At 37.8% G+C, this 1,153,433-nt stretch overlaps 5 protein-coding genes, 2 non-coding genes and 4 pseudogenes across 18 annotated transcripts; 5 read left to right on the forward strand and 6 right to left on the reverse strand.

Annotated features, from left to right (window-relative positions):
* Positions 1-3,623: 3,623 nt before the first annotated feature.
* On the reverse strand, positions 3,624-4,360 carry LOC104655490 (annotated as a pseudogene). Its single transcript, XR_746981.2, has one exon. The product of XR_746981.2 is annotated as a peptidyl-prolyl cis-trans isomerase A pseudogene (transcript).
* A 119,173-nt stretch (positions 4,361-123,533) lies between these two features.
* ACVR2A (activin A receptor type 2A) lies at positions 123,534-211,559 on the forward strand. 2 transcript variants are annotated; one of them, XM_010354915.2, is made up of 12 exons: positions 123,534-123,596; positions 124,495-124,628; positions 176,914-177,121; positions 180,077-180,186; positions 180,376-180,530; positions 195,851-195,994; positions 197,916-198,059; positions 199,079-199,224; positions 200,888-201,002; positions 203,672-203,810; positions 206,746-206,876; positions 207,815-211,559. In XM_010354915.2, exons 2-12 carry the CDS (start codon positions 124,574-124,576, stop codon positions 208,007-208,009), a joined length of 1,542 nt encoding a protein of 513 aa, XP_010353217.1. In that variant the 5' UTR covers positions 123,534-123,596; positions 124,495-124,573; the 3' UTR covers positions 208,010-211,559. The 2 variants fall into 2 exon arrangements, with proteins under 2 accessions (XP_010353217.1, XP_030772870.1); XM_030917010.1 differs by lacking the exons at positions 123,534-123,596; positions 124,495-124,628; positions 176,914-177,121 and adding an exon at positions 178,923-178,962 and having other exon boundaries at positions 207,815-208,300.
* On the forward strand, positions 157,548-157,653 carry LOC115893329. The gene has a single exon (XR_004053346.1). It is a non-coding gene; the product is annotated as a U6 spliceosomal RNA (small nuclear RNA).
* ORC4 (origin recognition complex subunit 4) lies at positions 211,131-301,174 on the reverse strand. Of its 6 annotated transcripts, XR_004053285.1 has the most exons (15): positions 300,022-300,174; positions 254,444-254,517; positions 251,670-251,746; positions 250,969-251,059; positions 239,337-239,412; positions 238,846-238,931; positions 235,260-235,308; positions 232,272-232,423; positions 227,459-227,632; positions 222,448-222,534; positions 218,176-218,284; positions 217,957-218,050; positions 217,278-217,373; positions 217,130-217,197; positions 211,131-214,727 (listed from the first exon to the last, which is right to left on the reverse strand). XR_004053285.1 is itself a non-coding variant. In XM_010354911.2 (14 exons), exons 2-14 carry the CDS (start codon positions 254,498-254,500, stop codon positions 214,539-214,541), a joined length of 1,311 nt encoding a protein of 436 aa, XP_010353213.1. In that variant the 5' UTR covers positions 254,501-254,517; positions 300,047-300,210; the 3' UTR covers positions 211,131-214,538. The 6 variants fall into 6 exon arrangements, 4 of the variants coding, with proteins under 4 accessions (XP_010353213.1, XP_030772871.1, XP_010353214.1 ...); XM_010354911.2 differs by lacking the exon at positions 217,957-218,050 and having other exon boundaries at positions 300,047-300,210; XM_030917011.1 differs by lacking the exons at positions 217,957-218,050; positions 300,022-300,174 and adding an exon at positions 301,050-301,174 and having other exon boundaries at positions 214,290-214,727.
* MBD5 (methyl-CpG binding domain protein 5) lies at positions 300,337-849,186 on the forward strand. Of its 3 annotated transcripts, XM_030917008.1 has the most exons (15): positions 300,337-300,460; positions 301,071-301,107; positions 510,895-510,988; positions 563,858-564,008; positions 673,284-673,406; positions 793,646-794,313; positions 798,033-798,135; positions 799,196-799,376; positions 803,831-805,966; positions 818,712-819,038; positions 821,372-821,580; positions 825,351-826,559; positions 838,418-838,491; positions 845,766-845,841; positions 848,579-849,186. In XM_030917008.1, exons 6-15 carry the CDS (start codon positions 794,201-794,203, stop codon positions 848,648-848,650), a joined length of 4,500 nt encoding a protein of 1,499 aa, XP_030772868.1. In that variant the 5' UTR covers positions 300,337-300,460; positions 301,071-301,107; positions 510,895-510,988; positions 563,858-564,008; positions 673,284-673,406; positions 793,646-794,200; the 3' UTR covers positions 848,651-849,186. The 3 variants fall into 3 exon arrangements, with proteins under 3 accessions (XP_030772868.1, XP_030772869.1, XP_010356354.1); XM_030917009.1 differs by lacking the exon at positions 301,071-301,107 and having other exon boundaries at positions 300,365-300,460; XM_010358052.2 differs by lacking the exons at positions 300,337-300,460; positions 301,071-301,107; positions 510,895-510,988; positions 563,858-564,008 and adding an exon at positions 658,238-658,281 and having other exon boundaries at positions 818,712-819,737.
* LOC104655487 lies at positions 375,069-376,326 on the reverse strand (annotated as a pseudogene). Its single transcript, XR_004053287.1, has one exon. The product of XR_004053287.1 is annotated as a eukaryotic initiation factor 4A-I-like (transcript).
* LOC115893375 lies at positions 591,518-591,649 on the reverse strand. The gene has a single exon (XR_004053387.1). It is a non-coding gene; the product is annotated as a small nucleolar RNA SNORA48 (small nucleolar RNA).
* Positions 628,744-712,262, reverse strand: LOC104658121 (annotated as a pseudogene).
* A 135,023-nt stretch (positions 849,187-984,209) lies between the features above and the next one.
* EPC2 (enhancer of polycomb homolog 2) lies at positions 984,210-1,138,165 on the forward strand. Of its 2 annotated transcripts, none has more exons than XM_010358051.2 (14): positions 984,210-984,625; positions 1,028,312-1,028,471; positions 1,092,296-1,092,441; positions 1,103,086-1,103,292; positions 1,110,588-1,110,736; positions 1,111,478-1,111,610; positions 1,114,087-1,114,278; positions 1,118,607-1,118,696; positions 1,120,241-1,120,386; positions 1,120,502-1,120,845; positions 1,130,717-1,130,853; positions 1,133,284-1,133,443; positions 1,134,357-1,134,690; positions 1,135,981-1,138,165. In XM_010358051.2, the coding sequence occupies exons 1-14, from the start codon at positions 984,473-984,475 to the stop codon at positions 1,136,051-1,136,053; spliced, it is 2,424 nt and encodes an 807-aa protein (XP_010356353.1). In that variant the 5' UTR covers positions 984,210-984,472; the 3' UTR covers positions 1,136,054-1,138,165. The 2 variants fall into 2 exon arrangements, with proteins under 2 accessions (XP_010356353.1, XP_030772445.1); XM_030916585.1 differs by having other exon boundaries at positions 984,226-984,625; positions 1,130,723-1,130,853.
* Positions 1,012,166-1,013,095, forward strand: LOC115893227 (40S ribosomal protein S26-like). Its single transcript, XM_030916586.1, has 2 exons — positions 1,012,166-1,012,522; positions 1,012,840-1,013,095. The coding sequence occupies exons 1-2, from the start codon at positions 1,012,383-1,012,385 to the stop codon at positions 1,013,051-1,013,053; spliced, it is 354 nt and encodes a 117-aa protein (XP_030772446.1). The 5' UTR covers positions 1,012,166-1,012,382; the 3' UTR covers positions 1,013,054-1,013,095.
* Positions 1,057,282-1,057,800, reverse strand: LOC115893249 (annotated as a pseudogene).
* Positions 1,138,166-1,153,433: the final 15,268 nt, after the last annotated feature.

Consider the following 1,153,433-nt stretch of genomic DNA (forward strand, 5'->3'; position numbering starts at 1 on the left):
TTGTTTTCAGATGGCTGCCTGGCAAAGTTTGTCAGATCTGGAGCACCCCCATCACCCTCTTGGCATGAGGCACACATTGATCAAAAGTCCTGGATTATTTGAAGCAGATCCAATATCAAATTGTCTACTATGAGAAAGCATATTAAGTTAATTGTACTAATTTTTGCTTCCAGGTATGTATCTTCTCCCTTCCCTATTTACAGTTCTTATTTAGGAAATTTAAGATATCATTCTATTTCCCAAAGCATTTTCCCTAAAACCTAGTCCTCAGAAATGTCCTGTGAAGAAAATTTTGTGGAAAATCATTTGGGGAGGATATCGGATACATAATGAATATTACCATGTTAAAGGTTTTTATAAGTCCTGTACAGAAGAAATCAACTTGTTTTTCTAGTGGTTCCCCAATGTTTTCACCGAGAAATATTTTTCTTTTCCAGAAACACTTACAAACACCCATGGAATGAAAGGAACAAGTTTTGAGAAATGCTCATAAGTCGATTTTAATCGGGGGCAACGAAGAAAATACAACACAATTTATGAAAAAGAGACAATCTTAAAATTCATACTGATAAAGACATTTTAAACTTCATAGTGAGGAGGCAGCTCTGTCTTTGATAAATGCTAGCATTAAACTATTGAAAGCCTGGGCCCCACTGAGGTATGCTTTCTTTAGAAAGGAACAGTCTGTAATCTCAGCTATTACAGCCAAATTTGAGGGTGTGAAGGGAGATGCATTTGATAGATTAAAACAGTAAACTGCAACAGAGAAAAGGGCTTCTGACCAATGAGGGGAAATCTTCCGGGAGACATGCAGACAGACCATCTTCTTATTGCCCACATAACTCCCTACAGATTCACTTTAGATATGATCGAAAATTTTATTTTGTTTTGTTTTAAGGTTAGTTTAGAGCATGTATCCACATTGGAGGAAAACAAACATCCCAAATTTGTCCCATTTGCTCCATTTGCACAAGAGCAACAGAAAAAGTTTGAGTTAAAGATGAATGCAAATTGACAGAGGTCACATGTGAAGTCAGAAACTATTTGTACTAGAGAATAATGTCCAAACAGGACTGATAACTTTATGGGCACACTGCCCCTGAGAGGTAGACATGAAGCCTGATACCTATGGAAGGATGTTCACAGGTCTCTTGACTGCTTAATACAATCATAAGTGGCTCTTGCCTTCTTCTGATTTGACCAAGGGGTACTCTATGGAGAATTAGGTAAACCGATTAGGTTAGGTGCCCTATGTGGGTTGGGCATCAGGTACCCAGCCACCTACACTTTATTAACAGGTCTACAACTGATCCTGAGGCAGCCAGAATTGAGTACCACTGCTCAGTTCTCACCCAGAAGATGCTTAATCTCTCTGGCAATGCAGAAAAAGAAAGCAGGAAAAGATAAGAGGCCAAAAATAGCCAAAGCCAGAGTCACAAGATTCTTGCTTCTGTGGCAGACATTTCCTCCACCTGTCAGGTAGGAACTCCCTGTGTAACTTGGTAATTGGTCGCAGGGGAGAAGAGTTCAGAGCTAGAGAGCTAGAGACTGAAACTGACTTTAAGTGAGACCACTTTACAGAATAGGGCTGACCATGGTGACAGTGAGCAGAGGGAAAACAAGAAGGCTTTTACAAGCTCCAAGAAGGTTTTTGTATAATAGTATAATACTGTTCCTCGTAGCAAATACATGTAACCAAATACCCAGAGACCAGTTTCTTAATGCCATGACATTTTAAGAAAAATCTTTGTTTTGCAGAGTCCTTTGTTGCAATGTCTACCCGAAAGTTCCAACTGCATCTTCCCATCAGATAGCCACTAATAATACTAACATCCATTGAGCCTTCATCACATGCCAGGCAACATGCTAAAATCACTGTAAGTACAGTAGCTCGTTTACTCTTCACCACAACCCAATGCAGTGAGTAAAGTTATTCTTCTCATACACAGAGAAAAGTGAAGGTTGGAGAAGTGAAGTAACTTACTCAAAGGTATACTGCTAGCAAGCAAGCAATGGAGGCAGCATCAAGTTAGACTCTGTCTGGCCAAAGTTCCTGCTCTTAACCACTGTGTCTGACTGCCAGGACAGATGAAGTTTGATTATCTGCTACACCATCTCCGGAGTATGCATCTGTGTTCTGAGCAGAGACCAGGCCGACTTCTCCATCTTTCCTGCTGTGAAAGGATGCTAGAACTAGGTACTCTCCTCCCACTGCTTCCTAAGGCAGAATAGTGTTTCCCTAAGGGTCAAATATCTTCAGAACTTACTCATTCTCAGATGACCCAGCTTTCATGTTTTCTTGGATTTGTAAGCAGGACCTTTACCCAGCATCACATGAAGGATATGTCTGAGAAACACCATTTCATCCGTGGTGGATCCAGGTGTCATCTGCCAGGTGTCATCTGTCCTAGCTTTGTATCTGGTAGTGTTCATAGCTACATTGGTGATCAGCCTTGCTGCTCCCTCTAACAGGTTTCACTCTTTTCTGAATGGTGTGCTCTTTAACCTTCATATGTGCCATGTATCCGACTGATGAGGGAGCCTATTGTCTGTAGACACTGAACACAAATATGTTTTATAATATAAGGAATAATATATTCCTCTCTTCAATTGCCTTTGGCCAAATAATTGCAACAATTTCTAGAACAGATTGTGAGTTTCATTCCAAACAGGTAAATTATTATTTAATCAGTTCTGCTTAGTATAGCAATTTCCAGGTCTCCACAGTAGGCCATAGTTACAGTGCTTTGCTGATCTGGTTTCCAAACAAAAAAAAAATCTATTAAAAGAAAATTCTTTAGAACAGATGTGTTGACAAATCCCTGTCCACAAAGCAGTCAAGCTATTTAACAAAAATGTTAGTTCAGTATTTGTTCTATTTGTTGTAACTGTATGAGTTGCTGAGTCTCAGCGGGGGTGGATGGAGGAAGTAGACTGGGGGAGAACAGAGAAAGAAGCCTTAGCAGAGCCAGGTGAGGATGAAAGAAAGCAGCAATGGGGTGCCATAAGAAGGAGTCAAAGAGGGAGAGAAAGAGAAGACAGGGTGGTACAGTTGAAACCAAAGTTTCAGAGACAGTGCCAGAAAGCAGGAAAAAATATTCCATGACTTTTACCATTCTAGGCAATGCTAATCCCAACAGTCTTTCCTCTGATGCAACAATCTTAAATCATCTTCCACTTCATATCTTCTCCTCCTCCTCTCTTAAGAAGAGAAAGCACTGGATGTTCAAGCCTGATATCTCTGAGTTTTCTTTGACTCCTCTCTCTTTGTCATACCAGCGTTGAGTCAACCACCAAGTTCCAACAACTCTTCCAATTTATTGTTGCTCAAATCTGTCCCTTTCTCCCCGTTACTGTCATTAGCTCTCCAGCAGGCTTTTTCAGTCACCCCCTACTGCCCTCAGGCATACCCTCCTTCAATCCATTCTTCACTCAGCAGCCCAGAGAGTATTACCTAAAACCCAAAACATCACCTAATTGCATCTACACACAGTCTTTCTACTCCCACTCTCAATTCTTTCCTTCTGCACTCAACACCAACATGATGCTTAAACGCTCCCCCATGGCATTCCAAATAAAATTCAAATGTTTTAAATGGCAGACAAAACTGTTCTATATATATATTTTTTTTTGTTATTTAGTTTTTATTTCATAATCATAAACTTAACTCTGCAATCCAGCTAGGCATGGGAGAGAACAAGGAAAACATGGAACCCAAAGGGAACTGCAGCGAGAGCACAAAGATTCTAGGATACTGCGAGCAAATGGGGTGGAGGGGTGCTCTCCTGAGCTACAGAAGGAATGGTCTGGTGGTTAAGATAAAACACAAGTCAAACTTATTCGAGTTGTCCACAGTCAGCAATGGTGATCTTCTTGCTGGTCTTGCCATTCCTGGACCCAAAGCGCTCCATGGCCTCCACAATATTCATGCCTTCTTTCACTTTGCCAAAGACCACATGCTTGCCATCCAACCACTCAGTCTTGGCAGTGCAGATGAAAAACTGGGAACCATTTGTGTTGGGTCCAGCATTTGCCATGGACAAGAGCCAGGACCTGTATGCTTTAGGATGAAGTTCTCATCTTCAAATTTCTCCCCATAGATGGACTTGCCACCAGTGCCATTATGGCGTGTGAAGTCACCACCCTGACACATAAACCCTGGAATAATTCTGTGAAAGCAGGAACCCTTATAACCAAATCCTTTCTCTCCAGTGCTCACAGCACGAAAATTTTCTGCTGTCTTTGGAACTTTGTCTGCAAACACCTCGAAGGAGACGCGGCCCAAGGGCTCACCGTCTATGGCAATGTCGAAGAACATGGTAGGGTTGACCATGGCTAGTACTACAAGAATTTCCTCAGCGGCAGCGTCTGCAAAGCCAAAACTGTTTTATATTAGACTGTGTCTACACTTCCAGTTTCATCTTTTCTCCCATCACTCTTACCAGTCTCAATGTGTATTCCAGCCAGCATCCTTAGCCCCAGAGTATTTTCTATCCTTATAGCTTTGTACATGCAGAGCCCTCTACATAGATTGGACCAGCACCCTCACCAGCTCCTCCTCTTGTCCATTCGTCAATTCTTTTGTTCTAGTAGTAAAATTGGAAGCAAGGCAATTTTAGATGATTTTAATGCAGTTATTCCAGCTGAATAATTCCTCAGATATAAAAAAAAATTTGTAGATAGATGATAGATAGATAGATAGATAGATAGATAGATAGATAGATAGATACCATGTACAGAGATATGGCACAGATTGAGCAGACTCTCCCACCTGCCCCATCCCTGAGCTGCCACAATCCTTTGGACGTGCCTCTCTTAGAGCCCTTGTAATTGTCTTTTGTCTTTGACAAACCACAGTCTTTTAATCACCAGAAGGTTTTAACCTCTTCAGGATCAATAACTCTGTCAAGATATTCTCAACATCAGCTGAATGCTCCCCCACACAATAGCTATTGCTTCTTAAATGGAAAAAATTCTTACCCACACCAAAACTTTCAATGTTAAGAAATTATTATTTGCAAAGAGTGCATACCAAAGCAAAGAGCGTAGAAAGTAAACTTTCCGTACCCTTCAGTAATCAATTTTTACTTAAACACAATTTGAATTTAACAAAATCATCTAATCCCAAGCAAGCAAAAGCTGAATGAACTCATCCCTACTAGACCAGCCTTACAAGAACTGCTCAAGGGATTTCTGCATCTGAAAGCAAAAAAAAAAAAAAATGATAGTCATCATAAAAACAGGTAAAATGATAAAACTCACCTGTAAAACAGAAATATAAAGGAGAAAGTAAAGAATCAAACCTTATCACTACAAAAAATTCACCAAACTACAATGATTAATAATGACAGAGGAAGAAAGGAACAAAGGATATAGAAAACAACCAAAACACAATTAACAAAAGGACAGGAGTAAGTCCTCACCTGTCAATAAACTTGAATGTAAACATTTTAAATTTTCCACTTAAAAGATAGCTTTTAAGATAAATTCCCCACCAGCTGAATGAAAGATAACATGATACAACTATACGCTGCCTACAAGGAACTCACTTTACCTGTAAAGACACATATACAATTGACCCTTGAACAACACAAAGGTTAGAGGCACCAACCCCCATGCCGTCAAAAATTCCCATATAATTTTTTGACTCTAAAAAACTTAACTACCAATAGACTATTGTTGAGTGGAAGCCTTACTGATAACATAAACAGTCTGTTAAAACATATTTTATATGTTATATGTATTATATACTTATAGTAAAGTAAGCTAGAGAACAGAAAATTTTATTAAGGAAATAATGAAAGAAGAGAAGATATATTTACTATCAATTAAGTGGAAGTGAATCATCATAAACATCTTTATCCTTGTCTTCACATTAAGTAGTCTTAACAGGAGGAGGAAGAGGAGAGATTGGTTTTGTTGTCTCAGAGGTGGCAGAGCCAGAAGTGGTAGAGAAGGTGGAAGAGGAGACAGGAGGGTTATACTCAGCGTAACTTCTATTGAAAAAAATATTGCATGTAAGTGAACCCATGCAGGTTCAAACCTGTTATTCAAGGGTCAACTGTAGACTGAAAGTGGAGGGATGGAAAAAGACATTCCATGTGAACAGAAACCAAAAGCAAGCAAGAGTAGCTGTACTTAAATCAGCTAAAACAAACTTTAAGTCAAAAAGTATAAAAAGAGATAAAGAATGTTATTATATAATGATGAAGGGGTCCATTTGGCAAGAGGATATAACAATTATAAACATATATGTACCCAACACCAGAGCACTCAGATATATAAAGCAAATATTATTACATCTAAAGGGAGAGATAGACTGAAAAACAATAATAGTTGGGTACCCCACTCTCAGCATTAGACAGATCATCTAGACAGAAAATCAACAAGGAAACATTAGATTTAAACTTCTTTAGACCAAATGGTCCTAACAGACATTTACAGAACATTTTATCTAACAGCTGCAGAATACACTTTTTTTTTCATCAGTACATGGAATATTCTCCAGGATAGAACACATGTTAGGCCACAAGCCAAGTCTCAACTAATTTAAATAAATTGAAATTATCTTTTTGATGTTATCAAATATCTTTTCTGACCACAATGGAATAAAACTAAAAACCAATAATAAGAGGAGTTTTTGAAAGTGTACAAATACATGAAATTAAACAACATGTTCCTGAATGACCAATAAGTCAATAAGAAATTAGGAAGAAAATTTAAAAATGTCTCAGAACAAATCAAAATAGAAACACAACATACCAAAACCTAGGGGATACAGCAAAAACAATAGTAAGAGAGAAGTTCACAGCAACCGACACCTACTTCAAAAATGTAGAAAGATTTCAAATAAGCAACCTAATGATGTAACAGAATAAACCAGCAAAACAGGAACAAACCAAACTCAAAATTAGTGGAATGAAAGAAATAATAAAGATGAGAACAGAAGTAGATAAAACTAGGACTAAAAAATACATATAAAACAAGAAAGTGAAAAGTTTGTCTTTTGGAAAGATAAACAAAATCAACAAACCATTAGCTAGACAAACCAAGAAAAAGAGAGAAAAGACACAAATAAATAAAATAATAAATAAAGAAGGAGACATTACTACTGATACCACAGAAATACAAAGTCTCATTAGAGACTATTATGAACAGCTGTATGCCAAAAATTTAGGTACCTAATGAAAATGGTTAAATGCCCAGGCACATGTACCCTACCAATATTGAACCAAGAAGAAATAGAAAACTTGAATAGACCCTTTGTGAGTAATGAGATTGAATTAGTAGTAAAAAGTCTTCCCTCAAAGAAAAGTCCAGGACTTGATGGCTTCACTGCTAAATTCTACCAAACATTTACATAATTATGACCTATTCTCAAACTCTTCCAGAAAATTGAAGAGAATGGAATTCTTTGAAACTCATTCTATGATGCCACCATAACCCTGATACCAAAACCAGACAGCAGCAAAACAAAATAAAAAAAAAACTGTAAGCCAATATCCCTGATTAACACAGACATAAAAATCCTCACCAAAATACTAGGAAATTTAACCAAACAGCACATTAAAAAGATTATTCATCATGATCAAATGGGATTTAACAGACATTTACAGCACATTTGATGCAAGAATGGTTCAACATATGCAAATCAATAAACATGATACATTACATCAACAGAATGAAGGACAAAAATCATATGATCATCTCAATAGACATAGAAAAAGCTTTTTATAAAATACAAAATCCCTTCATGATAAAAATTCTCAATAAACTAGGTATAGAAGAGCCATACCTCAACACAATTAAGGTCATATATGACAATCCCACAGATACTATTATACTGAAAATTATATTGAACTAACATTATACTGAAAAACTTTCACCTTTTCCCCTAATAACTGGAAGAAGACAAAGATATTTACTCTCACCACCGTTATTCAGTGTAGTTCTGCAATTCCTAGACAAAGCAATTAGGCAAGAGAAAGAAATAAAGGGCATTCAAATTGGAAAAGGGGAAGTCAGTTGTCCCTGTTTACAGAGGACATGATCTTATGTATAAAAAACCCTAAAAAGTTCACCAAAAAACTCTGAACTAATAAGCAGATTCAGTAAACTTGCAGAATATGAAATCAACATACAAAAATCATATTTTTATGTACCAACAGTGAACTAACAGAAAAAGAAATCCAGAAAGCAATCCCATTTCTAATAGTTACAAAAAATAATAACCTACCTAGGAATAAAGTTAACCAAGAAGATGAATGATTTCTACAAAGGAAACTATAAAATACTGATAACAGAAATTAGAGAGGTCACCAAAAAATGGAAAAATATCCATATTCATAAATTGGAAGAATTAATATGGAGAAAATGATCATACTACGAAAAGCAATCAACAGAGTTAACGCAATGCATATCAAAATACCAATGACATCCTTGAAGAAAGAGAAAAAACAATGTTAAAATTCACAGGGAGCCACAGATGACCCCAAATAGTAATACAGAGCAAAAGTAACAAAACTAGAGGCATCACATTACTGAACATTCTAATATACTACGAAGCTATAGTAACCAAAGCAGCAAGGTGCTGGCATAAAAACAAACACATAGACCAATGAAACAGAATAGAGAACCCAGAGATAAATCCATGTATTTAAGACCAACTGATTTTCGACTGGGCACAGTGGCTCACACCTGTAATCTCAGCACTTTGGAAGGCCTAGGCAGACAGATCACTTGAGGTCAGGAGTTCAAGACCAGCCTGGCTAACATGGCAAAATCCTGTCTCTACTAAAAATACAAAAATTAGCCAAACATGGTGGTGCACACCTGTAGTCCCAGCTAATCAGGAGGCTGAGGCAGGAGAATCACTTGAATTCAGGAGGCAGAGGTTACAGTGAGCCGAGATCACAGCACTGCACTCCAGCCTGGGTGACAAAGTGAGACTCCATCTCAAAACAAGAAAAAATAAATAAATAAATAAATAAATAAATAAAACCAACTGATTTTAAACAAAGGTGTCAAGAACATTCAGTGGGGAAAGGACAGTCTCTTCAACAAATGGTGCTGAGAAAACTGTATATCCATTGGCAGAAAAATGAAAATAGATTCCTATCTCTCACCATATACAAAAATTAAATCAAAATGGAGTAAAGACTTAAATGCAAGACCTGAAACTATAAAACTGCTGGAAGAAAATGTTGGGGAAACACTTCAGGACATTGGTCTGGGCAACATTTGTTGGATAAGACCTCAAAAGCACAAGCAACAAAAGTAAAAATAGACAAATGGGTATTGGCTGGGTGCAGTGGCTTAGGCCTGTAATCCCAGCACTTTGGGAAGCTGAGACAGGCAGATCACTTGAGGTCAGGAGTATGAGACCATCCTGGTCAGCACGGTGAAACTTCATCTCTACTAAATATCAAAACAATTAATGGTGCATAGTGGCGCACGCCTGTAATCCCAGACACTTGGAAGGCTGAGGCAGGAGAATGACTTGAACCCAGGAGGCGGAGGTTGCAGTGAGCCGAGATCATGCCATTGCACTCCAGCCTGGGCAATGGTATGAGACTCTGTCTCAAAAAAAAAAAAAAAAAGAAAAAAAGAAAAAAAAAAAAGAAATAGACAAATGGGATCACTCAAACTAAAATGTTTAGTTTAGTTTAGTTTAGCAAGGGAAACAATCTACAGAGTGAGAATAGGAGAAAATAATTGCAAACTATCCATCCAACACGGGATAAACAACCACAAAATATAAGAAACTCAAACAACTAAAAAGTGGGCAAATTATCTGAATAGACATTTCTCAAAGAAGACATATACATGGTCAACAGGCATGTGAAAAAAGTGCTCAACATCACTCATCATCAGCGAAATGCAAAAAAACGCACAACGGGGTATCATCATCTCACCCCAGTTAAAATAGCTATTATCAAAACGATTTTTAAAAAATAACAGATGCTAACAAGGATGCAGAGAAAGAGGAATGCTAGTATACTACTGGTAGGAATGTAAATTAGTTAGAACACTATAGAAAATAGTATGGAGATTCCTCAAAAAACTAAAATAATAAATGTACCACAAGCTTCAGCTATCCCACTGTTGGATATATACCCAAAAGAAAAGAAATCAAAACATTGAGGAGGTATCGTTAGGCTTATGTTTATTGTAGCACTATTCACAATAGCCAAGATATGGAATCAACCTATGTGTCCATCAACAGATAAATGGATAAAGAAAATGTGGTACATATAATGGAATACTATTCAGCCATAAAAAAGAATGAAATTGTGTCATTAGCAGCAACATGAAAGGAACTGGAAATCATATGTTAAGGGAGATTAGCCAGACACAAGAAGACAAATCTCATATATTCTCACTCATATGTGGGAGCTAAAAACATTGATATGATGAAAGTAAAAAGTAAAATAATGGGTCCCAGAGACTGGGAAGGGTAAAGAGGCAATGAGGAGAGTACAAAATAGTCAATGGGTACAAAAATAGTGTTAGGTGGAGTAAGTCCTACTTTTCAATAGCTCAGTAGGGTGACGGTAGTTAATGATAAATGATTATGTATTTCAAAATAGCAGAAGAGAAGATTTAAACTGTTACCAACACAAAGAAATGATAAATGTTTGACATGATGGATATCCTAATTACCCTGATTTGATTATTACACATTGTGTGTGTACCAAAATATCACATGTGCCCCATAAAAATATGCAAGTTATTATGTATCAGTAAAAAAGCTAAGTAGCCCATCTGATCGAATAAAATGGAATTTTTACCTGCAAATATGAAGAAGGATATTTTAAAACATTGTATAGTATCTGAATAGTTCTCTTTGATGGTACCTTACCTGGAATTTAATCACAGTGTTTATTGATGTTTCCATAAATACATCTGTATTGAAGCACAGTTTATTTTCTGGACCACAGAGCTCTGATTTCACCCACCCCAGAGAATACTCATCATTTTCATCCAATTCCTTGACTTCATAGGAGGTCTTCTTTCCTCTTCAATGTGACAAATGAACCATTTTCCATCACTTAAGCTCACAGTAGCTGCTACAGTAGAAGTCCTTTGCACAAGAGAAAACGATTCATTAGGCACTCAGCAATACTACACTAAGTACCATGAGGAGAAATTAAGGACCTAGATAAAGACCCTGCCATTGAGAAACATCCATTTTTAGATGCGAATAGTCAGCAACTTTGAAGAAGCTGCTGTTAGTGCTCCCTAACCTTCCTAGTCTATAAACTTCTTTTCTCTGCTTGCTTTTTCTTTCCCTTTTCTGCTTTACTGGCCTTAGGCCTGACATCAACACACCCAGGTACTCAAATTCCCAGAGTGATACCAAATTTTTCTCTTGCTTCTTCCTTCAACTTCTATGGCTCCCAGCTCCAAGGTCAGATTCCCAGCACCCCCACCCTACTAGTGAGGAATTCTTCTGTAAAGTATTTAACCTCTCTGCACTACAACTTCTATTAATGGAAGTCACATCTGCCTGTTACAGAAAATCAGATCTGGAAAATTCTGGAACAATCTTACAAAAGTTCACTATATCAGATGAGATAATGAATATAAAAACATGCTACCACCATGAAGTGCTACACAAATCTTATCATGATGACATTTACAATTTTTTCAGTGAAAAGGTAAGAAGTAAGCCTGTGAGCCACCTGGACCAAAATAACTCATTTGATCTTCATTTATAACTCTGCCCAAATTTTAAGACTATATATGATGAATAGGTGAGAGTGGATAAGGTGGGTGGGTGGGACTGGTGCAGAGGGGATTAAAGATGGGGGAAGGGTAAATTAAGTGATGAAAGACAGGAATTTCCACATAATCTCTTTGAGAAGCACACTCGCATTAGCTAGAACGACTATAGTAATAACAGAGTTGATACTATATAGGTAGTATTTATTAAGCGATTTTCTATGCACCAGGCACTCTTTTAAGAGTTTTACATGTATTCACTTTCTATCTTCCCGACAGAACTATGAGAAAGGAACTGTTATTACTCTCATTTTACAGAGAGAGAAACTGAGGCACATGAGGTTACATAACTCAGCATCTGAGTCTGAAGCCCACAATTTTGACCAGCGTGCTCTATTGCCTTTCAGTACAGCACCGTGCACTTAAGCACATGGATTTATAGTCCCAAACTGCTAGGGTTGAAGTCTGTGCACCACTTACAATCACCCTCAGATTAATGAGAGAGTAAGTATCAGGTGCGTAGTAAGTACACAGTAGATGTTAGCTAGCAACACATTGGCTCAATTTGCTTTTGTTTGCTCCTCAAACAATGAACTGGCTCTTTTGATTGTCCTAAAGCAAAGCCATTTTTGAAGGCAACATATTTAAAATAAAATGCCAAGTGGAAACTTACACAGATGCATAGTGAACCAGCTGAACTGGGATCATTAAATGTGTTAGACTCAGACCCTCCCAGGCTTTACAGTGGAATGGGGCAGCATTCACTTGCCATTTGTGCAATGCTAAGAGGGTCTGCTGTGAATAGAATTAATTGAATTTTTTGTCCCCAAATCAACCCATACAGGATAAAGCAGACACAGCCTAAGGTCTGTCTCTCTAAACAGATAAGGTGAACGAGGGAGCAAGGCAATTTGAGATAATTTTAATGTAACTAGTCCAGTTGAATAATTTAAGCTAAAGCTCCCTGTTTAGCCTTAATGAAAGTTTTTAAAAATGAAATAATTTGGATAATTGTCCCAGATTTCCATTTCACTTTGTGTCTATCGACAAAGCTTAAACTTGCAATTGAGAAACTTGTTTTTAAAAAGGACTGGGACTTAGCTATATGTTTAGATAGAAGGGAGAATCTTCTGCAGCTTATACTTAACCGGATCAGGACCATCCTTAGGTAGTCTTCTTTCACAAGTCCTCTGTCAGTACTTCCCCTCTAGTCTCTCTTCTGATAGAAAAGATATGATCAATTATTTCATAATACGGTGTGAGTTACACGGTATGTTATACCTCCCTGGAGTATTTGCAATTCAGAAAAGAGCAACTATATGAGGAAAAAGCTCAACAGAAAGCAATGAATCATTATCAGTGGCATTTCAACTATCCACAGTAGGCCTATATCTTTGAGCAGGGAAACTTCCCAGCTTCCTGTCAAATCCACAGGCATCTATTTACACTCTATCCATCGAAAACACCTCAAAATTGTTGGCATTTTAAGAGTCAGAAATAGTCCATCGTGATATTATAAAAACCAAAGCAATACAAACCTGCATTAATGGAAAATAACAGACAATATAATTATCTATTCAATACACCAAAAAGCTATGAAATAACAAAAAGCATTTTCCCACTCCAAATGTAGATGTTTCCTTTGCTTTAATACAGTATGGAAGCTAGAGGAGATATTATTATCAAACATAATGACACATGCATTTTAAAAGCCCTGCAGGTAAGTCTGACCGTGATATTTGGCACCAGACACGTAACTTTTTTAGATATGAGAGAGGGAAGTGGAGACAAGCACATTTGTCACACAGCAGAGGCACTGACTCATTAAATAATACATTTTCAGAGGAAGTTAAACAGTCAGAGTATGTGTGAGGTAGCTGTGTCTCCACATGAACATAACATGTATGCATTTTCACACACAAAAAAGAAAAGCAATTCCAACTAAGCTGTAGAGACATGATGTAGTGTTTTACATTTTTACCAGTTTTCTTAATCACTGTTCAACACCATGATGATCTTTGCAAAAACTGTGTTTTTTTTCTTTTTTTTTTTTTTTCATTTTTTTATTATACTTTAAGTTCTAGGGTACATGTGCATAACGTGCAGGTTTGTTACATATGTATATTTGTGCCATGTTGGTGTGCTGCACCCATCAACTCGTCAGCACCCATCAATTCATCATTTATATCATGTATAACTCCCCAATGCAATCCCTCCCCCCTTCCCCCTCCCCATGATAGGCCCCAGTGTGTGATGTTCCCCTTCCCGAGTCCAAGTGATCTCATTGTTCAGTTCCCACCTATGAGTGAGAACATGCGGTGTTTGGTTTTCTCTTCTTGTGATAGTTTGCTAAGAATGATGGTTTCCAGCTGCATCCATGTCCCTACAAAGGACGCAAACTCATCCTTTTTTATGGCTGCATAGTACTCCATGGTGTATATGTACCACATTTTCATAATCCAGTCTGTCCCAGATGGACATTTGGGTTGATTCCAAGTCTTTGCTATTGTGAATAGTGCTGCAATAAACATACGTGTGCATGTGTCTTTGTAGTAGAATAATTTCTAATCCTTTGGGTATATACCCAGTAGTGGGATGGCTGGGTCATATGGCACATCTAGTTCTAGATCCTTGAGGAATTGCCATACTGTTTCCCATAATGGTTGAACTAGTTTACACTCCCACCAACAGTGTAAAAGTGTTCCTATTTCTCCACATCCTCTCCAACAACTGTTGTTTCCTGATTTTTTAATGATTGCCATTCTAACTGGTGTGAGATGGTATCTCATTGTGGTTTTGATTTGCATTTCTCTGATGGCCAGTGATGATGAGCATTTTTTCATGTGTCTGTTGGCTGTATGAATGTCTTCTTTTGAGAAATGTCTGTTCACATCCTTTGCCCACTTTTTGATGGGGTTGGTTGTTTTTTTCTTGTATATTTGTTTGAGTTCTTTGTAGATTCTGGATATTAGCCGTTTGTCAGATGAGTAGATTGCAAAAATTTTCTCCCATTCTGTAGGTTGCCTGTTCACTTTGATGGTAGTTTCTTTTGCTGTGCAGAAGCTCTTTAGTTTAATGAGATCCCATTTGTCAATTTTGGCTTTTGCTGCTGTTGCTTTTGGTGTTTTAGACATGAAGTTCTTGCCCATGCCTATGTCCTGAATGGTACTACCTAGGTTTTCTTCTAGGGTTTTTATGGTATTAGGTCTAACATTTAAGTCTCTAATCCATCTTGAATTAATCTTCGTATAAGGAGTAAGGAAAGGATCCAGTTTCAGCTTTCTACTTATGGCTAGCCAATTTTCCCAGCACCATTTATTAAATAGGGAATCCTTTCCCCATTTCTTGTTTCTCTCAGGTTTGTCAAAGATCAGATGGCTGTAGATGCGTGGTATTATTTCTGAGGACTCTGTTCTGTTCCATTGGTCTATATCTCTGTTTTGGTACCAGTACCATGCTGTTTTGGTTACTGTAGCCTTGTAGTATAGTTTGAAGTCAGGTAGCGTGACGCCTCCAGCTTTGTCCTTTTGACTTAGGATTGTCTTGGCAATGCGGGCTCTTTTTTGGTTCCATATGAACTTTAAAGCCGTTTTTTCCAATTCTGTGAAGAAACTCATTGGTAGCTTGATGGGGATGGCATTGAATCTATAAATAACCTTAGGCAGTATGGCCATTTTCACGATATTGATTCTTCCTATCCATGAGCATGGTATGTTCTTCCATTTGTTTGTGTCCTCTTTGATTTCACTGAGCAGTGGTTTGTAGTTCTCCTTGAAGAGGTCCTTTACATCCCTTGTAAGTTGGATTCCTAGGTATTTTATTCTCTTTGAAGCAATTGTGAATGGAAGTTCATTCCTGATTTGGCTCTCTGCTTGTCTGTTACTGGTGTATAAGAATGCTTGTGATTTTTGCACATTAATTTTGTATCCTGAGACTTTGCTGAAGTTGCTTATCAGCTTAAGGAGATTTTGGGCTGAGACGATGGGGTTTTCTAAATATACAATCATGTCATCTGCAAACAGGGACAATTTGACTTCTTCTTTTCCTAACTGAATACCCTTGATTTCTTTCTCTTGCCTGATTGCCCTAGCCAGAACTTCCAACACTATGTTGAATAGGAGTGGGTAGAGAGGGCATCCCTGTCTTGTGCCAGTTTTCAAAGGGAATTTTTCCAGTTTTTGCCCATTCAGTATGATATTGGCTGTGGGTTTGTCATAAATAGCTCTTATTATTTTGAGGTACGTTCCATCAGTACCGAATTTATTGAGCGTTTTTAGCATGAAGGGCTGTCAAATTTGGTCAAAAGCCTTTTCTGCATCTATTGAGATAATCATGTGGTTCTTGACTTTGGTTCTGTTTATATGCTGGATTATGTTTATTGATTTGCGAATGTTGAACCAGCCTTGCATCCCAGGGATGAAGCCCACTTGATCATGGTGGATAAGCTTTTGGATGTGCTGCTGAATCCGGTTTGCCAGTATTTTATTGAGGATTTTTGCATCGATGTTCATCAGGGATATCGGTCTAAAATTCTCTTTTTTTGTTGTGTCTCTGCCAGGCTTTGGTATCAGGATGATGTTGGCCTCATAAAATGAGTTAGGGAGGATTCCCTCTTTTTCTATTGATTGGAATAGTTTCAGAAGGAATGGTACCAGCTCCTCCTTGTACCTCTGGTAGAATTCAGCTGTGAATCCATCTGGTCCTGGACTCTTTTTGGTGGGTAGGCTATTAATTGTTGCCTCAATTTCAGAGCCTGCTATTGGTCTATTCAGGGATTCAACTTCTTCCTGGTTTAGTCTTGAGAGAGTGTAAGTGTCCAGGAAATTATCCATTTCTTCTAGATTTTCTAGTTGATTTGCGTAGAGGTCTTTATAGTATTCTCTGATGGTAGTTTGTATTTCTGTGGGGTCGGTGGTGATATCCCCTTTATCATTTTTTATTGCATCTATTTGATTCCTCTCTCTTTTGTTCTTTATTAGTCTTGCTAGCGGTCTGTCAATTTTGTTGATCTTTTCAAAAAACCAACTCCTGGATTCATTGATTTTTTGGAGGGTTTTTTGTGTCTCTATCTCCTTCAGTTCTGCTCTGATCTTAGTTCTTTCTTGCCTTCTGCTAGCTTTTGAATGTGTTTGCTCTTGCCTCTCTAGTTCTTTTAATTGTGATGTTAGAGTGTCCATTTTAGATCTTTCCTGCTTTCTCTTGTGGGCATTTAGTGCTATAAATTTCCCTCTACACACTGCTTTAAATGTGTCCCAGAGATTCTGGTATGTTGTATCTTTGTTCTCATTGGTTTCAAAGAACATCTTTATTTCTGCCTTCATTTCTTGATGTACCCAGTAGTCATTCAGGAGCAGGTTGTTCAGTTTCCATGTAGTTGAGTGGTTTTGAGTGAGTTTCTTAGTCCTGAGTTCTAGTTTGATTGCACTGTGGTCTGAGAGACAGTTTGTTATAATTTCTGTTCTTTTACATTTGCTGAGGAGTGCTTTACTTCCAACTATGTGGTCAATTTTGGAATAAGTGCGATGTGGTGCTGAGAAGAAGGTATATTCTGTTGAGTTGCGGTGGAGAGTTCTGTAGATGTCTATTAGGTCCACTTGGTGCAGAGTTTAGTTCAATTCCCGGATATCTTTGTTAACTTTCTGTCTCATTGATCTGTCTAATGTTGACAGTGGGGTGTTGAAGTCTCCCATTATTATTGTATGGGAGTCTAAGTCTCTTTGTAAGTCTCTAAGGACTTGCTTTATGAATCTGGGTGCTCCTGTATTGGATGCATATATATTTAGGATAGTTAGCTCTTCCTGTTGAATTGATCCCGTTACCATTATGTAATGGCCTTCTTTGTCTCTTTTGATCTTTGATGGTTTAAAGTCTGTTTTATCAGAGACTAGGATAGCAACCCCTGCTTTTATTTGTTTTCCATTTGCTTGGTAGATCTTCCTCCATCCCTTTATTTTGAGCCTATGTATGTCTCTGCATGTGAGATGGGTCTCCTGAATATAGCAGACTGATGGGTCTTGACTCTTTATCCAGTTTGCCAGCCTGTGTCTTTTAATTGGAGCATTTAGTCCATTTACATTTAAGGTTAATATTGTTATGTGTGAACTTGATCCTGCCATTATGATATTAACTGGTTATTTTGCTCGTTAGTTGATGCAGTTTCTTCCTAGCCTCGATGGTCTTTACATTTTGGCATGTTTTTGCAATGGCTGGTACCGGTTGTTCCTTTCCATGTTTAGGGCTTCCTTCAGGGTCTCTTGTAAGGCAGGCCTGGTGGTGACAAAATCTCTAAGCATTTGCTTATCTGTAAAGGATTTTATTTCTCCCTCACTTATGAAACTTAGTTTGGCTGGATATGAAATTATGGGTTGAAAATTCTTTTCTTTAAGAACGTTGAATATTGGCCCCCACTCTCTTCTGACTTGTAGAGTTTCTGCCGAGAGATCTGCTGTTAGTCTGATGGGCTTCCCTTTGTGGGTAACCTGACCTTTCTCTCTGGCTGTCCTTAAGATTTTTTCCTTCATTTCAACTTTGGTGAATCTGGCAATTATGTGTCTTGGAGTTGCTCTTCTCGAGGAGTATCTTTGTGGTGTTCTCTGTATTTCCTGAATTTGAATGTTGGCCTGCCCTACTAGGTTGGGGAAGTTCTCCTGGATGATATCCTGAAGAGTGTTTTCCAACTTGGTTCCATTTTCCCCCTCACTTTCAGGCACCCCAATCAGACGTAGATTTGGTCTTTTTACATAATCCCATACTTCTTGCAGACTTTGCTCATTTCTTTTTCTTCTTTTTTCTTTTGGTTTCTCTTCTTGCTTCATTTCATTCATTTGATCCTCAATCGCTGATACTCTTTCTTCCAGTTGATCGAGTCGGTTACTGAAGCTTGTGCATTTGTCACGTATTTCTCGTGTCATGGTTTTCATCTCTGTCATTTCGTTTATGACCTTCTCTGCATTAATTAGTCTAGCTGTCAATTCTTCCACTCTTTTTTCAAGATTTTTAGTTTCTTTGCGCTGGGTACATAATTCCTCCTTTAGCTCTGAGAAGTTTGATGGACTGAAGCCTTCTTCTCTCATCTCGTCAAAGTCATTCTCTGACCAGCTTCGATCCATTGCTGGTGATGGGCTGCGCTCCTTTGCAGGGGGAGATGCACTCTTATTTTTTGAATTTCCAGCTTTTCTGCCCTGCTTTTTCCCCATCTTTGAGGTTTTATCTGTCTCTGGTCTTTGATGATGGTGACGTACTGATGGGGATTTGGTATAGGTGTCCTTCCTGTTTGATAGTTTTCCTTCTCACAGTCAGGACCCTCAGCTATAGGTCTGTTGGAGATTGCTTGAGGTCCACTCCAGACCCTGTTTGCCTGGGTATCAGCAGCAGAGGTTGCAGAAGATAGAATATTGCTGAACAGCGAGTGTACCTGTCTGATTCTTACTTTGGAAGCTTCCTCTCAGGGGTGTACTCCACCCTGTGAGGTGCGGGGTGTCAGACTGCCCCTAGTGCGGGATGTCTCCCAGTTAGGCTACTCAGTGGTCAGGGACCCACTTGAGCAGGCAGTCTGTCCGTTCTCAGATCTCAACCTCCGTGTTGGGAGATCCACTGCTCTCTTCAAAGCTGTCAGACAGAGTCGTTCGCATCTGCTCAGGCCTCTGCTGTTTCCCCTGTTGTTTTTTAGCTGAGCCCTGCCCCCAGAGGTGGAGTCTATAGAGACAGGCAGGTTTCCCTGAGCTGCTGTGAGCTCCACCCAGTTCGAGCTTCCCAGCGGCTTTGTTTACCTACTTAAGCCTCAGCAATGGCGGGCGCCCCTCCCCCAGCCTCACTGCTGCCTCCCGGTTAGATCGCGGCAGACTGCTGTGTTAACAAGGAGGGAGGTTCCGTGGGCGTGGGACCCTCCCGGCCAGGTGAGGGATATATTCTTCTGGTGTGCCGTTGCTTAAAGCATGGTATTGGGGTGGGAGTTACCCGATTTTCCAGGTGTTGTGTGTCTCAGTTCCCCTGGCTAGGAAAACGGATTCCCTTCCCCCTTGCACTTCCCAGGTGAGGCGATGCCTCGCCCTGCTTCAGCTCTCGCTGGTCAGGCTGCAGCAGCTGACCAGCACCGATTGTCTGGCACTCCCTAGTGAGATGTCCCCAGTACCTCAGTTGAAAATGCAGAAATCACCGGTCTTCTGTGTCGCTCGCGCTGGGAGTTGGAGACTGGAGCTGTTCCTGTTCGGCCATCTTGCTCCGCCCCCGGAGATCGCAAAAACTGTTTTAATGTGCCCAGACATGCCTTCATATAGTCATATCTTAAATCCATAATTCAGAACAATTGCATTATGTAAGGATTTCACCACTTTCATCATTAGAACTACTGCCTTCAGTAGCAAAATTACATTGTGTATGTATTATTGGACATAGCACAATATTATATAGTATTGCAGTTCACCCTCTATGTGTAAGAATATTATTTTAATTGTGAAAAAATACACATAATGTAAAATTTGCCATCTTAGCCCTTTTAAGTGTACTGGTCAGTATTAAGTCTATTCACATTGTTGTGCAATCAATCTTCAGAACTTTCATCTTGCAAAACTGAAACTCTATAGCCATTAAACAACAACCCCTCATTTTTCCCTCCCCACAATGCCTGAAAACAACCACTCTATTTTCTGTTTCCACTAATTTGATTACTCTAGATACTTCATACAAGTGGAATTATACAGTATTTTTCTGTTTGTGACAGGTTTATGTCGCTTAGCCTAATGTCCTCAAGGTTCATCTATGTTATAGTATGTGTCATAATTCCTTCCATTTTGAGGCTGAATAATAGTCCATTGTATGCATATGCCACATTTTGTTTATCCTTTCATCTGTCAATGAATACTTGAATTGCTTTCACTTTTTGGCTACTGTGAATAATGCTGCTATGAACACGGGTGTACAGATATCTCTGCGAGACACTGCTCTTAATTCTTTTGGATATACAATCAGAGGTGAAATTGCTGGAATCCCTATGTTGATTCTATTTTTAGTATTTTGAGGAACTGCCATACTTTTTTTCATAGCAGCTGCATCATTTTACATTCCCACCAACAGTTCACCAGGCTTCCAATTTGTCCACATCCTCACCAATACTTGTAATTTTCTATTAACAAGTGTTGATAGTAGCCATCTTGATGGGTATGAGGAAGAATAATTTTTAAAATACTTTTTTCTAAAGTCAAAGTCAAGAATTATTCTCTGATTGAACTCAGTGCTGTGTTTTGTTGTTTAAGAAAGTATTTGGGCCGGGTGCAATGGCTTACGCCTGTAATCCCAGCACTTTGGGAGGCCGAGGCAGGTGGACCACCTGAGGTCAGGAGTTCGAGACTAGCCTGGCCAACATGGTGAAACCCTGTCTCTATTAAAAATAAAAAAAATTAGATGGATGTGGTGGCATACACCTGTAATCCCAGCTACTCAGGAGGCTGAGGCAGGAGAATCACTTTAACCAGGGAGGCAGAGGTTGCAGTGAGCTGAGATTGTGCCATTGCACTCCAGCCTGGGCAACAAGAGCGAAACTCCATCTCAAAAAAAAAAAGTATTTGGAAGCAGACATACATGGATTTAAATTGTAACTCCACTATGTTCTAGTTTCTTCTCCAGTGGTATAGGAATATTTATACCTTCCTTTAAAAATTATTTTAAATACTAACTAAATGTAAATAAAACACCTGGCACAGCAGCTAGCATGTTGTAAGTGCTCAAAAATGGTAGCTGCACTGATACTGAAATAAGACTTATGATACCTACTCATAAGAAACTTATCATCTTGTTGAGAAGAGACCACTAACTTACATGGAACATCTAAATAATGAAAGTGAACTCTGGGGCATTCAGAATGTGTTGGCGACATTCCATAAAGACAGAAATCAACCTGCAGAGTTCAAAGCACTTAACGTTCATTAAACTCTTGGATGGGATGAGAGAAAAAGAGCTTCTTCCATCTCCTCTCTTTCATGTCCATGATTTTTTACCTCTAGGTTCACTCCCCCATCCAAAAGAGATCCAAGTTGACTTTGTCATTCACTCATTGTACCTCCATATAAAGAGTCAAACAGGGAGTGAGTGGGTGGCAACTCCAGTTGGCAGGACCTGGAGACACAGATATGGCATTAAGGAAGGAAACCTGAGATGATGGAGCAGTTTTAAGGAGTTAGGGAGAAGGCAATAAGTAAAGGTCTAGGAGAAGAGGTGCTTAGGTCTGCTATCAAGTATCAAGTCTTCAGCCACAGGAGTTAGAAGACAAGGGATAAGACTCTAGGAATTACATATATTCTACAGCAACTGCTATATCAGGCAAATTATCAAGGTAGGCCCAGAGCTATGTTTTGAATACCTTCTCCAAAACTCATATTGACATTTAATTGCCATTGTAACAGTATTAAAAAGTGAGATATTTAAGTAGGTCATGAGGGTTCTGCCTTCATGAATAGACCAATGCCATTATCTCTGGAGTAGTTATTGAGATCATGCATTTTTGGTCAAAAGAATGAGTTGAGTCCTATTTTTTTCTGTCTGTCCTTCATGATCACTTGCCTTTCCACCACGTTATGGTACAATACAGAATCCCTCATGAGATGCGAGCATCATGCTCTTAAGCTTCCCAGCCTCCAGAACTGTGAGCCAAATAAATTTCTATTCATTATAAAACCACCCAGTCTGGAATTCTGTTATAGAAGCAGAAAACAGACTATCACAGAAAATTGGTACCAGAGAGGGGTTGTTGCTGTAACCAATATCTAAAATTGTAGAAGAGGCTTTGGAACTGGTAGATGGCTGGAGACTGGAAGAATTTGGAGGAGCAGGCTATAAAAAGCCTTGACTGCTATGAGTGGAGCATTAAGGGCCATTCTGGTTAAGGGCTCAGAAGAAGAAAAGCACTGTAGGGAAAATCCAAAACTTCTTAGAGATTACTTAAGTGGTCATAATCAGAATGTTGATAGAAATATAGAAGGCAAAGCTCATTGGATCAGGTCTAAGATGGAAATAAGGAACAAGGTACTGGAGTAAGGGCCATCCTTGTTATATAGTTGCAAAGAACTTGACAGACCTGTATCTGTGTCCTAGAGCTTTATGGATTGCAGAATTTATGAGTGATAAACTAGGATATCTGGTGGAAGAAATATCTAAGAAACAAAGCATTTAATCTGCAGTATAGTTACTTTTAACTCATACAATGAGATGCGAGACCAAAGAGAGGCCCTAAAGACAGAATTTATTATTAAAAGAGAAGAAGAAGTGAAAGGTTTGGAAAATTTCATCCTGGTCATGTAAAGAATGAAAGAGTATGTTCAGGAGAGAATACCAAGGACTCAGCCAAGTGACAGTTTGCTAAAGGGATTAACATGAATAGAAGGAATTCAGGTGCTGTTCATTAATACAATGGGAGAGAGACTCTGAAAGCATTTTAGAGATCTTCAAGGCTGCCCAGGGCTGCCTCAGGTCTCTGCTCCCTGTATTCTGGTGTAGTGCCCCTCAGCTACTCCAGCCATGGCTTAAACAGACTCAGGTGAAGCTCAGCCCACTGCTCCAGAAGGTGCAAGCGGCAAGCCTTGGTAGCATCCGCATGGTATTAAGTCTGTAGGCTCACAGAATGTGAGAGCTGTCGGGGCATACCCACCTTTACCTAGATTTCAAAGGATACCACGTACCATCAGGGAACCCAGGCAGAGGCTTGTCACAGGAGCGGAGCCACCTCAGAGAGTCCCCACTAGGGCAATGATTAATGGAGCTGTGGGAGAAAGGTCACCTCAGAGACCCCAGAACTCTAGGGTCAGCAGCAGCATGCAACGCTAGCCTAGCAAAGCTACAGGCACAAGATTCCAACCCATCACAGCTACTGGGGTGGACTAAGCCCAGCAAGGCATAAGGAGCAGGGCTGTCTGAGGCCTTGGTAGCCTGACCCCCACACTAGTGTGTCCAAGATTTGAAACAGTCAACCGAGAATATCATCCAGCTTTAAGAGTTAATGTTGTTCATGCTGTTGGGTTTTGGACTTACCTGCAACCAGTTATCCCCTTTTTGCTTCCTTATTTCTCCCTTTTGGCATGGGAATGTCTATCCCATTCCTGTCCCATCGTTGTCTTTTAGAAGTAGATAATTTTATTGATTTCACAGGCTTACAGCTGGATATATTTGCTTCAGGATAAATCATGCCTTCATTCTCACTCATATCTGATCTAGATGACTCTGGAATTTGGACTTTTGAGTTGATGCTGGAACAAATTAAGACTTTGGGAGCTACTAGGATGAAATGAATGTACTTTGTATGTGAGGAGGACATGAATAGTGGGAGGACTAGGGATGGAATACTATGGTTTGAATGTCCCTCTCCAAAACTGATGTTGAATCTTAATTGCCATTGTAATAGTATTAAGAGATGAGACCTTTAAGAGGTGATTATGTCATGATTGCCCTGCCCTCATGAGTGGATAAAGCTGTTATCATGTCAGTGGTTAGTTACTGTGGGAGCAGGATCCTGATGTAAAGGTTGAGCTTGGCCTGATTTCCTCTCCCTGTCTTATATGTTCACTTGCCCTTCCACCATGTTATGATGCAGCACAAATGCTCACAAAGATGCCAGGGCCATGCCTTTGGACTTCCTAGGCTTCAGAATCATAAGTCAAACTATTTCTGTTCATTATAAATTACCTAGTCTGTGATATTCTGTTATAGCAGCAGAAAATGAACTAAGACATCCAGAAAAACAATGATATCATTACTGGGATTGAGTACTGAAGCAAAAAAATAGCCTATTAGTCCTCCACAGAATATAAGAGGTGAACCAGCAAGCAGAGCCTTTGGCTCTCTGGATTATTCCTCTAAAAAACAAAAATAACCCTAACAAAAAGCAGGCTCAAAACAGCAGACAATGCAGTGGCTCCATCCAAAAGAACCAAAGGTGCTATGGAGTCAAGGAATCAGAGTGTCTCAAGAACCCTGCCCTCTGCTAAAATTGGAAATGACCTGGAACATAGACTATAGGGTGAGCTTACATTCTAAACAATAAATACTTGTTGAATCAATAATTTGTGGCTATGAAGCCTCTCCAGCATGATGCCTATCACCTTCCACCACAATCAGATTATTCATTCATTTCTCCTACCAACATTCATTGAACACCTTCTACATACTAGTCCCTGTTGTAAGTGCTATGAGTACAGAAATGAATAAGCCACAGTCCTGAATGGCTCTCAAAATGTTCCTGATCTAATGGGCAGTGAAAATCTCTTGACAACCAAGATTCTTTGTATCAGACACTGTTCTCCATGGATTATTTCAGCTTTCTACCAATGTTATACCATGAAACTAGAAAACGAGGGGAACATAATTCATATCCATATGATCTCATATCTGTGATTTCACATCCATATGAATTCATACATTGTACCTCCACACAGGGTAGAAAGGAAAAATGAGAATTGCTTCATTAGTTTTCAGAACATTCTCCAACCACTTAGGTTTTGGTCAAATAGATGGACTGGCTCCTTTACTTACTAGCCATGAAACAATGGACAAGAATTGTAAATCTCTGCGCTTCACTTTTCTCATCTTTAAAACAGGAATGATAATGGTGTCTACCTCAAAGGTAATATTATACATGGAACAAAATAATCACTTCATAAAAGTTGATATTTTATAAACTTATATTGCTTTTAGCTTCATACTACAGTTATTAAAATTCTGAGCAGTGAGATTAACTTGGCCACAGTGGTTACTTTAACCAGTGGTAAAGATGAAAATAATACTCAAACTTTATCTCTCCAAAATTCCTTCTAACGTATGTTCCTGGTTCTCCTCACCACAAATCTGAAATATCAGAAATCTTTCTTCAGTATTACAAAGAAAAAAAAAAAACTTTATATCTCAGTAATACGCCACAGCTTAAAAATACATATCTCAATAATATACCATAACATTAAATAAAATAATTATGCAGTATATTTTTAAATAAAAGATAAAGGAAGGGAGAAAGGGAGGGAAACAAGAGATTGCAGTTATATCTGAGGTTAAAATACATTGTGTTTGGTACTTGGAAACTGGTCTGAGATCTTTGAAATGTGTAATTATCTATTATTCATTCAATAAATATTTATTGAGTACCTACTATGTCCCAAGCACTATTCTAAGTGCTGAAGATTCTACCATGAGCAAAGATAAAATCCTGACCTCATGCAACGTATAATAAATTGAGAGAAATGGGCAATAATCATATGATCGTGTAATATAATTTAGTAAATGACAGGTAAAAGGAAAATAAAACAAGTTAAAGTGGCATATGAGGGGGATACTTTAGAGAGGGTGACCCCCTCTAAGTAGGTAGTGTTTGAGACCAAAATGGAAGAGGAAGCAAGGTATGCAATTATCTGGGGAAATCCAACCAAAGAAACAGAGAATGTAGAGGTTCTAAGGGAAGAATGAGCTTAGTGTATTCAAAGAATAACAAGAACACCAGTTTGGAAACTACAGAAATAAATGACAAGAGATAAATATCACAAAGGTAGGTAGAGGCTAGATCACCTGGACCATAAAAGGGGGCTGGAATTTGTTATAAGTATGATAGAAAGTCACTGGCTACTTCTTAGCAGACATGTGGCATGATCTGACTTGTTAAAAGCTCATTTTGAATGCTGTGTGGAAAATAAACTAGACAGAGACAAGATTGGGAACTGAAGGTTATCGAATTCATCTAGGTAAGTAATGATGTTAGGAGGACTAGGTTGGCATAGTGGAAGCAGCAGTAGCAAGAGAAAGGATAGTAGCAGAGGTAGTAATTAGAATTGGTAGGTTTCAGGATATATTCTAAAGGTGGAGCTGGTAGGCTTACTGATGAATTGGCTATTGAGAGTGAGAAAAAGAGAAATCAAGGATGACTTCTATGATTTATCTTGATCAGCTGCTGGAATGGCAGATCTCTTTAGTGAAATGGAAAGTACTTGAAGTGGAAGGGGGTTAATCAAGAGTTATACTTGAGACATATTAAATTTGAGATGCCTGTTAGAAATCTAGGCGATGTTGAGCAGGCAGTTGACAAAAGTCTGGGCAAGAGGCCAGAGTTGGAGTTGTAAGTTTGGAAAGCATCACCTCTTATACAGAAGAGGAGAAACTTATATAGAATAGGAGAAACTCATTTGATAATTAGTAGAAAAATAAAGAAAAAAAGCTGGAGACAGAGCACTGGGACATTCCAGCATTTAGAGATCTACAGAAGAGGAAGACCCAGCCAAGAGACTGACATCAACCAGCATGGTAACAACATCCAGAAAAAAACAAATGAGTAAAGGATATGAGAATATCGTTCATAAGAAATGAAATACAAATTGGCTCTTGGAAACAAAAAGATAGTCAACCTCCCTCATAATAAGAGAAAACAAAATTTAAACTTCACTGAGTTAATATTGTTCACCCATCAGATTAACAAAAATCACAAGTTTAATAACGCACTTTATTGGTGAGGCTATAGGGAAACAGTCTCAGATATTGTGGTGGGAGGTGGTGGATAAATTGGCACATTCTCTTTCAAGAACAACTTGGCAATATCAAAATTTCTGGTGTAAATATACTCTTTGACTAGGCAATTCTATTTCTCAAAATTCATCCTATAGTATATTTAGACATATGCAAAATGACAAACAAACTAGGACATAGATCCCAAAATTAAATCCAATAGCAAAAGATTAAAAACAATTTGAATATACGTCATCATAGAACTATTTAAATAAATTACACTTCATCTTAAAAATGAAATACTATTCAGTTATTGAAAAGAATGAGGTGGTTCTTTAGGTACAATATGGAAGGCTCTGAAGATATATGACTGAATTAAACAAGTCAAAGCTTTTATTTTTAGTATGTTAATATCTTTAGCATGTTACCTATCTCTTATCTAAGAAAACAAAGGAATAAAGAAACATGTCATTGTATATGCCTAGAATATCTCAAAGGATACACAATAACCTAGTTACAAGGTTACCTCTGGGCATGAGAACTGTGTGGAATAGAAGAGAAACTTATTCGCAGTTCATATCCTTTTGTATCTTTTGAATGTTATAGCATATACATGGATTACCTACTCAAAAAGTATTTTTGAAAATTTAAAGAAGGAGAGCTCCAAGAAGTCAAGTAAAATAAGGACTGAAAATCGACCATTGTTAAGGCAAGATGGAGGTTCTTGATGGCCTTGATAAGAGTGAGTTCACTGGAGTGATAGGCGTGAAAACATGATTGGATTTTCAGGAGAGAATGGGAGGTAAGTGGCGATAGTGAATGTAGAGTTCTATATGGGAAAAAATACTGGACTTTATTTTAACTTCTGATTCAATCATTTCTTATCCTTTCAACCTGGACAATTCGCTTAATTTCTGTGAGCCCAGTTACATCACAAGTAAGATGAAGAAAGCCATGTTTGCCCTCCCTACTGTAGAGCATCCTTGTTGAGCTCAAATGAGAGAGTGTCTTTTAATTGGTAAGCTGCAAAACTCTGATAGGATATGCCATTATTGGTATTAATATACAAGCACCCTTGCATTACAGGAAAAAAAATCTCAAAATAAGTATTTGGGAGAGTTTGAGATTTTGTTTTTGCTGTATTGGTCCATTTTTATAATGTAACCTGTATTATATTATAGGTGTCTCTATAGTGTTGCTCTCTTAAATGCCTCTTTATTCCCGAAGGGAAATATATTTTATTTCTGATTTAAAACTCAATGGTTTTAAAGCCATAGCCCTAGCAAAAATCTTTAAAACAAAACAAACAAACAAACAAACAAACCTATTGGTTATCTTTTCCTTAACAATATTACGATAATAAAGAAATACACAAAGTTAAAAAACTGCAGTATCACAACAGTCTCATTACTCAGAGATAACCACTATTAACCAGTACACTTTAAAAATCTTTCCAGACATTTCTCTCTTAGACACAATGCAATCAATGTCCTTATATGCATTTACTTTGGATTTAAACAAAAACAAGTTGATCTCTCCTGATAGTTCTTAATCCAAAACTGAAACTTAGTCACAATGTCCCACCTCAAACATACATTACCCATTCAGATTTGACTTATAATAGGAAAAATCAAGAGCTTTTTTTTTTTTTCTTTTGGTGTGAAAAGAGTCCATGTAAAAGTGTGAATAGAAACAACCACTTTCAATATTAGTTCCTTCCTAAATGTTAAGTTTCTGGTTTGAGCAGAAGTTGTGACTAATTTTACCCTGCCAAATAATTCTTATCTTATTGGAAGCTGTGGTAATAATGTGGATGAATGCCTTGCAGAATAAAGAATGCAAAACTCCCTCTGCTACTAACTTCTTTGACCAAGATAATTAGGAATCACCTAATTTAGCCCTGAACATTCAATAGTGAGTAGCATACTCTCATTTGAAAGAAAGATTTTAAGACGTAATAAATATTCTTTTTAATCAAATTAATCTTTGTTGGCATAAGCAGAGCCATCTCAAGGGCAGGCCCAAGAACAGAATTTGCTCATACATTATACAATACACCTCTGTCTCCAACTGTGAATTCGCAAGTTGCAGAAACTTAGCATGCACTGCAGGGATGAGTATCCTTTTACTTTCTAACTGTAATGTCAATACTTGCAACATCACCAAATCAATGGGAAAACAGCCGAATTTGGCCATGTGAAAAAAGTATTTTTTAATTAGTTGTTGGCTGCTCATCTCTCATAACAAAATGCCACCTACTATGTGACTTTAACAACAGAAACATATTGTCTCACAGCTATGGAGGCTAGAAGTCCAAGATCAGGGTGCCAGCATGGTCAGTTTTTGGCAAGGGGTCTCTTCCCAGCTTACAGATCGGTGCCTTCTTGCTGTGTTCTCACGTAATGGAGAGAGGGCCAGCAAGCCCCTTTCTTATAAGGGGCTGTAGTCCTATCATGAGGGCCCTATCCTCATGACCTCATATAACCCTAATTACTTTTGTAGGAGTCCTATATGCAAATACCATCACACTGAGAATTTGGGGCTTTGACATCTGAGTGTGGGGGAAACACAAACATTCAGTCCATACCATTCGTCCTTTCTATGGTGATTTTATAATTAAAAGAACGATAAAAAAAAAAAAAAGAAAAAAGAAAAGTAGTGAAAAATGTCCTGGATTAGAAGTCAAGAGATTTGAGTTGTATTTACAACCCATTGTGTCCTTGAGCTAGACATTAAATATCTCTCAGTTTCTTTCATGTGTTAAAAAGAAACAGGTACACAAAAGACTCACCACCAAAGCTAATATTGTATTTATTCAAAGCAAAAGAAATGTTATAGAACTTAATTTTTCTAACAATGGCTAAAATTAATTTCTCTCCAGCTGTGAAAAGGCAATTGAATTATAACCTCCTTTTTCCTTTCAGCAATTATCTTTTCCAAACAAAAATCTAGTTTTGTGGCTAGAAATAAATCCCAATATCTATAGGAAAGACAGTTTAACACGGCAAAACCATGTATAATGTATATCACATGACTGATGAAGAATTAACAAAGAGACATTGGGAACAATCTACTGGAGAAAAAATTTAAATTATTTCAAATTTCTTATTAATTTTCTTTCATCATCTCACCTTCATCTCTGAATTCATTCCTTCATACTATAATATTATCAGGACCAGATTTAATAAAATTAGTTAATAATCTTTCCACTTTCATAGTGATACATAATTGCCTAAGCTTCATTTTATGAAGGTGATATGTAGGTTACATGATTGTCACAAGATGCTTTTAGATACCATGAAATTTACATAGTAAGTATTTGGAGATTTTGTTATTCACAGGATTCAGACACCTCACAAACTCTAAGAATAAAAACAAAAACTCAAAAGTTACTCAATAACTATTTATTGAGAATTTAATAGTGGCATGTAACTCAATCAATGCTTAAATTTTTTAAATTAGAAGTAGGCATAGAAAATATTCCACAGTGACACTAGGAAGCCATAAAAATGATTTCTACACAACATTGAATCATTTTCTAGGTGAAATCCAACCAGTGGCTGTTTCCTCATATCAAAAAGCCACAGAAATACTTCTAATGACTTTCAACTCCTCAATATAGAACAGCTCAAAACCTCTCAGAGATTCTAAGCTGCCGCAATGCTTGCAAAGTACAATCCCACTCCAGGAACCAAAATGAGGATAAGGATTTTGCAGAGTATCGGGGAACCACAAGAATCCTTATATTTCATGCAATTATAGAGTTGAAACAAATTACGTTTGATACAATTAGCTAAAAAAAATGGTTTATTAAAGTGCTACTTAGAGATTGTCCTGTGTGATTGTAAATGTAGCAACCAAATATCCTCTTCTAGTCATAACCTAGACTCTGAGGCAATGCATGTTCATTCTGAGACAGGTAGATGTAGGACATGTAGACTGTAGGAACCGGAAAAGGAGCCATGCAAAGGGGCCAACACTATGTTGGAGGCATTTCTCTGATTCACATTCACCTAAGGTTTTATCACGTGAAGGGAATGAATGTTGCTGTCAGAATAATGTTCAATATCCATTGTAGTTTGCTGGATATATGTTCATGTTTAACTTAATTAGAATTATAATAGTACTAATTTTATAGCATGGGTTCAGTTGTTAATTGTACACATTTCCTTCATACCTTCTTAAAGAATGTTAACTGGGCTGAGCAGTTCCCAAGGCCCCAGCTAACTGCAGTCAAGATTCAGTTGCCCAAAGTGAATGAGCTAAGTGAGCATTACTCCTAGCAGAGGGTGTCTGAACAAGTCTTATTTCTACCTGGGTGTATATAGAGTACACCAGCCTTTAACTAGGTAATAAATGGATGACTACTCTAGAAACTTGTTACAAAGTTGAGAAGGCAAAAACTAATATACATACACTCACAAATGTAGCAAACGAGGGTCTATGTGTAAGACACTATGCTACGCATAATATAAAGATGAATAAGATATGCATGGTCTTGAATTCAAAGTGATCATAGTCTTGTAAGTAGTGGAGGACACAATAATAACAATGAAATAATAATTTAAAATATATGGGGCTCACATAATGTGGCAAGGATTACACCAAGAGACCCGTAGCACATTCTGTTTAATTCTCTTATTAATACTTATGGGGTAGGTATAATTACTCTCAATTTACAGGAGAACAAACTAAGTTCGCAGAGTTTAAGTAAGGAGTTCAAGTTTATAAAGCTACTTAGTAGGACTTGTCTGTCTGACTCCGAAGAGCATTAGCTCCTTTCTGTGACATATTTCCACATACAGACAGATCACTGTGATATGGCAAACACCACAAAAACAGATCAAAAAACTGAAGGACTTTTACAGTACTCATTTCCAGCCAGAGGAAACTGGAAACATTTGGTGGAAGAGGTGTCCTTTGAGCTGGCCCTTGAGGACTCTAATAAAGGATGAATAACTATAGAAAGCTGGATTATTCCAGGAGGCAGAAGGCCTGGAGGCAAAAACATAGAGGTAGGGGAGCCTACATTTTGCAAAGGAAGAATGATCAATAATCTATTTTGGTGACAACCTAGAAAAAATATGGTGGAGTGGTAGGAAAAGTGGATTGGAATTAGGTTGGAATCAAATGGTAACACACAGTTCTGGAATGTGACTTTAAGAAGTTTAGAATGTTTGATAGGTACCACTGACCTACTAAAAAGCATTTGAGGAAGAAGGACTTAATCAAAACCATGCTGTAGTGTGAACAAGCAAACGATAATCAGGGGATATGTGACAACTTAATAAATATTTGATAAAATCTAAAGTCAGGAAATATTCTTGTTGTAACATAAGGAGAAAACTAGTAGGCCGTTTCCAGAGTAGTTAAATGACACATCACATCCTCATCAGAATCATAACAGTTTAGACTAGGCCAAGAAGGTTTACAAACTCAGTTTCATCAGTGTCACTCCCAGAAGTTTGATCCCCCTGGAAGAAATAACCAGAAAAATAAAATAATAAACTACAATAATAGCTAACCTTTGTTAAACTCACATTATGCACCAGGCTCTGTCTCCAAATTCCTATAACAATCAGGTATTCACTCTGTGAGCCCAGGTTTGCTGCAAAGGAGGTAGTAAGTCAGCAGTACCCAACCTTTTTGGCACCAGGGACTGGTTTCATGAAAGACAGGTTTTCCACGGACCAAGGGGTGAGAGAATGGTTTTGGGATGATTCAAAGTGCATTACATTAATCGTGAGTTTTATTTCTATTATTATTACATTGTAATGTATAATGAAATAATTATATGACTCACCATAATGTAGAATCAGTGGGAGCCCCAAGCTTGTTTTCCTGCAACTAAACAGTCCCATCTGGGGGTGACAGGAGACAGTGACAGATCATCAGACATGAGACTCTCATGAGGAGCGCACAACCTAGATCCCTCAGATGCTCAGTTCATAATAGGGTTCACGCTTCTAAGAGAATCTAATGCCGCTACTGCTGATCTGACAGGAGGTGGAGCTCAGGTGGTAATGCATGTGATGGGAAGCAGCTGTAAATACAGATGAAGCTTTGTTTGCTCACCCACCACTCACCTCCTGCTGTGCGGCCCAGTTAGTTCCTAACTGTCCATGGCCCAGGGACTGGGGACCCCTGCTATAAACTATTTAAATCAAGCTGTGAGAGATCAGAGAATTCATCTCTTTTCAAGTGATCAGGTCACTAGTGACATCAAATATAGTCTCTTCCTCCTGTTGAGTGGGCATGAATAAACACTGAAAAATACTCTCACCAACTTTTTCTTTCCTAAACTCCATAAGGACCATTTGTCACTAACATGCCTCCATTTCCAAGATTACAGTTTCTTTTACATTAGTTATATTTTGTGGTGCTTGTTTCCCAGCACTTCTGTCCCTTCAGTAAACTCTCTTCTCCAAATCAGACTGTAGGATGGGTTATTTCTAGGAAAAGCTCCTCCAAATAAACTGATTCCACCCACTATGTATTCATTCTGATGTCTTGTTCCTGCAACTTGAAGCACTTTTGGAACCTGAAGCTCACAATTTATAATTGCTTCAACTTTCTCAATGTAAGGAGGGGCAGGGATTGCAAAACAAAAAGCAAGAGAAAGATTTTGTGACCATTATCATTCTTAACTGGCAAAGGAGAATTAGTCACCCATGTTCTCATTCACAAAACATTATCTGTAAGTAAGCTACGTGCTTACAAGCTCCATGGGTACAGAGTATGGGGGAATAAGCACAAGTTTGGACCAAATTATTACATATCAGTTCTTTAATGATAGAAATTACTTCTTAATTATTTTTATATCTCTGAATTGCCTAACACAGTGAACTGCACACTCTAGACACTGAATAAATATCTGGTGAATAAATGAAAAAATAAATGCTTTGTTAGCAAACTATAGACTGGTAAAAGGGAGAGAACGTAAAATTCAAATGTGAATAATTCACATATTTTAACAGTTTGGATTAAAGTATCTCATGAAGAACGCAGATAATGGCTAAATTTAAGTAGAATGTTGGATTTTTGTGGAGATTTCATTATCTATTATTTCACATGACCAATGCAATAAATGCCTTTAATAATAATATTAGATTATTTAATCTGACAACTCAGACTGTTATCAGGTGTAGCCTCCAAAAAGATATGTCCAAGCCCAAATCCCTGAGACCTGTGAATATTGCCTTATTTGGAAAAGGGGACTTTGCAAATGAAATTAAGTGGAAGTTCTTAACTAAAGATTATCCTAGATTGGCTGGGTGTACCCTGAATTCAATGACAAGTATCCTAAGAGACAGAAGAGCAGGATGCAACATAACAAAGGGAGGCAGAGATTGGAGAGATGCCACCAAGAAATGCCAATGAATGCTAATAGCCACCAGATGCTGAGACACAACATGGATTCTCCCCTAGAACCTCCAGAGGATGTAGAGCCTTGCCGACATGTTGACTTTGGACTTCTGCCATGCAGAACTGTGAGAGAATACATTTTTGTCATTTTAAGCCACCCAGTTTGTGGAAATTTGTTACAACATGCCTAAAAATCTAAGATAAATAATGACCCCTTTTTTCCCCTAAAATCAACCTTGACTTGCATCTTTTGTTCATCAACAATCCATCCAACAGCACTGCTTTTAAAATATACCCAGCATCCAACCACTTCTCAACACTTCCGCTGCTCCCACTGATCCTAGCCACCATTCTGCATTAGCCTCTTAAAGAGTCTCCTCGATCCCACCCATCCCCACTACAATCTATTCTTAGCACTTAAGCTGTAACATTTAAACCTAAGTCATAGCATGTGAAAACACTGCAAGCCCCCACCCCCTCCATTACCTCCAGAGTAAAAGCAAAATCCCCATATTGGCCTACACAGCCCCCAGTAACCTACTGACCTCATTTCCTAGTACTCTCCCCAGGCATCGCTCTGCCCCAGCCTTGGCCCCTAGCCCTCTTTGCTCCCCTCCTGCACCCCAGGCATGGTCCCACCTCAAGGCCTTTGCACTGGCTGTTTCTTCTGTTCTGTAAGTCGTTTCCTCACGTAGGTGTCTTCTTGTTCTAATGTCACCTTCTAAGTGATGTATAAAAATTTATTGAATATGTAATGAAGAAAATCAATATTGTTGTACTATCTTTATAATTTTGTTTACTTTATTATGTTTTCTCTATTATTGTTCTTTTTTTATCATATGACCTGGTTTCGTGTCCCATGCGTATTTTCTCAGCTCGTACGGAACTAGATTCCTCTATAATGTCCCATGTGTTAAATCTACAATTTGTTAATGACTTTAGATATTTGGGAAACATACAGTAATGTCCAACATTTTCTGAAGTAGTACATCATGCCTTGCCCAAGTAATTAATTATTTTTAATTTGTGACTTAAGTAAAATAGTCTTTGCTTTATGATCAGGGAGACAGTTGTGTATCTCCTCTTTATTTCCAAAATTATAAACTACTCTCAGAAGCACAAATAGTGATTAATGAATAATGTAAGAGAGTAGTGAGAATAACATAGAAATTTAGCTTCAAAATGAGCAAATCTATCAAAGTAAAAGCTATTTCTCCAATATGGTCAGGATGGTAGCAGGTATATTATCACTACAGGAAGCAAATTTGACTGTCAAGTTGATGAGGAATAATTACGATTGTCAGGCAGAGAAATGATGAGATTGTGGGAAATTGAGCATTCCAAAATTCTCATAAAAGTGTTGACTTCATGTCATAGTCCCCAAACTCATTTTAATGCTATAAGATCCAACTCACTTTTCCAGAAGTTATTGTTGCCAGTTTTTATCCTGCCAATTGTGAGATGTTCCAATGTGATTTTTGTGTTTGTTTGTTTTATTTGTTTGAGAATTCATTATCACATTGTCAGATTTCTAGGTCATTGCTTGGAGAGGCAATTCTAGTAGTGTTTTAAATCACCCATGTGATAAACCTTTCCTTTGGAAAGACCTCTCCCCCAATCATCCAAAATAAGTTCATAATCTCTCTTGGTTTGAAAGTTTATAGATTTGAGGCCCACATAATTCTTTCCTTGGCTAAGATAATGTACTAAAAAGAACTTTCCCAAACTGTATTGAAAACAAAATTGTGAGCATCAGTTTCAACAAATACTTCTTTAAAAATGTCAAGCAGATCAAATACTTCTACAAGTTAGGCATTGTGGGTCCCCTTCTGTTTTGTTAGGTGCATGGCTTGTGGAACTCCTAAGACCACAGCGCTTCCTTTGAAGTCAGTATTCTTGATGGCTCTAGACACTGTGGGCTCAGAAAAGCGCCTCAGTTCTCTATACAGGAGACAGACCTGGTATAATTTGTACAACAGCCCACGGCATTACCAGTTCACCCTTTAATTTTGCCAGATCTTATAAACTAAGCAGGCTTGGCCCTAGTCATTACAGAGACGGGAAGCCTCCAGGGTAAACCCAATTGCTGCAGAAACTATCATTAAAACTATTATTGAACATCTATCTGGTGCCAAAAATACATCCAACTCATCGTAGTCATTTGGATCTGCAGCAAGACGATGCTTCTGCACTTCACAAGAAACACATGAATGCCTTGGCAATTTTAACCTAGGGAAATGCTGAAATGGAAAAGCACTTGTCCCAAAAGGCACTTAGGCAACATCATGCTGCCCCCACAACCCCAAACTGGATCACTGCCAGTTCCAGCATCCTTTATCATTCCCTCATGTAGCCAAGACTGTGAAGGGAGGCCCAGATACAATTTGATCATATTTGGACAATTTTGTAACTAAAATACTTCTCAGTCTATCTCCTCTTTCTTCATGCCAAATACCATTGCCTTAGTTCAGTCCTTCACATCTTTGACCTGGACTAACACAAAAGCTTCCCAATTGATCCTTTTAACTCCTATCTACCTTCCTCCCACACCCCAGATCTATCCCCTTACATACATCCCCCACACTGCAGACAGAATGATCTGCCTGAAACACACGTCCGATCATTTCACTCCCGAGTTTTGAACGGCTGTGAATTCACTCATTGATACACTCATTTAATTCATTCAATAAATACCCAGTGCTTGACACTAGGAATGCAACAGTAAACAAAACAGACACATCTCTACCTTATTGAAGTTTACATTCCTGTGGACAAGATAAGATGGGAAATAAGCAAACAGATATAAAAATATATATACATATGGAGAGAGAGAGAGTAAGTAATGGGGTGGGGGATTTTTAGAAAGAGTAGTCAGGACAGTCCTTTATCAACACACAGGGATGAGGGGAATGAGTCAGCCATGAGGCAGGGAGCAGGGGTGTTGGACCAGCTCAAATGAGGCCTTGCCTTTCAGGCCTTGGTAAGAATGTGGATTTTATTCTAGATGGGGAAGAAGCCACTGGGGGTTTGAGTACTGGGGAATGACATTATCTACTTGTGTTTTAGAGGAAACACTCTCACTCTGTGCATGGGGTAAACCATAGAGGGGCAGGAGTGGGAGCAAGGAGACCTGATTACCATACTAATTGTGGAGCCATTGATGTGATCCTGGTGGAGGTAGAAGTAGCTTGGATTAGCTTGGTGATGATGATCAGATTTGGGATATCCGGCCAAAAGGATTTGCTGAAGGATTGAATGTGGGTATGCAAGAAAGCAAGGAATAAAGGACTCAGCACTGCCTACAGAAAAAAACAACCCACATGTGGCATCCAAGTCCTTCCCGATCTGACTCCTCCTTCTCTCTTCAGCCTCATCTCACATCACTCCACACCTGAAACATTTTCTTTCAGTAATTCTGAATTCTGGGAGTTTCTTCACTCAGGCTTGCAAACAGCAAAGGCTCAATGAATGTTGATCTGAACTAAACTCCTAAGAACTCTCCATACCATCGGGTCAGTCAGATCACAGACCAGAGGAATGGTATCATCAAAGAAAAATGGAAAGCAATGCTTTCCTGGATAAATCCCCTTGCACGAGAGGGTGTGCTAACCACATGAATCAGGCACTCTTCCTATGGAGTCAAGTCCTGTGGTCAAAGTTAGCCATCCCCAAAACATCTCTGGATGTGACAAAGATAGGCATCAAAGATAACTGGCTTGGGAAAAAAGAGAAAAAGAACACACTTGCCCGTTCTATTTTACAATGAGGGTAACAGGCACCTAGAACAATGAAAAAAAACAAAAAACAAAAACAAAAAAAAAAAACAGGCACTAGCTGCCTGTTACCTCCACGTGCAACCTCAACAACAGCCCATGCTGCTTTTCACAGTCATGCCCAGTAGACAACGTTGAGAGAATCAGTCTGCAAGCTGCAGGTACAAAGCAGTGTTCAGGGGATCTATGATCATGTTACATAAAGTGGGGTTTATATAAAGTTGACAGAATGTGCTGATGTGAGCCATTTACAGTTCAATTGTAACAGAGCAGTCTGGCAAGCAGCTAGCTTTATCTGGGATATGATGTACTCTGGATTCTGCTATCAAGTCAGATTTAGAATAACAATCTGAAGGGAATGCATCCCCCTTTTTAAAATCCTGCATTTTCTTTCTTGGATCTAGGAAATAAAAAGAAACTAGATGAGTCTACATAATCCTAGCAAACTTTTCATTACTTTATAAAGAAATAAAAATCATCTAAAAATTTTGTTCAAGAAAAACATATTCAGTACACAAAACTTGATTTAATACAGTGGAGAGAAATCTTTAAAAATATGTATATGTTTTCTTGAACTTAAGATATTTGCCAGATGAATTAATCAAGTATTTTAATGTATTTCAGCATAGCTTTACTATGTACCATAAAACACAAAGCCAGTGAAAATTCTACAAAGGGATTAAATTATAGAAGAGACACAGACTATGTCTATACGTGTTTTGTGTGTGAAAAGATTGAGAATTGTTCTCCTTAAAAACCCAGAACTATATTGTTGCTTGATTTTACTGTCAGATACATTTTCAAATATTTGTTTAAAATGTTTTCCCAATTTGTTTTAGATTCTTCTGGGTTTTTAAACTTTTTTACTCTGCTGAAATTTTTTATTTTTATAGATAAATTCAATATATTCGTGTGTGTGTATGCATGCGCGAGCATCCGTGTGTGTGTGCGCGTGTGTGTGTATGTTGGGAAAAGGCTTTCCCCACCACAAGAGTGTATAATACTAGCCACCCTTGTTTGTTTGTTTATACTTCTATTATTTCAGTTTTTCACTAAATATTTAATCCATTTAGGATTATACATTAAATACATTAAAGTCAGTATTCGTCTCTTTTTTTTCCTGAATGACTAAACAGTTTTCTTCACTATTCATTAAATAATTCACATTTTTTACACTGCCACCTTTATCATAGATTTTGTTCCTTTATTTACATTAGTCTCTTTCTGAACTCATTGTTATATTTCATCCTTCTGTCTATTCCTATGCTAGGAGAATCACATACCTTTACTTATCCCTCATCACTTTTCTTTTTCAGAATTGTATTAGCTATGATATCCATTGACTATTATTATTTTTTCAATATTGCTGGCTATATTTATGTATTATTTATTATTTATTTTTATTTGTTGAGGGGGATTAAGTCTCCCTCTGTCACCCAGGCTGGAGTGCAGTGGCATAATCTCATCTCACTGCAACCTCCACCTTCCGGGTTCAAGCGATTCTCCTGCCTCAGTCTCCTGAGCAGCTGGGATTACAGGCTCATGCCACCACGCCCAGCAAAATTTTGTATTTTTAGTAGGGATGGGGTTTTGCCATGTTGGCCAGGCTGGTCTCGAACTCCTGACCTCAAGTCATCCACCCACCCAGGCCTTCCAAAGTGCTGGGATTATAGGCATGAGCCACTCCACCTGGCCCGTTGGCTATATTTGTGATCCAAAATTATCTTTAGAATTATTTTGTCAAATTCTCTCCAAAAAACCCACTTGTGGTTTTGATGAGGATTACCATTCACATATAGATTTTGAGACCACTGTCATCTTTACATATAGTGTGCTTTTCTAGCCAAGAAAAGATGTCTTTACATTATTCTTATCTTCTTTTATGCCTCTTTATTAGTCCATTTTCACACTGCTATGAAGAAATACCAGAGACTGGGTAATTTATAAAGAAAAAGATGTTTAATGGACTCATAGTTCCACATTGCAGGAGAGGCCTCACAAACATGGCGGAAGGCAAAAGAAGAGAAAAGGTGTATGTTATGGCGGCAGGCAAGAGAGCAAGTGCAGGGGAACTGCCCTCTATAAAACCATTAGATCTCGTGAGATTCATTCACTATCATGATAACAGCACAGGAAAAAACCTGCCTCTGTGATCAGTTACCTCCCACTGGGTCCTTCTAGGAATTATGGGGGCTCCAATTCAAGGTGAGATTTGGGTGGGGACACAGCAAGACCATATCAGCCCCTCAGTACATTTTATCCCTTTCTTCATAGGTTATACACATTTCATGTTGCATTTATACCTCAGTATTTTGGGTGTTTGCAATTTAGAAATTATAATTTTGTCATGTCCTATACATCAAGATTCATAAAAAGATCTTAGCCCCTTTCAGTCACACCCTGTTAATGAATCACTAATTTTAATTGCTATCTCATCCCAAGACAAATATGTCTTTACTGAGTTTCTTCAGTCATAGCCTTTGGAATTTTATCATTTATAGCTACTTGGTATCTTTTAAACACTCTCAATATTTTGATAGATTCTCACATTGTGAATCCATCCTTGCCAAAGTAGAATTAAACAAAACAAAAGAAAAACAAAAAACACTACTCCTTCCAGACTCACTTGCAGCTACAGTACAAGCATCAGACCTAGACTGTACCAAGGAAATATGATAGAAGACTAAACTTGTGGAAGGTAGCAACATAACCAGTGACCACATGGGGGAAACTGATCTGGAAAATGTGGTAGTGAAGGCATCTGATTCTTCGGGAGATGTCCGACTGCTGGTATGTGGCACCACACACTATCAGTGAAGGGTGGCAGCTGGTTTATTGGAGATAGCAACCCTGCAGCATGGTGAGGCAGAGCTTCAGCCTGTATTGATGGAGAATGTGTTGCATTCAAAAGGGGTTGACGGCCCTTGCAGAGATTCTGTGAGCTACCTGAGATACTGTAAGAAGCCTCTGTCTTCAAACTATCCAGAGTGGATTCTGGGATTTGCGACTAAAAACCATGACCAATTCATAAATGGAAGATGGAAATTCATGCAATAGGCACTGAGAAGAAAGAACTAGAAGCAAAAGTGGATGGATTTTGTCTATGCTTATCTTTCTAGTCCTCTGGCATTTATTAAATTATGGCCTTTACCATGCATGCCTCTAATTAGTAAACAAGGCTTCTGTTTGAATTCAAGTGCTGGTAAACTTGGCTCCCTGATGTGAAGAGCAAACATAGTTTCATAGCACAGGACTTCGATCCCTCAGTTGTTAAATTAACAATGCCTTATGGAGAAAATGTGTGAATTTGCTCACTTTTTTAATCCTTATTAATATTGGCCACCAGTATGTCTAGAGAAGATTTAAATATAGGTATGCTTAAACACACAAATTATGCACTCATATATAACTATTAATCCACAAATAAGATATAAACATATATATATTGCTAAACTACATACTAGTCTCAGCTACACCATTTACCACCAATAATTCTACATATTTTTACAGGATTTCCAAGCCACATTAATAAGTTAGAAGAGACCAAGCTTTTAGAATCAAATGGGGACTTATTGCTTTGGTTAGTGGTTTCCCATTCCTGAACACCAGCTGAAGATTAAAACAAAAAAAAGCTCTCTTTAAGATTGCTAGGTATAACATATGGAAAAGGGAATCCCAATATATATTCCATTTTTTCTTTGTCTAATTCCATTTTTCTTTCCCATCTCATACACATAGTTGACCTCTTTCAACTATTTTGTCTCCTTTCCATTTCCTCAACTATATAGTGAAATCTCTGCTCTGTTCTTCCTTAAAATTCAAAGACACCTAGGACTTCTATTTGCCTTAACCAAGACTAAGATCACCCCTACTGATTTCCATAAATACACCTCTTCTCTGTTTAAGTTATCTGCTAGTCTTTAGAAGAATAACGATCAACAGAGGATTAATTCCCAGAATGCTCACACCACCTTGAGTGCCATTTTATTTCTCAAGCTCCAGAATCTGTAACCTCCATTAAAAACAAACAAACAAAAAAATTATGTCTTCTCCAGAGCTTAACACAGTCCCTGATACATATGTGGTGGACAAGCAATATTTATGAAATGATACTTTGATATTGATCAGTTTCTTGAATATATGTGAAAATGCATTATAACTACATTTTAAATTTCCAATGCATTTGAGGTGGTCCATGGTTCAAATAGCAAAAATTTTTCCTTCTGAAATTTCTTTTTATAATTTACTTTAGAACAGAGAGGATGAAAGTAAATTCATATTCATCCCAAAATTGCCTTAAATGAATACATTTTTTGAAAAGTTCATGGTTCTGCCCATATTAGCAACTACATGCACCAGACACAGCTTATTCAAATGAAGTAATCAACAGAGACCATCTCACAGAGTTGAACTGAAACATTTAGCCAGTGAGAGTCAGTGGGATTATCTTTACTATTTTAATAATACATATTATTAATATATATTGGAATGAGTATTTCTAGACTCTGTATTATATAATTATGTGGAAAAATTTGTATCAAATTGAAAAGTCTTTTCTTTTTTCTGATCTAATAGGCCATCCTATCTAAAGACTCTTCCTGTGAGGACATGGCTAAAATGAGTTTTTAGATACTGGTTTCTTTGGCTCTAAGGTTATCCAATTGTCCCTCTAAAAGGTAAGCCACAACTCAGGTACCTGCTATAAATTTTATTTTTTGTGCAGTTATTCACTTTTCTCCAACTGACCTTCCTTTTTCAATAATAATTGCAACAAAAATTAATAGCAATTGGGACATTGAGAAGGATTTTACCCAAGAAACTTGACAATGTAAGAAAAACTGAGCACTTCAAAGGTAGTGGCCTTTATAAATACTTTCTTGAAATCTTGTATTTATTGCTTCAGACTAATCATGTTGCTTGTAATTATTGGCTTGCATATAAATACAATTAAGAAACATTTTCTTTTCATATAAAAAAGATGGATACTTGTTCTCTAATAAAGCAAAAATGACGACAGAATGAAAAAGAAAAAGAAGATAAGCTCTCCCAAACTTACAACATTGTGATTCATTCTTACTTTTAAAGAATACAAGGCCGGGCGCGGTAGCTCATGCCTGTCATCCCAGCACTTTGGGAGGCCAAGGCAGGTGGATCACGAGGTCAAGAGATCGAGACTATCCTAGCTAATACGGTGAAATCCTGTGTCTACTAAAAATACAAAAAAGTAGTCGGGCGAGGTGGCGGGTGCCTGTAGTCCCAGTTACTTGGGAGGCTGAGGCAGGAGAACGGCGTGAATCTGGGAGGCGGAGCTTGCAGTGAGCCGAGATTGCGCCTCTGCACTCCAGCCTGGGAGACAGAACGAGATTCTGCCTCAAAAAAAAAAAAAAAAAAAAAAAAAAAAAAAAAAAGGATACAAAAGGGTCCTTTCTTGGCCCTTTATACAGTAGGAATTTATCTCCTCAGCTTCAATCATATTTAACAGGAATCTCATGGTTTAATGCCTATATATCACATTGAAAAGAGAGGACAAAACTAAATAAGCATTGTAAAGTGATGAGTTTGCTGTTAGAGCTCTTTCAAAGCCATGCTGAAGAAAATCAAGTCCCTAATCGTTGGAAACAAACAAAAAAAGTGACAGTTACTAATAGTAAGTGGTCACCTACAAAGCAGAGGATTCTTTTACTCCCAAAGTCTCCACATTGTTGACTTCAGTCTGGGTGACCCATTTCTTTGCTATTTCAAATTTGTGTCAACCCCAGTGATCTCTTTTCCTTATATGCCACACTGCAGATTAAGGTCACTGATTTCGCACAGAGCAATATGAAAGGGAAGAAAAGAAAAACAAAAACAAAACAGAACAAGAACCAATTTCAGTCAGTAACTAGGAGGAAAAAGGTCAGTCTGTTAACAATTATCTATTAAACAGCCACTATGTGTGGAGGCCTGAAATAAATTCTGTATGGGGAAACAAGAAACAGAAGATAGTAACCATACCTCTTGAAGAACTCAAAATCTAACAGCAATAGAACAAATCTAACAGAGACAGAACAATCATAAAAATCATGACATACAAAAATCTAAGAAAATACATATGAACAGCCTGAGTTTTCCATGCAGGAACAAAATCGAAGATCTTCACTGCTTTGTTGAATTTAAGGGGTAGACTGTAGGACAAGAAAGCTGGGTCAAACAAACGCCACCCACATGTATCAACCTTTCATCATGCAGTTGTCTGAACATTTCAAAGTTTATTCCTTATGTGTGAATTCAAAGGTTTAAAGAAACCTTTTAATACCAAAACTATATTCTAGAGAACCATTAACTGAAATCTTCATTGGAAAGTGAATGTTTCCCATACCCCTCTGGTTTAATGAAAACAATTCAATTTTATTACTATTTTTCACTGGATTTCTTGAGAAAAAACATTTGGAAAAAAACAAAAATTTCTCCATTTGTGAATCCAGGCCAAGCAAGCAGAAGACTATGTGGAAAATGAAAGATGGCTCTGGCTACCCCGTGGAGCATCAGGGCTGTGTGACTGCTGTTTCTCCTCACAGGGAACTGTCCAAACAGAGGGAATTTTTGAAAAATGGTAGAAGATGAAGACAGAACAGCAACCTGGGAAAACTCACCAAGCATGCTAAGCTTGCCAAGGAAGCTTTTCCTTCCTTCTTTTGTGTTGGCAGTAAGCACCACCAAGACACAAGGTCGCATGCATTAAAATTTTTCAAGACAAGTTCCTATCTCAAAAATAGCAAGTTCCTAGTGGGAGCAGAATAAAAGGTATGTTGATTCTTTTGCAGATAGATGGTTACTGCTGTGAATGCCAGTGTTTTTGTTGGGTTGGGTTTTGTTTTTTTTTTTTAAGTACTCAAAAAAAAAAATGCCATCCATCTGTCTTTAATCTGGAAATGACTCAATGGTTTAAAAGCTTTTGTTTAAAGCTCACAGGATTGCTATACATTGACTTGACTGCCTAACTATGAAACTCGGGCCTTCAATTAAACACCCAAGTGAGAAAATTATGAGGAACAGAATTGTGTTTTTTAATAACCATTTATTGTCATCAGTATATTTAACTTAATATCTTATGTCTTCCCTGACATCTAGTTAAAATGTTAGTCTCATTTCACTGAAATTGATGAAATCTAAAATGTATAATTAATGACCTCCTTTGCAGAAGAGTAGAAAATTAACTTTATTTCTTTTAGAAAAAGGTGTTATTCTCATGAATAACCAAATTTATCTAAGTTGTTGGAAGTAGTTTAGCTTAATAGTCTTATAAAAAAGATCACAGAATTTTTATTCTTCCTTTTGCAAAAGAAATAAAAGCTGCATGTTCTGTAACACTAATGCTCAAAAACAGAAATTTTGTACTAACTACTTTCATTCTTAGCCCCTCACCTCGTTGCTTGCTATAACCCCCCTTTTCTACTCTTTTGTATTATTTCTGCATTTCTCTGTCCCCTACCCCACTCCCACCCTCACAAGACAGTAAGCTCTTTGGAAAGCAAGAGAGGGGTCTTATTCATTGTAAGTTTCAGAGCTTCCATCTCCTAGTCCAACAATGAGTATCTAGCAAGTGCTCATTAAATATTGGCTCATAAATATTTTAAAATCTAATAAACAGGCAAAAGACTTTTATTTTGTTTCTATATACAAAAATGGAAAATTGTTGACATCACAGCCCCGATGACGGCAAGACTTCCAGGTATGCAGATGATATGTGAGCAGTCCCTTGCCCAGCTCCACCTTCCCCATCTGGCCTGGAGCTGCCGTTAGAGTGAATCACGTAACATTCCTTCCTATCCTTAAGGCTGTTCTTGATACCAGAATAAGTCATGTGTTCCAAGATTGAGAACCCATGTCAGGAGAGCTTAGCTATGATAGTGTCTTATTCCAAATACATATATGGCCCTGGCCTGGAGAAACCCCACTAAACTTCCCCCGGTCCCTAATCAGTAGGAGGAGTCCATTGCTTGCCTGAGCAGGAAAATGCAAAGTTCCTTAGAGAATGTGCATATGCTTTGGGAGGATGCTCCAATAGCCTAGGTCTGTTTGGAGAAGGAAAGATTTCAAACTGCTGGAAGTTGGTGATCTAGAACACTGCAAGCATGGAGGGGGTGAGTATCAAGACTCTGAAGAGTGTTTGTCTAAATGTCCTTGGAGTCAACTGTGTTTCTGCAATCAGCAGATCCAGTGCTCCATCACACATGGGTTAGAGTGTTCGGCTCTTCGCTGTCCATTCACACTCCACCCTGGTTAATATCAGGGATCCTCAGTAGGGAATGAAAAGGCTGGAACAGAAACCCTTTGGCTTCAACCTCCCCAGCTCCAAGAGTAACAGCATCTAGGAGAAGAATGATCAGGGTTAGCTTGAGGCTGTGGCCAAATGGGGCTCAAAGTCCCACTCCTGCACTAGATAGCTCAAAGCGTCAAGCCCAAGCATCAAGCATAGAACAGAAATAGTAGTTCTAAGCACAAGGTTTGCGGTGAGAGGCAGAGGTCCAAAGGGTTCAGAGACAGAGCTGCAATGACATGGCAAGAGTGGAAGCCTTTGATGGAGTTCCATATACAAATCCGCCAACAAGCAGGGAACTGTTAGTGGCCATGCTGGTTTGTACTTATTGTTTTCTCATACCCAAGAATATCAGAATAGGAAGAGAATCTTATAGGATCCCAGACCATGCCCTTCCAAGAGGTTTTTAATTTTTGAGTTGTTTCCCAAAATCAGAATCAGAGAAGCACCGATTTGGCTCTGGGAGGAAAAGAGCATTGATGTGGAAGATGACAAAAATGATATGAAGGCAACATTGGTGATGGCACCAGAAAAAGCCCCAGGGAAGTCAGCAAAAACGGAGACCCATCTATGATTCCAGGAGTGGCATCCCCAACTGAGACCAATCAAGGTGAAGCCAGAATAACTCAAATACTCGTACTAATGTGTTGCCTTCACCAAGTAACGTAAGTATTTGAGTTACACGAGGCAGACATAAGGCACAGTTTTCTAAAGGAAACAATCAGCTACACTCTCCTGTATTATGCAAATTCTGTGCCTGTGAAGAAACTGCCACAGTTAGATTGGATGGCTACAACTTTCCCTTAAGAAGGAGCATTCAGGTGAGAATGGGATTCACCTGGACGCTTCATGAATAGGCAGAGGGGAAGAGGGGCCTTCATTTGTCATCTGCATAAACATTCTTCAGCTATTCATTGAATGACCAGTAGGCACAAGATTTTGTTGTAGCACTGGTGATAGATAGTAGTGAGCAAAAAAGGTAAAATCTGTATCCACATGGAATTTTCTTTCCACTTGGAGAAAGAGATCAATAAGCAAAACATATTTTTGAGATGGTACAAAACACTGTATAGAAAATATGTCAAGGAAGTTGGATAAGGAATATTGGTTGGGGAGAGTTTACAATTGCAAATAAGGTATCCAGACAAGGTCTCACTGAGAAGCTGATATTTGACAGGTGACATCCTCAAGCATTTTTTTTTTACCATGAAAATGCATACTATCTTTAAATAAATATGGAGGGCTGTGTAGAAAGATCAAAGAAGAGGAAAGGATATCACATAGGGGTAAGGTGTCTGCTGAGAATTATATGTGGCAATGAGGGAGGACCTGCAGCAGATCCAGCACTGAAGCATTTATAAGGAACTCGGGAGATCACTGGGGTCCCCACCTCCTCCTTCAGGAAAAGGGTGCTTTCTGTCCTCTGGGTGCAATCAGAGCCTGTTCTTACTGCTGTTCCTCTCCAGAAGTGGCTCCCTTCCTCCTGGCTTCTTTGTGGGTTGCCCTTCAGGACCAGACCTCTGGTGTGGAGCTCCGAGTGTCACTGGAACCCAGGAGAGGATGGAATGGAGTGGGCATCCTTTCCTTTTGCCGCATAAACCTTTTAGCTTCCATACAAATAACTCACTAGATTGCACAAAGGCAAATTTCTTTTCTAAAGGATTAGTGGAATTTTAGAAGGGAATAAAACAGGCAGAACAAATATTACAATTTCATCAATCCCAGCACTTTGGGAGGCTGAGGTGGGATCACAAGGTCAGGAGTTCAAGACCAGCCTGGCCAACATAGTGAAACCCTGTCTCTACTAAAAATACAAAAAAATTTAGCTGGGCATGGTGGCAGATGCCTGTAATCCCAGTTACTTGGGAGGCTGAGGCAGGAGAATCTCTTGAACCTGGGAGGCAGAGATTGCAGTGAGCTGAGATCACGCCACTGCACTTCAGGTTGGGTGACAGTGAAAGACTCTGTCTAAAAAAAAAAAACAATAAAAATTAAAATATCAACTTGAACTTCTTCCTTGAGTGTCAAATGCACCTCACAGACACACGTCAAGACTTAAACCTTCACAAAGGATGGTCCTGACTTTCCCTTGCTCCAAGTATGTTTCTCTTACTCTCACTTTCTCTCTCTCTTTCACACGCACACACACACACACACACACACACACACTCATACAACCAACCTTCCCTGCACTACCACCTCCTCACAGATGGCTATTGATGCTAAGGAAAAACAAAAAAACAATGTAAAACAATTCTCTCTGGTTTTTACAGGGTTCTAAATGTCACTTGGCTGGTACATACATAAATCCTTCAGTAGTGAGTCTCCAGGATACTTTCTTACTTTTTAATATTTTTTAGTACTCTCTGATAGAAGTATCTCTGTATTTACCCTGTTTCCAACCTATAACCAGCCATTTAGTTCCAAAGTCCTAGGGGTTCATCCTCCCATCCTTTCCTAAATTGACTCTATTTGAGAAATAGCTCCAAGCACAAAAGCAGCATAGAAATTCAATCACATGGAAAAAAAATGATTTGAAATAGGAAAATTAACCCAAATTTTCCCCCGTACTAGAAAATATAGTTTGAGATTCATCTCTGAAAGTTCTTCTTTGAATGGACATCCAATTGAATAAAGAAAATAAAGTCACCAGTATATCATTTGTTGAACAGCTGTGAATACTCAGAAGAGTGAAGGTTGAATGATTTGCTATTAAATATTTTTGACCTAACAAACTATTATAGAGAAAAAAGGGCCAGTTTAAACATAACCCACACTGGACCATGCCTCAGCATGGGAAACACATCAGTGTGGCCACTCAGATTTGTCAAGGGTCATTTTAATATTTAGTAGAGGAAAATGTGACTATTCTTCTAACATTTAATTGGAGGAATGTCATCTTGGAGAGTTCAGGGCACTCGTGTTTTCACCTCCATCTGATTTAATGAGCACTGTCCCTTTTTCTCCCTACAGATTCTTTTCCTATAAATTTTTCTGGATAAGATTGCATTTTCATCGAACTAATATTCTCTTTATGCAAATAGATGTTATTTACATACATAAAACTGGTTAAGAAATCAAAATGACATTCAATTGATATTTACAGGCAATTTCATGTGCTTATTTTTCAGTTTCATAGAATTTAAATTTAGCATTTTCTGACTTGGAATCCATTAGGTTGGTATACTTAAGAGTTAAGCTGATTTTCTTTCATTAAAGTTTCGTTTCTGTGGTTTAATCAGTGAACATATAATTGCTTAAAGTATCCACTTTATAAGATTTTTCAATAAATTATCAAGGATGTTTAAATCTAAAAACTGATGCTATTTCTGTGCTTGTGGTCATAGATACACAGCACAATTTTTGCAGCTAGTCAGCTTGCTGTACTTTAATCTAATAAGCCAGCTGGAAAAATGGTTCTGTTTTCTCCCTGCGGATTCTTTTTCCTATATGAATATGACCATTTCATACTCTATCATTCTGTTTCAAAGGCCATCAAGCTTTACTTTGAATCATTTCTTTATTCATCAGGTATACTTAACATTGATTGAAAGCTTACTACATGCTAAGCACATAGTAATAGATTAACTCATTTGCTCCTCCTAACAACCCTAGGAGATATCTAGAAATAATGCTCACCTTCCATGTCTGCCATGTCTTCAACAAGTGTAAGAATATATATGTAAAGCATGTAGCTTTGTGAGATCTGCCATGTTCTTATTCCATGCGGTGGTATATGTGGTGTGCAGCATAATACCCAGCATCTTCTTTGCACTGTAAGCATTCAACTAGAGTTATCTCCTGTTGTACTTTCTGTTTACATTCCCCTATTATAGCAAGTGGCTCACCATGTTCCAATTATGTATTTAGCTAAATGAACTTGAAGTGCTTAACAGCTAGTAAGTAGCATGGCAGGATTCTTACCCAGGCAGTTCTTGCATTGAGTCCTAGCTCTTAATCAGTACAATATAGTGCTAGATAAACAATGAAATATTAGTAATTCCATCAAATCAACATGTGTTCCCCCTTACTACACTATTATGAAACACAAGGGATAACCCTATTACCACAGTTACTGAGAATATCATCCATAGTCATATCTAGATGACAATACCATGGGGTAAATACTGAGGGAAAATATAAATATGAAATAAATGCACACAGTAAGAGGTGTAGTCTGTAGTGAGCACTCAATAAAAACCTAGTTAAGATTGGGTAGGACAAGAGCATGAGTCACCTAACTCTGAAGAAAAGGGAAAATGCAGAAACCCTGTCCCAAAATAAGAAAGGGATAATGAAGCGTTTCATTCATGGCCTTTGTCCTGATAAGGCTTTTAAGTCAATAAAGAAAGTAGTGAAGTAATTGTAATATGTAAAACTTTTAAAGATAGAATCATTCTTAACTGCGACCAGATTGCTCTCTCTAAAACACAAATCCAATATTCCTTTGCCGAAACCTTGTGGAGGCTGCTCACCACCCACGAGGTTTCCCGTGATCTGGTCCTTTCTCTTGCAGCTGTCTCTCCTTTCCTCACCTTGCATTAACCACTTAATGTGGTGGAGAGAACTTGGGTTTTGAAGCTAGAAAGACACATTGAAATTCCTTACTCCAAGACTGCAAACTGAGTAATCTAGAGGAGTTTACTTAACCTGTCTAACCCTACCGACCCTTAACCTCTTTGATTCCTTCTCTGTAAACTGCAGATAATTATACATACCTTTAGGGTAATATTATTAGGATTAAATGCAAAACATACATATATATGTGTATATATGTGTGTGTATATATGTATATATGGCATGTAACATAATGCTCAACATACCATAAGTATTGTAAGCATTCAATTAGCTTTAATCCCATTATATTTCATTTGCATATTTTTCTATTATAGCAAGGCTCACATGATATTCCAATGCTTCCAAGGTCCTTCATTTATTTAGGCCCCATTTTCCTCATCTTCAAAATGGTCATAGGAATACGCATTTACCTAGAAGAATTTTATGGGAATTAAGGAAAATAAGGAAAGTGAGTTGTGTTGTAATCACTCCATAAATGGTAGCTGTGTTTTATCACTGCTGCTGCTGTCAGCCCATGAGCTTCTCCGGGGCAGAACTCTGTGTTCTTTTTATCCTGGTGTCTTATGTAGACAGCATCAAACAGATGCTATGCAGTAGGTGTTCAACAAAATCTCAAAGTGTGAACAAAGGACTTTTATTCACTCCGCCCTGGAGGCAGGATTCCTTGGGATCCTCCAACAACACTGGAATTTACAGCAGTTTCAAATCTCATATTATTAGTCCTATTGGAAATTTCAGAATCCAACTTTATTAGTGAAGGTAAATATCTACAATTGCTATAGCAGACAACCCCCAAACCTCAATAGTTCAACCCAAAGGGTTTATTTCTTACTCATAGTACAATCTATAGCATGTTGGATTCTCAATGGTTTGTGATGGGGATAAAATTACCAAAAGCTTCTAAGTTCCTGTGGAGTAGGATCAGTGTTGTATAGAATATTATTTATATATGTGACTTTCTCAATCACCACTACCCCCTTTGTCTATAGATGTTAGCACAGTCTCTTGTCCTCTGGAAGAATATTTATTATTTACAAATCAAACTACACAATAAAGTCAGGTTATTGTCCAAATATTTAGAAAAATATTATCTTATTAAAGAGAAAAGAACTGGAATATAACTTTAGGCAGCTGAGCTCAGAGCCTGTACTTTTAACCACCTCCTCTACTGTAACTGTAATAAAGCATGGATTGAAGAAAAAGAATGTATTTTGGTTTTCAACTACTGTCTTGGTCTTTGCAAAAAACTGTGTAGAAAACCACCTGGGCAAATTGTCATTAGAAACAATATAAGCACAATTGTCTTTTATTATTTTAGCTTTAAAAAAGCTAAAGCTTTAGAATCACCTAAATTGACAGCACTTGAGTTAGGAATTAGCTTGGGAGCTGCTTTCTTTGATGCCAAAAAGGCACTTGATTTGATGTGGCAAAATAATACAATCCAGTTTTAAGGGTAACATTTGAGCAGAACTCAAGATTTGCTTTTTAAAAAACAATCTGCAATCTTCAGTTACCAATGGCTGATTTCCAGGTTCTATTTTGAAAGTGATAATTAGGCCTGAAATTTTTTTTGCTAACTTTGTTATGTAAATCACACCTTTAGGGGGAAAATTGGACAAAATAACACAATAGCAATAAAAACCATTTTACCCTGAATCATTTTTTAAAATCTATTTAATCAGATGAGATATATGCCAGGCTTTTTGTTACACTCCATGATTTCTAGAGCATTTAAAATTTCAGTCCTCAGTTTAAAAAAGAATGGTCCCTATTTTTGTTTAATCCAACCTCAGATATAATCTGGAGTTCCTTAGGTCTTGAGTCTCCATCCCTTGACTAGTTAGAGGCTCATTATAGAATCTCAAATGTTAAACATTTTTCGCTTTTATATCACATTCCCTTCCCCATCCCTCCAACCCCATGTGTAACAACTCTACTCTGGAAAGACTATAAATAAATCTCCTGTTCATAATTTTTCATTTCTATTTCTACACTTTTTTAAAAACTTTGAGACTAAATTACACAACTCCTGAAGACTTTTCTTATTCAAGGCAATGGCCAAGTAAAAACCCTATAGCCTGCACTGCACAACCAATGGGAGGTGGCTTGTTGGGGACAGACAAGAGAAAGAGAATAACTGTATCAGTTCTTTTGCTGCAGTGCTGCATCACAGTGGGAGACAAAATAAAAATGGTCCTACTGAATAGCACTGAACATCCAATTCTGACTCCTCAAGAAGCAGTGTCTGGTTTTGATGGGAAAGTCCAATTCCAATGACAGACTCAAGACATCTGCAGAACTAAATATATCTCTAAATACAGCACAGCTTGAAAAACAGACCAGATCTGGTTTCAAAACACTATGTTGTTAACCCTTTTCAAGATGTGGAATTCCTTGAAATGATTATCCTCATAGTTATAGAGAAAAAAAAAGTCATAGAAAATCATTTGGATCCAAATATGTGCTTATATCTTAAGATACGACATTCACATAGTGGCTGCATCCTACCTCAAATTACTTACTGTATGATATCCAGTGACTTACCAATTGCTAAAGCCAAGAACAAAAGCAAATGGATATAATTCTCCCATTCATATGTCGAGGTCAGAACAGAGAGGCTGACTCATCATAGAGTCGTTAGCAAGTCATAGTCCTTGCTACTATCAGTTTGTTCATTTGTTATTATGAGCTATTCAGTTGCTGTTTTGCTTTATTCATTCAGGGCAGAAACATAAGGTCTAGGCCAGAGAGAGTGGAATCCTTAATGGCTCTTTTCTCTCTCATTTCCCCACTTGACAGAATGGCCAGTTGGCTTACGAAGCCAGTTGGATACAAATGCCTTTGTCATTTCACATCCTCATGTCTTCCTGCATTAATCACTTGCCAGTGTGCTTTTGTCTCTTGTCTGTTGAGAGGGTAGTTTTTCTGAGCACATATGCTCTCTTTGTTGCTAGATATGACATTTATCACAGCACAGTTTAAATTTAATGTGTATTTTAACAACGCACCTACTTTAAGGATGTCACTTTCCCTTAATTGACATTCTTCCCATTGATGAAGATCCTACGTGAATAAGGGGACCTTGCTTTTTCTAACTCCAGATCCTAGCGTATCTAGGTTTCAATAAACATGCTGACTCGAAGAAATTTTCTCTAATATCATAATAATATTTCCCTTTTCTTTCCCTTGGCAGTATTATTTGGAGTACATATTTAGTATCTTATTCTATTCTTTTAGTCTTGGCTTGCCTGTCAGTGGTTCCCAAACCTGTTGTGTATTGGAAATGCTACTCCTGTGCATTCTGACCCACTAGTCCCCGAGAAACCCAGGAATTTGTATTATTTTTAAAGCTCCTACAATTTTTTCTTATTCTTATTCCCACCCACAAAAAGAGATTATTTGCATTGCACAATGTGAAATAGATTAAGAGAAGCCAATGTCAAAATCTCTAAGCATTTGCTTATCTGTAAAGGATTTTATTTCTCCTTCACTGATGAAACTTAGTTTGGCTGGATATGAAATTCTGGGTTGAAAATTCTTTTCTTTAAGAACATTGAATATTGGCCCCCACTCTCTTCTGGCTTGTAGAGTTTCTGCCGAGAGATCTGCTGTTAGTCTGATGGGCTTCCCTTTGTGGGTAACCCGATCTTTCTCTCTGGCTGCCCTTAAGATTTTTTCCTTCATTTCAACTTTGGTGAATCTGGCAATTATGTGTCTTGGAGTTGCTCTTCTCGAGGAGTATCTTTGTGGCGTTCTCTGTATTTCCTGAATTTGAATGTTGGTCTGCCCTACTAGGTTGGGGAAGTTCTCCTGGATGATATCCTGAAGAGTGTTTTCCAACTTGGTTCCATTTTCCCCCTCACTTTCAGGCACCCCAATCAGACGTAGATTTGGTCTTTTTACGTAATCCCATACTTCTTACAGGCTTTGTTCATTTCTTTTTCTTCTTTTTTCTTTTGGTTTCTCTTCTCACTTCATTTCATTCATTTGATCTTCAATCGCTGATACTCTTTCTTCCAGTTGATCGAGTCGGTTACTGAAGCTTGTGGATTTCTCACATATTTCTCGTGTCATGGTTTTCATCTCTGTCATTTCGTTTATGATCTTCTCTGCATTAATTAGTCTAGCTGTCAATTCTTCCACTCTTTTTTCAAGATTTTTAGTTTCTTTGCGCTGGGTACGTAATTCCTCCTTTAGCTCTGAGAAGTTTGATGGACTGAAGCCTTCTTCTCTCATCTCGTCAAAGTCATTCTCTGACCAGCTTTGATCCGTTGCTGGCGATGGGCTGCGCTCCTTTGCAGGGGGAGATGCGCTCTTATTTTTTGAATTTCCAGCTTTTCTGCCCTGCTTCTTCCCCATCTTTGTGGTTTTATCTGTCTCTGGTCTTTGATGGTCACGTACTGATGGGGATTTGGTATAGGTGTCCTTCCTGTTTGATAGTTTTCCTTCTGACAGTCAGGAGGACTGTCTGTTGGTTTGTTGGAGATTGCTTGAGGTCCACTCCAGACCCTGTTTGCCTGGGTATCAGCAGCAGAGGTTGCAGAAGATAGAATATTGCTGAACAGCGAGTGTACCTGTCTGATTCTTCCTTTGGAAGTTTCCTCTCAGGGGTGTACTCCACCCTGTGAGGTGTGGGGTGTCAGACTGCCCCTAGTGGGGGATGTCTCCCAGCTAGGCTACTCAGGGGTCAGGGACCCACCTGAGCAGGCAGTCTGTCCGTTCTCAGATCTCAACCTCCGCGTTGGGAGATCCACGGCTCTCCCCAAAGCTGTCAGACAGAGTCGTTCGCGTCTGCACCGGCCCCCGCTGCTTCCCCTGTTGGTCTTCAGCTGTGCGCTGTCCCCAGAGGTGGAGACTACAGAGACAGGCCGGCTTCCTTGAGCTGCTGTGAGCTCCACCCAGTTCGAGCTTCCCAACGGCTTTGTTTACCTACTTAAGCCTCAGCAATGGCGGGCGCCCCTCCCCCAGCCTCACTGCTGCCTTGCGGATAGATCCCCGCAGACTGCTGTGTTAGCAGTGAGGGAGGCTCCGTGGGCGTGGGACCCTCCCGGCCAGGTGTGGGATATATTCTCCTGGTGTGCCTGCTTGCTTAAAGTGCAGTATTGGGGTGGGAGTTACCCGATTTTCCAGGTGTTGTGTGTCTCAGTTCCCCTGGCTAGGAAAACGGATTCCCTTCCCCCTTGCGCTTCCAGATGAGGCGATGCCTCGCCCTGCTTCAGCTCTCGCTGGTCAGGCTGCAGCAGCTGACCAGCACCGATTGTCCGGCACTCCCTAGTGAGATGACCCCAGTACCTCAGTTGAAAATTCAGAAATCACCGGTCTTCTGTGTCGCTCGCGCTGGGAGTTGGAGACTGGAGCTGTTCCTATTCGGCCATCTTGCTCCGCCCCCAAGAGAAGCCAATGTCTACGAGGAGGTGACCTGGGAATATACTTTTTAAGTTCCATTAATGATTCTCAGGTAGTCCCTGGGCCAGTAATTGAGAATCTTTGTCAGCAACTTATAGTAGAAATAGGGGATGCTAAAGTGGAGATAGGAATGCAGAGAAGACTAGCGTGGCTAGAGGATACAAGTAGGGACTAAAATGATAGGTTGGACTGAATGAATAAGAACCTCAAAATGCTGAGTTAAGGAATGTGGGTATATTTTGTAGATAGCGAAATGCTATCAAAGCTTCTTAGAAAATAGGTGTCAGCCAGGTGTGGTGGCTCACACCTATAATCTCAGTACTTTGGGAGGCCGAGGCAGGCTGATCACCTGAAGTCAGGAGTTCAAGACCAACCTGGCCAGCATGGCAAAACCCCATCTCTACTAAAAACAAAAAAAATTAGCCAGGCGTGGTGGCTGGCACCTGTAATCCCAGCTACTCAGGAGGCTGAGGCAGGAGATTTGCTTGAATTCCAGAGGTGGAGGTAGCAGTGAGTCAAGATCATGCCATTGCACTTCAGCCTGGGCAACAAGAGCGAAACTGCGTCTGAAAAAAAAAGAAAAAAGAAAAGAAAAAGAAAATGAGTGTCATGATCCAGCCATAATTTTAAAAATACAATTTTGAAAAGATTAGAAGGATGGAGTTGATGAGGGAAGAGACTAGAGTCAGGTGAAACCATTAATGGACTAGAGATGAGGAGGGTCTAATTAATGAAGTGGGGGAAAGAAGAAGTAAATGTGAGATGGCAAAGGAAAACTGTCAGGTGTTAACTTTGGAGCGAAGATGGAGAGTCAGGTGGTAGGAGGGATTGAAAATGACTCTCAAACCTCAGACTGGATCACAAGAAAGTTTGTAATTCCATCACTTTAAAAAGGAGGCACAGGTTTTGAGGGAACGATGATGACGATGATGACTACAGCAATGTATTTCTTACTTATAAATCAGATTCAACTTAATTTTGGAAAGATTCTCGGTAGCCAGTTGAAAGTTTAGGTTCAGAATTCAGGAGAGAGTTGGAAACTGGAAAGCTATGTTTAGAGTCATCTACATAGAGGTTCTAATTAAAATAACACATATGACCACTTCTCAGGGCACTAGAATATTGAGAGCGTAAGGAGATTGGGATCAATGGGGGCCTTAACTTTGAGTGTAGGCTAGCTGCATCTTCTTTCCTGAATCTATCGGCTCTGTGAAGAGACCACTGTGGGGAATGTGAGAAGGAATAAATCAAGGAGGAGTAAAAGATCATCTAGCAGCATCAATGGCCGTATCAGGCTTTACCAACTGTTATCTCAAACAGCCTCCAAAACTCAGTGGCTTAACACAATAATGGTGTATTTCTTATTTATGTCACAGTTCAACGAAGGTTGGTGGTGGCATGGGAGGAGTAAAGGATTAGAGTCAGTGATGTGCTTGACTCTGCTCTGTGCACTCATTCTGGGACCCCAGTTTCTTCACTCTTCAACAGTAGTGTTAAGGCCAACCTTGCATCATCTAACCAGAGGATGGGGAAAAGGCATATTGTGGCAGATTTACAAGACATTTTAGAAGTCTGGCCCAGAAGAGATTTATACTGCCTCCATCCACATTCCACTGGTCAGAGTTCAGTTAGATGGTTTCATTGAACTGCAAGAGATGCTGGGAAATATAATTTTGCTGCATGAGCAGTGGAAAAGAAGACAGACTTGATGAGCACACGGAATTGTCTCTGCCCTTCTGGTCTCCACATATCTCTTTCAGCCCCTCCTCCTATACACAGAACAAAATCACACCCTCCCCATGAGAAATAATCCCAGTCCCCATTTAATCACCACATCCAGCCCAAAGACCAGGATCTCTGAGTCGTGATCAGATGCTCCATCAAGTCCAGCTAAGGTTCCTCAAGTTCTTACAAACTATGAACTAAAAGAGACAAATTGTCTGCCCCTCAACACACGCACACTCTCAAAATCCAGTGGTAGAGTGATCACAGAATGACCATGAAAAAACACATCCCATTTGGGAAGAGAAAGCAGACATGAGTTAAAGCAGTTCTAAAATTGTACTGGGCAGGCACTGTGAGGGGCTCCTATCCTGGAATGAGGAAGGGGTGGGGCTAGGAGAAGATTTTATTGTGCAGACTCTGATTCCATTCTTTGGGAGTTGACCATTTTATCCACAGCCACTATCCCTTATCCAACAGCTTCTCTAGCCATGTCTGAAATGGGCACTAGGGAGTATTTCCTTCTTACAGAATGCATAGCTTTTATAGGCTGCTTCCTGTTAGAGCAACTTGAAAGTCTAAAAATTGTCTTATTGCTTAAACAGTCAAGTTTTTTGTTTTTTGTTTTTTTTTTTTAATCCAAGTTTGCAGTGTTTATGGTTCCCGCAAAAGCATAGAATGTTTCTGGTCTACTTTACTCATGTAACCATCTCAAAGTTATTTCTTACACGAAATTCTCAAATGTGCTTTATTTCCTTTTCTTTCTCACCCTGAGCCTTGCTGTCTCAATTTAATGACCGTTACCTCAAAAAGCCATCAAGCTTCATTGTGAAGCCACATCCTTAATCTGATCTTTGCCAAATGGTTGGATCTTAATTGGTTTTGGGATTTTTTTCAATCTTACTTCCTACTGATAGGAGCTGAGAAATGGTCATCTTTGCCAGCCCATCAAAGCCCCAAATTTCTAGACTCTTACTTTCATTTCTGCTTGCTAAGTGGCCAATTCTTTCCTGATCTGATCTTTTAAAAATATTTTTCAGAATGCAGCCAATAGGAGTCAATACACATGGATACTTTCTTTCCATCCACTTCCTCTAGAGTTATTCGCTCAACAGGGATGTCATCTGCCTCCCAAAATATAAGAGGTGATACTTTTACCAAACCATTTATTACAGTGTAATATGGAGTGCTATCTTTTAGCTTCTAATATCAGTTTACTGTCTGCTCCTTCCCCTGAAAACTGCTAAGCCAATGCCATATATTTTCCCACAAAACATGCCATGAAAAACCCATTTTCTTGTCTTTGCTCATGCTTTTCTTGCCTTTTGGAATATCAACCCCATCCTTCTCTGCTTATCAAGCTAAGTCCTACGAATTCCTCAAGTCTCTTCCATGTCCTCGTCTGTGGAGTTTTCTAGGTATTGCAGCCCACCTCAATTCTCAATTACTAGAACTCACTATTTTATAATATTATTTTAGCATACTATCCTTAGACACCTTTTATGTAGCTTTTTTCAGTCCCCAATAGACTTAGAATAAAATGTATTTTAAAATATTTTAAAATAAATTTTATTCTAAGTATTTCTAAACTTCTTGGGCTTTCAAAATTCATTTGGTGGCTAGAATATGTTTGCATGAATTACCTGTTTATTTACTTCTTTCAAAGCCATAAATTGGCAAATATTTTTTCAGTGTGGTGTCTAGATATGGCCTTCCCTGGTCAAAAGTGTGAAATAGATAATGTTGTGTAGTCTTTCAAAGCTTTTTCTTGCATATTTTTCCTTTTTTAAAAAAAAATGTAGTCTTTGCCAGCTTCCTACCACTGCCGTGGTATCAAGGGCTGCCTTAACTGCTGAATTGTGTAGTTCTATCTGGGATAGCTCCTATGACCATAGATATTCTTCATTTTTCTCATCTCTTTCCCCTAAAAAATATACTCGTCCTCTCTCCCACCTCCAGGTGTCCAAACCGAATCTGATAAACAATTTTAAAGTAAGGTATAGATGCTCAAGATGGCAGCAGTTTCATGGTTGCAGTTTCATGACATTCAGGATTGTTTGTGTACATTGTAGGCAGTAAGGTATCACTGGAAGTGGGAGGGCAACGTGTGAAGAACTTTGCGTGTCCCTCAAATAACAAAACCACATGGGCTAAACTCAGTGGTCCAAGGGTATCCAGTAAAGTGTCATCAATGTAAGGGGAAGAAAATTCCCCTTAAAATCGATTTGAGTAGTAAAACATCATAAAATGAGTACTCTGTAGAAATAATTTTAGTATTGAGGATTTGTATTCCTATTGTAGCTACTGTGGCTGTATATATATTAGTCTACAGTTGTAAAACAATTGCATAGAAGCTGAGCAGCTACTTAATATAAAAGTTTATTTTAAAAAATAATCATTTTCTGACTTATAAACATCTAGTAAGAGAGATGTAATAACAAGCAGTGCTTTAGAGAACACCTTTCTGTTTAACAGTAAATTCATCTAATAGAAAAATAATGACTAGATTTAAGCATGAAAATATCTACCTTCTCTGTAAGTCAGCTGGATGGCAGGGCCACAAATATAATGACCCAAGCCCTCCAGACATAGTCCAGCCAGGCACTGACCGCTTCTGAGAGCGAGCTGGAGATGGGCAGGCTCTACTTTTAGATTATGAGCCTCATGTACCTGGAGACGACCATGTCTCATTGATTTTCCTAGAATACTTTTGCATAGTACCATGTGCATTTTTAACACTCAAATTTCCTTCAATGCTGATATCAAAAAGCTTTTCATCTTTGCACAGCAGAGAAACCTTCACCTACACTCAAATGTTCCCATATCATTTAAGGCCCAGCAGCTGAGACGTCTTCCCCCACTCCATCATAAAATATTTTATTATGTCAATTATGGGAAACCCAATCACTCAAATAATTCACAGTGAGCTGGAGCAAAGTACCTGGAGAACCATGGGGAATAGTCATAAAACTGGCGATGGATGTGAGTACCATGGTATAAACGTCTTTCTAATTTCAATGATTCCTGATTCCTAAAAATAAAGGAAATTAATCATTCATTCCTCCCTTTTAAATGTAAACCTAGATATAAATGGATTTAAATAGAGGAGTTAGGTTGAGCATCATAATCACCAATTTTCATTATAGATGAGGTCAATTCAAAGAAAGAAGAAAAAGACAAAAGCTAGCAGCATTCTCCTTCTGTTTCTCTCTTTCTCTCTGTATATATATAGTTCTCTATATACCTCTAGTGAGAGAGAAATATAAACATACACATACACAGTTATCCCCGGTATCCCCGGGGGATTGGTTTCAAGACCCACAAAGATATCTAAACCCTCTGATGCTTAAATTCTTTACATAAAATGATATAGTGTTTGCATATAACCTACGTATATCCTCCCATATACTTTAAATCATCTCTAGATTACCTACAATGCATAACACAATGTAAACACTACATAAGTATTATAATAGTTGTTATGCTGTATTTTTATTTGTGTTATTTTTTATCGTCTTATTATTTTTATTGTTTTTCAAAAATATTTTAATCCTCAGTTAATTGCAGAAACTGCTGATACTGAGGGCCAATTCTGTGTATGTGTGTGTGTCCATTAGCAAATCAAGCTTCACATATTTTTATTTGATTTTTGAATAAAAGTAATTTAAGGATCTTCGTTATATAACATCAAAATGGAAGACAGAGTTAATCTCTTCTTTCTTTCTTTCTTCTTTCCTTTCTTTCTTTCTAGAACAGTCCTACCCATTTATAGGTATTTTAAAGCACATCGAAGGATAAATTGCTAATGATAAAACTAAGGCATACTGATTACCTGTATGTTTCTTAGCTATATTTTTCTTTACCACACAAAACTACTATTTTGGTTTTATTATTCTTTTTGTTTTCCATTTCAACAATTTTGCCACCAACTGAATTAATATTAACATGTTTGTGAATTTTACAGACAAACCAACCCCTGTAGAATTAAAAGTCTGCCTAATAGCCTTTTTGTTGTCAGAAATTCTTCTTTTCCACTTCTTTGCTGTTACCAAAAAAAACAAAGCCAATCCCAAATTTTATTATAAATGACAAACATTTTTAAAAGAAAAATTAGTTTCAATGATCCTTTCTTAATTCATGGTAAAATAATTTCTCTGATACACCAGTGACAATGTCTTGGCACCATTCTTCATGAACACTTTTCTCTGTCCTATAATATCTAACCTCTCTGGCTTCAAATAGCTAAAGGCAGATGCAAAGTTGAAAAGAAGCACACCTTTATGCCTTTCTGGAGAGAAAGGATGAAGTTCTGTGGCCACATGGCTTCACCTCTGAATGGGTGATTAGTCAGCTTTCCCTTCCTTGTGTTCTCTCCTCTGCCCTGGAATGTGCACTCACAAATGTAGGTGGTGGAAACAGGTAGGGTGACTGTCACAGGTTCAAACTCCCCTACCCGTGGCTGAGTCAATGGGATCTGTTTATGGCCTCAAACATGTTTGTGATGACAAAGGAAAGGAGAAAATACAAAGAAGGGACCTCTCTACCGTTGGCTATTTGAACACTTAAAGATATCCTGCACCCACCTCCAACAAGTTACTGTTCCTGCAGAGCCCTGTTCAAATTAGAGCTTTCATCTCCAAAGAGTGGCTTTTCTAATGGTCCCAGTAGATAACCTACATTCTCACAAGAAAAACACATTCTCATTTATTTAAAAAATGTCTTATGTGCTTGGAACCAAAACACTCTTCTAAACAATATCATGTGGTGAAAAGTGAAAGGAATAAAAGATGTTTTAGTAACTGGGTTTTGTTGTGTTAAATAAATGCAGCATGAAGTTTACATATTTATGTGGGCGTAATGATGTAATCCAATCTCAGAAAACTCATACATTAACAAATCGATGTTGGATTATATGCATTCCTGAACAATGACATTAACAATGCATTTATATAAAACTATAAAAACTGTTGACAAAAAAAAAAATTGCCACTGTTAACAGAAGAAAAATAAAGACAAAAGCCAGCCATTCATATAAAGTATCTTGATCAATTCTCTGTTAGCTTAAAATTGAATTAGCTCAATTTTCTCCTTCCAGTTTAACAGGGTCCAGCAAATTCTCCTTAAGTACTCCTAAACCATCCTGAATCTTCTTGTCCAATTCTTATTTCTTTAATTGTACCCTAAAATTTCCTCTTTTTTAAATCATGTTCTATCATATATAGCTATCATACATTTTTTTTTGAACAATGTGAAAAATACACCCATTCATGTATCCTTTCCCCAGTCCCAAGAACAAGATGGCACCTACTCTGCCTTCTTCAGAGGGTCTGTGTCCAAAGCTCACCTCAGAGCTGCCTTGGGAGAATTACTCAGCCCTCACAGCAGCTCCACTCTTAGCTTCGTGTGGTAGACAAGTTTTGCAGGGATGTGTGTGTGAACATTAAAAATCATCATGTAGAAAGCCTGGCTTGAAGAACATACAGGATCAGATACTGTGTGTTAGAGCAGCTATGGTTAGACCTAGCTCAATTCTACCCCTTCTTCCAGGGGACTTCAACAAATTGATCCCTCCTTCATGCCCTTTCCCCAATAACGCTAAACTCCTAAGTGGGAGGATTATGGCCCCAACGCCCCAACACTCTTTGCATTCCTCTTGCATTTCTTATGACCTCATCCAATCCTGTATACACAATGCAAATATTTGTTGAGCATTTACCATATGCCCAGAACTGTTCTACTACCCACTTAACATATATGAGTATTATTGCATTTAGTTACATCAACAACACTATGAAGTAGGGATTAATTTTATCAACGTTTTTTGAATGATAGAACCAAGGTACAAAGATGTTCAGTAACTTGCCAAAGTACAAATCCACTTTATAAGTAGAAAAGTCAGAGTTCGAAGCCAGAGTCTGCCCTTTTTTTTTTTTTTTTTTTTTAAATAGAGTCTTGCTCTACCACCCAGGCTGGAGTGCAATGGCTCGATCTTGGCTCACTGAAACCTCCACCTCTCAGGTTCAAGCAATTCTCTTGCCTCAGCCTCCCAAGTAGTTGGGATTACAGGCACATGCCACCACACCCAGCCAATTTTTGTATTTTTTGTAGAAGCAGGGTTTCACCATGTTGGCCAGGCTGGCCTCGAACTCCTGACCTCAGGTGATCAACCTGCCTCAGCCTTCCAAAGTGCTGGGATTATAGGCATGAGCCACCATGCCCTGCCAAGTCTGCACTCTTGACCGGTAAGCAACCTTCTTTCTACTAAGCACACTAAGGATGCTTAATTTTTGTTTGTTTGCTTGCTTAATCAATTTTTGACCTGAAAATGGGTGATTTCAGCAAGCAAGATCATGAAAATGGGAGAAAGCAGTTGAAAGGACAATTGTTCAAATAAAAAGGTGCCGTGGTTTGGCTCCACGTCCCAACCCAAATCTCATCTTGAACTGTAATCCTCACATGTCAAAGGAGGGATCTGGTAGAAGGTGATTGGATCATGGGGATGGTTTCCCCATGCTGTTCTCATGGCAGTGAGTTCTCACAAGAACTGATGGTTTAAAAGTGTTTGGCAGTTCTGCCCTCCCACTTCGTACTGCGTTGAGAAAAGGGTGCCTGCTTCCCCTGTGCCTGCTGCCATGATTGCAAGTTTCCTGAGGCCTCACCAGCCAGGCAGAACTGTGAGTCAATTAAACCTCTTTTGATTATAAATTACCCAGTCTCAGGTAGTATCTTATAGCAGTGTGAACATGGACAAATACAAAAGGAGAGTATCCTTGATAACTCAGAAGTTCTACCTTATATCATGTGTTCAGCCACCGTGCGATGGCACCTCTTGAGCCGGACTATGTTGTGGACATGCCATCGCCTAAATAACAACAGAAACTTCCTACCTGGCCTCCTTGTCTCCAGTCTCTCCCACTTTCAAACCATGTTCTGTGTTTTTCAGATTGATGATATTAAGGGTTCTAATGTAGATTGGATCAAAATAATTTAGTAAAATTATTTGTATCTCTTATTTGTCTCAAAATTAAAGCTCACTGAGATAGAGACTATATCTTATGATTTTTATGTTTGCTATATTGTCTTTCAAGTAGTAGACCCTCAATAAATGTTGAAATTAGTTTAATGAGAACCTTGTCAAGTTTGGCTACTTTTCAAGGGGCTGAGTAGGGTGATCTTGATTGACAGAATATTCTGGAAAGAGGACACGTGTAGATATATATAAAATTATGCCTATCTACAGTTTCTTCCTCCAATTCTGTACTGTTAGGAATGTGTTCAGCTTCAAGAAATAGAAAGACTAGCTACATGTTTCAAATGAATAGAGTTTCTTCTTCTTACATAGCAAGATTAAGGGTAGCAGTTGCCAGGATTAGCTCAGCTGCTCAAGTATACCTGGAGACCCAGGCGCTTTCTATTCTGTCCTTTCACCATACTCAATGTATTGGCTTTTCCTCTGCATAATTTTTATCCTATGTTTGAATGGTGGCTCTGGATATCACATCCATAGTCAGGGCAGAAAGAAAGTAAAGGGACAACACTAGCCATTCCTTTTATCAGGAAAGCAGTGCTTTACCAGAAACCTCTATTTCCACCCCAAGCAGGCTATTACTCATGTATCATTGGTCAGCATTCTGTTGCATGGCCACCCATCTAAAAAGAAAGCTGAGGCAGTACATTGTCTTTTCCAGTCTTCCTAGTGAAAGGAGACAAGAGAGAAGGGGGATTGGAAATTGCTATGGTTTGGCCAACCAGCAGTGCCTGCCACAGATTCTTCCCTTCCCATCTTCTTTGACCCCAAAAGAACGTCGTCTCCGGGAAATTCAGATATATGTGCTCTTTTCACCACCTCTTACCAGTCTATATATCAAAACTAGTTGTAAGGAAAGAATCTGCAACTTAGGGTAAATTCTGAGTGACAATGACAACTCTGGTATTTACACGTTAAAATAAACCAAAGCCTTAAGCTAGACTCTATCAGTACCTCTCACCACATGCAACATTGACGCACATTGACGCTCGGGATGGGATGAGTCGTTCTGTGTAACTGACTGCTCATGCGTAACTGACTGCTCCTGCAAGATATTCTTCATTGTCCCTGTCCCCCACCCCAACTGACTGTAGTAATCCAAAATGTTTCCTTTTATTTCCAAATGTCTCGTAAATGGTTCTCCAGGTTGAGAACCATTGAGCTAAAGGAGTGGACCTCCAGGGTGTGATGTCAGAAACCAACAGCTGGAGACTGGGTAAGAAATTGGGTTGGGAAAAAGTGTGAAGATGACAGTCTAATGAGTCAATAAGACCTCCTCAAAATCCCTGAAAAGCTAATGCCAGCTGGAAAAAAAAAAAAAAAAAACTAAATAACTTTTCATTATTGTTTGCCATTAGCTCTTCAGAAAGAAGAGATCATTTGGGATTCTTATCTGACCAACATCACTGCATTCCACAATCCATCAAAGACCACAAATGGAATGAGAACAGGGTTGGTAAAGTAGGTCTGCCACCCAGTTAAGAGAATGGCCAAGGCAGCAGGCATTTACACACACACACACACACACACGCACACACACACACACACACACACGCACACACACACACACACACACACACACACACACGCACACACACACACACACACACGCACACACACACACACACACACACGCACACACACGCGCACACACACACACACACACACGCACACACACACACACACACACACACACACACACACAGGCTATGCAGAATTTTTTTTAAAGTTATACTGCAATGTCATCTGCATACCTTACAGTTCACTCACTTAAAGCATACAATTACAGTTTTCTTTCCAAAGTGGATTTTACTCATGTCTGAGGACTGAAAGGTTGGGCTCAATGGTCTCTAAGGGATTCTCCAGCTTGCTGTGCTCTTCTACTTTTCTTATTTCTGGGAGAATAAAGGATGATGGCAAGAGGATTGCCTAGCCCTGCAATCAGTGTGTGGGCAGAGACTTTCTCTGCTTCACCACCCTGCACCCAGTACACTGGGAATGTCGTGCCACTGAGCAATAATCATAACAGTTATAAATATGTATTTAATAGTACCATCCTGCAAAGAGCTCAAAGATACCATTACGTAAATACAGGAGTATTTATTTTCATGTCTGCATTAAGTAGGTTGGGGTTAAGTATGAATATCTTTACTTCACTGATAATGAAAATGAAGGCATTTGTTTTAGGTGGCTTAATCAAAGTTCCATCATTTTTCACTGGGGTAACTGCACTGATATTTCCAGTGAGAGTAATCTGCTTTTGGCCAAGAGTGGTGGCTCATGCTTGTAATCCCAGCACTTTTGGGAGACCGAGGCGGGAGAATCACCTGAGGTCAAGAGTTCTAGACCATCCTGGCCAATATGGTGAAACCCTGTCTCTACTAAAAGTACAAAAATTAGCTGGGCATGGTGGCAGGCTTCTGTAATCCCAGTTACTGGGGTGGCTGAGGCAGGAGAATTGCTTGGACCCAGGAGGCGGAGGTTGCAGGGAGTGGAGATCGCACCACTGCACTCCAGCCTGGACAACAGAGAGAGACTCTGTCTCAAAACAAACAACAAAAAAAAGTGCTCTGCTTTTATCTCTTCGGAGAATAAACTTTAATGGCAGTTCAACAAAGTTGAAGAGAAAAATTACAATAAAATACAATTTTTGTACAATACGCTTCATGTGCTCTTTCAAACTTGATCTTTTGTTACTAACAATGAAGATTTATCACTTACATAGCACTTTTAATCCACAAAGCACTTTTCAAATGTTAACTAATTAAACATCATAAGCACCCTAGGAATGAGAAAGTTATTATGTTAGAATTATATGCTTTCTGTAACATGTATATTAATTACTTTATTTTGAGTTCATCAGAATATTAGTAACATCGATGAAAGAAATTTCATCTTAACTAATTAACTGTCTTCTTTACATAAGGCAATAGAAAATGTTATTGAAAGTATTGATTAGATATTCTGAAATTTTCATTTAAATGGAATATATATGGCTTGAGACTCTTAATGTCTATTTGGTATGACATATTGTGAATTGAAAACACAACAAAGTAGCATCATTAACTAGGATTATTTTAAATCAACCATTGAGAGGGTAAAAAAAAATCATCAACAATAATAAAAATTGCTAACATTTATCAAGCCTCCTCTATGCCAGATACATTTCTAAGTGGTTTGCATTTATCAGTTTAATCCTGGGAACAACCTTGTAATCAAGTATACAATTATTCCCATTGTACCAATGAGGAAACTAAGGAAGAGTGGTTAAATATCCTAAACAAAGTTATGGTTAGGGTCCCAGAATCCATGTTCTATAATTATATAATATACTATTAAATTGTACAATAATATACTATCAGTGTCAGGACTCTGAGAGGCTGAGGTGGGAGGATCGCTTGAGATCAGGAGTTCAAGACCAGCCTGGGCAATACAGTAAGGTTCCACCTCTAAAACATTTCTTTGTTTAATTAGCTGGACATGGTTGTGTACGCCTGCAGTCCCAGCTACTCAGGAGGCTGAGGCAGGTGGATTTCTTGAGCCCAAGAGTTGAAGGCTGCAAATGAGCTATGATCACAGCACTGTACTCCAGCCTTGGCAAAAAAAAAAAGAGAGAGAGAGAGATCCCCATCTCTTCAAAATAAAAAAAGAAAAAGGTTTTGCAATCTTAAAGGCCCATGAAAAGTTACTAGTATAAAATCTGTCCAGGCACCTTAGAAGTCTTAAACGTATTTAATTGTGAATATAGAAAATGAGCTAAAGTTCTGGCAATGTTTCAAATTTGTGGAAAATAATGATAGATTTCATATTTTTCAAGATGATTTTAATGCTTAATATTTACTTTAAATGTACATATATTAAAAGTATTCTCCAACACCAACCACAGTTAAATTTTTGAATTTTTAATTTGTCTGTTAACATCTAAAAACAACTGTTAAACCTAACATTGAGTGCGGAAAAAAAGCCATATGTAAAATGTTTCCTGTAGATATATAAAGTACCTAAAGATGTGTGTGGTTGTGTGTGTGTGTGTTTTACATAATATAAGCTCAGAACAAGTGGAATAAAATACTTATATCAGGAAAGAACCAAATCTAACCTTGGTAAGCATATACTGTTTCAAATACCATAGTAAATTCAGTGGGTATTCAATAAGCATTCTTCATGCACACAGCATCTATTGAGCTTCTGCTATGAATCTTTGGCAAGGAAGAAGAAATTTTTTTTTAAAATTGTCTAGCATCTTATCTATAATTGAGTATATTACTACAAATATCTTCATAGAAAAAGAAATGCTCATTTGTAGGATTCAATGTGACAAGATACATGACTTAACATCCAGGTTGAATCAAAATAATGTGTCATCCTGCAGTTAATTGTTTCATTTTACTATGGATTAGATGTATACTTCAATTCAAATAGTGACCTTGAGTTTATCTCACTAAAATGCAAGAAAAACTTTAAGTTATGAATGTAAATTTCATGTCTGATACCCATGTTATAACAGTGGCTTCATTGTATCATCAATGTTTTAAAAGTCATCTTTGAGAAAGCTACAGAATCCTCACCTCCTAGTTGAACCAACCCAGAGCAAATTCCCCACTCTTTACCACTCCTCTTGCCATCCTTCTCCTACCACAACGCCCTCCCCACCCCTACCCACAGAGTAAGAGGCATACCCCTAAAAAGCCATATATGGTCAAAGACAAAAAAATAGGTCAAATTTTAAAAACCACTCTAGCTATTATGTCACTTATTGGGCAGATACATGCGTTATACTACTTTGTTACTTTTTCTCCCCTGTAACAATTCCATCACTTCCATATTCCTGGAGGTATAAACATACGCTCAAAACAGTTAAAAACAACAAAATTAGTCATGGAGTTTACAAACCAAACATGTCAATGATATTTTGAAATGCTTGTTAATGTCAGCCTTATTAACCCTCCACTTGGAACAACTCATTTCTTTTGATTTGTCAGAAAGACAATTAACTATTTTAAAGGTATATATCGTGATAGCAGCAATAAAACTTGTAATGCTTAGATAGTGCACAGAAAATCAATAAGACATTTCACATTTACCTTCAAGACTGGAAAGTTTTTCTTTCACTTTCCCTTTGTTTTTTAACTACAGCTTCAGGAATAAGAAACAGTTTACCTAATATGTGTGTTATGTAAGGCCAGTGGAGAAAATGCCACTCACAGGCACTTGTAAATCTTAAGCAAAGCTTTCTGATTGAAGATATGGAGCCTAACCATCAAACAAATCTTCCACTTAAGAAGTCAATCATTTTGATAAAAAGCACCAAATTTGGTGATGTTAAAAGAAAGTTACAATAAAAAGAAGGAAATGTGACAAAACAGCAGGGCACACTATATTCTAACTTGTCTCACTAGGGAATTAATGTGCTGTGATGTTTGATCACAATCTAGTTGTTAAGCGAAATGATTGCGTAACAAATGAGTGCAACATAAGTGTCACAAGGACTATCTAGATAGGAAGTGTTTCATGCCTAAGAAGGACAGCATCCTATTTTAATAACTCTATGGTAGGAAGGCATTTGTTTAATAAATATTTAGTATTTTTTAACACAAAGGTAACGTTTTCCTTTGTGTGTTCACATAGTTGACATTGTATTCTGTATAGAACTATATTTGTATTATATTTGTGAGTATGTATGTAGATTTTTTGTCCTGTTTTTTTCATCTTGCATCTAACACCACATTTTCTTAAGAAAAAGTTTTGAAAATATAATTAAGGGATTCCTATTCTACTACACAGCCTAAGTCAAAAGGGAGGAAAAGAAAGAGTGAAAAATGGACAGCTAGAAGTAGGACTTTCATTTACCATCCCCTCAAAAAGATTCTTATCACCATTATTGATCATCTCAGGTTTAGGCATATAAATAAGGGTGTGGCATGTCAGTACATCACTCTTTATGTTGCAGATGACAGAAAACCCAACTCAAACTGCCTTAAATAATAAAAGAAATGTGTAAGGCTTAAGGAGTTGGTTTTCTTTGGGAAGGCTGGATTTAACAGCTTCATTGATTTTACCAATGAACCAGTTTATCTGTATTTTCTACGTTTTACCTTCCTTGGTGTTGATTGTATCCTTCAACACCATATATCTGCCCCTAGTGGCTGCATCTGCAGCAGCTGCAAGCCTGACATCTTCATAACCTACCAGCCAAGAAAAGAAAGACTTCAAAAGTCAAAGACAAATCTTTGGTTCAGGATCTCCTTGGTCCAGGTTGGGTCACATGCCTGACTCTGAACTAATCATGAGGGCCACAAGGATGAGATATCAATAATGCAATAAAGGCCCAGTCCATGACTGAGAATAGTGTCAAGCTCATCAACCAAACCATTGGCATGGTTTAGAATGGAGGAAGATAGAATGGGAAATGACAAGGGTTGTGAGACAGAATAAAACCCAATAATAAAATAGTAAAATATGTACTCTATGCCACACCAGTATTGTTCCACTGTGGTTGCTTCAGATTAGACCTTCTTGGATCTATTGTCTTCACAAAATAAAATGGGAAATGTTAAAAATGTGCAGATGATTCATAGATGAACAACAAAAATAACAAAGTATTTGGCCTTCTTAGTTTAAGGAAGGAAAATCTGAACTCTGATCCAACAGATTCCACAAGAATTGTTGTTTTAAAAAAGCTACAATCTACTTTATTCTCCCTTTTGGAAGGACAAAGTTGTTGATCGCTTAGATTTTTCCCCGTGACTGAATTTTTCTTGCTGTTAGACTGCCTATTCTACCACAGAGCCAGGCTAGAATGCTCTATCGCTGTATTATGGCTTAGAGTGGCAGAATTAGCCAGGCCTCTTAGCTAAGCATATTGTCACTCACAAGTGTAACAACCACAGCAAGGGCTAACTTCTATTGACTGCTTACTATGAGCTAGACAGTGTGCTAAGAGCTTTACATGCATGCTTTTTAAGGTTCACAACTCCGTTGGGTGGTAACTGTTACTATCCTCATCCTATAGATGAGGAAACAAAGTTGAGTTTCTTCTTTGAGGTCACATCCTCTAAGTATTACAGAATTCCTTCTCCATGTCCAAATGGAAAGCAACATAATGAACCTATTTATAATAAGCCTATTGTAAGACTGTTGGATAAGGTACTACTTTTTTAAAAGAAGAGACTCACTTTTCTTGAGGATATATTCATGTACTCTTTGAGGATAGCTACCAAGTTTTGTGCTCTTTGAATGACTATTACAGCTATCCTAGGACAATGACCATAATTGGCCCACATAGACTATATTAGTGGAGGATTAATCTGGTCAAAGATAGCCTTAAACTATTGTTCAAATATATCTCTCTATTTTGCAAAGACACGTAGACTCAGTTGAGTTTCAAGATTTCTTTTCATGCTAAGTCTATAGGTATGGATTTTCTCTTTATAATTAAACCCTTTTGTAACAGATGGCTGTTTCTCCTTAACAAACTTCTCCAACACTCAAATCAAAAAAATATAAGCATTGATTCTTTGTCATGTGTCTATAGGTTAGCTGAAGTGTCTTTGCTTCAGACTGGACCAGGACTACTCTGTTTCACTGCTGAAGGGGTATGACTACCTGGGGTGTATATTTATCTTGGTGGAGCCAGAAGAGAAAGAAAAATTAATCCTAGTATGGAAGCATATGCCAAAACTTTGCTCACATCATATTCTCTAACATCCCATTGGCCAGGGCAAGGTACATGGTCAAGATCCACATCAATGGGATAGGGAAATGTACCTCTTTTATGGAGGCATTTGAGGGAAAAGAGACTAAATGTTGTCTGAACAATAATTTGCCACAACTCCTTAAATAAATGAGAAGAAAAGATTAATATGTATTAAGCACATACTCATTTATTTATCAATTTAGAAAATATTAAAGAGTATGTACAATGTAGCAATTTTGTGCTAGATACTGAGGCTGCAGTAATGAACAATAACCTAGTGACAAAACAAATGTTTATTTCCCTGTGAGCCATAACAGCAATCCTGCTGCTAGACACACAGTCTTCCTTATTTTGCAGCTGAAGAAACTAAAGGCATCAAGTGATTAAATAATTTGGCCAAAGCCACACAGATAGGTAGCAAAGGTGGAATATAAAGACTAATCAGCCTGAGTATAAAGCCTTAATTATTTTAACCTCATCAATTTTGTTTTCCAGTAATAGGTAAAATCTCTTACATGGCTTCAGAAATAAATAATGAAAAATACACCACCATGGGTATGAGTTAGGGTTCAATCAGGTAAGCAGGCCTAATATGAGTGATAGAGAGTAAGGAATTCATTTATTAGAGTAATTGGCCCTTACACAGTTGAGGATGTCTGTTGCCTCTAGGTCTGGTGCTGAGCCCAAGGGCCAGCAGTCAGGAGGAGAAGATGGGTATGAAGTAGGAGAGATCAAGGACAAATGGGAACCTTTTAGGAGAAACTAAACATTCACCAAATCACTCATTAACTCAAGTTCCAGTGACTGGGTGACATGTGGGATCGGCCAGCATCCTTTAGCATAAAGCTGTATGTGCCCAGGACTCTCAGAATCTGAAGGAGTCTAAGGGAGTTGTAGCAGCTGTGGGCCCAGCAGCTGCCCCTTGCCAGCAGCAAATCTGTGACACTGCACACAAATTGCAACTGCACCTGCCTGACAGCAATCTTCAAAACCTAAAAATGGTTCCCCTCCACTTCCAAACCCTGCCCAAATAATTATCATGGCCAACCCTAACCTGAAACCACATAGGAAGGGAATCTGAGGAAATTGACATGGTCCAAAGCCAGCATACTCTGTTAGAGCTCTTACTGTGAATCAGTTAAAAGTAGTATTTGAAATAGGAAGATATAAAGTAAAATGATTCACTAGAACTTTCAAGTGCTGTAGTGTGGGAAACACTGAGAGTGATTGGAGAGTTTGTGTCCAGAAGCTTTTCCCCCTGCTTCTCTTTATTGTCACATTTGGGAGTTATTCCTTTTAGGGGGTGGTGACAGATTATGAGTACTTTTCATGTTTTTTTTTTTTTTTTTGAGACGGAGTCTTGTTCTGTAGCCCAGGCTGGAGTACAGTGGTGTGATCTCAGCTCACTGTAACCTCCGCCTCCTGGGTCCCCGGTTCAAGCAATTCTCCTGCCTCAGTCTCCCAAATAGCTGGGATTACAGGCATGCACCGCCATGCCCAGCTAATTTTTGTATTTTTAGTAGAGACGGGGTTTTACCATGTTGGCCAGGATGGTCTTGAACTCCTGACCTCATGATCCGCCGGCCTCGGCCTCCCAAAGTGCTGGGATTACAGGTGTAAGCCACCATGCCCGGCCGCTTAAGGACTCTTAACACTTGTTTTTTGTCAGCATAATTCCTCTCTGATGTATACTATTTTGGCTACAAGTGATAGAACTCCAACTCAAACTTACTTAAGCAAAAAGGGGAAAATTTATTGGCTCAAATGCCTGGAAATTCAAGGATGACTCTTGCTTCAGGCATAGCCTCAGTTCAGGAGTACAAATTGTATCATTAAGGTTAGGCAGTATCCCAACTATGCTAGCCTCTGCTTATCAGTGTGTGTAAGGTTCACATTTTCCTATGCCAAATGGACTCTCTTTGCATGGAAGAAAACCTAAGTGCCCGTATTCCCAAGTGTGCATCTTTATAGCTTGAAATGCAAAAAATAAATAAGCCATTTCTCTTCCAACAGATACACATACTGACATTCCTGACAAAAGGACTCTAAGTTGTCCTGTCTGGGTAATACACCCACCACTTGCATCAAACACTGTAGGCAGAAGGAAGAGATACCATAATCAGACAGGCTTGGGTCTTCTGCCCATTGCTACAGCCACAACTGGCCCTTTACTGAGACTGACATTTCCATCAAAACCCCCGGCATGAGGGAAGAGCAACTCCTTAAAGAACATGAGGGTTCTGGTGAAATTAAAATGACTGGTATCTGATTCAAATGTACTTTAAGGGAAATAATTGTAAGGCCTCCTTTAATTGAGAGAGGGAGGAAGTTGACACTTACGTTGTTATTTTCTCTTTTCTAGAAAGCATGGCAGTGGCATAAAGAAGCACCTTTATTAGTTTTCTGATAACAGATGGAATATAAGGAGACAAACACACACTGGCAATAGAACCAAATGCAATTTTCTATAGATAGCACTGGTCTACTAGCATCCCAATTTAAAATACTTTCAAAAAATTGCCGCCAGATGAACTCTTTATAGCCAGCTTTAGCTTTGAGGGAAATAAAAGAAATCTAATGGCCAACTGATATCCTGTAATGGTTTGCTTTTGTTTGGGATTTTTTTATTAACAAATAATCATGCATGCAGCTGTTACACATTGGTCATTCACAACTCACCTTTTTATATGAATTTTCTCATATTCTTGTATGTGTGTGTGTGTGTCTATGTGAATGGAGAAGCTTCTAACAGTGAAGAATGGCCTCTAATTGTAATGGATTTTACTTTTAGGTAAATTGGTAAAAACTAATTTTTATAGCATGACTTTAAATAATTATTTTTCTTAATGATTTTTTTTCCAGACAGAATGTGAATCCAGAAGTAACATAGTACTGAAGCCATTTCACAACTAAAAGTACTAAAGGATTTTATCATTCACTCCTTCCTTCACACTGTATTGCGGGGCTACCTTATGTCTTGGCACTGAGCCAAGAACTAGGGATACTAAAAAGAGTAAGACAGGTCCTTGCCCTGGATAAGCTCACAGAGTGATGGAGGAAAATTCAAGAAACACAGAAAGTGCTGTAAGCCACTTACGTTCAAACAACTATTACAGCACAGAAGAGCAAACATCTACCTTTCCTGAGGGTGTCAGAGAAGTCTTTTTAGATGAGATATTTATGGAAAAATAGTAATTTTCTAATCAGAAGCCTAGAAAAGGGTATTCCAGGAAGAAAAAGCAGTATCCACTACTACAGAGCTCTTTGGACTAACTGGGTTACTGGCAGGACAGGGGACAGTAGGTAGGAGTGCCCAGGAAGCTGATGGGGGTGAGATCAGACAGAATGGGATGAGAACAGTATGTCATGTGAAGGAGTTTGGAAAGATAACTCTGGAAGCAGGGAAAAGGGTTTGTGACAGATAAGAGAGACTGGTCACACTGAGACCGTATAGAGGTTGTAGAGAAGGTTTATAGAAGGTTGTAGACAAGGGGCCTACAGGAAGACAATGGAAGCCTACAGAGACTTCTCCGATTAGAACGGAAATTAAGTAATTGATTGAATGAAAGAGCTTAGGAAGAAGAAGGAATGAAAATATTTCTCATGTGTCTAGTTTAGGAGAAACTAGTTGTATGCAGTTACCGTTAAATATATTAGGGAAAATGAGAAGAAACAGATATAGGGGTAGAGACTGGGGCAGCAATGAACTAGAAGAGAGAACAGAGCTATGATTGCCTGTGCTACTAGGCATTAATTTTGTGTTCAGTGCAAAAGCTCATAAAATAATGTGTTTTAATCATAACATATTACTCTTTGATATATTTTGATTAATGTCACTTATGAAAGTATTCATTATGTCAATACACGTGTTATTAAATAATAGTATGGATCAAGTCATCTATTTCCATATTCCTAATACTTTATGAGAAGTAGAATATTTTGAGTAGCAGTACTCTCATAATATATTTAATATTGTCTTCATAATTAGTATATTTATTATAGATGCTTTGGGGGAGGGAGATACTGTCTGTAAGGTATATGACTGCACAATATTTTGAGACAAAAAATTTTTGCTGACCTCAACTGGTGATCTCTTTATTAAAGCTGAGAGCTAATACAGTTCATATTTCCTAAGCTCTATTTTTCATGTACAGATGTTTTCATCTATGGGGGTATAACAAACATTAAACCTTTTCAAATGGTATCTTTTGGTTTAATTTGTGAAACTGGAGGACTACGGATTCTGTTGGACTGGGATTAAACTGTGTGCACCAGAAACAATAATAGCTAATAGTTGTTGAATATACACAGCATTTTCAATGATGCTCTGAGAAATATGCTTACCATTATAGTTTAACTTTCACAGTGATCTTAGATAAGGCAATAAAATGTACTGCAAAAGAGGTAACTAAGATTTTTTTTCTTATCAAATGTCGGGTCGCAGGGGGTGGTTTGGGTGTCTAGTCCTTATTTCACAGTGAGTCTTTTTCATTTACTTTTCTTAATGCATTCAAAAGTTGTTAAAGTTTCTTATATAAAAATATGATTGATTGTTACAGTGACAGTAATTGCATTTTAGCAAAAGTAACCATTATAGTAATTTTCTTCAGGGAAGAGAAATCTAACTAACTAAAGTAGCTAGTTACTTCCTCACACATTAACTTTGAAAATTTTTAACATAAAAATACTTTATAAGGGAAGTACAGAGTGAAGAACATAAAATGGCATGCAATATTTATAAAACTACTTCCATTAGGTGGCTCACAATTTTATGTAGCTGTTAATCACAAATTAAATGAAACAAAATGGAGAGAAAAACTAAAATTTCTTTGCTATTGGGTCAATTAAACTAAGTCCTCAATTGAAGACTTTTAAAAATGACTCTCAGATTTTTTTTTTTCATTTGTAAGCTACAGAAGGTAATGATCTTTTAAACCAAAAAGATTTATTCATATCATGGCCTTAGGAGGCTGAATAAAATAACTACATGAAGATACTATGATTGCAAAGAAAAAAACAACAATTATACATGTGCATACACAGGGTAATGTAGCATACAGTAACTTGTACATGTTAAATCACAAATGAAGCAGCATTAACATTTAATTTTATGTATTCCACTGCACACCTGAATACTAATTAGCAACTAAAATAAGAAATGTGTGGTACTAAAAAAAAAAAAAAAAAAAAAGAAATGTGTGGTACTGCATGTATTGATAAAATCTCAGTTTGGTAGTCTTCAGACACCAATTTAATATGAATTGGGCACTAGGAAAAGATAGTTTATCACTTTACAGTTTTGTTTCTAAAATCATTTTTCCTTATTATTGAAAGCAGTATACTAATTTCAAAATCAGTTGGAAGTAACTGAAATGCTGGCTAAATCTGGAATTGCATTTTTAAATATTTATTGTTAACAATGTATAGACAGCAGCTGCCATTAGGAGTACAAAGCAGAAGCTGCAAATTCAGTATGCAAATGCGTGAACAGTAATTCAAGATAACTTAAATCAATTGAGTCAACTCAAATTTTTCTTTTTTAGTGAGGCACAGAGAACACTGGTACTTTGTCTCTGCCCTTCCTTAACCCTGTTTTTGAAATGGCCCCCAGAACTGCAAAAGAAAGATTTATTTTGAAGACTGAGATTCAGAAAAAAAGAGTTTAAACTTCATGATTTTCCCCTGGCCGCCTCTATTCATCTCTCTCCATCTCCATTCCTTTGCTAGCCTCTGTATTTAAATTGACCTTTGCACTATCATTTGATTTATTTTTGAAGTTATCGTTATAGAAGAAAATTTCATTCACAAAACCACATTTCTTTAAATTAATACCTTCCTTTATTTTTCTATTATCGCCATAGATTACAGATCCCCTTCCATTCATTTGCACCATTCTGCCCATCTATTGCATCTATAATGCAAACTAGCTCTTATTATATATGTCAGGGAGTTCAGTGGGGGAAATTGCAGGGGTGTGTGTGTGTGTGTGTGTGTGTGTGTGTGTGTGTGTTTGCTTTTGAGTTGCAGTCCAAGGATTTAGTACACAGTTGGCTTATTGTAGTCTTTCAGCAAAGTCCTATTTGCTTAATGTATGACTGGTATCTCATGTATTTATTAGCAGAACAAAAAGGTAAAAGGTAATTTTAAAATAATCACAGTAGCAGACATCAAAATAAAATGTTTCAAAGAGAAGGATGCAATACATATCTACCAAGAAAATCACAAGGACTATATCAGTTAGGATTCTTCTAGTTGTAAACAACAGGAAATCCAACTCAAATTTGCATGAATAATAAAGGGAATTTATGGGCTCATACAAGTAATAGTCCAGAAGATGGGAGACTTAGGTGCAAATGATGAGCTCCAGTTCCATTGGGCTGCCATTCTCTCGGTTCTTTCTTTCTTGATTTTTAGGTCTGCCCTTAGGCTACTTTCTTTCCAGGTTGCAAAGCTTTAGCTAGCAGCGACGGGGATCATGTTATTTCTCATTTACATCTCCCAGGAGAAGGCATGCTCTCCTTCGGCCAAAAAAACATCAAAGTCTGAACTTCATTCTGACTGGTCCAATTTGGGTAATTCTTGAGTCATCTGTAGTGGCAAGAAGGAAAGATATATTGGTAGGGACCAACTTCAGCATGTACCTGGCACACGCTGATATAACCCCATAGGTATATAACATATTGAAATGCTTCTGTACCAGAGGATAAGTAGCCAGTATTCTAAGTTCCCCTCTCTCCCGGCTAAAGTGTTCCCTGTACCAGCATCCCAGCCTGGAATGCCCCTGACTTCTCTACTACCCAGCAGTTAAAAAGTTAATACCTGCAAAACAAGCATTCATTTGGACCCTGTTACAGCAATGTAGCAGACTCCTCTTCTGTTTGGGTGGATCACGTACTGGTTGTTAGACATCTTGACAGTCATACAAGCCTTCAGCTGAGGGCAGGATCAATCACACTATACTGGTTCCATAGGGCTGCCATAACAAAGTACCACACATTGAGTAGCTCAAAACAATAGTTTACTCTCATTATTCTATAGCCCTAGAAGTCCGAAATCTAGGTGTTGGCTGGGCCATGCTCCCCATGAAGGCTCAGGGAAGAATCCCTCCTCATCTCTTCTAGCTTCCAGTTGTTGACAGCAATCCTTGGTGTTCCTTGGCTTGATGCATAACAATTCCCATCTCTGCCTCTGTCTTTACATGGTGCCTTTCTTCTGTGTCTCTGTCTAAATTTCCCTCTTCTTGTGATTCAGTTAGGGCCCACTGTAATTCAGCATGACTTCCTCTTGACTTGATCACATCTTCAAAGACCCTATTTCCAAACAAGGTCACATTCACAGGTTCTGAGTGAATATGAATTTGAGGGGAGGAACTATCCAACCCAGTACACTCACCCAAGTGGAATGGCTGTTATGCAGCAGAAAAGTAGCAAAGTGATGTTGGGGAAATTACCACAATGTCCACTACAGATACTGGACTCTCTGGGCCTTTGCTCTCCTCACTTACCTAGTTAAAGTCAACAGCTTCATGGTTGAACTGGCATGTCAAGTTTTATTTGCATAAGACTTTCAGAGCTGGCTCCCATACTGCTTAATCTCATTTTTAACTCTAAGGCCTGAATCCATGGACTTCAAAAAGTAGATTAGAGAAGGAGGTTGGCAAAGAGTTCTTAAATCCACATGCTAGTTCACACAACATCAGTAGAGTGAACAAGCAATACATCTCATCTGTGTAAGTACTATTATTTTTCAAGTGTATGTAGCTGTGATTAATTAAATAAAAATTTACTTAAAACCTTCTTACATTTATAATATCTCATTGTCATTATGTATTTTCTCTATCAACAGATAATAGAGAACAACTGCTACTGTACTTTGGCACTCTGGCCTCTTTTAGAAAGGCCATGGAATTCAAGTCTAGCCTCTGTAGTGAAGGTGAAAACAACAATGGCTCAAATAAATAGTCATTGATTTCTTTCTTATATAAGAGCTGGAGGGCCGGACACGGTAGCTCAAGCCTGTAATCCTAGCACTTCAGGAGGCCAAGGTGGGCAGATCGCTTAAGGTCAGGAGCTTGAGACCAGCCTGGCCAATGTAAGCCATTTCTAAATGACTTATGTGGCTCTGCTCACTGAAAACACTGGCCATCACCTCTCAATGTTGTTCATTACCCCACTTTTCTGCTTTAGATGTATTTGTAAGCCATTTCTAAATTTACTAATCATTGTTCAAGGCTTGGGTTTTTTTTTTTTTTAAGAGACTTTAGTCTCTCTGATATGGAGATAATTTTTTGGTCTACTTTCCATAGAAATTTCCTGAAGTTTTCTGACATTTTCTGGAGTTCTAAGCTTCTTAACCAATAGATATGCAATATTTGTTATTTCAATGAAGCAAACGTCTCACTCTCTGAAAGTTTGAATTGCTAAGTGAGGTGAATATAGATAGATTTCCTCAAAATACATTCCCCAAATTACGTTTCATTATGAGTAATACATTTGCAAGTCAGGTAGTTCCTCCTCATCTCCAGCTTTTCTTCATCCTAATCCTTGTGCTAGTGGGTCTCTTGGCCATGTATACCCATCTTCTGGTATCCACAGTCTACTTACGTGGCTTAAAACCCTAATGAACATTTTCTCTTCTTAGTCTAATAAGCATTTTAATCTCAAACTTAACATATCTAAATCCACACTTCTGATCTGTCCCTCATTCTCATTTCCAAACATGTTAATGTCCCAGTCTTAATCTTTCATTTACCAATGACTCCAGTCTCTTAAGCTAAAATCTTTAGAGTCATCCAGAATTTTATTTGTCTCTTTTTTCTCACACCCTACAAAAATCCTTCAGCCCCTATATGCAAAATATATCCAGATTACAACCCCTTCTGGCTGCTTCCTTTGCTACCCACAATTCTGATTCAAGCCACCACAACCACTTGTATGGATCACTACAGTAACCTCCTCATTGATCTTCCCTGCCTCTCTTCTGGTCCTTCTAGCAGTATCTTCTCAACAGAGCAGTCAGACTGCTTTCTGGTTAAACCATAGTCTAGCAGTATCTTCTCAACAGAGCAGTCAGACTGCTTTCTGGTTAAACCATAGTCAGATATTATCATTTCTCTGCTCAATCCCCTCCATTCAGAGTAACACCCAAAGTCCTTACACCGCCTCCAAGGTGCCACATAATGTGGCCTCTTCTATCTTTCTGGTTGCATCTCCTACTCTACCCCAGACACACCTGCCTCTTTGCTTCAGGATAAAGTACTTGCCATTGTCTCTTCCACCAAGTATTCAAATGGTTCACTCCCTCCTCTCCTTCAAGTCTCTGCTCAAATGTTACCTGCTCCTGGCACAACTTGTTCTCCTACAATGGTGATCATCATTTGATATATTATATATTTCACGTTTATATTGTTTACTCTTTGTCTTCCCCAGAAGAACATAAATTCTTGTATAAAAGTAATATTTATTAAATAGTATCAGTTTTTACATTTTGTTTTCTGGGTTTGTTTGTTTGTTTGTTTCGAGACCGGGTCTCCCTCTTTCACCCAGGCTGGAGTGCAGTGGCTTGACCATGGCTCACTGCACCTTAACCTCCCTGGGCTCAAGTGATTCTCCTGCCTCAGTCTCCTGAGTAGCTGGGACCACAGACATGAGTCACCACACCTGGCTAATTTTTAAATAATTTTTTTGTGTGTGCGGATGGGGTCTTACTGTACTCCCCAGCCTAGTCTTGAACTCCTGGATTCAAGTCATTCTCCTGCCTCCACCTTCCAAAGTGCTGGGATTACAGGCATAAGCCACTGTACCTGGCCTATTCTAAATTTTATTTACTACATATTTTCAGCTCTTAAACCTGTACCTGGCATAAAGAAGAGCACAACAATATTTGATGTATGAATGAAAGTATATTTTTTAAATTTTTTAAACATAAACCTTTTCACACAAATAAATAGGCATGCAAATATCCCAAATAAATTTAAAAGAAACTCATACATATAGAGTGCCAACCATGTGTCAGGCTCTGGGTAGCACTTTACAAGAATGGAATTTTCATAGCAGGTCCTGTGTGATTGGTCTTATTATAAACAACTTACCGACGAGATGTTACATAACTAATTTTAGAAGCGGAAAAAGTCAGCAATGCGTAATATGCTCAAGGTCTGACTTATCTGACTCCAGAGTCCATTCTTTTAACACGCCTCTTTGAAAACAAACAAACAAACAAAAAAATGCAGTAACAACAGCAATAAAAAAAGATGGTGTGGGGCTGAGTGCGGTGACTCATGCCTGTAATCCCAGCACTTCAGGAGGCTGAGGCGGTGGATCACTTGAGGTCAGGAGTTCGAGACCAGTCTGGCCAACATGGTGAAACCCCGTCTCACTAAAAATACAAAAATTAGCCTCACGTGGTTGTGCATGCCTGTAATCCCAGCTATTCAAGAGACTGAGGCAGGAGAATCATTTGAACCTAGGAGGCAGAGGTTGCAGTGAGCTGAGATCGTGCCACTGCACTCCAGCCTGGGTGACAGAGCGAGACTCAGTCTCAAAAAACAAAACAAAACAAAAAACAAACAAACAAAACAGATGTCATCAAATCTGTGTGTAAAAGAGTACAGCTAAATGCCTAACTGGGATTCCAAGTGTGTGAAAATTAGAAACACAAATTTTCAAAAGAAAAAAAAACTCAGTAGGCTGGGCAAGAGACTGAGTGCAGATTGGAATGGAACACCTGTACAGTCAAGCAGATCAAGAGATTCTGGCTAGAGAAAATACTCTGAAAACCCTATCTTCTCTTCTCTTGTGTAGCCATCACAGAAGCAGTAGCAGCCAAAACAAAAGCCAGTCCCTTTGTGACATATGACCAGAGCAAGAACTGGAAAAGTCATTTCAATGCACCTTCCCACATTCACAAGAAGATTGTATCTTCCCCACTTTCCAAAAGAGCTAAGACAGAAACGGAACGTTCAATCCATGTTCATGCAAAACGATGGTAATGTACAGGTTGTCCAAGGACATTACAAAGGCCAGGAAATTGGCAAATAGTCCAGGTTTAGAGGAAGAAATATATGATCTACATTGAACAGATGCAGCGGGAGAAGGCTAATGGCACAACTGTTCCTGTGGGAATTCGCCCCACCAGGATGGTTACCACTAAGCTAAAACTGGACAAAGAGTGCAAAAATATCCTTGAACCAAAAGGCAAATCTCACTAAGTACAAAAGGGAAAGGATAACTTCGAGGAAGAAACAATTCAGAAGATGCAAGAGGCCGGGTGCAGTGGCTCACGCTTGTAATTACAGCACTTTGGGAGCCCAAGGCAAGCGTTGCTTGAGCCCAGGAGTTTCACGTCACAGTGAGCCATGATCACGTCACTGCAATCTAGCCTGAGCAACAAAATGAACCCTGTTAAGAAAGAAAGAAAAGAAAGAAAGAAAGGAAGGAAGGAAGGAAGGAAGGAAGGAAGGAAGGAAGGAAGGAAGGAAGGAAGGAAGGAAGGGAGGAAGGGCCGGGCGCGGTGGCTCAAGCCTGTAATCCCAGCACTTTGGGAGGCCGAGATGGGCGAATCACGAGGTCAGGAGTTCGAGACCATCCTGCCTAACACGGTGAAACCCCGTCTCTACTAAAAAATACAAAAAGCTAGCCGGGTGAGGTGGCTGGCGCCTGTAGTCCCAGCTACTTGGGAGGCTGAGGCAGGAGAATGGCGTAAACCCGGGAGGCGGAGCTTGCAGTGAGCTGAGATCCGGCCACTGCACTCCAGGCCGGGCGACAGAGTGAGACTCCGTCTCAAAAAAAAAAAAAAAAAAAAAAAAGAAGAAAGAGAGAGAGAGAGAGAGAGAGAGAGAGAGAGAAGAGAGAGAGAGAGAAAGAAAGAAAGAAAGAAAGAAAGAAAGAAAGAAAGAAAGAAAGAAAGAAAGAAAGAAAGAAAGAAAGAAAGAAAGAAAGAAGGGAGGGAGGCAGGAAGGAAGGAAAGACAGAAAGGAGAGAGGGAAGGAAGGAAGGAAGGAAGGAAGGAAGGAAGGAAGGAAGGAAGGAAGGAAGGAAGGAAGGAAGGAAGGAGGAAATAATCTTATATACAATTTTTATTAAAAACTGCTAAAATATACTTTTAAAAATCTTAGCCCTATTCCTGTGGTACACCTGCTACCCCACATTCCCACTACTCAAAAGGTACAGGATGGTTTTAAGTTCTTACTTAGTGATTTGATATCAGTTTGCACCAGAAGAAAGACATAATCAAAGACTTCCAGGAATACAAGTAGGGCCCTCTTTATGGAAGAGTTCTCCTCTCTTTGTCAATTATAAAACAGTAGAAAGGGCACTCCTTTGCCCTGCTGCTGACCGTGTGAAGAAACCTGAGCCTGGCTCTACCTCTGTTCTTCTGGAAGTCTTCTTTACTTTGAAAGATGCATCACCTTTGAAAACAACTATGTTTTAAAAATAATCCAAAAAAGGAAAAAGAAAGAGGGCAAATGTAATGGCACACCCTAGATATAAGGAAATGTTCTTGGGAAACATTCGCAAGTAGGTACCTGAAATTTTTTTAAACCACATCAATAAAAGAAGAGATTATATGAATGACTTTTGAATATTGAAACTTCAAGTATGTTGGCAAACAAGAAGGCCCATAAAATAAGACAACACCCTTTCTAACTTCCCCTAAGGTCTCTAGCCCATAAACAGACATTCTACAGGAACATTTATAGAAGTAATTTCTATTTGGAGCCAACAGAAGCCTCACAATTGCCAGTATCGCTCAGACAATAAAGACAATAATAAGTGCCTTAAGATTTCAATTCTTTATGTAATCTGATCTGAAGTTTCACTGGTTTTATTTCAGAAGTAGTGTCTAGGAGAAAACTAAAATTTATATAAAAATCTGGGATTTTAAAAGCATTTTATACCTTGGCTTTCTTTAGAGAATTTTGTAGAAGACAGATAAAATATTAAAACCATAGCTGAAACAAGGCAATAAATTTGAATTTACTAGAGCAAAGTCAGAATTTTAGTACCAATAGTATAAATCTACATATTCACACATTCATTTCTCTATTGTACATATTTTATATTAACTGACACAACTGTCCAATATCCATGCTTATGTTTTCTCTAACAATTAGAAACATGGCTTGAGATGTACTGCAAATGAAAATATTCTTCAACATACTAAATTTCACATTACAATGTCTAGCTCAGTACTAAGACTTGGGTGACAGCTGCAGCTTTTCAGAAGCTAGCATTTAAAGGTAGTAATATTCTAGGAAGCACTTAAAGAAGACATATTGTCCCCATCTAATTTAAGGTAGAGAACTGTATATATAGAAAAAAAAAACTGGCAGAAATTCAGCAAACAGAAGCCTGTGTCTCATAGCAAAAGACAGTTGGACAACTTCTTCAAAAGATAGTAAGATATTATTTAAGTCAAACATTTATTTCTCTATTTACTAGGAAAAATTAGATTATCTCATCAAATCCAATATGTGCCATTTTTAAAAATTACATGCCCATAATTAAGTGGTTGAGTTCACCTACATATTTGAGCTAACATATCAAACAAAGAAAACAGGCTTGGCCACAAAGTCAATGAAAGTCAAATAAAAGGCCAAACTAAACAGATGAGACACCATGCCCTGAAGATCAACAAAGGAGATCACTGTTAGGTGAGGCAGGTTTAGAAACTTTCGGCAAGGAGGATTTGCTGTGCCCATCACAAGCACAAAGCAACTCATTCAAGCTAGTTAAACAAAATTGTACTGCAAGATTGATGGATAGTTGATTGCCTACAATTGAATTTCTTTTTTTTTTTTTTTTTTGAGACGGAGTCTCGCTCTGTCACACAGACTAGAGTGCAGTGATGCTATCCTGGCTCACTGCAAGCTCCACCTCCCGGGTTCACGCCATTCTCCTGCCTCAGCCTCCCGAATAGCTGGGACTACAGGTGCCCACCACCACGCCTGGCTAATTTTCTTTTTCTTTTTTTTTTTTTTTGTATTTTTTTAGTAGAGACGGGGTTTCACCGTGTTAGCCAGGATAGTCTCGATCTCCTGACCTCGTGATCCGCCTGCCTCAGCCTCCCAAAGTGCAGGGATTACAGGTGTGAGCCACTGCTCCCAGCCGCTAATTTTTCATATTTTTTAGTAGCAACGAGGTTTTGCCATGTTGGCCAGGCTGGTCTGGAACTCCTGACCTCAGGTGATCTACCCACCTCAGCCTCCCAAAGTGCTGGGATTGCAGGCATGTGCCACTGTGCCTGGCTGAATTTCTTTTACCATACTGTACCAAAGTTAAACTCCAATAAACCTTACATAGACAGCCCAGAGATTTTTTTAAACTTTTGGTAATAACAGAGTAGTAACAAATAGGTAGTTTTGTATTTGTTAATTTTTTTAAATAAAGAGAGGGAGCTATATACATACATATATATACATGAGATGTGATGGCAAGAATGACGGCTGATGTTAAGATAATAATGCAGTATTCCTGTTTTAATACAATCCTTATTCAGGTGTATCCCTCCTAAAATAACTCTATACCTTTTGAACACCTGTCATCACGTGGTCTCGTCTAGGTTACCAAAGAGTCCATAATATAACCATATTTGCCATTTCTGGGATTTGTCAGAAGAAACCTCCATTCATTAAACTTTGCAAAGCACAATTTCTTCTCCCTCATTGGCATTCATCAGGATTCTTCCTGCAGGTATTACAATCATACACCTAGAAAGCTCAATAGACTTGACTAAAAAACCATTTAGCAAAGTATTAACGCACAAAAGTAATATACAGAAGTCAAACAATAAACAGTACGAATATGTAATGGAAGAAAGGACCCACTTACATAGAAAAACAAAATAAAATACACAAAAGTGTAAGGGACTTTTGAGAGAAATACAAGAAATTTTGAACAAAGGGAAGATGTACCTTTTCAGTGGAGTTAACATCCAAAAAATATCAATTCTTTATCAACTAATTTATCATTTCAACATGAGCCCCATAAGAAAAATATTGACGGTGGGTTTTTGTGAAACTAGGTAAACATCATAGAGTTTATAAAGAAAAATAATTTACCAAAATAAATCAGGAAAACTCTGAGAAAAAGGAGCAGAGAAGGAATTAGCACTATCTGATATTAAAACATATTATAAAAACCTAAATACTTAAAACAGTGTGGTGTTGATTCATCAGTACACAAATTGACCAACAGAATGTTATAGAAAGTCCAGAAATAATTCCAAAAGCATACTTCAATTCAATATATGATAGACAGCATTTCAGATCAGTAAGGAAAAGATGAACATTTTAAAAAATGATAATATACTATCTGAGGGAAGAGATGTCTTTTTTCCTATTTAGATGGGTACTTTCTTCCATTGTATATTCATACTATTTGTTGTTTGATTTCTGCATATTAATTTTGTGCCCCAGTACTTTGCTAAAGAGTTTTTCTGTCAAGTCTCTTGAATTTTCTAGATATACAATTATAATATCTGGCAGGAAGGATTTTAATGGATGCTGAGAGAAGGCATACTCCAGTTAAACCAGTATAAATTTCAAATGAATCAAAGATCTATACATAAAATACAGAAAGCATATAAATATTAGAAGAAAGCATAGAATTTCTTTTTAACATTGCAGTGGAGAAGGGAGTTATATTTGTGACTTAAAATTCAGAATTCATAAAATACAATAGTAAACAAAGTCAAAAGATATATGATAAATTGAGAAACTCAAGTCATAGACAAATACTAATCTCTCTAACTCATAAAGAGCTACTAGAAACTAATAAGAGCCCAACCACATAATAAGAAAATCAGCAAAAATATGTATATTCAAGTCATAGAAGAGAATGCAAATGACTTGTAAACATAAATAGATGTAAACATACATAGATGATCAAGTTCACTTAAGATAAATACATGCTGGGAGGCTGAGGCAGGAGAATGGCTTGAACCTGGGAGGCTGAGCTTGCAGTCAGTGGAGATCGCAGCACTGCACTCCAGCCTGGGCGACAGAGCAAGACTCCGCCTGAAAAAAAAAAAAAAAAAAAAAACATGCTGAAACTACACTGGAATACCATTTTTTTCAGATTGGTAATGGTGTAAGAGCTTGATCGTAGGAAAACAGACCCTCTTATACATTAGGGACAGCTGAAATTAGACAACTCTGATGGAAGGAAATTTTGCAATATTTATTAAAACCAAAATTGCATATACCAATTGATGCTGGATTGTACTTCTAAGGAATTTATACTTACAGATATACTTGCCCACACATGAAATGACTAATGTGTGACTGTATCCATGCCAATACTGTTTGAAATTTAACACGTGTTTTAAATGTTTGAAACAATTTGAAGTAATTCAAGTGCCCATCAGTAGGAGAATGGTTAAAAAGTCATTGTACATTTACAGAGTGGAGTACTACACAGTGGTATTTTTAAAAAAAAAAGAATGAGGAAGCTCCCTAGTATTGAGCATCAAGATGTATTGTTAAAAGTAAAATTAAAAGCGGTGTATAAAATAGTGTATATTTTATGCTGCTTTTTGTACGAAGTGAAGGAATAAGACTGTATATTCATATTTTCTGGTGTATGCATAAAGAAACTCTGCAAGAACATTTAAGAAAATAATAACAGTGATCATGGTTGTGTGTGTGTAAGAGAGTTGTGCAAATAGTATACAGAGTGAGAGCAACACTTTTCACGGTGCCTTTTCCCTTTTTTTTTAAGTTTGAACTATGTGAATATATGACATTTTAAAGAAGGGGTTTGAGTAGACTGTTTTTGCCAAGAGAAGCTGTTCCATCACAGACTTAGTCACAAGCCAAACCATTTGCTGTTAGGGAGTGTGGGAAGTCAATTAAAACTACCTTCTTCATTGACAGAGGACTCCTTCTAAAAAGTACACCACTAATGCCACACTTTGGAAAGAGAAGTAACATACATTTTTATTTATTTTTGTGGCTTTACCTAAAAGAAAGGGAATTATGACCAAATACAAGGTCTTCTCCTTTAAGTTTCTCTTTTTCTTTAACTATTCTTTTTTAGGGCGGGGAGGGGGTGGTGGGACAGAGTCTCTCTCTGTCCCGAGACTGCAGTGCAGTGGTGCGATCTCGGCTCACTGCAACCTCTGCCTCCCGGGTTCCTCGATCTCTTGACCTCGAGATCCACCCGCCTCGGCCTCCCAAAGTGCTGGGATTACAGGCTTGAGCCACTGCGCCCAGCCTCTTCAACTTTTATTTATTTATTTATTTATTTATTTATTTATTTATTTATTTATTTATTGTGACGGAATCTCGCTCTGTCGCCCAGGTTGGAGTGCAGTGGCGCGATCTCGACTCACTGCATGCTCCGCCTCCCGAGTTCACGCCATTCTCCTGCCTCAGCCTCCCGAGTAGCTGGGACTACGGGCGCCCGCCACCTCGCCTGGCTATTTTTTTTTTTTTTTTTTTTTTTTGTATTTTCAGTAGAGACGGGGGTTTCACCGTGTTAGCCCGGATGGTCTCGATCTCCTGACCTTGTGATCCGCCTGCCTCGGCCTCCCAAAGTGCCGGGATTACAGGCCTGAGCCATCGCACCCTGCCCTCTTCAACTATTCTTAAACGTTTTTTTAAAAACCCATTCCTCCCCTTCCTGGTAACGTTGGTGGTGGTGTTTTGTTTGAAAAGGAGTCTTGCTCTGTTACCCAGTCTGGAGTGCAGTGGCGCCATTTCAGCTCACTGCAGCCGCCGCCTCCCAGGTTCAAGTGATTCTCCTGCCTCAGCCTCCCAAGTAGCTGACATTACAGGCAGCCACAACCACACCTGGCTAATTTTTGCATTTTTAGTATAGATGAGGTTTCGCCATGTTGGCCAGGCTGGTCTCGAACTCCTAACCTCAGGTGATCCACCTGCCTCAGCCTCTCAAAGTACTGGAATTACAGGCGTGAGCCACCGCGCCCGGCCGTAATCTTTTTAATGTTATTTTGAAAGCTGAATTTTCGTCTATCTTTGTTGATTTTGCCATTGACGTGGGAAATGATTTCAGTTTGTCTAAAGAACTTCAAAGTTTTCTCATCAAGGTGGAAACATTGTTTTAGTACAAGCTTGTCAAATGAAAAGTGTAGTGGAAAGGATTGTTTCTCAAACTGAATTTATGAGTTTCTTTGTGCTTAGGCTCACCTTGTATGTGTCGCCTCTGATTTCACACTCTGGTTTCAGACTAACATTTTACCAACTTAATCAAGGTCACTTTTCTCTCCTCTAAGGTATTAATTAACAAACCACCCAGTTCAGCTGCCTATAACAATATGTTTTGAATTATTTCATCAGGAAATCAATGAAATATGAAAACAACTACACTCATCACAGCCTTGCACTATCATTTGATTCATTTCCTCTAGAAGCATGGCTGTAACTGACTACTGTTCAGCTGCAAATTTGCTAAATTGTTCAACTACCTAGAAGTGAGGCAAACCAGACTGTACTGTTTTAGTTCTTTGAAAACTTCTTCCCTCTTCTCACAGCTGCTGCAGCTGCTAATACTTCACCATAAGTAGAAATCCTTAGACCTCAACCTGCCTAGATTGAAACTGATCCAATCTTCTGTCCACAGGTTTCACAGAAGAATGCAGCATAGGGTAACTATGACAACACTAGTTTGATTAAAGAAAAGTAAACTCCAATAATCTAGAATTCCCTTTAGCCATTATTTCAAAGGGGAATTTATCACACTTTGCATTGCAACTTGGCATATGTGGTAACAATAATATGGAATTAAAAGACTTATATTCAGTCCATTTTTCTTTATCTCCCCTCTGCCTCACCACTGTTTTTTCCCCTTGTGTTTCAGTTTGGTTTCAGGATTGTATATAGAATAAAGGGCAGATTGATCTTGGGGGAAAACCATTTTAATACAATATAGTGACCAAAAATGTTTATTTAAAAAAAAAACGTAAGCAGGCCAGGCTTGGAGGCTCACGCCTGTAATCCCAGCAATTTGGGAGGCCAAGATGGGTCAGGAGTTCAAGACCAGCCTGGCCAACATGGTGAAACCCCATCTCTGCAAAAAATACAAAAATTAGCTGGGCATGGTGGCACGCACCTGTAATCCCAGCTGCTTGGGAGGCTGAAGCAGGAGAATCACTTGAACCTGGAAGACAGAGGTTGCAGTGAGCCGAAATGGTGCCACTGCCCTCCAGCCTGGGCAACAGAATGAGACCCTATCTTGAAAACAAAAATAAAAATAAAAACATAGCATACTATAATAATTGTAGTAGCTAGGTGATAAATCCCTGAAGGTTTAATATACTCTCCCTCAACTTTTGTGTATGTTTAAAAATTCATAACAAAATATTAAAATCGGTAAGCATTAAAGTACATTCTCATTCTCTTTTGCTGTGGTGCATCTTATCAGATATCCTCTGAATTACCCTTTGCCTCATCCCCCCAAATTGGATTTAAATCCAGAGACGGGGATTAAAATATAACTGAGGTAAAATGTGCTGTCATTTTATTGTATTTGAGAATATAATGGGGAAAGTACAGAGATAATAGCAAAGTGATAGTGATCCCTGAATGCTAGAAAATGGGGGCCACTCAGGCAAGTTGTTGATGTTGGTTGTGTATGTTTAGAGACAGGGAGGAGAGAACATGGTGAGGAGTTACACAGGGTTTCTGTGAGGAAATAAGGGTTTAAAGAAACTCTGAATTCAGACAGTCAAGAACACGAGGAAAGAAAAAAAAAAGAAGAACATCTCAGATGGGGCTGGTAACTAAAGGTGGAGCTCAGGAGATCTCTGGATATTTTTACATTTCCAAAATAAAGGAAAGAAGGCTGATCATGAGATATCTGTGGTTTCAATCCCAATGGCTCTGGATAGGCTGGACACTCAAATGGCTACAAGGATTGCTGTTTTAATCTGAAGCTCATCCAGGCAGAAAAGGACCCTGCATCTATAAGATACAGTTTTTTGAGGAAAGGTTTATTTGCCCTTGGCTTGAGAATGGAAGTAGAGTGAACTAGAAAGGAAAGTGATGTCACGGGTTAGGATTCAAGGGGAGAATTGAGATTGCTTAAGAGAGGTGGTTTATGGCTTTCAGACTGTACTGAGCTAATGATGAAGCAACATACAGCAGTAACTTACCTCATCTAGCTATAGTTTGTCCCTGAGATTGCCCAAGAGGATAGTAATATAGTTGTGGAATTGTTCAGATTGTGCGTACTATATTTTGGTGAATATAATGGAAAAGGCACGCTCTGGAGAGGAAAAGGACTATTAGTCTGTAGAGAGGTATTTGGAAAAGAGATCCCTCCCGGCTTGAATCTTTAAATGGTTGAAAGGTAAGCTTTTGCTTAAGATGAAGGTCAGATAAAACCTAGGTGAAGCTGCTTTCTGTTTGGGATTTGAGAGTGGTGTTTCATCAAGTATTTAGAACCTACTTGCAAAAGTATAAATAAATTTCCCAATTCCCTTATTCTCTTTATAAATAGCACTTTCTCACTTATGTGCTATTCTTCATTTGCCTGAAAAACAAAATAAGGCTTTCTAGTATCTATCCACAAATACTCAGTAGCTTTGTGGGTCCTGCTTTGTTATTCCCATTTGTGATTTCAGAATTTATCTTGAGAACATCTCTTTGAAACTAGCCAAAGATGCAAAGTTAGTTGGAATGCCCATTACTTAAGAAAACATGATTAAATTCTAAGTCATCTTCACAAATCTGATTACCTTTAATAGGGGCAAAAACAGATTAAATCACTTAAAAGAAATAGATGTTATAAATTTATGTAAGAAGGCAGAATATTATCTAGTGTCATGATGTATCAGAAATAAACAAACAGAAACCTCTACCTTGACCACTGACCAGGTCTTAATCAGGGTACTGTTTTTCAGGAGAAATCCTTGTAATGCAGATGAAATGACAAGGCAAAGATCTCTTCTGAAAAGGAGAAACTCAGCCAATGTGTCAAGGTTTACTAAATGACAGGAGGAAAGCTTAAATGAAGTAGAGAAAAGATCACTAAGTTAAGAATAGAATCCAATAATCTTCAAATATCTAGAAAGGAATCATAGAATTGTGATCAATCATTCTACATTTGAATAGAAGGCAGGGAAAGAGCAGGTTGCAAAAATACTTATTATTATCATGGAATGACTTCCTTATCATAAAAAGTATGTAAGATTGTAGTGAATAAGCATTAAGAAATCTCATCAAAAGACATGTTTAAGTTGGGATTAGGCACGGTGGCTCACACCTGTAATCATAACACTTGAGGAGGCTGAGGTGGGAGCACTGCTTGAGGCCAGAGGTTTGAGACCAGCCTGGGAAACATAGCAAGACTCCATTTCTACCAAAAAAAAAAAAAAAAAAAACTGGGCAGTGGCACACACCTGTAGTCCTAGCATCTCAAAAGGTGGAGGCAGGAGGATTGCTTGAGCCCAGGAATTTGAGGCTGCAGTAAGTTATGATCACACTGCTTGCACTCCAGCCTGGTAACAGAGTATAACGCTGTCTCACAAGGAAAAAAAAAAAAGATATGTTTAATTTGGATGACAAATACCCTTCTGTCTCACAGAAAGCATTAAAAGATGAAGTTCAAAATTCTTTCTATCCCTAAAATCCTAAGATTATCTGTAGAATCAAGAATTAATATTGTTCTTTATGAATGACCTAACAGAGATTCTGAAACCTTGGATACTTATTTAATTTTGATAAGTTGGTGACTAATAATATTCTAAAGAAACTGACATGGCAGTAAGTGTGGTAGAAAAGCATAATAATCCTAGAGTAAGACAATCCTGACTCTTTCCTCACAAATCTATGACTGTCTACATCTGAATCTCCACATTTGGAAATTATTACATTTGAAATCCAACTTCAAGAGTTGTACAAATGATAAGATAATATATGTGAAAAGTTTAAAAACTATAAAGCATTGTAGGCATGTAAGTTTTTGTTAGTAGTAGTAATACTGTTAGAAACAAATCAGTCCTATTTCTCAGTGACACATGTATGAATCTCTGTATTATGACTATAAAGCCTTTCTCTCGTTGCACAAAACTATGCAAGGGAATTTATCCAAGAATTAAAGAAGGGCCCCAAGGTTAATCATTTACTTTTATTTGTTTTTAAAGTTGTTTTTACAAGAATATACATTCATATAACAAAGTACACAAAGTGTATTCTCAAATAATTTTAATAAATGAATATACCTGTGCATCCACCATTCAGGTCAAAACATAGAACATCACCAACATCCTAGAATGCTAACTTATGTTAATACCTCCTCCTCAAAGATAACTACTGTTCTGATTTTCATTTTAACTATCTTAGAAGTTCACATAAATAAAATCACACAATGTGCACTTTTTTGTGCCTGGCTTCCTTGGCTCAACATGTTTCTATGAGATTCATCTATGCTATTGCACGAAGCAGTTGTTCATTCTTTTATTACTGTAGGCTATTTCAATTTAAGAAAATACCAAAATAGAAGCACTTGTGGAATGACAGAATAAGGACCTCTGAAAATGTCTACCTCTATAAAAGCAAAAAGAACACTAGTAAAAATGGTCAAAATTAACTTTTTCAAAAGTCTGGAAAGAAACAATCTGAGTTGCATTAATTAAAAACACAACTGGATTTTGGTAAAAACAGTGAGTTTTGTGGCATTTTAACTTGATATTTTACCATAGTCCTCTTCCCACCCAAATCCAGGGTAGCTTTGAAAATCAGCAGACTTGCATCATGTTTTGTAAAAACCACCCTAGCAGTCACTGAAGTGGGAAGAAGGGTTTGGAGTTCTCAAATACTCCTCAGAGAATTGTCAGTATTCGATCTGTCTGGCAGCTCCCTGGAAAAACTCTTTTCACAAAACTTGTCATTTTTACCTGACTCAAGAGTTCATTCAGCGAGGAGAGCTCTATCCAGAAGACAATTTTCAGAAGCATTCAGTGACAATTGTTTGACATTATAGCTGCCTCGACATTTTAGCCAAATAAGAGGTGTGCCAAAAAACTTTCAATGGAAAATCTGGTAAAGGAGATATGCATAGTGGATTTTAAAAAACTCCAACACATTCCTTGAAATGTAGAAGGCCACATGCATGCCTCAGAAAGTCCTGGCAAAGCTCTATTCTTTTATCTCTTGCACAATTTGAGGCTCTGTGCAAGTAGGAAGTGAAGGTTAAGGGAGGCTTATAAGATACCTGAACACTGAAGGCATGTTCCAACACAAACACACATAGAGCCTCTGGGCAAAATCTGGGAGATTTATTATTTCAAGGCACTTAAGAAAATCTTCCTCCAATCATTAGCTGACCACTAAGCTAACCAAGCAGAGACTTCAGTGGCTACATGCAACAGAAAATACAAATTTTACAGAATTAGTCCAGGAAAGTCGCCAAAAAAAAAGAACAACAACAAACAGTAACAACATTAAATGCTGGAGGGAGAAATTCTGATTTCTGAAGTTACCACATTATATAAATAGTCAGTTTTCAAAAATAAAAACATATAAGACATGCAAAGACACAGGAAAGTAGGTCCCATACATAGCGAGGAAAAAAGTAATTAATAGAAACTGCCCCTGAAGTATCCCAGATATTGAGCTTTCTAGGCAAAGCATTTAAATCGGCCACTAGAAATATTTTCAAAAAATCAAAGGAAATATGGTTAATGAACTAAGGGAAGCATAAGAAAGGTGTCTTATCAAATAGAGAATATGAAAGATACATGGCAGTTGCTTTTTTTAAAAAAAGAACCAAAGAGAAAATTTGTAATAACTAAACTGAAAAATTTATAATAACTAAATGAAATAACTAAAATGAAAAATTTACCAGAGGAATTCAAGACCAGATTTGAGCTGGCAGAGGAAGAATCAGCAAAATTAAAGAAAGGACAATTAAAGTTGTCAGTTCTGAGAAATAGAATTTTTTATGAAGAAAAATGAACAGAGCCTGTGGAACACACTCAAGAGTACCAAAATTCACCTAATGGAAACTGCAGAAGGAAGAGAGAGAGAGAGAGAAAGAAACAAAACTTATTTGAAGAAACAATGGCCAAATACTTCCCACATTTGAAGAAAAACTTTAATCTATAGATCTAGGAAGTTCAACAAACCCAGATGTAATAAACATGAAGAGATGTATCTCTAGTTAAATCATAGCCAAACTGTCAAAAAGCAAAGAATAGAAATGTAATTTTGTTTATAACACTTTTCTTCTCCTGAATGATTTAAAAGATATCTGTATAAAATAATCATAGAACTCTTTTGATGGGTTTTGATGTATAAAAGTATAATTGGTATGATAAATACAAATAGCGCAAAAGAATGGGGAGGGAAGGAGCTACAGTGGAGCAAAGTTTTGGTACATTCTTTTTTTTTTTTTTTTTTCTTTTTCGTTTTTTTTTTTTTTTTTTTTTTTTTTTATTATACTTTAAGTTCTAGGGTACATGTGCATAACGTGCAGGTTTGTTACATATGTATACTTATGCCATGTTGGTGTGCTGCACCCATCAACTCGTCAGCACCCATCAATTCATCATTTATATCATGTATAACTCCCCAATGCAATCCCTCCCTCCTCCCCCCTCCCCCCTCCCCATGATAGACCCCAGTGTGTGATGTTCCCCTTCCCGAGTCCAAGTGATCTCATTGTTCAGTTCCCACCTATGAGTGAGAACATGCGGTGTTTGGTTTTCTCTTCTTGTGATAGTTTGCTAAGAATGATGGTTTCCAGCTGCATCCATGTCCCTACAAAGGACGCAAACTCATCCTTTTTTATGGCTGCATAGTATTCCATGGTGTATATGTGCCACATTTTCTTAATCCAGTCTGTCACAGATGGACATTTGGGTTGATTCCAAGTCTTTGCTATTGTGAATAGTGCCGCAATAAACATACGTGTGCATGTGTCTTTGTAGTAGACTAATTTATAATCCTTTGGGTATATACCCAGTAGTGGGATGGCTGGGTCATATGGTACATCTAGTTCTAGATCCTTGAGGAATTGCCATACTGGTTTCCATAATGGTTGAACTAGTTTACAATCCCACCAACAGTGTAAAAGTGTTCCTATTTCTCCACATCCTCTCCAACACCTGTTGTTTCCTGACTTCTTAATGATTGCCATTCTAACTGGTGTGAGATGGTATCTCATTGTGGTTTTGATTTGCATTTCTCTGATGGCCAGTGATGATGAGCATTTTTTCATGTGTCTGTTGGCTGTATGAATATCTTCTTTTGAGAAATGTCTGTTCATATCCTTTCCCCACTTTTTGATGGGGTTGTTTGTTTTTTTCTCGTATATTTGTTTGAGTTCTTTGTAGATTCTGGATATTAGCCCTTTGTCAGATGAGTAGGTTGCAAAAATTTTCTCCCATTCTGTAGGTTGCCTGTTCACTCTGATGGTAGTTTCTTTTGCTGTGCAGAAGCTCTTTAGTTTAATTAGATCCCATTTGTCAATTTTGGCTTTTGCTGCCGTTGCTTTTGGTGTTTTAGACATGAAGTCCTTGCCCATGCCTATGTCCTGAATGGTACTACCTAGATTTTCTTCTAGGGTTTTTATGGTATTAGGTCTAACATTTAAGTCTCTAATCCATCTTGAATTAATCTTCGTATAAGGGGTAAGGAAAGGATCCAGTTTCAGCTTTCTACTTATGGCTAGCCAATTTTCCCAGCACCATTTATTAAATAGGGAATCCTTTCCCCATTTCTTGTTTCTCTCAGGTTTGTCAAAGATCAGATGGCTGTAGATGTGCGGTATTATTTCTGAGGACTCTGTTCTGTTCCATTGGTCTATATCTCTGTTTTGGTACCAGTACCATGCTGTTTTGGTTACTGTAGCCTTGTAGTATAGTTTGAAGTCAGGTAGCGTGACGCCTCCAGCTTTGTCCTTTTGACTTAGGATTGTCTTGGCAATGCGGGCTCTTTTTTGGTTCCATATGAACTTTAAAGCAGTTTTTTCCAATTCTGTGAAGAAACTCATTGGTAGCTTGATGGGGATGGCATTGAATCTATAAATAACCTTGGGGAGTATGGACATTTTCACGATATTGATTCTTCCTATCCATGAGCATGGTATGTTCTTCCATTTGTTTGTGTCCTCTTTGATTTCACTGAGCAGTGGTTTGTAGTTCTCCTTGAAGAGGTCCTTTACATCCCTTGTAAGCTGGATTCCTAGGTATTTTATTCTCTTTGAAGCAATTGTGAATGGAAGTTCATTCCTGATTTGGCTCTCTGCTTGTCTGTTACTGGTGTATAAGAATGCTTGTGATTTTTGCACATTAATTTTGTATCCTGAGACTTTGCTGAAGTTGCTTATCAGCTTAAGGAGATTTTGGGCTGAGACGATGGGGTTTTCTAAATATACAATCATGTCATCTGCAAACAGGGACAATTTGACTTCTTCTTTTCCTAACTGGATACCCTTGATTTCTTTCTCTTGCCTGATTGCCCTAGCCAGAACTTCCAACACTATGTTGAATAGGAGTGGTGAGAGAGGGCATCCCTGTCTTGTGCCAGTTTTCAAAGGGAATTTTTCCAGTTTTTGCCCATTCAGTATGATATTAGCTGTGGGTTTGTCATAAATAGCTCTTATTATTTTGAGGTACGTTCCATCAATACCGAATTTATTGAGCGTTTTTAGCATGAAGGGCTGTTGAATTTTGTCAAAAGCCTTTTCTGCATCTATTGAGATGATCATGTGGTTCTTGTCTTTGGTTCTGTTTATATGCTGGATTACGTTTATTGATTTGCGAATGTTGAACCAGCCTTGCATCCCAGGGATGAAGCCCACTTGATCATGGTGGATAAGCTTTTGGATGTGCTGCTGAATCCGGTTTGCCAGTATTTTATTGAGGATTTTTGCATCAATGTTCATCAGGGATATTGGTCTAAAATTCTCTTTTTTTGTTGTGTCTCTGCCAGGCTTTGGTATCAGGATGATGTTGGCCTCATAAAATGAGTTAGGGAGGATTCCCTCTTTTTCTATTGATTGGAATAGTTTCAGAAGGAATGGTACCAGCTCCTCCTTGTACCTCTGGTAGAATTCAGCTGTGAATCCATCTGGTCCTGGACTTTTTTTGGTGGGTAGGCTATTAATTGTTGCCTCAATTTCAGAGCCTGCTATTGGTCTATTCAGGGATTCAACTTCTTCCTGGTTTAGCCTTGGGAGAGTGTAAGTGTCCAGGAAATTATCCATTTCTTCTAGATTTTCTAGTTGATTTGCGTAGAGGCGTTTATAGTATTCTCTGATGGTAGTTTGTATTTCTGTGGGGTCGGTGGTGATATCCCCTTTATCATTTTTTATTGCATCGATTTGATTCCTCTCTCTTTTTTTCTTTATTAGCCTTGCTAGCGGTCTGTCAATTTTGTTGATCTTTTCAAAAAACCAACTCCTGGATTCATTGATTTTTTGGAGGGTTTTTTGTGTCTCTATCTCCTTCAGTTCTGCTCTGATCTTAGTTATTTCTTGCCTTCTGCTAGCTTTTGAATGTGATTGCTCTTGCCTCTCTAGTTCTTTTAATTGTGATGTTAGAGTGTCAATTTTAGATCTTTCCTGTTTTCTCTTGTGGGCATTTAGTGCTATAAATTTCCCTCTACACACTGCTTTAAATGTGTCCCAGAGATTCTGGTATGTTGTATCTTTGTTCTCATTGGTTTCAAAGAACATCTTTATTTCCGCTTTCATTTCGTTATGTACCCAGTAGTCATTCAGGAGCAGGTTGTTCAGTTTCCATGTAGTTGAGCGGTTTTGATTGAGTTTCTTAGTCCTGAGTTCTAGTTTGATTGCACTGTGGTCTGAGAGACAGTTTGTTATAATTTCTGTTCTTTTACATTTGCTGAGGAGTACTTTACTTCCAATTATGTGGTCAATTTTGGAATAAGTGCGATGTGGTGCTGAGAAGAATGTATATTCTGTTGATTTGGGGTGGAGAGTTCTATAGATGTCTATTAGGTCCGCTTGGTGCAGAGATGAGTTCAATTCCTGGATATCCTTGTTAACTTTCTGTCTCGTTGATCTGTCTAATGTTGACAGCGGAGTGTTGAAGTCTCCCATTATTATTGTATGGGAGTCTAAGTCTCTTTGTAAGTCTCTAAGGACTTGCTTTATGAATCTGGGTGCTCCTTTATTGGGTGCATATATATTTAGGAGAGTTAGCTCTTCCTGTTGAATTGATCCCTTTACCATTATGTAATGGCCTTCTTTGTCTCTTTTGATCTTTGATGGTTTAAAGTCTGTTTTATCAGAGACTAGGATTGCAACCCCTGCTTTTTTTTGTTCTCCATTTGCTTGGTAGATCTTCCTCCATCCCTTTATTTTGAGCCTATGTATGTCTCTGCATGTGAGATGGGTCTCCTGAATACAGCAGACTGATGGGTCTTGACTCTTTATCCAGTTTGCCAGTCTGTGTCTTTTAATTGGAGCATTTAGTTCATTAACATTTAAGGTTAATATTGTTATGTGTGAACTTGATCCTGCCATTATGATATTAACTGGTTATTTTGCTCGTTAGTTGATGCAGTTTCTTCCTAGCCTCGATGGTCTTTACATTTTGCCATGTTTTTGCGATGGCTGGTACCGGTTGTTCCTTTCCATGTTTAGGGCTTCCTTCAGGGTCTCTTGTAAGGCAGGCCTGGTGGTGACAAAATCTCTAAGCATTTGCTTATCTGTAAAGGATTTTATTTCTCCTTCACTTATGAAACTTAGTTTGGCTGGATATGAAATTCTGGGTTTAAAATTCTTTTCTTTAAGAATGTTGAATATTGGCCCCCACTCTCTTCTGGCTTGTAGAGTTTCTGCCGAGAGATCTGCTGTTAGTCTGATGGGCTTCCCTTTGTGGGTAACCCGACCTTTCTCTCTGGCTGCACTTAAGATTTTTTCCTTCATTTCAACTTTGGTGAATCTGGCAATTATGTGTCTTGGAGTTGCTCTTCTGGAGGAGTATCTTTGTGGCGTTCTCTGTATTTCCTGAATTTGAATGTTGGCCTGCCCTACTAGGTTGGGGAAGTTCTCCTGGATGATATCCTGAAGAGTGTTTTCCAACTTGGTTCCATTTTCCCCCTCACTTTCAGGCACCCCAATCAGACGTAGATTTGGTCTTTTTACGTAATCCCATACTTCTTGCAGGCTTTGCTCATTTCTTTTTCTTCTTTTTTCTTTTGGTTTCTCTTCTCGCTTCATTTCATTCATTTGATCTTCAATCGCTGATACTCTTTCTTCCAGTTGATCGAGTCGGTTACTGAAGCTTGTGCATTTGTCACGTATTTCTCGTGTCATGGTTTTCATCTCTGTCATTTCGTTTATGATCTTCTCTGCATTAATGAGTCTAGCTGTCAATTCTTCCACTCTTTTTTCAAGATTTTTAGTTTCTTTGCGCTGGGTACGTAATTCCTCCTTTAGCTCTGATAAGTTTGATGGACTGAAGCCTTCTTCTCTCCTCTCGTCCAAGTCATTCTCTGACCAGCTTTGATCCGTTGCTGGTGATGGGCTGCGCTCCTTTGCAGGGGGAGATGCGCTCTTATTTTTTGAATTTCCAGCTTTTCTGCCCTGCTTCTTCCCCATCTTTGTGGTTTTATCTGTCTCTGGTCTTTGATGGTGGTGACGAACTGATGGGGTTTTGGTATAGGTGTCCTTCCTGTTTGATAGTTTTCCTTCTGACAGTCAGAAGGACTCTCTGTTGGTCTGTTGGAGATTGCTTGAGGTCCACTCCAGACCCTGTTTGCCTGGGTATCAGCAGCAGAGGTTGCCGAAGATAGAATATTGCTGAACAGCGAGTGTACCTGTCTGATTCTTCCTTTGGAAGTGTCCTCTCAGGGGTGTACTCCACCCTGTGAGGTGTGGGGTGTCAGACTGCCCCTAGTGGGGGATTTCTCCCAGCTAGGCTACTCAGGGGTCAGGGACACACCTGAGCAGGCAGTCTGTCCGTTCTCAGATCTCAACCTCCGCGTTGGGAGATCCGCGGCTCTCCCCAAAGCTGTCAGACAGAGTCGTTCGCGTCTGCATCGGCTCCCGCTACTTCCCCTGTTGGTCTTCAGCTGTGCGCTGTCCCCAGAGGTGGAGACTACAGAGACAGGCAGGCTTCCTTGAGCTGCTGTGAGCTCCACCCAGTTCGAGCTTCCCAGCGGCTTTGTTTACCTACTTAAGCCTCAGCAATGGCGGGCGCCCCTCCCCCAGCCTCGCTGCTGCCTTGCCGATAGATCGCGGCAGACTGCTGTGTTAGCAGTGAGGGAGGCTTCGTGGGCGTGGGACCCTCCCGGCCAGGTGTGGGATATATTCTCCTGGAATGCCTGTATGCTTACAGCGCAGTATTGGGGTGGGAGTTACCCGATTTTCCAGGTGTTGTGTGTCTCAGTTCCCCTGGCTAGGAAAACGGATCCCCTTCCCCCTTGCGCTTCCAGGTGAGGCGATGCCTCGCCCTGCTTCAGCTCTCGCTGGTCAGGCTGCAGCAGCTGACCAGCACCAGTTTTGGTACATTCTTAAAATTAACTTAGTATTAATCTAACGCAGATCATTTTAACACATCAATTGCAATCTCCATGGCAACCACTACGAAATTAACTCAAAATAATAGAAGAAACAATAAAGGAATTAAAATGTTACATTAGAAAGTAATACAAAAGCAGGCAGTGACTGAGAAACAAAACACAAAGACATATAGAACACAAATAGCAAAACGGCAGGTGTAAATTCTACCTTATCAGTAACTACATTAAATGTGGATGGATTAAGCACTTGAATCAAAATACAAAGACTGGCAAAATAGATTTTTTAAAATATAACCTCACTATTGAATCTAAAGTCTTTAAAAGATATACTTTAGATTCAAAGAACAAAGAGATTGAAATTAAAATAACAGTAAAAATCTCTGAGGTTGAAACCAAAGACACTCAGTACTCAAAAGAGACTTTGGCTATATTAATATCAGAAAAATAGAAGAAAAGATTTTAAAAAATGGCTATTAGAGACAAAAAGAGCATTTTATAACAATAATTGGGCCAATTCATCAAGATGGTTAAACAATTATAAACATATATGCACCTACCAGCGTAGCTCCAAAGGCATGAAGTAAAAGGTTATAGAATTGAATAAAGAAATAGGCACTTCAAAAATAATAGTTGGAAAGTCAATATTTCACTTTAAATAATGGATAGAACAAAACAAGAGAAGACTAACAAGAAAATAGAAGACTAGAACAATGTAAGCCAACCAGACCTAACAGACTTCTGTAGAACACTCTCTGATAATAGCAAAATTCACATTTTTTTCAACGGAACATGGAATAATTTTCCAAGACAGACTGTGTGTTAGGCCATAAAACAAGCCTCAATACATTTTAAAAGACTGAAATCATACAAATTATGTTCTCCAACCATAATACAATGAAATTTAAAATTAATAGAAACAATTGAAGAAATATACCAAAAATGTAAGTCAGGAAGTAAAAACAGTACTCAGAGAGAATTGTATAATTATCTATATTTAAAAAGAAGAAAGACCTCAAATTAGTAATCTAAACTTCCATGTTAAGAAACTAGAAAAAGAACAGCAAGTTAAATCTGAAACAAGCAGAAAGAAATTAAGAAATATTACCCGAGGGGACAAATAAAATAGATAACAGAAAAATCGAGAAAAAACAAAACCAAAAGTTGGTTCTTCGAAAATATCAACACAATTGGTAATCCTTTAGCTATACTGACCCTCTCTGCCCCGTGCCAAAAAACACTGGAAATAGAAGGTTCAAATTACAAAAATCATAAAGGAAAAATGGACCATTACTACAATCTTATAGAAATATAAAAGATTATAAAAATACATTATAAACACTGTATGGCAACAAATTAAATAAACAAGATGAAATGGACAAATTGCTAGAAAGACAAACTATTAAAGCTAACTTAAAGAGAAATAGAAAATCTGAATTGACCTATAAAAAGTAAAGAGCTTTAATTAATCATTTGCAAAAAGAAAAGTTCAGGCCCATGTGACTTCACTGGTGAAAATTACCAAATGTTTAGGAAAAAAAAATACCAATCTCTACAAGCTCTTAAAAAGTTAGAAAAAAGAAAAAAGGAAATCTTCTCAAGTCGTTCTGTGAGGCCAGTATTAACCTGATACCAAACCAGTCATCGCAAGAAAAGAAAACCACAGGCCAATATTCCTTAAAAATATAGATGTAAAATGTTCTCAACAAAATACTAGGAAAGCAAGTCTAGTTACATATAAAAATGATTATACACCATGACAAAATAAGATTTAACTCAGGAATGCAAGGTTTGCTTAACATTCAAAAATCAATCAATGTGTTACATCCTATTAATAGAATAAAGAATAAAAATCACATTATCATCTTAATAGATACAAAAAAAATAGCATTTGATAAGATACAACACTCCTCTGTTTAAAAACACTCAAATGGGTAGGCATAGATTTTCTAAACCTGATTTAGAGTATCTACAAAATGTACAGTTACCACAATTCATAAAGGTGAAAGACTAAATGCTTCCCCACTAAGGTCAGGAATGAGACAAAGATACCCTCTCTTGCCACTTCTGTTCAACATTGTATTGAAAGTTCTAGCCACAGCAATTAGAGAAGAAAAGAATAAAAGACATTCACTTTGCTAAGGAAGAAGTAAAACTATTCATAGTTGCCAAGGGCATGATCTTATTATTTATATAGAATATCCTAAGGCATGTGAATGTGCACTAATACATACATTTAGAAAGATTACATGATACAAGATTAATAAATAAAGTCAATTGTATCTTTACACACTAGCAATGAAATTTCTAAAAATGAATTCAAAAAGACAATTCTATTTACAGTAGCATAAAAAGAATAAATACTTAGAAATAAATTTAACAAAAGAAGTGCAGTGCTAAAAACTACAAAACATTGTTTAAAGAAATGAAAGCAGTTGGACACGGTGGCTCATGCCTGTAATCCCAGCACTTTGGGAGGCCAAGGCAGGTAGATCACCTGAAGTCAGGGGTTCAAGACCAGCATGACCAACATGGTGAAACCCCATCTCTACTAAAAACACAAAAATTAGCCGGGCATGGTGGCACGCATCTGTAATCCCAGCTACTCGGGAGGCTGAGGCAGGAGAATTGCTTGAACCTGGGAGGCGGAGGTTGCAGTGAGCTGAGATTGCGCCACTGCATTCCAGCCTGGGTGACAAAGTGAGACTCTGTCTCAAAAAAAAAAAAAAAAGAAAGAAAGAAAGAAAAGAAAAGGAAAGAAAACCTAAGTAAATGGAAAGACATGTCATGCTCATTGATTGGAAGACTTAATATTGTTAAAATGCCAGGCACAGTGGCTCATGCCTGTAATCCCAGCACTTTGAGAGGCCGAGGCGGGCAGATCACCTGAGGTTGGGAGTTCGAGAACAGCCTGAACAACATGGAAACCCCGTCTCTACTAGAAATACAAAAATTAGCCAGGTATGGTGGCACACCCCTGTAATCCCAGCTACTAGGGAGACTGAGGCACAAGAATCACTTGAACCCAGGAGGCGGAGGTTGCAGCGAGCTGAGATGGTGCCACTGCACTCTAGCCTGGGCGACAGAGTGGGACTGTGTCTCAAAAAACAAATTGTTAAAATGGCAATATTACCAAATTGATTCACAGATTGAATATAGTTTTTATCCAAACCCCAGCTAGCTTTTCTGCAGAAATTAATAACTTTATCTTAAAACTCACAAGGAGACCGGGTGTGATGGCTCATGTCTGTAACAGCACTTTAGGAGGCCAAAGCAGGTGGATCACCTGAGGTCAGGAGTTCAAGACCAGCCTGGCCAATTTGGTGAAATCCTGCCTCTACTAAAAACACAAAAATTAGCCAGGTGTGGTGGTGCACACCTCTAATTCCAGCTACTCGGGAGGCTGAGGCAGGAGAATAGCTTGAACCCAGGAGGCAGAGGCTGCAGTTAGCCAAGATCATGCCACTGCACTCCAGCCTGGAGGAGAGAGCAAGACTCTGTCTCAAAAACAATAACAACAACAACAAAACTCACAAGAAAATGCAAAGGACTCCAAACTGCCAAAATGATCTTAAAAAACAGGAACCTACTTGGAGGCTAACACTTCCTGATTTGAAAACTTATTACAAAGCTACAATGACAAAAAAGGTTTGGTATAGGCATTGAGTTATTGGGAATCTAGAAATAAACCGTTACACCATCTTCAAATGATTTTAACAAGGTTGCCAAGACAACTCAATAAGGAAAGCTCAGTCTTTTCAGCAGCTTTGAGACCACTAGATACCCACATGCAAAAGTATGAAGTTGGGCCCCCACCTCATACCATACAGAACAATTAATTCAAAATGCAGCAGAGACCTAAATGTAAATGTAAAATTATAAAATTCTTAGTAGAAAACACTGAGTTAGAAAAAAATTGATGAAATGAATTTTATCAAAATTAAAACCCTAGCTGTGCACAGTGGCTCATGCCTGTATTCCCAGCACTTTGGGAGGCCGAGGCAGGCAGATCACTTGAGGTCAGGAGTTTAAGACCAGCCTGGCCAACATGGTGAACGCCGTCTCTATTAAAAATGCAAAAATTAGCTGGGAATGGTGGCACACACCTGTGATCCCAGATACCTGAGGTCCTGAGGCAGGAGAATCACTGGAACTCGGCAGGCAGGATCATTTGAACAGCGAGCCAAGATTGTGCCAATGCACTCCAGCCTCAGTGACAGAGCAAGACTCTGTCTCAAAAAAAAAAAAAAAAAAAAAAATTTAAAACCCTAAGTACTTCAAAGGAACTCCACGAAGAAACTGAAAGTGACAGCCTACAGAATGTGAGAAAATATTTTTAAACCATATATATAGGATTACAACTCTTTTTTTTTTTTTTTTTTTTTGAGACGGAGTCTGGCTGTGTCGCCCAGGCTGGAGTGCAGTGGCGTGATCTCGGTTCACTACAAGCTCTGACTCCTGGGTTCAGGTTATTCTCCTGCCTCAGCCTCCCAAGTAGCTGGGATTACAGGTGCCCACCACCACGCCCGGCTAATTTTTTGTATTTTTACTAGAGATGGGGTTTCACCATGTTAGCCAGGATGGTCTCTCTCCTGACCTCATGATCTGCCCACCTCAGCCTCCCAAAGTGCTGGGATTACAGGCATGAGCCACCGTGCCTGGCTTATTACAACACTTATAACTCAATAATAGAAGGACAAATAACCCGATTTAAAAATAGGGAAATTATTTGAAAAGCCATTTTCCAAAGAAGATATTCAAATGGCCAATAAGTTCAAGAAAAGATGCTCTACATCATTAAACATTAGGGAAATGCAAATCAAAGCCACAATGAACTGTCACTCCACACCAACTAGGATGGCAAAAAAAAAAAAAGATAAAAAATAGCAAATGTTGTTAAGGAGGTGGATAAATTGGAACCCTCATATGCTGCTGATAGGATTGTAAAATGGTGCAGCCCCTTTGGAAAATAGCTTGGCAGTTCCTCAAAATGTTAACTATAGTTATCAAATAGTTACCAAATGACTCAGCAATTCTACTCTTAGGTTCATACCCAAGAGAAATGAAAATAAATACTCACACAAAAACTTGAACATATATGTTCATATAGCATTATTCCTAGTAGCCAAAAGGTGGAAACAACCCAAATATCCATCATCTGATGAATAAACAAATAATATTTATACTACACATACAGTGGAATATTCTTCAGCATTAAAAACATTAATTACTGATATATGTTAATTACTGATATATGCATTATGGTACATAAAAGTAGCCAGTCAAAAAATACTACATATTATATGATTCTTTGTATATGAAATGTCTAGAATAGACAAATCCACAGAGACAGAACATAAATTAATGGTTGCTAAGGGATGTAGGGGAAGTTAGGAGTGACTGCTAATGAGCATAGTGCTTCTTTTTGTGGTAATGAAAATGTTATAAAATTAGATAATAAGGATAACTCCACAACTCTGAACAAACTAAAAACCACTGAACTGAACACTACAAAAGTGAATTTTATGAGTTGTAAATTATATCTAAATAAAGTTGTTTTATAATCACATATAGAAAACTGTTATATATGTATCATTGTATTTATTCATCCTACTGTTTATGGTTGTTTTTAGAATTTGGCTATTATAGATAAACCTTTATGGACACTTTTGTACTTGTCATGCACATATGTACCCACTTATCTTGGACATAGAACTAAAATTGCATTTGCTGGGTCATAAGTTAAACAACTATAGTAGACATGTTAGTAGAAAGTGAAGCAGCTTTCAAAAATGCATGTATCAATTTATGTTTTTGCGAGCAACATATGAGAATTTCAATTGATCTACCTTCTTGCCAACAATTGAATGGTCATTAAAATAAAATTTTCAGCTATTCTGGTGGATATGCATTAATATCTCATTGTGGTTTCAGCAAGCATTTTCACTCCTTACTAATGATATTACTTTTTCATATGTTTATGAGATATTTGCCTATCTTCTTTTGTGAATTGCTGGTTCAAGAATTTTGCCTGTTTTAAAAAATTAGTCTGAGGAATTCTTTATGTACTCTCTTTAAACAGTGTCTTTGATCACAGAAGTTTTTCATTTTATTAAAATTCAAGCTTTCATCGTTTTTTATGCTTAGGTGGTCTTGTGTTTTGTTTTGGTTATCTTTAAGAAATCTTCACCAACCCTAGGCTCATGAATATATATCAGAAATAGAATATGATTTTTATGTATGATGTGAGGTAGGGGACAAGTCTCTTTTTTATCTATAAGAATGTCCGGTTTATTCAACTATTTATAGAACATACCAACATTTCTTCACTACATTGCAATGGCACTTTTGTTGTAAAACAGGTGACTGTACACATGTGGATATGTTTCTGGACTGTCTGATTTGTTCCTTCAGTTTTTTTTTTTTTTTATTCTTGAGCCATTACCACACTGTTTTAATTACTGCAGCTTTACAATAAGTCTTGCCGGGCGCGGTGGCTCAAGCCTGTAATCCCAGCACTTTGGGAGGCCGAGACGGGTGGATCACGAGGTCAGGAGATCAAGACCATCCTGGCTAACATGGTGAAACCCCGTCTCTACTAAAAATACAAAAAACTAGCCGGGCGACCTGGCGGGCACCTGTAGTCCCAGCTACTCGGGAGGCTGAGGCAGGAGAATGGCGTGAACCCGGGAGGCGGAGCTTGCAGTGAGCTGAGATCCGGCCACTGCACTCCAGCCTGGGCGACAGAGCAAGACTCCGTCTCAAAAAAAAAAAAAAAAAAAAAAAAAAAAAAAAATAAGTCTTAACATCTGGATGTGAGCCCTCTTTGCTCTTCAAGATTTTTTTGAGCATTTCAGACTCTAATTTGTGATTTCATATTTTAAAATTAGCTTGCCTATTTGTATCAATTTTTCTAAATTCTAGCATCACTTTATCCAATTGCCACCAAACTAAAAACAAAAGCACAACCTGTTGTGCTTTTGATTAGCAATGCATTGAATCTAGAGATCAATGAAAGGGAATTGAAATCTTTATAACATTATCTATTTCATGAACATGGTATGCCTTTATTTATTTAGATCCTCTCTCATTTCATTCAGTGATATTTTGTAGCTTTCTGTGTAGAGGTATTTTATATCTTGCATTAGTTTTAGTCCTAGGTAACGTATTTTTAGATGCTTCTGAAATTGGTGTTCTTTAAACTTTCATTTTCTAATTGTTGCTAGTATGTTGATAAACAATTGCAAATTGACTTTTTATCAAGAGACTGCTACATTCACTTTGTAATTCTAGCGGTTTATTTGTAATTCTTTTGGATTTCCTACTTTACAATTACGGCATTTGTAAATAGTGAGAACAGTCTTATTTCTTCCTTTCTAATCCTTATTTATTATAATACTAACACATCCAGCATAGTGTTGAATAAAAGCAATGATAGCAGGCATAAGCTTTCCTTCCCAATTTAAGAGTGAAAACTCTCAATATATCATCATTAAGTCTGATGTTAGCTACAGTTTTATTTTGTTTTTGTTTGTTTTGCAGATAGTGTTTGTCAGATGAAGAAAGTTCCCTTCTAGTCCTAGTTTAATAATTATATTTTTAAGTTACAATCAGGTGTTGAATTGCATTTAATAATTTTGCTGGATCTATTGAAACATATCTATTGAAATAAAGGGGCTTTTCTTGTTCATTATGTTAATACTGTTAATTACATTTTTTGATGTGAAATTAGCCATTTATTTTTAGAATAAACACAATTTGATTCTGACACATTGCTTCATTAATGTATCACTGGATTTTATTTACAAATTTTTCTATAGGATTTTTCTGTCTCTCCACAAAAGTTATTTTCCTGTGATTTTTCTTTCTTGTAATGTCTTTGTTAGATTTTGGTATCAAGGTTAAATTCTCTGGAAGAGTTTATGTAATAATAGTGTTATTTTTTCCTGTACTATTTGGAAGAATTCACAGGTGAAATCACGTACACTTGGAGTGTGTGCGTGTGTGTATGTGTGTGTGTGAGAGAGAAACGGACTGTGAAAAGTTTCTTATTAAATGTTTTATTTATTTAATAGATATAGGATGATTTAGATTGTCTAGTCATCCTGTGTCCATTTTTCTAAGTTTTCTTTTTTAAGGAATTTTGCAATTTCATCAAAATATTCAAGTTTATTAGCAGTTCATGTGATAATATTCTCTAGCCTTTAAAATATCTATAGGGTGATGTCACCTTTTAATTTATAATACTGCTAATATTAATTTTTTCTTGATTAGACTTGCTAGGAGATTGCCAATTTTATTAATCATTTCAAACAAACAAGCTTTAAATATTTTCTCTATTTTATATTTTATTGATTCCTGTTTTTAACTTTATCATTTACTTCCTTTTGTTTTCTTGCATTTACTTTGCTGTTCTTTTTTTAGAATCTCGAAATGGAATCTGAGCATGATTTTCAGCATTTATTCTTTACTAAATGCACTTATGACTATACATTTCCTGCTATGCATTTTAGCTGTAAGCACTAGTTTTGGGATGTCACATTTTTGCTAGCAGAATTCAAATGTTTTCTAATTTCCATTGCAATCTTCACTTTGGTCCATAAGTAATTAAAAAATGTATTGAAAATTTCCTAACATTGGGGATATTTGCTTACTCTTCTGTTAATAGTTTAATAGTTTTTAGCTTAAATCTATTGAGGTCAGAGAATATACTCTGTGTAATTTAAGTGATTTGAAATCTACTGTTACTTGCTCCAAGTATATATAGTTGATTTTTAACAATGTTCCATGAGAATTAGCAATATGCTTACATTCTGCAGTTGTTAGGTATAGTGTTCTTCACCATAACTACTAAAATAGTTATTAAAAAGATCTTCAACTATGGTTCTCTAATTTGTCTATTCAATATTTTATTTCTGTAATGTCTTTCTTCCTGTATTTTAAGGCTATATTATTATCTTTAAATTTAAGTTTAAAATTCTATCAATCCGTTTATCATTATGAAACTATTATTTTCTCTACTAATACCTTTTGCTTTAGAATCTGCTTTGCCTGATATGAGTACAGCTGTACCATTTTCTTTGGTTATATTTTTATGTTATGTCTTTCATACTATTACTTTCAACCTTCAAGAGTCCTTATATTTAAAATGTATATCTTATAAGCAGCATATTGTTGGGTATTATTTTTCTTATTTACTCTGACCATCTTTGTCATTTAATTGGAGTATTAATACCACTAGTTTAATGCAATTATTTACATATTGGGATTTATATTACCATCTTACTATTTTCTCTATTTTGCTGTTTTCTGTTTTTCTTTCTATTAGGTTAATCAAAGGTTTATTTATTATTCCATTTACTCTACTAGAGTGTTAGTTATATATTTATTATTTTATTGGTTACCCTAAAATAATAGATTCCAATATTAATCCTCACTTGTTACAGACTACCTTAAGTTAGTACATTTATTACTCCTTGAATAACGCAAGGACCTTACAAATGCTCTTGTTATGAGTGGAATGTCCGTAATGAAATTTGTGTATTGAATCCCTAATCCCTAGCATAATAGTATTTGGAGGTGGGTGCTTCGGGATGAGCCCTGTGATAGAATTAGTGCCCTAATAAGAAGATAAAGAGATCAGAGTCCTTGCTCACTTGTGCACTCATGCATTCTCTCTCTCTCTCTTCCCATGCAAAGACAGAGCCAGAAGGCGGCTGGCTGGCTGCAAGCCAGGAAGAGGGCCCTCACCAGGAACTGAATCTTTTGGCACCTTGATCTTGGACTTCCCAGCCTCCAGAACTTCGAGAAATAAATGCTTGTTGTTTAAACCACACAATCTATGATATTTTGTAATAGCAGCCTAGACTAAAACACTCTCTTTTTACTTTTTGTGCAATTGCTGTCATGTATTTTAATCTTACATCTATTTTTAAAACCTATAATATATTACTGCTATTGTTTATATTCAGATTTACTCATATATTTACCCTTCCCTGTGTTATTAATTTTTTCTGCAGTTCCATGTTTAAATATGAAAAATTAAGCTTAGGTCTAGAAACTAGAAAAAAAAAAGGAAACGAAAATAAAAATGAAAAAAATCCTTACATTCTCTTTTAGTGTGAGTCTACTAGCAACAGACTTGCTCCAATTTTGTTTGTCTGAAAATATACTTATTTAACATTCCTTTTTGATGGATATTTTTATGATTATAGAATTCTTGCTTGGCAATTGTATTCTTTCAGAACTTTGAAGATGTCATTCCATTGTTTCCATAGTTTCCATTGGAAAGTCAGCACTAAGTCTTATTTTTACTCCTTTGAAAGTAATGTGTATTTATTCTCTATTGTCAGTATTTCATTTTTATCATTGCTTTTCAGATGTTTGAATACAATGTTCTAGGTATATTTATAAACAAATTTTCCCAAATGCAGATTGTGGAGCTTCTCAAATTCATGACTAGATTTCTTTATTAGTTTTGTAAAATTAGTTGCCAACAGCTTTTCAAATGTTGCTTTTGTTCAATTAATGTTCTGTCCTTCTGGGATTCCAATTACAGATATATCAGAACTTAAATTCTCCTATATATCTCTTATGATCTCTTCTGTATTTTCCATCCTTTTTACTCTCTATCCTTAAATCTGAATATTTACTACATCCTTCCTCTCAATTCACTATTGTTTTTTCTGCTGTGCTTAATATACTATATACCCATATTTTAATTTATTATAATTCTTCTAATTTTGGTTACAACATTTCCATTTGGCCCTATGTTTTACGTGGTTGGTAAGTTTTTAATGAATGCTGGGCATTGTGAAAAATTGCAAAAACTCTCCATTAAGTTATCTTTTTCCAGAAAGAATTTGACTTGCTCCATCAGTCATATAATGCATGGACTTTCATATCAATTTAGATTTGGATTTCAGATTTTAGAGGACTCATCAACTTCCAGTTTGTCCTAAATCTTAAAGCTTAGCCTTTACTTTGCAAAGAATCATCTTCTTGAGTTCTCATCTGACATCCTGAGGTATTTCACTTGGGCTCTCCCTCCTTGGTGGTCCCCAAATTCCCATCTCTGGTTCCTAAGGTCTCCAAAATTGCCAAAATCTTGGCTAAACTCTCTAACCTCCAGCTTGCTTCTTTATCCTTAATTTTTCTACATTTCACCCTTCATAGTTGAGGAGTCAGCACCTGCCTTGAAGGGATATTGCACAGAATTTTGGACTCCCTCCCTTTTGGTTTTCTCAACTCCTGGACCTTAATTCTTCAAGTCCTAATCACTTTGGCACCTCAAACTCCAACATCTTTCTCCCCAACCCAGTGAAACTACATAAGCCCAGACTGCTACTTTCTTCTTAGCGTCTCTTACTTATGCTGTGAATCTGCAAGTACCAAAGTGAAAAGCTTAGGTGAATGTGGGGCTCAATTCAACTCCTCTCTGGGTTCTTTGTCCCCCGAGTACTGTCTTCATTACTTCCTCTCTAGTGGCTTCAAATAGTTGTTGAATAAATTATTTTAAAATAGTTGTTCATAATAGAGAGTTAATGTAATATAAAGTATTCTATCATAGCCAGAAGCGGAAATAGAATTATTTACTTTTAATTTGCAATTTAAAAAGAATCTACTTTCAATAATCTTCTCATTTGTGGTTTTAAAATTACAGAGTCAAAATTGACTGAAAAACAATTATGTACCTGGGTGGACTTGAAATAAGAAAAATGAGTCAGGAAGATATTTATTCAAATATTAAATAAAATTTGTACAATTGCTCTTTTTCTATGATTAGCCTAAATAACAAAGGGTAAATTGGATGCCTGAATTATCTTGGTGTTTATCTGATACAGCAAATTCACCATTCTGTGTAACCCAGGTCTAATGACAGCACTGAAAAACAGTATCAGAAATTCTTTTGGTTTTATAACTATAAAATTTAGTGCTTTTTTGTAATGGTTATTTTGTATAATTTTTCGAATTGATACCAATTATTTCCTCTTTAACAAAAAGGCATGTTTAACAGTTCTGTGGCCGGGGGGGTGGTTTTGTTTGTTTTTTTTGTTGTTGTTGTTGTTGTTTGTTTGTTTTAACTAAGTAAAAGAAGTAGGTCTTTTTACTGTGTTGCATAGGCCTTCTGGATGGGACATGCTCCATTTAGAGCTCTGTTTCCTGCTTGAAGGAACAATTAATATGCTTACTACTTGAGAAACAGCATGGCTCATTGGACTAAGCTTTGAGTTAGTGGTTTGGAGTTATAATCCCATTTCTACTACTGATTCAATTTGTGCCCCTGGGCAAGCCATTTAACCTTTGTATTTGTTCATTGGAAAATAGGATAAAATTACTACTTAATTTCAGGAGTAGCTAATAATAACTGCTTTTGAATATAAAGAAATGCACACGATGTATTTTGACCAGTTAAAATCACTGCAAACATTCCTACAATTTAGTCTCTCCTAAAGCTTCAGTATGGCTTTGATTAAAATTATTCTGATTTAAGTTAAAATGAAGCACAATAAAGTGCAGTTAAGTGTTTTGTTTAATTTGCATTCTTAAACAGGTGGGAGAATCCAGTGTAGTTAAGCCTAAGAAAACAAAAATTTAAAAAATAAAAAGAAAAACAATCATTCTTTTCTTTACAGGCTTTAAAAAAAAAAACTGTAAAAAGTACTCTATATTATTCTCTGTCACCAAAGTGCAAAAATTTACATTCACACCAAATAATATTAAACTTACACCTATTATTTTTCTTTTCTTATTTATAATTCTTTAGAAATAGAGAATTAAATAATAATTATTCCTAAAATGTTATGATAATTTTCTCTCAGCACAGATTGACTCATCCAACACCCTGGATGCTTTGACATCCCAATTCTTGGACCACCTCATCACCAATGACCATTTTTTCTATCACTGCTGTGGTAACTCCCTGGCCATTATCATTACCAGACACAATTCCTCTCCAAAACCTTGCTAATTTCTAGTCTCTGGCCATAGCTCCTATCCTTCTAGCTCACTTGCTTAAATATCTGCCAAGAAGCAATGGATCCTCCTAATGGTATAAGTCCTCTAATCCAGCGGTCCCCAACCTTTTTGACATCAGGGACCGGTTTTGTGGAAAACAATTTTTCCATAGCAGGATTGGATAATTTCAGGATGAAACTGTTCCACTCAGGTTATCAGGCATTAGAGTCTCATTAGGAGTGCACAATTTAGATTCCTCGCATATGTAGTTCACAATAGGGCTCGCGAGAATCTAATGCTGCTGCTGATGTCTGGAGGTGAAGTGCAGGTGATAATGCTTGCTGGACTGCTGCTCACCTCCTGCTGTGTGGCATGGTTCCTAACAGGCCACAGACCAGTACAGATCTGTGATCTGGGAGTTGGGGACCCCGATCTAATTCATTCTCCTATCAATTCTTTCTATTCATGTAGCCTCTTCTAGACTGTCCTTTTTGTCCAACTCATATTCTGTGAGTCGTTGTTCCAACGGCTCCCATATAATTCCCATAATTTCATTACTCCTCACTTTCTCAAAATCACTTACTTAATAAATCCAGCCATGTAAGAACTCAATCATCTGCCTTCTCCATGCCTGCCAACACCTCTACGTTGCAGAAAATAATCACACAGCTGGGTAGACTGGAGTCACCAATCTCAAATGAGCACTCAACCCTGGCAACTCCACTATACACCCTCTCTCTCTAGTCTCACTTAGGACTCTTTTGTACCTTTTCATCATGCCCCTTTTACTTTAAGCTTGCTTTATATTTCAGAGAAAAGAAGAGCCCTCAGCTGGGATTGCCATCATTCTCCGGTGTTCAGTTCTGTAAACTCATCTGCTTCCTGCCTCAAAAGGAAGAGGAGGAAGAGGAGGAGGAGGAGGAGGAAGAAGAGAAAGAGGAAGAGAACAGCCACTCTCTTCTCAAAGGCCAGCCTAACTCTCATGTTCTGAAGCTTGTCCTTTCTTGCCTTCACGAGCATTTTGCCCATTCAGTTTTCCTTTCTTCAGCATTTTCAATCTTTCCTCATATGGCACCATACCTATGAGTTTACATATGTAATTTATGATGTCTCCTCTAAAAAGAGAAACAAAATAAAATCCTCTCTTGATTGTGCATTTCCCTTTAGCCACCACCCCATGTATTTGATTTTTAAAAAATAGCCAAACGTCTTTAAGGCTTTGTTCTTTTTGTATTTTGTTTTTATTTATGTATGCATTTATTTATTTATTTTTGAGACTGAGTCTTACACTATCCCCCGGGTGGGAGTGCAGTGGTACAATCTCAGGTCTCTGCAGCCTCCACCTCCCAGGTTCAAGCAATTCTTGTGTCTCAGCCTCCTGAGTAGCTGGGACTACAGGCACGCACTGCCACACCTGGCTAATTTTTGTATTTTTAGTAGAGACGGGGTTTCGCCGTGTTGGTCAGGCTGGGCTTGAACTCCCAACTTCAGGTGATCTGTCCATCTTGGGCTACTGAAGTGCTGGGATTACAGGCGTGAGCCACTGTGCCCACCAAGGCTTTGTTATTTTTGATGTTTCTCAATTTTCATTTACCATTAACTGCAAATATTTCCATCTAGCTTTTGCTGACACTACCGTCAAGGACATTAATTCCTTCCATGATGCCACATCCAATGGCTTACATTTTTGTTTTTTCATTTTGCTGTATGACTCCATTGGATTCAACACTGTCCCTATCTTCCTTTTGTAAAAGACTCCCACATGTGACATCCATCGCCCCTGGTTTTTGTTTCATCTCTGCCCACCACTTCTTTATTCCCTTTCCTGGCTTTTAATCCTCCACTTGATTGCTACATTTCTTCTTCTCTCTCTCTACTCCCTATTTAGATACTCGTATTCATTTCTATGGCCTTAAATACCATTTGTATGGTGACAACTCCCAGATTTATATCTGTAGCATTGCATGTTGCTCCCAACTTCAGTCACGTAGATCCACTTGCTTATGTTACATCTATCTCCATTTGAGTGTCTCACAGGCATCTTAAATATAATATTTTAAAAACTGAGTATTTTCACTATTCATCTTTCCAGTTTCTGCCCTATAATATCTCTTCCTTTTAAATCTTCCCCATCTCAATAAATGACATGACCTCTACTCATCTGCTCAAGAAAAAAAGCAGGAGTCATCCAATCCATCAGCATATCTTCCAGAACATATCTTAAATCTGCCTACTTCTTTCTGTATTAGTTTACAATATTATCGTTTCATGTGTGACTTACTGTAATACCCTTCTAACTAATTTCTCTGCTTGCTTTGGTAATCTCTTGCAACTCATTCTCCATGTAACAGCCAGAGTGATCTGTTAAACATAAGCCAGACCGCACAACTCCCTGACTTAAAACCGTCCAATGAATTGCTACTTCACTTTGACTAAAATCCAAGGACCTTACTTTCGTCCATAGGCTGTTGCATAGACTGGATCCTATTTTCCTCTCTCTCCTTATTCATACTACTCTCCTCATTGCCATGAGAGCCTTCTTTCAATTTCTTAAATATATCATACATACTGTTTCTTCTTCACTAGCTTCTTTCATGGTTATCTTCTTTTCATCTTCCAGGTTCCAGTTGAAATGTCACATCCTTTGTAAGTCCTTCCTGAATCATTTTCTCTAAATAGATTCCCTCTTCCTATACTATCCCATTGCTGTTTATCTCAGCATTCTGGTTGCTTTTATAAATAATCCTTTCCATCTGGGAATTACTTGTTTACTGGCTGTTTTCCTGTCTTCTTCATGATACTGTCAGCTCAGTGATGGTGGAAACTATATTCATTTCATTTGACACTTGTACAACCAAAACCTAGCACAAATTCTGTACCTAATAGTTACTTGTTGAATAAATGAATGCCACAGAGAGTGTAATGAAAATGACTGACCCTTATGCAGACTTGTATTATAGAAAATTTCAGGACTATAACATCAAAGCTTTATTCAAGATTTTAAGCACTTGTCAAAATGGATGAAGGACTTTTTTTTTTTGAGAAAGAATTGTGTATGTAGTCTGCTTTCTACTCCAGCAGGAAATCCACTCTTAGATTCTCTATGATGAATTTCCAATCTATGAGACCTTCGTGAAGTCAATGTACAATAAAATTGAATCACTAAGAACTTGAGGCCAGGTACAGTGGCTCACACCTGTAATCTGAGCAGTTTGGGAGGCTGAGGTAGGCAGATCACTTGAGCTCAGGAGTTCAAGACCAGCCTGGGCAATATGGCAAAATGCTGTCTCTACAAAAAAGTTGAAAAAAAAAAATTAGCTGGGTATGTTTGGCACATGTCTGTAGTCCCAGTTACTCAGGAAGCTAAAGTGGGAGGCTCACCAGAGCCTGGGAAGTCAAGACTGCAGTGAGTGGTAATTGCACCACTGCACACCAGCCTAGGTGACAGAGTGAGACCTATCTCAAAAATAAAAACAGAAAGCAAAACCCTTGAAATTAAAACAATAACAAAATAGAAGCTCAATTATTTTATAGTTTCAACAGACATAAATTAGTATCAAGTTGCTACAAAATTTCTAAAAAATTGTTGTCTATGTCCATGCGTATCTCATTAAATATTAGTAAATCGTTTGAGACCAGCACTGGTTTAAGACATACACTTTGAGTAATGCAGGTTTACTCCATCATCCTTCCATTTGATATTGGTTTAAGGTAATAGATCTCAAATCCTGAACTATTCTTTGTTGGGTATGCTAAATGCCCAACCTCCTGCGGAGTATTTAGCATCCTAGTCCCAGGACACTAAAATCCAGTGCCACCACCCTTACCAGTTATTGTCCAAACCAACACCTTTCCCACCTGCTACCCGCCAATGGGGGAGCATCAGTAATGCCATAATTCAGAACCACTTGGGGGTGTGGGTTCTGACAGTTGCTCAGTGGCGTTAGAGTAGGCACTGTGGTTATCAGCATGGGGAGGAATTGAGTCCTAGTACCTGTTCAAGAAAATTAAGCAACTGTGGTCATGAATTTAAAGTGGAGGGTAGGAAAGAATCGTTGCCAAATTAAGCCTGTTAGTTTTGTTTCCTACACATTTCTTGAATTTTGAAGGGAGTGATAGTGGGGAGAAAAAGTCAAATATTACCTCTGGGACGTTAGAGAGAAATCAATTGGTCTTTGAGATTTATATTACATCACAGTTTCTCTTAACTCTTCTAACTCACTTTCTTCACCTAAAATCTTTTGTCTTAACACTTTTCCCCTTATCCATTCCCACATTCTTATCCTTCTCGATATGTCTTTTTGACCCCCTTGGCACAGTGCAGTACTATATAGATGGACATAAGTAGAAGGTGAGGAATAAATAGCAGCAAAAGCTAGGATGTAGACAATTTTCTTCCCACCTTGGGCACTTAAGGAGAGGGGGTTATTTATAAAAGAGACATCGATCATTTCTCCCTTCCTTGGACTCACCAAGTTACCAAATTTATTCTCCATGCATTATGCCTTACAGCATTGGCATATAAGAAATTCGTTACTTGTGCCACTTCAAGAATGCCCATGTTATCTGAACACATGAGATTTTTATAGTAGCTAGAAAGCAGCCGAAATGCTTCTAAATCCTTCATTTAAGGGGAACTTAACATCCTTCATACTCCAAAGGTTTTCAGTCATCTTCCTGAACATGAAGAGATTAGACATGTCTTGCTAAAGTGTCTGTTGGTGGGTCCAAAGGCAAGTTCAATTATAATCCAGTTCATTTCCAGCTCTACTTCAGAACTGAAGATTTAAACTTCTTCACATCTTTTTGAGACATGAGTTTATAACACAAAATCTTTTACTCTGGAAGCAGTCTGTGTCACTTATTTACCTCTATCTCCTCATCCAGCCAACACTCTAGACTGAACTGGCTTCTCAAGATTGTTCCACCTGGGAATAATTTTCAGTTCAATTGAACTTGGCAGGACTCTGAACTTCAAATTCTAGCATTGGAGTGGCCACAAGGCTAGGTCTTGGGGTTGGGAAGTGAATGAAGTTAGCTAAAGATGTTTATCTCATAATGTCCGATGCTCTGATCGATTAGAATTCATGTTTCCTTTTCCTTTCCTCTCCTTTCTCATTTTCCTTCCCAAACCAGGTTTTACACCTTGCAGTGTGTTAGGAAGTGGTTGTTGGATTTGTGGATTTTAAAGAGTGATTCTAGAAAACAGGGAGGAAAGAAGGGCAATGGGGTTAGCTGTGGCTACCTCCTTTTAAGCTTTGAAGCTCCAGTGGGAATCAGTCACAATTCCTTGTCATTTTAGGTTACATTATTTTTGAATTAAAAACAAAACAAAACAAGGGGGTAAACGAACACATTTAGGAACAGAATAGCTACTGTTACTGGTTAAGACTTTTCCCATGGGGTTATTTTTTGTCTTTGTTAGAAAGGAATGTCCTAGTGAAGCCTGGCTGCTTCTCTTTAATACTACAGAAAAATATTTTTCATGCTTATTCTTATACTGGCAAATTTAGTTGGTAAGATAAAGAATATATTTTCAAGTTTCAGTTGTATTACTCGCTATTCCAGTTATTCCACTTGCTCTGGTTTCACAATTAAAGAAATATTGAAATGATGCACAGATAAGACAAGAGTGCGGCCTGACCCTGACATCAAATTCTGTAATGAACTTCAAATGTTTCTAGAGTAAAATATACTCTTCCATTCCAGAACCGTTAGTGCAACTCTTAATTCCACCAGAGAACGGACGGTTTATACATATTTCTTTGACCAACTCATAAAGATGGGAGTACATGAGATCATTCAGATACCTTTAACACCAACTTGGGAATTTGTAACTGTTGCAAGTATCAGTCAAATTCTGAGCACCACGATTTGAGAACTGAAAATCTTGGAGAGAGTTTAAAGAGCCAAAGTGATTATTAATAACCCTGACAAGTTGTAGAAATGGGCAGATAATTACAGGATGAACTTAATAGACAGATATACAGAGTAATTTAGAGGAAGTAAACTGCTATAAATATAAGTGAGAAGACTTGGCTTTGTGGGAAAAGGTGGGAATCAGTAAATCACAAGTGAAACATGAATTAGCCATATAGTACAGTTGCTTTATTATTTAAAAACCAAAACTTCGTAGAGCACATTAAGGGAGACTGTATTCAAGAGAAAGGCAGTCATCCCTTCGTCATTTATACAATTATTTATTAAGCACTTTTGTGTTAGTTGATACTTCTGGGTGCTGGAATAAAATAAGGAAAAAAATCAAGATCTGTACCTTCACGAAGCTCACTGAAGTGTGGTAAATGATACAGCAACTACCTTCAATAGTCTTTAGTTTGTATTCTGCAGCCAACTACATACAGCAAATACTAAAAGCTACTTGAGGTAGGGAATCCATCCTATTTTTACCTGTTGGATCCATTCCGTGCCTAGCACACCAGCTTGTAAGCAATCAACATGGATTAAGGGGTAAAAACAGGCCCTTATAAAGAGCTAAAATTTAAACAAGTAATCACTTGTCTGATCATCAAATATGTCGTTCGAAATTCTCAGTTTTTTCTTCAAAGCGCAGTAAACAAATATTTGCGCACCTATTACTTGCAAAACAGTTCTCAACACAATGCTTTGTGTGTAAAAGGAACGGCGGGAATGGATTCAAGTTGCGCATCGTGATAAATGGCGTGAATATCCTGAGCGGGTGGACAGCCCTTCTCCTTGAGTTTTTTCTTTTTTTTCTTTTCTTTTCCAGTCACCAAGACAGCACGCGTGTGCAGAAGCTGCAGCGGTGGGACGCAGTGCTAAGTCTGGGGGCGCCGACACCAGCTCGCGCGTCGCGAGCTCGCCTGGGCAGTTCGGCGGGCGCGGCCAAACAGCTCCCACGTCCGCCTTCCACCGACTCCTCGGTCTTAGAGCGGACGAGGCGTCCCCCCAGAGGAAAGACTGGGCGCCGCAGACGCCCCTTGGAGAAGTCCCCGGCCACTCGCCCCACCTCGGGGTCCTGTTCCTCTTGGGCTTCCCCTAAACCCTCGGGCGGGCGCTCCAGAGAGGCCCGTGGGACGCGATTTGAAACGGGTCGTGCCCAGCCCAGCCCGCATCTACTCGGCGGCCACAGCCCAGCCACAGCTTAGGTACTTTGAGGCGCCCGCGCCCCTTTGTCGCGGTATCTCTCGCCCAAGCAGGCCGGACGCCGAGGCCTCGCGGTATCGAGCCTCCGTCCGCCCCGCCTCCTCGCCCTCCACTCGGCCCCGCCCTCGCTCTCACCCCTCCCCCTCTCCCGCCTCGCTTCCCCGACAATCTCCTCGCGCTCCCGGCCCGGCACGCGCGCTGCGCCCGGCCGCCGCCGCCGCCGCTGCCGCCGCCGCCGCCGCCGCCGCCGCCGCTGCCGCCGAGCGTTCCTCCGCTGCGCCTGGCTTCCAGCTTCGGGCCGGAACCGGAAGTTTGGGGGGCGGAGCCCGGCGGAGGCCAGGAGACCGAAAACGCGGCCGAGCCCGAAGCCCGGAGCCGGAGCCAGAGCCTGGACCAGAACTTGGCCGCCGCCTGCACCGCCGCCGCTGCCGCCAGCCGCTCCTTCCCCGCGCCGCAGCCGCCTCGCCGCCACCGTCGCGAGCTCGGCCGCCAGTGGTCCTCGGACTTTAGGTGTCCGGGTTGAAGGTCGGTCCGGACGTCGGACCCAGTCGGTTCCCAGACTGTCCGGGCGGCTGCGGACGCCGCCGCCGCCGCCTCCTCGTCGCCTCAGTCTGGCGTTTTGTTCCCAGAGACGGGAGAGGCGAGCGGAGCTGACAGTGATTTTGACAGTGATTTAAACCCGCTTTTGTTGTTGTTGGCTTTTCGTTGTTTGGTTTTGTGTGTTGTGCGTGTGTGTGGCGGTTTTTCCCCCGTGGTGCATTTTATTTTTTATCGTTGTGCTCTTTTTTCTTTTTTTTTTTTTTAAACCCAGTGAACGTTTTTTTTTTTTTTAGTTTTTAAATTTTTTTATTTTTGGTCTGGGCTTCCGAATATGTTTTATGACGGTTGATTTTACACCAGGAGGTTTGTCTCCGAGGAAGACCCAGGGAACTGGATATCTAGCGAGAACTTCCTCCGGATTCCCCGGCGCCTCGGGAAAATGGGAGCTGCTGCAAAGTTGGCGTTTGCCGTCTTTCTTATCTCCTGTTCTTCAGGTAGGTGCAGGGAGCGCGGCGCGGCGGGGCTGCTCCTGCGGCCGCGGCGGCCGCTGCTGGGGGCCGCGGCTGGTGTCGGGTCGGAGAGTCCAGTGAAGCCTGAGGAGGTTGCCCACTCCCTGCGCCCCTCGACTGCCACCCCCCTCCCAGGTCTGATTGTGATCTGCAAACCTCCATGCATTTTTCTCCTTTTGAGTTGGGTCGGCGAGCTGATAAGAGTGAGTGCTGTGTTGTTGTGGAAGTGAGAAAGTCATGTTTTGTGGCCATAACACTGGATGACAGCGCTGGTTGGGTTGCAATTAAGCCGCAAATACCACAAGTGACAATTTATGCAAAGGTTGAGATCTGAAAGGAGTGTTTAGTGTGGGCTTCTCCAAAACAAGGGTTGCTTTTTGTCGTCGTTTAATTAGTGCTTCACCGGTAAATATCACGACATAGATCAGGCCAGTTGCTGCTTAATTTTGGCTGTGAGAAACAATACATCCTATCAGCAATTTAATCTGGGTCTCCCCTCACGTTTTCTTCAACTTCAGTGTCCAGCAGCGTTAAAAATAGTTGTAGTGGTTGTTGGAGTGTTAACTATAACCCAGTGCAGAAGAGGTATGCCTCTTGGTGTTGGTAATGTGCTGGCGTTCAACCACCATTTGTATGCTCTTTTGGGGCATAGATTTTGCTTACCTACGGAATACTTACTTTAAACGCTTTGTATTGAAGCATTGTGTTCGGTTTAGAACAACCCATATGAAATTGATTTTGTTAAATATAGTGGACTCATAAAATAGGTTTTAGCTCAAGGTTGGGGGAATAAACTGGCCATTTTATATTGGAAATTTTGATTTTGTGAGGACGTTCTATGGTTGCAACCAGTGGTTGGAAAAACTAGTCTTTTGTATTTGAAATTCTATAAATGAATACGGCATCTAGCTCAAAGGTGTGCAGATGTACATAACAGGAGAGTTAGTTCAATAGATGAAACATTTTAAAGAAGTCTCATTGGATTTATTTATCGTAAAATTTAATATTCAGTTACGAGCTTGTGGCATAGAATTACAGGGGACTCTTGGTGGGGGGGGGGTGAGCGAATTGACAGGTTTCATGGCCATGTCTTTATCTCGTTTGCCACAGGAAAATTAAAGGGTGGTAGTCTTCTTTGTGTACCTCTGTGGGGTGTGTGTGTGTGTGTTTGTGTGTGTGTGTGTGTGTGTGTGTGTTTGTGTCCGTCTTCCCCACCCCCCTTTAAATAGAATCTTTTGTAATGTATAGAATTTTGCTGAATGGTACATTTCCTTGTGGTTAATAAATGGATAAAGTCTAGTCTTATGTCTGTAGTGGTATTGATCAGTTCCGGGTGGGCTGAATGTGTTGTGAAATGGCGATCATTGCCAGAGATTAACCAAAAGAATCATGTCTGTTTAAATGGAAGAAGGAACATGCTTAAGGCAGGCTGACAGTTCTTTTTGTGCACGGTTTGGGAAGGAAGCTAAACAATGGTGTGTCTGAAATGAATGAAGGCCTTGATTAACACTGAACCTCTTGCTTTTGTGACATGACTTAACCATGTAGTTTTTATCTTTCCAGTAGTACTCTTTTTTCTCTGCTTCTATATGTTGTGGCTGGTGAACTCCTCTTGTTCAAATCCCTTGTTCTGATCTCTTGCCCTTGAGGAGGGGCATCATGGCCACTGACCAAGGAATTGTGGACATTATTCCCTCCCAAACCCACCTGAGTCACACTAATTGATGAAGGAGGTTATTCTTGAGCAGTCTCAAGGTATTACTTCTTGAAAAGCAGGCTGTCGCTACAGATCTTACAGCTTCCTCTGCTTGGTTTGGTAGTGGAAATAATTGAGCATTAGTTTCTTGTGGGATTATTTTCATTGGGCCAGGATTATTTTCAGTGGGCCAGGAGGTTAATAGCTATAATTTTGAAATAAAGTGATTTTGTTGCTATAGGGCATATAGATATTCCACTTACATTAAACTAATATTATATTGTTGCATAGGCTTTTTAAGATGAACATTCCCAGTTGAACTAAAATATGTGATTCTGTTGAAGATAATTGAAATAATCATAAAGACCTTAATCCGTATTTATACATGAAGATTTTGAGTACTTAAAATGTCTGATTTTTAAAAGGCTTTTGTTATGGATCAGATGCACTCTAAAAAAGGGTTATTGTGTTTCTCCAACTAATTGATTTTTCTACAAAATGTGTAATCTGACATGTTGGAAACATGAGGTGACTGTTTTTATAATTTTAAAAATTCTCAGGTTGTCAGTTTTTCATTTCTAGATACTTGATTTTTTTTTTTTTTTAATCAAAATGGGAAACAATAGTAAGGAACAGTTTTGTTCCAGGTATTTAGAAGGGATGTTTACTATGTCGTGGACTCTGATTTTTCAGTTTCCATCCCATGGTATGTATTGTGGAGACTGATTATGCAGACTATTCCTGTTGGGTATGGCCAAGTGTATAATTTGCTCCTCTCTCTCATTCCAGGGGAAACGTTTCAAATTTTGCCCCTGTCCTGGAGTGCCTTCAGATTATCTTTGATTTTGAATTTTTTCATTCCTCTCATACTTCCTCAGATTCTGTTTCAAAACATAAATCTTAGTTTTCTTTTTATAGCCGCTGTGGTTTATTTGTATCTTTCCCCACAGTTTGTTAAAGTATGAGAATGACTTTAATACTTGTCTTAGTATTTAGATTTATCCTATCTACAGTTATGCAGCTATTGTGGTATTTGAGTTGCGTTGAAGTAAGTTGAGAATTCCTTTGGATTTTGTGGGAGCTGGAGAAGTATGGTCAGTGTATTTGATGAAATAGGAAATGGAAATATGGTAATTATGTTTTCTTCAGTTCAGCTAGGCAGTACTGTGTATGTGTGAATGTATGTGTGGTTGGGGGGGAGTTGACAGTACAGAGAATCTTTTGGGATTCTCTTGAACTTTGACTAACAAGTGATGGATGTTAAATATTTTGTTTTCTAAAAGGCAGAATCTCTTATAAATGCTGTCTGTGGTCTAATTCAAATATAATATATTGAAGCATGGAGACCAGAAACAAAATGAAACAAAATTCTCCCTCCATTCATTTTGTATATTTTTTTTTCCTATTTATGATCTAAGCCAATAGTTCTCAAGCTGGGGTGATTCTCCCTCCCTACTTCCCCAAATCCCCATCCATGGGACATTTGGAAACGTTTTTGGTTGTCACAACAGGGGGCGGGGTGTGCTACTGGCATCTAGTTGGGTAGAGGGCAGGGATGCTTCTAATTGTCCTACAATGCACGGTACAGCCTTCCACAACAAAGAGTTACCTGGCTCAGTATGTCACTAGTGTAGAGGTCAAAAAACTCTGTTCTAAGAAAGCCAAATATTACATGTTCTCACTTATAAGTAGGAGCAAAATAACGAGAAAACATGAAAACAAAGAACAGAACAGCAGACACTGGAGTCTACTCAAGGATGGAGGGTAGGAGGAGGGAGATGAGCAGAAAAGATAACTATTGGGCACTGATCTTAATACCTGGGTGGTGAAGTAATCTGCACAGCAAACCCCCATGATACGAGTTTACCTATGTAATAGACCTTCACATGTACCCCCGAACCTAAAATACAAATTTTTAAAAAAGGAAAAACTCAGTTCTAAACTCTTAAATTTTGAAAGCATTAGTTTATTAGTAAAAGGACTCTGCTGTCTTCCCCCTAAAGTTAGTAATCTAAATTTTACAAGTACATGGTATTGATGTTCTCCAGGGGACCTTGTATTGAAAGTTTTTAATCTTTTCATTATCTTTTAAATTAGAATATGATTAAATTAGAGAAACAGACTATAGATATGCACATTCTTTCATCCTATTTTACTATAATAAAAATATTCTGATGACTTATGGATAAACTCTCCTATCACCGATTTTGATAGAGTGCTCATGAAGACTGCATGTTTCTGGACCTGATGAATGATTGCTTAAGGTGTCAAGTTTAGTATATTTGCTTTAGATCCAGGATTTTCCTTGCCGTGATATGATCTTTAAGGATATTTGCCTTTACTTTATTCTTACTGACATCACTGGTTGCCTTATGGTGATATTCGTGTGTGTTTAACATGTTGCCTGAAATATGTTCACTGTTACATGTTCCCTGAATAGTTTCAAGGTAGAAATTCTGTTTTTTTAAAAAAGATATTTCGTTTGTCTAGCTAACTTTAATTTCAAGAAACTTTTAACCTAATCTCTTAATTACATAATTACCTTGAGAATCATTAGCTGGGTTTTGGTTACCGTTAGACTAATTTACGATACAGTAAGTAATATTTTATGATCTATTGCAGATCCTTTCCCTTTTTAAGGTTAAATCTTGACCATAATTAATAAAATGCTTACCTTGTTTTGAATTCTGGTTTTAAGGAAGTTAACCCAGCCAACCAAGATAAGAATTACAGTGAAACTCTTAGCAAATTAAGTAGCATTATGCCATAGAGAGGAAAATTCTAAAGTAATTCCCGCAAATGGTGTCCAGATGAGCCTCACAGTGTCTCTGTAACACACCTCTCCATACCCTTCACTGATACTGACATTTTCACCTTTTGGGTCCACCAGACTCACTGTTCTTAAGAAGTGAAGCACAACTAAACCGAATGAGATTTTAGTAATCTCTAAATTGTTTATTTAGATTCTAAGACTTTATTTTGTTGCATTTTGACTTTTTAAAGTGTTATTCTGATTTTCTCATCTTTGATATCTCATAAGTCCGTGATTACGATTTGTCTTTTCATGGTCTGTTATGTTGCCAGTTGCCATATTGTCTCAGATTATAGGTAAGCTTGGCAACATTTGATACTAGGGTCACTGGTATGCCTTAACTTTTTTGCTCACTGCTGTGTAACTCATTGTTTTTTCCATTCTCTTTCATCATTGTTCTCTTTCCACTTTCCTCCCTTCTTTGTCTACTTCCTTTTCTTCCCCTGACCCTTCTGTACTTCCCTATACTGCTTGCTTGTGGAACCCACTTGTTGCTTAGCATCATGGGTGACTCAAGGGGGCTTACCCATGGTTTTAATGAAAACGAATTGAATTTAGAATGCTTGAGAATTGACCAGATAGTCTTTTCCACTGTTCTTTCATTTGCTGGTTTCTGGACTACCTCACACACCGCCTTGGGAGTAGTGTTACTCTCTTGGAATCAAATGGCTTGAACTTTAGATTGCTCTTATTCTCTTTTTTAATATTCAGGTTTTCCTTAACTCTTTGCTGCTTAAGAAAAAGTTTCACTCATATTATTATTCATTCATCATTTCTGTTTAAGCCAACATTTGACTGGACCCAAGAGTATATTTATTGCCACTGATAGGACCACATTAGACTTCCTCTGTGGTAGATTTAATGCTGTTAGATTGTAAAATAGTCACGTCTAGACAGAACATTGATTTCAGATTGACTATTGAACATGAAAATTCCAGGAATAGTGTATAGAGGAAGGAGGAGGAGGAGGAGAAATCAAGAAGGTAAGAAAACTACTGTAGATAGCAGTTGACTTTCTGTCATTCTCCACCTAGATTTCTTTTTAGTCACTTTTGTATACCCAGTGCATCTAGAGGTCAGGCTTTGTTTTAATAAAGAGACTTAAGGGAAATATGTTTTTGTCTCTGAGGTTGGATTTTTTTGAACTGTTAGAGTGGTGAGCCTGAGGAAAAAATTGGAAAGTTCATATGGATAGTGATCAAGAATGTGGTCATAGAGGTTGGTAGACTTGAGCTCTGGTGTCAGCACTGCCGGTACCTAGCTTATCTATCATTTTCTCTTACTTGATTATTGTAGCACTTTTCTAGCTAAGATTCACCAGTTCCCTATCACTACTTCCTTTTCTTTATAGTCCATCTGCATAGCTGCTGGAGTGATCTTATTAAAAAATAAATCTGAATATGTCACCTTTGCTTAAAACCTTTCACTGACTGTGGGTCACCTTTATCATAGAATTTAAAGTCTTAGAATGTCATAAAAAATCCTTCTTCATTTGGTTCTTGCCTATTTTTTTTAACCTCTTGGTGTTGGTTAACAGTATAGACTCTGGATGTAGACTTAATTGGTTTAAATCTTGGTTTCATAACCTAGCCTTGGTCAAGTTACTTCACCTTTGTGTGTCTCAGTTTTCTCATCTACACAATGGGGGGATGTTAATAGTGCCTACCTCAGAGAGTGGTTTGAATATTAAATGCTAGGTATTCTGCTGCAGCTTCTCCTCAGGATGAGTACTATATTCCATCCATACAGACTTGACTTGCAGTTTCTTAAATGTGTCATCCTTTGTTATATGTCAGTATGGTGCCTTCCTATATGTTAGTCTTCCTCTTCCCTTTTTGGTTTTAAGACTGAGAAGTATCACCTCCTTAGAAACATTTTCTGTCACCCAACCCAGATTGAGTTAGTTGCTTTCTGTTCATCTAACACCTTGTAAATGACCTTGATTTCAGTAATTATTGCAAATGTTTACTTGCCTATTTCCACTTTAGACTGTACAAGTGTTTACTTTCCTGTTTCTACTCTTTGAAGACATCTTTCCTTTATCCACACACCCATTTCTAGAACCTGGTACACAATAGATGCTCAGCAAATGTTTATTAAATGAATGAGATGAAATTATTTCACTTCTCTGAGCCACAGTTGCCTTCTTAATGTATTGAAGTGGTGAACTTGGATTAGATGACCCCTGATTTTTTTTCCTACTCTAAAAACTTTATGATTCTGTAATTTTAAGGTTAGAGTTCAGTGGTGACGTTTTATTAAGAAAAGATTTTGCTGATTGTTTTGATATCTTTTAAGTTGTGTTCAAATTTAAATTTTTAAAAATAATTAAAATTATAATTTGAATTATATAGATTTAGAGGGGATCTTAGGTATCTTTGTGTTCCATGGCTTTCATACTTTTTTGATTATAATTCACAATAAGAATTACACATTGCATTATGACTTAGTTCCCATGTAGTAGTAGGGGTGTGTGTATGTGTGTGTGTGTGCATCGGAAATGAAAGTTTCATGAACTGTGTACTCTTAACTATGTGCAGGACACTTACGTATTTTTATATTATATTTCATTTAAAAATCATTGATCGTGACCCATTAATTGATTCATTGACCCACTAATGTGATTGTAAATCCCTAAAACCAGTGACCTGGTTCAACAATCCTTATTTTCTATATCCAATACTCTTTTAGTGGATAAGGAAGCTACCTACATAAATGTGTGCAGTGAAAAATATATGCACTGAAAAATATGGTCATTAATTAATCTGCAATAGAGAATGTATGCCTATTTATAGAATATAGGGAAAACTGGTCTCAAGGGACAGCGTGGCTCTTCCCCGACTAAGCTCTTCTCTCTTTTGGACTAGTCGAATAAACACGAAGGTGCTGAAACAAAATTAGATTGTAATTTGGGGGAGTTGGTATTTTTTAATTTAGGAAAGACTTGCTGGACTTAATACTGGAAAAAATGTCTTAGCAGAAGATTAGGAAGGATATTAATCTTAATATGAAGGAAAAGACATAAAATAGCATCAGGAACACAACAGGCATTTGAGAGTAAACTTGACCATGGATGAAGGCAAGGTGGGATGGAGAAATTTTGACTAAATCTGAGGAAGAGATTTGTGTGATGAAGAGAGTTCATAATTGCTTGATGAAGTAGGACAATCTCAGGATATTAACTCTTAAATTCAGATGAAAACTAATTAAAACTGAGGAGGTAAGAGTGAATGATACATATCCTGATGTATGTCCCAAATACCCCATATGTGGATATAGGACTGAAAAGCAACTCGAAGACTAAGGTAGGATGGTAGCACTACTAAATGAAATTGGTAAAGAAGTAATGAGCCAGAGGAAAATTGAAAGTGCCTTCGTAACCAAAAAAGTTTACAGGCAGATATAGTTTTAGATGTTAAGCATGAATAAAAATAAAGACATATATTTGGAAAAACAGGAGTGCATAATAAAACATGATAGCATGTAATATTCTCTTAAAAGGGCGGGCTGTATGATGGATATGTCTTCATTGTGATGTCTAGTTAAAGAATTCTAAGCATTAGTGGCTCAGTATGTTGTTTATGTTTATATGATGGTCAGATTTCAGTAACTACTCATACTGGTCTTCCAGATTATATTCTTTGAAATCTGTATGAGACCCTACAGTAAAATATACTGTTCTAAAGAAGTAGATTTAGATACTTTTCTGAACTTGGTATACGGTATTCACGCTTGAAACCTAAACTTTTCAGTGACCATTCTTTTGGACTAGTTTTTTTCTTTGGTTGGCTGTAGTCACACTGGGAATCACTTTATTCCCTAATATTGCTAAAGAAAATAAATGTAAAGCAAGAAGGTAGTTACTACATTAGAAGCACTGGCTACACATGTGGGGAGGGGTTGCCTTTCAAAAGGTTTAAAAATTGAATCAAGTCTTTACATATTGTAATAAAAGTAAGCCTATTTATAAAGCTTAGAGGGAGTAGTTTTCCTAGTTATGATTATTAACTTTAAAATTTTTATTTTAAAGGAAAAGTCTACTGTTCTTCACATCTTCATAACTATATGTGATATATCAAGCTTGCTCCAAGGCATTATTTCAAGAGGAAGGGGTATGGACAAGTTATGAGATCTTGGCACATTTCTAAAAATCTGAGATTAACTTTTAAAATTTGTAAACCAAGATGTATTAAATGAATTGATACGCCACATAACACAATAGCTGGTCCAGAGTAGATCTTACATGTTAGTTTTTAATCTATCTTTAAGTCCCATATAAAAGGATATGGTATGTAAAACATTAAAAAGATAGATTTGATTCTTGGGGGTATTTACATTTGCAGGTTACTTATCAGTTAATATGCAATAATACTCTGACTAAAGGATACAGCCAAAGAACATATCATTATAGAGAGCCAGATAACTGCCAATAAATATCTAGAATATTCAAATATCATGGTTCCTTACAAAGAGTTCTTTAAGGTCTCATTGTTCAGCATGCATTAAAAAGAAACAATGGAGTAAATCGTCTCTATTTATTAGTGGGAATTTAAAACATCTTTTTTTCTTGGGCAACTTCTCTTATACTTTTTAAGTGTTTTAGAACTTTTCAGTAGAAGTAAAGTTTTGAAAGATTCTCAAGTCTGTTTTTAGGTACCAGCTAATTTAAGCTTTGAAAACACAAAGCTTTTCAATGACTATTCTTTGAGATCAATATTTTGAATGTGGTATATTTTGGACTAAAACTTCAAAGTCTGTCATTCAAATTCCTACTTTCCTACTGACTCTTCTTTGACCTTTGACAGCCATTAAGATTTCACTTTACTCATCCTTAAATTAAAGAGGGTGAAATAGGTATTCATTCACTTAACAAATCAATATTGAACTACACGCTAGACACTATGGTAAGTGCTTGGGATACAGCATTAAATATGAAGACAGATATGATTATGCCTTTCTGGAGCTTATAGTCATAAAGTAAGTAGTCAAATGAATAACATAATTACAAATTGTTGTATGTGCTCTGACAGAAACTAACAGGGTGCTGAGAGGATTACTCTTTATTTGCCTTATCACATATCACATCTGTTTACTTTATCTACCTATTTCTCTTTTTTTTTTTTTTTTTTTTTGAGACGGAGTCTCGCTCTGTCGGCCAGGCTGGAGTGCAGTAGTGCAATCTCCGCTTACTGCAACCCCAGCCTTTCAGTTCAAGTGATTCTCCTGCCTCAGCCTCCCGAGTAACTGGGACTACAGGCATGTGCCACCATGCCTGGCTAATTTTTGTATTTTTGGTAGAGAGGGGGTTTAACCATGTTGGCCAGGCTGGTCTCGAACTCCTGTCTCAAGTGATCTGCCCTCCTTGGCCTCCCAAAGTGCTGGGATTACAGGTGTGAGCCACCGCGCCTGGCCTATTATTTGTCCTTTCCAATATTAGAGTGTAAGCTCTACTAGGGGTGGGGGAGGGTGTGACTTTTTCTTAATACTTCCAGTGCATGGCACAGTTTCTGGCACAGAGGTGAAGCTCTGTAAATATTTAACTAGCTGCCTGAAGCAGTGAATGCAGGGATGGGACTGGAGAGATAGGGACAGGATCATGCAAGTCTTTGATCTAACAGGGGAAGGAATTAGAATAAAATGCAAAGGGCAGTGTGAAGCAAAGAGTTTTAAGGAAGAGCAGATCTGGGTTATGTGTTAAGATCACTTTGGCAGCTATCTGAAAAACATTGGAAGAGGATAGGAGTGAAGAGGTGAGACCGGTTAGGAACCTATTGCATCAGTGTAAGCTAGAGAGACTCTGCAAGATCCCTTCCAGCTTTGAACATTCTCTGATTGTATTGTAAAGCTTACCTACACTTATCAGTCTTCCTTTTGTATCTTATTTTAGTCATCTTATTTTTTTTCCTCCTTGTCATTGCTTAAAAAAAACCATGAATGGATAGGCTTCTTGTGAACTTCAAATACAAATTCTCAGAAAAAGAAATAATGAAACACAGACTAGAGGTTATTGAATTTTTGTAACAAATTTCTATCTTTAGAGTTTGTGCATTTGCTAATTTATATTCTTATTTACTTAAACATTCCTATTTCTCTCTGAAACTGACTTTACTCCTTTTCATGTCCCTATTTTTTTCATAAGCTTACCACCTCTTTATTGTTTCGAATGTCATATAGTATATTGTTGGTATGGTTGAAGATTCAGAAGTAGAAACTCTTGTGTGTTTTATATCTTAATTCTTAGAAATTTGATATCTTTTCAGGTTATCAAGGTCTTACAATAAAGGCTGAAAGGATAAATACTTAATACTTTAGGCTATTTGTTTTATTCAGGGCTACAGCGTCTAACTCTAGGTATTCAGCTTGAATGTTTTTATCTGGAAAGATTTCAAGCCTCTCCTGTTGTTGGTAGAGACGTGGTGCTTGGCACAGGGAAATAAGCTCTTTATTATGGCATAAGTTCAGCTGCAGCATCTTTGCCTAGGAAAAACTGCATTATTACACACAGGTAAAACCAGAAGAGATGTTAAACTTTACTGAATTTAAAAAATATAGTGGGGCCTGCCTCTTTCCTTCTGGTTTCACTTGGATTTTTTCATTTTGGAAGCAGGTAAAGCTAACCATCTTTGATAAGCCACCTTCTATAAAGTTCCGTTTCACCCTGTGAATACTATAGTTCATTTTATTTATTATTACCTTAAATAAAATAGTTCTAGAAAAAGAACTGGATGCTAGGCCTTTCTTTTACCTGGTAGTGGAGTTTCATACTTTAGGATTAGTAAATACAATTTGCTAATTAATTTTATATAATCTAAGACTTGGAATGAACTTGTAATAATCACTAAAATTGTATGAGGAGAAACAAAAAGTCAATGAGTAAATGAGGATGATGATAAATAATGAATAATTGCAAGATAACATATACAAGATGGATATGGTAATAGTAAAGTAATTTGATTAGCAGGCATTCAAAGTAGAATAAAACACCTTTCTGAATGGCCAGAAAAATGGTTGAATAGCTGCTGACCACAAGCTTTTACTGCTGGGAGGGCCTAACAAACTGTCAGGTACTATTTTCTCCAGTAACTACCTTCATCAGAATGATTCTTCGGAAGAATAAACTTCTCAAGCTGATCCTCACTTCTGAAGGATGGAGTAAAAGTAAAAGTTTAGGGCCAGAGAAGAAGAGTGGTTATGCTTCATTTTCCTTTTGAATCATTGAAGAGTAGTTTTGACTTTTTACCACCGATCTTATTTTTCACTACTGTAGCCCTAGAACATCCCCACATCAAGAACTGTAGTTTCTAGTTAGTCTAGCAACATATATTTAGCAGTCCTCAATTAGACAGTATTTTTGTAATTAATATCTAGCCTTGCATCTATGATGGAAGGAAATCAGCTCACTAAGCCAGAGGACAGAGGAGTAGAGGAGCCTACTCTGTTATAGATAATAGAACCATTGAAACGTTATATTTGTCAGTTAGGGCTGGTTAATAGAAATAAAAGCTCATATTGTTGGTACATATGTAGCTGTTTGTTGGCAAGAATGGTTTTCTTTAAAAAAAAACAAAAACCGAAAACCAACCCCTAACACTTGCTTTATCTTCAAATTCAATGCAAGTAGTTAATTATGCAAATTCTTGGGTTGATATAGTAGAAAGAGCAAACATTCTGCCTGGAGAAAACCTGGGTGTTGTGCCTGTCTACCACAGTGTGGGATATCATGTGGACTTGGGAAAATTCCATAAGCTTAGTTTCTGTTTTATAGTACCTACCTCAAAGGTTTGAGTAAGGATCAAAGGCTACACACACAAGCCCAAGTGTACTCACATAAAAATATATACATACGACTTAAAAAAAAATTAAGTTCAGGAGTGCATGTGCAGGTTTGTTACATAGGTAAACTTGTGTCATGGGGGTTTGTTTTATGGATTATTTTATCACCCAGGTATTAAGCCTAGTAACCATTAGTTATTTTTCCTGATCCTCTCCCTCCTCCCTCCCATAGGCCCCAGTGTTCCCTTCTACTTGTCCATGTGTTCCCATCATTTAGCTTTCACTTGTAAGTGAGAACATGTGGTATTTGGTTTTCTGTTCTGTGTTAGTTTGCTAAGCATAATGGCCTCCAGCTCTACCCATGTCCCTGCGAAGGACATGCTCTAGTTTGCTTTTGTGGCCATACATGCAACTTAAAATTTTCTTCTTCTCTCTGGCTTTCTGCAGAACATGCAGCCTTTAAAACTTTGAAATGCTATGTCAAATATTTGTAATTAAAACAGTGATGTTTTTCAAGGAGTAGAGAGTAATAGGAAGAATTGAAGGGAATTACCAGCACTTCGAATTCAGAATTTGTGATGCCTGATGGGTCGACATTTATCTTAGGCTGTCTGCAAATAAAGGGGTTAATTCCATAAATAACTGAATAATAGATATTAGAGGGTTTATTCCTCACAGTGACCTTAAAGGTTCTGTATGATATAGACCCTTTCCATCCTTATCTTTTGCCATATTGGCTCTCTGGTAGTTCCTACAACACACCAACTGCTTTTTATTCCTCTGAGCTTTTTTTTTACTTGTCTTCCGTTAATATTTATGAGAAGGGCCATATCAGACTTAAAATGTAGTTTCCTCCATGCCTGGCACATAATAGATGCTTAACAAATATTTATCAATGAACGTTGAATGCTTTTGAGCACTTAGAATGGGGGTCCACAGACTTTTTTGTAAAGGGCCAGTTAGTAAGTATTTTAGGCAGTCCCTTTTGCAGTTTCTCAGCTCTGCCAGCTGTAACACAAAAGCAGTCAGACAATATGTAAATAAACCAGTGTCACTGTGTTCCAGTAAAACTTTATTTGTGGGCACTGAAATTTGAATTTCATATAATTTTCATATGTCACAGAGTATTATTCTTTTGATTTTTTTTTCAGCCATTTAAAAATGTAAAAACCATCGTCAGGGGCTGTATACAGACTGGATTTTGACCTGTGGGCTGTAGTTTGCCAATCTCTTGGACATTATATAGGTGGCACCCCTCCCCCAACTTAGAAATATGTTTAAAAAACTTTGTGCGGGAGCATTTTCTTACAGAATTATTGTTACATATGTGGATTAAGTTCCTAGGAAGACTAATCCACAAGCCTGTTTTACATCCAGTGTTTTAATGTAGCAACACAACTTTATTTTACCCCCAAGAATAACTCTGTCTCACTGGGCGCGGTGGCTCACGCCTGTAATCCTAGCACTTTGGGAGGCCGAGGTGGGCGGATCACGAGGTCAGGAGATTGAGACCATCCTGGCTAACACAGTGAAACCCCGTCTCTCCTAAAAATACAAAAACATTAGCTGTGCGTGGTGGTGGGCGCCTGTAATCCAGCTACTCGGGAGACTGAGGCAGGAGAATGGCATGAACCCGGGAGGCAGAGCTTGAAGTGAGCGGAGATGGCGCCCCTGCACTCTAGCCTGGGTGAAAGTGCGAGACTCCGTCTCAAAAAAAAAAAGAATAACTGTCTCTGAGGGAAAACAGATTTAGTATTCCTTCTTGGACCAGTGACAGCACGTATTCTCCCGAGCACTCTCACAATTTGCTTCTTCCCTGATCTCTCTTCTACCTACTGGGGTTTGCATCCTAGGAAATCCTCTTCTAGGGGCTCCTGTAGGGTGGAATGGTAACAAAACTAACAAGAGCTTTCTGTGTGTGATTAGGGAGGAGGGCATGGGAGGAGAAAGGTGGAGAGAGACAAGAGTGCAAAGTAATTTCTTTTCGAACTGCAGGTTACAACCCATTGGAAGGTTATAAAATCAGTGTAGAAGGTTGCCACAGACCAAAAAAGAAAGAAAAAAAATAGAAAATGTTAGAATGTATCACACATAGCATAGTATTGTTTTGTGAAACTTCAGTTGTGTGTGTGATTGTGTGTGTGTATGTACCGGGTCACAATGAAAAATGTATTTCTTACGGCGCTGTGTGGTCAGAAAACTTTGAGAGCCTGTGTTCCAAGGGTTTGGGGTACTGATCCTGAGTTTGTTTGTTTTTTTCCCTTACTGTATATGAGAGGCACGTGAAAAATGTAAAGGCAGCCTCTTGATTTCTTGCTACAGTACGTTTTTGGTACTCAGCTACCTTATGAGGTGGTTAACTGTTTTACAGATGAGAAAACAGGGTCATACAGATAAAAAGCTTCACAACTGAGATAGAAACAGAAGCTCACCAGAAGCTCACCTTATTTTAGAATATGTTCTTCTTCCATTATACCATGTTGTTTTCCCTATAGGGAAAGGAGTTATGTATGACTTCCTTTGTGTTTCAGAGGACAAAAATCATTCCAGTTGGCCACAGCTCACTGATTTCTTGAGACAAGGCACTGGCTTTAGTGATAGGACAGGGCCACTGAAAGGTGTGAAGAGAGTGGTTAGGAACTCAGTAGAAAGGTTGATGTAGTATCTAAGAAAGGAGGGATTTCACCTTTATTTTCTTCTTTGCCCTCTGTACTACTGTCCCTGCTCCTTCATTCCTCACCACCAGTTGGGCTCGTAACTCATGCTAGAAATAGCATGGAATTGAGGATGAGGTTTAGTGAGGAAGGGTAATATAATCATGTCTTTAGCTGAAAGGGGAATGAGGAGGGAAACCTAAGTAGCAGGGCCACCTGGCCACCCAGATGGGTTGGCTGTTCCCAGGTGGCAATTTACAAGTGGGTGTAGGTAAAACGGGGCCTGCTATTAATTGTGTTACAAGCAGAAGTCTTGGCTGTGGAAACTGGTAGCTTTGATATGCTAATTGAAAGTAGTTCTTTTTAAAGTTATGTTAAGAGAAAGCCTGTCTTAAGCAACACTTGGTTAGTCCAGAGTCAGTTGCCCGTTTTAAGAACTTAAAAATCATAATACATATCTTTTTTTTTTTTTTTTTTTTTTTTTTTTTGAGACGGAGTCTCGCTCTGTCGCCCAGGCTGGAGTCTGGAGTGCAGTGGCAGGATCTCAGCTCACTGCAAGCTCCGCCTCCCGGGTTCCCATCATTCTCCTGCCTCAGCCTCCCGAGTAGCTGGGATCATAATACATATCTTTTAAGAAATCTCTTTCTTAGTTTCTGGTAAAAACTAATTTATGCTGATTTTGATCTCTACCTTGATTTGGGATTGTTTTGGGAAGAAAAAGGTTGTGGGAAGGCTGTTCTTCACTAGGAAAGTAACAGAACCATAGCAGACTGGTAGGTTAATTGAACGGAAAGATGAGAGACCCTTACAGAATGTGTTCATCTTCCCCAGGCCGAGTTGGGATTCTTGCTTTTACAATGGGAATTAGTGTTTCATGGGGAATTTTAACTATGTAGTAGTATCTGAAGACTTAGTATTTTTCAGCCCATCACTTGCCCCTACAGTATTGCTTACCATTCTGTATTATAATATCTTGTTAATGTGTCAGACGCCCAGGTGACCTTAAGTTGTTACAGATTTTTCAGTGTAAAGTTAGTGTTCAGCTTAGGTTAAGAGTATTGAAGCCAGATGCCTGGTCCTCATCTGGAAAATGGAGATAATAAGGGTAACCTACTTTGTACAGTTGTTATGAAGTATAAATGAGTTGATATATGCGAAGTGCTTTGAATGATTTCTCACATGTAGCATTCTAAATAACTCAATAAATATTAGTTGCTGATGCTGGTTGGTATTACCCACCAGTGTCTAGTCTGAACTATTTATTGAATATGAAAAAGTTATAATGTAGTGAATGTATTAATAATATTGAGGACATTCCAGTATATTTAGTGAGAAACTGTACCTTTGTAGATGGCCATACTGTTTTGTTTAGGGTGCAAGTAGTGTTTGTTTTACTTATAATATTTATATTTATTTGACTGTGATTTAATTCTAGAACATCATCTGGTATTCAGGGAAGAATACTAATATTTTCAGTTATGTAATTTATTGTTACTGTTTTATGTAAAGATTTTGGGGAGAAACTTCAGAAAAGTGTAAAGTAGCATGTCATTCAGTAGTATACAGATTGAGCATGCCAGATCTGAACGTCCAAAATTTGATATTCTTCAAAATTCAGAATGTTTTGTGTGACAGCATGATGCTCAAAGGAAATGCTCATTGGAGCATTTCAGATTTCAGATTTTCAGATTTGGGATGCTCAACTGGTATACCACCAATATTTTGAAATCCGAAAAAAAAAAATCTGAAATCCAAAACACTTCTGATCCCAAACATTTTGGATAAGGGATATTCAGCCTGTATTCCCAAATGAGAACATCTGAAAACCTTCTTTCCAAAGTGAGAGAGCAAGATAAAGCAGTGTGATTGTGTGAGGGGGATAACTGAAATTTCTAAAAGTGTATCTTGTTTTATTTTCTCAGCATCTGAATATTAACATTTGTGGGTAAATAGTTTCTGTGTTTTATAGTTTTTTAAGTGATTTCCTGTCTGTTTCTGTTGATCCTATTTGAGCCTGTTTGAACTAGGTTCTATGTTTTGTTTTAACTCAAACCCTGAGATAATATAATTTGCCTGAAGTCACTAATCAGCGGAGCTAGAACTAAAACCCTGATTTTCAAGTTCAGTGTTCTTTCGTAGTAGCAAAAAATGCTTTCTGGCTTTTAGAGAGTCCTCTTCCACTGTCTCCCACCCTTGGTGTTTGCAGTGATTTATAGAGTTGGTTGCTTTGCAGATAATCTTTGTACCACACTTTCAGAAACCCATGTTTAGAGTCTGTGGAGCCAGAAGTAGCAATATAGCAATAGTAAGAGCACCAAAGCGAAGTCTTAATTCTAGGGCAGATTTTTTTTTTTTTTTTTTTTTTGGAGTGGGATCTTGCTTGGTTAGCTTGATGTTGTAACTGTAAACCCACATATGTTAATTGTTGCCTGAAGTAAATTTGTAGGTAAATCCTGCCATTGATTGCTGCAGATGTGCTTTCCTCAATCACTTTTGTTTTTGATTAAGAACATTTAAAATTGTTTTCCTGGGCAGGGCGCCGTGACTCATGCCTGTAATCCCAGCACTTTGGGAGGCTGAGGCGGGCAGATCACTCCTGAGTTCAGGAGTTTGAGACCAGCCTGGCCAACAGGGCGAAACCCCGTCTTTACTAAAAATACGAAAATTAGCCAGGTGTGGTGGCGCATGCCTGTAATCCCAGCTACTGGGGAGGCTGAGGCAGGACAATTGCTTGAACCCAGGAGACAGAGGTTGCAGTGAGCTGAGATGGCGCCGCTGCACTCCAGCCTGGGTGACAGAGAGAGACTCTGTCTCCAAAAAAAAAAAAAAAAAAAAAAATTGTTTTTCTAGTGGTCCATGCTAGATCAGTCTCATTACACATGTGCCAGAATGTTACATTGTTTTCACATTGCTCCATTTCTTGGGACAAAATTGGAACTGGCGAGTTATGTCACAGCACAACCGTTATGTATAACAATAGTATTGCTAATGATTACCATTTGTTAAAACTGTTGTTATTAACCACCACTTATAGCATGTTCCATGCTAAGTGCTATTAAGTTTTCATGATAATGTGCCTGACTAGCCCTCCAAGATAATTGTTATCCCCATTTTATAGATAAGGAAACTGAGACTCAGTGACTTGCCTAAGGCTATGTAACTAAGTAAGTAGCAGAATTTAGGTCTGTAAGGCTTAAATCTATTCTTTGGAATCTACTATGCTAAAATAATGAGTTACCAATTCCAGGACTGTGTGATGTTTTTTGAACCTGTTCTGCCGAGGTTCTCTATCCTGCTCATGCTAACAGCAGCTACTGTTGTTGCCAGCACCCCTTGAAACCTATGATGTAAAAACTGCTGACTTATCAAATTTAGGGTGAATGATGGTCTACTATGTTTCCTGTGGCTGATATAGCAGAGCTTTCTCCACCTCTGAAATGAAAGTACACTTGACCCTAGAACAACGTGGGGATTGGGGGTGTTGACTCCTGTGAGGTTGAAAATCCAGGTATAACTTTTGACTCCACCAGAATTTACCTAATAATACCCTGTTATTGACTGGAAGCCCTACTGATAACATAAACAGTTGATTAACACGTTTTGTATGTTATATTATGTTCTTACAATCAGGAAGCTAAAGGAAAGAAAATGCTATTAAGAAAAATCATAAGGGAGAGAAAATATTTTTACTCTTCATTAAATGGAAGTAGATTAGTCTTGCTATCTCAGGGATGGCAGAGGTAGAAGAAAGTCCGCATACAGGTGGATTCACACAGTTCAAACCCATGTTTGAGGGTTGTTTGAGGGTCAACTGTAATTGTCCACAGCTGCTTAAAAACTGAATAACAGAAGTTGTTCCTTTTGGTTATATAGTGAGCCAGAATCAGAACTAGGTCAGAAATCATTTGCTCTGATCACCACTTGAGTAATTAGAGAATCAGATGTTCAAAGTAAATGCATCTTCTTAAAATGATTATACCTTGACTCAGAGAAGTTGAATTAATTGAAATTTGCTCAATGTAGAAGAAAACAAATCCATGTTGCTTTTGACTCATATTTAGAACATAAGTTAATGTTAGTGGTCATTAATTGCTCATTAGTGCCTGTTTCCTATGTAGGGTGAGTGAAGAAGAACATGCTAGATAAGTATGAATGGTTCTGGCATTAGGATTTGTGGTTCCCCTCTTCACTTTATTTTATAGACAAATTGATTAAATGATGAGCATACTTTGTTTTTCTGAATTGAAGGACCTCAACTTTCTGCTACTGTAACTTATTTTTATTTTATTTTATTTTTATTTTTTTTTGAGATGGAGTCTTACTCTGTTGCCCAGGCTGGAGTGCAGTGGCGTGATCTTGGCTCACTGCAGCCTCCGCCTCCCAGGTTCAAGCGATTCTCCTGCGTCAGCCTCCTAAGTAGCTGGGATTACACGCGTGTTTTACAACGCCCGGCTAATTTTTTTTGTATTTTTTTAGAGATGAGGTTTCACCGTGTTGGCCAAGCTGATCTGGAACTCCTGACTTGGTGATCCACCTGCCTTGGCCTTCCAAAGTGCTGGGATTACAGGTGTGAGCCACTGTGCGCGGCCTGTTACTGTAACTTTTAAAGTATTGATTAGCTTGCAGAAACTGAGATATGAAGAGAATAGGAAGAAAGGGGAATTTCTTATCTGTGTTTTTTAGGCTAGGGAATATGAATAAAAGGTGGCAAAGGAGTGATGAAGACAAGTAACAAATTCCTAGGGACTTGATTTGAATTTAAGGGATTGAATTTATAGAAAACCACATATAGCCATAATCCATTTAGTTATAATTTCCATTATAATTAAACAATAATCCATTTAGTTGTTGAAATCAACCAACAATTAAGGGGACCCTAGTATGTTCTTCTCATTGTGCCAGGTACTATGGAGCTTACAAAGAGAGTGTAAAGTGTTTAATTGTCTAAGAAAACAGTCACTTTGGAGTGATAAACCATATGCTGTAAAAATACACATTCTGAAACTAAAAATGCAATATAAAAACATGAGACACATTGATTACTAAAATTAATGATATCTGACATCAAGTGACTTTTTTTTTCTTTTTTGGGAGGCGTGGCTTATCTTTTAGGATTTCACTAGGTGAGGGATGCATTTCAGATTCTACTCCCCCTAGTCTGAGTTCTTGCCCTTGTTTCTTTTTGAATTTATTGCTGCTGAAATAAAAGCACCATGAGGATAGGGATTATGGCCCTCATGTTTTTTACCACAGTCCTGGTGTCCAGTGCTCAATAAATACTATTGAATAAATTAATATGAAAGTCTTCCTTGTTCCTCTCACCGTCCAGTTTCTTCAAATGGTTCCTCTGTATGTGGCTCCACATCTGTATCTTTGTTCCCTCTTTAACCAACTATTAATCTAAAGTAAGTGACATAAGTCTCTCAAAGATTAAGGATTTTTTAGTAGCATAATCTAAAGCATTCTTATTATATTTGATTATGAATTGACTTTTCTGTAAGTTTGACGCTATTGTGTGCCTGTTCTTTCTCAAAGTTCTCTTGTTCTATTATACTCCCAATTCTGTAGCCCTTTGCCACCTCAGTATTCATTCTGCCTATCCTTTTTGTGTTGCTGTTTCTCAGAGTCTAATCCTTAATGGAATTTTGCTCTAAATACCCTTCCTGTTGAAGTAATCCCATCTCATCTTCACTTTTTATCTAAGTGTAGGAGATATCCAGAGTTACCTTGCTGATTCCGATCCCCCTCCTGAGCTCCAAACTTATTTATTAGTCATCTAGTAAACGTTAAGTATATGTCAGAACTGGGAGAAGAGATGCATAAGACACAGTCTTTGCCCTAGAGGATTCATAGCCTACTGGGAGGAGAATTATTAGTAAACTAGCGTTTATGCAGCACTTGGTATCTATGTTACAGTCCCTTGGGATAGCAGAAGAAGCTTTTGGAGTGGGGTCAGGTAATTTTTCCTACAAGGACACTTGAGGTGATCTTGAAGGATGGATGATTAGGAGTTCACCAGGTAAATAGAGAGGGAGGAATGTTTTATGTTTTCACTGTCAGGCCTGGTGAGTTTGCTCCCTGGTGGTGAGGCAGCTCAGTATGGACAAGTTTTCCAAGGCCTGAGGACGCTTAGACAGGAGGCCCAGGGGAGCCAATGTCATGGCCAGCAAAATGGTATCAAGCATTAAAGCCAGAGGGTTAGAAGTGACTGAGAAAACAGGGGAGTTAATAACAAACGAAATACATGACTACTCATTCAAAGCAGTGTATGTAAGGGAATGATTTAGACTAAGACTCTGAAAGTGGCATGTGCAGGGTTTGTCCTTTTCAGTGATACCTGTTGTATATTGCCGTAGTCATCATGATAGATTACAGCAGTGCTTCTCCAGCTTTAATATGTGTAGGAACCACATGGAGATATTGTTAAAATGTAGATTTTGATTTGTTAAGTCTGGACTGGGGCCTGAGGTTCCACATTTCCAAGAGGCTCCCAGGGGTTCAGGGACTCTACTTTCAGAAGAAAGAGATTAAAGGAGCCAAGAATGGCTGAATGCAGAGGAAACAATTTATACAGACACCTGAATAATTGTTATGTGTTCGAGGAACTGAGATTAGTTCAGGACACTGAGATCTTAAGGCATATATGGGGGATGGAGCAGTGATGGGGGATGAGTTTGCAGAGGTGAGGTAGGGGTCAGGTCATGAGGGGCTGCATTTGCTAGGGAGTGTTAACTTCATACCAAAGACTGTGGAAGGGCCATTTTGAGCAGAAGAGTTCTATTATCATTAATGCTTTAGAATGAAGAGATTAATTAGGTTTTTATCAAGTTGAGTTCAAAGTACTTGTGGTCCATTCTGATAGGGATATCAAATAAGTAGTAGAGGTAGATCTAAGCTGGACAGAGAGATTTGAGTATTCAGCCAATAGATGTACAGCATAAAATCAACTAGGCAGAATGGGGAATGAAAAGAGACCAAAGATCTAACTCTGGGGAATACTGTCATTTTCAGAGCAGGGAGAGAAGTTAAGGAAGAGCTTGTAGAGAAGACCAAGGTGCGTCCGGAAAGGTAGAAGGAAAACAAGTATCGTTTCATTGTAAGAAATCTAGATGGAGAAAGTATTAAAAAAAGTGTCAGATCTAATAAGGTAGAGCCTGAAAAGTCACCACTAGATTTGTCAATTAGGAGATTATTTGTAACTTTACCAAGAGACATTTCGGTAAAGTGGTGGAGACAAAAACCATGTTGTAGGAGATGGGTAGTGAAATGTAGATGAGGAAGTTGTTTCAGCTGTGTTCTATTACCTTTCAAGAAATGTTGGTTAAGAAGGGATATAAAGAGGTGGGGAAGAAAGCCAGAGTCGAGGTGTTTCTGTGCTTGAGAGTTGGGTTCAGGAGAGAGCTTACAGAAAGGGGAAAATTAAAATTGAAACCATTTGGAGCCAGAAACTTGGCTGCCATCTTCAACGTGTTTTTCATACTGTTCTTCAAAATCCAAGCAATTACTAAGTTCTGTCAATTTGACTCTCCGTGTGTTTCTTGAGTCTATACCTGCTTCCTTCCCATTACCAACGTGTTAGTTCCATCCTTACCAACTTGTGTCTGGACTCTTAAGTGGACCTGTTCCTCCCTTACTCCAGAAACAAAACAAAGCAAACAAAAATGCACCAAAGAAACAGAAAACTTCCCTTCCACACTCTTTGCTAGAAACCGTGGAGACTACAGAAACTAAGGGATCTATGAAAATGTACAGATCTGCCCCTGACAGTTAACTTCTTAAAACCCCTCACTCACTTCTTGTCACTTACAAATGATGAAGGTCAAGTTTTTTAACATGACACGCAGTGCCCCCAGGATTATTGTTTTCCAGCTTCATTTCCTGCCACTCACTGCCTCCCACTTTGATCTTACACCGCTAGAAAACTTCTGATCTTTACTACCCTTGTGCCTTGTGCCTCTACACTCCACTGATTTTGTACTTCCTGCAATTCCTGTGGGACACCTCTATCTCACCTCTTCCCTAGCAGGTTGTTAGGTGCTTCTTTCTGTGTTCCCATAGCACCTTACTTATTTACTGATTGTTATACTTTCTACATTATTGATATTTTCTCTACTTCTCTCTCTCTCCACGTTAAGAACTTAAGTTTTTCTCATTCATCTCTGTATCCTCCATCAGTGGCTCAATGCTGTTGGAATTGGCGCTCAGTTCATGTTCACTGAAATGTGAAAAGAGTTGTACAAGGAGGTAGTGGCATTTGACTCGACCTTGGAAGAATGATAGGATGTCACCAAGTTCCCTTTGATGGGGAAGAGGATTCTATACAGAGTGGCTAGCATATGCAAGAGCTTTGAGGCAGTCAAGATGATAATATTTATAGATAATGCTGAATACTCCTTTTGGACAGGAGAGAAGAGGTAGAAAATGTAATGGCACATAACGTTAGAAAAATAAGTTGGGCACAGATGAAATGGAGCCTGGGATGCCATGTTTTAAGATTTTTCTTTCCTTTTCTCCACTGTAGCAATGGGCAACCTTTGTGTATTGTTAAAAAGTGGAAAGTAACACCAACTCTTGAATTTTGAGGAAAGGTTCTGTATTTTCTGTAAGTATCTGATGTGGATAATCTTTTTTTTTTCAAGGTTTTAGTCATTTCAGTTTCTGTTATATTTAATTTCATTTATTTATTTTGAGACAGGGTCTCCTCCTGTAGCCCAGGCTGGAGTGCAGTGATGGGAACATGACTTACTACAGCCTCCACCTCCCAGGCCCAAGCGATCCTCTCACCTCAGCCTCCTGAGAGGCTGGGACCACAGGCATGCCACCACACCTGGCTAATTTTTAAATTTTTTTTGTAGAAATAGGGGTCTTGCCATGTTGCCCAGGCTGGTCTCCACCTCCTGGGCTCAAGCAGTCCTCCTGTCTTGGTCCCTCAAAGTGCTGGGATTACAGATGTGAGCCACCATGCCCAGCCTTTATTTTTTTTCAGTTTCCTTCCTAAAGATAAGATGTTTTGTGTTTGTTTTTTCAGCTCTCTTCCTAAAGATTATAGCATGTTGCCCATTTTGGGTATAAGTACTTTCTGACATTGTTCTTTCATATCTTTAAAAGCAGTCCTTGACAACTTCTAGATTTCTCTCAGAGATAATTGTTTAATAATGTACCTTGCATTATTTTTTTCTTTAATATTAGAAAATATTCTAATACTCTACTTTCATATTCCTTAGAGAACTTTCTACATTTGTTTCCTTTCTACATTTGTTTCCTTTTGGCTGGTAACTTGGTGTTCAGAATTGCTTGTTGAAATTGGTAAACCTGGAGGTGTTGCTATACATATGCTTTTCTAGATTATTTGTAAAAGTGTTGAAATTGATTTTGCATCATTCACAAGGGAGACTATTCTTCCTTGATGTTTACTTATTTCCTTAAGCCAGTATCTAGTTTATGATTGCAAGACCCTCGAAGTTGTGTTTGGGTGTGTTTAAATGTGGTGTCGTGAAGTTGTGGAAGGAAATCCAGGAATTGAATGTGTTTGGGGATCTGTTAGACAAGAATAGGTTAAATAGGGGAATAACATATAGGGTAACAGCCATTGAAAAGCAGTGTGCCTTTTATTTTGTCACTGTGTAGAAAACAGAAAGCTGTGGCCTATGCTTATGCTCTAGTTGAAGGGAGAATTCTATATATAAATCAACAGTAAATGTTACAATATAGTTTATATTTAAATGCAAAATTGCATGAGAAACCAGATGAATACCAGCTGAGTAACTAAGAAATCCAGGACAAAGAAAAATCAAGAGGCAAAGTAGGCTGGAAAGCTTCATGAAGGAAATGGGACTTCAGTGATCCTTGAAAGATGAGTTAAAATCTATATAGCTGGAAAAGTGGTTGTGGTGGGGGATAAGCAGTTGCAGGGAAGGCAAGGGAAAGGGCATGGACTAAGATAGGGTGGGACAGTGAGAACAGTATGTTTGCAGTGTAGGGTTTAGAACTGGGTTGGGAGGGTAAATTATTGTTAGGTTATTTATGTAGGTCCTTGAATGTCACAGTAAAAGAGTTGGAAAGGTGTTTGGGGCTGTATGAAGGAGTATAGGCAGGTGTAGGGGGTATATGGGAGGATGTATGAGGAGGGGGGATATGAGGTATGTGGGGCATGTGAAGGTGTTGTCAGGTGTGTGAGAGGGTCTTAATGTGGTATATTCTCTAAAGCAAAAGAAAAAAATTAGTAGAGTGAAAAATGTCTGACCTGTAAGAAAACCTTCTATACCATAAATGCCTATTAGTCATTGTGATTAGCATAACATTACATTAAGTATTGGCCTAGTTTTTCCTCTCTTTAATATTCTACTTGGTCATCTTTACTTGTTATTAATTTAATAAAAAATGCTACTTTCAATCTGGAATAACTCTGTGTATCTGCCCTTTTTTGATTTAGTCTTTGGGTGAAGTATACCTTGCCAGAATGCTGAATTTAACATGCCTCTTCTGGTTTTTCTTGTTAGAGTGTTTGAGTCTTGAGAGCAGATGTCACATTTCGTACAATTCTTTGGCCTGTCTAGTACCCCGTGGGCTGCCCAGTATGGAGTTGGCACTAAATATTGGAGATCTATGCGTTAACCCTTACGACTTCAGGCTTGGTAACCTATAAAGTCAGTATGCAGTAACTCTGAATATCATAGATAATTGTCGCGAGTCTTTTAGTTGCCAGAACTGTTTACCCTGATTTATCTCATTTCATTCTCCTGTTTAATCCACTGACTATATCGTGAAGACGACCCCATTTTTCCTTCTTCCCTTTTAATGAGTTTCCTTTTTCATTACTTCTCAGTACAGACTGCTTTCTGCATATGTGCCATTCTTTTCCCTGAGTACCCTCTTCCTTCTTTATATACTTCTTTTTATACTTTCCAAATATAGCTAGAATCTTTTTCATATACTGCTTCTATGAAGCCTTTTTTAATTAATCTTTTTTATCCCTTTTAGTCTTTCTTCACATTCCTCATGTATTTTGTTTGCCAATAAGCTATAAATTATTTTCAATAAATTTCTAAATTCTTGATATGTTTGATATTCAGAATGAATTGCAGATTCCCCAAGGGCAGAAAAAGACTCTTCTATTTCTTTTGGTGTGTTTCCATAATGTTTTGCATATTCTGAGCATTTAGATATGGTTATTGTTACAAGCTCAGTCTCCTCTCCTGTGCCCAGAGCTCATGTGCGGAAAGGTGCCTCCCCTGCTATATTAAAAGTCCTCTGGTTCTCAGACTTGATTTTTTTTTTTTAAATAATATACGTTTGCTAGGAAGAAATTGTTTTTCCTTTCTCTTTGTCAATGTTGAGTAAATGCCAATGAGTTAATATATTAATACTACTTAAATTAGTAGTTGAATACGCTTTATTCTGCACTTAGCTCCTGCTAATAATTTTCTTTGCATTTTAATACCTAAATTCTAAGAACCTGAAGGGACATCAAGAAATAATTGAATTTGATCTGCTTTTGGGTCGTGATTTTATTCAAATAAGAAAATTTGCAGAATATCTAGCCTAGATGCCTCTGCATTTATGTAGATGTGATGTGTAAAACTGTAAGTACCTTTTTATTATCAGATATATCAATATTTTGTGAAGCAAAAATAAAAAGAAAGAACATACTATTTTCTGTATGTTCTAGCAAGCAAGAGTGTAGACTAGCTGCTCTTATGCCTTGCACTGCCTTTTCAGTTTCAATGGAATTGAGCAGATATATATTGAAAAACTCATTGTATGATATTCTGAGGACTAAGTCCCCTTGTTAGCCATCTGTTAAGATTTCGTTTTAAAGACAAACTTGCCTTCTAGTCTTTGGGGTCACCTAGAGAGCTGCTTAAATTTCCATCTTCTTACTCTTCTTTTAATTTACATCTTGTTAATTTTTCTGCTCATTCTCTTCTCTTGTTTCTTTCTCCCCTTTGCATTCCTTATGACTTGATTTCATTTATTTGTTGGTCTTTGGCATGAGTAGAAGAAAAATAATTTGTTGAATGCCTACTGTATTAGAGATTTTTATTTATGAAAATTGCTTGTTCTCTGATGCAAGTTATTTTACCCAACATAGTGACAGACCTGATCACGTATTTTCATTTTCTCCTTTCAGTTAGCATTGAAAATATGGAGCCCGTGGTTTGATACGTATTTATTCTACCACAGGAAAATTTTAATGATTGATAGCTGACTTCTTAAGTGTGTTCCACCTGCCACTTTTGCATCTACCAAAAAAAGTCATACATTATTTTTTCCACATTAGCCATAGTATGTAAAGCCCAATTAAGAGTAAGCCATGCCTTGATGCAAAAAGCTTATTATGTCTTAATGGAAAGTTAATATCATGGATATTCAATGTGTTGTGTAATTGATTTAAAGCATTGATAGCTTACCTTATGTTGTGCTTCGTATTTTCAGAATACTTTTCAACAGAAATTTCTCTCTCTTGCCCGTTTTTCAGTCTGGCAGCAACAGACTGCAGTGGTTTTTTTATGTGATGTTTTGGTTTATCACTGCCACTTGTGAAAATTCAAGAAAGTTGTCATTGATGTATTTCTTAGCCCATACAATTAAAGAAGTATTGGCTTGATCTCTTCCTTTGACATACATGTTACTAGATGACCATGGTAGAAGTCTGTGGTCCCTGAGTCATTTTTGTTGAGCAGATTTGTGGTAGATGTTTAAATGCATCCTTTCTGAAAATTATGATGATTTTTTTTTCTTAATAACACATCTTTTAACTCCCAGCATTTTATATGCATTTAGTTTTATATACAGATATTTTATGAGTAGAAGTTATACTTGCCTTTCTGTAGTTTCCAGGATTTTCTTTTTCCTTTGTTAGAAGTAGCCATTACTTTACCTTCTTGGAGGCACATTTTAAGTACACAGGAGAGAAAGCAATAAGAAAAATTCCAGAAATTACTCCAGAGAGTAATTTCCAAGTACAGAATAAGACTATTTCTAGGGTAGGCAAGGTGGTTTATGTGTTCATTTGTTTGACACTTGCATTGGAGACATTCATGGTAGCTTATAGTTTTCCTTGAAATGTCCACGTATATTATTTGTGACGAGACATCTTTTTAGATTTTTTAATTGGATGAATTAGTTGGTACAGCATTGAGGAAATGATTGAACAGATAGAGTGGCTGTGTTCTAAGAATACCTCATATGGCATGGGTTATAATGAGGTCATTGGGACAATCAGTGGAGTGTCTAGAGTGGTGCTACAAAAGAAATGCAATGCAAGCAGCAAATACGAGCCAAAAAATGAAATTTCAGATTTTCTAGGAGCCACATTAAATGTTTTTAAAATAAAATTAATTTTAGTAATGTATTTTTTTAACACAGTGTATTCAGAATATCATTTCAACGTATAATCAGTATGAACATGATTAATGTGTTTTTTTGTACTAATTTTTTGAAATCCAGTGTGTATCTTGTACTTATGGCACATCTCAATTCAGATTAGCCACTTTTCTAGGACTCTGTAACTCTACATGGCTAGTGACTACTGTATTGGACAGCTAAAGTCTAGAGCATTTAGTGAAATTGTGATGATGCCAGGAAATTGGGGAAAGCATAAGAGGAGCAAATATGAATCTCTAAGGTAGACTTTGTGCAGGGAATTCTATATGAAATGATATCTATATACTTTTGGGAGAGAGTCAGAAACTGATGTGAAATGAAACTTTGATGATGATGATGGTGAAACCATTTGGAAGATGAGAATGGCAGAGATTCAAAAGAAAATGAAAATAGGAAATGGCAGAACTTGACAATGGTTAATATTCTGTAACAAGGCCAAAATATAATAGTTGGTTATCTTTTTAAGAAAAACATCTTTTTCATCCAAGGGCTTTTTAGCTTAGGTTGTGTCTACATAGCATGGAGGAGAGAGGTAGTTATTCATGAAACACAAGAGAAACCGTTGAGATCAGCAGATAAAATTGATTGCAGAGAAATAATGTGGCTAGCAGGGTGGCATGGAGGATGATTTATGCTAATATAGTAGGGAGGAAGAGTCTGAGGTAAATGATTGATTTTTATAAACTAAGAACTGGACAAAGTTCTTGGTGACTTAAGAGCAAATGAAAGATTAGGCAGAATACTGTATCAGAATTTATTGCTTTGACAGTGAAATAAGAGGACCTAGTGATAGGGACTTTGGTCACAGTATATAAGTGGTTAAGAGCTCATGCACTTAACTTTAATCCAATCTTGACCACCTAACTATATTTCTTTGCAAGTTACAATTATCCAAGTCTCAGTTTTTTCATCCATAAAATGGGCAGAAACATCTGCTTCATAGAATTACGTGGATTAAATGAGATGATATATGTAGCGACTTTGACTAGTATGACACATCTTCCTGTTATTTCTCTTAGTTTAGGATATCCAGAGGGGAAAAAAAGAGTTACCATCGTGTTTTCTTGGAATACATGTTTATACCACGTCTTCTAAGCTGTTACCCATTAAAGCAGTTTTCAGAGTTCAGCTTGGTGAAATCTCTTGATTAGTAGTTGATGAAATTTCCTTATACATAATTCCTATTAGGTGAAGAAAGAAGTTTCTAAGTCTCATTTTGTGATTGGTGTTGATAACAAAAATGAGGACAGACGTCTGGGATTGAATCTCAGCTCCACCATATAATGACCTAGTCACTTCATCTGTCTGGGTCTTAGTAGGACTTGAATTGAATATTTCTCCAACTGTGGCGTGAGGACCTCTGGCATTAGAATCGTTTTGGTTGTTAGATAAAAACACAGATTCTTGAGCTGCACCTTAGGGCTGCTGAATCAATCTCTGAGAGTGGAGCCAAGGAAGTTTTATTTAACACTGAAATATAGCTGTTGCATATCACATCCAACTGGAGAACCACTAGAATGGATGATTCTAAGATCTGATTTGGTTCAAGATGAATCTACTACTCACTGTATTAATCTAGAGTAGGAGTTGGGTAGGAATAATAATACGTATTCCTGTTTACAATGTAGGATTGTTGTGGGGATCAAATAAAGTATTTTTAAGTTTGTAAAAGTAGGATTAAGTTAAAAGATATTTGAAGTTTAGACTCCTGTAGATTGTAACATCTAAAGGGCAGTGACTTTTCTGTACTAGGTGAATCTAGGTGGATCATAGTTCCATTAAGTAATTTTTAATGACAAATTTCCTGTCTACCAAATTATGAGCTTATTTTTATCCCTTTCATCCACATTTAATTTTTTGCTTCTTTTAGTTGTGTAGAGGTGAAGCTGGATTATAGACGTTGAAACCAGATGGATATATAATTTGAAATATTAATATCTGTTCTAATTTTTTAAATTTAGAGGTTTAGAGTGTGTCAGTATTATAAATTTTTTCTCACAATCTCTGTAACTCATTAATCATTCAAGGTAGATTGTTCTGTTTAAGGATTACCTGTAATCTACCCATAACACTCTTTTTCCGTCAGTTAACCCCTTCTGCTCTCAATTAACGATAAAACCAACCCAGCACAAAAAGCCACCCTACCATGGGTGTACTTTATGGGGATAAAATACAATCTCCCATTTTCTCCATTTCCAGAGAGATATATATGCTCTCTTATTGAGCAGTGTAACTACTTTGTGTTCATTACAGTGTTTCATACTTTAAATATTTTTGTTTAATCCTGCACATAGCTAATAGAATCTCTTTTCTCCCCCCATGGAAATAAAAAAGCTGCTTATTAAAAATGCAGAGCCCGGCCGGGCGCGGTGGCTCAAGCCTGTAATCCCAACACTTTGGGAGGCCGAGACGGGCGGATCACGAGGTCAGGAGATCGAGACCATCCTGGCTAACACGGTGAAACCCCATCTCTACTGAAAAAAAAAATACAAAAAACTAGCCGGGCGAGGTGGCGGGCACCTGTAGTCCCAGCTACTCAGGAGGCTGAGGCAGGAGAATGGCGTAAACCCGGGAGGCGGAGCTTGCAGTGAGCTGAGATCCGGCCACTGCACTCCAGCCTGGGCGACAGAGCTAGACTCCGTCTCAAAAACAAAACAAAACAAAACAAAACAAAACAAAAATGCAGAGCCCCAGATGAACAATACACTTAGAGATAATTTCAGTGGGTCTGGAGTAGGCCTGGAAATCAGCATTTTGATGATTTTGTTGGAGGTTGTAAACTGTGAGAAGCATTGCTCTGTTTCTTATTACCTCCAGAGGCATAAATATGTGGATACTGGCTACATAAAATAAATTAGGAATGGTATGCTTCCAGATTGAAATGAACAAATAAATTGTACCTCAGAACTCCATGTATGTTGGTATATGTTTTCCATAGGAACTGAAGATGATATTAGCATAGATGTCAAATGAAGGGACAAAACTACCATCCACAGGTTACAAATGTTTAGTATTACAGAAAACATTTTTATAAAAAGGAAGATCATAGGACACGTAACCTCTCAAAGTTTATACTTCTCAGCCTTCCCTTTTAGGTCAGCTTCTGGGATCTAGAAACATTACCAGCCATTACAGAAAACTGTTAAAGATTATGTGGCACAATAAAGGGGGAAGTAGAAGTAGAATAGACAGTGTATTTCTGTTAAGAAAAGTACTTATATTAAGAAAAACTGTTGAGCTTTATTGTATACGGAGTACTGTGCTGTTGCAAGCATCTTCTACAGCACTAGTGTTCACCTCTTAAAAGCATTAAATGATACTGGCATTATCTTCATTCCCTTCAATCCTCAGTTTTTGGTCCTCTTTTCTTCATTTAAACAGTCTACTCACTGTGATTCTGTTTTTGTAATTTGTCGTGTGTTTTCGGCTTCCCTGACTTCCTGCTTTTCTTTTTTATTGTATAGTATAATTACAAAATGAATAAAATAACTTCTAAATGAAAATTTAAAATATATATCAAAAGTGAACAAAAAATTTAAATTTGGTTTAATAAAACTCATTTTCTTTATGCCAGTGTTGCTGTTTTTTCTGTTTGGTATTTACCCCAAAATTTTGCCTTGAGGCATAGCCATAAATTGCTTATTTATATTTTAAGAATGCTAATATTAAAGGCTGAGATCTTGGACTGTGTGGCACCTAGGGACATAATTCTCATCAGCCTACCACTGTCATTCACTTCATCAGACTTAAACAAGGGCTTTTAACACCTGTAGATATGTAAGTTCCTCTTGGGCTTTTTCATTGCAGTTGTTTCCTCTTCTTAATTTGTTTTAAAAAGCAGAAATGTTCTTCATTAGAAATTGGGGCAGGTGGATGAAAGTGATAAACAAGAAGAGGATATGTGAGTTCCACTAGAAATTGGTCTTCAAATTTAGTGGAAGGCCAGGGATTAGAATTGGTGACCCCTGACTCATATACCAGCCAGATGCTTAAATTGAGAGCAGTTCTGATAGATACAGTTGTTCCTTCTGTCCTTTCAACTGCATTTTGTCTCCTTTTCTTCTGTATGTTGCTCCTGTCCCTTCCCCGTGTCCTCAATGCACAGATATGCCACTGAGTTTGAAAAGGGGTAACTGGTAGCCTTATTAGTAAAGATGCTGGTGTCTCTCTATTCTTTTACTTTCTTCTACACATGTCTTGATAACAGGATTTTATGCTCTGGGTAGACCTGAACCTAAAAGTTGGACAGCTGTGGCCTTATTTAGTTTTTGGCATTCCAAAAGTAACTTTTAACGTGGAGAAAAGTGCCCTATTATTTCAACTTTTTTGAATCCTCTTTTGGTATATTTCAGTGGCCCACTAGTAAGAATTTTTTTGTCTTATGTTTAAATGTTTCACTAATAGAAGACTGGGAACAGTTCCTAATAATTATTATGATTCTGTGGATCTCTGTTTTTTAAGAAAATGATGGATGTAAACATTTCTCTGTGGAAAGAAACAGGGGAATGACATTCAGGATAGGCTAACAAAAGTCACAACGTTTTTTTCAAGACATTTGTTTTCTTAAAACATAAGCAAGGTGCATGCTTTGGCAGCACATATACTAATATTGGAATGACAGAGAAAACATTAGCATGGCCCCTGGTCAAGGATGCCATACAAATTCATGAAGAACATAAGCAAAGATATATCACCTTCTTAATTTAACTCTTCCACTATTGAATTTAAAGTAAGGAGTTTAACTGTATTCTTTAGTTCTACTTTTCCTGAACAAAAAATTACTTTGACTCTTTGCTTAGTAAACAGTTTTTCTTATTTTATTAGTTCACATAGATAGTAAAACTTATCAGTCATTGATTATTGTTGAAGTAAACATGACTTTTCAAATGAAAGTTGTATTAGTGAAGTTGATAAAATTTGTAAACTAAATGTGAGTTTATATGCAGATGTTTATATGAAAGCTTTCTGTTTCCGTAGGGGGCTAGTCTAGACTATGTTGTCCGTGTTCTGTGGCTGTGTCTTATCTATATTCTGCTGTAACTTTGATCCTTTCTTTAAACTTTACATTTATCACGCTGCTTTTTTTACTCTTTTAAGACTATATTTCTCAGTTACCGACTATACAGAGAAATATGAATGCTTATAATAAAAGCTGTTGTCTGTTGTGTGTGATTTTTTTTTCCGTTAAATTATGAGGGCAAAATCTATAGAGCTACTAATAAAATAATTCTTTGTGATAATTAACATAGGACAGAACTGTCTTTTTGTTAGATTTTAGGCAGTGTTAATATAGCAAGACTATAAAAGTGTCAGAGAACAATTTTTTATTTTGGTTTACAAGACAGAATTAAGCCGGATTTGGAGGAAATGTTTTAAATTGTAAACATGAAAGATTCAGATTAAATATACTTTGGAATATTAAACAAAAACATGTGTGTGAATCTGATTTTATTATTCCTGCTACTCCTCTTTTATAGTACTTATGTAAGCCAGTATCAAAAACAATTTTAGTGATTGTTGAAAGGAGTTGGGTTGAGGTATTTACCTTTAAAGTGGACAGACGTGACTTTTACAAATAAGACTTTTTTTTTTTTTTATTAAGAGGCCAGAAACTATGAACTAGATTTAGATATTTATCTGATTTAGAATGTTTATCTGAAATTTTTGGTTGCCTTTTCTCTGAGTTTGAGGGGAAGACTGCCCTTGTTTTGTGTTACAGTGACTTAGGGATTTTTAGAGAAAGGTTATTAAAGTCTTTCCTAGGCTGGGCATGGCGGCTCATACCTGTAATTCCAGCACTTCAGGAGGCTGAGGTTGGTGGATTGCTGGAGCCAGAAGTTTGAGACTAGCCTGGGCAACATGGCAAAACCCTGTCTCTACAAAAAAATTAGCTGGTGTGGTGGCAGCCACCTGTAGTCCCAGCTATTTGGGAGGCTGAGGTGGGAAGATCAGTTGAGCCCAGCAGGTTAAGGCTGCAGTGAACTGTTACCATGCCACTGCACTCTAGCCTGTGTGACAGAAAGAGACCTGTCAAAAAAAAAAAAAAAAGTCTTGTCTCCTTTTGGAGGAAAAGGTAATAGTTATAGAAAAATCATATAAGCTTAACTGATTAATTTTTTATGAGTTTAGAGATTAGTATAATAGTCTTTTGGGAGTGGACCATATGGTAAATGTATGTTTTTCAAACTTACTAAATGCAATCAAACTGTTTTCAGTTAAGAAGTATTTGCAGATTAGAGATGATATTTTGCTTTTTTTCATTTGATTTCATGAACTGATAACTGTTTTTCAACTTTGCCTTACTCTGTTTTGTGTGGCTATTACAGAATACCTGAGAGGAGGTAATTTATAAAGAACAGAAATTTCTTTTCTTATATTTCTGGAGACTGGGAAGTCCAAGATCAAGGCAAAGGCATCTCATGTGGGTCTTTTTACTGTGTCCTCACAGGGCAGAGGGCAGAAGGACAAGAGACAGCCCACTCCTTAAAAGCCCTTTTTATAATGGCATTAATCTCTGACCTAAACACCACCCATTAGGCCCCACCTCTCAATACCAGTACTTTAGCAATTAAATTTTGGAAGGAATAAACATTTAAAAACATAGCAAACTTTTTCACGCATTTTCTCAATGTTTTACTCCACTCCATTATCTCACCTATTAAAAGGAAGTTAGGGATGGGGAGAAACTGGTAGAAAGAATGTATCAATGCCTGAGATAGTTTGATGTTCAAAGAGTGTCCACTTGTCTGATGTGAGTTGAGGCTAAAGAAGAGCAAAACTGTGGAAAGCCCTGTAGGATTTGTTAAAGATTTTGAGTTTAAGGCCAAGGATAGTGGGAAGCTGTTGATTGGCTTTAAGTTGGGATAGTGATTTGATTTTGTTTGCTTTAGTAAATTGACTTCTGGATGAAGAACTGATTGGATGGGATAAAATGGAAGCTGGGAGACCAGTTAAAGAGGCTGTTGCTATAGTCCAGGGAGAGATGTTGGTGACTTGCAGTAATAACCTTCCAGTGATACTCACACTCTTTACAAAACTAACTTAGATTTTCCAATTCTGGTGCTTATGCCTTAAACCTCTTCCCTGATGTTCTTTTTTTGTTGTTGTTTCAATTATCTATAAATTCTCATTTGACAAGCTAGATAACATGGTTTTATTGTTGTACTGATTAAGAGAGCTAGTGTGAATGGGTGATTTCTTTATGAGCAGTATGAATTCCTTTATACAGGGTTTATTTACTTTCTAAGGTATCATTACTACCTACCAACAAGAAGCTGTTATGGCTGCTGCTCTGTATTATCAATCAGTGATGACTAAGTAAGCATTTTTTAATTTAAAAAAAATTTATAAAGCAGATTCTTGCTATGTTGCTTAGGGTGATGTTGAACTCCTGGGCATAATTCTCACACCTCTGCCTTCCAAAGTATTGGGATTACAGGCGTGAGCCCCTGTGCCTGGCCCCAGTAAACATTTTTTAATGTCAACTCAGGATACTTCACTCATTTTTAAAATATTTCTTTATTAATCTTTTTATTTTCTAAAGTCAGTTTTAAGACAAAAATCTACTCTTTGCAGAGGTATTAACATTATTTTAAAAATAATAACATTTATAAAGATGTATACTTGAAATTCTCTGCCTTTATGATATTCTGGTTACTTACCTATCATTCCTTCCTCCTTCTCTCTTACCTTGCAGGATAAATTAAAATAGGCCTTAGTTGAGTTTTAGAAGTATTGAAAGATTTGTGAATTCTTTTACTTTCTACTTTTAGTGACTTTTGAAAATTGAGCTCATTTTTCTCTTCCTTTCAAGAAGTTAACGATTTCCTAAACTTTGGAATTACTTTTTTACTATTTCTGCTTAATACCTAGGTGTCAAAGTGCCTGCAACTAGTATGCCAGCATTAGATATTTGTTGAATGCATAAGATGCTGTACCTGTGTGAAAGACATAGTGTCCTCTAAGATTTCTTGTAGCATGTCACCAGAATAGATTTCAAAGTGTCCTGCCCAGGGGTGGAAGGGCTGGAAAGGGTAAAAGTTTCTCATCCTGAAAGGAAATCATTGAGCTCCTATTTTTCCCTTTTTGTTTGATGAAACTCTATTCCTTTTATAATGTTATAAGAAGCTTACTTATATTGATTAAAATGAGAAGAAAGCAGGTCTTTTCTTAAAACCGTTTCCCCTACCCCCTTTTTAATTATTAAAAAGACACAGGGAAGTTGAGGTCTGAAACATTTTCAGGCTTTCTTGGCCTATCCTAGCAAAGTGGTCTTAAATGTGGTCCCAGGTGCTATTTAGTTGAATGATAAATCCAAAGGTTTGTGATTTGCTCTTTTCCTGGTTCCTGTTATTCTACATATGCTTTTTGTATTTAGGAAAATGAAGTTTTTTGTTAGTTGATTTTAAAATCAGTGTCTTTTTTCTGGGCTACCAACCAAATAATAACAATTTGAAGTATATTTCTTCCCAACAAGATGTCATTTCTTAAGAGTGTTAGAACAGTTACCTTTAAAGATGAAATGCTTCTTGGTTCTGATGCCTTCATATTGTACTTTTTCTGCCTGTATATCAGTGTGTCTGTATCTGTGACTTGAATTTTTTTTTCTTTCCTTTAGGTCTTTTTGGAGAAAACATTATAATGGATGTCTAGTTATTTAGTAATTGAGTGCAGGTTAGTTAGCATTTTTTTTTCTCCTCCTCTCTAGAAGAAGGTGTGTAGTTGTTTGTGTGTGTGTGTGTGTGTGTGTTTCAGATTGACAGGGCCTAAAATGTTGCATTGCCAATACATAAATTTTATTTGAAAATTTATTCTTTTTTCATGTATCTAACTTGCCTATCAAAAGTTTTAAGTTTGTGAGAGAATAGGAAAAAAAGATGCTAACTAACATGCATTCAATTACTAAACTAAATAACAACAAGCCCTGTGTAGAGTATCTTCTGTATTTAGAGAAAGGTTTAAGAAATGAAGTCCTCTAAAAATTTTGTTAATACAAAAATGTACCGTTTGTATTGAACTGGATCTACAATTTAAGTGAATTAGGAAATAAACTATAAAGAATTGTTTTAAAAGGGCAGCTGCTTGTCTCTTTTATGAAAGGAAATTCTGCCATTAGAAATTTGCCACTCTCTTTGGGACTCTCAAACTTTTATGTTGAGGCATTTTAAGACAGAGATTTGAGAAACTGATGGAATTACTCAAATTTTGGTCTGTATCCAGGTAGATGTATATTTATTTGGAGCCATCTATGTGGGGATAATTAGTCATTTAAGTGTTAACAATATCGAAATACGTTTTAGGTGCTTGCCTTTGTAATTTGTCAGGAATTAATATTAGAAATCCTTAAATAAGGCTGGATGCAGTTGCTCATGACTATAATCCCAGCACTTTGGGAGGCCCAGTGGGACGGATTGCTTGAGGTCAGGAGTTCGAGACCAGCCTGGCCAACATGGCGAAACCCTGTCTCCACCAAAAATACAAAAATTAGCTGGGTGTGGTAGCAGGCGCCTGTAATCCCAGCCATTTGGGAGTTAGAGGCAGGAGAATCGCTTGAACCTGGGAGGCGGAGGTTGCAGTGAGCTGCTAAGATTGGGCCACTGCATTCCAGCCTGAAACAGCAGAGTGAGACTCTGTCTCAAAGGAAAACAACAACAACAGAAAGAAGTCCCTAAGTAACTAGTGGTTAAATGTTGACTTCCAAGTATTTTTACTCTCCTTCTTACACATGCCACATGCACATTGTCTAATGCCACAACATACAATGTTTATGTTTTTAGTTTATTCTGTGCTAGTTGTGCTTTTAGTTTAGTAATAGAAATACATTACCTTAGTTAGATGGATGGAATCTTGTAATGTTTTGTCAGACTGATAGTAAGTACTAAGTATGGGATATTACAGGGAAGAGGAAAAAAATTTCTGGGAAGAATGCCGGACAATGTTTGTGTTTTCCTTTAGAAGTGATTGTTTGGTAGTGGGAAGGGGCTTAGTTTAAAAAAAAAAAAAATTAAATTGACAGGGCCTAAAATGTTGTATGGCCAATGCAGAAATTTTATTTGAAAATTTATTCTCTTTCTTCATATATCTAACTTGTCTATCAAAAGTCTTTTGGGACATTTTGGACTTTCTGCTAACTTTTGAACAGTGTTACTTTTCATAATGCTTAAAAGCAACCCAGGGCAGCCAAATAGGAAAGGACTGCCTCTAGGATGTGTATCAATACAGAAGAGAAAGCCTGTCAAAAGACTCAATGTGTTTATAATTGTATGGAAACAAATTAGTAAAATGAGTTGGTTTTTTTTTTTTTTTTTTTTTTTGAGACAGACTTTTGCTCTTGTTGCTCAGGCTGGAGTGCAATGGCACGATCTCGGCTCACCGCAACCTCTGCCTCTCGGGTTCAAGCAATTCTCCTACCTCAGCCTCCTGAGTAGCTGGGATTACAGACATCTGCAACCACGCCCACCTAATTTTTGTATTTTTGGTAGAAACAGGGTTTCACCATGTTGGCCAAGCTGGACCTCAGGTTATCTGCCTGCCTTGGCCTCCCAAAGTGCTGGGATTACAGGCATGAGCCACTGTGCCTGGCAAAATGAGTTTTCAAGTAGGAAAGAAACTACGTAATACACAAAAGTAATAAACAAGAATTTTAGATTTTTTTTTTAATACTCATAATCTTGCTTCTTAAAAGTTGAAGCAACATAGTTATGAAAAAAACTGTTGGTGATTATGGCCTGTTAAATGATTCTATATCCATTGTTATTTAAGGTCATTATGAATTATCAGATTACCATCTTTTACTGTATTTAAAGCTACTCTTAATACGTATTGTTAATACGTATTGTTAATTTTCTTCATTAGCTGATTTTAAATGACCAAATATTGCTTTGATGGAAATGTTTGTGATGAGGTTTTTGTGCTTTGTTTTATTTTTGTTCAGATTTCTCACTCTTAACATTGCTGGTTCCTCAAAGGTGATTTCACATTAACTTCATAGCAAGCAGAAGTGATCCATTTTTACTCTTTCTGTGACAGATTTATGTTTTATTAAAAAGAGGGCCTGCATCTTCCCAAGTAAGATAAAGCACTAAAAAAACCTTAATGTAGGTAGTGTCTTTTCAGTGTAATTGACACTTTTAGGTTGGATTTAGTGGGAACTAGTAGGAACTACTGTGTGCATGTTTGTTTCCTTAATCTGTCTTTTTTAGGAGCTCTGTTCTGACTTTGAGAATTTACCTTTTACCTCTTATTCTTCTAAATTTCTGCCTAATTTTGGTTTTTGTGCATTCAAAAAAATAGCCTATAAATTCTGATTCAAGTATTGGCCTCTAGCTGCAGTCAACATTATCCCTTCTCCCCGCAAAGAAGAACATCTAATATTAGAAATCTGTTTTGCACAGTCTAGGTAAAACTTGTATTTACTTGTACCTGTTTTCATGTAATTCATCTTATGTGTTAGGGCCAGAGAACTGTGTAGAACTATTTTAATCTGATTTTAATCTGAAAACCTGGGCATTTGTAGATACTCTACACATTTTGTGGCTGTAGGCAAAAATAATTTTCTGTTGTATGTTAGGTATCTTTGAAGATGTCTAACTTATTCTGGGCAATATATAGTATATGTTTCATGACAGTAAGACTAAAATATTGCAAGAGAATTACCAATGAAGTGAAACATGGGATAAATATGTATAGAAGCAACTTTTGTTTTCTCAGAAGTTTGTAAGATAAAACATTTAGAAACAGCTAACTACCCAACCCAATAAACCAAATCATTTTTATCTTTTGCTTTCTTATGCTTAGGGAAAACAAATAAGGGACTGTGAAAAGCAAAAGCTTCATCTCTGTATTCTAATTTGACAATCCTTTTAATACCTGTGGCCGTTTAATCAGCATAGATATTGTATACCTCTTGTTTTTATTGGGTAGTTAGTATAGTGTCCTGAGTTTTGTTCTGTTCCAACACAGTTTACTCATTATTTTCTGATTAATCTTTAAAATGCTACCTCTATTCTTTTGATGACTTCGAAGCCTCTCCTGGCTATACCCAATACTACAGAATATAGAATGCTCTAGTCCAGTGAGGGCAGTCTTGTCAAACACTCTGGTTATTCACAACCTTGTTTATTTGGTCTTCATCTTCCCTGCCTCTGTTCAACTTATAGTTCTGTGTCTCCTTAGTAGCCCTGCTTTAGTTTCATTTTCTCTGTAAAGCCCTCTTTTTTCTTACTATTCTAGGCCTTGTGAATTGTTGATTTAGTGCAAATTTAACTGAATTCCTGTACTGTGCTAGGCACTGATGATACTTCATCTGTATATGTCCAGTATTAAGGAAAGTTTTCTCTAAAAAAAAATTTCTAAAAAAAAAAAGTCATCTTATATTTGAATCCTTACAAAGTTTTTCATATTTTGAGCTTTCTCTCAATTAATTTGAATAGAAGTATAGTATTTGGAGAAGATAGATGAGCTTGAAATGATGTCAGTCAGTACTAGTTTTAAAAGTCTGTAGAGGTTTCCTGAGGGAATAGATACAAGGGTGTAGTAAAAAGTTTAAACAAATTAGAAATTGTTTGTGGGCAGGGAGTTAACACTCTTATAATTTGTTGTGAAAAAAGCCTTTAAAATCACTTTTAAAAGAGATATCTATGAAGTTACTTTGTGAAGATCATAGTATGTACCTGTAGAACTATTAAAAAACCAACCATCTTAAAATCATGTGAATGGATATTTTTGGCTTGGAAAAACATTTTCAATGATGGTATTATGACTTCCAAAAGTATTGTTTCTCAGAACAACTTCAATGGAAGTAAAGATTATTCACTTCATGATACTTACAGATTTCTCAGAAAGTAATGAGATGATGATACTTGTGGAAGATGTAGGTAAAGTTCGAATGAAGTTATTTTGTAAAATTTATGTGCTGTGTGATTTTAAAACATTCATAAGACTAATAAAATTATATATTGGACTGTATGATATACATGGAAAGATTTGTATGTTTCAAATTGGTAAAAATTTTAAAAAGAACTTGTTATTGGGGAAAATTGGGAAATCGATTTCTTTGTGTTGAGGTTTGCCTGATATTTATTTATGGTAGCTTGCAAGTTTCTGAGCAGTAGGATGATTATTAAGCATAGTGAGAGAGTGTTAAATAATACTTACTGAACTAATAAAATTCTGTATACATTTACTTATTGATGCCATGAAAGATTATACTATACCAGAATTTTCCAGTTACCTGAAATCATTCTTTTGTATAATATTTTTAATACTTTAAAAAATTTATACTGTAAGATGTTTTGGATTAAAACCATCATTCAATTTAATCCACCTTCTGCAGCTGATACCTTGGACTTGTGGTTTGTCCCCAGAGTGGCAGGAGCAATGACATGTGAAAGGGAAACAAGAATTGCTTTGTAAGTTGGATTTATTACATTTGAAACTTCATTAACTCTTCCCAGAGGACTAAGTTGCCTGTGGTAGGCACAAGTGTTGGAAAGAGATTGTTTCATACGTCTTTATACTATATTTCAATGACTTTTTGATGGTTTCAGACAGCATTAGAATATTTTTCCAGAAATTCCTCAAATTTGTAAGTTCCCAGAAAAATTCTTATTTTTCTGCTTAACGTTTTTTGCATACATAGGAGAATTGTGATAGGTGAGCTAGTCACAGGGCTGTGAAAGACATTGTCATCTTAATCAGAAAAAAGTGTAGTGAAATTGATAATTGTAAAAGATTTGAATTTCATCCACCTGTTTCAAAGAGTAGAGGGAAAACAGTAGTAGTTGGTTGGTTTTTATTCAGTTGTTGTAATGTGTTTTTGCATTTTATCATTCGTTAAGTACTGTTTGTGTTTAGAACTCAAGTAAGATGGATAGTCTTAGACCCTAGTGGCATTCTTTTTTTTTTTTTTTTTTCTTTTTGGAACATTTGTTTTACATTTATTTAATTCAGAGCTGCAGACCACAAAGACTCCTTAATGCCAATGATAAAATTATTAGGTATTTCATCATACTGAGAATGACACATTCTGAGCAACTATAACTGTACTCTACAAGAAGACAAGTCTGAGTGCTTGGCTCACACCTGTAATCCCAGCACTTTGGGAGTCAGAGGCAGGAAGATCTTTTGAGGCCAGGAGTTGAAGACCAGTCTGGGCAAAATAGCAAGACCTTATCTATACAAAAAATAAAAATAATTAGCAATGTGTGGTGGCACATACCTGTTGTCCTAGTTACTTAGGAGCCTGAGGCAGGAGGATCACTTGAGTCCAGGAGCTCAAGGCTATAGTAGGCTATGATTGCACCACTGCATTCCAGCCTGGGCTATAGAGTGAGATCTTGTCTCAAAAAAAAAAAAAAAGAAAAAGAAAAAGTTTCTTTAGAAGGGAAACTAGTGAAAATGTGATTAAAGAATGTAATAGGTGGAAGAGTTTAGAAAAAAAAAATTTTAATTTTATGTTAAGCTACATCCAGATATTTTTTGATTGACTACATCTGTTTGACAATTTACCAAATATTAATTGAATGCCTTCTGAGTTTCAAGAATGGTGCTAGATATTAGGGATTCAGTCATGAAAATATTACACCATTTGCTTGCAAGAAACTGACAGTCTGGTGAAGGACATGCCATTCTATCACCACCTTCTATCTTCTGTCTAAATAAAGACATGTCAGTTTAGGCCATTCTAACTCATATATCTTCTCTGGTCCTTAAATCAGGTGTCCATCATTATTTTTATAAAAAATTAATTTTTAATTGACAAATAAGAATTGTGTATATTATCAACATGGTTTGAAATATGTATATGTTGTGGGATGGCTAAATCAAACAAATTAACATATCTATTACATCATATGTGCAGTACTTATTTTTTATGGTGAGAACACTTAAAATCTAACGCCAGTGGAATTCTCACATGTAGAAGAACGTATATAGATAACTTATTTAAAAATCAGTGAGTAAATATAAAACAGTTACATTGGATTACAAGAAGTGTGCACTTTGGGAGAAGGAGGAGTCCTGATTATAAGATTTTTAGGATTTTATTATGCATACCTTGAGAAAACTTGGAAATTGTCACCATATGAGAGGTTTTCCTGGGAGGCTTTCTACAAGAGCTGGGCTGTCCAGAACTACTGGAATAATAGAGTGAGGATATTCAAAATGTATTTGCCTGAACCATGTCTGACTGCTCCAGCTCCATTTATTGGAAAAGCTATCCCTTTTCCATTGAATTGCCTTTGCTTATTTGTCAAAAACGAATTAGACATATTTGTGTGTGGTTCTCTTTCTGGGTCCTGTATCTTTTTCACTGATCTATGTTTCTGTCCCTTTGTCAGTACCTTTCTGTCTTTATTATTGCAGCTACACTGTAAGCCTTAACGTCGGGAAAGTGGGGAGTGATTTCTCCCACTTTATTATTATTTTTCAAAAAAGTTTAGAATATACTTGTTTATATCTACAGTGAAACTTGCTGAGATTTTGATATGAATCGCATTACACCTATATATCAATTTAGGGAGAATTGACATCTTTACGTTCAGTCTTCCAATCCATGAACAGTTTGTCTTTCCAAATGTTTAGGTTTTATTTGACTTCTTTCATCAGCATTTTAAAATTTTAATCATAGGGATCCTATACATGTTTTGTTAAATTATACCTCAGGATTTTATTTTTCTTCGGAGCAACCGTAACTGGTGTTGCATTTTTAATTTTAGTTTCACTTGTTCATTGTCACCAAATAGAAATGCAATTGATTTTTGTGTCTTGTTCATCTATCCCGTGACCTTACTTAATTCACTTATTAGTTCGGGGCTGCTGCTGCTGCTTTTTTTTTTTTTTTTTTTTTTTAAAGATTCCTTCGGAATTCCTCCATATACCAGCATGTCATCTGCAAATAGAGACAGTTTTATTTTTTATTTTCTAGACAGTAAGCCTTTAAGTTCTTTTCCTTGCCTTATTGCAGTAGTTACAAATTGCAGTACTGTGTTTCAGTTCTATGTTAGAGTGGTGAGAGTGAAATTGTTGACTTGTTTCTGAGCTCACTGAAAACATTTGTTGTTTCACCATTACATATGACGTCATCAACTGTAGGTTTTTTGGTAGGTGCTTTTTATGACATTAAGTTCCATTCTATTCCTAGTGTACTGATAGTTTTTTTTTTAATTATTATGAATGGTATTCAATTTTATCTAATGTTTTTTCTGCAACCACTGATATGACCATATGATTTTTTACTTTCAGTCTGTTGATTTGTTAGATTGTGTGGTTGATTTTTGAATCTTGAGACAGCCATGTATGTCTGGAGCAGATCCCACTTTGCTGTGATATAATACTTTTTCTTTTAAAAAATATATTGTTGGGTTCTCTTTGCTAAAATTTTGTCTAGGACTTTTGCACCTAGGTTAATGAGAGATACTGGTCTGTGTTTTTCTTTTTGTACTTTGTTTTTGATACCGAGATAATACTGGTCTCATAAAATGAGTTGGGAAGTCTCTTTTGTTTCTAGAAGAGGTAGTATAAAATTAGTGTTGATATGTTAATCATGTTTTTAAAAAACAAAACTTGAATTGTCCTCAGATACAGTTGCTTGAGGTGGAAAGTTTCTCATAGACTTCTGGCCAGGCGCGGTGGTGGCTCACACCTGTAATCCCAGCACGTTGGGAGGCCGAGACAGGCGGATCATGAGGTCAGGAGATTGAGACCATCCTGTCTACAGTGAAACTACATCTCTACTAAAAATACAAAAAAATATTAGCCAGACTTGGTGGCGGGCGCCTGTAGTCCCAGCTACTTGGGAGGCTGAGGCAGGAGAATGGTGTGAACCCGGGAGGTGGAGGTTGCAGTGAGCCGAGATGGCGCCACTGCACTCCAGCCTGGGTGACAGAGCGAGAGTCTGTCTCAAAAAAAAAAAAAAAAAAAAAAAAAAAAAAAGAGACTTTTGCAGAGTTATGGAAAACATTCTACCAAATTTCAGATTCTGTGTATTGCTATTTTTTTTGATGGTAGGAAGAATGAAGCAGTCAGTACTAGTCATTAAATCATAAGCAGTATGGCGAATATAGAACTATTATATAAATTAACTCATACTAGATTATGTGATTAGACTTACTGATTTACTGTAACTAAACAGTGTGAATTACGGTTCTGGAAAAGAATTTGGAAATTGAATCAATCTGCTTCATTTTACAGATGTGGAAACAAGGTAGTGAGGGATTTGGTACCTTGGTACCTGGAATCTATTTGTGAAATAGATTCCAGATTCAGGCCACAGTCTATTAAGCCAGTGGGTTTTACCTAGGGAGGAACATTAGATTACCAGCAGGTCCTTCCAGAAAAACAAAAACAACAAAAAACCCCACACATGGGCACATACTATATTCTGTATACACAGAAGTAGCAGCCCTTCTTTTATAGAATATAGTTGAGACAGATTACCTGAGGAGTTTGCAGTATGTCAGTTCATGCTATTTTTTCTTCCATAGTTGAGAGCAAGTCCATAGCACCATTAGTATTGTGCGTGTGTGTGTGTGTGTGTGTGTGTGTGTGTGTGTGTATACACATACGTGTACTCTCTCTATATAGTAGCGTGTATATATATAGTGTATGTATGTGTATATTTATATATATACTCAAAATAAACTTTTCACCTGCCCATTCCCAGGACCTACATAATGGCACTCAGATATGTGAATGTGAGAAAATATAGAGGGGATTCTGATGCACATCATTGATTAAGAACTGCTGTACGAAACCCTGCCTGCAAACCTTTTATGCTTATTTATTTCTTTTGAAAATGTCAATAGTAACTACTTAGAGTTACTTTGATAGAATAAACCTATGGGTAGAGATTTGAAGTTTCAGAAAGTTTTAAATTGGGAGATGTTGTTAAAATTTAATATACGTAAATAACCGTGCCATCCTTTTTAGAACTATACCTTTAAAGTTGTAATGTAAGCTTAAGAATATAAAAATACATATAATTTACGTATTTTTATAATCATTATGTTACTATATTGAGTTCTTTAAGAGACTTGGTGGGATAGAGACTGATTGCAGGATCAGCTTGAGGAAGGGTGGGGAAATTGTCACAGCATTCCCCATAAGCCATTTTCTTTCTACTTATGAAAAATATCACTCTAGTTTAGATGTAGAAAACCATCCTGAATCCTATTTACCTTTAAAAAATGGTGGAAATGTCTTTTTAATAAGTAAAATGGCCCTTTGCTTATTTTCTATGTAGACTAGGATGGCAAATACAAGACACTAATGCTGCTCCCCTTCTCTTCCAATACTGTAAAATCCTCTCTAAAAATATTCTCACAATCTTCCGTGGTGTAGTGCCCCAGGCAGCCATTATTAATGCTGATTGCAATTGACACTGAAGGTAAAACCTATTTGGCATTTTTGCTCTGGGCAGTGTTCAATTTTTTTGTCAGTTTTGTTTAGTTTTAGGGGTGTTCCTATGCCTGAGTGGGATTCTTCTTTTGGAAACTGGAAATAGTTGCATAGTGGTTTTTAACATGAATGAAATAGGTGATAATTCACAGAGACGCCTTTCCCAACAAAATAAACAAAAGTTAGGTTAGACAGACTATTGGGATTAGGACGTTGTTTTAAGCCAAGAGATAGCAGACCGCACAACCTATGGGCCAAATCCATCTTGGAGCTAAGAATGATTTTTATATTTTTAGATGGTAGCAAAAAAAGAAGTCCAAAAAAAAGAATAATATTTTGTGAGTTGTAAAAACTACATGAAATCCAATTTTCAGTGTCCATAAATAAAGTTTTAATGCAACATAATCATGTTCATTCACGTATTGTCCATGGATGCTTTTGTGCTACAAGGGCAGAGTTAAGTAGTTGTGGCAGACCACGTGGCCTGTAAAGCCTGAAATATTTACTGTCTGGATCTTTACATAAAAAAAAATTGCCATCCGTGTTTTAAGACAACAATGGGGGCATTGAATATTGCTTTTGTATTATTTGGTAAAGGAGGAAACTTACATTGCTCATATTTTCAACACATTTCTGAAAATAATTTAGAAAGTGCCTGTTGTTGGCATACAAATAAGTGGTGGTAGCAGCCTTTTTTCTTTCTTTTCTCTTCTCTCTTCTCCTCCCCTCCCCTCCCCTCCCCTCCCCTCCCCTCCCCTCTCCTCCCCTCCCCTCCCCTCCGCTCTCCTCGACAGTCTCTTTCTGTTGCCCAGGCTGACGTGCAGTGGCACGATCTCCGCTCACTGCAGCCTCCACCTCCTGGGTTCAAGGGGTTCTTCTGCCTCAGCCTCCTGATAGCTGGGATTACGGGTGTGCACCACCATGCCCAGCTAATTTTTGTATTTTAACAGAGAAGGGGTTTCACCACGTTGGCCAGGCTGGTTTTGAACTCCTGACCTCATTATCCACCTGCCTCGGCCTCCCAAAGTTCCAGGATTACAGGCGTGAGCCACCATGCTGGGCCTATTCTTTTATACACAGTTGAGGTGGAGTGCCCAGAACATAGTTTGCACTGTCAGTTCATGCTATAATTTGTTCCACAGTTGAGAGGAAGTCCATGGCACCATTACTGCCCACAAATACTGGCAACTTACAACTACATCTCTGTGCTAGTATATTGTAGAACTACTGTTCTCAAAGTTTTTAGTCTCAGGACTTCTTTAGAGCTCTTAAAAATTAAAGACCCCAAAACTTTAAAAAAATATGAGTGATATATATCAATATTTACCATATCAGAAATTAAAGAAAATGTTTAACTTATTTAAAATAGCAGTAATCCATTATGTTAGTAAAGAACAAGTTTTTATGAAAAATATTTTCCAAAACAAAATAATTAGTAAAATTTTTACAATCTCTTAATGATTGTCATAGTAGAAGAAAACTGGATTATTGTATCTGTTTCTCCATTCAGTTTGTTGTGATATGTTATTTTGATTAGAAGCATATGAAGGAAATCTGGTTGTACACAGATACATAGTTAGTTAAAGATATGGGTGTTTTTCTTTGATATCATACCATAACTCAAGATATGGCAGTTTCTTTTCTATTGTTTTTTTTTGAAGTCAATTTTATTTACATAGAATAAAATGTACTTTTTTAGATATACAATTCCATAAGTTTTGATGAGAATATATGAACCATACATGTTATACAATCATAATACACCCCAGTCAAGGCGTGGTGTTCCCATTTCCTTCATCCCACAAAGTTTCCTCATGCCCTTTTGTAATCACCTCCCTTTCCCTCACTCCCAGCTTCTGGCAATCTCTGAGCTGATTTCTGTCCCTGTATTTGTGCCTTTTCCAGAGTATCGTATAAATGGAATCCTACAGGGCAGCCTTTTGAGTGTGTCTGCTTTCACTTAGCATAATGTTTGAGATTCATCCATTTTGTTGTAGGTGTCACTAGTTCATTCCTTTTTTATTGTATGGATGTTTGCTTATCCATTCCTCATTGATGGACGTCGGAATGTTTTTAGTTTTTGGAGATTATCAGTAAAGCCACTGTGAACAGTCATGTACAGATTTTTACATGGACTTATGTTTTTATCTCTTACGTGGATATCTACACGTGTGATTGCTGGGTAGTAGGGCAGGTGTGTGTTTTAACTTTAAGAAACTGTAAAGCTGTTTTCCAAAACACAGTGCTAGTGTCTTTCCAAACACAGGCATTAGTGTCTTGTATTTGCCATCCTAGTCTACATAGAAAATAAGCAAAGGGCCATTTTACTTATTAAAAAGACATTTCCACCATTTTTTAAAGGTAAATAGGATTCAGGATGGTTTTCTACATCTAAACTAGAGTGATATTTTTCATAAGTAGAAAGAAAATGGCTTATGGGGAATGCTGTGACAATTTCCCCACCCTTCCTCAAGCTGATCCTGCAATCAGTCTCTATCCCACCAAGTCTCTTAAAGAACTCAATATAGTAACATAATGATTATATAAATTATTATAAAAATACGTAAATTATATGTATTTTTATATTCTTAAGCTTACATTACAACTTTAAAGGTATAGTTCTAAAAAGGATGGCACGGTTATTTACGTATATTAAATTTGCTCTACCACCACTAATATGTGAAAGTTCTAGTTGCTCACATGTTCAGCAATACTTGATATTGTCCGTTTGTGTTTTTGTTTTATTTTAGTCATTCTAATTAGTGTTAGTATTTCATTGTAGTTTTAGTTTGCTTTTCCCTGATGATTCATAATATTGAGTAGCTTTTTTCAAAAAAAAATTTTTATTCTTTGCTCTTTGGCAAAGGACCTGTTTGAATCTTTTGCCCATTTAAATAATTGGACAGTGTTTTTTCCTATGATTGACTTGTAAGAGGCTTTATATTTTCTGAGTATCAGTCCTTTTTTAGAAATGTGTTTTGCAAGTATTTTCTTCCAGTCTGTGACTTTTTTCGTCCCCTTAGCCTTCAAAGAGTAGAAGTTTTCATTTTAGTGAGATTCAGTTTATCAGTTCTTTCTTTTGTAGGTCATATGTGTTGTTCTAAGAAATCTTTGATAATTCAAGGTCACAAAGATTTTTCATTTTTTCTTTTGGAAGTTTAATAGTTTTAGATATTATTTTAGGTCTATGATATCTTTAGAATTAATTTTTGTATATGGCGTGATACATGGGTTGAAGCTTTTTGTTTTTTCTTTCTGCATATGGATATTCAATTGCTCCAGCATCTGTGGTTGCCATGACTATCGTTTTTCTATTGAATTACCTTGACATCTTTTCTCTACATCACCTGACCATTTATATGTGGGACTATTTCTGGATTATCTGTTCTGTCCCATTGATACATGTATCTGTCTTTTCACTATAACCATACTGTTTTTATTGCTGAAGTTTTATAGTAAGTCTTAAAATCAATAAGTATGAATTCTCCTTTGTACTTTTTCAGAATTATTTTGGGTATTCCAGTTTTCTTGTTTTTCAGATAAGACGACATAATTTTGTAAATACTAGTTGCAGTGGGGAAGCTGAAACCATTGATGAACTTTTCATCTTTTGTAACATTAAAATCTGTTTTGTCATGCACATTGAGTGGATTTCTTTTTTTAACCCATGAATACTTTTGTAATATCACAATTTATTTGGAAAATATTGTTTCTCTGAATTATGTAGACTTTCTGAATACTGTCACATTTCATTATTCAATATTTAAAAGTCACATTTATTAATATCACCACTGATCTCATCAGAAAATTCTTTGACTATTGGAAAGGTTGGCACCATCGCCTACTGCTGATGGTAGTAGATAAAAATTTTCAAAAGTTTTATTTTTGCTTGAAAACTTAAATTTTATCATTGGAAATGCATACTTGTTAGTTGCTTTTCTTGGAGTCACAGGTTCACTTGGTTTACTTTTGAAAACATGCCTGTCAGATACCCAAGTGTCAACAGCCATAGTTTGTTAGTTTGCAATTCAGTCATACGTGGGCTTTTTCTTGAGGCAACCATTGTATAGTTGATCCTTGAATAACAAGGGTCTTAATTGTGTCAGTCTACACGTATGTGGATTTTTTTCAATAAATATGTTGGAAAAGGCTTTGGAGATTTGGGACAATTTGAAAAAACTCACAAATGAACTTTGTAGCCTAGAAGTATTGCAAAAATTAAGAAAAAAGTTAGATATATGTCATGAATGCGTAAAATATATGTAGAAACCAGTCTTTTATCATTTACTACCATAAAATATATACAAATCTATTATAAAAAGTTAAAATGTATCAAAACTTACACATACACTTACAGACCATACATGACACAGTTTGCAGTTGAGAGAATTGTAAACAAATATAAAGATACAATATTAAATTATAATTGCATAAAATTAACTATAGTACACACTGTATTACTGTAATAATTTCATAGCCACCTCCTGTTGCTGTTGCGGTGAGCTCAAGTGTTGCGAATATCTACTTAAAACACCATATGATGCTAATCATCTCAGCTTGAGCAGTTTGTCTCTCCAGTAAATTGTATATGGCAGTCAAAAGTGATCTCTTGCGGTTCTAGCATATTTTTCATTGTGTTTAGCGCAGTACTGTGAACCTTGAGTAACACCATGGGACCCATACAGAGTGCCACTGGTGATATTGGAATTGATCCTAAGAAGAGAAAAGTCTTGACGTTACAAGAAAAAGTGGAATTGTTTGATACATACCATAGATTGAGGTCTGCAGCTGTGGTTGCCATTTATGATTTATTTTGTGAACAGAAGACATAAACTTATGGTATTGATGAATATAGTTCAGTACTGTAAATGTATTTTCTCTTCCTTATGATTTATTTTGTGAACAGAAGATGTAAACTTATGGTATCGATAAGCACAGTTCAGTACTGTAAATGTATATTCTCTTCCTTATTTTTAAAATAACATTGTCTTTTCTGTAGCTTACTTTAGTGTCAGAATATAGTGTATAATATTATAACATAGATAATATGTGTTAATTGACTGTTGTTGCTATTGGTAAAGCTCCTGGTTAACGGTAGTCTATTGGGAAAGTTTTTGGGGAGTCAAAAGTTACACACTGATTTTTGTTTGTGTGCAGAGTATTACTCCTGAGTTGTTGGGGGTCAGCTGTATTCACTATGCAGTAGAGTTATGTTTGCTTGGTTTTTGTCCCACACAATATTAAAATGTAGTCTGCTCAAGGGCCAAGGTTTAATAAAATTAATAATTTCTGTGGCTTTTCATCAAGGACATTCTCAAGTGAAGTGAGACTGGTGTTCAGAGAAATATTGTGATACGTATGGTTATTTCCTATTATAATGGCTATTTTTATATTTAAAGTACAGGGATTAACCTGGAAACCTAAACCCAAAGTTGTAAGTGGGAAGACAGTAAATTATTGACATTTTAGGAATACCTAAAGTTGCCATCTTGGAAAACAGTCTTTTATTTTAAGAGCTAATGTGGTTATATTGTTGTTTTTATTATCTTATAGGTGCTATACTTGGTAGATCAGAAACTCAGGAGTGTCTCTTCTTTAATGCTAATTGGGAAAAAGACAGAACCAATCAAACTGGTGTTGAACCGTGTTATGGTGACAAAGATAAACGGCGGCATTGTTTTGCTACCTGGAAGAATATTTCTGGTTCCATTGAAATAGTGAAACAAGGTTGTTGGCTGGATGATATCAACTGCTATGACAGGTAAGAACGCATTTAAGATTTTATGGTAGTACTGAGTACTTTTCATCCTTCCCCCCTTTTTGAAAGGGGAAAAATCAGTGCATGAATTTTCACTTAAATGTTTCTTGCTTTTTTAAAAATGGGAGTATAAAGAATATTATAACATGCTCTAATGACAGTATATTTTAAAGTAATAAAATAAACATGGCAGTATTTATGTTTTATCTTTGATATATTTTGAATAATCTACCAGGTAGTGAGAACTCTGAAATAAAAACCATTTTCCCCAATGTTGTTAGGATTATAAACTTTTAAAATGCTAGATTTTTAAGGAAAACATTTAAAAAATTACTTTAAAAGAGTTTATCTGTTGAAAATCTATCCTCAAGAAGAATAAAACTTAATCATGTGTTTAATTTTCTTTCAGTTTCCTTCTTTATGTATCTGGAAGAAATTTATCTTTCTACATTTTTTTTCCTTTTTTTTTTTTTTTTTTTCTTGCAAAGTAGGCCCTTCGCTCTTTACCCTAAGAGACTTTTTTTTTTTTTTTTTTTCCTGGAGACGGAGTTTTGCTCTTGTTGCCCAGGCTGGAGTGCAATTGGCGCAATCTTGGCTCACCGCAACCTTCGCCTCCCGGATTCAAGTGATTCTCCTGCCTCAGACTCCCAAGTAGCTGGTATTACAGGCATCCGCCACCATGCCCGGCTAGTTGTGTATTTTTAATAGAGACAGGGTTTCTCCATGTTGGTCAGGCAGGTCTCGCACTCCCGATCTCAGGTTATTCACCTGCCTCGGCCTCCCAAAGTGCTGGGATTACAGATGTGAGCCACCATGTGTGGTCTACCCGAGAGACTTTTTAACTTGACGTTCAAAATTTCATCAGAACTAACACAGTCCTCAAACTACATACTTGTTTAAATTGCTTTACTCTGTACTGGAAGTAAAATACAGTGGTCGTGTTATTGACTGCCTGTGATCTTTCTGTATGGCGTCCCATAGCAGTTAGAGTGATCTGTTCACTGCCTGGGCCACAGGATTTCTGCTGTGGGTAGGTGCTGAAGACAGGCAGAAGCTGTAAAGTCCTAGATAAACAGACGTTTTGAAGCCAAAGAGTACTGCTGTATAGAGTGAACACTAGATACTTCTGGATCACTTTTGGGAGCCTCAGTTGATTACCTGGAATCTGTGTTTGATTAGCTATATGTGACTAAGAGCTAAATGCATTGAATAAGCCCTTGAAAATTGGATTAATTACACTTTTCATGAGAAATTACAACACAGTCATTTAGATTTAGATATATATTTCATATTTAGGATGTCCTTCTAAGTATGTGAATTTTCCAGGGGTTATTTCTATGTACTTATATAATTTAGCTGCATTTCTGATTATCAACCTCTACTAACAGAAGTGGTTAAGTGATATGTGCTGTTATGAAAGGTAAACAGGAAGAAATTGGGGAAAAAAGTTTGGGAATCATCTTTATCCCAAACTATTTTTTATCATTTAGTTGGAATCAGGGATTCCTATTCTTTTTTGTAGTAGAAAACTACTTTGCTCTTTACCTAAAGACAGTACTCCAGCTACGTGAGACTCGATAGTGCCGAAAAGAGTAGTGAGCCATTTTCACTGGAGTCTGCAAGTGTGTTATTCATTGCAAATACTTGCTCTTGGAATGGTAATTAGTATACTACCTTTGTGTCTGGAGGTTAAATGCTAATTTTAAACTATAAAATTTTTGTTTTTATACCTAAATTTGATTGAAAACAAATAGGATAGTAAGAGAAGTAAGAGGAAAAGAAGATTGAAGAATTGGCAAAGTGTGGAAGAAAAGAAAATGATAAAAGAAGAATGAAATTGAATGGTGAAAAGTAACTTTATTGAATTAATTAGGCTAAGTAATCATGTTAATCTGTTGTAATTTGAGACATAATTTTAAATATCAGTTTTTAAATTTATTTATTTCTCTTTATAAATTGTTAACATTTAGCTTTCATTTGTCTTTAAAAAACCTCCTGCCAAATAGATGTTGATGTTGAGTATATTTTAGTTTGATTTTGTTAAAACTCCTATCTCCCTGAAATTTCTTCAGCTTTTCACTTAAGAATTAAATTCTACCTTATTATTCTGACAGCTATCAGAAAAGTTCAGTTTGCTATTAAGATACACTATAAGTTCATCTGATGTTGATTTTTTAAAAATAGGTTTAGCTGTTTATTAGTGGGTGATTAGGATTTGTTCTAAAGGCTAAATCCAGGTCTTTTCATGACTTAAGCTCCTATGTAGAAGGCTACTTTATTTTTATTTTTTTGGTGTAATTCTAATCAGTTTGAGTTAGTAGTTATTGTTACATGTTTGTTTTCTGCTTACTGCTCATCTCAACCCTGTTCATTGCATTCAGGGAATTTAAATCTACACTCTAAAAAACAATGACAGTATTAATTTCTCAGCCTAGTTGGGGTTTCTGATGTTGAAATGTTTTGCCCATGAGATATGAGCTTTTATCATTTAGCATGTGTGTATGTATTTATATGTATACATACACACACACAGTTTTGTATATATTTTCCAGTTTTTGTATTCTAGGAATACAAATGGGAACGCTATATTTCCTGTGAGCAAAAGTGCTCTTAGACCAAATTGCCTCATTGACTTTATGTCCTCTTCAAGCTTTTCTAATAATTAAAAAAATAAAAAAAGATGCTTGCCTTAGGTTGCTCATTAAAAACCAAATTACAGCGATAGTCTCTAGTAGTCAATGTGATTGTTATAAAATCAGTCGTTGATTTTTTTTTTCTAAAGAGATTTAGTAACAGGAATCCAGGAATATTTTTGTTTTTTAAGAATTATTAAATATTAATATGAATCTTGAAGTTGAATATAAATGACTAATTTATTTTATTGCAGAATAAAAGCACCTGTTGTAGGGTCAGTATAATAATATTGATTTTAATTATTTTTTCTCTGCTTATTTACAGGACTGATTGTGTAGAAAAAAAAGACAGCCCTGAAGTATATTTTTGTTGCTGTGAGGGCAACATGTGTAATGAAAAGTTTTCTTATTTTCCGGAGATGGAAGTCACACAGCGTAAGTTCACAGGGAAAATACATAGGTTTGCTCAACTGTGATTGGAAACAAAATATATTTGTGTTGATGGAATAATTTACACCCACCTCTTCATATTCTTTTTTCCCCCAAAATTTGAGACTATGACAAATATTTATTATAGAATTTTGTAGACCAAATCTGAGTTATTTTTCCCCCCCTTTTCCACAGCCACTTCAAATCCAGTTACACCTAAGCCACCCTATTACAACATCCTGCTCTATTCCTTGGTGCCACTTATGTTAATTGCGGGGATTGTCATTTGTGCATTTTGGGTGTACAGGCATCACAAGATGGCCTACCCTCCCGTACTTGTTCCAACTCAAGTAAGTTATTGTCCTGTACTTTGTAATGTTTTAAATTTTGTATTTTTGAGAAATATTACTGTGGTGAAACCCACTAACTTATTACAAATTATTTTCCTTTGGAGTTAATTTTTTAATGTTTATTGTCATGAGAAGTCTAGCTAACTTTGCAAGCTTATTAATGTACCATGTCCTAAACTTTTCTCACTTTAGGGTTAAGGTCGAGTAGAATGAAGGGGTGTTTGCGTTTCTATTCCTCTTTGGAGAGTTTTACTTTCATGCTAATACTTTTAGGTATTAACCTGCTTTGCTTCTTGAGAAGTCGTTTATGATGGAGAAGTTAAATCATAACCCTGTCTTTGCCCTCTGTCCCCTCCCCCATTTCTAAATTTCTGTGTCTTTTTCAAGACCACTGGCAAAACATTTTATCCATGGGGATAGACCCAGGAAGGTAACCAAAAAAGTATAGAAAAGAGAGGTTTCATAAAGGCTTCAGGAAGATACATCCATAAAGATGTTTTTTTAGGGAAGGGGAGCAGCAAAGTAACCTTTCTTACCATATGTTGTTGGTAGATCAAGTATTTTTGTAGATCAAGTATTTTTTTTTGGTTGCCTCATATCAAGTGTGTACTGAAGACTAAAAACTTTTTTAAGGCTCTTGATTGTCACACACCACACCCCAAATATTTCTGGAAATATAGGTGTGGAGGGTAATCGGATTAAATTCATTAAATTTTCTACATTCTCTTATCATGTAGACACTTTGTGCAGGTCTGGTATTTATAAGGACTTTTCATGGAAGTAGTTAGTATTCTACAGGCCTATGAAAGCTGATAATTTTCGGTTTTACTTGCTTGAGACATCTCTGAATTCTAGTAGTTTCTGTGTTTCTTTCAACTCAAGATCACATTACCTCAGCCTTCTGGATCTCTTGGTGTAACTTTGCTTCTTTAATACCAGAAGGATTAATGGTTAAAACTTGATAGAAGAAAATGGCAAAGTACTATAATTTAATGACCAAAACAACTCCTTCCCTCTAAGCTTTATTTATATAACACTTATTTCTCAGTGCTTGCAGCAATCTGTTAGCATTAGATCATGGATTCCCATAATCTTTGTAAGATGTGTATACAGAGAAATAAACCCAAAGGTAAAATACTGTGTTCGGTAATTAGGTAAACATTATTTTGTACATCTTGAGTATTTTAACTTTTAAACATAGTAATTAAGTTTGTGTTCATTAAGAATCATTTCCTAAAAGTGCTTTAAAATAAAAAGTTTTAGTACATAGTCTATGTAGTTTACTCCAAATGACCATAGGATACACTCTTACCTTCTGTCAGTGATAACTTCTAAAAAAATTTGTTTTAGTATCAAAATTTAGAAGAGAGATTATTCATTATTATAATAGTTTCCTGAATTTACCAGATCTGTGATATGATAGAAACAAGCTGGAAACCACGTTTATAAATAAATTTGTTATGGTTTTTATAGAAGGAGTTTTAAAATGTAATCTTATAGATAACACTGATCTGTATACAGTATTGTTGCAAAAATGTGCTTAAGGCTTTTCTTAAAGGGCTTTATATCCTATGTATGTGGTCAGTTTTTAAGAAATACTAAATAATTTAAGGGTTTGTACTTTTAAAAAGGATTGATGTTATTCATAAATAAGAACCAGGGATTTCCTGTAAGTATTCGTACATCTCTGTGGGTTTTAGCTGTTTGTTATGGTTAAAGTTACTGTACACATTTATTTAGTACTTACATGCTCTGTCATGAGTTTATATGAATTTGTATGAATTTCTGAAAAATAAGGAAGAAATGTAAAGATTTTGTGATAGAGTGACCTGGTGTGATCAAGCTTTGGTATGAAAAATACAAGACAGGCCTGACTTTATGCTTTCCTTCTGTCATAAACTATGTTGTGAAAAAGGGGCATTGTCATCAGTGTGAAACTTCACTTTTGTCGTCTCTTGCGGTCTCTGAAGCAGTATGGTTTCGTGCTTCAAGTCTTGTTTTTGCTGAGAGGTTTACGCAAACTGTTCTGCAAGACCACTTCGTGGCCATGATGTTACAAAAGGCTTAGTTTTATCTCCTATTTCAAAATAATAATTACATAAAGCATTTATTGAACATTTTACAGTGTACTAGGGTGCTGTTAAGTTACATTATACATAAATATGTAAATTATATAGGAGCATATAAAAAGCGTAAAATATTTTTTTTCAATGATTTCCAAGTTGTAAGACTGATACCATCTTTGGAGTTTGTTAAAAAATACAAATTTTGGGACCACACTCCTGAAAGTATGGAATGGGGCATGGGATGGTATGTTTTTAAAAGCTTCCCAGGTGATTCTAGTGACCAGCCAGGTATGGAAAACAATAATTTACTTTTATCTCACAGAGTTGTTTATGTAGTAAAATCTCCATTTTATAGATAGAAAAATCTGACCCAAGGACTCTTTGACACCAAAGCTTTGTTCTTATTACTTATGCTGTTCTGTCTCTTTTTTCAGAAAGCAAATGCCTTTTGTTTCATATAATTCAGTCAACTTTTCTGCTATCTCAAAATCATCCTGTAGGCTAATTTATTTTCCTACTTTTGGATATTGAATCGTTTGTATGACTACTAAAATGAGGAATAACATCATCCTACATTAACATTGTCTCACATAGGACAAAAAGAGAAGTAAAGAAGTCATAGATATATAGAAGAGCGTATTCATGTGTTTTCCATTAAAAATTTCCAAAAATTCTAAAGTACATTTTGGAATAGGGTTGATGACCCTTTTTAGAATAGAGTTTATGAACATGTGATTGGATTGTAGATAAAAATTTCTGTGCTCGAGTTGATACTGCCAATTCCTATTAAGACTTTTTCGAAGGGTAGGAGAAGTAGGAGAGAGAGATTCGAAGTCTTGAGGTGACTTCTGTACTTCACCCCATATTCATGTCCCCATATTTCAACTTTAATTCCATACCAGTTAGGAAAAGATCTTACAGTCTTGCCATGGAGTTTTGGAACATTCTTCCTCTGGATTCTTTAAGTGCTTTTAGACAGTGCCATAACGTTTGTCATTCTTTTTCTTAGGGAGACTTTTCCTCAAAGCGTTGGCTAAAGGATGGTTTGTAAATGAACTGGTCTGTTGTAAGACATTGTTCTCATTACTAGTAAGCTGGTTCTGGCAGTTAGATGAGGGATTCTTTATCTCTATGACATTAAATTGTTTAGATTTTTTCCTGGTTGTGTTAGTATTTTATCCTGAAGAAGTGGTGTAGGGGTTTAAGTACTTTCAAATCTGGTCTTTCATTATGGTTCCTAATAACCAATAAAAATACAAATTCTGGAATAAATTTAGCACAGTTGAAGGCATAGAGAAAAGCAGTTTGCTGGTTGTTGTTTTTTTTTTTTTTTTTTCTAAGTCCTATATTTCTATCATAGTTGCATGGTATCACTTTGTTCTTATTCATCCTGGATGAAAGTCTTGGAGACAACTATTCTTGCCTCTGTCATTTACCAAATCCTGTTCATTTGCCTTTTCATCCTGATTGATCCTATTGTAATTCAGGACATATTACTCCTAAGGCTAAGATTATTTCTATAATCTCATAGTTGGGCTTCTTGCTTCCATTTCTCTCCCTTCATCTGTACTATTGCCAAAATAGCATTTTACATGTTTGATTATGTTACTTATGTGCTTAAAATATGTGTGGACTCTCAGTGAGCCACAGCAAAGAATACCAAGTTTGGAGCATGACATGTGGTCTGCCATACTCTCTTTGTCTTTTGGTACTTTCTTCCCATTACACCCCAGGACATCTGTCATATGCATCTAGCATTGTATTAGTTGTAATCCATCCTTGAAAGATTTGAGAAAATAGTGCTTGGGTCCTTCTTTCACTTGTCATTCAGATAAATAACCCCAGTTGAGAAGGGCTCATAATGTGTTTTGTTCTCCCACTAGATTGTAAGACTCTTGAAGATGAGTTATATATTGTAATTACTGCTGTTTGTTACACAGTATTTGTATGTAATGATCTTTCAATAAGTGCTGAATTGCTGAATTGAGTTTGTTGCATTTGGAATTATACTGAGATGATAATGTAGTATGTCCAGGGATTCTTTTAATAAACATTCAGGTGCTTTAGGGCTTTGCCTTGAGAGAAATCCTGAGGCCATGATTTTGCCGGGGGCTGTAAAATAAGTTGAAGTATTTCAGGCATTTATAAGAGAATGACATTATTTAGTTCTTTCTGTAATCACAGACAAAGCATCCTATCTGTTTTCATTACCCAGGTCACTTTTCTTTTGCCTGTGCTGAAACTATCTTCCCACTTATAGGAAGATGCTTTTATAATATGCATTGAGTAAACTGAATGCAAACTGGTTTTTCTAGTGACAGTGAGTCATGAATATGAGGGAATTGATACACTCTATTATTAAGAAGTCTTGTGGTGGTTAGAGCTAATGCAGTTTCAGTAAAATGGCGCCGCTTTCATAACCGTGTGTGAGCTTGTTTCCTGCTTATAAGATCTATATTTGTGCTGATAAAATACCACTTGATAAGAAAAAGAATTTTAAGGGTTAGAAATGACCTGCCTTTAACAAGGCACGAAGTTAGCTTCTTGTTTACTTTTAAAGGCTATATAAGTAGTGCTTCAGTATTGAAAATTAATTCTTTCTTAAATAACATCAGCCTGTTCAATCCTTACTTTATGATAGTTTGTCTAGGTGTGGGTCTGATAAAGACTAAAGCTTTGGGATACCTAATTTAGGCATACAAAATAATCCTTTTGACCTTAACATTAAGGTAATAATAGGTTGTCATTTCATGCTATGTCAGATTACTATCCACTGAGAAACCAAGCCATCTGTGAAAATGCTTTGTAGGATTTTCTTCTTGAACATGAGTTTATGTATTTAAAATTAATAAGAATCTGAACGGGTAGGAAAACATTTTTCTGCCAAGTTAATTTAGGAGAGTATGCTGCTTCCTTATTGGGGGAGGGTACAGGAGAAATTTACTAAATTTATTTAGTATTTAATATGCTAATAACAAGTTATACTTACAAAATAAATATTACATTCATAGAAACACGTCTTGAAATAGGTTGACTACTGATTGGAGTTTATGAACACATCTCTCTTCTGCTTTTTCTCTCATTTAAAATTCTCTTCTAATTAAAAAATTAGTTATAAATACATGTTTGTGGTATCAAGACAAACTGTACAGAAAGAAGTATGAAAAAATAGAATCATTTTCTCCTCTTCCCTTTCTCTGTCACTTTTCTGAAATAATCATTTTTAACAGATTGGTGTGTATACCTTGGTACCTTTCTCTAACCTTATTTTTTTGAGTATATATGTTTTCTTTTTTATAAACTATAAACTATTCCACAACTGGCTTATTTTAATTTAACAGTATATGGAGGACAGCTTTTCAGATTGATATTATTAATCTTTTATTAAATTTTGTGTTTTTAAGTGAAATGTAGTGGAGTTTTATTATACGCTTATGAAATACCAAAATTTGATTTTTTGGTAAAAATTGTATATATTTAAGGTGTACAGTGTGTTTTTTTAAGCTTAAAGTTTGTATTAGTTTTCTAAGGGAACTCACATCTCACAAATATTTGCAACTTTTTTTTTTTTAGTATGTTTAAAATATGACATAATGCTATTGTCTTATGCATGAGCATTCTTTCGTGTGTGTTTGGGTGTGTGTATGTATATGTCTGAGAAATAGTGTAGGGCTACTATAAATGTTGTTCTGTGTCCTACCTTGGTGTGTGATTATTTTTGTATTGGTAACCTAAATTACAACTTACTTTAATATGTACTTTTAATTGTGGGGAGAAGTGTCGTAAGTTATCTTGACAATGCAGCTTGACAAAATAAATTACTCTCATCAGGCATATATAATTTATTCCACTTACAAATGCTCAGACAAGGCCAGTTGGAGATTGTCTAAAATTCTATGTCCAAAAGCAAAAAGGGAGGAAGGGGAGAAGGTAAAAAATTTTAACCTTTATCAATAACTTAAAATAAGGTAAAGTTGCACATTAAAATTAATTAATGCACCTTATTTCTAAAAGTGACTTCTGTTTACATTTTGAAATCTTGAATTCAGGTTTTCTTTGGCTTGTACAGGGTCTCGTCTGTCAATTTACAAATGGGATTGGTGCATATGGACCAGAGTATGTAATTTATCCTCCTTCTCTGGCAAGGAGATGTGTATTTAAGAGGAAGTGTGTTTGTTTTTTTCCTGTGTTCTTCATTTCCTGGACCTCATCCTAGACCTTGTTCTTTCATTCCTAGTTACTTCATTGCTGTCAAATATATATATATTTAATTAAGATAATAGACGTGAAAAACGTCCCATTGTTAGCCAAAGCTGCTTGTAGCAGATGAACTGGAAATTGTTCAGGGTTTTCATTTTTGCTTAACTGCTCACCCAATGTTTGATTGCCTGTGGTGTGCCAGGCACCATGCTGTGTATATGGTAAAAGTGACACGAGGACAGTACTTGTTTCCCCTTCTGGGGCCTACAGTTACTGTGTAGGTGAAGTAACAGGATGATTGTTTGATTGTAGCCTGGAAATGAAGGGTAAATAGTATAAGAAGTGAGTTGCTTCAACAATTTTAGGCAAAGACTGGAGGAAGGGAGGAAAAATGTCTGATTCCAGATCTGTACTGATTGGGAGAGGAGCCACATGTGGGTGCCTAGCTAACGCTAAGTGCTCAGTAAGTATTCACTGTTATTGGTATTAGAGTAACGACTTCAAAATTGAACTCAAACAGAATCGTTTTTACTGAAATTATTGTTGATGTATGTTAATACTTTGAAATTAACTTAGTGCAATAAAAGATTCATTTTGAGTATTATATCAGACACTATACAGATCACATGACACTTATTAACTCATTTAATTTGTTAGTACCATGGGGTTCTGTCCTATTTATCAAGTCCATTTTATTTTATTTTATTTATTTATTTTTTTTACTTTAAATTCTGGGATACATGTACAGAACATGCAGGTTTGTTACGTAGGTTATATGCATGCCATGGTGGTATGCTGCACCTATCAACCTGTCAACTAGGTTTTAAGCCCCACATGGATTAGTTATTTGTCCTGATGTTCCCCTTCCCTTGTTCCGCAGCCCCTTGACAGGCCCCAGTGTATGTTGTTCCCCTCCCTGTGTCCATGTGTTCTCATTGTTCTACTCCCACTTATGAGTGAGAACATGTGGTGTTTGGGTTTCTGTTCCTGGATTAGCTTGCTGAGGATTATGGCTTCCAGCTTTATCCATGTCCCTGCAAAAGACATGATCTCATTCCTTTTTATGGCTGCATAGTATTCCATGTGTATATATGTACCACATTTTCTTTATCTGGTCTGTCATTGATGGGCATTTGGGTTGGTTCCATGTCTTTGCTGTTGTGAATAGTGCTGCAGTAAACATACGTGTGCACGTGTCTTTATAATAGAATGATATATATTCCTTTGGGTATATACCCAGTAATGGGATTGCTGGGTCAAATGGTATTTCTGGTTCTAGATCTTGAGGAATCACCACACTGTCTTCCACTATGGTTGAACTAATTTACATTCCCACCAACAGTGTAAAAGCGCTCCTGTTTCTCCACAGCCTTGCCAGCACCTGTTGTTTCTTGACTTTTTAATAATCTGCCATTCTGACTGGTGTGAGATGGTATCTCATTGTAGTTTTGAAGTCCGTTTTATAGATAAGAAAATTGAGGCACTCGTAGATGAAGTGACTTGGCTTAGAGTCACCCTAGTGGGTGGCAAAGCCTGGGCATTTATATCCAAGGATTATTGCCCATTGATTGAATGGCTTATGTAAATAAATAATTAAGTGGAGTCCATTAAAAAATCCAAAGCAGGGGCTGGGTGTGGGGGCTCACACCTGTAATCCCAGCACTTTAGCAGGCCGAGGTGGGCGGAACACCTGAGGTCAGGAGTTTGAGACCAGCCTTGCCAACATGGGAAATCAACATGGGGAAACCCCATCTCTACTAAAAATACAAAAATTAGCCAGGCATGGTGGTGCACACCTGTAATCCCAGCTACTTGGGAGGCTGAGGCGGGAAATCACTTGAACCTGGGAGGCGGAGCTTGCAGTGAGCCGAGACCGTGCCACTGCATTCCAGCCTGGGTGACAGAGTGAGACTCAGTTTCAAAAAGAAAAAAAAAAAACCAACAAAGTAGGATAAAGAGATCAGAATATATAAACTACATTTAAAATAGTTTTCATAGTGACTATATGTGGCCTTATAGGTAAATGACCATTTTACCATCTCACAATTTATTCATGTGTAACATGGTCTCCTTTCTGTTTTTTTCAGCTACACTTGCAGAATACGGATATGAAAATAAATCAAAATAAACTTCTGTAGCCAGTCATAAACCTGATTCTTTTAAGCAGCAACCCCAAAAGGAAAATCGGCATGCCTACATTTCTTCCAGACTTTTAACTCCAGTGCTGGCTACCTTGGGGTGCTCTACTTCTTAGGGAACATATCCAGAATCTTCATTTCACCTGCCTTGGCCTTTCTTTGCTTTCCTTTCAAGAGGAGTAGGATGAGAGAAACTGTAGGAAGTAGGAGTTAATCACAGAGAAATTTTGATGACCTAATGGGATGGAATCATTGCTGTGCAATTGATATGTCAATATTGTTGAATCTCTTAATGTATGTCTTGCTTTCCTTAGTTCAGAAACATCGTCCTCGCATATACTGTATTATTTATAAATTCTGTTTCTATTCTGCTTGGCAGGATAGTCTTTTTAAAATTTAAAATGGTAAAATTTCTTAGAATGTAAAATAATTAGTTGATATTAAGAGGAAACAAATTCAGAATTTGTCAGTTTTCACATAGTTGGGTAGGAGGACCTTCATTCGTCTTGGTAGTCCTGAAAAGTTGTTGAGTGAGGTATCTCCACCCCCAGAAAAAAATCAGTCTCTCTCTCTCTAGATACAGAGATACAGGTATTTCTTGGAATGGTTTGAATAGTAAATAAAACTTACAGTACATATATATACATGTTTAAAAAATCTCTATTTTCTAGGAAGATTTTTTTTTTTTATATTCCAGATCTGTGTATCTGTTTGCTAAATATCTCCATTTATATGTCTCCAGGCACTTACCATTCACAGGTAATGATTGTCTCTCACAAACCTGGTTCTCGGTAAATGGAACCACTGTCCATTTGGTTGCATAAGCCAGGAAACTAGGATGTCTCAACTCTGTTTTTCACCTTAGCTGCTTCCCCCTAGTACTTACTCCATTTCTCAAGGGTCTTCTTCACAGGGAAATCTTCTCACACTTTACCTGTCATTATAAGTCAGGTTTCTCTTCACAGATGTTGAAGGTACTGAATTCCTTTTTATTAGTGCGAATTGTTGGTTAGTCCTGCGCTGCACTACTGCAAGCTTCATGAGAGCCTGGCTAGTCAGTGCCTGGCACAGACTAGTTACTCAGTAAAATTTGTGGATGAATGAATGAATGAATGAATAAACTATTCTTCATTCTTTTCTGATATTTGGCAGTTTTTTTTTTTTTTTTTTTTTTTTTTTTTTGCCCACCTCAGGGGTAAGCAACAAGTCTTTCTTCATCTACAAACCTAATAGCTTGATATTAACATGCAGATTCGATTTTCACCGTTACCTACAGTGGTAGTATGTAATATCAAGCTACATTTTCTATGTTGTGAATCCAAAGAGTTTGTTTGCTTTTTGCTTAGTTGTATATTTCAGTGCATTTTATTTTATTTTACTTTATTTTTATTTTTGGAGAGGAGGTATCGCTCTGTCACCCAGGCTGGAATGCTGTGGCATGATTTCAGCCCTCAGCCTCCCAGGCTCAAGATGTCTTCCCTCCTCAGACATCCGAGGAGCTGGGACCACAGGAATGTGCAACCATGTCCAGCTCATTTTAAAAAAAGTTTTTGTAGAGAAGGGATCTGCCTATGTTGTTGCCTAGACTGGTGTCGAACTCCTGAGTTCAGAGAGCCTCCTGCCTTGGCCTCCCAAAATGCTGAGATTATAGGTATGAGCTATCACGCCTGGCCATTTAAAAAAATTTTGCGTTACCCCTCTTATTTTGTCATGTAGTTTATACATTCAGGACTGTCGCTGGTGTCTTTGTTTATTCTAATCCTCATTTATTGAGAAGTTTATTAAGTAAACATATATGTGGTTACTTTGTATTTATTCGTGTACTTCAGTGAATTTTTTTTAAATTCTGTTTTTACCCTTCATATTTTGTTGCATAGTTGATATTTTGAGGCTTGTTCTTGGTGTCAGTTGGGGTTATTTTATAGCTTACCCTAATGTTCATTTCTTGGGAAATGTATTGAGCAGAGACATACTTTTTGGTAAGATGTATGGATAGCACCTACTTGCACAATGCTAGTATGGTGGCATCTTTATCTCTGAAAACACCTGTATTTAAACAAGATCTGAGAGATCCTTGAGCCTTTGGAAACCATATTCTAGTTACTCAGTTGGCATGTATTTCTTTCAAGGGATTAATTTTACTCTGGAATACTGGTAAGATGTTTTGATAGTAGGATTATCTCAACCTTTTGGATGAATTATAAATACTCTTGAATCATTATCACAGGAATGAAATCTAGAAGGAAGAAAACTAGTTAAGCAACTGGTACAGATAATTGAGTTGTCAGTTCTGTTTTGTCAGTGCTATTGTTCTCTGTAGAACTGTTGGAAACTGGGGAACATAACCATCATCCATTGGAGGAATTCTCAGCTTCCCTAGCACTGGTGATGATATTTCTTTTAATTTTAAATTTAGACCTTTACCTATTTTGGGATGACTGGAAAAATGAAAATCATGTTCTCTGTCAGTGTCTAAGTGTTTTTAGAATGTGAGATGTGTGATTACTTGTTCCCAGGGCTACCACTGCTTAAGTGCTTCACCTTGATGTGCTGGGCAATTTGGTTTGATAATATTCTGTCACTATGTTTTACTTAATTCTGATGATCTTGTTTTCCTGTCTTAGTTTCTTGCCACGGTGTATTATGGTGCACGCACATAGCCACCAAAAACATTTTTCTGTCTCACCATTATGATTCTGTCTTCCGTGAAAGGGAAGTGAGGCAGTTCAGGAAATTCTAGAGGTTCCTAAGACAACTATCAGAAAGTCTGAGAAACTGATTCTAGCTATATATAAATTTTTAGGGCTGCTAACTCGTTTTTGCTAAAGGCAATACTGCCCTCTAGTGTCCAGAAGGCAATTCCAATTTGTAAATTCCTTGTTGTATGGTTTAGACTCTAGCGGGTCTTAGAAAAATAAATAATCATTATTTAAGACTTGGTTTAGTTTGTTTGCAGGCATGAAGTCATTGGATCAGTTAACTTGGGATTATACTGGAGTCAAGAATTTGTTTACTACCTATCTCTCATATCTAAGGGGTTCTTTTTGATATTACTTTCCTCTGTTTATAAGGAAAGTGTTCCCTATCTTTAAACAATGTAAAATATTGGATCATTGCCAACTTTTAAAATACTAAACCATTATTCTCTTTCCTTCACTTTTGTAACTGATGTGTCATTTTTCATTTCATTCTGGATATGAATCGTAATTTCTTTTGCCTGTGTTTTTTCTTCACAAGCACGCCTTTCATATAATGATAGAGGTAAGATGCATTGATGTTTGTTTTATGGTTGTGGAACTTTCTGTGGATGCATACTAAACATTTTGTTCTTAGATTTTTGTTGTTGTTACTGCTTTACTGTGCATCCTCTATAACTTATACATTTATGTCATAAAGAATTCTCCCCCACCCAGCTTTTATTATTAAAACATGATTGATTTGACTTAGGAATGGCTTTTAGTTTTAAGGGACTGACAGTATTTATATTTATTTAAGGTAGGATGTAGAAAAAACTATTTTACTTGATTAGAAGTTAACACTAATGGCTCCATTAGTCTCAAAAACCTTGTATTGGTTAATTTTTATAGTATGTCATTAGCTTAAATGTCAGCATGTGTTCATTTTTAACAGGGGTCGATTTTCTAATCCAGCCCATTGTATTTAAATGTGAAATAGATATTTTTAGATAGCTTCATCTTTGGCATCTTTAGTAAATGAACTAGCTACAGGAGTATAACTTTTGATGATATATTGCTATCTGAGGTTTGAGCGTTTAATTAGATTAAAATTCATCCTTCAAATGGAGAACTCAGAATAAGTAAAATGATCAGAGATGACTTTGTAGCTTCTCACCTCTAATAATTTATTCCACTGTTGGTTAGTAATGATATTGGGTAGAGGTTTGGGGGCAGGGGATTACTTTTTACAGGTTGTCATTTCAGTATGTCTTCTCAACCTGATGTCTTCTGATACCATAATTTTCACATACAAATGAGTAAAGACGGAATGTAATCAGAACCATGTTGTAATGTATATCTTTTTAGTTTTGCAAAATAGCATGGATGTAAGAGAAATAGCATGTTGTAAGAGAACTGGACATTTAGGGAAGGTTTTAGGAATTCTGAAATCCTTATAGCTGCCTCTCTGCTCCCCATTGGTTTCTCTGTGTAGCCAGGTAAAGCCATATTTTGTGGATGACATCAGAAATTGCTTGTCATTTATGAAATTGATGTCTACATTTGTCTTCCCAGGGGCTTATATATTTTAAAGGTATACATTTTCATTTTTAGAATCAAGTATTGATTTTTTTGTGAGTAAATTACTATAATGATGTCAATTAATTAAAAATCATTTCTAATATTCTTAGATTATAGGATGAGTAAAACTTAGAGATGAATTTAAAGTTTCATTCTAGTAATTTTTTGTTTAAAAAGGCTTAGAGATTTTATAATTTGTGCTACAGTTACTCATTTTTGAAGCCAGTCCTTTGAGTATTAAAGAATATTATTTAAAATTCCATTGAAAAGCTCATGCCATTACTAAAGGTTTTGAGGTTCTACCCCATGAAGACCTTGTAGACCTTTTTCTCACCCTTTCAAAATTGACCAGTATTCTTTTTAATTGAAGCTTTTACCTTTTAAGTCATTTTGACAACAATATTTTTTCTGGCTGTTACTATACAATATTGAATAAATTATGGTAAGAGGGTGATCTAAGATTATTTCTTTCTGAAATGATGGTAGCTTAGAAACTTGTTAAACAGAGCCTTGGGAATATATGGGAACTTGAAGTATATACATTTGGAAAATGTATAATGAACTTTTTTTTCTAAATTTAGATATTGAAAATTATTATGTTTTCTAAAATGTTATCCTAAAATCGTAGTTTGAATTGCTGACATATTAATTGTGGATTAAAAAATCTATATCTTAGTTTATGGATTGAATCATATTCTTGTTGTTGGTATCCTTTAGAACAAAGAGTGGGTAATGTGTAGATTAACTATGGAGACCTTACTAGTCAATGTACATAAAAGCTATTCAAAATCTTAATATTGAATTTAGCGCGGTATTCCCTCTACCTAGTTATTTTTCCTCTTCAGCTTTCAGCCATTTTCTGCATACTTTAGTTTTTAGTTTTTGGCATCCCCTCTGGTTTGAAACCTATCTCTCTACCTTACAAACATATTTCTATTTAGTTTAAATATGTCTTTATGCAGTAATACAATAACTCTTTGCCCTTGAGGACTGAATGGTTTCCTTTCCTCTAGAAGAGCAGTTTTCAAGCTTTTTTTTCTCCTTTCTCCACATTCATATAAGCAGTCTGCTCCAATCAGTAGAATCTCTCAGACAGAGATGATCGCTTGAAGAATGAGGGAGGGAGGGTGTAGTTTTTAATAAAAATTCTCTAGAGGTTCTTGTGTCCCCTCCACTGAGAATCACATTTGAGAGCCTATCCTTCCTATAAGATTTATATCTGACTTCCTTGACCCGTCACTCTACTAAACAGAAACGTTCTTTCATGTTTTGAATGTGGGAAGGACAAGCAACTTTGTAAACCAAAAAAAAAAAAGTCTGAGTTTGAAATGAGTCACAAGAAGCCTTCTGTTTTATCTTACTGTTTAAATAAGAATTGTAAAGCCATTTTATAAAGATGGTCTCATTTAGAAGAAGAAATTGCATGTTTTTCCTGTGTAACACCTTGCAATGTTTCTGTTGCTGAGGTTCTTTCTAGTACACAGTAAACTTCTAAAACTCTTGAGTGGCACCAGTGAGTGGAGGAGTGATGCCTAAAGAAAGCACTAACTGTCTTTGAGGCATTAGAAGAAGAGATAAAAAGAAAGGCAGAGAGAGATGCATTGATCTGGGATCATATAACATTTCCAAGTGTCTGAGGTGCCACCCAGTGTCATCATATCAGTTGCTTTTGCCACAGAAATTTTAGTTCCTCTTCAAAATACTCATTATGCAGCCTTCCAAACCCTTCTGTTACTTTTCTCTGGAAGCTTTCCAAAAGGCTTCCTGCGTCTTGCTTTAGTTGCAGATAGGGAACTGAGAGAATGCTTTCAATGAAGGGTTGCATTCTGCTTAGATAGGATTCCCTTGTGATTTGTAGATGCTATATTCCTATTTATATATTATGTTTGCTCTATTTTTAAAAAACTATAGCAGTGCACGTTTCTTTCATATACCATATCCTGTTATCTACTGTGATGACCACTTCTTTTCTGGATTTTTATTTGTACTTCTTTGCCAGTCAGTTCCAGAACACAGATAATTTTTTTATCTCAGATCAAAGGGATGAATTGTTAATATGTTTAAAATTAGAATGAACCAAACAGTTTGGTTAACGAAATATTTACTTACATATTTCCTGTATGTACTTTGTATTTGATATACCTATCTGCAATGTGTTTAAGAATGACTGTGGGTATCTCTGATATTAATGAAGAAAAAATTTAAACAGTCACTGGAGAAAGTAATAGATCTTAAGGAGAGGTTTTTGCTGATACATAGTCATAATTTGCTGTTTCTGGCACTTTTCAAGTCATCCTCCTCGAAGTACACACTGGATGAAACAAATGAAATATTGTTAGGAGTATTCATAGTTAACAGAAAATCTTAGTGGGGAAAATTAGTGAGACTGGATCAGAAAGATTTTAGATCTTTTCTCCTGTGGTACATATAAAGCAATAATGCTGAACGTTATTATGAAAGCTCTTAATTCAGGTTGCCTGCCTTGTTATCACTGTAGATAATTAGTAATCTAATTATGGCAAAATTGAAGTTAATGTCATCCATATGTGTTTACTGTTTCTGTCAGTTGACTTTTCAGTATACTCACTTTTTTTCTCATTTCCAGAGTTGATATGTATCATATTCTGCTTATTTATATTATTATTATTATTTATCTGTAGGACCCAGGACCACCCCCACCTTCTCCATTACTAGGTTTGAAACCACTGCAGTTATTAGAAGTGAAAGCAAGGGGAAGATTTGGTTGTGTCTGGAAAGCCCAGTTGCTTAATGAATATGTGGCTGTCAAAATATTTCCAATACAGGTATGTTTATTGCAGTTTTGTCATCTTACATATATGTTTTATGGCTAGGTCATCATAACTCAGAAATAGTCTTAAAAGAGAAGCCATACGTTCCAAGGTGGTTCTTTGTGATACTGGGGAAAGCAGTTAGCTCTTTTAATGCCTGCCTTTGCATATGAGAGATTGAATTGTTAGTATAACAATCATTATGTTTGTCTGGAGTGGTGGAATTAAATGAATGCATAGGAGATCTTTTGCCAATGAAAATTCTATAGAAATGTTAAATAATGATAAAGATTCCAATAAACAAGTCTAATTGAGTGGTTAAATTTTAATATCCCCCTACATTGTCAGAAAAAGCAAACAAAAACAAAAGAGTAGTATATTTTGTGTTGGAATTGGTATTTGGAGGTATATTACCAGACTTGACTTACTTTCATTCTACTTTGAGTGTTTAATTATTTCAGTTTTTGTTTGATGCATTTTCAGAGGCAATCAAGACTTCAAATTGGTTTATTGTTGAATTGTTTTTATTTTAAAGGTTGGCTGGACTTCTCATAAAACTCTGATCTAAATGTACCTCTGAGCTATTCTTGTGTTTTGTTTTGTTCTGTTGGTGGTATAGATTTATGATGATTCTGTCTTCCCCGTCTCTTATATACCCTGGCGTCTCATGATATCCTTGGTACTGATGTCTTGGTTGGATTTGGTGTTACAGGCTCTACCACTACACTTAGTGGATCTTTCTTTTTCCAAAGTTGTCATATAAGCAATTTCTTTGTCTTAATATACCTAGATTTTAAGCTTTTTACCTCCTCTGTTCAGTCTATGAACTGTATTATGTAGAGTTTATGAACTGTATTACATTTTTTTTGGTAGCTATAAACCACAGTTTAGTTTTCAGAGAGAAAGTGTATTCTATTGTGCCAATATTCATAAGTGAGATAAAGGAAGAAATTATTTCCATGTGTAAGGAAGCATAAGGATCAGAGAAAGGCATTTGGATGATATTAACTTAAGCCCAACAACAGCAACAACAGTAGCTAACATTTGATTGTATGTTTTTATTGGGTCAGGTAGGGGTGTTTTACATATATGAGTGCTCACTAATATGTGTACATATATTGCCCACGTGTACGTAAAATGCAACATATAATACAACAATTCTATAAGACAGACACTACAATACCTGTTCTACTTAATGAGGACACTGAAGGATTATGTAACTTGCTAGAGGTTAGTGGGAGAGCCAGGATTTAAGTTTGAACAGTTTGGATGCAGAGGATTTCTAAGGGTTTGTAACCATTATGCTGTGGTACCTCTCACTATTACTATCTTTTAGTAGTGAAAAGAAACTAATCTTTTATAAGAAGATACTTAGTAGACATGGATCACTTGCAGGCACAAATGAATATATGGTGTCTTAAATTATTGCATTGCATATCTATGCCCCTTGCTTTCTCATTGACTTTGCAGGGTATGCTAAACATTTTGTAAAGGATGTTTGATATTATGTTAGTTTTTGAAAAGAAGAAGTTTTCTGTTTAGAGGAAGTCATTCTGCCTGAATTTCATCTTTCAAGGAGATTATTCTGAATAGTACCACAAGTAGCTTCACACCATGATGAAATTACAATGTAATTAATACTTGCAGTAACTTATGTGTTGCCGTTGTAAGATTAATGCAGCATTTCAGATCAACTTCTGCGTGTGTAAACTAGAAACACAGAAAAGTACGTTTTGAGGGAATGGACAGGGCAGGCATTTAGTATAAATTTGTTAACCTATTGTCAGAGCTTTTTTCTTATTACAAAACAGAAGAAAAGTTTTTTAAAATACTTTTTTGTTTTGTTTTACTTTGGAACTTATTTGAGTAATCTCTTAGACATGGTTTATTTACCCGTATTCCTTGTGTTCTTACTGTTCTTTCTTTTTGACTCTAGGACAAACAGTCATGGCAAAATGAATATGAAGTCTACAGTTTGCCTGGAATGAAGCATGAGAACATATTACAGTTCATTGGTGCAGAAAAACGAGGCACCAGTGTTGATGTGGATCTTTGGCTAATCACAGCATTTCATGAAAAGGTAAAACTATTTAACGTTTTACTTTAGTAAAGTCTGAATTGGCCTGCGTACCTAATGTTGGCTATAAATCCCTCAGAGTTATTTTTCATGACATGTTATAGTTGATTAATATTTAACCTGAAAATAAAAATCATTCTTGAATAAAAATGTTTTAAAAGGTAGTTTAGTTTAATAAAAGAGCAAAGATGGCAAAATTTTAACCTAAAACCCTACTCATATAAACCACCCTTTTGTTCCTTACTTCTTGTGCTGTAATTACTCTTACAAACATTTATTTTAGTATAGGTAGTGCTTAGTAATTTTCACTTACCATTTACAATTCATTTTGATTACGTGAACCATTTTTTTCAGTTTTAATCAGTCTTGCTTAGTGACAAAACCAGAGTCAGGAAATTTATCTCATCTTTGATCTGTCACTAACTTGTAGGGTAATTATCACCAACACGTAATTGCTAGTTTTCCTCAATTTTTCTACTTTTAGAGTCAGTGTGAAAGTACCATTAATGAAGTAGGAAATTTTGTTTTTGGTAATTGGTTTCATCATTGTGAAATGTAAGTGGTTCTTTTGCTTCTGTTAATTCTTGACCTAAAGGACAACAATAATCTCTAGAAGAATATTCTATATAGTAGTTGTTGTTTCATGTTGTTATTTTGGGTTCTGCTAGTCCCATGATGTAAGAACTCTATAGTCAGGATATTTTAACTTTTAAAATATTTTCTAGAACCTTAGATATTCAACTGGTGTTTAAAACAAAAAGCTTGTCTTATGGATTGGTGGAAATGGACTATTCTTGTAACAAAAGTTTAAAGCTCTGGTATTTCTTTCTGGTCAAATGTTTATTAATGTGAAATGGAAGGAAATTTTAACCATTCCAGAAAGATTGTTTCTTGGATATTATTTTTCCCTGAAAGGAAAGATATGCTGCCTTCCACAACCTCTTATAGGTAAAAAGAAAAGTCTCCTTATACATATGGCCTTTGTCAAGAACGTAAGTTTCTATTTTTCCGTCTTTTTTTAGGGTTCACTCTCAGACTTTCTTAAGGCTAATGTGGTCTCTTGGAATGAACTATGTCATATTGCAGAAACCATGGCTAGAGGATTGGCATATTTACATGAGGATATACCTGGCCTAAAAGATGGCCACAAACCTGCCATATCTCACAGGTAGACTATATTTGTATTGTTTTCCCAGATAATTGAGTGTACATTTACTAAACTTTTAAGCCCGTGGGTAAATTTTTATTTTTCCTTTGTTATTCAGTCATGCTTTACAAGACAGTTGGTTTTCATTTATTTTTTAAAATTAGCTTTGAGATTGGCCAGGAAGTATTTTGGATAATGTATATGTTAACATTATTGGTAAAGTTTCATGATCTACTTCATCTCATTTCTGAAAGCATGATTGAAAATAAACTATATTTTCTCAATCTCAAAGGAAAAAGACATTTGTTTTACCTCAAAACATGATATACTTTAAAGATGATTATAGATAGGGATTATTATCCAAGGGCATGTAATGAAGGAGAGACTTTGAATGTCTCCCTTGCTTGTTTTTTGAATGACCTTATTATCTTTACCCTGAGCCAAGGTAGAGGGAGGCATCACTTAAACAGTTGTCCGGTGAAGAAATAGTTCTTAGACCCAACACTTGTCATGCCCGCAAAAGGAAAAATGATTGTGTCTTAAACATGGAGTTCAGTTTGCCATGTATTTAATTTTCTTGAACGTGGGATTCAATTTGTCGTCTCATGTTCAATTTAAAGATGGTTGTTTGAAAAGTAGGCATTAACTGATTCATGGAACAAATACTTAGCTCAGTGTCACCAGGTGATGTTTTAGGTTGCTTGGAGCCATTATTGTAAGTCAGCCTCTAATTTAGGTTCTGATTTTGCAAACTTTAAATGACGTCTACCTCAGAAATAACTCTTTCTTCTCACTTTCTTACGTGCAGTCTATTGGCCTCTTCTTGGATTTTCCCTTGCCCTACCTGGCCACATAGGGAATTAATCCTTAAGAATCCCCAAAGTTATTAAGAAAAGGTCCTGAAAGTCTTTTGAAACTAAGATTGATTGGCTTTTATAGCATTTGGGAGTGTCTACTCGTGCTTTCAATATCCCATTCTTGGTCTGTGTATCTGTACATAAATTTAACCACTAGTCATGGCATAGATGTATTTAATTAGGGTATAGTAATCTCTAGGATGAGCCAGTTGAGACAGGTGTGTAGAAGAGGATATCTTATTGCCTTGAAACTGTTACCCTTTTCAGAACACCAGGATCTAGCTAGAGCAGTGTATGTTTATGGTAAAAAGTTTCTGTTATCCATGCCGTAAGATGCTTTTCTACAACCAGGTGGAAGAATATAAGAACCTCTATAATAAGGGATTATTCTAAAATGTAGGTCTGTACCAATAACCAGAAGGCCCCAATTCAGCTATATTTAAAAAATTTCTTCATTTTGGTTTAAATTTCAGTTTCTATGGGAGTTTGCAAGTAAGAAGTATTATCTTAAAAAACAGTAGTTTTATGATTGGTAGGTGGATGACATAGGTAACATATCTTTTTGACATGGCAAATGTTTATATAACTGCATTATAGATAGGATTCCTTCTTATTGTCCATGTTATGAATAGGGGTTTGTCACTGTGCTCTTGTGTTAAAGGCTACATGGGGGCTCTGAGCTTTTTCTTTCTCCCTTTCTCTGCATTTCATAATTTTGAGTAACTATTTTTTCATAGTGTACATATTCCCCCTCTTTTCTGCTTTCAATAAAAAATTTAAAAGATAACTTGTTTAAACTTAATTTGAATACTCTTTTTATTTGCAAGGGACATCAAAAGTAAAAATGTGCTGTTGAAAAACAACCTGACAGCTTGCATTGCTGACTTTGGGTTGGCCTTAAAATTTGAGGCTGGCAAGTCTGCAGGCGATACCCATGGACAGGTAAGGATGATGCTTATGAAATATAAGAAAAAACAAACTTGTCCCATATTTTCTTAGAATGGCATGTCAGGACTGAATTAGTCTAACATTGTTGTGGTGTTTAAATCAGCATCTAATAGTGTTACGTGTTAAAGTTTCTGAGGAAGACATTTTCATATGATGGTAGAGGACTCAGGTGGTTTAGATTAAGCACTTCATAAAACAATAACTTAGACACATGTCATAGGATTCTTTTTGAAAAATTGATCAAAGAATAATCCACCACCTTTTAATAGACCTCATTCTTAGGGAATTCTTCTTATGAACTCAGTAGTTTTAGTCTGTTAGTTCTTTCACCATCGTAAGAAGAGTGGAAGAATAATTAGTCACTATCCTTACTACAGTGTATTAAGATTCCCTGTCCCTTTTCCCATGCAATAATAGTTTATTGCTTCTTGTTGTTTATCGCTTCATTCGTTTCTTCAATCAACTTGATGGCCTTTCTCCAAATTCTCTCCAGAGTTCAGAGCACTTGTAAACCCCTGAGTTAAGTAACTCTGACACCTCTCTATACCTCTATGTGCACAGAGATCTTAGTAATAGGAACCTCTAGGAAGTCCAGAAGGGAAAATAACATTATCCATACATTTTATTCTCAGAAACTTTGAGGCTGGAAAAGATGTTTTCATTCCTACAAGGTCACCTTTTTATTTATTTATTTATTTATTTATTTATTTATTTATTATTTATTTATTTATTTATTTATTTATTTTTGAGACAGAGTCTCACTCTGTCACCCAGGCTGGAGTGCAGTGGCATGATCTTGGCTCACTGCAGCCTCTGCCTCCCGAGTTCAAGTGATTCTCCTGGCTCAGCTTCCCGAGTAGCTGGGATTACACACATGCGCCACCATGCCCAGCTAATGTTTGTATTTTTACTGGAGACGGGGTTTCATCAAGTTGGCCAGACTTGTATTGAGCTCCTGACCTCAAGTGATCATCCCACCTTGGCCTCCCAAAGTGCTGGGATTATTGGCGTGAGCCACCATGCCCAGCCAAGATCACCTTTTAAATCGGGGAAACCAGTTCAACCTAAAAGGTGACATTTTCTACAAAGCTAAATGATTCAGGCCTTTGACATGATCATTTCTTCACCTTTCATATCATGTAAATTATTTGACCAACTAATTCTTAGCTTTCTTTTCCCCAGCATATCCTGTTGGTTCCTGAGGACACGTTTTTTAAGCAGTCATGGCACCACAATTTTTGGCAATATTGACTCACGGTTTAAGAATGTAGTTTGGGGTAATGGTCAGTAGCCATATAGCTCTAGAAAAGTTGACTGCAAATGTATATGGGAATGGAGGCAATTTTGTGGAGACTACTACCAAGGTTGTGTAGGAAGCCTGAGGACAAACTTCTAAGCTAATTGAATGACTATCATAAGCATAAGACTAAATTCTGGGAACGTATTCTTAATTTGGTACCTCATAAGCCCTCCCTCCCCTATTTTTTGAGAAAAAAGTTTGTGACTCATTCATGTCATATTTTAACTCCTTCACAATTGGGTTCTATGATTAGTTAAAAATTAATTGCTTACAGTAATGACTCCTCGACTTTAGATTTCATGGACCAGAAAATTTCAAAAATATCTGGAAGGACTTGCATGTTATTGCACATTTTATATAGTACAAAGAACACATATAAAAGGGGACATTTTATGTCCACATGGTAAATAAACCATAATCTTGTAATAAAAGAGGTAGGTACTTTGGATGGCATACATTTACCTTTAAGAGAAAAGTAGGTTTTGGGGAAACAGTCACTGATAGCACAATTAAAATAATTATTCAGAGTAGTAAATTTTTTAAAAGTAGAGCCACTTTTCCCTTTAATGTGTTCTCCTTGAACTTTAGTGATCTGTCTTTATTCTTAAAACAATCTCTGTTACATGTACATTTGCATAAATTGCCCAACTTTTAGTCTAGAGTAGAGATTATAGCCACCTAAGGATGGAGCTTTATGGACGTACCAATATCTAGACTGTTCTCTAGTTCTGATATATCACAAGTATGTTGTGATGTACCCAGCTATCTCACAAATATTTTTAAGCATTCATATATGAATGTTGTCAAGCACCAACCAAAGCTAGCTGTACTAGCTTAGTAACCATAGTTACAGTACTAAGAAATACCAAATTGTTGGGGACAGATATAAATAAAGGACTCCAAGACAGAAGAATTTATGAATAAACAAATACATAGATTTTGTACAGATAGAACTTTTTAATGTCAGTGTGTCCTTTACTTAGCTAATTCTTTTTGCAACATTAGTTTTTTTTAATACAGAGAAAAGGCCTCAAAAAAGTTTTTTAAGCTACATTTCAAACAGTTTGCAAAGGTAAAATTGAGACGTATGCAGCATCCTTCTCCCAGCTGACCATCGGTTCAGTTTCTTGTGATTACATCCAGAAAGGGGAACATAAAAACGTCTAAGTCTGTACCAGCATAATGTCTGTTTGATGCATTTTTTAAGTATACACAGAAGGATCTTACTATTTATATGCTATAGTCTGGTATACCTTACCCTGGTAATAGACCACATTTGGTTTTGATTCATCTTACAAAATCATACAGTGTTAGTTCAGAAAGTTAATGAATGAGTACTCTTTGCTTTTAACATCTTTTTCAGGTTGGTACCCGGAGGTATATGGCTCCAGAGGTATTAGAGGGTGCTATAAACTTCCAAAGGGATGCATTTTTGAGGATAGATATGTACGCCATGGGATTAGTCCTATGGGAACTGGCTTCTCGCTGTACTGCTGCAGATGGTAAGGGAAAAAATATTTTTAAAAAAGATATATATGCCTACCACACATGTATGAAAAGGGATGATACACTCCAAGGTAATATTTTAAAGTATAGTTTTTTTTTTTTTTTTAATTGACTCCAAGAGGTGGTAGAGAATTCAGGAGGCAGAGGAGCAGAGTGTGGGGTAGGACAGGAAAGGAATTGCTATGTATTGATCCTTTACTAGCTATGTTACTGGACACTTCACATACCTTAAGGTTATTTCCTAAAAGAGCTTCAGAGGTAGTTATTATGCTTTACATATGAGGAAATTGAGATGCAGAGAAATTAAGTAGTTTGCCTACTTTAGCCTCAAACTGGTAAATGATGAAACCTAGATTTGAAACTCTGATCCCGACATAGGGAGAGGTCTGCTTTAAGGTCGTATGGGTCCTGCCTCCCAGGTTAAAGGGTTTCTATTACTTGTTCTTGTTATTGAAGTCCATGTTAAGTCTTATAGATATTTGCTTTTATTTATTTATTTTTCTGGGTACACTTTCAGACGATATTCTTAGTGTGACAGAACTATAGCGTTTCAAGCACTCTCTCTTTAGTATTCCTTCATAAGGTCTTTACTCTGTCTTCAAGTATGTTGCGGCGTTTTTTGTTTTGAATAATATAAGACAAACTTGCCGACTGCTAAACTCCTAAACAGATGTAAATGAGCTTGATCTGTTTATTAAGTTTTAATTTATAATTGTCTAAAACCTTCCTGTGATTGTCAAAGACCATAGGAGAAATTGTGAATATTTTAAGTTATAACCAACGTAACCTATGTTACTAACAATATTTTATTTTCTGAGTACTGTAATAGGCTCTCATTGTACGACAGATTGCCAGTGGAATATGAAATTCAATATGGGGTACTATTAAAGGGAATTTAATAGAGTGCTCAGAAATGGGCACATAGTCTATAGGCATTCTTCTGGGATTGAGGGATTGGCTTGGGAGTCAGTGCTAAACCTATGAAAAGTTGAAGCAATTTGGGAATAATTTTAGAAGTCTTTAGGAAGAAGAGTAAGAACTCAGACTATTTTGACTCAAAGTGGAAGAGGAATTACATTTATGATGTGCATTTATGGAAGCAGAAGTAGGTTAGATGGCAGATGTTATAGGAAAATATATTTTATAAGAACTTGATTAATATGAACTCTCCATAGCAAATCATTGGATTAAGTAATTTAGGAGACACAAGACCCTGTTCTCAAGTAATATACAGTTTAGTTAGGGCAATAAAATATATCCTGGACAATTAAATCTAGAGTAAGCTAAGTGTGAGTTGTCTAGCCCATTCCCCAGTACTGCATAGGTATTCAGTAAATGTTTCTGGATGAGCACAATACTTAAGAAATACAAGCATGTGTTTTAGGAGTTTAGGGGAGAAATTGCTTTGTTTATGGAGAAGAGGAGTTATCCGAGAAGTTCTTTTGGAAAAAGAAAAGGCTAGATACTGATTTTTCTTAAATACCATGAAATAATTTCAGAGTCAGGCATTTCTGACTCTTATGTCAGAACCCAACTCTTTAGTCAGAAATTGGGGTAGAGAGGATAGTGTGAGCATTAATTGCTAAAGTAGGTGCTTTCACATTTGTTGATGGTTACTTGTTTGTTAAATGAAGTAGTTCTCAAACTTTAATGTGGCATACCAGATTCTTAGGAATCTTGTTAAAATTTAGATTCTGACTCAGTAGGTCTGGGTTGAAGCCTGAGAGTCTACATTTCTTAAAAACTAAGCTACCAGTTGACGGCAGTGTTGCTGGCCTGTAGACCACATAAGTGTTGGTTGAATAGACACCTTAGAATGTCAGTACTCTGTCACTGGAAGTGCTCAAGCAGAGACCAACTGTCCGGCCATAAAGATTTCTTATATTTGAAGAGGAGTGAGTTAGATGATCCCTTTATGATTCATTGTATTCTATCCAGGAGTATTTACTGCATTTCAAGAGCTTCACAAAATTGGTGTTTATGCACACATACAGCTGGTCACTGATACTGCTCAGTGGTGACCTGTGTCTGTCAAAGGAAGGCAATCTAGCAATTAAAACCACAGACTTCAGAGTTATTCAGAGAGTTGGGTTCAATTCCAGCTCTACCGTTTAACAGCTGTATGTCTTTGTGCAAATAATGGAACTTTTTTGAGCTGCTTATAAGGTAAATAGAGGTAGTGCCATCTTAACCCTGTGAAGTAAGTAATATATGTAAAGTTCCTGAGCAGGATAGGTGCTCACTGGATATTAGTTATTATTAACTCCTAAATATAATTTTCTATTTATCTGAGTAGGCCTAAGAAAAAAGGAATTATTTATATTGTTTAATCTTGTCTATGAAGGCATATCCTGACTTGTTGGAACCCCTAGTTGGAGAGCCTGTTTGTGATTTTCTAAAAAATAAACGTACTTTTTGGCAGCTGTTGTGAGGGAGTATAGAGAAGAGGTATGACTCTGAGGTGCATAATTCCTCATGTGGGGCATGCAGGGGGGTTGGATATGCCATAGAATAAGCATGGTTATAATACATTGAACCTAGAGCCTCCAGAGATGGAAGCACCACTGTTAACATTCTGATCTGAACTGTAAGGATTGAGTACCCTAAAGGGATATTATATAACCTTAATTTACAAATACTGATTGTTCCTTATGTCCTCTATGCAGATGGAAATAGGCATCCTTTATACCTAGATAAGAAAGCTCCTTATACAATCTTTAAGGGAATTACATGCCAAATTATAGACCTTTTCATTTCTCATATGTTAGTTTGGTCACACTATGGTATAAGTACAGTTGAGAATCTGTTTCTCTTCTGTCCTCATAGCATGTAAACAGTTGGGAAAAGGTGACAGTATATTTTAGAAAGTTTGTACCAGTTTGAAAGTCAGGAGGATTTTAATGAAAATGATTTATTTTTCTTCCTTTTCAGGACCTGTAGATGAATACATGTTGCCATTTGAGGAGGAAATTGGCCAGCATCCATCTCTTGAAGACATGCAGGAAGTTGTTGTGCATAAAAAAAAGAGGCCTGTTTTAAGAGATTATTGGCAGAAACATGCTGTAAGTTATCCAGTTAGCTTTTCATTTGAAATTCCAATAAAACACTTTTCAGAGGAATTATTTATCTCTGCACATTTCTCTTTCTTCAAGTATTTTCTGGGAGGTGATCTTCACACAGGATATTCTAGAGCTCTGGATGCAGAATTAGGGCTATGTCTGTATACCCCTGAAGGTGATTGTAAACTTATAGAGCTTTAGAGGGCTTTTGTCTCAATGGTCCTGCACAGAAGAGTGTGTCATCTAGTTTCCCAGGGAAAAGGCATACCAGACTCGGAACCTGTGGATAGTTGGGTAACTTTGCTGATGACCACTTCCAATATGATAACATTTTAGAAAGTTTATGAAGCACCAGGTTTTCTCCTCTCTATGGGAGTTTGTTGTAGCCTTTTGATTTCACCTTAGAGAAGACTTTCAAGTCTTAAGTAGTGCTTTAAAACTAGAGACCAGGCACACAACAGTATTGCCTGGTTATTTTGGTCTAAATATAGCTAGAAACATGGCTAAAACCAGGTAGATAAATCTCAAAAGGGGCTTTCTGCTCTTCTGTTTAATTGTAAGATAGAAATGCTGATATTAACTAAGAAAATAATAAAAATGGTTAGGTCCCCCTTTATCCTTGATTTTTGAGTCCATTTGAAGGGTTAGCATTGAAATGACCTGGTTTGTGAACAAGGGATAGAGTTTTTTTTGTTTGTTTGTTTGGTTTTTTTTGGCGTTAAAAAATTCCTGTTGTGATAATCTCATGCTTAAAAAGAAAAAAAAAAAAGCTCTCTTTATGCTTTTCTTCATGATTCTGCACATGGTATTCAATAAAAGTGACTGTTGACAGAAACTTCTTTGACCCAGAAAACTAGCCATTTCTTCATGAAAATTTTATTCTATTTCCTAATAGAAAACAAAAATTGCTGTGGCGTTTGAGTATGTTTTTCTCCTTTTAGGGAATGGCAATGCTCTGTGAAACCATTGAAGAATGTTGGGATCACGACGCAGAAGCCAGGTTATCAGCTGGATGTGTAGGTGAAAGAATTACCCAGATGCAGAGACTAACAAATATTATTACCACAGAGGACATTGTAACAGTGGTCACAATGGTGACAAATGTTGACTTTCCTCCCAAAGAATCTAGTCTATGATGGTTGCGCCATCTGTGCACACTAAGAAATGGGACTCTGAACTGGAGCTGCTAAGCTAACGAAACTGCTTACAGTTTATTCTGTGTAAAATGAGTAGGATGTCTCTTGGAAATGTTAAGAAAGAAGACCCTTTGTTGAAAAACGTTGCTCTGGGAGACTTACTGCATTGCCGACAGCACAGATGTGAAGGACATGAGACTAAGAGAAACCTTGCAAACTCTATAAAGAAACTTTTGAAAAAGTGTACATGAAGAATGTAGCCCTCTCCAAATCAAGGATCTTTTGGACCTGGCTAATGGAGTGTTTGAAAACTGACATCAGATTTCTTAATGTCTGTCAGAAGACACTAATTCCTTAAATGAACTACTGCTATTTTTTTTAAATCAAAAACTTCATTTCAGATTTTAAAAAGGGTAACTTGTTTTTATTGCATTTGCTGTTGTTGTTTCTATAAATGACTATTGTAATGCCAATATGACACAGCTTGTGAATGTTTAGTGTGCTGCTGTTCTGTGTACATAATGTCATCAAAGTGGGGTACAGTAAAGAGGCTTCCAAGCATTACTTTAACCTCCCTCAACAAGGTATACCTCAGTTCCACGGTTGCTAAATTATAAAATTGAAAACACTAACAAAATTTGAATAATAAATCAATCCATGTTTTGTAACAAATTCACTGTGTTATTTAAGGGAAAAAAGGTAAGCTATGCTTAGTGCCAACAGTTAAGTGGCCATTCGTAAAGCAGTGTTTTAGCATTTCTTGTGCTGGCTTGTAATGTAGGGAAAAAAAGTGCTGTTTTTTGAAAAGATGGTGTCATTTCCCCCTTCTTCCCATGTTTTAAAGCCCCATCTTATATCCAGTTCCCAAAATTTGCATACTTACCTAAGTATTTTTTTTTAGGTGTGCTGTGTTTGGGGAATATTTGAAAATTTAAAGCATGATATAAAATTTTTTTAAGTGAGCTGTGACACTGGAAAGCTCTTCATTTTGTTTAAAATAGAGTTTTTTCTATTTATATATGTAAAATTGTAGTGTATTTCTTTTCACCAAACAGTGTGTGGGACATTCTTTATCACTGTTTAGGATCACCTCAGGAAGTGTCGTTACCCAGAATTCCTCACTGTCTGCTTTGAGACTTGTAACTTTATCACTATACTTCTGCTTGGTGCCATCTTGTCAGAGTAATATTTGATGTCTGTGATATGTAAAGAATTATCCTAGGATAGAGATATTAAACTTTAAGCAGATTTCAGATGTTACTGCTTTAAAACAAATCAGGGATAACAAATTAAACATATAACTTAAAATATGCAATGACATTTAGAGGTAACCAATGTTGATATAGGTAACATAGCCTAGCCACCTCCCCAAAATTGCTTTTACAACTAACACTGATATTAATTTAGGATAGTTCATGCCTTATCCTTGCTAAGAAAATGGAATTGATGGTAGGCAGGTGCCAAAGTGCTTTTCAATACCATATTACGTTAGAATACAATTGGATTCTTCCTCAGATTTATACAGGCCAAAGTAAAACATTAATTTCCTGAATTTCCAGATTACCAATCAACAAATAGCCAGTATTATGCCATGTTATTTCTGTCAGGTCATTTTAAAATCCATACGTTAATTTTATAAAAGAATTTTTTACATGTCACTGTCAGGAGCTCACTGTGAATGTGTTGTCTTCAAATCGTTATTTAACCACACAGTACACTACATTTTACATATATGTACGTAATCTCTGGGAATAGTAAATTATGTTATTTATAAAAAATACATAGGTCAACAGACTTTAAGCAGGGAGGAAAAGAAGAGTAATAGCGTCTGTGTGCCGCAGACCATTCAGAACTGTCACGCGTGTCCCCATGGTTTCATTGTATTCCTAGCAATTCCCTTTTGAATGTTGAGTTCACCTCTATTTCATAGAGTACTTGGTCTCTCCATTTCTTGATCTGGCTTTGCTTCCATTTAAAAACTAATCAAGAAGGGAAAATACTGAGAATGTGCATACAAGAAAATCATTAATTTTCTGAAGATGAATTTCTACCTGTTGTGAACATTCAACTTTCTTTTTAAAAGTTAAAAAAAATCAAAACAAAAATAAACAAGGGATATTATGATGAATGTTTGGCTTATGTGAGTACTAGAGATAAATTTTTTTTAAACCAGTTATTCACAATATAAAATGTTTTCAAGTTAGAAAAAATTTTTAGAAATCCTGGGTATTGTATTTAACTGTAGCTAACCAATTTTAAAACTTGTATTCTTTTGAGAACTATGATTAATAGAAAAACTTTTTTATAAGCAGTAAAATAAGACTGTTTCAGTGACTACCTGTCCTTATACCTAGTCTTGTTAAAACTTTCTTTTGCAGGGTATTCAGTGTTTGGTTTACAGTCAGTGCAGAGTGGGCAAGTTAACAGAAAGTTTGAGCTAGAGATACTGGAAAAAAAGATCAAAGAATGAGAAAAATGGTGATCCATTTTGGGGCAAACTGAAACCCCCCAAATAACTCTTTCCTCATGTGTATGGTGCTCCTCATGACTCGTCTTGTATTTTGCCTTTCTGATACCCATCAGAACTGCTGCTGCTCTAACTTATACTCTTTACCTTGCCCAGATCTCCGCGTAAGGAATGCTTTATGATCAACTTGCCATAGGACTGATGGATTAACCAGTGTTCAGCTTTATTTGAAGTCTATGCCCTGCACAGCTCTTGTATGTATTTTAGATGCTAGAAGTTTTTTTTAGCATGTGATGTGTGATTCTTGTTTGAATTCTAGGTACCTTGTGAATTCCAGAAAAAGAGACTGTGCCTCACGATTGTTAGTCCCATGAACTTGCACTATCTTTCATGGTGATGTTTTGAAAATACAATCAGGAGAAAAACCCAGCTTCTTCCAATTCTTTGGAATTTAAAATAGAATCATATCATGAAATTTAAAAAGAATCTCTTTGGTCGCGTTTCCTCACCTCTAAGTAACAGCTACATTTAAGTAAAATGCAGGTGGTAGGGAAAAAAACCATGGCCAGATAGTTGTTTAGTGGAATAAACTGATTACTGGTTTTTTTTTTTTTTTTTTTTTTTTTTTAAAGAAAGAAGCTTCATCACAGACACTTTCCAGTTTATCTTTTTTACTTTTTTGAAAGATTACTTTTTAGGAACATTTGGTATGATAATGCATAAAATTATCAATTTGTGGGCAAAATGATACAAGTAGCATCTTGATTGAACATCATTTACCTCAGATACTCAACCAGCAGTACGTTTTTTATGCAGTCTCAACCCATATCCCATTTGTTACCTCTCAGAATATTGGTAAGCAGTTATTTTCGCTTTACTCTGTATCTCTTGTGTTTTGGGCACAGGTTATTGTACTACTGTCAAATCGTACTTGCTATTTTTTCTGCAAGTATTTAACAGAAAGCTTAAAATCCCCGTAAAACCCCACCTTGGATAAGTGATTGTTAAATATTGTACAAATAAAATGTATGCTATGCCCATTCCATCCCCAAGTTAAATAAAAAAAAAATGAATATGGTATGATTTGCATATGCAGTTTTTCTTTAGCTATGTGTTCTTAAAGAGGGGAGTGGTAGTTTTGTAACTTATAGTGAGGCTTACACCTTGACAACTGCAAGAATGAGGATAGTGGTAAGTGAAGGGAGATTTGTTAATTATGGTATTTCCCTGTCTAAACAGATTATATTCCCACTCAAGTATGTGTGTTGGTCCTGCCAGTATTAGGAAGCAGAGGCTTGTTGGCATTGTGTCACACAGTACACACGAATGGATTCTCAGATTTTCTAGGGTAAAGGTGAAGGACGGGGCAGCACTTAGATTATGGTGGTTTGAAAGAAACTGAATTGCTTTCTAAACCAAATGAGGCTGAGAATGCGAACCGTGGTGAAATATGCATGGAAACTCTACAGAAAATACTGAAGTGTTTCTTACAGTGTTTTCTGCAAAACAGTGATTCGTTAGGACATGAATAGGTATTCCGTTTTCAACATATACAGCGTTATGATACAGTAAGTTTGGACCAAACAGGTATTCATTCCCCAGAGCCTTTCACGTGCATGAGAATCAGTCATTTTAACAAGAATTCTGTTTCTGGTGGGCCACTTGGAGGGAACACAGATGTAAAAAACACACTGAAATATTCCTCCTTCACCTGCTTTTCAGGTTCTATTTTTCCTTCTCTAGTAAATGAAAATATCTTGAAGCTATATGTATAAGTTTACATTATTCTTGAACCGCTTTTTAAACTAGGGTTTTTCAGACTTGTTTTTATTGATGACAATTGAAGCAATTTAAGAGATGAAGTTAGCTCAAAACTCTGGCAAATAGACTAGCTTTTTTGTATGAAGGAATATGGAAAGGCCAACAATCAACACTGCTCCTCCCTACAAAAATGCTTTGGGAATATAATAGGCATATACTTCATTGGTGTAACTTTTCCTAATGTATTTTTTGAATTTGCTTTTAACTGTTTCATGTTTACCTCAATTGGTACTTAGTCTTAAAATCTGTGTACTTGGTTATTGATGGATCTTCTGTAGCTCTTACGTAGCCAGTGAGACAGATGAGGGCTGTCAGCTTTTAAGTAACATCTTAAGCTAATAAGAAATTGCAATCCTCAAGTCATTTCATGAGGCTGTTACCCTTTAAGACAAATAATACTTTCCTCAAATAGTTTAGAAAATTTTTAAAAGGGTCAGTTAGAGCCTAAGTGTAAAATTCTTCCTTCTAGTATATAATAGTGATGTTACCAGGTTAAGTATTTTGGTGAAATATCCCCTAAAAATGTGTAGACTATGGCATAGAATCAGTATGCAAGCATTAGCCTGAATGAGACTGCTGAAAAGTAAATGACAGGGATCTGAATACTTACAAGGTTTAACTTTTTACAGGGAAGGAAAGGCTGTGTATGCAAAAGAATACGTAGTAACTACTGAAGAGCTACTTTTATGCACAGAAATTTTTTATTCCACTTTGTATCCAAGATTTCATTAAAACATTGTGCCTTAGAGCATACTTTAAAAACTATTTGGTAAGGAATCCACTGTTGAAATTCAGGTTTTAATAGCACTGGCTTTGGTGTTCAACTGAGTTGAATTCCAAGACTGCTGGCTATTCCCAGCATTGCTACTGCTGTGTTAGTTTTCTAATCTATAAATAACAGTACCTACATCTCACAGGGCCTCTAACAGTTAAATGGATTGTAAGCTGCACAAGCATAGAGACAGTCTGTCTTTTGTAAACCTCCCATGCACACAGTAGGCAGGCAATCAAATATTCTTGAACAAATGAAGTCACTTAAGTGCTTATTAAATTTCATTTTAAATATATGTCTCTGTTAATTCATGGATCTTGGAACTTACTTAAAAGACAATGCTTTGATTGACATGTCCACATTCCTCGGGGATTTACTTTTTGATATAGGTTCGGTTAACATTGTCATACATGTCTCATTACTTTTGGGAGTGCTTTTCCAGAAATCTCTGGTACAGTCACGTCACTTCATGATGGGGCTATGTTCTGAGAAATGTGTCTCTGGGTGATTTCATCATTGGATGAACATCACAGAGTGTACTTACACAAACCCTGATGGTATATAGCCTGTTACACACCTAGGCTATACATACGGCCTAGCCTATTATTCTTAGGCTACAACGCTGTACAGAATGTTACTGTAATCATACTGTAGGCAACTGTAACACACTGGTAAACATTTGTATATTCAAACATAGAAAAGGTACAGTAAAAATATGGTATAATCTTATGAGACCACCCTCATATATACAATGTCACGGACCAAAATGTTATGTGGTGCCATGACTATACTTGTTAAGAAGGCAAATTCCAATCCTTTTGACCTATGGTAAGCTCAACAATCTGTAATTTTAGAAAATCCTACAAGGGATTCTGATGTGGATGGTATGAGTACCACATTTTGAGGTATCTAGAAGAAAAATCTTCAAACTCCTTGACCTTTTCCTTCCATGTGAACCATCATCTGACTAAGCTGGTTAGTCTCCTGCACTAGAAAACCTGAGTCTGGGATAGAATCCAAAATTTGCATGTGGACAGGAAAAAACCCTGCAGCAAACCTACTGTACCAAAGGTTACTTATACTTCAGTTGTTACCATTGTTTTTTCACTCCTTTGGTTTAAGGTTTGTAAAGACATCTAGCTGTTAGGTTGAAGTGAGCTCTTCAAATAGACCATTATATATATAAGTGTTATATAAGTGTTAAAAAAGCACATGGTCTAGTCCCTAAAACAGTCATATTTTATTCTTCTGAACTGCTACTTACAAAGTAATCTCAATTACTGAAATTATAAATCATGTAACCGTTCATGATTAAAAGGCAAGACACAGCCAAGACAGTAGACATGCAAGTCTCACATAAATACAAAAATATTTATAGAATGTTTAGTATTATCATGTTAAAGGACAATAGTTTTTCGTTCTCTACAGAAGTATGAATGAAATGCCAAAGTTGAAGTCACTGGTTATATTCATAACCAGCTCAGTGAGGATGTTGCCCACTGCCTCACATCTGTAGGACAGTTGGGATATTTCTGCAGAGCATTCATAATTTGAGTATTATCCAAAAGCAGTTTCATCAGCTGGTACTCTCTCTGTGAATTTCCTGAAGTTCTTTCCATGGGCTTTATTAATTCTAATTGTTGCAAGTGTTCAAAAGCCTAAAAGATGAAAGAAATAGTTTAGGTTGAATAGGAGAGGAAAATAACAACTCTCCTGTTCTCTCCCAGAGAACAGTTAGTGTTTTGGTCAGCTGCAGAACAGAGTACTGGGAAACAAACTAACAACTATCAATAGGACTAAAAAAACTCTCACAACCCCATAAAAACTCATATTATCAGGTAAAACAGTGTCAATGCACACTTGTCCATATATTGTTGAATGTAAACATGGCAAACTTTAATTCAATATATACAATAACGGTTTTCTTCCTGGCCTCATTCTCTATCATAGTTCCTCCTAGTACTTTAATTAATAAAGTGTTTCCAGTTCTCTGTAAAAACCCAAGAATCAGATAAGACTTTTGATCGATTACCTAAGCTACTCAGATTTGCATTTATATTTTGTCTGTCTCACCTTTGCTTTGCTATGTAAAAAGTTAACAACTGTAACAAAGAGGGAGGCAGAAAAAGACCCTGGAGTCAACTAGGCATATTCAGCTGATCCTGTAAGTAAAGGATTCAACAGGGTGGTATGGACATGGAGAGGGGACAGGCTCCTGTTTCCTCTAAGAAGTCAGACTGAGACTGTCAAAACATTCTTCCATTTTTCCCATCTTAATAGGGCTCTTTCCTGTCTGCTTCCTCTTATCCTTAATATTCACGTATTATATCTTTTCTAACCTTCAGTGTTGTGTTAGGTACGTTATTAGGGTATGAAAAAACTGAAACCATTAAATCATGATATACTAACCATTAAATAACGATACACTGAAATAGATTCCTGAGGATTCTATTATGTTCTTACAACTCACTGTAAAAAACAGCACTGGAGCATATTCTCTATCACATAAATTCTTCTGATAGAGAAACAGCTCAGATACCTTCATATCTGCAAATGAGAAAATACTGGAGCCGAATAGAACTGTGCAGATTTAAAACATTCCTAAATAGCAAAATACTTCATTATTGAAAATTCAGAAATGAGCAGCTACAAATTATTGAGAATTTAAATGCAGGCCGGACGCGGTGGCTCAAGGCTGTAATCCCAGCACTTTGGGAGGCCAAGGTGGGCAGATCACAAGGTCAGGAGTTCGAGACCAGCCTGACCAACATGGTGAAACCCGGTCTCTACTAAGAATACAAAAACTAGCTGGGTATGGTGGTGCACGCCTGTAATTCCAGCTATTCAGGAAGCCGAGGCAGGAGAATCACTTAACTCGGGAGGCAGAGGTTGCAGTGAGCCAAGATTGCACCCACCACTGTACTCCAGCCTGGGTAACAGAAGGAGACTCCATCTCAAAAAACAAACAAAGAAACAAAAAACCCCCAAAATTTAAATACTTGGGTAACCTTTCCATTTTCACAACTCTCACAAAATCAAACTATTAGGGGAAAAAACCCTCCAGTATTGTAAAATACTTTTCCTGTTTCTTTGAAGAAATGGCAGTGCTCTGTACTCATTTTGTTGCTACAGGAAATGAAATTCTGATTACTAGGGCCTACAAGGGATGCCAATGGACTTGGGGATCCACTGTTTTAAAAAAGTTTCTTTCCTTAAAATCCTCAAGAGCTGCACTGTCCACACGAGGCTACTCAGCACTTCAATGGTGACTCAATTTTTATTTAAACTTAAAAATGGATACTTAATTCTATTAAAAAATTCTGAGCATGTTTAGAACAATTTCAAAATGTAAATTTACTTTCTCAGCTACAAATTTTATGGAATCTAAACAGCAAGAATTTCCAGTGAATATTTAGGCCACTGAGATGTGCTTTGTAAGTATAAATGTACACCAAATGTTAAAGACTTAATTCAAAAGAATGTAAAATACTTTGTTTTTCTATGATTATAGAATGACACATTTTTGATATGTTGAATTAAATATATATAATTAAAATTACACCTTTTTCTTACAGGTACTAGAAAATCTAAAACTACATTACATGGCTCACATTATCTTTGTAGTGGACAATGGTAATCTACATGAAGTCCTGAAGTTGTAAAACTCATGACTCAGCCCCTAAATAACTTTGTCTGTATCCCCTCACTGGCCAGTGAGATTTTGTCTTTTAAGTTTCTTAATGGCCCTTGTTTTCATTTTTTTTCTCCTTTTACTGCTGAGATTATAAAAGCCAATCCTTGGGTTGGAAAGGCTGTATCACACACTATATTGTATCACACACTATACTGAATAGTTGTTTTCAGAATGCAAGTGCTATGAAGAGACAGCAGAGGGCAGTATACCTCCACAAACGAAAACAACTGGTCACTTCCTCAGATTTTTTCAAAATATTTCATTTTTAGATAATTGTTTTAAAAAAATATAATAATATTTAAAAATGAAAGTGCAATGTTAATACATAATCAAGTTGGATGTAAAAAACAGCGAACTAAATCTTACCTTCATGACAACAGGTTTTTCAAAATTATAAACAGAATGTGCTTTCCTTTGAACAAACTTCTGAAACTCTGAGTAGAAAGCAATGACAACATTATACCTTCAAATAAGCAGTGGGGAAGAGTCAGAAAAAAGCTAAGTCTCATCTCACCATTATAGACCATTTGAAAATTAAATGGCTCTTCCTCATAGATGTCATTTAAATGTTTCATTGCTATTATAAGACAGATTTCCAAGACTGATAGACCTATAGTAAAAGGGAAAAAAAACTATCAGTTTAATGACACGTAAGACTGAAATAACTGTTCTCCAAATAGCAAAATACTTCATTATTGAAAATTCAGAAATGAGCAGCTACAAATTATTGAGAATTTAAATATAGTGAAAGATCTATGGTTTTGAGGGGTGAAGAAGGTCAAGATTCTAGATTTCAAATGTGTTCCAATCACTATTATCTATCTAAATTTAAGTTACTTAACCTCCCTGAGCTTAGTTTTCCATATCTGCAAAATAAGGATATTTTTAAACTTTTAGAAATGTCACAAAGATTAGCGACTATCATCAAGCACTCACCATATGGCCCATGTAAACAAAATAAACTTCAATTTTTATGTGACTTTAAATCACACAGGGCCTTTGGATAGGATTTATCCAGAGACGTCCTAAACTCCTGGAAATTATATCCAAATATGTGTATTCCTTTTTTCCCCTGGAGAGGAAAAGGTTCATTACGTTTGCAAAAGGAAATAACGAAACCCAAATGGCTGAAACTCAGCGAATGCTCTTCAGTAGCTCTTGATACAATGATAACATCAGCAACATAGTCTTACCTGGATTTCCAATGTGGCAAAAGAGGCAGAGCGTCAATTTTTTTTTTCACTTTAAATGGGAGTGATAGTACCTTCAAAAGGATTAAGTTAAAGGCTATATGGATAGAAAAGTATTTTATAAAGTATTATGCCCATGTTTATTGTAATTTTAAAAACATTCCATTATCTAAATTCAAAGTTTTAAAAACCACAATTTAAAAAATAAGGCTGGGCTCTTACCATGTACAATATTTGCTTTTGAGTCCATGCTACACAGTTGACTTGCTTCCATTAGATCTATGGCAGTCATAAATGGGTGTGATGCTGTTACTCGATTTAAAGTAAGCATCTAGGGAAATGTGGACCAGAAAAACAATTATGTATTTACATGGGCATTTTGGAGATACAACTGTGCAAAACTTCTGAATTTGTATAGTCAATTCTAAGGGAGAGTAAATATTAATGCTGAGGAAGGTATTCTCAAATTCAGTTCTATTAAAATACAGTATTTCAATTTGTGTGTCACATAACTGCAGATGTAAAGCATAAAAAAAGTTTTTGCTGCTCTCTCTAGCCCATCCCACTTGCATAACTTGTTTACTTAATGCTCGGAAGAACAATATTTAAAGAGGAGTAGGTCAAGGAGAAGAAACTGAAAATAATTAAGAATACTTACTAATAAAAGCCCCAAACACAAGTCCAAAAGGCAGATCTATGCCTTACTTGTTAACTTTTTCACCACCCAATCATCCAGCCAGGTTAGTGTTAATTTAGATAGAAGTTAGCTGTTTTATGTTCAATTATACAAAAGAGAAAAAAAATAGCACATTTATACTCAGGAATAACTCCCCTTGAAAGCAGAGTCTACATCTCTTGTGCTGCTTCTTTAGTTTCCAAAAATGAACAGAGGTCCTGGAGCAGAGCTGCTACTCAAGTATTTGAAGATTTCCTTTCTTCTTTATTTGTATTTTTCATAAAAGTTAAATTTGGTCATTTAGGATTAGAAGATTTACCAGATAAAAATGCATGACCTCTCGTTAAATTTCAATTTCAAATAAACAATAGTTTCTTAGTATAAGTATGTGCCATGCAATATTTGGGATATAATTATCCAAGAAACTCTCTCCTTCACCTTAACCAGGGCGCAAGGCACCAACTGATTAGCTGGGCAAAGAGTCTGGCAATCCTTGTCCTTCATTCTCCTGCTGGTTGGGATCTAGATTGCCAGTGCTCCCTCCCTCTCCTTTTTCCTTTAATTATAAATTTTGTTTAATTTTTATTTTTAATTTCATTTTTCCATAAGTTATTGTCATACGGGTGGTATGGTATTTGGTTACATGAGTAAGTTGTTTAGTGGTGATTTGTGAGACTTTGGTGCACGCATCACTCGAGCAGTATACACTGCATCATATTTGTAGTCTTTTATCCCTCGCCCCACTGGAAAACAATGTGGAGATTCCTTGAAGAACTAAAAGTAGAAATACCATTTGATACAGCAATCACACTAAGGGCATCTACTCAGAAGAAAAGAGGACATTATGTGAAAAAGATACTTGCACACGCATGTTTATAGCAGCACAAGTCACAACTGCAAAATCGTAGAACCAACCCAAATGCCCATCAATCAACGAGTGGATAAAGAAACTGTGGTATATATATACTGCGGAATACTACACAGTCATAAAAAGGAATGAACTAACAGCATTTGCAATGACCTGGATGAAACTGGAGACTATTATTCTAAGTGAAGTAACTCAGGAATGGAAAACCAAACATCATATGTTTTCACTGATATGTGGGAGCTAAGCTATGAGGACAAAGGCATACGAAATTTTTTTTTAACATATACAAAGGCAACAGAGAATAATAAACTAAATATCCATGACTACTTTCCCTGCTTAAGAAAATGATCTTAGAGTCCATCTCCTCTGGATTGGACTCTACTCTTCCCCACATAAAACAACCAAGTATGTCTATATTATTAGGTTGGTGCAAAAGTAACTGCCATTTTTGGCACGGAAAGTAATGGTAACTTTTCACCAACCTAATACTGTATACTTCTACTACATATACATGTATTATACAACAGAGTAATTTTCAACTTTTATATAAATATACCTTCACAACTCTCTTCACTGTGAGGTTTTATCCATGTTGAGGCAGTATCAATTCTGGTTTATTCTTTTTTTGTTATATTTCTTTGTATATATCCACAATTATTCATTTTCTAATTTCCTATTGACAGACATCTGTCATTTCTTTTTTTTCCCCAATTATAAACAAGACTGCAATAAACAACCTTGGACACGTCTTCCTGTGCATTAGGTAACTAGAGTTTCTCTAGTATAAGTATGTTTCTCTAGTTACCTAATTTGCTAAATTGCTCTGCAAAGCACTTACACATATTTACGTTGGCAGCAGTGATAAATATTAAGTCACAGTCACGATACCATCAAGCATAACCTTTAACCCTGCCACTAGATTGGCAAGAAAAAAAGTTTAATTGTAGTATTTCTCTGGTTACTGGTGAGGCCGAAAATCTGTAATCTATAATGAGCTTCCACAGTAAGACAATGACAACCAATAATGGGATGAGCTAAGAATATGAGTAAGCAGCCCTCAAAGTAGAATCCCATATGACAAAAAACAAGTCATTATTTAATTAATTACCAGGAATTAAAAATTAATAGAAAAATGGCAGAACAATGGTCATTAATATTGACAGTATTGAGGCAGAGATATTTTCCTGGATGGAAATATATATATACACACACATACCTCCTCTAAAAATTACTAGTCCCCAAATTCCTTCATGATAAAGACAGTTGTTGCTGAAAATGGCAGTATGCTTTTGACAATAGAGGGAAAGTAAATAGGGATAAAAAGACTTAACTTTCCTCAGCAAAAACAACAATGAGGAAAGAAAACTTGTATGTAAACATGGGTGAACCATACAGCCAAGTAGGACACAAACTTGAAGCCAGAGAGCTTTGGATTAAGTCCTGGCTTTGTTATCTACTAGCAATGTGACCTTGGGCAAGTTATTAAGCTTTAAAGAGCCTCAATTTCTTTAGGGGTAAGAATAAAAAATAAGATTATTCCAATGGTCAGACATAATATAGGTACTACTAGTATCTACAGTACTTGGCTCATATGCTGGTCAATAAATGGTAGCTACTATCATTATTATTCTATTATTATTATTAAAAATGACCTTTCTGTAAAACCAAAACTATCTTTTCTTTCAAAGGTATCTGCCATAATTTTCTAGAAATATTAGACTAAAACCAAATTACTCTTAGTGAAGAAAGTTAATTTTCAGAACAATTAAGTACTTCTTGTTTGATACTGGTATTATGTAAGCTTAAGACATAATTACTTGGCAAAACATCATAACCAAGTAGGATTTATTCCAGGTATATAAGGCTGGTTCAACACTCAAAAATAATGTAATCAAATATATCAACAGGTTAAAGAGAAATATGATCATGTGAAACAATTAAGAACAAGCACTTGACAAAATCCAACACACATTTATAATAAACTCTCAGCAAGTTACAAACAGATGAGGATTACCTCAACCTGATAATGAACATGTATTAAAAACCTATAGCTAACATCATACTTAATGGTAAAAGTTTCTTCCTAAGACTGGGAACAAGAAAAGATGTCCACTCTCACTGTTCTAATTCAACATAACACTGGAAATTCTAGTCATTGCAAAAAAGCAAGGAAAGCAATAAAAGGCATACAGATTGGAAAGAAAAAAAAAGTCACTATTTGTGAAAAATGTAATGGTCTACATCAAAAGTCCCAAGGGATCTATTAAAAAACCTCCTAGAGGCGGAGCTTGCAGTGAGCTGAGATCCGGCCACTGCACTCCAGCCTGGGCAAGAGAGCGAGACTCCATCTCAAAAAAAAAAAAAAAAAAAACAAACCTCCTAGAATAAGTGAGTTCAGCATAGACTATAAGATCAACACACAAAAGTCAATCACATTTCTATATATTAAAGTGTATATATGTAATCAATCACATATTCTATATGTAATGAATATGTGGGAAACCAAAACTTCAAAACACCATTTACAATTGTTCTAACAGATTAAATACTGGTATACACATTAAATAAGTACATCATCTGTGTAGTAAGAACTATAAAATGCTGATGAAAGTAATCAAACAAGAAATCAAATAAAAGGAGATATGAACCCTATTCAGAGATTGAAACACTCAATGTAGTGTTCCAATGCATGTCGATTCTCCCAAAATTTACCTACAGGTTTAATCAATTCCCATAAAAACTTAATTATCTAGTGAAAGACAGAAAATGATACAAGCAGGCTGGGCACAGTGGCTGATGCCTGTAATGTCAGCACTTAGGGAGGCAGAGGTGGGAGGATGGCTTAAGGCCAGGAGTTCGTAACCAGTCTGGGCAACAAAGTGAGACCCATCACTATCAAAAACAAAAACAAAAACAAAGCAACAAGCAATAAAACAAAACTAATACAAACCAATAGCATGTGTAATGACCGCAGGTTTTTGCTGATATTGAAATGCCTCTGTAGTACTTCTTGCACACTTCTATCTTCTGAGAGATACTAAGGGGCGAGGAGGGGGGAAAAAGCCAAAATTGAGGAACGATGTAGTTTAAAACCCAAATATAATCCTGTGCCTTACTGGTTGGTGTACCTTATTAACGCTATCTAATATTAATTCATTATTAAATAGATGTTGGTCTTATTTGTAGAACACTAAAAGCAAAATAAAGTTTCCAGTCTACTGATTTTCTTATCCTGTTCTTTACATTAATTCAATAAACACAATGATAAAACAATCCTTGCTAACCCCAAATTCCTACTTGAATAAAGGAAACTACAGTAATACTAGTGAAATGAACAAAATGCAGCACAAAAACACAAGCGCATGAGTTACTGTACCTAGGGAAACAAGGTAAAGCACTACAAATAATGCTTAAACTGGATGAGACAAGAGATTTAAAAAAGAAGGAAGAGCATTCCAGTTACAGGGAACAGCATGAGTAGTAGGAAAATCACATATTGGCAGAAAATGAGTAGTCACGTACTGGAGTTTGTTACTGGCAAAGTGAATGTACAAAAAGACAAAGGCAGAAAAACATAATTGGAGGTAGCTGTCCAGACAAGAGGTAAGGAGGGTCTGAATTATCTGAGTGGTAATAAAGACAAAAGAGAATTAAGACACTTATAGGAGATATATCTGGTAGAGAATTAACTGGTAGCAGAAGAGAAGGAAGGGTTTGAAAGGCAGAAGATAAAAATCAAAGATAATCTATGGGAAACAAAATGGCCTGTGAAAAGTGAAATGTGGTCAAGAAATGAATCTTGGATTATCAATATTTAAGTAGTAGGTGGGAAAAGAGAAAAACTAAGAAAGTAAGAAAAATACCAAAGACTGGAAGAGAATCTAAGACACAGCAGAGATCTAGAAAACAAGGGAAGAAAGTTTTAAGAGAGAAGTGGGGTTCAACAATATAAACTACTTTGCAAAATTAAGATATATTTGAGAAGAGGCTAATGGCTTTAGAAATTCAAAGGTCACCAGGGCCTTTTGAGAAAGCAGCATCTAAAGAGGCAAGTGACTGCAGTATATTAGGGTTGAATGGAAGGTGAGGAACATTGGCATTGAAGAAAGGATTAGATGAAAAGAGAGTAAATTCAGAGGTAGCAGAGCCAAGAAAGGCCTGGAAAAGATCAACATAATTTTTCAAAAATTATCTGCATGGAATAAGAATTCTTTTTCCTTAAAAAAACAAACAAACAACAACAACAAAAAACACAGAAAACTAAGCATTTCTGTATTTTCTAGAGCTGTAATTACATGTCTTTACTTTGTCCACTTTAGGAAGACCAGATTCAGAAGTAAGTTCTAGTCTACTGGAATGAAATTTTGTACTCTCAGGAAATATATTATTAATTATAGTTCCCACTCCCTTGCTATTGTTTCTAGTGTTCTCTTTGTATTTTAAAGGACTTCTGGTTACTATATATATCTTTTTCTATCACAAACAGGGTAGAATTTCCTTGGAAGTACACAGGGTGAACATAAAAAAAAGTAACTTTTGGAAATTAAAAAAAAATTTTGTTTAGCTTTTCCACAGTTTTAAAATTGAAATATGGAAGATATGTGGCTAAATATCACAGGCAAACTATAGTCTTTGCTTCTGTAATCTGTAACTTGTAAGAGTTGATGTGGTAAAATCGGAGCACTTAGGAAAACTAAAGAAAATCCACCTGGGACAAAACTGATTTAAGAAATTATCTCTGCAAGAATCAATTATTTTTAAAAGCTGTATTTGCCTCTCTTTGACATGATGCTTCAAAGGTTAATCTTCTATACTCCGTCTTCCTACTCTATCGCTTTATTATTAGTTGTTTGACTCCAGTCCCCTCTTTCTAAAAGCTATCACCTTCTTGCTTCTATAATTACTTAGTCTGCTTTTTAAAATGCCTACCTTATCTACATGAGCCATTTAAACAAAAAAAAAAATTATCTAACGTCATTTATTATATTTTTAAATCCATCTTGATTCAAACACTATATCCTATTTGAGGATAAGGCTATTATCAACAACCACATGAGCTACAGTACTTGGGTAGATTTCATTTGAGGAGAATAAGGTATGATTCTTTTAAATGTTCTTTTTAAAGGATCCCTCTTATACTGCCATGCTAAGATAGAGTCTACTCTGCTTACTTATTTGACTCATTTGAAGTAGGGTTAAAACAAACCTTCAAATTAGGCAGGATATCAAGGTTCCATCTTATTCTGAAGATATTTCGTGGATGAGATTCCATGTGTGACCTGTTATCTGTATCACTGCTATTGGCTTAATCTTGCCATTAAAAATAACTTCCTGGATAATCAGCACTAAGAGAAAGAATAGCTCCCTTAATGCAGCTACCACCCTACTCCACAAGGCAGGGACTCTGACCATGGTGCTGACAGATTTTTCAAGTGAAGCTCATTTTATTCACATACCAAAGAGAGGCATAAGATAATTAAGATAGGGGAAGAAAATATCAGAACTCAGAGACACAAACACCAGTGATGCTGGTTCTACTTAATGAAATGGACTATTAAGACTGTCAAAAAGATGACAGGATAGTGCTCACATTCAGGGGATTTAAGGTCTGCAACAAAAGTCCAGAAAGTAGAGTAGTTACACTACTAACATATAGTTACCATTTCCTAAGTCATGCAGAGTTATACTTCCTCACCAGTAACTCCCAGCATTCTCTTTATTTATAGACCCACTTTGAGATGCTCGGAATGCAACACAGTCGGGAAGGACAGTGGATGGAAAATGGCACAATGCAACCTGGACCATGTAGTTACCTTAGGAAGATTAAGTGTGTGCAGGTATGGAAAAAATAAGAGCCCATGTAAAGTACAGAAATTTAAATACTATGAAAGACTACATTTGAATCTCTAAAACAGCCACAAAAATATACTGGTGGAATAAGACAATCAGTTCAGGAGTTGTAGAAGATGAAAGTCTGTGAAGCACTAAAAAGTAGATCTAAAAGCTGAAGATCCAGAGGTCTGGTCCACACCAGACCCTGGTAAGAGGGGACAATGTGGGAGTACCAACTACAAAGAAAGTGCTCCTAGAGATGGAATCCTATAATTAGAAATAGTATCAAAGACACTTGGCTCAGGTAATTGAACTATCCAAGTCTCAGGAATGATTAATTTGAGTGGAAGGGAGGATCCATACCTAATTATATCAAGGCATAGTATCTGAATTTTAAAGATAATGTCAGCTATTTTTACATACAATTATGTACAGTTGTATTAAGAAAAAGAACAAGGAATTATCAATCATAACAATGGGAAAAAGTAATATAAACATATGTAGGCTTTGAGTCCTTTATGTAAAAACAATATATTTAGCATGTATGTAAACTCTGCAATGTTATAGACCAAATAATTACTCCATAGTAGAAGGAAGGAGAATTGATATAGTCTTATGGGAAACTTCCACTGTTTATCATGTATTTTTTTTGCACTGATTACATTTTGTTCAATAAACTTTTATGACTTTTTTAAAAAATGAAATGTGTCAAAATTAATAGTGCTTACATGAGCAGACTATATTTTATAATCAAAACAATAATCATTTAAAGAACAAACTAAATGCAAAATGCTTCCAATTTAGTATTAGTATGTAAGAATTCATGGTAAAAATACAATCTACTTGAGGTCGGGCGTGGTGGCTCACGCCTGTAATCCCAGCACTTTGGGAGGCTGAGGCAGGCGAATGACGAGGTCAGGAGATTGAGACCATTCTGGCTAACGCGGTGAAACCCCCTCTCTACTAAAAATACAAAAAATTAGCTGGGCATGGTGGCGGGCGCCTGTAGTCCCAGCTACTCAGGAGTCTGAGGCAGGAGAATGGCGTGAACCTGGGAGGCAGAGCTTGCAGTGAGCCAAGACTGCGCCACTGCACCCCAGCCTGGGCAACAGAGTTAGACTCCGTCTCAAAAAAAAAAAAAAAAAAAAAAAAAAAAAAAAAAAAAAAAAATACAATCTACCACTACTGCTTTAAAATAAAACAATCTTTTTTTATAGAGTCACTGAATATAGACTGTGTAATTCTATTCAAAGATCTAATTATCCTTACCAGTATTTTAATATTATCAATCAATTTTTCCCAATTCCTTCAGAGCCAGGGACTCTATATTATTTTCCACTCTCACGAGGCCAATATCTTTTGAGATTCTACCATAAGGGATTTATTCATTAACAATGTTTTTCAATTATGTTATTAAATACACATACACAGGCATACTTCCTCCTTTCCCTTTGCCAACTGAAACTTCTTGACAGCATAAGATGAAAATGCTAGTGTGTTGAGAATATTTTAAGCACAGGTAAATTTACAGTCTCAAAGGTGTGGCAAATTTTTAAAACAACGTATGAACCTGCCTTTGTATCTAAGATTCTCAGGTCTCCAGGGACTGTGAGATGTGATCACCTAACAGATAATATAACCGGAGGTGCCACAGTCTGTACTGCCTCTTAAGGCCCAACAAAATAAAAGCTGAAGTTGCTAATGAAAACTGGAAGAAAAAAAATCCACACAGAATAGGTATGAATCACTAACATTTATTTATCATTATTTACTATTTATTATTATTGCTAAATAAGTAAAATATATAAAGTAAATTATGCAAATTCATTAAATTATCTGAAATATAAACCACATATAGATAAAACTAAAGCCTCATTAAAGTTTACTTCAAACTAATAACATAAATCCTAAAGCTTAACTGTGATGTTCTTTTGAGATAGAATTTAGCAGATATGACATTTCAACTGTTACAAGAAAATTTTAAAAAAGCATATAATTTGTATTCCTGTAGCTTTATCCCTCAGCAATATTAGAAACTTTGTGTTAATTTACTAATTTCTAAAATTTGTGTTTTAAATGTTTTAAATCATATAGCAAGGAACATTTAGCTTTACTGCCTTTTAAGTTACCTGAACATTTTCATTCCACTTCTCAGCAAAAAGCTTGTCTGGAAATTCTGCAGGTAGAGATAATTGTTCTTTAAATATTTTAACATACTGTGGAAAACCAAATGAATTCATTAAGTGTATCTGCCGGTGAGAAAATCTTGACTTCACTCTTTTTTCTAAGAGTTCCAGAATATCCTTAAAAACAAACAGAAATCTCTATAAGGAATATGAATGTTAAAAAAAAAAAAAACTGTACCAATATTAGAGGTATAAATAAACTATCACCTATAATTAGTAATGTTTAGTCTATAATACATAATTAAACATTTAAAACATTTTATGCAAACTAAATAATCCCCCTCCAGGCATCTGCTGGCCTGGTGATGTCATGCCTTTTCCCTACTATGTTACTCTCAGCTAATCTGTAACATTCCAAGACCCAATATGATTGTTTAAAAAAACTGACTATATTGAATAGTTATATGTCACAGTAACAACAAGAGTGTCAGTAAGGAATTCTGTACATTCTATGAAGAACTGAGATTAAAAAATTAACAGCATGATAGGTAGCAGAAACCAACATTAGGAGAGGAAAGTGCCAGAAATGCAACATGCCATTTGTAAGTTATCTTCCGGCTTTTTATTTTTATTTTTTATAGTAATGCTTTTAGACTTTATTTGTATTTGTACTATTTTTCCTTAGGAAGAAATCAGGAATCAAATTTACCGTCAAAGAACACTAAAAACCAAAGGGTAACTAATATGTACTGCTTGTAAGGACATACGAAGTGTTCTTAAATGAAGAAAATACTTCCACAAAACTGATAGGCATTCAAACTATCCAAGACATCAAAAGCACAATAGGTATGTTGTCTTCCTAAGTCACATAAATTGCAGGAACTGTCATTCCTAAATCTCTTTTTAATATTGAACTTGAGCATTTTTCAAAATATATTATAGTACACAGTATAATGTATATAATATATATAATTTATATATGTATAGATATCTACACACATAGTATAGTATAATATATATTACTTAAGTTACACTTCAAGGTATATACAACCAAGACAAATGAAACCAGGTAACCACAAAAAAAGTGTATGTGAATGTTTGCAGCAGTACTATTTTTAATAGCTTCAGAAATGTGAACCACCCAAATGTCCATCAACTGATGAATGGATCAACAAAGTGTGGTATATCTATACAACAGAATATTATTTGGCAATAAAAAGGAATAAAGGGCTGATATATGCTGTGACACAGATCAACCCTGAAAACATGTTAAAAGAAGCCAGTCACACAAAACTATACGTTGTATGATTCAAAAATTACTATACAGTCAGAAAGTGGATTAGTAGATTAGTGGTTGCATAGGGCTGTGGAGGGAACAGGGGATTTGGGGTGATTGCTAAAAGGTATGTGGCTCTTAAATTGTGGTGATAAATGCACAACTCTATAAATAAAAACCCTGTTAACTGTATAATTTAAATGAGTGAACTGTATGGTATAAATTACATCTCAATAAAGCTGTTTTAAAAAGCCCCCACCCCCAAATATGAACATGATGTCACTGTTGTTTACTTTTCTTAAGCTATTAAAAATAATACCACTGGCCGGGCACGGTGGCTCAAGCCTGTAATCCCAGCACTTTGGGAGGCCGAGACGGGCAGATCACGAGGTCAGGAGATCGAGTCCATCCTAGCTAACATGGTGAAACCCTGTCTCTACTAAAAAAATACAAAAAAACTAGCTGGGCGAGGTGGTGGGCGCCTGTAGTCCCAGCTACTCGGGAGGCTGAGGCAGGAGAATGGCGTGAACCCGGGAGGCGGAGCTTGCAGTGAGCTGAGATGCGGCCACTGCACTCCAGCCAAGGGCGACAGAGTGAGACTCCGTCTCAAAAACAAACAAACAAACAAACAAACAAAAAAAACAACAAAAAAAACCGCTGCAAACATTCACATACACTTTTTTTTGTAGTTACCTGGTTTCATTTGTCTTGGTTGTATACCTTGGAGTGTAACTTAGGTAATATATATTATTTAAGGAATTACAGCTAATGTAACAATTATATTAGGGAAATATATTTTTAGAGAGCTCTTATTTCCTAAAAATACATTCTAAAACACTTACTGATAAAATGATATAATGCCTAGTTTTTGCCTCAGAATAACAGAGGAATTAAGGGAGATGCTGAGGATAAATAAAACTAGTCTGTAGTAATTGAATCTTGGCAAGGAGTGGAGAAGGGAATTCAGGGCTCATTATTTATTCTTTCCTATGTATACTGTTAAAATGTTATAGAATAAAGTTTTTTAAAAGGGGAGTAGTTTAAGCCCAGAACTATACATTTCCACATCTGGCCAGATGACTTTCATAATACCTAGGTCAATAAATCATGATATAGAGGAAAGAATTCAAGTGATCAAAATGGGATCATGGTTAGTTTGGGAAGGAGGACAGGAAAGACTAATAGCCTGAGGTAGGAGGCGCGAGGGTGAATAAAAAATTTTGAATGTTTTTATGAGGTCAAAGAATAGTGCCAGCATGAGAATTAAAAAAGAAAGGTTATATTCAGAGATTCAGATATTGCACATTTATTTTCTATTAAGAAAGAGTTCTAGGTCACCCATATAGGTAGACAGTAGTAGTAATAATCAATACAAGCAACAATTAAGACCCTAAATTTGGGAATGAAAAGAGATGGAAGTAAATAATGTCTTTGTTGTAGGTAGTAATGACAGAAGTTGGCAATGTGGGCATAAAGGAACTAGTAAAAACAAAACAAAACCAAAAAACAAAAATGGAATTACTCCCAATGGGGAAGAAGATGCTTGCTGGCAAAGTCACTACTCCCTCTATCCTTCTGCTCTCTCCCTATAAACATGGATACACAGATAAAATTATACTTGAGGCCAGGCGCAGTGGCTCACACCTGTAATCCCAGCACTTTGGGAGGCCGAGGGGGGCGGATCACAAGGTCAGGAGTTTTGAGAGCAGCCTGGACAACATGGTGAAACCCCGTCCCTACCAGAAATACAAAAATTAGCCAGGCATAGTGGCGTGTGGCTGTAGTCCCAGCTAGTTGGGAGGCTAAGGCAGGAGAATTGCTTGAACCTGGAAGGTGGAGGTTGCAGTGAGCCGAGATCATGCCATTGCACTCCAGCCTGGGCGACAGAGCAAGACTCCATCTCAAAAAAAAAAAAAAAAGAAAAAGAAAGAAAGAAAAAAGATTACACTTGAAAGAACTACACAGTTGGAGAATTATATGTACACACAATAAAAAAAGAACATCTGATAACACTGCTAAGAAGTTACTGGCATTTTATTTGGTTCTTCATTGGGTCAACAACACTTGCCACAGCCACTTCCACCTAAAGGAAGAATTTTTTTTTTTTTTTTGGCAAGAAGGCGGGTGCTTCTTTGATCCTTGTCATAGACTGCTGCTTTTGGCAAGGAGGAATAAAGATATGTGGAACACCAGCCAGTGATGTATGAGGGGAGTTTATACTAAAGCCATACATCATAAGCTCTAGAGCACAGGGAAGGAGGGGCAAATGACAGTGATTCTATAGAGAAACAGCACTGGAAGGAGGACTGTTGAAATATGAATTAGTAAAAAGTTTCACTTTTCTGAAAAAGAAAAAGGGCTGTAGGAAAGGAGATGTGAATATTTATAAATGTGCCTGAATATGTCTGTTGAGAATGGAGGGGGAAGAGGATGGCAAGCAAGCTACGGAGGCATGGCAGTTATAGCATGAGAAAAGAGATAACCGTGCTATGGTATGGACGTGGTTTGTCCCCACCAAATCTCATGTTGAAATTTAATTGGCAGTGCAACAGTGAGAGCTCACTGGAGCGGACCCTCATGAATAGATTTAATGCCCTCTTACTGGACTGAGTTCTTGTTCTCATGGGGATAGATTAGTTCTTGAGACAGCGAGTTGTTATAAATTGAGGTTCCAACTCTATCTGGTTCGTTTTTGCACATATCTGCTCCCCATTTGACCTTCCACCATGTCATGCAGCATGAAAGCCCTTGCAACAAATCCAGTGCCATGCCCTTGAACTTCTCAGCCTGCACAGCTGTGAGATAAATAAACCTCTTTTCTTTAAAAATTACCTGTCTCAGGTATTATGTTATAGCAACACAAAATGGGCCACGGCACTCTTCAATGCCAGTTTATCTGAATTCAGCAAGGAAGTTCATGCCACAAGTGTGTAAGAAGGTAAACACAAAAAGGCCTGTATAGCTGTCCAAAGGTACACATGGTTCAATATGTACAGAGCCTTCACAAAGTGATAGTGATATTGAGACTATAGTTAATATCATTCTAAAATATCCCATGGAATGAAAAAGCCACTATCTACTGTCAGTGCTTGGTAGAATCTTTTCCATTTCTGGAGACGTGTTCTTTGAAAGTTGGAATAGTATTATTTAGAGTTGATTTCAATCCTTTTCAAAATATGGAAAAAAATCTTACAACAAAAACTATTACCAAGTTTTCTCAAATACTGGTGGGATTACTTAACTGCCTCATTACTTGATAATGTAGAAATTATATTTATTAGTATAATCTGATTTCATACTTTTTTCTTCGGTGATTTCATTGGGGGGAGGGAGGTATTCATTAATGGGCTAAGGTAACCATTAACCTGTTTTCCTCAATTTGAGTTGAAAAGCAGGATAAATACACCAGGCATTGCTGAAACAAAATTTTTAAAATGCCTAATATAATGACCTAAATAAGTGAAAAAAGACTAGTAGTGTCAGCAATTAAGCTTGAATTTTAAATTATAATCAACTTTTTTAATGAAGAAAAAGACTTACCAATCTACATGTAAGGCCAATAACTGCTATTGGGGTCTGTGCAGACTGAGAAATGTCAAAAAGATTATAGAGAAGTGTTTGGTTTTTATGATGAGCAAAAAGATCAAATTCATCTAATATGAAGATCACTGGGCAACTGTTGGTTCGGTCACCTAAGATAAAATAAGAGCATTACATTATCAAGAAATTATATCCACCTTTCCTAAATTTCCAAACTATTTACTGTATTTCAGTTTTTAAAACTCAATTCTACAAACATACTGATAGCCTACTTTGGGTAGGGGATTTACTGATGCATATACATTCATTCAACAGAAAAAAAATTATTCAAAGGACAAAGACAGCCCCGACTGCTCTCAAGAAGTTCAGTCTAGGCTGGGCGTGGTGGCTCACGCCTATAATCCTAGCACTTTGGGAGGCCGAGGTGGGTGGATCACCTGAGGTCGGGAGTTCGAGACCAGCCTGACCAACATGGAGAACTCCCATCTCTACTAAAAACACAAAATTAGCTGGATGTGGTGGTGCATGCCTGTAATCCCAGCTACTTGGGAGGCTGAGGTAGGAGAATTGCTTGAATCCAGGAGACAGAGGCTGTGGTGAGCCAAGATCGTGCCACTGCACTCCAGCCTGGGCAACGAGAGTGAAACTCCATCTCAAAAAAAATGGTTCAGTCTAGGCCGGGCATGGTGGCTCACGCCTGTAATCCCAGCACTTTGGGAGGCTGAGGTGGGTGGATCACCTAAGGTCATGGGTTTGAGACCAGCCTGGCCAACATGGTAAAACCCCATTTCTGCTAAAAAAAAAAAAAAAAAAAAAAAAAAAATTAATAATAATAATAATAATAATTTGCTACTTGGGAGGCTGAGGTAGGAGAATCTCTTGAACTGGGGAGGCAGAGGTTGCAATGAGTTAAGATCACACCATTGCATTCTAGCCTGGGCAACAAGAGTGAAACTCCATCTCCAAAAAATAAAAAGTTCAGTCTAGTTCCTAGACTCTAGTAGAGTTTGTTGTTGAAAAATGTCAAAAATCATTTAAATTACTAAAGACTATTATTTTTATAATTATGTGAATATAATTCTTATTTAATGATTATAAAATTGAGAAAGAGTTTTCTATATCTGCACAGAACGAAAACACTTTAGGATTAAAATATGAGGAGTCATTAATTAATGAACAAAACTAATGCTTTAAAAGAGAGTTGTTTAGTAGAAATACAAGGTACATTTCTTGTAGAAATACTTGTTATAAACAAACTTTTAGATTATAAAATTCAACTAAAGCCACTTAAACTCCCTTTATGCACAACTTTTAGCATTTCAACTACAATGCTTTTCATTGGGAAAGTTCCACATCACCCTCTGGTTACATTTTTCTCACTTCAATGATGGAAACAACTTTAGTAAAAGAATCCCTTTTACCTTAGGCTTAATGCCTTTACATTTGTGTTAAAAGGTAAAACAAGTATCTGATAAAAGAAAGACTTATTTCACACAAATAAATACAGTAGTCTAAATGATTTAATACTGGTATAAAACCAAAGGGATTACTCAAAAGTCTAGAAAGAGACCTATGTACTAATACAGAATTTTAGTATTTGATAAAATATTGCATTATAAATCAGTGGGGAAAATTAGTCTATTCAAAGTTAGATCCCTACTTCACAGGTAAAATCAGAATAAATTCCAAACAAATTATAAATTACAAATATATATATTAAATAAAAAGATGGATCAATGTTTTTATAATCTGAAGGAGAGAAAAAACTTTCTAGATAAACTTAACTACGTGGAAAACGTAAAACTTTAGATCATCAGAAAAGTCCAAACCAAACTTAAGGGAAGAGAAAAATAAAACACAAAAATTCCAATAAATAAGTATAAGATAAACATTACCACAATAGGTCAAAGACCCAACAGGAAATACAGTCGTGTGTCCCTTAACGACAGATACGTTCTGAGAAATGTATTGTCAGGTGATTGCATCATTGTACAAGAATCCTAAGAGTGTACTTACATAAGCCTAACTGGTGTAGCCTACTAGACACCTAGGCTATATGGCATAGCCTATTACTCCAAGGTTATGAACCTATGAGCATGTGATAGTGTAGGCAACTGTAACACAATGGAAAGTATTTGTGTATCTAAACATATCTAAACACAGGAAATGTACAGTAAAAATATGGTTTTATAATCTAATAGGACCACTGTCACATATGTGGTCTATCATTGAATTAAAGGTTGTTATGTGGCACATGACTGTACATAAACCAGGAAATTTCAAAGGTCAATAAAAATATGAAATGACAAGCACTACCACTAACAGAATTATGCAAATTAAACAAAGAACAAAATTATTCAAATTAAACTAAGAGATGAAAGTTCTTCTATTATATGGGGAAACATAAAAATAATAATAGTTTCTGAGGTTGCGAAGAAAAAGGTATTATCAAATATTTTTACAAAGTAAACCTTTAGAGTAGTTTTTAGATGTCTTTTAAAGATGGTGCCTTTCAACCCAGAATTCTACCCATAGAAATTTATTCCAGGAAATATCTGGATGATCATCTAAGTATCTCTTCTTAATTATAAAAAATTAGAAACAAAAGTCCATAATTGGTGATTAATAAATAGCACCTTATAAAACAAGATGAGAACCATAAAAATGATGCAGATCAAAATTTGCTGATTACAAAATGATAGGTAAAATAATTTTATTGTAAAAAGTTACATTTATCTCCATCAATAATATACTGATATAAACATCAGTATATACAGTATATTATACTGTATATATTATTGAATAAAGAAACCAAATGCTAATTGAGATAATCATTGTTATAGTGGTGGGAATACAGTGATCATTCTTTTTAATGTTTCTGTATTTTGAGAGTTTTTCTTTTGGCAAAAGCTTGTATTACCTTTATAATCAAGGAAAAAATAAAGTTAAAACATATCTTCTGAAATGGCTGAATATGTTAATATTTACCTTTTTTTAAAGCTTCCAGAAGAAATGAAAGGTTTTCAGCAAAGCTTCCCTGAACAACAAAATGAGATAAAATGATTAAAAATTTAGTGAAATAAAGAATAAAAGAGGGCTGATTCTCAGATTTTATATAAACACTGTATATCTTCTAGTTATTAGAGTCACTGCCTAGACTTTGCTGAGTGTCTCTATACTTCCTATCTAAAACTTAAATACTTAAGCAAAGATGGCACAACACTGAAAATGGCAATTACAATGTCATGCTTGAAATTTTATATTTTACAACTTGAGGATGTAACGATCAAAGAAGAAAAAGAAAAGTAAGGAATTTTATATTTTCCGGACAAAATCTGTAAGAAATTTGAAGGTAGTTTTGTAGAGGTGCCATATTCTAAATATTGTTTGAGACTTAGAAATGGATTCTACTCTGTGTCTTCAAACACAGTGGGGTCTTGCAACTCTCAAATTAATTTGTACTGGTAAAGAAATAACCATGAATTTAAATGAGATACAAAAACAGAAAGCTCTTTTGAAGCATTAGATACTATAATAGTGTTTGTCTATTCAAGAGTATACTGAAGAATTTTTTTATTTTTATTTATTTTTTGAGACAGTCTCGCTCTGTCGCCCAGGCTGGAGTGCAGTGGTGCGATCTCGGCTCGCTGCAAGCTCCGCCTCCCGGGTTCACGCCATTCTCCTGTCTCAGCCTCCCAAGTAGCTGGGACTACAGGCGCCTGCCACCACGCCTGGCTAATTTTTTGTATTTTTTAGTAGAGACGGGATTTCACCGTGTTAGCCAGGAGATGGCCTCGATATCCCGACCTCGTGATCCACCTGCCTCGGCATCCCAAAGTGCTGGGATTACAGGTGTGAGCCACTGCGCCCCCAGCCAAGAGTATATTGACGAGTTTATGTATATCATATCATGTTTGGCTATGTTTACTTGTAATACAGCCAAAACGTTTTTGGATACAATTAAATATTCTTGATGAAACTTAACGTAGTAGATGCATTATCTAGGTGCTTCAGATTGTGGGTAGAAGGCCCATTAAAATATTTTTTTCATTAAAGTTATTAATTTTTATTTCATTCAGAGTTCATAATTAAAAGAAACAGCCAACTTTAAATTTGAGGAGATATAAAGGAGAAAAGAAACGCACTTATTCATTCTCTAGTTGAGAGATCTAACATAAAAATAGCATAAAGTTTTTTAAACTTTCACATATTGTGATGTTGTTATGCTATTTCCAAGGTAGGCAGACCAAGAGGTGTTATCCATAATTTATCATAATGTAACAAATCCTCAAAGAGACAATCTGTTGGGAAATCAGTGGTCAGTTACTCAAAGGTAGCTTGTCTTTCAGGCTTTTTGTTTAAAAGATTATCATATCTGATACTAAGTACATACTTCTTTTTTGTTTTTTGTTTTTTTTTTTTTTTGAGACGAAGTCTCGCTCTGCAAGCTCCGCCGCCTCCCAGGTTCACGCCATTCTCCTGCCTCAGCCTCCCTAGAAGCTGGGACTACAGGCGCCCGCCACCACGCCTGGCTAATTTTTTTGTATTTTTAGGAGAGACGAGGTTTTACCGGGTTCGCCAGGATGGTCTCGATCTCCTGACCTCGTGATCTGTCCGCCTCAGCCTCCCAAAGTACTGGGATTACAGGCGTGAGCCACCGTGCCCGGCCCTAAGTATATACTTCTATAAATACGTATTTGTTCATGTATAATACACATATATATGTCTGCTTATATCAAACCAGAAAAGCTGTGGGTTGAATTAAGTGACTTAGGTTCTTATAATGTCTAGCCTCTGCCATTTTATGACCTTTGGCAACCTAATTATGCTCTCTGAGAAGAAACCAAATGTATATAATGAAAGAATTAAACTAATAATTTCTGTACCAGTATTTCTCTATTCAAGAGTATATTGAAGAATTTATGTATATCATATCACGCATGGCTATGCTTACTTGGAACACAGCCAAAACATTTTTTGGATACAACTTAAACTAATAATCTCTATATGTGATAATAATAGCGAAGATTAGAACAGAATGATAAAAAATTGTGTTTATTATTTCACATAAAACCAATATGAATATGTAACATTTAAAAATGTCAGAAATACCTATCCAGATCAACTGGGAACCAAAAGCCAAACTGAGCATACTTAATAGGAACTATCTTCGGCTCAGTATATGCCACTAGCTTCAACATCACATTCTAAACAAGAGGTAGAATATTAGATTTACAGAAGGGGCATTTTGAAATTACACTTCAAAGACCTACAGACTATGGAAGGGACAAATTTACTCAACCTTTTAGATTATTAGATTAGTATTTTTATTATGTTAATATTTTCATAGATTAATATATTATAATTTATAGATTATATAATCTATAATCATATATAATCTATAATTATATAATCTATAATTATATATAATCTATTACATAATTATATAGATATAACCTATTATAGATTTATATAGATTATATAATTATATAGATTTATAGATTAATTTTCTAGATTACTGTTAATAGTAACCTATATTTTATAGATTAATTTTATAGATTATTTTATAATTAATAATTTTATAGATTAATTATTAAAGAAAACTCATAAATGCTAGGAGTGTTACACAACTATGGCGGTGTCATTGCAGCACAAAGCACACAGTTCAGATATTAGAGTGGTGCCACTGCATGGTCACCAGTAACCAGAAAATGAAGTTGGAATGTATATAATCCACTCCAACTGCATAAGCAGTATGAGGCTAGGTAATTTCATCATGAAAATTCAGGTAGCTGCAAAATTAAATTATCATGTTTTCCTTAGGCCCTATATATTAAGTGAAAGGTAAAAGTTTAAAACATTTCAAGTCAGTTTCTTTTACTGATGTTCACTGTCCTGAGACTATAAGATATGACAATGACGTATGAATAAATTTCTGAAAACAGAATAACTGACATTTGTACAGCACATTACCATCCAGCAAATTATTTTTTAAGTTAAATGATGTGTAATGTTTTCTTTCTTCTTCAAAATAATCCTGTGAAGTATGGATAATAAAATAATGCCCAATTCACATGTAAAGAATCTGAATTCAGAGATACTTGCTAGCTCTGGATTATCAGGTAGTCAAAGGGTTGTAAGGCATGACTGAAACCCACCTATTGCAGCTTCAAATTTAGCACATTTTCTACTATAGGCAGACTACTCAAGTCTCAAAAAAGTAGAAATAGGCTGCTGGAGCTTGGTATTTTAAAAAATGTGTTAATCTATCTCCAGAGATAGAGAACCAAAGTATTCACCCTACAGAAAAAGAAATAAACTCAGAATATCTACATAAACTTGGGTTTCTTAGCTAGTTTACAGCTAGTATAACCTACTATGAAAAAATCCAAATATTGTAGAGACTTAATGACTAAATGTATTCTATACATTACACATTTTAATGAAAGAATCTTATATATTTCTATTTAGAATTTCTGAACCTCTCCCTACCATTCCAGAAATATAAAAATATATATGGTATAAAGACATTACCTTAAAGCCTATTTAATAAAATAACTGAAATTATACTTACAAAAACTTTATCTCCAACTACATTTTCCAGATTTAACTGCCTCGTGATTTCCTTTAGGGCGATTTTGTCATTGATCTGCAGCAGTCCTAAAATAAAGTCCATTTAAAAGTATTTAATTAAAACGAAACATGTATTTGATATAGCAGGTTGTTTTCCAGTTAAGTAAATCTTCCCAGTCAAAGCCTGTTAGCTCACATCACTTTCTTTTTAAAACTTAGCAATAAAGACATTCTGTAGAATCAAAAAACAATCCTCCTTGGGATTAGAATGATTTAAAAAAAAAGAAAAAAACCAGAGTCCTTCTGAGACTCCTTCATTATTATTATTTTAATTTCTAAAAATACTGCATATGGTGTACTAAGTAAAACATGGATCTAGTTTTCAAAATCTATTAAAATGAATTTGAAATATACAAGTGAATTTAGTTTCATCATATTAAAAACCCCACAAAGTTTATGTAATCGCCAATGGCAAAATAATGGCATACTTACCATTTAAGTGAACTTGTAATACGTTTTCACTCACTTCTTCTATTTCCATGAGTTCTTTCAAAGCATGATTTATTAACTAAATATGAAAAGTTTATGAGATAATAATAGGTAAAATATTTAAAAAGTCCATATTCTTTTTTAAACTACAAGCGGTAAGAACAGAATATAAATAAATTGACCTCTTTAACAAATAAGTTTTCAAATTCTTTACAGATAAAAGGTTTAACTAGAACATCTCATATCTGACTCTTTTCAAGAAACAAGAGCCAGGACTGATATAATATTCTCTCAATCACCTACCCAAACTTTTAATACAAATTTAGAAACAACCAAGTTTTAAAACAAATATTTCTCTATATGTCACATTAAACATGTGACATGGCCCTTATAAACTTCATGTCTCAGTTAGTACATTACACATCTCTCTGACAACTACTAAATACCACTGTAATCAGTTAAAAGCCTATTGAATTAGAGGTTTCTATGCAGCATACTTTTTTTATAACACTGTACTGCTCTCGTACTGTGATATCATATATATCTCTTCATATTACCAATGCATTCACTTGTTTAAAGAATTTGAAAGTGAACAGAATTAAGAAAAGCCAAAAATCTTTTTAAACAGTAAATATGGACTGTTCCTTCCAATATTAAAATGTAGGTACTATCATAAAATAAGTGAACTGGGAAAAGCAGTTGTATATACAAAATATTAGTAGAGATGGCATCAAAACTTAGGACAAAAAGGATTACTCAACAAAGGCACTGAGACAACTGGTAAACTATTTTCCAAAACAAAATACTATTTGTATTTGCAATATGCTACTTATTTGTCATTGCAACACCTTATCCAAAAAGAAAAAAGCAAATATGATCCTCATTTTAAATTATATATCTTCCACAACAAGATACCAAAAATAAAAAAAATTTCCTGGTTGCATGGTTTTTAAAGCATAGGGAATTCTAGGTCCTCTGAAAAGGAGACAATCTCAAGATATCACCTGTCATACTACAAGTAATAGCCCAACTGAGAAGTGACATTTAATGAGAAGTAACATTAAAGGACTGCATACAGGTACTTCTTCACCTCTGGATCAGGTCAGACACTATAATAAGAGTACATCCCTAGATGATATACTGTTGGTCTCTCAAAACAGTGCTTTCAGTAACTTTTTTTTTTTTTTTTAGCAATCCATGGTATTTTCTTTCCTCCATCTCTTGATATTTTGCTTAATACATTTTTTCCTAGGTAATGTTTTGTTTTAATTCATAAAATGTTTTATGTTTTGATGAATTATTCAAAACAATTTCAAATCCATTGCTAAAAGGAATAGGGATTTTAATAATACCTTCCATTTTACATATGCATAAGGAGAGTTGTAACAGGTTTACAACTTTCTTTCCACTCAACTTACTTTAAACACCAACTTATGCTTTGCTTGGATCAGCCCACTAATATTTTATGGGTTGTGTGTATGGTTTGAAATGATAAATATATTAACAAGTGATCTTCAAACAATGTTACTTCTAATCTGGGTATTGCTAAAATTTACTGTGTAGTTTAGGCAATCAACCATTTAAGTTACCTTTTTTCTTGAATATGTTGTCATCATTTCAAATATTTAAACTACATTATACACTAAAAATATTTAGTTGGTTATTAATGTCACACTGACCAACATAACCAAATTTGGTAATCTCCTTTCCACATTCTTTGTGCCTAAAATTTAATATTACAAACATACCAGGATAATTTTCTTAGATCTCCCCACATCCAGTAATTTTTATGCTCACCAACGATTATACTATTTCCAAATATTATAATAAAAACAGGTTTCACCAATATGCAACTAGGAGAAATATCCTATTTAACCATCTAGCAAATCTGTCCACAGTAAATTCCATGTGTAAGAGCATTTTCTAAGGGTCGGTACAGTGGCTCACACCTGTAATCTGAGTGCTTTGGGAGGCAGAGGCAGGAGGACTGCCTGAGCCCAGGAGGTTGAGGCTTCAGTGAGCTATGATTGAGCCACTGGGCTCCAGCATGGGTGACAGAGTGAGAGCCTGTCTCTTAAAATCAAAAGGTATTTTCTAGGGCTCAATCTGTCACTTGAAGCTATATCAATTTTTTAAAAAGAAAATGCTTGTAATATTATAAGCCACACTATTATTGCCTTTTTCAATTAACTGTAGAGTTAGAATTTTTGTATTTCAGACAGTTTGGCCAAGTATAGTGTTTTAAATATACTATAATCTCGGGGTTAGGATTAGGGTTTAATACAAACATAAGACTACAGGTCTTATGTTTTAAAATTTGAATTTGTATAATTATACTAATGAGGTTAGGCACAGTGGCTCATGCCTGTAATCTCGGCATTTTGGGAGGCCAAGGTGGGTGGATCACTTGAGCCCAGCAGTTCCAGACCAACCTGGAAAACATGGTGAAACCCTGTCTCTACTAAACATAAAAAACTTATTAGCTGGGTGTGGTGGCACATGCCTGTCCCAGCTACTCAGAAGGCAGAGGTGGGAGGATCGCTTGAGCCTGGGAAGAGGAGGCTGCAGTGAGCCTAGGTCGTGCCACTGCACTCCAGCCTGGGCAACAGAGTGAGACCCTGTCAAAAAAAAAAAAAAAAAAAAAAAGAAAGAAAAGAAAAAATAAAAGAAAAAGAAAAAAATTATACCATTGAGAGTTCTTGTATAAAAACAAATTGTATCTGACAATTTTTTCAATCCATATTTTCTCTCAGGATACTCCCACACATACAACAAATTACAAAAGTAGCAGAAGTCAAACAATGCTCATCTCTTCAACCTGCCAACATCAGAGTACATCAGGAATACATGAAACTATATCAAAATGGAATGCCAGACAAGGGACTCTTCCAGATTCCACTGTAGTGAAACCCAGTAAATGACTGCAAAACACCACAATAGGGCTCTGGTTTAAGAAGCTGAAAGTAGGTAAACCGTCAGCGTGGCCAAGAATAACCAATCCATTTTGTTAACTGATAAATACTATGACTTAATGCTTTCGCCTTTAAATTTCAGTACCTTGATTAAACCTATAGGGGTTTATGAAAAGGTGCTATAACATGGAAGGAAGGGAACAACAAGCAGATTAAAAAGCTTAAGTGCAGATTTAAAATATTAAGCAAGATGGCTGATTAGAGACTCCTGGTGCTCGTACCCCGCACAAGAAAGGACCACAGCAATGAATGAACAGCTAAGATTTGACTGGCGTGTTGAAGGGAGAGTGCTGGGAAGGGGAAACACATGTGTAGTGACTGAAAATCCAGGAGGGTAGTGTGTAGGCACCTGGCCTCTGCAGCTACATCTCCTGCACCCGGATCAAATCTTCCCGTAGTCAGGAGGGACTTTCCATTTTGGGGAAAAGGTAAGCAGAAGATCCCCCACCAGTCCTCACTAGCACCATAAATACCTACAGTCCTTACCACAGGAGAATCCCATAGTCCTAGCAAGCCCTAAGTCAAGGTGGAGAGCTGCTGGGAATTCAAGCAGTTGCATTGCTCCAGATCATGAGAATAAAGTGTGCACTCTCCATCCCCCCCCCCACCTGTAGGCCAACCTGCTGCAGCATGGCACCGTTGAGGCCAAAGCCACTTCTGTTGTGCGCCCTGCTCCGCGGGCCAGTAGCCACTGCACCTTTTCAGTACTAGGGGTCCATCTTCATTCCACCAAGCCCACATAGGTGGTGAACGCCACAACTCTAGCTGCATGGAGACTGAGCCTATAATTGGTTATGACTCTGGTCCTACACAGCAGGGAAACCAACCTCTTGCTGCCACACTTCCGGCCAGAGGACCAATCTGGCAGTCCCACCCAGGGCAAACTCTTGCTTGAGCTGACCAAACCAGTGTGGGGCTCTCTCTCAAGAAGGACAGGCCCCCGAGCATCCAAGCAGCTGATACACCCCTTGTGCTGGTAGAGTGGCTATGCACCCATACTCAGAACCTCAGAAACAGCCCCACAATACCCTGCGCCCCTCCCTCCTGCAGACATACCTCTGGCTAGCCCAGTGGTCCTGTGCCCACAATCAGGGCCTGAAAAATAGACCAGAAGGTTACCCCTGGCAGGCATGCCTCCAGCCCAGCCGAGCAGCCATGAGCCATGACCTGTACCTGAGAGACAGCCCCATGGGCCACCCATGGTGAATACAGCTCCCAAAGGGTGGCCAAGCATCCTTGTGAACACACACTAGGCCTGAAAAGTAGCTCTTCAGGCCATTCTTGAGCCTGCCAAGCAGTCTTGTACTCACCTCCCAAACCTGACAAACAGCGCAGCCTACCTATAACCCATCAGACATGCCCCAGGACCAGCCAACCAATCGTGTGCTCACGTCCCCAACCTGAGAAGTACACTAGTCAACTGCCCCTAACAGACACATTACCCTCGCTGGCTGAGCAGCATTACACCCTAGGTCTACAAATCAGCCCTGAGGGTTGCCTCTGGCAGACACTCTTTCGGGCCAGTCAAGCAGCCCTGCTCCTACTTCCCAGGTCTACGAAATGATCCAGTGGGCTATCGCTGCTGAAAAGTTCCCAGGCCAGCCAAGCAGCAGTGTCACAGGCCTGAGAAACAGCCTCACGGGATGCTCCTAGTGGGCATGCCCATAAGCCAGCTGAATAGCCTTGTGACTGCATCCTGAACCTGAGAAACAATCCTGTGGAACCCCTCAGCAGATATGGCCCCAAGCCATTCGAGGAACTGTATCCCTACACCTCTGTTGGGATTAAGCAGCCTTGCACCTGGATCCCAGGCATCTCCTGGGCCTGAGAAACAAACCAGTGAGTTGCTCCTGGCAAACATTCACCAAGGCCGGCTGAGCAACTGCATGACTATGCTCCTGGCCACGTTAATAGCCCCATCTGCCAGTGTGTCAGATCCCAAGGTGGTTGACCCACCATATGCATGCATATGCCCCTAAACTGAGAATCAGCCCAGCAAACCCACCCCTTGCAAAGCTGTACAGCTACCACCAGAAACTCTCAGCCTAGGCCACTGAGACACTTGTAAATGACACTAGTGTGGATTACAGCTAAAAAAAACTATACAAAGACCACACGACTGTATACAACTAGAACCAAGGGCAATGAATCACACCAAACTGACACCTCAAGACACATTCACGCAAGTAAGTACTTCCCTATGACATCAATTCTGTCAGATTGAAAAAGGCAATTTTACTTTTCTACCTGAGGCATATCAATCAACATAGGGACACATTAAACATAAAAAAGCAAGAAAACATGACACTTCCAAAGAAAAACAATAACCCCTCTAGTAACAGACAAGAATCATACGGAAATACAGAAAATGCCAGAAGAATTTAAAATAATAATCTTGACAACACTCGGTGAAATTAAAGAGAATACAGACAGAAAATTAAAATCAGAAAAACAATTTGTGATTGAATAAGAAATTATCAGAGATACCATAAAAAACAAACAGAAATCCTACAGCTGAAGAAGTTAATTAATGAAACAGAAAATACAATTGAGACTTTCAACAACAAACTACACCATGCATAAGGATTTCTTAAATTGAAGACAAATTGTTTGAAATAACACAGGCAGACAAGAAAAAAAAAGAAAGAATGAATGAATAAAGTCTACAGGATTTATAAGACTTCAGTAAGTGAACAAATATTTGTATTACTGTCCTTTCAGGAGGAGAAAAGAAGGAAAAGGTGAGAAAAACATATTTAATAAAACAGTAGTTGAAAACTTCCCAGTTCTTGAGAGAGGAATGGACATCCAAAGGAAGCTCAAAACTCCAAAGAGACTCAACACAAACAGAAGGTCTTCTCTGAGGCATATTATAGTCAAATTGTCAAAAGTCACAGACAATTAATTAAAGCAGCAAGAGTAAAGTGTCAAGTCACTATAAGGGAATCCCTATTATACTAACAGTAGGTATCTTCTTCTTTATAGTAGATTTTTTTAATTAAAAATTTTAAACTCTTTATCATTTCTAAAAATGATATTTTAAAACATCTTTCATACTTCTTCTTTACATTTTAGCTGATTGTCAGAATATACAACAACAGATTTCTTAAGAGAAACTTGACAGACCAGAGGGGAATGGGATGATACACTCAAAGCTCAGACTGAAAGAACGGTCAGCTAAGAATATAATACCCAGCAGCTTCAGAAATAAAGGAGAAATAAAATGTTTCACAGACATGCAAAAACTAAAGCAATCCGTCATCACTAGACCAGACTTATACGAAATGTTCATGGGAGCCTTACATCCATAAATGAAAAGATGATAACCACCATTATGAAAACAGGGGAAACTATAAAACTCACTGGTAGTGCAGATACATAAAGGAGAAAGAGAATCACCCAACTGGAAAAATAAATGAGAGGAAGTAAGAAACAAAGGATATACGAAACAACCAGAAAACAATCACTAAAATGACAGGGTAAGTCCTCACTTATCAATAATAATCTTGAATATAAACCAATTAAGTTTCTCATTTAAAAAATATAGAACAGATGAAAAAACAAAACTCAATTATATGCTGCTACAAGAAACTCACCTCACCTGTACAGACACACAGACTTTTTAAAGGTATGAAAAACTATCCTAGGAAAATGGAAAATAAAAGTGATACGAAAGTTGTAAAAACAAAGAACATTATATAATAATGAAAGGATCAATTCAACAACAGAATATAACAGTTGTACATGTAAATGTATCCAACACTGAAACACTCAGATGTATAAAGCAAGTATTATTAGACCTAAAGAGAGAGAGACTGCAATAAAATAATAGGAACTTCAATACCCTATTCTCAGCACTGGACAGACAATTTAGACAGAAAATCAATAAAGAGAGACTGAATTTGAACTTCACCATAGACCAAATGGACCTAAAAGACATTTATAGAACATTTCACCTAACAACTGCAGAATGTATATTCTTCTCATTAGCACATAGAAGATTCTTCAGGATTGACCTTATGTTAGGACACAACATAAGTCTTAAACATTTTTTTAAAAAAAGCAAAATCATATCAAGTATCTGATCTGGCCACAGTGGAATAAAACTAGGTATCAATAATAAAAAGAATTGGCTAGGTGTGGTGGCTCACACTTGTAATCCCAACACTTTGGGAGGCCAAGGTGGGAGGATCCCTTGAGCCCAGGAGTTTGAGACCAGCCTGGGCAACATAGGCAGACCTTGCCTATATATTTTTTTAAAGTAATAAGAGGAACATTAGAAACTATACAAAAATACAGAAATTAGACAACATGCCCCTGAACAATGGGCAACAGAAATTAAGAATATTACAGATTCCTAGAAACAAATGAAAATAGAAACACAACATACTAAAACTTAAGGAACACAGCAAAAGCAGTGTTAAGAGGCAAGTTTATACCAATATATACCTACACCAAAAAACTAGAAAAATTTCAAATACAGAATCTAACAATGCAATCCAAAAAATTAGAAAAATTTTAAATAAAAAATCTAACAGTGCATTCCAAAGAGCTAGAAAAGAACAAACCAAACCCCAAATTGGTCAAAGGAAATAATAAATATCAGAGAAAGAATAAACAAAATTGAAACAAAAATTGCTTAGATAGACTAAGAAAGACCAAACTAAATAAATGAGAAAAGAAAAAAGAGACATCACACTGAATATCACAGAAATAAAAAGGATCATTACAGACTACTATGAAGAACTATACATCAATTAATTACAAAACCTAAAGGAAATGGTTAAGTTCCTGGACACATAAAACCTCTCAATATTGAAGCAAGAAGAAACAGAAAACCTGGAGAGACCAATAACAAATAATGAGGTAGAATCAGGAATAAAAAGTCTTCCAACAAAGGAAAATCCAGTACTGGATGGCTTCACTACTGAATTCTACTAAACCCTTAAGGAATTAATACCAATTCTTCTAAAACTACTCCAAAAAATTCAAGCACAGGAAATCCTTCCTAATTCATTCTATGAGGCCATCATAACCCTGACAGCAAAACTAGACAAGGACAAAACAGCAACGAAAACTATAGGTCAATATCTCTGATGAATATAGATGCAAAAGTCTTCAACAATGTATTAGTAAGCTGAATGCAAAAAGATAATTCACCATGATCAAGTGGGATTTATCCCAGGGATGCAAGGATGGTTTAACATATGCAAATCAATGAACATCATATAGCACATCAATAGAATGGAGGCCAAAAACTGTAACATCTCAATGGATGCAGGAAAAAATGTGATAAAATCCAACATCCCTTCATGATAGAAACTGTCAATAAATAGGTACAGAAAAAAATCACAACATAGTAAAAGCCATATATGACAAACCCAAAACCGACATCATACTGAATGGGGAAAAACTAAAAGTTTCTCCTGTAAAACTGGAACAATACAAGGATGTTCACTCTCCCCATTCTTACTCAACATAGTACTAGACGTTCAAGCTAAAGCAATTGGAAAGGAGGAAGTCAATTCGTTCCTTTTTGCAGATGACATAATCTTATATATAGAAAAACCTAGAGACTCTACCAAAAAACTCTTAGAATTTCAGTAAAGTTGAAGGCTACAAAATCAATATACAATAACCAGTAATGTTTGTATATACTAACAACAAAGTAGCTGAAAAAAAAAAAATCAAGAAGGCAATCCCATTTATAAGAGCTACCAAAAAATTTGAAGTACTGAGGAATAAATTCAGTCAAGGAGGTGAAAGGTATAGTTTTGTACAAGGAAAACTACAAAGCACTAAAGAAAGAAATTGAGGAGGATGCAAACAAATGAAAAGACACCCATACTCACAGACAGAAAGAATGAATATTGTTAAAATTACTATATTACCAGAAGCAATCTACAGTTTCAATGATATTCCTATCAAAACACCAATGATATTCTTCACAGAGACAGAAAAAAAAAATCCTAAAATTCATATGAAACAACAAAAAATGCCAAATCGCTAAAGCAATCCTGAGCACAAGGAATAAGGCTGGAGTCAAAGTATTACCTAACTTCAAATATACTACAAAGCTGTAGTAACCAAAACAGCATGGTACTGGCATAAGAACAGACATGTAGATCAACAGAGCAGAATAGAGAACCCAGAAATTAATCTGCTTATCAATAGCAAACTGATTTTTACAAAGGCCAAGAACACTCATTAGGGAAATGGCAATTTCTTCAATAAATGGTGCTGAGAAAACTGGATATGCAGAAGAATTAAACTAGATTCCCATCTCTAATCCTACACAAAAATCAATTCATAAAGGATCCAAGACCTCAATGTTATAAAACTACTAGAAGAAAATATAGGGGTAATACTTCAGGACACTAGTCTAGGAAAATATCCTGAGTAAGAACTCCAAATCACAGACAACATAAAAAATAGACAAATCCGATGACATCAAACTCAAAAGCTTCTGCATAGCAAGGGAAACAATCAACAGCGTGAAAAGACAACCTACAGAATACATGAAAACATCTGCAAACTGTTCATCTGATAGGGATTCATATCCAGATTACACAAGGAACTCCAGTATCTCAAGAGCAAAAAAGTGATTTGCTTAAAAAACAGGCAAATTATCTGAACAGACATTTCTGAAAAGACATATATATAGCCAACAAATGCATGAAGAAATGCTTAACATTATTAATCATCAGGGAAATACAAATAGAAACCACAGTGAGGTAACATCTCACCCCAGTTAGGGTGCCTATTTTCAGAAAAACAAAAAATAATAAATGCTGGTGAGGATGCAAAAAAAAGGGAACTTTTATACACCACCGGTGGGAATGTAAACTAGTATAGCCAATATTGAAAACAGTACAAAGGCTCCCCCAAAAACACTACAATTAGAACTACCATATGGTCCAGCAATCACACTACTGAGAATTTATATAAAGGAAAGGAAATCATTAGATCAGAGAGACATCTGCACCCTGTATTTATTGTTGTACTATTCACAATAGCCATGATATGGATCAACCTAGTTGTCCAACAACAGATGAATGGATAAAGAATATGTGTATACACACACAATGGAATACTGTTCAGCCATTAAAAAAAGAAATGAAATCCTGTCATTCACAGCAACATGGATGGAACTGGAAGAAGTTATATTAAATGAAATAAGACAGGAAAAGAAAGTTAAACACTATGCGTTTTTATTCATCTATGGAAGCCAGGGAAAGTAAATACTACAGAAGTCAAAAGTAGAAGAGAGGATAGGGCAGGAAGGGTAGGAGGAAAGGAGGGATAGGGGAGAGATTCAATAACGAATACAAAATTACAGCAAGATAGGAGGAGTAAGTTACAGTGTCGTACTATCATTGTTCTGTAACTATAGGATGACTATAATTAATAATATTTTCCAATAGCTAGAAGGATACTGGATGTTCCCCACACAAATAAATGATAAATGTTTGAGATGACTGATATGCTAATTACTCTGATTTGATCACTATACATTCTATGTACCAAAACATCACTATATATCCCATCAAAGTATATAATTATTATGAGTCAACTTAAAAATAAAGTATAAAAAGGTTAATTACTATTTAAAATGACTATTTTATGAAATAAATGTTTTGAGCTATTTAAGCCAGACTTAGACAACAAGGAAAGATTCTTAGAAAACTGAAATGCAATATCAGATTAGAAGAAGCAAAAGACAGCACTGGCAGTAAAGAAAATCACATTGGCCATATGATAGAATGCTGAGAGGGGGGGAAAAACATGAAAAAGATGGTAGACACAGAAAAATGAAAACAAAGATTTAAGAAATGAATGTTCTAATATTGGATATTCATTTTTTTCTAATCCTAAGAAAACATGAAACAGAATATTCAAAAATAAAAGAATACTATTCTTTAGTGAACAATACCCTCTAAATTTATACTAAAACATATGCAGAATATTAGTGAATTTTATGATCAACTGTTAGACATAGTCAATGAATAATGCAATAAGAGAAGAAAAGGAATAAAAGGTATGGAGATAGGGAAGGAATAATTGAAACTGTCTTTGCTGACAGATAACATAACTGAGTAAAAAATCTCAAAGAAGTGACAAAAAAACTAATGGAACTGAGAAGCGATTATAGCAAGGTTGCAGAAAACAAGGTAATATACAAAAGCCAACTGTTTAGCTATCTACCAGCAATGAAGACTTAGAAAAGGAAATTAGAAACACAGCACTCTTCAAAATAGCACCAAAAAATAATTGAAAAATTAGGTATAAATCTAACAAAACATGTATAATATCTTTATTAAGAAAACTACAAAAAATGACAAAATTCCTAAATACATAGATACTCCATGAACGGGAAGACTTTCCTAATGTGATGTATAAATTCAACACAAAATCCCAGCAATTCAATACAAAGATTCCCAGAATTTTTTGGGTATGTACAAAGTGATTCTAAATAAGGGGAAAAAAGGTCTGCTACACTCAAATATACCACCCTAACTTTATAAGTTTTACATGTCTTCTATGATTTAAAAAAAAAAAAAAAAGTAAAATGTTACAAAATAATGAAATGAAAAGTATTTTCAGTATTATATAAAATAAGAATCATCATATGCCAACAAACACCAGAAATGAACAGCTTTTACCATAGTTTTTCCTGATCCTCGGGGTCCGATAATGAGGACAGAGTTACTCTCTCCATGGAGAGCGGTCCTTTTTAGCAGCTCACTTAAGTGTCTAAAATGATATAAATAGGACAAAATTTTAAAAATGAAGCTGGAATACTTTGTTAGGTTGTAGTTTTTTAAAAGGCATATTTGAATATGCATAGAAATTTCCTCTCTTCTCTCCCTCTGGGCACTTGGCCTAGCTTCTGAATGGTCCTAAATAGAAAAATACAAAAGAAATAGGAGGGTAGTATAGACTCTCTGAAATCTTCAGGTGAAAATGTATCAGATTGAAATATATTGATTTGTATGATCGTGGAGACAATAGTGGCAACACTCAGGACTCTTGGATTCAAATCTCTTTTCCTACTAATATTCTGAACTTTCACTCCATAGTTGGCTGCTAGCTATTAAGGGCAAGATGGTTAGAATTCTCTCCATAGTATTAGATAACAGAAACAAAATAAGATTGAACGTTAAAGTGCTATCGCATTATGGAAATATGTGTATCTGCTCCTGCTTCATGCTATGTGGTGTTTCTATTCACAAAGCAAAATTTTTTACTTCTATAAAAGTGTTTGTTAGGTTTATTTAATATCAAACTTGTTATATAATTTTTGCAAAACCTGGAAGGCATCTGTAAGTTGGTCCATAACAGTCAAAAGGACAGCTAGACTTACTTGTATTGTACTTGCACTCCAAATAGGTTACTATGTGGACTCTGATGACAAAATCTTTCACGTAAAATTCTTTGTACCTGATGAAAATAAAGTGAATAAATATAAAAATATTACACATGCAATAAAAAATGAATACGAAAGCACATTTACAATAGTCAGAATTAGTTATCAATGAATCAATTCAACCATCCCTAAATTCTTATCCTCTAGAGTTATGGCACCATAAGTTAAAAAATTAATGGTGTTCTTATTTATCTCAAGTCCCACAGGAAGAATGAGAATTTAGTTGTGAAGGTTTCAAAAAAGGGAGAATCACTGACTTTAGTTATGTTAGCAACTCAAGGGCTGTTTCAATGCATGTGAACGAGTTCAGAAAAAAATTCTTACAAGGAGCTGTATTTTGAGTTCACCTTAGAACAAGGGCCTTAGACTTAGTCATGAAAAATTATGTCAGATAATCTACCATACTCTTTAAAAAGATGGACCATTAAAGTCATTCCTTTTTAGATCTGCAGCTAATACAAAGGTCTTTCAAGGACAACCGTAGGGTGCTATCTCAGATTTGGCCCCATGAACTGGAATAAAAAGCCTCCAAAAATATTTGCTTCTCCTAGACTGATGGCATGGAACTAATCCTTCATGTACCAAAGAAATAAATCTGAGTTCTTGTTCCATGTACAGAGGCTAAGCAAAGAAAATGATTCACTAGGGACAAAATGATACATACTTGTTCATTATAGAGGAAGTTAAAGAGTAAGGACATTGGCACCAGAAGAGGCTATTATATGAATTTCAAAAGGTTAAGTCTGTTCTAAATTTTAATTTCTTTATCTATAAAATAGGGACAATAACACCTTGTTGCAGGCCTGTTTTAAAGATTAAAAAAGGGGGGCGGCCGCAGTGGCTCACATCTGTAATCCCAACACTTTGGGAGGTCGAGATGGGCGGATCGTTTGAGGGTAGGATTCCAAGACCAGCCTGGCCAACATGGTTGAAATCGCTTCTCTACTAAAAATTCAAAAATTAGCCAGACGTGGCGGATGCCTGTAATACCAGCTACTTGGGAGGCTGAGGCAGGAGAATTGCTTGAACTCAGGAGGCGGAGGTTGCAGTAAGCTGAGATTGCACCACTGCACTCCAGCTGGGGCAACAGAGCAAGACTTGGTCTCAAAAAAAAAAAAAAAAAAAAAAAAAAAAAAAAAAGATTTACAAAGGCAAAAGGCAATTATCTGTAACACAAATAGGCTTTGTACAGGTAATAGCTAATATCTATAAAAATACATAAAAGAACATATATATGTACTCAACTAGTCATAATGTGTATTCCTCTACCTAGATGAGATCAAAAGAAAAAACTCAATCCCTTCCTTAAAAAAACAAAACAAAACAAAACAAAAAACCAAAACTTCATTAAAATCTCTTAGAGGCAGTAATGGGGTGTAAAACATAAGCTAGATAAAGCTGCAGTGACTAGTTAGAAGGTTCACAAATTCCAAAGTGATCTGGCATGGAAGTTAAACAGGTATATACATGTATTGAAATTAATTCAGCTGTACATGGAGGATTCGTGCACTTTACATACAAAGGTACGTAAAGCATATTTCAGTTAAAAATTTTTTTTTTTTAGAAATAGAGTTAAACAACTTCCTTCAAAAAGAAAGCCAAGTCTTATGAAGGAATACCAGTAACATTTAATTTTTATTTAAAAACTACATGTAGTTCAGGTCAAGCTAGATACATACAAACATAAAAATACCATGCTCAAGGACCGGGCACGGTGGCTCAAGCTTGTAGTCCCAGCACTTTGGGAGGCCCGTCTTGGGCGGATCACGAGGTCAGGAGATCGAGGCCATCCTGGCTAATACGGTGAAACCCCGTCTCTACTAAAAAATACAAAAAACTAGCCAGGTGAGGTGGCGGGCGCCTGTAGTCCCAGCTACTCGGGAGGCTGAGGCAGGAGAATGGCGTAAACCCAGGAGGCGGAGCTTGCAGTGAGCTGAGATCCGGCCACTGCACTCTAGCCTGGGCGACAGAGCGAGACTCCGTCTCAAAAAAAAAAAAAAAAAAAAAGAAATACCATGCTCATTTCCCTACTAGAGTATAAGCTTCTTAAGGAAGAGACATACAGACAGATGTTCAGCACTTGGGATACAGTATGCACTTCTGATAATGTTCATTATAAAAACACTCGACAGACGAGGAAAGTTAACGGAACTTCCTCAACTTAATAAAGGGCATCTAAAAAAAATCCTACAGCTAACATCATATATAATAGTGAAAGACTGAATGCTGTCTCTCTAAGATGAAAACAAAGACAAGAATGTCCATTCTTCCCATTCCTATTCAACAATTGTTCAAGCCAGGGCAATTAAGCAAGAAAAGGGGGGAAAAAAAGGCATCTAGATTAGAAAGAAAAAAGTAAAAGCTAGAATTCTGACTACCCAGACTTAATAAGGATAAAATTAAATTATAGTATAAAACACTAATATTAAAAAAAATATGAACTGACAAAAAGGATAGAGAACAATCATAACAACAAGAAAATCTGTTGGTCCACATTTAATTTTTACAGAGTCTGGAAAATTTTGCTTCCAGATGATTGTTCTTACGACCTTGTACTGGTATCTCAAGGTCTTGTACTGACATCTCCTTAAGGTTAGAAAGAGTGATTCTTCCTATACGCTAAGGGGAAAATTCAAGTTAAGAAGATAACTATTTCTCTCAACACTTTTATAGGGTAAAAGGTCTTGAGGTTAATGAAAATACATACTAACCTGTGAAAGGCACTCTGCGTGAATTAAGCTGTTACTCTTTGATTTACGACTGCTCATTTCAACAAATTCAAATCCTTAAAAAAATTGGCATAAATATTATAAACGTAGTGAGTTGAAGAGATAATACCTAAGAATTTACTGTTCTAGAATTAAATACAAGTTTTTAAAAGTAAAAAATGCTCAAACCCTAAGACCCTCAAAATCTTCGATGGCTTCATTTTGCCCAAGTACAGGCTTATTCAACACTCTCATACCATACTTTAGGTACACTTGGTTTTATTGTGTTTTGCAGACAGTGCATTTTTTTTAAGTAAAATGAAGGTTTATAGCAACTCTGTGTCCAACAAGTCGATAGGTACCATTTTTCAAACACCATGTCCCTATTTTGTGTCTGTCAGCATTTTTCAGCAATAAGGTATTTTAAAATTAAGGTATGTACATTTTGTAGACATAATACTACTGCACACTTAATGGACTAGTATACTGTAAATATACATTTTATATGTACTGAGAAAAGTTTTGGGTGATTTCCTTTATTGTGATATTTGCTTCACCACAATGGTCTGGAACTGAACCTGTAATAATACCTCCAGGCCTGTATGTGGTTCTTAACAGCTACTCCTCCCTTTCCATTAAATCTTCTATTCACCTTCCCTTTCTTCCTTTTTCTTTAACTTATATGATTCCTTTATGATTCTCCCACCCATCCATCCCACAGGATCATCCCCTCATAGAAAACCTTCCCTTTCTTGCTCCACTCACCAACCATACACAAATAATCATTACAGACTAGGTGAAATGCCTCTTCTTTAAATACTTATAAGTGCCTGTATTTCTCTTTATTATTTAATTATTTTAAACAAAATTATCTGTTTATTTGCTAGTGTTTCCAAATTGAGATTTTTTATATTCCAAGCATTGTAGCATAATGCCCAAAACAAAGTTGGCAATGAATAAATGGAATGAAAAAAAATTAATGAAAAATGTAAAATTCTTGTAAAATTCTCCTCAAGTTACATACTCATAGACAAATACCTATGACTAAAAGACCTAATTTTCTTAGCACTGATTTCCTATAGGACTACTTTAACAGTTAGACAGTAACAGCTTAAGTAGTGTTTACTTAGGTATCAGGAAATGTTACAAATCATTTGCATTTATCAACTCATTTAATCCTCAAAACTACCCTATGGGATAACTACTATTATAATCCTCTTTCAAGGTTAGAAGACACGGATAGGCTAAGTATGTTGACCAAAATCAAACAGTACGTAAATGGAAGAGCCAGGATTTGGATCCAACCAAGTTAACCACTTTTTTAAAAAAGTGTATTCTGGTCTCATCTAGTCTCCAGAAGGAACACAGCTTTGCTGACACCCTGAATTTTGCCCAGTGAAAGACATTTTGGAACTTTTTTACTGCCAGAACTCATAAAACTCAAGAAAAGCTGACCTATCATCAAATCACCAATGATTAACATTATAATAATGTGAGAATGATGGCAGCAAGATGAAATAGGAGGCCCTTCAGCTTGTATTCCCAAATAGCAACAATAATTTCACAGCCACCCACGGACAAAAGTGTCTTTGTGTTAGCCCTGAGATGCAGGCAGGCATCTGTGAAACCCCAGTGGGGCCCAAGACCTGGGAAAGTCAATTTGAGGGCAGATCTTCATTCACGTGACAGATTCCCCAACTGTGGTCCAGGCTTCAGACTTGGAAAGGGCCCTGCCCTCCTGAGGGCTTAGCTAAAGCCTGGTAGGACCTTGTTACCAGGGGCTGCAGCAGGATATGAACCCTATCTGATGGTGGACTGGACTTTTTCTAGGACATTGGTCTGTACGGGGGATGAAGATATGCAGAGAAAAGACCTGTTACCAGGTGTGTGGATGGTGTGACTTTCTCCGGGAACCTGGGAGGGCTCCTACTGGATCACTGAGTAGATAACCTGAGCAGGCAGTACTGTCATAGTCCACAGCTGAGTGAGGCTGGAACTAAGTCACAGGATTGCTTCAGGGCCTACAGTCAAGACTTAAGTCTTCAGGCCTGTCTAAGGTGTCATGAACCTGCATGCCTCCCTTCAGGTCCTTAGGTTGGCGGGCCTGCTCTCAAGCTGTACTGAGAGGGGCTGGAGCCACTTTTAAGGGGTGTTTCAGGGACTGATGAGGGACCTGGGTCAGGTGGCCTGTTTGCAGGGCTATGGACAGCCCCATCTCCCTCTAGTATGCTGGGTAGGCAGAACTGCTCTCTGACCATAGCTGAGCGGGGCTTATGCCAAGATTCAGGGTTGTTTCAGGACCTGCTGTGGGACTGAAATCTGCCTTCCTGTCCTGAGGACACGGAAGGATGTATCTTCTGACTACATGAGGATTTCTGTGCAGGATTTCTGTAAGACTATGGCTAAGATGTGCTGGATTCCCAATTCAGAGCTTTTTCAGCATATGCTATGGGACAGAGACTGGCAAGTCTGTACTGATGGCACAGACAGGTGAGTCTCCTAGCAGTTCCATGTGCAGGCAGGGTTGCTCTTAGGCTGCAACCAAGAGTGGAAGGAGCTGAGCTTCAGGGCTGTTTCAGGACATAATGTAGGACCAAGTTCAGAAAGCTTGACCCAGGGATTCAGACCGTTTTGTCTTCTTGTGGGTCCTTGAACTGATCTCAGACCACAGCCAAGTTAAAGTGTCTTATCAGGGTCCACAGTTGAGACTGAGGACAGTGGACTTATTTTCTGAGGTACCAGTGTGCATGACCTTTCCTGTGCCTCTTGGTGAATAGTTTCGGTAGCAGGCTAATATCCTTGATGAATATAGGTACAAAAATCCTCAACAAATACTGGCAAATCTAATTCAACAGCACATTAGATCAATTACCATGATCAAGTGGTATTTATCTTTGGGATGCAAAGATGGTTCAACATATGTAAATCTATAAAGTGTGATATAACGCACTAACAGAATGAAGGACAAAAATCATACGACTGACTCAACAGATAAATAAAAAGCTTCTAACAGAATTCAATATTCCTTCAGGAAGAAAACTCTCAATACATTAGGTATAAAAGGAATATACTTCAACACAATAAAGGCCATATATAACAAACTCACAGCTAACATTGCACCCAAAGGTAAAAAGTTGGAAGCTTTCCCTCTAAGATCAAGAACAGGACAAGAATGCCCACCTTGGCGATTTATATTCAATATAGTTCTGCAAATCCTAGCCAAAGGAATTAGATAAGAAAATTAAATAAAAGGCATCCAAGTCAAAAAAGAGAAAGTTAAATGATCTGTTTGTAGATGACATGATTTTATATAGAGAAAATCCTTAAGACTCTACCAAAAAACTGTTAGTACTAATACATACAGTAAAGTGGCAGGATACAAAATCAACATACAAAAATCAGTAAGATTTCTCCACACTAATAACTATTTGAAAAAATTAAAAACCAGTCCTAATTACAATAGCATCAAAAACAAATTAGAAAGAAATGTAACAAAAGAGGTGAAAGGTCTGTCACTGAAAACTATACAATATTGATGAAAGAAAGTGAAGACACAAATAAATGGAAAGATACTCCATGCTCATGGATTGAAAGAATCAATGTTATTAAAATGTCCCTACTACTGGAAGTGAAGGTTCAAAGTAATCTACATCAAAATTCTAATGACATTTTTCATAGAAATAGAAAAAACCCTAAAATTCATATGGACCCACAAAGATATTTAATAGCTAAGACAATCATGAGCAAAAGAACAATGCTGGAGGTATCAGACTACCTGATTTCAATACCTAGTGCAAAATAAAGATAATTCAAAACAACATGGTTCTGGCATAAAAACAAACATATACACCACCAGAATAGAGAGTCGAGAAATAAATCCACACTTTTATGGTCAACTTATGTTCAACAAAAGTGCCAAGAACACACCATGGAGAAAGGACAGTCTCTTCAAGAAATGGTGTTAGGAAAACTGGATATCCACAGGCAGAAGAATGAAATTGGACCCTTATCTCACATCACATACAAAAATCAACTAAAAACGGATTAAAGACAAATGTAAGACCTGAAACACAGGGAAATAAAACACAGGGGAAAAGCTTTTTGACACTGGACTTGGCAAAGATTTTTCTGGATATGACTCCAAAAGCACAAGCAAGAATAATGAAAACGAGACATAAAACTAAAAAGCTTCTACAAAGCAATCAATCAACAGAATGAAGAGATAACCTACAGAATAGGTGAAAATATTCACAAATCTTACATCTGATAACAGGTTAAAATCCAAAATATGTAGTCGGTCCTCATCAGCAGATTCAACCAACTTAAGAGAGAGAAAATTTAGAGGGGGAAAAAATGCAACAATAAAAATTAATACAAATTTAAAAAACAATATATTATAATGGCTATTTACAAAGCACTTACATTGTATTAGAAGTAATCTAGAGATAATTTAAAGAATATGGGATGGTATGTGTAGGTTATATGCAAATACCATGTCAATTTATAGAAGAAACTTGAGCATCTACAGATTTTGGTATCTGAGGGGGGTCCTGGAACCAGTTTCCTGTGGATACAGAGGGATGACTGTATAAGGAACTAAGAAAAAATAGCAAGGAAACAACCCAATTTAAAAAATAGTCAAAAAGATTTCTCACAGGACATAAAAATGTCAAACAGGTATTTGAGAAAATTCTCAGTGTTACTAATTTGCAGGGAAGTACAAACAAAACCACAATGAAATAACATTTCACACCTGCTAGGAAGGCTATTTGTTAAAAAAACACAAAAGATGATGAGTGTTGTTGAGGATTATGAAAAAAAAGGAAACCCTGAAACACGGTTGATAAAAATGTAAACTATTATAATCATTATGGAAAACAGTATGGAGGTTCTTGAAAAAATTAAAAGTCAATCCAGTAATCCCACTCCTGAATATCCATCCATATATACAAAGGAAATGAAATCAATATGTCAAAGATATATCTTCACTCCCATATATACTGCAGCATTATTCACAGCCAAAATACCGAATCAACCTAAGTGTCCATCAATGGATGAAAAGATAAAGAAGACGTGGAATATATACACAATGGAACACTAACTCAGCCTTAAACAAAAAAGAAATCCTGTCATTTGCAACAACATACATGCATCTGGAAGATATTATGTTAGCTGAAATAAGCCAGGCACAGAAAGACAAACACCACAGAATCTAATTTATACAGTAGTCTCTCCTTATCCATGGGAGACGAATTCCAAGGCACCCCTCAGATGCCTGAAATCATGGGATAGTACAAAACTCTCTCTATACTATGTTCTTTTAATCTGATAACCTAGATGGCTACTGAGTGATTAAAGGACACATATTATCAGGGGAACCCGCCCCCAATATTTCAACGTCGGTTCTATTTTCCGTAAATGTTGGCTGGCTGAGAAAGAGTACAAAGAGAGGAATTTTACAGCTGGGCCGCCAGGGGTGACATCACATATTGGTAGGACTATGATGCCCAACTAAGCCTCAAATCAGTAAGCTTTTTATTAAGGGTTTTAAAAGGGGAGGGGGTGTAAGAACAGGCACTAGATCACATGCTTCAAAGGGCAAAAAGGAGAACTACTGACAAGGGTCTATGTTCAGCAGTGCACGTACTGTCTTGATAAACATCTTAAACAACAGAAAACAGGGTTCAAGGGCAGAGAACTGGTCTGACCACAAATTTACCAGGGCGGAGTTTTTCCCCACCCTAACAAGCCTGAGGGTACTACAGGAGACCAGGACGTATTTCAGTCTTAATCTCAACCGCATAAGACAGACACTCCCAGAGCAGCCGTTTATGGACCTCCCCCCAGGAATGCATTCCTTTCCCAGGGTATTAATATTAATATTCCTTGCTAGGAAAATAATTTAGCGATATCTTCCCTACTTGCACATCCATTTATAGGTTCTCTGCAAGAAGGAAAATATGGCTCTTTTTGCCCGACCCCACAGGCAGTCAGACCTTATGGTTGTCTTCCCTAGTTCCCTAAAAATCGCTGTTATTCTATTCTTTTTCAAGGTGCACTGATTTCATATTATTCAAACACACATGTTTTACAATCAATTGGTACAGTTAACACAATTATCACAGTGATCCTGAGGTGATGTACATTGTCAGCTTAAAAAGATAACAGGATTAAGAGATTAAAGTAAAGACAGGCATAAGAAAATATAAAAGTATTATCTGGGAACTGATAAAAGTCCATGAAATTTTCACAATTCATGTTCCTCTGCCACGGCTTCAGTCAGGCCCTTGGTTCAGGGTCCCTGACTTCCTGCAACAACGTAGCATATACAGCATGGATATGCTGGACAAAGAAATTATGTATGTCCCAGGCAAGACGGAGCAGGACACTGCAAGATTTCATCACACTACTCAGAGTGGCATGCAATTTAAAGCTAATAAGTTGTTTACTTCTGAAATTTTCCATTTAATATTTTGGAACCTCAGCTGACCAAAGGTAACTGAAACAATGGAAAGTGAAACTGAGGATAAGAGGGGGACTACAATAGGTGGAACCTCTAACAGGGGAACTCACAGAATGAAAGCAGATTTTAAATTTTCTTGTTACAAAAAAATGGTATGTGAGGTAACAGGTTAATAGGCTTATTTTTGTCATTCTACAATGTATACATATATTAAAACATCATGCTATATACCATAAATGGATAACAATTTTATTCATTAATTAGAAAAAAAATACATACAAAACACATATCAAAAAGCGACTAAGTGGCAGAGCCAGGATTTGAACCCAAATAAGTTATACGCTTATTCAATTGTTACTTATTTAGCCAACTTTTTAAAAAAAGAAGTACAAACACATTTCAATAACCTGAAGGAAGATCAGCCAATATATTTTACATTCACATTTATTAATTTCATATAGTGGCAATTAGAAAGCAAACCATGGTAATGCTGTTTTCTTCTCTAGAAATGTTAACAGGCCCTTAGCTGAGCCAGGCCTTGACAGACAGACCAGCAAGCAAATCTGTGTCCTCCTTAATGTGTAAGCCAGGTAGCTAAGGCCTCAGCCACCAAAGTCCTCTGGCTCCAGGCTTCCTAACTGAAAATTAAATAACAGAGTACTCAATTATTGTCTTGACCCTTAAGCATCTTCTTTCTTAGAAGAAAAGTGGTCTTCTCAGCTGTCTTAGGATACCTTCTAGCAGTCTTTTATGTCTAAAGTTTTATCTTATTCTATTTAAGTTTTTATTTTCCTTAATAACTGTTATGAGAGGGAAAAACCTTTTTAGCTACATTTTATAGTCACAACTCTGGTTTATGATGCTCTTGATTACCTCTCAGCCAAAATCTAAAATCACAAGGAACTATGTGATAATTGTCTCCTAGATTATAAGGCTAATTAAAATGTAAAAAGGAGAAAGGGTTTTGCAGTATGTTTTATTCTGTAGAACTACATTAGCTATCTTATAGTATTGTTAGAATTAAAAGTTTTTTTTACCCACTTCATGAATTAAGAACGAATTACTCAGAAAAATGAAATAAATGTCCACAGTTCCAAGGTAGGTATCTAATCTGCCTCTTTGCATCATATATAAATCAGGTATGCTATTAAGATCATTTTTTCTTCATTTGGGGCCAGCATTCAGAAAAGAAACAACAAACACACCACTATGGTATCTACCTTATAACCTACATAAATTTTGACTGTAAATAAAGTTTTAGTCCAAAGGTTATTTTGACATCTTGCCCCTTCATGTAATGGTCAAATATCTACTACATAATAAAGAATATTTCAAAGACAATTCTAATAGTACAGATGAGACAAGCTTCAGATGGAAGAAAATACTTGCAAACCGCATATCTGACAAAATATCTGTATCTAAAGAACCCTCAAAACTCAGTAATAAAAAAAGAAGCAATCCAATTAGAAAATAGGCAAAACACATACGTAGACATTTCACCAAAGACATACAGGTGGCAAATAAGCATATGCAAAGATGTTTAATATCATTATCCACTAGGAAAATGCAAATTAAAACCATAGTAAGATATCACCACACACCAATTAGGAGGGCTAAAATACCTCAAAGATGGTGAGAATGTAGAGAAAATGAATCCTTCATTTAACCACTGGTGGGAATGTTTCTTGACATGGCTACTCTGAAAAGTTTCTTGTCAGCAGTTTCTTAGAAAACTATAAATACACTTACCAAGCCACATAGCAATTGCACTCTTGGGTACTTACCTGACAGAAAAACTTATGTTCACACAAAAACCTGTAAAATGTATGTTCATAATAAATTTATTTGTAATAGCCAAAACACTGGAACTAATTCACTGAATGAGCCAATGGGGTTAATGAATTAGTTCCACTGATGCTTTGTCACTGAAGTCAGGAAGTACCCAGACAGTAAGGGACTGCCTTTTAAAGTTCTTCTGATATTGGACAATGCCCCTGGCTACCCAGAATCCCATGAGTTCAACACCGAAGGTTTTTGTCCAAGTAGTCCACTGGTCCCCAAACACAAAGTCTCTAATTCAACCTGTAGATCAGGAGATCATAAGGACCTTTAAGGTTCATTACACACAGAACTCTATGGAAAGGAATGTCAACACTATGGAAAAACCTCCACAGAGGGAACATGATGAAAGTCGGGGGGGATTATCCCACTGAAGATGCCCTGTTGTCACAGAAAAGGCCGTGAAAGCCAACAAGCCTGAAACAAATTCCTGCTGGAGAAATCTATGTCCAGATGTTGTGCATGACTTCACAGGATTTACTACAAAGCCAATCAAGAAAATCATGAAAGAGATTGTAGATATGGCAAAAAGGGTGGGGAGTGATGGGTTTCAAGATACAGGTCTTAGAGAAATTCAAGAGCTAACAGATACCACACCAGAGGAATTAACAGAAAACAAGTGGAGACAGATGCTTCTGAACCACTGCCAGACAGTGAGAAAGATGTATAAGTTAACAGTGCCAGAAAACAAATTGACATTAGACAATCTGGCAGAACAGTTCTGAATATACAAGACTGCTCTTGATTTCTTTACAACATGGACCCTTCTATGATACAGGTACTGGAATCAAAGCAAATGGTTGAGGAAAGGTTGATACTGTATTGAAACATTTTATAAGAAATTAGAAACCAAAAGAGATAGACAGAAATTACAATGTGTTTCTGTAGTTACACCCAGTGTGCCTACCTGTCTTGTCTCCCCTTCTACTTCCTCCACCTCTTCTACCCCTAGGCAACAAGATTAACCCCTCCTCTTCCTCCTCAGCCTACTCAACATGAAGATGAGTAGGATGCAGACCTTTAAGATGAGCCACTTCAATTTAATGAATAGTAAACATATTTTCTTTATATAGTAGATATATTTTCTTTCTAAATATCTTTTCTTTAGCTTACTTTATTATAATACAATATGTAATACATATATAAAATATATATTAATTGACTATGTTACCAGCAAGACTTCTAGTCAAGCAGACTATTGGCAGTTAAGTTTTTGGGGAGGCAAAAGTTATATGCAGATTTTCAACTGCTTTGGGTAGGGAGGGGGGTGTTTCGGCCCCTAACCCTTACATTGTTCAAGAGTCAATTGCATATGGAGGAAATTCTCATTACTGCAATTCCAGAGCACTACTATATTATATATCAGAGACCTGCTGACCATTTTAAATTTACTTCTGTATTGACAAAGGACAAAAATTATAGGAATTGTAAAAATGCGTCATCTAAAGCTGTCTGCTCTCTGAATGGCCTATGCGCATTTCCCCATGACAGTAAGTCCCCTACAATCTATACCTTTACAAAGGAAGAGATGAATTCTGAAATATCTTCACTGACCACTACTTACTGTATCTGTATTTGAAATTTTATAGTTACATGCTAACCAAAGCAGGATGACTAAATAAGCTCGACTCAATCACGTGTATATTCATACTTCCCATTTTTCAACTGAGGTGGCTTATTTGTCATAATTCTCCATTCCTATGCTTTCCAAGGGTTGCTTGTTGATAAATTCTAAAAATTATGAAGTACATCCTTTACTGCTCTTGAGATTTCATGAGTACTTATAACTCTTCTTTCTCATTATGCCTTCCTCAGATCCAAACCCTCACTCAGTGCCTCTATGTCTACCTCACCAATTCTGCATAATGTATTTTAGACTAACTGTTTGGCCAACAACAATAACTGTTTAGTAAACTCTCTTCACATCTAAAGACAGAATTAGAAAATAGCTGACACTAATAACTTATTCCTACATATAGCTCAATAGCCATTCAGATGTCAAATGTTTTCCTACCTTAGAAATAGAATACAAAAGTCCTCCACTTAGTTTGCACAACTAACTTAAGCTCCTCATCTTAGGTTAGTTCTAATCACTGTTTTTTAGACTAACATAATCCTAAACTTTGTGGGAGAAGCAACGTGGATGAACTCCTAGTGACAGTCCTTCATGTCAAATTTGAAGTTTGTTCAATTTACCAAATACTTCTCTGCTTGCTGACTAGCAATGGTATACAACTTCTATCTATATTATGAGCAGATTACAACTAACTTAGAATAGCTTCTTAAAAGAATTCAGAATTATCAAATCTTACAAGGGCACACACATGAGACTTGCTTTGGAATACCCCACCAACTCCATTTGAAAATAAGTTGCTCAATAAATTACTGTTGAATGAATACATTGCAAATATAAGTTTCAAAGTATATTAATATAAGTTGACTATGTTAATTAACTGATTAATACAAAATGTTTTCAACAGATTATCGCTTCACCTAAATAATACTGTTGTCATAAGTCAATCACGAGTCCTTTCATGCAACAGACTGTATGCACTCAACTTGCTACTGTCAGCAATGTAAACAGGATATAAATTTTCTGATGATGCTAAGTTAAGCTAACAATTCATAATTAATGAAATATGACCAAGCACCACAGATTGGCATATCTGCTCAATTTCCATATGTGTGTTTCAGTATGGGTAATAGATATTCATATATAAATGAGTTCATGGTTTTAGTTTCCAGCACTGCTTAAAGATGTATTTTCACTAAACTGAAAGACAAATTTTTACTGGAATGACATTACAAATGATCTAGAAAATGAGCACATTTTGAAAAACGATTACATAAAATGTTTAATCTACATAAACTGAAGTTAATAAGACAACCAAGTAGCTACAAGTCAAAGCCAGACCTTCTCAATCAATTTAACCTAACTTTTTAGTGTTTACTTATTACAAGGCTCTATGACAAGCATTATGAGAAAGACGAGAAATGTAAAATTTGGTCTCTAAACAAAACTTACAATCTTGTTGGAATAATATATATATGTATATGTATGTGCACATATGTATCTCCCACTGATAAGGCAGTATCCGCATAAAACGAGGGATACACTCATAGGGTTAGTAAAGAAAGGGACCTCAAACACATAGTACTACCTACAGAAGTGAAAACAAACACAGATTTTAAATGACCTGCCCAAGATGACATAGCTTACTTAACAGCAGCAGTAGCTGTTAGGTCTATTGACTCCCAGAGGTTGGTTAGTCTCAACTGGCATGAAAAAAACCCTGCAAACGTCAGAAAAGTCATCAAAATCATCATTGGGCTTTTCTTTAGGAGACAAAACATAGCACAATAATATATTGTGAAAGAACACGGTCAGTATAACGGATGTTCAATACCAACAATTCACTTCTCTTTGAATGTCTATGTGTACAATTTGTATTTCTTCTGTAGACATCTTTATTTATAGATCATAAACTTTCTTCCCGTCACTAAAAAGGAATACATGTTTCATATAGAAACTTTGGAATTTTAATAAGGAATTGTGCAGATAAAATGGTAAAAAATGGAATCAGAGAATCTTTCTCCTCTATCTAATAAAGCAAAACAAAAAGTTGTTAAACAGAAATACCTTAGCAGTAACTAAAGAGACAAGTTAAAAATAAACAAGCCTAGAAAATTCTACAGGAGTTCTCCATAGCTCCTAACTTTAACCTCACTCTTAAAAGCTATACTGGCATCAATAAAATCTCCTAAATTCTCATCAATGTGTCAAATATGAAAAGAAGAAAATTGATGAAAATTGTAATTCAATTATTAAATTTCAAGCCAAAAAAAAAGAATTCACTGGGACTCCAGGATGAAAAACACCTACAAGGGAGGAAAAAATGCTAAAATATGGTGTCATACTATTTACAAAGTTCTGAGAGAGAAACCAAGACTCATACCTAGCAAAGATGTCACTCACATATAAAGGTAACAGGTATAGCCTTATCAAATAAGAATGAACTTATTTAGTACACAGAGCCAATAAAGCCTTGTGTTGTGGCGGGATATGGGGAACTCAACAACAAAATCCAGCCAACTAAAGCACAATTAAAAACACAATTTTACACACACACACACACACACACACAATAGTGACGTGAGTCCACTAAAATAAAAAACTAAAATCAAAAAAAGGTAAATAAATAGTAGCAGGTGGAAACATAAGCTTTCACAGAGTGAAAATAATCATTCAACGAAAAAAAAAAAGAAAAAAGCGGCATGAATGCATAAGTTTGCTAATTTCATTTTTCAGAGTAGAAAAATAATAATGTCTAAACTTAAAACATGAAGTGCAAAAAAGGAACTAAAAACAATGTTTTTTTAAGACCCAGGGTCTCACTATATTGCACAAGCTTGATTTGAATTCCTGGGCTCAAGAGAGCCTTCTGCCTCAGTCTCCCAAGTACCTGGGTCTACACCTTAACCAGCTTGAAAATTTTTTCAACCTAAGATTGAGATCTTTTAAGAAAGGAATCTCTCGGGTTTAATAAATATCTGAAGTCCAGCAATTCCTATAATTTTTATTAGGTTAAAAATGTGGCATGTCTACACACACACATACATTTTTAACCAAAATGGACGCTATTTCATATTTGTCACTTAAAAGAACACTAACTTTCCATAATTTATATATGTGTGTGCGTATATGTGTAATACATATACGTATATGTAATATATGTATATATCACATATATTAATATATGTATATATGTACGTATCACATATATGTATATGTATATATGTACATATGTAACATACGCAATATATGCATACACGTATATTTGTGTATGTATGTGTATATATACATATATACATATCTTGATATAAGTATATATTACATATATTAGTACATGCATATATGTATATGTACATATATAATGTTATATATGCGTGTATGTGTATTATATATGCATGTATGTACATATGTAATATATATGCATATATGTATGTTATATATGCATATATGTATGTTATATATGTATATGTGTAATATATATGTATATATGTATATATACGTATATATATTACACATACACGCACCAAGTAACATATTTTAAATTATTTTTTCTACAGCTGCCTTAAGGTAAAACACCAAAAATAAGAATTGTTTAAGAAAAAGAACCATGTACCTCAGCTGGATAATCAAAAGTACTCAAGTATTACAAGCATCTTACTAGTAAGATGAGCAGGAGCTGTAATGCTGTGTACCAAGAAAAGCATTTACAAGAGATAACAGGTGTGAACATGTCCTATTTATTTAGTTGCAAAGTTGTCCAAGTGCAGGTCAAAGAGGCAACAGATAAACAATTTTTCCTATATTTCATATCAATGGTCAGTAAGGTGGCTGGCACAAAATAACCCTCTGGAATAAGAAAGTACTGTAGGTTGGGCATGATGGCTCACACCTCTAATCTCAGCACTTTGGGAGGCCAAGGCAGGTGGATCACCTGAGGTCAGGAGTTCGAAGCCATCCTGGCTAACACGGTGAAACCCCGTCACTACTAAAAATACAAAAAATTAGCCGAGTGTGTTGGCGGGCGCCTGTAATCCCAACTACTTGGGAGGCTAAAGCTGAAGCAGGAGAATGGTGTGAACCTGGGAGGCGGAGCTTGCAGTGAGCCGAGATAGCGCCACTGTACTTAGCCTGGGTGACAGAGAGAGACTCCGTCTCAAAAAAAAAAAAGAAAGAAAATATTGTAATATGTTTACCTATAAATATTTATCTAAACACTAATAACTAAATTAAGCTTAACTAGTATTTAATATATAAATTGATATATTTTTACTTGGTCTTGTATCAGCAGATCAAGTCATGTTACTAAGAGCAACCCAGAAGCCGTAAGGAAAGAGTTCAAGATCAATAACAAGAAGGGGTTCTGAGTGGCACCATCACATACTCATTTACTTTCAGCTCATTAATACACAATGTAGGTATATGAATCCAGTTTGGAGACATTACTGAATCCAGCTGACTTGCTGAATTTTTTTTTGAGACAGAATCTCACTCTGTTGCCCCGGTGGGAGTGCAGTGTTGCAATCTTGGGTCACTGCAACCTCTGCCTTCTGGGTTCAAGCAATTCTCCTGCCTCAGAAGACAGTAGCTGGGATTACAGGCATGTGCCACCACACCTGGCTAATTTTTGTATTTTTAGTAGAGATGGCCAACTTCACCATGTTGGCCAGGGTGGTCTCGAACTCCTGACCTCAGGTGATCCACTTGCCTTGGCCTCACTTAGGATTACAGGCCTGAATCACCACACCCAGCCTCACTTGTTGAATTTAAAGATGTTATTATTTTTAAAATGTAAGTGAAATAATCTCAGCTGTTCTAACCGCAGCTTTTTCCTGGAATGAAAAATGACTGCCTGTCAACAGCATTCTGCTTAGTAAATAAAAAACAAAAAGCAAAAAGATTTACTTCATGTGGAATTTTAAAATAAAAGTAGGAAAGAAACTGCTTTTTATTTTTATTTTTATTTTATTTATTTATTTATTTATTTTTTTGAGACGGAGTCTCGCTCTGTCACCCAGGCTGGAGTGCTGTGGCCGGATCTCAGCTCACTGCAAGCTCCGCCTCCCGGGTTCAGGCCATTCTCCTGTCTCAGCCTCCCCAGTAGCTGGGACTACAGGCGCCGCCACGTCGCCCGGCTAGTTTTTTGTAGTTTTTAGTAGAGACGGGGTTTCACCGTGTTAGCCAGGATGGTCTCGATCTCCTGACCTCGTGATCCGCCCGTCTCGGCCTCCCAAAGTGCTGGGATTACAGGCTTGAGCCACCGCGCCCGGCCAGAAACTGCTTTTTAAAAGCAATTTGTGTTATAGGACATTTTGAAAATATTTCCAACACTGATTTTATCGCCAAAAAATTAGGTATTACCTATAAAAATTCTCACATCTATACACTTAAAATAGTTATAAACAGAACTTTTTATTCTATTCACAAATATTTCTGTAAATAATATAAGTAAGTTTTATATGTGTTGACCTAAAAGGAAGTTGAGGCAAAATTAATAACATACACAGAGACTGCATTTGGACCAAGATTGAGGGTTGCAACCAAGGAGCATAGATTCAAGTTGCCCTGAATATATGCTCATTAGCAGCAGTTACAAGTAGATTTTTAAAGAGAAAAAGAAAAATAAAAAGGCAGGTTCGGAGTTGTTCACCAAGAATCTACATTAATATAACATTAACTATCCATTGGCTACAGAGCGGCAGAGGGTAGGGAGTTGGGGGTGGAGTATGGGGGCATAACTGAAGTCCCATACTACTCACATCTCTCTGGGCCAGCATACCTCAGAGCTCAGACTGCTCTGAGCATTTTTTGTTTTCTCATACCCATTTGTTAAAAATATAAAAACATACCACTTTTTGGCTGGATGCAGTGGCTCATGCCTGTAATCCCAGCACTTTGGGAGACTGAGTTGGGCAGATCGCTTGAGGTCAGGAGTTTGGGACCAGTCTGGCCAACATGGTGAAACCCCATCTCTACTAAAAATACAAAAACTAGCCAGGTGTGGTGGTGCGTGCCTGTAATCCCAGCTACTCGGGAGACTTGAAGCAGGAGAACTGCTTGAACCCAGAAGGCGGAGGTTGCAGTAAGCCAAGATCGCAACACTGCACTCCCGCTGGGGCAAAACAGCGAGACTCCCATCTCAAAAACAACAACAGCAGCAATAGCAACAACAACAAACAAAAACTATGCACCACTTTCCAAGAACAACTAATATATATCAAGTTTTTCTTAGTTTGGAAGAAGAACTAACACATCAAGAGCAGATGAAATTGGCTAACAATTCCTACAAAAACCTTGGTAAAATTAGTGGATGAGACTGGAAAATATAATTCAAAAATACACAAATGATCATGTATTATTTTCTTTAACAGCCTTATTTTGAGGTAAAACCTTACAGCTCCAGCAGATGGGGGCATTACTTTGTGAAGAGAACTCTTAGTAAACTAAAAAGATGTTTAATACTACTCTGTTTCCAGATGGTGGCAGAAGAAAACATTGAAAACAATACCACTACTCCCCTCCCTTTATCAGAAAAAAGTTAAAATACAAATTCTATTACTGTTTACCTAGGACCTAACTTCATATGGCTGACATTTTTCAAAGACAGGTAAGTATGGACAAAAGGTCAGAACTTTGCCTCTTTTCAGTTAGATACAATGTTCTTGATTTGCTCACTAAACAGTCAAATAATGTGAAATGAAAGGTATTTTAGGAGAAATTTGTAGGTGGTTTCCATGTTTTGTTACTGTCCTTTGAGATGAAACTGAGGCAAGAAAAATACATTTAAGTTGTTTTTCAGCCCATGAGAATTAGTTTTCATTCTTCTTCTTTTCCCAGTTGGATTGTTTGTACACAGGTAAAGATTAAAATAGAGTTAAAAGAATGGTTGAGGGTGGGGAGAAATAAGGGCCAATACTGATATAAATTCCAAGTTAGAAAGTAAGTAAACTCTGTTAGCTCTTCCTAAAGAGATCAGCTCAAAAATGTTATCTATATCAAGTTGGGGCACAGCCTCTGGTGAGAAGTTTCCTTGAGTTCTCCAGAGGTGAAGAATCATTCCACACAAATCAACTTTTGGACCACGGGTGAATAAACCATGGTAATTACTGACAGTTTTGTAAAATCGTCTTTTTCTCCTCATTTGTTGCCAGTGAATATAAAAGGACATAATTTACTTAAGGACACATTCAGATCAAATGATTCCAAGGTTTGATAATCTTCAGTCAAGTAATATGATGCCATGATATTTTCTCATTGATATTAAAATGAAGAAAAATATTTTATAATGTCTCGGTACTTAAACTGATTAAATAATTGAAAAGACTTGCAATTCTCCAGAAAAGCCATGTTCTCTCTAACCTCTGAATTTCAGTAGTCTTCACAAGTACATGGCAGTATGTCTGGAATCATATATACACAGACAAAACCACACATATGCAATATATACACACATGAATATAAACATATATACATATATACATATATATATATATATATATATATTTTTTTTTTTTTTTTTTTTTTTTTTTGAGCTGGAGTTTTGCTCTGTTGCCCAGCTGGAATGCAGTGGCACCATCTCGGCTCACTGCAACCTCTGCCTCCCGGGTTCAAGTGATTCTCCTGCCTCAGCGTCCTGAGTAGCTGGAATTACAGGCATGCAATACCACGCTCGGCTAATTTTTGTATTTTTAGTAGAGACGGGGTTTCACCATGTTGGCCAGGCTAGTCTCGAACTCCTGCCTTGTGATCCACCCACCTCAGCCTCCCAAAGTGCTGAGATTACAGGCGTGAGCCACCGCGCCCGGTACATATATATCTTTTAATAAGTGTACTTACTTTATAAAGTACCTATTACAGCCTTGGTATTCATGTATGAGACAATAAAGTTGTTTTCAAGAACATGGAAGGTCAATAGTTACAAAATAAACAACTCCCAGAATGATAATCAGAGTTAATACTATGATATCTTCAGTAAAGAAAGACATTTCAAAATCACTACAGTTAGCTGGGCATGGTGGCTCACGCCTGTAATCCCAGCACTTTGGGAGGCTGAGGCGGGTGAATCACCTGAGTTCAGGAGTTTGAGACCAGCCTAGACAACATGGTGAAACTCCATCTCTACTAAAAATACAAAATTAGTCAGGTGTTGTGGTGCGCACCTATAATGCCAGCTACTCGGGAAGCTGAGACAGGAGAATTGCTTGAACCTGGGAGGCGGAGGCTGCAGTGAGCAGAGAACACACCACTGCACTCCAGCCTGGGCAAGATAGAGCGAGACTCGGTCTCAAAAAAAGAAAAAAAGACATTACTACAGTTGTTTTGATTATTAACCATGGAATACACCTTGTAAATGATACAAAGTATCAATTCTGCAGTAGTGTTGATGAAGGAAGGAACAAAAAAGAAATACTAGTTGGAGGACTTCTTTAAAGTATATGTCTTAAAATAAAATACATTTACTTCTGAATTATATAGGCTAACAAAAGAACTAACACAAATTTGCAACCTATCTAGAAATCCTTTAGAAGCTTTGGAAATGCATTATATGATTTTACTGGCAGTGACATAACTACCATGCATCTTAAATATTATAATGATCAACAGTAGTCTATGTTCTCTGAGTACATGGAAGTAGGCTACCTTCTCTGACTAAAAACATGCTGAAGAGGAGGAGGATTTAAGCTTGTGAATCCAAGCTAATGTGTTTACTTGGATGGATAAATAGTATAAGGGCAACAGACACTTGAATCAACAAAAACTTTTTTTTTTTCGTTTGTTTTAAGAGATGGAGCCTCCCTCTGTCAACTAGTGCTGTGGCATGATAATGGCTCACTGAAGTCTCCAACTCCTGGCCTCAAGCAATCCTCCTGACTCAGCCTCCCAAATAGCTGGGATTACAGGTGTAAGGTACTACACCTGACAAAAATATCATTTTTGTGAAGGATGGTTGCATTATATGGGACACAAGATTTAAGACTAGGGCACTAAAATTGGTGGGTGAGAAGGCACATGTAGACAAATTTTCCTTAAGCCCCAAACTACCCATAAATTACAGAACTGTACTTTCTTGCAATACCAATTACTTCAGAGTATATGTTCATTTGAGAATAATAATAAATACAGTACTATCCACTATTCAAATAAGTTTTTCCTTTGCCATGTTTACAGACATGAATTTACTTAAATGTAAGTATGATATTGCTAGGGCTCAGGAAATGATACTCCAAAATAAAGTCCTCTGAAGCAGCTCTCTCTGACCATCTCCTAACTTCCTGTCTCTGGCCTCTCATTCTCCTGAGACTAGCCACTGTAACCACAATCCCTCTTCCCCAAGGTAGTTCACAGAAACCAGAATCCCCTTTCCCCAAAGCCAGCCACAGAACCTAAATACATTACTCTAATGTTCCCTGCCCTCATCTTTCTGTGTAAAAACTAACCATAAAAAAAAAATCTGACCTATCCTGTTTGATTGTAGGTCATACGACCCCCATTCCAGAAATGGTGCTGTACCATACCCAGAAGGAAAGAATGCTGCACAGAGAGGCCAAGAAGAATCTATACAGGCAGGCCTTGCTGGGTTTCCCCACTCAGTACATGGCTGTCCAGACTTTGCTGAACCTAAGCATACCAATGGACAGTTTTTGCCTTGATCTTTAGGTCTTTACTCTGAAGGCTCCCATGTCACATAAAACCATGATCAAATGAAATTATATGCCCTTTCTCCTATTAATCTGTCTTTTTTCAGCTGATTTTCAAAGAACCTTCAGAGGGTGAAGAGAAGTTTGTTCTTGGCCCCTACAATATGCTACGACTCCAATAAATTACTTAGTAAATATTAAACTATTTTTGGAAGGAAAAAAATAATATAACATTGCTTTAAATTATTTAAGAATTGCTAAAAATTACCCTAAAAATTATCCTAGAAAAATCTTAAAATTTTCCCTAAAAACTTTTAGGAATAATACATCGTTTCTAATGAGACCCTTCAGCTTATGCAGAAAGCATAGCAGACCAAATTCTAGAGTCAATGAAATGATATTCTCCAATTCTGTTTTACTAATAAATATGTTGTCCACCCCCCCGCATTAGCATACTTAGGTAATTTTGCAAGAATAAATGGAAATGTCAGTTGACATTTACAATGAAATAGGATTTTTAGACAGTTGTGTTTTTTGGGTCGGAAAAGGACAGCTAAAAGTTTGGGGGGGGGGTGCTTAAAAAAGACAGTATTATATGGCTTAGAACTTTGGTACCCTACCTTCATCCTTTTCTGCAATCCCTTTTACTCCCCAAAGTTAAAAGGCTATCAATGGGACAAAACTGATGATCAACTATGAACAGGCTCAAATACACTGCTTTATTATATTTTTATCATTCTTTATACATCTTTTCTCATCATTCTTTGTCCCAATAATATGCTATGATTATGCATGTAGAAAATCCCAAAATAACAACAACAAAATCACTGGAACTAATAAACTACTATAGTAAGGTTGCAGGATACAAGGTTAATATACAAATTGTCAACTTCTTTCCTATGTATCAGTAATGAACAATTGAAATTAGAAATTAATATAATACCATATATATTAGGAACAACAACAAAAAACACTCACCAAAAATGTAGATATAAATCTAACAAAATATGTACAAGATCTCTATGAGGATAACTATAAAACTCTGATTCAAGAAATCAAAGAAAGTCTATATAAATGAGATCATTCAAGAGCAGAAAAAATTCATATTGTTAAATGTCACTTCTTCCAATCTTGATCTATAGTTTCAATGCAATCCCAATCAAAATCACAGATAGTTATTTTGTGGATATGACAAACTGATTTTAAAGTATACACAAAAAGAAAGACCCAGAAGAGCCAACACGATACTGAAGGAGAACAAAGTTGGAGGACAAAACCTACCCAACTTCAAGATATTACAAAACTATACTAATCAATACAGTGTGGTAATGGTGAAAGAACAGACAAATCAAGGGAACAAAACAGAGTCCAGAAATAGGCCCACATAAACATAGTCAGTTATGCTTTTAGAAATAAGAAAAGGCAATTCAATGGAGAAAAGAACAATCTTTGCAACAAATGGTAATGGAAAAACTAGACATACATGTGCCAAAACATGAATTGACACAGACCTTACAACTTTCACACAAAGAAAACTCAAAATGGATCACAGACCTAACATAAAATGCAAAACTATAAAACTCCAAAAATGGCTGGGTACAGTGGCTCACGCCTGTAATCCCAGCACTGTGGGACACCAAGACGACTGGATCACCTGAGGTCAGGAGTTCGAAACCAGCCTGACCAACATGGTGAAACCCCGTCTCTACTAAAAATACAAAAATTAGCTGGGCGTGGTGGCGGGCGCCTGTAATCCCAGCTATTTGCTGAGAGGTGAAGCCAGCTGGACTTCCTGGGTTGAGTGGGGACTTGGAGAACTTTTCTGTCTAGCTACAGGATTGTAAATGTACCAATCAGCACTCTATAAAAACGCACCAATCAGCTCTCTGTGTCTAGCTAAAGGATTGTAAAAGCACCAATCAGCACTCTGTAAAAATACACCAATCAGTGCTCTGTGTCTAGCTAAGAGATTGTAAATGCACCAATCAGCACTCTGTAAAATGGATCAATCAGCGCTCTGTAAAATGAATCAATCGGCAGGATGTGGGTGGGGACAAATAAGGGAATAAAAGCTGGCCACCCAAGACAGCAGCGGCAATCCACTCGAGTCCCCTTCTATGCTGTGGAAGCTTTACTCCTTCGCTCTTCACAATAAATCTTGCTGCTGCTCACTCTTTGGGTCCGCACTACCTTTATGAGCTGTAACACTCACCGTGAGGGTCTGCGGCTTCATTCCTGAAGTTAGCGAGACATAAACCCACTGGGAGGAACAAACAACTCCAGACGTGCCACCTTTAAGAGCTGTAACATTCACTGCGAAGGTCTGCAGCTTCACTCCTGAAGTCAGCGAGACCACGAACCCACCAGAAGGAAGAAACTCCGGACACATCTGAACATCAGAAGGAAGAAACTCCAGACACGCCATCTTTAAGAGCTGTAACACTCACCCCGAGGGTTCACAGCTTCATTCTTAAAGTCAGCAAGACCAAGAACCCACTGGAAGAAATAAATTCTGAACACATCGCAAGGCTGAGGCAGGAGAATCGCTTGAACCCAGGAGGCGGAGGTTACAGTGAGCTGAGATCCCACCACTGCACTCCAGCCTGGGAGACACAGCAAGACCCCATCTCCAAAAAAACAGGCCAGGCACGGTGGCTCCTGTCTGTAATCCCAGTGCTTTGGGAGGCAGAGGCTGGTGGACCACAAGGTCAAGAGATCCGAGACCATCCTGGCCAACATGGTGAAATCCCGGCTCTACTAAAAATTCAAAAATTAGCTGGGCATGGTGGTGTGTACCTGTAGTCCCAGCTATCTCAGAGGCTGAGGCAGGAGAATCACTTGAACCCGGGAGGCGGAGGTTGCAGTGAGCCAAGATCGTGCCACTGCACTCAAGTCTGGTGACAGAGTGAGACTCCATCTCAAAAAACAAACAAACACAACTCCAAAAATGTAACACAAAAGAAAATCTAGGGTACCTTGGTGATGGCCATGTGTTTTTAGATACAACACCAAAAGTACAATCCATGAAAGAAAATAAAAAATTGATTTAGACTTCATTAAAATTAAAAACTTCTGCTCTACAAATGGCACTATTAAGAAAATTAAAACACAAAATACACATGGGGATAAAATATGTGAAAAACACTTACTTTGTTATAATATACAAATAACTCAACAAGAAAATAAACAACCCAGTTTAAAATTGGCATCCAAATAAACATCTCACCAAATAAGATACGCAGGTGGAAATAAGCATATGAAAAGATGCTCAACATCGTATGTCAACAGGGAATTACATAATCAAACAATGAGATACTATTGCACACTTATTACAATGGCTAAATCCAAAAACAATGACAATACCAAGTACTAGTGAGAAGGTAGAGCAATGGAAACTCTCATTCATGGCTGACGGGAAAGCAAAATGGTACAGTGACTTTGGAAAACAGTCTGGCAGTTTATCATGAAACTTAACATATTCGTTTTACACACTCTAGAAATCATGTACTCTGGTTACCCAAATGAGTTGAAGACAGGTCCACACAAAGACCTATATCTTCCTGGTTATAGCAGCTTTACTTATAATTGCCAAAACTTGGAAGTAAGCAAGAGTGTTCTTCAATATGTGAATGGATAAACAAACTGTGGTACATCCATAAAATGGAATCTTACTCAGCATATAAAAGAGACAAAGCCATGAAAAGACATGAAGGAAATTTAGATGTATATTGCTAAGTGAAAGAAGCCAATCTGAAGAGACTACCTACTGTATGTTTCCAACTGTATGATATTCTGGAATAGGCACAACTACAGAAATAGATCTTTTAGTGAAAAGATCACTAAAAGATCAGTGGTTGTCAAGGAAAGAGAAGAAGTACGGAACATGAGATTTTTAGGGCAATGAAACTATTCTGTATGATACTGTAATGATGGATCATTATATATTCATCACAATCCACAGAATGTACAAAACAAAGAATGAATTCATTCATATGTTTGTTTTTAAAGAAATAAGACATTTCAATAACATTTATATACCAAAGTAAGCAAATTTTTTATATCTTATTTTTCTTTGTCAACACCAATCATCACACCATTCAAGAGCATAATTCCTAATGGTTGGGAAGAGACTCTTGTAATATAAAGGAAACAAACATATTGTTATTTTATAAGTATTTAATATAATAAAAACATGTTATCTATGATTATTTCTTCTCAAAGTACCTGACAAAGCTCTGTGATCTCATGCTGCTATTAAATGTATAAAAACATAGTTTAAAAAGACTAATATTATACATATCAGCATCTTGGAATTATTTCTGGGTGCAAAGGTTATAGGTAATTTTCATTTTTTAATCACTTTCATACTGAATGTATATTACTTATTTTTGTAACTTTAAAAATTTTCTTGCACATTTAAATCAAATCCTGTACTTTACAATTTGAACATATAAATTTCTAAGTGTAAATTATGATGCTAAAATTCTCTTTTAACTTTTAAACATATGTTACAAACATAAAATGAGTTTTACCATAAATTTTTAAAAACATGATGCTCACCAGATATTGCAGCAGTGTTGGTATAACATGTTGGACATAATAAAAAAAACCACCAAAGTCCAATGGGTATTAGCTGAAACCCAGCTTCTCAGGGAAAATAGTTTTGGTATTTACTTATTATAAAGTAAGTTGACTGAGACACATACAAACCATACAAGTGGTCATATTAAGAGTGCATTTAAGACCGACATTTCTGGGTTATCTATATTAGAAAATGTATATTTTTTGTAAACAATACAAAAAAGAAACAAAGGAGAAAGTGAAACTGTGCAAGTGAAAAGCCAACAGATCGGAACTTAATTCTTGAAAAGTCTGACCTCAACTCTTTGGTCATGCTATAATTTGGATATGGTTTCTTTATCACCACCAAAGCTAATGTGGAAATGTGAACCCCACTGTGGCAATATTGAAAGGTGAGGCCTAGAGGGAGGTATCTGGGTTTTAGGGGTAGATGCCTCATAAATGGCTTAGTGCTATTCTGGAGTTAGTGTGTTCTGGCTCTCATGAGACTGGATTAGTTCTCTGGCGAATGGCTTAGTTCCTTCCCACAAGAGTGGGTTGTAATAAGGCCATTATGCACTCCTCAGATTTTCCTCTTTGAATGTTTCTTTTTCTCCTTTGACTTTGTCCATCATGTTGTGAAGTATGAAGTATGAAAGCCCTTCCAGAAGCCAGGTCTATGTTCTTGAACTTCTCAGTCTGCAGAACTGTGAGCTATAAGACCTCACATCTTTATAAATTACCCAGTCTTAGGTATTCTTTTATAGCAATACAAAACAGACTAAGGCAGGTCAAAATTTTACACTATTCTCAATTCCCCTATTAATCAAGAAAGTAGTATAGGACTAAGAATTTGCTATGTTTTATTGGAGGTGAGGAGAGACATGGGAGAAAATAAGATAAAAGGTAAAAAGAGATTAGGAAAAGGTAGCAACCCCAAAATATGTTTAAGATCAGCGCTTTGGGCAAGATCTGGAATGAAAAAAGAGAATAAAACAGAAATGAAAGGATGGGAACAGCTGTCAATTCCAGGTTTCATCTGCCTTTTGGTTTATAATCTTCAACTCATATCTTATTTTTCTACTTATGCATTTAGTAAAATATATAAAGCCATCCAGTCTCATCAGCTAATACTCTAAATAATAAACATACAACAAGTTCACTTAATAATCGGTCTTTTAATTTGGGCTAGAATTCAATGAGAAAACCATTCCTAAAAGACTTGCAGTGCTAATATGGTTTAAATTAAACAGAAGCCTCTAACCCACTTCATCAGAGGCCATGAGGCTTATTTTCTATAGAGGGTAAGACAGAAATCTACCCTAGGGACACAAGACACAGCAGAAGATGAGGGTATCAGACAAAAAAGTTTTGAGGGGGAGGAGAGGATTAAGATAGTGTTTATATATTGAATATTGAGGCTCTCCAGCTACCTTCTTTCACATAGTTCTCATAGCACTGGCAATCAGACTTATACCTTAAAGCAGGGTTTCTCTGGATAACATTTTAAACTTGATTGTTCTTTGTTGTTGGAGCTGTCCTATGCACTGTAGGATGTAACAAGACCCCCAGATTCTATGTATCAATTTTCAGTAGCAACCTATCTGTGGCAATCAAATAAGTCTCTAGATACTGCTGAATTTCTTTTAGGAGGCCAAATTGTCCCACTTGAGAATCACTGACCGAGAGGTAGAAGATTGGAGAACTCTTCTTACTAGACTCTTATTAGGCTTCCAAACCTAAAGATAATGACACCAGGGATTTCCATCCCGAAAATGCCCAACCATATTCACAGAACTCTGAAATAGCTTTCTAATGCCCTTAAGATAAATTTGAACATACAATCAAAGATTGCTACATAGCTGATGAAAGCTTCAAGATTAAAAAGACCAAAACATATTAACAGAAAGAATAATTTGGAAAAAACAGAGAAAGCAGGAAGCAATAAATTTCAAAACAAAGCAATAATAATTTTAATTAAATTCATAGAAAGAGAAAATAACAGGATATAATAAGAAAATTATACAGAGATCAAAAAAGGTCTTTTGGAAATTAAAAGTATGATAGCAGAAATGAAAGTCTCAAAAGTTTGAAAAAGGTAAATTTTCCAGAAAGTATGAAGAAGAAAAAAAAAAATGACAGAAAAAAAAATAGTCCCAAGAGGTAGAATGTCTAATTAGAGTTCCAGAACCAAAAACAAAGGCAAGAAAATTAAAGAAAAAATATGAGGAACTTTCCCAGAGTTGATGGACACAAAATGTCAGACTGAAAGGACCCATAAAATGCATGGCAAAATGAATGACTATAGACTCATAATAAGTCACATCGCTGTGACATTTCAGAACTCTAGATACAACAAAGAGAAACATTTGATAAGCTTGAAAATTAGATTATACAATCTTCCAGAGAGAAGACAAAAGTGATCAGAAGAGCTATGGAAGTAAGAAGGGCTTCTAATTTTACAATAGATGCTATGAATACCTTCAGAGCTCTTAAGAAGAACAATTTCACCTTTATAATTTGAAAGCCAGCTAAACTAATAGTTGGAGTAAAATAAAGACACTTACATAAATATAATACCACAGAACATTTGCCTTTCAGAAAGCTACTAGAAAATGGAATAAAACAAGAGAATACACAAGCCAAAGTATTACATAGGATATAGGAAACAGAGGAACCAGCATAGGATAGAGCCTGCACCAGCAGCAACTCTATAAAGCAATGGGCCAAAACTGCAGTACATCAGAATGGTCTGGAAGAAATTTCTTGATAATGGATAAACTGATAAAAATACTTGATACCTCTGAATACACGGAGAGGCTAGTTTGACAAGCAGCAGATAGTTTGGGTCTAAATGAATAGTAAATATTTAGAACTATACAAATGCTAAATGGTTGTATATGGAAAATTAAGCTATCAATGGGAAGAGCGGGGGCACTGGATGGGATGTTTGTGGAAAATGGCTAATCTACATCACCTACAGTAAGTCAAGAGATAATGCCTGAAACGGAAAAGACAGGAGATAGCAAATATTTAGAGATACAGAGGTATATACCAGAAGAACAAGCCAAAAAAAGTTTCAAAAGTATTTCCCTCTAGATGGGAAAACGGGTAGTGACAGCCACCTCATCCAACATCATAGCCTTCCTGGGATTGAGCAAATAAGGCAATAAAGGCCCAAACATTTTGTTGCACCATGGTATCAATCTGAAGGAAAATATTCTGGAGAATCTAACCTATGACAAAGAAGTGAGAACTATTTTTAATAATAAGCCATGGACAAGTAGTTAAAAATTTAAGCATGTGTTCTCTTACCTTTGCAAGAGTTAAAAGAAAAAGAGAAAGAGAAGAAACATGCTGCTTAAAAATATTTTCTAATTTCATTAACTTGGCTTCTTATACCGCAGAGCCAAATGTTATTTTAGAAATTTGAAACCCATCAGAATAACAACGGATCTCTCTGCAGGAACCCTAAAAGCCGGAAGACAGTGGGGGTCAGTATTCAACATTCTTAAAGAAAAGAATTTTCAACCCAGAATTTCATATCCAGCCAAACTAAGCTTCATAAGTGAAGGATAAAGTCCTTTACAGACAAGTAAATGCTGAGAGATTTTGACACCACCAGGCCTGCCTTACAGGAGCTCCTGAAGGAAGCACTAAAAATGGAAAGGAAAAACTGGTAACAGCCACTGCAAAAACATACCAAATCGTAAAGACCATTGACACTATGAAGAAACTACATCAAATAACGGGCAAAATAACCATCTAGCATCAAAGTGATAGAATCAAATTCACACAAAACAATATTAACCTTCAATGTAAATGAGCTAACTGGCAAGACACAGACTTGCAAATTGGATAAAGAGTCATGACCCACTGGTGTGCTATATTCAGGAGACCCCCTCACTTGCAAAGATACACACAGGCTCAAAATAAAGGGATGGAGGAATATTTACCAAGCAAATGGAAAGCGAAAAAAAGCAGGATTGCAGTCCTAGTCTCTGATAAAACAGACTTTAAACCATCAAAGATCAAAAAAGACAAAGAAGGGCATTACATAATGGTAAAGGGATCAATGCAAAAAGAAGAGCTAACTATCCTAAATATATATGCACCCAATACAGGAGCACCCAGATTTATAAGGCAAGTTCTTAGAGACCTACAAAGAGACTTAGACCACACAACAATAGTAGTGGGAGACTTTAACACCCCACTGTCAATATTAGATCAACAAGACAGAAAATTAACAAGGACACTCAACGACTTGAACTCAGCTATGGACCGAGTGGACCTAAAAGACACCTACAGAACTCTCCACCCCAAATCAACAGAATATATATTTTTCTCAGCACAACATCGCACTTATTCTGAAACTGACCACATAATTGGAAGTAAAACACTCCACGACAGATGCAAAAGAATGGAAATCATAACAAACAGTCTCTCAGATCATAGTGCAATCAAATTAGAACTCAGGATTAAGAAACTCGCTCAAAACTGCACAACTACATGGAAACTGAACAACCTGCTCCTGAATGACTACTGGGTAAATAACAAAATTAAGGCAGAAATAAATAAGTTCTTTGAAACCAATGAGAACAAGACACAATGTACCAAAATATCTGGGACACAGCTAAAGCAGTGTGTAGAGGGAAATTTATAGCCCACAGGAGAAAGCAGGAAAGATGGGAAACCAACATCCTGACATCACAATTTAAAAAACTAGAGAAGCAAGAGCAAACAAATTCAAAAGCCAGCAGAAGACAAGAAATAACTAAGACCAGAGCAGAAATAAAGGAGATAGAGACACAAAAACACCTTCCAAAAAAAAAAAAAAAAAAAGAATCCAGGAGCTGCTTTTCCAAAAATATTAACAAAATAGATACACCACTAGCCAGACTAATAAAGAAGAAAAGAGAGAGGAATCAAATAGACACAATAAAAAATGATAAAGGGGATATCACCACTGATTCCACAGAAATACAAACTACCATCAGAGAATACTATAAACACCTCTACACAAATAAACTAGAAAAATCTAGAAGAAATGGATGAATTCCTGGAAACACACACCCTCCCAAGACTAAATCAGAAAGTAGTCAAATCCCTGAACAGACCAATAACAAGTTCGGAAATTAAGGCAGTAATTAATAGCCTACCAACCAAGAAAAGCCCAGGACCAGATGGATTCTCAGACGAATTCTACCAGACGTACAAACAGGAGCTGGTACCATTCCTTCTGAAACTATTCCAAATAAGAGAAAAAGAGGGACTCCTCCCTAAATCATTTTATGGGCCCAGCATTATCCTGATACCAAAAATCTGGCAGAGACACAACAAAAAAAGGAAATTTCAGGCCAATATCCCTGATGAACATCCATGCAAAAATCCTCAATAAAATGCTGGCAAACCGAATAGCAGCACATCAAAAAGCTTATCCACCACGATCAAGGCGGCTTCATCCCTGTGATGCAAGGCTGGTTCAACATACACAAATCAATAAATATAATCCATCACATAAACAGAACTGATGACAAAAACCACATGATTATCCCAACAGATGTAGAAAAGACCTTCGACAAAATTCAACACACCTTCATGCTAAAAACTCTCAATAAACTAAGTATTGATGGAACGTATCTCAAAATAATTAGAGCTATTTATGACAAACCCACAGCCAATATCACACTGAATGGGCAAAAATGGGAAGCATTACCTTTGAAAACTGGAACAAGAAAAGGATGCCCTCTCTCACCACTCCTCTTCAACATGATATTGGAAATTCTGGCCAGGGCAATCAGGCAAGAGAAAGAAATAAAAGGTATTCAAATAGGAAGAGAGGAAGTCAAATTGTCTCTGTTTGCAGATGACATGATTGTATATTTAGAAAACCCTATTGTCTCAGCCCAAAATCTCCTTAAGCTGATAAACTATTTCAGCAAAGTCTCAGGATACAAAATCTACGTGCAAAAATAACAAGCATTCCTATACACCAATAATAGACAAACAGAGAGCCAAGTCGTGAGTGAACTCCCATTCACACAACTGCTACAAAGAGAACAAAATACATAGGAATACAACTTACAAGGGATGTGAAGGACCGCTTCAATGAGAACTACAAACCAATGCTCAACAAAATAAGAGAGGACACAAACAAGGAAAAACATTCCATGTGATGGATAGGAAGAATCAATATCATGAAAATGGTCATACTGCCCAAAGTCATTTATAGATTCAATGCTATCCCATTCAAGTTACCATTGACTTTCTTCACAGAATTAGAAAAAACTACTTTAAATTTCATATGGAACCAAAAAAAAAAAGCCCGCATAAACCAAGATAATCCTAAGCAAAAAGGTCAAAGCTGGAGGCATCACGCTACCTGACTTCAAACTATACTACAAGGCTACAGTAACCAAAGCAGCACGGTACTGGTACCAAAACAGATATATAGACCAATGGAACAGAACAGAGTCCTCAGGAATAACAACATACATCAACAACAACATCTGATCTTTGAAAAACCCAATGAAAACAAGCAATGGGGAAAGGATTCACTATTTAATAAATGGTGTTGGGACAACTGGCTAGCCATATGGAGAAAACTGAAACTGGGCCCCTTCCTTACACTGTATACAAAAATTAACTCAAGATAGATTAAAGACTTAAACATAAGACCTAAAACCATAAAAATCCTAGAAGAAAACCTAGGCAATATCATTTAGGACATAGGCATGGGCAAAAATTTCATGACTAAAAAACACCAAAAGCAATGGCAACAAAAGGATATGAACAGACACTTCCCAAAAGAAGACATTTATGCAGCCAACGAACATGTGGAAAAAAGCTCATCATTACTGGTCATGAGAGAAATGCAAATCAAAACCATAATGAGATACCATCTCACACCAGTTGGAATGGCGATCATTAAAAAGTCAAAAACAACAGATGCTGGAGAGGATGTGGAAAAATAGGAACACTTTTACACTGTTGGTGGGAGCATAAATTAGTTCAACTATTGTGGAAGACAGTGTGGCAATTCCTCAAGGATCTAGAACCAGAACTACTATTTTACCCAGCAATCCCATTACTGGGTATATACCCAAAGGTTTATAAATCATTCTACTATAAAGACACATGCATATGTATGTTTACTGCAGCACTGTTCACAGTAGTAAAGACTTGGAACCAACCCAAATGCCCTCCAATGATAGACTGGATAAAGAAAATGTGGCACATATACGTCACAGAATACTATGCAGCCATAAAAAAGGATGAGTTCATGTCCTCTGTAGGGACATGGATGAAGCTGGAAACCATCATTCTCAGCAAACTAACACAGGAACAGAAAACCAAACACCGCATGTTCTCATAAGCGGGAGCTGAACAATGAGGACACATGGTCACAGGGAGGGGAACATCACACACGGGGGCCTACTGGCAGGTAGGGGGATAGGGGAGGGATAGCATTAGAAAAAATACCTAATGTAGATGACAGGTTAATGGCACGTGTATACCTATGTAACAAACCTACATGTTCTGCACATGTATTCCAGAACTTAAATTATAATAAAAAAGAAAAATTTTAAATAGATGTCTTTTTCCTTGCAGAAGAGGCAGAACAAGATTGCCGAAGAGAATCCCCCAGGAATCATCCCCCAGCAGGAACACCAAACTGAACAATTATCCATGCAAAAAAAAATTAAAAAAAAAAAAACAAAAAACACCTTCATAAGAATCAGCTGGGCACAGTGTTACATGCCTGTAATCCCAGCACTTTGGAAGGCAAAGGCGAGTGGATCATTTGATCTCAGTTCAAGACCAGCCTGGGCAACCAGATGAAACCCTGTCTTTACAAAACGTGAAAAAATTAGCCGGGCATGGTGGCATGTGCCTGCAGTGCCAACTACTCGGGAGGCTGAGGTGGGAGCCCAGGAGGTCACCTCCTTTGAGCCCAGGAGGTCGGTCGAGGTTGCAATGAGTTGAGATCACACCACTGCACTCCAGCCTGGGTGACAGTGAGAGTGCCCTGCCTCAAAACAAACAAACAAACACACAAAGAAACAAATAAACAAAAAATCCAAAATCAGGTGAGCAATCATGACACCTGGTTTTAACATAATATCAAGGAAAGAGGCACTGAAGAGGGCAGGAAAGACAGTCTTGCACTGACTACACCACCCCTCCGCCAACCCCAGGCAGCACAACACTGAGATAGAATCTGTGTGCTTGGGAGAGAGAGTGAAAATAAGTGTGGGACTTTGCACTGGAACTCAGTGCTGCTCTGTAACAGCAGAACATAACACAGGGCATTGTGCTGGTGCCCACAGAAGGAGCATTTAGCTCAGTCCTGGGCCAAAGAGAAATCCTCCACCCCAGAGGAAGTAATTGGCCTTCACCACATTCTGACTCAAGTGGTCTAGGGCCCAGAATAAATTGGAGTGACAGGCCACAAGGACTGCATCCCTTGGCAAGCCTTGGTACTGCACTGGCCTTGGAGGTAATGGACTTGAGATAAAACACAGTGCAACACCACCCGTGGCAGCTAAGGGAATCCCTGAGGCACCCCTCCCCAACCCCTTCAGCTCGGGTAAGGAGAAGGAAGAGTACAGAGAACTTCGCTTTGCAACCAGAATATTGGTTCAGTCACAGTAAAATAAAGCAAAAAGACAGATTTCTGAAGCTTTTGATAGCAAGCTTTTGCTCTGGGATGGCGTTTACAGATTCACCATAGGCAGGAAGGGAATGGCTGCCCTGATGGGATGGACTCAGTCTTGGAAGAATTCACCACCTGCTGACTAAAGCAGCCTTTGGCCTTGAATAACCAGTGGCAGTCATGCAGGACTGGCTGTGGCCCTTGCGTGAGCCCCAATACTGCGCTGGTCTGCGAGGCTTCAGAGGCAACTCAGCACAGTTCCAACTGTGGTGGCTACAGGAGTGCCTGTATCATCCCCCACCAACATTGGGCAGGCCAGTACAGAGAAAGACTCCTGACTGAAGGAAAGGGAAGGTAGAGAGCAAGAGGCTCTGCCTGGTAACCCTGGGAATTCTCCCAATTATCTTCCCAAGTCCATCAGGACTGTGTATGTAGGAGTCTGCAAGAGTCACAGCGTTCCTGTGCTTTGGATGCTCTTTAATGCCAAAATGGCTGCAGTGACTACAGGCTTCGGTCACAACACTCAATCTGCTTTGATTTCTTGGAAAGCCCCCTGGAGAGCGACAGGAACAAACAAACCCAAACTGTGAAGACTAGCTCTTCCATGCCTAGATATCAATGAATGTCCACAATTACCAAGAACATCTAGGAAAACAGGACCTCACCAAACAGACTAATCCTGGAGCAGTAAAGATATGTGACCTTTTAGATGGGAAATTCAAAATCGTGGTCTTAAAAAAACTCAATTTAATTCAAGATAAAAGAGATAAAAAAATTCAGAATTATGTAAGAGAAACTTAAAGAGACTGAAATGATAAAAAAAACAAGCAGAAATTCTGAAGCTGGAAAATTCAACGGCTGAAAATGCATCAGTCTCTCAATAGCAGAAGAATGAATTAGTGAGCTTGAAGACAGGTTATATGAAAATACAGTCATAAGAGAAAAAAATAATAAAAAAAAATGAAGTATGCCTACAAGATCAGGAAAATAGCTCCCAAAAGTCATAATCAAAAAGTTACTGGCCTTAAAGAGGGCGTAGAGAAAGAGACTGAGGTAGAAAGTTTTTTCAAAGAAAGAATAGCAGAGTACTTTTCAAACTTAGAGAAGCCAGAAGAGAGTAGGATGACAAACTTTAGTAGAAACCCTGCAAGCCAGAAGAGAGTAGAATAGTATTAGGTTGGTGCAAAAGTAACCACTGTTTTTGCAATTACTTTTCATGGCAATTAATATTGTGGCAAAAACCATAACTTTTGCACCAAACTAATACATCTACCGAAATTATCCTTGAAACATGAGGGAGACATGAAGATTTTCCTAGACTAACAAAAGCTGAGGGATTTCATCAACACCAGACTCATCTTTCAAAAAATGCCAAAGGGAAATTCTCCAATCTGAAAGAAAAGGACATTAACAAGCAACAAGAAATCATCTGAAGGTATAAAACTCACTGGTAAAAGTAAGTGTACAGATAAATACAGAATACTCTAACCGCTCATATCTTTAGTAGGAAGATTAAAGACAATCCTATTGTTAGATATGTGTTCTAACCTCCACCTTATCTGGAGAAGCTTCTTCTTTTAGAAAATCCAGCAAAATAACTAAGCCAAGACACGTTAAAAAAAAAAAAAGTTTGAGGCCAGGCACGGTGGCTCACGCCTGTAATCCCAACACTTGACCATCCTGGCCAACACGGTGAAACCCCTTCTCTACTAAAAATACAAAAAAAATTAGCTGGGCGTAGTGGTGGGCGCCTGTAGTCCCAGCTACTCGGGAGGCTGAGGCAGGAGAATGGCGTGAACCCGGAAGGCGGAGCTTGCAGTGAGCCAAGATGGTGCCACTGCACTCCAGCCTGGGGGACAGAGTGAGACTTCATCTCAAAAAAAAAAAAAAAAAAGTTTGAAAAGAAAGTTGTAAGGAAATACAAGGGGAGGGATTGTTAGATATGAGTTCTAAATTTCTTTTCAAAGAATATGTCAGTATGTTCAATTCTTTTCCTTCTACTTTTAAACTTCCTCGTAAAGCAACCTTTTTCGATTACTTACTCCACCCTGATTCATTCTGATCACCTGCTCCACCCTACATTCCAATCACCTGCTCCACCCTAAATCATTCCAATTATCTGCTACCTGCTCTGCCCTGACTCCCACCAAAGCACTCACCCCGTAATTCTCTTTAAATTAGCCAATCAGAATTAGTTTAGCTTGTGAGGTCTAACTAAAGTCAACAGGGGAACGACAAAGCAGCAGGGGCTACATGCATCAGGGATAAGAACCCCTTCCCTCCCTTGTCCAAATGTGCGCTCACCATTGTTCCATCTGTAAGGGGGCACCCTTCTATATAGAAGTAACTTGCCTTGCTGAGAATTAAAAAGAAAATTTTATATTCGAGTGTTATTTCTTTTGTGGCACTGAAACTTTATATATAACATTATCAAAAACAAAAACAAAAAAACACAAAACTACTCCAGAACTTAAAAGATAATATAAAAATATATAGAGACAAAATGTCAAAAAGTGAAGGGATGGAGTAAAAGTGTACAGATTTTAAAGCTTTTTCTGTGCATGTATTTTTTCTCTTCTTTGCAATCAGAGTTGTCCTCAGTTGCAAATAATTGGCTATAAGTTGTTATTTGCTAACCTCATAGTAACCACAAAACAAAAACCTCTAATAGGTACACAAAAAATAAAAAGCAAGAAATTAAAACATACTACCAAAAAATAACTTTAGCACAAAGGAAGACAAGGAAAAAAGAAAGGGGGAAAAGCCCAAGAAAAGAACCAGAACAACAATAAAAAGGCAGCAGGAAGTCCTTACCTATCAATAATAATACTGAATGTAAATGGACTAAATTCTTCACTATAAAAACATAGACTAACAACAAAAAGATGGAAAAAGATACTGCATGTGAAGAGCCCAAGTAGCTTTGTATCTATTTTTAGATAAAATAGATTTCAATACAAAAACTGTGAAAAGAGAGAAAAAAGGTTATCATACAATACAAAAGGTTTTAATTCAGCAAGAGGATATAAAAATGATAAATACATATCTATACAAAACAGAAGCACTTAGATATATAAAGTCAAGTGTATTAGAGTTAAGGAGACAGAACCCAACACAGTAATGACTTGGGACTTCAACAGCCCACTTTCACCATTGGACAAATCATCTAGACAGAAAAAAAGTAATGAATGTAATCTGCACTATAGATTAAATGAACCTAATCGACATTTACAGAAGCCGTCATACAACAGCTGCAAAATACACATTCTTCTCCTCAGCACATGGAGCATTTCTCAAGGATGGATCCTAAATTCTCCAATCAAAAGAGAGGAGCTGAAGGACTAAACAAAACAAGGCCCTAGTACCTGCTACATATAAGAAACTCACTTCATTTATAAAAACATAGATAGACCAAAAGATGGAAAGAGATATTGCATGCAAATAGAAACCCAAAAAGAGCACCATCATGTTAGGCCGCAAAACAAGTCTGATAAAAATTATAAAGTATCTTTTCTAACCACAATGGAATAAAAGTAGAAATAAATACCAAGTGGAACTTTGGAAACTATACAAACACGTAAGAATTAAACAATACATGCCTGAACAACCAATGAAGTAATTAAGAAGGAAATTTAAAAAATTTATTGAAACAAATGAAAATGGAAACAACCTACTAAAACTATGAGATACAGTTAAAGCTAACACTAAAGAGAACGTTTATAGCGATAAATGTGCAAATCAAAGAGTAGAAAACCAAGAAATAAACAACTTAGTAATGCATCTTAAAGAACTAGAAAAGCAAGAGCATACCAAGCCCCAAATTAAGAAAAGAAATAATAAAACAAGAAAATTAATTTAAAACAGAAATAAAATTAAGACAAAAAAACAGAAAAGATCAATGAAATGAAAAGGGTTGTTTGGAAAGATAGACAAAATCAATGAACCTTTACCCAGACTAAGAAAAAGAAAAAGAAGATCCAAATAAAATCAGAGACAAAAAAGGTGACATTACAACTGATATCACAAAAATTCAAAGGATCATTGGAGACCATCATGAACAACCGCATGCCAATAAATTGGAAAACCTAAAGAAATGAATAAATTCCTAGGCACATACAGCCTAATAAGAGTGAAACATGAAGAAAACCAAAATCTAAATAGACCAATAAGTTTCAAGATACAAACAATAATAAAAAGTCCCCCATCACAGAAAAGGCCAGGACTTCATGGCTTCACTGAATTCCACCAAACATTTAAAGAAGAGCTAACATCAGTCCTACTCAAATCATTCTCCAAAATCACAGAGGATCTCCAATTTCATTTTATGAGCCCAGATTTATTTATTTATTTATTTATTTATTTATTTATTTATTTTGAGACAGAGTCTCACTTTCTTCCCCAGGCGATCTGCAACCTCTGCCTCCTGCGTTAAGCAATTCTCCTGCCTCAGCCTCCCGAGTAGCTGGGATTACAGGCATGAGCCACCACACCCACCTAATCTTTGTATTTTTTGTAGAGATGGGGTTTCACCATGTCAGCCAGGCTGGTCTCAAAATATCTGCCTGCCTCAGCCTTCCAAAGTGCTAGGATTACAGGAGTGAGCTACCACGCCCAGCCCCAGATTTATTCTGATACCAAAACCAAACAAAGATACAACAACAACAAAAAAGAAACTACAGGCCAGTATCTCTGATGAAAACAGATATAAAAATCCTCAACAAAACAGAGCAAACCAAATTCAACAGCGCATTAAAAAGATCATCATAATCAACCGGGATTCATCCCAGGGATGCAAGGATGGTTCAACATATGTAAATCAATCAGTGTGATACATCATATCAACAGAATGAAGGACACGAAATGTATTGTCATTTCAATAGATGCCAACAAAATCCTTTTTGATAAAATTCAATAACCCTTCATAAAAACTCTCAGCAAACTGGGGATAGAAGGATCATACCTTAACATGATTAAGCCATATACAACAAACCCACAGTTAGTATCAGACTGAATGGGGGAAAAACTGAAAGCCTTTCTTCCAGGATCTAGAAGAAGGATGGGCATTTTCACCACTATTACTCAAGTTAGTAATAGAAGTCCTAGCCAGAGTAAACAGACAAGAGAATGAAATAAAGGACATTTAAACTGGAAAGGAGAAAGTAAAATTATCATTGTTTGCAGCTGATGTGATCTTATATTTAAAAAACCTAAAGACTCCAACAAACAACTATTAGAACTAATAAATTCAGTAACATTGCAGGATACAAAATCAACATACAAAAATCCATAGAATTTCTCTGTGACAACCTATCTGAAAAAGAAATCAAGAAGGTGATCCCATTTACAATAGCTACAAATAACATTAACTATCTAGGAATAAACTTAACCAACTACAATGCAAACTACAAAACATTGATGAAATTAATTGAAGAGGATACAAACAAATGAAAAGACATCCCATGCTCATGGGTTGAAAAAAATAGTATGTTAAAATAACAATACTCCCCACAGCAATCTACAGATTCAAAGCCATCCCTATCAAGAGCAATGACATTCTTCACAGAAATAGAAAAAAAAAAATCCTAAAATTGTATGGAATTACAAAAGATCCCAAATAGCCAAAACAATCCTGACTAAAAAGAACAAAGCTGGTAACTGGTAGAGTTATCACACTACCAGACCTCAAAATATACTACAACACTGTAGTAACCAAAATAGCATGGTACCGGCATAAAAACAGACACGTAGAACAACAGAACAGAACAGAGAGTCCAGAAATGAATCCATATATTTAAAGCCAATTAGTTTTTTACTAAGGTGCCAAAAACACTCATTGGGGAAAGGACAGTCTCTTCAATAAATGGTGTTGGGAAAACTGGATGCTCACATTCAGAAGAACAAAAGTAGACCCCTAACTCTTGCCATATACAAAAATCAAAGAAAAATGCATTAAAGACTTAAATCTATGAAACTACTAAAGGAAATCATCGGACAAAAACTCCAGGATATTGGTCTAGGCAAAGACTTCTTAAGATCTCAAAAACACAAGAAACTAAAGCAATAAGATAAAATAAAATATCAACAAATGGGATCTCTCCAAGCCAAAAAGCTTCTGCACAGCAATGAAAACAATAAAATGAAGATATAACAGGTAGAACGGGAGAAAATATTTCAAACTAATATCTGACAAAGGATGAATAAACAGAATACATAAGAATCTTGAATGAATGACTCAACAGGAAAAAAAATTCTGATTTTAATATGGGCAAAAGATCTGAGGAGACATTTCTCAAGAAGGCATACAAATGGCCAACAGGTATATGAAAAAATGCTCCACATTATTAATAATCAGAGAAATACAAATCAAAACTATAATGAGGTATCATCTCACCCCAGTTAAAACAGCTTTTATCAAAAAGACAGTCAATATCAGATGCTGGTGAGAATGTGGAGAAAGGGGAACCCTTGCACACTGTTGGTGGAAATGTAAACTGGCACAGTCACAACAGAGAACAGTATGGAGCTCCGAAAAACACAACAAATAGAACTATAATCCAGCAATCCCACTACTGGGTATATACCCAAAAGAAAGGAAATGGCAAAGGATGGATAAAGAAATGTGGTACATATACACAATGGAATGTTATTCAGCCATTAAAAAAAGAATGAAATTCTGTCATTTTCAACAACATGGATGCGACTGGCAGACATTATAAGGGAAAGAAGCCAGATATAGAAAGGCAAGTATCACATGTTCTTACCCATATGCGGAAGCTTCAAAAAAATTGAAGTCATAGAGACAGTGAGTAAAAAGATGTTACCAGAGACTGGGAAGGGTAGTGTTGAGAGGAGAATCAAGAGGAGATGGTTGATGGGTAGAAAAATATAGTTAGATAGAAGGAATAAAATATAGTGTTCAGTAGCACAATATAGTAATTACAGCTAACAATAATTTAGTGTATGTTTTAGAACAATTAAAGGAGTGGAAATGAAGTGTCTCTAACACAAAGAAATGATAAATGCTTGAGGTAATGGATATCTCAATTACTTGATTTGATCATTACACACTGTATTTTTGTATCAAATATCACATACTCCCCATATTATGTATCCATAATAATTAAAAATTTAAAAAAAATTTAAACATATATGAGTTAAAAAATTTTTGGCTCAAAGCATAAATATCTTAAAATCAAATCTCAGAAGTAAAAAAGAAAGATAATTAGGTTTTATTTATGGTAGTGGCAGACAGGACCAAACTTTCTGCTGAGGCCAACAAAAAACTAAATAATAATGAATGAAATAAGGTAATGTGAAATTTCATACCAAATTCCATGTGAAGGCAAGCCAGAAACAAACCATACACCAAGTAACTTTTGTTCTGAGGATATTTTCCTATCTAGAAGAAAAGGCTGAGAAAAAAGGCTGAACTAATGGAAGATGTGCAGGTCTGTGGTAAAAAAAAAAATCAAAGCACAAGGCCAGGTGTGGTGGCTCATGCCTGTAATCCTACCCTTTGACAGGCCAAGGCAGGAGGATTGCTTGAGCCCAGGAATTCAGGATCATTGTGAGCAATATAGCGAGACCTCATTTAAAATAAAATAAATAAATACAAAAAATAAAAATCAAAAATAAAAATAAAAATACATGGCCTGCCAAAGCTGGGGACTCAGATAAGCTACCTAATTTACATTCAGAGTTTAAGGACAACATCATTAGGGTAAGAGGAAACTGAAAGAAAGTAGAATTCATGATCTTAAAGTATTGCTTAACAACTGTAGAATGGTCGACGTTGAGTTCTTATGTTGAGTTCTTCAGCAACTTCTCCTGTAATTGTAAGAGGATCAATCTGCTTCAATGATTGCTCTCAGTTGGTTGTTGTCAACTTCCAGTGGCCTACCACTACACTCCTCATCCTCAAGGCTCTGGTATCCTTTGCAAAACTTCTTGAACCACCACTGCACTGTACGTTCACTAGCATTCATTAAGGAATTCCAACTATCGAACATGAATAAAGCGACTTAGGACTGATAGCACTCCTAGAGATCTTTCCTAGAAAAATATACCTTCTTAAGAAAGAGACTATTATTCTAGGACTCATATTCCTGTAATTTTTAAAATACAACTGGTATCAAGGCACACAAGAAAAAAATATCATGAGCTAGCAGACACAGACTTAGAAAATTTAGAAACTGGAATTATCTCCAACAAATAACAAATGAACTACGAATATAGGCGGCCCTTCATAGCCACAGATTCACTCAACCAAGGATTAAAAATATATGTATATTTTTAAAAATACGACTATAAAAAATAATAGAAATTTTTAAAAAGTCATGACAGTATAACAATATTTACATAGCATCATTCATCTTGATGAATACAGGGCAAGATAAAGAATTCCACATGATGATTTAACATTTCCTCTACCCCCACAACCACACTTGACTAGGAGAAAAAAGAAAAAAAGAATTCCACACAAAAACATCAGAGTGAAACAGCAGAAAAATTATGACCAAAAAAAAAAAAAAAAAAATTCTAAAAGATTTCCTTCAAAGCAGCACGAATTATTAAGTTGGTACAAAATTCATTGTGGATTTTGCATTGTTGGAATTTGCCATTTGATACGGGAATACATTCCTAAATGTGGTTATGTTATACACCATTTTAATGGGCATTTCTCACTTTATTTTTTTTTGCTAATGACTTATTACTTGCTGTTTATATTTATTTTGGACTATGGAAATGATGCTAGACAAAAAGCAAAGTCGAGTGATTTTCTTATTCAAGTTCAAAATGTGTCGTAAAACAGCAGAGACGACTCGCAACATCAACAATGCATTTGGCCCAGGAATTGCTCATGAACGTACAGTGTAGTGGTGGTTCAAGAAGTTTTGCAAAGGATACCAGAGCCTTGAGGATGAAGAGTGTAGTGGTAGGCCACTGGAAGTTGACAACAACCGAGAGCAATCATTGAAGCAGATTGATCCTCTTACAATTACAGGAGAAGTTGCTGAAGAACTCAACATAAGAACTCAACGTTGACCATTCTACAGTTGTTCAGCATTTGAAGCAAATAGGAAAGGTGAAAAAGCTTGACAAGTGGGTGCCTCATGAGCTGAGCAAAAATTTAAGAAAACACCATTTTTAAGTGTTGTCTTCTCTTATTCTCCACAACAATGAACCATTTCTCAATGAGACTGCGAGGTGCAACAAAAAGTAGATTTTATATGACAACCAGCAATGACCAGCTCAGTGGCTGGACCGAGAAGAAGCTCCAAAGCACTTCCCAAAGCCAAACTTGCACCAAAAAAAGGCCATGGTAACTGGTGGTCTGCTGCGGGTCTGATCCACTACAGCTTTCTGAATCCTGGAGACACCATTACATCTGAGAAGTATGCTCAGTAAATCAATGAGATGCACTTAAAACTGTGATGCCTGCAGCCAGGATGGATCAACAGAAAGGGCCCAATTTTCCACAATAACACCCAACAGCACATTGCACAACCAACACTTCAAAAGTTGAACGAACAGGGCCACAAAGTTTTGCCTCAACTGCCATATTCACCTGACCTCTCATCAACTGACTACCACTTCTTCAAGCATCTCTACAACTTTTTTCAGGGAAAATGATTCCACAACCAGCAGGATGCAGGAAAAAGCTTTCCAAGTTTGTGGAATCCTGAAGCACGGGTGGATCACTTGAGGTCAGGAGCTTGAGACCAGCCTAGCCAAAATGGTAAAACTTCACCTCTACAAAAAATAAAAATATTAGCCAGGCATGGTGGCACATGCTTGTAATCCCAGCTACTCGGGAGGCTGAGGCAGGAGAATCACTTGAATTTGGGAGGCAGAGGTTGCAGTGAGCCAAGACCATGCCACTGGATTCCAGCCTGGGCAAAAGAGTGAGACTCCATCTCGCCGGGGGGAGCAGGGGGAAGCGGAATCTCCAAAAATCAATAATAATAATTTAATAATTTGAAGTTAAGAAAGGTTTATGTATCTGAGTTGTTCCAAACATAAAGGTTTCACAGTAACTGTATCAAGTGTCAGTTTTTAAACTTAATTGAACACTAAACAAAACCAAAAATTCAGTTCCTCAGTCACACTAGCCACATTTCAAGTGCTCAAAAGCCACACGCAGCTTGTAGCTACTATAATGAACAGCACAAACATAGAACTTGTTACCAGGCGTTTAAACTACATATAAAATTCAAAGAACAATGACAGCATATAAGACCTACACGAAGATAATGTTGCCATCCCAGAAGAGAGTAATGCTCCAAGCACAGAGAAGATACTGGCCATACTGCTAGAAATCCCTGAGTAAAACAGACAACCCAATTAAAACACCAAACAAACAAACAAACAAAAAAAACAAAAAAACAAACCTCCACAAAAGATTTAAGAATTAAAAAGACAATTCTAGAAAGAGGAAATCCAAATAGCCGGTAAGTTTTTGAAAAAGTGTTCAAACTCTTTAGTATCCTGGGCAGAGTAAATTAAAACAACAATAAGATAAAGCCACATTCCTCAATTTGGGAAAAAGGAAAAATAACTCTTCGTGAGACAGTAAAAGTAAAGGGATCTACCATATACTGCTGTCAGGGTATACATTGGTGTATCTACTTTGAAAAAGGCATAACTAGTGAATTTGAAGATAAACATACGTACTCTACAAAAACCCATGGTAATGTACATAAGAATACATGTACAAGAACATTCATAATAGCATTGATCATAACTGCTAAAAACGAAACACAATCCAAATGTTTATTAATATTAGACTAAACTGTGGCTCATTTCCATTAAGACTTTTTATACTATACTTTTTATACTATAGATTATTATAATCCAATATAAGAACTAGAGCTAAATGTACTAATAGAGTTAAATCTTAGCTGCATGAGAGAAAAAGATACATAATGATATGTAATATATAATTCACTTACAATTAAGAAACAGGCAAAACGAATCTAAATTGCTTAGGAATGCTGACACAGGTGGTTAAGAAATCCTAAGAAAGAAAGCAGTAAATAATTGCCATAAAAATCAGGATAGTGTTAACCTCAAAGAACTGAGGAAGGGGATGATCAGGAATAGAATGTAGAGGGGAGCTTCTCAGGGGCCACAGACATTTTAATTCTTGACTGTGGTAGTGGTTACATAGAGTTCACACTTTATAGCTCTTCATTATACTATGTATCGATGTTTGCATGCTTAAATACTAAATGTATGGAAAAAGACACAAAAAATTTAAAATTGTATCTAAGGCACATTAATTGCCTTGCTGTTTTTTTTTTTTTTTTCATTACAAAGTGGCAGACAATTGGTTACACTATAAAGAAAATTTTAAAACACAGGAGTCTACTTTTGATTCCATCGGACATGATTACCGTACACAATACAAAAGATAGTAAGGGCTAAGCAATGGTGCACAAATGGGGTCCACTGCCCAAACTTACAGAAAGTAAGACGTGGAAAAATTAGTAACTTTAACTGATAGTGTACCCCTAAAGAAACTACACCGGCCGGGCGCGGTGGCTCACGCCTGTAATCTCAGCACTTTGGGAGACCGAGGTGGGTAGATCACTTGAGGTCAGGAGTTCGAGACCAGCCTGACCAATATGGCGAACCCCCCCCCCCCCACCGTCTCTACTAAAAACACAAAAAAATTAGCCGGGTGTGGTGGCCCATGCCTGTAGTCTCAGCTACTCGGGAGGCTGAGGCAGGAGAATTGCTTGAATCCAGGAGACAGAAGTTGCAGTGAGCCCAGATCGCGCCACTGCACTCCAGCCTGGGAGACAGCAAGACTCTGTCTCCAAAAAAAAAAAAAAAAAAAAAAAAAGGAAAGAAAAAAAGAAAAAAGAAAAAAAGAAAAAGAACCTACCCAACAGAATTAAATACCAACATAATAAATATGAAGGATTTTAGATTCTCGGTTTTTGAAAAACGTACAAAGATGATATTCCTTCAAAATACTTTTACAAAACAACTGAGACTGTAATGGTTTATACTGATTGTATGAAAACAATGTGAAAAAGAACCAGTACTATTTCACTATAAAAGCTTTACTAATGTAAATTTATAAATCCTTTCTTAAATATTTTAATTCTAATTTTATGATATAAATTCATTATTTTCATCAAAAACAGCTGGCATTTGGGAAACCAAAGGCTCAAAAACTAAGAATAGTAACCACAGAAGACGAAACAGTCGTTTTAAAACTCATCATCTACACTACAAGGGGAAACTTTGATCACGTCCTTTCTCTTCATCAATCGTAAAACTCAACATTAAGGACTACACAATTCCACATCCCTCTCCGAGAAAAAGCAAAGGCTTTGTGTTGTAGCAACAATGCAAGACACGGAGGGAAGCTCCACTCAAGACCTCCCTGCCTGCTCCTTCCCCAAAGCCACTCCAGAATACCAGGGAGGGTTAAGAGGTAAGGCATGAAGAGCGCAATATCCAATATAAGCAATGCGTCTGATGCATCTGTTCAAAATGCATACAGAGGACTTGTTTCTGTCCCTAGATAGAGGTCTCCGGTTCTGCAGTCATGAGAGTCAGCTGCTGAGACTTCACAGTTCCCTTCTCGGACCGTCACGCTCCTCACTTACCACCCCGATGCAGAGCTAGTCTCAGGACTCCCTGCACGTGTCAAGGATTCGTCGGCAGGCTCACGGAGGTGCCAAATGACAGAGCTCGCCTGGTCCTGGCCTTCCTGGCCTACACAAGCCTGCCCCCTTCCCAATTCCCAGTCTCCACAGCCTTCCATCCTCCCCCTTTCGATTCACCTTTCGCCACCGACGCCCCTGGCCTTCGTTTGCATCAAGTTTACCCCACCATTACCTCTCGCATAAAAGCCTGCCTTTACCAGGGCAAAGGGGGGAACCAACGCCTGCAGGAATTGCTTCACCAGATCGGCTGGACGCGTCCTCTGCTAGGCTTCACCTGCTGTTGGCGACGGTACACAACCACTCCCAGCATGCCCCGCGCACGCACCACCTCTCCCACCCCGCCCCGCTCCCGCCCAAACACGTGACCCCCTTTCGTCTCCGTCCACGCCCACTTCCGTTCCTCCACTTTCCCTTAGGAAGGAGGAGGGAGCTGGGGGTGTTAAAAGCGTAGCAACTTCCTCCTCTTCCCCGCCCCCGCCCCTGTACCCCCTGCTACAATGTCTTCCGGGTCGCGAGCGCCTCTGCGCCTTCTGGGAAAATAGCTCATTTCCTCCCCTCCCCCTCCTCCTGCCTTCAACCAACCAGCCACCCGTCAGAGAGGGACATGCGCAGTGAGTGCCTCCCGTCTCTTCTACCCGAACCCCCCTCCCCCCCAAGCAGAGAGACCCCAGCAGCAGCAGCAGCTGATGATGAAGAGAGAGGCAGTGGCAGAGGGGGGGCACCTTTTATTTCTATTTTTAAAGGGACAGGACACTAATTCTATCCCACTTCAACCTTGAATTGAGGGGGGTGGGGGGAAGGCGGCTGAGTTCCTTCCCCCACCCTCCAGCCCTGAGCCCTGAGAGGGAGATTGAGCCTGAGAGAGAGGAGGAGAAGGAGTTTCTTCTTCTTCGAAAACCCCCATCCACGACTCCTACCCCCTCACCCCTCCAACTCGCCTCCCTCCCGAGCCCCCTCCACCCTCCTCCTCTTTGGCCGTGAGAGGAGGAGAGAAAGAAACCAAAAGCCTCTTAGCAACACAGACCCTTTGCTGCTGCTGCTGCTGCTGTTGCTGCTGCTGCTGCTGCTGCTACTGCTGCTGCTGCTACTGCTGCTGCTTGGCCCTGGCTGGAGACATCTCACTACACCCAGGAGCAGCCACTTCCCCAGCTCTCCTCCTCCTCCTTCGCCTCCTCCTCCTCCACTCCCCCCCTTTATTACCCTTTGTGTCATCCTCCACAGCTCCAGGGAAGGCACTCAAAAGTGGGGGGCAGGAAAGGTAAGTGTGTCTGTGGGGGCTTCATTGCCTTCCTCTGGCTCTGACTTTCACTCCGGGGCAACAGTAACACCAAACCACATACGCAGTGGAGCTCCGGGGTGAGGAGGGGGTGGTGCTGGGGGGGGGGGTGAAGGAGGGGTTGGAGTAGGGAGGGGTGTGTGAGGTGGGGTGCCCATCCTGTCAGGGGAGGAAGGGCACTTTTATTTTTATTTGCTGTTGTCAAAAGTGGTTTCTCTCCTCCAGCTAACATCTGATTGTGTCTTGCTCCAGTGGGGGAGAATACAAAAACAACCCCCTCCTTCCTCCAATGAGGCGCCAGGGAAAGAGACAGAAAGAGGCACACTTTCTAGATGTCACTTAAAAAAAAATTCATTGGAGAGCTCTTTTTCCCCAGGAAAAGCTCCACTGCATTTGTTTCTGAGTGGGAAAATGTCGGGATCTGGATTGTATTGGAACTGCTTATCCATTTGTAGACTTGAGTGTTTTCCCCTTTTTGGTCCTGTATGAGATTTGGATATTGACTTTAGTGTTGGAAGACTTGATTGGTTTTTGCTTTAGGGGTTTCATTTTCCATTTTTTCGTTTTGTCTGACTTCCATGGAAAATTTCAAATTTTTAGTTGGTAGAGGCCTTTGGTTAGGTTTTGACTTGCATTTTTTTTTTTTTTTTTTGTTAAATGTCTGTTTCATATATCAGTATGTAAAGTCCAAAGCTCTAAAACGCTTAAAGTTTAAATGCCACTAGTATTGTCTGTTCCCACATGTGTTCCTGATACTTATTTTCCATATGATGAGAATATTAGCTATTTTATAATTAATCTGGGTATTTTTGTAATCTTTGTAACTTGTCTGACCAAGTAATCCCCATTGAAAACTTTATGTTGTTCTGGCTGCATGGAAGGCCAAACCTCTCCATCAATAGTTTGCTGGATTGGTACCACTTTCAGTTTTAGCTGAATTATTTATTTACTGTTGAAAATTGAGATGAGCTTTTCATCTCAATTTCTCTTGGGGTTCTGAACCAAATTGCTCACTATATGTAAAAGGACACAAATTTCTAAAATATGTTTTGATGAGTCAAAGCAATCATGAACTTATAGTTAGTATATTAATTTCAGTTAGCTATAAATTGAAAGGTAAATCCAGATTTAAGTTTATGGAATAACAGTATTGATAAAAATCACTATTCATTTTTCTATAATATGTTCTTAGTGCATAGCTTTAAAATCCAGTGCTGTATTTTATTTCACAAATGCTAGAAGGTATGTTTCTGATGTAGGCCTTTTACTAGGGCTTATGCTGGAAATTGTTATTTTGTTTCATATGTACATTTCTTTATTCTTTCCTTGAAGATGGATGCACACATGCATATACACACACTCTGTCGCTCTCGCTCTCTCTCCCTCACACCCTTTTTTTTTTTTTTTTGTAACTGCATTGGTATCTCTGATCCCATAATTTATGTCAGCAAAAAATATTCTTCTGTAAAGCATCAATTTTGTGATCAGACTGGCAATATGAAAACAGCAATTTGATCAACTAGAAAGGATTGAAGAAATACAAATCTAGAAGTATATTTGGCATAAATATTATAAAGACACGATAATACTTCTAATTTTTTATTTGCTTGATGGTTAAAGCTAAAACATAATATACTCATATTTTAGTGACAGTAAAGCATTGCATATTTAGAAACTTGTTCTGTAAAATTTTAATTATCAACTGTGTGCAAAAGTAGACATTTACATACCGAAATAAAAAAGCTTTATAGCAGTAAACAATATGATCTTATTTCCCTTATGTTATAAATTTGAACAATTTTTTACCTTTCTCTGAGATGTAATTAGTGTGCTTAAGCAGAAATCTGTGTCAAGTTCAAGTTTTTCTCCCAACATCAATACTGCCATTCCAAGTCCTTGTAAGGTTTCTTGTTCTCACCTTAAAACCTCAGCAACCTTAAAGGTAAGAGAGAGACAGTAGAACTTACTGAAGAAATTAATTTTAAGTAAGCGAATTATGTAGGTAATTGGGGTGGTAGTTGCCCAGTAGGCAACTGAGTGAAAATTTAGTCTTGAGTTTAATGTCTTTCCTTATTTTGTTTCTTTTTTTTTAAAAAAACATTTTTTATCACATCCCTCACCCTCACCCCCATGATCCTTTTGGTTAGAAGATTCCAGACTTTATCTAAGTTGGATAATGATTTATGTTTAGAAAACCTTGTTAAGTATTAAAAACTGTTGATTCTTCAGGATTGTAATTGTTCAACTGGGTGATATCTTGGAGGTCACTATATCCAACTCTATATATTGCTGAAGTTCTGAGAACTCGAACTTGCCTGAGGTTCCAAGGCCTGTAAGTGGCAGAGCAGGGAGCAGAGAACTCAGGTCTCCTGATGCTCACTATGCTGCACTACCTCATTTCCTTTGTCAGAAATGAAACTATTATGTACAGTTCTGGGTATACCACTTGAGGGTTTCATATGGGGGCATATTATTGTACGAATATTAAGGTGAATAGCTTTAAAGCTATTATTTTGTCTACTTAAATTCAGTAATTTGTTAATTTTTTAAAGAAGTACTAATTGTACTTATTGTAGGTTATTACTATTTTGAAGATAATTTCAGCTTTCTCTAATACTTATTTTCCTCCTGCACTTACAATTAATCAGTAAATATACTTACTGTTGTATTAAGGACCCATACTTACAAGAATAAATGGAATGCATATTCTATTATAAATGCTTACTTGTGAGTCTTGCCCTATGTACTGCCTAAAAACAAACATTTTTATTTTGTTAACACATCCTTCTACTCTCAGCACAATATCTGGTACACAGTAGGTCCTATTGGTAGCTTGTCATAATCCGTGTTAGTTTTAGAGTTAGGCATATTTGAATTTCTTTACTTCCATATGTGGAATTCGTTTCCTCTCCTTTTCTTGTCCTCCCTTGCCACAATTTTCACTACCATGAACATTTTTTCTTTATCTCTACTGTGGCTCTCATTTTATCTAATTAACAGCCAAAGTAAATACTGTTAACTATATGGTACTCATAGTAACAAGACATATTCCCTTCTTATACAGGAAAAAATTTGGCAAAAGTGATTTATTATGAATAAGCAACAATGATCCAACACATTCCAGTTAAAAATATACTTGTAAAAATTGTTCAGGATGCACTTAAATTTTGTTTCATTGACCGGCACAATAGGTTGTTGGAATGATTAGGCCGCTTTTACCAGCTCTATAAAACAAGTGCTACTTAGGTGACATGTTTCCCTGACTTTGTTTTTTTGGTCCTTACCCAGACAATTACCAACTTTCCAGTTTTCTATGGATATGAAGATATACTCCTAGTCATCAGTGGGACCCCCATGAAGTCAGCCAGAAAGCCTATATCCAACTTATGTACCTTTGCAAACTTGTCTGGATTTTGACTGTATGTGCAAAACAGATTGTATTTAGCGATTCATTAAACATCTTTTGATCATCTGCTGTCTGCCAGGCACTGTGCTAGGCATCTGAAAAACAAAGATGGTCCCTGCAGTTTAATGTGAAGAGCTATCTTAATTGTATTCCACAAGTGTATTGGTCATATCTTTGTTTTGGTGTTTCTACCTAAATAAATTTTATATTAACTAAACGGATACTGTTAGGTGGAAAAATGCATGTCTAAGAAGAATATTGCTGTTATTTTATTAAAATACAAATATATAAAGAAAAATTTTCCACTTAATACTGTATTCTAGGGATTTATATTCTGTAAATAGTTAACACATTTTAGACAATGAAAATAGTCTTATGTGGGTGCCTTTGCTGGATTTTTATTGCTAACCATAATTCTTTTAAGATGACCAACAATGTTCATTAAATTATCTCATTAAATTTTTCCAGAAAAAACACCCCAAACTCTCTAAACTTAAATCTTTTTTTCAAAAGTAACTTTTTTCTTTTTTACCTCATGTAACAGATTATCATTCATGATTCATTGGAAGACATTGTACATTTTCATTTTGAGTTTTCAGATATTTTCGACCATATTTTAGCAAATCTAGCAGCATGATTTAATTATTCTGCAGTAATTAGTGTGCACTATTTAGGAGTTTTGGAACTTTTAGTATGTAGTAGAAATATCATTGCAAAATCCTCATAAGGAACTTCCCAATTTTAGTTCTAAGTCAGTTGTAATTTTTACTCTTTATTATAAGTGGTATAGTTTCTATAGCTTTAGTAAAATGGATTAGAATTTTCTTTGTAGATGGTTGTTAAAGTATACCTTTTACAAAAGTATACCTTTTACAAAAGTATTGATTAGCAGTTAAAAAGAAGGTGGGGGTGCCTCTGCTGGTGCAGTATCTTGTGAAGATAAATAGACTCCTGAGTGGTGAATTCTGATCTCTTTCACATTCATTCTTAAATTTCTGTTTTAGTAATAATCATAGTTACCATTTATTATAAGTACCCAGCACTGTGATAAATTCAATTCACATTACATTTATTACACTTTCTAATTCAAAACACAGTCACAGTAGAGTTTTTATCAATCTGTACACTGGTAAGTGATGGTAAATTATGGCCCTGATAGCTTGACAGACTAATGGAAAATTTCTGAAAGTTTACAAGGATAGAAAAACAAAGAAAAAAAACCCAGTCTTTTATAAGGAATGTAAATATAGACTATTGTACAATTTAAAATATACATAATGTCAGTCTTTTCTTTGTATGGCAAAAATGACATTTGGGAGCTGCTCATGGTGGCTCAACACTTGTAATGTAATCCCAGCTACTCGGAGGCTGAGGCGGGAGGATTATTTGAGCCCCGGATTTTGAGGCTGCAGTGAACTATGTTCACACCACTGCAATCCAACCTAGGCCACAGAGTGGGACCTTGTCTCTAAAAATAAAAAATAAGGTCAGGTGGAATAGCTCAAGCCTATAATTCCAACAATTGGGAGGTGAGGTAGGAGGATTTATCACTTGAGGCTAGTAGTTCAGGATAAGCCTGTGCAATATAGTGAGACCTGATCTCTACAAAATCAAAATAGTAGCTGAGCTTGGTGTGGTGCAGACTGTTGTCCCAGCTACTCAGGAGGCTGAGGTGAGAGGATCTATTGAACTCAGGTTGAGGCCGCAGTGAGCCATGATCATGCCACTGGACTCTATGCTGAGCAACAGAGTGAGACCCTGTCTTTAAATAAATAAACAAACATAAAAATAAACAGTAAAACAAAGTTCAGTTCAATCCTTCTCTCTATTAAACTTCCTATAACTTGCATGGAGTTACATTTAATATTTTCTTATATTAAGTTAAAGGGTTGTAACAATTTCTGATCCAATGAATATTTACTATAAAATTTTTAATATAAATGTGTTGGTGGTGTAAAAGCCCGTAAAAAAATGGGAAGTTTGTATTGTCGTGTGCTTTGGTGTATGTATACACATTATCTTCTGGACTCTTATCATACATTTTCATAATTACTACATTACATATATAGGATTAAGTTTAATGTACTCTTTTTAGTACTAAAGTCAGAAATAGTATAAGAATGATCAACTTGTTGGGTTCTCTAGGTGCCTAAATTATTTCATATTTGTACTTAAAAAAACTACTGAATTAAAATACTTTATGATACAGCTCTCTTTGGACAGTTGAGTTTTACGTCCTTTACTTTTAAGAGAAAAAAACAATTAAATTTTTTTTCCTGCTTTTATTACTTAAGTAACTTTTGTGTCTCTAAGTAAATACATGTTCATATTATAAATTTATACAGTTTGAATATCCCTAATCCAGAATTCCAAAAGCCAAAATGCTTCAAAATCTGAAACTTTTTCAGCACTGACATGATGCTCAAAGAAAATGCTCAGTGAAGCATTTTGGATTTTGGATTTTGAGGTTAGGGATGTTCAACAGATATATAATGCAAATATTCCCAAATCTGTAAAAATCCAAAATTCTGAATACTTCTGGTCCACAAAACCTTTTGAATAAGGGATATCAGCTTGTATTGACTCTATCATCCTACAAATATTATGCCAGTACATAATGACCTGCAGAGTTTGGAAACATTTTTAAATGCTAAAGAAATATTCTTTATCGTCTGTTACACATTAGAAAGAAACATTTATTGCAAATTTTTTTTGCTTATAAGAATAATCTGAATAATCAGTAGTATGATCTTAAATAATTTCTTTAAACAACCCAAAGATAATTCAGTTAAAAGTAAATATTCTAACTCTTACACACTTAGAGTATTTCTGTTTGAAGTATTTCTATGTCATGTAAGATGTCAGAAGCTGGAATGACTCACTATAACTCACAGTAACTCTTCAAAGAGACAAAGTGAGATCCAGGCTTAACTTACATTAAGATATAACTTATTCAAAGTTGGATATGACAGATTTTGATTTGTGTCCTTACTTCAGTTGACCTATATAACCTTTTATTAGAGAATTTGTAGTTAAATTCAGTGTCATTGAGTAGATTATTAGAACACATTGTTTTAAAGGACTAATATGAGTTATGTAAATCAGTCACCAACCTTGAAATGTTGAAAAGTTTGTGTACACACATGCTTCACTGAATTCTTTTGCTAACCAATCAAGATTCTAGCAATGGGAGGAAAATTTTCTGTGTGGTGCTAATGTTAAAACTTTAAAATGTTAAAGTTCATGTGTAGCTTTTTTTAAAAAAAATGTAATGTCTGTATCTCAGAAGTTAGAAGTAATCCCAAAGTGTTTTTTAAGATTGACTGTGTGCTAAATTATATTTAGGGTTATCCTTGTATTCACAACTACTGTTTTTTATATGCCATGAGTCCAGAAGTATCTACTAATCTATTGGCCATCAACTAACTTAATACATACATTCTTAATATTATTAGGATCTAAAAATAATAATTTAGACTGTTATAAGTACATTTACTGATGTTGGGGGAGGGAAATATTCCACATTCAATAAAAGCAAATATTGATTTTTAAATAGCTTTGTTACTTGGGATATACTGACCTAAAAAGAATTCGCTGTGTAAGATATAAAGGTTTCTTATTTGAAAAGTTATAAAGTATCATTAATGAGTATTAAATAACATAAAAATATTTAGGAAATCAAATGCGTGCTCCTCTAATATTCAGAGGCTTTTTTTTAGTGTTATTCCAAAATCATTTTCCTTCTATATTTGTCACACTGGGGTTTGTGCTGAAGGATTTCTTGGCCATTTTAGACAATGTAATCTAGTTAAAAGATTTGTTTATGCTTCCCATCTCTGTTCTGCTGATGGTATTAGAATGCAGGCCAGAGCCAGACATCTAACTGTTTATAACATTCAAACTTCAATTAAAGCTACAGTGTTCAGTTTACTATGTATCAGAAAGCTCTTACTAGCTACAAATATCACTAATAATGATGACAGTGATGTTGACTAGCCATAAACTTTCCTAAATCATACCACTCCTTAAAAATACTTTTTTAAAAGTTTAGGTGTTAACCTTTAATTCTTTCATAGAAGTCTAAAATTAAGCTATTTTTTTTTTACTAGAAGTAATATAGTCTTTTCCTTTAACACTTTTTATAATAAAACCTAACAGCATATATTACTGCATGTATTATTTAAATGGTCCACCTTAGTTGTTTTGAAATTAATAAATTTTATAGAAGGTGTTACTTTGCTATTCAGTTTATTCAAATTTTCTTCCCAGCTTGAAAAATATAGCAATATGTTGCCCACTAGAAAATAAACCTAACAGTCACAGTCAGGTGTTCTTATATGTATGAAAGGAGTCTAGTCCCACATAACACAGATTTTAATTTAACATTATATAGCTTTTCTGGGTTGCTGTTGTTACTGTTTTAAGTATTTTGGTAAATTGTTTTAGAAGGGTTTTTTGTTTTTAAAAATTATTAGGAATTATTTAAAACCATTTCTTCAACAGGTTCTGTTTTTGTGCAGTTTACCTGGGCCAGTCAGAAAAGGACTTGAATTTTATGTGTGTTTAATTTTTCTAATTAGTAGGCAAATTTGCTATATTACATTGGTTTATTTTTTTACAAAACCAAATTTTAGTTTTTATTAATTTTAGACCTTGAATGACTAAATCTATACATTCTTTATGTATGTACATGTATTTTTTGTTGACATCCAAGTTTATAAGAGGTATAAGCAACAGATCATTTAGGAAAGATGAAAAATCTTATTAAATCGAATGAATTGCTGGTAAAATGCTTTTAATTAAGAAATACTACGATGGAGATATTAAAAGAAACTTTTAAGTGATATAAAAAGTTAGGGGTTGGGTATTGTGGCTCACGCCTGTAACCCCAGCATTTTGGGAGGCCGAGGTGGGTGGATTGCTTGAGGTCAGGAGTTCGCGATCAGCCTGACCAACATGGTAAAACCCCATCTCTATTAAAAATAAAAAAGTTAGCCAGGCGTCATGTCACATGCCTGTAATCCCAGCTACTCGGGAGGCTGAGGCAGAGGTTGCCTCCTGAGTGCAGAGATCATGCCACTGCACTTCAGCCTGGGTAACAGAGTAAGACTCTGTCTCAAAAGAAAAAAAAAAAGTTGGGAAATACTATCAAGTGTATCTGAAGATAAGAACGAAAAACAACCATGCAAAATTTAGATTTATAGTTTAAATCCATGGAAAGATCTCTAAGATAAGCTAGGTTGAAAAGCACATCACAAAATAATATACACACTATGATTTCATTTATGTAAAAAATGTACAGAATAAGTATGTAATGTTTATGAATGTATACATTTACATCCATATAATATGTATTTTATATTATCTATACCATAAAGACATACAGTATATGCCATATAAAAATACTTCAATACATTAAGAAAAGATCTGGAAGATAGGTATCAAATTACATGCTTTGTATATAGAAAGTATATATGTGGGATGTGGGAAGGTTGAAGAATTCTTCTTTTTATGTAATCTTTAGCATTACTTGGATTTATTTGTAGCAATAAGCTTATATTCATGTAATTATTTTGTGATGAGAAAATATACTTATGTATTAAATAAAAAATGACCCAGGAAAATTGCAGTTCTAGTCTAAATAGTCACATGAATATATCCCTAGAATATCTTGAAGAGAATGTAGTATTGGCTAACAGTCATCATTGCTTGATAGAGAATAAAGTCTGTCAGACTTATCTAATCTTATCTAACAGGGTGAAAAGCCTAGTCAGTTGAGGAAGGAACAATGGATATAATGTAGTTTTTAAATATTTTGCTTCTTACCGAAAAATGTACTTCTCACTGTCCTGGAAAAAATATAGACTGGGCTGCTGGTGATAAAGGATGTCAGTTATAAAGTGGTAGACAATTTCAATCTGAGATAAGATACAATATATGGGAATAAAATGAAGTTTATTATTTTAATCAGTAATCCAAATTATTATATGTTCACTCAAAATACAGATAGTATAATCATGTACTATTTTTGTAATGTTTTCTATAATCAGGTACTGGTTTGAATAGAGGACAAAAATAAAACAAAGTTTGAAGACTAAGTACTTTTTTTTAAGTGACTGAAACATGTACTTGAAAAACACTTTAAGAACCTTTGCAAAATAACATTAAACTGAGTGTGTAAATATGCCTTGTAAAAAAAAGCAATTAGAATTCTGTAGAGTTAATCACAGTGTGCTTTTGGGGAGGACCTGAGTTAATGAGGGTTTAGGTGGAGTTTAGATACTAGTTTGTCACAGAAGAGGGTAATTCAGGTAAAGACAAAGCTTCCAATGGGATGAGAGGATTAGGAAGCTTATTTTTACTAGTTTGAAAGCTGGGATTAAAATTCAGAGTAGCCTGGTAAATTAGGGAAATGCTTAGAAATAATATACAGTACCTTAACTTTTATGGTTCTAAAATTTTATTTCCCTGAATGTAGTTTTGAAAAGAAAGAAGCAGAGAAAGAAGGGGGAAAATCATTTGCACAAAAAATAAGGAAATGAATAGGTCTTCGCAGTTATGACTGGAAAGTCCATTTGAGTCTGAAGTAAGTGTTTTCTGAATATGAGTTGGAAATGAAAACACTGTAGTTAAGGCAGCAAACATGGAAGAATACTAACTGTGGTTCTTTTTTCTTTCATAAATAAAATTTTTACCCAGGTTGATCCCTAGGATCAATAGTAAATAGTACACAGTTACAACTATAAATCATATATAAAGGCTAAAAGTAACAAAGGATACAGCTTATGTTTTCTCCATTTTCTTTATAAGTTTTATTTGCATCTACTTTATTTCCAGGTACCCCTATGATGTAAATTACCATCTAGTCTTCACCTACACCCAGAAATTGAACTTTTTTATTTCTTCCGAAAGTTTAAAGAGCTCTTTCTAATATGGCTCTGTATTTTTTTTAGCTGAAAAGTCATAGTGAATTTCTTTAAACGGTAGTTATTGTTGACTCAGTGTTTATCTCTTTTTCACAAAGGGTTTGCCAGAGTCTTTCTTTGACAAACATATGTTGTTACTATTATGTGCTCAGTGGGATAGTGAGCGAAAATAGACATAGGTCTTGATCTCCCGGAACTTATATCTAAAGATAGAAAAGGATATTAGTGAAATAATCATATGAATAAATGCAAAGTTGGAACTGTTTCAATTGCTGTAAAGAGGTACATAATATTTATTTATTTATTTATTTATTTATTTATTTATTTATTTATTTATTATTATTTTTTTTTTTTTGAGGCAGAGTCTCACTCTGTCACCGGGGCTGGAGTGCAGTGGCCAGATCTCAGCTCACTGCAAGCTCCGCCTCCCGGGTTTACGCCATTCTCCTGCCTCAGCCTCCCGAGTAGCTGGGACTACAGGCGCCCGCCACTTCGCCCGACTAGTTTTTTTGTATTTTTAGTAGAGACGGGGTCTCACCGTGTTAGCCAGGATGGTCTCGATCTCCTGACCTCGTGATCCGCCCGTCTCGGCCTCCCAAAGTGCTGGGATTACAGGCTTGAGCCACCGCGCCCGGCCTACATAATATTTAATATGAGGGCTTTTAGAAGGAGAATTTACTCAGTGGGATCAAGAGGAATTTTTTTTTTTTTGGAGGAAGTGTTTATTTAGCTGAGATCTCAAGTAAGTTAATTTGATCAAGATGAAGAAAAGAGTTTTCTGGGAAGAAGGAATAGCATATACAGGGGTTCTAAGGTGGGAGGGAGCATAGTAACAAATATTAAACAAAGGTCAGTGTGGCAGAATTCTAGAGCAAGAGGTTGCATGGTAAGTGATGATGCTAGGGAGTTAGATAGGAGCCAAACCGCAGAACTTTGTGTAGGCCAAGCTTTTCTTTATCCTTAGGGTTAATATTTAAACTTAGGCTAATGTTCCTTAGGTTTAACAAGAAAAACCTACTATTAGTTATAAAAGGTTTGTATTATAGAAGTTCATTTTTATTTCAGTTTAAAACCAATAATGGTTTTTCCCATAGAATCATGGTTACAGTGACAGATCTCATAAGAAGCCCTTTTAACAGAAATGACATTGGAAACCAGTCAACGTAGTGTCATAAATATAACCAGGTAGAAGTCAGAAAAGAAAAGGAAGGAGATTAAAAATTATGTCTATATGTATTCAAAAGAGAATGTCCTAGGTATGATTGACTAAGCTGTGAATAATGAAGAAAAAAGCCTTACTTCAAGTGCATTAGACTGATGCAAGAGATCCTAACAAATGATGGTGAGGGACACATTCAGCTGGACAGCTTAGAGGATCGTCAGCTGGCACTTCCATATAGAACAGTGTGATAATGTTGAGCAAACCAAGGTAGAAGTAGAGTAGAAGTATCACATTCATAATTTGTTCTGAATCTAGCACATATTTGTGTCAGTTGTTAGAATATAAACATTTAAAAAATTATATACTGGTAAGAAATGCAGAGCTACCAAATGTCAGCAATACAGATGCCAACTTTATTTTGATTATGTTTAGAGCGATTTCATACTGTTAGAAGTGATTATAAATTGCTCAGTTGTACTAAGTATTTTAGGCCATAATGTTAGCTTTGAATATCTTAGTGTGTATCACTTGGAGTGACACTTTAAAGAGGAAGTTGAAGAAATTTAATTTTTTAATTCTTATTTTTCTTTTAACTTATAACATTGTCAATAAATTATCTTCATTTCATGTTGATCTTAAGTTTTAAGCCTCTTTGGACACCAGTTTCTGTCTGTGTTAAGTAATTAACAATCTATGTAATAACTGAAGATTCAAGAAATGTCCAAAATATTAAGAGCATTATAAAAAAATAATTGGTTAAGCCACTTGTATTAAGAAAATGTCACAAAGATGTAATAAATTGTAAGAGAAAAGGAAGATATGTACAAGTCTTCTTGAAATAAACAGCGTATCACGTAACAGTTGGTTGATGAATTCTGCCAATGCATGAAGTTGAAAATTGATGAATGTACTTCATCAGGTGATCCTGAACTTAATTTTCTCGCATTCTCAGGTACAGCAGACCATACTTTTGTAGCAGATTGGCATCTAAAAATAAGAACTATAGAATTTGCAGCTTGTTTATTTGTTTACTTATTTTTAAAACATTCTAATTGAGACAATACCAGCATTGATTCATTTTCCGTGCAATAGCTAGCAGACTAATTTTAATTAATAGACCAACAATGTTTGGAAAGCTTATTAGAATGTTTGACAGCCTGGGCACCATGGTAAACCCTCATCTCTGCAAAAAATGCAAAAAATTAGCCAGGCATGGGGCAAGCGCCTGTAGTCCCAGGTCCTTAGGAGGCCGAGGTAGGAGGATCACTTAAGCCTGCGAGGTCAAGGCTGCAGGGAGCCGTGATCATGCCACTGCACTCCAGCCTGGGTGACACAGTAAGACCCTGTCTCAAAACAAAAGAATGCTTGAAAAGACAGTTTACTAAATTTAGCTAATAATTCTAAGAGGTCAGTGTACCTCTTAAATAGAAATGAAGTTTCACTTGTGCCTTTTTTAGGGATTGATATGTTTCTTCTCTTTTACAGCTTTCTACTGTCATTTAGCAAAGTATATTCCAAGGTCCTCTAGTTCTGTGATAACTTAGTAGGTATGATTATCTTTGCACCTGAAAAAACCCAAAAGGCTGCTTTATCAAATAAGGTTTAAAAACCATGATTATGATTAGTGAATGTTGGATAAAGATTTTTACCACAGTATTTTTTCGAGGGGTCTTAATATGTAATTCTTCTGAACTTCTAATAATGGTCACTAACATTTGTTGAGTACTTAACTTTGCACCACTCATTGCACTAAACATTTTATAGACATTATCTTAATTCATCATTGTAACAAACAAACATTCTGAGGAACATACTTAAGGAAGTGTTTCTTCATATTTCACTGCTTATAAACACTTATCCAAAAACTTACATGTAGAATACAAAAGTGAGACGAACATCATTTTCTTTGGTTGCATCCTTAACGGCTTTGAGAAAGAAAGGTCATGAAAATTATTTTTAAAGTTAAGTGCTGAGCTTATCAATATGTTTTTACACTCTTCTAATTACCATTAGTCACAGATGACCAATGATAAACATTATACCCTTTTTATTAATAGGCGACAACCTGTAGAGCTTTCAGAGAACTTCCTGGGTTTGAACACTGGCTGCATAGACTGAATACTACAATATAGAACCTTTAATGAACTGTTAAGGTTCTGAACTTGAGTTTCTTCATCAGTAAAGTAAGAATGCATATCTCAGAGTTGTCATGACTCTGAATGATAGAGTATGAAGTCCTAGCATGTTGTGGACATTTACTAAATTTTTTCATTTTCCTTCTCTCCTATTACTAATAGCATCTACTACCATAGTAGATGAAAAAAATGAAAAAAAAAAAAAGATTAAGTTACCTTTATAAAGAACAAAATATCACAAAATGTAATAAATTGTAAGAGAGAAGATATGTACAAGTCTTCATTGAATAAACAGGGTGCACTATTAGTAGAAGGCAAAAATGAAAATAAAATATTACTATTAATAACTTTTAGAATCTTTATATTATGCATTAAGAATTTTTTCTTTTTTTCTTCTTAGAAATAAAATTATCTGTTAATCTTAAAGCTATTTTAAAGCTTTCTTGAACGCCTGCGTTTTTCTGAGGACCTGATATACTTCACTGTGGGTCTGTTCTGCACTTTGCCAACGAAGTGGACATCTGTAAATGTGAAAGCAGATGGTAGAGAAATTTGAATAAATGCTCCCCAACTTGGTTAATGTAAATATTCTACTCATAACTTATAGCATTGGTTTTCGTGATTGTTGCTAAGTGAACAAATATGTAAATATATTTTCTTTTCTTGTCTTTGTTTCCTCACATTAGGTAGGCAATATTGCAAAAACGTTAAGAACATGGAACCTAGAGCCAGACTCTGGATTCAAATCCCTGCTCCACCACTTAACTAGCTATGGGATATTCTGTGCCTCAGTCTGTTCATTAGTAAAATGGGCCTAGTCAGTTGTGTCCACCTCAGGGTTATTTAGTGATTTTAGATATAAACAATGCTTTAGATGTATACAGTGTTTTAAAAATGCCTGGTACATGCTAAGTGACACAAAAGTGTTAACTGTTATAGTGATTATCTGTGTTGTCTTTATATTAGTTGTACTACAGAAAATAGTGACTATTATGGTAAAGCTTTAACTTGGTAATATTTCATTTGGTACAATAAAACAAATTCTATTTATAGTTCTTTGAAAAGTATACCAGACTTTTATGTGTCTTTTTACATTTCCCAGATTCTTTACATTATTTTTTAACTTCTTCTTGAGGGAGATAGTGGGAAAAATATCTTTGTTGTTTCTCATAAAGAAACAGACATACAGAATGTTTAGGACCTTTTAAAGTACAGCAATAAGAAAGTCAGTGGAAAGACTAAAATTAGAACCCAACATATTCCATGTGCCAATGTGTTGAGCCAAGCTATCTGTTCTCCTTATTGAGAATTCAAACAACAAAACTATTAGCTGGCATTCTCCTTATTGAGAATTCAAACAGTAAAACCATTAGTTGGCAAAGTAAATGTAAAGATAGGTTATTCTGTTCTTTAAAAATTGTATTAACTTGTGTCTGCTTTAGATATATCCTCTTACCTAAGGTTGGTTCACTCAAAGATTACTTGAAAAGTTTGATTTAAATGGGTATAGACAATTAAAGTATTGGGCTAGTTATCCCTTAGGACTTTTAAGGGCTAAATATCTTTTATAGCCATCAACTGGCTTTTTCTCCATCTTTGATGAACTAGGTCAAAAACTGCTATTTCTCAAAGTCAGTACTCTAGTACTATATATGGGCTCAGTGTGCTCTTGTGAGCCATCCTAGAAACTTAACTGTCATTCTTAATGTTTCATTTCTATTATGTGATTCCAAGTTTCAGGAAATAAATTAGTGAGCAGTAAGGTTTTGAACAGCACTAGATTTATAAGGTGAACAGTATCTATATTTTAATTTACATATTAAAGAACATTTTAAATAGGTTTTTATTTTTTCTTATTTAAAATATTACAGTGTCTGTAATTCATAAGTTTAAGAAAGTGATGAACAGTTTGGTTGGGGGACCCAGAAATAATAAATACTGGCAATCAAAACATTCAGAAGCATTTTTTAAAGATAATTATGAATGGTGGCATAGATAACAAAAAGTGTCTAATTTCAAATTTATCATTTATGCTCATAATTGCTTAAGACGTAGGGTTTTTATGTAAAGGCAGAATGAATTTTTTCTTCCAAAATAACCACACTTAACATTTAGTGTACTACTCTAAAAATTGCAAATACTTAATGGAGATTTTCACATAAAGGCCACTTTTATTCTAGAAAACTAAACAAAGATAATTTGTTTGTTTCAAATAACCAAGTATAGACTGGATTCTGGTACACAATATCCCTGGTATTTTTCATATGAAATAATGCTTAAATGTTATAAACAAGTTCTACAAAATGTTCTAAAATCTTTTTTGGTATTTTCATATATTCATTCTGCATAGAATCAGGAAACTAATCATCACCCGGTAACCCAGTTTGAAAACTCATATTATTTTGTAAATCCTGATGTAATTAAACCACTTTAAATTTCTGCTAAAAAAAATCAAGTTATATTTAAATATGCTTTTTTAAAGTTATGCCTTGTGAAAAATATTATTATCTTTAAATGAGACAGTTATAGACATCTTAGACAATTAAGGTTAACATCAACTGCTAAGAGACATCAAATCCTGATTCAAGAGAATAGTAATACTTTCATAAGCAGAAATTTTTCTCAAAGAGAAAACACATAGAATGTGCAATGTATTCACATTATAAATGCAGTTAGGAAAAATGTATTTACAGAAAGTCCTAGGACTTGAGAAGCAAGCTCAGGTTTTTCATAGTGATGTAGAGAGGCATAAACGTTCATTAATTCAGTTACTCATTCTAAAAATATTAAGTACTTGCTGTATGCCAGGTATTCACCTATGAATAAGACAGGCAAGGACTATGGATCTTATAGGCTTTCCATTGAAGACCAATACTAAGGAAATATTTATGAGTGATATACATTACAAAAGAACAAACAGTTCTTTCAGCTATTTAGAGAATGCAGATACAAGTTGAGTTGTAGGGCAAACATTTCTAGGTGATAATAACAGAAGCATGTAATTTTTCATTCTCTCAATGTTTTGGATAAGGAAAAAGAGACCCAGAAAAGGTCTTTTATCCAAGGTTATAGAACAACTGGTATATCTGGTACCTCGGTCCCCTGCCTCCTATTGTGTTAATATCTGCCATAAGAAATGAAGCAGGAATGTGAAAGAGAAGAAAGTCAGGCAGGATGCCTAGAAAGTTAAACCAGACACTGGATTTCAGTGTAGTCTGTATAACAGGAGGAATCACATTTCTAAAACTTTTTTTATGCTTATTTTAATTTTAGTGGAATTTCATTAAATTTCTTTTCAGTTTCTTTTAGCATTTATTAAATCTTTCAGGACTTTGCTAAGTTCCATACATCTACAAAATTTCTAAACAGGAGTCTTATGTCCCTGGAAGCTAACTGTGTTGGTACTATGGTTCCCAAGTCTCGTCTCTACAAAAACTTTTCAGGGTTATATCTTTTTTTTTTTTTTTCTTGGTAAAGAAAGTTGTTTTCTTTAATTACCTTGAATTTAATAAGCTACAGTCTCATCATTGCTGACAAAAAAAAAAAACAGAAAAAACTTGAGGATTTGGGGAAATTAAGGACACTTTTTTTTTCCTGGGGTGGTTTTGAGGTAACACCAGTTTGAAATGCTGTTACTGTGAATTAATCATCACTGTATCTGATAATAAAAGAGTTTATAATAAGTCAGAAAGCGTATCCCATCAATCACATTTAAGGTTTTGACTAAACTAATGGATAAAGATTTGTAAGAAAGTTAGGTGATTTTATCTTACTGTCCATTGTATTTTTTTTTAATTTGGTTTTTGATGTTACTGTTTAAATTATCCCAGGTTAACAAAGGGTTTGATTTTTGTTTCAAAAAAATATTAAATAGAAAAACTGAATCCTAATTCTTACTTTGACTTGGGCACAGCAAAACACAATTATAGGATCACACTTTGAGAAGTAAATAAACTGTTTGAAAATTGAGTCTGCAAAGCTAGACATAGTAACAACAGGAAACATCCCACCTACAATGCATATGGCAAAGGAGAAAGATACTGCAGCAGACTACAGACAAAAATAATAGCTGAGAGCTGAAAACAAGTATTTTGCTTTACAACCTTAGATCTGTCATCTCAAAAATAGAGATAATCTTTCTTCAAAATATAATATGGTGATGTGAGCATATTTTAATTTATAAGAAAAATCTTTTTCTTTAGGTATCCCATTTCATGTTTTTGCATTCTTTATAGTTGAGGGTACAATGTCTCCTGTATGTTTTAAACCTTATTATTTTTCTGGTGTATATTTGTGGTTTTGTCTCCTAGGGACACATACTGTTTTTACTTCATTGTTGTGCCAAATTTTAAGAAATTTAATATATAAAAAACTGAATATGCAAAGTTTGTAAAGTAAATAGTGAAAAGATTTCACTGAAGAATTGCTTTAAATAGAAAGCTCTTCTGATGTACTTAAGTGTTTGTAAAGTCACTTCCTACCCTCGACTAAAAGAGACACAAGAAAACTCGAGGCTTAAAATGTTGGAAATCACTGTTGCTTGAATAGTAAGCGGAAATGAGGGTAAATCATTTCTGAAATTTTAAGTATAAACTAATGAAAAAATGCTCTGCTATAGAAATTGCATTTTCATCTAATTGTCTGAATATATTCATTTTATTAAGTGGGTTACTACTGTTTGTTCTTTAATTTCATTATCTTCAACATTAATTTATAGAGTCTATATGAAAACACCATGTGGAATAGGAGTTATATTTTATAAGGAGTTACTATGTTTTAAGGAGTTATATGTAAAAAAGACATTATCTGGCGAGTATCAGTTAACCACAAGGGTACTGGCCAGTCAGTTATGTTTCAAAATACCCGTTACTTAGTCTGAGAAAAAGTGTCTTTGGGCACCTATTCCTGCTTCTTATTTTGTAAAAGGGAATCCAGTGGTTTACAAAACTATGCTTTTGTGTAGTTTGACTCAAAGCACCCTACTCCATTCAGCCTGGGCAACATAGTGAGACCCCATGTCTACAAAAAAATTAAAAATTAAGGGTGGGAGGAGAGAGAGGATAAAAAAACTATGTATTGGGTACTATGCTTATTTCTTGGGTGACAAAATAATCTGTGTACCAAACTCCCGTGACATGCAGTTTACCTGACAAACCTGCACATGTACTCCTGAACCTAAAATAAAAGTTAAAAAGTAGTAACTAAATAAATAACAACTAAGCTGGACATGGTGGCACGAGCCTGTAGTCCCAGCAGGAAGAGGTGGAAAGACCCCTTGGGCCGAGAGGTCAAGACTGCAGTGAGCCCCGATGGTGCGACTGCACTCCAGCCTTTCACAAAAAAAACCCTGCAAACACACCCTACTGGTAGATAATATCTTCTTTAAAGTTATAAATAATGTCATGTTCATTAAATCTGAGTGTGTATACTATATGGACAGAATAGATTATCCAGCCTTTTGATTATTTAATTCCATGTTTCTGTGATCTAATTAAATAAAACTAAGTTACTTTGATGTATATATGGGTATTTATATCATTATTAATTCATAATAATTAGGCAAAATAAATAATTGCTATAAGTGACAATGATAGCTTTTTAAAAAATACGGCCAACATTATTTCTGTTATATTTATTCAAACTCCCAATTTTGATAATAAACACAATTTAATCTTTATCATATATATGTATACATTAATTTATATTTGGCCCCATCCTTAACAGTTAAACATATTATAGCAGTAGTTTTGGTTTTTGCATGCATTTTTCTCCTGGGTCTGGAATAATGATTCTTGACCCTGTGGGTACACATTAAAATCATGTAGGACCAGGCCCTAAATTTTAAATCAAAATCTTTGAGGGTGGAGGTCCTGGTATTTTTTAAAGCCCCTCAAGTGATGGCTTTACAAAATAAGCCACAAAAGCATCTTATTGTTAGATAACATCTACCAGTGCTTTTGTGGGGTTTTGTTTGTTTGTTTATTTTTGAGGCAGGATCTCCCTCTGTCACCCAGGCTGGAGTGCAGCTGTGTGCGATCATGGGTCACTATAGCCTTGACCTCCAGGCTTAAGGGATCCTCTTACTGCAGCCTCCTTGGACTACAGGCTCATGCCACCATGCCCAGCTTATTTATTGAAGTCCAGCCAGTATTGAGAATTACTGTGCTAGGGCTATGATCCCCTGTGTTAACATTTTCTTACATTGCTCTTGAAGGATCATTAAACACCAGTTCACAGGGTGTTGGAAGACTGACGACACTACAGAATCTGGACTCTATGACTTGTTTTGGGAGTAACAGGAGGGTGTGATGAGAAATTTCTGTGACGGTGACTTCTGGATCCTCAGCTTCAATTACTGAAACTATGGAGAGACAGATGAAAGCACCCCACCCTGGTTCAGGCCAGGAAAGAATTAGGAGAGGGGACTTCTGACTGGTTAGGTGAAATTGAGGAAGGGTTAGAAGTTCAGGAAAGTAATACTTAAAAGTAGCAGATTGTGTAGACTTTCATGTTGTGAAGTACGTTGAACTGGATTTGGAGAAGAACCACCACGAGGCCATCATGGATGATCTTTCTCAGGAGAAAGATGAGAACCAGTTTACAACAGGCCATCTAGTTTAACAGCATTTACTCTTGTACCTGTGCACATGATACACACTTATGCATATTCATGTACATCATACACACAAACACTCGTTATTCTAAAGCAAGTAAGATGACATGTTTTGATGCAGAGATTGATTACTGAGGAAAAAGAAGTTTCTGCTTTGGTCTTCACTGCCTTTCTTCTACTTTCCACCCACCTTTCCTCTCTCCAAAAACGTAAAAATCCTTTAATACCTATTTGCTTGTACTTGAAATTTTTTAAGGGGAACAAACTTTCTTCTTAAACAGATAAGAAAGGCTTAACATGGAAATATACACAGAAATCTTCTCAGAGCATTGTATAGTCTTTTAACAAGTTAAAGCCATCTTTATCCTTTCCTTTATTTTAATCTGAGAGAGAGCGATAAGGAGAGAAAAGCTCTGGCCACCTAAAGGGGACTGTCTTCCACTTCGTTGTTTACTATTTACTTTTAATTGTGAAAAAAACATCAAAAGATATGTGCAAAAGTACTTGTAGCCTACCAAACCTCTGCTTAGCACTTTAGTTGCAGATACATCATTAGCATATAATACTCTTGCTTTCAAAAGATGTGGAATTTCTCTTTTATAAGAATCTATGTGGATATAAATAGTAAACACTTCAATAATGAGAAGTGTTAGATGGATATTACTATGATTCAGAAAAGACATGGATTTTCTTCCTCTCTTTTCTACATGATAACCATTAAAAAAAAACTAAACATACTGGTGATCAAGGCACTCTTACATTAAGAGTTCAGTGATGATACATCTCTGTCCTTTCTTGGCAATTTTTCCTACCATTTATTTTTAGTGCCTATATAACATTTTAAAGTTGCATCCTCCTTTTTATGACTGATGAGAAGCATATGCCTCCATGAGGAAGAAAAGGTATTTATGACTTACAGAAAAAACATTTCTCACAGCTATGAGTAAGCTCCAGGGAACTGAAAAGAAGAGGCCAAAGAGCCTTTTTTTTTTTTTTTAATGGCCTTGGATACATAAAGATATTTAGACCAGCTTTCAAAAATAAGAACGGTTTTTAAAATGTTCCATATCAAGTCTCAGCACATTATTCTAAAAAACAGCTTTATAGTTCCTCTGTAATCTACATTAAATGAAGAGTAAAATAAAACTACAAATTTAGGAAGATGAAGGAGGACAAAAAAAGGTGCAAATAAAGTAAATAATAAAAATTACCTCAAATCTCTTATAAAGAAAATTATGATATTAATAGTTTCCTTATTCACATTTGGTAATTGTGTAAAGACTGCGGAGTGACTGCCTGTACATCTGAAAAAGGGGAAAAGGGAACTAACTAGTGTTGCTGAAGGAAATTTACAAATAAAGGGATCAATCTGGTAGCTGGTCAGGTTTATTTTCACCTGGGATTTAGGGCCTTCTGAGGCAATGTAGCCTTTACCGTTTTTTAGGTCTTAGCTCCCTTTGAAAATCTGATGAAATCATTAGATTTGGGGGGTAGGATGTCTTGTATGAACAATTTTTTATGGACTTGTTTATGTATTTCTGGGAGTTTGTGAGTGCTCTGAAAACGAATGAGCCCCTAGACCACCTGTATCAGAATTCCCTGAGTTGCATATTAAAATGCAGACTATTGGACTCCACCCTAATCTTCTTGTATTAAAATTTCTAGGCCTGGTGCCGTGGCTCACACTTGTAATCCCAGCACTTTGGGAGGCCAAGGCGGGTGGTTACTGAGGTCAGGAGATCGAGACCATCCTGGCTAATACAGTGAAACCCTGTCTGTACTAAAAATACAGAAAAAAAAAAAAAAAAAATTAGCCAGGCATGGTAAGGGGCACCTGTAATCCCAGCTACTCCTGAGGCTGAGGCAGGAGAATCACTTGAACCCAGGAGGTGGAGGTTGCAGTGAGCCAAGGTCGCACCACTGCACTCCAGTATGGGCAACAGAGCGAGACCCCGTCTCAAATAAATAAATAAATAAATAAATAAATAAAATAATAGACTTTCTAGTTACTTGGGCTCAGGAATCTAGATTTTAACAGGCGTTCCCTGATGGTTCCCTGCTCATCACTTAAGTTTGAGAATCGCTGCTCTAGAGCTTTATGGATTATACCAGTTCTGCCTTTGGCCTAGAAGCAGGTTTTCTTATTCCCTGCTCAGTGATAGTTCACTCACCATATGTTGCCTACCAATTTCTTACCTGTCTACAAAATCAGGATTGTAAAGAAAGATATTTGTGCTGGGTTGATCATTTTAATTGAAGGAAATAAGTCATTAGAAATACATATTTTAAATCCTGGGTCTGTCAGTACATATGATATGCAAAATAAATAAATTTAACTTATTTAACTTATTTCCAGTCTTTTGTAAGACATTTATTTGCTCTAAAAATGTATCTGCAGTTATTTAAGTGTTTAATACGTCAGACTGTGATTTTCAATTATAGCTACTTGAAAATACTGCTAACTCAGAATAATTGAGGTCGGATCCAGTGTAAATTTTGGGGAAGCATGACTTACAGAATTAAAATATATGCAGTTTAACTTCAGATGTACATAGTGATATGAACTGTCTCCAAGAAGAGTAATCTGTATATCTGAATAAAGCTTATTTGTAATGCACATATTAAGTAGTGTTATGTAAATTAATGCTTTTAAGATAATTTAAAAACTGCTTGAAAATAATATGCAAAATTTGACCAAACATTTCCTTGCAAATCTTGTTATGGTCTTAATTTATTTTTGCTGGTTTACTTCACAGATAAATTTAGAATTGAACTTTAGACTAGTAGGGACATGCCATTATTTCATTTCCAATTATTGGATCTGGATTAATGAGTGAGTATGCCCATGGGGCTGAACTATTTAGTATTAAGCAGCAACATTTTTATACCATGACACTGAGAACCAGGTTATAAGTCTAGTATTCCTGTGACTTCATTAAACACAGAAGAAAAAAATTCCTAGACAAGGATTATGCCATATATTTTAGTCAACTTTCTCATCAGATGTGTTGTTGGCAGTCATGGGAGACCAGGTAAAATAATGTAGATGACTCAGTGAAGGATACTTGTTGCTAAGAGGAAATAAATCAATATAAGATGATTAGTAGGTAGGTCAGAAATACCTTTCCTGTGTGGGAAAAATATATGCTATTGTTATTATTATTCATTTGTATAATAAAAGTACCTATTAATGTTTATCTGTGTCTTTCTTTCTTAAAAGCACATTAAAATTAGTTCAGTAAATATTATGTAAAATCTGTTATTCCTAAAGTCCTTATTTTGGGAAACTACATGAAAACACCTTATAAAAATTTTTCATGTCTCCTGTGGTCATCCAAATTTATGTAAAAATAGTTTCAGTAGTTACTCTACAAAGATTAAAATTTAGTTGGTGATTTTCCTGCTGCCTCTTATTCCTCAGTAAAAAATCATTTATGTTTTACTATAAGATGATACTGCTATTTATGGTATATTATTCGGTGACTGTTGAATTCAATTTCTTGGTTCCCTTTGACTTTGTCCTCATGTATTCCTCAGTGGCACACACATGCACACATGCACACAAATACATCATTATGTCTCTGTAATAAGAGGTGTATTATATTTTCCTGTTTGACAAAATGGAGTATAATGGTTATAATAGCAGCTTACTTTTGATAAGCATACTAACTGGTACATAGTAAATACGTACTGTGCATGCATTATGTCATTTATATCCATACAGTCACCTTCAAATTCAGTACAGTTTTTATTCCCATTTTACAGATGAGAAAGCATATTTTGGTGAACTCAACCAAGGTTACACAACTAGTAAATTTTAAATGACTTTTAATTTTGGTACTTATTAACCACTATGCTTTACTAAATTTGAACATTACTTTAAAATGTAACTTCTAAAGTGTTCATATTAGAAACTTGTGAATATACATAGATTGTCTCCTCTCTTATGAAGAACACATGAAGGAAAGAAAGATACTAATTTGGTTGCTTATCATATGCCAGACATAGGTATAGATGCTTGTGTGTATGCCATTTAATCCTTATCTGTGAGGTAGGTCTTTTTATGCTTTTCTATGGATTTAAATTAAAGGTTCAGTTTAGTAACTTGCTCGAGGTTATACAGAATGTGGCAGAACTAATATCTGACCCTGTAGTGCTTATGACTGGTAAAAAACAACTTGGATTAGGTCACTTTCTCAAGTGTACTGGAGACTAACTGCTCCAAGATAAAAGGCAAGTAGACTGTTACCTACTAGTAAATGTGAAGAGGAAATGTCTTTTCTCTTTTTTCTTCATTGTCTTTATGCTATTAAGTATATTAGAATTTGTTGTATATACCAATCTAGAAATTTTGAAAACTTCCCCTCTTAATCCTAGAATGGATAATAAAATTGTTTCCTAATTTATGTATACAATCATGGTTCACACAAGTCAAACAGTTTACCAAGGGTTTGTTGTTAGTATTGTCTTAATGAAGGGCCTTTTTTTTTTTTTTGAGACAGAGTCTCGCTGTGTCACCAGGCTGAAGTGCAGTGGTACAATCGTGGCTCACTGCAACCTCTGCCTCTCAGGTTCAAGCATTTCTCCTGCCTCAGCCTCTCGAATAGCTGGGACTACAGGCGTGTGCCACCACACTCAGCTAATTTTTGTATTTTTAGTAGAGTCGGGGTTTCACCATGTTGGCTGGGATGGTCTCGATCTCTTGACCTTGTGATCCGCCCACCTCAGCCTCCCAAAGTGCTGGGATTACAGCCGTGAGCCATTGCATCCAACTTTAATGAAGGCTTTTTATATACTAGTGATGTTATGAAAGAAATAAAATACAAGATTTTCAAAGATTTTGTGATTGGTTGAGAAATCTACTTAAACACGTTAAAATAATTAAACATATGATTAAGTTGTAGACTGAGTGGTTAGCAGTCCTGAGGTCCTTCAAACTCAGTGTTTATATAATTACTCGTTAACATCTCCCACAAACCTCTTTTGCCTATATTTACTTTCTTGGATAGTGCCGTCCCTGTCTACCCCAATTCCCCAAGTTAGAAATATCATAGTCCTCTTCCACCCCTTCTTTACCTCCATAGTCAGCCTATCACCAAATCATATAGAATTGTTTTCCTTCCTAATTCCTAAGTCCACTCAGTTCTATCTTTGTGTTATGCATATTGCTGCTACTTTAGTTCATTCCTTGACTAGAGAATGGCAATAAGTAGTCTCCTTAGCTAATTAATCTGCCTCTGACTTTTCTATACTCTGGGCCATATTCTTTCTTTTGCTGAGTTGTTACCAAACATAAACCTGGTTATGTCACTATGCTGATTAAAAACCCTGTGGGTCGTTCCTTTTTCTTGGTTTACATAAAATCCTATTTTCAGTCTGATGTATAAGCCCTTCATCTTTATATCTTATGTCAACTTAGACCTCCAGCCTCATCTCCCATTACTTTTCCCCTTATGATGTCTTTCATTGCAGCTAACCAGTCCACTTCCTCTTCAAGATTATGTTGTGCTCCTTCAGATCTCCCTGGCTTTGTTCACATGCTGTCTTTTGTACAGTGCCTCTTGCCTTATCCACCCTCTCCCCCAACATAGTTTTACTGCAAATTCCAAATCAGATGTCACTTCTTATCAAATCATCCTGGCCATCCTCAGACAATTTTCCCCTTCTTAGTTAATGATGCACTTATTTAACTTTTATGATCATATAACATGGTTGTCTTTTTACTTTTAGTGTTAATCACCAAGATTATCAAGTTCTTGCTTTGTTTTCTTTTGCACCTTCAAATCTAGCTCAAGCCGTAACTAAGACCATGACCTTTACTAAGGGTCATACAAACGTGAATTGAAGTAAGGGCTCTGCAACAAAAAGAAATGGAGTACATTTTGTGTGGAGACAGAAGAAGTTTTAAAAAGGATCATGGGCAATGGCAATTCTAGATGCTTTTTACATCCTGCTTGGCCAGAATTAAGCAGATAAAACCTGAATTTACCAGAAGGCCAAATTGGGAGATGTAGAAATTGTTAACTAATATTTTTACCAAGTGCCTTGATAAATGTTTGTGTTTGTACAACACAGGCACTAGGGGTACAGAGATGAATAAGAAAGGAACTCTGCCTTTGAAGAAATTTAGAGTGCCTAGGGGAGACAGACATGTAAATAAATGTATAAGGTCATCTAGAGTGTGCATTTAATGAAGTAATTGTAATGAACAGCAAGCAGCTACTTAGAATGAGAATACCTCCTTTGGCAGAATGGCCCTAAGTTCAAAGTGATACTTTAGCTAAATTTTAAGTTATGAGTTAGAATTCTACAATTGCATAAGATGGTAAGGGCTTCCTAGACTAAGGGAACAGCATGTACAAAGACACGAGTTACAAAAGCAGCAAAACTAGAGAAACCATTGTTTGTGAGATCTCATACATAGGGTTGTTTATTTTAGAAAGCCTCACAAAGAAGCCTCTAGTAAGACACTAGAGATAATTCCCAACTCAAATATGCTGTCTTGAAACAATCCTCTTATATCAATTTATTCATTGTTCTTTGAAGTCTAATGTGGATAGGTGCATAAACTTTGGTGATGATTAATTTAAGTTCAGATCCTGAAATATTCAGTCTCTAAAGCATCATTTTACCTGTTCAAAAAAAGGTTATTAACTACTTCCTCATGGTTTTTTGGAAGATTCAGAGGGATAATGCATACAAAGTTGTTGACACAATGCCTGGTCCGTCTCAGTAGGACTCGAGAAATGTTAACATATATTAAGCCTCCTGATAGGCCTTTTTTGGTTTCCCACTCATTTATTTAAGAAATGATTTTTAAAATGCTTACTACTTATTAGGTGCTGGAATTACAAAGATGAGTAAAACACAACATCTGCCCTCGAAGAATTTATAGTTTAGTGAGGATATGCACATACCTATGTTGAAAATCCAGAAGAATAATACAGCCTGGCAAATGCTTTAGTGGAGAGTTTTGTGAGAAAATAAGAACTGAGAAAAGAAGCTACCAAATCTATTTTGGTACATTAGGAAAGTCTTCTTCAGGGAGGACTGACATGAATAATGAAGAGCAGTTTCTGGTTTGGAGTTGGAGAGTAGAGAAGAGTAAGGCTTTCCAGGAATCAGGAAGAACATATTCAAAAGGAGGGTCAAGGTAACATGACTTGTTCAGTAAAAGACAAATGATAAAAAAAAAACCACTAAAAGAGAAAAGAGACTGAAACTGAATGTACTCAGGGGGAACTCTGTGATTGAAAAGTCCCCCAGATGGCCTGAAGTTACTACTATGCTCCCTTGAGAAAAGAGAAGTGAATAAATTTCCTAGGGTGGATATGAGATAGGCCTCTCTGTGAAAAATTGCCCTGTCTCATCCTGGGATGTTGGAATAGTCTAGTCCACTCTTCTGACATGAATTCTTGTGTAGTCCCAGAAAGCATTGCCGTGCTCAAAGGGTGAGGCAGGAAGAGCAAAGAAATAGGATTTCATTAGTGATGTTGGTGTCTGAGAAGTAGTGCCAGCAAGAGTAGTATTGACCACATCGTGGGAAATGGTAAAAAAAAGAAGCATTTTCCTGTGGTTGCTGGGAGTTTCTGGTAACATATGTGATGGATTGACTGGACTGTGGCCTGACTAGACAGTGGCATCAACCTGTGTATTCACTGGTTCTCAGCTGCCCAGTGGTTATACCCAGAAATTGGACAGCACCTTAGCTCTTTAAAAGCTAGAAATCTTGTGGCAAGTGGATTTCGTGTATCGTCCGTCCCTCACTTTGCTTTGAACCAAGGGAGGAATTTGGATAGCACTAGAAATTTATGGAAATCTGTGAGTGGGAGCTAGCCATAGAATAATTGTTATGTTGTGGTTTTGCGCTCTAGCTGTAGTTCCAGCTAGTTAGGACTATGGCAATATCTTTTGAATAAGAAAGCAAAGAGGAAAAATAACTGAAATTTGTTGAGTAATTACTGTATACCTAGTACTGTAGTACTTGCTTTCTGTGGGGGAGAGGGGTGAATTTCATTGTTTGTTGAGGTAAAATCCACATAGCATGAAATTCACAATTTAAATCATTTCAGAGCATACAATTCCTTAGTTTTCAGCATATTCACATTTTTGTGGAGCCATCACCAAATCTAATTCCAGAATATTTCTGTCTCCCTGAAAAGAAACCCTATACCTGTTAGCAGTAACTTCCAAGTACCTCCCTCCTTCCCATATCATCTGGCAACTCTTAATCTACTTTCTAACTATATAGATTTACTTATTCTGGACATTTAATATAAATGGAGTTATATAATATGTGGTATTTTGTGTCTGGCTTCTTTCACTTAGAATAAGGTTTCATTCATATGCTAGTGTGCATCAGTACTTCAGTCTCCTTTATGGCTAAGTAATTTTTCATATGAGGATGTACCACATTTTGTTTATCCATTCATCAGTATTTGATGATGGACATCTGGGTTGCTTTCACTTTTTGGTTATGCATAATGCTGCTGTAAACATTTGTATATAAGTTTTTGTGTTAACATATATTTTAACACATTCCTAGGAATGCAATTGCTGGGTCTCATGGTGACTCTATGTTTAAAATCCAAGGAACTACCAAACTGTTTTCTAAAGTAGCTGCACCGTTTTCATTAGCATACGAGGGTTCCAGTTTCTCAACATCCTTACCAACACTTGTGTCTTTTTTGTTACAGTCATCAAGTGAGGTTGAAATTTTATCTCATTTGGTTTTGATTTGCTTTTACTGATGGCTAATGATGTTCCAAATATTTTCATATGCTTATTAGCCATTTGCATACCATCTTTAGAGAAATGTTTGTTCAAATCCTTTTTCATTTTAGAGAAATGTTTATTCAAATCCTTTTCCACTTTTTGGTGTTTGCCTTTCATTATCTTTTTATTATTGAATTGTAAGAGTTCTTTATATATTTTGGATACTAGACCCTTATCATATATGATTGCAATATTTTCTCCCATTCTGTGTGCTGTCTTTTCACTCTGTTTATAATGTCATTTGATCCACAAAAATTTTGTCTCATTTTTTTTTTGTTACTTTAACTTTTGGTGTTAATTTAATAAATTATTGCTTAATCCAAGGTTATGAAAATTTACATTATATCTTGAAGAGACTGTTTCCCCCATTGAATTGCCTTAGCGCTCCTGTTAAAAATCTATTAATCAAAGACATATGGGTGTATTTCAGGCTTTCAGTAATATCCTGTTGGTCTGTATGTCTCTTCTTATATCAATACTACACTGTTTTGATTACTGTAGCTTTGTGTAGTAAGTTTTGAAATCAAGGGGTGTGTTTCCTAACTATAGTTTTTTTTTTTGTTTCTTGCTTTTTCTAAGGTTGTTTTTAGCTATTCGGGGTTCCTTATATTTTCATATGAATTTTAAGATCAGCTTGTCCTTTTCTGAAAATGAAAAATAGACTGTTGAAATTTTAATAAGAGGTTGTATTGAGTCTGTGGATCAGTTTGGGAATTATTGCCATCTTAACAGTAGTAACTCTTCCAATCCATGAACACAGTATGTCTTTTCATTTCTGTACATTTCCTTTAATTTTTTAAACAGGGTTTTGTAGTTTTCATTGGACAGGTCTCACACTTCTTGACTAAATTTATTAAGTATTTTATCCCATTTAATGCTATTGTAAACAAAATTGTTTTCTTAATTTTATTTTTGGTTTCTTCATTGCTAGTTTTTAGAAGTACAACTGCTCTTTTTGCATGTTAATTTTGTATTCTGTACCTTTGCAGAACTTATTAGCTGTACAATATTTTAGTGGATTCTTCTGGGTTTTTTTATGCATAAGATTATGTCATCTGCAAATAGAAATAGTTTTACTTCTAATCTGGATGCCTTTTCATTTCTGTTTTTCTTTTTTTTTCACCCAGTTTTCCTGGCTGGAATGCTTAGTACCACATTGAATAGAAGAGGTGTGAACAGACATCCTTTTTTTGTTCCTGATTACTTAGGGGAAAGCTTTTACTGTCTTACCATTATGTTAGTTTTGAGATTTTCACAGATGTTCTGTCAGGCTGAGGAAATTTCCTTCTGTTTGTTGAGTGTGCGAGAGTGTGTGTGTGTGTGTGTTATGAAAGGATGTTATATTTTGTCATAGGCTTTTTCTGCATTTGTTGAGATGATCATATGGTTTAATATGATCATTTAATTATGATATAATAATTCTAGATTAAATTTTATAGTGTTTTGTTGAGTATTCTTGAATTTATATTTATAAGAGCTATTGATCTATATAGTTTTCTTGGGATTTCTTTGGCTTTTGTGTCAAGATATGCTGATCTTATAGTATGAGTTAAGGAGTATTCTTTCCTCTTCTGTTTTTTTAAAGAGCTTGATAAGGATTGACATTAATTTTCCTTGGATGGTAGAATTCGCCAGTGAAGCCATCTAGTCCTGAGTTTTTTATTTCTGTAAGGTCAGTAGTGACATTCTTGTTATCATTCCTAATTTTAGCCTTCTCTCTTTTTTTTCTTGGGTAGTCTAGCTAAAGGTTTGTAAATTTTGTTGATTATTTTAATGAACAAACCTTTGCTTTTGTGGGTTTATTTTTCTCTTTTGTTCTAGCCTCAGTTTTGTTATCTCTGTTGTAATCTTTATTTTCTTCCTTCTTTGGGTTTAGTTTGCACCTTCTTTTTCTTATGGTATAAGACTGTTATTGAGATTTTTTTTTTTTTTTGAGACGGAATCTCACTCTTGTTGCCCAGGCTGGAGTGCAATGGCACAATCTTGGCTCACCGCAACCTCTGCCTCCCAGATTCAAGTGATTACCCTGCCTCAGCCCTCCGAGTAGCTGGGATTACAGGCATGTGCCACCATACCTGGCTAATTTTGTATTTTCAGTAGAGACAAGGTTTCTCCATGTTGGTCAGGCTGGTCTCGAACTCTCGACCTCAGGTGATCCATCTGCCTTGGCCTCCCAAAGGGCTTGTGTTACAGGCTTGAGCCACCATGCCCAGCCCAGATCTTTTTTATTGTAGGCATTTACAGCTATAAATTTCCCTCTTAGCACTGCTTTTTCTGCATACTATAAGTTTTCATGTTATATTTTCATCTTAATTTATCTCAAAGTATATCTAACTTTCCTTCTGATTTGTTCTTTGACCTATTGATTATTTAGGAGTATGTTGTTGAATTTCCACATATTCATGAATTTTCCAAGTTTTCTTCTATTAAATTCTCATTTCATTCCATGGAGTCTGATAAACCCACTTTGTTTGGTTTCAAACTTTAAAAGAATATATTGGTGTTTGTTTTCTATACCATAAACATGTGACTTATCCTGGAAAATGCTGTGTATTTACTTTAGAATAATGTGTATTCTGTCACAAGTCCAGGAGGCAGAGGTTGCAGTGAGCCAGTATCGCACTACTGCACTCCAACTTGGGTGACAGATCAAGAGTTCATCTCAAAAAAAAAAAAAAAAAAAAGTATATTCTGCTATTTGGGGTGGGGTCTCCTATTAGTTTATAGGGTTGTTCAAGCCTTCTATTTCCTTGCTCATCTTCTATTAGATTTGTATGTTCATTATCGAAAGTGGAGTGTTGAAGATGCCAGCTGTTATTGTTGAACTCCTGCAATTCTGTGAGTTTTTCCTTTATGTATTTTGGGTCTCTATTGTTAGGTGCACATATGTTGGTAACTGTTATATCTTCTTATTGAATTGACCCATTTTTCATTATATGATGCACTTTTCTTTCATAACAATTGTGTCTCAGTACCACTGTTTTTATAAAATACTTGAGCATTACATTAAAAAATTTTATTGCCTAATCTTTAATACAAAATAAAATACACAACATGGTAAATTTTGAAGTTTAATAATAAAATAAATATCTATGAACCTGTAATACCGTAATAGTGAGAATATAAACATTTTATTATCCTGTGTTGCTCTCTTATCCTATCTGCTTGACTCCTCCCAGAGGTAACTACTAATGTGAATTTTGTGTTTAATCATCTCTTGCTTTTTAAAGAAATAGTTATATTGTCTATTTATCTTTAACAGTATATTTAGTTTGGCCTGGTTATAAAATTTATATAAAGGGACTTACACTGTATGCCTTCTCTGGCTTATTTCACCCAGTATTATTATTTGAGATTCATACATATGTTGGTGTGTGTAGCTATAGTTTGCTCATGTTCAATGATTTGAAGCATTTTATTTAAATGTGTTATAATTTATTTATCCATCCTACTAGTGATGGGCATTTGAGTTATTTCAAATTTATTTATTTATTTGCTGTTAGGCATACTGATCCAATGAAGTGTTTTTCTTTTCGCTTTCTTTTTTTTTTTTTTTTTTGTATCTTTTTATCTTTCTTTTCTTTTCTTTCTTTCTTTTTTTTTTTTTTTTCTATGACCAGGTTTTGCTTTGTCATCCCAGCCAGAATGCGGTGGCACAATCACAGCTCACTGTAGCCTCGACCTCCTGGGCTCAAGTGATTTTCCCACCCCAGCCTGCTGAGTAGCTGGGACTACAGGTGGGCGCCACTACAGCCTGGCCTATTTTTAGTTTTTGTAGAGACAAGGCCTCCCTGTGTTGCCCAGGCTGGTCTCAAACTCCTAAGCTCAAGGTGATCCTCCTGCCTTGGCCTCCCAAAGTGCTGGGATTATAGACATGAGCCACTGTGCCCAGCGTAATCCAATGAACTTCTTTGATTATGTATAAATTCTCTTGGTGCATATGTTCAAGAGTTACTCTGAGGCTGCACTATCTACAACAGTAGCCACTAGCCATACATCACTACTTATATTTAAATTTTATTTGATTTAAATGAAATTTTAAAAGTTAGTTATTCATCTATTTTATTTGTGCTTAATAGCCCACATATGACAGTGGACATAGAGGACAATGTAGATACAGAACATTTCTTTTATCACAGTAAGCTCTTGGGATAACACTGCTCTAGCAAAATACTTTCTAAAATGTGTCCCGTGGATCATAGTGGTGATCTGTAAGCTGTCACTGGTCTGCAACAAAATAAGTACAAATATTGAGACTTTTTAGAAAATTTTATGGCAACTTCATGTTGCTGCAACATGCAAGCACATGATCACTTTTGCAGTCATTTTAGAAATTTAGTATTCTAGAATTTAGTAATTCATTTTCATTATATTTTTACATAAGTATTAATTAGCAAAAGATTAGAAAGAAAGAAAAACAAGAGTTTGCTCACAATGGATACTCTGAGAAATACTACCCTTGGGTATGTTTAGGTGGAATTGCAAGATCACAGTGTATGCTTATGTAAAACTTTATAGGATAAATTCACTATGTTTTCCAAAATTATTGGGTCAATATTATTATTCCCACCATTATAATATGAGAGTTTCCATTGTTTTGCTGTTTCTCTGTCCCTGGCTTTTATGTCCCTCATTTTAGATTTAAATGTTGCCATGTGATGGATGTGAAATGGCATCTTATAATTTTAGTTTACATTTCCCCAATTGCTAGTGAGATAAATATATTTTTATATGTATATGATGCATTCATGATTCTACTTTAGATGATTAGGGATTCTTTTTATGTTCTGATACGGATCTACTTCTTAAGTGTGTTGCAAATGTCTTCTCAAAATTTGTGATTTGTGTCTTTGATAAATAGAAATAGTTAATTTTAACTTAGTAGAAATTATCTTATTTTTGTGTGTGTGTGTGTGTGTGTGTGTGTGTGTTGTGTTTAAGAACATCTCCTAGAATTCTTGTTTGTCTAAGTTTTAAAGCTTTATCTTTCACATTTAGGTCTTTATACCCATCTGCACCTTGATTAAATTTCCCTCCCGTGTTTGGGATAAGGATCTAATTATTTTTGCCTTCTTTGATTGACGATCCCTTCATTGCTTATTGAATAGGTTTTTCTTTTTCTTTTTCTTTTTCTTTTCTTTTTTTTTTTTGAGACAGAGTCTCTCTCTGTCGCCCAGGCTGGAGTGCAGGAGTGCAGTGGTGCGATCTCGGCTTCCTGCAACCTCCGCCTCCCGGGTTCAGGCGATTCTCCTGCCTCAGCCTCCGGAGTAGCTGGGACTAAAGGCGCCCGCCACCACACCCCGCTAACTTTTTGTATTTTTAGTAGAGATGGGGTTTCACCGTGTTATTCAGGATGGTCCTGATCTCCTGACCTCGTGATCCGCCTGCCTTGGCCTCCCAAAGTGCTGGCATTACAGTCGTGAGCCACTGCGCCTGGCCATTTATTGAATAGGTTTTTCTTTACCATTGATTTTCAGTGTCTCCTTGGTCGTATAGTTGATTTCCACATGTGTGTGGGTCAGCTTCTGAACTGACTATTGTGTTGCATTGGTGAGGTAGTTCTAAAACTTTACTTAATCGCTGTAAGTTTAGGTAAGTCTTGGTAGTTGATAATGTAAGACATATCACATACTTCTCTGTTAGAAATTTGATAATCAGTTTGGCATGTTCTATAAGAAATCTTGTGGGGATTTGGATTGGAATTGATCTAATTATTATAATTTAATTTTATGTCCAAGACCATGGAATACCTCTCCTTATATTTTACTCTACTCTAATGTCTCTTGAAGTTTTGAAATCTTCCTTGTAACTTTCTTATGTGTAGTCTTGGTACTTTAAAATTCATTTTCTACCTCTTGCTTATATAAAGAAACGCAGTTGTCTTTTGTATATTTGTCTTTTATGTATTTGTTTAGAAAGCTTACTAAACATTCTTTTTAAATCTGATAACTTATTTGTGGATTCTTGAGTATTTTTAAAAGAGATGATCATTCTCAGCAAATAATAATGCTTTTGTTTGTTCTTTTCCAAACCTTATGCCTTTTATTTCTTCTTTTGGCTTTTTGTGAGCTAGAATCTACAGTGCTGATAATGAGCGTTTTCTTATAATGTTGCCAATCATAAAAAGAATACATTCCAAGTGTTGCCTTTAATTATTACTCTTTTTTTCTTGTGGATGCATTTTATTATATTTGGAAAGTTCTAATTTTTGTATAAAAGTTTATATCATGCACAAATATTGAGTTATATTAAATGTGTTTATTGAGATGATGACTGTATAGTTTTTTCTCTTTTAATTTGTTAATGTAGTGAATTATATTTATATGATTTCCTAAATTTAACCAAAACAGACTTTGTCATGTTATCTTTTTTAGACTTTCTGGATTACTTTAAAAATGTTTAGTTTTGGCATTTTGCATTTCTGTTCAGGAAGTGAGATTGGCCTGTAATTGCCCTTTTTAAGAGTTGAGTTTATACCTTTTTTCTGTTCTCTGGAAGTTTTGTATAAGATTAGAATTGTGTTTCTTGAATGCACAGTGAAATTCATCTATAACCTATCAAGGTTGCTTTTTGTGTGTGTGAGAGCATTTTTAACTTTTGATGTAATTTTTTTTTTTTTTTAGTTGTCAAAGGATTATTTAGAGTCTCAGTTTATTCTTTAGATAATACATTGTATTTTTCTGTGAATTCATCTAAGTCATCTGTGTTTTCACATTCATTGGTATAAAGTTCTTAATATACTCTTATCTGTTTAATGTATGCATTATTTGTTGTTTCATTTTAAATGTTTAATATTTTTTATTAATGTTTCTCTTGTTCTTGAATAACCCTGTAATAAGATTAGCAATTTTATTAATCTTTTTGAAAAGGAACCAGTTTTTTTATTACTGACATTTTCTATTGTATGCTATTTACTATTTCATTTATTTTTGTAACTGTCTTTTCTACCTTCCACATTTTAATTTTGCTTTATTCATTATGTATTCTGCTGACTTTTAACTTTTAAATTTATATACTTTCTCATTAATTTTCAGCCTTTTGTCTTTTTAAACTTTAAGTACTTATGGCCATTAATTATCCTTTTAGTACTGCTTTAGCTATATTTCACAGGCTTTGTTATATAAAGTTTTTACTTTTTTTATAAGTGTCTTCTAATTTCTATTGTGATTTTTTTTCAGTGACTCCTGAGTTCTTTAGACGTGTTTTTGCCCCAAGCCTGTGAGGATATCTTTTTTTGTTACTGATTTCTATGTACATTTAATGGCATTGTAGTCATGGAATGTGGACTGTATGAAGACCTTGTTACTTAATTAGTAGAACGATTATAATTCTTAGAAACCCATACTGCAATACTAGGATTTTTTCCAATTTTAAATTCAGTGTGCTAGAAAACCCCACAACAATATGCTTTAGGGTTTGTAATTTAACCAAATGAATGTGCAGTACTCTCATTACTTGGATTTCTTCCCTTGAACCTGAGATCTTAAAGTTTAGCAGCTGCATGCAGAGAATGGCCACAAAATTCTTTTCTTAGTTAAAAACAATAAAGTTAGATTCTAAAAACTTACCGAGTTGTTGCTGTTTTATTGCTGCTTTGTAATTTGTTTGCTTTTGTTTTCTGGGACATGCAATAAGCACTAGTGTAAATCTGGTTCAAGTTTATTGATTTTTAAAGAACAGATATTAAAATCTTCAATGTGATTCATAATTTATTCCAGAAGACATTATATCAAGAATGATGTGTTTTTACCCTGTACATTTGAATACTTTAAACTTCACAATGAATACTGTTTTTATAGTGTGTTTTTCAAAATTTCTCACCTCCCTACCCTTTACCTCATTTTGGGTCTGCATTGTTTTCTTTGTATTTCCTCTTGCCCTTGCTTTCTTCTTATAATACGTATTACATTTATGTAGCATTTAAACTTTCGATGAATACTTTCCCTTGGCACTATTTCTTGGAGACTCACAGAAACCCTACAAATTAGGTAATGTCCATCTTTTCCAGATAATAAATCCAGTACTGAAATGTTAAATTGAATTGTTCAATATTCCTTAGCTAGTAAATGGGAAGAGCCAGAATTCAAATCTATCTCATCGCTTTATACTTAAATTTTTCTTCTGTCGGTCTTTTTTCAGTATTTGCGATCTTATTAAGAAGGAAGTTTAGACCATGGGTTGCTTAACATGCCCTAATAGGTGAATTTTTTTTTTTTTTTTGACTTTCCAGATTGCTTTTATTTATTTGCATTGCAAATGCTTTTTTAAAAAAAGAGGTTTTCTGAGGCTCTTAGTTGTTTGCTACTTAATATTCTCCAGTGTCATTTCTCTTTAATGACTTCATTAAAAATAATTGAGCAAAGTGTTATAAAGTTTGATTCTATCTCCTAACATATTTTTCCATTATTGCTAACTACTATGTAGGACAGAAAAAGTGCTTGAAGTTTCCTCAAATAGATTTTATTATTTAATTCTGTCGGACTTTATAAGATTTGCTTTAAAAATGTCTGTTAAGCAAAAAGTATGCTTGAATTACTAATTTATACACTTCCTGCCAGAATGCATTTTTTTGTGTGTATTAAACATGGCATTTCAGAAGAACATAGTGGCCTTATATGAGCTTGATCAGAACTTCTTTTGGACATCTGAGTTTGGAAATTGTCATTGGAACACAATGAAAGTGTTTTATGAAGTGTATTTGATGGATAAGTGAGTAAATCAATGAAAAGCTTGCATATAGTTTTTTTACAATATCTACTTACTTGCACGTGTACCTTTGTGATGTTGCTGATATTTTAGAGGCAATAACAGAACAAAGACTTCTAGATGAAGAACCCTGACAAGTACTTTGTGTAAATTATTTATTGTGATATTATTTGCTTTTATAAAAGTCACGTATCTATTTCTGTAGTTTGCATATAGTCTAACATCATTTATAAATACATATTCAACTGAAGAGTTGGCAATGGCTTTTTTAAAATGAAAATATTTTCAAAAGTGTGAAAGCTGGTTCTGCCAATTAAAAAAATAATTTTCTACTTAGTTTCTACATATACAAGAAATATACACACTTAGTAATTTAGTACTGGTACCCGGTAAAGAACTTTCCTGTCTTACTGCTATTACCTTTACTGTTAAGTTTATATACAGTGAAACAATTTTACCTCAATGCATTAGTTTACTGGAAATTTACTGTTAAGTTAGCTATGTAAATACAGTAGCATAATTAAAATGTTATTTAATAATCTGAATGTAAATACATTTAAAAATTATTTTTCAATTAAGAAATGTCAAAGGAGGTGGGGCACAGTGGCTCACCCCTGTAATCCCAGCACTTTGGGAGGCCGAGGCAGGCGGATCACGAGGTCAGGAGATCGAGACCATCCTGGCTAACACTGTGAAACCCCATCTCTAATAAAAATACAAAAAAAAAAAAAAAAATTAGCCGGGCGCGGTGGCGGGCGCCTGTAGTCCCAGCTACTCCGGAGGCTGAGGCAGGAGAATGGTGTGAACCCGAGAGGCGGAGCTTGCAGGGAGCCGAGATCGCACCACACTGCACTCCAGCCTGAGCGACAGAGCGAGACTCCGTCTAAACAAAAGAAAGAAAGAAAAAAGAAATGTCAAAGGAAATTCTTCTAGTTCCTTTAAGGATTTCTCTAGCACAGGATCAGGGAGGATCTTGGTTATTGGTGACTTGTGAGATTCTTTTGGGTGTTTGGAAGCTTCAAATGCATGGAGTCATGCCTTAAAAATGTCTCACTGGAGGCAAGCATAGTGGCTTACGCCTGTAATCCCAGCATTTTAGGAGGCCGAAGCAGGTGGATAGCTTGAGTGTACTTTGTGAGCACCGTGGGCAACATGGTGAAACCCTGTTTCTACAAAAAGTGCAAAAAAAAAAAAAAAAAAAAAAAAAAAAAAAAAGCCAGGCATGGTGGTGCAGGCCTATAGTCCCAGATATTTGGGAGGCCTGTGAGGTCAAGGCTGCAATGAGCTTTAAACACCCCCCTTGCACTCCAGCCTGGGTGACAGAGTGAGACCCTGTCTCAAAGAAAAAAAAAAAGAAAAGTAAAGTCTCACTGGAGAGGGATACTTTATGAATCTTTTAATTATATATTTTGTAAGAAAAACCAGATTTTATCATTCATTCTTGTGACACTTGATATTTTTTCACCATATGTTCCCTTACCACAGTAGTGAAGGTTAATTGTATCTGTCTGCTTTCATGTTGTATACATTGTAAACTGATTATTTCAGGACCTAACTGAGACATGGACCGCTCTCACATATTCCAAAATATAGTGACATATTTAAACTTAAAAGATATTTACTTTTTTAAGTATTCTTAAGAATACCCAAAATTTTGTTATAGAATTAGACAGGACTTCACAGACGAAATGGAAAAAATAATTACTTTCAAGTTTCCTTTTTTTTTATAGTGACTGATAGGGTATGATTTTTTTGTTCTGTAAATATATTTTTGCCATTTCTCCCTAAATGCCTTACTTTAGTCAAATCATATGTACGATTTTTACCACTCTTCACAGAGATATTTCTGCTGTTTATCACAACAGAATTAGAGATAATGCTGCTGTTTGTCTCATCGCTTGACCATTTCACTGTCTGTTCTTTAGCTTACCAAAGAGCCTTTATAAGTTTCCAGTAAGATTGTTAAAAAGTTAGATAGGACTAATTCTGGTGCTGATGCTATTTATCCCTTATTTTATTCTTCATATTCTTTCTGATACATTTTCTTCTCCATTGTAAAAAGTTTTCCCAATCCCAGAGTGAGTCATTTTTTGAAATAGATTTTGCAGTTTGATTCTGTCAAAGTATTTAAAAATCAAATACAAATAATTATTACTGACTTTTTATTTTTCTGAGTTTATAATCAAAGAGGATTTTATTTTGATCATTACTCCTTTACAAAATGTTCTTCCCCTTTATCATAACCCTGCTTTCCTGTTCATGATGTTAAGTCTCAATGATAGATAAGATTATTGTAATTATAAGTAATTGGTAATAGCATTCAAATGATCAGTCACTCAGTGGCCATTTCTTTTTTTCTTTAAGTGTTTCTCTTTTTAAGTCCACTTCATGCTCACTTTAGCAAATCTAGGAAATATTTAAAATTAGAAGAGTTTGGCATGTTTCTTTGTCTTTTCTCTACGCTTCTCCCAACTGTTCCCCCCTACGTAATTGACATATTGTGCATCTAGTTTTTCTTACTCATTTAAAAGGGGAAATCTACCATATCATAAATATATTTTCATGTTATTAAAAGTTGTCAAATGTAATATTCCTTTATATGTATACATCATAATTTACTTAGCCATTCCCTTAATGTTGAGCCTTATATTGTTTACAGTATTTCATTATTATACTACAGCAGTGAGTGTGTGTGTGTGTCTGTGTGTGTAATACTTTGTCAACATCTCTATTTCCAAAGACTTGAAAATGAAATTCTTGCATCAGCCTGTGAAAACTTTTAAAGCTATCGATTCATATCATAAACATAATTTTTAAGAAAAGTGAAGTTGGTTTATCTATCCCAGCTGGCAGTATATCAGAAAGTCTAGACTGTATCATTGAACGCTTTAGATTTTCTCCTCTTTAAAATCTTTAATTTTCATTTTTTCAGGTCCTCAGGATTTTAAATATTTCCCATGGGATTTTTTTTGCATTTTTATTTCCTTTTGTTTGAGTAAAATATATATTCGTGTACTATGTTTTTTTTTACATCTATAGAGGGCTTAATTTTTTTTCCTAATTTTTATTCATAAATATGTAAGGATGTATTATATAGTATGCATAGAGAACATTGCATTGTCATGATGTCTGAAAATGTTTTCCCATTTTGTTTCCATATTAGATTGAAAGCAGAATTATTATAGAATTGTTCAACTAATTCTCTTTCTGTTGCCATCTTAACCTTAAGATGAATAGATGTAACAATATGTATATACATACATGTATGTATATACATGTATCATTTTAGCTTTTTTTTTTTTTCTGTCAGAGGAAAGCTGCAAGATACTAAAGTTTGACAGTAATCCCTAGAATCTTAATTTGTAAAAAGTAAAAACTACCAGGTTTCTACTTTGAAAACAGTTATAGTCTTTATTCAAAATCTAAATTAATAATTGTAAAAAGTTTGTAATATTGTCATAATGTATGATAACATAATAGTATAAATGAAGTTGCTTAACATGCTTTTAAAATGTATGTAATTATATGTATTATATTTGATAACTTAGGCATGATAAGCTCTTAAGTTTATATTCTACAAGCTCAGTGTAATGTAAAAAATTTGCTAAAGTCATTTTGTTTTAACTTCAAGTAAACAATGTTTTCTGAATTTTTTTTGGCATATGTGTGATTACTGTTACAGGTGATTAAATATCTTGTTTGAACTTTGATTTAGGAAGTTTTAATAATTGATAGTATTTGAATCATAAAATCACTCCTGAGTTTCATTAACCATGGTGGTGTGATTCTTTGGATGTTATTTCTCTTTTCTTTGCCAACATACTCTTATATGGATTTCTCAGATTTTACTGCTGTATTTACAACTCTAAAAGAAAGAAAAATCACACTCTTTTTCTAGAAAGTTTCTTAAAAATGTATATAGTGGTATTAACCAAATATAAATACAGTTTCTTATATTTCTTACACAGCTATAACCACCATCCTCATTAACACAATAAAGTACAACCAAGATGAAAAATAATTACAAATTATCTTGGAGAATGCCCAAATTTCTCAGTACATATTTGCAGATTCCTTGAGATCTATGACCCAGTTTGTGAAACAGTTCACTTAACCTCTTTATGTTTTAGTATTCAAATAAAAACGTTGTTAATAATGATATCTCCTCTTGAGTATATTTAATTAATAAAGGAAAACTACAAATGTTTTTCAGTAAAGTTGAGGTGCATGTTCCTTTTATAATTTCCTTTAGGAATTGTGGATGGGTTGAGTACCAATGTAACTTCATCACAATTTAGGTTATTAGTTTTGAATTTGTGTCTTTCCTGAGATTTCAGTATCTTTACTTGTTTATTTTCTTCATTTTAGTATAAATTTTGCTTGTGAAAAAATCCAATTTTTAATTGATCTGAGAAATAGAAATAAAATAAATGACAGAGATGGAAGTTGGGGATCCTTAGGATTCTTTCCAGATTATATTACTCTAATGCAGGGGTCAGCACACTTTTTCTGTAAAGGGCCAGATAGTAAACATTTAGACCTTAGGAACCTGGCTCAACTCTGCTTTTTTAGTGCAAAAGCAGCTATTGACAATACATAAATGAATGGGCATTGCTATTTTCCAAGAAAACTTTTTTTTTTTAAATACAAAAACAGGCAGCAGGGCTTAGTTTGCTGACTCCTGTGCTAAGCATATTTTGGATGACACTGCCTATGTGAATAAGGGCTCACTTATTTATTTTTTTAAGTGGAGATCTTAGTGGCCTTCATATTGGTGGCCTTTCCCACCACTGTACAATTTACACATCCTGAAAAGCCTGTTGATATACCAGTTATAATATTACTGCTTTCTTATTTTCCAATATCTAAGCTCTTTGATATTGAAAACCAACAGGTTGGACTCTACCCAACCTGTACCTGAGTCAAGGTATTTAATAATCCTTTTCTTGGATGGGGATTAATGTGTCTGTTTTTAGTCCAGTAATAAGGTGCCTATGTTGAGTCCATAAGTGCCAACAAGTTGTAGTTTTCTCCTACCATTGCCATCCTGTTTGCTCAGATTGAAGATTGATAATATAATACTAGCAAACTTATTTTTCCTGAGTTCTGGTGGGACTATAGCTTCTTACACCCAAGCAGGGAGTCTTTATGCTCTTACTCTTTCATATACAGGGTGAATCTCAAGGAAACATACTATTCCCACCACCTGTCTTTTTTTTTTTTTTTTTTTTGAGATGGAGTCTCGCTCTTTCACTAGGCTGGAGTGCAGTGGCACAATTTCAGCTCACTTCCAGCTCTGCCTCCTGGGTTCATGCCATTCTCCTGCCTCAGCCTCCCAAGTAACTGGGGCCACAGGTACCTGCCACCACGCTCGGCTAATTTTTTTGTTATTTTAGTAGAGACAGGGTTTCACCGTGTTAGCCAGGATGGTCTCGATCTCCTGACCTCGTGATCTGCCCGCCTCAGTCTCCCAAAGTGCTGGGACCACAGGCATGAGCCACCACACCTGGCCCCCACCAGCTGTCTTTAAGTACCGCCACTACACAAAAATTCTTTCCATAGTGTGCCTTCTACCAGATTAGATTATCTAGAAACTGGTAGTAGCCTGGATCAGAGCTATATTCTTCATAACCCCTTGGATACTCTAATTTGGCTGCTAGATACCTTTCTGTGAGGCAAACCAATTCTACCAGGCCCAACCCTGCCCATTCCCAGCTATTAATTATTTTGCCTAGGGCCCATCAATCCTTACACCTGAAATCAATCTTCTCTTACTCAAGTGACAAATGAATTAAAGGAGCAATAACTTTAAGATAGATTCCCGAAAAATAATTGGAGGCTTTATATTGGCTCATTTTCTTCCCCTTCATTATTTCTTAACTTTCTTTCTTCTTCCTTACCTTTCTTCTTTCCTTCTTCTAATTCTTTAGTAATTGCTGTATGAAAAACAGAATACTTACAATCTTGACAGTTCTTTCTTGTATATAGCCCACTACTTTTATATTAATGTATTTCTGATAACATACCTGAGAGCTGAAATTCTGTATTACACTCACTTCCTAAAATTATGGTTCCTGCTTGTATCCTACTTCTTTCAGGCCCCATACACGAGTAGGTAGAGGAGATTCTTCCCTGCTTTGGAGTCTGATAGAGATGGAGTTGCACAGCCAGCATCCAGAGATAATAAATTTATAATTATCACTTTCTAAAAGGAAGATTAGGGGTTTGGTAGCTGCTGACTTTATCCACAGTCTTAAATATGTAAGCCCAACCTTCTTGGGTAGTACTCAGGGAAAGGCAAACCATTTCTGCTTTCCTCTGGGCCATGCATCAAGAGGGGCCTAGCAGATCTTTTTTCAGTCTTTGTGATGAGCCTCTCCTGTCTTCAAATAGCCTGGTATTTCCCAGCGTTGTTAAGGTAGGAGGGGGAGGAACATTTTGTGAGAACAGCTTTGATATTGGAGGAGGCTGGACCAGTAGACCTGTGTGAACCATAGGTTCAGTTAGGAGAGCAAACCCATGAGTTTGTGAGATGCTTCTGTGTTCTCCTAGCTTTTGAGCATGCTCTGTCGTGTGGTGGAAACCAGACTATTTCCTTTAACAGTAACAGCTCAGAGGCAGTATTATGAGCATTTGAAATCATCATTCAGCAAAATATGTCAGAAAAATCAAACTCAGAAAAGGAAATTAATATAGGATATCATAGTTTAATGAAAGATCATATGAGTTGCTTCAAAGTTGAATGTGTTGAAGTTAATGACTGCCTATCATGTAAACCATAGAAGGCATGGAAAGTAGGGAATAGGAACATCACAAAATAAAATGCTGAAGTTTGATATTCTGTGAATTATAGACTTTTCAGTAGAAAACACTAAACTCTGAGCCTTACGTGAACTTTCTTAAAAGTAGGAAGATTATTTATGTTCATTGCCTGGAATATATACAAAACAAAGCTAAAAAGATGAACTCTACATTTAATTGATGTGTAGTTAATAAGACATATCTGTAATTTGTATGTTCCAAAATTAAGCTTATGATATTGTTAAAGTCTCAGGTTGAGGAGGAGACAAGGACATTTCTAGCATTATTTTCACTGAGTAGGTTTATAAGCACTAATTTTAAATGCCATTGTTGGGCCAGGTGCAGTGACTTCCACCTGTAATCCCAGCACTTAAGGAGGCAGATGCAGGGGGATCAAGACAAGCCTGGACAATATTATAGTGAGACTTCATGTCTCCAAATTTTTTTTTTTTTTTTTAAATGAGCCAAGCATGGTGGTGTGTGCCTGTCATTGCAGCTACTTGGGAGGCTGAGCCCAGGAGGAGGAGGTAGCAGTGAGCTGAGATCACACCATTGCACTCTAAATCCAGCCTGGATGACAGAGCAAGACCCTATCTCAGTCAGTCAATCAATCAATCAATAATAAATATATACCATTGATTTACTAGGTAAATATTTTATATTTATCTCCTGATGAAGCCTCATCTTTTCTTACTTCCTCACTATAGTATTTAGTGTTTTCTTCAGCAATACTAAACTGTTTTTATATCTACCACATATACCATTTTTTTTTCTTTTCTTTTCTTTCTTTCTTTTTTTTTTTTTTTTTTTTTTGAGACAGTGACTTGCTCTGTCACCCAGGCTGGAGTGCAATGGCATGATCTCAGCTCATTGCAACCTGTGTCTCCCAGTTCTCCTCTCTCAGCCTCCTGAGTATCTGGGATTATAGGCGCATGCCACCATGCCTGGCTAATTTTTTGTATTTTAATAGAGACGGGTTTTCACTGTGTTGCCTAGCCTGGTCTTGAACCCCTGAGCTCAGGCAATCCACCTGCCTCAGCATCACAAAGTGCTGGGATTACAGGCAAGAGCCTCTGCGCCCAGCCACCATGTTTTTTTTTCACCTCAACACCTTTGCTTAAGCTCTTTCTTCAATGCAGAATGTACTTCACTTACCCGCGCTTGTCTCATTTTACGTTAAGATTTGGCCTAGACATCCTGTCAGAAAGACTTATTTTCTCATTCTTCAATGCACCCATCCAATTTTATACTCTCTGTCATTGTATTAGAATTTTGGGAGAACACCTGGAAAACAAAAGTGATGTTCCCAGTACCTACAACAGAACATGGCGTATAGAGGTGTTCAGTAAGTATTTGTTGAACTGAGTGTAGATTTAAGGTTAGCCATGTCCATTCTGGTTAATTCTAAGAAACACTAATTGATATTGATAAAAGTTTTGATTATATATGTAATGGCTGTGCAAAATAGAATGCAAAAGTACAGTCTCTGAATGTTCATCAATTCAGCACTTCTGTTGAGCACCCACTCTGAACCACACACTGTATTAGACATTAAAATATCTATGACCTTTAAATGTATCTACATCAAAGAACCATTTTGAACTCTAATTTAGAGCCACTCAGCAATTGTTAGTGACAATAATAACTAAGGTATTTTTGTCATAATTGATTTTCTTTACAAATTATCATTAGACAGAACAAGCTAAAAAACTTTAAGATTTTAATAAACATTTTATTTGCCAAGACATAAAATTTTCTTAAGTTCTGATACCTCTAAGGCTCAAGAGGTAAATCTGTATTTTATAGATTCATTCTAGATGAATTACTTAAATAAAATATTCTAGGACCTCACTCTAACTACTTGCTACAAAATAAAAACAATACATTTAGATCTATTTTTATTAAACTGCTACCTAGAATTAAAACAAGTAGAAATAAGATGTTGTTCAGAGTTACAAGAAAATTTTCTTCAATTCATTTCCCTTGCCTTACATTATCCCCAGCCTCCTATTCTCTCCCTACCCATAGCCCCATCCCCTAAGCTGGCTTCTAACATCTCATAGTAACTGAATGGTCATTCTTATCTTAGCTCTTACCAGTACTATAAAAAGGCATATTGCCCTGTGTGGGCAAAAGTTTTAACAAAATCTTTTCCTTCAGCATGAGAAGTTGAACTTCTTTTAACTCTAGCTGTGTTTCCTTGGTAATCTGATAAGGGTAGTATGTCAACTATGTTACTAGACAGCATTGCTCATGGTAGAAATGACCCCTAATTGGTAAACTTCATCTGAACTGGTAGCATTACAAACACCTGGCTGGAAGCCATATCTTTGGGCCTCTGTATGTGGTGACTTAAAAGTGGACATGTCCCTTGATTCTGGCAGTTGTGGCCATTGAGTTGTTACAAGAGATATTGGCTCTGGTGGGCCATGAAGCGTCTAGGTCAGTGCAGCTCCCTCACCTGCTTGATGTAAATCTCAAGTTGTACCTAAGCTGTGATCTAAGAGGCCAGAAAAAAAAGCTCCCAGATAGCTGTGTGAACCACTACTTGGATTTTTGCAGAGACTCCTGCAGAAGAGGAATACCTGATACTGCCCTGTTCCACATGCATTGGTTCTTGTTCTGTAACATTCTGGGTGGACAGGTGCTCAGGATGGCCTATGGTTGTCTCGTGAATTTGCACATTCAGTTGAACCTAAGGAGCCCACCTAGTGGGCACTGAAGATCGGATTACCTTTTGTTTCTTGGATCTTACTGAGAGAGAGAGAATGTAATGAAAGAATGAAAACAAATATTTTTGATTGATTATTTCACAGTGATGCTGTCTCTGTGATCATAGTACCCATATCTTTTGAATCTGAGAGCTCTTGTCACACTAGATTGTTGAAGGAATGCTTCCAGTAGGTAACTTCATGGCAGAAAGTCTGGTGTGGCTGTACACTACAGTATTTGTGTATTCATCAAATATTCTCCTCATCATGTATTGATAGGTTCCTTTTTTTCTGTTTTTATGTTTTAGAGACTATCTTAAGTCAGGAGGTGACTGGTGATAATTGTAGCTGATTAGCACTTAGTGGATACCTTATTTCACTCTTCACTATATTATTGTTCTCTGTATCATGTTGATATATTCTTCTTCTAATTTTACTAATAAATTGATTCTTTTGTTTAAGATTTGACCTTTAAGATCATTTATAAGAAAGCTATTCAGTCCTTGATTATAATTTTAAGTAATACATTATAACCAATAGGTGAGAGAAAATATCACAGTTTTTTAATAATTGAAAAACACTTAGGCTAAAGCCAGTTTTTCTAGTAGTACAGGATTTACTCATTTAAATTTTTGTCTGTGTTACAGAAACAATGTGTCTTCTCTTTTGGAAAATTAAAATGTATGGATACATGAGAAAAAAATTCAGAATATCTAATTCCCTTAGTCAGAGCTACTCAGTGTTAGCAAGCATGTTTTCATTCCAAACCTTTTGTTACTCTGTATAAATGGAGAGAAAGGTGAAGGGGAGCAAGTAAGACAGAGGAGAGATGTGTTTATTTCTATTATTTTTGTAATGGAATACAAATGTGCATAATGTTATGAATCTTTTTTTCACTTGATCCATCTTGAATTTGTTTTTATGTTAATACATACTCATTAACATTGTTTAAAAATACAGAATAGAAACTAAATGGAAGTACCATAATTTATTTGATCAATCCACTATTGTTGGCATTCATAGTTTTTTTTTAATGATTGGAATCTCTCTTTAACAGCTTACAATAAATGATCATCCAGCTAGTGCTTTTTTCTAGATTTAACATTTATATTAAATATCGTTTTATAGTATGTTACTGTGTTAGAACTATGTCACAATGCTGGGTAATAAGGAGCTTGTGGGGAACTAGAGCAGGCAGTTTTTGTCTATGCAAACTGCTGCTAAACGAGTTTTCCTTGACCTTTTTAATATCTTAATTAATTAATTAAAATGCTGAGTAAAAGCAAAGGACAAAGGCAGACGACTCTCTCTGAAGACCTCTCTTTACATTGGCATAGCACTCTACTTTGAGAAGCAAGATTGTTAAGCCATTGGTGATTCTTTTTTAATTTTTTAAAGTGATACATAGTATTTGTACCTTTTTATGGGTTACAGGTGGTATTTTTTTTTACATACATTGACAGTGTAATGATTAAGTCAGGGTATTCAGTTTAGCCATCATCTTGAGTAGTTATAATGTCAATGTGTTGGGAACATTTCAAGTCCTCTCTTCAAGCTATTTTGAAATATGCAATAATTGTTGTTAGCTGTAGTCACTCTGGTCTGCTATGGAACATTGGAATGTATTCCTTCTATCCAGCTGTATGTTAAGGCCCATTTACCAACCTCTCTTCATCCTCTCCATTCCCCCACCACAAACAGCCTATTTAGCCTCTGGTTACTATCATTCTACTCTCTACCTCCATGAAGTCAACTTTTTTAGCTTCCACATATGACTGAGAGCATGTCATGTTTCTCTTTCTGTTCCTGGCTTACTTCACTTAACATAATAACCTCCAATTCTATCCATGTTGCAGCAAATAACAGGATTTCATTCTTTTTTAATGCCAAGTAGTATTTTATCATTGGCGCTATGTGATAGTAGACATTTAGTGATTTGATATTGGTAGAATGTTTGCTACTAGTAGGGCAGAGAGCTAATCCCTACTATTTTTTCCAAAAATATTACAACAATTGTTGAAACATAAATCATTAAGAGAGCCACTATAAAAATAAGTTTTAAAAATTCGTAGGCAAAATGACCATTTTGTTTTTATCATGGTGGTACCAAGATTACTTAATAGAGAAATTGGTCAGATAAAGGGTATGAAAGTGTGAGGGCCTTATCTCCAGTATATATTTCACTGTTTTGTCCAAAAGTTTATGTTGGAAATCCTTGGTTCATTGCTTTGTTAAACTTCATGCCATTCTGATACTACCTGGCACATTTTAGGTTTTTGGAATTATAGAAAAGCCTGGCAACTTCTCTAGTGTGAAAGTTGGAAATGCAGAAATAACATTAAACAGGATCTTAATACTATTTTGTTTACACAACAGTCTATTTAAAATGGAAGTGTAAAAATTAACTATAATAATACCATAAATTAAGAATTATACCAAGTTTTTTTTTTTGTTTTTTTTTGTTTTTTGTTTTTTGTTTTGACGGAGTCTCGCTCTTGTGGCTCAGGCTAGAGTGCAGTGGCATGATCTCAGCTCACTGCAGCCTCTGCCTCCTGGATTCAAGCATTTCTCCTGCCTCAGCCTCCCGAGTAGCTGGGATTACAGGCATCCACCACCATACCCAGCTAATTTTTGTATTTTTAGTAGAGACAGGGTTTCACCATGTTGGCCAGGCTGGTCTCAAACTCTTGGCCTCAGGTGATCCACCTGCCTTGGCCTCCCAAAGTGCTGAGATTACAGATGTGAGCCACCACACCTGACCAAATTTTACCAAGATTTAACAAAATAACAGACATATATTAAAATATTGAGAACCGTTTTGTTCAAAGTCAAAAATCACTAATACTGGCCTTTTTCTTTCTCTCTCTGTGTTTAGATATCTCTCTCTGTGTGTGTGTGTGTGTGTGTGTGTGTGTGTGTGTGTGTGTGTAGGTATGGATTTATGCATATGTAAATGTGTGAATAGTTAGCAGGAAGCCACAGTTATTGAGGCAGGTATTATGCTAAATCATTTTATATTCTGATTTAATCCTTCTAATAATCTAGTGAGATAACGACTATTTTTATCCTCATTTTTGAGATGAGAAAAGTGACTTCTAGAGAGAGGAAGTAACTTGTGCAGGATTACACGGTCATTAAATTATAGACTTTGGAACTTAGATAAGATCTCTCAGTGCTTTTTGATATTGTAGCTAAGAGATTGCTCAATATGTTTTTACCTGTTGGAGAATCCGGATCATTAAAAGAAGAGATATTTGCTCTCTGATAATTCAGCATTACATTTATCTTAAGTTTTCTCAGGCTTCCCTCTGTCTTTAGAATGCATTCTATGTCTAAACTTTTGAAGAACAAAGCCTATTGCTTTTGTCTTACAAATGTTTCATAGAGGATGCTACATTGGCTATCTCTCTTTTTAAGTTGAAAATAGAATAAGAATTTAACTTCACATAAGAACATAAGAATAAGAATGCTCTAGGTTTTGTAATCATTAAGTTTAGTTTTTAAAAAATGTTCATTGTGAATTATATTTGTAAATTTGAAAGATCATGTGAAGAAAGTGTTAAAAGCTTATTGGACAGTACATTTTAAAAAGTCCTGCATGATCAGACATTTTCATTCTGTAGAGAAAATCATAGCTAAATATACATATCTGTACTTCTTGTTTTAGCCTTTATATACCAGTGTTTATTCATCTAGAGAATTCAGTATTCTAAATTGAAGATAGGTTCTACCCTGTTCATGCTATTCAATATAATAATAGCACTTATCGTCATAGATATACTGGCTTGAGACTTGAAATTCAAGTGAAAAATAACTTTGGGTAATTAAACTACACAAACATATGTGATTACCTGAAATCTACATAGTAAAAATGAATCATCATTTGGTTTAAAATAAATATACTAAATTATAACATCTGACACAATGCCATCCAGTAGGATAACATATTTAAAATGTATGGGCCACAATGTAGACTTTAGTGTTTACAGGTAGGACTTCTATTACAGAAATCATCATCATGGTTTGCTTTGTGTCTAAAAACAAATTCTCTATGTATGTAAGTTATATAGTGTAAATAATAGTAGTAGATCCTTTTGGGAATTACTTAGGCCTAGAATTTTTTTTTTTTCTGGGAATAGAACATATATACCAACCAAAGGTTTGATTCAGCAGTAGGTTGAATGATTTTAGATTTAATATAACATGCCTCTTCAGTTTTTTGGGCACATGTGAATTGTTACATGAAAGCTGAATAAAGTGACACTTGATTGCCCCTGATAATGAGATCCTTAGTTTCTGTAAGAGGTAGCTGTGTTGTGAATGCATCAGATTTAGTTATTAACTAAAAAGTTTTATTCCAAATTTTCATGTCCTATGAAGGCTAGATCAATTGGATCTGACTGGGGGTAATATTTCTTTTCAACAGTGGTAAATGTTTATGAATCTTTCCAATAAGCTGTCTAAACCACAGTGATTTGATTGAGAAATACAAATTTCTGGTTGTATTTTGTTAATGTTCTGGAGTACCTATATCCAGCTCTATAGTTTAGCTTTATAACAAAAAAATGATATAGGAGATGAAGTGATAGACAACTGGAGTGGATATTCCACCTAGGCTTCCTTGAAAACCCAAGGCCTTAGGCACCCTCCGCCCCCACATCACCACCACAGAACTGGCTGAGAATCCTTAGATAGAAATATTTCAGTTTTTTTGTACTGATTTAATATGAATAACTTGCACTTCTTAGAAGTGTGAGTTTCTCGCTATCATAGTTTTCTATTACTGTATGCCAAGAAGATAGATCAGCTTAAGACCCCTACTGTGGTGATGAAGTCAGTGTGGAAGAGAAAATTCTCACCATTGCCTTAATTCTACATTTATCATTTGGGGTGGGGGGTAGTAGGTATAGGCAATCACATAGCCCAATAAACATTTTCTCCTGATGTACAAATTAAACTCTTGGAGTTAAGCAGTGGGAATATTAATATAAGGGGTGGTTTTGAAGTTGAAGTTTAAAGTCAGTGTCATAGTTTTTCATGAATCAAAACTGTATAAATGATTTTATCACTCTTCCTTCTTTGCTCTTACATTTAAAAGCATTGCCTCAGTGGAAACAACTTAAATGTCTATCAGTAGGGGATTATTTAAATATATATGGTACATTCTTATAATGGCATACTGCATAACCATTAGAAATGACTTCTACATACATACAAGTAAAAGTTATTAATATTTGTCAAGCACATACACTTAATGTGCTAGACACTGTTCTAAGGAATGACCATGGAATGTCTCATTGTATCTACACAACAACCCCATGAGAGAGATACTATTCTCATCCCTATTTTAAAGATGATTTACTTGAGAGTGAGAAAAATAATTCATCCAAGGTCACACAGCTATCAAGAAATGCTAAGTTATGGACCTAGGCAGTCTGATTCTATAGCAAGTGTTACTAGCTACTATGCCATATGCTATAACTACTATGTGGCTAGTATGAAAATGTGCATTTTTAATAAATCAACAGATAAAACAGCATATCATGTATAGCTTGATACTGTTTACGTGAAATTGTTGCCACTGGTTATTTTGGGCTTATAGGATACCAGATAATCTTTATTTCCTTTTAAGATTTTTTTAATCAGTGAATATTTAGGGTTTTTTCTAATATAAAGATATCAATAAAACTTTTGTATTTTGTAAACAATAAGTAAATCACTGCTCCAACTAATTTCTCCTCCACTTCTCTCAGCTAAGTGTTTCTTCCTTTCACTATCAATTTTGGTGCTTTGACTTCTGCAAAGCAGCAATAATACTGCTTAGTCTGCTTACCTTCAGCAACACTCTAAGTGTTAAAAGGACCTTCTACATTTGTAATTTGTTTGTGTCTTATTTTTAATTCCTTTGGATTCTTTCTCTTTCCTTTGTAAAACTCTATCATATTTAGCTTGGTGTTCATTGGACTTCCAATAAATATTGATGAGGTAAAAACAAACTAATGTGAGCATTCTGGTTTAACAGTTTTATAGATTATACTGTTTCCTTTTAGAAAGAGTTTTGGATATAACTGGAAACTAGTAACCTCAAAGGAATAGAATTTTTTTATTTTTTATTATTTTATTTTATTTTTTTTTGAGATGGAGTCTTGATCTGTCGCCCAGGCTGGAGTGCTCTGGCACCATCTCGGCTCACTGCAACCTCTGCCCTCCCTAGGTTCAAGCAATTCTCCTGCCTCAGCCTCCCTAGTAGCTGGAATTACAGGAGCCTGCCACCACGCCCAGCTAATTTTTGTATTTTTAGTAGAGACGGTTTCACCATCTTGGCCAGGCTGGTCTTGAACTCCTGACCTTGGGATCCACCCACCTCGGCCTCCCAAAGTGCTGGGATTACAGGCATGAGCCACCACACCCAGCCAGGAATAGAATTTTACATGAGAATATGGCAGTAATGATTTGGAAATGATCGTATGTGGCTAGAGGAATGCTGTTCTTCTCTTTCCTCCAAACTCTGTTATAATATTATTCAAGGGTCTTGGAGAATAAAGACCTCTTCTAGCAAGGACCACCAGAGAAAAGCATCCTCTGGGTTTCTGTTAAGACAGAGCTGTCAAAAAGCATTTTTGAAGACATGAGGCATACAGGATTGTCGATTGTTAATTACGAAATATAGCAGCAGTAATAGAGATGCAGTAGAAAAGCTTTGTGGGAAGAGATTATTGGAAAGATGGCTCAGGGAAGAAGCAGCCCAGAGTAGAATACTGCAACTAAGCAAGACTATACACTGTGGAATAGGGGTTTACGTGTCAGTGTGTGGCCAAAGATGACAGGGCTATCAGGGAGAAACGGAGACTTAAATATTCAGTCAGGTTTATTTCTTCATGTTTTGATTATCAGAGGCAAAGGTAAAAACGTCTTTACTGTTTGAAACCAGAATGAGGGTCTAGAACCCTGCCCACCATATCTCTTTTCCTTGCCTCTTTTCCATCCGGTGGCCCATCTTACATCAGGTATTAGCCTGAGCTAAGAGAAATGACAATAGTTTTCCTAAAGAAGTTACAGCATCAAGTTATTAAAACTTTTTTCATCCATAAATATTTCTTTATGTATATCTAAAAGATAAGGACTCAATTTTAAAATTACTACATTATCACACTTTAAAAAAATTAGAAATACTCCTTAGTTATGAGCATTGCATCAGTTTCAGATTTTTCTGATTGTATTATAAGTGACTTTTTGTGGGTTTTTTTTTTTTACAGTTGTTTGTTTGAATCAGTATCTAAATAAGATCCATATGTTGCAGTTGGTTAATGTATTCTTAAGTGTTTCTGAATCTATAGGCTTCTCACTCAGGATTAATAATTGATTAGACTTTTATAAGTGCAGTTCCTCTAACTGTAGTGATTTTAAAAAGTAATCATCTATATTGCAAGAGTTAAATATATCAGAAAGGTCTATTCTCAGTATGGGCTTAAATATATTTAAAATTCCACAGCTTGAAATCTTATCCAGTTTTTTATTCAGTGCCCACATAAATGTATTAATGATTAAAATAATTAGTTTGTAAGAAATCAGGGGCCATTAGTAATTGGCCAACTTATTCTATTGTAAATAACATCTATATAGTAATTTTCTTAATTTGTCCTACAATCATGGCCTTAGAAAGTAATATTATCCTGATTATCCAATGCTAGTTAAAGAAAACATACCACAAAAATTAAATGTTTAGAGATTTTTCCTACTTTACCAATAGAAACTAATTTGAAAACTCAATCTTTTTTTTTATTTTTCGGAGTGATAAAGATGTTTCTGTCTTTCTGCTTTGTACTATAGCCCAATATGGGTTTTAAAATAGGCTGCATGTAGCCTGAAGAAGCAGTAATGATTGGTAGTATATCAGTCAAGATGGGCTATATTATGAAGTCGTGAGAAATAACCACAAAACCTCAGTGATTTAAAAACAACAAAGGTTTATTTCTTGCTCTCCTTGCATGTCCATCATGGTCAGCAGTATCTCTGCTTATAATAGTCACTTAGGGACTTTATGTAGAAGCCACCGTTTCAATCATTGCTTTCATTGTGCTGGAAAGAAAGACAAAAAAAAAGAGGCCTCAAAGGGCTGACATCTGCAATTAAATGTTCCGGCTTAGAAGTCACACGTTCAATCACAAGGAAGCTGTGAAGTTGGTCTTCTAGATGCCAGTGAGAGAAAGACCAGCTATTGGTGAGCAGTACAGATAACTAAAAGAAGTTATCATTGTAATAATAGGTTAAGTGATAATTCTAATTACTAGCTTCTGATGAATATGTTCACTCATTTATTCATTTACTCAGTTATTCATCAAATATTTATTAACTGCTATGTACAAGTCACTGTACTGGACAGTGGGAACATTAAAGTAAATAAAACACATCCATCCCTCCTCTCTATGTTCTCATACTCTAGTAGAGGCAAACGGCAAGTAATTTTATATTGGAGACTGGCAAACTGTTGCCTACAGGCCACATCTGGCCTGCAGCATGTTTTTGTGTGGCCCATAAGCTAAGAATGTCTTTCACATTTTTAAAGGGTCAGGAAAAGAAATGAATGAAGGGGAATATGCAACAGAGACTGTTATGTGGCCTGCACAGCCTGAAGTATTTACTGTCTAATCCTGCACAGAAAAAAGTTTGCACATCTGTACTATAATAACTGTACTTAAATTTGAAGCTCTTCAGACTAATTGCTGTCTAGCCCATTGTCAAATAAAAGTCACACAATTGTCTTGTAAGCTCCACATATCTCTTAATAGTGTGCCTTTTGTTTAATCTGATACTTTATTTCATGGAAATACAAATCTTTTCCTGTGTTTTTGGAACGACAATTTTATTGGTTGTCTTGTTACTGGGCATTGTAGACATAGGTGACTATTTGATTTGTTACATAGTTAGGTAGCTGTGAGATGGCCAGACTCTTAAATGTCTTTATGCAGATATTAAGTAATGACTTGTTTTGGAACAGGAATTATAGCAACCAAGAGGATATCTGCTTCCTTAGTTTTAGAAATCAAAGTCAGAGAATGGAAGTACATAAAAGTAGATTTTTATTTTCTCTACTATGAACTGGGTAAGTCTATTGAGGATGATTTTAAATGCAGTAAGAGACTGTGGTTCAAAGTGTATAGAATGTAAAAACAATGTATTTACAACAAGTGCTTCTGTGTGAAGCACTTGGTGGTAATACCTAAGGATGTGTAAGAATCACTCATGGAACTCAAATTCATAATAGAGGAGGAGGGTATTCTAATTCAGACTAAGAGGAGTGGGATTGTATAAAACAAGTCTGGATTGTTTTAAAGCAGTTTTTGAGGAAAAGTCTGCAAAAGATGTGACTTTTATAGCATGAGGGTAGGGTGAGCAACAGGAAAGAAAAGATGCCTTGAACTTATGCTTAATATATGCTCATATTGACCATCAGACCTCAGTTTATGATAGAGTTGGGAGACTTGGTAGATTAAAGAAGTCTGCTAAATTCCACACCAGCTTTAGGATCTACTTAAGGTGTAAGGTGTTCTGTCATGTGGAATGTAGAATGTCAATGCCAAAAACACCTGTTTAGCAACAGTTTGTAGAATTCTAGATGGCCTTGGTAAAGGACATTTCCTGTGCCGTTGAGTTGCTTATAGGAACTAGATTTTTATAGATTTGGGAAAAATCCTCCTTCAGGTCTATTGCTTCAGAGCTTGTATCCTTAACCATCATTCTGAACTCTTGTAAGGATTAGAATCAATTACCCTAAGAGTGAACAAGTGTATTTTTCCAAGTGATTCCTAAGGTTCTTTCTAGTTTTTTGGCTGCTTATGACAGTCAAAAATGACAGCCCTGGCTCAGATCTGTGACTCCAGTAACTCTAACCAGATTCTGAGCTTATATACTAGATGTACTGTGTATCCAGTGGGTGCTCATTTACTTGTGTGTCAGATTGACATAGTATTTTACCAGCCTTCTATTTGTTGGAGACTACCAGATATACACAAAATACGCCAGTGCTTACTATGGATTATATACAGTCCACTTCTCCTGGCTATTGACTCTTGCTATATGTAATTCTGAGATTATCATTTAAAATCTCCTTTCCCTTGTGTAGTCATTTTATTGTTAATTTCCATAAAGCGAACTGCTTGACCACATAGTCCCTGCAAATGTACCATTATATAACAAGGTCATATGACTGCTCTTTCTACAGTAGCTAAAATTGTGTAGGTATATGTTATCCATTGGAACATCTAACACACATTCAGAGCTGATATCTACATTACAAATATAGTATTTTTGTTGGTAATTGTGGGCTTCTTTTGGTTAATGATAATTGCAAATGTAACGTCATGTAACTGGATATCATAGCCATAAAGTAATTTGGATTAGCCAATAATCCTGTCTTTATGTTGGAAAATTTAATATTGTAAAAGAACAAGTGTGTTAATTATTTTATTAACTGCCCCATTGTTCATGGAGATGAGTGCTACAGCCTGGAACAAATGACTCCATACCCAACTTTTAAGACATGCTTATAGGAAAATGTTTAATATTGTTCACTCATTTCCCTTATGGTAGTGATCTTCTTGATGCATAGCTTTATAGCTTCCCTGTCTTCATTTTGACTGTCCACTGAAATGTATTTCCAAGTCAAAAACATTACAGTTTTAAAACAAAATTTAAGTGGTCAAGTGTCTAAAGTTATTCATTGCCACCTAAGCCAGTGCTAATTCATAAAATGCTGACCTGGGATCTCAGCAAAATTGCGAATAGTTTGCTTCTATCTTTCAGTTTCAAAACGACTGCCTTTGTGTTGGCAATATCCTAAGTACTGGGTTTGGTCTAGCCTCAACCAGCCTGATATCAATGATTTTCAAATGTTTTAGAGGGTGATAGTAGTGTTGGCAGCAATCTCAATGGATGAGGATATTGTTATAGTTACAGAATCATAGTCAGTTTTGATAATATAAACTGGAGAAAGTGAAGCTTCATAGAATCTTCTTGGCTAGTGAGCATTCTACTTGTGTCTACTCTCCTCTCTTAAAACTTACTTTTGGCCTGGCACGGTGGCTCACGCCTGTAATCCCAGGATTTTGGGAGGCCAAGGCAGGCAGATCATGAGGTCAGGAGTTTGAGACCAGCCTGACCAACATGGTGAAACCCCATCTCTACTAAAAATACCAAAATTAGCCAAGCATGGGGGTGCACACCTGTTAACCCAGCTACTCGAAAGGCTGAGGTAGTAGAATCGCTTGAACCTGGGAGGCAGAGGTTGTAGTGAGCTGAGATCGCACCATTGCACTCCAGCCTAGGCGACAGGTGGAGATTCTGTCTCAAAAACAAACAAACAAACAAACAAAAAAACTTGCTTTTACCCGTTTTCTATAAAGTCCAGAACCCCATGGCTAGTTTAATAAAGAGTGTTGTCATGATGTTAATAGGTTCTAATTTATCTCTATTAGTTAAAGACGTTGAATAAAATAGTGACTCTTCTAGAATTATTAAAACAAAATAAAATCAAAACAAATAAACAACAAGAACAATAAAAAACCCTTGGTCTTATTGTGCAAAGGAAGTTTAGGATCAAGGTGAAGGTGATGTCAGAAGGCATGGAAATAGGGGCAGCAGGTTAATCTTTCCCTCAATTATAGCAGGCAGGCATTCGTATACTAAATGTTTGAGTAAGTTGTGGTACAACAGAAGCATTTCTGTCTCATAATACAAGAGGTGTATTAAAATCATAATCCTTCAATAAAATTAGTGTGTATGGAAATTCATTATATTTCGTATTTAGTTTCAGACACATCTCCTATAGATAGCTAGTTTCCAACTAACTTCAAAAAATGATCCAGGAATATTGAATTGTAAGAAAAACAGAGTTTAGTTTGGATAAATATTCTTTTCTTTTAAAAGTATTTTTCTTTAACTTTTGATTTATATGTTTGGAACCTGATATTTTACTAGTTGCTAGTGAAATATGTTTTAAAAAGTGATCTCATTAATTTTGTTTGTCCTAGAAACTCTTCTGAATGCTAAGGATACAACAACTATTCTTAGCAGACAAGAACCCCACACTATTTTTTTAAGTGATCTTGTTAATTTTATTCAGCAGCACATTTGAAGTACATATTCGTGATAATGTGAAAACAACATTTTGCTCTATATATAATAATGCTTTTTAAAAAAAAATCTGGCATTCACTTTTGAAACTAGCATTGTTTAGGCTTAAATCTTTTAGTACTGAACCCTAATTTAAAGACTAGTTAGGTTTAAATAGACATTTTATTTCCATTCTTAAAGTTTTTAGATGGCCTAGGGGAAAGATAATACACATTTTGCTGTTTTGCTAATTTGTTAATCTACTAAATTGAAAAGGAAATAAAATTATGAAGTAGTGAAAAATACATAATACACAACCTAGGTCAAAGTTATTTGAAATTATTATATATTATGGTAGCAACTATGTAAATATGCAATGATTTAAACATTTAAAAAGTATTAGAAGCAAATGTATGGAAATTCTGAGTGATTGTATTAAGGTGCTAAGAGCCTTTTTTCTTCTAGATTCTGATTTTTCTGTAATACAGTTGTACTTTTATGATGAGAAGAATAAATATGTTTTAACAAAATGCAATATAGAAGCTAAGATTAAATATAGAAAAGCATTTGCTGCTTCTAATTATGGAAAATGTTTCAACGGCACTTATATTAAATATAAGAATATTTCATGTACCCAAAAGACCATATTTTCTATAGAGTATATTTCAGCATAAGAAGCAGCTCAGAGCTCAGAGTGTCAGGGTGCTAGGCAATCTTCAAAATTAATGTCCAGTAAATTTTAATGGAAAAGGGTCTAAATAAATGTTAACTTGTTTATTGTCTCCTCCAAACTTCCTCATTCCCTCCAACAATTTGAATAAAAGCTGTACAAAGGTAGGGTTCTTGGCTGTCTTTTAAAATTGTTGTATCTTTAGCATTTATAACAGTTTCTGGAAGAAAGTAGGAGCTTAGTGGTATTCGTTGAATGAATGAATAAATAACAGATGAGGGAGATAATGCAATTAACTCCTAATTATATATGCACAGATATTTCCAGTATAAATTAATTATGTTCTCTCACCATCTCTCCTGGTTTCGACTACAAAACTAGAGAAATATTAAACTTTTTACAAGGATTAAAGATACCTTGAACTAGCTGAGAAAGAAGATAGCAACTTGGAGCCAAGCAATACCAGCCATGGTAAGGAGTTACATCCCATCACTCTTATCACCCTGACTGTAATAAGGAATGAGAGTACAGTAGATAGGAAAGAGAGGTAAGAGGAGCATATCGTAAGTCCTGGTCTGCTTTTTTTCAAATGGACCCTGTGTTGTTGCAGAACCCATGGTGCCACCCACTCAGACGACTTCCTGGATGGCTCTGTGCGTGCTTAAGAACTGGTCTACATTTTTTTGGTCCTTCCCCATTCTTATTCCACATAGTAGGTACTGCACTGTAACTTGTGCTTTTGTGGGAGAAATTCCAGGTATCTTAGAACACAGAACCATATAAAAGAGCAGTAACTGCTCATTTTGAGAGTGATTGCATTTATTTCATAGGTAAGTAATTTGATCTTGCCCATAGCTAATATACTTATTATTTCCTTTTATTCACTTCAGCATGATTCTATATAACTCATTTTTAGGCTCTTCTGAATCATTCTGCTTCCATTCTGTAGCATCACTTTTTTTGGTTGCTGTTTTCTTCCATACTTTATTCCTCTTTGAGGAAGTACTTCACTCTTCATATGCAAAACCAGAGGCATTTCTCATGAATCCTTTAGATTATGAGAAAGCAAAATTTTTTCTGGTCATATTTTCTATTATTCACCTTTTTGTACTTCATTTCTTCTCTGATTGGCATTAGCATATTCATTCACTTACTTGTCAGATATTTACTGAGTCACTACCATGTACCAGAGCTCTGCTAAATGTTGGAATAAGTGGTAAAAGAAACAGACATGGTCCTCGCCCTTACAGAGTTTGCTATCCACTTGAAAAATAAAACAGTAGGCTTACACATCTACAACTCAGTTATACCTCCATGACTTAATCTGCATATGATTTCAGAGGAAGGAGTTTTTTTATTATGGAACTCTCTTGATTATTTGCAACCCAAAAAGTAGTAAAATAATCTTACCTTTTTGCTGGTGGCCTTGGAACAAATTCAGGATCATCTGGTTTCTTTCCAACAAAATACATAGGTTATCCTCTATAAAAGTATTATTAATAATTATAAACAACATTTATTAGGTATCATCTCATCGTCTTTCTTGCCCTTTGTAAAAAGCACGATCTCCTATAATCCTTCAATAAACTTGTGACAAAACTGGGACCCAAAGTTGTTGGCACTTGCCCAAAGTCATTCAGATACTAAGTGAGAGAGGGGATTTAAATCCAAGTCTGTTTGGTCCCAGAATCTGAGCTCTCTTGTCATGTTTGCTGGTTTTCATCACTAGTAAAAGGATTCAAAAGCTGAATGTCTAAAATCTGTGTTCTTCCTTTGTGCTTAGTAACCATCCAATATTTCTGCTATATAAAATGTTAAAGAATCTTCATTGCAAAAATCAGGATATCAATAAAATCCATTCACAAAGCAACTTTATAGATGGTTAGTTTGGCTTATTAATGAGATTATGACTTTTGAAATACTAGGAAATATTTACTATCAAGTGGAAAATATTTTTGTGAAAGGATTGATTTCACTTTAGTGTTATTTATTATTTTAAATCATAGCCTCTGGTTAACTGAAATCAGGGAACATATTTTCTTTGTTAAAAATGAAATTGTTGCCGGGCGCGGTGGCTCAAGCCTGTAATCCCAGCACTTTGGGAGGCCGAGACGGGCGGATCACGAGGTCAGGAGATCGAGACCATCCTGGCTAATACGCTGAAACCCCGTCTCTACTAAAAAATACAAAAAAACTAGCCGGGCGACGAGGCGGGCGCCTGTAGTCCCAGCTACTCGGGAGGCTGAGACAGGAGAATGGCGTGAACCCGGGAGGCGGAGCTTGCAGTGAGCTGAGAGCCGGCCACAGCACTCCAGCCTGGGCGGCAGAGCAAGACTCCGTCTCAAAAAAAAAAAAAAAAAAAAAAAATGAAATTGTTATTTTATTTATTTATTTATTTATTTCACAAATAGGACTTTTTATTTGCCATTTTAAATGTCTGAGCATTAAACAGATTCTTGGACTGGTGGTTCATATCCATCAGCTCATTCAACTTTAGCACCTGTCTCTTCTCCAGTAGCTTTTCCAGAACTGCTACCTTTGCCATGAAGCTTCATGAGATTTCCCAATTCAAACTTGGTCTTTAGCATTTTTACTTTTCTGATGAAGACATCATTGAGAGAATAAATAGATTGTTAAGCCTTATCTATGTCTTTTTCAGTGCTGTCTGGAATCAGTTTATTGACCACTTCTTTCAAATCATTTGTCTGTACCTCTCAGATCATGATGTCCATCATCTTCTTCCAGATTTGGCAAACCTGTTGGTGCTGAATGTAAGAGGTCTTCCAGATCTGATTGTTACGTTTTTTAGTAAAAGCAACACAGAATAGACAAAGTAAGTAACCATCAGTAGTCTTGACATCAACATGAGCTTCAATCATGTCTGCCATTTTTTGACTGTGGAAAAAAGTGAAATTTTTAAAAATTGAGAAGATAAAAAGACATATACATGGTCTGTCCAAAATATATTATTTTAACTTTATACTATTAACATATTTTATTCAATAATAGGAAATAGAGGATTACAATCAAGGTCCTATAATACACCCTGTCCTTATGCAAATAGTTTCATTTTTTATTTATTTTTATATTATTTTATTTTATTTTTGAGACAGAGTCTTGCTCTGTCACCCAGGCTGGAGTGCAGTTGCGCGATCTTGGCTCACTGCAACCTCTGCCTCCTGGGTTCAAATGATTCTCCTGCCTCAGCCTCCTGAGTAGCTGGGATTACAGGCACATGCCACCACACCCAGCTACTCTTTGTATTTTTAGTAGAGACGGGGTTTCATTATGTTGCTCAGAATAGTCTCCATCTTCTGACCTCGTGATCCACCCGCCTTGGCCTTCCAAAGTGCTGGGATTACAGGCATGAGCCACCGCGCCCGGGCGAATAGTTTTATTTTTATTCTTTGTTTACATAGTTTATTTTAAAAGTATTTTTGTACCCTTCACATTTTCAATACCAGAAGACTTTTGTCCATCAAGATGTAATTTACACAAAAAGATTGAAAACTTGATGTAGAAAGTCTCTCTGGTTTTGGTGTTTGCAATTCAAGATGAAGTTTCACGTGGTAGAATACAGATCTGTGTAGTACTTATTGCATTTAAAGTCAAATACTAAGATCTTATGTCACCATTAATATTGGGTACACCACTTAGCCTTTTCCATGCTTCTCTGTGGGGATGCCACCAACTCCTTGTGACATGTCTAGCTAGAAGATTTAATCTTTACATTAGGATTATATTATGTAATTCTGCCCAACTAGAATTAAAAATATTCTAACATGAAGGACATATAAAAGGTATTGTATTATGATTGACGAAATAAAACAATTTTGACAGATCTCAGGTAATATCTATTCTAATTATCTGCCTTTTAAAATATACTTTAAAAAATACTTCAGTACAATGTTTATTGATTTCCAAGTCATTATTTCAATATAGATTTTTCAGCATTGTTACATTAATCTTTTCATGGAACTTAGGCCAATTAAGACCTTTGCCTCAGAAACAACACAATATCTTTAATAGGTTCTGTTCTTTTTTTAGGGCTCAATAATTAATCTGCAGCATGTGAATATCATATACTTTTGGTTATTTACATTTAGTTGATTCATTTTTTTAAAACTTTTCTGAACATTAAAAAGTACATTACCATGAAGTTTTTGGGAATCAGCCATTATGTAAATACAGGGTATCATGTAAAATATTTTTGTCATTTTTGTTTAGTGATGGCTGTTTTTTTTTTTTTTTTTTTTATCCTGAGGCATTTGCCCACATTCTTAAGAAATCCACTCCCCAACTCTGTACCTCTGGCTAGTAATATTTCCTTGTTGCCATCATTTTTTCTTAATTCATAAACAGTAGAAGGTAGAGTCCAATTTGAAGTCAAATAATTCCATCAAGGCACAAATGAGTTGACTCCAACTACTGACATAGAAACTGTCACCAAAGGGGTTAGTAGGAAGAAGAGAGAAGGAAACATCCATGCAGATTGACCCAGAAATAGCATCCCCTGTGTCACATGTATGTGTTGGTCTGTGTAAACAACACAGCAGGTTATGACCACTGAAACAAGAGCAAAGGTGAATAACATTGCCCAGGTCCAGGTAGTTTTGCTTGAGTGGGAGGAAACAAGGAATGGTGGGTTTTGTTGGCAGTCCGGGTAAGGCAAGGTTCCCCACATCACTATTATTGTAGTTACTGGTAATTGTGGTTAATTGTTGCTAATTTAAGATTAGAAACTAATTTAAACCTCCTATTTTGAACGATGTCATTTTCTAACATCCAAAACAAGATAAATTTTGTTCTTTTCCGATTACTGAGACTCGAAACTTTTACAGGAATCCTTGGGCACCAGAGCAATTACTTCCAGTGCTTTTAAAAGCTTTGGAGCTGGTTACAAAGCCCAAATTTCTCTTTTAATGGTAATCATGAATCATCCATATAGAGACTTTGAGAGAATAGAAGTACTGATATAAATGTTCATAGTCCTTTATCTATAATTCTGAATTTTCAAAAAGATCTGGAGGGAAAATCTACTCTTTTATATATAAGAAAATTTATGTTAATGTATACATAGTTCACACAGCAAAACCTGACTTGAACTAAACTCTTGGTGGAAGTACAGAGCTCAACTTCCATGAGACGGTTTATGGGCTTTATATTTCCCATATGTAACTATTCTTGTATTTCACTACAGACATACTGATGCGTGTGATTCTCAAGTGCTGCCTAAGTCACTTCTGAGCTATTGCATCATATATATAGTATATGTACTATATAGCCTTTCTAAATTAAATATATATGGTATATATTTTATATGTTTATATATTTTATATGTTTAAAATGTGTTTGTGTGTGTGGGTTTCTGTGTGTGTGTGTGTGTGGTTTGTAAAACTTTACTGGCCCGAGGATTTCTAGAGAGGGATATTTGTATATCATTAGTAGTACAGTCATGTGACTGTGGAGTCACATATTTTGTAACTGTTAAACATAACAACGAGTTATACAATACTGAAGAGACAATACAGTTGGTCTCCAATTTGCATATCAGTTTTGTCATTCAGAATCGATTTTCTCATAGAATTTTTTTTACATGGTGGTTATGCATGGTGATACTATGTTTGTTTAATGTACATAAGACATGATATTAGCAGATCTATGGAACTTATGACAGTGTTTATTTATTTATTTTTACCTTGGGATAGCAGATATTTCTCTTTTTTTTTGGTTTATTATTATTATTATTATTATACTTTAAGTTCTAGGGTACATGTGCATAATGTACAAGTTTGTTACATATGTATACTTGTGCCATGTTGGTGTGCTGCACCCATCAACTCATCAGCACCCATCAACTCGTCATTTACAACAGGTATAACTCCCAATGCAATCCCGCCCCCCTCACCCTTCCCCATAATAGGCCCCGGTGTGTCATGTTCCCCTTCCCGAGTCGACACAATCTCATTATTCAGTTCCCACATATGAGTGAGAACATGCGGTGTTTGGTTTTCTGTTCTTGCGATAGTTTGCTGAGACTGATGGTTTCCAGCTGCATCCATGTCGCTACAAAGGACACAAACGCATCCTTTTTTATGGCTGCATAGTATTCCATGGTGTATATGTGCCATTTTCTTAATCCAGTCTGTCACTGATAGACATTTGGGTTGATTCCAAGTCTTTCCTATTGTGAATGGTGCCGCAATAAACATACGTGTGCATGTGTCTTTATAGCAGCATGATTTATATTTATAATCCTTTGGGTATATCCCCAGTAATGGGATGGCTGGGTCATATGGTACTTCTAGTTCTAGATCCTTGAGGAATCACCATAATGTTTTCCATAATGGTAAAACTAGTTTACAATCCCAACAACAGTGTAAAAGTGTTCCTATTTCTCCACATCCTCTCCAACACCTGTTGTTTCCTGACTTTTTAATGATTGCCATTCTAACTGGTGTGAGATGGTATCTCATTGTGGTTTTGATTTCCATTTCTTTGATGGTCAGTGATGACGAGCATTTTTTCATGTGTCTGTTGGCTGTATGAATGTCTTCTTTTGAGAAGTGTCTGTTCATATCCTTTGCCCCCTTTTTGATGGGGTTGTTTGTTTTTTTCTTGTAAATTTGTTTGAGTTCTTTGTAGGTTCTGGATATTAGCCCTTTGTCAGATGAGTAGATTGCAAAACTTTTCTCCCATTCTGTAGGTTGCCTGTTCACTCTGATGGTAGTTTCTTTTGCTGTGCAGAAGCTCTTCAGTTTAATTAGATCCCATTTGTCAATTTTCGCTTTTGTTGCCGTTGCTTTTGGTGTTTTAGACATGAAGTCCTTGCCCATGCCTATGTCCTGAATGGTATTACCTAGGTTTTCTTGTAGGGTTTTTATGGTATTAGGTCTAACGTTTAAGTCTCTAATCCATCTTGAATTAATTTTCGTATAAGGAGTAAGGAAAGGATCCAGTTTCAGCTTTCTAATTATGGCGAACCACTTTTCCCAGCACCATTTATTGAATAGGGAATCCTTTCCCCATTTCTTGTTTTTGTCAGGTTTGTCGAAGATCAGATGGCTGTAGATGTGTTGTATTATTTCTGAGGACTCTGTTCTGTTCCATTGGTCTATATCTGTTGTGGTACCAGTAGCATGCTGTTTTTGTTATTGTAGCCTTGTAGTATAGTTTGAAGTCAGGTAGCGTGATGCCTCCAGCTTCGTTCTTTTGACTTGCACACTTTGCTGAAGTTGCTTATCAGCTTAAGGAGATTTTGGGCTGAGATGATGGGGTTTTCTAAATATACAATCATGTCATCTGCAAACAGGGACAATTTGACTTCTTCTTTTCCTAACTGAATACCCTTGATTTCTTTCTCTTGCCTGATTGCCCTAGCCAGAACTTGCAAGACTATGTTGAATAGGAGTGGTGAGAGAGGGCATCCCTGTCTTGTGCCAGTTTTCAAAGGGAATTTTTCTAGTTTTTGCCCATTCAGTATGATATTGGCTGTGGGTTTGTCATAAATAGCTCTTATTATTTTGAGATACGTTCAATCAATACTGAATTTATTAAGCATTTTTAGCATGAAGGGCTGTTGAATTTTGTCAAAGGCCTTTTCTGCATCTATTGCGATACTCATGTGATTTTTGTCTTTTGTTCTGTTTATATGCTGGATTACGTTTATTGATTTGTGTATGTTGAACCAGCCTTGCATCCCAGGGATGAAGCCCACTTGATCATGGTGGATAAGCTTTTTGATGTGCTGCTGGATCCGGTTTGTCAGTATTTCATTGAGGATTTTTGCATCGATGTTCTTCAGGGATATTGGTCTAAAATTCTCTTTTTTTGTTGTGTCTCTGCCAGGCTTTGGTATCAGGATGATGTTGGCCTCATAAAATGAGTTAGGGAGGATTCCCTCTTTTTTTAATGATTGGAATAGTTTCAGCAGGAATGGTACTAGCTCCTCCTTGTACCTCTGGTAGAATTCAGCTGTGAATCCATCTGGTCCTGGACTGTTTTTGGTTGGTAAGCTATTAATTATTGCCTCAATATCAGAGCCTACTATTGGTCTATTCAGGGATTCAGCTTCTTCCTCGTTTAGTCTTGGGAGAGTATAAGTGTCCAGGAAATTATCCATTTCTTGTAAATTTTCTAGTTTATTTGCATAGAGGTGTTTATAGTATTCTCTGATGGTAGTTTGTATTTCTGTGGGGTCGGTGGTGATATCCCCTTTATCGTTTTTTATTGCGTCTATTTGATTCCTCTCTCTTTTCTTCTTTATTAGTCTTGCTAGCGGTCTATCAATTTTGTTGATCTTTTCAAAAAACCAACTCCTGGATTCATTGATTTTTTGTAGGGTTTTTTGTGTCTCTATCTCCTTCAGTTCTGCTCTGATCTTAGTTCTTTCTTGCCTTCTGCTAGCTTTTGAATGTGTTTGCTCTTGCTTCTCTAGTTCTTTTAATTGTGATGTTAGAGTGTCCATTTTAGATCTTTCCTTCTTTCTCTTGTGGGCATTTAGTGCTATAAATTTCCCTCTACACACTGCTTTAAATGTGTCCCAGAGATTCTGGTATGTTGTATCTTTGTTCTCATTGGTTTCAAAGGACATCTTTATTTCTGCCTTCATTTTGTTATGTACCCAGTAGTCATTCAGGAGCAGGTTATTCAGTTTCCATGTAGTTGAGCGGTTTTGATTGAGTTTCTTAGTGCTGAGTTCTAATTTGATTGCACTGTGGTCTGAGAGACAGTTTGTTATAATTTCTGTTTTTGTACATTTCCTGAGGAGTGCTTTACTTCCAATTATGTGGTGAATTTTGGATTAAGTGTGATGTGGTGCTGAGAAGAATGTATATTCTGTTGATTTGGGGTGGAGAGTTCTGTAGATATCTATTAGGTCTGCTTGCTGCAGAGATGAGTTCAATTCCTGGATATCCCTATTAAGTTTCTGTCTCGTTGATCTGTCTAATGTTGACAGTGGGATGTTGAAGTCTCCCATTATTATTGTATGGGAGTCTAAGTCTCTTTGTAAGTCTCTAAGGACTTGCTTTATAAATCTGGGTGCTCCTGTATTGGGTGCATATATATTTAGGAGAGTTAGCTCTTCCTGTTGAATTGATCCCTTTAACATTATGTAATGCTGTTTTTTGTCTCTTTTGATCTTTGATGGTTTAAAATCTATTTTATCAGAGACTAGAATTGCAACCCCTGCTTTTTTTTTTCTCCATTTGCTTCGTGGATCTTCCTCCATCCCTTTATTTTGAGGCTATGTATGTCTCTGCATGTGAGATGGGTCTCCTGAATACAGCAAACTGATAGGTCTTGATTCTTTATCCAGTTTGCCAGTCTGTGTCTTTTAATTGGACCATTTAGTCCATTTACATTTAAGGTTAATATTGTTATGTGTGAACTTGATCCTGCCATTATGATATTAACTGGTTATTTTGCTCATTAGTTTATGCAGTTTCTTCCTAGCCTCGATGGTCTTTACATTTTGTCATGTTTTTGCAATGGCTGGTGCCGGTTGTTCCTTTCCATGTTTAGGGCTTCCTTCAGGGTCTCTTGTAAGGCAGGCCTGGTGGTGACAAAATCTCTAAGCATTTGCTTATCTGTAAAGGATTTTATTTCTCCTTCACTTATGAAACTTAGTTTGGCTGGATATGAAATTCTGGGTTGAAAATTCTTTTCTTGAAGAACGTTGACTATTGGCCCCCACTCTCTTCTGGCTTGTAGAGTTTCTGCCGAGAGATCTGCTGTTAGTCTGATGGGCTTCCCTTTGTGGGTTACCCGACCTTTCTCTCTGGCTGCCCTTAAGATTTTTTCCTTCATTTCAACTTTGGTGAATCTGGCAATTATGTGTCTTGGAGTTGCTCTTCTGGAGGAGTATCTTTGTGGCGTTCTCTGTATTTCCTGAATTTGAATGTTGGCCTGCCCTACTAGGTTGGGGAAGTTCTCCTGGATGATATCCTGAAAAGTGTTTTCCAACTTGGTTCCATTTTCCCCCTCACTTTCAGGCACCCCAATCAGACGTAGATTTGGTCTTTTTACATAATCCCATACTTCTTGCAGGCTTTGTTCATTTCTTTCTCTTCTTTTTTCTTTTGGTTTCTCTTCTTGCTTCATTTCATTCATTTGATCCTCAATTGCTGATACTCTTTCTTCCAGTTGATCGAGTCGGTTACTGAAGCTTGTGGATTTGTCACGTATTTCTCGTGTCATGGTTTTCATCTCTGTCATGTCATTTATGACCTTCTCTGCGTTAATTATGCTAGCTATCAATTCTTCCACTCTTTTTTCAAGATTTTTCGTTTCTTTGCGCTGGGTACGTAATTCCTCCTTTAGCTCTGAGAAGTTTGATGGACTGAAGCCTTCTTCTCTCATTTCGTCAAAGTCATTCTCTGACCAGCTTTGATCCATTGCTGGTGATGAGCTGCGCTCTTTTGCAGGGGGAGATGCGCTCTTATTCCTTGAATTTCCAGCTTTTCTGCCCTGCTTCTTCCCCATCTTCGTGGTTTTATCTGCCTCTGGTCTTTGATGATGGTGACGTACTGATGGGGTTTTGGTATAGGTGTTCTTCCTATTTGATAGTTTTCCTTCTAATAGTCAGGACCCTCAGCTGTAGGTCTGTTGGAGATTGCTTGAGGTCCACTCCAGACCCTGTTTGCCTGGGTATCAGCAGCAGAGGTTGCAGAAGATAGAATATTGCTGAACAGCGAGTGTACCTGTCTGATTCTTACTTTGGAAGCTTCCTCTCAGGGGTGTACTCCACCCTGTGAGGTGTGGGGTGTCAGACTGCCCCTAGTGGGGGATGTCTCCCAGTTAGGCTACTCAGGGGTCAGCGACCCACTTGAGCAGGCAGTCTGTCCGTTCTCAGATCTCAACCTTCGTGTTGGGAGATCCACTGCTCTCTTCAAAGCTGTCAGACAGAGTCGTTTGTGTCTGCAGAGGTTTCTGCTGCTTTTGTTGTTGTTGTTGTTGTTGTTTAGCTGTGCCCTGTCCCCAGAGGTGGAGTGTACAGAGACAGGCAGGCCTCCTTGAGCTGCTGTGATCTCCACCCAGTTCGAGCTTCCCAGTGGCTTTGTTTACCTACTGAAGCCTCAGCAATGGCGGCGCCCCTCCCCTAACCTCGCTGCTGCCTTGCTCTTAGATTGCAGACTACTGTGCTAGCAATGAGGGAGGCTCCGTGGCCGTTGGACCCTCCCAGCCAGGTGTGGTATATAATCTCCTAGTGTGCCCGTTTGCTAAGACCTTTGGTAAAGTGCAGTATTGGGGTGGGAGTTACCCAATTTTCCAGGTGTTGTGTGTCTCAGTTCCCCTGGCTAGGAAAAAGGATTCCCTTCCCCCTTGTGCTTCCCAGGTGAGGCAATGCGTCGCCCTGCTTCAGCTCTCGCTTGTCGGGCTGCAACAGCTGACCAGCACCGATTGTCCGGCACTCCCTAGTGAGATAAACCCAGTACCTCAGTTGAAAATGCAGAAATCACCTGTCTTCTGTGTTGCTCACGCTGGGAGCTGGAGACTGTAGCTGTTCCTATTCGGCCATCTTGCTCCACCAGCCTATGACAGTGTTTTAATGCAAAATATTTTGAAATATACCTGTCTCCTTAACTGACCTTGGCTCATCCCCAAACATAAACAAACCCCTACCACAGCCTTCACATAATTTCTGAGACTCACTTATCCCACTCATGCAATTAGAGTAGGAATTGGATCAGGCTCAGACCACTGGTAGAGTTTCATTTACCCAACAGGATACAAAGTAGGGGTGGGAATCCTTTTGTCTTTCCTATCTTCACTGTTCCCTTCATTCTTTTCTTCTTTAGATCTTAGGAAGTGCCCTGCCTAAATCCTTTCCCCTCTATGCTACCTGTAGTTCTGGTATTTATTTGGAAGTAAATGGGACTAGACTTCCATCTCTTTACTACCTCACCTTTATCTTTAAGTTTGAATTACCCATTTAACCCTTCTCTATCTCTCAATCTTCCTTTCATAAGGAAGGCTAATGGTTTTTACCACAATAATGATGTAAAAGAGGAGGCAAAAATACATGATAGGTGATTGCAGTTATTTAAAAAAACTAAGGTCAGAGGTAGAGGGAAGATGACAGACAGGAGACAGGACTGACCTGCACCTCCCACTTGGATGAACAGAATAGCATGTGGAGACTCACACCATGGACTTTTGCTCCAGGAACCGCCACAGAGTATACCAGAAAAAGTGAAAGAAATCACCAATCCTTTGAAAGCCCCAGCAGGCTGCTACAAATTCCTGGAGACTGGCAAAAACCTCTGGTGCTCTCTCCAAACTGCCACCTTCTGGTTGGAGGCCAACCAACTCAGGACATTATAGCAACTCATGATCCAACACCCCTGCTCCAAGGAAGGAGAAAACAACAGTGAATTCCACTGCCTGCAATATCCTCGCTAACCAGTGATCCTGAGTTTGTCTATGTGACTGTCACTGCTACTATAACCAGCATTCGAGAATGCCAGCACACTAAACACATCTACAACCAAGGACTCTTACAGAGTCTACTTCACTCCCTGCCACCTCCACCAGAGAAGGTTCTGGTATCCATGGCTGGGAGACCTGAGTATGTATTACATCACAGGATTGTTTGCAGACATTCCCTAGTACCAGCCCAGAGTCTGGTAACCCCACTTGGTAGCTAGACCCAGAAGAACAATAACAATCACTGCAGTCTGGCTCTCAGGAAGCCCTATTCCTAGGACAAAGGGGAGTGCACCATATCAAGGGATTGCCCCATGGTACAAAACACTCTCAACAGCAGCACTCTAGTTCCACATTTTTCCACTAAAATAGTCTACCCAAATGGGAAGGAATCAGAAAATTAGTTCTGGTAATATGGCAAAACTAGGCTCTATAACAATGCCAAAGACCACATTAGTTCACTAGCAATGGATCCAAACCAAGAAAAATCTCTGAATTGCCAGATGAAGAATTCAGAAGGTTGACTATTAACCTACTCAAAGAAATATCAGAGAAAGGTGAAAAGCATTTTAAATAAATATTTAAAAAATACAGGATATGGATGAAAAATGCTCCAGAGAAATAGATATCATAATGAAAAAAACAATACGACTTCTGGAAATGAAAGACAGACTTAGAGAAATATAAAATGCACTGGAAATTTCAACAATAGAATCAAACAAATAGAAAGGAGAACTTCACACCTTGAAGATAAGGCTTTTGAATTAACCCAATCAGACAAAGACAGAGAAAAAAGAATTTAAAGAAATAAAGCCTCCAAGAAATTTGGAATTATGTTAAATGGTCAAACTTAAGAATAATTGTCATTCCTGAGGAAGAACATAAATTTAAAAGTTTAGAAAATATATTTGAGGGATTAATTGAGGAAAACTTCCCTGGCCTCACTAGAGATCTAGACATCCAAATATAAGAAGTTAAAAGAACATCTGGGAAATTCATCTCAAAAAGATCATCACCCAGGCACATGGTCATCAGGTTATCCAAAGTCAAGACAAAGGAAAGAATCTTAAGAACTGTGAGGCTGAAGCATCAGGTAACCTATAAATAAAAACCTATGGATTATTAGCAGATTTCTCAGCAGAAACACTACAAGCCAAAAAGGATTGGGGCCCTATTTTTAGCCTCCTCAAACAAAATAATTGGCATCCAATAATTTCATATCCAGCAAAACTAAACTTCATAAGTGAGAAAGAAATAAAGTTTTTCAGACAAACAAATACTGAGAGAATTTGCCACTACCAAATGAACACTACAAGAAATGCTAAAAGTAGTTCTGAATCTTGAAACAGAATATTGAAATGCACCAAAATAGTACCTTCTTTTTTTTTTTTTCTTTTTGGCCTCAAAAAGTGACATTTATTCAAAGAAAAAAAATGACAAGATGTCCATCCCTTGGCTCCCTTCCCTCCCTCCTCCTGCTTCTCCTCAGCCCCCTGAGATTGAGCCCTGGCTGGGGCTGGGTGGCAGGACAGCCCCTCAGATGAGGTCAGCAACATTGAGGGGCATTTCCTCAATGGAGGTGTTATAGAAGGTCTCGATGTCTTGAAGAGTCCTCTTGTCTTCTTCTGTCACCATGTTAACAGCCACACCTTTACGGCCAAACCGTCCACCTCGACCGATTCTGTGGATATAGTTTTCCCTGTTGGTGGGAAAATCATAGTTGATGACTAAAGAAACCTGCTGCACATCAGTGCCTCTGGCCAGCAGGTCAGTGGTAATCAAAATTCTGCTAGAGCCAGAACGAAACTCCCTCATGATCATGTCTCGTTCCTTTTGGTCCATATCTCCATGCATGGCAGACACAGTGAAATCTCAAGCATGCATCTTCTCGGTGAGCCAGTCCACCTTCCTCCGGGTGTTGATGAAGATGACTGGCTGGGTGATGGTCAGGGTTTCATACAAGTCACATAGTGTGTCCAGCTTCCACTCCTCTCGTTCCACGTTGATGTAGAATTGGCAGATACCCTCCAGGGTCAACTCTTCCTTCTTGACAAGAATCCGAATAGGGTCCCTCATGAACTTCTTAGTCACCTCAAGCACATCAGAAGGCATTGTAGCTGACAGCAAAACTACCTGGGTGTTGCTGTTGAGCTTTTGGAATATGTCATAGATCTGGTCCTTGAATCCACGGCTTAACATTTCGTCAGCTTCGTCCAGTACAAGCATCTTGATGTATTTGGGAGACAGGTATCTCCGGTTAAGCATATCAAACACTCGGCCAGGGGTCCCCACGATTATGTGGGGGCTTCCATCTGCAGTTTCTGCACCTCAGCACGTACGTTGGTGCCCCCAATACAGGCATGACAGGAGGCGCCCATGTAGTCTCCTAGTGCCATGACCACCTTCTGTATCTGCTGAGCCAATTCTCGAGTGGGTGCCAGGACCAAGGCCTGGGTGGCTTTTAGATCTAATTTGATCTGCTGCAGAATCGATATGGCAAATGTGGCCGTTTTCCCAGTCCCAGATTGGGCTTGAGCGATCACATCATAACCCTTGATACAAGGTAGAATGGCTCGCTGCTGGATGGCAGATGGCTTCTCAAAACCATAGGCGTAGATGCCACGGAGAAGGGACTCTGAGAAGTTCATGTCATCAAAACTGTCAACAATCTCATTCCAGTTACTCTCGATGACGCCTTCAGGCTCCATCCCATCGGGGCCATTGTCTCTGGATCGGGAATCCTGGCTCGTAGACATGATCCTTAGAAACTGAAAATAGAACCTTCTTAAAGCATAAATCTCACAGGACCTATACAAAATACCACAATGAAAAAAATCTAAGGTATTCAGGTGACAACTAGTATGATGAAGTACCTCAAATCTTCATACTAACATTGAATGCAAATAGCCTGAATGCTCCACTTCAAAGGTACAGAATGGCAGAATGGATAAAAATCCACCAACTAAGTATCTGTTGTCTTCAAGAGACTCACCTAATGCATAAGGACTCACATAAACGTGAAGTAAAAGGTGGAAAAAGATATTCCATGCAAATGGAAACAAAAAGCAAGCAGGAATATCTGTTCTTATATTTGACAAAACAGACTTTAAAGTAACAACAGTTTAAAAGACAAAGACGGACGTTATATAATCATAAAAGGATCAGACCAACAGGAAAATAGTGTAATTGTAAAGATATGTACACCTAACATGGGAGCTCCCAAATTTATAAAATAATTATTACTAGACCTAAGAAATAAGATAAATGGCAACACAATTAATAGTGGGGGAGTTCAATACTCCACTGACAGCACTAGACAGGTCATCAAGATGGAACATCAACAAAGAAACAATGAACTTAAATTACACCCTAGGACAAATGGACTTAACAGATATTTACAGAACATTATACCTAACAACTGCAAAATAGACAGACATTCTTTTCATTGATGACCACATGAAACATTCTCCATGATAGACCATATGATAGGCTGCAAAATAAGTATCAATAAATTTAAGAGAATAGATTATAACAAGTACCCTCTTAGACCACAGTGAAATAAAATTGGAAATTAACTCCAAAAGGAACCCCCAAAACTATACACATACCTGGAAATTAAAGAATCTGCTCCTGAATGATCTTTGGGTCAACAATGAAATCAGGATGGAAATAAAAAATTGTTTGAACTGAATGATAATAGTGACACAACTTATCTAAACCTCTGGGACACAGGAAAAGTGGTGCTAAGAGAAAAGTTCATAGCATTAAATGCCTACATCAAAAACTCTGAAAGAGCACAAATAGACAATCTAAGGTCAGACCTCAAGGAAATAGAGAAACAAGAACAAGCCAAACCCAAACCCAACTGAAGAAAATAAATAACAAAGATCATAGCAGAACTAAATGAAATTGAAACACAAAACAATACAAAAGAAAATGAAGTAAAAAGCTGGTTCTTTGAAAAGATAAACAAAATTAGTGAGATTCATGAAGAAAAGAGATGATTCAAATAAGCTCAATTAGAAACAAAATGAGAGATATTACAAACAATATCACAGATATGCAAAGATCATCCAAGGCTACTATGAACACATTTACACGCACAAAATAGAAAATCTGAAGGAGATGGATAAATTCCTGGCAATATATAGGCCTCCTAGTTTAAATGAGGAAGAAGTAGAAACTCTGAACCGAACAATAACAAGTAGCGAGATTGAAACAGTAATTTAAAAATTGGCAGCAACAAAAAAGTCCAGAACCAGATGGATTCACAGCTGAATTCTATCAAGCATTCAAAGAAGAATTAGTACCAATTTTACGGAACCCATTCCAAAAGATAGAATCTTCCCTAAATCATTCTATGAAGCCAATATCATCCAAATACCAAAACTAGGAAAGGACATAAAAAAAGAAAACCATAGACCGATATCTCTAATGAACATAGATGCAAAAATCCTCAGCAGAATACTAGCAAACTGAATCCAACAGCATATCAAAATGGTAATACACCATGATTAAGTGGGGTTTCATACCAGGGATTCAGGGATGGTTTAACATAATGCAAGTAAATAAATGTGATACATCGCTAAGCCAAATTAAAAACAAAAATTGTATGATTATTTCAATAGAGGTAGAAAAAATATTTGACAAAGTACAGCATTTTTTTAATGATTAAAATCCTCACCAAAATCAGCATAGAAGGGATATACCTCAAGGTAATAAAATCCATCTGTGACAAACCCACAGCCAACATCATACAGAATGGGGAAAAGTTGAAAGCATTCCCCCTGAGAAATGGAACAAGACAAGGATGTCCACTTTCACCACTTCTATTCAACATAGTACTGGAAGTCCTACCCATAACAATCAGGCAAGAGAAAGAAGTAAAGGGCATCCAAATTGGTAAAGAGGAAGTCAGACTATCACTATTCACTGATGATATGATTTTATACCTAGGAAACCCTAAAGATTCTTCCAAAAAGATCTGATAAATGAATTCAGTAATGTCTCAGGATCCAAAATCGATGTACACACGTCAGTAGCACTGCTGTATGCCAACAGCGAACAAGCTGAGAACTCAACTTCTTTTACATCTGCAAAGAAAACAGAATGCTTAGGAATCTATCTAACCAAGGTGTTGAAAGGCCTCTACAAGGAAACAAAGCACTGCTGAAAGAAATCGTCAACAATACAAACAAATGGAAACACATCCCATGCTCACAGATGGGTAGAATCAATGTTCTGAAAATGACCTTACTGCCAAAATTAAGCTACAAATTCAGTGCAGTTCCCATCAAAATACCGTCATCATTCTTCACAGAATTAGAAAAAAACAACCCTCAAATTCATATAGAACCAAAAAAGAACCGGCATAGCCAAAGCAAGACTAAGCAAAAAGAACAAATCTGGAGGCGTCACGTTACCCAACTTCAAACTATACTACAAGGCTATAGTTACCAAAACAACATGGTACTGATATCCAAATAGGCATGTAGACCAATGGAATAGAATAGAGCACCCAGAAATAAAGCCAAATACTGACAACCAACTGATCTTCAACAAAGTAAACAGAAACATAAAGTGGAGAAAGGACACCCTATTCAAAGTATCATGCTAGGATAATTGGCAAGCCACATTTAGAAGAATGAAGCTGGATTCTTATCTCTCACCTTATACAAAAATCCATTCAAGACAGATCAAAGACTTAAATATAAGACCTGAAACCATAAAAATTCTGGAAGATGACATTGGAGAAACTCTACTAGAGATTGGCTTAGGCAAAGAGTTGATGGCCAAGAACCCAAAAACAAATGCAACAAAAATAAAGATAAACAGATGGTACCTAATTAAACTAAAAAGTTTCTGCACAGTAAAAGAAATAATTAGCAGACAACCCAAGAGTATGAGAAAATATTCTGAAACTATGCATCTGACAAAGAACTAATATCCAGAATCTACATGGAACTCAAACAAATCATCAAGAAAGAAACAGTCCCATCAAAAAGTCGGCAAAGGACATAAATAGACATTTCCCAAAGGAAGACATATAAATGGCCAATAAACATGAAAAAATGCTCAGCATCACTTATTATCAGGGAAGTGCAAATCAAAACCATGGTGATATACCACCTTATTCCTGCAAAAGTGGCCATAATTAAAAAATCAAAAAATAACAAACATTGGCATGGATGTGGTGAAAAGGAAACACTTTTACAATGCTGGTGAGAACGTAAACTAGTACAACCACTGTGGAAAACAGTGCAGAGATTCCTTAAAGAACTAAAAGTAGAACTACCATTTGACCCGGCAATTCCAGTACTGGGTATCTACATAGAGGAAAAAGAAGTCATTATATGAAAAAGACATCTGCACATTCATGTTTATCACAGCACAATTTGCAATTGCAAAAATACAGAACCAGCCTAAATATCCATCAGCCAACAAGTGGATAAACAAAATGTAGTATATATGTATATTCCATGGAATACTACTCAGCCATAAAAAGGAATGAAATTATGGTATCCACAGCAACCTGGATGGAGTGGGGACCATTATTCTAAGTGAAGTAACCATTATTCTAAGTGAGTAACATTGTGTGTTCTCACTTACAAGTGGGACATAAGCTATTCGACTGCAAGTGCATTAGAATAATATAATGGACTTTGGGTACTCAGGAGTAAGGGTTGCAGGGTGAGGGATAAAGAGTACACATTGGGTACAGTATATACTGTTCAGGTGATAGGTACACCAAAAGCTCAGAAATCTCCGCTAAAGAACTTTTCTATGTAACCAAACACCACCTGTTCTGCCAAAACTTTTGCAGTTAAAAAAATATTAAAACAAAACAAAAACTGAGGCTAGGAAGAAAGAATATTGAAGTACTGTTGCCAAGAAGTTAGAAAAGCTAGCTTCATATCTATCGTGACCTTTTTTTTTTTTTTTTTTTTTTTTTTTTTGATGGAGTCTTGCTCTGTCACTCAGGCTGGAATGCAGTGGCACGATCTTGGCACACTGCAACTTCTGCCTCGCGGGTTCAAGTGATTCTCCTGTCTCAGCCTCTCGAGTAGCTGGGATTACGGGCACGTGCCACCACACCTAGCTGATTTTTGTATTTTTAGTAGAGACAGCGTTTCACCATGTTGGTCAGGCTGGTCTTCAACTCCTGACCTCAAGTGATTCACCCACCTTGGCCTCCCAAAGTATTAGGATTACAGGAGTGAGCGACTGCGCCTGGCTGGTAGACTGCTTTCAAACTAATGTCCTAGAAACGATCCATGCAAACAGGCAACATATAAAGTAATCTCATAGGAGGCTATGCGCTTATGTCATTAATGCTGCTTTGCTTAAGCACTGGAAATTCTTAAGGTTGTCTTCAGAGACTTTGCTGTGATTTTGAATGTTATTTGTATTATCAGTCATTTTTTTTGAGGATTGTGTTTCATTTTTACAGACAGCTGTCTTTGGGAGTAATGTCTGATGAGGCAGGTTTTTGATTTTGTGTTTTGTTTGTTAGATTTTTGATCAAAAGCAAGTAAAAATTAAAAATAGATTTTTGTGGAGCTTTAAAATTCATTATTATACTGGGTCGAGAAGAGAGTTCAAAGTTATTTTGAATAATTGTAGCCCTGTGATCTTATACTTTAAATGGAGCAACATCTATTTAGTGTATAGGTTTTTTTTTTTTTTTTTTTTTTTTTTTGAGACGGAGTCTGGCTCTGTCGCCCAGGCTGGAGAGCGGTGGCCGGATCTCAGCTCACTGCAAAGCTCCGCCTCCCGGGTTTACGCCATTCTCCTGCCTCCGCCTCCCGAGTAGCTGGGACTACAGGCGCCCGCCTCGTCGCCCAGCTAGTTTTTTGTATTCTTTAGTAGAGACGGGGTTTCACGGTGTTAGCCAGGATGGTCTCGATCTCCTGACCTTGTGATCCGCCCGTCTCGGCCTCCCAAAGTGCTGGGATTACAGGCTTGAGCCACCGCGCCCGGCCTAGTGTATAGGTTTTAATATATTGATTTAAAATACATTCTCGCTGGGCGCGGTGGCTCAAGCCTGTAATCCCAGCACTTTGGGAGGCCGAGACGGGCGGATCAGGAGGTCAGGAGATCAAGACCATCCTGGCTAATACGGTGAAACCCCGTCTCTACTAAAAAATATAAAAAACTAGCCGGGCGAGTTGGTGGGCGCCTGTAGTCCCAGCTACTCGGGAGGCTGAGCCAGGAGAATGGCGTAAACCCGGGAGGCGGAGCTTGCAGTGAGCTGAGATCCGGCCACTGCACTCCAGCCTGGGCGACAGAGCGAGACTCCATCTCAAAAAAAAATAAAATAAAATACATTCTCATTATTATTCTTAACTATGTTAGTGTCCAAGTGTATTTAAATATTCACATATTGACACACATATAATATGTTTTCATTGAGATGTTCAAGCTATGGAAATTTAAGTGTAAAAGAAAGAATTTTCTTAAAAACCTAGCATGTATCAATCTATCTTTGGTTGTTTTGAGATGATGAATCTGTCTGGAAGAGCAGAAGAAACTGAATTGGAATAACATAATTATTATAAGAACTATTTATTAAGTACCCACAAAATAACAGGTAATTTCTGAATATTGTGTATTTGTTATCATATTTCATTTTCATAACAATTCTTGGAGAAACTTGTGTTCTCTTTTATAGATAAAGAAACTAAGGTACAGAGAGCTGAAGAGACATGCCCATGATCACATGATTATAAGTAGCAGAGCCTTCCAAGCCTCTGACTTTTTTTAACTGCCCTAAATTTCTTAGACCATGCTTAATGCTACTGGCACTACACTTCAACTAACTGAATGTATATTGTTATTTGTATGATGATACCTTGTTTTTGTAAATACAGTTCCAACAGATTAATTGTAGTGCTCATTGTTTGTACTCTGCTGGCAGCATTTTAAAGTGTGGTATATTGGAGCGCTTTCCTTGCATAAGACTACAAATTATTTACTCTGACCCAAGACATGATTGATTTGGCCACCCTCATTTATAATCCAAATTGACCTGCCAATTTTGGACACACCAAGCTTGTTTCCACTTCAGATCATTTACACAAATTGTTCCCTCTGCATGTTCTTACTTTCAGTCATTCAGTGGCTGGTTCCTGTTAGATCTCAGCTTGAATGTCAGTTCCTAAGAGAAGTTATCATAGAAGACTTGAGAGAAATCATTTTCATAGGTACCCTTTAAGTAGTATTTTACTGTACTTAGTGGTATGACTATATAAAGCAGTTCCAAAAAATGAATGAAGCCAGGGTGGTATCTGTATTGTTATTTTGAAATATTGATGTTTTTCCTACCAGGCACAGTACTAAAATCCTTATTTCTTAAAATCTGGATGAGAATGTTATTAAAAACATATCACAGTTATTTTTCTAAAAGGCTAATTAAATACTTAAGAAAAAGAAAAATGACTCATGGAATGCCAGCTACAAGCCAGGTACATACAGCTATACATAGAGATAATAGGTATAGAATGTGCTGCTCAGAGAGTAAGGTAAGTGACTTGGCTAAGATTCTGTAGGTACTTTGCTGCACAGACAGGATTTAAACCTAGGTGAATCTGATTTCAAAGCTAGTGTTTTTCCTATAGTCAGTGCTGCCTTGTAACTCCAGGTGAATCATCCTGAATTATTGGAAGCTAGCAAGGATAAATAATAAATGAATAAATAAAACTGTGGCAAGTGATTTTACTTTGTTCACTAAATATAGTTAAAAGATTGACATTCCCAGCATATGCCTAATCACTTGGAAATGTTGGATCACTTTTAGTAAATCTAGATTCAGCAGCCCTGTTTAACAGGTGGAAAAATGTTACTTGTTGTAAAAATGCTCATTTTCAAATTTCTAAAAGAATGCAGTGAATATTCAGATAACATTTTTAAAAGTGCTTGAAAGTGAGCAATTTTCCCTTATTCTGTTGCTTAATAATTAAACTACTTCTTTGTGATATTTCTTTTTTTTTTACATTTATTGTGCACTTTATTTCTCTTATTATTACATTGTAATATATAATTACATAATTATACAACTCCTCATAACATAGAATCAGTGGGAGCTCTGAGCTTGTTTTCTTTTTTTTTATTATTATTATACTTTAAGTTCTAGGGTACATCTGCATAACATGCAGGTTTGTTACATATGTATACTTGTGCCATGTTGGTGTGCTGCACCCATCAACTCGTCAGCACCCATCAATTCGTCATTTATATCAGGTATAACTCCCAATGCAATCCCTCCCCCCTCCCCCCTCCCCATGATAGGCCCCGGTGTGTGATGTTCCCCTTCCCGAGTCCAAGTGATCTCATTGTTCAGTTCCCACCTATGAGTGAGAACATGCGGTGTTTGGTTTTCTGTTCTTGTGATAGTTTGCTAAGAATGATGGTTTCCACCTGCATCCATGTCCCTACAAAGTACGCAAACTCATCCTTTTTTATGGCTGCATAATATTCCATGGTGTATGTGTGCCGCATTTTCTTAATCCAGTCTGTCCCAGATGGACATTTGGGTTGATTCCAAGTCTTTGCTATTGTGAATAGTGCCTCAATAAACATGCGTGTGCATGTGTCTTTATAGCAGCATGATTTATGATTCTTTGGGTATATACCCAGTAATGGGATGGCTGGGTCATATGGTACATCTAGTTCTAGATCCTTGAGGAATCGCCATACTGTTTTCCATAATGGTAAAACTAGTGTACAATCCCACCAACAGTGTAAAAGTGTTCCTATTTCTCCACATCCTCTCCAGCACCTGCTGTTTCCTCACTTTTTAATGATTGCCATTCTAACTGGTGTGAGATGGTATCTCATTGTGGTTTTGATTGGCATCTCTCTGATGGCGAGTGATGATGAGCATTTTTTCATGTGTCTGTTGGCTGTATGAATGTCTTCTTTTGAGAAATGTCTGTTCATATCCTTTGACCAATGTTGATGGGTTTGTTTTTTTCTTGTAAATTTGTTTGAGTTCTTTGTAGATTCTGGATATTAGCCCTTTGTCAGATGAGTAGGTTGCAAAAATTTTCTCCCATTCTGTAGGTTGCCTGTTCACTCTGATGGTAGTTTCTTTTGCTGTGCAGAAGCTCTTTAGTTTAATTAGATCCCATTTGTCAATTTTGGCTTTTGCTACCATTGCTTTTGGTGTTTTAGACATGAAGTCCTTGCCCATGCCTATATCCTGAATGGTACTACCTAGGTTTCCTTGTAGGGTTTTTATGGTATTAGGTCTAACATTTAAGTCTCTAATCCATCTTGAATTAATTTTCGTATAAGGAGTAAGGAAAGGATCCAGTTTCAGCTTTCTACTTATGGCTAGCCAATTTTCCCAGCACCATTTATTAAATAGGGAATCCTTTCCCCATTTCTTGTTTCTCTCAGGTTTGTCAAAGATCAGATGGCTGTAGATGTGTGGTATTATTTGTGAGGACTCTGTTCTGTTCCACTGGTCTATATCTCTGTTTTGGTACCAGTACCATGCTGTTTTGGTTACTGTAGCCTTGTAGTATAGTTTGAAGTCAGGTAGCGTGATGCCTCCAGCTTTGTTCTTTTGACTTAGGATTGTCTTGGCAATGCGGGCTCTTTTTTGGTTCCATATGAACTTTAAAGCCGTTTTTTTCCAATTCTGTGAAGAAACTCATTGGTAGCTTGATGGGGATGGCATTGAATCTATAAATAATCTTGGACAGTATGGCCATATTCACGATATTGATTCTTCCTATCCATGAGCATGGTATGTTCTTCCATTTGTTTGTATCCTCTTTTATTTCACTGAGCAGTGGTTTGTAGTTGTCCTTGAAGAGGTCCTTTACATCCCTTGTAAGTTGGATTCCTAGGTATTTTATTCTCTTTGAAGCAATTGTGAATGGAAGTTCATTCATGATTTGGCTCTCTGTCTCTTACTGGTGTATAAGAATGCTTGTGATTTTTGAACATTAATTTTGTATCCTGAGACTTTGCTGAAGTTGCTTATCAGCTTAAGGAGATTTTGGGCTGAGACAATGGGGTTTTCTAAATATACAATCATGTCATCTGCAAAAAGGGACAATTTGACTTCTTCTTTTCCTAACTGGATACCCTTGATTTCTTTCTCTTGCCTGATTGCCCTAGCCAGAACTTCTAAGACTATGTTGAATAGGAGTGGTGAGAGAGGGCATCCCTGTCTTGTGCCAGTTTTCAAAGGGAATTTTTCTAGTTTTTGCCCATTCAGTATGATATTGGCTGTGGGTTTGTCATAAATAGCTCTTATTATTTTGAGGTACGTTCCATCAATACCGAATTGATTGATCATTTTTAGCATGAAGGGCTGTTGAATTTTGTCAAAAACCTTTTCTGCATCTATTGAGATAATCATGCGGTTCTTGTCTTTGGTTCTGTTTATATGCTGGATTACGTTTATTGATTTGTAAATGTTGAACCAGCCTTGCATCCCAGGGATGAAGCCCACTTGATCATGGTGGATAAGCGTTTTGATGTGCTGCTGAATCCGGTTTGCCAGTATTTTACTGAGGATTTTTGCATCGATGTTCATCAGGGATATTGGTCTAAAATTCTCTTTTTTTGTTGTGTCTCTGCCAGGCTTTGGTATCAGGATGATGTTGGCCTCATAAAATGAGTTAGGGAGGATTCCCTCTTTTTCTATTGATTGGAATAGTTTCAGAAGGAATGGTACCAGCTCCTCCTTGTACCTCTGGTAGAATTCAGCTGTGAATCCATCTGGTCCTGGACTCTTTTTGGTGGGTAGGCTATTAATTGTTGCCTCAATTTCAGAGCCTGCTATTGGTCTATTCAGGGATTCAACTTCTTCCTGGTTTAGTCTTGAGAGAGTGTAAGTGTCCAGGAAATTATCCATTTCTTCTAGATTTTCTAGTTGATTTGCGTAGAGGTCTTTATAGTATTCTCTGATGGTAGTTTGTATTTCTGTGGGGTCGGTGGTGATATCCCCTTTATCATTTTTTATTGCATCTATTTGATTCCTCTCTCTTTTGTTCTTTATTAGTCTTGCTAGCGGTCTGTCAATTTTGTTGATCTTTTCAAAAAACCAACTCCTGGATTCATTGATTTTTTGGAGGGTTTTTTGTGTCTCTATCTCCTTCAGTTCTGCTCTGATCTTAGTTCTTTCTTGCCTTCTGCTAGCTTTTGAATGTGTTTGCTCTTGCCTCTCTAGTTCTTTTAATTGTGATGTTAGAGTGTCCATTTTAGATCTTTCCTGCTTTCTCTTGTGGGCATTTAGTGCTATAAATTTCCCTCTACACACTGCTTTAAATGTGTCCCAGAGATTCTGGTATGTTGTATCTTTGTTCTCATTGGTTTCAAAGGACATCTTTATTTCTGCCTTCATTTCGTTATGTACCCAGTAGACATTCAGGAGCAGGTTGTTCAGTTTCCATGTAGTTGAGCGGTTTTGATTGAGTTTCTTAGTCCTGAGTTCTAGTTTGATTGCACTGTGGTCTGAGAGACAGTTTGTTATAATTTCTGTTCTTTTACATTTGCTGAGGAGTGCTTTACTTCCAATTATGTGGTCAATTTTAGAATGAGTGTGATGTGGTGCTGGGAAGAATGTATATTCTGATGATTTGGGGTGGAGAGTTCTATAGATGTCTATTAGGTCCGCTTGGTGCAGAGATGAGTTCAATTCCTGGATATCCTTGTTAACTTTCTGTCTCGTTGATCTGTCTAATGTTGACAGTGGAGTGTTGAAGTCTCCAGTATTATTGTATGGGAGTCTAAGTCTCTTTGTAAGTCTCTAAGAACTTGCTTTATGAATTTGGGTGCTCCTGTATTGGGTGCATATATATTTAGGAGAGTTAGCTCTTCCTGTTGAATTGATCCCTTTACCATTATGTAATGGCCTTCTTTGTTTCTTTTGATCTTTGATGGTTTAAAGTCTATTTTATCAGAGACTAGGATTGCAAACCCTGCTTTTTTTTGTTCTCCATTTGCTTGGTAGATCTTCCTCCATCCCTTTATTTTGAGCCTATATGTGACTCTGTATGTGAGATGGGTCTCCTGAATACAACAGACTGATGGGTCTTGACTCTTTATCCAGTTTGCCAATCTGTGTCTTTTAATTGGAGCATTTAGTCCATTAACATTTAAGGTTAATATTCTTATGTGTGAACTTGATGCTGCCATTATGATATTAACTGGTTATTTTGCTCATTAGTTTATGCAGTTTCTTCCAAGCCTCGATGGTCTTTACATTTTGGCATGTTTTTGCAATGGCTGGTGCCGGTTGTTCCTTTCTATGTTTAGGGCTTCCTTCAGAGTCTCTTGTAAGGTAAGCCTGGTGGTGACAAAATCTCTCAGCATTTGCTTATCTGTAAAGGATTTTATTTCTCCTTCTCTTATGAATCTTAGTTTGGCTGGATGTGAAATTCTGGGTTGAAAATTCTTTTCTTTAAGAACGTTGAATATTGGCCCCCACTCTCTTCTGGCTTGTAGAGTTTCTGCCGAGAGGTCTGCTGTTAGTCTGATGGGCTTCCCTTTGTGGGTAACCCGACCTTTCTCTCTGGCTGCCCTTAAGATTTTTTCCTTCATTTCAACTTTGGTGAATCTGTCAATTATGTGTCTTGGAGTTGCTCTTCTGGAGGAGTATCTTTGTGGCGTTCTCTGTATTTCCTGAATTTGAATGTTGGCCTGCCCTACTAGGTTGGGGAAGTTCTCCTGGATGATATCCTGAAGAGTGTTTTCCAACTTGGTTCCATTTTCCCCCTCACTTTCAGGCACCCCAATCAGACGTAGATTTGGTCTTTTTACATAATCCCATACTTCTTGCAGGCTTTGTTCATTTCTTTCTCTTCTTTTTTCTTTTGGTTTCTCTTCTCGCTTCATTTCATTCATTTGATCCTCAATTGCTGATACTCTTTCTTCCAGTTGATCGAGTCGGTTACTGAAGCTTGTGGATTTGTCACGTATTTCTCGTGTCATGGTTTTCATCTCTGTCATGTCATTTATGACCTTCTCTGCGTTAATTATGCTAGCTATCAATTCTTCCACTCTTTTTTCAAGATTTTTCGTTTCTTTGCCCTGGGTACGTAATTCCTCCTTTAGCTCTGAGAAGTTTGATGGACTGAAGCCTTCTTCTCTCATTTCGTCAAAGTCATTCTCTGACCAGCTTCGATCCATTGCTGGTGATGGGCTGCGCTCCTTTGCAGGGGGAGATGCACTCTTACTTTTTGAATTTCCAGCTTTTCTGCCCTGCTTCTTCCCCATCTTCGTGGTTTTATCTGCCTCTGGTCTTTGATGATGATGACGTACTGATGGGGTTTTGGTATAGGTGTTCTTCCTGTTTGATAGTTTTCCTTCTAATAGTCAGGACCCTCAACTGTAGGTCTGTTGGAGATTGCTTGAGGTCCACTCCAGACCCTGTTTGCCTGGGTATCAGCAGCAGAGGTTGCAGAAGATAGAATATTGCTGAACAGCGAGTGTACCTGTCTGATTCTTACTTTGGAAGCTTCCTCTCAGGGGTGTACTCCACCCTGTGAGGTGTGGGGTGTCAGACTGCCCCTAGTGGGGGATGTCTCCCAGTTAGGCGACTCAGGGGTCAGGGACCCTCTTGAGCAGGCAGTCTGTCCATTCTCAGATCTCAACCTCCGTGTTGGGAGATCCACTGCTGTCTTCAAAGCTGTCAGACAGAGTGGTTCACGTCTGCACAGGCCTCTGCTGCTTCCCCTTTTGTTGTTTAGCTGTGCCCTGTCCCCAGAGGTGGAGTCTACAGAGACAGGCAGGCCTCCTTGAGCTGCTGTGATCTCCACCCAGTTCGAGCTTCCCAGTGGCTTTGTTTACCTACTGAAGCCTCAGCAATGGCGGCGCCCCTCCCCTAACCTCGCTGCTGCCTTGCTCTTAGATTGCAGACTACTGTGCTAGCAATGAGGGAGGCTCCGTGGCCGTTGGACCCTCCCAGCCAGGTGTGGTATATAATCTCCTAGTGTGCCCGTTTGCTAAGACCTTTGGTAAAGTGCAGTATTGGGGTGGGAGTTACCCGATTTTCCAGGTGTTGTGTGTCTCAGTTCCCCTGGCTAGGAAAAGGGATTCCCTTCCCCCTTGCGCTTCCCAGGTGAGGCAATGCGTCGCCCTGCTTCAGCTCTCGCTGGTCGGGCTGCAGCAGCTGACCAGCACCAATTTTCCGGCACTCCCCAGTGAGATGACCCCAGTACCTCAGTTGAAAATGCAGAAATCACCGGTCTTCTGTGTCCCTCGCGCTGGGAGTTGGAGACTGGAGCTGTTCCTATTCGGCCATCTTGCTCCGCCCCCCTTTGTGATATTTCTGCACTAGATCTTATAGGAAATACGAAATATAAATCTGATCAAGAAATGATTTATAGCTGACTACCTCATATTTTGTTTTATTGGCTTTCATTATTTAATCCTTGTAATACACATGCAATCTGTATGTAAGTAAAAAGTGTGTATGATTTACTTAGTATTAAAGTGCTGTAGTAATATAGGGTGTATTTTGAATACTATTTTTAGGTGCATAAAACTAATTCCTCTCTTATAAAAGGTGGAAACAGTTAACAATTAGATTTAACATTATATTGTGGGGTGTGCTAAATAATGCAGATGTGTATTTACATAAATTACTTATGAGCAATACATATCTTTATGTATAATATCTATTTTAAAATTAATTCAGTTACTCTGAGGTAGATTTTTTTTTTTTTTTTTACTTTTCTGGCTACCTTCATCAGACTTGAGAAAAATGCTCTGAGTGAGGAGCATTTGGAGATGTTCTGTGTTTGGAATATTAAATGTTAATTGGGATCTCTGAGCTATGAAGCCACCTTAAACCATCATAAGTGGGGAGAAGGAAGGGAAATTGAGGTACCCTTTTCTCTTAAAAGAGAATATAGGAAAAGTAATTGAAATACTATTGAAAGTTAAAAGAGTGATATTATGCCGGGCGCCGTGGCTCAAGCCTGTAATCCCAGCACTTTGGGAGGCCGAGATGGGTGGATCACGAGGTCAGGAGATCGAGACCATCCTGGCCTACACGGTGAAACCCCGTCTCTACTAAAAAATACAAATAACTAGCCGGGCGAGGTGACGAGCACCTGTAGTCCCAGCTACTCGGGAGGCTGAGGCAGGAGAATGGCGTAAACCTGGGAGGCAGAGCTTGCAGGGAGCTGAGATCCAGTCACTGCACTACAGCCTGGGTGACAGAACGAGACTCCGTCTCAAAAAAAAAAAAAAAAAAGTGATATTGTTAATTTTTAATTTTCTAAGGACAAATCAAATCAGTTGCCCTTGTATAATCAATTTAACATTTACATTTTTCCACTTTATTTTTCTGGTATGCTTTTGACCATTTCAAAGCAAATTATAAGAAAGCATGGAAAAAAAGGAATGACAGACTGTAAACATTTAACTGGAAATTTATTAAGCATTCTGGAAAAAAGCTAGCAGGTAAGTTGCTAAAATGACAAAGCTGTAGAATCATACAATATACTTATTCCTTACTGCAAAGCAGCAGTCCGCAACTGGGAGTGATTTTGCACCTCCAGGCACATTTGGCAATGTTTGGAAATAATTTTGACTGTTCAGACCTGAGTGCTTGGGGTATTGCTACTGGCATCTATTGAATACACGTCATGGATGCTGCTAAACATCCTACAGTGCACAGGACAGCTCTCAATAACAAAACAATTTTCCAGTCCAAAATGTCAACAATGTAAGATTAAAAAAACCCTGCCATAGATAGTGATGTACATCTCTCATTTAAAAAATAACAGAAATACAGAGATATGCTTGAGGCCATACAACTAGTGAGTGAAGTGGCCAACACTTGAACCTGGATCTTCTGACACCAAGCCATTGTGCTTTCCTTGGCTCTCATTGTTCTGAGAATCAAAACCTCAGTTGTCTTTGAAATACTATGGGGAAAAAAATAAGAGAGAGAAAGAATCATTAAAGTCAGTGCTATGTCCCCATTTTTGTTATGTTTCTTTTAATTGTACTGTCATTGGATTTATATTTTGTTCAACGATGTCTTCTTCTTTTTTTTTTTTTTTTTTGAGACGGTGTCTCGCTCTGCTGAGTCTCGCTCAGTCGCACAGGCTGGAGTGCAGTGGCTGGATCTCAGCTCACTGCAAGCTCCGCCTCCCGGGTTTACGCCATTCTCCTGCCTCAGCCGCCGGAGTAGCTGGGACTACAGGCGCCCGCCACCTCGCCCGGCTAGTTTTTTGTATTTTTTTTTTTTTTTAGTAGAGACGGGGTTTCACAGTGTTAGCCAGGATGGTCTCGATCTCCTGACCTCGTGATCCGCCCATCTCGGCCTCCCAAAGTGCTGGGATTACAGGCTTGAGCCACCAGAAGTACCCTTTGTTTTGAAATTGATAGCTTCATTAAAAATGTAATACATATTATCAATGTTTATTCAATTCAAGACACCTAGTGAGGCATATTATAGAGGTATAATAATATTAAGCCAAAATTCAAACTTTCAAGGAAACTGCAGTGTAAAAAAAATGAAATCTTTGAAATATGGGGGTATTAAAAATGTAAGTTGGACCAGGGATAGATACAACCTTGCATTTGAAATTGATTGCAGGAAACTACCTAAATGTCCAAGAATAGGGAATATTTGGGTACGTGACAGTATTTCTATAAAAAAGAATATTATATATTTATTATAAATGATATGACAAATTTGTAATAGCAAAGGTATATGTTTATGTTAAGTGAAAAACATAAGATACAAAGTTTACACAGCTACTTTTAGCTAAGATGAAAAGTTATAGAAAAATACTAGAAGATAAAGTATTTGGTGAACAGTATTACTTATAAATTCAAAGTGGTGGCACTACTGCATTGTACTAAAAAAGGCAAGTTATGTTGATCCATTCATTCATATAGTGAATAGTTTCTCCGTGCCTTCTATGTTTCTAGCACTTGCTAGATCTTTGTAGTCTTATTAGGGAAGACAGGTGAGCAACACAGGTGTGTTAAGTAATAAAGAAGTCCTGTGGGAGTGGAAAGCTGAAGCTGTGTATTGTTATTAGTAAAGGTAGGCTAAGCTAAGCTGTAGTAACCAATTAACCCAGAAACCTTCTTAATTTATCACACAAGGTATTTGTTTTTCATTCAAATAATGTCCAATTTGCATTAGGTGGCCCTTATCCATCTTGCAGAAGCATATGGTTTCTTAGGTCGCCAAGAAAGAGGAAGGGAGAGTTTGAGAATGCCGCAGGATGTTTTGAAGGACCAGTCTTGTAAGTGGTTTGTAAATCAGCTTTATTTCCTCAACCAAACTGGAAGCCAGCCTGGGCAATGTAGAGGAGGTACATTTGACTATTTGGTAAATACCAACTCTGCCTCTAGTCTTTACCGCAGATTGAACAATTCAGGAAAGGTTTCCCCAGAAGCCATAGCATTTAAATTGAGACCTGAAAAATAAAAAAGTAGTTAGCTGGAGCAGGAAGGAGGTAAAAAGATTCTTTCAGGTAAAAATTTTATGCCAGTGCCTAGAGTAAGAGAAGAATAGTCCCTTCTAGGAACTTCATGAAAGTTTAAAACTTGAACATTGAATGTAGGGGCAAAGCAGGCAGGGGCACAGTCCTGAATGTCTTTATAAACTGTGTTAGGGTGTTTAGAAATTATTCTGATGGCAGTGGGAAGTCACTTGCACGTTTCATGTGTGATAAAGTTTGAGTAATGTGAGGAGAGTAATGTGATAAAGTTTGCATTTTAGAATGATCACTCCAGTTGCAGTGAAGAATTTGGATTGGAGGAGAGCAAGATAGCAGGTAGGAGACCAGTTCAGAAGTTCTAGCATCAGTTCAGTTAAGCAATGGTGGTGACCTGTACAAGGAATGGGAATAGAAAGAAATAGATCAATTGGAGAGATATTTAAGAGGTATAGTTGTTGGAATTTAGTATTCTTTTGGATTGGGTGTATAGGAAAGGGTTACAATGAGAGAAAGGGAGTGATTGGTTCAGTTTTGGACACGTTTGAGTTGGAAACATACAAGATATCAAAGTGTTTATATCCAAATGAGACAAGAGATCTTAGCTAAATATATAGATTTTTCAGCATATAAATCCATGCTATATGCTGAAAGCCATGAGAGTACGTGAGTTTGCACAGGGGGAATGCATACTGAGAGAAGAGAAGAGGGTGTATGATGGAGCTCTGTGGACACTATTTAAGGAAGAGGTTATTAACTTTCACATTGCATCTGAGTCACCTGGTAAGCTTTTCAAAAATATCATGCCTAGGTTTCTCACTCCAGGAATTGCAAATCAGGTGGTCTCCGGTGTGTGCTAAGGTAATCTACTGTTTCAAAAGTCCCGTGGTGATTCTAGTGTATAGCCAAGAATTCTAGGCCAGATCTCCCTAATTCCAAATACTGTGTTCTTTCAGTGGTATCAGTATTGGTTGCTTTTCTGTAATATTTCTCAGTTATTTTGATTTTGAGTTGACATTTATATGAGTCAGAATTAAATTGCTTATTTTACACACACACACACACACACACAGAGAGAGAGAGAGATAGAGAGAGAGAGAGAGAGATCCAAATCATTTGTATAGGGCATTGGTAGGAGCAGTAGAAGACTTAGGAAAGCAGAACATTGGCACTGCCAGGAGCTCACAGTCTGTTCACTGGCAGATCAAATGTTTTGTGGGGAATTTTTTTTTAGCTCTTTGTTATGACCAAAAAAAGTATACAAAAGAAACTATGAAAAGCATAATTTATTATATGTTGTACAAAACCAGAACATTCTAACTCACCAAGAAAAGATAGATGAAAAAATTTAATCAGAACATATTGAATTATCTGTAAAAAATATATATATAACTAATTCTGTAAGAAATCAGACTTTTGTCTTAGAATAAATTTCTCAGATATCCCTGTAAGCTACATGAGGAAAATTAAATGTGCTTTATCCGCTTGTATTGTGTTTTTCTTTATTGTTCCCAAGCCAAACCTGGCTCCAACTGTGTTGCTACTTACTGATTGATCCTTCTTTTATTTTGCTTTCCATCAATGGCTTTTTTTTCTCTTCAAGGTAGCATATACTCTAATGCTGGGGTTGCATTTCTAGCAGATCAAAGTTAATCGGATTGAAAACATTGCAGCTTTAAAAATATTTTAATATTTACTGTAGTCTCTCCTGGGTAAATATTTCTGGGACCATAGAAAAGTTAAGATAAAAGTAGTGATGTGAGATACTCTCTCCGAAACTCATCACTGATAGAGGGAGAGCCAGGACTGTGGCCTTAGTTTAGGGAACCTTTCCAGGAAGCAACCCAACCTGTTGATGTTGCGATACATGCTACATGCTAAGTAGGCAAATTAGTGCATATAGTTTTGAAACAGCCTCATAAATCAGTGAAGTGCCCTTTCTTTGCTCTAGACCAGAGATATACCTACCTTTTCCATCCCATCATAGATCCCCTGGATTTTTTCATGCAGTTTCTAGCCATACAGTGCATAGAAAACTCAAATAAGATGGATGTGATTTTCTTAAAAAATTTCATTATATTTTAGTCAAACATGAATCTCTGAAGTTTTATTTCAAATTAAATAAAGGTATCTGTGGCAGAGCTAGGAGAATAATTTTAAAGTATTGTTTAATTCATATTATTAAAACTTGTTTTGGGCAGTATTCAGTAGTAAATTTAAATTCCTACTCGTTATGAAATAATTTTTATAGCAAGTACCATGCTTGACCAAGGCAGTATGGCATATGTTTGCATGATGAGGCTGTGAGAATATGAGATTTTGCATCATTAATCTGAATACTCCTCCCTTTCCCCTAACTCTGATTTCTTCTTTAATAAACAGCTTAGAAGTCATCCTTTCAGGAGATTATCTTTGATCTCTTCATTTTTGATTAGGTATATCTCCCCTGTGAACATCTGTAGTGCCCTGTGCTTGCTTCTGTCATGGTACATCTGTTTATTCTGTCTCCCTCACTGGACAGTAAGACCGTTTGTTGCAAGCTGACTGTTTTTCATCTTGTATCCTTAGCAGCTAATCTTGTACTTGATACTTGGTAGGTACTAATATCTTTGTTCATTAAATGCATACATGAAAAAAATGAATATGAATAGATTTACAGGTATTTTATGAAGCACAAATTCATAGAAGATTGTGTTTCCAGAGGAAAAGGCCTGAATTCATTACCCATGAAACACTTAACCAGTGTCTTTGTTATGCTTCTTTGTCCCAACCTGCAATATTATTTTTGTTCCTTTGGATCTTTAACCTATTGCATTAAACAAAAAATGATTGTTATTTAAGCTAAATTTAAATTTTAAAACTTTGTCCATAATGTTTTAACACTCAATCTTAACAGTTTGAAAAATGAGTGTTTAAAATTTTTCAGCATTCTCGATTTGCAGTTGTATTGTTAATTTTCTTCCCAAAGAATGTGGCCTTAGTTAGTGCATGCCAGTAGCAAATTATATTTGCCTTATCATGAAAACTTGACTTTTTGGTGGACTCTTTGGAATGTGTCTATGTTTAGAGTTATGGCCTTTCTGATTTAAACCTAAAATTCGGTGAATAATATTTTCAATTTTTATGACACTTTCATGTTTACAGATTGCCTTCATGTACTTTTTAATATAATTCTCAAATAACAAGCTCATGAGATATTTAATGCTTGTGAGTTAATATAATGGGACATGATAATATCCAATTTTTTGAATAAATAAGCTAAGAATTATAGAGGTTAAATAGCATCCTAAATTGTATAGCTACTCTTGGAATTTTATTTGTGGGTAGATTTTTACTGTTGAGCCCATTTATTTTATAGTATTATTCAGATTTTTCTATTTCTTCTTGAGTCAGTTTCAGTAAGCTGTATTTTTCTGGGAATTGGTCCATTTCATCTATGTTTTCAAATATATTGGCATGAATTTCTTTTAATATTTTCTTATTATCTGTTTAATGTCTGCAACATCTATAGTTATTTTTCTTTTCCTTTTTCTTTTTTTTTTTTTTTTGAGACGGAATCTCCCTGTGCTGCATAGGCTAGAGTTGAGAGGCGCAGTCTTGGCTCACTGCAATCTCCGCCTCCCAGGTTCAAGTGATCCTCCAGCCTTAGCTTCTCAAGTAGCTGGGACTACAGGCATGTGCCATCACACTGGTCTAATTTTTGTATTTTTAGTAGAGATGGTGTTTCACCATATTGGCCAGGTTGGTCTTAAACTCCTGACCTCAAGTAATCCACCCGGATCGGCCTCACAGAGTGCTGGGATTGCAGGAATGAGCCGCCACGCCCAGCCAGTTACATAGTTTTTCATGTTAGCAATTTCTATGCGCCTGCCTCTTCCTTCTTCTTATTACTTTTTTGTAAATCTCTCCAAAAGTTTGTCAGTTTTTTAAGACTTTTATCAGGGCCCACTTTTAGCTTTGTTGTCAGTTTCATTTTATTTTTATTTTCTATATCATTAATTTATCTTATTTTGATTATGCCTTTTCCTTTGTTTCATTTTGTTTTTCTTATTAATCCTATTCAATTCTCAGGTCAGTAACTTTCATCCTTTTCTATATTAGGCATTTAGGGCTATAAAATTAAAATTCTTATCAAATATTGCTTTTGTTATATACCACAAAATTATATTTAGATTTTTGTTTTCATTTTGAGATTTTTAGAAGTGTGCTGCTTATTTTGAAAACAATTGGATTATTTCTAGTTGTGTTTTTGTTAATAAATTCTAACTTAATCTCATCGTTATTAGAAAATATGGTTTATATGTCAATTATTTGAAAATTGTTCAGTTTTACTTTTTATCCTAGTACACGATCAAGTTCTGCATATGTTTCATTTTGGAAATATACTTGAAAACAATGTGTATTCTACAACTGTTTATGCAATTGTATATATATATGTCCTTTATATAAAGATCATTGTTGTTCAGATCTTCTGTATTATGGAATTGTCTTCTTTACCTTTCATTTACTGACCGTCATTAAATATCTTCCATTTTGGGGTGTTCGTGTAGTTCTTGTTAAATTTTGACTTAGGTATTTTGAGGTGATGTTATTATTTACGTACAAGTAAATAAATTAAATCTTTTATCATTTTTAATGATATTCTTATATCTAGGAATGCCTTTTTCCTTAGAGTATATTTACCTTAGACTAATAATAATATAATTTTTGCTAATAGTTTGCATGAAAATCTTTTTCTACCTTATACTTTATGTTATGTAATTGTCTCTTTAAAAGAAAAACATATAAATAATTTTAAAAATCCAACCTGACAACTTTTATTTTTTGCTGTATCATATGATACATTTATATTTATTGTATTTGCTGTTATATTTGAATTTATTTCCACCACTTTATTTTGTGTTTTTATTTTCCTATTACTTTTTACTTTTTTCTCCTTTATTGCCTTCTTTTTGTATTACTTAGTATTCTTCTTATTATTTGTTTTACCTTCTACTAGTTTGGAATTCCTGCACTCTATATGTAGGTGGTTACTCTAGAAATGTTGTCATGTGTACTTTTCAATTTATCTGCATACTTTTACTATCTAACCAAACAAAACAAAGGCCTTAATAGAGAACATTTTGATTACTTTTTTCCAATTTATATATTTCTGTTTTATTCATTTAATTCTGTCACTTTAACAATGTAATAAATAATTATTGTTTTATAACATTTATATTCCTTATGTTTACCAACATATTTATCATGTTTTTCTTACCATTCCTTTGGCATTACAGATCTTCTATCTGTTATTATTGTCCTTTTACCTGGAAGGATAAGATATCAACTTATCCTACTTACTCTATCTGGTATTTTAGTTGTTTTAAGTGGTATTCATCAAATAATATCCTGTGAGGATATTAGAGTAGTAAAACCTCTCAATCCTTATTTATCTCCAAATGACCTTATTTCACTGTGATTCCTAGAAGTTATTTTTGGGGGGTATAGAATTTTGGGCTGTGAATGAGCTTCTTTTAGTGTATTGAAGATACTATTTTAGTGTCTTCTAGCTTCTACTATTTCTTTTTTTCTTTCTTTTTTTATTATACTTTAAATTCTAGGGTACATGCGCACAACGTGCAGGTTTGTTACATATGTATGCATGTGCCATGTTGCTGTGCTGCACCCATTAACTCATCATTTACATTAGGTATATCTTCTAATACTATCCCTACCCACTTCCCCATCCCCACAATAGGCCCTGATACGTGATGTTCCCCTTCCTGTGTCCAAGTGATCTCATTGTTCAATTCCCACCTATGAGTGAGAACATGCGGTGTTTGGTTTTCTGTTCTTCCGATAGTTTGCTGAGAATGATGGTTTCCAACTTCATCCATGTCCCTACAAACGACATGACCTCATCCTTTTTTATGACTGCACAGTATTCCATGGTGTATATGTGCCATATTTTCTTAATCCAGTCTGTCACTGATGGACATTTGGGTTGATTCCAAGTCTTTGCTATTGTGAATAGTGCCACAATAAACATACATGTGCATGTGTCTTTATAGCAGCATGATTTATAATCCTTTGGGTATATCCCCAGTAATGGGATGGCTGGGTCATATGGTATTTCTAATTCTAGATCCTCGAGGAATCGCCACACTGTCTTCCACAATGGTTGAACTAGTTAGTTTACAGTCCCACCAACAGTGTAAAAGTGTTCCTATTTCTCCATATCCTCTCCAGCACCTGTTGTTTCCTGACTTTTTAATGATTGCCATTCTAACTGGTGTGAGATGGTATCTCATTGTGGTTTTGATTTGCGTTTCTCTGATGGTCAGTGATGATGAGCATTTTTTCATGTGTCTGTTGGCTGTGTAAATGATTTCTTTTGAGAAGTGTCTGTTCATATCCTTTGCCCACTTTTTGATGGGGTTGTTTTTTTTTCTTGTAAATTTGTTTGAGTTCTTTGTAGGTTCTGGATATTAGCCCTTTGTCAGATGAGTAGATTGCAAAGATTTTCTCCCATTCTGTAGGTTGCCTGTTCACTCTGATGGTAGTTTCTTTTGCTGTGCAGCAGCTCTTTAGTTTAATTAGATCCCATTTGTCAATTTTGGCTTTTGTTGCCATTGCTTTTGGTGTTTTAGACATGAAGTCCTTGCCCATGCCTATGTCCTGAAAGGTATTACCTGGGTTTTCTTCTAGGGTTTTTATGGTTTTAGGTCTAACATTTAAGTCTCTAATTCATCTTGAAGTAATTTTCGTATAAGGAGTAAGGACAGGATTCAGTTTCAGCTATCTACTTATGGTTAGCCAATTTTCCCAGCACCATTTATTGAATAGGGAATCTTTTCCCCATTTCTTGTTTTTGTCAGGTTTGCCAAAGATCAGATGGCTGTAGATGTGTGGTATTATTTCTGAGAGCTCTGTTCTATTCCATTGGTCAATATGTCTGTTTTGGTACCAGTACCATGCTATTTTGGTTACTGTAGCCTTGTAGTGTGGTTTGAAGTCAGGTAGCATGATGCCCCCAGCTTCTTTTGGCTTAGGATTGTCTTGGCAATGGGAGTTCTTTTTTGGTTCCATATGAAATTTAAAATAGTTTTTTTGATGTGCTGCTGGATTTGGTTTGTCAGTGTTTTATTGAGAATTTTTGCATCAATGTTCATCAGGGATATTAGTCTAAAATTCTCTTTTTTTGTTGTATCTCTGTCAGGCTTTGGTATCAGGGTGATGTTGGCCTTGTAAAATGAATTAGGGAGGATTCCCTCTTTTTCTATTGATTGGAATAATTTCAGAAGGAATGGTACCAACTCCTCCTTGTACCTCTGGTAGAATTTAACTGTGAATCCGTCTGGTTCTGGACTTTTTTTGGTTGGTAGGCTATTAATTTTTGCCTCAATTTCAGAGCCTGCTATTGGTCTATTCAGGGATTCAACTTCTTCCTGGTTTAGTCTTGGGAGAGTGTAAGTGTCCAGGAAATTATCCATTTCTTCTAGATTTTCTAGTTGATTTGCGTAGAGGTGTTTGTAGTATTCTCTGATGGTAGTTTGTATTTCTGTGGGGTCGGTGGTGATATCCCCTTTATCATTTTTTATTGCGTGTATTTGATTCCTCTCTCTTTTCTTCTTTATTAGTCTTCCTAGCGGTCTATCAATTTTGTTGATCTTTTCAAAAACCCAGCTCCTGAATTCATTGATTTTTTGGAGGGTTTTTTGTGTCTCTATCTCCTTCAGTTCTGCTCTGATCTTAGTTATTTCTTGCCTTCTGCTAGTTTTTGAATGTATTTGCTCTTGCCTTCTCTAGTTCTTTTAATTGTGATGTTAGAGTGTCCATTTTAGATCTTTCCTTCTTTCTCTTGTGGGCATTTAGTGCTATAAATTTCCCTCTACACACTGCTTTAAATGTGTCCCAGAGATTCTGGTATGTTGTATCTTTGTTCTCATTGGTTTCAAAGAACATCTTTATTTCTGCCTTCATTTTGTTATGTACCCAGTAATCATTCAGGAGCAGGTTGTTCACTTTCCATGTAGTTGAGCGCTTTTGATTGAGTTTCTAAGAAACTCAATCAAATCCTGAGTTCTAGTTTGATTGCACTGTGGTCTGAGAGACAGTTTGTTATAATTTCTGTTCTTTTACATTTGCTGAGGAGTGCTTTACTTCCAACTATGTGGTGAATTTTGGAATAAGTGCGATGTGGTGCTGAGAAGAATGTATATTCTGTTGATTTGGGGTGGAGAGTTCTGTAGATGTCTATTAGGTCTGCTTAGTGCAGAGTTGAGTTCAATTCCTGGATGTCCTTGTTAACTTTCTGTCTCTTTGATCTGCCTAATGTTGACAGTGGGGTGTTAAAGTCTCCCATTATTATTGTATGGCAGTTTAAGTCTCTTTGTAAGTCTCTAAGGACTTGCTTTATGAGTTTGGGTGCTCCTGTATTGGGTGCATACATATTTAGGATAGTTAGCTCTTCTTGTTGAAATGATCCCTTTACCATTATGTAATGGCCTTCTTTGTCTCTTTGATCTTTCATGGTCTGTTTTATCAGAGACTAGGATTGCAACCCCTGCCTTTTTTTGTTTTCCATTGGCTTGGTAGATCTTCTTCCATCCCTTTATTTTGAGCCTATGTGTGTGTCTGCATGTGAGATGGGTCTCCTGAATATAGCAAACTGATGGGTCTTGACTCTTCATCCAATTTGCCAGTCTGTGTCTTTTAACTGAACCATATGGTCCATTTACATTTAAGGTTAATATTGTTATGTGTGAGCTTGATCCTGTCATTCTGGTATTAGCTGGTTATTTCACTCGTTAGTTGATGCAGTTTCTTCCTAGCATCGAAGGTCTTTACATTTTGGTATGTTTTTGCAATGGCTTGTACTGGTTGTTCCTTTCCATGTTTAGTGCTTCCTTCAGGATCTCTTTTAGGGCATGCCTGGTGGTGACAAAATCTCTCAGCATTTGCTTGTCTGTAAAGGATTTTATTTCTCCTTCACTTATGAAACTGAGTTTGGCTGGATATGAAATTCTCGGTTGAAAATTCTTTTCTTTAAGAATGTTGAATATTGGCCCCCCCCTGTTCTGGCTTGAAGAGTTTCTGCCGAGATATCTGCTGTTAGTCTGATGGGCTTCCCTTTGTCTGTAACCTGCTGTTTCTCTCTGGCTGCCCTTAACATTTTTTCCTTCATTTCAACTTTGGTGAATCTGACAATTATGTGTCTCAGAGTTGCTCTTCTCAAGGAGTATCTTTGTGGCATTCTCTGTATTTCCTGAATTTGAATGCTGACCTGCCTTGCTAGGTTGGGGAAGTTCTCCTGGATAATATCCTGCAAAGTGTTTTCCAACTTGGTTCCATTCTCCCTGTCACTTTCAGGCACACCAGTCAGACGTAGATTTGGTGTTTTCACATAATCCCATATTTCTTGGAGGCTTTGTTCATTTCTTTTTACTCTCTTTTCTCCAAACTTCTCTTCTCGCTTTATTTCATTCATTTGATCTTCAGTCGCTGATACTCTTTCTTCCAGTTGATCGAGTTGGTTACTGAAGCTTGGGCATTTGTCACGTAGTGCTCATGTCATGATTTTCGTCTCTGTCAGTTCATTTATGGACTACTCTGCATTGGTCATTCTAGTCATCCATTCTTCCATTCTTTGTTCAAGGTTTTTAGTTTCCTTGAGTTGGATACGTAGTTCATCCTTTAGGTCTGAGAGGTTTGATTGACTGAAGCCTTCTTCTCTCAACTCGTCAAAGTCATTCTCCGTCCAGCTTTGTTCCATTGCTGGTGATGAGCTGCGTTCCTTTGGAGAGGGAGATGTGCTCTGATTTTTTGAATTTCCAGCTTTTCTGCACTGCTTTTTCTCCATCTTTGTGGTTTTCTCTGCCTTTGGTCTTTGATGATGGTGATGTACTGATAGTGTTTTGGTGTGGGTGTCCTTTGTGTTTGTTAGTTTTCCTTCTAACAGTTAGGACCCTCAGCTACATGTCTGTTGGAGTTTGCCTGAGGTCCACTCCAGACCCTGTTTCATGGGTATCAGCAGCAGAGGCTGCAGAAGATAAAATATTGCTGAACAGCGAGTGTTGCGGTCTAATTCTCGCTCTGGAAGCTTTGTCTCAGAGGTGTACCCAGCCGTGTGAGGTGTGTGGTGTCAGTCTGTACCTAATGGGGGATGTCTCCCAGTTAGGGTACTCAAGGGTCAGGGACCCACTTGAGCAGGCAGTCTGTGCGGTCGCAGATCTCACCGTCCGTGCTGGGAGATCCACTGCTCTCTTCAAAGCTGTCAGACAGGGACATTTACATCTGCAGAGGTTTCTGCTGCTTTTTTGTTTAGCTATACCCTGCCCCCAGAGGTGTAGTCTACAGAGGCAGGCAGGCCTACTTGAGCTGCGGTGGGCTCCACCCAATTCGAGCTTCCTGGTGGCTTTGTTTACCTACTTAAGTCTCAGCAATTGCGGGCACCCCTCCCTCAGCCTTGCTGCCAGCTTGCAGTTAGATCTCAAAGTGCTGTGCTAGCAATGAGGGAGGCTCCGTGGGCGTGGTACCCTCCGGGCCAGGCATGGTATATAATATCCTGGTGTGCTGTTTGCTAAGACCCTTGGTAAAGTGCAGTATTAGGGTGGGAGTTAACTGATTTTCCAGGTGTTGTGTGTCTCAGTTTCCCTTGGCTAGGAAAAGGAATTCCCTTCCCCCTTGTGCTTCCCAGGTGACGCGATGCCTCGCCTTGCTTCAACTCTGGCTGGTTGGGCTGCACCCACTGACCAGTAGCAACTGTCCAACACACCCCAGTGAGATGAACCCGGTACCTCAGTTGAAAATTCAGAAATCACCATCTTCTGTGTCACTCATGCTGGGAGCTGGAGTGCTAGAGCTGTTCCTATTCAGCCATCTTGGTAGCCACCCTACTATTTCTTTTGAAAACTCATTTATTAGTCTTTCAGTCCTTTGAATGTTTCCCTTTGAGATCTTTTATTTTTCCTTGATTTTCTGCAGTTTCACTATGGTATGTACAGTGTGTATTCTTTTTTATTTATCCAAGTTGAGATTCATTGGGTTTCTTGACTGTTTGAATTGAGTATTTTTATCAGATATGAAAATTATTTCTCCCAGTAAAGCCTCTACCTTCTGTCTTTAAATAAATTCAACTTTGATATATTTTACTTCTTGTCATGTTATTTTTTATGCCTCTTCCTCTCAAGACTACATTTGGTATAATTTTTTTATTTCTCCATTCCAGTTTTCTAATTCTCTTTTCAGCTATATTGAAGTTGCTGTAGAACTTATTCATTGACTTTTTTGCTTTAATTATCATACTTTGCATTTCTAGAAATATGTTTTGTTTTTGAGTTCATGGTTATTTTTGCATTATTTCTTGAAATATATGAAACAGTTATATTGTATGTATAGTGTGTAGTAATTCTAATACCTCCATCTTCTTAGAATTGATTCTGTCATATATTTTTGTTTGTATGTTTTACATATAATGTCTTATTTTTTAAATGAATTTAAATGATTTTTTATATCTTGAACTACTCATTTTTTTAACTTTGCCTGTGAAGAGATTGTTTCTGTTTCTGTTAGATGCCTGAGAAAAGTATTAGTACAATACTATTAATGTAGGATAACTTTAAATTCTTAGCTTGAGGTTTTGTGGATCAAATGAGTAGTGAGGATTCAAACTACAGACTTCAGTGAAGACTCTCTTGTGGTTACAGATTCTCAGAGAAGATTTATTTTCCCTCTCCACTCAGTTCCAAAGTTCTGTACAGCCAATTTTCCTTGCGTTTCCTTGGGGAAAAGGGTTGGCGGGGGGTGGAAAGGTGAGTACTGTGTCATAGTGCTTTAAAAGCATAAACTCTAGACACAGACTGTCAGAATTTGCATTTTGGATCTAATACTAATTCATACTAATCTATACTAATTAATACTAATTTACCATGAGCAAATTATTTAACCTTTCTGTGCTTCACTGTCTTGACCTCTAAGGTGAGGATTATAATGATACCTTTTTTATAATTTTTGTGAAGATTAAACGAGTTGATATCTTTGACACACTTAAAACACGGTAAGCTTTATAAATGTTTGCTATTGTTATCATAATCAATATTGTGTGTCTAGTTTATGCTTCCACTAAGTAGCCTTTTGTGGTCCCAGCATTACGGATAGTCAGCTATTGGATGTCCCACCTTCTGAGGCAAGAAAAAAAAAAAAAACAAAAAAAGCTAATGCTCAAGTTCAGCTGATTCAGCAAATATTCTCAAGGTAAAAACCAATGTAAGTGCTTGCCATACCACTTTCAGTACCAGTCTTCACTTAGTCTTGTCCTCAGTATTTCTTTTTTTGCTAGCTCCTGGGTACATTTAAGAGTTTTTTTGTGTTTATTTTTGTTTTTTTTTACTCTATCTGGTATTTTGTTTTAAGTGGTACTCATGTTACAGTAAACAGAAGTCCATCATACAGCTTGTAAATGCCAAAACTAAGGCTAAAATGCCAACTGATTATGAACATGTGCTTCAAAAAATAGCTAGACAGAGAACATATGTAGACACTTCCTAAAGAAAAAGTGTTGCATGGGCATTACATTTGCCAAGTCACTGGTAATACCAAAACTACCATTTTCTTATCAAATTAGGAAAAAAAGGATGGAAGGGAGGGAGGGAGGGAAACAGAATTTGAAACCCATTATTGAACATTCAAGAATTCAAATGGCTTCCTATCTTTTACTAGCAAGAATGCTAATTGGAATAGCTCCTATGCAAAGCAGTTTGGCAATGTATGTCCAAATTGTTAACATACTTATATTTGGCCACAGGCATGGTGGCTAATGCCTATAATCTCAGCACTTTGGGAGGCTGAGGTGGGAGGATCACTTGAGGCCAGGAGATGGAGGCTGCCATGAGCCATGTTTGCACCACTGTACTCTAGCCTGGGCAACAGAGTGAGACTCTGTCTCAAAGAAAAAAAAAAAATTATATTTGTGACATAAATTTCAAATCTAAGAATTTATAAAAATAAAGATATGTACAAAGCTTTAACCACAGTATGGTCATTGCATCACTTTATAGAAAATTAGAATATTAGAAACATAATTATTTCATCATACAAGAATGGGTTGATTTTACTGTTAAATAGCCATGATATATAGCAATTTTAAAAGATGTCTTTGAAGGATAGGTATGCCATGAAAGAAAGTGCATGATAATTTGTCTACTAGAAAAAGAGATGATTACAAATGAAAATATACAAATGATCAAAATTTTTTTTAAAACAATGATTATATATAACCATAACCAAAGAGTTTAAAGTATCCAAGCTCATCAAACTGTGTGCATTTATAATGTGCAGTTTTGTGTGTATCAATTAGAACTCAATAAAGCTGTAGGTTTTTGTTTAAATGGTTATAAGTAACAACTCTTGGGACAGTGGCTTAGGATGATTTTCAGAACATTCTCATTTTCCTTATTTGTATTTTCTACAATGATCTGAACATTATTAAAAATAGATAACATGCCATTTAATAAATTCCTCTAAGTTATATCGATAAAATTATTTTGTATCTATATTTTATAATCTGCCACTTTGTTGGCATGTTCTAAGTACTTTTCCATGTTTCTTCATGGTTTTGGAATTATCCCCCGATAACCATATCATACTCTATTTCTTTTTTTTTTTTTTTTTTTGAGACGGAGTTTCGCTCTGTCGCCCAGGCTGGAGTGCAGTGGCCGGATCTCAGCTCACTGCAAGCTCCGCCACCCGGGTTTACGCCATTCTCCTGCCTCAGCCTCCCGAGTAGCTGGGACTACAGGCGCCCACCACCATGCCTGGCTAGTTTTTTGTATTTTTTAGTAGAGATGGGATTTCACCGTGTTAGCCAGGATGGTCTCATCTCCTGACCTCGTGATCCGCCCGTCTCAGGCCACCCAAAGTGCTGGAATTACAGGCTTGAGCCACCGCGCCCGGCCCATACTCTAAAGTTAATATATTTTCACCACTGGTTTAAATATTTACTTTGTTGTCATTTACTATGAATAGTGTATCAATTAAAATAATTCTGAAGATAATAGTAACAGTTACAATTTACTAAGTACCTTTTTGTTGCTCCACAAAAGTTATCACATTTAATTCTTGGAATAATTCTATGAGTTAGGTATTATTAGCCTCATTACAAATGATGACACTGAGATTCAAAGATGCAAGCGATTGATTAGAGCTAGTGAGAGGGTGAGCCAGAATTCAGTCTAGGTTTGTCTTACTGTTTCTTGATTTGTTTAAATCTTTTCTGGTAGTGTTTCTGAAACTGTTTTGTGAATGTTGACAGGCAGTGTGATCGGGAATGAGAGTTTGTATTAATTCTCTTTTCGGGTTCTCATCTGTATTTCAGAATTTTTAAAACTTGTCTTTTCCTTTAGAGTATTGTTATTAATACTGATACCTTTCAGATTCTCATCTTGTGCATCAGAGCTCTCCTGTTGAATCTCTGGAAGCTTTTAAGATCTTTTTCCTTAGTGTTCTATTCTTTCATAATGATAAACCTTGTTTTTTCTGTTTTCATCCTTTGGCCTATAAATTAAGTAAACTTCTTCCATTGGGGAATTGTTCATGTTTTGTTTGTTTTTTTATACTTTCTTGTCTTCTCATTTTGTTTGTGGTGATGTTGCTGCAGGATCGTTTTTTAGCTCTCATCTTATTTGGATGCTGGCCCTCTCAGGCTGGTCCTCTAATTGTCTTACCTTTTTTTTCCCCCTATGGTTAATTTCTCTATCATTTAGTTCTACCCTGTAAGAGACTTCTTCAGCTTTGTCTTCTAACCCTCTTTTTATAAATTTATGCTATTTTTATCATTTCTCGTGAATCTTTCTTGTTCTCTGAGAGTTTCATTTCTGTAGCTTCTGATTCTTGTTTCCTGGATACAACACAGTTTCTTATTTCTATGAGGTTTTTATTTTAAAATTTTTTTGAAGTTTATTCTGTTCTCCAGATTTAATTGGGGGATATATTGACTTCTGTTTTCAATTAGTTCATTATTTTTTAATGTAATGATATGCTCAAAAACGGAGGAGACATGTCCAAAGGACTCGGAAGCTAGTTTAAAGGGGATTCCCTCTGGAATATACTTACTAATTGAAAAGGAAAAGATACCTTTAAAATGGAGAAATCTGGCAGATATTGTCTTAGCCAAAAGATTAAATTTCACAGCACCAGTAAAGCACAGCCTGATATCCTGTGCCTTCAACTATGGTAAACTCCAGAAGGAAAAGATGCCACTTTTGTTTCTGCCAATAATGTTTAACCTAAGTCTAACCACGGGGAATTTACCAGACACATTCAAATTGAGGAACAGTCTGCAAAACAACTGACCTGCACTCTTCCAAAATGTTAGTGATGTGAAAAACCAAACAAGATTGTAGACTTGCTGTAGGTGAAAGGAGGATGAGAGTGAATTAATCCTAAATTGAAGGGGAAAAAAAGCAGAAACAACAAAAGATTGTCTAGGACACTTCGCAGGCAAATGGAAAATGCAAATATAGATTATATCACATTAAACATAAATGTTAAATGTCCTGAATTTATCATTATATTATCACTATCATATATGAGAATATCATTGTTCTTAGGAGATATCTACTGAAGTATATATTTTCACAGTGCACGCAACTAATTCTCAAATGGTTCAGCAAAAATTATAGGTATATACACAGATACACAGTAGTCCCACTTTGTCTGTGAGGGATAAGTTCCAAGGTCCCAGTGGATGCCTGAAACCACTGATAGTTCCAAACCCTATATATACTATGTTTTTTCTATATGTACATACCTATGATAAGTTTAATTTATAAGAGACAGTAAGAGATTAACACAAATAATGGTAAAATAGAAAATTTATAACAATATGCTGTTATAAAAGTTGTATGAATGTGGTCTATCTCTCTCTCAAAATATATTATTGAACGGTACTCACCTATTTTGGGGCTACAGTTGACTTCAGGGAACTGAAACCATGGAAAAGGAGCAGCAACTGTACATATACACAAACACATACCCAGAAATAAGGGAAGGCAAATGTGACAAGAGCCTAGAAATTGCTTAAACGAGATGAAAGGTAAATGTTCTCCGGGAATACTGTTATTGGAACCTTTCTTAGGTTTGAAATTTTTCAGAGAATTTATGGTTTTCCTAGCCTATATAAGAAATTCTGTGAATATGTGTTTGTGTACACACATGCGTTTTTGAGAATATTTAGGGTATTTACTAAAATCCTATTTCCCAAGGAATCTCCTCAGCGTATGTATATTTTATTAGTAGCTCTGGTCTGTCATAAATATCCTAAACTAAAATGCTCTGTTCTTATCTATAAAATTATACCATTTATAAGATTTCTTAAAGTGTTTTCCTAAAATGGCCTAACAAACCTTTGTACCAAATACTTTCTACTTGGTGCAAAATGAACGTCTTTATGAATTTTTAACACTTTGCAAAATAAGATAAGCCTGAGGAATTATCACTTGAGCCTCTTTGCAGTTCATGGTTTACAGTACTTAATAAAAATAGTCTTAGGTGCTATTTCTTCTCTCAACAAATTTAATTTTGAATGCTTATTGTTGAGTCATTATCTCATTTGTTACCCAATTATACTTATATTTTATTTAAATCTGATTCCCACCATATTCTGTTAATGGCTTGTCCATCTCATTTGGTCTACTATGGTGCTGAAATTGGGGAAAAAAAAAAAAATCAATCTGGACTCAGAAATCCCAGGAGTCCCCTTCTGGCACTTACTACTTCTGAAACTCCCTGTTTGATCATCTAAAAATCTCATTGGCCAGGCATGGTGGCTCATGCCTGTGACCAGTACTTTGAAAAGCTGAAGGAGGAGGATTGCTTGAAGCGAGGAGTTTGAGTTTGAGTTCGAGACCAGCTTGGACAACAAAGCAAGACCCTGTTTCTTAAATAAATAAATATCTCATTAGACCAGTTACTCAGATAGCAATCACCAATATTCTACTTTTGCGTACAGTGAGTCAGCCATGTCCCTCATTATTATGTGGCTTCTACAGCTGTTCACTCAGAAGCTATAGCTAAAAGCTTGTTGCTTTTATCACACAAACTCCTAATACTTGAGGTGCAGTTGGGGTTATAAATAGGTGGTATGACCTGCAGTTTCTCTTACCCTTTGTAATCATTCATTCTATTATCTAGTGATGGATGCTTCCCTTTTGTTCATAAAGTTAAACTTTTGCGTAATGTTGGGTGCATTGTGTTTCATCTCCTGGGAATATTACCTTGTGAAAAACTTTTGTTTTAAATAGTGCTTGCTCTCTAACTTATACTATTGATATTTTTGGCATTTACTATTAACAGCTTCTAATCTCGCTCACTAAAATGTTGTTAACATCCCCAGTTTTGTTGGAGGACTAGAAGATAGAGGAGCTTAAAATAACATGTGTAGAGAAATCACTTCATTGCTTCTTCTGTTCAAGAGGAATGTGAGTAGTCTCAATATACCTTAATCTGTTATAAACAGCTGATTTTCAGCATGAAAGCAGCTGCTAGGAAAAGTTAATCAGTAGGACAGAATAGTGAAACTGGAAAATGATGTGCCCATCACTTTGCCTTTCAATTCCATTTTTTTCTCTTTGTAAATTATCTGAACTATGTCTACTAAGTGGTTAACATAACACACAAGTTTGATTCTTTTATATTTTCAAACTACTTTTCTGTTACAAAGTAATATCTTTTTTAGAAAACATAGAAGAAAAAGGAAATAAAAATCACATACAGAGATAATCATTTTAGCCCTCATTCTTCCAGATTTTTGAAGGATTTTTAAAATTAGTTTATGTTATATTGTAACCCGATTCTTTTCATCAACAGTATATTGTGAACATCTTTCTAGGTTATTTAATTTTCTTCTGCACTGTTATTGGCTGTATAATATATTGTGTATTTGGCTGTATAATATTGTGTAGTTTTTCCATGATTATTTAAACAGCTTCCCATTATTGGTCCAAATATTTTATATACTAGTGCTCTGATTATATTGATGAAATATATCTTTGGACACAATTTCTTTTGAATAAAAAATACAATTGCTAGGTAAAGAGTATTCCCATGGCCAGGCGTGGTGGCTCACACCTGTAATCCCAGCACTTTTGGGAGGCCAAGGCAAGTGGGATCACAAGGTCAGGAGTTCGAGACCAGCCTGGCCAACGTGGTGAAACCTTGTCTCTACTAAAAATACAGAAATTAGCCGGGTGTGGTGGTGTGTGCCTGTAATCCCTGCTACTCGGAAAGCTGAGGCAGGAGAATCACTTGAACCTGGGAGGCACAGGTTGCAGTGAGCTGAGTTTACGCCACTGCACTCTAGCCTAGGCAATAGAGTGAGACTCCATCTCAAAAAAAAAAAAAAAAAAAGAGCATTCCAATTTTAAAGTTTTTGATACATAGTGCTGAACTACTTTCTCTTAAGGACTCTATACCAAAACGGTTTAATTTAATTGTTAGAGAACACCAGTAAAGAATGTGGCTGGTTTAAATACTGCCTGAGAATTCCAGATAACCTGAAAAATTGTTGATGAAACGTCTGGAGGTGAGAATAAGTTACTTACTGTGTGCTATCATTAGAAATAACATATTAGGAATTACCAGTATAAATTGAAAGGAAGACTTTTGTAACAGCACAGGATATTTTACCAATATATAAAAGCTACGAACTACAAGATAGGTTTGATTAATGTAGTTTCCCCTTCTTTTTTCTTAAATTGGAAATGTCTTTATTTTTTATTCTAATAATGAAAATAATGTGTACGTTGAAAAACAAGTCTACTAGTATACAAATATAAAACAACAGAGAATAAAAATTCCCACCTGTAGCAGTACTCCTTATAGATAAGTACTGTTAAGTTTGTGTGTATGTATATATATGTGTATGCATATGTATAAAGTATCCACATATACATGCATATATACAATTATGTATATTTAATTTTTTAAATTTATACAAGTGGGATCATACTCTAATCCCTCTGTATAAGTTGCTTTCTAAATATCTACCAATATACTGGTAACATCTTGTCATATTACTGCATATAGATTTATTTCCTAATGATAATCATTTGGATCATTTTTCTTTTTTCTTTGTTACAAATAATGGGTGTATTGATTATCATATACAAACATCTGTGTGCTTTATTATTTTCACAAAATAAATATTTCTGCAATAGTGGAATTGTTATTGGTGAGCAGTGATAAGATTCTGATCTCTGCTAAGAGAGCTTGCATCCCAGGCTTCGCTGCCGACATGCTGTGTAATTTAGACAAGCTAATTAACCTATCAAATTGATATGATTCTCAAAGTCACTTTACAGAATTGTTGAGAATTCTGTATTCTTTTTTAACAAGAAAATGCATGTAAGGTATTTAGTATGGGTACCTGTCACATAAGAAATACTAAAATATTTCCTTTTGTTAGGAATTTCCTCCTTTAGTGAATTTTCTATTTATTTCTTTCACTTTTCGTTTGGATAGTTTATGTTTTTTATTGATTATAGGAGAATTTTGCATACTAAGAATAGTTACTATTTTGTGAGCTGTAAGTATTTTTCCTAATTTATCTTATCTTTTGCTGCATTTACATTTCATATTTTTGTTTACTCAAATGTGTCAGTCTTTCATGGTTTTTTGCCTTTGTGTCATGTTAACAAAGAACACCTCCACTGCGGTATTATAAAATATCTTTCTGTATTCTGTTCCAGAGATCTTATCATTTTTATTTTTTACATTTATTCATTGATTTGAGACAGGGTCTCACTGTCGCCTAGGCTGGAGTGCAATGGCATAATCATGGCCCACTGCAACCTTGACATCATTTTTATTTTTTACGTTTATTCATTGATTTGAGACAGGGTCTCACTGTCGCCTAGGCTGGAGTGCAATGGCATAATCATGGCTCACTGCAACCTTGACATCATTTTTATTTTTTACATTTATTCATTGATTTGAGACAGCGTCTCACTGTCGCCTAGGCTGGAGTGCAGTGGCGTAATCATGGCTCACTGCAACCTTGACCTCTCCAGGCTCAGGTGATCCTCCTACCTCAGCCTCCCAAGTAGCTGGGACTACAACTGTATGCCACCAGACCCAACTAACTTTTGTATTTTTTTGTAGAGGTGGAATTTTGCCATGTTGACCAGGCTGGTCCCAAACTCCTAGGCTGAAGCCATCCGCCTGCCTCAACCTCCCAAAGTGCTGAGATTACAGGCATTAGCCACTGCACCTGGCCCCATTTTCTATTTTTAAATATTTACATTTACCTACATGTGTTTTAATGTGGCCAGTAGTGTTCCTTCTTCCCTCCACCAAGAGACATATTGGAAATTATAGGGTTCTTTATAGGTTATCACCATGACTGAGAAGTCACTACTGGTATTCATTGCTCAGAAGCCAGAGATGTCTGCCAGAGTCCTGTAGTGCACAGGATTGTCCCTCAACAAAGAATTCCTGAGTCCAGCGTGATGCTGAAACATCCTGCCAGACCTCAGAATCTTACTATTGCTTTCTGCCAACAACAAACATGTGAAAACTAAGCATCTAAGAATTCTAAGTAACAAAAAATGGGATTCGTCTGTTGCTTCTCAGATTAACTGAGCTTAAAAATAATTATACTTCAGGATGTGGAGGAATTCTAAATTTCATGTACGAGGGTGGGTGTGTAGATTAATTCAACTTTTTTTGGTTGTTTTATTATTGCTTGCTCCTTTGCTTTGGTAGTATAGTTCTGTTTTATTGATACAATTCCTCTCCATATAACTGAAAACAAAGTTAGAAAATTTCAGTCACCTCTTCTGATTCTTGCAGTATCTCTCTTCATTGAATACCATTTATACTGATTGCCCACATTGATCTTTCTCTTCTTAGCTGCTAATTCTACTTTTGTATCTGGTAATCCTTATTCATGTAGGTCTCCACTAATAGTATTGTTTGCTTTCTTGCCCTTCCGCAACACGTAGGTAGGTCTGATTGCAGGGGTTCCCTGGCAGGATTGGGCTAGGGAACAATGGTTTTAACTACTGATTAAGTGTGTGATGAACTGGTAGAATGGAAGTTCATTCCTTTTCTATATGTTAAGATAGATCAGTCATTCCTTGTTATTTTATATCTTTTGCTTTAATATAGATAATTACAGTAATTTGAGTTTCTGGTGGTAAAAGTTTATTTAAAAACAGTATCTAAAAGGTTGATAAACATATAACTAACAAATAATTTCCCATAATACCATTTCTCTCAGTGTTTTTTTAAAAACAATTACCTGTAAGATAACCTGAAAAAAGGCATTTGTAGAATGTGAAAGCATCTTTAGAGATTATGATGAAAAGTTAGATAGCTATAGCTTTTATAGAATTTCAATAACAAGAACAGTAATAATCTCTTATGATTCTTTGTTCTTTCCTTTTTCAAGAAAAATAAATGGAGTTTCCGAAGAGGACTAACATATGTGTAGCCCAAATTTATAGCCTTTTGGAAACTATGTTTTCTTTAACAATAGAACTTAACAATATTTAGAATAATGAATGAATTACATCACCTTAAATAATTTCCCACATCTCATTTTTCTCCACTAGACCTTGCATAGATACTGTATAGAAAGCAGTTGTTCATAGATGCCAGTCCAGGACATAGCTATATATTTTTTTAAGCCAGATGAAAAAATAGGTAAAGTTCATATCCTTTTAGAATAATTAGACTAATCAGAGCACATACCTGGATAGAGAAAAAAATTGCCTCTCTATATAATATCCTCTTAAAATAATTAGACACAGTAACCAGAGCACATACCTGGATGGAGAAATAATTTGCCTGTGTAGACAAAAGAACAACACTGATGCCATCTCCATCATCATAATTCTCATTATTATGTTTATTAAGTACTTAACTACATGACAGACAATAATCTATATGCCTTCAATGGATTATCTCATTTAATTCTTGTTGGAATCCAACATAGTACATATTATTATCCCCATTTTGCAACTGTAGAAACTGAGACAAAGAGATTTAGGTCACTTCCTCAAAGTCTGATAGCTAGAATAAGACCTAAACTGGCTGAATTTAAAATGTAGGCTTACAGTATCATCTTCAATAAAAAAGAACTCCAGCACGTGGGGTAAAAGTTTTGGCTGAGTCCTGGAAATCTGCACTACAAAGCATCATAAAGCATCTTGTCCTGTGTCTTACTAGAGTAGGCATTACCAGTATTCCACTATAGCCCCTAAAGAATGGTCACCACCATTACCCAGAACTTATCACAGTGCCAAGCTCATAGTTGGTAAGTAGTACATATTAACAGAAAATGAGAGAATATCTGTAATCATGTTCTCATGAACTGACTAAAATGATGGGCGACAGAGTCTCATTCTGCCAAATAAGTTAGTGTCAAAATGTGCCCTCCAAATTACAAATATGAATTAATTTGCCATAGTAGCTTATTGCTGTAGGTCAATTACATTATTTTTTATTTTTTATTACACTTTAAGATCTAGGGTACATGTGCACAACATGCAGGTTTGTTACGTATGTATACATGTGCCATGTTTCTGTGCTGCACCTATTAACTCGTCATTTACATTAGGTATATCTCCTAATGCTATCCCTCCCCACTCCCCCTCCCCTCTCCCCACAACAGGCCCCAGTGTGTGATGTTCCACTTCCTGTGTCCAAGTGATCTCGTTGTTCAGTTCTCACCGATGAGGGAGAACATGCGGTGTCTGGTTTTCTGTTCTTGTGATAGTTCGCTGAGAATGATGGTTTCCAGCGGCATCCGTGTCCCTAAAAAGGACATGAATTCAGCCTTCTTTATGGCTGCATAGTATTCCATGGTGTATATGTGCCACATTTTCTTAATCCAGTCTGTCACAGATGGACATTTGGGTTGATTCCAAGTCTTTGCTATCGTGAATAGTGCCGCAATAAACATACATGTGCATGTGTCTTTATAGCAACATGACTTATAATCCTTTGGGTATATCCTCAGTAATGGGATGGCTGGGTCAAATGGTCTTTCTAGTTCTAGATCCTTGAGGAATCGCCACACTGTTTTCCACAATGGCTGAACTAGATTACAGTGCCACCAACAGTGTAAAAGTGTTCCTATTTCTCCACATCCTCTCCAGCACCTGTTGTTTCCTGATTTTTTAATGATTGCCATTCTAACTGGTGTGAGATGGTATCTCATTGTGGTTTTGATTTGCATTTCTCTGATGGTGAGTGATGATGAGCATTTTTTCATGTGTCTCTTGGCTGTATGAATGTCTTCTTTTGAGAAGTGTCTGTTCATATCCTTTGCCCACTTTTTGATGAACTTGTTTGTTTTTTTCTTATAAATTTGATTGAGTTCTTTATAGGTTCTGGATATTAGCCCTTTGTCAAATGAGTAGACTGCAAAACTTTTCTCCCATTCTGTAGGTTGCCTGTTCACTCTGACAGTGTTTCTTTTGCTGTGCAGAAGCTCTTTAGTTTAATTAGATCCCATTTGTCAATTTTGGCTTTTGTTGCCATTGCTTTTGGTGTTTTAGACATGAAGTTCTTGCCAATGCCTACGTCCTGAATGATATTGCCTACGTTTTCTTCTAGGGTTTTTATGGTTTTAGTTCTAACATTTAAGTCTCTAATCCATCTTGAATTAATTTCCGTGTAAGGAGTAAGGAAAGGATTCAGTTTCAGCTTTCTACTTACGGCTAGCCAATTTTTCCAGCACCATTTATTAAATAGGGAATCCTTTCCCCATTTCTTGTTTTTGTCAGGTTTGTCAAAGATCAGATGGCTGTAGATGTGTGGTATTATTTCTGCGGGCTCTGTTCCGTTCCATTGGTCTATAGCTCTGTTTCAGTACCAGTACCATGCTGTTTTGGTTACTATAGCCTTGTAGTATAGTTTGAAATCAGGTAGCATGATGCCTCCAGCTTTGTTCTTTTCTCTTAGGATTGTCTTAGCAATTCAGGGTCTTTTTTGGTTCCATATGAACTTTAAACCAGGTTTTTCCAATTCTGTGAAGAAAGTCATTGGTAGCTTAATGGGGATGGCATTGAATCTATAAATTACTTTGGGCATTATGGCCATTTTCATGATATTGATTCTTCTATCCATGAGCATGGTATGTTCTTCCATTTGTTTGTGTCCTCCTTTATTTCCCTGAACAGTGGTTTGTAGTTCTCCTTGAAGAGGTCCTTCACATCTGTTGTAAGTTGGATTCCTAGGTATTTTATTCTGTTTGAAGCTATTGTGAATGGGAGTTCTTTCATGATTTGGCTCTCTTTTTATCTGTTACTGGTGTATAAGAATGCTTATGATTTTTGCACATTGATTTTGTATCCTGAGACTTTGCTGAGGTTGATTTATCAGCTTAAGGAGATTTTGGTCTGAGACAATGGGGTTTTCTAAATATACAATCGTGTCATCTGCAAACAGGGACAATTTGACTTCTTCTTTTCCTAACTGAGTACCCTTGATTTATTTCTCTCGCCTGATTGCCCTAGCCAGAACTTCCAACACTATGTTGAATAGGAGTGGTGAGAGAGGGCATCCCTGTCTTTTGCTAGTTTTCAAAGGGAATGCTTCCAGTTTTTGCCCATTCAGTATGATATTGGCTGTGCTTTTGTCATAAATAGCTCTTACTATTTTCAGATATGTTCCATCAATAACATATTTGTTGGGCGTTTTTAGCATGAAAGGCTATTGAATTTTGTCAAAGACCTTTTCTGCATCTGTTTAGATAATCATGTGGTTTTTGTCTTTGGTTCTGTTTATATGCTGGATTATGTTTATTGATTTGCGTATGTTCAACCAGCCTTGCATTCCAGGGATGAAGCCCACTTGTTCAAGGTGGTTAAGCTTTTTGATGTGCTGCTGGTTTCGGTTTGCCAGTATTTTATTGAGGATTTTTGCATAGATGTTCATCAGGGATATTGGTCTAAAATTCTCTTTTTTTTTTTTGTATCTCTGTCAGGCTTTGGTATCAGGATGATGTTGGCCTTGTAAAATGAATTAGGGAGGATTCCCTCTTTTTCTATTGATTGGAATAGTTTCAGAAGGAATAGTGCCAACTCCTCCTTGTACCTCTGGTAGAATTTGACTGTGAATCTGTCTCGTCCTGGACTTTTTTTGATTCGTAGGCTATTAATTCTTGCCTCAATTTCAGAGCCTGCTATTGGTCTATTCAGGGATTCAGCTTCTTCCTCGTTTAGTCTTGGGAGAGTATAAGTGTCCAGGAAATTATCCATTTCTTCTAGATTTTCTACTTTATTTGCATAGAGGTGTTGATAGTATTCTCTGATGGTAGTTTGTATTTCTGTGGGGTCGGTGTTGATATCCCCTTTATCATTTTTATTGCATCTATTTGATTCTCCTCTCTTTTCTTTTTTATTAGTGTTACTACCAGTCTATCAATTTTGTTGATCTTTTCAAAAACCCAGCTCCTGAATTCATTGATTTTTTGGAGGGTTTTTTGTATCTCTATCTCCTTCAGTTCTGCTCTGATCTTAGTTATTTCTTGCCTTCTGCTAGCTTTTGAATGTGTTTGCTCTTGCTTCTCTAGTTCTTTTAATTCTGATGTTAGGGTGTCAATTTTAGATCTTTCCTTCTTTCCCTTGTGGGCATTTAGTGTTGTAAATTTCCCTCTACACACTGCTTTAAATGTGTCCCAGAGATTCTGGTATGTTGTATCTTTGTTCTTATTGGTTTCAAAGGACATCTTTATTTCTGCCTTCATTTCGTTATGTACCCAGTAGTCATTCAGGAGCAACTTGTTTAGTTTCCATGTAGTTGAGCGCTTTTTATTGAATTTCTTAGTCCTGAGTTCTAGTTTAATTGCACTGTGGTCCGATAGACAGTTTGTTATAATTTCTGTTCTTTCACATTTGCTGAGGAGTGCTTTACTTCCAACTATGTGGTCAATTTTGGAATAAGTGTGATGTGGTGCTGAGAAGAATGTATATTCTGTTGATATGGGGTGGAGAGTTCTGTAGATGTCTATTAGGTCTGCTTAGTGCAGAGTTCAGTTCAATTCCTGGATATCCTTGTTAACTTTCTGTCTCATTGATCTGTCTAATGTTGACAGTGGGGTGTTAAAATCTCCCATTATTATTGTATGACAGTCTAAATCTCTTTGTAAGTCTCTAAGGACTTGCTTTATGAATCTGGGTGCTCCTCTATTGGGTGCATATATATTTAGGATACTTAGCTCTTCCTGATGAATTGATCCCTTTACCATTATGTAATGGCCTTCTTTGTCTCTTTTGATCTTTGTTGGTTTAAGGCTGTTTTATCAGAGACGAGGATTGCAACCCCTGCTTTTTTTTGTTGTCCTTTTGCTTGGTAGATCTTCCTCCATCTCTTTATTTTGAGCCTATGTGTGTCTCTGCATGTGATATGGGTCTCCTGAATATGGCAAACTGATGGGTCTTGACTCTTTATCCAATTTGCCAGTCTGTGTCTTTTAATTGGACCATTTAGTCCATTTACATTTAAGGTTAATATTATTATGTGTCAACTTCATCCAGTCATTATGATAATAGGTGGTTATTTTGCTTGCTAGTTGATGCAGTTTCTTCCTAGTAATAATGGACTTTACATCTTGACATGTTTTTGCAATGGCTGGTACCTGTTTTCCTTTCCATGTTTAGTGTTTCCTTCAGGATCTCTTTTAGGGCAGGCCTGGTGGTGACAAAATCTCTCAGCATTTACTTGTCTGTAAAGGTTTTTATTTTTCCTTCACTTATGAAACTTGAGTTTGGCTGGATATGAAATTCTGGATTGAAAATTCTTTTCTTTAAGAATGTTGAATATTGGCCCCCACCTCTTCTGGCTTGGAGAGTTTCTGCCAAGATATCTGCTGTTCGTCCAATGGGCTTCCCTTTGTGTGTAACCTGACCTTTCTCTCTGGCTGCCCTTAACATTTTTTCCTTCATTTCAACTTTGGTGAATCTGACAATTATGTGTCTTGGAGTTACTCTTCTCGAGGAGTATCTTTGTGACATTCTCTGTATTGCCTGAATTTGAATGTTGGCCTGCCTTACTAGGTGGGGGAAGTTCTCCTGGATGATATCCTGCCTAGCATTTTCCTACTTGGTTCCATCTTCCCCGTCACTTTCAGGCACACCAATCAGACGTAGATTTGGTCTTTTCACATAATCCCATACTTCTTGGAGGCTTTGTTCATTTCTTTTTACTGTTCTTTCTCTACACTTCTCGCTTCATTTCATTCATGTGATCTTCAATCACTGATACTCTTTCTTCCAGTTGATTGAGTCGGTTACTGAAGCTTGTGCATTTGTCACATAGTTCTCATGTTATGGTTTTCATCTCTATCAGTTCTTTTAAGGTCTTCTCTGCATTTGTTATCCTAGTTATCCATTCTTCCATTCTTTTTTCAAGGTTTTTTAGTTTCTTTGCGCTGGTTACGTAGTTCCCCTCTTAACTATGAGAAGTTTGATCACCTGAAGCCTTCTTCTCTCAACTCGTCAAAGTCGTTCTCCTTGTAGCTTTGTTCCATTGCTGGCGATGAGCTGCATTCCTTTGGAGGGGGAGATGCGCACTGATTTTTTGAATTTCCAGCTTTTCTGCACTGCTTTTTCCCCATCTTTGTGGTTTTATCTGCCTTTGGTCTTTGATGATGGTGACATACTGATGGGGTTTTGGTGTGGATGTCCTTTCTGTTTGTTATTTTTCCTTCTAACAGTCAGGACCCTCAGCTGCATGTCTATTGGAGTTTGCCTGAGGTCCACTCCAGACCCTGTTTGCCTGGGTATCAGCAGCGGAGGCTGCAGAAGATAAAATATTGCTGAACAGGGAGTGTTGCTGTCTGATTCTTGCTCTGGAATCTTCATCTCAGAGGTGTACCCCGCCGTGTGAGGTGTGAGGTGTTGGTCTGCACCTAGTGGGGGATGTCTCCCAGTTAGGGTACTCAGGGTTCAGGGACCCACTTGAGAAGACAGTCTGTCTGTTCTCAGAGCTCAACCTCTCTGCTGGGAGATCCACTGCTCTCTTCAAAACTGTCAGACAGGGGCATTTACCTCTGCCAAGGTTTCTGCTATTTTTTGTTTAACTATGCCCTGTCCTCAGAGGAGGAGTCTACAGAGGCAGGCCGGCCTCCTTGAACTGTGATGGGCTCCACCCAATTCGTGCTTCCCAGCGGCTTTGTTTACCTACTTAAGCCTCAGCAATGGTGGGCACCCCTCCCCCAGCCTTGCTGCCACCTTGCAGTTAGATCAGACTGCTGTGCTGAGGGAGGCTCCGTGGGCGTGGGGTCCTCCAGACCAGGCGTGGGATATAATCTCCTGGTGTGCCGTTTGCTAAGACCCTTGGTAAAGTGCAGTATTAGGGTGGGAGTTACCCAATTTTCCAGGTGTTGTGTGTCTCACTTTCCTTTGGCTAGGAAAAGGAATTCGCTTCCCCCTTGCACTTCCCACGTGAGGTGATGCCTTGCCCTGCTTCAGCTCTTGCTGGTTGGGCTGCACCCGCGAACCAGCACCAACTGTCCAACACGCCCCAGTGAGATGTACCCGGTACCTCCGTTGAAAATGCAGAAACCGCCCGTCTTCTGTGTTGCTCATGCTGGGAGCTGGAGGCTGGAGCTGTTACTGTTCGGCCATCTTGGGCGCACCCCCCAGTCAATTACATTATTAAGAATAACTCTATAGGCCGGGCACGGTGGCTCAAGCCTGTAATCCCAGCACTTTGGGAGGTCGAGACGGGCAGATCACGAGGTCAGGAGATCGACACCATCCTGGCTAACACGGTGAAACCCCGTCTCTACTAAAAAATACAAAAAACTAGCCAGGCGAGGTGGCGGACTCCTGTAGTCCCAGCTACTCGGGAGGCTGAGGCAGGAGAATGGCATAAACCTAGGAGGCGGACCTTGCAGTGAGCTGAGATCCGGCCACTGCACTCCAACCTGGGCAACAGAACGAGACTCCATCTCAAAAAATTAGCCTGGCACAGTGGCTCATGCATGCAGTCCCATCTACTTAGGAGGCTGAGAATGGAGAATGGCTTAAGCCCAGGAGTTTGAAACCAGCCTGGGCAACATAAAAATATATATATGTATTTTAAATTAGTCTGGAATGGTGGTGTATGCCTCTAGTCCCATCCACTCGGGAGGCTGAAGTGGGAGAATCTCTTGAGCCCAGGAGTTCAAGGTTGCAGTGAACTGTGATTGTGGCTCTACACTCCAGCCTGGTGAAAAAAAGAAAAAAAACTATTAAAATTCATCATTTTGGCTTGTATTACCTGTCACAAAAACTCTGTTTCCATTAGTGATCACTCCCCAGTCTCCTTTGACCCTACTCCCAGCTCTAGGCAATCACTAATCTGTTGTCTTTCCCTATCGTTTTGCCTATCCTTGACATTTCATGCAAATGGAATCATACAATATATGGTGTTTTGTGAGTGGCTTTTTTCATTTAGTGTAGTTTTCATGGTTTATCCATGTTTTAATATGTCTCCTAACTTCAGTACTTTTTATTGACAAATAATATTCCATTGTATGAATATATACCACATTTTGTTCACCCATCAATCAGTTGATGAGCATTTGAGTTGTTTCCACCTTTACTTTTATGAGTAATGCTGATAAGAATATTACGTATAAGTCTTTTTGTGGAGATATATTTTCACATCTCTCAAGTATATACTCATTAGTGAAATTGTTGGGTAAATTTATATTTAACATTTTGAGGAACTTCTAAAGTATTTTCAAAAGCAGCTGTACCATTTTACATTTCAAACAACATGATGAACATTCCAGTTTCTTCATGTTCTCACCAACATTTTTATCTGTCTTTTTTAATTGTAGCCATTTTAGTGAATGTGAAATGGTATCTCATTGTGGTTTTGATTCACATTTCCCTAATGACTAATGATATTTAACATCTTTTTCTGTCCTTATAGGCCATGTTTATAACTTCTTTGGAGCAATGTCTATTTAAATCCTTTGTGCAATTTTTAATTGAATTGTCTTTTTATTACTGAGTTTTAAGTGTTATTTATGTATTTTGATTCTAAGATTTTAATCCGATGTGATTTACAAATATTTTCTCTTATCCTATGGGTTTTCACTTTCTTGATGATATTCTATGCTTTTGGTGACATACCTAAAGAGATGGTATCTATGCTTTTGGTGACATACCTAAAGAGTTCTTTACCTAACCTAAGGTCACAGAGATTGATTCCTGTGTTTTCTTTTAAGATTTTATAGCTGTAGCTCTTACATAAAGGTATATGATTCATTTTGAGTTACTTTTTATGTATGGTGTGAGGAAATGATCCAATGTCATTCTTTTTCATGTATCTCACCACTTTACCCCGCAACATTTATTGAAGGTGATTCTTCTGATTGAATGTTCTTAGTACCCTTGTCCAAAGTCAAGGAATTACTTCTGACTCTCTGTTCCATTAATCTTTATGTGTACCCTACGCCAGTACCATCTTGTCTTGATTACTGTAGCTTTCTAATTTGCCTTTTTTTTTTTGGAGACAGGATCTTTCTTTCTCATGCATGCTCAAACATGCTCAAATGCAGTGGCACGAACACAGCTCACTGCAGCCTCAATATCCAGGGCTCAAGCTATCCTCTCATCTCAGCCCCCTAAGTATCTGGGGCTACAGGCACATGCCATCATGCCTGGCTCATTTTTATATTTCTAGAGATGGAGTTTTGCCATGTTGCTCAGGCTGGTCTCAAACTCCTGGGCCTGGGCAATCTTTTTGCGTCGGCCTCCTAAAGTCCTGGGATTACAGATGTGAGCCCCTGCATCTGGCGTGTACACATTTTGAATGGTAAAGCCTGAGTTTTCTAACTTTGTTTCTCTTTTTTAAGATGGTTTTTGTTATTCCTGCATTTCCATGTGAAATTCTAATCAGCTTGTCAGTAGCTGCAAAATCGCCAGCTTGAGTTTTGATAGGGATTACATGGAATCTGTAAATCAGTTTTGGGATTATTGGCATTTTTACAATATTAAGTCTTCTAATTCAGAAATGTAACTTGTCTTTTCATTTATTTAGGTTTTCTTTAATGTCATAAAGAAATGCTTTATAGTTTTCTTACTGTAAGTCTAACACTTTTGGTTAAATTTATTCATAAGTATTTTCTTTTCCATGCTATTATAAATTGAATTATTTTCTTAACTTCATTGTCCAACTGTTTATTGCTAGTGTGCTAACATATTGTTAACTTTTGTATATTGATCTTGAATCCTGCTACCTTACTGAACTCATTTATTACCTCTAATAGAATTTTTGTTGATTTCATAGGATTTTTTCTACATAAATCATGTCCTCTGCAAATAAAGATTGATTTAATTATTCCTTTTAAACCTGGCTGTCTTCTATTTCTTTTTCTTGCCAATTTTCTTGTCTGGAAAATCCAGTACAATGTTTAATACAGACAGTGAAAGTCTTGTTTCTGATCTTAGGGAGAAAGCCTGTAGTGCCTCATCAATAAGCATGATGGCTATGACTTTTTCATAGACGACCTTTATCAGATTGAGGAAGTTTCTTTCTGTTCCTAGTTTGTTGGGTATGCTGTTTAAGTTATTGATTTAAAAATACTCACTGCATTTTTACAATGGATTCGACATTTTGTATTTTAGAATCCAGATCAGATGGAGACTAATGTAACCAAAATATCTTTCAATTTTATTAGCAGCATAGTCTGGTGCATCCATTTTCTAGCTATTGTAATGCCCAGACCTGCGATGACCCAAAAGCAACCACCAGAGTCCAGAGACAAAGCCAAGCGGCAGGGATCACTTTATTTCGAGTTCGAACTCGGTTCCCTCCAGCTAGGTATCAGATCCTAGGGAGAGACCCCGAGCTCGGTGTTCAGCCGTCTTTTATAGTCAGACACAAATGAGTTTCAGCAAGTTACAGAGTCACTGGGGATTTTTACAGTTGTAGGTTTACAATTGGCTGACATTTAAAGTTAAACATTAGTCAATTGTTCATTGGTTCCTGCCCTTTGACCAAACCACAAACGGCCGCTTGCCCTGCTAGGGACTTTCCAGATAACCTTGTTGTTTTTAGCATTAAGGGGAGTTTCCTGACTTTTCTGACCTCTGATATTCCTGACTTTTCTGACCTCTGATATTCAGTATTTTTCCACTCCTCATTCCCCCCTCTCTCTAGTATCTTGAGAGCCAATCTTGGGTCTTAAATGTCTGACTCGGAAGTCTCGGTGAGTACAGGTTGGTACTGGGCTCTCAGGACCATAAGCTGGACAGTGTTGAGTCTTTCTTTTACAAAGTTTGTTAATCTGTTTATTATACATGGTCCTATAGTGAGTAAGAGAAGTATACTTATGAATGGTCCTATGAGGGGCACTAGAAGGGAGTACATGGAGGAATTCCACCAGCTGTTGGCCGCAGAGGTGAATTGTTGTTTCTGCAATTCTAGGCTGAGTTTATGTAGCTGTTGAACTCGCGTTTCTACGAGTCCAGATTCATTTATGTAGAAACAACAATCTTCTCTGAGGAAAAGACAGGTCCCTCCTTTTTCGGCCGTTAACAGGTCTAGTGCACGGCGGTTTGGTAAAGTAACTTGGGCAAGGGAAGTCAATTGTCTCTGCAATGAGGCAAGGGATTTGGCGGAAGCTTCCATAGCTATGGAGAATTGATGAGAGAGTTTTGCAGTGCTGATAAGGGAGTGACCTAAAGCTCCCCTGGCTAGTCCTGCAGCAACTAAGGACGTGGTGAGTGAGACTCCGGCTACTAGGGGGAGGAATATAGCTCGTTTTGGTCTAGGGAAAGGGGCGGAGTCCCACCTGGAAAATTCTGCAGGGGTGCACAAGGTTAGTTGGGGGACTAGCGTGACAGGGAGACACAGTAGGGTTATAGTGGCCAGAATGGAAAGATTCTTATATAGGGTCCCATTGCACCAGAAGAAAGAACGGGGAGGGGCAAAGAGGGTTGAGTTGGGAGTGGAAGTTGTATTACAGAGGGTAGTGCCGGCATTTGAATAACAAAAGGAAACTTGTGTCTGTCCAGGGTTTAGGAACAAGGGGACGTCAGGGATCGGGGGTGGTATGTGGCTATTGTTAGGGTTTACGCTGAGAGAAGCGTTAGACGGGCCTGGAAGTGGAACTGCGGTTAACGGCGGTCGCCCTAGAGCCGCGCGCAGAAGAAGCATGCAGAGAGATTGCCTAGGCCAGTGGCGTTTGCGATTTCTAACCCTTCTCTTAATAGGGATAACCAGGAAAAGGGGCACGTAGGAGTTAAAGTTGAAAGCTGGACATTTAATTCCCTTTCCTGGTTCTGTATAGCCGTGTGTAGGGTGGTCTGGATCTGAACAAGGGAACGCCAGAGAAAGAGACGGCTACTAGGCCAGGTAGTTCCTGAAGTCAAGTACCTAGCCCCTTTTTGCTGGGAAGTCCAGCGGGGGTCCCAGGGGTCCCAGATAACCCAGGTGTAGCCTGATGTAGTTTTAAAGAAATTGTGTGACTGCCACGTTTGACTGGATAGGGACTCAGAAGTTTTTAGGATTTTAACAGTGTGGATTTTGCAGGACCTATATGGACAGCCAACACTTTGTTCTACCCATGAGTTATTACAATAAGAGAGTGTTTGGTCAAAGAGGAAACAAATTGCGGGTGCTGCTTTTCCTGGCTGGTGTTTAAAATCAGTGAAATTTAGATGGATGGGAGTGCTACAACCCCCAGGGGGACAGTCAGCAGTGCCTAATACATAGCCCTTTTGTTCTGTCTGAGCATAATTGGTCCAGTTCTCAGTCAGGAAGAAACGCCAAGCGAAAGGGGATGTTGCCGGGTTCGCCTGGGTCTCCCCACAAGGGATCCATAAGAGTAGAAGTGTTATAAAGGAGGTAGGTGTCATAGTTACAGTTCAGGTTGCTGATGGCGTAGAACAAGTTTTAGAGGGTTTTCTTTGGTCCGGTCAACTGTCCAGGTTGCTGCCTCTCCCGTCGAGGATGTAACAAGGTCCGAGAGCGGGTCTATAGGCTTGGCGTGGGTGTGATGAATCCAGGCGGCGATGCCTTCCACTTTGAGGGCTGTAGGCGTAGTCAGGATCACCTGGAATGGTCCTTTCCACCGGGGTTCTAGGGTTTCTTGTCGGTGGCGCTTGACGAGGACCCAGTCTCCCGGTTTGTATTGATGTGGAATGGGTGGAGGCCCAGCTTCATATAGTTCTTTTAGCTTGGGCCAGACTTCCTCATGAACTCTCTGTAGGGCTTGTAAGGAGAACAAAAGTTCAAGACCATTATCTGTGTCAGCTTTGAGGAGATTGTCTTTAAGGTTAGGGAGGATAGGGGGTGGTTTGCCATACATTATTTCATAAGGGGTAAGTCCTAGTTTATAAGGAGAGTTACGTGCCCAGAACAGAGCGTAGGGGAGGAGGACTACCCAGTTATTGCCAGTCTCCATGGTCAATTTAGTTAGGGTCTCTTGTAATGTTCTATTCATTCTTTCTACCTGACCTGAGCTTTGGGGTCGATAAGCACAATGTAGTTTCCAATTAGCCCCAAGGATGGAAGCCAGTCCCTGACTTACCTTTGCGGTGAAGGCCGGCCCATTATCCGACCCTATCATGACTGGAAAGCTGTACCTGGGCAGAATTTCTTCTAGGATCTTTTTGGCCACAATCTGTGCAGTTTCTTTCTTTGTCGGAAAAGCTTCTGCCCATCCTGAGAATGTATCTATAAAAACTAGTAAATATTTGTATCCATATTTTCCTGGCTTTATTTCAGTAAAGTCAATTTCCCAATATATACCAGGTCTATCTCCCCTGTGTCTTTTTCCCGTGGTCTGGGTCCCGTGACTGCAGGATTTCTTCTAGGATCTTTTTGGCCACAATCTGTGCAGTTTCTTTCTTTGTCGGAAAAGCTTCTGCCCATCCTGAGAATGTATCTATGAAAACTAGTAAATATTTGTATCCATATTTTCCTGGCTTTATTTCAGTAAAGTCAATTTCCCAATATATACCAGGTCTATCTCCCCTGTGTCTTTTTCCCGTGGTCTGGGTCCCGTGACTGGCGTTATTGAGTTGACATACTACACAGTTTTTAACCGTGGCGTCTACTTTTTCAGGGGCGTTTTTAATTTTTAGTCCAGTGTGTTGAATCAAATCTAACATCCACCACGGGCCCAGATGAGCGCTTCGGTGGATTTGTGCTATTATTCGCTGCCCCAACCTGTCTGGGAGGATGGTATTGTTGTTAGAATCTTTCCACCACTGGTTACCGACCTGTGTTCCGGGGAGTTTACTTATCCACTGGAGGTCTTCTTCTGAGTATTCTGGGTGAAAGGGCAACACTCTGGGCCCGGGATCGGGCAGCTGGAGGGCCAGCAGCTGAGGAGTGGTTTTAGCCACGTCTTTTGCAGTCTGGTCAGCCAGGTTGTTTCCTCGAGTGACTGGGTTAGTGGCCTTTTGATGTCCCGGACAGTGGACGATAGCCAGCTTTCTGGGTTCCCAAAGGGCAGCCAGAAGATTTAAGATTTCTTCTTTATTTTTAATGTCTTTTCCTTCAGCTGTGAGAAGCCCCCTCTCTCTGTATGTAGCCCCATGTATGTGGGCAGTGGCAAATGCATACCGGCTGTCAGTATATACTGTCAGTTTACGGTCTTTGCCTAGTTTCAGGGCTTGTGCCAAGGCTATTAACTCAGCTTTTTGAGCCGATGTTCCTGGAGGTAAAGGCTCAGCCCAAACTATCTCAGTCTCTGAGGTTACCACCACCCCCGCATACCTCTGTCCTTGGTGAACGAAGCTGCTTCCATCAGTGAACCAGGTGAGATCTGCATCTGGCAGCGGTCGGTCCTGGAGGTCTTCTCTGACTCCATGCACCTGGGCTAGTATTTCAGCACAGTTGTGGAGCGGCTTACTTAAGTCTGGGTCTGGCAGCAACGATGCTGGGTTTAGGGTTGTTGGGGGCTTAAATGTTATTCTGAGGGGGTTTAGCAACAGCCCTTGATAATGGGTAAGCCGAACATTGCTGAGCCATCGGTCAGGGGGTTGTCGGAGGATGCCTTCGACAGCATGAGGGGTGGTGACTTATACTTCTTGGCCCATGGCCAGTTTGTTAGCATCTTTGACCATCAGGGCCCTTGCAGCAATCATCCGGAGGCAACGAGGCCATCCTGCAGCTACCGGGTCCAGTCTCTTTGAGAGGTATGCAACCGGTCTGCACCAGGGACCTAAATTTTGAGTTAATACTGCTTTCACTATGCCCCGGCTTTCGTCCACGTATAAATGGAAAGGCTTAGAGACATCCAGAAGACCCAGCGCGGGGGCCGAGAGCAGAGCAGTTTTGATTTGCTGGAAAGCTTGCTCAGCCTCTTCAGTCCAATTGAAGGGCTGCTGCTCTTTGGTAGCCTGATAGAGGGGTTTTGCCAGTTCAGCGAAGCCAGGTATCCAGAGTCTGCAGAACCCTGCAGATCCCAGGAACTCTCTTACCTGTCGTGTTGACTGTGGTCTGGGGATCTGTAGGACAGTCTCTTTTCGAGCATTTGTTAGCCAGCACTGTCCCCCTCTGAGTAGATACCCCAAGTAGGTTACCTCTGGCCTGCAGATCTGGACCTTTTTAGCTGAGGCTCGATAACCCAGGTTTCCCAAGGTTTTCAGGATGTCTTTGGTTCCTTGGATGCAGGCCTCTGGGGACGTTGCCACTATTAAGAGATCATCAACATACTGCAAGAGAGTTATACTGGGGTGTTGGCACCGGTACTCACCCAAGTCTTCATGCAGGGCTTCATCAAACAGAGTTGGGGAGTTTTTGAATCCTTGTGGCAGTCTGGTCCATGTCAGTTGGCCACTTATGCCTCTCTCAGAGTCTGTCCACTCAAAGGCAAAAATTTCCTGGCTTCTAGGGGCTAAAGGCAGGCTTTAAAAAGCATCTTTTAGGTCTAGAACAGTATACCATTGATTTTCAGGACTCAAGGTACTCAGGAGGGTGTATGGATTTGGCACCGTCGAGTGTATGTCCATTACCCTTTTATTGACTTCTCTTAAGTCTTGTACCGGCCTATATTCTTTACTGTTGGGTTTTTGTATTGGTAGCAGCAGAGTGTTCCATGGTGAGTGGCAGGGGCGTAGGACTCCATGATCTAGGAGTCGGCGGATGTGTGGTATAATTCCCTCTTTGGCTTCCAGGGCCATTGGGTATTGGTGCACGCGAACAGGGTCCATCCCGGGCTTAAGCTCAACAAAAATGGCGGGACAGTGCTTTGCTAGCCCTAGCCCTCCTGTTTCTGCCCAAGCCTCTGGGAAGTTCTGGAGCCAGGAGTCTATATTTTGGTTAGGAGGCGTTAACTCCTGGTGAAGCCGGTACTCATCCTCTAGAGTTACGGTAAGAACAGATAGTGGCCTGTTTTGGGAGTCAGTCACTTTGGGCCCTTCTGGTTGAAAATGGATTTGTGCCCCCATTTTTGTTAACAGATCTCTCCCCAACAGGGGACAAGGGCTGTCAGGGATGACCAGGAAGCTATGGGACACTTTCCCGGTTCCCAAGTTTACTGCTTTCTAGGTTGTCCATGGATATTTCTTGGTTCCTGTGGCCCCTTGAACCCAGGAGGAGTTGGAAGATAACTTTCCATAGGGCTTGACTAAGACCGAATGTTGCGCCCCGGCATCGACCAGGAACTGGACCGGGGACCCCTCCACTTATAAAGTTACCCTAGGTTCTGGAAGGGGATCCGAACCCCGTCTCCCCTAGTCTGTATTTTGGGTAACTAGTATCGGCATAGATTTGGGCCGCCATTGTCCTTGGCCTGGCTGGCGCTGTTTCTTTTTGGGGCAGTCTTTTATCCAGTGACCAATTTCTTTACAGTATGCACATTGGTCTTTACTCAGATTGCGCCTAGGGGCACGCGTGGATTGGGTGCTTCCTGGCGGTGGTTGTTCTTTTTGGACGACTGCCACCAGGACTTTAGTCATTTTCTCAGTGGCCCTAATTTGTCTTTCCTCTGGAGCATCTCTGTTGTTATAAACTCTCTGTGCTATGCGAAGGAGGTCCTGGACCTGCTTTCCCTCCAAATCTTCTAATTTTTGTAGCTTTTTCTTAATATCTGGGGCCGCCTGGTTGACAAAGGACATAACGACTGCTGCCTGATTTTCAGGTGCCTCTGGATCTATAGGTGTATACTGTCTAAAGGCTTCCATTAGTCTTTCTAGATAAACAGCGGAGCTTTCTGTCTTTCCCTGTAAAACAGAATATACCTTAGCCAAATTAGTGGGCTTGCGAGCTGCAGCCCAGAGACCCGCCATTAGAGTCTGGCAATAAATGAGTAGCTTTCCCCTACCTTCTGCTGTATTGTAGTCCCACGTTGGCCTGGTCAAGGGAAATGCTGCATTAATGAGGTCGGGGTTTGCAGTCGGTTGTCCATCATCTCCAGGAACCAACTTTCTAGCCTCTACCTGGATTCTCTCCTGTTCCTCCGTTGTGAACAGAATGCGGAGGAGCTGTTGGCAGTCATCCCAGGTGGGCTGATGAGTGGACATGACACTATCTAGAAGGGCTGTTAGGTCCTTGGGGTTATCAGAGAACCGGGCATTCTGAGTCTTCCAGTTGTACAGGTCACTGGTAGAGAATGGCCAATACTGGAGTCTAGGGTTACCTGTGTCATCGGGGGGTCCTATTTCCCTTAAGGGGAGCGCTACAGTGGAATCGGGAACTCGCGGAGTTGCCTCACGCTGGACACGCCTGCGCGTTCGCCCTGCCGGCCCTCCCGAGCCATGTTCACTTTCAGTTTCTCCTGGCGCTGCGGCCGCTTCTCGGCCCTCATGACTTCCTGGGAGTGCAGCCGGTTGGGCTTGGGCATGGGGTCCGGGAGGGGGAGGATAAGGCGGGGGTTCCAAGGATGCGAGGTCCTGGCTGTCAGGCAACACGGGGCAAGGGGGCAGTTGGAGATTTTCGTCTTTTGGTGGTCCCAGTTGGTTGCGCGACTAGGGTTTTACAGGGTTCAAAGGTCAGCAGAAAGGGAGCTAGCCACAGGGGTGGATTTACCACCAGATCTTGCCAGATTGAAATGTAGGAGATCTGATCTGGGTGTCCCGAACGACCTGGCCGGAAAACCCTTGATTTTACCTGGAGGATAATGGGGAGGCAAAGAGTTCCCTCGGCTGGCCAGCCTACGCCGAAGGTGGGCCAGTCAGAGCGGCAGATGGTTATTAATTTTCCCTTTTTAAATTCTATACTGAGATCATGTCCCCTTGCTCTCACATCTTTAAAATTATTGACAAGGAAAGAAAGTGGTGTGGTCTGGGAATTGCCCATTCCGAGGAAGTCCTGTTGATAGAAGATGGGTGGTAAGGGATATTAGTGCCTGGTACAGGACTGGCTCTGAAGCTCCTGTAAATCAAGGTAAATTAGTAGCAACAGATAACTTCCAACAACCAAGATATATTGATCGCTAGCGCGTCTCGGGCTTAGGACCCGACCAGAAGCAGATGGGCCACAGAATACAGAGCCCCAGATGAGTACCGGAGGACGTCTCCCACCAGCCTCCACTGACTGTCCTATAGCGCGTCCGCCAGGACTAGATCAGTCTCATATACAGACCCCGCGGGATTATTCAGAGGCAGACAGACAACATATAAACAGAGCCGGCTTACTCACTTTTGCGATGACCCGTTGGCCTGGGATCTGGTGGGCTTAGGGGCAATCCCGGACGAGCCCCCAAGATGTAATGCCCAGACCCGCGATGACCCAAAAGCAACCACCAGAGTCCAGAGACAAAGCCAAGCGGCAGGGATTGCTTTATTTTGAGTTCGAACTCGGTTCCCTCCAGCTAGGTATCAGATCCTAGGGAGAGACCCCGAGCTCGGTGTTCAGCCATCTTTTGTAGTCAGACACAAACGAGTTACAGCAAGTTACAGAGTCACTGGGGATTTTTACAGTTGTAGGTTTACAATTGGCTGACATTTAAAGTTAAACATTAGTCAGTTGTTCATTGGTTCCCGCCCTTTGACCAAACCACAAACGGCCGCTTGCCCTGCTAGGGACTTTCCAGATAACCTTGTTGTTTTTAGCATTAAGGGGAGTTTCCTGACTTTTCTGACCTCTGATATTCCTGACTTTTCTGACCTCTGATATTCAGTATTTTTCCACTCCTCACTATGTTAAATTGGACAACTTTAACTTCTGTCGATCTGAGTTTCCTCATCTGTAAAACAGGGTTTGATTTTAGTGCCTACCTCTTAAGGTTCTTTAAAGATTTAACTATTTACAAGGAAAAGATTTAGAGTAGCAGTTGACCCTTACTGGTACTAATATATCTGGGTTGTTATTAAGAATATGCATAATTTATGCATGAATTTAATCCAGTATATTTTTCACATGTATAGCCTTTTTACAAAGGCACACCTAAAAAAAGTAAGATTTTATTTAAAACTTTATTTCTATCTTTTGGTTTGTTTTTTTTTTTTTTCTTTTTACAATGGTATGCATTTCAGTAGTAAAATATTCAAGCAAACTTGTCTGTGGCTCTATATCTAGCACCTACAAAAGCAGGTAATGTAAGATTCAAGAAACCATTACTCAAATATTGGAAACTTTTTAAGTCAATTTGGTTTGTTTTTATCCCTTGCCTGTTTTTACAGACAGCTTCAGTTTTTCAGGTAATTTTTCTTTTAAAAAGCCATACACCATATCTGAAAAGCTTGAGAGACATCATCCTGGTTTTGATATATAGTTAGTTAAGCTGATTCCTTCGAGAACCTGAATGAATGGATATGAAAAGCAGCACATCCTGCCATGAGGAGTTAGTTTCACTAAGGATACCCTAAAAACTGAAAGAACTACATTTGTAGGCTTTTTTATCCACTTTTTAAAAAAATTATTTTGTGCTTAGAGAATTCCTTTGGATATAAGTTAAAGAAAGGAGATAGATATTATATTTTCTTATTTTCTATTGTTATGTAGACATATAGGTCTAAGAAGAAATTTTAAAAAGAAGTTCTTTGGATTCTTTGGAGTCAACTCTCAGTTTCAACATGTTAATTTCTTTACATTATGGAAACCCTTGCATATGATTTACTATCATCTGATAAGACTTGCATCCCATTTTTAAATCATTCTTTTAAAACTCTAGATTTAACTGACCTCCGCATTTTTGGTCAGAAATAAATTTTTGCGCAAGTGACCATTTGAGCACAACTCCTAATACAGAGGTAAAATAACGTAAAGGTCCAGAGCCCTGCACATACTTATCACAAAACTCTTGTTAAAGCAGTTCCCTTTCTCTTTAGACCCTCCCTAAATTTATTGACTTTTAACATTCTAATTATCTGGTATATAAAAGTTTAGAAAAAATACCTGATTATAGAGATTTGTGGGGGTAGAAAAGAGATGGCCTTAATTAAAAGAGGAATCTAAAAAATAAGACACAAATGACATGTGAGAGTGTATCTTAATAGATGTACTAGAGTTTTCCGGTAAAGTTAAAATTATTCTTTGCCTCTCTACTTACGAAGGCAGAGAGATACATGATATGTTTTAGAAAGCTTTTCTTCAAAAGTTGTTAAAGTTCTAAAAACTGCGTAAATGAAATATTTTATTTTCTTAACTTTTTCCTCAAGGTGGCTTGATGAAACTAATGGATACCATTACCCATTCAATAGGTTGACTGTCTTTTGCCTGTAGTTAATAAACTATGCTATGTTGCATTCAAACTGTCCAGTAAACAGTGAATAAGTGAATATGTTAAATGCAGTGGATGTGAAAACAGCCTTTGTAAACTATGAAATGCTTTATAAAGTTAAGTCTTTGACATCTTTATCACCTTCAAAGCTACATTTTATTTTACTTTCACTGTTGCCTTCTTTTGTAAGGGACATAGGATAGTGAATGAGAGGCCATATATGAGGCCAAATGACTTGGCCAAAGGCAGAGATGACTAAGGATAGACAGATTGGGGTGAGCAATGAAGAGTTGGGTGGATGTAATTAGAGCTAAGAACATGTAACTTTGTATTCTCACCAAGTGCTGCTCTTCCTATCTTTTACCTCCAATCCTAATGGTTTTCTGAAGTCTTTCTCCTGTTTAATCACATATGTGGGCACACAATGAGTGTCATGCGCATCCGTGTGAAGAGACCACCAAACAGGCTTTGTGTGAGCAACATGGCTGTTTATTTCAACTGGGTGCCGGCGGGCTGAGTCCGAAAAGAGAGTCAGCGACGGGAGATAAGGGTGGGGCCATTGTATAGGATTTGGGTAGGTAAAGGAAAATTATAGTCAAAGCGGGGTTGTTCTCTGGTGGGCAGGAGTGGGAGTCACAAGGTGCTCAGTGGGGGAGCTTTTTGAGCCTGAATAAGCCAGGAAAAGGAATTTCACAAGATAATATCATCACTTAAGGCAGGAACCGGCCATTTTCACTTCTATTGTGGTGGAATGTCATCAGTTAAGGCGAGGCAGGGCATTTGCACTTCTTTTGTGATTCTTCAGTTACTTCAGGCCATCTGGGCATATACGTGCAAGTCACAGGGGATCCGACGACTTGACTTGGGCTCAGAGGCCTGACAATGAGGACTTATTAAATATTTGTGAAATTATTAAAAACTGAAGAGTTTGAGCTCTATTGTAATGGGAAACTTTTCAGATTTTTAAGTTAGAAATGTCACATGAACAGATATATGTTTTAAGAAAATGACTATGATATGAATTGACATGAAGAGATCAGAAACATAATTTAGAAAGCTATTATAATCCAAGTATGGGACCTTGAAAGATGGGGAAATGTTAGAAAACAATATACCACAATGGTGGCATAAATTAAACTTTTTTTGGTAACTATTGACTGAGTTGATTGAGAGCCTTGTAAAAAATATAGTCAGAGGTGATTCTGAAATTTGTAACATGAAAGTTTATGATTTTATTAACCAAGATGTAGAACAAGGGTCAAAGTACGATGGGGGATGGATAATATAGGTTGTGTTTTGAATGTGTTCATTGTGTGTTTAGTATGTGATGTCTGCCTAGAAATGTTCACCAGACAACTGGAAATTTACCTCTAATATTCATACATGAGAGGTTAGGATTAGTGAACAGATTCTGAATAGATATGAGTTGACACTATTAAAATAGGTGAAGTCCCCAAGATTAAGTATCTGTGCAGGAAGAAGACTGCTGAGATCTAACACTTGCAGCAACATATGTAAAATTGAGCAGAAGAGTGTCCAGTAAAGGAAATTCCATAGAACACATAGGAAAACAGGAACTCAGAAGAGCAAAGGATCAAACAAGACAAAGAACAGATTACTTCAGTGGTGATGGCAATTAACAAAAATATCTGTAGTGATTTTTTAAAAAGAAACTTTAATTTCAAGAACAGCTCATTGTGTTGTTAAAAAATTACTGCAGGCCAGGCACGGTGGCTCACACCTGTAATCCAGCACTTTGGGTGACCAGCCCTCACTTGAGGGCAGGAGTTCGAGACCAGCCTGGCCAACATGGCGAAACCCCGTCTCTACTGAAAAATACAAAAATTAGCCAGGTGTGGCGGAACAAGCCTGTAATCCCAGCTACTTGGGAGACTGAGGCACAAGAATCGCTTGAGCCCAGGAGGCAGAGGTTGCAGTGAGCCAAGATCGTGCATTGCACTCCAGCCTGGGTGACAGGGCAAAGTTGTCTCGAAAAACAACCAACCAACCAACCAAATAAACACCAAACAAACAAGAAAGCACCGAAGGCTGGGTACATTTGCTTACACCTGTAATCCCAGAACTTCGGGAGACCAAGGCAAGAGGATTGCTTGGACCCAGGAGTTCAAGACCTGCCTGGGCAACAGAGGGAGACCCTGTCTCTACAAAAAAATCTAAAAAGTTAGCCAGGCATGGTAGCACATGTCTGTGGTCCCAGCTACTCTTGAGACTGAGGTGGAAGGATTGCCTGAGACCAGTAAGTCAAGATGGCAGTGAGCTGTCATTGTGCTACTGCACTCCAGCCTGGGTGACAGAGCAAGACCCATTTTCAAAAAACAAAAAAAGGAGAATAATTACTGAGGGTTTTAAAAGATAGAAAGTGAAAAATAAGTGTCTCTCTCCTCAGTAAGTTCCTGGAGCGTTAAGGTTAGATTTCTTCTGCATATTTTTTAAATCCTTTTTCTTGCATATACAAGCATAACTGTATTTTTCCTATTTCAAGATGCAAAATTTTTTGTGTTTTCATATTTCTGAAATCTGGAGTATCCTACAATTGATGTATATATTCAGTTTAATGGAATTTTTCAGAAAGATTGGTATTTAATACAATTTGGGAATCAAGGAATAGTTATACGTAAAGAATAAAAATATATGTACATACATTTATAATATATCAAATAAAATATGGTAAATAAGTATAAGCTATACATGATATATATGTAAACAAAATATATATAAAAGTGGCATCAGGATTATACATATATATTTATTTATATTGATTTATTATTCTAGAACACACTTTTTAAACATAAGATTTAGTTATATCTAAAATTACTGTATTTCATCAATTCTAAGAGGTACTTTCTTCATATTTTGACATCTCTGAACTCAGGTTGTGTTTAATCATTCTAGTATCTAGATGTGAGGAAAATAGTTGTTAATTCTTTCTCTTTGCTGTATTTTATTCTGTATGAATCTTTCATAATTTTTGTAACCAGTTCTTTATTTAGGAGCTAGGGATTTTTCTGTTTATTATGGTTTTTGGCTTATGTTTTGTTTTTGTTTTTAGCTTTTTACTATTACCAAAAATGGTTTAGTAAGCATTCTTTGTCTACCTCAAATGTTGTATTTATTTCATTTTATATAATGCTTACAAGCTAAATTGCTATTGTATATACATTATGAAAATGGAATCATGGTTAAAATCATTTTTTACCTTTTAAATTTATTCCTCATATTACCTTAGTTGACTTTCTGAAAGATAAGTATGATCATAACAAACATATAATTCAGTATATAAATTCTTAGGATATTCCCTTTGCTGGAAATGCCCTTCCCAGTTTTTCACTTTCCCATTCATACTTCAGGGCTCATCTTTGGTGTCATCTTGGAAGACTATCTACAACCTCTCTGGTTTCTCCAGCACAGCCTGATGGCTTCCTATGCTTAACTCCTTTTAATACTTACCATTGTGTAGTGCAAATGCATTACTTAATTTTCTGTCTCTCTTACTAGGCTTCCTTGATGTCTGGGACTGTGTAGCTAACACAAGGGCTATGGCTGCCACCTAATAGGTCAATAAATATTGAAAGAATGAATCATGCTATAAAATGTTTTGTTTCTAAATTTTTTTTAAAGGTGGCTATGAAAAGTTCTTTGCTATGCTGAAAAGGAAAGTAAAAAGAAAGATTTATAGAGTCCCATGACTAGCTTAGAAGGAAGTGAAAAATGCATTGGTAGTATAAGTACATGCTTTCTTTTCTAAAAGTCCTGCTTTAAAGGAAGCAGCAATTATTAATAAAATAAAGATGTGTTCAAGAGATCTGTTTACTAGCCAGCCAGTGCATCATGGAGAATTGTAGGTCAAGAAGTCAGCCGGGCACAGTGGTTCACACCTGTAATCTCAGCCCTTTGGGAGGCCAAGGCAGGCGGATCACCTGAGGTCAAGAGTTCGAGACTAGCCTGGCCAACGTGGTGAAACCTCGTTTCTACTGAAAATACAAAAACAATTAGCTGGGCGTGGTGGTGTGTGCCTGTAGTTCCAGCTACTTGGGGAGGCTGAGGCAGGAGTATCACTTGAACCCAGGAGTCAGATGTTGCAGTGAGCCAAGATCGCGCCACTGTACTCCATCATGGGTGACAGAGGGACACTCCATCTCAAACAAACAAACAAAAAAAAAAGTAGGTGTTTTTACAAAGGAAAAGTTACAAAAGATTTTGGATGAGGAAATACATTTTTAGTTATTAGATGGCTAGATATTACCTTCCAGCATTTGCTGTATATGGTGAGTGTTTTCTCCCAGGTGTTCCCCTTCCATATTCTCCATACACACCAAAAGGGAAAAAGAAAGCAATCCTTGTTTATACTTACATTTTTCAGGATGAGGTATCATATGAATCACAGTGTTAAGAGGAAGCCCCTAATCTGGGCAATTTGAAGAATAGAATTAATGACAGTAATGCCATCTTTTTCCCCTGGCTCTTTATTCTTAAAAGCAGTTGGCAATCTCTTATCCAACATGTTAGATAGTAGTCATATGTACAACACACTGCTTACCCATAAAAGCATGTCACAATGCACTTTTATTGAGAGAGAATATAATTCATAGTATGCTGCTAGTGTTGAATCTCCTTAAATTAAAAATATGTAAGATTTTTCGCAAACTTCAGCAGTAAATTATTAGTAACAAAGTACTGTTGGGTTTTTGTCTTCAGCTTTTTTTCTTTTTTTTTTTTTTTAGACGGAGTCTCGCTCTGTTGCCCAGGCTGGAGTGCGGTGATGTAATCTCGCCTCACTGCAAACTCCGCCTCCTGGGTTCAAGCGATTCTCCTGCCCCAGGCTCCTGAGTGGCTGGGACTATAGGCACCCACCACCACGCCTGGCTAATTTTTGTATTTTTAGTAGAGACGGGTTTCACCATGTTACCAGGATGGTCTCGATCTCCTGACCTTGTGGTCTGCCAACCTTCGCCTCTCAATTTTCTTCAGCTTTTATTTCAAGTTCTGGGGTACCTGCGCAGCATGTGCAGGTTTGTTACATAGGTAAACATGTGCCATGGTGATTAGCTGCACAGATCATCCTATCACCCAGGTATTAAGCCCAGCATCCATTAGCTATTCTTCCTGATTTTGCTCTCTCCCTCCAACCCATGACAGGCCCCAGTACATGTTCTTCCCGCCATGTGTCCAAGTGTTCTCATCATTCAGCTCCCATTTATAAGTGAGAACATGTGGTATTTGGTTTTCTTTTTCTGTATTAGTTTGCTGAGGATAATAGCTTCCAGCTCCATGCATGTCCCTGCAAAGGACGTGATCTTCCTTTTTATGCCTGCATCATATTCCATGGTGTATATGTACCACATTTTCTTTATTTAGTCTATCATTGATGGGTATTTGGGTTGATTCCATGTCTTTGCTATTGTGAACAGTGCTCCAATGTGTATACGCATGCATGTATCTTTATAACAGAATGATTTATGTTCCTTTGGGTATATACTCAGTAATGGGATTCCTGGGTCAAATGGTATTTGCTTCTAAATCTTTGAGGAATCACTCACACTGTCTTTCACAATGGTTGAACTAATTTACACTACCACCAACAGTATAAAAGAGTTCCCTTTTCTGCACAATCTCACCAGCATCTGTTGTTTCTTGAGTTTTTAATAATCACCATTCTGACACCATTCTGAATGTTTTAATTTGCATTTCTCTAATGATCAGTGATGATAAGCCTCTTTTCATATGTGTGTTAGCTGCATGAATGTCTTCTTTTGAGAAGTGTCTGTTCATCCTTTGCCCATTTTTTAATGGGGTTACTTGTTTTTTTCTTTTAAATTTGTTTGTTTTTGTGTAGACTCTGGATATTAAACCTTGTCAGATGGATAGATTGCAAAACTTTCTCCCATCCTGTACATTGTCTGTTCACTCTGGCGATAGTTTCTTTTGCTGTGCAGAAGCTCTTTAGTTTAATACGATCCCATTTGTCAATTTTTGCTTAACAAAGTACTGTTAACTCCCTGGTTAAAAAACCCTACTTTAAAAAGCCTGTCTACATATATTACTTTTTATGCATATAATATATGTGTGTATGTGTATATATATATATCTATATAAAATACAGATATGTATTATTGATCCTTTTAATAGCCTTGTACTTTTCATAGAACGTGTTGTAGCATCCTGAACCCAATGACAAACAGTTGTCCAAGGTCACACATTAATTAGAGTTGGAGCAAAAACTAAGTCTCAAGTTTCTTTGTGGGACTGTCTTTTTTTCTTCATATCACATTTCTGTGTCATGGACTGTAAATGACAGCACAAAAAAGTAATGCATAAATCTTTATATACATATATGCATATATACACATATATGCATTCTTTTTGTACTTAAAAAGCAGTTGGTAATCTCCAATATGACTATATGGTAGATAGTAGTCACATGTACAATATATGCCTTGCTCAAGAAAGCATGTCACAGTGCATGTATGCATGTGTGTATGCATGTATTGCCAGTGAGCCACTCTTTTAAGTGTCTGAAAATTGCTCTATCAGCAAACATATAAGGCTTTACTTTTACCTACATCTTAGAAAAAAAAACTTAGTTAAAAGTACTGGATTTATGTGCATAAAATGTTTGTGCTTATTCAGTATATAAGGACAATTCTTATTTCCTTAAGAAAATGATCTGACATCTGACTGAATGTTTCTATCAGCATAACTGTGCAAAGATCTAGTGCAAAGGTTTGATCTCTAAGAGTTGAAGCTTTAGTCTAGTTATTTTAGGCTAGCAATTTCAAATTGCCTTTTGTCTTTTTTATAAAATACTTTAAAATACTATCCAACCCCAATTTTAATTATTTTCGTACTCCCAGGAAATTAAAAGCAACAAAGAACCGTTAGCAGTCTTGACCAAGAAAACAGAACACATGGATGTCTGAGGGAAACTTAAGGAACTTCTTAACCAAAATAGTGACCCAGACCGGGTGCCGTGGCTCATGCCTGTAATCTCAAAACTTTGGGAGGCAGAGGCAGGTGGATCACCTGATGTCAGGAGTTCAAGACTAGTCTGGCCAACATGGTGAAACCCTGTCTCTACTAAAAAATACAAAAATTAGCCAGGCATGGTGGTATGTGCCTGTAATCTCAACTACTCAGGAGACTGAGGCAGGAGTAATCACTTGAACCGGGGAGGCGGAGGTTTCAGTGAGCCAAGATCACACCACTGCACTCCAGACTGGGCAACAGAGTGAGAATCCTTATCAAAAAAAAAAAAAAAAAAGAAAAGAAAAAAGAAAAAAAAGAAAACAGTGACCCAGATATACTCTATCTCTAAAAAGATTGGCTCCATGAAAATACAGCTGATATATTGTACAAAGAAGGTTGTCACTGTATTGAAAGTGCCACTAAGCATTAAAACAAAAAACATTTTATTGGTGGTGAGTTTTAAGAGTATACCAATTTAGGAAAATGTTGAAAATATGGGGAAGAACTTGTATATCTACTTGCCATTTTGTGGCTATATAATAGTTGATAATTCAGACATTATGAATATAGTTCACTGAATAAGTGAATAGACAAAGGTAGAATTTGGTATTCATAATTATTTGTTTTTATAGAACATGGGCCTTTAATTTTTTAAACCTTCTGTACTAATTTCCATCTACACACTACTTAAACAAAATTTATTAGCATTCTGAAATTTGGATTACCTCCCTAAATAACACCATCAAAATGTTTGAATTAATAACATTTTTCTATTGTTCCAATAATTGTGATTCAAATACAGTTTTCAAATTTAAGCAATTTCATGACATGGCAGACATTTAGCTGACCTCTGTAGGCCTTAAAATAACTTCATTATAGAACCATGAATGTAGAAGCAGTCTCTGAACATTTAGGAAAATAATAGCTTCAAGCCCATGGATTTTGTCCTAAAAGAGAAGACTATAACTATCATCATTATTTTGAAGAAATGTTCATATACATTTTAATTTAATTATTTAAATAAACTTTATCTTCCGTTTTCTCCCAACAACTCTCAATTTTTCTTACATAGCAGATTAGAACTACTGTACTTCTCATAACTGACACAGTATAGCAATGGCCCTGTACACTTCAGATGCCCCTAGAGTATCATTCTTTTATAGAATGGTACAGCAAATGATGAACTGGGTCACTGAAACCATGCAAAATTAGTTTTGATATGCTGTTCTTTATGATGGATATTTCTGTTCCTTACTATATAAACATGTAGAAACAAGCATGTAGAGAATTTTCATTAAGTATGAAACATTTATATCGGATGGTCTAACAAAATACTGGCTGTGTGATATTAAAAAAATGCACTCTGGGGATCAGAGGAACCTGTCTCACAGACCAGTTAAATTACAATACCAAAGAGGTTCTTATGACTACTTATCAGGAGTGTGTATTAAAACACTGTAGAAGGAAAAAGCAGTCGTGTTAAATACGAGTCTCCAATCAAAAGTTCCAAGGATGGATCTGCCAAATTGCAGGCTTGGTTTGCTATCCAGCTCTTTCTCATGTAGCATGCTCCAGAGTTAACAGCAGCAGGAATTTACTCACTTAGTGATGGTTAATGATTCTCCTGGGCAAGGTTGGGGAGACTAGCTAATACGTAATTTATTTTTAAAAAGCTCACCAAAGGTGATTAAAATCAAAATAGTTCGGGCACTTAATAAGTGAAGCTTCACTTAACTGAAAACTGCATCCATCCATAACATCTCATTTCCTGATAATACGAGATGAAAGTGGAGTTCTTTGGCATAAAATGTAGTATACAGGTTATTCAAAGGGACATACTTCTTGCTGTTTTTATAAAGAGGAGTTATAGGTCAAGTTATATTTTCAACTAATGCAATGATTAATTGTCCATATTCTAAGATAGAAATTAATGAGGACTTACTAGTTTGACAGCACTTATTTTCCTGTCTTTACAAACATTAGACTCTGAGGTATTTTTTGTTTTTTGTTTGTTTGTTTGTTTGTTTGTTTGTTTGTTTGTTTGTTTAGTTCAGGGAATATCTCTTGGTCATCTTTATTTTATTGTTACCTAGATATGCTGTATGACATGTAATGAGTGGTCTATAAATCTTTAATGAATGAATGAATGAATGTCCTTTCATCTTTTCTCACACTCTATTTGGGGTCCCTCTACTTATAAGCCATCACATGCATCTTGTCCTTTTATATCATCACAATGTCATTCTATCTGGAAAGAGATTCCATCTTATTTATGCTAACAAAGTATAAGGCTTAAGTGAACAGTTTGTAATCTCATCCTGTCTGGTAACTGCTCTGTCACTATATAGGATACCCTCTATGTTACTGAGCTGTGTGTCCTAATAATGACAAAAAAAGTTAATATTTTAGAGAAATTATTTATCAGTCATTTATCACTATATTTAGTCATTATACTTATTGTAAACATAACCAGCATTTAGCATAGTGCTTGGCACCCTAAAAGAGCCACACAACATTTGTTGAATGAGTAGACAGAAGAGAAGAAAAAACTATTTTCTATTTTCCCACCCTGCAATTATTTAGGGAATTCTTTTTCAGTAGAGTGAGGGTCATACCACATAGAGATAGGCATGCTTGCAGTAGCCAACTAATAAGAAGAAATAAGAAGATTACTACAAAAGATTTAAGAGATCAAGAGCACGGTCATCTGAGTCCTTTTACAATAAAGGCAAATAGTGGTACACTCTTGACAGCTAAAGTCACCCTCATAATTACAGCATGTTGACTATATTTGTGAACCAGAAGAGTTCACAATTTTCATAAGAACTAGCTTGCATTATCAAAAAAAAAGTTATTGGGGGAGTTTGGTGGCTCATGCCTGTAATCCTAGCACTTTGGGGGGCTGAGGTAGGAGGATCACTTGAGGCCAGCAGTTCAAGTCCAGCCTGGGCAACATAGCAAGACGGCATCTCTTCAAAAAGATTAAAAAGTTAGCTAGGTATGGTGGCATGCAGCTTCAGTCCTAGGTACTCAGAAGGCTGAGGCAGGAGAATGATGAGCCCAAGAGTTGAAGGGTGCAGTGAGCTATGATTATGCTACTGTGCTCCAGTCTGGGTGACAAAGAGCAAGACCCTGTTTCTAAAACAGGCAAAAAGCTCTATTCATTTTTTAAGAAATGAGGAAATTTTTGTATGCATTTAGAAAAATTCTCTTAAATATTTTAAATGGTAAATAGAGTGCTATATTTTATTTATCTGGAAAAAATCTTGAAAGTTTTTTATTCCTTGATGGTTATAGAAGAGTGGGATATTACCATCTTTTCAGTATGATGACTTCTTCACCTAAGGGGTGTCTGTGTTTTCGTGTGTGTGCTTTTTTGAATGCTATTCACTAATAACTGCTTTGCATATAGTCAGCTTAGAGTTAAATGTTTTTGATAAATGACATTTCCATTATTTTAAAAAGCTTTGAAGTCAGACTTGAGCATGACCTCTGTAAGTTTGTTTCCTCACTATTAAAATGAGAATGATTATGCGTACTGCATAGATCTATTACAAGGCTTAAATGAGATAATCTACTGAATATAATGCCTGGCACATTGAAAGTGTTTAATAAATAGTCAAAGCTGTTGTTAGAGGATTACAAAAAGAGAGTTTTATAAGAACTGTGGTAGTTTTTAAGGATCTTCTCCTTCGCATTTTTATTTTTCTAGAGACTTTCAAGTCTGCTATTGAAAAACTGAAAAAGAAATAATATATATAGATGATTCATAAATTATCCTCTGTTGCTTTCACCTTATTGTAAACAAAAACTCTCCAGGCTTTCAATAGAAATGAATCTTTAGTGAAGTACATCCATATGGCAATTCTGAAATGTAAAAATGAACTGCTTTTTTAATATTGAATAAGCATAAAAATCAAATTATGTTGCTTAAAAAGGAATCCTCATACATCTTTTCCCATCTTGCATAACACAAAAATAGCTAACTGCTTTGCTCAAATCATATTTGGAGGGTGACTAAGCATGAGACAGTTCCCAAACAAATCTTTGAGAAAGTTATGCAGGAGTGAAAGTGAGATTTCAGCTGTAATCAGTCTCTTAATCTAGGTTAGCTCAATGAGGGTAGACTGGTAAAGTTTTAAATTCATCAATTAATCATACATCATTTTTCAAGATATTTTGGATTTTGCTGAAATATTAAATATTGATGTGATTTCTTTTAAACCACACCTGATTTTGTAAGCTATAGCTACTATGTACTTTTGTCTTTACAGGCACATGCACGTATTTTCATAAGAATGTTTATTAATTTACATAAAATGCGTTAAACAGTGAAACCTTATCTTAAGGCTGACTTAAAATGTAACATGTTATATATTGGTTATATAACATACATTATAAAACCTAAAAAGACTTTTTACCTAAAAATAATTGGATGACCCATGTGTAACAAAAACAGCATTTTTATTGAAAAGTGGGTATATTGATTGTACTATAACAGAATGTTAATTTTATAAAAAATTTACAGTTCATGTCTCAAAACATAATTTAGAAGGATTATGCAATCACTTTTAGAGGAAGGAAAAAAATCTATCTGCTGTTTCTTAGGTTCAATAGTAGTTTAATTTCTTAAAAGATAATACATATATTTTTAGAGAAATCTTTGTTTAATTTTCTCTTGGAGTTGTTAAATGCCATTTAAGGTATGTTAAGATATTTGGTATTGCAGTTTACCTTAATAAGCCTTAGATTTGTTCTCAGTAGAATATTGAGATATGAATTTGCCCTGGTTTATATCCAACTTGTGATTTCCATTGTATAAACTTTCCTAATCTGAAGCTTCTGCTTTCACTTTGTTTTATTCTTTGTGTTTTTTTTTTTTTTTTTTTTTTTTTTTTTTTTGTCATTTTGGTTGTCAAATATAGAAAATAGTATGTTTAAATAAAACCATACTAGGCTGGGCATGGTGGCTCACGCCTGTAATCCCTGCACTTTTGGAGGCCAAGGCGGGTGGATTACCTGAGGTCAGGATTTCAAGACCAGCCCAACCAACGTGGTAGAACCCGTCTCTAATAAATACAAAAAATTAGCCGGGCATGGTGTCACATGCCTGTAATCTCAGCTACTTGGGAGGCTGAGGCAGGAGAATCACTTGAACCCGGGAGGTGGAATTTGCGGTGAATTGAGATTGTGCCATTGCACTCCAGCCTGGGCAACGAGCAAAACTTGGTCTCAAAAACATAATAAAATAAAATAAATAAAACCATACTGTTTTCAGGAAATAAAACAAGTTACATATACTACTTTTAACTTTGTTTGAAAAGTTACTGTTCAAAACTAACATTATATTAGGAAAATTTATTTGCCAGTGTAATGAGAGCAGATATTCATCCAGTCAATTGCTATGAATTTCATAAACATTCCTAAAAGAAAATATCCAGAATATTCCAGAATAGGAAATTTTTTTTCTGCTGATGGCCATGTATTAGCCAGTCTTTGAACTAAATTTGATTTTACTTACTGCTAATAAGGCCCAGCTCTTATTTAATTTTCATAATAGATAGATAGATGATTGATAGATAGATAGATGATAGATCGATCTACCTATAGAAAGTAATAGAGATACAGATGTACATACACCCATATATACATATATGTTGAAATTCTTGGTGTTAAAACAATGAAAATATTTAGTATTCTCTTTTCAAGTGTTTTTTATAAAATATTGCATAGCTGGGCTTTACTTTTTAACCCGATCTGAAACTTTCAATATTAAAGTGGATTATATTTCCTTTGCACATAGATAATAGGGAAATTCTTTGCTTTGTATTCTGATATTCATTACCTAACATGTATTTCTCCACAGTCATCTGAAAAGTATGAACTAAATAAACACCCTACAAGTATACTTTATTCTCTTCTCCTAGATGAAGGCTTAAGAATGTTTAATTCCCTATTCCATTCTTCCCCCCAAATTAGACCTATAGGATGCTTTTACATTTCTCCACCATCTTCTAACCCCTCAGTTTTGCTGACGTAGTTCAATACTTTTGGTTCTAGATTTATTAGCTTTTTCCCTTACCATATGTCTCTTCTATTTTAAGAATTCTTACTTAGCTGTTATATTATGAATACCCAGTCAGAATTCTTACCCATTTAGTTTTGATGTGTATATTGCAAGGCTTATTGCACTATTTTCTATTCATCTTTGTGTGTCTTGAGATTTCTATTCTGATTCATATGTTGTTTGGTTCAAATACTTCTTGAGTAGTTTCCTCAGACAGGGTTTAGGGGTGGTTTTATCTCTTACCTTTGAATATCCACAATTGTCTTTCTTCTAATCCGAAAGATGAATGATAACTTACTTGGTGGGGCATAGAATGCTTTGCTGGCAGTTCTTTTCTCTCTGTCCTCAACAGTACAGTATCTTCCAGCTTCAGGTATTGAAGATGCATGGTAAAATGCCAGTCTGAATTATTTTTCTGCTGTAACTTGTTTTTTCTGGATATTTGAAAGATTTTCTCTTAATCTTTGGAATATGGGAATTTTACCAAAATATGTCCAGTTGTATGACTTGTTTTGATTAATCTACTTGGAATTTAGTGAGCCCTTCTATTCACAAATAAAATTCTTCAAACCAGGGGACTTTACTTGTGTTATTTCTTTTTTCCTAATCTCTATTTTTTTCCCCCTAAAGATTTCCCTCTCTGCATTTTGCTGCGTATTTTCAGCTGTTTCTTCAATTTGGTGTTAAAAGCCAGTTATTGTGGGCTCAAAGACAACATACTTCATTTAACTCTCTATTTTTAAATTTAGAAAACATATTTTTACATTCTAGAATATGTTTTAAAGTTGATCATTCTTTTGTATTGCTTGTGTTAAAAATTTTCTTCTATCTTCTCCAGCAAGTTTATTCTAGGAGCCCCCTAGGTTTTAGGGCTCTACTTGTTTTTTCTGTCTTTGATTTGTGTCCCCTTGAATACATTATTATTTCCCTTTGCCTAACAATAGGTCTGCATATCCTTTGAGTGGTGAGGGGCCCAGGATTCTTTGCTCTGTGAGCTTTAAAAACACCATTGGTAAGCTTATTCACAACTTCTTGAGGCAACAGGATTATTTTTGGTTAAAGTTCTCCTTAGGGATATAGAGCAACTCTGACCATCTTTGTGTCTGTTTGCAAGTCTTCCACAAATACCAGATAGACCTCTTAGCACTTAGGCACTTAACTTTCAGCAAAGGCCAAGACCTCTCAGGGCCCTGTAAATTTTGGTCCTACCTTCTGACCCCCAAGCCACAGCACCTCCAATCTCCAGCCGCCTTAGCAGGGAACAAAACTGGTTATCTGATGCTTCCTTCTGGAATTCCAGAATATCCTATGGCCTTGCACGTGTTATAAACTATCTAATCATCAGTCTAGTATTCATAGTGGGAGGTGGCGGGTATCAGAATTGGGAGATTAAAGCATCAGGGACGCATTCTAAAGTGACCACATTTCCATCAAGTTAAATGGAAATAATTTGTTTAATTTCAAAGCACAACTTTTTCAGAGAACTACAAAATCATGGTCTTATATATACTCTAATTGTGATATCTTGTTTTACAAATGAGGAGCCTGAGACAGGAACTGTATTCTGTGTTTCTGTATATTCAGATTGAATTTATAATCTGGGGGGTAGGAGGAAGAATGGCCATAGACAAGTTGTACATAGGTAAGTTAAAATAGAAAAGAGAGAAGTCAAAATTTTGGCTAAAAGAAGAGAAATTTCAGGTTTGATATTGGGAAGGTATACAAATGAACAAATTAAGCAGATTGTGTTGTGACAGTGGTCTCTCTCTGGGTACATTTATTGTGGCCATCACGAAATATTTGGAATCTCTTTCCAGAAAAATCTTTGATCATATAGCTGTTTCTTTTAATTCCTCCCTTAGTTTTGAAGGCATTAGGTCAATAAAGGAGGTAAACAGTCATTAGGTCAATAAATTTACTTGACTAAAATGTGAAGTTTCATCAGTTGCCAGTCAAGCTGTGGCTAAATTAGGCAGTAGCTGGCTTTACACAGCAATCTTACTTAGAAAATCCTTAATAAAAGAATCTTCTGTCCAGTTTATTAATTTTTTTTTTTTCACTCTTGTTGCCCAGGCTGGAGTGCAATGGCATGATCACGGCTCACTGCAGTCTCCACCTCCTGGGTTCAAGCAGTTCTCCTGCCTAATCCTCCCAAGTAGCTGGGATTACAGGCATGTGCCACCATGTCTGGCTAATTTTGTATTTTTAGCAGAGACGTGGTTTCTCCATGTTGGTCAGGCTGGTCTCAAACTTCTGACCTCAGGTGATTAGCCTGCCTCAGCCTCCTAGAGTGCTGAGATTATAGGCGTGAGTCACCGTGCTCAGCCCAGTACCTTCTTATTTGAGTCTATTTATACATTATTATTAGCAACTTGCAGCTCTTCTTAATTTCCTTTATACTCCTTGCCCAAGTTCCCTAAATCTCCTGTTTGTAGCCAACAGGTCTGTTCCTCCTGATTTTCTCACTTAACACACAGTATTTCCATATCATACTTGCTAGGCTTAGTCTTCCTGAAACTTTTTCATAATGTTACTCACTACAAGTTTTTCAATGATGACTGGTTCAAAATCAGTCATCACTGACCATTATTTCTGTTTTATCCTGAGGTTCATCCAGATTGGGCCACTTGGCCACTCTCTATACTATCCTTGCATTGCACCACCTCTGTTCCTTTTCTGGTTTCTTCCCTTCTTCTGGAGCATCCTCCTTGTCCATCTTTGCCTATTAAAATCTTACCCATCTGGCCAGGCTTCTTGGCTCACACCTGTAATCCAGCACTTTGGGAGGTTTAAGCAGGAAGATCGCTTGAGGCCAGGAATTCAAGACCAGCCTGGATAACACAGAGAGACCCTGTCTCAGTGATCAGTCAATCGAATCAAGTCATACCCATCCTTCAAGGTCCATTCTGAACTTTGCCTCATAGGATGTGATAGATGAAACTATGGTCATGTGCCACATAACAACATATATGGCAACAATGGAGTGCAAATAGGATTTTGGTCCCATAAGATTAAAATGTTGTAATTTTACTGTACGTTTTCTATGTTTAGATATTTTAGATATGCAAACACTTACCATTGTGTTAAAATTGCCTACATTATTCAGTACAGTAACATGCTTCGGGGGTTTGTAGCCTAGGAGCAATGGGCTATGTCATATAGCCTACCTGTGTAGTAGGCTATATCATCTGGGGTTTTTGTAAATATACCCTGTGATGTTTACATGATGAGGAAATTGCCTAACCATGCATTTCTCATAATGTGCCCCTGTCGTTAAGTGACACATGACGGTATTTATATATGTCAGGTTACAAATTGCAAATTATGTCTTAGATAAAAAAGAAACTTAAATTTCAGGTAAAAACAAGGACAAAAATAATAACAGTAAAATGTAGAGCCACTAGCAATGACTATCTTTACTGATGGCCTACTGTGTGAGAGACATTTGCAAAGACCTCATACACAGTGCCACATGAATTATAAAACTTATATGTGTTTTTACATATCTTTATCCTTAAGATGATCATATGAGATATTTCTATTATTCTCATGTTACTGATATAATAAATTAGATACATGAAAGGTCAAGAAATGTGCTTACAGTCATTGAAATCCAGACAGCCTAGCCATAGATTTCAGGTTTAAATTTCAATTAGTATATGGAGAAAATGTATTTATCAAGAAATTTTGCCAACATTCATTTGGAATAAATTTTATTCTTCACAGAGAATGCACACATAACTTTTTAGAATGTAGCAGGTACCACGATGTTACTTACACTTGTATAGAAGAATGTCACCTCAGGAAAGATAATAAGGAAATTGTTATTTATAGGAATCATTATGGAACACAAAATGAAGTGGGGAGATTGAGAAGCTATTATACTAACCTAAGCGAGAGAGAGTGTGATTTTAAACTAGTCAAGGCAGTGAGAATGCAAAGAAGAATTTGAATGCTTGAGATAAAGAAATTGAACATATTTGACCTGACATTTGAATGGATATGGGTAGGGAAAGATAATACTTAGGTAACTCAAATCCCCAAATTTTCTATCTGCTGAACTCCACAAGATAAATCCTTTTAGAAAGAACCGCTAAAGCATTGGGGTTTGAATTTTAAAAAGTGTTTACCTTGGAAGAATGATTAAACAATTGATTTGAGTTTCAGATCAAGGCAACAGTTCAAATATATTTCTTCTCAGGAGATGCAAATCTCAGAGAATGCAGTTTCTAGTGCTATGTTTTGTTTCTTTTTGAAAGCTAAATTCATTCTTTGTGATGTTATTAATGTATTTGCAAATTATTTTTATATGTTGTTTTAGATAAATTTTTACATTTTTCAGTTTATCAAATTTTGAAACTTTTTATGCCCTATTGATTATCTATAATTTATACAGTTAGAGACTGGGCTCAGAGGATGTGTTGGTCCAGAGGAAATGGTCAATTTCCTGAGAATATTGTCCCAAGATGGGTTTTTTTAAACTTTTTTTTTTTTTTTTGAAACAGAGTTTCGCTCTTACTGCCCAGTCTGGAGTACAGGGACGCAATCTCGGCTCACTGCAACCTCCGCCTCCCGAGTTCAAGCAATTCTTCTGCCTCAGCCTCCCAAGTAGCTGGGATTACAGGCATGCGCCACCATGCCCGGCTAATTTTGTATTTTTAGTAGAGACGGGGTTTCTCCATGTTGGTCAAGCTGGTCTCGAAATCCGGACCTCAGGTGATCTGCCCGCCTCGGCCTGGGAAAGCGGTGGGATTACAGGCATGAGCCACCGCGCCCAGCCTTCTTTAAGCATTTTAAGGCAATATATAGATGTGAAAGTTGTTAAGTCTCTGATGCAAAAACCAAAAAAGCAGTGTGAAATCTAGGCCTTGGTATATGTAGAGAAAATTGTCCATAGATAAGTCTTTTTCATGTCTACTCTCCCCAGACAAGAAAAAGTACAGAACCCATCATTCTCATACCTTTCTTCCCAGGATGACTTGTCCACTTTTAAACAATAGCTGCCCCCCTGCACCCATTATCCCTCAATATGTTCACCGGATGTACATGTATGGGTGCATCTCTGAGCTTTGGTTTTGACTTTTCCTGGCTTGGTGGCTGACTTTTCCCCAACATATCTTGTTCACTTCCCAGCCTTTAAGGTCAAGCTGCTGCTCAATAGTAATGGCAGAATGAATGATTGTGACAAAACCTAAGCATCCAAATTGAAACTAAATTCATCACCCAAATTATCAACTAGTAAATATTGTTGCTGTGAAAATGATTACATTGGGGTAATTGAACTTTCAGTGATACAGTGGCCTTACTTAAAGATTATCTAGTTTAATACTTTTATTGAATAATGGGGAAACCTGAGGCCCAGAAAAATTAAAGGATTTGTCTGTATTTGAAATATTGGTAATGTCCTAGAACACAGATTATTTTATTCCCATTTCAGTGCTCTTTTTACCACATCATTTTGGAACTATTATTTAAGCATATATAACTGAAGGCATCTTGTTTTTTTTCATGTATGTTGACAATGGATTTTCGCTTTGAATTTTAGAAAAATAATGCATTTTTAGTGTAACTAAATTGAAAGCACCAAACACTACTACTAATTTTAGTTTTGTTTAAATATTCAACTTTTGTTTTAGACAAAAGCAGATAAAAATTATGTTATATGTTTACTTTAAATATTTTACCACTTTTTGTGGTAAGTTTATTTGCATTTTGCCACCCCATGTAAAGGTAGTTAACTAGTCACAATTCTCCCATTTAGTTAATCTCTTCAGGAAATTACTCAAATACTGTTTCTTATTCTATAAAATAAAATAGATGATCTGGAATGATAGCTTAAAATTCTTTCTAGCTCTATATTTATCTGAGTATCTATAAACTTGAATTTTAAAATGCTGTCATACAAAGTCCTTTTTTCCTAATACATTTTCAGATAAGTAGGATGTATAAAACATTGCTAATATATTGTGAAAATCTTTCGAAATATCTTAAGTAATGTGAACTTTATTGTTGGTAATGCTGTTCCTTTTTTTTTTTTTTTTCAGCGATAGGGTCTCATTGTATTGCCCAGGCTGGAGTGCAGGCAGTGGTGTGATCTTGGCTCACTGCAACCTTTGCCTCCTGGGCTCAAGCCATGCTCTCACCTCAGCCTCCTGAGAAACTGGGACTATAGGTGTGTGCCACCTCGCCCAGCTAATTCTTTTATTATTTGCGGAAATGGGATTTCACCATCATCATGTTGCCAAGGCTGTTCTGGAACTCCTGGGCTCGAGCAATCCATCTGCCTCAGCCAACCAAACTGCTGGGATTACAGGTGTCAGCCACCACACCCAGCTGGTAATGCATTTTAAATTGACAAATTTAAAAGTGTAATCAGAATTAACTATAAAATAATTTTCACAATGTCAGACTAGGTAAATGTATTTATGAAATATCCTTGAGAATGCTGTGGGCTTTGGAAAACCTACTGAATGTATGTAAAGTTTCAACTTGTATAGGAAAACAGAGCAAGGAAATGTCACTTTATCATTGAGACAGCTTGAATATTATTCAGGCAAGATCTTCAGGTTCTAACAATTGGAGACACTCCTACAAATAGGCCATCTTATCTGATTAACCTGATTAACCCCCAATAAACTCCACCAGTTGACAGGTCCTACCCACTCACTTCCTTTTGGTGTTTCATTCTTAACATGAATAAATGTACAACAGTTCATTCCAACAATTTTCTAATAATTGAAGGAAAACCTTTAACATGAAGCAAAATGAAACAAATAGTATAATGGAATTTGGAGGAAACTGACAATGAAAGTGGTCAGAAAATTAAAATGCAGTAAGGTGATATTTAAAGTTTTCAAATTATATCCACAGGCAGAGCTTTGAAATACAAAATATGATAACATAAGTAAAAACTGAAAGCCAGGCATGGTAGTTCATGCCTATACTCCCAGCTACCCAAGAGGGTAAGGTAGGAGGATCGCTTGAGCTCAGGAGTTTGAGGCTGCAGTCAGCTGTAAACATGCCACTGAAGTCCAGCCTAAGTGACAGAGCAAGACCCTGTCTCAAAAAAAAAAATATTTTTAATAAAAATGAAAATTCAAGCTCGGCACAGTGGCTCACACCTGTAATCCCCCATTTTGGGAGGCTGAGGCAGGAGGATCTCTTGAGCCTAGGAATTCAAGGCTGCTATGACCTGTTATTGTGCCACTGTACTGTAGCCTAGGCAACATACCAAGGCATTGTCTCAAAAATAATAATAATAATAATAAATAAAATGATTTAGAAACTTAAATAGGCTGGAAGAAAAACTATGGAGAACTCCTAGAAAAATAGGACAAAAAAATTGAAGTGATAAAAAGGCAGACAAAACCATGAGACTCAAGGCTTAAAAGGCCTATCGTATTGCAAATAGGAGTCCCACAAAGGAAGAACCAAAAAAAATGAGTGAATGAGACATGATCAAAGGAAGAATATGTTAAATTTTCTCAGAACTGAAGGATATGAGTCTGCACATTGAAAAAGCCCACTGAAATATCCAGCAGGATAAATAATAAATAACCAAACTCAGGAAAATAATCACAAAATTTAATGATAATCGAGATAAAGAGAAGATTGTGAGGTGCTTCCTAAGGTCAAGGAATGTGGATGGTTCACATTCAGAGTAGTAGAATGGCAGTGAACTTCTCAAATAATTTAAATTATGGAAGAGTTTCTTCAAAATTGTAATGGAAACAAATTTTATTACATAGAATTCTATATCCAGACAAGTCAAGTGTGATGATAGAATAGAGAGAATACTACCCTCACACCCAAAAATACATTCTGTGTACTATTTCTTGGGAAACAACTGTAAAATGTGATTCATTGAGATGAACGAGTAAATCAAGAAAGAGAAACACATAGACAAAACAGGGTCCTACCCAGGAAAGGGGCAAAGAAAAGTACCAGCATGGCTGTTATTCAGCAAACTTAAGAGTGAAACCAAGTCCAGATTGTACCCTAAAAACAGAGCCTTCAGGAAGGAGCTCTCCAGGAAACTAAGGAAATTGGTATGTTTGAACATATAAAAAAAAAATTGATACCCAGACAGCAGTGGTGGTGGAAGAGTATATACAATTTTTACTAAGTACATATAAACATAGGTGATTGAAAAAATAATGCAATTAGTAAATCCAGGAGAAATAATAGCCATGTTCCTAGTTCATTTTTCGGCCTATATTTATAAGTCATGATACTGTAGACATTGGCCATAAATTTAGCCCAAAATTAAAACATTACTTTGCCATTAGAGATAGGTAGAAATGGCAACTATAGGGATGCAGAAGAGCTAAGTCTTCATATATGATGATAAGTCAACCAATAGTGTTTAAAAAAATTGTTAAGTAAAGAAGTAGAAGTACAATAAGTCCTCATTTAATATCATTGATAGGTTCTTGGAAAGTGCAACTTTAAACAACCTACAGCAGGTCCTCAAATAATACCCTTTCAGCTGGTTTCACTATACTGGGTTTTGCTTAAAGTCACAATTTCCAAGAATGTATTGACTATGTTAAGTGAAGACTTACTGTATAAGAATATCATTCAGAAATAGAGAGGCTAATCGCAGAGAAAAAAGACACAGGAGTTGAGGATGTTTGCCTCTGGAGACAGAGAGAGTAGAGAGAAACGTGGCAGAAGAATGCTGTTTTTTACTATGAGCCTATTAATATTATTTTACTTCATACAGTATATATATTGTATTATCTTGATAAAAATAAAATCAATTTTTTTATTATTATACTTTAAGTTCTAGGGTACGTGTGCACAATGTGCAGGTTTGTTACATATGTATACATGTGCCATGTTGGTGTACTTCACCTGTTAACTCATCATTTACATTAGGTATATCTCCTAATGCTATCCCTCCCCCCTTCCCCCACCACACAACAGGCCCCGGGGTGTGATGTTCCCCACCCTGTGTCCAAGTATTCTCATTGTTCATTTCCCACCTGTGAGTGAGAACATGTGCTGTTTCGTTTCCGGTTCTTGAGATAGTTTACTGAGAATGGTGCTTTCCAGCTTCATCCATGTCCCTACAAAGGAAATGACCTCATCCTTTTTTTATGATTGCATAGTATTCCATGGTGTATATGTGCCACATTTTCTTAATCCAGTCTATCATTGATGGACATTTGGGTTAGTTCCAAGTCTTTGCTATTGTGAATAGTGCCGCAATAAACATACGTGTGCATGTGTCTTTATAGCAGCATAATTTATAATCCTTTTGATATATCCCCAGTAATGGGATGGCTGGGTCAAATGGTATTTCTAGTTCTAGATCCTTGAGGAATCGCCACCCTGTCTTCCACATGGTTGAACTAGTTTACAATCCCACCAACAGTGTAAAAGTGTTCCTATTTCTCCACATCCTCTCCAGCACCTGTTGTTTCCTGACTTTTTAATGATTGCCATTCTAACTGGTATGAGGTGGTATCTCATTGCAGTTTTGATTTGCATTTCTCTGATGGCCAGTGATGATGAGCATTTTTTCATATGTCTGTTGGCTGCATAATGTTTTCTTTTGTGAAGTGTCTTTCATATCCTTCACCCACTTTTTGATGGGGTTGTTTGTTTTCTTCTTGTAAATTTGTTTGAGTTCTTTGTAGGTTTTGGATATTAGCCCTTTGTCAGATGAGTAGATTGCAAAAATTTTCTCCCACTCTGTAGGTTGCCTGTTCACTCTGATGGTAGTTTCTTTTGCTGTGCAGAAGCTCTTTAGTTTAATTAGATCCCATTTGTCAATTTTGGCTTTTATTGCCATTGCTTTTGGTGTTTTAATCATGAAGTTCTTCCCCATGCCTATGTCCTGAAGGGTATTGCCTACGTTTTCTTCTAGAGTTTTTTGGTTTTAGGTCTAACATTTAAGTCTCTAATCCATCTTGAATTAATTTTTGTATAAGGTGTAAGCAAGAGATCCAGTTTCAGCTTTCTACATATGGCTACCCAGTTTTCCCAGCACCATTTATTAAATAGGGAATCCTTTCCCCATTTCTTGTTTTGTCATGTTTGTCAAAGATCAGATGTTTGTAGATATGTGGTATTATTTCTGAGGACTCTGTTCTGTTCCATTGGTCAATATCTCTGTTTTGGTACCAGTATCATGCTGTTTTGGTTACTGTAGCCTTGTAGTATAATTTGAAGTCAGGTAGCATGATGCTTCCAACTTTGTTCTTTTGGCTTAGGATTGCCTTGGCAATCCAGGCTCTTTTTTGGTTCCATATGAACTTTAAACTGATTTTTTCCAATTCTCTGAAGAAAGTCATTGGTAGCTTGATGGGGAAGGCATTGAATCTATAAAATACCTTAGGCAGTATGGCCATTTTCACAATATTGATTCTTCCTATCTATGAGCATGGAATGCTCTTCCATTCGTTTGTGTCCTCCTTTATTTCAATGAGCAGTGGTTTGTCATTCTCCTTGAAGGGTACTTCACATCCCTTGAAAGTTGGATTCCTAGGTATTTTATTCTCTTTGAAGTAATTGTGAGTGGGAGTTCACTCATGATTTGGCTCTGTGTTTGTCTGTTATTGGTGTATAAGAATGCTTGTGATTTTTACACATTGATTTTGTATCCTAAGACTTTGCTGAAGTTGCTTATCAGCTTAAGGAGATTTGGGGCTTAGACGATGGGGTTTTCTAAATATACAATCATGTCATCCGCAAACAGGGACAATTTGACTTCCTCTTTTCCTAATTGAATACCCTTTCTTTTCTTTTCTCTCTTCTCTTCTCTTCTTTTCTTTTCTTTTCTTTTCTTTCTTTTTTCTCCTGCCTGATTGCCCTGGCCAGAACTTCCAACACTATGTTGAATAGGAGTGGTGAGAGACTGCATCCCTGTCTTCTGCCAGTGTTCAGAGGGAAAGCTTCCAGTTTTTGTCCATTCAGTGTGATATTTGCTGTGGGTTTGTCATAAGTAGCTCTTATTATTTTGAGATACGGTCCATCAATACCCAGTTTATTGAGAGTTTTTAGCATGAAGGGCTGTTGAATTTTGTCAAAGGCATTTTCTGCATCTATTTAGATAATCATGTGGTTTTTGTCTTTGGTTCTGTTTATATGCTGGATTAGTTTTATTAATTTGCATATGTTGAACCAGCCTTGCATCCCAGGGAAGAAGCCCACTTGATCATGGTATGTAAGCTTTTTGATGTGCTACTGGATTCAGTGTGCCAGTATTTTATTGAGGATTTTTGCATCGGTGTTCATCAGGGATATTGGTCTAAAATTCTCTTTTTTTCTTGTGTCTCTGCCAGGCTTTGGTATCAGGATGATGTTGGCCTCATAAAATGAGTTAGGGAGGATTCCCTCTTTTTCTATTGATTGGAATAGTTTCAGAAGGAATGGTACCAGCTCCTCCTTGTACCTCTGGTAGAATTCAGCTGTGAATCCATCTGGTCCTGGACTTTTTTTGGTTGGTTGGCTATTAATTATTGCCTCAATTTCAGAGCCTGCTATTGGTCTATTCAGGGATTCAACTTCTTCCTGGTTTAGTCTTGGGAGAGTGTAAGTGTCCAGGAAATTATCCATTTCTTCTAGATTTTCTGGTTTATTTGCGTAGAGGTGTTTATAGTATTCTCTGATGGTAGTTTGTATTTCTGTGGGGTCGGTGGTGATATCCCCTTTATCATTTTTTATTGCGTCTATTTGATTCTTCTCTCTTTTCTTCTTTATTAGTCTTGCTAACGGTCTGTCAATTTTGTTGATCTTTTCAAAAAACCAACTCCTGGATTCATTGATTTTTTGGAGGGTTTTTTGTGTCTCTATCTCCTTCAGTTCTGCTCTGATCTTAGTTATTTCTTGCCTTCTGCTAGCTTTTGAATGTGTTTGCTCTTGCTTCTCTAGTTCTTTTAATTGTGATGTTAGAGTGTCCATTTTAGATCTTTCCAGCTTTCTCTTGTGGGTATTTAGTGCTATAAATTTCCCTCTACACACTGCTTTAAATGTGTCCCAGAGATTCTGGTATGTTGTATCTTTGTTCTCATTGGTTTCAAAGAACATCTTTATTTCTGCCTTCATTTCATTATGTACCCAGTAGTCATTCAGGAGCAGGTTGTTCAGTTTCCATGTAGTTGAGTGGTTTTGAGTGAGTTTCTTAGTCCTGAGTTCTAGTTTGATTGCACTGTGTTCTGAGAGACAGTTTGTTATAATTTCTGTTCTTTTACATTTGCTGAGAAGTGCTTTACTTCCAATTATGTGGTGAATTTTGGATTAAGTGTGATGTGGTGCTGAGAAGAATGTATATTCTGTTGATTTGGGGTGGAGAGTTCTGTAGATACCTATTAGGTCTGCTTGGTGCAGAGCTGAGTTCAATTCCTGGATATTCTTGTTAACTTTCTGTCTCGTTGATCTGTCTAATGTTGACAATAGGGTGTTAAAGTCTCCCCGCATTATTGCTGGGAGTCTAAATCTCTTTGTAAGTCTCTGAGGACTTGCTTTATGAATCTCGGTGCTCCTGTATTGGTGCATATATATTTAGGATAGTAAGTTGTTCTTGTTGAATTGATCCCTTTGCCATTATGTAAGGGCCTTCTTTGTCTCTTCTTTTTTTTTTTTTTTTTTTTTTTAGAAGGAGTCTCGCTCTGTCGCCCAGCCTGGAGTGCAGTGGCGCGATCTTGGCTCACTGCAAGCTCCGCCTCCTGGGTTCATGCCATTCTCCTGCCTCAGCCTCCCGAGTAGCTGGGACTACAGGCGCCCACCACCACGCTCGGCTAATTTTTTGTGTTTTTAGTAGAGACAGGGTTTCACCGTCTTAGCCAGGATGGTCTCAATCTCCTGACCTCATGATCCACCCGTCTCAGCCTCCCAAAGTGCTGCGATTACAGGCTTGAGCCACTGCACCTGGCCTCTTTGTCTCTTTTTATCTTTGTTGGTTTAAAGTCTGTTTTATCAGAGACTAGGATTGCAACCTCTGCCTTTTTTTGTTTTCCATTTGCTTGGTAGATCTTCCTCCATCCCTTTATTTTGAGCCTATGTGTGTCTCTGCATGTGAGATGGGTCTCCTGAGTACAGCAACTGATGGCTCTTGAGTCTTTACCCAATTTGCCAGTCTGTGTCTTTTAATTGAAGCATTTAGCCCATTTACATTTAAGGTTAATATTGTTATGTGTGAACTTGATCCTGTCATTATGATGTTAGCTGGTTATTTTGCTCGTTAGTTGATGCAGTTTCCTCCTACCATCGATGGTCTTTACATATTGGCATGTTTTTGCAGTGGCTGGTACCAGTTGTTCCTTTCCATGTTTAGTGCTTCCTCCAGGAGCTCTTTTAGGGCAGGCCTGGTGGTGACAAAATCTCTCAGCATTTGCTTGTCTGTAAAGGATTTTATTCCTCCTTCACTTATGAAGCTTAGTTTGGCTGGATATGAATTCTGGGCTGAAAATTCTTTTCTTTAAGAATGCTGAATATTGGCCCCCACTCTCTTCTGTCTTGTAGAGTTTCTGCCAAGAGATCCGCTGTTAGTCTGATGGACTTCCCTTTGTGGGTAACCCAACCTTTCTCTCTGACTGCGCTTAACATTTTTTTCCTTCATTTCAACTTTGATGAATCTGACAATTATGTGTCTTGGAGTTGCTCTTCTCGAGGAGTATCTTTGTGGCATTCTCTGTATTTCCTGAATTTGACTGTTTTCCTGCCTTGCTAGGTTGGGGAAGTTCTCCTGGATAATATCCTGCAGAGTGTTTTCCAACTTGGTTCCATTCTCCCCATCACTTTCAGGTACACCAATCAGACATAGATTTGGTCTTTTCACATAGTCCCATATTTCTTGGAGGCTTTGTTTATTTCTTTTTACTCTTTTTTCTCTAAGCTTCTTTTCTTGCTTCATTTCATTGATTCGATCTTCAATCACTGATACCATGTCTTCCAGTTGATCAAATCGGCTACTGAAGCTTGTGCATTTGTCAGGTAGTTCTTGTGCCATGGTTTTCAGCTCTATCGGGTCATTTAAGGACTCCTCTACATTGGTTATTCTAGTTAGCCATTCGTCAAATCTTTTTTCAAGGTTTGTAGGTTCTTTGCAATGGGTTCGAACTCCTTCCTTTACCTTGGAGAAATTTGATCATCTGAAGCCTTCTTCTCTCAACTCGTCATTCTCCATCCAGCTTTGTTCTATTGCTGGCGAGGAGCTGCATTCCTTTGGAGGGAGAGAGGTGCTCTGATTTTTAGAATTTCTAGCTTTTCTGCTCTGTTTTTTCCCCATCTTTGTGGTTTTATTTACCTTTGGTCTTTGATGATGGTGATGTACTGATGGGGTTTTGGTGTGGATGTCCTTTCTGTTTGTTAGTTTTCCTTCTAACAGTCAGGACCTTCAGCTGCAGGTCTGTTGGAGTTTGCTGGAGGTCCACTCCAGACCCTGTTGCCTGGGTATCAGCAGCAGAGGCTGCAAAAGAGTGAATATTGCTAAACAGCAAATGTTGCTGCCTGATTGTTCTTCTGAAAGCTTCGTCTCAGAGGGATACCCGGCTGTTTGAGGTGTCAATCTAACCCTAGTGGGGTATGTCTCCCAGTTAGGCTACTCGGGGGTCAGGGGCCCACTTGAGGCAGTTTGTCAGTTCTCAGATCTCAAACTCCTTGCTGGGAGAACCACTACTCTCTTCAAAGCTGTCAGGCAGGGACATTTACATCTGGAGAGGTTTCAGCTGCCTTTTGTTTGTCTATGCCCTGTCCCCAGAGGTGGAGTCTACAGAGGCAGGCAGGCCTCCTTGCGTTGCGGTGGGCTTCACCCAGTTCGAGTTTCCAACCTGCTTTGTTTACCTACTCAAGCCTCAACAATGGCAGGTGCCCCTGCCCCAGCCTCGCGGCCACCTTGCAGTTAGATCTCAGACTGCTCTGCTAGCAATAAGGGAGGCTCCGTGGGCGTCAGACCCTCTGAGCCAGGTGCAGGATATAGTCTCCTGGTGTGCCTTGTGCTAAGACCCTTGGTAAAGCACAGTATTAGGGTGGGAGTGACCCCATTTTCCAGGTGTTGTGTCAAGGTTTCCCTTGGCTAGGAAAGGAAATTCCCTTCCCCCTTGCCCTTCCTGGGTGAGGGGATGCCTCGCCCTGCTTCAGCTCTCTCTTGCTGGGCTGCACCCACTGTCCTGCACCCACTGTCCGACATGCTCCAGTGAGATGAACCCTGTACCTCACTTGGAAATGCAGAAATCACCCGTCTTCTGTGTCGCTCACGCTGGGAGCTGGAGGCTGGAGTTGTTCCTATTTGGCCATCTTGGAACCACCCCCTGTATTTGGGAAATTTTTTAGCTATTTAAACAAATTTTATTACTGCCCCTTTCTGTTGCTTCTTCTGGGACTCCCTTATGCATTGTCAGGAAACTGGATGGTGTCTCACAGATATCTGAGGCTCTTTTAATTTTTTAATTTTATTTGCTTTTTGTTTCTTATATAAGATAGTCTCAATTAATCTGTCATTAGTTCATTGTCACCAAGTTTACTGATTCTTTCTTCTGTGTTCTGTGACCTCAAATATGCTGCTGGTCACACATCCTAGTAAATATTTTGTTTCTGTTATTGCCTTTTTCAACTCCAGGATTTCTATTCGTTTCTTCTGAAAGATACTTTCTTTCTGTTTACTGTTATTTTCTATTTGATAAGACATTATTTGTATACTTTAATTCATAAGCATAGTTTCTTTTAGTTCTTTGAACATATGTATTATAGGTGATTTAACACCTTTATCTAATAAATCTAATATTTTGGTTTCAGTGGGGACAGTTTCAATCAGCTGCTATTTTCCCTGTGTATAAGCCACACTTTCCTTTTTGCGTATAATTTGTTGTCAAAACTGAACATTTTATTTATTTACTTTTAATGTTTTTTCGTTTTTTTTTGTTTGTTTGTTTTTTTGTTTTTTTTTCTGAGACAGAGTCTCACATTGTCACCCAGGCTGGAGTGCAGTGGCACGATCTTGGTTCACTACAACCTCCGCCTCCCAGATTCAAGTGATTCTGTTGCCTCAGCCTCCCGAGAAGCTGGGACTACAAGCATGCACCACCACACCCTGCTAATTTTTGTATTTTTAGTAGAGACGAGGTTTCACGGTTTCACCATGTTGGCCAGGCTGGTCTCAAACTCCTGAACTCAAGTGATCCCCACCTCAGCCTCTCAAAGTGCTGGCATTACAGACATGAGTCACCACTCCCGGCCCAAAACTGAACACTTTAAGTAAATGTTAACTGTCAACTCTAAAAATTAGATGACCCGCCCTTCCCTCAATTTGTTGTTATTTGGTTTTGTTGTTGTTGCTATGTGTTTTTTGAGTGATTTTTTCCTGAAAACCTGTATTCTTTGTTGTATGTGGCCACTAAAATTTCTGCTCTGTTGTCTTTATGGCCACTTAATGATTAGTGGGAGATTAAGCCAGTAAGTTTCCCCGCCTTTGTGAAGGGCCTCTGTGTATGTGTTGGGGGATGACCTCAATGCTCCAGCAGACTGTCTACTACTCTGTCTTAGCCTTAGCTTTCACTTTCTGCTTGCACAGAGCCTCAAAGTTAGTCAGAGGTGAGAACTTAAGAGTTTTCTCAGGTCTTTTGTGATCATGCACAAGTCACCAGTATGCATTGCTCTATAGATTCCCAGAAATATGTTAGACCTTTTTTTAGACCGCTGTGAACATTTTTCTCTTCAATTTTTTTTCTTTAATTTTTTTGTAAGCCTCTTGTTAGCTCCAACTATTAAAGCCATCTCCAACACCTGCATTGTTAAACAGTTGTCACTGATTATTTTTGACAAATATTCTGTAGGTAGAACTGGTTGCATAGAGGCAGTTCTGAGTCAGCTGAAGTGAAGACAAGTCCTGAAAATGGAGCTTAGTGAGCTGCCAGATGGGTCAAATGGTAACTATTCTATGAGAATGGACATTTGGGAACTCTTAAAACTGTAGAATGTAGAATTTAAAAAGTGTTCTAACTTCTTAGTGACTGTTCAGCTGCTAGTTTACACAGCTACCATAATAGTGGAGCTTTTGGCTTTTGGCCTACTCTACAACTGGAGAAGAGGATGGGATTAGTGCAAATTGAAATGCCACGAGATTCGCTCTTCTTATGGAAATTCAGCCACTTTTCTTGAATAAATATTATTTGGATTATTTTAAGTTTTTAATTTCCAGAGTTCTGAAAAAGGTGATTTTGACAATGTAGCCAGTGTTATTACCTCAGAGGTTCTAATTCAATAAATCTGAGTTAGGGCCTGGGAATTATTTTTTCTTTATTAATATTCTCCCAAGTCCTTTGTCTATTCCTTTTTAGATGTTTTTGCTCTTCTTCCTTTGCCTACTCCATAAATATTTGGTATTTCCCAATTTCTATGGGTTTTATAAATTCTCTTGATCCCTTATACATTGTCTGTGGATATGACAGGCTTGATAGAACCAGCTGAAACATTTCCCTTGAGCACCAGTTTAATGTCTCAGAGACAGCCCCTAATTTAGCATATCTTAAAATGAACTTATCATCTTCTACATTTATTTTTATCTCTATATGCCCATGTGGACAACACTGTTCAGTTCTTCATTGAATAATTAATTAAATAAATATTTATTGAGTGCCTATGAGGTTCTATAGGCCCTTAGGGTACAATAGTGACATAAACAAACAAATATTTACCTTTCCAGAAAGGTATATTTCTAGTGAAAGAGGCAAAGCAAATAATTAAAATATGTTGCATGTCTGATATAGAGAAATTCTTTGGAGAAAAATGAGCAGGGAAGATTGCTAAGGAGAGCCAAGATGAGGATAAAAGTTGCAGTTCTAAGTAGGATGTTTAGGGAAGTCATCACTGAAAAGTTACCATTTAAGCAAAAATCTGAGGAGGCGATTGAGCAAGCCACGTGGGTATCTGGGGGAAGACTGTTACAGGATGAGGAAACAGCAGCTGCACAGTGTGAGGCAGGAGTATACCTGGCATTTTGGGAAAATGATGAGGTAGCCATTGTGCCTGGCTTGAGCGATAGGAGAAGGCTTAGACAGGTAATAGGAAATATGATTGTCTTGGTCCTGAATTCCTGTTTTCTTAAAAACTGGGAACTGTCCTTCAGAGATTAAATAATTTCTATCATTCTTCTCTTTGTCCTTTGTCCTGTACATCTTGCAAGTTATCACATTTTATTGATTCCAACTCCTATGTTACTCTTCTGCCGTGCTCTTCATCCTTGATACTTTTGCCTTCATTTGAGCTTTTATTGTGGTCACCCAGCTGGTCTGCTGCTAGGCTTACATGCTATATTCAACACTCATTCACGAGATATTTATTGAATACCTTCTGTGTTCTAGGTCCTGTGCTGTGTATTGGCGATATAATGGTTATTAAACTTGAAATGATCATTGCCCTTAGAAAACTCATAATAACTGGTGTATACAGACTGTTAATGACATAGCAGTGTAATAAGCACTTTGAGAACAAGCACTCTTAGTAGCACATGGGGGGCTGGTAGATCTGATTTATGAGTGCAAACTCTCCAGAGTAAGCTATACTCCTGTTGCTATCTGAAAGATAAGTGGGAGTTAGACCTTCAGAGAGAGAAGAAACACTGTCCAAACAAAGGGACCACTTGTACAAATGCCCAGAGAATGGAACCGAAAACAGTTTAGTGTTATCAGATACAGCATAGGGGAAAGTGGCTCAAAATCAGCCGAGACAGGTACAAAGGAGCCAGATCATACATGATATCTTTAGGCCCTATTTAAAGTATTTGGTAGATTAAATGATTTGGTTGACCAAAACGATAATTTTAAATGATCATACAATAATTTATCTCCCAGAATTAAAACCCACCAATGATCCCCTGCTGGCTTTAGGTTAAATTTAAACTGTATAACATAGCACCTGAGGTGCTTTAATCTGGCTTTTGCCTCTTCAACATCAGCTCCCACAGGCGCCACTCGTTTGTTTATACACTAACAGCAAAGAACTACTCCCCAGAAGAAACATTTCAAGTCTCCAGGCCACAACAGATTCTAAGAGCGCTCTTTGGTCCCTGCCAACCTCATGAATTCATTTTTGTCCTTCAAAATTAATCTCAGATGTCATCTTCTATAAGAATCTTTTCCTGAAAATTCAAATAGAGCTAATCATGTCCTATTCTGTGCTACCACCACTTCTGTATGATCTTTTCTTGCAGTTATCATAATCTGCAAAACCTGTTTACATGTTTAACTTCTCCACTAGTGTGAGCTCTTTGAGGGTCTGTGGATTTTTTTTTTTTTAATTTTCAGTCTGTGCATATTTTAGCATAGTGCCTCTCACTTAACTGAACTTAATAAATAGTGAATTTAGTTACTCTTAATACAAAGCTTGGTTTATTTTGACCGAAAACCAATGACAATTGTTTATAGGAAAGAACATAAATTTATAGGTCATTTAAATCACAAGACTGTGATAGTGCTCATCACACCTGTTATTTATTGAATGATAGCCAACCTTATTATAATATAATTTTCATGAGAACAGAAAGCTTATCTGCCTATTGACTGCTCCTCCTCCACAGCTAGCACAGTTCCTGGCAGGTAGAAAGGTATTTCACAAGTACTTGTCCCGATCACACTTGGTACATTATTATAGTTTATATGCTTTTTTAAATTCTTTACTTTCAGTCACATAGCGATATGGTCACCGTTAAATATTTAAATAATTTTGTAAGTTATTATTTGAATCAAAACATTTGTTCATTTTTGTTTTACTTTATTCTTTTTTTCTTGTTATTATACTTTAAGTTCTGGGATACATGTGCAGAATGTGCAGGTTTGTTACATAAGTATACACGTGTCATGGTGGTTTGGTGTACCCATCAACCCATCATCTACATTAGGTATTTCTCCTAAGGCTATCCCTCACCTATTCCCCAACCCCTGACAGGGCCTGGTGTGTGATGTTCCCCTCTCTGTGTCCATGTGTTTTACTATAATAATGCTTTAAAATTTTGATTTCTGATTATTGTTTTTTTAAAAGCATAGTATTTTATCATAGACAATAGGTTGTCTTCTCCAAAATGAGTACTTAAGTCCTAAAAGCATGAAACTACCTTCTAGGCACTTCAGAGACCTTGAGCAGTATCTCTTATCCAGCCCAAGCTCGTGTATTCCTTACATAGCAGCCTGCAAAGCATCCACCATAAACACTACTACAAATGCCTCACAGATAACATCTCAGAATTATCTCATCACGGGGGGCAGTTCCGAAAAGAAGAAACTTAGATAGCAAGTAAATATTTTTAAAAGATACAGCCTTACTAGTAATCACTGAAATTGAAGAAGTAGGATTTATTAAACCTTTCTCACTATCAAAGTTTTTTTATTTCTTTGATACTAATAATACACATAGAAGTAAGTGTGCTGTGAAATGGACTCTCTCAGATGCCACTGGTGAACGTGTAAATTGGTTTAACTTTTTTATTCCAGAGGAATATATGTTGAAAACATTTAAAATGTTCATATGCATTAATATCTCAAAAATATTCATCACAATGGAAATGTTTTAGAATTAGATAGAGGTGGTGGTTACACAATATTGCGAATGTATTAAATGTCATTGAATTGTGCACTTTAAAATGGTTAATTTTACATTATGTGAATTTCACCTCGTTTTTTAAAATAATTATCCTAATGAAATAATACACTAACATTAATTAGAATGTTAATTTCAGCATTATTTACAATAGTAAAAATTTAAAAATAAAATAAATGTTTAATAGAATAGTGATTATATATGATCCATCATATGCTGCAATACTGTGCAGCCACTGAAAATAATATTTTAAGGGATTTTTAATGATATGGTGAAGTGCTCAAGAGAAAATGTCATGAAAAATGTTGAATATAAAATTATACAATTAAAGAGTTATGCAAAACAAGCATACACAGTAAAAGACGTAAAGAAAATTATAAGTATTACTTGAACTCCTTTAAGCACATGAAGCCCTTGTCTCAGGGGTTTAAATGGCAGGCTTTTCTTTAGTCTCTTGCTCTTTAAGTTAAGACTTTTGGCCATTTGGGACTCTGATTTTGTCAGTGGTCTGCTCATTATACCCAGAGCTTAAACCTTCATGGTACGAAGAGCCAAGACAAGAGAAAATGTTACTAGTATACCAACTTGGGAGGTTATACTTGGCTGTTTATACTGTCATTTAACTATTAATTGGTTAAGTATGATTTGGAGGACTAGCTTAGAGCATCAAAGTTATTGAATATTTACCATGTGTCTGACCATATACTAGATATGTTCACATCCATTATTTCCTATAATCTTTTTTAAATTTTATTTATTTTATTTATTTTTATTTATTTATTTATTTATTTTTGAGATGGAGTCTCACTCTGTCACCCAGGCTGGAGTGCAGTGCACCATCTCAGCTCACTGCAAGCTCCGCCTCCCGGGTTCACACCATTCTCCTGCTTCAGCCTCCTGAGTAGCTGGGACTACAGGCGCCCACCACCACACTGAGCTAATTTTTTTTGTATATTTAGTAGAGATGGGGTTTCACTGCATTATCCAGGATGGTCTTGATATCCTTACCTCGTGATCTGCCTGCCTTGGCCTCGCAAAGTGCTGGGATTACAGACATGAGCCACCACTCCCGGCCCCATTATTTCCTGAAAGCTTTTTTTTTTTTTTTTTTTTTTTTGTTATACTTTAAGTTCTAGGGTACATGTGCATAGCATGCAGGTTTGTTATATATGTATACTTGTGCCATGTTGGTGTGCTGCACCCATCAACTCGTCAGCACCCATCAACTCGTCATTTACATCTGGTATAACTCGCAATGCAATCCCTCCCCCCTCCCCCCTCCCCGTGATAGGCCCCGGTGTGTGATGTTCCCCTTCCCGAGTCCAGGTGATCTCATTGTTCAGTTCCCACCTATGAGTGAGAACATGCGGTGTTTGGTTTTCTGTTCTTGTGATAGTTTGCTGAGAATGATGGTTTCCAGCTGCATCCATGTCCCTACCAAGGACGCAAACTCATCCTTTTTTATGGCTGCATAGTATTCCATGGTGTATATGTGCCACATTTTCTTAATCCAGTCTGTCCCAGATGGACATTTGGGTTGATTTCAAGTCTTTGCTATTGTGAATAGTGCCACAATAAACATACGTGTGCATGTGTCTTTATAGCAGCATGATTTGTAATCCTTTGGGTATATCCTCAGTAATGGGGTGGCTGGGTCATATGGTACTTCTAGTTCTAGATCCTTGAGGAATCGCCATACTGTTTTCCATAATGGTTGAACTAGTTTACAATCCCACCAACAGTGTAAAAGTGTTCCTATTTCTCCACATCCTCTCCAGCACCTGTTGTTTCCTGACTCTTTAATGATTGCCATTCTAACTGGTGTGAGATGGTATCTCATTGTGGTTTTGATTTGCATTTCTCTGATGGCAAGTGATGATGAGCATTTTTTCATGTGTCTGTTGGCTGTATGAATGTCTTCTTTTGAGAAATGTCTGTTCATATCCTTTGCCCACTTTTTGATGGGGTTGTTTCTTTTTTTCTTGTAAATTTGTTTGAGTTCTTTGTAGGTTCTGGATATTAGCCCTTTGTCAGATGAGTAGATTGCAAAAATTTTCTCCCATTTATTTCCTGTAATCTTTATAAAAACATCGTAAAGTAAAAAACTGCTTTTTTACCTACTTTACAGATGGAGAAACAAAAAGGGCCATTTACTTTCTCTGGGTTACACCGGTAGTTAATTGAGACTCAAACACTAGTATTCTGTTTCCAAATCTATGCTTGTTCTCATATACCACAGAGCTGTTATTCCTCTATGCCACACTGGACATCACAACACAAAGCCTCAGACAGCCCTCAGTTTGCAGATAAGTTGTCTTCTAACTATATTTCTGTTTTGTTGTTATTGTTATTATTGTTTTGAGACAGGGTTTCTTTCTGTCTCCCAGGCTGGAGTGCAGTGGTGCAGTTGGCTCACTGCAACCTCCACCTCCCAGGCTCAAGCGATCCTCCAGCCTCAGACTCCCAAGTAGCTGCGACTACAGGCATGTCCCACCATGGCTGGCTAATTTTTTTTTTTTTTTTTAAGTTTTTTTTTTTTTTTTTAATTTTTTTTTTTTTTTTTTTTTTTTATACTTTAAGTTCTAGGGTACATGTGCATAACGTGCAGGTTTGTTACATATGTATACTTATGCCATGTTGGTGTGCTGCACCCACCAACTCGTCAGCACCCATCAATTCATCATTTATATCATGTATAACTCCCCAATGCAATCCCTCCCTCCTCCCCCCTCCCCGTGATAGGCCCCAGTGTGTGATGTTCCCCTTCCCGAGTCCAAGTGATCTCATTGTTCAGTTCCCACCTATGAGTGAGAACATGCGGTGTTTGGTTTTCTCTTCTTGTGATAGTTTGCTAAGAATGATGGTTTCCAGCTGCATCCATGTCCCTACAAAGGACGCAAACTCATCCTTTTTTATGGCTGCATAGTATTCCATGGTGTATATGTGCCACATTTTCTTCATCCAGTCTGTCACAGATGGACATTTGGGTTGATTCCAAGTCTTTGCTATTGTGAATAGTGCCGCAATAAACATACGTGTGCATGTGTCTTTGTAGTAGAATAATTTATAATCCTTTGGGTATATACCCAGTAGTGGGATGGCTGGGTCATATGGTACATCTAGTTCTAGATCCTTGAGGAATTGCCATACTGTTTTCCATAATGGTTGAACTAGTTTACAATCCCACCAACAGTGTAAAAGCGTTCCTATTTCTCCACATCCTCTCCAACAACTGTTGTTTCCTGACTTCTTAATGATTGCCATTCTAACTGGTGTGAGATGGTATCTCATTGTGGTTTTGAATTGCATTTCTCTGATGGCCAGTGATGATGAGCATTTTTTCATGTGTCTGTTGGCTGTATGAATGTCTTCTTTTGAGAAATGTCTGTTCATATCCTTTGCCCACTTTTTGATGGGGTTGTTTGCTTTTTTCTTGTATATTTGTTTGAGTTCTTTGTAGATTCTGGATATTAGCCCTTTGTCAGATGAGTAGGTTGCAAAAATGTTCTCCCATTCTGTAGGTTGCCTGTTCACTCTGATGGTAGTTTCTTTTGCTGTGCAAAAGCTCTTTAGTTTAATTAGATCCCATTTGTCAATTTTGGCTTTTGCTGCTGTTGCTTTTGGTGTTTTAGACATGAAGTCCTTGCCCATGCCTATGTCCTGAATGGTACTACCTAGATTTTCTTCTAGGGTTTTTATGGTATTAGGTCTAACATTTAAGTCTCTAATCCATCTTGAATTAATCTTCGTATAAGGGGTAAGGAAAGGATCCAGTTTCAGCTTTCTACTTATGGCTAGCCAATTTTCCCAGCACCATTTATTAAATAGGGAATCCTTTCCCCATTTCTTGTTTCTCTCAGGTTTGTCAAAGATCAGATGGCTGTAGATGTGTGGTATTATTTCTGAGGACTCTGTTCTGTTCCATTGGTCTATATCTCTGTTTTGGTACCAGTACCATGCTGTTTTGGTTACTGTAGCCTTGTAGTATAGTTTGAAGTCAGGTAGCGTGATGCCTCCAGCTTTGTCCTTTTGACTTAGGATTGTCTTGGCAATGCGGGCTCATTTTTGGTTCCATATGAACTTTAAAGCAGTTTTTTCCAATTCTGTGAGGAAACTCATTGGTAGCTTGATGGGGATGGCATTGAATCTATAAATAACCTTGGGCAGTATGGCCATTTTCACAATATTGATTCTTCCTATCCATGAGCATGGTATGTTCTTCCATTTGTTTGTGTCCTCTTTTATTTCACTGAGCAGTGGTTTGTAGTTCTCCTTGAAGAGGTCCTTTACATCCCTTGTAAGCTGGATTCCTAGGTATTTTATTCTCTTTGAAGCAATTGTGAATGGAAGTTCATTCCTGATTTGGCTCTCTGCTTGTCTGTTACTGGTGTATAAGAATGCTTGTGATTTTTGAACATTAATTTTGTATCCTGAGACTTTGCTGAAGTTGCTTATCAGCTTAAGGAGATTTTGGGCTGAGACAATGGGGTTTTCTAAATATACAATCATGTCATCTGCAAACAGGGACAATTTGACTTCTTCTTTTCCTAACTGGATACCCTTGATTTCTTTCTCTTGCCTGATTGCCCTAGCCAGAACTTCCAACACTATGTAGAGATAGGGTTTCACCATGTTTCCCAGCCTGGTCTTGAGCTCCTGAGCTCAAGCAATCCACCCACCTTGGACTCCCAAAGTGCTAGGTTTACAGGTGTGAGTCACCACACCCTACCCTAACTATATTTCTCAATTACAAGTATATACATGTAATGCTTTTTCTCATAGGTACAGCATTATACTCATTAAGACTCAACCCCCAAGAGTGTTTCTCAGGTCTTAATTGGCAAATAAATCAAAACTCATAATGCCTCTTCCATGACAATTGCTAATATTTAGTTAAGCTTTCCCTGTGCAGGTACTAACCCTTTTAATCCCCTCAACAACTCTAGTAAACAGGAGCATTATCTCTGTTTTCATAAAAGGAAGCTGAAGTACAAAGTCAGACAGGTAATTAGTACCAAAACCAAGATTTGGATCCAGGCAGTCTGAACTTACCCTGGCTTTAGTTTCATGGTGTTTCAGGCAGCAATCAAAATTGGCACTCAAGAAGAAATCTATGTGCTGTTTAAAATTTCTCTGTGTTCTGAAAGTGTGTGATACACACTGGCTCTCAACCCTGGCTGCACATCAGAAACACCTGTGGGGTTTTCTGGACATACAGAACCCAAATCCAACTATGGACATCAGTGTTAAGTTGCTCCACAGAGGCCGGGCACGGTGGCTCACGCCTGTAATCCCTGCACTTTGGGAGGCTGAGGCCAGTGGAGCACGAGGTCAAGAGTCCGAGACTAGCCTGGGCAGCATGGTGAAACCCCGTGCTCTACTAAAAATATAAAAATTAGCCAGGCATGGTGGCGGGTGCCTGTAATTCCCAGATACTTGGGAGGCTGAGGCAGGAGAATCGCTTGCACCCAGGAGGTGGAGGTTGCAGTGAGTCGAGATCACACCCCTGCACTCCAGCCTGGGTGACAGAGCAAGACTCCATCTCAAAAAAAGAAAAAAAAAGGATGCTTCACAGATTATTCTGGTGTGGTATATAAGGTAGTTATGAAAATGTGGAAATGTATCCTGACATTGCAATAAATAATGAGTAGTGTGGCCATTACATGCTATAGAGAACAATCATAGCTTTTGGAATCAGGTGAGAAAGCTTCCTAGAGGTGATGGCATTTTCAGTGGTCATGTGAAATATGATGGGAAACTGTTGAGTAGCATCATTTCAAGGGATAGGATGTACTATAGGAGAAGGATAAGCAGAAGAGATTTATATGTTTTTTCATTGAAAATTATAATTAGGGATGAACTTGCATCTAAGCTCCTTAGTATTAGATTTTAAATCTTAGTCCACCAAATTTTAATTTGCTTTATATCAGTTCTTTAAGAATTACAAAGGAATTAATAATCCTTCCCTCTTTTTAGCTTGCATGGCATTTTATTTGTACCTCTACTTTTATAGTGATTTGTGTGTATTTGATATCCTCAACTCTGTGTTCTTAAAACATCCAAGTACCTAAAACTTGCTTTGCACGTAGTAGGAGTTCAAAATATTATTATATTGAATTATGAGAGAAGACTCAGTTATCTTCTGTATTATTAGTTTTATAGAGGAGCTGTGATGTATATATAATGCTAACAATATGGAAGTCTAAATTGGAAACATAAATCCAATTATATGTAATATATGGAAACATATACAATAGAGTTAATAAATTATTTGTAGCTTAGAGAGCCAGGTTTATTAACAAAACAGAAAAGATATATGGTAAGTGAGCTTTTGTTATTTGTTCAGCGATATATTTTAGTCATGGTATTTAAATATCATTGTTAAACTGATGATATTTATTTACTATAACCTGTTTGGAGAAGTAATGAAGAAGTAAGCAATACCATATTGAATCTCTATATTTGAAGCATAAAAGAGAAGGAAGAAAGGAAGGACGATAGTTAAGCAGGTAATCAGAGAGGAGAATTTAAAATATATGTCATTGTAATTTTGTCCCCTCATAAGAGGTTACAGTGACTGGCTTAAAGTAGAGGACCTGGAATGTCAGGTTTTCAGTAAACTACAAAGTACCACACCTACTGAGAAAACCAAAGTATGTACTGATCAAGAACATGCCATGCAGATGGGACTGAGCCAGTGTGGATTTAAACTTCATTCCCTTTATGTATTTTCCACCACATCTGTCATTAAAGAGGCACATGAATTTAAGTATTGACAGACACACTGGACATTTTACCCTTTAGCCCAGTTGAGGGGTGTGTCAGTTTTTCACAACAGTGAGGAATTTGTTGTCACAAGGCCCAAAAGCATTTATGGGATAAAAGCCAGGCTAGTAGTAAATCTTCTTACACTGCATACTATTTTTATATTATGTTAAATAGATACACTTTGCTTTTTTCCAGGAGGAAATTGTGGCTTGAATTCTAATTAATAAATATTTAATTGAAAATATGTGTTAAAATGGGTTTTACAAGGTGTTATTTTGGAAAGGGCTTTTAATCCTTAGAAGTTTGAGTTTTTTATGATTTTTTCTTTTCATTTTCCATATATAATATGGCCAAAAATGGATACTAGTATAATTTGTTGAAGCAAGTTTGTTCTGATTTGAATTAAAATCTCTCTGGACAGAAATATGTTAGGAACTGGAAACATCTGTGTAGGTCTCTTGGTCATTGCAGTAGTATTCCCATAGACTTTCTGTATTACTCCATTAAATAGGAAATAACTAAAAACCCCAAGCCCCAAATTACAGATATATTATATTTCTTTTGAAATTTTCTGTTTTGGAATTGTGAATACATTTTTACTTACAAAACTATGTAGTAAATGGATCTAGATTTCTGGGGAAATGTTCCCAAAGATCACACCATTCGGGGCATCTGGGGAAAAGGAGGCATTGACTGATTTCAGATCATTGTTGAGAACTACACCACTGGAAATGAGAGGAGACCATGGGGAAGAAAATTCCAGAGGCAATTCATGCCTTATAACATCCCTGGGCCTCTCATGCAGTTTCTGTTTTGGTAATGATATTTTGAACAAAGCTCTACCTTGATAAAGCAGGTCTTATATATTAAATGTTAGTGTATTGTCCATCATCAATAATATATTTTAAACATTCATGTCCTGCTGTTCATTCTTAATCTTAAACTTTTGCCACTCATAATTTTCCTTTGAATTACTTTTCTCACTTGCTTTTTCGTTTTCTTCCCCTCCCTTTCCCACCTGCAGGGTTTCACTTTGTTACCCAGGCTGGAGTTCAGTGGTGCTGTCTTGGCTCACTGCAACCTCTGCCTCCCAGGCTCAAGCTACCATCTTGCCTCAGCCTCCCAAGTAGCTGGGAGCACAAGTGTATGCCACTGCACCTGGCTAATTTTTTTCTGTATTTTCTTTGTAGAGACAGGATTTCACCATGATTCCCAGGCTGGTCTTGAATTCCTGAGCTCAGGAGATTCACCCACCTCAGCCTCCCAAAGTGCTGGGATTACAAGTGAGAGCCACTGCACCTGGCCTTATTTTCATTTTCATATGTGGTGCTGGCATTTTATAAGCTACCTTGATCACTTTGGAATAAAACAGAGACAAATATTTTTAAAATGTGATAAATAATAATTTTGGCACAACCATAAGCTATTTTCAGAGGAAGCATAAAACAGCATGAAAAGATGACATAGAATACTAGACCTAAGTTCTGGTTCCAACTCTGCCATTTTCCACCAGAGATTTTACTTCTTAGTCTCAGTTTTCTCATCTGGTAAATGAGGCTAACACTTGTACCCTAAGGTATTAATGGTACTTAAAGAACATTGTATTTGAAAAGGTATATGGCATAAACCAGAAACTTTGTAGTAAATATTAGTTAGATCTGGATCAGATTTTCATAGTTTGGGAAAAAGTATTTTCATTTTTATCCCTTCAAAATCTGTCATTCCTATGGCTAAGTTGTGTTAATGGTTTGTTCCATTCATTAAGAATATGAGCTGGGCGCGGTGGCTCAAGCCTGTAATCCCAGCACTTTGGAAGGCCCAGACGGGCAGGATCACGAGGTCAGGAGATCGAGACCATCCTGGCTAACACGGTGAAACCCCGTCTCTACTAAAAAATACAAAAAACTAGCTGGGCGAGGTGGCGGGTGCCTGTGGTCCCAGCAACTAGGGAGGCTGAGGCAGGAGAATGGCATAAACCCAGGAGGCGGAGCTTGTAGTGAGCTGAGATCCAGCCACTGCACTCCAGCCTGGGCCACAGAGCGAGACTCTGTCTCCAAAAAAAAAAAAAAAAAAAAAAAAAAAGAATATGAGTCAGGGCACTTTGAATTCAGAGAATCTGATTTGTTAAGACCTGATAGCGGGGTGGAGCAAGATGGCCGAATAGGAACAGCTCCAGTCTCCAACTCCCAGCACGAGCAACACAGAAGACCGGTGATTTCTGCATCTTCAACTGAGGTACTGGGGTCATCTCACTAGGGAGTGCCGGACAATCGGTGCTGGTCAGTTGCTGCAGCCTGACCAGCGAGAGCTGAAGCAGGGCGAGGCATCGCCTCACCAGGGAAGCGCAAGGGGGAAGGGAATCCCTTTTCCTAGCCAGGGGTACTGAGACACACAACACCTGGAAAATCGGGTAACTCCCACCCCAATACCGCGCTCTAAGCAAACGGGCACACAAGAAGAATATATCCCTCACCTGGCCGGGAGGGTCCCACGCCCACGGAGCCTCCCGCATTGTTAACACAGCAGTCTGCGGCGATCTAACCACAAGGCAGCAGCGAGGCTGGGAGAGGGGCGCCCGCCATTGCTGAGGCTTAAGTAGGTAAACAAAGCCTCTGGCAAGCTCGAACTGGGTGGAGCTCACAGCAGCTCAAGGAAACCTGCCTGTCTCTATAGACTCCACCTCTGGGGGCAGGGCTCAGCTAAAAAAAACAACAGGGGAAGCAACAGAGGCCTGAGCAGACGCAAACGACTCTGTCTGACAGCTTTGAAGAGAGCAGTGGATCTCCCAACACGGAGGTTGAGATCTGAGAACGGACAGACTGCCTGCTCAAGTGGGTCACTGACCCCTGAGTAGCCTAACTGGGAGACATCCCCCACTAGGGGCAGTCTGACACCCCACACCTCACAGGGTGGAGTACACCCCTGAGAGGAAGCTTCCAAAGTAAGAATCAGACAGGTACACTCGCTGTTCAGCAATATTCTATCTTCTGCAACCTCTGCTGCTGATACCCAGGCAAACAGGGTCTGGAGTGGACCTCAAGCAATCTCCAACAGACCTACAGCTGAGGGTCCTGACTGTGAGAAGGAAAACTATCAAACATGAAGGACACCTATACCAAAACCCCATCAGTACGTCACCATCATCAAAGACCAGAGACAGATAAGACCAAAAAGATGGGGAAAAAGCAGGGCAGAAAAGCTGGAAATTCAAAAAATAAGAGTGCATCTTCCCCTGCAAAGGAGTGCAGCCCATCGCCAGCAACGGATCGAAGCTGGTCAGAGAATGACTTTGATGAGATGAGAGAAGAAGGCTTCAGTCCATCAAACTTCTCAGAGCTAAAGGAGGAATTACGTACCCAGCGCAAAGAAACTAAAAATCTTGAAAAAAGAGTGGAAGAATTGACAGCTAGACTAATTAATGCAGAGAAGGTCATAAACGAAATGACAGAGATGAAAACCATGACACGAGAAATACGTGACAAATGCACAAGCTTCAGTAACCGACTCGATCAACTGGAAGAAAGAGTATCAGCGATTGAGGATCAAATGAATGAAATGAAGCGAGAAGAGAAACCAAAAGAAAAAAGACGAAAAAGAAATGAACAAAGCCTACAAGAAGTATGGGATTATGTAAAAAGACCAAATCTACGTCTGATTGGGGTGCCTGAAAGTGAGGGGGAAAATGGAACCAAGTTGGAAAACACTCTTCAGGATATCATCCAGGAGAACTTCCCCAACCTAGTAGGGCAGGCCAACATTCAAATTCAGGAAATACAGAGAACGCCACAAAGATACTCCTCCAGAAGAGCAACTCCAAGACACATAATTGCCAGATTCACCAAAGTTGAAATGAAGGAAAAAATCTTAAGGGCAGCCAGAGAGAAAGGTCGGGTTACCCACAAAGGGAAGCCCATCAGACTAACAGCAGATCTCTCGGCAGAAACTCTACAAGCCAGAAGAGAGTGGGGGCCAATATTCAACGTTCTTAAAGAAAAGAATTTTCAACCCAGAATTTCATATCCAGCCAAACTAAGTTTCATAAGTGAAGGAGAAATAAAATCCTTTACAGATAAGCAAATGCTTAGAGATTTTGTCACCACCAGGCCTGCCTTACAAGAGACCCTGAAGGAAGCCCTAAACATGGAAAGGAACAAGCGGTACCAGCCATTGCAAAAACATGCCAAAATGTAAAGACCATCGAGGCTAGGAAGAAACTGCATCAACTAACGAGCAAAATAACCAGTTAATATCATAATGGCAGGATCAAGTTCACACATAACAATATTTACCTTAAATGTAAATGGACTAAATGGACCAATTAAAAGACACAGACTGGCAAACTGGATAAAGAGTCAAGACCCATCAGTCTGCTGTATTCAGGAGACCCATCTCACATGCAGAGACATACATGGGCTCAAAATAAAGGGATGGAGGATGATCTACCAAGCAAATGGAGAACAAAAAAAAGCAGGGGGTGCAATCCTAGTCTCTGATAAAACAGACTTTAAACCATCAAAGATCAAAAGAGACAAAGAAGGCCATTACATAATGGTAAAGGGATCAATTCAACAGGAAGAGCTAACTATCCTAAGTATATATGCACCCAATACAGGAGCACCCAGATTCATAAAGCAAGTCCTTAGAGACTTACAAAGAGACTTAGACTCCCATACAATAATAATGGGAGACTTCAACAGTCCACTGTCAACATTAGACAGATCAACGAGACAGAGAGTTAACAAGGATATCCAGGAATTGAACTCATCTCTGCACCAAGCAGACCTAATAGACATCTACAGAACTCTCCACCCCAAATCAACAGAATATACATTCTTCTCAGCACCACATCACACTTATTCCAAAATTGACCACATAATCGGAAGTAACGCACTCCTCAGCAAATGTAAAAGAACAGAAATTATAACAAACTGTCTCTCAGACCACAGTGCAATCAAACTAGAACTCAGGACTAAGAAACTCACTCAAAACCACTCAACTACATGGAAACTGAACAACCTGCTCCTGAATGACTACTGGGTACATAATGAAATGAAGGCAGAAATAAAGATGTTCTTTGAAACCAATGAGAACAAAGATACAACATACCAGAATCTCTGGGACACATTTAAAGCAGTGTGTAGAGGGAAATTTATAGCACTAAATGCCCACAAGAGAAAGCAGGAAAGATCTAAAATGGACACTCTAACATCACAATTAAAAGAACTAGAGAGGCAAGAGCAAACACATTCAAAAGCTAGCAGAAGGCAAGAAATAACTAAGATCAGAGCAGAACTGAAGGAGATAGAGACACAAAAAACCCTCCAAAAAATCAATGAATCCAGGAGTTGGTTTTTTGAAAAGATCAACAAAATTGACAGACCGTTAGCAAGACTAATAAAGAAGAAAAGAGAGAGGAATCAAATAGATGCAATAAAAAATGATAAAGGGGATATCACCACCGACCCCACAGAAATACAAAGTACCATCAGAGAATACTATAAAAACCTCTACACAAATCAACTAGAAAATCTAGAAGAAATGGATAATTTCCTGGACACTTACACTCTTCCAAGACTAAACCAGGAAGAAGTTGAATCCCTGAATAGACCAATAGTAGGCTCTGAAATTGAGGCAACAATTAATAGCCTACCCACCAAAAAAAGTCCAGGACTAGATGGATTCACAGCTGAATTCTACCAGAGGTAAAAGGAGGAGCTGGTACCATTCCTTCTGAAAGTATTCCAATCAATAGAAAAAGAGGGAATCCTCCCTAACTCATTTTATGAGGCCAACATCATCCTGATACCAAAGCCTGGCAGAGACACAACAAAAAAAGAGAATTTTAGACCAATATCCCTGATGAACATCGATGCAAAAATCCTCAATAAAATATGGTAAACCGGATTCAGCAGCACATCAAAACGCTTATCCACCATGATCAAGTGGGCTTCATCCCTGGGATGCAAGGCTGGTTCAACATTCGCAAATCAATAAACATAATCCAGCATATAAACAGAACCAAAGTCAAGAACCACATGATTATCTCAATAGATGCAGAAAAGGCTTTTGACAAAATTCAACAGCCCTTCATGCTAAAAACGCTCAATAAATTCGGTATTGATGGAACGTACCTCAAAATAATAAGAGCTATTTATGACAAACCCACAGCTAATATCATACTGAATGGGCAAAAACTGGAAAAATTCCCTTTGAAAACTGGCACAAGACAGGGATGCCCTCTCTCACCACTCCTATTCAACATAGTGTTGGAAGTTCTGGCTAGGGCAATCAGGCAAGAGAAAGAAATCAAGGGTATTCAGTTAGGAAAAGAAGAAGTGAAATTGTCCCTGTTTGCAGATGACATGATTGTATATTTAGAAAATCCCATTGTCTCAGCCCAAAATCTCCTTAAGCTGATAAGCAACTTCAGCAAAGTCTCAGGATACAAAATTAATGTGCAAAAGTCACAAGCATTCTTATACACCAGTAACAGACAAGCAGAGAGCCAAGTCAGGAATGAACTTCCATTCACAATTGCTTCAAAGAGAATAAAATACCTAGGAATCCAACTTACAAGGGATGTAAAGGACCTCTTCAAGAAGAACTACAAACCACTGCTCAGTGAAATCAAAGAGGACACAAACAAATGGAAGAACATACCGTGCTCATGGATAGGAAGAATCAATATCGTGAAAATGGCCATACTGCCCAAGGTTATTTATAGATTCAATGCCATCCCCATCAAGCTACCGATGAGTTTCTTCACAGAATTCGAAAAAACGGCTTTAAAGTTCATATGGAACCAAAAAAGAGCCCGCATTGCCAAGACAATCCTAAGTCAAAAGGACAAAGCTGGAGGCGTCACGCTACCTGACTTCAAACTATACTACAAGGCTACAGTAACCAAAACAGCATGGTACTGGTACCAAAACAGAGCTATAGACCAATGGAACAGAACAGAGTCCTCAGAAATAATACCACACATCTACAGCCATCTGATCTTTGACAAACCTGAGAGAAACAAGAAATGGGGAAAGGATTCCCTATTTAATAAATGGTGCTGGGAAAATTGGCTAGCCATAAGTAGAAAGCTGGAACTGGATCCTTTCCTTACTCCTTATACAAAGATTTATTCAAGATGTATTAGAGACTTAAATGTTAGACCTAATACCATAAAAACCCTAGAAGAAAATCTAGGTAGTACCATTCAGGACATGGGCATGGGCAAGGACTTCATGTCTAAAACACCAAAAGCAACGGCAGCAAAAGTCAAAATTGACAAATGGGATCTAATTAAACTAAAGAGCTTCTGCACAGCAAAAGAAACTACCATCAGAGTGAACAGGCAACCTACAGAATGGGAGAACATTTTTGCAATCTACTCATCTGACAAAGGGCTAATATCCAGAATCTACAAAGAACTCAAACAAATATACAAGAAAAAAACAAACAACCCCATCAAAAAGTGGGGAAAGGATATGAACAGACATTTCTCAAAAAAAGACATTCATACAGCCAACAGACACATGAAAAAATGCTCATCATCACTCGCCATCAGAGAAATGCAAATCAAAACCACAATGAGATACCATCTCACACCAGCTAGAATGGCAATCATTAAAAAATCAGGAAACAACAGTTGTTGGAGAGGATGTGGGGAAATAGGAACACTTTTACACTGTTGGTGGGATTGTAAATTAGTTCAACCATTATGGAAAACAGTATGGCAATTCCTCAAGGATCTAGAACTAGATGTACCATATGACCCAGCCATCCCACTACTGGGTATATACCCAAAGTATTAGAAATTATTCTACTACAAAGACACATGCACACGTATGTTTATTGCAGCACTATTCACAATTGCAAAGACTTGGAATCAACCCAAATGTCCATCTGTGACAGACTGGACTAAGAAAATGTGGCGCATATACACCATGGAATACTATGCAGCCATAAAGAAGGATGAGTTTGCGTCCTTTGTAGGGACATGGATGCAGCTGGAAACCATCATTCTTAGCAAACTATCACAAGAAGAGAAAACCAAACACCGCATGTTCTCACTCATAGGTGGGAACTGAACAATGAGATCACTTGGACTCGGGAAGGGGAACATCACACACCGGGGCCTATCCTGGGGAGGGGGGAGTGGGAGGGATTGCATTTGGGAGTTATACATGATATAAATGACGAGTTGATGGGTGCTGACGAGTTGATGGGTGCAGCACACCAGCATGGCACAAATATACATATGTAACAAACCTGCACGTTATGCACATGTACCCTAGAACTTAAAGTATAATAAAAAATAAAAATAAAAAATAAAAAAAAGACCTGATAAATGCTGCATTTGTGCTGTATCTGGGGACCTTCTGCTGGAGAGGAAGTATTACTCTATGAGCCTCCATGTTGCCTCTTTGCCAGTAGACAGCATCCACTACAAAAGAAAGGTGTTTTTCTAGCCCTCCAAGAAGGAACATAAAGCACATTTTCTTATAGAAGCTGTGCTATAAATAGCATTACTTTTCATGTTTTTTGTTTTTTGTTTTTTTTTTCACCAAAGGCTATTTCTCTCTTAACATAATTAAACGGTTGTGCATTTGTGAGAGCATAACTTTACTCTCTACATCTTTTATTGCAAATGGACATTTCCCTCAGCTGGATGTAGACTAGTCTTGTCAGTTCCACGTTGGCCTTCATTCTAAGCCTGCTTTTTGAAGATTAGAACTTCCTTTAACCTGTTTCACATCCAAGGCAACAAACTCTGTCTCCAGATGATTTGTGAATGAAGTAGGATTATATCGTTACTTAAAGACCTTTTATGGATTAATGAAGAACCGTATGAGTATTCTTTTCACACTTGTATGTTGTTTTGGAGTGGAGTTAAAAACTTAATAAAAACAATAGGCACAGTGGAGGGGGAAAGAAAAACTTTCGGTTAAAGTGCTGGGATAATTTTTAAAGATGTTATAATACCCACTTTTCCCCTTTTCCTCAGTTTGCTTTATTTTAGAAGGTATGCGTTTTAGAATATGGCTTCATCTTTGAGACTGTTAACTTGCTATAAATTTAATAGAATAATTTAGAGTAAAATAGAGTAATTCAGATATATTTCATATTAATGGAATTGCTAAGAATACAATCAAGGCCTAGTTCTTAATATATAGCCACATACCAACATCTTTTCTCAAGTATTCTCTTAGTAAGAAAATGAATTAAAAGTAGAGATACACAGATTTGAAATATGTTCGTGTTGGGAGGTGGTACAATGCTACTAATACTTCCTGAGGTATTATTTATGTTGAAGGTATTATGTTGTGGAGCTTAAATGAAAAGCTCTTCAAATTGCAAAAAATAAAAAAAAAGAACTACATTTGTAATATTTTTTATTTGTTTGTGAAAAGGACATTTGAAAGAAATGGGGAGACCTGGATGCTAGCCCTTCTTCTGTCACTGACTGTGACCTTCAGCAAGTCAACCTTTTTGCTGTGTGTTCCCTTTATCTGGAAAAGGAAGGCAAGGTCTCAGGGACTGCTAAGGTTCCTTTCAGATATACATTTCTGTTTCTATTAAAACTTTAGATAAGAATTTAGTCATATACTACATAAAATGTTGCTTCACTTGGGAGTTATTTATAGTATATAATTTTATATTGCAAACAACTCTTTTACAATATACAAAAATTCCACTTTATTCTTTTTTCCTAAATGGTTACTGCTTAATACATTGTATTTCTTTTCCAGATTTTTTCATTTTTAGAAAGAAAATATCTTTTTTTTTTTTTTAAGGTAAATCTCCCTTCCTTCTCAGTTCCTGCTACCTCTCTCTTTTCACCACCTCACCTCTCCCCAAAAACCCACTCCCACACTTTAAAAGTAACTCTGGCAATCACCGAAACCTACAGAATAACGACATAGGCACCCTGACAAATTCTGGGGCACTACTCTGCAGTAGCAATATACCAATGCCTGACGACTATGCTGTGAAAATATAACTCAGAGGAAGCAAATGTATGCGTAATTGACCCAAATAATATGATTTTATAGCATAGCACAGTTTAAGGAGAAATGTCATTTCTCCATTTTCTTGCACATACTGCTTTTCACCTTTTCTTCTCTGTACTCTCTGCAAAAAGTAATCACAACCAGGAGTCAGTTTCACAGCTACAAATATTAGTCCTGGTACCAATATATAGTTTACATACACTTAACTTTTTCACTGATGCATTTATCTTTCAAGAAATTACTAGTCTTTAATAAACCCACATCAGTGGGCAGTATGTGACCACAAACACCCCTATCTTTGGCTTAACCATCCAGTCTGTTTTAGCCATCCATTCAGCTGTGAGCTGTAATCCAGAGTGGGACATTGAGCAAAGTGAAGATCCAGAAATAACCCATTGGACTTAGCATCTCATTGACCAAAGAAGCTCTGGCTTTATGGTGATGCTGGGATCTGGACCTGAGCCCTCCTGGTCAGCATCTATTACCTGACCCAAAGGAACACAAATGCTGTCGAACAATTCAAAAGAAGGAGGCCCTAAGATTCAAGGCAGAGGACTGTTAATAGGGACCAAGAAAGACTTTAAAGCTAAGGAAAAATTTAAAGCTTAATAAGAAGAATCTTACTTAGATTGAGGAAGTATTATCCACACAGAGAAAGTATTTGTGGATCCTACAAATGACTTTAATCCATACTTGTTTTTTTTCTTAATAGTATCTTCCTTCACGTTGCAGTAGGAGTGTAGCCATTTACTAGGGGAACAGACAGGCTGATTATTTGGGACAATGTTTCACATCTTTGACTCTTGTTCTGGTGGATGTTTGTTCTTCCTATAATTTGGATCATACCAGGAACTGTAAGGAGTATTTCTTGAATGAGTTAGAGCATAGACTGATATTATTATTCTTTGAATTTTTCTGTGTTTTCTAGTATCCTGATACCAGGCTCTTATTTTGTTAGCATTTTGAATTGAGAAGTTACAAACTACACTACTGTAACAATACTTTGCTATTGTTAGTATATTTTCAGCGAGTTTGCCAAAATTTCACCACCATTTAGGGCTAAATTTACTTTGTCGGAACTATCACTGTGGTAATTATGGATGCCTAATGGTTTTGCTAATGTAATAAGTGACGTGAGTGGTCTGCTCATATGGTTTGAAATCCCTTGCCATTTTGTGCACATCTGCCTTCCAAAGGCCAGCTCCTGTAAGCTACTAGTCTTACAAGCCTAAGCCGTAAGACTGCCTTTGAGCTACTAGAAGCCACTAGGGAAAGACCTTAAGCAGTGATTGGCAGGTTTCAGCATACAAGCACACTAACTTCTTTGGCCCTTACTTAATCAATTCTAAGGCATGTGCCTATACTATTTGTCAGAGTTTCCTCTCCAGGATTAAGCTTCAGTTGGCCCCTGTGATTGCTATCTTAATATATTAGCTGCCTTCCCTTCTGTTATCATGTTCCCCACTCCCCTGTCCGTTTACTGAGACCCTCCCAAATAACTTATCTTCACTCATGCCTTGTCTCAGAGTCAGCTTCTGGAGGAACTCCAACTAAGACAACTACCTAATTAACCCAACGATTAGAATCATTCACATTTAGGCTGATGTTAATTTATTTTACACTGTTACGATAAATTGTTTAGAAAAAAATTGACAATTTTTCTAAATTGCTATAAGGGTGATCTGTTTGAATTTATTTGAGATGTAAAATATTTAGGATGACATCTCTTTTCATTTTTTTTGTGACACAACATTGTTAAAATTGCTGGCTATCAAATACTAGTAAAAATTAGTAATAGTGTGTGAGTAAAAGGGTGTTACATGGTCACTCTTATTACCATTCTAAACATAATTTTAAGTAAAATCAATGTAAGTAATAAAGTCTTAACACTGATAGAAGTAATGAAAAATACATTCTAACAAACAAAAAAGAATATAATTCTAACAAAAAATGTATATAGATCTATAGTCTAAACTAAAATGAACCTTAATACCTCTAAAATGCTCAAATATAAATGTTTAGGGGCACCTAAAAATGCCAAAGAACTGAAAACAATAAAAAATGGTAAAGAAATAAGATCCTAAGACACTAAAAACTAAACTAATATTCAGAGAACTTAATGTACCAAATAAACTAATAAAATATTTAACAGCCACGTTGATACTAAAAGTAAGATGTAATAAAATGCTCAAATGAAAGTATTAAGACAATCCGCTTTATATCTCCACCCATCTTATCTGTCTTGGCCTGCTTTTCCTCAAACCACCAGCATGTTAAGATAATTCAGTATACTTTTCTTGTTCTTTTGCTTAATTTGACCAGTTTTGTTTATATCACAAGTTGAGAAACTGCCACGTATTTTTCTAAATGTTTTGATTTTTAAAAAATGTTCTTTTATACTTCAAATAACTCCAAAGACATTATAGTATAATGAATAGGATCATAGGTCTTAGAGCCTAAGCATGGACCTTAGGCCCATTCCTGGGTCCAATCCTGGCTCTGACACTTTCTTGCTAAGTGACCCAAAGCACTTTACTTCTTCTCTTAGCTTTGATTTCCATCTGTTAATTTGGGGATGATCAGAGCTTACTATCCATAAAGTGGCTTTGAGAATTAAATAACTTTTTTTTTTTTTCCCAAGACAGAGTTTCGCTCTTGTTGCCCAGGCTGGAGTTCAATGGCGTGATCTTGACTCACTGCAACCTCCGCTTCCCGGTTCAAGTGATTCTCCTACCTCAGCCTAGCAAGTAGCTGGGATTACGGGCATGTGCCGCCATGCCTGGCTAATTTTGTATTTTTAGTAGAAATGGTGTTTCTCCATGTTAGTCAGGCTTGTCTGGAACTCCCCAGCTCAGGTGATCCGTCTGCCTCAGCCTCCCAAAGTGCTGGGATTACAGGCGTGAGCCACCATGCCCAGCCGAGAATTAAATAACTTAAGTGTACAATATTTAGAATAGTGCTTGGTATGTATGAATGTTCAATAAATGTTCAGTTTTTTTCATGTAGAAACAATGTATTATGGGTGAAATTAGAATTTATAAAATTGAGTTGAGATAAAAACTGAGATAAAAAGTGGTTGACATATATAACCACTTTTATATAATGATTAGTATAGGGAAAATGCATTCTAATTACCAGACTACTGACTTCAAAAATGAGTGTTTGAAACACAACTCATTTGTAAAATACTACATTTTTTACTAATTTTTTCATATAGTGTTTACTATTTTTCTAGTAAGGCAAAGGGAAAGTGAATGGTATGCCTTCTGTGTGCAAATCAGCACTTTTATGTCATTGCATGTAGTCCACAAACAGTCCTACTAGGTAGCTAGGAAGAACTTCATTTAAAAGGAGGAAATTGAAATTTTAGAAAGGTCCAGGGATTTACTTAGATAGTAGCCCTGTTGTAATGTAGCCTCTTTAACTCCAAGCTCAAAGCTTCTGCTACTGTCTTCTGTTATTAACAGGAGAGAGGTTTGATACATGTAACAACTGTTATGCTATAGGCACCAACCATTCTGGCATCATAGTGGATGCCAGAACACTGGAGGATCCCTGCTGTACCAGGTGTTAACCTTAGGGAATATGGAGGTGTGTTGGTGGGGGTAGGGTCCATAGAGAAGGGGACATTTGGAGAGCTTGGAGCAGTGGCCATTTTCCAACCAATATTTAAGTATTATATTATTTATTATTTTAACAACTAGTACAGCCATACTGTTCTTTCTGACCAAACATTAGCCATATCAAAATTTTGATATAACTAGTGTTATAATTAAGTATAAGAAAAAATTTAAAGACCACATTAATTTTGTTTAAAGACCACAATAATTTTGTTATTTCTACGAGATGTTTTTAGGACCAGGCACAATTGAGAATTTCTTCCTTGTTATTCTTGCTAAACCCTAAGTACATAAATATTTGGTCCTGTTTCACTTACATTGGTTGATTAATCACTGGTTGTTTCAGTTCATTTCCTGTTGCCATAGCAAGAATACCTGAGACTGGGTAATTGATAAGAAAAGATAAATATTTCTTACAGTTCTGAAGGCTTGGAAGTCTAAGACTGAGCAGCCAGCATCTGGTGAGGGCCTTCTTGCCTTTATTATTTTCAGCCATTTTTTAAAAACATTATGAACTTGCAGTAATTTAGAGGAAGAAGCTTACATATTAATATACTCTGTCCAAAATATTTCTTAATCTATTATAAATATCATAAAGGACTTTATTGTTTACTTGTTTTCCAAATGTGAATTTGTTCTCATTTATAACTTTCCTCTTGTTACATATTCTTTATCATCAAAGAAGAATAAAACATTGTTACCTAACAATCTACATACTATCTGCTCAAATTTGCTAAAAGATCCAATGTCTCTATTTTGTAATCTGGAAGCACCACAAATCACTGATTGTATTTGTTCCTCATTTATCTTTTTTATGTGGTAGAAAATTTATTTGAGTTACAGATGTTAGACAGTGAATATATTTTTCTTCATTTATATTGTAATATTACATAGAATGTAATTCATTTCATTCTAATGCTTTTAGCCTGAACCATATGAAATTACCAATATTCGACATTTTTACCAATAAAAAGGACAATTTCACCAATTCAATCCAATATAGAAGCATATATTGCCAAAAATATTGAGTACTTTTGAGGTAATCTTTTTATTATTTTCTGCGTTTATGAAGTGAATGCTTAATTTTTGTTTCAGTTACTAATGGTTAGTTGTTCTCTGTTGCAACTAGCCAATGAATAGAGATTTTTAGATATTTTATATTTTATTTTTCCTGAAAATCATACTAAGATTAATTTACATGTATTGATTTGCAGTCTTCTGCGCCAATTTAAGATTCTATGTAACATATTTTTATATAGGGCATATTTTATTATAAATATCTATGTCTATATCTGCAAAAATATCTACAGCTGTATTCTTAGTGCCATAAAATCACATGAAAATCATAGCATAATAAAGGCCAGCAACATAGGGAACATTTAATATTTGATTAGTTCTAAGTAGCATTTGAGGCTATGTGTGAGAGGCAGTATTAAGCCTTAAATCACTCATATGGAGCAAAATGGCTGATAATATTTTGGTTTAAACGTTTGAATAGTTATTTTTCTGCATCGTCATTTCGGTTCATTATAAACAGAGAAGATTCAGCAAGTTTCTGGAAATACTTAACATACTTCACATTTTATTTTATGGCTTTTGAATTGTCACTTATGAAATCTAAAATTATGTTCCATTTATTTTTTTGTGTACCTTAAAAAACTTGACAGGACAATTCTCTAAATGTTAAAAAAAAAAATCTGATAAACAAGAATGACTTAGAAGTTCTTTATGGTTGCACTTGCTCATATTCAGATTTTATTTTTTGATTCACGGATTATCACCAAGTCAATAACGGCCCCATCTTTATTTACTCCTCTACATAATTTGTATAATCCAGACATCTTTTTTTGCTTATACGGGTTTTATTTTCATGTCAGTGTGTTATTTTCCCTGTCTAAACTCTTCATTATTTGTCAGATTGGCATAATATTGTGCTGCTCTGGGTAGGATTTGAAATATTATTCTCTTCTGGTAAAAGATATCTGTTTCTAGACATGATAAAAATCAGGCATTACTGCTGGCTTACAGAATTGCTTACATAAAATGGTTTCTTTTACTGTTACGAGTGCCTGCACCAAAAATCTGCAGAAACTCAGAGCCTAGCGTTTCTCCCCGGTGCTGGCTGTTTTGATGCTGTAGTCACATTAACTTACCTAGTTTTCCTACATCACTGAGTATGATATGATACTCCTGTTCTTCTGTGTATTTGCATTTTCTCTGCCTCTCATTTAATTCTTTAAGTATTTTCACATGAGAGTACTTCTCCACCTCCTTGCACAGAGTTCTAACACCTCTCCCTGCTATGTTTATGTGTGTGTGTGTGCCTACTGAAAATTGTTGGAATTATTTGTGCCTGTTGGAATTTGTTTTAGTTATGACAGAAATTTTCGTTTAGCTTTGTTTTCTTCTGTATTTCTTTATTTTATAACTTCTTAATTTATTCCTAAGATGTAGCTACTTATTGCATTTTTTTTTTCTTTTGTCAATTATGCTGGCTGAAGTGTTTTCCCTTGAGGATTTATTAATGAGGATTCTTTATTTGGGGGTTTTGTTTCTGTTTTTTTGATAATTTTTAAAGTCACATAGGCTGAAGTACGCATCATCTAAAAGATGATGCTTTACATTCTCAATGTCATAAATACTGGACAGAGATTGTTTATATAAAGTCTTATAACAAATTTGATCTTTGCATATAAGCAGTTTATTTGCTAATTTTAATCATCTGTAGCTGCATTTTGATGCTACTCCTTTAAAACATATCTACAGGAAAAGAATTTTTAGTCTTTATGTCCATTAAATGGTATTTATTTAAAAATTTTTTCTATAAATTAATTCAAATATATCTGCCCCCTAATTCATTCCCCTCAAATTAGTCTTAATTATCAAATACTGATTCATGAATCTACCATATCTTATTGTTTAAACTTATATGATTTCCTTTTGTTTTTATACAGAGAATGTCTTCTAAGAAGATTTTAAGTTCTGATTCAATATTTTCTGCTTTAGCTCCTACAACACCCTAGTGATTTGTTCTGTTGAACATACTGGAGTTACTGTTAGACCTATTCATTTCTTTGCTACTACCATATAAATGAAGGATTGTGGTCTACATTCTAGATTTTTCTTTAAACATTGAAGAAGATTTATGATAGCTTAATGAAATGTATCTTTATAGTAGTGTTTTTCTTGGAATGGTAGTGTGTTACATGTCCAATGCACAAAAATGTTATCATTGTACCATTAAAATACTAGAAAATATGTGAACGTCCTTTAGGATCTCCTAATTTTTGTTGATAAAGACAACAGCGCATCCCTCCGTCCTCTTCCCACTCCAGAGTCAGGGACCCATTTTCTATTTTATCATCGATAGGAACATCATTTTTTTGTTGAGCCAAATCCCAAAACTTTTGCTGTTTTTTATCTGGTGATTTGTTTGTTTGCTTGCTTTATTTTGTTTGTAATGGTGGCCCACCACCAATTTATTATATTTTGTTTGTTTTCGCTTTGGGGTTAGTTAAATATGTTAGGTAATGGACTGCTGACTGATAAAACTAATGCCTGTATTTTACCGTATTGCTTAAGTCTTTTTATATATATATATATACTTTAAGTTCTAGGGTACATGTGCACAACATGCAGGTTTGTTACATATGTATGCATGTGCCATGTTGGTGTGCTGCACCCATTAACTCGTCATTTACATTAGGTATATCTCCTAATGCTATCCCTCCCCTCTCCCCCTCCCCACAATAGGCCCCAGTGTGTGATGTTCCCCTTCCTGTGTCCAAGTGATCTCATTGTTCAATTCCCACCTATGAGTGAGAACATGCGGTGTTTGGTTTTCTGTTCTTGCGATAGTTTGCTGAGAATGATGGTTTCCAGCTGCATCCATGTCCCTACAAGGGACACGAACTCATCCCTTTTTATGGCTGCATAGTATCCCATGGTGTATATGTGCCACATTTTCTTAATCCAGTCTGTCACTGATGGATATTTGGGTTGATTCCAAGTCTTTGCTATTGTGAATAGTGCCACAATAAACATACGTGTGCATGTGTCTTTATAGCAGCATGATGTATAATCCTTTGGGTATGTCCCCAGTAATGGGATGGCTGGGTCAAATGGTATTTCTAGTTCTAGATCCTTGAGGAATCACCACACTGTCTTCCACAATGGTTGAACTAGTTTAAGTCCCATCAACAGTGTAAAAGTGTTCCTATTTCTCCACATCCTCTCCAGCACCTGTTGTTTCCTGACTTTTTAATGATTGCCATTCTAACTGGTGTGAGATGGTATCTCATTGTGGTTTTGATTTGCCTTTCTCTGATGGCCAGTGATGATGAGCATTTTTTCATGTGTCTGTTGGCTATATAAATGTCTTCTTTTGAGAAGTGTCAGTTCATATCCTTTGCCCACTTTTTGATGGGGTTGTTTGTTTTTTTCTTGTAAATTTGTTTGAGTTCTTTGTAGGTTCTGGATGTTAGCCTTTTGTCAGATGAGTAGATTGCAAAACTTTTCTCCCATTCTGTAGGTTGCCTGTTCACTCTGATGGTAGTTTCTTTTGCTGTGCAGAAGCTCTTTAGTTTAATTAGATCCTATTTTTCAATTTTGGCTTTTGCAGCCATTGCTATTGGTGTTTTAGACATGAAGTCCTTGCCCATGCCTATGTCCTGAATGGTATTGCCTAGGTTTTCTTCTAAGGTTTTTATGGTTTTAGGTCTAACATTTAAGTCTCTAATCCATCTTGAATTAATTTTCGTATAAGGAGTAAGGAAAGGATCCAGTTTCAGCTTTCTACTTAATGGCTAGCCAATTTTTCCAGCACCATTTATTAAATAGGGAATCCTTTCCCCATTTCTTGTTTTTGTCAGGTTTGTCAAAGATCAGATGGCTGTAGATGTGTGGTATTATTTCTGAGGGCTCTGTTCCGTTCCATTGGTCGATATCTCTGTTTTGTACTATGCTGTTTTGGTTACTGTAACCTTGTAGCATAGTTTGAAGTCAGGGAGCATGATGCCTCCAGCTTTGTTCTTTTGGCTTAGGATTGTCTTGCCAATGCAGGCTCTTTTTTGGTTCCATATGAACTTTAAAGCAGTTTGTTCCAATTCTGTGAAGAAAGTCATTGGTAGCTTAATGGGTATGGTATTGAATCTATAAGTTACCTTGGGCAGTATGGCCATTTTCACAGTATTGATTCTTCCTATCCATGAGCATGATATGTTCTTCCATTTATTTGTGTCCTCTTTTATTTCACTGAGCAGTGGTTTGTAGTTCTCCTTGAAGAGTTTCTTCACATCCCTTGTAAGTTGGATTCCTAGGGATTTTATTCTCTTTGAAGCAATTGTGAATGGGAGTTCATTCATGATTTGGCTCTCTGTTTGTCTGTTATTGGTGCATAAGAATACTTGTGATTTTTGCACATTGATTTTGTATCCTGAGATTTTGCTGCAGTTGCTTATCAGCTTAAGGAGATTTGGGGCTGAGATGATGGGTTTTTCTAAATATACAATCATGTCGGTACAAGGAGGAGCTGGTACCATTCCTTCTGAAACTATTCCAATCAATAGAAAAAGAGGGAACCCTCCCTAACTCATTTTACGAGACCAACATCATCCTGATACCAAAGCTTGGCAGAGACACAACAAAAAAAGAGAATTTGAGACCAATATCCCTGACGAACATTGATGCAAAAATCCTCAATAAAATACTGGCAAACCGAATCCAGCAGCACATCAAAAAGCTTATCCACCTTGAGCAAGTGGGCTTCATGCCTGGAATACAAGGCTGGTTCAACATACACAAATCAATAAACATAATCCAGCGTATAAACAGAACCAAAGACAAAAACCACATGATTATCTCAATAGATCCAGAAAAGGCCTTTGAAAAAATTCAACAGCCCTTCATGCTAAAAACTCTCAATAAATTTGGTATTGATGGCACGTATGTCAAAATAATAAGAGCTATTTATGACAAACCCACAGCGAATATTATACTGAATGGGCAAAAACTGGAAGCATTCCCTTTGAAAACTGGCATAAGACAGGGATGCCCTCTGTCACCACTTCTATTCAACATAGTGTTGGAAGTTCTGGCTAGGGCAATCAGGCAAGAGAAAGAAAAAAAGGGTATTCAGTTAGGAAAAGAAGAAGTCAAATTGTCCCTGTTTGCTTTAGACCTTTTTAAAAATCATGTTACCCTATTAAGTACTTATTGGTTTCTTTTGGCTGCATCCAAAAGGGGGCAGATTAAACACCAAATTAAACACCAAAGTTAAACACAACTTTTGTGTTTAATTTGTGAAAGTTTGTTTTTTGTTTGCTAGTTTGTTTTTTGTTTGCTAGTTTTTTGTTTGCTCCTACAAGTTCTAGTGATGGCTAATTCATCAAATCATAGAATTGGAAGAGACCTTCAAGGCTACCATGATGCAGAAGCAATTTAAATATGCCCTCTGGTTAAATTCCTTCTTCAATAGCCCTGTTTCTTATCCAGTAATTCCATCCATATTTTTAGGATAAACCTGAACAGTGAAATCAGCAGTAGTTGTCACTGTTGCATTTCTTCCCTTCCCTTCATTTTTCTCCTCTATAGAACTTTCTAGCACTGAAAAATAATTTCTGGCATTCTAGAAATGTAGGCAATTCCTGTTGGTGGTCATAATGAGAAAAAGAGGAATATGATATTTGAGAAAAGTAAACGAAGATGATGTCAGTGGTAGTGATTTTTTAAGGAAGTCATGAAAATGATAAAGTAGGAAAGTAAACCTGGGATTTCAAACTGCACTCCATTGGTACCAGTGAGGAGGGATATACTGCTAGAAATGTGTACTAGCTGGGCATGGTGGCACACATCTGGAGTCCAAGCTACTTGGGAGGCCTAGGTGGAAGGATCATTTGAGCCTAAGAGGTCAAGGCTGTGGTGAGCCACGATTGCACTATTACACTCCAGCCTGGGTGCCAGAGCAAAACCCTGTCTCAAATTAAAAAACAAAAAAGAAGTGTGTCAGAGAGACCACTGAGTAAGGACTCAGTGCAGCAAGAAACAGAACCTGAGAAGATATAAAGAGAAGTTAGTATAAACATACTAGTCATAAATTTCTAAAGGTACCAATATTTGGATGGAAGCAGACAGTAAGGTTGTGTGTGTATATATATATATATATGTATATTCCAAAAGTAAAGTAGCTTCATAAGCATTTCTATGACACTTCCCAGAGGACGTTCTTGAAAGGTACCAGCAAGAATGGAAAAATAAATGGAAATTATCCCTAAAGTTAAAATATGTGAATTGTCATTGATCATATCTTTAGTTTGCTATCCTTCTAAAAATTTTGTTTTAGTGACTGTACGCCTATTGACACAGACTTTCATGTTCACGTGATCTTGATCACCTAATTCTGTTTTTCTTCACAATATATTAGTTTTCTCAACCTTGAGTTCTTGATCCAGAGAGATTTTCAAGAAACCTTATTTTTGAAGTCAGGGAGAAACTATACAGAATTAGAGCTATATGTATTAGAAACTATATAGAATGAGTTAGAAACTATATAAGAATAAGGCTGAGTTCCAGCCTTATTAGATCATTAATGTCAACAAGCCCAATATATTGATAACGTACATGTTCTTGGAACTATATTTGATAAAACATTGTACTTCTTTCTCTCAGAAAAAGCTCTCAAGGTGTTTGCATACAAGTTACACAAAAATCACTCACTGGTCTTCTCCAAGTAATGGATATAATAAAGGTGGGCTCTTAGAACCAGATTGCTTATTTATTCCAGCTGAAGAGATACCCTGTGCAGATCTGATAGACATTCTTAGGAAATGCTTGTGAGGAAAAAAGTAGTGTTTCTTTTTAAATCTCTAATGAAAATATTTCATTTAATGTTAATGCTCTGAATAGCCTGGTTATTAAGAACTTTCACAGATATATTTCATTTCTTTGTACTTTTTTTCAGTGAGCTCACATTCTACTGAAGCTATATTGTCTGGGCAAGTTGCAAGAGGTGTAAACACAAAGTTTAATCTGGTGAACAGGATTTAGAATTACCTTTGGTTCTTTGTTTCTGAAAGTGACCTGTTCATACCCAATAAGGGATTCTTCTTCTCTTTGCAACAAAAGGATAATAGTTGCATTAAAATCATTTTAAAAGTAATTTAAGGCCCACTAAGAGAGTAATCTGGAATAAACCTACTAATAGTCTGAATTAGTACTAAGTAGTGGCTGAAATATGCTCAGGCTAAAATTATTCTCTGAGATAAAAACAGTAAAACCAGTTGATAAAACAAATCTTCTGTGGATTGCATGATTAGAGCTATGGTTATACTGAAGAAATTTGGAATCTTTTAAAAAGCAAATACAAGCTAAAAAGATTTTTAATTATTTGAATATTTGATTCCTGTGGAAATGAAAGATTCTTTGCGGTTTTATTTTATTTTATAACTTCTTTTTTTTTTCAATTTTTTTATTATACTTTAAGTTCTAGGGTACATGTGCATAACGTGCAGGTTTGTTACATATGTATACTTATGTCATGTTGGTGTGCTGCACCCATCAACTCGTCAGCACCCATCAATTCATCATTTATATCATGTATAACTCCCCAATGCAATCCCTCCCTCCTCCCCCCTCCCCATGATAGGCCCGAGTGTGTGATGTTCCCCTTCCCGAGTCCAAGTGATCTCATTGTTCAGTTCCCACCTATGAGTGAGAACATGCGGTGTTTGGTTTTCTGTTCTTGTGATAGTTTGCTAAGAATGATGGTTTCCAGCTGCATCCATGTCCCTACCAAGGACGCAAACTCATCCTTTTTTATGGCTGCATAATATTCCATGGTGTATATGTGCCACATTTTCTTAATCCAGTCTGTCCCAAATGGACATTTGGGTTGATTCCAAGTCTTTGCTATTGTGAATAGTGCCGCAATAAACATACGTGTGCATGTGTCTTTGTAGTAGAATAATTTATAATCCTTTGGGTATATCCCCAGTATTGGGATGGCTGGGTCATATGGTACATTTAGTTCTAGATCCTTGAGGAATTGCCATACTGTTTTCCATAATGGTTGAACTAGTTTACAATCTCACCAACAGTGTAAAAGTGTTCCTATTTCTCCACATCCTCTCCAACAACTGTTGTTTCCTGACTTCTTAATGATTGCTATTCTAACTGGTATGAGATGGTATCTCATTCTGGTTTTGATTTGCATTTCTCTGATGGCGAGTGATGATGAGCATTTTTTCATGTGTCTGTTGGCTGTGTGAAGTGTCTTCTTTTGAGAAATGTCTGTTCATATCCTTTCCCCACTTTTTGATGGGGTTGTTTGTTTTTTTCTTGTATATTTGTTTGAGTTCTTTGTAGATATTAGCCCTTTGTCAGATGAGTAGATTGCAAAAGTTTTCTCCCATTCTGTAGGTTGCCTGTTCACTCTGATGGTAGTTTCTTTTGCTGTGCAGAAGCTCTTTAGTTTAATTAGATCCCATTTGTCAATTTTGACTTTTGCTGCCGTTGCTTTTGGTGTTTTAGACATGAAGTCCTTGCCCATGCCTATGTCCTGAATGGTACTACCTAGATTTTCTTCTAGGGTTTTTATGGTATTAGGTCTAACATTTAAGTCTCTAATCCATCTTGAATTAATCTTCGTATAAGGGGTAAGGAAAAGATCCAGTTTCAGCTTTCTACTTATGGCTAGCCAATTTTCCCAGCACCATTTATTAAATAGGGAATCCGTTCCCCATTTCTTGTTTCTCTCAGGTTTGTCAAAGATCAGATGGCTGTAGATGTGTGGTATTATTTCTGAGGACTCTGTTCTGTTCCATTGGTCTATATCTCTGTTTTGGTACCAGTACCATGCTGTTTTGGTTACTGTAGCCTTGTAGTATAGTTTGAAGTCAGGTAGCGTGACGCCTCCAGCTTTGTCCTTTTGACGTAGGATTGTCTTGGCAATGCGGGCTCTTTTTTGGTTCCATATGAACTTTAAAGCAGTTTTTTCCAATTCTGTGAAGAAAGTCATTGGTAGCTTGATGGGGATGGCATTGAATCTATAAAAAACCTTGGGCAGTATGGCCATTTTCATTGACATAGTTGGTTTTTTGGAAAGATCAACAAAATTGACAGACTGCTAGCAAGACTAATAAAGAAGAAAAGAGAGAGGAATCAAATAGATGCAATAAAAAATGATAAAGGGGATATCACCACCGACCCCACAGAAATACAAACAACCATCAGAGAATACTATAAACGCCTCTACACAAATCAACTAGAAAATCTAGAAGAAATGGATAATTTCCTGGACACTTACACTCTCCCAAGACTAAACCAGGAAGAAGTTGAATCCCTGAATAGACCAATAGCAGGCTCTGAAATTGAGGCAATAATTAATAGCCTACCCACCAAAAAAAGTCCAGGACCAGATGGATTCACAGCTGAATTCTACCAGAGGTACAAGGTGGAGCTGGTACCATTCCTTCTGAAACTATTCCAATCAATAGAAAAAGAGGGAATCCTCCCTAACTCATTTTATGAGGCCAACATCATCTCTGGCAGAGACACAACAAAAAAAGAGAATTTTAGACCAATATCCCTGATGAACATCGATGCAAAAATCCTCAATAAAATACTGGCAAACCGGATTCAGCAGCACATCAAAAAGCTTATTCACCATGATCAAGTGGGTTTCATCCCTGGGATGCAAGGCTGGTTCAACATTCGCAAATCAATAAATGTAATCCAGCATATAAACAGAACCAAAGACAAGAACCACATGATTATCTCAATAGATGCAGAAAAGGCTTTTGACAAAATTCAACAGCCCTTCATGCTAAAAACGCTCAATAAATTCGGTATTGATGGAACGTACCTCAAAATAATAAGAGCTATTTATGACAAACCCACAGCTAATATCATACTGAATGGGCAAAAACTGGAAAAATTCCCTTTGAAAACTGGCACAAGACAGGGATGCCCTCTCTCACCACTCCTATTCAACATAGTGTTGGAAGTTCTGGCTAGGGCAATCAGGCAAGAGAAAGAAATCAAGGGTATCCAGTTAGGAAAAGAAGAAGTCAAATTGTCCCTGTTTGCAGATGACATGATTGTATATTTAGAAAACCCCATCGTCTCAGCCCAAAATCTCCTTAAGCTGATAAGCAACTTCAGCAAAGTCTCAGGATACAAAATTAATGTGCAAAAATCACAAGCATTCTTATACACCAGTAACAGACAAGCAGAGAGCCAAATCAGGAATGAACTTCCATTCACAATTGCTTCAAAGAGAATAAAATACCTAGGAATCCAACTTACAAGGGATGTAAAGGACCTCTTCAAGGAGAACTACAAACCACTGCTCAGTGAAATAAAAGAGGACACAAACAAATGGAAAAACATACCATGCTCATGGATAGGAAGAATCTATTTTATAACTTCTTGCTATGATTGATTCCCATTCAACCATGTATGATATTTGTGAATTAGAATTTTTTTTAAAAGTCACCTATCAGATCAGAACGACTGGGATCTTGAAGGCTATGAGAAAGTTGCATAATACTAATACTATGAAAACAATCACTTACAAAAGTTTATGATTTGATATAATCCAATAGCTCAGGGAAGTAGAAAGCATATTTTCTTTCTATATGAATTGCCATGTTTTAAAACTAGAATGAAATTTTATTGGAATGAAATGAAAGAGAAGACATTACGGCTGATTCTCCAGAAACAGAATAGATCGTTAGAGACTACTATGAACAATTCTACACCAACCAATTAGATAATCTACAAGTGGATAAATGCCTAGACATGCGCAGCCTATGAAGACTGAATATGAAGAAACAGAAAATCTAAACATACCAATGACAAGTAAGGAGATGGAATTAGTAATCAAAATCTCTCATCAAAGAAAAGCCCAGGACCTGATGGCTTAGAGCTAAATTCTATCAAACATTTAAAGTAGAACTAATACCAGTCCTTCTCAAACTCTTCCAAAAAATCAAAAAGGAGATAATATTTTCAAACTCTTTTTATGAGGCCAGCATTACTCTGATACCAAAGCCAGACAAGGACATTACAAAAAAAGAAAATTACAGGCCAGTATCCTTATATATATGTTAGGCAAATATCCTCAACAAAATACTAGCAAACCAAATTCAACAACGCATTAAAAATATCATCCACAATGATCCAGTGTTATTTAACCCTGGGATGCAAGAATAGTTCAAAATACACAAATCAATAAATGTGATACATCACCTTAACAGAGTGAAGGACATATGATCATCTCATATGGATGAAAAAAGTAAAATACTTGACAAAATTCAACATCCTTTCATGATAAAAAACTATCACCAAATTAGGTATAGAAGGAATGTACCTCAACACAATAAAGACTATGTATGACATTCAGCTAACATCATACTGAATGGGAAAAGCTGAAAGCGTTCCCTCTAAGAACCAGAAAAAGACAAACATACCCACTGTTACCTATCCTTCTCATTATAGTACTGGAAGTCCTGGCCAGCACAATTAGCCAAGAGAAGGAAATATAAAGCATCCAGATGGGAAAAGAAGAAGTAAAACTATCGCTGTTTGCTGATAACATGATCTTATGTATAAGAAAACCCTACAGATTCTACCAAAAAACTATTAGGATAAACAAGTACAGTAAAGTTGCAGGATACAAAAAATCAACATACAGAAATCAGTAGCGTTTCTATTCACTAAGTGAACTCCCCAAGAATCAAGAAAATAATTCCATTTACAATAGCTATAAAATATTTAAGAATAAATTTGCCTGGGCACTGTGACTCACACCTATAATCTGAGCACTTTGGGAGGCTGAGGTGGGAGGATCGCTTGACACCAGTAGTTCATGACCAGCCTGGACAGCATAGCAAGACCCCATCTCTACAAAGAATTTTGAAAGTTAGCCAGGTGCAGTGGCACGTTCCTTTAAATCGCAGCTACTCAGGAGGCTGAGGTGTGAGTGATGTCTGTGATGGCCTGTCTGGAACTGCCCTTGCAAAGAATACAGCTGCAGTGGGGGAGGTGCAGCCAAAGCTGGATGCTCTGAGGAGCCTACAGGAACCAGGAACAGCAGTGCCCCACCCTCCTGGGTGCACCTGCAGCCACCCAGCATCCTGGTGGAGACCCATGGTGGGTGGCTGCTTTCTGCAGGCTGGTAATTTGAAGAGCCAAGGAAACCTGAAATGGGTAGCTCCTTCTCGCAGCTGGTAGTCCCAACAGTCTGTATGAGTCTGACTGAGTTCAGAGTTTTTATGGGCTTCAGAAGGGAGGAAGTACATGGTGACTGGTCCATGGGCAGCCATGGCGTGTCTGGAAAAAGCACCGTAAGTTCTCACTCTGGCTGGCGGGCTCCACCTGGAACTGACAGCCTAGCCCCCATGCTTCAGGCTGTCCCTAGTCTGAAGGTGGGGCTTCACCAGGGACCTGCCCCTTTCCACCCAGGAGCCAGCACCTGGCATCCCTGCGCTCTCAGGGGCCTGGGAAGCCCACCCTTCCCCTAGAGGCTCCAAAACACCTGCTCCTGCTGCCTGGCCTCTCCTTGCTCTGGGTGCCTGCTCCCATTTCAGAACAAGGTTGAAGGCAAGCCGAGGCACTGTTGTGACCCAGTCAAGTGTGCACATGCTCGGGGCTGTGCAGACATGCCAACTCCCCCTGCCACCTCAACCCCCTCTGAAACTTTGGGAGGGAGGCCTGGGGTTGGGGAAGGCAGAGGGTGGCTGGGGCAGGCCTGTAAGCACCCCTCCACAGGAATAGCCTAGGTGCCCTGGTTGACAGGATTGATGGCAGCAGGAGGCAGACAGTCTCCTGGGTGGAAAGGGGCAGGTCCCTGGTGAAGCCCCACCTTCAGACTAGGGACAGCCTGAAGCATGGGGGCTAGGCTGTCAGTTCCAGGTGGAGCCCACCAGCCAGAGTGAGAACTTATGGTGCTTTTTCCAGACACGCCATGGCTGCCCATGGACCAGTCACCATGTACTTCCTCCCTTCTGAAGCCCATAAAAACTCTGAACTCAGTCAGACTCATACAGACCGTTGGGACTACCAGCTACGAGAAGGAGCTACCCATTTCAGGTTTCCTTGGCTCTTCAAATTACCAGCCTGCAGAAAGCAGCCACCCCCCATGGGTCTCCTCTCCACTGAGAGCTGGATACTCATTCGGACGACCTGCCTGCAGAAAAGAGCTACGCACTTCAGATCTCCTGAGAGCCGCTCTGTTGCTCAGTGAAGCTCCTCTCTGCCTTGCTCACCCTCCAGTTGTCGGCATACCTCATTCTTGCTGGATGTTGGGACAAGAACTTGGGACCCGCTGAATGGCACGACCGAAAGAGCAGTGACAAACAGGGCTAAAACACGCGCCCCACTCACCACAATGCGGGCGATGAGAAAGAGAGACGAGCTGTGGCCCTTCTGGAAGCCCAGACCAGGGCCAGTGCTGTGACACCCTGTTTGGGGCTCTGTGTATCCTAGCGTCTCCAAGCTTCCAGGCGCCACTGTGTTCCCAGGTGTCTGCGGTGGAAACTGCTTGCGGTATGCCTGGTTCAGCCATCGCCTTGCACGGAGCTGGCACCTGTGCCACTGCCTGGGGCAGCCCACCCTGCTGCAGCCAGCATGCCTGGCTGTACGCAGCAGTCGGACCCCACGCTTGCTCATACACCCGTTGCCACTCCGTGCCAGGCTCACCCTTGGCAAGTGTGGGATCTGGGCCGGTATCATGAGCTGAACTCAATCTGCATGTGCAAGTGGGTAGAATGAGGCCAGTGGGCCTGAGCAAAATTCAGCAAAAGGCGCCACTAGCCACAGAGGTTTCTGGCTGGCAAAGTGACGTCCCGAGGATCCCATGATAGGAGGTTTGCTTGTGCCCAGCAGTAAAGAGGCTACAGTGAGCTATGATCCTGCTCCTGCACTCCAGCTTAGGTGACAAAGCAAGACTCTGTCTCATAAATAAATAAATAAATCTAACTACACAGGTACACTGAAAACTAAAACATTGATGAAAGAAATTGAAGAAGACATAAATAAATGGAAAGATATCCCATGTTTATGCATTGAAGAAACTAATATTCTTAAAATGCTCCTATTACCCAAAATTATCTACAGATTCAATGCAAGCCATATCAAAATTCCAACATCAGTTTTCATAGAAATAGATTAAGAAATCCTAAAATTTATATGGAGCCACAACAAAAACTTGCATAGCCAAAGCAATCATGAGCAGAAGAATCAAAGCTGGAGGCATCACACTGCCTGAATTCAAATTGTACTACAAACCTATAGTAATTAAAAATACTGTAGTACTGGGAAAAAAATTAAAATGAAAATGAACACATCCCCAATGGACTGGAATAGAGAGCTTAGAAATGAGTCCAAGCATGTATGGTCAATTGATTTATGACAAAGATGTCAACAATAAGCAATGGCAAAGGATGGTCTCTTGAATAAATGATGTTGGGGAAAGCTGGATATTCACATATAGAAGAATGAAATTGGACCCTTATCTCACTCCATAAGCAAAAGTCAACTCAAAATGCATTAAAGACTTAAATGTTAAGACCAGAAACTGTAAAACTATTAGAAGAAAACTTAGGGGGAAAACTGCAAAATTGGTGTGGGTATTGATTTTTAGGACTTAGACCCCAAAACTGCAGGCAACAAAAACAAAAATAGATAAAGGGATTATATCAAATGAAAAAGTTTCTGTACAGCAAAGGAAACAGTGTGCAGAGACAGCCTACAGATTGGGAGAAAATATTTTCAAGTCATACATTGGATAAGGGGTTAATGTCTAAAATATATAATAAGCTCCAACACCTGAATAGCAAAAAATTTAAGAAAAAAAAAACATTAAAAATGAGTAAAGGACCTGAATATACATTTCTCAAAAAAAGACATACAAAAGTCCAACTGATGTATGAAAAACTTCTCAACATTGCTAATCATTCAGGAAATACAAATTAAATCTGCAATGATATATAATTTCACACCTCTCAGAATGACCATTACCAAAAAAAAAAAAAAAAATACAAAAGATAACAAATGTTGACAACGATATAAAGAAAAGGAAATCTTTGTACACTGTTGGTGGAAATGTACACGTGTAGAAAACTATGTGAAGCTTCCTCGAAAAACTAAAAATAGGATTATCTTATGATTCAGCAATCCCATTTGTGGATATTCACCCAAAACATTTTAAATTGGTTTGTTTTAAGAGATGTCTGCACTTCCATGTTCTCTGCAGAACTGTTCACAATAGCCAAGTTACAGAATCAAACTAAGATGATGAATGGATAAAGAAAAAGTAGAGTATGGTAAAATTCAAAATTGCTAAGAGAGTAAATTTCAAATATTCTCACCACAAAGAATATTAAATATTTGAGGGGCACATGTTTACTGGCTTCATTTAGTTTTTTTGCATTGTAATCATAAATCATAACTTCACTTTGTATTTTATAAATATATGTAGCTATTGTGAAAATACAATGAAACATTGAGATTGCAGTCACAGTTTAAGAAGGTATAATTTTTTGTAAGAGAATTGAAAATGTTTTAAAACCACAAATTTATATCTCAATATTGAACCATACTTAATGATCTTAATGTGATTAGGCACATAGAATATTACATTTAGAAGCAAGACCAAGGTTTTAAGAAAACTCTTTGTATCATAGAGACCTTATTATTTAGATTGCACAGGAATAATAGAATGTATGCAGAGCTAAGTGGAGCTTAGTAATCATCTTTTTTGTGAGGAAGAAGAAAAGTTGGAAGTGGAGCACCATGGCCTTCTGTTTGCAGATGGAAAACCTGACAAAAGATATCTTCATATTAATTTCTGAGGCTTCCAGAGTTATTGGAGATTTTAGGTTACTGGATGGGGCCTTCAGGAAATACCATAGTTAATTGTAGACTGCTGGAGTTTGAAATCCAGTTCTTCCAGTTATTAGCTATGGAATCTTGGATAAGTTACGTCATCTATGTTCCTCACTTTCTTTATCTGTAAAATACAGATGACAATAGCACTTCTTTATTTTCTACTTTTTAAGAACATAAGCACTTCTTAGGATTGTTGTGAGAATTAACTATACTACTTATAATTTAGAACCCAGTAAATGTTAGCTATTATTTACTATATTTAAAAGCAAGAAATAAGTTTTAGTAATTTACATGACAAATGTTAGTGATACTTAACAATGCCTATTATCTGGAAACTTGTATTTTTAATCATTAGAGATTAATATGATTGAATTATTTTGTGATATAGACTATTTGTGATTTACAGAGCTATTGGTTGTTATTAAAATATGTTGGAAAAGATAAACTGCAATGATAAACTGTTGATTGATTTGAATTTGTAGAAAATCTGAAATCTTTAACATTACGTGCATGTAAAAAGAATACTTTATTAAGAGTACTTCAAACTAGGTAAGGAAGATAAGAGCTAAAGTATAGTTTTCTTTTTGGTTTAGTAGTTTTTAAGGTCTCCATCCTTGTTATGTATAACAAAGACTCAGATAATTACCTCTGTTTATTAGAGTTTTTTTTCAGAAAAAAAAAATCTTAAGTGGTATATGTGTATGAATGTATTTTTATTGCAAAGTATTTGGGGACCTGTTTATAAGAATTGTCTTGCTTTCTTTTATTATTATTATTATTATTATTATTTTTTTTTTGGAGACAGAGTCTTGCTATGTTGCCCAGGCTAGATTGTAGTGGCATGATCTCGGCTCACTGCAATCTCTGCCTCCTGGGTTCAAGAGATCGATTCTCCCCTCTCAGCCTCCTGAGTAGCTGGGATTGTAGGCGCACACACCACACTCGGCTAATTTTTGTATTGTTAGTAGAGACAGGGTTTCACCATGTTGACCAGGCTGTTCTCAAACTCCTGACCTCAGGTGATCCACCTACCTCAGCCTCCCAAAGTGCTGGGATTACAGGCGTGAGCCACTACACCCAGCAACAATTTTCAAAACTAAAACATTAACAGCCTATTTCATGTTATTTTTAGTAGCTCTGTGTGTGTGTGTGTGTGTGTGTGTGTGTGTGTGTGTGTGAGAGAGAGAGAGAGAGAGAGAGAGAGAGACTATTCAAGACTTTCTTTATAAAATTTTTGACTTTGTATTTAAACAGAAAATGAAGCTAGAAGTGCTTCTCCCCAGCCTGCCACCCCCACTAACTTAAGGACAAAAAAAAATTTTTTTAATTCTGAGCCATGAAGGGAATGTTTCTAGTTATATGTGAGGTTTTCAGTAAAATTTTCATTACGGAATATAACATTTCCCTCTTTTTTTGCCACAGTATTTTATTGATTGTCTACCTACACAGTTTACCTAAGAGGATAGCAAAGCTTACAAAAGATATAATCCATAAACATTATTTTAATATGTCTACATTGATTTATTGCTGAAGTCCTATTTACTATATGTTCAAAGTTCCTAAGCCAGTGGATCTCAGGATTATCTTTAACGATTAGAAATATAATCTTAGAAAACTCAAGAAGTATTTACATAAATACTAATAATGAGAGTCTAGCAATAGCATTCATATGGGTGCTTTACATCACAATTCTACATGAAGTGTAGATCTACGTTATAATCAAGATGCCTATAAAAAATAGAGAATCTGCCTCAGCCTACTTCTGAACCAGAACTGTGGGCAAGCACCTGGGGTTCTATATTTTAAAGTACTACTTTGGTCCTTCCTTAAGTGCATTACAGTTAGAGATTCACTCCAGCTACCAATTACATCATGCTTGCATCCTTGTATCTAAGATATTACATGGTCATTGAGGTATGTTTGTGTGTATCATGGAAGCTTTCAAATCATTTTGACATTTAGTATTTGTATTAGAAGTAACTCAGTATTTTTCATAGACATCTGTCAATAGTATTTTTGGAAGTTAATGTCTTATTAGTATGTAGAACCTAAGCTAAATAGTTGCAGTGAAATTGTTTCTCAACTGGAGAAAAAGATATCCTTCCTTCATGCTTTTTAAAAATACCTGAGCCCTGGCCCTACCTCATACTAATTAAATGATAATATGTAAAGAATATGCTGAGTGTGAATATATTTTATTTTATTATTATTATTTTTTTTTTTTGGTGTCCAGAATAACTTGTTGGTTTTATTTTTCATTTTCAACATAAATATCAGCTGCCACTGTGTAACTGAATAACAAACATATTTGAATTCAGGAATTTTTATACTGAAATATTTCTCTGTGAACAAATCCCATCTCTCCAAACAGAAAGCTTTTGCTACTGTTTGTGTGTTCTAAAAGCGAGAAAGCCTTATGTTGTATAATTTTCTGTTGGGTATTTTATGTATCTTTATACTTTTTTGTTCACTCCCCTCTCATTTTTGTATTCCTCAAAATATCTAGGACAGCATTTTTGCATGCTTGTATACATTTAAGAATATAGCATAGTGGTTAAAAACTTGGCTTCTGCAACCAGACTGCTTAAGTTCAAATCTTGGCTCCATAATCTTTAGTGCTATGACCTTTGCGATTCACTCAAACCTCCTGTGCCTTGGATTTCTCACCTGTAAACTGGAAGGTGGATTAACTGTTGGTGGATTAAATGAGTCAGCACATGTAGAGCACTTCAAGTAGTAGCTGTTACGTATCAGACTCTTAGTAAACATTAGCTGTTATTATTTTTAACAAGTACTTATTAAGCACCTGTTACACTGAAACTGTGCTATGGATGCTGGGGATGCCACGATGAACAAGATAGTCATCTTTACTTCTATCATAGAATTTAAAGTTTGGTGAAATATTCAGGCAAACACACGGGTCATTGTAATACGGTATGATAACTGCTATCATAGTGTAGTGTGCGGTGCCACAATTGCCTAATGGAGGACACCTTACCAGAATAAGGGTATCAGGAAAGTTTTTCTGGTCTAAGCAGTGTCTAAGCTGAGATCTGAAGGATAGTGATATAGCTTGTACCCTCCAAATCTCATGTTGAAATTTGATCCCCAGTGTTGAAAGTGGGGTCCAGTGGGAGGTGTTTGGGTTATGGAGGTGGATCCCTCATGAATGCCTTTGTCATTCTTGTGGGACTGAGTGAGTTCACACTCTTATTCCTGTGAGATCTTGGTGTTAAAAAGAGTCTGCCACCTTCCTCTCACCACTTCTTTTTTTTTTTTTTTAAAGATTCCTTCCTTCTTTTTTTTTAAAGGATTGTTTTTTATTATTTTTTATTTTTTTATTATACTTTAAGTTCTAGAGTACATGTGCACAACGTGCAGGTTTGTTACATATGTATACATGTGCCATGTTGGTGTGCTGCACCCATTAACTCGTCATTTACATTAGATATATCTCCTAATGCTATCCCTCCCCCTCCCCCCACCCCACAAAAGGCCCCAGTGTGTGATGTTCCCCACCCTGTGTCCAAGTGTTCTCATTGTTCAATTCCCACCTGTGAGTGAGAACATGCAGTGTTTGCTTTTTTGTCCTTGTGATACTTTGCTGAGAATGATGGTTTCCAGCTTCATCCATGTCCCTACAAAGGACATGACCTCATCCTTTTTATGGCTGCATAGTATTCCATGGTGTATATATATATATATATATATATATATATATATATATACACACCACATTTTCTTAATCCAGTCTATGATTGATAGACATTTGGGTTGGTTCCAAGTCTTTGCTGTTGTGAATAGTGCTGCAATAAACATACGTGTGCATGTGTCTTTATAGCAGCATGATTTATTTATTTATTTATTTATTTATTTATTTATTTATTTATTTATTTATTTATTTTGAGACAGAGTCTCTCTTTGTCGCCCAGGCTGGAGTGCGGTGGCGCGATCTCGGCTCACTGCAAGCTCCGCCTCCCGGGTTCACGCCATTCTCCTGCCTCAGCCTCCAAGTAGCTGGGACTACAGGCGCCTGCCACCACGCCCGGCTAATTTTTGTATTTTTGGTAGAGACGGGGTTTCACTGTGTTAGCCAGGATGGTCTCGATCTCCTGACCTCGTGATTCGCCCGCCTCTGCCTCCCAAAGTGCTGGGATTACAGGCGTGAGCCACCGCGCCCGGCAAGCAGCATGATTTATAATCCTTTGGGTATATGCCCAGTAATGGGATGGCTGGGTCAAATGGTATTTCTAGTTCTAGATCCTTGAGGAATCGCCATACTGCCTTCCACAGTGGTTGAACTAGTTTACAGTCCCACCAACAGTGTAAAAGCATTTCTATTTCTCCACATCCTCTCCAGCACCTGTTTCCTGACTTTTTAATGATCGCCATTCTAACTGGTGTGAGATGCTATCTCACTGTGGTTTTGATTTGCATTTCTCTCATGGCCAGTGATGATGCGCATTTTTTCATGTGTCTGCTGATATTTTAAAAGCGTTTCAAGTGTTTGAATGTACAGCTGCAACTGAAAAACCGACATCTGCTCTAATGACCAAACAGAGCAACGATATTGCTAATCCAAAAATCATTTATTTTTGGCTTGAGAATCTCCAGTACTCAAAACCACTTACTTGGGAGGATAAGATAGGAGGATCTGTTGAGCTCAGGAGCCTAAGACCAGCCTGAGCAACATAGGGAGACCTTGTCTTAAAACAAAACAAAAACAAAAACTACATACTAAAAGTATGGCACTGTAGCATCCAAATCCTGTTTCCCTAACTGCATTGTCAAGGAATTCACAATCAAGTTCTTTAGGCAAAAAACACTCTCTCTGGATAATCGCATTTGTCTATTAGAGGGAATTTTATTTAAAGGGCTTTTTTTTTTAATGCTAAGTTTAGCAGGTTGGTGTAAAGTACTGATTGGGAAGGTTTAAGTAATAAGAGGAATAGAATTTTGAATTTTGCATGAGGACAGAATACTGAACTAATTGATTTCTATGATTTTGGCTTTTATAAGCAACTCAAGTGCAATTAAGAATATTTTTGTAATAATTTTGTGCAGGGAAACTGTTTTCTAGAATGGGGCTCTGTTCATATAGGACATCAGAATTTATGTATTTTAAATTACATAAAAATTTTGCATAGAAACTAGGTAGCCAGATCAAATTAGTATTATAGAAAGTACTCAACTCTGTGACATGGATCATAACATGTGTTCCACAAAATATTCTGATTCTTCTAAAGGGTAAATCCTAATGTTATTGCTGTTTGTATACATAAAATATGTCCTATAATACCCACATCCCTTTGCCCAGGCTTATTATAGAAAGTCATGAAGAATAATTTCAATTTTTTTATATTTAAAATAAGTGAAGCAATATCTATAATCTCAAACTCATTATATTTTCTTATGCTTCTCTTTTAGATGTACATTGAAGATGTCAGTTTCTACATGTGGGAAGTAGACATTGAAGGCTTTATGGTTTACAGACAAGATCTTTAGAAGTTAAGCACTAAAGGTAAGTAGTAACTATAGCCCCATATATAATTTCATGTAAATGGTTAGGGTTGTCACATTATAATTTGACTGTTAAACTTGTTTACTTTTTATCACTGCCCCTAAGTTACCTCACAACTGCATTCATTCATAGTCAGACACAAATTTTTATTCTGTAATATCATCTTGACAGAATCAGATTTCATTTGTAATAAGCTGTTGATTTTAAAATGATAAATTGTAATGCACAAGTGCAAACCAGCTAAGAATAAAGAATAAAAAAGTCACTTCTGGCCAGGTATGGTGGCTCACGCCTGTAATCCCAGCACTTTGGGAGGCCAAGGCAGTTGGATCATGAGGTCAGGAGATCAAGACCATCCTGGCTAACACGGTGAAACCCCGTCTCTACTAAAAATACAAAAAAATTAGCCAGGCATGACGGCGTGTGCCTGTAGTCCCAGCTACGTGGGAGGCTGAGGCAAGAGAATGGCGTGAAACTGGGAAGCGGAGCTTGCAGTGAGCTGAGATCGTGCCACTGACCTGTAGCCTGGGCGACAGAGCAAGACTCCATCTCAAAAAATAAATAAAAAAGTAACTGCTATCAGACCTGTGAATACAACTCAGTGAATTTAATGTGAAAAAATAATTAAATAGAAAAACTATAATCCATCGCACTGTTTTCTTTTCATGTATTTATTAGTCAGCCGCTTTAACAAGTTAAGAGCTTGTTCTTTATCCACTCCAAAACACTCTGTCATAGTTTCATATACTCATAACATTATAACCCCTGAATACCAAACCCCTTTTCATTTTGTCATGGCTCCTCAAAAATTTCTCTTTACCTGGCATATTCCTTCACATAGCACGTTCTGTTCATGCCTCCCATGACTGCTTACATACTTACACGACTAAGTAAATTTCTGACCACATTTTGTTAAAATCTCAAGTGAGATACAAGTGGAATAGACCTCCAAAAACAATATTTTCATGTTGCTTGCCAAATGGAGACAGTGGAAGCCTGGAGAGTATGTGACCTGTAAATGGGATGTTCCTATTCAGTTCTAGGATCCTTGCTAAATGGAAATGAGATGCTGTAAAAATCAATTCTCAGTAGTTTTTTTAAAGAGCAGAAATAGATCTGAAAAATCCTTATTTTTAAATATCAGCATAAAATATTTTCTTTGAAAAAAAAAGTCTACTTTTGCTACTACGTAAACCAAGTAAAACAGTTTACAGACCCTAGTGCAGGAGTGTTTTTTCTTTTTCCTATTTTTCTTTATTATTTTAGAGTGCAAGTATTTAGAGTCTATTTTTTCTCCTTAATTTGTGATTAACTGTTTAATGATTTTTGCCAGTTTCTATGATGAATATTATTGTCAGAAATGACTTCTCTTGAAAACGTAAGTGATATTACTTATTTCTAATTCATTTACGTAGTTATATATGGTGACTTAGTTACTTGGAAGAGCTATTCAATTGTTTTCTGAATTATAATGATTAGATAACTATTTTTATGGTTCTTTTTCCTCTACAGTCTAAATCAGATGCTTCTAGTAAAAAAAAATTATATATATAATTTTATATATAATACATAAATTTTATATATAAATACATCATTATATAGATATATAATAAATTTATATATAATAAATTGTTATAATTTTATATAATATAAATAAAAGATATATATATCTTTATTTTAAGAGATGTAGTCTCTTTAAGTTGCTCAGACTAGATTTGAGCTCCCGGACTCAAGCAATCCTCCCACCTCAGCCTCTCAAGCAGCTAGGACTGCAGGTGTGCATTAACCATGCCGGGCACTTTCTGTTTTTTGTTGTTGTTGCGTGTTTGTTTGTTTGTTTGTTTTGAGACAGGGTCTTATTCTGTTGCTGAGACCTCCTAGGCTCAAGCCATCTTCCTACCTCAGCCTCCCAAAGTGATGGGATTACATGGATGTGCCACCTCGCCTGGCATCTTTTTTTTTTTTTTTTTTTTTAAAGACTTTTTACACGAAGAGAAAGCAGAGTGAATCACACTCCTAGGTTCATGGGGCATAGTCATTACTGGTTCATGCAAAGCACTTCTTGTTTTATTTATTTATACATTTTCCAGTCTCATTCTCCTGCCCTTGACCCATAGGAAATCATTCTAATATTATGATATTCTAAAATAATATCTATTGTACTGTTCTATTTTGTTTGTGTTTTCATAATGAATATTGTTTTGTATGCATAAATTTTAAAATTTTTTCATGAGAAATTTCAAATAAATAAAAAGGAAAGGGAGAATATTATGAACCGCCATGTGTCTATATGTCAGCTTCAACAGTTATCATCTTATGGTACAATTTGTTTTACCTCTGACCTCTTCTTACCCTGACTTATATACATGAAATTTAAATAAACGTAAGTGATAACATGCTGTGTATCTTCTTGTGATTCTTACTATTTTATTTCATGTAACCTTAAGTTTTAAACTTTATTTATGTTGCCATGTTTTTACTATTTCTTACTGCTACAAGGTAATCCATACTATACGGCGGCCATATTTTCACTACCCGTTTTCCTCAGTGTTTGCCATCCAAATTGCTTTCAATTTCCTTTTACCACAAACATCATAATGAACATCCTCATGTTCATCATGTCCTATCATGGAACTTGGCAAGGATTTCTTTAGAATATATACACAGGAACAGAATTGCTGGGTGACAGAATATATGTTTATGATTAATTTAACCAATCTCTATCAGATGCTTCCCCACATAAATACTTTGATTTTACAGCCTCCAGCAATAACCTTCTCATCATCCATGCCAACCCTTAATATTATCCAGCTTACTCATGTTTTCAGCCTAATGTGTGTAATTTTATAGATCACTGTTTTAATTCGGGTTTTTTAAAATCACTATTGAGTTTGAGTATCTCATTATATACTTGTTGGCCTTTTGATTTCCCTCTTCTGAACTTGCTTCTACATATTCTCTATATATTTTTTCATTTGGGTCCAATTGTTTTATAGGAATTTGTTGTATATGCTCGATATTAATTTCTATCAGTTTAGATATTATAAAATATCTGCTTCCATTCTTTCAACTTTTAAATGTTATGCATGATGTTCTTTAAATAGACATTCAGATTTTAAATATGCCATTAAAAATATTTTCTTGATGTTTATTGCTGGCATACATGAGTGCTACTGATTTTTTTAAAAGTTTGTCTTTGTTCTAACTATATTGCTAAACCCTCTTATTCTTAACAGATTGTTCTTTTTTTGGAAATAGATGATTGTAATCATTTGAAATTAATGATGATATTATTTCCATTCTTCCTCTCTTTATATTTAAAATTCTTTCTTCTTTCCTATATCTTTGGATAGTTCCTCTGGAACTATGTTAAAGAGTAGTAGTGACATTGGCCATCTCATGTCCGATCATAAAGGAGGTGAACCTAAAGTTTCTCAATTAATACATACAAAATGTTTTTAATATATAACATTTACCAAATTAAGAAAGGTTCTTCTATTTTTAGTTTGCTAAGCAGTCTTATAAAAAGCTATTACACCTTATCAGTGCTTTTTATGATGTGTATGTTAAAATAATCATTTGGTATTCATCCTGTGGTATATTAATGTTATGTATTATGTGTATAGAATTTCTAATATTAAACCATTCATGCATTCATAGTTTGCATCCTGAAGTATTACCTGATCGTGATGTATTATTCTTTAATACACTGTTGCATTTGGTTAGCAAATATCTTATTGAAGATTTTGGAATCTATATTCTTAAGTGAAATGCAGTGTAATTTTCTTATTTTCCTTGTTTGGTTTTATAATTAAGATTACACTAGCCTTCTAAAATGAGATGTGCATGTTTTCTCCTTTTAAGAAAGGAATTTACTGTTTCTTTAATATGTACTAAACTCATATATAAAACTGTCTGGTTCTGGGGATTTTTGTGAGGACATATCTTTGACAATTATATACATCTTTAATGCTTTTTGGTCAATTCAGGTTTCCTTCTCAGCTTCTTCCACTCGCCTTCCAATGGCTTTTTTTTTTTTTTCTTTTTTTTTTTTTTTTTTTTTTTTATTATACTTTAAGGTCTAGGGTACATGTGCATAACGTGCAGGTTTGTTTCATATGTATACTTATGCCATGTTGGTGTGCTGCACCCATCAACTCGTCAGCACCCATCAATTCATCATTTATATCATGTATAACTCCCCAATGCAATCCCTCCCTCCTCCCCCCTCCCCCCTCCCCATGATAGGCCCCAGTGCGTGATGTTCCCCTTCCCGAGTCCAAGTGATCTCATTGTTCAGTTCCCACCTATGAGTGAGAACATGCGGTGTTTGGTTTTCTGTTCTTGTGATAGTTTGCTAAGAATGATGGTTTCCAGCTGCATCCATGTCCCTACAAAGGACGCAAACTCATCCTTTTTTATGGCTGCATAGTATTCCATGGTGTATATGTGCCACATTTTCTTAATCCAGTCTGTCCCAGATGGACATTTGGGTTGATTCCAAGTCTTTGCTATTGTGAATAGTGCCGCAATAAACATACGTGTACATGTGTCTTTGTAGTAGACTAATTTATAATCCTTTGGGTATATACCCAGTAGTGGGATGGCTGGGTCATATGGTACATCTAGTTCTAGATCCTTGAGGAATTGCCATACTGTTTTCCATAATGGTTGAACTAGTTTACAATCCCACCAACAGTGTAAAAGTGTTCCTATTTCTCCACATCCTCTCCAACACCTGTTGTTTCCTGACTTCTTAATGATTGCCATTCTAACTGGTGTGAGATGGTATCTCATTGTGGTTTTGATTTGCATTTCTCTGATGGCGAGTGACGATGAGCATTTTTTCATGTGTCTGTTGGCTGTATGAATATCTTTTTTTGAGAAATGTCTGTTCATATCCTTTGCCCACTTTTTGATGGGGTTGTTTGTTTTTTTCTCGTATATTTGTTTGAGTTCTTTGTAGATTCTGGATATTAGCCCTTTGTCAGATGAGTAGGTTGCAAAAATGTTCTCCCATTCTGTAGGTTGCCTGTTCACTCTGATGGTAGTTTCTTTTGCTGTGCAAAAGCTCTTTAGTTTAATTAGATCCCATTTGTCAATTTTGGCTTTTGCTGCCGTTGCTTTTGGTGTTTTAGACATGAAGTCCTTGCCCATGCCTATGTCCTGAATGGTACTACCTAGATTTTCTCCTAGGGTTTTTAAGGTATTAGGTCTAACATTTAAGTCTCTAATCCATCTTGAATTAATCTTCGTATAAGGGGTAAGGAAAGGATCCAGTTTCAGCTTTCTACTTATGGCTAGCCAATTTTCCCAGCACCATTTATTAAATAGGGAATCCTTTCCCCATTTCTTGTTTCTCTCAGGTTTGACAAAGATCAGATGGCTGTAGATGTGCGGTATTATTTCTGAGGACTCTGTTCTGTTCCGTTGGTCTATATCTCTGTTTTGGTACCAGTACCATGCTGTTTTGGTTACTGTAGCCTTGTAGTATAGTTTGAAGTCGGGTAGCGTGACGCCTCCAGCTTTGTCCTTTTGACTTAGGATTGTCTTGGCAATGCGGGCTCTTTTTTGGTTCCATATGAACTTTAAAGCCGTTTTTTCGAATTCTGTGAAGAAACTCATTGGTAGCTTGATGGGGATGGCATTGAATCTATAAATAACCTTGGGGAGTATGGCCATTTTCACGATATTGATTCTTCCTATCCATGAGCATGGTATGTTCTTCCATTTGTTTGTGTCCTCTTTGATTTCACTGAGCAGTGGTTTGTAGTTCTCCTTGAAGAGGTCCTTTACATCCCTTGTAAGCTGGATTCCTAGGTATTTTATTCTCTTTGAAGCAATTGTGAATGGAAGTTCATTCCTGATTTGGCTCTCTGCTTGTCTGTTACTGGTGTATAAGAATGCTTGTGATTTTTGCACATTAATTTTGTATCCTGAGACTTTGCTGAAGTTGCTTATCAGCTTAAGGAGATTTGGGGCTGAGACAATGGGGTTTTCTAAATATACAATCATGTCATCTACAAACAGGGACAATGGAGAATAAAATCCTTTACAGATAAGCAAATGCTTAGAGATTTTGTCACCACCAGGCCTGCCTTACAAGAGACCCTGAAGGAAGCCCTAAACATGGAAAGGAACAACCGGTACCAGCCATCGCAAAAACATGCCAAAATGTAAAGACCATCGAGGCTAGGAAGAAACTGCATCAACTAACGAGCAAAATAATCAGTTAATATCATAATGGCAGGATCAAGTTCACACATAACAATATTAACCTTAAATGTTAATGGACTAAATGCTCCAATTAAAAGACACAGACTGGCAAACTGGATAAAGAGTCAAGACCCATCAGTCTGCTGTATTCAGGAGACCCATCTCACATGCAGAGACATACATAGGCTCAAAATAAAGGGATGGAGGAAGATCTACCAAGCAAATGGAGAACAAAAAAAAGCAGGGGTTGCAATCCTTGTCTCTGATAAAACAGACTTTAAACCATCAAAGATCAAAAGAGACAAAGAAGGCCATTACATAATGGTAAAGGGATCAATTCAACAGGAAGAGCTAACTATCCTGAATATATATGCACCCAATACAGGAGCACCCAGATTCATAAAGCAAGTCCTTAGAGACTTACAAAGAGACTTAGACTCCCATACAATAATAATGGGAGACTTCAACACTCCGCTGTCAATATTAGACAGATCAACGAGACAGAAAGTTAACAAGGATATCCAGGAATTGAACTCATCTCTGCACCAAGCGGACCTAATAGACATCTATAGAACTCTCCACCCCAAATCAACAGAATATACATTCTTCTCAGCACCACATTGCACTTATTCCAAAATTGACCACATAATTGGAAGTAAAGCACTCCTCAGCAAATGTAAAAGAACAGAAATTATAACAAACTGTCTCTCAGACCACAGTGCAATCAAACTAGAACTCAGGACTAAGAAACTCAATCAAAACCGCTAAACTACATGGAAACTGAACAACCTGCTCCTGAATGACTACTGGGTCCATAACGAAATGAAAGCAGAAATAAAGATGTTCTTTGAAACCAGTGAGAACAAAGATACAACATATCAGAATCTCTGGGACACATTTAAAGCAGTGTGTAGAGGGAAATTTATAGCACTAAATGCCCACAAGAGAAAGCTGGAAAGATCTAAAATTGACACTCTAACATTACAATTAAAAGAACTACAGAGGCAAGAGCAAACACATTCAAAAGCTAGCAAAAGGCAAGAAATAACTAAGATCAGAGCCGAACTGAAGGAGATAGAGACACAAAAAACCCTCCAAAAAATCAATGAATCCAGGAGTTGGTTTTTTGAAAAGATCAACAAAATTGACAGACCGCTAGCAAGGCTAATAAAGAAGAAAAGAGAGAGGAATCAAATAGATGCAATAAAAAATGATAAAGGGGATATCACCACTGACCCCACAGAAATACAAACTACCATCAGAGAATACTATAAACGCCTCTACGCAAATCAACTAGAAAATCTAGAAGAAATGGATAATTTCCTGGACACTTACACTCTCCCAAGACTAAACCAGGAAGAAGTTGAATCCCTGAATAGACCAATAGCAGGCTCTGAAATTGAGGCAACAATTAATAGCCTACTCACCAAAAAAAGTCCAGGACCAGATGGATTCACAGCTGAATTCTACCAGAGGTACAAGGAGGAGCTGGTACCATTCCTTCTGAAACTATTCCAATCAATAGAAAAAGAGGGAATCCTCCCTAACTCATTTTATGAGGCCAACATCATCCTGATACCAAAGCCTGGCAGAGACACAACAAAAAAAGAGAATTTAGACCAATATCCCTGATGAACATTGATGCAAAAATTCTCAATAAAATACTGGCAAACCGGATTCAGCAGCACATCAAAAAGCTTATCCACCATGATCAAGTGGGCTTCATCCCTGGGATGCAAGGCTGGTTCAACATTCGCAAATCAATAAACGTAATCCAGCATATAAACAGGACCAAAGACAAGAACCACATGATTATCTCAATAGATGCAGAAAAGGCTTTTGACAAAATTCAACAGCCCTTCATGCTAAAAACGCTCAATAAATTCGGTATTGATGGAACGTACCTCAAAATAATAAGAGCTATTTATGACAAACCCACAGCTAATATCATACTGAATGGGCAAAAACTGGAAAAATTCCCTTTGAAAACTGGCACAAGACAGGGATGCCCTCTCTCACCACTCCTATTCAACATAGTGTTGGAAGTTCTGGCTAGGGCAATCAGGCAAGAGAAAGAAATCAATGGTATCCAGTTAGGAAAAGAAGAAGTGAAATTGTCCCTGTTTGCAGATGACATGATTGTATATTTAGAAAACTCCAATGGCTTTTGATGGCAGCTGGTATTCTTCTCACCCTCAGGTATACCCCAGACTGAGTTTCCTTTGAGTCAGGAAATACTGAGCTAATCTCAGTGCCCACATTCAACTGAGCCATGTAATGGTCACCCCACTTTTGTACTGACTGGGAATTGATTGTCCTAACCCTGATCACTGGTCTCTGATCTGCCTGATCTTCAGTTAAACTCCCTCTGCCACATACCTAAATTAATCCTGCACTACAACAGTATCCTGCTTTTGCATAACTAGAAGTTTCGGTTAATAATACCCTGAATTGACTTCCTTATAGCTCTTAAAGCTTCTGGTTACATGTGTCAAGATGAATATTTTGATAAAAGAATAAGTAAAGCATCATGTTCAGGAAGGTAAGTGTTGCAGAAGAAATGAGCAACTATATGGTCTGATGTCCTCTACATTTGATATATAGTATGTATCTAATTGTAGTTAACTCCAGGAGATTTTCCCCTTATCTTAGAGTTTGAACCATATAGTGACCATGTATTATCAGAAGAAAAATGAAGGGTATTTCCCCTTACAAAAGGAGAAAGGAGTAAACGCAGGAAGTTCATGGACACACTAACACAAATAAATGAAACAGTCAGTAAACATATTATAATTGTTTATACATTACCATGTGTTTCACCATTTTCGATGTTTAAGTTTTTCCCACACTTTGAATGTTTTCTGAATTTATTTTGAATCTTTTCTTACTAAAAAAAAATTGGATGTATATATTTCTCTCCTACAAAGAATCTTGTACATTCTGACATCCCTTTGTCTCTTCATCTTCTCCTACCCCATCATTTGCTACTATCTACTTTAAATCCTAAACCATTATGCTCCTATGTTCTCCTTTTCTTAGCTGTTGGCTATTTTTAAAAAACAACAAATTTTGCCAGCATTACTTCACACATCTTTTAATTATCTTTCATATTTGTTTCTATTTAAGCATTTTATCAGAAACTGTCTTCTGAGGCCTTGTATGCTTGGAAATATATGTCATCATAGCCTCATATTTGAACGACTGCATTGCCATATGTAAAAATCTAGGTTTTAAGATTTTTCCTTCAATACTTTGAAAATCCATGATCTTCCCTAGTCACCATGATAAAAAAATAAATTAATTAATTAAAATTAATTTTAAAAATAAAATCCATGATTTTTTTGTGTCCTGTTCAAGTCCATTGTTCCTTCAAATACATCCTTGTTAATTTTTTTTTTTTTTTTTTTTAAGACAGAGTCTGACTCTGTCATCTGGGCTGGAGTGAAGTGGCACAATCTCGACTCAACATCCTCCTCCTGGACTCAAGTGATTCTCCCACCTCGGCCTCCTGAATAGCTGGGACTGCAGACACACGCCACCACGCCCAGCTAATTTTTGTATTTTTTGGTAGAGATGGGGTTTTGCCATGTTAGCCAGGCTGGTCTTGAACTTCTGGCCTCAAGTGGTCCTCCTGCCTTGGCTTCCCATAGTTCTGGGATTACAGGTGTGAGCCACAATACCCAGCCTATTTTTCTTTCTGAGTCTCCTGTTATTCAGATGTTAGCACTGTCAATCCCTTAGCCTTTCTTTTATGTTTTCTATATCCTTGTTCTTAGGTTTGAAGATTGCCTCAAACTGATCTCCAGATTCATTAATTTACTCATTTAAATTCTATTATTTATCCAGTCTATTTACTTCAAGTATTATATTTTTGTACCTAATATTTCTGCTTGCTTCTTTGTTCTCTTGTTCTTATTATATGCTGCTAATATCTTCCCTTATCTCTTTTAGTATGTTTACTAGGATCATTTTAAGTTCTTGGGCCATCATATCTAATATTTCTGCTTCTCTTAGAATCTGTATGCCAATATTTTATTTTTCTTTGAAAACAGTTGTGCTTCTTCAATCTCTTGATATGTTGACCTGTAAGATAGTTTTTCTTTGGGGATATTGGCTACTATGATATCACATGTGAGAAGAGACTAGCACTCAGTCTGTGTCATTTCAGTGAGCTCAGAGGGTGGAAGGTAGGTAGAAAAGCCCCAGGCTACTTGAGAAATCACAGTTAATTTATCAAATCTACAAAATGACACCTCAGATCTCTGCTTCACCATCTCTCCCCTCCTCCCTGATCCCACCAGGGAGAACAGCAGCCAAAGCTATTGGTTGTAATTTACCAGCTTTATGGTTTAGTGGGAAAGGGCAGAGAAATTACTGCCTATGGTTAGTTCGTCTCCACTTGTTTTCCTCAGCTTTTTATAAGTACGATTTACTTCTGAGGGCATTTGGTCTGTAGTCTGAGTCCCTGTAGATATGGGAACAGTAAGTTTTTTACTCAAGTCATGGAAGAATGAAAAGCAGAACTCCAATAGTTCATTTCCTGTTTTATCCTCCCACATCTTTGAAGGACTGCCTCCTGCCACAGATCCAAGCCCCAAGCCACCAGCTAGCACACTTACCAGTTCCAAATTATCCTTTTTTACCCCCTTTATTCCCTGGGAGTTTTCGGGGTTTTTTATTTCTTGGTTTTTTTTTCTTTATATTTCCTATAGGAGTTGGTCTTTGGAGAGGGAACTAGACATTGTACTATTCCAACATCTTGGTATTATTTTTCTGAAAGAAACTCAAACAAAAGCTATACGTATGTGTGCACCCTTTGACCCAGAGACTACATTTATAGAAATTTCTCCAAAATGTATTATCAAGAACTATTTAATCATGATATTGGAAAACAATTTAAATATTCAAAAGTGTGGGGTGAAATAGATGTACATTCATGGAATAAACTATTCTGAGTAATATACTACTCATTTCTGTTTTATAAAAAATTGATGTTCAGGTGTGGTGGATCATGCCTATAATCCCAACACTTTGGGAGACTAAGGTGAGAGGATCAGTTGAGCCAAGGAGTTAAAGACCAATAAGTAAAAAATATAAAAAGTAAAAATTAAAAAATATATATATATAAAGTAAAAAAAAAATATATATATATATATATATATATATTTATTTATTTATTTATTGCTTGATTGCTTGAGCCTAGGAGACCTTGATCTGTTTCTAATGACTGTATTTTCCCTTGTTTTAGGTCACATTTTGCTACCTTTTAAAATGTCTTGTAATTCTTGAATTGATGGGTTTGCATAGGGTAGTTTTTATTTTTTTTTATTTTTATTTTTTTCTTTTTCTTTTTCTTATTATTATTATACTTTAAGTTCTAGGGTACATGTCCATAACGTGCAGGTTTGTTACATATGTATACTTGTGCCATGTTGGTGTGCTGCACCCATCAACTCGTCAGCACCCATCAACTCGTCATTTAGATCAGGTATAACTCCCAATGCAATCCCTACCCCTCCCCCCTCCCCATGATAGGCCCCGGTGTGTGATGTTCCCCTTCCCGAGTCCAAGTGATCTCATTGTTCAGTTCCCACCTATGAGTGAGAACATGCGGTGTTTGGTTTTCTGTTCTTGTGATAGTTTGTTAAGAATGATGGTTTCCAGCTGCATCCATGTACCTACAAAGGACACAAACTCATCCTTTTTATGGCTGCATAGTATTCCATGGTGTATATGTGCCACATTTTCTTAATCCAGTCTGTCCCAGATGGACATTTGGGTTGATTCCAAGTCTTTGCTATTGTGAATAGTGCCGCAATAAACATACGTGTGCATGTGTCTTTATAGCAGCATGATTTATGATCCTTTGGGTATATACCCAGTAATGGGATGGCTGGGTCATATGGTACATCTAGTTCTAGATCCTTGAGGAATTGCCATACTGTTTTCCATAATGGTTGAACTAGTTTACAATCCCACCAACAGTGTAAAAGTGTTCCTATTTCTCCACATCCTCTCCAGCACCTGTTGTTTCCTGACTTTTTAATGATTACCATTCCAACTGGTGTGAGATGGTATCTCATTGTGGTTTTGATTTGCATTTCTCTGATGGCCAGTGATGCTGAGCATTTTTTCATGTGTCTGTTGGCTGTATGAATGTCTTTTTTTGAGAAATGTCTGTTCATATCCTTTGCCCACTTTTTGATGGGGTTGTTTTTTTCTTGTAAATTTGTTTGAGTTCTTTGTAGATTCTGGATATTAGCCCTTTGTCAGATGAGTAGATTGCAAAAATGTTCTCCCATTCTGTAGGTTGCCTGTTCACTCTGATGGTAGTTTCTTTTCCTGTGCAGAAGCTCTTTAGTTTAATGAGATCCCATTTGTCAATTTTGGCTTTTGCTGCTGTTGCTTTTGGTGTTTTACACATGAGTCCTTGCCCATGCCTATGTCCTGAATGGTACTACCTAGGTTTTCTTCTAGGGTTTTTATGGTGTTAAGTCTAACATTTAAGTCTCTAATCCATCTTGAATTAATTTTCGTATAAGGAGTAAGGAAAGGATCCAGTTTCAGCTTTCTACTTATGGCTAGCCAATTTTCCCAGCACCATTTATTAAATAGGGAATCCTTTCCCCATTTCTTGTTTCTCTCAGGTTTGTCAAAGATCAGATGGCTGTAGATGTGTGCTATTATTTCTGAGGACTCTGTTCTGTTCCTTTGGTCTATAGCTCTGTTTTGGTACCAGTACCATGCTGTTTTGGTTACTGTAGCCTTGTAGTGTAGTTTGAAGTCAGGTAGCGTGATGCCTCCAGCTTTGTTCTTTTGACTTAGGATTGTCTTGGCAATGCGGGCTCTTTTTTGGTTCCATATGAACTTTGAAGCAGTTTTCTCCAATTCTGTGAAGAAACTCATTGGTAGCTTGATGGGGATGGCATTGAATCTATAAATAACCTTGGGCAGTATGGCCATTTTCACAATATTGATTCTTCCTATCCATGAGCATGGTATGTTCTTCCATTTGTTTGTGTCCTCTTTTATTTCACTGAGCAGTGGTTTGTAGTTCTCCTTGAAGAGGTCCTTTACATCCCTTGTAAGCTGGATTCCTAGGTATTTTATTCTCTTTGAAGCAATTGTGAATGGAAGTTCATTCCTGATTTGGCTCTCTGTTTGTCTGTTACTGGTGTATAAGAATGCTTGTGATTTTTGCACATTAATTTTGTATCCTGAGACTTTGCTGAAGTTGCTTATCAGCTTAAGGAGATTTTGGGCTGAGACAATGGGGTTTTCTAAATATACAATCATGTCATCTGCAAACAGGGACAATTTAACTTCTTCTTTTCCTAACTGAATACCCTTGATTTCTTTCTCTTGCCTGATTGCCCTAGCCAGAACTTCCAACACTATGTTGAATAGGAGTGGTGAGAGAGGGCATCCCTGTCTTGTGCCAGTTTTCAAAGGGAATTTTTCCACTTTTTGCCCATTCAGTATGATATTGGCTGTGGGTTTGTCATAAATAGCTCTTATTATTTTGAGATACGTTCCATCAATACCGAAATTATTAAGCGTTTTTAGCATGAAGGGCTGTTGAATTTTGTCAAAGGCCTTTTCTGCATCTATTGAGAAAATTATGTGGTTCTTGTCTTTGGTTCTGTTTATATGCTGGATTACGTTTATTGATTTGCGAATGTTGAACCAGCCTTGCATCCCAGGGATGAAACCCACTTGATCATGGTGGATAAGCTTTTTGATGTGCTGCTGAATCCGGTTTGCCAGTATTTTATTGAGGATTTTTGCAGCAATGTTCATCAGGGATATTGGTCTAAAATTCTCTTTTTTTGTTGTGTCCCTGCCAGGCTTTGGTATCAGGATGATGTTGGCCTCATAAAATGAGTTAGGGAGGATTCCCTCTTTTTCTATTGATTGGAATAGTTTCAGAAGGAATGGTACCAGCTCCTCCTTGTACCTCTGGTAGAATTCAGCTGTGAATCCATCTGGTCCTGGACTTTTTTTGGTGGGTAGGCTATTAATTATTGCCTCAATTTCAGAACCTGCTATTGGTCTCTTCAGGGATTCAACTTCTTCCTGGTTTAGTCTTGGAAGAGTGTAAGTGTCCAGGAAATTATCCATTTCTTCTAGATTTTCTACTTTATTTGCATAGAGGTGTTGATAGTATTCTCTGATGGTAGTTTGTATTTCTGTGGGGTCGGTGGTGATATCCCCTTTATCAATTTTTTTTTTTTTTGCATCTATTTGATTCTTCTCTCTTTTCTTCTTTATTAGTCTTGCTAGCGGTCTGTCAATTTTGTTGATCTTTTCAAAAAACCAACTCCTGGATTCATTGATTTTTTGGAGGGTTTTTTGTGTCTCTATCTCCTTCAGTTCTGCTCTGATCTTAGTTATTTCTTGCCTTCTGCTAGCTTTTGAATGTGTTTGCTCTTGCCTCTCTAGTTCTTTTAATTGTGATGTTAGAGTGTGCATTTTAGATCTTTCCAGCTTTCTCTTGTGGGCATTTAGTGCTATAAATTTCCCTCTACACACTGCTTTAAATGTGTCCCAGAGATTCTGGTATGTTGTATCTTTGTTCTCATTGGTTTTAAAGAACATCTTTATTTCTGCCTTCATTTCATTATGTACCCAGTAATCATTCAGGAGCAGGTTGTTCAGTTTCCATGTAGTTGAGAGGTTCTGAGTGAGTTTCTTAGTCCTGAATTCTAGTTTGATTGCACTGTGGTCTGAGAGACAGTTTGTTATAATTTCTGTTCTTGTACATTTGCTGAGGAGTGCTTTACTTCCAATTATGTGGTGAATTTTGGATTAAGTGTGATGTGGTGCTGAGAAGAATGTATATTCTGTTGATTTCGGGGTGGAGAGTTCTATAGATGTCTATTAGGTCTGCTTGCTGCAGAGATGAGTTCAATTCCTGGATATCCTTGTTAACTTTCTGTCTCGTTGATCTGTCTAATGTTGACAGTGGGGTGTTGAAGTCTCCCATTATTATTGTATGGGAGTCTAAGTCTCTTTGTAAGTCTCTAAGGACTTGCTTTATGAATCTGGGTGCTCCTGTATTGGGTGCATATGTATTTAGGATAGTTAGCTCTTCCTGTTGAATTGATCCCTTTACCATTATGTAATGGCCTTCTTTGTCTCTTTTGATCTTTGATGGTTTAAAGTCTGTTTTATCAGAGACTAGGATTGCAACCCCTGCTTTTTTTTGTTCTCCATTTGCTTGGTAGATCTTCCTCCATCCCTTTATTTTGAGCCTATGTATGTCTCTGCATGTGAGATGGGTCTCCTGAATACAGCAGACTGATGGGTCTTGACTCTTTATCCAGTTTGCCAGTCTGTGTCTTTTAATTGGAGCATTTAGTCCATTAACATTTAAGGTTAATATTGTTATGTGTGAACTTGATCCTGCCATTATGATATTAACTGGTTATTTTGCTCATTAGTTGATGCAGTTTCTTCCTAGCCTCGATGGTCTTTACATTTTGGCAATTTTTTGCAATGGCTGGTACTGGTTGTTCCTTTCCATGTTTAGTGCTTCCTTCAGGGTCTCTTGTAAGGCAGGCCTGGTGATAACAAAATCTCTAAGCATTTGCTTGTCTGTAAAGGATTTTATTTCTCCTTCACTTATGAAACTTAGTTTGGCTGGATATGAAATTCTGGGTTGAAAACTCTTTTCTTTAAGAATGTTGAATATTGGCCCCCACTCTCTTCTGGCTTGTAGAGTTTCTGCCGAGAGGTCTGCTGTTAGTCTGATGGACTTCCCTTTGTGGGTAACCCGACCTTTCTCTCTGGCTGCCCTTAAGATTTTTTCCTTCATTTCAACTTTGGTGAATCTGGCAATTATGTGTCTTGGAGTTGCTCTTCTGGAGGAGTATCTTTGTGGCGTTCTCTGTATTTCCTGAATTTGAATGTTGGCCTGCCCTACTAGGTTGGGGAAGTTCTCCTGGATGATATCCTGAAGAGTGTTTTCCAACTTGGTTCCATTTTCCCCCTCACTTTCAGGCACCCCAATCAGACGTAGATTTGGTCTTTTTACATAATCCCATACTTCTTGCAGGCTTTGTTCATTTCTTTTTCTTCTTTTTTCTTTTGGTTTCTCTTCTCGCTTCATTTCATTCATTTGATCCTCAATCGCTGATACTCTTTCTTCCAGTTGATCGAGTTGGTTACTGAAGCTTGTGCATTTGTCACGTATTTCTCGTGTCATGGTTTTCATCTCTGTCATTTCATTTATGACCTTCTCTGCATTAATTACTCTAGCTATCCATTCTTCCACTCTTTTTTCAAGATTTTTAGTTTCTTTGCACTGGGTACGTAATTCATCCTTTAGCTCTGAGAAGTTTGATGGACTGAAGCCTTCTTCTCTCATCTCGTCAAAGTCATTGTCCGTCCAGCTTTGGTCCATTGCTGGCGATGAGCTGCGCTCCTTTGCTGGGGGAGATGCGCTCTTACTTTTTGAATTTCCAGCTTTTCTGCCCTGCTTTTTCCCCATCTTTGTGGTTTTATCTGCCTCTGGTCTTTGATGATGGTGACGTACCAATGGGGTTTTGGTGTAGGTGTCCTTCCTGTTTCATATTTTTGCTTCTAACAGTCAGGACCCTCAGCTGTAGGTCTGTTGGAGATTGCTTGAGGTCCACTCCAGACCCTGTTTGCCTGGGTATCAGCAGTAGAGGTTGCAGAAGATAGAATATTGCTGAACAGCGAGTGTACCTGTCTGATTCTTACTTTGGAAGCTTCCTCTCAGGGGTGTACTCCACCCTGTGAGGTGTGGGGTGTCAGTCTGCCCCTAGTGGGGGATGTCTCCCAGTTAGGCTACTCAGGGTTCAGGGACCCACTTGAGCAGGCAGTCTGTCCATTCTCAGATCTCAACCTCCATGTTGGGAGATCCACTGCTCTCTTCAAAGCTGTCAGACAGAGTCATTTGGGTCTGCAGAGGTTTCTGCTGCTTTTTTTGTTGATGTTGTCGTTTTGCTGTGCCCTGTCCCCAGAGGTGGAGTCTACAGAGACTGGCAGGCTTCCTTGAGCTGCTGTGAGCTCCACCCAGTTCGAGCTTCCCAGCGGCTTTGTTTACCTACTTAAGCCTCAGCAATGGTGGGTGCCCCTCCCCCAGCCTCGCTGCTGCCTTGCAGTTAGATCGCAGACTGCTGTGCTAGCAATGAGGGAGGCTCCATGGGCATGGGACCCTCCCAGCCAGGTGTGGGATATAATCTCCTGGTGTGCCCGTTTGCTTAAAGTGCAGTATTGGCGTGGGAGTTACCTGATTTTCCAGGTGTTGTGTGTCTCAGTTCCCCTGGCTAGGAAAAGGTATTCCCTTCCCCCTTGTGCTTCCCAGGTGAGGCGATGCCTCGCCCTGCTTCAGCTCTCGCTGGTCAGGCTGCAGCAGCTGACCAGCACCGATTGTCCGGCACTCCCTAGTGAGATGAACCCAGTACCTCAGTTGAAAATGCAGAAATCACCGGTCTTCTGTGTCGCTCGTGCTGGGAGTTGGAGACTGGAGCTGTTCCTATTTGGCCATCTTCTGTTTAAATCTATTCCAATGGGTTCATATTACCCATTGCACAGATACAGCCAATTCAGTAAGACAGTGATGCTGCAGTAAAAAGGAGTTTACTAATTGCAGGACTAGCCAAGAAGTAAGACAAGAGTAATTGCTCAAATCAGTCTCTCCAAGAACTCAGAGGCTAGGGTCATAGGGTAGTTTTTAAATGTGGATATTCAGCATGATTTGCATATGTCTATTAAAGTACTTCTCAAACTGTAATTATTTCTTTACCTCTATAACACATAGAATGTTAGGGCTGAGAAAAGGATGACTAGAGCTGGCAGTTGAATTGCTGGTTTAGCTTCAGTATAGTACTAGAATGAAAGTCAAAAAAATAATAAAGAATGAGTAATATGGTTTGGCTGTGTCACCATTCACATCTCATCTTGAATGCCTGCGTGTTGTGTGAGGGACCCAATGAGAGGTAACTGAATCATAGAGGTGGATCTTTCATGTGCTGTTCTCTCTCGCAATAGTGAATAAGTCTCATGAGATCTGATGGTTTTAAAAACGGGAGTGGCCCAGCACAAGCTCTCCCTTTGCCCTCCGGCATGGTTGTGAGGCCTCCCCAGCCATGTAGCTCTCTAAGTCCATTAAACCGCTTTTTCTTCCCAGTCTTGGGTATGTCTTTATCAGCAGCGTGAAAACAGACTACTAATACAATGAGTAAAAGGAAGCAAAGAAGAAGCAGTCACAATCCTTTCATGTAATTTGTCAACAAGAGGGTAGATGCAGCATCGTGGAGGAAACACTTTACAGTGCCTTGAATATTACCAAAATCCAATTGCCCTTAAAAGAGTAAAGAGAAATTAAAACAGTGGTGCAGAAAAGAGCCTGAAATTAAGATAGAGATTTATGATTATTTAACAGCAGGACATTTTGCCATTGTGATTTGGAGAAAGTTTTTCCTTATAGTTTTTAACCAAGTTGAGAGGAGACACAAAGAGCCAGATGGGAAGACAACTAAATCTAAACATTTTACAAAACCCTGATAGTGATCAGCATCTACCCAAGAATGATAAGACATAAAAAAGTAGGAAAATGTAACCCCAAACAAAGAGAATAGACAATCCGTAGAAACAGAGCAAGAAATGACAGCAATAATGTAAACAGCAAAGACTTAAAAACATCTAATTGTACACATATACAAGGATATAAATTAAAACATTAAAATAATGAAGAGAGTCTTAGAAAATATATATTTTTTAGTTCTAGGAATTCCTACATCTGAATGAAATACCCACTGGATGGGTTTCTCAATGCAATAAACCGCCAATAAAAAAGATCAATAGACTTGAAGAATATGAAAATCTGAATCGCTGCTGGGTACAGTGGCACATGCCTATAGTCCTACCTACTCAGGAGGCTGAAGTGGAAGAATACCTTGAGTACAGGAATTTCAAGCTGTAGTGTGCTAAGATCACACGTGTGGATAGCCACTGCACTCCAGCCTGGACATCCTAGCCAGTCCCCAAGTCTAAAAAAAAGTAAGTAAATTAAAATAAAAACTGAATCAGAGAGTAAGAAAACTGAACCCTCCCCCCTCCTCTGTACCAAATAAAACCCCCCAGCACCTAAGTGTCCTGGTACCATGAGGTATAACAAATACGAAAGTGGAGTTGCAGAAGGGGTGAGGGCAGAAAAAATATTTGAAAAAATAATGGCCAAAATTGTTCCACATTGGATGAAAAATAGAAACATAAAAATCCAAGTTCATTTAACTTCAAATAGAGAAGAAAACCACACCAACACATATCATTTCTCAAACCAGTGATAAAGAGAAAAGTCATAAAAGTAAATGGAAAAAAAGGCACATCACAAACAAAATGCAAGATAAAAATGAACTGACTTCACGTTGGAAACAATGCAAACCAGAAGATAATGGAATGAGATCGGTATCAAAAGATGAAGACTTATAAACCTTAACTTCTATATCCAGGAAGAAACATCTAAAATGATGACATTTTGAGAAAAAGAAAAATCTCTTCTTGTTACAAGAAATGTTAAATAAAGTCTTAAGGCAGAAGAAAAATGATACTAGATGGAAACTCGATCTCTGCAGAGGAATGAAGAGCCCTGGAAATTATAAATATATGGGTAAACATAAATTTAAACATAAATATATAAACATAAATTGTTTATATATTTAAAAAGATAACTGCTTAAGTACAAAACACTGAAAAATAAGAACGAATATTTTGTTATCACATATGTAGAAGTAAAATATATGACAACACTGCAAAGATTGGGAGGGAGAAATGGTAGTACAGGCGGAATATTCCTAATCCCAGAATCCAAATTGGTCCAAAATTCAAAACTTTCTGAGTGCCAACCCAACGCTCAAAGGAAATGATCATTGGAGCATTTCAGATTTTGGATTTTTAGATTAGGGAGTCTCAATCTGTTTAACATAAATGTTCCAAAATTTGCAAAAATTCAAAATTTGAATGAATTCTGGTCCCAGACATTTCAGATATTGTGTCTTAAGGTCATTATATTATTAGGTAATTATAGGCAATTATTTAAAATTAGGCTGTGATAAGTTAAAGATGCATATTTAAACCCTAGAGCAATCACCAAAGATATAAAACAAAGAAATATAGCTGATAAATCAATAGAGGAGATGAAGTAGAATACTAGAGAATTGGCCAGGCATGATGGCCAATGCCTGTAAGTAAGCACTTTGGGAGGCCAAGGGAGGAGGATCACTTGAACCCAGGAGTTTGAGACCGGCCTCAGGCAGCATAATGAGACCCTGTATCTACAAAAAAATTAAAAATTAGCCAGGCATAGTGGTATAAACCTGTAGTCCCATAGGCTGAGTCTGAAATGGGAGGATAACTTGAGCCCAGGAGTTTGAGGCTGTGGTGAGCCATGATTGCACCACTGTGCTGTAGCCTGAGCAACAGTGTGAGACCCTGTCTCAAAAAAAAAAATCAATCATTTCAAAAGAAGACAACATTAAAAACGAAAGAACAGGTGGAATAAGTAGAAAACAAATAGCAAGGTTCTAAACTTAGAACCAACTATATCATCATTGTATTAAGTATAAATTGTCAAAACACTCAGATTAAAAGGCGCTTTTTTTTTTTTCATCAGACTGATAAAAACCCAATAAACAACTCCAGGGGTTGGCAAACTTTTTATTAAAAGGACACATTGTAAATATTTTAGTATTAAGGTTCATACTGTTTCTGTCACAACTACTCAACTCTCTTATCAGAGGTCAAAATGTGAACAAGTAGGTATGTATATGTTCCAATAAAGCTTTATTTGCAAAATAAGCAACTGGCTTTTTGTAGGGGGGTAGACATAGGGGGTAGACTCCTGCTATACTAAATAGAAGGAGTGGATTTTAAATATAAAAACACAGGTAGGTTAAAAGTTGAAGGATGTGTTAAATATACCATGCAAACACTAATAATCAGGAAGTCAAGATGGCTAAAATAATATTAGACAAAGTGTGTCTGGACAAGCGTTTCAACAGATATAAAGAGGAAATTTTATAATAAGTATTCTACTTATTTATTGATTTAACAGCTATATTTCTTTGTTTTATATCTTTGGTGATTGCTCTAGGGTTTAAATATGCATCTTTAACTTATCACAGCCTAATTTTAAATAATATTTTAAATATATATTATACATATTATGATATCATAATATATAAAGGGCAATAAATAAGTCTAAGTTTTCTCCTATAGATGAGTTACAGTGATTTTACATGTTTTTGTAGTAAGTTCATCATATATATTAGATATAAGCACTTTGTTTTATTTTTTCATTGTCATTTTTCTTCTTATCTTTTGATTTCATTGCATAGAAGTTATAAATGTTTATTCCTGGAAGAAATGGCAAGGAAAAAAAGCTTATAAATGTTCATATGATAATTTTTTCTGCTTCTTAATGGTTAAAAGTACCTTCCAATAGCATCATGCTATGAGCTATATTAAACACAGGGATCATAAGAAGACATGATGACTTTCCTAGAGTAGCTTCTAATCTAGTCTAAGAGGAGGATTATATTGTTCAGGATTCTCCAGAGAAACAGAATCAGTAGGGGGGAATATATATATGTATGTGTATATGTATATATCTGTGTATATTGTATATATATGAATATATCATATATGTATTTATCCATGTTTATGTACATTTACAGAAATTTATTTCAAGAAATTGGCTTAAGCAACTAAGGGGCTGACAAGTATTTAATTTGTAAGGAGGCCAACAGGCTGAAAACTCTTCGGCCACACTGTACTCTTGAAGCAAAATTTATTCTTCAAGTATATCTCAGCTTTGCTCTTAAGGCTTTTCAACTGATTGGATGAGGCTCATTCAGATTATGAAGATAATGTCCTTTACCTAAAGTCAACTGATTGTAGGTATTAACCCCAGTATTGTTTAACTGAATAACTGGGTACTATAGCCTATCCAATTGAGGCAGAAAACTAACCATCACAAAGGCAAATAGTGTGGCAAACTTTTGACAGTAATTTTCATATTAACACATTTCAGCACTTCAATATTAAGTCATTCTTTAAATTGTGGCCTTTAATAAATAGACTAATAAAGTGAATGAACTAATATGTTGAAAGGGAAAAGATGGCCAGGCACGGTGGCTCACGCCTATAATCTAACCACTTTGGGAGGCCGAGCTGGATGGATCACTTGAGGCTAGGAGTTCGAGACCAGCCTGGGCATGATGGTGAAACCTTATCTCTACAAAAAATTAGCTTGGCATTGTGGCTTATACCTATGGTCCCAATTACCCTAGTGGCTGAGGTGGGAGGATCACTTAAGCCCAGGAAGTTGAGGCTGCAGTGAGCCAAGATCGCGCCACTGTACTCCAGCCTGGGTGACAGAGTAAGACCCTGTCTCAAAAAAAAAAAAAAAATAGGAAAAGATTTGTTTCCAATATAGATGTCATGGATTTCTTTATTATCCGAGCTCTCTATAACATGTATCCTATGAGTCTCTCTCTACAAAAAGAAACCATCATATGCAGTATACAAAGTGTGACTAAGAAATAAAGTGATTTGACTTTTAAACTACTACATCATGCCGTCCAAATAAATGCTAAGTCTTCCAAAATAATCATCTTAGGAAGCTGTACATTTATCTTATGATAGAAAAATTCCTTAATCGTTTGCATATCCTCTTTTAAAATTACCTCCTCAATCTGAAGTGCATTATTTTGACTATATTGATAGTTTCCTCACCTTCTTTAAACTTTTGCTCAAATGTTGCTTCCTCAGTAAGGATTACTCTGACCATTCTATTTTAAATTGCAGCCCCCGCCCCTTACCTTGCTTTCTTTTTCCTCCCTAACATTTAAATTTTCTAATGCATGTGTAATCTACATATTTATTGTCTGCCCACACTAGAAACTACATAACACCGAGGCAGGGTTTTTGCAATCTATAGAGATACTTTCTCAAAGAGTTTGTAGATATACAATCCCAGTTTTTATAAAAATGTAACACTTAAAAGCAAGTGTAATTCAGACTTAAGTTGTTTTCAAACAGAAATGTGATCTGGGGCTGGGCCTGGTGGCTCACACCTGTAATCCCAGCACTTTGGGAGACTGAGTCGGGCCGATCACAAGGTCAGGAGATTGAGACCATCCTAGCTAACACAGTGAAACCTCGTCTGTACTAAAACTACAGAAAAATTAGCTAGGCGCGGTGGCGGGCGCCTGTTGTCTCAGCTACTCGGTAGGCTGAGGCAGGAGAATGGCATGAGCCCAGGACTGGGAGCTTGCAGTGAGCCGAGATTGCACCACTGCGCTTCAGCCTAGGTGACAGAGCAAGACTCCGTCTCAAAAAAAAAAAAAAAAAAAAAAAAAGAGAAATGTAATCTGGTTTCAAAACAGAAAAAAAAATGACATCATACGTATACTGATGACTTTTAAAAATACTTCACACATCATTAAGGAACACTTTAAATGTAAGAACTTCTAAAGAAGTTCTTCTAATCTAAATAGTTGGCCTTTGTATACTTTATGTTAACCTATTAAGGCAATTTTTTTTAAAGTTACTTTAAAACTTTTTTAACATTCATCATTGAAAACATCATCCATTTATTTATTTGTTAATTCATTCATTTAAAAAAAAAGCAAAGTTGTGTACCAACCATCTGCCAGAGATTATTCTAGGGATACAGGATTTTTCTTGATTACTTTGCCAACCAGAGACCTCTGGCCAACCATGCCCCTCCCCAGGCCTTGGTCAGGCCTGGCTTGCCACAGGCGATGCCCTGTTTACTTGACCTGCCAGGCCATGCCTGTCTTGCACTCCAGCATGGATCCCACGACTGCCAGTCCCTGGCAGGAGCGGATGTGTGTGCCCCTGAATGCAGGGTCTGGCTGGCCATTCCAAGTGCCCGCACAAGATTGGGCTCCACATGGGGCTTGTTCCTGGACCAGGTGTGCTGCAAGCGACTCCCACAGTGGGCTCTGGTGTCCAGACGAGGGGAACACAGGGGCGCACCCAGGTAGGGATGCCCACGACCCTGAAGCCCAGAGGGGCGTGTTACAACATACTAATGAGCTCTTTTAGTCCCATTGTCTGCAGCCAGCCAGCCAGAGGCACCTTAACAACTCTGTCAGTCCGGTTGCCCTGCTCTAGCCTGTGCCTCCAGGGCTGCCTTGGCCTTGCTGCTGCTTCCTGTCATGTGGGATGTGGCCGCTCTGCCAGCAGAGGGCCACAGTGTTACAGCCTTCTTGTGTACCCGCCTTCAGTGGGTCCCAAGTTCTTGTCCTGCATCCAAGAAGAATGAGGTTACACTGACAATCAAAGGGTGAGAAGGGTGGAGAAAATTTTTATTAAGCAACGAAACAGCTCTCAGTGGAGAGGAGCTGCAGCAGTGGTCCCCCACCTGAAGTTGGGTGGTTTCACTCTCAGTGTGGCTAGGTCTGGGGCTTTTATGGGCTCAGAACTGGGGAGTGTGTGCTGATTGGTTTGTGAGTATGCAAAAAAGGCTAAAACAAAGGCTCAAGGGGCACAACAGTGTAGAAAACAAATTAGAAAAGGGTAGGTACGTGTAAAATAAGTGAAGGGTAGGGATGAATCAGAGGAAAGCATGCCAAACAGGAAAAGAGGTTCTCAGTCGAGTCTGTGGATTTACCAGAGATTTGTAGCTAGGCTTTAAACTGTCATCGGCTCGAAGGTCGGGTTTCACTGGGGACCTGCCCCTATCTGCCTAGGCATTTGACTGCCTCCTGCCACTATCACTAGGAGCTGGCATAAACAGTGAAGGAGATGGAGTCCTTGCCTGCATGAAGCTTACTACCTTATTAGGGAAGACAAACAGTAAACAAGTAAATTATTTTTCTCTTTAGAACATATCACATTTTGAAATTATATTATGTAATTAAGCATGGTAAGTAGATAGAAGGTAATTGGGTTTGGAATTGGAAGTCCTATTTTGATAAAATGGTCAGGGAAGCCTTCCTTGAGGTAGTGATATTCAAGCAGAAACTTCCAAGGTGATGGAAGTTGTGGGCAATGTCTAGAAGAGTGACCTAGGCAGCAAAATGAAACAGCAAATGAAAAGACTGTTGATTCAGCAAAAACAATTGTACTTGAGGCTCAGCAAGAAATCTAGTCTGCTCCTATGGAGAAAGTGAGAGAAAGAGTGGTTTGAAATGAGGTTGAAGGGATTACAAGGCCAGAAATGTAAGAGGCTTATAGATCATATTAAAGAATTTAAAATTTAGATTTAATTTTAATCATGAAGAGAAACTATTAGTGAGTTTTGCACTTGGGATTGATGTGATCTGAGAAATTTAAAACATCTTTGGAATATATATTGGATTTTTTTAGAGATAAGTTCGATGATAAATAACTTTTTTGTTTAAATCCCATTCTTCAGGCCAGGTGTGGTGGTGTATACCTGTAATCCCACCACTTTGGTAGGCTGAGGTGGGAGGATCACTTGAGGTCAGGAGTTCAAGACCAACCTGGCCAACATAGCGAGAGCCCATCTCTTAAATAAATAAATAAATAATAAAAAGCAACTATTTAAAAGCTGTAAAATAGACTGGCCAACATAGTGAAACCAGTCTCTACTAGAAATATTAAAAAACTAGCCAGACGTGGTGTCAGGCACCTGTAATCTGAGGTACTTGGGAGGCTGAAGCAGGAAAATTGCTTGAACTTGGGAGGTGGAGGTTGCACTGAGCCAAGACTGCGCCATTGCACTCCAGCCCAGGCAACAGCATGAACTCCATCTCAAAAAAAAAAAAAAAAAAGCTGTAAAATAATAAATTTTCAATTTTTAATAATTAGGAAAGTTGACAAATGAAATTAAAAGGCACTGATGAAATTAAAAGGAAACCTAGGAACTAATACTTGGTAGATGCAACAAGGAAGATGCTGATTTTCTTAATATGCAAAGAGTTGTAACAATTAAATATGGGAAAGACAGCCTATTTGCATAAAAGACCCGAAAATGCAGTTTATCAAAGAAGAAATGCAAATGGCTAATAAACCTATAAAAATAATTTTCCAACCATTCCCTTGCACTCTGATGACATTTTTCTAGTACTTGCTCGATGTCTGTGTGTTTTGCTATTCTTTTTATTATTTTCCTGAATTATCTTTGTTATTACTACTGTTCTTCTATTGCTCATGACAGAATATAATGGTTTTACCTGGCTACCTATTTTCAAGAGGTGTGTGTGCATTAGGAAGGAGGGTCAAGGTAAGGGTGGGTTCACATTATTGTTGCAATTTTGCAAGTCTTCACAAGAAGGTAATCTCTGCTGCAACAGAAACAAAATACTTCCTATAATAATGGCTTATCTGTGGATCCTTTGTGTAGCCCTATCTTTTACACTTCTCTAAAGCTGAGTCTAGCAGGATTCTCCAGACAACTCATCTCACCTTTGTTCCCGTACTTGTGATTATAAGCAATACCTGTAGCAACATAGGGTATGTTATATATATGATCAAAGAATAGACTGTGGACGTCATTTTCTTGGATCTACACTGCAGAGCCCTTTTCCATGGATAAATTTCTCAAAGACTGCTTCTGTTCATGTATTTTCATGTGGCTCCTCCTAATTTTGCATTCCCTTTTGCCTATTTTAGAGAACAAGGGTCACACCAGAACACTAATTTTGCTGAAAATATAATGTTTAGCTTTCTTCAGGAAGAAAGAAAAGGCGAGAGGGAAAGAATGGGAGAAAAGAGAAGAGAGAAAATGAATAAAGCAATCACCTTTGTCAGAAAAACCTACAATCCAGAAAGCAAGGACTCTGGAAAAGACATCATGAAACAGTAGTAGAAGATGAAGTATGAGCTGGCCAAACTTAGGAAAGGAGAATTTATTTCAAATATGAAATCGGAAGGAGCACAAGAAAGGCCAGACATCATAGAAAGCACCTTAAGGAATATTGTGGATTAAAATGTGAAGAATGAATAAAATAACCCAAAGAAAAAAAAGATTAAAAATAAAATTTTGTGAATGTATATGGATAGACTGAGATAAAGACACAAAAGAAAACCAAAAGAGTAGAAAAGAATGAATATTTAAAGATAGGACTCAATAATAATAATTTAAAATTAATTTTGATCTACATATTGAAAGAGCATACCATGAACCAGGGAAAATTGACCTAGAACTGTCAATACTGAGACATGTCCTCATAAAATTGCTGTACATTAAACATGAAGAAAGAATAGTCAGGTCAATAATAGGAGGGGAAAAAGTCAGACTTGTCTCTGTCTTATCCACATCAACATTTAGTACCAGTTGGCAGTGGAGTAATAGCTACAGGATCTTATAGAAAGGAAAGTGTTTAATATTTCAAATGTAGCCCAAATGTCTTCAAGTTTAAATGCTAAAGACAGTTTTGAACTCAAGAAATACTTTTTGAAAACATTCTTAGAAAATGAGTTACAATAGAAGGACTGTCAGCAAGCATTGAAAGGATTTAACTGTGAAAGAAAGACTAAAATGTGGGAATTAGAGCTAAAGAACAAAATGTAGACACTATATATAAATATAGATATAAAATGTTTCCTAAAATTCCCTAAAAATAGAATATGTTCCCTAAAAATATACCACTTCTACCTGTTTTCTCCAGTTTTTTTCCCCAGTCTTTACAATTGTCTTATTTTTATTTATTTTATTTATTTATTTATTTATTTTTTGAGACGAGTCTCTCTGTCATCCTGGCGGGAGTACAGTGCCATCATCTTGACTCACTGCAACCTCCACTTCCCAGGTTCAAGTGATTCTCCTGCCTCAGCCTCCCAAGTAGCTGGGATTACAGGCACCCTCCACCATACCTGGCTAATTTATTTTTATTTTTTTGTATTTTTAGTAGAGACGGGGTTTCACCCTGTTAGCCAGGCTGGTCTCGAACTCCTGACCTCAGGTGATCCGCCCACCTCGGCTTCCCAAAGTGCTGGGGATTACAGGTGTGAACTAATTTTCTCATCTTTAATACTTGGAAGTCAAAGAATATGAATTAAAGCTGACAAAAATAAAAGTATCAACATAATTTAACAATACAAGGAAAAATAATGAGTAACATTAACTGAAATATGATGAATGAAAGAAAAAGGACAGAGTAATAGAAAGTATGCCAATATTATAATTGCTTATAACAGTGAACTAATAGATTTTGAATACAGAAATAAGGACAGAGATATAAATTACATGTTTATTTGTAAAAACAAAGCTGCATAAAATTATAAACATAACCACTGGAACAAAGATACAGAGAAATTACCCATGGAGAAAAATAGGATAAACAGTACCAATGATATTTTTGTTTAAAAATATGTAGAAAACAGGCCGGCTGCAGTGGCTCATGCCTATAATCCCAGCACTGTTGGAGGCCAAGGCAGATGTGTCCCTTGAGCCCAGGAGTTTGAGACCACCCTGGGCAACGTGGCGAAACCCCACCTCTACAAAATATACAAAAATTAGCCGGTGGACCCAGTAACTTAGGAGGCTGAGGTTGGGAGGATTGATTGAGCCTGTGAGGTGGCGGTTGCAGCAAGCCTAGATTGTGCCACTGCACTCCAGCCTGTGCAACAGAGTGAGACCCTGTCTCAAAAAAAAAAAAATTATATATATGTGTGTGTGTGTGTGTGTGTGTGTGTGTAGAGAGAGAGAGACACATACTTATATATGTAAACATATATATATATACACACACATATATATGTATACAGAGAAAAACCAAAATAACAGAATGAAGAACAGTTCTTTTTGTTAGATGTCCTCTGTCACATTATCATTTAACATTTTACTAAGGGGAATCAGCCAAGAGAAAAATTAATGTAAGTGGATTTTAAAAACGTTTTGTTGAAACATAATTGTACATATTTATGGGGTACATATGATGTTTTGATACATGTATACAGTGAATAATGATCAAATCAGGGTAATTGAGATATCCACCACATCAAATGTTTACCATTTCTTTGGGTTAGAAACATTCCATACCTTCCCTTCTAGCTATTTTGAAATGTACAACAAAATATTCCTATTTTGCTATTGAACCCTAGAACTTATTCCTTATATCTAATGGTATTTTTATACCCATTAACCAGCCTCTCTCCATCTCCCCTCCCCACAACCTTCCCAACCTCTCACTTTTTAAAAAGATTTCTGACCAAATCATAGAGCACTCTATTCTCTGATATGTTTAAAAGATACAATAAAGTATCTTATAAATGTCAAAACATAAAGATGAAAAGCCAGATAAAGGTAAGCAAGGTATTTATATTAGACCAGAGAAATTCAGTCAACAAAAACATTAGGGGAGATGAACACAGTCTCATTGTGAACACACATGAAGTTGAAGCAGTTATGAATATCTACAAATTAAATAGCATGGCATCACTAATTGGAAAGACAGTGTAGGTACCACTGAAAATAGAAACAATGAATACAGGTTCAGCTGCTTCCTGCTTGCAAAACCAAATAACAAGGACAAAGTTCAGTGGAAGAAAAGTGACTTTATTTCCAAACTAGCAGTGGGGAAATAGTCTAGACTTCCTGCCTTAAAGAAACCATTTCAAGTTTTTGGCCAGAATAAAATAATTTAAAAGTGAAATTTGGTATGAAGGATGTGCAGGAGGGGCAAGGAGGTGCAGGACCACGTAACTTCCTTCAATGCTTTATTCTGCGCTATTGTCTGATCTGGTAAATGGGCTGGCACTATCTTGAGCATATATAGGTTGTAAATTAACTATACATTCACATAATCTCTTGTTGGGAGAAAATTGCATAGGTACCTGGATTGTCTCAAGATTCAATCACAGAAACTTCTAAGCAGACATATAATTAGATAAGTGAGCAGTGCAAGGGCATGCCTGGGGGAAAGAAGAGTAAAGGTCATTATTTTATTATTAACAAGGAACAGGCACCAAATAAGGGAGGGAAGGAAAAAAGAAAAAAGGACAAAAAAAAAAAAAAAAAGCCCTTAAAAATAAGTTACTTGGTTACAACACCACTAGATTTGGAAAAGTTACTAATTGTCCCGAGTCCCTAACAGATCATTCAGGGGTAGGGAATAATGGAGGAATGAGGAAACACTGGAAGCATTTGTGCAAAAGTCAGGAACATTGCAAAGATGCCCACTGCCATGACTATTATTTCACATTGTACTAAAGGGAGCCAGCTGAGAGAGATATTAGAAGTTAGAAAAAAAAAAAAAAAGTTAAACCCCCTGGGTGTAGATGACACGATTAGATACCTGCATTCACCACCCAAAATAAAATCAACTAACTATCACAAATAAATTCCCTAAGATATATTGGCACAACAATAATGTATGTTCATATACATAACTTTTCATGTATACCAAAATAACTTTCAGTTAAGCCTTAGCCCCGTAAAGCATATTGTTTGTGTATTAATGTCCTATGGCTTCCGTAACAAATTACCACAAACCTGGTGTCTTAATGCAAAAAATAATTATTTTCTCATAGTTCTAGGGACCAAGATTCTGAAATCAGTATCACTGGACCCAAATCCAGTGGGTCCAGTGTGTTGGCAGGGCCATTCTCCCTCTAAAGAATAAGTCGTTTCTTACCTCTTCCAGCTTCTGCTGGATGCTGCTGGAGAAATATTATTAAGATTAATTAGTTAATCAATTGATTTTATGTAGTTTGTATATTATTCAATCTAGAAAACATGGAATAAGGACACTCTACCTTGTATTTGTTTCCCCTATATACCTACTTTTATTTTATTTTACTTTATTTTACTTTATTTCATTTTACTTTTTGAAAATGAAATAAATTACTCGGTTGCCCAGGCTGGAGTGCAGTGGCATGATCTCAGCTCACTGCAACCCCCACCTCCTGGGTTCTAGTGAGATTCTGGTGTCTCAGCCTCCCAAGTAGCTGGGACTACAAGCACATGCCCCAACGCCGGGCCAATTTTATTTTAATTTTTATTAGAGATGGAGTTTCACCATGTTGGCCAGGCTGATCTCAAACTCCTGACCTCAAGTGATCTGCCTGCCTCGGCCTCCCAAAGTGCTGAGATTACAGGTGTAAGCCACCACGCCAGGCTATACCTACTTTATATGACTGCTCATCTCTTTTAGGTGAAATGTGTGACTGGAAACAATTTTGTGATCTTGCTGCCTTTTTCATTTTTGGTTATCTGTTCTGGTTTTTTTTCCCAAGGTTGCCTATAAACATCACTTGACTATTACAATTATTTTTATAGATTACTTTTACCTGTTGGTTACTTTAAGGTAAACAACTTTTCTTCATTCCCCATTCCCCAGCTTTTCTCTTCTCTTTAACTGCTTATATTTTTAGAGACTTTAACTTTTATAGCAAAGCAAATATTTCCATGAATTATAAAATGAATAGAAATAATATCATCAAATGCCTCTGTTCTATAAATTGTAATCAAAGGAATTTACTTGAAGCAAATTATATTTTGTCTCTAGTTATGTTTTCACATGGGCTTGATGAAACACCTTTATATGTGATACTAATTTTTTTCAAATCCAAATGTTATTTTTAACCTTCATTATTACTTCTGTCTTTTCATTGGCATTGACATAATATATTGTAACTTTTTCATTTTGAATTTACCATGAATAGATCGTTTTTAAATTACATTCTAAAACTGATTATGTTGACATAGAAGCATACAGCTAAATTTGCTACATATGATCATTTTATTATATATCTCCTTGTGTTATTTGAGATTTGTAGTTTTGTGTATTACTTAGTGCTCTAGTCAGAATGTTTCTGTCTATGTTGAAAATTCATATGTTGAAATCTAATTCCCAATGCAATAATTTTAAGAAGTGAGACTTTGAGGGGCCGATTAGATAATGAGGGCAGATCCCTCATGATGGGATTAGTGCCATTATAAAGTGGCCCAAGGAAACTTGTTCTGCCATTTGAGGACACATAAAAGGCACCATATATGAAGAAGAGGCTCTTGCCAGACACAGAATCTACCAGTTCCTTGATCCTGGGCCTTCCATTCCCCAGAACTGTGAGCAATAAACTTTTTTTTTTTTTTTTAATAAATTACCCAGTCTAAGGTACTTTGTTATAGAAGCTCAGACTAAGACACTGTGTTAGGTTATTTTTGCATTGCTATAAAGGAATAATGAGACCGGCATTTATACGAGAAAGCGATTTAATTGGCTCACAGTTCTGCAGGCTGTATAAGCATGGCACCAAGATCTGCTTGGCTTCTTATGAGGGCCTCAGGAAGCATACAACCATGGTGAAAGGCAAAACAGGAGTGGGTATGTCACATGGTGAGGGGAGGAGCAAGAGAGAGAGGGAGGGGAGGTGCTACATACTTTTAAACAATCATATTTCACATGAACTCAAAGTGAGAACTCACTTGTCACCAAGGGGATGGCACTAAGCCACTCATGAGCTATTTGTCCCCATGATCCAAACACCTTCCACCAGGCCCCACCTTCAACAGTGAAGATTACATTTCAACATGAGATTTTGAGAGGACAAATGTCCAAACACATCAAACACAAATATAAAATAGAAACTACTACCTCTTTGAGGAAGGCATTTGTTTTTCATTGCTTTTTAGTTCCAACTAAAATTCTAATGTGGACTTTAGGAAGCCTAACAAATACTTTTTGATCACAGTATGTTACATAATATATCTTAATTTTATTTTCATTTCACAAAGAAAAGCCATAAAACTACTTATTTAGAGCTGCAAGCATTAGCCTAATTCCTACATTTTAAATAAGACCTACAGGCTGATTTTCATACAAACCAGTCACTACTACTAAATTATCTTCATTTATGTATACCCTACCCCTTTCTACCTCCAATGTTAAGGATGTACCATTCAGAAAAAACTGCTTACTTCTTTTTTTTGAATACCTCAAATGTACCTCATTTATTATATTGTTTGAGAGATAATAGGTCTTATAAAATGACTGGCAAGCTCATATTTAGCTAAATTATGTAGATGCAATTATATTTTATACTTTTTTAATATTGTTAAACTTTTTAAATAATATTAAACTTATATTATCTTACTAGCCCAAAACAATAACAATTTTTTAAAATTGTGATTTATCACTTATTAGGGTAAATATTGGGAGCTGCTTAAATTTAGCTCATGTCATATGCTAGAATCTAGTAATCGTCTTATTATATTATAAATCAAAGTTTACCCATTTATTTTACTTATATTGCTTAACCTGAAGAACACACACAAATTATAAAAAATAACTTAGATGACTAAATAAACATTGGTAATGTAAAAATTTTATCTTGTTAATTTATTTTCTATGACTATTAAAGAAAGTATGCTGAATTTTTGTTACATGTAGACTTTTTTCACTTCTACTAAACTTTCAGTTGTATCTAATTTTGATTATTTAAGATCTTAAAAAATCGTGTCTTTAGATAGTTCCCTTTTTATATGTATATACAATAGAAGATTATGTGATTGTAAATTCCGTGCAGATTTTCCCAATCTGCTGAAGTAAATTTTTCTCCTTATCCGTTGCTAACTAGCTGTAATCCGCCAGTGGAAGGGATCATTCAGCATATTTTCATACATGAATCGACAAACCAATTTATAAGTTTTATTGAGTAATATTTCATGCATAAGCCTAATAGAACATCAGTCTAGGACCCAAATGAATTTAGATTGATTTAGGGGGACTTTGCTATCCCCTTCTTTCTTTGTTTCTTTTTTTCTCTATGAATTATCCTTTAAATGTTAAAGCTGAAGGTTGTTCAAAATTAGTTTCCAGTTTCTTCATTCTTTCATTTTTCTAGTTGAATCTTCAAATTCACATTTTCTTCAGCTTTCAGAAACCATAGTTCACAGTGATCCTATTGTAGTGGATTCAAATTCATTTACAAACATTCCTAACCTCATTTGGTGTAAAAAGAATGTAAACTTTGGACTCAGAGAAAACTACTTTCAGCATTTGATTGAAATTTTCTATTTTTGTTATATTTTTTGGAATAAGGACACTGTAGCCCAGCCTTGTTCTGTTATTTCATTATCTTCCTATGTTTATTTATTCATACTAATTATGGATGTCCCATGATTATATTTATTTTAAAATGTGAAGTATCTGAAGAACTCTTTTACAATTTTTTTTCCAGTGGATCTTACAAGATCCATGTGGCTATTCAAAGTCACAAACAAGTATGTCCCTGCAATAATTCATCCTGACAGCCTATTTTAAATACTTTAAAATGTGCATGTTCACAAGATAAAAAAAAAAATATGAATTTCTTTTTTGAATCAGGGTCTCGCTGTGTCACCCAGGCTGGAGGACAGTGGTGTAATCATGGCTCAATGCAGCCTCAACCTCCTGGGCACAAGTGATCCTCCCACCTCAGCCTCCCAAGTGGCTGGACTACAGGCGTGTGCCACCATGCCCAGCAAATTTTTTTCGTATTTTTTGTAGAGACAGGGTCTTACTGTGTTGCTCAGGTTGGTCTCAACCTTCTGGACTCAAGCAGTCTTCCTGCCTCAGCCTTCTAGAGTGCTACGATTACAGGCGTGAGTCACCATGCCCAGCCCATTGTTTTTTAAAGAGAAAATAACAGCTTTATTGAGATACAATTCATGTCATAAAGTTCAAAATTTTAAATTGTACGATCCATTGCTTCTTAGTATATTCACAGTGTTGTATATCATCCACTACTGTTCAGTTCTAGAACATTTCCTCACTCCAAAAAGAAACCCTGTACCCATTTCCTACTCCGTTTCCCTCCACTCCCAGTCCTGGCAAACACTAGTCTACTTTCTGTCTCTGGATTTGCGTATTCTGGACGTTTCATATAAGCGGAATCATACAATACATGGCCTTTTCTTTCTCACTCATGGTAATGTTTTCAAGGTTCATCTGTGTTGTAGTGTATATCAGAATTCCATTCCTTTTTATAGCCAAATAATATTTTATTATGTAGATATACGGTACTGCATTTTATTTATTCATCAGGTTCTTGGAGTCTATTCTTTTTGAATCATTATCAATCGTCAATGATAAAAAGCCTGAAATTATAGTTTGGTATAGAGCAATCTTTGATGTATATTTTAGACATTAAAACGGTGTGTGTATGTGTATGTGTGTATGTTTTAATTTTTATATGTTTTAATCTTACCTTTCAAAACTCTAAAAAATCCTTAGTTCTAAAACACTGTGATTCTCCAAAGGTTTTGGATGGGGGATTTTTTATAATAACTTGAAATTAAGAAGGAAGAGGATTTGGTCATCTGTAGAGGATAATTTTTAGCATATCTCTTTTTTCTAGGTAAACATTCACTAGACCCATTCTTTCTTCTCCTTATATCTCTAAATATAAGGCATCTCCTTGACAACAATTTTAATTATTTATCTTTCTTCCCTCATCTAATTGGTCAGGATACCCAGTGTGTTCTACCTTACCAATAATTCCCATTTGTTCTTTCTTTTCTGTTCTCACCACCAAAAACTGAGTTCATCTTTATTCTACGTGATAACAGAGTGGCTTACTTTACCTGTATCAGAGAACTTACCAATCTTTGTATTTGTCTCCTTCCAGCCACCAGCCAGTAAGCTCTTTGAAAGCAGGAACTGTCATTTTTCTCTTGGCTTTCTTCCATAGTGGCTGGCAAAGAGTTTGTACTCATCTGTTTGCTGAAAAAATAATGATGAACAAGTGGTATGAATAATATTATCACTTAATTTTTTCCCTCTTTTTTTTTTTTTATTTAAGTTCTATGGTACATGTGCACAACGTGCAGGTTGTTATATATGTAAACATGTGTGCCATGTTAGTGTGCTGTACCCATTAACTCATCATTTACATTAGGTATATCTCCTAATGCTATCCCTCCCCCTGGCCCTCGCCACAGTAGGACCCGGTGTATGATGTTTCCCTTCCTGTGTCCAAGTGATCTCGTTGTTCAATTCCCACCGATGAGTGAGAACATGCGGTGTTTGGTTTTCTGTTCTTGCGATAGTTTGCTGACAATGATGGTTTCCAGCTGCATCCATGTCCCTACAAAGGACACGAACTCATCCTTTTTTATGGCTGCATAGTATTCCATGGTGTATATGTGCCACATTTTCTTAATCCAATCTGTCACTAATAGACATTTGGGTTGATTCCAAGTCTTTGCTATTGTGAATAGTGCCACAATAAACATACGTGTGCATGTGTCTTTATGGCAGCATGACTTATAATCCTTTGGGTATGTCCCCAGTAATGGGATGGCTGGAACAAATGGTATTTCTAGTTCTAGATCCTTGAGGAATCACCACACTGTTTTCCACAATGGTTGAATTAGTTTACAGTCCCACCAACAGTGTAAAAGTATTCCTATTTCTCCACATCCTCTCCAGCACCTGTTGTTTCCTGATTTTTTAATGATTGCCATTCTAACTGGTATGAGATGGTATCTCATTGTGGTTTTGATTTGCATTTCTCTGATGGCCAGTGATGATGAGCATTTTTTCATGTGTCTGTTGGCTGTATGAATGTCTTCTTTTGAGAAGTGTCAGTTCATATCCTTTGCCCACTTTTTGATGGGGTTGTTTGTTTTTTTCTTGTAAATTTGTTTGAGTTCTTTATAGGTTCTGGATATTAGCCCTTTGTCAGATAAGTAGATTGCAAAAATGTTCTCCCATTCTGTAGGTTGCCAGTTCACTCTGATGGTAGTTTCTTTTGCTGTGCAGAATCTCTTTAGTTTAATTAGATCTTATTTGTCAATTTTGGTTTTGTTGCCATTGCTTTTGGTGTATTCGACATGAAGTCGTTGCCCATGCCTATGTCCTGAATGGTATTACCTAGGTTTTAATCTCCTGGTGTACCCTTTGCTAAGACCCTTGGTACAAGCGCAGTATTAGGGTGGGAGTTACCTGATTTTCCAGGTGTTGTGTGTCTCAATTTCCTTTGGCTAGGAAAAGGAATTCCCTTCCCCTTTGCGCTTCCCAGGTGAGGCAATGCCTCACCCTGCTTCAGCTCTCGCTGGTCGGGCTGCACCCGCAGACCAGCGCCAACTGTCCAACACGCCCCAGTGAGATGAACCCGGTACCTCAGTTGAAAATGCAGAAATCACCCATCTTCTGTGTCGCTCACGCTGGGAGCTGGAGGCTGCAGCCGTTCCTATTCGACCGTCTTGGACGCGCCCCTTCCCTCTTCTTTAGTATAGTGTTCCTCAATGTTTCTTAGCAGGTAAACCTTAAGATTTTCAAAAAAGGATGTTATTATTTTTGAGTTACAAAAATTTCAGAAACTATATTGTTAAGAATTATATCATTAAATTTATTTTAAATATAAACTAATATTATGCATAATAAAGACATTAAAACGTTTTCACTTTTAGTAAATGATCTGCTTTTATTTTACTTTAAATTATATGTGGGGCAGGCAGCGGGGAATAGGAGGACTTACCAACAGTAGCTATAAAAGTCAGATGATACTTAAACAGTATTTAACTTTGAGGCCAAACTAGTATTTAGGTGGATATTGAAAAGTAAATTTAAGTTGCCGCATCAAAACCACATGCAAAAGTGTGTTTATGATGCTACATTTTAGAGTTTTTTATATTTTATGCTTTCTAAATCAACTGATTTTAATTTCTAAACAAGAAAATTTAAGATTTGATCATCACCAAATTTCTTTTAACACGGACTTTTAACATATTTGAGACTTTTAACTACATAAATACAACTTTTTGATGTGGTGATGATCATCTTGAGGCAAATTTATAGACATCAAAGAATGTTTTTGCTTCTCATTAATTATATGTCACCAAGTGTTTTTTTATTCTGTTTTTAGCCAGCAATCTATGAGTCAGTAAATCATAAAATGTCAGACTGAGAGTTAAATAATTTAAACCTGTATATTAATTAAAAATACCATGGTGTCTAGAGGTCATCCAAGTGATCAACTGACTGAGTGGCTAAGATGCGAGCATGCTTCTTAGGCCTCTACGATATTCCTTCCTATGACTCAGGTGCTTTCAAATCACTCCATTGTAAAGGGAAGAAATATTTAAATAACTATGCATTTACTCATTTTTAAAATTATAAGTTCAACAGATGTTATTATGGCCTTTAACATTAACTCTGTGACCTTCTGGATGAGAGGCCAACAAATTTTTTCTGCAAAGGGCCAGATGGTAATATTTTAGGACTTGAGAGCCAGGTCTTTGTGGAGCTACTCAACTTGGCTTTTGTAGTGTGAAAGCAGCCATAGGCAATACATAAATAAGGATGGCGGTGTTTCAACTGTATTTATAGATACCGAAACTTGAATTTTATGTAACTTTTTGCTGCCAAATATCTTTCCCTTTTAACATTTTTTGAACCATTTAAAAATGTAAAACCATTCTCACAGGCAATATAAAAACAGGTAGCAGATTGGACTTACTCCATGGGCTGAAGTTTGCCAACTTCTGCACTAAATGGTTAAATTCATTGGTTGGAAAAATCTACTTTTGTAATTCATTCTTAAATTTCCCCATTATCACATCTATCATACCACCCCAAAGTTCTTGCTAATCTGAGCTTATGCCTGATAACGAAAAGTGTTCAATTTGTTACCAGTAGCTCCTATATGACCCATGTTATGTTGCTTCTCTGCCCCATGTCACAAGTAGATTATGGAAGTAAATAAAAAGAAATTTCAACACTGTCTGCTGTGAAACTTGCCTTTGGTTGTGATGATGTAATGTAGTATAAAAGAAATAAAACCAAGAGATGTGAAAACCAGGCTATATTCCTGATTCTACCACTAATCAAAGTGGTCAAGTTTGGTGAGCCTCTAAGGCTCCATTTTCTCACCTGCCCATCCTGACAGAATGTTAAGAAGTTATAATAGCACATATGAAATTACTGGTAAGGTAACCTTAGCATTGCTATTTATCTTTATTGTCAATGTGGTAGTTAGTAGTTGTACTTTATTATTGTTCTTAAACTTGACTATGACAGGGCTCCCTTCATATGTTAATATATCACTTAAAACTAGATATAGATTAAGGATTGCACATTAATTTCCTCCAAGCATTTTGTTTCTTACCCTCACATTTTAAACTGCTCTAATCTCCTCATTGTGGTCCTTGTGCCAGATTCATTACTAACAGTATTGTGAAATTTTATATTCTGCATATTCTTTCTTACCACTATTCTGTGAGGGCAAAGACTGTCTGTTTTGTCCCTGCTACATCGCCAGCATCCAAAATAGTGTCTGGAATATATTTGAGCACTTCTGAGTAAATCAGTGACATAAATAATCCCATATGTTCACTTGCCTTGCGTTATCAAAAGGAGTAAACAAAGCTCAATAGAAGTAAAATGTTTTAATGCATAAAATACATAAGATTACAAAGGATATCTACTTTATTCAGTTTCACTGATATATAGTTTATCCACAGACTCCTTGCGGGCCCATGGACCCTGTTTTTTTGTTTGTTTGTTTTTGATGGTTTTTTTGAGTGGGCGGGTTGTGGGTGGGTTTTTTTGTTTTTTTGTTTTTTTTTTTTTTTTGAGGGGAGGTCTTAGTCTGTCACCCTGGCACTGTTATATCTCAGTGCAGCCTGGAACTCCAGGTCTCAAGTGATCCTTCCACCTCAGCCTCCCAAATAGCTAGGAATGCAGGTGTGCAACACCATGCCCGGCTAAATTTTTTAAATTATATTTTTGTAGAAACAGAGTCTTGCTATGTCGCTGATCTCAAACTCCTGGCTTCAAGTGATTTTCCCACCTTAGCCTCCCAAAGTGCCAGAATTTCAGGCATAATCCACCATGCCCAGCCAGACCTTGGTTTTTGAAAATATGGAAGAATTTTTAACAAATATCAGGGGACACATTGTCCATAACTATAAATTGCAAAACTACTTTGACAGGATATCAAATAAATGCAAGCTTTATTTGGTCTTGTCTTTAAGAAATCCTCCCTCTGCACTTTTAAATTATAACAGAAAAAAGCAATGGATTTTTTAAACTTGTTTTGGTTAAATTTCTTAAGATTACAAGAAGAGAAACAAATTTTGGCAAGCTTATACAAAAAGGGTATTTTCTGGGGAAATACTGGAGTTTCTTATGCAATTGACACGTGGGAAGGAAGGGAACAAAGATAGTTCTGGGGACAGTAGCTTTCTCCAGAGTGGAGCCAATGATAGAGGTGCCCAGTTATGGGTTCAAATTTGAAAATATTAGAGGAGAAACCTGGGCTGATCAAGCTTAGATCACAGATGCATGCCTCAGTTGGTCAGCCAGAGCCAGAGAAGAGCTGTAGTAGATCTGTTAGCAGTGAGGGCCATTATTTGGTATGGGAATGAGCTGGGAAACTACCCCAAGAGCTGTCTATAATGTAGTTCTTATTAATCTGACTCCGGAAAGCAGTGCATTTATTTTATATTATTGATGTCTCAAGATAAAATACATTTTACTCCAAATAGCAAGACAGCTTTGTCCATTTACATATAGACAATATAGACAAAATTATGAATTTTAATATGTGCCAGATCACTCACTAGCATATTAATACATAATTTAATATCATACAATATAGCCAGTGTAGTGTAGTGGCAATATAGCATGGGACTTAAGAGTATAAGCCCTTGACCAGACTTGCATAGCTTAATATCCTAGCCCTAACACTTAACTAGCTGTGCAGTATTTGTGCAAGTTTCTCAATCTCCGCCCCTCATTTTCATTACCTGAAAAAAACAGAAGGAAGTTGCTGCAATACAAACAACCAAAAATCTCTCTGGCATACCACAGTAAGCATTTAGTTCTTCCACAGAAGTCTGTGTGTAAGCTGGATAGGTCTCATCCAGGCTGGGCTCACCTGGACTTGGTTCTTGGTAGAGGGTAAGTCTAGGTTTGTATCACATATCTCTCATCTTCCTTGGATCAACAGATACCTGAGGTTTTTTTTTTTTTTTTTTTTTTTTTTTTTTTTTTTTTTTTTTTTTTTTTTTTTGTCAATATGAAGAGCAGGATTGCAAGGGAACAGGCTAATCTGCATAAGCATATTTCAAAGTTCTACTTAGGTAATGTCTGCTATTATTCAGTTAGCTAAGAAGTTACATAGCTAAGCCCAAAGTCAAAGCACAGAGAGGTGCACACTTTCTGTGGAGGTATGTTGTGAAACAGATGGCAATCTACTGTACCACAGGGGATAATACAGTCATGCATCGCTTAATGAAAGAAGTACTTTCTGTATTGTTAGGCAATTTCCTCATTGTGTGAACAGCATAGAGTGTACCTACACAAATCTAGAAGGTATAGCCTACTGTATATTTACCCTATAGGGTATAGCCTATTGCTCCTAGGTTACAAACCTGTACAGCATATTACTGTACTGAATACTGTAGAGAATTACAGCATAATGGTATTTGTCTATCTAAACAAAAAAGGTACAATAAAAGTAAGATATAAAAGATAAAAACTGGTACATCTGTACAGAGGATTTACCACGAATGGAGCGTGCGGGACTGGAAGTTGCTCTGGGTGAGTCAGTGAGTGAGTAGTGAGTGAATGCAGAGGCCTAGGACATTACTGTATACTACTGTAGATATTACAAATAATATAGACTTAGGCTACACTAAATTTATTTTTAAAGTTTTTTTCTACAATAATAAATTAACCTTAGTTTACTGTAACTTTTACTTTATAAACTTTAAATTGTGTAACTTCTTGATGCTTTTATAATAACACTAGGCTTAAAACACAAAGCACAATCATGTTGTACAACTGTGCAAAAATATTCTCTATTTATCCTTATCCTATAAGCTTGTTTCTATTAATTTTTATTTTCTTTTTAACTTTTTTGTTAAAAACTAACACACAAGCACACACATTAGGCTAGGCTTACGCAGAGTTAGGATCATCAATATCACTTTCCTCTACCTCCATATCTTGTCTCACTGGAAGAATCTCAGGGGCAGTAACCCACATGGTGCTGTCATCTGCTGTGATAACCTTGCTTTCTTCTGGAATGCCTCCTGAAGGACCTGCCTGAGGCTGTTTTACAGTTAACTCTTTTTTTTTTAATAAGTAGAAGGAGTACACTCTACTATAACAATTAAAACATATAGTAAATACTAGGCAATAGGAATTTTTCGACTTCATTATAATCTTATGGGAGCACTGTGATATATGCAGTCGATAGTTGACCAAAACAACATTATACAGCACATGACTAATAGAGAGTTGTAAGGTTAATGTATGTAAAAAGCTTAAAGTAGTTTCTGGCACATAGAAAATGTTCAATAAACATTTGCTATTATTAGGCATACAGAAACACACAAAAATTCAGTATTGTGTAACTGTTACCTAAAATACATATTTGGCGAATGTGTCACTAAGTGACACTTTTTGCTATCCTAAGCAAAAGGAACAAAACTGGGGATATCACATTACGTAACTTCACATTATCCTACAAAGCTATAGTAACATTTAAACAAACAGACATGCTTAAATTTAATTGAAAAGCTAGTGTGAGCCAACTTCTAGGATAGTCAAATATTATCCAATTATTTACTGTTAGCAGAATCAGAGAACAGCTGAAGATCACCTGGTTTTATCCACTCATTTGACAGATAATGAATCGAGCCAAAATGGTGAGATATTTAAGTCAAAGAGGAAGAAGTAGATGAATGGAGGATGGATAGATGAATAATAAATAGGTAAATAGTTAATAGAAAAAGAAAAGGGATGAAATCAACCTAGATCTCTAGAACTCTAGTTGAGAACTCTTCCCACTATATTACACAGACCAGGTGTTGTTTCCTGTAGTTTATATACTGTTTATCACATTTTTTCTATCCTTCTGCCTTTCAATGAGCCTTAAAAGAAGAAATAATTTTAATAATATTTTTAGAAGTTCAACTATTGCTTCAATTGAGAGATGACTGTAGGACAGGATTTACTTAAAATGTAAAAATAACACAAAGCTAATCCTTACAGAGGCCTTCATTTGTCCACTTAACTAATATTTATTCAGTCATTATTATCTGTTAGGCACTGAACTACAGAGCAAAAACAAAACAAATCTTTGTTCTTGTGAACATGCATTATGTGGAAGAGACAAGCAATTAACAAATTCATTAGTAGTATGTTCCACAATCCCTTATCTGCAATTTTAAAATCAAAAAGCTTGGGAAACTGGAAATTTTGACAACTCGAATAGTGGTAAAAGCTGAATCAGACTCATTTAGTAGTAAAGCTGATAGGAGACTAGTCATAGTCTTTTTTTAGTTTTTATCTTAATTTTTGTGGATACTTATGTGTATATATTTGTAGGATATATGAAATGTTTTGATACAGGCATGCAACATGTAACAATCACATCGTGTAAAATGGGGTATTCATCACCTCAAGCATTTATCTTTTGTGTTACAAACAATCCAATTATACTTTTAGTTTTTTTCTAAGATATCTTGTTATAAACAATTTTTACTTATTTTTAAATATACAATTAAATTACTATCAACTATAGTCACCCTGTTGTGCTATCAAATATGAGGACTTAATTCATTCTTTCTGGGAGTTTTGTACCCGTTAACCATCCCCACTTACCACCCCCCCCACCCTCCATCTACCCTTCCCAACATCTGGTAACCATCCTCCTATTCTGTATCTCCATGAGTTCAATAGTTTTGATTTTTAGATCTCACACATAAGTGAAAACGTGCTTTGTCTTTCTGTCCCTGGCTTAACTTAGCATAATGACCTCCAGTTCCATTCATGTTGTTGCAGATGACAACATCTTATTCTTTTTGATGGCTGAATAGTACTTTATTGTGTATCATTACCACACTTTGTTTTATTCATCTGTTGATGAACACTTAGCTTGCTTCCAAATTTTGGCTATTGTGCAGTGCTGCAACAAACATGGGATTGCAGATAGCTCTTCGATATGCTGATTTCCTTTCTTTTGGGTATATACCCAGCAGTGAGATTACTGAATCATGTGGTAGCTCTATTTTTAGGTTTTTGAGGAACCTCTAACTGTTCTCCATAGTGCTTTTAGTAATTTACATTCCTACCAAGAGTGGGGTTTGCTTTTTACCACATCCTTGCCAGCATTTGTTATTATTGCCTTTCTTTTGACTAAAAGCTGTTTTAACTGAGGTGAGATGATATCTCATTGTAGTTTGGATTTGCATTTCTCTGATTATCAGTGATGCTGAGCACTTTTTCATATGCCTGTTTGCCATTCCCATGGCTTCTTTTGAGAAATATTTATTCAAATATTTGCCCATTTTTAAATCACATTATCAGATTTTTTCCCACAGACTTGAGCTCCTTATATAGTCTGGCTATTAACCCCTTGTCCAATGGGTAGTTTGCAAATATTTTCTCTGATTCTTTGTGTTGTCTCTTCACTTTGTTGTTTCCTTTGGTGTGCAGCAACTTCTTAACTTGATATGATCCCGTTTGTCTATTTTGTTTTGATTGCCTGTGCTTGTAGGGTATTACTCAATAAATTTTTGTTCAGACCCATGTCTTGGAGATTTTTCCCCAATGTTTTCTTGTAGTAAATTCATAATTTGAGGGTCTTATATTTAAATATTTAATGTATTTCTATGTGATGTTTCTATATGGCTTGAAATAGTGGTCTAATTTCATTCTTCTGCATGTGGATATTCATTTTCCCCAGCACCATTTTTGAAGACTGTCTTTTCCACAGTGTATGTTCTTGGCACGTTTGTTGAAAATGAATTTACTGTAGGTGTGTGAATTTGTTTCTGGGTTCTCTATTCTGTTCCATTGGTCTGTATGTTTGTTTTTATGCCAATATCATGCTGTTTTGGTTACTATAGCTCTGTAGTACAATTTGAAGTCAGGTAATGTGATTTTCTCAGTTTTGTTCTTTTTGCTTAGAATAGCTTTGACTATTTTGAATTTTTTGTGGTTCCATGTAAATTTTACAAAATTTATGTGTGTGTATTTGAAGAATGTCATTGGTATTTTGATAGGGATAGCACTGAATCTGTAAATTGCACTGGGCAGTATGGACATTTTAATAATATTCTTCCAATCCATGGACATGGAGTATCTTTCTGGTTTCTTTTGGTGCCCTCTTCAATTTCTTTCATCAGCATTTTATAATTTTCACCATAGAGATCTTTCACTTCTTTCATTAAGTTAGTTCCTAGGTATTTATTTGTGGCTACTGTAAATAGGATTCCTTTTTTAATTTATTTTTCAGATTGTTCACTGTTGCCTTTTGAAATGCTACTGTTTTTTGTATGTGGATTTTATATCCTGCAACTTTACTAAATTTGTTTATCAGTTTGAATAGGGGTGTGTGTGTGTGTGTGTGTGTGTGTGTAGTCTTTAGTTTTTTTGCAAATATATTATTATGTCATCTGCAAACAAGGATAATTTGACTTCTTTTCTTCCAAATTAGATGCCTCTTATTTCTTTCTCTTGTCTGATTTTCTAGCTAGGATTTCCAGTACTATGTGGCGTAACAGTGGTAAAAGTGGCCATCCTTTTCATCTTCCAGATCTTATACAAAAGGCTTTCAGTTTTTCCACATTCAGTATGATACTAGCTGTGAGTCTGTCATATATGGTTTTTCTGATGCTAATGTATATTCTATATCCAGTTTTTTAAGGGTGTATTATAAAGGAGTGTTGAATTTTATCAGCTGCTTTTTCACCGTCAGTTGAAGTGATCATATGGTTTTTGTCTTTCATTCTGTTGATATGGTATGTCACATTGATTAATTTGTATATATTGAACCATCCTTGCATCCCAGGGGTAAATCCCATCTGATCATGATGAATAATTTTTCTAATGTACTGTTGAATTTGGTTTGCTGGTATTTTGTTGAGGATTTTTGCATCAATATTCATCAAAAATACTGGTCTGTGATTTTCTTTTTTTAATGTGTATTTGTCTATTTTTGATATAAGGGTAATACTGGACTTATAGAATAAGTTTGGAAGTATTCCCTTTTCTGTTTTTTGGAGTAGTTAGATTAGTATTAGTATTCGCTTTTTAAAGATTTGGTAGAATTCAGCAGTGAAGCCATCAGTTTCTGAATTCTTCTTTACTGGGAGACTTTTTAATACAGCTTCAGTCTCATTACTTGATACTGGTTTGTTCAGGTTTTGGATTTCTTATGGTCTAATCTTGGTAGGTTGTATTTTCCTAGGAATTTGTTCATGTCTTCTAGATTTTCCAATTTATTGGTATATGGTTGCTCATAGTAGCAATTAATGATCATTTGAATTTCTGTGGTATCATTTGTAATATCTCCATCTTCATCTCTGACTTTATTTATTTGGATCCTCTCTCTTTTTTTCCTAGTCTGGCAAAAAGTTTGTTAATTTTGCTTAACTTTTTAAAAAACTATCTTGTTTATTTCAATTTTATTTATTTCTGCTCTGATCTTTATTTATTTTTTCTTTCACTTATTTTGGGTTTGGTTTGCTCTTGCTTTTCTAGTTCTTTAAGATGAATTTTTTGGTTGTTTATTTGAAGTTTTTCTTATTTTTTGATGTCGGCACTTATGGCCATAAACTTCCCTCTTAGTACTACTTTTGCTATATTCCATAGGTTTTGCTTGTTGTGTTTCCATTATCATTTGTTTCAATTAATGTTTCAATTTTCTTTTTAATTTCTTCATTGACCCACTGGTCATTCAGGAGCATATTGTTTAATTTCCATGTATTTGTACAGTTTCCAAAATTCCTCTTCTTATTGATTACGAGTTTTATTCCACTTTGGTCAGAGAAGATGCTTGATATTATTTTACTTTTTTGAATGTTTTAAGGCTTGCTTTGTGACCTAATGTCTTCCCTTGAGAATCATCCATGTGCTGAGGAAAAAAAATGTATATTCTGCAGCCATTGGATGAACTGTTCTGTAAATGTCTATTAATAGTGTAGATCGTCCAGTGTTGCTTTGTTGCTTTGTTGATTTTTCCATCTGGACAATGTGTTCTGTCTGATGCGGAAAGTGTGGTGATGAAGCCTCTAGCTTTCTTTTTTTTTTTTTTTTTTTAGTAGAGATGTGGTTTCACCATGTTGCCCAGGCTGGTCTCGAATTCCTGAGGCCCACCTTGGCCTCCCAAAGTGCTAGGATTACAGGCGTGAGCCACTGCACCTGGCTGCCTCTAGCTATTAGTGTATTGGGGCTCATCTCTCTCTTTAGCTCTAATAATATTTGCTTTATAAATCCGGGTGTGTCAGTGTTGGGTACATATGTATTTAAAATTGTGGGTTTTATTTTTTCTGAATTGACTCCTTTTATCATAATATAGTGACCAGTTTTGTATCTCTTATAGTTTTTGACTATAAATCTATTTTTTCTGATAGAAGTATGGCTACTCCTGCTCTTTTGGTTTCCATTGGTATGGAATTTTTTTTTTTCCATCCCATTGCTTTCAGTCTATGTGTATATTTATAGGTGAAGTGTATTTCTCATAGGCAACAGATCACTGGGTCTTGTCTTTTTTGTATCCATTCAGCAACTCAATGTCTTTTGATTGGAGAGGTTAGTCCACTTACATTCAGTGTCTTTATTGGTAAGTAAGGACTTACTCCTGGCGTTTTGTTATTTGTTTTCTGGTTATTTTGTGGTCTTGTTTCCTTCCTGTCTTCCCTTCAGTGAAGGTGATTTTCTTGGGTCTTGCTTTTTATGTTTTGTGTATTAGTTGTATGTTTTTTTGGTTTGAGGTTACCATGAGGTTTGCAAATACTACCTTATAACCCATTATTTTAAGCTGATAACAACTTAACACTGTTTACATAAACAAACAAAAAACTAATAAACACTCTATGCCTTAACTTCATCCCCCTGTTGTTTTGACTTTTTGTTGTTTCCATTTATATTTTATTGTATTGTTTATGTCTTGAAAACTTGTTAATCGTTTTTTATTGGTTAATTGTTCAGTTTTTCTATTTAAGATAGGAGTAGTCTACACACCACAGTTACAGTGTTATAATAGTCTATGTTTTCCTGTGTACTTGCTATTACCAGTGAGTTTTGTACTTTCCATGATTTATTGCTTATTAATGTCCTTTTCTTTCTGATCAAAATACTCCCTTTAGGATTTCTTGCAGAAAGTTCTGGTGTTGATAAAATCCCTAAGCTTTTGTTTGTCTGGGAAAGCCTTTATTTCTTATTCATGTTTGAAGGATATTTTCACCAAATATACTATTCTAAAGTAAAAGTTTTTTCCTTCAGCACTTTAAATATGTCATGCCATTCTTCTCTCCTGGCCTGTGAAGTTTGCACTGAAAATTCTGCTGTCAGACATATTGGAGCTCCATTGTATGCAATTTCTTTTTTCTTGCTGCTTAGGATCCTTTCTTTATCCTTGACCTTTGGGAGTTCAATTATTAAATGCTTTGGGGTAGTCTTCTTTGGGTTAATTCTGCATGGTGTTCTATAACCTTCTTGTACTTGGATATTGATATCTTTTATAGGTTTGGGAAATTCCCTGTTATTATGCATTTGAGTAAACTTTCTGCCCCTATCTCTTTCTCTACCTTCTCTTTAAGGCCAATAACTCTTAGATTTGCCATTTTGAGGCTATTTTCTAGCCGGCTTTGCTTCATTGTTTTTTCTTTTCTTTTTCTTTTTTTCTTTTTGTCTTTTCTGTGTATTTTCAAACAGCCTGTCTTCACGCTCACTAATTCTTTATTCTGCTTGATTATGTCTGCTATTAAAGGACTTTGATGCATTTTTCAGTATGGCAAATTGCATTTTTCAGCTCCAGAATTTCTGCTTGATTCTTTCTAATTATTTTAATCTCTTTGTTAAGTTAATCGGATAGAATTCTGAATTCCTTCTCTGTGTTATCTTGAATTTCTTTGAGTTTCCTCAGCACAGCTATTTTGAATTATCTGTCTGAAAAGTCACATATCTCTGTTTCTCGAGAATTGGTCCCTGGTGCCTTATTTATTTCATTTGGTGAGGTCATGTTTTTCAGGATGGTGTTGATCCTAGTAGATGTTCTTTGATGTCTGGGCATTTAAGTGTTAGGTATTTACTGTAGTCTTCACTTTCTGGACTTACTTGTAGCTGTCCTTCTTGTGAAGGCTTTCCAGATCTTCAGAAGGACTTGATTGTTGTAATCTAAGTGTTGTGATCTAAGCTGTATCTGCTTTAGGGGCACCCGAAGCCTAGTAATGCTGTAATTCTTACAGATTCATAAAGGTACTGCCTTGATGGTCCTGGACAACATCCAGAAGGATTCTCTGGATTACCAGGCATAGACTCTTGTTCTCTTTCCTCACGTTCTCCAAATGAATGGAGTCCATCTGTCCCACCCCACCCCCGTCTCTGTCTCTGCCTCTTTCTCTGTTCTAGGCCATCTGGAGTTGGGGATATTGTAACATAAGCACCTCTGTGGCCATCACCACTAAAACTATACTGGGTCAGACCTGAAGCCAGCACAGCACTGGGTCTCACCTGAGGCTTGCTGTAACTACTTCCGGGCTTCAGCCTATGTTCACTCAAGGCTTTGGGGCTCTACAATCAGCAGGTGACAAAGCCAGCCATGCCTGTATCCTTCACTTCAGAGTGGCAGGTTCCCCCAGGCCCTGGGCGTGTCCAGAGATGCCATTCAGGAGCCAGGGACTAGAGTAAAAAATCTTAGAAGTCTACCTGGTATTCTATTGTACTGTGGCTGAGCTGGCAGTGAACTCAGAAGATGTAGTCCTCCCCACTCTTCCCTCCCCTTTTTAAAAGCAGAGGAGCCTCACCCTGTGGCTCCCACTACCACATCTCCATGCGGATTACTGTACCACTGATGTTCCCTTAAGGCCCAAGGGCTCTTCAGTCAGCTTGTGTTGAATGCTGCCTGGCCTGAGACTCACCCTTCAGGGCAGCACGTTCTCCTCTGACACAGAGCAGGTCTAGAAATTCTATTCAATAGCCAAGTCCTGGAACCTAAGACCCCAAGAACCTGCTTGTTGCTCTAACCCCTGTGACTGAGCTGGTAACTAAGGTACAAAACAAAGTTCCCTCTGCTTTTCCCTTTGATTTTCTCAAGTAGAAGGAGTCTCACCCTGTACCCACCACAACTAGGAATGTGCTTAGTCTCATCTGAAGCCAACAAGTCTCAGAGTCTCACCCAAGGCCCTCAATGTAGTTCCTGGGTATTACTGCTGGTTGTGTAGGGCCAAGGTCTCTTCAGTTAGAAGGTGATGAATGCTACCAGGACTGGGTTCTTTCCTTCAAGGCAGCAGGTTGCCTTCTGGCCCAGGGTGTATCTAGAAATGTCATTCAGTAGCAGGATCTGGAAAGGGGGCTTCATAACTCTAACTGGTGCCCTACCCAACTGTGGCTGAGCTGGTATCCAAGATCCCAGACAGACTCCTCTTTATTCTTCCATCTTCTTTCCTCAAGTGGAGTGAATGGGTCTTTTTCAGAGCCACGAGCTGTGCAGCCTGTGGTTAGGAGGAGGTGATGCCAACACTCCCTTCCCCACCCTGGCTGGTGTCTCAGTAAGTCACATTCCTCCGCTGCCCCAGTCCACTGTCTCTGGCCCAAGTTCAACACTAGGACTTGCCTTGGAGTTGCAGTCCTTATGGCCTAGCCTGCCTTTCCAGTTTATTTTGGGCTCCAGAACACTTTAGCCTGCACTGATGAGTCTTACAGGATCTCAAGTTTGGACCACTGGGATCAGCGATTCCTTTCTGGCTGAACAGGCTCGGTTAAAATGCTCGCTTTTTGGATGGACATCAGCTGCGTTTGGTCTAGTTTTGTTTTCTGTTATAATAGGGCAGCACTGAGCTCAATGCCTCATAAATGCTACAATCTCTCTCTCTCCAGCACACCAAACATTCTCCACACCATGCTTCTGCTGCCGGAGAGGTGGCATCAGCTATTTAAGACTGCTTTTCCTGTTCAGTGCCTCACGTAGTGATAGGAAGTTAAAGCCAGGTACTGTGAGTGCTCACCTGATTTTTGAGTCTTATGAATGTGCTTTTATTGTGTAGATAGTTGTTGAATTGATGTCCTTGCCTGGGGGGACAATCAGTGGAGACTTCTTTTCTGCCATCTTGCTCTGCCCCTAGTTATAGTCTTTAAAAAATCTCACTTAGAATGAATATATGTTTTACTGCAAGGTTATTAACATGTTTGACTTCAGGGTGCCTTCCCAGACCTCTTGGATGGGAGGGGAGAAGAGTAGGAGATGTTGCATAATTATAGTACATGTACTATATTACCTTAAAAATACCAAAAATACTTAATTCCAAATGACATCTGGCTTCACCGGGATGGTGGGGCTACATAATATCTAGGAATTATAAATACTGTGAATGGAAATGAAGCAGGTATGGATATAGAGAATAAGGGCCCGTGGTGAAAAGGGTAAAAGTCAGAGGCGGAGGTTTTTTAGCTAGACTGGTGAGAGAATCCTCTCTGGGAAGTGATATTTGAGTAGATCCAGAAACATTCCAGGAACTTTCAAGGAAAAAGAGTGTTTTAGTCAGTGGGAACAGACATGTGGTTATCTAAAGAGACATTCCAATCTGAGAGAAGACAAAGGTCAAAGACTTAAATCAAGAGCGTGCTTACTTAGCATGTTTGAAGAACGTGAAAGCCACTAAGGCTCTAGAATACGAAACAAGAGGAAGAATCATCAGATAGGCTTTCAGAAAGGTAACCAGGATCCAAGTCCTTGCCTTAGATGTTATGGAAAGTCTTTGGGGAATTTTGAACAAGGGAGTCTGAAATTCAGTTTTCTTTTTAAAAATGTCATTCTGTTTCTCTATAGATAATTTTTAAAAATCACTCGACTTTTGTGGATAGTAGAGTAGTAGATGTTTGCAGTGGTGAGGATTGGAAAAGATAAGTGATCATGACAATGGATAAAACTCAGAAATTTGATGATGTGTGATCATATAGATACTTTTTTTTTTTTTCAAGGAAGCATCTCGCTGTTACCTAGTTGGAGTGCAATGGCATGATTGTAGTGCATTGCAGCTTCGACCTCCTGGGCTCAAGTGATCGTCCTGGTTGTGGCTCCCGAGTAGCTAGGACTATAGGCATGCAACACCATATCTCACTTTTTATTTCTTTTTTTTTTTTTTGGTAGAGACATAGTCTTACTATGTTGCCAACACTGTATAGATACTTTTTAATAAAATAATGTCCTAGTTATATTTTAACAAAATAATATCTTTTAGGTATCTGTTGAGTGAATGGTGTGCTATGAATTGATAATCTAAATATTATGCTATCATGCTTTTTGGGTTTTGTTCTAGATTTTTCCCTAAGTATTAGGGCTAAGAAATCAGCTTGGTCATTATAGTGCTATTACCAGCCTCCCTCTCTTTTCTCAAAGAGGGAAAGAGCCCCAGCTAGAGGAAAGAGCCCCCAAACTTGGAGTAAAAAGAACTGTTTTCTTATGTCCGATCTGCCACTAACTGACTAGAACATGGTTTATTTAACGTCTTTTGATTTGGTTTTCTATATTGTAAAGTGGATTGAATTACCTGATTGATAATAGCTCTGTTTGAATCTTCAGTCTTAAATTTAACAAGCCCTTTCTGTTAGATTCTACAATTCTATGATTTTAAATGAGACTGCATAAAAATCTCAAAACTTCCTTAAATGTGAATGTAAAAGAATACGGAATAACTGGATGTGTTCAAAATTGGTAAATTTACCCTGGTATCCTTTTTAACAGGACCAAGAAAATAAATACCAGAAATCAACAAGAGCACAGACTGTTTCCCTTCATCAATCTGTAGGACCCTAATACTTCTTTAGTTCCATCAGACACAGAGGAATGACCACCATGGCAGATGGCAACAGAGGATGTCAACAATTTTTTGGAGGCAAGCAATGAAATATTTCTACTATGAGTTTTCTGTTATTAATCATGTAGAAGCAAGTAGAATAATACTGGATTTTAGTTTAAAATGAAAAGTATTATTTACTGTAGGAATTTCTGTATGCATAGCTATTTCTTTATTTTCTTTTTTTTCTCTTTTAACACTATTGCATGTCAGAAATTACGTTAAGATGCATTTGCCCTTAGCTCCAGAGTAACAGAATAAGACTATCTTAAATCCTTAAATACAGAACAAGGATTTAAATAACCGAAATTAAGTACCTATATTTGAAAACAGGACTTTTTCACATCTATCTTGGACACATATATAACTGTAAGTACTAAATAAAATCGGAAATTAGAATTATTTTCTATTTATTTTAGAGTTATTCATACTATTTGTGAATTTTATGTAGTTAAAGGTATCCCAGCATTTTTCCTCCCTTTTCTTTAACAGCTAATATAAAGTGCTCCAAAATATTGGGAAACCATCCCTTTACAACTCTCACAGTTTTACGTTTTGTGAAAATTCCATATCAAAATATTTACTTGAACTTTTAGTTAATTCTATGACAGCTTCTATTGCTCCCAAAAGAGCATTTGGGCAAGGATTGTGGATCACAATGCCACCTTCAAATTTCAAATTAATTACATTACCTTTAAAAGAAAAGCTTGCTTGGAAAGAAATTGACCATATAGATTTTTAAATGTATAAGGAATCTGGCTTTTCTTCATTCATGAAAAATAAAGACTTAAGTAGATGAAAATAAAGTGAAATAAAAATATACACTTTAAAAAATTTAAGTAGAATTCGCTAAAATGTAATCTTTCAAGGGATTTTATACAAATAAACTATATATATATGCTTAGAATTTTTTATTTAGTGTTAATTCAACTCATCAGCCTAAGGTCATCCATAAAAACGTGTCTGCTTTTAAGTTTCACATAAGAGGAATGCTTTCTCTAAATAAAGAAGATGATAAATATTTAAAAAGCCCAGTGTAGAGATTCTGAGTTTTCTTTCAGTAACTAGAGTCAAAATTAATTCTTGCTTTTCTGTTGGGGAAAATTTCATCTAATTACATTCAATTTATTCTGCAACTTTTTGGACAGCAAATCCTGATCACCAAAGAAAAAGCAGCTGTGTTGCCCTTGCCTCACAATTATAACAATAGTATTATTATGCAGTCACCAGAGTTTATGGAACCATGAGGTGGTTATATCCACTGGCTGTTTTCTGACAGAGACATACCGAAACCTTTCTGAATTGCTGATAATGTATGCCTTCTATTTGTAAGGATCTTCAAAGAAATAGATTCCACTGCTTCCTTCAGCAAGCCAATTTAGTATAACAGCTCTCAGAAGCAGAAAATTCTTTCTTATAACCCTTTATGCACTTTAATTAACTGTTTCTAAAACTTATTTTCCTAGAATTGCATTTTAAATATTATTTAAATATTTTCTTAGTTTAGTATAATTCACTTAAGTATTTTTTAAAACTACTAAAAATTGACCATTGTTTAATTAGTAGAAATATTCCTATAAACCATGCTTCCTCATAAGCAGTGTACATTTCTCCCTCAGTATCTGCAGGGGATTGACTCCAGAACTCCCTATGAATACCAAAAGCCAGGGATGTTCAAGTGCCTTATATGAAACGGTGCAGTTTTTGCATATAACTCGCACATATCCTCCTTATACTTTAAATCATCTCTATATTACTTATACTACCGAATACAACCTAAATTCTAGGTAAATAGCTGTTATATTTTTTACTCTGATTATTTTTTATTTTTGTCATGTTATTTTTATTGTCTTTTTTCTGAGTATTTTTGATCCAAGATTGCTTGAAATTTTAGATGCAAAACTTGTGAATACAGAAGACTGACTATACTATCAAATTTCTTTTTCTTACGTTTCCTTTTCTAACTCATCCACATACATCTTATTTTAAAATTCAGTTATTCTTTAACCATCAGATTGTATCAATGGTATATAGCTTTAACTTATTAAGAATCAAGCCCTTTGTTCTTTATTAATTTCATTCTATTTGTGACCAACTAATTAATAAGCCATAGATATGTATAATTCTAATCCCAGGTGCTATTTCATTTATTTTCCACATTTTTAGGGAAAGTTATACTGGTAAAAAGTTTTAGAGGTTAGAAAGGCAATTGAGCATAGCAGGTATGATTTATAAGAATGCTACAGGAATACTTCAGAGATATTGCATGTTTGGTTCCAGACTACCACAATAAAGCAAGCCACACATTTTTTTCCCAGTGCATATACAAGTTATCTTTGCACTATACTATAATCTATTCAGTGTGTAATTGCATTATGTCCTTAAAAAACAATGCACATTTCTTAATTTTAAAATAGTTTTCTAAAAATGGGAGGGTGCTTTGAGGGGTGGGGGGGACAGGGTCTCACTCTCTCTTCCAGGCTGGAGTCCAGTGGTGCAATCATGGCTCACTGCTGCCTTGACTTCCTGGACTCAAGTGATTCTCCCACCTCAGCCTCTCAAATAGCTGGGAATACAGGCATGCACTATCACACCAGGCTAATTGTTATATTTTTTTGTAGAGACAGGGTTTTGCCCTGTTGCCCAGGCTGGTCTTAAACTCCTGGGCTCAAGCGATCTGCCTGCCTTGGCCTCCCAAAGTGCTGGGATTACAGGCATAAGCCACCATGCTGGCTTCCTTTGATAGTGAAAGGTCTTACCTGGATGTGGATGGTTGCTAACTGGTCACAGTCATGGTGACCAGTCAGCAGCCATCCACATCCAGGCAAGACCCTTTATTATGACTGAAGATTGGGATGGCTGTGGCAATATATTGAAATAAGACAGCAACGAATATTGCCACATCAATTGACTTGACAAAGTAAATTGGTTTTCAATTTACTTTGCTCAGATCTGTCAGAGGATTCGCTATCTGTATTTGTAAGGCAGATACTATTTGTAAGGCAGATACAGCCTTACAAAATACATTTCTTAAGTAGACTTGAAAGTCGATGGACTTTTCAAGTTAGAAGAGTTGATCCATGGGCTGCAGAAGGAATGTTATGTTACCAAGCATGAGAACAGCGTGAATCTCCTTGTATATCTTAATCACAGCTCTTGGATGACTAGGTATACTCTCAGTGAGTAGTAATTTTTCCAAAGGAGTATTTTTTTTTTTTTTTTCTGAGCAGTAGGTCTCAATAGCAAGCTTAAAATAGTCAGCAAATCATGCTGCAAACATGTCCTCTAGGCTTTGTTGTTTCATTTATAGAGCACAGGCAGAGTAGATTTAGCATAATTCTTAAGGGCCCTGAATTATTTGAACGGTAAATGAGCATTGGATCTGAACCTAAAGTCACCAACTGCATTAGTCTCTAACAAGAGAATCAGTGGCTCCTCTGAAGCTTTGAAGTGGGACATTGACTTTTACTCTAGTTATGAAAATCCCAGGTGGCATCTTCTTCCAATTGAAGGCTCTTTTATCTACACTGAAAATCTGTTATTTAGCATAGCCACCTTCATCAGTGATTTTAGCTAGAGCTTCTAGATAACTTGCTGCAGCTTCTCCATCAGTGCTTGCTGCTTCACTTTGCACTTCTATGTTGTGTAGACAGCTTCTTTCCTTAAACCTCATGAATCAACTTGCTCTGCTAGTGTCAAACTTCTTCTGCAGCTTCCTCACCTCTCTCAGCCTTCATAGAACTGAAGAGAGTTAGGGCCTTTCTCTGGATTCAGCTTTGGCTTAAAGAAATGTTGTAGTCAGTTTGATCTTCTATCCAGACCACTAAAAGTTTGTCTGTATCAGCAACAAGGCTGTTTTTCTTTCTTATCATTTGTGTATTCACTGGAATAGCACTTTTAACTTGCTTCGAGAGCTTTTCCTTTGCATTCATAATTTGGCTAACTGTTGGATGCAACTCGTCTTGGCTTTTGACATGTCTTCCTTACTGTGCTTCGTTCTTTCTAGCCTTTGATTTGAACTGAGAGACATGTGACTCTTCTTTTCATGTGAACACTTAGAGGCAATTATAGGTTATTACTTAGCCTCATTTCAGTATTGTATTTTGGGGGATTGGGAGCCCAAGGAGAGGGAGAGAGACAGGGAAACAGCCAGGCAGTGGAGTATTCAGAACACACAACATTGATCAGTTAAATTTGCCCTCTTATATTGGGGCAGTTCGTGATGCCCCAAAACAATTACAGTGGAAACATCAAAGATCACTGATCACAGATCACCATAACAGATATTATAATGAAAAAGTTTGAAATATGGTGACAGTTATGAAAATGTGACTCAGAGTCATGAAGTGAGCACATGCTGTGTGTGAAAATGGCACTGATGGACTTGCTCAGTGCAGAGCTGTCACAAAACTTCCATTTGCAAAGCACAATAAAGCAAAGCACAATAAAATGAGGTATGCCTACATACAAGAACACAAATCCACAGACCTGATTAAGGCTGATTTATTAACCACAACCATGCATTCTACCAGCTGTGTGACCACGGGCAAATTGTTGGTTTTTTTCACCCCCAATTTGTAGGTCTTTAAAATTTGAGTGCTAATAATAATATAATGTGGGGATTAAATGGAATAGATAATATAAGTAATAAGCTTAGGTTCTTAGCACTGCATAACATGTAATTCAATAAACAGATGACATAGTTATCCCACTCTGCAAAATAATTGAAAACAGATTTCTTCATAGCAAACTCAATTCTTAAAAAAGAACAATGATTCTTTTTATGCCAAACTTGTTTTACATCATTATATCTGTTTTACTGCTGCTAAATTTTGTTCATATTGAAATGTCCAAATAAGCAGTTTAAAATTCATGTTTAAAACTATGAAAATGTGATTTATCCAGAAACCACATTAGAAAAATTATACCAACGGTTATTAACCTGAGTCTCATAGAAACTATGTACATTCCAAATTTTGTTTAAAAATGTAGAGTATGCATGGACTGTTCTAAAATTTTAACTGAAGTCAACCACTATTATTTGGAGAAATATTCCATTTATAGGACAGAGTGATTTGAGGAATCTTCTTGGGATTAAATCTCTTTTATATATATGTTGATCAGATGTTTATTTGGTCTGAAAAACTGATTCAGTATTTCCACTGGAAAAACAAAAAGAAACAGACAATTTTGTTCTATTAATATTAGTGTTCTGGGTCTACTGTAACAAATTACCATAAATTATGTAGCTTAAAATAACAAAAGTTTATTATCTCACAGTTCTGGAGTCTAGAAGTCCAAAACTAAGTTGTTGGCAGAGCCTTGCTTTTTGAAGGCTGGTGGGGAGAATTTGTTCCTTTTGCTTGGCTCTGGGGTTGCCAGCAATTTTTGGCATTCCATGGCTTGTAGACATATTACTTCAATCTTTGTGTTCATCATCACGTGGCATTCTCCCTGTGTGTCTGTTTCTCTTCTGCTCTTCTTATAAGGATTGGATTAGGGCCTACCCTAATTCAATACGACCTCATCTTAATTACATCTATAAAGACTGTATTTCCCAATAAGTTCACATTCATAGGTACTAGAGGTTAGGACTTGAACATATCTTTGGGGGAACATAGTTCAACCCATAACTCTATATGTATACTCTCTCTATATATATATGATAGAGTATACATATATAGAGTATATAGATATATAACTGAGAATAGAATTAGAAAAGAAAAATGAATTTTGAAAACAAATTTCTTTTGTTCAGCCTCTGAAAAGAGGTTATTTCACTTGTGATAAGACATGATCTATGACTAGATCTACATGTTTTGCTTAGTAATATTTGACACCACCATTTCTTAGACATCGACAGTTCCTCGATCATTCATTTTCCTATCTGCTCTCTAGCTTTATTTGTTAAAATTTAAAGCAATAGCTATCATTTTGCTTGCTTTGTTTACTTGATGTCAGAGTTCAAACAATAGGTTTACAGATTCAAGACCACAGGATACATACTACATGCATCAACAAATGAAATGCCCTACGACTTTAGAGATGGTATACCATTTATATTTATAATCATACTTATAGTTATACTTTGTAAATGAACTTAGGTCAGATTTCCTTCTCCATATTTGCTTAAACCAGGGCCACCTTTTATTATTATGGGTAAGAAATTAAGAAAAATTGTTGACATTTATGGGTAATGTTTATGGATAAGGCTTATGGGTTATATTATGGGTAAGAAATTAAGAAAAATTATTGACATTTCAAAATGAACAAGTTTATTTTATTTACTTACACACACACACACACACACACACACACACACACACACACATACTGAGATAGGGTCTTGCATTGTAACCCAGGCTGGAGTGCAGTGGAATGAACGTGGCTCAGTGCAGCCTTAACCTCCTGGGCTCAAGTGATCCTCCCATATCAGCTTCCTGAGTAGCTAAGACCACAGCTGCACACTACCATGCCCAGCTAATTTTTGGATTTTTTGTAGAAACGGGATCTTGCCCAGTCATCCCATTACTGGGTATACACCAAAAGGATTATAAATCACGCTGCTATAAAGACACATGCACACGTATGTTATTTCGGCACTATTCACAATAGCAAAGGCTTGGAACCAACCCAAATGTCCATCAATGATAGACTGGATTAAGAAAACGTGGCACATATACAGCATGGAATACTATGCAGCCATAAAAAAGATGAGTTCATGTCCTTTATAGGGAAATGGATGAAGCTGGAAACCATCATTCTGAGCAAGCTATCACGAGGACAGAAAACCAAGCACCGCATGTTCTCATTCATAGGTGGGAATTGAACAATGAGAACACTTGGACACAGGGTGAGGAACACCACACGACAGGGCCTGTTGTGGGGTGGGAGGAGGAGGGAGGGATAGCATTAGGAGATATACCTAATGTAAATGACGAGTTAACGGGTGCAGCACACCAACATGGCACATGTATACATGTGTAACAAACCTGCACGTTGTGCACATGTACCCTAGAACTTAAAGTATAAAAAGAAAAAAAAAGAAAGAAACGGGTCTTGCCATGTTTCTCAGGCTGGTCTCGAACGCTTGGGTTCAAGCAATCCTCCTATTTCAGCCACCCAAAGTGCTGGGATTATAGGCATGAGCCACTGCACCCAACCTCATTATCAATTGTTAACATTAATTCAATGGCTTATTCTAGTAAAGCTCATTCTAGTGAAGACTCTCTCTAATCATTACTACATTTTTAGTATTACGTCTTCTTTTTGGTCATGTCCCATATAGTATTCAGGCAATTGTCACAGATATTTCATGTAATAAAACTTACACAGAACTATTCTTTAGAAATTTCTCTGTTTCTTCAAGTTCACTGGCTGGTTTCTCTGCCATGTCCAATGTGCTGTTAAGCCTATCCAGTGAATTTTTCATTTTGATACTATACTTCTTAGTTTCACAATTTGCATGTGATGCTTTTGAAAAATATTTGTTATGGTAAAATATATATAATATAAAATTTTATCCATTTTTAGGTATACTTGGTTCTTTTTTATTGGTTTTATTTATCTGCTGAAATGCTATTTGGCCATTTATTATGATGATCTTTTTCTTTATGTTCTTGGTAATAGCTGCTATGAGGTACATGTGTGAATCATCTCAGAGTCTGTTCCATTGGCTGCTTTTTCTGTGGACTTTGGTTTGTATTTTTCTGTTTCATTACATTTCTAAGAAATTTTTTATTGTGTATTAGATATAGATGACACACTGTAGAGACTCTAGATTCTGTTATCTTCTTCTGAAGAGTATTGACCTTTTTTCTAACAGTTAAATCAGTAGCTGCTCACATTTATCTAGTGAAGGTTTGGTTTGATGTTTTGTTAGAGAGTGAGTCTATTTTGGTTTTGTTCATAATCCTTGGGTGACTTCCTTAGTATAGGGATATAATATTTACTCCTAAAACGTGGTCCTTTATGGATTTCTGTGGAAAACCTGAGGTGTTACTAATCTGCTTTTATTTGATGGGATTCAAACTTGAAACTCTTTGTCTCATGTAATGGGCAGTAGAAGAAATCCTTATTTTTGCTTTCCAACTGTTACTTTCCATTGGGTTTTTGGAGTCTTCCCCATGCATGTACAGTTTAGGTGCCAGCCTAGGTGGGAATTGATATATAAATATTATATACTCCTCCTCTGTATTTTCTTCCTTTCTGGACTCCCCCTCCCCAACCCTTGATTTTCAGCCATTCTCTCAACCCTGAATTCTGCCCTCTGATACCTCAAGCAAGTAAGACTGTGGCTTTCTGCTTAAGTTCTACTTGCTCATACACCACTGTACCTCAGGAGAGCCATATAAATGTAGAATTATATGTTGCCCAGTGATGTTATCTTCTTTCAAGGGTCAAATCCTCACTCTTTCTATTTCTGCCTACATTTGGTCACTCTGTAGTATGTCTTCAAACAATTGTGTTTTGCTTATTGGCTTTAGTATTTTTTCACAGTTTATGGCTGTTATAAACGGGAGAATTAGTGTAATTTAAGTTACTTTGCCATTACTTGAATTGGAATTACTGGTTCTTTTCACTTTCATATTTACCTGTTCACTTTATTATTTCATCTCATCATTAGTGTAGTCACTTTGACCTCGGTTTGATTCCTGGTTCTGCTGTTTATTACTGTGTTACTTCAAATTTCTGATCTTCAGTGTTCTTGTATGTAAAGTGGAAATGATCATATGTATCTCAGAGTTGCTTTAGCATATTAAATGTGAAAATATACGTAAAGCCTGTGACACGTAACGTAGAAGTTAATTGACACCTGTAAATGCTACTTCCCTTTCTTACCATAATTATTCTATAAGGTTGGAAGGTCAAATATTACTAAATGGGATGAATTGCTTAAGATCTTACTACTAGATACCAGAAGCATGGTTTAATTATATTAAATATATAAGGTAAATGTATGTCTGCCAGTGGTTCATTTCATTTCTGATATATACATATATATATATATATATTCATTTCTATATTATTACATCAAGAAGAATTACCTGCGATTTTGAGGAAAAATAGAAAAACAAGGGTTAATAACAGTAAGGCATTATCGCATGCCAGTATTCTGGGCTGTGTCCTTTTTCTCTTCTGGGTACACTTAAAGCCAGCCCACTGTCAGGTCGCCAGAAGATATTACTGCAGTATTTCTTTTCTATCAAAGAAGAATGAGTCCAAGGAAGTTTGTGATTTTAGAGCCAGACGGAATTTGCAGTGAGAAATCAGGCCCAGTGAAATAAATATGTGTGTATGTGATCAGTGAAGAATGTATTTAAAAATATATCACTATATAACGAGCTATTCTATCGTCAGAGTTTCCTTATGACTAAAAAATGAATGAGTTGTACCCTTGCTAAACACGTAATTTTAGAAACTGCTTATTGAATGGTCTTTGCCACGAATGAGTAGTTAACATAAGTGTCTGTCCTGCCTATTAGAATCATGTTTTGAATGTGTGTATGTATAGATTGTTTTGTGTTATTTTTAAGCAATGCATAGGATTTTATGTGTGGATTTCAAAAACATTTTGCTGTAGTGGAAGTAATATTATGGTGAAGATAACAGGGGAAACTGGTTGAGATTGCATTAACTCTCTCTGTAAGCATTATTACAGTTGCCATTCACATTTATGCCTGTTCAAATAGAAACCCATCAATCATGTAAACTTAGGGCCAGATTCTGATCTCTAATGCACAGCATGAATTGTCACATATAATTTTTCCACCAAAAAAAAAAAAAAAAATGCTCAGTCACATCTGAGATTAAAATCTGTCCTTTCAAATTGATTTTATTTTTATCTAGACTAAGAAGCAAAGTATAGTGTCAGTCCTGTCAGGATGTGATTTCTTTTTTTACATATAATTCTTACAGAATCAAGTGTTTATGTATTTCTGTAATCATAATAGCTCTGAGAAATATAGAAAAATTATTCTTATACTTTTTAAAATGGAATCTTTTTATCCCTACGTGATCACATGTGCTAATGTGGATTGTAGGGAAAAGCTGTATTATTAAAAATAAATTACCTAAGGTTATAATATACGAAATGCAAACAAAACCTGTTTACATAGATTATTCTGTTTATCAGAATATATTTTATATTTTCCATTAAAATTTAACAATCGTATTCAACCTTACCAATAAAGTAAAATATTTAAAATAATAAAGTTACCTTGTTTTGGCATTTGTATGAGGGTTTTTTTAAAAGTTGTGAGATAGTTGACAAAAAGTTGGAAGATAACATTTTTATTTGAATTTTTTCTTACCCAAGGAAAATTAGTTCAATTTATGTATATTTTTATATTTAGCTGTGTATATTGAAAGCTTCTTATGACCAAAGCACCAGGCTAGACCTTTTTTGGGGACCCAAAAAGATGAATCTGATATCACCCTGCCTCAAAGAAGCATATGGTTTAGTAGGACAAACAAAAGCACACATATCACACGTAGATAAGTATAGAGGGAGAAACTTTCAGACTGTACTTCTCAGCACTATGATTCTATAGAAGAATCTGGGTATGTGCCATTTTTATATATGTATTTCTGAATTACAAGTGATCTTTAAGGGAACCTAGCATAGTGCCTGGAACATAATAAGTGTTCAAAAATGTTGAAAGAATGGGCGAATATTCTCTAGTGCCTGGGATAATACAACATGCTAGATGTAATGTGAGCCTATGTATGTGTGTTAACTGTCTCTGCTGGAAAACAAGGTTATTTTCGAGTTAAACTGATTTTATCTGGCTTTCACCATTTTGTAGAACAAAATAGGCAGATTATTTCTTCGAACTCTAGTTTCTTCATCTGTAAAGTGTGGTGACAACACCTATCTTATAAGTTTGTTATGAAGAGTGAATGAGATAATGTATATAAAGCTTATATTTTTATGGTGGCTACAAGAGTTTAGGTTAGAAATTAGTGTTATAGTTATGATTACTATTATTTTTACTAACGAAGAGTGGGTAAAAGTACCACATTATGAGACAGTAGTTAAACCATAACATTGACTATGCATGTCTGTAAGAAGCAGAATTTTTATTTCAAATGGGTAGCCCTTCATTCAATCTATATTATGTGATTTTTTTTAATTAAGGAAATACGTCATGAGCTTTAAAATTAACATTATTTTACTTTGTACTGTATCATTTTGTCTTTGTATATTGAAAACAAATAAATACTTAGGAATTTTATTTACTTTTTAAAAATGTATTCATTCAACAAATATTTACTAAGTGCTATTTGCCGAGCATTGTAGTGGACACTGATGACATAGCAATGAACAAGGCTGACAAAGTCTCTGCCCTCAGAAAGTTTACATTTTCTGTTTCATTTTTAATGGCCCTGGATTTGCAGATTTGGCCCTTCAGAACTGGTTCACAGATGGTTAATGGTGTCCTAAACAGTGTGCTTGAGATGTAGGGAGTAGTTATCATAGGAGTGAGACATGTGAGGTTTTTTTCCTATGACCCATGAATCATAATCAGGCCAGATACCAAGTGTAAAAAGTTAACTACATTCAAGCCCACATTCCTGGAAGTTATATGTAATTGTTCTCCTTTGTCATCTTAAAGTAAAGATAAATTTTAGAGCATGCTTTACAAATTATGAGGGCCTAGGTACAAATGAATAACAGAGTTAGGTAAGGAAGGCACATGATCACTATTAAATCGAACTTGTTAGCAATATTTTACTTTAAAGTTGAGCACTGTGGCTCACGCCTGTAATCCCAGCAGTTTGGAAGACTGAGGCAGGAGGATGGCTTGAGCTTAGGATTCAAAACCAGCCTAGGAAACGTAGTGATACCCTGTCTCTACAAAAATTTTATTTTTATTTTTTGAGGCAGAGTCTCGCACTGTCACCCAGGCTGGAGTGCAGTGGCACTATCTCAGCTCACTGCAACCTCTACCTCCTGTGTTCAAGTGATTCTCCTGCCTCAGCCTCCCGAGTAGCTGAGATTGCAGGCACCCACCACCATGCCCAGCTATTTTTTTTGTATTTTTCATAAAGACAGGCCAAAAAAAAAATTTTTTTTTTTAAATTAGCTGAGTGTGGTGGTGCGTGCCGGCTTGTGCCTGTGGTCCTAGCTATTCAGGAGACTGCAGTGGGAAGACAAGTTGAGCCCTGGATGCTGAGGCTACAGTGAGCTCTGATTGTGCCACTGCATTCCATCCTGGGTGACAGACTGAAACCCTGTTTCAAAAAATATATGTCTATATATATTACTTTCAGTATAAAGAATTAAGTTTCTTTTTATCTTTTGAGTATTAGAAAACCTTGGGCTTTGGGCTGGTACCTAGATTCACAGTTATTTTCTGTTTGGAAATTTTCTTCTATCTCCCCCACCATTAATCACCTTATAGCTAACTTTTACAGGTTAAAACATTCTACTAAGCAGAATAGACTATCACTTCTTATTTTCTATGCTTTCCTGTTTGTTTACATCAGACATTAAGTAAACTAAGCGTATACAGTTTTGTTGCTAATTTAATTTCTTACTAATAGGAGAATTTGGGCAAGTTCATCTTTTTTTGCTTCACTGTAAAGTATAGATGATAACATTCAGCTGATTGGTATGTGAATCAGATTTCAAAATGAAAATGAAGTCGTAGGATACACGAGGTTTCATGTAGTTATTTTCGGCAAGAAGAGAGATAATGATTAATGATAGAAATTACTGTTAATTGAGCATTTTTAAGTGCCCTATGCTACATATAGATTATAGTTTGGCCTCAAAATAAATCTGCATGATAGGAATCATTATTTCCAGATTCTATATGAAGGAATATACTCTTAAAAACATTAACTGACTTGCTCAAGGACTTTCAAGTTAGTCAGTTAGTGAGCCAGAATTCAAATTGGGATTTGTATGTATCGGAATCCAGCACTCATGACATCACATTGCCTTTCTTGGGTGCTAAAACACAAAGTAAAATGCATATGCATCCTTAGATTCTCTATTATGACCTTACTCTTTTCTCCTTTTAAAATTTTTATTCATGTATTATGTGTACATGTTAAATAGTACTGAGTGCCCCAACCCTTGGAATTCATCTACAGATAACTGCTTTTAATTGTTTGCTACTAGCCAGGCACAGTGGCTCACACCTGTAATCCCAGCACTTTGGGAGGCGGAGGCGGGTGGATCATGAGGTCAGGAGTTCAAGACCAGCCTGGCCAAGATGGTGAAACCCCACCTCTACTAAAAATACAAAAATTAGCGTGATGGCAGGCACCTATAATCCCAGCTACTCAGGAGGCTTAGGCAGGAGACTTGTTTGAACCTGGGGTGCACAGGTTGCTGCAGTGAGCCGAGATCGTGCCACTGCACTCCAGCCTGGGTGACAGTGAGACTCCATCCCAAAAAAAAAAAAAAATTGTTTTCTACTGTTCAGGTGCCTGTTTCTAAATTGTTTCTTTTTTAACTGCTAGCTCTAGGTTTACCAATATGAGACGTTATAGAAAGAAGTTATAGATCATTTGTCTATTATCACGGATGATGACTTAGCATATTTCTACCACCTAGTACCTCTTTGTTATCCCATCCTTGAAATATAGTTAAACCAAAAACAAATATTTACCTTATTGATGTTATATAAATATTATTCTCTGCAACACCAAATAGTTATAATTACATTTCCTTTCTTGTAAAGCTTTTTTTAATTGTCTAGAGTTTTTCTCTCATTCTGCATTAAGCTTTTTATAATATAGAAAAAAATATGTCTTCTGCCTATTTATTTTCCTGTCTTTATCACTATTTCTTGAAACCATGGTTGATATAAATACTACTTTTTATTCAGTTTGTTTCTTGAATAAATTTTGCAGCAGATTTTCTTGCAGACTCTATGACTTACCTCTATCAGAAATTAATTTTAGTTTTTAAAGAGCCTCTGTCCTTGTTTCCAAAAGTTTACCAAAAACTACATTTGAGCCATTTTTGAATAAAATACACAAGCTTTAAAACAAACATTGGCAGTCTTTTTTCACGTCAAATAACCTTTATGGTAGGAGGAATGTTTTAACCAGGCCATCCTTTAAATAAGTTACCACGGGTTTTCAGCACATAGCCAGAGAAAATGGTAGCCCAAAGCCAGTTCAGATATTGAGTTCCTTTAACGAGCATAACAGCTACATAGGGGCATTCTAAATTTAAGCTTGTACAGCATATTGAGTGGTGGCATACAGTGGTAAGTCCACTGAGCCTAACAATTTATAAAATTATAAATATTATATAAGAGCCAACAATTAACAGTGTCTTTTCCTTGGGGTTATGTGGAGGGAGAGATGGGGGCTACAACTCTTTACTTTCATACTTCCATACCATTTGAATTTTGTTCAAAATGAGTGTTTGTTACTTTTTGAAACCAGAAAGAAAAAGGATTAAAGACATTCTAAAAGAAATAAAGTAAAGGATAAAGCTGAGGGGAAAAAATAAAATTTAAACTTTATGTCTTGTTAGTATGGTGAACTTAGGTACCCTGATACTTCATGATAAACAACTAACAATAATGTGAAATATAAAAATAGTGTTTATATGCAACTATGAACTGGAAGGATGGCAAATACTAAGAGGCTAAAACAAACAAACACAAACCCTACATAAAAAATAGTGTTCAGAGAGGTAAGCCTTAAGGGTACTTGCTGAACCTGGTAAATTCTGGGTTATAATTTTGTTTTCATGGCCTCCTATTGAACGAGGAACAGGAGACAGTCAAAATCCTGGACATATCCAAGGTAGAGTCTATTCTTAAGGTCCCCTCAGTATGGACGTCCAAATATCTACATCTTTATTGGAAGGGTACCTATTAAAATCAGCTATCATTTCCCATGACACTGCAAGGACAGTTGGTTAATTTAAACCTTGACATTGTGCATAGGAATGAAATATCTCTTTGATCATTTGAATATCAAGCTGGTATTGTGGGTTTGCTACTGAAGTTCACACTACATAAGTGATACCAAAAAAACAAAACAAAACAAAAAACAAAAATTAAAGCCAAGAACTTAAGGTAGTCCCACATAGCTGGCAGAAGCAAACATAAATTTTTGTTGAAGGAATCTACCTTCAACACAGGACCCAAAAAATTTCCACAGGTAAAATTCCCCCAAAATATGAATTTACTGTCAAAAATTATAAACCAAGGCATCATGAATGAGTGTCAGAAAACATGTTCTAAAGAAAGACTCATAAATATTTTATATATTAAAAATTATCAGGGAGAATATAAAATAAGTCTGTTTAATAAAGAAATATGAGATTAAAGATAATGATATGACGTTCCTGAGGAAGAAGAATAAAGTAGGGAGACTTATATGAAGATTTAATATAATGCTATAGTGATTAGTAGAGTGTGATACTGGTGAAAAATAGACAGATTGACCAGTGGAACAAAATAGACTGCTTAGAAACATCTATCTATAGGTAGTAAGTTGGTATATAAAAGAGCTAGCATTAGGATAAGGGTTGACTTTTCAATAAGTGATACTGGATCGTTGATTATCCATTAAGAGGAAAATGAAATTTGACCCCTACTTTATATTGTATGTAAATATCAGCTCTAAGTGGAGTAGAGACTTAAATATGAAAAGCAAAACCATACAAATTTTAGGAGAGTATCTTTTGAGTAGAAAGAAAATGAAAAAGCCATTAAGGAAAATGTTGTTAAATTGTATTGCATTACAATTGTGATATTCTTTTCATCTAGAGTCACCTTAAAAAGAATGAAAAGACAAGTTGCAAATTAGAGAAGACATTCACAGTACATCTAATTGAAAAAGAATTATTGCAAGTTAATATAAAGAAGACAAAATTGGGAAGTTGACAAAGACTTTTTGTGTCTTAATCTGACTTTGCTTTCCAATAACCCTTTATTTCTGATCATCTCAACCTGTTTGACCACCTGCCTACCCATAAAAGGGGCAAAATCCACTGCCATGAGTTCTTCAGTTATTGTTTTGGAAAAAACAATAAATAAAATAATTAAAAGGAAAATTTTAATCGGCATACTGCAAAAGTTACTCCTGAGCTTACTCACTTTCATATCTTTTTCTCTACTCCCACACAATTCATTTTTCCCTTCTCTCAGCTTCTGACCTTTGACACAGTTCATTGCATTGCATTCATTCTTCTTGTATAGTATCAGGTAGATGCTGTATTATATACTGGAGAATTACACTGATAGTTTTCCTCTGACATGATTTATATAAATATATATCATTTTTGCATTGATAAGTCTTTTAAAATTGTGCTTCTTTTTAATTGTGAATTTTGTGGGCAGTATTATTACTTACCTCACTCTTTTTCCTCCTGCCTTCTATTACCATCTAAATCAGTGGTTCTCATCCAGGGGAATTTTCGCCCCCTAAAGGAACATTTGACAATATCTGGAGACATTCTCAATTGACATTACTGGTGGGGTTTGACTGCAGGCCAGGCATGCTGCTTCGCATCCGACAGTGCACAGGATAACACTCCACAGCAAAGTATTATGTAAAATGTAAATAGTGCCGCAGTTGGAAACTCAGCTCTTTAACTTTTTTTTGCTCCTTTCTTATTATGCTTGCCTTCTGTTTTTGGCTCTACCTCTCATAACTACACGAGTAGACCCACTCATCTTCCTAATACAATAAAGAATACGTTCTCATTTGGCTACTACAATTAATATATAGCCATAAGATACAACTTTTTCAAACAAGATCATGTCTTTTGTGGGAACATGGATGGAGCTGGAGGCCATTATCCTTAGCAAACTAATGCAGGAACAGAAAACCAAATACCACATGTTCTTACTTGTAAGTGGGCACTAAATGATGAGCACTCATGGACACAAAGAGGGTAACAACGTAAACTAGGGCCTACTTGAGGGCGGAGGTTGGGAGGAGGGAGAGGATCAGAAAAAAATAACTACTGCGTGACAATAATCTGTACAACAAACCCCTGTGACACAAGTTTACCTGTGTAACAAACTTGCACATGTACCCCTGAACCTTTTTCTTTGCTGGGCCGCACAGAATAGTACTGAAAGTGGAGAATGGATTGGCAGAAACAGGTTTAATGGAAGACAACTAGGGCTTTTCTGCTGTTGAAGATCAGGGCTTTTTCTCTACAGAGATTATGAAATTTTGACTAGTTAACCTAACATGATGAAAAACTTCACCAGATAGTAATCCTACCTTGTTTTTCATTTCCAGGCTTTATGGACAAGAAACATTTAATGAGTGGCTGGTTTTATGTGCCAGTCATTATACTATGGTGGTGCTTTCAGAGAGCTAGCTTGTTAATTCCCGGAACAACTCTAAGAGAAATGTTATTATTTTTGTTTCACAGAAAAGAAAGCTGGGACTTAAAAGATAAGTAGATGTAAATGCCTTGGCCAGTGTCACTCGGAGGAGCCTGATCCCAAGTTTCCTAACTCAAGTTTAGTGTTCTTTCTGCCGCCCTACTTTGCCACTATATCACTTGCAGTGTGCATGCCTGTTTCATCTAGTTCTTTTTAAAGCTTTTGCTCTCTGGAAAATAAATTATTTTTTAAATAGAGGGTTTTTTAACGTGTTTTTTTTTGTTTTTTTGGTTTTTTTGTTTTTTTACTTTTTTCGTTTTTTACCCTGACACAATTCAGAGTGCCTAGTATAGTGCTATAGGTACTAAAATAACGCATAATAAATATTCTTTAAAAATAAAAAAGGGTGTTGGACAAAAGGGTACAAAGAGGAAAGGCAGGAGTGCCTGACCTCTTCAGAACAGTGCAAGAAGTCTGCCAGAGCAGTTATTTTATAACAAAAAAGCTTAGATTTTTCAGTCTAAATAAGGACTTAATTAACATTTCCATTTGACTCGAGAAATACTATACTTCAGAAGCCCTTGTTACTTGATGTATTTGAATTGTTTATTTCACTGATTCTTTTCTGGTTGCAGTGAGGTTAAATGTCATAATAAGAAAGGCAAGAATTCCCGTGCATTATGGGCTTACCTGTGACTTACCATTCTTATCATCAAAATACAACATGATTCGTCTTCATCATTTTTTTTTTTTTTTTTTTTTTTTTTGAGACGGAGTCTTGCTCTGTCGCTCGGGCTGGAGTGCAGTGGCTGGATCCTGGCTCACTGCAAGCTCCGTCTCCCGGGTTCACGCCATTCTCCTGCCTCAGCCTCCCGGGTAGCTGGGACTACAGGCACCCGCCACCTCGCCTGGCTAGTTTTTTTTTTTGTATTTTTTAGTAGAGACGGGGTTTCACCGTGTTAGCCAGGATGGTCTCGATCTCCTGACCTTGTGATCCGCCCGTCTCGGCCTCCCAAAGTGCTGGGATTACAGGCTTGAGCCACCGCGCCCGGCCTCGTCTTCATTTTCATAATTTTGTTTTACAATTAGAAAAAAGCATTTGAAAGTATTTAATACCCATTTATGATATTAAAACTAAAGTTCTCAGTAACTTATACCTCATAAGCCAAAGTAGAATGGCTAACATAAATTTATTCAAAGTATACATTTTGCATAATTCCTATTCAATTGCAAATACCTCTTGGTCATAATTCTTGAAGAGTTGTTATTTTTCACAGTCATTCCTTCATATTTTAAGGTGTTCCAAAGTCTGCATATTTAGCTTAAATCTTAGTATGTGTAAAAATGGTTCAAAGATAACATTTAGCAAATGTACGTATGGTCAACAATAAATGCAATTGTTGACTTTTCTAACATTTGATTGCTGTATGTTCAAAATGACAGGTCATTTTGAGAGGGGAAGAAGTAATCTTTGCAATTTCCCTGCCTTGCTATCATGAGTGAGATATCAGCAGCAAAATAATAATTGTATTAGATAAATGAGTACATTTTAGAAGTTACGTGAATAATCCAACTCAAAATTATTCTCAGCCAAGTATGGTAAATTTTGTTTTCCCGCACCTCACTCCTGCCAGAGACAGTTTAGAAATGTGTAGAGGCATTGTTGGCTGCCACAGTGATTGGAGAGAGAGAGCTATCAAGAGGGTCCAGGAATATAAAATTTCCAGTGGATCAGGGGATAGTTCCATATAACAAAGACTTTTGCTGTCCAGAATATCTGAAGTGTCCTTATTAAGAAACACTGGTCACGGTGACTCACGTCTGTAATCCCAGCACTTTGGGTGGGTGAGGTGGGCCGATTGCTTGAGCCCAGGAGTTCAACACCAGCCTGAACATAGCTAGACACCCTCTCTACAAAATACCAAAAAAAAAAAAAAAAAAAAAATAGCCAGGCATGGTGGTGTGCACCTGTAGTCCCACCTACTGGGGAGACTGAGATGGGAGGATCACCTGATCCCAGAGAAGTTAAGGTTGCAGTGAACCCAGATCATGCCACTGCACTCCAGCCTGGGTAAAAGAGTGAAACCCTGTCTCAAAAGGGAAAAAAAAGAAATACTGAAAGATACAGACTCATATTCTAGTTATGAATAGGTGTGAAATACCAGATACCAGGTATCTTTATGGAAAACCTCTGCGAGTTAGTGGATATTTAAGGAGAAAAATAAAAACAAAAACACTTTGTTTGTTTTTGTTTGTTTTCAAGACAGAGTCTCACTCTGTCTCCCAGGCCCGAGTGCAATGGTGCAATCATGGCTCATTGCAGCCTCAACCTCCCAGGCTCAGGTAATCCTCCTACCTCAGCCTCCCATGTAGCTGGGAATGCAGGCATGCACCATGATGCCCAGTTAATTTCTGGATTTTTTGTGGAGACAGGGTCTCACCATGTTAGTCCGGCTGGTTTCAGACTCCTGAGCTCAAGCAATTTGCCTGCCTCGGCCTCCCAAAGTGCTGGGATTGCAATAATGAGCCACTGCACCCAGTCTGGAAAATATTTTAAATTTAACAAATATCTAGCTATGAGCATGCTTATTGGAAGAATCGCATTTACCCATGTCATCATGGCATTGTAGTGTCTGAAGAATGTATCTTGAACTATTGTTATGGACATTTTTCTCTAGTGTTCACTTTTTAAAAGAAGGCCCAGAAATGGAAATAGGGACTTAATCTCCTATTATGAGGAGATTATTGGGGTTTGGGTTCTGAAACTCAGCAGTAAAAATTGGCTTTCATCTACGTAAAAAGACTCATCTAATGGCCTGGTACTTAATGCAGAAGGTCAAAATAAAAAGTAGAGGGAACTCTACTAGGAGATTGTAACACCATCATCTTCACCACAGACTGAGAAAATTGATAAAGAATTGAAATATATTGACCCCTTACTCTTTCCTAGGCATTGAGAAAAGACCTTTATATGTAGTTATTCATTTATTTGTACAATACAATTTCACTGTAATGTACAATAGGAAAACTGCTGGGGAAATATATAGCTTTTACAATCCGGGGACATCAAGTATGGTGATGGAGACAGAGAAACAGTCAGTTGTAACTACATATGACAAATGCTATAATATGTAATACATATTGGTTGCAGTGGGGGCATATACAGGCATACCTCAGAGATACTGCAGGTTCAGTTTCAGACCACCCCAGTGAAGCAAATGTTGCAATAAAGTGAGCCATAGGATTTGTTTTGTTTTCCCAATGCATATAAAAGTTATCTTTATCCTATACTGTAGTCTATTAAGTATGCAATCTCATTATATCTTTAAAAGCTATTGTCAGGTTCTAACTGAGGTCCAAGGGGAGTCAATGAGTGAGTGGCGGGTAGCTGGAAATCACTCAAGGAATTGTAGACAGTTTCAACATGGCTTTACTCTCTCTCTGGGCACGAGCAAGCCATATGTACAGCATTAGCAGGGTAATTATACCTTTTACAGACAATAGTGGCTCCAAGTCAAGCACAAGCTCATGTGGATGATCACCTAATGTGACTCACGTGACATGGTTACATAAATGTGCGGGGTTGTGTGCCTACGCTCCAAACCCGCTGAGTCATGATGCACTGGAAGTCTACCCCAGCCTACTCCTGACTAAAGCACAGCCATTTCCCTTACTTTCCACCCTCTAGGCCAGGGATACCCTCTGGGCAGGGACACATACCCATAGGGTAGAGCCCTGAATCCATAACTCACAACAACAATACAGAGAGCAGTAGCTCACTACTAGGATCCCAGCTCTGCTACTCATGACTATTAGGGCCCAGCATAGGCCAGAGCCTAGGATGTCCACCCTGTCTGCAGGGGTTCATCAGCAAGGCTCTTAACCGCCTTAATCTCCCATGACACCCCTTGCAGGGCTGCTGTTATGTTCCGCTGATTGTTAGGGATAAAGGTACAACGTTGTGTTCCTAAAAGGGCACAGGTGCCTCCTTAGGCAGCAGTTACTATATCTAAGGCCATTTGGTTTTGCAACACCACCTTTCTGATCTAATCAACCTCATCCATTAACAGGAGGAGTGTCACTCAGGTGGAATTCAGAATCTGAGTGGTGTGCTGTGCAAGAGCAGTAACTTGTACTTCTACAGTTATGACACCTGCTCCAGGGATAGTCATTGTCAAGGGGTAGAAGCACCAGGGGGCTCGTCGCACTCACAAAAGCCAAGAGCATAGCACCTCCCATTTATGCAGGCATCTGGGCAACATGGGGAGAACAGTGGCAGGTACGTAAGGTCACCCCCAGGTACAACATCCAATTCAGTCCACTGGTATGTAAGGCCACCCTGTGTCCCCACAGACCCATAAACTCCCAGGGGGGCACAAAATCCATCAGGGACCAACTTTGGTGGGACCGCTTGTTCCACCATATGTTCAGTGTGATGACATGTGTTATGTTTACACAGGCTGTGACAGATATCCATCCCACCCAGTGGTGTTACCCCAATGTAGCTCTCTGCACCGTGGTGCTTGGGCTGGGGGTACTACATGTTCCCCCACTAGCCAGCTCCACCCATCATAAACACTATGGGCCAGCCAAGGGGCAGGCGTGCTGTGGATCTTGCAGTGTCCTTTGTCCAAAGCTTGCTGCATCGTGTTCCAGGCATTGGCCATGGAACCCCAAGTCTCCAGCCACGTCCAGTTCTCTGCAGATGCTGAATGCATGTGCCAAGGCTGGCTGTCTTCAGCTGCTGCCGGAAGGGGGGTACAGAACCAACAGTTGGAAACATTGGTCATCTCAGCATAGGTGTGGGCCCAGTCCACAATGCAGTTGGAGCCTGTTAACCTGTGGTCAAAATGACAGAGCAGGCTCAGGTACTAACAAAGGTAGATCATGTCCCTCAGGCAACACAGAGGCTAACTTTTCATCCCTAGATAACAATGCAACTGCCAAGGGCTTCTGCCCTGGGTGATGGTACCATACCTCCTCAGCTCCCCATGGTTCCTTTGGGTCTTGTATCTGTGTCAGAGTCACAGGGGAGCTCTTAATAGGCCACACAGACAGTACATGTGTCCCCCAGAGGAGGGTTCTTTTCCTGGCCATTCCCCTATGAGCAGTCAACCACAGGGGCATGTATTGAACACCCAAGGAATAACATGCAAGTCATATTGTAGGCCCTCCACCCAGGCAGCTACAATGGCCAACCACTGGCAATGGGGGGATTGGAGGGTCAATGGCCACAGCCAGGTTTTCTATTCCCCTGCCTTCAGGTGCACTGGGTCAGGCAACAACCGGTTACCATTCATCGTCATACCTGGTTGGAAGAAGTCATCCTTAGTGTGTATCTGCAACTGAATGGGGGTGGCAGCCTGTTGTAACAAAGCCTCCACCAGGGCCGGGCTACCTTTCCGTGGCCATTCATTCGAGGTTTAGAGCACCAGGTCCAGCCTGGAACTCTAGCCCTACAAAGACAGGAGTGTGACATGCAAGTATAACCCCTTCTTCAAGAGCCCATTATATTGTTCAATCATACCTGCAGCTTGCGGGTTGTATGGCACACAGAATCTCCACTTTATGTCCTTTTGTTGTGCCCAGTGTTGTAAGTGTCGTCGAGTGAAATGTGTTCTCCTATCAGTCTCAACGGCCAGAGGGCGACCATACAGGGGACATAAGTGTTTCAAGGCCTGGATGGTGTTCTGTTGGTCAGCCACCCCGCAAGGGTAGGTGAACAACAGGCCTGTGACTGTGTCCACATCTGTTAGCACATGCATATACCCTTGTGACTTTGGCAGCGGCCCGATGTAGTCTGCTTTCTGCCTGGTCAAGGGCACTCGCCCTGTCGTTACTTGTTGCATAACATTGGACAGGTGCCTCTGTCTGTTTAGGGCATGCCTGAGCATATGCCGGGCATTTCTGAAAAGCCTCCCAAATGTCTTGCGTGAGCAGGGACAGACCCCAACGCTTATTGACCTGTTGTATCAGTTTACCCCCTGCATGTCCCAGTTTCCAGCGTAGCCACAAGGCCACATCTCATGTAGGTGCCAACTCTAACCATTGGACCTTGGCCAAGGCATCTGCCTCATCATTGCCAGGGGTGGCCAAAGGCATATGGCCTGACACATAGTAAACAGTTACCTGTTTCTGATAACCCATTTCCCAGAGGTCTTGCCACATGGCTTGACCCCATATGGGTTAGTGGCTGACTAGCAACTTCTGTATTTTCCAGGTAGTTAACCACAAAGTTAAGCCTCGGTAGACCACCCAGCTATTGGTACAGATTACCAGCAGTGTCACCTCCTTGGTGATCACCATCCACACTGCTCTAAGTTCAGCCCATTGGCTACTTTGTCCACACCTGGTTTCAAACCATATGGTATCAGTACTAGGTTGGACTGCAACAGCGGTCCAAGCAGTTATAGCACCTCAACTAGATCCATCTGTGTACCATGGCCTATTGAGAATGGGGGGACACCCTCCCTTAAACGCTGAAGGCTCAGGGTCTAGGCGTGCCTTAGGCCCCATGACCTTATCTTGTGTTAGGACTATAGGTCCCAAGACCCCTTGCAGCTCTGCTGCTAAGGGACTTGTACTCAGTGCATTCCACTGCTCCAAGTAGTCACTCTACTTTGCCAAAGTGGATGTCTGTGCGATCCCAGTCCAGGGAGTCGTTACCCATGAACACACCCATCCTGCTATCGGCTAAGTCATCCACACGACGACTGCACCCTGTCCTGTCATACTCTCACAAGCCTGAAGGGTGGCATATATAGCTGCTAGCTGTTTCTCTCTCAAGGAATACCAGAGCTCAGCTCCCTTCCGTAGTTGGGACCAAAAGCCCATGGTGTCCTCAAGCGCTCTGTGCACTGCCACACGCCCCAAACAAAACCATCTGTGTTCATCTGTGGTCACATGCACATCCAGCTCAAATAGATGCCCCTGGTCCACTACCCATAGGGCTTATGCCTGCTGAATAGCCCACTTGGCTGCCAGGAAGGCAGTCTCAGCTGCATCATTCCAATCCCAGGTAGCTCCCTTCTTTGATAAATGATGGAACAGTTTTATCATTTGAGCTAAATGGGGCATAAATGCCCACCAGTGTCCCAGGAGGCCCACAAAAATTTGCAGCTGCTTCATTGTGGTTGGCTGGAGATATGCCTGAATCTTATCAACGATAGCCTCTGGGATGGCCTTTGTCTTACCCAACCAGATAACTCCCAAGAATTTGACAAATGAACCAGGCCCTTGGACCTTAGATTTGTTGATGGCCCAACTGCATGCTGCCAAATGTTGCCACAAGAGGGGTGCCACCAATTCTAAATCTGCAAGAGAATCAGAAGTTAACATATGATCAATATAATGGAATAGGTGGACCCCTTCTGGCATTGGCCAGGCAGCTAAACCCGTGTCAACTAGACCATGACATATGGTGGGGCTATGCACATAGCCCTGCAGCAACATTGTAAAAGTTCATTGTCGCCTGTCCCATGTGAAGGCAAACTGTTCTTGGCTCTTTGGAGCGATGTCGATGGAGAAAAATGCATTGTCTAAGTCCACTATGTAGTGATACTGTCCCACTTCCATCATCAAATGGTCCATCAAATCCATGATTGACGATACAGCTTCATGCAAAGGGGGTGTTACTTTTTTCAGTTCCCAATAGTCCACCATCATCTGCCAGTTTCTATCAGGCTTTCTAACTGGCCACACTGGAGAATTGTAGGGGCTATGGGTGCCATGCACTATCTGCACCTCTTCCAGCTTTTTGTCTCAGTTATCTATGTATGTCCACCCAGCAAACAGTGTTGGTGGGTGGAAGTAACCCATCGGGGTTGTGGCAGAACCTGAGGCTGGTGATGCATATGTCTGTGCAGCACCAGCTTCACCACATGCACTTGGAGTTTGAATTCACTGGCTGTGGTTTGTAATGCCAGGCCATGTAAAATGTCCACCCCCAGAATGTATTCAGGTATGGGAGAAACACACACAGTATATAAACGGGGAGCCAAACAACTGATGCCAAGATACAGAGATACAGGTTTCACGTTCACTGACTGGCTTTCATAACCATCTAGGTAAGCAGGTTTGCCCAGATACTTATTCAGGTTCCGATAAAGAAGGCTGCAATCTGCACCAGTATCCACCAGTGCCAGCACCCGCACCCACTGTACGTTGGTGGGGGACGAGTGGATCGCTAATTCCTCATGTGGCTTCTGATCATCCAGTGTCCCCCCAAACTGGGCATCTCGGCCAGTTCCCTAATCAAGTAGAAACAGCTCTACATTTCTACCTGGCTGCAGCAAGTAGTCTTTGAGCTAAAGCACCCGAGTGGGGCCGGGTGGCGCAGCAGTGTCTTTCTCCCCCTTGGGCATTTTCTGGAATTGCTGCTCCGGAGACAACTGTCTCCACAAAGCTAAGAGTACTTCATTGTGCGGCTTACTGATTTTCTCTTGGTCAACCCCAGCCAAAATAAAATCTACCCACATCCATGAGCGTGTCACTTGTTGAGGCCCCCTTTTCTCTCATGGGGACCCCCATTTGGGCAGGGCATTTTCCCCTTCTTTAAGGTGCAGACCCATTGGTCCTGCCAGTGGCCTTCTGCTTCCCCAAGAGCCGCCATAGCAGTGGTCACTTCATGTCTGTGTCACCCTGTATACAGGGTGGGGACAGCAGCTAGGGAGCCAAAGGCACTTGAGTACAGAACCCAACACGAGACTCCTCATGTGGGAGGTGAAATGTTCATCATCTGGCCTCTGGGTATTCAGGTCAGACATAGCCTGCTGCATACCCATCTCCTGGATGACTTGCACCAAGTCAGCATATGACTGCCATTTACTCACAGTTTCAGGTATTTCACCGGTGTCATTCCACACAGTCCATATGGCTGTCCATAGCCACTCAGTCAGGGTGTGGTCACCTTGCCCTTGTGCCAACCGCTCGCCTCAGGGACTGGATGTGTAGTTCTCATAGTGCAGTCAAAATGCCCATCTAACTCTGCAAGCAAAGACTCGTTCATTCTCAGTGCTCTGTGCTTCCAGCTGCTTCAGCATCTTCTCCATGCTCGCTCGGGACCCATCTACCTCTGCCCATGTTTCCATCGGAGCCCATCCAAGCAGCACAGCTGCCACCGGGTATCACAACCCATGTTGTGGACACATGGCCGACCCGGAATCAGTGGAATCAGTGGGCTCACTCACCTCAGGATCGTATTTTTTATGCCAATTGTCAGTTCTAACTGATGTCCAAGGGGAGTTGGTGGGTGAGTGGCGGGTGGCTGGAAAAACACTCAAGGAATTGTAGACAGTTTCGACATGGCTTTACTCTCTCTCTGGTGCAAGTGAACCATATGTGCAGTGTTAGCAGGGTAATTATACCTTTTACAGACAATAGTGGCTCTGAGCAAAGCATGAGCTCACATAGGTCATCATCTAATGCTCCTCACATGGTGTGTTGTGTACCTGCACCTCCAACTCACTGAGTTATGCTGCACCAGAAGGCCACCTCAGCCTACTCCTGACTGAAGCACAGCCATTTCCCTCACAGTTATGTAAATACCTTGATTTAAAAATAGTTTATTGCTAACAACAACAACAAAAAAGCTACTTATCACCTAAGCCTTCAGCAAATAATAATCTTTTTGCTAGTGAAGGGTTTAGCCTCAGTGTCGACATCTGCTGACTGGTCAGGGTAATAGTTGCTGAATGTTGGGTTGTCTGTGGCAATTCTTTAAAATAAGACAATGAAGTTTGCCACGTTGGTTGACTCTTCCTTTCATGTAAGATTTCTTTAGCATATGATGCTATTTGATAGAATTTTGCCCACAGTAGAACTACTTTCAAAACTGGAATCAATTCTCTCAAACCTTGCTGCTCTTTTATCTACTAAGTTTCTGTAATATTCTAAATCTTTTGTTATCATTTCAACAGTGTTCACAGCATCTTCACCAAGAGTAGATTCCTCCTCCAGAAGCCACTTACTTTCTAAGCCATAAGAAGCAGCTGCTCATCTGTTCAAGTTTTATCATGACATTGTAGCAATTCAGTAACATCTGCAGGCTCCACTTCTAATTAGAGATCTCTTGCTATTTCCACAACATCTGTGATACTTCCTCCACTGAAGTTTTGAACCCATCAAAGTCATCCATGAGGGTTGGAATTCACTCCTTCCAAATTCTTGTTAATGTTGATATTCTGACCTCTTCCCATGAATCAAGAATATTCCTCTCTCCTGTCCCCATATTTTCCACACATGAACCAGGCATGGGTACAGACCAAAGGCCAAGGGATAAACAAGGGATTGCTGTATCTGTGGCTGATATGAGATAGGCACCACCAAGCAGATGCTGCTCTACCCAGGTCAGAGATAATGAATATTCCTAATGGCATCTAGAATGGTAAATCCTTTCCAAAAGGTTTTCTATCTACTTTGCCCAGATGCATCAAGGAAACACTGTATGGCAGGTGTAGCCTTACAAAATGTATTTCTTAATTAAAAGGACATTAAAGTTGATGCATTTTCAAGTTGAAAGACTTGATCCATGGGCTACAGAACGGATATTGTGTTGGCAAGCATGAAAACAACATTAATCTCTTTGTACATCTCCATCACAGCTCTTGGATGACTAGGTGCACTGTCAATGAGCAGTAATATTTTGAAAGGAGTATTTTTTTCCTCAGCAATAGGTCTCTCAACAGTGAGCTTAAAATAGTCAGCAAATCATGCTTCAAACAGATGTGCTATCCTCTAGGTTTTGTTATTCCACTTATAGAGCACAGGCAGAGTAGATTTAGCATAATTTTTAAGGACCCTATGCTTTTTGGAATGGTTAGTGACCATTGGCTTCAACCTAAAATCACCAACTGCATTAGCCTGTAGCAAGAGAATCAATGGATCCTTTGAAGCTTTGAAGTTGAACATTGACTTCCCCTCTAGCTGTGAAAGTCCTAGATGGCATCTTCTAATAGATAGATGGCTGTTTCATCTACACTGAAAATATGTTGTTTGTTCATCAATGATCTTAGCTAGAGCTTCTAGATAACTTGCTGCAGCTTCTCCATCAGAACTTACTGCTTCACTTCACACCTTTATGTTGTGGAAATGGCTTCTTTCCTTAAATCTCAGGAACCACCTTGCTTTTCTAGGGTCATACTTTTCTTCTGCAGCTTCCTCACCTCTCTCAGTCTTCAGAGAATTGAAAAGAGTTAGGGCCTTGCTCTGGATTAGACTTTGGTTTAAGGAAATGTGACTGGTTTGATCTTCTCCCCAAACCACTAAAACTTTTTATCAGCAAAAAGGCTATTTCGCAGCAAAAAGGCTGTTTCGCTTTCTTATTTGTGTATTAACTGAAGTAGCACTTTTAATTTGCTTCAGTAACTTTCCTTTACAATCACAACTTGGCTACCTGTTCAGCACAAGAAGCCTAGCTGTCAGCCTGACATGTCTTCCTTACTAAGCTTAATTATGTCTAGCTTTTGATTTGAATTGAGATATGTGATTCTTCCTTTCACCTGAACACTTAAAGGCCATTGAAAGGTTATTACCTGGCCTAGTTTGAATATTGTTGTGTCTTAGGGGAGAGGGAGAGAGATGGGGGAACAGCTGGATTCTGGGGTAGTCAGAACACACACAACATTTATCGACTGAATTTGCCTTTTTATATGGATATGTGTTATGCACCCCAGAACAGTTACAGTAGAAACATCCAAGGTCATTGATCACAGATCACTATGTTAGATGTAATAATAATGAAAAAGTTTGAACTATTGCAAGAATTACCAAAATGTGACACAGACACATGAAGTGGGCACATGCTGTGGGAATAAATGGCACCCATAGACTTGCTGAATGCAGGGTTGTTGCAAACCTTCCATTTGTAAAAAACACAATCGCTGTGAAGAGCAAAAAAAACAAGGTGTGCCTATACATGTATTCCTGCACTGGGGAAATGGGAGATCAAGGAATGTTTACCAGAGGATGACATATAACATTAATCTCTTTTATCATCTAAGGTCAAAAAAAATGTATGTCATACATATTATTCCTATTTGTAGAAGAGGAAGAGACTGAAGTCCAGAAAGGTTATACATTCTATGTAAGGCCATATAATAATAGCATACGTTTATATGACTGTCACTCTACAAGAGCTTTATGTTCATTCATGTAACCCTCACAGCCACCCTATAATACAGATGCTTTTGTCATTTCAGTTTTATAAAACAAAAACTGAGCCCTATGGAAATAAATAAATAGAAAGAAGGGGAAAAACTTGAGCCCTGTGGGGTTAAGTGATTTGTCCAAGGTCGTATATGAAAAGACAATGCTGGATTTGAACCAAGGCAGACAGACTGTAGTGTCTATGTGCTTAACAACTATGGCATACACTGTCTCTTCCTCCTAGTTGGTCATTAAGCCTGATTGAAAACTCAGCAGTCAGACTGGAGAACCCATATAGTTAAGTAACAGAATGGCATTGGCATTTTAGATAGATTGCTTTGACTATAGTAAAAACAGTAGACTTAGGTGAGACTGATCTGGAGGTGGGAAGACCAAATAGAGGAAAGCATGGATGCTAGTCTGACCTAAGCTAATTGCAACGAATATCAAGAGATACTTAGCAAATTCAACAATCGACTTCCTGGTTCATAAACACTGAGTGTGATTCAAAGGGAAAGGTCAGGAATCACTCCTTGTTTGACTGACTAGGTGAAAAGTTGATATTTGGATGGAGAATACAAGAAAGACAATTTAGGGGAAAAGTTGATGAGTTTTTTATTCTCCATAAATTTCGTATTCTCCATAAATTTCATAGGGTGCTCATATGAAGATATCCAGAAGGCTGTGGAATTTGTGAACTGAGCTCAGAAGAAATACCTGGGCTGAGAAATAGAGAAAAGGACTAATCAGGGAAATGTAGGATTGCTGAACATTTTTAAAGACACAGTGGAGTTTTTAGATCAAAATATATCGTGGCACAAATGTACACAGTTGTGATATGTGCATTGGGAGGCAGAGACAGAGAGGGAGATGAAGAGAGGAGGAAACTTCTTGTAAGCCATGGGAGAAGGTAAAAGATTATTGATACTTAAAAGTTTATAAGTCTTTCCCTGTTTCCTGCTCAAATTAGGGCCAATTTTTGGTGCTGTTTTATGTACTGGGAAGGGAGGAAACTTGAAAGAAGCCAATAAAGCTGGAATCACTTACATAAGTAAGTTTGAGGGAGAATATAATCAATCTTGAAAGACCAGAAAAGTGGATGTATTGAAGGAAAAAGTCATATTGGGTGGAGGATAGAGTTTGAGGAATATTTCGGGGTGTGAAATAAGATCCCGGGACAGCTGCCCTGCTGCACAATTAAGGGAGAAGACAAAAGAATCTAATTATCTTTTACTATGCATTAGCAATGGAATCGTACATTAGTGTATCTTCATGACAGTTCATTAATGATTTAAGTTGTTTTTCATTTTTCAATGATTTTTACATATAGGCTCCTGTTTTATTTGTTTTTAATCTGAACATAGTTTTATGAGTCTGGCCAAAAGCCATCTTGGCTTTTTATGGGTTACTTCTAATTTCTCTAGCAGTACTCCAGCAACCTATGTATTGAAGAAAGCAGACATTTGCATTTATTTGTAAGAGTTTAGTTTATGCATTTAGTTTATAACCTAGTGAGATAGAAAGAGTTGATAGTATTGGCAAGTAGTGTTCAAGATAATGGAGATATATACATCATTTCAAAGTGCACATGTAGATGTGGACCCTGTAATACCAGAATAAATTTAAGAATTTGAGATAAATATGAAAGACGCAAAATGTTAACATTGTTGGATGATCAACAATAGTTTACAGGCTCAGTAGGATGGCTCATACCTGTAATCCCATCACTTTGGGAGGCCTATGTGGTACGATCGCTTAAGTCCAGGAGTTTGAGACCAGCCTGAGCAGCATCGTGAGACCTTGTCTCTACTAAAGAAGGAGAAGAAGAAGAAATAATAATAATAATAATAATTTACAGATGAAGAAATTACGACTGAGAGAGGTTAGGTCTGTTGTGTAAGGTCACACACAACTAGTAATTATAGTAGCTGGTATTCAAACCTGATCAGTCTGGCTTCACCGCATTCTCTTTCTAGTATGCTTTTGAACTACCTAGAAAAATAGTGGCAGTTTCTGAAATGGAAGACTATGATTCATGATAGTTGCTAGGCATCGTACCAATCAGAATTCTTAGTTTTAAACAACAGAAGCCAGCTTTGTCTAAAACAGAAAAGGAATATTTGGTAATATCATAGAGCCCACAGAATCTTTAGGGGTGCTGGAGAACTAGACTTAAGAAACTAGTAGAAATGAGGAATGGTAAAGCCCTACCAGTGCCATACCATAGGAAAATTCTGCTTTGAAATCTGCTGCTGATACAGTTTCCACTGGACAATCTTTAACATGCCACTGGGTTCTGCTGCCTTTGGACACTCGTTGAAGTTTGCTGTTTCAGTGTCACCGCAACTTCCATGAGTAATCTCTGATGGTTTTCTACACCTCTGCCTCACTCTCACAAAATTCAAAGTCCTGGGTAGGAGCATTAGTTTGGTTAACAAAGATCATGTGACTGATGATCAATAACCAAATAACTAGGAAAGGGACTATCCCAGACTTTTTGAGATTTCCCAAAATAAAAAATGTGTTCAGACACTGGGCAGCTATCAACAGACCATCATTTACATATATGTGTGCATGTACACACACGCACATGCAAACACATATATTCGATAATTACTTCCCAATGCCCGAGATTTCTCATAAAATTGGTAACAGCATGGTGTTCACATACTCTTCTTTTTAAATTTATGTTTTGCTACCTAAAACATAATGTTTCATGGTCTAAAGGAGGAAAAACACAAGGAGAAGAAAAGAAAAATTTTTAAAATTCCAGTACCTGATGAAAACAACAGCAACATTTTTGTGTATATTCTTCCAGGCTTTGTTCAATTCATAGAAATGAACTCTTTAGCCAAAGTAGGATGATACTACATATTATATTAGGACTATCTTTTTAAAATTCACAATGTATTCTAAACATGTTTCTATGGCAATTTTAGAAGGACATACTATTCTGTTCTATGGATGTATCATAATTTGATGAAAAATCACAGATTATTGAACAGTTAGGTTATTTAGTTTTATTGTCATAAACAATGCTTTAATAAAAAATATTTTTTATCCCTTTTCACATTATTGAATTACTTCAGAAAAATAAATTGCTAGAAATGCACTTGCTTCATCAAAAGATAACACATTTTAAAGACTTTTAGTTGTTACCTTCAATTTACTCTTTCAAAACATTATATTAATATATGCATATATATGTACATTTTGCAATATGGATGTTACAAGTTTTTGTATTGCTAATTTGATAGATGAAAAGTGGGATTTCATTTCTTTTATTTGTTCAACAAGTATTTTTGAGACTCTGCTATATGCTTAACACAGACTTCATTTCTGGAGATAGACAAGCTGCTTACTTTTGTGGAGTTTACATTCTAGGGAGTATGTGAGGTGGCAGGCTGGGGAGAAAGAACAAGTTCAGGAAAGAGAAAAAATAAATGCTTAAATAAATTTGAAAAGAAAGGGAAGATTAAGAGGATAATCCAAATGGTGACTTAGGTTAGTGTGGAGAGGGAGAGAAGTGTTTCAAGAAAAGAGGGAAAGCTTCTCTTTTGATTTCAATATCTAAATCAGGCAAAGATAATACAAGAAAGAAAAATTATAGGACAGTCTCACATGAAAACTTCAATGCAGAAACACTAAATAAAATATTGATAAATCAAAGTGAGTTGTTTGTGTTGGTATCTCCTGACCACGTGGGCTTTATTTGAGGAATTCAAAAATGGTTCAATGTTTTTCTTTTTTAAAATCTATCAGTGTAATCTATAACATTGAACAAATTAAAGGAGAAAAACCATATGGTCATCCCAATAGATACATTAAAAGCATTCAATAAAATTGAACAATAATTATAAGAAAAACTCTTAGCACATTAGGAATAGGAGGACAATTTCTTAATATGATAAAAAGGTATTTACAAAAAATAAGGAAAAAAACATTTTAAGAATAGCAAGCATGCCACTTTAAAGTGTGAAAGAAAAGGTTACCTGTTGTCATGCAAACTTTTCAACATTATACTAGAAGTTCTACCAGTGCAGTAAGAAAAAGAGAAATAAGAGAAATAGAAGATTGACTAGCAAGACAGAACTGTTATTTGCATGTTACTATTGCCTATATAGAATTAATAGAAAATGTCTGCAAATATACTAGACTAAAAATCACTTTGTAAAATAGTAACTCCCCTATCAATAATCAATTAATAAAAAGAAAAAGCTTACCAGTAATAATAACAAAACCTATAGAATAACAAGGAGTAACATAACAGGCACTTATTAACAATTTTTCTGAAGAAAACTATAAAACTTTTCTGAGAGACATTTAAACAAATAGACTGGTATGACTAACACAATAAAATTCAAATTTCTTCCACATTAGTCTGTAAATGTAATCCTAGGATTTCAGATGTTTTGTTTTGTTGATTAAAAGAAAAGCAGAAGAACAGATACTTATTCAGTGATTACTGCAGGTCACACTCTACGGAGGCTGTTGGGATACAGCAAAGAATGAAACAAGCTTTATCAGGAATCACTGAAGATCTTCTAACATTTACTCTGAATGCCATAAAGAGCAAAAAACATGCAGGAGGTATGAGGCTAATGTTGATTTGGGAGGTGATGAAGGGTGTGAGTAGAAGGAGGAGTTATGCAGGCTTTGACATCTATCCATTTAAAAATGTATTATAAGGGGTATTGAGACCACAGTAGACAGATAAAAAAAGAATTAAAAAGATAGCAATAGATCTGGGTATAGAGGAAGTTACAATTTGTTTTAAGTGGCATTTCAAATTAAAATAGAGAAAGGATGAATTGTTCAATAGAGTTGTGAAATTTGGGATAAAATGAGTACACTAATCTCACAATTTAGCATCAGCCCAAATAAAGATCAGATGGATTAAAGATGTATACATTTTTCTAATTTTACTTTTCCTTATGAAATATTTTGAACATATTAAAAAGTACAGAAAATAATGACATTGGTAACTTTTAATTAAATGACATCGCATTGGTTCTGTTTTCTCTCCCATTTTTTTAAAGATATAATATATTACTGACAAAGCTAAAGCCAATCTCCATTCCTTCCCCTTGCCTCCCTCTCCAGAGGTAACCATTATCCTGAAATCAGTGTGTTCATAGTGTTCATATGAATGGATATTTTTATATTTTTGCTAAATATACATTATTGTTCAATAATATATAGTGTTCTTTAACTTTTTAAAATGTTATGTTTGTTTGCTTTTATGTGTAAGTCTTTAATCCACCTGGTTTTGTTTTATGTGTGACTTGGGGTAGGTATCTAATTTGATTTTTTCCATATGAATTACCTATCCTGCAGAAGAACCAATCCTACTCCCACTGATTCTAATAATACATCTTCTGTTTTATGTATTCCAGGTCTGTCCAGGTCTATATATTCTGGGTTGCTATTGTGAACTATTTTTTTTTTTCTTTCTCTCTCTCTGTCTCTTTTTTTTTTTTTTTTTTTTTGCAGACAGGTTCTAACTTTTTCACCCAGACTGGAGCGCAGTGGTGTGATCTCGTCTCACTTTGACCTCTGCCTTCCAGGCTCAATCAGTTCTCCCATCTTGGCCTCCAGAATAGCTGGGACTACAGGCATGCACCACCAAGCCCAGCTAGTTTTTGTAGAGCTGTAGTTTCACCATATTGCCCCAGCTGATCACGAACTCTGAGGCTCAAGGGATCTGCCTGCCTTGGCCTTCCAAAGTGCTGGAATCAGCTGGGATGAGTGCTCCCTTCCTTCTTTTTTCTTTTGTACAGCCTTGTCTCCCTAAACTGCCCCCAGGCTGATCTTGAATTCCTAATCTCAGGCGATCCCCCTACCTAGGCCTCCCAAAGTGCTGGGATTACAGGCTGGAACCACAGCATCCCCCTCTCTTCTTTCTGTTATACTTTATGTTATCTTTCTATTTATATGAGGCTCTCCTTGTTTTCATTTTTATTGTATATATATTTTTAAAAGCCCATCTTTCTGAACTGCTTTATTAATTTAGTTGGTAGGCTGAGTTTTTTTTTATATCGATTATTTTATCATTAGTAGTTAATTGTAATTCTAAATCTTTGCCATTATTTATATATAATATCATATTCTTATCTGGTTGCGTTGGGTAATACTTACAGAATAATGTTAAATAAATGTACCATGTACAGTTTCTAATTTGCTAGGAGTATTTTAAATAAAAGTGGATATTGAACATTATCAAATAACTTGAGTCATTTATAGTGATAGTCATTTGATTTTTGTTTTTTAGCCTATTATTATAATGATATATTTTATTTAATTTCCCAACATAGACATTTCATATTCTCCATTTAAACTCTACTTCATCATGTATTTGGTTTGCTTATTTTTAAAATCTAATATCCATAGAGGTGGGTGGGGATTTCTATTTTTATTTACTTATTTTTATTTATCCTTCATGCCTGGTACAATGCTTGGCATAGAATAGACACTCAGTAAATGTTTACTGAATGAATGAGTAAGTGAGATTGGTTTTCAGGTTTTATTTTGTCTTGTCATTGTCATGTTTTGTATAAACTACACTAGTTTGATAAATAAAATTAAAGACTTTCTTTCTCTAAGATCATTGAAAGTATTGAAATATCACTAGAATCATTTGTTGTATTCATCTTTAAAAGGGAGCAGCTTTTGTTGCAGTTGTTCAAGTCTGCCTTTCTGGTTTTTGTTTCATTTATTTGTATTTATCTTTATTCATCTCTTATTTTTTTCTGTTTCTTTAGGTTCATATTTTCCTTCTTTTCAGTTTTCTTGAATTCAATGCTTGGTTTATATTTTTCAATTTTTTTAATAAACAGGTTTAAAGCTCCAAGTTTTCTTCTCAGATCAATCCAAAAAAGTCTGTAATTTATTATAGATTTCTTCTTTAATAGAGATATTAAAGGATACACAGGAGATAAACTTTTAAGTCCTTGTATTTCTAGAAAATTATTATTTTACTTTTGTATTTGAGAACTGCTTTCCCTAGATATGTGAGTTTAAAATCATTTTTCTCACAACTTTTAAGACATTGTTTTACTTCCTCCAGTGATGTTGATCATATAATTGATATGTGACCTGTTTCTTTCTAGAAGCCTTTAAGATCTCCTTATCTAGTGGTCCAAAATTTTATAGAGATATATCTAGTTCTGAGTTTTTGAGGTTTTTGTTGTTGTTGTTTTGTTTTGTTTTTGTTTTTGTTTTTTAGTGTAGTATACTTGGCATACAAGGACTTTCAGTCTGAAGTCTTATACCCTTTTTTGTCTCTAAAAAATTATCTTCAATTATATCTATGATTATTTTCTCCTCTATATTTCCCTACATATTCTCATTCTGGGATTCCTTTTAGTTGAACGTCAACCCTTTAGAATCAATCTTCTTGGCCGGGCGCGGTGGCTCAAGCCTGTAATCCCAGCACTTTGGGAGGCCGAGACGGGCGGATCACGAGGCCAGGAGATCGAGACCATCCTGGCTAACACGGTGAAACCCTGTCTCTACTAAAAAATACAAAAAGCTAGCCGGGCGAGGTGGCGGGCGCCTGTAGTCCCAGCTACTCGGGAGGCTGAGGCAGGAGAATGGCGTGAACCCGGGAGGCGGAGTTTGCAGTGAGCGGAGATCCGGCCACTGCACTCCAGCCCGGGCGACAGAGCGACACTCCGTCTCAAAAAAAAAAAAAGAATCAATCTTCTTTAACTGGTAACTTTCTCATATTTTACCCACCTAGTGCTTATATTCCACTTATTGAAGATTTTTCTCAACTTAGATTTCCAAATCACTTACTGAATTTAGCAAGCATATATTCAATTTCCAAGACCTCTTTCATATTTGATGCTTATTCTTTCTTTAAGATATCCTCCTCTTGTTCATGGATACAGTGTATTAGAAGTTTTGCAAAGTTATTTTTGTATTTTATAAATATTCTCCCTTTTCTCAGTGGTTGATATCCCGTCCCCCATTTGTTGTCTTTCTTTTTCTCTTCGTTGTGGTAAATGTGACTCATGTGTCTGATGCCTGTTTACTTTTTAAATAAAGTAATAGGAAAGCTCGGATCTCTCTGTGTGTGAACAGACTAGTGTATTGGCTGGCTTGTCTTGGATAAAGTATGCATAATGTTAGCCTTATATTTTGCAACCACTAAATATCAAAGCTGATGTCTCTGATAGAGAGCATTGCCTCTCATTCTAGCCATCCTTGTTCTCAGCAAAATTGTGTCAATATTTTGGAGAAGGGACCTTCATTACTTCCTTTCTATTTCTTTTTTTTTTTTTTTTTTTTTTTTTTTCAGACAGAGTCTAACTCTGTCACCCAGACTGGAGTGCAGTGTCACCATCTTGGCTCACTGCAACCTCAGCCTTCAGGGTTCAAGCGATTCTCCTGCCTTAGCCTCTGGAATAACTGGGATTACAGGCATGTACCACCATACCTGGCTAATTTTTGCGCTTTTAGTAGAGACGGGGTTTCACCTTGTTGGCCAGACTGTTCTTGAACTCCTGACCTCAAGCAATCCTCCTGCCTTGACCTTTCAAAGTGCTGGCATTGCAGATGTCAGCCACCATGCTCAGCTGTCTTCTGACTTTCAATTATTTTTTTGTTTTCAGCCTCATAAGTCTCTACTAAAGTTCATTGTATTTTGTGTTTCCAGTTTCCCTGCCTTTCTTGGATTCCTACAGCAGGTTGGCCCCTTCCTCACCTTTTGTCCCTTCCTCTACTGCTCTTCTTTATCCCTCACCACTCCTTCTGATTTCCTTCTTTCTGAAATTTTTAATTCCCTTTTCCACAAACAGATAGCCCTTTATTCCTTTTCCTTATTGTTTGCTATCCCTTTAAAAATGTATTTATTTACCAGTATTTTAAGGAGATCTCAAGAGAGAAAAGATAGGAACATGAGCTCAGCCTCGTATCTCATATCTCACTCTCATAAAAAAGACCCATCTTAAGAGCTTTTGCTGCCTTTATTTTTATTGTTAAAATATGGAGTCTGTAATTGATGTTTCAGTTTCATCTTTGGAGAATGATTTTTAGGCTCTAGGTAATTTTATTTATGTTCTTTATCTTTAGTCAGTTGTTTCTAGTTTTATTACCCTATGATTAGTGGCTGGCCTATAAAATTTTTAATTTTTGGAGTTCAGTGATGTTTTCTTTGTAGTACGGAATATAATCAATTTTGGTAAACATTCTGTGGACATTTGAAGAGAATTACATTCTCTGTTATATACAAGGTTAGGTACATCTGTTATGTTGGTTAATTCTTTAATTTACTTGTGGACGTTTGATTTGTAAATTACTTTTTGAAAGAAGTTATTTTCCCAAAACAATTATTTCCATCTCTTCGTGTTCTCCTTGAATTTCAAATAGCTTTTATTTTGTATTTCAGCACTATGTTATTTCTAGTATAAAAGTTCATAAAGTACATATCCTCATTGTGGATCTATACTTTTTAATCAGTTTAAAATAATCCGTTTTGGCTATATAATACATTTTGCTCTAATTTCCATCGCTATGCTATTGATGTTTCCACTCTGCCTTTTATTATTTCTACTTTTTTAATTGACAAAGAAAAATTGTATATATTTATGGTTTTGAAATATGTATACATTGTGAAATGGCTAAATCAAGCTAGTTAGCATATGCATTACCTCCATTTTTACCATTTTGTGTGATGAGAACACTTAGTATCTACTCAGCAATCGTCATTGTGTCACAATACACAATACATTTGTATTAACCACAGTTGCCATATTATGCAATAGGTCCCTTGGACTTATTTTTCCTGTCCAGCTGAAATTCTGTACCCATTGACCAGCATCTCCCCCATCCCCTCCTCCCCTCCAGTCTGTGGTAACCACATTCTATTCTCTGCTACTATGAGTTTGACTTTTTTAGATTCCACATGTAAATAAAATCATGTAGTATTTGTCTTTCTGTACCTAGCTTATTTCACTTAACATAATCCCTCCAGGTTCATCCATGTTTTCACAAGTAACAGGATTTCCTTCATTTTAAGGTTAAGTAGTATTGTCTTATGTGTTCATACACCATGTTTTCTTAACCTATTCAACTGTTGATGGACACTGAGGTTGATTCCATATCTTGGCTATTAGTTGTATAATGCTACAGTGATCATTGGAATGCAGATATATCTTTGAAAGACTTATTTCATTTCCTCTGGATAATACCCACTAGTGGGATCATGTACTAGTTCTGTTTTTAAGTTTTTTGAGGAACTTCCATACTGTTTTCCATAATTACTGTATTAATTCACATTTCTATTTACAATGTACAAGTGTTCTTATTTCTCTACATCCTTGCCAATACTTACCTTTTTTTTTTTTTTTTTTTTGGTAATAGCTATTCTGACAAGTGTGTAGTGATATTTCATTGCGGCTTTAATTTGCTTTTCTTTGATGATTAGTGATGTTGAGCATTTTTCCATATACTTATTCACCAGTTGTATGTCTTCTTTTGAGAAATGTCTATTCAGGTCCTTTGTGCACTTTTTAATCAAGTTATTTGTTTGCCTCTTGTTGAGTTCTTTGTGTTCTGTATATATTTTAGATATTAACTCCTTATCAATTGTATGGTTCACATATATTTTCTTCCATTCTATAGATTGTCTCTTCACTCTATTGATTGTTTCTTTTGCTGTACAGAAGTGCTTTTTACTTTGATATAATTCCATTTATCTATTTTTACTTTTTGTTGTCTGTGCTTTTTGTTTGCATTTGCCTGATATATCTTTATATATCTTTGTATTTTCCTTTAGTTTTAACCTTTGCCTAGAAATTGCTAAGGTGCAAGTATTATAAGCAATGTAAAATTACATTTTGTTTCCTAGACAAGGCTAAAAGTAATATATTCCTAGACAAAGAACTGAATGATCTCACTGTTACTGTGAGAAAAAAAAAATTCTCATTTTATGCTATTTTTTACACTTCTTTTTAGAAAACATTTCTCTTTCTTTCTTTATTGTCTCATCTCCTACTGAAATCACCTTTGCAAAAATTATGACAATGAGAGAAATCTGACAGAGCTGACTCCATCATGCTTCCAACCTCACAAAATGCCTTTGCTCATTCCTGGGCATCAGTCAAATTGTGCACTAACTCTGGGAGGAATTTAGTTTACAGTTTAACTTTAAAACAAAGATGATTAACAGTCCCTCCCTGAAGCTAACCCCCACTTTGCTTGGGGATTGAAACTGCATTTGTAAAATTAGCAAATTGGCCACACAGTTAAAACTATGGTTCAAGAGTCATGTAGCTGGAGGTCACAAGATTTGTAACTCCCTACCTGTTTCTGTATATAACATCATTATGATAAAACTTAAGACTGGTGTTTGAGGTATTTTTCAGACCTTGCATTCTGATGGATGAGCTGGCACCACCCTGACCAGTAACCCCTACCAAGAAACTGACTCAGCAGGTTGTGACGCCCCCACCCTCAGGAATAGAAACAGCTCAAAAATACAGCTTCGACCCCCTGTGATTTCATCCCCAACCCAACCCATCAGCATTCCACATTCTTTAGCCTCCTACCCACCAAACTCCTTGAAAAACCCTAGCCACCAAATTCTCCCAGGAGGCAGGCTTGACAATTATCTCCTGTCCTGCCACTGGCCTGCCTTGTGATAATTAAACTCTGTCTTTGCTTCAACACTTCTGCTGTTCTCATTATATTGGCATTTTTGGGCAGCAGGGAAGAACCTAGTTGGGCAATAACAATACATGTACTAGAAGGTGAGAATGCTTGGATTTTCTTGTGTCCCTTATTGATATGGGAAGTCCATTTTCATCGTTTGTACTTTTCAATGCCAGATAATACTTCTTTGCTATTTTATTTTTCTCTTCCTTTATTCTGCTATATCCATCAAGTTTTCCTTAATCTTTTTCTATTCTGGTTCTCATTTGGAAGTTTTATATCATATTCTTATTCTACTAGTGCTTCATTTCTCTTTCAGTGTCAAGAGCAAAATTGTCTAATACTTTCCCATGTGTACAGTGAGACATTTAACATGATTTTACTTTCTCCTATTCTTATCCTCACCCCCGACACCACCACACAGACACACCACTTTTTTTAAAAAATTATACTCTAAGTTCTGGGGTACATGTGCAGAACGTGCAGTTTTGTTACATAGGTATACGCATGCCATGGTGGTTTGCTGCACCCATCAACCAGTCACCTACATTAGGTATTTCTCCTAATGCTATCCCTCCCCAGCTCCCCGCCCCCTGACAGGCCCCGGTCACACATCACTTTTTTGTTGAAGTAATCTCGACTTTTAACTTTGGATTAATGTTGCTTATTGTTTTACACTATGTAAATTTTGTTATTTGAACTTAGGCATGACCCGAAATTTTACTGATTTTCTTGCTAATACTCCTTCATAGTTAAAACATTTTGCATTTCTTAAAGTCCTAATTTTTTAAGGATGGTAAAATTTCTGGGTCCTTGCATGACTATGAAATACTTAGTGTCTTTGGAAATGAATGATAAAGCTAGGCTGGGTTTAGAATTCTGTTATAAAAACATTTTACAGTTAAAAATTAATTGAGTGTTTTTCTTTTTTTTTTTCTTTCTTTTTTTTTTTTTTGTTGTTGTTGTTGTTGGAGTTTCTCTCTTGTTCCTGAGGCTGGAGTGCAATGGCATGATCTTGGCTCACTGCAACCTTCACCTTCTGGGTTCAAGCAGTTCTCCTGCCTCAGCCTCCCAAGTAGCTGGGATTACAGGTGTGCGCCACCACACCTGGCTAATTTTTGTATTTTTAGTAGAGATGGGGTTTCACGATGTTAGCCAGACTGGTCTCGAACTCCTCAGGTGTTGACCTCAGGTGATCCACCAGACGTGGCCTCCCAAAGTGTTGGGTTTACAGGCGTGAGCCACCACACCTGGCCTGTTTTCTTGCATATGGTTGTGTGAGAGAAATCTGATGTTAATCTGATTTTTTTGTTTTAGATTTTGTGTTTTCTTATGCAACCCATATGATTTTGTTTTCCTTTATTCTTTAAATTCGTTAAATTTATAAGCATCACTAGGTTATTCTAGTTGTCTTTTTTGACTGCATTTGAATAAGCCCTTTGAGTATGAAAATTTATATTTTTCTTTATTTCAGGAAAATTCCCAGTATTAGTTCTTGATTATTGCTTCCCCTCCATCCATTATCTTCTCACCTTCTCACATTTTTATTACTGGACTCCTGGATTAGTCTCTCTATTAATCAGGGTTCTCCAGAGAAACAAAATTAGTGAGATGTATGTAGAGAGAGGGATTTATTTTAAGGAATTGTCTCACAGGAGTGTGGGGTGGGCAAGTCTAACCTACAGAGCAGGCCAGCAGGCTGGAAATTTCTGCAGGAGGGGATGTGAAAGTCTTGTATCCCAAAGCAGTCTAGGGAGAATTTCTTCACAGAAGACCTCACTCTTTTCTCTAAAGACCTTCAAGTGATTGGATGAGGCTCATCCACTTTACGAGAGTAATATGCTTTACTCAAAGTCTACTGATTTAAACTTTAATCACATCTAAAAATTACCTTCACAGCAACATCTAGACTGCTATTTGAGCAAGGAACTGTGTACCATAGCCTAGCTGAGTTGACGTATAAAGTTAACCATCACAGCCTGGAAATCACTTTTTTTTTTGGCCGTTTTTTCTTTATTATCTTAGTATGAGTTCTAGGAGAATTTGTCAAAACAGTCTTCTAAAATCACCTGTTTGCTGCTTACAGCATTTATTGCTTGCTATAAATTTGTTAATTTTTATTTAAAAGTACTATTTTCTGATTTTATATTTTTCATAGTTTCAAAGTTTTCTCATATTTTATTGAAAAAATATTTTAATTTGAAATGTTTCTTGGATATTTATATTTTTGTTTTGACTATTTTTTAAACCTTGGCCAAGCATGGTGACTCATGCCTGTATTCCCAGCACTTTGGGAGTCCAAGACAGGGGGATCACCTGATGCCAGGAGTTTGAGACTAGCCTAGACACCAAAGCAAGACTCTGTCTCTACCAAAAACAAAAAAACAAAAAGTTATCCAAATGTGATGGTGCATGCCTGTAGTCCTAGCCACTTGGGAGGCTGAGGCAAGAGAATAGCCTGAGCTTGGGAGTTGGAGGCTGCAGTAAGCTATGATCATGCCACTGCACTCCAACCTAAGTGACAGAGTGAGACCCTATCTAAAATAAATAAATAAAAATAGAATTTTATTTAGAAAAATGTCAAAGCTATAGAATATTTTTAAGCATACTGTAATTAATATTATTCCACTTTTCACTTAATCAATTACCATTGGTCATATTTGGTTTATCTCTCACCATACACATACATCACTTATTTAGCTAAACTATTTAAGAGTAAATTGCCGACCTTATAAACTTTTACTTAAATACTTAAGCATGTATCTCTGAACAAGGCCATTCATTTACATTATTTAAAATAGTTGTGAAATTCAGAAAATTTAACATTGATACAAAATTAATAATAGTCTGTGTTTAAATTTTTCCAATTATTTCAGTAATGTCTTTTTATAGCAATTTTTTCTCCAATCTGGGTTCCAGTTGAGAGTTATACATTGTCTTTAGTTATCATGTAAGAGATTTTTTGAAGTAATTTGCTCTTTCTTGACATAAATCTGTTTCACAAATATTTGATATGACTCCTTAGAATGTGCCTCTTCTTTTTATATGTATGATGACTTTTCTTTATTACCTTTAAAGAGCAGTTCTCCATGTTTAGTATCAATATTTCAGAATTTGGGGTAAAAATTCTATTGGTTCTTATTTTAAAAAATTAAACGCAAAGGAGAAGAGAAAGTTTGTATTTTCTCTCATTTTGGTATACTCAGTTGTGGTACTTTTGGCTCTGTGGCTTCGGAGAACAATTGTGTCTCCCTTTCTTCAACATCACTCTTATGGGGCAATTTTCAGTTGTCCCCAGTATTTATAAAGTGTTATGTTAAGTCCAGTTGAGAATACAAAGTGTGTGATCTGGTTCAATGAATAATAATTATTAAGGTAAGGCAAGTAAAGAGCATTTATGAGACATGGTAAGAATTTATGGAAAGTTCAAAGCCTTGAGTCTAAAAATACGAATAATATTTGGGTGATGGGGAAATATTCCTGATAAGAGTTTAGGATAAATATAGATCATTAAAATTTGGTCTTAGTGTAACACTGGGAAGCATATTGTAGAATTCACTCCTTTATTTAAATTTTACCAGAGAAAACACAAACTTAAATATGTGGCTAATATACATTATGCATATAATACAAACAAATATAAATATATGTATAAATTGTTCAGTTCATCTAAGCTGTCAAATATTTCCTAGAGTTGTTTTTAATATTCTGTAACTTATTTTTTAGAGACAGGGTCTCACTCTGTTGCCCAAGCTAGTCTATTGAACTCTTGGCCTCTAGCAATGTAGTTTTTCGTCTCTACTTTACCTGTAATTACTTAAGCAATGTAGTCTTTTGTGTCTACTTTATCAGTATTATGTACTGTTTTTCATTTATAATGCCTTCTATTTGTGCCTGTTTCATTTTCTTCATCAGTCCTGCTAGAGATTGGTCTATATTATCATTATTGTCCTCTTTCTTCTTTCTTATATTTACTCTTATTTCTTTTCTCACTTGTTTGATTGGGACATAATTGATTAGCTTTTGATCTTTGTTTTTCTAATTTAATAAATGCATTGAGGAAATGCTTTTTATTGTTTTAATTAATTGAACAGTTTTTAATATCAGGTTAATTAAGACATAATTTGCATAAAGTCAAATCACCTTCTTAGTGTATAGTTCTGAGTTTTGGCATGTGTACACATTCATTTAACCACCACCATAGTCAAGACACAGAACCTCTGTCACCCACGAACATTTTCTTGGGTCCCTTTGTAGTAAATCCCTCTCCCAGCTTCAGCCCTTGGCAACCAATGGTTTGTTTTCTGTCCCTGTAGTTTTGCTTTTTCCAGAATGTCATCTAAACATAATTACACCATATATAGCCTTTGATTCTATCTTCTTTCACTTAATATAATGTATTTGAGGTGCATCCGTATTGTTATTATATTGTGATCAGAGGGCTAGTTTATATGATTCTGATTCTTTGGCACTTATTTGGGCTTATTTTGAGGTGTAGTGTGTTATCTGTTTTCATGAATGGTTTGTGTGTGTGTTTGAAAGGAATTCTCTATCTTTTAGTACAGGGTTGTATATATAGCTGATAGAGAGGCTTGTTGTGTTGTTCAAATCTATTTTTACTAAGTTTTATCCTTATAATCCATCAGGTTTTGATAGGGTTGTGTATGTGTATGTGAAAATCTCTCACTGTGTCTGTGGATTTTTCCATTTCTTTGGGTAATTTGTATGTTTTTAAGTATATTAAGGCCATCATTTTAAAGTCTTCATACATTTTTTAATGCCACTTTTTCTCATTTAATGTTTATTTGCCCTAAATTCTATTTTTTAAATTTATTTGTTTTAGTCAGGGTTCTCCAGAGACAGAACCAGTAGGATATATCTAGAGGTATGTGAAAGGGATTTATTAGGGGAATTGGCTCACTTGATTATGGAGGCAGAGAAGTCCCATGATAGACTGCAAGCTAGAGAACCAGGAAAGCCGATAGACTCACTCAGTCCAAGTATGAAGGCCTCAGAACCAAAGAAGCTGATAGTGTAATTCTCAGTCTAAGATTGAAGGCCTGAGAGCCCAGTAGGCCACTGGTATCAGTTCTGGAGTTCAAAGGTTGGAGAACCTGGAGTTCTGGAGTCCAAAGTCAGGAGAAGAGTGTCGTGACTCTAGGAGAGAAGTGGTGAAAAATTGCCCTTTCTGCACTTTTTTGTCCCAAGCAATTGCATGTTGCCTACCCACATTGAGGGTGCATATTTTCCACCCACTCCACCAACTCACATGCCGGTCTCCGCCGGGAACACCATCACAGACACACTGGGGCAGCCTAGTCATCCTAATCAAAAGTGAAGCCATCAAGTTGTTGTAGCTCACACCTGTAATCCCAACATTGGAAGGCAAGCAGGGAGGATCACTTGAGGCCAGGAGTTCAAAACCAACCTGGGCAACATAGTGAGATCCTATTTCTAAAAAATGGGAAAAGTTATCTGGGTGTGGTGGCACGAGCCTACAGTCCTAGCTACTAGGGAGGTCGAGTCGGGAGGATCGTTTAAGCACAGCAGTTCGAGGGTGCAGTGAGCTATGGTTGTACAACTGCACTACAGCCTGGGCAACAAGCAAGACCCTGTCTATAACAAATCAAAATAAAGCAAAATAAAGCAAAACCATCTGAATTTCTCTTTCAGCAGAAAAAGGTCAGGCACTGTGCCTACTGAAACATTGAGAGTAATTAATAGTTTACCAGCTGTCTGAGTATCCCTTCATCCAGTCAAGATGACACCCACAATCCACTATCACAGTATTGCTTTGCTACTTTCCTTTTGGCTAGCATTTGCTTGGAATATCATTTCCATTCTTCTTTATTTTCATTTAGCTCTAGATGTATCTCATCTGAACATCGTAAAGCTGGATTTATTTTTCTAATTCCATTCTGATAGTATTTTTCCTTTAAGAAGTTAATTTAATTTATTATAGTTACACATTTGGACTCTTTCTTTTTTAAGAAATGAGATGTCTCTGTGTTGGACAGGTGAAGTGCAGTGGCTATTCACAGGTGCAGTCATAGTCTACTGCAGCCTCAAACTTCGTGGGCTCAAGTGATCCTCCTGCCTCAACCTCCCCAGTAGCGGGGACTAGAGGCACATACCACCACATCTGGCTTTGGGCTCATTTTAACCATTTTATTGTGGTTTTGTTTAGTTAATTTTTCTTCACTTTTTTCCTTCTTTCATGACATCTGTTGAACTGATATTTCTCTTGGTTGCTTCTGCTTTTTTCTTTTTTCTCATTTCCTAGTTTGGAAACTACAGATTTGTATCTCTATTCTTTTAAAAACTAACTGCAAAAAAAAAAGAAACAAAAAAAATTAACCACCAATTTTAATATACATGTGGGCTATATTATATTTCTCAGAGTCTAAAATCATTTACTGTATCCTTTAGTTAAACAATCCTTGCACGTTTTATCTGCTGTCTTTCTTTACAGGTTTTCTAGAACTTAATTCACCTTTGTATTTTGTGGACTTTATTTTAAAAGAGACAGTAGTTTGATTTCCATCCTCACAGTTACTTCTTATGTCCCTTGCCTTCCCTCAATGTTCAGTTTTCTTTTTCTCTGCTTTTTGTTTCATTTTTCTCGAGGTGGGTATCTCACTCTGTCACCCAGGCTGAAGTGCAGTGGCACGATCACAGCTCACTGCAGCCTTGATCACCCATCCTTCCACCTCAGCCTCCCGAGTAGCTGGGACTTCAGGTGCGCACTTCCCGCCCAGCTTATTTCTGTATTTTTGGTAGAGAGGGATTTTGCCATGTTGCCCAGGCTGGCCTCAAACTCCTGCACTCAATCCACCCATCTCAGCCTCCCAAAGTGCTGGGTTTACAAGCATGAGCCACCACGCCTGGCCTAAAATTGTTTTCTTGCTATGAAAAGTAGTTATTTCGGCAAGCACATGTAGCAGGTAAACTACTTTTTGTAGTTCTGAAAATATCTGTATTTTGGCCTCTCTAATTAATGGTAATTTAGCTAATTTTAAGTGTTTAGGCTACAGTTATTTTTACCTCAGCAATTTGAAGATCAGACTCTAATATCTTTCAGTATCTTTTGAGAGAAAAGAAATCTCCCATTTAACTATTGTTACCTTACAGATCATCTTTTTCTCTCTGATAGCATTAAGACTTCTTATTAACCTTGATTTTGTACTTGCTCTGTGGTGGATTGAGGTTTGGATATATTTTTATGGATTTTATCTTCTCTGGATTTGATGATAATGATGCTTTTAATCTAAGGTATTCTACTGACCTTTAGTACTAGGGATATCTTAGACATTATCTGTGCAAACATTCTTATCTGCCATGGCTTCTACATTCTATTTCTAAAATTTGTTCTGTGTTAAGGCTTGTATCCTCCATGACTTTTAACACTGTTTCAGTTTTCATCTCTCTGTATCTCTGTATCACATTCTCAGTGAATTGCTCAATCCTGTTTTCCAGTTTACTAGGTGCCTTTTCTACTATATCCTTTTCTAATATATCCTCTCTACTAGGATTTTTCTTTTTCAAATAATAAATTTCAATTTCCAAGAATTTTTGTCATTTTTTTGTGTACATCAATTCTTATATTTTCTTTTGATTTTGTTTTCAAAATTTGTTATTCTTTTTTAAGATATTTCTTCCTTGACTTCTGTATGAATCTTCAACTCTTATTTTTATGTTTTATTTTGATTGCTCTGTAAATGTATTTCCTCTTGCATTTTTAAAAAAAATTCATGCTCTTTCAATTGTGTTTGTTGACTTTCTTAGCTTTAGTTTTCCTCAAGTGCTTTGGAAATCATTTTGCAGGTTCATCCTGACAGTGACTTTTTTTCTCTCTATCTCTGTCTCCTTCTGTTTATCCCAATCACTGAGTCAGTGGGCGGGATTGGCTTAAGTTTTAGGAGCTAGGATTTGTCTGCCTCCTCTGTCTTCCTGGTTTTATATAATGGTTTATCTCCAAAAGCTTTTTTCAGCTTCTTTTCACAGTTTGGGGAATCACATCTTAGTGCCATTATTATGCACTAAGACTTGCTCAAGTCTTTTGCCAGGTGGTTCTTTTTAATCTCCACTAACATGCAATGTTAACCCTTGGTGCATCTAACTGCTACTAGACCTGGAGCTTAACTATTCTATAATGTCAGCCTTGCATACTACTTTGTGTTCTGTTACACAGTGACTTTTATTTTTAGTACAGCAGTATCTTGATTTTTTTCTTTGCTATATCTCTTGTACTTTATTCTGTTATACTTTGTCAATAATATATCTTATACTTTATCTGTAATTGCTGAGTACTGTTTTAAATAGAGAAGTCTCTAAAGTGTCTATTGCCAGTACCATCTTGACCAGGAATCCTGTCAAAACAGTTTGCACATACGTATTTGGAAATTAGGGTATGACCTAATTTCTTTGGCATATATATGATTCATTCTATTTATTTGTTTAATGCATAGATATGCTACAGCAAAACAAGACTAAGAATACCAATTCATGTTCTCAGGGCATGACTTCCAGACTCAAATTGGGTGGATTCAAATCCTGTTATTGATATTTGCTTCCTGCATGACTCATCTTTTCAATACCTTTGTTTCCTCATCTGTATTTATGACATATCTACTTCGTAGACATCTTGAAAGGATTAAATGAAATCTCAAAAACTCATGTTGTTCAAGGTTAAAAAATATGTATATATATAATGTGTGTGTATATATATGTATAATTAGCATAGCAGTGTGAACCCTCAATGAATGTTAGCCATTATTTGTACAGTGGAGTTGCGTGATATACATGTTTAACATATAAATTCACTTATAGCCATTCTCTTTTGTAAAATACATGTAGCATAATATATTTTAGACATATATATTACTATATATGATATATTAATTTGTACTTTAAAATGAAATATTATCAAGGTTGTTAAACCTCCCCTACACTGTATTTCTGTACTTTCTGGGTCATTTAAATGATCCTCAAAAGTAACTTTGACTACGGGATATTTTTTCCATATAGACTGACTTTTAAGACTTAAACCACCGCTCCCCCCCCCCCAATCAGATGCAATTATTAGTTGTCTCTATACTAGTCAGTGTATTTTTATGTCAGGCATTGGCAATTATATAAAGCTGTACAGTACTGAAAAATCATTTGGGCTCAAAATCAGAAGATCTAGGTTCAAGTCCAGCCTCTTCCATTATCCAGTCACCTCACCTTTCTGGATGTCAGTTTCTTCACTTATAAAACAGAGATGATAACACCCACACATCAGAGTGTTTGTAAAGATTAAATGCAATAAGGTGTGAGAATGCAATCTATAAGCTGTGAATCACTAGATATGTAGCTATGATTGCATGTCTTTGTTACAGCAGCTTCCTTCCATATTTACATAGTCCTATAGAAAGCAGGTAAACCTGAGCCTGGAAAGTTATTGGATCTCCAATCCATCGTGGACTTTTTGCAGTAAGGAAAAACTCTCAGTGAGAGTTTTATGAATAATGATTCTTTGGGGATGGGAGTGAAGTAGATATACATTATCTGGTATTTGTATTTGACAGCTTTAACTGCTAAGACCAAAGTATTAGAATCCTTTGCTCTTTCAGCCACAGCATACAATATTTAGCTTTTAGCAATTGGAAGCAGAAATAGGAAACCTAATTTTAGTCCTGAGGTAAGTAGAGCAGGCATTTCCTTTCCTATTCAGATAAAATTACTACATACCTGTAGTGGAATATGCCAAACAAATCTAAGAACTAAGCCATTTGTCCTTCACTGATGGCCCTATTTTAAGTCACAAGAAATGTGCTCTCCACCAAAGTCCCCAATACAGTTTTCTCCTCCTCCTTCACACACAAATATAGCCAAAAGTACTCTAAATGAATCATATCTATGCTTCCTAGAGCAGTGCAAAGGTTAAAGTAAAATTTCTGCTTCTGGGAGCCCAGAAAAAGGTTAGCACATGAACATAGCCACACTCAGCTGCTTTATAAACCCTTTCTTTCTTAACTATCTTCCTAACTTGCCACATTTGATTCAAAAATCAAAACAATATTAGAAGGTATACACTGTGTATCCTGCTTTTACCCCATTCGGCCCCCACTACCACCCACTTCTGGTCACTGTTATCACTAGTTTCTTTTGTACTCTTCTGATGTTTGTTTATATAAACACAAATATAACAATATAGATACAGATGTATTTTCCCTCTTCTTGCACAAATGGTAACATACTATATATACTATTTTGCCCTTGCTTTTTTTACTGAATAATTTATATTGGAGTTTCGGGGATTAAATCTCCACACATGGAGAGCTTCTTCATTTCTCTTTAGAGTTGCATCTTATTACATTAGAAGTATATGCCATTGCTTATTTAACCAACCCCTCATAAAGGAACACTTTTTTTTTTCAATCTTTTGCTGATGTAAAACCAGCACAGTAAATAACCTTAAATATTGTCATTTTGTATATACACAGGATATCTCTAAGGTACATTTCCAAAGATATGATTACTGAGTCAAAGAGTGAATACATTTTTTAAGAATTTTCTATTATTTCAATCACCTCAAAACAACAGATAATAAGGGCATCAGGGAAGGAACCTGTTGGCTGTGTTGTGCAGGCAGACTTGCCTTTGATCTGGGTTTCATCCTTGACTTGGTCATGGCTTTGGGCAAGTTGCCTCCCCTTTTAGGGAGCCTTGGTATCACCCTCTATCGAAAGTGGGGGCTGATCCCTATCTCAATGGAGTAATTATAAAATTAGAGGAGATAATGGATGCGTCTTGTCTGTACTGCCACCTTTAAGATGCTGGGATTATTAACCAAAAAATGGCTACAAACCTGATGCTAGCCTCACTTGCTTTTTTTTCTTTCTTTTTTGTTTTTAAATTATCAGATTGTAAAATGACTTTTTCTTTCTTTCGATGTACTATTCTATCAATTTTAATATATACATAGATTTGTGTAACTACTCAGAATCAGAATACAAAATAGTAAATGCATTGTTAATTTGGATAGATACGGGCTAGTTGCTCTCCATAAAGGTTGTCTACCCACACTGCACTCTCCCCAACAATATATGAGTAACTTTTTCCTCACAGCCTTGGCAAATGATAGAGTTGGTTATTTGTTTGCTGTCTGTTATTATAGCCTTCCCCATGCAGAAACATAGCAGCAGACTAGGGCCACAGCAGCTGTCTAGTCCTTCTTCCCTTGATTAAAGTTGCTTAAGCCACAAATCTGAAGCTTAAAAAGAAAAATAAATACTAAACAGAGGCCTCATATTTTTATCACATTTCAAAGCAGCTACTTTCCCCATCTGCTCTTCAAACAGACAGCTTAGTTTACAACCCTCTGTTATTCTGAATAACTGAAGGATAACTGAAAGAGAGTGGAAAAAGTCATCTCAGTGACAGTTGTATACCTTTGACATGGTAACTGTTCTTGTTCACAAGTCCCAGTGCACATACAACCTCTTTTTTCTCATCTGCCTCCTACCTAATGTCAACACATTAGAAATGAAAGCTGATTCAGATCTTATCGTGTTGAATTTCGTAAACATACTAAAAGAAAGAATGATATTAATAGAATTGACATGAGAAAGTTGGACTACACTGTTTGAAACATCTACTTTCTTTGTTGTAGATGTAAATTAACCAAACTTAACCAAAATATTAGATTTACAAATCTCTGGCTTATAGGCCAGATTCAGCCAACAGGCTTGTATCGCTGGCCTCACATAATCTTTAAAAATTAGGAAATATTACATTAAAATCCAGATTTTCCTGAATAATGAGAATATCTGATAATAATATGCCCATATTATCACATCACCACTGTTAGTTGGGGCATACACTCTAATTCACCACTTTTTTTTTTTTTTAAATAGAGACAAGCTGTCACCATGTTGCCTAGGCTGGTCTGGAATTCCTAAGCTCAAGCCATCCGCCCACCTCAGCCTCCCAAAGTGCTGGGATTACAGGTGTGAGCCACTGTGCCTGGCTTCTAATTCATTACATTTTTATACATGATCACTTTATTCATTTTTTTCTATTTATTCTTCAGAATACTGTATAATTTAATAAAAATTTTAAAAAGTTTTAACAGCAGCAAGCACTTCTTTTTGTTATTAGTACTTTCAGATGTCCATATAGTATTTAGCAATAATATTTCAGTTGAAAGAATTTACAGTTATCATGACTAAAGTGTTTGTTCTTACAGACATGAAATCTGCCATTTGATTTAGTAGTTGGATTATTTAATATAAAGCTTTTTTTCCCTTTTAATACGTGAACATATTTTCTTACCATTTTGGGAAACTGATTTTTATTACTTTCTGAATGATTCTTGCTTTTTATCATCTGATATGTTGATTATTTCATATTCATGTATGTCATTTGACTTTTAATATATATCTTTTAAAAACTTTAGTTGCTGAGAAATGTTGGGCTAAGGTTCATCAGAGTTATGATCATATTTCTTTTGCATTTCGATCCCTGAGCTGACAAGCAGACTTACCATATAACTTCTCATTGATTTTAATTTTCCAGACTTTGCACACCCCTGTTTATTTAGGTGAGCTGTAATCACTTTTTCACCCTACTCCCTACACTCTCTGCATTGAAATCTATCATTTTATAAACAAAGATTGCAGATGATGGACATTGCTTTCTTTGTTAACACTGTACCAGAACTATGAATGCTTTGTTTATCAGCACAATTAATTAAGGTTTGCCTCTGTTTTAAAAAAGGAATTCATTTAATCTGGTTTTACTCATTTTTAAGAAGCAAAATTATTTTTATGACTTGTTCTTTATTACTATTATTGTTGTTATCTAAGAATAATTGCTGCCAGAACAAGGAATCTAAATGAAATAGGAACCAAAGACTTACAGTAAAGGAACCAAAGATTTATGGTAAATAGTAGTGGTACGTTTAGTGGGACTTCATTATGAAAAATATTTAACAGAAGGCTATTTAAATGCAAGTTATAATTTTAACTGTGGGAATAATGAAGAGCAACAAAGGATAAATGACACTTTAATTTTCATTTTTGTAATTTCTAACAAAGTTGATGGTAATGCAATATGACATCTTGCCCTTATTGTTTACCTTTCTATTATGGTTTTTAAAGAGGTTCTTGTTTTTTGCAAAAATATTCAGAGGGCTTTTTAGTTTTCCTAAAGGTGTCTCCAGTCACTAATGTTTATATTATTCTCCTTTCAAACACCCATTGAGTCATGATCCTTGCTTATTTTCTTTATTTCACTATTCAACTGCTCTTACTGGCTTTGTGATGTGAGTAGTGTTCAAATATAATTTTCATTAACTCCATGAAATCCCACATCTTTCCCAATATTGACTTTGAGTAAATTTGCATATTTTTATAGGCATAGATAGCATCCCAAAAGAACAGACATGTTTACACCATCCAATGATTAGAGAAAGACTGACCAACAAAACTTTTGTCATGAAGAGTAAGAACAGGTTCTTTAGTGTTGAGTAGGGAAGGATATTTGAGAAGGGCCCAATTAGTGAGTGATGCATGTATCAGTCAGTTTTTTATGCTGTTAGAACTTTTGATTGGGTAAAGAATATTCAGGTAATGGGACCTCTCTCCTGTTTCGCCTTCAGTCTTCTGAATATGGGAATTGTCTTAGTCCATTTTGTGTTGCTGTAACAGAATACCACAGATTGCATAATTTATAAAGAAAAATGTATTTCTCATGGTCCTGCAGACTGGGAAGTCCAAGGTCAAGGGGCCTACATCTGTTGAGGACCCACTTGCCACATCATCCCAATGGCCAAAAGCGGAAAAGCAATAGAACATGTGTATAAGATAGAACAAGAGAGGGTCAAACTCACTTTTATAACAAACTCACTCTCACAATAATGAACCCAGTCCTATGATAACCACATTAATTCATTTATGAGGGCAGAGCCCTCATAACCTAATCACCTCTTGAAACTCCCACTTCTCAACGTTGTTGCATTGGGGATTATGTTTGCAACGCATGAACTCTGGAGGACACATTCAATCTAGCACAAACGGTGAATTTCTGGATAGCAAGATTCTGAAGCTTTTCAAGTTTATTATAAATGCTTTCTCATCTCAAATAACTCATCAACTATGGCATTTTTTAAGTACCATAAAAGTGTGTGTTATGTTGGTGTGTGCATGTGTATAAACTTCAGACCTTTAAAAAAGTGATTTCTTCACAGTAATAAGATGGAAATTCATTCACAGCATTGACTAAAGTGGGCTGCCAGTGTTGATAGTAACATTTATTTAGCATGAATAATATTCTACTATCCAAGAAGGATATTTTGCTATGTCATAGATATGAAACAAAAGAACCTAGCACCAATTGATTCACCATTATATTATAATAGATGCTCCAAAAAAAATACATACCAAGGGAAAAAAGCCCCAATAATTGGACTAGGTGAACCATAGGTGTAAGTAACTACTCAAAGCAGGGGTGTGTTTAGTGTAATCTATTATAAGATACTTTGTTAGAAGTAGGTCTTGAAGTAGAAATAATAAAATGCAAAAAAACAGTAATCTAAAAATTAAATGATTAAATGTTATAAACACTAAACAGAATTTTTTAAAGGCTGATGCTTATGGTTCAAAGACTTTTGAATAATTAAAGACCAAGACTTTTCTATGTTTTCTATATATTTAGTAAGTTCTATAATTAGTAAATCTTATCCTAACCTGAAATGATCTCTCGCATCTGAATTTCCAGAGGCTTCATTTTTCTGTATTATATCTTTGACAAATAATTTTGTGCAGACCCTGAACAACTCTTCTGCTGTTTTCTGAAACTATTTATTTAAATCTCATATGGTTATTGAACTACTTTTGTGCTAACAACTTCCCAAACAAACTATAAGCTTCTTATAATCCTTCATACTTCCTAAAATTCATTACAGTGCATTGCTAATAGCAGAAATGGCCAAAATAGTTTTTTGATTTGAATCAAGCTGATACAGACTCATTCTTTTCCGCAAATAGAAAAATTAACTTTACTCTTATTTAATGTATAGTACATTTATCTCATAAAGCTATGCAAAGTCTTTATAGCAAATATTAACAATTTCTCCTTTTATGAAACTTATAATGAGTTCTTCTTTCAATATAGGTTATGAGTGGAATTTCAGATTCATGTTCTAGAGATTTGCTAAGACAATAGTGCTCATGAGGGTAACATGACATGTTTGTGAAAATGTCCAGAAACAGGTATTTTCTTACACTGTGGGTAGGTATAAATTAGTACAACTTTTGGTAAACAGCTGATCTGTGTATGTATACCATACCTAAAGATGTTATTATCCTGTCACCCAGTGTCTAAAAATCTGTTTTAAGGAACCGTAGAAAAAGCATTATCCACAGGAAACATTACAACATTATTTTTAACTAAATTTGGAAACAACCTAAATGATAAACAATAGTGAATGGTAATGAAACTATTATGATGCAATAATGTTGTGTTATTTTACATAATTTTTTCAAATAATTTGCTTAAATGTGGACTTTCTTTTTAAAAATGTATGAAATTTAGTATTATTACTGCTTTGCAAAAAATGAAAGCAGAAAAAAGTCTGAGAAAGATATGCAAAAATATCAAGTTTAATAGTTATTTGGTTTTAAATAATAGGTCTGTTTTCATTCTTACACTTATTTGTATTCTTTAATAATACTATAAAAATCATGTATTACCTTTTTTTTTTTTTTTTTAGATAGGGTCTCACTGTGTCATCCAGGCTGGAGTGCAGTAGCACAATTTCAGCTCACTGCAACCTCTACCTCCTGAGCTCAAGCAATTATCCTGCCTCAGCCTCCAAAGTAGCTGGGATTACAGGCGCCCACCACCACATCCAGCTAATTTTTTTGTATTTTTAGTAGAGACGGTGTTTTGCCATGTTGGCCAGGCTGATCATGAACACCTGACCTCAGGTGACACACCTGCCTCAAGCCTGCCAAAGTCCTGGGATTATAGGCATGAGTCACTGCACCCAGCCAAAAATCATGTATTACTTTTTAAATTAATGGAAAACTTAGCTACTTTTTTTAAATCTAAGAAACAATAAACACTTAAATCATTCTCTTGGGAAAAATATATTTCTTTTTTTAGTTTTTTAGTTTTTTATACACACACACACACACACACAAACACACTTTAAGTCCTAGGGTACATATGCACAATGTGCACGTTTGTTACATATGTACACGTGCCATGTTGGTGTGCTGCACCCATTAACTCATCATTTACATTAGGTATATCTCCTAATGCTATCACTCCCCACTCTGCTCACCCCACGACAGGCCCCAGTATGTGATGTTCCCCTTGCTGTGTCCAAGTGTTCTCATTGTTCAATTCCCATCTATGAGTGAGAACATGTGGTGTTTGGTTTTTTGTCCTTGCCATAGTTTGCTGAGAATGATGGTTTCCAGCTTCATCCATGTCCCTACAAAGGACATGAACTCATCCTTTTTTATGACTGCATAGTATTCCATGATGTATATGTGTCACATTTTCGTAATCCAGTCTATCGTTGATGGACATTTGGGTTGGTCCCAAGTCTTTGCTATTGTGAATAGTGCTGCAATAAACATATGTCTGCATGTGTCTTTATAGCAGCATGATTTAGAATCCTTTGGGTATATACCCAGTAATGGGATCGCTGGGTCAAATGGTATTTTTAGTTCTAGATCCTTGAGGAATCACCACACTGTCTTCCACAATGGTTGAACTTGTTTACAATCCCACCAACAGTGTAAAAGTGTTCCTATTTCTCCACATTCTCTCCAGCACCTGTTGTTTCTTGACTTTTTAATGATCGCCATTCTAACTGGTGTGAGATGGTATTTCATTGTGGTTTTGATTTGCATTTCTCTGATGGCCAGTGATGATGAGCATTTTTTCATGTGTCTGTTGGCTGCATAAATGTCTTCTTTCGAGAAGTGTCTGTTCATATCCTTTGCCCACTTTTTGATGGGGTTGTTTGCTTTTTTCTTGTAAATTTGTTTGAGTTCTTTGTAGATTCTGGATATTAGCCCTTTGTCAGATGAGTAGATTGCAAAACTTTTCTCCCATTCTGTAGGTTGCCTGTTCATTCTGATGGTAGTTTCTTTTGCTGTGCAGAAACTCTTTAGTTTAATTAGATCCCATTTGTCAATTTTGTCTTTTGTTGTCATTGCTTTTCGTGTTTTAGACATGAGTCCTTGCCCATGCCTATATCCTGAATGGTATTGCCTAGGTTTTCTTCTAGGGTTTTTATGGTTTTAGGTCTAACATTTAAGTCTTTAATCCATCTCGAATTACTTTTTGTATAAGGCTTAAGGAAGGGATCCAGTTTCAGCTTTCTACATATGGCTAGCCAGTTTTCCCAGCACCATTTATTAAATAGGGAATCCTTTCCCCATTTCTTGTTTTTGTCAGGTTTGTCAAAGATCAGATGGTTGTAGATGTGTGGTATTATTTCTGAGGGCTCTGTTCTGTTCCATTGGTCTATATCTGTTTTGGTACCAGTACCATGCTGTTTTGGTTACTGTAACCTTGTAGGATAGTTTGAAGTCAGGTAGCATGATGCCTCCAGCTTTGTTCTTTTGGCTTAGGATTGTCATGGCAATGTGGACTCTTTTTTGGTTCCATATGAACTTTAAAGTAGTTTTTTCCAATTCTGTGAAGAAAGTCATTGGTAGCTTGATGGGGATGGCATTGAATCTATAAATGACCTTGGGCAGTATGGCCATTTTCACAATATTGATACTTCTTATCCATGAGCATGGAATGTTCTTCCATTTGTTTGTGTCCTCTTTTACCTCATTGAGCAGTGGTTTATAGTTCTCCTTGAAGAGGTCCTTCATATCCCTTGTAAGTTGGACTCCTAGGTATTTTATTCTCTTTGAAGCAATTGTGAATGGGAGTTCACTCATGATTTGACTCTCTGTTTGTTATTGGTGTATAAGAATGCTTGTGACTTTTGCACATTAGTTTTGTATCCTGAGACTTTGCTGAAGTTGCTCATCAGCTTGAGATTTTGGGCTGAAACGATGGGGTTTTCTAAATATACAATCATGTTATCTGCAAACAGGGACAATTTGACTTCCTCCTTTCCTAATTGAATACCCTTGATTTCTTTCTCTTGCCTGATTGCCCTAGCCAGAACTTCCAACACTATGTTGAATAGGAGTGGTGAGAGAGGGCATCCCTGTCTTGTGCCAGTTTTGAAGGGGAATGCTTCCAGTTTGTGCCCATTCAGTATGATGTTCGCTGTGGGTTTGTCATAAATAGCTCTTATTATTTTAAGATACGTTCCATCAATACTGAAGTTATTGAGAGTTTTTATCATGAAGGGCTGTTGAATTTTGTCAAAGGCCTTTTCTGCATCTATTGAGATAATCATGTGGTTTTTGTCTTTGGTTCTGTTTATATGCTGGATTACGTTTATTGACTTGCGTATGTTGAACCAGCCTTGCATCCCAGGAATAAAGTCCACTTGATCATGGTGGATAAGCTTTTTGATGTGCTGCTGGATTCAGTTTGCCAGTATTTTATTGAGGATTTTTGCATTGATGTTCATCAGGTATATTGGTCTGAAATTCTCTTTTTCTCTTGTGTCTCTGCCAGGCTTTGGTATCAGGATGATGTTGGCCTCATAAAATGAATTAGGGAGGATTCCCTCTTTTTCCATTGATTGGAATAATTTCAGAAAGAACGGTACCAGCTCCTCCTTGTACCTCTGGTAGAATTCGGCTGTGAATCTCTCTGGTCCTGCACTTTTTTTTGGTTGGTAGACTATTAATTATTGCCTCAATTTCAGAGGCTGTTATTGGTTTATTCAGGGATTCAACTTCTTCCTGATTCTTAATAATGAGATTCCTGGCTTTTAACAGGTTTTAGAAACTTCAGAATAAGAAAGGGGAACTAGAGCAGTTTAAAGTACTGGGCATCTGATAGAATTCACCGTTACACTGCCATGACTCTTTATCCTTCTAGATGAAACAGGCCTCAATACAAATTATCAATCTCCTCATACCTTTACTGACCTTCTCTTGGCATATCAATACTAAGCCTAATGACTGTATGTTTTCAATGTGACCACCCCAGGCTGTTCCCCGCTCATTATTTTCTCATTTTCTTCTTTTACTTAGTACAGTATTTTTAATGTTCATCAGTATTGTAGCATGTATCAGTAATTTTTTCTTTTCTATTACCAAATAATATTTCAGTTATGAATATACCACATTTTATTTTATTCATCAATTAATGAATATTTGAGTTGTTTCTACTTTTTAGCTATTGTGAATAATAATACTATAAATATTTGTGTACAAGTTTTTATATAAATATATATTTCATTGCTCTTTGTTATATATCTAGGCATAGAATTGCTGACTCATATGTTAACTTTATGTTTAACATTTGAGAGACTGTTAGGCTGTTTTCCAAAACAGCTGCACCATTTACAGTCCTACCAAGAGTGTATGAGGGTTTCAGTTTCTCCACATCTTTGTCAATACATGCTGTTATTTATCTGTCATGTCTATTCCCTTGATCTGTATGTGTCTATCTTTTTGTAGGTACCACACTATCTTAATTACTATAGCTTTGATATGTTTGAAATAAGGAGGTAAGTGTTCTCCAATTTTGTTCCTGTTTTTTAAAATGGTGCATTTGGGCTATTCTACGTTCCATCAATTTCCATATGAATTTTAAGATCAACTTACCAATTTTAGCAATGAAGTCAGCTGAGATTTTGATAGAGATTACACTGAATCAGTAGATCAATTTGGAGAATTTTATCATCTTAACAACAGTAGAGCTGAGATCCATGAACATGAGCTGTCTTTGTATTCACTTAAGTCTTTAATTTCTTTCACTGATATTTTGTAGTTTTTAAAATGTAATTTCACTCTTCCTTTGTTAAATTTATTCACAAATATTTTAATTTTTAATACAATTTTAGATGGAATTGTTTTATTATTTCATTTCAGATTATTCATTGCCAGTTTAGAGAAAATAACCAATTTTTTTAACACTGAGTCAATGCCAAAAGAAAATGATTGATTTTGTATATTGATCTTGTATCCTGCAATCTTGCTGAATTTGTTAATTTTTATAGATTTTTAGAACATTCCTTTGGCTTTCTTATGTATAAAATCAGTGTAATGCCTATCAAAATGTCAATGACATCCTTCACAGAAATAGAAAAAAAATCCTAAAATTTATATGGAATCACAAAAAATCCAAAATAACCAAAGCTATTCTAAGCAAAAGAACAAAACTGGAGAAATCACATTACCTGACTTCAAATATACTACAGATTTATAGTAACCCAAAACAGCATGGTATTGGCATAAAAACAGACACACAGACCAGTGGAACAGAATTGAAAACCTAGAAACAAATCCATATACATACAGTGAACTCATTTTTGACAAAAGTACCAGAAGCATACGCTGGGGGAAGAGATAGTCTTTTCAATAATTGATGCTGGGAAAACTCAATATTCATATGCAAAGAATGAAACTAGACCCCCATCTCTCACCATAAACAAAAACTGAATCAAACTACATTAAAGACTTACACCCAAGACCTCAAACTATGAAATTACTACAAGAAAACATTGGAGCAGCTCTCTAAGACATTGATCTGGGCAAATATTTCTTGAGCAACATCCCATGAGCACAGGCAGCCATAGCAAAAATGGACAAATGGGATCACATTAAGTTAAAAAGCTTCTGCACAGCAAAGGAAACAGTCAAGAAAGTGAAGAGACAACAAACAGAATGGGAGAAAATATTTGCAAACTACCTATCTGACAAAGGATTAATAGCCAGAATATGTAAGGAGCTCAAAAACTTTACAGGACAAAAATGTAACAATCCAATTTAAAAATGGGCAAAAGATTTGATTGAATAGACATTTCTCAAAAGAAGACATACAAATAGCAAACAGGTATATGAAAGCGTGCTCTATCATTAATCATCAGAAATGCAAATCAAGACTACAATGAGATATCCTCTCACTCCAATTAAAATGGCTTATATCCAAAAAATAGGCAATAACAAATGCTAGCTAGGATGTGGAAAAAAGGGAACCCTCCTACAATGTTGGTGGGAGTGCAAGTTAGTACAGCCACTATGTACAACAGTCTGGAGGTTCCTTTAAAAACTAAAAATAGAGCTACCATATGATCCAGCAATCTCACTGCTGAGTATATACCCAAAAGAAAGGAAATCAGCATATTGAAGATATATCTATGCACTCCCATGTTTGTTGCAGCACTGTTTACAATAACTAGAGATTCGGAAGCAGGCCAAGTGTTCATCAACAGATGAATGGAAAAAGAAAATGTGGCACCTGTACACAACAGAGTACCATTCAGCCATAAAAAAAGAATGGGATCCAATCATTTGCAACAACATGGATGGAACTAGAGATCATTATGCTAAGTGAAATAAGTCAGGCACAGAGAGACAAACAATGCATGCTCTCACTCATTTGCGGAATCAAACAAAACAATTGGCTGGGTACAGTGTGGCTCATGACTCTAATCCCAACAACTTTGAGAAGCTGAGGTCAGGCAGATCACTTGAGCCCAGGAGTTCGAGACTAGCCTGGGCAACATAGTGAAACTTTGCCTCACAAAACAAAACAAAAAAAAAAAAGCCAGGCATAGTGGCACATGTCTGTAGTCCCAACTACCCGGGAGGCTATGGTTGCTAGAGGCTGGGAAGGGTAGTAGGGGGATTGGGGGAGAGGTGGGGATGGCTAATGTGTACAAAAACTATAAAGAATGAATAAAATCTATAGTCACAATAGAGTAACTATAGTTAATAATAACTTAATTGTATATTTTAAACTTAAAGAATGTAATGGTTTATATCTCAAAGGATAAATGCCTGAGGGGATGGATACCCCAGTCTCCATGATGGGCTTATTTCACATTGCATGTCTGTATCAAAACATCCCATGTACCCTGTAAATACATACACCTACTATGTACCTACAAAAATTCTTTTAAAAAAGATCATATCATCTTAAATAGAGGTAGTCTTACCTCTATCTTACTCTTTCCCCATCTGTGTGCCTTTTATTTCATTTTCTTGTCTAGTTTCTTTGGCTAGAACCTCCAGCATAATGTTGAATAGAAGTGGCAAGACTAGATATTTTTTGTTCCTGATCTGGGGGGAAAACATGCGTTCATTCACTATTAAGTATATTATGAACTGTGGATTTTCCATAACTGCCCTTTAATGGGTGAGGAAGTGCTCTTCTACTTCTTGTTTGTTGAATATTTTTAACATGAAGAGGTGTTAGATTTTGTCACATGCTTATTCTGTGCTCCTTTATGTTATTCTTGTCAAATATATTTATATATGTGATAGGCCCAACAGTACTTTATCCTACAATATTGTTTTGTACAATTTCTTTTTCAGTCAAGGAAAGAAGGAGACGAAGTATGCATTCGTTGTATCTTTTGTAATTACTTTTACTTGTGCTGCCCCTTTTCGTTTTCTTGATGTCAAATTATCAACTGGATTCTTGAAGAAGTTTCTTTAGTGTTTCTTATAATGTAGATAGATGTGTTATCAATAAATTTTCTCAGTTTCAGTTTCCTTGGGAACATACTTATTTCACCTTCCTTTTTGAAATAGAGTTTTGCCAGAATGAAGATTTTTTTTTTTTTTTTTTTTTTTTTTTTTTTTTTTTTTTGAGATAAAGCTGGCTCCATCGCCCAGGCTGGAGTGCAGCAGTGCGATCTCGGCTCACTGCAACCTCCACCTCCTGTGTTCAAGGGATTCTCGTGCCTCAGCCTCCCAGGTAGCTGATATTACAGCCACACACCAGCAGACCCAGATGATTTTTTTGTATTTTTAGTAGAGACAGGGTTTCACTATGTTGCCCAAGCTGGTCTTGAACTCCTGGCCTCCAGTGATCCACACACATCAGCCTCCCAACATGTTGGGATTACAGACGTGAGCCACCATGTCCAGCCCAGAATTAAAATTTTTAAGTAACAAGTTTTGGGGTTTTGTTTTCCCGTCAGCACTTTGTTTATATCGTCCCACTGCCTTCTGGTCTCCATTGTTTCTGATGAGAAGTCACCCACTGATCTTTTTGAGCTTCCCTTGTATGTGAGGAAGTATTTTTCTCTTACTGCATTCAAGATTTTCTCTCCCTTGAACATTTTCACTTTGATGTGTCTGAGTATGATTCTCTCTGTCCTCATCCTACTGGGAATTTGTTGAGCTTCTTCAATAGGTCAGTTAATGAATTTTCATCAAATTTTGGAAGTTTCCAGCCATTATTTCTTTGAGTATTGTTTTGTTTCTTTCTCTCATCTCCTTCTGGTACCCCTTTTATGCATATGCTGCTGTGTTTAGTGGTGTCTCATATTTCTCTGAGGCTCTGTTGTTTACTACATTCTTTTTTCTCTGTCTTTTCATTACATAATCTCTATCAATCTATCATCGTGTTCACTGATTCTTTATTCTACCAACTGAAATCTATGACCATGCCCCTGTAGTGAATTTCTTACTTAATTATATTATATATTTATTTCCGTCCAGAATTTCCACCTTTCTGTTTTTTCAAAATCCATATCATCAAAATCCTTTGCTTTATTGTGTGCAAAGAGTATTAGTGGCTTTTGACCTTCCTGCATTTCTATTTTCTTGAAAAATTAGTGATTGATTCTCTCCAAAATAACCAGAGGAGAAATAAGGCAGAAAGTGTGTCCTCCTCACAGTCTCCACTGAGTTCCGAGACTAATAGAACAGAATGTAACCAGACTCTGAGTTCTTTGCGATATCTGAGCAATACATAGAATTCTTCAGTAATTTGTACATTCATTTTTTTCTACAGTGTCATCAAAGGACAAGCAGAAATCTTGATTCTTAACTATTACAATATAATGGCCTCACCTGTGACCACTTCCACAGTGAATCATAATAGCAACAAGGTCGTGCGTTCTGTCTGGATTGGTTGCATCCTCTGAAGTGTTACACAGACAAAGTTCCAAATGAAAAACTACCTAGTAAGAAAGTTTCGTACATCAGTGAATTTAATCTATATATTTAAATCGTTTCAGATGTAGAGATATAATCATGGGTGGTTTTTAAACTTTCATTCATGTGCTTCCTGTTTGCTACAACATTCTTCGCAGTAATGTTTGTATTCACTTCATAGAGTTTCTGTGTTGCTAAAAACCCTTAAACAGTGAATAATTGATGCATTTTGTTCTACATCACAGGAAGTTCTTTAAAATCTTCGTCTTTGCTCCTATAGTTTCACAAGTAATACACCTGGTTTCATTAGTTAATGTTTTCTGAAAAATTTCATGAACTACATTGGGTCTGGTGTGCTGTTGTTATTTTCAGTATCAATATTACCATTTGGTAAGTGACCATTTTGTTTATCCTGCCTTCTCTCTTCTTATAAAATATCAGCAATTGTATTTAGTAGGTAATTTAAGAACCCATGGGCATCTTGTTGCATGCAGAAAAGCTCATTTTCTTTCTGTAATCTTGTTTTGAACTTCTCGGGAGATATTACTTCAACCTTTTCCTTCTGTGTGGCTACACCGTGGAAGAAAGTTGCTGAGCACATTAAAATTTTCCTTCTTCCTAGGTTGTCTTGTATGCTAGAACTTTTTCCTGAAACGGATGACAAAAATAAAGCGCATGAAGTACTGAATTCCCAAAATTGCACATATTCCCCAAATTGACTAACCCAAAAGTGCCCATTGCAGGTATTACCAAAATTGACTAACCCAAAATAGTGCTCATTGACTGGAAACGATTCTGGGCCAATCTCTTTCTCTAATGCTGAAGCACTGGAACTCGTGATCCAGATGGAGGCAGGGGAGGAGAGAAGCCAGGCCACCCACTTGCATTGCAAAGCACAGGCCACAAACCCACACACCACACCTGGCCGGCCACAATTGCCCGATTTCTTTTTTTGTAATTTCTGTCTCCTTATTAATATTATATATCTGTTAAAATGTTATAATAATACTTTCCTTTTGTTCTTTAAGCATAGTTTGCTTTAGTTCTTCAAATATATCACATTTATAATGGCTCCTTTAAAATCTTTGTCTGTTTAGTCTGAAATCTGGGTCCTCTCACAGGCAGTTTGTGTTCACTATTTTTTTCCTGTGTATGAGCTGAACTTTCTTGTTTCTTTGCATGTCTCTCTCTCTCTGTCTCTCTTTTTTTCTGGAGATGGAGTCTCGCTCTGTCGCCCAGGCTGGACTGGAGTACAGCGGCACAATCTCGGCTCACTGCAATGTCCACATCCCGGGTTCAAGCAATTCTCGTGCCTCACCCTCCCAAATAGCTGGGATTACAGGCACCTGCCACCACACCCCACTAATTATTTTTATTTTTTGTTCTTTTAGTAGAAACAGGGTTTCACCATGTTGGCCAGGCTGGTCTGGAACTCCTGACTTCAAGTGATCTGCCCACCTCAGCCTCCCAATGTGCTGGGATTTACAGGCGTGAGTTACCGTGTCTGGCCTCTTTGCATATCTTATAATATTTTATTGAAAACTGGACTTTCTGGATAGCATATTGTAGCAATTCTGAATATTAGTCCTCAGTACTCATTGTTGTTGGCCTATTTATTCATTTAATGACTTCTCTGGACTATTTTAACAAAGTCTATTCACCACCTATGTGAAGCTTCTGATGTTTCTCTTCAGAGCACAAGTGTTTCCCATGCATATAGTCCTCCTGGGATGACAGTAGCTATGACAGACTCCCTTTGACTGTCTCTTTCCCTGATCTGTTATGCTGTTTGCTTCTATCGGTATCATACCTACCTGTTAAGCTCTAGTAATTGCTGAGGTAATGCTCTGTTGTTTCCAATAATACCCCAAGGAACAAATTGCTCTACAGTCTGTTCCAATTAAATTCTGTCCCCTATACTGAACTAATTTTGAGGCCATTCTTTGAAGTTTATTCTGAAGCCAGGAGGATTGTTCTTGGCTGTCTCTTTGATTCTCTCTGGCAAATACCTTCATGTTCTTGGGTGTGTTTTTCTGTTTTGTTTAATAACTGATATCCAGTCATTTCCTATTGTTCACTGAAATGACCTACTACTTAGCTTATTTCTCTCATGGAGATACTAGCCTCCTCTTGCTTACCATCAAAATCTTCATTGTTTTAAGAGCACTCTTGGGCTTGAACTCTCCCACACTCTATTCTCAATAAAGTCAGTTCTCTTGGGGAGAGCTTTGGAGTTCTCTGTTCTTATGACATTCTCCTCCCCCTGGGCAAAATCTTGGAACTACTAGCATGAAGCTAAGGTTAGGAACAGCAGCCCACTTTTCATGCGGTGGTAAACCTGTTTTATGAGCTGAGCAGAGCAGTGTGCAGAGGAGTAGCCTCTAATCTCTTGACTTGCCTCTCCCAGCATGGAACCTGTGCCCTAAGGGTGAGCTGGAGCATGGATGTTTTAAGCTCCAGTGTTCTCAGTCTGCCTCACCTGGAGTAGAAGAACTTTTGCTCTACAGGTAAGGTCTTGGTGCAGAAAGGGAACCCCTGGCCTCTCAACTGTACTTGAGTGGAATTTTACATCTGCAATACATAGCTGGGGTCATGAGGAATGTTGATGGCTTGCCTCTCTGTGGAAGATATCAGAGCCCTTGGCTGGGAGGTGGGGAGAAGGAGAACCCTGTAATCTTAACCACACCTACCTGTAGTGGAGCCTCTGTCCTGCTGAGCTGGTGAGTGGAAGTGAGGAAAGGAGTGGGTTGTGACTCAAGTGCCAGTGATTCTCATTGTTCTTCCCAAGAGTTAGGAAATTGTCTTGCATAAATGTTTCCTCATTGGCTGTGTGCCCTTGAGACAATTTTCAGAGATTTTAAATGATTATATTTTTATAATTTTTTTACCAGTTATGGTTGTTTCACTGGGGAGCTCCTCACTCCGCATCCATTCCAGACGTGAGTCTGGGCTATTATCTTTTGGACATTATCCCATAAACCTCTCTTCTTCTTCTCAGAAGGAACTTTATTACTGTGTGATTTATAATTTATCAATATATTACTTGTAGCTCTAGAAATTGGCATCATGCCATAAACCACTTTGTACACTGCATGTCAATAAATTACAGCATCCTCATATATCAATATTGTATGTATAGACTTAGTGCCAACATGTATGAATAGGCACAACCTAACATAAGTACACCTGTTTATATGCATGGCATTCTGTAGGTCATATACAAGGAAAGAGAATAAGCAATTCTGGGTTACAGCCAATCTCAGTTGTAGTCATGCTACTGCCTCCAAACCCAGTGTGACAAAGCAAGGATGGGAAAACTTTCTCCTTTCCCCATCCTTGATGGTCCCCCAGTTAACCCAGGATATGCCAGGCCAAACCAGGCCCTTTTTCTTCTCTAGCAGTTTCTTCCTAGAACCTCCCGGCAGAAGGTGGGCTTTGTTTGTCCTCTGTTTAAAGAACTTTTTCTTTTTTCTTTTTTTTTTTGGAAACAGAGTCTTGCTCTGTCACTCAGGCTGGAGTGCAGTGGCATGATCTGGCTCTCTGCAACCTCTGCCTCCTGGGTTCAAGCGATTCTTCTGCCTCAGGCTCCTGAGTAGCTGGGATTCCAGGCATGCACCACCACACCCGGCTAATTTCTGTATTTTTAGTAGAGACAGGGTTTCTCCATGTTGGTCAGAATGGCCTTGAACTCCTGGCCTCATGTGATCCACCTGCCTCATGTGATCCACCTGCCTCATGTGATCCAGCCTCCCAAAGTGCTGGGATTACAGGAATGAGCCACCATGCCTGGCCTAAAGAACTTTCTTTAAAGAACTTTGTCTAAAGTTGTTTGGAACTCTAAGAGTTCTTTGCTCCTGCAACCCTCTATTCTGTCCAAATGTTCACTGACTACTAATACTGTATCCTAATTTACCTGAAAAAATGAAGGACCGACCTTCTGGATCTATTGCTTGATTAAGCCTTCAGGTACCTGCATACAAGATATATAAAAGGCTCAGTTTTATTCAATTTCCTTGGGTATTTTGTTTTGTTTTAATAACTGATATCCAGTCGTTTCCTGTTTTGTTCACTGAAGTGTCGTGTTGTTTTACTCACATGCAGAGTTAACAAGTTTCTATTATGTGTTATCTCCATTTTCAAAAATGTCTGAGGGCCTATAGAATACACTTTAAATGCTTCAGGAAGTCAGTCATAACCTTTTATATTTGCCCATAGTTTGCTTTCTTGCCTCATCTCTGATCTCCCTGAGCACCACTTATACTTACTGCTTTCTCTTAAGCAGACCATCTATTTTATGTGTCAGTGCTTTTGCTTTAACAGATACTTAACCAAATGATTGTCACAGAATATCCTGATAGTAATATGAGATATCAGAGATATCAGGGACCCAGGCCACACCTATTAAATAAGTGACTACGTTTCGGTTTTTTTTTTTTTTTAAGATGGAGTTCACTCTTGTTGCCCAGGCTGGAGTGCAGTGGCACGATCTCAGCTCACTATAACCTCCGCCTCCCAGGTTCAAGCAATTCTCCTGCCTCAGCTTCCCAAGTAGCTGGGATTACAGGTGCCCACCACCACACCCAGCTAATTTTTTGTATTTTTTAGTAGAGACAGCGTTTCATCATGTTGTCTACGCTGGTCTCAAACTCCTGACATACGGTCCATCCGCCTCGGCCTCCCAAAGTGCTGGGATTACAGACATGAGCCATTGCACTGGCCAGGGGGATTGTTTTTTATAAAGCTCTTCATTTGATTCTAAAGCTGCTTAAGAACCAATGCTATTCTCTCTTCTCTTCCTGCAGTGGCCTCCCTATCATCAAGACTTTGCTTGACAAAGTCTTAACAAAAAGTAGAAAAAAAGAAGAAAAACCTAGACACAACTAAAATATTACCTTCCTTGAAAAGTTTTTCTCAATTCTGTCTGTATTCCTCAGCTAGCGGATATTTGTTATTCTTGGATAATTAGTATTAGAGCTCTCTTTCTGGGTTTAGGGAGTACCCTACATTCTGAATCAGAGATATTTTCTGTCTTACAACTTAAAATGCCTACTACTTACTCTCCCAGCCTCTCTTACACATTGGGCATAAGTCCATAAACAGGACTGCCAATCAGGCATACTCACCACAGACTTTGAAACAAAAATTAGAGACATGAAAAAAACGTAGACTACAGACTCCATTTCTGGAGTCTTCATTTCTGAAGCAGCAGTAGCAGCTACTTCCAGTTTCCAAATATAACAGAAAAGTTATTATAGTGGCAACATATATCTTGCAGCTTCCAGACAGTAGCACTGCATGCTGCACGCTCCTTTCCTGGTTGGGTAACTTCCAAAGCTGTTTCTATAGCATCCGGAAGAATTCTGTGAGGTGCTTCCTATCCTTTAATAAATGTATTTTCTGCTGAGATTACAAGTTGGGTTCTATTGCTGGTAACTAAGATGGAGGGACACCTCTGTACCCCCAAAGCACTTCATTCATAAGCCAATATCACAATAAACCAAACTATCTTATCATTAATTGCCAGTAGAATATCAGTTAACTGAGTCAAGAAGGAAAGAAAGCACATTCTAGCCAGAAAAGCATAACAGGAGCCTGTGTAGCTGGAAGGGACATAGAAGGTGCCAGGGACTAAAGGGACGGTGTGTCTGGAAGATCAAATGAAGTAACTGGTGAAGAGTGTCCATGGATAGGAAGTTATTAGAGGAATTAAGTAACTGAATCATACTGTTAGCAGTGGTGAATCCGTATGGGTTTGCAACAACCTCAGTTCTTACCTCCTCAGAAGAAAGAATTCAACAGGGCAGAGTGAGAGACTGAGGCAAGTTTTAGAGCAGGAGTGAAAGTTTATTAAAAAGCTTTCGAGCAGGAAGGAAACGAAGTAAAGTACACTTGGAAGAGGACCAAGCAGGTGATTTGACAGATCAAGTGCGTGGTTTGACCTTTGACTTGGGATTTTATATGTTGGCATGTTTCTGGGGGAATTACGTCCCTTTTCCCCTGATTCTTCCCTTGGGGTGGGCTGTCCTCCTGAGCAGTGGCCTACCAGCACTTCGGAGGGGCTGTATGCATAGTGTATTTACCAGAGTTGTACATGTGCTCACTTGAGGCATTCTTTCCTTACTGATCTAGTGTTCTTAGAAGAAGGTCATATACCAGTTAAACTCCGCCATTTTGCCTCTTAGTGTATATGCTTGCACCCACTTGCCTAACTCCTGAGATCTTACCAGAAAGCTGCTGATCACCAGTTTCAGGTGTTTTTATCTATTGGGAGACTGCCTTTCCCTGGCACCAGCTGTGACCGATTATTATTTTAGGGAGACAGACCATCCACCTGACGATCACCTGATGGTTGCCTGACATTCTTGGTTGGGGGTGGGGGGCCCTCTCCTGCCCTGCTTGTGTCTGACTAGCTACCTACTGTAACGATACTAGCTGTATAAGACCATGTGAATATATTTTTAAGTTCGAGAATAACATAAAGCTATTGAGTCTTTATAAATGGCAGATACTATGCTCAGATTCATATTTTGAAAAACATCCGCTTGCTTTGGGCATGAAGAATAGATTGGAGGTGGGAAAATACTGGTGATTTTAGTTGGATTTGTGATTTGCTCATAGTGTTAAGTTCTATATTATTGTTCCAAGTGATCACTGCCTCCAGACCATATCTTTCTATTAATGCTCACTTTTTCCTTTTGGAGCAATCTGGAATGAAGACTTTCCCTTCCCATCAAAAAGCCTTTTATTTTAACCTTTAAAGCTACCTAAGACACAGAACAGGCTAGAGCAATATTTTCTCCATGCTTCTTGCTGTTATTAATAGCTCTTGCTAATAGAGACCTAATTTTTTAAAGTCAATGTTCTGCTGAAGAGACTTAAACTTATATCAAGTCCATTTAATTACATATAGATGTGTGACTTAGATTGGATTATTTTTGTATCCAGATATTAAAGCAATTCTGTTTTGGGTTTTTGTTCATTTGTTTTTTGGGGTTTTCTGGAGACACAGTCTTACTCTGTCACCCAAGCTAGTGTGCAGTGGTGCTGTCATGGCTCACTGCAGCCTCAACCTCCTGGTTTCAAGTGATCCACCTCAGCCTCCTGAGTAGCTGGGGCTACAATGTACACCACCCTACCTGGCTAATGTTTTTTTTTATTTTTTTAGAAATGGGGTCTCACTATCTTGCCCAGGCTTCTGTTTTATTTTGAAAGCCTGGTTACTTTCATCTTACTCTTTTCAAACTAAAGTGAAAAGTAAAATGATATACCACACTAAAATGTATATGTTTCATTATATCATATATACATTATATGTTATACATTATTATATATTATATATCTTTATTTAAAGAGCGATTCAAAAATAAAATTTGAAGATATTATTTATATTTTTAGTTGGTCTCAGAAAGTGAAATAATGATTGCAGATCACCAGATTGCAAATGACCCGCAAAATAATCGGAGCTGCTGTTCGTTTTTAATAAGTGGAACCTTCTGAATTTTAGCAAATCCAGCAAATCATTACAAAAGGCATTGAGCAGTAAATCAGACAAACAATTTGGTGTTTCGTTAATTAGTATATTCAAGCCATTTAAGCTTCTGAAGAATAAGGTTGCCCTGCCAGAAAATCTTTCCAAGCATACTTAAAAAAGCAATATTCTAAACAAAGGCACAGCATTTGGTTGCTAATATATGCAAAGTTGGTAGGGAAAAAGTCTGTGTGGCTACATGTCAGGCCAGGCGGCTTACCACAACAGCACAGCAGGGAGCAAGGGGAAGTATTAGAGGTTAAAGGCAAAGACAAAGAGGAGATTACCAGTTCCAGAGTGTTATTTCATATAAGAATGATTTCATTTGCTGTTGTTGACCTTATCTGTCCACATCATTTCTTAGTTATTTTAACCGACAAAAAAAGAAAAGTGTAGAATATGAATAAGAAAAAATGAAAGCATATATTCTTTGTCTAAAGTAAATTTCAGGAAATACTAGGTTTAACAATTTGAAAAGATCTGTCATTTTTGTGAGTCAAAAATGATTGATTATGGGCAATTTCATGTGGTTCAACCTAATCAAACCTACCAGTGGATTGTAATATATCACAATATACAACATGTTGCAAATACAGTTTGCTCACTCTGAATAGATTTGGATATCTTTTTCTTTTTTTGTTATCAAAAATTATTTGTAACAGAAAATATTTATACTTTTATCTAATGAATTAATTAGGTGTCAGAAACACTTGATGTGGACATTTTTAATAGAGATTATCAAGCTCAAAAGAAACCTTTACAGTACTGAGGGGGCAATAGAGTACAAAGGACCTCAAAGCCTAATGCTGATGAACTGAGCCAACCTATAATGCCCTCATCAATGTCTCAGCTGATATTCCAGGATTCAGAGATTTTCCACAGCCATATATCCACACTGCAGATCTCCCTGATTTTTAGGAGTCTGAAATCTCAGGAAAGATAAGAATCAATGTAAGTAGTAATAATAATAATAATAGCAGCTAACACCTAAATAGTATTTACTGTACCCAGACACTGTTTTAAGTGTTTTACATATATTAATTCATTTAATCCTCAAAGCAATCCAATTAAATAGGTAATATTAACATCAACAAATAGGTGAGGAAATGCAGGCACACAACAGTTAAGCAATTTGCCCAAAAGTGCCACAGTAAGTAAGTACCTGAGCCAAAATTTAATCCCAGGCTTTCTGGCACAAGAGTCAGTACTTAACCAGCAACAAACTGCTTCTCAATATTAAAAAAGTTTAGCATCACTGAATCAATTCTAGTACATTGTGGGTTGCAAAATTAGTTGAGATACCAACATCCTTAATAAAGCTTTTCAAGCTTCTTTTCATTCTAATAGCTAGTATTTTGGACTACGTTAAAGAAAAAATTATGGATGACATTTGATGAGACAATAAAGAAGACTTTGTTCAGGGACGACTGCACTGGGGGCTGCAGTGGGAGAGACAGATTGGGCCCAACTCTAACTCCAATAAGGGCAGTGGGTATCTATAGCCAAGGAGCAGAGTGGGTGTCAGTGGATGGAAAATTACTGAAAGGAAACATCAGAGGTAAGGAGAATTCTGGCTAAACTGACGTCACAGGGTTATTTTAAAAGGCAGGCCATATGATCAGATACCAAGGATGGGAGATTTTTGCTAAAGTGATCCAGGAGCATACTTGCTTTAAGTGGACTAAACAGGCAGAGTCCCTAGACTAAAGATGGAGCCCAAGATTGAAGCTTTGTTGAGAGGAAGACTCAGAGGAGCCTAACTAATGTTCAGTCAAAGGAGGGAGTTTCTGTCAATCCTCCCTATGGTTCAAAAGAAAGAAGAGTCAATCTTCTTTCCTTTGAGTAATAGAAGTCCATTCCTTGTTTGGTAGAGGATATCTGCCGGATGTATGAACAATCAGGCATTTAATGAGGGGCATTTCTATGAAACAGAAAAAGAAAAACCAAGATTAATGTCTACAAACCCAGTTTCTGTGTCCAGAAGGCAGCCAGTCAAGAACATTTCTGGATATTGGGCTCAAAGCATCTTTAAATGGTCGACTGAGGGTGAGAGAAGCAACCCAAGAAATTTCCTGGTTTGCAATTTGAATGTGTTTAGCGATGACATCGGGTGAACTTTCTGAGGGGCCCAAACAGCAGCAGCATGATGGTCGCCTGCACACAATCTGTTATGGTAATTTGTTTGAAGTTCGTGTCAAGTTGTCCAGCCTCAGTTTGCAGAGCTTTGGGAAAATGGCAGTTTTAGTTCGTAGTGATGCCAAAGCAGAAGGATGGGAGAAAAAATTAGAATGTTAGTTTGAACACTTGTAGCCAGATATCAAAGGAAACTAGAATTCTGGATCCTGTCCAGTTTACAAGGATATAACGAAACCTCAAAGACAATGAACAGAGCTAGAATCTAGTAATAGGTCCACTATAGTTTTCCACTGAAACAAAATTTTTTACAATCTTTCCCCCTTTTTAATTTTGTATTACAAAATAAATCTAGTGTCATTAGATTTGGCCTTATTATTTAACTAAGCATAGCAAGAATGGTAATTGATCACATAGGCCTTTTAAAGTTTGCTTTGTTTGAACTTTTCATAAGGAATCTCAGATTAAACTTTTAAAACCCAGGCTAGCATACCAAGCCAAGAACTCACCATCAGATTTTGCCACCTATTATGCCTGCAGATTTGAGTGAATTCCTCTCTTCTCTAGGTCGCCAAGGTATCCAGAGTTTCCTGGGCCTCCCAGGAAGAGACTTCTGTATTCAATTTTAAGAATGGGAACCCTGTCAGCCAGATACCAGACTGGTATCTCAAGAGGGCTTTATAAGCAATAATTTATAAAGTTGACTCTAGTTTCTTAAATCTGTTTAGTCATATCTGATTCTGTGTACTTCATTCTAAAATACGCCATTTCAATCAAAGCCTTGGTAATATAATCAGTGTTTCCAGCTCTGTCCTGCTATAATAAAGACATATTTTTATTGACCTTGTACAAACAACTATATTGCCATAAAAACAGTAATAGTCAATAATGTATCCATATTTTGGAGAGATTAGGCAGAGAGAAAAAAATAAATGTTTCATTTTGTTTACAAAGGTATAATCTGTAAGATTGCTGTAAGCTAAGGATAGTTTAAGAGAAAATCATTTCTTTAAATATGGAAAACAAAACAATAAAGAACAAGCAATGTTCCAAATAAAAACTAATAAAAATTAGTTCATTCAGTCTCATGTAATTAATTTTTGTTCTGCTTGATCTTGAATTAATGGTTTTATTAATAAGCCCATCAACTTCTTTTTTTTTTTTTTTTTTTGAGACGGAGTCTCGCTCTGTTGCCCAGGCTGGAGTGCAGTGGCCGGATCTCAGCTCACTGCAAGCTCCGCCTCCCGGGTTCACGCCATTCTCCTGCCTCAGCCTCCCGAGTAGCTGGGACTACAAGCGCCCGCCACCTCGCCCGGCTAGTGTTTTGTATTTTTTTAGTAGAGACGGGGTTTCACAGCCCATCAACTTCTAAGGATCTGATAACAGTTTATTTGAAAAGATAATTTGGTTGTTTCTGTGACACACAACAATAATAACTGGAAAAGGGGGTTTTGACAAAGTCCTATGAATGTCATGTAATTTCTGGAATATTTATATCAAAATTCCGAATTTATTCCAAAATTCTGGAAATTTATATCAATGACATATACTCATACAAATAGAAAACAAATAAGCTTAAACATCACGTTTTATTTGACAGTGCTTCCTATGTAATTTAACATGTCAAATACACCAACATTGGGTAACATCCTTTTTTTTTTTTTAATTATACTTTAAGTTCTAGGGTACATGTGCACAACGTGCAGGTTTGTTACGTATGTATACATGTGCCATGTTGGTGTGGTGCACCCATTAACTCGTCATTTACATTAGGTATATCTCCTAATGCTACCCCTCCCCCAACCCCACGACAGGCCCCAGTATGTGATGTTCCCCTTGCTATGTCCAAGTGTTCTCATTGTTCAATTCCCACCTATGAGTGAGAACATGCAGTGTTTGGTTTTTTGTCCTTGCCATAGTTTGCTGAGAATGATGGTTTCCAGCTTCATCCATGTCCCTACAAAGGACATGAACTCATCCTTTTTTATCGCTATTCCATGGTGTATATGTGCAATATTTTCTTAATCCAGTCTATAATTGATGGACATTGGGTTGGTTTCAAGTCTTTACTATTGTGAATTGTGCTGCAATAAACATACGTGTGCATGTGTCTTTATAGCAACATGATTTAGAATCCTTTGGGTATATACCCAGTAATGGGATCACTGGGTCAAATGGTATTTCTAGTTCTAGATCCTTGAGGAATCGCCACACTGTCTTCCATAATGGTTGAACTAGTTTACAATCCCACCAACACTGTAAAAGTGTTCCTATTTCTCCACATCCTCTCCAGCACCTGTTGTTTGCTGACTTTTTCATGGTTGCCATTCTAACTGGTGTGAGATGGTATCTCATTGGGGTTTTGATTTGCATTTCTCTGATGGCCAGTGATGATGAGCATTTTTTCATGTGTCTGTTGGCTGCATAAATGTCTTCTTTTGAGAAGTGTCTGTTCATATCCTTTGCCCACTTTTTGATGGGGTTGTTTGCTTTTTTCTTGTTTGAGATCTTTGTAGATTCTGGATATTAGCCCTTTGTCAGATGAGTAGATTGCAAAACTTTTCTCCCGTTCTGTAGGTTGCCTGTTCATTCTGATGGTAGTTTCTTTTGCTGTGTAGAAGCTCTTTAGTTTAATTAGATCCCATTTGTCAATTTTGGCTTTTGTTGCCATTGCTTTTCGTGTTATAGACATGAAGTCCTTGCCCATGCCTATATCCTAAATAGTATTGCCTAGTTTTTCTTCTAGGGTTTTTATGGTTTTAGGTCTAACATTTAAGTCTTTAATCCATCTTGAATTACTTTTTGTATAAGGTGTAAGGAAGGGATCCAGTTTCAGCTTTCTACATATGGCTAGCCAGTTTTCCCAGCACCATTTATTAAATAGGGAATCCTTCCCACATTTCTTGTTTTTGTCAGATTTGTCAAAGATCAGATGGTTGTAGATGTGTGGTATTATTTCTGAGGGCTCTGTTCTGTTCCATTCGTCGATATCTCTGTTTTGGTACCAGTACCATGCTGTTTTGGTTACTGTAGCCTTGTAATATAGTTTGAAGTCAGGTAGCATGATGCCTCCAGCTTTGTTCTTTTGGCTTAGGATTGTCTTGGCAACGTGGGCTCTTTTTTGGTTCCATATGAACTTTAAAGTAGTTTTTTCCAATTCTGTGAAGAAAGTCATTGGTAGTTTGATGGGGATGGCATTGAATCTATAAATGACCTTGGGCAGTATGGCCATTTTCACGATACTGATTCTTCCTATCCGTGAGCATGGGATGTTCTTCCATTTGTTTGTGTCCTCTTGTATTTCGTTGAGCAATGGTTTGTAGTTCTCCTTGAAGAGGTCCTTCACATCTCTTGTAAGTTGGATTCCTAGGTATTTTATTCTCTTTGAAGCACTTGTGAATGGAAGTTCACTCATGATTTGGCTCTCTGTTTGTCTGTTATTGGTGTATAAGAATGCTTTTGATTTTTGCACATTGATTTTGTATCCTGAGACTTTGCTGAAGTTGCTTGTCAGCTTAAGGAGATTTTGGGCTGAGACAATGGGATTTTCTAAATATACAATCATGTCATCTGCAAACAGGAACAATTTGACTTCTTCTTTTCCTAACTGAATACCCTTGATTTCTTTCTCTTGCCTGATTGCCCTAGCCAGAACTTCCAACACTATGTTGAATAGGAGTGGTGAGAGAGGGCATCCCTGTCTTGTGCCAGTTTTCAAAGGGAATGCTTCCAGTTTTTGCCCATTCAGTATGATATTGGCTGTGGGTTTGTCATAAATAGCTCTTATTATTTTGAGATACATCCCATGAATACCTAATTTATTGAGAGTTTTTAGCATGAAGCGTTCTTGAATTTTGTCAAAGGCCTTTTCTGCATCTATTGAGATAATCATGTGGTTTTTGTCTTTGGTTCTGTTTATATGCTGGATTACATTTATTGATTTGCAAATGTTGAACCAGCCTTGCATCCCAGGGATGAAGCCCACTTGCTCAAGGTGGATAAGCTTTTTGATGTGCTGCTGGATCCGGTTTGCCAGTATTTTATTGAGGATTTTCACATCAATGTTCATCAGGGATATTGACCTGAAATTTGCTTATTTTGTTGTGTTTCTGCCAGGTTTTGGTATCAGGATGATGCTGGTCTCATAAAATGAGTTAGGGAGGATTCCCTCTTGTTCTGTTGATTGGAATAGTTTCAGAAGGAATAGTACCACCTCCGCCTTGTACCTCTAGTAGAATTCAACTGCGAATCCGTCTGCTCCTGGACTTTTTTTGATTGGTAGGCTATTAATTATTGCCTCAATTTCAGAGGCTGTTATTGGTCTATTCAGGGATTCAGCTTCTTCCTGGTTTAGTCTTGGGAGGGTGTATGTGTCCAGGAATTTATCCATTTCTTCTAGATTTTCTATTTTATTTGTGTAGAGGTGTTTTAGAGTGTTCTCTGATGGTAGTTTGTATTTCTGTGGGATCGGTGGTGATATTCCCTTTATCATTTTTTGTTGTGTCTATTTTATTCTTCTCTCCTTTCTTCTTTATTAGTCTTGCTAGCAGTCTATCAGTTTTGTTGATCTCTTCAAAAAACCAGCTCCTGGATTCATTGATTTTTTTGAAGAGTTTTTTGTGTCTCTATCTCCTTCAGTTCTGCTCCAGTCTTAGTCATTTCTTGCCTTCTGCTAGCTTTTGCATGTGTTTGCTCTTGCTTCTCTAGTTCTTTTAATTCTGATGTTAGGGTGTCAATTTTAGATCTTTCCTGCTTTCTCTTGTGGGCACTTAGTGCTATAAATTTCCCTCTACACACTACTTTAAATGTGTCCCAGAGATTCTGGTATGTTGTATCTTTGTTCTCATTGGATTCAAAGAACATCTTTATTTCTGCCTTTATTTCGTTATGTACCCAGTAGTCATTCGGGAGCAGAACATCATTCTTTTTACAAGATTAGAGCATTTAGGATTTGATTGGGGAACTTTGTCAAAAATGTTAAGAGTTGTAACACTTGATTAAATGGGATACAGGTCACTGTGAAACAATACTTAGTTGTTTCTTTAACCATAGTAATTATAAAAGGTTTTGCAGGCAAATACAAAAATTTACATAATTGTAAAAAAGAAACCTTCGGTCTTTTAAAATTGATAAGACTTAGGTTTTTTAAGTAATTGAAAACGGACTAGAAAACTTTATTCTTTTAACAAAGAGAAAATTCAGTTGTAGCTTTTCATCAGTAAATTATGAGCTCTATTTTTTTAAAGAACTTTATAAGTAAATCTATCCAATCTTAGCAACTTGAATATACAAAATTTCTTTTTCACAAACCTTTTACAACCATTTTACATCCATTCAGTTTTTATCGTACTCTTTTCCTCTTTCACATCCTAAAACAACAGTCATCTTACTTTAGTAGAAAACTATCCCTTTTCCCTCAATGAAAACACATTTTTAAATCTTTTATACTATTTCTCACTAAAAACACATCTTCCTTTTCTTACACACTTTGCACACAAAGTTGTTTCCCTTTACCTTTATTATTTCTAGTAGTTTAAATTAAACATATTGGTTATACTTTTTTATTATACTTTACGTTCTGGGATACGTTTGCAGAATATGCACATTTATTACATAAGTATACACGTGCCATGGTGGTTTGCTGTACCCACCAACCCATCATCTACATTAGTTATTTCTCCTAATGCTATTCCTCCCCTAGCCCCTCACCCTCACCCCCTGACAGACCCAGGTGTGTGATGTTCCCCTCCCTGTGACCATGTGTTGTCATTGTTCAGTTCCCACTTATGAGTGAGAACATGTGACGTTTGGTTTTCTGTTCCTGTGTTATTTGCTGAGAATGATGATTTCTAGCTTCATCCATGTCCCTGCAAAGGACATTAGCTCATTTTTTTTTTTTACAGCTGCATAGTATTCCATGGTGTATATATGCCACAATTTCTTTATCTAGTCTATCACTGACGGGCATTTGACTTGGTTCCCAGTCTTTGCTATTGTGAGCAGTGCTGCAATAAACATATGTGTGCATGTGTTTTTATAGCAGAGTGATTTATAATCCTTTGGGTATATACCCAGTAATGGGATTGCTGGGTCAGATGGTTCTAGATCCTTGAGGAATCACTGCACTGTTTTCCACAATGGTTGAATTAATTTACACTCCCACCAACAGTGTAAAAGCATTCCTATTTTTCTGCATCCTCTCTAGCATCTGTTGTTTCCTAACTTTTTAATGCTCAGCATTCTAATTGGCATGAGATGGTATCTCATTGTGGTTTTGATTTGCATTTCTCTAATGACCAGTTATAATGAGTTTTTTTTTTCATATGTTTGTTGCCCTCATAAATGTCTTCTTTTGAGAAGTGTCTGATCATATACTTTGCCCAGTTTTTGATGGGGTTGTTTCTTGTTTTCCTGTAAATTTGTTTAAGTTCCTTGTAGATTCTGGATATTAACCCTTTGTCAGGTGGATAGGTTGCAAACATTTTCTCGCATTCTGTAGGTGGCCTGTTCACTCTGATGATAGTTTCTTTTGCTGTACAGAAGCTCTTTAGTTTAATTAGATCTCATTTGTCAATTTTGGCTTTTTTGGCATTGCTTTTGGTGTTTTAGCCTTGAAGTCTTTGCCCATGCCTATGCCCTGAATGGTATTGCCTAGGTTTTCTTCTAGGGTTTTTGTGGTTTTAGGTCTTATGTTTAAGACTTTAATCCATCCTAAGTTAATTTTTCTATAAAGTGTAAGGAAGGGGTCCAGTTTCAGTTTTCTGCATATGGTTAGCCAGTTTTCCCAACAACATTTATTAAATAGGGAATCCTTTCCCCATTGCTTGTTTTTGTCAGCTTTGTCAAAGATCAGATAATTGTAGATGTGTGGCATTATTTCTGAGGCCTCTGTTCTGTTTCATTAGTCTATATATCTGTTTTGGTACCAGTATCATGCTGTTTTGGTTAGTGTAGCCTTGTTGTATAGTTTGAAGTCGGGTAGCATGATGCCTACAGCTTTGTTCTTTTTGCTAAGGATTGTCTTGGCTATACGGGCTCTTTTTTGGTTCCATATGAAATTTAAAGTACTTTTTTCTAATTCTGTGAAGAAAGTCAATGGCAGATTGATGGGGATAACATTGAATCTATAAATTACTTTGGGCAGTGTGGCCATTTTCACGATATTGATTCTTCCTATCCATGAACTTGGAATGTTTTTCCATTTGCTTGTCTCCTCTTTTATTTCCTTCAGCAGTGCTTTATAGTTCCCCTTGAAGAGGTCCTTCACATCCCTTGTAAGTTGTATTCCTAGGTATTTTATTCTCTTTGTAGCAATTGTGAATGGGCGTTCACTCATGATCTGGCTCTCTGTTTGTCTGTTATTGGTGTATAGGGTGATTTTTGCATGTTGATTTCGTATCTTGACACTTTGCTCAAGTTGCTTATCAGCTTGAGATTTTGGGCTGAGATGATGGGGTTTTCTAAGTATAAAATCATGGCATCTGCAAACAGAGACAATTTGACGTCCTCTGTTTCTCTTTGAATACTCTTTATTTCTTTCTCTTGCCTGATTGCCCTGGCCAGAACTTCAAATACTATCTTGAATAGGAATGGAGAGAGAGGGCTTCATTCTCTTGTGCCAGTTTTCAAAGGGAATGCTTCCAGCTTTTGCCCATTCAGTATGATATTGGCTGTAGGTTTGTCATAAATAGCTCTCATTATTTTGAGATATGTTCGATCAATACCTAGTTTATTGAGAGTTTTTAGCATGAAAGGGTGTTGAATTTTATCAAAGGCCTTTTCTGCGTCTATTGAGATTATCCTGTGGTATTTGTCATTGGTTCTGTTTAAGTGATGGATTATGTTTACTGATTTACATATGTTGAACCAGCCTTGCATCCCATGGATAAAGTCAGGTTGATCGTGGTGGATAAGCTTTTTGATGTGCTGCTGGATTCGGTTTGCCAATATTTTATTGAGAATTTTTGCATCGATGTTCATCAGGGATATTGGCCTGAAGTTTTCTTTTTTTGTTGTGTCTTTGCCAGGTTTTGGTATCAGAATGATGCTGCCCTCATAAAATGAGTTAGGAAGGAGTCCTTCCTTTTCTGTTGTTTGGAATAGTTTCAGAAGGAATGGTACCAGCTCCTCTTTGTACCTTTGGTAGAATTTGGCTGTGAATCCATCTGTTCCTGGGCTTTTTTTTGGTTGGTAAGCTATTAATTACTGCCTCAATTTCAGAACTTGTTATTACTCTATTCAGGGATTCGACTTCTTCCTAATTTAGTCTTGTGAAGGTGTATGTGTCCAGGAATTTATCAATGTATTCTATATTTTTCTAGTTTATTTGTGTAGAGGTGTTTATAGTATTCCCTGATGGTAGTTTGTATTTCTGTGGGAACAGTGGTGATATCCTCTTTATCATTTTTTATTGTGTCTATTTGATTCTTCTCTCTTTTCTTCTTTATCAGTCTGGCTAGTGGTCTATGTATTTTGTTAATCTCTTCAAAAACCCAGCTCCTGGATTCATTGATTTTTTGAAGGGTTTTTCATGTCTCTGTCTCCTTCAGTTCTGCTCTGATCTTAGTTATTTCTTGTGTTCTGCCAGCTTTTGAATTTGTTTGCTCTTACTTCTCTAGTTCTTTTAATGGTGATGTTAGGGTGTCAATTTTAGATCTGTGGTCTGAGAGACTGTTTGTTACAATTTCTGTTCTTTTGCATTTGCTGAGGAGTGTTTTACTTCCAATTATCTAGTCAATTTTAGAATAAGTGCTATGTGATGCTGAGAAGAATGTGTATTCTGTTGATTTGGGGTGGAGAGTTCTGTACATGTCTATTACGTCAGCTTGGTCCAGAGCTGAGTTCAAGTCCTGAATGTCCTTGTTAATTTTCTGTCTAGTTGATCTGTCTAATATTGACAGTGGGTCGTTAAAGTCTCCCACTATTATTGTGTGGGAGTCTAAGTCTCTTTGTAGGTCTCTAAGAACTTGCATTATGAATCTCAGTGCTTCTGTATTAGGTGCATATATATTAGGTTAGTTACTTCTTCTTGTTGCATTGATCCTTTTACCATTATGTAAAGCCTTTCTTTGTCTTTTTTTACCTTTGTTGGTTTAAAGTCTGTTTTATCAGAGACTAGGATTGCAACCCCTGCTTTTTATTGCTTTCTATTTGCTTGGTAAATATTCTCCATCCCTTTATTTTGAACCTATGTGTGCCTTTGCATGTGAGATGGGTCTCCTGAATACAGCACACTGATCGGTCCTGACTTTCTCTAATTTGCCAGTCTGTGTCTTTTAATTGGGGCATTTAGCCTGTTTACATTTAAGGGTAATATTGTTATGTCTGAATTTGATCCTGTCATTATGATGCTGGCTGGTTATTCTGCCTGTTAGTTGATGCAGTTTCTTCATAGTGTCAACGGACTTTACAATTTGTTATGTTTATGCAGTGGCTTATACCGGTTTTTCCTTTCCATTTTTAATGCTTCCTTCAGGAGCTCTTGTAAGGCAGGCCTGATGGTGACAGAATCTCTCAGCATTTGCTTGTCTGTAAAGGATTTTATTTCTCTTTCGCTTATGAAGCTTAGTTTGGTTGCATATGAAATTTTGGTTGAAAATTCTTTTCTTTAAGAATGTTGAATATCGGTCCCTACTCTCTTCTGGCCTCTTCTGCAGACAGAACTGCTATTAATCTGATGGGATTCCCTTTATGGGTAACCTGACCTTTCACTCTGGTTGCTCTTAACATTTTTTCCTTCATTTCAACCTTGGTGAATCTGACCATTATGTGTCTTGTGGTTGCTCTTCTCAAGGAGTATCTTTGTGTTGTTCTCTGTATTTCCTGAATTTGAATGTTGACCTGTCTTGCTAGGTTGGGGATGTTCTCCTGGATAATATCCTGGAGAGTGTTTTCCAACTTGGTTGCATTCTCCCCATCACTTTCAGGTACACAAATCAAATGCAAGTTTGGTCTTTTCACATAGTCCCATATTTCTTCGAGACTTTGTTCATTCCTTTTCATTCTTTTTTCTCCAATCTTGTCTTCACACTTTATTTCATTAAGTTGATCTTCAATCTCTGATATCCTTTCTTCCACTTGATCGATTCTGCTATTGATACTTGTGTATACTTCATGAAGCTGTTGTGCTGTGTTTTTCAGCTCCATCAGGTCATTAATGTTCTTCTCTAAACTGGTTATTCTACTTAGCAATTCCTGTAACCTTTTTTCAAGGTCCTTAGCTTCTTTGCATTGAGTTAGAACATGCTCCTTTAGCTCAGAGGAGTTTGTTATTACCCACCTTCTGAAGTCTACTTCTGTCAATTTATCAGACTCATTCTCTGTTCAGCTTTGTTCCCTTGCTGGCGAGGAGTTGTGATCCTTTGGAGGAGAAGCATTCTAGTTTTTGGAATTTTCAGCCTTTTTGAGCTGTTTTTTCCTCATCTTCCTGGATTTATCTACCTTTGGTCTTTGATGTTGGTGACCTCCAAATGGGGTTTCTGTGGATGTCCTTTTTGTTGATGTTGATGCTATTCCTTTCTGTTTATTAGTTTTCCTTTTAACAGTCAGGCTTCTCTGCTGCGGGTCTGCTGGAGTTTGCTGGAGGTCCACTCCAAACCCTGTTTCCCTGGGTATCACCAGCACAGGCTTCAAAACAGCAAAGATTGCTGCCTGTTCCTTCCTCTGGAAGGCTCGTCCCAGAGTGGCACCCGCTAGATGCCACCTGGAGCCCTCCTGTATGAGGTGTCTGTCGACCCCTGCTGGGAGGTGTCTCCTAGTCATGAGGCACGGGGGTTAGGGACCCATTTGAGGAGGCAGTCTATCCCTTAGCAGAACTCAAGCACTGTGCTGGGATATCTGCTGCTCTCTTCACAGGCAGGAACATTTGCGTCCACTGAAGCTGTGCCCACAGCTGCCCCCTTCCCCCTGGTGCTCTGTCCCAGGGAGTTGGGAGTTCTATGTATAAGCCCCTGACTGGGATTGCTGTCTTTCTTTCAGAGATGCCGTTCCCAGAGAGGAGGAATCTAGAGAGGCAATCTGGCTACAGTGGCTTTGCCAAGCTGTGGTGGGCTCCGCCCAATTCAAACTTCCCAGCGGCTTTGTTTACACTGTGAGGGTAAAACCACCTACTGAAGCCTCAGTAATGGCAGACACCCCTCCCGCTCCAAGCTCGAGCCTCCCAGGTTGACTTCAGACTGCTCTGAAATTCTGCAAGAATTTCAAGTCAGTGGATCTTAGCTTACTGGGCTTTGTGGGTGTGGGATCCGCTGAGCTAGACCACTTGGCTCCCTGGCTTCAGCCCCCTTTCCAGGGGAGTGAACAATTCAGTCTCACTGGCATTCTAGGTGCCACTGGGGTATGAACAAAAATTCCTGCAGCAAGCTCAGTGTCTACCCAAACGACTGCTCCATTTTTGCTTGAAACCCAGGGCCCTAGTGGTGTAGGCACCCGAGGGAATCTCCTGATCTGAAGGTTGTGAAGACCATGGGAAAAGCAGAATATCTGGGCTAGAACATCAGAATATCTGGGCTGTTCCTAATGGCACAGTCCCTCAATGCTTCCCTTGGCTAGGGGAGGGAGGTCCCTGACCCCTTGTGCTTCCAGGGTGAGGCAACGCCCCACCCTGCTTCTGCTTGCCCTCCATGGGCTGTACCCACTGTCTGACCAGTCCCAGTGAGATAAGCTGGGTAACTAAGTTGGGAATGCAGAAATCACCCGCCTTCTGCGTTGATCTCACTGGGAGCTGCAGATCGGAGCTGTTCCTATTTGGCCATCTTGCCAGCCACCCTGCTTGTACTTTTTAGCCATCAGTAGTCTTCCTCACAGAGAAAACTAGGAAGTAGAAAACTGTAAACTGTCTGTCATAGATCAGCATTTTATAAACATACCATCTCACAATTCCTACAGACATACGCTTCCTCATACTATAGTTTTTCATGTGGCAAAAAGACTTTTTTTTACAGACCTAGATGTCTTAACTTCTTTATATTTTGTGAAAACAAGATGCCAAAAGTTGATAAACTTATGTTCAGCAATTAATGTTTCAGTGTTATGGTTTTTGTTTTTGTTTTTGTTTTTAAGACAGAGTCTCACTCTGTCACCCAGGCAGGACTGCAGTGGTGCCATCTTGGCTCACCGCAACCTCCACCTCCCAGGTTCAAGCGATTCTCCTCTCTCAGCCTCCCAAGTAGCTGGGATTACCGGTGGTGCCACCACGCCCAGCTAATTTTCTGTATTTTTAGTAGACACGGGGTTTCACCATGTTGGCCAGGCTGGTCTCAAACTCCTGGCCTCAGTTGATCCGCCCACCTTGGCCCCTCAAAGTGCTGGGATTACAGATGTAAGCCACGGTGCCCAGCCTGTTTCAGTCGTTTTATCTTTCTTAGAAATTATTTAGATATTCAGTAACTATCTCTTACTCAACATAGCATAACTCTAAAGTTTCAAGTTACCAAAAAGATTTTGGCAACTGTTTTTAGGCATATATATATATATATACACATATGGTTATTTTAGGGATGGTTATTATTAAAAAGTTCATTTGTAAGCTTTTGTTGACTTATATCCATTCAATTCACTTGTTTGTAACAGCTGTGTATTGTTCATGGATATGAGACATTAAACAAAGCTAGCCATTATCTTTTTTTCTTTCTTTTCTTTTTCTGAGGAGAGGGGAACTAAGAACAGAGCCCAAGATTGGAGCCTAGTTAAAAAGAGGACTCAGAGGAGCTTGATTAAAATTTTGTCAGAGGAACTTTTTCCATAGTTCTTTAGCTAGGTTACAGATTGCTCATCTCCATATTCTAGACCAACCTGCATCCTGCTGCTACATTAATGTAAGTAAATCATCACTTTAATCCTGTTGCTACCTTGCTCAAATCCCTCTTATGGTCCCACATATCCACTGCCAGAAAAGGATTTAAACAAAGGTAGCATAGCTGAAAGCACCTTCCCACAAGCTCAATATTTCCTTGAAGTCTCTTGTTTTACATTAAAAATTCACGTTTTACATTTCACTCCAAAATACACCTGTTTGTTTTAATATAAAAAGAATGTTTTAAATTAGGTATCGCTTAAATTTCTTCATTTAATTCTTCAAATGTTCAAGTAAAATTGAAGAGTCGAGAAGATGCTTCGTGTTTATCCTGGGCCCTCCAGTGGACCATGAGGTATATATTTTTACTTGAAAAGCCCAAGTATACAGAATACATTTTAGGTGACTTTGCTTCATTTTTAAGACCCTCAATTATCTGGCCCCAGTGCAACCTTCCCATCTGCTGTTTCCCTTCATTAATCCTCTGATAAATCCATTCATCTACTCATCTACAATTATTTACAACATGCCCACCATGTACCAGGCACTGCTTTCTGAAGATGTCTTATAATGTATACCACCCATATATCTTTGCTTTTGTCCTTTCTCCTTACTTAAAATATCTTCCCTCTTTACTTCTGTCTACTAAAGTGCTAATCTTTAAGACTAATTTTAACACTAGTTGTATTAATCTGTTCTCACATTACTATAAAGAACTGCCTAAGACTGGGTACTTTATAAAGAAAAGTGGTTTAATTGACTCACAGTTCATAAACTGTACAGGAAGCATGGCTGGGGAAGCCTCAAGAAACTTAAAATCATTGGTGAAGGGGAAGCAGGCACGTGTTTTATGGCCAGAGTAGGAGGAAGAGAGCAAAGGGCCTGGTGCTGCATACTTTTAAACAATGAGATCTCATGAGAACTCACTCCTTATCATGAGAACAGCCAGGGGAAAATCTACCCCCATGATCCAATCACCTCCCACCAGGGCACTCCTCCAATACTGAGGATTACAATTTGACATGAGATTTGGCCAGGGACACAAATCCAAATCACAACACCTGCTTTTCCTGACTACCCCAATCAGGACTCTGAATTCCTATAAAACTTACTTGATACTTATTATATAATAGTCTATATTCTTGATATTTGTATGAGTAGGTCTTGTAAATTTTTTAAGGAAGAGTTCATGATGCAGAGAAGCATGTAGACTGCATTTGGGTATATAAGATGAAAGTAAACATGTATTTATAGTTTCTTATTTATTATGTACAATCTCATATCCTCAGCTTGCTACCAAATTAGTGGGCACTTAGGAGTTGTTCCCACCAGTAATATAACATTGTAACGCTTGAAATAGACACATTCAGTGACTCAAGATTTAAGTTACAGTGTAGTGATACCTTACATTTCTTAAATAAAATCATCATATTTCTTAAAAAAATTCAACCCAGAATCTAGCATAGTACTTGGTTTATAGTTGATATTAAATAAATACTTCTTACAATAATAAATGAATGGATGAACAAATTGAAAAACATGAAGTTGATGGTTAATAACAAAAATATTTTTAAAAGGAAAAAGGAGGAAAAGTATACATAAAAGATAGAAGCTTATTTTACATCAGAGTGTTTGGTAGGAAGAAAAGTCAAGAATATGCAGAAGATTAAGTTGATTAATCTTTCAGACCAGGTCAGTTTTTGTGTTGACCTTGTGCTTTGTTATTTTTTGTTTTGAGGTTTTAAAAGCATTTAGATGGAACTACAGTTACACATCTTCAGTTAATGGGAAAAGCATCAGGGTACTTGAAAATGTAGACAATTTTCTTCACAACTTAAACCATGCTAAAAAAGGGACTAAATAATACCACCAAAACTTGAGCATAAAGCAGTGGCTCACACCTGTAATCCCAGCACTTTTGGAGGCCAAGGCAGGCAGATCACCTGAGGTCGAGAGTTCAAGACCAGCCTGACCAACATTGAGAAATCCCGTCTCTACTGAAAAAAAAAAAAAATTAGCCAGGCATGGTTCATGCCTGTAATCCCAGTTACTCGGGAGGCTGAGGCAGGAGAATCTCTTGAAACTGAGAGGCAGAGGTTGCAGTGAGACAAGATCATGCCACTGCACTCTAGCCTGGGCAACAAGAGCGAAACTCCGCCACAAAAAAAAAATTATTCAAGTTAACCACATCTAAAGAACCCTGTTTAAATCCTTTGAAGTAATAGATGAGGCCAAAGTAATTATTTAAAAAAAATTCTTTTAATTTTTGTATATTTAATGGGTACAAGTGCAGACTTTTACATACATGTATTGTGTAGTGGTTAAGTCTGGGCTTTTATTGTACTTGTCACCTGAATAATGAACAATATACCCAATAGGTAATTTTTCAACCCTCACCCCTTCCCACCCTCCCACCTTTTGTTGTCTCCAGGGTCTATTATTCCACTCTGTATGTCCAGGTGTTTCCATCATTTAGTCCTCGCTTGTGTGAAAACATACAGTATTTTACTTTCTCTTTCCGAGTTATTTCACTTAGCTATAATGACCTCCAGTTCCACCCATGTTGCTGCAAAAGACACAATTTCATTCTTTTTTTATGGCTGAGTAGTATTCCATGGCATATATATAGCACATTTTCTTTATCCAGTCCTCTGTTGATGGACACTTAAGTTGATTCCACATCTTTGCTTTTGTGAATAGTGCTGCAGTGAACATGAGTGCAAGTATCTTTTTGATATAAGGATTTCTTTCCCATTGGGTATATACTCAGTGGTGGGATTGCTGGATCGAATTTTGTTCTATTTTTAGTTCTTGAAGAAATGTCCATACTGTTTTCCATAAAGGTTGTATTAATTTACATTCCTACCAGTGGTGTATACATATTTTCTATTATCCCCATCCTCTGCAACATCTGTTGTTTTTTCACTTTTTAATAATAGTGCTTCGGACTGGTGTAAGATGGCATCTCATTGTGGTTTTAATTTTTATTTCTCTGATGATTAGTGATGTTGTACATTTTTTCATGTGTTTGTTAGCTACCTGTGTGTCTGCTTTTGAATAATGTCTGCTCATTTACTTTGCTTACTTTTTAAAGTTTTTGTTGTTGTTGTTGTTGAGTTGTTGGAGTTCCTTGTAGATTCTGGATATTAGCCCTTTATTTAGATGCAGAGTTTACAAAATTTTTTCCCGTTCTATAGATTGTCTGTTTTTTCTGTTAATTGTTTCTTTTGCTGTGCAGAATCTTTTTAGTTTAATTTAGTCATATTTGTCTATTTTTGTTTTTCTGGCATTTGTCTTTGAGAACTTACTCATAAATTCTTTGTTTAGGTCAATGTTCAGAAGAGATTTCCTAGGTTTTCTTCTAGGATTTTATAGTTCCCAATCTTACATTTAGGTATGTAATCCATCTTGAGTTAATTTTTGTATATGGTGATATACAAAAATTCTTATGCATATGGCTATCTAATTTTCCCAGTACCCCTTATTGAATAGTATGTACTTTCTCCAGTGTATTTTGGTTTTTTCCTTGAGACAGAATCTCACGCTTTCCCAGGCTGAAGTGCAGTGGTGAAATTTCGGATCACTGCAATCTCTGCCTCCTGCGTTCAAGCATTCTCGTGCCTCAACCACCCTAGTAGCTGGGATTACAGACATGCACCACCATGCCCGGCTAATTCTTTTATTTATAGTAGAGACAGGGTTTCACTGTGTTGGCCAGAGTGGTCTGGAACTCCTGGCCTCAAGTGATCTGCTAGTCTCGGCCTCCCAAAGTGCTGGGATTACAGGTGTGAGCCACTACACCCAGCCTCTCAGTGTATATTTTTGTTGACTTTGTTGGACATCAGTTGGTTATATGTATATGGCTTTATTTCTGGGTTCTCTATTCTGATCCATTGATCGTTATGTCTGTTTTTATACCAGTACCATGCTATTTTGGTTACTATAGCCTTGTAGTGTAAACTGGAGTCAGGTTATGTGATGTCTCCAGCTTCATTCTTTTTGCTTACAATTGATTTGGCTATTTGGGGTCTTATTTTTTAGATCCATATTAATTTTAGGATTGTTTTTTCTAATTCTGTGAAAAATGGTGCTGCTAATTTGATAGGGATTATGTTGAATCTGTAGATTGCTTTGAGCAATATGGTCGTTTTAACAATACTGATTCTTCCAATCCATGAGCATAGGATGTTTTTCCATTTGTTTGTGTCATCAACGATTTTTTCGTCAGTGTTTTGTAGTTCTGTTTATAGAGATATCTCACCTTGGTTAAATATATTTCTAGGGTTTGGGGTGATTTTCTGTAGCTATTGTCAATGAGATTGCCTTCTTCATTTGGTCCTTTACTATATCATTATTGGCATATAGAAATGCTACTGATATCTGTGTGGTAATTTTGTATCCTGAAACTTTACTGGATTCATTGATCAAATCTAAGAAGTTTTGGGAGGAGTCTTTAGAATTTTCTGGATATAAGATCATATCATCAGTGAACAGGGATAATTTGACTTTCTCTTTTCCAATTCAGATACCTTTTATTTTTTTTTATCTTGCCTGATTGCTGTGGCAAGGACTTCCATTACTGTGTGGAATAAGAATGGTGAATGTGGGCATACTTATCTTGTTTCAGTTCTTAGAGGCAATTCTTTCAAGTTTTCCCCACCAAGTCTGATGTTGGCTGTAGGACTGTCATATATGGGCTTTATTATTTGGAAGTATGTTTCTTCAATGCCTAGTTTGTTGAGGATTTTTATCATGAAGGAATGCTGAATTTTATTGAATGCTTTTTCTGCGTCTATTAAGATGATCATATAATTTTTGTCCTTAGTTCTGTTTTGTGATGTATTACATTTATTGATTTGTATATGTTGAATCATCTTTGCATAAATCCTATCTCATCATGTGTTATGTTTTTGATGTGCTGTTGGGATTCTATTTGCTAGTATTTTGTGGAAGATGTTTGCATCTATCTTCATCAGGAATATTAGTCTTTAGTTTTGTTGTTGTTGTGTCCTTGTCTGGTTTCGGTGCCATACAGACCTCATAGAATGAGTTAGATAAAATTGCCTCCTCCTTGATTTTCATCTGCTCCTGCACTTTTGTTTTATTGGGAGTTTGGGGTTGTTTTTTGTTTCTTTGTTTGTTTGTTTGCTTTGGGTTTTGTTTTTTGTTTTTCTTTTTTTTTTTTTTTTTTTGACAGAATCTCACTCTGTCACTCAGGCTAGAGTGACGGCCTGAATTATGGTTCACTGCAGCCTCGACCTCTCAGGCTCAGGTGATCCTCCCATTTCACCCCCCTCAAGTAGCTGGGACTACAGGTGCATATGCCACCACACCCAGCTAATTTTTGTGTTTTTTGTAGAGACAGGGTTTCACTATATTCACTATATTGCCCAGGCTGGTCTCAAACTCCTGGGCTTAAGCATTCCATCTGCCTTGGCCTCCCAAAGTGCTGGGACTATAGGCATGAGCCACCACACCCAGCCCTGTTGGGACTTTTTTTATTTACTGACTTAATCTTGCTGTTCATTGTTAATCTGTTCAAGGGCTCTATTTCTTCCTGGTTCAACCTCAGGGGGTTGTATGTTTCTAGGAATGTATCCATCCCTTTAAGTTTTCTAGTTTTTGAGCATATAGTTGTTCATAATAGTTGATAATTTTTTGTATTTCTGTGATATCAGTTGTAATGTCTCCCTTTTCATTTCTTATTGTGTTTATTTGGATCTTCTCTCCTCTTTTCCTAGTCTATCTAATGGTTTATCAATTTTGTTTGCCTTTCAGAGAAACAACTTTTCATTTCATTGTTCCTTTGTATTTTTTTGTCTCTATTTGATACCTTACATTTTAAATAAAGGGAAACTAAAAAAAAAGTTTCAAACCAAAATACCAATAAGAATTTTATAACAAAGGAGTTCTGTGGTCAAATTAATTTGGTAAAATATACTGGATTGAACTGCATTCTGCAAGCGTGTATTGCATTTCTGTAGATGTATATTGTTCAGTGAAATATAACTTAGTAAACAGTTACATTATTCCAAATTATTATAGACCAAGGGTATCCAATCTCTTTGGCATCCCTGGATCACACTGGAAGAATTGTCGTGGGCCACACATAAAATACACTAATACTAATGATAGCTGATGAACTAAAAAAATTTGCCAAAAATCATATAAAGTTTTAAGAAAGTTTACGAATTTGTGTTGGGCTACATTCAAAGCCATCCTGGGTCTCATGCAGCCTGCAGGTCATGCATTGAACAAGCTTGTAAAAGACATTTGAATTATGTCCTGTCATGCAGATAGGTTCCCAAGGGCCATTTTTGTGGTACCTGTTTTTGTCCCCTAAGTATACAGATCTGGGAAAGCAGACCCACTCAGATCCCTACTAACTTGCCTAGGAGAAACATCTAGAGTTCTAACCCTCAAGATACCACTAATACATCTATCAATCAATCACAAAAGCCTGGAATTCTAAAAATACTAGATTATAAATATTTTTAAAGCATCCCCAGTACTTCTTTACCTTTGTGCTTTTGCAAACCTGTCCCATTCCATTTACCTACTCTCTGTTTCCTCTATTTCTATATATTAAAATACCAACTCTTTTTTTAGAAGTCTCACTGTGTTACCCAGGCTGGTCTTGAACTCCTGACCTAAAGCAACCCTCCTACCTCGGCCTTCCAGAATGCTGGGATTACAGGTATGAGCTGCCACCCCCAGCCTCAATTTTTTTAAAATGCTATACTGTCTTTGAACCTTTCTCCAAGCTCTCCAATGGGAATTAAACTATTCCTTGTTTGGTTTTCTCATTCTCACTTTGCATTTATTTCACTGATAGCACATCTAACAATCTGCTTTATTGATCAATACAATTATTGTGCATGTACGCTACACTAGACTCCATAATATGACCTCTAATTCTTCCTCACTCTAGAGAAGCTCATAGGCTAGCCGAGAAGGCAGATACATAAGCAAATTTCTACAGTGTAAAGTGATATGTATTCATAAAGTTATACAACACTGATGGTAATCGGATTGACCTGGGAAAATATGGACTAAAGTATTTGAATGTAAATTGGCTTACACAACTAAGCTTTTAGCTTCATTTATAACGTTCAAGTCTAAAGTAGAATGTTGTCATTCTTATTGTATGTAACTTACTATTCAACAGCTTGTAAGTGCCTTGAGGACCTGACCTGTGTATTATTCATTTTTCTATTTCCTATTGTACCTAGTACTACTTCAGTTACCTAGAATACACTCAATAAATGTTTGTTAAGTTTCATTCGTTTCTAGGGGTTGCTCTTTTTTATGAAATTTGATCTTAATCTGCAGTTCAATTTATCTTCATATTCAGACTCCTGTTTTTTCCTACTTTAAAATGTAATTGTAGAGAAGGAGACAACACACAAAACTTACATACCTGGATTATTATTTGACTTTCTCAATAGCAGTTTGGAAACTGTAGACTTACTCCATGGGCATTGCCTTTGCACAAAATATTTATGGAATTGCTTTTTTTCCACACTATCTTGAACACACATGTTAGTTAAATCAGAATTCTTAGCCCAACTAAATGTCATCTAAAACTAAGTTTAGTGGGTCAAAAGTTATGTGTGTGTGTATATATATAACTTTTATATATAAAAACGTGATGAAGATAGATGCAAAAGTTATATATACCTTTTTAGATCAGAAACAACAGGGCATCTTTAATTAAAGTTATCTTTAATTCAAAAACATCATTCTTGTTTCATTATTTTCTTGTAAAAAAGTCATAGCTCAATGCTTAATTGAATATTTTTAATTGAGAAAATGTATATATTCATGTTCATGATGATTTTCGCATTATTACATTCACTGTCATTAGGTAATGATAATAGTTGTGAGACAAAAATCAGCCTCATTAGCTGATTATCTGAACCTTTACCTAAAGGAGCCTAACCTGGAGATAAAACCAAGAATGTATCAGATGGAGCAGATACAGTAAAACAACATTTATTTCAATTGCACTTACTCAGTTTCTGAGAAATCAAACAGTAGTTGAGCTGAAGTTTACCTCTCCTTTAGCCAGAAAGAAAAGAAGTGCCAGTCAAATCAATCCTATAGACATAAATAGATAAATACATTTAAGAAAACAAATGCTTTTTTAAAGCCTGTGAGCTCATTTGGAATATCCATTTACTTCCAATTTTTATTCTGACTTCAAAATATTTTATTTTATAAGTTTATGAAATCATCTTTTTAAAAATAGGGACTAGGTACCTTTTTTCAATTTCCCCTTAATTAATGTTTTATTTATAAGTAATAAAGCAATTGTACTTCTCCAGACTGTACTAATTAAGCCCAGTAAAATTCACTTGTAAGTAATTAGTACAAAATACTTATTTTCATAAGGGTTCAAACAGGTTTATGGAGCATAAATATCACAGGGTAAAAATAGAGGTTTGAGGGGTGCTAGCTTAACCTTTTATGTTTGATGTATCAGAAAGGCAAATGAGCTACTGTCAGAGGCATAAGCTGGAGTGATTTGAGCAACAATTGCACATTCTTATATTTTATACAAAATATATATTCACAAATAATATCCAACATGTCAAGACTTTTAACAAGGTACTTTGGTTTTTATAAAAATTATTTAGAACTGTTACAAGGCATACCTTGCTTTGTGTAGGCATTAGGCTTGTTTTATAAAAAATTATGTTAATAATAACAGTTACCATTTGCATGCTGCTTTGAGTTTACCAAATACTTTTATATTTATCATGTCAGTTAATCCCAGAAACGTTGGAGATAATACCTATAAGGTACGCAAGAGTTAAGACTCCTTTGGTTGTAAGTAAGAACATTCCCCCCACCACACACACACACTGCCTTAAGCCCTCCTGCCATACACACACACACACACTCTCTCTCTCTCTGTCTCTCTCTCTCTCTCTCTCTCTCTCTCTCTCTCTCTCTCTCTCTCTGCCTTAGGCCAAAAAAGGGTATGTTGGGTCATAGGATGGAATGTTCAGATAGGCTGATATGAGACTCCCAGCTGTTTCTCTCTGGATTAGCGGCATTGTTAACTCCAGTCTTGGTAGCCCTGACAGTTTTGAGCATCACTGGCCGTGATCTGGCTAAATGCCAATCTCTGGACCCATCACTGTAGACAGAGAGAGAGAGAAGGATATGCTGATTGACTTTGGCAGCTAGACACATCTCTAGAGCTGGGGTAAAATTTCCAAAGGAAAATCCATATACAGCTACCAGAAGTAGCAGGAAAGAATGGTGAGAAGTCAAACAACAACATCCACTCCAGCAGATGCAGTCATCTCCACTTTACAGACGAGAAAATGGATACTCAGGCTGAATGACCTACTCAAACCTAGGTCTTCTCATTACAAATCCTGCTGTAGATTCCTTCAAGGAAAACAGGGATGGAAAAGAAAAGAGACGTGGTTTCAGGTATGACATCTATTTCTAGTCTATGTTTTGTAGTTCATCAGGCATGATTGTCTTTAGGGAGATAAGTGAGTTTGATCTATGTGGGGTGGTTGAACAAGACATTTGTGTGAAATAAAATGTCCCAAGATGAGTGTGGAGGAATAGGAAGAGGTGTAGTGGACATGATCCTTACGATCCCAAGTTAGGAATTTTGGAATACTAAATAAAAATAGCTAGCAAGTATTAGCTACTTACTATGTCTCAGGCATTTTGCTGATTACTGTTCATATATCATTTGACAATCACCACATTCCTATGAAATGAAGATTTTACAGATAAGGGAGCTTAAGCAAAAAGAGGTTTAATGTCTTATCCAGGATTATGTAACTAGAAAGAAATAGAGCCAGGATTTGAATCTAGTCTAGAACCTATGCTCCTACCCACAGTAGTGCCTGTTTTTGTCGTGGTTACCAAGTAAAGTAGTGATGTTTACATATCTGCCATATGCTGGCTTCCATGGCAGATACTTGTCTGGTACAATACCTGTTTTCTAGAAATTTCTTCTCTAAAGTTGTATGACACAGCAATTCATATGCAGCACACTTAAGAATTTATAAATGCCTACTAAATTTCCACAGACTATTAAAATTAATTGTATGCTTTTTTAATTTATCAAAGTTACACATCAAATTATTTTAAAAATTAAGTAGTCATACAAGATTTGCAACAGCAGTCGCCTGCTCTAAACTTCCTTCCGTCATTTTCCAATCCCCAGATGCAATCATTTTCTTTTTTTTTTTTTTTTTTTTTTTTTTGGTAATTTAAGATTTGCTTTTGTAAAACCATGTGGACAAAGATTAAATGTTATGCTTGCATTTTGAACATTATTAATACAAAACACAAAACAGCCAATGTTAAATACTGATTGCTCATGCCTGATGTGGATTTAGATATTGAGTATTTCCCATTTTATAGAAGGAAACTTTCAAAGTTTTGTCAATGCTTGAAGTATGTACTGTTATTCCTCACCAAAATCTTCATGAAATTTAAAAGGCTGATATTAAAAGTAGTTTTTTTTCTTAAATATGCTAAGACATGTGAGTTTGGATTAACCTTCAGATTTTCAAGGCATGAAAGATATACAAATAGAGTGCCCAAGAATATGTTTTAACACATTTAGGATAAGTTTATTTACAGTTGTGACAGGAATGCCTTTTACTTTCAGACACTGAAAAAAAATACCCTAAGCAAACATACAGGGTGTTTTGGGTCAAGTTACTTCTTAGTACAAATAATACATTGTAGCAATCAATTTTTAAGCCAAATTCTTGAAATCACTCAAAAAACACTTGCATTTTATAATGGTCAAACAATGCATTTATGTGATAGAAGATACAATAAAATCTAGAAATAAAAAATCTCACACTATATTCCAAGTACTAAAATAAGAAAGAAGAAATTTGCAAATTCTTTTTTAACTGTATCTTTTGTAATTATAAAACAGAATATCTCTAAATCACATGATTATGTTTCTACTTCTTGATTTTTTTTTTCAGTTTCACAGATAATCTACTAAATCCTTACTATGCAAGCTATAAACTTAGATCTCTTTATGATCTCCTACCCTACTGCCACAAGCACACCATCATTTCTATATAGTTATATAAAGATTTTGGTAAGTTTAGTATTCAATTGTGCATGTTATTATAATGATATAAACTCAGTTCTTAGCTGAACCATATCATGTATCTAACTCTGCTTTTCCTAAACTTAATAATTGTCATTTGCTTGGTTCCCTATGTAATTACTTCTGATTTGGCTGACAACTGTGTCCCACATAGTACAGATCCCTTTTCACTATCAACTTGAGGCTTATTTTTGTCCCTGTTTTGAGTTGGATCTCCTAGTTTTCATGTCTTTTCCTTGTTTAGTTGCTCTTGCCTGTCTGAATATGTCTTTATTGTTTACTGACATTTGATTGATATTGTGCCTGAGTATAGGATTCTGGATTGTAATTCATTTTCTTTCTGACTTTTTATGGCTTCCCTCCATTGTCATTTAGCCTCCAGTGTTGAAAAGTTGAAAGATATTCTGATTTCTGTGTTATCTATTTTTCGTTTCTAGAAGCTATTAAGATTTTCTATTTCTATCAGAGATTTGAAATTTTATTAGGATATGCCCTTTTGGAGACCTATTTTCATTCATTCAGCCAGGTACTAGTGAGCCCTTTTAATCCGACAATTCTTCTTTAGTGCAAGAAAATTTTTATAAATTATTTTTTTGAAATTTTTTTTTGTATTTTCTTGGTTCTCTCCTTCTGTTGTTTGGATGTTGAACCTCCCAGACTAATTTTCTAATATTCATGCCCTTTCTCTCCTATGTTTGTTTTCTTAGTGTCTTTACTTGCTGGGACATCTGACCTTTCTATTGAGTTCTTCAATTTTATCATCATTTTGTCTCTCAGTAGTACTTTCTTGTTCCCTGAATGTTCTTTTGTTTTTGTTTAGACCATCTGTTCTTCTTTCATGGATGTAGTTCTTCTCTTACATGTTAAAAACTTCTTTGAAAGTTTATGTCCCTAAGGAGTCTTATTTTCTGTTTGTTTTACCCTCCATCTTTCCTGTTAAGGACTTTCCTCAGAAGTCTAGTGGTCCTTGACTGACACCTTATAGTTAAGGTAATAAGGAAGTGGATACCTCGATAACACATAATTGGGGCTTAATGACTATGAATTTCCTAGATCTGACTGCTGTTTTATCCAGGAACCTAATGTTTTATTGAACTTCTTTCTTTCGGGCCTGTTAGATTCACCAAAGAAGTATCTTCCACTTTCCTACCTAGAGGCTATAAGATGGGCTGCTAGCATTGTGTGAACCAAGTAGAAGAGGACTTAGAGTCTCATATTCAGCAAATAAAATTTCATTCAGTTTTCCCCTTTTTAACAGAGTACCCTACAAAATTCCTCAGTTCAAGGCTGGGCACGGTAGCTCACACCTGTAATCCCAGCACTTTGGGAGGCCGAGGCAGGTGGATCACTTGAGGTCAAGAGTTCAAGATCAGCCCAGCCAACATGGTGAAACCCCATCTCTACTGAAAATATATATATATATATAAATTAGCCAGGTATGGTGGTGCATACCTTTGATCCCAGCTACTTAGGAGGCTGAGGTGGGAGGATCACTTGAGCCCAGGAGGCGGAGGTTGCAGTGAGCTGAGATCACACCACTGCACTCCAGCCTGGACAACAGAGCAAGATGCCATCTCAAAAATAAAAAAATTCCCCAGTTCAAGAACCTTCTATTGTACTCACGCCAAAGAGTGAACTTTTGGTCGTCTGCTAGGATGAGAGAGGGAAAAGTACTTGGCTGGTTGTGAATGGTGGCAGTTAATTAGAAAGTATCTAATTCTTTTTAGTGTCTTCTTCATTTGTTTGTTTGTTTGTTTATTTATTTATTTATTTTTGCTACCTATTCTTTTATTCCTCTAAAGAAAGTATCTGATTCTTAAATAAATTTCTAACCAAGTTTTTTCATAGTCTTATCTTTATCTTACTTCCATAAGCACTGGCTGTCACCAATTCCTAAGTCTTTTGGAAATTGTAGTACAAAATTGCTCCCTAGCTTATCATTACCAGCTGCTGGTTTAGGAACCAGCTTGCTTGGGTCTGCTAAGTCAGTTTGCAGTAGTCCTGCTTTCTAGCTTCCAAATTGTGGTTACTGTCACTCATCTCTCATTCTCCTTTTTCTTATTTGTTTTGGTTTTTTTTTAAGAGACAAGGTCTCATTCTGTCACCAGGCTGAAGTGCAGTGGTGCTAACATAGCTCATTACAACCTGGAATCCTTGGGCTCAAGTGATCCTCCTGCCTCAGCCCCACAAGCATTTGAGACTACATGTGTGTGCCACTAAGCCTGACTACTTTTTTTTATATTTTTAGAGGCAAGGTCTTGCTATGTTCCCCAGGCTGGCCTCAAGCTCCTGGCCTCAAGTGATCCCCTTACGTTGACTTTCCAAAGCACTGGGATTACAGACATGAGCCATTGTACCCAGTCTTGTTTTTGCTTTTTAATAAAATATTTAACATAAAATTGTATTTTAGTTTGGTTTTGGAAAGGGATAGATTTAAGTACATATGTTCAATGTACCATCTTTAATGAATAATACGGTTGATTTTTATTATCTGTTGTGAAGTTTCTTCTTTTTAAAATTTGTTGGATTTGAGACAAATACCTTTTAAAATGACAATATCTATTTGGAGAAAGTGGAAAATTATATATCCAACCCTTGTACTCAGTCTCAGGGTAAGACTTGAGATTTCTGTTTATGTATCATATATTTTGTATTTAAATGTTTATATATTTAAATGCTTATATTATGCTTCCTTCACTGCATGTAAGGGTGTTTATTACTCAGTAAACCAGGAGCGATAACTAAGAGTCATATATTACAGAGTTTAATCTCTTTTAGTTAGGACATATGATAAGATGATCAAATATTCCAAATCAAAAGCTAGGCAACTGACCAGGTGCAGTAGCTCATGCCTGTAATCCTAGCACTTTGATAGGCCAAGGCAGGCAGATCACTTGAGCTCAGAAGTTCAAGACAAGCCTAGGCAACAAAGTGAGACCCCATCTCTACAAAAATTATCCAGGTGTGGTGGCACATGCCTGTAGTCCCAGCTACTCAGGAGGCTTATGTGAGAAGGTGGCTTGAGCCTGGGAGGCAGAGATTGCAGTGAGCCGAGATCCCAGTACTACACTCCAGCCTAGGGCACAGAGCGAGACCCTGTCTCAAAAAATTAATCAATTAATTTTAAAAGCTAGGCAACATAGTTTAAACTTTAAAGGAAGGCTGAGCATGCCTGTAATCCTAGCCCTTTAGGAGGCAGAGGCAGGAGGATGACTTGAACCCAGGAATTTGAGACCAAGGGCAACATGGCGAGCCCTCTTCTCTACCAAAAATAAACAAAATTAGCTGCGCGTGGTGACTCTCACCTGTGGTCATGGCTACTCAGGAACCTGAAGTGGGAGGATCACTTGAGCCCAGAGGTCAAAGTTGAAATGAGCCATGATCGCACCACTGCTCTCCAGCCTAGGTGACACAGTGAGACCCTGTCTTGAAAAAGAGTGATAATAATAAAATACTAAATAAATAAATAAAGTTTAGGGAAAGAAGATAGGTCCACCAACCATGAACCAGACAATGTGCTTTGTATGTTTTATTGTCTTACATAATACATGTATGAAATGATTTTTGACTTCTATATTTTATGGATGAAGACTCAAAGATTCAGAGAAGTTATTTTCCCAAATTCATATAGCTAGTGCATGACAAAAGTCGAATTCAAATTCAAGATTCATTTATTTCAAAGTTAATGCTCTTTGGAAGTGAATCTGTATAAGATAAGGTGGAATGCATGGGTTCTACATATGGTCCCAAACTTGGAGAAAAGTCAAAGAAAGGTTACTATCAGAAATTGTAATCAGAAAATCACACCATTCTATTTTCTCACACCCATGTCATTGAATCCTTGTAACACCCCTAAGAGCTGGCTGTGTAAGTTTAAGTTTTGTAGTTATTGATCTTTTTTTTTTTTTTTTTTTTTTTTTTGAGATGAAGTCTCACTGTGTCGCCCAGGCTGGAGTGCAGTAGTGCAATCTCGGCTCACTGCAAGCTCCGCCTCCTGGGTTCACACCATTCTCCTGCCTCAGCCTCCTGAGTAGCTGGGACTACAGGCACCTGCCACCACACCCAGCTAATTTTTTGTATTTTTTAGTAGAGATGGGGTTTCACCATCTTAGCCAGGATGGTCTCAATCTCCTGACCTTGTGAACCACCCGCCTTGGCCTCCCAAAGTGCTGGGATTACAGGCTTGAGCCACCGTGCCTGGCCATAGTTATTGATCTTAAATCTGTAAAACATTATTTGCCTATATTAAAAAATTGATTGATCTCAGTGTCTTTTCCTGGTACTCCCACCAATAACATTTCCACAGATAAATTTGAAGTTACTTGGTCATTTCTGAATTAAAATTGATTTCAGCTTTAAACTAAGATTCTACCCCTCTCTCTTATTTGTATCCCTTCTACTCTTCTTTTCTTTTGAGACAGGGTCTGGCTCTATTGCCCAGACAGAAGTACAAAGGCTCAATCCTGGCTCACTGCAACCTCCATCTCCTGGGCTCAAGCCATCGTCCCATGTCAGCCTCTGTTGTAGCTGGGACTACAGGCGTGCACCACCACACATGGCTAATTTTTGTATTTATGGTAGAGGTAGGGTTTTGCCATGTCACCTAGGCTGGTGTCGAACTCCTGGACTCAAGCAGTTCTCCCACCTCAGCCTCCCAAAGGGCTGGGATTGCAAACATGAGCCACCGTAGCTGGCCTCTTCTTCCCTTTCACTCTTCCTCAAGTTCCTGAGGAAGACTGACATATCATAAGGCATCATCAACGTGTATGGGTTTGCATATTCTTTTCTTTTCTTTTTTTTTTTTTTGAGACGGAGTCTCGCTCTGTCGCCCAGGCTGGAGTGCAGTGGCCGGATCTTAGCTCACTGCAAGCTCCGCCTCCCAAGTTTACACCATTCTCCTGCCTCAGCCTCCCGAGTAACTGGGACTACAGGCGCCCGCCACCTCGCCCAGCTAGTTTTTTTTGTTGTTGTTGTTTTTTTTTTTTTTTGTATTTTTTTAAGTAGAGACGGGGTTTCACCGTGTTAGCCAGAATGTTCTCGATCTCCTGACCTCGTGATCCACCCGTCTCGGCCTCCCAAAGTGCTGGGATTACAGGCTTGAGCCACCGCGCCCGGCTGCATATTCTTTTCTGTCCTTGCTGGCCTCTGTTGAATAACTGCTTGGCCCTTGGCCTTTTGGTACCATGTGCCAGCATCTACTTATGTCAGTTCCACTTGCTTGGCCTCCGAACTTCATTTACTGGATCCACTGCCATGGTCCTTGCTCTAATTTCCAATTGTGAGAACCATGTATTCCTTACCCTTCAAACCCCAGTCTCCTTTATGTCTTCCAGCTTAGTCTTAGCCACTTTTGCACCCCTCTCATGATAGAAGCTTCAATAACTTTTCACATGCTCTGCCACAATACAATGGAATATTTAGGATTCAAAAATGTCTTCAGACAAATCTTCCCATCTACCTTTCTTAGCCTTTGTCTTTGGTACCCAGTGCTCAGATACCTTAATCACAGCCCCTCCAAACTCTTCCCTGCCTAGCAGCCAGTACCTTATTTATTTGCATGAGAAAACATCTAATACATTCTCTTGCATTCTTGTGTACTCTATGTTTTTAATGGTACTCTAGGTTTTTAGTGGTATGTTTTTATATAAAGAATATGGCCATATTCTTTATATAAAATAAAATGGTTATATCCTCTTGCATTTTTGTCTACTCTATGGTTTTTATCATGTAAGCTTTATACAGTGATGCTCTTAAAATAACAAGGCAGCTTTGTATGTGCTGATATGATCAGTTGACAAAACATCTTACATGAAGAAAGCAAGGTATAGAACAGTATGCATAACCTGCTTCATTTGTGGAAATGTATGTGTAGTATGGCAGTGCATTGAACATCTCTGGAAGGACATATGAAAGTGGTAATGGGGTTGCCTCTGGGGAGTGAAGAAAACAGATGGCTGGGGGACAAGACTGGGAGAGAGATTTTTTACTCTCTTTTTATATCTTTAAAATTCTATGTCATGTGAATAACCTATTCAAAAAATAGATACAAGATAATTATGAAGCATTTGTAATTTGGCTTCTTCGCTCTTACTAATGTCCAGATCTCCTATTCTCAGCCACAGATAAAAAGTAGCCTTATTGGCAAAGACATCTTTTTTTCCTTCACTGCTTCCTGACCTTCCGTTCTTTCTTGTAGGACTTTACTGAAGGCTGCATAAAGCAGCCAACCTGCTCCAACAGTCTGAATTTTTCCCTTCCATTAGAAGGGAAAATACTTCAGTAGGCAGATGGTCTGAGTCCTGAAATGTAACAGATGATGGTTTAGTTATTTTGCTAACTTGCCAGACTGAGATAGAGGGGTCCTCACTACCCTTCACCTGACCCTTTTGGCCAAGCCAAGTCTGTGTTTTAGGTTCTGTTACTTACAAGAATTTTTACCTGCAGGGTTATTACACTGAATAGGTACTTAATATTATTATAAATGCATGAATGAATAATTTTGTCTAAAGAAATAAATGACCTAAGATACTTTTCAATGTGTTTTTGACAGAGATTCTTTTAATCAATATTTAAGATTTCCCAGTTGTCCATTAATTATAGCTGCCTTTTTCCTCCTGATCTAAGGTCCTGTCAAGGTTCATACATTGTATTTAGTTGTTATATCTGCTTAATCTCCTTTAATTTAAAAAAAAAAAATCCCAGCCTTTTGTGTCTGTCATGTTGTTGACATTTTTTTAACTCATTTAAAACATTTATTGGCCACCTATGAAATGGCAGGCATGGTGTCAGGTTCTAGGCATTTGTACATAATAATCAGTAAAATGTTATAAATACTATGATAAAGACCATATAAAGTCCAGAAGGAGCACAAAAGAGGCAGATGTCTGTCCTCTCTCAAAGATTCAGGAAAGACATGTCAGTGGGGAAATGACATTTCAGCTGACTTGAAAGATAAGCAGACAAAAAAGGGAAAGCAGAGATCATCATATGAGCAAAATATATGTATTACTTTTTATGTTTTTGCAAAGCACACAGTTTAGAGATCTGAGTCACCTGTGAGGATATTACCATGAAACATGAGTCAGAAGAAACACACAGGAGCAGGCCTTTGTGTGCTGGGTCAGTGAATCTGGACTTCCTCCTGTGTTTCAGAATTCAAAAGCTTTAGGGGACAGGCAGAAAACAAACACAAGCATATGATGTGAAATGATAGACCTGTGGCAAACTGAATTGTATGAGTTCTGCCTAAAGACATTCAAATTTGGGCTGACCAAACCATGCCAATGGGCTGGATTCCACAGACAGGACCCAGTGAGGACTTTTGAGCAGGCACTTGTGACAACGTGGAGAGGAGCTAAGTTGGGGATGATGGGGACAGGAGACAGATCGCAGGTTGTATATAGACACCCCAGTGTGAAGAAGGACAGACACCTCATGCCTATCAGGTCTCTGTGATGACTGTGTTAAAATCTCAAGCTCATTCTTGGCACTGGACATACATAGCATTCTGAAGGCAGAGGTGCTTCCATCCCCTTTTCTGCCGTGTCTTCCTCTGGATGAAACACATTCCTCACTACCATCTCAATACATGATCTAAAACAATTTTTTTTTTCACAAAAAGGATATGGTAGGCTGTTCCCCTTTCCCAGCTTTCTTTCACCCACATGGGTCAAAGTGAGAGGCCCTCAAGTCTCCAAAGTGAGTGGCCTCGCTTTGCCCCCATGTCCTTCAAGTTTCTCACCCAGGAGTTTTCATTATCTTTGACTATGTTTTCCACATTTATTCTCAAAGTATCATTTATTTCTGTATAAATAAGCAAGAAAATGGAGCAGAGTTTGATGAATCTCAATGAACTCATCTGTCATTTTCATGTGAGCTTCAGACCACATCATGCCTCCAGATTAACAATAGTACAACACACAGTCAACTCTGGCCCCTCAGCAGAAGGCCATCCAAGCACTGCCCTGTCTCCCTCATCCCTAAGAGCAGGAACAAATGTCCTAGTACCTACCAACACCTGAAAGTCTTTCTTTCGTTCCTGTGAACAATGATCACCAAACATTTTGGTCACATACTGTATAAAAATAATAATAATAAATAAATAAAATTTAAAATTTATTGTCTATCCTCAATAAAAATATACTTTAAAGGTACTAGTGTTAATCTATATTATTTATATAATCTTTTTTTTTATTTTTATAGAAAACAGGTAAGTACTGATATTTCCTCCCCACATCAGCAGATTATTTGTGCATAACTATACCTGCTGTGTAATTTCCAGAGACTGTATAATTCCCAGGGTTCAGAGTTTTTTCTCCTTCCCTTTTTTCTCTGTATCAGTTCTTCTACTCACCAACATCTCAACACTGATTTGAGTCCCTGTCTCCCTTCAGAATCCTTTATTCCCTGGCTGTTTATTCTCAGCAACTCCTTCCATTCTGCCTAAAAACTCTTTTAAAATCTTTAACAAACTAACAAACAGTCCTTAAGACAAGCCAGGGTTCTCAAGTGAAATTTCAAATCTCTATGAGGCTTCCCAATACCTTCATGCCAGAGGGTAAACACATTACTTGCCTATCCCCAGTGGGACGTGAAGTTCTAGCCTTTGGGCTCTAATCTCATTGACTTTTTTTTATTAGCCTGGGCCAATTGTTTGCAAGATGTCACTTTAGTTTAGATAGTTTAGAAATGTTTAGATAGTTGTGAAATGTTTTATTGTTAAATTTAGGTTAGATATTCTTCATGAAAATACTATACTGGTGATGGTGTGCCTTCTCAAGGTATCATATCATGTAAAAGGAAATTTTTAACACAGTAGACAAGCAGACTACTATGGCTTGATTAGACTACTAATTTGAATTTTCAATTCTCCATGTTTTAATTTTATAGTAATGAAGTAATTTCTTGGTGGTTTGGTACTTAAGATAAACTTGATATCGATAAATAGTGTTTTATCCAATTCATTGGCTATCATTTTGGAACAACAACAAAAAATTTCCCTTTTAAGTTGATGAGTTTCTAATGATTGGGGGAGTTGATAAAATCAAGTTTCTGCCTTTTGAAACTAAAAGCCAAGTGGCAATAATATCTACCTCATAGGGTTGAAGTGAGGATTACTTGAGATGTTAACAGACATAAAATATAACTGAGAGTAATATATTGCATGAAGGGGCTCTGTTAATATAATTAACCCCACTCGGATACTTATTTTAAACCACACACACACACACACACACACACACACACACACACACACACACATATATATAGCATTTATTATTGAAAATGATACTTTAGATACTTTGTGAATGTTAATCCTTATAACACCTCTATTAGTTGGATACTGTTACTATCCTCATTTATAGATAGGAAACTGTAGCCCAGAGAAGATAAGTAACTTTCCTAAGGTCATAAGCAAGGAAGTGGTAGTATTTCCTGCTATTTTTCTGTAAGACCCCTCTTGAAAGTAAGCAGCCTGTATAGCTACAATCTGTATTTGAGGATGATTTTCATTCAACTTCTCCTCCTTGTTAGTTGCTTTGCCCTGTCATCCTCCTCCCACCCCAGTACTCTTTTACCAGATAATGATGGGTGTTTGAATGGCAGTACCACAGTCCATACAGGTGTGTGACACTGTGTGTGTTTTGCATGTGTATGCATATATCAGGCGGCTTAAATGAGTTGTTTTTCTTACTTCTTTGTTGCTTTCTCCATTTTAATGTAAGTTTTTCTTTTCTTATTCTCCTTTTGAGATGTTTAAGCATTAGAATTAGGCAGACCCAGATTTAAGGTGAACATTTCTAAGACAGTGTTCTCATCTACAAAATGGTAGTACTAACACCTATATCATGAGATTGAGTGAAGATTAAATTAGGTGATATTGCCAATTATAAAGGCTTTATATAGATATTTTCTATATATTTTATACTACATTTAGATGAGTTGTTGGGGATTTTTTGGTATTTTTTGGTATTTTCCATTTTAACTTAAAAGGTTTGGAGTTTATTTAGTGGTGATGGTAATAAGACTGGCAAACTCCTTTTAATTGGGCTATAATAGAAAGAGTAGGTTTGAAGTTAAGCTATTTAATATTAAATCCCAGAGCCTCAATTACCTCATTTTAATGTGGGAATGTTAATGACTATCTTGTATCATGATAGTGATCACCATTATATCTCCAGTGTTTCCCGCAGTAAATATTGTTGAATAAATATTTATTTATTTGAATAAATATCAAATAAAAAGATGTTGAGAGGATTAAATGAGATATAAAGGATCTAGCATTGTGTCTGGTAGATAGTAGATACACAAAATTATACTACTATTTTTATCAATACTTTTTAATTTATTAAATATATTCTGATTATTAAACATATGAAAATAAAGTATATAACATTTGCTTTAATTATTTCTGGTAGTTAATCACAGTATTTCTGAAGGATGAAGATACTAATACCTTGATTCTTCTAGTTCTTTGGCAAACATTCATTGATGTTTGGAAGTGAAAAAATGCCAACAATACTATTATTGATTTTGAAAACCAGCCTTTAAATAAATGTTTATACTCAATGTTATTTCTGTTCCAGAGAGAAGAGGTACTCCCTTATAGGGACTTGTAAAGACATAGAGCATCTGGAAATTAACTGCCTCCTTTACGCTGCTGAGTCACACACAACGCTTGTTATGTTTTCGTCACTTCTCTCCAGAAGGTAGGCATCATGGTTTCTCTTCACAGATTCTTCATACAATTGTAGTTTTTGCCTGCAGAGTTACTTTTTATTAAATATGGAAAGTGCCTGACATCTATAGTTTAAAATGCTGTATTTCTCCAAAATTAGGATACTTAAACACATTGCCTCTAAAAATTATTTCTTTTGGAAAATTAATATATATTTACTTTTTTTAAAAAAAAAGGTAATACAGAAAAATATAGTTATCCTACTACCTTGAGGTAACTGTTCTTCATATTTTATCTTCCTAAATTTATTTTTATATATGTGTATTATGTATAATATGTGGATTTATATAGTTACAGTAATTTTGACTAGACACCATAGAGCTTAAATGGTGTTTCCCTATCCTGCTTCTTTTACTTAGCGGTTTATTCCAGCCTTTTGAAAAGTTTTATTTCTTTTTTTCCCCTCCACTTTTATTTTAGATTCAGGGGGTACATGTGCAGATTTGTTAACTGGGTATACTGCGTGATGCTGAAGTTTATGGTATAGATGATCTCTTCACGCAGGTACTGAGCATAGTGCCTAGCAGTCAGTTTTTCAACTCTTGCTCCCCCTTCCACCCTTTCCCCTCTAGTAGTCCCTGTTGTCTATTGTTGCTATCTTTATGGCCATGAGTACCTGATGTTTAACTCCCACTTATATGTGAGAACATGTAATAATTGGTTTTCTGTTCCTGTGTTAATTTGCTTAGGATAATGGCCTCCAGCTGCATCCAGGTTGCTGCAGAGACATGAGTTCATTCTTTTTTTATGGCTGCATGGTATTCCATGGTGTATATGTACCACATTTTCTTTATCCAGTCCACCATTGATGGGTACCTATGTAGATTCCATGACTTTACTATTAAGAATAGTGCTTAATATTGTGAAGGCATGTGTCTTTTTGGTAGAACAATTTGTTTGCTTTTGGATGTGTGCCAAGTAATGTGATTACTGGGTTGAATGGTAATTCTGTTTTAAGTTCTTTAAGAGATCTCCAGACTGCTTTCCACAGTGGCTGAACTAATTTAAATTCCCGCCAACAGTATATAAGCATTCCCTTTTCTCCACAGGCTCACCAACATCTGTTGTTTTTTGACTTTTTAATAATAGCCACTCTGACTGGTGTGAGAAGGTATCTAATTATGGTTTTGATTTGCATTTCTCTGATGATTAGTGATGATGAGCACTTTTTCTTATGTTTGTTGGCCTCTTGTATATCTTCTTTTGAAAAGTGTCTGTTCATGCCTTTTGCCCAATTTTTAATAGGGCTGTTAGTTTTTTGCTTGTTCAATTGTTTAAGTTCCTTATAGATTCTGGATATAAGACAATTATTGGTTGCATAGTTTGCAAATATTTTAGCCCATTCTGTGAATTGTCTGTTTACTCTGTTGACAATTTCTTTCGCCATGCAGAAGCTATTTAGTTTAATTAGGTCCCAATTGCCAATTTTTGTTTTGTTGCAGTTGCTTTTGAGAACTTAGTCATAAATTCTTTCCTAAGGCCCATGTTCAGAATGGCGTTTACTGGTTTTTTTTTTCTACCATTCTTATAGTTTGAGGTCTTACATCTAAATCTTTAATCCATTTTTAGTTAATTTTTGTATATGGTGAAAAGTAGTGATCCAATTTCATTCTTCTGCATGTGGCTAGCAAGCTATTGAATAGGGAGTCCTTTCCCCATTGCTTAATTTTGTCAACTTTGTCAAAGATTAGATGGCTGTAGGTGTGTGGCTTTATTTCTGGGTTATCTATTCTGTTCCATTGGTCTATGCATCTGTTCTTGCACCAGTACCATGCTCTTTTGGTTACAGAAGCATTATAGTATGGTTTGAAGTTGAGTAACGTGATGCTTTCAGCTTTGTTCTTTTGCTTTGGATTTGCATTGGCTACTCAGGCTCTTTTTTGGTTCCATAGGAATTTTAGAATAGTTTTTTTCCAATTCTGTGAAAAATGACATTGATAGTTTGATAGCAATAGCGTTTAATCTGTAGATTGCTTTGAGCAGTATGGCCCTTTTAACAATATTGATTTTTCCAATCCATGAGCATGTAATGTTTTTTTCATTTGTTTGTGTCATCTGTGATTCCTAGCAGTGCTTTGTAGTTCTCCTTGTAGATATCTTTCACCTCCTTAGTTAGATGTATTCCCAGGTTTGTGAATGTGTGTGTGACTATTGTAAATGGGATTATGTTCTTCATTTGGCTCTCAGCTTGAACATTATTGGTGTACAGAAATGCTACTGATTTTTGTATACTGAAACTGTGCTAAAGTCATTTATAACTTCCAGGAGCCTTTTCGTGGAGTCTTTAGTGTTTTCAAGGTATAGAATATATCATCCTTTTGCAGCAACTTTTATGCCAGTAAATATCATCCACCTTAAATTCCAATTTAAGGTTATAACATGAATCATGTAACCACCTTCCTCTTATTAAATATATAGAATACTTCCAGTTTTCTTTGTGTTAAACATGACTTAAGTGATATGTACTCATATCTGATGATTTTTTAAGATAATTTCTAAAAGTAAGTGTTATAGAACATAAGGAAAGACTTATTCACTATCTTAGAGATGTATGTCCTAGTGTATAGTATTATCGTATACCAAGGTTGTAGAAATCAAACTTATTTAACCATGGAATGCATTCTTAAGATAACATATGCCTTCAAGATGTCGATAATGAGGGAGGCAGTGTGGAGATGTTTTAGTCAGGGTTCTCTTAGAGAAACAGAACTAATAGGATATATATATTTCTTTCTATTGTCTATGATTCCTAGCAGTGTTTTGTGTATATATATACACACACACACATACACATATATATATTTGTTTCTATCGTCTATGATTCCTAGCAGTGTTTTGTGTATATATACAGATATATACGTATCTATGTATATCTATATATGTATATCTATGTATACAGATATGTATATATGGATATGTATATATAGATACATCTATGTATAGCTATATGATACATATATGTATATATACATATCTATATACATATATGTGTGTGTATATATATACACACACATAAAGGGAAGTTTATTAAGTATTAACTTACAGGATCACAAGGTCCCACAGTAGGCTGTCTGCAAGCTGAGAAGCAAGGAGAGCCACTCTGAGTCCCAAAACTGAAGAACTTGAAGTCCGATGTTCAAGGGCAGGAAGCATCTAGCACAGGAGAAAGATGTAGGCTTGGAGGCTAGGCCTGTCTCTCCTTTTCACATTTTTCTGCCTGCTTTTACATTTGCTGGAAGCTGATGAGATTGTGCCCATCCAGATTAAGGGTGGATGTGCCTTCTCCAGCCCACTGACTCAAATGTTAATCTCTTTTGGCAACACCACACAGACACGCCCAGAATTAATACTTTGTATTCTTCAATCCAATCAAGTTGATACTCAGTATTAACCATCACAGGAGGCAAGGGGTATATGGGAGTCTCTGTACTTTCCACTCCATTTTGCTATGAAACTAAAACTGCTCTGAAAAATAAACTCTATTAAAAAAAAAAAAAAAAAAGCAGCAGCAGCAGCAATGGAAAAACTTTAAAAAGGGAAATTTTTTAAATGACATTTGATAAATTTACATTTAAAATTAAGTTTAGACTTACACAAACACAAATAACATCTGTCAACATCCCACTATACACTTTGGAAAATGCTAGATTATGATATATTCTTAAGAATGGAATTGGTAGATCAAATAGTAAACAAATTGAAAGGTTATACCAATTTACATTTCTACCAACAGTGTTTGACAGAATGGGAATGTCACTTTCTCTATAGTTTTGTCAACATTTGACATTAACTTTGTTTTTTACAAAATCTGATACAAGAAAAGTATATGGCATTTTAATTTTCATATGTGTGATTACTACTGAGCATGAGTATCTTTTTATATTTTTACTTGAATTTTAAGTTCTTTTATGAATGTCCCATTCATGAGCCATGCCCAATTTTTCTTGTGGGTGGGGTCTTTGAATTTTTTCTAGATTGATAAGAATCATAATCATATTAAGAATATTAAATCTATAAATTACATATATCACAATTATGTCTTCTTTTTTATTTTTAATGTTTTGTGTGCTTTATTTTTGTTATATAATGTTATCATTTTTATGAGCTTAAATCTATCATCTTTATCAAAACCCATGGCTTCTGGGTTTTGATGTTTCTTTATATCTTGGCTTTATTTTTAAATAAAAACTATTATGGAAAGCCAGAAACAGAGGAGTTGACAGGATAATAAAATGAACCCCTGTGTACCTCAAATATGGCTTCATTAATTGAGAATTCATGGCTAATCTTGTTTCATTTATACTTCCTGTATTATTCTGAAGCAAATCCCAGGCATTATATGATTTTCTGTCACTATTTCAATGTATATACTGACTTTAGATGGAATTTTGCCTAACCTATTTCTTTACATCTGCCATAGTTTGGCTGAAATCACTGACTTCCTTTACAATATACTTATGTTATATCAGACATCAGCATTAAGCCTGGGCAACATAGACCCTGTCTCTGAAAAGAAAAATTAACTGGGCATTGTGGTGTGTGCCTATAATTCTAGCTATTCATAGGCTAAGATGGGCGGATGGCTTGAGCCGAGGAGTTTAGGCTGTAGTGAGCCATGACTGCACCATTGCACTCCAGTCTGGGCAACAGAGTGAGATCTTGTCTTTAAAAAAGAAAATCAGCATTGGATTAGTGTTATTTAATTTACTATTTTAAAATGGCCTCTATAAGAATTCAATTATTTTAATATGGCATGCCTCACCAACCTCCCTCGTGCCATCCTCTCCTGCTCTCCCCGCTCTAGCCTTTTAATTCCCTGAGCAATTAAGCCCCTAGAAACTTCTCTATATGCTATTCTCTCTATCCAAAATGTTCTTGGCCCAAACTTCCCCACCTCCTATGCCGACTTATCCAAAAGGCACAGTAAGCACAGTGCCTAGGGTTCACAAAATTTTAAGTGGTCCACAAAAATGTTTAAATTTATTTTAAAATCAGAAAACAAAGGATTTCTAGGTAAAAGAAAACATTTCAATATACAGTATTAACTAACATATTCATCTTTTTTCATGCAAGTTGCAAAATATAATTTTTAGTTTTATTTTTTATGTTAGAAGGGGCCCATGATGGCAGAAGTATCTATGGCCCATCCCTCAGGTTTCAATGAAAATGCCCCTTGTTTAGGGAAGCTTTGTCTTATTCTTCCAGATTATGTGAAATCCCCTGATACATGCAAGCCCGTCACCTTGTACTATGAAAGTAAAATAAGTAATTGTATAATTCTGTATTTAAGGAAGTCAGGAACTGAGCCTACCTTGTTTAACACTGTATCCCCAGCACAAAGCACAGTGCCTTGTAGGGAGTGATATTAGACCCTGGAGGACTGGTCATCTTTCACTGTGACTCTCTCATGCCCTTTTATCCAGTGGTTGTTCCTCCCCAAACCTTTTTGCACACAACTTCAGCTTGTACCTGTTCCTCTCCTTCCCTCTTGATAAAATCTAGATTGCACAAACAGTGGCTACAAATCGGCAAGGACAATTCCTCCCTCTTGCAAGAGCTATCCCTGGTTAACTCTTCCTCAAACTAGTTGGACTTTGGCTGATCCTCCTATACATTTCAACTCACTTTAAATTAGAATACATCTGTGAAGACTTCTCATGTCCAGTATTTTCAAATAAAGGTTTATATGCCCTGGCTAATTTTGTTACACAGTGGCCATTCAATGAAGTCATACAGAATAAATGGCTGCTGCATAAATTATAGGCTTGGTGTCGTGGAATAATTAAGAAAGTTTTTGAGAGTAGTCTTGCAAATGTAAACATACTAAGTAATAGTTAACATGACAGTGATAAATAGTTCTAATAAGAATTTCAATTTAAGTAAATTCAATTGTTTTTATTTGTGTTAACAGAAGGGGTTGCTGGTATAGACATTCCAACACTGTGAGCAATATCCACATAGCTCTGTTGTGGGTTTTTTGTTCTTGCATTCGAACTTGGGTTTTACATTTTGGGGAGACTTTAGAAGTCACCAAAAGTTGTCTGGTTTTCCTATGTTGCTCACAGTTCAGAACTGGTTTGCTTTCAGTGTACATAACAGCCCTAGAATAATGTTTGACAAATAGTAGGGCTTCAATAATTATTTGCTGAATTAACAGAATGAATATAATTTCAAACTAGTCAGGCTCAACTAGAAACAGGAGGAAGGAGGGGTAGCTTAAAAAAAAATCTGAGCCCTATATTATTGTTTTCATTTATTTTGTTATTATATTTAATTTATTCTAAAAATGAAATAGAAACCATGAGATTTTATATTTTATCAAGGAAAATAGAAGAATAGATTTCAAAGGGTGAAAAAAAGGTCTCAGTAGTTAAAAAGCACTGCTCTAAATTCTAAGTTTCTATAAGTAGGGTACGTATTAGTCCAATTTTCTGATCCTAGATTTACCGATGCTATTTAATCTCATTGAGTTTCTTATTGACTCAGTTTCTCATTTGTAAAATGGGGATAATGGATAATGATGGCGTTACGAATTAATATATGAGTCAGAATAGTGTTGGTATACAGTAAGCCCTATTTAAAGCCTGTTCTTCATATTATCAGATCATTACTACTGCACTACTATTTTTATTACTATCATCATCATCGTTACTCTATAAATTGAGTGAGTTAAGTAAATTTTTTGATTTGTTAAATTCCCCCCTTTACTATTTATTATGTAAATATGTTTTTAAAAAGTGGGTGTCATTCACACAACTTAAGTCACAACATTTTAATGACAGAGAAGAAAACAGTATTAATATAATGACAGCAGGAAACTGAGGTTCTGGTAAATAAAAATACATAATTACCCATGAATTCAAGACTTCAGGGCTTTCAAAATAGCCACACTAACCAGTTCATAATTTTGCATGATTAGATCTGGCTAAAAGAATATTTTTGGCAATACACAATAAGTCAGGATTCTCTGAAATTCAAATTTGCCATGAAAATCTAATAAAAATGAGAGGGAAAATTTATTCTCTTAAATCTTATCTTACTTCCCTTGAATAGGCACTTAACATAGTAGAACACAATTTTCAATAGTGATTTTGGGGTTACAATTTTCACATGTAATTCCTTCTGCAGGTAAATAAAAATATAAACCCAGAACAGTAAAAATAACATAAGGTAACAGTAAAAGCCTACCAAGGCTTTTGTTTAAGTAAACATTTATCTTATCACTAGAGCTTCAGAATCCTGAGAAGACCCTTGGGAAAAAGTGACAGACACAGGTTTGATTCTTCCTAGTATTTCAAACAATGCCTCCACAACCTAAGGACCATTTTTTGAGGATAAATGACTGGCTCTGAGCACCAATGTCCTCAGGCCTTGCTTGGGGCCTATAATCTCACCTAATCATTATTCACTCTCCCCAGAAAAGCCTCAAGCTAAAATTGTGATTGCTATTTAGAACTAAACTTGCAAATTCATTTTTGAACATCCGTTCTTCTGCCCTCATGACTTCATTTTTTAATTCATGTGCACCATTACATAGCAGCTGCACTAAGCATTAAAACCTACAGCAACAGTCAATGTGTTCTGAGTGCTGGCCTTCTTTACTAATTTATAAAAAGATATTCTGATAACAAAAATGCCTAAGGATTACATTGCATAATTCATGCAACTAGATATATAGTCATTAAAGGGGATAGGAAATGCAGTGATAATGGGCAATAGTTCAGTAAACTCAGAATTTTGCAATACAGTTTTTATAAGCCAGCTTTTACTTGAAAAATCAAAATAATTTTTATAAGTGCAAAAATAAGTTTAGAATGCAATAGTCTCGGAAAACCAGGGGATAAGCTAGAGTCAAATCAGGCTGCAAATTTCCTTAATGAGACCTTTCAGTTTTTCTTTTTTTTTTTTTTTTTATTATTTTATTTTTATTGTACTTTAAGTTCTAGGGTACATGTGCATAACGTGCAGGTTTGTTACATATGTATACTTGTGCCATGTTGGTGTGCTGCACCCATCAACTCGTCAGCACCCATCAATTCATCATTTATATCATGTATAACTCCCCAATGCAATCCCTCCCCCCTCCCCCCTCCCCATGATAGGCCCCAGTGTGTGATGTTCCCCTTCCCTAGTCCAAGTGATCTCATTGTTCAGTTCCCACCTATGAGTGAGAACATGTGGTGTTTGGTTTTCGCTTCTTGTGATAGTTTGCTAAGAATGATGGTTTCCAGCTGCATCCATGTCCCTACAAAGGACGCAAACTCATCCTTTTTATGGCTGTATAGTATTCCATGGTGTATATGTGCCACATTTTCTTAATCCAGTCTGTCCCAGATGGACATTTGGGTTGATTCCAAGTCTTTGCTATTGTGAATAGTGCCGCAATAAACATACGTGTGCATGTGTCTTTGTAGTAGAATAATTTATAATCCTTTGGATATATACCCAGTAGTGGGATGGCTGGGTCATATGGTACATCTAGTTCTAGATCCTTGAGGAATTGCCATACTGTTTTCCATAATGGTTGAACTAGTTTACAATCCCACCAACAGTGTAAAAGTGTTCCTATTTCTCCACATCCTCTCCAACACCTGTTGTTTCCTGATTTTTTAATGATTGCCGTTCTAACTGGTGTGAGATGGTATCTCATTGTGGTTTTGATTTGCATTTCTCTGATGGCCAGTAATGATGAGCATTTTTTCATGTGTCTGTTGGCTGTATGAATGTCTTCTTTTGAGAAATGTCTGTTCATATCCTTTGCCCACTTTTTGATGGGGTTGTTTGTTTTTTTCTTGTATATTTGTTTGAGTTCTTTGTAGATATTAGCCCTTTGTCAGATGAGTAGATTGCAAAACTTTTCTCCCATTCTGTAGGTTGCCTGTTCACTCTGATGGTAGTTTCTTTTGCTGTGCAGAAGCTCTTTACTTTAATGAGATCCCATTTGTCAATTTTGGCTTTTGCTGCCGTTGCTTTTGGTGTTTTAGACATGAAGTCCTTGCCCATGCCTATGTCCTGAATGGTACTACCTAGGTTTTCTTCTAGGGTTTTTATGGTATTAGGTCTAACATTTAAGTCTCTAATCCATCTTGAATTAATCTTCGTATAAGGAGTAAGGAAAGGATCCAGTTTCAGCTTTCTACTTATGGCTAGCCAATTTTCCCAGCACCATTTATTAAATAGGGAATCCTTTCCCCATTTCTTGTTTCTCTCAGGTTTGTCAAAGATCAGATGGCTGTAGATGTGTGGTATTATTTCTGAGGGCTCTGTTCTGTTCCATTGGTCTATATCTCTGTTTTGGTACCTGTACCATGCTGTTTTGGTTACTGTAGCCTTGTAGTATAGTTTGAAGTCAGGTAGCGTGTCGCCTCCAGCTTTGTCCTTTTGACTTAGGATTGTCTTGGCAATGCGGGCTCTTTTTTGGTTCCATATGAACTTTAAAGCAGTTTGTTCCAATTCTGTGAAGAAACTCATTGGTAGCTTGATGGGGATGGCATTGAATCTATAAATAACCTTGGGCAGTATGGCCATTTTCACGATATTGATTCTTCCTATCCATGAGCATGGTATGTTCTTCCATTTGTTTGTGTCCTCTTTGATTTCACTGAGCAGTGGTTTGTAGTTCTCCTTGAAGAGGTCCTTTATATCCCTTGTAAATTGGATTCCTAGGGATTTTATTCTCTTTGAAGCAATTGTGAATGGAAGTTCATTCCTGATTTGGCTCTCTGCTTGTCTGTTACTGGTGTATAAGAATGCTTGTGATTTTTGCACATTAATTTTGTATCCTGAGACTTTGCTGAAGTTGCTTACCAGCTAAAGGAGATTTTGGACTGAGACGATGGGGTTTTCTAAATATACAATCATGTCATCTGCAAACAGGGACAATTTAACTTCTTCTTTTCCTAACTGAATACCCTTGATTTCTTTCTCTTGCCTGATTGCCCTAGCCAGAACTTCCAACAGTATGTTGAATAGGAGTGGTGAGAGATGGCATCCCTGTCTTGTGCCAGTTTTCAAAGGGAATTTGTCCAGTTTTTGCCCATTCAGTATGATATTAGCTGTGGGTTTGTCATAAATAGCTCTTATTGTTTTGAGGTGCGTTCCATCAATACCGAATTTATTGAGGGTTTTTAGCATGAAGGGCTATTGAATTTTGTCAAAAGCCTTTTCTGCATCTATTGAGATAATCATGTGGTTCTTGTCTTTGGTTCTGTTTATATGCTGGATTACATTTATTGATTTGCGAATGTTGAACCAGCCTTGCATCCCAGGGATGAAGCCCACTTGATCATGGTGGATAAGCGTTTTGATGTGCTGCTGAATCCGGTTTGCCAGTATTTTACTGAGGATTTTTGCATCGATGTTCATCAGGGATATTGGTCTAAAATTCTCTTTTTTTGTTGTGTCTCTGCCAGGCTTTGGTATCAGGATGATGTTGGCCTCATAAAATGAGTTAGGGAGGATTCCCTCTTTTTCTATTGATTGGAAAAGTTTCAGAAGGAATGGTACCAGCTCCTCCTTGTACCTCAGGTAGAATTCAGCTGTGAATCCATCTGGTCCTGGACTTTTTTTTGTGGGTAGGCTATTAATTGTTGCCTCAATTTCAGAGCCTGCTATTGGTCTATTCAGGGATTCAACTTCTTCCTGGTTTAGTCTTGGGAGAGTGTAAGTGTCCAGGAAATTATCCATTTCTTCTAGATTTTCTAGTTGATTTGCATAGAGGTGTTTATAGTATTCTCTGATGGTAGTTTGTATTTCTGTGGGGTCGGTGGTGATATCCCCTTTATCATTTTTTATTGCATCTATTTGATTCCTCTCTCTTTTCTTCTTTATTAGTCTTGCTAGCAGTCTGTCAATTTTGTTGATCTTTTCAAAAAACCAACTCCTGGGTTCATTGATTTTTTGGAGGGTTTTTTGTGTCTCTATCTCCTTCAGTTGTGCTCTGATCTTAGTTATTTCTTGCCTTCTGCTAGCTTTTGAATGTGTTTGCTCTTGCCTCTCTAGTTCTTTTAATTGTGATGTTAGAGTGTCAATTTTAGATCTTTCCTGCTTTCTCTTGTGGGCATTGAGTGCTATAAATTTCCCTCTACACACTGCTTTAAATGTGTCCCAGAGATTCTGGTATGTTGTATCTTTGTTCTCGTTGGTTTCAAAGAACATCTTTATTTCTGCCTTCATTTCGTTATGTACCCAGTAGTCATTCAGGAGCAGGTTGTTCAGTTTCCGTGTATTTGAGCGGTTTTGATTGAGTTTCTTAGTCCTGAGTTCTAGTTTGATTGCACTGTGGTCTGAGAGACAGTTTGTTATAATTTCTGTTCTTTTACATTTGCTGAGGAGTGCTTTACTTCCAATGATGTGGTCAATTTTGGAATAAGTGCGATGTGGTGCTGAGAAGAATGTATATTCTGTTGATTTGGGGTGGAGAGTTCTATAGATGTCTATTAGGTCCACTTGGTGCAGAGATGAGTTCAATTCCTGGATATCCTTGTTAACTTTCTGTCTCGTTGATCTGTCTAATGTTGACAGTGGAGTGTTGAAGTCTCCCATTATTATTGTATGGGAGTCTATGTCTCTTTGTAAGTCTCTAAGGACTTGCTTGATGAATCTGGGTGCTCCTGTATTGGGTGCATATATATTTAGGAGAGTTAGCTCTTCCTGTTGAATTGATCCCTTTACCATTATGTAATGGCCTTCTTTGTCTCTTTTGATCTTTGATGGTTTAAAGTCTGTTTTATCAGAGACTAGGATTGCAACCCCTGCTTTTTTTTGTTCTCCATTTGCTTGGTGGATCTTCCTCTATCCCTTTATTTTGAGCCTATGTATGTCTCTGCATGTGAGATGGGTCTCCTGAATACAGCAGACTGATGGGTCTTGACTCTTTATCCAGTTTGCCAGTCTGTGTCTTTTAATTGGAGCATTTAGTCCATTAACATTTAAGGTTAATATTGTTATGTGTGAACTTGATCCTGCCATTATGATATTAACTGGTTATTTTGCTCGTTAGTTGATGCAGTTTCTTCCTAGCCTCGATGGTCTTTACATTTTGGCAATTTTTTGCAATGGCTGGTACCGGTTGTTCCTTTCCATGTTTAGGGCTTCCTTCAGGGTCTCTTGTAAGGCAGGCCTGGTGGTGACAAAATCTCTAAGCATTTGCTTATCTGTAAAGGATTTTATTTCTCCTTCACTTATGAAACTTAGTTTGGCTGGATATGAAATTCTGGGTTTAAAATTATTTTCTTGAAGAATGTTGAATATTGGCCCCCACTCTCTTCTGGCTTGTAGAGTTTCTGCCGAGAGATCTGCTCTTAGTCTGATGGGCTTCCCTTTGTGGGTAACCTGACCTTTCTCTCTGGCTGCCCTTAAGATTTTTTCCTTCATTTCAACTTTGGTGAATCTGGCAATTATGTGTCTTGGAGTTGCTCTTCTGGAGCAGTATCTTTGTGGCGTTCTCTGTATTTCCTGAATTTGAATGTTGGCCTGCCCTACTAGGTTGGGGAAGTTCTCCTGGATGATATCCTGAAGAGTGTTTTCCAACTTGGTTCCATTTTTCCCCTCACTTTCAGGCACCCCAATCAGACATAGATTTGGTCTTTTTACATAATCCCATACTTCTTGCAGGCTTTGTTTATTTCTTTGTCTTCTTTTTTCTTTTGGTTTTTCTTCTCGCTTCATTTCATTCATTTGATCCTCAATCGCTGATACTCTTTCTTCCAGTTGATCGAGTCAGTTACTGAAGCTTGTGCATTTGTCACGTATTTCTCGTGTCATGGTTTTCATCTCTGTCATTTCGTTTATGACCTTCTCTGCATTAATTAGTCTAGCTGTCAATTCTTCCACTCTTTTTTCAAGATTTTTAGTTTCTTTGCGCTGGGTACATAATTCCTCCTTTAGCTCTGAGAAGCCTTCTTCTCTCATCTCGTCAAAGTCATTCTCTGACCAGCTTTGATCCGTTGCTGGCGATGGGCTGTGCTCCTTTGCAGGGGGAGATGCGCTCTTATTTTTTGAATTTCCGGCTTTTCTGCCCTGCTTTTTCCCCATCTTTGTGGTTTTATCTGTCTCTGGTCTTTGATGATGGTGACGTACTGATGGGGTTTTGGTATAGGTGTCCTTCCTGTTTGATAGTTTTCCTTGTGACAGTCAGGACCCTCAGCTATAGGTCTGTTGGAGATTGCTTGAGGTCCACTCCAGACCCTTTTTTGCCTGGGTATCAGCAGCAGAGGTTGCAGAAGATAGAATATTGCTGAACAGCGAGTGTACCTGTCTGATTCTTACTTTGGAAGCTTCCTCTCAGGGGTGTACTCCACCCTGTGAGGTGTGGGGTGTCAGACTGCCCCTAGTGGGGGATGTCTCTCAGTTAGGCTACTCAGGGGTCAGTGACCCTCTTGAGCAGGCAGTCTGTCCGTTCTCAGATCTCAACCTCCATGTTGGGAGATCCACTGCTCTCTTCAAAGCTGTCAGACACAGTCGTTCGCGTCTGCACAGGCCTCTGCTGCTTCCCCTGTTGTTTTTTAGCTGTGCCCTGTCCCCAGAGGTGGAGTCTACAGAGACAGGCAGGTTTCCTTGAGCTGCTGTGAGCTCCACCCAGTTCAAGCTTCCCAGCGGCTTTGTTTACCTACTTAAGCCTCAGCAATGGCGGGCGCCCCTCCCCCAGCCTCGCTGCTGCCTTGCGGTTAGATTGCCGCAGACTGCTGTGTTAGCGACGAGGGAGGCTCCATGGGCGTGGGACCCTCCCAGCCAGGTGTGGGATATATTCTCCTGGTGTGCCCGTTTGCTTAAAGTGCAATATTGGGGTGGGAGTTACCCGATTTTCCAGGTGTTGTGTGTCTCAGTTCCCCTGGCTAGGAAAAGGGATTCCCTTCCCCCTTGTGCTTCCCAGGTGAGGCGATGCCTCACCCTGCTTCAGCTCTCGCTGGTCAGGCTGCAGCAGCTGACCAGCACAGATTGTCCGGCACTCCCTAGTGAGATGACCCCAGTACCTCAGTTGAAAATGCAGAAATCACCGGTCTTCTGTGTCGCTCGTGCTGGGAGTTGGAGCCAGTTTTTCTTACATGGGATGTAAAATGTATTATTTCTTAGCCTGTATCCTGCTAAAACTTCCCATTTTTGCTTTGTTTCTAGGATTAAGCATTGCAGTCCTTTCCCTGTTCTTCCAGTAACTCTGTCTGCTTCAGTTGATAGTGAGATACAATTTCTTACTGATTATCACATTTAAGTCTCCTTTATCTCTTTTTATATGCAATGCTATTCTTTTTCCCATTGAGGCTAACTTTGTTTTTCTTTCTTTCCTCATTGAATAAGAACCACAACTGACAATATTGTGAACTCTTTCTGACATTAGTTATTATGCAATATTTTCCAATTTCCTATGATGAGCTATTACAGTCACTATCAAACCTTAACATTAGACCTTAAGGTATTGCTTTCTTTTAATTTTTCATACCTTAAAAACTAATCAGATATTCATCACATATAATAACACGTTAAATTTTGTATTCTATTTAATCCAAGGGCTTTTTTTTTTCATTTCAAATATACAGTTTAATAGTTTTTACAATTTGGAGTTGTGCACCCATCCTCACAGTTAATTTCAGACCATTTTCATCACTCCAAAAGGAAACCCTATAAACATTAGCATTCACTTTTTCCACAAATCACCCAGTCCCAGGCAACCATTAATCTACTGCCTCTGTGGATTTGCCTGCTCTAGACATTTAAGATAAATGTTATCATAAAATATGTGGCCTTCTGTGACTGACTTGTTTTACTTAATATAATATTTTTAAGGTTCATCCGTACCGTACAGGAATCAGCACATCATCTCTTTCTATTGCTAAATAATATTCCATTGTATGTTCATACCACATTTTATTTATCCATTCATCAGCTGGTGGACATTTGGGTTGTTTCCACTTTTTGGCTACTATAAGTAATGCTGCTGCACACACTTGTTTACAAATATTAGTGTATTTATGTATTTTTATTTCTCTATGAGTAGAACTGATGCGTCATCAATCTGGTAAGTTCTTAAGGAATAAGCGTGTAAAAATAGACAAAAGATAAATATTCCTGATGTCTGAAACCCTTTCAAGTAAAAGCACCTCGACCCTAATCCCACACTTGTTGCCAATATGTGTCTTCCTTCTCAATGTAGAGTGCCTCCCAAGGTTCTGCTATGTAAGAACTGGGGCGTTTATCACTGCTTCCGTCTACCCTTCATGTCCTTCATGTCAGATAACAGATGATCCCAGCATTGAAGTCTAAAAGTATAATCTCTGACTCTTGGTTCTGCAACCTATATGTTTAGTGTAGAGATCCTATCTGCCCTTTGTACCCTGTCTGGCTTCCTTTTGAGGTTGTCATTAGATACTGGCAGGTTTGGTATCCACAGAAATGATAGGAGCTTGGGTAACTTTCGGAGTCAAACCCTAATGAGTGGGGCCTTAAAAAGATTTGTGTATCTTTGCTTGACTGGTTCTCAGTTTTCTTGCTCTTACAAAGCAGAGGAAGGCTCTGGAGAACGTAGCTTTGATATCAAAGTAGCTTGATAAAGCCGTCTCCCTCTCCATGTGTCTTTCCTCCTTTGCTTGAAGGTCTGAATTACCACCACCCCACCTCCTTGCTACCAATGGAGAACAATTCATATTTTTATAATATGTATCAGCTTTTTTTCCAAATTAAACTTTTTATTTTGAAATAATTATATATTCACATGCAGTTGCAGGAAATAATACAGACATATGGTGTACCCTTTGCCCAGTGTCCCGCAGTGGTAATATCTGTCAAATTATAGCACAATGTAACAACCAAGTTACTGACGTGGATGCAGTCAAGATAAAGAACATTTCCATCACCATAAGGGTCCCTCATGTTGCTCTTTTATAGCACACCCATTTCCCTTCCCTCACCACCTGTTTAATACTCACAACTCCCTAATCTATTCTCCATTCCTATAATGTCATTTGAAAAAATATTTTATAAGTAGAATCACATGGTATGTAAACTTTGGGGATTGACTATTTTCACTCAGCATAATTTTCTGGAGACTCATGCAGCTTCCTGAGTGTATCAGTAGTTTGTTCCTTTTTATTGCTTAGTAGTGCAGGCTGAGTATCCATATTACAGAATGCTTGGAACCAAAAGTGTTTCAGATTTCAGATTTCTGAAAGTTTTGGAATATTTGCATTATCAAACCCCACAGAAGACCCTAATAAGGTATTGCTTTCTTTTGAAATGATAACATAAAAACTAATCAGATATTGATCACATGTAATAACATGTAAAATTTTATATCCTATCTACCCAAGGATTTTTTGAAAAATCAAAACTGTCATGTTTCTGCAGAAAGCATATGTAAAATTTTACTCAAAAGACTTGGGAAATTCCATGATAGTATTCGCAATTTAGTACAATACCTCCTGAGGATAGAGAAATAAAATTTATATAATGATGGAGAGAAGAGCCATAGTTTCCAACAAAATATTACTTTAGTAAAGAAGGAAACTGAGGGTTTTTCTGTATGTTAAAGGTTCTGCTTTTAACATGAGAGATAAAAAACACTTTTTTGTCACAAGTATTTAGTATAATTCTTATAGAGGCCATATTTGGGATTCTGACCTTTATGCTGAGTGATGGAAAACCTCTGAAGGGTGTATATGTGAGCAGATGTGTGTGTTTAAATCTGATTAAAACATGTGCATGGTTAAAATAAATGGTCCTTTGGCCCAGATTTTTCCATGTAAGCCTCGCTTCTCTTTCTACTTTTCCTTTGGTACGTACCTCTATTTTTTCAGGTAAAAGTAATTTGCTTCCACCTGAAAATTTTTGTTAGTCATTTTTAAGACATCATATATTAACACACTCACACAAACATGTAAAGGAGGCATTTTACACTCACTCACTCACTCAACCCTACCTCCACTTTTCCTGTCTCTATCATTCAGCATTTCGTTTGTTGGTGGTGTTTTGAGACATGGTCTCACTCTATTACCCAGGTTGGAGTATAGTAGACATAATTGTGACTCATTGCAACTTCCGCCTCCCAGGCTCAAGTGATCCTCCCACCTCAGCCTCCCAAGTACCTGAGACTACAGGTGTGTGCCAGCAGGTGCAGCTAATTTTTGTATTTTTTTTGTAGAGCCAGGGTTTCACAGTGTTGCCCAGACTGGTCTCAAACTCCTAACTTCAAGTGATCTGCCCACCTCCGCCTCCCAGAGTTCTGGGATTACAGGTGTGAGCCACCATGCCCGTCTTCCATTTAGTTTTATCTCTATTTTTATTTTCTCTGTTGTAACTATAATACCTTTCTTTTTCTGTTCCCTTCACTACAGATACTTCTTTGTGATTGCCCTCATCAGATGAGGATATTAGTGCACCCACCTTCTCCTTCAACTCTTCTTCTTCCTGATTTCATTATCAGGTTTTTCATTTTTGTATTTCTAAAATTAATGCCAGTTACATATTTAAAATTATTTTTTATTTTACTTTAAGTTCTGGAATACATGTGCAGAACATGCAGCTATGCTATGTAGGTATACATGTGCCATGGTGGCTTGCTGCACCTATCAACGCGTCATCTAAGTTTTAAGCCCTGCATGCATTAGGTATTTGTCCTAATGCTCTCCCTCCCCTTGCCCTCCACCCCCCACCAACAGGCCCCAGTGTGTGATGTTCCCCTCCCTGTGTCCATGTGTTCTCATTGTTAAACTCACACTTATGAGTGAGAACATGTGGTGTTTGGTCTTCTGTTCTTGTGTTAGTTTGCTGAGAATGATGGCTTCCAGCTTTATCCATGTCCCTGCAAAGGATGTGAACTCATTCTTTTTTTATGGCTACATAGTATTCCACAGTGTATATGTGCCACATTTTCTTTGTCCAGTCTATCACTGATGGACATTTGGCTTGGTTCCAAGTTTTTGCTATTGTGAATAGTGCTGCAATAAACATACATGTGCATGTGTCTTTATAGTAGAATGATTTATATTCCTTTGGGTATGTACCCAGTAATGGGATTGCTGGGTCAAATGGCATTTCCAATTCTAGATCCTTGAGGAATCCCCACACTGTCTTCCACAGTGGTTGAACTAATTTACACTCCAACCAACATGTAAAAGCATACCTATTTCTCCACAGCCTCACCAGCATCTGTTGTTTCCTGACTTTTTAATAATTGCCATTGTATCTGGTGTGAGATGGTATCTCATTGTGGTTTTGATTTGCATTTCTCTATGAGCTTTTTTTCATATGTTTGTTGGCCGCATAAATGTCTTCTTTTGAGAAGTGTCTGTTCACATCCTTTGCTCACTTTTGGATGGGCTTTTTAATAACTGCCATTGTAGCTGGTGTGAGATGGTATATCATTGTGGTTTTGATTTGCATTTCTCTAATGACCAATGATGATGTGCATTTTTTCATATGTTCGTTGGCCACATAAATGTCTTCTTTTAAGAAGTGTCTGTTCATATCCTTTGCCCACTTTTTGATGGGGTTGTTTTTTTCTTGTAAATTTGTTTAAGTTCCGTATAGATGCTGGATATTAGACCTTTGTCAGATGGGTAGATTAGATCCCATTTGTCAATTTTGGCTTTTTTTTTGGCCATTGCTTTTGGTGTTTTAGTCATGAAGTCTTTGGCCCTGCCTATATCCTGAATGGTATTGCCCAGGTTTTCTTCTAGGGTTTTATAGTTTTATAGTTTTAGGTTTTACATTTAAGTCTTTAATTCATCTTAAGTTCATTTTTGTATGAGGTGTAAGGAAGGGGTCCAGTTTCTGTTTTCTGCATATGGCTAGCCAGTTTTCCCAACAGCATTTATTAAATAGGGAATCCTTTCCCCATTGGTTGTTTTTGCCAGTTTTGTCAAAGATCAGATGGTTGTAGATGTGTGATATTATTTCTGAGGTCTCTGTTCTGTTCCATTTGCCTATATATCTATTTTGGTACCAGTACCATGCTGTTTTGGTTACTGTAACCTTGTAATATAGTTTGAAGTCCAGTAGTGTGATGCCTCCAGCTTTGTTGTTTTTGCTAAGGATTGTCTTAGCTATACAGGCTCTTTTTAGGTTTCATATGAAATTTAAAGTAGTTTTTTCTAATTCTGTGAAGAAAGTCAGTGTTAGCTTGGTGGGAACAGCATTTGAATAGCATTGAATCTATAGAGTACTTTGCAACAGCATTGAATCTATAAAGTACTTTGGGCAGTATGGCCATTTTCATGATACTGATTCTTCCTATCTATGAGCATGGAATGTTTTTCCATTTGTTTGTGTCCTCTCTCACTTCCTTGAGCAGTGGTTTGTAGTTCTACTTGAAGAGGTCCTTAACATCCCTTGTAAGTTGTATTCCTAAGTATTTTTTTCTCTTTGTAGCAATTGTGAATGAGAGTTCGCTCATGATTTGGCTCTTTGCTTGTCTATTATTATTATTTTACAACCATAATTAACCATGTACATTATTGTGTGAAAAGGGCTTTTGCATTTGGTGTTCCCTCTACCTGCAACATAAATTCACTGAGATGACCATTTAATCCCTCTTTTTCTTAAATTCTTGACGACAATGGCAGCTGATCAGTAGGGCCTCCCTTGCCATACTTATTTTAAATAGCAACTTCCCATGCCTGAAATTTTTGCTCTGGTGTCCTTATTTTTTTTTCTTCATAGCTCTCGTTGTTAATACAAATTATGTATTTTATTTTTCTTAATTTTTAAAACTACTGTCACTCTCCCCCACTGGACTGTAAGCTTCAAGAAGGCAGATAATCTATTCTAACTAATTTAATTCATTTTTTAATTCATTACTTTCCCCATCATTACTGTATTCCTAGTAACTAAAACAATGCTATATAACCAGCTGACACTAAATATTAGCTTAATTAGTGATTAATTACAGTGCCAAGTAGTCTTCTTTGGGTATATATATATGTGTGTGTGTGTATGTGTGTGTGTGTGTGTGTGTGTATATATATATATATATTTTTTTTTTTTTTTTTTTGAGACAGAGTCTTGCTCTGTCACCCTGGCTAGAGTCCAGTAGCACCATCTTGGCTCACTGCAAGCTCTGCCTCCCAGGTTCACGCCATTCTCCTGCCTCAGCCTTCCGAGTAGCTGGGACTACAGGCACCCGCCACCACACCCGCTAATTTTTTGTATTTTTAGTAGAGACAGGGTTTTACCATGTAAGCCAGGATGGTCTTGATCTCCTGACCTCGTGATCCACCCACCTTGGCCTCCCAAAGTGCTGGGATTACAGGCGTGAGCCAGCGTACCCGGCCCTTTGGTTATATTTTCTTAAGCCATTTTTCAGTTTTCTTAGAATTTCTAATTCCCTTTTTTTTTCTAGTATTATTTTTCTTTATCATATTCCCAGTTCTTTCCAATTCTCCATTATATAAAACATTCTGGTGTATCTCTTTCCTTTTCTTCCCCCTTTTCCTTGGGAACTGCTCTTCCAGAGTCTTGACATCCTCTGGCTGCACAACTGTCATCCTGAGACTCCTCTTTCCTGATCTTCTGGGTGGTGCTATTTCAACCCCCATTTTTTTCTCTTTTCATTTCTTCTTTTTTTTTTAATTCTGCTATGATGAAGCATATCCCTTAGCAACTCCTAAGAACAAGTGTATGGATAATCAATTTTTAAAATTTTTATGTTTGAATTTTTTCTTATTTTATTCTCACAAATTATCCAGATTCTAACATTAGAAGATGCAAGCCTAGGGGCAGAGCCTGACAGGTGGCAGGGAAAAGGAGAGAAGTAGTGAGTGTATGCATTCACATTAGAAAAGGAGAAAACACATTTAAAAGGTGCTATTTTTGGCCACCTGCTCTAATGAGACACTGTTTAAAACTGACATTTTCTACCACTTTTACTAACTGTTTTTTTATAATAGTCTTAACAATTCATCATGTTAAAAGTTGTAGAAAAGGCACATCTTTAAAGACTGTGGTGAGAAGAAGCAATTGCTATCCATTTTAATTGTTTGCCATGTTAATTCTAGTTTATCTTGGACTCTAGGTTACAGATCTTCCCTCTGAACTTGGAAGGTAATGCTCCACTCTCGTCATACATTCATTTTTGTCCTTTGTAGGTCATCTGCTTTTTTCTTCTGACTTTTAGGATTTACTTTTTTTTTTTTCTTGGTACTTTGCAATACTTGATATGTCTAGGTGTAGGCCTTTTAAAATTCATGTTATACTTGAATTTTAAGTGGGTACTGTCTTCTGAGGAGTTGTGTCCTTCATATCTAGAAAATTATCTTGTATTATTTTCTTATAATTCTCCACCCACCCACCTTTTTTTTTTCTTGTTCTTTCCTTCTGTAACTTTTATTATTCTATGATGGTCCACATGGGCTGATCATGTTTTTATTTCCTGAGTCTTTCATATTCTCTGTGGTCTCTGTGTGTCATTGTTCATTATACAAATATTCAGTAAATCTCCCCATTTTCAGCCCTATTTCTCCCTGCTGTCTTCTTACCAGGCATCTCAGAGCCCCTGAACCTCCCTGTGGATCTACAGATCAATGGGTCCTGTATACTGTAGGCTGAGGTTTCCTGTGCCCACTTCAGCAGTTCTTATCGGTTTTCCTGCTCACATTAATATGTTGAAATCTCACATCTGTTAATGGCCTATCCTCTACCTACTGTGGTGTTACTTATTTTTTATTTCTGTATTGTCATTTTATTGGGTCTTAAAAGAAGTTAAAACATGCGTGGTCTACCTGCTATCTTGAACTAGAAGTCATTGAACGTTTGTAGGCAAAAAAAATGACCAGAGGAAATGCCATTTTACAAAGATCACTCCTAATAAAGTTTGAGTTATAGCAGCATAAACTAGCAGATGAGGTTACCCTGCATGTAATTATGTGAGGCTTATAACACAGCCCAAGATATAGGTAATAGGGCTACTTATTAAAATAATATAGGAGGGATAGAATTAGTATATTTTTACATATAAAGAAATAGGTGCATTAATATTTAAAGGAATGCAACCACCTAGGAACAAGTTAAATACAATACTTTCTCCTATTATAAAGCAAAATAGGCTAGGTGCAGTGGCTCACGCCTGTAATCCCAGCACTTTGGTGAGGCTGAGACAAGTGGATCACTTGAGCTGCGGAGTTCCAGAGCAGCCTGGGCAACAGGTGAAATCCCCATTAAAAATACAAAAAAAACAGCTGGGTGTGGTGGTACATGTCTGTGGTCTCAGCTACTCGGGAGGCTGAGGGGAGCAGATCACTTAAGGTGGGGATTGGGGACGGGTGGATGAAGGTTGCAGCGAGCAGCATGCCACTGCAGTAAGCGGGTGACAAGAGTGAGACCCTGTCTTAAAAAAATAAAAAAGCAAAATACAATTTATTCCCCAGGGCAAAATTGAAGTGACTCTTTTCAGAAATAATATAATCTCTACCTACTCTACCAGTGCTTTCTATCACTTGATTTCAATGTTATTTTTGCATAGAGTAGCAGTAAGTTAGCTTTATACCAGCCTTGGACTTCTAGAAATTTATTGTCTGTTGACTGGGTGTGGTGACTCATGCCTGTAATCACAGCACTTTGGGAGGCCAAGGCGTGTGGGTCACCTGAGGTGAGGAGTTCAAGATCAGCCTGGTCAACATGGTGAAACCCCATCTCTAATAAAAACACAAAAATTAGCCAGGCTTGGTGGCACCCACCATGCCTGTATTCCCAGCTATTCGGGAGACTGAGGCATGAGAATCGCTTGAACCTGGGAGAAGGAGGTTGCAGTGAGGCGATATCACACCACTGCACTCCAGCCTTGATGACAGAGTAAGGATCTGTCTCAAAAGAAAAAAAAATGTAGTCTTTTATTTTCAGTTAACAGCAATAAGGATCAAAATGCTATTTCATAGGGTGGTAATGGTGAATAAAATGAGATAAAACATATCATGTTCATTTTTGCTGTTTGTTTGTACCATATACCCATTTTTAAACCACCTCTAGAATATCTCCATAACTATAGTAAATTCTCTAATATCAAAATCCTCCTACTATATGAAAATTTTGGTTCTTTAAAAGGGCACTATTGCCAAATAATGGAGTGTGATACGTAAAAAGCATTTTTCTTGCCTTCTTAAGTCTTAAGAAAGGCTTTGCAGTCTTACGCAGCTCCTTTGTGTACGCAATTGAAAGATCCTTGTAAGCTTTAGTACCATTAAAAAAATACATTGTTTATAGCCAGTTCTGTAGATCTTTTTGATAATAGGAATAAACTCTTTATCAAAGCATGATCTCTATGAATCCTAGTCATTTAAATGTGGTTTTTCAGTGTTACTCATCTTAATTGTTGTGCTGACATATGTGACTGCTCTTTATGTATTGCTTTTCAAATAGATTTAAGAAAAATTCACTTAAAAATTTGTTTTCATTTCTATCTCCCTTTAAAAGAAGTATACATATATAAAAGTTATATGTGGTAGCAATTTTATTATAGATTATTAGGGACTCTCATTTTGCTGAGTGACATGTTTACTTCCTGTCGTTCAAATAAAAGCTTGGAAAAATGGGGGAGAAATTTTAAATCTATAGCTGAATAAATTCGGTAGATTTCAAGGAAAATAATAAAATTATAGTAAAGATCATTTCAGGTTTCAAATATCTGTAACTATATTATTATGGCTGAAAGAAATTGCAAATGCAGTGTGCATTTTTCATAATCAAAATGTATTATAAACCCTCCATGTCTCTTTCATATAAATAAAAAGGATTATAATTTCAAATATCATTATTATCATATCTGTTTGCCTTTATTGTAAGTGGAAGCTATAGTTTCTGATTACTTCTAACTACTGCTGGATTTTTCCCTAAAGTGCATATGTTTTTTGGATTAACAACACATTTATTTTTAGTATATGTTCTTTTTACCTGCTCCTGACCATTCAGTGTGCACATACGCACACACATCTCAGAGAACAGGAAAAACAAACGATATTTTATTAGGTAAATAATACTCTACAAAGGTTTTATTTGGTTTACATAATAGATGGAAAGTTCCTTTTTAGGGTACTGTCTTCTATTTTATGTAGGAATTATTTTTAAAACCATGGTATCCTAGGTTTTTTTTTTTATTATTTTGCATGTTATGATTTTCTGGTGGCTATACAGAAATCTTCCGGCTTTTTTTCCTCTATTCACAGTATTCAAAGTAGTCCATGTGACCTAGATATTGAGAAATCTAGGTAGAGTGTGCTGCATTGCTGATATTTACTGTGAAACGTTAGAAACATTCTGGTACCACATGCTGGAATTACAGAGTGCACACTGTTTAATATTGCTGGTATTTTTGTGATAGTCTATATGATCATTTTTTGAGCTGTCATTAAAATTGTTGAAAAAATGTTCAAAAACAAATAAAAAGTAATGTTTTTATATTTCAGTTAAAATGCACATATAATCAATGTTCGTTTTAAAATTTTAGCTCAGACTAGGTAAGTTTTATTATGAGTTTTCCCACCATTATTTACCTTGTATTTGGAATTATCATAATCGGCTAACTACAGAAATCTTCCCTCCCCTCCTCTCCTCTCCTCTCCTTCCATGTTTTTACTGGGAAGAAAAATAAGAAAAAAAGTGTTGGGTTGGGGCCCAGCGTGGTGGCTCACGCCTATAATGCCAACACTTTGGGAGGCCGAGGCGGCCAGATCAAAAGATCAGGGGTTCGAGACCAGCCAGTCTGGCCAACATTGTGAAACCCAATCTCTACTAAAAATACAAAAATTAGCTGGATGAGGTGGCACGTGCCTGTAATCCTAGCTACTGGGGAGTCTGAGGGAGGAGAATCTCTTAAACCCAGGAGGCTAAAGTTGCAGTGAGCCGAGATCGCACAACTGCACTCCAGCCTGGGTGACAGAGCGAAACTCTGTCTCAAAAACACAAACAAAACAAAACAAAAAGTGTTGGATTTACAGGTTTCTTTTCAGTACATGTTCTTCTGAACATCAGTTGGGACACTGACTCCCCTGTTTCATTAGTATTTCCAAACAGAAATCTGTTGCAGAGCCATTTTTAAAAGGTAGGGTATATGTTGAATGGCGGGCTTAATAATTTGTCCAGTATAACTAATGTAACCTTTTGCAACATTGCCTAGGATCGAGGCTATGAAACAAGAAGGGCTCACATCATCTATATAGCCAGAGAAATAGGAACAGTTATTTTTAAAGACACGTTACCAATCCCATAGTTTGGACAACAATCACTAGACGTTAATAAGAGCATCAAAATGGTAGTGGCTGCCAAGATGGCTGAATAGGAGCAGCTCCAGTCTGCAGCTCCCAGCGAGATCAATGCAGACGGCAGGTGACTTCTGCGTTTCCAGCTGAGGTACCCAGCTCATCTCATTGGAACTGGTTAGACAGTGGGTGCAGCCCACCCCACCTGGGAAGCACAAGGGGTTGGGGAACTCCCTCCCATAGCCAAAGGAAGACAGGAAAGACTGTGCCATGCGCAACAGTGGACTCCGGCCCAGATACTATGCTATTCCCATGGTCTTTGCAACCACAAATCAAGAGATTCCCTCAGGTGCCTACACCACCAGGGCCCTGGGTTTCAAGCACAAAACTGGGTGGCCATTTGGGCAGACACTGAGCTAGCTGCCGGAATTTTTCATACCCCAGTGGTGCCTGGAATGCCAGCAAGACAGAACCATTCACTCCCCTCGAGAGGGAGCCTAAGCCAGGGAGCCAAGTGGTCTAGCTCAGCGGATCCCAGCCCTATGGAGCGCAGCAAGCTTAGATCCTCTGACTTGAAATTCTCACTTCCAGCACAGCAGCCTGAAGTGAACCTGAGACGGTAGAGCTTCTTGTGGGGAGGGGCGTCCACCATTACTGAGGCTTGTGTAGGTGGTTTTCCCCTCAACAGTGTAAACAAAGCCACCGGGAAGTTCGAACTGGGCGGAGATCACCACAGCTTGGCAAAGCCGCTGTAGCCAGACTGCCTCTCTAGATTCCTCCTTTCTGGGCAGGGTATCTCCAAAAGAAAGGCAGCAGCCCCAGTCAGGGGCTTATAGATAAAACAACCATTTCCCTGAGACAGAGCAACAGGCGGAAGGGGCAGCTGTGTGCACAGCTTCAGCCAGCTTAAATGTTCCTGCCTACTGGCTCTGAAGAGAGCAACAGATCTCCCAGCACAGCACTCGAGCTCTGCTAAGGGACAGACTACCTCTTCAAGTGGGTCCCCGACTCCCCGTGCCTCCTGACTGGGAGACACTTCCCAGGAGGGGTCGACAGACACCTCATACAGGAGAGCTCTAGCTGGCATCTAGCGGGTGCTACTCTGGGACAAAGATTCCAGAGGAAGGAATAGGCAGCAATCTTTGCTCTTCTGCAGCCTCGGCTGGTGATACCCAGGGAAACAGGGTCTGGAGTGGACCTCCAGCAAACTCCAGCAGACCTACAGCAAAGGATCCTGACTGTTACAAGGAAAGCTAACAAACAGAAAGGAATAGCATCAGCATCAACAAAAAGGAAATCCATTCAGAGACCCCATCTGAAGGACACCAAAACAAAGACCAACGGTAGATAAATCCATGAAGATGAGGAAAAACCAGTGCAAAAAGCCTGAAAATTCCAAAAACCAGAATGCCTCTTCTCCTCCAGATGATCACATCTCCTCGCCAGCAAGGGAACAAAACTGGACAGAGAATGAGTTTGACGAATGGACAAAAGTAGGCTTCAGAAGATGGGTAATAACAAACTCCTCCAACAATGTTCTAATCCAACGAAAGGAAGCTAAGAACCATTTTTTGTTTTTTTTGTTTTTTTTTTTGAGACAGTCTCACTCTGTCGCCCAGGCTGGAGTAAAGGAAAGGTGTTGTCAAAATAAGGAGGAGATCTATCTTGAGTGACTGTATCTTCCTGGGACACCTTTTTTTTCTTGAGACAGGGTCACACTCTGTCGCCCAGACTGGAGCGCAGTGGCACAATATCAGCTCACCACAACCTCTGCCTCCCAGGCTCAAGCGATTCTCCTGCCTCAGCCTCCCAAGTAGCTGAGATTACAGGCGGGTGCCACCACACCTGGCTAATTTTTTATTTTTAGTAGAGACAGGGTTTCACCACGTTGACCAGGCTGGTCTCAAACTCCAGACCTCACAGACCTCAAATGATCCACCCGCCTTGGCCTCCCAAAGTGCTGGGATTGCAGGCGTGAGCCACCATGCCTGGCCTTCCTGGGACACCTTTACAGGTAGGAGAGTGGTTTACTTGTCTAGGAAAGTTCTGCTGAAAGGGAACAGCATTGTAGAAGCCTTTTCTGGTTCTCCCCTTAGAGCCCAAGTTTTCTGGATCTACTACTGAGAGTGTTTCCTAGATGAATTCCACTGTCCATGAGGCCACACACAGAAATGGATCAGGGCAGAGTCAGAATCGGTATAATTCAAGAACTTCTAACCTTCAGCCTGAGTGAAGTTGGAACCAGGTCTATAAATAAATAGCTCAGGATTCGAAAAATATAAACAAGCTAAAATCAGTCCAATCAAGGAATGCAGAGTTCAGTACAGGGAAAAGTATATTTTTAAGCTGAGAGACTGAAATTTGGGGGCTTAGATCTTGCCACTGACTGGCTCTGTGATCTGTGATTCAGTACAAATCACTAAAAAGATCCTGGAGCCAGACTCCCAGGGTGTGGATTCAGTCATTTCAGGAGCTGTGTGACTTCAGGCAAATTCCCCTGCCTTAGTTTTACTAACCTAAAAAATTGGGATAATAGAACCTACCTCATAACATTATGTGAGGATTGCATAAATGAATACAGATGAAACACTTAGAAGGGTGTTCTCTATATATTAAGTGCTATGTAAGTTAGGTTATTGTTACCATTATTACTGTTTTGTTTTGTTTTGTTTTGTTTCATTTTGTTTTGTTTTGTTTGAGACGGAGTCTCCCTCTGTCACCCAGGCTGGAGTGCAGTGGCGCAATCTCGGCTCACTGCCAGCTCTGCCTCCCGGGTTCACGCCATTCTCCTGCCACAACCTCCTGAGTAGCTGGGACTACAAGCACCTGCCACCATGCCCACCTAATTTTTTTGTATTTTTGGTAGGGACAGGGTTCACCTTGTTAGCCAGGATGGTCTCGATCTTCTGACCTCGTGATCCACCCGTCTCAGCCCACCAAAGTGCTGGGATTACAGGCATGAGCCACCGCACCAGGCCACTAAAAACCTTGAAAAAATGTTAGACAAATTGCTAACTAGAATAACTAGTTAAGAAAAGACTTATTCTGCAGCCTCCACTGGTGATACCCAGGCAAACAGGATCTGGAGTGGACCTCCAGACCTGATGGAGCTTAAAAACACAGCATGAGAACTTCATGAAGCATACACAAATATCAATAGCTGAATCGATCAAGTGGAAAAAAGGAGGATATCAGAGATTGAAGATAATGAAATAAAGCGTGAAGACAAGATTAGAGAAAAAAGAATGAAAAGGAATGAACAAAGCCTCCAAGAAATATGGGACTATGTGAAAAGACCAAACCTATGTTTGATTGGTGTACCTGAAAGTGACGGGGAGAATGGAACCAAGTTGGAAAACACTCTTCAGGACATTATTCAGGAGAACTTCCTCAACTTAGCAAGACAGGCCAACATTCAAATTCAGGAAATACAGAGAAACCACAAAGATCCTCCTTAAGAAGAGCAACCCAAGACACATGATCGACAGATTCACCAAGGTTGAAATGAAAGAAAAAATGTTAAGGGCAGCAGAGAGAAAGGTCGGGTTACCCACAAAGGGAAACCCATCAGGCTAACAGCGGATCTCTCGGTAGAAACCCTACAAGCCAGAAGAGAGTGGGGGCTAATATTCAAAATTCTTAAATAAAAGAATTTTCAACCCAGAATTTCATATCCAGCCAAACTAAGCAACAAATAAAATCCTTTACAGACAAGCAAATGCTGAGAGATTTTGTCACCACTAGGCCTGCCTTACAAGAGCTCCTGAAGGAAGCCCTAAATATGGAAAGGAAAAACTGGTACCAGCCACTGCAAAAACATACCAAATTGTGAAGACCATTGACATTATGAAGAAACTGCATCAACTAATGGACAAAATAACCAGCTAGCATCATAATGACAGGATCAAATTCACACATAACAGTATTAACCTTTAATGTAAATGGGTTAAATGCCCCAATTAGACACAGACTGGCAAGTTGGATAAAGGGTCAAGACCCATTAGTGTGCTGTATTCAGGAGTCCCATCTCATGCAAAGACACACATAGACTCAGAATAAAGGGATGGAGGAATATTTACCAAGCAAATGGAAAGCAATAAAAAGCAGGGGTTGCAATCCTAGTCTCTGATAAAAGAGACTTTAAACCAACAGAGCAAAAAAGACAAGGGCTTTACATAACGGTAAAGGGATCAATACAACAAGAAGAGCTAACTGTCCTAAATATATACACACCCAATACAGGAGCACCCAGATTCATAAAGCAAGTTCTTAAGAGACCCACAAAGAGATTTAAACTCCCACACAATAGTAGTGGGAGACTTTAACACCCAACTGTCAATATTAGATCAACAAGACAGAAAATTAACAAGGATATTCAGGACGTGAACTCAGCTCTGGACCAACCAGACCTAATAGACATCTACAGAACTCTCTACCCCAAATCAACAGAATATACATTCTTCTCAGCACCACTTCACACTTATTCTAAAATTGACCACATAATTGAAAGTAAAGCACTCCTCAGCAAATGCAGAAGAACAGAAATTTTAACAAACAGTCTCAGACCACAGTGCAATCAAATTAGAACTCAGCATTATGAAACTCACTCAAAACTGCAAAAATATATGGGAACTGAACAACCTGCCCCTGAATAACTACTGGGTTAATAACAAAATTAACACAGAAATAAAAAAGTTCTTTGAAACCAATGAGAACAAAGACACAACATACCGGAATCTCTGGGACACAGCCAAAGCAGTCTTAGAGGGAAATTTATAGCACCAAATGCCCACAGGAGAAAGTGGGAAAGATCTAAAATCGACACCCTAACATCACAATTAAAAGAACTAGAGAAGCAAGAGCAAACAAATTCAAAAGCTAGCAGAAGACAAGAAATAAACAAGATCAGAGCAGAACTGAAGGAGATAAACCCTTAAAAAAATCAAGGAATCGAGGAGCTGATTTTTTGAAAAGATTAACAAAATACATAGACCACTAGCAAGACCAATAAAAAAGAAAAGAGAGAAGAATCAAATAGACACAATAAAAAATGATAAAGGGGATATCACCACTGATCCCACGAAAATACAAGCTGCCATCAGAGAATACTATAAATCCCTCTATGCAAATAAACTAGAAAATATAGAGGAAATGGATAAATTCCTAGACACATGCACCTTCCTACGACTAAGCCAGGAAGAAGTTGAATCGCTGAATAGACCAATAACAAGTTCTGAAGTTGAGACAGTAATTAATACTCTACCAACAAAAAAAGTCCAGGACCAGATGGATTCCCAGCTGAATTCTACCAGAAGTACAAAGAGGAGCTGGTACCATTCCTTCTGAAACTATTCCAAACAAAGGAAAAAGAGGGAATCCTCCCTAACTCATTTTATGAGGCCAGCGTCATCCTGATGCCAAAAGCTAGCAGAGACACAACAAAAATTCTAAATCTCAAGCCAATATCCTTGATGAATATCGATGCAAAAATCCTCAATAAAATGCTGGCAGACAGAATCCAGCAGCACATCAGAAAGCTCATCCACCATGATCAAGTCGACTTCCCACCTGGGATGCAAGGCTCGTTCAACATATGCAGATCAATAAGTGTAATCCATCACATAAACAGAGCAAATGACAAAAACCACATGATTATCTCAATAGATGCAAAAAAAGGCCTTTGATAAAATTCAACACCCCTTCATGCTAAAAACTATCAACAAACTTGGTATTAATGGAAAGTATCTCAAAATAATAAAAGCTGTTTGTGACAAACCCACAGCCAATATCATACTGAATGGGCAAAAACTGGAAGCATTCCCTTTGCAAACCAGCACAAGACAAGGATGCCCTCTGTCACCATTCCTATTCAACATAGTATTGGAAGTTCTGGCCAGAGCTGTTAGGCAAGAGAAAGAAATAAAGGTATTCAGATAAGAAACGACAAAGTCAACTTGTCCCTGTTTGCAGATGCCATGATTGTATATTTAGAAAACCCCATTGTCTCAGCCCAGAATCACCTTAAGCTGATAAGCAGAGTCTCAGGATACAAATCAATGTGCAGAAATCACAAGCATTCCTTTTTTTTTTTTTTTTTTTTTTTTTTGAGATGGAGTCTCAAAACTCCAGGCTGGAGTGCAGTGGCCAGGTCTCAGCTCACTGCAAGCTCTGCCTCCCGGGTTTACGCCATTCTCCTGCCTCAGCCTCCCGAGTAGCTGGGACTACAGGCGCCCGCCACCTCGCCTGGCTAGTTTTTTTGTATTTTTTAGTAGAGACGGGGTTTCACCGTGTTAGCCAGGATGGTCTGCATCTCCTGACCTCGGGATCCACCCGTCTCGGCCTCCCAAAGTGCTGGGATTACAGGCTTGAGTCACCGCGCATGGCCTCATCACAAGCATTCCTATACACCAATGATAAACAGAGAGCCAAATCATGAGTGAACTCCATTTACAATTGCTACAAAGAGAATAAAATACCTAGGAATACAACTTACAAGGGATGTGAAGGGCCTTTTCAAGGAGAACTACAGACCACTGCTGAAGGAAATAAGAGAGAACACAAACAAATGAAAAAACATTCCATGCTTATGTATAGGAAGAATCAATATCGTGAAAATGGCCATAGTGCACAAAGTAATTTATAGATTTAGTGTTATCCCCATCAAGCTACCATTGACTTTCCTCACAGAATTAGAAAAACCTACTTTAAATTTCATATAGAACCAAAGAAGAGCCCATATAGCCAAGACAATTCTAAGCAAAAAGAACAAAGCTGGAAGCATCACACTACCTGACTTCAAATTATACTACAAGGCTATAGTAACAAAAACACATGGTACTGGTACCAAAACAGATTTATAGACCAATGGAACAGAATACAGGCCTCAGAAATAACACCACACATCGGCAATCATCTAATCTTTGACAAACCTGACAAAAACAAGCAATGGGGAAAGATTCCTATTTAATAAATCGCATTGGGAATACTGGCTAGTCATATGCAGAAAACAGAAACTGGACCCCTTCCTTACACCTTATACAAAAATGAACTCAAGATGGATTCAAGACTTAAACATAAGACTACAACCGTAAAAACCCTAGGAGAAAATCTAGGCAATACCATTCAGGACATACACATGGGCAAAGACTTCATGACCAGAACACCAAAACCAACGGCACCAAAAGCCAAAATTGACAAATGTGGTCTAATTAAACTAAAGAGCTTCTGCACAGCAAAAGAAACTATCATCAGAGTGAGCAGACAACCTACAGAATGGGAGAAAATTTTTGCAATCTACCTATCTAACAAAGGGCTAATATCCAGAATGTACAAGGAACTTAAGCAAATTTACAATAAAAAAAAATTACAAAATGGGCAAAGGATATGAACAGATACTTCTCAAAAGAAGACATTTATGCGGCCAACAAACATATGAACAAAAGCTCTTTATCACTGGTCATTAGAGAAATGCAAATTAAAACCACAATGAGATACCATCTCACACCAGTTAGAATGGCGATCATTGAACAGTCAGGAAATGACAGATTCTGGAGAGGATGGGGAGAAATAGGAACACTTTTACGCTATCAGTGGGAGTGTAAATTACTTCAACCATTGTGGAAGACAGTGTGGCGATTCCTCAAGGATCTACAACCAGAAATACCATTTGACCCAGCCATCCCATTACTGGGTATATACCCAAAGGATTATAAATCATTCTATTATAAAGACACATGCTCACATATGTTTATTGCAGCACTATTCACAATAGCAAAGACTTGGAACCAACCCAAATGCTCATCAGTGATAGACTGGATTAAGAAAATGTGACACCATGGAATACTATGCAGCCATAAAAAAGGATGAGTTCATGTCCTCTGCAGGGACATGGATGAAGCTGGAAGCCATCATTCTCAGCAAACTAACACAGAAACAGAAAAACAAACACTGCACGTTCTCACTCATAAGTGGGAGTTGATCAATGAGAACACATGGACACAGAGAGAGGAACATCACACACTGGGGCCTGTCAGGGGTTGGGGGGCTAGAGGAGGGAGAGCATTAAGAGAAATACCTAATGTAGATGATGGGTTGATGGGTGCAGCAAACCACCATGGCATGTGTATACCTATGTAACAAACCTGCACAATCTGCACATGTATCCCAGAACTTAAAGTATTAAAAAAAAGTTTTTAATAAATAAAAACAAAAAATATTTTAAAAGAGCATCAAAATGTGTTTCACAATAGTTACATTCTGCTCTTACTAATTCTCGGTAAAGGGACTCCAACTGAAGCAGCACTAAGGCAGTCTTGTGTTAACGTAGTCCCAGCAGCCAAATGTGGGGCAATTTGAGCATTAAAATAAACAATGGTAATAATGATTTATAACACACTGTATAAAAGGAGAATCTTATCAATCCAGACCAATACAAATGAATACATAAATGAAGGAGAACAGAAAATTCTTTCTTACATCAGAATGCCAACTAATAGAAGGGATAATAGAGTTATAAAATCATTTTCTAACTCTATTATCCCTTCTATTAGATGCTAAAATTAGCGAGTAAAATTTTATATTAGTTTCAAAATATTCAAAATTTAATTATAAAGGAAACCTACTAATTTGGCAGTGGAGAAACCAACGGATATCACATTAACAAAGTGATGATAGTTACCGCCACCAATATTGTAATAAACTTTCATTTCATGTGTCTCCTGATATGATGCATGGAGAAGGACACAGCATCACCTCTGTAACATTCCCACTAAAATGCATGACCTAAATTGATTTATGAGGAAACATCAGACAAATACAATATGCGGTAAAAATTTGTAACAAAATGACTGGCCTACATTCTTCAAAAATGCCAGAGTCATGAAAAAGAAAGACTAAGTAGTGGTTCCATTTTCCAAAAAACTTAAAAAAAAAAAAGGCAGGAAACTGAAGACACTTAGCAACTAAATGTCATGTGATAATTGATTGGTTCTTGGCCTAGGGTATTTTTTTTAATCTATAAAATCCCACAAAGGGCATTATTGGGACAATTATAAAAATTGAATAGGGTATGTAGATTAGATACATTTTTTAATTTGATCGTTGTAATTATGCAAGAGAATATCCATGTTCTAAGGAAACGAAGTATTTAGAGGTAAATTGGAACATTGCTCCAGTTTACTCTCAAAGATTCCAGAAGTACAAATTAAGCAGATAGATACTAAGATGATAAATTAAATAGAGAAAAATGTAAATCGTTGAGGAATCTGGATAAAGAGTTACAAGAGTCCCTCAGCCTATTCTTGCAGCTTTTCTATATGTTTGAATATATACTGAAATAAAAAGTTATAATACTTTTTGTTTTTGTTGTAATACTTTTTCTTTTTGTTGTGATTGGTTTTATTTCAATAGCTTTTGGGATACTCCTGTGTTCAAATCAATAAAATTATGAAGCAAAATTACAGTGACTAATCTGCCTCCCTCTAGAAAAGATAGTTTATGTTATATTTGTGAGCCATGTTAAATTCTTTATGTTAAATGTACCATTTGAATTCAGGATATTAATATTTTAAGTGAATGAACTTAGGGGATGTATAATAAATAGCTATTTCAAAACACGTAAAACTGCTACATCCAGTCTCTTCCAATCCCCATCCCACCTACCATACATTTACTCATTCTTTATTCCCCACTTTACCTGGCTAATTGAAGTGTAACAAAAGCTTCATCCAGGAACATTTTTCTTCCTCTGTATTTTCTACTAAAGTATTGTCATCACTTTATAAACGTGATAGATTACATATTAAATTGAGAAACATGTTTTGTTAAAAAAGACTTTGAACAAGAAATTGCCTGGTTGTTGATACTTGCTTTGTATCATAAATTACCATAATATATTTATATTTTTAAAATGAGATAATTATCAAAATATCCTCAATTTTAAATATTTTGCATGCATCATAGTTTTTAAAAACCTGGCACGATATATTTACAATATATTTTCTTACTTTAATATAAATTCTGCCTTCATTGTCCTGATGAGCTATCTGATCTGTATTCCCAGAAATGTAGTATTATACCTTTCTATTCAGAAGTTAAATATTAATGTTTGGTGATTTCTTGACATTGAGAGTTAGTAAATTCAAAGTAAAATGTAGACAACTAAATTGCACCATATCCCATTTATTTATTTATTTACTTACTTACTTATTTTGAGATGGAGTCTCACTCAGGCTGGAGTGCAGTGGTGCGATCTCGGCTCACTGCAACCTCTGCCCACTGGGTTCAAGTGATCCTCCTGCCTCAGCCTCCCAAGTAGCTGGGACCATGGATGTGCACCACTACATTTGGCTAAGTGTATGTATTTTTGGTAGAGACAGGGTTTCACTGTGTTGCCCAGGCTGGTCTCAAACTCCTCAGCCCAAGAGATCCACCTGCCTCGGCCTCCTAGATTACTGGGATTACAGTCATGAGTCACCATACAGGCGTGAGTCACCATCCCGGCTGATAGCCTAATTTTTTAAAAAATATTTACCATGTAATAGGAAATTAGGAGGAAAAGACTGTTACAGATTCAGATATTACCTGCTTTAATTTTTTTAATCTAAGAGTCCAAACCAAAGCAAGAACATAAATGAGGGATAACTAGGAATCAAGTATTTGCGAATATATGAGTATATTTGAAGCAGGATTTTAATATTGTTTTGGTGTTTCTGTTTAAGAAGGAATATTATTATTCTCAACATTATAAGCATTAAGAGAGAAAGGATTGTCTTCTCATGGAAAATTTAGTAGCTTTCTAAGGATAGATATATGTATAAGCATTTTAACAAATTATTTTTATTTTCTGCTGTTCCTTAGTTTTTTTTAAATTCCATCAAGAATTTTAAAGTCTACATTTGAGATGTACTGCATAAAACATGTTACTACCCTTGCCCTTTTAATGACCATATAATTTCTATGAGAAAATGGTCATGTGTTATCATGTAAATGATTTTATAGAATTAAATCTTGAAGTTCTTATTTACAGCAGAAATAATTCCACATCAATGTTGACCTACTTTTTTTTTTTATCTCAATTAGATGTTTTTTAGCAAGAGAATAACTGTCTCACACCGGGATATGAAGCCAGAATTCTCATTGTAACATATTAAAAAAAGAAAAACTCTTTCTTGCTGTGTTTCTGTAATCTGAATATAAAGTTACACTGTATCAACAACCAACAGATGGAGAAAAAGAACACTCTAGGAAACTAGGCTATAAATACTACGTTAATTTCAGAACTTCCAAGATTTTCTAGATTTTGCTAAAGCATCCCTAAACTGTGTGATCTTTTAGTAAGAAATTAATAACTTAGGGTAGAAAAGAAGGGCACAGAATTTCAAGTCAAGGCCTGTTTATTACATCAGGCGGTTTTCATCATCTTCTTATACTTAATGTGAGAGCCATTTTTGGTTCTGAATTCCTAACTTGTAGGAGTTCAAAATAATAACTCCATCAGGAATTTAAAAATGACTTTTTGCCTCCATCAGTGTTGTGATTCTCTTACACATATGATGACCTTCCTATAAAAACATCAGCATAATAAATTCACCCTTGATATTGGTGATTGAATACACCATTGAAAAACCTGCTTTGGCTTATATTCATTTAGCTTGTATCATATACATATGTACCAAGTACTGTGGTTGAGCTAAAACTGTAGACATAGAAGATACAGTCCCCATTCTCAACTTGTTTAAAACAAGCAAACTGGACCATGATAAGGTAATATAATAAATATAAAAGTAAGTAAAACACTCTATGGAAGTATGTAGTAAGAGCTGCTAACCCATATGGGGTAGTTATGAATGTCAGTGATTTTAATTAGCAAAGTTACGAATAGAAAAATATAAGTGAATTTTGGATCCAAATCACATTATTTAAAGATAAATAGCAGTCTTAATAACATTACCAGTACATTGAATGTCTAGGATATGCTAAGCGTTAACAACAAAAACAATCTTATCATCTACATTACAGATCTAAAATAATAATAAAGATTTTTTTCCTAAGAAAATATTTGTCTTATTTCTTCTGATTGTTGGGCTCTTTATCATTAATTGGTATACAGCAATTCAAGCCACACAATCTCGTCATACCCTTTCAGAGGGACCTTTTCAGAGCAACACAGGGAAAAGAATATGGGTTTATTAATGAAAATCCATGCTTTACCACTAGAAATACAAGTCAAATTCATGGCCTACTAATGACTGTTAGATCATGAGGTTCATCCTATGTAAAGGACAGTAACTCATGGTTACACCATGAGCCCTCACCGGTGGGAAAAGCATTATGATATGTTGTTTGAGAAAGATAGTAGTGGTGAATTTGGAGAAATGGCCTTGGACAAAGAGGGAGATTGCCAAATATAAGAAAAAGTGTGAATATAGAATTAAGATGAAAGGCAAGAGCTTGAGAAAGGTTAGCAAAGAGAATGTGAGTGTAAGCGAAGTAAATGGAAGAGAGTATAGTGGGCTCAAGAAACTCGAAGTGTTTGATAGCTAAATATCATGAAAAAAAGACTTAGTGGAAAGTAGCTTCTACTTGAACCTGGAATGTTGGGCAATCATTGTTATTCTCTATAATTTTTCCTCTGATTTTCCACCAACTCTGCTAGCAAGGCAACTGAGGAATAGTAATTTAGCCTTTGAGCAATTATTCTAATTAGCTCTCTGTAGTATATTAAAGACCTACATCTTTTCTTTTGGTTACATGCTATAATAAACACATAATTTAGCTGTAGATAGTCTTTACCTTTTTTTAAAGAATTATGTTTTGATATGGCTACAAAATTGAATTTTAACTTTGGTGAATAAATAGATTTTAATGAAAAATGGAAAGTCAGTTCTGTTTTACCACAGGAAAGCAAGAAGGCCTGTTTTTGAATAGGTTTCAATACTCAAAGCTTTCAGAGAACAGAGGGAAAGGTTATCTTTGATAAGATTTTATTTATTTAAATTTTATTTCCACTCATGATTTTGGTAGATTTCCATCAATTCTGGATATAATACTCTTGTTCATTGGTAGCATTGCATTACAGTGAGAAGTGCATATTGAATAACCAGATAATGACCTAACACAGTAATGAACCTTGCTGATTTGGATTAATTATAGGGAAAAATACAAATATGTTCTTCTATATATGTTATTGGAAGGACAAGTTTTACAAATGCCATTTTAGCTTTCACTTATCATACATCATATGCATTATCCATCCAATGGTAGATAAACCATAAGGCTTTCTAGAGCATGCTATTTTAGAGCCTTTAAGATTTTCAAAATTTCAAATTAATAGTACATATGTGGCATAAATATTGATGAATTTAATCTAAATTTAAAAAACACCTCTCTATAAGCAAATTACCTTTTTTAGAGACTCTTGAGATGAGTAACATTTATTAGACGATTGTTAATGAAAACACAAACCGAATAAGCTACTCTCAGTGATCAGGTGACTACAATACTTTTAAAAATGTTTGTTGATTAGAATTATTGATAATACTTTAATTTACTTTGTGGCTTTCCTCTGTCCTCTGTCCTTATTTAGTGTGTTTCTTTTAGTGATGAATACAGGCTTACCTGATATCAGTAGTAACATAATACAGGCTGGGCATCCGTAACCCAAAAATCCAAAATGCCCCAAAATCAGAAACTTAGCACCAACATAAGGCTCAAAGGAAATGCTCATTGGAGCATTTTGGATTTCAGATTTTCAGATTAGGGATGCTGAACTGATAAGTATAATGCAAATATTCCATAATTCTTCTGGTCCCAAGCATTTTGGATAAGAGGTACTCAGCCTATATACCAAAATGTTTGATTGAGTTGTAGTGACTTACTAGATGCCAATTTGCCAAACCCAGAACGTTGCTTAGCTTTGTACGTTGCACACAAGGCCCATTTACTTATTCCAAACTAAATATGTTTATGCATACACACACACACACAGACACACACACACACGAACATGCATATGCCTATGTATTTTCTTACTACAAAGTCAGAGGGTCTAACAATTCTGAATGTATATGTAGATATTTAACAGTCCTCAATTACCATATTGTCTCTTACAATGCAAAAGACCCTTGAGCAAGATTAAACAATATGCGACCTGGTTCTATTTTTCTTGTTACAAGTCTTACTAAGATGTCCAGTTGTTGTTTTTTATAACTTCCATAAATTATAGTTAGTTAGCAAGTACTTATTGAATGCTTTCTAAGTGTAATGTAGAATTTAAAGTGATATTAAAGAAAATTAAGGCCTAGCACCTGTTCACCGTCCGTTTTAAGTTTTTCTCCACAGTAGGTGGGCCTGAAGGTGACCCATATGCTCCCTCACCCTAAGGTTAAGGTGCAAAAGACAAAGTACCTCGTCTCAGGACTCTGGGATGTTGCAGAAGATGGTCTCTCAGGCAGATGTGCAAATTGGTACAATAGATACAAAATAATCATAGTACAGATTATACTATCCTCTTGAATTGTCATGTCTAGCTTCCTTTCTACCACACATGCATATGACTATACTTATATTTTAAATTATTTTTACTCCTATGTGTGCTTTTTTCTTAATATTAGAAAACAATACTTTTAAAATACTTGATCACTTATCCAACTTAGTGATATTATTTCGAATTCATTTAAGTTCTTAGCTAACATTGTTTAATACCTGGTATGTATAACATTATGTTAAATATCTATCCTGAATGCTACAGTCTCAGACTTCTCATATTTTAGCATCTTCTCCAAAGTATAATACAAGTCATCGATGAAAATACAGTAAGCACCAGATTCAAAACACTATGGTTTGATAGCATATCATAGGCCTTCTAACTGCTGACTCTTCAGTAACTTTTTACAAAAGAATCTAGGAAAGAAATATTTTTTACATTTTACACTTTTCCACCAGTCAGTATTCTTTATTGCAAACCATATAATCCTCACTGACCAGTATAACAGCAAAAGGAACATGTTAAAGGTATTGACAATGTTGCTAACAGATATCAGCAAGACAAGAGAGCTGGCATTGGAGTTGTCTAATCAGTAATGTTGCGCAAGCACATTCCAGGAGCTTGAGCCACTGCACCCAGCACTTACAATGCACAAATCTGTCTTTTTTTTTTTTTTTTTTTTTTTTTCCTTTTTGTGGAGAACGGGGTCTCGCTGTATTACCCAGGCAGGTCTCGAACTCCTGGGCTCAAGCTATCCTCCCGCCTCTGCCTCCCTGAGAGCTGGGATTACAGGCGTGAGCCACCGCGCCCGGCACAATGCACAAATCTGAACGCCACTCTCATCCGCAAGGAACCTGATGACTCTTCCAACAAATCAATTCCCTCAGGAAGATTTGCATCCCCAGTTCCTTTGCTTCCAATTTCAAATCATATTCTGTAGATTTCATTGCTGGGATATGGGATACTTGCCTTGCTGTTAGAAGTCTGGAAATGCTAGTTTTCTGATTTCTGCCTTAAGATTGGAGCCATTTCATAGAAAATTACCAAAATATAAGGAAAGCGTTCAAAATTTGAGGGCTGTCACAGGTGATAAATGTCCACCAATACCAATGAACTAGATTAATTTTCATCTTAAATCTTCATTGCATTATTTGAAATTTTTAGGGGTCAGATATTTCTTTGGGAAATTTACCCCTATTTTTGCTTTCAGTAATCATCCAAATTATTTTCTCAGTAAATCACTCCCACCAAATGTTAGCTGCTCTAACTATCATCATCCGTGCTTGAGTGAAAGAGAGAAGCACATCTGGGGTTGTAGTACAGAATTTTTTATCCTTAGCACTATTGACATTTGTAAATGAATAAGTCTTTCTTATTGGGGCTTTCTTGTGCATTGTAGGATGTTTAGCAGCATCCCTGACCTCTGCCTACTAGATTCCAATAGCATACATACACATACTCAGAATGATCAACAAGATTGTCTTCCCTTGAGGGGTCCTAAAGGAAATTTCCAAGGTTCTGGTTCTCGATCCTATTTGACCTGATGCTGATTACATGGGTGTGTTCACTTTGTAAAATTTTGTTAAGCTCTACAGGTATGATTTATATACTTTTTAAATATTCATACTATATTTCAATAAAATGTCCTTTGGCAACACCCTCATAGACACACCCAGAATGAATACTTTGCATCCTTCAATCCAATCAAGTTGATACTCAGTATTAACCATCACAGGTAGTAAATTTATGAAGAAAAAAATTGTCTTCATACCTTGACAGATACTAGATTAGGGTACTGTATTGGTCAGGGTTCTCTAGAGGGACAGAACTAATAGGATATATATATAGATAGATATGAGTATATATATATATATAGTTAGCAAGTACTTACTGAATGCTTTCTAAGTGTAATGTAGAATTTAAAGGATATATATATAGAGAGAGGATATATATAGGATGTATATATGAGATACATATACATATATGGGATATATATAGGATATATATACACATATATATAGGATATATATATATCCTATTAGTTCTGTCCCTATATATATAAAGGGGAGTTTATTAAGTAGATTAACTCACACGATCACAAGGTCCCACAATAGGCCATCTGCAAGCTGAGGAGCAAGGAAGCCAGTCCGAGTCCCAAAGCTGAAGAACCTGGAGTCGGATGTTCAAAGCCAGGAATCATCCAGCACGGGAAAAGGATGTAGGCTGGGAGGAGGCTAAGTCAGTCTAACCTTTCCACATTTTTCTGCCTGCTTTATATCCTGGCCATGCTGACAGCTGATTAGGTGGTGTCTACCCAGATTAAGGGTGGGTCTGCCTTTCCCAGCCCACTGACTCAAATGTTAATCTCCTTTGGCAACACCCTCATAGACACACCCAGAATGAATACTTTGCATCCTTCAATCCAATCAAGTTGATACTCAGTATTAACCATCACAGGTAGTAAATTATTGCTGGTTGAGAACCACTAAGGGACCGCTATGTCTGCTTCATGGGCAACTAAGCAAACAAATAGACACCTTGTATAACTATTACACTTTCTCTGCATTTCTTACAGTTTGACCACTGATGTTGTGATTATGTCTCTCTCACTGCTTCCTCTAAATTATTTTCATCAAAACATAAGAAATTATATAAATCTAAAGAGGAGGCTGAAAATTGTCTCTACTGTGGAGGCCTTCAATAACTCACTCTGCTTCCTCCAATACTTTTTGTTTGTCCTCTGCCCCTTATGGACAGACAGTCTAAGTATTCTCCATCCCCTTCCTTCTTCTAGGGTATCCTTGACAATAGAAACCTACAAAAAGGTAAAGAAGAGAAGGATAGTTAGTTCATACTTTGAATTTGAACTTTGTACTTAAGAAATTTGGTTAGTTGGGTGAGTACATATTTCTTAAGGTTATCATGGGAGCAAATGAAATAAAAGTATCCATTTTTTCATTGCATTAATTTTACATGAAAAAGTTTTCCCTCTTTATAGAAATTAGCTATTATGTAGCTAATATATGGGACTGAGGCTATAAACCAGTAACCTTCCTGTATTTCCTTTTGTAATTCAGAGTATATGCAGGAAACTGTAGATAAGCTGTATGAATTGCCTTTTTCTTTTAATGCATTCTACAGTATTCATTAATTTATACATATTTTCACTCCTTAAAAATAATACTGTCTGTGAGTAAAATGGTTTTATATGTTAATCCTTAACTATTCTAAGCAAAGATAAAATACTAAAAAAAATCAGTTTAGTGACATTTGGTTTCCCGATAAATTTCAAAGTTGGGCTGAGTCATATTGCTGCTTTTTCACATTAACCTCCAAAATTTCTAACCTGTTTTAAGAGTTTAGGAGCCTGCCTTTTCAAAACTGAAAAGTAATATTTCATTTCCTTATTTTAAGCATTTCTTTTACTGCCTAATAAGTTATAGCTCTGCAACTATGAGAACAGGATTAAATTTTTTCCTCTCACTTTTAAGTAGAATAAATCAGTTTTTTGTCAGAGTAGTTTTAGTTTTATACTATGTCATAAATAGCTCATCAGTTGTGTTTGAGAGAACTTTTTTCTCACGAGAAATACTCAGTTTTTCTACTATTAAAAAAGATACAAAATGTTTATCTTCTTATATCTTAAAATAAATCATTAATTGTAATCAATTTTTTAAAAATATTCATTTGGCTAGCTTTGTCTTAATGTGTTTGTGTAGCACCCATATTCTAATTAAAATTCACTTAGAATTTGGTATAGTTTCAATATATTTTAATAGTATATGTAGAAAAATGCATATTTACAAATATGCGATTAGGTAATTACAAACGTATAGTTATTGCTTTCCATTGACCAGTTTGGAAAGTAACAAATGTCTTGTGGCTTGAATCTTCCTATTTTTATATTTAGATACAGGTGAAGAGACAATTAGTGGATTGAGAGAGTTTTTTTAAATGACACAGAACATAGCATAGAAAGAAAAATACATGAAGTATGTGAAAGGGAGAGATTTGTAGACTAAAATGTGAAAGTCTGAGACTAGTAAAAGACTCACAAAGACAAGATAGAGCGAATGAAAGAAAGATAATATTTAAAGAGCTCATGGCTAATGATTTTCCAAAAACAATAAAGAACAGGGGTCTACAGATAGTGAAAACAATGTATAACAAACAAGAAATAAAAAGAAATCCATACCTTGAGATAATATGGCAAAGCTTCAGGTCATCAAATACAAAAAAGATGCTAAAGCATCTTAAGGGGGAAAAAACACAGATAACCTGAAAAGAAACAATGAAATTTACCACAGACTTCTCAACAGCAATAATGGAAGCTAGAAATCAATGGAATAATATTTTCAAAGTGCTGAGAGAAAATACTTGTCAACCTAAGAATGAATGCCTACCAAAACTTTCCTTCAAGCCAAAGATGAAAAAAAGATAATCAAAAACAGAGAGGGTACTATCAAAAGGCATAAACTTAAGAAACCTCTGGGCCGGGCGCGGTGGCTCAAGCCTGTAATCCCAGCACTTTGGGAGGCCGAGACAGGCGGATCACGAGGTCAGGAGATCGAGACCATCCTGGCTAACACGGTGAAACCCCGTCTCTACTAAAAATACAAAAAAAAAACTAGCCGGGCGAGGTGGCGGGAGCCTGTAGTCCCAGCTACTCGGGAGGCTGAGGCAGGAGAATGGCGTAAACCCGGGAGGCGGAGCTTGCAGTGAGCTGAGATCCGGCCACTGCACTCCAGCCTGGGCGATAGAGCGAGACTCCGTCTCAAAAAAAAAAAAAAAAAAAAAAGAAACCTCTGAAAGATAATGGTTAGAAAAAATTCAGTAACTGAATTTTTGTATATACATTTATATATAAAAGCATATATAAAATGTATATATAAAAAGGGAAAAATAATTTCAAAAGGAGAATCTGAGATGTCAGAAGGAACATTGAGTGAAAAAATTGGCAAATGTGAGTAAATCCAATAAAATCTTTATAAAACACCATTACTGCTGCTATTAATACTACTAATAGGTATTATTATCTTATCTAGTTTCAGAGATTGATTAAAAGGACAAAAATAAAATGTTAGACAAAATGGCATGAAAGCCAGGGGAGGGGGTATAGCAGGAACCATCAGTATACCTAGTAAAATGTCCAAGGTTACCCACTAAGAGATTATAATCGCATAAAGGATTGCAATCCAATAGAGGGAGGAAATGAAATAAATACAGTTTCAAACAAATAAATATAAATTTTAAAAGTCTATTTTTAAGACAATAAGTGAGATTTTAAGCATAGAAGAAGTGGCACAAACAGAAAGCAAAAAGTAAAATACTGAAAACAAGTCTAAGAACATTAGCAATTGCTAATGTACTCTGCAACATAAAAATGTGAAAAGATTGAAAATGAATCGATAGCAAAAAGTTATGCCAGGCAAACACCAACCAAAACAAAATTGGGCATCAATTTTAATGCAACAAATATGACTAGAGATAAGGAAGGTGACTGCATAATAATGAAAGGCACTACTCACTAGAAAAATATGTTTGTAAGCCTCTTTATCCACTTAATATCATAACCTCTGAATATATAAAATTCAATTAAATTAAAGGAAGAAAATGGCAAATTCAGTATTATAATAAATCTTAATATACATTTGTCTGTATTGAACTGTGTGCCCAACAATTAGAGAATATACATTCTTCTCAAGTGATTAATCATTTACAAAAACTGCCAGTTTTACCACAAAGTCTCAGCAAATTTCAAAGAATTGTCTCATAGACCACATTCTCTGACAAATAAAAGTCCATACCAAAAAAATAAATTTAAAATTTATTACACATTTAGAAACGTTTTAAATCTTTGAATAACTCTTTAACCAAAGAAGAAGTACTTTTCACGGGGCAAAAACTAAACATGTAAAATTTATAGATACGCAGTCTCAACCACTTACATTAGAAAAAAAAAAAAAAGACTACAAATTAGTGACCTAGGTTTTCAATTTATTGAGTTAGAAAATGAACAACAGCTTTAAAAAACAGTAAGAATGAGATAGTAAAGAACAGAAACTAATGAAATGAAAACATACATTCAGCCAGTGGGATCCACAAAACCTGAAATTACTTATTTTAAAAAACCCATAAAATTGACAAACCTGTGGAAGTTTAATTAGTTAAAATTTAAGAAGAAAAAAACAGAGATAAGTGATGTGCGTAAAAAAGGGAAGCACACATCTCTGTGAGTAGACATTTAAAATATAAGAAGATATTTTATGCCAATAAACATATGGTATATGTTTTTATATGCCAATAAACTGTGAAATCTAAGATGAACTGTACCCACGCCTAAGAATTATACCTTACCAAAAGTGACTCAAGAAAATATTGAAAGCTAAAATGGTCCTGTAAATATTAAAGAATCAAATATTTAATTAAAAACTTCTCATTAAAAAAATAAAAAGCTCTAGGCCTACATGGCTATAACTGACCCCTGGCCTTTCAAATGAAGGTCATTTCAAACTTACACATTCCTCCAGAGAATAGAAAAAGATGGAATATCTCTAAACTCAGCAATGTACATCTATATCAAACCCTTAATAGCCAAACCAGCCAAAGACAGCAAGAGAAAGTAAAAGCACAAGGCATTCTCACTCATGAACTTTAATACAAAATCCTAAACAAAACATGTATATATAAAAAAGAAAATACATCATGACCAAGGAAGGCATCCAAAGAATACAAGTATGGTTTGACATTAGAGAGGAAAATTATTTAGCGTATTAACAGATTAATAGAGAAAAAAATGATCATCTCAATAGATTTTTTTAATTCAACTGACTCATTCATGGGAAGAATGAAAGAAAAAAACCTCTTTGCAAAATAGAAAGGAAGTCCTTAACATAATGAAGATTATCTGTGAAGAACATACAGCAAGTATCTTTCTTCCCAATGAAATACTAGAAGCATTTACTTTAAAATCAGAGCAATACGATTGAACATTTTAGTGGAGGTCAGAGTTCTCACAGCAAGAACAGAAAGTAAATACAAAGTATAAGCATTAAAAAGAAAGAAATAAAACTGCCTTCATTTGTCTGAAGGACATGACAAATGAAAATTAAATTATTAGATTTAATAAATAATTAGAAATAGGAAAATTATTAAAAATAGTAGGAGAATTTAGCTGCTATTTATTTGACTGTAAAATCAGTTTACAAAAATAAGTTGCATTTCTAATACAAAAAAGTTAGAAAAGATAATATTTACTATAGTAACAAAGATATAAAGTACACAGAAATGAAAATAACAAAAATGTGTGTGATCTCTATGGAAAAACCATAAACTTTATTGAGCAACATTAAACATCTAAATGGAGCTTATACTAATATATTAGATCCAATATAATCAAGATGTCACTTCTCTCCAAATTGATTCATAAGTTAATTTGATTCCAGTGAAAAATCCTAACAGGGTTTTCGAGGAATCTAAACTTTATATGAAAAAGCAAAGAGCATGGAATAGATAAGAGATGAGGAAAATAGGATGGAATTTGCTCTGTCAGAAAATGAGATTTGTTGTAAAGCTGTAGGATTTAAGAAAGTGCGTTACTGGTGGAGAGGAAGACAGCTTGACCAAAGGAACAAAACATTGTTTTGTACTACCTAAATATGTGGTAAAAGTTTTTTTCCACAGCAAAGGAATGATGAATATAAAATTTAGAAGAATGCAATTGAAAAATATGTTCAAAGTTGGATTTTGTAAATTAGTTAAGGGAGAATTGTTGATTCCTACATACAGATAATTTAGAGAAGGCTTCAGTGACTTATATATGAAATCATTGTGGATGTAAACTATTAAAAATGTTACTTTTGAACAATTTTATTTAAGAGAATTCAATGTTTTCCTGGAAAAATAATTAGGATAATAATTACTTCTGGGGCAGGGAGTTTGATTTAGAGTTAGTATGGATTTGTAAGCATGTGTTATTATGCTTCATAGCTCCCATATATGTGTATATATATTTTATACATCATATAATTATATTTATTTTCTAGGGCTGCCTAAGAAAATACCACAGACTGGGTTGCTTAAACAACAAATATTTTATATTCTCACAGATCTGGAGGTTGGAAGTCCAGTATCAACGTGCTGGCAGGTTTAGTTTCTACTGAGGCCTCTCTCCTTGGCTTATAGACAGCTATCTTCTTGCTGTCTTCTCACATGACCTTTTCTCTGTGCATGCACATCTATGTTGTTGCTTCCCTTTTTTATAAGGACACCAATCCTACTGGATTGGAGCCATGCCATTATGACCTCATCTTTCAAAATTATTATGATTTCCGGGGATACATGTACAGGTTTGTTCCATTAAGTATATTATGTAATGCTGGGGTTTGGCCTTCTGGTGAATCCATTACCCAAATAGTGAACATAGTACCCAATAGGTAGTTTTTCAACCCTTACCTCCCACTCCTTATCCCTCTTTTGGAGTCCCTAATGTCTATTATTTCCATCTTTATGTCCCATTGTTTAGCTCCCACTTTTAAGTGTGAACATGCAATATTGAATTTTCTGTTTCTGATTTATTTTACGTAGGATAATGGCCTCCTGCTCCATCCATGTTGCTGCAGAGACATAATTTCATTCTTTTTATGGCTCCATAGTATTCTGTGGGGAGGTGTGTGTGTGTGTAATGTGATATAAATAGGAATATATATATATATATGTATACACGTATATATACATATATGCATGTATGTATATCTCCAACCCAACCCACCATTGATGGGCACTTAGCTTGATTCCGTGATTTTTGCTGTTGTGAATAGTATTGCAATGAACATAAGAGTGCAGGTGTTTTTTGAGGAAATGATTTATTTTCCTTTGGATACACACCCAGTAGTGAGATTGCTGGATAGAATGGTAGTTCCATTTTTAGTTCTTTGAGAAATCTCCACATCATTTTCTATAGGGATTGAACTAATTTGCATTCCCACCAACAGTAAGCATTCCCTTTCTTCCACATCCTTACCAACGTCTGTTATTTGTTGACTTTTTAATAATAGCCATTCTGACTGCTGTGAGATGGGATCTCATTGTGGTTTTGATTTGTATCTCCCTGATGATTAGTGATATTGAGTATTTTTTCACATGTTTCTTGGCCATTTGTATGTCTTCTTTTGAGAAGTGTCTGTTCATTTCCTTGGGCCACTTTTTAATGGAGTTATTCACTTTTTTCTTTTTGATTTGTGAATTTCCTTATAGATTCTGGATATTAGACCTCTGTGGGATGCATAGTTTGCAAATATTTTCTCCCATTCTGTAGGTTGTGTCTTTGTTGATTTTTTCTTTTACTATGCAGAGCTCTTTAAGTCTTATTTGTCTGTTTTTGTTTTTGTTTTTGTTTTTTTGCATTTGCCTTTGGTCTTAGTAAAAAATTCTTTGTCTAAGCCAGTGTCTAGAAAAGTTTTCCCTAGGTTTTCTTCTAGAATTTCTAGTTTCAGGTCTTACATTTAAGTCTTTAATGCATCTTGAGTTAATTTTTTAATATAGTGAGAGGTAGGAGTCCAGTTTCAGTCTTCAGCATATGGCTAGCCAGTTTTCTCAGCACAATTTATTGAATAGGGAGTCCTTTCCCTATTGCATATTTTTGTTGTCTTTGTCTAATATCAGTTGGTTGTAGGTGTGTGGCTTTACTCTTGGTTTCTCTGTTCTGTTCCATTGATCTGTGTGTCTATTTTTGTACCAGTACCGTGCTGTTTTGATGATTACATTATGACCTATTTAATCTTAATTACCTCCTTAAAGGCCATATTTCCATATGCAGTCACTTTAGGGGTTAGGGCATCAACATTTGAATTTTCAGTCTATAATAATAATTATATATGTATATATATACTTTTTTTATTATACTTTAAGTTCTAGGGTACATGTGCATAACGTGCAGGTTTGTTACATATGTATACTTGTGCCATGTTGGTGTGCTGCACCCATCAACTCGTCAGCACCCATCAATTCGTCATTTACATCAGGTATAACTCCCAATGCAATCCCTCCCCACTCCCCCCTCCCCATGATAGGCCCCAGTGTGTGATGTTCCCCTTCCCGAGTCCAAGTGATCTCATTGTTCAGTTCCCACCTATGAGTGAGAACATGCGGTGTTTGGTTTTCTGTTCTTGTGATAGTTTGCTAAGAATGATGGTTTCCAGCTGCATCCATGACCCTACAAAGGACGCAAACTCATCCTTTTTTTATGGCTGCATAATATTCCATGGTGTATATGTGCCACATTTTCTTAATCCAGTCTGTCACAGATGGACATTTGGGTTGATTCCAAGTCTTTGCTATTGTGAATAGTGCCACAATAAACATACGTGTGCATGTGTCTTTATAGCAGCATGATTTATAATCCTTTGGATATATACCCAGTAGTGGGATGGCTGGGTCATATGGTACATCTAGTTCTAGATCCTTGAGGAATCGCCATACTGTTTTCCATAATGGTTGAACTAGTTTACAATCCCACCAACAGTGTAAAAGTGTTCCTATTTCTCCACATCCTCTCCAGCACCTGTTGTTTCCTGACTTTTTAATGATTGCCATTCTAACTGGTGTGAGATGGTATCTCATTGTGGTTTTGATTGGCATCTCTCTGATGGCCAGTGATGATGAGCATTTTTTCATGTGTCTGTTGGCTGTATGAATGTCTTCTTTTGAGAAATGTCTGTTCATATCCTTTGCCCACTTGTTGATGGGGTTGTTTTTTTCTTGTAAATTTGTTTGAGTTCTTTGTAGATTCTGGATATTAGCCCTTTGTCAGATGAGTAGATTGCAAAAATTGTCTCCCATTCTGTAGGTTGCCTGTTCACTCTGATGGTAGTTTCTTTTGCTGTGCAGAAGCTCTTTAGTTTAATTAGATCCATTTGTCAATTTTGGCTTTTGCTGCCGTTGCTTTTGGTGTTTTAGACATGAAGTCCTTGCCCATGCCTATGTCCTGAATGGTACTACCTAGGTTTTCTTGTAGGGTTTTTATGGTATTAGGTCTAACATTTAAGTCTCTAATCCATCTTGAATTAATTTTCGTATAAGGAATAAGGAAAGGATCCAGTTTCAGCTTTCTACTTATGGCTAGCCAATTTTCCCAGCACCATTTATTAAATAGGGAATCCTTTCCCCATTTCTTGTTTCTCTCAGGTTTGTCAAAGATCAGATGGCTGTAGATGTGTGGTATTATTTCTGAGGACTCTGTTCTGTTCCACTGGTCTATATCTCTGTTTTGGTACCAGTACCATGCTGTTTTGGTTACTGTAGCCTTGTAGTATAGTTTGAAGTCAGGTAGCGTGATGCCTCCAGCTTTGTTCTTATGACATAGGATTGTCTTGGCAATGCGGGCTCTTTTTTGGTTCCATATGAACTTTAAAGCAGTTTTTTCCAATTCTGTGAAGAAACTCATTGGTAGCTTGATGGGGATGGCATTGAATCTATAAATAACCTGGGCAGTATGGCCATTTTCATGATATTGATTCTTCCTATCCATGAGCATGGTATGTTCTTCCATTTGTTTGTGTCCTCTTTGATTTCACTGAGCAGTGGTTTGTAGTTCTCCTTGAAGAGGTCCTTTACATCCCTTGTAAGTTGGATTCCTAGGTATTTTATTCTCTTTGAAGCAATTGTGAATGGAAGTTCATTCCTGATTTGGCTCTCTGTTTGTCTGTTACTGGTGTATAAGAATGCTTGTGATTTTTGCACATTAATTTTGTATCCTGAGACTTTGCTGAAGTTGCTTATCAGCTTAAGGAGATTTTGGGCTGAGACGATGGGGTTTTCTAAATATACAATCATGTCATCTGCAGACAGGGACAATTTCACTTCTTCTTTTCCTAACTGGATACCCTTGATTTCTTTCTCTTGCCTGATTGCCCTAGCCAGAACTTCCAACACTATGTTGAATAGGAGTGGTGAGAGAGGGCATCCCTGTCTTGTGCCAGTTTTCAAAGGGAATTTTTCCAGTTTTTGCCCATTCAGTATGATATTGGCTGTGGGTTTGTCATAAATAGCTCTTATTATTTTGAGGTATGTTCCATCAATACCGAATTTATTGAGCGTTTTTAGCATGAAGGGCTGTTGAATTTTGTCAAAAGCCTTTTCTGCATCTATTGAGATAATCATGTGGTTCTTGTCTTTGGTTCTGTTTATATGCTGGATTACGTTTATTGATTTGCGAATGTTGAACCAGCCTTGCATCCCAGGGATGAAGCCCACTTGATCATGGTGGATAAGCTTTTTGATGTGCTGCTGGATCCGGTTTGCCAGTATTTTATTGAGGATTTTTGCATCGATGTTCATCAGGGATGTTGGTCTAAAATTCTCTTTTTTTGTTGTGTCTCTGCCAGGCTTTGGTATCAGGATGATGTTGGCTTCATAAAATGAGTTAGGGAGGATTCCCTCTTTTTCTATTGATTGGAATAGTTTCAGAAGGAATGGTACCAGCTCCTCCTTGTACCTCTGGTAGAATTCAGCTGTGAATCCATCTGGTCCTGGACTTTTTTTGGTTGGTAGGCTATTAATTATTGCCTCAATTTCAGAGCCTGCTATTGGTCTGTTCAGGGATTCAGCTTCTTCCTGGTTTAGTCTTGGGAGAGTGTAAGTGTCCAGGAAATTATCCATTTCTTCTAGATTTTCTAGTGGATTTGCATAGACGTGTTTATAGTATTCTCTGATGGTAGTTTGTATTTCTGTGGGGTCGGTGGTGATATCCCCTTTATCATTTTTTATTGCGTCTATTTGATTCTTCTCTATATATACTTTTTGAGACGGAGTCTCACTCTGTCGCCTAGGCTGAAGTACAATGGCATGATCTCAGCTCACTGTAACCTCGACCTCCTGGGCTCAAATAATCCTCCCACCTCATCCTCCCAAATAGCTGGGATTACAGGCATGCACCACACCCAGCTAATTTTTGGTATTTTTTATAGAGACGGGGTTTCACCATGTTGCCCTGGTCTCGAACTCCTGGGCTCAAGTGAACCTCCCACCTCGGCCTCCCAAAGTGCTGGGAAATCAGGCGCAAACCACTGTGCCTGGCCTATAGTAATAATTGTTAATTAAAATTTTAAAATAAAATATACATCCTATGCATATCATTTTTGGCGTTGAGAAGTTCTTAATAATATTAATCCCTTTTGGAATTTCTTTTCCTATTTCTCTAAGGAATTCAATTTAAAAGGTCTACATAGGATAGGAATGATTACTGCCTTTAACAGGCACATTCACAAATCACTCTGCAAAGTTCAAGGTCTACATTTCAAGCCAATAAATTCAAACTCCCAAGATTCCATGTAATCTTTAATAAACCTAGTAATCAATGAGACAAGAGAAGAAAATATCCTGAGGTTTCTGAATATTTTATTTAATCAAGTCATGTTTCAGGGTTATTTGTTTCTTCCGTTAAGGGCTTACAAAAATGCTGATTATTTTTAGATGTTTTAGAATACAGCGTTAAAGAACAGTATTTACTAGGGAAAATCCATAGCTAAAAATAATTTTATCACATTCGTATATATTTTAGCACGAACAGAAAAATTTACAGGTTTAATTTGCAGCTATAATTTTGACATATTATTGCTTCACTCAGACTAAATGACTCAATGACTTACTATTTCTCTGCACTGCATACTAGGGATTTTAGCAAGTACCAGGATGATTTGATGTAATTTATATTATTTAAATCTTTTTCCTGCCTGAATGTAATGTTTGACTTTATAATGTTTTTCTTTTGACGTTATATATTTCACAAGTAATCTACTTTGGGGTCACCTAAAACAAGGAATGGATTTCTTATCAGCAGACAACATTCCTGTCTAATATGTTCATCTTCCTGAGTTTAGAAAGTATATAAATAAAAATTAATGGAAGCTTCCAGATGTTTTTACAATAGGCACATTTTTTCAGTTATTCTGTATCTCGTCAAAGATACAGAAAGCTAATAGATATATTGATGAAGTTATCAGATAAAAGCAAATATTTACAAATCATCATTCTGAAAACAGATAAGTTAATATTGTCTTAGGTTTTGCATCTGTTCATCAAGGAATAAAGATATACCACATGTATTTCTACAAAAGGATATTTCCCTTGACCCTTATATGTGTTCACAATTTTTTCCTGTTCTTTCTTCTTGTATTGCATTATTGGAAAACTTCATAAGTTTTTGTTGTAGCTTGCCTCCAAGCCTAATATAGCACGTTATGTACGTTTTTGTTTTTCTTTTTTCTCACAAAGTAGAAATTAGTTCATTGGGTTTTTTCCTGCATATAACATTGATACTATTTATTACAAACATCTGTTTTTCTAATAATGTAGACAAAGTTCATATTAGACTATGGTTTTTGGAAGACATGATTATCACATTTCATTATTGCTATAGTTTTCTATAATAAACAATGTAAACAGCAACATAGTATGAATCCAAATTTCAAATCTTTGTTATGGGTTTTGATTGGCTTTTATTAGCAAAAATAAACTGGGGAACTGCCAGATACTCTTATTTCTTTCTGATATTATAGATCAGTGTTTTTCAATTTGTTGTGTCTAGACTTTCACTTCTATAAAAATTACCTGGAGTTGCTCGTTAAAAATACATATGCCAAAATGCTACCCTAGTCTTCTCAATCTGGTATCTTCAGTTTGGCCTGGAGTTCTGAATATTCACACACAATGCTGGTAATTCTTAATCATGCTACAGTTTGAGAGCCACTTATGTACACCATAGCCTGAGTACTGTACAAGCTTTGTTCCCTTTTTTGGTGTGTTTATTTTTCCAAATTACTTCTTGAGAATATTTTATCTGTCTGACAGTTATTTTATGCCTTTGTTTAAATCAAACAGTAACTTAAACCAAGGAGAGCCAGCCTCAGCTCTAGCTTTGTGCTAAAAGGCCTTCCCTACTCCGGTTTACCTGAGGAACTTCTCTTCATCCTTTACTTACTGGTCTGTGTTCACCTTCATCAGGCCTGGAGTATAGAGAGCATTCGTAAAATCGGACTCATTCTTTCTTAATACAGTGAGCTTAGGAATTATTTTCTCTTTATTTATTTAAATAAATATTTAGTCCATTGTTAACTTAGAGAATAATGGTTACAGTGAAAGATTTATTTTCATTTATTTAATGTCATTGCAAATTGGAAACATTTTTAAAAACTCACTGCCCTTCAACCTCTTAAATATAGCCTGTAATCCTCTGCTAGGGGTTACAGTATATTTCTTTTCTGTATTTCCAGGATTTAGTGAGTCCTGGAAATATTATAGGCCATAGGACTTTTGATATTGTTTTTGTTATAGAGAAGCCAAGGGAGTTAAAGATGAAGGCCTTCTAAAATTATTCAGTTCTCACTCCTGTGTGAGTATCTGAATAGAGGAAAACAAGAAACTACCAGCATGTTTTAGAGAACTGAGAAGTTTGGCAATCCTGTTGCAAAGTATTTCCATGTAATATTTTAAATTTATGCCCACCCAATCTGTTTTCCATAGGTTTCAGAATCTCCTCTTCAACCTACAATGAAGAGATAAATCACCTCCAACAGTCAAAAGTCTGAAATTAAGGAAAGTAAACAGTATATTACCCAGACTAGTTAAAATAACAAGACAGTAAAGTGGCACAGTCTGTGATTGACGTCTCCTTTTCCAAGGACATCTCTCACAGACGTAATCTTCACAGGTTGGTAGGGAGTTGATGTTGAAACCATACTAAGAAACAGATTGTGCACCCCCAAAATAAAAAAGAACAAAAAAAAAATTGATCCCTGTGCATCAACGCTATAAACCAGTGCTTCTAAATTGTCTAAATTATCCTAACTCAAGTTAACCAGATACACCAAATTTGAGTGTCAGCAGCAAACATCTCCTTGTCCTTGTCCATTACCCTTGTGCATTACCCTGGTCTCTTCTCACTTTATCCTGGTTTTGGATTTTAGCCTCTAGTTTACCAACTTTGAAAGATACAGAAAGCACAGCCTCCTTTCAGATAAATTGCAGACAGAATAGATATTCTTGGTGTTCACGTTCAACTGTAATTCATCTGAAGGATTAGTAGCGGTAACACAATACAGTGGCATGGGAGGGGAAGTTGGTACGTTGAGGGTAATAGAAGTTATTGAGAGCCACTGAGGATATATTGAAATTTTGAATTGAAAAGAAAAGGTCATGCTTATAACTGGGGTAGACATTTAGACAATGTTACCTTATTGCTATCTAGTGTTATTTGTATTTTTTACTGCTTTATGTTACAAATGTTCTGATTTAAGATATACAAATAGCAAATGCATTTTTGCACCCATAAATATGTGGGGTCCTATTGTTTTCTGACATCCTGAATTCACTGTGTGGCTATATTGTTTTTTTCTTTCGTGGCATTATTTTAACCTTATATTGGAGTCAAGATTATAATAGCCTCATAAATAATAACTTGAGCAGCTTTTGCTCTTTCTGTGTTTTCTGGAACAACTTAAAATAGGAATTCACTATACCTTGAAAATTTGGGAGAATCTACAGTTATTTTACTCTGGGGTTTCCTGAGAACGGTGGTCTTTGATTGTCACTTTAATTTCTTTATTTCTTATTCAAGCTCTATATTATAATAATTTGGATATTCTATATTTTTCTGGGAATTCATGTATTTCATTTCTATTTTCAAATATTTTAGTATATAGTTGTTCATAATAACCATTCTTATGTTTCTTAATCTCTGTGGTGTCTCCAGTTAGTTCCCTTTTTTCATTCTATACTTTGTTTTTGTTTTTGTTTTTTTCATTTTTTGTTCATTCCATACCTTATTTGAACATTCTGTCTTTTGTCTCTTTTTAGTCTCAACAAAAGTGTGCTTATGTTATTAATATTTTCAAGTAATCAGCTTTTGGTTTGCTATTTTTTCTTGTTATTATTTTGTTAATGCTGTTCTCAATGTCATTCTATTTTTATATTTGTTATTTCCTTCTTTGTTTCTTTGCACTTGCTCTGTGCCTCTCTTCTAACTTCTTTGGTTAGGTGCTTAACTCATTTAATTTAAACCCATTTTGTTACCTGATAAATATATTAGAGCTATGAACTTTCTTCTAACTCCTGCATCAATACCTTTTCTTTTCTTCCTAAGATCAATGAAGTTTAGGTTTTTCATTCCTGTTTGAGGCCAACCATTTCCACGTTGACTTTTCCTTTCCTATCTCCTCCATGGCTTTGTTTTTAGTCTTTGTCTCAGTGTTGGAGTTCAGGATGTGGAACAGAAAACCCATTCATGCTAAGAGAAAAGGTGAGTTAGTATAAGGATACCAGTGGACCATACCTGGAAAGCTATGAGATACCAATGCAGTTCACTGTCTCCCCTTAAGGGATATAGTTTCTCACGGAGCCTCTGCTTCTCTTTATTCATCTTTGGCCTGTTCTGCTTTCTCTAAAAGCTAGTGTTCTCATGTTCTACTTCACAGATGTTTCCTTTAGCAACTTATGGATTTTGTTTCATCTAACTTCAGCTTTAACATGGCTCATTACTGCTGCACCATCCTTTTTACACCACTACCCTTTCATCTGAGTTTCTAGCCCTATTCAACCAATTATTTCCATATTTCTTAGTTTATACTCCTAATAAAGAGAATCCATTGGTCCAACTATTTTTTTTTTTTTTTTGACAGAATCTTGCTCTGTTGCCCAGGCTGAAGTGCAGTGGCATGATTTGGCTCACTGCAACCTCTGCCTCCCAGGGTCAAGCAATTCTCCTGCTGCAGCCTCCCGAGTAGCCGGAATCACAGGCGTGCACCACCACACCCGGCTAAATTTTTGTATTTTTAGTAGACACAGAGTTTTACCATGTTGGCCAGGCTGGTCTCAAACTCCTGACCCCAGGTGATCCGCCCTCCTTGGCCTCCCAAAGTGCAGGGATTACAGGTGTGAGCCACCGCGCCTGGCCCCAACTCATCTTTTCATAATAGATAACAGGTCACTAACCAACATGTATACCTAATGTTAGTCAGTCACCTATATTGATGAGGAATCACACCATATAAGCCACACTGTCATGGGCAAGGGCTGTGGGCAGGGCATTTCCCCCTCATGATGTACTGGTGAACAAGCTCTAGCAATCTCTAATAGCCCTCCAATTCTTATACATTCACTTTTACTCCACTAGTTTTTTTTCACCTTACACCTTAATGTTATTTGTCTTGTCACTCTAAAAAATATTCTCTTTTGATGTTGTTTTTTCTAGCTCTGTTCAACTCATTCTTCTTTTCCCCTCATCCATTGTTCTCAAAAGTATAGAGTTTGCTGTGTTCACATTCTCATCCCTCATTAACTTTTTATGCCATTAAAACTGAACTTCATCTTCTATTTTATTCCTGGAACTGCTCTCACTAAGGGCAGCAGTGATCTTCTAGTTGTCATATCCAATGGATATAAAGGCAGTCAACTGTGTAGGAGCCTGGAATGGAGACCTCCTTACTTACCCTCCTCCTTCAGCTAGAGCTTAGTGAGCTAGAGCCAGAGCTGGTGTTAGAGAACAATGGCAGCATGGTGACCATGCACAGCGGCGGCTACAAACACAATTCCACCGCCCTGTTTTCAATATCTAACATTCATGGCACCTTTCTTCCACAAATTTTCTACTCCCTTGATTTCCATGAAATCTACACTTCCACAGTGCTGCTCATAACTTCTGGATATTCTTTCTTTTTTCCCTTTTGTAGATTCCATGCTCCCCTACTACTCTTTTTATTCCGTGTACTCTCCACTTCTGTAGATTCGAGTATCACAGATAAGCTGCTGATTCCAAAATTCACATTTCCAAGCTAGACTTATTCGCCACCTTGCTCTTTGTGCAGTCACCTTTATGACTACATCAAAGAGCTTTCTTGCCTTCTGGCTTCCAATTGGGTGTGGCCCAACGGAAGGCATTTGGAAAAGATCAGAAGGTGGGAAGGGAGTGAGATTGGGGTATTCTTACAAGATTGCCACAAGTTAGCTACATCCATTTACTGAAGGGCACAACTCCTGTCAACACCCAGGAAGTGCCCTTTTCTGACTTAGATATGATAATGGGTCTCCAATATTGCCTGTGTCAGTTCCCCTAAATCTTACCCATGTCTTTGTAGATAAATTTTTCTGCAAATTATACTTTTGAGTGTACTGTCTTGTTTTCCACCAGGACCCTGACTCATATAACAAATGAGTTATAACTCATATGTTATAATTTATTTATCACACCTTTCCTAAACTCCTTACATTGTCCTCAGGCCCCACACAGTCATATAATTACTAAGACTTACTGATTTCAGATGCCAAATATTGTTCAAGTACATACCTTTTCTCTCTTTTCACTCTTAAAATCCTAGAGGTTTTCAACACATCTCTTTGAAATTGTTTTAAGTGTGAGATAGAAAAGGCTTGATTAATAAACTGTGTATTAATAATTGTCAACCCCCAGCAAACTGCTTATATGATCAACTTGATTATATTTGGCTTTATTATTCTCTAGCTAATACATGAATGTGCATCTTGTGGCCCCAGTGTTTCTGTCTTCTGATTCTTATATTTTAAAAGATCATTGAATTGTTTCAGTTTCGTTTTATTTATAAACATAGAATGCTTTTATCTAATGGAATGTTGACAGAATCCATTTTTTAACTTTCTCTTTTTTACTTTTTTTAAATTCTTTTTTTTTTTTTTTCAGTAATACGGTATTCCACAGAAAGAACCCTAATATACAAAATAAATTAAAGTGGAGCTGGTTCTAGCTAAAGCAGGGTTAGCACCTAAGACACAGCAGGAATGTTACTTCTTTATTACCAGTGCTTGTTAAGTATTTGTCTTCTCCCAGTTATTTTCTTCAACTCTAACTCTATTGCCATCCAGGCCCTGGGCTGAAACTTGTATTCACTGACATAATCAGAAACTGGTTATAATGAGATCCTAACTCCTATTCCATCTGGGCAGGATGATTTTTCAAGAAAGATTCTTGTTTCAAAGGTATTTGGAATCTCCGTCTGGCATGAAGATTGATTTATTCTTTTTTTATATAGGAATTAAAGAAACTTGATGAATGAAATATGGAAAAACTTTCAGTAAATCATTACATTATAACATAAGCTCTGAATATCACTTTCTGATAAGTATGATCCTATTAACCCTATTACTAAGTATATTGTATGAGTAGACCTATCAAACTTGCAGTTAGTCAAATGTCTTTTTTATGTCATATACTATAAATTATATCTCTTCCATTTGATCTTATATTTAAGGTGATTTTTTACCTTTTAATGGATATTTGGATTCTACTTCTGTTCTGCATTCATTCTTGTTGATATTGTGTTCATCTTAGTTAATGGAAAATAATGTTTATTTGAACAGAACTGCAGAGAAAGCCTTTTGATCTACCAATAGAGAACTCTCTAAGAGGAAATTGAGTCATAAATCTGTGGATGGTTGTTTAGTCAATAATAAATATATCTGACTTTTGAGACATCATCTAGCTCTTGTTTTGCCATCTGGTCCGTAAGGAGATTTTGAATGGCTTTGCCAAATACCTTCTTAAAATCAAATTAACTATATCTAGAGCATTTTTCATATCTGCCAACCAAGTAATACTTTCAGAAAATGATTAAGATTAGTCTCACATGTCTTGTTCTTGATGAAGCCAAGCTTGCTTTCACTGCCTTCCTTTCTAAACATGTATAAAACTATCTGTTCATTAATTCCTTCAAGAAATTTTGCAGAGTTCAGCAGCATGGCTTAAAGCCTGACTGGTTAATAATTTGAGGCCTCCACGTTCTTTTCCTTTAAAAAAAAAAATGGAAACAGTTTTATTCTCTAGTCTTCCAGCATGACTTTTATCTTTTTTTTTTTTTTTGAGACGGAGTCTCGCTCTGTCACCCGGGCTGGAGTGCAGTGGCCGGATCTCAGCTCACTGCAAGCTCCGCCTCCCGGATTCACGCCATTCTCCTGCCTCAGCCTCCCGAGTAGCTGGGACTACAGGCGCCCGCCACCTCGCCCGGCTAGTTTTTTGTATTTTTTTTTTTTTTTTAGTAGAGACGGGGTTTCACCATGTTAGCCAGGATGGTCTCGATCTCCTGACCTTGTGATCCGCCCGTCTCGGCCTCCCAAAGTGCTGGGATTACAGGCTTGAGCCACCGCGCCCGGCCGACTTTTATCTTTATACTGCTTCAAAGATTACCATCATCAATCCAGTCATTTCATCTCCAGTTTCTTGTATTCATTTCTTCCAGGAAATCGTGTGGGTCAGAATGCTTGCCCTAATTTAAAGCAGGTGAAAGATCTGCTACTATTTCTTCATCTGTCTGAGCTTATGATTTATTCTGTTTTTTAAAAAAATTATTTTGAAATCATTTTAGAGTTCAGGAAGCATTAAAAAATTGTGCAGAACATTCCCATATACCCTTTAACTAAACCCTCTAATGTTAATATCCTGCCTAACCATAATGTAATTATTAAAACTAAGACATTAACATTGGTACAGTATTGTTAGCTAAAGGCTTTCTTCTCATTTCACCAGTTATTCCATTAATGTACTTTATCTTTTTCAGGATCCAATCCAGGATCCCATATTACATTTAGTTTTCATGTCTCCATCATCTCCTCCAATCTGTTAGAATTCTTCAGTCTCTCCTTATCTTTCATGACCTTGACACTTCCAGTACTATTCAGGCATTTTGTAGAGTGCCCCTCAATTTGGGTTCTTCTTATATTTCCTCCTTAGTAGATTAAGATTATGCATTGTGAGGACAAATACTTGGAAGTGATATGCCCTTCTCAGTGCTTCATAGTAGGGTCACATGATGTTGATTACATCTTATTATTGATGAGACTAACCTTATTGCTTGGTTTAGAGGTTTGCATCAGGCTTCTGCACTGTAAAGTTGCTATTTTCCCCCTTTGTAATTAATAACTATGTGGAAAGAGATACTTTGAGACTATACAAATATCCTCTGTCTTCTTAAACTTTCCCTTACTATTTTTAGCATTAATTGTGATGGATCATGCTTGCTGTAATTATTACTAAGGTGGTCATTATAATAGAGTGTTTTTTTTTTTATTTCCTTCATTCCTTCTACTTTTATTAAGTGAAATTCTTCAGTAAAGAAGAGCTGTTTCTTCTTTTATTTATTTTTAACAGCCTTTTGAGATATAATTGACAATAAAACAACACATATTTAAAGAGTACATTTTGCTGTTTTAACACACATAAAACATCACAATCAAGATAATGAAAATACAACCACCAAAAGTTTCCTTGTATTTCCTTCTAATTCCTCCCTCCTACTTCTCCCCATCTTCCATGCTGTCCCCAAACACTGTACTGCTTTCTGTCACTATAGATTAGTTTACATTTTCTGGAATTATATGTAAATGGAATAATGCAGTATATACTCTTGTCAATTGGCATCTTTCACTCGGGATAATTATTTTTATATTTATTCTTGCTATTACATAAATCAATAATTCTTTTTTCTGAGTTATGTTCTACTATATGGATATACTACAACTAGTTTATTGACTTCTTGATGGATATTTGGGTGTTTTTTGTTTTGATTATCACAAATAGCTATTATGGCTTTCTTTTGATTAGTGTTAACAGAAGTTATCAGATAGTTGTGTTGTTTTTTTTATTTTTTCTTAAGTCTGGGTGCTGGAGATAGAATCAGCTAGTAGAGTTATCAGGCCAATGATAATTCTGTACATTTTATTTTCAGTTTCATCTCTCCCTCTGTTTCATTTTGGATAGTGTCTATTGCTAGTATCTTCAAGTTCACTAATCTTTTCTTCTGCAATGTCTAATCTGCTATTAATCTCATCTAGTGTATTTTTTATCTCAGACGTTTCTCTAGAAGTTCAATTTGGCTCTTTTTAAAAATAGCTTTTATATCTCTTTATCTCTTTAAACATATGGAATACAATTATAGTAACTATATTAATGTTCTTCTTTTTTTGAGACAGGGTCTCACTCTCACCCAGGCTGGAGTGCAGTGGCATGATCTCAGCTCACTGCAACCTCCACCCCCCCGGTTCAAGCGATTCTTGTGTCTCAGCCTCCCGAATAGCTGGGATTACAGGCACGCACCACCACACTCAGCTAATTTTTGTACTTTTAGTAGAGACAGGGTTTCACCATGTTGGCCAGGCTGGTCTCAAGTTCATGACCTCATGTGATCCACCCTCCTTTGTCTCCCAAAGTGCTAGGATTATAGGAGTGAACCACCAAGCCCAGCCATAATAACTGTATTAATGTTCTTGTTGCTAATTCTAAAAATCTATGTCAGTTCTGATGTTTCCATTGATTTCTTTTTTTTTAATTATTCTATTATTATTGTACTTTAAGTTCTAGGGTACATGTGCATAACGTGCAGGTTTGTTACATATGTATACTTGTGCCATGTTGGTGTGCTGCACCCATCAACTCGTCAGCACCCATCAATTCGTCATTTACATCAGGTATAACTCCCAATGCAATCCCTCCCCCCTCCCCCCTCCCCGTGATAGGCCCCGGTGTGTGATGTTCCCCTTCCCGAGTCCAAGTGATCTCATTGTTCAGTTCCCACCTATGAGTGAGAACATGCGGTGTTTGGTTTTCTGTTCTTGTGATAGTTTGCTGAGAATGATGGTTTCCAGCTGCATCCATGTCCCTACAAAGGACACAAACTCATCCTTTTTTATGGCTGCATAGTATTCCATGGTATATATCTGCCACATTTTCTTAATCCAGTCTGTCACTGATGGACATTTGGGTTGATTCCAAGTCTTTGCTCTTGTGAATAGTGTCACAATAAACATACATGTGCATGTGTCTTTATAGCAGCATGATTTATAATCCTTTGGGTATATACCCACTAATGGGATGGCTGGGTCATATGGTACTTCTAGTTCTAGATCCTTGAGGAATCGCCATACTGTTTTCCATAATGGTTGAACTAGTTTACAATCCCACCAACAGTGTAAAAGTGTTCCTATTTCTCCACATCCTCTCCAGCACCTGTTGTTTCCTGACTTTTTAATGATTGCCATTCTAACTGGTGTGAGATGGTATCTCATTGTGGTTTTGATTTGCATTTCTCTGATGGCCAGTGATGATGAGCATTTTTTCATGTGTCTGTTGGCTGTGTGAATGTCTTCTTTTGAGAAATGTCTGTTCATATCCTTTGCCCACTTTTTGATGGGGTTGTTTGTTTTTTTCTTGTAAATTTGTTTGAGTTCTTTGTAGGTTCTGGATATTAGCCTTTTGTCTGATGAGTAGATAGCAAAAATTTTCTCCCACTCTGTCGATTGCCTGTTCACTCTGATGGTAGTTTCTTTTGCTGTGCAGAAGCTCTTTAGTTTAATTAGATCCCATTTGTCAATTTTGGCTTTTGTTGCCGTTGCTTTTGGTGTTTTAGACATGAAGTCCTTGCCCATGCCTATGTCCTGAATGGTACTACCTAGGTTTTCTTGTAGGGTTTTTATGGTATTAGGTCTAACATTTAAGTCTCTAATCCATCTTGAATTAATTTTCGTATAAGGAGTAAGGGAAGGATCCAGTTTCCGCTTTCTACATATGGCTAGCCAATTTTGGCAGCACCATTTATTAAATAGGGAATCCTTTCCCCATTTCTTGTTTTTCTCAGGTTTATCAAAGATCAGATGGCTGTACTTGTGTGGTATTATTTCTGCGGGCTCTGTTCTGTTCCATTGGTCTATATCTCTGTTTTGGTACCAGTACCATACTGTTTTGGTTACTGTAGCCTTGTAGTATACTTTGAAGTCAGGGAGCGTGATGCCTCCAGCTTTGTTCTTTTGACTTAGGATTGTCTTGACAATGCGGGCTCTTTTTTGGTTCCATATGAACTTTAAAGCAGTTTTTTCCAATTCTGTGAAGAAACTCATTGGTAGCTTGATGGCGGGGTGGCATTGAATCTATAAATGACCTTGGGCAGTATGGCCATTTTCACGATATTGATTCTTCCTGTCCATGAGCATGGTATGTTCTTCCATTTGTTTGTGTCCTCTTTGATTTCACTGAGCAGTGGTTTGTAGTTCTCCTTGAAGAGGTCCTTTACATCCCTTGTAAGTTGGATTCCTAGGTATTTTATTCTCTTTGAAGCAATTGTGAATGGAAGTTCATTCCTGATTTGGCTCTCTGTTTGTCTGTTACTGGTGTATAAGAATGCTTGTGATTTTTGCACATTAATTTTGTATCCTGAGACTTTGCTGAAGTTGCTTATCAGCTTAAGGAGATTTTGGGCTGAGACAATGGGGTTTTCTAAATATACAATCATGTCATCTGCAAACAGGGACAATTTTACTTCTTCTTTTACTAATTGAATACCCTTGATTTCTTTCTCTTGCCTGATTGCCCTAGCCAGAACTTCCAACACTATGTTGAATAGGAGTGGTGAGAGAGGGCATCCCTGTCTTGTGCCAGTTTTCAAAGGGAATTTTTCCAGTTTTTGCCCATTCAGTATGATATTGACTGTGGGTTTGTCATAAATAGCTCTTATTATTTTGGGATACGTTCCATCAATACCGAATTTATTGAGCGTTTTTAGCATGAAGAGCTGTTGAATTTTGTCAAAGGCCTTTTCTGCATCTATTGAGATAATCATGTGGTTCTTGTCTTTGGTTCTGTTTATATGCTGGATTATGTTTATTGATTTGCGTATGTTGAACCAGCCTTGCATCCCAGGGATGAAGCCCACTTGATCATGGTGGATAAGCTTTTTGATGTGCTGCTGGATCCGGTTTGCCAGTATTTTATTGAGGATTTTTGCATCGATGTTCATCAGGGATGTTGGTCTAAAATTCTCTTTTTTTGTTGTGTCTCTGCCAGGCTTTGGTATCAGGATGATGTTGGCCTCATAAAATGAGTTAGGGAGGATTCCCTCTTTTTCTATTGATTGGAATAGTTTCAGAAGGAATGGTACCAGCTCCTCCTTGTACCTCTGGTAGAATTCAGCTGTGAATCCATCTGGTCCTGGACTTTTTTTGGTTGGTAGGCTATTAATTATTGCCTCAATTTCAGAGCCTGCTATTGGTCTATTCAGGGATTCAGCTTCTTCCTGGTTTAGTCTTGGGAGAGTGTAAGTGTCCAGGAAATTATCCATTTCTTCTAGATTTTCTAGTTGATTTGCATAGACGTGTTTATAGTATTCTCTGATGGTAGTTTGTATTTCTGTGGGGTCGGTGGTGATATCCCCTTTATCATTTTTTATTGCATCTATTTGATTCTTCTCTCTTTTCTTCTTTATTAGTCTTGCTAGCGGTCTATCAATTTTGTTGATCTTTTCAAAAACCAACTCCTGGATTCATTGAGTTTTTGGAGGTTTTTTGTATCTCTATCTCCTTCAGTTCTGCTCTGATCTTAGTTATTTCTTGCCTTCTGCTAGCTTTTGAATGTGTTTGCTGTTACTTCTCTAGTTCTCTTAATTGTGATGTTAGAGGGTCAATTTTAGATCTTTCCAGCTTTCTCTTGTGGGCACTTAGTGTTATAAATTTCCCTCTACACACTGCTTTAAATGTGTCCCAGAGATTCTGGTATGTTGTATCTTTGTTCTCATTGGTTTCAAAGAACATCTTTATTTCTGCCTTCATTTCGTTATGTACCCAGTAGTCATTCAGGAGCAGGTTGTTCAGTTTCCATGTAGTTGAGCGGTTTTGATTGAGTTTCTTAATCCTGAATTCTAGTTTGATTGCACTGTGGTCTGAGAGACAGTTTGTTATAATTTCTGTTCTTGTACATTTGCTGAGGAGTGCTTTACTTCCAACTATGTGGTCAATTTTGGAATAAGTGTGATGGGTGCTGAGAAGAATGTATATTCTGATGATTTGGGGTGGAGAGTTCTGTAGATGTCTATTAGGTCCGCTTGGTGCAGAGATGAGTTCAATTCCTGGATATCCTTGTTAACTTTCTGTCGCGTTGATCTGTCTAATGTTGACAGTGGGGTGTTGAAGTTTCCCATTATTATTGTATGGGAGTCTAAGTCTCTTTGTAAGTCTCTAAGGACTTGCTTTATGAATTTGGGTGCTTGTGTATTGGGTGCATATATATTTAGGATAGTTAGCTCTTCCTGTTGAATTGATCCCTTTACCATTATGTAACGGCCTTCTTTGTCTCTTTTGATCTTTGATGGTTTAAAGTCTGTTTTATCAGAGACTAGGATTGCAACCCCTGCTTTTTTTTGTTCTCCATTTGCTTGGTAGATCTTCCTCCATCCCTTTATTTTGAGCCTATGTATGTCTCTGCATGTGAGATGGGTCTCCTGAATACAGCACACTGATGGGTGTTGACTGTTTATCCCGTCTGCCAGTCTGAGTCTTTTAATTGGACCATTTAGTCCATTTACATTTAAGGTTAATATTGTTATGTGTGAACTTGATCCTGCCATTATGATATTAACTGGTTATTTTGCTCATTAGATGATGTAGTTTCTTCCTAGCCTCGATGGTCTTTACATTTTGGCATGTTTTTGCAATGGCTGGTACCGGTTGTTCCTTTCAATGTTTAGTGCTTCCTTCAGGGTCTCTTGTAAGGCAGGCCTAGTGGTGACAAAATCTCTAAGCATTTTCTTATCTGTAAAGGATTTTATTTCTCCTTCATTATGAAACTTAGTTTGGCTGGATATGACATTCTGGGTTTAAAATTCTTTTCTTTAAGAATGTTGAGCCGGGCGCAGTGGCTCAGGCCTGTAATCCCAGCACTTTGGGAGGCCGAGACGGACGGATCACGAGGTCAGGAGATCGAGAACATCCTGGCTAACACGGTGAAACCCCGTCTCTACTAAAAAAATACAAAAAATTAGCCAGGCGAGATGGCCGGTGCCTGTAGTCCAGCTACTCGGGAGGCTGAGGCGAGAGAATGGCGTAAACCCGGGAGGCGGAGCTTGCAGTGAGCTGAGATCCGGCCACTGCACTCCAGCCTGGGTGACAGAGCGAGACTCCGTCTCAAAAAAAAAAAAAAAAAAAAGAATGTTGAATATTGGCCCCCACTCTCTTCTGGCTGTTACTCTGATGGGCTTCCCTTTGTGGGTAACCCGACCTTTCTCTCTGGCTGCCCTTAAGATTTTTTCCTTCATTTCAACTTTGGTGAATCTGGCAATTATGTGTCTTGGAGTTGCTCTTCTGGAGGAGTATCTTCGTGGCGTTCTCTGTATTTCCTGAATTTGAATGTTGGCCTGCCCTACTAGGTTGGGGAAGTTCTCCTGGATGATATCCTGAAGAGTGTTTTCCAACTTGGTTCCATTTTCCCCCTCACTTTCAGGCACCCCAATCAGATGTAGATTTGGTCTTTTTACATAATCCCATACTTCTTGCAGGCTTTGTTCATTTCTTTTTCTTCTTTTTTCTTTTGGTTTCTCTTCTAGCTTCATTTCATTCATTTGATCCTCAATCGCTGATACTCTTTCTTCCAGTTGATCGAGTCGGTTACTGAAGCTTGTGCATTTGTCACGTATTTCTCGTGTCATGGTTTTCATCTCTGTCATTTCGTTTATGGCCTTCTCTGCATTAATTATTCTAGTTATCAATTCTTCCACTCTTTTTTCAAGATTTTTAGTTTCTTTGCGCTGGGTACGTAATTCCTCCTTTAGCTCTGAGAAGTTTGATGGACTGAAGCCTTCTTCTCTCATTTCGTCAAAGTCATTCTCCGTCCAGCTTTGGTCCATTGCTGGCGATGAGCTGTGTTCCTTTGGAGGGCGAGATGCGCTCTTATTTTTTGAATTTCCAGCTTTTCTGCCCAGCTTTTTCCCCATCTTTGTGGTTTTATCTGCCTCTGGTCTTTGATGATGATGACGTACTGATGGCGTTTTGGTCTCGGTGTCCTTCCTGTTTGTTAGTTTTTCTTCTAACAGTCAGGACCCTCAGCTGTAGGTCTGTTGGAGATTGTTTGAGGTCCACTCCAGACCCTGTTTGCCTGGGTGTCAGCAGCAGAGGCTGCAGAAGATAGAATATTGCTGAACAGCGAGTTTACCTGTCTGATTCTTACTTTGGAAGCTTCCTCTCAGGGGTTCACTCCACCGTGTGAGGTGTGGGGTGTCGGTCTGCCCCTAGTGGGGGATGTCTCCCAGTTAGACTACTCAGGGATCAGGGCCCCACTTGAGCAGGCAGTCTGTGCGTTCTCAGATCTCAACCTCCGTGTTGGGAGATCCACTGCTCTCTTCAACGCTGTCAGACAGAGTCGTTTGCGTCTGCAGAGGTTTCTGCTGCTTTTGTTGTTGTTGTTGTTGTTGTTTAGCTGTGCCCTGTCCCCAGAGGTGGAGTCTACAGAGACAGGCAGGCCTCTTTGAGCTGCTGTGAGCTCCACCCAGTTCGAGCTTCCCAGTGGCTTTGTTTACCTACTTAAGCCTCAGCAATGGTGGGCGCCCCTCCCCCAGCCTCGCTGCTGTCTTGCCGTTAGATCGCAGACTGCTGTGCTAGCAATGAGGGAGGCTCCATGGGCATGGGACCCTCCCAGCCAGGTGTGGGATAAAATCTCCTGGTGTGCCCGTTTGCTAAGACCCTTGGTAAAGTGCAGTATTGGGTTGGGAGTTACCCGATTTTCCAGGTGTTGTGTGTCTCAGTTCCCCTGGCTAGGAAAAGGATTTTCCATTGATTTCTAACTAAAAATGTAATGGATTTAATTGTGTATTTGCATGCAATTTTAAGAGATAATACAGAGAAATCCAGTGTGCCCTTTGTCAAATTTCCTTCAATGGCAACATCTGGTAAAATTGTAGTAAAAAATCACAACCAGAGTATATCAATACGATACACTGATCTTGTTCAGATTTTCCCACTTCTACCTGTACTCTATCTGTATGTGTGTGTATTTAGTTCAATACAATTCTGTCCCATGTGCAGATTCATGGATCTACCTTCACAGGCAAGGTACAGATTTGTGCCATGACCAAAAAGATCACTTATGTTGCCTTTTTATAACCATACCCACCTCTCTCTTGTCCCAACCCTCACCCCCGTTCCTAACCCCTGCAACAACTAATTTGTTCCCCATTTCTAAAAGTTTGTCATTTCAAAAATGTTATATAAGTGAAATTATAGAGTATATAAACTTTGGGTATTGGCTTTTTCATTCAACATAATTGCCTGGAGGTTCATCCAAGATTGATTAATTTTTCTCCTCATTATGTGTTATGTTTTCCTGCTTCTGTGCATGCCTGATCATTTTTATTGGGTGCTAGCATTGTGGGTTTTTGGTTTGTTTGTTTTTTTTTCTTCTTGGGTCCTGGGTATTTGTTTATGCCTTTAAATATTCTTCAGCTATGTTCCAGGATGCAGTTAAATCACTTGGAAAAAACCATTTGATCTTTTTAGGTTTTGCCTTTAAGACTCATTAGATGTTACTATGACAGTATCAGTCTAAGTTCTCTTATTCTCCATTGCTGAGCAGGATACTTCTGAGTATTCTACCTTATACCTACGAGTTACAAAGTATTTTAGTTCTGAGCCCTGTGTGACTATCTTTCTTTCAGGCAATTATTTTCTCAGCCTCTGATATCCCCTCACATGCTGAATACTCAAAAGGAACCTTCAATAGATCCCTGCATTTCTCTCCCAGTGTGTTTCTCTCTTCTCCAGCATTCTGTTCTGTAAACTCACACTGCATTGGTCTCCCTTGACTCTTCAGATAAGCTTCCTCTACTTAGGATTTCTGCTGAGCTCCAGCTAGGTTTAACTTCTTTGCATGCAGCCTGGAAACTCTCTCAAGACAATAAGCTAGGGAAGTTCTAGGGATCATTTCATTTGTTTACTATTTCTGAGGGATTGCTCCTTCATTGCCTGCTGTCCATTGTCTTAAACACCATTGTTTCATATATTTTGCCTGTTTTATTTTTGGTTGTTTCAGGCAGGAGGGCAAATCTGACCCTTATTTTTCCACGTTGATTTGAAGCCAGAGTCATTACTTATTATTTTACAGTTTATTACTTATTTTTTATCTAATTTATTTTATCACTTTGACATAAGGTTGAAATTGAAATATAATTTTATTTTTATTTTATTATTGCATTATTCATCCAAGTAAAAGTCTTTTCCATACTATTCTTGTTGTTCTGAACATAACTTTAAAGATTTCTTTCTGTATCTTTAGGCTTTTAGTTTATTCTGGACTTGATAAACTTTTTGATATTTTTCTCACATAGCTTTTCATTTCTTCTCCCTTTTCTTTCTACCTTTATTCCTTCTTTCTATTCAATAAATATGTTTTTGAGTGTGTATAATGTTCTAGATGCCATGCTAAGCACTGGAAATAATGTCATGAAAAGGATAGAAAAAATCCTTGATCTCTTGCTTAAATTCTAGTGATAGGAGAAAGGAAATAAACACATAAATAAAATTATTTTAGTTCAGAATATGTGCTATGTAGAAAATAACGTGCTTTTCAAGGTGATATTTGAGCTAAAATAGTAGCAAGTACCACACCAGTGTTTAGAATAAGTCTGCTTACTTCCCACAACTAAGTAAGATACTTCTGAGTATTCCACCCTATGCCCCATGAATTATGAAGTGATGAGCAAGAGCACTTATCAGAAGAACTGGAAGAGCATTCCAGGAAAATGGAACAGCACCTGCCGAAGCCCAAATTCAAGAATAAGTTTGACATGTTCAAGGAACAGAAAGAGGAACAGCATGACTGGAGGGTCATCCAGGAAGAAGGAGTGCTACAAAATGAGGTCAGGAAAGTATTCAGAAGTCAAAGCACATAAGCACTAAAGGACTGAATCTTAGATTCACCTTGCCTTTTACTCTTGAAATATGGCTTCATTATACCTGAGCCACTTAGAAAAATCCCTGTACAACCATTTGAGCCTGTACAGCTCTCTCTTTAGGCTTGTATATTCAGAGAGTCCTTTTTTAAAAAAAAAAGTAAATTAATAACTTCAAGACCTTCTTTGTCTTCCACATAACAGTTGCTGGTAGCTGGGCACAGTGGCTCCTGCCTGTAATCTCAGCACTTTGGGATACTGAGGCAGGTCGATCACTTGAGCCCAGGAGTTTGAGACCAGCCTGGGCAGCATAGTGAAACCCAATCTCTATAGAAAATACAAAAATTAGCCAGGGTAGTTTTGTTTAGTGTGCTGGTTATACACTAAGTTAATTTAAATAAATAAATAATAAATAAAAATTAGCCAGGGGTGGTGGTGCATACCTGTAATCCCAGCTACTCTAGAGGCTGAGGTGGGACAATCCCTTGACAATCACTTGAGCCATGAGGCAGAGGTTGCAGTAAACCAAGATTGTGCCACTGCTCTCCAGCGTGGGCAACAGAGTGAAACCCTGTCTCAATAAGAACAACAACAAACATAATTGCTGACCATGTACTTTTTTCTGACTTTGAATACTTTGAAATATAGTTGTCCAATGTCTAAAATAACTGTAACACTCTCATTGTACACTTCTTAGGTCGTTATAATCTCCAAGACAACATGACCCATTATTCCCATTATGCCTATTATTATTGGTCAGAGTTAACTACAGAGAAGCAGCTTGAAGAGACAGCTATAAACAAGGCATCCAGAATTTCATCAGATTATCAGCTTTTATCACAAAGACTTCCAGCAGATTGCTTCTTCCAGTCAATTCTCAACATAGCAATAAGAGATACCTTCCTAAAGTACAAATAAGGTTTTGTCACTCCTCTGCTTATATTCTTACAATGGCTTCTCATTGCAATTAAAATAAAAAGCAAAACATGATGATGGCTAATAAGTCCATACATGATTCCCTGCCTGCCTATTTTTCCAACCTCATCTCATGCCAGTCCCACTTTCCTCATTACACTCAAGTTACACTTCATTACAGTGAATTCTTCCTTCAGCTTCTAAAACATACCTACCCAGCTTTTGTCCAGCTCTGTAGTTTTTCGCATCCTGTTTCTGTTGCCTGGAATACTTTTCCCCTGATTTTCTTATTACGGTCAGCTTGTTTCCTCATCCTTTAGCTCTTGTTGAAATGCCACCCTCTTAGAAGAGACTTCCCATTTATCTAAAGCCGGTCTTTCCTACCCATATGCTCTCTTGAACCCTTATTTCTTTCATAACATCACCTGCAATTATTTTACATATGTAGTTTGTTATTGGTTTTTTTTTTTTTTTTTTTTATACTTTAAGTTCTAGGGTACATGTGCATAACGTGCAGGTTTGTTACATATGTATACTTGTGCCATGTTGGTGTGCTGCATCCATCAACTCGTCAGCACCCATCAATTCGTCATTTATATCAGGTATAACTCCCAATGCAATCCCTCTCCCCTCCCCCCTCCCCCCTCCCCATGATAGGCCCCGGTGTGTGATGTTCCCCTTCCCGAGTCCAAGTGATGTCATTGTTCAGTTCCCACCTATGAGTGAGAACATGCGGTGTTTGGTTTTCTGTTCTTGTGATAGTTTGCTAAGAATGATGGTTTCCAGCTGCATCCATGTCCCTACAAAGGACACAAACTCATCCTTTTTTATGGCTGCATAGTATTCCATGGTATATATGTGGTTATTGGTTTTTGATCTATATGCACCATTACAATGTAAACTTCAGGAGAGCAGGGTCCAGATCTCTGTTCTTCCTTACAGAATCCCCAGTGCCTAGCATTATATCTGATACATAAAGTCCAGTAAGGGAAAAAGGACATTTAGGTGTTGTCAAATCCTCATTATCCAAATATTACTGATTCAGTATGACCCAATAACTCTTATGAATCTATTGTTGAACAAGATGAAAAAGATGAACATGAATGTTAGTCTCATAATATGTGTTTTTACTAAATATAATTTCATTTTTAGTTGTTTATGACAAATCTTCCACTTGTACTTTGTAAGACTAATGAAGACTTGATAATGTGGAATTTCCCAGTGGCCTTCTGAACGTGTGTGTGCGTGCATGTATGTGTGTGTGTGTGTGTGTGTCTGTATGTATGTATCCTTGAAGTAGATTGAGGTTGGCAGAAATTTCTTCGAAAAACGTAATTTATATAGTAGTAAGATGTTTGGCAATGCCTGATGTAAAACTATGGTTGAAAATACGAATCAGCATGGGATTTTATCTCTGTCATTCAGCATCAGTCACTTAATACTGTTAAATTATAGCACTCATATTACAATATCCTGGATTTCTTTCTCAAAAATAATATTATCTTGTTGAAGTGTTCATGCCTGAAACACTAGAATTATCATTGCAAACACATCTATAGATTCAATTGTTTAATCTGAGTAAGAAATGAGTGGACGGTCTAAATTTAAAGTTTATTAGAGGGTTTCACATGAAAACAAATGTTTTCATATACATTTGTTGGAATCCTTTCATTTGACCCTCTTGTTTTTAGTGTAAAAATTCATAGTTACTTTTCCAGGTTGCCCACTGTGTTTAATAGATGACTTATATGTCAACATCTGTTTTCTGATTCCATTTTGTATATTTTTCTGACAAAAATAGCCAATCAATAGCTGGTAATACTGCTTAGCCATGAGCTAGAATTAATACATGCTCCCAAACATTACATAACCTGTTTCAGAGACTGACTGTGTAGATCATTAGAGGATAGTTTATTAGCTGATTGGTTAGTCAGACTCATCAGTGTCCATCTTGAGAATCATAAAAATAAAAATTTTAAAGCATCCCAATTGATGTTAAAAAAGAAAAAGCAGCAATAAAGAATAAAATCTTCAAATGGTACCTTCAGTTCAAAATAAAGAAATCTTTATATTTTATTCTGCACCTTTGCTTCTGTATCAGGTTGCCATGGAAATTTTTTCATTAACATTAGATTGATTTGCCTAGAGATAAAATTGCTTGCACCATTTCATCTTTTAATGTTCCTGAAGCGTCCTAAGCCATCTTCAGTGTTTTAACCTCCAGGTCGTTCCAGATTCCCAAGAGTTGCTGCCATGCTGAGTATTTTTGAAACTCAAACACAGCACATTGATGTCTTCAATGTTAGCATCAACGTTGCTGTCATGTTTTCATTCTGTATGGATGCAAAAATCATTTTAAGCATTTTGTGTCATCAAATAAAAATCTTGGATTATAATCTGTGAATTCCAAGGACATTTACATAATAAGTATAAAGAAACAAAGTCAAATGCTTGTATAAAGGCTTCTGTTTAATGTTCCAGCCTTTTCTGCTATAAAATATTAAAATCCATGTTAATGAACATAAAAAATAGTACGTACTTTGGGTAATTGGGCTTCATACACTCCTATTTATGTGTTAAAATTTGTGATTGAAAGGAAATATAATTGGCTCTCTGCTTCTGAGGATTCTACATCCATGGAATTAACTAACCATGGATCAAAAATATTTGGAAAAGAAAATTACATCTGTACTGAACATGTACAGGCTTTTTTTTTCCTCTTGTCATTATTCCATAAACAATGCAGTATAGCAGTCACATAGCATTTACATTGTATTAGATATTATAAATAATCTAGAGATGATTTAAAGGATTTAGGAGCATGGACATAGCTTATAGGCAAATACTATATCATTTTATATCAGGGACTTGAGCGGCCATGGATTTTGTTATTCATGGCAGGTTCCAAAACCAGTCCCCCATAGATACTAAGGGATGATTGTATTCAATTTGTGTATATTGTCTAAAATAAACATAATTTTGGCTGGGTGTGGTGACTCATGCCTATAATCCTAGCACTTGGGGAGGTTGAAATGGGTGGATCACTTGAGCCCAGAAGTTTGAGACCAATCTGGGCAACATAGTGAGACCCTGTCTCTACAAAAAAAAAAAAAAAAAAAATTAACCAGGCATCGTGGTACGTGCCTGTAGCCCTAGCTACTCGGGAAGCTGAGGTGGGAGAATCACTTGAGCCCAGGAGGTAGAGGATGCGGTAAGACACGATCATGCCACTGCACTCTAGCCTGATGACAGAGCAAGACCTGTCTCAAAAAGAAAAAAAGAAAGAAAGAGAGAGAGAGAGGGAGGGAGGCAGGGAGGCGGGGAAGCAGGGAGGGAGGAAGGGAGGAAGGATTGATTTTGTTCTAAGTACTGTGATTGCTTCATGCTACTTAAGTGTAGCTCTGAAGTGGTTTCTAAAAGCCATTCCACAGATTTTGAGGGAACATACCATGTATTATTTCTCTTTTGAACACCTAGACATATATATAAGTAGATGCTCCTACATGTTTTATGCACTAACATTTAATTTTAGTGTCTAAAAATGAAGATACGAAGAATAGTTTTACTAAGGCCAACCAGGAAAGAAAAGGTTGAAATCTCAAGATATTTTGTGTTAAAGGAACCCAATTTCATCATCTGTAGATACTCAAATACTATATGTGTGATATTTAAATGTCAATATTTTTACACTCAACATGTTCTTTGACTCACTTTTCTTCACTTGACAGTATGTATGGGAAGTCTTTCCATATCACTATAGAACTAGCTTTTTTAAGTGTTGTATTCTCCCTATAGTATGAATGTTTTATAGATCATTCATTCCCCAATTAATAGGAATTTAAAGTTTTTTGTATTTTTTACTGTAATGTTCAATGCTACCAAGAATATCATTTTATGTAACTTGTACACATGTTTGATTATTTCTTCAGACCTGTTGAAGAAGAACAATTGTTCTTCCAAAGGATATGCACATTTAAAATTCTTATAGATAATGATACATTACCTTCCCAGAAGAATATAACAGTTTGTCCTTTTACTAGTTGTTTATAATACTACTTTCCCGTATCTTTGATGAAACTTATATTAGCAATCATTTTAAAATGTTTACAAATTTTGTGAGTAAAAAGCAATACTTCTTTATTACAGTATTTTGCATTTTATGATTACTTCCAAGATTGAGCATCATTTATTATGCTTACTGGCCTTTTGCAATTTCTCTTCTCAGTCTGTCCATATGTACTGTCCGTTTTACTTTGGGGCTCTCTATCTTTTTCTTATTGGTTTGTAGGTGTTCTTTATACATTCTGGATATTATTTGTTTTTTGAGAGAGAGAGAGAGAGAAAGGGTCTCACTCTGTCACCCAGGCTGGAGTGTAGTGGTGTGATCTCAGCTCACCACAGCCTGGACCACTCTGGCTCAAGCAGTCTTCCTGCCTCATTCCCACTGAGTGGCTAGGACTACAGACACGCACCACCACACATAGCTAACTTTGGTATTTTTTGTAGTGACGGAATTTTTCCACGTTGCCCAGGCTGGTCTTAAACTCCTGAACTCCAAGTGATTCATCTGCCTCGTCTCAGGAAAGTGCTGGTATTACAGGCAGTGCTGGAGTTATAGACATGAGCCACTGCACCCAGCCAGGATATTAATATTTCGACTCTTGAATGTGTCGCAAATATTTTCCTCAGGCTATCAGTTGAATTTTAAGGTTTTTTTTACAGTTCTTTTGCAGAAGAGAAGTTCTCATTTTTTTAACTTTTATTTTAGATTCAGGGGTACATGTGCAGGTTTGTTATACAGGTAAATTGCATGTTACAGGGAGTTGATGTACAGATTATTTCATCAGCCAGGTAATACACATAGTAACCAATAAGTAGTTTTTTTGACCTTCACCTTCCTCCCACCCTCCACACTTAAGTGAGTCCTGGTATCTGTTGTTTCCTTCTTTGTGTCCCTGTGTACTCAATGTTTAGCTCTCACTTATAAGTAAAAACATGCAATATTTGACTTTCTGTTCCTGCATTAATTTGCTTAAGATAATGGCCTTAAGCTCTACCCATGTTGCTACGATGACATGCTCTTGTTCTTTCTTGTGGTGTCATAGTATTCCATTGTGTATGTATGCCACATTTTCTTAATCCAGTCTAGTATTGATGGGTATTTAGGTTGATTCCATGCCCTAATTCTGCAATGGTCATATGTGTGCATGTGTCTTTATGATAGAATGATTTATATTCCTTTGGATATATACCCAAAAATGGGATCGCTGGGTCGAGTGGCAGTTCTGCTTTATGTTCTTTGAGAAATCACCAAACTGCTTTCCACAATGACTGAACCAGTTTGCAGTGCCAGCAGCAGCATATAAGCATTCACTTTTCTCCTGGAACTCACCAGCATCTATTCTTTTTTTTTTTTTTTCTTTGTAGTAATTGCCATTCTGACTGATATCAGATGGTATCTCCTTGTGGTTTTGATTTGCATTTCTCTGATCATTAGTGATGTTAAGCATTTTTTTTAATGCTTGGATGTCTTCTTTTGCAAAATGTCTCTTAATGTCCTTTGCCCACTTTTTAATGGGGTGTTTGTTTCTTGTTCATTTGTTTAAGTTCCTTATAGATTCTGGATATTAGAACTTTTTCAGATGAATAGTTTGCAAATATTCTCTTGCATTCTGTAGGTTGTCTGTTTACTCTTGATAGTTTCTGTTACTTTTCAGAAGCTGTTTAATATTGAGTTCCATTTCTCACTTTTTGCTTTTGTTACAGTTACTTTTGGCATCTTCATCATGAAATAGTTCCCAGGGCCTTTGTCTAGAACGATATTTCCTAGGTTATTGGTTATCTTCCAGGGTTTTTATAGTTTTAAGTTTTACATGTAAATCTTTCATTTATCTTGAGTTTGTTTTTCTATATGGTATAAAGAAGGGACTCAATATCAGTTTTATCCATATGACTAGCCAGTTATCCCATCAACATTTATTGAATGGGGACTCCTCTCCTCATTGCTTGTTTGTGTTGACTTTGTTGAAGATCGGATGGTTGTAGGTATGCAGCTTTATTTCTGGGCTGTCTATTCTATTCCATTGGTCTATGTCTCTGTCTTAGTACCAGTACCATACTGTTTTGGTTACTGTAGCCATATAGTATAGTTGTGTGTGTGTGTGTGTGTGTGTGTGTGTGTGTGTAGAGAGAGAGAGAGAGAGAGAGAGAATATAGAGGGAGATAGAGAGAGTTGGATAATGTGATGTTTCCACCTTTGTTCATTTTACTTAGGATTGCTTTGGCTGTTTGGGTGCTTTTTTGGTTTCGTATGAATTTTAAAATAGCCTTTTCTAATTCTGTGAAGACTGTCATTGGTAGTTTTATAAGAATAGCATTGAATTTGTAAACTGTTTTTAGTAGTATGGCCATCTTAATGATATTGATTCTTCCTCTCCATGGGCATGGAAGTTTCTTCCATTTGTTGTGTCATATCTGATCTCTTTGAGCAGTGTTTTGTAGTTTTCCTTGTAGAGATCTTTCACCTCCCTAGTTAGCTGTATTCCTAGGTATTTTATTCTTTTTGTGGCAAATGTGAATGGAATTGTGTTCCTGATTTGGCCTCAGCTTAGATGTTGATGTTTAAGAATGCTACTGACTTTTGTACATTGATTTTGTGTCCTGAAACTTTGCTAAAGTTTTTTTTTGTTTTGTTTTGTTTTAATGAGATCTAGGAGGTCTTGGGCAGAGACTATGGATTTTTCTAGATATAGAATCATATCGTCTGCAAACAGATAGTTTGGCTTCATCTCTTTCTGTTTCAATGACATTTCTTTCTCTTGCTTGATTGCTCTGGCCAGAGCTTCCAGTACTGTGATGAATAGGAGCGGTGAGAATAGACATCCATGTCTTATTCTGGTTTTCAAGGATGAGGCTTCCAGATTTTGCTCATTAAGTGTGATGTTAGCTGTGCATTTGTCATAGATGGTTCTTACTATTTTGAGGTTTGATATGTCCCTTCAATGCCTAGTTTGTTGAGGGTTTTTAACATAAAGGATGTTAAATTTTATCAGAAGCCTATTCTGCATCTATTAACATGATCATGTGAGTTTTGGTTTTAGTTCTGTTCATATGATAAATCGCATTTATTAATTTGCATATGTTGAAGTAATCTTATATCCCAGGAATAAATAAATCTTAATTTATCATAGTGGATTAGCTTTTTGTTGTGCTTCTGGATTCAGTTTGCTAGGATTTTGAGGATTTTTGCATTGACGTTCATCAAGGAGATTGGCCTGAAGTATTCTTTTTTTGTTGTGTCTGCCAGCTTTTGGTATCAAGATAATGCCGGCTTCATAGAATGAATTAGGGAAGAGTCCCTCCTCGCCCACTTTTTTTTTTTTTTTTTTTTTTTTTTTTTTTTTTTTTTTTTTTTGGAGTAATTTCAGTAGAGATGGTACCAGGTATTCTTTATACACCTGGTAGAATTCAGCTGTGAATCCATCTGGTCCTGGTTTTTTTCTGGTTGGTAGGATTTTTATTACTGATTCAATTTCAGAACTCATTATTGATCTGTTCAGGGATTCAGTTTCTTCCTGGTTTAGTCTTGAGAGGTTGTATGTTTCCAGGAATTTATCAATTTCTTCTAGGTTTTCTAGTTATGTGCATAGAGATATTCATAGTAATATCTGAGAGTTTTTGAATTTCTGTGGAGTTGGTGGTAATGTCCTCTGTGTCATTTCTGTTTCTGTTTATTTGAATCTTTTTTCTTTTTTTCTTTATTAGTCTAGCTAGTGGTATATCAATCTTATTTATTTTCCCAAAAAAAGCAACCTTAGGGTTTGTTGATCTTTGGTTTGGCTTTCTGCCTCTTAATTTATTTCATTTGATTTTGGTTATTTGTCTTCTGCTGGCATTGGAGTTGGTTTGCTGTTGTTTTTCTAGTTCTTCTAAGTGTGATAATGCTGTTAATTTGAGATCTTTCTAACTTTTTGATGTGGGCATTTAATGCTATAAACATTTCTCTATACACTGCTTTAGTTGTGCCCCAGAGATTCTAGTATGTTGTATGTTTGTTCTCATTAATTTCAAAGAGTTTCTGGATTTTGGCCTTAATTTCATTATTTACCCAAAAGTCATCCAGAAGCAATTAATCTCCATGAAATTTTATGATTTTGAGTGATTTTCTTAATATTGATTTCGATTTTTATTGTGCTGTGGTCCAAGAGTGTGTTGATATGATTTCAGTTTTTTTGAAGTCACTGAGAATTCTCTTACAGCCAAATATGTACTCAGTTTTAGAGTTTGTGCCATGTGCATATGAGAAGAATGTATATTCTGTTGTTTTCAGTGGAGAGTTCTGTAGATTTCTCTTAAGTCCATTTTGTCAAGCGTCCAGTTCAGTCCCAGATATCTTTATTAGTTTCCTCTTTGGTGATCTGTCAGTACTGTTAGTGGGATGTTGAAGTCTCCCACCATTATACTGTGGGAATCTACATCTCTCTGTACATCTCTAAGAACTTGTTTTATGAATCTGGGTACTCCTCTATTGGTGCATATGTTTTTAGGATAATTTTGTCTTCTTGTTTAATGGAACCCCTTACCACTATGTAATGCTCTTCTTTGTCTTTTTTGATCATTGGTAGATTTTTTTCCATCCCTTTACTTTGAGCCTGTGGGTGTCATTGCTTGTGAGATGGGTCTTTTGAAGACAGCATACTTTTGGGTCTTGCTTCTTTATTCAACTTGCCACTCAGTGCCTTTTAATTGGGGGATTTAACCCATTTATATTCAAGGTCAGTATTGATATGTGAGAATTGGATACTGTTATATTGTTAGCTGATTATTATGCAGATTTCATTGTGTAGTTGCTTTATAGTGTCAATGGTCTATCTACTTGAGTGTCTTTTTGTGGTGGCCAGTAACAGTCATACCTTTCCATATTTAGGACCTCTTGTAAGGCAGATGAGATGGTAGTGAATTCTCTTAGCATTCACTTATCTGAAAAAGGTCTTATTACTTCTGTATTTATCAAGCTTAGTTTAGCTGGATATGAAATTCTTTCTTGGAATTTCTTTTTTTTAAGGATCCTGAATGTAAGTCCCCAGTCTCTTCTGGCCTTTAGGGTTTCAGCTGAAAGGTCCACTGTTAGCCTGTTGGGGTTCCCTTTGTAGGTGACCTACCTCTTCTCTCTTGCTGCCTTTAACATTTCTTCTCTCATTTAAACCCTGGAGAATCTGAGACTGTGTGTTGAGGATGTTCATCTTGTATAGTGTCTTGCAGAGGTTCTTGGCATTTCCTGAATTTGAATGTTGGCCTCTCTAGCAAGGTTTGGGAAATTTTCATGGCGGATATTACCAAACATGTTTTCCAGATTGCTTGCTTTCTCTCCTTCTCATTCAGGGATGCTAATGAGTTGAAGATTTGATCTCTTTACACAATTCCGTATTTCTTGGAGGTATTGCCTATTCTTTATTATTCCTTTTTATTTTTATCTGACTGAGTTATTTAACAGAACCAGTCTGCAAGCTCTGAGATTCTTTCATCAGCTTGTTCTATTCTGATGTTAATACTTGTGCTGGTATTATAAAATTCTTGTAGTGTGTTTTTCAACTCTATCAGATCAGTTTGGTTCTTTCAAAAAGTGATCACCACATCTTTCAGCTCTTGTATCGTTTTATTTAATTCCTTAGATTCCTTGGATTGCATCTCAACTTCTCCTGAATCTCAATATTTGTTCTGGGTCATATTCTGATCTCTCTTTCTGTCATTTCAGCCATTCAAGCTTGGTTAAAAAAAAACCAGTGTTAGGGAACGAGTGCCATCATTTGGAAGTAAGAAGATGCTCTGGTGTTTTTTTTGTTTGTTTGTTTTGTTTTGTTTTTTTGAGTTACCAAAGTTCTTGCACTGGCTTAACAATGTGGCTTGGTGTTCTTTCAATCCTTGAAGTTACTGTCCTCTGGAGAGGGTTGCTTTGCTTTTATCTTCTTTGATGCTTTTGCATTTGATTGTGGTCTAAGGTGGGTTCAGTTGATTGACTTTGTTTCTGGAAGATTCTAGGGGGCCAAGGCTCAGCCCAGCACCTACGGGCTGCATGCTGTAACTTTAAGGGTACGGGGCCCCCAGCTTTGTTCTCTGGCTCCTTAAGGTTAGAAACCTGCTGCGCCAGAAGGGCCAAGGTGTACCAAATCCACTGGACACAGTGCTCCAATGGATGGTGCCAGCCAAAGCAGTTCATTAGGGCAGTGGCTGCAGAATCCATGCTCACACACATGCCAGCAACCATGGCAGGCAGCAGGTTGCACACATCTCAGCTGGGGCCAGGCACTTGTGGGAGTGGGATTGCCAGCATCTGTGCATGTGTTTGCACAGGTACTGTAAATATTTATGTAGTCAAATTAACCAGTCTTTTGTTTTAAGACATTTGCTTTTTAGTTTTTTATATATTTAATTTTTTTTATATCAATAGCTCTAGGGACACAAGTTGTTTTTTGTTACATGGATGAATTGTATGGTGGTGAAGTCTGGGATATTAGTGTACCCATAACCCAAGTAGTATACATTGTACTCCAGTAGCTAGTTTTTCATCCCTCATAGTCCCCCACCCTCCCTCATCTGAGTATCCAATATTCTTTATACCACACTGTATGCCCTTGCATACCAATAGCTTAGCTCCTATTTAAAAGTGAGAACATGTGGTATTTTGTTGAGTATTTTTTTGTATATTTTTTGGCCATTTGTATATCTTCTTTTGAGAAACATTTATTCAAGCCATTTGCCCACTTTTTAATGGTTTGGATTTTTCTTGGGGGGGGGGTTGTTTTTTGTTTGTTGGTTGGTTAGGTTGGTTGGTTGGTTTGGAGACAGGGCCTCACACTGTTACCCATTCTGGAATACAGTGGCGCGATCTTGGCTCACTGCAACCTCCGCCTCCTGAGCTCAAGCGATCCTCCCACCTCAGCCTCACGAGTAGCTGAGAATACAGGCACCCACCACCATGTGCAAATAATTTCTTTATTTTCTGTGGAGACGAGGTTTCACCATGTTGCCCAGGCTGGTTGAACTCCTGAGCTCAAGCAATACCCCCATCTCAGCCTCCCACAGTGCTAGGATTACAGGTGTGAGCCACCACGCCCAGCCTTATTTGTTATTTTTCTTGCTTCTTTGAGTTCCTTGTAGAGTCTGAATATTAGTCCTTTTTCAGATGCATAGTTTGCAAATATTTTCTCCTATTCTGTGGCTTGTCTGTTTACTCTGATGATTATTTCCTTTGCTGTGCAGAAGTGTTTTAGTTTAACTAGGCCCCAGTTATTTATTTTTTGTTTTGTTGCATTTGCTTTTGGGGTTTTCATCATAAATTCTTTGCCAGAGAAATCAAGAAAGAGAAAGAAATAAAGGGTATTCAAAATGAAAAAGAGGAAGTTAAACTATCTCTGTTTGCCAATGATGTGATCTGATCTGATACCTAGAAAATGCTAAAGAGTCCTCTGGAAGACTCCTAGATTTAAAAAATGTATTTAGTAAAGTCTCAGGTTACAAAATCAATATATACAAATCAGTAGCATTGGTATAAACCAAAAACAACCAAGCTGAGGATCAAATTGAGAATTCAGTCCCTTTTACAATAGCTACAAAAAAATAAAATAAAATATTTAGGCATATACTTATCCAAGAAGGTGAAAGATGTCTACAAGGAGAACTGTAAAACACTGCTGAAAGAAATTATAGATGACACAAACAAATGGAAATATATCCCATGTTCATGGATTGGAAAAAACAATATCGTGAAAATGACCATAGTGCCCCAAACAGTCTACAGATTTAATGCAACTCTTATCAAAATACCAATATCATTCTTTATAGAATTAGGAAAAAAAAATTCTGAAATTCATATGGAGCTAAAAAAGTGCCAGAATAGCCAAAGCAATTCTAACCAAAAAGAACAAATCTGGAGGCATCACATTACCCGACTTCAGATTGTGCTATTATACAAGGCTATAGTAACCAAAACAGCATGGTACAGGGGTATAAAAGTAGATACACAGACCAATGGAACAGAACAGAGAACCCAGAATTAAAACCAAGTACTTACAACCAATTGATTTTCTAGAAAGAGTACAGTAATATGACTTGGGGAAAGGACACCCAATTCAACAAATGGTGCTGGGAAAATTGGATAGCCACATGCAGAAGAATGAAACTGGATCCCTATCTCTTGCCATATGCAAAAATGAACTGAAGATGGATTAAAGACTTAACTCTAAGACCTGATAACCATACAAATTTCAGAAGAAACCCTAGGAAAAACTCTGTTGGACATAGACCTAGGCATTTGCTTTTTATATCTTTTAGAAGGCCATCATAAATATGGCACAAATACACAAATTCTTCTATACTTTTTAAAAAACACATATATTTTACTTTGGTTTAGTTTTTAAGTCCTGAGTCATCTGGAATGCATTTTTGTGAATTTTATGAGTTATGAAAATAACTTACTTTATTTCAAATGGGTATTCAGTTGCTCCAATATCATGTATTGAATTAGCCAGCCTTTTTTCAGTGGTTTAAAATGCCACCAGTGTCATAACTAAATTTGCATATTATGTGAGTTTGTGGCCACTCTCTTGGTACACTATTTGCCTATTCCTGCACCAATACTACAGCTTTTAAAGTATATTTTACTATTTGGTAAGGTAATTTACCTTGCTTTTTGTATGTTAGTACTATACCCATCCACCCTACCTACCTTTCTCATTGGTTCTCATAATTTTTCAGTTTGGGTTTTCTAGGTAACTGATCCTATAGACTTCAACTACTGACAATTTTATCTCTTTATTTCTATTAATCATACCCCATATAAGAGTTATGTATTTTCCCAAACATTTAAGATCAATCTAATTCCAGATTAACACCTGTGGAGGAACTCATTTCTATCAACTTCCCCAGAAGTTTGTCTTCCTTCCTATCCATTCCTTACCCAAATTTAGTCCTTCTCTATTCATCCAAGGTGGATTTCAGTTATTTTTCCCAATTACTTTAAGCTTGAGTTATTCTAAGCCATATGTAAGCCTGAGGGAGGTAAGGAAGAGATTCAAAAGTGAAATATCCCCTTTTCTGACCTGATATAGAATTGTTTTGAATTGTTTTTCCCCTTCATATGAGCATTTTATGACTTTTTTGTTATACTTTTCATTAGTCTGTGTTTGTCTCCCCAGCATTTTGTCTCTTTCCTGCCAGACTGTTCATCTTGCTTATTATATGTCCAAAATTACTTTCCTTCTTCCCTTGTACCCATACGGCAACTTCTTTAACTTCATGTAAACATTTATTATGGCTTAGAGTCTATTTTCCATATTTTCAGTAACACAGTTAGCATATCTCAAACTTTATTACCCCTCTGTCTTTGTCCCCCAACTTCAAAACCAATCTATTTCATTTTTGTATTTTTCTTATATTTTAAAAACTTTATTTTTGAAATAATTTAACAATGACAGGGAAGTTGCAATAATTCAGAGTTCAACACAAATTCAGCAATTACTAACATTTTCCCACATTCTCTTTATTATTCTTCTCTGCCTTACCTCTGTGTATTTGTGTTTATGTTTTTAGAACAGTTTGATACTGTATTGCAAGCATCACATGATCTGTTTTGTTTTTGCTTTTTCTGTCACTATACTCAACAAGCCAGGTCCAGCTCTACCCATATTACCCTCTTGTCTGATAAGTCATGTTTTGTTTTGTTTTGTTTTGTGACAAGGTCTCACTCTGTTGCTCAGGCTGGGAGTATGGTGGTGCTATCTCTGCTCACTGCAAACCTCCTGCCTCCCAGGCTCAAGCGATCCCCCACCTTAGCCTCCCAAGTAGCTGGGACCACAGGAACACACCACCACACCCAGCTAACGTTTTTGTATTTTGGTAGTGACAGGGTTTTGCTGTTTTACCGAGGCTGGTCTTGAACTCCTGGGCTCAAGTGATCCACCTGTCTTGGCCTCCCAAAATGCTGGGATTACGGGCATGAGCCACCACACCCATGAAAAGTGATGTTCTGCTAGATAAAGTCACACTTTGAATTTTGCTACAAATTTGTGATAATTATCCTCAAATTGCCTATTAATACTGCCTGTGAGAGGTTTAAGCTCAAGATGGCTGAATACGAACACCTCCGGTCTGCAGCTCCCAGCCAGATCGACACAGAAGGCGAGTGATTTCTGCATTTCCAACTGAGCTACCGGGTTCATCTCATTGGGACTAGTTGGACAGTGGGTGCAGCCCATGGAGGGCGAGCCAAAGCAGGGTGGGGCATCACCTCACCAGGGAAGCACCACGGGTCGCGATTTCCCTCCCCTAACCAAGGGAAGCCTTGTGAGGGGCTGTGCCATGAGGAACGGTGACCTCTGGCCCAGGTATTGCGCTTTTCCCATTGTCTTTGCAACCCGCAGACCAGGAGATTCTCTCAGTGCTACACCAACAGGGTCCTGGGTTTCAAGCACAAAACTGGGCGGCCATTTGGGCAGACACCAAGCTAGCTGCAGGAGTTTGTTTTCATACCCCAGTGGCGCCTGAAAGGCCAGTGAGACAGAACCGTTCACTCCCTTGGAAAGGGGGCTGAAGCCAGGGAGCCAAGTGGTCTAGCTCAGTGGATCCCACCCCCAGGGAGCTCAGCAAGCTAAGATCCGCTGGCTTGAAATTCTCGCTACCAGCACAGCAGTCTGAGGTCCACCTGGGACACTGGAGCTTGGTGGGGGAGGGGCATCCACCATTGTTGACGCTTGAGTAGGCAGTTTTACCCTCATAGTGTAAACAGAGCTGCCGGGAAGTTGGAACTGGGTGGAGCCCACTGCAGCTCAGCAAGGCTGCTGTGGCCAGACTACCTCTCTAGATTCCTTCTCTCTGGGCAGGGCATCTCTGAAAGAAAGGCAGTGGCCCCAGTCAGGGGCTTATAGATAAAATTCCCATCACCCTGGGACACAGCACCTGGGGGAAGGGGCAGTTGTGGGTGCAGCTTCAGCAGACTTAAACATTCCTGCCTGACAGCTCTGAAGAGAGCAGTGTATCTCCCAGCACAGTGTTTGAGCTCTGATAAGGGTCAGACTGCCTTCTCAAGTGGGTTCCTGACCCCCGTGTATCCTGACTGAGAGACACCTTTCAGTAGGGGCCAACAGACACCTCATACAGAAGAGCTCTGGCAGGCATCTGACATGTGCCCCTCTGGGAAGAAGCATCCAGAGGAAGGAACAGGCAGAAATCTTTGCTGTTCTGAAGCCTCTGCTGGTGATACCCAGCAAACAGGGTCTGGAGTGGACCTCTAGCAAGATCCAGCAGACCTGCAGCAGAGGGGCCTGTTACAAGGAAAACTAACAAACAGAAAGGAATAGTATCAACATCAACAAAAAGGATGTCCACTCAGAGACCCCATCCAGTGGTCACCAACATCAAAGATCAAAGGTAGATAAATCCACGAAGATGGGGAGAAACCAGTGCAAAAAGGCTGAAAATTCCAAAACCCAGAATGCCTCTTCTCCTCCAAAGGATCACAACTCCTCACCAGCAAGGGAAGAAAACTGGACAGAGAATGAATTTGACAAATTGACAGAAGTAGGCTTCAGAAGGTGGGTAATAACAAACTCCTCCGAGCTAACAGAGCATGTTCTAATCCAATGCAAGGAAGCTAAGAACCTTGAAAAAAGGTTAGACAAATGGCTAACTAGAATAACCACTTTAAAGAACATAAATGACCTGATGGAGCTGAAAAACACACTGCGAGAACTTCGTGAAGCATACACAGGTATCAATAGATGGAATGATCAAGTGGAAGAAAGGATGTCAGAGACTAAAGATCTAACACTTTATTTATTGAAATAAAGTGAGAAGACAAGATTAGAGAAAAAATAATGAAAAGAAACAAGGCCTCCAAGAAATATGGGACTATGTGAAAAGACCAAATCTACATTTGATTAGTGTACCTGAAAGTGACAGAGAGAATGGAACCACGTTGGAAAACACTCTTTAGGTTATTATCCAGGAGAACTTCCCCAACCTAGGAAGACAGGCCAACATTCAAATTCAGGAAATACAGAGAACACCAAAAAGGTACTCCTCGAGAAGAGCAACCCCAAGACACATAATTGTCAGATTCACTAAGGTTGAAATGATGGAAAAAATGTTAAGGGCAACCAGAGAGAAGGGTCAGGTTACCCACAAAGGGAAGCCCATCAGACTAACAGCAGATCTCTCTGCAGAAACCCTGCTGGCCAGAAGAAAGTGGAAACCAATATTCAACATTCTTAAAGAATTTTCCACCCAGAATTTCATATCCAGTCGAAGCTTCATAAGCGAAGGAGAAATAAAATCCTTTACAGACAAGCAAATGCTAAGAGAGTTTGCCACCACTAGGCCTGCCTTACAAGACCTCCTGAAGGAAGCACTAAACATAGAAATGAAGAACTGATACCAGCCACTGCAAATACATACCAAATTGTAAAGACCATCGACAGTATGAAGAAATTGCATCAACTAATGGGCAAAATAATCAGCTAGCATCATAATGACAGGATCAATTTCAGACATAACAATATTACCCTTAAATGTAAACAGGCTAAAATGCCCCAATTAAAAGACACAGACTGGCAAATTGGATAAAGAGTCAAGACCCATCAGTGTGCTGTATTCAAGAGACCAAGCTTGTGTGCAAGGACATACATAGGTTCAAAATAAAGGGATAGGGCAATACTTTACCAAGCAATTGGAAAGCAATAAAAAGCAGGGATTGTAGTCCTAGTCTCTGATAAAACAGACTTTAAACCAACAAAGGTCAAAAGAGACAAAGAAGGGCATTACATAATGGTTAAGGGATCAATGCAACAAGAAAAGCTAACTGTCCTAAATATATACGCATCCAATACAGGAGCACCCGGATTTGTAAAGCAAGTTCTTAGGAACCTACAAAGAGACTTAGACTCCCACACAATAATACTGGGAGACTTTAACACCTCACTGTCAACACTAGACAGACCAATGCAACAGAAAATTAACAAGGATATTCAGGACTTGAACTCAGCTCTGGATCAAGCAGACCTTATAGACATCTACAGAACTCTCCACCCCAAATCAACAGAATATATATTCTTCTCACCACCACATCACACTTATTCTAAAATTAATGACATAATTGGAAATAAAACACTCCTCAGCAAATGCAAAAGAACAGAAATCATAACAAACAGTCTCTCAGACCACAGTGCAATCAGATTGGAACTCAGGATTAAGAAACCCACTCCAAGCCATACAACTACATGAAAACTGAACAACCTGCTCCTAAATGAATACTGGGTACATAACAAAATTAAGGCAGACACAAATATGTTCTTTGAAACCAATGAGAACAAAGACACAGTGTAACAGAATCTCTGGGGCACATTTAAAGCAGTGCTGAGAGGGAAATTTATAGCACTAAATTCCCACAAGAGAAAGTGGGAAAGATCTAAAATCAACACCCTAACATCACATTTTTAAAAAACTAGAGAAGCAAGAGCAAAGAATTTCAAAAGCTAGCAGAAGACAAGAAATAACTAAGATCAGAGGAGAACTGAAGGAGATAGAGCTGCAAAAAAGCCTTCAAAAAATCAATGAATCCAGGAGCTGGTTTATTGAAAAGATCGACAAAATAGATAGACCACTAGCCAGACTAATAAAGAAAAGAGAGAGAAATCACCTGGACGCAATAAAAAAAAAATGATAAAGAGAATATCACCACTGATCCCACAGATATACAAACCACCATCAGAGAATACTATAAACACCTCTAAGCAAATAAGCTAGAAAATCTAGAAGAAATGCATAAATTCCTGGGCACACACATCCTTCCAAGCCTTTTTTTTTTTTTTTTTTTTTTGAGACGGAGTCTCGCTCTGTCGCCCAGGCTGGAGTGCAGTGGCCGGATCTCAGCTCACTGCAAGCTCCGTCTCCCGGGTTTATGCCATTCTCCTGCCTCAGCCTCCTGAGTAGCTGGGACTACAGGCGCCCGCCACCTCGCCCAGCTAGATTTTTGCATTTTTTTAGTAGAGACGGGGTTTCACTGTGTTAGCCAGGATGGTCTCGATCTCCTGACCTCGTGATCCGCCCATCTTGGCCTCCCAAAGTGCTGGGATTACAGGCTTGAGCCACCGCGTCCGACCACCCTTCCAAGTCTAAACCAGGGAGAAGTCGAATCCCTGAATAGACTAATAACAACTTCTGAAATTGAGGCAGTAATTAATAGCTTACCAAAAAAAAGTCCAGGACCAGACAGATTCACAGCCAAATTCTACGAGAGGTACAAAGTGGAGCTGATACCATTCTTTCTGAAACTATTCCAAACAATAGAAAAAGAGGAAATCCTCCCTAACTCATTTTATGAAGCCAGCATCATCCTGATACCAAAACCTAGCATAAACACAACAAAAAAGGAAAATTTCAGGCCAATATCCCTGATGAACATTGATGCAAAAATCCTCAATAAAATACTGGCAAACCAAATCCAGCACCACGTCAAAAAGCTTATCCACCATGATCAAGTCAGTTTCATCACAGGGATGCAAGACTGGTTCAACATATGCAATTCAGTAAACAAAATCCATTACATAAACAGAACAAGTGACAAAAACCACATGATTATCTCAATAGAAGCAGAAAAGACCTTTGATAAAATTCAACACCCCTTCATGCTAAAAACTATCAATAAACTAAGTATTGATTGAATGTATCTCAAAATACTAAGAGTTGTGTATGACAGATTCACAGCCAATATCATACTGAATGTGCAAAAACTGGAAGCGTTCCCTTTGAAAACCAGCACAAGACAAGGATGCCCTCTCTCACTACTCCAATTCAACATAGTATTGGAAGTGTTAGCCAGGGACATTAAGCAAGAGAAAGAAATAAAGAGTATTCAAATAGGGAGAGAGGAAGTCAAATTGTCTCTGTTTGCAGATGACATCATTGTATATTTAGAAAACCCTATCATCTCAGCCCAAAATCTCCGTAAGCAGATAAGCAACTTCAGCAAAGTCTCAGGATACAAAATCAATGTGCAAAAATCGCAAGCATTCCTATACACCAATAACAGACAGAGAGCCAAATCATGAGTGAACTCCCATTCACAATTGCTACAAAGAGAATAAAATACTTAGGAATACAACTTACAAGGGAAGTGAAGGACCTCTTCAAGGAGAACTACAAACCACTGCTCAAGGAAATAAGAGAGGATGTAAAGAAATGGGAAAACATTCTATGCTCATAGATCAGAAGAATCAGTATCATGAAAATGGCCATACTGCCCAAAGTACTTTATAGATTCAATGCTATCCCCATCAAGCTACCATTGAGTTTATTCAAAGAACTAGAAAAACTACCTTAAATTTCATGTGGAACCAAAAAAGAGTCCATATAACCAAGACAATCCTAAGGAAAAAGAGCAAATCTGCAGGCATCACACTACCTGACTTAAAACTATACTGCAAGGCTACAGTAACCAAAACAGCATGGTACTGGTACCAAAACAGAGATACAGACCAATGGAACAGAACAGAGGCCTCAGAATAACACCACACATCTATAACCATCTGATCTTTGACAAATCTGACAAAAACAAGCAATGGTGAAAGGATTCCCTATTTAATAAATGGTGTTGGGAAAACTAGCTAGCCATATGCAGAAAACAGACACTGTACCCCTTTCCTCATACCTTATGCAAAAATGAACTCAGGATGAATTAAAGACTTAAATGTAAAACCTAAAACCATAAAAACCCTAGAAGAAAACCTGGGCAATACCATTCAAGACATAAGCATGGGCAAAGCCTTCATGACCAAAACACCAAAAGCTATAACAACAAAAGCCAAAATTGACAAGTGGGATCCAATTAAACTAAAAAGCTTCTGCACAGCGAAAGAAACTATCATCAAAGTGAACAGGCCATCTACAGAATGGGAGAAAATTTTTGCAATCTATCCATCTGACAAAGGGCTAATATCCAGAATCTACAAAAAAGTTAAACAAATTTACAAGAAATAAAGAAACAATCCCATCAAAAAATGGGAGCAGAATATGAACAGACACTTCTCAAAAGAAGACATTTATGCAGCCAACAAACATATGAAAAAAAAGCTCATCATCACTGGTCATTAGAGAAATGCAAATCAAAACCACAATGAGATACCATCTCATGCCAGTTAGAATGGTGATCATTAACAATTCAAGAAACCACAGATGCTGGGGAGGATGTGGAAAAATAGTAATGCTTTTATACTGTTGGTGGGAGTGTAAATTAGTTCAACCATTGTGGAAGAGAGTGTGGCAATTCCTCAAGGATCTAGAACTAGAACTACCATTTGACCCAGCAATCCCATTACTGGATATATACCTAAAGAATTATAAATCATTCTACTATAAAGACACATGCATAGATGTGTTTATTGCAATACTGGTCACAATAGCAAAGACTTGGAACCAACCCATATGTTCATCAATGATAGACTGGATAAAGAAAATTCAGCACATATACACCATGGAATACTATGCAGCCATGAAAAAGGATGAGTTCATGTCCTTTGCAGGGATATGGATGAAGCTGGAAACCATCATTCTCAGCAAACTAACATAAGAATAGAAAACCAAACACCACAGGTTCTCACTCATAAGTGGGGGTTAAACAATGAAAACACATGGTCAGAGGGAGGGGAACATCACACACCGGGGCCTGTTGCAGGGTAGGGGGCTAGGGGAGGTATAGCATTAAGAGGAATACCTGATGGAGATGACAAGTTGATGGGTGCAGCAAACCACCATGGCACATGTATACCTATGTAACAAATCTGCACATTCTGCACATGTACCCCAGAACTTAAAGTATAATTTTAAAAAATACTGCCTGTATATTGATGACTATTTTAAAAATTTGCAAACATATCGGGTTTTGGCAATAACATTTTCTTATGGCATTTTACTTTTATGAGAATTTGATCAGAGGATACACTCTGTGTGATTGTAGTTGTCTGGAATCATTGAGATTTCCCTTGTGGCCAACTATTTATTTACAATTAATGAATTTAGTGCTTACTATTTAATGCTTACTTAGTGCCAGGCACTAAGCCCTTTGCAAATCTTCCTTTATTCCATTTTCTGTACAACCTATTATCTTCATTTGGCAGATAAGGAAACTAAGGGATAGGGAAGTAACTGTCACTAAATCTCACAGCAAGTAGCAGACTAAGATGTAATCCTAGCAGTCTGGATCCAGAAATTATGCTCTTAACCAACATACTGTGCTAATTTTTTCAATTTCATATATTGTTTTTAAAAAAACATGTATCTGGCCGGGCGCGGTGGCTCAAGCCTGTAATCCCAGCACTTTGGGAGGCCGAGACGGGCGGATCACAAGGTCAGGAGATCGAGACCATCCTGGCTAACCTGGTGAAACCCCGTCTCTACTAAAAAAATACAAAAAAAAAAAAAAAAACTAGCCGGGCGTGGTGGCGGACGCCTGTGGTCCCAGCTACTTGGGAGGCTGAGGCAGGAGAATGGCATAAACCCAGGAGGCAGAGCTTGCAGTGAGCTGAGATCCGGCCACTGCACTCCAGCCTGGGTGACAGAGCGAGACTCCGTCTCCAAAAATAAAAATAAAATAAAAATAAAATAAATGTATCTATAATTCCTATAAATTCATGTCATTCCCTGTGTGTTTCCAATAGATTGAGCACACTGGTTTATTATAGTTTAGATCTTGTATATCTTCATTAATTTCTTGCCTATTTTATTTATCCATTTTTGAGAAATGTTTGCTGTCTGTTAATCAACTTCTCATTGTAATTCTATCATTTACAAATGTCAGTTGTTTTTTGGCTATTGTTAGGTATATTTATTTTCAGAGATTTTACATCTAATAGATATTTCCACTTAATATTACATACTATGTTCTTTATCTATATGTTTTTCAAAATAATAAGAGAATAAAATAAAAAATCAACCTTAAACTCTAAACAACTTCATCTCAACATGAAATTCAGATTCTCACAATTAAGTATTACTTTTGCAACAGTAAGAAAAAGCCTCTTACCCAACACAATCTGAACCAATAGTTGGTTAATTGAAAAGATTTGTTTAAACAGATAATTATCTAAAATTACTTATAATTAAACATTTTATTTTATCTTGAATAAATTTATACTGGCTTTTTATGAGTTTACTGATTGGAGTACAGTCTGTCTTTACACATAATGTAACATAAAACACTTTCCTTTTTCCTCCCCCACTTTGGAGAGGAGCAATAACTAAAAGCCACTTGCAAGGTGATCTGAGTACAGAATTATTCCAGATTTTTAGGATTCCTTTCCCTATAATTCTCCTCTCTCTCATTTCATTCAACCTTATTTTTTAAGAGGCTGGTGTTAAAACTTTGCTTTCAACTTATTTTTCATAGAAACATTCACTTTTTATATTTATATTTCATCAGTTTACAAAGTATTTTATTAAATTTCCAAATTAGACCAATAAATATTATTGGCTCGTAACACTTTGGAAACAACACAACTCATGTTGGAAACCATACAACCAGTAAGAGCAGAGGTAAACATTCTGTCTGGGTTTTAACATTTATTTTAGGTTTGGTGTACATGTGTAGGTTTGTTATACAGGTAAACTGCGTGTCACAGGGGTTTGGTGTACAGACAATTTCATCACCCAGGTAATAAGCATACTACCTGATAGATATTTTTTCTGATCCTCTCTCTCCCACAACCTCCACTCTCAAGCAGGCCCCAGTGTCTGTTGTTCTCCTTCTGTTATCCATGTGTTCTCGTTGTTTAGCTTGCACTTATAAGTGAGAACATGCGGCATTTGGTTTTCTGTTTCTGTGTTTGTTTAGGATAATGGCCTGCAGCTCCATCCCTGTCTCTTCAAAGGACACGATCTTATTCTTTTCAATGGCTTCATAGTATTCTGTGGTGTATATGTGCCACATTTTCTTTATCCAGTCTACCATTGATGGACATTTAGGTTAATTCCATGTATATCCTATTTTGAATAGCACTGCAGTGGACATACACATGCATGTGTCTTTATGATAGAATGATTTATATTCCTTTGGGTATATACCCCAAAATGGAATTGCTGGGTCAAATGGTAACTCTGTTTGAAGCTCTTTGAGAAATCACCAAACTGCTTTCCACCATGGCTGAACCAACTTACACTCCCGTTAAACACTCACTTTTCTCCAGAACCTCCCCAGCATCTGTTTTTTGTTTTTTTTTTTTTTTTTACTTTTTAATAGTAGCCATTCTGATTGGTGTCAGATGGTATCTCCTTGTGATTTTGATTTGCATTTCTCTGATGATTCGTGATGTTAAGCATTTTTTCATATGCTTGTTGGCTGCATGTATGTCTTCTTCTGCAAAGTGTCCCTTAATGTCCTTTGCCCACTTTTTAATGGGGTTGTTTGTTTCTTGTTCATTTGTTTAAGTTTCTTGTAAATTCTGGATATTAGACGCTTGTCAGATGCATAGTTTGCAAATACTTTCTCCCATTCTGTAGGTTGTCTCTTTGCTCTGTAGTTGCTTTTTCTGTGCAGGAGCTCGTTAGTTTAATTAGATCCCATTTGTCAATTTTGGCTTTTTGTTGCAATGGCTTCTGCTGTGTTCATCATGAAATCTTTGCCAAGTCCTATATCCAGAATAGTATTCCCTAGGTTATCTTTCAGGAATTTTATAGTTTTAGGTTTTACATTTAAGTCTTTCCTCCATCTTGAGTTGATTTTTGTGTGTGGTGTAAGATACGGGTCCAGTTTCAATCTTCTGCACATGGCTAGACAATTATCCCATCAACATTTATTGAATGGGGAATTCTTTCTCCATTGCTTGTTTTTGTCAACTTTGTTGGAGATCAGATGGTTGTAGGTGTGCAGCTTTATTTCTGGGCTCTCTATTCTATTCCATTGGTCTACGTGTCTGTCTTGGTACCAGTACCATGCTCTTTTGGTTACTGTAGCCTCGTAGTATAGTTTGAAGTTGGATAATGTGATGCTTTCGCCTTTGTTCTTTTTCCTTAGGAGTGCTTTGGCTATTTGGGTGCTGGTTTGGTTTCATATGAATTTTAAAATAGGTTTTCTAATTCTGTGAAGAATGTCATTGGTAGTTTGATAGGAATAGCATTGAATCTGTAAATTGTTTTCAGTAGTATGGCCATTTTAACGATATTGAGTCTTCCTATCCATGAGCATGGAATGTTTTTTTATTTGTCTGTATTGTCTCTGATTTCTCTGAGCAGTGTTTTGTAATTCTTATTGTAGAGATCTTTCACATCCCTGGTTAGCTATATTCTTAGGTATTTTATTCTTTTTGTGGCAGTTGTAAATGGGATTGTGTTCCTGATTTGACCTCGGCTTTGATATTGTTGGTGTATGGGAATGCTACTGATTTTTGTTCTTCGATTTTGTATTCTGAAACTTAGCTTAATTTTTATCAGATTAAAGGAAGGGACTATGAGGTTTTCTAGATATAAAATCATGTCATCTGCAAACAAGGGTAGTTTGACTTCCCCTCTATTTGGATGCCTTTTATTTCTTTCTCTTTACTGATTGCCCTGGCCAGGACTTCTAGTACTATGTTGAACAGGAGTGGTAAGAGAGGGCATCCTTGTCTTGTGCTGGTTTTCAAGGGGAATTCTCTCAGCATTTGCCAAGTCAGTATGATGTTGGCTGTGGGTTTGTCATAGATGGCTCTTAATACTTTGAAGTATGTTCCTTGAATGCCTAGTTTATAGATGGTTTTTAACTTGAAGAGAAGTTGAATTTTATTAAAAGCCTTTTCTGCATCTATTGAGATGATCATATAGTTGTTGTATTTAATTCTGTTTATGTGATGACTCACATTTATTGACTTGCATATGTAGAACCAACCTGGCATCCCTGGGATGGAGCTTACTTGATTGTGGTGGATTAGCTTTTTGTGTGCTTCTGTATTCAATTTGCTAGTATTTTGTTGAGGATTTTTGCACTGATATTCATCAAGGAGATTGGCCTGAAGTTTTCTTTTTTTGTTGTGTGTCTGCCAACTTTGTTATCAGGATGATGCTGGTTTCATAGAATGAGTTAGAGAGGAGTCCCTCCTCCCCATTTGTATTGTTGTTTGATTGTTTGTTTTCTTTTCTTTTCTTTCTTTTTTTTTTTTTTTTAAATAGTTTCAGTAGAAATGGTACCAAATCTTCTTTATACACCTGGTAGAATGGTAGAATTCAGCTGTGAATCCATCTGGTCCTGGGTTTTTTCCTGGTTGGTAGGCTTTTTATTACTGATTCAATTTCAGAACTCATTATTGATCTGTTCAGGGATTCAGTTTCATCCTGGTTCAGTCTTGAGAGGTTATATATTTCCAGAGTTTATATATTTCTTCTAGATTTTCTAGTTTGTGTTCACAGTGGTGGCCGATGGTTTTTTGTTTTTTTTGCAGCGTCAGTAGTAACTTACCCTTTGTCATTTCTAATTGTGTTCATTCAGTTCTTCTTTTTTCTTTATTTGTCTAGCAACTGGTCTATCTATCCTATTAACTTTTTCAAAGAAATGAATTCTGGATTCGTTCATATTTTGTGTGGGTTTTCCTGGCTCAATTTCCCTCAGTTCAGCTCTGATTTTTGTTATTTCTTGTCTTTTGCTAGCTTTGGGGTTACTTATGTCTTGCTTTTCTACTACTTCTAGGGTAATGTCAGGTTGTTAATTTGAGAGTTTTCCCACTTTTTGATTTGATTATTTAATGCTATAAACTTTGCTTTTAATACTGCCTTAGCTATGTCCAAGAGATTCTGGTATGTTGTAGCTTTTTTCTCATTAGTTTCAATGAGTTTCTGGATTTCAGTCTTAATTTCATTATTTACCTAAAAGTCATTCAGGAGCAGGTTGTTTAATTTCCATGTACTTGTATGGTTTTGAGTGATTATCTTACTGTTGATTTCTGTTTTTATTGTGCTGTGGTCCAGGAGTGGAGTTGGTTGATTTTGGTGCTTTGCATTTGTGAAGGATTGTTTTATGTTCAAATGTGTGATCCATTTTAGAGTATGTGTCATGTGGCGACGAGAAGAATGTATATTCTGGTGTTTTGGGGTAGAGAATTCTGTAGATGTCTATTATGTCCGTTTGGTCAAGAGTCCAGTTCAAGTCCTGTATAGCATTTTTAGTTTTCTGCCTTGATGATCTGTCTAACACTGTCAGTACGGTGTTGAAGTCTCCCACTATTATTGTGTGGGAATCTACACCTCTTCATAGGTCTCTAAGAACTTGTTTTATGAATCTGGGTGCTCCTCTGTTGGGTGCATATATATTTAGATAGTTAGGTCTTCTTGTTGAATTGAACCCTTTGTCATTTACATAATGGTAAGCATTACATGTGGTCTTCATTGTCTTTTTTGATCATTATTGGTTTAAAATCTATTTGTCGGAAATTAGAGTAGCAACCTCTGCTTTTTTCTATTTTCTTGGTAGAGTTTTCTCCATCCCTTTACTTTGAGCCCATGGGTGTCATTGAATGTGAGATGGATCACTTGAAGACAGCACACCTTTGAGTCTTGCTTCTTTATCTAGCTTGCTATTCTGTGCCTTTTAATTGGGGCATTTCATCCACTTACATTCATAGTTAGGATCAAATCTGTACATATCAATAATGTCATTGTTTGGTTAGCTGGTTTTGCAGATTTGTTTGTGTGGTTGCTTTATAGTGTCACTCATCTGTGCACTTTTTCTGGAGTGACTAGTAACAGTCTTTCCTTTCCATATTGTGGGAACTCTTATAAGGCAGATCTGGTAGTAATGAATTCTCTTAGCATTTGTTTGTCTGAAAAGGATCTTATTTCTCCTTCACTTGTGAAGCATAGTTTGCCTGCATATGAAATGCTTGGATGGACATTTTTTTCTTCAAGAATGCTGAATATAGGGCCCCAGTCTCTTCTGGCTTGTAGGGTTTCTGCTGAAAGGTCTGCTATTAGCCTGAAGAGATTTCCTTTGTAGGTGACCTGCCCCTTCTCTCTAGCTGCCTTTAACATTTTTTTCTTTCATTTCAACCTTGAAAAATCTGATGATTATGTCTTAGGAATGGTCTTCTCGTGTAATATCTTGCAGGGGTTCTCTGCATTTCTTGAATTTGAATGTTGGCCTCTCTAGTGAGCTGGGAAAGTTTTCATAGACAATATCTTCAAATATGTTTTCCAGGTTGCTTGCTTTCTTCCCGTCTCTTTCCATTCTGTCTGTGTCCAAAAGGAAATGCAATTTTGATTAATTCAGTGATTTGTTTAAATAGAAGTCAGTTAAGAGAGTTTCCTCTATAGTTCAAATCAGAATATATTCTTCAAGTAAATGAAGGCAAATTCAGTGAAAAGATATTCTACATCTGACAGATGTTATCAAAAAGTAGCTACATAGGAATGAAATTGCATTTGTAAGTTAAGATACCTATAGACCAGCAATATTTCTGTTTATAAGGTGTCATGGATTTATGATACCAAGCTGTTTTTAGCTTATCTGTGTAGGGAATCTGCCTGCTTTAGGAAGATTGACATGTTTTCTTAAATGTAATATTTCTTGATACTCCCTAACACAATCTCTACTTCTGTCTGATCAGCCTCTTTCTTCTCCCATGAGTGTCTAGTCTCAGTAAATGTGTACAAGATTTATTTGAAGAAATCAAAAAAATCTTTATAAATTATTTCTTGTTTTTTTTTGTTTTTGGTTTTGGTTTTTGGAGACATAGTCTTGCTCTGTTGCCCAGGCTGGAATGCAGTGGTACAATCTTGGCTCACTGCAACCTCCACCTCCTGAGTTCAAGCGATTCTCTTGCCTCAGCCTTCCAAGTAGCTGAGACTACAGGCATGCACCACCACACTAGGCTAATTTTGTATTTTTAGTAGAGACGGGGTTTCTCCATGTTGGTCAGGCTGGTCTCGAACTCCCGACCTCAGGTGATCCGCTTGTCTCAGCCTCCCAAAGTGCTGAAATTACAGGCATGGGCCACCACGTCTGTCCCTTGCTTTTCTAGATTATGTAGAAATGATAGAATTGAAAGGACTAGAAAGAATATCCAGTTCACAGGAGGTTCTTCAAGGTTTTCCAAATGTTGGCTGCAGCATTTAAATATTTTAAACGTATTAAATATTTTAAGACTGTAATAAAAATAACATGCACACTCAGATGTGTTGTACCAAAGTGTAACACATTAGGGATCACAAAATAAAACTAAGCTGCGCTATTAGTTTATATTTTTATGGACTGCCAATTAAAGCTTCCCTACTAATTTTTATTAGGTATTTGAACTTCCTATGAATATATGTTTTTATTTATTTTTTATATGTTCGCTCTGTCACCCAGGCTGGAGTGCAGTGGTGCGATCTTGGCTCATTGCAACCTCCACCTCCTGGGTTCAAGCTATTCTCCTGCCTTAGCCTCCCGAGTAGCTGGGACTGTAGACACATGCCACCGCGCCTGGCTAATGTTTTGTATTTTCAGTAGAGACAGGGTTTCACCATATTAGCCAGGATGGTCTCGCTCTCCTGACCTTGTCATCCACCCGCCTCGGCCTCCCAAAGTGCTGAGATTATAGGCATGAGCCACCACGCCCAGCCCATACGTTTTTATTTTTTTTTTTATTTATTTTTATTTTTTTTATTTTTTTTTTTTGAGACGGAGTCTCGCTTTGTCGCCCAGGCTGGAGTGCAGTGACACCATCTCAGCTCACTGCAAGCTCCGCCTCCCGGGTTCACGCCATTCTCCTGCCTCAGCCTCCGAGTAGCTGGGACTACAGGCACGCACCACCACACCCAGCTAATTTTTTGTATTTTTAGTAGAGACGGGGTTTCACCATGTTAGCCAGGATGGTCTCGATCTCCTGACCTCGTGATCCGCCCGCCTCAGCCTCCCAAAGTGCTGGGATTACAGGCGTGAGCCACCTCACCTGGCATGTTTTTATTTTTAAGTTTATAGCTGGCCTTTTTAAATCTCGGGTGCAATATTACATATCCAAATCAAATTATACAAGCAAGACCACTGCTGCAGCATATGTATGCCATAGATTTGGGCCATAATCCCAAAAGCCACAATCCTGAAGCTATAATCCCAAATATTGAAATCCTGAAACATCAAATTCCCTAATGTCTAAAATCTTGAAAGTTACTATCTCAAAAGATCAAAATCTCAAAAATGTTATTCTGGAAAAAGTAATTTAAAAAACTCTTTAAAGACTTTTATTTACACTTTGAAAAGAAAATCTATTTGATAAACATAAAAACATGTCACAACACTTCACAGGCCACTTTACACAATGAAATAGGAAATAATAACATTCATATTTTTGCAAGCAGAAACAGGCATACTAAAGACAGTCACATAGGTGAAACAGTTATGAGCAGATGAACCATATTCATGAAGAAATAGGCCAAAAAGTGAAATATATAAGCACATGTTACTACAGTTGGTAATTGTTTGCACCCAGCTTTATGATTACAATCATCTGCAATACCATGACAGATAACCTAAGTCTTTTGATGAGATTAATCAAAAGCCTTAATGGGTCACCACCACATATGCCCAAAGAGCCAAGATCACGAGAATTTTGGTTTTTATCTTTTAGAAATGCAGATATACAAAAAGGACCTCCCTTGATTTATTGAGGAAGTTTCAACATTTTATGTACACCAACAGTGCTTTCACACAAAGTCAGCTTGTGATAATGTACTTTCCTGAAGTCAAATTTGCAATAAATGCATAAAACGAATTAGAACTCTCTAAAAGTCTTACACATTTTGTACATCCAGTATTGGAAATGATGCAAAGATGAAATACATAGTGTATCATATTGGTGCTATATGTGAAGCTACAAAGTCATACACAACTGATAATTTGGTAGGAGAGATTTTTTGTATTTTTGGTCTGCCTTTTCACTTCTGTGATCTTCAAAACACTCACTGCACTTGTATTTGGAGAGTCGTAGTGGTCTACACATTTTGTAAGTAAATGCTGTCACTTGAAAGTCTGGTTACTGCCCAGACATTTCAATTAAGCAATTTTCTGCTTTCACACACCAATAATAATTAGCTTTAAAAACTATTTAGTTTAAAAACTTTAAATTTAGTTTAAAAACTGTGCATCTGTCATTATTAAGCAGCCTTGTACACTTACCTGATCACAGCTCTTTTGCAACAGAACAATTTCACATATCTCTTCCATAGTGTTGTGAGGAATACAGTAAAAAGGAAGGATATTTGGCTTCTTGATACCAAATCTATATTAGACAGAGTTGACCAGAGAGAGAGAACCAAGAGAATATGTATATAGATATATGAGGGGAGATTTATTAGGGGACTTGGCTCATGCTATTATGATGGCTGAAAAGTCCCATTGCAGGCCGTCTGCAAGCTGGAGACCTTGGGATGCCACTGGTGTAAGTCCTGGAGTCCAAAGCCCAGCAACCTGTAGTTCTCATGTCCAAAGCAGCAAAAGAAATGTGTGTCCAAGTTCTCAAAGAGACCAGTTTGCCTTCTGTATTACTTCTCTCTAGGCCCCCATCAGATTGGATGGTGCCTGCCAACATTGAGAGAAGAACTTTCCCAGCTAGTTCACTCAGACTCACACTCCTGGAAATACCATCACAGATACACTAAAAATAATGTTTTACTAGGTATTACTTAACCTAGTCCAGTGAACACCTAAACTTAAGCCCACCAGTCCACCTCTTATCAACCTGACATCCAAACACATCCCCTTAAACCACACTTAATTTACAAATAAAGACAAGAACAAAGTAATCGTTCCACCTAACATGATCCAACTGTCTCGTGTACAAGTAAAAATCACTAATGCCTTCCTCAAAATTTGGCTTTCAGGATTTCAGCATTTGAAGTTTAAAGTTTTTGGGATTCTGATTTTCAAGATTTTAGACTTTAAGGATTTTGATCTTCTGGGATTTCAGCATTCAGGATTAGGGTGTTCAGGATTGTGTCTTTCGAGGTTATGATTGGCACTAGGATGGCACATTTAGTACAAACAGAAGTAGGGGTATCTTTCTGCCATGTGTACTTTGGCACTTTAAAGTAGTTTGCAATGATAAGTTAATATGATAATACTATATTAAAGAAAATTTTCTTGCTTAAGTTTTGGGTGGTTCTTGTCTATTTTTTATATTTGTGACCAGAAATATGAATAATGATTATAGTCCCTCAGTTTTGAAAACAAAATTTTCTATACTCCTCATTCAAGCCGCTGGACCATTTTAATTGCAGAAATCTTAATATTGCTAAATTATTTTTTTAATAACTGTTACCATTTGTAATAGCGTATTTGTGGTCATCAGAATTGTATCAACATTGTAAAACCAAAACAAAATACAGAAAATGACATTGCTGATGAGGATAATTTAAAATTGCAGTTGTCACCTATGTTCATTCTTTTTTTTTTTTTTTTAAGAGATGCACTTTAGCCCTGTTGCCCAAACTGAAGTGCAGTGGCGTAATCATAGTTTATTGCAGCCTCAAACTCCTGACCTCAAGCAGTCCTCCTGCCTCAGTCTCCCAGGTAGCTGGGACTACAGGCATGCACCACCATGCCCAACTAATATGTAACAATTTTTTGTAGAGACAGGGTTCTGCTATGTTGCCCAGGCTGGTCTCAAGCTTCTGGCCTCAAGCAGTCCTCCCACCTTGGCATCCCAAAGTGCTGGGATTACAGGAGTGAGCCACCGCATCTGGCCCATTCTTAATAATGAATTTAAATAAGTAGTATCATAACTTGATCTTATGAATTTTTACTAATGAATCTTTTCTGTTTTATTTAATGGCGGTTCCATTTACATTTCATTCAACAATGGGGACTACTGGTAAAATAATTTGAAAACTAGTCTAATCTATTATTTTTACAAATTAAGAAGTTAAAGATCAGTTTAAATGTTTCTTGCTCAAAGCTATAAAACTAGAAAATGGCAGATACCAAACTTTCTACTTAGTTCACTGTTTTTCTGATTTGTTACTTTATTTCTGTGTTCCTATAATACATCTAGTTTATGAAATGCTGTTTAGCATTTAATGACATGGTTTTTATGCAAGCATTCATTTATTTATTCAACAAGTCATTTTCTGTGTGCCAGGCACTCTTCTAGGCACTGGTGATATCCCCTGAAGGTGGAATTGTGCTGAAAATAAAATAAGAAAAGTAGATTCAGCCTCCACTCAGTTTTGATTGAATATATACCTGCAGTTAGCATCTATCTGTGTGTATGTATTTACCACTGGGTGATTTTAATATATTATTAAGAAGAACTTTTCTATCTATGGTTCTATTTTAGGAGAGTAAAAAAGAAAGTTTTTTAGTATTTTGAAAGGAGAGAAAAATGAGTAATTAAACTTGAAGCACATTGTTTGCATACTATGTACCTGACAATTTGTTTGGAAACCAGGAACACAAAGGTAAATAAGACAAGTAATGTGTGTATATTAAAACAGAGTTTGGCAAGTGCTGTAACGTACATGTAACACATGTAGGATGAAAGAGGAATAAGCAGGTAACTCTAGGCAGGATAATAAAAGGTTACTTTAAAGAAAATGGGGGGAAGTTTTTCTATGCCCAGAGAGCAACATGTGCGAAGGCTCACAGTTGTAAACACATTGTTCAGGCATTTACAAGAAAGTTTAGCGCAACAGAATACAGTGGTATCTTGGGAGGAGCTGTGAGTAGGCATTTTTAGACATTGTTAGATGACTGAGAATGGAATTAATGACATGTGAGGACTTTTATGCCCTTGGTATTCCTCATGTTTCTTTCTGTTTCATCCTTCATCCCTAGCTGTATTCCTAAGTGTTATTTTAAATCAGAGACTGTATTTTGTACTTCCTTATCTTACGGTGACTAGTTCAGTGCTGAGGGCTTGGTATATGCCTACTAATTAATAGTGTTCATCATTCACTCGGCAAATATTTTTGGTTCCAGTACGTGCAAGGCCTGTACTTTGTGCTATGGGGGAAGAAGTGATACAAAGCCAACCTTCAAGGAACTAGTGAACCCAAAACAAAAATTAGCAGGATTTTTGTCTGCTATGATGACTGCTATATCCCATGTGCTCACAGAGCTTACATTCTTGGCAGAGGAGACAGACAATAATAAGATAAATTGTAAAAAAAAAATAGACTATGTTAGATAGTAATAAATACTAAGGAGAAATTAAAGTAGAAAAAATGATAATTACCAGAGAAAGAAAGATAGTAAATTTATGTAATTTCTCATCCCATTTCCACAACTCTAGAACAGAAAAAATAAAAGCATCGCCTTATACAATTGCGATAAGGATTAAATGAGCTTGGATATCCATATATAAAAGATTGAAACTAGACCCCTATCTCTTGCAATATACAAAAATCAAATCAAAACAGATCAAAAACTCAGATATCTAAGACCTCAAACGATGAAACTACTACAAGAAAACGTTGGAGAAACTCTCCAGGACATTGGAGTGGGCAAAAATTTCTTGAGTAATACAAGCACAGGCAACAAAAGCAAAAATGGACAAACAGGACCACATCAAGTTGAAAAGCTTCTATACAACCAAGAAAACAATCAACAAAGTGAAGAGACAACCCACGGAATGGGAGAAAATATTTACAACCTATCTGACAGGGATCAATAACCAGAATATACAAAGAGCTCAAACAGCTCTATAGGAAAAAAATCTAATAATCTGATTTAATAATGGACAAAAGATCTGAACAGACATTTCTCAAAAGAAGTCATATAAATGGCAAACAGGCATATGAAAAGGTGCTCAACATCACTGATCATCAGAGAAATGCAAACAAAACTACAGTGAGATACCATCTCACCCCAGTTAAAATGGCTTTTATCCAAAAATCAGGCAATGAATGCTGATGATGATGTGGAGAAAAGGGAACCTTTGTACATTGTTGGTGGAAATGTAAATTGGGAAGGTATAGAGAGAACAGTTTGGAGGTTCCTCAAAAAACTAAAAATGGAGCTACCATACGATCCAGCAGTCCCACTCCTAGGTAGATACCCAAAAGAATGGAAATCTGTATCAGATATCTGCACTCTCATGTGTATTGCAGCACCATTCACAATAGCCAAGATTTGGAAGCAACCTATGTATCCATCAACAGATGAATGGATAAAGAAAATGTAGTATATACACAATGGAGTACTATTCAGCCAAAAGAAGAATGAGATCCTATCATTTGAAACAGCATGGTTGGAATTGGAGGTCATTATGTGAAATGAAATAAGCCAAGTGCACAAAGACAAACTTCATATGTTCTCGCTTATTTGTGGGAGCTAAAAACTAAAATAATTGAACTCATAGAAATAGAAAGTAGAAGGATGGTTACCAGAGGCTGGGAAGGGTAGTGGGGGTTTTGGGGGAGAAGTGGGGATGGCTAATGAGTACAAAAAATAGAAAGAATGAATAAGACAAGAGTATTTGCTAGCACAACAGGGTGACTATTGTCAAACATAATTTAATTGTACATTTTAAAATAACTGAAAGAGTATAATTGGATTGTTCGTAACACAAAGGATAAATGCTTGACATGATGAATACCCCACTTATCCTAATGTGATTATTATGTATTGCATGCCTATATGAAAATATCTCATGTAACTCATACATATATATACCTACTGTGTACCCACAAAAATTAAAAACAAATTTAAAGGATTAAATGAGCTAATTTGTATATATATAAAGTGTTCAGTGCAGTTCCTGGAAGTGGATAAGATAAATGGAAATATTATTTATTCATTTGGCTAAAATAACTTTAGCACCATAGTCATCTTCTTCTCATAAGTTATAGACTTCTTTTATTAAAGGATGCACTTTTCAGTGGTTTTAAACTACTTTATCTAAGGCTAATACTTTCTCACCCATGTGTTGCTCCTTTTGTCTTCTGAAGCAGATGCACTCACATCTAATATTCCTTTCTTATTGAAGCAAATCATCATTCTTTCATAATACTTTGTCAAAAAAAACAGCATTTGCTTATCTAAATGTCTGGTCATCATTTTCTATTTCAGGCATCAGGCAGGGACCCACATCTTCCTTTGGAAAATATTTATTACTGCTTCATCACTTACCACATCTCAAGGTTAAAAAGTCTGACAAAATGAGACTTCTTTGTTTGTTTACCAGCTAAAAATGAATACGATATTAGAAATGTTATTAACAGACAGAAATATAAAATCTTCAGTATTAATCTTCCAGAAATGAGATCACTTGCAAAGATTAGGTGAAGTTTCAGGTCTCCTACTAACCTTTTCTTTGCCCATCTAAGCTCCATGCAGCCCTAGATGTCTCCTGCCCACACATACCAATTCTTGAAAACTAGATTAACTCTCTCTTTGAGCTTAATTAGCACGCCATATTTAGCCCTATCATAACAACTATCATTCAGTGTCCTGCCCCACTCCCCACCCCTCCGCTCCCCAGACAGTAATCTCCTTAAGGTGAGGACTACGTTCTCTTCATGTTTGGATTACCAGCATCCATCACAGTGCCTCACATAGAGTTGATGTCCAATACTTGCAACATTAATTATAATGCCTGGAGGCATTTATTATATCAGGATTATATAATAGAAATGCCAGTTGACCTTGTTTCCATATCCCTGGTTGCTCCTTTGTCTCTCTTGGCTGCTTTCTGAGAAACAGCACCACCCAAGCATGTTGCCACACCCTGTCCTACACTTCCCCTGTCCTGCTCTGGTTCAAAATCATTCCCTAGTTTTTCTAGTAATGATGTAGTTAGAGGAAGGTGGTATCCAAAAACAAACAAACAAGCACAACAATAGTCTGGATATGAAGGGAAGACCTCAATGGTGGGAGTACCCTATGGAGTAACTATGGTCCAGGGTAGCTCTTCTGGATTAAAAACTTGATTTTGTTCTTGTTCTCAAGAGTGATGAGCCTGGCCTGTGGGATCTAACACAGACCATCAATATTTACAAGAAATTAATTTATATACCAGATTACCTATGTATGTACGTATGTATGTATTTAATGTATTTATTTATTTGTGTGTGTGTGTGTGTGTGTGTGTGTGTGTGTGTGTGTGTGTGTGTGACTGAAATACTTGAGCTTGCTATCCGAGTAAGTAACTTAATTATATCAGAGCACCTATGAAATCCATCAAATAATCAGAAGGTTATCCAGTGGTGGCCATGGAAATAGAGCAAAATAAGTTAGACTGTTCCAAGGATTATTTTACCCAGGCTGAGGAAGAGCCTTGTCACACAGAATATAGTAATATCTTCCTGATGACTAAGAGAAAGTAAACAGGTTGTAAGGTCTCAAGTATACCTTTGAAAGACTTGATGAATTTTTTTATTTGCTAAAAGAAAACAATTTTTTAATCCAGAAAAAATTCAGTGGCGTTTTATATATCCTAAAGTAAGTAATTGTACAATTCGATTCCATAACTATTTGATTCCCAAGATGAGTTCCTGAGATAATGATAATGTGATATTGCCAATGATGGTGGAAAGAAAGAAAGAGAAAGAATGGAAGGAAGGAAGGAAGGAAGGAAGGAAGGAAGGAAGGAAGGAAGGAAGGAAGGAAGGAAGGAAGGAAGGAAGGAAGGAAGGAAGGGGGGGAGGGAGGGAGGGAGGGAGGGAGGGAGGGAAGAGAAGGAAGGAAAGTAGAGGATTGAAATTGGATGGTTCTCTGTACCCTTTACTTCCTCTAAGTCAATAATCACCACAGTCTCAATTTCCTTAGGAAAGTTACCTATGTGCTTATGGTTTTAGCTGGCTTACTGGCCCTCCTACACACATTGGTAGTGCATAATGATCTACTAAGAATTCATCATTTACCCTTTTGAAGAAACTATGAAATGTAGGATAAATGGCTATTTAGCAAAATAAGTTGTACCTCTTGTTAAGGGCTATAGTGAAACCTTCAGCCTTATCTCAAGGTACTTTCTATTCCAGAAGTTGGAAACCCAAATGCCTATAGAGGCCGGCCTGATGGGAATGAAGCAGGAAGCTATTGCAGTGAACTGGAGAGCCAAGTTGTTTCTGGAGGAGCAGCCACTGCTCCGTTCCAGATAATTGTTGTAAGGCAGGAATGTTGGCCTAGTGTTACCATATTGTCCAGTTTCTCAGGTAAAGCAGGAAATAGAATTGTTATGTGAAATCTTTTGATTTAAATATTGTCAATTAATTTACTTATATTATTATTCTTAAACCATGTGCAAGCCAAACACTTCTGTAGGTGGGGTTTGACCCAGAGTCCTCCTGTGTATGGCTGCTCTTATATTTTGCTTGTCTGTTTGTTAAATTAGAGACTTTTACACTGTTTGCTTTTTTCAGAGCATCCTCTAAAACACTCTATGCCTCATTTGGTTATATGGAAACTCCCTCCCTCTCCAACCTGCGTACTTTGTGCATAAGTTTTCTGTGGCCGCTACATTTTCTCTGCTATCCTCATCATTCCAATGAACAGTCAGTCAAGTACTGAATGGAGTCTCCTTGAGATACTCTTCATATGAGGCCATTAAACATCCATAGGTTTTACTAGTTGTTTCATTCCTGATATGTGAGCTACATAAACACAATAAAAGATCACTTATTTCATGGGACTTAGAGATTATATGCTCTTTGGGCTCCCTTTTCTAAAATCTGAACAGAAATAATCTTCCTTCTCTTGTTTATTGAAAGACCTTACCAGATACTTTACTAGACTGTAGTTATCTTGAACATTTAATAATATTTGCTGGAGAGACTTATTGGACTTGGGTGTTCCTAGATACATATTCAGACACAGTGTCTTTGGGTATGTTTCTTCAGTGGGTGAGGAGTTGTCTTATTTTTCCTTTGAGTAACCTGATTTTCAAGGTCACTAGAGGACTAGTAGGGTATTACTTTACCTCTGTTTGGTATTGATTTATTTATGTTTATTTATATACTTTATATAAAGTATAAATTACTTTACCTCTGTTTGGTATTGATTAATCCAAGTAGGAACTTGGCAGCCACTGCTAAATGAATTGAAGAGTACTAAATATTTTTATAGTAAAAGTGTATATAAATATTAGTGTATATATGAATACACCATTTGGTGTATTGCAAACCCTCAAATAGACATAATTTACATTATTGCATTCTCATCATACAGGTTTGGGAATAAACAAAATTGATATACATAATTTTTCAGCAAAGATTTGACATTCATATATTAAGCTGCATCCTGAGTAGACAAAATACTAGTAATGCACAGATAAGATGTGAAAATTACCCCCCAAACCTTGTTGGTGTACTCTTAAATAGATTATGTAAATGCAGCCAAGTTTTTTTATCGGTATTCCTTATGAGAAATCACCATATTACAGAAAAGCAAAAAATAACCACTGTGCTGACAGCTAACATACAGGAATAAATCATAAATAATTTTTCCTTCAGAATTATAGTGAGTTTATCATTTTGTTCATAGATGTTCTGGTATAACTTGTTACTATTCTTTAAAACAATTCCCTACATTTCCTAGGTACATTCCTAGGTGGATTTGCAGAAAATATAAAAAATAAATTTTTTTTAAAGATATGTATTTGAGATCTGGTAATTGTTCACTTTTTGGCTTTAATGAAAGGAAGCGTTTCATAGTAAGTATTTTCCACATATGCATACAGACCTTCACTTCCCATCTCATTATATATTTTCAAAGGCACAAAGTGAAACTTTAACCTGAACTTCTTTGTCTCAACTGCTTTTTCTTTTGCAATATTGTAGGATGTCAAGGGCGAAGAGAAAGCTCAGTTGTTTGTAATAACTTCTGTGAAGCAAAAGAACTATATATTATATGGGAGAATTACAAGGGGAACCTAGTTTAAAGACTGGGAAAGTTAAGTAAAGATTAGGGAGACGAGGGAAGACTTCTCTGAGAAAGTGACATTTAAACTGAGATAAATGGGCACTATTCAGTGAAGAACAAGAGGGTGAGATGGGAGACAATATTCCAAGTAGAAAAGTGAGCATGACACCCGGAGGCATTTTAGAACCAATCTAAAGGACAGCCTTAATTTTTACTTGCAGTATGTAGATCATAATAGGTTAATGCAGTATTCTTTCCGACTCTCCATATCTTTTTCTCCTTTTGAATAAAACAGAAAGAGAAATAATAGCATATTACTGGGCATGAAGCTTTCCAATAAAAAGCTTTCTTAATACTTCTAAGGATTAGGGAAACATTAATTAGCTCTTCTACAGATATAACACTTAATTTTTTGAAGATAGTATTTTTCCTGATTACAGAGCTAATATATGTTTATTATAGAAAAATTTGAAAATCCAGAAAGGCAATGAGAAAGTATGTTTATCCACTACCAGAGAACATATAGAGTATAGTGGTGTTCTATTCCTATGTCTATATAAATAGTAGCATTTTGTCAATTAAGATGATAATTATATGTATAATTTTATAGTATGTTTTTTCACCTGACAAAATCATGGTCTTTTTCCCAGTGCTATTAAAATGTCTGTAATATGACTTTCATAGCTATATATGACTAATAACAATTTGGATACTACTATGTGCTAGGCACATCTACATTAACTTACTTTTTTCCCAGAACAATCCTATATGGCTATAATCCCCATTTTATAAGAAATTTTAAAACTTGTTCAAGGTCACAAGTTAATAAAGGGTAGAGCCAAGGTTCAAACCCAGTCAGCTTCTAGCTTCTGCTCTTAACCATTAAGGCTACGTACCATGATTGGTTTAAGTTAAGCCCTATTTTGGTCTTTTTAATTGTTTTTAGTATAGTTTTTGGCTATTTGAAATAATATTTTTCATTCTGTGAGTTGGCAGTTAAGACTGGGCCCAGCTCTAGCAGCTCATCCCTGTTCCACATGGTGCTGGCTATATTTACTTACAAGTCTAGGGCCTCAGCTGGACTAGCTGGACAGCTAGACTTCTCTCTTCACGTGATCTCTCATCCTCGATGGGGCTAGCTCAGATTGTTCACATGATGATGGCATTTCAAGAAACAAGAGCAAAAGTTATAAGGCCTTTTGAGTTTTAGGTGCAAAACTTGAACAGTATCATATGCATCAGATTCCACTGGTCAAAGCAAATCACAAGGCCTGCCAAGATTCAACATATGGAGTGATAAATTCATTTCCTGATGGAAGGAACTGCAATTTTGTGGCAACCTACCACACTTAGCATTTGGTTCAATGAAGACTTCTATGTGACTAGAGTGTACAAGTTCCTGAATTTTCGTAGCAAAATATGGCCTGGTATAAATAATCTTATTGACCAAAGATGGGCACAGGCAAGCATGCCTGCTACCTTGACTCTGAGGACTGGCCTCACTCTCAGGAGCCTGTCTCTGTACCTTAAGAGCTGATGAAAAATATAACTTTCCTACATTATTATGATCCCTCATCTCAGGTTGTGAACTTCTACACTTTTCTGCACTGAATGGTCAAGGACATCTGAAGCTAGAGAATTTCTCTCTAGTGAGTGGCAGGGGCAAGAGAGATTTGCCTTTCTAGGGTATCCTTGTACAACTATATAAAACAAATGTAAATGTGCTAGGGGTAGATTGAGTGAATAAGTGGAGCCTGGCAGAGGTATTGGGTCACTTACAGAGGATGTATCTGAGAGGTATATTTTGGAAGAAGTGACTGCACAGTGAAGATAAGCAATGAAAAAATAACTAGGCTGAAAATGGGGCTAATCTATTGCACAGTTTAAAAATATGAAAAAGATGTAACTGCAAGATAAGTGTGCTCATAAATAAAAATGCATGTCTTCAATAAATAGGTGAAAGGTGAAACAGATGGGGAAGGTTGACTGAGGGATTGACTAGGTACTGTGAAGGAACTGTTTGAATAATTGACATGATGGTGAAAGATAATTAGAACGGGGAAATGTCATTTAGGGTTACTCTAACAAGCATAATTCAGCCACTAACGATGGAAAGATTATGAATATGTTCATTTATTATCCAATAAAATGATAATTATGTTGTAGCCACTCAGACTTCCCTCTCCAAAATAGTAATGTTATTATTTTTAATCCAATCATATCTGTTGTTACATGTATATATTGTTTTGGAATATAAATATAAAGGCAGGTTTTATGTAGGACTTGCTCTCAATTGGAGAAGATGAGGTGTTCACTCTTGCAAATATAGGAATAGAGTGGACTTCTTAATTACCTTTAAATATTTCATGAGCTAAATTTATAATCATAGTATTAAAAGTATAAGCCATGATTTAAATATATCAAATATCTATGTTTTACCTAATGTACATAGTCTCATCTTGATAAATCAATAATTAATTGGGTGCTAATTCTGTCCCGCTGTGTCTCCCAGTAGTCCCATCCACTAAGCACAAGATCAACATGTGATGTCATTATAAATATTTTAAATAGAATTTACTCATAATATCACATGACTCAAAAACCAATTCATTATTTTTATCATTAATCATTTAATCAGAAGAATTTGGCATTTGATGTTATTCAGCAAGGTTTATGAAGAATAGCTATTTACTTATTTTCATGGTGTCACTTCATGTTGTTTTGAGTATAACTTCAGAAATTCACATTTGGCCGGGTGCGGTGGCTCATCTCAGCACTTTGGGAGGCTGAGGCGGGTGGATCACGAGGTCAGGAGATCCTGGCTAACACGGTGAAACCCCGTCTCTACTAAAAATACAAAAAATTACCTGGGCGTGGTGGCGGGCACCTGTAGTCCCAGCTACTCGGGAGGCTGAGGCAGGAGAATGATGTGAACCCGGGAGTCAGAGCTTGCAGTGAGCCAAGATTGTGCCACTGCCCTCCAGCCTGGGCGACAGAGTGAGACTCCGTCTCAAAAAAAAAAAAAAAATGCACATTTAAGCCAAGCACAGTGGCTCGCGCTTGTAATCTTAGCACTTTGGAAGGCCAAGGCAAGAGGATCATTTGAGCTCAGGAGTTCAAGACCAGCCTGGGCAACAAAAGGAGACTCCCATCTCCACGAAAAAAATCAAAAAATTAGCCAGGCCTGGTTTGGGCGCCTGTGATCCCACCTATACAGGAGGCTGAGGGAGGAGGATAGCTTGAGCCCAGGAAGTCAAAGCTGCAGTGAGCCATAATTGTGCAATTGCCCTGCAGCCTGGGCAACAGAGCGAGACCTTGTCTCCAAAAAATTAAAGTAAAATAAAATACCCATTCAACACTTCATAAAGTAGTGAGTTTATTCTTAGGTTAACAATAATGTGAGTAAAGCAAAATGAGAAAAAAAAAAAAAAAAAGTCTGTTCCATTAATTAGCATCCTGTTTTAACATAAGTTTAATTTTTATTTTGCTGCATTTATTTATTTTAGGGGTTCCTTTATTAATCCAATTAAAATGTGTCTGTAAACCACTTAGTAAATAAAACTGTGATTAACTTTATAAATAAAATTTAAAATTAGCATATTAATTTTCTTAGATGCCCTATCACACTTTTTCAACACAGAAATCATCAGAGATTGTGAGATCATCAGGGAAAAATCTAGAGCAAAAGGCTCTTTTGCTGTTTTATCAACATGCATAGTCATTGGCTTCTTTTAAAAACCTCTTTCATTTCAGACACATGTGTTGCTAAAATTTTATAAGCCTACATGGTAAAAAATCAGAATGTGAAATTATATTGACTAATTAGAATATGCACAGTCTTTCGGAAGTATTTAAGCACCTACTGTATGCTAGGGATTATACCAGGAACTGGGAATATGACAAGGTCCTGCTGTTAGACTGTTTACATTCCAATGGGGAGAGCTAGTCAATAAACACACAAATGATAAGCAATAATCATCATCATCAGATAATAAAAGTATCAGTGAATTAACAAAGTGTGAGAGAGTACCCCTAGAGTTTACATTACGGTCTTTTTGAGGAGATATTGTCTAATTTGAATGCTGAATGGTTAGAAGAAGCCAATGTAAAGAAGAAAATCCAGTTGCTAAAATTCAATCCACCAAAAGCCATTTCCAGAGATTAATTTGCATATTTAAAGGAATCAGGAAACTGAAAACATTGGTGGAATCATGGCAGGTATGTCCCTCAGAACATACACACATGCACACACACACACACGCACACAATTTTGCATCTCGTTATTATTGCTACAGAACTGTTTGTGAAATAAATATAAATTAAGTCCTAAGTATAAGACCTATTGTGGATCCTGAGTCTTAGTAAGATGGAGGTAACTTCATATCACAAAATCTTTTATGTTTTGACCTATGCTTATTGGGCTTAAATGAAACCATATAAGCAAGGTGGGTCTTTGGAGAGGTGAGGCAAGATGCTGTGAAATAGGTACTTCTAAAAGCACAGTAATATTAAAGTGTTAAATTTGGAAAGCAGGAGAAGCTTTAGTTTTCATAATATTATAATTATAAAATTATAAAAGTAAAGCCTGACTACATCTTGGATGAGTCTATGTAGAAGGTGAAGTTATCAGAATTATGAAAGCAAGTAGAATCGATTTTAATATTTAGCAAAAGAAGGTATGCTTCAGTTTCAAAAGTTTAAGAAACATGGCCTGAAATGCTTTCCTAGTTCTACCCTCCTAGCACTTAAAGAAATGTAAGAACCCTAGAATTATGCAATTCTGTGTTATCAAATAATTGTAAATGAGTTATCAAGATGGGCATAGATATATGTACAGGAATATTTTTATCAGGTTTATTTGTCATTGTGAAAATTTGGGAGAAAAATCTATGTCCACCAAAGGAAAATTAGTAAAGAAATTATATATACATTTATGACAAAGTTATACCCAACAATTAAAGATCATGTTTTGGAAAAGTGTTTAATGTCATAGTAAAATGCCCAGGAAGAAAAAAAAGTGGTAATGATTCAATATTTAAAAGACACACATTTACAGATAGAAAATATTTGGAATCAGTACTGCTTCAGAGAACAATTTGGCAGTATCTGTAAAGTTGAAAATGTGCAGATCCGTTAATATGATTATTTACCAATAGATGAATAGTTGTATAATCATGTGATAGAATACAATTTTGAGGTTAAAAATTCATGAATTGGAATCCTGTATCTGCAACAGAGATAAATCTATATACCTCAATAGAGATGGCTCTCAAAACATGTTGAATTTTAGAAAAGCAAGTTACAGAATTATATGTACCATATACCAGTATTTATATAAAATTTCAAAATACATATAACAGTAAAATATTGTTTATGTATACATATAGGAAACAAACATATTAAAACATGACCTGAAAGGATACAGACAAGAATCATAATACTGGTTGCTTCTGGGGTGGAAGGGAGGGGATTGGGCTGAAAAGGAAAATGGCATGGGGGTGGGGGTAGTATTTAACTTCATCTGTAATGTTTTCATCTTATCTTTTAAAATAAGCAAAAATGACAAAATGTTTACATTGTAAATTTAGAGTAGTGGACATTGTTGTTTACTAAACTCATTTTTTATGTAAGCTTTTAAAACTTTCTAAAAACAAATGATTGAAAAAAAGCATATCAATGGTTCCACAGACATTTAGGATTTTTTTGTTTCTTTGAAGAATGTCATTGGTATTTGATACAGAGTGCACTGAATCTGTAGATTGCTTAGGGTGGCATTGTCATTTTAGCAATATTAATTCTTCTAATCTATGAGCATGGAATAGCTTTCCATTTTTTTGTATCCTCTTCTATTTCTTTAATTAGAGTTTTATAGTTTTTTTGTATTTTCCATGGTTATTATTCAGCAGTGAGATTACAAATCAGTATTTATATTCATCTTCAAACTTCTCTGTATTTTCCAAATTCACAAGATGAATGTTGAGAAAAAAAATGCCACTTAACAGATAAATGATAACTATATTGGATTTTTGCTATGAGGGCTTCCTAAGACCCTTACAATTGTGCTGCCTCTGGAAGGCTGAAGTAGCAGCAAAAAAGGGCTGATCCTCCCATACCCCATCCCCAAACCCTGAACAAAAGAAATTAGAGGGCTGGCTGCCTGCAAGATGTAAAGCTGTGAAACCAGCCTTTTCTTGGGAAGAGAGGCAGACGGATTAGGGTGTCAGTCTTGATCAGGCATTAATCTTCAAACAGACATCAGAACAAGAACCTAGAGGGTTTACTAAAAAATAGATTGTCCCACGAGTTTCTGATTCATTAAGTCTGAGATTCGGCCTGTGAATTTGCATTTTTGACAAGTTCCCCGGTGTTACTGGCAATAATGATGTTTGTCCAGAACCATGTTAGAGAACTGCTGGTTTAAGCAAAACCCAGCCATCAGATATTGGTATTTTTGATTACTGAAATGTGAGGGAAGCATTTGGCAGCAATCACTGCAATGTTATTAGATGGCAGATCCACAAATTACTTAATGGAGTGAGCCAGCCAGTCTCAGGGAAGTTAGAGCCACATTTAAGAGGAGGCAGGAAGAAAAAAAAAGGTATCAAACAGAAAGCTGAAAAGTAGGGAAAATGGGAATGGGCCCAGTGTAATGATGAGACCACTGAAGAGATTTCTTTGGAAAAGCAAGGTAATAAAACAGACATGAAAAGGGACTATAAAAAAACAAGTTTGGTCATCAGAGTCTGTTGCTATTTGACAAAACTAGGGGTCCAGGATGGCACAAAGTTCATACCACTTTCACAAGCACTAGAAATTCCATGAGGCCACAAACTCCTTGTGAACAGGGATTGACCCATCCTCATCCCTCCCGTCCTCTTTCCTTTCTGTTCTTCCACATTGAGTAGCTCATTAGAGCCAAATATTACACTGGGCTTTGGATAAATAGTATTTTGGTGTCTTAATTCAGGCTGCTATAACAAAACTCCGTAAACTAGATGGCTTATAAACAACATAAACTTTTGTATCATAATTCTGGAGGCTGGCAAGATTAAGGCACTGGCAGATCCAGTGTCTGGTAAGGGACTACTTTCTGGTGCATATGGTCTTTTCGCGGTAAACTCACATGTTGGAAGAGAGCTCTTTATGGCCTAATGCCATTCATGATGGCTCTGCCCCCATGACCTAATCATCTCCCAAAGGCTCTATCTCCTAATACCATCACCTTGGGGGTTAGGATTTCAATGTGTGGATTCTGGGGGAATACAGACATTCAGACCACAGTACTTACCATCTTTGTACTCCCAGCACCTAGCATAGTACCTAGCACATATAGTAGCTACTCACTAACTGTTGAATGAAATGTGAATAAACACAGACATGAACAGCAGGAGTCATGGTCAAAGGTATAGTGAGTGGAAGATGTTATGCCTGCAGGTAGGACATTTCTGTGAGAAGCATAGCACAGTGAACTGGGGCCAGTGATGCAAATTACCAGCTTGAGACTCTATTGGGACTGCTACTACTTGGTACTTTTCTTTATACTCCAAAATTTTTCCCAGTAAATTTTTGGTATTTTCCCCATTGCCTGCCAGTGTTTGCCACATTCATACCCACAGTTCCTTGCTTTCAGTTGTGAGTAAATGCTTCATTACAACACCCTTAACCTGCCTCAGAGCCAAGGCTACAAAGAAGGCATATACCTGAATATATGATGCCTTTTATATATCAATATACCTGAATATATGATGCCTTTTATAGATCAATATACCTGAATATATGATGACCTTTACCACAAGATGGTCTCCTGCTTTCCTAAGGAGAAATCCAAAACAAGGGTTTGGGCCAATTAAATATACAGACTTTTAGGAACGTAGTTAAGTAGTTATGTGTCTCTTTACAGTGCTTAATTTGTTACTTGATTAAGTTGTACATGCGTATTTGAAATGCATGTTGTCTAAAATAATACATTAGTTTTTTCACTTACATGTTTTAAAATGATTTTAATTTAATACTTTCATATGAATCTTAAGTCATTTAACACAGTTTTTCAGAGTGTATCATCTTCACTTCCATTTAAATTGTTTGAAATACAGTACCTTTTGAATCTGTGGACAATGCTGCCACTGAAATATTTATCACAAACCACAAGTCCCATTCATTCAACACTATGATAATTGTTTTTCATCCATTCTTTAGTGTAGTTTCATGAATCCCATAATGTAACTATATACAGTATATGAAATTGGTCATAAAAAGGCTTCTTTACAAAAACAAATAATACAACTGTGAAGTTGCATTCTCCACAGGACTGGATACTAAATCTTCTAAAAATTTACTCGCCATGATTTTTTATTTAATAGCTCAATCAAGATAACCTTTATAAGCATTCCACACTATCATTGATTATGGCAGTTTCAAGCTAGTATCTCCTCCTTAAATAGCACCTCATAACTGAATAAGGGAATTAAAAGAGCACCCCATAATATAAGGAATTTTGTAAACTCTTGACTATAAAGCAAATTCCACTCATATTCAGTAATATTGGAGGGAAACCGCCTCTTATATTTGGAAAAGTACTATAAATTTATTTCCTTCTAACTTTTTATTTAAAAAAAAATAAACATTTTCTTCTCTAGACTAAAACTGTATAATGATTAGAAAAGAAAACTGAATCAAAGGGTTATATAATATTAAGAAGTTATTAAAATATGATTGGATTAACACACAACTCTGTAGTTTACAGGTCATAAGAAGTGATGGATATATTTTTATGTCAAGTTAGAAGGAGGCCTTATGTGTATGTTTGTATGTTTGAGTGTACGTGTATATGTAATGCCATAATTATGGGTCTGTCTCCAGTAATTAGACAGTTGAATATGCTGAAGAGCAAGTAAATTGGTTTAACTGGAGTAAGTGGACTAAGTTGGAAGAAGGAAACAACTTGAATTTGACATATGATTTTGATAGCAAAGGACATCAACGTCATTGGGCACACTTCGTAGTTTATTCTATTTTAAAATTGTAAAGCGTCTCAGTTTTCAACATTAAATATACAAGTTCACATATTTACATATGTTTCAGGCTACATTATTGGAATTTTGAAGTCATGAAAACATCAGATGAACCAACCTGCAACACCTTGGATTCAGATTGGAAGATAAAGAGAAAGTTTAAAGAATGTGGCCTATAAAGGCGGGTACCTGGAAATATTAACCGACTCACACTGTAAAAATGAGACCAGTTTCTAAACAATAGAGATTGTTTTAGTACGACATCAAGGTTCAAGACAAATGTTGAACTAAAAACTTTACACTCCCCACCCCCGTTCACACAGGTACCAGCATTGGTGAATTATGATTTTCCTTAGTCAGAAGCACTCATTTTTACCCATGTAGACCATCCTTAGGAATTAAATATTGGTTATTTAATGTAGATTATAATGGGAAGCTGATTTTTTTCACAATGGCAGATTTCAAGGACTTGGTTCCAAACTGAGCTGAAGCTTCCCAATGAGTTTTGTACAGTCTTGGAAAAGCTGTGCTGCACTGGCCGACTTTTGAAGGCCATCATGCTCTGTAATATAAGGATATCATCTTATTGCTGATATCTTTGGAGAGTCCCCAGCAGACACAGAAAATGAATGGAGGCAAAGAGTGTGACGGAGGGGACAAGGAAGGAGGTCTTCCAGCTATACAAGTTCCTGTGGGTTGGCAGCGTCGTGTGGATCAAAATGGAGTGCTTTATGTCAGGTAAGTTCTTATTATCACCTGTGGTACCTGCAAAGTTGCACTCCAAAGACTAAGGAGAGAACCAAACATGGTGACTGATGGCTCCTCATATAAATGTGAATAAGTGACCTTTGTGCTAGAAACATATGAGAGTTTTTAATTACCTTAGATTTCTAGAGAATTTTTGTGCATTACTTGTTTATGTAAGGTGTCGTTCTGCTTATCTCTGTAACAAGAATAAAGAAAAATATGATGATTTCTAAAAGAAACATGCCATCATCATTACCACATTCACAGGAGAATGTAAAATACTTGAAATATCACTTGACTTGAATTACTCTGTCCTTCAGAGTATGTCAGCTGGCTTTTTTGATAAAATTGAGTTTTTATCCCTAGAAAGCTTCAGTTATTAGACTTCTTAATGCCTTCTGTTAACGAAAAATACGTTTCTTTTTTTCTGTATAGTCTTTAATCTATTTCCTTGCATGTAATAGTAAAAGTGAAAAAGTCATGGAGAAGGCTCTGCATCTTACAAGTAAATAGTCATACAAATAAAATGCCTACTCTTTTCAATGTCAGTGCTATACATCTCTTGTAGAACAAGCTGAATGGAATGATTAAACTGTTAAAAAGAAGTTTTAGTCTTACTTATTAAATAGTTGACATCTAAGTTCCCTACTTCATAGTTTTTCTGTAAGTGTATGAAAGAAGATACCATAAATCTTTCTTTGTGATGTAATGAAAAACTTTTAGAAACAGACTATAACTGTTTAAAAGGTATCACATTCCATTATTAAATGGATGCTATTACTTTCGGTGTGACTATTTATATCCCAGCTTCAACAGAATTTGCCAGTCCAGCAAGAATGTATTTATAGAAATGAGATATTTTTGGTTATGTAAACACAGACTATTTTATGGCATAATAACTCAGAAAGTCAGTTCAGATTCTGTCTTGAGTTTGTTTGCTTGTTGTATGTAAGGCATTTCTTGAGGTAAATCTAGTTACCAATTAAAAGCATTTTGTCACATAAATCTTACTTCTATAATATTAAAGATGTGATCCATATTTATTGGGGTGAAGGGATAAGAAAGCAGAGAATATGAAGCTCATCCCATCGTAGATAAGATGAACAAGCACACATGAGATAACTTCTTCAGAGTTTCTATTGCCAGTGCTGTTAACAAACTACCAGAAATACGTTGTTATAAATATAATATAGCAAGTTATCTGTGTTATACGTTTATACTTATGTTTGTTCTAGTTTGTAAAGAGCAAATGTATATTCAGCATAGAACAAAAGACTCTAAAATCTGGATAATATTTTTTCACTTCATTTTTATTCCTATGAAAGATAAACGAGCTTTTTCAATTTCTGCAAGAAAAAACCAAATTAAGTCTGGGAGTCAAAAACCAAGTTAAAGTCTAAGAAACTGTCGGTTATCGTGTTCATGATTTTCCGAGTCTGACTAGACTTTAGTATGGGTTCTCCAACTTCAAATCTGTATACTGATAATTATTTTGGAAACAAGCTTTCCTAGATTAGGTAAAACACTCTCAAAATAAATTAACCAGTATAGATTTAATTTGTTTTTATATAACTAAATTACTACTTGAACATGTATAGCTCCTTCTATAGCTCCCTGCTCAATGTGCAGTTTGTTCATAATTTTTAGGTTAGTCTCCAGCTGCTCCTGCCTCAGCGTGGCATTGAGGCTACACATTAAATTTTCCACCTACTTCCAATCTTCTAAGCTTTATCTATGCTGTAAGTTTTTTAACTATTTTTTTCCATTAATTATTACTCTGAGAAATTAATTAAACAGATACAACTGAAAGAAAGAACCCAACTGACTTATTGAAAGGAAATGTTTTTAAAGCGTCTGGAGTACTTTAATACAATTAAGGAATTCTTGTCTTCAGGTTTAATTTTACAATTAAATTCCTCTAGGATTCAGTCCATATACTTTCTTCTAAGTTAAAATGTCGGGCAGTTCCTTTTCACCAAATTCATGAATGCTTCATATGAAAAATCAACAAGATATTACACTTTTTTTCTTGTTGTTTTTGAGACAAAGTCTCACACTGTCGCCCAGGCTGGAGTGTAGTGGCGCATCTTGGCTCACTACAACCTCCGCCTCCTGAGTTCAAACATTTCTCGTGCCTCAGCCTCCCGAGTAGCTGGAATTACAAGCACGCACTACCATGCCTGGCTAATGCTTGTATTTTTAGTAGAGATGGGTTTTCACCATGTTGGCCAGCCTGGTCTCAAATTCCTGACCTCAAGGGATCCGCCTGCCTCAGCCTCCCAAAGTGCTGGAGTAACAGGCGTGAGCCACTGTGCTCGGCCTGATTTAATTTTATTGAAATCACCAGACCTGCAAAAATATCTTTTTGCCCTTCCCTGCTGTGGTTGAACTCGTCACTAAAATGAGAATTCTCTGCATATCACCTGAAAAAAATTAGCCTAAGTAAATGAGTAATTTGACAAAGTTGAGGTTTTTTGTTTAGATTTTCTACATGCCGAAATTACTTTCATAACTGTCCATAAATAAAATATGAATTGCATTTTAAAGCTGGTTCACTTATAGATTTAAAAAAATATTACTTGTGTTTTTGTAGAGATAGAATAATCTGTGTACAGTATTGTAATGTTTTTTATATGAAATGGAGATTATTGTTTTTGGATGAACTTGATCAGAGGGCTTAAGTGAAGGTTTGGTAAATAGTCATAAATGAAAGGTATTCTCAAGTGAAAAGTATATAATTTCAAAGCATAATATGCATTTAATTTAAAACATTGACATATTAATATAGTCCTAAAATGCAGATTGTCCATCTCACATAAAATATAACTCCCATTGTAAATAAAAATCAGAGACATCTCTTGTCATTTGAATTAATACCTAGTCTGTATTGATGAGTATTCACATATCTTACTGACTTTTGTGATCTGAAACTTAGTAACATTGAAGCACCTACACAATTACTAGCCCAAAGACCTGCAAGGCATCTTTCTGCTGCCTAAAACCCTATTTCCTCAAAAGTTTCCTATCTTTTGTCAACTCTGCTTAATTTCTCTCTCTCTCTCTCTCTCTCTCTCTCTCTCTCTCTCTCTCTCTCTCTCTCTCTCTCTCTCTGTAGAGTTTGACTCTTCAGGGTATCTTCAGATATAACTGATCTATTATATCTTTAAAGAAACACACGGGTGAGGGGGAGAAAAAAGAAACCTGTTTTTACATAGGGACAACTTGGTTCTAGATTCCAAGATAAACAGGGACTTGTTCACTCCAACTTTTGTGGACTTGCCAACTTTCTGGTTCGAACCTCAATATGTTTCTAAATTTCAGTTTTTCCTCAAAGAGCTTTAAAAGTAGACATTCTAGTTTAAAATGAGAGTTGTTGCTATTATGTAGTTTTCTTGTTTGTTCCTTTCTTGCCTCCTTCTGTCCTTAAGGATAGCATTTTTACCACCTTTAGTCTACTCTTGGTTTTCAAAACACTTTTATTTAATTTTCTATGGAGATCTGTATTTTTCTGAGAAATATTTTGGTTCAAAAGAAAACACAATAGTGTTAAAGGCTATAATTTAGTAGCTAACATAATATTGACAAAGAAAATGCTTTTCCCTAGTGGGAAAATATCCCATAAAGGACAGTAAGACTATAAATTATGCCTTTTTTCGTATAATATGTGTAGTCAAAATTATTTCCTGATGTTTTTTAAACTATTTTTACAGTCCCAGTGGGTCTTTGTTATCTTGCTTGGAGCAGGTTAAAACATACCTGCTTACCGATGGAACATGCAAGTGTGGCTTGGAATGTCCTCTTATTCTTCCCAAGGTAACCATTTCACAATAGATCTACAGCAGTATTTTATTTTTTAGGTGTTTTATACATTTGTCTTTCTCATTTTGCATTTTATTTTTTATTACTTCTCCAATCATACATTTTAATTCTTTATGTAATTATCATATTTTGCATGCATTTTGGAATACTTAAAAATTGTGGAAAATAATTCATGTCTGAGAGTCATTTTCAAAGATGTCAAATCTATATTCCTATAAATATTTCATTAAAACCACCTTTGTACCTTTTCATTAGAGCTGTATCTAATACTGCTCAGCATTTAATAGTGCAATATTTTCTCTCATTACTGTAACTGCTCAAATCTGCAATGTTATTGTTAGCACTGGCATTGATAAATCTGCCACATAGATTCTCAGAATCACAAAACTGAACCCTCATAGCCAAAATATGAAACTGTTTTACTAATTTGTAAGGTGAAAAGTAAAATCATGTAAAATGGTAAAATATTATTTGCTATAGAAATAGGTCATTATTTGGTGAATGTCTATTATAATACTAATTTTAAAAGTAAAGTTTAGACAATTTTTCCTTTTCATTTGTGTGTCACCACATTCAAAGAAAAGGATTTACATAATAAATAAATTTTTTAAAAAAACAAGTAATAGATTTTCAAAATCAGTGACAGGATAATATTAACATAGTAATAAAATGAAGCCAAGGAAAAAGTTAAATGTAGAAATATCACAGCTTTTTGTTTTGTCTTTTTTAAATGTATTTCATCTGTTTTTACACTGTTAGAACATCAGGAGGTATCTAAAATTTACAACATTATCAGATATTATACCTTTTCATATGTTTATCTTGGCTGTCTTAGAATTAGGATAATATTCATTATTTACTTTGCCACCAAAAGCTTGCGTTCAGCAGAAGTACTTACTAAGTTATATAAAGTTGCCTTTCTTAAAAACTTGAGAAAATTTTATTCAGATTTATGGCTTAATCTATGCACAACTTTTTTTTTTTTTAAACAAAGGGATCTTTTTATTAAATGTTTTTACAGACATATTCTAAACAAAGGCTGTGCTTTTTCCAGGTGTTTAATTTTGATCCTGGAGCTGCTGTGAAACAGAGAACTGCAGAAGATGTTAAGGCAGATGAAGATGTCACAAAGCTATGCATACATAAAAGAAAAATTATTGCAGTGGCCACACTTCATAAAAGCATGGAAGCCCCACATCCTTCTCTGGTGCTCACCAGTCCTGGAGGAGGAACAAGTATGTAATATGGTGAAAGGTTCAGGAATTCTCCTCTCCCTAGGGAAGGAGTTACTAGAAATCATTTTGCCAAGCATTTTCTCATTCTACTTTTCAAGCATGCACAATGCTTTTAAAATTCTGTATGTTCTATCATTTTATTACAAATAGCAAACTAGTTCTGAAAAAATACAGTGATTTCCCAAAATTTCTTACCCAGAGCATTCAGTTAAACAGGCAGAATGAACACTAATTAGTACATACAAATGCTCTGCAAGTGTGTAAAGCTGAGCTAACAAATCTTCACTTGGTTTTTAAGAAATAAATGTAGCCTTTTTCCCGGGGGTGGATTGGAATGTGTGGTATCAAGTCCCCAAAAGCAGTGTTATTCTTTTAGTTATTTGTCAAACACCTACTAAACAGAAATCACCTTGCTGAAAACTTTTTATATCCCCACCACCACATATGCACATGCATGGGGGCTTTCTTTTTTAAAGATTTCAAAGCTGCAGAAAAGTTGCAAGAATAGTTCGTGCAGTATCCTTCATCTAAACTTACATTTTGTTGCAGAAGTTACAGTTATTGTGACAATTCAACCCTAAATATTTCAGAGTACAACGGCACACTCCTACGTAAACACAATTTAAGGCTCACATTCAGGAAATGTAACACTGATATAATATTATTATCTAACATGCAATCTATATTCAGATTTCTCCAATTGTCCTAACAGTGTCTCTCATAGTTTCACAGAAATTCAGTCTTGACCAGGTGCAGTAGCTCATGCCTGTAATCTCAGCATTTTGGGAGGTTGAAGTGAGAGGATCGCTTGAGGCTAGGAGTTTGAGACCAGTCTAGGGAACACAGCAAGACCTGTCTCTAAAATAATTTAAAAAGGAAAAAAAAAAAAAAAAACTAGCCAGGCATGGTGGTGGCTCACACCTTTAATCTTAGCTACTCGGAAGGCTGAGATGGGAGATCGCTTGAGCCCAGAAGTTGGAGGCTGCAGTGAGCCATGATCACACCACTGTGCTCCAACCTGGGTGATAGAGCAAAACTCTGTCTCGATTAAAAAAAAAAACAAGAAGTCAGTCTTTTTAAAGATTTACAATGCAATCAAAGATTGTACACAGCATTTAGTTGTTACATGTCTTTATATCAATTAACAAGTCTTTTTCAATTTTTCGTGACATTAAATTTTTTGAAGAGTCTAGGCCAACTTTGCACAATGTTCCTCAGTTTGGATTTTCCTCATATTTATGTTCAGGCTAAACACATTTTGCTAGGAATACTGTATAGATGATGTTAGCTCCTCATCAGTAGACCCATAATGTCAGTTTATCCCATTTTGATAACATTAAGTTTGATTGCTTAGTTAAAACTATGTCCATTTGATTTTCCCATTATTGAAATACCCTTTTCCCTTTATGATCAATGTGTACTCTGTGGAATTACACTTTTTATACTTTGGAACTGAGGAACTTCTCTTTGTAAGGGATAGAATATGAATGCTCTCCAAAATATTATAATCTAATGTTTGAATATTAATTCAGAATAAAATATAGCTAAACACCAAAGCATTTGTTTATGAGGGATTATTGATACTTTCCAACGGAACTCTGAAAAATAGGGATGAAGAGTATAACCTGTAGTGATCAGAGAAGGCTTTATGGCAGAACTCAGATTTGGACCAGCCTTAGAAAACAGTAGGATTTAGACATCTAAGGGGGATAGGAAAACCTTCTCCATAATGAGTGTAGCATAATAAGGGATGTTGTAGAAACTGACTTGAATAGAAGATTAGACTAATGTAGGTAAATTGGGGCCAAATCATTGATTGCTTTGGATACAAAGAAGAACAGTTGCCATGTCATGCAGGTAATTAAAGATTCACACTTAGAATTCATGTGAAGAGGTGTAACTATGTTTCCTTTTTTTTTTTTTTTTTTTTTTTTTGCATACTACCATGGACATAATCTTACCTGTGGTTGCTCTCACATCACATTATATCATACAGTTTTACCAGTTTCTAAAGAGTCTGCTTATTGCCTTTCTAAAGACCCTGGCAGAATCTAGATCTGGCTTCTTTGTCATGCCTATATATAGAAGTTTAATTATTGAAATTAAAGGTAAATATTTAACTAGCACAGGTAATAATAGGTACACCTCCATTCCCTTTTAAAATGATACTCTTTATGGGATTGATTACTTTTACCAGCTTCAGACATAGCATTTATTTTAGTTTCCTAATTTTAAACTATATTATAAGGTTGAGATTTGAATAATTAAAAGTTCAGAAGACTGACTTAGTAGTTTTTCACCTCCCATTATTTAAATACATAAGCATCTGTTTCTGTTTATTCTTTTGGAAGGTCTACTTGAATATACATGAAAGCACTTGATGGGTGCCTAGCATTTCCACTTGCCACCTCTGTAACAAAATATCAGCCTCACTTTTGTTTATTTTGTATTTCAATTGTTTTTAAGAGAGTAACTATTTTTCCCTAAGTTTTGAAGAAATTTTTTCTGAACCACAGTTATTATCTAAATTCTGTTAGTCGACTATAAAAATTCCAGTGTCTGTATTTTTAATCACTGAACTGTAGATAATTATATAAATACATTGATACCCAAGAAAAAATACAAGTAGGTTGTTTTGTCACTAAAGAGAACATGGTCAGTCATAGGATAATGCTAATGATATTAGTGTTCTCACTATATGCCAAGCATAGTGCCCAAAATATTAATATTTTTCATTTTATTCCTTTAATTACAAACTTTAAAAATCTCTTTTTAACAAGAAAATAAGCTGCAGTTGAGTTTACCTACTGTAATTCTCTCATATCATTGGATCTCAACTTTTCATACATTATATCCAGAAATCATTCTATCAAAGAACCTCTACCATGATAAAATGAGAAAGTCCATGTTTTCCAAGAAAAACATATGTTCACTGCATTCTCTTACTAGTTGAATGTGCCCTATGTAGATTTATTTGGACCCCAGGTTGAGAACCACTATCTCAGAAATTGTTATGATATGATTTGACCTGTATAGTGTCTAGCAGATAGGATAAATATATTTAATCTTAAATGTGTAATTATCCATTTAAGTAAGTGTACCTATGATTGCAGATGAATGTAACTCTACTTGCTAATATAAGTCTCAAAATAGGTATGACAGATGTATAGTTTGAATGGTGCCATTCTCATCTCCTATGCCTGTAACAGACTCATTGGCATTTTCTCATGGAGCCCAGCTAGAGTTCAGCTTCCTTTCCAACACAGCTTTCTAAGCAGCTACCACCAGTTGGTGGGAATTGGCATATGAAACAAATTTTATTTGCCATTTTCATTTTAAAAGGCATAACTTTATAAAATAGTTAGATATTGCAAGGGGCTAAAAAACTGAAATCTAGAATTCTGATGTGATAGAATGAAAATTCTGAATGATGAGTCTGCTTGCTTTTGTTGCCTGTATTCTGTCTGATTTCCAGAAAAACTGAAGGGATTCCAAAAAGCCAGGGAAGGAGAAATGCACTCATGTAAAAAGAGAATATGCAATTGGAACCCAGTACTGAAGGTTTTAGCACTTCAACTAAATTTTACATGAGAAACCTATCCTAATAAAAGAATTAAAGTTTGTGGCCATACCACCCTGAATACGCCCAATTATCTAATGAAAGAATTGCAGTCTTTTACCTAAGTTGAGGTGAAAGGCTGTGGCTGTTTTTATAACAATGACTAATTAAGGGCAAAGAAATCACAGCGTTAGAAACATGATGTGAAACTAAGCATGGGTTAGTTTGCAATATCACTGCATTTATTCTTCTTGTTACTCCCATTATAAGAGATTTGGAATCCCATTAGACAGAAATTAAGTCTTACTCTCTTAGTGACAATGTTGGGATAAAGAAATATTACTATACCTGTTCTGAGAAGGTTGCAGTAAGATAACAGAAACATTTTTTATAAGGGTGAACATTTTGTGGTGAAAATGGCAATTCATTTAAATCGCCCAAGAAAATATTATGCCACACAGATCACAATTTTCTATTGTAACTGATTTCCTAAAAATTCTAAATCCAACAAAATAGTAATATCACCATTTCCATCTGGACTGCCAGTCTTGATTTTGCATATTCTAAATATTATTAGAATGGCTAATGTCATTATGTATTGCTTTAGATGCCCATGCTTTCTGAACAGATAAAAATAAATAAGCACAATGAGCAGTTACCGAACACCTTTGGTCAACAAAGGGAAAATAATGTACATTTTTTAAATCAAAGTTTAAAATAGTATTAATATATAGAACTATTTTTAATTGCATAGAATCACAGCTTTTGTTTACAGATTCAAATTTCCAGATGTCCTTCCTACCTCTCCCATCCTGATTTACTCCATTCCTTCCCTCCCTCCCCCACAAAAGAGTTGAGACTGTTAACAGAATTCTTTTTTTCTCTTTCACATCAGATGCAACTCCAGTAGTACCTTCTCGGGCAGCAACTCCAAGATCAGTAAGAAATAAGTCTCATGAAGGAATTACAAATTCTGTAATGCCTGAATGTAAGAATCCTTTCAAGTTAATGATTGGATCATCAAATGCCGTGGGAAGGCTATATGTACAAGAACTGCCTGGAAGCCAACAACAAGAACTCCACCCTGTCTACCCCCGACAGAGATTGGGCAGCAGTGAACATGGACAGAAATCTCCATTCCGTGGCAGCCATGGAGGCCTGCCCAGCCCAGCGTCATCAGGTTCCCAGATATATGGAGATGGTTCAATCTCCCCAAGGACTGACCCACTTGGAAGTCCTGATGTTTTCACAAGAAATAATCCTGGTTTTCATGGAGCTCCCAATTCTAGTCCTATTCACCTGAATAGGACTCCTCTTTCTCCACCTTCAGTAATGCTACATGGTTCTCCTGTACAGTCATCCTGTGCAATGGCTGGAAGGACTAATATACCTCTTTCCCCAACCTTGACTACAAAGAGTCCAGTAATGAAAAAACCAATGTGTAATTTTTCAACTAATATGGAAATACCACGAGCAATGTTCCACCACAAACCACCCCAAGGCCCACCTCCCCCTCCTCCACCTTCTTGTGCTCTTCAGAAAAAGCCATTAACATCTGAGAAAGATCCACTTGGCATTCTTGACCCTATTCCTAGTAAACCAGTGAATCAGAACCCTGTTATCATTAATCCAACCAGTTTCCATTCAAATGTCCACTCTCAGGTACCTATGATGAATGTAAGCATGCCTCCTGCTGTTGTTCCTTTGCCAAGTAATCTCCCATTGCCAACTGTAAAACCTGGCCACATGAATCATGGGAGTCATGTACAAAGAGTTCAGCATTCAGCTTCAACCTCCCTGTCCCCTTCTCCAGTGACATCCCCAGTGCACATGATGGGGACTGGAATTGGAAGGATTGAGGCATCGCCCCAAAGATCACGCTCATCTTCCACATCATCAGATCATGGAAATTTCATGATGCCACCTGTAGGACCCCAGGCCACTTGTAGTGGTATTAAGGTTCCACCCAGGTCACCAAGGTCAACAATAGGGTCCCCAAGGCCATCAATGCCATCAAGCCCTTCTACCAAGTCCGATGGACATCATCAGTACAAGGATATCCCTAACCCATTAATTGCTGGAATAAGTAATGTACTAAATACCCCAAGCAGTGCAGCTTTTCCTACTGCATCTGCCGGAAGTGGTTCTGTAAAGAGTCAGCCTGGTTTGCTGGGAATGCCTTTAAATCAGATCTTGAACCAGCACAATGCTGCCTCCTTTCCAGCAAGTAGTTTACTCTCAGCAGCAGCCAAAGCACAGCTAGCAAATCAAAACAAACTTGCTGGTAACAACAGTAGCAGCAGTAGCAATTCTGGAGCTGTTGCCGGCAGTGGCAACACTGAAGGACATAGCACTTTAAACACCATGTTCCCTCCTACTGCCAACATGCTTCTCCCAACAGGTGAAGGGCAAAGTGGTCGAGCAGCACTAAGAGATAAGCTGATGTCTCAGCAAAAAGACTCACTGCGGAAAAGAAAACAACCACCTACGACAGTGTTGAGTTTGCTCAGACAGTCTCAGATGGATAGTTCTGCAGTTCCTAAACCTGGACCTGACTTGCTAAGGAAGCAGGGTCAGGGTTCATTTCCCATCAGTTCAATGTCTCAGTTACTACAGTCTATGAGTTGTCAAAGCTCTCACTTGAGTAGCAATAGTACCCCGGGTTGTGGGGCCTCAGATACTGCTTTGCCTTGCTCTGCTAACCAGCTGTATTTTACAGATCCCAGTATGAACTCTAGTGTTCTTCAGAATTCACTGACACAGAACATACCTTTAAGAGGGGAAGCCGTGCACTGCCACAATGCAAACACTAACTTTGTTCACAGTAACAGTCCAGTCCCCAACCACCATCTTGCAGGTTTAATAAATCAGATTCAGGCTAGCGGGAACTGTGGGATGCTCAGTCAGTCGGGCATGGCTTTAGGAAATTCCTTACATCCCAATCCACCTCAGTCAAGAATTTCAACGTCCTCCACTCCAGTGATACCAAACAGCATTGTTAGCAGCTATAATCAAACAAGTTCTGAAGCAGGTATGGTTTTATTAGAAAAAAGTACCCAAAGGTACTAAACTTTTCTACTTTTTTAAAAATTTGTACCAAAATATTTATTATGATAAGAAATGATCCTTTCCCCATTGTGAAATTCTCTTCATTTCTTTAGTATTTATAATGTTATTTACAGAATGCTAGGGATTTGTCTATTTGAAAGATTAACAGCTAAGAGGATTCCATGTGTTTCCATTATTTGTTGTCAATCTGTGTCATTTTGAATATTGTTCGACTTTTCACTTGGTTGTATAACCAATGGACTCCAAAATGCAAAATAAGCCATACAAGGCAGGGTTTCCTGGTTCGTGAGACATGTCCCTGGTCTATGCCAATATAAAAGCCGTCTCCCTAGCTTTTGTTTATATTCAGGTAAATGAAGTTTATCTTGGAAAATCCAAAAAGGCAAAAATAAATGGATTTTTTTTCTTGCTGCTGAACAGAAGTAGGTGAATGGATAGGAAAAGGTAACTAGAAGTTGTACAAAGTAGAAAGCTGTCTTCTAATGTGTTTTCTTATCCTAGTTTGCTATCCTTTATTATTATTTGTTTGAGAAAACTCAAAAATGGATATTGGCTACTCCGTTTTTTTTTAAAAAAAAAAAAAAGCTAATTTAAGTTTTCTAATAAAAAAAAAAGGCTTGAAAACCTGATTTCCAGAATTTTTAATCTTGAAATTGCTTTTTGATCTTCTTGTAGAACTAAACCATTTTTACCATTGACATTAAGGTTTTGAACCCAAATCTATTGTATCTCTTCATCCACTATTAATTAAGGAAACAAATTTATTTAAAAGCAGGCATATTAGAAAAAGACCTGTGTTTTGTGCAATAGGGTCCTCAGAAATTGTTATAAAAGCTGTACAGAAGCACCTAAAAGGTGCTTAGGCATCAGAAAATTTGACTATGAAACCATTAGAAAAAAATATTTAAAATTCAACACTAATTATTTGTGAGAAATGACAAGGAGGAAATAAAAGATGATTGTAAAGACATTATTATTCACCGTGAAAACAGTGTGCTATAAAAACCAGATTGCTACTGGAAATGAGAAAACTGCTGAGGTTTTTAATAATAAGCTAGTGTGTAGGTATAATACCATCATACTGGAAAAGCATTCTAACCCACATGTCTTTGTTGCTGATAGTAAAAGCGTTTTCCTTCCTGGTGTTGCCACTTACACCTGCCATCCTTCACATCTTGTGTTATGTGTTATGTTTTGATGTCACTATTTAATGAAGAACTATTCAATGACCTCTTATGTTAAATATATGTATTATATATATATATATGGTTTAGAAGATATTTGAAATTATTAGTGCCTTCTTGATATTCTTAGTATAAAGAATCTCATGAAACTTTATTTTTTATGTGTCTAACAGTATACTTATCTCATGGGGGCTTCCAATTTTTCACTCACTCATCATATTTCTTTTTCGATAACTCGACACAAATGAAAATTTTATTTTATGTATTTAGCAGAAAAGGTGTACAGAGTTCATAAATACGGTGTATTTAAAATACACCGTATTTATTGAGCATACCTTAAATAATGTTGATGAGACATTTTTAGTCTCATTGTATTATACAATTTTGATACCCCTTACCTCAGTTTACTTCATTTCAGGTCTAAGTTCATGTGCAAAGCATATGTATTTCATTGATATATTTCAATTCATCTATAATGGAAAAGACCAACATTTACTTATATTCTTGTTTCTTTTGATGGTCAAGTTTAGACTGATTTAATACTGTTTTGGTCCTTTTTGTTTGTTTGTTTCATTGTAAAACATCTGACCTGTACTGTTACTGCTGGGGTGTCAAAGCATATAGGTTAAAAATTTATTAGTGTCAGAAAAGTGTTCGCATATAAATAGCTAAAAAGGATAAGGATACATGTCTAGTAATGATGTGGATATGACCAACTAGTGTAAGCTAACAGGAAGTATGTGCTTAATAACTATCTAAGTATGAATTTTTTAAGTGTTAAACCTAATAAAATTAAGTACTAAGTAACATTCATAGGTCTGATGTGCAGCTGGTTATGAAAACGGATTGATTTACTAATGAATGTAATTCTTTTGATGAGCTAAATATTGAAGCAGTCTCTGATGCCATGTTTCTTTTTGCCATGTAGTGAACTGTGTCAACTGAATGTACCATCACTGTAATTGCCTAGCCTCAATATCTATTTACACTGACATTTATTCATTCATCAAATAACCATTGAGCCTTAAAGGTAGGCATTCAGAATGAGACAGTAAATGATAGTCACAACTATCCCTGTAGGAGTATTACTGAGTATTCCTATGATACCAGAAAGACATTAGAAGAAAACCACATTTTATTCTTAAAATGTTGCTATAGCTATCTATCATCAAGGACCTATTATGTACCAGGTGATTTCCCTATATTATTTCTAATCTGTGCAGTTTTCTAAAGTATAAAGTATTATTGTTCAATTTTACAGATCAGGAGGCTGAGGCTCAAAAAAAGTAACTGTTCCGTATCAAAACCTCAGGATTTGAACTGAGGTTCATCTGATTCTAAAATCCATTTTCCTCCCAGCTGCATAAATTCTTCATCTGAAACATTTAGTGCTCAAAAGTATTGTGTTCCCTTTCAAAATCTTTTAAAATGTTCAATAGATAATGAATTAAATCACATCAATGCGTGTTAAAAGCCACATTTGTTAACTATTGATATACTTCAGATGAAAGTCAGTTATTTTTGCCAATATTATAGCAAGTAATAACTAGAATTTTTATGTCAGTGCAGAAGAAGAAATACCCAAAATGTCAAGAAAACTGCCCCTTATTAGTGAATCACATTTGGTGACCTTTCTTTTAATGAATTATCACCTCACTCAAATTAGAATGGGTTTCCTAGTAGGTGACGTGTCAGTAGGCCTTTAAAAGAGATGCAGATGCTAATCATGTCATTCCAAGCATGGTAGCACAGTGAGGATGAAAGAAACCAGCAGGTAACATGGTCCAGCTGTACTCTGTGGTTACAGAGCTTAGACACAACTCAGGTGACCTCCTGCTAAATCCAGTGCCTTTTTCCACTCTCCTAAGTAAAAGTTCAAAAATATTACATTAAGACATTAACAAGATAAGAAATACCTTGCTCTGAAAAATGCTTAGTTCCATTGGTAATGTATTTTTAAATCTTCTTTTAAAGAGAGTTTTCCTATGCAAAGCAATCCAAATATTGATTTTTAGGCCTATATGTGAATTCTATGGAGCACATTTAAAACATACAACTAAAGTATGGGAATTGAAGGCAAAGATAGTAACAAAATCCGATAAAAGATATTAAATACTTGGAAGAATTTCTAAAACTTATGAATATACAAGGCTTTATTAATTCTACTTTGTGTTTTCAAGTTGCCTCTCCACTAAAGCTTCAAAATACTTTGCATTTTAAAGTTTACAGATTTCCACTGGCTTTTTCAATATCAAATTATAGATAAAGTTTAATATTTCCATGTAACAGATTTAGAAACTGATCAGTAGGATACTTGGTGACATTCCTCAAGTTGTAAAGCAAATCTCTGTTGGATCTGGCATCCAAACCCCAAAGTTCCCAATTCTCAGTCCAAACACTCAAACTGCCAAATGCAGGTATGTTCTGGAAATCCGTCAGTAACATACATTTAAAGCAACTTTCCAATTTTAAAGAGAGACGCATTTCAGCGTGTGAGTGTCTATAGCACATGTCCTACAATATCATGGCTTAAGGAAGACTCCAAAATCAAGTGCCCTTGCCTGGCAAACTTCAAAATGCCCAGGCCTCTTTAGTCCTCTGACTACTGCACACCTACTTACCAGATAACAAAAACACATGCCAGTAACCCAAGCCCCTGCAGAGGACTGAGCCCTGTTAGTATCCACACAATGACCCATCCTTTCCTTTGCCCTGCAGTTTTTCACAATTTTCAAAGAAGGAAAAAGATTTAGATTATTCTGCCAACATACTTATTAGCAGCCCTGCCTTCTTCCAGTATGATAAAGTCATTAAGTCATTCAACACAACATAACTTTTTTCACTTTAAAATGACTTTTATGTTCTCTTATTTCTTCCTAATAAAAAAAAAATTAATCAGCTCTTTTAAACACATGAAAATGTAATCCTCTGAGGATTTGTGCCAGAAGAGAAAATAATTCAAACATTTATTTGCCTTAACTCTTAAAGATATGCATGACAAGAATATAAATAAGCCTACAAATAAATAAGTGTTCTTGAGTATTTATATACTTATATTTTTTTAACTGCAAAAGTAAGTTTTCTTTCAGCACAAAATACATTTGATTGAAACTCAGGACAGCCATTAATATGGTAGGTATAAGACAATGAAATAGTGAGACCACAAAAGAACTCTTTGGGTAAAAGACTACAAAGTAATGAGTTTGGTTTTTATGTCCTGTTTGTTCATTTGTTCTTGGAACATAGCAGTAAAGAAAATAAAGGGAGTTGTCACCCTGTTTTTTCTAGATGAAGCTACAGGGGCAGAAAGATTAAGGGATAAAAAATGCTCAAAAGTGGATTACACTATAAAGTATCCTTCTCAGGAGATGAGAGGTTTGTATAGAAATAATTCAGTGTTACATAGATTAATGTAGACTGAAGAAAGAGGAAGAGCCTCCTTGATGGCTGTGACTGAATAAACATGAGTTGCTAGTGAACGTGTTTTCACTCAAATTTTTAAATGCTTAGATTTTATCCCCCATCTGATGCACAAAGTTTATAGGTTAAAAATTGTCCTCTGCACTTGTTTTTTAACCAAACAACAGAACTATACTAAATTCTGGGTTGTGTGATAAAAATCCATGTCTATTATTTTAGTAAATTTTTGCAAAATGAGCCATTTATTCTTTGCTGTAAGATATTCTTAATATAGTCAATGCCTTGTTGTTTGAGAAGGTCTACCTAATATCAGGGTTACCCCGCTTAGTTTTTTTACATATTCCAGGTTTAACGTTTCCTTGTATTAAAAAAAAGGAGTTAAAACATGTTCAGCTGTAGACGTTGAGTCTGTGTAATCAAAGGTGATGACAGAACTCAGAGTGGTGATGTTTGCTGATTCAGTGATCTATTTTGTACCTTTCAAGAAATAAATTGTCCCAGTGTGCAAACTGGGAGAATTTCATTCCATTACAATACACTGAGCTCACTTATAAACCCACTAGAAATCCTTCAGTTCTCTAGAAGATGCCTAAGCTATTATTACTAAAATCAAGTGGTCCAAAAAACATTTACACAGTTGCAAAACGTACCCAGATTCTATGGAGTAATATTAATTCTGCAATGTTTGAGTCAAAAAAATAATGCTAAAAATTACTCCTATGGTGTCATCAAAATGGATTTAGTTTTTTCATGCATGTAGTACTAAATAATTCAAATCATAAAATTCTTACCCTCTAGGAACTTTTATCAAATAATATTAATGCCAGCCAAGCCAAGAGTAAAGTAAAAATTATTTCTAAGCCTTATACTACTTACAGAGTTGAAGTAACAACTCACCTTTTTACAGATTAAAAGTGGAACTAGACAACAGAAGTCTGAAGGAGTTGCTGAGGTATTCCTGGGGTTGGAGCTAGTCCAGGGAAGTCCGGAGTATCTATCCAAGACCCATGGGCACAGGTATAAGAGAGAGAATTCATCACAGACATACTAGAGCAGGGCTCCAGTGCTGCGTAACTCCACAGGGACCCCTTTCTCACTGTAGCCTGATAAATATGCTCCCTGGAGAACAACTCCATAGACCATCTCCTACAGAGTTGAGCAACTCAGAGGCCTGATCCTAAAGCAGTATTTTTCAACTTTTTAAAATTCTTCCCACAATAGGAAATTAACTTACATTACAGTCCATTAGACATATATTTATAATGTATAACAAAAAGTTTCATGAAACAAATACTTATTACATGTAATAACTGCTGATTTTTTTTATCCCATTCTATTTTATCTTATTCTATTTGGTGTTTTTTAATAACAACCATGACCCACTGAAATGATTTTAATGACTCACAAAATAGATTATTACCTAGCACTCACGTATATAAGCTAACAGAAAGCTTCCACAAAATACTACCCTAGCCATGCAATGTTCTTTACATTTTCTTTTCTATTTCATTGATCAAAAATATACTAGTTGGGGCATACTAAATTGATTTTGCAGCCCACTAATAGATTTAAATACTGTTTTAGAATATCCATGAGGTAATTCAGCAAATTATTTGTTGAGCACCTAGGATGTGCTAGGCACTGTTTTAGCACTGCAGGTAAAACAGGGTACAGTAAAAGGATACAAAGCTAAGCATATTCACAATCTAGAAACTCAGCCTACTCTGCTCATTAAACAAAATGAGATAAGACTTCCAGTTGGAATACTGATGAAGCGTTTTAACTATTAGGTACTGTAGTGCACGTTAAAGAACAGAAATTCTACCAGCAAGGGACTTACACTCTTTCTCAACATTTGTTTTCTCACAAATATTAAGAAACATGTAATAAAAGAGGCATTAAAAAAAAAAAAAAAAAAACCTATGACTTGAGTAAACTGAAAAATCCCAAGCATTTTAAAGTTAATTCCAACAGTTTTCAGAGTAATTATAGGTGTTAAGAAAGGAAACAAAACATGATTACGGGGAGGGAAAAAAAAAAAAAGCCCCTCTTTTTCTGACTCTGACTCCATCACCACCACAAGACTGAAAAGACTGATCCCCTTGATAGTCATAACTACACAGACACCATATTCCAAGACTCAAGCTGCATCCCTTCTACTGCTCTTTTCTCCTCCCCATCCTCTTGGCCCTGTTGAATGTGGAGAGCATTTCCTCAGATACTGCCATAGCTCCCTTCCCCATCTTCTCTACCTTCTCCTAAGTCCTTTGGTTTGGGACCCTTTCCTCCCTCCCGTGAATAGAACAAAGTAGCCTCTGGTGCCTAAGATTTCCTTTCTGTTGCTGATAAAAGAATGTTAACAATTTACATCAGAATCCAGAGCACAAAGATAGAGATTTGATATGTTTTTGTAAATACACATTACCATTCCCTCTTACTAAAGCTTGAGAAAATAAAGTCTCCTAGAAAAATCTAGTATTCTCATAAAAGTTATCTTTCAATTTATTATTGTTATCATTAAAAATCGGTCCTTTAAATATAGAGGAGAAAATTTCACTATTTCAATGGGATTGAAAAGTGAATTATATTTATTAGACTCACTAAGCCATGATATTTTCTCTTATCTCTACAAGCATTCATTTTTATTAAGGATTACCATTGTCCCTGTTTGCAATGCAAGTACACTTACCAAAGTAAATGATAAAGGTCAGATGGTGAAGGCATACACATTCTGTATGACTTATTTCTTAGGTTCTTGAATTTTATGGATAAAAATCAGTGTTTGGGCATATTAATTTAGAAAAGGTTTCTTAGCATAAAGTAGCATTTGTTCAAAATTACAGCTAAACAAACTGGTATAATGAGGTTTTTAAAATACTTCATTGGTCTTCTTGATCTGAGCTTTATATTCTATCTTGTACACATATAAAGACATGTATAACAATATTATTAATATTTAAGAGACAGCCATATAAGAGTTTAGCACAATACAAACAATGACCAGGAAGAAGAGAAACGAATCAAAAGAGGCAGACATAAACTTTGTTTTGAAAAGTAGTTTTAAAAATGAGACAGATAAAACATGTCAAGGATTAAATTAATATTAGAAAAATATCCTTTAAAATTTACTTATACTATTTCTGTGTACACACACATATGCATATACATATATCATGAATTGTAAGTGTGTGCAGAATACTGTTTACATACAGAAATTTGTCTGGGCCAGGTGCAGTGGCTCACACCTGTAATCCCAGCACTTTGGGAGGCTGAGGCAGGCGGATTACAAGGTCAGGAGTTTGAGACCAGCCTGGACAATATGGTGAACCCCTGTCTCTACTAAAAATACAAAAGTTAGCCAGGCCTGCCTCAGGAGGCTGAGGCAGGAGAATCACTTGAACCTGGGAGGTGGAGGTTGCAGGGAGCCAAGATCATGTCACTGCACTCCATCCTGGGCAACAGAGTGAGACTCCATCTCAAAAAGAAAAAAAAAAAAAAAGAAACCTGTCCTACTGCAAAGCTACCGCTCTCATTTCCCCATCAGACAGACTGTCTTAATCTCTGGGTGTCTAAGCATGAGATCTCACACCAAAGTTTGTTTGGGTGGCTTTCCAGTCTTCTCTTCTACTCTTGAAAAGCAACAGAGACAATGAGAAAAAGAAAGTATGCCAGTTCATAGTGCTGCTGGCCGGTGTGAAATAATCACTTTTTCCCAGTAAAGGACTACTCCAACTTACTAACTTGTTCCAGGAGCCCAGCTGCCTTTTGGTTATTTAACTGGTAAACATGTAATGAATAATTTCCTTTTTAAAAATCTCAGCGACTATCCTTTTTATTCGATTAAGCATAAAATACCTTGGCTGCAAAAACAAAACAAAACAAAAAAAACAGCTTTAACAAAACATTTTTCCCCACGGTTCAACAGACCATAGAGCTTTTGTGCAGAACTATGAAATACGTTCACCAGAGAGTGCCTATTCAAGAGTAAGTGGTTCAGAAATAAGCAATTTCCAAATTTCCCTGCATCTATAAGATTTCATACAAATTCAGGGTCCTCTTTGAATGACTGTAAGCATGAATGAGTAACTTTAAGAACTCAGAGTAATTTGGGATAGACCTCTCCCTCTGTGGGGTGATTTCAACATCTTGAAATATCTGGAAGCCTTCTTAGGTAATTTGTCATCTTGCACCCATCTCCTTTCCAATGTCCCTTATCTCCTAGCATTGGACTAATACACTGGAGAGTTCATTTTCACTTTCTCCACAAACGGGTGGTATTCTTTCCTTTTGTCCACAAACACACCAACACATAGCATCAAACTACCTACTTCTAAAAGTTGAGTGCAAGTTTTATGATTTTACAATCTTTTTAGTACCAACAAATATTGTTTGAATGCTGATCATGTGTCAAAGACTGTGTTAGGTCTTGGAAATACAGTGATAAATAAGAAATGATTTTTGTCTTTAATGGTTTGGAAAGATGATTTCAAATTTCTTCACTGTTTATCTCAGGCAGCAGGTTCAACCATGGGTAGGAGGAGCCGGAAGCATAGGGAAACCTCACAATATTTTCAGTCATATTTCTTTGTTTTGGGGAAACATAGGACTCTTCATTACCTTCCATCTACTTTATTATCACCTTGTCTTTGCTTGTTTTTTTAATCATCTTGCTTCTGCATAGAGGCCCTTTTTATTTTCATTTTCATCTCTCACATTCCAGATCAAATGTTACACCATTTGACTAGTTTTCCCTGATGTGTTCAGTTTCACAGTGGTCTCCTTGTTATACACCTGTTACACCTCTTAGCATATTGCATTATAGTTATACTAGCAATATAAGAACAAAGCTTTACATTTTTCTAGTTCATAATAAACTCTGAATAAATATATATTTGAGAGAAGAAAAAGACAGAGAGATTTCTGTGTTTATTTCTTTACCGAAACTCTTAATTCCTTCAGGAAAGAGCAAGGTTTGTTTGTTGTGGTTTTTTTTTGTTTGTTTTGTTTTGTTTTGTTTTTGGTTTTGGTTTTTGTTTGTTTCTTTCTTTCTTCGTAGTTAGTTCTATTCTGTTTTCCAGCAGAGTACACCTGTTTGTTGAATAGATTTCTTGAAAATTAAAGAAAAATTTTAAAAACTATACCTTCATCTTCATACTACATTTAAGCAGCTTGTGTGCTTCACCGCTTTCTTGATGGTAAGACAAAAATACACCCAGAGTATCTATACTTCACTTCTTCTAATTCTTCAAGAATATTTAGATATAGAGCTTTTATGTTATCCCAAAATGGCTACTTCCTTGAATCATAAGTGTGGATACTTCTCTGTTGCAAAATAAAGATTAAAAATTATAATAATCTCTAAGGAAAGCCTTCATCTACAAAGCCTTGACATGTACACTCTAGAGCATTTTGAAAATGTGTTCTGCTTTTGGTTAGAGAAATTGTGATCTCTACATCTAAATATGTCATTATTATTTAGCAGAGAGGAAAAATTGCCACAGATACTGCCACAAGTAGTGATTACCAGTAAATAAGACTTTTTATTTAAACTCTTAAAAACATTTGTAAAGGTTTAATAAAAGTTTTTTAAAAATTTAAGAAGATGGTTTCCAAATGGAAATAATCTATAGTATCTATGGAAATAGCAGCAAGATTTAAGAAGCAATTAAATGTTTAAGGTTTTGATAATTTTGTAACAAATCTGAATTAGTATTTAAAGAATTGTATACTATATGCCTATTTCAGCATTTGGTATGTTTTCTTACCCTACTCTTGGTAAATGTGGTCATTATTTCATAAATATTTATATATTATCAAAGAGGGGTTTTTAAAATCTCATTATTTAAATAAAACACTGAAAACTAAAAAAAAAAAAAAAGGTAGACCATGACAGCCAGAAAAAATGACAAATCCTTGCTATAGGGATATTCTGTAAAGTGTGTTGGATGTGCTGATTTGTACTTACTGCTATTACCGCAGCACCACTACTATGACTACTAATGTCAATAATAATGATAACTCTTTTGTTTTTATAGACTTTTACATATTTCAGAACTTTTGCTTCCCTGTTTTTGGTTCTCAAAATAATCATGCCAGTTATGAAATTTTTTCTACGGAAAAAGTTCAAGGTAGCAAAGTGTCACATGTGGAAAGATATTTATCCCTGTATTATCTATAATGATGAAAAATCAAAATATGAACACCAGACTTTATCAGAGTGGTTCAATAAATATAGTAAATACATACACTACACAGTTAAAATATAAATACAAAGTCTATTTATCAGAAAGGAAAAATCCTTGTGTTATTCTATTAGGTGAAAAGAAGAAGAATATACAATTATATTCATATTGCTGTTACAACTATGGAAACATTTCTGTGTATTTGGATGAAGCCTCAATGGTAACACGATAAAATGTCAAGTTTTTTAGGATAGCATGGTATAACATCGCCCAAAATGTTTGGTTTATTTTAGATTTTCAGTGACACTGGTGTTGTTCATTATGCCATATATGTGTTTAGTATTTTTAAATAAAACTAAATGTGTATTCTTAAAATGATAAAATATTTGTCAAATGCATGTATTACATAAAACAATGCATTTACAATGGGGAAAGACCATTTACAAAAAAGTGATTATAGGTTCCTTTTCAATAGATGTGGTTTTCACCCTATCTACCTCACCCCTTGTGCATCTGGATCACCAGGGGTGATTTCAAAGAATACTACTGCCCAGGCTGTACCCCGAGAGATGAGTTTTCAACGGGTCTGGGCTAGGGCCCAGGTATTGGTTTGTTTTTGTTTTTTTAATTTCTCCGGATAATTCTGTTGTGCGGCTTGGGTTGAACATCACAAAAACAGTTATAAATACGTGAAATTTCCTCTTTTCCGATATTAAATTCCCAGAATTTTCATCTCTAGTGTAAGACTTTGAAGAATAAGAATGCTATTTAAGATTGGTCTAATTTAAGAAATCATAAGTCCAAAGTGTCTTTATGCATTAAGAATGGTAAAGATTCTTAATTATTATTTTTATTCATTGTCAAAAATAATGATAAATAGAGTATTGGTGAGAGAAATGAGCACTGTCTTCCACTGCTTATAGGAATATAAATTAAGTGTGTATTGATCAACTTCACAGGAGGGTGGTTTGACAATATGTATTCAAAGCTTCTAAAATATGTAAACCCTTTTGTCCCTGGAATTTCACTTTTAAGAATTTATCCTTAAAAAATAATTAAGTGAACTGGCAAAGAAATATTAATAAGAATATTTGTCATAGTGTTGCTTACGATAGTAAAAGATTGGAAACAATTTAAAACTTATGACTGGATTGATTAAAGTACAGTATATCGTACATGATACTAATAAAATGGTTCTGTAGCTATATATAAGTTAACATGGAATGACAATCACAATACATTGATAAAGCTACAAAATAACATTATAGCATGATTCCATTTTTTAAAAATATATGTAACATATATATGCATACCTGCATATGTATAGATACGCAGGTAGAAAAAGCCCAGAAAGCTATAAACTAAAATATTATCTTCATAGGTAGTTATCTTCATATGTACTTTTTATTTTCTGCTTTATATTTTTATGTGCATTCTACTTTTGTGGGTTTCTTTTCACTAAAAGAAAATAGTAGTTTTATAAATAAAGACAACTTTTTTAATGAAAAAAACTTTTTAAATGAAACTATTACTTTTATCTACCCAATTGAATGAAGAACACGGATTCTCCCATCTTCAGCTTTCACTTGCTGTCTGCCTGTGAAAAACAAGCTATTTGATAGTCAGCATCACCTATTTCTTTTTTTAAACCCCCCACCTCTCCTGCTACCACAACCCATCAGCTATTTCTCAGTAACTAACTTCTTCAATATATTTATTTTCAAAAGTGTACATTCTAAACTTAAGTCCCATTAACAGATGTCAAGTGATCTGATTACAATTAATCTAGTTGCAATCAATGAAGGTGCCATGTAACAAATAAATTGAAATTTATGTTAATGCATTTTTATGCCTAGTCTCACATAATATCCATGATTAATAACTAATTTTTTTGTTTTGTTTTTTGTTTTTTTCATTTTAGGCGGTTCAGGACCGTCATCCTCCATAGCTATAGCGGGCACCAACCACCCTGCCATCACAAAGACAACATCTGTTCTTCAAGATGGCGTCATAGTCACCACCGCAGCTGGAAACCCACTGCAGAGTCAGCTGCCTATTGGGAGTGATTTTCCTTTTGTTGGCCAGGAGCACGCACTTCATTTTCCATCCAACAGCACTTCAAACAACCATCTTCCACACCCCTTGAACCCCAGCCTCCTCAGTTCTCTACCTATCTCTTTGCCAGTGAATCAACAGCATCTCCTAAACCAGAATCTATTAAATATCCTCCAGCCTTCAGCAGGAGAAGGCAAGTCTGAGATCAACCTCCACCCTTTAGGTTTTCTCGACCCGAATGTAAACGCTGCTTTAGCTTTTCTCTCCAGTGACATGGATGGGCAGGTATTGCAGCCTGTTCACTTTCAGCTCTTAGCAGCCCTGCTTCAGAACCAAGCCCAAGCAGCTGCCATGGTTCCCCTGCCATCTTTCAATCTGACCATCTCAGATCTTTTCCAACAGCAAAATACCCCTTTACCCTCATTAACACAGATGACAGCCCCACCAGACCATTTGCCAAGCAATCAGTCAGACAACAGCCGAGCTGAGACCCTTTTAACCAGCCCCCTGGGGAACCCTTTACCAAGCTTTGCAGGCAGTGACACTACTTTTAACCCCCTGTTCCTCCCAGCTGTCAATGGGGCCTCAGGATTAATGACCTTGAATCCCCAGCTGTTGGGAGGTGTCCTGAACTCGGCATCGGCCAACACCGCTAATCATCCAGAGGTTTCCATAGCAACCTCCTCCCAGGCAACCACTACCACAACCACTACATCATCAGCAGTGGCAGCACTGACTGTCTCAACACTTGGTGGGACAGCAGTGGTGTCAATGGCAGAAACATTGCTGAATATATCTAATAATGCTGGGAATACACCTGGTTCAGCTAAACTCAACAGTAACTCTGTGGTGCCACAGCTACTTAACCCTCTACTGGGGACAGGTCTACTTGGTAAGTTAAATTTTTTCACAAATTTTTTACAAAAGAAACGTTTTTCTAATTCTATTTTCTCCTTTTTAAAAACTCCATTTTGTCACACTATTTTTAAAAATGTTTTTGTTATGTCACAGCTTGCTTAAGGAACTAAATATAACAACACCCACACACAACCATAGTTATACAAACATGAGTGACTTTTTCCTTTTTCCCCTATTCTAGCAATACTAAATATCATTTTAATCTGCTTTCTCTTCTAATTCTGATGCCACCTAAACCTAACTACCCATCATCTCTTAAACCAAGTAGAGTCTCATTTTTCAAATAATAAAGCACAGGTACATCTTAAAAATCACTTTCATGTGAATTTTCGTTGGTGTGGCATCACAGGGTTAGTATGAGCAGCTGCACTGTGGATGGAAACAGATTGAGAAAGTGTTTTCCAGGTGAACCCTAAATAAACAAAACTAAATGCTTGTCTAGCAAAACAAGAAGCAAGATGTAAAAACATGCAAAACTAAAGTTTGCCCAAGTTCAAGAGAACAGACAGCCCCTCTAGCTGCTACTAGATTTCCTTAGTCAGTATTATTTTTTTGACCTTTGTGGCTTAAAAACAAAGTGTTTCATCTGTATTATCCTATCACAAAATAGTCAGAAAATAATGCCAGGTATATTTAACTGATGGATATAGGTAACTATAATATAAAGTGTAGGGATGGTGTCCATAAAGTCTGGAAACAGGGAAATGTACATGATGATGTCAATGGCATCTTCAATGTGTAAAAAATAATTTGTTTATTATTTATGTTTTTTTGATTTTATGGATGCCTTTATAATATAGTAAAATTAGTTCTATTTGGCATTGAAATCTTTGTAATTAAATAACCTACAAAGCATATTTCATTTACATATTACAAGTTACAGGACAATTTCTATGACATTGTCCTCAAGAAAATGTCAGAGTAATTTCAGAATAATTTTGAATTTTGAATATAAATTTAGTTGTTAATCCTACTGATTATATAATATTTATTTTGAATGATTATGACAATGAATTATTTTGTGTTGTTAGCTTTCTTTTCCATTTTAATTTTAGGTGACCAACCTTCTATCACAAAACAAACTGCACATTTCTAAACCAAATCAATGATTTGATGTGGTATCTACTGATGATTATGGCTTGAGAACTAAATTTTGTAAACAAGGCCTGATCAGCTCACTTATTTTAATTATCTGGTCAGATACTTACAATTGCTAAAACATTATAGGACTAATTTCAACCTTTAATTTTAGGTCCTCTAAAATAGATCTAAAATCTAAAAATAATAGATCAAGGAATCATATGACACTGCAGCTCAATATATAAGGACTGCCTAATGCCTAGAGCAAAGAAAGACTAAGTAGTCTTTCCATGATATAAAATTTGAAAACTAATTATACAAGATAAAACTAAATAATAAAGCTACTCTTTCCTTACCACTTAGTAAAACTTTGAGAAGCAAAAAAGAAAAGCATTACCCAAGTAAGTGTAGCACTTAGTTGTTTTTTTTTTTTTTTTTTTTTTTTTCCAGAAATTCTCAGGTACAAAGAGAGGCATAGAATCTCCAAAGAATCACATTTACTTATATTTTATGTTTTTCAAACTGTAGGTGATATGTCATCAATAAACAATACTTTGAATAACCATCAACTGACTCATCTACAGTCGCTGTTAAACAACAATCAGATGTTTCCTCCAAATCAGCAACAGCAGCAACTTCTCCAGGGGTACCAGAATCTCCAGGCGTTCCAAGGACAGTCCACAATTCCTTGCCCAGCTAACAATAACCCCATGGCTTGTCTGTTTCAGAACTTTCAGGTACTCTCCTCCCCTGTGTCACGTTAGAAGAAAACAATGTCTGGGTTTGTTTAAACACTTAATTAGCAGGAAAGGGTGAAAAAAGTAGGTTATGTGCCCTTTCACCTCTATTTACTGTTATTTCTCAATCATGAGTATTGTTAAACATTCCAGTCTTTTCTGTGAAGGTTTTCTTTTTTTTTAATTTTGTCTGAAGTATCTCAGCAGTTCTTTTGGAGCTGTTAGTAAAAACTGATTGTGTGACCCTCATAAGCCCTTTCGTCATTTCTCGTTGTTCTCATGACTGAGACCTCCCTTGCATGCCCACCCGTCCATCCTCTCCAGCGTCAGCTCTCACCACTCTTCCCCTGGCTTCAGCCACATGGTACTTCTTCATTTCCACGAAGTGAATAAATTCCTGCTAGATTAAGGAGATAGGTGGAAAGAGTAACACTAAATCCACATGGGAAGAAAATATGGACTTTTTAAAAATAATCTTGGGGTAGAGAAGGCTCTTTCAGCATGACAGAAAACCAGGGCAGTCGAAAGGAAAAGAAACAAATTTGATTACCTAAAAATTTAAAATCTCTGTGTGATCAAGGATATTCTAAACAAAGCTAAAGGCAAGTGACAACCTGGCAGAAAATATTTTCCTAATACATACTAAATAACACCTATAATGTAAAAAGAGCTCCTACAAATCAGAAAGAAAAAGCATAATTGATTAGAAAAAGTTAGCAATAGATATGAACAGATCATTCATAGAAATTGAAAGATAAAGTATTAATAAACTTATGAAAATAATAATCAGAGTTACATAAATTATCACAGTGATGTGTCCATCAGATTGATGATATCCACTGCTGATAAGGGTGCACAGAAATAGATCCTCTCAGATTACTGGTGGTCTGATTACATGCTGATACAGTCCTTTTGGAGAGTAATTTGATAGCATATCAGATTTTTAAATATCTTTTGACCAGAAGTTCAGCTTCTACGTATTAATATCTCATTTTAGAGAAATCTTCAAATGTGAACAAACAAGCACATATCAAAATGTTCAGTGCAGTGTAATTTGTGGTGTCAAAAATTATGAACCACTTCATCAGTAGGGAAATAGTTAAATATATTGTGGTACAGTATATCCATCTACCTACTGGTTTAGAAAATTAGGTAGACTTACATAATCTGATATGGAAAGATCTGTAAGACTGCAAGACTCCAGTGCTATAGTATTGCAGAACAGTACTTTTAAATCTGGAAGCCATGAATATAATCATATGCTAAAGGAAAGACCCAGGAAAGTGGAACATCTTTATGTTCAAGGGATAATAAATAAGGCAGGATCCCTGAGGAGGGGGTGTGGGATCCAGAATCTAGTACCATCCCATTTAGGTTGAAAGAAAGGAGGGAAGCAAGGAAGGGAGGTAAGAAGGATGCACTCCAGTGCTGGTTAGTTCTAAGAAAGGAAATAGGACTGAAGTAGGGTGAGAAACTGTGAGTTTGGGTGAGAAGTAATGATGAAGAAAACTTGTATATTTTTGACATATATGTATATAATCCATAGTAAAATAATTCAGAAAGGAAGAGGAAGTGCTCAACCGTGTCACTGAGAAAAAAGGTAAGATAAAGCCTGAAGAGAATCCTTTAGATTTACCAATTAGGACATCATCAGTGACTTAGTGGAATGCAGTTTTGCTGGAGTGGTGGGAGCAGGAGCCAGATGGCAAAAGGGAGGAACAGCGAATGGGAGGTTAGGAATTAAAGAGTATAGATTAAAGAAGTATACTTTAGCTGTTCTTGACAAACACACACACACAACACACACACACACACACACAACTATATGAGATGATAGATGGGCTCATTTGTTTCACTATAGTAACCCCTTTACCATCTGTATATGTATTCTGTAACATCATGGTGTTAACTTCAAATACACACAACAAAATTTATTTTTGAAAAAAACTTAACTTTGAAGAACGTAAGAGAAATAGGGCAGTGCCCCAGCAGGGGGTCGGGAGTAGATGAATGCAAACTTTAAAATATGTAAGCCATGAACATAATCATGTGCTATAGGAAAGACCCAAAAAAGTGGAAGAGATTGAACATAAAGAAGGGAAGGGATGCCGGGCATGGTGGCTCACGCCTGTAATCCCAGCACTTTGGGAGGCTGAGGCGGGCGGATCACGAGGTCAGGAGATTGAGACCATCCCGGCTAACACGGTGAAACCCCGTCTCTACTAAAAATGCAAAAAGTTAGCCAGGCGTGGTGGTGCGCGCCTGTAGTCCCAGCTACTTGGAGGCTGAGGCAGGAGAATGGCACGAACCCGGGAAGTGGAGCTTGCAGTGAGCGGAGATCGCACCACTGCACTCCAGCCTGGGCGACAGAGCAAGACTCTGTCTCAAAAAAAAAAAAAAAAAAAAAAAAAAAAGGGAAGGGATAATAAATAAGACAGGATCCTTGAGAAGGGGGCTTGGGATTCAGAACGTAAGTGGAGGGCACACCCTCAGAGAGCAGAAGGGAACCCTCTTATGGGAAGCAGGACAGAATTTAGGACAGGTATAGTTGCAGAGAAGTCTGCTGCCAGGGGCAGGGAGTATCAGAGTATAAGAAATTGTGAGAATTCTTGCCTGATGGGCTTTATTTTCTCTATTATGTAAGGTCAACTACTAAGAATAGTCTGGGAGATGGTGAAGAAGTTGGTGAAGATTTGAATAGTTGTGGAAAATGAGTGACAACTAACTAGAAGATCTAGGATTGATGGGCAGCAATAAGCCCTCAACTGAGGTTGGAAGCTACAAATTCCTATAGACAAATACTCAGCATCCTCACTGTAGATGTAGATAAGGCAGGTAGTTGAATTGATCCAAGATTGGGATTTTACCTGGTAGGTGTAGACAGGGTGATAATAGCAAGAGAGAGGCTGATGTGCTGACAGATCCTAGGTTCTAGATTAGTAGGGAAGGATGTAAAGAAAGGGAGAGATCATTGTGGAAAAAAATCTGAAACTTCAAAGTATCAAGGATCTAGAGCAGTAATTCTTAGATGGCATGGGGGTGGGGGGTGGGGGGTGGGGCTAAAATTAGAATAACCTTGGGCACTTTTTCAAACTGCCCTCATCCTTCCTATACCAGAATTCTGATATGCTCCCCTGGTAAGTATGCTGTCCCTTCACCACTTCCCAATTGAGAATCACTTCTGCAGATAGCCATTGTCACTACTGACAGCATGGGGATATGGCCTGAAAAGGCTGAGGAGCAGGTATTACTACCCCATCTTAAAACTAGTGTCATGTTATTGTTAAGAAAGGAGTTTATATATTTTTTTGTTTTATATTGTATTTCACTTAGTTAAGTGGAAACATCAGTGAGTTAGAAATCACTTTCATAATATTTTTCCTTTGCTAATTTGATTACCTGTGACTTGACTCTTTTGAATCCTAAATTGCAAAGACTTGTAATGACACCGGATAAATGGAATCATCCCAACCTGAGTACGTTTTCTGTCCAACCACCTCAAGTTTAATTTTTCTAGAGAATGTTTTACAATGATGATTTTAGACAATCTGTTGAATGATTTTAACCAAAGAAACAGCGGGCAAATATAATCAAGACATAAGCTTTCTTATACAAAGTGACTTTTTACTTCATTTTTTGAGTCTTGTTCTTTATATTTCCTTCCTTGTTATATTTGTTTGTCTTTTGGTAACTTAAAGTTATAGTCTTTCTCTTTGAGGCCTTTAAAATTATTTCCCTGTCTCTCACTGCTTCCTGTCTATTTCTTCAAGGTGAGAATGCAGGAAGATGCAGCTCTCCTAAACAAAAGAATAAGCACTCAGCCTGGGCTCACAGCACTTCCTGAGAATCCAAACACTACACTTCCACCTTTTCAAGATACACCTTGTGAGTTGCAACCGAGGATTGACCCATCTCTTGGTCAACAGGTGAAGGATGGCCTCGTTGTGGGTGGCCCAGGTGATGCTTCCGTAGATGCCATTTACAAAGCAGTTGTCGATGCAGCCAGCAAGGGAATGCAGGTTGTCATCACCACTGCAGTCAACAGTACAACTCAGATCAGCCCCATTCCAGCTCTGAGTGCCATGAGTGCCTTCACTGCTTCAATTGGTGACCCATTAAATCTCTCCAGTGCTGTCAGTGCGGTCATTCATGGACGGAACATGGGAGGTGTTGATCATGACGGTAGGCTGAGGAATTCAAGAGGGGTTCGGCTGCCCAAGAATCTAGACCATGGGAAAAATGCGAACGAAGGAGATGGGTTTGAATATTTCAAGTCAGCAAGTTGCCACACATCCAAAAAACAGTGGGACGGGGAGCAAAGCCCCAGAGGGGAGCGAAACAGGTGGAAGTATGAGGAATTTTTAGATCATCCAGGCCATATCCACAGCAGTCCTTGTCATGAAAGGTCCAATAATGTCTCTACACTGCCATTTCTGCCTGGGGAACAGCACCCAATACTGTTACCACCAAGAAACTGTCCAGGGGATAAAATTCTAGAGGAAAATTTCAGGTATAATAACTACAAAAGAACTATGATGAGTTTTAAGGAGAGACTAGAGAACACTGTGGAAAGATGTGCACACATTAATGGGAATAGACCTCGACAGAGTCGGGGATTTGGAGAGCTGCTAAGCACTGCAAAGCAAGACCTGGTCCTAGAGGAGCAGTCTCCAAGTTCCTCAAATAGTTTGGAAAATTCTCTGGTCAAAGACTACATCCATTACAATGGAGACTTTAATGCCAAAAGCATTAATGGGTGTGTGCCTAGCCCTTCAGATGCTAAAAGCATTAGTAGTGAAGATGACCTAAGGAATCCAGACTCCCCCTCTTCAAATGAATTGATACATTATAGACCAAGGACGTTCAATGTTGGCGACTTGGTCTGGGGCCAAATCAAAGGACTGACTTCCTGGCCTGGAAAATTAGTAAGAGAAGACGACGTTCACAATTCATGTCAACAAAGCCCAGAGGAAGGGAAGGTATACCAATCTTTATCCATTGTCAAATACTAACCTTTGTTCAGATATCAATTATTGGTTTTTGTTATCATCACTTTGGATTCTTTGGATTTGAAATTAGGATTCTTCATGACTCATTGAGGTCTCACAAGCTTCTGGAGCATAAAATGAAGAGGGGATGGTTATAGTCAACAAAATATCGTATCAACAAGGGGTGAGTTGTAAAGCATTTATAGATCACACTAGGGCTCAGGGTGGCTGTAAGCCAGGAACCAGATTTCCAGAATTTGGTCCACTCTGCCTTCCCTCTCTACAGTTACCTAGTTCTTCATTTCATACACTGAGGAGGAAGGCAAGTGTCAATGACTGGGGAAAAAAATCTGGTAGCCTTTGGAGGTCCAGGAGTGTGGCAGGGGTAAGGCCCTCCCAGGCAACAGATGCGCCAGGGGACGACATCTCCTGCATGTGCTTATATGTGGCACACAGAGCTGGGAAGGGGGTACAGTCTGGGTGGAGTTGCAGTCTTTTCTGAAAGCAGCAGGTAAAGTCTGAATTCAGAATTTCCTGAATACCTTTCAGGAAAAGTTCTGGGCCTTTAAAACATATGGAAATGTTTAACCCCATAGTCTGGTTCTACTTAACACAATTAGATCATATAAATTAAATGAAAACTTCTCCATGAAACTACCGTTCAATTTAAAAGAAATTAGTAGGGTTCTTCTGGGCTTTTTTTTTTTTTTTTTTTTCGGCCCTTAAAAAAATGGTGGTATTGGCTCACTAGGCAAGAAATATGCAGAGTGTTTAAAGTAGATAGAAAAATTTATATCTGACCAGGAGGAGATCATTATGCACATTCCCCCATATGATGAAGAAATGTATAATTTTTCATCTTCCTAGGTAATAAAAATTACTCTTACAGGTATATGTTATTCTCGTAAAGAGTATATTGTATAAAGCAATTTCAACTGTGCTCAAACTTTCACTGGCACTTAAGTTTAATGACAGGAAACCAAAAGCATTTTTGCCAGCACAATAAAAGGATTGTCTTTCTCCAAATGACTAGGAGGTCCTAAAACCTTGCTCATAATGCCTAATATATACTTGTCAGGATACACTCTGGGCATAATGTTTGTACATTTGATAAGGAAATGAATTCCATACCCCTACTCACAAAATATTTTATTCTCTATACTCTCAGAGATCAGACAAATATTCTTTAGGTTGAAAAACCTAAATATTTTTGACAGTTTATTCAAGAAATAATTAGAAACAGAAAAAGTGGGCTTTTATGATATAAATGGAACTGCTACAAATACAAGATGTAGACATTGAACTCTTTTACAATGTCTGTGCAAACGAACTAAGTCTTTTTTATGTGCCATTTTACCAGAAGCTTAACTGAAAAAAAAGATTATGGCCTCCCTTCCCTGGAAACATTCTTCCTGTCCTAAATGCCTTGTCTAAATATCTTTTTATGCCCTTAGGAGAGTAAAGGCATGTACTTTTAACACATTTCACATTAAACAATGGTCTAGATCTTCTGATTAATCTCTGCTCGAAAACTCCTGAGACTGAGGTATTCATTGATGTTAGGGGAGATGTACTTTAAAAAAAAAAATCGAAGAGTCCAAGAAACACTTATTTTTCTTCACTTAAATAAGCAAAGTAGTATGTAGTATTCATTCCACTATAAAATAATATTTTTAAAATTCAGATTCTTCTTCCTTAATTTTGGCAATAGATGAATTGTAATAGGAAACGTAAAACTGTTGCTGTAAATTCATATATTCCCTCTCTCACTGGCTGACCTTGTCATTTTGGATTCTCAAGTAAAAACCTTTATATCAAGATACACTATAGACTAAAAGTATTTTTAGTAATTCAGAGAATTTAATTTAAAGCACACATTTAGAGGTGAAAAACTGAAAACATACAATAAAATATTAATGATAATACATGAAACATTTATCTATCATTTAAAAAGCAAGGTATAACAGCCTCAGAAGCTCTAAGGACTCAGCATTTTTAAAAAGCTCTGGTCTTTTCAGGACCTACCACACTTTTGCACATAAGTAAACTTAAGTGCTACTTCACAAACATTCTTTTTTCCTCTATAGTTTACAAAACAAGACTTCCCAATACCTTACTTAGTGATGCTCTGTGAGTCAAAGTTCTCATTTTACAACACCAGAAAAGGTAAAATCTCAAACACAGGTCCGACTTCAAGCCAAGTGTCTGATATATTGATGACCCTAGTTCATGAAGAAAAAGTAAAACTATGTTCAATACCTGTATAAGACAAAACATGACGTATTTCAGAGAGATATCTAGTAGAACACTTTTTAAAATTTGTACTCATTCAGGTGAACCAGTTTGGATGTAATTTTATTTATGTAGAACTCCTTAATGCCCAAGAATGTTGGATAATGCCTTGTACATTAATAACTGGACTTCTGCCTCTAGAAAGGTAAGCATTGCCTTAGGTTACCTTCTATACACTATGGCAATGCCTGACATTTTTATAAAGTCTAAAGCGGAAAGGCAGAGACTAGCTCCAACTTTGTTTATTATAGTAAAACCTTTCTAATTCCGCCTTGCTAATGTGGAATGTGGGATCATTTTCCATAGTGTTTATCTTTGTAGTGTCTAAGAAGAAAAAATTTGCCAAACTATTTTCCTACATTATCATTTTAAACTTTCTTAGCTTTCTTAGCTTCTCAGCTTTCATACTATTTCTGTGTCCACCAAAGAATCCAAGATTCTGTCAGATCCCACCAGATAAAAATCTATGTTAACTCAAGTTTTAGAATAGATTTATTACCCCTGACTCCACCCCACAACATATCATTTATTATTTTCAGTTACAGGCTTTGTTCTCAGCAAGCCACTCCAAATTCTTTATGGAAGCAGGCAAAATAGAAAATAAAGATAATTAATTGACAGCGTAGAAGATTACTATTTCAAAACAAGCTGGGTGCCTCTCCTATTTTTAGGTTGCATGAATGGTCTCTGGTCGAAGGAAGTCAATGCTGTGTGATCAGAGCACTGATAATTGCCAAGGGCTGAGACCTCCCATTGTCAATACATTAATATTTTAGCAGACACCATTAGTCATAATAGTAACTGACTAGGTCAGCTTATGATCTTAGAAAGGCCTTTTTGGTCTTTAGAGGGATAGTAAATGTAGCAGATTACTGATATGCATTAGACATGTTCTGCAGTTTCTGAGATGATTTCCTAAAAGGTATGGTTTCTAGACATCGAATACTGTATAAACACAGTCTGCAGAGAACTAGAGAAAAAGCAAGGTGTAGCATAAAGAGGCATGGGTTTTGGGCACTCTGATGTGAGCCTAATCTTAGCTCTGCTAGTTACCTAAGTGGTCGTAGTAGGTATATTAATCTCCTAGAAGCTGCAGGCTACTCACCTCTTTCAAGTGAGAACATTAATTTCGATTCAAATAGATGCCTTAAGAATTCAATGAAATACTGTAGGTTATTATCTGGCACATCAAAGAGGTTCAGTAAACATTAACCTCCTATTCTCTGCCCTTTATGGTAGATAATCTTATTAATTTAGGTTCCACCATTATGGAATTGTGGTAATTTGACCTTAGTTGTTTACCTCTGCATTGTCCATGTATAAAGGATTTATTAACCAGGTTGAGAGTAAAGGATTATAAGGATTATATTCAATGAATGAAATAGTTCATAAGTATGTTTACAGCACATGTACAAATCGGCATATCTGATTATAAGTTAGTGTTGGCTGTTAATTTCAAGCAGGAGTTCTACTTGGAAGCGTTTTAAAGCACTCGGTTTGTTGAGTGAACTTCAAAGTTCCTCTTTCCTCAATGTTTCTTAAAAAATATCAACTCAGACTTTCTTCCTCTACCTTCCCACATAACTCTCTTTCACACGTAAAACAATATTAATTAGTGGAGATTTTTAACAGCCTGTGAAAAGTTGGGATGAATTGCTTGTATGTATTACTTTCCTAATATTGAAGCTATGTGACAGCATCGGAGGACATTATGTGCCTTGTATTCTACCACTCAGGAAGTACTATCTCCTTCCTAATATGTCTTTTCCCTTGGTTAACAATTTGTAATGAAGTACATTCTGGGCCGGGCACAGTGGCTCACGCCTGTAATCCCAGCACTTTGGGAGGCCGAAGCGGGCGGATCACGAGGTCAGGAGATCGAGACCATCCTGGCTAACACGGTGAAACCCCGTCTCTGCTAAAAATACAAAAAATTAGCCGGGCGTGGTGGTGTGCGCCTGTAGTCCCAGCTGCTCGGGAGGCTGAGGCAGGAGAATGGCGTGAACCCGGGAGGCAGAGCTTGCGGTGAGTGGAGATTGCGCCACTGCACTCCAGCCTGGGCGACAGAGCAACACTCTGTCTCAAAAAAAAAAAAGTACATTCTGGGACATAGTTATACTTGTTCTAAATAACTGGTGCAAGTTTCTCTCTGAACCATGAACCCTTTATTGTTCGTGGCTCAGTGACCAGGAATAAGACCTCAGTGCTGTGCTCCGTACATAGCCAGAACCAGACAGATTCAACTTCCAGACCTTGGCATAATGTTAGGGAATTCTTGGGAAGAAAATGGCTACCTCTGACATTACACCTCTATGCCTTAATATGCAAACATTTTTAAGCCTATGCAACTATGGAGGAAATGGTTATCTTTATGTACCTATTTCATTAACTATTTAAATATAAAGAAAATGCTCTTGTTTTCTAAAATATATTTTATAATTGTCATCTGTCATCTTTGATTTTATGTTAACTGGCTTAAAAGGGTTGCCTCTCAAGCAGTAATAATCAAAAACTAAAATTTTTATTTTGTTCTGCATAGATCATTTTTACTTTTTGAACATTCTCCCTTTGGTCTTCATATATCATTGCTCTTACATTTGATGTATATTCTGACCCAAGCCAAATTTAAGAAATAATTTATTACTAGACTGGCACCAAAATGTTTCTTTTCAATGACTGCTGTTGGATAGTTGCAGAAACACCTGATTACCAAAAAAAGTCTGTGTCTCTGTTCTACACTACCTGGTTAAATGAAGACATTATTTTCAAAGCATAAGTGGGTAGGGTGTTCCCTCTTCAAAACTGCTCTTTGACTTTCTTCCACACAATTATTTCTGGCAAGTAGAGATAAAAACAGCTCTCTGAATAGTCATTCAAAACGGACAAAATTCATCTTTATTAAAACTCATAACCAAATTTATTGGGGGGCAATACATTTTCTGTATGTCAGTTCAGCATCACACGCACACGTGTTTTGACAGCGTGGAGCATAACCAGAGACAACTTACCTCGCATTCTGGGGGTGGGTAACTTAAGAAGCCGAGCCCGGAGAACTAACTTTGGGAGGTGCGCCCTCCTGTGATGTTCAGACATTTTACTTTGAAGAACGTTCTTTGTGTGTTGATCAGTGTTAGCTGTTTATATTCTTTGGTACTATAATTCTCTGTTGAGAATGTTCTTGGTGCATTCACTTTGCCTTATCTATTTTCTTAACCGCTGTTGGAAATGAATCCTTGTCTCTGTACCACAGCATCCACAATACTTGGGTTGCATTTTGGCTGGTAGTGTGACAGAGGCAATCAATGCCTGCCAGCACCAGAATCTCCTTGAAAGGGAGCAAAATAGTTTTTCAAAAGTAATAAGAAAGATAAAATCCAGGCCAACAAAGTCAATTCCTGATCAGAATTTGAAAGATAATAAAAATGAAGAACTAGCGAAGACCAAAAATGTGACTATCAAGAAAAAAGACTAAGCTGAGTAAAACAACTGTAAACTTTACTATAGTGAATTGTGAAATATTGTGAACTTTTTTCCTGAGCCAGATTAAAGAGGACTAGGAGGCCTGTCTTCATTCACGTGGGTAACTGAGCCCAACGCAGACTACATGAGCTTGTTCATACAATTTCAGATAGGAAGCAGGAAATAGAATCTAGGTCCGAGGCAACTACTTGCTTCTGTTACATGAACTTTTAAGCATTGTTTCCTTAGAAATTACAAGCTTATCTGAAACATTTATTTCTATCTATGTGTTGTGGATTGATATGCAAATTATTGTCACATTTAGAATGGATTTACCCCCATCCTGTAATGTAGTTCCCCAGTGCTTAAAAACACTACTATGCAAAGTGAAGAAGAAAGGAAGCACCGAAAAAGGCCTCAGATAATGCCACTGACTAAATTGTGATAAAGAGAATTTGGTTAGTTCATTGGAAAAAGTTGGGATTCATTTAAAGGAATGATTAGTACTCTGCCATGAGAACTTTGTACTATTGTTGGAAAACAATTAGGTTCATCTTTTCTGTCACAGGTGAATCAATTTTTTACCCTAAATTATTTATCATATAATATTAATTCCCAGTCTTTTAAAAATATTGAAATATTGCACTTAAGTTAGCAGGAATTTTTTCAGTTTGAAGATGTTATTTTTAAAAATATATATTATTTTTAATATTTACTGTTTAATAAATGTTTGATAATGAACTTAATAAATGCCTCATATTTGCTTTCTACTTCAGAGCTATATTTCCCAGACTTCAGCTAAAGTTGCATATTACATATATTATTTACTTAAATTTTTTCTTTAAATTTATCACTTAATTGATTCATTCAATAAATATTTATTAGGCACATATGTACTAGGCACTATTCAAGTCACTTTTTAAATTTAAACAACTTTAGTTTTATCCTAGGATATTGTATGTGTAAAATCATAATGTTACTTGTATTTTTCTAATGTAAACTTATATGAATAATATGACTATTAAAAATTTGCAAAGGAGGCTGGGCACAGTGGCTCACACCTATAATCCTAGTGCTTTGGGAGTCCGGGATCAGAGCATCACTTGAGGCCAGGAGTTCAAGACTAGCCTGGGCAACATAATGAAACCCCATCTCTACAAAAAATTGTTAAAAATTAGCAGGCATGATGCTGTACACCTGTGGTCCCAGCTACATGGGAGGCTAAGGTAAGGTGATCACTTGAGCCCGTGAGGTCAAGGCTGCAGTGAGCATGCCAGGCATGGTGGTGCACCCCTAAAATTTTAGCTACTTGGAAGACTGAGGTAGGAAGATCACTTGAGTTCTGGAATTCAAGGTTACAATGAGCTATGATCACACCACTGCACTCCAGTCTGGGTGACAGAGTGGAGACCTTGTCTCTAAAAAAAAAAACTAAAAAAGAATATTTAAAGGTTTGTCCATGTTTTACCTAAAATAAGTTTACATACCACCAGTGGCACTTTGGACTGCTTTGGTGTTCATAAAGCACCTTCATGTTTGTGGTCATTTTAGATCCTTTCAATAACCCGTAAAGATGTGCAGAATTATCCCCATTTTACAGATGGGAGAACTGAAGCTCAGAGAAGTGGCATCCCAAAGAATACAAATCACTGGTAGTTAAGCCAGGTCCCAACCTTGGTCTTCTACTCTAAATTTAGCATTCCTTACATTATGCCATTCCCCAGCAACAGGACTTTAAAGAAATGGAATGGGGAAGTAAAGAATGAAAAGGGGAGCTTGAGGTCAACTCTGTTATGAGATCAATGATGTGGCTAGTGCTCCATTATTCTTTGATGTTTGCACAACAGCTCTGCTTCAGCAATAAGGAGCACCAAAGAATTCACAAAGAGAGGTGTTATCAAGATTAAAGCCTGCAGAAAAATTTAATGTAATCTCCAGTTAACCAGCTGTATTTAAAAGTGATCTAGGATCATTGATCCAGGTTCTTCATTTTTGTTTGTTTTTTGTTTTGTTTCTGAGACAGAGTCTCGCCCTGTCGCCCAGGCTGAAGTGCAATGGTGTGATCTCGGCTCACTGCAACCTCTGCCTTCCGGGATCAAACAATTCTCCTGCCTCAGCCTCCTGAGTAGCTGCGATTACAGATGCCTGCGACCACACCCAGCTATTTTTTGTATTTTTAGTAGAGATGGGGTTTCACCATGTTGGCCAGGCTGGTCTTGAACTCCTGACCTCATGATCTGCCCACCTTGGCCTCCCAAAGTGCTGGGATTACAGGCGTGAGCCACCTTGTCCAGCCAGATCCAGGTTCTTCAAATATGTACTATACCTCTCTTTCGAGGGTTGGTGTACCTCTCTGAAGGGTTTATGTCTTCTTTTGTCAGACTTTAAGTTTCTTCTGAGCTACATGAGGTCCCACTGTGCTGACACCAAATCAAAAACTTAATTAAATTACCAAATGTGTAATATGGGCCTTCTGAACAAAATAAGCAACCAGAGATTTAGCCTTGTTCAGAAAAACTCTTAATCATCCACCACATAGTAATCTCTGGCTTTATGAATATGTTTCTATCCACACTGAACAAACTGTAAAACTATTTATGTTGAAGAATTATTGTATCTAAACAATTTGAATGAAAGAAGAGTTTTTAATAGTCAAAAAGTATTGGTAGGGCACGATGGCTCATGCCTTTAATCTTAGCACTTTTGGAGGCCAAGGCAAGCAGATCACTTGAGCCCAGGAGTTTGAGATCAGCTTGGGCAACATAATGAGACCCCTGTTTCTACAAAAAAATTTTTAAAAATTAGCTGGGCATTGTGGCACACACCTGTGGTCCCAGCTACTCAGGAGAGTGAAGTGGGAAGATTACTTGAAGCCCAGGAGGTCGAGGCTGCCATGAGCCAAAATCACGCCACTGCATTCCAGCCTGGCCAACAGAGTGAGACCATGTTCAAAAAAAAAAAAAAAAAAAATTGACATTTAATGTATGTGTATATATTTATACATTAATAAGTGAACTATGAATACATATAAATTCCAGGTAACTTTATGATTCTTAAATGACATGAGTAAGGAGTTACACCATGATGGCCAGTACTATTAGCATCATTGCTATCAGCATGAAACTGTGTGGGTAGATGATGAGTAAAGATAAAAGATAAAGCCCTCTCCTAAATTCTCACTAAGATAGAGTTAAATAATTTGTGAAACTCCTGGCTTGTGATTGTACAAGAATACAAGATTTTAATTATAGATAAAAGTATTATCTTAAATTACTTGTTCCTTTAGTGTAAGTTTTATAAAAATATTTGTGTGTGTTTAACCTTTTTAATGTTACATTTATGTATTTGATTTCCTCATACTTTTTTAAATTTACAAGTTAGCTAAGTAATTTACAAGGGAGTGTTCATTAAACATGATTTCTATTTAACTAGAAGCTGAATTTATTTTGTTGTTCTCTGATACCATTTTGGGAGGGTATCTTTAAAGTTTCTTGAATATTTTTCAAATGTATAAATATTTCCCCAGAAAAAACATACATTCTTCATATATATTTCACAACACAGTAAAGTGCTGAAATCCTGAAACAAACTAAACTTTCTTCTGAATATGTACAATCTTGTTATAGCAGAAATGCACAGCGGTATATATCTTACTTATATTTAGTTTCAGAAAGACTATCTTTGCTTTCTTTTTCAAGGTCATTTAATCCTTTATAAATAATATAGTTCATTATAAGAGTATGTTAGAGGCTTAGAGGCAGATTTAAATGAAGAAACCATGGTAGAGTATTAGTTCAGAAAAAATATCCCTGGAAAATTATTCAAGCATAAAAAAATTGAGTATAAATTTGGGCAAGTTGTCATCTAAATTTTGTAGAAATATAATTTTAAATAGTTTGACCTAAATTTTTTAGTGTGCCTGTGTGTGTGTGTGTGTGTATTTTATATATGTGTGTGTAATTTTATATATATAAATGCTATATATATATATATATATATAAAATGACTATATTTCAATGTACATTGGAGTTGGTATGGTGGAGAGAAGTTGAGCACGTTGGAGTCAGACCTGAGTTTCAGTTCTGGCCATGTTATTTAAATGCACCAAGTCCCATCTGTAATACTATAAAAGTAATACTAGTTTGCAGTAGTATCATATTAAATGATAAAACAGTGCCTTTTACATAATAAATGCACAAGAAATGTTTTTACTGTCCCTTATTCCATAATTAATTAAAAATAAAAATTGAAGACTTAAAAAAATACTCTGACCTAACTTTGTTTTTTAAATTAAGACCAATGGGGTAAGTTTTAATTGCTGTGTCTTGCTTTGTTTCATTGTGAATCTGATTCTGTGACCAGATTAACCCCTTCTGAGATCCCTCGCTACACCAGTTTAACTCTAATAGAAGTTTATGTTATATAGCACAACTCGTTTCCTGCTGCCAAGAAGCTTATTTAAATATAAGTGGAATCATTTATTGATTACAAAACTGAAATATGCAAAACATTTTCCATATTCCCTTCATGTGAGTGAATACAGGATGGAGGCTCATTTCTAACATGAAATGTGAAAGTGCATCCAGGCACCTTTTTTTTTTTTTAAACAACACATGGATACATTTAGCTTACTTTAGCTTTTCCAGTGGTCCCAGTAACCCATTAGGGCTTTATGTGAAGTGTTATTGGAACAAAGTTGTCTCTTGTGCTGCCACACAGTGAGTTGGGTATGTATGAACTTGTGTATAAGACATTTGTGCGGGCAAAATACAAAAACATGAAAAGGAAAACATTTCCGGTATTTGATTGTTTTTCTCATTGAATATTAGAAATGCTTGTTTTCAGACTTAATAATGAAAACCTCTCGTTAATCATAACTGTGTTCTAGATTGGAAGGGGTCATAGAGAAGTTATTTCTAAAGGACATTCATGAGTCAATCTTGAGGATACAAAGGCAAAAGTTTATAATCATTTCATTGCTTATTAGTGTTTATTTTCTTACCCATGAGGCATTTTGTTTAACTCTGTATCTTTATATAACAGTGGATTGGGGGTTGAAGGAGAAATGGGGGTAAAGTGACTGGCTTTCACCCCAATTGAATAGCTGAGTTACTTGCCTTGAAACTATGCTTACACAGCAAGCAACATTATTTTTACTTAGATTGTGTGTGTGTGTGTTACAGAATAAAAATAGCCATGTTTTTCTAAAAGTGTTTTTATTCCCAAGTCACATACAAGTTTTCCTAATTATTAATTGTTTTTATTGTGGGGAGGTGGCTTCAAGAACCATGATAGACATTCTCAGGGGTGTGTAGCAAAGGTTGCACGCTCCACACACATACATATCCCCCCACCACCCTTGGTGGCTGACCTCTGTTGACATAGCTGACTACACACAGACTGGCAGTCAGAAAGCAAGATAGGACAAAGGACACACCCACAAGGCGTAGCAACACCCTTTTCTCATGTTTGATGGCCTCTGTACACTGCCAAATGTGTACTAGGTCATGATCATTACTGAATGCTAAGATAAGTGTTCAACAAGACTTGTCACATTTTAATTTTCACAGCAGTTCTAGCAGGAAGGTAGGTATTATTGTCCTCATTTTACAGAGGAGGAGACTGAGGCTCAGAAAATGTGTTTTACTCCTACTAGGAAGTGAAAAGTAGGAATCAAACTTTGATCTGTTTGCTCCAAAGCCCACTCACTTCACTAACTACCACTCTTGTCTTCCCCTGATCACAGTAGTCTGATACTGCAGATTTGCAGTTGCTAAGAAAGTGAACCAGGATATCTGATTTTTATGATTTTGTGAGTTGAAGGTTGTTTAAATTCCAGATCTTATTCCCAAAATATTATTTTCAAAATGTTGACAATTTTAAAGCCAAACAGCTTTTCAGTTCCACTGATGTTGCAGCCTGGAGCCACAGAATCAACCTCTAATGATTGAGTGAGAACAGAAGATTTGACAAGGCAGAGAAGGTTAAGGCTCCCCTCCCCGCCAGTGCAGCACCTGCTCCTACGGCAGGAAAGTAAACACCATGTTTAACAATTACAGGTCTGGGTAATGTGGTTTGGTCTTCATACCTTCACTCAGGTGGAGCCCGAGAAGTTGAAGACACTAACGGAAGGTTTGGAAGCCTACAGCCGTGTCCGGAAAAGGAACAGAAAGTAAGCACTTTTTAAAGATTTTACTTTGTTTTTCAAGGATATAATTTACTGTTTTTTCATCAAAGGGACAATGAAATCTCACTGATTCTGTCCATGTTGTGACCTGCCTAAGTAAAGTTTGTTACCACCAAAGAGGACCGTTATAGACAAGCCAAATTAGTGATTACAGAAAATATCCTCTTAACAATTTATGTTTACACTCTGTGTAATATCTGCCCCTTCATCAGTTCGTTCTTCATTCCCTGCATCTTCATTCCTCTCATTTAGTGGAAAATAAAATATAATTCATATTCTCAACATATAGGAATTAAATAGGCTCTGGAAGTGTAGTGAATCATTCCATTTGCACTTCAAATAATTTGGGGAGTAAATACCCCTCGTTGTACACGTAAATAATTTTGGCAGATTAACTACTAGTCAAAGTGATGCAAAATAAAGATTTTTTTTGTTGTTGCATCAGGGGTGTGGACTTGAAAGTAAGTTTTCTTTGGAATTACAACAAGAAGTTGAATTTCAGGCCAGTGTTATTCAAGTTTTTCTAAATATTTATTTTCTGAATAAATGTAGTACAGACAAGCAGATAATATTCGAAGCACAGTTTTTACTGTGATACAATGTATGTTTATGTATCATAACTATTATTTCATATTAAGGTAGAGAACTACAAATGTGCTTCTTTATATGTACATAGAAAGCTATTTAAAAATGTGTAATTGATATACCTGTTCTGTTGCTATACTAATTTCCACATTATCAAGCAACCAAGAATTACATATTAATTAATTTTTATTCATTTGCAAAATGATCCTCACATTTCCCCCAAACATTGACACATAGGCTTAATGTGTTTATGTATTATCATCTTCCTAAAAATACCATTTTAACTTTTGTTTGTACTTCAAGACTTACAAAGTGGAGATCAGAATGATTTGTAGTGTATCTTGCATAGAAGGCTTATCTAATGATATCAGTAATATCTATTAGAAAGCATTCTCTTTCACTTTATGGTGTTTCCCATAATTCTGGCCAGAGGCATAATTTTAGAAGTCAGCAAATCTTAGGAAGACTCTTCACCTCAATAAAAGGTATCTGAAAAGATGACAGCTGCAAGGGGCAAACTCCTATGTCTCTATGTCCAGAACTCCTTTAAAAGGTAGCAAATTGGTATTGGTTGTGTGAAAGGCCAAGTTAATTGCCAGATAACAATTAGACCTGGTAAGGAAAATAGGGATCAGGGTCCCTTCTACTCTTACTGAAGCACACTTGCTCTGCAGAGCTTAGCAACAAGATAAGGCCACTAAAATTAATACAAGGTCTGGATGAAAGGAGGAAAATTGCAAATTACCTACATCACAAATTTGCAGTGGGCCAGTTGCTGTAAACTATTCAACAGTACCCATTTCTTTGGTATAAAAGAGCCCTAAAAATGTTTCCTACAGTGAAACATGCCAGTTACTTGGATTATGTACAAAATAAAGTTAGTAACAGAAATAAAATAACTCCTCCAAATATTCAAATACATTGCCTTGAAATGAGCTGAATTTTCCCCATGTATTTGATATTAAGCAATTTCTGAAAGGTAACGAGTAACAAACTACAATTTTAAAAATTTTTCTTCAAAGCCAATTTCCTATTTGTAGTAAATTAATGTGAGATCTATCTAAAGGAATTCTCCTCATGATAACCATAAACTTAGAGTACAGATTGGAGAAGTAAAAGTAGAAAATACAAAACTAACACTTATAAAAAGAACTTTATTTACCATACTATTGTCTAAGCAGACAGACTTTCCTTTTCGATGCCTAGTAGAATGCTTTACATTTTGCACATGTAATTGTAAATTCATCCTTTTATTCTCCCAGTCACAAGATGGGCCAAAATTACTGAGTCCATTTGCAGATGCGGACACTCGGACTGAAATAGTTTAAATAATTAGTTGAAAGTCCCACAACTGATAAATTATATGTTGAAACAAATCATTTTTTAATTTATGCATTTATTCCCAATTTAAGGAGACAAATTTAGCCAAAAATCTGTGCCAGGAACAGTGCTACAGTCCCTGAAGCTCACTGTTTAGTGAAAGAGACAGATGCAGAAACAAATAATTCAAATGTCAAAATTGCAACAACAGCAATATATATGTACTATATTTTGGGTTCATAGGGAAAGGGCAGGTAAAGGAAGGGTTCCTAGAGGGGATGATATGTGGGCCAAGCCTTAAACACTATATAGGCATCAGCCACACAAAGGAAACAAAGACCAAGATGGGGTGGGATAGTGTGTAGATGAGAGCAGCAGTTGGATTTGAGGACTATAAAGTATCGGATGGGAAGTTATAAGAAGTATAAGCAGGAACCAGATCAAAAAGGGCCTAGTAAGGGCAAATAGGATGTTTTACTGTTTTGGAAGTGCCTAAAGGGGGCAGGTGGTTGCATTTTTCACCTTAGGTATGGCGGTGTAGGAGGACAAATTTTAAGGCAACAATATTGAAGATGAAGAGATTGTTCAGGAGCCATGGCAGAATACAAGGGAGAATGAGGACCCAAACCAGGAGCTGGCGGAGTTGGGGATGAGGATGGAAGAGAAGGAATGTGGTCAAGAAATACTTAGGAGGTAAAATAGAAAGAACATGGGGTAAATGATCAGAATGTAAAGGAAAGGGAACAAAATCAAGGACAGCTCTCAGGTTTTCAGCTTGGGTGACTTGGTAGGTTGTAGAAACACTGACTGAAGTGGAGGTTACAGGGGGAAGCTGTTGAGTACAGTTTGGGGTGCCTGTAGGATAGGCTGGACATACATGCCTGAAACCAGGGAGAAATGGTATTTGACAGTGTACAAATAACTGAAGTCACACAAAGATACTTTGACCAATTTGAAGAATAGTAGGCTAAGGATTGAACATGCATTAGAATGAAGAAGATGGGAAGAATGGTCAGTGAGGAGGAGGAGAATCAGGGAAAGTAGATAGAGTCTCAAAAGTCAAAGACTGATAAAGTGATCAACAGAGGTTCAGTAAGACAAAAACTGAAAAATCTCCATCCGATTGGACAATTTGAAGGTCATTGGTAAACTTAAATGAGAACAGGTTCCAATAGGGTGATGCATATACACACAAAGTGGCTATGGGTTGAAGATTAAATGAGAATAAGGAAATAGGGAGAGGAGATGTAGATTATTTACTCTTCTTTCTACCCATAATGTGAAAATTTTCTGAAAAATAACAAAGAAAGAATTTTTTAAATGACAAAGATTTGACTGCTTTTGTAGACTGAGGGGAAGAAGAAAAGAGGAAAAGGCTGAAAAAGGAAGGTGTCATTTGGAACAAGAGAATTAAGAGGTTGGTTTTTTACCTGGACTCAAGTCCTGTTTCTACCACTTCATAGCCGTATGTTCATAATCTCCCGGAGCCTAAATTTTTCATTTCTAAAATGGGCATAATCCTACTTTAGAATTGTTGTAACATAGATAATATAGACAGAGCCTCAGCACAGTACTTGGCACATGTCATTTAGTAAATAGCTATTTTTCTTATAAAGATACAGGTGAAAGAAAGAAAATTATCTGTTATTTTTGCCAGTTGAAACATTCTACCGTGATATTAGATGTTTAGAATTTTATGTAGTCGTTTTAATCCTCACTGTCCTCAAAGTATACAACAAACTGCACAACAAATAAGTATCTTTAAATGTATGTTCTAATTCTATCCTAATAGCAACATATGTATTTAACACATTACTTAGGGCAGTTTTGTACTTAAAAGCAGAAATAGCTTTATTAAAGAAAAATTCCACAGCTTTTACATATGTTATGGTTTTCATTTAAGCGAGGAGCAAATCTTCTGTCTATAGGTATGTATACATTTCTTGGGAAACCTGATTTTTTGTGAATTTGGAAAACAATAAAGTGATTAAATAAATCATACTTGCACTTTAAAACCAAGGAATGATACTTACCATGTTAAATTTTCTTAGATCTTCATACATTCCCCAGGCATTCGGTTTCAGAGCGCAGGGTTCTTGACTTTTATGTCTCACCCATATTTGTTACGCACTGGATGAAGTGAGTCACTTAAACTCTAAACTGACAGTGAAGAACAACTTGTAATTTCTTATTTCCCTTCTATTTCTTGTGCTATTCATAGATGTGTACCTGGCTTTTTAAAAAAATTAGTGAATTTAAAGATAATATATGACAATATAGCCAATGAAGTTGACAAGTGGCAATTATCTCCATTAATAATTAGAAATGTGATTATATGAACATCTATTACTTAATCAAGTAGGTTTTAGAGTGTCCATTAGTAAAAATGTTTATTATTAAATGTCAGCAGGGAATAGAAAATAGTAGAAGAAACTCCACAGGGAGGCCCTCTGGACTGAAAGACTGAATTTTGACTAATTGTTCATTTCTTGAATTCATAGAGCTTTTTCTTCCTCTTTTAAGTTCATTCTTCCCTGACCTGACTAGTAACTGGTCTGCAGATTTGACATCTGGGAGAGTCTCTCTTTATCTCTCAAATCTCATGATGTATACAAATAATTTCATGCCCCACATCTATGTATTTATTTTCTCTTCCAAAAGTAGTCATTTCTCCCTCTATTAACAACTACGTTGTGTTAAAGGTGAAACATTATACTAATTTAGCTTGAATTAATGCAAAGTGTTTACAAATATTTTAAATATCTTGAAGAATGAGATGACAAAACTCATGAAACTTTTTTTCAACAAGTAATGTTGAATCGTTTTTGTGCTTGAATGGTAATTGTTATTGCAATTTTTCATGGTTAGGTAAAAGTTTTTTACCTATGACTATTACTTTTGAAAACTATAGTCAAATATCCATTTTCTTCATTACAAAATTAGAATTGATTTCACCAAATTCTTAAAAAGTCATGAAGTATCACATACAAACAGTTGTCATAATACCTATTCTATCTAATTGTTGTAAGGATTAAATGAGATAATGTATATAGAGTTTTAATACAATACTTGATACATAGACATTTTAAAATAAATAACAGGTATTTCTTTTACTAAGATTAAAGGTGAGAGAAGCAAGGTTCTCTGGAGGTTTTTCGTTAAAACATTGTAACTTCATTTTAAATATTTAGAACTTTGTATAGTCAATTTTAAACTCCTAAGATATTCTAATCAAAATTTATAATAAATAAATGTCTTTTAAAACTTATGTTAATACATCAAACTTATGTTCATACGAAATAAATAGTAAGGATAAATTTATTTAACACACTACACACAGTGTGATATTGTCAGGCAACGTGGCAATGATAATACTGTCAGAACCCTTGCCAAGCAGCCTCAGCAAACCCTAGGTGGCCTTACAGAGTGCTCCCAGGAGCTTGCTTGGCAGACACCTCATTAGGAAAACAACTGAGACTGACTCCATGAGATGACCAGGGCCCCTTGAAACTGGAATGGGTAGGTAAATGGAAGACAGTACATGCATAATAAAAAAGCTTCTTACATAGCAGTTAGAAGGAATGAATAGATTATACAAACTAGATGGTATTTAAAACAGTTATAAGGAGAAAAAAAGTCAAGTATGTGTATCTGACACCTTTTGTGTGGGTATATTTTAAAAAACACACATAAAACAATACTAAAGTATAAAAGCAGACTAAAAGTTGAGGGGGGAAGGTGAGGGAAAATGGGACCAGGATGGATAACAACTGGGGACTCCAGCTTTATTTTTTTAATATAAAAGACTTAAAGGAAATAGGTAATTTATTAACATTTCGTTCCAGGAGGGGAATATGTTAGGTTTATTTTATCATGTGTACTCCTCTGCATTTTTAAATTTCTAAAAATAAATGACAAAAATATAAAAGCTAAAGACTAGCTTACAGGGCAGCAAAAGGTAGAAGGGAAGTGGTTGATGCCATATTACCCTTATAATTTAGTTAAAACCAATACACTAATTTTTCCTTTCAGTTAGACTGACCTAAGTACATATATTTTTTTTGAAACATAGGACCATCTGGGCCACCTTTGACAAATGTTTTTGTTTAGCAAATACATAGAGCATCTATGGTATGCCTAGCACTATGGTACTCAGGGGTGGAAAACTCGGAGTTCTCAAAGTGTAGACAGAAACTCAGTGTATGCATTGTCCAGTCCTGGTGTGTGAGGATAAAACCTAGTGAAAGCTATGGTAAACTGAACTAAAGTTCAAAAATGTTTCGAAACACTCTGCTAACCAAACTAAATACGACAGTAAGCCAAAGCCAAATTCTCCCACGACTGCAAATTTCCAGTCTCCATGGTAGATGCTGAGATAGGATTTAACTCATGGAAACCCATGCTAACCGCCTGTTACGAAAACGTTACCTCCAGCAACTTTTCTAGTAATTGTCATGACAGGATAAATGAAAAAAATCACCTTAGTATTTGGAAAAAATGGGTAATTACTTATTTGCGTAAAGGAGGAAAAACAAGTTAACAGTCAGGATGGGCAAAGTGTACATAACCACAGGGGTGGGTAGCATGGATTTACCTGATTTTAGTTCAACAGCTTCGTAGATGTAAGCTTCAAAAATGGTAGATGCACCGTGTGTGTTATTCAGGCCAAACGTGTAATGGAATGCTAAGTGGAGAGAAAAGGTCAGAGAAGTGATAGGCACCCTGAGGCTGTCATTCTTTATCTGTTCAAATATTTACATCATTTTGGCTTTTGGGAAAATGTGCTGGGGGGTAGGCTGGGAGCCTCAGGTGCGTCAGAGTTAAGCTGTTTCCCACCCTGGAACGGGCCTCGGGATTTCAGCCTTCAGTAGCTCAACTCCAGAGCCAGAACGCTCCAGAGAGGGCAGAGGGAGCTGCCTAGTGGCCAGAGCCTGCAGTTCAGCCCCTCCGCCCTTCCTCTGGTCACACAGCCAGGCTGCCTGAGAAAGAAACAAGAAGCAATGCAGGACCGGCCGGAGCCAGGGAGCATGAGGAGTGTCTCTGGGAGAGGGAACCCGTGGCCCAACTTTCTTCCCAAATCACCAGATTGTGGAAGAAGCATATGGAAGAGGAAGAAGTCCATCTCCCCGCCCGACAATCTGTTCAACTTTTCTTTTCAGTAGTTCTGTGACTTTAATCATTAGTATTCAGTGGTAAGAATCCCAGAGTGATGTTTTGTCATCTGAATTTTCCAAACGCGAGTATAAATTGGCTTTCTCTCGTGGAATTGGTACTTTTGTTTTCTGATTAGGAAATTAAATTGAGTTTTGTTTCTTTAATTTTTTAATCTGGTGTGTTGTTTTCATTAATTCCAGAAGTGGAAAGCTAAATAACCATTTAGAAGCTGCTATTCATGAGGCCATGAGTGAACTGGACAAAATGTCTGGGACTGTAAGTTAATTTATTTTTCCATTATACTGTGTTTCTTAGAAAATAAATTATGTTACACTTTTTGGTAAAGTCTCTTGAATATTGTCAAACAACTCACGTAGCAATACTAATTTACTAGCCTAGAAAAAGAAGACAAATATCAGAAAAGATTCAAAGTCATTTAAGAAAAAAAAAAAAAACCTACTGCATTAACTATGTCTTTCTTCCTGAGATAAGTAACTTTTGTTTTGCCACATAACATTCTTTTAAAATATGAGCAGCAAAATATTGATGTTCAAACCACAGCTTTCTACACTTGACTCTGTGAATGGCCGTGGCCATTACTGTTGCCTATATATTTAGTAATGCAAATTTTGTTCTGTCCTTTGAACCAAAAGACAGTAGGGGTCAAGATCAAGAGTATATAGACCTCTCATATCCCATTTTTATTGAACTGTGCATGTAATAGCATTGAGTGTGAGAAGTTGAATCGTTATCCTCCAGTTCACACATTGACTGATGTAAATACTTAAAATATAATTTTGGTAATATGTTAAAAATGTGAATTGTCTAGGCTATTTCGCATGAAAAATAATTTATTTTATTTGACCTTATGTTACAAGGTTATCTGAATCCCAACAAACCATCCAATGGCAATTGAATGATGGGATTAGTATGGGTTTTAGAGATTTCATAATCCAACCAACCCATCATTTCGCAGATGGGTGAATTGAAGCCCTGAGACATTAAATTTCCTGATAAAATTGTAGGAAAGATCTAGATTGGGGACTATAAACTCAAATGTTTTCTAGGACCAGTCAAATAGTATCAGTAAGTAAAGTGGGCCAGGTATGAGAAAACAGCAGTTGGAACGGATGAGAAATGCCAGTAAAGATCCATGGGTTAGGGTAGGCTACCAATCTAGAGGCTCAGCACAGTAAAAGCCATTACCCACCTGAGTCTGGTGCTGGTTGAGGAAGGGGTTGCTCCACACCAGGGCACAGATTCTTTCTGTATCTAGTGACCACCTCTCTTAGGACCTCAGAGTGCTTCATTATATCCTTTGCATTTTGCCTTGAAGGTAAAAGAAAAGAGCATGCTAAGAATACTGCCAGCATAGGTTTATGAGCCAGACTAGTCATTCTGTTGACTTTCCACTAACCTGACCTAATCACATGATCTTCTTAAGTAGAATAGGAAATAGAGCATAGAATGTGCCTGCCCAGGAAAAAGAGAAAATGAGGTTGGCCATCGTCTCTCTAGACTCTGCCTCAGGACATTTGGCCCTGGTGGAAATCAGGTAGTTGAGAGTAGTAAGGGCCGGGGCAACCTAGGAGGCATGTACTGTCTCCAGAAGGCATTCCGTCCATGCTCCAGCAGATCTTAGACATCTGGGAAATTGTGTTCATGTTGCAAGATCTTTCCATTTTTCATAAAAAACTAGAAGTCTAGAGGTAAAATTTCTCATTTTTATGTGTTGACAACTGTTTTAAAAAATATTAAAGTGCCATATGGCTAAACAAAATACCATTTCAGGCCACATTTGGTCCACAGATTACTAGTTTGCAGTCTCAGTTATAAAAAGTTTCTTTCCTCGGTTATAAAAAGTTTTGGCTCTTTACTACAGACTAGTGGCTTTTAAAAATGTGTATGGAAAAGATTAGGAGGAATAGGCAGATTGAAAAACCCATAAATATTATTTAAAATTTGAAAATACTATTTTTTTAAAAGCATTCTGCATTTGAGTCTGGATAGCATTGCCCTTTGCTGTTGTCTAAACATTATTTTTAAGCATGTAATTGAGCCAACTTGTAGTGGATCTTGAGAGTCAATTGTACTCATCTCTTCCTAACTCTAAGTCCTGTGACATAAGGTTGGCCAGGATAAAAGTTTTACACCACAGAAACTGGCAAAATGCTACAATGGACTTGTGTCCAAATGCTGATAAAGCATTTGCTACACCACTGCCTTGGGTTCATCCCTCCTCTCCTGGGTATTTGGACCTTGCTCCTTCCCACCGATAGCTACGAGACAATTTGATCACTCCCTCCTCCAAATTATATCTGCTATCTAATGCTGCTCAGCCGCTGCTCAATCTGATGAACAGCACTAAATGTTGCTAGTTCCTGCATTAGTACGTAAAGGAAGGTGAATTGTATTAACTGCTCCTCCCAGACTACACAATTTCAGATCTGCCAACAGATGATAGTGGTATTCTCTTTTCCATTTTGATTCTTCTCATGAACAAACATCCTTAGGCTGAGCTATGTGTGCATGTTCTTGTAATTTGTGACCCTTCCTAGTCATTGTAAAATAAGTAGGGTAACAAAGTGAGGGAAAAAAAGGGGTATGTTTGTTGTATAATTATTCACTCTTCCAGGCTGTAGTGAAATTGGTGATCTAGGGTCTCTGACAGGGAAGGCTTTATTTTTGTTTTAAATGGACAATGGGGTAACAACTGCACATTGCATTTCCCATACTTGATTTTGTCCAGTTCATCCTTTGTTTTCCACTGTCTATTGGCACCCCCAGAGTGTTGCACTGCTTATGAGTTTCTAGCATTCTGCATTCTCTGTAATGACTGTGGGCACACTGACATCTGGGGTCTTGGTAAACATTTGAAGTGCCTCAGGATATCAGTAATTGAAAGTGAAAGCCAGAGTCTACTCCCTACCCTGTTTCTTTGTCAGAAATTATATGGTGTTTGTGATTTCATCCTCTGTTGTTGTTGTTGTTTTTTCTACCTTTTTATTTCCAGGTACACCAAATCCCACAGAGTGACAGACAAATGAGACCCCCCAAACCCAAGAGGAGGAAGATCTCCAGATAACAGAGACTACTCCACTAATGCGCAGTGTTTAATAAAGGAACATGCACAGATGTATCTGTATATAGGTATTGATATAGCCACTGTTATATCAATATTTAGACTATGGCAGATAGCTACCACCACCATAGGGTGCTAAAAGAAACAGTGATACAAAAGTTTTTTGATCAGGAAGGATAATGAATGCTGGAAAAACCAATCAAAATCTCTGTGTGATGAGAGTGATAAATGGTCAAGAGATTACTGAGAAACTCTTTTTCTATAATACTAAATTGTGATTATAAGAAATAGTCCAAATGTTTCTGAAGAATTTTCAATGTTGTATATAGAAAATACAGAATTTCATGGTGATATCAGAAATGTAAATATTGTACAATATTGTCATGTACAAGCGTACCTAATGCACACTTTATCTTTTATTGTACAAAGAAATAGTGTACAAAATTCTTTGGTTTCTATGGAGTACACATACCAGAGACTACCAGTGTAAAGTGATAAATAAAAATACAACCTAAATGCTTTTCTATGATAATGTAAAAGATGCTGTTTTTGTATTTAACAGCAGAGAAAAGGCATGATGATGTAATATCTGAATTATGACATACACTGCACACCACTGAGTGTCCATTTATATTGTGTGTTTGGAATGAACCTTGCCTGGAAGCACTGGACTCAATTTCGGGTGTCTAGGAAATTGCAACCTTGCAGATTTCTAAAGGGAAGAGGGCTCACAGGTCTAAATTAAGAATTCAGAAACTGCAACCATTTGTTGCATATTTTTTTTACCTAAGTTTTAAAATAGAATAGGTTTTATAAAAAAAAAAATCTTAGATGGAATATTTTACTCAGCCATTTCTGTAGTTAACATTTGATAGCCACCTGTTGAAGCAGATAGCTTATACTGACTGCACCATCGCTGGTGCTCAGAATTGAGGGTTTTTTTGCAAATGATATCTGACAAGGTAAAACTTTCTATTTCCATACATGGAGGCAAAAGCCCCACTTTGCAACCATTATCAGAGGTAAGGTTGATTATAATTCATTTTTTTTTGTAGTGGCAAAAATAAATATGAATCATCAAAGCAAGTTTCATATCCATTCATCAGTATTACTTAACCCAGAAGTTAAGGTGGCTTACAAAATTATTAGCAATGGTAATTTTTTTATCAGTATTGTGTAACATATCAGATTTATTTTATTTAAAGAATTATTTATACCATTAACAGATTCTTATATATATTAATGTGGCTAAAATGTGCAGGTTAAATCTATTAACCAAATTATTTATATTATATTAAGTAAGAAAAAATGTGAAACAAATGTAGAGAGAAAATACTACATTACAAGTATACAAACCTAAAACTGTGAGCCATTGTAAAGTACAAGGTAATTAATAAGAAATGTAGCACAACATAATTTTCCGTCTTCTTCTCACAATTTTTGTGGTGGTGGTATTACCCTATCTTCTAGGCAGTTAAGCAAAGTTTAGGCATCCAGCCTGACTTCAGTTGATGGATTGTGAAAAGAAGGGATCTATTATCCCTTTATTCTTGGAACCACCAGTCCCTGCCCCAAACCCTTAAACCCCTAGAGAGCACTGTCTTGTCCTCTAGCCTGGGGCTCAGGCAACAGTCTGCCACTCAGGCTGCTAGGAGGTTCTCCAGTAGCAGGCTCAGCACCTCAACCTGCCCACCACCTCACCTACTGCTCCTCTCCCACCCACCGCCCAAACTCCTCAGTCCTGTCATGTAGCAGAGTTCCAGTAACTCAGGAAAATGGAGACCAAGGTCATTCCTTGAGTTGGTTTCTTAGGGCCACAGCACAGAGCATGCCACCTGGGCTCGCTTTTGATAGCAACAGCTCTTAGTTATTCCCCTAGGTCTCCTGTGTCTCTCTGTCCCTCTGTTCCACTTTCAACCTACCCCCAAGCCTGACAGAATGCAACTGGCTACCCTGGGATTCATGACCTCAAAGTAGGAAACCTTCCTTCAGGGGGTAGGTTCATTTTGTCTCTCTTGTAATGGTGGGATTGCCTGCCCAGTTCCTTCATGCAGTCACAGGAAGTGATCTTTTGTGTAGTTTAGTTGACACATGTTTATAAGTTAAAAGTTGATGTGGCTAATATGTTTAAACCATTAATGTCTTTTTTTTTTTTTTTCGCCAACCTGTTTTTCTACTGTTTTTTTCCTACACATTTTTGTTTGTTCACAGACAGACAGACATGTGTGTTCGTAGGCTGGGTGTGTCTGTATGTGTGTCTGTGTTGACATGTAGATTTTTTAGCCTTTGCTTTTCTGTCTTCAGGCTGAGTTTGTGTTGACCAAGCCTTCTTTTTGGTATTTTGAGCTAATTCAGTTTGTGCTTCCCTCCCGTTGTATACTTTACATCAGTAGACAATGTAAAGTATGTTTGTGCCCATGATTTCACTGGTTGCTCTGGCTTTGATATGGGTGCTAGGTGTAGTAGTTTCAGTCCACGTGGGTTTTTTTCCTCTCTCTTACAATTATATGGTTTTGTGTAAGCAGTTAATGTAAATATTGTTAGCATTACAGGTCATACAGTGCTGTAACATTTTTTAAAATGTTGCACCTACTTTACAATTAAAAAATTGGTCACTCACACTTCAATTTTGCCCATAGAGCCATTTCTTTCTCTTTATATTGAAGCCAATTCATTTTTTAAACGAAGGCTAGGCCTTCTATGTTACCAAAATTTTTATTCCCTAAAATAAACTTTTTTTAAGAAACAAATCCAAGAATGGAAACAGATGAAAAAATTTTTCTTCTTTAAAGAACATAATAGTTCCTGCTGGAAAAGGAAATCTAATTTTATTTTGTGTCCCTTAACAGTCTTAGGAAGCACAAGGAGAATAAACTAAACCTCTAAGAGGTTTTAAAAATTAATTCAAATGAGTGGAAAATTAACTGAGCAGCTTTTGTGTGATTTGTCTTGTTTGTAGCATTAAATGCAAACCAGGGTTTTTATTTATTTAAAGGAACATTTTTGGCTTGTTCTTTTTAGTACCATTATGAATGAAAACGCTTTAAGAACATTCATCCCTTGTTATATCATGGGCCACTTTTAGTCTTTTGTTTGGACCCTGCCTTTGAGTTTTTGCTATGTCTGTTTTTTAAGTAAACACAGCCTTCTTATTTGAACGTAACACTGCAGAATTGCAGGAGGAGAAGAGGGCAGTTATTTCACTTTCTGTAAGTTTTAGGAAGATTCTTATATCCTACGAGGTGACTCATTTTTCATTTTAGACCATGATAGCACATTGTTGTTAACTTTGGTAATCTTCCATGAAGTTTGCAGTGTTCCCTTGCAAGTCACAAGCATATATGCATTAAGATTTTAAAATCTAAGATGCTTAAGATGTTGGTGGCATTGCTCTTTCTGAAAAGAAAGCCAAAAGACTAGGCCTTGCTCAAAATTGGATATCTTGTTTACTTTGCCCATTTATGCCCAAATGGTGTAATGCAAGACTCAAGACTTTTCAATGTAGTATATCAAATGAGTTGTGCATTGATTCATTTGGGGGACATGAACAAAAATTATCAACCAGCCAGAAGTGTAATATTGAATTAGTTTATCTTTTTCTTTCATTCACTTTATCACATTTGCATTAGCCAAAGAGATAAGAACATTAGTAATTCATATGTGTAAACAACCCAGAAGTGAATATTAAATCAGTGAGCCAAAAAGCAATAAACAACTCAAGCATGGGAAATCCTGCTAACAGTGGGGAGTCTGATATAAAAAAATATATAAAAAGCATTATCTTCAAATATGAAAGATTAATTTGTATCTACTGTAAATATGTATTACCAGCCTTATCTGCATTTATACACACTGTGTGTGTACCTCAGTGACCTTTTATAAACCGGAAAAATGGTTGATTTAATAATTTGTTATGTAAATACAAAGTTGTCTATAAATTGGAAAATTTGATGCCAGATGGCTTCATAATATACAAATGTGTTTTGTAACATCATGCCTTTATGGATTAAGTATAAATACACTGGATTGTCTATGTAGAAGTGTAGCAGTTTACATTTCACCTGCATTTCACATGGATATTTTTGTCCAAATGGTTATACTAATAGGAAAAGAAAATGACTTGAACATTTTCGATATGAAAAACAAATATGGTTTTGATTTTACCAAAATTCCTTTCCACACCCAAGAATCTGTTAAGTTCCATGCCAAATGTTTTGCATTATGAGATTTCCACAGGAGATTAATTGATCCATGACAGGGATCTACCTAGGAAGACTCTCCAACTGAATTATTCTTTTTGAGAGACAAGCTACACATCTTTCATTCTAACATTAGGCAGGGGAAGAGCCCAGCCTCTTATTGCTTTTTAACTTATTCTTGTCTTTGTTTCCACATGTCTTAGAAAGCACCACACAGATGAATGGGGTCTAGCTTTTGTGAGCAAAGGTGGCTACAGAATGTCGCCTCAATCTTGGGCTATTGACTTGGGCAACCTAGGCTTCCCAGCTTAGGTACTATTGATGTTTTGGGCCAGGTCATTTTTTGTTCTGGAGGCTGGCCCATGCATTATTGGATATTTGTCAGCATCCATGGCCTCTACTCACTAGATGCCAGTAGAGCCTCCTCCTAAATTGTGACAATCAAAAATAACTCCAGACATTACTCCCAGGGTGAGAGGTGGAGGTGGGGTAGGGGAGGGAGGGCAAAGCGAGATTTGAAAACCACTGCCTTGATGGAATCAGTTAGGCTTATGTCTGTGTGAAATATGGGCATATTTGCATGCAGTAATCAACAGGAACCTGATTCCTAGAAGCAGCCAAAATTCATGCCAAATGAGTGCTTCTCAGTCTGTAGATAAAGGAGTAAATACATTAATGTCAGATTTGCTTTGAACACCTTTGACACTTTCGATCTAAGACTCAGAACGATCATGTTTTGAGGACGCTCAAATAGTAGTTTAGTAGAGATACCTAAATACTCATGGCTCAGAGTTTGCAAGAAAACTGATAGCTCTCTTTGGGTAATACAAGGAGCTTCAAGTAATGGAAGACTTCCAGATGATAGCTGCCTCCATTAGGCCAAAATGAGGAACTGGGCTAAGGGGAGCATGTTATGTATATATTTTAACAGCTTTCTACAGCAGCCTACTTCAGGTGTCAGTTTTTGTGCAATCCTCTTATAAGTTCTGACAGAAGCATTTCCGTAGAGCTTGGTGGTATCCTGGATACATTTATTCATTCAATACATTCTTACTGAGTGCGTAGTCGTGGGGATACAATGACAAATAAGACAAGCCCATTCTCCGCCCTTACAGAGCTAACGAAGGAGATGGCCCAACAAACATGTAAGTACAAGTAAGGATGATAAGGGATAGGGGAGCACATGGCAGGGCTGCTGACTTCGTTTAATAGGGATGGGGGCTTGAACAAGGATCAGAGAAAGAAGAATAGAAAACAGGCAAAGGAAGACTGTGTGGCCTCAGGGAGGGTGAAGGACAGTGTGTCTGAGGCAGAGAGAATGGCATGTGGAAAGGCTTGAAGGTCAGATGAAGCAGGAGAGAAGAATGGCTGCAGAGTCGCAGAGGTCAAGGCAAGTCTTCTCAAGATTTTGCCCTTAACATGGCAGTAATGGGGAATTATTGTAGGTTTTTAAGGAGGGGGTGATAGGATCAGGTTTGTGTTTTGGAAATATTTATTCTGGCTGCAGTGTTAAGAATGGGCAATTGGAGAGGGATAAGACTGAAAAGCACACAATACATTTATCTCATTTCAGCACAGCATTGCAAAAAGCACATCCTTCCTCGACAATTAAAATAACAATTCAGACTCACCATAATTCTTCATATTACATTTGCTAAGCAGTTTCCTTCTCAGTCTTGAGGTTATTGTAAATATGTGTGTGTGTGTGTATATATATATATATATATATGTAAATTCATGATAGTAGTCATGAAGAAATGTTCTGCAGTACACTGAAACTTACCGCCAACATTATTCCCTAATTCTTCTACACAAATGGGAAAGCAATAATGTTCCTACTTTGGTGATTAAAGGTCAGGAACATTTAAAATCCTAGGACATTTTGCTAACATGGTAGGAAGCAAGGCCCGCCAAGCAGAGCGCACAGGTAAGTGCAGGCCAGGTATGGGCCTTTGGTTTCTTACACGCCTCCCCCAGGACGCAGGAAGCTGCAGTGGAGAACTCAGGATGCCAGAGGTACCAGGTGAGCCCTGAGGATTATGAAAGCAAAGAAAATCAGGACCACAGGCGGTCAGCCCCCAAAACAGGGCCATCTGGCTACCAGGATCTCTGCCCCACAGCAGGGGAGACCACGGTGGCCTTTCATCATCCACTCCAGCCTGTGATTATGTACATGTTCTTCAGAGTATCCCCAGCTGCCCTTACTCACCTCCTACACTCAATAAACAGTGAACTTTAGGGGTTTTTTAAGTTAATTATTTTTAAAAAAACAAACAGAGGCAGTGCAATAACAGGCACCCAATCCTACGATCCTGAGGCCAGCCAATAGCCCCTTCTTCTAGCACAGGGCCCTGTGCACAGAAAATGAACCAACTGGGGGGGCAGCCCATTGGAACAGTTACAGACTGGGCCCTGAAGGGTCCCAATCTAGATACATTCAAATCTAGACTGTGCCACTAACTAGTTGTTTGATTTGGGGCAAGTTACTTAACCTATCTGTACTTAGCTTTTGACAAAAGAGGGTGTGATAACAGCACTTCCCTCGTGGGATTGATTAAAGATTGAATGAGATAACGTAGATTAGATAAAGTTCTTCATACCTGGCACATGCCAGGCACTCAGGGAACATGTATTATTAAACTGCAGTATGAAAGTTTTAGGTTAGCAAAGGGGAACGATGTTGTCAAAATAAAGAGATCTGTCCAGAGTGACTGTATCTTCCTGGGACACTTTTTTTTGTTTTTTCTCTTGAGACAGGGTCGCGCTCTGTCGCCCAGACTGGAGCGCCGTGGCGCAATATCAACTCACCACAACCTCTACCTCCCAGGCTCAAGCGATTCTCCTGCCTCAACCTCCCAGGTAGCTGGGATTACAGGCGGGTGCCACCACGCCCAGCTAATTTTTTATTTTTAGTAGAGACAGGGTTTCGCCATGTTGACCAGGCTGGTCTCAAACTCTGGACCTCAAATGATCCACCCACCTTGGCCTCCCAAAGTGCTGGGATTGCAGGCGTGAGCCACCACGCCTGGCCTTCCTGGGACACCTTTACAGGTAGGAGAGTGGTTTACTTGTCTAGGAAAGTTCTGCTGAAAGGCAACAGCATTGTAGAAGCCTTTTCTGGTTCTCCCCTTAGAGCCCAAGTTTTCTGGATCTACTACTGAGAGTGTTTCCTAGATGAATTCCACTGTCCATGAGGCCACACACAGAAATGGATCAGGGCAGAGTCAGAATCAGTATAATTCAAGAACTTCTAACCTTCAGCCTGAGTGAAGCTGGAACCAGCTCTATAAATAAATAGCTCAGGATTCGAAAAATATAAACAAGCTAAAATCAGTCCAATCAAGGAATGCAGAGTTCAGTACAGGGAAAAGTATATTTTTAACCTGAGAGACTGAAATTTGGAGGCTTAGATCTTGCCACTGACTGGCTCTGTGATCTGTGATTCAGTACAAATCACTAAAAAGATCCTGGAGCCAGACTCCCAGGGTGTGGATTCAGTCATTTCAGGAGCTGTGTGACTTCAGGCAAACTCCCCTCCCTTAGTTTTACTAACCTAAAAAATTGGGATGATAATAGAGTCTACCTCGCAAAATTATGTGAGGATTGCATAAATAAATACAGATAAAACAGGTAGAAGGGTGTTCTCTATATAGTAAGTGCTATGTAAGTTAGGTTATTGTTACTATTACTACTTTTTTGGTTTTTTGTTTTGTTTTGTTTTGAGACGAAGTCTTGCTCTGTCACCCAGGCTGGAGTGCAGTGGCGCGATCTCGGCTCACTGCAAGCTCCACCTCCCGATTTCATGCCATTCTCCTGCCTCAGCTTCCCAAGTAGCTGGGACTACAGGCGCCCGCCACCATGCCTGGCTAATTTTTTTGTATTTTGAGTAGAGACGGGGTTTCGCCATGTTAGCCAGGATGGTCTCAGTCTTCTGACCTCATGATCCACCATGATCCACCCACCTTGGCCTCCCAAAGTGCTGGCGTGAGCCACCGCACCCAGACTATTACTGTTAATATTAGAGCCTGAGCCTCACTCAGTTTATGGGAGTGACGCAGCCCTCATGTATCTTAGAGAACCAGCGTTCTGTGTGGTGGTCACTTAAGAGGGTCCTGCTGTCCACATTTAACCATGTAGCTCTCCTTTAATTTAAACATGGATAGTCTTGAGAGGAGTAAGATTTTGAACCAATCAAGAGTCAGAAAGTTCCCAGAAGATTTGGGAGTAAGAGAGTGGGTGTAAGGGGGTGTTCATAACTATCTTAGGATTAGCTGTACTCAAAATACTACCATAAAAATAAAAAGAGATAATACATGGAAGAATGCTTTTAAAAGGGGAGAAGAAAGAACTAATATTCTAAGTGGTAGTATTTTTAAGTGCTATTAAGGATGATTATTTATTTCTTAGTTGGAAGTTCGTGTCTAAATTCTGTACCTAGACTTTTCCAGACTGAAGACTTGGGCATATCTTGCTAAAAGAGGGGGGCAGAATGGGGCAGAATGTGTTCAGCACTGGTAGAAGGGGTAGGTTTAGCTGAGCCTCTGTGAGGGTTTTAGTGGAGCCTCTGTGGGGTTTCCTGTCCTTCCAGCTCCGACTGCAGAACACTGTGTATGAGGAACACAGCCAGAAGGACGGGTGGCCCTGAGGCTTTGGTCCCTGAACTGTGGCCAGGTCCCCCCAGAACATAGCTTTCCCTGCCAAGTTAATCTTAGATACCTTTGGTGGTCAGGGAGATAACCTTAGGAAAAATCTCCTGTGACCTTTTACAGATTCTGTCTCCCTTTTCCAAACAAATCAGGATTATTTAGAATCGGTGGATTCCTTTGAATTTCTAAATAAGCATGGAGGTCAGGAGCTTGTGATTTCAGGCTGATTCTCACTGTTCTGGTTTATTTGGCAAAATGGGAAGCAAACATTCGCCAGAGCTGGGAGAAAAAAGCATGCAAGAATTGGAATGAAGAGATGCACTGGGCTGCTTCTGGACAAGCTGTCTGTCTAGGCAAGAGTCAGCAAAGGCAAGAAGAGACCGTTTCCTCCCCCATTTCTCTTGGTTTCCTGGCTCTTCCCAAATATCCACGGGATCCTGAAGGGGGTGAAGTGTTGGGGTGGTAGGAGAAGTGTGTGCCCTGTGCCTTCGAAGGCAACCATGTTGGCCAAAAGAATCAAGCCATGACAATGGCCATCGTGAAGAGCCCACAGCTTTCTGAGCAGAGAACACAGTGAAAGAGCTGTGTGGTTCCTGTCTCAGAGCATAGCTTTCCTTTCTCTAAGGCAATGGTCTCCAACCGTTTCATCAAGAATTCCTATCAGTAAAGTAAAAATAAAATTGAGGACATACTATGTACATATACATATGTGCATATGTACTTTATGTGTGCTACTGAATGCATATATCATATGTGTTGTAAAACACACAAAACAGAAACTAGGAAACACTGAGATGAACTGATAGGTTTATATTTTCCTCCCTTGCCCCAGTGGATTGCCTTGCATCGTGCCCAGGGTGTATGCATTCAACTTTGGCAATCTTGGCCTGAGTGACAGAATATTGTCACTTTGGAACACTGGGAGGCTTAAATAAATCGAGTTAAGTGACTTATGAAAGAATAGGAATACAGAAAGGTCCTAATAAGCTTCTCCAGTGAGCATAGGCAGTGATGGAACCAAACCATCAAAAAGAGCTCTTCAAAGAATAACCTAGGTTTTCCTCTTCAGCTGCATATGATCAATTCTAATTAAATGGTAAAGGAAAGAAGAATAGAAGGAAAGAATTCTTGAAAATCTGGTAACTAACATGGAAGCTATGCTTTATATTAGGTTATGTGAGTAACCTTGATCTCTCTACAAGCTCAAAGTTTCTACCCAAATATATTTATCTGTATTCGAGGCAGGATCACTGCCAGGCTCTGTCACCTGCTCAGGAGAGTCACCTACCCAGTATGCAGGGAGATGACAACAGGGCACACCGAAGCCATTGCAGAACTTCCCAAGCCCAGGTCAGGCCTCCTGACTCTGCACACGCACGTGTACTCCCCATTCCCAGCCTCCCAGCTTTCTTGACAAGTACCCAAGGTGGATGGTTCTTGGCAGCTCATTCATAAGGTCATGGTATTGTGGAGCAGGAGCTAACCTGTGTTCTATTTTCAGCTCTGTAGTTAGCTGTGTGAGTTTGGGCAAATGCCTCACCTTCTTTGAACCTGAGTTTTTACATCCGTTTAGACCCTGATATTACCCTGCCTACCCCACAGTGTTATCACAAAGTTCACATGAACATACATATGAAGGTGCATTGCAAACACTGTACAAGTGAAATCATAAGGTATCCTGACTCAGTGCTAAGGCCTTTTCAAGGTACAAGGACACATGTTCCCCAGGGATCCTACAGTTAGCCACCCTGAGGCATTTTCTCTTGAGAAGCCCAGCCCTGAGGGAAACTGGCTTATGGCAGATTTTTAATCTGAACCCAGAACTCTTTATAAGCCTAAAGACTAAACCAGGTGAACAACGAAAACATCCATAAAGCAATCTGGGTAAATTTCCATGCTTCCAGGTAATGCCTCGGTTTCTAAGGGGTCACATTTGTTTGTTCAGTCATTCAAGTATTTATGGATCATCTTAACTCTGAAATAAAGTGAAAAAAGAGCTCATGTTCCAATGGGTGAGAAAGACCTGGAAACAGTGATTGTAAGACACAGACAGGAGCCACAAGCCAGGTATACATTACAAAGGGCTTTGGAACACTGGAGGCTTAAATAAGGCATGGCCAGCAGGGGCTAAAGACACTCAAGAAAGAGGAAAAGAAGTGCAGAGATCAGGGGTGGGGCTGAGGGGTAAGGAGGGGTGGAGAACAGTATGATTTTCTGTGAACTGTAAGGGATTTAATAACTCTTGAATGTAACATAAGGAAGAAGAGGGGTAGACAGTAAGCCTAGAAAGTGAGCAAAAGCCATGGTGGAAGTGGGGTGCTGGCAAGCCAGTAGAAAGTGGAAAAGGGCAGGTGCTCTGCCCTGGAACCCACCCCATTTTCCATAGGAAGATCAGGAAGAGATCTGGGGAGAAGAGACTTAACCTAAAAGAAAGTTTTTTCTTGAAAAGCCATTTATGCCATGTACTGGGCAACATAAACTCCCCTTGTGCCTCCAAAAATCTTTAGAGAAATTGCAAAAAAGTTATGATGGGTGTGCTATAATTGCTTTTATTGTTATAGCTAGTTTAGAGGCTGAGTTTTGTATGAAGGATGGCTCAGAATCAGCCCATGCTGATAAAGAGGGAACTGACCTCTGAGTTTTGAAATCATGCCCTGTAATGAATAGTTCATGTTCCTGACAAAGTAATCAAATTCATTAACTAGCTTTAGTCCTAGTAGGAGCCCCTTTTTTTCAGGAATTGACATCAGGCCTAACCTGGAGGAAGGCCTGCTGGATGTTCCAGGAGGAATGAATCTCCTCCATTGAGCATATTCTTACCAAATGCCTATCACACTTACCGTATACAGACACGAGGAAACCTCAGGAAGACTAAATTCTGTATTGAGGGACTGTTAACCTTTCTTGCCCACTCAGGATACCAGGCATCTATAGGAAGGCTGGGCTCATTCAGTCCAGATTTATAACAACTCCTCAAGGAGTCTGTAAAACCAACTGTACTTGTTGAGACTAAGCCAACATTCTTTGCGGTAAGAACCAGAGAAATTTTATTCTCTATACTTAACAACAAAGAACTTCAAGAATTACTTCTGTCTCTCCTTCATGAGAAAAGTGGCTGGCAATCACTCTTAACCTCTCTAGTTGAAGGCATAGCTCTGGTCTGATCTAGGTCACCACTGGGCTTCCTGTGCTGTCATCTGCTGCCTCTTGCCACAGATTCTTGGTAGCATGTCTCAGCCTTTGCATGAAACAGCCACGAAATACTAAATGCCAGTCGTTTCCTATAAACTGCTTTGATTTCCTCCATGAAGCTCTAAAAAAAATCTCGTATTGTGGTATTTATAGTTTCCTGTTTCTGCCACCTACATATTCTGGTGGTGGTTGTGCTTTCTCTTTGGAGATAGATAAACATTCACAGCACCAAAGGGAGCAAGGGCTTTGTACCTCTTTTTATGGCAAGAGTTAGTTATGTTTAGATTGAAGTTATGGCTTAAAAAGGAGCCCTCATTGTATAGAAACATGGATGCCATGACACCTCCAGTGCAATATTTTTTTTTTTTTTTTTTTTTTTTTGAGGCGGAGTCTCGCTCTGTCGCCCAGGGCTGGAGTGCAGTGGCCTGATCTCAGCTCACTGCAAGCTCCGCCTCCCGGGTTTACGCCATTCTCCTGCCTCAGCCTCCCGAGTAGCTGGGACTACAGGCGCCCGCCACCTCGCCCGGCTAGTTTTTTTGTATTTTTAGTAGAGACGGGGTTTCACCGTGTTAGCCAGGATGGTCTCGATCTCCTGACCTCGTGATCCGCCCGTCTCGGCCTCCCAAAGTGCTGGGATTACAGGCTTGAGCCACCGCGCCCGGCCCAGTGCAATATTTTTAAACCTCTCCCTGCCATTGGTCACTTACATAGTACTGTTTAATCTCTTTGTGGCATATTGTTTCTGTCTTCTAGAAGTTCACAATCTATGTCAGAAGATTAGACACACAAGTGTCTGTTGAAGTAGCTGGAGAGTGAGGCAGGAGGAGCAGAAGGATGGCCAGAAGCATGGAATCCACAAGGGGAGATTTCACAGAGGAGCCTCAATGATGCGGGGGGGTCAGGAAGAAAAAGGACAAGACATTTGTGAATTTTGTTTGCAGGACATAAATAGGGATTTCTAGCAAATACACCCAGGTGAGTGCGTAGAACGGGCAGTCAGATGAAAGGAATTAAAGAGGGAAAGAGGGAGCAAAGCCATCCAGAAAGATTATTCCTTCAGCAGGTGCAGTGAAAGAAATCATGGCGAAGGGAAAGTTGGGATTGAGGTTGTTTGGCAAGATGGTGCAGTAGGCATTCTCAGGGGCTTCCGCTCTACCTGCTCTCCCTTCTCACAGTCTACCCCTACCCATGTGCCTGCTGAGTGGAAAGGGAATTGGTTATCCCAACAGTTATACCAATCTCCTGGCCTCGAATGGTTGGACCAAGAAGAGCACCTTTGAGGAGAGCCAACCTAAGTTTCCAATGACATGTCACCTGACTGACTGGGCTCAAAAAGAGGAATATGGAACCATCAGATTCGTTCTCATAGGAAGTCCAAACCAAGAGGCACAGAGAGGAGATGCCCTTCAGGAATGGATCCTTGAGATGAAAATCAAGTTGATGAGAATAAAGTGGCTGTTATCAGGTCGTGTGTATGCATAAGTCATGGGGTACCACAGGAAGTAGCTGGGAAAGAGAGAACAACAGATACAGGGAGGAAAGTGGAGAAGCCATGAATGAGAAAGATCGACTACCTCTAGCACTTCCTGTATGCCCAGTGCTGCACTAAGTCCTTTACATTAAATTACCTTATTTATTTCTCATAGCAATCTTATGACATGGATGCTATGATTATCCTCATTTTACAGATGAGAAACCGAGGCACAAACATAGTGTCCCCAAAATAACTCTCTGGAAAGCCACGATGTAAACTAAATAGGCTGGCTCCCAAGTCCTTGCTTTTAGCCACCATAAATTACCACCTCTCAAAAGGGAGATGAGATAGAAGTGATCCCTGAAGCCACCTGAGATCCAACCCTTCCTAAACTCAGGTACTTAGAGTTATTGGATTTTCCAGAGATCATCTGACCTCATGATCCTGAATGGCTTTCAGTTCCTGGCAACCAAAAGAACCCTAACCAAACTGCATAAGGAGATTGAGCATTCTGGTTGGGATAGAATGATGTTAGAAAAAGGATTGTTGATGAAGCTGACCACCTATGAGGAAGCGCAAAGGGATGGGATGCATGGATAGGGAGAGATTTTCCTCTCCAATAGCCAAGACTATCCAGCTTAGTTTTACCATCAGGCACCCACAGTGCCACACAGTAAGTCAACTAGATAACCAAACCTACAGGGAGTGGCACATAACCCAGCAGCAGTGCCCTTCCAGCTGGCTCTGCCACCAGTGCAATGGGTGAGGTTGGTCCTGTTATGCCTCCTCCCTTCCAAGCCTTCATTTCTCTATCAATAAAAAGGGGATGATGACAAAAGATGGAGAGAATTTGACTTACTAGGACTCTTGGGGAGGCTGGGAAAATGCAGATTACCTTGATGGGGTGCCCCCGGGGGCAGCCAGACCCAGGTTTTCCAGAGATGGTCTCGCAGAGGGAGATTGGCATACAAGAAGTTTACCAGGGAAGGTTCTCAGGGTCAGCACCTGTGAGGGTAAAGAGGCAGCAGGACATTGAGCAGAGAGGAAAGTGGCAGCACAGTCATCTGCCAGTTCCATGGGGAGCTGGAACTGGGGTGGCCTTTCACATTGCCCCAAAGGGAGACATAAGGGCTGTGCTTTGTACCCCACCTCCCATGGAGAAGTCACTGGGTATAGGATGCCCTGTTGGGTGAGGCAGCTCCTTTCAGTCTGAGGCAGTTCCTGGGGAAGGGCTCAGCTGTGAGAGCTTCTAGGGGCAACATCCCATGCAGATAGAAGATGGGCTCCTCGGTCCTGAATGGGAGTTGGGCAGGGCAGCACAGCATCAGCTGCACATGAGAGCAGGGCCGCACTTCTCAGGGGCCAAATAAGCAGGGGAGCACCAGCTCTGGGGTAGATGAGGAACTGAGGGCCAGGAGGAGGTTGCAGAAGTTTGTTGCACACAGATACGATCCTGTTCTTTCTCCACCTGAAACCATCTGGAAGTTAAGTGACCAAGGAAAATGCTGCTTGGGTTATGAGTGTGTGGAGACTGTAAAGGGATGGACTTCCGTAGCTGGTCTGAAGCCAGCAGACCTAAGGAACTTAGCAAGGAGTCAGAGAGAAACTGGTGACCAAAAGGTAGGAAACTGTAGGGAGGCTGTAGAATTAAGAGTTTGGGCCAAGTTAACCTAAGCCACTCGTGTCATATTAGACAAGGGCACTTTTCCCAGCATTCAGGTGGGTTTTGAGGATTTCAGACCTGAAAGAGCAGAATACATCTATTCCCAGCCCATGCCAGGGGCTGTTGAAAGAGATCCTGAGAACCATGCCAGGCCTGATTCAGGTAACAGGAAGAGACGTGGGAGAGGATAAGCCTCCAACCAAAACAGCTTCACTTCGGAGAGTTAAGGGAGTTTTATAGACTGAATCATGTCCTCCCCAGAGTCATACACTGAACCCTAATTCTAGCATGACCATTTGCAAGCCAAGGAGAGAGGCCTCAGGAGAAACCAACCTTGATGACGCCTTGATCTTGGACTTCCAGCTTCCAGAACTGTTGTTTAAGCCACTCCAGTTTGTGGGATTTTGCTATGGCAGCCTGCACTAAGACAGGGAGACAGGCCACCCACCAACTGAGAAGGTGGGTGCCAGAAGCAAAGCCAACCCGTGTGTCCTCACCTCCCTCTCCCTGCTCTTTCCTGATCCACAGTCTCTGACTCTGGAGGGGACTGCTCAGTGGCCAGCAGATGCCTGGCAGAGGCACGTCTTCCCCGCTACATGTGAACCCTGGACCCACGTAAAATGCCAGAAAACAGGAGATCCTGGGTTGCTTTGCACATCTGCAAGCACCAGCTTCTTTCTCAGCTGCATGCACTTGACTTGGAGGGAAAGGAGCAGCTTCACACATGGGCCTCCTCGTCTCCTGCTGTTGGCCTGGTCGTCGCCAATGTCACTGACCTAAATTCAGTTTTCAAAGGAAATGTGATTCTTTTGATTCCAGCTCAGAACTTGGATAAAAAGTATGCTCCAATTTAAGAAAAATACCCAATTCCCAAATCAAAACTGAAATCTAGAAAGGTGAAAGAGTTGACTCTCTGGGCCTCCTTATCTGAAAAATGAGGCAGTTGCACTAGATTTGTGGGTTTTCTTTAAAAGTTTTTTTTTTTTTTTTTTTTTTAACCACAAGAAAACTTTCTTCAAAAGAAATGTTACCAGGAAGCTGAAACAAAAGAGGGGCATAAGGGTTGAGCTGCTTGATCAAAAAGGGAGATAAATGTTGAATTCCAGAATCCTGCCCTCCAAGGCAGGGCTTTGCAAAGCAGTCTAAAAGGCATTTTACTCTCATCGCCTACATGCTCCTCCAGCTCCTGCCTGAGGATCCATGAAGAGTCTGTATTCCCACACACCCGGCTGTAACCCCGCCAGGCACCTTGGAACCAGTCACTGGGAACTTGGGCCACCCCAAGAAGGCAGCAGGTGCGGGGCTCGGCAGGGGCAAGCAAGCCTGAGTCCAGGTGAGCTTCCTCAGCCCCTTCTCCCAGACTCTCCATCCAGGAGCCAACACTGACCACAGGGAGAGGGAGGGCTGGGTGGGGAGAGAGCCAGGGGAGGTAGGCCTACTGAAATTCCTGCACATAAAAACAGGAGGGGTGGGTCCAAAGTGGCACATCCTGTCACAAAGAAGGTGGAAGCAGCAGATGAGAATTCGCTCACCTCCGAAGGCTAAAATCACTTGGAATAAAGAAAATGTGGTACCTACACACCATGGAATACTATGCAGTCATAAAAAAGAATGAGATCATGTCTTTTGCAGGGACATGGATGAAGCTGGAAGCCATCAACCTCAGCAAACTAACACAAGAACAGAAAACCAAAGACTGCATGTTTTCACTCATGAGAGCTGAACAGTGAGAACAACATGGACACAGGGAGGGGAACAACACATGCCGGGGCCTGTCGGGAGGCATGGCAAGGGGAAGGAGAGCATCAGGACAAACAGCTAATGCACACTGGGCTTAATACCTAGGTGATGGGTTGACAGATACAACAAACCACCGTGGCACACATTTACCTGTGTAACAAACCTGCACGTTCTGCACAGGTATCCCAGGACTTAAAGTAAAATAAAATTTAAAAAAGAAAACACTTGGAGACTCTCCCCAGGGCCACCTCTCCTGCGCACCTTCAGCCTCCCCTTCTCTACCAACTTCTTCTGACCATCAGGCAAATGTGTCTCTCCTCGTGACAGATCAAACAAAACTTGACGAAAAGACCTTCAGCTCCTTGTTCTCCTTGCTGACAGCTTTTTGAAAGTGCAATTGTCTCCATCTCCTCGTCTTGTATTCACTTTCCAAATGTTCTTTTCTGTGTGCGCATGTCTTGATTCCTTGCTCTTTTCTGGGTTTGCATGGCCAACTCCCTGTCAATCACTTATTTTTGTGAATGGGTCACTAGAGCAGAGGTCATGACCCTGGGCTTGTGTCTTTGCAGGAAGAAGCTGAGACATCCCCCAGGCTTGCACGGAGCCCCCTCCATTGAAACCAAGCACACTAAGCTCACCGCCACCCTTCTTGGTGGGTCCATTAGTGCTCATCTCCCATTCCCTCTGCCTCACCAGAACCTCAACTCCAGTCACTCACCAGCTGCCCCTTAAAGGCACCCCTCACTGGCCGCTGCCCTGTCAGTGAAGAGCAGCTCCCTCCACCAGAAGGCTTTCCACTCCCTTTCCCCTAAGCCAATCACTGCCTCCCTAACATCTCTCAATTCTCTCCATTCCTACTGCCTCTGTCCAGTTGAGACCACCATCACCTCCAATCCGCATCACTGCTGATGCAGCCGTGACTTCTGAACTGGGCTCTTGGCTCTGGTTCCCTCCTCTCTAATTAAGAATCCACATTGCTGCCAGAGCGAGTAACAGATCTATCAAATCTGTTACTCTGCTGAGTAAAAGTCAAGGGATAAAAATCTCAACTGAGTGTGGCTTGAATTGTGTCCCCCCAAATTCATATGTTGAATCCCTAACCCCCAATATGACTGTTTTTAGAGATGGGGCCTTTCAGGAGGGCATTAAGGTTAAACATGGTGAGATGGGTGAGGTCCCAATCTGACAGGATGGGTGTCATTATAAGAACAGGGTGAAATGCCAGTGGTGTGTTCTGCACAGAGGACACAGTGAGAAGGTGGCCCTTTGCAAACCAAGGAGTGTGGCTTCAGGAAAAAACAACCCTACCAGTCCCTGAATCTCGGACTTTGAGCCTCCAGAGCTGTGAGGAAATAAATGTTGCTTAATTCAGTTGTTATGCCACAGGGTCTGATATTTTATAAAGGCGGACGAGCTTCCTGGGATGGAGGCCTTTCATACACTTTGCGCCCCCCCATCTTGGGCCTGCTTCCTTTCATGCCCATGCTCCAGCCAGATGGAGCTGCAGGCATGTCCTTCAATGTGCCATACCCTCCTCAAATCATGCCCTCACCATTTCCTCCAAATGGATGTGTCCACTGCGTTCACCATCTCTACCACCCGGATGGCTTCCATACACATATTAGATGTGGGCTTCAGACAGCTGTCTAGAATTGTCATCTCTGCTTCGCATCCCACTTAACATGTCTCTTTTACATGAATTAAGGATGCTATATTTTTTCTTAATTTTCACTGATGCTTCTTTACAGTTGTATCATTTATTCTTGTGTGTCCTCTGTGCTTTGTATCCTTCTCCTTCAAACACATGTTAAAACTTGACTACTCCACACCATATGCCCAGACCAGGTGACTGACGCCCACTGATGCCGGACGGCTTGCGAAGCTCGCTGGACTCCCTAACTCTGCTCTTCACATGCATCTCTGTGCAGGTGTGTGTATGTGCATGTCTGTGTGTTGTATGTGTGCAGGTGTATGTGTGTGCAGTTGTGTGTCTCTGTGCACGTGTATGTTTGTATACACATGTCTGTGTGTGTCTTTGTGCACATATGCATATATGTATGTGTCTGTGTAAGCATGTACATGTGTCTGATTGTGTAAGCATGTTTATGTGTCTGTGTACATGTGTGTACGTGTCTGTGTCTCTGTGTTCATATGTGCATGTCTGTGTGTGCATGTGTGTGTCTATGTGTCTGTGTATGTACGTGTGTGCATGTGCACATTTGTGTTTGTGTTTGCGTGGCTATGTGCCTGCATGTATGTGTGTGCATGTGTTTGTGTGTCTGTGTACATGTGTGCATGAGTGCATGTGTGCACCGCTCCGGATAAGCCCTCCTTCCTGTCAGTGCCCTCTCTTTCACAGCCCAGCTGGATTGTCTGTCCCGGGAATGCTCCCACAGGGAATGTTGTGCCTGCAGGCTCTTGCTGATATCGAGCTAAAAATGCAACTGTTGATGTACGCAATTTAAGATTAAACTCTTCTCGCCCTCGTGCACACCCTTGCCAGCCAGCTGTCTCCTTCAGTGACCTCTAGATGTCACAAACAAGCCAGGTTTGTTAGCTGTTAGCTGCTAGTGCCCTTAGAGAAGGGAGCTTTTCCCAGCTACTCCCAGGTTGGGGTGGGAGGTGTTAATGCAAGAGCAGGAATGAGGTGGGCTAACCGACCAGCCGCTGTGAGGGGCCTCTGAGCACCGGGCAGCAGGACTGCTCCACCCCAAGCCCCAGCCTCAGCACCACACTGTCCACTGGTTCCTCCCAGACAGGCTAAAGGCAGCAGGATAGTGCAACCCTCTGACATCCTATGGTAACATTAAAAATCCGTACATGGGGAGTTCTAACATTTTCCTCCCGAGCTCAGTGGATTGACTTAGGCTTCCCTGGCTTCAGCATCTGCTGGGCACTCAGGGGTGCACAGACGCCTGAGGGGACACGGTATTGTACCAGAGGCATTGGAAGCCACGATAGACAGGACATGTCTTCATGGAGCATCAGTCGTCCTCAGCTATGAGTGATTCAAAATACTTTAACATAGATACAAACACCGCGGTGTTACGGAGGAGGATGCACCACCCACGCATGTTGTGAAGGTTCAGCAGGAGGGCTCGGAGGAAGTTTCCGTGCTCTGGGACACTCTGGAATCTGGGCCAGATCACCAAGAGTGTATCTTCTTCTGAGATACGGGCACTAGGCTAAAACATTTCTAAAACAATGCGCTAAGTGGAGGCTGTGAGGCCTGAACGTGAGGAGTTTTAAGAAACTTGGAGTTACTGGGTGGCTGAGTGTTAAATAAGAACATTTGTCCTTTACCTTCAGTGAGCTTTTACTCACTCGCCCATCCATTCATTCAACAGGTATTTCCTGAATGCCTACTCCAGTCCAGGCACCATGGAAGATGCTGGGCCAATTATTTGGGAAAAGTCTCATCTTAATAGTATCAGATACAGGGAGAAGGAAAGGACAATTATGTTTGGAAAATAGGAGTAGCAGTTCCTCTAAATCCCAAATACTCTTATGTATCTGTTTCCCTAACTGCAATGATGGTTACAGAGAGGATGATAAAGGAGAAATACTTTGAAATGAAAATTGCTATTTATTTGCAAATTAATCTAAATTATGAGCAAAATTTATTCCTCTGGAAAATACGAATTGAGCCCCAGTGCATGCCAGGACTTGTGCTGGGCATGACGGGGAGGACGAAGATGGTCCGGAGGAGAGCTGCCCACACAGGGGAGCTTGGTAAGCAGACAGGAGACGGTGCAGATGAAAAGCCTGGGATGGATCAGTGGGTGCTACGGGACTTCCACATGGGGAGAGGTGATCTGCATTGTACACTATTAGTGGTGTGGTTACTCCTTTTTCTCCTAAGATTTCACGATGCTTATAAATAAATACAATAAACAGAACAATGGCTATACCGTGAAGGCCTGTGAGCAAGTGGCTGATTTGCCAATGGTCATCATCAACAACGTCTCAGCAGCTCAGACTTAGGACCGTGACGAGCCTCATCACGCCTGCATGGATGAGACACAGGTCCTGTCTGAAAAACACAAGCTGCAGGCAAGCATGTGTCTGTGTGCTGTGCTGGTGTTGCTGGAAATACACTTGGGAAGGTGATGCCCACTGGATTAAACCCGTGATGCAGAGAAGAGTTGTAAGATCTGGTAAATCGGTTAGCTAGAATGGAGGGGACTGAGAAAGTGGGTTGTACATGCGGGTCCTCTTCTCCCCTCTGTTCCTCTCCACAGACTGTTCCCCAGCCAGAAGCATCTGGTGAGCCTCTGCAAGTCCTCAGAGCTAGAAGGATTAGAAAGAGGGAGAGACAGAGATCACATGTGGATGACACCACAGTCATTGAGAAGGAACTCCAAGCTCACGCCTACTGGGGATGGCCTTGTTGCCATCTCTGGATCCAGAGGGCAAATTATTAGCAGTTCTATTCAGAAAAAGGGCTAGAGAGCAGGGGCAAGAAATCATGCTTGCAGTTGCTCTTGAGGGCAGATGTATTAGTTTGCTAGGGCTGTCATAAGAGAGTACTACAGGTTGGGTGACTTAAGCAACAGAAATTTCTTTTCTTACAATCCTGGAGGCTAGAAGTCCAAGCTCAAGGTATCAGCAGGGTTGGTTTCTTCTGTGGCCTCCCTCTCTCCTTGGCCATCTTCTCCCTATGTCTTCACGTGGTCTTCCCTCTCTGAGTCTGTGTTCTAATCTCCTCTTTTTAAGGACACCAGTCATACTGTCTTAGGCCCCACCCATATGACCTACTTTCATCACCTTCTTAAAGGCTCTGTCTCCAAATACAGTCACATTCTGAGGTGCTGGGGAGTTGCGGCTTCAACATAAGAATTTTGGGGGGACACAATTCAGCCTATAACCAAGTGTCTCCTTACCTTTGGTAAAATGAAGCAATAGGAAAGAATAAAAAAAAAAACAGCTCTCTGTGCAGAATGCTATAAAGGCCTCGCTAGGTCCTGGTGTAGATGACATGAAGACTGAGCCAACTTGGCCCTTCTTGGCCAGGACCTCGGGAGGGACCGACTCCTCACGAAGGCCTTCTCTGAAGAAGGGTGGTGAGAATTTTAGGAGTTTGTTGACCCAACAACATGCATGAAAAAGGAGACCCTCTTTGATCCCAAATGTGGTTTGGCCTTATGGCCCAGTAGAGTAAAGCCATCTGCACAGACAGCTGTCAGGGCCTCGTCTGAGCTACATGCAGCACTTCCCAGAGATGAGCCCTGGTGTTTCCTCTTCTTTCCCAAGAACATGCCCCCAAATTCACATTTCCCCACTGGCCCAGGCCAAATCCCCGTCTTTTACATGTGGTGTCCCAGGAGGCCGTGTGGCAAGGGGTTGAGATCTCTGTCACTGTAGAGGCCTGAGCCTTCAAGAACCTGATGGAGAAGCAGCTCCCCCAGGAGCATCACTTTCCTGTCCAGGGAAGTGTGGGCTTTCCTGGGTGCTGACAGCAAGAGGCATCTGTAATGCTGCTAACAGCTCTGTGTGGCTGTAATCTGGTTTATGCAAACCCAGTCACTTCGCAGCCCACAAGGAAGGCTGGAAGGAGGGATCTGCTTTGATCTCTTATCAAAGAAGATTTTCCATTTACGTGAGAATGGCTAATGCTAAAAATATTGCTCTTTGGGAGAAATGGCCCATCCATGCCCTAAATTTATAATTTGTAACGATACTGTAGCATCTTGGAACACTTGTCATTAAACAAACAAATGTGAAACTCCTCCTTTATTCTTCACATAAAGACCAAATGACGAGAGGGCAAAGCACCCAAGTGCTCGTGCCTGTGTCCCACCCCTGCTCTTGTGCAAGAGTCCGCCACTGCCCCATGCTCCAGTCTGACTGTAGCTTCCAAGACACGGGAAACTGCTTTCCCTGGCCCAAGACTCTGCACAGAAGGGCTGGGCTCCAGCAACTTAAGTTTCAGAAGGAAATTTCTTCTCATGCTGATCCAGCCCAAGGAAACAGGATTTAAGTCAGGAGACTGGGTCTGAATCTAAGCTCTGCCACTCACCAGTTGTAAGAGATTCACCTGGGTGAGCTCTAACCTCTGAGTCTGGACTTCCTCATCTGTAAGATGGGAATGATACGATTTGACCTTCCTCCTTCCTCCTTCATGGGGTTTGACCTTCCTTCTTCATGGGGTTTGGTGAGAATCAAATGAATTAGTGTATGTGAAGGTGCTTGTAAGCAATGAAGCTTCATATACATTGCAGGGGATATTTTTTGGTTTTGTCACCCAGCATCTTTTACCTCACCTTCTAGTAACAGTATAATGACTATACTATAACCTAACCTGGACTGTTAGTCCCCAGGCTACTGGTAGACTTGACCTTCCTCTTGTCTCCACTGGACTTGACCTTCCCCTAGTCCCAGGAGCTGAGTGCCGCTCAAGGCCTGACAAAGGGAAGCCTTGCCCCCCCTACTCCCTGCCCCCATCCTGCCACAAGCCTCCTCCCAGTGGTGGACTGGCTCTCAGAATCCTTTCCAACCTCTCTCCAGTTTGCCATCCTGTATTGCAACTTGCAAGAGCTGTACAGCTAAAAACTACCTTTTCCTGACTATTCTGTGGGCAATGATCTGAATGTAAATTATCATCCAAAATGTTCCACTCAAGATTTGGAAGACAGGTATGTGACACTTGTGTCTTGGGTTTGAGAAGCAGATGGGTGGCAGTGCTGGCCTCCTGACACCTGAATTACAAATGTGGTATGTGAACTTGAACTCAGTTGTTCCCATGGCAGCCTCCTGATCCCCCATCTTGCCAGGTGTTTCAAAGACCATAGCTCCCTGAAGCAGGTCAGTTCTGCTGTGTTCTGGGAGTCATTTCTGAAGATTCCACCTGGAACTCACTCCTTCAGACCACCCAATAATTCTGCAAGCATCCAGTATCGGCATTAAATCCTGCTCTGCTTTCAATATCTAGAGTGGCTTATGTGTTGTACAAATGAAACTCGGCTGGTACCAATGAAATGGGCACTTGGAACCTGACTTGGACCCAAGAGTTAGATCACATAACATCATTCAAACAGCTGAGAAATGGAGACTAAGTTTCTGATGGACTCGGAGGTTATGAGGCCAGAGCAGCTGACAGCCCTCCTGCCTAGTCTGAGGTAAATAACCAACCCGAGAAGGGCCACGCCTAGAGGAGAGGAGCCCGTTCTTAACAACTTTTGAGTAGCTGAACAAAACAATGTCTTGTGCCAAACCTACCTCTGGACTCTCCAGTTACATGAGCCAACACATTCCTCCAGTCTAAGACAGTTGGCATCAGACTATTCCATCGTTTGATCAAAACATAATGTATGAGGGATGTGATGCTAACAGGAGCAAAACCGCATGGCAGCAGTGATCAGATGGTTACAGATCACATATTCTCAGCCAGAGGCTGGGGATCTCCTGGGAGCGTTTTATAGGATACACATGAACAGGTGTGAGCCTGGGCCTTCTGGATCCCATGAGGGACACATGTGAGCAACTGGAAAACCTCACAGGTGAAGGGGGTCCCATATGCACCCCTAGGGACGGGGGCTGCTATGGACCAATGCATAGGGAAAGGAAGGCCAACAATGGATAATTCCTTGGAAACATTTGAATGTTTGAATCCCAGTTTTATGCACTAACATTATTTTTTACTTAATTTTGATTTTCTTCTTTTAGGGTAAAAAAAAAAAAAAGAACAAAAAAAAAAAACCTTGCATTAAGTCATTCAGTATTATAACCAGCAGATGAGAATACTATCGAGTGAAATATTTCAGCCCGGCTTGTGTAAGCTGAAGCAGCTGGGCCATGTTTTTAAAATTGTAATAAATAAGTGAATGCATAATCAATCCCGCAAGTGTCAGCTTTCTGTTCTGTGTGCTCCCAGAGCTGTGCTTTTTCATCTCTATTCTACACCCCTGAAAAGAAAAGCAACATAGAGAAAAATGTTCACAGACTGTTCCCTGTGACCTTAACCAACAGAAAAAGGCTAAATTGTTGATGCTTATTCCAGAAGGTATTTCTACCATGGGCTAGGGTGGGTGCAGATTTAGAATAATGCTTCCTTTTTGGGGATAACTGTTTAATCCCAAAAAGCCACCTGGGAAGAAAAGTCAGATGTTTTGATTTTGGGGATCTGCTATCTGCAGAACCTAACAGTGTTGGGAACAGCCCTGTGGAGTAGAGTGAACAGCCTCAGAAGAAATGTGGATCAGGCATTTTTGAAGTGCCTGGCCGGGGCTTGGATGGCCAAAAATGAACCAGGCATTCGCCATTGGTTTAAGAAATTTACCGTCTACAGAGGAGGAGGCTTGGTGGACGAGCATTTTTTGACAAATGATTTTTATCTTTGGAATCAAACAAAAATTATTCAAAGGCAAAGCTGAAGAATAAATTGGGTGATCAAACCAGGAGACTCCAAAGTATGACTCACAGAATGGCTCTGAAGTCAGTTTTCAAAGACAATTTCTGAAAGTATCATGAGCATTGTTGGAATGCATGGGTAACCTCCTGGGATACTGCTTTGAAGAAACAAATTCATTCAATATGTAAGTTTCAGTTTGTTTTGTGTTTGTTTTTGTTTTTAGAACCATCCATGGGCAAAAGGGATCACATGATGAAATGCTTGGTTGATGGCATTTTCCTCTAAGCTGAATTTCCCTAAGCCTTTCCCAGATGTGGATGTTTGTCAGGCCACACAAATATTAACATTAAATTATACTGGGTCATCGCTTCTGCCCTGGCATCACCTTGAGCCCTGCCCCTTCCCCACCTTCCCACCCCCTGCTAGTATTGCTGGGGTCTCCCCTGTGTGAAAAAACAGCTCCCCTCTCAGGATCCTCTTCCTGGATCCCTCACTGATCACTGTCCACGAAGCCACTCATTGGTATTTTGGCCAGAATCTCCGGGAGCGTGGCCATCTTCTTGAGCTCCTACTTTACCTGCAGATGTGGCCGAAAAATACTTTCACCCCAATGCTGTGTTGAATTCCAACCTCTGGACCAGGTCTCCAAAGTCCTTATGGCAGGGAGCTCACTGACCTTCTGTGTGTAGCTTCTTTTTAATCCCATCTCTTACCCACAGCAGGGTGACAAACACCATCATGTCCACCTCCTTCCCTCCTCCTCATTAGGCTCTGAATGGACGTCTGCATGGGCTCCTCTCTTCCCTGAGCACCAGCTCATGGCAGCTCCGTGCCGGGAAACTGTCAGATTGAGCCAGGACCTCGGCTACTTAGAAAGTAAGATCAGGCAAGGGCCTTACGAAGTTAGTGTCCCTCCTGTTACTTCTTTTGGTTTCTGATGGAGGTGACATCAGGCCAAAGCTTACATTTGATGAACAAAATGGGAAATAGGCAGGAGGCTGTTCTCTGTGCACAGGGCAAGTCACAGTGCAAGCAAGACACACGCCACAGACTCTGGGGGGCAGGGATGGTCCACACTTGGAGGGCTGATGGAAATGAAGATGCCACAGATACTGTTTACCAGGGGCTTCTTTAGGGAGTTAGATTATAGAGGACGATCACATTCTGCTTTTTAAAAACCTGTAATGTTTTAGTTCTTTCACAGAAAGATACCTCCTCTGGGAAAAAAAAAAAAAAAAAAAAAAGCCTCTACCTCATAGGGTTATGGGGAGAATTGAATAAGGTTTCAGATATGAAGGGCCAAGTTCTCCCTCCTTTTCCTCGACACCCAGCCCCCTTCTCCCAGCGACTTCCTAGAACTGTATATTCTATTTGAATATTTGAGGAAATGAATATATTTATATTAAAACAAGCATGAATAGATTATGGAGTAAGATGCAAAATCACATGAATTTTTAAGATAGAACAAGGGACTTAAAAGAAATTTCCTATCCATGGCTCGGGGGCAGGCATTTGCTCTTGTTAGGGATACTTCAGCAGAAAAGTTCGAGAAGTTCTGATGCGTGCTCTGGAGAGCACAGAGCTGAGGGTGTTCCAGAAGCCACTGTGAAGGCAGCATGGCGGCACAGAAGGCACCGGTCAAGCCCCTTGGGCTCAGCCCCCCAAACATAGCTGTGCACGTCTTTTCTTGAATCCATCCAGGCAGCCTTAGAGCTCAGAAATCCACACGCATTCTCTCCAGGTCCACACAACCAGCTCCATGTTATTACACCAAAGAACCGTCGGCCTTGAGGAGGAAGAGATCGAAGTCACACGGCTACGTCCAAACCTAGGCTGCTGAACTCCGCCACGCTGCACCAGCTGACACTGTCCCGCGCTTCCCACCCCCTCGCCCACCCATCTCCAATATGGCGGGGCCCCCTGAGCCGCTGTGGCCAGGCCCACCTGTAGGACGCCTTGATTTCTCAGCCATCCTGGCTGGGGCCAGGTGCCGGCCACTGTGTTCTTTGAAATGGAGTTTTGCTCTGTCACCCAGCTGGAGTGTAGTGGCGCGAACTCGGCTCACTGCAAACTTTGCCTCCCGGATTCAAGCGATTCTCCTGCCTCAGCCTCCCGAGTAGCTGGGATTACAGGCGCCCGCCACCATACCCAATTAAATTTTGTATTTTTAGTAGAGCTGGGGTTTCACCATGTTGGCCAGGCTGGTTTGAACTCCTGACCTCGTGATCCGCCCACCTTGGCCTCCCAAAGTGCTCAGGTGATCCACCCCACTCAGGCTCCCAAAGTGCTGGGATTACAGGCGTGAGCCACCACGCCCGGCCACTGTATTTCCTGGCAGAACAGTCTCCGCTCTTCCACACGAAACTGCACGATAAAGCAACTCTGATTTTTCCAGAGAGGCACATGGAAATGAGCTTCAGGTGTCTGTGGTTGACTCTGAAGAAAGGGAGTGGAAAGGAGGCTCCCCTCACCCTGAGAAAGAGGCCAACAGCCATCCATGGAGGAGAAGGTGTGCTCCCCTGCAGCCACATCTCCCTTCAGGAAGTGAGCTACTCTAAGTGCCCATGTCCTTCCAAGGGAAGAAACCAGGGGCTCCCACACATGGGGCCTCATGGGAACCTCACCCCACCCCTGGCATCCCAGCTGTGATTTCTCCCACCAGACCTCTCTCTGCAGCCCAGGACAGACACTGATGGGAATCTCCAAAGTTTCCACATACTACTGAGGAGGCAGGAAGGGGACAACAAGGATGCCCTCTCCCCTGGTGTGTACTGCAGGGGGAACAGGAAATGGCTCCAGCCTTTCTTCCTCTCAGCCTGTGCTTTCTGTTTCAGGTCTGTAGTCCGTATCTTTGAGTGACACCAACATTTTACAACAAACAGTAAGAAACAAGTCCGCTTGTGTGGAGAATGTCCAGAATGTCCAGAAATCTAACCAAGACATTTTCTCTCTGGAAGGCAAGGCTTCTCTCTGGAAGCCTTGCTTCCAGGTTCCAAACCGACTCTGTCTACATCCATTTCTTTCCATGTTCTGTCCCCACCAGCAGGAACTTCGTGGATGTGAAGCTCTGTAGATGCTTAATTAAGAGGCCAAAGAGAGTCTGGAGGGGGTAGTTGGGGCCACACTTGATAGGCAGCCAGCCGATATTTATTTACTAATCATTGATTGTGTGCCAGGCACTGTGATAGCTGCTTGTGATGGAGTGTGGAGCACAAAGGTTAGAACAAAATCTCTAACCTTTTAATTGAATGAGGAAGAAGGTTTCCATTATATCGAATATTTGAAGGAGACAGACAAGATATGGTGGGCGAGGCCGGGCGCGGTGGCTCAAGCCTGTAATCCCAGCACTTTGGGAGGCCGAGACGAGTGGATAACGAGGTCAGGAGATCGAGACCATCCTGGCTAACATGGTGAAACCCCGTCTCTACTAGAAAATACAAAAAAAAAAAAAAAAACTAGCTGGGCGAGGTGGCGGGCGCCTGTAGTCCCAGCTACTCAGGAGGCTGAGGCAGGAGAATGGCGTAAACCCGGGAGGCGAAGCTTGCAGTGAGCTGAGATCCGGCCACTGCACTCCAGCCCGGGAGACAGAGCGAGACTCCGTCTCAAAAAAAAAAAAAAAAAAAAAAAGATATGGTGGGCACATGTAAAGAGGATGGGACTTAACTGGAATTGGGAGACAGAGGAAGAAAACTTCTCCTCCAAGAGGTAACATGTAAGATAGAACAGAAAGGACTTGGGACTGTGGGATGAAGGGGCAGGTGGAGAGCTAACAGCTCCAAACCGAGGCATCAGCCTATGTGGAAAGTCTGAGGTGGGAGAATGGGGTGTGTGGGGGGAGTCAAGATGTCCCGGGCGTCTAATGGTGATGGGGGAACAAGGGCGTCAGCATGGAGAACACTGTGGGCAGTGGGAAGCAATTGGCAGGTTCCAGGAAAGGAAAAGACACTATGAGATTTGCATTTTTGAAGGATCGTTCTGGCTTTTATGGAAAGAACTGAGTAGGCAAGCAGCAGCAATCAATTCAAAGAGACCATTAGGAAATATTGCAATTGTCCAGATGAGAAATAGTGATGATTTGCACCTGGGTGGTGGCAGCGATGGTAGGAAGGACAGGACAATTCATCAGAGACTGAGGAGCTAATAGACTGAAAAGTTGGGGCTTGGCTGCCTGCAGTAGTCATGAAAGAGAGGAGAGTCCAGGACAACCCCTGCTCTCAGGTTTCCCCAGGTTGTATATTAATTGCTTCCTGAAATGCTCAACACCAGCTCTCACTGGAAACCTAAGGAGAGCTCTCTGCTTTATGAATGACCCCTAAATTCAGCCTTGCTGAGGCTCAGTTCAATGATACCATCCGCTGGATTTCAAGTCTACTTAAGCATGAGACTTGGAGAAGGCGAAAGACCAGCAACTCCATCTCTAATATGGGGGACAAGCCAGAGCCCTTTACAAGCTTCGTGCCCTCCCCGGCCACAGGAACTCCTGGTCCAATGGCCAAGCCACAGTACAGCCTCCCGCTCCTGATAATGACCTTCTCAGCATCTCGTGATAATAAAAATGGATTTGCATCATTTCCATCATGAATATTCTGTCAGGGAAAGGGTGCCATTAGTATTTGTTATTGAACTGAAAAGCCAAACACTGGTATCAGGATTGCAGCAAGAGAAAGTGAGGCATTTATTGCAAGGCACCAAGCAAGGAGAACTGGGCAGCTAACTCCCTGAACTCCCTGATGGCTTACAGGTAAGGGTTTTTAAAAGCGAAAAGCAAAGGTTACAGGCAAAGTCATAAATCAGTGCATGGTGGTTATACACTGGTTTGACCTAAAAAGGCTTGACATGTCAAAGAGGGTCATAGGTGGATTCAAAGATTTTCTGATCTGTAAGTGGTTCAGGAGGCAAAGCTTTGTCTAAAAATTTGAGCTCACCAGCCTGGGCAACAAAGCAAGACCCTGTCTACACACACACACACACACACACACACACACACAAATTGGTGCAATGGCTCACATTCATAATCCCAGCTTTCAGGAGGTTGAGGCAGGAGGATTGCTTGAACTCAGGAGTTGGAGGCTACAGTGAGTTATGATCACCACTGCCCTCCAGCCTGGATGATAGAGTGAGACTCTATCTAAGATAATAAAATAATAAAATAAATTTGGGATCAGCAGGAAAGAGTGTTAGTTCTGGCCTGGGGTTGTGACCTCCTCCAGGGCCCCCAGGAAGAAATTGACAGTAGTCAGAGTTCAGTCCTCAGTTCCCCCTTATCTGAGGTCTTTGTACCAGCAGGTGCAAAGTCTGGCAGGAGGCTGGGTGTCTAAAAACACTTGTTAAGATGCGTTCTTTAATTTCTAGAGGGAACCGAACATCCCGTGATTCTAGCTTCCCTGGCTATTGTTTTAAGCTACTATTTACCTTCTTGCTTATCAAGTTGCTTACTTACTTCTCAGGGCCAGCTAGGGGCCTGGAATTCCCCTTAAAGAAACCCAGGAGTTTCCTTTGTTTCCATGCTTTTTGGCAGTGGTGAGGTGGCTGCTAGGCCTCTAGAGGTGTCCCTCCTTCGTCTCATATTCTCACAGCAATCCACAGCAGCAAAAGCCGGGCACAACTTTCCTATCAGCCCCTTGGAAGGTGACACTTAATCTTGTGTCCAGAACTTCAGGTTAATGCCATTCAAAGAAGGATGGTGTGACATTAGGAAAAACTGTCTGGGTCGAAATGGTGCCAGGGTATGCCAATGTTTCCACCTTCTGAGAGACCCCTCGTACCACTGCCTGCCTCCTGCATTCCAAACGACAGGGGTGACTAAAGGATCAGGGATCCCCTCCCTTATCTTTCAAAATAAGGAAACGGAGAGCCAAAAAGGTTTAATAGCTCATTCCACCAGTTAGGGAGAGTGGTCACTCAGCCCTGGGTTTGTTAGAATAGTCTTGGTTATTTACAAAGATTTATCTCTTTGTTGTAAAAAAAAAAAAAAAAAACAAAGTGGCTTGAAGGATATGAAAATTTATGTCATGGGAGGCTGAGGCGGGCATATCACTTGAGGTCAGGAGTTTGAGATCAGCCTGGCCAACATGAGAAAACCCTGTCTCTATGAAAAATACAAACATTAGCCAGGCGTGGTGGTGGGAGCCTGTAGTCCCAGCTACTCAGGAGGCTGAGACAGGAGAATCGCTTGAATCCGGGAGGTGGAGGTTGCAGTGAGCCGAGATTACACCACTGCACTCTAGCCTGGGCAACAGAGTGAGACTCTGCCTAAAAAAAAAAAAAAAGAATGAAAATTTATGATATCATGTAAAGGGGAACTGAGCAATCAGATGGACTTCAGGGCTGTTGATCCGGCATCTCAGGACTGCTGCCAAGGGCTTGGGCTTCTCCCATCTCTCTGCTCTGCTGCTTAGCACATTGGCTTCATCCTGAAGCTGGTTTTCCTCCAGGTTGCAGTATGGTTGCTGGTGGTACCTGAGGCCACCTCCTTCCTCCCTCCTGTTTAGCTGAGTAGGAGAGCAGGGAGAACATTTCTCAGAGACCCACCAAACCTCTCCTTCTATCCCGTGTCTTTCTGGAACTAATCATTGGCAGGAAGGTTGGGCTCACTCTGATGGGCTGAGACTAATCGGGGCTGGAGGTGGGAATGGGTCACCTTCCCTTGAGTCACAGGGCTGTGTGTGAGATGACACCTGCATGAAATCAAGCAGTTATTTTAGGAAACAGCAAAGGAGCAAGAGATGCTGGGTGACCATCCCAGGGCCCAGCACAAGCTCTGACTGCGATGGGCACTACAGGGCTGCAGAAAAAAGATTGTTTTCTTTGTTTTTTAAACACTTTATCATGGAAAGTTTCAAACATATAAAAAGTGGACAAAATAACATAACAGATCATCCTGTACACATAATCCAGTCTCAATAATTATCAACTCAGAGCCTGGTTTTTAAATCAATTTTGCTACCACTTTTCTCTCCAATTTATTAAAATCTCAGATATCAGCCAGACACAGTGGCTCATGCCTATAATCCCAGAACTTCGGGAGGCCAAGGCAGGCAGATTTCTTGAGCCCAGGAGTTCGAGAGCAGCTTGGGCAACATGGCAAAACCCCATGTCTACAAAAAAAAAATTTGGCTGGGCATGGCGGCACACACCTGTAGTCCCAGCTACTTGGGAGGCTGAGGTGGGAGGATCGCTGCTTGACCCTAGGACATCCAGGCTATAGTGAGCCAAGATTGTACCACTGCACTCCATCCTAGGTGTCAGAGTAAGACCCTGTCTCAAAACAAAACAAAACAAAACAAACATCCCAGACATCATGTCATTTCATCCCAAATTATTTCAGCATGTAACTTTAAAGGACAAAGACACTTTTTAAGACAAAATCATAGCTCACCTAAAAAGTGATTAATTAAAAGTAATTTCTTAACATCTTCAAATTATGTGGTCAGTGTTCAAATTTCCAACTGTCTTATATGTGACAAAATTTATTTCTGCAATGCATTCAAAGGTAAGTTCTTAGAGATCAGTCTTGGCCAACCTTCTTATCTCTCAAAATAAGGAAACGGAGATCCAAAAAAGTTTAATAGCTTGCCCCAAGGCCATTAGATTTCTTTTAATTGATCATTTTATCCTGCCTCTTTTCTTAATGTATTTGAGGCAGATCATCACGCAGTGGAAGACCCAAAAATTTATTCATTCATTTAGCAAATGTGAGTTGAGCATCAGCTCTGTGCTTAATTCGGTCAGTGTGGTCAACAGAACTGGAATCTGTAATTAGAAGACCTAAGCTTCTACTCACAGGGTTTCTGCCTATGACCTTAGGCAAGTCTCCCCTGCCCATCTGTCTTGGTGCCTGAAATCCCCATGAAAGTCACTCTTTTGAGTTAGGGTGTTGTCTTGGGAGGCCCCCCTTATGAATGTATACACATATTACTTTACTAGACAGTTGTTCTTTTGGGCTGCCCACATTGAACACTCATCCTATTTTGGAGAAATCCTAGAATAGGTGGTGGGATGGGGCAGTGGGGGAGAAAGGGCTCCCCCCTCACTACAGAAACAAATGGATGTGTAATCTTTTCCCATTCCAGGCAGCTAGAGAGGGATGCTGGGTCTGGGGCTTGCAATCAAGTGCCGCAGCCGGAATCATCAAGCTTGAAGGAGTGACACAAAGGCCTGGGGCCACTGAAGATGACCCACGGGTGCCTCTGCCAAGGCCAGTCCAGGACAGTGGTGTTGAGCGTCCAGAGCCACCAGGGTGGCACCAAGATGATGGTCCCCCAGGAGCCACCTCTGCTCAGCCTGGCCTTGTCTGCTTCCACGGCAATGTGGTTCCTTCCCATCTGTCCATGCCATGAGCTGCCTGTCCTTTCAGTAAGTGGTGTTTCTGCTTCAATTGCCTAGAGTCACTTCCTGCAGTTGGCAAGCAACATCTCTGACTAAAGGAGTCCATTGAGAACAATAATCTAGTAACATGTTAGGTCTTTTCCAACATTGTTCTGATTGGCTTATCAAGTTCAATAATTGTCATCTATTAAGAAATAAAATAGAACCCAAGGCAGGGCACTTGACTGAACACTGCTGGAGACATGAGAGGTTCAGAGCTGTGGAGACCCATGGCCAGGACCTGGAAGTCTAGTGTGTTATCCCAGAATGCTGGGGGCCCAGGGGTTGTAGGGGAACCTTCACCTTCTTTCCGAATTTGCCAAGGGATGACCCTGAAGAATGGGCCAGTGTAGAACAAGGATTTATGCCAGTGCTCAGCACTGTGCCTGGAAGGAGGAGACACATGGTTCCCTAGAGCCCCAGACAGAGCAACCTGCTCCACCCACTCCAACCCATTCATTCTCTACTGGACCCACAGCAGAGTCCCCTGCAGGCAGAGATCAGTAGGATGGTCTTGGGGATTATACTATAGATGGCTGCTGGGAGTGGTGTTTCCTTCTGGATCCAAGGGAGCTTGAAGCTGTACCTGCTTTCCATAGAGGGTCTGAGACACTGTCTAGCCAGGGCCTGGGCTCAGCTCCCAAAGGAATCAGCTCCACACCCCTCAGGCAGTTCTACCAGTCCCCTTGCTGGGGTGTCTGTCAGCCTGGACTTAAGTCCACAGCTCAGGGATGTGGCTCAAAATACCATAACCCTGGCTTCTCCCATGTGCTCATCCACTTCAAAGCCATGTGAAGCAAGACCATCAGCTGGCTGAGCAGAACACCCACTACACTTCCAGCCTCAGGCAGGAAGTTGCTTAATGAACTCCTAAATAGTTACCCGCAATAACCAGATTTTCTACACAGAGTCTGTGGTTTCCTGCCCTCCAGAAGGTGCTCCCAGCCATCCTCCTCCTTGTTCCTCACTGCCCATGAGTCTCCCTGGGCTCAGGTGCCCCCTCCTTCCTTCAACCTCCCCTCTCCTCATTCTTGCCCTACTTCCTCACTCTTTTCTCTTATTTTCTTCCTAACCCGTGCCCTTATTGTTTGCTTTCTCAGAATATTTCCACTCTCAAGGGATTTTGCAGCCATCCCTGGATCTCCTTCCTGCTGGACTAATAGCTCAGAGGGCATGCCCATCTTTAACCCTAACCCCCATTTCTCCCAGATCCAATGATGTTACAGTTGAATGATATCCCCTCAAAAAGATATGTTGACATCCTAATCCCTGGTACCTCAAAGTGTGGTGTTATCTGTAAACAGGGTCTTTGCAGACATAGTTAAGAGTTGTACTGGAGTACCATGGACCCCTAATCCAATGCAATTAGTGTCCTTGTAAGAAGACAGCCATGTGAGGACACAGGCAGCTGAATAAAGGAATGACTGCCTACACAGAGGAACTAAAACTCCTCCACCCTGGCAGGGGCAAGAGAGGGAGTGGCAGGGCTGGAAACAGTAAACACAGTGAGCAAGTGACAAAGAATGAATAAAAGCTAATTTTTCATTTGTCTAATGAATCCAAGTGAGAGCCATAGTGAATGCAAGTCCTCCCTGGGTTCTTTTCCATCTTGTGATCACCATTTCTCTGCTGCTAGAGGACCTCATCTACTTGACTTTCAATTTGGCATAACCAGGTGAGCCCACCCTGGGTGACAGAGCCCACCCAGGTGGTTCCTATCCAGCACTCCGGCCTGGCATCTCCAAGGGCAACCCTAGCCAGCACAACCAATGCATCTGATGGTTCCAGACTGGAACAAGGAGGCTGAACATGAGCCCTGGGGGAGCCGTGGGGAGCATGTGTTGCATGTTTGGAGGCTGAAGTGCTCTCCCTCACACTCTGAGCTTGAGTACTGCGCTCACAATGAAGCTTTACCATTTATGAGGCTCCTGCTACTGCAAGGCATGGCCAAGATTCATCCGTAGACACGCATTAGCAACTCTAAGGCAGAAATCAGTGCCATCGAACTGGGCAGTGGGCCACTGGAATTCAGAGAAAGAAGATGTCAGTGCTGTGGAGGGCATGGTGGGTAGATGTCAAGAGACCCAGAAGTAGCCCTTGAAGGGACAGTAGCCCAAGAAGCCCCTTCCCCAAAAGACCCCCACAGAAGCCCCCATTATAGAAGCCCCCTCCCTAGAAGCCCCCTTTATAGAAGTCTTCTCCCTAGAAGCCCCCTCCCTGGAAGTCCCCTCCCTAGAAGCCCCCTCCCTAGAAGCCCCCTCCCTTCAAGGGCAACTTCTTGAGTGGCAGGCATTTCATGGGAGGACAGCAAAGACATGGGTGTGGGGATACGTTTAGAAGACAGTCAGCCCCTGGCTGTACATGAGCAAACAAATAGCTCCAGAACAGACAATGCCAAGATGGATGGTACCTGGACCTTCCCACCCAGGAACAAATGTGTCCTTGATGCCAAGAGATGCAGAAGGGCTGCTTTCTGAGTTAAAGAGGGAAGCATTGGCCTTTTTCCTATTTGGATGAATAACATCCTGATCATTTTGGTAACTTCAAATAAAATACAGAGGCAGAGGTAATATAGCATCAGCCAAGTTATTATTTAAAAATAACAGAAGGCAGTCATTGGCAGTGCTGGACCAGAAATACAATCCCCCGAGGAGCCGACATCATCCATGAGCTGGTAGAGGGGCCTCTCACTTGCTCTCTGACTGGTGTGTCCTTGTTTCTCCACTGGCATCTGGAGGCTGGGGGGCTATTCAGGTGGCTGACCCAGGAGGATCCCGCTGAGTGCTTTCCTATTGGGAAATGGACAGTGAACATTTAATGAAGGGGATGGGATGGGGGAAGAGAAGAGGCAGCGTGTGAATTATCTTCTGACAGTGTTAATATGGAATCAATTTCTAAGAAGAGATGAGCATTTACCACCAAGGTTAACATGATGGAATACGTGGATACAAGCCTTCGAGACTTTTAAACCAACCGTGTTCATGGTAGGCAATTGCTTTTCTTTATAATGAGAATTGTAGGCAAATTGATAACATGCTGTAGAAGTTATTAATTGATGTTTTAAAAGTTACCCCATGGCAGAAAATTAGAGAAAATGTGTTGCTGACTTAAGCTTCTTCTCCTGAAGATCATCAAGATCTTGTCCAACGAAGTGCCTTCATTATGTCACACTTAACTCATCCATCTTCATTTTCAACTCAACTGGTTCAGCTGCTCTGTATCTCTGGGTCCCTTCAAACTTTCCCCAGGACAAGCACCATTTAGATACTCACTTGCTCATTAGATGTTTAATGGCTGGGACGTTTGCCACTTCTTGGCAGTCTCAGGGCCCTCGTGTGTTAGGAAGTAGGCCAAATGCACCTAAATGGGGAGTGAGGTGAGATGGAGGGGATTTTGTGCTAACTTCTGTCTGAAAGATGTGCATAGACTGCTTAGTGTGGAACCTGTCACAAAGCAGCAATGGCAATGCTTTCAGCTTGTCTGTCCCCATCAGTCCATCAGTGATCTTTTGCCCCAGGTGAGGAAGTCATTGGGGATGGGGCTCTTTGCCACCCCCAGGGGCCCAATTCCCACCAGCCTCTCAGTGTGAGCCCTCCACATACAAATATGATTCTTGAGCTTAAAAAAATACATTTTTTATACAATATGGCTCTTAGATGCAAGCCAACTACAAATCCAGTGCTTGACCAAAGCAGTGATCTGTCCTCACTCAGCCGGAAGAAAAAAGTGGACTCTGTATCGGCCATTTTGACAGATGGTGCCTTGGTCTCCAGTGTGGCACACAAATACCAACTCTGTGGGCTGAATTCAGGTGTTTTTTTGTTTTGTTTTGTTTTTTGTTTTTTTGAGAAGGAGTCTTGCTCTGTCACCAGGCTGCAGTGAAGTGGCGCAATCTCGGCTCACTGCACCCTCCACCTCCTGGGTTCAAGCGATTCTCCTGCCTCAGCCTCCCAAGTAGCTGGGACTACAGGTGTGCGCCACCACGCCCAGCTAATTTTTGTATTTTTAGTGTGGGTTTCACCATGTTGGCCAGGATGGCCTTGATGTCTTGATCTCATGATCTGCCTGCCTTGGCCTCTAGTAATTTGGACCTCATGCAATTTTCATCTTAGGAGCAACCCCTAGTTTAGACATGACGGCCCTGAGGACGGCACTCTAATCAGTCCTAGGTTACTCAGACTACCATTACTGAGTCAGCCCCTTGCAGCCCTATGCCCCCATGCTAGTGAACTGCAATTCTCCAAACCCGCCTCTATTCTGCATTCCATCTGGAGTAACTGCAGGTCTAGGGAGGATGGCGTGATGTGAGGAGGGGGTGATGGAGCAGAGTGTACTGGGAAAAAGGCATTAAGTCTCGCCTTGCTCATCCTTGAGCCCTGGAAGAAGGCAGGCCTGGGTTTGCCCCTTTCCACTTGGAACAGGCTTAAAAATTCCAGCTGAATGAGTCTTGGAGAGCAGGCCAGAGGTCTGAGGCAAGGACGCTGACAGGGCCACCCTGTCTCAGCTGGAGGGGACCCCAGGGACTGTCCCTTATCTTTCCTCTGTGGCGGGTCTCAGTTGAAGCCAGTAGTGGTAGGCAACTGAGTGCTAAGCCCAGCTTCCACCTTGTCATAGCAGCGGTCTTCAAACTGGGGTCAAGTACACCTGAGGGTGTACAGATCTTTCAGGAGGATAAATGTCCATGAGTGATTTAGAGGAAATCCACTTCCACAGTCTTCATGTCCAAAGCACTGAGTTCTAAAATCATATCATGGAAGTCTCCATGCCGTAGTCACCCATCGTGATCGCAACATGCAGCCTTACTCTGGGGTGTAAAAACTTCCTTCAACCAAAAGAGGGGAGATTGATCAATTGGTTTCTGGGGGCTTCTTTAATGATTCATCAAGGCATCTTCCATCCTCAGGGCACGCTGTCTTTCCCTGTCTTATGTATATTATTTCTGTCAAGGGTGAAGCGTGACCCACATTGAGGTGATCTAAGTTTAGAACAGCTAAGGCAGTATAGGTTAAAGCATTTTAAAATGATTTCTTTCAGATTCAGTCTGCATTATTCAGTAATTAAAACTTACTTTATCAAACCAGCTCATGAAATACATATTCAAATTATAGTTAGTCCTCATCTTATTTCATCTTACGAAATGTTTAATCTTTTATAGCTCCTAACAAAAATAAACTTTTAAACTAAGGAGGAAGCATTTAGATGTCAACTTTAATTTCTGCAAAGAGATATACAGTTGTTTAAAACTGTTTTAGGGCACACATGTGCAAAAATGTTTGGATACCATGACTCAAGGGATCTCGTGCTCCCCACCCCATATCCCACATGTGCAAGCTCCTCCCAGCCCCTTGCCCCGGCACATCCAGGATGTAGTCACTAGCCACAGATGGCGATTAAAATTTAAGTTAAAAATTTAATTCCTTAATCGTACTAGCCACATTTCAAGTGCTAAGCAGACACGTGAGGCTAGCGTCTGCTGTACTGGACAGGTCAGATACAGAATAGTTCCGTCGTCACAGAAAGTTCTCTTGGACAGCCCTGGTTTAGACTATCCTGGGAGCTGACATGGCCAGGAGAAGCTGTGACATCGTCAAAGACATTTGATCATTTAATATTTTTGGAAATGCAGTCCAAGCCCATGACGAAACATTCAAAAGATGCAAAACGGTCTACAGGGCAAAGTCTCTTCCTGCTCCAGCCTCCAGTCACCCAGTTTCTCCCGGTACCAGCTTCTTGGGATTCCCTCCAAAGATATTCTACTTAAGCTCATGACAATACTGTACAGTATTTATGTTTCTGATATCGCCATGTATTTTCTATATACAACAATGAAAATTCTTGGCTGTGCGCGGTGACTCACGCCTGTAATCCCAATACTATGGGAAGCCTAGGCAAGCAGATCACTTGAGGCCAGGAGTTCCAGACCAGCCTGGGTAACATGGTAAAACCCCATCTCTACTAAGAATACACACACACACACACACACACACACACACACACACACACACAAATTAGCTGGGCGTGGTTGTGCATACCTGTAATTCCAGCAACCAGAGAGGCTGAGGCACAAGAATCTCCTGATCCCAGGAGGTGGAGGTTGCAGTGAACTGAGATCATGCCACTGCTCGCCAGCCTGGGCAAGAGAGTGAGACATTGTCTCAAAAAAGAAAAAAAAAGAAAATTCTTTGGAAACGTTTGGACTATTTTCAACACAATTTTAGTATTATCTCACATAAGTTGTCTCTGTGGCAGCTTTAAAACATGGCCATAAATCTTCCTGAACATTCCTTACACAGAGAAGAGAGCTTTGTGCTTTTTTCCCCATTATCTGGGTGAGGTTTTGACTGCTTCCATCATTGCAACAGGGGAGAAGCAACCCTATGTGACTTCCAGGCAAGGTCATAAAAGGCCTTGAGACCTCCACCCTGTCTCAGGAATACTCACTCTCCGAGTCCTGAACTGCGGCATGAGAAGTCCCACTCCCCTACCCTGGCCACACTGGAGAGGCCACACACATGCACAGGTGACAGTCCCAGCAGAGCTGTTCATTGGTGGTAGCTGGATTTGGGGGTGAAGAAGCAGTCTTGAATGGTTACCTGTGACTCAGGAGAGGACTTTTGCAATTTGATTGGAAAGCTTAGCAGAAACTTAGTAATTGATATTTGGAAGACTAAGCAATGAAAAAACGAGGTAATTAGTAACTCCAAGAACACCAAAGTTGACCCATAAAAGAATAACAGCCTATATGGTTCAGCTGTGAGTACTTATAGTAATGCTAGCACAGAACATTGATTTAGCCAAAAATGGTGCTGTAACAACGTTGGGAGGGTGGGTGGAGGGGAAATATGCACAAGGAGGGTGCAAGAAGGCAATAAGTGTCTAAAATTGAAGAACCTAAAAATAGCTGTATTATTTGGAAGTACAGATATAAATTACAGAAGAAACAGATGGGCGATACTGAAGCAGGTGTGTGTGCCAATGAGAATGATCCAGTAGCAAGGGAGACGCTGATGGGAAGGACTGAATGGACGATAGGAGGCCACTTGGACATAGCTGAGTAGAGGGAAGGGGCAGAGGAGGCCAGCAAGTGTGGCTGTGCTTGTAGGTTTCAAGGTGGAGGAATGTGAGCATTTCCATTGGACAGCGTCTCTTTCCTCAGTCAAACATGAGGAGAGTTCATCAGCTGAGACTAAAAAGTAGGGAAGGGCAGTGGGAGTTTTAAGGATATAAAAGGAATGAAAAAGTAACCTAGAAGAATACGAATGCTGGTTTTAACAGAGAAACACAGCAATATTGCCTAGGAGTTCCAAGTACCCCTTTGAGGTCTGCGATGAACTGAAAGTGAAAGCAGCCTGCTTGTTTGACTTTTCCATAGTAATGTCGAGCTGCTTGAGTGGAGAGATAGATGGGTGGGTTTGCTTAGTGTTTTGTAGGAGACTCCGTGGAAAGGCAAGGGGATTCTGAGGATGAGAATTTTGGAAAGAAGTGTTTATGGTGATGAACCATAAGCCCTAAGCTGGACACGAGGAGTGAACAGAAATGTGGCTGACAAATTGTAAAAGGTGGTGAAGCCAACAGAAAAGAGATCTCAGCAGAGTTGAAGAATTGTCACAGTACATGCTTAAGCAGGTGTCAAGGACAGAAAGCTTATGAGAGAGTGGGGCGTTGGGCTTGCAGCAGCAGAACAGTTTCTGGTGGTGACAAGGTTAAGGCTATCACCTTGAGGTGGAGGGAGGGAGAAAACATCATTAGAGATAAGAAGGTCCAGGAAACTGAGAAGCCAGGCTGCTAGAGGGGACATTGTATGGTTACTTCAATGAGATTGTCAAGAAGGGCTATGCAGAGAAAAAGATGGGGAGCCAGGAGGTGTGGTACAGTGAATGAGTGAATGGATCACGTGAATGAGGACATGTGATCGAGTGGTACAGTCAGGTAGCCAGAGCCTTTAATGGGCAGGATATTTTGTAAAAGGTAACAGAGGTTAAGTTCCAGGAGCAATAGTAGAGAACAAGCAGGCACCAACACTCCTTCCAGGCCCTAAGGTTCACGGACTGTAAGCTATCAGACAGGCTGTGCCAGAAACAGCTGTGTGAATGTCGTATTCTTGGGATCAGCCAGGCTCCAATTAAGGCAAGGAAGAAAGAGGGAAGGCTCTGATGTAGGCTGAGGACAGGTAAAATTGAGAGAGTCAAGGAGTGGGGCTTCCAGAAGGCACAGTGGACGTGTTTGGGAGGAAATGAAGAGAATGGGTGGGAAAATGGACCAAATCAGGTGACGAACACAGCAGGAAGGGGATGCGAGTCTAGGTGATAGTGGATGACTGGAGAGGTCTGCTCCTCTGGGGATAACAGAGGAAAATGAACATCAGCTCTTGTCACTCCCCTGCTTAGAATCTTCTGATGGTTTCCATCACACTTTGAGTATAACTGAGCTCCTTACAAGGACCCGCAACACTCTCCATCAGTGGTTCTCCAAGTGCGGTCCTTGGACTTGCAGCATCACCATCACCTGGGCCTTGTCAGAAATGCCAATTCTTGGGCCCCACCCCAGAGCTACTGAGTTAGAAACTCTGGGGTAGGACCCAACAACCTATGTTTTAACAAGCCCTCCTCCAAGTGATTCTGATGCACGCTCAATTTTAGACTCTTTGGTGCACATAATCTGGCCCTTCTCTAACTCTCTGACCGCCGAGTTTCTTAATTTGCTGAGCTTTAGCCACACCTGTCTCCTTTCTCTCTGTTCTCAAGTTCATACTCTCCCTGGGGCCTTTGCTCTCACTATGCCATCTGCCTGGAATGTTCCTGCCCCAGGCTACCATGTGGCTTCTCTTTCTCCCTGGGCAGGTCTCTATTCAGACTGATGCTGCCTGACCATTGCATCTCACCCTTGACTTCCATTCATTTGCTAATCCATTAGAAAACTTACTTCTTCAGGCACTTGCCACTTCCTGACATCTTTACTTTTAAATGTGTTTATGTCTGTCTTCCCCACTAGAATGTAAGCTGCATGAGAATCAGGACCTTACCTACCTTTTTAACCACTGTGACCCCAATATTTAGAACAGCAGGGTGTCTAGTGGGGTACCTGATAATTGTTTGTTAATAAATGAATGAGATATGATGAAATGAATGTTGGTATTTCTTAGGCTTTGTGCATATAAATGGCTTGGGGGTCTGTTCAAATGCAGATTCTGCTTTGGGAGGCAGGGGGTGGGATGGGGTGTGGTGGGCTCTCAGCTCTTGTATTTCTAACAAGTTCTCAGTGGTACCTGGCTTCTGGCTCACAGAGTTTACTCTGAGTGGCAAAGTTTTACAGTGAGCCCTTGGATCTGCCTCTTGTGGTCTCAAATACTTGATAGTTTGGTGGTTTCCAGACAATATCCTGAACATGCAGTTACATCTGTGATGATTCTATTTGAAACACCTTCCAGCTAGGAAGAATAGCAGTTTTCCTAAACCAGCTCTCCTCGGGGAGATATGATGTTTGGGCTTTTTCCAGAGTACAGGGTAAGGAAAAGGAGCTTACTAAGGAGGCTACTGCTTTAAAGGAGGCCAAGTTTTGCTGAGAACAACTCAGCAGAAACCAACTTCCAAGTTTCCAGATTAATAAAGAAAAGAGAGCCTAGATAATTACAATCTGTGGCTCATCTGCTAACTCTAAAGTAAGGAATAGTTAAAATCTGTTTCCATCCAAATTGTTTGCTAGGAAAGCCAACAAGAAACAGCTGAGTGTCCAAAACACATTTTTGTCTCTTCTCTTCCCTGCCCAGACACCATGGGTTGGCAATTAGGTAGAGAGATAGCAAAAGAAGAAAATATTGGAGGCTATATCATCTTAAAACTTGGTAACAAATACTCTAATGGAAAACTATGAGCATCAGATATGCCTTTCTCAGAATGTATTCTTAACAGGTGACAACATGCACTAAAGAGCTCTTTGACCAAAAATATTTGGGAAACCCCTGGCCTAAATATACACCAGGCAGAGCAACTTCTTGGAGCCATGAATTTGCTAACTTACTTATGACTCTCTGAGGACTTTCAGTACACAGCATTTCCCAAACTTACTGGACTGCAGAATTTTCTAAGAGTATCATGTAGAACCAGTGTTTCATGGAGCAAACCTTTAGAAGCTTGTGGAATGAGGTTGGCCTCCCCTGAGGCATTGCTTCAAAGAAGAAAGCCAAGGAGAAATGGGAAATAAGACCAAGGAAAGAGGTGAAAGTATGTGGCTTGTCTCCAGGCCCCTCACTCAGCCTTCTGCTTGCCAGGGATTTCCCAACTTGAATATCTCACCTGTCCCAGCTTTTCCAAACAATGTTCTCTTAATCCCTGTCTTCTTCATTCCCCCATATTCCCATCTCTCTCGGAGCCCTGATGAAGAACTAAAGGGATCACCCATTGTTGTGAGTTAATTTGATACCCCTGCCAAAGGTGTTAGTATTTTAAAGAGGATTTATGGAGTGGACCTATCTGACCCAAAAGGAATGGCTCTGCATGGGACTCTCAGGCTGGTGCGAGTGGATTTTGTTTCAAGAATGTGCCTACACTTACTGAGGGATGTGTTCTTCCTGCTCCTGATATTAAGGGGCAGAGGTCTTGGCTGATAAAAAAATGGCTCTTATGTCAATCTGTTTTATTCTGTGGAGTTTGATGGGAAGGCCTGGGATGCTACTGCTGCCCTGTAAGCCTTCAACCAGTTCTCTTTCAATAGGGTGTCTGGGAAATACCAGCTACAGTTCCAAGCACTATTTTACAAGTAGAACATAGTTTTCAGCATTTTGGGGTAATGATCAATTTTTTCCACCCCACTTTGCTTATGTGATATTTCTGAATCAAATTCCTATTTTTCTTCCTCTAAACTGCACTCACTTTGACCTTGTAACTGTATTTGTCACCAAGTATATAATCAACAGCAGTACAGAAAGTGAACATACAAGTGTAGATGAATACTGGATGAACTGTTTTGCATTTGTTTTCCACAACTTGGATGAAATATAACCTGGACATTTTTTGGGTTTGGGGTTTTTGGTTTGCTGTAGCACAATCATAGCTCACGGCAGCCTCAAACTACTGGACTGACGCGATCCTCCTATGTCAGCCTCCTGAGTAGCCGGGACTACAAAACAGGCATGTGCCACCACTCCTGGCTAATTTTTTTTATGTTTTGTTTTTTGTAGAGGCAGGGTCTCACTATGTTGGCCAGGCTGATCTCAAACTCCTAGCCCCAAGTGGTCCTCCCTCCTCAACATCCCAAAGTGCTGGGATTACAAGCATAAACCACTGTGCCCAGCCAGTTTTAAAAATAATATGTAAGCGCTTCAAGGAAAATGACCAAGATCTTGTTCCCGTTTATTCCCCAGTGCTGAGTGCCTGGCATATAACAGCTCTCATAGTTGTTTGCTGATTTGAATATCCCAGTTGTGTTACACAGAATTGTTTTTGTTTCACCTTATTTCTATTGTTACCTTATTGCCATTATTTCAGACCCTCTCCCCGTTGAACGTGGTAGTTGACTATAAATCTTTATGCATTTTGTTTTGCTACTATTTTCGACAAAGCGTGAACACATATATATCATGAAAGGTTTTTTCATCAAGATTTTTCAAGTTTTGAAAGTATTTTTAAGATGCTAGGATATTTAAAACAATTTGACCATCTTTGCATTAAGGCAATGTAGAACTAATCTAAATCGCCAACATTTACTAGGCTTCTAGCCACTGATAACACCCCAACTCAAATGGAAATAAGCGGTATAGAAATGTATTATCTCACGTGACTGGAAGGCTGGGGTAGGACCACCTTCAGGGCTGGTGGAATCACTGGCTCACCAATGGGCTCAAATTGCAGCAGCTGCAGGCATCACACCCGGACGTGCCATGTCCAGGGGAGGAAGAGGGATAGAAGGACCATCTCTTCCTGTGGCTTTCTCACGGAAGATGGAATTGTCCCAGAAACTCTCCAGATTTCCCTCTGATGTGGCCACATTTTGGACATGTCCATTCTTGGACCACTTGCAAAGGGAACAGGATTACCATAATTGCTTGGAAAAACCAGGAATGACCCCTGGATATAAGGTGGGGTCAGCTTGCCCTGGGGCACAGGTTACCTGTGGGTGAGACAGACACCCATGTCAGACAGGCTCCTGCAGGAAACAGGTGGCTCACGAAAACCGAGTAATGTGAAGAGAGGTTAACAGTGAGACTACAACAGTATGAACGGTCTAAGGAAAGCAAAACAAAACAAAACAAAACAAAAAAACCACTGCACCTGGAAGGCCAGTAACAGGGCATACTGTTACCATCTTACCATCTATATTGGTTTCCTGTGGCCACTATAACAAAATAACACAAATTATGTGGCTTAAAACAACAGAAATTTATTCTTTCACAGTTCTGGAGGCCAGATGTCCCCAGAGGCCCCAGGTCACACTCCCCCGGGAGGCCTGAGGAAAGAATCACTCTGCCTCCCCAGCCTCCTGCAGCTGTGGGCACTCCTTGGCTTGTGGCTGCATCGCTCCAATCTCTCCCTCCTCACGTTGTCTCCTTCTCTGCTGTATGTCAAATCTCCCTCTGCTTCTTTTTTGTAAGGACACTTATTAGATTTAGAGCCCACCTAGATAATCCAGAATAATCTCTTCATCTCAAAATCATTAATTTAATTACATTGACAGAGACCTTTTTCCAAAAAAGGTCATATTCCCAGGTTCTAGGGGTTAGGGTGTTGACAGATTGGCGAGGGGTGGGGAACCAACACTCAGCCCATTGTACCACCCCAAGACTGGCAAAGGAAGATGAGGGTACCACAGACAAAGAGAACTGTGTGAAGACAAGCATCAGAGGGAGACATGGCCTTTTGAAGAGGGTCGCAGCCAGCCTGCTGGGAGGAAGCCCGAGGGATCAACACCCAGTTTCACATTCCCAGCTCCCTTTGATTTCCCGCTGGTGTCCCCTACTAGCCAAACCCAGCCAAGGCTTCTGATGTTGTCCATAAAGGTCAGCCTCCCTCCAGGACATAAAGTGGGGAAGAGAGAAGTGGAGAGTGGGTCTGGATGCGTGCATGGAAGTCGCACAGCACAGCAAAGGAGAGAACTGAAGGAAGAAGGGGGAACGAATGCTGGCAGGCCAGTAACAGAGCCCACCGAGCCCCTTCTCATTTGCCCACGGCTCCCTGACTCTCTGACCTTTAAATGGAACTAGTTTAAATAGAGCGAGTGCTACCATTTAAATAAGCAATTATTGTCCTCTGATTACAAAAGCAAAGCATGTTGATTACAGAAAGTTTGGAACACAGAGAAAAACATGAAGAAAACAAATGTTACCCACAATGTTGCTACACAGAGATAACCAGTGCTGATAACCAGTACCTTCCAAGGCCAGCAGTAGAAGTGGGTGTATTCAGCAAAATAACTGGACTCCATATCTGTACCTGCTGTTTCTACTGTTAGTAATGCTAGCTTTGTTTTTTGTTTTTTGTTTCCAGTTACAAATATATAATGAAGGCTGGGTGCGGTGACTCACCCCTGTAATCCCAGCACTTTGGGAGGCTGAGGCAGGTGGATTGCTTGAGCCCAGGAGTCCAAGACCAGCCTGGGCAACACGGCAAAACCCCATTTCTAGCAAACTACCAAAAATTAGCTGGGCATGCTGGTGCACACCTGTGGTCCTAGCTACTCAGGAGGTTGAAGTGGGAGGATCACTTGAGCCTGGAAGGTGGAGGTTGCAGCTAGCCAAGATCATGACACTGCACTCCAAACTGGGTGACAGATTGAGACCCCATCTCAAAAACAAAAAACAAAAATAAATAAACAAACAAAACAAGAAACAAATATATAATAATTTCCCCATATAAATATTCTTAAAGAATAGCATGATTTTTAATGACTACGTAGTATTCTATTACATAGCTATACTATGCTTGTCTGGGGCTTCAGGTTTGAAATCACCTAGGCCCCACCATGCCCTTGATCCCTGGAGAGGTCAACTGTCAATCTTTCCATAGGCCCCGTTGGATGCCTGGCCCGGTAGCTTGAAATCCAGTCCAGCCCATCAGGGTTGGCTTCCTCTCCAAAAGAGCCAGGAATAACCTGGGCTTGGGCTGGGCTAACCCATCAGCTTTGAGCTTCCTTTTCTTCCTTTCTCGAGCCTGCCCCTCTTCCCCCTGAAGTGCTCCTCCAGGGATTCTGGTGTACCTCACTGCCTCCTGACTGAAGAGCACCCTACCTGTGGTACCCCTTAACTGAGTGTATAACAATGAACTTGGGGCCTCCCTGTTTATCATCACACCTCTACCCACCATCACTACCTCCTCTGTCCCCGCCTTGCTAGCAGTACCTTGCAGAAGGTCCAAATGTGCATCCTATATTAAGATGTTCTTAGCTTAACGTTATCCTCTCCCTGGGTTTTTTGCAGCTGTAATTACAGAACAATTTCTTCATATACCAGAAGAATAAGTCTCAGGAGTTTGGAGGAGAAACAAAACACCTCCGTTCCTCTGTTCTGGTGAAGTCCTAGACTCTGTGCACTGAGGCCTGTCCCAAAGATCATTCCTTAAACTCAGGGACAGATCTCTTGCTTGAGCCCGGCCAAGGGATGGGAGTGACTTCCCAGGTCTCTCTCCCCAGGCAGCCTCAGCCTTTTTCTCCCACTCTTCGTGGAGATTCCCAGGACTGTGGTACAGCCCTGACTGGCACCAACAGCACGGGCTGTGTTCCCAAAAGCGTCCCAGCCGCCTAGTAAATGGCTCAAGTTTCAGAGCCTTTTCTTGCCAGAAAATCTATACTAGCTCAGGACCCTGAACAGCTGGGAGTGATTAAGTAGGAATCAAAGGGGCAGCATCTCGGGGAGGCAGGGCCTCAAGCTAGCCCTTAGCCTCCAGAAGTTGATGAATCTGCCTCCAGGCTGAGATAAGGGCCCCAGATGGATGTTAACATATGCTCTGAGCAGTGCTGGGCAGGGGAAGGGCAGCCCAGCCTCTAGGACCAGGGTCACTGTAGGGTGGCCCTGAAAGGACCGAGCAACTGGCCCTGACGTTCCCCTTCTTGCCTAGGGCACTTGCCCTTCTACGGGAATCTAGTCCATTGCCTTGACTTAGAAACCTCATGGGACCTCTCAGGAGTCAAAAGAAAGTGGACCCTAGGACAGGCTCCTAGCAAAAATCAGGGCTGGTCAAGAGGTCTCAGTCGGTGAGAGCTTGTGCTTCAGGCCAACAGCCAAGCTGCAAAGCCTTTTTCCCAGGGCATCTGTGAGAATTCAGGAGACAGATAAGCTTTCATAGGCCTGTGTATTCTTAAGAAAACGAGGTAATTTCATGACTCAATTGTAGTTCCCTCACAGCTTGATTGGATGGTTATTAAATTAATAGTTCCAACCTCTCTCTCTGGAATAGCCCCGCTGGAGCCCTCCTCCGGCAGGCCGCCTCCACAGCTGCCTCCAATTCCTTCCTCCCTAAGGCTGCCCCAGGCAGGCATCTCTCCAGCAATCCCGTCCAGCAGCCTGCTCCCTCCCAGGCAGGAGGCTACTGTCTGGGAGGTTCTTTTCACAGAGCCTAGCTTGAGTGAAGGTGGTCGAAGGCCCTTTTTTCTCCAGCTAGGGCTCGTTGAAGCCCCTTAAACTGTGGAAGGACTTCCAGCTTAGGAGAGCAGCTCCTCCTCCGTTCTCCTCGGAGGGAAAATCTGGGAGCGCCAAGAATGTGCTGGGACAGACCAGACTTCCTGCCTCAGGTGCCCTCTGACCTCCGGTAATTACAGCTTCGGAAGTGGTCGGCTCCCCATCTAGACATTGGAGATAATGAGCTCCGACTTCCTGGGGCTGCTGGAGGTTTAATTGGTTCATGGTGGCTACGCGATTGGCGATCCTGGCCTGGAATTCCGGCGGACGCTGCTCTGTCCACAAGGTAAGGGGCAGCCGGAAGTGGGGACCTGGCTGGCTGCCAGCCGCCTCTCTCAGCCCCAAATTTCCTCTCCCCCACATCCTCAAGCTGTTCCTACGTGTCCTGCTACTTACTAGAACCTCTGTCTGGCATGGGTGGTCTATTCCCAGCCCCCTCCTATTGTCCCTTTCCTTGCTTGAAATGTCCACTCCATATGTCCTTGTCTCTTGAATTTGAATCATGCCCTGCAGAAATCCCACTGTGCCAGAAGTCTTCACCGTTGATACCAGCCCTACTTGTTTTCTCTTCTATGAAGTCCTATCAACCGGCACTTCTCAAACTCGTGTGTGTAGGGGAATCTTGTGTGTGAAAGGCAGATCTTGATTCAGAAAGTCTGGGCAGGGGCCGGGGATTCTGCATTTTTGCCAAGCCCTCCATGCTACTGGTTTGCATGAACACTTGGAGGGGCAGGTCATGGATCTTCCCGTTCCAGTGCCCAGGCCTATTTGTTAGTAGTACAGGCCTTTTCATTTCCCCCAAATGAAAATCAGTATTTCATTCAAATTTATAAGTTTAAATTTAACATTTACTTGTAAAATCAATTAGACTGTTCAATAGATACAAAAATATGAAATTCAGTGCTGTAGATGACAGTAGTCTTTCATCAGCTTCAGCTTCCAAATTTATTTTTGCTTTTTTTTTTTGTAATTTTTTTTTTTTTTTTTTTTTTGAGACAGAGTCTCGCTGTGTCGCCCAGGCTGGAGTGCAGTGGCGCGATCTCGGCTCACTGCAAGCTCCGCCTCCCGGGTTCATGCCATTCTCCTGCCTCAGCCTCCGAGTAGCTGGGACTACAGGCGCCCGCCACCACGCCCGGCTAAATTTTTTTGTATTTTTAGTAGAGACGGGGTTTCACCGTGTTAGCCAGGATGGTCTCGATCTCCTGACCTCGTGATCTGCCCGCCTCGGTCTCCCAAAGTGCTGGGATTACAGGCTTGAGCCACCGCGCCCAGCCTATTTTTGCATTTTATCTCTTAAACCTGGTGCACACAAATAGTTGGAAATAATGTGTTTTTTTTTTGTTTTTTTTGTTTTTGTTTTTGTTTTTTTTTTGCTTTGTTTTTTTAAATAACAGCTCATCTGGAAATTTGAGGAGATTCTTCAGAGTAGGTAATCTTGTTCGAAACTCTTCTCCTTTACAATTGCTGTGCCAGCAAGATTTAGTCCGGGTTCTCCACAAAACCATTTAATCTGGCAGCAGCGTTTAATCCTTTGGTGAGTAGAATGTGTTAAAATTTAGTATGTAATCTACGCAAATCAATAAACATAATCCATCACAGAAACAGAATCAAAGACAAAAACCACATGATTATCTCAATAGATGCAGAAAAGGCCTTCGAAAAAATTCAACAGCGCTTCATGCTAAAAACTCTCAATAAACTGGGTATTGATGGGATGTATCTCAAAATAATAAGAGCTATTTACGACAAACCCACAGCCAATATCATACTGAATGGGCAAAAACTGGAAGCATTCCCTTTGAAAACTGGCACATGACAGGGATGCCCTCTCTCACCACTCCTATTCAACATAGTGTTGGAAGTTCTGGCCAGGGCATTCAGGCAGGAGGAAGAAAGAAAGGGTATTCAATTAGGAAAAGAGGAAGTCAAATTGTCCCAGTTTGCAGATGACATGATTGTATATTTAGAAAACTCCATCGTCTCAGCCCAAAATCTTCGTAAGCCGATAAGCAACTTCAGTAAAGTCTCAGGATACAAAATCAATGTGCAAAAGTCACAAGCATTCCTATACACCAATAACAGACAGAGAGCCAAGTCATGAGTGAACTCCCATTCACAACTGCTTCAAAGAGAATAAAATACCTAGGAATCCAACTTACAAGGGATGTGAGGGACTCTTCAAAGAGAACTACAAACCACTGCTCAATGAAATAAAAGAGGACACAAACAGATGGAAGAACATTCCATGTCCATGGATAGGAAGAATCAACATCGTGAAAATGGCCATACCGCCCGAGGTAATTTATAGATTCAATGCCATCCCCATCAAACTACCAATGACTTTCTTCACAGAATTGGAAAAAAACTACTTTAAAGTTCATATGGAACCAAAAAAGAGCCCGCATTGCCAAGACAATACTAAGTCAAAAGAACAAAGCTGGAGGCATCACGCTACCTGACTTCAAACTATACTACAAGGCTGCAGTAACAAAAACAGCATGCTACTGGTACCAAAACAGAGATATAGACCAATGGAACAGAACAGAGCCCTCAGAAATAATACCACACATCTACAGCCATCTGATGTTTGACAAACCTGACCAAAACAAGAAATGGGGAAAGGATTTCCTATTTAATAAATGGTGCTGGGAAAATTGGCTAGCCATAAGCAGACAGCTGAAACTGGATCCCTTCCTTACACCTTATACAAAAATTAATTCAAGATGGATTAGAGACTTAAATGTTAGACCTAAAACCATAAAAACCCTAGAAGAAAACCTAGGCAATACCATTCAGGACATAGGCATGGGCAAGGACTTCATGACTAAAACATCAAAAGCAATGGCAACAAAAGCCAAAATTGACAAATGGGATCTACTTAAACTAAAGAGCTTCTGCACAGCAAAAGAAACTACCATCAGAATGAACAGGCAACCTACAGAATGGGAGAAAAGTTTTACAATCTACCCATCTGACAAAGGGCTACTATCCAGAATCTACAAAGAACTTAAACCAATTTATAAGAAAAAATCAACCCCATCAAAAAGTTGGCAAAGGATATGAACAGACACTTCTCAAAAGAAGACATTTATGCAGTCAACAGACACATGAAAAAATGCTCATCATCACTGGCCATCAGAGAAATGCAAATCAAGACCACAATGAGATACCATCTCACACCAGTTAGAATGGCAATCATTAAAAAGTCAGAAAACAGGTATTGGAGAGGATGTGGAGAAATAGGAACAGTTTTACACTGTTGGTGGGAGTGTAAACTAGTTCAATCATTGTGGAAGACATTGTGGCGATTCCTCAAGGATCTAGAACTAGAAATACCATTTGACCCAGCCATCCTATTACTGGGTATATACCCAAAGGATTATAAATCATGCTGCTATAAAGACATATGCACACGTAAGTTTATTGCGGCACTATTCACAATAGCAAAGACTTAGAACCAACCCAAATGTCCATCAATGATAGACTGGATTGAGAAAATGTGTCACATATACACCATGGAATACTATGCATCCATAAAAAAGGATGAGTTCATGTCCTTTGTAGGGACATGGATGCAGCTGGAAACCATCATTCTGAGAAAACTATCGCAAGGACAGAAAACCAAACACTTCATGTTCTCACTCACTAGGTGGGAATTTAACAATGAGAACACTTGGACACAGGGTGGGGAACATCACACACTGGGGCCTGTGGTGGGGAGCGGGGAGGGATAGCATTAAGAGATATACCTAACGTAAATGATGAGTTAATGGGTGCAGCACACCAACATGGCACATGTATACATATGTAACAAACCTGCACGTTGTGCACATGTACCCTAGAACTTGAAGTATAATAAAAAATTTTTTTTAAGTAGTATGTAAGCATTTTCAGCATATCTGTTGTTTTATTACTATTTTTAAATAAAGTATAGTTTTAAAAATAAAATCAAGTAATTGTATTACCCTAGAGCAGCTTTCTCAACCTCTCAAAAAGACTGTTGCAATTTTGGGCTGGATAATTCTTTACTGTGGGTTCTGTCCTATGCATTGCAGGATGCTCAGCAGCATCCCTGCCCTGTGCCTAATAGATGTCAGCAGTGCACACCCTCCAAGGTTGTGAGAATGAAAAATGTCTCCAGACATCACCAAATGTCCCCTAGGGGGCAAAATTATTCCACCCTTTGAGAACCATTACTCTGTAGGAACTAGGATCTGGGGTTTCCAGGGAACGCAGTTTTGAAAATAGTTTACAGCCTTCATTTAGCACTGAATATGCACCCCATGTTGCCATGTAGCCCCTATAATGACTCTTTATTAGACAGTAAAATTCTTGTAAGCAGGACCATAAGGAAAACTTCACATGAACAGTGACTTGCTCAGTGTGGTGCCCAGTTGTTTGTTGATTGACTGATAGAGATACTAGCATCTACACTGGCTGCCTTATACCGATATTTTGAGAGTAATCTGAGATAATGAAAGCATAAAAATATAATAAATGTAAGGTGTTAATAAAACTGCCAATGTGCATTTGTTTATCCACATGTATCAACCTGTTTTCTCCCAACCAGAAATAGGAACAATGTAAAATTCTTTTTTGTTTCCTGAAATTCTCTTTTTCTGATAAAGCGGTATCAGCTCTGCCATTTATTAGTTATAAGACTTTTAGCACATTACTTAATCCTTTTGAATCTCAATTTGTGCATCTATAAACCAGACAATATATTCATTTCACTACTGTTTTGAGGGTCAAATGCAGTAATATAGGTAAAGACTTTACCCATCCAAAGAAGTCACAAAGGAAGCACATAGTAAATGTTAGTTCTTTGTTCTGCTTTGGAGTATCTTTATTCTCACTCTAAAGAAGAGAAGAGGTGGCAAAGATAATATAAAATAGCAGAAAAGCTAAACGTCTTTTCCATTTAGCTTTGCAAGGAGCCTTTCACTAACTTCACTCCTTCCACTCATATGTACACATATTTCCCTACACTCAGTCCCTCATCTTCATCCTGCATCAAGTAAGAAAGTTACCCCTTGTCTCCTGAATCACCATGATCCACTCCAGTTACCCAAACCAGAAACCAGGGAGTCATCCCTCCTTCTATCAATAAGTTCTTCAAGCTCCACTGATTTTGCTTCCATACCTGGATTCCTGGATTCTTCTGCTTTAGCTCAGGCTTTCATCTGTCCTGCTTGAACCACTGCAGGAGATCCGTAACATTTTCCCCACTGTCTAAGCATTGTCCCTTCAAAACCATTCTACACTGTGTTTCTAAGTGGCATTCCCCTGCTCAACACCCTCTGGTGATTTCTTACAGCTCGGAAAAATCAAGTTCAAGTGCCCAGACAAGACACCTGGTGTGCTGATGCAACCCTCAACCTCCAGCCTTATCTGCCTCTCCTTGTACTTTAGGCTCAGGTCATGCTCTAGTGCCTGTGTATTCTGGACTTACCATGCTGTGCCTTGTACTTGGACCGCTAGACGCGTTCTCCCCACTGAGTGTTATGTCTGTCTGTTCCCTGCTTGTCTGCTTGGAACTTCTTCTTCATCACTCAGCGGCACTCACATCAAGGCATGCCAGATTATCAATAGCAGGAATATAGTCGAATGACATGTGTTCCCGCCTTTTACCCTAATGTTCCTGAGAATATATGAAGTACTGGGTAAATTATCTTCATATTTACATTAAGAAATATAATCAGGCTGGGCACGGTGGCTCAAGCCTGTAATCTCAGCACTTTGGGAGGCCGAGGCGGGTGGATCATCTGAGGTCGGGAGTTTGAGACCAGCCTGGCCAAATGGGGAAACCCCGTCTACTAAAAATACAAGATGTTAGCCGGATGTGGCGGTGGGCGCCTGTAATCCCAGCTATTTGGGAGGCTGAGGAACAAAAATCACTTGCACCCAGGAGGCGGAGGTTGCAATGAACTGAGATCGCACCACTATACTCCATCTTGGGCAACAGAGCAAGATTCTTGTCAAAAAAAAAAGAAAAAGAAAAAGAAATATAGGCCGGGCGTGGTGGCTCACACCTGTAATCCCAGCATTTTGGGAGGCTAAGGCAGGCAGATCACGAGGTCAGGAGATCGAGACCATCCTGGCTAACATGGTGAAACCCTGTCTCTACTAAAAATACAAAAGAATTAGCCAGGTGTGGTGGCGGGCACCTGTAGTCCCAGCTACTCGGGAGGCTGAGGCAGGAGAATGGCGTGAACCCAGGAGGTGGAGCTTGCAGTGAACCGAGATCATGCACTGCACTCCAGACTGGGTGACAGAGCGAGACTCCACAAAAAAAAAAAAAAAAAAAAAAAAAAAAATTTGTATAACATAACAACACAGCTAGCACCTATAACACTCAATATTATGTACATGACTGACTTCCTTGGGTGCCATCCGTGTTTCCCCCCTGCTGTTAACACTGCATTCACTTCCTGGGCTGGCATGTGAAACTTTGGAGTATTTATCCTCCAAAGTTATGGCCTTTCTCAGAAATCAAGATACTGCCATTTTGTTTCCCGTGAGCCCCTGGGCAATGCGTCTTTTTGGACTGTGTAACTCAGTTCTTCTGCAAGGAGATTCCGACTTGGCACATGGAGGCATGGAGGTGCCTGGGAGACTCCCCATCCACCCAGGGATTTGCCACCCGTTTCTCCCCTTCTCTTCACTCTTCCAGACCCATCTTTTCTCTTCTCCCCATTCTCTATCTCTTGGGTTTTGCTTTTTCTTCCACTTTTATCCCCGTTGGGCAAAATGAAAAGATTCTCATCCCAGGAAGGGTAAAAGCAGATGTTCTGAAGTTGTCTACTAGCTAATTCAGCACTTAATATATACCAGAAACTGTGCTAACAGCTTCACACCTGTTAACTCATTCAATCCTCACAATAAGCTTGCCAGACAGGAATTTGTGTTTCCTCCACTTTTATAGATGAGGAAACCATGACCCAGAGAGGTTAAGTCACTTGCTCAGGGCCCCACAGCTAGCAAGGAGCATAGGCCAAATTTGACCTTGATGTCTGGCTGTGGCACCCACACTGAGTCCTGCACCAGTTTTGCAAGCTGTGTCTCAACATCCCACAAAAGTGTCTACTCCCTGGGGCTTCTTGACCACCTCTCCTTCAAAGAAAACAATTTTAAGAATAGAGAAAATAAACCAATAGCATTTCTTCCTATATGCTGTTTCTGTCCATGCTTTTATTATTGCATGTGCCACAACTCCGTGGTAGGACTTTAGAACTATGCCTTTTTGGCCATCTTTCTATCCTAAGAGCTTAGTGCACAGAAATTTGTCTGGGTGAAGATATTTTTCTAGAAGCAGCCTAGTCGCAGAGCCATAGTCACCAGCTCATGCCACCACTGCAATGGTCTTTTTTCATCTCTTCTGTAGGTCAGCTGGTCAAAGCCACAGGACTGAAGCAGATGGCTGAGCCTGCAGATGGTACAAGGCTTCTGATGGAAGGACCTAGCAATTGAGGTAAAAGTGCAGCAAAATGTTCAAGAAAAATATCTGAGCCCGCGGCAAACCACAGTCATCATTGCCCTTCTGTTAAACCAGAAGGCTTCCGAGCCTGAGAGCGGGTATGTTTGCCTGACCACAGGCTGTCCTCATTGATTAAACAGTTTCTAAATGAAAATGAAATAAGAGCTCTCTGCACTGTAGTAGAAAACGTTCCCTGTGGGGCCAGTACTGCCCAGACCTGGGAGTGAGTGGGAGACAGCAGCGTGGGTGTGTGCGAGCGTGTCACCTTGGCCACATGCCACCCTGCACCACTCCACAGTGTGCCGTGGGGTTACTCAGTGTCACCATATCCTGGCTCGGCTGGTGCCCGTAGGTGTAATATGGCGCTTCTGTGGGGCTAGCTTGATCAAAGGAGGCTCCTGGGCCTTCTAAAACCCCCCACACCAGGTCTTGAAAAAGGAGTCAGAGAATAATGTCAGGGAGAAAAATGAGTAGGGGCTGGTGACCCGCTCCCCAAGCCCAGAGGGAGAAGAGGGGACAGCGGAACAGGGTAGGGCTGTGCTCTGCGTGTGCCTGTTCCTGTAACTGAGTTCCAGTCTTGAGATGTGAAGGCATCTGCTGGAGGAAAGTGGGCTAGATGGCTCTGCCCGGGGAATGGTCAGGAAAGAGAAAAGGAGAGCCTGGCCATTAGGACGTCAACCATGCTGCCAACAGGCTGCTGCATCAGTGCGTCTTGTGGCAAACTGTCCCTTTAGTGACCTGAAGATCCTCAGGTAACACAGCAGCTTCCATCCTCCAGATCAGTCCTGGCCCTGTGTGCCCCACAGCCAGGGAATGGCTGAAGTAGCCACTCCTTCAACGCCCACTTGGATCTCACAATGCCCCCCACCTTCTGCCCAGGAGAAGCCAGGCTGAGGGTGGAGGGAGGGGAGAGGAGAGATCATAACCCAAATCAATGCCAAATCGATGGCAGCCTCCTGTCATCGCATCCTTGGCGTAGGGAGTGGGCACCAGAGAAGGCACTGGGTGCAGGGAGGAGGCAGACGATGCAGCATGCAACCCCACATCTCTGAACCCACTGTGAGATGCGGCCTTTCTCCCCACCTCCCTTTGTAGGATGGTACAAGGGTGGGGAAGAAGCAGCTGCAATCCTTCCTCTACCACTTCTTGTTTATTCTTCTTGCCCTTTGGGTCCTCCTCCAATTCTGACATTCAAACATGGAGACTTAAACATTTGAGACTGGAGAATCTGGCTAGAATGTACACAGTCACATTCTGGCTTTGTGCTGGGACCGAGGACCACAAGGGGACACCATCTGATTCATTCATTGCCTCTTTGACTTTGTTTCTGGTCTGCTCTCAATGTCTTTTTGGTGACCAACTCATGGATTTTGGTTAGGACACATTTTAAAAGGTGAACATTGATGTATTAGTCCATTCTCACACTGCTATAAAGAACTGCCCAGAGGGGCTCTGTGGCTCACACCTGTAATCCCAGCACTTTGGGAGGCCAAGGCAGGCAGATCAGGAGGTCAAGAGATCGAGACCATCCTGGCCAACATGGTGAAACCCCGTCTTTACTAAAAATACAAAAATTACCTGGGCATGATGGTGCACACCTATAGTCCCAGCTACTCAGGAGGCTGAGGCAAGAGAATCGTTTGAACCCGGGAGGCAGAAGTTGCAGTGAGCCAAGATCACTCCACTGCACTCCAAGCTGGTGACAGAATGAGACTCCATCTCAAAACAAACAAACAAAGAAACAAAATAACTGCCCAAGACTGGGTCATTTATTATATAAAGAAAAGGTTTAATCGACTCACAGTTCAGCATGGCTAGGGAGGTCTCAGGAAACTTATAATCATGGCACAAGGTGAAGGGGAAAAGAGAACCTTCTTCACAAGGCAGCAAGAAGAAGTGCTGAATGAAGGTGGGGAAAAGCCCCTTATAAAACCATCAGATCTTGTGAAAACTCACTTACTATCACAAGAACAGCATGGGGGAAACTGCCCCCATGATTCAGTTACCTCCACCTAGTCTCTCCCTTGACATGTGGGGATGATGGGGATTTGGGGGATTACGATTCAAGATGAGATTTTGGGTGGGAATGCAAAACCTAACTATATCAATTGAAATGCAAAGAAATGGTTTTGGGGTTGGTAATGCTTCCTTTCAGATAAAACTACCTTTTCCAGTAGGCTGCAAAAAATATATTTAAAAAGCCATGTCCTGCCTGGAAAATATCCCTTAGCTTCTCTTTGAGGAGACATTGACAAGCAGGCTGGAAGGAGCACTTTTATTTTCATGCCTGGCTGTCCTTAGCTCCGTCACTAGTTAACAGGAGGTGTCTCGATGCCACTACAGGTAGAATGGAATCTGCCCCAAAAGAGCAATGAGAAGCAGGGTTCTCTGGAGTCCAGCTCTGGGAGAAGCCTTGAGGGAAAAGGAAAATGGCCGAGTCTGTAGAACTCCTGGCTTCTCTCCTGCTGCTGCAGTTGTTCAAAAGAGCCACCCATCAGCCACACATGCAAGGGGCGGGGGGATTCCTGGAATTTCTCTGCCACCTTACTGCACTCTTCACCCTCAGTGTCACTTTTGCCTCTTGGGGATGCAGTGATTGGTATCCACAAAGAAGCAGGTGGAGTCAGCTTCTCAAATGTCTAATCAGCACTATTGTAGTTTGGGTTTCCTGGGAAACAGACTCTGAGATGGATGTTTGCATGCAGGGGGGTTGTTGGGGAGTACGCTCAGGAACAATACTGTAAGGGAGTGGCAGAAGCAGGGTGGATGAAAGGAGAACTCGAACCACAATGCAGTTACAACAAGGCCTCAGTTCTGAAGCTGGGGTGGCCCTCAGAGGTGTCTCAAATTGAAGCAATGGGGTACAGGCCTTTGGGCCTCCACTTCAACTAGACCCTGGCTTACCTAGCAAAGGGCATAGCCTTGGCTGAGGTAGCTCCCTTCAGCCAAGGACTGTTTGTGGAGAAGGCTTGACCAAGAACAAAGCCATCAGCAAGCCCACTCCTGTACGTATCAACTGGAGGAACGAGTGCCTCAGTCCTGGACCGGGATTCTTGTGTCCGCTGCCGTCCACCCCTGGTGTCGCACAGCATACCTCCCTAGCTAGAGAGTAAGTCCCTTGATCTTTGTGATAGTTTGCAGGAGTCTATGTTAGTGGATGGAACATTCTAGAAGCCCTTGGATAGTGGTGCTGGCTGAGACCCTGTGGGCAGAAAAGGTGAATCAAAACATGTCACATGTATTCTTTCCAGTCAAGAGGAATCAGTGACCCTCATGGGGTGGGAGGAGTCCAATGTTCTCAGCTTGCCAGCAGTTGGTTCATTGGTCTTCATGAGGGTTGGTGCTTTATAGGGGACTTGGTGTTGGTTTCTGTTGCCAGGACTTCGGTCATTTCGCAGTGGCAGCTCTAGTGAGTGGGAGCACCGATTATCTGTTGTATTACTTGTAAATAATCAGCTTTTGGATTTATTTAGATTAATTGTACTGTTTTCAGTTAAGTTTTTCTTTTATTTTTATTTACTTCTTCTTGCTTCCTCTAGTTTTTGTTTTGTTTTGTTTTTTCTTTGTTTATTTAGTTTTTTGTGACAGAGTCTTTCTTTGTTGCCCAGGCTGGAGTGCAGTGGTGCAATTTCAGCTCATTGCAACCTCTGCCTCCTGGATTGAAGCGACTCTGCTGCCTCAGCCTCCCAAGTAGCTGGGATTACAGGCACGCACCACCATGCCCAGCTAAGTTTTGTATTTTTAGTAGAGACAGGGTTTCTATGCTGGCCAGACTGGTCTTGAACTTCTGACCTCAGGTGATTCGCCCATCTCGGCCTCCCAAAGTGCTGGGGTTATATGTGTGAGCCACCGCTCCCGGCCTAGTTTTTTTTTGGTTGTTGTTGTCGTTTCTCTTTTTTCTTTTTTTTTTGTTTTGTTTTGTTTCGTTTTGTTTTTCTTTTTCTGACCTCCCCTGCCTACCCTTATTTTTTCCCCAGCTCATCTCTTGAATGTCACAGAAGGATCTTGGGTTGGGAGTCAGCCAAAGTACTGCAGAGTCCACTGTCCCAAAGGCTCCGAAGTTCATCCCTCCTCCCCACCCCTCTGAGGTTAGTACTCTCCCAGGTGGCCTGTCTTCATCTTGCTCTAATTTAGGGAGACCAAACACTTTGTTAGGAAGGCATCCAGGTTCCTTGCTAGGGTAAGAAGCCTGTTGTACTTTTTGTGATTTTTTTTTTTCTCGAACCTAAGGAGAAATTTTTCCTTTGTATCTTTGATCCTGCCCTTGGCTTGGAAGGAAAGCAATGGAAACCAAAACGTTAGACCTTGGGCTCCAAGGCGCAGCCCTTCCTGTGAACACCACCAAATTGACAGGGGCAGCTCCAGGTTGCCCTCAACATACTTTAAGTTTCTGCAGCTCAGCTGGGGAGGGCTTTCTTTTAACCTGCTTCAGCGTCAGTTCTCTGCTCTGTAAAATGCCCTCACTGGTTACCGTGTGGATTAAACAAAATGCCTAGCACAGAGCTTAACACTCAGTCCTTGCTCAGTAAATGTTCATTGTAATGGGTAGTACAGATAAGGTATTCCTTATTTGAAATGCTTGGGACCAGAAGTGTTTCAGATTTTGAATACTTTTGGATTTTAGAATATTTCATGTACATAATGAGATATCTTGGGGATGAGATCCAAGTCTAAACAGGAAATGTATTTATGTTTCTTATACACCGTCATACACATAGCCTGGGGGTAATTTCATTTTGCCATTGGAGATGCTGAATAAAGTGCGTGTTGTGCGCCTGCGTTTTGACTGCAACCCATCACATGAGATCAGGTATGGAATTATCCACCTGTGGTGTCGTGTCAGCACTCAGAATGTTTTGGGTTTTGGAACGTTTTGGATTTGAGGATTAGGGATGTGCAACCTGTGATGATCTTTGCACTCCTTTCAAGCCTTCCTGAGGGCAGGCAGCTGTCTTAGTCACCTCATTATCCCCCTGAACTTTGAATATGCTCAATGAATGCTTTGGAGGCTAACAGAAGAGTTTCCATCTGGAAAATGTGGGATCCCTGTAAAAGTGCCCAGGCCTGATTTGTTTTTCCCAATAAGTCTCTTGCATTCCTACTGATTTTTCTACTGCAGCCCATGTCTTGGTGTAGGCATCAGGTCTCTTAATCAAGCACAGCCCCCACACAGCAGCACTTCATAATGATGCTGTTGGTTTGGATTTCCATCACAGTCTCATTTGGCCTGGCCAGGCCAGGTAGGTTTGTTTATGATGCAAAAATTCACCCGATGCATCTTTATTCAATATTGCACAGCCTTGGAAGGAACTCAGGTGTCCTTCAGTAGGTGAACAGATGAATAAACTGGGGTTGATCCAGATGAAGGAATATTATTCAGTGCTAAAAGGAAATGAGCGATCAAGCCATGAAAAGACATGGCAGTACCTTAAATGCATATTGCTAAGTGAAAGAAGCCAATATGAAAAGTCTGCATACTGTATGATTCCAACTGTTTGACGTTCCACAAAAGCTAAAAGTATGGGGACGGTAAAAAGAGCAGTGGTTGCCAGGGGTTAGGGGCAGAGTGAGATGCATAGAACACGAGGATTTTTAGGGCAGTGAAAATATTCTGTACAATACTACAATTATGGATATATGTTATTGTACATTTATCAAAAAACATGGAAAGTACAACACCAAGAGTGAACCCTGATGTAAACTATAGACTTTGGGTAATAATGATGTGTTCAGGCAGGTTTGTTAATTGTAAAAAAAAGTACCAGTCTGGTGTAATCTGGTGTGGGGTGTTGATAGTGGGGGAGGTTGTGCATGTAGGGAAAGGGGATAAATGGGAATTTTCTGTACTTTCCTCTTAATTTTACTTTTAACCTAAAACTACTCTGGCAAAAAAGAAAAAGAAAAAGAAAAATTCTATTGAAAATAAAAAAGCCTGCCAGATGAATAAGTGTGGAATTATGTGATGGGGATTCTGTGTGGTCTCTGTGATGGACCATGCATCGTGGGAGTTCGCAGGGAACATGAAAGCCTTTATGACTGGCTATCTTCCCTCATCTTTTCTTGGAAAGGACCAATTCAGGAAAAATAATAGTTATGGCCACATCTCTTTTTAATTATTCAAAATGAAAATAGCTCTTTTTGACTCTGATAAGAAGCATTTTCTTACACCCAAGATTACCTATTTTATTGAAAAAAATGTCAAAAAGAAAATTAGTGTTAGCCTGCCACAGTGACTTATGCCTGTGATCCCAGCACTTCGGGAGGCTGAGGCAGGAGGATCGCTTGAGCCCAGGAGTTTAAGGCTGCAGTGAGCTGTGATTGCAACACTGCACTTCAGCCTGGGTATCAGAGCAAAACCTTGTCGGAAAGAAAGAGACAGAGAGAGAGAGAGACAGAGAGAAGAAAGGAGAGAAAGATAAAGAAGAAAAGTGAAGCTGATTTTACTTTTTAATTTTTATTATCTGGTCATGTTTAGAAAGTAGGAACATGGAGGTGGGTATCTACTTTTTTATCCTGAAGTCAGAGAACTGGCTGTTGAAGCTTGGAGGATTACAGTTGGCTTTCTCAGCTCTTGATTGTGCTGGTTGCTGGTGCATGTTCCTGGATCTTACGGAAGCCAGAGCACACACAGGGAGCAATCAAACGGCTGCAAGGAGCCACTGGGAAGCAATGAGCTTCAAGTGGTATTTTGTGAAGATTAATATGTCAGCTGTGATGAGAGTAGATTCAGCCAGGGGAGAAATGGAGGCAGGGAGACCCATTGCATGATGTTATTGCAAAGATGTGAGGTGAAAAAGATGCAAACTTTAGTGAGAACCAGAGGACTATAAGAAAGGACTGTGAGCTGTGAGGATAAATGAAAAGTCCAGACGTTCATGGGGAGAAGGTGTTGGTCACTGGATGTAGATGTAAGGCCTTCTCCATTGGGGGATGTGGCATAATACCTAAAATGAAGGCTCCACCGTTTTAGAAGGCTGCCTTGACAACTGGTAAAATTGGGAGAGCTGCAAGTGGCCTAATTCCAACTTCCCATCCCCACTCAACTCCCATGGATAAGGTCCTCCAGTCAAACTCCCTGCATTATCAAAGACCCCAGATACAGTTCCTGCTAGCCCTGAACACCAGGTCTCGGTTCCCTGCCAGCCCATGGAACATGTCAAACATGACAATCACATCTTTGCATGGGAACCAGGGGTCACCTCACCCTCTTGACACTGCCCAGCTCATGGTGGTTCACTCTGTTCCCAAGTGCAAATCCTGTGTAACCCTGCATGGTATGCAGTGTCTCCTCCCGCAAGCTGTGAGTACATGTGACTCGTGTATACATCGTATAGGTCCACTGCCAGCTGTCCTTTCTTTGGCCATCCCCACAACCATAGGGCAGGAATCTCCCCAGCCCCCTCACTGACAGGGTGGATGGCAAGTGATTAAAACAGGATGTAACATAGTTGGGGTGAGGCTGAGGCTAGTTCCACATATAGAGGCAAAGAATTTCAAAGCCAGAGAGCTGGTCTCACACTGTAGATAAGAAAACAGACCTAAAGGGCAGAGTTTCTGATTGTCTATGCCTCTTCCGCGTCTCAAGAAGAAGATTTGAAAGCTAAGGGCAGGAGAGATGTATATATAAAGGTAAGTGCCACTGAATAATGGCATGAAAATTATAGATGTTCTAGATGATGTTATCTTCCTCCAGAGTAGACTGACTTTTGCTTCTCTAGGGCAATTAGAATAGGGCTGTTTGTCTTAATCCAACCTTGAATTGATCTGATCTGAGGTTAGGTTTCACTCTTCCTGAGACAGAGGTAGTTCTGGTTCTTTTTTATTCCTATGGTGTGGCCCTTCAGGGATCCCAACTGAGAACCTGAGGTACTTACCCATGCCCCTTCTACTTGGCTCCAACTTTTATTTCTTCAATCCTGTGAGACTACTAGAAACTCCATTCAGTCTCTCTATCCCTTAGCCATCTCTTTCTGATTGCATTCTCAGCCTCTCAGCCCCATCTCCTATGAATCAAATGCCTGGGTGGGATGGGGGGTGAGGGGTGTGGGTCCACTCGGGTCTGCCTCAATGCATTTCCTTTCTTTCCTGGACCTTGCCCCTAATTTATGCCTGCCTTGGTCACTCCATCTGTTTGATGACTTCAAAGAGATGGATCTTTTTAAAAAAATTTAGCCATTCTACTTGTTTTCAATGGAGAGTTGCTCTAATACAAGTTAAACTTTTGGAGCCAGAGTAGAAATCTAGCTCATGTAGCATTTCTTGAACATTTACTATCTGCTCAGCATTGTGGAGCTTCAGTGCATATAAAAGAGATAAAAACTCATTCCTGATCTGCATTCATTTGGGGAGATAAGACAATATCCAGAATAATTATAGCATACTACAAAGAGTACATAATTAGGTGAGAAATGCAACACTAGAGTGAGCCATCGTAAGTAAAGAAAGTTTCTTTGTTCCTCAACTCCTAATCCAAAACAATAGTAAAGTCTCCCTGTCAATTTGTGAAGATGTGTATGCAGGTAGATATGCTCCTGTGCACAGAAATGCACATTTGGAAGGAGGGACTGGGTCTGGACTGGAGAGCGTGAGGCCAGAGTAGCTTCAAATTAAGACCATGCATGTTGTCCCAGCCTTGCTTTGGCCAGTCTGATGCATCTGAGTAAGATCTGCCTTGCAGTGAAGTTCTAGGTGCAGACAGGTGCTCCCACATTAAGCAGCTAGTTTCCTTTTCTTGCTTTGGTTGTCTCTCTTTGCCCGTTCATTCCTTTCTTGCCTTAGATATTTCTATTGAAATAGGCAAGAGAATTTGCCTCCAAGTGACCTGTAAAGTCAAAAACATTGTAATCCAGCCTATATTCGGTGACTTAATAGTCACTTTTGAGGTAGGAATCATTTTCCCTGTTTGACAGATTTGAAAAGCAAACATTGAGGTTGAGAGCACTTAAGTCACGTAATTAGTAAGAGACTTCTTTTTTTGTTTGTTTGTTTGTTTGTTTGTTTGAGACTGGGTCTTGCTACGTTACCCAGGCTAGACTTGAATTCCTGGGCTCCAGCGATCCATCTCCCTCAGCTTCTCGAGGCCCTCCCACTCCCAGCTGGGGCTATGGTGTGGACTACCAGCCTGGCAGTAAGAGGTGTTTTTACTCCAAAATGGATTCCCTGTCCACCACACCCATTGGATTATGCTCCTTGCCAGATACTTCTCAAACAAAATGTGCTTCCTCACTTCGATACCTTCTTGGTGTCCCTGGTTCTCCTGGGAAATAACCCGTTTGGAAATTCTAATACCCAGATGTATTGGGAGATGATTTGGGATAAGCTTTTCCCAATCTCTGGGAAAACAGCTTACAAAAGTTTCCCAGAGGCAAAATTCCCTTTTATTTTTGTTGATGTCAGAGCATTATGAGGACACAGTGATTGTTACTAGTTTGTTTGCTTTAGTTGCAAGCAAACAAACCAAAAAAACAAAGGAGGCAGCTAAACCACCACTCACCTTTGCAGCTCTATTCCCCTGTCTGGGACAGGGTAAAGGGTGTGCTCTCTGTAGCGAGGGAGCCAACAAGAAACATCATGAGCAGGTCAGAAGAGAGAACCTGAGGCTTCAAGCCGAGTTTTCTGGAAGGCTATGTTGACTCTTCCATTTATTTTCCGCTTCATTTCAACTCATTTCCCCACCCCCAGGTGTGGCATTTTCAGCTCATCCCACTGACCTCTTTACTCACAGATGAGCTTATTGCTTATGGGTCAGTGATTGTCTCCTCAGTAGGGGCTGCTGAGAGAGACAAAGAGTTCACAACAGGAAGGCTGGCATCTTGCCTGTTTGAGAAAGAGTCCTAGATAGGTGGCTTCTTTGGCTTTCTGGAAAGCAGCAGGTAGTGACTTAAGCCAGAGTGACTTCTGAGAAGGGTCAGAAGGAAATGTCAAAGGGGGTGACAGCTTGGGAGAAGAGGTGGGGAGTGGGCAGTGGGGAGGGATGAGGAGAAACGGGAACAAAGATATGGAGAGTATGAGTGAGATTTTGTTTTCCCATAGAGATGATGGGCAGGTTCTTTGAAACCAAGTCACTGCTTTCTCTCTCTAGCAATAGCTATTTCCTTTGAAGAATGATGATACCAAGTGAGACCAATGTCAAGTGGTCAAAAGACAGAATGAAACTGGGAGGAACGGCCCATTGTCTAAGCAAGCCAGCTATTGAGGAAGGAAGACATTTCTCAGTCCAGTCATATATATACAGCACAGAAAAAGGCATCCCTGTTACAGATGGAACTATGTCTCCCCAAAGCCAAAGTCCTAACCCCCAGTATCTCAGAATATAATCTTGTTTGGTGATAGGGTCTTTACAGAAGTAATCAGGTTAAAATGAGGTCGTTAGGGTAGGCTGTAATACAATATGACTAGTAGCTTTAGGAAATGAGGATATTTGTCCACAGACACACTCATAGGAAGAATGCCAAGTGAAGATAAAGGCAGAGATCAGGGTGATGCTTCTTCAAGCCAAGGAACACAAAAGATGACCACTCATCCTCCAGAAACCAGGGGAGAGGCACAAAACGGATTCTTCCACACAGCCCTTGCAAGGAACCAACCCTGCCGACACCTTGATCTTGGGTTTGCAGCCTCCAGAACGGTGAAACAATACATTTCTGGTTGTTTAAGCCACCCAGTGTGTAGTACATTGTCATGCAGCTCTAGCTAACTATTATATCACCTTCGGTATCCAGCACTAATTCTCAAACGTACTTCCCTACATAATTGTAACTGTTTCCTTTCAGTAAAGAAAAGGAGAAATTGAAGAATGTGAAAGGAAAAAAATACATCAAATTATGAACAATGCAGTCAATCTTTTATAAACAAAACGCCAGGAAAATTTTGTGTCAGGAAAATGAAGACAATATGGTTAGCACCTCATCTAATTTTCTGTCTAATAATTATTCCCTGTCAGTTAAATATCAATACAGGGAAAGAGTTGGCTTGACAAATCGGTGGTTAAAAGCTTTAGAGATGCTGGAACAATAAGAGAAAGACTATTGCAAAATTACAAGAGGAAGGAGTAAAGAAATAGGATGGAAAATAAGTTGATAAAGAGGCAATTTGGCAGCAGGTGAAATGGGGCAAGTTATGATAAAAATGTAACAAAAAGAATGAGATGCTTGAATCTATGTATTTTATATGTTGTATCATATAGATATATGTTTATTTCTTACCTTCTCATTCTAGAAATCAGGTGTATTTTTTAAAGTGATAGGCCAGGCATGGTGGCTCATGCCTGTAATCCTAGCACGCTGGGAAGCCGAGGCAGGTGGATCACCTGAAGTCGGGGGTTTGAGACCAGCCTGGCCAACATAGCGAAACTCCATCTCTACTAAAAATACAAAAAATAGCCAGGCATGGTGGTGACGCCTGTATTTCCAGATACTCAGGAGGCTGAGGCAGGAGAATCGCTTGAACCCAGAAGATGGAGGTTGAAGTTAGCCGAGATCGTGCCATTGCACTCCAGCCTGGGTGACAGAGTGAGACTCCATCTCAAAAAAAAAGAGAGAGAAAGAAATAAAATCTGATCAAGATCACAAAGTGAAAGTGTGAGTAAGAGCATTCATGAGAGAGAGACCAAGTGAGGAGGAGGGTAATTTTTTTGTAAAATCTTCTTCCTGCAAAGATGCCATTGCACAGAAGTGAACCCTCTCCCTGCCAATGTCCCAATTTCCAAATGATATTGTGGAATGGATCTGCGTGCATCTCAGTCCCCCAGAATTCTGAGTAACTTGTGCTGCCTCATCAGAGCACACAAGGCTCTTTGCATGTCCCAGTAACAAATAGTGGGTGCTTCCACTTGAGCCAGCATCTACTCAGGTGACACTCTTGGACACTCTAATTACATTTGCAATGGCTAGTGCTGCAGCAGGTGGCATCCTCCTAGAATAACCTGCATAGAGCCTTACACACCAGCTACATAGATTAATGTCAAATAGTGAAGACTTATTTGTCATGCAAGTATTGGAGGATGAGACTAGTATCTATCAAACAGGTGGACCATGACAGAACATGGCATAGTATAAAAATAGCTTATAATGTTATATTAGTATAAGCTTCACAAAATAAGCTGGTCTCTAATATATCCAAATATGTGTAATAAAAGGTCTATTGTCATGGGAAGCTACCATGATAAGAACACAATGTAATACATCTTGTATAGGATGTACCAAGGCAGCAGGATATGCTACATAGATTCTGGTCTCCCAAATTGTTCAAACGAATTCTTTCATAGAAGGTGACATTTAAATACAACTTAGACTTACAAAAACACCTACACATGCGTAATATGCCTTGATCATAGGAATTTTGTTCAATATCTGACAGCCCAGTCCCACCATAGTCAGTTGTATCAAAGAGGGCAGAATTTTTCAAAGGTCAAATGGTTGACTCTAAGAAAATAAAGGAGAGTTACTCTCACAGAATTCAGTCGCTGGCTACCCAAGCCTATGGAACTCTTTCTTCTCCCATGGTGCTAATGTCATGTCTGATTCTCCCACGGAAGGCACTCCTTGCCTAATCACACCTCGACCCTGACAATGACAAGCCCCGGATGAAGCAGGGGAGGGTCCAAGGACTTCTACAGCTGCCACAGAGATAGGTTCGTGGAGCTAGTTCACTATGCCTTCTTTGACTCAGGAAGGCTAATTTCTTTGCCTTCCTTGACTCAAGGAAGTAATGTGGTACTGTGGTACCACATCGTCATTCCTTCATTAATTGAAACCTATTTATTTATTTATTTATGAGGTGGAATTTTGCCCTTGTCAACCAGGCTGGAGAGCAATGGCGCAATCTCGTCTCACTGCAACCTCCGCCTCCCGGGTTCAAGTGATTCTCCTGCCTCAGCCTCCCAAGTGGCTGGGATTACAGGTACACGCCACCATGCCCCGTTAATTTTTGTATTTTTAGTAGAGACAGGGTTTCACCATGTTGGCCAGGCTGGTCTTGAACTCCTGGCCTCAGGTGATCCGCCTGCCCCAGCCTCCCAAAGTGTTGGGATTATAGGCATGAGTCACTGTGCCCAGCTTTTTCCATTTATTTTTTATTTTTATTTTTTGTAGAGATGGGGTCTCGCCATGTTGCCCAGGCTGGTCTTAAACTCCTGACCTCAAGCAGTTCTCCTGCCTCAGACTCCCAAAGTGCTGGAATTATAGACATGAGCTACCATAGCTGGCCTCTTTTTTCCTACTTAATAGACATATATTAACCACATGCGATGGGCTAGGCGGCATGGGTATGATGCTGAGAAGCTTCCCAATAGTCATCATTAAGATCTTCAATACACATTGAAGATAAGTACTGGAAATATAAGACCTGGCCCATGTTCTCAATAAGCACAAAAAAAAATATTCTTTCTATTACACTGAAATCTCAATAAACTTACTACTCTGACTTATATATGCATGATTTTAATACAATATGATAAAAACATATATTTCAAAGTAGTAGGTCTCAACCTTGGCCCACAGGCTGATCAAATAGAGAACTTCTTAAAAACCCTGATGTCCACTGCCCCACTTCAACCAGTTGAATCAAAATCTCTGGGAATGGGGTCCAGGCATTAGTATAAATTTTTAAAGATTTCAAGTCAAGTGATTCTACTACACTGCCAGGGTTAAGAACGACTACATCAGAATTTCTGTTTTAGATCCTTAGAGCCGGAAACAGTACCAAGCACATAGTGGGCTCATCTGTGATGTATTTTAATCTACTGCTTTACCCGACTCTTAGCAGGTACCCAGCAGAATGCCTGGCACAGAGTAGGGGCACAGTAACTGGCCACTCCTTTCCATTCTTCCTCCTTGCTAGACAGTACTTGGAGAAAACTGAAGCACGTGAATATTTGGGATTTGAAATGTGCTTGTCAAAATGTACATGTTGAGGAATGCTTCCTCTCAGATAAATGATGTTACTCTTATTTGTATGGACTTACCAAAGTCCTTGATTATATATAATTACATGAGATAATGTTCTTCATGTTTGTTTGTTTTGTTTTTGTTTTTTTTTTTTGAGACGGAGTCTTGCTCTGTTACCCAGGCTGGAGTGCAGTGGTGTTATCTCGGCTCACTGCAACCTCTGCCTCCTGGGTTCAAGCAATTCTCCTGCCTCAGCCTCCCAGGTAGCTGGGATTACAGGTGTGTACCACCACGCCCGGCTAATAGTTGTATTTTTACTAGGGACGGGGTTTCACCTTGTTGGTCAGGCTGGTCTCAAACTCCTGACCTCAAGTGATCTGCCCACCTTGACCTCCCAAAATGCTGGGATTACAGGTGTGAGCCACCAGGCCCGGCTGATAATGTTCTAACAATAACCTTTATCATCCCCAACAGCAAATGTTGAGAAGCTAGTTGGGAAAGTTTTTGAATATGCTGAAGAAATATGACACAGAAATGAAATGGTGGCAACACTGGAGCCTAGAATGTTTCGAGTTCAGGCTAAAAATAGAAGAATTTCCTCTTATATCTAAATATTAGAGTATGGCTCGTGCAAGAGGATAGAATCTCCATGGTTAGGAGCAGTCCCCTGGCTTTTTGTTTGTTTGTTTGTTTGTTTGTTTTCTGATTGGCTCATTTCATGTGGCCATCCTAATAACTAATTTCTGCTTAGTCATTGGAAATTTTAAGAAATGGTTTTGATTTTATTTTGTTGTTAGGATGGCAGAAAACTGTATCAAATAGACTTTGGCAAAATTCCAGAGATTCCACAGGGGCTGAGAGGAAAAGGGGGCTATCTGGGTTATTGCCCATGAGGGGAAATGATTCACTCATTCATTTCTTTAACAAATATGTGTTGAATGTTGACTAAATGAATGAATTAAGGAAGGAACAGGAGTTCTGAGATCAACAAGCAAGCCTTCTGGGCAATGTTTTCCAGAAAAGTGTTTCCTCATAAGAACGCCCATGTCTTCTCCATGTAGAGGTAGACATTTCCTTTTTTATGTGAATAAATTAACCCATACATGTTTTACTTCATTTGGATGTTTGCACTTCAGGTGTTCATTTGGAAGCTTGCATTTTGACAACATGCGACAGGTGTGTTTCAGGCCCATGAGTGCTGGGGTGTGAGTTGGTGAGATCTGGTGGGAAGAGGAGGAAAATGAGTGCTATTTTTATGTTAACCTCAGTGTCTCAGAAGGACCACAAGTTATGGTTTGGGGTTTTGATTTTGGTTTAAATTGGTGTTTATTTTTTCCCCTAAATGAAATAAACTTTCACTTCCTAAGTCTTCTGTGTAATGTGGTGTTCCTCAAAGACGGTGGAGAGGAAACACTTGAAAATCTCAAGTTTTTAATCCATCAGGATCCACTGCTTTCCTTGCTTATCTACCCTGGGATATGTCTATGAAGGACTATTTTTAGATAAGCCACGGTTAAGGTAGGCTTAGACGGCTTAGAGCAGTGCTTCTCAAACTTTATTATGCATACAAATCACTTGGGGCCAGGAAAAATGGCCAATTGGGCCAGATTCCAATTCAGCCGGTCTGCCATTAGTACCCAAGAGCCTACATTTCTAACAAGCTCCGGGCCATGCTCGTGTCCACCAATCATTCTTTGAGTAGAAAGGGCTTAGAGGACCTCTGGCTGGTTATCATAAAGGAAAGAGCTCGAGTAGTTTCTAAAATCTTTTCTTCTCTAAGAGGCTTTCCCAGATTAATCAGAACAAACCTGTTTTCCTTATTTCCTAACAAAATTCAAAAGCAAACTTTTTTGAAGCAAAGATCATATGTGTTTCCAAGTATCAAGAGATTTGAAGCTTTTTGCCAACATAAAGCTAATTAAACTTCAAGCTCCAGTACTTTCAACACAATTATCCTTACTTTGCCATGTAAATGGTTAATAGGATTTATTTTTGTGCTTAAAGAATATGTGTCACTGTCTATGTCAGTCTTGACCCTTAGATTTTGAATTTTGGGGCACAGATGGTGTATATCTGACTTATAACCACAGAAACACCAAACACAGGAGCTAAGAATATTTCTAGGGGCCAGCTAGTTCCATGTCATCTCAACATGACATGGCTCCCACTGTGGGTGAGAGAGATGATTTTAGGTGTAACATGAAAAAATATCTTATAAGTTTTTATCATTATGTATGTATCGTAATACATATAATATATATTATATGTTAGGGAAAGTTACAACTAGATTTTTAGGGAGAGCTAGCGCATCTTGCCCAGGATTTCATGGATATGATTATGAGGAAAATGCCACATTAACTTATCTTTTAAAAGGGGGTTGCTGTAGAGAACAAATATGATCTGAATGTCATTATTATAGCACATACAAATAGCAAAGGTGGTGAGAGTTATTTGCAAATAACTGAGGTTTGGGAAATAGTATTTAATACACCACTAAAACTCACAACTGAGGAAACAAGCTCAGAAGAATCACCATGTTTCAGATAATTTAAGATGCCGTGGATCATAGGATGTGCCTTAATTTCTGAGATGGTAAAATATGAGGAAATTTCAAGAATAAATGAAATAGTGAAAGTAGGTTACTCAAAGTCAGACATCTAAGACTAAGGGTATTTATTTATTTTTATTTATTATTAGTTTTTGAGCCAGGGTCTCACTCCGTCACCCAGGCTGGAGTGCAGTGGCTCACGGCAACCTCCACCTCCCAGGTTCAAGCGATCCTCCTGCCTCAGCCCCTCAAGCAGCTGGGACTACAGGTGCATGACACCACGCCTGGCTAATTTTTGCCTAGGCTGGTCTCAAACTCCTGGACTCAAGCAATCTACCCACCTTGGTCTCTCAAAGTGCTGTGATTATAGGCATGACCCACCACACCTGACTGGATTAAGAGTATTTAAAGGGTAATTTCTTCTCTAAGAACCTTTCTACTTTAATAGGTGATAAGTGTTCACCCAAAGGAATAACATTTTCAGGATGGAATTTCAGGCATTGCCTGTGGTGAAACAGTTCGGGCAACAGCCCTTCCAAGGTCCCCTGAAGTCATCCTTGTAGAAGCTGCCTGTTCTCCTGTCAGTGTCCTCCAGCCAAATATCACCGGGAACACAGCTGTAAATGAACAAGTTGGGTTTACTACTCATTGCAGTGAGGGAGAACTGTGAAGCATCTCAGCTAGAAGTGTTTGAAAGGACATATGGTAAGATTTGGGCTTGAATTACGTGATTTTGAAAAGGGTTTGAGGAAGCTGGGCCTTGGTCTGGAATAGATGCTGTCAGGTAGCCAAGGCAATTCTGTGATTTGGCGTCCTAATAAATCTTTGCTAGAGGGTGAGAGAAATGCAGAAAACCTAAAGCTGGGATTAGTAAGGAAACAGCATTCATTCCTATTAGCCAGGGCAAAGGGACGTTTGGCTATTTTGGTGGTTTGGACAATGTTCATGTTTTTGTCCATATTCAGACATAAGAGAGTGGTCTCATCTTTGTGTTGAGCCATCAGGATCACAGAGTGGCCTTATCTGATGTTAATGTTCTATGAAATTGTTTATGTTCAACAGAATGAGACCTGGCTGTGAGTGCCATGTCAACCCCTGGATGTCAGAGCTGCTCTTCCTTCTCACACCCAGGCAGCTCTCTCCTAAAATGTCTTGCTCCATTTAGCAGAAGGATGGTTACCAGAGGCTTGGAAGGGTAGTGGGGGCTTGGGGTGGGGAGGTGGAGATGGTTAATGGGTACAAAAAAAAAAGAAAGAATAAGACCTAATATTTGATAACTTAATTGTACATTTTAAAATAACTAAACAAATGTAATTGTTTGTAACACAAAGGATAAATGCTTGAGGGGATGGATACCCCATTCTCCATGACATGCTTATTTCACATTGCATGCCTGTATCAGAACGTCTCATGTGCCCCATAAATATATACAGTTACTATGTACCCACAAAAATTAAACACTTAAATATTTTTAAAAATTTAAATGAAAACAAAATGTCAGATGCAAACTGTCAGCAAGTTAAGAGTTTCGTATAATGCTAACAAATGGAAGACCCAGACTTGGACTTTGTGATGGCAAATGCCTTTGTTTAACTGAAAGTAATGGCCCTGCTATTTTATCTCTTCTAGAGATTGTGATCTTCAGCCATCCATGACAATCAATACTCTACTTCAGTAAAGGCAATAATCTGCGTGCTCATCAGTTCATCCTTCCCCAGCCGTCTCACACACACCCTCTCTTTTTACATGACAAGGAGTAATTGCCCTACTGAGACTTCCCTGGGATTTCTTTGCTTGGTCAATAGCATTTAGCGGTGGTGGCAGAGCAAGAAAAGTATCTTAGAAACAGAACTCTCTCAAGGCCTGTGATGCTAACGGCCACCACCTCCCAAGGCTAGAGGCATTATTAACTAGAGGAAAGTAGGAGGAAATGAAGGTAGATTAGTAGCTGCCAGGAGCTAGTGGTAGGGAGTTTCTTTAGGAGTAATGAAAGCATTCTGGAATTAGATAGTGGTGATAGTTGCACAACCTTTTGAATGTACTAAAAACCACTGAATTGTACATTCAAATGGATACATTTTATTGAATCATATCAATTAAAATTTTTTTAAAAAGAAATTAATAACAAGAGAGGTGAAATAACACTTCAGAAAGACTTATCTTATTGGTCATTGTTGGATTTCTTTTTTTTTTTTTTTCAACTTTTAAGTTTAGGGGTCACATGCACGATGTGCAGGTTTGTTTATAGTAAAAAGTACGCCATGGTGATTTGCTGCACAGATCATCCTCTCACCTAGGTATTAAGCCCAGCAGCCTTAACTGTTCTTCCTGATGCTCTCCTTCCACTGACCTTCAACCCCCAGTCAGCTCTACTGTGTGTTGTTCCCCTCTATGTGTCCGTGTGTTCTCATCATTCAGCTCCTACTTCTGAGTGAGAGCATACGGTGTTTGGTTTTCTGTTCCTTCATTAGTTTGCTGAGGATAATGGCTTCCAACTCCATCCGTGTCCTTGCAAAGGACATAATCTCGTTCTTTTTTATGGCTGTATAGTGTTCCATGGTGTATATGTACCAAATTTTTTTTATCCAGTCTATCATTGATGGACATTTAGGTTGATTCCATGTCTTTGCTAGAATTTCATTTTTATTTTTGTCCCCTAAATTGTAGAGTTTTCTAGTTCATCAGTAATGTGGCATTTGATGTGATGGATTCATTTAGTAACAGGGTTGCTAATAGTAATCACAGCTTTCTTCTCTGGCTAAAGATAACCAGTAGAATTGGTCATTGCGATCATGGTTAATTCAGTCTGCTTAGCACAGCATTATCAGAAGTGTAAACTTCCTCTTTGGAATAGTGTAGACTGAACCAGGGTAGGAGATTATATTCTGTTCTTGTAATAGGAAGCTTCATTTTAAAGAAATCAGTCAGTTGTATTTTCGGAGAGAATCCATACTTGTCTTTTAAAATATTTTGTCATCAATTCTAGCAAAAGTCTAAATCAGTAATTTCTAAAGGATTTCTTTAAAGGCTAAAACTCAATTGAGAGTAATATATTAAGCCATTCTTGCATTGCTATAAAGAAATACCTGAGACTGGGTGATTTATAAAGAAAAAAGATTTAATTGGCTCATAGTTCTGCAGGCTGTATAAGCATGGCACCAGCGTTGCTCACCTTCTGGAAGACCTCAGGGAGCTTTTACTCATAGCAGAAGGCAAAACAGGAGCAGGCATATCACACTCATAAACGACCAGATATCATGTGAATTCAGAGCAAGAGCTCATTTATCACCAAGGAGCTGGCCCATGATCCAAACATCTCTCATTAGGCCTCACGTCCAACACTGGGATTACGTTTCAGCATGAGATTTGGACAGGGACAAATATCCAAACCATACAAAGAATTAGAAAAGTAATAGAAAGTACATCATCCTGCACAGATTTAGAATACATACAAGGATGCTCTCAGCTCATTCATTCATCTGTGTGCCATGCATTCTGCCAGGCAGTGGGGAATACAAGGGTGAATTGGACATATCACCTGCTGCCAGACAACTTCAAGAGCAGTAGCACAACTGAGCATGCTTCTTATGTCATCTGGGTATATGGTCGGGCTGCATTTTGTTAGTTTGTTTAAGGTATTATCTTATACTGATTCTATAATAATGGAAATTAAGGCCCTGGACTTGGAAATAAAAAAGAGAAAAGATATCTTTATTCATTACTTAGGAAAAAACTCCTCTCAAAGAGGAATCTGGTCTTTCCTTGGGGCCTCTATGAATCCCTGGGATGATATTGTGTCAGTTCTGAGGGAAGGGACAGCTGCTTGGGCCACTCTGTCTGAGGTCCACTCTGCCATTTCTTCTGGGTAGTATGATGTTAGATAGTATTCTCATGCAGAAAAGAGCTCTCAAGTATTGCAAGCTTCCAAACATTTTTTAATATGAGCACCCCATTTTTAAAATAAAATAACAAACTTCTACATGATAGTGGTTTAAGTAGCTATTGATTGAGAAAATACATAATAAGTAGGTCAAATGAATGTAGTAATACTTTGACAAGATTGTATATTTCGACAATCACAACAGCATCTGTATACACTTGAAACATAGAATAGCATTTACTCAGTTTACACACAATTCTTCTTAACCATCAGATTTCCAAAAATTTAAAAGTTCTCTGATACTCTGTGTTAGTGAGAGTGTGGCAAACTTCTGTGCCCTGGGTGGGATAGATTGCTTTTTGGAAAGCAATTAGACAATATCTATCAAAAATTTAAATTTAAATGTGCATTCTCTTTGACTCAGCTATTTCACTTTCACTTAAAAAAAACAAAGGTCTGTGACATATTATTAAGAGAGAATTTAAGTTATAGAACAACACAAACGGGATAGTCCCATTAATATAAAATATATTCCTATATTTAGTCTAAAAGCCTACATAGACACAAGAGACTTTTTTTTTTTAGCTTATTTGCACTAGGATTTCTCAAATTTGGGTAATGTATTGATCCCACAAAGGGAAACAGTTCTTTGGATACTTACTATTGGCTTAAAATTTTCAATCCTAAATTTTACTTAACTAGGTGTAAGTACTAGAAACCAGTGTTCTCTTTATGTTTTAGCACTCACAGAAATGTAAATCCAAAGATCATTTACAAATTAAATGCCTTAGGAATCTGTGTCATAAAAACCCAAATTCGCAGATGATGTGCTAAAAATGAGGTTTCTGATGAAGTTACAATTGTAGAAAGATGTACAAGTCTATCATAAATCTTTTTCCATTTGGCTATGCCAGTATTCTTTGTATTGTTATTATGCTAGAAAAACTATGAAAAAACTTGAAATCTATGTTTAAAATTCAAGATAATCAGACCACACTGAACCAAAACTGTAGAGCAGTTTTAATGATATGACACTTGATAACTCCACATTGGTTTTGGCCTCTTAAAAGTAAGGTTAATGTTTGTCAGGCGCGATGGCTCATGCCTGTAATCCCAGCACTTTGGGAGACCGAGGTGGGCAGATCACCTGAGGTCGGGAGTTGGAGACCAGCCTGGCCAACATGGTGAACCCCATCTCCACCAAAAATACAAAAACTAGCTGGGCGTGGTGGCAGGTGTCTGTAATCCTATCTACTCTCGAGGCTGAGGCAGGAGAATCGCTTGAACCCGAGAGGCAGAGGTTGCAGTGAGCTGAGATCGTACCACAGCACTCCAGCCTAGGCAACAAAAGTGAAACTCTGTCTCGAAAAGTAAATAAAATAAAAAGCAAGGTTAATGTTGTGATTGTTTTTTCAATCATTAAATATTCTGGGGGAACAGAAAATAATATCTGAATCTGCTCTATTTTTTGTAGATGTTGAAAAAAAATGCATAGTTTCAACACAGAGTTAGCTCATAGTCAACGTGTAGAAAGAAAATGCTAAAAGCTGGAAATGAATCATTTATATCATTTAGAAAATAACCAAAATTCAAATATTATTGTTTCTATCTTTTCTATAATTGAAATGTTCAAGCTAGTATCAGCATGATGTCCTGTGGCTTTCAGATAGGCCAAATGTATCCTCTTCATATTAATTCTGCTTCTGGACTTTTCTCATTACTCCTCATTAATTAAAGTAGTGCATTACTCATTTTAATTATGTTAATTTTCAGCATGTTAATTTGAATCCTCAACTTATTAAATAATTCTTAAAACTGAAGTCTTTGTATCTGAAAATGTCACTCAACTGTAAATTATCACAGCCAAAGGGAGGCTTTGTCTTGATAACGAGAGAAGAATTCAACGTAAGGGTGACAGTTATCATTTTGATGCTGAGGCCTGCCAACCTTGTGGCAGTCAGGCTTGCTTTCTGACTCACAAATGATTAAAAACCAGAGAAGGATGGTCAAAGCGTTTATGGCATGAGTGGTGGCATTATCCTTTCATGTAGTATCTGAAACTTTGCATGTGATAGTGATTGTTTACATAAACTTAAAAGTAAATGATAAATCTAATTTCATTGTGGAAAAAATAAAAAGATAACATGTTATCATTGTAAGTTTTCGTTGACTCCCAAAGATTTTAAACACAAATGAAAATGAGGGTGATAGAATTGGGGTCTAGCCTTAAGTTGAATGTGGTCATCTTCTGGTATCCAGATGGTGAACATTTTCATATTTAATCATTGAGATGGCTATCCAAATGAATAGATAAAATTAAAAATAATTTGGTGGGCAGGGCACTGTGGCTCATGTCTGTAATCCCAGCACTTTGGGAGACCAGGGCTGGCAGATCAACTGAGTTCAGGAATTTGAAACCAGCCTGGCCTGGTCTCTACTAAAAATACAAAAAGTAGCCTGGCGTGGTAGCTGTAATACCAACTACTCAGGAGGCTGAGGCAGGAGAATCGCTTGAACCTGGGAGGCGGAGGTTGCAGTGAGCCGAGATCGCACCATGCACTCCAGCCTGGGCGACAGAGTGAGACGCCGTCTCAAAATAATAATAATTATTATTATTATTTGTGTAAAGAACTTGTGGGCCTCAGACAATATGTTCAGAATTCCCAGGGATCCTTAGACCTGGCCAAAATAATACTTTATATCCTTATGTGTCACTTAAAATTTTTATGGTAAGCAAGATATAAATAAAGTGTGCTGTCTTCTAGTCCCCAACCTTCTTACCTGCTCTCCCGTTTTCATTACAGGGTTCCCTCCCCTTGCATGTCTACCTAGAACCTCTCCTGGCTCCTTTCAGTTGCTCTTGTCTCACCAAAAAGTGCTTTGATACATGGACAGGACTGCTACAGAAACAGCCAGCTATGCAGCATGTCCAAGACAGAAAGGAACAGACCAAAGATTGGGTGCCACACAGGAAGCCCAATATGCACAGTCCCAGCTAGGATCAAGAGGTGAGAGGGAGCCCGGGGTTTTAAAGCCTAAAACTGCAGGTATTGGCTCCATATTGGAAAGCAAAGTCTCTGAGTGCTGCTGATTGGCAACCAGTGTCAAGGCTTGAGGTTGGGGAGCACTGAGTCCTCTGGAGGGTCTCCAGTGTACCTCTGGTGTCCACCCACAATGCCGGGTCCAACACCTCTGCTGTGTGAGTGATATACCTGAATTCTGGAGCCCAACCAGGTTTGCAGGTTAGGTGCCCTGATCGGGATTAGTTAGCATCTAGAAGATGGTTTAAAGCACCCACTTTACAAGGAGACTCGGAAAGATAGGGGAAAGCTTAAACATTAGCTACTCTACCTCCTACAAATGGGAGAATACGACTTTAATGGTGCTTATTACTTGCCCAGTGGATCCATTGGAAATAGAATCCAATTATCTTGACTCATCTCAGAACTCTTTGAAATTACAATGCATTGCAAAATCATCTTAAATGAGATAACCACCTTCTCCCTTTCAGAAAAACAAAAACAATGTGGGAAGTGTCCATATTCAGCAAGACATTGTAGGGAGCACCCATTAAGCCAAAGTTTTGTCAGAAAGAGTTGCCTTTTATGAACCTCCCCACTGCTTCCCCTCTCTCAGGCTGGGCTCCCCAAAAGAGGACTCTGACAGAGTCAGTTGCATGTGCAACCCCAGTATCAAAGCAAGTGCTTCAGGAAACCCAAAAGGAATGAGGCAAGCAGGATGGGGAAGGGAGAGAATTCAAGCAAGGGTGTGATTCAGGCAAAGTCTAGAGAAAGGGAACTAGCCTGATCCCATAGTGGACATCTGGATTGAAAGTTACACTTCAGAGTTCTGTCCTCACGACTTCAGAGTTCTGTCCTCACGACTTGAGCAAGAGAATTACATTTCATACCCCACTGTCTTGACCAAAGGCCTGCCTGCGGTAGCTTAAACTCCTGGGTACCTCCAGCTGCTGCACAGGCAGGCAAAGCTGCTCTGAGAGCCTGAGGGCAGGCCTCTGCAGAAAGCCACAGGTGCAGGCCACAGAAGGCACAGGGGCCAGGGGAGGGGCACACAAAACAGGACAGGGGATGTGGGGAGGAGTGGCAGTGTCCACGACACGCCCAGAATCCCACAGTGCAATCTTCTGTCAGAACCTTTACCTGTTTCTTCTATAAACCAAATTAAACAGATATATAGACTTGAAAAAAAAATGCATCATAACAATGAGGCCTCTAGATCAGAGGTCGGTAAACTTTGCCCATAAAGATAGAAAATATTTTAGGCTTTGTGGACCATAAAGTGTCTGCTGCAACTACTCAACTTTGCCAAAAGCGCCACAGACAATATATAAACAAATGGGTGTGGCTGTGTTCCAATAGTACTTTATGGACACTGAAATTTGAATTTCACATCATTTTCACACATCATGAAATATCTTGCTTTTTGAATTTTTCCAAACATTCCAAAGTGTTAAAGTCTTTCTTATCTTTCAGGCCATACAGACAATAGGCAGTGAGCTGATTTTGGCTTGAAGACAGTATTTTGCCAGCCTCGACTCTGGCAAAAATCAGTGGTTTGTGAACTCCTTTGACCATAACTGTAAGCAAAGAATTTAATTTTATATTAAACCTGGAACATACATAAACACACATGCACATATGTAATTAAAGCTGAAGTTTCATAAAACAGTTCTTATGTTTTCTCTGAACTGTAAACTCTGGTATTCTCATTTTCATCCTCCTTGCTTTTATTGTGAAATGCTGTCGTGATCCATTGACTTGTTTCTCCAACCCACCATGGGTCATGCCACTTCTGGTTGGAAAGCCCTGCTGTGGATCCATTGAAGTCTGTGCTCTTGGTAGTGGCAGGATTGCAGTCACAGTGGCTGTTTTGTATTCATCAGCTCTGACGTTACTTGGAATTTGTCAGTAAATAACATAAAGACCAAAAAAAGATGCTATCACAAACCTGTCAAGGGCAGCATGACAGGATTGCCTGCCTCAACCTGCCTGGCACCAGGTGTTTCAGGAAATTTCAGATGGCTCCCTGTCGTTCTTGATGTGTGATGCATGCATTTCATTTGAACTGAGCAGAATTCAGAGCAAAGAGAGAATTTAAAGTAACTGCAAGTCCCAGCCTGAAACCTCACGTTTGGCAATTTTGAAGGGACTCTGGGCCATTTGCATTATAGCCATGTTTGTCACCAGCTGAGGTATTTGAAAAGTGTGACAATTTCAAATAGCAGCCTCCTGGTATAACTCAGCCAAGTATTAAGGTAGACTAGACCATGGCTGGCTTTAAAAAAGAAAAAAAAAAGTTCACTGTGATTAGAGGACAAAAGCTCCAATGCTCAGTATATTTTTCAGATCCAGGACAGCTTCACACTCCTCCCCTTGCAGTTCAGGGGTCAGGGCTCAGCTCTAGAAAACAGAGACTGGATGGAACTTGCCTTTGTCATTCCTCGTTGTCCATCTCCCTCTTGTCACTCTTCTCTGACCTCTCAGTCTTGTCTTCCTATCTAGATTTTACAGGTGTGGTGAGGAAGGCAGGGAGGGAACACTTTGAAATCCTATTAAAAGGCCAGGTACCGTTGCACATGCCTATAATTCCAGCACTTTGGGAGGCCAAGCTGGGGCGATTACTTGAGGCCAGGATTTTCAGACAAGCCTGGGGAACATAGCAAGACCCCATCTCTACAAAAATTAAAAAATAGTGAAATTCACCTTTTGCCTCTTTGCACTCCTGACAGCAAGATGGGTCACCAGCAGCTATAACTGGAGCCACCTGTGAAAATTCAGCCAGGGTTCTCGCTATTGTTGCGTCTGTTCAAATGGGCACGGTCTGATCCGGAAATATGGCCTCAATATATGCCAGCCAGTGTTTCTGTCAGTAAGCGAAGGATATCGGTTTCATTAAGTTGGACTAAATGGTCTTCCTTCAAAGGATTCTCCAAGGCATCTTCAATGAAAAACCATGATAGTTCTTTGTACATAAAATAAACATTTGAAAAAATAAATAAATAATGAAATTCTATTAAAAGACTTTATGCTTATTCCTATTTTCAGTATTCTTCTCCCATCTCTCATTTCCCCCAACCCCTATGCGTGATGACGATGGGCATCTTTCTGCTCCTTTCTCTCCACACCTTCAGTTCAGTTTGGCTTAGAAAATATCTTTTGTGCACATGGCCTGTTCTAGACCCTGGGGATGGTAGTTGAGATATTGAGCCACTCTAAGAATTTGGGCCTTTATATGAGTGAAATAAGGAAAATGTGCAGGGTTTTGAGGAGGACGGTGGCATGATCTAACTAATGTATTACAAGGATCATGGATGCTCCTTTAAGAATAGACTGAGGTAGGACAGGAGTGGAAACAAGGAAACCAGTAAGGAAGCTGTTGTGAAAATTCTCATGAGAGATGATGGGCTAGAGTGTAGCAGTGGAGACAATAAGGGATGATCAGATTCTGGATATACTGAAATGTAAAGCCAACATGATTTTCTGATGAATTAAACATGGAATGTGAGAAAAAGACATTAAGGATAAAGCTATGTGTAGTAAGTCTCTATTGCTCCATCAAAATTAGCATAAAACTTAGTATCTTAAAACAATATTGTAGTCTCTCACAGTTTCAGTGGGTAAAGACTTTGGAAGTGGCTTAGCTGGTGGTTCATTCATGATATTGCAGTCCAGATGTTGGGCAGGGCTACAGTCATCCGAAAGCCTGACTGGAGTTGTAGGACCCACTTCCAAGATAGCACACTCATATGTGTGGTTAGTTGGTGTTGGCTGTGGGTAAGCACCTCAGTTTCTTCCCATATGAACTTCCCCTTAGGGCTGTTTGTGTGTCCTCATGACATGACAGCTGGCTTTCCCAGAACAAGTGTTCCAAAAAAGAGCAAGGTGAGTGCAACTGTGTCTTTTAAGATCTAGTCTCAGCCAGGCGTGATAGCTCACACCTGTAATCCCAGCACTTGGGGAGGCTGAGGCAGGCAGATCACAAGGTCAGGAGTTCAAGACCAGCTTGGTCAACATGGTGAAACCCCGTGTCTACTAAAGATACAAAAAATTAGCTGGGTGTGGTGGCACATGCCTGTAATCCCATCTACTCAGGAGACTGATGCAGGAGAATCACTTGAACCTGGGAGGCGGAGGTTGCAGTGAGCTGAAATTGCGCTATTGCACTCCAGCCTGGGTGACAGGGTGAGACTCTGTCTCAATTCACAATTCACAATAGCAAAGACTTGGAACCAACCCAAATGCCCATCAGTGATAGACTGGATAAGGAAAATGTGGCACATATATACCATGGAATACTATGCAGCCATAAAAAAGGATGAGTTCATGTCCTTTGCAGGGACATGGATGAAACTGGAAGTCATCATTCTCCGCAAACTAACACAGGAACAGAAAACCAAACACTGCATGTTCTCACTCATAAGTGAGAGTTGAACAATGAGAACACACCGACACAGGGAGGGGAATATCATATACCAGGGCCTGTCAGGGAATGGGGGACTAGGGGAGGGATGGCATTAGGAGAAATAACTAATGTAGATAACGGGTTGATGAATGCAGCAAACCACCGTGGCACGTGTATACCTACGTAACAAACCTGCATGTTCTACACATGTATCCCAGAACCTAAAGTATAATTAAAAAAAAAAAAAGAAGAGATGGTGAGAGGTCTGCTTCTCATTAGCTGCATTGAATGCAGTTTAAGACAATGCTACTGTGAGGGGATGATCAAGACAATCACAGAGAACAGATAAACAATATGTAATATATCTATATATTGGAAAATTATTCCACAATTAAAAGATGAAACAAAAACGAGTCATGTACAACATGGATGAACCTTGAAAACATTATGCTAAGTGAAAGAAGCCAGACAATAAACCCCACGTATTATATGATTTCATTTATATGAAGTGTCCAGAATAGGCAAATCTAGAGGTAGAGAGTAGATCATTGGTTTTCTAGGGCTAGGAGAGGAGAAGGGGCTTGGGAATGACTGTTAATGGGTATGGGGTTTCTTTGAGGGTTGATGAAAATGTTCTAAAATTAGACTTTGGTAATGGTTGCACCACTCTTTAAATATACTGTAAACTAACCATATACTTGAAAAAAGATTGGCTGGGCAGGGTGGCTCACGCCTGTAATCCCAGCACTTTGGGAGGCCAAGGCAGGAGGATCACAAGGTCAGGAGTTTGAGGCCAGCCTGTCCAGTATGGTGAAACCCCATCTCTACTAAAAATACAAAAAAAAATTAGCTGGGCATGGTGGCGCATTCTTGTAATCCCAGCTACTCAGGAGGCTGAGGCAGGAGAATTGCTTGAACCCGGGAGGCAGAGGTTGCAGTGAGCCGAGATCATGCCACTGCACTCCAGACTGGGCAACAGAGTGAGACTCCATCTCAAGAAAACACAAAAGATCTAATCTCAGAAATCACATACCATAATTTATACAAGTCCTATTAGTTACATAGGTAGGCATATTCAGTATGAGATGGGACAAAAAAGAGAAGAACAGGGACTACTGGTGGCCACCTTGAAGGCTGGCTATCACAGCATGTCCCCAGAGCCCCACTTGTTCATGTCCCCAACATGCATAATATATTTCCTCCTGTCCAGACCCTTCCAGAAGTCTCATACCTTTATATCATTGATTCAAAATCCTGCCACCTAAATCATCTAACCATGAATGAATGGAGTGTCATTTACTGAGATGAGGAAAACTAGAGTAGAAACAAGTTTAGTGAGGAATATTAAGTGATGATTTAGTTATGTTAAGTATGAGATGTCTGTTGAACTACAAGTAGAAATTTCAAGTGTACAACTTAATGTGCAAAACATGGGTTCAGAGAAAACACCTGGACTAGATGTATAAATTTTGGAGTTTTTGGTGTATGGGTAACAAAATTTCAATTGGGATAAATTCACCAGGGCAGTGAGTATACATAAAAATGAAAAGAGGCTCTCCAACATTTGGATGTCAAGAAGATGAGGAGGCACAAGAAAAGAAATACATGATATGATTAAAAAGGAATAAGAATAGTTCCATGGCCGGACACCGTGGCTCACGCCTGTAATCCTAACACTTTGGGAGGCTGAGGCGGAAGGATCACAAGGTCAGGAGATCAAAACCATCCTGGCTAACATGGTGAAACCCTGTCTCTACTAAAATACAAAAAAATTAGCTGGGTGTGGTGGCACATGCCTGCAGTCCCAGCTACTCGGGAGGCTGAGGCAGGAGAATTGCTTGAACCCAGGAGGAGGTGGAGGTTACAGTGAGCCGAGATCATGCCATTGCACTCCGGCCTGGGTGACAGAGTAAGACTCCATCTCAAAAAAAAAAAAAAAAAAAAAAAGTTCCATGATGCACTCGTGCAAATCAGTCCCCTTATGTTATACTCCACAATGCTTCCTGTAGTTTCTTTCGTCCTTTTTTTTTTTTTTTTTTTTAAAGACAGGGTCTCACTCTGTCACCCAGGCTGGAGTGCAGTGGCGTGATCTCCGCTCATTGCAAGCTCCACCTCCCGGGTTCACGCCAATCTCCTGCGTCAGCCTCCCGAGTAGCTGGGACTACAGGCGCCCGCCACCATGCCCCGCTAATTTTTTGTATTTTTTTTTTAGTAGAGACGGGGTTTCACCACGTTAGCTAGGATGGTCTCGATCTCCTGACCTCCTGATCCGCCCACCTCAGCCTCTCAAAGTTCTGGGATTGCAGGCATGAGCCACCCGCCTGGCTTGCTTCTTGTAGTTTCTAATGTCACACAACCGTTATGACTGTATTAGCTGCAAATTATATAGCCTCAGCCTAGCTTCTAAAAGGACCCAGTCTTATCCTAGCTGATTAGGAGTCAGAATCCAGAAGACTGTGCAATCTTCTCCTTGTGTTACCTTCTGGTCAGTGTCTAGTTCTTGCACAAACAACAGAGGTCCTCTCTATTTTAGCCTCCCTTCTACTTCCTTTTTCTGTCCCTTTCTCCCCAGGGTCTCTGGCTCATTTTACCTCCACTCTTTTTATTTGCACCAGTCATTCCTGTTTGCTCTTTACACTTTTCTCAGTGGAGCATACTGGGATATTCTTAACTAGAATGACATGTTTTCATTGATGTCACTGCACCTGCCACCATCATGGCAGGCTGTACCTTCAAGGACTTTCCTCTGCATAGCACTCCCTGACAAAATATATCCACCAAAGTCCCTTTGGAACCAGTCATAGGAACCTTCTAACTTTGGAAAAATTCCAACACCACAGAGACCAGCATGACAGAGGACAGGAAGAGCAGGGCTGGCCTCTACAGCAGCTAACCTTCATAACCAGAGTCATGTCTGTGGTCCAACACCCCAGGGCTTGCCTGCTATGTGCCTATGTCACCTATCTGCCTTTCAACCCTTCAGCCTTTCTGGAAGGAGCCAGATCCAGCAAGGGGATGTGTGTAGGCTTGGTTACTCTAACAGCTGCATTGTGTTCCTCCTTTTCCGGTATCTTATCAAAAACAGGATGATGTGAACAAGGCACATGGGCATCTTGGCTTCTGTGAGGCTGTGCAACCAACATTCAATGCTGATGGTTTGGGGCATGTACTCAGAGATCTGTGTCGATCCACAGAGCTGCTCTGTCTAGCCTGATGTTTCTCAGTGGGGGCTCTATTAGCATTTTGGGCAAGACAGTTCTTCATTGTGCAAGACTGTCCCAAACACTACAGGATACTTAATATCCCTATCACACTCCCACCAAAACACTAGTTTCACCCATCAATCATTGTGACAACTGGTACCTACCCTGTACTTCCCTACACCGTCCTGGTCCAAGTAGAGCAGCTCCAGGATGACTTCTCTTTGGCTACTATTGTGCTCCTCTCCTCAGCATTATTTTTATCTTTGAGAATAAGAAACTCATGCAGTAGGTAGAATTCTAAAGATTCCTATCTCCTGGTTATTAAATCAAACATTTAATCTAGGTTCTGCTTTGGACTTGTGGTTGCAATTAAGGTGACTAGCCAGCTGAATTTAAAATAGGGAGATTATCCTGGATTATCTGAGTGGACCCAGTGTAATCACGTGAGTCCTTAAAAGCAGACGCAGAAGGCAGAAGAGTCAGTCAGAGAGATGAGGCAGACGGGGAAGTCAGGGACACTTGAAGCATGAGAAGGACTCAACCTGCCGTTGCTGAACAGGAGATGCATATGGAAAGCATGAGAAGGAAGGTGGCAGCCTCTAGGAGAAAAGATCAGTCCGTACTGGCAGCCAGCAAGGAACCAAGCACTTCAGTCCTACACCCACAAGGAACTGAATCTGGCCAACAGTGTGAATGAGCTTGGAAGCAGATTCATCCCCAGAGACCCTAGAATGGAATCCAGACCTGCCAACACCTTGATTTCAGCCTCATGAGGGTCTAAGCAGAGGAACCAGCAGAACCATGCTGTACCTGGACTTCCAACCCACAGAACTGTGATTTAATAAATGGCTGTTACCTCCTTGTAAGGGAATGTCTCCTTATTTATTACGTGAAGATTTTCACTCTGTTCCTTCCACCATCAGACCTAATTTTATTTCTTGTAGCCATGTAGACTGACACTGCTATAGACTGAAGGCTATATCTGAGCCTTCTCCTCTTTGAACTAAAGATTCCCTGTGCATTCTCCACCCTGGTTACTTTTCTGGTAATGTATTTTGTCTTGTTTAGGTCCCTGGATATATATTCTAGATAATGGGGAATTTACTCTAATGACAAATAAGTTTTCAGAAAGTCCTTACTACTCTGAGGTGTCTTACTCTTGCATTACAAAGAAGAAATTTTCTATCTTTATCACCAAAGAGAAACATCGTTTTCTGGATCATCAACCATTCTATTGTCCATAGTAGAAAAGCATCATTTAGAATGACCTGAAATTGAGGAAAATGAAGTAGAAAATTGTCAGGAAGCTTTCACAAGTATGAATCTGTGTGAACATTATTATAGGTTGTGATACTTAATGAGGATTAAAATTCGGTGCTTAGGAAGTTAAAGAAATTTTGCCGAGTGAAATGAGCTCAGCAAAAAGCAGCAGCATCTGGGAATTAAGAGATTGTATTCCATCTGTCCAGCTGGGCTTCTGATTAGAATCAGTTTCCTTGGTTGGTTCTTGGAACATGGGGCAGGACCAAAGGCTTTGCCAAGATATCAGGGAAGGCAGGTGGGGCCGATTATTGCCATGATCCTCAACTAAGAGCTCCTGAAAGCTTCCAGCAGCATGATTCATGACTGACTAGAACAAAAATGGACAAAAAGAGAAGCAACAGCCTTATAATGGGAGGAAAACTAACAGGGGGAAGAACATTTGAGTCTTCATTAAAATTACTGAGTATGCCATAAAAAGTGACTTTAAAGATACGCAGACATAAGGAAGTCATGGCTATTGGGAATACTTTGGAAAGTGACCAAACAAACAAACAAACAAAAACAAAAAAACTAGATTCCATAACTAGGAAGTGAGTAATTATATTGCTTGCTTTGTATTGCAATTGAACCATTTCCAATTTCATACATACAGGGATATTTTCCTCAATTACATTTTAGCACTTTTGGAAGAATGGTTACGTCTTATGATTTCTTTGAATAAGATAAATAGCCTGTTCTCAGAAACTCTCAATTAATTGAACTGAATGAAATTGCCTGTTGACTGGCTGAATAACGAATAAAATCATTGTTGTTCTAATTAGAATACAAGTCCTTTGGGAGAAAGCTAGTTTGAGTTGGAAGAAACCATATGTTCCTGATTCCTCCATCCTTCTGGCTTAAATGACCTACAGCCCTGGGGTTTTTTTCAAAGTGTGGCTAAAAGACTTCTGCATTACAATTGTCTGGAGATGCTTGCTAAAAATAAAGAATTCTATACCCTACTTCCCTAGACCCACTGAATCTGGAAGAGAGGGGTATTTGCCTTTTTCTAAAATTAAAGCATAATTTACATACAACTAAATGCAGAGATTTTAAGTGCACTTTTCCATGGGATTCAACAAATGTATGTACTCCACCACCTCAACCAAAACTTCTGTCACTCTAGAAAGTTTCCATAGGCCACTTTCCAGCCAGTCACCCACCCTCCCAGAAGTGACCACTGTTCTGATTTCTATCACATGTGTATACTCTTTTGAGCCAGGCCTCTCACTAAACATGATGGTTTTGAGAGTCATCCATGTTGTTATAGATATTAATTGTTCTTTTTCATTGCTAAGTAATATTCCACTGTGCTACATATGGAATATGCTACAATTTGTTCGTACAACCACCTGCTGAGGGGCATTTGGGTGTGTGTTAGTTTTTTAGGCTGTATAACCAGTTACCACAAACATAGCAGCTTAAAACAACATACATTTGCAGGTTGAGTCTCCCTTATCTGAAATGTCTGGGACCAGAAGTGTTTTGAATTTTTGATTTTTTTCAGATTTAGGAATATTTGCATTATACTCACTGGTTAAACATCCCAAATCCAAAATACAAAATGCTCCAATGAGCATTTCCTTTGAGCATCTTGTCGGTACTCAAAAAGTTTTGGATTTTGGAGCATTTCAGATTGGATTTTCAGACTTAGGACGTCCAGTCTATATTAGCTCACAATTTCCATGGCTTGGAGCTGAGGCATGGCTTAGTCTGGTCTTCTGCCAGGGTCTCGCAAAGCTGCAACCACAGTGTCAGCAGGCTCCATTACTGTCTGGAGCTGGAAGTCCTCTTCCAAGTTCACATGGTTGTTGGCAGAATTCAGGTCTTTTCAGTTGTAGGACTGTAGATCTTGGCTTTGTACTGGCTGTCAGCTGGAGGCTGCCCTCTGCAGTTCCCTGCCACATGGCCTTTTCCAAGGGCAGCTTACAATATAGCTGTTTACTTCTTTGAGGCCAGCAGGAAAGTCTCTCTCTCCAGCCTGCTAAAATGGAGTCTTACACATGTAACATAATCATAGGCATATGACATTTCATCACCTTTGCTATATTGGTTAGGAGCAAGTCACAAGTTCCACCCACACTCGAGGGCATTATACAAGGCTGTGGATTTTTGGGAGGCCACCTTATGGTGTGTCCACCGGAAGATGTTTTGCATTCTCAGCAATTATGAATATTAGCACACAACTCTTTGTGTTAACATATGCTTTTACTTATTTTGGGTAAACACCTAGGAATGGAATTGCTTGATCACAGGGTAGGCGTATGTGTAACTTTGTGAGAAAATGCCAAACCGTTTTTCAAAAAGGTTGTACAGTTTCATACCCGTATCAGCAATGGAATAAACGTCTCAGCTGCTCCACATCTTCACCAATATTTGCTGTTGTCTGTCTTTGTCATTTTAGCCACTTTCTACTGATGTGAAATCTGCATTTTTAATATGCTCTGTGGGTGCTTCCTTCACATCCTCCACCACTGCTTTGTAGAAGTGAGTCATAGAGAAACTGCCCAAGACTACTCAGCTCTTGCTATGGGTCCCTCAGAAGTCAGTCCCCAAACCTAACTGATCAACCTGACTCACAGGGAGCATTTGTTAAGAATATGGATTCTGGGGCCTATTCCAGACCTCCTGAATGAGTATCTCCAGGAGGATAAATTGGGAATCTATTTTCCAAAAACCCTCAAGGTGATTATTTGAACTGCTGGAGCTTAGAACCATTGCCTTCACTGCTTCAAGACCCAAAAGTGTCTCTAGTGTGCTCCTTACACAGATAAAATGTCCATAAAGTGGGGCTAGGACCCTGCAATGGCACCACAGCTGTCCCTGCTTGCAACATTGAAAAATTGTAAGTTGAACCATTGTACAGAGACCATTTTTAAAATTAAACTGTTTCCAGTTTTTTATTCTTGATAACAATGCTGCAGCCAATAGCTTCAAACATTTTCTTTTATGCCGATGTGCATAGGATAATTTCTTAAAAGTCAGATTGCTTATTCAAAGATGTAGGGCTTCCTTAATAACATCCTTTGTATATTAGTGCTTATTTGCTTATTTGTTTCTTCTTATGTTAATGACACAACTTCGTGGGAGAAAAGAAGTTGGGGGAATTACAGCACAGGTGTTTCGCTTTGCTAATAAGACTTATATTTCTTATTTTCATCTCCCAAGGTAACTCAATCATTGCAAGTCACATTCCCTTTCAATTTTCAGGAAGACATTAAATTTCTTTAAGAAGTAATTCATAGAAAAATACTTGTTGAGTACATATTATGTGACTATCAGGCCCTGTGACATGATGTGAGCACTAGGTGGAAGCCCAGAAAGAAGACAGACAATAAACCAAGCAATTGCAACCCAGGGTGCTGGGTGCAGAGCTTTCTGGAGGCACACAGCAGGGACACTTAACCTGATGGGGGAGTGATCAAGATTCGCCCAGGATTTTTTTTTCTTTTCTTTTTTTGAGACAGAGTCTCGCTCTGTCACCCAGGCTGGAGTGCAGTGGTGCGATCTCAGCTCACTGCAAGCTCTGCCTCCCGGGTTCACGCCATTCTCCTTCCTCAGTCTCCCAAGTAGCTAGGACTATAGGTGCCCGCCACCACGCCCAGCTAGTTTTTTTGTTTTTTTTTTTTTTGTTTTTTGGGTTTTTTTTTTTTTTTTTTTTTTTGTATTTTCAGTAGAGACAGGGTTTCACCATATTAGCCAGGATGGTCTTGATCTCCTGATCTTGTGATCCGCCCGCCTCAGCCTCCCAAAGTGCTGGGATTACAGGCGTGAGCCACCGTGCTCGGCCCAGGATTCTTATTCTCTAACCTTCGTTTTGTTAAAAACACATTCATATGAATAGACATTCGTGCATTCCTCTCTGATTAAGTCTTTTCCCCTCAGGCCAGATCCAAGGAAGCTACCCATCTAGGATGAAACATTCGGGAGGACTGCTCAATCCCTGGCTGCAACTGCGGTGAGAAAGATGGAGGATCGGACGAACAGGAGGACAGGGGCATATGACCAGCCTGTGGTGAACAGTTGATAGGATGTAGAGCAAGAATCAGGAGAGCCCTAGCTGTACTGCTAGTTGATTTCTCTGGGGTTGCATACCTCTGCCTCTTCCACAGGAAAAAATAAACTATCAGTGTCTCAACAACCTGTAGATGGAGGGTGTCCAAAATGTGTAGGGATGTAAACCTATTTATATAGGTTTACATGCTCAACAGTCTCTTTTCCCAATCTCCAGACAGCTTTTCAAGTAAAATTCTTCTGAATTTCACTATATACTACAGAGGGTTCACAAAAGTCTGGACACAGAGAAAACAAGTACTTACTGTATTTTTCAAATATGGACTCATTGCTTTAAGTTGGACTCATTGCTTTAAGTTGAGAAGTTCTTCACTTGAAAAGGTGTCTGGAGAATGAAGAAAAGTAGATTGAGCACCGTATTGGAAAATATAACTGACATACTGTTTAAACATAAGTTTGTCCTATGTGGTCCAACTTTTCAAACACCCTGTACATTCTCCATTTAACCCTCAAAGCAAGTATGGTTGCTGAGGTCAGGGAGGTTATACAAGTTGCCCAAGGTCTCCCAAAGACTCAGTAGCAGAACCATGATTGAAACTTCACATATCTGAGGCCCAAGCTCACCTGCTTTCTCCCTGAGGGCATCACCTGTGAGTTCAGACCACCACGCAGCGTTATTGTAAGGCCATGGTACCTTCCTGACACTTTGATTGCTGCCTGATTCTGTTCAGTAACAGGCTCATCTCTTAACATTGTGAGCTTCAGGAACCTTTTTGAGACACAAATGAAAGTTATGGACCCCTCTCTAGACAACTGGAATTTTGCGTTCCATATTAAGGCACGCACAAGACCCCAAAATCTAAACCTAGACCCCCTTGGGGATCACAGACCCAGGTAAAGAATCATTTCTTTTGGCTGTAGAGTTCCTAAAGACAAAGTCTAGACCTTATGTTCAGGTGCCTTAGAAACTGTTGGAGGGAATGTAAGGAGCCAGTGAAGCAGAGAGGAAGGAAGAGAAAACCCTTCCAATAATAAGGATGCTATGGAACATCATAAGGCTCAAGAAATGATATTAATAGTTTTCTTCCCTTTCAACAGAGCCATGTAATTATAAAGGACACTCATGAGGCAGTAGCTGTCAGTGCTCCCCTTCTTGTCTGTGTTGCTACCACAGCTTGTGAGCACATGAATGTGTACCCATGCATGCACTCCAACCCGAACCTCTCTTGGAGTTAGAGGCACAAGGAAGGACAGGAACATGTGCATTTGGGTCTGTTCCATGGGGTACCCAGGAGGCTTAAAAGCTATTTTCTACCTCCTATATAAATAGAAACTGACCCCTTATTTGAGCTGCTGGCCATTTTTGATGTCAGAATTTTTTTATATTGTTGAGAATCAGAATGATCTATCATTATGTATAACTTCCTAGGAAAAGCATGCAATATTAAACCAAGCTTCAAAGCACTTTTGAGTATAGAATGTTCACTCCCTTCAAGCTCAAGAAAGATGTTGGGAATGAATTAGTTTCCCTCAATTTTTCCTCCTGGGCACTCTTTTTTCCTCCCTCCCTCCTACCACCATCCGGCATCCCCTGCCATGCCCTACGCACCCCATTCTGATGGCTTTATTGCCCCTCTGGGAAGCATTTCTTACAAACAAAAATAAGCAAAGCACTCAGTTCACACAACATCTTCCATCCTTGCATGAGGTTCTCATTCACTAATGAATGCCTCCCTGGGGCTTCATGGGTTATAAAGGCAAACATAGGCCTGGGGACCAAAAAGTGAATTATTGATCACTTGGGCACAAGCATCTTAGTGAAGTGAGAACAAGCAATGAGCCCAACCCTTGGGAAGTCATTTCCAAGCTGTATTGTCTACCTCTTTAGTAAATGTGTTCTATCCTGTGCCAGGTAAAGCTGCCCACAGAAAGAGATTTCGTGAGACACAAGGAGTGCATTCATTCATTCATTCATTCATTCATTCTTCATTCAATAACTATGAGGACTTATTATGTAGTAGATACTAAGCAAAATGTGGTAGATGCCATGAGCTTATCATTTAATAGAAGCACTCATAAGTGTCTATACTAAAGGGAAACATAAGGGTCCCAGATACAGGACTGCTTCCAGGTAAGGTGCCAACAGCTGGGCCAGGGGTTGAAGACCTGTGTGAATTACCTGGAAGTGTCTGTGGGGAGTGGAGGGCCTTAGAGAGGTCCTCCTACGCAGAAAGAACAGAATGGGTAACGACTCCAGAGGAAGAGGTGTGCTGGAGCCTGTTCGCACTGATGGGGAAAGGGGATTGTGGCCTTTCCTCCCACCTCCACATTCATGGATGTCACATTACTAGCTGGGAATCAGTCATGATGAGAGTATTTACACATTGTCAGGGCATTTTTTTGCCCCTGAAGAGCGAGTTGATAAACACTTAAGAACATACCACTGCCCAGAGATGAGGTGACGAAGAGCATGGTAGCCTGGGGCAAACTGCCAGAAGGCCAGCATGTCTGCTGTTAAATACCGAAACTGGTTAGCAGAGACAGGGTGGCTGGGTGTGTCAGCAGGGAGCAGGTCATAGCCACACAAAGGAATTGGGAGTGATGCTATCTTGCCAAGTTTGTTGTTGTTGTTGTTGTTGTTGTTGTGACGGAATTTCACTCTTGTTGCCATGGCTGGAGTGCAATGGTGCTATCTCGGCTGACCGCAACCTCTGCCTCCAGGGTTCAAGCAATTCTCCTGCCTCAGCCTTCTGAGAAGCTGGGATTACAGGCATGTGCCACCATACCCGGCTAATTTTGTATTTTTAGTAGAGATGGGGTTTCTCCATGTTGGTCAGGCTGGTCTCGAACTCCCGACCTCAGGTGATGTACCCTCCTTAGCCTCTCAAAGTGCTGGGATTACAGGCATGAGCCACCGCGCCCAGCTGTCTTGCCATGTTTTTGTGGTGGACATTTGTTGTTTATTCTTGCCCAGCATCTATACCTCTTTCTTCCAGTAAATGCCGTTCAGTTTTCCTCTAAGGAAGCATCTCCTTCTACTTTTAGGTCTTATGGTTTCAGGGGTAGGTTTATAGCCCAACTTTGGGTAATCTAGAAACTCTTATCTGTAGTCAGAGAGATGCAATGCGAGCCAACCTTGGGATTTGTGCTGGGACTACAAGGAAAGACACATGATTTTTCCACTGGGATAGCTAAGTCTGGAACTGTTGGTGACCATTTTACTGCCTTGAGCTGAGAGCCTACCTGGGACTGAAGCCAATGTTAAAGAAAGAACACCTAAGAGACTGAAAGAGACACATTCCTGATGATATTATTTAAGCACCTTGATTTAGTTGTACTCTAACTGGACTTCATCATATGAGACTAATATATTTTCTTTTCTGCTTCTGCTGGTTTGAATTGTATTGCAGTCTTCTGAAAACGAAAAAGTCCTAAGGTAGTATCTGAAGTCCCAATCCTACTCCTCCCAATTCCTGCACTTTTTTATTAAACATTATCTCTCTAGGAAGTGCCTCTTAAATTACAATTACCTTATGGGCTTGGTGGTGTGCACCTTAGTCCCAGCCACTCAGGAGGCTGAGGTGGGAGGATTGCCTGAGCTCAGGAAGTCAAGACTGCAGTGAGCTAAGGCCATGCCACTGCATTCCAGCCTCGTGGAGCAAGAAAAGAAAAGAAAAAAGAAAGAAATCAAAAAAATTTTTTTAAATTTAAAATACAATTACATTAAAAGAGTAAAATAATAAGAATATTATTTTAGCATAGATTGGCTAATCAACAGAAAGCATGTGTGATAAACACACACACACACACACACACACACACACACGCACACAAATGCATCCAAATCTGAATTAGCAGACTCTAGCATGAACAACCGAATAAATGAGAATGACAAGGAAATTACTGCGTTCTTTATTCATCTTTGTTTAGGGTCTATGCACACCTAAGATAATTACCTAGCTTCAGCATAGCTGAAGCACACACAACCTTATAATGGTCCCTTGGGCCTCAAGAGTGACAAATGGCAAGTTTCTGTGACAGCGACTTGAAGGAAAGAGAAAAGTCTTCCAGGAGATGGCTGGCATGACCAAGAAGCCATTTCTGCCATTCTCCAAAGAGAAGCTGCCTGTCCTCATTAAAAAAAATCTGCTTAGCTTTGGAATCAGGGCCACACAGATATGGACATCGCAGCACATAATACAGTAAAAAATAATGGGGCTCTCTTGACACCCCAAAAATCGGAGGTCTTGGGACTAAAAACTGCACCAAGACCCAAAGTGACTTAAGTTGCATAATATATTTGTAAGATAAATTAACAATCACAAAGCTCTAGGTGAGGAAAGCTGTGGATAGAGGCTGTGTTCTAATCTGAGCCCTAATGAGCTGTGGGTCACTGCACGGGTCAGGACCTTAGTTCCCTACCTATAAAACTCTATTTGTTTTTTACTCAATTGGTTCTTCAGTTTCCTCACTTGTAACCTAAAGGGGTGGATCTCACTCTAAGATTTCTGAGGTTCTTTTGAGTTCTAATATATATGATGCTATCTTTCTCAGCATGGCAGTCAGGGTCCCACAGGAAACAGAAGGCATGCTCAGCTGGGGGTTTGAAGAGATGTAGGTATAGTTAAGGCAACTAGCAAAGGATGTTGAGTGTATCAGTTATCTACAGCTACCTAACCAACTACACCAAAACTTAGTGGTATATTACTTCTCATGGTTCAGGAGGTTGAATGGGCTCAGCAGGGTGGTTCTCACCAGGGTGTCTCATGCATTTGTAGTCAAATGTTGGCTAGAACAAGAATCATCTGAAGATCACCTATTCACATATCTGCACCTAGACGGGGAGGCTCACACGGGTGGGGCTGGAACAACCAGCGTCCTCAGACAGAGCTCTGTCTCTATGTGGTCTCTCCATACGGTCTCTCCTCAGGGTAACTAGATTTCTTACGTGGTGGTTGAAGGCTCTAACTGTGCATGTTTCGAGAAAGCTAGGAGGAAGGTTTACCTAAAGGAGATGACCTAGCCTTGGAAGCTACATTATGTCCCTGCTATTGATTCTTTTCTTTTCTTTTTTTTTTTTTTTTTTTGAGGCGGAGTCTCGCTCTGTCACCCAGGCTGGAGTGCAGTGGCCGGATCTCGGCTCACTGCAAGCTCCGCCTCCCAGGTTCCCGCCATTTTCCTGCCTCAGCCTCCCAGATAGCTGGGACTACAGGCACCTGCCACTGCACCCAACTATTTTTTGTATTTTTAGTAGAGATGGGGTTTCACCATGTTAGCCAAGATGGTCTCGATCTCCTGACCTCATGATCCGCCCACCTCGGCCTCCCAAAGTGCTGGGATTACAGGCGTGAGCCACAGCGCCTGGCTCTGCTATTGATTCTATTTGTCAAGGCCAACACAAAATCCATCCCAGGTTCAAGGGGGTGCAGAGGGGATAGAGATTCCATCTTTTGATGCAGGAATGTCAAGGTTCTTTAGGAGCAAGTAGGAGAGGAAATTCTGTGATTGTCCTTTCGGAAAAACAATCTGCCACATTGAGGCACCCAGGGCCTAGCAAGCGTGGTATGATGTTATCACTCCCAGCTTGGCCTGAAGGCCAAGGAAAGGAAATAGTGACAGCTGAACCAATGAAAGAGAGCAAACTGATAGGAGCTATAATCCTGAAGGTAAAGCCACTGGCTGACCACAGTATCAAGGGCAGGGAGAATGTGGGGTAAGAAATACTCCAACTTCTCTATTATCTGACTCTGATCTCCTGTAGATCCTTTCCATCAAGAAAGTATAGGACAAAATGGGCTTCATGAGGCAGTGTATATGGGTGTACCTCCCCCCTATCCAGTGTGCAGAGAAGGGCAGTGAGGGGTGGAGAGCAGATGGAGGAAGGGTGGAGATTAACCACCATATTTGCTGATGTGCTGAAATGACCACAAATATTCACCTGAGAATTTTAAAATACAGCTAACTGATAAAAGCAACAACTCTTACTCTGTGGCTGATAATTCAAGTACAATTTGAAAAGTGCTGAAGATTCCATCTAAGACTTGCTCCAGACAATAAAAATAAATTGTTTCCCTAGAAGTTTCTCAAGTAAGAAAGAAACCGTACCCCAAAGGAAAATCAGAGCATAAGCCACTAGTTTTCAAGGGGAATGCTTCCAGTTTTTGCCCATTCAGTATGATATTGACTGTGGGTTTGTCGTAAATAGCTCTTATTACTTTGAGATACGTTCCATCAATACCAGATTTATTGAGAGTTTTTAGCATAAAGAGCTGTTGAATTTTGTCAAAGGCCTTTTCTGCATCTATTGAGATAATCATGTGGTTTTTGTCTTTGGTTCTGTTTATATGCTGGTTTACGTTGATTGATTTGCATATGTTGAACCAGCCTTGCATCCAAGGGATGAAGCCCACTTGATCATGGTGGATAAGCTTTTTGATGTGCTGCTGGATTCAGTTTGCCAGTATTTTATTGAAGATTTTTGCATCAATGTTCATCAGGGATATTGGTCTAAAATTCTCTTTTTTTGTTGTGTCTCTGCCAAGCTTTGGTATCAGGATAGCCTCATAAAATGAGTTAGGGAGGATTCCCTCTTTTTCTATTGATTGAGATAATTTCAGAAGGAATAGTACCACCTCCTCCTTGTACCTGTGGTAGACTTTGGCTGTGAAACCATCTGATCCTGGACTTTATTTGGTTGGTAGGCTATTAATTATTGCCTCAATTTCAGAGCCTGTTATTGGTCTCTTCAGGGATTCAACTTCTTCCTGGTTTAGTCTTGGGAGAGTGTATGTGTCCAGGAATTTATCCATTTCTTCTAGGTTTTCTAGTTTATTTGCGTAGAAGTGTTTATAGTATTCTCTGATGGTAGTTTGTATTTCTGTGGGGTTGGTGGTGACATCCCCTTTATCATTTTTTATTGTGTCTGTTTGATTCTTCTCTCTTTTCTTTTCTTATTAGTCTTGCTAGTGGCCTGTCAATTTTGTTGATTTTTTCAAAAAAACAGCTCCTGGATTCATTGATTTTTTGAAGGGTTTTTTGTGTCTCTATCTCCTTCATTTCTGCTCTGATCTTAGTTATTTCTTGCCTTCTGCTAGCTTTTGAATGTGTTTGCTCTTGCTTCTCTAGTTCTTTTCATTGTGATGTTAGGGTGTCAATTTTAGATCTTTCCTGCTTTCTCTTGTGAGTATTTAGTGCTGTGAATCTCCCTCTACATACTGCTTTAAATGTGTTGCAGAGATTCTGGTATGTTGTATCTTTGTTCTCATTGGTTTAAAGAACATCTTTATTTCTGCTGTCATTTCATTATGTACCCAGTAATCATTCAGGAGCAGGTTGTTCAGTTTCCATGTAGTTGAGCGGTTTTGATTGAGTTTCTTAGTCCTGAGTTCTAGTTTGATTGCACTGTGGTCTGAGAGACAGTTTGTTATAATTTCTGTTCTTTTACAGTTCTGAGGAGTGCTTTAATTCCAACTATGTGGTCAATTTTGGAATAAGTGTGATGTGGTGCTGAGAAGAATGTATATTCTGTTGTTTTGGGGTGGAGAGTTCTGTAGATGTCTATTAGGTCTGCTTGGTGCAGAGTTGAGTTCAATTCCTGGATATCCTTGTTAACTTTCTGTCTCATTGATCTGTCTAATGTTGACAGTGGGGTGTTAAAGTCTCCCATTATTATTGTGTGGGAGTCTAAGTCTCTTTGTAGGTCTCTAAGGACTTGCTTTATGAATCTGGATGCTCCTGTATTGGGTGCATATATATTTAGGGTAGTTAGCTCTTCTTGTTGAATTGATCCCTTTACCATTATGTAATGGCCTTCTTTGTCTCTTTTGCTCTTTGTTGGTTTAAAGTCTGTTTTATCAGAGACTAGGATTGCAACCCCTGCTTTTTTTGTTTTCCATTTGCTTGGTAGATCTTCTTCCATCCCTTTATTTTGAGCCTATGTGTGTCTCTGCCCATGAGGTGGGTCTCCTGAATGCAGCAATCTGATGTGTCTTGACTCTTTATCCAACTTGCCACAGTCTGTGTCTTTTAATTGGAGCATTTAGCCCATTTACATTTAAGGTTAATATTGTAATATGTGAATTTAATCCTGTCATTATGACGTTAGTGGGTTATTTTGCCCATTAGTTGATGTAGTTTCTTCCTAGCATCGATGGTCTTTACATTTTGGCATGTTTTTGCAGTGGCTTGTACCAGTTGTTCCTTTCCATGTTTAGTGCTTCCTTCAGGAGCTCTTGTAGGGCAGGCCTGGTGGTGACAAAATCTCTCAGCATTTGCTTGTCTGTAAGGGATTTTATTTCTCCTTCACTTATGAAACTTAGTTTGGCTGGATATGAAATTCTGGGCTGAAAGTTCTTTTCTTTAAGAATGTGGAATATTGGCCCCCACTCTCTTCTGGCTTGTAGAGTTTCTGCCGAGAGATCTGCTCTTAGTCTGATGGGCTTCCCTTTGTGGGTAATCTGACCTTTCTCTCTGGCTGCCCTTAAGATTTTTTCCTTCATTTCAACTTTGGTGAATCTGACAATTATGTGTCTTGGAGTTGCTCTTCTCGAGGAGTATCTTTGTGGCGTTCTCTGTATTTCCTGAATTTGAATGTTGTCCTGCCTTGCTAGGTTGGGGAAGGTCTCCTGGGTAATATCCTGAAGAATGTTTTCCAACTTGGTTCCATTCTCCCCATCACTTTCAGGTACACCAATCAGACGTAGATTTGATCTTTTCACATAGTCTCATATTTCTTGGAGGCTTTGTTCATTTCTTTTTACTCTTTTTTCTCTAAACTTCTCTTCTTGTTTCATTTCATTTGTTTGATCTTCAGTCACTGATACCCCTTTCTTCCAGTTGATCAAGTCAGTTACTGAAGCTTGTGCATTTGTCACATAGTTCTCATGTCATGGTTTTCATCTCTATCAGGTCGTTTAAGGACTTCTCTACATTGGTTATTCTAGTTAGCCATTTGTCAAATATTTTTTCAAGGTTTTTAGTTTCTTTGTGCTTGGTTCATAGTTCCTCCTTTAGCTTGGAGAAGTTTGATTGTCTGAAGCCTTCTCTGAACTCATCAAAGTCATTCTCCATCCAGCTTTGTTCCACTGCTGGTGAGGAGCTGTGTTCCTTTGGATGGGGAGAGGTGCTCTGATTTTTAGAATTTTCAGCTTTTCTGCACTGCTTTTTCCCCATCTTTGTGGTTTTATCTACCTTTGGTCTTTGATGATGGTGACGTACAGATGGGGTTTTGGTGTGGATGTCCTTTCTGTTTGTTAGTTTTCCTTCTAACAGTCAGGACCCTCATCTGCAGGTCTGTCGGAGTTTGCTTGAGGTCCACTCTAGACCCTACTTGCCTGGGTATCAGCAGCGGAGGCTGCAGAAGAGTGAATATTGCTGAGCAGCAAATGTTGCTGTCTGATCATTCCTCTGGAAGCTTCGTCTCAGAGGTGTACCCGGCCATGTGAGGTGTGAGGTGTCAGTCTGCTCCTAGTGGGGGATGTCTCCCAATTAGGCTACTCGGGGGTCAGGGACCCACTTGAGCAGGCAGTCTGTCTGTTCTCAGATCTCAAACTCCATGCTGGGAGAACCACTAGTCTCTTCAAAGCTGTCAGACAGGGACATTTACATCTGCAGAGGTTTCTGCTGCCTTTTGTTTGTCTATGCCCTGTCCCCAGAGGTGGAGTCTACAGAGGCAGGCAGGCCTCCTTGAGCTGCGATGAGCTCCACCCAGTTCAAGCTTCCCAGCTCCTTTGTTTACCTACTTAAGCCTCAGCAATGGTGGGCGCCTCTCCCCCAGCCTTGCTGCCACCTTGCAGTTAGATCTCACACTGCTGTACTAGCAATGAGCAAGGCTCCATGGGGATGGGACCCTCTGAGCCAGGTGTGGGATATAATCTCCTGGTGCACCGTTTGCTAAGACCCTTGGTAAAGCGCAGTATTAGGGTGGCAGTGACCCAATTTTCCAGGTGTTTTGTGTCATGGTTTCCCCTGGCTAGGAAAGGGAATTCCCTTCCCCCTTGCACTTCCTGGGTGAAGCAATGCCTCACCCTGCTTCAGCTCTCGCTCACTGGGCTGCACCCACTGTCCTGCACCCACTGTCCAAGACGTCCCAGTGAGATGAACCCGGTACCTCAGTTGGAAATGGAGAAGTCACCCATCTTCTGTGTCGCTAACGCTGGGAGCTGGAGGCTGGAGCTGTTCCTATTTGGCCATCTCAGCGCCACCTCAGGAATTTTTTTTTTTTTTTTTTTTTTTTTTTTTGAGATGGAGTCTTTCTCTTTTGCCCAGCCTGGAGTGCAGTGGTGTGACCTTGGCTTACTACAACCTCCACCTCCCAGATTCAAGCAATTCTCCTGCCTCAGCCTCCTGAGTAGCTTGGATTACAGACATCTACTACCATGCTCAGCTAGTTTTTGGATTTTTAGAAGAGGTGGGGTTTCACCAAGTTGGCCAGGTGACCAACTCCTGACCTCAGGTGATCTGCCTGCCTTGGCCTCCCAAGGTGCTGGGACTACAGGCGTGAGCCACTGCACCTGGCCAAGAGGATATTTTAACTACATACTCACCCATGTACATTAGACATGTCAACCATGGTGCCTACCATTATTAATAGGAACTACCCCCTTCATTGACTCTAAGTAGGAGACTGCCCAAAACTGCCATGGGTTGGGCATGGTAGGTCACACCTGCAATCCCAGCACTTTTGGAGGCCAAGGCAAGAGGATCTCTTGAGGCCAGGAGTTCAAGACCAACCTGGGCAACATACTGAGACCCTATCTCTACTGAAAAATGTTTTTAAAAATTAGCCATGTGTGGTGGTGTACACCTGTCATTCCAGCTACTAGGGAGGTTTAAGAGAGACTATCACTTGAGCCCAGGAGTTGGAGCTTACAGTGAGCTATGAGCTTGCTACTGCCCTCCAGCCTGAGCTACAGAAAGAGTCTGGTTGTTAAAAACAAACAAACAAACAAACAAACAAAAACGACTGTCATGCTTTGAACCACATGACCTTATTCCTAGTTTACAACTGGCTGTACCCAAGGGCAATCAATCCTCAGGATGGCCAGCAGTATAGAAAAAGATAAACAGGACCATCAAATTCTCTCCCAAGAAAAAGGATGAGAAGATACTTGGTGCTATGGTTGGAGATTGTTTGTTTGGTTCTGCCAAGTCCCATGGTGAAATTTGATCCCCAATATTAGAGGTGAGGCCTGATGGGAAGTGTTTGGGTCATGGGGGCTGAACCCTCATGAATGGCTTGGTAATGAGTAAATTCTTGCTCTTGATTCCTGCCGGCACTGATTGTTAAAAGGAGCCTGGTACCTTCTGCACCTCTCTCTTGCTCCCTCTCTCTTGCCACATGACACACCAGCTCCCCTTTGCCTTCTGCCATGAAACAGTCTGAAGTCCTCACCAGAAGCAGATGCTGGCCCTGTGCTTCTTGTACAGTCTGCAGAACCATGAGGCAAATAAACATCTGCTTTTTATAAATGACCCAGCCTCAGGTATTCCTTTATAGCAATGCAAATGAATTAAGACACTTGGTGAATGAGGCAAGGAGAAGCAAGTTCTGGGGCTGAAAGGGTATATTGAGAGAAATTGTAATGCACAGTGGATCAACACGTGGCTAGAGAAGCTAGACCAACATGTGGCAACAGAAACTCTGAGTAAGATGAGGAAGCAAAAACTATGAGAAAGCAAAGATAATGAGGTGGAAGCTCAGGCCCACCAAGCGTAGCTGGTTGTCACATGGATGGCAGCCCACCTGTGCGGAGTTGGACAAATTCCTCTTCTCCCTTTTACCTGACTCTACTCCAGTTCCTGTTCTTCCTGTGGCTAGGATATGTGGTTTTCCTGGGTTCCCAAATGTTTTAAATCACCAACAGCAGGAGTAGGAGAAGAACTGCTCTCAGCACACATTTTTTGAGATAACTTGCATGTGTCTCTGTCACTGAAACTATTTATAGTGTTGTTTTGAATGATGTAATTGTAGCAGGATTATTGCTTAAACACACACACACAGACAGACACTCCTTTTTTTTGTGCCTGCTTCCTGCATGTGAGGGAAGTGAGGTGGTGTTATGCTTATTCATTTACACATAACTTCTGGAATTCCACTCATACCCCTCAAATACAGGCCATGCCTCAAAAGTGCCCCTGGCACATTCTTGTTTACTTTTCTCACTAGCAAGTGAACAGGTGAACAGACTTATTTTGTGGGTCTGCAACAGCTTCAAGGGATTTGGAGTTCATTGATCCCAAATAACAAGAATACTTTGCAGTAACTGTCCTCCTAAGTTGATTTTATTCTGATGAACTCTTATCAGTGAGTGGTTTTTCCCTAAAAATAGTTTCTGAAAAGGCTTACACAGTGGCTACCTCCCTAGCAAGAAACAGAATGTATAAATGGAACATGCATCTAATTGTCAGACCCCATCCTCAGTTCTTTTGTGTAATATGAAAAAGAAATGTTTTAAAGCAGTCAAGATATTTAGCTCTAAAAATTAGCCAGTAAGAGGCTACTTGGATAATGTTGAGTATTTTTTTTTTTTTTTCTTTTTACAAGCCTCCCTTTGAAATAAACCAGACAGAGGTTCCTTTCACTTCCATGGGAGTTTTCAGCAAACGGAGAAAGGAGGACTTCATAAGCTCTAAACAGCCTTGGAGGTCATTCATAGACTTCCTACCATTCTCTGCCATTTCCCATTGCTAAGGGCCCTGAATGTAGCTTCTCACTATCGTTATTGTCCCTTTTGGGCACTAGCCTGGCAGCTGAGCTCTCTGAAGCTTATAGGCTTTGGGGTATGGGAAGGAGTTACCAACAGACACGATCACAGGCTACACAGAGAAGAGATGAGCCAGGAACTAGGGCAGTGGGAAGATGAAGAACATAGGGCTATTTTCACACCCTCCTGTATCCCATTTCCTGTTTCCCGTGCCTGCTGCTCCTATAGCAAGTCTGCAAAAGCCCCTGGGGTGAGGGCACTCAGAAACCATCCAGACATGCGCAGATTTCTCTACATCTGCCTCCAGAAACAAGACCTACCTAGCCTGCTGCTTCTTCAAAATATCCTCCTCATGCTCTGTTGCTGCTAGCATGGCACTGGCTTGGCTTCAAGAATCCTGTCTTTTAGGGGATCAGAGGCAGATTCTGATACCTGGCCAGTATTCCACATGCTAGTTTACTATTTCCTCTGCTAGAAAATCCTCATCCTCTTCAGGTGCCTATTTTCTCACAGGTATGATGGCGTATTCTTTTCAAATTTCGTTTCTCTCTTTGAAAGGGTAATAGGTATAGCTTCTGCAGTGTCCCACCACCATATCCACCAAAACTTCTTTTGTTGTTCTGCCAGCTCTGAGTGAATTCCCCAGATAACCTTTTTGGCAAGCTTGCAAAATAACTCAGGACAAAATGATCCTAAGAGTAATCCTAAAAAGATCCTAATGATATTATACCTAGAAAAATATCCTAAAAGTGGGATCTCAAGATGTCAGTGCACAAATCTCTTTCAGAACTTCAGTAATGTCCATCCCTGCTTGACTCAATTATAATAGCTGAACAAATCCACACAAATCCAGAGGGAAGTCCCCATTCTTTGCCTGTCTTCTCTTCCCCATAATATGGCCCCCAATCTCGGATCTCTGTGGTCTTTGAGATTAGAGCTAGGATGGGCTTCATAAGTAGGCTTATTTGAAAAAGAACCCAAAAAGATGGGGTTTTTTTTTTCATCAACTACAAATTATAATCTGGGAAACTTTGAAAAGACAACTACATTTGCAATATATTGCCCTCCCTATATTAGATAGGAATGCTTTTGAATACAAATCACAGAGATATAATTGCAGTTTAAACCATTATTATTAAAGACAGGCAAGTCCAGAGTTCAATCAGTGGCTCAGTGATGTCACAGAAATAGACACTCTCTACTCTTCTGCTCAGATGTCCTCAGGGAGTTGGGTTTTTTTCCTTCCTGCCTGCCTGTTGCCTAATGGTCACATGGCATCATATCCTCAAACCAAAGTGAACAGACAGAAAAGGGCTCAAGAGCTTTCTTCTAATAGGAGTCTGTTTCTTTCATTTGAGAATGAAAGCCAGAACTCAGTCATACGTCCATTGCTAGACCAGTCACTGGTGGAGGATACTCACATTCCTGTGACTGACTAGAGCAATCACTATCCATCCCTGGGGCTGGAAATTAGGGTTGGGCCCTACCTTGCTTGAAATCAAGGGATCTAATTCTTTCATGAGGGAAAAGGGGTAAAGGTGGGTTGGGGGGAATGAGGAATGGTTGTTGAGTAGGCAGCCAAAAATGTCTCCCATAACCATCAAGCTTGCTGATACCTGGAATCCAATCCCATAATTTTTTTCACTGATGCTTTAACTCAACAGAGGCTCTGCCCCAGTGAAAGAACATTTCTTATATTTTTAAAGACATGTATATCCCCAAAATATTTAGTTCATCATATTTTTAGAACAATACCAAATAGGAAATTGAAAACCAAGAGCAAAACATATATTATCATGAGCAGTGGTAGTGTGCTTATAAATCTTTAGCCACTAGCTGGGGACGAACCCTGATTTGTGGCTGTTGATTTTTGTGGTGTAAATCTTCCCACCACAGTCAGTTTCAAGCTGCCAATGGTTTAGCAGTTGGCTAGCAGAATTCCTGGAAATATAATAATCAGCTCTTGTGCACTCATACTAATCAACTCCAGCACAGCATTGAGTGAGTCTACTGGATACTAACATACTGTGCACTTGTTCTGTATACTTTTGTCTGTGTGATGTCTCCTTTATTCCAGCTCTTACAACACTTATGAAGTAGGTACTATCACATTTTACAGATAGGAAACCTGGGTTCAAAGAAGTTGAATCTTTTGCTAGTCGTCACAGATTACAACCCAGTTCTATTGACTCTAGGTATAGAGGAAGCCAGTGGCAGCTTAAGGCTGAGACAGCCCCAGATGCTAGCAATTTTACCCAAGTATCAAACAAATATTTATTACTAGAGTGGTGTGTACTGTCAACTATTAATGACCTTGGAGTAATAAAGACAAAGGCAAAGGGAAAGTCACCAGAAGGCTTTTTTCTTGTTTTGAAGAAAAAAGAAAAGAAAAATGTAAAGATCTCATCAGAAATATCCAAAACAGAATACCTTCTGTTCACATGGTGAATGTTCTACATTTGAAAGAAAGGTAGAGCCTTCTTGTTTTTCATGACATCAAAAAGAAAATTTCCAAAAAGCATTCATATTGGCATTCATTGCTATCTTTAGCTTTACACCAAGGAAAAGCCTTGTGGCTTCAATATATGGGCAGCTTTTACAACTTGTGTATTTCCTTATTTTAAAACTATTTCCCGGCCGGTCCGGGTGGCTCATGCCTATAATCCCAGCACTTTGGAAGGCCAAGGCAGGCGGATCACGAGGTTAAGAGATCAAGATCATACTGGCCAACATGGTGAAATTCCATCTCTACTACAAATACAAAAATTAGCTGGGCATAGTGGTGGGCACCTGTAGTCCCAGCTACTCAGGAGGCTGAGGCAGGAGAATCGCTTGAACCCGGGAGGTGGAGGTTGCAGTGAGCCGAGATCACGCCATTGCACTCCAGTCTGGCGACAGAGCGAGAGTCTGTCTCAAAAAGAAAAAATATTTCCAAGCATTCCTTCAAGCTGTGAGGCTCACTTTTCCCTTTGCCTTCCTCATTTGGTTGTAGTGAGTTGCAACTATGGTAATGTAAAATGTGAAAATGCTCCATAATGGTAAAGTGCTTTGTAAAATACAAGGCACCATTCTTTTTGTTATAATGAACAGCCTTGGTTTAGGTTGAGCTTTCTTCAATGAGCCTCTCCTCATGAGAAGAAAAACATTCTGGTTCTCTTTCCCTTTCTCCTGTTTCATAATCTTTTCTCTCTTGGCCATTGACACAGCAGATTAGTCACATTCTCTTGATTCCAACTCACCAGACAGGGCTTCCAGCAGCGTCCATATCATCCATCATAGTGCAGGAACGTGAGGTAGCTGCTGACCCATTTCTGAAATTCCATCACCATGTCACCCCCAATGATCTGCCTTCACAGTTTCAGAGTAAGGCCTGCCAGTCAGTGACATTTGTCAGTGTTTCAGGCTCACTGGCCTGGTGCTACTGTGAGTTTTTGGTGGATACCTAAAATTCTCAGGGTGGAGTAAGTTCTGCCCAGCAGAACTCTGCCTGCACCATTTAGAGTCAGAGAAGATGCCAAAGAAACCCAGAAAATGTTGTTTTCCCTGACAACAGCCAAGGTGCATGGATGTAATAATTAATATAGCCTGTTATCCTCTGTCTCCCATTTCATCCAGATTCTACCTCCATGGCCCCCTCAGCCAGGCTCCCCAAGCCTAGCACCAGCTGTGAAAATGCAACATCCTGGTTTGTTCAACATTACACATTGAAAGATGGGCTTACTTCTCTATTCACTGCTCTTGACTGTGAACACAATATGCTTATAGAGAACTGTGCTCCACCCTGAGAACAACTCTATGACTGCAACATTCTTTAAAGGTGCTTTTCATTTTAAACATAAAGTCTTGCCCCCCAAATTAATAAAGCTGTCCTCACTCACAAAGTAGTCCTCTCCCAAATGTCATGAGGCATTTATTAATAGCCATGGAATACTACAGAGAGAGAGAGATGTAGTGTAATTAGCCAGAGGTAAGAGCTTAAATCAGACTGGTAAGGAGTAGCCAAATTTCTGCCAAAAGGCAAATTCTGGCCTATAAGACATCTCCTCCCTGAATTCCTCCCTCCTCCTCCTCCTTTTTCCACTAAAAAGCAAACTCATATTTCTGTATATTCTGAGAAACAGGAATTTGCAGAAGGCAGCAAGACATACTGACCATGAAGATTGTTACTGAAGCATATCATAGGCAAACTAAGGCAGAGTTTATCATTCTCATCTGCTAATAAAGACATCATCTGCTAATAAACCTCATCATTCTCATGCTGCTAATAAAGACATACCTGAGACTGGGTAATTTATAAAGAAAAGAGATTTAATTGACTCACAATTCAGCATGGCTGGGGTGGCCTCAGGAAACTTACAATCATAGTAGAAGGGGAAGCAAACAAGTCCTTCTTCACATGGTGGCAGGAGAGAGAAGAATGACAGCTAAAGGAAGGGGGAAGCCACTTATAAAACCATGAGATCTCGTGAAAACTTACTATCATGAGAATAGCATGGGGGAAACCACCCCCATGATTCAATTACCTCCCACCGTGTCCCTCCCACGACACATGGAGATTATGGGAACTACAATTCAAGATGAGATTTGGGTGGGGACACCCAAACCATATAAGTACATTGTAACAAAACCATATCAGATACATTGTAATAAAAATTGCTTATCTTGTCTATAACTGAGTCTCTCCTCTCCCACATTATTTTTCCTCTCCTAGTTCTGAAACCATTTTCCAGTCTCAGACTTATACTGTTTTACAGGGGCATTATCTGGTCACATGATACTAGAAGATGTGCCTAACTCAGTCAACAGTATTTTCCAAGTGACCAAATACATGACATTACAAAATTACTCCTAGGTCCATTCAAAGTGCAAGAGAGAGGAATTAACTTTAATGTAACAGTACAAAATTTTCTTGATAGGGTTCCATATTTTATATTGAACTAGCCTTTAAGAACTACCAATTGTTGAATTTTGGTATAGTATCAGAATATCCACAATCATCTAAAACGGCTATTAAAAAATACTTCTTCTTTTTCCACCCACATATACCAATACTATATGTATATGCTGTATGTGGGTATATATACATACATGTGTGTATATACATGTAGCAAGTATATACACATATGTATGCTATAGGTATATATGTATAATATATATACTTCAACCAAAACAATAAATGTTTTAAGATTCTCATTTTTAACTTTCAGTATAGTAAATATCAATAGATATAATTCTTATTACAAACTCTTTGAGGGTCGTCAATAATTTTTTTTTTTTGGAGACAGACTCTTGCTCTGTTGCCCAGGCTAGAGTGCAGTGGCACAGTCTTGGCTCACTGCAACCTCCGCCTCCCAGGTTCAAGCGATTCTCCTGCCTCATCCTCCCGAGTAGCTGGGACTACAGGCATCCACCACCATGCCCGGCTAATTTTTGTATTTTTAGTAGAGATAGGATTTCAAATGTTGGCCAGGCCGGTCTTGAACTCCTGACCTCAGGAGATTCACCCACCTCAGCCTCCCAAAGTGCTGGGATTACAGGCATGAGTCACTGTGCCCAGCCCTCAATAATTTTTAAAATTATAAAGGGATCCTAAGTTCAAAAGGTTTGAGGACTCTAGGCTAAACAGGCACATGGAAACCCTAATTAGAAAGCAATAAAGTTATTTTAAACAGATGTGCTAGAACTTATGCAACCAATTGAGTTGTGCCCTGTAGACTGTACACTGCTTAGGACTGCTGACATTAGGCAGCCATCAGCACCCCTCTTCTGTAGGCCACACACACGCAATCTCACCACTTTATAATCACAAGGCATTTTGAACTGATATTAGGTTATCTGATTGTGGCAAACTTGCTCATTGCAAATTGGACCTCAAAAGACTTTTATCTATAAATAAGTAAAACCTACCCTCATAGGAAAAGAGGGTACTTACTTCTCAGCAGTAAGCAAACAGTAAAAAGCATTTGCCACAGACTAAATAATTTAGGTAGTATATGGAACTTTGGAAGGTTCTAAGATGAGAATACCAGAAGGGAGTCTATTCATTTATTCCTCTATTTGAAAGGTGTGATGTCTACTATGGGTCAGTTGCTGAGATGAGTGTTGGAATATGGTGCTGAGCAAAACATACCCAGTCCCATCACTTGCAGAGCAAGATAAGACATTAGACAGTAAACATGCAAAGGAATATTTATTGAGATAAATGCAATGAAGGAGAAGAACAGGATGTATACAAACAGGAGAGACAGTCTAGGCCTCTATGAGTAGGACACATGGAAACAGACTTGAAGGGCGAGAAGGAGCCCACCATATACAGCATGAGGGAAGGTGCTCCAGACCAGAAGGCATGGCTTATGTGAAGGTGCTGGGTCATCTCCTTTCTGGAGGGTGTGACACATTTTGGGAACATATAGCATAGTGGTTGAATTACAGGCTCGGAAGTCTGAATGCCTGGGTTCCAACCCCAGCTCCACCAGCGGGCTGCCTGACCTTATGAAAGTCACTCAACCCTTGTCGTTCTTGGTATTTTCATCTATAAAACAGGAAAGGTGGTTTTCTCTTACATATAGGTATTTCCTCCAGATTGCGTGAGATAATTCATGCAAAGTGCTGCGCTTATAGGAAAAAAATCTAATAAATATCAGTGATACAATATTGGTTTGCAGCAATTTGAGATAGTTGGCCTTGGCCAGGCTGATGTGCTCTTAACTTGGTTTAGCATCAGACCCCAGTCGCTTCTGGTAATGATATAGGAATAGTATATATGTAGAGCCAAGATAGTGTCAAGAATTTTGAACAAGACTGGAAGAAATATATTGTTGAGAAAAGCAGTTCTCACAACTTGCAATTCACACCCATGCTAGGGCTAGAGTTTGCAGAAGGGGCTCATCAAAGGCACAAACACGTGGAGGCTGAGGTTATGAATGGGAAAGAGTGCCAAGCAGTGAGCAGGACAGATGGGAGCATGGGCAACAGGCCCAGATCAGGACTCAAGAGATGATGGGACAGGCAGAAGCCAAGGCTTGATCTCAGACAGCAAGTACAGTCATCCCTAGTAGTCTTTGTTATCTTGAAAGGGAGTCTATTTGTAAGTGTGGCTGCCAACCCATTCCTTAAATATTTGAGTCTATTAGTATGTTGAGCTGAGCTGTACTTCTTCACCCATAAACCCTTCATATTGCACTTGATGAAAGTGTTTTCTCTTCCTGGAAAATGGGAATGAGGGTAAAAGAGTTCACCTAGCCCTACGTGGAGGCTGGCATCTCTGAGTTCCCATGCTTTTTGTACTTTCCTCCTAGAAAAGGCTCTCTGTCCAGATGGCCATCTGTTCTTTGCTTCTGTAGCCTAAATTAAGGCTGGGATAACTTGGGGTCTCTATCCAGTTTCTTCTTCAAATAAAAACCTGGGATGCAATTTAAATCTTTTCTTAGGTGTTTTAGAAAATTCTAAAGGGAAAAGAATGTAATATTGAATGACACACGTCAAACAACCTAACATTCCTTTTTACTCATCTGCTGCCCTGAGGTCCCTCTCATCCTAACAGCAACTGCTTCTCTTACTCCCTCTCTCCCTGCAAAAAAAAAAAAAAAAAGCTCAAACTTTCACTCATATCTCAGGCCGTGGCTTTTCTTTACTTCTGCCTCTTCTACTTCCTTCATAGCAAAATGAAAGAGAAGATTTATGATAGTATTGTGTGATCCTATCACACCCCTAAAGGAGAGAGGTGGTGGTATAGTTAAGTTTTGTTCCTTCAGTCTCTTTCCTGCAGCCATGCTTAAGAGTGTCACAGGGGGCTTGGAGGTGGGTGCTAGCCTACTTTTTAGTCTGAGCCATTGTATTGGCTCAGACTAAATTATCAACTCTCTGAGACAGACATGTAGGATTTCTTTATGTCATATCTACTTTTAACATATATACCATCTCCCAGTAAAAACTCTATGTCCCAAATTCAATGCTATTTTACAAATTGTTGGTGTCAAGCCTGAAATAAGGTTATGGTCCACCCTCTGGAAGTGGTACACAGTGAGACACTGTGCTGGATATTTTCTGCCACCCTCCCCTCTCCTGTTTCCATCCTTCTTCTCCTTTCCTTGGGCCCCCAAGGGACTCATCTTTGTGGACTGAATCAGCAGGCAGTTTTGCCTGCTTTAGGGTTCGATTGCTACCAATGAGGAGAAACAGCAGATATGGGGGCCGGAGACAGTGAAGAAGTTGGGTGTTGATTTATTTTCTGTGCTGTCTGACTGCCTGTTCACTGCATCCCTCTTCGGAAGGACACAGCTCATTGCAGGCGACCCCCTTTATCTATATAGTTCTCTCTCTCTCTCCCCTCTCTCCCTCTCTCCCTCTCTTTCCCTCTCTCTCTCTCCCTCCCTCTCTCCCTCTCTTTCCCTCTCTCTCTCTCCCTGTCTCTCTCTCTCCCTCTCACTCTCTCCCTCTCCACTACACCCTGACAGGCCTAGTGTTGGCCTCACTGTTACCGGACCCTCGATATGGCACAATCCTTGAGGTTTCTCGACACACTCCCTAAACAAAACCATATCAAGCCTATCTTTTTCCTGCCCAGACCCAGCCCTGAAATAAATAAACAAATCAAAACAAACAAACAAAAATTTAGAGCAAGAAAATGTGAACAATTTAAGACCCTTGATTTAGAAGGTCTTGACAGCAGATAGATAAGTGGAAATACTTTAGTTCCTGTCTTGTTTACATCTTCATAAAGGAAAATCATCTGTTATTCATTCATTAAAGGAAAGATAAACTGTTGATTTTGTTTCAGATTTAGCCTCAGATACAGAATGTATCAAAAACCAGGAGTAGATCCCACACGTGCTCCCCTAGCTTGTGCTGGGTTCCCTTAAGGGCCACAGCTACTGTTGCTGTCATTTTTTCATGCAGGTAGAGTCCTGCCATCTAAACGTGGTATTGGAAAGTCCTTCCTGTAGTCTAGGCATTACATGAGCCTCAGCTCCTTGTGGGTGGTAGCCTCCATGGCACAATTCTTGCAGATGCAAACATCTATCTCTGTCTGTCTCTTCGTTTCCCTACAGTGTCTCTCATAGACTTTCCTCCCACATTAGGTTCATAGCTGCTTTCCACTCTCTCCCAATTACATAGAAAGAATATTATCAAAAGCACCCATCCCTTTCAAATGGTATTGCTTCTTAGATACGTCTGGCCCGTGGCTCACACCTATGTTTTCTCTGAAGTTTTTAAAGTTTTGCTACTGAGGGAAGAGATTATACCACTTGTTTATGGAGTACCTAATATAAGCCAGATACTGTGCTAGGGACAAAACATACAATAGTGAGCAAAACAGAGCCAGTTTCTACTTTCATGGAGCTTATAGCTTAGGAGAAAAACAGTAAGCATGTTAATAACTGCATAATTGCAAACCTTGATACATGCTATGAGGAAATGTTGTATGATGTTATTAAAAACATTTATGAGATCCCAGCACTTTTGGGGGGCTGAGGTTGGTGGATTGCTTGAGCTCAATAGTTTAGGCGGATTGCTTGAGCTCAAGAGTTCAAGACCAGTCTGTGTAATGTGGTGAGAATCCATTTCTACAAAACAAAAAACAAACAAACAAAATAGCCAGGGGTGGTGGCATGTACCTGTCGTCCCAGCTACCTGGAGTGCTGAGGTGGAAGGATCGCTTGAGCCCAATAGGAGGTTACAGTGAGTCAAAATCACACCACTGTACTCCAGCCTGAGTGAGAGAGATTCTGTCTAAAAAAAACCAAACAAATAAAAACAAAAAAAACAAATAAAAACAAAACACACACACACACACACACACACACACACACACCACACACACACACACACACAATGAGACATTAGATTTATTCTGAGGGGTCAAGGAAGGCTACCAGCAGGTGATGACATATTAGTTAAAATATGAAAGACGGGCAAGAATCAGCTAGGTCAGTGATTCTCAGCCAGTTGTGATTTTTGTCCCTCAGGGTACATTTGACAATGTCTGGAGATATTTATGGTTGTCACAACTTGGGGATGCTACTGGCATCTAGTGGGTAGAGGCAAGGGATTCTGTTAACATTGTAAGAAACACTGGAGATCCCCCACAATGACAAAGCATTATGTGGCCGCATATTTCAACTGCACCAAGGTTGAGAAACCTCAACCAGGTAAATGATTCCAGCCAAAGAGAAGAACAGAAGAACATGTGCAAAAATCTAGCCTCACACCTAGCCTGGCACAGAAAGGGCATCAAATATTCGACTAAATTTCTGGTTTAAATTGGTTGGGATATCATCTCTATTTTTCTTTTCTGTCATTACTTATGTTGGATAAAATCCTGTTTTAAAAGGCAAGGGTAGGAATGAATATAGCAAACTCATTTCTCTTCAAAATGTATGTATAACTGAAAGCTTGACTCATGCAAGAGAGTGAAATATAGTTGCTGAATGTGAGGATTTTTCATTTACTCTAGATGAATGTTGCTTGAAAACAGAAAATGACCTCTTCCACTCAATTGGTAAAGTGATTCTCTAAAAGTAGACATTTGTGGATGGGGTCCCCATATGAGTTGAGCTGAAATGGAAATTGGAGTTCTTAGGAAATAAATAGAATAGGGGATAGGAGAAAAGGTGAAAGAGAGTTAAGACTTGTGGAGTACTTGCTAAAGTCAGGACCTATAGCTACTCTATTTCTTCATTTAACAAGTATTTATTGGGCTCGACTGTCCTAGATATCAGGGCTTGGGAAAATAAAAGACTCAGGATCTAGTGAGGAGACAGATAAGCAAACAAACAATGATAACACAATATGAATAATGCTCCCACAGAGTTAATTTTGCATGAAGTGCTGAGAATAGGCCTGAATCAATGATGATCAAGGTTGGGGGAGGATGAGAGGGCATCACTGTCAGGGAGTCTTAGCAAAGAAGCAGTTAATACAGATGAGATCTGACGGTGGAATAGGAGGATACTGATCAGAAATTCCAGGGAATAGCATATGGAAAAAGAAGGAAATTGTGAAACAGCATGGTCTGCTTGGAGTGCAGTGGGTGTGTGCTATGATATAAAGGATGTGAATGTTGGGGCTTGGGTTGTGATGGATGAACAGTGGCAGGGGGTGAGGTTGTGGAGGGCTATATGCCATGCTAAGAAGCAAAGGAAAGGCACAAACAGATTTACATGTTCAGAATGAGTACTCTGGTATCATTGTGGGAACTGGATAGGAGGAAGGCAAGACTGGGAAAGAGTATCTAGTTAGGAGACCACTGGCGCTAGACGAGCAGTAGTCCAGGCAAAACCATGTAGACATGGAGAAATGGTGCCACAACTGACAGCACGCGGTGGGTGGGCCACAGGAATGAAAAGGCTACCACATCACAAGGACTTCATTTTGTCTCATTTTGAATGGTTTTAATTTTGCAAATAATCCATTGTTAGTGGCAACCCAAAAGTTTAGCATAAAATAAAAACCACCAGAAATTTAGAACTAATGAAAGTTAGACTTCTACTGAAGATTCTTTGAGACATTGTCTGGTATAAATATACTTATCTTTAATCAATTAAATGTTTTCACCTGTGTGAAGAGGAAATTAATTTCAATCTGAAATGACTAGTGGCTTCTGTTTCCTAGATCAGGACTGAGTTTATTCTTTAGGGATCAGTGGAGCTGCGAGGAGGGGCCTAGAGTGGGTCTAAGAGTAGTAGTTATAAGAATAAGAAACCTGAAATAGTGGCCACCATATACAGGCCAGAGGACATATCTGTCAGAGTGTAGGAATGGAAAACAGAGAAATTTGAAGGCTGCACTTAAAACTGAATCTGTAGCAAATTGATTTAATGTGAGTTATGAGTGTGTAATTTACCAAATGTGTACACAGCTGGTATACTAGATTATATTACATTATGTAAAATAAGTAGCTGGATTTCCCCTAGAAGCAATGGGAAGTCTCAGTGCAGGACCTTGCTTGGTCTGATGCAGGTGACTTATTCAAACTCCTTAGCTTGATGTTCAAGCCTTCCATCATTGGGCTCCAACCTACCAATAAGAACTCTATCCTCTTGTGTCTTCATTGGTTTGTGCTGCTATAACACATTGGTCTCATTGGTTTGTGCTGCTAACACCCGAGACTTAGTAATTTATAAAAAGTAGAAATTTATTTCTCACAGTTCTGGAGGTTGGGAAGTCCAAGATCAAAGTCCTGGCAGGTTTCATGTCTGGCGAGGGCTGCTTTCTGCTTCTAAGATGCCACTGTGTTGCTGCATACTCTGGAGGGAACAAATTCTGTGTCCGCACATGGCAGAACAAACAGAAGGGAATGAATCCACTCTCTTAGGCCTTTTTATAAGGTTCCTAATTCCATCCATGAGGGGCCACCCTCCTGACTTAATCATCCCCTAAATGCCCCACCCTTTAATACTATCACACTGGCAATGAAGATGTAACACATGAATTTTAAAGGACATTCAGATCATAGCAATATATATAGCTTTTTGTGGTTTATATAGCATTTTCACACACTTTATTGCATATTCACAATAACACTGTGGGATTGTCAGGTATTCTGTTATCGGCAACAATAAAAACTGAGAATGAGAGAAACTAAGTATTTTGACTAAATAGTCATTAGTAGGCAGAACCAGGACTGGAAGCTTTGTTGATTACATCTTTGCATTCACCATCCTCCATCCTTTGGGTTCCTGATTCTGGAATGTATCCTATCCTTCCTCCCTTTTTGTGTTTGCTCGCACATTTCTTTTTTTTAAAAATTTATTTCAATAGGTTTTGGGGGAACAGGTGGTGTTTGTTACATGGATAAATTCTTTAGTGGTGATTTCTGAGATTCTGGTGCACCCATTACCTGAGCAGTGTACACTGTACCCAGCGTGTAGTCTTAAACCCTCGTCCCACTCCCACCCTTCCCCCAGAGTCCCCAGAGTCCTCTGTAACATGTTTATGCCTTTGCATCCTCATAGTTTAGCTTCCACTTCTAAGTGAGAATGTGTGATGTTTGGTTTTCCATTCCTGAGTTTTCACTTGGAATAATGGTCTCCAATTCCATCCAGGTTGCCATTATTCACTCCTTTTCATAGCTGAATAGTATTCATCTATATATATATCTCTCTCTCTCACAATTTCTTGATCCACTCATTGATTGATGGGCATTTGGGGTGGTTCTGTGTTTCTGAAATTGCCAATTGTGCTACTATAAACATGCACGTGCAAGTGTCTTTTTCGTATAACGACTTTTCCTCTGGGCAGATATCCAGTAGCAGGATTCCTGGATCAAATGGTAGATCTACTTTTAGTTCTTTAAGGAATCTTGACACTGTTTTCCATAGTGGTTGTACTAGTTTACATTCCAACCAGCAGTGTAGAAGTGTTCCCTTTTCACCATATCCATGCCAATATTTTTTTTTTTTTTCATTTTTTAATTATGGCCATTCTCGCAGGAGTAAGGTGGTATTGCATTGTAGTTTTAATTTGCATTTCCCTGATCATTAGTGATGCTAAGCCTTTTTTCATATGTTTGTTGGCCATTTGTGTAGCTTGTTTTGAGAATTGTCTATTCATGCCCTTAGCCCATTTTTTGATGCGATTGTTTTTCTTTCTGCCAAGAATGAACTTCTTGCCCCATTTCCACCTGTTCACATCTGTTTTCAAGGACCAGGTAGTATTTCCTCCCTACAGCCTTCTCTGACATATTCCAAAGCCCATCAGCCAGATGTAATCTCTCCATAGTTTCTCTCCCCATAGCATTTTTTTGGTGTGGGTTTCTCTTAGGATAATAATCACTTTCTATGTTGCACCATAGTTAACTGTGTATGTGTTTTGTCTCCTATGCTAGGCAGTATACACTGAGAGTGGATACTTTCTCATCTTTGAACCCTCATAACACTTAGTTGAAAGCCTACTTACTTAGTAGAAAGTGTGGTAGGCATTACTGAATGTTTGGACGGATGAAGTGAGAAAGGTGAAAGTCCCAGAGGCATGATCTATAGAAAAGAAATGTTTGTAACACTTTCCTCTCTCCCCAATATCTTCTTTTTATTCCAGGGATGAGAGGAGAAAAGTACTCTAAAAAGTTCAAAGATGCTTAGCCAGTGTTGTTTCTATTTAATTTTTATGGAGGAGTCACCCAATTTCTGACATAAATTCAACCAGGCATAGAGTCTCAAACTTGAGTCAAGATATCTGGTAAACCAGCCAGGCACAATGGCTCATGCCTGTAATACCAGCACTTTGAGAGGCCAAGGTGAGAGGATCACTTGAGCCCAGGAGTTCAAGACCAGCCCTGGCAACATAGAGAGACCCCATCTCTAAAAAATAAAAAAAAATTTAGCCAGGCACAGTGGCATGAGCCTGCAGTCCCAACTGCTTGGTAGGCAAAAGTGGGAGGATCAGTGGAGCTTGGGAGGTTGAGGCTACAATGAACTGTGATCATGCCACTGCACTCCAACCTGGGCGACAGAGTGAGACCTCATCTAAAAGAAATTTAAAATAAAAAAATAATAAAAAGGCTGGTAAACCAGTGTTATGGTTAGTCATAACTTTTATCTTCTCTGATTAAGAACAATAACCCTAGGGCCATGAAGTCTTTGCATTTGCCAGTGTTCCTTTCCACCACTTCCTAGTTTCACCTTCCTCAGCACAGGGGTGGAAGTTTCACAGAGAAGGCCTATCCGATACTTTACAAAAGAAAGGTCCCCTTTCACAATTGTCTCCTGGTTCTGATAGACAGAAAAAGAAAATATGTACATGCAGTGGGGCATGGAAACTGGGATCAGCTCCACAAAACACCAGAAAATTTATCTCCAATTTACACCTCGGTTTTCTTCTTTATGATTTTTAACGGGTGGTCCCTAAATTCATTTCCTGCTTTTTTATTGGTTACATTAAATATTCAAACAAAAACAATATGGAATTCAACTTAATAACCACAAAAAAAATTAAAAATGGGCAAATGACTTGAATAGACATTTCTCCAAAGATATACAAATGGACACCAAGCACACAAAAAGATGCTCAGTATTACTAATCATCAGGGAAATGCAAAACAAAACCGCAATGAGATATCACCTCACACTGTTAGTGTGGCCACTAAAAAATAACCACACAAAATTTCATGTTGGGGAAGAGGTAGAGAGATTGAAACCCTGTGCACTGTTGGTGTGAACATAAAGCGGTACAGCTGCTACAGAAAACAGTCTAGCAGTTCCTCAAAAAACTAAAAATAGTATTGTCATATGATCCAGCAATTTCACTTTGGGGTATATCTAAAAGAAGTGAAATCAAGATCTCAAAGAGATATTTGCACACCCATGTTCATAGCAGCATTATTCACGATAGTCAAGAGGTACCAACAGATGAATGGATAAACAGAATGTAGGTTTTTTTTTTTTTTTTTTTTTTTTTTTTTTTGAGACGGAGTCTCGCTCTGTCGCCCAGGCTGGAGTGCAGTGGCGCGATCTCTGCTCACTGCAAGCTCCGCCTTCCAGGTTCAGGCCATTCTCCTGCCTCAGCCTCCCGAGTAGCTGGGACTACAGGCGCCCGCCACCGCGCCTGGCTAATTTTGTTTTTGTATTTTTAGTAGAGACGGGGTTTCACCGTGTTAGCCAGGATGGTCTTGATCTTCTGACCTCGTGATCTGCCCGCCTCGACCTCCCAAAGTGCTGGGATTACCGGCGTGAGCCACTGCGCCCGAAAAGGAAAGTAGAATATTAATCAGCCTTAAAAAGGAAGGAAATTTTGACACATTCTACAAATTGGATGAACTTGGAAAATAATATGCTACGTAAAATAAACCAGATACAAAAAGACAAACACTGTATAATTCCACTTATATGAGGTATCAAAGTAGTCAAATTCATAGAAAGTGAGTAGGGGAAAATGGGGAGTTGTTATTGAATGACTATAGAGTTTCAGTTTTGCAAGATTAAAAAAATCTGGAGATTGATTGCACAATAATGTGACCATACTTAATAATAGTGAACTACATGCTTAAAAATGGTTAAGATGGTAAATTTTATGTTACATGTATTTGACCAAAAAAAAAAAAAAAACTAATATTGAACTATGAAATTCAAGGAAATGTCAGGCTATTGTTAAATTTTCTGATGAAGTTCTCTGTCAGACTAGATGGGAGAAGTGAGAGCCTAATATTGTTAATTTAGTTAATTGAGTACAGGAAGTAATACCTGCTTTGTAGATCCTGAACAGCTCTTTACTCAACAGCACTTAATTCATCACCAATACCAGGTGTAGGATAGAAAAGGAAAGTTATGTTTACGTCTTGCAAGGGATAAGAGGAAACACTGTTTTTTGTTTTGAGACAGAGTCTCACTCTGTCGCCCAGGCTGGAGTGCAATGGCGCGATTTCGGCTCACTGCAACCTCCGGCTCCTGGGTTCAAGCAATTATCCTGCCTCAGCCTCCCAAGTAGCTGCTACTATAGGCATGTGCCACCACACTTGGCTAATTTTTGTGTTTTTAGTAGAGATGGGATTTCACCATGTTGGTCGGGCTGATCTTGAATTCCTGACCTCAAGTGATCCACCAACCTCGGCCTCCCAAAGTGCTGGGATTACAGGTGAGAGTCACTACACTGGACCAGAGGAAACATTGTAAACTTCATTAGTTGCAATAAAATACAAAGTAACCTGTGAAAAGAACATAGTTCAATAATAATGGATTGTTAAAGATTGTTAATGGATTAAATGAGAGCAAAGTCTATGTCTTTCTTGTTCCTCATTCCTTGCTCAGCTCTTAGGTTAGGCATAGCAAGTATTTAATAATTATTTGTTAAATGAATTAGAAGTGTCTAGTATAGTGCCTGGTGATGAGATTGTGCCGAGTGTCAGTTCTTTTCCCCACTGCTCCCTGCGATTTTTCTGTCCCAAGAGCCCTGTATGTCTTAATTCTATATCACAGTCTAATCTTTTTTATAAGCATTAAGAAAATAATGAAAAATATTTTTTTCTCACGTTATTCAAAGGGCATCTAAATATGGGTTGTGGTAATAATAAATTGATGACTTAACCCATTCAAAGTGTTTAATTTCTGGTACTTTCTTTAAAAGATAATCAAGATTTATATATATATATTTGAAATAAAGGCTCACTCTGTTGCCCAGCCTGGAGTGCAGTGGTGTGATCTCGGCTCACTGCAACCTCCACCTACCAGGTTCAAGCAATTCTCCTGCCTCATACTCCCTAATAGCTGGGATTACAGGTGTGCGCTATCACACCCAGCTAATTTTTGTATTTGTAGTAGAGATGGGGTTTCACCATGTCTGCCAGGCTAGTCTTGAATTCCTGACCTCAAGTGATCTGCCTGCCTCAGCCTCCCAAAGTGCTGGTATTACAGGCGTGAGCCACTGCACCCAGCCTAGATAAAAATACATTCTTAATAATAAGGAAATTTAAGAAGCCAGTATTTAAGAAGCCAATTTAAAACATTAGTCTCTTCTTAAGTTTATATTTTACCATGCAGACTACTTTTGATTATGGTCTAAGAGAAGCAGTAGGAAATTTGGCAGCCTTTATATTTTGACTCTAGCTTGTTTTAATTTTTTTAAGGACAAAAAGTCACCTATTCTGGATGCTGAAAACTTGTTATCATTCACATCTGCCCTGTTTATCTTGAAGCAGTACAGAAGAGTAATATGACTTCTTTTGATTCTGTATAATTTTAGAACTAAAATGAACACTGTAGATAACCCCTCTCTTTAACAGTTGAGGACAATGCTACTGGAGAGGTTGCAAAACCTAAGATCACAAGGTTGACTAACGCCAGGGCCAGGTGTGGATCCAGGTTTCCTTGCCTCCTGAATTAGGGTTTTTCAAACCATATTGCTGCACCCATGTTCAGTAAATAGTCCATGAAAGAAAACAACAGAGGCAAAAGGCCCATAAATAGATGGAGACTGGGGTCAAGGGCAGAGGGAAGAGATGAGAGCTGGAACTTTAATATTTACAAAGACTATGGGTGGGATTCTAAGACAATAGCTGCTCCAATCCCAGGTTTGCTGTAAGAATTTTAAATGCAGCATATTTTAGTTGGTGGAGACAAACTTGCATAATTGCAAGCTCCATCTAAGATCCCTGCCCATCTTCTCTTGACTCTGATGACCTCCATCTATAACCATGACTAGAAAATTAGGTGGCATGATCTGTGTGCTACAATTAAAGAGGCACAGGGAATATGCAGAGACCTTGTACTGTTTTGGAACATGGCTTGAGGCTTATGAAATTGGCAGGATTTGCTTTCTCCTCTTTTCTTCACAACTGTCCAACCAACCTTCCCATCCCTGTCACCACCCCTCCCCCAGCATCTTCCTACCCATACCTAGAGAAAAACAGAAAAAAAAAAGAAAAAAAAATGGAGAAGAATAGAGCCAAAGACAGAAAGGAGACAAAAAAGCATAGGGAGAAGAAGAGAAAGATGAAAATTAGGGGGGAAAAAAAGATGAAGAAGAAAAAAGGAGCCAATGAGATGAAGCTGTGTAAAATATTCTGATGAAGAATTACCTGGCATATTTGTTAAATGTATATTTCTGGGCCACATTCCAGATCAGCCAAATTGGAGTCTATGAGAGTAATATCATTTAAAAATAAATGAAAAGCTTTTTGATAAAATAATTTCTCCCTTTTTGTTAATTTGATTTCAAACTTGCAAATCCATTTGCTTCTTTAAGACTGGCAAAAAAAAAAAATACTTCATTTATTTTCCTAAAAGTCTTTTCTTTTGTATTGTACATGACAGTTGATGATGTTACTATACACAAAAAAGTTGGTGTATTTTCACACACATCAAAGCAGCTCAGAGACATACCACCTTCCATCAAAAGGATCTGCTCTCATGAGAGTAGCAGGATAATGTCAAATGTGTTCTTTCCTGCCACAGGCACTGGTGGTGTGGATGCAGGAAAATCCACCCTCAACATAAGCAGTGTGCTCTTTGTCTTTTTCTTCAGGTCCGTTTGTTGTGATGTTTTGTAAATTACAGATCTTTTGTTCATCATTAGGCTTTTTCTTACTGGCACTTGGCTAAACTTAGAATATTGCCTGCCATGTTAGCAGTCCCATTGGGAGGTCCTATCACAGCTTGTCTGCAAGGCCATATCTGTTTCTGCTATGTCTGCGGTCAAATTTTTCTATGGCAGAGCCTGCTGTGCTAAACGATCTTCTGCAGGGTATCTACACCTGAGTGCACACATGGAGTTAGTTATAATATAATGTGTCCCCATCAAGCTGTTCTTGCAGGGATGGTGGTTGCATTTCAGTTGCATGCAAGGTGCCTGGTATATCAGTCATTGCCATGTTAGGAATCCATACTGAAAAGGGCCTGCTGTGTAGTGATCATGTTGTCTAACCATATTGAACGGTGCCAACTGGGTAAGTGATCATGTTGTGTATCCATATCTAGCTGGGCCTGCTGTGATAGTGATCATGTTGTGTGTAATTGCATGGCCACTCTGGGAATTTATTGCTATAGATCAGGCTAGAGGGCAGAAGAGAAGCCAATAATTGTGCTTGCTCTGGGCTGTTAGTTGTACTATGTAGAGCAGGCATCACCTTCTAGGGTGGGAAACATACCTTTGATTTGGGGATGAAAACAAAGTTTATTTTCTCAATTCTAAGCATTTTGGGGTTATTCCCTCTTTTCTATTTCACATAATGGCAAATTATTTGTAATTTGGGTAAGATTACTCTGTAAGTGATAAAATCTGTACACTTAAAGGTTACATTAAAGTTAACATATAAGCCAGGTGCAGTGGCTCATGCCTATAATCCTAGAGCCTTGGGAGGCTGAGGTGGGAGGATTGCTTGAGGTCAGAAGTTCAAGACCAGCCTAGGCCATGTGGTGAGACCCCCTGTCTCTAAATAAATAAATAAATAAGCAAGCTGTGTTCGGTGGTGAGCACCTGTAGTCCTAGCTATTCAGGAGGCTAAGGTGGGAGGATTGCTTGAGCCCAGGAGTTCTAGGTTACAGTGAGCCATGATCATGCTACTGTACTCCAGCCTGGGTGACAGATCAAGACCCTGTCTCTAAAAATAAATAAGTAAAAAAATAAATTAAATTAACATGAAAAAATCAAGCTTGATTTAAGCTTATTCACATAGAATGCCTTCAGAACTGTTCATAAATTCATAAAACTAGCAAAGAATAAAATATCCTGCCAGAGAACACAAAGTCAAGCAGGATATTTATTATTCTATTTTGGCTACTCTCTTGTTTGGAGAATTTTCTCACCTCTTAGGAGTCAGGAAAGGTTAGTAAAACCAAGGCTATCAGCCTGATGTTCCAATATTTTTCTCCTTAATTAAATTTTATCAGTGGATAATAAAAAGGAGAGAAGGTCAGTAAGTGATAGGCCTGGTTTAGTAAGCACAGCAATATACATACATCTAGATCAGTATGCTCCTTCAAAGCAGAGACTTGGGTAAACTTACCGCATTTTGGGAACTTTTCTTTTGGAAAGACTTTCAGAGTTAGTTTACAAATCATATAAGCAAACCAGTGTCATTATCTCCTTCTTTTATTTATTACCATAAAAAGAAACAAAGAAAAGAAAAAAAGAGCATGTACTCAAATGGCTCTGGCTCACTCAGATTTGACTCCAAGAGATGTTGACTCTTTATTAAACCAGTGGATATGTAGATGGGGACATATTAGGATAAATATTTGTTAAAAACAATCAGACAAGCATTTTCAAACATCATTTGTAAATTCTTTTTGGAAATCGTCCCACTATGTTATATAAGTTGTATAATGACTCCTGCTAATATTCCTTGTGAACACAGTAGCCTTAATTTGCAGGTGAACATAAACTCAGACACAGCCAGTCCATGGATTATGGGGGGATTTTTCATGGGTAAGTAGCCTAGCTCTTTCTGATTTCGAATAGGAGTTAACCATGTTACTGTTCAGAAAGAAATTTGGACTTTTAACATTATCTTTAGAATTTCATAAATTAAGAGGAGGATAGAGGGAAGGAAGAAATGGCAAAGGAGACAGGGTAAGAGGGAAGACGGAAGAAAAAGCAGAATCCCTCCCCTCAAATCCAGTCTTAAGGTCATGTGATTCATCTCATTATAGTTATTGAAGAGAACTTTTGCACAATGAGAAACATATCTGACTTTTCAGAGTCGATTAAGTATTTAGATATAAATGTGTCTCTCCAACAAAGATATGATCTTCCCATTTTGAAGGCTCTAATGTCATCTTTTTGGCAGTGCCCTATGGCCACGCCAATTTGAATAATAGTTCCATTCTGTTCTTGGGTAGTTGATGAGCCCCAAACAAAGCTAGGGAATAAAGTGTCAACTGGGAGTGGGGAGGGGTGGGAGGGTGTATGTTCAGTTTACTCTAGTTTTCAAGAATTTAGAATGAACCATAAACTGGAGTAGAAATTCAAGATTTCATTTTTCCTATGTGCTACAGTTCTAATTTTATCTAATTTTAATCACCTCAATAAAAACACAGAGGGAAAGGAATAGAAACAGGAACTTTAATGTTGATTGGGCCTGTGTGCCTGGCACTGTGTTAACCAATTTGTATCATGTTATTTCATCTACTTCTCATAAGAAGCCTGTGAGATAGGTGCATTATACCCATTTCACAAAGTAACAGAGGTTCACAGAGCTGCAGTAATTTAACAAGGGTCATAGAATACAGGGAGACCAGCATTGTCTCTCTCCAAAGCCCAAGCCAGCTCTACTACCAGATTGTAATTTGTTTTTAAAAAATTTTTTTTAATTTTTTTGAGATGGAGCCTTGCTCTGTCGCCCAGGCTGGAGTGCAGTGGCACGATCTCGGCTCACTGCAAGCTCTGCCTCCCGCATTCACACCATTCTCCCGCCTCAGCCTCCCGAGTGGCTGGGACTACAGGCAACCGCCACTATGCCCAGCTAATTTTTTTGTATTTTTAGTAGAGACGGGGTTTCACCGTGTTAGCCAGGATGGTCTCAATCTCCTGACCTCATGATCCTCCCGCCTCGGCCTCCCAAAGTGCTGGGACTACAGGCATGAGCCACCTTGCCCAGCCTACCAGATTGTAATTCTTTAAAATGAGTTTTTAAAACCATCTATCTAGAACAATAACAGAGAGGTTTATAAAGTAAAAAGTAAGTATTTCTTTTTACCATCATCCTTTCCTTGCAATCTCATTTCTCCTCACTCAGGGGAATATTTTGGTAAAATATTCCAGACTTATCTCTATACCTAAAATAGGTTTCAAATGTTGTTTTCTTTGTTAGTCACTCAAGCACATTTTAAATGACTGGCGTCACTTCATACATGGGCTGGCACATGCTATTTAAGCCATTTCATTCCCATGAAGTAGAGAAGTTGTAGGAAAAAAGACCATAAAAGTAGGGCCTTCAGGTACCAAGCTCCAGACCAAGCAATAACCGCCCTCAAACCTAGTAGAAGGCATCAACGTGATGGTGAAAATTGGTTCTCAAACTGACATCCACTTCTGGAGTCCCTTTGCCCATGCAGATCCCCCAAGATATTCCTGAAATGGCAGGTCTGCATCATTGGTAGGTATGGGCCTATGTACCAGCCCTAGAGGGGAACGCACAGTGCTAGAAGAACTGCTGCACTGGTAATGTGAAAGATGGGGACTTTGTACATAAGTGTCGCGGGACTTGGTACATAAGTGTCCCTTGTATGGCAAGTAGGAGGACCTAATGTACTCCTTTAACAGAGGACACTCTGAAACTCAGTTTCCTTTAAAACCAGCTTTGCACAGTCTGCTGGGCTACAAAAGCTGCCCTCCAGAAGCAGCAGTTACAGACAGGGCGGCTCTCTTTCTAAATAAGCAGAGGCACAATGTAAGCATTGGAAGCAGTATCCACCGCTAGAAAACAAAGCTTGCAAACAATGGCTATACCAACTAGAGGACAACCTTCACACGGATGCAGTGTGCAAGAACAACTTTTCCCTACCTCCCTATCCGCTGATGCCATCTAACCTGAGATAGCAATGCATACCTTGTTTATGCAAAGGTCAAATTACCTCTTGGCTTTGCCAGTGGATACACCCTTAGCTCATTGCAAGAGCGGGACGAGAGAGCTTTCTATTCAGGCACTGGTTCTTGTTAAGCTTCTTTCTTTCCAGAAAATATCCTCCAAAACACGGTCATTTAAGGCATGTGGGCCTGCCCTTAATTGGACATTTAGAAGAGCTACACTTCAGGCAATTGTAATAGTGCACAATTTTGAGCTCTCAGCAGCACCGTTTATCAGGAGACAGTTGCGAGAAAAACAATCTTCAGGCAGGATTGCCTGGGGCCGTAGTATCCATTCATACTCCCAGATCTGTATGGGGTGGGGCTCATGGCTGCAGACATCCAGCTCCATTCTAACCTCTGCAGAATTGCTTGTGCTGGATTGCATATAATGCCGTCAGTGTACATGGAGGGTCACTATAAGAAACAGCCCTTGGATGCCCCTTTTGTATCTATTGTAAGAATACTGTTGAAATATCTGTTATATCACCTAGTTGCTCTATTTATAAAGACTCTTGGACTTTGGAATGAGGACCAGGAATAACTCTAACTCTCCTGAGCAGTCATTTTATCTAATGGATATTGTGAGCTGTGAAGCTGACAAGGTTCCTAATTTCGTGTTACTAGGAAATTTAGAGCCCAAATGCTATCCTAGCGTATTTTAGCAACTCTCAAAAGCCACCTGAAATCCTTTCTGAAACAAGGTGAGAGGTGTGGGTGAGTCAGTAAATTTCTAGGTAATTAGTGTGTTTTAGTTCAATGGTCTCTGTTTCTTTCCCTGCCAAAGTCCCCTTTAATAGCTGAGGAAAGACAAGTAAATCTGTTTTCTAATTTGGAGAAGACAAAGTTGCTTTCCTTTCTACCTCCTAACAAGTCACTGCGGAATTTAGGGGGCTCTCAGTATGCTACTATCAGAATCCTTTTCTTAGGAAACAGGTTATTTTGTTCTAGGGGACAACAAAGATCAGATCAATAAGGCGTGGCTGTTACTAAATCAATTCACTGATTTTCTTCAATTCAGGATTCTGGCTGCATACGCCATTCACAAACCTGTGGTTATAAACATTTAATCCTTTGTTGGTGGTAGAGACTTACAAAATAGGTGAGAAGAGCCACGTTTAGACTAGCAACCCAAGTTTCCTGACAATGGACTCCTCTTAGCTAACTCTTGGACACCAGTGAGCTCAGTGTTCTGAGCCTGCTTGTTGTCTAAGATGGGCCAGCAAAGTCAGTGAGACTAAACTGCCTTCACAGGCAGAGATGCCTCAGGAGAACAGGATGCACCAATGGAGACAGAAGCTGAGAAGAATATACATTTCAGGAGCCCTAAACCAACAGTGGGTGTGCACCCGTAGCCCCCAAAGCCCCGGGATCTCCACTCCAACACCCTTATGAAAATAATATGAATCGTCCAGCTAGTTCCATGAATGTAATAGTGGCTTCAGCTGAATGACAGCTGTGCTGAATTTAGAGCGGGTTTCTTCCAAGTGTGGAATTTCTCAAGGGCAAGGTAGCTGGATTGGAAAGGATCCTATTTTTTTATCTTCCATGGCCTTGCTCCAACAATTGTATTTCTGTTCCAAATTCAGCCATTTTTAAAACCTATCATCCAATTTTATTAAAACAAGGACTTATTTTTAAAAATAATGATTTTACTTATTTTATTAAAATAAGTGGGCTCATATTCATCAGCTCAATGGAACCTAGTGCCTCTCAAAAATCCAATGTTCAGGCTGGGTACCGTGGCTTGCTCCTGTAATCTCAGCACTTTGGGAGGCCGAGGCAGACGGATCACGAGGTCAGGAGTTTGAGACCAGCCTGACCAACGTGGCGAAACCCCGTCTCTACTAAAAATACAAAAATTAGCCAGGCATGGTGGCATGTGCCTGTAATCCCAGCTACTCAGGAGGCTGTGGCAGGAGAATAGCTTGAACCCAGGAGGCGGAGGTTGCAGTGAGCCAAGATTGCACCACTGCACTCCAGCCTGGGTGACAGAGAAAGACTCCATCTCAAAAAAAAAAAAAAAAAAAAAAAAAAAATCCAAAGTTCTGAAATTACATCTACATAGCTTGCTTGCTGTTTGGACACACATAACTGTCCAAGTTAGATTCATTAGCTTCGTCACAAGAGCTTTACTTATTTCTCTTATCCCCATCCAAAACCCTGAGTGAGCAGTGTCAATCTATTCCAAATGTGGAGCACTGGGTGTGTTTTACGGTCAGGGGTTGGGCAACAAATGAGACAGCCTGTCAGTGCAATTCAGATTGGGTGTTGTGGACCCTCTGGAGCTGTGTATTTTCAAATCTGTTTCTTTTTTTCTTAGTTAACAAAATGCAGAGCTTTCAGGCTGATTATTTTGGAGTCTATTTGGATCCTTTGTGGAACTGGGAAGTAAATTGTCAGCTTATACACAAGGTGGCACCCTGTGATTCCAACCAGGTCTGAGAGGAGTGATGCTGCTAAGAAACTGAGCCACAGTCACAAATTTTTATTTACCATCTCCTATTCCCACTGTGGCAAATGCAGAGATAGAAGTAGATGTTTGGCAGGTCACCTCTCAGTGTAGTCTCTGTCCCTACGTCTCAAAGACGCAGAGCTGCCTCAGAAAAGGGCACTGGAACCACAGAACTGATTCCAGTCGATTGTAATGCATACTCCACATTCAGATTACATATGGAAAACAACGAAGCTTTATTAGTACTAGGCTCATTCCTGGGAACATAACGGGGAGGGGTGGAGATGCAGTTCACATGCTAACCCAATTAACTTTCAAGTTGGTTTTGCTGAAACCAGGAGCCAATTAGAAAGAATGTGACATTTACAAAAACTCTGAAACAGTTGAATAGCAACTGTGTTTACTAGTTTTAAGATTCCTTTCAAAAAGTAATTTGTCCATTATTTGGAAGTTGCCTGCCTTGATTATAGTACTGGGAGATGGACACTGGAATGTAATCCTAATTCTAACAGTTACTTGACATTTATTCTAATTTAGACTACATTTAGACAGTGATTTTATTTTGATATGGCTTTAAAACTGGCTTTAATTCTTGGGTGCTTATATACTATGCTTGCTGGGCTAAATGCATGTCATTTGGAATTGGTGTAGAGCATATCTGAAGTGGACTGATTTTAGAATGACTGTACTCAGCGCATTGTATGTGGAAATTAAAATAGGCTATTATAAGGCTACACATCCATTTGAAGCAGGTCTTGATAAAAATATTTCATAAGAGAATTTTTTATTTTATAAGAGATTTTTTTTTTTTTAGCACTAACAATTATATGAGTATTCAACAAATCAGTCAGAAATAAACTTTATGAAAAGTAATATGTGCATAGAAATAAAAGTTATATTCCAAATGTGAACAGAGGCATTCTGGTTTGGGCACTGAATTGGAAACCAAGAAAACACAGGCTGTGTCTCCGTTGAAATGCATATTGTGTTATTTGCCTCAAATGGTTTTATTGCCAGCTCTATAATCATTGCCTACAGGGCGAGAAGAAAATGGAGATTTGGGGAAGAAATCGTTTACATGGTCAAAGTAAAAGAACAATAAAGAAACAACCACTACAGCAAAAATCCCTTCCTGTAAATTCCAGGTTTCAAAAAGCTGTTTTTGAATTACATTAATTGGTTCTAAAATTTCTATGCCCAAAGGTAGGAAGCTGGACAACAGGGTAGGCCACAGTAAGAACAAATATTGGCAGCAATAGCTAGGTCAGGTGACAGGCCAGTAAGATATGTGAACTATAAGCTAGAGTGGCATGGGGTCAGTATCAGTGAATTTCTTCATGGAATATCAGTCAACAAATATACTTTAGATGCCTGCCATATGTGAGGCATGGAACGGGATACAGTATTGACAGACAGATGTTGTTCCTGCCCTCCTTGGTCTACTGCAACTTTAGACTCTGGTTTATGTGCTCTCTTGGCCGTTGGTTGGAGGGTCTTAGTAATCAACTTTGAATTAGCAGCTCTAGAATGCTGACTGGTCAATAAACTGAGGACCTTGGATAGCAGGGTAGCACCACTGAGAAAACAAGAGTTTTGGAGTCAGGTCAGACCTGAATGTGAGCCCAGTTCTGCAAGTTGTTGGAATTGAAATTTGGCAAATTATCTGATGCTCAGTTTTCTTATCGGTAAAAGTATATATATATATATATATATTTTTTTTTTGAGGCAGAGTCTTGCTTTGTCGCCCAGGCTGGAGTGCAGTGGCCGGATCTCAGCTCACTGCAAGCTCTGCCTCCCGGGTTCCCGCCATTCTCCTGCCTCAGCCTCCCAAGTAGCTGGGACTACAGGCGCCCACCACCTCGCCTGGCTAGTTTTTTGTATTTTTTTTATTTTATTTTATTTTATTTTTATTTATTTATTTATTTTTTTTATTTTTATTTTTTTTTTGAGACGGAGTCTTGCTCTGTCGCCCGGGCTGGAGTGCAGTGGCCGGATCTCAGCTCACTGCAAGCTCCGCCTCCCGGGTTCACGCCATTCTCCTGCCTCAGCCTCCCGAGTAGCTGGGACTACAGGTGCCCGCCAGGTCGCCCGGCTAGTTTTTTTTTTTTTTTTTGTATTTTTAGTAGAGACGGGGTTTCACCATGTTAGCCAGGATGGTCTTGATCTCCTGACCTCGTGATCCGCCCGTCTCGGCCTCCCAAAGTGCTGGGATTACAGGCTTGAGCCACCGCGCCCGGCCATTTTTTTTTTTTTAGTAGAGACGGGGTTTCACTGTGTTCGCCAGGATGGTCTCGATCTCCTGAACTTGTGATCCGCCCGTCTCGGCCTCCCAAAGTGCTGGGATTACAGGCTTGAGCCACCGCGCCCGGCCGGCAAGTATATTTTTTTCATAGAGTTATAATAAGAATTAAGTGGAATTCAACTAGTTGAGATAATATATATAACATGTTGCTACAATGGTTGGTATATTACACATAGTCAATATTTCCCTTTTCTGAGAGAAACAGTAAAACTAAACACAGGGACTAGAAGAAAGCTATCCTTTCTGAACCTGAGGAGGGCTGGGCATCCAGATGAAAGCTCCGGATGACTCATTTCTTCAACCATTGCCTTTTTCTTCCCTTTCAGGCTTGAACCCAGTGCTGACCCCCTCCCAAGAACTTCTTGTTCTTGCTTCCAGAGCATTGGAACTGTTCCAGAGGTAGCACTTAGAGAGCAGGACAAACATAAGCTTGAGGAAGGTACTGCTTACAAGAAATGAGTCACAGCATCTCCATTGTTTCCAACAACAAAGTGGATGAAAAACACTGAAGCCCCACTAAACAATACTCGGAGTTTTGCTGGGACAGACTGGTTAGATTATTTGGACACTACTATGAATACTATATCCACCATTCTGTCTTCAAAGGAGGAGACTGTAGAGAGAAAAGGGAAAGAGGAAGAGGAGGAAAAAGGGGGAGGGGAGGAAGTTAAGGGGAAGAAGGACCTAATAGAGGAAGAGATATAGTTTTAACGTCACATAGAAATAACAGTGGGAATCAATTTTTTCACTGTTGGTCTTTAGGAAATCATCTGCCTTTCTCTGAGTTAGGCAGAGTATTGATCGATTATTAGAAAATGGTAAAATGTGTTAAAAAAAAAACTCTCTTCGTACGGTTTTGTGAGAAATGTGTAATGCTTAAAGACTAACCAAGAGCCTCTTGGCTAAAGCAGGTGGATGTCAACAATAGCTAGTACTTATTTGAGTCACCTTGATTTTCCCTCCTCTTGAGAACTTTCTCTAACCTGTTTAGGCTGCAGTCATGCCTCCTTTCTCTGAACTCTCACAATTATTGCCTAGATTTCATTTGGTAATTAATCATGTCCTACTCACTGCCTGTATCATCTCTTGTATTGTTTTCTTAAAATATTTACACTTTTTTTTGGTTGTCATTTATCTTTCCAGCTGTCATTTTCTTTATTTACATCTCTTACTGTTACTCATCCTTGCAGTCCTGGCAATCCATTAAGGTGAAAGCTCTCTGAGGCAGGAACCTTTTCTCAGACTTCTTCGAGTCTTCCACAGCACCCCACATTTGACACACATCTGCTACTTCGCAAATGTGTGCTGCCTTGGTTAAATTTTTAGAAGCTGAACTTTTAGGAAAGCTATTATTTTTGAACTCAGAGAAATACCTACCATCCACTAAACAGCTGTACCGAAGTTTCGGTGACAAGGAACCTAAGTTCACTTGTTGCATCTGGCAGCCTCAAACCATGAACCCTCACTGCTGCCCTGAGCATCCTCCCCGCGAAGGCGAGGACTAGCGCGCTGCTGCACCTTGGAGAGCTCTTTCGGACAGGTACGGAGGGGACGGTGGCGGAGAGGGCTGGCACCAGCAGCGCGGCGCCCCTCGGAGGGGAGTGATGGGAGAGACCTCTCGCACCTCTCCGGGATGAGCGCCTCGGAGGATGCGAATTAGCCTGCGCTCAGGGCGCCTTGGGGGATAAGCGCTGTCCGAGTACAGGCTTGGGTGATGGCTAGTGGGGTCCGGGTCGACATCTTCCCTTCCCGCTCCCGGACTTCTGTACACACGCGCTGCTCTGCGCGGCCGTCTTTGCCCGGCGCCTTCCTGAGGGACACCCAGCGAGAGGGATGACCGGGCGGCGGAGGCAGAGGCGCACGCTCCCGGGCGCGGGCGAACTTGCGCACCTGGCACCTGCCACACAGCGAAAGCACCGGCCGGCGAGCCCAGGGGCGCCGCAGCCGCCCCCTCTCCCTGGAGCGGACCGAAACCAAGCACGCTCCCGCGGGCCGGCAGCGCCGCGTAGAGAGTGGGTGGGCAGGCAAGGGAGGGGAAGGGAGAGGAAGGAGGGAGGGAGGGAGAGGGCGAGGCGCGTTCCCGCGGCGGGGGCGCGCTCTCGCGCGGGCTGCCGGGATCGCTCGCCGCCGCTGTGGTAATGTCCGCCATGTTGGCCATGGCGCAGGGAGCGGATCGGGCGGGCGAGCGGCGGATCTAGTGTGTGGAAGCGGCCGCGGGCGGCGGGGGGCTGTTTTCGGGCGGGGTGGGCGCCCATGCTGTGGCCGGGGGCAGTGAGGAGGAGGAGGAGCGGGCCGGCCGCGCTGCACTGAGGAAGGAGGTGGAGGAGGCGGCGGGAGTCCTCCCCCCCTCCCCGCCCGCCCCGCCGCCGCCGCCCGGGCTGTTCCTGTAAGGCGGGGAGACAATGAGTAAACTCTCCTTCCGAGCGCGGGCGCTGGACGCCGCCAAGCCGCTGCCTATCTACCGCGGCAAGGACATGCCTGATCTCAACGACTGCGTCTCCATCAACCGGGCCGTGCCCCAGATGCCCACCGGGATGGAGAAGGAGGAGGAATCGGTAGGGACTCGAGTGTTTATTACCCCCCCTTCCCTCCTCCCCCCTCCCCTTTGTCAGTCGGGCCTCGCCATTCACAGAGCGCTTTACGCTCGCTGGAGGGCGCCGCTGCTGCTCTAACACACGGGACTCTACGCCGGCGGAGTAGCGTAAACCCTCTCGGCTGGCGTAGCGCCCGCCCGCGGCCGCCATGTTGTTGCGTCCCAGTGTTGTGATTAGCTCGCAGCGCTGCTTACGCTGCCGTAAGGGGGCCTTGCCGTAAGCAGCGGCCGGGAATGGCGCAGGGGATGCTCTGGGCGTACTTGGCGTACGGTCTCTGTTTACCTTCCCATCTCCCTCCGCCAGGCGCGGGGCTAATTAATGGCGGGGTATTATTTGGCTAGGCAAGATGGTTATTTTTTCCACTTTTAAATTTTGTATTGGGTTCTCTTTGAAATGACTGTGGAAGGGCGCTTTCAAAACAAACGTCTTCGTCCCAGCAATGTAATCATCCTGGCTTCCCCGCCCGCGACAGTGCAGCGGGATGAGGCGGTACAGCACTGCGGCGGGGGAGGGCGGGGGCCACGACTACCGAGCGGGTAGTAGCGTCCGAGAGCCGCCCGCCGGCCAGTTCAGCCGAGCCGACCCGATCCGGGCGCGGGGCGGACGGGCTCTGACTGCTTCGCCGAGACGGCCGTGCTCCGTGCGCAGCGTTAGAGAGGAGCCGGGGATGCCCCGGAGCGAGCTGCCGGCGTAGCGTTGTCCTCGAGAGTTGTCATTGCGAGGTGATCCTTAGAAGTTGAGGACGTAGTGCATCTAAATTGGCAGTTGTAATTTTGATAATACAGCACCTTTTGGGAAAACTGCTTTTCCTCCGATGGGTTAAATATTGCAGACGGTTGAATATCTGGCTTAACAGAGAGTGTTTATGACTCGAGTAGTGTTACTTGCTTGCGAAGTTCATAGTAACTGCACCCTCAAGAATTTCTTCAATGAACCTGCAGTCCCGCCTTATTGTCAACCTCGGGTGTGTGTGGATTGGTTCTCTTGCTTCTGTGACTGTCAAAAGGAAGCTCGAGGTTTCCGTGATTGGTTTTCTCTTTTGACTATTAATATTGCAGGAAATGCTTTTATGCCTTTGATTGGCTGGTCGAGTTCTGACCTCACGTTGTTACCCTGTTATTACTACTTTGCTCTGATTTAATCACATTTCTCTTTGATTACTTGAAAGTCTTACATTTTCAGTATAAAATGAATATGGCCGTAGTATCAGGATGAACTTAACTGTGTGTATACAAACGTATATGTAATACATAATATATCTGCACATATACATATATATGTGTGCATATGTATAAATGTAGATCATCAAAACAGCATTTATCTCTAAGGTTTAGAGGTGTGAGAACCTTTTTTTGTATGTGAGAACTCTTTTTTTTTTTATGTTTCAAGCTTGACTCAGTTTTCCATGGGAAGGAAAATTAAGATAAAATTATGTTATGTACAATAGTTAATTGCATTGAACCCTATTAAGCACAACTTTGGATATTTTTGCTATTTTGTGGGTCTTGATCCAAAAGAAAGATGGCCTTAAAAGTACTAGTATTGTGTGCAATTACTTGGATCCTATTATTTTAGAACTTGAGTCAAGAAATCTATTCTAGGCCAGGCGCGGTGGCTCACGCCTGTAATCCCAGCACTTCCGGAGGCCGAGGCCGGCGGATCATGAGGTTAGGAGTTCGAGACGAGCCTGGCCAGTATGGTGAAACTCCGTCTCTACTAAAAATTAGTCGGGCGCGGTAGTGCGCGCCTGTCGTCCCAGCTACTCGGGAGGCTGAGGCAGAAGAATTGCTTGAACCCGGGAGGCGGAAGTTGCAGTGAGCAGAGATCATGCCACTGCACTTCAGGACTGGGCAACAGAGCGAGACTCCATCTCAAAAATAAGGAAATCTGTTCTAGAGTGAAGAGTTAACTCCTGGAAGATATATTACTTTTTGCAATCACCAACATATATGGTCCTTAGTATGCCGCATATGTTTTGGTATTTTATCTGAATTTAGTAAGATTACTTACAGAGTAACTTTTTCATGCTTCATTAAAAATAAAAGTGCTTAACTCGTGTTGCAATTTTTTTGTTTGTTTGTTTATTTTTTGAGATGGAATTTCCCTCTTGTCGCCGAGGCTGGATTGTCGCGATCTCGGCTCACTGCAACCTCTGCCTACGGGGTTCAAGCAACTTTCCTGCCTCAGCCCCGCCGAGTAGCTGAGATTATAGGCGCCCACTGCCTCGCCCAGCTAATTTTTGTATTTTTAGTAGAGTTGGGGTTTCACCATATTGGTCAGGCTTGTCTCAAACTCTTGACCTCAGGTGATCACCCTCCTTGGCCTCCCAAAGTTCTGGGATTATAGGTGTGAGCCACCGCGCCTGGCGGCGCCTTGCATGTATATATTTTTGATACTGAATCTAGCTCTGTCGCCACGCTGGAGTGCAGTGACGCGATCTCGACTCACTGCAGCCTTCACCTCCCGGGTTCAAACGATTCTCCTGCCTTAGTCCCTTCCCCTCCCGGGTTCAAACGATTCTCCTGCCTTAGTCCCTTCCCCTCCCGGGTTCAAACGATTCTCCTGCCTTAGCCTCTCAAGTAGTTCGGACTACAGGCACGCGCCACCGCGCCCAGCTAATTTTTGTATTTTTAGTAGAGACGGGGTTTCACCATGTTGACCAGAATGATCTCGATCTCTTGACCTCGTGATCCACCTGCCTCGGCCTCCCAAAGGGCTGGAATTACAGGTGTGAGCCACCGTGCCCTGCCGCACCTTGCAATTTTTTATTAACTCTTTTAGAAAAAATTTTCAAAGTAGAGCATGAGTGCTAAACCTGGATACTTTTCAGTAGCCTACTTCAGTTGCCTAATTTTAAGGAAGAAGAAATCCAGATTCTGATAAAACGAGAGTTGAAACCCAGAACCTCTGATTAACTTTGTCCTGTCCTTTCTGCCTCTTTAATAAATGCTAAAACTGGAGGTTCTTAAAATCAATTAAGCAAACCTTAACAGTTAAGATTTATAGTCTGAAGTCTTTTGCTTCCCAGAGTGTCCCAATTGGGGGCACTCAGTTTCTCTTTTTCATTCTTTTTTAAATATGTATGTCAGAAGACTTGTGTTTTCATGAGTGACAGCAAATTCATTTCTCTGGTCTTACTTACAGGACTTCTGTTATTAAGGAGAATTATATATTTATAAAAATGGTTCTGCCTTGATAAATATTTCTAAGCAACAGTAAAATGTCATACGTTTCACAAATGTTTTGTGTTTCACTTGAATTGTATTTTAAGTAACTTTCAATGTCTGGATGTCCTTAACTCCTTATTTTTATAAGATTGTTTCTTTTGAATCAGTAGGCTTGCAACGAACAAACCAACCTTGGCTTACGGATTCACAATTGTTGCCTGGTGTCTCTGAACTGTGCTGTTCTGCTTGGTTGGCAAAATCTTTTGAATCCTTCGTGGATGGCTTTTTCCCATTCCCTCGCTATCCCCACCCACCCTTATAATTAAGGCCTGTCTCCTCTGTGTAGCTATTGAACTATCATTAGACTTCGTTTATATAAACAAAGTCATTGACTAGATTTTGAGTTGCATTCTGACTGATTACATTCTAACAATGCCTGGATGAGGTGATTTAGGTTTTCTTGGGCATTGGTAACACTGTATCGTTGATAATCATGTCATCCTGTGTAGCCTCTTCTTTTGGACATGCAAACATCTTTTATTTATTTTCTTCCCTGTCCTTATTACCATAGTCCTCTGCTAAGAGCTGCCAGTTGGCATCCTCCTTTAACTTGGTCTTTGTAGTTCTCACGACACTTAGTCTAGGTCAAGTACTGTACACTTAGACCAGAAAAATCAGGCAACCAGCGGTTCTGCCACCTCCCCATGAGTGTTGTATAGTGGTAGTTGATGTTTTTACTAATACCTGCCATTTACTGAATACTTCATATATTCCAGATACTGTGTTAAGGGCTTTACATATATTGTTTCATTTAATCCTTTTTTAAAATAAACTTTCTTTGAGGTATAATTTACGTACAAAAAACATACCTGTTTACATTATGGAGTTTAATGAATTTTGACAAATGCATACGTGCATGAAAACAAGATATAGAACATTTCCAACATTGGAAAAGTTCCCTTGTGCTCCTTTGCAACTAGTCCCTCTCCACTCATGGTTCCAAGCAACTGTTTATTTGTTTTCTTTTATTGTAGATTAGTTTGCCTTTTCTAGAATTTCATATAAATGGAATCATACATTTTTTTTGTCTAGCTTACTTTGTTCAGCACGATGCATTTAAGATTCATCCTTGTTGTATGAGTCTGTTCCTTTATATTGCTGAGTAGTATTCCAGTGAATTTGATATGCTATCTTTATGCATCTCTCTGATTTTTGAGTTGTTTCCAGTTTTTGATTATCATTTAATTCTGGTAACAGCCCTATGAGGTATTACTGTTTCTGTTTTATAGAGGAAAAACTCAAAGATCTTGCTGCTAGTGCAGGGCTGAAATTCAGACCCTTGACATTGGTGTGACAAAAGCATATACTCACAGTCACCATGCTGCATATTCAGGGTTCTTACAGAACCCAGAGTTACCATCTGAACTGTGATTAAGTTTATTATAGTTTTTGTAAATAGCATTTTACTTTTTATAATTTTGGAAGGCTTAAAAGTGGCCAATTTGGTTAGACTGTTAAATTATTAGGAAATGTAGTTTTTTCATTACTTAATTTGGTCTGACTTTTGCTCTTGGCTTTTCAGATTTTCTTTCTTTTTTCTTAGGAGTTTGTTAACTTTACTTTCCCCTGTATTGGCACCATTATATTTATCCCTGTGTTTATGTTATCTTAAGCATATAAGAAATTTGTGGGAAACTGTCCCATTTTATTGTTTAGATTTTTCTCCTGCTAGAATATAATGTCTATAAGGGCAAAGATCTTTGCTTATTTTGTTCATTAATATATTCCAAGTGCCTGGAACTGTGCCTGGCACATAATGCATGCTTGAAAAATGTTTGTTGAGTGTTGAATGGGCTTCTATTTCTTTTTTTGTTCAAAGAGCTATATTTGTGTCTTTCCTCCCCCTCCCCCAATATCTATCTATATAAAAAATTTATTAGCAGAATTTGATAAATTCTTCCTTCAGGAATTCTTTTTGGTTGCTTACTTTGGTACTGTGTATACGTAAATATTATATCGTTGTTTCCTCTTGAGTCAGAGGCCTCTTTAAATATAGAATCTTTTCACACGCAGATACGGTTGCAGTATAAATCTTTATCTTGTTTTAAGTAACTCTGTGTGAGATACTTTTTCATACCAGAATGTACCAGTCTACATGAATCATGTGGTTCACCTTATTTTTAAAGAAGATCCATGACTAATTTGAATTGCCATATCTCCTCTCATGTGTTGTCTAATTTTTGCCATTATGTTCATATTTTAAGTTATATTTTGAATTCGTAGGGTAGGAATATTACCAGTTTTGATACCTTTTCAGAATTGCTATTGGCACTAATATATTTCATGTTTCATAATGGAGAGGGTGTAAAATGCAGTTTTGTAAATTGATACTGTAAAAACATGAAGCATTTCTTCTTTTAACAAAAGCAAATGACATGCCAGTTATTATCTAAATGCCAATTGTTATCTAAATAAGATATTGGGAAACTAAAGTGTTCTGTATAGCAAAAGTATGTGTAAGGCTGTTTACTGAAATGTTGTTAGGAATAAAAGAAGATGCAGACTTTGATTTCATGGAACTTAAATGAACCATTAAGTCCAAAAACATGTATCTGGAAAGTTAGCAAAAACTACAGGGTTAAGACAACCTGACAGACATCAAAAGAGCATTAGAGAAAGTTAAATGTTAGTGTAGTTGAGAGGCATGAGGTGATTCATTGTGTGTTATAGAGAAGGCTTCTTGGAGAGAGTCGTAACAATTTGGGCTTTCAGGTTTGGTTGTATGGTGTACGTTGAAGCAAATATTTGAGCATAGGAATATCTAAAGCAAGTTCTGAGGATGCTGAGTAAACTAAAGGAAGGTTCTTCCATGTTAGATGTTTTCTGTCAATCATTGCCTATTCTTCCTGTTTAGAAACTTCAGGAGGATAGCACTCTGATGTTGCTGACCGTATCATTCTCCTGTTTTTGTTTGGACATGCAGACATCTTTTACTTCTGTCTTCCCATTCCTTTTATCCCTGTTACATCTTCAGCACTAGAAACTGTTTAAAACATAGAAGCACTCAGTAAATATTTGGTGAATGAAGGAGTAAAAATAGGGGTGGAGATAAGGTTGGAAAAAAGGTAGAATTATACTAAATTATAGATAGTTTTGAATGTTAGGCCTAGGAGTTTGTAGGGTGGTATAGATGAAAGACCACTGAAGTATGATTCTGGAGTTTTTGTTTCTAGTTCTGGTTGTCATGGGTTAACCCATTTATGCCTAAATGGGTTAAATGGCCATATAATTTGGGAAGTTACTTAGCTTTTCTGAGCCTCAGGTTGTTCATCACTACCATCACAGCTAACATTTGAGTGTGTGTTTTTGAGTGTGTTGAGCATGTGCCAGGCACTTTGTTAAACTCAGTAGATGGTTTAGAGCTGATTATAACAGTAGGACATATAGGTGTTACTACTTCTTTTTCAGAGGAAGAAACAAACTTTAGAAATTAAGTAACTCACTTAAGATCATCCGTCTAAAAAAGAACATGCTAGAGACAGAATTTGAGCTCAGGCTGATTGACTCTGGGGCTCTTGCTTTGCCGTTGTACTGCTTCATCTGTAAAATGGGTTGAAAACTAGAAAATATCTAAGCTCCATTATAGCTTTACTGTTCTATCATTTATTATCCCATTAAAAGTTCAAAATTCCAGATTCTTGAGATAGAGAGCATTATTGGTCTGGCTTGCATCAGGTATCTACCTCTGAATCTGCCATTGAAAGAGCAGGGGAAGTTAGGATACCTGTGTTGAGAAGTATTACCCTCCCAGCCGGGGAGCTGCTCTGAGAGATCTGCTACTGATGGTAATATAGCATGATCAAAAGTTAGGAAGTTAAAAGTGTTAAATTATTTTAATCCATGGTTTGTCCCAAGGTGAGTTTGTATACTTAGTGTGTTTTTGCAAACCATAAATTTGTAAGATATTTTAATGAGCTTAGAATAATTTATATGTATTATGTTGTAAATGAAATTTGAATCAAAGACTGTAAAAGAAGTCTCCAGTGTCCTTTTAAAGAAAGCAAACTCTTCACACTTAATAATTTTCAAAGTCGTAAGGGATGAGTTTTGTGTGACCTCGTAGAAATTATTTAACCTTCCTGGCCCTTAGTTTTCTCATTTGTGAAATAGAATTGGACTGAGTGACCTTTAAAGTACCTTTGACTCTAAAAGTTACTTGAACCTCTGAAACCACATGTCTATCTACTGGCATATTGTCCAGGATTATAATTAGATGAAAAGAACTAACAAATGTGACATTAAGTATTGGGAAGAAATTAATGCTTGAGGTTTAACTCTTTACTGCTGAGATGCTGTCAGTTTGGCTTGTTCTTTCATGAGGATCAATTACATTCATTTACTATATACTATTAATTTTTCCTAGAGCTCAGTAGAGCAGTCCATTCTGTATATAAGTTTTGGTTATGATTTCTTTGCTTTCATGAAATTTTCTTCACTATCTTTACTAGGCTTACTCATTGCTGTAAGTATTCTGAAGTTCAGTAGTACTTTTAGTCCTTACCACTTGAGTTTATTTTAATTTTCTAGTATCATTTTTCTCACTTGAGTGTGCGTGTAAGGGTGTGTGTGTGAATTTTATATATGTATGAGAAAGAGCGTGTGCACAAGAGAGAGTAGACACTTATTTCCCCAACAAGACTAAATGTCTTGAGGAAGGTATCATGTCTGTTTTATTCAGTACCTAAGACAGGCAAGAGAGCAATTCAGGCACTTCTGTCACTTTCTATCTTAAGTGATAAAAAGTTTGTAATACAGTCACTTAGCGTGATGCTGGTCACTTGGGTTGAGTTTGGTAGTATTGGTAAACAATGCAGCTCTGCATCTTCATTTAGTTTTAAGTAGAGTTAGAAAAACAGTAATGGGTGCATAGAGACAGCATGAGGAGGAGAGGCTGATAGGAATAAGCCATGAAGGAGACCAGTGTAGATGGCAGAAGGTCCATCATGATTACATCGATTATTTGCCTTGTCTATACTATTTAAATAGGATAGAACTTTAAATTTACATATTGTATAATGCAGAACTGCTTCTTACAGGGTTAACACTGTGGAGGAAGATGCCAGTCACTTCCAGTTTCTCCTCAGCACTATTTCATTGTGTCTGTCTGCTTTTAGGTTTTTGGTTTTATTGTCAGCTGCTGTTGCTATAAAGTCAGAGGAATGCAGAGTGGAGAGTCAGCCCTATCTGCTACCTCTCTAACTCCTATCTTTGCCTCCCTGATTGCTTGCTTTTTTTATTTTTATTTTTAATGGGCTAAGGACAAAGGACTCTTGGTTGGGGAGTCAACAAGCAGCATTCAGTTTTGCTGCTAATTCAGTGCAGTTGTTGGAACTTTGAAATTGATTTAGGTTCCAATTCTGGCCTCTGCCACTTTCCTTATGGGTGAGGTAAATTACTTAACCTCATTTAGCCCCATTTCCTCATCTGTTTAATAAGTATCTGAAGTTAGTTTTTTTTTTTTTTTTTTTTTTTTTTTTTTTTGAGACGGAGTCTTGCTCTGCCGCCCAGGCTGGAGTGCAGTGGCTGGCTCTCAGCTCACTGCAAGCTCTGCCTCCCGGGTTCAAGCCATTCTCCTGTCTCAGCCTCCCGAGTAGCTGGGACTACAGGCGCCCACCTCGTCGCCCGGCTAGTTTTTTTTTTTTTGTATTTTTTAGTAGAGACGGGGTTTCACCATAGTAGCCAGGATGGTCTCGATCTCCTGACCTCGTGATCCGCCCGTCTCGGCCTCCCAAAGTGCTGGGAAAGTTAGGGGGAAAGTTAGTTTTAAAGGTTACTTTGGCCGGGCACGGTGGCTCAAGCCTGTAATCCCAGCACTTTGGGAGGCCGAGGCGGGCGGATCACGAGGTCAGGAGATCGAGACCATCCTGGCTAACACGGTGAAACCCCGTCTCTACTAAAAAAATACAAAAAACTAGCCGGGCGAGGTGGCGGGCGCCTGTAGTCCCAGCTACTCGGGAGGCTGAGGCAGGAAAATGGCGTAAACCTAGGAGGCGGAGTTTGCAGTGAGCTGAGATCTGGCCACTGCACTCCAGCCTGGGTGACAGAGCGAGACTCCAAAAAAAAAAAAAAGTTACTTTTTTTTTTTTTTTTTGAGACAAGGGTCTTGCTCTGTCACCCAGGCTGGAGTGCAGTGGCGCGGTCTTGGCTCACTGCAACCTCCGCGTCTCTGGTTCAAGTGATTCTCCTGACTCAGCCTCCCGAGTAGCTGGGACTATAGGCGTGCACTGCCAGGCCCAGCTGATCTTCATATTTTTAGTAGAGATGGGGTTTCACCATGTTGGCCAGAATGGTCTCGATCTCTTGACTTCGTCATCTGCCCGCCTCAACCTCCCAAAGTGCTGGGATTACAAGTGTGAGCTACCATGCCCAGCCAAGGTTACATTTTTTAAATAAAAACCTAAGTCTGTGTCTTATAGGCAACACATTTTTTTGGTAACAATTTTTCACTTATACAGGATAACAAATGTGAAGGTTGATGGAAGAGTAAAATGTAGAGTATTCCCATACATTATTCTGTGATAGAGTTTCACATTTTTTTCTGATGCCAATTAAACATTTTTACAGCTTGAGGCCAGGAGTTTGAGACTAGCTTGGGCAACATAGTATGACTCCATGTCTACAAAAAATAAAAAATTAGCTGGGTGGAGTGGCATGTACCTGTAGTCTCAGCTACTTAGGAAGCTGAAACTGGAGGATTCCTTGAGCCCAGGAATTCAAGGCTGCAGTGAACTGTGATAGTGCCACTGCACTCCAGCCTGGATGACAGAGTGAGACTGAGACCCTGTCTCTTAAAAACAAGCAAACAAAAGAGAGCACTTCCAAACATTACAAGTTAATATGTGTGTTTTCCTCCTCCTTTCTGTTTTCTGGCACAGCAGTTAACAACCAAATTGATTTTAAAAAGTAAAGACCTTGAAAATTTTTTGCTATGAGATCTGACTCTTCAGTTAATCCATAGAGTAATAATTGGGCCCTGAATAATTAATACATTCTGTTTTTGTTCTTCAGAATGATTTTTTTTTTTTAGGGTAGTTACGGGGAAGATAAGTTTTAGTGATGAAAATCTCTGCAGTGGGTGTTGTACACTAGAGAAGTGAATGAAGAGAGACATTCCAGTATACCATTGAATTCCTGGATGAACACTTTTGTTTGAAAACTTTCAAAAGTATGGTATTGATGAGGGTAGCCGTGCCATTTATTTGATTCTTGAGATGTTTCTCAACTGGGGCACTATTAGCATTCAATTTGTAGTTGGTTGTATGGGATGGTCAAGGCAAAACAAGAAGTTTATTACCTCTGTCTTCTGCCCATTAATTTCTGGAACATTCTGGTTGGAATAACACCAAAATGCTTCCTCCTTCAATTTCCAAGTGAAGGGTATTGGCATCTGATTTGAGAATTATGATCCAGGGCTTCTTAACCTTTTTTTGGTGACATGGACTCTTTTGGCAGTCTGGTGAAACTCCTCAGAATGATGCCATAAATGCGTAAAATAAAATCTGATAAATCAATTACATTGAAATAGAGTTATTAAAATAAAGTTTTTAATATATGTGCCTTATTAACACATTAAGTACAGAATATACAGTGGATTTAGTTATCGTAAATTCAAAATAGTGATAAATATAAACAGTATTTTGACATAATTTGACTTGAAAAGATCTAGAATTTCTGTTGGTATTGCTAGTACTACTGTGGTCTGTTGTCTACATTAGGAATTGAAGGAAATGTTAAATTTGTTAGAAGTGTGTGTTTTCTCATCCAAGTTCATGGACCCCTTAGTTCTTTCTATGGATGTTTTGGGAACCTATGACCTGAGATTCAGAAATCTTCAGGAGAATTTGCATGGCCCAAATGGCAATCTCATTCCTGTGTCGTCTCAAAAGCATACAGGCTGCAGATTTTATGCCCATTACTATATAGGAGATGGTACTGTAGACAGAATTGTCCTATTTTCACGTTTAACACATTTACTACTAGCTTTTTAAAATTGAAAAATAATAGATCCACATGATTTAAATATAAAAATTTAACAGCACAAAAGCATACATAAAAAGTAAGTGTCTTTCCTTCCTCAGGTTTACAGATACGCTACAGAGGCAGCTGCTGTTAGCTGTGTGTGTGTGTGTGTGTGTGTGTGTGTGTGTGTGTGTGCGCGCACGCGTGTGCGTATTCTAGAAAATTTCTAGACAAAGACTTTTTACTTGGTAAAGTAACCAAGTAATTCTCTTGTACTCATTTTGTAAGTGAGTAATATGTAATCTTAAAGTTGGCTTTTTAATCTAGACTTACAGGGTCAGGCAATTTTGATTTTAAATTCCTTCCCTTTAATATCTCTGAGGAATTGAGAATTAGCAGAATGTAGCTTTCTGTTCATTGTAGTTTGGATAGCAAACCTTAACTCGTCATTCCTAAGTGGTTGTTTGGTTGTCAGCAAAGCCTTGCATTGTGCATAGGACTTTTGCTTGTATTCCTATTTTTATACAAAAAAAAAAAAATGAAGTCAGATTAATTATTAAGTGACTTGTCAGTGTTTTTACTGTAATATTTATTTATGGCCTCAAGTAGTAACTTGAGTCAGAAGAGCAACAGTAAGATACCTTTTTGAAGAAAGCCATCCTATTCAGGTACCATGTTGGCAAGCCTGATATTTCATATGGACTGCACTGTCTTATACTTTCACTGTAGTTGTTTGTGATGTTTATTCATTCAGTAACTTAGCCCCATAAGCAAAGGGACATTGTCTTTGTTACCTTTGTATACTCGATCATTTGGTATAGATGGCGTATTGGTATTTGCTCACTAAATATTTGATGACGGAATGTACAGCACCTGCTATGTGCTTTAGACACAGAAAGGAGTAAGATGTGGTACCCATTCACAAGCAGCTTATAGCTTAGTAGGAGAGAAAAGAGTTTTACACAGATGAACACATTTTAATGTGTTAATGTGGAAAATGAAAATGATACTGTGGAAATTTATTTCATGAGGGACATGATTTGGGCCAGAATTTAAATATCAATTCATGTAATAGCTAATTGACTTTAATATACTATTGAATTCGTTTTTACAGATTAGTCTTGAAATGATTCCTGTATGCCAGAATGCCATGAGTTTTTTTTTTTTTTTTTTTTTAGATGTCTGTTGTTACAGTCATAGAGGGAAGTGTGTGACACCCAGTAGAGTTGTTAAGAGAGTTGAGACAGTTTTGGGATCTAGTGTAGATTCACCTTTTAGGACAGGCAGAATTGTATTATGAACAGTGCCTATTGAACGAGTTTGGAAGAACAGAAACTGTTACGGAGGATGGTAAAGGAACAGTGCTCTTCAAGTAATGCATAGGTTTTACTTAATTTTGGCTTAAAGTGTCGGGTCACTTTCTGTAAAACCAAGTACTTGGAAGAAGATTGTTTATATATTATAGGTGTTTGGTCAGTAGGAGTTTATTTGAAATAGCCTAACCACCTTGCAGAGTTCAACAAGGCTTTCAAAATACCTCCCCAAAAAATTTCCAAAGATTTAGGTCAGTGATTCTCAAGCTTTAGCATGCTTCGAATCACCTAGAGGGCCTGTTAAAACACAGATCACTGGGTCTTATTCCCCTTAGTGTCTAATTAAGTCTAGAATAGGGCCTGGGAATTTGCATTTTTAAGAAGTTCCCAGGTGATCCTGGTTCTGCTTGTCCCAACTTTGAAAACCACCAGTTTAAGAGGTAATATTGTTGTTCTTATCTTGGCCACACACCAGAATATCTGGGATGCTTTTATAAAGTACACTTAAAAGCTCTGTCCTAGATCTGCCAACCAAATCACAAGTTAGGCATGATTCTGGATTCAGTAGAATTGATTTGTCTAGGTAGAGAAAAGGGATTGGCGTGTGTGCCCATGATCCATGCCTTTCTGCCTTACCATTTTACCACACCTTTCAGGGTTTCTTTCCTTGTGATCTAATTCATTGGCTTTCAAATTCTTTTTGACTATGACTAATTGTGTGTGTGCGCGCGTGTGTGTGTGTGTAACTGAAATAAAGTGCGCTTTGACAGACATATCTGTATTATACATATACTAATACAATTGATTTTTATTATTCGAGATAGTTATGTTCTGTTATGTTGCCATGAGCACAGAATTATTTCATACCTAAGCCGTTGCTCCTAGGGGAAATACGGGGTTAAGTTCTTGCTAGACCCTGGTCACAACAGTTTCATTTGCTGATCAGTTTGTAACTTTGTTTTATGTATGTTTCTGTTTTTAAATTATCTATTTAAAACACATTGTTGATTCATTGACATTGAACTCACAGCCAGCAGCACTGTAACTCATGTCTGAGGGAAGCTTATGTAACACATGTATTTTCTCCATAAGGCACATCACAGTCCTCTTGTGCTGAGGGACACTGGACTACACTTCAGCACCATACTTGGAGGCCCCTTTAGACAGTGAAATTACCCACAAAAGGGATAAAAATGTGAAAAACATGGCACCTTAGAACATGAAAAGGATGCTTGTTTACAGTATGAGAGTTGAAACAAGATGTCAGAGTGTCACCTTGTTTGACCTCAGCTGGGAATATATGTCAGGTGGGCAACGCAAATATTTCACTGTTCTGCACGTGTCTGCAAGTGACTGAGAAAGTGTCACAAATAAAATTTAGCAAGTAGGCGAATTTGCAAATAAGGAATTTGCAAGTAATGAAGATTAGCTGTGTGTGTGTGTATATATATATATGCATTTTTCCCTTTTCAGTTCTATTTTGTTAAAAATAATTTTGGTCATGAGCTACTAGATTGATTTCATGATTCACTAGTGGTTCAGCTCACAGTTTGAAAAACACTGCTTTACTTAATTCAGCAGCGTGGGTTATATATTATTTACTACTTATGCAATGATAAGTGATAAATGATATTAAACTATGTGTTATATAGTTTATTTTGTATGATTATTATAGTATTATTAAAAGATATCTTTTAATAATATATAAAAGATACTACTTTGTGTAGTAAACATAGAGTTTAGTCTTGATGAGGAACTTGGGTTTTGCAGGGTACAGCCTCAAGTTTGTATTTGTAATAGATCATTATTAGATGGACTGTGGAGGCAGTGCATGGGTGGTGGCGGTGGCAGAAGACTAGAGACAAAACTAGTTATGTGTGTACTGAACTGTGATTTCTGACTGCATTTTCAGCAAATTTACGGCAGAATAAAAACAATTTGGATACTTTGTGGATTAAAGAGTTTCATTTAAATCTTCATCTTATGTCAGGGTTTCTTAACTGAGGTCTTTGGTACCTAGATAGACTTAATGGGGTCTGTGAACTTTCTGGGTTTGTTTTGTTTTGTTACCACAGTTTCATATGGATGTTTACCACTTCCCTTCCAGAGAATCATCAGACCTAGAGTAAATGACCCTGATGACTCATTAAGGAGGTTAAGAATTGCATTTTAGGTGGTAATGCAGATTACTTTTTTTTTTTTTTTTAAATAGTTAATCTTCATTACATATGAATCACAAAGGTTTAAATTTTCTGAGAAATCTGAGGAGGTATTTTAGAGTTTTAGACTGAATTTATACTGTGAAATGCAGAATTTTACTTACTGATTCTTCGTTGTTTGTGGAAGCATATTACTGATGAATATAAATATATTGAATATAAAGAATATTATTACTTTTAAGCACTAAAGTAAATCTAGATATTGTGACTAGGCACACTGGCTCATGCTTTTAATCCCAGCCCTTTGGTAGGCTGAGACAGAAAGATCACTTGAGGCCAGGAGTTTGAGACCAGCACAGGCAACATAGCAGGTCTCTACACAAAAAAATTTTTTAAAATCTGGATACCATTTGCTTGTATTGCAGTGGAATTGTGTTTAGAAACAGTGGCGTAAATAAAAGTTGCCCTTTATTTACTGTTAGGACATTAACACAGCATGGGAAGGTGCTGATTCTGTAGCGTGATAAAACAGTACAGATGGTCGTTGCAAATGTACTCAGCCACCTGAGCATATCTTGAGGTAGTTAATTTCTCTGTAAACTAGAAAAATGAAACCCCAGATTGTTCACATTATATTATTCTGTTTTTGGAAACACTCTTCCGTTATTAGAATATCATGTGTGTTCATTTGTAAAAAATTCAGAATATGCAGAAAAAGTGTGAAGAAGAAAACACAAATCCCTTAAACTTCCACCTCTCTGAGATATCCCTGTGGTTGACCTTTGGGTGAATGTACATCCTTCCATACTTTTTATCTATGTAATATATTTATATGTAAATAGGTATATGTGTGTAAGAGAGAAAAAGAAAGAGAGGTTTGCTTTTTAAAATCTACTTGAGATTGAAAAATTTGGGGAAAGAATTTCTTTAGCTCATTTTGAGCCATCCCTTCAATTATTGGATTAGCTTTATTCACTGTAGCCTGAGACATGGGTGGTATAAGAGAATGAATAGCAGCTTGTATTGGGTCACTGGTCTAAAGGGAACTTGAGAGGAAGGAATAGTCGTTTTCCAAAACAAGGAAATTGTAAATATAGATACAGTCATTAAAGAAATTCCTGTGTGCTGAGCATCAATTCTTATTTTTTATTACTGTAACTAGCTAGTGGTCTGGTGTATCTGTTGACTGTAATCTGTTCAGTTCCATATTGAGGGAAATTGATATATCAGTCAAGAGTTTTTTTTTTTCAGTCCTTAATAAAAAATGTTTCTGGTTTTTGATTTAAAGTTAAGTAGATTTCCGCCTTCAAGTTAATTACCTCATTTTTTCCATAGAACTTGTGTAGTTCTAGTATACGCTGCTTTGTAGATCAGTGTATTCATTCAAGTGGATATCCAGTTGTCTAAACATCATTTAAAAAAATAATATTTTCTCCCTGGTATGAGATGCCACCTTCATCATATTTGAATTTTTTAAGGTTATTTGGTGTATATTTTAACTTTTAATTTTGTTCTGTTTAAATTTTCCTTCAAAATTTTTTTGTGTGCAAAAAAACTTTAAATCATTGTTTTATCTTTTTAAAGGTAAGATTATGAATTGTTTATTATCTCATCTTTCATCATTTATTTTTATATCTGGTAGAGCTAGTCACTTTCCCTTACTCATTATTTTGCTTTTTCAGAGTTTACTGGCAGTTGTTTCTTACTTTTTCATATGAACTTTATCATTGTTTTGTCTAAGTCCCAAAAATAATGTTGGCAATTTTACTGGGATTCACCATACTTTTATCAATTAGCTTATAGAGAATTGATATCTTTGTGATGTTGACTTCCTGTTTTGGAATGTGGCTTGTCTCTTCATTTGTCAAAGTCTAATGTGTATCCTGTTAGAGGATTGGTTTTGTGCATTTTTTGTTGAGCTTATTCCTAGGAATTTCATCTATTTAGTATTGTAAATGGAATCTTCTCTCTCATTATACCTTATAACTTCTTAAAGCTATTGATTTCTATATGTTAATTTTATATCCTGCAACTTTATTAAATTGTTTGTACTAGTTTTTGCACTGTATGTAATTGAGTTAGATACCATATCATCCCCTAGTAGAGATAGTTCACCTCTGCTTTTCCAAATAGTATACTTCTAATTACATTTCCCTGTTCTGTTCGCAAATACTTCCAGTTCTGTGTAAAATAGTAGTGGAGATAATGGGCATTTTTGTTTTGTTTCTGAACTTAATGTGAATATCTCTAGTGTTTCTTTGTTAAATACGTTGTAGATAATTTTGTATTGATTTATAGATGTAGAAAACAGTATATATATTTATAATAGCATATAATACATATGTATGTAATACATAAAAGTATATAACATGTAAAAAATCTTCAGTGTATCTATCATAAATGAATGTTGAATATTCTCAAATGCTTTTTTGGCATCTGTGGAGATTACCATATGATTTTCCGCTTGGGTGTATTTATAATTAGTGATGAATATTATAATATTGAACCATACTAGCTTTCCTAGAATGAACCCCATTTGGTAATGAGGTGTTACTTTTTTAAAAAATGTCTTTAGTTTTATTATTTGCTTTCCTGCAAAAAGACTTTATAGAACTTGCACATATTCTTGGCCAAAAGTGGCTACCTCAAAGCTTCTAATTTTATTTTTTATTTAGGCAGCCAGCTTTGGCTGAGAATAGTGATTCAGTTTCATTTTTAAATTTCCAGGAGATGGAATATGATTGGCCTAGTTCAGGTCAAACATCTAGCTCAATAAAGTTAACTGTGGCTGCAATTAGGGTGAGATGATTTACCAGCTTGGTTGATGGCAGCACACTCTTGTGGGAAAGAATGGGAGAGAATGGTAGAGTAGAGAGTTGATACACGGGACAGACTACTCAAAAGGTGTATCTATTGTGTTTTTGTATTATTACTATTTTTATTTATTTATTTATTTATTTTTTGAGATGGAGTCTCTCACCCAGGCTGGAAAGCAGTGATGCAATCTCGGCTCACTGCAAACTCCACCTCCTGGGTTCATGCCATTCTCCTGCCTCAGCCTCCCGAGTAGCTGGGACTACAGGTGCCCGCCACCACGCCTGGCCAATTTTTTGTATTTTTAGTAGAGACGGGGTTTCACCATGTTAGCCAGGATGGTCTCAATCTCCTGACCTTGTGATCTGCCCACCTCGGCCTCCCAAAGTGCTAGGATTACAGGCGTGAGCCATCACGCTCGGCCAAGGTTTTTTTTTTTTTATTATTTAATGCAAAATTTATGGCTGTAGCTAGCAAAATTCCAGTTTTACTGTACAGATTAAGTTTTTTTTTTTTGGTAAGAATCTATCTTACCACTGAAGCCTGGATCATCACTGGTTTCTTATTCACTCTATAGCAGTAGTCCCCAACCTTTTTGGCACCAGGGACCAATTTTGTGGAAGATAATTTTTCCATGGATGAGGGTGGGAGATGATGGTTTTGGTATGAAACTGTTTCATCTCAGATCATCAGGCATTAGATTTTCATAAGGAATGTAAAACCTAGATACCTTGCATGTGCAGTTCACAATAGGGTTCACACTCCTATGAGAATCTAATGTCGCCACTGATCTGACAGATGGAGCTCAGGGGGTAATGCTTGCTTGCCCTCTGCTCACCTCCTGCTGTGTGGTCCATGGTCTAGGAGTTGGAGACCCCTGCTCTATAGTACATGTTTTCAGTGGTTACTTGGAACTAAGAAAGATCCTAAAGGACTCTGAGTCACCTATTACTCAATTCCCCAAAAGAGGAGGCTCTTATTCTTAGTATAGGCATACTGTTGTGTATTACATGGAATTTTCAAAGAATTAGAGCTTAGTATTTTATGTATAGTGACATTATTTTAGCCAGACTTTTGTGTTTGGAAGATATTGTTAAAAATAATTTTTTAGGCTGGGCACAGTGGCTCATACCTGTAATCCCAGCTGTTTGGGAGGCCGAGGTGGGTGGATTGCTTGAGTCCAGGAGTTTGAGACCAGCCAGGGCAACATGGCTAAACCCTGTCTTCACAAAAAATACAAAAATTAGCCAGGCATGGTGCTGTATGCTACTCGGGAGGCTGAGGTGCAAGGATCACTTGAGCCTGGGAGGTCAAGGTTGCAGTGAGTTGTGATCGCACCACTGTACTCCAGCCAGGGCAACAGAGTGAGTCAATGTCTCAAATAGATAAATAAACACAAACATTTATTGAGGTATAATTGACATACAAACTGCACACATTTCAAGTGTGCAATTTGTTGTGTTGACATTTGTGTTACACCTGTTTTCACAGTCAAGATAATCAACATATCTCATCTCCCAATTCCTCTACCTCCTAGTCTTCAGGCAAACACTCATCTGCTTTCTGTTACTGTAGATTAGTGGTTTGCATTTTCTAGAATTTTATATAAATGGACTCACAGTATATACTCTTTTCTTTGCTCTAGCTTCTTTCACTCAGCATAAATTTTTTTTTTAGATTAATACATATTGCAGCTTGTATAAGTAGTTCAGTCCTTTTTGTTGCTGAATAGTATTTCAATTTATGGCTGTATCACAATTTGTTTATCTTTAGAGTGATGTCTGGCTTTGATCTGTTTTCCTTTGTTTGGGGTAAATAAATACCTGAAGGTGAAATGCCTTCATTGTATAGTAGTTACATTTAAAAGGTTTAACTTTCAAAAGAAAGGATCAAACTGTTCTCCAGAGTGGTTCTACCATAAAGATACTTTGAGACATTTATGTGGTTTAGAACCTTGCTACTTGAGTTTGGTCTGCAGATACGCATTACCTGAGAGCTTGTTAAAATGCTGAACCTCAGGTCCCATTCTAGGCCTGTGAAATCATTCTGTCTTACTCACAACTTCAGATCTAATTCTTGGTTATTTTCATATATAGGTATCTTAGAATAATCTGTATGGGTTATCTGTCTACCCTTAGTATTCAAGGAATGCAAAATAATTTTAGAAATGACTTTGTAAATCAATAAGTAAATTAACTGAACATTAACTAATGTTTTTAAAAGTCAAATACCAGTAATTTATTCACCTACTGTTTTGAATTACTTTTACTACTGTCATTTCCATTCTCGAGTGAGTATTTAAGCTACATTCATGGTAGTGTCACCTTTCTAAGTTGGTGTTGAAGATCGTGGTCTTACTTACTAGCATTAGGAAATTGTTGGTTGAAAACAAGGTTTTCGAAAACCCAAGAATTAGATATGGGAACAAAAGAGTAAACATTTGTTGCATTATCGAGTGGTACAAGTTAGCATTATACGACTTATAATTAAGTTTTCCAAAAGTTGATTTATAATTAAGATATTCTAGAATTATGTTTAGGATAACAGTTTTCTGCACAAGATTGTTTTCTCTTTTATATTTCGGTTTAAGATATCAGTTACTCAGTCCGTTAAAGCCCTGCACTCACACCTCTTCTTCATACCCCCACAGGCAGTTAAGATAGAGCAGCTATGAATGATTCAGTTCTTACTCAGTTAAAATTTAACACAGCTGTTTTTCAGGAGAAAAAAATCTTTACCCTGTTATTACATTCTAAAAGGAATTTATAGTAAATGGGCACTTACCTGTTTAGGTGATAAATGTGTTTAAATATAGTTTTACAGAAAAAACAAACATCAATAATGCTACTCCTTATTTTATTGATTTTTAGCTAAAGCTGATGTGTTTCTTTGGGAGGCAAAGTTAATGAAACTTACGTAATGTTACCTGCAAGCCAGTATTTAGAATATTAGTGAATTGGATGGATAGCATGTTCTTTAGGCCATGTTTTTCAAATTGTCTGTGGTGAAAGACCAGTTTTTATGGTGTTATTTTTATTTTTGTTTTTTTGAAACAGGGTCTTGCTCTGGGTCAGCCCAGGCTTGAGTGCAATGGCATGATCATGGCTCACTGCGGACTTCATCCCCTGAGCTCAAGCCATCTTCCTGCCTCAGCCTCCTGAGTAGCTGGAATTACAGCCATGCTTCACCATGCCTGACTAATTTTTTGACTTTTTTTGTAGAGACTCCTGCCTTGGCCTCCCAAAGTGCTGGGATTACAGGCATGGGCCACCGTACCAAGCCAGAGGATGAATTTTTAAAAAACATTTAATTTATTGCATACCAATACTTTTGTCAGGTACAATAAAAATATGGAAAAAATAAAGATTAGAAAATACAGTTCACAATTTTTAAATTGTTTCAGCACATAAAATTACTCTGATTGCTTTAAACTCTCCTAAATGCTTACACTGAATTTTGTACTTCTGGAGAGTTGCAGTCTGAGTAGCACTGCCTTAAACTGGTGGTTCTCAGAATGTAGTCCCAAATGCACAGCGTCATCAAACATCACCTGGGAACTTAGAAATGCCAGTTGCCTGGTTCCATCCCAGGCCTACTGAATCAGAAATTCTGGTGATTTGGCTCAGCAGTGTGTTGAAACAAGACCTGTAGGTGATTCTGAAGCTGAAACACATGAAACTTTAATAAGCCATTGTTAGACTTTTTTTTTTTCATGCTCAGAAGGTGTTTCCTTCTAAAATGCTGATTATCTATGCTTTTTTGAGTAGGAGCCGGGTAGTGCTTTTATAAGTCTAAACTCTCTTGGAGTGCCAACTATGTAAATGAAAGACTGAAAGACATGATTGGTTATAAGTTAAATCTGTCACAGCTTCTTAGAAAGGAAATAATATGTGTAATTGAAGACTGATATGGTTGAAAATATATGTGCTTAATGAAAAGGAAAATTCTGGTGTTTTCAGATACCAGTAGGATGGGCCACGTTATTAAAATTCTGTTGATAGAATTGAGAAGCTTGTCTTTGCTGTTTCATAGATGAATGAAGACTTTGCCAATCAAAACTCTTCATTGTTGTAAGACCTCAGGGTCTCACAGCAACTGAATCAGACAGCCCCAAGTTGGATGCGTGGCAGGTTGTTTCAGTACAAAATAAAAGGAACTAGCACACTGTTATGTTTCAGACCACTGGAGATTGAAATGGGGTCTTTACAGAGATTGTCTGGATTCTGTTTTTCACTTCAGTGTCCTGTTGTTTGTAACTAGTATATAGAATTACAGTAGTTTTTTTGTGTGTATATTGATTTTGTATCCTTCAATATTGCTAAACTCACTTTTTCTAGTAGTTTTTTTTTTTGGAGATTCCATCAGATTTTCTGCATAGAGGATCATGTGGTCTGTGAATAAAGGCAGTGTTACTTCTTCCTGTCTCAGTCTGGATGTTTATTCGCTTTGTTTTTTTGACTCTTCCCCACTGCCTTTCTTTTGTCAGATGATTACACTGACTAGAAACTCCGGTACAGTATTGAATAGAACTGTTGAGAAGGCTATCCTGAGAAAAATAGTTTGTATTTCACTTCTGTGTGATGTTAGTTGTAGTTTTTTTTGTAATGCCCTTTATCAGATTGAGGACATTCTCTTGTAGTTCTGGTTTTCTGTGAATTTTTGGAATGGATGTTGGCTTTTGTCAAATGCTTTTTCTGTATCTGTAGCGGTGATCATACATTTTTTTGTTTTGTTTTTGTTTTTTTTTGAGATGGAGTCTCGCTCTGTTGCCCAGGCTGGAGTGCAGTGGCATGATCTTGGCTCACCACAACCTCTGCCTCCTGGGTTCAAGCGATTCTCCTGCCTAAGTCTCCCGAGTAGCTGGGACTACAGGCACACACCACCATGCCTGGCTAATTTTTAATTTTTAGTAGAGATGGTGTTTCACTATGTTGGCCAGGCTGATCTCGAACTCCTGACCTCATGATCCACCTGCCTCGGCCTCCCAAAGTGCTGGGATTAAAGGCGTGAGCCACCACGCCTGGTTTCAGTTTTTTTTTTTTGTTAAAACTTATTAATATGGCGAGTTACATTTATTTTGAATGTAAGTCAATCCTGCCTTCCTGGAATAAGCCCCATTTGGTCATGTATTATCCTTTTAATGTATTACTGGATTCTATTTGCCACATTTTTGTTTAGAGTGATTGCATTTCAGCTCGTAAATAGGTATTTGTCTGTAGTTTTCTTTCCTTCCAGTATCTTTTTCTAGTTTTAGGATCAGTCATACTGGCCTCGTGGAACGAGTTGGGAAGTATTCCTTCCTCTTCAGTATTTTGGAAAAAATTGTGTAGAGTTGGTATTGTTTTTCTCCTTAAATATTTGGTGAAATTCACCAGTGAAGCCATCTGTTTCTGGAGTTTTCTTTGTGTGAACTTTTAAAGTACAGTTTGGTTTCTTTAATAGGTATAAGGCTATCAGTTTCTTCCCAAGTGAGCTTTGATTGTTTCATTTCAAGGAATTTGTCCTTTTCAGCTAGTTGCTGAATGTATTGTCATGAAGTTGAGATATTACCTCTTGTTTGTGATATTGGTAATTTGTGCCGTCTCACTTTTTTTTCCCCCTCATCTGGCTAGAGGTTTATCAATTTTATGAATTTTCTTAAAGAATTAGCTTTTGGTTTTATTGATCTTTCTCGGTTGATTTTCTGTTTCATATTTTATTGATTTCTACTTTGATCTTATTTCCTTTCTTTCTTAGAGTTTATTTTGTTCTTCCAGTTTTTTAGGGTTTACGTTAAGACCTTTTTCTGTTCTAATACAGGTGTTTAGTGCTACAAATTTTTTTCCTGTGTGCTGCTTTATTGCATATTACATCCTGTTGTATTTTCATTTAGTTCAAAATAGTTTCTAATTTATTTCTGTTTTGACTTCTTTGAGCCATAGATTATTTAGAAGTGTGTTACTTGATTTTCATCTCTTATGTTTCAACCATTTACATTTAATATGATTTTTAGTAAGGTTAGGTTTGACTCTGTCTCTTACTAGTAGTTTATTCTGGTTTTGTTCCCCTCTCCCTCTTTTTCTGCCACCTTTTGGATTGAATATTTTTAATGAGTCTCTTTTAATCTCCATTGAATATTACACTGTTGGGTGCTGGATATTTTTGTATTCGTGTAAGTGTCCTTGAGCTTTGTTCTGGGATGTAGTTAAGTTACTTGTAAAGGCTGGGCATGGTGGTTCACACTTGTAATCCCAGCACTTCGAAAGGGCAAGGTGGGAGGATTGCTTGAGGTCAGGAGTTTGAGACCAGCCTGGGCAACCTGGCAAGACCCCGTCTCTACAAAAGAGAAATTTTGAAAATTAGCCAGGTGTGATGGTGCAAACCTGTGGTCGCAGTTACTCATGAGGCTGAGGCAGGAGAATCACTTGAGCCCAGGAGATCGAGGCTGCAGTGTGCTGTGTTGGCACCAAAACAGTCATCCGAAAGAGTTTGAGGGACTAGTGCCTGTTCCTAGCAAGACTGGAAAAACCTCAAAATTTGTAAAGTTACTTGTAAATAGTTTGATACCTTTGGGTTTTGCTCTTTTAATTTGTTAGGGAGTCTGAAGCACTGGTCATTCTTGGGTTAATTATTCTCCACTACTGAATCAGTATTTTTTGCTGAGTACTCTATCCAGTGCCCTTTAAATTTTGAGGTTTTTCAGTCTTGTTAGGAACAGGCATTGTGTTCCCTCAAACTCTTTTGGATGGTTGTTTCTCCAGCCTCAGGTAGTTTCTTCACACAGCTGTGCTGATCAGTATACTACTAAATACTCCAGGGAACCCTCTTTAGCGCTCCTGGGTTCTTTCTCCAGGCAGTTCTTTTTCTCTTTGGTACTCTGTCCTGTGAACCTTAGCTGTCTTGGTCTTCTGAACTCTGTCTCAACTCATGAAGTCTACTGAGCTTCATGATGCCTTCTGCCTCAGTTTATTCTCTTGCTCCGTACTCTGGGAACTAACTACTGAGGCAGCCATAAAGATTACTGGCCTTCATTGCCTGATGTCCATTGTCTTAAAACCCATTGTTTTATTACTTTGTCAGGGTATTTTGTTGGTTGCATCAGGTGGAAGGGTGAATTTGGTCCCTGTTACTCTTTTTTTTTTTTTTTTGTAGTTTTAAAATTGAAAAACAATTCATATAATGTAAAATTCTATATTTTAAAGTATACAAGTAAGTGTTTTTTAGTATATTCACAGTGTTGTACAACCATTATCACTATTTTGTTTCAGAACATTTCTATCAGCCCCAAAAGAAACCTCTTACCCATTAATACGGGTTCATTTATAAGATAGGGTTTATTTTCTGTTTCTTTTTGTATTCCCTGTTGAGTTCTTTCTTCCACATCCCTGTTGATTTTAATTTTTATTTTTTGAGCATGTCAAACGTGGTTCTAAAATTTGGGACTTTACAAAGGGTATGCTTAGAAAAATTTCCCCTCCTCTCCTCTCCCTTGTCTCTTCTCTCTCCTCCTCTCTGTCCTCTCCCCTCCCCTCGGTCTCACTCTGCTGCCCAGGCTAGAGTACAGTGGCAAGATTTCTACAGCCTCAACTTCCAGGCTCAAGCAATCCTCCCACATCAGCCTCCCAAGTAGCTGGGACTACAGGCATGTGCCACCTATTTTTGTTGATTTTTTGTAGAGACTAGACATCAGTGTGTTTCCCAGGCTTATCTTGAACTCCTAGACTAAGCAGTCTTCCTTCCTCAGCTTCTGAAAGTGCTGGGATTATGGTGTGAGCCATTGCACCCAGCCCCTATTCTTTCTTATTCTTAACTAATACATGAATAATTTTTATGATGGTTTCTTGGGTACTTGGGAAGAAGGGGCCATTTGGGCATAAAGTCTGATATATAGGTGTAAGATCAACCTTATTAAGTTGCTTAGCTGTTCACTTGATTTGTTTTATGCTGATAGTGGTATATTAAAGTTTGCTATTATTAGTGTGTTTTTATCTATTGGTACTTGGATATCTGGTAGCTTTTGCTTCATAAAATGTTTGCTACTTTACCTGCTATAACAATAATCATAAATGCTAAATCTCTGTTGTGAATTGTGATTTTTTTTTTTTTGGTAGCATTAAAAAGTCATCTTTTTGGCTGGGCATGATGGCTCATGCCTGTAATCCCAGCACTTTGGGAAGCCGAGGCAGGTGGATCACTTGAGATGAGGCGTTCGAGACTGGTGTGGCCAACATGGTGAAACCCTGTCTCTACTAAAAATATAAAAATTAGTCAGGCGTGGTGGTGCACACCTGTAATCCCAGCTGCTCAGGAGGCTGCGGCAGGAGAATTGCCTGAACCTGGGAGGTGGAGGTTTCAGCGAGCTGAGATTATGCCACTGCATTCCAGCCTGGGCAACAGAGCAAGACCCCGTACCATACCCCCCAAAAAGTCATCTTTTCTATGGTCATATTTAATTTTGTTTAGCTTGAATTCTACTTGTCTTGTATTAGGATTTGCTTGCATTTCTTATTGTCTCCATTTACCTGGTAAACTTTGTCCATCCCTTTGTTTTTACCCTTTCTTAACCGTCTTTGAGTAAGCTCACAAAAATTCAGCTTATTCTGTTTTTTCCTCTTCCTCCTCGCATTTTTAGTTGCATTATTTTCATTTTGAGGAAGTTTTTTTTATATACAGTGTATAGTTGAGCCTTAGGTTACAAGCCAAATTGAAAACCTTTTTGTTTTAGTAGGTGAGTTAAATCCATTCACATTTGTTGATGTGCCTGAATATGTATGGGATATTGGCTTACAGTTTTCTTAAAGTATCTTTGAGTTTGAGAAGGATTTGTGTCCATCCTTCTTGAAATGTTTGGTAAAATTCTCCAGTGAAGCCGTCTGGTCCTAGGCTTTTCTTTGTTGAGAGGTTTTTTGATTACTGACTCAGTCTTCTTAATTATAAGAAGTAGTTAAAAGTAAGTCTTATAATTGTTATATGCTACTGGTGAATTAACTCATTTGTCTTGATGTGTCTTTATGTCTTTTGATGGTTTTTGACTAAAGTCTTTTTTGTCTGATAGAAGTATGGACATCTCTGCTTTCTTTTGGTTACCATTTACGTGGAATATCTTTTTCCATCTTTTCACTATGTTTGTCCTTATGTCTAAAGTGAATCTCTTATAGATAGCACGTGCTCGGAGTCGTTTTGTTTTTCACTCCATTCATCTACTCTGTGTCTCACATGCTGACTTCCTTTGTGCTTCATTGATTTTTTTTTATAGTGACATATTTTTCTTTCTTAATTTTCTTGAAGGTAGTTGTGGTGTGATTATCATGGGGATTACATAAAACATCTTACAGTGGTAACAGTCTAAAAACTTAAAAGCAATTTATTTTCGTACACAAAAACTATGCCTTTTGCTCACCACCACTTAATATTATAGTGTCAAAATTACATTTTTTTGTGTTAAATTTAAATAATTTGCATACCACCATTATAGTAGTATAGGTTCTCTATTTGCCTATATATTTACCTAGGTTTTATATTTTTGCATGGTTTCTTGTTGTCTAGCATCCTTTTGTTTCAACTTGAAGGAATCCCTTTAGCAATTTTTATAGGAAGGGTCAGTAGCAATGAACTCCCTCAGTTTTCACTTATCTGGGAGGTTTTTATTTGTCTTTCATTTTTGAAGGACATTTTGTCAGATACATCATTCTTTTCTGGCAGTTTTTTCTCTCAGCCCTTTGGATATATTATCCTGTTTCCTGAACTGTAGCGTTTCTGCTGAGAAAGGCACTGATTATGAGCTCTCCCTTGTACATGACAAGTTGTTTTTCTCTTACTTTCAAGATTCTCTGTCTTTGACTTTTGACAACTTGATTGTAACTATTATAATGTATCTCAGTGTGTGTGTGTTGTTGGGCTGTTCTAGTTGGAGTCCTTTGGGCTTCCTGAATTTGGATGTCCATTTCCTTTATTGGATTTGGGAAATTTTTGGCTATTATTTATTCAAACAAGCTCTCTGTCCGTTCTCTCTCTAACCTCCTTCTTAAGCTCCTGTAATGTGTATATTGGTCCACTTGATTGTATCCCATAAGTCCCTTAGGCTTTCTTCATGTTTCTTCATTCTTTATATTCCTCTGACTCAAAAATTTCAAAAGACTTGTCTTTGAATGCACTGACAATTTGCTCTGTTTGATCAAGCCTGCTGTTGAACCTCTCTAGTAATGTTTCCAATTAAGTTATATTCTTCAACTTTAGAAGTTCTGTTGGATCTTTTAAAAACTAATCTATGTTGCTCTCTTCGGTCCGTACGTCCAAGATGACAAAGAAAAGAAGGAACAACGGTCGTGCCAAAAAGGGCCGCGGCCATGTGCAGCCTATTCACTGCACTAACTGTGCCCGATGCGTGCCCAAGGACAAGGCCATTAAATTCGTCATTCGAGCCGGGCGTGGTGGCTCAAGCCTGTAATCCCAGCACTTTGGGAGGCTGAGACGGGCGGATCACTAGGTCAGGAGATCGAGACCATCCTGGCTAACACGGTGAAACCCCGTCTCTACTAAAAAAAATACAAAAAAAAAAAAAACTAGCCGGGCGAGGTGGCGGGCGCCTGTAGTCCCAGCTACTCGGGAGGCTGAGGCAGGAGAATGGTGTAAACCCAGGAGGCGGAGCTTGCAGTGAGCTGAGATCTGGCCACTGCACTCCAGTCCGGGCGACAGAGCGAGACTCCGCCTGGAAAAAAAAAAAAGAAATTCGTCATTCGAAACATAGTGGAGGCCGCAGCAGTCAGGGACATTTCTGAAGTGAGCGTCTTTGATGCCTGTGTGCTTCCCAAGCTGTATGTGAAGCTACATTACTGTGTGAGTTGTGCAATTCACAGCAAAGTAGTCAGGAATCGATCTCGTGAAGCCGGCAAGGACCGAACACCCCCTCCCCGATTTAGACCTGCGGGTGCTGCCTGACGTCCCCCACCAAAGCCCATGTAAGGAGCTGAATCCTTAAAGACTGAGACAGACTATTCTCTGGAGAAAAATAAAATGGAAATTGTACTTAAAAAAAAAAAAACTAATCTATGTCTTTGTTTATTCTCATTTTACATTAATCATTTTTCTGATTTATTTATTTATTGAGACGGAGTCTCACTCTGTTACCCAGAGTGGAGTGCAGTGGTGTGATCTCAGCTCACTGCAGCCTCTGCCTTTCGGGTTCAAGTGATTCTCATGCCTCAGCCTCCCAAATATCTGGGATGACAAGCGCGCATCACCACGCCCGTCTAATATTTTTGTATTTTCAGTAGAGATGGGGTTTTGCTGTGTTGGTCAGGCTGGTCTCGAACTCCTGACCTCAAGTGATCTGCTGGCCTCAGCCTCCCACACCCACAGGTGTGAGCCACCATGCCTGACTTTCTGATTTTATTTACTTGTCTGTCATTGTTCTCGTGTAGTACATTGATCCTCTTTGTGACAGTTATTTTGAATTTTTTGTTAGATAATTCATAGATCTTCTTTTAGGTTGTTTTCTTGATTTAGTTTCTTGCTTTATTGGGCTGTTTGCTTGCTTCTTTATGTGCCTTATTTTTTGCCATGACTTTTGAAAAAACAGGCATCTCTTCCAGTCTTTACAAACTGGTTTTGTCTAAGAGAAGACCTTTGCAAATCAGTCCAGCTAGAGATTCTGGAGATGCATCTTTGTTGTACTTGTACATGTAATTTCCCAATTAGAGAGGTTTGCTAGTTTCTTTTTCAGGTGTTTGTACTCTCTTGCTCCCTCTTGTCTGTGTGTGTGATACTGCAGATTCTCTGGTGCTGCAGCAAGCCACTGAGTTCTTTTGTTCTCTACAGTCTCCAGGTTTCCAAAGTATGTTGGTTAAGTCAGTACTTCAAGTCAGGAAGACAGAATTAGTCCCTTCTACATTCCAAATCAGATGGTCAGAATATTGGATGCATTTTCCACTCTTCCATTTCCTTCCAGAGGGAAAAGCCATAAACTGGACACTTTCTCCTCATCATACCAAGTTGTGCTGTCTTCTACCTGCTGTTCTCCGGTGCTGCACAGGTTCTCTGGTGCTGCACAGGTTCTCTGGTGCTGCACAATGTTGCTGAGCCCAATTCTGTTTGGACCCCAGGTATCCAAAGCATACCAGTCCATCAGGCAGACTCCTGAAAAGCCAGAATGTTGGACATAAGTTTCACTCATCTCTTTCTCTCCTGAGGAAGAAGCCATAAGTTGTGCTTTTTCTCCCAATAGTGTTGATGTGTGCTGGCTTTGGGGAAGGGCTTATGGCCTTTTAAACCCATTTCAATGCACATGTTCTTGGCTTTGAGCTTGCCTGGGGTACTACCATTTCTGAACTGCTTTCTGGCTTTCTCAAGGCTTTTTGGACTGTATATTGTGCAGTCGGTATGTTTGTGTGGGAATGAGGTATGGGGCTTACTCATCCTCCATCTTGCTCCCTTCACTGGTATGTAACTTCGTAGTCTTTTGTTCCTAGAAGGTTTTCTGGAATATAGTTTTGAATATTAGTTCTGTTGCATTGTTTTGTTCTTTAGGAACTCTAATTATATGACTGTCATTCCTTCTTTGCCTGTTGTACATTCTGCTTGCCACCTTCTGTCTTACTCATTTTATTTCTCTTTATCTAATTTTCATTCAACTGGGTATTTGACCAGCTTTATACAGCACACTTAAAGGTTTTTTGGGATATAATTTTCATGGGGCTTCTAATAATTGTGGTCTTTATTTTTGAGTTTTTTCTTTTTCTTCCATTCATGAGTTTAATCAACTCTTCAAATTTCTTTCTAGGTCTTCCTACCCCTGCCTTTTATGTTCTTATTTTTGGAGATTTTCATATTTCAGGTGATTTTTTAATTTTCATATCCCTAAATGCTACTTTTGAGTATATTAGGTTTGGAGCATTCTTCTTGAACATTTTTTTTCTCCCCTCCCCAGAATAAGAGTTGTTCATCAGTAGAGGTATAGCTGAATCTTGTCTTCTCGTTTTAAGATAATTGAATAGATTTATTAAATTTTCTTCTGTTCATGTTTTTTTGGATTTGAGGTATTCACAACATTCTTAGTTCAGTGGCACCCTTTTCTATCTGTGTAGAATGATGGGCTTTCAACAAGTAGGCAAGGAAGTGCTTTTCTCATTCTAGCTCTTTCTAGCTGGTGTTCGTAAATCCCTATCATCCCTGGTTTTCTGTGGGACAGATGGGCCCAGTATTATACAGCACACTTATAGGTTTTTTTGGGATATAATTTTCATTGGGCTTCTAATAATTGTAGTCTTTATTTCTGAGATTTTTTTTCTTTTTCTTCCATTTCTCCTGCTCTTTTCAATTTTAGTTTCCCAGAATTTTGCTGCACTCTTGTGCTGATGGCTTATCTCATTCTCTTTGTGATTGTGGCTTTATACGTTTTTTAGTCCATTACTAATAAGTTTACATTATAAGGTGGTAGAGTATATAAGTATAGGCATTCAGTCAGCTATCTTTAGTTGGGAGTTTTAAAATAGCAATGAATAATCTTTGGCTCTGTATGTATCCTAATTCAGTGGATAAATCCTGAAAGCAAGTAAGTTGGGGCATGAACTTGGTAAGATGGAAAAGCGCCCGACAAGTAAGGATTCAAATTTCATTCTTGTTGGTTTCTACCAGTGTGGCCATAGAACCTTAGTTCATTCGTCCCCAAAAGAAAAACAACAACAAATGCAACAACATACTTCTTCTCTGCATCTTGGTGCTCATTGTGTATGACTAAAAATCATGAATTACTTAGTTTTTTTTTTTAAGTCTGCTTTATTTACCATGTAATTTCATGTTTTCAGGGGAAAATAAAAAGTAGAAAGTGTATAATGTCTTTACAGAAACTCAGAAAAATGCTTAAGCATAATTATAGTAGGTTTCAAAAAGATTTTTCAGAATGTCAAAGTAGCTATAAGAAATGATTTTGTGTATCTTGGTGGAGAGATGTTTCAATTAAAATGCAATATTTTTACAACATAAAAAACAAAAGTAATACAGATTTACTATAGAAGATTTAGAAAATACAAAGGGCACACAGAAAAAAACAACAGTCACTGATGAGTTAGCATTTTGTGGTATATTCTATTCACTAGGCTCCTTTCTCTGCATATATATTTATTTATATTTGCTCATGTTATTTTATAACCTGCTTGTTTACTTCATATCCTAGTTATTTTTTTAAGTAGAGATCTAAGTTATGTTGTTTTTTTACTGCTGCCTAAGCAAGAGTTCAATCTTAGGTGCATAGTGTGATTTACGTAAGTAATTCCCTGTTTATTGACATTTAGGTGCTCTCTGTCTCTGTCTTTTTGTCTTATAAACAGTGCCATGATGACCATTTTTATACAGCCATTATTACCCACTTTTTTTGGGGGGGTGAATTCCATAAATAGAGTTGGTGGGTCAAAGGGGGGGTATCTTTTTAAAGGAAAGAAAATCAAGTAGTGCCTGTGCTTGAGTTTTAGTTATTTTTAAAAGCCTAGTAACCTACCATATAATGCAGCATGTAATGATGTAACAAGGAATTGATATTACCTCTGTCTACTCTTTCCCCAAAAAAGACAAACCAAAACTCTGGTACCTACTTCCAGGATTCTATGTGTTTACAACTAGTTATGTTTATTATACGAAGCACAGTCCTCTAGAAATGATATTACTGTATTTTCTTGTTGTTGTTGTTGTTGTTTTTTGTTTTTTGTTTTTTTTGGTTTGAGAGACTGTCTCATAATCTGGTGAAAGAAATGAAGATGAGATTTATTTTTAGAGCTAAATTTGGTCTACAAGTTAAATTGAGGGAGGATGTCTTGATCTGGCTCCTTCATTTCTGACTTCAGCCCCGTCATCTGCCAACTCTGTTAACAAGAAGAGAGTCATCTGTGATCTGTTTAAAAATGTTCTCATTTATAAAATTAAAATAAAATAAGGCCAGCATGCTGGCTCATGCTTGTAATCCCAACACTTTGGGAAGCTGAGGCGGGCTAATTGCTTAAGGCCAGGAGTTCAAGACCAACTTGGGCAATATAGTGAGACTCCATCTTTAAAAAATGTTTAAAATTATCTAGGTGTGGTGGTATGCACCTGGCTAAGGCGGGAAGACCACTCGAGCCTAGGAATTTGAGGTTACAATGCACTATGATCATGCCACTGCACCCCAGCCTGGGTGATAGCGTGAGACCCTGTCACTAAAACAAAATAATATTGAATCCTCATATATTAAATATATATTTTGATAATTGGATAGTATCTAAAAATGTTTTGTACTTTGGGGAAAGTGAAGTATGTATCCAAAGAATCTTTTTAAATAAATATGCTGCCATTTAGCTCAGTTTCTTCTTATTACCCGTATCTGTAGATCATCAGCATTACCAGGATGGGTTTTTCATCTTTAACACTTCTCTGGTAAGGGTGGAGTAGTTAAAGAACCCTGGAATCAGAGTCTTTAAATTTGATTCTCTTGTAAAATGATGCCATAACTAAGAGCAAATCACTTGTTTCTTGAGTCTCATTTATAAAACAATATAAATATCTACCAATACATCCCAAGATTGTGAGGACCTAATAAGCACACGATTGCAGAGGCTGTCTGAGAAACGTAAAACATTACATAACTGCAAGGTGACATTGTATATTTCATCACTTTCTGTGATCAGCAAGGTGAGATGTGAGAAAAGTATAGGAAAACATGGGCTTAAATCGTTAGGAATTACTGATTCCAGGCTTGGCTTCCTAGTTCCTTGATGTCGTTTGTTGTTGTAGGTGTGTGAATCTCACCGTCTTGGTGCAAAAGTTTGTTTTTTGAGAGAAAGGGTCTTGCTATATCTCCCAGGCTGGAGTGCAGTGGTGCAGTCACAGCTCACTGCAGCCTCCCATTTCTGTGCTCAAATGATCCTCTTGTCTCAACCTCCCAAGTAACTAGGACCTCAGATGTGAGCCACCACATCCAGCTAATTTTTAATTTTTTTATGGAGACGAGGTCTCACCATGTTGCCCAGGATGGTCTCGATCTCCTAAGCTCAAGCGATCCTCCTGCCTTGCCTCCCAAAGTGTTGGTATTATAGATATAAGCCACTGCTCCTGGCAAACGTTTTTGCTACTAATAGATTCTCACTAAATTTGTAGTAATACTTGAATGGGAAAATGTATTTGGTGCTCCAACTTGGAATTCTGCCCTATTAAGAAAAACGTATTTCTGCCTGGCACTGGAAGCCCTTTTTTCAACTACTTGCCTTTTTATTTTTTATTTTTTACTATTTCTGGACCTTTGTTCATTTTGGACATAATGTTTTCTCTGCCTCGCTTATTTGTTTATTTCCTCTTTTGCCCTGCTAAATCCCTGTTGATTCTAAAAGTCACAGTTTAGATTTTACTTTCTTTGGGCATCTTTCCCTAACCTTCCAAGATGAGTGGTTTGACTAGTTGAGATTGGACATGCTTGTCAAGTTCAAACATGATTGCATACTTCAATCTCTCTCTCTGACTAGATAAGTTTCTTAATGGCAGAGACTGTTTCTCATTCAACGTTCTCAATAACAGGATAATATCCAGTGTTTAATAGGTGTTCCCAAGCATATAGAAATGATGCCTACTGATAAATAATTTTTAATTCATGCATTGTAGCATATTCAGCCATCTAGTGTCTTTTACTCTAGTGCACTTCTGTATCTTGAGGCTGGATATTCATTTCGTTTGGAGGTTGAAAAATGTTCACTTAGAAAGCCTCTGTGGTGCTTAAGGACCCTGAAATATTTATTGAGCCAACTTCGTCACTATAAACGTAGAATGAAATTGACAGAGAAATTGATGGCATTGAGGTAAGATGAGTCATATGAACCATGTATTCTAGACATGAGTGAAGAAGTGAGAGCTGTAAGGGAATCTGATGAGGAAAATTGAAAGGTCGAGAAGCTGGAGATTTTCGTGAATTTGAAGACTAGACATAGTGAGTGAGAAGATGTGTGTGAACTCAGGGAATAGGAAGTAGAAGTTGTATTCAGAGAGGACCAGTATATAAATAAACAAAAGCATAAAACAGTATGCTGTTACTGGGGAATAGCAAGAAGTTTGCTGTAATTCTAGACAAGAATGTTTGGGAGGGATATGGTCCTGGAATAATGGGTTGCACTAGTTCAGATGAGACATGTTTGTCAAGCTCAAAAAATGAGACTTTATCCTATAGATGGTGGGCAGCCTACCTTTTTCTTTAGTACAATGTAGAAGCTCCATGAGCTTAGGGTGTGCCAGGCATCGGGGACAAAGTGGTGTATGCAAAACAGACACACTGTCTTGCCCCACAGTCCAGTGGAAGAAGAAGGCAGAAATCACGTGGTTACAGAAACAGATGTGAAGGTCCATGTCTTAGCCTACGCTGGAAAGGTGTTTGTTTCTGAGAACTGATAAAAGGGATTTTTTTTTTCCACTTAGAGGGTAGTCAGGTTTCACTGAAGAAGTGACATTTTAAATGTGGAACAGAAGGGTTTATTTAGGAGAAGTAGGGGATTGTTATTGAGGGAGGAGGCTGTGTGGAGAGTGGCAGGTAGGAGAAATAGTAATTCATGTTGCTGTTTCAGAGTTTACAAACCTCTCAGAGGCTACATTTGTTTAATTTTGTTACAGGCAATAAGACCTTATCAAAACACAAATGAGTAGTTTGAATATATTAGGGTTTTCTTTTTTTTTTTTTTTTTTTTGAGACGGAGTCTCGCTCTGTCACCCAGGCTGGAGTGCTATGGCCGGATCTCAGCTCACTGCGAGCTCCGCCTCCCGGGTTCACGCCATTCTCCTGTCTCAGCCTCCCGGGTAGCTGGGACTACAGGCGCCGCCACGTCGCCCGGCTAGTTTTTTGTATTTTTTTAGTAGAGACGGGGTTTCACCGTGTTAGCCAGGATGGTCTCGATCTCCTGACCTCGTGATCCGCCCGTCTCGGCCTCCCAAAGTGCTGGGATTACAGGCTTGAGCCACCGCGCCCGGCCATAAGTTTTGTATTTTTAGTAGAAACGGGGTTTTGCTATGTTGGCCAGGCTGGTCTCGAACTCCTGACCTCAAGTGATCCACCTGCCTCGGCCTACCAAAGTACTGGGATTACAGGTGTGAGCCACCATGCCCGGCCGGATTTTCTTAAAAAAATTTGACTGTGATCGACAATAAAAAACATTTTACAAACATATATGACTGAAATAACTTTCTACATTCAGTACTCTCTGATTTTTTGTCTTTTCTTTTAAAAAAGTTGCTGACTGACCTGTTAGTGGGTGCAGTTTGAAAAACATGGGGTAAAATGACGGGTTAGGTTTCGTTTCGTTTCTTTTCTTTTCTTTTCTTTTCTTTTCTTTTCTTTTCTTTTCTTTTCTTTTCTTTTCTTTCTCTCTTTCTTTCATTATACTTTAAGTTCTAGGGTACATGTGCACAACATGCAGGTTTGTTACATATGTATACATGTGCCATGTTGGTGTGCTGCACCCATTAACTTGTCATTTACATTGGGTATTTCTCCTAATGCTGTCCCTCCCCCTACCCCACGACAGGCCCCAGGGTGTGATTTTCCCTGTCTTGTGTCCAAGTGTTCTCATTGTTCAATTCCCACCTATGAGTGAGAACATGCGGTGTTTGGTTTTTTGTCCTTGTGAGTTTGCTCAGAATGATGGTTTCCAGCTTCATCCATGTCCCTGCAAAGGACATGAACTCATCCTTTTTTATGGCTGCATAGTATTCTATGGTGTATATGTGCCACATTTTCTTAATCCAGTCTATCATTGATGGACATTTGGGTTGGTTCCAGGTCTTTGCTACTGTGAATAGTGCCGCAGTAAACATACATGTGCATGTGTCTTTATAGTAGCATGATTTATAATCCTTTGGGTATATACACAGTAATGGGATTGCTGGGTCAAATGGTATTTCTAGTTCTAGATCCTTGAGGAATTGCCACACTGTCTTCCACAATGGTTGAACTAGTTTACAGTCCCACCAACAGTGTAAAAATGTTCCTATTTCTCCACATCCTCTCTGTCTTGTCATTTTATGTTTATAAAATTATTACCAGTATTCATAAGCCTTTATCTCCACTAATTAATGAGTTAGTTGTGTTTTTGATCTGTGGTTACTGGGGTGTGTTGAGTGCACACCGAAACCCTTGTTCAGTTTTAAAACAATATGTTTTGAAAACTCTCTAATACATAATCTTATTATTGTATAAAGTTGTTGTTTTTTTTTTTTTTTTGGAAGAAAGTTGCAGAGAGTCGAGTTATTCGTATACCTCAGTTTATGGTAGATTGTTACCATTGGTTTCTAAAAGAGCCTTCTGTTTTCCTCTCCTCCCCTCCTCTCACTCTATTGTCATTTTTATTATGGAATTATTAAACATACACAAAAGTAGAGAAAATAGTATAATGAATCTCTGTGTGTTCGTCTTCTGCAGTTAATCACATATGACCAATCTTGTTTTGTCTCTGACACTGCATTCCAATACGGCCTGAATTTGAAAGGGTATTGCAAGACCCCTCTCTGGTTTCATTTATTTATTCTGTTCTCTCTCTCTTTGCTACTCCCATTCTCCTCTCTACCCTCTCAGGCAACCAACTAATATGTTTAATGTGTCTCTTCTGGCAAAATCTGTACTGTTTTATGTACATTTCCTTTTAATTTATAGAAATCACATGTTATATCTGATTCTGTTTCTTATGAGTTTTCTGAATTAACACTGCTTTTTTTTCCTCATTCACAAAATATATCACAAGGATCTTAAAAAAAATTTTTTTTTATTTCAATAGCTTTGGGGAAACAGGTGGTGTTTGGTTGCTTGGAAAAGTTCTTTAGTGGTGATTTCTGAGATTTTGGTACACCCATCACCTGAGCAATGTACATTGTACCCAGTGTCTAGTCTTTTATCCCCCAATCACCTCTCATCCTTCCTGCTGAGTCTCCAAAGTCCATTATATCATTCTTTTTTTTTTTTTTTTTTTTTTTTTTTGAGATGGAGTCTCGCTGTGTTGCCCAAGCTGGAGTGCAGTGGCGTGATCTCGGCTCACTGCAGCCTCTGCCTCCCGGGTTCAAGCGATTCTCCTGCCTCAGCCTCCCAAGTAGCTGGGACTACAGGCATGCATCAACACTGCCGGCTAATTTTTGTAATTTTGGTAGAGATGGGGTTTCACCATGTTAGCCAGGATTGTCTCAATCTCCTGATCTGGTGATCCACCCGCCTCAGCCTCCCAAAGTGCTGGGATTACAGCTGTGAGCCACCACACCTGGCCCATTGTATCATTCTTATGCCTTTGTGTCCTCATAGCTTAGCTCCCACTTATAAGTAATAATATGTGATGTTTGGTTTTCCATTCCTGAGTTACTTCATTTAGAATAATGGTCTTCAGCTCCATCCAGGTTGCTGCGAATGTGATTATTTCATTCCTTTTTATGCCTGAGTAGTATTCCATGGTATATATACACCACATTCACTCGTTAGTTGATGAGCATTTAGGCTGGTTTCATATTTTTGCAATTGAGAATTGTACTGCTATAAACATGTGTGCAAGTTTCATATAATGACTTCTTTTCCTTTGGGTAGATACCTAGTAGTGGGATTACTGGATCAAATCTAATTTTAGTTCTTTAACCAATCTCCATACTGTTTTTTCATAAAGGTTGTACTAGTTTACATTCCCACCAGCAGTGTAAAAGTGTTCGTTTTTACCACACCTACACCAACATCATTGCTTTTTAATTTTTAAATTAACGGCCGTTCTTGCAGAGTAAGGTGGTATCTCATTGCAGTTTTGATTTGCGTTTCCCTGACAATTAGTGATGTTGAGCATTTTTTCATTGTTTGTTGGCCATTTGTATATCTTCTTTTGACAATTGTCCATTCATGTCCTTTGCCCACTTTTTGATGGGATTATTTGTTTTTTTTCTTGCTGACTTGTTTGAGTTCCTTGTAGATTCTGAATATTAGTTCTTTGTTGAATGCACAGTTTGCAAATATTTTCTCCCACTCTGTGGGTTGTCTGTACCCCGCTGATTATTTCTTTTGCTGTGCAGAATCTTTTTAGTTTAATTAGGTCCCATCGATTTATCTTTGTTGCATTTGCGTTTAGGTTCTTGGTCATGAACTCTTTGCCTAAGCCAATGTCTAGAAGAGTTTTTCCGATGTTATGTTCTAGAATTTTTATGGTTTCAGGTCAGTTGGTTTTTGTATAAGGTGAAAGCTGAGGATCCAGCTTCATTCTTCTACATCTAACAGTGCTTCTAAGCTGCATCACATTGTATATGCATCTGGACTGTTGATACCAACTGTTTTGTAATATTCATGGTGAGCATCTACCACATTTTACTTCCCTACTCTCCCACTCATAGATACCCACATTGCCCCAGATTTTCCTCCACAGCAGGTATCATTTCAGTGAATATACCTACTTACATACCTGTGTGAGGTTTTCTTGGGGTTATATATTTCAAGACAGGAGTTGCTAGTTCATAGATTATGCAGATTCAGCTTGAGTAATTAATCACGTTGCTCTCTGGAGTGGTAGAAAGTCTGTGCTTCCATAGTCATGCATGCAGGAATTTGTATCCTCATATCCTTGCCAACACTTGGCATTATTTTAGTTTTTTATTTTTGCCAGCTTAATCAGTATAAATCATCTCATAAAATTTTTTAAACTTGTGTTTTTCTGATTATTAATGAATTTGCACATCTCTTCACATACTTGTTAGCCTTTTGGGTTTCTCTTCTGTAAATTGCCTATTTGTATCTTTTACCCATTCTGTTAGGGTTACTTTTCCTGTTAATTTGCAGGAGTTTCTTATATTTCTAGATAGTAATCATTTATAGGTTTCAGACATTTAAAATAACATACCCTTTTGTCATAAATTTATTAACTTTGTCCATGGTGTCCTTTATTGAACAAAAATTTTTAATTTTAATGTAATAGATTTCATTGAGTTTTTTTTTTTTTTTGCTTTATTGTTCGTACTTCTGAAGAAGTTCTCTGCTCTTATAGCAGAAAGATATTTCCCTTTGTTTTCTTCTGTCTATGGTTTTACTTAACGTGTTTAGATATATACAGATATTGTAGGTTTGGTTCCAGGCCACCACAATAAAGCAAGTATCACAACAAAGCAAGTTACATGAATATTTTGGTTTCACAGTGCATATAAAAGTTATGTTTATACTATACTTTATTTTTATAGTTCCTTAATTTTAAAATGCCCCATTGCTAAAAAATGCTTGCTAACAGTCATCTGAGCTTTCAGTTATTCACAATCTTTTTACTGTTGGAGGGTCTTGCCTTGATGTTAATGGCTAGACTGATCAGGGTAATGTTTGCTAAAGGTTAGGTGGCTGTGGAAGTTTCTTATAGTAAGACAATAGTGAAGTTTGCTGCATCAGTTGACTCTTTCATGAAAGAATTTATTGTAGCACGTGATGCTGTTTGATAACATTTTACCCATGGAACTTTTTTCAAAATTGCATTCTCAAACCCTGCTGCTGCTTATCAACTTTGCATAATGTTCGAATCCTTTGTTGTCAGTTCAGCAATGTTCACAGCATCTTCACCTGCAGTAAATTCCATCTCAAGAAACCACTTATTTGCTCATCAATAAGAAACAACTCCTCATCTGTTCAAGTTTTATGAATTTGCTACAATTCAGTCACATATTCTGAACAGGCTCTTCTTCTAATTCTAGTTTTCTTGCCATTTCCACTACATCTTCAGTTACTTCCTTTACTGAAGTCTTGAACTCCTCAAAGTCATCCATGAGGATTAGAATTCCCTCCTTTGAAACCCCTATTAATGTGGGCATTTTGACCTCTTTCTATGAATCATGAATGTTCTTAATGACATCTAGAATAGTGAATCCTTTTCAGAAGGTTTTCAGTTTACTTTGCTCAGATCCATCAGAGGAATCACTATATGTGGCAGCTATTGCCTTACAAAATGTATTTCTTAAATACAAACTTGGAAGTCAAAATTACTTTTTATCCATGGACTGCAGAATGAATGTTGTCTTAGCAGGCATGAAAATAGCATTAATCTCCTTGTTCATCACCATCAGACTTCTTGGGTGACCGTAAACATTGTTGAGTAGTTGTATTTTTAAAAATATATGTATTTTTTCCCCAGAGCTACTGCTATGGAAGCTACTGCTTGGGGGAAAAAAATAACTTAAATATTCGAAGTTAGCTTAGCATATTTAGTAATTAAGTAATAAAATAACTTAAATAATCTAAGTTAGCTTAGAATATTTAGTAAACCTGTAGAGCACAGGCAGAGTAGATTTACCATATTCGTGAGGGCCTTAGGATTTTTGGAATGGTAAATGAGCATTGGCTGCAATTAACATCACCAGCTGATTGGCCCCTAACAAGAGAGTGAGTCTATTCTTTGAAGCTTTGAAACCAGGCATTGACTTTTCCTCTCTAGCTATAAAAGTCCTGCATGGCAGCTTCTTCCAGTAAAGCTGTTTCACCTACATTGCAAATCTATTGTTCAGTGTAGCCACCTTCATCACTGATCTTCACTAGATCTTCTGGATCACTTGCTGATGCTTCTCCATCAGCACTTGCTGTCTCACCTTGCGCTTTTATGTTATGGAGATGGATTTTTGCCTTCAATCTCATGAGCCAGTCTCTGCCATCTTCTAACTTTTTTCCTGTAGCTTTTTCACCTCTCTTAGCCTTCATAGAATTGAAGAGAGTTAGTTAGTGCCTTGCCCTGGATTAGGCTTTGGCTTACGGGAATGTTGTGGCTGGTTTGATTTTCTCTCCAGACCACTGAAACTTTCTCTGCCTCAGCAATAAGGCTGTTTTGCTTCATTATTATTTGTGTGTTCACTAGAGTGGCACTTAGTGCGCTTAAAAAGGAGTGGAAAATGTGGCTTTATAATATTTTGTGATTTCTAGTAGGCAGGTCTCCATTCTCATGCTACATTTTCTGCTTCTTTTTAAGTTTACTTAGTTATTCCTAGACTTCTGTTCCTTAGCTAAATTTCATGACATTTTTCTTAAATATGCTTATGCTTTCTTGATTTAACTTAGTCTGACAAAATGCCAAAGAGATACTGACTGTGATGTAGTATAAATGATTATTTAGGGAAAAGCAGGTATGACTTGATTGGATCTGACAAAACTTGATGCTTCTTGTAGGAGTCCCAGTAGCTGCCCTGGCTTACTGTTCACTTGTCTGTGGCATAGAAACTTGTTAGCCCACTTCCTCATATTGTATTTCTTTTCTTTCCCATTTGTTTTTATATCTCTGTCTCTCTGCTTTCTTTAATAGTAATTACTGGCAGAAGATCATGAAATTAATGTAATTCTTTTCTCATTATTTGATATCTATCCCCGTCTATCATCTTACCTTCCTTTTAAAGTACTGGTTATAATCAAACTAATCTGTGTATTTTGCATAGAATGGACCTTCAGTTTAATTTTATTTATGTCTTGCTGAATGAAACTTTTCTTTTTGGATCACTGCACTAATTCCTTTTGTATAATAACATTTCACATACCCTAAAGGCTTGAATGAAATTAAGAACTTCTAATTTCTTGGACTTTATAGAACTTCCAAAAAAAAATGGTGTAATATCTTAGGATTAAGAATTTGGCTTTGCATATATATGTATATCCTGGATTGTATTTCTGTTTTGTTACTTAGAGCTGTTTCACCTTCAACAACTTGTGAAATATCCTTATGCCTCAGTTTCTTTATGTGTATTTTGCATAGCCTGATATGTAGTAGGAATCCAGTAAAGATTTCATTTATTCATTCAGTTAATGTATATTAAGCAGCTTCTATATTTTGGCCATTGTACTAGGCATTAGGGATAAGAAATTAACAAAACAAGCAAGTTCCTTCTTGGAACTTACTTTATGCTAGGGGGAGATGGGCAGTAAACAAATGAGATCTTTACTCTGTTAGATGTTGCATAGTGGTATGGAGGAAAGTAAAACAGGAAAGGTATGAAGGAAAGTAAAACAGGGAAGGAGTGCTAGAGGAGGAGTACTCTTTTAGATTAAAAAAAAAAAGTCACGGAAGGCCTCTCTGCTGAGATAAGACTGGAAACAATTTTGAAAGCAGATCATTTGGATATATAGAAACAGCAACATCAGTGTGGCCAGAATTAAAGATTGTAGAGGAGAGAGGTCGGAAATGAGATAAGAGAGATGCAGAGTCTCGTAGGTCATTGAGTGAGTCTCGCTCAGTGACCCATACTGGAGTCCAGTGGCGCGATCTCGGCTCTCTGCAAGTTCCGCCTTCTGGATTCACGGCGTTCTCCTGCCTCAGCCTCCTGAGTAGCTGGGACTACAGGCGCCCGCCACTACACCCGGCTAATTTTTTTGTATTTTTACTAGAGACAGGGTTTCACCGTGTTAGCCACGATGGTCTCGATCTCCTGACCTCGTGATCCACCCGTCTTGGCCTCCCAAAGTGCTGGGATTACAGGTGTGAGCCACTGCGCCCAGCCGTTGAGTGATTTTTTTAACCTTTACTCTGAATAGGATGGAGATCAGTAATCCTTTATGGGGTGGGTGACATGACACGATTTACCTTCCAAAAGGTAAAACTGCTTTATTGGGAATGGGCCACCATGGGGCAAGGGAGGAAGGAGGGAAAATTCGATTTAGGAGGCTATTTCAATAAGTTGTGGAAATAATGAAGTGATTAGAAACTAGATATATGTTATAGGAACTGTTCATTTAACCTTTATTTAAAAATATTTTCTGCCCTGGTAGTAATAAAATTTGTTGAACGTAATTTTATCTTTCTTTGAATTATTCAGAATTTTGTACTGTTAAAGTTTGAAGTACATAAATGCAGAAGATGCTTAAAATCTGTGATATAAATTTATTTCTTGTAACTTGGAATTTTTCTTTCATCTGGTAGTGGTGACAAACACTTCAATTAATTTAGCAAACATTTATTTTTTTGTAATTGAAATTTTATATTCTAGTTTCTGAATATATATTTAATTTTTTTAAAAAGAATTCTACTTACGAAAATTGTAATAATCTGAGGTGTTACCAGTATGAGCCACAAGTATTAAGACAGAATTATGGCAATGTATGTATAGGTCTTTGGCAAAGGAACTATTTATAATTCATTCTTAAAGCACTTTGTGATTATTAAACAAAATAACTTTTATATAAAATTATGCATTGATTAGTATTACCAAAACAACTTATGTTGCCTACTTTACATTTTCCAGGAACATCATTTACAGCGAGCGATTTCAGCACAGCAAGTGTTTAGAGAAAAAAAAGAGAGCATGGTCATTCCTGTTCCTGAGGCAGAGAGCAACGTCAACTATTACAATCGCTTGTACAAAGGAGAGTTTAAACAGCCAAAACAGTTCATTCATATTCAGCGTAAGTTTGTTAATTCATTGTTTTCTGTTTGTGCTTTAAATTTATCAACCAGTGGAAATCTTTTCTTTTGCCTAAAAAAATTCTAATTTTTAAATTCATACACACTGATTAATAGAAGTGTTAAACATTAAAGAATAAAATCCCTCTCTGCTTACATCTGAATTTGGAAATCATTTTGAGTTTTAAGTAACATTTGGAACATTTGATATTTATGTAGTATAGGGTTTTGTATAGCACTTACACTTTATTACACAGCTAAAAGGTGGTGGATTACTATACCCAGATGAGATTTCCCTTTTTTTTTTTTTTTTTTGAGACAGAGTCTCTCTGTCACCCAGGCTGGAGTACAGTGGCGTGATCTTGGCTCACTGCAGTATCTGCCTTCTGGGTTTAAGCAATTCTCCTGCTTCAGCATCCTGAGTAGTTGGGATTACAGGCGCGTGCCACCACACCCAGCTAATTTTTGTATTTTTAGTAGAGATGGGGTTTTGCCATGTTGGCCAGGCTGGTCTCAAACTCCTGACCTCAGTTGATCCGCCTACCTCGGCCTCCCAAAGTGCTGGGATTACAGGTGTGAGCCACCGCGCCCACCCGAGATGTACTTTTAAAGGCCCAGTGGCTCTAATGCCGAGGAGTAGGGTTAGTCTTCTGGAATTTTTCAGAATTAGATCTAATGCCTTTACTTTCATATAGTTTTTATTAAAGAATTCTGTGTAGTTTTGCCTCCTTAATACTCTTACTTTTCTCCCACTATTAGTATTTAAATGATCACCACCTCTAGCGTGAAGACTTTTAACAGTCTCCTGTTACATTTACTGTCCTGTATCTCCTGTCCCTGTACTCTTCTAATCTAGCTTCTCTCCACAAAGAACTTCTAGAGTAGGATTTTTCAGCTGATTCCGCAGACAGTTGCTAGTGTCTTGTTATCTTGTCAGGTGTGTAAAAAAGAAATGTTGGATAGCTTATTAAAATAGAGATTCCAAGGCTCAACATCCCGCCTACCTGAAGTACCCACCTGTCTGACAACCTACCTGTATGAGAATCTCTGGGTGTGAAGTCTGGTGATTTGTATTTTTAAAGAGTTCCCCATGTAATGCTGAAACATGACCAGCTTTAAGACTGACTATAAGATAGAGTGTTTTTCATTGATTCTAAGATGCACTGTTTTCATCTTTGCAGTGAAATTGCATCTTAAATTGCTATTGTTCAGGATTGACGTCTTGTTCTTCTAAAGAGAATTTTCATTTGTTTCTGCCAGGCATTTGGGGATACTACCAACCGGAGACCACATTAAAGTTTTTGCTCGTTTGTTCTGTTTGTTTGTTTTTGAACCACAGTGTTAGCTTTAATTTAGGCCGCAGATCTGCTCAAGGTTCAGTTCTCAGGGAAGAATTTTTTGCTTCACCTTTCTACCTAAGGGCAAGTTGAGAAATACAAAATTCCTTGCTTTCCCTTTCTGCATGGCTAATTTATTTCTTTAAGCTTACACTGAGGGCATAGCCCTTTGGTAATGTAGCTTTATTCTGTAGTATTCTATTCTAATATTAAGACTCAAACATCAAGCTTTTTTGTTTCTTATGGTGCATATAGTAATGTTGTGTCTTGGCAGTTTAGATTTGATAGAATTCAATAATAGTCATATTCTCTAGTATGAATATTAGGTCCCTTGTAATTTGTTCCCTGCTTTCTCCTTTAATCTCATTTATTTTTGCTTTTCCCTTCACTCTATGTACCATAGGGACTATGAAAATTATCCACATTCACTTTCTTTCATATTTAACATTTCCTTGCATATGCTTTTGAAGTCTTTTTTCCCTTGTTATAGGTCATTAAAGACTTAACTCCCTTATGAAAGCCACCTTGACTTTTCTCACTCTACATGTCTTCTTTGCTTATCATAGTATCTTTTACATACTTCTGGTAGAGAACTCACCATACTTTATTGCAATTAGTTGTAACCATTCTTTCTCTCCCTTTAGACTGTGAGCTCCTTGAGGGCAGGAACTACATATTTTATTTTCTGTTGTGTCTTCAGAGTAAAGTGCTTGGCTTATAGATGCTCAATAAATGATGTGTTTGTTGACTGAATTGTTTTAAAATGGCTTTAAAAAGTCTTTTGGTGGTATAGCCGTTTTCCACCGATTTCTTTTCTCTGAAATAGTCTAGAGAAACACACATGCAAAAATTATTTTTTTTCTCCTGTGTTCTTTGACTTTGAGTCCCGTTAGCTTTTTGAATTTGCCTTTACCTCTATCAGTCAGGAAGGAGATAACTATTCATAGTAGGAATTTTAAGGATCTCTCTTAAGCCAAAGTATTAATTATTTTGTATTTTGATAATATTGGAGTTAGACAGGAAGACCGTTTGTAAAAACCATTCTAGGAAACCAAGAACTAAAAATCGAGTGTAACTCATGTGGGTCAGGCCCACTGACTACAATAAATCTTGTGTTGGTTTTTTTCATTTCATTTTATTCTATTATTGTAAAAAACAGAATAAAAATAATAGAAAATTACCTTTCATTTTTTCTTTTAGCTTGTCAGTATATACTGCATACTATACAGTATCTTACTGCACACACAATATTCTGCGTTTCTAGTTGTATTTTAAGTTTCTCAGATTTTTATATATGGTATCTCATTAAAAATGCATGTACAATTTTCCATCAATTTGATATTTCACAATTTGCTTATTGGACTTAAGATTATCTGTACTAAATTTTAAACTCATGGTGTTACTGAGTTTTTTCAAGGAAAGTTAAAAAAATTTTTTTAATGTAACTTTTTGCTATGCCTTTAAGGAGTTTCAGAAAATTTCACTCTGAATTTTTCCTTTTCTTCTTTTTATGATAGATTAGAGAGAATTCCCATTCACTTGGCTAGAAAAAAACATTGTAAAATTGCCACAGTAGGGTAGCCTTGTTCAGGTTCATCACATACTTGCCTGGGCTTTGGCAGAAGCCTCCTTATTGCCCTAGTCTTTATACCTTCCAAACCGTCATCCACTGCCACTATTGTAATTACTATCCATTTCAAAATTTTCAGTGACTGTTGACTGTAGGATAAAATTTAACTTCTTTGTGTGATGTGTAAGGCCCTCCTTTGTGCCTGTCCAGCCATGTTTCCCTATATGTTCTTCCACTGTGACACCAACCTTATTGAAATGAACTGTTTGAGGGTCTTTTTCCTCCTCCACACTGTAAGCTCCTCGGGAGCAGGGGCTCCATCTCATGGTACTTTAGTATTTTTATTAGCTAGTACAGTCCCAGAATGTAGTCTCAATACACTTTTCCTTCCTAATTTCTTTAACCCATCATGCTTTAAGCTACATTAGTAATGAGGTGTTTGTAGTTCTTTGAGTTATGCCTTATTTTGTTATGTCTTCACATAGCCTTTTACTTCCTCACTTGTTAAAATACAGCTTGCCTCCAGGATTACCTTTAGGAGCCTTTTCCTGACTTCTCTCAGCATTGTTCTTGGCACTGTTTGCCCCACCTCTCCTGTGTCCAGTGCATACTTTCATTGTGGCACTGACTCACCTTCAGTTGTGATTGTTTGCCCTCTGTTGGGCAAAGTTTACTGAGAGAAGGGACTTTTTTATTCTTTGAATTTCACTGCCTTGTACAGTACTTACAGCATGTGGTTAGATGTGCAGTTAAATATTTGCTGAATAAATAAATGAGTGAAAGAATTAATGAAATTAAAAGCATATACTTGATGGCATTTTCAAGCCATCAGTATTTGTTGAACTAAAAATTGTACACAGAATCACATATAAGGCTAAAATTGTTAATGCGTACAGTGAAATTGAGCAACCTGCTGTGTTAGAAATTAAAAGGTGAATTCTGTTATTCACCGACTGTTAATGTAGGCCCAAAAGTGCCAAGAAGGAGTTGGGAGTGGACTCCAATCTGTTATGAAAGTGAGATAAACGTTCTTGTTCCTTCCAATCCCTTTCAGTAGCAGTTCTCCATAGTCACCCTTATCAGCTTTATGCAGAACTTACTGAATCATAACACATCGAGCTGTCCTTACCAGGTGGGAAGCATCTTGAAGGCTCATAGTCTTTGATGACCTAAGATAGTAAAACTATTCAATTGTGTGCCACATGGCAGAAAAAAATGCTACCTCCGTTTTACTTTTATTAAATCACATTTACTTTGAGTACTTCAACCCAAATGTTATAATTTTCATTCCTCTTGGAGTTCAATAATTTTATTAAATTCAGTACCCAAACTTTTTAAGGAAACAACTTTGTTTACATTTCAATAGTATCTTTATTTGATTTATTACCGGTTTTATTTAATATGTAGACATTTTACAGTTGATACTAAATATCTCAGAATTGTAGAACATGAAGGAACTCAACATTCTTCCCACCCCGAAACCGCCCCCTTCCGTGAGGGCGTCTTCCTCTGTTGCCCAGGCTGGAGTGCAGTGGCACCATCTCTGCTCACCACAACCTCCACCATTCCCCGACCCCCACCCTGGGTTTAAGCAGTTTCCCTGCCTCAGCCTCCGGAGTAGCTGGGATTATGGGTGCGTGCCACCACGCCCGGCTAATTTTTGTATTTTTAGTAAAGACAGGGTTTCACCATGTTGGCCAGGCTCGTCTTGGACCTCATGATTTGCCCACCTTGGCCTCCCAAAGTGTTGTGATTACAGGCGTGAGCCACCACACCGGCCTGACATTGTTTCTTAAATATTCTGAAGTTAATTTGTATCCAGTTTTGAACTCAGTTAAATAGTTCTTGGTAGCAGGACTCTCATTTCTTATTTTGAAATGAAAGTTTACTTCCCTCATCTCATTCCCTTAGTCTTACAAACACAAAACAGTAGACTGTCTTGACTGAAAGAAGAGTTCAGGAGAAAGGATAGGTGGAGTAATAACTTCTTATCATCTGTCAGGCAGGGAGAGGAATGCATTCAAAGGAAATTGAAATGTACCGTTTGTGTCTGCTTCCAAGATTTTAAGCCCTGGCAAATGCCTGTTTGTGGACACTGCTGTACACTTCTGTACACTTGAAGCTGACTCCTTCTCAGACTGATAAAGCTGACTGTTGTCAAGTCTACATTGGAAAAGAGAAAAAGTTGCACTTACCAACATAAAGTGGACTTGTGTATACCACTAGGTTTTTCAGCATGGTTAAAATAGATGCTGGCCTAACATCCAACTTCAGTCTCGTTATCCTTGGAAATGTCTTTTGATATTCTCTGCATTATGCAAAAAATGGTAATTGACCTGTTCTTTCAGGGCAAACATACTTTGATTGGAAAGAGTTGGGAAAGATTCAGAACAAATGAAGGGCATTGTTTTGTTTATACAGTAAGACTTCTTGGTAGAAAGGATGTATTCCAGGAACATGGTTTTCTTATAAAAAAAAAAAAAATACTATTGGATGTGTATTAAGAAATTAGGCATAAATTCCATGAGATGACATCACACATTCAACTAAATAAGGACTGGTAAAACAATGCCATGGGTACAGAAGCAGATTGTGTCAGATTTGTGGAGAACACATTACAGGTGAAGCTGGATCTGAATTTCAGGTGATTAGACAGGGACAGGGAGCAAGGCCAGCCCCTGAGGGCAACCCACATTCAGGTCAGCTAGCTCTAAGGATATTCCTCTCTCCTCAGATTGTGCACTAGCTGCAACCATGTCCTATTCTTGGGCAAAGCTGTGAGTGTGGACACTGGGGCTGAAATGGTAGAGTTGTGTCTGGGTAGGTACTAATCCAGGAAGGAGGAGAAGCCTCCAAACCCAGAAGATAATAGATATGAAAGGAGGCCAGGCACAGTGGCTCACACCTGTAATCCCAGCACTTTGGGAGGCCAGCGTGGGAGAATCGCTTGAGCCCAGAAGTTGGAGACTGGCTTGGACAACATAGTGAGACCTTGTCTCTACAGGGGAAAAAAGAAGGTAATGCCAGACATTGTGTGAAAAGCAAACTAATAACTGGATAGTCTGAGATAAATGAAAGAGAAGCCTGAGTTTAAAGGAGAACGCCCCTTCAGGCTATGTGCATTTATTTATGTCCACTTTTCAAAAAAAAAAAGAAAAGAAAAGAAAACGGGATTTGCAATGACTTAGAGTAAAATACAGTGCAATACATTAAAGACCATGGTTAAAGAAATCAGGGCGAGAATAAAGGCACTATAATAAGGTAAATTTGATGTACAGTGGTACATATTTTAGGCATGGTGTAATTACAAAATATAAAAGCAGGATTGGTCTTAAAGGGTGCATGGTCCTTGGCCTTCAAGCATTTTGAACCCTCCTATGGGGCCTCCCAAAGAAGATACTCTGAGGTAACTCAGCAGAACTGATTGTGTTAGGAGTAGTTACCAAAGATAGGCCTTCAGCATATTCACCTAGCAACCAACATCTCCATAAATGATTCTCCAAGGATGCCACACTCCCCTGAGAGTACCTTACAGCATCTTGTTTCCCCCACCTTAAAGGACTAAAGGAAATTTGACTTCCCGTCTTACCCAGTAACATAATTCCATGGACTGTCTACCTATAAAAATATTTTCTCATATGTTTATTTCTTGAACATTTTAAAGAAGTCTAAGCCTTTCCTTCCACAGTTATGGGTAAAAGATAGTAAAATAACATTTACTGACTTCTGTATTTACATCCTGTTAGGGTTTGCATACATTTTTTGAATGCTAAGCCAATTATTGCTCAAAGGAGCCTTCTTAGACAGCTAATATATTTCTCCCGTTTTAAACCTAACATTAAAGAGCCTAGGGTGATGCAGCTAGAAAGTAGAAGAGTCAGAATTCCAATCCACGCCATCTGGCTCCGGAGTGTTTCTGTTTAACTGTTTTATACTGCTTCTCAGTCATGGTTCATCATTACAAATTGCAAATATTTCTACACTTTAGATGTAGAAATTAATTACCATTCAGAGGGGGTTGGTAATAGAATCAATAATGGATTCTTTTTTTTTTTTTTTTCCAGTGGATAAATTTCAGGGTAGAGGCAGGTTGCCTGCTGATAGAAAAGGTAGATGTATATAACTGTGATGATGCGCTCTTCTCATTTGGCCTGGCAGAGGATTAATGAATGGAAGAGCACTATGAATGGGTCAGCGAAGAGGTGCTAGACAAAGGGAGAAACTTGAAGAAAAGGGAGCCATGAGAGTAATACAAGCATGCACTTCATATTTTACTGTATTGCCTAGAGTAGTGAAAAGCTCTATTGAAAGGTAGTGAATTTTAGCTTTTGGGAAAGCCTAAGATTCAACTTTGAAAAGAGCCTTTTGAGTTTTATAAATCAAAGACTTTGGAGGGAGAACCACTAAGGCAACAATACAAGCTGTTCGTTAAGTGCTTACCTTCAAACACATGCGTGCGTGTGTGCACACGTACACTAGAAGAACACAGAATAGGAGAATCATCCAGGACCTTTGGGTTTTAGGGATTAACTGAGTAGAGCTAGAGAACCCATTTTAGTGCCTGTGGGTATACTGGTTTGCTGCAAGTCCAACCTATCTTTGAAAATTCCACAGTTTGAATAAAGAGAGGCCCAAATTGGGAAAGGGTGTGTGACAGTTATTGATTTCTAAGCTTCCAACAAGCACTGTGCCTGACAAAAAAATAAGATTTGCTTTCAATGAAATTGGACTACATAGGACCTCAGTCAAGTGGGCTTTATTCTCTCTATATGTTAACAAAAAAAAGGTTACTGTACCTTTCACGGTTTTAGAGGAGGCTAAAGTAGGTAACAAGTGATGTAAAGGATGAGAGAATGAAGAGGCAGCCTGTATGATGATGATGTTGCTTTTTAAATAAGATCATTTAGTATTAAAAGAATTGTTTTCTCACTAACATTGTTGTTATTAAGAAAATAAAGTTGGAGTAAATACACAATCCTCCCTCCATGGAGTTAAGTAAAGCCTCCCTGCCCCTCCACCGCCTGCAAAATTGAACTTTGAAAAAGTTTTCTCATTACTGGCTTAAGAATCTCCTGTTTAGGCCGGGCGTGGTGGCTCACGCCTGTAATCCCAGCACTTTGGGAGGCCGAGGCAGGTGGATCACGAGGTCAGGAGATCGAGACCATCCTGGCTAACACGGTGAAACCCTGTCTCTACTAAAAATACAAAAAATTACCCGGGCGTGGTTTTGGGCGCCTGTAGTCCCAGCTACTTGGGAGGCTGAGGCAGGAGAATGGCGTGAACCAGGGAGGTGGAGCTTGCAGTGAGCCGAGATTGCACCACTGCTCTCCAGTCTGGGAGACACAGCGAGACTCCGTCTCAAAAAAAAAAAAAAAAATCGTGCAGGTTTGTTACATATGTATACTTATGCCATGTTGGTGTGCTGCACCCATCAACTCGTCAGCACCCATCAATTCATCATTTATATCATGTATAACTCCCCAATGCAATCCCTCCCTCCTCCCCCCTCCCCCCTCCCCATGATAGGCCCCAGTGCATGTACCCTAGAACTTAAAGTATAATAAAAAAATATATATATATGTACTATTAAAATAAAATAAAAAAAATAAAAATAAAAAAAAATAAAAAAATTAAAAAAAAAAAAAAAATCTCCTGTTTCAGTGGGGCACGGTGGCTCACGCCTGAAATCCCAGCACTTTGGGAGGCTGAGGTGGGTGGGTCACGAGGTCAGGAGTTCAAGACCAGCCTGGCCAAGATGGTGAAACCCTGTCTCTACTAAAAATACAAAAATTAGCCGAGTGTGGTTGTGAACGCCTGTAATCCCAGCTACTCAGGAGGCTGAGGCAGAAGCATTGCTTGAACCTGGGAGGTGGAGGTTTCAGTGAGCTGAGATCATGCCATTGCACTCCAGCCTGGGTGACAGTGAGACTCATCTCAAAAAGAAAAACAGAGTCTCCTGTTTCTCTGATAGAAACTAAGAAAATAAGCTTTTTTTTTTTTTTTTTTTTTGAGAAGCTGATTTTCATGCTCTGATTATAATGAAAAGTAAAATGTTATTATTAATTAAACTTCATAGTTACAGTTTGCTCTTTGTATTGCACAGTTTTACGGATTTTGAAAAATGCATAACATTATGGATCCATGATTACAGTATCCTACAGAATAGTTTCATCACTCTAAAAACTCCTGGAACTTCACTGGTACATTCTTCCAAATCCCAGGCAACCACTGATCTTTTTGTTGTCTCTTTAGTTTTGCCTTTCCCAGAATGTCATATAGTTGGAATTATATAACACATAACCTTTTCAGATTCTCTCATGTCTTTTTGTTGCTTGATAGCTCATTTCTTTTTATCATTGAACAATGTTTTATTATATGGCTATATCACAGTTTATCCATTCACCTATTAAAAGACATCTTGATTGCCTCTAGTTTCACAGCTATAAATAAAACTGCTCTAAACATTTGTGTGTAGGTTTTTGTGTGGCTGTGAGTTTTCAGCTCAATTGGGTATATACTTAGGAGCACAATTGCTGTAAACATGTTTAGTTTGATAAGAAATTGCCAAACTGCCTTCCAAAGTGGCCTTACCATTTTGCATTCCCACTGACAGTGAATGAGAGTTTCTGTTGCCCTGCATCCTTATCATCATTTGGTTTTGTCAGTTTTTGGATTTTAGCCATTTTACTAGGTGCGAGGTGTTATGTCACTGTTGTCATTTGCTGTTCCCTGATGATATAGGATGTTGATCACCTTTTCATTTGATTGACATTATATATCTTCTTTAGTGTAGTGTCTATTCAGACCTTTTGCCCATTTCTTTATTGGATTGTTTTATTGTTCAGTTTTAAGTGTTCTTTGTATATTTTAGATACACGTCCTATAGAGATACGTATTTTGCATATTTTCTTCCTCTCTGTGCCTTGTCTTTTCATTCCCTAACAGTGTCTTTCATAGAGTGAAAGTTCTTAATTTTAATGAAGTCCAGCTTAACAATTTTTTTGCTTTCATGAATTATGTGTTTAGTATTATTTCTAAAAGCCCATCATCAAACTCAAGGTCCCTGAGATTTTCTCCAGTGTTATTTTCTACAAGTTTTGTAGACTGCATTTTATATGTAGATCTGTGATCCATTTTGAATTAATTTTTGTGAAGGGTGTAAGGTCTATATCTAGATTCATTTTCTTCATATGGGATGTCACCGTTCTAGCACTCATTGTTGAAAAGACTCCCTGTTCCCCCCACCGATGAATTGCCTTTGCTCCTTTGTCAAAGATCTTTTGTCAAAAACTATATTCGTGTGGATCTGTATCTGGGCTCTCTATTCTGTTTCATTGATCTACTTGTCCACTCTTTTCTTAAATTCTTGCTGTTTATAATAGCTTCAGAGTAAGTCTTGAAGTAAAGTAGTGTCAGTCCTCTGCCTTTTTTTTTTTTTTTTTGGTTTAGCACCAGTTGCTCTGAACCTAAGTCCTCTGCCTTTTTTCTTCTTTGTTCTCGTATTGGCTCTTTGGGGCTCTTGTCTTTCTATATGAACAATTCATCATTGTAACAAAATAACTTACTGGGATTTTTTATTGAGACATTGTTGAATCTATATCACATTTGAGAAGAATTGACATAATAATGTCTTCCTATCCATGAACATGGAATATCTCTGCATTTTTTAATTTCTTTCATCAGACTTTTGTGATTTTCCTCATACAGATCCTCTGCATGTTTTGTTAGATTAATACTTAAGTGTCATTTTTTGTTGTTGGTCTAATACCGAGTGTTCATTTTTGGTCTGTAGGAAAGCAATTGACTTGTATGTTAACTTTGTATGCTGCAGCCTTACTGTATTCTCTAATTAGTTCCAGGAATTTTTTTAGTCAATTCTTTGGAATTTTCTACATAGACAGTCTTGTCATCTGTAAGCAAAGACAGTTTCATTTCTTCCTGATCTGTATACTTTTTATTTCCTTTTCTTGTCTTATTGCATTAGCCAGGACTTCCAGGATGATGTTGAATAGAAGTGGTGAGAAGGAACATCCTTGCCTTGTTCCTGATCTTAGTAGGAAAGCATCTAGTTTCTTACAATTGTGATATTAACTGTAGGTTTTCTGTAAAAGTTCTTTATCAAGTTGAAGAAATTCTCTATTCTTAGTTTGCTGAGAGTTTTATTGTGAAAGAGGGTTAGATTTTGTCAAATGCTTTTTCTACATCTATTGATATGCTCATATGATTTTTCTTCTTTAGTCGATGCAGTGGATTAAATTAATTAAAAATGCTGAACAAATCCCACTTGGTCTTGGCATATAATTTTTATATGTTGGATTCAGCTTGCTATAATAATATTTTGTTGAGAATTTTTACATGTATGTTCATGAGAGCTATTCGTCTGTCATTTTCCTTATAATATCTTTTTCTGCTTTAGGATTAGGGTGATGCTGACCTCATAGAATGAGTTAGGAAGTGTTATCTCTGCTTCTGTTTTCTGGGAGTGATGAGAGAGATTGATATAATTTCTTTCCTAAATGTTCAGTAGAATTTATCAGTGAACTCATCTGGACCTGGTGTTTTTGGGGGAGGTTTTTTAATTTGACTTTTTGCTTATTATAGATCTATATAGATTTTCTGTTTCTTCTTTAGTCAGTTTTGGTAGTTTGTGTTTTTGCCCATTTTATGTAAGTTGTCAATTTATGGCCATATAGTTATTCTGTGCTTATCATAATATACTTTTATTACCCTTTTAATGTCTGTTGGATGAGTAGTGATGACCCCCTATTTCATTTTTGATGTTAGTCATTTGTCTTCTTTTTTTTTTTTTTCTTAGAGATTATTCAGTGTTACTGATCTTTTCAGAAGTCAGGTGGCTTGTTTTTGTAAACTGTTTTCTTATTTTAGAAACTTGAAAGCTGTAGAAGGATTTTATGTTTTGGTAAGCTTTATTTGTCATTTCAGCAACAAAGTAGAAAATCAAAATCTTGTGTTGTTAAATTTACCTAATGTAAAAATAGCTTTTTCTGAGGATTAGGAGATGATGAAAATTTGCCTTTTTCTCTCTCTGTTTCATTTTCCCTCACAAATATTCATAGATTAGAGGAATTTTAAAGCCAGTATAAACCTTAGAAATTGTTCAGTGTAACCCCTGCTGTGATTCTCAAACCCAGAATTAAGAGGGCCTGCAGGGCTTCCCCAGCTCTGAGGGCTAATGAAAGAGCATCTCTGGAATTGGGCCCCAGGAATCTGAACTTCTAACAAATTATTCAGTTTTCTTTATTTTGGGCATATACACACAAGTGGATTTTTAACCAGCGTAGTCTCATGCAGTGAGAACTGTTACATAGAAGATGACTCAATACTGTGATTTCACACATCAGTAACAAGAGGTAGGGACATTAAGTGACTTGTAGGGACATTAAGGGACCACACCTGTTGAATGAAAGCAGTGAGATGAAGCCCTAAGTCAAGCTGGTCTAACTTGCGGCCCAGGACAGCTTTGAATGCGGTCCAACACAAATTCAAAAACTTTCTTAAAACACGATGAGATTTTTTTTTTTTTTGCAGTTTTTTCTTTAAGCTCATCAGGCTATCATTAGTGTATTTTATGGGTGGCCCAAGATAATTCTTCTTCTTCCAGTGTGGCCCAGGGAAGCCAAAAGATTGGACACCTCTGCCCTAAGACCTTTGATAACTTGAAGCCTTCCCACTGTATCATACTTTCTGATATTAAGCATTTAATGGTGCAGAGCACTATGGGTGGTACATATGTTGAACACAGTCTGTTTTTAAGGAACTTAAAATACAGGATCTTATTTGTTTATCTTAAGGCAGTCATGCATTATCTCAAAATGAATAAAATGTGTTTGGTGTTTTTTTTTTTCCTTGTTGTCCATTTAGAGTATTTTTGGTAGTCTGTTAATTGTGAACCTTCAATGCATCCTTAAATTTTAATTATTAGTCATTAATCCTTATTTAGAGGAAATCTTCTGTCCTATTTTTTCCTCAACTATATGTTTTCTTCCATTTCTGTCAGTTTAGATTATAGTGCAGTGTTTTTTAGAAAAGTATGTTCTGGGGAGCTTTAGTCACCTTGATACTCCTTGGGATGCTGAAGTCGGTTTTTAAAGCCTGTTTTTAGTTATATTGTATCAGAATCACCTGTTTGGGTTTTTTGTTTTAAAGAAAGGAAACAAAAAACGTTTCAGGATCCTTTGCTTTGGGAGTGGGGCCTGAAAAATCAGGGTTTTTGTTCTTTTGTTAGTAGTAGTAGTAATAGTATTTGAGACAGGGTCTCATTTTGTTGCTCAGGCTGGAGTACAGTGGTGTGATCATGGTTCACTGCAGCTTTGACCTCCCAGGCTCTAGCATTTCTCCCACCTCAACCTCCTGAGTAGCTGGGACTTCAGCTGTGTACTACCATGCCTGGCTAATTTTATTTTAATGTTTTTAGACATAGGATCTCACTTTGTTGCCCATGCTGGTCTCAAACACCTTGGCTCAAGCAGTCATCCTGCCTTGGACCCCTAAAATGTTGAGATTACAGGTATGAGCCACTGAATCCATTCAAAAATCAGTTTTAAAAACATACCACCTCATACCCTTTAGAATGGCTACTATGAAAAACAGAAAATAACAAGTGTTGGCAAGGATGTGGTGAAATTGGAACTCTTTTGGACTGTTGGGAATGTAAAATGGTATAGCCACTATGGAAAACAGTTTGATGATCCCTCAAAAAATTGAAGATAGACTTACCATGTGGTCCAGCAATTCCATTTCTGTGTATATACCCAGACAAATGAAAAGAAGGTCTCAAAGAGATATTTGTGTACCCATGTTCATAGCAGCATTATTCACAAACGCTAAAACCTGGAAGTAACACAGTTATTCATTACTAGATGAATGGGTAAGCAAAATGTGGCATGTACTTAGAATGAATATTATTGAGCCTTAAAAAGGAAGGCAGTGACACATGGTTACAATATGGATGAACCTTGAGACATTTGCCAAGTGAAATAAGTCATTATCTGAGGTACTTAGAATAGTCAGAATCATAGAGACAGACAGTAGAAAGGTGGTTGCTAGGGACTGGGGAGAGGGAGAAATGGGGAGTTATTGTTTAATAGGTACAGAGTTTCAGTTTTACAAGATGAAAAGCGTTATGGAGACAGATAGTGGTGATTATGCAACATTATGAATATATTTAATACCACTGAACTGCACACTTATAAACAGTTGTGGGTACTTTTATGTTATATGTATTTCAACACAATAAAAAATGAAAAAGGAAAAACATGCATTGTAGGTATATACTCAAATTTGAGAATCCCTGTTCTTGATGAGTCACAGTGAGTATCAAGTGGCATGTCCCCAAACTAATTGATAAATATCTCAACATTTTTTACTTATTTAGCCTCTGAATCCTTCCCCCATATTCCCAACTTTATTTATAAGTGGTGTTCTTTTGTCCCTTTCAGGAACTGGAACAACAACAAGGATATAACTTAGCCCAGAGTTGGAGGCAAATTAGCTTTGCATATTGTGGTCACGGAAAGCCTTACGCTTCTAACCTGGGCCATAGGCTCCCAGCTATGTCCTGGTGACATTAGGGATTTTTAATATGTATTATCTTTTTTCTTTTTCTTTTCTTTTTTTTTCTAATTTCGTTTGAGTGTTTTTATTTTTTTATTTTTTTTTATTTTTTTATTTTTTATTTTTATTTTTTATTTTTATTTTTTTATTTTATTTTTTTTTTTTTTGAGGCGGAGTCTCGCTCTGTCGCCCGGACTGGAGTGCAGTGGCCGGATCTCAGCTCACTGCAAGCTCCGCCTCCCGGGTTTACGCCATTCTCCTGCCTCAGCCTCCGGAGTAGCTGGGACTACAGGCGCCCGCCACCTCGCCCGGTTAGTTTTTGTATTTTTAGTAGAGATGGGGTTTCACCGTGTTAGCCAGGATGGTCTCGATCTCCTGACCTCGTGATCCGCCCGTCTCAGCCTCCCAAAGTGCTGGGATTACAGGCTTGAGCCACCGCGCCCGGCTCGAGTGTTTTTATTTTTAAGGTAAAGGAATGAATAGTACAGGGAACCCCTTGTATCCATCAACAAACCATCAGCTTCATATTTTATTTATTCCTCACACTTTTTTTGGTGATACATTGTAAAACAAATCCCAGACACTATTTCACCCATAAATATTTCATTTTTTATCTTTCAAAGGAAAGGACTTGTGTCTTTTTCCGAGCATAACCACAGTACCATTGTAACCAAATTAATAATAATTCCTTGATAGCACCTAATTTATGTGAACTGGCCAAATAGTACCTCTGGCCTTAGGGCTGTCTATAGGTTCTAACCCTTAAGTAAGATGTTATGTTTTATATATTTACTACTGCACAGTTATTTTAAAAAAAGCAAAAAACAACCTCCTAAAGTACTTTCCCTACTAACAGTAATTGAGTGATGGTAAGTTTTAGAATATCAGATTCATGGTTCCAAGATGGCCAAATAGGAACAACTCCGGTCTACAGCTCCCAGCATGATCAATGCAAAAGATGGGTGATTTCTGCCTTTCCAACTGAGCCCTGAAGAGAGCAGTGGTTCTCCCAGCATGGTGTTTGAACTCTGAGAACGGACAGACCACCTCCTCAAGTGGGTCCCTGATCCCCGTGTAGCCTAACTTGGAGACACCTCTCAGTATGGGCTGACTGACACCTCATAAAACCGGGTGCCCCTCTGAGACGAAGCTTCCAGAGGAAGGATCAGGCAGCAATATTTGCTGTTCTGCAGTAGTTGTTGTTCTGCAGCTTCCGCTGGTGATACCCAGGCAAACAGGGTCTGGAGTGGACCTTCAGCAAACTCCAGACCTGCAGCTGAGGGACCTGACTGTTAGAAGGAAAACTAACAAACAGAAAGGAATAGTATCAACATCAACAAAAAGGACATTCACACCAAAACCCCGTCTGTAGGTCACCATCATCAAAGACCGAAGGTAGATAAAACCGCAAAGATCGGGAGAAACCAGAGCAGAAAAGCTGAAAATTCTAAAAACCAGAGTGCCCTTTCTCCTCCAAAGGATTGCAGCTCCTCGCCAGCAACAGAACAAAGCAGGACAGGGAATGACTTTGACAAGTTGACAGAAGTAGGCTTCACAAAGTCGGTAATAACAAACTTCTCTGAGATAATGGAGGATGTTTGAACCCATCGCAGGGAAGTTACAAACCTTGAAAAAAGATTAGACGAATGGCTAACTAGAATAAACAGCGTAGAGAAGACCTTAAATGACCTGATGGAGCTGAAAACCGTGGCACGAGAACTACGTGATGCATGCACAAGCTTCAGTAGCCTATTTGATCAAGTGGAAGAAAGGGTATCAGTGATTGAAGATCAAATGAATGAAATGGAGTGAGAAGTTTAGAGAAAAAAGTAAAAAGAAACTAACAAAGTCTCCAAGAAATACGGGACTGTGTGAAAAGACCAAATCTGTGTTAGATTGGTGTACCTGAAAGTGACGGGGAGAATGGAACCAAGCTGGAAAACACTCTACAGGATATTATCCAGGAGAACATTCCCAACCTAGCAAGGCAGGCCAATATTCAAATTCAGGAAATGCAAAGAACACCACAAAGATACTCCTCGAAAAGAGCAACTCCAAGACATGTAATTGTCAGATTCACCAAGGTTGAAATGAAGGAAAAAATGCTAAGGGCAGCCAGAGAGAAAGGTCAGGTTACCCACAAAGGGAAGCCTGTCAGACTAACAGCGGATCTCGCGGCAGAAACCCTACAAGCCAGAAGAGAGTGGGGGCCAATATTCCACATTCTTAAAGAACAAATTTCCAACCCAGAATTTCATATCCAGCCAAACTAAGCTTCATAAGTGAAGGAGAAATAAAATCCTTTACAGACAAGTAAATGCTGAGAGATTTTGTCACCACCAGGCCTGCCTTTACAGCCTTACAGGAACTTGTGAAGGAAGCACTAAACATGGAAAGGAATAACTGGTATAAGCCACTGCAAAAACATGCCGAATTGTAAAGATGCTAGGAAGAAACTGCATCAACTAATGAGCAAAATAACCCACTAACATCATAATGACAGGATCAAATTCACACATAATCTTAAATGTAAAAGGCTTAAATGACCTAATTAAAGGACACAGACTGGAAATTGGATAAAGAGTCAAGACCCATCAGTGTGCTGTATTCAGGAGACCCATCTCACATGCAGAGACACACATAGGCTCAAAATAAAGGGATGGAGGAAGATCTACCAAGCAAATGGAAAGCAATAAAAAGCAGGGGTTGCAATCCTAGTCTCTGATAAAACAGACTTTAAACCAACAAACATCAAAAGATACAAGGCCATTACATAATGGTAAAGGGATCAATTCAACAAGAAGAGCTAACTATCCTAAATATATATGCACCCAATACAGGAGCACCCAGGTTCGTAAAGCAAGTCCTGAGAGACCTAAAAAGAGACTTAGACTCCCACACAATAATAATGGGAGACTTTAACAACCCACTGTCAATATTAGACAAATCAACGTGACAGAAAGTTAACAAGGATATCTAGAACTTGAACTCAGCTCTGCACCAAGCAGACCTACAGAACTCTCCACCCCAAATCAACAGAATATACATTCTTCTCAGCACCACATCACACTTATTCCAAAATTGACCACATAGTTGGAAGTAAAGCAGTCCTCAGCAAATGTAAAAGAACAGAAATCACAACAAACTGTCTCTCGGACCACAGTGCAATCAAACTAGAACTCAGGATTAAGAAACTCACTCATAACCACATAACAACGTGGAAACTGAACAATCTGCTTCTGAATGACTACTGGGTACATTACAAAATGAAGGCAGAAATAAAGATGTTCTTTGAAACCAGTGAGAACAAAGACACGGCATACGAGAATCTCTGGGACACATTTAAAGCAGTGTGTAGAGGGAAATTCATAGCACTAAATGCCCACAAGAGAAAGCAGGAAAGATCTAAAATCGACACCCTAACATCACAATTAAAAGAATTAGAGAAGCAAGAGCAAAGAAATTCAAAAGCTAGCAGAAGGCAAGAAATAACTAAGATCAGAGCAGAACTGAAGGAGATAGAGACACAAAAAACCCTCCAAAAAATCAATGAATCCAGGAGCTGGTTTTTTGAAAAGATTAACAAAATTGATAGACTGCTAGCAAGACTAATGAAGAAAAGAGAGAAGAATCAAATAGATACAGTAAAAAATGATAAAGGGGATATCAACACCAATCCCACAGAAATACAAACTACCATCAGAGAATATTATAAACACCTCTATGCAAGTAAACTAGATAATCTAGAAGAAATGGATAAATTCCTGGATATATACACTCTTCCAAGACTAAACCAGGAAGAAGTTGAGTCATTGAATAGACCAATAACAGGCTCTGAAATTGAGGCAATAGTTAATAGCCGACCAACCAAAAAAAGTCCAGGACCAGATAGATTCACAGCCGAATTGTGCTAGAGGTACAAGGAGGAGCTGGTACCATCCCTTCTGAAACTATTCCAATCAATAGAAAAAGAGGGAATCCTCCATAACTCATTTTATGAGGCCAACATCATCCTGATACCAAAGCATGGTAGAGACACACACAAAAAAAGAGAATTTTAGACCAATATCCCTGATGAACGTTGATGTGAAAATCCTCAATAAAATACCGGCAAACCGAATCCAGCAGCACATCAAAAAGCTTATCTACCAAGATCAAGTTGGCTTCATCCCTGGAATGCAAGGCTGGTTCAACATACGTAAATCAATAAATGTAATCCAGCATATAAACAGAACCAAAGACAAAAACCACATGATTATCTCAGTAGATGCAGAAAAGGCCTTTGACAAAATTCAACAGCACTTCATGCTAAAAACTCTCTATAAATTAGGTATTGATGGAATGTATCTCCAAATAGTAAGAGCTATTTATGACAAACCCACAGCCAATATCACACTGAATGGTCAAAAAGTGGAAGCATAAAACTGGCACAAGACAGGGATGCCCTCTCTCACCACTCTTATTCAACATAGTGTTGGAAGTTCTGGCCAGGACAATCAGGCAAGAGAAAGAAATAGAGTATTCAGTTAGGAAAAGAGAAAGTCTAATTGTCCCTGTTTGCAGATGACATGATTGTATATTTAGAAAACCCCATCATCTCAGCCCAAAATCTCCTTAAGCTGATAAGCAACTTCAGCAAAAGTGTGCAAAAATCACAAGCATTCTTGTACACCAGTAACAGACAAACAGCCAAATCATGAGTGACCTCCAATTCACAGTTGCTTCAAAGAGAATAAAATACCTAGGAATCCAACTTCCAAAGGATGTGAAGGACCTCTTCAACAAGAACTAAAAACCACTGCTCAATGAAATGAAAGAGGACACAAACAAATGTAAGAACATTCCATGTTCATGGATAGGAAGAATCAATATCGTGAAAATGGCCATACTGCCCAGGGTAATTTATAGATTCAATGCCATGCCCATCAAGCTACCAATGACTTTCTTCACAGAATTGGAAAAAAACTACTTTAACATTCATGTGGAACCAAAAAAGAGCCCACATTGATTGCCAAGACAATCCTAAGCCAAAAGAACAAAGCTGGAGGCATCACGCTACCTGACTTCAAACTATGCTACAAGGCTACAGTAACCAAAACTGCATGGTCCTGGTATGAAAACAGAGATATAAACCAGCAGAACAGAACAGAGGCCTCAGAAATAACACCACACATCTACAACCATCTGATCTTTGACATACCTGACAAAAACAAGAAGAAGTGGAGAAAGGATTCCCTATTTAATAAATGGTGCTGGGTGAACTGGCCAGCCATATATAGAAAGCTGAAACTGGATTCCTTCCTTACATCTTATACAAAAATTAATTCAAGATAGATTAATGACTTAAATGTTAGACCTAAAACCATAAAAACCCTAGAAGAAAACCTACACAATACCATGTAGGACATAGACATGGCAAGGAAGGACTTCATGACTGAAACACCAAAAGCAATGGCAACAAAAGCCAAAATTGACAAATGGGATCTAATTAAACTAACGAGCTTCTGCACGGCAAAAGAAACTACCATCAGAGTGAACAGGCAGCCTACAGAATGGGAGAAAATTTTTGCAATCTACCCATCTTACAAAGGGCTAATATCCAGAATCAACAAAGAACATAATCAAATTTACAAGAAAAAAACCCCATCAAAAAGTGGTCAAAGGATATGAACAGACACTTTTCAAAAGAAGACATTTATGTAGCCAACAGGCACATGAAATGGTCATCAGAGAAATGTCAGTCAAAACCACAGTGAGATATCATCTCACACCTGTTAGAATGGCCATCATTAAAAAGTCAGGAAACAGCAGGTGCTGGAGAGGATGTGGAGAAACAGGAAAGCTTTTACACTGTTGGTGGGAGTTTAAACTAGTTCAACTATTATGGAAGACAGTGTGGTGATTCCTCAAGGATCTAGAACTAGAAATACCATTTGACCCAGCAATCCCATTACTGAGTATATACCCAAAGGATTATAAATCATGCTACTATAAAGACACATACATACATATGTTTATTGCAGCACTATTCACAATAGCAAAGACTTGGAACCAACCCAAATGTCCATCAATGATAGACTGGATAAAGAAAATGTGTCACATACACACCACGGAATAGTATGCATCCATAAAAAAGGACGGGTTCATGTCCTTTGTGGGGACATGGATGCAGCTGGAAACCATCATTCTGAGGAAACTATTGCAAGGACAGAAAACCAAACACTGCATGTTCTCACTCTAGGTGGGAACTGAACAATGAGAACACTTGGACACAGAGCGCGGAACATCACACCCCAGGGCCTGTTGTGGGATGGGGGACTGGGGGAGGGATAGCATTAGGAGAAAAACCTAATGTAAACGACAAGTTAATGGATGCAGCAAACCAACATGGCACATGTGTACATGTGTAACAAACCTACATGTTGTGCACATGTACCCTAGAACTTAAAGTATAATAATAATAATATATATAAAATTCACTTTTCTCTTTGAAGGGAGGCATGTAGCAAAGGCAGTTGATCATTAATATGAGTTCAACTTGATATTTACAAAAGCAAACGCCTGAGAGGCCTGTGAAAGTAGCTTTAGCTCGAAATCATAGCAAAAAAAAAAAAAAAAAGCAAAACACTGTTTAAACTTAATTATGTAAATTATGTTGAACTGTGTTAAGATATGAAGTTATGAAGGTTAGCAATGAGATTTCATAACTGAAATTTAGAAGATGTTTCCCAGATGTTTGTTCAGATGAGTGTTATTTCTTTCAGAGTAATATCACTGGGCTTATGAGCTGAATGACATTGTAGCTGTAGTGTCTTTGGAGAGATACATGATGGAAGTTTTTTTCTTTCTAGTTTTCATGTGTTTAATAAATGACATTTTTAATAATTTAATATATTTCTGTTTAATGAGTATACTTTTTTGGCCCAAATATATATTTGTTTATAGTTAAAATCAGTGTGTATATATAATTTTAAAAACTAATGTGCTTTATATTTTAGAGCACCTTTAGGTTTAGCCAAATTAAGCAAAAATTAGAATTCTGCCAGTTGAAATGGTTCACGCATGTAATCTCAGCACAAGTTAGCTGGCGGTGGTGGTGCATACTTGTGGTCCCAGCTACTTGTGAGGCTGCGGCAGGAAGATCACTTGAGCCCAGGAGTTTGAGGCTGCGATGAGTTATGGTCGTACCACTGCAATGTAGCCTGGGCAACAGAGTTACTATCTCAGAAAATAAAAAGAGAGTTCCCATATACCTCCTGTATCCGTGCATGCGCACGCGTGCGCGTGCACACACACACACACACACACACACACACACTCCTCCCTGACATCTAGGTGTCTTAGACTGGACACACACACACATACACACACACACACTCCTCCACTGACATCTAGGTGTCTTAGACTGGACACACACACACACACACACACACACACACACACACACACACTCCTCCACTGACATCCAGGTGTCTTAGTCTGGACACACACACACATACACACACACTCCCCCACTGACATCCAGGTGTCTTAGACTGGGTAGAGGCTTATTGATTTTATTGATCTTTTTAAATAATCAGCTTTTGGTTTTATTGTTTTTTTTTTTTTCTATTGATTTCCTGCTTTCAGTTTGATTAATTTCTCCTCTTTTTTTCTTATTTTGCTTACTTTGGATTTCATTTGCTCTTCTAGTTTTCTAAAATGGAAACTTAGATGATTGATTTTAGATCTTCTTTCCTAATATATGCAGTGAGTCCTATAAATTTTTCTCTAAGCACTACTTTTCTCTGTCCCACAAATTTTGGTGTTACATTTTTGTTTTCAATCAGTTCAGAATATTTTAAAATTTCTTTTGAGATTTTTTTCTTCGATCCATGTATTATTTTAAATAACATATTTAAAATACTTGGGATTCTAAGTGTTTTGGGATTTTCCAGCTATATTTTTGTTTAGTCATTTCTATTTTAGTTCCATTGTGATCTTAGGACACATTTTATATCATTTCTACTCTCATAAAATTTATTTTATTTTTTTTGTGGTTCAGAATGTATTCTGGTGAATGTTTCCATGTGAGTTTTAGAAAATGTGTGTTCTGCTCTTTTTGTGTGCAGTATTTTATAAATGCCAATTAGATCAGTTGACTGATACTGTTGAGTTTGAGTATGTCCTTACTGATTTTTTGCTTGCTGTATCCATCCATTTCTGATAGAAGGCTATTAAAATTTCCAACTACAAAAGCGGATTAATCTGTTTTTCCTAGCAGTTCTATCAATTTTTGCCTCACATAGTTTGTTGCTCTGTTGTTAGGCACATACACATTAAGGATTGTTATATCTTCTTGCAGTATTAACTCTTATCATTATGTAATGTGCCTCTTTATCCCTAATAACTTTCCTTGCTGTGAGGTCTGCTCTGTCTGAAGTGATTATAGCTACTCTGGCTTTGTTTTGATTGGTGTAAGCATGGTGTATCTTTCTCTGTTCATTTACTTTAATCTATATGTGTCTGTATTTAAAGTGGGTTTCTTATAGATAACAATTTGGGTCTTGTTTTTGTTCCACTCTGATCATCTCTTTCAGTTGGTGTATTTAGACCATTGATATTTAAAGTGATTATTGATTTCCTTGGGCTAATTAATATCTACCATATCTGTTAATGTTTTCTATGTGTTGCCCTTGGTCTTTGTTTCTGGTTTTGTCTTCCATACTTTTTGTGCTTTTAATTAAGAGTTTTATGCTTCTATTTTCTCTCCTTTCTTAGCATATCTATCATACTGTTTCTTTGTGTGTGTGTGTGTATGTGTGTGCCCTAGAATTTACACTGTACATTTACAGTTAATCCAAGGCCACTTGCAAGTAGCACTATAATGCTTCACAGGTTGTACAAGTACTTCATAATAAAAAATTTCAAATTCCTCCTTTCTGTCCCTTGTATCATTACTGTCATTCATTTGACACACAGACACACACACAATGTGCCACATAACAATGTTTTGATCAGCGATGAACCACATATACAATTATAATGGAACTGAAAAATTCTTATTGCTTAGTGATGTCATAGCCATTGGAATGTTGTAGAACAGTGCATTACTTAGACGTTTGTGGTGATGCTGGTGTAAACAAATCTGCATTGCCAGTCATATAAAAGTATAGCACATATAGGCCAGGTGTGGTGGCTCACACCTGTAATCCCAACACTTTGGGAGGTTGAGGCTGGAAGATTGCTTGGGGCCAGGAGTTGGAGACCAGCCTGGGCAGAGACTCCATCTCTACAAAAAATGAAAACAATAGCCAGGTGTGGTGATATATTCCTATAGTCCTAGCTGCCCGGTAGGCTGAAGCAGGAGGATTACTTGAGACTAGGAGTTTGTGGTTACAGTGAAGCATGATCACGTCACTGTACTCCACTCTGGGCAACATTGTGAGATCCTGTCTAAAAAAGGGAAAGGAAGAGTATAGCATGCTGGCCAGGTGCCATGGTGGCACATACCCGTAATGCTAGCTCTTTGGGAGGCGTGAGGCAGGAAGGTCCCTTAAGCCAAGGAGTTTGAGACCAGCCTGGGCAACATAGGGAGACCCTGTCTCAATAAATGAATAAATAACGATTATTCACAGTACTAATACTTGATGATGATAATAAATATGTTACTAGCTTATGTATTTACTATTCTATGCTTTGTAATCATTATTTTAGAAAGTACTTCTACTTATTAAAAGATGTAAAACAGCCTTAGGTCCTTCAGGAGGTATTTCAGAAGACATTATTATAGGAGATAATAGCTTCATGCAAGTTATTGCCCCTGAAGAGCTTCCAGTGGGACAAGATGTAGACATGGAAGACAGTGATAATGATGATCCTGACCCAGTGTAGGCCTAGGCTAATGGATATGTTTATGTCTTAGTTTTTGACACAAAAAATTTACAAATAAGAAAAAGTTTATAGAATAAGAATTTAGAGAAAATATTTTGTACAGCTGTATACTTCTGTTTTAAGTTGTGTTATTAAAGAGACAAAAAGTTAAAAAAGGTAAAAGTTTATAAAGGGAAAAAGTTACAGTAAGCTGTTTAATTTATTATTAAAGAAAAAATTTTTTTTAAGTTTAGTGTAGCCTGAGTGTAGTCTACAACAGTGTAATGTCCTAAGCCTTTACATTCAGTCACCCCTCAACTTACCCAGACAACTTGTCATCCTATAAGCTATATGGTGTGCCCTATACAGTATATACCATTTTTTATCTTTTATACTGTAGTTCTACTGTACCTTGTCCATGTTTAATGTTTAGATAGAAAGATACTTCCCATTAGTTCACAGTTGCCTACACTAGCATGCTCTACATATTTGTAGCCTGGGAACAATAGGCTACAGCATATAGCGTAGGTGTGTAGTAGGTTGTACCATTAGGTTTGTGTAAGTACACTCTGTGATGTTCCCACAATGAATGAAATCATCTGACAGATCCGTTTGTCAGAATGTTTCTTTTTTATTTATTGATTTTAAGTTCAGGGGTACATGTGCAGGATGTGCAGGTTTCTTACATAGTTAAACATGTGCCATGGTGATTAGCTGCACAGATCATCCCATCACCTGGGTATTAAGCCCAGCATCCATTAGCTGTTCTTCCAGATGCTCTTCCTCCTCCCACCCCCCACCCTCTGACAGGCCCCAATGTGTGTCATTCCCCCCACCCTCATGTGTTCTTATCATTCAGCTCCCACTTCTAAGTGAGAACATGCAGTATTTGATTTTCTGTTCCTGTGTTAGTTTGCTAAGGATAATGGCTTCCAGCTCCATTCATGTCCCTGCAGAGGACATGATCTCATTCCTTTTTTTGGCCGCATAATATTCTGTGGGGTACATGTACCACATTTGCGTTAGTCTGTCATCGATGGGCATTTAGGTTGATCCCATGTCTTTGGTATTGTGAATAGTGCTGCAGTGAACATGGATTCATGTATCTTTATAATAGAATGATTTATATTCCTTTGAGTATATACCAAGTAATGGGATTGCTGAATCAAATGGTATTTCTGTCTATAGGTCTTTGAGGAATTGCCACACTGTTTTCCACAATGGTTGAACTAATTTACACTCGTACCAACAGTGTAAAAGCGTTCCTTTTTCTCCACAACCTCGCCAGCATCTGTTGTTTTTTGACTTTTTAATAATTGCCATTCTGACTGGTGTGAGATAGTATCTCATTGTGGTTTTGATTTGCATTTCTTTAATGATCAGTGATGTTGAGCTTCTTTTCATGTTTGTTGGCCACATGAATGTCTTCTTTGAAGAAGTGTCTGTTCGTGTCCTTTGATCACTTTTAATGGGGTTGTTTTTTTCTGGTAAATTTGTTTAAGTTCCTTGTAGATGCTGGATATTATATCTTTGTCAGATGGGTAAATTGCAAAAAGTTTCTCACATCCTGTAGGTTGTCTGTTTACTCTGGTGATAGTTTCTTTTGCTGTGCAGAAGCTCTTTAGTTTAATGAGATTCCATTTGTCAAGTTTTGCTTTTGTGGCAGTTGCTTTTGGTATCTTTGTCATGAAATCTTCGCTCATGCCTATATCCTGAATGGTATTGCATAGATTTTCTTCTAGAGTTTTTATAGTTTTGGGTTTTTCATTTAAATCTTTAATCATCTTGAATTGATTTTTGTTTTTGGTATAAGGAAGGGGTCCAGTTTCAGTTTTCTGCGTATGGCTAGCCAGTTCTCCCAGCACCATTTATTAAATAGGGAATTCTTTCCCCATTGTTTGTTTTTGTCAGGTTTGTTGGAGGTCAGATGGTTGTATGTATGTGATCTTATTTCTGGGTTCTCGTCTGTGTGTCTGTTCTTGTACCAATATCATACTGTTTTGGTTACTATAACCTTGTAGCATAGTTTGAAGTCAGATAGTATGATGCCTCCAGGTTTGTTCTTTTTGCTTAGGATTGTCTTGGCTACTCAGGCTCTTTTTTGGTTCCATATGAATTTTAAAATAGTTTCTTCTAATTCTGTGAAGAATACCAGTGGTAGTTTAATGGGAATAGCATTGAATCTATAAATTGTTTTGGGCAGTGTGACCATTTTCACAATATTGATTCTTCCCACCCATGAACATGGAATGTTTTTCCATTTATTTGTGTCCTTTCTGATTTCTTTGAGCGGTGGTTTATAGTTCTCCTTGGAGAGGTCCCTCACTTCCCTTATTAGCTGTATTTCCAGGTATTTTTTTTTTGTGGCGATTGTGAATGTGAGTTCATTTGTGATTTGGCTCTCTGATTGCTTATTATTGGTGTATAGGAAGGTCAACAATTTTTGCACATTCATTTTATATCATGAGACTTGCTGAAGTTGCTTATAGGCCTAAGAAGCTTTTGGGCTGAGACAATGGAGTTTTCTAGAAATAGAATCATTTTATCTGCAAACAAAGATAATTTTACTTCCTCTCTTTCTATTTGAATACACTTTATTTCTTTCCCTTGCCTGATTGCCCTGGCCAGAACTTCCAATTCTATGTTGAATAGGAGTGGTGAGAGAGGGCATGCCATATTTGTCTTGTGCTGGTTTTCAAGGGGAATGCTTCCAGCTTTTGCCCAATCAGTATGTTATTGGCTGTGGGTTTGTCATATATGACTCTTACTATTTTGAGGTATGTTCCTTGAATACCTAGTTTATTGAGAAGTTTTATACATGAAGGGATGTTAAATTTTATTGAAGACCTTTTCTCTATCTATTGAGATAATCATGTATTTTTTTGTCTTGAGTTCTGTTTAGGTGATGAATCACATTTATTAATTTGCGTATGTTGAACCAGCCTTGCATCCCGGGGATGAAGTCTGCTTGATTGTGGTGGATAAGGTTTTTGATGTGCTGCTGGATTCAGTCTGCCAGTATTTTGTTGAGGAGTTTTGCATCAAGGTTCACCAAAGATGTTAGCCTGAAGTTTTCTTTTTTGTTTTATCTCTGCCAGGTTTTGGTATCAGGATGATGCAGGCCTTATAGAATGAACTAGGGAGGAGTCCCTCCTTTTCAATTTTTTGAAACAGTTTCAGTAGGAATGGTACCAGCTCTTCTTTTTACCTCTGGTATAATTTAGCTGTGAATCTGTCTGGTCCTGGGCTTTTTTTTGGTTGATAGACTATTTATTACTGCTTCAACTTTAGAACTCATTATTGGTCTATTTAGAGATACAGTTTCTTCCTGGTTCAGTCTTTGGAGGGTGTATGTGTCCAGGAATTTATCCATTTCTTCTAGATTTTCTAGTTTATGTGCATAAAGGTGTTTATAGTGTTCTCTGATGGTTGTTTATATTTCTGTGGGGTCAGTGGTGATACCCCGCTTATCATTTTTGATTATATTTGTTTGACTGTTCTCTCTTTTTTTTTTTTTTCAACCATCAATGACATTTTATTTTGAAAGTTTCTATGTATTACATAGGTATTAACTTCCTTCCTCTCCTACTCCTCCCCACAAAATCCAGAAAGTTATTTTTATACATAAACAACTGAACATATAAAAATCTCGGACCTAATTTCTCTAAAGTCTTGGGTTAAAAGAACTTGAGTGGCGCTTCTCCTTTCTGAGAGGACTACTTCTTAAGGAGGATTCATGATCTGTCCTTTACTCACTATAGATTTCTCCTCTTCTCTGGGAAAAAGATGGTCAATGCTTCTGCTTCCTTTTAATAAATTAATTTCTTGATTATTATACATTATTATTCCCCACTTGACACCTTCTTAGAAACTTGATTGTTGGATGCATTTTTTATTTGGCAAAAATTCAATGTGGCTTTGCGTGGGATGTCTGAAGTGTCAGAAACAGCAGTGTTGATGTTCTGGTTTTGAGAGGGAAAATATATAGAGAGATGCATACATTTCCTAGAATAACAACTGTAAGACTGAAATAGGGTGTGCACAGAGTTAAAAGGGCTGATAGACACTACTTGGTTTGGAATTCTGTGGCTGTCAACAATCAAGGACTGCAGTATAGGCCAGAATACAAATCTCCTTAGGAAGAAGTTTGGTTAGGCAAAACCACTGAGAAATGACAGTGTCTGCTACATTGTTCGAAGTATATCAGAGCAGACATGCACAAGAAGCAGCATTATGAGTCACGTGTAGTAAGTAGTCACCTATCGATAAACAGGGGCATTTGTGCAAATGCTCTGGCAACCTAGGCACTGGGGGAAGAGAAAAGAAGCATCCCATTAAAATGTACTTCCATCTGTAACTCACCCAAGACCCCAGGCCTCCTAAGCTTCATGATTTGCAAAGCCAAAATGAAATTTAGCATTACATGTCATTCTATGTCATCTGGAAGCTGATCCACTGGGTCTGTCTCAGAAGAGCTGCTCAAGAGGGTAGCAAGTCTACCCAGAAAGGGTATGCCTTAGTGATCTTCACATCATTCACAGGGCGGTCCTGGGAGTTTGTTTCTACCATTCCCACGCGATTCACCATTCCTATGCTCTGGCACACTCGGCCAAAAATGGTGTGTTTGCCGTTGAGCCACTGGGTGGGGGCAAGGGTCACAAAGAACTGGCTGCCATTGGTGTCTGGCCCCGCATTGGCCATTGCGAGAATTCCAGCCCCCATGAATTTCAAGTCTGGATGAAGTTCATCTTCAAACTGTTTGCCATAGATAGATGCACCACCTTGACCTGTCCCTGTTGGGTCATCTCCTTGGATCATGAAGTCTTTGATAATTCTGAGGAATTTTGTGCCATTTTAGTAACCTCGACGAGCCAACTCAGCAAAGTTCTTACAGGTTTTTGGAGCATGCTTCCAGTACAGCTCCAGCACAATGATTCCCATGCTGGTCTCCAAGTAAACGTTGGGTGGCTGCCAGGAATCTGGGGTAATAACCGCCATAGCGAAGCCGGCGGCGGAATGCTTCTGTTCTCTCTTCTTTATTAGCCTAGCTAGTGGTCTATCTTATTAATTTCAAAAAAATCCAACTCCTGGATTCATTGGTTTTTTTTTTTTTTTTGGAAGAGTTTTTCTTGTCTCTACTTCAGTTCAGCTCTGATACTGACTATTTCTTGTCTACTACTAGCTTTGGGGTCTGTTTGTCCTTGGTCCTCTAGTTTTTTTAGTTGTATTGTTAGGTTGTTAACTTGAGATCTTTCTAGCTTCTAGATGTGGGCATTTAGTGCTATCAATTCCCCGCTTAACACTGCTTTAGCTACATCCCAGAGATTCTGGTACATTGTATCTTTGTTCTCATTAGTTTCAAAGAAATTCTTGATTTCTGCCTTAAAATCATTATTTACCCAAGAGTGATTCAGGAGCAGGTTGTTCAGTTTCCATGTAGTTGTGCAGTTTTGAGTGAATTTCTTAATCTTGAGTTCTAATTTGGTTGTGCTGTGGTCTGAGAGACTGTTTGTTATTTTTTCAGTTCTTTTGCGTTTGCTGAGGAGTGTTTTAATTCCGATTACATGATCAATTTTACTCAATTAAGTGCCGTGCAGTGATGAGAATAATGTATATTCTGTTGTTTTTGGGTGGAGAGTTCTATAGGTATTTGTCAGGTCTACTTTATCCAGAGCTGAGTTCAGGTCCTGAATATCTTTTAATTGTCTTTCTCTGTGATCTAATATTTTCAGTAGGTTGTTAAAGTCTCCCACTATTATTGCATGGGAGTCTAAGTCTCGTTGAAGATCTCTAAGAACTTGCTTTATGAATCTGGGTGCTCCAGTATTGGGCACATATATATTTAGATTAGTTAGCTGTTCTTGTGGAATTGAACCCTTTACCATTACGTCATGCCCTTCTTTGTCTTTCTTGATCTTTGTTGGTTTAAAGTCTGTTTTATCGAAAACTAGGATTGCAACCCCTGCTTTGTTCTGTTTCCCATTTGCTTAGTAAATTGTCTCCAATCTCTTTATTTTGAGCCTATGTATGTCTTTGCATGTGAGATGGGTCTTGATGCTTTATCCAGCTTGCCATTCTGTGTCTTTTAATTGGGGCAGTTAGTCCATTTATATTTAAAGATAGAATTGTTATGTGTGGATTTGATTCTCTCATCATGCTAGCTGGTTATTTTGCAGACTTGTTTATATGCTCGCTTCATTGGGGCTGGTCTGTGTACTTTAGTGTGTTTTTGTAGCAACTGGTAACTGTTTTTCCTTTCCATATTTAGTGCTTCCTTCAGGAGCTCTTGCAAGGCAAGCCTGATGGTGATGAATTCCCTCAGCATTTGCTTGTCTGAAAAGGATCTTATTTCTCCTTTGCTTATGAAGCTTGGTTTGGCCCAATATGACATTCTGGGATGGAAATTCTTTTCTTTAAGAATGTTGAATATTGACCCCCAGTCTCTTCTGGTTTGTAGGATTTCCATTGAGGGGTCTGTTAGTCTGATGGGCTTCCCCTTGTAGGTGACCTAGCCCTTCTCTCTGGCTGCTCTTAATATTTTTTCTTTCATTTTAACCTTGGAGAATCTGATGATTATGTGTTTTGAGGATGATCTTCTCATGGAGTATCTTACTGGGGTTCTCTGCATTTCCTGAATTTGAATGTTGGCCTGTCTTGGTAAGTTGGGGAAGTTCTCCTGAATGGTGTCCTGAAGTATGTTTTTCATTTTGGTTCCCACTCTCCCCATCACTTTTAGGTACCCCAATCAGTCGTAGATTCAGTCTGTTTACATAATCCCATATTTCTCAGAGGTTTTGTTCATTCTATTTCCTTCTTTTTTCTCGTCTTGTCTGCTTGTCTTAATTCAGAAAGCCAGTCTTCCAGCTCTGAGATTCTTTCCTCTTCTTGATCTGTTCTGCTATTAATTCTTGTGATTGCATTATGAAGTTCTCATGTTGTGTTTTTTTAACTCTGTCAGGTCATTTGTCTTCTCTCTAAACTGGCTATTCTGGTTATCACCTCCTGCATAGTTTTACCATGATTCTTAGCTACTTTGCATTGGGTTAAAACATGTTCTTTTAGCTCAGTGAACTTCATTATTACCTTCTGAAGCCTACTTCTGTCATTTCAGCCTTCTCAGTGTCAGCCCAGTTCTGAGCCCTTGCTTGAGAGATGTTGTGGTCATTTGGAGGAAAAGGACACTCTGACTTTTTGAGTTTTCAGTGTTTTTGCATTGATTCTTTCTCATCTTTGTGGGCTTATCTACGTTTGATCTTTGAGGTTGCTGACCTTTGGGTGGGTATTTTGTGGTTTTTCTTTGTTGTTATTTTCTGTTTGTTTTTCTTTTGATAATCTGGTCACGCTTATGTAGGGCTGCTGCAGTTTGCTGGAGGTCCACTCCAAACCCCATTTGCTCTGGTTCTTCCTGTACCTGGAGGTATCACCGGTGAAGCCTACAAAACAGCAAAGATGGCAGCCTGCCCCTTCCTCTGGAAGCACCATCCCAGGAGGATACTGACGTATTGCCACCTGAACGTGCCTTTGGAGGTGGCTGGAGACCCCAGTTGGGAGGTTTCACTCAGTTAGGAGGAATGGGATCAGGGACCCACTTAAAGCAACAGTTGGGCTGCTTTTTGTTATAGCAGCTCTACTGTGTTGGTGATCCCTTTAGCCACCATTTGATCTGGGCTCTGCAAACCCCACTGGCTGAACTGACTGAGGAGCTTGAATGGCCAAAGTGGCAGCCTGCCCCACTCCTCAGATACTCCATCCCAGGGAGAAATTGGAGCTCTTTCAGCCCATAGAACATGGGTGGTGGCTAGAGGCTCTGGCTGGGAGGACCCGCCCCACAAGGAGGAGTGGATTGGGGGTCCTACTTACAGAATCAGTAAAAAAACGGCTGTGTCATGTTAGGGAATTTCCTCTGCCCAGGTAGCAGCCCTCCCCTCTCCTGGACACTTTGTCCCAGGGAGAGGTAAGAAAGGTAAGAGCTCTGTCAGGTCATGGCTGGAGGGCCTGGCTGGGAGGTCCCACCCAGTGAGGAGGAATGGATCTGAGCTCCACTTAAAGAAGCAATCTGGTCACTATCTTACAAAGCCGCTGTGTTGTGCTACTGGGGGGACCCTTTCTAGTCCAAATCATTTGGACTCTCCAGGGTCCGCAGGCTGTAACAGCTGTGTTGACCAAACAGCAGAGATGGTGCTGGCCTCTCCTCACAGCCTGTTGCTGGCGGCTGCCAGTGGATCTTATTCCAAGCCAGTGGATCTTATCTTGTGAGGTGTCATGGAAGTGGGCCCACAGAACAAGGCTGCTCAACTTTCTGGATTCTACCCCCTCCCTTGGGGTGTATGTGGACCGCCTGCCTTGTCTGAGTTGCAGACATGTTGGTTGGAGATCCCAGGACTGGAGTATGTAAAGCACCTGGGTCTCTATGCATGCCTGAACAGTTGCTCTGCTGAGACTCCATGCAGCTCAGTGTGTTGGACCCAAGGCCCTGGTGGCGTGGACTCACAAGGGGATCTCCTGATCTCCAGGTTGCAAAGATCCGTGGGAGAAGCGTTGTTTCCCTGGGTCGCATAATCACTCATCACTTCCCTTGGCTGGGGATGGGGGTTCCCTTGGCTCCTGTTGCTCCCAGATGGGCCGTTGCGCCACCCTGCTTTTCCTCTTTCCCCGTGGGTCAAGCTGTTTCCCTGATTAGTCCCAATGTGACTACCTGGATTATTTCAATTGAAGGTGCAGTATTCACTTGCCCCTTTCATTCCTCTCCATGAGCGCCACAGACTGCAGCTGCTTCTGATCGCCTATCTTGGCCCTGTCCCCAGAATGTTTCAACTTCATTAAGCAATGCATGTCTATATCTGTCTGTATGCTATGTGTAAGTAAAATGCTTATATATGTAAGCATACATAATTGAATATATTGTTCCTATTATTGTTTTGAACAAACTGTTGTCAGTTAGATAATTAACAGTAAGAAAAATATAAGTTTTTGTTTTATCCTTTCTCCCCAGTACTCTTCCTATGTTTATGTAGATCTGAGTTTCTACAGTATCATTTTTCTCCTCTCTAAAGAACTACTTTTAAGATTTCTTATAAGGCAGGTCTACTGGCAACAAAGTCCTCAATTTTTGTTTGTCTGAGAAAGTTTTTATTTCTCCTTCATTTTTGAAGGGTAATTTCACAGAGTACAGAATTTTAGGTTTGTAAGTTTTTGTTTTTGTTTTTTTTAACTCAACATATGAATTATTTCACTGCATGCTATTCTTTCTTCCATGATTTCTGAGGAGTATCTGATGTGATACTTTATCTTTGCTCCTTTGTAGCTAAGGTGTTTTTCCCTCTTTGGCTTCTTTCAAGGTTTTTTCTTTACCTTTGATTTTCTGATGTTTGAATATCATATGCCTAGGTATAGGGTGGTTTTGTTTGTTTTTGTTTTGGCTTTTTTCCTCCTTGGTGTTGTTTGAGCTTTCTGAATCTGTGGTTTGGTGCCTGACATTAATTTGGAGAAATTCTCAGTCATTGGTACTTCATATATTGCTTCTGTTCCTTTCTCAGAATTTGCATTATGCATATTTAGTAGTATTTTGTTCTGTTTTATTTTTTATTTATTTATTTATTTTTTTTGCTTTGCTTTTCAGTCTTGGAAGTTCCTATTGTCATATCATATTCCCAGGCTCCAAGATTCTTCTGTCAGCTGTGTCCAGTCTACTATTGAGCCCTTCAGATCCATTTCTATTATATTAAATAGTAATTTTTATCTTTGTTTCTTTTTCTGTTTTTTGTTTGTTTTAGAATTCTCATGTCTCTTCTTATATTATTCATCTGTTTTTGCATGTTGTCTGTTTTTTCTATTAAAGCCTTAAGTATATTATAGTTTTCTGAAATTCCTGGTTGGAAAAGCATTTTTGTCATATCTGACTCTGATTCTGATGTTTGCTTAGCCACTTAGTATGTCTTATAATTTTTCTTGAAAGGTGGACATGATGTAACTGGGTAAAGGGAACTGCACAAATACAGGACTTTAATGATGCAGTGTTATGGTATGTTTTGTGGGGTGAGATTTTATAGTTTCGTGATGAGGTCTGTCTTTTGGTGAGCCTATGTCTCTGGACTGTGAACTTCACCAGTGCTTCTCAGTTTTTCCCCCTTAGGGTGGGACAGGCTGGCTAGAGGGGGCTGGAGTTGGGTATTTTTCTTCTCCTGCGTGGAAGACTAGAGGCAGCTGGACTTGTCTTTTTCCTTCCCCCAGGTCTGATAGGCTTTGATAAAACCCAAGCAGAAGACATACACACAGCTAACAAGCATATGAAAAAATGCATCACTAATCATTAGAGAAATGGAAATCAAAACCACAATGAGGTACCATCTCACAACAGTCAGAAAGGCTATTATTAAAAAGTCAAAAAATAACAGATACTGGTGAGATGCAGAGAAAAGGGAATGCTCATGCACTGCAGGTGGGAATGTAAATTAGTTCAGCCATTGTGGACAGCAGTGTAACGATTTCTCAAAGAACTCAAAGCAGAATTACCATTCAACCCAGCAGTCCCATTATTGGGTATATACCCAAAGAATTATAATCGTTCTACCATAAATACACATCCACATGTATGTTCATTGCAGCACTATTCACAGCAGCAAAGACATGGAGTCAACCTAAATGTCTATCAACAGTGAACTGGAAAAAGAAAATGTGGTACATATACATGATACATATACACATATAGCCATAAAAGAATGAGATCATGTCCTTTGCAGCAACATGGATGGAGCTAGAGGCCATTATCCTAAGTAAACTAAGACAGGAACAGAAAACCGAATGCTGCGTGTTCTCACTTATAAGTGGGACCTAAACATTGAGAACACATGGATACAAAGAAGGGAACAAGAGACACTGGGACCTCCTTGAGGGTGGAGGATGGAAGGAGGGAAAGGATCGAAAAACTATCTATTGGGTACTATGCATATTACCTGGGGGATAAAATAGTCTGTATATCAAACCCCATGAGATGCAGTTTACCTAATAACCTATACATTGTAGCCCTGAACCTAAAATAAAAGTTTAAGAAAAAAAGCAGATTATACTCTGATAAAATTGTTTCTCTTGATAATTTCACAGAGTACAGAATTTTAGGTTTGTAGGTTTTTGTTTTTGTTTTTTTTAACTCAACACATGAATTATTTCACTCCATGCTATTCTTTCTTCCATGATTTCTGAGGAGTATCTGATGTGATACTTTATCTTTGCTCCTTTGTAGCTAAGGTGTTTTTCCCCCTTTGGCCTCTTTCAAGGTTTTTTCTTTACCTTTGATTTTCTGATGTTTGAATATCATATGCCTAGGTATAGGGTGGTTTTGTTTGTTTTTGTTTTGGCTTTTTTCCTCCTTGGTGTTGTTTGAGCTTTCTGAATCTGTGGTTTGGTGCCTGACATTAATTTGGAGAAATTCTCAGTCATTGGTACTTCATATATTGCTTCTGTTCCTTTCTCAGAATTTGCATTATGCATATTTAGTAGTATTTTGTTCTGTTTTATTCTTTTTTTTTTTTTTTTTTTTTTTTTTTTTGCTTTGCTTTTCAGTCTTGGAAGTTCCTATTGTCATATCATATTCCCAGGCTCCAAGATTCTTCTGTCAGCTGTGTCCAGTCTACTATTGAGCCCTTCAGATCCATTTCTATTATATTAAATAGTAATTTTTATCTTTGTTATCTTTGTTTTATGTTTGTTAAAAACAGAATGCTCTGGCACATTTCAAAATGCTTACCTTTCTGGAAACACAAAGGTATTTTTTCCCTAAGTATTCACTGTGAGAACATGGTTGAGTTCTTGAAAGGCGATACTCACAAAAGTGTAAGGGCTTCCCAGTGACTGGGATGCCTGGAGTTTTTAATCTCTCAGAATTAGCCATACTAGGTCAATTACAGTTTAGGTTTTCCAGCCCTCCTTCCTCTCCCCCATTGGTTTTCAGGAAGGTTTCTGCTAGTGGGTTTCTGTTCCCTTAAGTTGTGATTCTGTGTATTCATCTCTGTCTCCAGTTTTGAGTGTGATGCTTTGTCCTGTGACCTCACAGATTTAAGTGTTGTTTATATTCAGTTTGTTCAGCCTTTTACATGTTGTTAAGATGGGGTGGCAACTTCTAAGTTTCTTCTAAGTTTCTTCATGCCTACCTGGAAACCAGAAGTCTTACTTACAATTTTGTTTTCAGCTTTTTTTCACCCAGTGTTTAGACTTTTTTCCATATCGTTGTCTCTGTAATTTTTTATTGGTTGCATAATTTTTGAGGTTGATATATAGTAACTTAAATTTCTTCTGATTGAAACAATTGGATTTATAACTTCTAGAGGGTTTATCATTGATAATCCTGTTTGCATTTGTGGCTTTGTCTTTTTAATTCTTGAAGATTTATTTAAAAAACAAAACTTTAAAAATCTCTTGTGGAATTTTCAGTGTTTTAAAAATATCTTCAGTAGTAATATTTGTCTTTTGACAGAATGGATTTTAATTTCAGAAAACCCATTCAGAGCCAAGTATGGTCAATAACTTAGATATTATTTTGGTTTTAAAGAAGTTTTTGACTGTAAAATGTAGGACTCTTTTATGCAATTTATAATCTTATTCTGAAGACAGTTTCAGAGAAGAGTTCCTCAAATGTTTTCTTTATTTTTATTGGAATATGTATGCTCCATAAGGATTAAGATAATAACTTATTCATTTATTTTTTAAAAAATAAATTTTTCTCAATTTTTTGTTTTATAATTTTTAACTTTTACAACTTTTAATAGATATAATGTACATATTTATGGGCTACATTGTGATGTAGTACATATAAATGTTAGTGACCAGATCAGGATAATAGCATGTCCACAATCTCAAGCATTTATCATTTCTTTGTGGGGAACATTCAGTTATCCATCAGTGCTGTAGAACACTAAGACTTATGCCACCTACCTAGCTGTAACTTTGTATTCGTTAACAAATTAATTTTTCTTTTTTTAAAAAAACATCTCGTTTTATCTTCACCTCAGTGAAAGCAAAATGATCTGAGTAGGTTTTGTATTCTATTCTGAAATATAAACAATTTAAGGCAATAGTTCAAAAAATTGGAGAATATTGCAGCTCATTCATTCACCAGTGTTAGTTGACCCACTATATATAAGCTCAGTTTTCATGATATAAAATCATTTTTTATCTCCAGCCTCAGTCAAGAATTTTATTTTTTGTATAGTAACTGACAGTATTTGGCCACTCTTTGGGGAGATATTTCTAGTGAATTTTTAGTCATTGATGATATTGAAGCAGGAACGTTGGTCAAGATGTCATATGGGGAGTTTGGGAATTTTAGTCCACTGACTGTTGGAACCATTTCTGAAGGATCTAGAATTATAATGTCAGACAGGTTGTTTTGAAGCGAACATGGATACGTGGATAGCACTGGAAGAATAAGGTTGTAGGTAAGGAGTGAGACCCTAGCTGCAAATTCATCTCTTTTTTATTAGGTGGTTGGGAGCAGGAAATATTTTTCAGCTCTTTGATTACGTTGGCCTTGTTCTAGTAATATTTGGTATATAGTGTTAAGAGAAATTGAAATACCGATGAATTTTCTAATTTTTTGGAATACAGAATTCAATCTTTAAGAATCTTTATGTCTTAGAGTTGGCATAGATTTATGCCAAGAGATAGGTTCTGAGAAAGTTGTGTTTAAACATTTTGTTTTACTTTTTATTTTGAGAGTATTTTAATTAAATTTTAAAAATTTGACCTTCTTTCCAGTTTATAGAGAAGTTTCAAGAATAATATAATGAATTCTGTAATTCTGTCTACTGTTCTCCATGATTCATTAAATGTTAACACTTAACAATATTTGCTTTCTGTTTTTTTAACTCTTTCTCTATATCACTCCTCTGTCTGTCAGCCTCTGTTTCTCCTCACTATTATTTTCATTCTGAACCCTTTTAGAGTAAGTTGTAAATGTTATGCTTCTTTACTTCTGAGTACTTCAGTGTATGGTTTTTAAAAACACAGACATTCTTTTATATGACCGCAGCATTGTTATCAAAATCAGTTAGTTGTCGTTGATACAGTACAGTAATCTGTTGACCTCATGCGTAATTTAATAATTGTCCAAATAATGTCCTTTGCAGTGAAGGAAAATCCCAAATAATGCATTGCCTTTACTTACCATGTCTCTTCAGTCTACTGCTGAGTCTTTTTCTTCTTCATGCCACTGACATTTTTAGAGTACAGGCCAGTTATTTTGTCAATAATTCCTCAATTTGGGTATACTTGTTTCCTTGTGACATGATTCAGTTTCACATGTGGTTTTTTTAATGTCTTTTTTTTTAGGATGTAGATTTAGTGTTTATGAGACAACACTCAACAAGTACAGACACACATTTCTTTTAAATACATATGGAATGTTTACTAAAATAAACCCATATCTGAACCAAAAGCAACAAATTTCAAAAGACTGAAATCATAATGTGTATATATTCTCTTACTGCAGTAGAATTAAACTAGAAATCAATAGCAAAAATAATAAACTATTCTCAAATGTTCTGAAATTAAGTAGCATAATTTTTAGTAGCCCAGTGGTCAAAGAAGTCACCATGAAAATTAGAAATAGTTAAAAAAGTTTGTTTTCCGAGATGGTGGATTAGAGGCTTTCAGCTTGCCTCAGTCACTGGAAAATAGCAAAATAGTGGATAAAAATCAATTCTGTGGGAGGCTGAGGCGGGCGGATCACAAAGTCAAGAGGTTGAGACCATCCTGGCAAACACAGTGAAAGCCCGTCTCTACTAAAAATACAAAAATTAGCCAGGCATGGGGGCGGGCACCTTTAATGCCAGCTACTTGGGAGGCTGAGGCAGGAGAATGGCTTGAACCCAGGAGGTGGAACTTGCAGTGGGCCGAGATTGCACCACTGCACTCCAGCCTGGGCAACAGAGCCAAACTCTGTCTAAAAATAAAAAAATAATAATTAAAAACAATCAATTCTGTGAGGTTTAATTCAGCAAGGAAAATGATAATTCATCAGAACAGTGAAAGAAACCCCAGATCCTGGGAAGAAGGTGGCCAAGCAGCCCCTGTGCCAGCATTCAGGTAGTAATGTGAGTAAAGCTCCAGTGCATGAGAGGAGCAGCCAATCTCCACCCCCCACCCCATGTCTCACTTTTCTTTTTTTTATTTTTATTTTTTTTATTTTTTATTTTTTTATTATACTTTAAGTTCTAAGGTACATGTGCATAACGTGCAGGTTTGTTACATATGTATACTTGTGCCATGTTGGTGTGCTGCACCCATCAACTCGTCAGCACCCATCAAGTCATCATTTATATCATGTATAACTCCCCAATGCAATCCCTCCCCCCTCCCCCCTCCCCATGATAGGCCCCAGTGTGTGATGTTCCCCTTCCCGAGTCCAACTTTCCTCATTGTTCAGTTCCCACCTATGAGTGAGAACATGCGGTGTTTGGTTTTCTCTTCTTGTGATAGTTTGCTAAGAATGATGGTTTCCAGCTGCATCCATGTCCCTACAAAGGACACAAACTCATCCTTTTTTATGGCTGCATAGTATTCCATGGTGTATATGTGCCACATTTTCTTAATCCAGTCTGTCACAGATGGACATTTGGGTTGATTCCAAGTCTTTGCTATTGTGAATAGTGCCGCAGTAAACATACGTGTGCATGTGTCTTTGTAGTAGAATAATTTATAATCCTTTGGGTATATACCCAGTAGTGGGATGGCTGGGTCATATGGTACATCTAGTTCTAGATCCTTGAGGAATCGCCATACTGTTTTCCATAATGGTTGAACTAGTTTACAATCCCACCAACAGTGTAAAAGTGTTCCTATTTCTCCACATCCTCTCCAACACCTGTTGTTTCCTGATTTTTTAATGATTGCCATTCTAACTGGTGTGAGATGGTATCTCATTGTGGTTTTGATTTGCATTTCTCTGATGGCGAGTGATGATGAGCATTTTTTCATGTGTCTGTTGGCTGTATGAATGTCTTCTTTTGAGAAATGTCTGTTCATATCCTTTCCCCACTTTTTGATGGGGTTGTTTGATTTTTTCTTGTATACATTTGTTTGAGTTCTTTGTAGATTCTGGATATTAGCCCTTTGTCAGATGAGTAGGTTGCAAAAATTTTCTCCCATTCTGTAGGTTGCCTGTTCACTCTGATGGTAGTTTCTTTTGCTGTGCAGAAGCTCTTTAGTTTAATTAGATCCCGTTTGTCAATTCTGGCTTTTGCTGCTGTTGCTTTTGGTGTTTTAGACATGAAGTCCTTGCCCATGCCTATGTCCTGAATGGTACTACCTAGATTTTCTTCTAGGGTTTCTATGGTATTAGGTCTAACATTTAAGTCTCTAATCCATCTTGAATTAATCTTCGTAAAAGGAGTAAGGAAAGGATCCAGTTTCAGCTTTCTACTTATGGCTAGCCAATTTTCCCAGCACCATTTATTAAATAGGGAATCTTTTCCCCATTTCTTGTTTCTCTCAGGTTTGTCAAACATCAGATGGCTGTAGATGTGTGGTATTATTTCCGAGGACTCTGTTCTGTTCCATTGGTCTATATTTCTGTTTTGGTACCAGTATCATGCTGTTTTGGTTACTGTAGCCTTGTAGTATAGTTTGAAGTCAGGTAGCGTGACGCCTCCAGCTTTGTCCTTTTGACTTAGGATTGTCTTGGCAATGTGGGCTCTTTTTTGGTTCCATATGAACTTTAAAGCAGTTTTTTCCAATTCTCTGAAGAAACTCATTGGTAGCTTGATGGGGATGGCATTGAATCTATAAATAACCTTGGGCAGTATGGCCATTTTCACGATACGAATTCTTCCTATCCATGAGCATGGTATGTTCTTCCATTTGTTTGTGTCCTCTTTGATTTCACTGAGCAGTGGTTTGTAGTTCTCCTTGAAGAGGTCCTTTACATCCCTTGTAAGTTGGATTCCTAGGGATTTTATTCTCTTTGAAGCAATTGTGAATGGAAGTTCATTCCTGATTTGGCTCTCTGCTTGTCTGTTACTGGTGTATAAGAATGCTTGTGATTTTTGCACATTAATTTTGTATCCTGAGACTTTGCTGAAGTTGCTTATCAGCTTAAGGAGATTTTGGGCTGAGACAATGGGGTTTTCTAAATATACAATCATGTCATCTGCAAACAGGGACAATTTGACTTCTTCTTTTCCTAACTGGATACCTTGATTTCTTTCTCTTGCCTGATTGCCCTAGCCAGAACTTCCAACACTATGTTGAATAGGAGTGGTGAGAGAGGGCATCCCTGTCTTGTGCCAGTTTTCAAAGGGAATTTTTCCAGTTTTTGCCCATTCAGTATGATATTAGCTGTGGGTTTGTCATAAATAGCTCTTATTATTTTGAGGTACGTTCCATCAATACCGAATTTATTGAGCGTTTTTAGCATGAAGGGCTGCTGAATTTTGTCAAAAGCCTTTTCTGCATCTATTGAGACAATCATGTGGTTCTTGTCTTTGGTTCTGTTTATATGCTGGATTACGTTTATTGATTTGCGAATGTTGAACCAGCCTTGCATCCCAGGGATGAAGCCCACTTGATCATGGTGGATAAGCTTTTTGATGTGCTGCTGAATCCGGTTTGCCAGTATTTTATTGAGAATTTTTGCATCGATGTTCATCAGGGATATTGGTCTAAAATTTTCTTTTTTTGTTGTGTCTCTGCCAGGCTTTGGTATCAGGATGATGCTGGCCTCATAAAATGAGTTAGGGAGGATTCCCTCTTTTTCTATTGATTGGAATAGTTTCAGAAGGAATGGTACCAGCTCCTCCTTGTACCTCTGGTAGAATTCAGCTTTGAATCCATCTGGTCCTGGACTTTTTTTTGTGGGTAGGCTATTAATTGTTGCCTCAATTTCAGAGCCTGCTATTGGTCTATTCAGGGATTCAACTTCTTCCTGGTTTAGTCTTGGGAGAGTGTAAGTGTCCAGGAAATTATCCATTTCTTCTAGATTTTCTAGTTGATTTGCGTAGAGGTGTTTATAGTATTCTCTGATGGTAGTTTGTATTTCTGTGGGGTCAGTGGTGATATCCCCTTTATCATTTTTTATTGCGTCTATTTGATTCCTCTCTCTTTTCTTTTTTATTAGTCTTGCTAGTGGTCTGTCAATTTTGTTGATCTTTTCAAAAAACCAACTGCTGGATTCATTGGTTTTTTGGAGGGTTTTTTGTGTCTTTATCTCCTTCAGTTCTGCTCTGATCTTAGTTATTTCTTGCCTTCTGCTAACTTTTGAATGTGTTTGCTCTTGCCCCTCTAGTTCTTTTAATTGTGACGTTAGAGTGTCAATTTTAAATCTTTCCTGCTTTCTCTTGTGGGCATTTAGTGCTATGAATTTCCCTCTACACACTGCTTTAAATGTGTCCCAGAGATTCTGGTATGTTGTATCTTTGTTCTCATTGGTTTCAAAGAACATCTTTATTTCTGCTTTCATTTCGTTATGTACCCAGTAGTCATTCAGGAGCAGGTTGTTCAGTTTCCATGTAGTTGAGCGGTTTTGATTGAGTTTCTTAGTCCTGAGTTCTAGTTTGATTGCACTGTGGTCTGACAGTTTGTTATAATTTCTGTTCTTTTACATTTGCTGAGGAGTGCTTTACTTCCAATGATGTGGTCAATTTTGGAATAAGTGCGATGTGGTGCTGAGAAGAATGTATATTCTGTTGATTTGGGGTGGAGAGTTCTATAGATGTCTATTAGGTCCGCTTGGTGCAGAGATGAGTTCAATTCCTGGATATCCTTATTAACTTTCTGTCTCGTTGATCTGTCTAATGTTGACAGTGGAGTGTTGAAGTCTCCCATTATTATTGTATGGGAGTCTAAGTCTCTTTGTAAGTCTCTAAGGACTTGCTTTATGAATCTGGGTGCTCCTGTATTAAGTGCATATATATTTAGGATAGTTAGCTCTTCCTGTTGAATTGATCCCTTTACCATTATGTAATGGCCTTCTTTTTCTCTTTTGATCTTTGATGGTTTAAAGTTTGTTTTATCAGAGACTAGGATTGCAACCCCTGCTTTTTTTTGTTCTCCATTTGCTTGGTAGATCTTCCTCCATCCCTTTATTTTGAGCCTATGTATGTCTCTGCATGTGAGATGGGTCTCCTGAATACAGCAGACTGATGGGTCTTGACTCTTTATCCAGTTTGCCAGTCTGTGTCTTTTAATTGGAGCATTTAGTCCATTAACATTTAAGGTTAATATTGTTATGTGTGAACTTGATCCTGCCATTATGATATTAACTGGTTATTTTGCTCGTTGGTTGATGCAGTTTCTTCCTAGCCTCGATGGTCTTTACATTTTGGCATGTTTTTGCAATGGCTGGTACCGGTTGTTCCTTTCCATGTTTAGGGCTTCCTTCAGGGTCTCTTGTAAGGCAGGCCTGGTGGTGACAAAATCTCTAAGCATTTGCTTATCTGTAAAGGATTTTATTTCTCCTTCACTTATGAAACTTAGTTTGGCTGGATATGAAATTCTGGGTTGAAAATTCTTTTCTTGAAGAACGTTGACTATTGGCCCCCACTCTCTTCTGGCTTGTAGAGTTTCTGCCGAGAGATCTGCTGTTAGTCTGATGGGCTTCCCTTTGTGGGTAACCCGACCTTTCTCTCTGGCTGCCCTTAAGATCTTTTCCTTCATTTCAACTTTGGTGAATCTGGCAATTATGTGTCTTGGAGTTGCTCTTCTGGAGGAGTATCTTTGTGGCGTTCTCTGTATTTCCTGAATTTGAATGTTGGCCTGCCCTACTAGGTTGGGGAAGTTCTCCTGGATGATATCCTGAAGAGTGTTTTCCAACTTGGTTCCATTTTCCCCCTCACTTTCAGGCACACCAATCAGACGTAGATTTGGTCTTTTTACATAATCCCATACTTCTTGCAGGCTTTGTTCATTTCTTTTTCTTCTTTTTTCTTTTGGTTTCTCTTCTCGCTTCATTTCATTCATTTGATCCTCAATCGCTGATACTCTTTCTTCCAGTTGATCAGGTCGGTTACTGAAGCTTGTGCATTTGTCACGTATTTCTCGTGTCATGGTTTTCATCTCTGTCATTTCGTTTATGACCTTCTCTGCATTAATTAGTCTAGCTGTCAATTCTTCCACTCTTTTTTCAAGATTTTTAGTTTCTTTGCGCTGGGTACATAATTCCTCCTTTAGCTCTGAGAAGTTTGATGGACTGAAGCCTTCTTCTCTCATCTTGTCAAAGTCATTCTCTGACCAGCTTTGATCCGTTGCTGGCGATGGGCTGCGCTCCTTTGCAGGGGGAGATGCGCTCTTATTTTTTGAATTTCCAGCTTTTCTGCCCTGCTTTTTCCCCATCTTTGTGGTTTTATCTGTCTCTGGTCTTTGATGATGGTGACGTACTGATGGGGTTTTGGTATAGGTGTCCTTCCTGTTTGATAGTTTTCCTTGTGACAGTCAGGACCCTCAGCTATAGGTCTGTTGGAGATTGCTTGAGGTCCACTCCAGACCCTGTTTGCCTGGGTATCAGCAGCAGAGGTTGCAGAAGATAGAATATTGCTGAACACAGGGGTGTACTCCACTTGTGAGGTGTGGGGTGTCAGACTGCCCCTAGTGGGGGATGTCTCTCAGTTAGGCTACTCAGGGGTCAGGGACCCACTTGAGCAGGCAGTCTGTCCGTTCTCAGATCTCAACCTCCGTGTTGGGAGATCCACTGCTCTCTTCAAAGCTGTCAGACACAGTCGTTCGCGTCTGCACAGGCCTCTGCTGCTTCCCCTGTTGTTTTTTTTTAGCTGTACCCTGTCCCCAGAGGTGGAGTCTACAGAGACAGGCAGGTTTCCTTGAGCTGCTGTGAGCTCCACCCAGTTCGAGCTTCCCAGCGGCTTTGTTTACCTACTTAAGCCTCAGCAATGGCGGGCGCCCCTCCCCCAGCCTCGCTGCTGCCTTGCGGATAGATCGCCGCAGACTGCTGTGTTAGCAATGAGGGAGGCTCCGTGGCCGTGGGACCCTCCCGGCCAGGTGTGGGATATATTCTCCTGGTGTGCCCGTTTGCTTAAAGTGCAATATTGGGGTGGGAGTTACCCGATTTTCCAGGTGTTGTGTGTCTCAGTTCCCCTGGCTAGGAAAAGGGATTCCCTTCCCCCTTGTGCTTCCCAGGTGAGGTGATGCCTTGCCCTGCTTCAGCTCTCTCTGGTCGGGCTGCAGCAGCTGACCAGCACCTATTGTCCGGCACTCCCTAGTGAGATGACCCCAGTACCTCAGTTGAAAATGCAGAAATCACTGGTCTTCTGTGTCGCTCGCGCTGGGAGTTGGATACTGGAGCTGTTCCTATTTGGCCATCTTGCTCCACCCCCCTTTAATGTCTTATTGTGGTAAAATATACATAACATAAATTTACCTTCTTAATAGTTTTTAAATGTACATTACAGGTATATAGTTTAACTATGTCACATTGTTGTACAACAGGTCTCTAAAATTTTTACATATTGTAAAACTTAAGCTGTGTATACCCATTGAACAATCTCCTGATACTCTCCAGCCTCTGGCAACCACGTTTCTACTTTTTGTTTTTAAGAATTTGACTACTATGGATACATCATATATGTGGAATCGTGCAGTATTTTTGTCTCTTTTTGGCTGGCTTATTTCATTTAGCGTAATGTCCTCAAGATTCATCCATGTTGTAGACAAGATTTCCTTTAAGACTGATAATAGTCTGTTGTGTGTATGTACCATCCTTTTTTTACCAGTTAATTGGTCCATGGACATTTGGGTTGCTTCCACTTCTTAGCCATTGTGAATAATGCTGTAATGAACATGGATGTGCACACGTCTCTTCAAGGTCTTGTTTTCAGTTCTTTTGGATATATATCCAGAAGTGAGATTGCTGGATCATATGGTAGTTCGATTTTAAATTTTTTCAGAAACTACTCTCCTGTTGTTTGTAAGGGCTGTACCGTGGACAGTAGTACAGTAGTTACATTCTTACCAACAGTGCACAGTTCCACTTTCTCCAGATCCTTGCCAACATGTGTAATTTTCTGTTAGTTTTATAGTGACCATCCTAACAGGTGGGAGTTGATGTCTCATTGTGGTTTTGATTTGCAGTTTCCTGATGATTACTGATGTTGAGCATCTTTTTATGTGCCGGCCATTTGTATATCGTTGTTGTTTTTTTTTAAAGAATTTTTTTTTCATACCTCAGAAGAGTTGAGTATGTATATCCTCTTTGAAGACCTGTCTCTTTAGATCCTTTTGCTCATTTAAAAAATCTTTAAATTTTTGCTTTTGGGTTTTTGTTTTTGGGTTTATTTATTTAATTTATTTACTTTTGCATTTTTTGTTTTTGAGTTTTAGGAGTTCTTTATGTATTTGGATATTAATTGTTTATCCACTACATGGTTTGCAAATATTTTTCCCGTTCCATAAAGTTGCCTTTTCGGTCTGTTGATTGTTTCCTTTGCCCTGAAGAAGTTTTTTAGTTTGATGTAATGTCATTTATCTGTTTTTTCTTTGTTACCGGTGCTTTAGTGTCATATCCAAGAAACCACTGTCAAATTCAATGTCATGAAGTCTTTCTTCCTATATTTTCTTCTAGGAGTTTTATAATTTTGTGTCTTACATTTAGGTGTTTAATCCATTTGAGGTTGATTTTTAAATATAAGGTAAGGATCCATCTTCATTCTTTTGCATGTGGATATTCAGTTTCCCCAGCTCATTTGTTGAAGAGACTGTCCTTTTCCCATTGTATAGTCATGGTATCCTTGTCAATCATTTGACCATATATGTCAGGGTTTATTTCTGGGGTTTCTGTTCTGTTCCATTGGTTTATATGTCTGTCTTTATGCCAATTCCATACTGTGTAAATCACTGTAGTTTCGAAATCCAAAGACTACTCTTTCAAATATTTCTGATGTCTTCTGTATACTGAGTTTATATCTTTGTCCATTCACTTCCTTGCTAACATTAAAACAACAACTCAGTTAAAAAATAAATACTGCTATTTAACTTTTCAAGATCCTTACCATGTAGTGGCCTGTGAAGATATGTTCATTTTCTGTGACATATTTATTATTTTATACCATTAGATGTTCTTAGTGGAATTTCTTTTTTTGTATATATAATGTTATTTTAACATTTAGTTTTTACTGGTTAAGCTAGGGTATTGCCTGAACACAGATGTGAGTAAAACTTCTTGCCTTCATTCTATGCTTGTTAAGAGTGAATGAGAAAGATAGTAGATTTGAACAGAAAATGTGGGAGAATCTCAAATGATACAGAGGGATCGCTGATCCAGAATATTTTTTAAAACCCAAAATTGTCTATAGATTCACAAAATAACACGATCTTGTTTTATTTAAAAAGATAATGCATTCAAATGATTTCAAAAGAAAAGTGTACAAAAATAAACTCACTCCTATACACTCTCCACTCCAACCATCCCTCCTTTATAAGTGACCACTTTTATTAGTTCATGTGTTATTTTAGGGTTTCAAGCACACAGGAATTTGTATTCTTTTCTTTTGTCTTTTGAGACAGAGTCTCACTCATTTCATCACCTAGACTGGAGTGCAGTGGCATGCTCATGGCTCACTGCAGCCTCAATGTTCTGCACTCAAGTGATCCTCCTGCCTGAGCCTTCCCAACAGCTGGCATCACAGGAGCTTACCCTGTTGCTCAGGCTGGTTTTGAACTCCTAGGTTCAAGCAGTCTCCCACCTCAGCCTCCCCAAATACTAGGATTACAGGCAGGAGCCACCACACCCTGCCAAGAAAGTGTATTTTTAAACCTTCTCTTATATCTGTGTGCTTTTTAAAAAGCACCTTGCTTTTGTTTGTTTGGGTTTTTTTTTTTTTTTTTTTTTTTTTTTTTTTTGCTTAAGAATATAGTCTCAAAATTATCCTATATTAATATGTACATATGTTCTCATTCTTTTTTTTTTTAAATCACTGCATAATAGTCCATTGTTTGGGTATGCTCGTTTATTATCCAATTTCCTAGAAAAAGCAAACTTAGTGCTGGGCATGTAGCTCATACTTGTAATCCCAGCACTTTGGGAAGCTTAGACGTAAGGCCAGAAGTTCAAGACCAGACTGGGCAATATAGTGAGACCCCATCTACATAAACTAAAAAGTGAGCCAGGTGTGATGGTGTATGTCTGTAGTCCCAGCTATTTGGGTGGCTGAAATGGAAAGATCACTTGAGCCTAAGAGGTCGAGGTTACAGTGAGCCATGATCGTGCTACTGCACTGCAGACTGGGTGGAGAAGTGAGACCTTTTCTCTTTTTCCTTTTTTAAAAAAAGGCCAGACACGGTGGCTCATGCCTGTAATCCCAGCACTTTGGGAGGCCAAGGCAGGCAGATCATGGGGTCAAGAGATCGAGACCATCCTGGCTAACATGGTGAAACCCCATCTCTACTAAAAATACAAAAAATTAGCCGGATGTGGTGGCAGGCGCCTGTAGTCCTAGCTACTCGGGAGGCTGAGGCAGGAGAATGGCGTGAACCTAGAAGGCGGAGCTTGCAGTGAGCCGAGATCATGCCACTGCACTCCAGCCTGGGCCACAGAGCGAGACTCTGTCTCAAAAAAAAAGCAAACTTGGATTGTTTTCTTTTTGTTATGTGTTGCAAATAGTTCGTGGTGAATAATGAATAACCATGAACAAATAGAATTTCATAGAGGTGTGATGATACCTGTTACAGAAGTTGCCAAATCACTCTATAGGAGTTTTGTACCATTTTGTACTAGCTTGTACAAGAGTACTTGTTTTCCTACACCCTATCAAAAGACTGCTTTTAGTTTTGAAATTTTGCTAATCTGACAGGTGAAAAATTATATACCTCAGAGTAGCATTTTTTTAATAAGCCTTTTATTTTGGAAAATGTTTAGCTTTACTGAAGAGTGGCGAAGGTGTAGTACAGATAGTTCCTGTATCTATACCTCTCATCCAGTTTTAGTTTCCTTTCATGTAACATCTTGCATTACCTTTGTCAGAACTAGGAAATAATATTGGTACATTATTATTAACTAAACCCAGACTTTATTTGAATTTCTCTCAGGATCATTTTAGTTTAGATTTCATGTTAAGAATGAGGTTGGGTATCTTTTCATCTATTTAGGAGCCATTTGCATTTTTACCTTCTGAACTGTTACTGTCCTTCACCCAGTTTTCTATTTGGTTGTTATAAAGCAACAAGGGATGGAAAATCTGAAGAAAGAGAAAAAACTAAGAAAATGCAGAGTTATGGCCGGGTGCGGTGGCTCAAGCCTGTAATCCCAGCACTTTGGGAGGCCGAGACGGGCGGATCACGAGGTCAGGAGATCGAGACCATCCTGGCTAACACGGTGAAACCCCGTCTCTACTAAAAAAATACAAAAAACTAGCCGGGCAAGGTGGCGGGCGCCTGTAGTCCCAGCTACTCCGGAGGCTGAGGCAGGAGAATGGAGTAAACCCGGGAGGCGGAGCTTGCAGTGAGCTGAGATCCGGCCACTGCACTCCAGCCCGGGCAACAGAGCGAGACTCCGTCTCAAAAAAAAAAAAAAAAAAAAAAAAGAAAAGAAAAAGAAAATGCAGAGTTAGAGGGAGAATAAAAGGGTCATTATCTTTACACAACTGCCTTTTAAAATCATTAAAAATATATATATATATTCTTGTATCCCCTAGGTTCTGTCTAATATCATTAGGCTCTGTCCTCTCTGTAATTATGAAAATCCTTCCCTGAAAGATGTACAGTATCCAGTTGCCCATTCTTACGGCCTGTGGTTCTCATAGTTGTCATCATTACCACTAATTTTGGCCAGTAATATTTGTTGTTTATATAAAATGTGAATTTTGCGAAGGAGGAAAGGAGTGTAGTTAGCTAGTCAGCAAAAAGACTAGGAATAATCTTGATTATGGCATGCACCTGGAGGTTTAAAAATATTAAATTAGTCAATAGATTTGGATTGCATTACCTTGTAGAATATGGCTTTGAACTTTTCTGCACTTCATTTTCTTGAGTTGTCAGTTGGTAGAGGTGGGAGTTGTGCATATGATCTGCAGCCAAGTTTTATAATTCTAGGAAGTCTGGAAGATTCGATGTGAAGAGTCCTAGGTGTCAGCATTCAGGATCTTTTAGTACATGTTTAAGCTGAGGTTGGAAGCTAGGTCAGAACTTTGGAGAGCTCCAAACAAAGGAGGCTATGGTGCTTGGGTTGCTTCTGAACTTTTACATACGTTTGCTTTTCATTAGCTATCTTTAAGATTATTGAAGCCTGAGAACCTTAAAGGTTTACAGATGTTTTAAAGTTCAGTGTATTTCACAGTTACCACAAGTAAAGTTTATAATGTTTTAGAGCAAAGACTGTGGGTTTAGAGCAGTATTTCTCTAAACATGACCCAACATCACTTGGGAACATGTTAGAAATGCACATTAACAAGCCCCACCCCAAATCTACTGGATCAGAAACTGATGATCAGGCCCAGTACCCTATGTTTTAACAAACCCTTCAGATGATTCTGGTGAGTGCTAGAGTTTGAGAAACACTGGCTTACAGGTTTTCATGATACTCACATCAAGGAGGGGCATCTGAGTCTTTGTCAGATTCCATGATCTCCTTAGGATTGAGATATATATAGGCTCTAAGGAAAATATGGTTTTATTTTAAATACTTCTTTGTTCATATGTCTACCTACTGAGAGCCCATTTTAGTATACTAGGATCCATTTAACTGAAAGATATACAACAGCACTATTGCTAGACTTGTAAACTATTCAATTCTGCTTTCTTTAAATCTAGATTTTATATATGTGCATACAACTTCATTGAACATATGGTCCTGCTTGAAAATTGATTTGTATCATATAGCTTTTATCCAGCTTCGTTTTTGATAATTTTTATCTCTTGCAGTTAAGGATATCCTCTCTGCTTTCCTGTCTTTGTTCCTGCTGCTCTCTTTAGAATACCCTTGCTTCTATTTTCTCTTTGCCATTTGGTATTAGTACCTAACCTAATTTGGAAGAGACACAGTTGTACATGTTGTACTTGAGGTACAGTCAGTGTTGGTTGTTACTGGATTCATTGGAGTAGTAAAAATAGTTTTGAAAAGTTATATAAGAAAGAAAATACAGAGTTGGAAGAGGAGGTAGACCAATGAGATTTTAAGTGAATGAAACTTTTGCTGAGTGCTGTTGTTAATACTCAAAATAATCACCTTTAGAAACAAGGTGTGCTTGTGTTTCTGTCTTGTTTAGTTGCCTGCTATCAAGAGGTTTACATACTGACAAATAATTTACAGAAGTAAACATTTAGGATTTTTTTTTTTTTTTTTTTTTTTTTTGAGGCAGAATTTCACTCTTGTCACCCAGGCTGGAGTGCAATGGCACAATCTCTGCTCACGACAACCTCTGCCTCCCGGGTTCCAGCCATTCTCCTGCCTCAGCCTCCCGAGTAGCTAGGATTACAGGTGGCCGCCACCACAGCCAGCTAATTTTTATATTTTTAGTAGAGACGGTTTACCACATTGACAAGGCTGATCTCGAACTCCTTACTTCAGGTGATCCACCTACCTCGGCCTCCCAAAGTGCTGGGATTACAGGCGTGAGCCACTGCGCCCGGCCAGAAATTTAAAGATGTGTGAAAGTAGGGGCTTTGTATAAAGATGGATATTGCTTCTCTTTACATTAAAAAACCCCACCATTGATAATTCATAGATAAATGTTGGAAAGCTTAAATGTTTAAGTCTAACAAAAATAATCTTTTGATTTATCTATATCTTTGCTCCCTTTGACAGCCCAAAGAATTTTTCCTTACTGCTATCATGATTAGAAAGGTTCAATTTAGCTTCTGTGTGGTATAGTGGGGAAAGGACTGAGCTCATTGTTCATTTACTGATTGGTAAGATTTATAAACAGTATCTCATTTATTTACAAAAAGCTACCACAGAGAATTTGCAGTCTTTTGTAACAATTGATAAAAAAGCGTGAATGTCAGTACTACATGGAAGTTGTTCTGGCTCTTTTATGGTTTTTCCTCACCAAGGGGAGCTAGTATCAGGAAATAAAGTAAAATCTTCGTTGGGAAGGATCAAAGAGTTCTTTCAATTCTATTATTCTAAGAAAATGCAAAATGACTGCCTGTACCTAGGGTGTCCCTTTCCCAGATAGGTGTACCCGCAGTCTTGCACAACTCTTACCTAATGACGGGTTGCATTTTCTCCTGACGCCCTCAAACAGTGCAATAGAGCTGTTTTTTTTTTTTTTTTTTTTTTTGAGTCTGTTTGTCTCAGCACCCACAAGTCAGTGATTCCATTCTGTTATTTTTGTCTTTTTTTTTTTTTTTTTTTTTTTTTTGAGATGTGGTCTCACTCTGTTGCCTAGGCTGGAGTGCAGTGGCACGATCTCGGCTCACTGCAGCCTCTGCCTCCCGGGTTCAAGCGATTTTCCAGCCTCAGCCTCCCAAGTAACAGACTATAGGTGCGCGCTACCGTGCCCAGCTAATTTTTCCGTGTTTTGTGAAGACGGGATTTCACCATGTTTGCCAGGCTGGTCTTGAACTCCTGACTTCAGGTGATCCGCCCACCTTGGCCTCCCAAAGTGCTGGGATTACAGGCATGAGCCACTGTGCCTGGCCATTTTTGTCTATTTTTAATATCCCTTGAAGTAATAGCCAGCCACTCTTGAGTGCCTTATGTGGTCATCTAAAATAGTATTTATAGTTTGTTTGGACTCTGACAACAAAATGATAAGTTTTTTTATAAACCTGTATCTTTGTATACAATTTTGCATATAAAGAATTTTTTTTAGGAATGTCTGTCATGTTATAGCAGACATATTTGTATTTTTCATAATAATGTAAATCAAATTATAGTGGTCAATTCAAAATATAAGTGAATAGCTCTTGGTTTTTTTCAGTTAATAAAAAACAAGAAGCTAACTTCAGAGGCCCAGAAATAAATTACTGGCCAAATTCAGACTTGAACTTTTTAGAGCTAGTCAGTCCTTAAGGATGATTTTAATTTTTTAAAGAATAATAGATTTCTTGCTGTTATTCCCTAAGAGTATTCCAATACCCTAAGAGTATTCCAAACAGTGTCTCTTGATAATATCACGTAAGATTGTTTTCTCTGTATGTGGATGATGAAGCTGGAGAGAGGGCCTAGAGAAGAAACCATACCACAAAGAGTGAAATTTTGAAAATTGTACTTCCTTAACAGCCTTTTCTTATCTTTCACATTCCCAGTTTCTCAGAAATACTTTATTTTTCCTAACTAACTTAAACTAGGGATTAGCAAATCTTTTTTGTGTAAAGGGCTAGTTAGTAAATATATTGAGTTCTGGGAGACCACAGTTGATCTCTATAACATATTCTTCTCCTTTTCTCCTCTTCCTTTTTATTATTACCTTTCTCTTTTCTTTCTCTCTGGCTTTGTTTTTTTGTTTTGTTTTGTTTTGTTTTTTGATACAGGGTCTTACTCTGTCACTCAGGTGGGAGTGCAGTGGCGCCCTCATAGCTCACCGCATCCTTGAGCTCCTGGGCTCCAGCAATCCTCCCACCTCAGCCTCCCAGGTAGCTGGTACTACAGGCTTACGCCACTGCCCCCAGCTGGTTTTTTTTGTGTTTTTTGTAGTGATGGAGTTTCACTATGTTGCCCAGGCTGGTCTTGAACTCCTGGACTCAAGCAGTCTTCCACCATAACCTCCCAAAGTCCTGGGATTACAGCCGTGAGCCACTGCGCCCTACCCTTTTTATTATTACTTTTAAAGGTGTCCATTAAAAATGTAAAACAGGTTTGTTTGTTTTGTTTTACATTTTCACAGCCTTACCAAAAACAAGCTGCAGGCCAGACTTGTCTCGCAGGCCATAGTTTGCCGTTCCTTGGGCTAGACTATGTTAACCAAAGAAATAATTGGAATCCACTGGAAAGTAGCTTAGAACCACTTTTCCAAGAAAATGGAAAATATACAGGAAAAGAAATCATTTGTGATATCACTTGTCTTTTACTTAACAAGTCTCCACGCCTGGTTGTTTATTACTTTTTTTTTGCTTTAAATTAGAATTTTATATATATGGACTCACAGGATAATAGAAAAAAATTATTCCTACATGTAACCATGGTTGGATACATGGTTATCCCCTGCCTCCTTCTTTTTTTTTTTTTTTTTTAACTATGAATTAATTTGAAATGTTTCCCCATTGAAGCCCTAGTAACTTTAAGTTTTATAAATCAAAAGCACATTGGGTATACATTAATCTTTAAAAAAAAAAAAAAGCCAGAGAAATAGATGTAGCAGCTCATACGTGGAAAGTGTTAACCTTCAGAGAGGCAGAAAGAAGTACTTTTTTTGCAATACAATATTATAGTTTCCAGTTATTCATAGTTGAGACTTTAAATTATTTAAACTAAAAACCATGATTTCTGTATACATCAATTATTAAGAACATTAATATTAAAAAGACCTGTAAAATTGTGTAGTACTTGACTTTCACTTCTGGCTATATTAGAGGATAGTTTGATCTACTAATAAGGTATAGTAATGAAGTTCAGTAATAATAATTGCTTGACTTTATTGAACACATACACTGTAGAGGGCAGTATAATATGCACAAATTATTTCATTTAATTTCTACAAGAATCCTACAAGATAGATGCATTTATTGCCCTTGTTTTACAGCAACTAATCTGTTACCCATTTCTATTATTTTGTCATTTCAAGGAATGTTATATAAGTGAAATCTACAGTACGTATATAACCTTTTGGAATTGATTTCTTTTTTATTTTATTTTTTTACTCAGCCTAATTCCATTGATATGATCCAAGTTGTTGCATGTGTCAGTAGTTTGATCTTATTTATTGCTGAGTATAATTTCATGTACTACAGTTTGTTTGATTTTTTTTATCATTGAGGGACATTTGAATTGTTTCTAATTTTTGGCTATTATGAATAAAGTTGCTATGAACATTTGTGTGCATATTTTTATGTAAACATAGTTTTCATTTCATAAATATTTTTTATAAATATATCTCGGTTTTCCTATTCTTATTGATGGACTTTTTTTGCTTATATGAATATAATGTTATGAATGGCCTTGTGCGTGTCATTCTTGTCCACATTTATGAGAGCTTTTCTAGGTAGGATGTGGGCCTAAAAGTAGAATTGCTGAGTTGTATAAAACGTACACGTTTAACTTTAGATACTGCAGAATTGTTCTTCAAACTGATACCAGTTTATATTTTCACCAGTAGTGTATGAGAGTTCTTGTTGTCTCATATTTTTATCAACACTTGTTACTGTGAAACTTGACAGTTTTTGTCAGTTTGATGGGTATGAATTGGTATTTGTGGATTTTAATTTGTCTCATCAATCACAAGTGAAGTTAAACATGTTTATGTAGATTATCTTTTCATATCTTGGGGTCCATTTTTCTCTGGGTCATTTTCTTACTGAATTTTTAAAGAGATTCTTTATATATTCTACATATTTAGCTTTTTAAAAATTTTATAGAAAAATTTTAACATTCAGAAGTAAAAATAATAATAATGAACTGCCATGTACTACTGGCCAGTATTGTTTCTCTATACTTATACCTTTTCTTCCACCGCCATGATTTTATAGCCATCCCAACATTATTTGATCTGGGGATGTTAAAGCATAGTTACAATATTATCTAAAAGTATTATAGTAATACTATTAATATTTAATAATACTATTAGAATAATATCACATCACTCCTTAAAAGAAAAATGTCGTTTTCTTAATTCATCAAATACTTAATCAGTGTGCTTATTTCTTGACTGTCTTACAAATGATCTCATTTATCTTACTTTTTTTTTAACAGTTGATACTTTTGAATCGGGATCCAGAAAATTTCCATATGTTGTAGCTGGTTAGTCAGTCTCTTAAGATTCTTTTAATCAGGAATCAAGCATTTATCTTTCTTTTCTATGAACTGTATTTCAGGATCTCTGAATAATTGAGAAAGAGGAAGGTTCTCTTTATAGAAGTATTCCACCTAATGTAAATCAAGCAGGAATGATAAAAAATTACTATTTTGCAACCCCTAATGAGTTAATGAATCAAAGTAATTGTCATTTATGGTTGCTGACATCACAAAAGAAGAGAAACATTGAAAAATTATATACTTCCCGATGAAGATTGATTTTTTTTTTTTTGGTACTCTCCAGAAATGATTATGAGAATGTTTATTTTGTTTTAAAATCTTTATGGATCATGGATTTGTACATTTGTATTATATTTCAATCCATTGAATTTATTATCCTTATTGCTGCTTTTGGCCAGTAGGAACCTATTCAGGTTTGCTCTTGAGGTTTTTTTGAAATGATAATATTATACCAGAAAGCAAGAAAACTAAACTGTGTTAGGGTTACCTTTCATGTTTTCCTGGCCCAGATCTGAAGTCAGTCATTTCCACAGGTGCTCTTGTTTCTTTTAGTGGGAAATTTTATTTGGAGACGGTAAGTTGGGTCCTTGGGGTATTCATTACTACTGGGTTGACCATGTCTCCAAGATTGGTTAGTGGACCTGACCTATGAAATATGCACTTAAAACAACTTTGAGATAAAATACATCATGAATTTATATTACTACTTCTCTAATTCAAAACTAAAGGTTTTAACCTTCCACACTTTTTTCTACAGTTACTTTTTTTCCACACTTAATTTTTTTTAAAATCACTTCTCAAGGATATCTGCATAATCCCCATGTTTTGTCACAGTAGTCTCAGAATAATAATACCAACTCTTTCAGTTTCAGAGCCGCACACAGTGGCTCGTGCCTATAGTTTCAGCACTTTGGGAGGCTGAGGCAGGCAGATCGCTTCAGCCCAGGAGTTCAAAAACGACCTGGGGAACGTGGTGAAACCCCATCTTTACCAAAAAAAAAAAAAAAAAAATTAGCCACACCTAGTGGCATGCGCGTGTAGTCCTAGCTACTTGGGAAGCTGAAGTGGGGGAATGACTTGAGCCCAGGAGATCAAGGCTGCAGCCGAGATTGTGCCATTACACTCCAGCCTGGGCAACAGAGCAAGACCCCGTCTCAGGAAAGAAAGAAAACTAATTTCAGGGTTTTTCATGTGTTGATCGGTTGATTTTTGCTTTTATTTCTTAGGGTATTCCCACTAGAAATGTACAGTCACTTGACTGTATCTTAAAGACACTTTCAGTAGAACCCAAATGACAATTGGCTTTACTTGTTCCATTTACTTTTTAATTTTAGGGATTTTTTTTTCAACACATTATTTCATTTTGTAATTATATAAAATATTTGCATGATACTAAAAGTTCTGTCTATAAAATTAAGAATATTCAAAGAGGTCTAGTTGTTACCTCTATCCCTGCCTCCCCACACAGCCTTATTCCTGGGTGGCTGACAGTATTTTTGTATTTATGGCTGAAGTGGGTGCTGGAGATGGAGGAGTGGGATGGCAGTGGTGGGAGATTCTATGGTTCCATGTGTAGACTTACACTACTCTCTTTCTCCTTTGGTATGGAGCTTTATAATTGCCCTCAGTGTGCCTGGTGCTTCAGAGTCCACAGGCTCCCTGAAGCAACCTTTGTAGGTCAAACCTTCAGTCTGATACTGTTTGGAAGGAAAAATAGTTGCATAGGTACACTGAATGAGGGAAAGAGTAACTGTTGATTTCAGCCCTCTCAGGGGTGTCCAATCATTTGGCTTCCCTGAGCCACATTGGAAGAAGAAGAATTGCCTTGGGTTACACATAATATACACTAACAGTAATGATAGCTGATGAGCTTAAAAAAAAAAAGTGCAAAAAAAATCTCATAATGTTTTAAGAAAGTTTACAAATCTGTGTTGGGCCACATTCAAAGCTGTCCTGGGCTGCATGTGGCCCATGGGCCATGGGCTGGAGAAGCCTGCTCTAAGTCTTTAGATGGGGCAGGGCAGGGGGTGGGAGTGGGTCCTACTTCCTGTTGTCTGTCCCCTGCAGCCATTTTATGTTTTAGCATTCTCTTGTCTGCTAATACATGGCATTTATAACTCTGAAAATTTAATTGATGGTTCTCCCTTTGTTTCTGTTATCCCTAAAGATTTATGCCATTTGAAAAAAAACAAACAAAACAAAACTCCTTTGCTTTTGTTTTAATGGGCTTTTGAGATAAGTATGTGTTCATTTTGCTTTATTTAACCAGAAGCTGTCTCTGTGCTCACATTTCTGTTGGAGGAAATTTGGCCCAGGTACACTTTAAACCCTGGCTGTTTGAGAGCCAGTTGCTCGTCTGTGATCCCACAGATATCCTGTGGATTGGAGTGTCACGTATCAAACATGGCTGAGGAGGGTTTAGGGACAGGCACACACAGTGATTAACATCTATAAATACAGAGATGGGTTTACATAAAGAATTCTAAATTCACAGAATTAAGTTAGAAAAATTATTAATGTGGTTTTTGTTGTTATAAAGTCTTAAATTTAAAGTACTTTTGATTGGTTTACATTCAGTGTGTTAGAGGGTACTTATGCTATATGTGCAGTTGCATCCTAGTTGTGTAAATAACCAGAGAAAAGAGGGTAAGTGACCTGAATTCTGAGTGTTGAGTGTGTATTGTCAAAAGGCCATATCATGGAGACTGAGTATAGAAAATAGAATGTTTTGGAGTTAGAATAAGTGTAGCCATTTATAAAAATAAATTAGTGAGTTTATAATTTGGAGGCTTTAGGAAGGCAAAAAATAACATTCCTTTGTGTTTTCTGCTTTGAAACTGATAAATAGACATGGACATAAAATTTCAGCTTTATTCCTAATAAAAGTGGTGTGGAAGGTGAGATATTTGGCCTTAATGGACATTCTATTAACCCCTGAATTAGATAAACATACTCTAACGCTGGTTGGTCACTGATAGAGCAGGTCTCCCCCTAATAGGAGCAGAGTCAGTCCCTGTACTTAACCATGTAGTGAAGGACTGACTAGAATGCCGCCTGTATGAAGGAAGGAAGAACCACTGGAGAACATGTACCCAGAAGCTGTTGAACTGATAGGTCCTTCTCCCAGGTTCACAGATCAGTTTCACTCCTTCCTTGGCTGAGGGGAAAATGAACGAGTGAAAAGAAGCTGAAAGTGTGCTTTCTGAACTTTTCCCTCCTGGAGATTTGAATGGAAATATGGAGAATAAATGTTTCCCCTAAATGTGTTATATGTAACAGGTATAATATAGCAGTCATATTCATACTCATAATAGTATTATAAAGTAATGGGCAGTAACTGGCCCATCATTGTGTGCCCCATTGAATTGCATGCTACTCATTTTATACCATGCTTGGTAAGCCCCCTTTAATCTGAAAATATCTTGCCATATTTTGGCCCCGGAAAATTTTCTCATATCATTTCTTCTCCCGGGTTTTCTGTATTTTCATTCCATTAAATAGCTGTGCTTATTAGATACTTAAATATGAACATGGCCAAGTACGAAGGAACTTTGAAAGGTACTTTTAATTAGAAGTAATATTTGCTTTACCAACTAATTTTAGACTAACTATATATATTTTGTAAGCTATAACCAGTCAGTGTGTGAATGCTTTATATATTCAAACAGCAGGTTATACCCACTTTCTTACCTACGCAGAAGCTCTTGCTCTTTTGCCAGAGAGCAACCAAATTTTCCTGAGCAGTGGTAGCTACCTGATGGCTACTGCAAGGAACTTCTCATCTACTTTCCTTCCTACTTTCTTTCTTCTTCTAATAGTGGTCATGCATCCTCTTAAATTCCCTTATATTTTTTCTTTTCTCTTTTCCTTTCCTTTCCCTCCCCTCCCCTCCCCTCCCCTTCCCTTCCTTCCCTTGGTTAACTTCACTACAGGAAGTCTTACATGTACACATAGACACATGCCCTTATTAGCTTATCAGTATCTTAATTCTGTTGCTCTAGTACATCAAGAAGTTGTCAAGTGTCCTGTCTGCCCCCATCCTTCTTTATGTTAAGGTGGGAGGTATTGTTTTATCTGTTTTGTTTGGTGGACTGACCTATGGAACTAACCCACTATTTGTAAAAGTGGTATTTTTAGCAGGAGAAAGCTATCTGGGTTTCAAAAAGTGAGGTATCAATCAACTTAAAAAATATTCTGCTTGTAGTTTAAAAGAATTTCTTTTTATATTTATACATTTTAGAAATGCTATTTTTATTCAGTAGCTTTTAGTATGTCCTTTTTTTCTTTTTTTCTTTTTGTTTCTCTAAGTGCCATGTAGGGAGTATACAGGTATGACTAAAGTAATCACTGCTTTTAAAGAATTTATACCTCTCTTTGGTAGAGGAGATAATATAACCTGAGGCAAGGAGAGGTACAGACAAGCACCTGTACCTGGTTTAAAAGCAACAAAAATCTCCAAAATCTATAATGATTCTTACATGGGTTTTGAGTGAAAGAGAAATGGTAGTATAGAATACTTAGAGTGCTAGTGCAAGTCTTTGCCCTGGTTCTGATTTAACACATTGTCAGATCTCCTATCAATTCTCACTATTAATTTTTCTAAACTATTTCCCAGCTTTTCTTGTTCCTTCCCCTGCCTCACAAGCTGGGGTGCTGGCTTTTGTAAGAATAGAATAAGAAGATAGAGCAGATAGGAGGTGGAGGAACAAGAGGTGAGTAAGATTAGGTAGGTGTATAAAAGATGGTCATGCAAAATTTGTATATATAGCCTTGCCCTTGAACTTTTGAAAACTTCTGTTTAACTTATAAATTCAGTATATTGTGTTAACTCTGCTCCACACTTTCCTAAATCTTTCTCTAAAATGTCTCCTAGCTGTGTCGACTACCTGATTTTATTGACTGTTTGTTGTTAGTATGTGGATTAAGGCAGATCATTGGACTGTCATTATGTGCATTTGCAAATACAACATCCTTTGTGAAAGGAAGAGTAATTTTTAGTAATCTATGTAGTTTATGAGCTCTGTATCGTTCTGTCATTGACTTTGATGCAGATCAAATTGACTTTTTAAAAGCATGCTTTTGAATTATTGATTATCATGTAATAAAGACAAGGTTTTACATAAAAGATAAGAGAAAAATGCATTTTATTCTCAATAATATTTTAAATGAATCATACTTAAAAAATAGTATTTGTCGTTAGTTCACCAATGGCTATAACTCCTCTGATTTAACTTTAGATTATATCACATACTTAAATACAATAACACTTACAAATTTTAGAATGTGAGATTCATTGGGAGATAAAATACTGCCTACCACATAGGATGGTTGTGACAGTTAATTTAGTATGTTTAAAGCACTTTGAGTACTACCTTGCCCATAGTAAGTGCTATATAAGTTTATAAGTGTTAGCTAACATTTATTTTTGTTTTTATTATTGTTATCTAGTGGTAAAAATTTCTCAAGTGATGAAGTCTAGATTTTTGAGATGTAGCCATTGACCCATTATAAAGCAAATGCCTTTAGATATTTTAACTCCATCAGTACGGTCTGTAGTAGGAGGCTGATTTTACTAAAAAATAATTATATACCTCTGTTCCTATTCCTTTGTTAGTACCTTTAAGAATGTAATGCTGAATCTGAGAATGCCAGGACATTTCATGTGGTATGAATGTAGGATACTCATTTACACATCGCTGCATAGGCAGCCTCTGTATAACCAATCTGTTGGTTATTGATATCTCTTTTACTGCCTTACTTTAAATCTTGTCATGTAATGTCAACACATAATTTGTGTCACTTTAGTTTTTTTACCCTTTATGGTTTAATAACTTATACGTGTACATGCTTACAATGTCAAACAATACAAATGGGAACAAAGAGAATTCTTTCACCATCCTTGAACCCCTCCTTTTGTAGTCCCCTTATCCAGAAATAGAGATTACTAGTTTTAAGTATTCTTTCAAAAATATGCTGTGCATTTACAAACACGTGTATATATATCCATCCTTGTCCTTTTTAAAACACATATATTAGTGCACTGTATATACTATTCCACCCCTTAGCTTTTTTCATTTAATATTAATGAAGATCAGTTTCATTCTTTGTCAGTATACATGGGTCAGTGTCTTTCTTAGAGCTTCAGTCTATATAGTCCATGTATGTGTAAACTATCATTTATCTAATCCTACACATATTGTTTGTTTTGTATTTTTTACTTCTTGCAATGTCATAACTAATACCCTGTGTATATATCTTTTGTTTCTGTGTACGTTTGTATGTAAGATGAATCCTAGAAATAGAATCGCCAAGTTCAATAGGATATATTTTTAATGAAACTAAATACCAGTTTATAATTGCCTACACACATGGTTTGAGAGGGCTTTCTTCCGCTATTCTTTCTACAGTAGCGTATTATCAAGTTTTAGATCTTTGTCTGCTGAGTGAAACCTATTGTCTTATTATTGTATATTTATCTGTCACTGAAGTTAAACTTTTTTTATGTTTGAAAGTCATTGACATTTATTCTTAGCTGGACGTGGTGGCTCATGCCTATAATTCCAGCACTTTGGAAGGCTGAGGCAGACAGATCACTTGAGCCCAGGAGTTCCAGACAAGCCTGGGCAACATGGGGAAACCCCATCCCTACCAAAAATGCAAAATTAGCTGGGTGTGGTTGTGTTCACCTGTAGTCCCAACTTTGCTCGGGAGACTGAGGTGGGATAATTGCTTGAGCCCAGGAGACAGATTGCAGTGAGCAAGATTGTGCCATTGCACTATAGCCTGGGCAACCGACAGAATGAGACCTTGCCTCAAAAAAAAAAAAAAAGTAATTGATATTTATTCTCCACTAAAATACCAATTCACATCATTTGCCAGTATTTGCTGAGTTACTAGTTTTTTTCTAATTTGCAAGAAATCTTTAAGAACATCAGCCTTTTGTTTATATAGTACATTTTTTTCTTTTTGTTCTTTGTCTTCTGATTTTTTTCTAAGTAGAAATTTTAAAATTTTATATAGTCAAATCAGTCTATTTTTAATCAGTGTTACGGCTTCTGAGTTGCTACCCATACTACATTCCCACCCTGTATTTTCTTCTAGTATTTTTTGTGTTTTACTTTTTACCATAAAATTTTGTTGAATACATGTCACTTACTGGTATTAGAAGTAGGGTAGGAATTCAGCTTAATTTTTTTAAGATAACTAGTCTGTTATGCCAACACCTTTTTTTCCCCATTAGGTATCTGTTTTATCCTCAGTAATTTGAAACATCATTTCCATTATACTCTTTGTTCTTGAGCTTGTTTCTCAATTCTTAATTTTGGCAAAGTTTCTCATTATGCTACCAGACTACCATGTCAACATATACATGTCATCTTTTTTATAGTGGCTGTTTTATATTGTTATATATTTTCAAAATAAATATTTCTTAGCATTTTTACTGTTTAAATTTTAAATCATATATAAAGCAAAATTTTGTTTTTTCTTCCACTATGCAGTAAGTCTCTGAAATTAATTTTAGATACCTGCTCCTGAGCTCCCCTTTAGTCAGTGTACTATAATTTAGAAGCAGTCTGTAGTCAAATATGATGAACACTGTATAATTTCATAATTTCTCCTGAGTTTAAAGAATTTTTCTTTCTTTTCTAGCTTTTAATCTAGACAACGAGCAACCAGATTATGATATGGATTCAGAAGATGAGACTTTATTAAATAGACTTAACAGAAAGATGGAAATTAAGCCTTTGCAATTTGAAATTATGATTGACAGACTTGAAAAAGCCAGTTCTAATCAGGTACTGTACCATGTAAAGATGTCTCTTATCTTCTAGTTAACCCAATTTGCACCTTTATTTTGCATTTTTTTTTTAAGACCTGAATGTGTTACATTTTACTGTTTCTTGGATTTCTTTTCCTGACATCCTGGAATTTCTGTTTACAATGTTCCTTGAATAGAGTATTTAAGCACAATTTCCTTGAATAAGAGTATGAAGAGTACTGTTCTGACTGTTTTCCTGTTTGGATGAAAATAATACTAGTTACAGTGTTACAATATTTTCTTGATCCTTTCCATATGACTAGTATTGCTGCTTCCATAACTAAATTTGCTTGCTTGGATCTCTAAGGCAGTCATCTTATGTCAAATCTTGCTCAGATGTTAAGGTACTCATAATTTTAAATGGATTTTAATTTTAATTACTTGTACATTATTTCAGTTTTTCAGTGAGGGAAAAAATATTTACAAAAGAATATTCTTTAGTGAGATATTTTATATATGGCACAGGTAACTTAAAATGGTACTGGCTTTCTAGAAAGCAGTTAAGCAGTGTAAGTCAGGAGCCTAAAAATGTTTATACACTTTGATTTAATAATCTCATCTCTCGGAATTGTTCACAAGAAAAATAATTAGAAAAAATGCCAGTGATTTTTGAGTAAGAATGTTCAGAATAAATAAGATGTCTCTGGGGTAGACTGTAACACAGCCATTAAAAATCATGATTTTGAAGGATGTCTAGTGCCGTAGGAAATTGTACATTATATAATATCAGATTTAGAAAACAGGATACAGAACTCTTTATGTGGAAAACTTTGAGGTTTGTTTAAATCATTTATATTTATACATGTGCATAGAAAGCAAAAGAATAAGGAAGTTTACAACAAAATGCTAACTGGTTATATTTTGGGTGCTGGAATTGTTGGTGATTTTTATGCTCTTTATCCTATTTTTCTGTGTTTTCCAAATTTATCGTGAGCATGTGTTGATACTGTAATTAGATTTTTAAAATAAACTATTTTTAAACATAAATTTTGGTGTACCTGTGTAGTATATTAATGTGCTAATTGTTATTAATCTACTAAGAAGTTAGAGATAGAGTTGCAAATAAACTTTTTACAGTGGATTGTTAAAACTTTTTATTAGTTTACCCATACAAATTCATTATTTTACCCTACAACTTAAATCTTTTAAATCTCTAAGGCATTACAAGCTCTTCAGAGCATTTTCCTTTGGAAAATGACTTTGCTGCATATTTAGCCTGTCAGTTTTTCCCCTCATTTTGATGAAAAGTAATAGCCACTGTACTATTCAAAGAAGTACATTTTGAAAATTGAATTTTGCAAACTTCACGTTACTGGTTTTTGAGAGATTGTCTTACTTGGTTTTTTGTTGGGATTTCTAAAAAAGTACCGAATTGATGTTCCTTGTGATTGGTGACTTACAGTTTTCCTGGGATTTTAGTCACAGGCATCAGATAGAGTTTCAGTTTTTCTTTAGATGTAAATTTTCTTAGCAATCCTAGACTAGATGAGCCTTTTGGTATTTTTATGATTTTCTGTGATTGCTCAGAAACTACTCATAGTGGCTGAGATGATATCATCAGAAGCCTTCAGCTCTCTGTTCTGTAGTTTGCTTTCTTTCAGTCAGTAAGTAATATTTAGTGTCCAGGTGGACAAGGCAGGTGATAGCAGTAAGACAGATGACAAAAATTCTGCCCTTGTTCAGCGTATTATCCAAGTGGAGACAGGATAAGCAAAAAAAGCATGTAAGCAATACAGTTAAGTGTACACATATAATCAGCCCCATCCTATTTTAGTTCTGTTTGCTCAGGGACAAGTTTCTAGGCTGTGAAACAACTCGCTAGGCACAGAGCATGATAGCATCTACTTTCAGCAGTGGAAGTAAAAGTGGAGATTTTGTCATTGGAACAAAATAATGGTCCTGTATTAGAATCAAGGATTAAAGATAACAAAGGGTCATCTTCATTCCATTCCCTAATCTGTTAATTTATGGATCTCTTTACTTTTCCTTTATGGGGACTGGCATAGTACTAGGTCCCAGGACAAGGACAAGGAATCAAGTTTGTGATTAAACTGCCATTTATTAGGTTAATAGAAAACAACAAAAGGATAGACTTTTTTGATTTGTGCTCTCGTATCTTGGAGCTGTCTTTACCTTTTTTAAAAAAATAAAAATACAGGCCGGGCGCGGTGGCTCAAGCCTGTAATCCCAGCACTTAGGGAGGCCGAGGCGGGTGGATCACGAGGTCAGGAGATCGAGACCCTCCTGGCTAACACGGTGAAACCCCGTCTCTACTAAAAATACAAAAAACTAGCCGGGCGCGGTGGCGGGCGCCTGTAGTCCCAGCTACTCGGAGGCTGAGGCGGGAGAATGGCGGGAACCCGGGAGGCGGAGCTTGCAGTGAGCCGAGATCGCGCCACTGCACTCCAGCCTGGGCGACACAGCGAGACTCTGTCTCAAAATAAATAAATAAATAAATAAATAAATAAAAATAAAAATACAGTTTATTCCCTCTGGTTTTATTGTTTCTCATGACCATTCCTTCTTTCTTTTGCTTGATCCCTTTCATTCAACTCCTGTGAACATCAGGGTTACTTGAAATTCTGTTCTTGGTGTTCTTATCCTACATATTTTTGTGTAATATCAGCTCCATGAATATTTTTGTAGATATAATAATGTATTACCTTTGGCCTTGACCTCTTTCTCAAACTCCAGGATTCCCCCCCGCTTTTGGTTTTTTTTGCCTATTGACATCTTCACGTAGATGGTCCACAGTCCTCTCAAGTTTATCCTTTTGAAAACTGAACTTACTGTCTTACCCTGCATAATCTTGTAATCCTTATCTCTTCAGTAACTCCCAAACTCAGATCCATCCATTTTTTATCCCTTTCCTTCATTGATAACTAATTCAATTCAGGGTTTGTCAGGTTTTATCAAAGCGCTGAATGAAAGACAGAGATTTGACAAACCCCTGAATTGAATGTTATCAAATTATTTGATTTAATATCTTCTTTCCAACGTGACAACTAATTGCAGTACCTAACCTGAGACTGAACCTTGTACTGGATGGGAGTGGGGGGATGTTATGAAGACTATTTTTGTGTCAATTGACGATATTGGAATATAGAGAGTAGATTACTTAATATTTTCAATGTTAAATTTACTAAAGTTGACGGCTGTGATTATGAAAGAAAATATCCCTATTCTTAAGAAATATACACTTAAGTATCTAGGAGTAAAGAGCCATGATATGTGTAACTTCCTACCCTCAAAAGGATCAGAAAAAAAAATTGTATACACACACACACACGATTAGAGCTTGAATGCACACAGATGTTAAAGCAAATATAAAAGCTAACAATACATAAGTCTTGGTCTAAAGGGATATACAGTGTTCTTTGAAATGTTTCATTCTTACAAGTTTTCTAAATATTTGAGATTAAAGTTAATTTTTAAAAATCACAAGCCATCTTAAATGGCATTCTCTTTTATAGGATTTTCTCTAAAATAAATAATATTTTCTTTCAATAACCCTCAATGTTTTAATGTATAAACCCTTATCTCATTCCTAAACTATTGAACACCCTATTTTTAGTTACTGATTAACCTTCTATACCCTATTGACCTTTTACTGCTCTCCACTTATCACACATTCCCATAGAAAGACCACTCCTGCCCAAAACAGAACTCTCCTTCTAACACCCTGGGTAATCATTTTCCATCATTTTCCTTCCTATCTACCTCCATACTACATTTTATTCTCTTGTAGAAGCATAATTCCACCCTTTCTAACTCTTCCTTGTGTACCTGTATAGTCCTTGAATATTTTAGTTTCACTTATCTTTTCTCTCAAAATTTCTTCAGTCTTTCTCTCTCTGCCCCAAAAGGTGCCCAAGTCCCCATTTCCAGGAGAACCCTTTCATTTGACCCCATCTTTCTCTGCAAACTACCACCCAATGTCTCTTCTTTTTTTGTCATAATTAAATTTTCAGAAAATTAGCTATACTTGGTGCTTCCTATGTTTACCTTTTACCCACATCACAATTCATTTCAGTTTACTGAAATGGCAGTGTTAAAGGTTACCAGTGGCCTCCTAATTGTCATCAGGAGCCTCTTTTCAACTTGTATCCTACTTAATATCCCTGTAGTATTGAATGATGTTGACCAGGACATTTTCCTGATTATTTTATTCTTTCTTCATCTCCTCTTTATCTTCAATGTTGATATTTCGTTTGTTATCTGTCCCCTGCATTTTTTCATTTATCTTAAGCTGCTAACAGTTTTTTTGCTGGTTCCCAAATCCATACCTGTACCTACCAAGCTCCAGAGCTGGATTTCTAGTGGAAACTTTCCACCTGAGCAAGTATTTCAAATTTAACATTTCCAGACCTCCTTTGCCTCCCCCAGTTTTGCTCTCTGATATGGTTTAGATTTGTGTCCCTGCTCAAATACCATGTCGAATTATGATCTCCAGTGTTTGTGGAGGGCCTGCTGGAGGTGATTGGATCATGAGAGTGGATTTTCCCCTTGCTGTTGTCATGATAGTGAGTTCTCACAAGATTGTTTCACAAACTTGTTCTCACAAGAATGTTTAAAAGTGTATAGCACCTCCCCCTTCTCTCTCTTTCTTCTGCTCCCACCACATAAGACTGCCTGCTTCCCCTTCGCCTTCCACCATGACTGTAAGTTTCTTGAGGCCTCCACAGCTGTGCTACCTGTACAGCCTGCAGTACTATGAGCCAATTAAACCTCCCTTCTTTATAAATTACCCAGTCTTAGGTAGTTCTTTATAGCAGTGCAAGAACAGACTAATATACTCTCTTAATTAATGATATCATTTTCGTCTTCCATCTAGTTGGCCAGTTTGCACTTTAGTGCTGACTTCATTAAAATCATCCCAAACATCACTAAATCAAACCAGTTTTTTGTTCCACAATGTTACGCAGGTTGAGTATACCTTATCCAAAATGTTTAGGACCAGAAGTGTTTGGGGTTTTAGATTATTTCACATTTTGGAATATTTACAGGTATATAATGAGATTTGGGGATGGAACCCAACTCTAAACATGAAATTTATATATGTTTCATATATACTTTATACACACAATCTAAAGTTAATTCTTTTTACAATATTTTAAATAATTTTGTGCATGAAAGAAAGTTTTGACTGCATTTTGATTGTGACCTGTCAAATAATGTCAGGTGTGGAATTTTACACTTGTAGCATCATGTTGGGACTCAAAAAAAATGGATTTTGGAGCATTTCAGATTTATAGATTAGAGCTGCTCAACCTGTATTTGTTGCCTGTACCCTGTTCCCTTATTTTTATTATTTTTCACCTGGACCACTGCTATTCTGCCACCAGCTATTTTATTAAAAATTCATCTTCTGCCGGGCGCGGTGGCTCACACCTGTAATCCCAGCACTTTGGGAGGCCGAGACGGGTGGATCACGAGGTCAGGAGATCGAGACCATCCTGGCCAACATGGTGAAACCCCGTCTCTACTAAAAATACAAAAAATTAGCCGGGCGTGGTGGCAGGCGCCTGTAGTCCCAGCTACCTGGGAGGCTGAGGCAGGAGAATGGCGTAAACCCGGGAGGCGGAGCTTGCAGTAAGCTGAGATCCGGCCACTGCACTCCAGCCTGGGCGACAGAGCCAGACTCCGTCTCAAAAAAAAAATTCATCTTCTTAAAAAAGAAAAACTTCAATAGCTTCCGCTGTCTATAAAGGGAAATCCGTACCTCCTGATTCCAGCCATGCTGAACTACTTTCTGGTCCTCTAATGTACCATGCCTTTTATGGCTCTATGTTGTTCCTTCTGTCTGTAATGCCAGGTCCTATATTTCTAATAGTTTTTAGTAAAATTATCACCTTGGGATATAGACTACACGTTGACTAAGACCATAGTCTTATTTGCTGTTCCAGCTATAGTCCTCATGCTGGTGGTGTTCATAGTACCGGCGGCAGAGGTTTCCCTACTGGATCAGTTCTGTGGCCTGGTTTTAGGCATTATGGCTTCCAAGCCTGATTCACCAAACTTCTGAAGATGTAGAACTATCCAGTAACTTGTAAATAAATTCCATCTATTGCTTGCAAATGGAAACTTTGACCGATACATGTTCTCAACCTTCATTGTACTTACAAAATTCAAATTAAAGCGCCTAAAACTCAATATAATAATCACATCATCAGTTTTTTTTCATCATGCAGCATTTTAGTTGTTTACTTGATACTGCATTATTGATTATGCTGTGGCTGGGGCAGACCACAAGGAGATGCACCAAATCAGTGTGGCATTTAGGAAAATGTGGTTCTCATGTGCACTAGGAACAAGTACATTTTTACATGGGAGAGGGTGCCTCCTGTATTTTTTAATTAGTATTTAGCATGTTGAAATGGATATGTTCTTTACTATGATGTTGAAGTATTTGTATATTAAAAATGAAATTTGGTCTAGATCTTTTGAAGCAGTCCCAGTGAATCCCATCACACAATAAAGTTTTAAAACTACCACACCATGCTGTAATGTGTGTGTACATGTATTTTATAATTATGTTATATAAAGTTAATGAGCAGTCAGATTATAAAAGTAATTTGAATTTATGTCTTTCATTTCATCTCATTTAAAGTGTTGTCTTATTCAGATTTGTTTTAACTTTGTATTATGAAAAGATCAGGGGGGTCATTCCTATGACTGCAGAGAAGGTTAGTTTCAGCATTAGTGATCTATCAGTATGTAGTTAGAATTATCTCCTAAATGGCAGATTAATAGAATTCTTGACAGTTTTTAAGACCTTAGAAGATTATTCATGGAATTGAGGAGATCTTTTTTTTGGTGATCATTTTATCATTCTAATTTCCTTACTCTATTTGTGGTTCAATGTGGGTTGGCACTGTTGAGAATCAGAAAACTATAGTGGAAAATTTAGAGGAAGAAATGAATTGATAAATCCTTCTAAAATAGTCATCTCAAGCATGAAGATCATAAGTGTTTTAATGGATTAGTATCACCCTTCTGTGGGAGAGAAAAGTATTTTATTTAGCTGTATAGCATTAGCAGTCTTAGAATTTACACAGCTATTTTCTTTTTTGATGTAGACATATGTCCCTTTAAAAAAAGTAGCACATGGTTTATGTTTGAGCACTTACCCAAAGACAGGAGAACTTTATAACTTTGCCAGTCTTTGTTGTTGTAGTCTGAAGACTTTTTCCATTTTCTGGGTCTTAGAAGAAGATAATGTTTTTGCCTTAATTTAATTTATGCAGAATACTCAAAATGTGTAACTATGTATATTTTGATTTCATTGAATGCTGATGTTTTCATTTCAGATTGGCTTGCCGTAATTTTGTGGCATTGTGTAAATTAGGAGTCATTTGATAAATAAGATGTTTCCAGTGTTATCTATTTAGAGTCATATTACAATTTCACTGTGTTGGTTTTGAGCTCTGGTCATTCATTCTTGAAGAGTGTAAGGTAAAAAGTGGTCATTTAACTCTTTTCGAATTTGATGTAAATGCTTGTTATTTGGAAGCCTGCCTTTGGTAGTATTTAGGCTGTTACACAAATAATAAACCATAGATTTGAAGGAAGTAAAGTGAAAAAAGAAGTTGTGTAGCAAAGAGGTGTTCACTTGTCAACCCTGAACACAATATAGGCAGTCCCAGATGGAAATTTGTCCTGTTCTGCCCTGTATCTTATTATAGTAATGCTCAGTTCCAAAGTTCTCACATTGTTCTCTTATTAATTAATTTGTGTTTGTCTTATCTTTATTGCCATGTCATGAGTTTCTTTAGGTAGCAAATTCATCTTAAAGTTTTTTCCCTTGTCTTCCCCACATTCTGTAACCCATTAATGGGCTGATGATAATTTTTAATAACTTCCTAGTTGACTGTTTTGTAAATTAAATTACTGCTTAACTCAATGTTTCGTAAATTAAAATACATTAATTTTTACGTATACTTCATTTATGTATTCAAAATATATTTATTGAAATTGCTAGACTACAGATTTTGTTGATTAACAAACTAAGTGGTCCTTGTCCTCATAGAGCTAGTAGCCATCTAGAAGAAAAGCCTATATGGTAGGATACTTTTTTTTAATCTCCCCATCCCTATAATAAGTAAATAATGTAAATCAACTCAGAGCTATCTTGGAAATAATAAATTTACCAGACTCGTTTGCCAGTTAAGTAGCTGGTTTCTACTGCTTTTTAGTGAGTGAAGTACATGCTAAATGATGGAACATTTTTATTTTTAATTTTTTTAGAGGTAGGGGTCCTCAGTATGCTGCCCAGACCAGACTTGAACTCCTGAGCTTAAGTGACTCTCCCGAGTAGCTAGGACTACAGTTGCATGCCACTGCGCCTGGTGCTAAATGACGGAACTTTTTTTATACTGTATAAAAATAGTGAGGTTGTGATTTCGCAGATTTTTAATCATGTGACATAATAATATGTGACAAGTAGCTCTTCCCCACTCACGTTGATGCTGTACCCACAATAGAGATACAGTGATACTAGTTGCCTCAGAGTAGCTAAAGATAATTTTTACAGAATTATTAAAACCAAGATTACTCAGAGTGTTGCTGTATAACAACATACAGCAGTGAACTGAAAAAATAGTTAACACTGGAAAGAAATATCAGAATGTTTAACTGTGAAGTGTGTGTTGAATTCTTATTACTTGTGATATAAAGAGGGCTTTTAACAACACAGCAATACACATTGTAAGCTGGAGCAAGAAGCACCAGAGAAAGAAATCTGAGCAGGTGTTTTAATTTCAACATACCATGCAGGAGCATAGGAAGCAGTGTTAACCTGAGTACTGTTATATAAGAAACTCATTACTGTTCTGCTGATTGGTGGAAAGAGCTCTTATCCTTCTCCCCATTCTGAGGTTACATTAAGCTCTTTATTTAGTAGAGAGGATAACAAAATTTTATCAGAGATGAGATTATCAAGAAGCCGAAGCACATGTAACACATCACAGAATTGTTTCCCTTGGCCTCCAGAACACATGAGAACTGCCTGTGATGCTGTCAGCACAAGGTAGAATTTTATTAGATCTAGAAAGCTCTGTTCTTATTCTACCACTGTTGTTGTAGACTGGGGTTGACATCACCATTCTGGAGAACTCCAGCTACAGTAGAAAGTTATCCACTTAAAGGTGGATGTTTGGAAATACTGGTTCTTATGAGTGTGGTCTTATTTTCCAGACTCTGGCTATTCACTTTAAGGACCAAATGCAGCCTCTCAAATGTAGTAAAGCTACCTCTACTAAGACATTGGGTAACCACAGAATGACCACTTACTATTTTAATGCACTCAATGTATTGTGACATGGACTAGAATACTTGAGTTGACATTGTCATTGTATTCTCTTCCTGTGGTCAAACTAGGCAGACAAATTACAGTAAGAAACTGACTAATTAATTCTAGAAATCATCATCATAGCACTTGAAGTCCAGTGATCAGTGCCTTTATTCCATGAAGTTATACTAACACAAGAAATTATGAGAAATTTATTTGGTGAATTTTGACTTCTTCAATAGACTTCATACAACTTACAGGTCAATTTTTGTATTGATCTTATAATTTCAATGAGATAAATTTTCTCTTCATTTCCAAGTACTAGGGAAGTATTTCTTGGGAAGTTTCTCAGCTTCTGAAAATGAGCCTTCATCTCTAAAATAATACAAGTAAAAAGATTGGGATAGCATCACTTCAGCGAGACTTGCCAGCCCTGAAATGGCATGATCTTTTTCTAATGTTTGCTGTAAATGGATATGTGTAACCCCCATTCCATCCTACTAAAGCCGATTGTCTTATCTGATCTCAAGGTGCAAGGCAACAAATGTGACCAAGCAAATGTTTACAGCCTTAATTTGAGATGTGTCAGCATTATGCTGGCTGCATTGAAAAAGAGGTAGGTCCCTGAAATACCAGCATTAGAGCTCCTAAGGGAACCATCCTAGGGCCACTGTCCCAGGAGATGACATTGTCATTAGCAGAATGAGTGTTAAGAATAAGGATTTTCTAGTACTTAACACTTGGATAGAGGAATTATTTTATATGTCACTGGTACAAAGAATTCAAAATTGCATAATGTTGAAACTTCTGGAAACATGCTAAGTTTGTTTTTATAATCAATTCCAAAAGAGGTATATTATAGTAAGTTGCAATATATTCGAGAATATTCATCTTTTATTTTGGAGGCACATAAAAAGAAACCCCCAGACCTTCTACTCTCTATAGGAAAACAAACAAGCTAGTAGACTTGAAAACCGATAGATCCTCAAATGTGTATAATATCAGAATTCTGAAGGATCTTGGATGTCTTCTAGTCCAAGACTTACCTGAGGGATAAATTTATTATAGTCTTCCCAAATATCATTAATCCAGCCTTCTTAAATATTTTCAGTGATACAACTCACTACCTCTCAGGGAAAAATACTAATTTTTAGATAAATCTCCAAATTAATGATTCCTTCATTAAGTTGAATTGAATTGTGTCTTCACCTACCATAATATTATCTGTTTGTAGTTATTCGAACTGGTCACATTTTTTTCTACAGCCATAATCTAACTTTTATTTCTTTTTGCAAACATTGTAACCAATGACATTTTGTATTTTTCATTTAGCTTGTAACACTTCAAGAAGCAAAACTGCTGCTAAACGAAGATGATTACCTTATTAAAGCTGTATACGACTACTGGGTGAGAAAACGTAAAAACTGCAGGGGGCCATCCCTCATTCCTCAGATAAAACAAGAGAAAAGAGATGGCTCTACCAACAATGACCCTTATGTTGCCTTTCGGAGAAGAACAGAGAAAATGCAAACTCGAAAGGTAATGTGCAAATTAGGTTTCATTGAAGGTAGCTTAATAGTATTTAAGATCAATAGTTTTGTTTTTTTTTTTTCTAGTAACTTGAATTATTTGAACATAATGGGAGCTAATGGCATTGATGGCCTTCTGTAAGAAATACTACTTTTCGTCTGACCCATGGTCAGACGCATTATCCTTTGCGCCACTGGCCCACCACAAGAAATCCTACTTTTCAGTAGCTTCTATTGGTCAGTTGTTTATGCTGTTTATCTGCTACCTATGCCTTTTATAAATGTACTGATCGTACCATTTTATGCTTGCAGTTAAAGTGATATGAGGAATTTTGTGTCCTTATGCACCTTGGAAGTTTTGAGCTCTTCAGTAAACTAAATTCTCTATCACAGATCTGCTGTGTTTGGGAAGCTGATAACTTGAAATACTACTACTATTCCTTGTTGGTCACTTGAGACCTTACAGTTCCTTGTAAACCATATTGTAGTTCTTCCAAGTGAAAATGGACCTTGCTGCCTCTGGCTACTATAGGGTCGTGGGAAGTAGAGAAGGGTTCATTTTCAACCCTGTTCTGCAAACACTCAAAGGTAGCAGTGGAATCTTTCTCCTTTTCTGAGTTGTCAGTTGTGTTAGATTTCAAATTGATGAGCTTGTTCCCATCCGGCTTTCAGAAGCAGCATAAAGCAGAATTTTAAGTAAGAGAAACAGGATCTCATACTGTTAAATGATATGGTATAGAAGAAAGCACTATTCTAGAGGAGTATTCACTCTTCCATTTCTCATGATTAATAGTAACACCACACATAAGTATCAGGAACATATAAATGTAAAATAATGAATTATAATTGGAGGCAAAGCATTTTCTGTGGATTCTCCTAACATTGAAAACTTGTCCTTGTCAGCTGTTAATAATGTAACAGCTGTGAAGCATGACAGCTGCCAAGGATAGTATATTTTAGGAGAAACTCTCTTCCTGGTTAATAACCAGAATTTCTATAATTCTTGAGGATGTGATTTTTTTTAAACATTAGAGGATGGATTTCCCAAGTGTAGATGACATTCCCTGACCCAGACTTGAGTTTTTAATTTGGCATTCTGGTTCTTAGCTAAGGGAATCTGTAATATTTTATGAAGATTTGACACTTTTCTAAGACTGAAACGAGATAAGTTCATAAATATAGTAAGACTTCATAAATGTGGACTATTGGACATAAGGAAAGAGAGGTTTATCTAAATCATTAGAAAAACCTGAACTATGAATCGCTTTTTGAAAGCAGTATACAGTCATGTGTTGCATAACATTTCGGTCACTGATGGACTGCATATATGATGGTGATCCCCTAAGATTATAATACTGTATTTTTACTCTACCTTTTTCTATGTTTAGATATGTTAGATACAAAAGTACCTACCTTATGTCAGAGTTGTCTACAGTATTGAGTACAGTAACACGCTGTACAGGTTTGTAGCCTAGCAGCAGTAGGCTACACCTTCTAGGTTTATGTAAGTACACTCTGACATTTGTGCAACAAAGAAATTGCCTAACAACACATTTCTCAGATCTTTGTTCATTTATTTGTTTAAGAGACTGGATCTCACTGTATTGCCCAGACTGGTCTTGAACTCTTGGGCTCAAGCTGTCCTCCCGCCTTGGCCTCCCAAAGTGCTGGGATTACAGGCATGAGTCACCATATCCAACCCCTCAGATCTTATCTGTGTCAGTAAGCAATGCATGACTGTAATTAATTTCAGATATATTGCAAAACAGACCGTTAGCAATGCCTTTTGAAGGAAAACTATTATTGGACTTCCTTTAGTGAATGGGTATGGAATACTTAAGATTAGCAGTATTAATTGGCATATTGACAATATTTTTTGAATGTTAAAATATGTTTTATTCTTCTTTTGTTCTAACCATTAGAGAATTGCTAGTAACTGGTTCTTGTGTTTAGGCATTTCTTTATTTTGTGGTCACTAATACAGGTTTTCCCGACACTCTGATTCCTACCCTTTCTCTTGTTTGTTTTTCCATTTTCCTCTGCAAAGAGGTACATTTTCTTTTCTGATGCTCTTTACTTTTTATTCCTTTTGTTTTCAGTTGTAAGACCAAAGATGATTCCCTATCATGCTCACCGTTGCTAGTTAGAAATGTTTATGTGTTTTGAAATGAGAAACAGGGGAAAGCACTCAAATAATGAATACTCCCTAGGTGTTCAGGAGGTGGCAAGCACCGGGGTAAGCAAAAATGAATACAACTAACAAAGGCTCTCTGTTTTCTATTTCTACAAACTCAGAAACACTTGTGTAGTTGATGCATAGGGTAAAAGGTCTTCTGAAATACTTGGCTGTCTGGAATTGAATTTTAAGTTGCTGAACCAATATTTAATTAAGGAGCATGTGTATACTTTGGGGCATTCTTAAATGAGATAGTCTTAAGACACCAGCATGTCTGAATGCAGTGATTGGGAAATCCTGAATCAGCATATACATTTAATATATTTAACCACATAGATTCAGCTCTTAGTGTCTGTGCCTTCTGTCCTCCCTCTGTAAGGCCCAGAAGAAGTAAGATAGTTAAGAGAGGAAATTCCCAGGGTAGTGGTTGTCAGTTCTAGCTGCACTACATAACAGTCACCTGTGAATCATCCTTGGTCGTGAAAAGATGTACAGTTTATTCTGTAGTGTGACAATTTGAGAATCACTTCCCTAGAGATTTGGCAGCAAGTACAGAACTGTAATATGTAACTGTATTAGGGAGAAAGGAGATGGCCCTGAGCAGAGACGGTGTGAGAAGGAGTAAAGGGGGCAAGTGGATTTGAATACAGGGAAGAGGGCCATCTTAGAAGGATAGAAAAAATGTCGATATGAACTTGTGATTTTTAATACTGATATAGTTTGAAATAGATATAGATCTGTGCGTATATGTACACACACATATTACATACATATTTCCTAGTTCTGTTCACCGAGAGTCCCTAGAAGCAGTGACACCCAGTAGAAATGGGCATGCCTAGCATGTAGATGTTGATTTTAAATACTGTTTTTTGGTTGGGCATGGTGGTTCACGCCTGTAATCCCAGCACTTTCAGAGGCTAAGGTGGGCGGATCACCTGAGGTCAAGAGTTCAAGACCAGCCTGACCAACATGGCAAAAACTCATCTCTACTAAAAATACAAAATTAGCCTGGTGTGGTGGCGCACACCTGTAATCCCAGCTACTCAGGAGGCCGAGGCAGGAGAATCACTTGAACCCAGGAGACAAGTTGCGGTGAGCCAAAATTGCACCATTACACTCCAGCCTGGGCAACAAGAGCAAAACTCTGTCTCAAAAATAATAAAATATATAAAATAAAGTAAAATAATGTAATAAAATACTGTATAAAATAAAATAAATCTGTTTTTCATTAAAGGGAACCAGGGCTCCTTAGGAAAATTATCCCAGGTCTAGGGCTGGGAAAATACAAAGATAAGCCTGGAACACACATTTTGTTATACAAGAAAATAAGAATATGATTGAAGAACGTTGGAGCCATGCCAGAAGGACGCAGGAGCCAGCTTGAAAGGGGACTCCACTGATAAGAGCTGGGAAAGTTTGAGCATCAAAATAGATTATGAAAGTAATGGATTCCACCCCTTAGAGTACCATGAGTCCATACTGGGTGGGTGGGTATGGATGAATGAATAGACAGCATTTCCTTACAGTAGATTTCCAAACGTGTAAATGTTGGCAGAATGATGGAATTACAATATCAATATGTGGCAACCACCATAATAATATAGATAATTGTTTCAGGCAAAAGTTAGAATTAATGGTTATTAAACTTAAGGGGGGAAGTTTGATGATTAAATAGTGTTTCTGTAGTCCTACAGCATACTTGTTAATTAATTAATTAATTTTTTGAGATGAAGTCTTGTTCTGTTGCCCAGGCTGGAATGCAGTGGCATAATCTCGCCCCACTGCAACCTCTGCCTCCTGGGTTCAAGTGATTCCCCTACCTCAGCCTCCCAAGTAGCTGGGACTACAGGCACTTGCCACCACACCTGGGTAATTTTTGTATTTTTCATAGAGACGGGGTTTCACTATGTTGGCCAGACTGGTATTAAACTCCTGACCTCAAGTAATCTGCCCGCCTCAGCCTCCCGAAATGCTGGGATTGCAGGCATGAGCCACCATGCCTGGCCTAACACACTTGTTAATTTAAAGGGGAAAAATAGTATTTGACTAGGGCAAACTGGGAGATGCCATCTTAATCAGGGAATCAAAGTTACTATCAGTGGTAATGGAACAAATAGTATCTTTTAACTCCTGATATGAGAGTGATTCAATACCACTTTTGTGGTAGTTGTACCAAAAATACATAACCTGAGTTTAATCATGGAAAAACGTTAATGAAACCCAAATTGAGGAATATTCTACAACATAGTCTCTAGTCTTTGAAAATATTAAGATTGTAATCACTGAAAGATACAGAAGAAGACAAAGATGAGATTAAATTACAGAAGATTAAAGAAACATGACAACCAAATGTGGTTTTTAATACGGAGTCAGATCCTAGACCAGGAAAAAATTTATGATGATGATGATGATGATGATGATGATGATGATGATGATGATGATGATGTTTAAGACGGAGTCTTGCTCTTGTCATCCAGGCTGGAGGGCAGTGGCCCAATATCTGCTCACTGCAACCTCTGCCTCCTGGGATCAAGCGATTCTCCTGCCTCAGCCTCCTGGGTAGCTGGGATTACAGGCGCCCGTCACCACACCCAGCTAATTTTTGTGTTTTTAGTAGAGACTGGGTTTTACCATGTTGGCCAGGCTGGTCTCGAATTCCTGACCTCAGGTGATCCAACCGTCTTGGCCTTCCAAAGTGCTGGGATTACAGGCGTGAGCCACTGCGCCCGGCCAAAAAATGTATTCTTATAATAAAAGTTACCTTACTGATGTCCTTATAGCAGTAACTGTATTTTTTGCTGTAAAGGACATTAGTGGGACAGTTGTTGAAATATGAATAAAGTTTATATGTATAAAGAAATTAAGTAATAAGATTATATTAATGTTAATTTCCAGAGTTTAATAATTGTACTGTGATTATATGTGAATACCATTTTTTTTGAAAATATATATTAAAGTATATAGGGATAAAGGGGCATTTTATATCTTCAGATTCTCTTGAAATTTTTCAAAAATAGTGCTGCTGATACTTTCTAGATGTGTGTGTTTATATTCATACATTTATATGTATACACATATAGAGAGAAAAAGCAAATGTAAAATGTTAACCTTTAGAGAATCTGAATGAAGATATATGAGAATTCTTTATACTGTTTTTGTAACTTTTTTTTAAGTCTGAAACTATTTCAAAACAAAAAGGGTTTTTGGTTTTTGTTTGTTTGTTTGTTTGTTTGTTTAAAGGTCAAGACTGGGGAAAGGAAAGTTAGGAACGATGATTATTTGGGCATAAAGAGAACAGAGGCTGGGAGCAGTGACTCATGCCTGTAATCCTAGCACTTTGGGAGGCCAAGGTGGGCGGATCATTTGAAGTCAGGAGTTTGAGACCAGACTGCTCAACATGGTGAAACCCCGTCTCTTCTAAAAATACAAAAAGTAGCTGAGCATAGTGGTGGATTCATGTAATCCCAGCTACTGAGGCTGAGGGAGGAGGGAGGCTGAGGCAGGAGAATCGCTTGAACCTGGGAGGCAGAGGTTGCAGTTAGCTGAGATCACGCCTCTGCACTCCAGCCTGGGCAACAGAGTGAGACTGTCTCACGCACATACACACGCACACACACACAAATGCAAAACAAGATATGAGTAAGACAGGATAGAAGAGAAGTCAATGAGGTACACTTACTGAAGAGGGGAGCTGTATAAAAGGTTCTGGTGCACTTTTGAGTATTATTTGGCTGCCAGCTGGTGTGTAACCTCATATTATTATCTGCCTTACGATTCTGTGTATCTGTTTTCTGTCTGTCATCCTTACTAGATTCTAAACCTTTTGAGGGTAAGGGACATGTGCAATACCCTGCACAGTGTAGGCACAATAGTTGCTGTTGATAATACTAATTTTTTTAATTGAAAAGTATTATTGCTGCCTGTTTAAAACAAATGCTTAAACATATGCTTTAGATTTTACCTTTTGTCATAGTAATGAAGGAGAAAAAGATGAATTTTTTTAATTACACAAAAGGATGACTTATTTTTAATATTCGATGTGGAGTACCACAATGGGACCTAGTATAGGTTATTTTTAACATATGACTATTATTTTTCAAATGCAGGAAATTATACACAAAAGAAAAACAGTATAACTTTGACTTTTTCTCAGTTGTTATTTTCTCTTTTATAATCCTCCAATATGAAACCTCTAATATTCTTTAGGTTTTTTCTAATGTCATTTCGAATAATTAACTCAAGGAATGAATGATTGCTTAAGTACAGTTCACTCTGGCATAGATTGGAGGGGTGGTAGTGGTCTACTTTTAAACAAATAGTTCCATGCCTAATAGTAAAGTGAGGAATCTGTGGATGTTTGATTTAACAAAATAGTTTACATTAGTAATAATTTTATATGCAAATAGATGCTGCTAATTACAACTGAGCCTTTTCTAGTTATGTAGCAGAGCTTTCACTTTGTATAATAATTACTTGAAAAGCTAATAAACAGTGTTCTGAAATTCAATATTTTTACTAAATCTCTTTTCTACTCAGCAGTGGGGTGTTACATTACATTGAAAAATGACAATCCGCTTTCTTGAAATGGTTGTTATCCTACTTCCAGTTTTCTGAGTTTCTGAAGTGAAGCTTTACTGGTCATTGTTCATGTTCACATAGTAGTACAGTGTATCATACCATCCAGCCCCCAGTTACAGAGCTGGTGATGGATGGATGAATGTATAGGGGGACTCATTTTGACTGTTACCTTGATCTGGATAGAACTGTTCCTCTCTGTCATTGGAAAATACTTTCCTACACGCTGAATGCACTACGTTTTCCAATAACAGATTTTGTTTCAGGTGAACATTTTTTGTTTGTTTACGTTGAAATTATTTCCTTATGCCATTCTACCTTTTCAACAGCTGGCAACATTTTTTTTCTGAATATTTATCGAGAGATACTTGCTTGTACTTATATTCTCAGAGTTAAATAGATATATGTTATCTTACATAGGTTGCTGTTCAGATGATTTTTTTTAACATTTTACTTTTATAGGATAAATTCAGGTCTGATAAGAATTTCTTGAATAAAGCCGGAAATGTAGATAACTGGGTTGTTTATTCTTCTAAAATTATTATTTTTAATAGAATCGTAAGAATGATGAAGCCTCGTATGAAAAGATGTTGAAACTGAGACGAGAATTTAGTAGAGCCATAACAATTTTGGAAATGATTAAGAGAAGAGAGAAAACAAAACGAGAATTATTGCACTTAACTTTAGAAGTTGTGGAGAAAAGGTAACATTGCACCTGTTAAAACAGTAAAATGACAACTTTACCAAATGATGGGCAAAATGAACCAAAAGATTTTTAGGGGGGATCAGGTTAAACTTTATGACAGTTGATATTGATTCTGTAAGAATTTATATTTTTTAAAGATTTGTGGTTACTAGTTTTTCTTTTTATAGATTAAGTTATCAATTTGGATTACAGATTTTGGGAGAGTTTTGTGTATACTGTAGATCCTATACTTAATTTTGTTTTGGCAGAATCATTGAATTTTATTTAGAAAAGAACTCTAGTGATCATTTTGTTTACTTCTCCATATTAAAGTTTCTGTTAAGTAAAATCTGAGGGAAATGAGTATTGATTTTATTTTCTGAGTAGGTAGACATTTTTTGTTTCAACTCCTTTTAGAAATGTGTTCTCTAATATAGTATATTTTCCTACAAAATGAAATAGACTGAACGAAAACAGAATTTTGTGTGATTCCTGAAGTAAGCTTTCTAAACATTTCCTAGTGCTTGATTATATAATATGTGTAAGAAATTTGTTTGCTGTGTACCTTAGGCATTTTTTCAGTTTTTTGGTTTGTTTTGTTTTTACAAAATCCTTGTTTCTTTATTCCTGTAAATTTTATCTTTTAAAAGTAATTTGATTGTTAGCTCTTTTTGACTAGGTGACTTCCAATTAATTGAGGTATCACTTCCTTATTGTTAAACTAGGCAATGTTTTCTTATATGTTGTTACTTTTTCAAGATACCATTTGGGAGACTATGGTGGTGAAATCCTTAATGAAGTGAAAATCAATAGATCAGAAAAAGAGTTATATGCCACTCCAGCATCTCTTCATAATGGAAATCATCACAAAGTTCAAGAATGTAAAACTAAGGTGAATATTGTCTGGGAAGAAGCATGTATGGTAATGTTGATCACATAATTATTGATTTCTGCTGTTGTCTTATATGGTTTCAGTAAGGAAAAAGTAATTAACATGACTTTAGTTCTTACCATGAGCCAAGCACTTTGCTAGGAGTATTTATATATATACTGACCAATTAATCCTCGTAACAACCCTTAGAGGTAGTTGTTGCGTCTGTGTGATTTCTAGATAATAGCTAGTAGGTGGCAGATTCAAAGTTTCAATTCAGGTCTAACAGTCTGTCACTTTCAATATGCTATCTGCCTCCCTAGAGAATAAAGGTAATTAGAGTCTAGTTATTATCACTAGCCTTAGCAAACCTTGCATTGTAATGGAAGGAATCAAAACCTCAAATTAAAGCTTTCTTCATTGAGACTATTGAAAATTATTCTTATTGTCATCATCATTTCCAGAGCCAGCATTTATCAATTGTTACCTACCTTGAGTGACTTTGAGAAAGTCCTGTAATTTCTGGGTCACAGTTTCTTCCTAATAAAAGAACCAGACTCAGTGGTTATTTTAGTCACTTGGACTAGATAACTAATTATTCGGTCCTCACTTGATACATTAATTAAAGTATTTAATTGGGAAATATGAAAACTAATAAAGCCTTTAATTTTAAGGAGCATAGATTTAAGTAAGAAACAGGTATAGACTGAAGCTTCTAGACAATAGAGCCTTACTCGGTAGCAAAATTTTTTAAATGACCTAGGGTGTTTGTGGAAAATTCATCTTTTAAAAATGTACACAGTTCTCATTTTTCATGGATTCATTCTTAAAGGTCAAGAAAGAGTGTGGAGCAGGAAGACTCCTTCATTCAGCTCATGTCAATTCAAACACTAAAGTTCTTTCTTATTAATCACAGGCATCTAGCCCACCATCCTGATTCTCTCTAAATCTTACTTACCTCTATAGCCAAAAAAGTTATCACTGCAAATGTCATTTTGTAAGTTATTTTTAAAAATCCATTTTGTGTTAATCAGTGCTTTTCCTAGGTATGTGATTGTTAAGCATTGCAGTATGAAAATCTTAACCCATAATTACTGACAGAATCAGCCTTTATTATATATTGATTCTCATTTTAGATCTCCTCTATGAATAAATAGCCTTCCTAAATACTAACTTTAGGAATTTGGTTGCATCCATTGTTGTCCTACTCCATTACACATGGTTAACTATATTTACTTTGTCACGTATCCCACTTTAAAATGTGGGAAGTTTCTGAAAGTTGGGGCTTTGTTTTTGATGTAATATTTATGCCCATTATATGAAAAATTTTATATCTCACTAAATATAATTTGCCTTTCAAGCATATTTTTATTGTGTGTACTGTTTTTGACCCTAAAGTAGTTATTAACATCTGGACTAGATGTGGAAAAGTATAAATTTTGTAATTTGTACGTTGGTACTTGGAACAGTCTTTTCCAACTTTTACAGTGGCAAATCCCTTTTTATTAAAAGGAATGCCAGTATGTTAAAACAGTAACAGAATGGCCAGGCGCGGTGGCTCAAGCCTGTAATCCCAGCACTTTGGGAGGCCGAGACGGGTGGATCACGAGGTCAGGAGATCGAGACCATCCTGGCCAACACGGTGAAAACCCGTCTCTACTAAAAATACAAAACATTAGCCGGGCGTGGTGGCGGGCACCTGTAGTCCCAGCTACCTGGGAGGCTGAGGCAGGAGAATGGCGTAAACCCGGGAGGCGGAGCTTGCAGTGAGCTGAGATCCAGCCACTGTACTCCAGCCCGGGCGACAGAGCGAGACTCCATCTCAAAAAAAAAAAAAAAAAAAAAACCAGTAACAGAGCTGCTCTGTTGAGGGGAGGTAGGGGCTGGAAACCTACCCCTTCAGGGAGTGTCTTTGCCAGATGACCTCTCAGGAACCTCCACAGAAGCCTGGGGGACTTCAGAACAGTTACTGTTCGGTTGCTGCAGTAATTATACATTCTAAAAAGTGAGGGTTTTTTTTTTCCGAGTTAAGCTTATTTTTCTCAAAAGATTTGCATCCATAGAACATACATTTTAAAAAATTGGATCTAAGTGTAGAAAAGACAATAAACTCATGATCCAGTTGAAGATATTTAAAAATAAAAATAGTGGTTAATTTTTATCAGTACAGCAGATTTAAATAAAAATTGAATTTAAATACCTTTTAAATACTGGATTGCATAATAGAGCAATCCAAAAAATTCCTCACATAGTTTAGTTTTAAGTAGTAATAATAATGTGAAAAGCAAATTTAAATACCATAATTATTTTTCATCATAAGTTGCAGAAAGTAAAACATGTTTCAATTTATGAACACAGAATAATTTTTGCACATTAAAAATAATAAAATCACCTCCTGGGTAAAAATGTATGTTTTTCAAAGAGCAGTATAGTTTTTCATGATTTCTAAAATGATTTTTATTTCTTCCTTTTGGGGGAAAAATCGTCATGTAAACAGCACCCTCATCATTTGTCTTTGAAAGAAGAGGCTTCTGATGTGGTTCGTCAAAAGAAGAAGTACCCAAAGAAGCCTAAAGCAGAGGCTTTGATAACATCTCAGCAACCCACTCCAGAGACATTGCCTGTGATCAATAAGAGTGACATTAAGCAATATGACTTTCACAGCTCAGATGAAGATGAATTTCCACAGGTGCTTGTTTTAAAACTATTTTAAAGATATTTCCTGCCAATATTTTATATTGCTATATTTTTAAAACAATTGCTATCTTAGAGTTTTTATTCTTGCTTTGTTCCCCTAATGTATATAGCATAAACATTTCCACATTATTTATGTAGCCACTGAAATGGTATTTACTCTGTATTATCTTTCATCAGTTGTATAGAATTTACTCTCTTGTGGAGCACATGGTTTTCAGTTTTTCCATTTATAAAAATGAACGTAGATCTTTTCCCTCTGTATTTAAAATAGATTCTTAGTAATTGAATTACTAGTTACTAACCAAAAATTATCAATATTTTAAGACAGTTAATACATAATTGTAAATATTGAAAATATCAACAATGCTTTCCTTTTTACCACACTCCACCAGCATTGTGTTTTATAACTTTTAATGTAAATTTAGGTAATGGTTGTTTGATTCTTAAAAAGACTTAAAGGGACTGATTCAAATTTTAACTCTTTGATAAATATTGCAACAGCTTTATAGAAAAATGTGCGCAATTAAAAAATATTTATTTTTATAAGTGCTGTTTTTAAGATAAGACTTTTACTTTATGTATTAAAAGATCCGGCCAGGTACGGTGGCTCACGCCTATAATCCCAGCACTTTGGGAGGCCAGGCGGGCAGATCACAAAGTCAGGAGATCGAGACCATCCTGGCTAACACGGTGAAACCCCGTCTCTGCTAAAAATACAAAAGTTAGCCAGGCGTGGTGGCGGGTTCCTGTAGTCCCAGCTACTCAGGAGGCTAGCTAGGAAAATGGCGTGCACCCGGGAGGCAGAGCTTGCAGTGAGCTGAGATCGTGCTACTGCACTCCAGTCTGGGCGACAGAGCAAGACTCCGTCTCAAAAAAACAAACAAACAAAAAGAAAGATCCATTTTTTCAAAAAATATTGAGTATCACCTGCTCTAGCAATACCCTGTTTTTAAAAATAGCGTAGGAAACTTAACAGAAAATACTGTAACAAAGACCTTGAACCTACTGCCAGCTTTATCATATTTTAACTTTTTGACTTGTTTGCTTTAAGGAAACTTTTTTTTTTTTTTTTTTTTTTTTTTTTGAGACGGAGTCTTGCTCTGCCACCCAGGCTGGAGTGCAGTGGCCGGATCTCAGCTCACTGCAAGCTCCGCCTCCCGGGTTCACGCCATTCTCCTGTCTCAGCCTCCTGAGTAGCTGGGACTACAGGCGCCCGCCTCGTCGCCCGGCTAGTTTTTTGTATTTTTTAGTAGAGACGGGGTTTCACCGTATTAGCCAGGATGGTCTCGATCTCCTGACCTCGTGATCCGCCCGTCTCGGCCTCCCAAAGTGCTGGGATTACAGGCTTGAGCCACCGCGCCCGGCCCCTAAGGAAACTTTTTTTAAAAAAACCAACATTATAGATATGTTTGAAAGCAGGACTGTTTATAAAACTCTTCATTGCTATAACTTTAAAATCTGGAGTTTGCATAAAATGTGTCCCTTTTGGCTGGATTATACTAGTTTTACTCTTTTTTTCACTGATTAGTTTTTCTACCCAGATAATATTCTGATAGTCATATGAATAGTATCAAATATGCAAAGATATGCTTAATTTTATCCCTTGAGGAGTGCTTAATGAACCCATATATTACTAATATATTACTGAACCCATATATTCATATAATGAACCCATATATCATCTAGTTTGAACTCAGGCAGAGCTTTGAACAGCCATGGGACATTCATCAGATGACCAGTTTGAAGGAATGAGGGATATAGTGCCTTACAAAAGAGTAATTTTCTAGATAGAAAGTATAGGGAAGGGTTCTAGGCACAACATATTAGAGGGAACTCCTAGCAGTTTAGCATTACTGGAGCACATAACATAGAAGAGGAAGAGGGGATGAAAGGCTTGATGCCTGCAGTAATACCCAGATGTCAGATAGCCTCTATCTACATTATACATAATGGGAAATTATTTAAAATGTTAAGTAAGAAAATGACATAGTTAGATAACTATATGTAAAGTAGGCTTTTATTGGTGGTACTAATGAGAGCCTAGAAAGTTTTGCTATATATTCCCAGCCCTTTAAGAATGATGCTGTAGACTGGGCATTGTGGCTCATGCCTGTAATCCCAGCACTTTGGGAAGCCGAAGCAGGTGGATTGCTTGAGCCCAGGACTTGGAGACCAGCCTGGGCAACATGGTGAAACCCCATCTTTACCAAAAACACAGAAACAAAAGTACAAAAATTAGCCAGGCATGGTGACACATGACTGTAGTCCCAGCTACTCTTTGAGGCTGAGGCGGGAGATGGATTGCTTGAGCCAGGGAGATGAAGGTTGCAGTGAGCCAAGGTTGCACCATTGTACTCCAGCCTGGGCAACAGAGCAAGACCCTGTTTCAAAAAAAAAAAAAATGATACTGTAGGGTGCTATGACCTATAGAAACTTTTATTGGTGGAATCAGTACATCCAGCCTGAAAGTAGAGCTCAGTCAGTGTAACTAGCCATGTTTCTCGTGCATTAAGGGATCTTCATTTCTGCTCCAAATTCTTGCATTGATTTATATAGTAAGTTCCCATACTCACATGAAAATTGCATTTTGAAACTTTTAGGTTGTTCTGATTGTTTATATTAGGTCTTAGACAATCCTCATTAATTTTATGGTATCACCATATTACTAAAGAGTAAGTATTAACATTTACCTATATTTGGGCATCATTCGGTGAGGCAACTATTCAGACTGCACCTCTTATAAAATGAGGATTTTGTTGCTGACAAGATCATTAAAGTAATCATACTTTTTCTTTGTCTGATAAACCAAGAACAAGGAATAGGGAGCCTTAAGAGAACAAACATTTTAACCAGACTTATGTCACTGAATTGCAGCTGAACAGAACTAAAACCCTGCCTCTTCTTGATCGTGCTTCCGATTTTTCTAACATTAGCTTTGTCTTCCTATGCCTCAGACTTCTTTTATCCCCTGGAATCTACCCCTAGGGAATGGTAGTTAGGAGGAACGGGTGATAGATTTTATATACAGAATTTCTGAGACTTTGTGACACTTCCTGTGTATATCTTAGAATAGGTACATTATTTGCAAAGGAACCAAAGTGTAAAATTCACATTTGGGACTTCCTTTCAAATTTCAGGTTGGGGGCTTGGTTCCCCATGAAGAAGAATCAGCCCCAGCTCACTGTTTCTGTGTCTCCCCCATAGGGTTGGTGGAGGTATATTGGAACCTCAAACAAATACCTTTCTCCCCTGGATGACCCTGCTCAGTGGTAATTACCACAGTTTGGAAATAATATGGAGAAAACATTTTTCCTCTCAAAATAGGAAGAGAGGGATTTGTGAGGTTCAGAAATTTGCAAGTAAATATGGTTGAGCCAGCGTTTGTCAGAAAAAGAGATGTACTACAAAGTGAGAGTGCGAGACAACTGAAACTTAAGTACCAAAACTTTTTTAAAAATTTTAATCATTATGGGTGGAAATTTATCTAAAACATATTATTTCCCTGTCGTCGGTATATTTGTGTATTATTTAATCTGTTTTAATGACGTTTATAAAGTGTGCTCTGATAGGTCAATGCTACTGCCCTAGAAGCCCACTCAATTACCTAGGGATATTTGGCCTGATATGACATGGCCTGGGCAGAGTGCTTTCTAATACGTAACAGCTTTCTGAAAGTCTTTATTCTTTTCCTCTAGCATTGTGGGCTTATCTCTTCTCTATAACCAATCTGCTTACTTTAGCAAGTCTTCTTTTCTCTTCTTATTTTCTACTTCTGGTCTGCTAAGTTTAAAAAGTGATCTTTAAAAAGTGAGTGGAGAGATATAAGACTTTCCTTTGAATAAAACCTGACCTTTATGGCCTTTGAGGTTTTTTTGTTTTGGTGATTTTTTGGCTATTTATAAGCTGTTTTTATATCCTAGTTTTTGGCTTTATTACAGAGAGATAAAGTTATTGGATAAAAATACCTATAGGTGAAGTATAACTGTCATTAAATATTTATAGCCACATACATTATTTATAAAATATAATGGGATGTATAAAGACTATATTAATTCTAAGTCTTAGCACTTCATGTTTAGAAGCAATTAAGCAATGCCAATGCCATGTATACTTAACCTGAAAGAACTAATCCATTAAAAAGAAGGATTTTTAACCATAGAAAATTTTTGCTAGTCATTGAATGTTTTGGGGGAATTCAGTACCTACGATATGTAATATAGAAGTGATTTACTGTTTGTGATCAGATTTAAATTTTAGAGCATTACAAACTTGATCTATTGACTTTTGATAACTCCTAAATGGAATTCCTCTTTTGTCTAGGTATTGTCCCCAGTATCAGAACCGGAAGAAGAAAATGATCCTGATGGTCCCTGTGCTTTCAGAAGGCGGGCAGGATGCCAGTATTATGCTGTAAGAACTTTTGTGTGTGTGTGGTGTTTTTGTGAACTGGAATTAACAGGTAACCCATGTCAAGATGACTTAGTCTTGATCTAAAAATAGGAAATGCATCAATACTTTTTGTGTGATATCCTTTATGTGAATACTGGTAAAAGATGCTAAAAGGTACTGAGTCCTTTCAAAGGGCATTGGAATCTTCTTCTTGGAAATTGATAATTCCTCACATTTTAGAAATTTAGTTTCATTTTGGGCACTAATTATAGCTTCAGCGGTTGTGAAAATTATTCAGTGTGTCATTACTAGAATTAGGTAAACCCAGAATTTGTAAGTTGGTTCTAGAACCTTTGATGGCTGCTAGGTGTTTATTGAAATTTGTTGTTATGCAAACCCATCTTGTGGATACATACCAGTAAGTATCAAACAAAATAATAATTTTTAAACTTCCATAATGGCAGTGTTTTGTCTAATAATTGTATTCATAACTTTCTGACACACCTAGAAGTTGCTTTATGCTATGAAGTCGCATTATATCACTTTCCAAGGTTCTCGGATGAGGTATAATGTAGCATTGTGAGGATGGCTTTGACTTTCTTATATGGCTTGTAGAGATCATTTATCTTGCTATGTAATGGTAAACATATACTGACAACTATTTTAGGGTGTGTAAATTTAGGAGAGGTGGAGATTTGTTTACTAATTATGCTGATGAGAGAAGGGAAATTTCTTAATGAAAGGGAACAGACATAGCATGATAAAATGATGAAGGGAATGGGAAGGCAGGGAACAGGCTGTTTGTTTCTTTATATTTATTTATTTATTTTATTTATTTTAGAGACAGGGTATTGCTCTGTCACCAAGGCTGGAGTGCAGTGATGCAATCATACAGTTCACCGTAACTTCAAACTCCTGGGCTCGAGTAGTCCTCCCACCTCAGCCTCCTGGGATTACAGGCACATACCACCACATGCTGCTAATTTTTGTAATTTTTGTAGAGATAGGGTCTTGCTACATTGCCCAGGCTGGTCTTGAACTCCTGGTCTCTAGTGATCCTCCTGTCTTGGCCTCCTAAAGTGCTAGAATTACAGGCATGAGCTACTGCATCCGCTTGGATATGTTTCTTAAAAGTAAAGAGGAAGCTTCAGTTTGACCCTTTAAGAGTTTGAAGTGCAATTTTTAGTCCAAAAAATTTTATTTCTGGTTTCTCAGTAGGAAGCCTACAAATTACGATGTAATTTCACCATCTCTACTTTGTACACATATGTTAAAAGCTGCATTATTTTTAAAGATATATTCCTTTTTAAGTATAATGGACTCTAAGTGAATATAGAAACTAAATTCAGTTTGGGTAATCTTGGTGAGTGAACTTTTGATTCAGTTTTGTAAAATTTAACCTGATTAATAGTCAGTGAAGCCCCATTTTTACAGTTTTATGTCTAGATTTTAATTGTTCTGCTAATGTTGCAGTTACTTCATGTTTATCATGATCTAACCTGTCTTCATTTCAAATTTACTCCATGAGTTTTTTGGGTTTTTTTTTTTTTTTTCTTTCTTTGCAGCCTCGTTTGGACCAAGCTAACCATTCATGTGAAAATTCAGAACTGGCAGATTTGGATAAGTTGAGGTATAGGCATTGCCTGACAACACTTACAGTCCCAAGAAGATGTATAGGATTTGCAAGGAGGCGAATTGGCAGAGGTGGAAGGTGAAGTATTTGTTTTCACTTTTGGTATTTGGTTTTTGTTTGCTATCTGGAACAGAAGACAAAGAAAAAGTGTTCAGCTGTCTCAGTTAATGTTTGGTTTTATTTTGCTTTTCAGGGTCATAATGGACCGAATATCCACAGAACATGACCCAGTCCTAAAACAGATAGACCCTGAAATGCTGAATAGTTTTTCAAGCTCTTCCCAAACTATAGACTTTTCTTCTAATTTCTCTCGGACCAATGCTTCCAGTAAACATTGTGAAAATAGACTGTCCCTTTCTGAAATATTAAGCAATATCAGATCATGTCGACTACAGTGTTTCCAGCCAAGGCTACTAAATTTACAGGACAGTGATAGTGAAGAATGTACCTCAAGAAAACCAGGGCAGACTGTGAACAATAAAAGAGTTTCTGCAGCATCTGTAGCTTTATTGAACACCAGCAAGAATGGCATATCAGGTAAGCTGTTGCTGTGTTAAAAGCATATCCTGCTATTCTTTTTTACTTAATTTATTGGGAAAGGAATTTTACTTAACCTACTGCATTTTTTTCCTAACCTAAGAAACAAAATTGTACTGTTCTGCCTCACATTTTAACCAAATTGTCCTAAGTAGTACTGTAAAACCACTGACATTTATTTCGGGTGTTTTCCTGGTATGGTAAATGTAGGCAGAATGCATGCAGACTTCCCTATGAGCACACTGCTTATAAGCTGCCACCAGATAATCACAGCACAGTACTATCTACTGCTTGTGTTAAAGGTAATTTTCATTTTGGTGCATAATCTTTGATTAAATGTTACCATTAATCCTTGAGAGTACCTTTGAAAACTCTTTCTGGAAAATGATGTTTAGGAGACTCCCTGTGAATAATTTTTTTTTTTTTTTTAGATGGAGTCTCGCTGTATCACCCAGTCTGGAGTGCAGTGGCGTGATCTCAGCTCACTGCAACCTCCGCCTCCTGGGTTCAAGCGATTCTCCTGTCTCAGCCTCCCAAATAGCTGGGACTACAGGAGCGCACCACCATGCCCAGCTAATTTTTGTATTTTTAGTAGAGACAGGGTTTCGCCATGTTGGCCGGGCTGGTCTCGAAATCCTGACCTCAGGTGATCCACCTGCCTCAGCCTCCCAAAGTGCTAGGATTATAGGCATGAGCCACTGTGCCCAGCCCCTATGAATAATAATTTTTGTCCGATAGCTTACCTCTAGTTAGATCAGGAAGTTTTTTCATTTTTAAGAGATGTATTCAAATTAATGTAATATTTTTATGATATGTACATTGTAAATAATGTATAATATCTGGAGAATCTAAGGTACAATTTTGATTTGTTTTCTTCTGTGGTCTGTTTATCACATGTATGCAAGTATGTATAATTTATAAATATCTTTATAATGTATACATTGTATATATGCATTGTATCCCAAGACTAACATAGAGACTTACACTGTTGATACCTTTTTTTTTTGTATTTCTAAATTATTTCCTAGATGATGCATTCTAGCATGTGAAATTATCATATTAAACTTCTTTAAAGTGATCATAAATCACTTTAGCTTGATTGGTCTCAATAATCAGTCTCTTTTAGCTACTGAACTGCCTCTTTTCCAACTTGACTCATACAGTGATTTGTTTAAAGGTTATAATGAAATATTGGATTTGTTTGAATGATTAGAAATTGGCATATCATTTATCCAAATTGGTTGGTTAATTTTCTCCTAAACGAACTTAAGTAAGGAAAATGGCCTCCCATTATATAAAGTTCATGAGTCTGTGAAGTTGAAAGAGTGCTTGAAGCTGAAATGGATAAATGCGTAATACAATTTGAGGCTGCAGGATTATTAGAAATCTAAAGATAGTAGAAAGTTGACAAATACTAAATCAGATCTTTTTTCAGCCAGCTCTAAGACAAAGTTCCAGTTTATTTAGCTAAATGGAATTCCTGTACTAAACATTCTCAAAATAATTTTTCCCAAAAAGAGAGTTTAAAACATACCATATAGAGGCATTTATAATTACATTTGACCGTAGGCTGATTGTTTTCTCTGGTGATATATACCACATTAAAAAGTGATTTTAATATCTTCCTTCTCAGCGTGAACATTGCCAGATATTTTCAGCTTTGTACTATACATTCCAGATTAACTCTAGATTTAACCTGACTTTTTTCCAGAAAGTATATATGTGTTGTATATATTGTTATATCATCAATGCGACATATGTATTGGTCCAAAATATAAGTTAATACGACTTAAATAGTTCCATTATAGTCACCTCTGTAATCCTATGACACTGCCATACAACAGAAAATGAGCATTTAAACTGTTACGTTAGGTGTGCATGTACTTCTCAGGGAATTTAAGTCACAAGTAGGCAATGTTAACATCATAGACAACAAGTTTTTTTGTGTTTTTATCTTTACCTTACCATTAGAAAAAAAATAATCTTTTTGGTCTGTGTGATTTCTCCTATCTGAAATTTTTTAATACCCTCAACACAGTACCATTTCTTTCCTTAAAAAATTTTTAAGACTTAAGCAACAACTAAGGTACATTAGAATTCAGTGTTTTGAAATCATATCTGTCTTATTTAGTAATTTATTCCTAGAGTAAAAGATTTTGTTTGAACTCATTCTTCTTAACTGACTGTGACTCCTCTAGTCACTGGGACCACAAGGTTTTTTGTTTTCAACAGATATATTTTGTTTTAAAATAATAGGCATGGCAATACAAATACATTAACAGCATTTAAAAAAATAATTGAAAACTTATAATTTAATGATTTGTATCAGTTACATTCATTATATAGATTTCTTAGTTCTGGTTAGATAATAATTTTAAGTGAATTCAGTTACAATTCCATGAATACGGATAGGAATTTCCTCATCTACCTAAATAGAAGGATGAGGGAGTTTTAGAAAACTATATTTTTACCTTTGATGGATGTATCCTCATGTATTTAAGAATACAACAAAAGAATGGGATCCTCATGTGTTTGGTTTTTTTAATCTATGTGTCTTGAACACTTTCCTTCTGCTTGTTCTTAGTGGGCTTGGTCATGAGAGCACAGTTGTTTTTAAGAGTAACAAGACACAACTGTGCTCTCATGACCAAGCCCACTAAGAACAAGCAGAAGGAAAGTGTTCAAGACACACAGATTAAAAAAACCAAACACATGATTTTAAGAGTAACAAGACAGGCTGGGCGCGGTGGCTCAAGCCTATAATCCCAGCACTTTGGGAAGCCGAGATGGGCGGATCACGAGGTCAGGAGATCGAGACCATCCTGGCTAACACGGTGAAACCCTGTCTCTACTATAAAGTACAAAAAAATTAGCCAGGCGAGGTGGCGGTCGCCTGTAGTCCCAGCTACTTGGGAGGCTGAGGCAGGAGAATGGCGTGAACCCGGGAGGCGGAGCTTGCAGTGAGCTGAGATCCGGCCACTGCACTCCAGCCTGGGTAGCAGTGCGAGACTCCGTCTCAAAAAAAAAAAAAAAGAGTAACAAGACAAAAAATAAGGGAACAAGACTAACACTGGATTATACTTTTCCCTGGCAGAGAGTAACACTGAACTAAACAGATTATTAGTACTGAATTGTCCATTTCACAGCTGGGAAATCCCAGCAAATGAGTTTAATCAGAAATAGAAACATAATGCACTTTATTTGTATCACAAATTCCTTAGTTCTTAAACAAAAATTAAAAAGAGGGCTGCATCTTATGTGGAATTGAGGGCTAGTGGCAAATAATTTTCTCTTAAATGTTGTTAATAGCCCTGATTAATGTTTTCTGAGTCATAATCCATGTGTCCAAAATATATTCTAGGCCAGGCACGGTGACTCATGCCTGTAATCCCAGCACTTTGGGAGGCTGAGGCAGGTGGATCACTTGAGGCCAGGAGTTCAAGACCAGGCTGGGCAACGTGGCAAAACCCAGTTTCTACTAAAAATACAAAAGTTAGCTGGGTATGGTGGCACGTGCCTCTAGTCCCAGCTGAGGGGGGAAGATCTCTTGAACCCAGGAAGTAGAGGCTGCAGTGAGCCAAGATCCTGCCACTGCACTCCAGCCTGGGTGACAAAGTAAGACCCTGACTCAAAAAATATATATATACACATACATACATATATATATATATATATGTGTGTGTGTGTGCATTATCTTTTAGATACTTAAAGGAAAATTGAAAACTGTATCCTAGGTATTGGAACCAAAACTAAAGACTTCATTTGAAAGCAGAGATGTGTTTTGTTAACCTTTAAGTAAAATAAAGGTGTATTCTCTTAATTGAAAAACACTTGTCAAAGAAAAAAAGCAGGATAAAGAATAGATTGATTGTGGTGAACATGACAATTGAATAACCAAGAGAAATTAATTTCATACATCATTTAGTATCTGTTATATGGGAAACACTGGGTTAAATGTTTAAAAGTTGCAAAGTTTTACAAGACAACCCTTACCTTCAAAGAACTTAATTAATAGCACATGCAAATTGTAATATGTACATGAAGAATGTAATTTCTTCACATAAACAGGGGATAATCCTTTGAAACTACAGTATTATTCTCTGAGATGATGTTCTAATCCAGAACTCAAGAAAATACATTTTGTATCTAAAAGTGCTTTGCTTTTTCAGATTTGAAAGGACAGATTAATTTACATTTAGTTTTAGTTTTCACTCATGCATGGTTGCAAATTAGCATGATACTTTTTTCTTTTCTTACCCGTCATAATATACAGAATAGATACCAGTAGCCTTTTTGACAACTTTAAATATCTTAATATTACCAATTTCTAAAATCATTAAGTTTGTAAAGTTTTCCAAGAGAAATTCCTGATTCTTAGTTTTTTCAGTTTCTCTTCCCATTCATTCTTAAATTGTCATAAATGTGTGCAACTATGATAGTTTTAGGATTGGTATAATGTGATTTAGCATCTAGCTAAGGATTGGGGTTGCTTCCAGAGGTGAGAAATGGATTCAGACCTAAGGGATTAAAATATTTTAGTTAGACTATAAAAGGAAATAACGAAGTTTCAATTGTAAATATTTGGCTTGGGTTTCAGAAGTTTAAATGGATTTTTAGTCTTTTTTTCATTATTCTCACATCTATTTGTTCTCCATTCCCCAAATCCCCTCACCTTTCCACTCCCCACCCACAAAGACTGTTTATTCGTTAGTTTGCCTTTCACTGTAAGAGTTACATTTGTAAGATGTATATAGTCCTGGAAAGGTAATGTCAACCCTCCTGGATATGTTTGTCAGCAGAGTAGCTCCAGTGGTTTATATGAACTTTCATTTGACTTCCCACTCTAACCCAGAAGATTTGATGTAAGATCCCTCTCTCTACCCTTTAATCCTGCCCCAGATCTGTCCTTTAAAACAAACAAAAATTGCATATAGTCAGGGTATCTTCGATAAAGCATATACCAAAACTCTTGTAATACTGGGTATAGTGACTCACCTCTGTAATCTCAGCACTTTGTGAGGACAAAGTGGAAGGATGGCTTGAGGCCAGGAGTTTGAGACCAGCCTGGGCAACATAGCAAGACCCTGTCTCTCTCTCTTTTTTTTTTTTTTTGGAGACGAGTCTTGTTCTCTCGCCCACACTGGAGTGCAGTGGCATGATTCCGGCTCACTGCAATCTTCGCCTCCCAGGCAAAACCGTTTTCATGCATCAGCCCCCCAAGTAGCTGGAATTTTAGGCACGAGCCACCACGCCGAGCTAATTTTTTTATTTTTAGCAAAGACAGGGTTTCACCATGTTGCCCAGGCTAGTCTTGAACTCCTGACCTCAGGTGATCCACCCGCCTCGGCATCCCAAAGTCCTGGGATTACAGATGTGAGCCACTGCACCCAGGCAAAGACCCTGTCTCTTAAAAAAGAAAAAAAGGAAAAAAAAACTTGTAACAAAGACTGACCTGGTAGATGAAGAAATACTAGATAATGTATTCTTTTTTGACTCTTAAATAATCTTTACTGCCAAATTAAGTATTCTTCATTAAGCTGTGAAAATGTGGTCGAGGCTAGTATTTGAAAAATTCATGGCTTCCCAAGAATCCATCTTAGCCCAGTTTAAGAAGCACTGCATTAAAAGTTAAGAGATGATGAAAAAACAAAGGCACAAGCACAAAAATCCTGTGTTCCTACTCTGTTGTGGGATGATCATCCAGAAGATCCAGAGTGTATTTCTGTTTAGATTGTTCTTTTCATTTGTCAACAAAAACAATACAGAGTTAACAAAGATTTCCCATATACTCAAGAATACCTCTGGGCACAAGCTTAAGAAGCAGGGACCTAAAGCTGTATAATCATTGTGTTAGTGTAAAATCTGTGGAGGTACACAGAGTATGTTTTTAGTTGATCACTAAGAAGTCACCCTAGGCAGAGCACCATACAGGAACTACACACCTAAAAGGCAAAGGATGAAATGAGGGATGGCTGGGACCTTTGAAAACAAAGTCTGCTTTCCAAGGATGGTGACAGATACTTAAGAAAAGGCATATGGATTTATCTGAGGAATAAAAGTAGACTGGTAATTACGAGATAGGTAATGAATCAGATTTGTAGAAGATAGCCAGAAAGGTGAGGGGCTTTCGTGAAAAACAGACTGTTCTGTATACAACATATCTGGAAATACAAGTATGTTACTAATGTCCTGAATTACGTATTTGGGTATATAAAAGGGAAAATCGTATAACAAGTATGCCGAATGTGTTATATAGAATGTGTTACCCAGGAAGTTTTGCAAAACATTTTACTTAGGGAAGGAATACTTCTCATCTATCTGGAGTATTAAAATACTCCTACCTTCACAAAACAATCAGATTTATGGTTACTTTTAAATTGATAAGATTTCTGGGCATGTGATGGGATAGATTTATGACCAGCATGAATTTCACTTTTAAGCTAGCAACTTAAGATCAGCTAGTGAAAAGAACTTGGCTTGACCCTAAGCAAGAGAAGCAGAGAATCTCAATTTCCCTTTTGTACATTACCACTTGCCCTTGGTGCCACCATCACCTCACCCAAAGCTGGGTTCCTATCTTGTATCTTATTCTGAAACAGATTTGTTCACTCTATAACTATTACTTCTTTCTGATGTACTTTAATGTGTGCCTCTTGGTAATCCAGAGCAATGTAAGAAATCTCTTCTGGATGTATTTCAGTAACTTATAAAAGAAAAAATAATTAGTAGAGAAAGTGCTTTCAGTCAAATTTCTCCTGCTCCCCCCACCAACAAGTAAGTAAACCCTGAGAACCCTGAGAATTGCAGTTCAACATTGTGTCCATGCTATTAAAACTATACATTTCATACCACTTTTCCTCCACCCCAAAATAATAAAGGAGTTAGAAAGGATGTTTTGTATATGTTCCAATTTTGTGTCATTGCTTACTCTTGGCGATTTTTGTCTAAAGTTTTGAAGTAATAATAAATTGTGCTCTAGAAAATTCTGAATGAGGAAAATCAGCTTGTTGCAAGCACAGAATACCTTGCTTAATAATAAAGAGCTAGATGCCAAGAATGGATATAACATACTGAGATTCAGGTGAGGGGGAAAAGAAAAAAAATGAATGTAATTTTTAAGAGCATATACATATAGAATTAAATTAAATTTGTGTCAGTGATTCTTAACCAGAAATGGGATCAGAAATGAGAATTTTAGTATCAAAGTCCACCTAGGTTTAAAAAGGTTAAGAAACACTGACCATTAGTCTGAATAATTTGGATTGCGACTAGGTTGGAATTTTCTGAGTTTCCTATGAGGAGAAAAGAATAAGGTTCCTGAGCAAATTAATGGTCTGAAGAAGACAGGACAGTAAATGCAGACACCCAAAAAAAACAGCTAGTTTTATCTGTTTCCCTTTTTAATATGTACACAAATGATCATGTGTTCATAAAAGCAAGTAGAACGCAGCTAGTTGGCAATATTTTATCTGTGATCTACCAACCCCAAAAATATTTTTGTTGTTGTTAAAAAGTAGCAGTTTGGGCTGGTCACAGTGGCTCATGCCTGTAATTCCAGCACTTTGCGAGACTGAGGCGGGAAGATCACTTGCAGCCATGAATTGGAGGCCAGCCTGGGCTGACATAATGAGACCCTGGGTATACAAAAAATTTAAAAAATTAGCCAGGTGTGATGCCATGCACCTGTAGTTCCAACTACTCACTACTCAGGAGGCTGAGGCGGGAGGATCACTTGAACCCAGGAGTTCAAGGCTGCAGTGAGCTATGATTGTACCACTGCACTCCAGCCTGGGCAATAGAGCAAGACTCTGCCTCCAAAAAACAGGAATTTGTTCTTTCTACTAATTTAGATACATACTTTATTCTGAATTAGTAAGATTTTATCAGCTGACTTAAAAGATTTTAGAAAGAAGAAAAAATTCTCATTCTTGCTTCTCTCTCAATTTTGATATATATTCTTATTTGGCTTATTCCTCACTTAATATTAATCATTGTGCCTCTCACCTTTTCACCAGAGTATAAAGCTCAACTCTGAACACACTTGACACTGGACTTAAGGACTGTTGTAATAATACCAGCTTCCAAGTCCATTTCTTTTGAATTGGTGAACTGTACACATAGGACTTAAACAGATTTATTTGGGTTTAATTTAAGATTTTTCTTTCTGTCTTTGTATCTAATAAAACTATTTTTCATCTCTTTCCCCAAGGTTTTCAAACAGCTGGAAATTCATGAATACTTCACATTTTCATTTGAGTTTGAAGATTATAAATTTAGAATTTAAAAAATTTTTTTTCATTTAAAAATAGAACACTTGCAGTGAATTTAACATGTGCAAAGAAAGACATTTGATTTTGTTGGTAATTCAGTAAGATAACTAATGTGTACTTCAAAAATACAGGTAATTTTAAAATTTTAGAGTGAGCACTGTAATAGCCCCAAGGTTTTGAATCTTTTAAAAATAACATTGCTATCTAAGAACTGTTTTCCCCTTCTAGTCCAATACAAATTTTAATGGTAATATTGTGGAATAGAAATGAGAGTATATCCAAAGCTTTGTTCATTTCTGGGACATAACTCCTTTGTCATAGAAATATACTGTACTAGGCATAACTTGTTATATGTCTAATTTACCATAAATTTTTTTTAAAATTATTTATGTGTGATCCTACTCAACAGAAAACTTGGGAGAGTTAAGTAAGCTAGATTGAGGCTGCAGTTGCCAGTCTAAACTCCTTTAGGTCATATTGATTAGATCACTCAATTGCATGTAGAGGTTGATTCATTAATTGGTATTTCTTATGTCTGTCTTTTCTTTCCAACTACATTCCAGGACTTTGTAACAGAGATCCTCTTCTTATTTTCCCCTGTATTCACTATAACTCTTAGTGCAGCATTCTGCATTATAGTAGATAGTAAATATTGGTTGATTGAAATAATTGGGAGAAAGGAAAGCGAGCAGTAAAAAAATAGAGCAAAATTACTCTAAAGTACATTTCTTCTAATGTCATTTAATTTTTCTTGACTCTAATATTGTACTGACTTCCATGGAAATGTCTTTGTGTTCTCTGAATCAATTTATCAATCATCTGCTGAAATATCAACGAATGAAATTTTGTTTACATTTCTTTGAGAAAAATGGTTTCTGTAACTTAGCTGATTTTTTCAAAAAACGTTGTAGATGTCTTATTTTCATTTGAAACACACTTTTAACACAGTTGGTCACAATAGAATTTATTACATCTGAGGATACATATTATCTTCAGTTTTCTGAATACTTGTCTGATTTCTAGCCCATATTTTTATAGATGGATTTACTTTAGACATTGAATCTATTGGCTTAAATTATAGTTTATGGTTATGTTAGATGAATGTTGTTCTCTACTTTGATTTGTAATCAGAGAATAAAATATTTTCACTTCAATATTATATGAAACCAGCAGTAAAAATCATTGACAGTCTTGCAGATGGTCCTGCTTTCTTATTAAGGCTATAACTTAGTCATTATTTTATTATTATTAACATGAATAAATCAAAGTTTTTTTCATTACTTGCTCGTCATAATGTAGAGAATTAAGAGTGGTCTCAAAGATATTAAGTCTGCATAAATGGTAAAATATTCATGTTAGAACTATATTATTCAACAAAAACTACATTTAGGCACTTTTCTTAGCATGTGATGGAGATCACAGATACAAGCATACACCACACTTGCTGAAAGATTTGCCATTTTCATTAGATTATTTTCTGATAATCCATGTTGTAGTTTGTTATTGCTTTCATCTTAATTGTGGAGTAAGTTTATATTCTGCTTGTGTTATTAAAAATCTTGTAAAACGCACTCATTTCCAAAATTCATGTTGTTTACCAGTAACAGGGGGTATCACGGAAGAGCAGTTTCAGACACATCAGCAGCAGTTAGTTCAGATGCAAAGGCAGCAACTTGCCCAGCTTCAGCAGAAACAGCAATCTCAGCATTCCTCACAACAGACACATCCAAAAGCACAGGTAAACTGCTCTTTTCTTCATAGTTATGTCTGTTTCTTTCATCAGTATGTAGTTTTATTCCATTTTAGTCTAGTCAGATACCAAGAAGATAATCTTGGTTTTGCCACTCTTGATTTGGGGGCTCTAACCTGAATTTCTTTTCAGGTAATGTACGTAATTTTAAGTGACTAGCTTATAAACTAGTCTCGTAATACTTTGAGAAGAGTTCTGGAGCCAGATGTGGTATTTTAAATTTTTTGAAGGGTTGAGAATTTATAGAAGTAATTATATATGTAGTTGTGAGAATCATTCTCCACCTCTACTCCCCCAAAGAAGATTTTTTTGAAAGATATAACTTTCCTAACCACTTCCTAAACTGTGTGTTTAAGTGCCATGTGGATGTGCTTCATAAGCTGGGCGGTAATTCAGTTGAATTGTGCGATATATTAACAGCATAACACCTTACCGTTGTGAATCACATTTTCCTATTGAAGAAAATTGCAGCCAGGCACGGTGGCTCACGCCTGTAATCCCAGCACTTTGGGCAGCTGAGGCGGGCAGATCACTTGCTGTCAGGAGTTCAAGATCAACCTGGCCAACATGGCAAAACCCTGTCTCTACTAGAAATACAAAAATTAACTGGGCATGGTGGTACATACCTGTAAGCCCAGCTACTTGGGAGACGGAAGCATGAGAATCACTTGAACTCTGAAGGTGGAAGTTTCAGTGAGCTACGATCGCGCCACTGCACTCTAGCCTGGGTGATGGAGTCAGACTGTGTCTCAAATAAATAAATAAATAAAAGTTTTTAAAAATGAAGAAGAAAATTGCCACTAAGGGAAGTTGTTTGTAGACACAACTAAATAAAGATGCTAGAGATAAGAATACAAATACTTGCCGGGCACGGTGGCTCAAGCTTGTAATCCCAGCACTTTGGGAGGCCGAGACGGGCGGATCACGAGGTCAGGAGATCAAGACCATCCTGGCTAACACGGTGAAACCCCGTCTCTACTAAAAAATACAAAAGGCCGGGCGCGGTGGCTCAAGCCTGTAATCCCAGCACTTTGGGAGGCCGAGGCGGGCGGATCACGAGGTCAGGAGATCGAGACCCTCCTGGCTAACACGGTGAAACCCCGTCTCTACTAAAAATAGAAAAAACTAGCCGGGCGTGGTGGCGGGCGCCTGTAGTCCCAGCTACTCGGAGGCTGAGGCGGGAGAATGGCGGGAACCCGGGAGGCGGAGCTTGCAGTGAGCTGAGATCCGGCCACTGCACTCCAGCCTGGGCGGCACAGCGAGACTCCGTCTCAAAAAAAAAAAAAAAAAAAAAAAATACAAAAAACTAGCCGGGTGAGGTGGTGGGCGCCTGTAGTCCCAGCTACTCGGGAGGCTGAGGCAGGAGAATGGCGGGAACCTGGGAGGCGGAGCTTGCAGTGAACTGAGATCCGGCCACTGTACTCCAGCCTGGGCGACAGAGCAAGACTCCGTCTCAAAAAAAAAAAAAAAAAGAATACAAATACTTCATAAAACCATAATTGCCAAAAGGAGCCAGCCTTGCCAACACCCTGATTTTAACCCCATAAGCTTCATTGTGGACTTCTGGCCTACAGAACTATATGATAATAAATTTCTATTTTAAGCCACTAAAAACAAAACTAAGAAATCTATTTCAAATTTGAACCACCTGAAAAACATAAACCTTGCATTTTAGGTCTTAAATTTTATTGCTCTATAATTCTAAAATCACTTCTTAAGTAGTAACTGAGATTTACTCAATCTTGGTTATATTTTGTGAGCTCTAAGGCTAGAATCTGCCTGTTGTGGTTCAGCCCATTCTCAAACGGTCAGTACACTGACTTTAAAGATCCTGACTCCAGTAACATGAATATCTCAGTGACTTTGGAACCCAACACTCCTGTGACATCCAGGTGTATGTGGGACTTGCTCAAGGACTAGGGCTGTAGGTCTTAGTAACCAGTTTTATACAGAATGAAGGAGGAATGGCTATTTAACTTTACTTTGTTTGCTTTTTCTGAGTCTCTTGGTTAACCAGCCTAAAGTATTTTCAGCCTGTTTCAGGGTTAGGCCAAGATAGGTTTTCACGTTGTGACAAAAATGTCTATTAATCATCTCTGTGATTTCATTTTATCCAAGTATCTAGTTTGTCAAGCATTTTTAAAATCATTCATTAATATTTACTGGAAAAATTAATAGAATATTAAAGCCTTGGGTTATTTAATCTCTAGTTCTTTCTCAGAAATAACTTCCCAGTTTTTGTTCACTTCCCTGCTTCATATGCCAAAAATCGTCTATGGAATCCTAGATCTCTTAATCTAAACACTTATAATTGTTCAAGGTTAGAAAGGCAACAGCCTCTTGGGTTTGCCCCATCCCTTAATATGTTCATGAAATTACATCTAAAAATTAGAGAATTTAACTTTGTTCATTCTATAGGGCTCAAGCACCTCTGACTGTATGTCTAAAACACTTGACTCAGCAAGCGCCCACTTTGCTGCATCTGCAGTGGTCAGTGCACCTGTTCCAAGTCGCAGTGAGGTAGCCAAGGAACAGAACACTGGCCACAACAACATAAACGGTGTTGTCCAGCCTTCAGGTACAGCTGGGGTTTCACATGGTACCTACTTTCTTGAAGTTGTAACTCAGTGATTGGGAGTATGGTTTTTGTTTTTTTATCCAAGGGGAAAATGTGTATAAGAAGTCAGTCAGGACTCTTTAGGATTTCTTTGGAAAGATAGGGGGGAAATAGCTAGATGTTTCTAGAATTCACGTAGAATCTACTCCTTGTTTTCCCCCTCATCCATCGAATACATACCTGTGTAACACTACCCTTCCTGGTTTCATTCACATACTGTCAGTTGCCTCACATCTTAGGAAATCTGTTGAGCTAACCATCCCCATTCAATCATCCATGCATTGATAAAAAGGTGAAATATAACCCAGGACAGTAATAAACTGGAAATCAGGTTTGCCCTCCCACTCTTACATACCACTCATAGGCATACTTCCTCTGGCTCCCCCTCTTTAGATAGAGTATTGCCATGAAACCCTGTCTGCTTCTTAGTACCCTGAGTCTGCAAAAACTTGCTATTCCTATCATCTTTCAGCTACCTCTCAGACCCTAGGATTTTCCAGTTGCTTTTATATATACTCATGAGCCTGATTGTCCATTTTTACTAATATTCATGCATATGTGCATTCTTAGGGAAACCCAACTGTCATTTCCATCTGTCCTGTTATACTTAACTCCACAGTTGCCAGATATAGGTGGCAGAATACTTTGCAAAGCTCTTTTTTGTAGACCAGTAGAAAAGTGGATGTTTTGGGGGTTGTAGCAGATTAGTACATTCTACTTAGTGATCAGAAGCTCCCTTTGGAGAGATCAGTGTGTGAAAAGTTAACTTGGCATTCAATTCAAATACAAATATTTTATTTATTTTTATTAAAAGTCTAAAAATAGTTTTATTGATGTCTCATGATACTAATTGAATGACTTTTTTCTTTTTCAGGAACCTCTAAAACATTATACTCCACCAATATGGCTTTATCATCTAGCCCAGGGATTTCAGCTGTACAACTTGTAAGGACAGTTGGCCACACCACTACAAACCACTTAATCCCAGCATTGTGCACAAGCAGTCCTCAGACACTTCCCATGAACAATTCCTGCCTGACAAATGCAGTGCACCTCAATAATGTCAGTGTTGTTTCTCCAGTCAATGTGCATATCAATACACGGACTTCAGCACCATCGCCAACAGCCTTAAAACTTGCCACAGTTGCTGCCAGTATGGACAGAGTGCCAAAGGTTACTCCCAGCAGTGCCATCAGCAGCATAGCAAGGTGTGTGTGTGTGTTTCAGTGATGATTCTCCCTTTGTGCTGGCTGTCTTGTGGGAAGAAAAAGACTTTTTTTTTACACTGCTCAAGCAATAGGTGTTTATTGACAGACTTGATTTTCAGTAGATATTGAAGATCTGTATAAAGTTCTGTGACTTAGTTATTTGTTTAAGGTACCTAGTAGGGTGCTTAAATGCCAACCTAGTAGGATTGTTAGAGAAAGGGAGAGTAGTAGTAGAGAGAGAAAGGAAAAGAAAGAAAAGGACATCAAATTGTCAAACACATCACAGTCTATGTTAGAAGCTTCAGTTACTCTTCCCCGCTCCCCCCAACCCCACCCCCAAGATGGAGTCTTGCTCTCTTGCCCAGGCTGGAGTGCAGTGGCACGATCTCAGCTCACTGCAAGCTCCGCCTACTGGGTTCAAGCGATTCTCCTGCCTCAGTCTCCCAAGTAGCTGGGACTACAGGCACATGCCACCACACCTGGCTAATTTTTGTATTTTTAGTAGAGACGGGGTTTCACTATGTTGGCCAGGATGGTCTCAATCTCCTGATGTGTTGATCCACCCGCCTCAGCCTTCCAAAGTGCTGGGATTACAGGCATGAAGTTACTCTTGTCTAGTGTTTTATAGTTTAGGCAGTCTGGAAGATGAGAGTTGTTATGATTAACTCCGTGCCAGAGTTTAGGTTTCACATCCAAATTTGTGTTTTCTTTAGCATCATACACGAAGGGAAAGTAAATTACTTTATGTGTATTAAAAATGAGAATATTCCAGGATTAACGTACATCTATAATATATTTTAGAATGTTTTTATATTTCTGTCTATGACAAGGAGAACAATGAATCAGAAAAAAATCGATTTGCATAGGTTAATACATGATCTTAGGCCTATAGAATTAAACTCTAGTGGAAAGTAATTTCAGTAATACTGTGCTCCTAATGATTATTCTTTTTGAGTGTCATATGCTTCATCTCTCAAAAAAAAAAAAAAGAAAAACTTGTTTTGTCCTGTGATACATATTTCATAAGTAATTTCTCATTGGCTTCTACTGAAATGTTATGTTAAATTATTATCTTTCCTAAGTAAATAGCTATAAAAAAATTAGGAATTATTGGAATTTCTGAGCTGAAGAAAAATTTTCTCATTCCTATCTAGAAATCGTAAAAATGGGAATTGTTCTTGGGAAGTCATGTTTAGTTGTAGTTACATAACAATGTTTTTGTAAATACTAAGTGGTAGCATCATGTTCTAGAGAGTATTAATGTTTATTTTATTCTTTGCTTTACCATAGAGAGAACCACGAACCAGAAAGATTGGGCTTAAATGGAATAGCAGAGACAACAGTAGCTATGGAAGTGACATAACCTAAAACATGTGGCTCTGACCTGTGCTGATGGTGTGCAGTCATTCATATTCCAGCTGAATGCAAAAGGCAACACTCTGTGGATCACAGAGTGTAACAATGGACCTAAATGGACTATAGTATATTGGATGTTAAATCCATGTATGATGTATATTTTGTAAAATTGGGAAAATCACTACCTTGTAAAATAGTTTATTTGTATCATCAATATTATTTCTGTTACTTGAATAGTAGATATTCATCATCATGCTTTTGCACTTGAATTTGCAACTGAATGGATTTTAAAAAATAATTCTTTAATGGGATCATGAGCATGAAATGGGATCCTGCATCACTTGTTTTAACTATTTATTTTGCCATGTTTACATTTTGTATCTTGTAAAAATAAATCCAACTTTGTGTCTAAAAAGTTAAAGATTCATAGCTAGGAAATGAAATTCTTGTAATTTTTTTCTAAAGGAACTGTAAAGTTTTCACTTGGTTCATTTTGTTTCACAATTTGACTAGATGGACTTTTTGGTAAATACTTTAGTGGCATTTCACTGTCAAATATGAAGTTCAAGGCAAATTAGTATTTTCTATTACTGTGCAGGGGAAAGGGATGGATCGATACATGCAAATTTAATGTAGTAACTCACTTTTCCATATATTTTGAATGTATATTTCTATTTATAATACCAATTTATAAAAAATAATTACACAAAAAATGGAATAGGAAAAATTATGCATCTAGCACATTTAAACTGTGCAGATATGAAAATTTTTCGAGGATTACATTTTATCTGAAGGCTGCATATTTTAACTGGCTTTAAAACTGTAACACACCACATAAAAGATACTTTACCAGGTATGTATTGCATTATGTCATTGCAATAATTATTGGAAGTCTAGATATCGAGCCATCCCAGGTGTTGGGAGGGGGGAGGGTTGTGGCAAGATTGTCTTTTCAATTTTGGAGAGTTTTCCTGTGGCTACAAGGCAAGTAACGGGTTGGAAAAAGTCTGACTGTAAGCGTTGGACACCTTCATAGTGTAGTGTTTTAGTGACTTTTTTTATACGGTTCTTGTAAATTAGATACGTGTAGTGGTGTTTCAGAATGTTTGTTTATGCACTAGTTCAGACAACTTTCCCTGTTACTTGTTCTTGATAAGTGAAAACTGCAGGGAAATAAAAAATACATATCAAAACATGGACATGCTGCATATGTGTTTATTTCACAATGTGCACACAGTATAAGTGAAAATTTAAGGGAGATGATAGCACTTAACAGCACTTTTCATGTTCACATGCTTTCCAAGCATTAATGAAAAGAACTATAGGAAGCTCATCTGTGGGCTCTATTGGGTTTCCGATAATCCAATATAAACTACCTTTGATATGAAAGTTCGTAAGATATTTTACAGAATGTAAGTAATTTGCAATATCGCAGTCATTGAAATGTCATAAGTGAGCCTCATTTTATAAATAAAAGTTTAGAGTAGAATTATATTGCAAGGGGGTTTTGTCAAGTAAGTACTGGGAAATGTAAATATTTTTAATGAATACAATTAAAACCATTTCAAACTTACGTAATTTTATACTTTACATTTTTTATATCTGCAGTCCTGAAAGATGTAAATTGATATGTCAGTTGAATTTATGGGCCAAGATTTCTGGTGAAAGTGGTTTTTATTCCGGTCCTAAATGTGTAAAGCAATTTATGGTCAAAACCATAGAAAAAAATAGTAATTTTGTCTTGGTTGTGGCCTGATAGGATCCATGCTCGTTTCTGCCATACTACCTCTGGAGTTACTCATTGCTGATTATATAAAGGAAATAATTTTGATTTGATATGTATTATGACTGTGTTCATTCTGCTTATAGTTGGATGTATCTCCTTGCTATTAAGAACTTAAAACAACTTTAGTGCCAATTGCAGAGAAAGCTTTTTTCCCCATTTTACTGAAGTAAAGCATGAAGTGAATTTGCCTTATGTGATATATATGTTATAAATAAGTAAAACAAAAGAACTATCCATTTGTACGGTTTCTGGAGGTGGTGGCAAATCCAGAACTTATAAGACTGATGACCAATTGATTTGTTCCTTTTGAAGTAAAATAGAAACATAAGCCTTCCTTATTTTGTTGGTTGTAACTGTTTCATGGATGGCATTTCAGTTACGTACATATACATTTTCCATTGTTTTTCAAAAACTTAAGTGACAAATATTTGTTTTCACTTTATTAAACTGAAGAATAGTCTATTTCTGCACTGGACAGCACTGCTTTCTTAGTTTTCTTAGGAAATTAGTGTCCTCAGAGTCCAGTAAGCTTTCAGAATCCTTGGAGAATGTGTTTCTTTGGAATGGGTGGAGGTGGGTAATTTTTTAAAAAATAACAAAACGGGTAACTCTCACATGGTAGGATGTTCTTAATTCAGCATAGATAAAAACATTTTTAATTGTATTTTTCTTATTTCTCTACCTTCATAAAGAGAGTACACCCCCTTCCTTTCCCAATAATTTAAGGTCATTTTTATGGTGTAGCTGTAAGTATATTTGAGGATTTGTTTGCTTTTGCAAAAGACCAAGGGAAAAACTAAAAAATTTATAGGGCATATTTTAAAACTATATACATAACACATACACACACGTATATTCTGGCTTTTTAAAAAATAGGAATGTATTTGCAACTGTGCTAGGTGTTTTATTACTAAGGTTGTTTTAGGGGTGAAGTGGGAGAACAAGGAGGACCAATATTTCAGAAACTTCCCTAGTATGTACTGCTGTATTTGAGTATGATGCTAGACTTTTCAACAAATTTTGTTGATCAATAATATACTTGTGACAGAAGTGTTTTTTTGTCTCTTAACTGACTTGGCAAACTTCCAAATTTTAAAAGGTAAGGATATCTCAAGGGATTTTGAATATTATATCCTGTAAGATAAGCGATGTTTTTCATTGCTGATAGCAGCATCATAATAGCTAACTAACATCATGGAGCGTGTAGCGTTCTCTCTTAATGACTTTTTCATTTACTCCTGACAATCCTGTTTAGTAATATTATTTTTGCCATTTTAAAGATCAGGAAGCTGAAGTTAAGAGAAGTTAGGTAACTTACTCTATGTCACATAGCTGTTAAGTTACTGAGGAGTTACACTTCGGAGTCCACACTTCTAACCACTGCCTTCTACCTTTAACATGAAAGAAGCCCTCCACAAAGAAGTATTTATTCTGTTTCTCAATCCACTTGTTAGCAGCATCCGTAGTAGTTCAGAATTTCATTTAGAAGACAGCCTCCCAACTATTACACCACGAGGCTGAGTGAATTATATCCAACTGTGGCTTCTAGCCATCCACTGAGGAAACCCAAATATTCTCTTCTACCTGCTGGACCTAGCCAGTAAGTGCTAAAGCTCTCAACACAAAGCAATGGGAGCAAGGTCTGATCCAGGTCTTGGCTGATTTAGCTCTTTCCAGATCTGTTTCCCCACCTATAAGATGAGCAAGTTCTTGAAACTCCATGAAAGAGGCCACACTGAGAAACTTCATGGAGGTGCGCATGTGGCCCCATGTGTCATTGGTTGCTTATTAAGGAAGTAAATTATGTGAGCTCTAACGCTGAGCATACAGTTTACAGCATATATATATATATAAATATATGTACACACATATACATATATATATATACACATACACACGTATATAATACATACACACTTTTAAGTTCTGGGATACATATGCAGAACATGCAGGTTTGTTACATAGGTATACAGATGCCGTGGTGGTTTGCTGCACCTATCAACTCGTCATCTACATTAGGTATTTCTCCTAATGCTATCCCTCCCCTGGCCTCCCACCCCCGCAACAGGCCCCAGTGTGTGATGTTCCGCTCCCTGTGTCCATGTGTTCTCACTGATCAACTCTCACTTATGAGTGAGAACATGTGGTGTTTGGTTTTCTGTTCCTGTGTTCATTTGCTGAGAATGATGGTTTCCAGCTTCATCCATGTCCCTGCAAAGACATTAACTCATACTTTTTTAAGGCTGCATAATATTCCATGGTGTATATGTGCCACATTTTCTTTATCCAGTCTATCACTGATGGGCATTTGGGTTCGTTCCAAGTCTTTGCTATTGTGGATAGTGCTGCAATAAACATACATGTGCATGTGTCTTTATAGTAGCATGATTTATAATCCTTTGGATATATACCCAGTAATGGGATTGCTGGGTCAAATGGTATTTCTGGTTCTAGATCCTTGAGGAATCGCCACACTGTCTTCCACAATGGCTGAACTAATTTACACTCCCACCAACAGTGTAAAAGTGTTCCTATTTCTCCACATCCTTTCCAGCATCTGTTGTTTCCTAACTTTTTAATGATAGCCATTCTAACTGGCGCGAGATGGTATCTCATTGTGGTTTTGATTTGCATTTCTCTAATGACTAGTGATTATGAGCTTTTTTTCACGTTTGTTGGCCGCATAAATGTCTGTTTTTGAGAGGCATCTGTTTATATCCTTTGCCCACTTTTTGATGGGGTTGTTTTTTTCTTGTAAATTTGTTTAGGTTCCTTGTAGATTCTGGATATTAGCCCTTTGTCAGATAGATAGATAGATTGCAGAAATTTTCTCCCATTCTGTAGGTTGCCTGTTCACTCTGATGATCATTTCTTTTGCTGTGCAGAAGCTCTTTAGTTTAATTAGATCCTATTTGTTAATTTTGGCTTTTGCCATGGCTTTTGGTGTTTTAGTCATGAAGTCCTTGCCCATGCCTATGTCCTGAAAGGTATTGCCTAGGTTTTCTTCTAGGGTTTTTATGGTTTTCGGTTTCAGTCTTTAATCCACATTGAGTTAATTTTTGTATAAGGTGTAAGGAAGGGGTCCAGTTTCAGTTTTCTGCATATGGCTAGCCAGTTTCCCCAACACCATTTATTAAATAGGGAATCCTTTCCCCATTGCTTGTTTTTCTCAGGTTTGTCAAAGATCAGATGGTTGTAGATGTGTGGTGTTATTTCTGAGGCCTCTGTTCTGTTCTATTGGTTTATATATCTGTTTTGGTACCAGTACCATGCTATTTTGGTTACTGTAGCCTTGTACTATAGTTTGAAGTCAGGTAGCATGATGCCTCCAGCTTTGTTCTTTTTGCTTAGGATTGTCTTGGCTATATGGGCTCTTTTTTGGTTCCATATGAAATTTAAAGTAGTTTTTTCTAATTCTGTGAAGAAAGTCAATGGTAGATTGATGGGGATAGCATAGAATCTATAAATTACTTTAGGCAGTATGGCCATTTTTACGATACTGATTCTTCCTATCCATGAGCATGGAATATTTTTCCATGTGTTTATGTCCTGTTTTATTTCCTTGAGCAACACCCCTTTATGCTAAAAACTATCAACAAACTAGATATTGATGGAACCTATCTCAAAATAATAAGAGCTATTTGTGACAAACCCATAGCCAATATCATACTGAAGGAGCAAAACCTGGAAGCATTCCCTTTGAAAACCAGCACAAGACGAAGATGCCCTCTCTCACCACTCCTGTTCAACATAGTATTGGAATTTCTGGCCAGGACAATCAGGCAAGAGAAAGAAATAAAGAATATTCAAATAGGAAGAGAGGAAGTCAAATTGTCTCTGTTTGCAGATGACATGATTGTATATTTAGAAAACCCCATCATCTCAGCCCCAAATCTCCTAAAGCTGATAAGCAACTTCAGTCAAGTCTCAGGATACAAAATCAATGTGCAAAAATCACAAGCATTCTTATACACCAATAACAGACAAAGAGAGCCAAATCATGAATGAATGAACCATTCACAATTGCTACAAAGAGAATAAAATACCTAGGAATCCAACTTACAAGGGATGTGAAGGACCTCTTCAAGGAGAACTACAGAGCTCTTTTTTTAAGTCATTAATGTCATCAAGGCTGACTATGAACAATTGTATTGGATCAAATAATGTAGCTGATCTTGTGCAGAACTAACCAACTTTAATATTAGACTACAAGTCTCAAAGAATTGTATTTTTTTTAGAGGGAGGACAGTGGAGAGAACAATTAAGAGAATGTGGATATTCTATCACAGAAATTTGTTAAGCTGGGTTTTAATCCCTGCTCTGCCATTTAATTGGCTAGTGATTTTCTCGTCTTCCTATCTCTGAGCTTGTATCATGCAATGAATGAATGGAATTGGATAATCTCAAACATCTGTGCCAGCTCCAATGCTATAGGAATCTAATCTCCTCACCCCCCCCCCCCCCCCACTCCCTAGGTGGCTATCTTGCTTTCAGAAAAATCTGCTTTTGTCAGTATCCATGGACTTAACAGCACCATTCAAAAGTATCAGTAACAAATCAGACCCTACACACCCTCCTACTAACTACTCCTTTTCCTCTTCCTGTTGTCCAAAGGAGAAACTGCTGATTTCAAACATAACGGCTTTGTTGCTCTTAGTTACTGAGTGCATTATATCCAACTGTGGTTGAAATTTTAGCATAGGGAAGACAAACACTAAGCCACATATTTCTCTAGCAGTAATTTTAGGCTTGAAGTTTATGTCATATCAAAATTAAAGTGTCCTGTGTGTAAAGATATTGTGTTTTTCGCGGGGCGCGGTGGCTCACACCTGTAATCCCAGCACTTTGGGAAGCCGAGGCAGGTGGATCATGAGGTCAGGAGATCAAGACCATCCTGGCTAACATGGTGAAGCCCCGTCTCTACTAAATGTACAAAAAACTAGCCGGACGTGGTGGTGGGCACCTGTAGTCCCAGCTACTCAGGAGGCTGAGGCAGGAGAATGGCGTGAACCCAGGAGGGGGAGCTTGCAGTAAGCCGAGATCGCGCCACTGCACTCCAGCACTCCAGCCTGGATGACAGAGCCAGACTCCATCTCAAAAATAATAACAATAATAATAATAATAATAATAATGTGTTTTTCTCATGAAATCTCCCTTACCGTATTATTGCATATTTGAACAAAACCCTTGTTACACTAGCTGACTCAGTAACATTGCAGAACAAGATGATAACATATTTCTGAACACTGATTCTCCCTCAGTGAACACCTGTTATTCTCAGGAGAGCCTAGGATTCTGCAGTTACTTTTCAGTGCTAAAACAAGAGATCGACTACAGTCACAAAAGGAAAATTATTTCACCTTCAGTATACAAATTTGATTTGGTGAACAGCATGTTTGAAAGCAATGACATTTTCCTTTTACCAATGTTGAACATGTTTAACAATTATTGTTTAGAAGAACACGGTGTTCTTCCTCTGTTTTAGTTCCAGGGTGAGCAGGGGTCATGGACACACACACACACGGCTCCTATCTTACAAATATCTATCTTGCGTGCTCTTCTCACTACCATAAGGAGATTTTGGTCACTGACCAAGTGAACCCAGATTAGGGATCGCCAAGATGTAAGAGTTCTGCTTTTGGCATAGGACATCTATGTTAGTTATCCGCTGAGTAAAAACTATTACAAATTTAAAACAATAGCACATTATTATGTGGGTTTGGAATCTAGCACAAGGCTGAAATCAAAGTGGTGCCAGGGCTACATTCTCATCCCATGGGCCAAGTAGAGAAGGATCCGCGTCCAAGCTCCTCAGATTGTGACAGAATTCTTTCTCTGTGGCTGTAGAATTCATAACAATTTGAGGCCAGCAATGGAGAGTTTTCACTGCTTGGAGTCTCTTACTTCAGGGAAGATCTTGGCTCTTGGAAAAGGTTCACCTGATTAGTTCAGGCCCACGCAATGGGAGCACAGTCTTTGATTAGTTCAGTCAACTTATTAGCGACTTCAATTATATCTGGAAAGGGCTCGTCTGATTAGATCAGGCTCACGCAACACAGTCTTTGATTAGTTCAGTCAATGTATTAGGGACTTCAGTTATCTCTGCAAAATCTCTTCACTTTTACCATATTTTATTAGTTAGAAGCAGGTCACTGGCCTTCCCCACACTCAAGGGGAGGGAATTACACCAAGGGCATAGACACTAAGAGATGGGAATCATAAGGCCACCCAAGGGTGTGTCTGCCACAACAGCTACATGATTGGATTAACCATCCCACCACCACACACTCCAGTCTTCTCCTATTTCAGGACCTGCCTCAATCGATTAACTCATACGTTTATAAAGAAACAATTTAAGGTCCTCTTTAAATTGTTATTTTGTAAATCATAAATGCCACAGTCCTGCATACTGGGCAGGAGGTCAGGTCAAGACCAGAGATAAGACTGGCCTCAGTAACACCAAAGGCTTTGCAGAAACTGGAATGGATGAGATCTGGTAGAAAAAAACAGACTGGGGAAAAGGAAGTGTGACCAGCAAAACCTCAGTATCTGTGTGGCCAGGGTGGAGGTGGGAGCAGAGGAAAAGACTGAGTAGCAATGGGGAGGAGGATCTGGTCATCCAGAGCATTCTAATTTCCTTTAGAAGAGCCACACCGAGGTGGTGGACAAGTGGTGGAGGTCAGTGGTTGCTAAGGAAATAGAAGTGACGAGAGTTCAGCAGTCACAAAGTAAAAAGTAAAGTATCGAGGACAAATACTCAGGTTTGAAAGCCTGAGTACAAGTCCTGTCTGGTGCTTCTGACTGTGAGAACCACCTGGGTGAGCTTTTATTTTTTTATTTGATTTGTTCTTTATTAACAACCTCTGAAAGAAATAGGCAAACTTTGAAAAATACTGATGCGTGGATCTCACTCATCCCAGGCTGAATGAATCAGGATCTCCAAAAGTGAGTCGGGATGCTGCTTTTTTGTGTTTGTTTTAGTTTGCTTGTTTGTTTGTGTGGTTGGTTGTTGAGTTTTGGTTCATAAACTTACCAGATGATGATGGCAGCTGAGGTTGGGAATGACAAGTTGTGACTAGACAAGTAACTACACTGTAAACCTCAGAATTTATTTCCTCAACTGTCAAATAAGGGTGATTAAGTTATTTCCCAGTTTCATTCACTCCAAAAATAAAAAAAAACAAAGAATGCCTCTCACTGAGCAAGCTCCATGGCCACTAGAAATTGTGCTATGAAATTCATGTAACAAATGCTTTTCTTTCCTGCCCTTTTAAGATTTTGAGAGGCCGGGCGCGGTGGCTCAAGCCTGTAATCCCAGCACTTTGGGAGGCCGAGACGGGCGGATCATGAGGTCAGGAGATCGAGACCATCCTGGCTAATACGGTGAAACCCCGTCTCTACTAAAAAATACAAAAAACTAGCCAGGCGACGAGGCGGGCGCCTGTAGTCCCAGCTACTCGGGAGGCTGAGACAGGAGAATGGCGTGAACCCGGGAGGCGGAGCTTGCAGTGAGCTGAGAGCCGGCCACTGCACTCCAGCCTGGGCAGCAGAGCAAGACTCCGTCTCAAAAAAAAAAAAAAAAAAAAAGATTTTGAGACCATGTGCTTTCAACAAGTCATTCTAGCCTGGGCAACGTGGTGTGACCTTGTCTCTACAAAAAATTTAAAAATTAGACAGGTATGGTGGAGCACACATCAGTAGTCCCAGCTACCTGGGAGGCTGAAGTAGGAGAATTGCCTGAACCTGGAAGGTCAAGGCTGCAGTGAGCTATGATCACGTCACTGTACTCCAGCCTGCATGATGGAGCAAGATCCCTACTCAAAACTAATAGTTCTTTCTTGGCAGTTCATTACAGATTAAAGGTGGAGTTACTTACATTTTCTATAGCAATTCTTAAATATCCCCCATACTTTCCCATCTCAAGCCATCTATGTTCCCAAATCACCTCCAGAACATCATGCTCAGAGAATTTTTCCTCCGTGGTGGTCTAGTCACTTTTCAAGTGCTCATTCATTCCCAGTGCTAGAGGTTTCCAGGCTCTCCAGACCATGATTGTTAGTTACCCTTTCCAATCATATGACTGTAGTATTTGACTGCAGGGGCAAAGTAGCCGTCCTGAAGCTATGTTCGGAGAATTTTGCTTGCCTAACATTTACATGGCATGTTGGAGCTTCTCAGGGGTTTTTCCTAGGACTTCTGTGCCTCTCTGTGCCATCTTTATCCCGGTGACATCAAAGTGTTATCTTTAGCCCAGAATTCTGTTCCGAATTCCATTCTCCTATATCCAATGCTTTGTTGACACCCCCACTTGGAAGTTTCACAGACATATCCAAACTTACCATGTGCAAAATGGAACAGTTTTTTTCCTGCTTTCCCCCTAACCTGTTTCTACCACCTCTTCATCCTACCCCTGCTCACTCCAGTCCTTCCCATCTCAGGATATGGCACCACCACCCCAACCCGATTACAACCCATCAACACATCTTTTGATATGCACTGCAAAATATATATTGAATCCATCCATTCTTCTCCTTATTCAGACTACCACCACCTTCTCCAGACCACTGCCCATCTCTTGCACTGCAGCAAGCTCATGACACTTCCTACCTCCATTCTTTTTTTTTTTTTTTTTTTTTGAGACGGAGTCTTGCTCTGCCGCCCAGGCTGGAGTGCAGTGGCCGGCTCTCAGCTCACTGCAAGCTCCGCCTCCCGGGTTCACGCCATTCTCCTGTCTCAGCCTCCCGAGTAGCTGGGACTACAGGCGCCCGCCTCGTCGCCTGGCTAGTTTTTTGTATTTTTTAGTAGAGACGGGGTTTCACCGTATTAGCCAGGATGGTCTCGATCTCCTGACCTCATGATCCGCCCGTCTCGGCCTCCCAAAGTGCTGGGATTACAGGCTTGAGCCACCGCGCCCGGCCATTCTTATCTATTTCTAATCAAGTCACATGGTAGCCAATATGAATCCTCTAACAATCAGAGTTGATCAATTTCCTCCTAAAACCTCTCCCTTCCATTGCTTCCCATTGCACTTAACATCCAAATTCCTACCCTGGCTGTAAGACCTTCCACGGTCTTGTCCCGCCTTTCTCTCCAAACTCATCCATATTACTTCATCTCACCCACCACACTCGAGTCCCACTGGTGCATCTGATCCTCGACTTTAACAAACTATTTCCTGCCTCATTGCCTTTGTATGTGGACATTACTTTTGCTGAGAACACTTCTCTGTGTCATCTTATCTTTTAGGGCTTAATCCTGTTCAGAGTTGCTCTCCGGTTCTCCTATCTAAAGTTGCTCTCTGGTCATCCTCTGAATAAATGGGACAGTGACTTTCTGTCTTAGCCCCTTACCTGTGGGTGCCATGAAGGAAATCATCGTACTGATATGATTTCTCCATTTACTTGTCCTTTCATCTGTCTCATGAGCCTCATCATGGCAAGGACATGTTCTCTGTTGTATCTCCTTGCCCTTGGCGCAGAGTCTAGCACGTGGCAGGTGTTCAAACACTGGTCAAATAAATAAGTGAAGAAATAACAACTAGTGCAATTAAGCAGAGTCTAGAGATTTCCTTTTTATTTTTTATTCTTTTTATTGTTATTTTAAACCAAAACATATTGATTGTTAAACATAGTTTAAATTCTCTTGAACATATTAGCCAAACAGGTTTGAAATCTAAAATAGGTTATGTTTCCAATGCTGACCTCTCCCTTCAGAAGCTACTTTTCCTGTGAAGCTTCCTTGTGAGGTTGCTGCCATCTTCTGCAGCTTCCATCGAGAGTCTAACAGATGGTTGTGGGTGGAGAGTGGCAGAAAATAGGCTTTGTTTTAAGAGTCCCAAGAGCTATTTTTCTGCTTATATTTATATGGAATTAGCAGTTGTACACAAATGTAGGAAAATCTGGGAGCAGGTTGGGTAGCCGCTGGTTTTGTCATTGTGTTTGTAAGCTAGAAAAATGTTCTCATTAATGATTTCTGTGAGATTCATGTCTGGGGTCTGTGGATAACCAGTGTTTCTTTTCCTTCCCAAAGCATTGTCCTTTCAGGGTATATTTTTGTCAAGGATCAGATTTCAATGCACTTAGCAGGAATTTAGGGAATTATCAAAGCTTTCCATTTAAACTATTTCGGAGAGAGGATCTTGCTCACACCAAAACCCACACCAAATGTTTGTCAAAAAAACTGCAAACGCTGTGTGTACTCAGCTGTTGATGTTTGACACCAGTTCTCTTCTAGATATGGCTTGACTTGGGGTTAACTTTTTCATCTGCAAACTCTTCTGTCTTGGCTGATTTGAAGGGTGCTCTTCACTCTTCTCCCCCACCCCCATCACTGAAGGTGACATTTGTTTCAGTGTTTATGAATGAGGAACAACCCTTTTCTCAAAGGCGTTTGCCTTTCCCCATTCTCTCTTGGTGAATAGATTGCACAGAATTTTTATAACTAAAAAACAGCCCTACCGATGATCTAGTCCATCTCTCGCCTAGGACCCAGAGAGAGGAAGGAGCTTGTCCAAATCACAGAGCAAGATGGTGCCGGATCTGGGACTGCTCCTAGAAGGATGCCACTTCCCATGTGCTTTCCTCCACAGAACCTTCGTCCAACAAATGGTCCTTTCAGTGGTTTTCAGCTCTTAGTCATGGTTCTCATTTGGAAAGTGTCAGCCATGTTACAAACATTTAGATGGTTGATTTTATACATTGTATAGGTTAGAGACCCTTCCTGAGTACTACATGCCTTGAAATTAGTATTTTAAATGTTAATTTGCATTTAAGGTAATATTTAAGATAATTACATCTAAGAAGTACCTAAAACTACACAATGTTTTAAAAATTGAAAGCCGAGCCGGGCACGGTGGCTCAAGCCTGTAATCCCAGCACTTTGGGAGGCCGAGATGGGCGGATCACAAGGTCAGGAGATCGAGACCATCCTGGCTAACAAGGTGAAACCCCGTCTCTACTAAAAAATACAAAAAACTAGCCGGGCGAGGTGGCGGGCACCTGTAGTCCCAGCTACTCGGGAGGCTGAGGCAGAAGAATGGCGTGAACCCGGGAGGCGGAGCTTGCAGTGAGCTGAGACCCGGCCACTGCACTCCAGCCTGGGTGACAGAGTGAGATACCGTCTCAAAAAAAGAAAAAAATTTGAAAGCCATCTGTTTAGAAATTTTTCATGTATTCACTAATTCAGACTAATTTCACTGGATTAAAGACACATATTTGCATGTATTTAAATAAGATCTGTCTTTCAAACTAGTAATTTCACTGGAAAGTGGTAAATTACTGGAATAGTGAGCTCCTGTTAAAGACCCTCAAGAAATCCATAAAGAAGATTGGATGAAAATCTGGACCAGTTGCCTTCTTTTGTTCATTGTATTTATTACTTTTTCAGAATAATTTGTTTATCATTTTATTCAGTAACTATTGAGTATCCATTGTGTTGAAGACACCCTTGAGCACCGGCAAGGACGTAGAAATGTAAGAGGCATGGCCCCCTGGGGAAAAAATACACAAGTACTCTTGGGGAGGACGGGAACAGAAATCAGCTGACCAAGGTGTGGGTCTCAACTCCTGCTTCTGCCAGGTGTGATGTTTGCATCCTTCTAACGTGACTCCCAAACTTCAGGCCTTCACACTACTCATCAAATAAAAGCTCGACTCCCCACCTTGGCCGACACCACCCTTCCTGACCTCTTCCCTGCCCACCTCTTAGAACTGATTGATTTCTGCTCCTCCCCTGTGGCCACAGTGGCCTCCTGGTCAATCTGGTACCATCAAGCTTGTTCCTACTACAGACCCTTTGCATGCTGCCCCTCTGTCTGGAATGTTCTTTGTTCACTTCTTCACATGACTGCAGCTCCTTCTTATACAGTTCCCAGCTAAAATGACTCTTTAGGAGGCCTTCCCCAGCCAATTAAAACTCCCTGTCACTTCACCCTGCCTTATCGTCTTCATTGGGTGTCTGAAATGATCTTCTGTATTGGTCCTTTTACTTCCCTGTTGCCTGTTTCTTCTCCCTCTAGACTGCCAGTCTCATTAGAGTTCTGATTTTGCCTGTCTTAGTCCTGGCTCTATCCTCATCACCTCATGCAGCAGAGTGGCATGTAGTAGGTGCTCCACAGAGAGTTCCTGGATAAATAAGTGAATGAATGGTGCTAGGCTGATTATATACGGATTTCTTGAAAAGCTAAAAAAAAAAAAAAAAAAAAAAAACCCAAAACCCAGGCATCTGGGATATACCCTCAGAGGTTCTGATTCATTATACAGTAAGTCCTAGAAATCTGGTTTTAAATCCCCCTACATGTATTCAGGTTTGGGAACCGATATATTAACACCAAGCGGCCCATTTTCCGTCTCCCAAAGTAGCCCATTCCTGTTCCGACTGCTTGAGTAAACAGATCGTCCTGATGCCGAGCTAAAACCTTCACTGAATTCTCACCATTGATCCAAGCGCTACCCTTTAGTTTCACATGGAATATGTCTTATTAATTCATTCATTCATTTAATAAATAAATATCAATTGAACACCTATTTCATATACCAGGCAATGTTGTTAGGCACAAGGATTCAGCAACTAAAACACTGCATTACAGCCAGGGGTGGTGGCTCACGCCTGTAATCCCAACACTTTCCGAGGTCGAGGTGGGCAGATCGCTTGATGTCAGGCGTTCGAGGCTGGCCTGGCCAACGCAGCAAAACCCCATCTCTACTAAAAATACAAAAATTAGCCAGGCATGGTGGCACACACCTGTAATCCCAGCTACACAGGAGGCTGAGGCACAAGAATAGCTTGAACTCAGGAGGCGAAGTTTGCAGTGAGCCGAGATCATGCCACTGCACTCCAGCCTGGGCAACAGAGTGAGACTCTTGTCTTTTTTTGTTTTTGTTTTTCTGAGACGGAGTCTCACTCTGTTGCCCAGGCTGGAGTGCAATGGCATGATCTTGGCTCACTGCAACCTCTGCCTCTCGGTTTCAAGCAATTCTCCTGCCTCAGCCTCTGGAGTAGCTGGAACTACAGGTGCCAGCCACCACGCTCAGCTAATTCTTGTATTTTTAGTAGAGACGGGATTTCACCATGTTGGCCAGGTTGGTCTTGAACTCCTGACCTAGTGATCCACCCACCTCGGCCTCCCAAAGCGCTGGGATTACAGGCTTGAGCCACCGTGCCCAGCCAAGACTCTGTCTTTAAAAACCAAACCAAACCAAACCAAACCAAACCAAACCAAAACAAAACAAAACAAACACTGCACTATGTCTTCCACCACCGTCCCCATTCACCTTTGTAGGTATCCATATTTCCATATTTATTAGTTTCTGGTTTGTCCTTTCAGTGATTCTCAATGCAAATACAACCTAAAAAATGCATACATTACACATATATTCTAATTTTCCTACTTTCTTACACAAAGTGGAGCAATGACATACATTATTTTGTACCTTTTTTCACTTAAAAATATCCTGGAAATCTTCATCAGTGAAATGAGAATTTTTTCATTTTTAAAAATAGCCTCGTGGAGTTTTATTGTGGGGATATAGTAGTGATTATTTCCACATTGCTGGACATTTTGGGTGGGTTCCAATACTTTGTGCCTATAAGTAGTGCTGTAATGCAGGCGATGGCAAATGTTTGCCATAAATAGCCAGATAGATAGTAAATATTTTAGATTTCTTGAGCCAACAGGTACAATTACGGATATTATTGCTGATGCTTATGTAACAAAAAAGAAAAAAAAATCACCAAATTTTTATTGGTGAAATTCTAAATTTATATATAAATGCTGAGATTTAAATTTAATATATTTTCATGTGAGAAAATGTTCTTATTTGGATTTTATCCAACTATTTATTTATGTATTTATTTTTGAGACAGAGTTTCGCTCTTCTTGCCCAACCTAGAGTGCAATGGCACGATCTTGGCTCACTGCAACCTCTGCCTTCTGGGTTCAAGCAATTCTCCTGCCTTAGCCTCCCAAGTAACTGGGTTACAGGCGTGTGCCACTATGCCCAGCTAATATTTTGTATTTTTAATAGAAACAGGTTTTCATCATGTTAGCCAGACTGGTCTCAAACTCCTAACCTCAGGTAATCTGCCCACCTCAGCCTCCCAAAGTGCTGGGATTACAGGCATGAGCCACCGTGCCCGGCCTATCCAACCATTTAAAATGTTAATATCATTCTTAGCTTACAGCCTGTATGAAAACAAACTGCAGGCTAGATGTAGCCAGTAGGCCATTGTTTGCCTACGCCAGCTTAATGAAGCAGATATATCTGGGAAATAGGTTCCCCAAATGGGATTAATGAGTTAGAGGATAAATGCACTTGCAATTCTGCAAAGCAGAATGGAGGTGTATTTGTACACTTCACAAATATTTGAGTAACATTTGAGTGTGCATTCCTGCCCATCCTCCCAACAGAGTGTAGTTTTAAACTTTGGGATTTTTGTCAGTCTGAAAGGTAAAAAATTGTATCAGTGGAGGTTTAATTTCTCTTAAAATCAAAGAAGTTGAGCATCTTTCACATATTTAATGGCCACTTTTATGTCCTTCTATCAATTTTTCTGTTAAATTATCAGTTCTTCTCAATTTCTGGAAATTCTTTATAAAATAGAAAAATCAGCACTTTTTCTGGGACAGAGCTTACAAGTATATGTCTTTGGACTTTGCTTATTGAGTTTTTAATCATGCAAATTTGGGTTTTTTTAAATATTTATGTAGTCAAATATATCAAGTTTTCAATGGTTTTGGTTATTGAGTCGTGGTTTAAAAGGCTTTTCCCACTCAAAAGTTATAAAGAATTTGCCCCTTGCTATCTTCCAGGGCTTGTATCATTTCACTTTTCTATATTTAAATATCAGTCCATTTGCAGGTTATCCTGACACTGAGTAAAAGGTGTAGATTCAATTTTTTCTTTACCCAAAGTTGTAGCAAACCTTTGTTAATCAGTCCTTTTTTTTCTTCATTGACTTGAGATGCTGCCTTTATCATATTTTAAATTCTTTTATATATTTCGGTCTATTTCCGGATTCTTTTCTGTTCCATTGGTATTATCTATTAATGCGCCAATATCACATTGTTTTAATACCTGGGCTTTACAGTGGGGATGGAGATAGTCTTATGTCATTGTTACATTATTCTACTGTCTTCCATTTTATTTTTGTCTTTGTTCAGGCTGCTATAACAAACTATCATAGGCTGAGTAGCTTACAGACAACACAAATTTATTTTTCACATATGTAAAGGCTGGAATTTACTTTTCATAGGTCTAGTGTCTGAAAACTCCAAGATCAAGGTGCTCACAGGTATGGTGTCTGGTGAGGACCCACCTCCTAGTTCATAGACAGCCATCTCCTCTCTGTGTCCTCATATGGTGGAAAGGGCCATGAAGTTCCTGGGGGTCTCTCATCAGGGCACTAATCCCATTCATGAGGGCTCCACCCTCATGACCCAACCATCTCCTAAAGGCCCCCCCACCTCCTAACACCATCACATTGGGGATTACGTTTCAACATATAGATTTTGAGAGAACACAAACATTCTGTCGATAGCAATGTTTCAATATTAACTTTAGGTCATCTTGTTTAGATCATCCTTCTTTGTCTTGTGTAATGA

Source organism: Rhinopithecus roxellana, chromosome 14 (assembly GCF_007565055.1).
Source record: "Rhinopithecus roxellana isolate Shanxi Qingling chromosome 14, ASM756505v1, whole genome shotgun sequence".
Taxonomy (NCBI): domain Eukaryota; kingdom Metazoa; phylum Chordata; class Mammalia; order Primates; family Cercopithecidae; genus Rhinopithecus; species Rhinopithecus roxellana.

Coding starts and splice junctions, on each gene's coding strand:
- ORC4 (XM_010354911.2), bottom strand. CDS start 254,500: ATGAGCAGTCGTAAATCAAAGAGTAACAGCTTAATTCACGCAGAGTGC. Junction 251,747..254,443: donor ACGCAGAGTGCCTTTCACAG/GTTAGTATGTAT, acceptor TATTTTCATCAG/GTACAAAGAATTTTACGTGA. Junction 217,374..218,175: donor AAAAGCAAATATTGTACATG/GTAAGAGCCCAG, acceptor CTTTTACTATAG/GTCTATCAGTCTTGGAAATC.
- LOC115893227 (XM_030916586.1), top strand. CDS start 1,012,383: ATGTTGCTCTCTTCGGTCCGTACGTCCAAGATGACAAAGAAAAGAAGG. Junction 1,012,523..1,012,839: donor CCCAAGGACAAGGCCATTAA/ATTCGTCATTCG, acceptor AAAAAAAAAAAA/GAAATTCGTCATTCGAAACA.
- ACVR2A (XM_010354915.2), top strand. CDS start 124,574: ATGGGAGCTGCTGCAAAGTTGGCGTTTGCCGTCTTTCTTATCTCCTGT. Junction 177,122..180,076: donor GATATCAACTGCTATGACAG/GTAAGAACGCAT, acceptor GCTTATTTACAG/GACTGATTGTGTAGAAAAAA. Junction 180,531..195,850: donor CCGTACTTGTTCCAACTCAA/GTAAGTTATTGT, acceptor ATTTATCTGTAG/GACCCAGGACCACCCCCACC.
- EPC2 (XM_010358051.2), top strand. CDS start 984,473: ATGAGTAAACTCTCCTTCCGAGCGCGGGCGCTGGACGCCGCCAAGCCG. Junction 1,120,846..1,130,716: donor CAGCAAGAATGGCATATCAG/GTAAGCTGTTGC, acceptor GTTGTTTACCAG/TAACAGGGGGTATCACGGAA. Junction 1,133,444..1,134,356: donor CGGTGTTGTCCAGCCTTCAG/GTACAGCTGGGG, acceptor TTTCTTTTTCAG/GAACCTCTAAAACATTATAC.
- MBD5 (XM_010358052.2), top strand. CDS start 794,201: ATGAATGGAGGCAAAGAGTGTGACGGAGGGGACAAGGAAGGAGGTCTT. Junction 805,967..818,711: donor TCAAACAAGTTCTGAAGCAG/GTATGGTTTTAT, acceptor TTTTCATTTTAG/GCGGTTCAGGACCGTCATCC. Junction 826,560..838,417: donor AAAGCCCAGAGGAAGGGAAG/GTATACCAATCT, acceptor ACCTTCACTCAG/GTGGAGCCCGAGAAGTTGAA.